This window comes from Carettochelys insculpta, chromosome 2, assembly GCF_033958435.1.
Source record: "Carettochelys insculpta isolate YL-2023 chromosome 2, ASM3395843v1, whole genome shotgun sequence".
NCBI lineage: Eukaryota > Metazoa > Chordata > Testudines > Carettochelyidae > Carettochelys > Carettochelys insculpta.
Window position 1 is genome coordinate 158,943,352 of NC_134138.1, and position 1,107,872 is coordinate 160,051,223.

Below are 1,107,872 nucleotides of genomic sequence, written 5' to 3' on the forward strand. Positions count from 1 at the left end.
CAGAGGCAACAGCTACTTCATGCATTGCAGGGACTGCCTTCCTTTGATGCTGCTCAGGAGCTCAGGCAGGACAAACAACATTCGCCTTCCCTCACCCACCTCCTTCAGTCCTATGTACTTCATTTGTCAGTTTTTATTGGAATTTTCTTTATGTCTCTGTACTTGCAGATGCCAGTCTGCACTGGAAATGAGATTGATCTGATGAAGTGGGTCTGTCCCACGAAAGTTCATCACTGAATAAACAATTTTGTTAGTCTTTAAAGTGCTACATTTATGCTGTTTTGTTTTGTTAGCATTCAGACTAACAGGGCTACCCCTCTGTTACTTGGCTTACCCTAGATTAACTTTCAAAGAAGAGAACACGGTGTATCTGTATCACCATCTTCCAACTCACATTGTATTAATGTACAGTAAACCATCGATTTTAATGGCCCTTGATTTGATGGTCTTCAGAAATATTGGATGCTGTCTGCCAGCTTCCCCATCCCCTGTAAATGCCAGGGACACACTGGAGCCAGCACCATCACCACTGGAAGAGCCACCACCGTGGCAGCTCAGGCTGCCAGGGCTGGAAGAAGGAAACAGTTTCTGTGGGAGTGCTCACCCTAGGCTGGGGATGAGCAGCTTGTGGCAGTTGAGGTTAGAGGTTCTGCTCTGTAAACAGTGCAAAGAGCTTACTGCCAAGCTCTCTCCCCGGAGCCTGCTGCATTCTTCCCGGATCTCAGACAGAGTACTCCCTAGTGTGCCTTGCAAGGTGCTTCCAGGCCTGCAGATCTGGATTTCACATACTTCCAGCATTAGTGGACACCCCTTCTCCCCTTTAGTCTGTTAAAGCGAGGGTTTACTGTACTATATCTACAATAACAAAACAAAAAGCAGTCAAGTAGCACTTTAAAGACTAGCAAAATAGTTTATTAGTTTACAATAACACATTCATACAACATGAGTTTTTAGATACTGATACAGATACACTCCCTCTCAGGTCTCACTTTTTTGAAAGTTCAACTATGGTAATCCTAGTTACACACACAGATCACATTTTCAGCCTGATTTACTTTGCAAAATATAGGAGCATATTGCCCCAGATCTGAGTGGCATTTTCTCGGGCCTTCTCCTCAAGGGTTCAATCTGAATTGCTTTGTTCTCACCAAATAAGCTTGCCAAATAAATTATTTTGTTAGTCTTTAAAGTGCTACTTGACTGCTTTTTTGTCCTCACTGTGTTTTTGTCTCCCACATTGTAGTTACCCTCAAATTACACCAGCCCAAACAAATATCACCTTTTTTAGCAGTAAGGAAAAGACCAAATAGCTAGATTCACCAAGGTGACCTAGGCATTGCAACATTGAGGCCTTGTCTCCACTTACCTGGAGATTGAAGCTGTGGAGATTGATATCCGAGGGGTGGAGGGTCGAGTTAGCAAGTCTAGCAAGAACCCACTAAATCAACCACTGATTGCATTTGCATTGACTCCATTAGTCCAGCCGCACAACAAGGGGAGTCCATGAGTGAATTTCTCCCATCAACTCTCACAGCGAGGACACCACTGAATATCTCCATCAGTGATTTAGATAATGGCATAGACAGTACAAAAGTCATCGAAGTGCTCTCCATTTTCATTCATGTTGCCTAGGCCTCTTTTTCCCATGGTCTGTTCTCTGCCTGTATGGATGTTTCCAATTTTCACACTGAAGTTGCCAATCAAAATCAAGATAACCTTCTTTGTTTTCTGTTCAAATGAAACCCACGAGGAAAACACAAAAGAGGAAGACCTCAGGCAACATGGACAAGGATCTACTGTGACTGAAGGACAATTGGGGTACTCCTGAAATCAGTGAGAAGTTTTTTCCCAAAGCAGAGTGAAGTGAAGGACACTTGTAGATGTGCTTCACCCAGAGTACCAGGGCTTTAGTATAGACAGAAAACTTACATAGTTTGCAATGATATCAAGCTGGGAGAGGTTGCAAGTCCTCTGAAGGATAGGATAATAATTCAAACCTATCTGGACAAACAGGATACAAGGTCTGAGGTAAATAGGATTGTGATGGACCTCCCCTTGCTTTATGCATTATGGAAAAGAGGTTATGAATACAAATATGCATAATTAAGAGATGCTTTAGACAAGATGTCACTGTAACCTATCATTTTCAATGTTATTTGCTGGGTCTGTAAATCCTACTTTTGTATATCTTTTTATTTGAAGTCATAAATATTGTTTACATATTTGTGTTCCAAATGTTTGTCTCTGTGAAGACCTGAACAGGAGGTGAAGGTACCCTATTGTGAGTATGGCTTGTGGGGGTATATAATTACTTAGCCAAGAAAGGGCCTTTAATAGGTGTCAATCCACATCCGAAGAACTTTGCTGTCCATGTTCAAACCAAAAAAAACATCCTGTAGCACCTTCGTCGTCATCATCATCATCAACCATGGGTTCAGCACTCTTTGGTATCTGATGCCTCTCTCACTATTTTCTTCCATCTTTCCCTATCCAATGCAGAGTGGCTTAGATTCTGTAGACTAGCTCCACACCAATCTACTATATCATCTTCCTATTCTCTGTGGGGTCTGCCTCTCCTATTCGAACCATCCATTTTGCCAAACACCAGGGTCTTGATTTTTTGTTTGTCATTCATTCTGCAAATATGCCCAAATAGCTGTAATTTCTGTTGTATAGCCTTCAGCAGGAGTATCGGAGGGGTAGCCGTGTTAGTCTGGATCTGTAACAGCAACGAAGGGTCCTGTGGCACCTTATAGACTAGCAGAAAAGTTTTGAGCATGAGCTTTCGTGAGCACAGACTCACTTCATCAGATTCTGGTCTTGGAAATCTGCAGGGCCAGGTATAAATAAGCCAGAGCAAGGGTGGGGATGACAAGGTTAGCTCAGTCAGCAAGGGTGAGGCTTACTACCAGCAGTTGATCTGGAGGTGTGAACACCAAGGGAGGGGAAGCTGCTTTTGTATTTAGCCAGTCATTCACAGTCTTTGTTTAAGCCTCAGCTGAGGGCGTCGAATTTGCAGATGAATCGTAGCTCAGAAATTTCTCTTTGGAGTCTGGTCCTGACATTTATTTGCTGTAGGATAGCTACTTTTAAGTCTGCTACTGTGTGGCCTGGGAGATTGAAGTGCTCTCCTACAGGTTTTTGTATATTGCCGTTTCTAATATCTGATTTGTGTGCGTTTATTCTTTTACGTAGAGACTGTCCAGTTTGTCCGATGTATATAGCAGAGGGGCATTGCTGGCACTTGGTGGCATAAATTATATTGGTAGAAGTGCAGCTGAATGAACCCACGATGGTGTGGCTGATCTGGTTAGGTCCTGCAATGGTGTTGCTGGTATAGATATGTGGGTAGAGCTGGCAAGAAGGTTTGTTGCATGGATGGGTCCCTGAGTTAGAGTGACTGTGGTGTGGTGTATAGTTGCTGGTTAGGATTTGCTTCAGGTTGTCTGTGGGCAAGGACTGGTCTGCCTCCCAAGGCCTGTGAAAGTGGGGGATCATTGTCCAGGATGGGTTGTAAATCCCTGATGATGCGCTGTAGAGGTTTTAGCTGAGGACTGTAGGTGATGGCTACTGGTGTTCTGTTGGTTTCTCTCTTGGGCTTGTCCTGTAGTAAGAGGCTTCGTGGCACACATCTGGCTCTGTTGATCTGTTTTTTCACTTCTGCAGGAGATTCTCTTTTGGCTGTATCTTCCTACGTAATTCCTCACTGGTGACCTTCGGCATCCATCCTATTCTCAGGATCTTTCTATGACAACTCCTCTCAAATGCCAATATTCTTCTCTTCGAATATTTTGTTATCATCCATGTTTCACATCTATACAACATACTGCTGAATACGCACATTTTCAAGATGATCAGCTGCTTTCCTAAGCTAACCACTTTGCTTTTTCAGATCTTATCCATCCCCTTTGAAGTAACTCTCACTTTCACTATTCTAGTTGCTATTTCTGTCTTACAATCTAGCCCATGTTATGTTGCTCCCCAACTATGTGAACTTCTCTATGTTCTCTAGTTCAATCCCATCTACACTGATCTTGCTTCCAATTTCCTTATCTCCAAATAAGACTGTTTTATCAATGTTCATAATCATTTTATACCGCTTCCCTTCCTCATTAAGCACCTACCTGCACCATTTTCACTAGCTTCTCCTCTTCCTCAGTGAAAACTATATCATCTGCAAACCTTAAGTTGTTAATTCTTTTCCCGTGCACAGATAGCCTTCCTACCTCTTCCTTCATCCTGGCCATCACTCTCTCTAGATACGTGATGGAGATATTCAGTGATATCAGACCTCCTTGTCTCTTACCTCTACTCATTCTAAACCAACTTCCCAATTCCCCACGTTCTCACCGCTGCCTTTCCATCATTGATATCCTTCAACAACCATATCGGGGTGCTATCCACCCCATATGACTCCAACACCACCCAAGTCACTTTCTGATCTATACTGTCAGATGCCTTGTGAATGTCGATGAACCAGATGTAGATGTTCTTGTTCTTTATTTGAGCTTTCTCTGCTATCAAGCTTAGTGCCAATATCTGCTGTATGGTTCTTTTACCTTTCCTGAACCCTGCTTGCTTGTCTGCTAGATGTTCTTCTATCTGTGATCTTAGTCTGTCCATCAGCATCAACACCTTGCCTACATGACTCATTGGGGCAATCGCTCTGTAGTTCTTGCACTTCAATGTACTTCCTTTCTTGTGTATTGTCACTAGCAAGTAACTTGTCCATTCCTTAGTAACAAAGAGGAAGCTGTGCTAGTCTATACACTATCAAAACAAAAAGCAGTCAAGTAGCACTTTAAGGACTAGCAAAATGGTTTATTAGGTGAGCTTTCGTGGGACAGACCCACTTCTTCAGACCATAGCCAGACCAGAACAGACTCAATATTTAAGGCACAGAGAACCAAAAACAGTAAGCAAGGAGGACAAATCAGAAAAAGATAATCAAGGTGAGCAAATCAGAGAGTGGAGGGGTGGGGTGGATAGTGGTATATTGTCTGCATACTTGGCTCAATCTAATTCTTGACCTTCCCCCCCACCCCTCCACTCTCTGATTTGCTCACCTTGATTATCTTTTTCTGATTTGTCCTCCTTGCTTACTGTTTTTGGTTCTCTGTGCCTTAAATATTGAGTCTGTTCTGGTCTGGCTATGGTCTGAAGAAGTGGGTCTGTCCCACGAAAGCTCACCTAATAAACCATTTTGCTAGTCCTTAAAGTGCTACTTGACTGCTTTTTGTCCATTCCTTAGGTGCCTTCCCTTCCTTCCATGCTATATTCCACAGTTGGTATATTTCCTGAATCATACTTTCTCTGCCGTATTTCATGATCTCTCCCGTGATCTTATCGTTGTCAGGGCTCTTGTTGTTCTTTAGTTGTTTCACTGCTCCTTCTACTTCTTCTTTCATAATTTTGGTCTTACTCTCAATGCTCAGTGGAGAACTCTCTTTCAGTTCTTTGATCAGTCTCTCTGAGACACTCAGGTCCAACTGTGCTTTGTACAAATCGGTGCAATATCTCATCCATCAGTGCACAATCTCCTTGTTGATGAGCATCTCTTCATTCTTATCTTTGATCACCATCTGCCTCAGCTGCCACCTCCTATTAATATTCCTAATCATCTCATACACATTCCTGGTCTTACATTTGTCGTAATACCTCTCTATATCTTCACACTGCTCCTCTAACCATTTTGTCTGATCCTGTCTGGCCGCTTTCCTTACCTCATTGCATTTCACTCTATATTGATGTTCTGCACTCTCGGAAACATCCCTTCTGATCCTCAATGCTCTCTTCTCTTGCACCAACTTCAGTGTCTCCTGCGTAACCCACTTCTTATTGATCTTCTCTTCTTCCAGAACAATCTGCTCAATTGCCTCTTCTACTGCCATGGCTATCTCTTTGACTCTCTTATCTAGGTCATTCTCTGTGCCCTCATTCCTAACCTTCATTCAAGTGCTGCTCTGCATGCATTCCCTATTTCTTCCTCATCTAGCCCTGCCATGTCTCTTCTTTTCTTACACTTTATCTTGGGTTTTATCTTGATGGTGGTGATCACTAGACTGTGGTCTGAGTCTATACACACTCCTTGGAAAGTCTGGCACTGGTGTACCGATGTTACCCATCTTCTTCTTATCAAAATCATATCTATCATGTTGTTGGACTTCCTGTCATTCCATCACCATGTTCACTTCCTACAGGCCTTTCGTGGAATCTTGTGTAGCAGATCACCATCTCATGCTCTGTAGCAAACTCTAGTAGTTTCTCACCTCGTTCGTTTCCTTCTCCCTATCCAAACCTCCCCATGACTCTCTCCCAACCTTCATTATCTGTTCCATCCTTCACATTCTAATCTCCTCCAATGATCAACACATTTCTCTTTGGTATCTCCTTCAGCATCTTTGTCAACTCTTTATAGAATAGCTCAATCTCTTCTTCCACAATGTTTGACATTGGTGCATACATCTGAATGACCGAGATGTTGAATGGTTTTGCTTCAAATCTCACTACCATCATTCCTTCACTCACCAGTTTGTATGCTAATAATGCTCCTCTAGCTCTTTTGCTAAGAAGGAATCCGAGTCCTGTCTCATGCTTCATTTCATTCCCTGACCAAATGACTTCGCAACCACACATCTCCCCTCGATGCTGTCCAACATATCTCCCCCAGTCCAAGTATATCACATCGGTATCTCTCCATCTCCTTCCGAAGCAACTCTAATTTTCCAGTCACCTACTCTGTTCAGATGTTCCATGTTCCAATTGATAACATGTTAGTTCTAATTTTCTTTTGGTAGCCAACTTATTGACCCAACAGCAAACAGGAGCAGCTAAGAGGGAGTTTGCCTGGGAAAGCATCCAAGAGGAGCTCAAGTGTGTGTGGCTTTTGGGGGGCTGCATTGTGAGTGGGTGGGTTGAGTATCTGCCTGTGTGTCTCAGAATTTGTTTTGCAAGCGGGGCAGTTTGAAAGCGTTTGGCAGTTTGATAAGTTCTTTCTTTCCTGTTTCAGGAAGAGCACTTGATAAGTTTGTGAAGTGTGACTTGGGAGTGCTTTGTTCCAGGTGGGCCTTCAGGGGCTGATTAGATTGGAGGCGAGGATTTGAGCCAGGCCTAGACAGCCCAGCAGCCTTATAAGAAGGCAGCCACAACAAACACTGTGAGCAAGGAACAGGAGCAGCTAACAGGGAGATCACCTGGGAATTCGGCTTGTGGGTGGGCCCCATACCAGTAATTCCTGTCTTATAGGTTTGTTTCTCTTGTGCCCTTCAAGGTACCTAAAAAGTTGGTGCAAGGAGGAGGGAGAAAATTGTTCTTAAGCTCTGATAGGACAAGAAGCAATGGGTTTAAATTGCACTGAGAGGTTTAGGTTGGCCACTAGGAAAAACTTCCCAGCTCACAGGGTGGTTAAACACTGGAATAAATTGCCTAGGAGGTTGTGGAATGTCCATTATTTAAGAGCAGGTTAGATAAAAACCTGTAATGGATGATCCAGGTAGTGTTTTGTTCTGCTATGAGTGCAGAAGGCTAGACTTGATGCCCTCTCGAGGTCCCTCTCAGTTATAGTATTCCATGATTCTACAGAGTCAGGGCTAGATTAATGCATAGGCAAACTAGGCACATGCCTAGGCCCCAGGCTGTGGGGTTTTGTCTTTTATTGATGCAGACTTGTATGCAAACTCAAGTAATGTAATTCACTTGAAAGAGCAGAATTGCAACTTTACAGTTGGGTCAGACTACTGCTCAAATTTGCTCTTGCTACCTCTCATTACAACTTAGGGAGAGTGGGACCAAATTTGAGTGGCATTGTGAGTGTAACCCCATAAACCAGGTTGCAACATCACTCAAAACTTGACCAGCCCGGCTGTCCTTCCATTATGATGGAGGAGCAGCCAGAGCAAATTTGAGCAGCACTTCAACCCCATGTGCCAGCTCCCGATGCCACTCACTCATGTCAGTGGAGTAAATTCTTTGGGTTCATAACAAATCTGCACTGGTGCATGAGTGGGCAATGATAGTTCTTATATATAGCTAAGATTCATTGCACCATTCACAACAGAGCTAAGGAGCAAGGAAGACTGGGTAAAGAATCCAGTTCCTTTTCCAATAGCAGTAAGTGAACCCAATACAACTACTGCCCAATTAAGTCTCGTTTTTGTCCGGTACAACTACCTCCACCCAGGACTCTTCCCTCCATCCTCACCCACAAACAGTAAGCTCCTCAACTCAGCTTCTTCAGTCCAGATATTCCAACCTGATCAATTTCATCCCAGTGCCACACCCCGAAAACCCTGCCTACTCACTAAATCCTTAATACAACCTCTTTACAAGTTCAGCCAGGTCTGTCTCAGCACAGTCACATACAGTCCCAGCAAACCAAGATACTTGTTTCTATTCATAGTGACAGTGAAGTGCCTTCAATGCTCAGATTGAGCATGACTTCTGAAGCAGCCCAGGATTTCACTGTCTGTCTCTGCAGTAACCAGGGGACTATCTCAGTCCCGCACACTTTGGATTTTGTTTTGGGGTTAGATTTGAAGGTGATAAAGTTGTAAATTAAACACTTGCAATGGCTTCATTTTTGCTTCTTTCTATTTAAGATAGAAGGTCACCTCTCTGACAGGCTCTAAATGCTATTTTTCTGGTTTCATTTCATAGGTCACATGGGATTTCAGATTAATTGTAACAAATTAAGTGAAAGACAAAATATCCATAAAAAAGGTCTCATACCTAAATTGGGCAATCTCTTTGTAAAGATTTTAATGTCTTTTGCTGTGTTTCTGCAGTAAACAGATGAAAAGGGCTGCAAAGATTTAGTTAATCAGGGCTATATGCCTCCATGAGAGGAAAGCAAATTCCCAAGGAGACAAATGCCAATCTTCTCTGCTTAAGTTATGGCCAATCTCTCTGGAGGTACTGGGAGAACCTTCTCTAGTAACTTGTTCTTTGGATGCACATCCATCCTGGCTGGCTCATGGGGAAGTGCTGAGCCCACTGTTAGTGGAGATGGTAAATGCCTCCTTCAGGAGAACAGATGGTTAGCATCTCTTAAAGAAGCATCTGCATGTCAGGCTCCAGAGATCTTTATCTGACACTGACATTCTAGCCAATTATCCCATCTTCCAATTTCATTATGATTATTGCAGATATTGTGGCAAGCATGCCAACTCTCACAACACCCTGTGAGAAACCTAGGCCATTGTAAAATATGGGAACTAACACAAGTGCAATGCACTCTGTGGGTTGCATTGGCAGCTGATCTATTTTTGACAATGGATGATGATCACGTGTCCATGCTGATATTAAATCTATGAATTGCCTATTGATTATGAGATGTTGACTCAACTGTGGAACTGATGGGTCCTAGAAGAGCTTCATTTCTTCCATGCAGAGCATTTTCAAAAAGCAGTAGCAAGAAATTGTTCCTGTTCTGTTAAGGGGGCTTGCTTGTAAAGTTACTTGTTTTGTCTTATTACCTCTCTTCATCCATGTTTATAAAAGGAGGCTCTTGGGAGGGTTAGTAAGACGATCTGGACTGCAGCATTCTCTCTAAATTGCTGATATACAATTTCATGTCACCATTTCATCAGAACCATCCAGTCAGTTTCCATCTGCACTACACACTATTGGCAGTAGCACATATTGTACATTTAGCTACACACTACAGTGAAAAGTACTTATATCTGGTGGAGGAACTCTGTCGTCCCATTCACAGTTGGACTGCATTTATATCTCTTGATCTAACAACCTGCTGGGCCCCTTTTCAGATCACCACCTCATGGCCAGGATAGCCTCTCTGACACCTGAGTGGCTGGGACTGGCCTACTGGCATTTCAATAACAGCCTGCTGGAGGATGTGAGCTTTGCAGAGTCCTTCCAGGTGTTCTGGCTGGCCTAGCAAAGACAAAACATTCCTGAGAGCTGAATGGATTCAGCTGAGACTATTTCCCAGAAAACTTTTCCAGCATATAGTTTTGTGAAATCATTTGAGCCTTATGTGGCCTGAAGAATACTATTATTGGGTACATGGTAGAGCTGTTCTATACCCACAAGTGTATTTACTTATATATGCACAATTTCACAGGTCCTCAACTTTTTTTTGCTGGGACTCCCTTTGAAAATATTTCAGGTTATGATGACCCCCCACCATGCCACCCTTACTTCTCATAGCTGCTGGAGACAGTGCTGATGTCACAGTGATGTGCCTGGCCACCTGTTGCTACTGGCCAGCCACTCTGCTTTGAAGTAGAGCAGACAGCAGTTTACCTAGATCTGAAGGCAGAGCTGCTGCCAGCAGCAGAATGGGTGGCATGGTGTAGTATTGCCACCCCTACTTCTGCAGTACTGCTGATCTCCATACTGCCTTCAGAGCTGGGCAGCCGACCAGCAGCTGCCATTCTCCCAGATGCCCTTCTGAGTTGGTGCCCTCAGATTGGAAAAAATTAGACCAGTTTCTCAATCTACTTTTTGGCATCTGTTACCCTTTCTTGCACTTCTTCATTGGTTCCATCATTTAACGTCTTATCCCATTCTTGGCTCACAGAATGTATTAAAGTGTTTGGGCTATTTGTCAGCGACTTGAACCCTATGAGATCTGAAATTGTCTAACTTTGAACTCAGAGTTGAAGTCCTGGACAAGTTTGTCAAATTGTTACTCTGAATTTAGTATGCAAGTCACCCATATCTCCCCGAAGGCTGTGTAAATCAAAGCTGCTTTTTCATTACAACAGGGCTTTGATGATCTCTTAACTGCTGTTACCCCAGACACTGTTTTCCAGTGAAACTGTGATTTTGTTATAATTTGTTTACTAATGTTTTGAAAGTAGGAAGGCTGTACCACCCCAGTCACACAAAATCTTAAAATACAAGAGGAAATTTGTGGGATTCTTTTCGCCCTTCATGCTGCCTACAACACTATAGAGCACTACAATGCTCACCTCAACACACCAGGAGGTTTTCACTTCTATCTCCAACGTATACCAATACAATATGTATGATAAGTTCATCAAACTTGCACTTGCAAAACCATTAAAATGATCTCACATTCTTTTATTAATCGTTATTAACAGATCAGCATATCTGACTGCTGCCCATTTCATGTGTTTGTAAAATTATTCTGTCTTAACACTGCCAAGGAAAATGCAGCTCTCTGCAAGCAGAAGAAGCAGAGGGGCAGGGAATCCAGAACTGGCATCTAGCTGCAAGGAGGGATCAAGAATAACCAGAAGTTCAGGTTGGTAAGGTGGGCTGGATAAAGTACAGTGCAGGAGTTGAAGTCAGGGGAACCTACAATTAGCTGCTGAGCTGGCTGCAAGTTCTCTCCTTCCCTTTATTTGGCAGTGAGATTCTGAGCCAGGCCTACAGATGCAAAAGAACCTACAAAGAAGGCCTACAGTCCAAAATAGCATTGCTGAATGGAAAATGTTATGTCAAATGTTGTTTTCACCTAACAGGCCAGTTTGTGTGCTTGGGGACAGCAGAGTGTTAACGCACTCTAGAGACACACTGGGAGCAACAGGGTGGTAGAGGGGAGAACTCCTGTGTATCCACTTCTATGCCATACTCTGCCTCACTTGGAATGATGGTGAGTGTTCTTTTTTATTCCCAGGGAGTCAGGGACAGCCAGTCCCCTTCTTCTAGTAAGGACAAGATAGGCCTCTCAGTGTTACTAGTCCCAGTAGTCAGGCTGAGAACTCTGCTGTGCTTCCCCCCCTCCGCCATCCCGTTGGAATCCTTCCTGCTCTCCACTCCAGGCCAGCAAGAGATTGGCAGCTCCATTCACCCACATCCCTCTCTACTTCACCCTACTTCTCTGATAAATGTGAGCATTTGAAGGGGTGGCCGGTGCAGGGTTTAGACAGGCCACTCTCCTGGCCACAAGAGCATGCATAGCCACACACTGAGTGCAAGGGGGCTCTGACTACAGGTATTATTAAGAGCTCTGCAGCTCTAACAAGGTTAGATGCTCCAGGGACTGAGCTCCTCCCTGCCTGACATTTACAAGCCCAGGAGACCTTCCCATCCAGGAGCAGGGATCCCTTTGTCACGGGGGAGGGCTGGCTCCTTCAGCCCGAGGTGTGAGACCAGGGCCAGGAGGACCTGGTTGGAGCAGCCAGTCCCTACCAGCTAAATCCAGCAGCAGCGCTCAACCCCAGCCTTTGCAAGAATTCAACACAAAGTCTGTGCCTAGGAACTACAGGTAGGCGGCGGCTGGGCTGAGGCTTCCCTAGGCTGCTCCGGCCGGCTCTGCCCCCCAGATCTTGCTGGCAGTGGGGCGGGGAGAAGGGAGGAGCCGCTGGCGGAGGATCCGGCCGGGTTTCCTGGAGGGGGAGCTTTGGCGCCCGCTCTCGGGGAGTTGTGTCGCTCCGGCAGCTGCAGGAAACTTTGCGAAGTTCCCGGCCCGCGGGCGGCAGCGCCCCCCGCGCGGTGATGGCGGGGCTGAGCGGCCGCGGCAAGTGGTGGGGCAGGCGGGGCCGGCTCCCTCGGGGAGGAGCGGCGCTGCTGGCCCTGGGGCTGCTGGGCTTCCTAGTGTGGCTGAGCGTCCCGCCAGAGAACGGCGCCGCGCGTCCCGCCCGCGGAGCCCCCCAGCCGCCGCTGCCCGCCGATCCCGAGCGCCTGCGGAGACCCGTGTACGAGAAGCCGCCGCTGGAGCCCGGGGCGCTGGGCGAGCTGGGCCGGGCGGTGCGGCTGGAGCTGAGCCCGGACGAGAAGAGCCGCCAGGAGGAGAGTATCCGGCAGCACCAGATCAACATCTACCTGAGCGACCGCATCTCCCTGCACCGCCGCCTGCCCGAGCGCTGGCACCCGCTGTGAGTACGGGCACCGCTCTGCGCCCTGCCCGGCCGGCCACCTCCTGCCCCGCCGCCCTCCCGGGGCGGATTCCTCTCCCCGGGGCGTGGTCCTGCCCTATCACGCAGGCTCCCGCCCCCTGTAGGCAGCCGGGCTCAAGCCCGGCCCGAGAGCCCTCTGCAGGGCGACTGAGCTCCGGGGCCTGCCAGAGATCTTGGCCCGGCACAGCGTTTAGTTACCGCTTTCGCCTGTTGGTGGGTTAAAAGGTGTGCGGCCAGTACATCAGTATTTCACACTTGTTTTTGCCTCTTGGTGCTGTGCATGGAACTAATCCTTAGATATTATTTTAGGCAGGAAGGCCTTGTACTAGGACATGGGTACTAGATGAGGGCAGTCTGGTCAGTAACCAGTCCCACACTGGTGACACACAGACTGTTTGTATTGTAAGCACTTTGGATATGATTTTTCAAAGTGTTTAACAATGAACGACCCACCCCCTTAAGCCCTAAGATGTTGGACATATTATTGTATTTTGCAGGCTTGTTTTAAAGACCTGGAAATAGCATATTGGCAGTGCGGCTGTCGAGGCAGATGAGGGTCAGTTTCCTTGGACTGCACCAGCAATGTAATATCCACCTTAATCAAATATTCATTAGTGGAGCCTATATGAGCAAATATTCCCAAGAACAAATATTCTCAAGTCTGAACCTATGTCCTGTCTATGTTATGTGCACCAAGTCCTTTGGTCATGTGCACCACAAGTAGAAACAAATGCTGCCAGTTGCAGGTGTTCTGCTAATCGTCAGAGTCACCCAGCAGATCATTTGACTCTCTTCTGGATGGCCACGCAAGTGCTCAGCTTACAGGGGATGCTGGTCCAATTGGTGCTGCTTAGTATTAGCTTCTATCCTGGGCGTGAGTTATGGCCCTTGTGTGCACATAAAAAAAAAATGCCCCAGTGCTGTCCCTCTTGTAGCTACTTTTGGGGTTAGCCTTACACAAAGGAAGACTTTAGCAGGTGTGTTGGTGATGGTGAAAGGAGAGTAAGGGGGAACAGAAAGGACCAGAGACTTTGGAAGCAAGTTTTTGTGATACAGTAATTAAAATTAAAACGTGTATTTTGGACAAGGGTGGTCTTTTGAAGAATTTATTTTAAAAACCTGTTTGTCTGAAGATTCAAATATTTAAGGCTAAAGCTGAATGCTCACGTGGTGCATCTAAATATCTATGCAAGGAGTTTTTAGAGCTATGGTTCCATAATCTTCACCAACAAACTAATGGAATATTTAAAGCAAATTGTAAGCTAAGGTCCTGTAGACATAGCAATGCACAATTGGTTTTCGTCAGTAAATTGAGGTTGACACATGCCCATTAAATGGTTTAATTGCTACTTAATGGCTTTGGAGAGGTTTAATGTTATGTCCAGAGGTCTGGCAAACTGGAAGGCTTTTCATTTTTAAGTTACCAGATCCACTTCAAAAGACGAGTCACCAGTCTGCAAGCTGCAACAGCCTGCTGTGGAAGCCTTCAAGAATGGTCAGAATAGGCATAGCAAGAGGGGACAGGCTGAGCATTTATACCGAGGAACGGTATTGCCACCCTTTGCCTCTTACAACTGCCGCCCGTGCTTGTCTTTTGTCTTCTCCCTGTATACTTTGAAGGAGAGAGCACTAAGCTAGACAGGATTCCAGCAGGGGGCAAGCAATACCCCATTACACACGATGTTGAGGTGTCCATTGTTCTCACTGTTATGAAGATGGAGGAAACTCACTTGTGTTTTGGCCTGAATGGCACATAGTTGGTTCGCAGTGTAATAAACTGAAAAGCCTAGACAGTGCCAATGTTAATATAGCTTCAGTCTAAGCAAAACCCTTAGCTTGGGCACTGACATGCAGGTTATGAGCTTAGATAAAACATCTTGCGCCAAGATATAGTGATATAGACACAGAAAAGTACTAGCATGAGTATGCATCCTTGTAGGAGGCCATTTTTCTGTCGGTGCCATTTGCTCTAGCATGAAGACACCAGTTATCCAAAAAAGATTGTATCAGTCGTATGAGTGATGATCTTTCATCATGTTGTATATTTTAGTGAGGAGCCTTTGGTGATGCATTGTTGCATGTTGCTGATATGTCAACAAAGCACGTTACCTCACCCTTTTCAAAGCCACCTTCAGTGTATTGAGAGGGACTCTGCATGACTTGCCTGGGTGGCATCCAGCTTACTGTGGGTGTAGGTGCTTTTCGGCATGTAGAGACTGCCAAGTTAAGATGAGATGTTCACACAGTTTATAAAGTGGCATAGTAATAACGTAGGCCTGAGGTTCTTCCGCTGCCTTACATCCTTCCTCAATAGTACAGAGCAGTAATATGACTCTTTACATGATATAAGGAACCAATTTCTTGTGTTATTTAAATGTCTTTATCAATCAGGAATAAGACTATGTTTTAGTCACAAGTATTTTAAGTAAGTCTTGGACAAGTCATGGGCAGTTTTCACAAATTCACAGCCCATAACCTATTCAGGACTTGTACTTTATAACCTTGACTAAATTTTGGTAGGTGGGGTGGCCTGGTGTGAGCTATGGGTGCTCTGGGGAGGGTGGCATGGGGCAAGTGGGTGCTTGGGATGGAGGGGGCAGTAGCCCAGTGGAGCCCCACATAAAGGAGGGTAGGGGTGGCATAGTGGATCAAACTATGCTGTACTCAATTTAATATCCTGTCTCTGACAGCATCGTATGCTACAGAGAAAAGGTGTTCAGAGATAGAAGGATGTTAGTGAAGTCCTTCAGGAATCTTGAGACTATGGAATAGGAGTATATACTAGCTCTCTGTATTAGGTTGTAATAAGGAAATGAAAGGTACCCAGATAGACAATAGAGACGGCCCTAATTTTTTCAAATGTAACAGTTTAAGATAGAGGAGACTGACACCTAATTACACAGTAGGCTTTTCTCCTGGCCCAAATTGAAAATCTCTTCCACTTTCAAGTGTAGAATTTCAGGGTTGAAGGTTTCCAATTTGGTAGCAGAATTGCTTGAACTTGAAAGAAACAGTTCAGGTCTATGAAAGTCAAATGCCTAAAATCTGTGCTTTCTGGATCCAGAGACTTTGGATTGAGATATCCTTCTGAAACTAGAGATCCATAGGCAGATAATATGGAGACTCCTAAGATATCTCTAGAATGTGGGTATCAATGCTGCTCTAGTCATGCTGGAGCAATGAAAGTGATGGGGGTTTTTTTCTGTCGCAATGAAATATTTTGAATTACTGTATCAGAGGGATGAGGGGAACCAGAGAAAAGATTTTTTCCTTACTCACCTGAGAATTTTAAGGGGGCCCTTCGCATTTTATCAGAGGCAAAGAGGTCTATGTTTGGAGCTGCCTGTCTCCTTGATGAGAGTTCACCAATGACAGCTTCAAGAAACATTCTTGGGTTGAGACAAGCTGCCTGCATGTTTCTCAGGTGCAGAGCCTCTGGGTACATGGTGAACCTCGTACCAGTTCCAAAGACGCACAGCTTTATTGCAAAATGGTCAACAATGAGGTCTGCTCTGATTGTTTAATTAGTTCATTGATGTTGTGGTGTCCTTCAGTGTCTGAACAACCTAGCCTGAAGAAATAGTTGAAATTACTTCATGGCCCAGTGAATGGCTCTAAGATCCTGAATATATGTATATATCTTCTTACCGTGGTCTTTTAGTTCTGTTTCCCATTCCAGATGGAAGAGTGAAAACCATGGCAAAGGAGATTAGTGGAGTGCAGTAAATACTTTTAAGCAAGCAGTCCCTAAATTTGCACTAACTGAGCTGTGCTAGGGTTTTTGTTGATTAAAGGGAAGAAAATCCAAACTGTGCACATAGTAGGGTATAATTCTTGGATGCTCAGAGTTGTACAGACCACATGTGTAATTGAGTATATGATGTTATGCATGTGACAGAAGTCCCATCAGTGTGAGAGAAAATTGCTAGTAGAAAGATTCTTCCTAACATTGAATCCAGAACAGGCCCTATGCAGCATATCCTTTTAACAGGGAAAAGGATGGATTTTCCCTACTTTAGTTGTAGACTAGAGTCTGAAACTCCATGTCTTTCTGTTAGTGCCTCCCTAGGTCTTCTGCACATGAGCCAATGGTCCAGGTAGGAGGTGGTAGCTGAGTCTTCTGATGTCTCAGCTGTACATCTGCAACAAACAGAACTCTCATTAAATGTAACAGGACATTTAGGCAGGCCAAAATAGCATTTAAAGAGTAAACAGCAAAAAATCTACAAAATCTAGCGGAAGTTTTTCTGAAGTATGTCGGAAGCAAGAAACCCACCAGACAATCAGTGGAGACACTGATTGATTGAGATGCTAAAGAAGCATTCAGGGAAAGGATGCTGTTGAAAAGAAGCTACATAAATTCTGTGCATTACTGTTCACTGCAGAGGAAGTGAGGGAGAATCCCACATTTGAACCATTCTTTTTAGGTAACAGATTTGAAGAACTGCCCCACAGTGGTGTTAGTAGAGGTGGTTTTGGAACAAATTAGTAAATTAAACAGTAATAAGTCATTAGGCTCAGTTGGTATTCATCCAAGAGTTCTGAAGGAACTCAAATATGAAATGCAGAACTACTATCTGTGGTGTATAGCTTCAGTACCTGATGACTGGATGATAGTTAATGTAACATCAATGTATTCTTAATGTTTCCATAGGTGATCCTGGCAATTACAGGCCAGTGAGCTTAAGTTTAGTACCAGACCTATTTGTTGAAAGTATAGTAAAGAACAGAATTATCAGACTCCTAAATGAACGCAGTATGTTGGGGAAGAGTCAACATTGTTCTAGTAAAGGGATAACATACTTCATTAATCTATTAAAATTCTTTTAGGGGCTCAGTGTGTACAAGAGTTACCCAATGGGTATATACTGTACTTGGTCTTTCAGAAAGGCTTTGAGAAGGTCCCTCACCAAAGACTGCTAAGCAAAATGAGCTGTCATGGGATATGAGGGAAAGTCCTCTCATGGGCTTGGTAGATGGTTAAAAGACAAGAAGCAAAGGGTCAGAATAAATTATTAGTTTTCACAGTGGAGGGCTACACAGTGGGGCCCCCCAGGAATCTGTACTGGGACCTATGCTGTTCAAAGTGTTCATAAAGGATCTCAGAAAAGGGTGAATAGTGAGGTGGCAAAGTTTGCAGATGATACATTATTCAAAATAGTTAAGTCCAATGTGGACTGCAAAGAATTAGAAATAGATCTCAGGAAATTTGGTAACTGGACATCAAAGTGGCAGATGAAATTCAGTGTTGATAAATGCAAAATAATGCACGTAGAAAAACATAATCCCAATTACAGGCACAAAATGACCAGGGCTATGGCTACACTAGAACACCCCTTTTGAAAGGGGGATGCTAATGAGACACTTCAGGATATGCTAATGAGGTGCTGTAATGAATATGTAGTGCCCAATTAGCATAATGGCAGCCGTGGCACTTCAGAAGTGCCACTTTTGATTGCGCACGGCTCATCTACATGGGGTCCTTTTCAAATGGACCCTGCACACTACAAAATCCCGTTATACCTATTTGAAAGGGGGGTGCTAGTGTAGATACAGCCCAGGTCTTAATTAGCTGTTAGTCCGAAAGAAAGAGATTATTGTAAGCCATCATGCCTATTTGTCTGAAAATATCTGCTGAATGTGTATCATCAATCAAAAATAAGATAACAGGATGTTAGAAAACAATTAGGCAAGGCATAGATAATAAGATAGACAATATTATAATGCCACTATATAAATCCATGGTTCACCCACACCTTGAACACTGCAACGGTTCTGTTTGCTCCCAAAAGATGTATTAGAACTGGAAAATTACAGATAAGGACAACACCACAATTGGAGGTATGTAACAGATTCCAGGTAAAGAGAGATTAAAGGGATTGGGACTTCAGCTTAGAAAAGAGACAGTTAAAAAGGGATAAGGTGGAGGTCTATAAAATTGGAATGGTGTGGAGGAAATGAATAAAGCAGCGTTATTTACCTCTTCACCCGACACAAGAACCAGGGATAACCCAATGAAAGGATTAGGCAGAAGGTTTAAAATAAACATGAGGAAGTACTTCTTCACTCAATGCATAGTCAAGCTCATTGCCAGATGTTATGAAGGCCAAAAGTATAGTTGGGTGCAGAAAAGAATTAGATAAGTTATTGGAGGATAGATCCATCGATAGCTAATGGAAGATGTGTCAAGAGATGCTCTGGGTGGCCCTAAGCCTCTGACCACCAAAAACCGGAATTAGATGGCCTGAGGCAGATTGCTGGATAATTGTGCTGTTCTTTTCATTTCTTCTGAAGCATCTGTAACCAGCAGTTGTTGGAAGGAAGGATATTCGGGCAGATGGACCATAGGTCTGAGCTGATATAGCCATTCTTAGCTTCTTAACTTGTTGTATCCCTTCAACACCCGAGACAGAATGACAAGGAGCACTCCACAGGGCTTGTCTACACTACCACCTTCCTTCGAAGGAAGGATGGCAATTTGGGTGTTGGGAGTTTACTAATGAAGTGCGGCCGTGCATAGGCAGCACTTCCGTAAGCAAATTCCGCCCCCGCGGCAACTCCGAAGTTTTAATCTTCCAAGTACCGGCACACATCTAGCCGCAGCTCATCCGCTGGTACTTCGAAGTCTGGGTGCACCACAGCCAGACACGTGCCAGTACTTGGAAGTTTAAAACTTCGGAGTTGCCGTGGGGGGGGGAGGGGGGTGCGGAATTTGCTTACGGAAGTGCTGCCTGCGCACGGCAGCACATCATTAGTAAACTCCCAACACCCTAATTACCATCCTTCCTTCAAAGGAAGGTGGTAGTGTAGACATAGCCAATGCTTCTTTCCCAGTCACAACCTCAGATATCTGTAATGTGTTTCTGCTGACTATGAGGAAGTAGACATCTTTGGGATTGGCAGTCATGAACCAATCTCTTTAAAACAGAGAAAGAATTATGAAGATTCCTATGGTCAGAAACCTGAACAAAAAAGCTATGGTGAGTCTAGGGCACCTTCTCAAAGCCATGTTAGGACCGTGTATAACAGGCCTTTGCCTGTATCACCTTCGTTTCTTGAGAAATCTGGCTCTTCTGAAGAAGGTCTCATTCCTCCTAAAGTATTGTCATGTGAGAAGGATCAGTGGTGGAGTGGGGGAAGGGAAAGTTGGTTTTACAGGAAGTGTGATGTTAAACTGCATGGTGTACGTACTGCAGAGGATAGCCAAAGCTCTGAACTAATTGTATGCCAAGTATCTAAAAATGGAGAGAATTTTTTAATGGGAGGAGTGCAAAAATACCAGAATATATGTCACATTCTGGGGGTGCAACTGAGACCAGTGAGGGATTCTGTCACCATGTGCCCTTGTGACGGTAGGTGTCTCAGATGCCTTGTTGCTGTGGCTTACACTACAGGATGCCAGCAGACAGATGTTCAAGTCATGCCCTACATGTTTTTGCACTGTACAGCCCTGGATCAACAAGTCTGACTCCAGCAGCATGCCGACAACACAGGAGCCCCACCCTGGCTTCCATCAGCCTTGGTTACTACTTCCAGGAGAGGGATTGCTTTTGTGATTACCAGTTCAATTTGCTCCCTTTGGGGCATCAGGGATTGGCCTCTGTCAGAAGACAGAATACTGGGGTAGATGGAATTTGGTCTGACCCACTATGGCCATTCTTGTGTTCAGGATGATCCTCTGCACACTACAAGAAAGGGTTGCAAACCAATAAAAACTCAAGCACGCTTTTAAAAGTCTATACCTTCATCTAACAGGATACTGTGCAGACTTTGTTGACAATGGTTTCTGTCTCCAGTTATTGTTCTTCCTGCCACAGAGGACTTTCCCTTGGTTAGGACGTTCTACAGGAATACAATATTCTGCCTTCCTTTGACTTAAATGAAAGATCTTTGTCTAAGGAGGTTTTTTACCTCAGTTCGCAGAGATTTCTATCTCTGTCCCTGAACTGGTTGAAGGAGCTGTCTTATTTCAGTTGGCAGGAGCTCTGACCCATTGGGTCTGTCTAGTGATGAATGCCAAAATGGCTTTCTGCCTCTGCTTGTTATATCTTAAAGTTCAATTACCTGGTTTCAAGAGGCAGGATGACATCATGTTGTTGTTTTCTTCCTGTGGTCTTTCCAGTTCCCTGTTGAATGAGAATGTAAATCTAGTGTTTTTGACCACACCTGGAATTGCCCATCCCAGCATGCAAAGTCGGCCCCAGCGGACTGGGCGAATGAGATCAACAGCAAAATCCAACGACCAGGAAGGCAGTTCTGCAACGCTCTGTGGAGAGTGAAGGGCATGTCAAGGCACCAAAGGTGGCATGGCCATCCACTGCAGCCTACGAAGTCCCAGCCATGACGATTTTTCATACCACTGGAACCAGGCTTCTGAGATCAAGAGAGTGGAACTGTTCCAGTGCAACGGCTTTTCCACTTTTAAACATTGTCCTGCACAGGTTCTTTGCATATTCTCATCACTTCTGTCTACCTCAGAGTCCTATGGCAATGGCGGAGGAGTGAAGCGACAGGTGGAGGTGACTATTGGGAGTCGTAGCTCCAAACCTGCACGTAGGCAGCCTGTGGACTTTGGTTGCTCAACTCTGACCCCGGGACGACAGAGTTCAGCAGCACCCCAGGCGACTGAGCAGGCCTTTATAGGACCAGCACTGCTCACTGTCAAAATGAGGGAGGGGACTAGAAAAGGTGTCCCAAAAATTGCTTGTCCAAACCAAAATGGCCAGCACACCGCAGCTGGCAGTTTTACCCTCATAGCGATTGAAAAACAGTGAAAAGGAAGATGATATTTGCAGCATGGAACATTTGCACCCTCTTGGACAGGGAGAACGCTATGAGGCCTGAGAGAAGAATGGCCCTCGTATCAAGAGAACTGGCATGCTATAACATTGACATAGCCACCCTGAGTGAGACCAGGCTGGCAGAGGAAGGATCAATCTGCGAACCAAAAGGAGGTTACACCTTCTTCTGGAAAGGCAGGCCAGAAAATAAAGACAGAATCCACGGAGTGGGACTTGCCATCAAAACATCACTTCTGCACCAGCTTCCTGACCTATCAACTTGCATCAGTGAGCCTCTGATCAAGTCCACTTGTCCCTCAATACCTCTCGCCATGTTACAGTCATCAGCGCTTACGCCACCACGCTGACTAGCAGCAACGAAGCAAAAGAAAGTTTCTATGAGGACCTTGACCATCTTCTGAAAGCAACTCCTCCCAGTGACAAGCTTCTCCTGTTGGGTGACTTCAGTGCCAGGGTCATCAAGGACTGTAAGACCTGGAAAGGGGAGCTGGGGCATCATGGTGTTGGTAACATGAATGCCAATGGCCACCTTCTGCTGAGCTTGTGTGCAGAAAACGACCTGATGGTTACCAACACTCTCTTCAGGCAGGCCGATGAATACAAGACCACATGGATGCACCCATGATCAAAACAGTGGCACCTGACTGACTATGTCATCAGTCGCAGGTGGGACATTTGAGATGTTAAGATCACGAGTGCCATCCAGGGAGCTGAGTGCTGGACCGGTCATAGACTCGTCAGATCAATCCTTATGCTGCACATCACACCACTGAACCGCAAGAAGCTCAAGGTTGTCAGACCCTCCTTCAACATCAGGAAGCTGCAACATACCGGTCATCGCAAGAAATTCGCAGCCTGCCTTGCCAAAGTGTTGATGTCCCATGGACCTCTGACTGGAGACCCAACACAGAAGTGGGACCTGTTCAAAACCCTGGTGATGGAGTCAGCCAAGTCAACACTAGCACTGAAAAAGAGAGTTCACCAAGACTGGTTTGATGAAAATGACGAGGCCATCATGAAGATCTTACAGGAAGAACAGAACACATTTCTGCTGTGGCAAAACAATCAGTCCTCAATCTCCAAATGTGATCATTTCAAACACCTTCAGAGCCAGACGCAAATGGCATGTCGTAAAATGCAAAATGAGTGGTGGGAGACTTAAGCTGATGATCTCCAATACTACGCTGACACCAAGAATTCCAAGATGTTCTTCAGTGCTATCAAAGCTATATATGGACCTTCAAAGCCAAGTACTACACCTGTCCTGTCTGCAGATGGCATGACCCTTCTGAGGGAGAAGAACAGCATCAACTATAGATGGAGAGAGCACTTCAGCAACCTTCTCAACAGATGCTCCATTGTTGACTATGTGGCCCTAGACCAGATCCCTCAGAAACCCACATAGACAGTCTTGACCTGACCCCGACAATGGATGAGGTCAAAAAGGCAATCAGCCAGACCAGCTCTGGCAAAGCCCCTGGGATGGACGGTATCCCTGCTGAAATTTTCAAAGCAGCAGGACCAGTGTCACTTGAAGCCTTTCACAACATCTTGATCAGCATCTGGGAAGAAGACGACACGCCCAAAGACTTTAGGGATGCCACAATCATCTCGCTCTTCAAGAACAAGGGCAACAAAGCTGACTGTGGAAATTACCAGGGCATCTCCTTTCTCTGTACTGCTGGGAAGATCTTGGCTCAAGTAATCCTCAACCATCTGATCACCAGCATCTCAGAGGAGAACCTATCAGAGGCACAGTGTGGTTTTCGTCCAGGCCGCAGCACCATTGACATGATCTTTACTGTTCATCAGGTCCAGGAAAAGTGCATAGAGTGGAACTTGGATCTGTACGCTGTCTTTATAGACCCGACCAAGGCATTTGACACCGTCAACAGAGAAGCCCTGTGGATTATCCTGTCAAAACTTGGCTGCCCGAGAAGATGCGTTAACCTGATACTCCTGTTCCATGATGACATGACTGGATTTGTTCTTTCAAATGGCAAGTAATCAGGATCAATTTGAGATATCCAAAGCTGTGAAGCAAGGGTGCGTGCTGGCCCCAGTGTTATTCAACCTCTTTTTTGTGTGTGTCCTCAACCACACAGTTAGGGACCTGGACCATGGAGTCCACATAAAATACAGACTTGATAAGTCACTTTTTGACCTTCATCGTCTGAATGGTAAAACCAAGACACTTGAGAGGCTCACCCTTGAAGCCCTTTTTGCTGACAACTGTGCACTTATGGCACACAAGGAATCTGATCTCCAGCTCACTGTAAACAAGTTTGCTGATGCCACTCGCCTCTTTGGTTCGACCATCAGCCTAGGAAAGACGGAGGTGCTGTTTCAGCCTGCTCCAGGATCTGCTGCTCTCCCCGCTTCAATCTTTATTGAAGGAACAGAGTAAGTACCTTGGCAGTGTGATAGCCAATGGTGGCTCCCTTGACAGAGAAATCAATGCCAGAATCTGCCCGGCCAGCCGAGCATTGGGATGTCTGAGAACATGAGTGTTGAATCCGTACGATATCCAACAGTCCACTAAACTGAAAGTGTACAAGGCTGTAGTCCTGACCAGTCTCCTGTATGGATGTGAAACCTGGACCTTGTACAGAAAACATAGAAAACTGCTGGAGCACTTCTTACACACGCAGCCTGAGGTCAATACGGCACATTCGATGGCAGGACAGAGTTACGAACCTGGAAATCCTGGACAGAGCAGGAACCATGAGCAACGAAGCCATGATTCTGAAAGCCCAGCTTCGCTGGACAGGGCACATCATACGAATGGAGGAGTCAAGAATCCCTAAGCAACTCTTCTACTGTGAATTCTGCCAGAGCAAAAGGAATCAAGGTGGGCCTCGCAAGAGGTATAAAGACTGTGTAAAGGCCATCATTGCTCATGCTGGCTTAAAACCAGATCAGCTAGAGCAGCACGCAAAAGACCGAACAGTCTGGCGTGCTCTCATACGACACGCATATGACAACTTTGAAGAGCAGCGACATGTACGCCTCATTGATGTTTGTGAGAGGCAGCAAGCAACAGCAGCAGCTGCACCAACAGAGCCAGGACAGTTCCCTTGCCCCCACTGTGAACGCCCATGCCCTTCAAAGCTTGCACTCCTCAGCCACCTGTGAGTCCACAACCGATGAGCCTGTGGAAGCTCAAGACATCATCGTCGGACACAATGGACTACCTACACTCAATTTCACTGAAGACAGGTAGAGAACTGTGATGTTCTCTTCTTTTTGGGAGAGACCTATCTCAACCTTTGTTTGATCACAAACTGAAAAGCACAATATTAATGAGTACCCATAATTCCTTATGTAGCTTTAATTCATACAATTCACAATTATATTAATTATCAGTTTTTTAGGATTTCGTAAAATATCTCACTCATAATACATACCGTACAATCAGCTGATTTAGTTGTTCATCACTTGAGGTTCCTATCACTTGTTTTTATAGCTCAGATAAAGTTTCTCTTCACAGCTTTAAAGTGGATAAAGTTTCTCTTTCCCATGTTGTATCCTTACCCACATGGTAGTTTGATATCGCATTAAATACATAAAAAGAGGGGCGGAGGGGTGAGTGTAATGTTAAGCAGTTTTTTTTAAATACACAAGTCAGGAAATGGAAAAGGTTGAGATAAGATTGTTAGCTTTAAATTAGGAAGTGCTACGCAGGTTAGACTTCGGGATGTAAAATCCTGCTTAATTAGTTACCAAGTTAAATGGCAAGTTTAACAGGTTAACCAATGAACTGGGAAGAGGTGGACTGGACTAGGCCCCCCAGCCACAGATGAGTGCAGCTCCAGCTAAGCTAAAGTGCCCCCCCACCTGGCTTTGTCCATGATGAGTGGGAGCAGGTCTAGCCCCTAGCAATTATCTGTAACTAGTAAGCCTCAAGATTCCCTACTTAGATGACATTGTCCCTTGTGATCCCTTCTAACCCTATGCTTTTGTATATGCAGGTGTTGTGAGGATCATGTGAGGAGGGTTAAATATTAGAAGCCACAAACAACAGCTTTTATACTTTTTTTATACTTTTCCATTCTAAAGGGCCAGGGAGCTCTTAAATTTGCAGTCTAGTCACCTGGTAGATTTGGAAGTCTCTTGAGGCTTTTTTGTAATAAATCACATGTGTGGATCCATAAGCCAAAACAGAATTCGATCTGTTTGACATGGGATTGTTGCCAGGCAGCGGCATGCTGTATTCTTCCCTCTATTTCCATAGTGTAAGTAAAAATACTGAAAAATATAATTTCTTTACCCAGTTTCCCTGATCTTACCCTCTGACTGCAATGCAGTAATAGCTATCTCATGAAACACATTGCATGATCTCTCACATTGTTCCTTTAAATCTTTGATAAGTTCCTGCTTTAAAAAAAAGTAAACACTATAGGAATTCTTCATCTGACACTCTTTTCTGAAAAGTTACAGGGGCATTTACTGCTTTTTACTAATTTGAATCCCCTTATTCACAGGTGCAAAGAAGAGAAATACAATTACCTTAACCTGCCAAAAACCTCAGTTGTAATAGCTTTTTATAATGAGGCTTGGTCAACACTTCTGAGAACGGTTCACAGTGTTCTTGAGACATCCCCAGATATTCTGCTGGAAGAAGTTATTCTTGTGGATGATTACAGTGACAAAGGTAGGTTTTTTATTGTATGAATAACTGTATACTTGTCAGACAGACAAGGTGGGTGAGCTGAAAGTCTGCAGGAGTAGAAAGTATACTGGTACAGTGACAGGTCACTAATGTTTTCTAATTGTCTTATCTAGCCATACCATAGCTTGAAGTCACTTTTGATTTGTCATGCTGGTGGAACTGTCAGATTCAGTGTCTTGTTTAGCAAGTTGAGAGGAGGAACGGTCTGATGGTTATAGTGCTCACTTGAGACTTCAGAGACCTAGACTCAATTCCCTGGTCTACTGCAGGCTATCTGTCTTGCCCTGGGCAATTTTAATCTGTCTAGGCCTCAGTTCCCCATTTATACCCTATCTCACAAAGGTGTTGTGAGGATCAGACATTGATGAGTGCGAGGCGCTCATCTGCTACTGTAGAGGGCAGCCATGGAAGATAGATAGCAGCTATAAAAATGTATTGGAAAAATATTAGGTGTAGTTTTGTCTAATACTCATAATCTAATATGATTATGATTCTATTTACAGAAATTGTTGTATCTGAGAAATGGCTTACTGGCCTGAGCTATCTTAATTGCTACTTATCTTTAAAAGCTTTCAGGATTTTGAGAGATACTGCTAATATATATATAATGCATGTTTACATTTTGTTCATTCTAAAATATCACTTTGAAGCTGTGTGGAAGAATTAGGTATAATTTTGATATCCATATGGAATAGTTCGTTAAAAGTAAGAGCTCTATTTGTAGACTACAAGGAAGATAGTGGATGGCAGTGTGCTGTTGTCCAAAGTTCACACGAATGGGAAAGTAGTAAAAATTCTGAAATAATTAATTACCAAGAGCATTCTGATAGTAATATAATTTGTTTGAAATTCTCACTTTTCCATTTTTTAAAACCTCTACTTGATTTTCCTGCACTGTCAATTGGTTTGGCCTATAGTGAAGGATTGTAAAACAGATGTAAAATGTTATACACAAATGAGTAATAAATTTAAGCCACTGGACCTTTCAGGTTGTGCAAAGTTCTACCTTTTTTAAGCCAAAACTTATTTCTGAATATTTTTTCTATTACACTAACTCATCTAGATTCAGAAGTGTTACTCAACAATTTTTTTTTAAATTGGAATTTACTTAATTAAAAAGGGTATCTATTACAGTCGGTTTATCTTAAGGCATATTTTAAAAATCTCCCTAACATCTGTATTTTGTGTTTCAACACATCCAATATAGTGAGCTATTGTCCACAACCTATATTAAACATATTAATACTTATTTTAATGTGTAATTAAAATATTATTGATATATTAAATGCCCACACTAATGCTACATAAATATTGGATAAAACAATTACTCTGTGTACTTCAGGGAGTGGTTCCCTGCCTCATGATCAGGCACTGCCCAGCTCCTAAGCATAAGTGCTGGAACGGGGGGTGCTGGGGACACTGCTGTACCCCTCTGGCTTTCCTTTTATATATAGTTTGGTTTCATGCCTCTGAGCACCTCCAATATAATAATTATTCCAGCACCCTTTGTCCTAATTGTTGAACTGGCTGTGGTGGTGGAGTCTCATGGAGTAGGGGAGTGTGCTCCATCGCAGGGATGCAGAGCCTGGGCAGCACTTCTCCTGAAATTGATCCTGCTAGCAGCCATGTTGCCAGGAAGCAAAAGTGAGAGCCAGCAGATGCTTTCCAAAAAAACGTGAAGTCCTGTGGCACCTTTTAGACAAACAGATATTTTGGAGCATAAGCTTTCATGGGCAAAGACCCACTTTGTCAGATGTAATGTAGTGGAGATTCCAGAGGCAGGTCTAATTATACAGGCTCATGAAAAGCAGGGAGTCCCAATCAGGAGGAAGACCAGCGCTGACAAGGTCAATTCAGTTGGGGTGTATGTGGCCCACTTCCAGCCGCTAATGTGGAGGTGTGCAGATTCTTTCCTGGACTTTTTCATGCCCTCTGCCAGCAGCTAGGGAAAGGGGGAGAGGAGAGGGAAGCTAACTGATCCAAATCTAAAGGAGCAGCAAAGAGTGGGACAGGCACACGGACAGGAACTGTGTGAGAGGGACAGGGGATGGCAACAGGGGCAGAGAGGGAAGAGATGGGGGCCAAGAGCTAGGGATTTAAAATTAGCCTAGTTCACTATTCACCACTATAAACCTAAATATGCCTTGTTTAGGAAAGCCTCCTAGCCACAGATAAATTTGTCTATTTTTTCAGCCTCTTTCTAAGCTTCCACCAAACATTTACTGATAGAAGACTGAGCACAGAAATGTTGTACTATTTATTGTTTATGTAATGTCATGACTTCTGGTATCATAGTTTTTAAAAAAAATGAAAAATGTATCTCCAAGTCCAGTCAATTCCAGATTGGATTTTCAGAAGCTGAACTCATGTAAGGGATTGCTGAGGGCATGGGGGGAATTATATTCTCCTCAGAGTGTTTTCCAGAATGCCTGTTCTGATTTTGTTTTTCATCTCTCTGAAAATCCCTGAAAGTCCGCTTTGAGCATGGATGGAGCAGTAGGGCACATAGGCATTTTAGCTAGTCAGGGACCTTGCCCACAAACATTGGAATAAAAGTGTAGTCACATTTTTACAGTTTCAGTTGATAATCCTACTTTTGCAGTGAATTACTGCTTTCAACTCCTACTCATTCCAAGTGAACATCAGGGAGGGAGCCTGGATATTTCCGCATTATTAGTCTGCTTGAAATACCCTTCAGCCTCTTGTTCAAGAACTCCCCGCACAAGCCCATGAACAACTGGAGATCTCCACTATATACAAATATTTAGTTCCAGTTCAAAGCCTGCTGTCAGAAGCAAATCACTTAAAGTGCTCAGAAGCATTCCCAGGCTAATTCTGAGAGTGTTTTGCACACTGAATTCTGGTGTGGCTACTTTGGTGTTATACACCTAACTCCTCTTGTACACTGAAAAAACAGCAGCTCCTGGGCACCATTAATTGACACCTCAATATTATAGTTATATAGCCATTTCCAACCCTCACCATTAGAGAGAGAAGATATTTTGGGGGCACATCTCCCCTTTTTTCTAAAATAATACCCCCCTTCTTCCCTCTCCAAATAAATATTTTCTCCTTGCTCATGTAATGCTTCTTAAAATGAATTTACATTGCCTCAGAATTTTCTCATCATAAACTTTTAGCTGAAAATAAGATGCACATTCTCTGGGCATATCTTTACACTGATGCCTGGAAGTCCCAAAAACTACTGGGACCCTGTCGTGGTAAGCATGATAAATACTCCAGAGAAAGAGGTAGCCGAGTTAGTCTGTATCCTCAAAAACAACAACCGGTGGCACCTTATAGACTAACAGATATTTTGGAGTATCTGACAAAGCAGGTCTTTGCCTGTGAAACCTTATGCTCCCAAATATCTGTTAGTCTGTAAGGTGCCACAGGACTTCTTGTTATTTGAACTCCATACAAAGGCATAGCCCTTGATCTGAAGAACTCAGTGTGGCCTGGAATAGATATGTTAGGTACCTTTTGTTAATAGTCACACTTCAGAGTAGAACTACACTTGAAAGAGTACAGTTTTTCAAAAAATGTCTTATACTAACTACCTGCATATACCCTTCAGCTGGAAACAAGTGGTCAGATTCTTGGTTTTGTACTCTTTGCACCATGGCAGCCTTGAAACTAGCATTTTAAAATCCTACATGCTTGTACCTGAGCCTTTTCTCAGATACGGCGAAATAATTGACTGGTGTAAAACTGATACAACCGCTTTAACACAACATGGAGCAATTTTAGATAATGTTTTAAATCATGTAGTGGTTTTATTTGTTGAAATGGTTTTAAAGCATGTTTTTACATCAAGTTGAAGCTTGTGAAACCAAAAACATTGAAAATTAAGTCCCTCACCATCCAAAACCTTGAATGGGTATGTAGTTTCTCATGTGGATATTCTCTCTTGATTTCAGTGGGACAGCTTGTCCTTAAGTTAAGCAAGTGCATAACATCAGGATCTAAATTTGTATTTGTAGTAAAAAAACAAAAACAACCACCTTTTCTATTCGTGGCATAAAATCTTTGTTGTTTCAAAACAAAATTGTTTCAGTGTTAATAAAGAAAAGCTGTGTAAGCTTTCGATACATGAACAAAGTTATTGTTCATTTTTTGTACACACAGGGCAAAATGTTCCAAACGTTCCACATGAAAGGAGGGATTTTCAAAAGCATCATTATGATTTAAGAGTATATGTCTTGTTAACTTCAGAGTGCCAGCACTAACGGAGAGCAACATGGACAATGCATTTCAGTTGTTTTACTTGTAGAAGTTCAATCTATTGGAAGGTGTTGGTTGCGATTGTAGCACAGGCTATTTGTTTATCAGTTTTGTACAGGCTCAGCCTCCGTGGTCTGGACTTCAGTTGTCCAGCAACACCTATAGTCCAATGTCCCAGTGGGTCGTCTTGGGCTGGAGCACTCTCTGGAGGAAAAAAAAAAAAAAAAGGGCAGCCAGGTCCTGTGGCACTCAAGCTCAGGGCAGGATATGGAGGAGCAGGGACAGGAGATGCTCAGGGGAGAGATAGGGTGGCTGTGGGGCTGGGTGCTGAGGGTTCAGCCCAGTAGCTGTGAGGCTCAGTGCATTGCCATGGGGCTCCACAGCCACTTTCCCTCTTCTACTGAAAGCCACCTTTCCCTCTGTCCCTGCTTGGTCAATGACAGCTCCTTTGTTGCCACCAGAGCAAAGCCCCTCAGCTGGCAGCAAGTGAGTGGCCAGCACTGACCTCCCCTGGTCCAGCAAATTGGATGGGAGCCAATCATGTCCTGAGACTGCCAGATAGGGGAAGTCCAATCTATATTTGAGTTTTTGGTGCTTTTACAGTAAGAATGTTATTGGGCCCATCACTTGTCTTCTATAGCACCAGTGATTGTTTTAAGTTTGAAATGTCTTAGTTTAAAAAAAAAATCAATGTAAAGTTTGAAATGCTACTAACCATTAGGAAACTAATTTAAAGAAACGAGTTAAAGCATCCACTTCAGCAATTAAAGGCTGTAAAAAAAAAAAGGGGGGGGGGAAGCAAAGAGGGATCAACATGTAAACAAAAAGTCTGTTTTTAAATTTTAAAAATCAATTTAAGTAAAATATATTTAAAAATAAAAATAATTATTTTTGTCCCTCTCCTCCCATCTGTTCCCGCCCCTCCCCACCAATTTTACACTTCCTTTTCCCTTGTCTTATCCAGATACAGGGAGCATGCCAGGGTTGGGAGAAGGACTACAGGCCAGATCATACGTTACTTTTATCTTTACCAGTGTATTACAACAGTGTGTTAAATACTGTTTTCATACCCTACTGTATACAGTAATTTTTACAGTAATCTGTTCAACTTCTTATACCAGAGCATTTAAAGAAACCCTTGGAAAACTATGTGTCCAGTTTGCGCAAGGTGCGTCTTGTTCGCGCAAATAAAAGAGAAGGACTGGTTCGAGCTCGTCTTCTTGGAGCTTCTCTGGCGAAAGGGGATGTTTTGACATTTCTTGATTGCCACTGTGAGTGTCATGAAGGGTGGCTTGAACCACTACTGGAAAGGTAAAGTTATACCAAGTGTTTATTTTTTATTATTATAACTTGAGGGAAAAGATCACCTTTAATTGTTTGCATTTGTAGAAATAGTGAAAATATTATCATTATCTATAGTTACAGTGTGATTTTCAAGACAATGCAAGCATTGTGATTTGAAGTACAACAGAATGGTGAATATTCAGGTAATTATTTAACAGCAAATTTTGTTTCTTTATTGAACAGGTTAATAATGTAGGGGAATTAGAAGTCTGAAGATCCAATTTCTGTCTTCCTAGAAACAAAAGGTTATCAGGAATAGGAGGCAATGTTTTATGTGTAACGCCCAAACTTTTCACCTAATTTGGTGGCTGTGATTGAAACTGGGTAATGTTTTTTGGCCAGAACTCTTTTTTCATATTCAATGAGAATTTGTGTTGATTTTCGCAAATTATTTCCATTGGGTGGGAGGAGGAGGAGAATAAATTCAGAAATGTCAAAATGGTGAGTTTCAACATTTCCACAGTGAACAGTTTCAGTCTTTCAGGCTACGTTCACAAGGGTACTTGAATTCATGAATCAGAGGTGCTGGCTATGGTATTGCTCCGTGCACACTATAGACCAGACAGATTGACCTCAAGTCTCTTCTCCAGAGCAGGGATTCAAATCTGGACTTTCCACATCCCATGTGAGTGTTCTAACCACTGAGCAATAAAATATAAGGAGGAGCACCACTGTGGCTTCTTCTTGGCCATTTTGTGAATGGGCACTGATGTGAATTTAGTCCTTTGCTGTTAATAGAAAAAGCTTCAAGTGCCCAAATTGAAATGATTTTTTTCAGTTGTTTGGAACTGCCCGTGAACCAAAACAAATCCATTATTTGCACTGTTCTCTTGGTGGCTACATGGTCAGATGGATAAGTGTCCCAGGAACAGTTTTAGAGAGATGTAGTTCAAGACAGAAGCTGTCTATCTCAGTGCAAGATACACATGCACAAGTTGGAAATTAGGGCAAAGAAGAACTTGGCGTCCTATTTTTCAAGCAATCTATCTTTTCCAATATGTATGTAGAGAACAGGGTTGGGCAAAAATTTTCACAGAGGAGCCGCTCCCTAAATTGCAGGCTGACTCTTGGCCCCTGGGAACGGGTGGGGCTGGGGGTACTACAGAGAGAGGCAAAAAGAATTAGTGTATGAAAGAGAGACACTTTCTGTGAGAGACAGACTGTAATACAGTTTGTCACATCTACACGGCAGCACACACTGTGCACAGATTGAGTATGTTTGACAGTCTCACAGTGTGCGTGCTGGCTACTGCTGGGTAAGTTTCTCAGAGAAGCCACCCTCTGCCTCTTTAAGGGAAATCTGTCCTGCTCTGGTGTCTCCCACTCCCCTGCTCTGCCTGGCTGACTCACCATCCAGGCTTCATACTGGAGCAGCTCTGCTGTGTGACACCCTCTCCTGATCTGCAGAAATGGTGTCCAGGGGCAGGGGAACACCCTGACTTCAACGCTATCCTCTCCCCGCCCCCTTCCCTCTGCACAGCTATCAGGAGAATCCTAGGAATAGCTCAGCTACAGATAGAGCAAGTAGGGGGCAGGGCAGCTGAACACCCCCTGCTGGCTGTAAATAGGCATATTCTGCTAATCAGCTGGGCAGGCTGAAGAGAAATGCTGGGATCCAGCTCCCAGGCATGATTTTGCCCACCTGTGCTATAAAATAACAAGGGCTGGGTGAGGCACTATGCAGAAAGTTCTGAAAGGGGAAGAATTAAGACACGGAGTACGCAGACTGTAATTTGAATCCTGCATATAATTTCTGATGTGTTGAGTTACAGTTGTCATTTAACACATGTACTACCCCGATCACAAAAAAGATGCAGAATACAAGTCTTCATTTAGCAGAACAAATTATGGCATTATATTAAACCCCTGCACATTACATTAAACTATTTGTAATGCTTTTGCAACTGCACACACATACTACATGTCTACTAAATACACTTGTATAGTTTTCCAAGTTTGAATGGAGCCATACATATTCCCATAGCAGAGTTTAGCTTCTCACAGGCTCTGTAAACAATGCCATACTTTTTTGCTTCTTTCAGCTGCTCAGCACCACATCCTGATCCGTTCCAATGCCAGAGCAACACTTGCAAATATTTACAATGCCAACAACAGACTTCATGATGAGTGTATTACAGATAGGGAGACTGTCCTCCATCCTGCCCAAAAGCACCAGCTCTTGCTGAGACTAAAGGACATGATTCAAACCCATTGAAAATCAGTGGAGACTCCCAGTGAGTATAGTGGACTTTGAAGAAATGGCCAAAAAGAACAACTTTACAAAAAAACATAAATGAGATTTCCAAAATTGTCTTGTCCTAAGGGGTGTGGAAGCATGCATCACAGTGGCATGCAGTGGAAATATATTACTAAATTCTTTACGCATGTATGACAGCTTCCCTCAAAGTAAATGGGTTTTTTTTTTTTAAATTGACCTGTTACAAACAATGTGTCTGGTTTGTTTTCCCCTAATTTTTGCCTATGGGACAAGACCATGTGTGGTAAATTCTGGACATATTAGATTAATTGTACCAGATTAAGTGGAAAACAGCAGGGAAAAGTGATTAAAAGAATCAGGATGTTAACATCAAGCAATTGAAGAAACAACCTTACATATGAAGAGGCGGTCTATAAGTAGTATAGGGAAGCCAGAAGATGGCAGTCTTAGGAAGGAGTTTGGATAAAAAGTCTTATTTTCTTTACTGAAAATTGTAGTGAATTGCTTTCCATACAACTGTATACAAGTCAGTCTTATCAAGTGATCTCAGAATCTGAATCCCTTTCATTGAGGAGGCAACGTAAATTAACTGTTTCTTGCTTGTGTAGTGAATATCCTTTTTGTAATCTAATCCAGTCTTCATTTGTGGAAAAAGTACACTTTTTGTGTTTGCTTACCTGCTTTCTTTTGTAATCACACCTGTGTGGCAATGACCATTTTATTTTAACATACAGCAAAAAGTTTCTCGGATTGGATGGAAAAAGTTGGTTTCTTTAAGTTGTGTGTGGATCCTACTGTAAGTGAACATGCACCTCATCATGCGCCTGAGAACAGACCTGTTTTGAATAGCTGTGTCCGTCAGGGTGGTACATGCCTCCTGTGCTTACTCCCATATGAGCACATAAAGGGCTGGGTGTCTTCATCCCTTTTTTTTGTTGTGCCTGCTAGTTCTTGTGCCTTCTGAAGTTTTTGTAGCCACTTCTGTTCGACTGTACTTGACCACCATGAACTGATGCAGTGCATCAGGACTGAAGTCTGTTATTCAGACACTGCCTCACAAACACACGCATCTTTGTATAGAATTCCTAATTGTGGCAGACTCCAAACCTGCAGGCTTCAAGCCTTGTGCATCTAGGGATGGATTAATCCCTCCAAAGGATGGGCACTGTTGCACATTCTGAGAAGATGTTTGGTATGGTTCTCTTCCTCTCCTGGAAAATATAAGTGGAGAAATGCAAGGTTTAATTGCCATCTAAAGGAACGGTCCACAAAGGTCTCCTCACACCCTCAGGAAAGGAGCTCTGTAGTACTACTTGTAGGTGAGCCAGCATCACGCTGAGCACACAGGGGATGCCCAAGACTAGCGTGGAGACAATGGTGCTGAGGAAAGATCCAGCAACAAGTTCATTGTGGGCCCTGTAGCAGGGGCCACTCCAAACATGGGGGCAGAAGCTCAAAATAAGAGTGCAGTGTCCTCCCATAAGGACAAACACTGCTAACTCTGCAGAGAGGAACCCATAAAGCCACGTGCGGTGTCCAGGCCTGAGATCTGCATGACGGCTAAGTGAAGCAACTCGCTTTTTTTGACACGGGAGCCAGGTTGGATGCCAAATTCAGGAGAGCACTGCTTCAGTTGATTGTAGACAGATGCATTTGAAACACTTCATTCCACTGTTAATGGAGAATACAGCTTGTCTGTCACCTACAGAGGGAATGTCCACTCTGACATCTATTCACAGAAGGTATGGGGCACTAGAGTAACTATATTTCTTGATGATGCTGTGCTGTGAGTGGGTCACACAGCACACCTGCCATCCCTGCTTTTAGGAATCTTTGGCAACATGAGCTTTGGATTGTGAGGGAATTGAGGGAGAGTTGCAACCATCCTTCCCTTTATTTATTCTGTCATATAGATAGGCCTTACCAATTTCACAGGCATGAAAACACATCATGGACCATGAAATAGACTCTTCATAGCTCTGCCTGGGCTGTGGCAGGACAGGATTTGTCCATCCCCTGCACAGCCATACTCTGAGTGGAGCTCAGGCCCACCTTCACCTCTGAGGACCTCCCACATCTGCAGGAAGCTCCCCATTTGCTGCCTTCAGAGTCCAGAGAGGGTGGCAATCCCACAACCCATCTATAGTAGTTTTGCTGCTGTCCCACCATCCCCTTTTGGGGTGGGACCCCTATAGTTCCAACACCTGGAAATTAGCAGCTTTCAAATCCTGTGGCCGTTGACTGTACTGGACTGTGATTTTGGTAGAGCCCTATGTGTAGAAGCACCAGGAGAGACAGAGCCCAAGTGCAGCCATGGGCAATGAGTGAAAAGTCTTGTCTTCTGTGCCCGAGGTACATATACACTTACAGTGGGATCTACACTAACAGTATCTGGAAAAACCACAACTACTACAAGTAACTGTTCCTTACTTGTATCTCAATATTTGTAAAAGGGGTGTAAAATGTTACTTTATATTAATAAGCACTTTCTTTAATTGTGCCATTTCTGGTTTCTGCTAACATCAATACAAATAATATATATATTTTTTCTTTTGTTTCTAAAATAATTTAGAATTGGGGAAGAGGAATCAGCAGTTGTGTGTCCTGTGATTGATGTGATTGACTGGAATACGTTTGAGTACTTGGGAAATGCTGGGGAGCCACAGATTGGAGGGTTCGACTGGAGATTAGTGTTCACTTGGCATGTTATCCCAGAGAGGGAGCAAAAACAAAGAAGGTCCAAAACTGATGTAATCAGGTGAATAAGTTATTTGCTGCATCTTCATTTTAAATGTCAAATTTTATACATGATTTTAATTTCAGCTGAAGATTAAAAAGTTGTATAATTGAGGACTTAGCTAGGTATTTTTTTTAATTTTGCTTTTTTCTGGTTTCTAAACTACCTCCAGGTCACCGTGCTTTTGGCAAACTTTTGCTTTTAAAAAAAGAAATCTGCGTGGCTTTTGCTTTGTAAATTGTCATGAGTGCAATTACTCATGAAGTCTTTCTTGCCATAGAAAAGAAGTTTACTTCTAAATCTAAAGGAATGAAAAAAAAAACACTTGAAAAAGATAAGGATAAAAGATTTGGAAAGACTAACAAGTGGTGATTTAAGCACGCAAATAAGAAACTTGGCAAACAAGCAAGAGGCAGTAATTAAATTGAATAATATGATTTGATAGTGCTGAAACAGATAACTTTATCTCATGTATTAGTGGCTTAGTTGTCCTATTAGGACAGCTGACAAAATCCATTCATCTAGAGTGAGTAGGAATTATTGTTAGGTGAGTGTCTTCAGTTTGTTCAAAATTGCAGCCTTCAATAATAACTTAAAAAATTAAAATCCCAAATATGAAAAGTGTAAACAACATAGTGATGTCTTTCTATGCTTTGAAGGGAACAACTCCAGAGAAGAGAGAGCAGGCAGGTGCATGATGCTCAGAGCACTGGTATATTATGGCTTGCCAGGTAGTCTGGGCCTCTGTGTTCATAGGTTTTATTTACATTTTTAAGCCTTGCCTATTAACAACAATGGGTTTAGTCAGAATAGGAATGACTCAGCATGAGTAAGGGTGGCAGAATCAGGACATATGGGCAAATGTGCATCATCTTTTCTTTGAGAGTCCTTATACCATCAAGTATTCTCATTTCAGTAAATGGACATACTCATGAAGATATGCATAAGGGTTGCAATAATGGGTCGTAAATGAGAAGCTAAAATGGAAGAATGCTGTCATTAGGAGAAGACAATGAAAGTGATGAGTAGTCATGCCTCTATATCCAAAATGTATCACAGGCAACAGAAAATATTAGATGAAGAGGTTTTCATGATCTATTAGGCAAAGCTGGGGAGTGTTAGCAGAAATAAATGATCCATTGTATGTGGTTAGTGTAGGCCTCCAGACATTAAGCTACTGGAGAATGCTTTTCTTGAGGAAGGCTACATTAGTTTGTATGAAAAAAGTAATTCTTCAAGATCAGGTTCTATCTACAGATATGAACCTAAACAATGAGGGTTCTCCCTTTATTCTCAAGCTAAACATGACCAGCTCTTCAGCTGATGTAAGCTGGAGTAGGTCCACTTACTTCAGTTAGCTAGTATCAGACGGGTAGCCGTATTAGTCCGTATCAGCAAAAGAAGGAGAAATCCTGTGGCACCTTATAGACTAACAGATTTATTGGAGCATAAGCTTTTGTGGGCAAAGACCCACTTTGTCAGATGCAACACTCGGGGCTTGTCTACACTAGCTCCCTACATTGATGGGAGCATGGTAAGTAGGGTGATGGGAGTTTATTAATGAAGTGTTGCGGTGCATATACAGCACTTCATTAAGCATATTCCCCCCGTGGCAACTTTGAAGTGTTAACCTTCGAAGTGCCGGCTCGCGTCTAGCCACGGCTCATCCACCAGTACTTCGAAGTGCCTGGGGTACTTTGAAGTCCCTGTACTCCTCAAAATTTTGCACCACACCACTTCATTAATAAACTCTCAACACCCTACCTACCATGCTCCCTTCAAAGTAGGGAGCTAGTGTAGACAAGCCCTCGGTTACCTACACTCTCTTGCACCAGATCTGGCCCATTAAATTATGTATGAAATTTTCAAATGATACTTTAAACAAACATCACACACACTAAGCCAAGCTTCAGTTTGAACTTGTGGTACATTTTGGGAAGAGATAGGATTTAGAATCATAGGATTGGAAGAGACCTCAGGAGGTCACTAAGTCCAAACCCCTGCTGCAAGCAGGACCAATTCCCAACTAAATCATCCCAGCCAGGGCTTTGTCAAACTGGGACTTGAAGATCTCTAGGGAAGGACATCCCACCACTGCCCTAGGTAACCCATTCCAGAGCTTCGCCATTCTCTTGGTGAAACAGATTTTCCTTATATCCAACCTTGACCACCTCCACTGCAACTTGAGACCATCACACAGTGTATTTGTATTAAATGTCTACAGCTCTCTGTGATTGTATAACATCCTGTGTATTGCTTGGTGACTGCTGCCCTCCACGTTGGAGCTGCTATAGCTCAGGAACGGATTATGTGCTACAGGAACAAGGCACCTCTTCAGTATTTGTAACCTCATCATTTAGTTAAGGGCTGCTGTCTTTACTTTCAACCCATCATCCAAATCCTGCATCAGATATAGAAATGATTCATTTCTTCCCAGCCTTTTTAGGGCTCTTCTAACCATAATTTCCAAGTGCCTACAACCATTAATGAATTTCTCTCCTCTGAGACGTAAGAGAGCATTATTTTTAAAGATGGGAAAACTCAGATAGTTGTGCAGTACTTCTCAACCTATTTTGGTTCACAACCCAAAATAATAGTTTAAACATATAACAAAAGAGCAGTCATGTAGCGCTTTTTTGTTTTGTGAAGATACAGACTAACATGGCTACCTCTCTGTGTTTAAACGTATGTATTCCACAGCTCACCGAGTCACAAGATCTTTTGGCCACAGAAGTTCATAGGATTATTTTTTTATCATGGTAAAAAAGAGGATAGTTTTGAGGTGCAGGGTAGGAAATGTTTGGAGTCATGGCACTGCTGCTAAGAGATAATACAGGACTCTGGGAATTACATATCTTGGATAAGGGTAGAGTTAGTGAATAGAGCAGTAGTGTTGGGTGGGGGAACTAGCTTCTGAATGTAGTGGGACAAGTTAGCTGCTGATGGAGCTTCTTCTTTCTTTTCTTTTCTGCCTCACCTTGGTCTTCCAGAATAGCATGCAGTTAGTGAGAGAGAAAATCCTGCTTCAGCGGTTTTCCTGTTAGGCTTCCATTTTGACCTCTTAAGGTGAGCTGATCACTAGGGATAAAACTTCATAGTTGTCTAGGTGTTGTAATCGCAACCTATTTAAATTCATGTGCAAAAAAGATATCTGTATTTGCCGCTTTAAACTGACCAGCTCTTCCCACAGCTGAAAATAATTCACAGACAAAGCCATATATATTCACTTTTGTGCAGATGGCATTGCCCCATTCGAAATGACAGACTTTGGCTTCTTTGGCAGACTTTTTGACTCAGAATCTGTCAAAATGGCTATTTATGTCAAGTTTTGTCCTCTCCAATTACATTACTTCGGCACTATGAACAAATTAAAAAAAAGAAAAAAAAGAAAAAACCCCATGGCTACGTCTACACGTGCAGCCAACATCGAAATAGCTTATTTCGATGTTGCGACATCGAAATAGTCTATTTCGATGAATAACGTCTACACGTCCTCCAGGGCCGGCAACATCGATGTTCAACTTCGACGTTGCTCAGCCCAACATCGAAATAGGCGCAGCAAGGGAACGTCTACACGTCAAAGTAGCACACATCGAAATAGGGATGCCAGGCACAGCTGCAGACAGGGTCACAGGGCGGACTCAACAGCCAGCCGCTCCCTTAAAGGGCCCCTCCCAGACACAGTTGCACTAAACAACACAAGATACACAGAGCTGACAACTGGTTGCAGACCCTGTGCCTGCAGCATAGATCCCCAGCTGCCGCAGAAGCAGCCAGAAGCCCTGGGCTAAGGGCTGCTGCCCACGGTGACCATAGAGCCCCGCAGGGGCTGGAGAGAGAGCATCTCTCAACCCCCCAGCTGATGGCCGCCATGGAGGACCCAGCAATTTCGACGTTGCGGGACGCGGATCGTCTACACGGTCCCTACTTCGACGTTCAACGTCGAAGTAGGGCGCTATTCCTATCTCCTCATGAGGTTAGCGACTTCGACGTCTCGCCGCCTAACGTCGAAGTTAACTTCGAAATAGCGTGCACGTGTAGACGCAGCTCATGAGTTGAGAGATCACCTCCAAAGAGAGTATCCCATTTTAAGGGCTTAATCCATTGACATCTGAGAGGTTTGTCATTGGCTTTGAGGGGGGGCAAAATTAAACCCCTGTTTTGTTGAGGGTGAGTAGAATAGCTTTTAATTCATTACAAAGCAACTGGGTACTGTGATGACACTAAAATATATCTTGGTTTATCTTAATGTTATGTTTACTTCCCCGGAATGTTGGGTTTTTTTATGTGCATTCTTAATGAATTTCAGGAACTCTTTTCCAATATGACTTTATTTTTAACAAATTAAGCTTAAATATTATATCACTTGGATGCTTATTTGATGTGTTGTGAATTGTTGTTTTGTAACTAGAGAACAGTTAAGAAAATAGTAGAGGTGTGTGTAGATTTCTCCCTCCTGCTCCTCCCCATCCAATCCAGAATTATTTTTCTTTTTCATAGGTCTCCAACCATGGCTGGTGGATTGTTTGCTGTCAGCAAAAAATATTTTGACTACCTTGGTTCTTATGACACAGGAATGGAAGTATGGGGAGGAGAAAATCTTGAATTCTCATTTAGGGTAAGTGATGCAAGCAGTAATTTTGTCTGAGGGTAAAAACTGGCTTTATCTTTCACTTGTTTCTTTATGTCTTCTGCACAGGGGGCTAGCTTTAACACAATGGCAGTGTTTGCACAGAGATTTCCAAGAGTTAGTTTGCGTCTTTCTTGTGCTCCTGAAATTATATTTACCCCTACAGTGGTCATTTTGGAAGCAAAATGTGCAGAAATGTGCTTTTATTCAGAATTTAGGTGTAGAATTTTGAGAAGCAAGATGATGACCCTGTTGGAAGTTTGCCTTTTCTTTACCGTGAAGTCAGAGAGGATGGGAGGAAAGAGAGACATTTATAGCTACGTTGACCAGTGTTCCCTCTCTTTTTTTCCAACCGTGGGAGGAATAAATTTTCTTATGTGCACCAAGGCTTCAAGGGATGTGCATCAACAGTAGGAACATATGCTGCCAGCTGTGGGCACTCTGCTAATGAGCTAGATGGAACTTGAATTTCTCCTGGGCAGTCACCCAAGCACTTAGCTTAAAGGGAACACTGCTGTTTATCCACACCTGGAACTTCTATAGTAGTTGGAGTGAGGAAACCAAAGAGAAGAGAGGTGCAGCAGCTACTGATGGAGCAGTGGTCAGACTGTTCCTGCAAGGCTTTCTCTGTTTTAATGTTAAGAATAGACTGGGGGCATCAACAGCAAACCCCTTTGTGAAGACAGTGAGGAGGAGTCATTTGTATCTCTCCACCCTAAGTAGTTGGGGCCACTACCAAGAGGGCTGGCTTAAAGAACTCCCTGAAGGGGATCAGTGTTAAGCTGTAGCCCAACTTAAGGTCACAGTATCAGCTTATGTGGGCTTCAGAACTGGGTATTTCAGATTTTATTGTTTTTACTCATCTCTAGAAAAGACTTTTGGCAAAATGGGTATCTTTGCGGTGTATCGCTCTTTCTGGTTGCACAACATGTCTCAGAACTGATTACTCGTAGGTTAATGTCTCCCACCCCTGGAATCTGGAAGTGGTCCATTATTGTTGCTGGAATCTTCAGGAGTCTGCTTCTGACAGAGAAACAACTTGGTGGTTCAGTTTCTCCTATTTTGGTTTAAAATCTGTATTTTTATTCATTTTTGTGCAATGGTGACTTAGTCTTCCTCTTCGTCTTCCTTCTCATCTGGTTTAGATTTCAAGCACATGGATGTGTCCCTGTAGTGCCCTCCTGCCAGACTCTTCGTCTCCATTCAGGCATGACTGAGCTAGCCTCCAAACACCTGGGTTATATGTAATGCGGGGCAGCACTTTCAGGTTCTATCCTACAGAGCATGAATTATGTCTTGCCTGTTCCCCAGGCAAAGTCTCAGAGACAACTGGGCATGTCAGATCCCTACCCTGCCCTGTGAAGCCACAAATGTGAATTTCAAGTATCGAAGCTTTGAGGAAGAGACCCTAAGGCCAAGGAGGAAGTTATCTGGCCATCTCACTGGGCAGGTCTCATAAAAGAACTGGGCTGGAGGTGGAGAAAACCCTGAAAGGATCCAGATACTGATGCGGTTGTCTGCCCCTTTGGGAAAGTAACAGGGTTATACCCAGCACCCCTTCCTCATGTTAATAACTGGGGGGAGTTTCATGATACTCTGGGTAAGTGCTGCAAACCTTGAAGACAAAACCACAGGTGTCCTTCACAAGGTTGTAATAAATAATATTAATGAACAAGTGGGGTGACAATTGGGCATTAACCCTTTCTTCTGTGCTTTCTCCCCTGAGGAACTGTTTGCTGGGTCTTTTCTCCTACACAGAGGCTGCCTCACAAGGCTCTGTACCATGATTACTGCCCCCTATCTCCTTAAAGCAGGTCAAAACACATGGAGAAGCCCCTCCCACCTGTGAATCCCTGCCTCAGGCTGCGGCCTTCTGGGATTTGTGCCTGCCTGGCTCTCAGCCTAAGGGCCCTCACTCTGCCAGAGACAGTGGCTACGAGTCAGGCAGCAGTAAAATGGTATTTGTGCCTTGTGATCATCAGCCAGCCCTTGCTCTGCCAAGGAAAGGGGTTTCCCTCTCTCCACACCTCTCCCCTCCAAGGATAGCTCTACATTCAGGCCTTAGGAGCAGCAGGCAGTCTGTGCCTGGGACTGAGGCATTTATGAATTATATGCCCTACAAAGCTACACTTCAGGGGATTCTAGAGAGGTAAGCAAGAATTCCCATTCTATGACCAGATGATTCTGACTGACTAAGGAAAGCCCTGAGCAGTACTAGGTGCTTCTGAAGCACCGCCTGGGCTTTGCTTCATCAGTAGCTGTTGCCTCTTTCTCTTCTCCCACCCTCTGTCTCACTCCAGCCACTAGAGACTTTCCAGGTATGGGTCTGTATAGTTATAAACTTGGGTGAGACACCAGCCACAGCCATGTCAAAGCAACCACAGCCCCATCTGTGTCAGGCAAGCTTGCCTGGAGCACTCCCCTCCACACCTGAGGGGCAGGACCCCTCCCCCAAACCTGATGGGACCCCAAACCCAGCTGTCCTCTGCCGGCCCACCAACAGTTAACCCGTTAAATGGTATAATTTTAATCATTTAATGGGTTATCTGTTTTAACTGGTATTTATATCCCTACATCCAAACCAAAGGATTTTCAAATATTTTGTAAGGAAAACCTACTGTGCAGCAAATAAGTGCCCATTAGCCTTGCTCGGATTGAGACATCTTGGCTTTTGTCTTGGGCAAACACTTGGTGTGATTTGTGACAAGCAATGGTTTTTATTTGGCAGTTGCAAGGAAGTCATGTTGTACCCACAAATAGCTGTTGTTCATCCTAAGTGAATATCTTGTGCAAACTTGCAGATGAGGAGGTATTGGGGGACAATCAGAAAAATTAGTAGCTGATCTTGCAGAGAGGCCTTAGTCCCCCTTGTCAAAGCCGGCATAGCAATCGTTAGCCACTAACACCAATGGTATTCAAGAAGGGGCTGTTATCCTTCCATAGAGAAAAATCCAGAGCAGAAGTTTCCAATGAAACAGAAAAACTGTCTCCCAAACCACCAAACTCCTCTTTATGGAAAGACAAAAAAAAAGCATTTGTGTATAAGAGCTCTCAGGTCTTGTACAAGGCTCTTCATTCCAATCTGTTTTCTGAATGTAGAGTCTCAAGTGGCTGTTAGTAGTTATAAAAAGGCACAGGTTGCATGTTACGCACCTGTATCCCAGCACAAACAACATGCCAATCACTGCTCTGTTCACAGAAACAGACCCATTCAGAAGCAAACAGCAGCTGGAAAGGATTCATAGCTACCAGTTCCTCAAAATCCAAAGGGGGTTTTGATCCCAATGCAGAGAATTGCACATCCAGAGGTAAAAACAAACATGGTTCAGTCTGTAGTTTACCACAATGATAAAGATTTGCAAAGCTTCAAAATTTCGTTGCATCATACATTTCCTGATGGAGTATAGGTAGCCAATTATTGCTAGTGGATAGAATTCCTAGTGCTGTGCATCAGCTTCTACTGCTGAGTGGAGTTCCCAAAATGCACGTGCAAAAATGATTTCTAAGTATGTAGAATCACGTACTCCATGCAACACGAAATTAGGTTTCACTCTCAGATCACAGCAAAATACCTCTTTGTAGAGAGGTAAGGTAAGTACATGTAACACACTCAAAGCCAGCCCAACTTTCACTCTAAACCAGTGATTCCCAACCTATGGGTTGGGAGTCAAACATGGGTCATGATTAGATCTGTTAAGAGTCACCAGCAACTCAGGGCTGTATGTGGCTCTTAAAGAAGCCATTTGCAGCTCCTTAGGGCTGCCACATCCAGCAGCTATCTCTATCAATAGAGAAGCAATTACACATTACTAGGACAGCTTCTCCATCTTTGACATTCACAGCCATCCCATGAAAGCCACTTAATAGACTCTTGCAGTAAGTATTTTTGCCCACCCTCTATAATTTTGTCCCCCCTTCAGTTCTATATAGTTAATTTGTCAGTTTTCATTTTTTGTTTGCATCTCCCCCAGCTCCTGAATGTGTCCCCCCCCCGTCCCGAGTGTGACCCCCCCCAGGCTCCCCAGCCTCTGAGTAGGACTCCCCTAGCCCTCAACCACCAGCCTGAGTGTGACCCAATGAGCCCCTGCGTGTGACTTCCTCCAGCCTGAGTCTGACTTCCACAGCCCTCCAAGTCCCTAAGTGTGACTCCCCTCCAGCCTCTGAGTGTGAGATTTAAGCTGGAGGAGCAGGGGGAGTGGTTTGGGAGTGAAGGTCCTTCCCCCACCACAACTCAGATCAACTATAATAATAAAATAATGGTAAACTATATAATAAACTTAGTGTTATTATTTTATTATTATTAATGTATTTTCCCTTTTTCTATGAAATAACTACTATGAATATAGAAACATGGGGAGGGCAATTTTATATTCTTGCCCCAGGGGCAAAATTAGCAAGTTATGACACTGCTTCCCCTCTCCCCTCCAGTCTTTGAATTGCCTTGTGTCACCAAGTCTTTCCTGAATTGTCAAAGTGGGTCCCCATCTGAAAAAGGTTGGGAACAGCTGCTCTAAAGCCTTACATACTCTCTATGGCAGCAAGCACATTTGGAAGACAGGTTTGCAAAGTCTCATGTGTCCTTTTAGTTCATTTCAACACAATAAAACATAGACATGGCCCTAATGGATCAGGTCTTATCTGTGACTGACTAGTAGCCACTGCATCAGTACAAGGTGCAAGAAACCATGTAGTGAGCAATCACAGTAGTTGCTGAGGCAGTTTCCTCCTGCTTCCTGGTTGTGATTGTCTCATGATTCAGGCATGAGCTTTGATATCCCTTCTGGAACAAGGAAGTTAACAAAGATCAAGGCTTTTCCATGCCAATGGAAATAATTCCTGGGTAAAGAAGAATCTGCTTTTTTTTTTTCCCCCAAGACAGTTTGGATAAAGGATACAGAAAAGAGGAACAGAGAGAGTTGTAGTCCTCCTCTCAGTCCTCCAGTGGCCCAGAAGGTATGTGGGATTTTCTGGAAAGTCAAAAACCCCACATTATACCTGCAGAAGACACCAGAGCAGTTGAAACAGATTCCTTCATTGTGGCTGCAAACAGCTTGAGCTAATAGCCTGGGAATCAAAAGAGAAGTGTAATTCAACATGGATCCTTCATTCTCTCTTGCAAATTCTGGAATACAGTTCCCAGGGAGGCTTTGGATTCCCCAATGTTGAAAGCTTTTATGAACAGGTTGGACAAACACCTGATGGGGATGGTCTAAGTTTACAGGGGGCTGGATTTAGAGATCTCTCGAGTTCGTTCCACTCATACATTTCTGTGATTCTGTGACTAACCTCTGATAGGATCATAGAACACTAGAACTGGAAGGGACCTTGATAGGTCATCGAGTCCAGTTCCCTGCTCTTATGGCAGGACCAGGTACCATCTAGACCATCCCTGATAGATGTCTGTTTAATCTGCTCTTAAATATCTCCACTGATGGAGATTTCCCAGCCTCCCTAGGCAATTTATTCCAGGGTTTAACTACCCTGATAGTTAGGAAGTTTTTCCTAATGCCCAGCCTAAATTTCCCTTGCTGCAGTTTAAGCTCATTGCTTTGTGTCCTATCCTCAGAGGCTAAGAATAACTACCCTCTGAAAACAGTGATCCAGATAGTTATGCATCCCACCTTATATTAGCCCCATCTAAGTTATATTTGCCCAGCTTACTGATACGAAGATCATGCAAGACTGTATTAAATGCCTTACTAAAGTCTAGGTCACAGGTCAGCATCCTGCAGCTCAGGAGGCTCATGTGGCTCTTTAAGGAGCCAGTTGCAGCTCTGAGAGCTGCCACCACTGACTCCTCTTGTGGCTCCAGAGGCTGCCACCGCTTAAACAGAAATCTAAATTCAGTTGCCTGCCATTGGGCCAGCTGAATTTAAGTTGTTTTTTTTTTTGCTTGAGTGGCAGCAAACAGAGCTGCTCAGCAGTAAGCTGGAGCAAGGAGCCCAGAAGAGAGAGCCTGCAGGGCAGAGAGCCACACCCCCTGGCTGGAAGTCTAAGCCAGCAGGAGAACTGGGGAGGAGGGTGACCAAGCCTGCCCCATCAGAGCTGCACAACTGTGCTGAGAAGAAGGAGGTGAAGGGGGAGGCAGCAGTGGCTGCTGCAGAACTGCACGTGCTGAGGCAAGTTAAGCCTGCAGGCGGGGCCGGGGGGGGGTGGGTCAGGCTCAGACAGGTTAAGCCTGGGATCGGGGGAGGGAGGTTGGGGCTGAGAGTAGTTAAGACTGGGGGTGGGGGGAGGTTGGGGCTTGGGGGGCGGTAAATCCTGGGCATGGGGGGGATAGGTGGCAGATTTGGGGGCTGAGGAGGGTAAAGCCTGGAGATGGGGTAAGGTAACTTTATACCTGGTACAAATAATTGTGTGTGCACTGTTCTTAAAATAGGACTGATAAAAAAACAAGGTTTGACATTGTTTATTAAGGACTATGTCATATTCACAGGCATTGTGACTCTTGAAGTATTTATTTTTTAATTGAATTAGAAAAAAATGGCTCTTCTTGCTATTTTGATTGCAGACCCCTGGTCTAGGTATTCCACATCCACTGCTTCTCCCTGGTCCACAGGGCTTGTTATCCTATCAAAGAAAGCTATCAGATTGTTCTTTACAAATCCAGGCTGGCTGTTACCTATCACCTTATTTTCTTCCAGATGTTTGCTGAATTCCTTAATTACTTGCTCTGTTATCTTTCCTGGCACAAAAATTAAACTACTGGTGTGTAATTCCCTAGATTGCTCTTATTCCCCTTTTTATAGATGGGCTTTATATTTGTCCTTTTCCAGTCTTCTGGAATCTCCCCAGACTTCCAGGACTTTTCAAAGATGACCACTAAAGGCTCAGAAACCTCCTCTGTCAGCTGCTTGAGTATTCTAGGATGCATTTCATCAGGCCCTGGTGGCTTGCAGACATCTAACTTTTCTGAGTAATTTTTAACTTTTTGTGTGTGTGTGTGTCTTTTTGTTTTAGTTTTATCTTCTAAACCTATCCCTTTCCCACTAGCATTCACTATGTTAGGCATTTCTTCATCAGATTTCTTGGTGAAGACTGAAACAAAGAAGTCATTAAGCAACTCTGCCATTTCCAAGTTTTTTGATATTGTTTCTCCTTCCTCACTGAGCAGTGGGCCTGCCCTATCCTTGGTCTTCCTCTTGCTTCTAATACATTTATAGAAAGTCTTCTTGTTATCCTTTATGTCTCTTAGGCTGTGTCTACACTAGCCAAAAACTTCGAAATGGCCATGCAAATGGCCATTTTGAAGTTTACTAATGAAGTGCTGAAATACATATTCAGTGCCTCATTAGCATGCAGGCGGCCGTGGCACTTCAAAATTGATGCTGCTCACCGCAGCTCTTTAAGGTATTTAAGGTATGCTCTGTAAGGAATTTGAAAACCACGACCATGTTTCCTCTAAGGCTATGTCTACACTAGCCAAAAACTTCGAAATGGCCATGCAAATGCCCATTTTGAAGTTTACTAATGAAGCGCTGAAATACATATTCAGCTCCTCATTAGCATGCGGGCGGCCGCGGTACTTCGAAATTGATGCGGCTCGCAGCCACGCGGCTCGTCCAGATGGGACTCCTTTTTGAAAGGACCCCGGCTACTTTGAAGTCCCCTTATTCCTATGAGCAGATGGGAATAAGGGGACTTCGAAGTAGGCAGGGTCCTTTCAAAAAGGAGCCCCGTTGGGATGAGCTGTGCGGCAGCGAGCCGCGTCAATTTCAAAGTGCCGCGGCCGCCCGCATGCTAATGAAGCTCTGAATATGTATTTCAGCACTTCATTAGTAAACTTCAAAATGGCCATTTCGAAGTTTGGGGCTAGTGTAGACACAGCCCTAGATAGATATAATTCTGGTATCCTAACAGAACTCAGCTAGGATATTTCACTCATTGATCTGGTCAAAAATGCATTTCTGGTGTGAGGGGAAAAGGAAAGAAAGCTCTTTGAGGGCAGCAACTGCTTCCGTCATTGTTCAACACCCACTGTAATGGAACCCTAACATCTCATAGCTCATTGTAATACAAATATTGCAAAAAATATGAAAGCTCTGGTGATCTCAGCGACACAAGTGTTTTTTCCAGGAAATTTGGTTTACTCCTTTGTCACAGAGGGGTGGCTGTGTTAGTCTGTAGCTTCACAAGAAACAAGCATTCCTGTAGTGCCTTAAAGACTTACAAATTTATTTTTTAGGTAATGCACTTTCATGGGTAAGACCTATGTCTTCAGGTTTTCAGAGTACCCACAGCTAGTTTTTTCCATTTCTACTCATGGTGCACATTACCTAATAAATAAATGTGTTAGTCTTTAAGGTCTACAGGAATACTTGTCCTGTAAACAGGCACTGAAGAAATGTGAGTACCAACTTTTATGGCATTTTGTAGCCAGGCACATCATATCTTTCATTTGAGTATCAGGGGCCAAGTTTAATCACAGTGACAAATTAGAAAAGCTTGTTCATGGCCTTACAAGTGCCCAGTGACTGAAAGGCAAGTTTTAGAATTTGTTCCCGTATCCCTACAAGAACCACACTGCCTTGAGGAAAAGTCTATTATTATAGCTCGAGAAACCTTTCTCTTCAAATAACTTCCTCTTTTTTGCAGTTCCCAGGAAATAGTTCTCCCATCACTGTGTTCTAAACCTAGAGAGTCATGTCATAAATGGCTTGGAGTTTTAAAGATATATTTCAAGCGTATGGACTACATATGCCAGTTGCATGCTGTTCACCTCATTGTATCCAAAATGCCAAGGCTGAGGGCCTCCAGGTTGCAGCAGGCAAGATGTAAAATGCTGCAGCAGTGGGCATGCTAGGCCCCTTGGAAACTATTCACAGCTGTCCCTCAAGGCTCTGAAGGAAAAGTGCAGAAGTTTCATCTGTAGAAAATTTTAAAATAAGTTTTCATTCCTCTGAAGGTGGGGAGGTTGGGCTGTTTCCCACATAATTCCTCAGTTTGTAATGGTCTTACTTTATTACCCTACTGTCACCACTGAACTCTGCTTATCCTTTCACTCTCTACATCTTGTATTTGCCAATTGCTACATCCTATGAATAATGAATGAAAGCAGAAGCTGTGCAGCAGAATGAGAATCTTCATACCTGATCATTTTATTTTATTTTTTTATTTTATTTTATTTGGGCACCTTCTTTCAGAATTCAGCTGAACCTGATAATCTAGTAAATGACCAAAATATAAATTGAAATTTCTCTCTACAGAGAGGCTTAGACATAGAAGCTGCATCTACACAGCCCCTCCCTTTCAGAAAGGGCATACAAATGCAACCAATTGGAAATGCAAATGAGGCATGGATTTAAATATCTCACACTTAGTTTGCATATTCCCACATGATCTGGCTTCTGCAAGAGCTGTTTCCAGAAGCTGAAGCAGCCATGTGGATGGGTTTCCTTCAAAAGGAACTCCCCCACCCTCTTTTGGAAGTACCCTTCTTCCTGAAAAAAAATAATAGCCCAGAAACTCATGGAATAATCCAGGTGCATCCTGTGTTTTCCTGCAAGGCAAAAGATAAGTAGTGTCTGTGAAGGAGGCTTGGACTCCTGCCCTGTGGGGACTGGCTGCTCTGTGTTCTAGTTCTGCTCACCTCAGAGTACAGCCCTGGACTGGACTTGCACCCTCCCTTTTAAGAATCTTCCACTCTCCAGGGGCAGTCGGCCTCTCAAATGCACAAGGTTGATGCTGATTGTGTTCAGAGGATGTCTTCAGCATCTTTCACCCCAGTCCCCCAGAGGCTGAATCTGCAGCAGCAGAATTTCCTGCAGGAGCTGAAGGAGCAGGAACAGAAGGCAGATCTCTCAGGGTGGGGCACAGGAGGCAGCAGGGAACAGAAGAAATACCCCACAGAGAAGTGGACCAGCAGCCTTTCATTTCTGGAACTCATGGCCCTGTAGAGGCAGAAGGAGCTGCAGCAGAGTTAGGTAAGATGTGGAGTAGGGCTGCAAGCTTGGACCCCCAGCTCCTACGCCCTCTTTTGTGATACTTCACATGGAGTTGGTGCCAGAGATCAGGGAGGCTGCTCAAGGTATTTTGGAAGGTCTAAACAGAATGAAGCAATTGTGATCTTGCTGTCTCTCTGGCTGCTCCTAGGTTTTCAGGTCTGAAAACTTTGAAATGAATCTTCCCATGGCTGCCCCCCAAGATCATCACAGGGACTAGTATTTTACATTGGATCAGCCCTCCCAGTTTCAGCAGGAGTCTCCCAGAAACAGGCGTGATCTCTTGAAGGCTACTGCAGCCTATCCGGGAGATTTTTAACTACTAAAAGTACAGCAGCACGGGAAGGGTAAGGCTCCCTGCAGCCCCTTGGGAGAGACAGAGGGTTTCCTTGTATGACCCTAACCCTAAGTGAAGTCTGTGCAGCTCCCATGGGCCAGGAGCAGGCAACTTAAGCCAATGGGGTACACAGAAGTGGTGCCTGAAGGGAGAGGTGTGCTGACCTCAGGGGCACTGGGGATGAGCTGGCTGCTTCTGGTGGCAGTGCGGAGCCTGCCTTAGTCCTGCAGCACCTCTGTCTAGGAGCCATCTGAGGTAAGTGCCACCCAGCTAGAGGCTGTACTCCTCACCCCCTGCTATACCCCCACTGCCAGCTCCGAGTCCCCTCCCAGAGACCGCACTTTCCATCCCCTCAAAGTCCCCTCAAAATCCTTGCCCCATCACTAACCCCACTCCCACAGCCTGCACCTCTGGCTGCGCCCCATCCTGCTGCAACCAAACTTCCTCCCTCCTCTCCTGCAAACTCCAACCCCCTCATCCGCAGCCCTGAGACTGCACCCCACCCCACACTGCAACCCTCTGCCCCAAAAGTGAAAGTGAGTAAGAGTGGAGAAGAGCAAGCCAAGAGGGTGAGGTAATGGATTAATCAGAGGCAGAGCCTCATGGAAAGGGGCAGAACAGGAGTGGGGCTTCAGGCCAGGCACAGGGCAGGGCACAGGGGTTTGGGTTTGTGTGATTGGACAGTTGACAGTCCTATCAGGAGATCAGTTTCCTTAAATAAAGCTTCTCCACTGAGTTGATCGACTGGTGAGCAGCAGAAAATTTTCTGCCCTTTGTACTTTGTATGTGAAAGTTACTTCTGGCAGGATGTGGAATCCTGAGCATTGCTACCTGTCTTGCTCATGGCAGAATGTTCTGGAGTGGAGGTTTTTCTGTTGGATACAAAAAAGAACTCAAAGAACAGAAAAGCTTTTCATCAAGTGATTCATCAGGAGGCTTTGACCCTCGTTTTCCATGTCCTTATGGGTCACCCAGTCAAGCCTTAGAGAAAATTCCTTTGATTTATTTCCTTTCAGAGGACTGTTCCTATTGCAGTACCTTCAGCCAAATGAACTTAATGCTCTTCATCTCTCCTCTCTCCCTTCAGCTAGTTTGGGAAAGATTTTTTCCATGTTCTCTAGAATTCCTTCCCATGGGGAATATTGAATTCCACCTGAACAAACCCACTGTTGTTCTCATCTCTGTCCAAACCGACTATACATCCCAGGTCAAGGAAATCTGCCTGTGCTGGATGTTAAGACTTGTAAAGTCTGTGACGGTCTGTCTCATGCTTTGATTTTTCTAAACTGAAGAAAGTATTTCTTTGGTTTTGAGAGCTGCATCCAGGACAAGGTTCCAGCTAAGGACAACATTGCTAGGGCAGGACTGAGTCTGTGTTCTGAGTGTAGAATCATGCTGGTAAGTCTTGTGCTAAGCTTGACAGATGCCATTTGAGAAATCTTTACTTCCTGGGCAGTGAGAACTGAGGCTTTATTTTCCAAGGTGTATAAGGCACATGACTCCTTTTAAATGTCATTTTTCAATGGGACCTCTCTGCTCTCTGGAAAACTCCTGTGGCTACATGTCCTGCTAGTGGCACTAAAAGATAATTTCATCTCCTGGTGCGTGTATTTTTTAGATCTGCTTTCTGACCCTTAATGCACTGTCATGAGGTGGGAGAAAAGAGAAAGGACAGGGTAAAATTACTTACAGGTAATTCTGCTTACCATAGTCTCATTTTGTCTTCTAAATTCCACTCTCCACCCTGCTGTGTAGTATGCCATTTTATGCTTTTTTTATTATTTATCTAGCATACTGTTTCTTCCACTGAAGGGAAGAGTCTGGCTGAGGCTTTTATTCTCGAGGGCAAGGGTTTGGAATGTGCTGCCTCTCTGCTTCCCAGTAGGTGGCATCATTACATTGCTTGTCCCTTAATCTGCTTACGAAAAATGGGACTAGAAATGATAGAAAAATCACTTTCTGGCTAAAGTGTTTGTTATCTCCCTCGTTGGCTACATTTGATGGTTTCCCAGACAATATGAAAATGAAGGAAACAAGATAAGTCTTTCTGTGGTCTTTTCAGTGGAAAAGTTCCTGTGCTTTCTAATTGAAACCATTGTACTAACCAGAACTAGAACAGACACATTTATAAACACACGCACACAAGTGCATACCATATAGTAGTGAAATTTTTGAGCTGAAACATTTTTTGGCAAAAAAAATCACATTTGTCAATACCAAAATATTTCTCAAATTCACGTCAGTTTCACAGAATTGTTCGTGTCAAAAGGAAATCATAAAAGTGGTGATGTGGGGGCGGGTACATTCTACCCTCAATATAATGTTGTGGTTCAGGTCAAATGAAGCATTTTGTTTAATCAAAATATGTCTTTTAAAAATGTTCAAAAATGCCTGCAAGTGGAAAAATCGAGATGCAGAGCTCTGCATTACGTGCACATCATGTATTACGTACTCTTCTGTTCCACTGGATGGATGTGATTTAGTGGGAAGGGAGAACTTTCTCATACTCCACCCATTAATACCACTTTTAGCATTGAGTAGCTCATTGAGTTTTTTATGTTGTTTAGTTGATTTTTACATCCTCATCATCAACATCAACAACCATGGGCTCAGCGCCCTTTGGTGTCTGATTCCTCTCTTCCATCTTTCCCTGCACAGTGCGGAGTAGCTTGGTTTTTGTAGACTAGCTCCACACCAATTTGTTACATCATCTATCCATTCTCTGTGGGGACTGTTTCTCCTATTCGAACCCTCCCTTACACCAAATAACACGGTCTTGATTTTTGTTCATCATTCATTCTGCAAATATTCCTGAACAGCTGTAACTTGCTTTGTATAACCTTCTGCAGGAGGTTCTCTTTTGGCTGTATTTTCTTACATAATTCCTCATTGGTGACCTTCTGCATCCATCCTATTCTCAGGATCTTTCTATGACAACACTTCTCGAATGCCAATATTCTTCTATTTGAATCTTTCGTTATCACCCATGTCTCTCATCCGTACAACATGCTGCTGAATGCACGTTTTCAAGATGATCAGCTTTGTTCCTAAGCTAACCGCTTTGCTTTTCCAGTTCTTATCCATTGCCTTCAAACTCACTCTTGCTTTCGCTATTCTCGTCGCTATTTCCTTCTTACAGTCTAGATCATACGTTATGTTGCTCCCCAGATATGCGAACTTCTCTACGTTCTCTAGTTCAATCCCATCTACACCGATCTCACTTCTTATTTCCTTATCTCCAAATTCCATTGTCTTAGTTTTATCAATGTTCATAATCAGTCCGTACTGCTTCCCTTCCTCATTTAGCATCTGCACCATTTTCGCTAGTTTCTCCTCATGTTCCTCAATGATAACTATATCATCCATGAACCTCAAGTTGTTAATTCTTTTCCCATGCACAGATATCCCCTCTACCTCTTCCTTAACCTTGTCCATTGCTCTCTCTAGATATGTGATGAAGATACTTGACGATATCAGATCTCCTTGTCTCATGCCTCTACTCATTCCAAACCAACTTCCCAACTCCCTGCACATTCTCACCACTGCCTCCGCATTGTCGTTGATATCCTTCTACAACCATATCATTCTGCTATCCACTCGGTATGACTCCAACACTGCCCAAGTCACTTTCTGATCTATACTGTCAAATGCCTTCTGAAAATCGATGAAGCAAGTGTAGATGTTCTTATTCTTTCATCGAGCTTTCTCCACTATCAATCTTTGTGCCAGTATCTACTGTATGGTACTTCTATCTTTCCTGAACCCTGCTTTCTCATCCACTAGATGTTTTTCTATCTGCAATCTTAGTCTCTTCGTCAGTATCATCATCAGCACCTTGCCTAGATGACTCATTAGGGCAATCGTTCTGTAGTTCTCGCACTCCAGTGTACTTCCTTTCTTGTGTATTGTCACTAGCATGTATCTTTTCCATTCCTTAGGTGCCTTCCCTTCCTTCCATGCTATATTCCGTAGTCATTTTATTTCCTGAATCATACTTTCTCCTCTGTATTTGATCATCTCTCCTGTGATCTTATCATTTCTAGGGTTCTTGTTCTATAGTCATTTCACTGCTTTTTCTACTCCCTCCTTTGAAATATTGGTCTTGCTCTCAATGCTCAGTGGAGATATCTCTTTCAGTTCTTCAGTCATTCTCTCTGAGACACTTGGGTCCAACTGTGCTTTGTACAGATCGGTGCAATGTCTCATGAGCAACTCTTCATTCTCATCTTTGATCACCATCTGCTTCGGCTGCCTCTTCCTATTAACATTCCTAATCATCTTATATACCTCCCTGGTCTTACACTCACCATAATACCTCTCTGTATCTTCACACTGCTCCTCTAACCATTTTGCTCATCCTTTCTGGCCGTTTTCCTTACCTCATTGCATTTCACCCTCTATTGATGTTCCGCCCTCTCAGAAACATTCCTTCTGATCTTCAATGCTCTCTTGTCTTGGACCAGTGTAATTCTCCTGCGTAATTCACTTCTTATTGATCTTCTCTTTTTCCAGAACGGTCTGCTTAATTGTCTCTTCTATCACCATGGCTATCTCTTTGACTCTCTTATCTAGGTCTTTCTCTGTGGCAGCATTCCTAATCTGCACTTTGAGCACTGCTCTGTATGCATCCCCAATTTCTTCCTCAGCTAGCTTCGCCACGTCTCTTCTCTTATCTTAAACTGGGTCTTACACTTTCTCTTGAGTTGTATTGTGATGTTTGTGGTCACTAGATCGTGGTCCAAGTCTATATCTGGTCCTTGGAAAGTTCGGCACTGCTGTGCTGATGTCATCCATCTTCTTCTTATCAAAATCATATATATCATGTTCTTGGACTTCCCATCATTTGGTTGCCATGTACACTTCCTACAATCCTTTTGCAGGAATCTCATGTTGCAGATCACCATCTCATGCTCCGTAGCAAATTCTTAATAGTTTCTCGCCTCATTCATTTATTTCTCCATATCCAAACCTCCCCATAACTGTCTCCCAACCTTCATTATCTGTTCCAACCTTAATGTTCTAATCTCTTCCAATGATCAACGCCTCTCTGTTTGGTATCTCCTCCACCTTCTTTGTCAAGACTTTTTATAAAATAGCTCAATCTCTTCCTCCGAAATGTTCGACATGGGTGCATACACCTGAATGACAAATATGTTGAATGGTTTTGCTTCGAATCTTGCTACCATCATTCTTGCACTCACCAGTTTGTATCCTAATAATGCTCCTCTAGCTCTTTTGGTAAGAAGGAATCTGACTCCTGCCTTGTGCTTTGTTTTCTTCCCTGACCAAATGACTTTGCAACTGCACATCTCTCCCAATGCTGTCCAATGCATCTCTGCCAGTCCAAGTATGCTGCATCAGTATCCCTTCGTCTCCTTCTGAAGGAGCTCTAACTTTCCAGTTGCCCACAGTATTCTGACATTCCATGTTCCAATTGATAACATGTGTTAGTTGTTTCCATGCCATTCCCAAGCCTGGATAAAAGAGGAGGGTCGATCAGATGAGTGACAATGCACGGAGTCTGAAACAATAATACATATGAAATCTGATGCCAGAACAACTAAATGATTTTTACAGCTATTCAATTTGTATCTCACTTGATATGGAGATCAAAATATATTTTCACTATTTAAAAAATAATAATCTGGCAATGTAATGCAAGTGAAATTTCTGTAGAATAGTAACAGATTTTGTATAATTATGCCTTAATGAAGAAAATAAAATTTAATGGTACTACTTTATAACTTTAGGGTTTCTTTTATGGCCATTTAAAATTACAGCTATAGACTGGATTTCTCTATTTTTAAGAGCTGTTCCTAAGGAATACTTCTTCCAGTAATTGTGTGGAGTAAAATTTCAAGCTTTTGGGAATTGTTTTGATCCAAGGGAATGAAACTTACTGAGCGTTCTACTCGCCTGTGTATTTTGGTTGGTTCAATAGTGTTTAGGGCTCCTTCCTTAAAAACATACAATATGCTATTTTACTGGTACACACTGATGTAGATAGTTGTAGAGCTGAGGCTTTAGAGGCCACTTTGCACAGTTAAACATGTATCTAACAGGTCCCCAATTACCTGTTAAAATGTTTGCTTAAAACACAAATGTTAGTAAATACTAAAGTACTGAAATAGTGGAACAAACATACAGAAAATTTTCAGATACTAATATAAATATATTTACTGACCAACAGACAAAAAGTCAAACAAATAATTTTGGACAGAGAGCACAGTAGATGCAGTAACTGCTTCTGGAAGGAGTCTGTGTGCCTGTAAAATATCCCCAACCCCTGCAGAATTTCTGTTTTCCCTGCAGAAAATGTCAAAGAAATGAGGGGAAGTCACATGAGGGCAGGGTTTGAACGTGGACATAGTTTTCTTGGAGGAAGGGGGGAATTGTCCCCCCAAACAGAGGTAAGACTTCCGGGGGGCAGGGGCAGATGATGTTACTTGCCACTACCCGTCCCCCACCCCCAGCACCCGTTTCTGCAAGCACAAAGCTGCCCAGCTGAAGGTTGCAGCTGAATATCACCTCCTGAATCCCACCATTTTTGCTGCCTTTCTGCACAGAATTCTGTCAGGGATAAGTAACATACAGAGAAAAATATTTTAAAACGTTTATTTCATGGGGGAGAAGATGAAACTTAAACAGTTAGACTGAAAGACCTTGGAGTGAAATTGGACAGTAAATTTGTGAAGAATTTTTATTGCAACAGCTTTGTCTGTCTGTAGAGTGATAAATGAAATAGCTATTTTCTGAATCTGGAATTATGGCTGATTCTTGGTACTCTCCAAATATTGTCTGCCATTTGTCTCTCCTTAATGAATGCAATATAATTTGGGTTTATATAAATGGAGACAATAATGTCCAGTTAATGGGCTAGTGTTTCGTCTAAAATATGTCATTATTCAGTAATACTATGGACCGGTGACTGCTGCATAAGGGAGGGTCTTTTCTAACTTTAGGAAAAACAACATATCAGAAAAAGAGCCCAAAACCAGAAAAAATAATTCAAAAATTGGGAATTTATTGTGAACGGGTCTTCTGTAGCCAGTAATATATCAGACAAAATAGTCAGAGAATAGACGAATACTTAAGACATTTGGTTACTATTTGTTCAGGAGAGAAAGTTGGGCCTAAAGGGGGAGTAAAGGGAATCAGTTGTCTCCAAGCCTGGTATTTCAAAGGAGCCCAGATCTCCAGCCACCTCTGCTGCTACTTTGAGAGCTTTGGGCCCTTTGCAGTGCCATGGCAGCACTAGTTCATCAGTCAGTGCAGCAGTGAGGAGGAGGCAGGGGGGGAACCCAGTGCTCACTGCCCTAGGCGCCACCCTTTCTGCCTTTGGCCCACTGTGGCTGTCATCCCTGCTGGAGAAAATATATTCGCTTGCAAAAGCAAACAAAGGAACAAACAAACCAAAGACACATACCTATCAAATATTTGTATATTAATTTTTGATAGATTTGTGCAATAAGACATTTCACCTGATTTGATAAAATCATCAGAAGCAACATGTTCTGGGTAGTATAAACAGACTCACTCTGGAGTATTGTTGTAACCCTTTGTGATGGAGAGATCTGGTTATTGTATTAGTGTAAAATATTTCTGTAATCAAAAGCTCAGAATGCTTGTCATTTTGTCTCTGCTATTTACATGAGGGTGATTTGTAAACCTGTTTAAACTTCCTAAATAATATTTAGTGCTTCTGGTAAGGTAGTTTGGAAGTCAGCTTGTAAGAGGAAGGTGGTTTTCCACACAAAATTCCCAGAGGATGTCCTAATATCTTTGCTAATCAGAAATCCAGTGAAAACGCCTCTGAATTCCTGACTCCATCGTTATCTTTCTGAGTCTCCCATTGATGTGCTCTGGCACCTTCTTTATCTATAAATGGAGAATCATATTTGCCTCCTTCTCAAGATTAGGATATTTACTGTTTATGAGGTGCTTAGAGATTTTGGAAAATGTGCTATAAATACAAAATATTGTAAAGTGTTGTTATTCTGCACATCCTATTGTTTAACTCAGTTCTAGATTGCTAATGTATAATGTAAATTCTTTGTTTAGATCTGGCAGTGTGGAGGAAGTCTTGAGATCCACCCCTGTTCTCATGTAGGTCACGTTTTCCCCAAACAAGCTCCCTACTCGCGAGCTAAGGCCTTGGCTAACAGTGTACGTGCTGCAGAAGTTTGGATGGATGAATACAAAGAGCTTTATTACCACCGAAATCCACATGCACATATGGTGAGTATCTGTTGTGCTTAAAACTGAACTTGCATTCCTTTTCACTTTGATGAGAAAAGTATTATGGTTTGGGTTTTTTTATTTTACTTTTAGTAGAAAAATTTAGGTGTCTTTCAAATTAGTGTCTTGCACTGCCACAAAATAAACGTTATCCACAGAGTTAATTTCTAATATCTTTTGGAAAAGGGGAGAAACACCAAAGGACTAGAAGAAAGCAATAATTGTGCCCGTATTTAAAAAGGATAAGCTGCATTACCCAGGTAACAACAACAACTTGGCACTGATGCATCTTGGAGTAATACAACAGCTGATACAGGGCTGTATTCCTGCTGGATAAAAATTTAATTAATGCTACTACAGTTTTCATGGATAATAGTATTATCTAACCAGCTTGGCAATGGTCTTCAACAAGATTACACTTCTGGTTGATAAAGGTAACTCTTCTATGCCATGCTGCTGTCAGCACATTGTTCCCAGGATATTTAGATAAGGTGACTGAGGTTCTATCCTATCGGACCATCTTCTGGTGGTGAGAGAAACAGGTTTTTGAGCTAACAGACCTGTCTCTCTCCAAAAGAAGCTGATCCAGTAAAAGATTTTTCTCACCCATCTTGTCTCTTTAAAAGTAACTGTTCACATCATAATTTTTTGTTAGTTTGGTTTAATTTCTGATTTTTAAAATATTAACAGGATACAAAAATAATGTGACACACATTAATTTGGCTGAAAATATCTTAAACAGTAATAGTTAATGAGGAATCATAAACACGAGAGAATGTCACTAAAAGAATCTTCCAGTGATTTTTTTTCCCCCCAAACTAATTATTTTTTAGGAATTATATAGAAGAAAGTATAAATCCTTAGCATTAAAAGTTAGCAGGTAACATAAAGATTGGAAGGAAGGTTAATAATGTGGACAGGTCATTGATATATAACAGGGGTCTGCAACCTGCAGCTCTGGAAGTACACGCGGCTCTTTAAGGACTTCTCTGTGGCTCCCAAAGCTATAACTGCAAAGTAAAAAAAAAACAAAAAACCTCCTGATCATTTTCAATAAATGGTGAACGTCTAACAGCCCAACAATGAACAACACATATCTAAATAACAAACACTATCTGATCTCAAAATGTTGGATAACTCCCCCTTTAATATGCACAGTGCATTGTGGGTTATGATACTGTATCTGTGTTTTGATCACGTTCCTAATAAAGTCTTAATTTTGAAAAGGAAAAGGAAGCTTGCAACATTCCTACTGTGAAGGACAACACACATTTCAAGCAGGAAAACTGAAATTAAATGTAAAGTAAAATTGGCATAATTAAAGTGGGTTTGGAAGTGAAAGTCAGGAAGACAGTGCTACAAATACACACCTGTAAAGTGTGAGGAAATAGAACATGTGAAAAGTTTGTGACTGTCCTGCAGTAAATATGTATCTCATCATAAATCATTGTGTGCACACTGTTCTTGAAATAAGGGTTACAAAAAGTGTGATTTGGCCTTACTTATGAAGGACCATCTCATATTCACATGCATTGTGGCTCTGGAGTTATTGAGTTTTTACCAAATTAGAAAAAAATGGCTCCTCTTGCTATTTTGGTTGCTGACCCCTTGTATATAATAATCTGATGACTTGATAGGCTGGGCACAGATAACCAATATGTATTTTGATCTAGACATCCTGGAAAGCACTGACTCTGAAGGATCATTGTAGTGAGCTTTTAAGTGATGCTGTGGCAAAAAGAATTACCATGGTTCTTCAATGGATAAATGAGAATGTAAAGTGAGAGTAGAGAGATTATATCACATCTACAAACAGCAGTCATAAGATAGTTGCTTGAATATTTTGTCCATTTCTGATGTCTGCACATGTTTTTAAAAAAGGTGATGAAAAATTGGAGAGGGATGAGAGAACTGATAAATTATTTGGGGCCTGGAAAGCATTTTTTACAATGAAAGATTAAAAAAGCTCATTTATTTTGCTTGTCAAAGAGAAAGTTCTGTTACCACTGTAAGTATCTACATAAACTGAAGATATCTAATATTGCAAACAAAGAGTGAAGGGGATTAATTTAGATGCCTTTCTAAACAAGATGCTTAGGTCAGCCACAAGTCTCTAGACAAGAGCATTTCAATGAAAATGGCTGTAAGATTTTTAATATGGGAAAACAACAATTTCCTCTTATCTCCTTATCACTTTTCGCTGAATTTTTCCCAAAATTTTCAACATAAAAAAGATACCTGCCATGGACAATTACAGCCTGGATGATTAACATTTGGCAAAGTTATAAATCATTAAAGCCAGGGTCTTATAATAGGGACTCCTTAACCATAGGGAGCAATGCCTTCAGTGGTTTATACTTCTGTGCTGCCCTTATGAGCATATTGATGACTAGTACCTCCAAACCTGAAGTCAGAGAGAGTCAAGAGAAACCCATTTATTCAGGGCACTTAATTTTGGATTAAGCCCCATTGAACTCACTGGCCTTTTTTTTTGAGAAAACATGTATTGAATGGGGTCCCTTGGGAAAGATGAGTTACGCTGAAGTAATATATATATCTTCAAAATATTCCATATTTTGGAAGATCCTGGCGATAGACCACAATGGTGGTGCCATGAGTCTATTTCCCATTTTATATATTTACTTAAGTCTTAGCTTTTCTGGTAACTTGATTTAAATCAATGATTTTTTTTGTGTGTGTGATTTAAATCAGTATATCCTGTGCTGCCTAAAATTATAATATTGAAAGTACGCTCTTGTAGCAGAGCTAGAACTAGAATCCAAATCTTCCATCTAAAGCCCTGTGCAGGACTATTTAAATCCTGCCTCTGTGCTGCTCCCACTTTTATGTCAGTGGGTGCTGCAGGATCTGCAGGACCCCATCCTGCTGTAGGGCTTTACCCTAGTCCAACCCAGGGCTCTACTTCCATCCGTATTGTAGGGTTGTGGTGGTTGTTTTTGTTTTTGTTTGTTTGTTTTTTTCAGTTGAGTTGCTGTAACTCAGTGTGTTTTGGCTGGGGATTTTGATCTTTGTTTTCCCAAACATTGTATCCACTGAATTGTTGTTCCTATGACAATGTGATGCAACACATACCTCCTGAGTCCTGATGCTGTGCTGGCCCTTGGTAGTTTGAAAGCCTCCCTACATTGCATGGCAATCTGAAGTGACAGATACAGAAGTATTCCCAGGGATCAAGGAAAGGAAAGGATGGAAAGGAAGTCTAGAAACTTACTGGTGTTTTAATGAAAAGATAAGAACGGGGCAGAGGAAAAGGAAGATGGCCATAACCTCTGGAAAACCTGGGGATTGAAATTGAAATCGTCGCCCTCTGGTTTAGAACCCTTGGGCTATGGAAGGAAGTGGATTTTGAAGATGGGTTTGAAGAAATAATGTAAGATCTGTTTGAGTTCTGTAGCAAGTCAGAAGTTTAAGTGGTAGCTTTCTTATCAAATTTAAGGTTCAATAACTAAACTTAGCTTCCTTTTATTGAATTAGTACTTAACAAGATATAATGTTTAAGGGCAATCTTACTGAGAATTTCCAAACTTTTTAGCACATTTAAGTTTAATGATGTCTTTAGAGAAGATTTTGCAAATGGATGGTGAGAATAATTTAGCACTCCTATCTTAAATTCATGCACTGTTGTTGAGACTTCCAAATATACAGTCAAAGAGCCATAACTGTGAATTTGCTACTATCGTCTCAATTTAAAGTGATTTTTTAAAAAATAATATCAATTTGCACTGTTTGAAAGAATTGTTGTTAAAATATTAGAATATTTAATAATAATTAAATCAAATCCAGGGCCCAGCAGTGGCAGTTTTTTCCCTTGGGAAACTACTTCAGGATCGGGTTACTAATAGTGTATCAGAGGGGTAGCCGTGTTAGTCTGGATCTGTAGCAGCACCGAAGGGTCCTGTGGTACCTTATAGACCAGCATCTGAAGAAGTGAGTTAACTCACGAAAGCTCATGCTCTAAACTTTTCTGTTAGTCTATAAGGTGCCACAGGACCTTTCGGTGCTGCTGATAGTGTATGTTGCTAATATAACAGAAAAAATACCCGTTCCTATTCTTTTATTTTTTTTTAATTGTAGGAGCCCTATGGAGATGTGACAGAAAGGAGACTGCTTCGAGAGAAGCTCAAATGTAAAGACTTCAAGTGGTTCTTGGAGAATATTTACCCTGAACTTCATGTACCTGAAGACAGACCTGGTTTCTTTGGAATGGTAAGCAACATGCTGTATTGATGTCCAGGAAGTGTCTTCCTAAGTAGTTGTCTCTTCCCCTTTGTTAATTAAACATGGAAGAGAAAGATGTACCTGATATGTTTATTCCAGAAAATGTTGATAAGGTAGAATTTAACTAGAATCTAGACCTTAAAATTTGGTAAGTACAAGAAATTTAATATGACGTAAAATAGCACGGTCAAGACCAAAAGCTGCCATAAATTGCAGTTCAAAATTAAGCCTTAAATGGTGGTAATGGGGTTAGTGAGTCTAGCTTTCAGAATTTTTTAAAACATTACAGATGAGGGGAAAAAAGCAGCTGCTGGGGTTTTAGGGTATGTTTCTGGTTTAAATTTGAAAACAAGAACAAAATGCTGTTAAATGTATAAAAACACTAAGATTAGACTAACAATCACTTTTAAACATATAAAAATACTAAAATTGGACTAATAGAAAATAAAACTATGCTTTTTCTTTTAATTTTTTTTTTTTTAGAATTTCATTTATATTTGCAGCACTACAAAACATGCACAGCAATCAGCTGAGCATGGCGGTGGTTATTAGTAATACAAATTTCAGCCTTACACCTTCTACCAATTGGCAGTTTTTAGTATAAAAAATGCTAATAGTTCAGTACACCCATAGCACCTTGGTTCTGAACTTCCCTCTAAAGGGCTCCAAAGCATACCATCACAACTGACAAATCTGACCTATTGAAGACCCCTGGGGGCCTTAGGGAGAATGCTCAGGCAGCTGTCCCCTCCCTGTTATGTCAAGCATGAGCAGCTCCAGTGATCTCAGCTCTGGTGCTCTGTCATGGGGAGCGGTGGGCAGTAGTCATCTTTCAGATATTCTAGTCCCAGACCTTTGGGGACTTTATGTGTCAAAAGTAACACTTGAAAGGTAATTGTTGACCAGTGCAGATCCCTGAGCGCAAGTGTCATGTGCTGTCTGACACACTCAGGATGCATTTACACTGCAAAAAACAACAACAATCCTGCAGGTGCAAGTCTTAGAACCCAAATCAACTGACTCAATCTATTAGCACTCATGCTGCAAGCTAAATAAAAAGTAGTGTAGACAATCCCACCCATCCCAAAAAAAGGGGTGGGTCATAGAGTCCAGGCTGCAACCCAAGCAGGAATGTCTGCAGTGTTATTCTGAGCCACTTTTACTTTCCTGTTTTTGGTTTTGGTGGTGAAAATGTGCTCTCACTTAATAGTTGGACAGCCACATTTGCACCATTTGCATCTTACAAAGAGATTTAAGCATTGTGCCCATCTTATTCTGAGAGGGCAAAGGTGTGGATGTTTGTAATAAAAGTAACAGCTGAAAGATAAGGCAGTTTACTTTTGGCCAAGCATGCATAAATAAATGATCCTAAATGTCACCTGGCCTTCTAAATCCAGCTGTGGTTACCCCAAGTTTATAATCTCAGACCCTTCCTAGTCAAGTTCTAACACTTATGGTTTTTGATCTCAGGGAACCAATATCACCTCAGTCTTGGCCAGACTGACCCTGCAAGCTTTAATCCTTGTCCCACTACTGCCAAGGGTTTGATTAGTCACCTAACTGCCTCTGCAGGTTTTTCTCAGTGGGGAAACAAAACTGTGTGTTTTCAGTATAGTGCAGACACAATAGCCCAAGCTTCCTCAGTCATTCCCTTAATAGACCTATTACATGTTGGATAAAAGAGGAGATGTCAACGCTTGATTATCCAGCATCCCTGGGGAACGTGGGTTACCCAGTAATCAAATTTTCTGGTTAATCAAGCAGCACCACTGGCACCGGTTGGGCTACCAGCCCTGCTGCCACTGGCCCTGTCATGGTAGCTGGCCCCACTGCCACCAGCAGGGCAGCCAGCCCTGGACAGGCATCCACTTAACAGAACTTCCCAGTTATCCGAGTGCTGGATAACATGCCTGTTACTGTAGTACCCCAGATGAAAGTAAACTTGCAGTTGCTCAGTAATTGTCCAATGCAGTCCTGTAGGACTTTTGAGCAAGGAAAGAATGCAGCCAAGCCAAAGCAACCTCATCCATTACAACCAGACTCAGGCAAAACTGTTGAGGAGTGTGCGTTTGAGTTTCAGAATTGGAAAAAAAATAGCTTTTCTAAGTAAAATGAGTACAGTTGATACCAAAATCTTTGAGACAGTAACTCTTAAAACCTGCATCTCCAGTCAAAACAGAACCTCTCTTTAAGAGTCCTTACTTCCTCTCTTTCTACTATGCTGTTTTATACCAAACTCCCATTAATTTAATGGCTGCAGGATCAAGACCATAGGCGGGTAATAAAAATGTTAAAGAATAAATAGACCAATATACAAAAATAATACATTCTTTAAATATTTAAGAATAATTAAATCTTGTTCTGGTAAATTAGAAATAATTGAAAGGATTAGTCAAAGGATACAGAGCTTGCAAAAAAACCAAAACATTTGTTTGCACTGGTCTCCATGACAGAAGATACACCATTCTGTCCAATTAACAGGTAAAGGTGAAACAAAATCAGAGAAAAAAGTGAAAGCAAAATCAAAATGGACAATTTGATGAAACATAGAAGGTTATACTCCAATTGCATTATATAAAATTCTGGTAGAATTAATATAGGAAGAAATTTGGATACTTACAAAAATGGTATTATTACAAAGTTACTGGAGCAAATGCTGTGTCTTGGGGTTCTTTTTAATGATCTCAGACATAATTTCTCAGTAATTGTATGTGATGGTAACTTTTCCTCAGCCCCCAATAAACTCAGCATGCAAGAAAAAAATTGCAAGTTACAAAAATGATGTATTGATGAAATCAATAATGATGTAAATCACTTTCTTATATGAGGTAAATGCTAGTGATCTTATAACCAAAGTTTTCTCAATTTACTGTCAAAACTGAGCTTACAAAGAAGGAAGTTCTCTACCAAATGTGTGTGCACACATAAAATAGAAGAGAGGAAAAGGAAATGGGGTGGGGGAAAGAAAAGGAGTATTCTTTTAATGAGAGATTGGTGGTAGTTCTTTTCAGTTTGAGGCCAAAGTCATGCTTCTTTCTGTAGTAAGCCTAGCTTCTGGTCCACCTGAGGTCAGATCAGAAAGATTGAAATGGAGGTGTGATGGGGTGCACCAAGCCCCGATGCCCCTGCAGGAGACCAGAGGCCTTGCCACACCCCATTCCAGCGAAAGGAGCAGAAGAGAGGTCTTCCCAGCAGGACAGAGTGGCTGTCTCTACAGCAACCAATCAGGACTCAGTAGGCCGATATAAAAGAAGCTGCTGGGATAGGGTCAGACAGTTCTTTAAAGGAGCTGGACCTAGGCAGGTCTATATACTGCCCTGGAAGACCAGCAGTACTACGGACAGCTCTAAGTGCAAGCTGAACTTATCCCTGGGCAAGACCCAGGCCCTGGCCACAATTGTGTAAGAACTAACAGCACTATGGGCAGGGCTAGTCAGATCCAATTCTCAGAACCCTGAAAACAGCGAGAAAAGATCTTATGGAACACCTTTTGCCACAGAGGGGCAATCACAAGCAGGTGGACCCCATTACAGGAGGCTACATCCTGTTAGTAGAGTAAGTTTCTTCCCCTCCATTCATCAATGACAGTAACTTGAATAAAAGACATCAGATGAGCAAGTAGAACCAAACCTGTGACTGGCTAGGGTCCCTGATTGAAAACCAAGATACCATTAGTCTTTTTATCTTGGAATGAATGGCAAATTAAAAAAAAGAGAAATCAAAGAATACCAAATAAAAGAAACCTGACAGAAATGAAGAAAAGCACTAGTTTGTCTTTTTCCAGGTTAATCTGGGTTTTATACTGTAATTCATGGAAAGTTTGTGGATAGAGTATGTAGCAGTTCTTCCAGAGTGTTCCAGTAGGGTATATCCTCTAGAGCAGAGCTTCTCAAGCTGAGGCTTGTGGACCACTGGGAGACCATAAAGGAACTCCAGGGGATTTGTGTGCCTCACTGATCAATTCCTCCCCCTTCCAGGGGTAAGGCAGGCTCCCTTCCTGTTCCACATATTTCCTGGAAGCAGCCACCAGGTCCCTGTGGCCCCTGAGCATAAGGGCAGCCTAGGAGGTTCCACATGCTGCCCCCACCCAAGTCTCCACTCCACCTCTCCCATTGGCTGGGAACTGCAAACAGTGAGAGCTGTGGAAGTGGCATGTGCAGGCCTGAGGGCAGTGTGAAGAGCTTTTCCTGACTGAACCTAGGAGTCTCAGAGACCTGGCAGCTGCTTTCAGGGAGTAGTAGGAAGCCCTACCAGGATTTTGCACCTCAATCCCCTGCTCCAGCCTAGAGTCCCCTGGCTCACACACACTCTCTCCAACATCCCAGTTTCCTGGCTCCTCATCTGGAGCCCCTGGCTGCATCCCAAAATCCTCATCCCTGGCCCCACCCCAAAGATGACACCAGCAACTGGGGCCCTCTCCCCCAACACTCCAACCCCCTGTCCCAGTCCAGAGTCCCCTTCTGCGCCCAAACTGCCTTGTGGATCCCACACCTCACAACTTCCTCTTGTTTGGGTGGGCCACCACCAAGGATGTTTCTGGAAAAAAGAGCCTCAGTGGCCAGGAATGTGGTAGCAGGAGGCCGGCAGCTGGGAACCCTGCTAGGGCTGGAATCAGAGCTGGTTGAGTGGTCAGGGTGCGATGGCAAAGGGGGGCTGGGATTGACCTCCCCTGGTCCAGTAAGCTGCCTTGTTCTAGACCAGTCAGTCTTAAACACTGCCCGTACATAACTCTCTCAACAAAAATGAATCTTCACAAGTTATAAACATTCTTACATGTTACCTTTTGTGGCTAAATATCCTGTAATATGTATTTAGTATAATTAGTTCCTCAGGCCAGAGGTGAGAGATGTTTGCAAAGAGGTCTCTGTCACATGTGTGCCTTCAGAAAATCCCTATTTCATAATGATTTGCAGAGCTTATGTTTGGCACTTAGTCCATACCTTTCGCCAGCATTACTCTTAATCTCATCTTGGGGTCTGATGTCCAGTTCAGTCCCAGTCATTCTTTAGGTAAGAGACCTGCTCTGTCCTACTTCCTTGGCGTTTAGCACCACTTTTCATTTTCCCAGATGCAGAGTTCTGTAGTGATAATATCCAAAGACAACAGAAAGATTAATCATCTATAAATGGAGCTCTTGAACAGGTTATTAATACAGATCGAGAGAAGAGACCCCATATACCCTCCCCAATTCTTTCATATCTGTTAGGCTTTGAGGAAGTGGAAGAACACACAGTTAGCTGATGATATTAAGAGGGGGATTGTCAAAAGCAGGCAGTGTTGGAAATCTAACTCTGCTCCAGGTGACGGTGAGCCAACGTTGTGCCCTATTTGAAAATTCCATCCTGTCTTCCTGTCAGACACAGTCCCTACAATTTCAAGATATTTTACAATTACAGTTTATTACCTGTCCCCAACTTCCAGAGAGAATGGTGGCTTACTGTGGTTATAAAATACTTAGCATGGAAAACAAAACTATATGTAGGTAAAGGAACTATTGGAAATCCTGTATGGATAGAATTATTGACAACTTTTATGAGGTGAACATAACACTTCTTAAGGAGAACAAATATTTTCTTGTTTTTATTTTCTTTAATGCAGCATTCTGCTAAAATATTAAGGTAAGTCAGACAGATTTAAAATTCCATACAAAATTTCTGGGTAAAACTCTTAGTTTAGCTCTTGCCTGATTTAGTCTTGTTTGATGTGTGTTGGAAAAAAATATTAAGAGAGATTACATGCATGAATGAATACTATTATGGCACCATTTTTGTCAGCACAAAGCAAACTGTCTTGTGTCAGTTAATAGGAGAAGACAGTGTTTTCACAAACTCTCTCATCTCTTCCAGACTTAGAACAAGAGACTGGTGAACTCAGGCAGAAGTGGTTACAAAGCCAGATTTTCAAACTTTTGGTTTTGTATCTGCAGTTCATGGATAGAAACTGCTTAGGTGCACCTTATATCACTGAGGTGGCTAGTACCTGGTTGTACCCATATATCAGGTTTTTAGATCTCAAAACAGCCTAATTTATGGCTGTATTAAAAATACCTGAGTTCACAAAAAAATAGATCCAGTTATAGTCAGGCTGAAATACCAGCCCTACATGTTAAAGGGCTAATTGCACAATAAAAGTATAGGTTGACCCTCTCTAACCTGGCACCCTCGGGACCTGACCAGTACTGAACGAGAGAATTTGCCATATCACAGGAGGTCAATATTATGAAGCAGCATTACCACAATATTCTACTGCATACTGGGCTCTCAGGAGACTTTTCGGAGTAAATTAAAGCTAAATAACAACACAGAACACTGAGAGTCATGGCTGGTGGCTGCAAATAAACTTTATGGGAGCATGGGAAACTTGGCCACATCCATGATAAGTGGATATCTGGCTAACTAAAATGATGCCAGAATACAGATATTGCTGGATGAGAAAGTGCTGAATTAAAGAGATTCAACCTATTTGTGTGCAGGGGATATAAAGATTAGATGACACAATGGTGGAGCACAAACACTATATAAAAAGTTGCTCTATGCTGAAATTTGAAGTAATTAGTCATCTTTAATGCAGTGGGATTTTTTTCTTCTGAGTGTGCGCTTTTAGAACCCTGTTTAATTTTTCCTCTCCTTTATGTCTACTTGGTTAATATTGTACAGCATACAAAGAAAAAGTTGTATGTGTGAGCAGTAATTTTCTTTGCAGTTTAATTGTATGCACGCAGATAAAAAACAATGTTGTCCCTAAAAGTCACTAACATTGTGGAATGCGCATGGCTGACTTAAATTGGGGCACAATCATAGTGACATTTAATGCAGTATAGACAGAAGGATGTTATGCTGGTCAGATGCTTGCGGAGCAATCTTGGTGACCTTTTTGCTTGGAGCAGTCAGTGTGGGAGTGACAGCTAGGGTGAATATTTGACTTAGTTGATCTTCCCATTGCAATAAATAGCCAGTGTGGCAATACAATAGATTTCTGAGCATATTGATGACTAGTACCTCCAAACCTGAAGTCAGAGAGAGTCAAGAGAAACCCATTTATTTAGGATATACTGATTTAAATCACACACACACAAAAAATCATTGATTTAAATCAAGTTACCAGAAAAGCTAAGACTTAAGTGCTTAGAGAGCACTTAATTTTGGATTAAGCCCCATTGAACTCACTGGCCTTTTTTTTTTGAGAAAACATGTATTGAATGGGGTCACTTGGGAAAGATGAGTTACGCTGAAGTAAAATGGGAAATAGACTCATGGCACCACCATTGTGGTCTATCGCCAGGATCTTCCAAAATATGGGGGGTGTATTATGTAATATAAAATAAGAAAATGACAGTGCAACTGGTATCTCTAGATTTCTCCCACTACAGCTTTCTGTATTGTACACTAGAGTGATCGATTCTAAACCTAGTTAAACAAGCCCTAAGAATTAGCTAAACTAATTTTTTTTTCTAGCAACATCCAACACAGCAGATAGCTTTGGAATTTACTTATCAGATCACACTTATACTAAAAGACAGAGAGAGTGTCCCAAAGAATGATGCACTGCAAAGTGAATTCTTGAAGTTTCTAACCAGTTGGTCCACTTAGCCAAAGCCACATAATTTTCTCCCAATAAGATGTTTTCCTTTGCACTCTTGCAGCTAGGCCTTGCATCATCTTCTTGCACTGCTTACACTTGACAAATTTTTCTTTTTGAGCCACATAACGAATTTGTTCAAAATATTCCCAGTGAGGGAATGTGCCCAGAATCTGTGACCATTTTTCTGTGACAAAAATGAGGGGGAATATAGCAAGCTGTGTGTGTGCTGAATAATGCCTTCCCATTCTAGTCTGCTGAGTAACAGAAATTGCAAGCCCAGTAGTTTCAGGAAGCAAGAGCTCGTAGTTAGGCTGGACAGACTAGAGCCATTAATTCATGTTTATGAGACTGTAAATATAGGTGTAGCATGTTGGTGATGAGACTTGTGACTTATTTTTAAATGAGAAATTTTTGTTTTTAAAAAAACATTGATTTTTATCCACCCTGATTTTAGTTGCACAAGAAAAATCATAATTTTATAATTAAGTGTAAGTGTAATGTGATATTCCTTTATATTAGTGGTGGGTGTAATAGTTGTTTCAAGCTTTGCTCAATTTTAGTTTTCTATTTTTGCATGTAGCCCTTTACTAGTGTTAAATTTAAAATGAAAATTTTTCTGGGTAAAACTATAATAATTTACAAAGAGGAAAGAATAATTTCTAATGCAGCTGCCTTCAAATCAAACCACTTTACAATAAAAAGGAAACTAGAGAGACTTTAGCCCTGGGAGTCACCACTAAACTGCAAGGTACAGACAGTTGCTCAGATAGAGACCTATCAGAATGCAAGTTGTTTAGTCACCATGTCGATTCATGGTGTTGATGCACTCAGCAGAATGGTGAGAAAAATCTGGAGAATGAGGAATATGAGGAAAGTTCTTGAATCTGAAAGTATTGCAGATACATAAAAGTGAAAGGAGGAGATTGGGTAATAAAAGCAGAGGACAAAAACAGTAAAGAAAAATATTTGTAGAATACCCTTTCGCTTGTTTTACCTTGATTTGTCCTAATTTCTTCATGTCTGTTTATTCACCTCAATGGAAACTGCATATATAATTATCACCTAGTTCTTGGGAAGAAACAAAATTACACCTTCACTAGTGATAGAGACACTAACCCTGCCTTTTTGTCCTTTTATATGTGAGATAGTAGGATTCAGGTAAAATAGGCTATTAGCTTTAATGGTTATTTACAAAACTTGTTTTGTTTTGAGTACATTAACATTTGTTTAAGTTGTTAATAAGAGACTATACCCTAGTTCATCTCATTTTCAGGTAACTTTTCTTTATCTTGGATATTTTTATTAATTGGAAATCCTTATTGATTTGCCTGTGGAATATTCTTAATTAAAAAAAACACAATGTAACTGTGCTGCACGTTGTCAATAGAAGTAAGAAAGGATGGGTTCAACTTGCTGACCTAGTTATCCTTTTAATATATATATAAAACATTTGGTTCAAGCCACCATTAAAATTGTATTCACATGCAGGTTTTAGGAGCTTAAATTCTAAACTGTAGTTGCCTCCACAGGTTTTTTCCTCCACTCTGAAAGCACCTGAGAGTCCTTTTGTTTTCAAAACTGTAATACATTTCTATTTAAAAAATAAAAAGTTAAATGAACAAAAATTATAAAAAAACAAACAAACAAAAAAAAACCTGTGGAAGTCTGGCAGACTTCCCAGACTCAGTAGTTAATTATTGTGAGGTTCTGGTTCAGCAAAGCCAGCTGCACAAGGACCACTCTGGTCCACTCTTACCAGGTTTAGTTTTACGAATTCACCTCTACCACATTTTATTGTTGCCAGTCCCTGATTTAGTGAAAGCAACTCTGTCTGGTTTAGAACTGAAAGTGAGAAGTCTATAACACAGTGTAGGGGTACAAAGTGACACAAATGTGTCTACTTCAGGCAGATGCTTTAATATGTTCTTTTGTCTCATTTAGCTGAAAAATAGAGGAATGGCAAATTACTGCTTTGATTACAACCCTCCCAATGAACATGAAGTAACAGGGCACAGAATCATATTGTATCCATGCCATGGCATGGGACAAAATCAGGTAAGATTTGTGCTTGACTTGACAAATGTTGTGATTAACTGTCTTAGGATGCGTCATCCAAAGTCAGAATGATCCACAATATTCCTGAGGGGTCATGTGGCCACTGCAGTGTGATCTTAGCCAGTGCCATTTCATTCCATGATGTTTGTTTTGCTTTCTTGTGTCCAACTGCAAACTGAAATCAGCTGTTTACAATTCTAAGTCACATTTGGAACATAACTAGGCCCTGTTGACCCATTGTAGTCTCCCCACATCTTTCGAGCACCTTGCACCTGTTAAAATATGTTCTCATCTGAATACTTGTCTGTCTTTTATTTATTTCATAGAGACGCACGCGCACACACTCAGAGTTGCAGATTCTCTTGGCATCTGTTCCACACATCAATGGCCTTCCTAGATAAAGATATTTCTTCTAAATTCACTTAGAAGCTGGTCCTTTCTCAGCTTTGGTTTTCGCTTTCTTGGTTTGAGGCCTGTTAGCCTCACGATATTTCTAATGGTTTGAAATACTAAGTACAAAATTTGCTTTAGTTCTGGGTATAGTTTTGGCATATCTACATATCGTCATGAAAGCGTAGCTTTCTGAAAGTGTTGCAGGGCTCCAGGACTTAAGATATTTCAGTAACCCGTCTTTTAATTCTGGGTTTTCATATAACTAATGAGGACTGATTGGTACCTCCACATGCCCACACTCCTAATGTACTGGTACATCACCCACTGTGGTATATTTTCTGGTTCCTTCTGGAACTGAGGAGGTTTGGCATGCCCATAATGGGAGGAGAGGTGATATGTCCACATGTGTGGCTGAGAGGCAGCAGAAGAGTGTACATGTATGGGGCAAGAGGGATTTGAAAGATGGGTGGGTGACTCGGTTTTGGGAGCTGAACAGGGATAAGATATTCAGAGAAGGACAAATGGTTTCATAGGAGCAACAGAGTTGAGGAGCGTCATACAGTTTACCAGTCACCATTTTAAACTTCTGGAAATGATCTGACTACGAAGAAAACTAAAATATAAATGGCTGTGAGCAAATCTATATTCAAGGGGAAATTTTCCATGGAGAATTAATTGTACCTTCTTTACTGGGAGCGGTGGGGGGGGGGGGGGGAATTCATCCCAAGCTTCCATTGAATTTAATTGAGAACAGAATTGTTCCTGCTATGATGCTATGATTCATCATGTGGCAGTAAGATATATTACTTCTAGTAGCATTATCAGTGTTAGACTACATGTACACTACAGCAATCTTTTGAAAGAAGTCCTTTCAAAAGAAGTTCGTTCAGAAGAGATCTTTTGAAAGAGTGCGTCCACACACAAAAAAGAGGATCAAAAGAGTGATCTGCTCTTTTGAAAGAGAGCATGCACACAGCCCCCACTCTTTTGAGAGAATGGGCCAGGGATTGAAAAATCAGGTGCCATGAGGACTGCTCTTTTGAAAAAAAGGGCCAGTGGAGCATCTACACACATTTTCTTTTGAAAGAAATGGGAATGGAAGAGCGCTTTCAAAAAAGTGCTGCATTCTTTTGATTTAATTTCAAAAGAACACTTTTTGTGTGTAGAGACTCCACTGGATTTCTAAAGAGCCCCTTCTTACTTGGTAGGGTAGATGTGGCCTTAGTGTTTAATAGTATTTGTTGTTTAGATTGCAACAGAGGCCAAAATGAGTACTTTCTAAATACGGGAAACAGCCCTGCCCTGAAGACAAAGACAGACAACGGGTGGGTATGTGGTCATAACGTCAAAAAGCCAATGGTTTTGGGTAAGGCTAGGCACATTTCAGATTTTGAGCACACTGTCATCTCTTTCCTTGTTCAACAATTCAGTCTTTCTGCCCCAACATCCTGTCTCAAATGAGTAGTTTGGTGAGATGATTAATGAAATAGATAAACAGATAATTTATTCAGCCACTTCCTTGTTAGGAAGAAGTGACTGCTTCCAAGGCTTGACATGAGAGCTAATCATGTCCATAGGAATGGTTGAATTCCAAAGGATATTCATTCCAATAATTTTATATTATGGGGGGTGCTGAATTCTTTTTTAGGATATTTTAGTATTCTAATGAAAGATTTTCAACAAAAATCATGTTAATTTCAGCTTTTTTCTAATAGAAAAAAATAGTACCATGGTAAAAGGGCAAAAACAATGAGACCTATTACTTTCATGTTTCTAAAAGGTTATTGTGACAAGATGACATTTTGCAATTATTCTTGTTCTTGATTAGAAATAAAAGAAAATTAATTCTATTGTGAAAGTATCACAATATGACGCCCCCACTGGCTCCCAGTCTTCCTATGCAGTCAACAGAAACAGGAAAGTGCACATCCCTGACAGATAGGCCACTCCCTGCCATATTTCAGCTCTCTGCTCCAAAACATGGGGGGCACTTAAAGAGGTCACCAGAATTTATCATCATTGTGTGTGGGTCTGGGATGCCCAAGTTCAAGTCCTTGCTCTCATGACTATTCAATTATTTACAAATATGGAATAATATCAACAGAGAAGCCTAGGAGACTTCTCTAGACTATCCCGTAGACCTGTAGCTAGGACACTCTTCTGCAATATGGGAGTTCCAAGTTCAGATCTCTTGCCCACAGCAGGCAGAGGGGAAAACTGAACCCAGATCTTCCACATCCCAGGTAATTACCATAAACACTGGGCTAAAAGGTGTAAGGAGGGTGACATCCATCTAAGTGAGGTATAGAAGGAAGATATTTGGACTCACTGGGGAAAGGTGTTGAGGCTAGTGTTGGCTATAATAGCTGGTCCATTATTGTCTCGAGTCGTAGGAGCCAACTCTTCTCGAATGCATATCTAAAAGTGTTCTGAACACCACCTCAGAAGTCTTGTCACAATGACACATTAGTGATCTTTGTTGATGCTTTCTTTCCAATCTTTGGGTTTTTGGCAAATTCCTTATCAAATGGCTTCTGTAAGACAGGTCATACCATACCAAGGGAGGAAAAGTAGCTGAGGGACCAGTTGACATGGCATAATCATCTGGGTGATACCAGAGCACATGCACATTGTGATTCCCTACTTTTCCTGCTCTCCTTCTGGAAAAATGACCATTTGCTTTCCAGGGGAGGGAAATGAGGGCAATGTGGTGTGGGAAGATGACATCACATACCCACAATCACTTCTGAGGAATTTTTTTCCCACACTGCACCAGCAAAAATACTCAGACTGCTGTAGGGCTGAGGGAACTGTGGGATAGGTTACCACAGTGCATTGCTTTAAGAGTTAATGTTTGGCAATTGAGCATGGCTGCAATAAGTCAAGTTTGTGGGGAGGCAAGGATACTCAAATTTGAATTTATAAAACCTAGTGTTACAAAATCAATTTTAACAAATTCGAATTTATCTCATAGTGTAGACATAGCCTAATTCTGGACACCAGATTTCAGGAAAATGTGGACTAATTGGAGTAAGCCTGGAGAAGAGCAACAAATTTTATTAAAGATCTAGAAAACAGGACATGAGGGAAGTGAAAAAATTAATTTGGTTAGTCGGGAGAAGAGAAGACTCAGGTTGTTACAAAGAGGAAGGAGAAAAATTGTTCTTTTTAACTTTTAAGGATAAGACTAGAGGTAAAGAGCTTAAATTGTACCAAGAGCAGCTTAGATTGGACATGAGAAAAAACTTCCTAAATGTCAGGGTAGTTAAGCACTGAAATAAATTGCCAAAGGAAGTTATGAAATCTCCATCATAGGAGATTTTTAAGAACAGGTTATACAAACGCCTGTGAGCAATTATTTAAATGGTGCTTGGTTCTGCCATGAGTGTAGGAGATGGGACTAGGAGAACTCTCAAGGTCTCTTTCAGGATTCTAGTATTCAGTGATTGTGGTTTCCTTTTGATGGAATAAAATTTCTAGGGGTCACAATGGGAGCTAAGATGACATTGTGGCCACTGCAGGGTGGTTCACAGAGCACTCATGACAGAGATGTTACCGTTTCTTTTCACAAATCACAATTTTTTTGTCAAAGGGAGATGTAAGGACTTCTGGTTTCGTGAGCAGGTCCCTGAGAAGGGCTGCTAGCTCAGGCTTTACCCTAGTCCCTGGTATCAGCTAACTCACGTAGAATGTGCCTGAAAAGGGAGCCCTGAGCAGCAGAATCTCCAGCTCCATACTGGCTATTCTATATAAGGATGCTATCGCCATACACAGAAAGAATGATAGGATTGGCCTTTCAACTTTCACAGGGCCTTGAGAATTGGCCTAATCTTCCTCCATCCTTCACACCATGAAATCCTGACACAGGGTATTTAATGAATTGGCACCAAATGATAGAGCAGCTGGATACCATATATGGCCTCTATGGTGTGAGCTCCCCAAAGTTCCACGTGCTGAGGGTGAGTAAACTATTGGCCCAGGAATCCAGCATCTCTCTGAAAGAGAGACAAGATGGGGAGCATCGCAGCTGGCCCAGTCTAGAAAGAACAAGAGCTAAAGATTTTGGGTTCTAACCTTCAAAGGTCATCATAGCCTTCACCAAAAGGAACCCAGCATCTTGGAAATTAACAGGATAAATCATGGCCTGGTTATCAATTCAAAAAGTCATCACTTTATTCCATTTGCTCCTCTCTCTCTTGTGAACAAAGTGTTTCCCAAATAAGAATGAATTCTAAAAAGGTAATATCTATAGTGAGTCCTTAACCTACCCCCTGCTCCATCCCTCTCTTGGCACATGAGGCACCAGAAAAATATACCTCATGATAGATGGTACAGTAAACAGTATTCATGTGGCCACTCCTTAGGCCTTATCCTCAAAAGAGAAATGGGCGAGGACTCATGATGTAGCTAGTACTCTGTTTATTTTCAGTCATGGCTCTTGGTAAAGGAAGCATAGCGATTTGAGTTATAGCTTCTATAACACGAATATCATCACAGTTTATCCAGTATCCATTTCACAGCCACTGATACAGAAGGATGGTCTTGTGGTCATACAGTGCATACACAATTTAATAGAAATGGGGACCCACCCTCCTACATGGAGCCCAGCTTCTTTCCCTAAAAGAAACCCAGGTCCCCTTTTATCTCTCAGATGCAACACCCTTTTTACTTTCCAGCAAGTTGGAGCAGTTTAAATCAAGAAGTAAAACATGATTTTAAATAATTTTTAATGTTTTTTAAATTAGTTGGAGGCTTTGAAGCCCTAATTTGAAAATGTGTGTTATGGCAACTGTAGATTAAAACTTCTATGCTTTTTAGTTTTTAAGCGCTTTGTAAAACTACCACAATTTAGGATATTTAACTGAAATTTACAAATCTGCAGTAGAGCAAAAATATATATACTTATTGAATTTAAGGATCTGGCCATGCTGACACTCAAACGTGTGTAGCTGCTCACATGAGCAACTCCATTGGGCACAAAGGGACTAGGCTTGTGCTGTAATGTTAAGCATCAGCATAAGTGTTTGTAGCATCAGAGGCTAAAATTGTATTTTTATTTAAATTTTAACGGGAATAATATCTGTCAAGTGAAAACAAAATTAATTCAATGGTAACAGTGAAAAACTATATCATTAACAAACATGTGCTGAACTTTTTTTTAACATGAGTTCAGTGTTAGAGTCCTAAGAGAGGAGTTTTCAAAAGCACCTACTGGACTTAGCTCAGAGGTTCCCAAACTTTTTATCCTTGTGACATCCCCTCAACAGGACTTACTCCAAAACTCCCATCTGTCCAAGGCAGAAATTGGCTCACAGAGGTGAGCAGATGGTAGCAGGACCTGGCTGACTCCAGCCCCAAATCTCTTCCCTCCCTCCTTGTCCAGAGGCTCTTGCTTCTGTGGATTCCAAAAGATTTAAAATACATGGGTCTCTAACGGGACATCTGTGGGGAGAGTGCACTGGGAACCCACAACACTCAAAGAGAGGAAGAGCAGCTCATTGCAGCTGGGGCACAGCTGAGCTGTGCTCCTGTCCCTCCCCAAGGACCAATGAGTACTTCCTTCATGCTCTCTCAGCTGCTGCCCGGGCCTGGACGTGCAATTGGCCATGGCCTGCATCCACATTGTGCCACCCTGGTAATTACATTTCAACATCTGGCGCAGGAGTGGAGGTGGGACGCGCACCAGAGACGTAGCATACATCTCACTGACCAAATCTCCTGATGGAGAAGTACATCATCCTCGTCAGTGTTCTTGACTTGTGGTTGTTCAGTGTATCAGAAGCTGGTGTTGGTTGCAAATGTAGCACTGTCTAGACGCTTATCAGTCGTGTGTCTGAGCTTCCGGTGTTCTAACAGTGAGGTGGTTAATGAGGCTCAGAACTTGCCTTTTCAACATTTGTGACCATTTTAAAGGTGACCCTTCTTAGCATTTCGAATTTTACATAGAATTTTTTTTCTACTATTAACATTATTGTGCTATTTTGAAGAAACATGTACAAAACAGTCACTTTAGCAATTTAAGACTATAAAACAGAGAGAAAACAAAGAACTAGCAACATATAAATAAAAACTCTAATTTGCATTTTAAAATAAATTTTTATCCATCCTGCTTTTCAGCAACACTGAGTTTCATACTAACAGCCATGCCCACTACAGTCTTTAATTTCTCACATGAGTTATAATTAATACAAGTATCCTCCTGAAAGGTGGACACTTGCCTTCTAGGTCCTACTCTGCTGGCTGGCCATTCAGAATGAATGGTCCCAGGACTCCCTCTATTTTTTTCCCCATCCATGGGTAGAATACATTGTGTTATATGCACCAAGGCATATGGGGGTGCGCACCATGCTGCCAGCTGGGGCTGCTCTGGTAATCAGCTGGGTGGCACCTGAATCTTTTCTTGGCAGCCACCCAAGCGCTTAGCTTACAGGGAATATACTGGATGGTCCTCTTCAGTAGCATCAATGATTGTCATAAGCCACAGTTAATCTTTCCCCAAGCTGAATATGGGCCATCCACTGCTTCCCTGTGGAAAGACTCATCACACTTCAGCTATGCAATTCCCTATGAGCCCTGAGAACCTCATAGATCTCCTGACATTTGATCTGGGGCACAGCCATTTCAAATTGTTTCTTAGGGACTGTGACCAGGTAGTCTTAGAACTCTATTGACCAGCTGAGACCTTGTCTTCATGTTCTGAAAGTTCCTTTTATCAACAGGTATTCCATAATCAACATGCTCTTGGAGCAGGTGCTCAAGATAGAGAATGTTAGCATACTTCCTGTATCAGGTCTTTGCCTTAATAGAAAATGTAGCTGATCTATAGTCAACCACAATAAACTTAATTCAGAGAGACCATCCCATACCATTGATATGTCAGCTCCCTCTAGAGTCTCTTGAGAGGACTGCTGATGTATATGGTTCAACAGGTTTAGATTTAGTCTCAGTGAACAACAAGCCAATACGCCAAGGGCTACCAACTTTGTTTATAACAGGGTTGTCCTAGCACTGCAAGTTTATAGGTTGACTCCAAAAGAGGGAAAGGGTAGAATCACTGAATTGTTCGTAGGACTCATAATTTCGTGCCTGGGTGTGTGGATGCAGTGGCAGTATGATAGCTCATACTGTCTACCGCCTGACTACTGCACTGAGGTTGCACATCAGGTTAGTAAAGGATTCATGTCCACAGACAGGTGTGCCAGAGAACCAGTTGCATTGGCATCCAGAAGCAGGGGGACGGGCAGTGTGAGAGAGAGGGAGAAAGGAGTGAGAAGCATTCCTGGGAAAAATAAACATAAACAATGAAATTACCTAAAACAGCTAAAGCTCTTGATGAAAAAATCTATGGCCAGTATGGTTAAAAAGGCAATAAGAAAGAATTATTGTAATAGATCGGGAACAAAGGAAATCCTAGCACAATGGTCTGGATCCTTTACTAGATGGGATGGTAAATTGTCAATTATAATGCTAAAACAGCCAATAAATATTTGTTTTGTATTTGAAAAGCAGCTGGATGGTGTATGCACATATTGTAGTGATAATGAAATGTTTTCTATCACAATAGTAAGTAGGAGGCTATGCAACAGCTGCTGCTAAAATGCGGGGGAAAAAACATACAAGACTGAATGACTTGTACCCAAGAGTTTTAAAAGAATTACTCCTGCGTGCTGCAAGCCACTGATGCCGATATTGTATGAATCTTGAAATTCTGGAAAAGTTCAAGAAGACCGCGGAAAAGTTAATGTTGTACCAATATTTAGAAAGGATAAATAGGTACTATAGTTAGTTTTCCTGACATCGATCTTAGGCAAAAACTAGGAGAGCCTAATATGGGATGCAGAGTATTAAAGGGTGGCAGCTTAATAGATGCCAATCACAATGTTTTTTATACAATATAATTCTTGTCAAATTAACTTGATATTTTTGATCCACTCACAAGTTGGGTTGACAAACCATAACTGAGTTCACATCTATTTAGACTTCTGTAAGACAGACTAGGATCACAGGATACAGATTTTAAAAAGTAGCACTGTACAAAATCAGTTTAGCATGAGTGAATTAAAACTGTTTAAAAAAATTGTAAATGGAGACTCACCACTCAGTTGAAAGTGTTCCTAATGGGGCACCACAGGGGCCTATTCTTAGGCAAATACCATTCTACATGTTTATCAATGATCAGGAATGAGCATGAAACCACTGCTGACAAAATTTGTAGATGACACAAATTGATGGAGTAGTAAATAATACGGACAGATCAGTTCTACAGAGTAAAGTGGATTGTTTGGAAAGCTGAGCACACTTAAATGGCTTGTCTTTAATATAGCTAAATACATGGTCATGCAGGCCTGGTCTACACTAGGGACCAAAGTCGATCCTAAATATGCAGTTCTAGCTATGCCATTAGCATAGCTAGAAGCAACGTATCAAGATCGACTTTGTACCCAGGGCTCTTCACATTTGCAGTGACATCCCTTACTCAATGCAGCAGTGTGGTGTACCAGGGTCAACAGCCGAGCCTAGAGAGATCAATTTTGCCACGTCTTCACTGACGCAGCAAAATTGAAGTCTGGCAGATCAATCACAGCCCACCGAACTTGCAGTAAGTGTAGTAATACCCACAGTCTGGGCTACTGTATTTTGGAAAGCTGTGACTCAAAGAGGTATTGATACCAACTGAATATGTGCTACTAGCTCAGTATGGTGGCTGAGAAAGCAAATGCTGTCCTTGAATGCCAAGTGAGGAATTACTGAGTGGAAAAATGGAATGCGAGTGATGTTATCCCTCTCTATCTAGTTCTTGTGTCAATGCTTAAAGTTGTTGAAAAATTGGAAGCAGCTCACAGAAGAGCTGCAACAATTATTCAGGGTTTGAACGACAGGCCTCACAATGACAAACTAAATGCTCGGTCCATTTCGTTTACCCAAATAAGTTAAGAGTTGACTCGAAGTCATGGTCTCCAAGTACCTTCAAGGCAAGTAGCAGGCACTGACCTAGCTGATGAAGATGTAACAGGACCTAGTGTCAGGAAACGGAATCTAGCTCTGCCAGCTCCAGCCCCTCTGGCATAGGGTACCTAAATGCTCAAGGGGGTGGGGTTTCTGCGTCTGTTTGATGGGGAAATTTCCTGTCACCAGCAAACACCTCCTCTGTGGGTTGACCTACTTTCCACCAGCGGTACTGGAGCTGGCAGAGCTCATCTGCCAGTTGGGTACACTCTTAGTTATGGGACAGGTCATGGCCTCCCTCTAAGATCTGAGTGCACAGTCTCTTTGGCATTAGCAGAGCTATGCTCCCCACCCTGTAAATGGGTGGAGTCTTCTGCCCTCTGAATCTAGAAGGGGAAGGGAAGACCATGATGAGGCCGCATATGCAAAGCTCTTAACCCAAGACAGGAAGCTGGAGTCTAGGGGCCAGGTGACAGAATGGATGATTTGGGGAGCAGAAGAAAATGGGGGCATGGAAAGGGGTCAGAGGCACATTAGAGGAAGTCAAAGATATATGAAGGCACAGATGGAAGGTTCGCAGAGGGTGCACCCTTCTACACAAGCTGCAGATCCAGCCTGTTCATCTGCGACTGTAACAATTCAGGGTCTCCTTCCCTTTGAGTGAATGGGAAATCAGACAGGACTTGCTCATAGACTAAGGGTTTTTCCACACAGATCCAAAGAATGTGCCTGCCAGAGGTGGATATATAACCGGTTGAGTGTGAAGTAGCGGGGGACCACATCCTAGAAAAAGCCTCCTTTCACTCCTTTGCTGTCATCACTCAGACTAAATTAACTCATGTACTTGCCTGGCCTGATCTCCTAACTTGGATAACCTTCTTTCTTCCCTACAATGGGCTGCCGGGAGCATCCAGAGCCGAGGGCTGTCATTAAACCTGTGCCTCAGCAAGAGTGAACTTTGCTTAAGATTAGAATGTCTGACAACACCTTTCCCCATACATCCGTCTTCCTCACCAGAAAAGTCCCCAAGGCTCTGGCAGTCTGAGCAGTCAGCCCCTGAACTCCTCAGAGATGTCTCTCTGCAATGCACTGCCTCTGATTCTCACCATTCATAGACGATAATAATTTCCTTGCTCTTATGAAGTCTTTTTATTACAGTTTACTGATTTAACTGGGATAAGCATACCCTTCCCTTCAAACACAGCACTGCATTGGTTTACAGTAAAAAAATTCAAAAAGTTTCTTAAGAAAAGTGGTACCAGGTAGAAGGAATAAATGATGAACTGGTTACAAACAAAAGTAAAAGTATACTTTTTAATGGCTAAGACTTAACTACACATGCTACAGTCTCTGTTCAAGGTAGTTTCCTCACCAGTCTTCTTTTCCCAGCAATAACTCACTGTTAGGCAGGATCCCCACAGATTCCAAGATGCTATTTTTCCTTGTCTCCTCAGGAGAAGGATAATCCAGAGTCTTTCTGTGTTGCCTGATATTTCAGATTCTGCTTTTGTTTACAGGATCAAATTTTCCACGGGATTTTTGTTTACAGGATTCAGTGTCCTGCATCTTCCGGGGGGCTACTCCACCTTGGGTTGTCTGGCGTGCATTCCATGTGATTCTTCCTGCTGCAATTTTACAATGTAAATGTTTTCTTCCTGCAATCCTGTGATACAAATGAATAGCCAATTGGATTCAACCACATCTCGTGTAAGGTGTTGGCCTCTTCCTGTTGTCTGGAGACAGCCTGTTTATCAACTCCCCTAGTCCCTGATATGCCTGGTTTCCTTTTTAGCTTTTAGTCACAGACTTTAAAGCATAATACCAGTGAATGTCTGTAATTACACACACTGTAATATAATATAATATTATATATTATTATATGTAATATAATAGCACTGCCACATACATTGGTCAGTGTCCAGATTCATGGAAACAAAACTTTTACCAGAATTTCTCCTGAACTCTAAGTAAACTGACAACTCTAAGTGAATCAATTAGCACATTAAGGCTGTGGCCACACTTGGCCAAAATTTCAAAATGGTCATACTAATGGCCAAATCAGAGAATACTAATGAGGTGCTGAAATGAATATTCAGCACCTCATTAGCATGCTGCCGGCCATGGCACTTCGAAAGTACTGCGTTTCGCTCACACACGGCTTGGCTACATGGGGGTTCTTTTCAAAAGGACTCCACAAACATCGAAATTCCCTTACTCCTATCCTACATTCATTTCAGCACCTCATTAGTATTCTCTGATTTGGCCATTAGGATAGCCATTTCGAAATTTTGGCCAGGTGTGGCCACATCCTGAGATGGATTTTTTTTTTTTTAACCTTTACTGTGATTCTTTTTCTGATCGGATCTTTTTTGTTTGCACACTGCACATATAAATCTATTGTCCTTTGTTTTCTCTTTGGGACTGGCAGTTTTTCGAATATACCTCCCATAATGAAATACGTTACAACACCCGGCAGCCTGAAGCCTGTGCAGCAGTTGATTCTGGCACTGAATATTTGACAATGTACTTGTGTCAGGACAATGCTCAGAATGTTCCAGAAAATCAGAAATTTGTTTTCAGAGAGGTAAGTCTGTCAGTTTTTTCACTTTATTGTTTCTGGTCATTGTGCAAGCTGCAGAAACCCAGTATTTGGATAGGGGTTAATAAATGGAGGGGTCTTAGATTTTGGTGAGGTATTCAGAGTCTTGAATTTGAATAGTAGCCTGTTTACCTGTAGAACAGTAGAGGTGACAGCAGCGTATGAGAATCCTCCTCCCTTTTCCTGTCTTGAAAGGCAAAAAGAGGAGAGGAAACACACAGGGGCTGACAACACCCTTTCTTAGGCCTCAACAACGAAAAGTATGTGGATACTGTTCACACTCTTTATACAAGGCAGGGACTGAGATCACTTGTGGGTTGCGTAGTACTGTCCTCATGGTCGTATTCCCATCTGTGTAGCCATGGGGTACTTGTCTCTTTGGCCACAGGGTCTTCTAGAAGCTAAAGACAAACTCTGTCTACCTGTCCTATGTATGGCTGCCTACTCCTTCCAGGATGTTAATATCTGCATGCAGGGTAGCCAAGACAGGTGACAAAACGTGTGGTGTGTCCCAAGGGAAGTAACAATATTACAGTTATTATTGTGGGAGGTTTTGGCCATGAAGCAGAAAAAAGCACAAGAGATGATAATGCTGCATCAGGTATATTTACTTCACAGTTTCAGGATTTCCTTCACAACTACCAGAGCTAAACATGACTGTATTTTTAAATGAAAGCTAAGATCTTGACACATCCATTAGGTTTCAGATATGTTAATTTAGTTACTAACAATTGGATTTAGATGGAAAACATTACAATGAATTGTCTTAACAATCCAAAATTATGCTGTCTTTTGCAAAAATAGCCTGCCTCTTATATGGTGCTAACATCTTCAAACAAGCCCATTTCCAAATATCAAAAATCCATAATTTTCTTGTTATATGAATACTAAACAGATGCGACTCAGAAAAAGAATTCTTAATGGGTCCATCTTTGACTGAAGAGTGATGGTATGGCTGAGGGAGGCAGGGTTAGTGGGAATACATGTGTGGGAAGGCTGGGAGAGGGAGACATGGGAAAACAGGCTGTGGAACTAATGCAGTCCCTCATTGCTGATGGTGCCTGATTGCAGGGTGTCACTGCACCTCTGGCACTCCTGTCTTGGTACCTCCAGCTGTATTATATTGGAAATGTGAGGCACCAGCACTGGGGGAATCTTTCAGGTGTTTGTCCCTCCTGACTCTCATTCATTTCCCCCTTTGCCCCAGTCTCTTTGCCCCTATTGCCACACACATACAGCAGACCTTCTACTCCCATTTGTGGTCTCCATGCCTTCCTTTAACCAGGTCCCTATCTCCTAACACCTTCACCCACCACAGCAATCTCTCTACCTCCACTGCCTGTAGCTGTCCCTGCCCTTCTGTGCACCCGCATCTTTCTGTGTCTCGAGGATTCCTTGCCAATTCCCATCTCCCTGCTGCCTCCACAAACCTTATGCTTCATTCATTCAAATCCCCAATCTCCAGTCCTGCTGCCATTGTCTCTGCCCTCCCTTGTCCAAAGTCCCTTTCCCCTTACGTTCAAACACATAGTCTCATCCCCCTATCTCTCCTATTACCCTCCCCTTGTCCATATGCACAGCTTCTCCTGCTGCCATATCTGCTTCATCCAACCTCTGTGTATCCCAAGGCTGTCCTGCAACCTTATGGTCCTTGTTGTCCCAGCAATCCTTTTATCCACCAATCTGTACCTCCTACATCCCACTTTCTGGGTACCATACCCGCTACAACAGCATCACACATACCCCATAGCTCACGATCCCTTGATATCCCCCATGTACAGTGCTCCATAACCTCCTTCTTCCCCAAAGCCATCCCCACCCTCCCCATACAGTCCCAGCTACCATTCCCAGCACATCACATCACATCAAAATATGCCTGTTCACCCTCAAGCTCTGGCAGTGTAATGTATATATATATTTCGAAAGGTATTGGCAGTCCATCAAAATAGTACCGTCACCCCACTTTTCACTTTCAGCCCAGAGAAGGGCACCTATTGAGATGCTGCTCTCTCCCCTGCCAGAGCATGTCCCTGCAGTGGGAAAAGGCTGCAGTAGCAGGGAGATATTATATTGTTAAAAATTGCAATGTATCTGGGAGAGGCACTGCTTGGGCTTGTGGACAGCTGTGTGGGGTACATACACACAGGGTTCAGGTGTGCATTTACTCACCTAATCAGTGCCTTACTGTCTTACAGTGCCTTACCCATGCTAGAGATGTGTATAGTATGTGTACTCTCTGTGCCTTCATAAGGAGTGTGCAGTGACATGTATTGAATGGATCCCAGACGCTTCAAAAAAACAGGATTTAAAAAAAAGCGTGATTTGAAATACTTCAACGTTCAAGGCAGTGAGGAGCAGCATTCATTTTTAAAACGAACGTATTGATTTTGAGCCACAAAAATCCTCTACTGTGGCTGTTGACTTGATCGTATCACCCGTTCATTGAATCCCTACACTAACCCCCTATTTTCTGTTGTATTAGCTTTAAGGTCCCACTCACCACTTTCAAGGCTTTCTATAAATCTGTCCCTCCCTATCTAACCTCCTTTGTTGAATTCAGATGGCCTTGTACCACAAACACTGATGATAGTACATCCGTACTGGGGATAGTCATTAAAAATATTATCCAGCAGAACAATGAAGTGTGACAGGACAGCAATGATGCTATAATTAAGGTTTAAAAGAGGGGCCTCTTTTGGTTGGGGGTCTGGAGTTAGCTGATGGCAAAATTGGTTTACATTGTTCTTTCCATTCTATCACGCAGTATGCATAAACCTTTTTCTACAGGTTAGGGGAGAAATTAGAACACTGCCATTTGTCAGATGCCCTCACATGATATTTTGAGCATCCAAAACTAGAACCACCAGTTGTCATTATGGAAAGTTCTTATACTCCTTTAGGGAAAAAGTAGGACAGAGGTAAAATTGGAGGATAGAATTGACATGAAACTCTAACATTGCACTGATCATGGCAGAGACTGATGACAGAGGTCATGGTCTGTCATTAAAAAAGCATTTAGGAAAAATGCATTTTGCCACATAGAAGCATAATTATGGGAACCCTTAATGATGTGAATCAGAGTTTGAAGAAGCATTCTGTAGAAAAATGAAAGGAACACAATGAAGAAGAGATAGGGCTGCAGTTGCTACAGGAGCGGAGTTAGGATTTTTTGTTGCATTTTTGTTTCTCATGTTATGTATTTTGCTGAAGAGGATCTATTTTATAAACTGCTGTAAAGTAGCTATATTGCTTTTTCTGCAGAACTTAAATGTTTTTTCCCTAGGTATTTATGTTCGTGATGTCGGGCGTCCATCATTAGAAACCTTAGCTATTGGACAATTTAGTGATCTTGTGTGTGGATAATCATCATATAAACACAAACAACACACTTTTTGACCTTGGCATCATGCTTCTTGGATTCAGTGTAATGCTCCCCTGAGGAGAAGTATAAGTTTAGATATAGATGTTTCCTGGTACAGTCATAAAATTTAATGAGTAACTATAATTCTAAGACGATGTTGTAAATAATAATTTTCCTCTATCTTTTGTAGGATGGTACTTTGTTCCATGTACAAACCCAGAAATGTCTACAAGCCGAATCTAACTCTTACAATGGCAATCCAGCACCATTATTGCGACCATGTAGCAATTCAGAATACCAAAAATGGTTCTTCAAAGAAAGAAGTTGATCCACATGTCATCAACTGTACAGCTGAATATGAAAATGTTAACTTTCTAGTTAGCAGCTAGGAAACCTCTCAAAAATGACATAGATGATCTATTTTTGTATGAAAAGAGTTGTAACTTGTTTACAAGTTGTAAACTTTGTTTTCTGGAACATTAAAAGGCTAAGTGTTGAACAGACGCTGTGACTATACTGTGCTGCAGAAATCTCTTCTTCCACTGTTCTCTTTATTTGGCAGCTATGTTTGTACCATGTCTTACGGTTTTTCATGTAACTATTTTTAACCTACTGTGTGCATGTAAGGAAGTGAAAGTAATTGCACTAATGCTATCTGCCAGTAACTTTAAAATGCTTATTTTTCTAAAATGTTCTAGAGTGGTGCCTTTTTAACAGATATTAGCTAAAGGTTCTTTTAAATTCCAAACACGTAAATTTAGGTCAGATTCTGCCCTGAGATGTGAAAGTGAAGCAGAATTTGCACAGAACGTGCACTGTGGAGTTTGCACATCAGCATCTCAAACCAGACCCTAATAATTTTGCAGAAATAACATTCCACATTGCACATATTTGACTGAATGGCATAACATTTTAAATGTTCGTGGTACTTGACAGATTCTAAATAAAGCTGTTTCAGGGTCTCTTTGGAGTAAAATTAATGATTATTTACTGACCTTTCATTAATCTAAGAAATAAAGCGCCGATATTAAAAATGACTTTGTGGGAAAAATTAAATTCATGTGGGGCCCCACCTTAGCAGTGTGTACTATGTAACTTTAAATGGAAGTTCAGCATGCACAAATTGTGCAAGAAAAGACTTACAGCTATAATTACTGACTTTGAAGCTTTAATTCAGTTTTAAGCAAATGAATGGATAAATAAAAACTGATGCCTTTCACTTTCATTGATACTATTAATACACTCCTTTTCTACACAAATGATTGAAACAAAAATTGTTTTATAATGAAGTTAAATGGTAAGTTTTGTAATTGTTGCTAATCTAAGCTTCTGTCTTCATGATTGTAACTGTTTTCTAGGAATTTCCATTGTGAATAACAACCTGATCAGTTCTTCATGTACATTCCTGCTGAAAGCCTACATATTCAATTAGCATCTATACAAGATGTCTGCTTAAAGTATAGGAATTGCCATACTAAATCAAACAAGTCATTTGTCTTTGACAGTGGTCAGCAACAGATGCTTCAGCCTATAAGACACATTTCTTCCTTATCTCTGTCAGGTTCACTTACGTGCTAAAGCATGAGTGTTTATATCTCTTCCAAAATATTTATTCTTTTACCCTTAATTTTGTAAATATAGATTTTTGTTGTTATCCATATAAACATTCATAGCTTTTCTGAATCCTGGTGAACTCATGTCATCTTTCCATACTTGTTTATGATTGTTGGGGACTCTGTGCCTTTAGGGGATTGTATTTAGATTCTGCCAAGATTGTTGCAAAACTAATGTTTTATAAGCAGCTTTACAGTAGTCTCTGTGGGTTTGGTTGATGAAACTGGTATTAGCTCTTATAAAATAATTTGTAATTAATAGCTTAGAAACCCTTTTTGTTTGGTCTATCTTTCTTGCGGTCTCAATACTTTTCTCTTGAAATGTCTCTGATCTTTGGCCCTGATCCTTCCAGCATTTAAGCACATAGGAAAAGACAACTGCTTTATTTTATACTCTTGTTAGTTCCTTTCTCTTATAACCTCTCAGCTTGCTCTCCCTGTTTGTATACAGATTGCACTAGTTTTACTCACCTTATGGATCCCAAATTAGATAAAGTATGTTACCCTACCACTAACCATTTACAGCTGTCTTCCTTACCCATTTACATTGCTATCAAATCTGGCCATTGATACCTAAAAATCTACAAAGAAATAGGGTAGTGGCTTCAGTCCAGTACATACAGCAAGGGAACAAATGAAAGAACTTTGTGTGTAAATGTGAATGAAGGAAGAGACAATAACAAACTTCGGGTAGTAGTATAATAGTTGTGAAGGGAGTAGATAGTAGCTCAAACTCACTAGCGCTTTTGTTCACTGGCTAGTAGTACCTGTGTACAGTTTCTTTAAAAAAGCTATTCTATTGGAGTTACAGATCAAAACCAGATGTTTGCATGGGAGAGGTTAAAATTAAAGCAAGATGATCGCATCACTTCTGTTTCCCCCAGTAATTTTAAAAATTCTATTATATCAATTGGTTAAAGAGTGATATATTAGTCAATACATGGGCAGATCTCCCATCGAAATCTGTGAGTTTTCATGGAGGCAGGACTTGAAGATTGCACTTGTGGTATGCAAATAAGATGAAGAAAAAACAGACTTTACAACAATTGTGTAGAGAGAAATCCTGCTGCCTAGTGTGAGCCATCTTTTAAGAAAAAGCTTTGTGGCTGAGGTGTACAGTAACATAAAATTGCATAAAGCTCCTGTTTTCTCACACAACAAATCCTCTGGCTTGAGGAAACGAGCAGGTATTTGTATACACACATTCACCACAGAAGTAGCTGTGGGATAAAAATGTGATGCACTCCAAGCACTTCACTTGGAAGTTGGGGCATTGTCACAGAACCACTTGGCTGTTTCTATAGTTATGGCACGCAGCCTGATCTCTAATAGAGATTTTAGCTAGTGCCCCTAGGGTGTTTGTGTGCCAGGCCCCCGTTGCTTCTCTTCTCCCTTTGTCACTCCAGTAGTCGAGCAATGCATCTGGCTATATAGGATTAGGGCACAGTCCAACATCTGCCTGGACAGAGCATGCCTTTAACCAAATTAAAAAAGATTCTCTTCCCTTTGAAAGCAATTGGCTGTGGTCACACTAGCAAGTGAGGTTGAAAGGGGTAATCCCGATCCATCACTTCAAAGTGAGTCGCTTCGAAATGAAGCGACTACGTACAAAACGTGGCTCATCGTTTTGATCTGCAACATCAAAGAGACTTCCCCCTGCCCCGTCATTTCAAAATGGAGCAGCTGAACAGCCCAGAGCCTCCTTCTGAAACAACGGGGCAGGAAATGGTGAGGGTGGGGTCAAATGCCCGATAATCCCTTCCTGGAGCACTGGCCAGCCACCCCCTTAATGGGCCCCTCCCAAACACCCCCCCCTCCCAACCCCGTACACATTCTGAGGACCCAGGCTGCTTGCAGCACATGACCTCCAGCCCAGCACCCCCAGAGCCTTGCTTAGCCCCAGCCCCACAGCCTGCCATGGACCCGCAGCACTTTACAGACAGGGATGTCCTGGACATCATTTCCAGCCTGATGGCCATCCTGGCAGCATGCCACTTCAGGGTTTGTGCTGCCAGCCACGTTCCTGCCCTCCTGCAGACTCTCCCCCCGGCCCACAGTGCATCAGGAGCACCCCCTTCCCCGTGCCCACCCTTGTCTCTGGCGGTACCCCACCTGAGAGGAATGGTGGGACAACGTCATCCTTGAGGAATGGGATTACAAGCAGTGGCTCCACAACTTCCGGAAGACCCGGGACACCTTCATGGAGCCGTGCCAGTGGCTGGCACCAGCACTTCACCACCAGGATACCTGCCTGTGGCCTGCACTCCCCCTGGAGAAAAGGATGGCCATCGCTGTGTGGAAGCTGGCCACCCCAGACAGCAACTTCTTGGTCAGCTACCAATTCGGGGTGGGGAAGGCCACCATTCGGGTTGTCCTTCATGAGGTAAGTCAGCTGAGGCCATGCACCCACAGCGGGGCCCAGGGCGGGTGTCTCGAGGAGGGGGCCTGGGAGGGGGTCCCAGGGTGGGTATCTTGAGGACGGGGTATAGCGGTCCCTAACTCCCGCCCTCGCCATCGCTGTCTCCATTGTCAGCTGGCGGCTCAGGGCCCAGGATTGGAGGTACAGTCAAGGGGTCCTGGGTGTGGCTCCTTGCCCTGCACCTCTGACCTCCAGCGTCCAGCGTCTCCTCCAGCGGGGCGGCCTCCCTGGGGCCAAGGCGCTGGTGGAGGTATTGAGGTAGGGGCAGGTTGCAGACGCTGCCCCCGATTGCCGGGCTGTGTCCCTCACCTTCACGTAGCCCTGTGCAGCCCTTTTACTTTTGACTGGACCTGGTCGGGGGTCTGGAGGGGGTGGCCCTTTGTGGCCAGGTTGTGAGTGAGGTGGGAGAAGGCGGCCACATTTTGCTTGCATCCCTCCATTTACAGCAGAATGTCCTCGTCCTCCTAGCCCCAGGGTGCCCCCTTTGGCAGCTGCCTGGGGTCCTGGGGGCCCTGCCGCCCAGAACCTTGGGATCCCTGGGTCTCACGGAGGTCATGGCTCCAGCTGGATCCCTTTCTGCTGTGCTGGGGAGTACTGGCGAGTGTGCAGCTGCAAGCACGTGCTCCAATGGCTGCCAGCACACTCTCAGCTTCCTGCGTGGGATGTCTGTATCCTTGGAGCCATAAGGCACCCGGAGCTGACTGCCATAGAGCTCTTGCTGCTGGCTGGGGTGTCTCCGTGCTCAGGGGAGGGGCCAGCTCTGGGAAGGACTTCTCATTTCAAAATGTCGGCTGGTGCAGCGACTACGCACATTCCATTTTGAAATCGATATCGAAACGAGGTGTTATTCCCAACTGTAGGGTGTGAGAAGACATTGTAACGGTCGCAAGTGCAGTCCGACCCCTCTGTGAATCCTCAGGAGAATCTAAACAGACCAGTCTGTGCAAGGTGAAAAGCTGCAAAATAACTGCCATGGGAACTACTGCAGAACAAGGCGCACTTGCCAAGACTTCAAGGCTACACTGGCAGTAGGCCACAAGAGATAGTGATAGGAATGCATAGGCAATTTTAGGCAATCTTATGTTAATGAGTTGAGCTTTATCAGCTAGTGTTAGGAGGCCTGTTACAGAGCCTCTCCCCGAGCGAAGCTCCGACGCATCAGGTTTTCCCCCGCTGGTGACTGTGGCGTCTCCGGGGCTCCCATCGCAGGTGTCACGCGCTTTCAATAAACCAAATATAGCACTCGCCTTCTGGGTGCAGCCTCGCTTCTGGGGAACCCGAGCCTGGTTGGCTACACCAACACACGAGTGGAATAACACTTTCAAAATGAACACCTTTTTACTTCAAAGTTGATTTTGAAACAAGCGATTTGTGTGTAGTCACCCTGCTGCTCGTTTGGAAATCACCCCTCATTTCGAGTTCACTTTCCAAATGACCTGCTAGTGTGGGCACAGCCATTATGTCTTACTGAGAGTCTGTTCTTCAGTTTCCAGAAGTGGGAGGGGTTGAGAATGCTTGGCTTCACCTCACTGGTGGAAAAGGAACTGATGTGTCCCAAGGAGGGTGGAGTTGAGTCCTACTGACAGTGCTAACACCAGCCATGAAGCAAAGTGGAACCTGTGGCTAGGTTGTGGCTGAAGGGGATCCACCCTGCATGTGCATTGGCTGTCACAGAAGGAACTAAGGTATGCCTACCGAAACCAGAGGTTATCTTGAAACAGAGAGTTCTGGATAGCTGGGTTGAGACCAAGTTTTGGTTTGCTGAAGCTTATTGCAACTTCATTGCTGTGCTTTGTAATATATAAATAAATACATATAATTGTTTAAATAGAAGCTCTCCGTGTATTGAAAAGAACACCACAGCCTGCATGTGTATTGTGGTGGGGCTGTTTAACGCTGTGCCCTTATCCTCTCACATATGGATGCATACTGAGGTCATGCCACAGATGACTCCAGCCACAGGGAACCTTCTTTCAGGGGGTGATTGTTAATCCTGAGACCTTTATGAGCCTGAATAAAATATTGCTTATTTGGCCTCAGTACTGTCCATTCCTGGCTTTAGTTCCAGTCATCCTGAATCTAGCTATGCCACACAAGCTGCTGATAACATGTGTGTCTGCCTGGCCTCCTCATCAGAGAGTCCTAGTACCCCTGGTGACTCATGTTTCCATGACAGGCTACTCACATAGTCAGAGTACAGTCTCTGAAGGACTATTCCTTCTAAACTCAGGTGAATACTTGGAAGGAGATTGCTGTCTCAGATCTGCCTGGCATGCTGGAGAACTTACAGGACAAGACCATGTCACAGTCAGAAGGTTAACCATTGAAGGGATTCCTTTAAATTCATAAAGGTGAAGGCAACCCCAGTACCTTCAATGAGGTGTCCTGTTTCTCTCCTGAGCAGGCAGTGATCTCTTTCCCTCCTTTGCCATAAAGGACTTAGAACTTGCAACTCTGAATATATTGATAAGATTATCCTGAAAGCAAACAGGGTGCAGGCAGTTCAAGAAGGGAAATTTGTGTTTTTCCTCTTCTGTTTCCCTTAAGAACACACAAAGCAAGCAGGATACTCTTTCCTGCTGTTTAATCTTTTTACATGAGGCAGTGACTGCACATGGCTCAGTGGAAGAATGAATGTACTCACAGGCCTATGTTAATCTGTAAAAAGTCTTAAGAAAAAGTGGATTGTAATTACCTCTACTGCGTCAACAGGACCATGATTACCACTACCCTAAAAGACATAGTGGATAACAAAATGAGAGCCTGTCTTTCAGGGATTATCATAACACAACCGGAGTGGCACTTTGGTCTGCTAGGTCTTCTGCTCCTGAAGTCTTGCTCTAGCCTCTACATGAGCAAGCATGCGCTAGAGTTGCACAGGCCAGACCAGGAAGAGAATTTCTAAAAGCTGAGCTATGCACACAGTTTTTCCTGATTTGCCTTACCACTGTTTCCTTTTGGGGCTCAACACATCCACAACAGAAGTCTGAATGATGCCTTAAACAGACGTAGCTAACCCTTAGTTAAGGCCTTACCTCACCAGACAGACCCTCAGTAAACTGAGCTACATATGTTTAATCCAGTGGCTCTCAAACTACAGGTCAGAACCCCAAAGTTGGTCATGACCCCATTTTAGCGGGATTGCCAGACCTGTAGACTTGCTTGGACCCAGGGCCAAAGCTATAGTTGGAGCCTGAGTCACTATGAAGCTTTCTTCCTGGCTCAATGATTCTTCCATTATTTAATCCAAAGTGCAAATCTGGTACATAGAATATGTTGGGAGTGGAGCACAAAACTACAGATTTTTTTCTTATTCTTTGGCACTCAAAGTTCAGCTTTCCACACAAAAATGCTGTTCTTCAGATATGCTTACAAAGAGTTGCCCTCTTTCAAAACGGCCACCATCTCACACTGTTGTCACCGCTACTTAGGTTTCAGGTTGCCTTAGCAAAGACAACTACCATCACAATTCCTCATCTCTCCTAGCATTCTCCTCTGACTGATGACAGCATAAGAGCCAGCAACTTTCCTAAAAGCTGCTGAGTTTCACTCACTTTGGGAGCTATATTTGCTAGGGACAACCTGTGATATCAACTCCATTGAGTACAATGGGAGGTAGCAGCCATTTTAAGACGACCCACTAAACTGAGGACACCTTTTGATCCCAAGACTGCAATAGGACTGGCTCTCACCCAAAGATCAAAGGAATTTACACAAACCTAGCCCCATCATGTGGAGGTTCTCTGTCTGCATTTTGCCTCCGGGACCCCATAACCCTAATGACTTAGGAAGCAGTGTTCCTTCAGCGTTACTTTTGATTTCATAGTTGCTCCAGAACTCTTAAAGGAGGGTTCCCAGGTGCAGGATGACTGCAGGAGAGTTAATGAAAAAATACATTACTGTTACATTAAGGTTGAAAAGTGAAGCCCAGAAATACGTCAATTAAAATTAAGGTTGCCATAGCATGTTAATATCATGATATTGCATGTGTGTATAGTCCATAAATTTGCACAGGTGAAGAACCAATAAAATCCTATAAAGTCCTATTTATTGGCAATGTTGACAAATTAATTTCAGTATGAAAATCTGAACTTTCCATCAGTATACTTTCAGTATGTCTCCAAGTTAACTTTGAGTAGCAATAGCGGGAATGTGGTCAGAATCCCCAGACCAACAATACTCAATTGTAACAAACTAGTGTCTACTAACTGATTGTCTTGAGAAGACTGATCTCATAAGTCATTACTAGTGGATATAATGTTTACAAACATGAGCTGCCCAAATGAGACTGTGCAAGATAGCAACATATTACCAACAAAATATTTCAGGACTGAGCCTAATGTGGAAAGTAAAACATAATCGGATGTGGAAAAGGAGAGACTGGTATTGCTATAATTATGGACAATAGATTAATTATTAGTACCTATTCAGACATATTTTAAATTATAATTTAGAAATATGTATGCTCAGAATGTTACTTTCAAATATTAATAATGTTAAAACTTGAAGATAGTTGGTTTTCAAGTATGTTTTCCCTTTATAGTTTTATCATCATCAACAACAACCATGGGCTCAGTGCCTGTTGGTGTCCAATGCCTCTCTGACTGTTTCCTTCCATCATTCCCTGTCCAGTGTGGAGTGGATTAGTTTCTGTAGACTAGCTCCACACCAGTCTACTATATCCTCCACCCATTCTCTGTGGGGTCTGCCTCTCCTATTCGAACTCTCCATTATGCCAGATAACCCTGTCTTGACTTTTCGTTTGTCATTCATTCTGCAAATATGCCCCTATAGCTGTAACTTGTGTTGTATAACCTTTTGCAGTAAGTTCTCTTTCAGGTGTATCTTCCTGTATGTCCTCTTTGGTGACCTTCTGCATACATCCTAGTCTCAGGATCTTTCTATAACAACTCCTTTTGAACGCCAATATCCTTGTCTTCGAATCTTTCATTGTCACCCAGGTCTCATATCCATACAGCTTGCTGCTGAACACACATTTTCAAGATGCTCAGCTTTATTATGGTTTTAAGATTCATCCAACCCTGAATTCAGTGAAAAAGACAGAACACTTTTCTAAGGTAGAAAAAAAATATTTCCTTCCACCTGCCTGAACTCAGAAATGGCAGAACAGATTTTCCTCATGTTTTCAGGGAAAAATCCCTTGGACTGAGACAAGGCATGAGAATTTTCAGCTCAAACAGTGTGTTTTGAAGAACACTTAGAACCCTGTGAAAACAGGTTTAGAATGGATAGCTCAGCCACTGCTTTAATTACAGCCTCTGTTCTCTTTATAAACATACTGAAGAAAACAGTCTCTTCAGTGGAGCTATATGCTTAACACACATGCAAGCCCCAGAAAACCCTGAATTTTTTTGTGGTTGCTTTAATATGTGCATAGAGAAATATACTTTCAAAGGACTTGTTCACTACAATCAGTGGTTTTTAACCTTTCATTTTTGGATTCCTAAGAAGTTTTGAATGAAGGTGCAGACGCTTTTGAATATCTTAAATAGAGTCAGTGGAGCCAACAGCCACGGTAAGCCTCAGGGCAAGGTGGGAGGGTGGCTCGGCTATATGCTCCCAGAAGGTGTGGAGCCAAGGACAGTTAACCCTTAGCGCTGCTCAGACTGTGGCACTGGGCCCCCAGCCCTCAGAGCCACGTGGAGCGGCAAAGCAGTGCAGCTGAGACATTTCAAAGTAGCAGTGGCAGCAGCTGGAGCTCCAGGCCCAGGAACAAGTGCCCCCTTTTCTCTCCCCTCACCCCTGTTGGCGGGCATGGAGAAGTTTGCTGACCCCAGGCTGAAAACCATTGTTCTGTGGTAACGACAACCTTTCACAGGCTCCTTAGCCATAACCTGTGGACCCTCAGAGGACTGCAAATCACAGGTTGAAAATTAACTGGCATAGATAATTAAAAGCTTCTAATGGAGGAGTGCCATTTAAAAGGAGACCAAAGACAATACCTATGCTTGCTACTACCACTTATGGCAATGAAGCCAGGGACTACCCAAATGCCAAGCAGGTGGGTTCCCTTTGTGGAGACTACTAATTAGAAACTATTTAAAATTAGGTCAGTGTTAGTTACTGAATACCAGGATATACCTATGGATCCCGAGTCTGCTATCCTACATTCTTGAATTCGTTGGCCAATTTCCATCTTTCTTTGTTCTCTCTCCTCTGTTTTCCCTAAACAGAAGCTAACCCGTGATAGAATTGTGGGCCTTGGATACCCGAGAGAAGGGACTGGTTAGACTCTGTACATTGAAAATGGGAAATAATTCCATCACTGAAAACAAAACATGAGAAGAGACTACAATCTCCATACAGGCACTCATGAGTGACCCTCCACGATGGAAGATTGTTGAAGTTGATATGAGAGCATGGAACTACCACAGGGCTTGTTGTACCCATACAGGTCAGCAAATGAATTGGAAGCAAAGTCTCCTATTTGATGTACTAACACAAAAACTGTGGAAACTGTGTTTTTATTATTGTTTTTCTATAAAATGCGTAAATATTTCTGAAGACGGGAATTTATGTTCATTTCCTAACAAAGACTGATGGAATTGTGTTCCTTTACATTGAGTATGTATTTATTAGTTTATTGTTTTGTCCAATCATGCTTAAAAACAAATGATGCTATTAACTTGGTAAAGCAAATGGAAGTATATGCCTTTTAATATTATTTTATTATATTTAGAGTCTCTAAAACTTTAAGTTGGAGGTTTTTGTCATTTCATGTGATTTATTTTGTTGTAATATGCAGTGCTTGGAAGGGTGTAAAGAAATAAAGTGGATAGTGTACAATTGTATGCGTACAATACTGATGGTACATACTGGCATGAATTACATGGCTTCAGTGACACTTCACAGATTATCATACACCTCAGAGATTTTGAAAGGGAACTGAAGGAGAAAAAAGGACAGGTCATTTTCTGAGAACCTTCATGTTTCATAAAGGAAGAGCAGACAGCAGTAGGCACTGGAGGTGAATCATTGGCTCAGTAAGTGGTCTAACGTAGGGCTATTTGGTTTTGCAGAATATTGGGCCATCTCCAATGGCATGCTCAGACATAACTCATGCTCATGGTATCATGAATATAATAAAGATGTCAAGGGAGTAAATTCTTTAACTGCCTGTATACCAGTCCCAGAAGATTAGGCAACAAATGAGAGAAACTGGAAATAATTTATGAGAAGTTATTTGGCAAAACTGTTATAACTGAAACCTGGTGGAAGGATTCACATGACTGGAATGTTAAAATCACTGGATAAACCCTCTTTATGAAGGAAACAGCAGGGGATGGGGGTGGTATTCTACATCAAAGATGCCATTGCCTATTTTAGACTTACTGGCAACTCAGAAGCATGGGATCAGCAGTGCTTATGAATCAATCAGCTAACTGATAAAGCATAAGAAGGGGTGCTGGTAGGGATCCATTGTAGACCACCAAATAAGACAATATATGGACCTATGCACCTCCTTAAGCATCCACTCATAACATGTAAAAAGAAGACCTATGTTATTTTGGGGAATTTCACTTTGGGGGATGTAATGCTGCAACTTTCATCCTGCCACTAGTAAAGTATTATTGCAGATGCAAGTAAAATAATAGATAATTTTCTAACATAAAATAACCTATTAATTCAATTTCAACTAAGGCTATATTGAATTTAATTTTTCATAGCTAAATATGAAGTGATCACTGAACTAGGAATTAGGTACCAGAGCATTTTCCCAAAGCTAAAACAATTATGATCCCAACTGACTGGGAGGAAAAACAAACAAAAATGTATCAGACTATTTTATCAGATGTCCAAAGACACAATTCTACACTCATAAAAGAAAGTTACTTTGGTTAAAAAAATATCCTGGTTAAGAAGAGAACTGAAATCAGCTATATAACAGACAACTGAACTCCTGCTTTCCACATGCCAGATGAGTGCCCTGACTACCAGGTAGGTCTTTCTCAGTCTCTCCTGTTGAAGTTGTTCCACTTTATGAAGCTGGCTAACTGCTCACTAGAGAAGGAATTGGACAATGGAATCCCCTGATCTAAGTAAATGTGCTTCTCACCAGGTTTTAGGTCCATTCTCACTGTGTGGCCCACTGATTATTTAGGACTATATGCTAAATGGAACAGCTCAGTAAGAGTCTGAAACCCACCAACTCTAGTATACCCAGAGATTATGGAATTTGTCTAGGAGGTGGGATACCTGGATTTAAATCCCCTGGATTCAAGTGGGAATATGAATCTGGTCTCCCACACCCCAGGTGAATGCTCTTGGTGCAAGGCTATTAGGTATAAGGGGGCAGCAGCATCTTCACTTCCTCTGCGTTATTGTAAGCCTATCCCAATATTTCCTCGCCCAAAACTGACCACAACAAACACAAATTCATGAAATGTTTTGGTTGACTCGAATCTGAATTTTTGATTGAAAAAAGTTTTGGCTGAAAATTTTCTCCCACCTGTAATTATGCACACTCATTACACAGACAGAACATTTTGATGGGTTCAGTCACAAAGATCCCCTTGAGACGGTCCCTTGATGTGCTCATCATACCATTGAGCCCAACTATCCGCCCTCAGCTACACCCCACTACCTCTGTCATTAGTCACCCCCAGCAAAGGCACGGAATTGGAGTCACGGTCGACAGGAGAGCACGACAGACACAGAACACAGTTCAGCTCTGGGAAGGCTCTGTCAAAAGAACTTGATGCGGCACTCAGGTGCACAGGCCCAATGAGACGAGAACATTGGATAAATCTGTCTTACTGTGCGTAAAAGCTTTTGTGCAGAGAAAGCTCCTAAATTATTTTTTCCGTTTGTCAATGGAGATATATGCAGCTGTTGTCTCCCCTAACCACGCAATGTTCCCTCTAACCTTTTCCATCCATGTGTGGAATAATTTTTATGTGCACTAAGATGTTTCTTAAACTGTTTGAGAGCACAGAACACCAAACAACAATATTTTTATGTGGAACACCTGTGAAAATTTTCTTCAAAAAATTGTTGTCACACCAAAAAAAAAAAGAAAGAAAAAAACCCCAGCATCTTATATAGAGAAAACAAAATGAAATGTTTAATCATTACTTAGGTATCATAGCAATGAAGAAGTAACATTGTATCTGATTTTAATAACAGAAAACACAGACCAGCTGTGTATTTTTCCAAATGCTCAAGGCATACCTGCGAGTTGGTCACAGAATACCAGTGTTTTGAAGAACACAGTTAAAGCAACACTTCTCTAAGAAACTTCTTACATGCAGTTTCTTACCCTAACAGTAGTTCTGATAATCTTTATCAGAAACTGGAAAGCCTCACAACTTGGGCTTGTTTTGTTCCCCTGTTCAGTCTTAGATGTTTCTAGTAGTCATCTGGATAGTAAGCAAGGAGCATCTCAATTGTTGGCAACTGCAGCCCTATATATAAATTTTACCCAAGTTGAGAATACTTGCATTTAGTTCCAACCCTTTCACATTCCTGTGGAAAAGCACTACCTTCAAAATGAGTTCTAACATCAGGTGACCTGGCCACATGTCTTGGCAGGCCCATCCATAGTACAGGCTCACAGGGAAAGCAAGACTGTTCACAGACCACTGGGGATGGTAGCGGGGTGCCCCTGGCTGCCAGTCCCAGAACTGAGTTGCTGTGGATAGTGGGAGGCCCCCACCCACCAGCCACAACATACAGCAGCTGTGGACAGACACACCACACCAGCAGCCCCAGCATGGAGCTGCCAGAGATGGTAGTCACCTATGTCTACTAGCCCCCGCACAGAGCTACCATGGCTGGGGGGAAAGGGGCCCCTCCTTGCTGTCCCTAGCAGGAAGCCACACAGGTAAGCCTTAGCTTCAAACCCTGCCCCCCTGAACACCTTCTTTCACCCCAAAGTCCTCACCTCTGGCTCCAAAGCCTATACCCCCCAGCCCACATCCTGTACCCCTCTTATACACCAACCCCCTGTTCAGAGCCTATTCCACCTCCTACACACCAACCCTCAGCCCTGAGCCCCTCCCCAAACCTGGAGCTCCCTCCTACACCCCAAGCGTTCCATCCAAAGCCCCATCCTAGAGCCTGCACCTCCACCCCATCCAGAGCCTTTGCACCCCAATCCCATGCTTCAGCCCTGAGCTCTTTCCTACACTCAGAACTCTCTGGCCCCACTTCTGCCACATAACCATCATATTAGTGCACATAACAAAATTTATCTGTTGTACATCACCTCTGTGTCACACTTAAGTTGCTAAAATGGCATAGGTGCCTAACTCCAGAGGACTGTTTGCAGCTGGGAAACCCACCCAGAGAGCGATGCCTCCCCCATATCCTGGATTTATTGCCTGGGTCAGCCAGATGGGCAGGTTTTGCAAACTTGCCTCTGGTGAATATCTCCCATTGGCTAATTTTAGGCACTGGTGAGACCATTACTGGAATACTGCATGTAGTTCTGGCTTCAACACTTCTAAAAGGATGTCGGCAAACAAGAAAGGCTTAACTCAGAGGCCCATTAAGTATCATCTGGATCAGCCATATCTGCATAATAGCATGTGAGGTCTTTACTGAGAGCCAGTAATCCACTGTTAAATAAACTGAAAATTATGTTCCCAAGGTCTTGCATTTGAGGCAGGTCAGCAGGAGGTATTGTACCTTGGAAACAGCCCTCTCAAGCGGAAAATGACAGCAGGTATCTCCCAGTCTGGTCATGTGTATAATGTATGCCTCATAAAGCATGCCTATTTACATACTGAGCCAGGTGTAAAAATCCAGAGATTGTGAAATCTGAAAGAGGAAATCTACAGAGGGGAACAAACAGCAGGAGGGTGTCCTCCATATGAAAAAAGAGAAAGATAGGTCTGGGGTATCACACCTCCCCCCAAATCTTTCCCTTTGGAGGCAAATTGACAGCATACTTGCCTCTGCAAGAGGGGTCATAGACAGCCTGACCATAAAGCACGATGAGGAGTTGGAGTGAACAAAACTCTAAGGCAAGGATGGGCAATGATATTTGATGCTGCGGTTTTTGTAAGTGCTCAAAGGCTGCACTTTTCTATGGGGAGAGTGTTGGGTCTGGGATGGAGGTTGGGTGCTGAAGGGAGCTTGGGGTAGGGAACGGGTGTGCAGGAGAGAGTGGAGGAGGGGATTGTGACCTGGCACAGATGATTAGGGCACAGGGTCTTGGAGGGGGTATGGGTGCAGGAGAGGATTCTGGCCTGAGGGAGGAGTGTAGGAGGTGGTGCTGGGCGTAGGGGGGGAATTGTAGTTCAGGAGAGGGTAAGGAGCCAGAGACAGGCTGCAGCTGGGAGGCACTTACCTAAGCAGCTCCTGACCAGCAGCACCCTCAGGCAGGCTTTTCCGCCTGCCAGCAGCCCCAGACTGACTGGCAGGTGTCTCCCTGTGCCATGGGGGCTGCTTCTGTCTCCAGTAAAATCTCTCAGCTCCTATTGGCTGGAACCCAGCCCCTGAGAGCTGAGAATTTTACTGCACTGCCCCACCCCCAGCAAAATCTATCAGTTCCTCTGGATTTTGCTCCCCTGCCCTTGCCCCACAGCACAGAAAACCACAGGGAGCAGCCAGCCACTTTGAGTGGTGCTGCTCCATGACACAGGGTGGGCTGCAGGCTGGATTAAAAGGCTTGGATCTAGCTTCCCCACCCCTGCTCTAAGGGATATGAGACTGTTTTATTAATTACATCCAGGCTCTGGAATACATGTTATAATCGTATTTTGTATCTAATCACTTGGGTTTCTTATTTGCTTCTTGCTACTTTGGATCTTTATGTTTTGTTAAATAAACTTTCATTTGATTTTACTATAAACAAGTCTAAGTGCTGTGAGTTAAGTGGAATAGTGATATGAGGTGAAATTGGTAAACCAAGCTATTTTGTTTCTTCGGCAGACAGGGCTGGTGAAAGACTGTTGCAGGCCCTTGGCAAGGTGGGTGAGCCAGCAGAAGGGGCTGAGCTGGGAGCCACTTGCTGTCACTTAGCCCACAGGGAAATGCTGTGGCTAATGGCTAAGAGAGCTAAGACCACCTGGACCATGCCACGCAGGGCTCTGGTGGTGCTCCAGCTGCTGTTACTGTGGCAGCAACAGTGGTGGCCCAGGCCTTCTATCCCTTTTAAATTGATGGGCCCTGGGGCAGCTATCCCATTTACACCATCTCCACCTGCGAGCAGCCCTGTTGGCAGCAGCAGAGTGGCCAATATTGAGATGTCCACAGGGCCAAGAGCAGGACTGAGGGAGGCCCTCAGAAGGGTTGAGGTTTGGAGTGCATTCTTGCTGACCTCTACAATGACAGCTGGGCCTGTTAGGCCTAGAGAGCAGTATTTGTATTCCCTGTGGCTGTTACAATTGGGAAACTCACCCACAGCAGGCACTGAAAAGGTGTCCTTGTGTTAAGGTGGGTAATAGCTAAGTACCTCACAAGCCAGGCTAGCAGGTACCCCTACACAGTGTCATAAGCGGGTTCAGAAAAGGCCCTCGAAATGATTAAAAGTTTGGAAAACCCACATTACAGTGACATTCTCAATAAGTTCTTTTGTCTATCAATCAGGTTACAAGGTACATAATGATTTTATCAGGTATCTGGATCAAGAAAGATTTCTGACAGCAAGAGTTCCTTAATTTAACAAAGGCATAACAGGACCCAACTTCTGGAAACTGAGCTACTCACATTCTAAATGAAAATAAGAGGCATATTTTTACCAGACTAATTAACCACTGGAAAAAGCTTTCCAAGAGATGGGGTGGATTCTCTGTTACTTGAAGTTTTCAAATTAAGATCAGAAATGGTATCTTTTGAAAAGATACACTGTTTCACCACCAGAAGTTTATGGACTTAATGCTGGAATTACTGGGCAAAATTTAATGGCCTGTGTTATACAGGAGGTCAGACTAGATGATCATAAAAGTCCCTTCTGGCTTTAAAATCATCACTCTATCAGTGCAATTTACTGGTATTCTAATTTATCACATTGAGAACATCAGCACATCTGATATAAGCAGGATTTATTTGACAGTAGTAACATTTTGTTTAAAAGAAAAAAAATTGTGGAAGCTTTAATGAGACCCCTGGTGATTTTAGAAAAAAAAGTAGTATTTGGAAAAAGGGAGGAGTCTGAAGCTTTTAATGGTGCTAAAACAGCAAAAACTGTGACCTACCCAGCTGCCTGGACTCTGGCTGTGTTTTGAGTTAAAGCCTCCTTCCTGAGGAGCTTTGCAGTATAAAGTTAGGGGTGGGACTACAGTGTCTCTCTGTTCCACAAGGGAAAATGGACAGGTGAGAGTGGTATGGGCTGATGTGTACAGGTGTGATCATGCTGTGCAGTGTACACGCATGTGGGAGCGATGTAGACGTGAGTGTGGGCAGGGATGTGAATGAATGCCGACAAAACATAGAGAGCCCCTGCTCTCTGAGGCACAACAAAACCAAATTCTATGGCAACAAGCTCGAATCTCCACAACGCCCAGTTTTGCTGCAAGGTTAATTTACTAGTGGCAGCCGCAAGCAGGGAGACCAGCTCGCTACAGGAAACGGGCAATGCCACAGCCTCTTGTCAAACGCCAACTTCTCCAGCAGCAGGAGACACGGGGCCCAGAGCACTGCGCGGGCGGTGTCTTTAAGCAGGGGGCCGCTGGGGTGTGTGTGGGCTGGGGGGAACTCGGCAAGGTGGCCTGCGCGGGGCTTGGGAGCGACTGTAGCGGGGGGCAACCCCGTCGTACAAGGGGGAGAGGGGCAGAGCAGCTCTCCCAGCTGGTGCCTTACAGCGTAGTACCACCGGGCGGGGGGGCAGAGAGCCGCGTTGCTCCCTCAGCAGACAACAGCCCGGCGCTGGCCTGAGCGGGCCGTGCGCGCCCCCCCCCCCCCCCCCCGCTCCTCACTCCGCAGTGGGCCCGCCCCCACCCGGCACCCCCGCGCGTGCAGCCGAGCCCCGGAGCGAGCTCGGATCGCGCCGAACGCGGCTGCCCGCAGGGCGCCCTCTCCCCCCGCCCCCTCCTCCTCCTCCTCCTCCCCCCCCCAGCGCGCGCCCGCCCGCCCCTTCCCTCTACCCCGCCCGCCCCGCGCCGCGCTAGGCTGGTGGAGGTGCCCGAGTCCGCGTCTCCCGACTCCGCCGCCGCTGCCGCCAGTGCGTGCGGCGGGAAGCAGCCCGGGGACCAGGCCCGCCTGGGCTTACGGGAGGGGCGCGGGGCCCTGCTGGCCTCGCCCGTCCGGGGAGAGCCGCGGGCGGGGGAGCGGCGCGGCGCGGCGCGGGCTGCAGGCTCCGGGAGAATGCGGCACTAGCAGCGTCCCTCCGCCGCCGCTGTAGGGGGCTCCTCGCCTCAGCCTCCAGCCCGCGATGGTGACTGCCGCCCCCCGCGCGCCGGAGCGGGGCTGCGCCGGCCGGCTACGGCGCTGAGCGCCCGGCGAGGTAGCCGCTCCCCTCCGGCCGCCGCGGGCCGGGGGGGGTCTCCCCGTCGTCGCCGGGAAGCGGCATGCGCCCGGCGTGAGGCAGCCCGCAGCATGCCGCCCTGCCCGAGGAGAGCCCGCGCGGCCGCCGCCGCCGCCGCCGGCCCGGCCCTGGTGCTGCTGCTGCTGCTGCTGCGCCTGGGCTGGGCGCGGGGCCACGCGCGGGGGGCGGCCGGGCTGCCCCCCAACGCCACCACGCCGATCTCCATCATGGGCCTGATGCCGCTCAGCCAGTCGGAGGAGGACCAGAAGAGCAAGATCGGCCGGGGCGTGCTGCCCGCCGTGCAGCTGGCCATGGACCAGATCCGCAACGAGTCGCTGCTCAACCCCTACTCGCTGGACCTCCGGCTCTACGACACCGAGGTAGGGAGCCCGCGGCTCCCCGCCGGCCCGGCCCGGCCCGGCCTGCGCGGGGGATGGGGAGGTTGCGGCTGGGAGACGCGGCAGGTGCCCCCCGCTGCCCTAGCCCAGCACACCGGCGTGCTGGTGTCCCACCCCCCGCCCTCTCCGCTCGGCCGGACCCGCGTCACCCTGCGGGGCGTCACGGGGGGCCGTCGCCGCCGCCAGCTGCTGAGCGCTGGCTGCAGCGGCCGGGCGGGCAGGGGGGATTGGGATCTCGGGGGCGGTGGAGCGCAGGGTGCTTGTGATCTCTGCGGGGGGCACGCAGGCACTGCGGGGGCGGGGATGCCAGGGTGCCCGAGCGCTTGGTTTTGCTCCCCCGCTTCCTGACGGGCTAAGGGGGCTGCGGGGGGGGGGGGGGGGCGGCTAATGCCGATCTCCAGGCTAAGAAATTCTCAGGCTGCCTTTGTGTGCCAGGGCCGGTTCCGTAGATTAAGCAACAGATGCAGGGCAGTGACCTTCCCCCCCGCGAGCTGGCACTGCGACCCGCATTTATGAAACGCAGCGGTTTGGTTTGCGCGGCAACGGAGGTAGCTGAGGCTCGGTGAGGAGGTGGGGGAAAAAAAAAAAGCACTCGTGGGTTTGGTCACATTTGAGCCGGAGCAGGGAAGGGAGGGAGCGGCGTCCTCCCAGGGGTGTGCTCGGAGGGTGAGTGCTAAGTGAAGATGCGAACCCGTCTCCTAGGTGTAGCAGATGTAGCGAGCTTACGCATTACCCTGTTTGATGTAGCGACCTACGTCTCCTTGTCCTCGCTACCCCATTTGTTAGAATGAAGCGGTTCTGTAGTCGTATCAGTCGCTGTGGTGCGCGGCGGGCGCGCACACACACACGCATAGAGAGGACACTTAAGGAATGCGGGCGAATTTCAGTGGTGCCAGCGTGCATGCCGTGTTGTGAAATCAGAGCCGCGGGTTTCCGCAAAGAGTTAAATTTGCAGTTTTCTCTGGGTGGTGTATGTGCCACACACACTTCCTGTAAAACCCTGTGTTGCAGAGCTGTTTCTTAGAGACTGGAGGAAACGATGTCAGGTGCCTTACGGAGTTTCTCCTTCTCTTTGATTGTATAGAGGGATGTAGGGGTTTGGAACAGTATTTTTGCAGAATTACACTCGATTTTGATCACAACTTTAATAAACGTGTGTCTGCAGCGAATAAATGCTGATTCAGTATTGAACGTTTCCTGAAGGTGGCAGTCATTTCTTGTGTAATACTAGTGTCTGATACCCTTTCCAAGACAAACCGGGTAAAGCAATTGACTGCTGAACATCTTCTCTGTCCTAATTTGTCTTTTTTTTCCTTAAAACAACAACCCCGTCTTCTCCCACTCTGTCCCCAGAATCTGATGGAAATAAACTGATATGATCAGGGAGAAGCTGCTTTCAGAGTAATTGTCTAACCCAGGAATTATTTTGGGAATCTCTTATTTTGTAGGGGCATTGTGTTTGGCATAGTAATTTTTCTGACCTCTTTAAGGGGAAATGCATATCACTGAAGATACAGATGCTAAGCGAACATTCTAAGGGAACATTTTGTGTGTTAATGCAAATGATATGTTGAAAGAAAATACAGACACGCTGAGCCTAAAATAGTCATTAGTTATCCTTAGAAAATTAATGCCAGTGAACTGTGAAATGATAATGAAAAGGCTTATGTTTTTTTTTGAATGACAGTACCTGATTGTATATAAGCACGATATGTGTCAGAAATACTCAGAAGTTTACTAATTTTTTCTTCTGTACATTATCCTGTTTAAACTGGTGACTCCTAAAGATGGGATTATTATTAAAAATTTGTAAAGCAAAGAAAATAGGCTAAGTTTGACAAGATTTGACATTTACATATTGGGATCCAATAATATTTACTAAGCTGCTATACTTTATATTTAAACTTCAAAATTTGTCTAGTATGTGTATGTTATTTATTAGAATAGAATTGGTTTTCTGCACTAGAAAACTAACAGTAAAAGTATTGTGAAAAAAAGTTCTGTTTCTCCCTGGCTTGAATAACAGCCTTGTTTTTTTTTTTAAACAAAACAAACAAAACAATCCTCTATGTTCACTATTTAGTGCTCCAGGGAAATTAAGAATCAGGGTCATGTGATAAACCTGCTATGTAGCTCTCAATTCCTGTTGATGGGTAATACGTATGACCCAGGGAAATACTGGATATCAGCTAGCCCTTGATGATCATAGGATGTTAAGGATCTTAATTTATCGGGTATTCATTTATAATCCTCTAATGAGTGTAGTGGAAAAAAGTGCAGATTTGATTTTGAGAATGGATATACTTGCTTTAATCAATACACTTTTCTTAGGTCCTTCAACAAGTAAAAATATAATGAGATTAACTGTAAAATTAATAGTGACATAAATTGGTATGTATATATCATGTGAATAGGTTAACATAATTTTATTTTATTAAAATAAATTCTTTCTCTGTGTTTAGAAAATGAATAATATATTTTGATCAATACTCTGTGCTTAATAGTACCAATTAAATAATTTATCTTGTATGAAAGGCACCTGAAAAAATAATTCTCTGTGTGTCTTCTATTAGTTACGTCAGTGCAGGCTTCTTGATACTACTGTATTCAGCTGGTGTCTCAATTCTAATGTGGACAAAATGTGAATGTTAGAATACATAAATTAAGAAGTCCTCTCTGTCCTAGGCCAACTGCTGAGGCTGACAAAAATGTGTGGTCTCTTGGTAAGGGCAGACGACCTACATTCTGTTCATGACATAATCACTGACCAGCGAGTGTGCATCTTTTTTTAGGACCTTACATATACAGAGTCATCATCATCTATTAAAGGATACACATGGAATATTGAATTCAGACTCAATAGCAAGTAAAAGAATCTGCTTGCTGAGTACATTGAGACATACTGTAAGTGCATTCATAATACTTAAGTCTATATATGGTAGTGCTGTGGAATCTTAAACTTTTCAGAGTCTCCCTTGAGAAGTTTTGAAGTGCACTTGTCTGCTATTATGCTAATGAGGTGCTGCATCGTCATGGCAGTGCCTTATTAACATATTCTGAAGTATCACATTACCATAGCCTCTCCAAAAGGAGGGTCTAGTATGGCCACAACCTGTCAGATTTATTGGAGCATAAGCTTTCATGAGCAAAGATCCACTTCGTCAGATGCATTTTAAAGCTCTAATGTGTTCAGGTAAATTTCTGGCAAGTTAAATGAACGGAAGGAAATGGTGAGAGAGGCATCAGACACCAACTAGTGCTGAGCCCATGGTTGTTGATGATGAAGTTAAATGAGTATTGCTAATTTAGTTTTTGTAATTTCTAGAATATGTAAGAGTGCAGTTACTGTAAACACCATGATTTATATTCAGGTCATTGCCACGCACTTTTCAATTAGTCTACAATTCAGCAAAAAGCAGCTGAATGAACATTTAACTTCATGCGTATGAGTAACCCACTCCTCTTAAAATAAGCACTTAAACACGTTCAAGTTAAGCACATGGTTAATTGCTTTGCTGAATTAAGGCACAAGCCAGATGGGGTTGTACTGTGTTTTCCCAGCAAAATGTGGTCAAGCAAACTTATGACAGTGCAAATGTTGTTTAAAAGGAAATCCTTCTCCAATCCACAGACACTACGCATGTATTGAACTTTATGCACATGAATACAACTACAATTGCTCTTATTGAGTAATAAGTACTAGTGTGTCAGTAGGATTGAAGATTAAGTCAGCAACCAAACTTCCATTGAGTTTCATTAGGCTTTGAATAAGACCATTTTTGCCGAAGCTAGATTTTACTATTTATGTTGTTTTACAAATCCAAAGTCCATTGACTATTTTGCTAGTCTTTAAAGTGCTACTTGACTGCTTTTTGTTTTGATAGTGTATAGACTAGCGCGGCTTCCTCTGTGTGACTTTAAGGTTGTGGACCTGGTTTTAAGAATTCAGGAAACTTGATATCTCTCAGTATTGGACCAATAACCAAGGTGTATTTCTTCTGTCTAGTCTATTTTATGAACAATTAAAAAGCTGGATAATTTCTGCAAATATCTTTGTTTTATTAAACTTTTGTCTGTTTGTTCAGTAAATTATTTCATTTTAAAAAGCCTGTCTGAGTCATAGGTTGGTTTTGGTAACTTTTCAATGGTCATCCCAAACAGAGTAATCCTTTTAACATCAAAAGAGAAGTCCTTATCCCATTCATGAGCATCAATGAAAAGGGGAAAGACAAAGAAAAAAAGAAAAAAGAAAGCAGTCAAATAGCACTTTAAAGACTAACAAAATTGTGATCTGTAGGATGCAAGGGAAAAGCCTAAGGACAAGAGAGGAGATGTGAGCTGAAGATGAAAGTGACAAGCATTTTTTCCTATATCCTCAGAGGCACTTGATATGAACATAGATTACTCTTGGAACTAAATATGGGGTGTTATTGGGTACACATCCCATCTACGAGAGCACACCCATTGTTCTGTAATCATTAAATAACAGTATATACTTTTTGATGTAGGCATTTACTACAGAGTGCTATAGTTACACGAGTTACAATGTGCATGAATGATTGTGCATTGCAGTGGTATCTTCACAATAACTAGAACACGTTTGTGGTGCTTAGCACAAATAATTAACATACTCTGATTTTGAAAAGTCTGTGGCCTCTTGGGCTGTCTTTCAATGTCACTCCAATAGAGATGTAATTCTAACTAGGCTTCTCCTAGCTACCACTACATCTGGGACGTTTCTCTCTTACCTTTCTCCCTCAGGATTTTCCAAACACAAGATTGCTGCTCTAATTTTCTGCTTGCTGTTTTACTGGTGTTCAAGTGAAGGAGAGGAAAGGAGAGAAATGATCAGCATTCCTTCCCAGATGTAGATCCTTGACTTGGAGAAAGTGCATCCCTAAGTTCCTCTGGCAACATTCCCACGTCTAGCATAACATTCGCTGGCAGATGCCTATTAGATTTCAGATGGGCCTCATGAGCTTTTGCAGAAGATTCTGCTCCAAACAGTAAATTGACTTATTTTGTAGTGTAAAGTTATTCCTTCTCATGGATACATCAGGAAGGAAGCTTGAAATAATGGCGAAAATGGGGAAAATGTGCTGTTTCTGGGCTTGAGATAAAGAAAAGCAGATTTCCTTAAAAATAAAAAGGCTGAGGTGGGATGAAATTCTGGAGATAACATAAGTATTGTTAAAATATTAGGTATAAAAAGGATGGGGGTTTGCAATGGAAATATTTTCTTAAACCTCCTCGGGCTTGTTTGCGTGTACAAGGTGCACTGATGAAGCTTATTTTGATTTAGCTGAATAGGCACAAGTAGCATCATATTTCAATACTTTGTAACCACACAGCAACACCAATGATTTAAGCATGATGGAAAGTGTGGGAATGCATTCCAGCATCACTTATGTTACTTCCAGGATCACTGCTTTGTGGGCAGCAGAGGTGGCATTCTCCAAAGGCACTAGGGCACCCTTTTGGGGGCTAGGGGAGCAGCTCTGTATGTCCTGGAAGGGACAGGGCTGAGAGTGGAAGGGGTAACGTCAAAGGCAGACAGCCCTCAGTGCTGCCCAGAGTGCAGTGTGCTTCCCTCCACAGCCCTTAGCACTGCCTGGCGCATGCAGCATGGAACTGTGTCCCAGTGCTCTGATGACAATTTAAAGGACCTGGAGCTCTGGTCACCAACACCGCTAGCAGCAATGGCAGCCAGAACCCCAGGCTCCTTTGAATCACTGGGTCCTAGGGCAGTCACCCCTATTTCCCCCCGCCCCATCGCAGACCAGATGGTAGGCTTTTTTTTGTGGCATGTCACTGAATTCCTATTTGCTTTTGAGGAGAATCTGAGGGCAGCCATCAAGCATCCATCGTTTATTGAAATTTAGTTGGTGCTCATGCAATTTCTCAACTGTAAAACTCCTTTTCAGTACTGTGGAGAGGCTGCCAGTACTGCTTCTGAGGTGCTGATTAGAGGAATCTGCAGATTGAGGGTGTTGCCAGAGGAGAACCCATCCTTTGATACCACTTGGCCATTCTTCTTGGATTTATTTTTTGGAGGAGCTGCACTCAACAGAGTGGCACATTTGGGGCCAGCCAACAAGCACTTCATGATGAGACTGTACCTTTGAGAACTAGAATGACCAGCAGTGGCTCCCGAACTTCAGGGTGTGGAAGACTGCATTCTGTGAGTTGTGTATCAAGCTTACCTTATTCCTGCAGTGCCAGAGTACCAGAATTAAATTTTTTTGAGTTTTTGGAGCTTACTGTTATATGCAATGCATACCTTTTGTGCACTAGTAATCCTACAAAACAGTAAAAGATTCTGAAAATCTAAGAAAACACATATGCCATCAGCCTGGGGATGGCAGAACACTAGATTAGCCTTTGCAGTGAGTTAGAGCAGCTACGGATTGCCCAGCTGCCTGTGTCCGAGAGAGGGGGGTTCTAGCAATCTGGAATGGCTGGAGTAGAACTTCAGTCATATTTCAGGGCTCCTTGCTGTTTCCTCTAGGTTGTCTGCAAAGAGGATATTACAGAGCCTCTTTCCCACCCAGAGATTCCCTCTGTGCACAGGGAATTTACAGCTGGATAAGATCTGCTAGGCTGGCAGCCCCTTTGCACCTTTGGAGCAATGCAGAAAGACCACAGTGGAATGAAGCATTGGGCCATGTGAGACACATGACACTCCACCTTCATGTGTGCTGTTAAGCAAGAATTCACAATCCCAAATCTGGAGTCAATAAGAAGTTTTTTGGGGAAGGTGAACATCTGTCATTCTGACTTTGAGAAATTAATTTTGGACTATTTTTAGGCTTTCAGGCTGTCTGACAGGTTTCATTAATAGCACTTGGTAAAGAAGTATCGTGTATTACCAAATGCTACAAATGAAATCTAACAAAAGTTGGGGGTGACGCACCCCACTCCCTCCCCAACCAAAGTTTAACATAAAGTTTATGATGTCAAGGCTAGATCAGAGGGCTTCCAAATTGTTGTTAGGGGACTCCTGGACACGGGAAGTCCCAGATTATAGTGTATTTTTTTAAAAAAGTTGAGCACAAAGGAGCTAAAATTTAGATTATTCTGCAAAGACCTTTTACCATTCTACCATTCTGATTTTTGAAACAGCTCTCCTGCACAAAACACAGCATAAATTGTACTCATAAATTCCTGCACCTAGCCCTGTATGAACTGCACCATATCTTTAAGACAGAGCTCCAGTCTTAATTTAAAGATTCCAAATTATGGAGAATTCACTGCACTTTGGTAAGGTTTACCAGTAATTAATTATCACCACTCTTACGGGGTTGTATCTTATGTTCATTTTGAACTTTTTGGCTTAAACTTAAAATGATTGGATCTTATAATGACTTTGTGGTAGATCTCCATTTTCCCATATTGAGATTGTAGTTATCCCATGTAACTGAGCCTTTGTGGGTAACAACCGAGAATACTAAATTCAGGACAAATTGCTGAAATATATGGCGGGTACACCTCAAAGCTAAAGGATATTCTCCCACGAGGTATACCAAACCATCAACAAAAGCAAACGGTTTCACCACAGTGGCTAAGAAGTCATAAAATCAGTTTCCTTAGGCATACCAGTCCTTGTATCACCACCAAAAAACATAGACTTAGGTATGAGAGGTTGTTTAAAATCAATTTCTTCAAGTAAAAGTTTCTTCTGAACCCAGAGGACCAGCCACACACACCCAGGTCAGTATATAATTCAGATCCTACCCAAATATTATGCTGTTGCCAGCCCTTAAAATCTACAAGATTATAGAAAGAGAGAGAAAAGTGAGAGAGTTAAAATTGGTTATCAAATACATACAATAATTGCAAAGTTCTTAGTTCAGGTTTGTAGCAGTGATGAAATAAGCTTCTGGCTTAAGTCAAGTCTTTGGTTGCTTACAAGTCGTTGGAAGATCCTCAATAACTTGGTTAAAATTCTCCTAACATTTTGTACCTCCCTGATCTGGCCATCCCTGGAACCTGACTGGTCCCAAGCTAGTGAATGTGCTGGATCTCAGGGGAGGTCAAGGCTTGCCCCTTTGCTGCTACTGGCTTAGGGCTTTGTGCCTGTGGCAACATAGGGGCCAACATTGACTGAGGATGGGAGGTGGAGAAGGGAGGGGAGACACTTGAGGGATGAGGAATGGTGGTTGTGGAGCCCTGCAACTGAGGGCCAGAAATGTAGTCTGGTAGCTGCAGTGCTCAATTGACTCTGACTGGGCTGTGCTCCTGGCCTCCAGCTGTGTGGCTCTGCAATCATCCTGCCTCTTCCTCCAAGCATCCCACCTCAGTTTTTGCACAGGCAGTTTAGGCCCTCTGCAGCTGCTGTAACTGAGCCCATCAGCTAGCAGCAGCAGAGGGTCTGGCATTGATCAAGTGGGAACTAAGAAGGAGGTGCTCAAGGGTAGAAGCAGGGTGGCTACAGAGCCTGGGGACCAGGAGTGCAGCCCTAAGGAAACGCACCAGCCTGGGAGTGCCTCACAGATGTCAGACCGTAGATGTTTCTGGACGTTGGAAGTCTGGAGTACAGAAGTCCAACCTGTATTAGTATAAGTCCATAATCCAGAGTTTGGAGCAGGAGAGGGGCAAGATGGAGCTGTTTTCAGCCCTTTTATAACTTCTGTCATGAGGAGGGAAATCCACTGTTCTTACTGTGGAAAATTACAGGTGAGAACATGGCATTTGAAATCACATGGCCAAGTCACAAGTCCATGCATCATTCTGCTTGCCAAAATACAGTCTATCATGTAAGTTTGACCTACATTCTTTGTTCTGAGATGAATGATCTTGCATTTGGTTGCATTAAAACATAGTTGATTGCCCTCAGTTGACAAGCAATCCATATCACCCTGTGTTAGTGACCTATCCATGTCTTTATTTACCACTTCACCAAACTTTCACTGATGATTTTATCAGCAACAATTTTGTATTTTTTCCTTGAAGATTATTGATAAAAATATTGAATAGTGTTGGGACAAAAACAAGGACTTCACTAGAAACACTCCCACTCACTGTAGAGTCACTATTAACATTGTCAATGTATCAATGTGCCATATTGATCTTGAACAGTGACAGCTTTTCCATCAGAATGCTGCATGCTATGAGAGAAAGTGTTTTACAAAAGTCTAAGTATATTACATCAGTGTAGTTAGCCAGACTTGTGATATCAGGTTCATTTAAAAAAAACATATTTTTCACAAAACTATGTAAATTGTTATTAATTAAGACTCATGTCAGTCTCCTGCATTTTTAACAGGTTGGCTGAAGCACCAACCACCATGAAGCTAATTCATCATTGCCCTGCAATATCTTTTTAGTATCATATCATTTCCCTCACAGAATAAGATCCTTCCAGTATCTTTAGCGAGGGAGTATTCATCTTGATCTTTTCTGTTTTCTCCCAAATCATTCCTTGTTATGCTGGTTACAAAGTGCAGATTTCAGTTTTCTGTCAGCTTCGCTGGTTTTCAAAATTTCTGCAAAGGAGTGCATACACAATAAGCCTCTTTGTAAACATGTTGCATCCTTCTCCCTGGAGGAACTATTGTGGAAGGCTCCTTTTGGGATGTTAATTAACTTCCTTTCCACTGTTTACTGTACCTGTGCCCTAGCAGATAATTTAGTGTTTGCCTAGTAAAGAGATACTCCATAGATATTTTTGCTTTACAATTTCCACTCCACGTAAAATCTTTAATTTTTGACAGATCAAAACTCAAGTTGCACAACATGGAAGTAAATGTGTTTATTTTTCAACCATTGTCAGTTTCAGGTACATTTACTCATGTACTTTCAATGTTACCAGTGGGAAATGTATTAAATATGCCCATATATAAAATTAATACTCTGCACTCCTGCAGGGCCTTTCATCATAGGATAATACAATGCTTTAGAAACATTAATGATTTCAGTGTCACAATCTCTGTATTACAGAAGGATTTACTGAGGCAGTGTGTCCAACTCTCTCTCTCTCTTTCCCCATCCAGACAATTTTAAATGCAAATCAGTTGCATTGTCCAGAGGAGGGAGAGAGAGAGGGCCTAGGCTGACCCAGAGGTGTTAAGTACTTACCCAAAAATCACACAGCAAGTCAATAGCACATGCATGGATAATATCCAAATTGCCTGACTCCCAGGCCTATGCTTTAACAACCAAGTGCATTCCTTCCCCACCATTTAGGTCAGTGGTGGGCAGTGAGTTTTGGTGGGGGGGGGACACTCCAACAGGTTGATAAATAGTCAGGGGGGACACTCTTCCATGATATTAATGGGGGAGGTGCAGGGTCTGGGATGGAGGTTGGGTGCAGAAGAGAGCTTGTGGTAGGGGACTGGGATGCAGAAGGTGTTGTGGAGTCTGAGAGGGAGTTTAAGTGAAGGGGAGGTTGTGACCTGGGGGAGGGACAGGGTTGGAGTGCCAAGTGCAGGTTCTGGTTGGGCGGTGGTCATCTCCTCCAGATAGCTCCCCTCCAACCTGTAACAAATACTCATTAGCAACCACACACACCACACCACAGAGACACTAACCCAGGAACCAATCTCTGCAACAAACTCTGTTGCCAACTCTGTCTACATAGCTCTACAAGTGACACCATCACAGGACCTAACCACACCAGCCACACCATCAGGGCTCATACACCTGCACATTTACTTAACATATGCCATTGTGTGCCAACAATGCCTCTCTGACATCTGTATTGGCCAAATCGTACAGTCTGTGTGCCAAAGGATAAATGGACAAATCAGACATCAAGAAAGGTTTTTGGAAAAAAAAAAAGAAACAAAAAACCCCAGTAAGGGAACACTTTAACCTCCCTGGAAACTTAGTAACAGATTTAAAAGTAGCTATCCTTCTACAAAATCTTCAAAACCAGACTACAAAGAGAAACAGCAGAGCTGCAGTTCATGTGCAAGTTTAACACGATCAAAGTAGGACTGAATAAGGGCTTGGACTGTTTATCTCATGACAAAGGCAACTTTCCCTTTCTTGGTAGTTGTACCTTCCTGTCAACTACTGGGAGCAAGCCACATCTGCCTTGACTGTATAGGTTTTGTTAACACTGGTCCTATGCTTGATAGGTAACTCCCTTCTTTTGGTATGCTAATATAGGGATATCTATATCCCTAACCTTGTGATTTTCCACTCCATACATCTGACAAAGTGGCTTTTACCAATGAAAGCTTATGCCCCAATAATGTTAGTCTTTAAGGTGGACTCCCTGTTGTTTTTGCAGATGCGGACTAACATGACTACCCCCAGAATACAGCAGAATGAACCAAAAGCTTCCTTGTGGACATTCTTATTCTGTTTTTTTCTGATTTAGTTTAATGTGCTTTGGAAATTTCTGAAAACATACCAAGAAAAGGCACGCTTATTCTGCAGTAAGAGTATCCTCACAGAGAATTATTCCAGAATGGCTGTTGCGCTGTGCACTGACATCCTGTTTTACTCCAGATTATCTTTCTTGTGTAGGCAAGACCTGAGGCCACTAAATAAATTGTCTGATTTTCAAAAGGCTAAGTAATATGCTGCTCCTCTCAACATCACTGGGAACTGAGGGGTAATTGACAAGTGGAAAAATCAGTAAATTTATTTAGGAGAAAGAAGTAAATATGAGCAGGAGACATAAACGTGCCACTTTTAATTAAGAACAGATGCACTCAGTTTCTTACCTTAAATGCTTAAATTTAATTTCTTAACTAAATCAGTATAATACATATTTAAAACAAAGAATTGCAAATAAGAAGTCATTTGAAACTGTTGTGTGCTATACTTTTGTCCCCAGCTACCAGATGCAGGTATTTTTATAGCTCAGGTATAGGGTAATTTCATAATTAACATACACTTTTTAGGCATAGAATCATTAGGCAATTATTTCCATAGGTTATGCTGATAGAAGTGACTTTTATGACTTTAGGAAAAATATTGTTTCGTAAGAGTCTAATGTCCCTAGAGCCTTATTACTATATATCAATCATAGACCACTGGTTGTTTGAAATCATGTTTTCTGAAGCTTTCAGGGCTGATCCTGCTCTGTTCCACTGATTTTAGCCTAGAGCAGGGGTGAGCAAAGTAAGGGGCAGGTGAAATTTTGTAAGGGGGGGTGCAGCGTGATTGGCTGCTGGGTCTCAGGCTCATCCATCTCATTAAAAACTTTGAACTATGTTACTGTTTTTATGTATATGTATTCACGTTTGTATACGTTCTACATACTTTGTTTTCTTATACATTTCGAAAGGTTTTTTTGTTTTTTTTTGTTTTTTTTTTAAGTATGAACATAACTGAAATTTCCACCAGTTTGGATTACATTAGACAGGTTGAGGGATGCTGCTAATTGCAGGGATGAAAAGTGGGGCCCAGTGTAAAAAGTTTGTTCACCCCGGATGGGAGACTGGCCAATTATTCATAGATTTTTAGACTCAGACGGGACATCAACTCTAACCTCCTGCATGCAAAAGATAAATGAAATAGATTGCATTTCCTTACTCTCTTGTTCTACGGCAGGTTTTCCAGATCTTGAATCATCCTTGTAGACCTTTTCAGAACCCTTTCCAATTTGTTCAACATCCTGTTCAAAGGGAGGATACCAGAACTGGACACACTGGCTACATCTACATGAGAGGCTTTTCCTGGCAAAACTAGGCTTTGGAAGGGAAAAACTCTGGAGCGTCTACACAGCAAATGCCTGTTGTCCACAAAATCTGGCACATCAGCTGGCAGCGTTGTGCCTCTCCCTGTTCAGGTATAACGCCTCTCTCAACAGTGTTCTGTAAATAAAATAGCTGTGTAGATGCTCCAGGGCCCTTCTGTTAACAGACAGGGCTTCCGGTTCACTGGAGAGCCCTGTTTGCACAGCTTCTGGTCAGCCATTCTGTTGAGAAAGGGCAGGGCAGTCTGGTCTGGCTGCTCTCTGTCAACAGAGTGGCTTGTTCTTTCGATCTGCTTTTATATGTAGATGCAATCTGTTGACAGAAGTTTTGCCAGGAAATCCCTTCCAATGGTCACTTCTGTCAACAGAGGCTTCCCATGTAGACGTAGCCAGTACTACTACTCTGTCAGTAGTGGTTTCACTGATTACGTTTATAATGGTTGCATCGCCTTTCTACTTCAGGCTTGTTGTTCAGCAGGGAGTAGAGGACAGTATACCCTTGCGCCACCTGTTAAGAGGCAACAGAAGCTTTGTGTGCAGCAAAAGCAGATTCTTCTGCTTTGTTTAAATGAAGTGTTATGGCCTACAAACAGGCACAACTGCCATGGGTAGTAGCGTGGCAAGAAAATCCTTAGAGGAGGTATTGCACCAGCTGTGAGCTGCTTCTCAGTGGAGCAGCTGTCTCCTGAAAAGCTAAGGCACACACAGAGCAGAACTGTGCAGTAGTGGCTTAATCTGGGTAGTAGCTCTATTCCTGGCATGGGAGGAAGATGTGCCTTCTTGTGGCAATCTGAGTTACTGTCAAATCATATTAGAGTCCTATCGATAAAAGAGAGTTTAAAAGGATCTGTGAATATGCTCTACACTGATTATCATTCACCCTGTGTTAAATTAGTTATTTTAATCAGAACAGAGTAATTAACTGATTTTTTTGGTTTAATGGCCAAACTGGAAAACATAAGTCATTTCCGGTCAACTCAAAAGAACAGTTTTTTTTTCCTGTAATATAAAAAAAAAGCCTTTTGAAAAAGGCATTTAATTTGCTCCAAAATGGAAAGTTCCATTTTTATTTTGGTTTTATTTAAACTTTTATGAGTATTTCTAAGTTTTTTGGAAGTGAAAAGTGCAAATGTTTCATTTAGAAAAAAAAATTGGAACATTTTGACTTGTGTGGATTTTTTCCCTATGTTTTCATTTGAAACTTTTTGCTGACTTTGACCCTAATTCCCAAATAGTTTGAATTAATTGAAAACAGCCATTTTTGGCAAATAGTTTATTTTCCAAAATATTTTGCTCTGCTTCAGTTATAATCTGCTTGGAAAAAGCATACAGTGCATCACTATGGGATAGGAACTTCACGAAGAATGTTAATGGACTGTCACCAAGAAGGGAGAAGCTATTGTGTGGGAAGTATGAAATGACACACAGCTACAATTTAAGTACTGTAGAACTCCAAGACACGTGCACTCAAGCTGTGCGTATCTTGGTTTAATGTGACTCTGGGTAGTGGGAAGCTGGTGGCTGGCTCTGGGCTGGCCAACGCACACGGGAGACAGGAAACTGACCAGCTCTGCTGTGCTGCTCAGTTTCCTGGCTCCCCAGTGTAATGTGAAGTTTGACTTATGTGGAGTTGCACAGGAATGGGCCTCCTTGTAAGTCAGGTGTCTACGGTCTATAGTAAAACTTTAACATGAGGTATTAACTTTTTAAGTGGATGTCTCTCAGAAATACAGATGAAGGGGCCCAGAACTCAATTTAAAATGCTATAAATACAAGACGTAAACGTATTTCTCTTTGCTTACGGAATGTAGTATACTACAACAAATAACCCAACAAACAACAAGCCAGCCTGTACAGAAGCTCTTCCTATAAGTGCTACATCCATCCCCTTTCTGAAAATGACTGTTCTGAGACTAAAGTAGGAGAGGAATACATGTATGTGTGTGTGCGTATTCACCTCAGCACTTCATTAGTAATCTCCCATCACCTTGATTAACGTGCCCCCTTCGAAGCTGGGGGCAAGTGTAGACAAGTTCATAGTGAATCATGTGGTGGATTAGGATTTGACATTTGCTCTGGACTATGGTGAAAATAACTTCAGTGAATGTGCAGCATAGCAAATTCAGTTGAAAAAATTCTTTTGAAAGATGTGACTAAGGTAAAATATATGCCTTTCAGGTGCTTTATCTATGATGAGCAAGTTGTATTACTCCCTGTGATCAAATCTGTGTTCAGCTACAATGTCAGCAGTTCCCAACCTTTTTGAAACAGGAACCTATTTTGACAGTTCGGGAAGACTTTGTGACCCAAGGTGATTTAAAATTGGGGAGTAGGTTCTCCCCTGGGAAGAACACCCCCCGCCCCGCAGTCCACCATCTTAAACCCCTCTCAGGTAGGGTTGGCAGATTTTTGGAAAACTGATGTGGGACAGGCAGCCCCAACTGCAGGTTCCGCAGCCAGGGCTGCCTGTCCTGCACAAGATTTCCAAAAACCTGGGCAGAGGGCAGGGACCCTGACAGTATCTTGCCTGGGGGCCAGCTGTGTCAGCCATGGGATCACTGGCTGGTGGGACAGGGGAAGCTCCTGCACCTTGAAGCTGGCTGTGGCTGGGAGCCCTGGCTGGCAGCGCCATCTGCAGGACCCTGGCTGGTGTGTGGGGAACCCCCCCCCAGTGGCTTGAAGCTGAGTGGGGCACAGAGGCCTGGATGGCACACCAGTCATGGGACCCCAGCTGGGTCTCAGCCCCTGCCAGCCTCCTGTCCTCAGGCTTAAACCTCAGCCTCCCAGCCCACCCCCCACCTTACGGGGGAGTTCCACGCTGCTCTGCTGACCCCCACTGCTCCTCGTTGGGCCAACCTCTTTCTCTAGCTGATTCCCCCTAATCCTCCTATGCCTTTCCCCCACCTGCCGCAGGGGAGTTCCCTGCCCTCCAGGTTTAAATGGGATTCAGTTTAATTGGTTTCAGGGTGGGATCCCTGCTGCTGTTAAACCAAGTAAACTGAGTTCCACTTCTGCATCGCAGGGCAGAGACTGGGAGCCAACAAGGAGTCAAGTGGTAGCTCAGAGCTTTAAATGACTCCGTAAGAGCCGCATGTGGCTGGAGGCACCCATCCGGCGATCCTCAGAAAATCTAATCATGACCCATAGGTTGGGAATCCCTGAGCTACATGGATGGCATGGATAGCTAGTTAATTCACCAAAGTGAAAAAGTTGTAGACATCTGTTTTGATACACAGATTACGGTATTAATTTTCACTGCAAAAATCTTTGTAGATCTGAAACAGGACAGTAAATTCTGGTTAGCTGGTGAACTAGTCTTGACAGGAACCACACTTTGTGGATGTTGATAACTGTGTCAAAATAAAACCTGTCAATTCTAGAAAAAGAAGGAAAAAAAGTGAAACTGTGACCAGAAAAGTGGCTAAGTGACTAGGATATCTCTGAACTGCCAGATTTGCATCCCATCCCGCCCCTTTATATTCAGTCACATGTGCTTACAGTAATGAAAAAAAATTCAGCTTTTTACTTCTGTAAGCAGCTGCAGAGATTAATCTGTTTATGATTAATGCACCATCAACAGACTGTTAAGAAAGACCCAATTGTAGAATATTTGTGGTGGTGATGAATGAGATGGAAAGAACATAGTTTGAAGGGCTTGGGAAGCATGATGATGGGGGCAAAGGGAAAGAAATACACCTCTGCCCTTTTTGGCAAAATGATCAAATGTGATGGAGAGTAATTGAGAGACAATAAATATTGGAATTCTAGAATTCCTTTTTTATAGGCCCTTATCAGAGCAAAACTTCTCTTTAAGGAAAAAGGGGCAAGTGGAGGTGACCTTCCAGATTTTTTATTGGGTTTCTTTCAAGTACAGTGCTAGTTGACAAAAGTCTTAATTACACTTGCTGAAACAGTTTTCAGAACCAGCACCCTCTGCTATAAACCACTTTTTGAAAAGATAATTTGTGTAGATATGTCTTTTAATGAAAATCAACAAAGGTTTGAGAAAAAACATTGTGATGGATCATGTTTGCTCTCCCAATTCAACAAAGCTATAGGTTATAACCCACAGGTACAATACAAGATTGCCATGGGCCAGTTTTAACATATTAAACAGGCATATCACCTTGCCACAAATTTCAAGTGTTCACATGATGAAATCAAAACAGCCCTAACTGATTGGAAGCAAGGTGCCTGCAAGTCATTGTATATTTTTTTTCTTAAGCAGAAGAAGGATATTAAAGAAAACAACTAAGAGCATGGACACAGACCTCCACGCAGCTTAAATTCCAATATCATCTTTCCTGTTTATCAGGATTCATACCATATCCTTGGGACAAGATTTTAGATACAGTCCTTAGCAAGGTGTAGTGCATGCAGTGCCCCAAATGAGAAGTATACCTGAAAGGCATTGTGAGTCAGTGTACATATTAGTCACAATTCTTCATCTGCATTCCCCTTACTTATGGGAGGTAGTAATTTTTACTACTGGCTTATAATGGTGGTAGAGTGCTACCTATTTCATAGCAATGCAGTTATCCTGATCAGCAATTGGCCTCTTTTACTCCAAAATACCTTTACTTAAGATCTGAGTAGCTTACATACAGATGTATTTGTGAGTCTGTGTTCTTACACATTCTTACTGCCTTACACAGAAACATAATATGAGTGGTGGTGTAGCTGTTGAAATGCTACTGGGGCAGTGCAGAAAAAGTTAGTTTTCTGAAGAATTTAGTACCAGTGAGCTGGTTCTTCTGAAATCAGGTCTGATGTGTTACATAAGGGTGAGGTGAAACCGGTGAATAATTTTGTCTCTTTCAGCCCTGAAAATTTTTCAGTTTTTCTTTATATTAATTATGGGTGTTCCTTAAGACTAATGCAAATACAAAAGTAAAATTATTTGGATATCTAAGATATCCAAAGAAGTCATCACAATTTAAAGGTGAATGCACTAGGAGAGATCATGAGACCATCTTTCCTTGTACACTAAAAATGCCCATTGACTTTAGGAGAAGTTTTGGGTGTGCTGGGAGAATAAAATCAGGCCCAAGATATTTAACTATGGCTGAATTATTTTATTCCTTTCTGGAAATAAAAAAAATATCAATTTGCACAACTGCACATTCTGTGGTTCATATAATGTAAATAAAAAATTGACAGCTGGATTATAGAAAGTAAATCAAACTGAAGCAATATTGTGTACTTGAGAGCATGAAAAGGCACTGAAGATAATATTTCAATGTATTAGAAGTTTGATCAATTAAGAGAATATCAGGTTTTAGAAAAATGACTATACTTGTTTTTTTCTAGATTTGTCAACTATGGATGATTATTTCAGCTGAAGAAATGTCTTCAATGACATATATAAAATTAGACTTGGCAGAACAATTTGCCTGGAGATTATTCTTGTGAAGTATTGATTCACAGCACTGCTGTGAGCAGGATTACTGTCCAAATTGGAAAAGCCAGCCTTGGAGAGCTCTTTATCCTTTAATAACAATTAGCTCCTTTCTCAGAGGGACATAACTGACCAAGGCAAAAGAAAGCTGCAAAATGTCTGGCAGAGAGAGAAGCTGAGGCCTGTTCTCCCTAGGGATGAATGCTCCAAGGGAAGACAGGAAGATAGAGAAAGAAACTGAGAAAGATGGTTTTCTGGAAATGGAGGAGAGAGATTCTGGTAATTTACATGCTGCTAATAATCAGATGTTCTGAGGAACGGGATCGTATTCATTTATCTATTCTTGGGCTTTTACCAGTCAGTTGCATGACAGGCCAGAAAAACCTAACGGCGGGTGTGTTACCTGCGATTCATTTAGCCTTGGAACATTTATACAGGCATTCATGGATTTTGAAGAACTATGAACTCCACGTAACATTAAAGGATACTGAGGTAAATGGATGTGGTAAATACTGACAGGGTTTTATGTTAAATAGTCTGTGATCACATAGTTTTAAGCTCTCCATTGCATTTTCAAATGCCCACATGTTGAGGATTTTTCTCTCCTAGCAAGGCAGCTTCAGTCCTTGATAAATGTGGTTGTTGTGTTTTGTTTTTCTTTTCTCCACTACCCTTTGGCTCTCTGCCTGAGCGTGGTCTGTTGGAGGGAGGCTTGAGGCATTATATTAGTGAGCTGGGGAAGTTGTATATCCAGCTCTGCACTCAGCATGCTGGGGGGCAACTTGGTAACATCACTTCTCCTACTCTGCATGGTACCTGGAGGTGTTCCCTCACCGTAGCAGTTCAGCCTTGCTGAGCAGTTCTTTCCCTCCAAACTATCTGTGTACTTCTGTGCTTTTTTTCCTGCATCCTCTGGAGTAAGCTCCACAGATCAGTTCCCTGTTGCCTGCAAGTTACCATGGGGAAAATCATTGTGAGAGAAGGAAGAAGAGGAAGATGAGCTGTGTGTGACAAGGGGAGGCAGTCAGGGCATCAGGCCTTGTTGGGTACGGGCTTGTTTGCTAAACCAAATGATGAAAAGTGAAGGGAAGTACCAGAGTTGGAGATTGAGAACTTAGGTACAGTATAAAGATATTTGAGGGGATATCTGTAATTGTGATGCTCCAAAACTTGATTGATCCAAATATTTGAATCACCTCTTCCAACATAAAATCAGTGCCTTAATTTTACTTTTGCCTACTAGGAGGGAATCTCTCCCCTCCCACCTTCATGACACTGCAAATGGAAGTTAAATATTGCATGCCGGTGAGAGGGAGAGCAGTTTTAGTTAAACTGAAGAAAGGTGTTCTCACAAGCAGTAGTTTGGTGGTTTAGGGTACTGGCCAGATTTAGATCTCTGAATTGCCTGATTCAGAGTAATATGGCATGGAAAACTCTGCCCCAAAAAAGAGAAACAGGAACTTGAAATTGAATCTCCCACACTAGTGCCCTAACCACATATATCCCCTTCTAGTTCCAATCTGAAAATGAACATTTTGGCAGATTTCCACTTTTGCAAAAAATTTTAAAAGGTTTTGATTTCATTCCAGCATAGAAGGAAACCAAATTTCTAATGTTGTTGCAAAACAGAATTGTCATCATCTGATCAGCCCTACCTGACTGTATGACCCATCTTTTGCCATACTGCAGAGTCATTTTGCATCATTCTGCCAACTGATTCTAGCTCTACAACTGGTGTTGCCAGCCACAGGTAGATACTTCAGCAGCAATAGAGATAGTGTAGACTTTCTTACACCCTCTTTTCTTTTCCTTGTTGCCTGCTGCAGGGTTGCCAATAGTCAGTAAATTTACAGACAGTCCGTAAAACATTAGCCAAAATTGGATGTGTCCATAAAGTGTGTAAAAAATTTAGGTGTCCGTAAATTTCATAAAAGTGCAATACAGTTTCAAGAAACAGCAATTATTCTATAGCAATTAAATTTCTTCTGTGGTGCTTCAGCCATTTTACTGTGGAGCAACGGAAATTGGACATTTTACTTGTTTATTTACTTGACGGTTGAGGTGACGTAACGTGAATCATGTGATCCACATGGTATCATCTACATTATTCCACAGAGTTAGCGTCAGCACATTGGCAACATGACTAACTAAATGAAAGTGAGTTAAATAGCATATTGTTCTTCTGATGTATGAATTACAAGGATTATTTTTCACTTTTGGCCATTTATGTTGTCTTCATATAGTATAAAAGTCATATCCATAAAAAAATTGTCTGCCTGTAAATTTTTTCCCATTTTGCCCGCAAATGAAATTTCTGTGGGTTGGCAATCCTGGCCTGCTGTCATTAAAGGGGGAGAAAGTAATAGGAAAAAAAGGAGGTTGACACAATTTCGGTATGAATTACTGATTCAGAGGTGCTGTTCTTCTTCTCCATTTGAGTAATTTTTCGGGTCCTCTGATTTATGCCAGTGTTCCAGCCAGAGGACTATCTACACACAGCCCAGGACTGTGGGAATGCAAAGGTCATGTGACTTGTGTTGCATGCTCCTGGGCTCTATCTGAGGATCTCGGTCTGTTTGTCAAGCTTGTATTCTATGTAAGGTTTACAACATTACATATAAATACAAAGATTTTTCATTAATCAGATGTTTGCCATCTGTCAACTTTTGTTTGTCCAAACAGATCAGCTTATATAGTGAAACTATTGCAGCAGAAAAAAATTTCTTCGTATCAGTCAAGCCAGAACCTAGCAGTGAAAGATGCTGAAAACTTTTGCAGTCAGTACTAAGACCATTATCCTGAAAATGACTACATGGGGGTGAATTGCTGTGTCTCTGTTGAACACCAGTTCAACAATGTAGAGCAGTGCAACAGTTTGCTATGATGCAATCATGTTCAAAATTGTGACATAACTGATTTAATATTTTCTTTTTTTATCAAACATAGGCTGAAAATGTAATAGAAACATGTTCAAGTACATTTTTACCCCACAGTGTATAGGGTGAATATCTGTTCCATTTTTACCAGGACAGTCCCTTATTTAAGCTGTCCCACAGGCGTCCTGACTTCTTTAAGAAAATGGGCAAATTGTCCCATATTTTGCGGGTCTCTTGTTCCCTGGCATCCAGTGTCTCTGGACAGCAGCCTCCACTGCAGGCAGCTGCCCAGTTCCTTGGTGCCCCATGCCTTGGAGTGGCAGCTCCTGCTGCAGGGGAGTTCCTCTATGGGGCAGCTGCCCCATTTTCTGGCACACCATGGCAGCAGCCCCCTCTGCCAGTGAGCTGCACCACAGGGTGGCTGCCTCACTCTCTGGCATCCTGTGCCTTTGGGAGGCAGCTTCTGCTATGGGAAAGCACCTCCATGGGACAGATACCCTGTTCCCCAGTGTGGCAGCTTCTGTTGCCAGGGATCCCTGCTGCAAGGTGGCTGTCACGTTCCCTGGCCCCCTCTGCACCTCTCCTCCGGGAGCTTGTGGAGACCCCATCCTCCACTCCCTCTCATCAAAGGCTGTGGAGCCCCCATCCTAAGTCCCTCACCAAGGGGCAGTAGCCTGCATCGCCAAGGAGCGCTGACATGGGGCTGCAGCCCCCCATCCTCAGAGGCTAGCATCCCATATTTGCCATAGGGCAATGTAGTGTTTATCTTCTGAGAATTAAAGAAATCAAATTAAAGAAATATTTGCCCAGCTGTGGCTACCCTGGCCCAGCCACTGGGGTGCTCAGGTCTCGCAACATTCGTGGTCTGGCAAGAGTCCCACATTTCAGAAGAACAGCCTGTGTTTTAAGCTGTTGTGTGAATTGAATGTGTGAATTCAGTGCTGATGAGAAGCATTGGCACAAGAGCCCTGGTATGTGAAGTCCTCTGTGCATTTATAGCAGTGAGGGAAACTTCCATTTACATTGCCTCAGCAGAGGGCTTCAGCTCTAATTTGGAGGGGAGGTGCTTCCTCTGAGAATAACAGGCACATGGTCATGGAAGTTCCAGGCCTCTTTCCTGAGTCTACCTAAATGTGGTCTTGAGTTTGCGATGTTGGAGCCAGAATGGAGACCCAACAATCACTTCTCATGTAGAGCAATCTTAATTCTCATTCCTTGTGTATGTTTGCATTATGTTAAGTGTCTAATTTCACAAATGCATACTATTTTTTTCTCACACAGATGGTCTAAAGGCTTTGAATTGGGTTACTTCATACTCACAACAGCAACCTATTTGAGTGGAACAGACAACTGGTAACAGAGGCTGCAGTTTTCTAGGTGAATTAATCTTCAGAGGGGGACATAAAACACAGTGGCTGTGTCTACACTAGCCCCCATCTTCGAAGGGGGCATGGTAATTAGCTTGAGTGGGGAATAGCAGTGAGGTGCGGTGATTTAATATGCAGCACCTCATTAGGCTGATTCTCACTGCGGCAACTTCAGAATTGCAAACTTCGAAGTGCTGGCATGCCATGTAGCTGCAGGCACGTCAAAGGACATGTGCAACTTTGAAGTGCCCCCAGCTTCACTGCATACTGGCGCTTCGATGCTGCTGTGGCGAGAATTAGCCTAACGAGATGCTGCATATTGACTGCAGCACCTTATTGCTGTTCCCTGCTACCATTACCCCTTCGAAGATGGGGGCTAGTGTAGACACAGCCAGCGAGTTACATAATTATTTTTGAGAACAACAGAAAGTCTTGTGGCACCTTGTAGACTAACAGATATTTTGGAGCATAAGCTTTCGTGGGCAAAGACCCCCTTCATCAGATGCATGAGTGTGGGGGTGGTTTCAGAGGGGTATTTAAAGAGTGGGGTCCCAGTAAGAGGGAGGGCCAGAGCTGACAAGGTCTGTTCAGCAAGGTGGAAATGGCCCAGTATCAACAGTACTTATCAAAAGAGGAAAAAACAAGTGAGATCAGACAGGGGATGTGAGCCTTTGTCAGAGTCTAATGGGGAGCTATTAGCACCCAAAGCAGAGAAACTGCTTTTGTAAACTGTGAGCCACTCCCAGTCTCTGTTTAATCCATGGTTAGTGGAGTCAACTTTGCAAATAAATTGCAGCTCAGAGATTTCTCTCTCCATTTGATTTTTAAAAGCTTTTGGTTTCAGAACTGTCACCCTTAAATCTGCCACTGAATGTCCAATCTCCATGGACGAAACAGACTCGGAGTGGCTCGAAGCTATAAACACGGCCACCTGTCTGATGATTATTTTTGACGCTGCAGTGGAATGTGAGGCATTAGGATTTCTAGTTTTTGCTCCTATCTCTGAGTTAAAGGCTAAAGCAGTGGTTATCTGCCTGATAGCTAGGCACATGGTTTTGGTACAGTCTGAGAGACAGTATGACTGAGTGAATGAGAACTGACTGTGTCATATTAGAGTCCTGGGCATTTTTCCCAGTTCTGCCTGGAGTGATCTTGTGCAACCTCTCAGTTACTCAGCTACCTGTCTCCTGGTCTGGAGATGTCACAAATTAGCAGTGTGAGTTCCACACAGCTATTCAGAGAACTCCTTAGAAGAGGTGAGACCACAACAACCCATTGTTTCCTGGTTCCCAGCCCAGCCCATCTTTCTCTAGACCAAAAGGTATTTTGGGGACAAACTGACTCTGTCTGGAGATTTTAACTGAGATGATGGCAGGTGTAATCAGACTGTCAAGTGTATGCGTATGTAAGCTTTCCTCTACATTAGTGGTGTTTGCAGGTTCTCCGACAAACCTTCTCCCAAGCCTTCAGAGTTTGGTGGTAGAGAGATTCTTACATGCCTGGTTCCAAATCACTATACATTTTCTTCTACTGGTGAATGGGGGACGATATTTTGGCTCCTCCAAGCTCCTATTGTGTTTTCATTCAGGCTTCCATGAAGTCTTGAGAGTTAAAATCTATTTTTCTCTGGACATAGTGAACTCATCACCTTACTTCTTGTGTTAAGTTTTGGTCAGGAGAGATGTTGCCCACAGTCATTTATGTGGTACAACATGGAGGGTGTTGTTGTTGGATAGTTTCTGTGCCATTCCAGTGTGCCACTGTTTGCTTTGATTGTGTAAAAGTGCTTGATGGTGTATGCATAGCACTCTGCTGGTGGCAAGTTGCTGCCCTAACACACAACCTTCTGTATGGGTGGAGCATGGCAGCATTCTTATCTCGATTCCCCTCCCCCACCACACTATGATTTGGCCTAATCCAGCTGTAGTAGTGTCTTGACCCTCCAACTAGATCACATTATAGAGTCCAGCCACTTCTGGGTCATGGAATCCTAGGGATTGAAGGGACTTCAGGAGGTCATCAAGTCCACAGAGTCCTTTATCAAAATCCCTCAGAACCACACAAACTTTCAGATAGGTTCAGTAGGTTTCTTTTTCCACACAGTTATGCCTCAAACTGCTGTAGTCTTCCCCCTGCCCCACTTCATCTCAGGCTCCTGTGTCACCCACAGCCTCACTGTCCAAGAACTGGCAGGCTCCTCCTTTTACGACAGCTTCAGGCAGGCAGCTTCTTGGGGCAACCATCACTCATCAGGCTTCCCACTCACCCTGGGAATAGCCTGCCCTGCACTTCTAACCCTTCTTTCAGGCTGCTTCCCAGGGACAAGATGTTCTTCTTTCTTCGTTCCCATTTGATTCTTCCTGTTTGACCTGCCTGGCCTCTCTACTCTCTCACTCCAGAGGGTGACTGCAAATTTTCTCCCAGCCTGTGTTCCTCTTCCACTCTGATTTTCCTCTGTGATCCTTGCAATGACACAGCTCCTTCTCTGGCTGGATTTGTATTCAGTTACGCCTGACCCAAAACACACCACAATCCCAGCCTTTAGACAAGGCGAGCAAGGCAGTGGCCCTGCACCTTCAGGTCTCCGTGCTCCAATTGCCAGTCCCCACTGTCAGCATGCTGCCTTGGGCCCCACAGACTCTTTGGCCAGACCTGAAACAACATGCAGCCAGGTAGCTCACCTTAAACCATTCATGGCTTGTATGGGATACACTGTTGATCATGCTGCCTGAGAAGCTAACCAGAATGCCTTGGTCTGGATTAGGTCTTCTTATAGATCTATTTTTAGTACAATCAATTTGCTTTCTAATAAAAGTGTGACACCAAGAATTTAAAGGAATTGTACCTGTATGTACCAGAGCCTGTTTAATATATGAGTTTGTAAGCATATACTTTTAAGAAGGCACAAGTAGTTACATAAATTGACAGTGATAAAATTATTTCCACAGTGAACGTTTACAAAGTCCTCTTCTTATCCTACCTCAATAGACGACTTTTCTGCTTGAGGCTTAAACTTCAGTAAACTGACCTGTAACATCAAGCTTGTTTGAATTATTTAACATTGGCTTCCTTTTCACTCGGGAGGGCGTATGCACAAGGACCTGCTTAAAAGCAACTTCAAAATATTAGATACATTGGTATTGATTTTTATCATGCAATTATTATTTGAGTGTCATTTAATAAATTAGAATATGTGAAGTTTTGGATTTGTTTATGTGCAATGTTTAGGATAGAATTTGCAGGTTCATTGGCATAAATAAAATTGCATTTGACTTCTTTTGAAACGTGTGTGAAACATTTTCTTTGCCCAGAAAAGCCACAGAAAACAAAAAAGTCTTGCCTGTGCTCCAAAACACATTAAGTGTATTTAGAAGTATTATTACCTTTTACTGTGGAAAAAAGCTTTGACAAGACCCTTTTGGGCACTTATGTGAATTAGTACCCTTTGAAAGTTACTGAAAGACCATGCATTTGGTAAGTCAGTTCACACCTTCCAGCAATTCAGAGGAGCAGAATATCCTACTTTACCTCTTAGAGGAACTGAATCATAATGCCAGACATTTATATTGTGAACCACAAAGTACTTGTCAAATGCTAATTTTAGCCTTCCCAAACATCCATATCACTGTCCCCATTATTTGAATTGTCTAACTGGAAATACCAAAGAAAAATGCTCTGTTCTTTAGCAAACATTACAGAAAACCTTTCTCTACTATGATTATTGGCAATTCTTCTTTTATGAATTATACATTTTAAAAAATGGGTAGATGGGGCCTGCCTAATTGCCTGCTAGTTAATGCTCTGTACAGCCACAAAAAGGCATCCTACTTCAGTTTTATTCCAGTATTTCATGCCTCAGTGCAGCCAAAGATGAGAGAGTTGTGGATGAACATAGGATATGTAACGGTTGCTCTGAGTGAAGAGTCATGTTAAGGGAGTCCTAGCTAATTTACTCAGAACAGAAAGATTTTATTACATTTCTGTCTTGTGGAGAAGAGAAAGATCTTTTCCTTCACTCACTGATAGGCTGCTGTTTTTTCATATACATCTCTGCTGTGTCTCCCTTTATTTCCTCATTTTAGACTCTACAGGCTTTTTTGGCATTTTGTACTCTTGTTGCATACTGAGCCAAGGTTCCCACTGAAGTGTCCACAAAGATATACCCAATGTCCTTTTCTTGAATTGGTTCCTCCTCCCTTAGTGTGATGTGTCCTTTGCAGTGTCAGTTCCCCTTCTTTAGCTCCAGATACCCACAGTGTCAAGTGTCACCAACATAGACCAGATAACTGGGTGAGGGCTGGTAGCAGCAGATATGTCAGTGCAGGAATTACCTCCAACTTTGGGCAAGGAATTCACAGGAGCAGCTCAGTGTTGGGGCAAAGCACTGGTGTTTGTTTCCATTGTTTCTCCAGCCAGTGAAAATGCTCTAGTTTGCCACACTGGGAATGGTGAACCACATAATATTAGGAGGGTGGAGAAGGCAGGACAGTGTTAATGCTTCGTTTCCCACATCCCACTTCTACAAATCTGAGCTGCTGCTGAGTACGTCCTCTCCACTGGCAGAGGGATCTGCTCACAGCAGCGCCCTGCAGGTGAGCTCCGTGAACGCTGCTGTGGAATGAGGACATATTCCTTTGCCCTTTTCTTCCACCACATGGAGATGTTTTCGTGGCAGGTCTTCTCGTGTTAGAATACCCACTAACCATGATCCCCCTCATCCACATTAGTAGTAGGATTCTTTGACAGTCTTGATGTGTGGGGTTGCATTGTGAAGGAAGATGGGGATGTTATGAGAACAGCACAGCAGATTGAGAGGGCACATGACATGAATGAGTGCAGGGAAGGGGTTAACCTCGTCTGATGTAACTTGAGTACAGGTGAGCCAGTGGGAGAGAAGCATCTTTGTTTAAACTGAGAACAATTGCTGCTTTTGGGGGCTTTTTTTCTGCAGAACAGCAGAGTAGTAGTCCGGGGGGGCGGAATATATCTCCCAGACAATTAAAATGAAAATCAGAAATATCCTGATTGTTGCAAAACCAGCCATCAAGGTGTAAGTAAAAGGGAAATGTATAGTTAGATGTGATCAGGTTATGGCTATTTTGAATTTGATTAGACTGACTTCTCTGTTTTTCTCTTTTGTGTTGTTTGACTTGAGATTTTTCCCCCTGTAACTTTTAAACTGAGTCCCAGGGAACATGTTTTTCTGCATGCAACCTATGATTTACTTTTCTCTTGTTTTGTGAATAAATCACTGTTTTTAAGCAATTGATCTGATACTATGTCATAAGAACGTGCTGGAGTTTTACCCACAGGGGGCATTCCCCAGTGTGCCTTCCTGGGTTAAAGGGGTCTCCAAGGACTGTGGTGGTAGCAGTGATACCCTCCAGGGTCCAGGAGATCTGTGACCCTGGGAAGTTTTAAAGTAAAGCCTGTGACCCTGGGAAGTTTTAAAGTAAAGCCTGTGTATTGGCAAGGTGCTTTAAAGATTTTGTGGGACCCCACATTCTGCACTCGGAGCCCTAGACTGGGGAAGGACCCCTGACAGCATGGAGTTGTGGAAACCCATGGGAGAGATGCAAAGGTGAAAATAAGCCAGGATGGTGTATTGGTAAGAAAGTGACTACTGGTACAGGTACATAGCTGGCATTAGGGACCATACTAGCAGGGCTGTTGACTGGGGGTTGGGGAGGGACAGCTGCTCCAGCGCATGGTTATCTAAAAGGTGCTGGAGCATAGCAGATCCTTTATATTGCCACTGGAGCTCTGGATGGTGTGGGCCAGGCAGTGCGGAAGGGCTGGTCAAGGGAGGCTGACCTCAGCCCCACCGCCTCTGTTGTAGGCTCTGTTCCCGCTGGGGCCCCGAGCCAGCTCCCACCCTTGCTCAGGGGTCTGGCGGCTTGTGTTTCTATTAAGATATTTAGGTTACTTTCATCCCTGCTGAAGTGGTGCTTTTTGGGGCATGGTGGTTATCTGTGGCTGTGGGAGCACAGGGAAATTTGGGATGTGTGTAAAGTGATGGAGGAGTAATGGGGACTGACCTGGGCATGGATCTCGGAGAGGGAATGTGTAGAGGAGAGGTTCTGTGCTCTAATGGACCACCTTTGCCTTGCTGGAGAAGAAGTCTGATTGGATGATTCACTAATGATCTGTGAGAGAAGAGCCACATTCTGAGCAATCACAGTTGAAATCAAAACAAAATGTTTCAATTTCGTCAATTTGAAAATTTAATTTTGGGGGAATTTTCTTTTGCAGAGAATTTCAAAATGTTGGAACAAAATTGAATGTCAGACTCTTGGAAATCCTCTATGAAATGGAATAGCCCTTTTCCACTCAGTAATACTTTCCTGTGGGATACTCCCCTTCAGATGCTTTTTGATAGCGGAAGCCTTATGAATCGCCTGCCCTATAATTCTAAAATGAAAATGTACGGTTGAAACAATCCAATTCTGGGAAAGATTATCTTCAGTTAATGCAACTGATAAGGTACAAAAACTTCATTGTCCTGTTTGAATGAATCCAAGCCTCTGGCTCTTACGCTTGGAGCAATTTACATTGTTGTGATTTGTCACTAGTGCAGAATTGTCAACTTCTAAAATAAATAGTATCCGTGATGTTTTCATTCTGCCATCACTCCAAGGTAGGTCTTGCGTTTTTCTTCAGCTTCCACTCTAAAGAAGTGATAGGAAACAATGCAGAACCTCGCTTTGCTCTACAGGGCAAGATGATTTTAGGTATTACAGCCTACAGCTGAAATGCATTGGCAAAACAATGGAGTCCTTGATACCTAATACAATTTATAGACAGGTTCTTTTGGGTAAACTAATTTTAAAATTCAGGTCTGTTGGTTTTGTGCAGGAGATCAAATAGCAAAGAAAAAAGACCAATGTGCCTGGAAAGTTCTTGTCCTTTTCAAAACCCTTATTTCTAGCTCATACTTATCCAGCCTCAGATCCTTTTTCTTTCCCAGCCCCCTTATTTTGATCCCCAGCAGCACCAGTTTTCATCCCACAGCCTGTGCAGGCTGTCTGCTTTTTTGAACTTGTTGAATTATATACCATGGATTATGTGGAATCCCAGATTGTGGGTCAGTGCATTATCTCATGCTGGCATGTGTGCTAGGGCTGCTTAGCTATTTTTTCAACAGCAGCCACCATCCAAGCTTCTGCAGTATATTAACATCACCTGCTTCAGGCTTGTCCTTGATTTGTACTTTTAAGACCAAGTCCGTATGTCTAGATGGGGCCAACGTGTGAACTTGGCTGACTACTTATAAGTACACTGTGTTACCAGTGTTTCAGATATGTCACTTCAGTTTTAGGGAGGTGCAGGTCATGGCTTCCTTGTTAAGGTTATATTGTGTTGTTCAGTACTATACTCCCTCTTAGTAAGTTTCTAGACTACTAGGTTTTGCCCAAAATTGAGTCATATTGTTCTTCTTAGACTATGGATATTTTCTATATATATTTTTTTACTTATTTTCTTACATAACATGTCTTAAATACACCTATTTGGAATTCAGTATGTGTGTTAGCTGGCTTGAATGGTTTTAATGGCTTGGATGATCCCAGTAAATAAAAATGGAGACAGTTCGGGTTTTGTATGATAACTAAAGCATATTAAATGCACTGTATGGACAGTTTTTCAAAACTTCACAAGATTCCATTTTTAAACCATTTGCATTATCTGTGATAACTATTTTCTTTGTTGACAGTGAATGCCAACAAGCAACGATCTTCACCTTCCCTTTTGGTAAAGAACAGGGACAAAAAGCACATCTGAGGCTGTGCCTGCCCAATTTTCAACTACTTCCAGATTCTCCAGAAGCCCTTGTTTGTTCATAGTCTCCGGCTTTGCTTTCCCCCTTCCCAATCTGTGGCTCTCATCCTGGCTTCAAGGCACAGAAGCCACTCCACAAGCAGATAAGTGCTCCTGCTGGCCCTGATCTTCTCCCAGCATGCTCTTTCTGTAGGCACTCTTATCATCAGGTTTATGCTGTTGTCTCCCAAATCTGCTTCTCTGCCAGGTGCCTATCTGCCTTCCTACAATCTAGAATCTCAGCTTGTCTTTCTGACAGCTCTTTGAGGATTTGTTGTTTTAACTCATTGTGACCAAAACTGAGTTCTTGATGTTCCTCCCCAAAAGCTCCTCTCTCCCGCCATTTCTTCATCAATATGGGCAACACCACCACCATCCCAGTTACTCAGTCCTTTTACCTGGATGTCACCTTTGCCAGGTGGCTGACAGACTTTGCCAGGCCCTAGGCAAGGAGGTCATAGAGGTCTGGCTTTCAGAGTGGGGGCGTGGGTGGAAGGGGTGGAGTGCGGGGGTGTGGCTAGGCTCCCTAAGCCATCCCTTCAGCACAGCCTGGCACTCCAGCAGCAATTTAAAGGCCTCCCCCATCCCCATCTGCATCAGTGGACCTTCGTCTTTGACATGGCTGTCTTAGGATATGTGTGTGTGCTTTTGGCTGGGGATGTGATTCCCAGTTCAGATATACCTGTGCTAATTCTCCTTGATCTTGGCTACCTCTATACTTGCCCCCTTCTTTGAAGGGGGGATGGTAGTGAGGGTGATGGGAGGTTACTAATGAAGTGCTGCGATGAATATGCAGCACTTCATTAGGGTAATTCTCCCCCACGGCAACTTCCAAGTGTAGGGAGTAAAGGCACTTTGAAGTGTCTGCGGCTACGTGGCATGCTGGCACTTTGAATTTGCCGTGGGGGAGAATTAGCCTCATGAAGTGCTGCATATGCATCACAGCAGTTCATTAGTAATCTCCCACCACCCTGATTACCATGCCCCCTTTGAAAAAGGGGGCAAGTGTAGATGTAGCCCTAAAGTGCTGAAGTAGAGTACCGGTGCCATGGCATGAGCAACAGGAGAGGGTACTTCTACTTAGTGCCACAGATGGGATTGTACTTGGGGCAGCTAGTCCCTCCTCCTGCTTGCACTCATGTGGCTGTGGTCTATTTTTACCATGTTAACTCAGTCAGAGTTACATCTCCTTGAGCTGGGGAGTACACATCCAGCTCAAAATGTAGATGTACCCTTACTGTACCCATGCTCTGGCCATTTGTAGATTTCAGTACTTTTCCCTTACACAAATGACTTCAAATTCCAGCCTCTCCCCTGGGCACTGGCAAAGTGCTTGTCCAAGCCTGACTACTGTAACCTCATCTTGTATGATCTTCAGTGTTGCAGTCTTGATCCTCACAAGTCTGTTCAAAATGTTGCTTCTAAAATAATGTTGGCTACTATTGTCTTTACATCAAAGCCTTTTATACCTTAGTCCCACCCTATCTGACCTTGTGACCCATGTGCCCCCCAACATCACTCTGCCAAGATTCACCACCTTTAATACCCACCAGTCAGCCTCTCCCTTAAACACCTTGATGTTTTCTTTACCTTTTTATAAATTGAAGATGCTCCCTGAGAAAATCCAAAGTCATTGCCTTATCCTCCTTCAAAAACATCCTTAAGATTCACCTCCGCAGTGAGTCTCACAAAACCCTGCCTGATAATCATGGCTAGACAGGTAACAAGCTGTTCCTCTTCTGTTTCTTTCCTTTTCCTGCTCCCATTTCTCCTTATCTCTAATCTCTTAATTAAAAAATATAATCCTGTAACAAGGCTTGGCTATTGTAATTTGCTGGGCCCCCATGCTTTACACTTCCTCTCTGCCTTAGGATGCAAGTCCCTTGCAGGCAGGGATTGTGTCTCTTCTGTGTCTTGACAGTGCCCAGCAAGTCCCTAGCAGGATACTATCAGAACATAAAACCCAGTGGTATAAATTTTATGATTCTCATAACTTTGTTGGTAAACACTTAAAGCTTAAGTGATCCTCCCAAACTATCAGGTTTGGTCTTGGCTAATATCCAGCATCCCCTGACATTTGGGAAAGTGGTATTTAGAAGTTATTCAGGAGAAAACTGGGATGTACAATATAAATCAAACCAAGGTGACAGGCCAAAGAAAGTACCAACCTGGCAAAAACGGTGCTCTGTGTTGGCAGATAACCTGCTATCTGAATATATGGGAGGGTCAAAATGAAATACTGTCGTCACTGAACCTGGGTGGCACACAGGCACTAGCAATTCAAGTCCTGATGTTGACAGCCTTCTGAGCATGTGTGCTATGCATGTTAGTTTTAAGAGCTGATATTTAGCAGTGTTCTGAAATTCACATGCATTTTCAATTTTTACTTAAAAATTATCAAAGAAATTACTATTTATTGTTCAGATGGGAGAAGAAAGACTCTACTAAGCAGCAGCTCTGTAGCAGGGATGCGATTTCAGATTCCAGGGGCTCCATAGGCACTTGGCAACTAGTTTTTTGGGAGATAATTTAGCAATTAGCCACCAGGAGCTCTGCATCTAATTCCAATATAAAGAATACACAAATTTTTAGATGTATTCTCTTCTCACAATAACGTGTTCTGAAATCTTGTGGCAAGTCACTTAAAGGACACTTAGTTTTAATATATATATTTATATATATATACTTCAGTTGTTACTAACTCTGCAGAGAGGGAGACAGAGAGAGAGAGACCCCAGAACTCCGGTATTCTGTGTCAACTCTGGTGCTGTTACTTATTGAAATGTCTTAAAATAAAGACTTTTGTTTCAACAAACTGAAACCAAATATTTCAATTTTGGGCATTAAATTATGTCAGTGAAACATTTTGACATTTCACCTATTGATACAAATTTCTATGATTTCTATTGATACAAATTATCTTGGAATTTCTATGAGGATATTGAAAAAAGATAGTTGGTCTAATTTTCATTTGCTCTGAAACCCTTTTACCAAGATCTGCCATGTAAAGGATCCTTAAAGCAGATGCAGATTATGTGTGGACATTGCCACAGCCAGGAAAGAGAACTTTAATGTAAATAAGAATGAAGCCCTTTGTGTTTTTACATGGCCAGTATTAAACTGAGTCTGTAGTAAAGGTTAAAGCAATTGATCCATGGACTGGAGGCAAGTTGACTGATGCTTTGTCTATACTACCCAACTTTTAGCCACACTGTCAGTACTTTGGGGACCAAATACTTCCACCACTGATGAGCAGGATTCACTGTTCATGGGAGAGTGCTCCTGACAATGAGCCAGTTACACTATCACTTGCCTCTGCAAAACTTTGTCTTTCAGGGGGAGGGTATTAAGCACCTATGAACAACAAGTTTTGTCATTCCACTGGCAGTGTATGGAAAGCCTGATAAGATATATACACATCACTTGCCCATTATTCTTAACTTTGGCATGACACCAGCAGCAGTGGAAACAGCGCTTTAGTACAGAAGAGCTTTCAAGATCATATAATCCCAAGCATTTATCACTGGGCACTCTGATTCATATGTTAAGAGGTTGACAGAGAGGAAGTGACTCTAAATTGCAGAAGTACTTTGTACATGGAGAGGCTACAAGGGGGAAACTGATGGAATGCTACTGAGCTTCCCTGTGTATCCTGTACATCCCGCAAACACAGTGGCTACTCTTGCAGGAACAGAAAAAACTAGAAGGGACAAAGAAGGAAACCTCTAAGCTAATATAACCTGACCTCCTGTATAACAGAGAGCTGTGAATTTAACCCAGTTATTTTTGCATCTTTTCCCTCAGTTTCTGGTCTAATCACAGTGTATCTTTCTAAAAGACATGCAATTTTTATTCAAAGAGTTGAAGTAATTGAGAATGTTCCTCTGACCTTAGTCATTGGAACAACTTTATAATTATCCTTACTGTTAAAAATGTGGATCCTATTTCCAATTGAAATTTTCTGACTTCATTTTCTAATCACTCCATCCTCTGTTTATGTTCTAGATTAAAGATCTGATATATTCTCTTCCTATAGCTAATTGTAGACCTGTGATCAAGTGACCACAGAACTTTCTCTTTGGTAAACTAAACTTTTGTCTCCTGCTCAAAGACGTGTTTTCTAGGACGCAAATAATTCTTATGGCTCTCTGAACACAGCACGGCAGTCAATGTTCCCGCTAATATTTTTCCCATCCATGTGCAGAATAAATTTTATTGTGTGCACTGAGGCATGTGTGAATGTGCACCACCAGCAGACTCACATGCTGCTTGCTGTGGGTGCCATGCCAAACAGCTGGGTGGCATTTGAATCTCTCCTGGACAGCTGCCCAAGCACACAGCTTACAGGGAACACTGCTGGCAGTATGGCACTACTTTATTTTTTCCCATTTAATCTTTGATGCACCTAGAAGCTCCAGCAGCATAGTTCTATAGCATACTTGGTCCTTGACATCTACCAATATTTTTAAGTCTGAAAAGCAATCCAGATAAAAATGTGACACAGGGAGGGAATTAATGTTAAATGGGAGAATGGAAGCCTGCCCTTAGAAATTTTTAGATATATCCATGAACTGGTAGTGCTCAGCATATATTTCTTCCACCTCATTTGAAAATTTCTGGGTGAATAGTGTGGACAGGACATATTTATATAGTTGTAAAAGGGTTAAGCTATTATAGTTTGTTTGACTATAATTGTAATGTCCAGCTCAGGATGAAAAATTGCAGTCCATCTCCTTGACAACAAAAAATTGTCACTAGTGTGTAGAAGATGGACTTGGACAGAAGTCTGCAATTAACATCTATGTTATGAAGATTCGGCAACAGTAAAGCTGCTATTTGATTCTGAAATTAAAAATATTACTGAAAATGTTTTAAATTGTTAGCTGAATATTGTATCATATTTTGTAAATGCACAATGATGGCACATCAACATTCTATTGCACTAATGCAGGTACAAAGGTGTATGTGGTCCTATACATGTTGAATACTGACAGAGAGCGAGCCGTGTTAGTCTGTATTCTATCAAAACAAAAAAAGAGTCATGTAGCACTTTAAAGACTAACAAAATAATTTATTAGGTGATGAGCTTTCGTGGGACAGACGCACTTCTTCAGACAGTAGCCGTATCAGAGAAGACTTTATATATAAAGCACAGAGGTCCAACATTTGTTATCAAGGTTGACAAATCAGAAAAATTGTCTGATTTGCCAACTTTGATAACAATTTTTCTGATTTGTAAACCTTCTAGCTTCTACCTATAGGGGGTCTGGAACTGGAACCCAAGGGAGAGGAAGGCTCTAGGTTCCTTTTGTGGTCCCCTGGAAAAGTACTTGAAGAAATATCTTGAAACGAGAAGGTGAAGCACTACTTATTTTGGAGCAGGGCCTTTAGAGAGGACATCCTGGGAGGAATCGCCCTGCACCAGGGTGGGAGAAGAGACCTGCAAAGTGCAGGAAGAGGTCAAGAGTCTGTGATAAAATGAATCTGAATAGGGGTGAAGAGTTTTAAGTTTGAGTTCAGTTATTTGAATGTTGTGCAGCCAGAGGGGTTAGTAGCAAACTTTGTCTTACTGGAGGGTTATCAGAAGAGCTGTGTCTACACGTAAGCGCCCTTTGAAAGGTTGAAAATTGTAGTTTGGCTTTCGAAAAAGCAGCCATTGAAAGAGAGCACCCCCCGCCATTTTTCAGATCGGTGTTCTGATCTGCTCTTTCTAAGTGCCGTCGAGGTCTTTCGAAAGAGAGCGTTCACATGGCTCCAAGCTCTGTTTCGAAAGAAGGGAAGCAGGAAACGCCGCGGTTGGGGTCCCATGGCTGACAAGCCCTTTTGGGGCTGCAGCCAGCTGCCTCCTTTAAAGGGCCCCTCCCTCCGCCCTCCCCTCCACACGAGTCGAGTGCTGCCCAGCCTGTCCCAGCCCCGACGCCTCTGGACCCACCCCAGAGGCACCGACTGGTGGGAGCGCTAGGGGAGTGGGGCAAGGAAAGGTGGCTGCGGAACTTCCGCATGTCGAGACAGACCTTCGACAAGATCTGCCACTGGCTCGCCCCTGCACTCTGGCACCACGACACCTGCATGCGGCCAGCCCTCACCCTGGAGAAATGGGTCATGATTGCCATCTGGAAGCTGGCCACTCCGGACTCCTGTCATTCTGTAGGACAGCGGTTCGGGGTGGGCAAGGCAATGTTGGGGCTGTACTTATGGAGGTAAGGTGGGGCCAGGTGGCCGGGGGGGCTGGGGCAAGGGAAACCCTCCACTGCAAGGGGCCGGATGGGGCAGAGGCTGGATGGGAGGGGGCGGGGCCTGCATGGGCCAGGGGCTGGACAGGAGAGGGGCAGAATGGGCCCGAGGTGGGGGGCAACGGCCACTACATCCACACTAGAGCATGTGTCCCCCTGCCCCCCCTGCAGGTTGTCAGGGCCATCAACGCAATGCTGCTCCATAGGCTCATCCGCCTGGGGGATGTGGACAACACTATCTCCGGCTTCCAGGACCTGAGCTTCCCAGACTGCTTCGGTGCTTTGGATGGCACGCACATCCCCAGCCATGCCCCGCCACACAGCGCCAGCCAGTACGTGAACAGGAAGGGCTACCATTCGGTGGTGCTGCAGACCCTGGTGGACGTGAGGGGCTGGTTCACTGACCTCTACGTGGGTCGGGCCGTCCGCACCCACGATGCCCGGGTCTTCTGGAACTCTGGCCTCTGCTGTCGCATGGGGGCCGGCACCTTGGTCCCCCAGAGGGAGATACCTGTGAGGGGAGGATGTCACCATGCCGCTCTGCATGGTGGCAGATGTGGCGTATCTCCTGCAGCCATGGCTCATGAGGTTCACTGACCTCTACGTGGGTTGGGCCGTCCGGGACCCCTCGACCCCACGCGGGAGTCTTTCAATGAGCGTCTCAACCACACCCGCAACGTGGTGGAGCGAGCCTTCGGGCATCTAAAGGGGTGGTGGAGGTGTCTTCTCACACGGCTGGAGGTTGGGGTCCCCAACGTGCCCCAGGTGGTGGGCACCTGTTGCATCCTCCACGACATTGTGGAGGGAAAGGGGGGCGCCTATGGCCCCGGGGAGGGGGCCCCTCTGGCTGGCACTGTCTATGAGCAGCCGGGCGCCGCCCGCATCCACTAGGCCCACCGGGACGCCCACCACATTCGAGAGGCCCTCAGGCAGGCCTTTGCCGATAGCCATCTCTGACCCACATGCACACCCACATCCCACGCACATCTGTCACCCCCCATTCCTGCCACCCCCACCAGCACCGCACCCGCACATTCACCAGCCACCGAGGAGCACAGCACGGAGTGGTGAATAATAAAGAAACGTTTATATAACTTGGGTGTTGGTAAATAATATGTACGGGGGAAACCTAACTTGGAGTGGGGAACTCAACTCGGAGGGGGGCAGGGGAAACCTAACTTGGGGTGGGGCGAGGTGCTCATTCTGGGGCAGGGGTGGTGGGCCGTGAACCCCATCAGCTCCTGGAGCCCCTGTCCCCCTGGGTGCGGGGTCCCCGGCTGGGGGGAGGAGGGTGCCGGTAGTGCCGGCAAATATTGCCAGTGGGTGGGCCTGGTGGGGGTGGAGGGAGCAGGCTCAGTGGGGGCGGAGGGGGCAGGGCCAGCAAGGGGAGACGCCGTGGGGGCCAGGAGGCGGGCCACAGTGGCCATGTGCTCCCACACAGCGTGGCCAATACCCTCAAGGGTGTCCAGCAGTCTATCCCAGGCCGCCCTCCACCACTCCATGTTGGCCTGGGCGAGCTGGAGGTGCTCCTCGGACACCTTGCTCTGGCGCTGTGTAGCTGGGTCTTCCTCAGCCCTCCGGGGGGCCCTCTGGCCACAGCCCCGAAAGCACCGCTTGGGGTGGAGTCTGTACACCTCCAATGGCTGTGGGCGGGCTCTCTGGGACAAGGGATGGCATGGGGCTTTCCTGGCCCACGGATGGTGCGGCTGTGTGGAGAGGAGGACAGCATGTCAGTAGTGTGCCCCGGACGGAGGAGACCCGGTTGTGGCCCACCTGCCTGAGCCCACCCCATGGGGCCCCCTGCCCCCCCCAAGAGACGCTGACCCCTCCAGGGAGCACTGACCGCCCCCCCCCCCGCCCCAGGACTGGGCCTCCCAGCCTGGGTGTGATTCCAGGGGTTTCTCCTGCAGGTGGCTGTTCCCGGCCTGTGGTGCGCGGGCCCCAGGCGCCATCTGGCACTGACCGGCCGCCACTCCTGTGCGGCTTACAGTGCTGTCCACTGGGGGTGGGTGCTGGGCATCACTGGTGTGGCACCGCAGGGTGCGGCCCCCCATGTGGGGGCTGGCCTGTGTGCGGCCCAGGACCACCAGTTCCGTGTGTGGGCACCTAGCCATTACATCGCCCCCTGCCCTGTGGAGTAGGTGTGCGCCCCTCCCTGGACATACCAGAGGGTCACTCGGCGGCGTCCGGAGATGTCTGGCCCTCAGTCGCCCGGCTGGAGGCACGGGAGGGGATCACTATGGTCAGCTCCCCCTCCTTGCTCGACCAGTCCGTGGTCCCCTCGCCCTCCTGGGTCCCCGATCTGGGCTGCTGCTGCTCCTCCTTCTGCTGCAGCTCCTCCCCGGAAGTGTCCAGGAAAGCCATGGGGGGTGAACTCTCCTGGGACCCCAGGGTGCTCCATAGCTCACTGTAGAAGGGGCATGTCGCTGGTCCTGCCCTGGAGCATCCGGCCTTGTCCCTGGCCTGGGCATATCCCTGGCCCAGCTCTTTTACTTTGGAGCGTGCCTGCTTCACGTTATGCTCCGGACGGCCCCTGGTGTGGAGGCTCATTGCCAGGGGGCTGAAGGCTGCGGCGTTGTGCCGCTTCACGCCCATGTGGCGCAGCACCTCCTCGTCCTGCCAGAGGCCGAGGAGGTCCCGCAGCTCCCGCTCCGTCCAGGAGGGAGCTCTTTTTTTTTTTCTTCCCCTAGGAGCTTGTGGGGGCTCAGAGGGGGGGCCGTGGGGCTCGTGGGGAGGGGCTGGCTACTTGCCATGTGGACGCTAGAGCATCAGGCTGGAGTGCGTGTGCAGGTTGCTCCTAGCACGCGCTCAGCTTTCTGCCATGGGTTTCCTGCATGCGTGCGGCTTTAAGGCAGCTGAACGCAGGGACCATAGAGTCCCACTGCTGCCGGCTGGAGCAGCCCCATGCTCCATCTGATCAGCACCATGGCGGACCTGTATTTCGAAAGAGCGGACTATGGAGCGTCTACACGTGTACTCTTTCAATTTATTATTTCGAAAGGGAGGGATCTTCCTGATACAGGATCAGGGTTCAGATTTTGAAGTCTGTGCCCCATCCTTTCGATTTTCTTTCGAAAGGCGGGGTTACACGTGTGGACTCTCCTCCCACTCTTTTGAAAAAGGGCCGTTTATTTTGAAGTTTTTTGAACGTGTAGACACAGCTAATGAGAAGAGGGCCAGAGCAGCTCTCTGTACGGTGTGTGAGATGAGAACCTGCTACGTCATGCCCAGCCATGAAGGGGAGTGCGAGCAGTGAATCCAGTCATTTACAGGCAAGTGGTTGAACTACACTACTTGCTCCTAACCACTGCTTTGTAGAGCCAGGTAGCAAGGGATCACAAGGCCAGAAGAGCAAGAAAGTTAGCTGGGCTGACTGAAGTGTTGGGAAGCTATTGTTCTGCAGCCCTTAAGATGAATAGCAATTTAATGGGCAGTTCAGTTTCTTTGCTTAAATTGTGTGTGTATGTATTACTCAAGATGGGTGGAATTGCAAGATTAGTCATTCTGTGTTAATGTAACTACTTTAAAAATCACATTTTTGAATTTTTGGCATAATGTTATACCCTGGTACAAAGCTGTAAATGAAGTTCAAACAGTGAACTCCCAGTTAATTATTGGCAATCCAAGCTCATAAATATGCAATGAGAGATTAATGTTCTGAAAACTATACAAATAGGAATTTTTCTGCTCTTGGGAAATTCTGACTTTGCACAGGTTTGTATTCACATCTGTTGTCATTTGCTTTTGTTTTATTTTGTAGCTTTTAAATAGTTGAGAACTAAACTACAATTATTCAGTTTTAATCATAATTGCAAGGGTAATACAAGTGCAACATTAGCTTTGTAATTTATAAAAGGAAATGCAATATTAAAGAGCTTCTGTCATCTTAGAAATCATATATTGTAAACAAGAATCTTTACCTAATAACCTTCTTACATTATAAAAATGGAAGACATTATATATCCTTTTAATTTAACACTTATTTGCTTGCTTTTTATGGATTTCTTTCAAGGGGGGCAATAAAAATCAAAGAATCAATTTAATTTTGTTAGGATAAACTTCATATTCAGATTCCTGGTACTGTGGACAAAGAATACTTATATATGGCTGTAGCTGAGACTTAAAAAAACAAAACAAACAAAAAACTTGGTTTCCTTTTTTGGATTTCAAGTATTCAAAATATTCTGCTTTAAGAACAGTGGTTTTAAATTTCAAAGAAAAGAATCTGCTAACATCTGACATTTTGTGAGGGTGACTGTTAATGTTACCTCGAAGGACATGCCTTGAGCAGTGGTCTCCAGCCTATTGAAGCACAAGATCACTTTTTTTAATTTAAGTGTATTCCTGATGCATCTCAAACCCAAATACCCTTACCCCCTCCTTCCCTGCCTCTTCTCTGAGGCCCTGCTCATTCCATTCCCTTTCACCAGACTGGGGCAGGGGTTTTGAGTACAGAGGGTGCTGACCCAGATCTTCGGTCAAGGGGCTCAGAGTGTGGGAGAGACGCTGGGCTGGGCTTAGGGCAGGAGGTTAGGGTGCAGGAGGGGAATTCAGGGCTGAGTCAGGGGTTCAGAATTTGGGCTCTGTCTGTGAACCACTTATTTCACATAGGTAGCAGACAGTCGTGCAGTGTGCCTAAGGCAAGTTCAGCCCTTTCCTAGGCCTGTTTCATTCCTGACATCAGCCAACATGTCCAGATCCTGGTGGGGAAGGTGGCTCTGCACGCTGCCCCCCATCTGCAGACACTACCCCCAAGCCTCCCAGTGGCTAGGTTCCCCATTCCTGGCCACTGGGAGCTGTGGAAGTGGTGCCTGCAGGCAAGGGGCAGCGTGTGGAGACTCCTTGCCTCGCCTCCTGCAGGGGCCGGCCAGCTGCTTCCGAAAGTGATACAGTGAGGAGTCAGCTGATGGACCGTTAGCAGCTGATCTGCCAATTTGAGCCTGATTCTGGGAGACTCTGACCAATGTTCTTCATATGGATAGAAAAAAAAAAACTTAAAATGAATGAATTCTGTTATTTGCACCAATATTGAGGCAATGTGCAGGCCACAGAATCACAGCATCACGTTTGCTTTTCTGGCAGCAGTGTCATACTGACTCATTCGCTTGTGATCCACTATGACCTCTAGATCCCTTTCTGCAGTACTCCTTCCTAGAGAGTCATTTCCCATTTTTTATGTCTAAAACTGATTGTCCTTCCTAAGTGGAGTATTTTGTATTTATCCTTATTGAACTTCCCCCTATTTGCCTCAGACCATTTCTCCTGTTTGCCCAGATAATTTTGAATTATAATTCTTTCCTCCAAAGCACTTGCAACACCTTCCCACTTTGTATCACCTACAAACTTCATAAGCATACTCTTTGGCATTATCTAAAATCATTGATATGCACCATCATTTGAAACGAAAAGCTCAGGTGTATATATATATTTTTAAAATGGCCAAACTCCAGGTTAGGCATTTTTTAACTCACTATTCAAAGAATTGAATTGAAGCATAAGAGAGAAATCAAAAATATGAAATGCACACATCTGTCAAAAACCGAAAATAACACACTTTAATAGAAACAAGAGCGTTGGGTGAGGGGGTAAGTGTGAAAAACAGAGTCTGGGTTAATGACAGAGGGGCAGAAACTCCCCAGGAGAGTGAAAAATTCGCATTGCCCTTTACAGTATGCTGAGCATGGTCAGACATAGGAGAGGTTGCCAGCAGGCTCCTCTTTCCCTCTGTTGCTGCCCCTCCCTCCCAGCAGTGGAGGGAGGGACAGCTGAAATGCTGGGACTTGATAGGCTCTTGGCCAAACCAGTTGGAATCACCTTCTCAGAGGCTCAAAGATGTACAAGCAGATCACCTGCTTGTGGGTGACCGCTGTTGTGGAGCATACTCTGTGGTAGAGCTTCCTTTTTAAGGAGCTGTTCAACTTCATCCAAGTAGTAGTTTATGTGCGACTCTTTCTTAGACTTCACCACCTTAAAGATAGCCGCTTAGAGGCTGTGTCTACACTACCACCTTCCTTCGAAGGAAGGATGGTGATTAGGGTATCGGGAGTTTACTAATAAAGTGCTGCCATGCATAGGCAGCACTTCATTAAGCAAATACCGCCCCCCCCAGCAACTTCGAAGTACTGTCATGCGTCTAGCTGCGGCTCACCTGCCAGTACTTCGAAGTCAAAATTTTGAGGAGTAAGGGGACTTCGAAGTTGCTCTGGCACTTTGAAGTACCAACAGGTGCGCCATGGCTGGACGCATGCTGGTATTTCGAAGTTGCTGCCGGGGGGGTGGGGAATTTGCTTAAAGAAGTGCTGCCTATGCACAGCAGCACTTCATTAGTAAACTCCTAACACCCTAATTGCCAAAGGAAGGTGGTAGTGTAGACAAGCCCAGAAAGATTAATTCTGTTTTATTCAGCCTTATTTGTAAGAAGGTTCAGAATACCTTCATTGAATTGCTGAAGTAGAAACAGTTGATATAATGCACATGGTAGAACAACTGATACCTCCTGCACCTGGTCTGGAAATCTTTCAATAGTTTTGGATTTACTATTCTTAAAAAGAACTCAAATGATGCATGATCTGTAGGCAATGAAAGAAGAGTCCACAAAGAAAATTATGCTGGATTGATAAAGTTCCTAAATGTTTCTAAAACCAGAAATGGAAGATAACAAGTCTTAATTAAAAATCTTAAGCAATGAACAATAATTTCAGTATATTATGTTGACAGGTCCACAGGAAAATGAAGTGGGGAAAGAGGAAAATAAATTCTCTTGTCCGCTCACTTTTGAAGACTGTCACTGAAAACTCATGCACAAAATAACTTTTCTTCTTCAAAACTAAAGAGGCTTTGACCTTGCATTTTTTAGGATACTGTATACAATAACCTCTTTCATGTCCAGCAGTCCCAGCACTGGGAGGTTGCCGAATATTCAAATATTCTGGATAAATGAGAGGTATACCTAGCAATGCATAACACTAAAGAAAAACAAGATTAGATATTAAGAAGCAAACAAAAATGTCTTCAGAGTACTCTATTTACTTATGACAGTAGTATTGTACAGTGTAAACTTATAATGTATTTCCTCTATTCATTTGTATTTGCTTTCACTATACTATACTTATGGAATACATTACTGAAGTCTACTTATGGTTAAAATGTCGTTTGAGAGTTCTGGTGATAGAATGCCGGGTAAGAAAGCGTTTGCAGTACTAGTTAAGTGAGATGTTGTCTCACTTCTTCTGAAGTGATTTAATAATGGGTCTCATGTAACCAATTATTTTACAAAGTGGTTCTCAATGACTGAGTTAAGAAAGAATAGTGTGGTAGACATGGATATTTAAAGTGGAGTGGCACCTTTTGACCTTACAGAATCAGGTACATATTCTGTGCTTAGCATAGTGAGTGAATTGTTAGAAGTTGTAGATGATGGTGAATATATTTTAGACTTTGGTATATATGCGGGAAGAGAAAACGGATGGGGGTTGTGTTAATCGCTGCTAAGGTGGAGGTGAAGCTGAAAGTATACGGCCTGGAACTGTACTCCCTAAGGTGTGAGGTCATCACACTATAACAAGATGAAGAGGGGTTGACCTGCTTCTATACAATAATTATTCCTCCTAAGATTTCGCACATCTCTGTAGGTAACTCTCTTCCTGCTGAATCTCTAATGATGTCCCAAGTATAACCTGGATATATTTATCAGTTGTAAACCTAGAAAATAGTTAGCTGGAACTGACAGAATGCTAAAAAGGATGTCCACCACAAGGACTGAGATGCTGGCAGCTGAGCACTCGTCCTTTGCCAACTGTTAAAGTTCAATCGATTGCCTGCATTTTGCAACATACACTAGTACAGAACTTTCTCTGGTATATTCTGGGTTGGTGGCAGTACAACATTATACTATGCTTCCCTCTGAGAATGTCTGTTGAGTGCTTACTACTCATCTTAGGAGGTAATAGCATAGAAACAACTTCAGTCGCCTTCACCAGCCTCTTAACATTTTCTTAAAATATTGTTGGGGCTGCTGTTTTCGGCATCACGTGTTTTTAGGCTGCTATTGATGTTTTTAATCTTCTGTACAGACTCTCAGTTCTATTTTTAACTCTGCCCACCAAATTAGAAACATTCTTAAATTCACGTTTAGATCCTTGCATTACAAATAGGCTGTCTTTCAAAGGTGCTGAGCATCTGCAACTCATTTCCTTCAATAGGAAGGCTCAGTACTTTTTTTTTTTTTAGAAAAAAGGAGAGAGAAAATAAAAAAGGATTAGGTACATAGAATTCTGTTCCATGTTTATCTTCAAGTAGCCCATATGGAGTATCTTTTACAACAGGGGAACAGGGTGGGCAATAAGAGGCCCAGGCGCTGGATGTGGTTTGCCACATGCTTCATTTAACTGCACATCCATTGGTCATTTATTGCCCAACCATTTTATTATATATATAATTGGGAGGTGTCTGGAAAGATCAAAATTATCTCATCCTACTATAATGTACTATGCTTACTCCGATTGGAGTGCCCAAGTATACAGCTCAGAGTCGATGGTTTTCATGGTGCTAAATGTATTCAAAGTGAGAATAAAAAAGTTGACTTGGTGACTAAAGGGCTTTTTACTTTGAGAAGAAAACATAGAAATGTTTCCACCTCTCAGCTTTATCACAGGATGAATTTAATATATTCGGTGTCTGTCTTAGAGTGCCAACTCCTGGCTGCTGGAGATTAAAATAAAAGGTGAGATTCTAATGTAAAGTTTCTATCCCTTGTAGTTGTAGAGAGGTTTGAAAACATGCAACTCAAAAGGTCTAACTAAAAGACAATTAGAAACCCTTTAGTGTATAGTTTTTGAGCCATTGTTACAATTTTGAAGAGGACTGGCTCATGATCTTCAGGATTCTATGGAACCAACAGTGGATGGATTTGAGAGCAGACAATGAGCATGAAGACTTTGAAAGAGTCACTGGAATTGAGGTTTCGGAGTGGTATGGAGAAGTCATGAAAGTATTTTTGTGCTATGTACAACTGCAATCAATGGACATAATGAGTTTTGCTAGGTATGTTCTTATTGCAGGTTGAACCTCTCTCGTCCAGTACCCTTGGGACCTGGTGGGTACTGGACAAGAGAATTTGTGGGCCTACAGGAGGTATTTCTAGCATATTACCAACACTTTCACTGCTTACTGGGCTCTTAGAAGACATTTGGGGTAAATTTCAGCTGAATAACAGCACAGAACACAAAGAACCAGGTCTGGTGCACGTAAACATACTTTATTGGACCATGGGAAAGTTGGCCATATCTATGATAAGTATTCATCTTGCTCACTAAAATCTTGCGGAATTATGGATGTTGCTGGATGAGAGAAAACATCGGAAAGAACACAAGGGTGACCACCAAAAACTTGTAACTTAAAATGGAGCATGGATATAAATGCTGTTCAGCACTTGGGCAGAAGTAGAGTCTACCATAGGTGTAGATAGTATGCTGGGCTAATACAAGCAAGAGAACTATAAACACAGTGAAAAGGTAGCATGTATTCATTGTATACATCAAGAATTGCTAGCAGACAAACAGCAATGACATGCAAATTACATAAAGGCAGACATGAGTGTGGTAATTGGTGTTACCTGCTCTGCTGTGATGCAAGCTGGCAAACAAACCTCCAGCATAAACAAAACAAGTCTCCTGAAACCATATGGTTTTGGCAGTAGGAAGCTGTTGTTTGACTTGGACACAAAATTCACACAGGCGTGATTCCTTTGCAAAAGTCGTACAGCTGACTGAAGAGTCATAGAGAGGCAGCTGTGTTAATCTGTATTTTCACAAAACAAAAAATCACTCATTATCACTTTAAAGACTGAAAAAATAATTTATTAGGTAGTGAGTAAGTAATGTCCTCCCTACCCTTTGTCTCTCCCAGCTGCTTTGTCAGTTTTCATTTCTTTTTTGTTGTTTTCTATCTGTTATATAGTGGTCATGCAAGTACATTTTCAGCTCCCTTTCCAGATCAGAAGAGGTGGGTCTCTGCCCGATGAAAGCTCATCACCTAATTATTTTGTTAGTCTTTAAAGTGCTATATCACTGCTTTTTTGTTATGTGACTGAAGAACTATCTTAGACCTTGAACCAAGGCTGCAACTGGGACTAATATGCAATGTTCTTATTACTGTAGGGAAGAATGGCCTCAAATACAGACTGAGCGAAAAGGACTGGTTGACCAGTAACACATAAAATAACCTTGAAAATAACACATTTATGCAGCTAGGAATATTTCTGAGGGACAAATTTCTGAAGTAACTTTATGATGTTACCTCAGTAGACTTTACAGAAAAAATAGATGATTTTTCTGACTGCTGTGGGAAGGGAGAGAGAAAAGTGAAGCTATGCACTTGTGTTCAGACCACAAATATGGAATGCTAGGAGAAAGTGACAGCCCTATTGCAACTTAACAGATGTGAAATCCTGGGGAAATGACAGATGACAGATCTTTTCCACCACTTTGGGTAAATCAGATGAGTTTTGACAAATACCCTTCACAGTTTTTCACGTCTTTCTGTGGGCAGTGTTGAAAATGCCTGCCTTTTTGGTGGGTTTTGAACTAGCCAATTCTGATCAGCATCTCTTGAGGGCGTCAGGTGCAATCCAACTGTAGAACAAGAACAGGCTTCTGTGGGCTCTGCACATTGCTAGGGGCGTTGACCTAAAATGGAAAGAAAAGCGCTACTTTGGGAAAGTCCCTCAAGAAATTAAGTGTGGCCAGATCTTGCAAACCTAAACTACCCTGTCCTCTGAACACCTTGGCCCAGGGGTTCTCGAACTTGATTGCACTGAGACCCACTTCTGACAACAAAAAAAAATTACTACGAGAACCCAGACAAAGGTCAGGGAGACAGAAGCCCGAGTCTACCTCAGGGGGCAGGGAGGGGAAGCCAAATCCTGAGCCCCATCACTGTCCCTGTTAGTGGGGTGTGGAGGGCAAAGCCCAAGGGCTTCAGCCCCAGGCAAACGACCTATAACCTGAGCCCCAGGCCCCAGCAAGTCTAAGCCAGCCTTGGTGATAATGATGCATGGTTTGAGACCCCTTGTGACCTAGCCAAAATAAGTAAGGAACTAATAGTTTTAGGAATAGTGACTTTCCTGGGAAAATTCAGGCTGTGTAATGCAATTGAAATAGAGAGGATGATGTACCCAGATGATAATATTTTCTTCCCTAGTGAAATTCAAACAAAAACATTTTGTCAAAACCAGTTAAAGCTGAAAGATGATAATGCAAAAACCCAAATCCCAGGAAATGCACTACAATGTGAATTTATGCTCCTGACTATATTCTCTTGTCACCCTCCTGCCCACAACCTTAGTCACTCACAGCACAGATATCTGGAGGTGACTAAATAAAGTGAAGTGACATCAAAGCAAGTTATCTTAAAGTTAGTAAAAATAGATTCCAAATTTTATCAGCTTTTAGATATTACATCTCAAGGGCCTTCTTGTCGCTGTTCTGAAGTTCTGAGCGCTTGAAACCACGTTACCTTTTAAGTAGTGTTAGCTAGAAATCGTTTGCTTGAAATCATACAGTGTCAGAAAAGTATGGAATTCAAAGGTGGCAAACTGGGCCACTGTCTGTCTTCTCTGGAATTCTAAATGAAGCAGCTTTTAAGTTTTGTCATGATCTGAGATCTAAGTGGATGTTCAGTAGGTTTTTTTGAAGTTTTCTGTTGGTGTTGCCTGCAGGATAGCAGAACAATAATGAGATTTTTCTGTTGAATGTACAGACCTCTGATAATTTCTTAGAATTTATTTTTCAAAAATAAGGGAGAACAGAAAAAACCCCACAAAGGGTGCATCTACACTTGCATTTCTCTTTCAAAAAAGCATGTAAATGAGGGAAATCGGAAATGCAAATGAGGTGCATATTTGCATATTTGGCACCTCATTTGCATATTTTATTTCAAAAGAGCTGCTTTCGAAAGAAGAAAACCAGTGTAAATGCTGCTCTTTCAAAAGTAAACCCCATCTTTGAAAGAATCCTTCTTCCCATTAAATAAAGGGAAGAAGGATTCTTTCGAAGATGGGGTTTACTTTTGAAAGAGCAGCGTCTGCACTGGTTTTCTTCTTTTGAAAGAAGCTCTTTTGAAATAAGAATATGCAAATGAGGCACCAAATATGCAAATATATATCCATTTGCATTTCTGATTTCCCTCATTTACATGCCTCTTTCAAAAGAGGGATGCAAACCTGGATGCACCCAAAGGGGGAGAGGATATGGGATGGACAGGGAAGAGGAGAAGAAAGCAATATTTGCTTCTGCCCAAGAGCAGTTATTCAGGTTTCAATCCCTTCTCATGCATTGATACTGTACTGTGAGGCAACTGATTGATTGTGGGAATAGTCAGCTAATGTGGATGAATAAAAGAAACAATGGGTCTCACTTGATATCAGATAATTAGTTTACAGTTTTAAGTGTAGAGGTAGCCTAACAGAACAAGCAGAATCAAAGCTAAAATGAGAGAAAATGTATACAAGTTTTATAGAAAATAAACAAATGCAAACTCAGGCTTTATACTAACATAGTGCAAGTTACCTATTGTTTCTGAATAGCTTCACAGCATACCCCCTAGCTAAAGGGGCACCACATTGTGGACCACTTTTTGCCTAGCTATTGTCCTTCAGTTTCTACCTTTCAGTTCCCTTCCATTTGAACGGAGGGTTTGCCCTCTCTATCACTGTAGATATTCCATATATTTTGCCATTAGCTCTAATGGCCCATCTTTGTCTTACTGACGTTGTGCAATGGATGAGTTGTTAGATGAGTCCAGTTTTGTTTATACAGCTGGCTTAGGAGGTGCTTCTCCCCATTTGTTTACTCACTGACCAGTGAGGTGGTGGAGCTGTAGCTTCTGAGCTCAGTTCTCTAAATACACTCGTAACCATAGCCTGTATATATGTATGTATCTCATGACTAAGTTTAGAATACGGTAAGCTTTCATAAGATTTTACTCAACATTTGTGCTACAAAAATCATTGATTCAGCTGCTGATTTTTGGGGTTCGTACTTCCTGTTGTGCCCTAGAGGTGTCTGGGCCCTGAGTCACAGGCACATAAAGTCCACAGGACAGTGGACTAGTGACACTGTGATGTAACTTTAGTTAGGGTTAGTGGGCAGGTGCTAGGTGGGACTGGCTGACTCTGAAGTAGACTCATAGGGTTAAAAGTATGGTGACCATATTTTCTGAAAGGTCAAACAGGACAGTCATGGAGCCAGTTCAAGCACACCCAGCCTCCCACCCATGCAGGGTTGAACTGAGATCCCCTTGCCCATCTCCCCCTACCCCATATGTGGGCTGCTGAAGCCCTCCCTGCGTCCTGCTCACACATGACCAGCCACCACATTGGTACCTGGCATCTATGAGGCTGGCTTGAGCCTCCCTGCAACCTCCCTCCCCAGTGGTTCTCCACCCCTCTGAGCGGGGCTAGTCCAGCCCCCCACCACCTCCACCCACCAGCACATGAGGCTAGTCTTCCAAGACCCACGCCTGTCCAGAATCCCCCTTCCCCTTCAAGGCCTCCCACTGCTCACCCACACACAGGGGTGCTCAAGGACCCCATATCTCCCCTGCATGTGGGGCAGGCCCTTCCAAGTTGCTCTCCTAAGCCTTCTCTGCAGGACAGAGCTGGCCTGGCCACCCTCTCCTTTCCCTGGACATAAACCTTCAGGCCCCAGTAGTGGTCCCAGCACACTTTTTTTGGCAAAAGTGCACATTTGTCCAGTTTGCTCTTGCCAAGAGATTGGTTTTGTCAGAAAAAGTCAGGACAGTTGGAACAGGGCCTAAAAAAGGGACAGACCCAGCCAAAGCCAGACATATGGTCACCCAAGTTAAAAGAGGCTGCAAAGGTCATCTAGGCTAACCTCCTGCCAAGAGTCAGGATTTCTGGGATCTAAACCATCCAAGACAGATGGCTATCCATCCCCCTTTTGAAAACCTCCAGTGAAGGATCTTCCAGAACCTCCCTGGGCAGTCTGTTCCATTGTCCCACTATTCTGGCATTTAGAAAATTTTCCTGAGATTTAATCTATCTCTGCAAAAACAACAAGAAATCCTGTGGCACCTTATAAACTAGCAGATTTTTTGGAGCATAAGCTTTTGTGGGCCAAGAACTGCTTTGTCAGATGCATCCAGAAGTGTGTCTTTGCCCACGAAAGCTTATGCTCCGATAAATATTCAAGTGTACAAGGTGCCACAGGACTTCTCGTTGTTTTTGTGGATACAGACTAACACGGCTACCTTTCTGAATCTAAATCTGATATCCTCTAGGTTGAACCCATTGCCTCTTGTCCTGCCCTCTATCACCCACCACTCACAGCTATCTCCTTTGAGTCAGGCAAGTGTGCAGTCCTTAAACCAGGGGTGGAGAACCTACAGCCAAAAGGCTGGAACCAGCCTCTTTCTTCCCTCGGTCTGGCCTACAAGTCTCCCTGCTTTGGTGCCCTCATCATGGCAGGAGCTACATCATGCTAAGGACAGCCTTCGTCATGCACTGTTAAGATTTTATGGCAGGATAATGTGTTAGTTATTTCTGTTAGAGCAACCTACACAGCTTTTCTGTTGGTGAAGATGCACTGCTTCTCCTGGAGAGGTGAGTTCTTGTCAGAGACTAGGAGAGCAGTGAGCACCCAAAAGACTGAGGGGAGGCACAGCCAGCAGCCAGTCTCCAGAAGCCAGGCACTCAAGCGAAAGTGCTGGGGACAGCAGCGCGTTGAGATGGCTCAGGGTAGAAGCATGTGTGGCAAAGGCAGTAGTACAGCAAGGCAGGTGGAGGCTGCACTGAGTGGTGAGGGAAGGGGCCCATAGGAATAAATGGGTCAGCAAGTGGGGGAGCAGCAGCATCCGCTTAAGAGGCTGAGGATTTTAGGATCCTCACCTGCACCCCAGTCTGGACGTGACTAGACAGAGCACTCTATATGTGGAGGGAGCACCACTCCCCTTCACTGGGCAGAGAGTGGAGATGGAGTTTCCTCTGCTGGCTGGGACCAGCTGGTAAGTGGTAGAATGGAAGCTTTTCCTGCTATATAGGCTGAAGGACCAGACTTTCTGGCATGTGTTGCAGTTCTGATTGTTTGCCTTTCCCGAGCTAACAGGAGAATGAGGATCAGGCAGAAGCAGCCATTTAGATAAGAGTTTTGCTGTAGACTAGAGTATTTTTTCCTGCAATCCCTAGGGTGGTCTGAAGGTGTATGGTTTATGGAGAAAATCCACAGAGAAATAGTTCTAGGAGTGGGTAGAGATGCATATGAAATGAGGGGATGTGGGATGCAGGGATGGGAGTACAGAACGAATGGTTGCGTGTGTATACAAATGGCTGGGCTGACTTAGTTGGGGTTGATCCTGCTTGAAGCAGGGGGCTGGACTAGATGACCTCGTGAGGTCCCTTTCAGCCCTATGATTCTATGAAAATGGAGTTTGTGTGTGTGTGTGTGTGTGCGCACGTGCGCAGAATGAATGAGTGAAAAGACTGGGAGAACAGTGAAAGCTGTTTGGATGAAGGAAAATTAAAAGATCGCTACTGAGCGCATTTCATAGGTGTAAGTGGAGCTAAGAAACTCCGTGCAACTGTTTGGAAATTCCTGCAGCTTTGTTTAGTTAGTTGTCATTGGAGAAGATTTTGGTGGGTCGACGTATGAAGTTGAAGACTGGTAGCCCAAAATTTGGGACGGACTGGTTCTGAAAAGGAGTGACCTTTCAGTGCACGACTACATAAAGAGGTGATTTATGAGACTATGAATAGGCTAACACTTTTTAGATTCACAAATAGCAGCAGTGCTTTTGTTTCTAGGAAGAAAAGGTGCCAGAACTCTTACCGCTACCACAGCCCCAAACTTCCACCAGGCTACAGACACAGAGACTACATCTACACTTGCTGGAGAAGATCGACCTCTCTGAGTCGATCTTCCGGGGTGCTATTTTGCACAGGTGTGAAACTGTGTGTTCCAGGGTCAGCATCGACTCCAGAACTCCTCCTGAGCCACATGCTAGTAAGGCAGGCTGACAGGAGGAACGCTTCTCTCAGTTTTCTGCTGTGAAGACAGACAGAAAGTCGACATCTGCAAAGTTGTTTTGTGGTATGCAATTGGCATACCAAAAATCATGTAGAAGCCCTCAAACTTCAAGGTAAGTCTAGGCGCAGCCAGAAAGAGAGAGTACATCCCAACCCAACACAACCACGCAGGCAAAACCTCAACTCACAAAATAACCATAATGGCTGACCCAAAACACACACACACACACTCCCAGTACACAAAATACCCACAAGCCTTACACAAAACGCACACTCCTGCAGCCTGATCGCACACAGCACAGCCCCAAATACACCCTGGAAAACAAACACACAAGCACCCGCTCATGCAAACAGCAGGGCACAAACCCACAGCCCCAGACTAGTGTCCCTGCCCCACACCTCCTGCAACACCATGCCAGGCCTCCGCTGCCTCCAGTCCTCTGGGGGCACCTGGACAGCAACTCCCCACAGCAGCTGGGTGTGCTGGAGAAGGGTGGCTGCCTGGCTGGGGACCTGCTTCAGGGAAGGGGGAGCCAGGCCTTGGGAGTGACAGCTGGAGGACAGGGGCACGAGGCCCGAGAGAGATGGGTGGGGCACTAGCATGGAGAAAGAGGGGTGGGGCAGGGTAGGCTGCGGGCATGAGGCAGAGGAGAAGCAGGTAAGACGGGCTGTGGGCACCAAATGGAGGGGCTGGGGCAGGGAAGCAGGTGGAGGGGTTGGGGGAAGGGCACAGGGTGGGCTGTGAACAGGGAGAACGAGGCGTAGGGCAGGCTGTGGGCAGGACACGGGGCAGTGGGGGACAGGGTGGGCTGTGAACAGGAGAACCAGGTGTTGGGCAACAGGCAGGGGGCAGTGTGGACTGTATGAACCAAACGGGGGGCAGGGAAGTGGGTGGAGGGGCTCGGTGTAGGGCACGGGGGGGACAGAGTGGGCTGTGACCAGGGAGAACCGGACATGGGCAGGGGGGCAGTTGGCAGCGGGCAGGCCGGGCTGTGGGCTGGGGGTTGGGAATGGGGCGAGGGGATCAGGGTGAGCTGTGGACAGGGAAAACCAGGTGTCTAGCACTAGGCAGGGGGCAGGGCTGGCCGTGGGCTGGGAGAACAGGGGAGAGGGCACTGGGCAGGAGGCTGGAGAGAGGCAGCACTGGGGCCAGGTCAGGAGCTATGGCTAGGGGCTGTGGGGGGCCTGAATGCTGCAGGGTGAGAAGGGGGCACAGCCAGCCTCCCCTCCCCCGACTAGGCACAGGTGCTCGCTAGGCACAGGGTGCGGACGGCAGTCCCCAGCCTTCCTGCCAGGCTGCTGCACTCTTCCTGCCGCCCCTGGGCGAGTTGCACCCCAGCTCCTGCTGCAGTCAGCAGCCCCTGGGGTGCCCCACACCTCTCACCTACCACTTTACCCCCTTCCCCGCTTCCCCCCTGCAGTCCCAGCCCATGGTCCCATCCCATGGCAGACTTAACCATCCCTCCTGCCTACCCCCCCGGCCTCAACCCACCACCAGGCTTTATCTCCCCTGCAACCTCAACCCCCTCCCACCCCCAGGCTTAACCCCCCTGCAGTCCCAAACTGCCCCCCACCTACCTCACACAGGAGCGGATGGTGGCTTCTCCACTGTCCCGCTCAGAGCCAGAGTGACCATGTGTGAGCCACCCAGAGCAGCTCCTGGCACGGTGCTCTGCGCCACCTAGGAAGAAAAGGGTGCTGGCACGCCGTTCTGTGGCATTCTGGTAGGAAAAAAAGGCCCTGGATAGCAGGAGAAGCAGAAGGATAATGTGGAGATGGTAAGTTAAGTTTGGCTTCTTGGCCCATGTAAGCAATTTACCTGTTGTCTTTTCTGTAACTTAATCTGAGCATGCCTTACCTAGCTCTGCTTTTATCAAGTGCAAGTCTAGCTGTGTTGACAACCACTAATGCCATACATGTAAATTTAATTCAGTCCTGTCTCTGATGGAGAAAAGTACACACGCATCCTTTCTGGGAGGGGTTTATGGGGAAACCATTCTGAAACCTCGATGCCCACTCTCATCTCAGTGTGAAGGGTGTGGAGAGGAGTGTCTGCTCCCAGAAAGCATTGCAGAATACCTTAATGCTTTGAAATGTAATGTGCATAGTTCTTAACTTGTGCTGTTTTATATTCCATATTATGCTGTTTGGATTGACAGGTTGGGAATAAGAAAATCGGTGCTTATTTCGGGCTGTAATAAAACCTTCCTGTTTGTTTTTAGGCAAGACATTTAAATTGTTTCCTCATCTGTAAAATTAAGGTAATAATGTGTAACTGCATCATAGGGGCAGGTTATATTAATAAATTGTCTGTAAATTATTTTCAGGTAGTTGAATGGAAAGCATCACAGACATGCACATAAAGAATTATTCCATTTTGCTGCACTTGTCAATGCTATCTTGCTCTTATACTCCACTGATTGATTTTGCTTTTAAAAAATAGCAGTGGTTGAGTTTTCCCTCTGAGAAGGATATGGCTATTCTATCAGACTAAAGACAGATTATTCTTGGAAGAAGGGCAACAGGCAGGGAAATGTAGCAATTGACAGAAATTAAACAATCTTGTTTAGCAGTGGTTTGAAACATGAGTGTACCTAAAGCATATGCAGTGGCTGGCCAGGTTGTAGGTAGTTGTAGCTCATATCTCCTTACAAAGTCAGTATTTGGAAGCGGAATGGTTTCTACCGTTCCACTATGACAGAGGATCAGCAATCTATACTGCCACATCACCCATATTGCATGTCCTTTGGCTCCCTTCCAAGTGTTCTGCTTCCTTAGCAGTGATGAAATGCTAGTTCTGAAGTTTGGTGGTAGATTTTCTTAATGAAACTGAGAAGTTATTGTATTCATTTCAGACATACTCTAATTCAACTCAATTGCAGTGTTATCTGGAAAGGCCTTGGATGGAAGAGGGGCACTTATAATGTCAGTAATGTAGAAGGGAGAGGGAGTTGTATCTGGGGGTTACTCTTCATGTCTGATGCCTCTGCTATATCTCCTCTTGACCTTGTACACTGATGCCTGGCCTTGTTGTATGATCTCATGTCAAGGTCTTGTGAGGAGTGGGTGGGTGGGATGTAATCTAGAAAGTAATGAGTAACATGAATATCTAGAGTGATTGACAGGCTATGTTGTTTTTCCTTGTTCTGGTGCACTGAGGAGTGAGTATCTGTTGTTGATATATGAAACAGGTTTAGTCAGATACATTTAATTCACATGAAATAAGACAAAAATGCTTATTGGAGCAATAAGGTACCTAGATCACAGAAATCAGATTTCACATAGCAAAATGTTTTGGCCCAGGGGGTTAAATGTTGAGCCAAGGAGTGTTATTTCAGACTGTGGGGAAGACACAGCCAACTGTGTCTAATGGTTATCTTAGGCTAGTAGTATGTCACTATATGTTGAAATCAGGAAACATGATATAGGAAATCTTTAGTGGGTGGGAGAGAGAGAGAATGTATTTAGGAGTACATCTCATCTCATTCTAGGGTTTCCATGGGACATTAAAGCACAAATTGTGAAGACTAATGATGCATATATATCACTCTATTACATCTTCTGGAGACATTGCATCGCCTGCAATTACATTGATTCATCCCAGTCCTGTTAATGGTTTAACCTATTTTTGATTATTATTGTACTGATACAAAGAATCCATAACTTCCTGTAGAACTATTCTATTGCTCATTTTTTGATGAAGTTCTGTGGGACATGGAGACGTACTGGTGTAAAACAGTGATTCCAGTTTTGTTTCCTGGGATGTCTGTAGATCTGATTCTGTAAGCATTTATTTGGTGGCTGATAAGACTAACTGCTTGGGTGGACCATTTCCTATTGACATTGCATAAAGATGCTCTTTCCCAGTCTTTGTCCTGACCAAGCCATATGTATACCTTCATAACTTTACTTTTGTCCCCTCGTATTTGCACATTTTAAAATGTAAGTTGAGTGTAAGTACCTTGTGTAACAGAGCTTTTTATAGCCAAATGTTCATTTTGTCCATATAGATTTACAATTCTGTCACTAGATAAATAGGTTCACTGTCACCTTATGAACAAAACTCTTTCTGTATCCCTTGCTCTGAAGTTCTTCCAGCTTTGTAGCTCTGTCATTCCAGAAGCTAATGCTGGTTTTGTGGAAGAATACAAGAATTATCTACAGGCAACAAAGGCAATATTCCACTGCTCCACATGAGCATGAAATAGTCCAAATCCTTCTCTCTCTCTTGTATGTGTCTCTACCCACCACACTGCATTCAGATAGGTCTAAAGGAGCATACTTGAACAATAATGTCTGAGTGGAAGGCACATTATATTGGAGAATGTATTGGCACGTGACAAATCCCGGTGGCTGAAGAGTCCTGTCCATCTCTAATTTTTGTGACACCAACTTCAACATTCTACCATCTACTGTCTGACTTCTGACCAGGTTGAATGCAGTTGAATCCCATGATTTGTAAGCAGAGACCACATACAGACATCAGGGGTTGTTTAAATCTACTGTTTTGAGAGTGCTGCTAACAAGAATGCCACGTTCCTTCATTTTGGTATGGGCAGATGAAGGAAGTAAGTTAGAGCTTGTCACTTACAGATTAGCAACCAGTGTTTCCAGTAATATGTTTGGAGTAGCCTACATCAAAGATTGTTTCAGCTGGAACATGTGGGTTCATGCAAACAGCTGAAAGATTTTCTGATATCACTGGTGTATTTTGGATGAGGGATGACAAATGTGGATAATTAAGAAGCAAGATGAAAGATGACAGTGTGAAAGAAAAGATGGCAAGAAGTTAGAAATGGAAGTTGATGTAAGATACAGCAGCTCTGTAACAAATGAGTGCAGAGACACAGATAGGTATAGAATCTAGAATGGCTGAAAGGATTCTTCTACTTCTCTATTTTTTTTTTACTTCCCTGAAATTTATTTTGTAAGTGTCTCTAAGATCCACTGTTAATATTTAAAAAATTCAATCTACAAACTCCACAAAAATCTTCTAATATGTTCTCTTCCCTGGGCTGGAGCGGGGTTCAAAGCAAGGGAATCAGTTTGTACAGGTCTAAGTATAGAAATTCTAATCTTCTCTGAGTGCTGAACTGCTTTGCTGTTTAGGCTCTCTCTATATGTCACGTACAAGAGCTTGGAAAAATGAGGATGAGTTGTGACAGAGGTAAGTGTGAGTGCATAGATCCACTCCATGTGAATTTGGGCTGCTGGGAGAACAGACTCTGCCAAATGGTGTTTGTTATTCAGTAGGAGAACCCTTGTGCAAATCCCAGATGCTGCACAGATCAGTTCTACAACCCTGTTCCATTTTGGTTGTGCTACCGCCCACCCTTACCCTCTTCTTTTCTTCCACATTCCTGTGCTATGATGGGTCTTATTAAAAACTCAGTGTTCACCACATCAGCTAACTGTAATATCCTCAAACAGTTTTGAAGAGATTCACATTTTGCTGCAGTTAAAGCAGCATACCAAAGATGTCTCCCAGACCCCAGTGAACTTTTGCTGACCATGTGTGGGATAGCGACTGTGACCGATAGTCCGAAAACCTATCCATAATTCATATTAAAAGTAACATTTCCTAGGCGATTGATAAGGTGACTGTCTAAGATTTTACAGCTAGAGTATTCTCAAATGTGGCAATAAGGTAAGGCAGTAAGCTTTTAGAAGACAATATTAGTCATTGTTAAAAGGATCTTTACTGGTTTATCTCCTATAGAAGTCTGGCATTTGGATTCCCTTTGTGTGAACAAGTAACAAGAAAACTAGTTTTCAAACCAGGAGTAGCAGATCTGGATTCAGGCCTGCTTTGTAGATAAAATCTCTAGGCATAGCAAAGGGTTCTGGTTTTCTGACTGCAAGCAAAGGTGACAGGTAGACTTCCCAGAATTGTTAAAACAGGGCAGGTAAAATATGGACCATGGACCACACTCGGCCTGCCTAATACTTAAATTTGGCTCACGATGATTCTCTGGGCTACCAGTGTGCCATGGTCCAACGGGACTCTCAGGCAAGCTCCCTGCCTGCTGCAGCCCCATATGCCACTGAAAGCGACCAACTGTGGGGCCATGTGGGTCTCTGTGCACCACTGGGGTAGGGGCTTTGTGTATTGTCCTCACCCCCAACAAAATCTCACAGCTCCTATTGGCCAGAAACCAGCCAATGGGAGCTGTGTGGGCTGTGTTTGCAATGCAGGCAGCATGCTGAGACCTCTTCCCCTCAAGGGGCATGTGGAGCACAGAGAAACACAAGGCCCCAACAGCCTTCCACTTTAAGCATTGTCCGGGGAGCCTGCCTGGGTGTCCTGGTGGACTGCTGACTGGGAGCCACCTAGGTTAAATACCTCCTCGTGCACCTGGCATCTCATCCTCTCCTGCACCTCAACTTCCCTCCCCAGGTCACAACCCAAGCTATTTGTATCCCACTCCTGCACCCTAGCCCCTAGTGACAGCTCCATTCTAGACCCTGCACCCCACCTTATGCCCTGCCCACAATCAGGTCAGAATCCTGTCCTGTACCCCATGCCCCTCCCAGATCCTGCACCTCTCTTGCAACCTAATGCCCTATGCTGAGTACCCTTCTGCACCCAATCTCCATTCCAGACCCCGCACCTCCTCCATTAATATCACAGAAGACTGCAGAAGTACCAAATTCTTGGAGTGGCTCCATGTTAAAAATTACTGCCCATCCCTGCTTAGTTACAGGTTATGCACTTCAGATATAATTATGTGCCCTTAAAAGGGGGAACAAGGACACTGGGGAAAAAGGCTCTACCAGTATGCAAAGCTATGAATATGCTTGCTTGAATTAACCCCAGTAAACATTGCATAGCCTTTGGACTTCTGCTCTCCTGCTTGCTGGCTGTGTGACAAGAGCCAAGAGAGAAGTGAAGGGAAAGCCCTTATCCTGGTGAATCACAACCTCGGTATGAGACAGCAATAGGAAGCTGCTGCAAGAATGTGAATGCAATTTTAGGTTGTATTAAAAGAAGCATAATATGCAAGTCACAGGAGGTGATAGGGCTGTTCAGTGGTAGTTAAGCCTAAGCTGGAGCACTGCATCCAGCTTTGGTCACCAGTGTATAGAAAGAATGTGGAGAAACTGGAAAGGATCCAGAAATGATTGATAAGATGATCAAAGGGGATGACATACAAGCCATGTGAGCAAAGGCTGAAGGAACTAGGTATGATTAGTGTGGAAAAAGGGATTCAGGGATGTCATTCTTCTCTTCTGAAGACTAAAGAAGTCCAGTTCACTCAGCCTGTCTTCATAAGTCATGTGTCCCAGCCCGCTAATCATTTTTGTTGCTCTTTGCTGGACTGTCTCTAGTTTGTCCACATCCTTTCTGTTATGTGGAGCCCTGTACTGAACACGATACTACCCATGTGGGCTCACCAGTGCTGAATAGAGGGGAAAATCAGTTCCTTAGATCTGCTGGCAGCGCTCCTACTAATACAACTAAATATGCCATTAGCCTTCTTGGCAACAAGGACACACACGATTGACTCTCTTATACAGTCTCTCCTCTGCAATAATCCCCAGGTCACTTTCTGCACAATCGCTGCTTGGGCAGTTAGTTCCCAGCCTGCAGCAGTGCATGAGATTCTTCCATCCTTAAAGGAAGGACTCTGCACTTGTCCTTGTTGAACCTCATCAGATTTCTTTTGGTCCAGGCCTCCAATTTGGCTTTGTCACTCTGGACCTTATCCCTACCCTCCAGCATATCTACCTTTCCCACTCACTTAGTGTCATCCACTTAGTGATGGGGTGTGATAGGCCCAGATGCCTCATGCTAGAGACATCAGGGTCTTGCACACCCATCCCAGAAAAGGAGCTAAGTCCTCGAAGCAGGCTAGAGAGACTGTACAAGAAGCAGCCTGCAACTGGACAGTAATAAACCACAGAAGAGGACCTAAACTCTGTAGTGACCTCACTAGGGCCAGAAGGACCCAGAAAGAGCAAAGCCATTGCCTCCAGGGAGTAAGCCTTGGGAACACAATGCCAGCTGCAGTATTAGGCTATTTAAAACTGGGCTGGAGAACTGTATATTTTTTGTTGGGGGTGGGGGAGCTACTGTCTTCCTTGACCTCTGGGGATGTGAGAGGGAGAGGTAGAGCCAAGGTGCAGCTGGAAGCAGGAGTAACACGGGAGACGTGAGGGTTGCACAGAGACCATGAGTGGAAAATACTTATAAGTACTCTTCAGCTCCATCTGAATGCTCTCTGAAGAAAGTTCGGTGTTGACACCTTCTTATTAAAAGCAGGGAAATACTCCCACAGACAACCTTGTTAACTTTGAGTTAAGGTTGCTTGGCTCCATGTCCCACAAACTGAAATACTGGAGATCTGCATTCTTATGCAACCTTGATCAACAGGTGCTAACTCCATGGGTGATCCCGGGCTAGAACTCCCATAGGAGAAAGAGTGGGTACTCAGCACCCATTGGCAGCCCTGTGGATAACTCCTCTCCCTACCACAGTGCTTCCTGTCTGCTGGCAGGCCCCACCAATCAACCCCTTCCCCTCTCTCCACTCCGCACCTTCTGCCTGCTGCTGAGAAGCTGTTGAGCGGCATGCAGGCGGAAGGGGGGTGCTGAGGGGGAGGAGCAAGAAGAGGCCTGGCGGGGACATAGCGGGTGTGTGAAGAGGTGCAGTGGGGAATTGGGGAAGGAACAGGGGCGGGGAGGAGCGACTGGGGTGGTGCAGAGGGCAGGCCTCCCCTGGGAACTCAGAAAGTCAGCATCTCTCCCTTGATCAGTAAGGATAGTGAACAACACAGAAATGCTGGTTACAGTCCAAGGGGGAATGGCTCTAGAGCTCATGATTTCCTGGGCTCCAATGCTAAAATCGTGTAGGCACTATTTCCCTTAAGAGTTAGCTACCCAAGTGCCAAAAGGTATTTTGGTGGGGGGCGGGGGAGGGGGAGAAGAGCAGAAGCAGCTACAGGAGGAGGAAGAGAAGGCACAGGAGGAAGAGTGTCTGTTCCCCATCAGTTAAGTTCTGCTCTGTGTGTGGAGTGATGAAGTGAGATGTGGGCGCAGTGCAATGCAGTGCTAATGGAAGAGTGCAGTGTTTTGGCAGCAAGCCCAAAACAAGCTTTGCTGTTTGAAATATAGATGGGAAGTGATAACATTTGGCAGTGCTTAACTTGGATGCATTTACGTGAGGTCAGCAAATGACCCAAGAACTAGCTCCTGGTCAGATTCTTAAGACCTGAAATAAATTATAGAGGCACTAAACTCTTCAGAAATAACGGTTTTATTTTTTTTAAACAATGGACAACGTAAGCACTTGCTGTGTTTATTAAGTTGCTTGCTTCTCCCCAAATAAATGGGTGCTGTTGTGAAACTGCTCAGCTTTGGGATGTTAGAGGTAGTCCCAGTGAGATGGGTTGCAGGTAAAGCAGTCTGAGGTGCATGATGAGTGCCATTTATGTACAAGTCAGAGCCAAGTGATATGTGAAATGCACTTTTGAATGCATTGTCTGTTTAACCACTACGATATAATAATATAATGAAGTATAACAACTTCCCTGGAGTTCTTCTCTCCTTTTGACACACATAGCTGGGGATGCTACATGAAGTCTTAGGTTCTGCCCTTGCAGGTTTGTTTTCAGTGTGGAGAATAAGGGACAAAAGTACAGATTGTACTAACTGACCAAAAGAGGAATTCCACCAGCAGGTAGCATTGGTAGGCTTTTGAGCCAAATTGTATGCCAGCGTAAATTCTTACTGCAGAGAACAAGACAGTTCTGCTACTTCAGTGGTGCCCAGCCTTGGGTCCTCAAAGAGCTTTAAGAAGAAAACGCGGGTTTAAGAACTGAAAAGCATTACCCATGCTGCATCATGTGGCTCTTTTATATTTACTGAAGTGTTCTGTTTTTATAGGGAAGGGACAGTGTGTATTGCCTTCCCAACTTTCTCTGCAATCCCAGAATCACCTGTGATGGGAGCCAGGATTGCTCTGAGTAGATATTGTTTCTTCCTTGCTACAGTTACTCTGTAGTATTCTACTTGCTGTGTGCTTCATCTCAATGATCAGAAGATCTACCTCCAAGTCTAAAAAATTCAGGGATACTTGGATCTGGCATATGTTTTGATCCATCTTTACTATGTCTTGCATTTTGCGTACTTAACAGTACTTTGAATCTTATACAGGTTCCATTTTTACAGTGGAAGTTAAAATAAGTTATTAGTTAGATCAAAGGTTTCACAAAGAGAGAATGGTTCTGGCAGACTGATGGTAAGATAATGAGACCCTGCTGATTCACTACATTGTATGCTTTATTCTCAAGGCTATAAATTATGCAACAACAAATAAAAATTACTGTACTGATTTTAAAAATGAGCAACTACTGAGCCACTGGTAAGAACTGCATAGTATGTTAATGGATTAATGCATAATTATGTGTTTGCGCAGTCTGTTAGAGTACATGTTCTCTTTTACTGACAAAATGGATGGCTTAAAATATTTAAGTTTTAAATGAGTTCTCCTTGGTGAAGAGAAATGTATATTGGCATTGACTTTTTGGATGATTAAGAGATTTTTTTTTCTATATAATTAAATTATAACCACTTAAAGTACCAGAAGAAAACTGATGCTCCAAAACACATTATGCTCCTCTTATTGAAAGAGTGGTGGTTCTTGGTAGGAATTTATACAATCTTTCAACAGGATTTGTTCATCATAATGCTTTTTTTCTCCTTGGAAACTTATTTAAGATACAGATTTCTTTTTTAAAAATTCCTATTAATTTAAGATTTTTTAAAAGTTCTCATATCAGCAGAATCCATCTTAATTCTTTTGTAATACAGCAGATTTTTTTTGCATTACTCTAATTTGTTGCAATTGTCTCTTTATTAAATGACAGACACACATTTTTCCTGTTCCTTCGGAATAATGCTGTGTATGTGCAAAGAGGAGATTAGGTGTTATGGCATACTGCTTTTCAAAGACTGGGCTAGAATAGATACAGAACTGCAGCAATTCTGATAAGCTTTTTATACAAACATTTAAAGCAGACTTTTCTGCCTGCTAGCTGCCTGATTGTATATTATCACATTATGAGATTTGTAACACAAACTAACTGCGCAACTCTTGGCATGATATTCTTACATTCTTCATTTATACTTCACAGAAGGAAGATTTGCATCATATATGTGTGCACATTGTTTGTGAATCTCAAACATTCTGCATGGCAATAGGATTGATAATAAATGTCACATTTGCTACTTATAGACCATGCAGAATAAATTCACTTCTTCAGATTAATGCGTAGGGAGTCAAACTTCTTTTTTTATTGGTCCAACTACTCTAAAAGCTGACTGGTCGCCTTATGATACAAATTAATTTTCAATGAAACCTATCATATCAGAGTTCTTTGGGCTATATTATGTATCTAAAACTTAAACAAAGGTTTATTTATAAGATCTGCTGAAGGTCACAGATTTAGTGCAAGAGTGACAATAATAGGAGCCTAAAATTAGGTTCTTAAATTCATATCCATTGACATCCCTGGCAACAGTTGTGTATTCAGCATTTCTGATTTATAATTTTACTTACTTTAAGAGTCTAATTTGAGGCTTTCATTTTCAAAAATCTTGGGTTAAGTTTCCATTATTTGTCTAAGTGTAACTGTGTGTAATCACTTTTATAAGAACCTCGTGAAAGGTAAGGCTTAGGGTGTTCCACTGAGTTTCCTTGGTGAGAAAGTCTGCTATCTAACTGCTGAAAAGAGAAGGCATTTTGGCTTCTACCTGGGTGCTCTCCCAATCCCCTGACTAAGGTCTCCTCTTTATGACCAGACTCACTAGAATTTGACTTATAAAATTTACAGCTTCATCCCCTTCTACTTGCTGGGAGAAAGAAGACTCTTTTCAGAGCTTCCCAGCTACTATAAGGCGTAAAGAAGAGGGGTATTCTCTACTCCCTCTTTCTCAGCCGTGTCTGTAGATACAGTGCCAACCTCTTCTGGTGCTCATGGCTTTCTTCAGCAGTAATAGCTCCATGTAACTTCCATGATCCTTAACAATTTCACTGGTGCCCATAGCAGCGCTACTCCACTCTACCATTTCCCCCAAGCCCCACTGCTGATCCACCCCTTCCTGCCCCATTCCACCCCCTTGCCTAGGAGATTACCCTGGTGTAGGGTTGCAGCAGAGGTCACCCTCCCACTTAACGTGGTTGTGGGAGCTTGAGCAATCCAGCAGCCTGCTCTGCTTTGTCCTGCTGCCTGCTTCCAGCCAGCTGCGCTGCATTTCCTCACAGCGGCAGGAAGTGGAGCTCCTAAACCTGGGGGGCCAGAGTGTTCTTCTTCCTGTTGCCATGATGAAGTACAGCACAGCAAATTGGGAGAGGCTGGTGGGGCAGAGTGGAGCAGGCTGACGGGTTGCTCCTGCCACTGCAGTGAGGGTGGGAGGGGAGCTGACTCTGACTGCCACCCCATGCCAGGTCACCCAAATAATCTCCCAGGTCCCATCTATAGGACATTTGATGTGGCCACCACAGGCCTCCCCCACAAAACACAGGGTTTGGAGTGGCTCCCCCAGGCTGTCCTATGGATGGGATGGCTCTGACCTGAATGCTCTTTTCTTGGTAAAACTGTGAAAAGTAGATACTCATAAGTCAGGTCTACCCTTACTGAGAGATCAGTGCTGTAGCAATCCATCTCCCAGGAGTCGATTCAGAAGGTGTAGTAAAGACCTGCTAAATCAACTGCTGATTACTCCCTTGTCAACTCTGGTACTCCACTGCAATGAGAAGCATAAAGGAAGTCAATGGGAGAAATTTTCCTGTTGACCTTCTGCAGTGTAGACCTCACAGCAACTTGACCTAAGGTACCTCGACTCCAACTCTGCTATACACAGCTCTAGTTGCATACCTTATGTCAACATTTCCCTGTAGTTTACACCTGCCCACATTAGCTGTGTCTACACGTGCACGCTACTTCGAAGTAGCGGCACCAACTTCGAAATAGCGCCCGTCGCGGCTACACGCGTCGGGCGCTATTTCGAAGTTAACTTCGACGTTAGGCGGTGAGACGTCGAAGTCGCTAACCTCATGAGGGGATCGGAATAGCGCCCTACTTCGACGTTCAACGTCGAAGTAGGGACCGTGTAGACGATCCGCGTCCCGCAACGTCGAAATTGCTGGGTCCTCCATGGCGGCCATCAGCTGGGGGGTTGAGAGATGCTCTCTCTCCAGCCCCTGCGGGGCTGTATGGTCACCGTGGGCAGCAGCCCTTAGCCCAGGGCTTCTGGCTGCTTCTGCGGCAGCTGGGGATCTATGCTGCAGGCACAGGGTCTGCAACCAGTTGTCAGCTCTGTGGATCTTGTGTTGTTTAGTGCAACTGTGTCTGGGAGGGGCCCTTTAAGGGAGCGGCTTGCTGTTGAGTCCGCCCTGTGACCCTGTCTGCAGCTGTGCCTGGCACCCTTATTTCGATGTGTGCTACTTTGGCGTGTAGACGTACCCTCGCAGCGCCTATTTCGATGTGGTGCCGCGCAACGTCGAAGTTGAACATCGACGTTGCCAGCCCTGGAGGACGTGTAGACGTTATTCATCGAAATAGCCTATTTCGATGTTGCTACATCGAAATAAGCTATTTCGATGTTGGCTTCACGTGTAGACATAGCCATGGTGTGTTTGCTCAACAGAGAGGACAACAGTGCCTTGGTTTCCATTCATTTTCAATTTGGAAAGTTTTCTTTGCAAACATGACTATTTGTAACTTGTTTTTAAAATGAAATCTTAAAATGTGCAAAAATTGGTAGCTTAGGCCACAACATGGAAAGCTTCTCATTCACTAGTAGTGAATTGATTTCCAAATTGATTTTTTTCTTTTACTTCTTTTAACTAGATTACTGTTTTCTTATCTCATCAGGGAAACTGATAACCTTCAGATAGTTGTAAATGAGATACAACTATAGCATAATATAAGATATTATTTGCGTTCGGTTAGACTTTCAAAATCAGAAGAATTATTTTAGCAAATAGGAATATGTTGTTATAACTGTTCTTTGTATCATACATCATAATAGACACAGAGAACTTGCAATATAAGAGTTCTTCAGATTACTGAAATTAGGTCACTTGATTTTGTTTTGTTTTCCTCAAATGAAAAAGCTCCAAAACTGAATTTTATTTCATTTTTTCTTATATCCTATATTCTGCAATATGAGATACGAGAGTTACAAGGTGTAGCATGTTCTGTTTTGTGTATGTCAGGCAAATAGAGGCAGTGAAAATCGTTTGTATTTGAGATGTATAGTGAAGGAGGTCAATATTAATGCAGAGCCCTACAGGCTGTTTGAAACTGGTAGGGGGGAAGGAAGGGCATGACTCATTTGGGAAAGCAAATGTGATCAGATAATTTAAGTCTCCTTGGCTATGTCTACACTAGCCCAAATCTTCAAAATGGCCATGCAAATGGCTGTTTCAAAGATTACTAATGAGGGGCTGAAATGCATATTCAGCGCCTCATTAGCAGGCTGCTGGCTGTGGCTCTTTGAACTTGCTGCTTTTTGCTGCCACGTGGTTCGTCCAGGTGGGGGGTCCTTTTTGAAAGGACCCCAGGAACTTCAAAATCCCCTGAAGTTGAAGTTGGCGGGGTCCTTTCAAAAGGGTACCCCATCTGGACAAGCCGTGAGGCAGTGAAAAGCGACAATTTCGAAGAGCCGTGGCTGGCGGCATGCTAATGAGGCGCTGAATGTACATTTCAGCCCCTCATTAGTAATCTCCGAAATGGCCATTTGCATGGTCATTTTGAAGATTTGGGCTAGTGTAGACATGGCCCTTTATTTCAACTGCTTTGTTACTCCAGTTTCATGTGGTTAGTAGACTTTTTGCTCCCCCAGGAGCCAAATGAGGGGGAGGTACCTGCTGAGGAGTGGGATAGAGATAGAGATGGGTAGTGCAGAGTCTGGGCAGGAGGTGGGGTGCAGAAATGGGCCAGGGGGTGTGAGGGGCCAGGACAGGGTAGGGCCTGTGTGTGTGGAGAGGAACCAAGGTAGGGGTTGGGGGGGTTTGGGCGGGAGGGATGGACATGGGATGTGGGGGAGTGGGTTTTGGAAATCAGTGGGGTGGGGGGATGCGTTATTGGCTGTATGCTCCCCACTGCTCCCCACCATCATTGGCAGCAATTCTGGCCAACAGGAGTAGCAAGGAAACCCTCCAGCAAGAGATTTCCTGCGCTGCTATTCTCCCAGCTGGGAGGGAGGAGGAAGGGCAGCACAGAGAGCCACTTCTTTTCCCTGTGAGCTGGATTTGGGGCTCCCCTGGCACAGCAGGCAGCTAGTGCTGGCGCTCCAACCCAGTGGTGGCAGATGTGGGGCTGGACCCCAAGTGCAGTCTCCTTGCTGCTGGGGCAAGGGAGCCCTGAGCCTGAGGTTTGCTGCAAAATGGTTGCTGACCGCTCAAGTTCCGCAGACTGCCCTCTGAGAACTGGTGCTATACCGCAAGCATTCACCTGAAAAGGTGCTCTTTGTCTTACACTGCGATTCTCTGGCTATGGCAGTTATCACTGGGAGGTATTGTTACACAGTCTGTGCTGTTTCTTGGCATGTGAAGTCTTAAATATTTAATCACTTCTAGTTGTACAATGTTCTGGGCTGAGGGAGTCCTTCAGGGGAGTTTTCTCTAGTCTGGGCTTTGGGTTTTTAAATCCCCATGTTTATCCCACTCTTCAGCAGGCCCCTCCCACACGCGGAATCCCTAATTTTTGGCTCTATCCCAGAACTGAGAGGCACCCAAAAATCTGCTGGGATCCCAGAAGAGCTAATCTAGCCTGTGGGAAGCCCATTCATTTGGTTCTTTAAATCGCTCCATTCATTTTTAAATCCATTTCACTAGTTTCTCCTCCACTGGGAAGCCATTGTGGGAGGACATTTGGTAGTGCCTTGCTAGGGGGCAAAGCTGCTCTTGAAAAAGGACACTGGTGTTTGAAGAAGGGCAAGACGAGTTTCACTTGCTCCAAAATTACTTTATCAAAAGGTTCAATTACATGAATATATTTCAGACTGTTAATTGAATTTGCTCCACTCTTCACTTGCTTTATTATTTATAGGATGAAAGAGCTGGAATACTATAGAGCATTATTTTCTAAGTCTATATTACAATTGTACAGCGGAGTAGTCTGGAAATCACCCAGTTATGTTGTGATCAATATTTCACAATTTAATAGTTACATTAAGTTTTGTATTACACAGGAGAATACGTTTTTCTTTGTCCTCCGAAGTGTTACTTGTGTTACAGGGTGATACATATTTTAGTAAAGCTTGTGCTGATTTTTTTTAATAAATATAGAATCAGATGGGTATTTAATTAAGAATGACAGTTTTTCACTCATTCAAAACTTTCAGAGCTATTGTATTGTCTGTCACTCATGAGATCTAGGAATTTAACTTTCACGGGGAAAAAATACTGCCTATCTTACTTGTGATTGTATGTCCATGTAGTGTGGGGTCTGCAGCTGCTGTATTTTAAAAACAAAGTGCTCACACTGCATAATGCAGAAGGGCTCATGGTCTGAGTGCGGTATTCTGGAGGCAAAGTAACAGGAGAATGTTAGTTTTACAATGTTAATTAGCATATTTTATAATCGGGTGCAGTGAAGAGGTTACTTTGGTGGGAGAAATCCTGTTTTCACTGAAGTAATTTCTCAGATTCAGAGATCTCTACCTCAAAATAGTCTGAAATTGTAAAAAGAGATTGCAAGGGACTGTTATGTCCAGTATGGCTCCAAACTTTCGATGCCTTCACAAGCAACACCACACAAATGAGAATGGTTCCGTTACAGATCCAGTATTGCTTTATCTGGCCATGGTTGTGACCTGGCCAGGACTGCAGGGTGCATCCATTCGACTTGGGCTGCTGAGGAACAGAAGCAACTTATTAGAGTTGTCAAGCTTTTTGATTGGCTCAGGATAGGCTTCATTGTAGCAGTTCTTATGCACCAAGTCATTCTTCTAACTCTGAAAAAGTCAGCACAGTCTAACTCCCTCAATGACTCTTTCCTACAGTATAGCTATTTCAAAATAGGCACTATTCCTCATGGAACTGGGTTTATCAATTTCAAAATAAGATGGACACTATTTTGAATTTATTTTGAAGTAGCGGTTGCATCGTGTAGATGCTAGGATAGTTACTTCAAATTAATGGCTGTTATTTTGAAATAACTTTGCTGTGTAGACCTACCCTAGGATGTGCTTTAACTTTAAGCATCTGGTTAGCCATGTTGAACTAAGGTCCTGATTGAGTCTTCAGAGGAACAATCCTGTTACTTAAAATTATAAATGTGCGTAAGTGCTTTCTGAATTAAGGCCAATGTGAGGAGCAGAACTGCCTCCATGACTGAACAGCTGCAGATTCAAACTGAAGATACAGCTTCAGGATCCTGTCTCACTCGCTGTGCTTAACGTTGGATGCTAATCCTAGCAGTTACATGTTGGTAAGTCTAATTTCATCATTAGGCAAACTGGCTGAAATCATAGTGAAGAACAGAATTATTCAGACACGTAGATGAGCACAATTTGTTGGGGATTCATCATCATGGAATATGTAAAGGGAAATGGTGCTTCAACAATCTAAAAAAAATTACACAGAAGGGCAACAACAATAATTAGGGGTATACATGTGGGACAGCTTCTGTGGTATAAGAGCAAATGAGAGTAAAACAACTGGAACATTCCTGCTTGGAAAAGAGACAACTAACAGAGGATATGTTACGGTAGGTCTACACAGGAAAGTTATTTCGAAATAACTAACCTAGCTTTTACAGAACACATCTGCAATTTTGAAATAATGGTTGCCTTGTTTTGAAATTGATAAACCTCATTCTACAAGGAATAGCATCTATTTCAAAATAGCTGATTAGAAATAGGAAATGGAGCCTATTTCGAAAGAAGGCATAGTGCATCCAATGGCTTTTTCAAAATAGGCTGTATATGTGTGTTGACCCTGTATTTCAAAGTAGCTAAGTGCTATTTCAAAATGCATTTTTATGTGTAGCAGCATTGTTTCAAAATAAACTATTTTGGACTAGCTCTTTTGAAATAAGCCTGCTGTGTAGCCATACCCTTAGCACAATCTTTTGCCAACAGTTCTGTCAGGAGAGACTCTTCTGACATTTGGTCCGTTCACACAGGGCCAAATGTCAGAAAACCTCCCTCTGTTGAGATGTCCCTTCTTTCTTGTGGAATGAGGCGTACAGGGTTGTCGACAGAACGCTCCCAACTGGCAGATCTCTTCCAAGAGATCTGCAGTCTGGACACATGCTTTGTTGACAGAAGTTTTGTTGAGAGAAGCCTGCAGTCTACACATAGCCTTAGGGAACTATGAAATCATGAATGATATGGAGAAAGTGAAAAAGAAAATGTGAAAACCTCATCACATAACACAAGAACCAGGGGTCATCTGATATTAATAGGCAGCAAATTTAAAATGAACAAAAAAATTTCTACACCTGATGCACAGTCAGCATTGGAACCTGTTCACAAGTGATGTAAAGGACAAAGCTATTAATCGGCTTAAAAAAGAATTGGATAAATTGATGGAGGGTAAGCCAATCAATGGCTGTTATCCAAGACTGTCACGAATGCTATTCTGTGCTCGTTGTGGCCCGAGCCTCTGATTGGTCCTCTGTCATCCACTTCCAGTTTCTGGCAATCACCTGTTTGCCTGGTCAGATGCATCTGGTATTGGCTGCCATTAGAAGATATGATACAGGGCTAGATAGATCCTTGGTCTGACCCAATATGGCTGGTCTTGTTTTCTTAAATGTTAGTAACATTATTTTTTAAAAAAAGTTTATACAACATGGAAGGAGAATTCCAGAGCTGACGGCTTGGACAAATATTGCAGGGTCCGCTCTAGAAGGAAAGGGCTGTAATCTTCTTAACAGACTCTGGGAGAAAAGATTTTGGCCGTTCCTGTCACTAGGAAATACAGGAGTAGTTGAGGCTAACCAGTTACCAAATTTCACCCAAAAGGAGATCCTCAGTGTGCCTCCACTCCTTTGTACAGAAGAACTTTTTTTTTTTAACCTACACTTCATCTGCATTACGCTTCCGTTCTCTAGCCCTTATGACAGCCCTGCACTGGGAGAGCTAAGAAATAGCACTGATGGGTTCAAAAGCAGATGCTAGGGGAGAATACTGAGTGGCATCCTTCCTGCTTCTGCAGCCCATATATTTCCTTATCTTTCTTCCACTAACCTGCCATACAAGTTTAATGAAAGGATACAAAATAGAGCTCCATGCTACCATGCAAAAAGAGTCTCTCCCTGGGGCTTATGGGCAATTGCTTAAAAATAATCTAAGTGGAATGGACATCACCAGTCTAGTGTGACCCTTTCCAACACAGTTGGGTTTCACATGCAAGTCAACAAAAGTTAATCAAAGGCTTCTGACCTGATCATAAGGCATCAGTGTAGATGCCAGCTCACCAGGAAGAAATCAATTAGATTAGAGCTTTCCCATACTAAACCATATCATCTGCTAAAATGAGATTAAAAGTTGGCAAGGAAATCAGACTTCACATGATAACCTATAAGGACTTCTTATGTATTAAAGAATAACAGATGAGAGAAAGCAGAATAGTCAGTCAGATGGTCAGCTTCAAGAGGCAAATTGCTACGTTGCCCTACTGTACAGAGAGTGTTAACAATTTCCATCAAATGGCCTTCTAGGTGTTTTCATCTGCTAGAAGGGGCAAGTAAACATACTGCATGTGATAGGCTATACATCCCACATCACTTTTCTATCTTGTCAAAGTCTTTTAGTAATGTTGATTGTGGATTCAAATAAACACAATGCATCTGTTGTCCATCCAGAGACCTGGTTGTGACCATTTTAACCATTTGGCTGATATTATCCTTTGTTAAAAGAATGGGTGAAAAGAAATGATATATTTGCCCTCCAAGCAACAAGAAATGTCTTGACCTCAAGCCGCACTACATTTTGCATAACTTCCTTTTTCAGTCTTTCAGTATTATAAGTACAAACTTGTTTTAAAAAATACAGATGACCCATTTTATCACATGAATGTGGAATAATATGGAGTTTAAAAGCAATTTCTTGCTTATGGAACAGTTCAGAGGGAAAGTTATGATCCAGTGTCCTTCAAGAACACTGTATGCAATATCACAAGGGTACGTGAGTTCTTTAGTTAAGTTTACCAATTTTCTATCTTCAAATGAATGACTGCTTAGATGTCCCAGCAAGTTATATTATAGGCTGTCGGAAGGGCCTTCACAAAAAGTCCTTTAACTTCTAGTATTGTTTTTGAAAAATAAGACAATGCTGCTTTTTTCATTGATGCCAAATATTATATATTAGGGTCCATTGTGGATTAATGTTTAGTGGCAAATATAGTGAAGTATGTTGAGGGCACATGCAGCGTGCGACATTGTTGGAGGATCTCGCTCTAGGAATTTATTCCATTGTGAATGCATCAAGCCCAAGTTCGAGTTCCTTCATTGTCTTCCACTCAGCTTCCAATACCAGTTTATGGCCTTGATCTTTTTTGCTAATCTAAACCAGCAGAGGATCAATCCTAAACTGCATGAAAGACTGCATGCCAAACTTAGGTACTGTACTCCTCTGTGCCAAAGCATGTCACTAAGCCTACGTCTCAGGGGAGATGGGCTCAAAGCATGCTTAGTTTAAAAATACATGGCAATATGGTAAAATTTCCAAGGAAATCTGACGAATCAGAGTTTGAATCTCTTTAGGAAATATTGCAAAACCCTCCTCTTTTATCAGCTTGTCCACCACATCATGAACGATATTCATGACACCTAATCTCCTCTGTTCATCTTTCTCCTTTAAAAACAGAGCACGCACAAACTAGAAACAAAAAGTTTTCTATATCCTGGGAGTGGAGAAGAATCCATGAAGCCCACCAGGGATCTTCCTGTTGCTAGTTTATTATACGTAAAAGGTGCTCAGGTAACCGTCATGTTGGATGGCAGTATAAAACCCTTACATAGATTGTAGAAGAAAAAACAAGGCAGATATCCAGGGGACAGTGCCAGAATGTTTAGTGCCATAGAAGAAATTATATAGCAAAAGCATGCAAATAGAAGCAGAATGACCATACAATATGCCAAGTGGGGATTGACAGCTCTGCAGATGAGTTTATCTTTATCACCACCCACTGGGTTAGGGCTATGAAAAGCAAAGGGAAAAAGTGATTTGCACAACTGAAACTTCAAGCATTACCAGGGTAACCATCTCAGACATTCAAATGTCAAATTAACAGTGGCTCTATCTGCAACATAATGAATTTAATTATTATTGCAAAATTGTACAGAATAAATCATACAAGATGTTGGAAAGCAACGTCAGGCTAAATTTCCACAATAGCTTATTAATGTAATCCCTGAGATACCACACATTAAAATGGTCATACATGAGCAAGTTCCACGAACGAGGTTTTGAAATAATTGAAATGGCACAAATGATTATGGTTTTAGCAGAAATGAGTTAAAAGTTGGATGAGGGCTGCAAGCTATTAGCAACATACTGATATATAAAACTATAAGCAGTTCCAGCAAACAAAAAGGAAAAGTGTTGGCTGCATACGGAGATGTTTATGGCATTCAGATGCTACAGTGCAGGGTGACCTCTTAAAATCAAAGATTAGCCAGAGAGCTTGAATGATTTCCTAGAGTTTCACTTAGAAATTAACCTGAAGGTGAAATCACTGCTACCGCTATCTCAGAAAGAAGCAATTTCTTTATAAAAGGAACTAAAAAAATAATTTTGCAAAGATGGAAGACTTAAAAGCAAATCACATGTTGAACAGACTGGATTGGTAATATGGTAATTACAATAAAAATTGGGCAAACATCTATCTAACTAGTTAGGCTTCTTGCTTCTGAATCAACAAGGAGTGCCACAGGAGTCCTTGTTGTTTTCATTACTGAATGAATCTCTCAAATGCTCCCATGATCCCTTATTAAAAACTGAAGAGCTGCTACTAAGAATCACAAAGGAAAATATCTTTTCAGTTTTAGATATCCCAAAGCACTAATGCTTATAGATAATTAATAATACAATATTAAAAAGGGAATAGTTTGTTCTTGACCTTCTGGACTCTTTTTTGACAGTAGTATGTATGTTGTCAAAGACATTGAGCATTTTACAGGTGCCAGAACAGTGTCAGTAACATCAACATTATATTCCAGCAAGATTTTGGAGGGCTGATGATTTCTTAGTGTTTGTAGAAGTACTTCACAGACAAATGGGGGGAAGGGGTATCCATTAAGGCTGAAAGTTTGTTAAATCCAGTGGCTCCTCCAGCCACTGCAGCCCCAGCCAGGCTCCAGGTGCTACAGCAGCTCCTCTAGGCCCCGCGGCTCCCACTCTGGCAGCTCTGGTGAGTCACTAACATTTATTTTGGTGGGGCGGGGCAGCCTGGTGGGCAGCGCCTGTTGTTTCCAAAGTTATTAAATTGGGGTCCATTAAATTGAGGATTTACTGTAGTGCAGTAAGACATCTTGGATGCTTTTTGACATCAGAGTTCTGAAACCTTGACAGTCTGAGAAAGTTTTGACATGTCCTGTTGGAAGAAGTTGAAAGATACACAGTGCTTTATAGGGATTGGTAATTTAGGTGCCCAAATTTCTGCCTCATCTCTCCCTAGCTAGGGAACATTTTAGGAGATTGGCCAGTATAGATGCTGAAAGATGCTGAGAGTTTTAACTTCATGATGCTTTCAAAACAGACCCAAAATGTTAGGCCAGAACTTGGCCTAACTTTGAAATGGACATGCTAATGGCCAAATCAAAGAATACTAATGAGGCACTGAACTGAATATTCAGCACCTCATTAACATTTGCATGCTGCTGGCTGCGGTGCTTCGAAAGCACCGCTTTCTAATGCATGTGGCTTGGTGTGGCTACATGGGGCCTTTTCGAAAGGATCCCACACATTTTGAAATCCCATTATTCCCCCCAGCTGAGAGAAATAAGGAGATTTCAAAATGTGTGGGGTCCTTTCAAAAAGGACCCCTGTGTAGCCGCGCCAAGCCACGTGTGTTCGAAAGAAGCGTGTTCGAAGTGCCACAGCTGGCAGCATGCAAATGCTAACGAGGTGTTGAATGTTCAATTAAGTGCCTCCTTAGTATTCTTCAATTTGGCAAGTAGCATGGCCATTTTGAAATTTTGGCCAAGTGTGGCCACAGCCTTAGTGAATAACCATCCACCTTTGAATCATGTTGTTTAGGAACTTATAGCTGTAGCCATTTAGGCTACATCTACACTAGATAGTTTGTCAACAAAACTCGTGGCACATCCACACTAAAAATGTGTTCTGTTGGAAGTAACTCAACAGAACACAAAAATTTTGTCAGCAGCCTTCGGCTTCTCCTCCATGAGGCAGAAGACTTTCTCAACAGAATCTGTTGACAAAAAAAGGTATCCAGACACTCTGAGGGACTCTCTGTTGACAGACAGGGCTTCTGGCTTACCGGGCAGCTCTGTCTGTCACGCTTCTGGTTGGCTGTTCTGTCGAGGGAGCGGCTGGGCACTCCGGCCGTGCTCTCATGACAGAGTGGATCACTTTTTCGGTCTGCTTTTGTGTATGGCTACAATCTGTTGACAGAAGTTTTGTTGGAAGTTATATTCCAACAATAACTTCTGTCAACAGCTCACTGTAGAGTAGACATAGCCTTTGTGTGATGCCAGTAAGTATAGATAGAAGCCAGGTGGGGGTATAAAATAGTCAGTAGTTTTTGGAATATATCTCAAGCAGAGTGAAGCTACGTTTACTAGAAGAAAGAATGCCTAGCATGTGCAATTTGACCAGTATTATACAGGATGTGATCATGTCAGTATGGATCATAAATTTTTGGAATCAATCTTCAAAACTTGTTCTTTATATTAGCCAGTACCAATGTATCTTCAAGAATAATGAAAATTCAAATTCAAATAAGCAGTATTGTACAATACCAAAAGAGCATTTGATGTTCATTTCAGACTTTTTTTTCCAAAGGAGGTGTCACAAAAACAGTGGCTATCAAGACCCTTGATCATAAAATCTTAGCATAAATCTAGAAAACAAGTTTAATCAGGAACTTGAACACATCAATGAATAAGATTTCTTTGTGTAATATGGAAACCATTTCTGCAGCTGTAAAAACATACTCAGAATAGTCACTGCACTTCAAGGAGCTAGAACAGTCTTTGGAAGGGAAGTGAGGCTGCTCAGTATCTGTAAATACTGGACATACTATGCAGAGAACTGATAATACAAAAGAGTGTTTTCTGGAAAGGCAGTAGAGCCATAAAACCTAAAGACACATGACTTCAAGTGCTAGCCCGCGTATGCTCTACATGGATTCTAAAGCATGTCATCACAAAACCCATGATACTGTCTAATGCAGCAGTTCCCAGCTGGAGATGCAGGGCTCCCTGAAGGGCTGTAAGCAGGTTTCAGGGGATCTGTGAGGTAGGGCCAGCAGTAGACTTCCTGGGATCCAGGACAGGAAGCCCCAAACTCCACAGCATGGGGCTGAAGCTCAGGGCCATGTTGCCTGGGGCAGAAGCTGAAGCCTGAGCAGTATAACTTCCTGGGGTCCCCTGTAGCATGGAGTTCCATACAGTTACCCTGCTTGGTACTCCTAAAGCCAATCCTGGCTTTTATATGCAGAAAACCAGTTATCGTGGCACAGATGGGCTGTGGAGTATTTGCAGCAGTTTGGGGATGGCCTCAAAAAGATAAAGGTTGAGAACCCTGCTCTGGTGGCCTAATCTTTAGCAGTCATTTCAAAACTTCAGACATCAGTGCAGTGAAATATTTGCCATAAACTTGTAGCAAATTAACAAAGGGAGTGACTCCTAATGCACAGAATACCCAATCAACAATGCAGCAAGCTAAGCATGGATGTCTGTACAATGGGAAATGAAGAATACCCTGTAATGATTCATTATTCAGAAATGTATCCCTAATGCACAACGCCAGAATCCTGTACTACTGAATGCTACAAATCTCAGTTTGATGCCACAGAGCTCAAGTCTGCTATTACACATAACGGACCTTGTTTCACCTGTCAGCGATATACATAGTTTACAGCACCTGCAGAATTTAAATATATCAAGTCCTCTCCACGTCATTTTAATGATGAAGCAGAAGTACCTGTCAAGATTGTCAATAAACATAAACAGGGACGTTCCAGAATAATGATGAGGCAAGAAAAGCATTACAAGATTGGACAAAAATACCCATAGTAAACAAGTCCACCACAGCTCATGTCATGTGGGTTTTTCTGCTTACAACAAATATATTTTTGAAGCCAGCATTAGCTGTAAAGGTGGCAGAACAAAGTAAGCAACAGCAGCAGCAAGTAAAATGCTATTATGATATAGATCAGTGGTTGCCAACCAGTATATTGGGATCTAACAGTAGATCTTGGAGCCTCTGGCGATTGACTTGTTTGGCCGGGAGGCTATCGAGTGCCGGCATTTCAGCTGTCCCTCCCCAACACAGTCATGCTGCTACTTCCCTCTGCTTTGCAGCTGGACCGTGCCAGCAGTTTCCTGCTTCCTGTGCAGGGTGAGGGAAGCAAAAGGAGAAGGATGCTGATGTCAGGGTGTCCCCTCTCCCCTCCGTACCCCATCTCCATGGAGAGGGAGAGACAACAGGGTTTGGAATGAAGGCAGCTTGTGGGCAACTGGTCCTACGTCTGACCATGCTCAGCATGCTTAAAGGGGCAATGTGAATCTTTGTCTGACATGAGGTCTGTGTCTGTCATTCACACAATCTCACCTCCTGACATTCTTGTGGTGTTGTCACTTCCCTCATTTCTATCAGTGTATTATTTTAGGTTTTTGACAGAAGTGTGCATTACATATTTTTGATTTCTGTCATGCTTAAATTCAGTTCTTTGAATAGGGAGTTCAAAAATGCCTAACCTGTCGTGGCTGGAGTAATTATCCCTGTGATAATTTTTTAAAAATATATGCCTAGGTTTATGGTTTCTACTGGTGGTGCAGATCTTCGCGTTGCCTTCATATTGGTACACATAAAATTAATTCCCTCTAACTTTTGTCCATTCACATATGGAACAATGACTGGAGTATCTTGGAATCTGGCTCAATCTTCTGGAGGCTTCTGCAGCCAAACTGGGAGATCAGTTGCTAACAGCACAGAATCGCAGCTATCTTTTCCCCCTGCGCTGCTCCTAGAAGTGGCTGGCATGTCCCTGTGGCCCCACGGGGGGGTGGCGGGGTGGCGGGGAAGGGATCTCCAGATGCTGTACTTGCCAGCAGGCACCACTCCTGCAGCTCCCATTGGCAAGGAATGGGAAACCATGGCCAAGCCCAATAGGGGATGGAGGAGTGATGCTTGCAGATGGGATGGGGAGCAGAATGTGGAGCCATCTGCCTTTGCCTGCCAAGAGCAGCTGCTGGACATGCTGGCTGCTTTCAGGAATGGTGCAGGCCTAGGGCACGGGTGAGCTTGCATTAGCCCCACTACACTACTGTCCAGGAGCTGCATGAGGTAAGCGGTGCACAGCTGGGCTCTGAATGCTGATCCCCTTTCCCAGCCTTGAACCCCCCTGCTTCACCCCAGTCTCCTGCTCCGTGCTCAGGCCGAAGCACCTCAGCCCCAGGCCACCCCCCACCTGCTTGCTCCAGCATGGTGAAAGTGAGGATGGGGGAAGGAGGAGAGATGGAGTGAGCTGGGGGGAGGTCTTTGGAGAAGAGGCAGGGAAGGAGCTGCGGAAAGGGTATTTGGGTTTGGGATACAGTAAAATCTGTTATCATCTGGCATTGGAATAACCAGAACATTGTGTTAGCTGGCATTCAGGGCTGGCTGGCAGGGGACTGGCTGCTGAGGGCCCAGCTTCCCAGGTTGGCCTAGTTGTGTGATTCCAGCTGCCACAGTGCCAGCTTCCCAGGCGGGGCTGGCTGCCCTGTGCAGGGCCAGCGTTAGACTTCCTGGCTGCAGCCAGAAGAACGGGGCTGGCTGCACTGCTGGGGCTGGTGGCAGAGGGGAAACCCCCCAGCCTCTGGGAGCAAGGTTGGCCTCCCCTCCCCCTGGCTGGGGTCAGCCAAGTTAGGTCAGCAACCCTGCTCAACTAACTGGAAGATATGAGTATCTGGCAACCCCTGTTCCCTAGTCAAGCTTCTGCTGTAGACCCTGGCATTCACTTAAATAGGTTGGAAACCACTCATAGAGATGCTAAAGAGTTTATAGAAGTTCAGGTAAGAGAATTAGTAAGAGTATAACCTGTATCTAATGACAGAGACTGGAGGCCAGGCAGTGGATTTTATGCAAAGAGTACCACAACTGTTTCCTACAAAGAAACTGCCTTAACTGATGATCCAAATATATCACAGTATGCAACTATAGACACAGAAGCTTCATGTGAAAGTGGTGATGACTGCAAAAGTATTCTCTGACAAGTGATCAAGATAAAGTAATAAATAGCAGAAAAGCTTCCAGCAAGGAAGTCTCTTTTTAATGCATGTAATCAGAAATATGAAACATATACAAAAGCCGCGTGAAGTGCAAAATTACCACAATTGCCTAGTAGTGTAGCATAAAATTTTATTTTAGTTATATCTAATTTAGGATAGTGTTACTTAGGACAATGCATAAAACACAGGAAGTTGCCAAGGAAGATTAACTATTGATGTTAGCCATAGGGTTGTAGAGTTTTTTTACAGTAATAATGTGTATGGGGGGAACACAAAGTGACTTTAAAATATAGCAAAAGGTTGGTATTTTTTCAAAACTTTTACTGTGTGAATGTATCTGGGAAGAACCACAGTTTAAAAATATAAATGTTTGACCCTTAGAAATTGTAACTGATATCTGCAACCTATACAGGGACTAAATGGGAAAAACCGTAAAGTTCTGGAGATGAATGAAAAGAGAGAGCTGGGTGAACAAGCCAAGAAGCAGAGGAATTGTACAGAAACATATCTGATATCAGAGTTTCAAGAATACAGAATTCAACCCTAGCATTACCTCGCTGGCATTGTTAAAAATACACAAAATTGGAGTTAGAATAAATTAAAGTTTTGTGTATTCATTCTGCTGCTGTATTCAGTCTAAATTTTAAGACATGTAATACAGTTATTTGCTGCACAAGTGTTTAAATTTGTAGTCATTATTATCTCATATTGATTATCCCTTAGCGCCCTCACAGCCTTAGAAATACTGATTTCAAAATAAAGAAATGTTTATCAAAAATACAATAGAAATACAACGTTTTGAAGATTCTTTGTGAGCAGAAACCTAGCATTGCATATGCTTTTTGCACTTGTGTTCAGACAAAAGCCACAAATAACACCCAAATGCAGTTGGCAAACAAAGTAGTTGTAGTGAGCTGCATTATGCTTCCCATTAAGGGCTTTGTAAGTGAATATTCTGCATTATGCCCCTGCCTGAAGCTTTGATTTTAAATATAGCATTCCATTGTTTGATAGAATCTTAAAATTGTATTGAAGTTGAAACGTCATTCTTCAATATTTGAGCCAAGCCCTGCTCACCTTACTGGTGGTAGCACTGCCTGTAGTTTTCCCTGTAGGAGACCCTGTTTTCTATTATAACTTTGCCAAACTTAAACTTTTCAAACTGAAATTTTCCATGCCGGGTGTCTGCCTCAAAATGACTTTTTTGTTTTTGTTTTATTTCAAAACAAAGCTAGGGAAAATACATTTTTTGGCTGTTGTTCATAATTTTGGCAGTCTTATTTTTGAAATTTACCAGAGGGGTGGTCTTTGTGTCAGGTGTGTTCCCTTTGCCAGCCATATGAAACTTCACCAAATTTGGCCAAGTTAGAAGCCTTTGAAAAAAATGTAATTCACACATGCTTAGTGGAAACTTTTTGGTTTGTAGCAGCTGAATTCCCTAAAGATTCTGCCCATACTGGGTGTGTTCCAACCTGGAGTCGATCCAGACTTTCCTGGCAATTTGTAGGTTTGGGGTGTGCTGGATGCAGTCATGTGAATTGACATGCACTGTCTCCTGTGTGCTCTCAGTGACCTCCCCTCTAAAGCCAAGACAAGTTGGAGGAGGAAGCCATCTGATTCAACTGCAGACAGGATAAGAACCAGACAGAGCTACACAGAATAATGAGATTGTGGCACAGAGCCAGGGATATGGGCTGTGTGGTAAACTGGACTGAGAGGCATTGGGCAATGGACTGGGAGCTAAGTAGGTAAGTGAGGATGGGCACTATTACGGACGGGGGTTGGACAAGGAGGCGGAGTGGAATTCAGAACTATCTGGACAAGGAGATTAGGATGGGGGAACCTGCGGGTAGGAGATTTAATCTGATGAGGGGAGAGGGAAAGACTTAGGACTCACTGGGAAAGAGACCGAGACAAGGAGCCGGGGAGGACACTAAACAAATGGCATATAATGAAATTGGAGAAGGAGCTTGGGAATGGAGTTTGGAACTGGGAGGCAGTGTGGCTGGGGAGCATGGGTTGGGTGGGGAGGGAGAAGGATTGGACAAGGGCCCAGGAGAGGGGTAACTGGGACTCTCAGGGACAAGAAACTAGCAAGTGAGGAAAGGGGAACTGGAAGTGGCTATGCAAGGACCTGGGGGTGGGGCGCCCTGATGCTGGCATGGGAATCCTAGGGGTGAGACTAGGATTTGTTGGAGATAAGGACAGGGATGAATAGTTTAAGGAGTGGAGAATGGCACTGTGTGGGAGATAACTATGGGACTGGGTCTACAAACCAGGGTGATGAAGAGAAAGGAAAGAAACAAATGGTCAGAGGGGGGTAAGGCTTTGAGAATTGTGCTAAAAGAATTTTTACCCACTAGAGCACACTCCTTGCCAGAGCCTGGAATGAAATCCAAGATTCCTTGGTGTTTCAACATTCCTCTGGTGTCACCAAATATCTGTGGTGCCTAATAACAAACTGTGTCTCAGCCCTGTCTGGTGCTGGTCTACATTGATGATGATAACCTTTCTCTAAGTTACTCCATTAGCTCAAGTAGGAGAAGGTTGTGTGGTAGATGTAAGGGTTCCACCTCTGTTGGTGACTCATGTTGATGCCAAGGGTTTTTGAAAACCTAGAAGAGTACACACAACAATCTGTTTAAAAGAATGTTATTAAGGTTCCAAAGAAAAGCACTCAAACCTTAGGAAATGTGCAATCTTAGTTCAGCCTTCTTTTATGTATGCGTTATAATATAGTCTTTAATTATATGCTTACACACTACTGGCCCTTCCACATTTTTCTTTCTTTGCATAATCACTTGTAAAACCTTCGTTAAATACAGTGGGCTCAGTTCTGGTCTCACTTATATCACTGAAATGTTGTTAGCTTTGAGGAAGTGGCTGTTATACCTTGATGTAAATTAATTCAAAGTCAGAATCCATGATTTGTTAACCCCAAGAAAGGTTAATAATTCCATTGCTTATAAATGTTTAGTTCTTGTTACATGGGTTTGGGTATGCACAGTCTCTCTCGGAATGATTGAAGTCAGTCATGCTCTGCCTGGTTCCTTTTTTGCAGAGCCATTTGCTGGATCAGGGCCTAAGAAACCAGCTTCAGGATTTGGCTATAATTTATAAATATGACCAGTTGTATTGTGGATGATTTATCAAAGGACCCCTCTTTTTCATCAAAACCGTATTAGTTAGATATGTCAAGGATTGGATACATATCTGAAAGAGTAAAGAGCTCTGCTGCGGCCGTTGAGGTAGGAAAGGAAGACAACTGCTGAGAATTTCTACTAAAACACTGGCGGGAGCTGGGTAATTGACAAGATTTTCTGTCACAGAAAATGATCTGGAAAGGAGAAGGGGTCTTTAAACTATACCTGACAGGTGACAAGTACAACAGTTATTTTCTGACTAGCAGACATATGTGATAGCAGTCCATTTATTTTTTGTTGTTGATTTGTGATTAGATGCTCCAAGGCAGTGTTGTTGTTATTGTTGTGTGAGCCTATGCACGTAACTCAAACACTTGTGTTGGTACCCAAACTTCAGACTCCACATTAGTTATTTTTACAGCCTTCCTGCTGCAATGACCATGTTATCCCACTGATTAGATGCACCGAATTTGTTCACTATTCAGTCAAATAATATTTGTTGTTCAGCCTATGCTGAATAAAAATAAGTTGATATTTCTGATACTGTAAGACAACAGGAAAGTGATATTTTAAAAATGAATAATGTTTATTGTTACTGATTCTTCACATACACTGTCTCATATATAGCAAAATTCTGCTCGTGTTCAATCTGGTGGACTACAGTAGAGTTCCATGGAGGTGGATCCATCAACATATTATGTGGTACGCAGGAGAAAATACAAAACGAGTGTTTGTGATAGATATGATGGATACAGACACATCTTCAGATTATTGCCTTTGTATTTGCTTTATAAATGTTCCCTGTATGCCTTTGAGCCAGGCATTGTATGTTGCTTTGTGTGGGAGGGTTACTGAGCTTTGTCCAGGAACTAAACCACTGAGGGGGAAGAAGGGGTAGTTGCTAAAGAACCTGGGATTGGTCAGCAATTCCAGAAAAGCATCACTCCATAAAATGGTTTGCATACACAGATTCAGGCAGTGTGCAACAAACCCTGGAGACTGACTGACTCTCTTTCTGTGTGGGTGCGTGTGTGTGAGAGAGAGAGAGATTGCTGTGTATAACACATCGTGGTCTCTGGTGAACCACTGCCCAGGCACTATACAGGATCTGAGCCAAGCTCAGACTCACTGAGACAATCACAGAGAGCTGCAAGCAGGCTTCAGCCTAAACCCATGGTCTGGACAGAGGAACAAGGGTTCTGGCCAGAGAGAGAGGAAGGGTAAAGGCCTCACACTGAAGCAGACACCCCTTGAGGAGACCACAGATATTGTTAGAAGAGCAGTTACTGTGAACACGTTGTTCATGCTTTGTGTACATGTGCATTTATAAGATTATCCATACCCACCATAGGCTCAGAGACAGGGGTTCTTCATTCACAGCTCAGTTAGCACACAGCTGTGGCCCAGTTTTGTGCTAAATGCTGCTTGGCTTAGCTGGCCCCAGGATCAGCCCCATGAGCTCCAGGGCCTAGGGCTGCTGCCCCAGCCCAGTAAACTGTGAGACGGCTGTGTGGCTGGGGTGGGGACCTGGAACTCCTCGCTGGCAATGCAGATTGTGAGGCCCAGGCCTGCTGCCCCTCCCCACAAACTCTGGGGCTGCCACCTGGCCCTGTACAGCTGCAGTCTTTGGAACAATGTGGGATCTGGGGCAGCCACATGATAGGGTCAGGGAGTCCAGGACTCCTGCTTGGCTCTGTGGAGAGTGTGTGTGTGGCGGAGGTGGGGGTGGGGGGTGTTCCAAGGCAGCTGCCTGGCCCCATAAGGTGCAGAATCTGTGGCAGCTGCATGGCAGGGGTGCAGTGATACAGTCCAGCCCATGGTTGGGATCCCCAGGGCAGCCACAGGGCAGGGGTCTAGGGCTGCCACCCAGACCCACAGCATGGGGTGCCTGTGCTGCCACTTGGATTCCATTAGCTCTGGGGCTGCTGCGTGACCTTGGGCAGTGTGGTTCCATGGCATCTGGGATTCAGGGGCTGCTGCCTGGCGCTACTGGGCTGGGGTCCAGAGCTGCTGTCCACCCCTTCGGGATGGGAAGTCTGGCTCTGCCAGTTGGCCCCACAAGTTCCAGGGTTGCCTTCCTCAGGCAAGCAATCTCCTTAAAAAGCTGAGGAAAGGGAAAAGATTTCATCTAGCACGGGGGGTGGAGGGTTAAAAATTCTGAACTGTAGCAGAGGACCCCAAATACGGGATGTCCTGCTAGCTCTATTACCTCTGCTTAACTGTGGCAGTAAGTCACTGGACTGCATGTTCAGCAAGGGCCAAGCCACCGAGAGCTTCATAAGTTAAAAGCGACTCAAAATCCTCTCAGTAGTTTATAGAAAACCACTCTAATCTCATATCACTTTTCACTGTGCTCCAAATATGCAACTCTACTTAGTACAGAATGCTGTGGCCTATTAGCTTCAGCTTCTAAAATGGTTTCAAGGTGTATTGCCATACAATGCATTGCAGCAATCTACTCCTGAGATGATAGGCACCAATACAAGGTCAGCATTGGAAGATTTCCACATTTGTTGCTTGATGCAGATGGAGTTTGGCAGGAAACAAGCATGGTTGGTTATGGCCATTGCCTAGCTATGAAGGATCAACATTAAAATCTAAGAGCGCCAGGCTTACATGCCTGTTTTACAAACTGTGCTCATGCTCCCTCAATTGGAGTGTGAGCATAAGTTCAGCCAGCTTTTCTGGCTACTTTCCCTGTCCATTGTTTTCTCCCTTCTCTGGATATAAATCATTGTCGGCTGGCTCAAATTCAAGCCAACTGAAATTAATGTAGACCCTCTTCTGTCTTGTCTTGGTCAAGTGCCATGGAAACATGTAGCTCAGCATTGTCCATGAAAGCTGCACGCAGGAAACTCTTTTCGGTGCTTAACAATAGCTGTATTGAACCTGCATGTTGGTGTGAGTCTCTTTATGGTGGGAGTCATTTGGATCTTTATGTAAGAATGATCGCTCCTTGCTTATTCTTAGGCAATGGAAACTTTTGTACCGTTACTGTGCCTTTAGTGTACTGTTTGCATAAATCTCCTGGCCCTCCCATCCTTTCTCTGTGACATTAGCAGAGCTGGTCAAGACTGTTTCAAGAAATTGTTGGGTTTGCTTGGGAATAAAAATCAATAAAATGTCAGAACCAAAACTATTTGCAAAATACAGGTTCAATGCACTTCCAGGTTCATCAAATGTCAAAAAAGTTTCAAAATTATTTTAAATGTCTAATTTTGACATTTTTCAAACAAAAAATTGTTTGCAAATTCAAAATGAATTTTCATTTTGAAATTTAACCTAAATTGATTTAAAAGTTTAAAAAAGGTTAAAGTGTAAATTAATCTATTCAAAATTATAAATATGGGACATTTTGATTGATCCTTAAAATAGGCTTTCAGTTTGAGAATTATTATTATTTTATTTTATTTTATTTTATTTAATATTTCAACTTTTACCCTGATTTGAGAGAAGTAAAAAATTTCAATCTCTGAGAAATATTCCCTGGATAAAAAAATAGTTTTGTGCCTGGCTCTAGATGTTAGATATTGTCTATACTCTGATTGGCAGTCTTATCTGGAGTTCAGTGAGTTCCTTAGTACCAGTGTCATAGTATTATTTGGCATGCTTGGTTCACTGTTTAATTTTTTCTGTCACTTTTTCTGTTGAGCTATGTTTTAAACATGCATTTGCTGTAGGATTTAGTCTATGTGAAGTATGACATGGCATTGCACAAAACTGTAAAGTGCGCCTTTTGTTGGTACGTTTCCCCAGTACTGGTCACTCAGGCTGTCTACAATGGCAACTGAGAAACAAAACTTTTGTTATTCAAAGGTTCCAGGCCCCTCCCACCCCTGAAAGACAAAAAAATTTCCACAGAGGGGGTCAGTGTAAACAGCATTTTGTTGGTAGGGCCTCTCTTGTCAATAATGCAAATGACGCTTTTTAGGTTTGGAAGTATTTTGTTAGCAAAAGTGCCAACAGTGGCTACACTGCCTGACTTTAACAACATGGCTGTCAACACTCCTGTGTTGCTAGAAGTTATGTAGTGTGGACAAAGCCTCAGTCACTGATCCCATAATGACTTTCTCGTAATTCCTTGACAGCTGCTTATGATTTAACATTAGATTCTGGGCAGAATGTAGTATATTCATGAAAGGTGGGCAAAATATTCAGCCAAAACTTTTCTTTGCTTGAAAAAGTACACATTTGGGTCAACCATATCATTACAGTTTTTGTTAAATTTACCAAATTGCTCAGATTTAAAAAACATATCCAAAAAGACAAAACATTTCATTTCGGCATTTTTGAAATGAAACATTTTGATTTTTTTCAATTCAAAACAACTTTTCAGTTCAGAATTTCCTTCACTTTTTTTCTTGAAATTCATTAGTGTAAAATACCTAAAAACCAAAACATTGTTTTGTTCAATGTGAAACAATTTTTTCAGGATTTTCTTTCAGGTAGAACTCAAAACAATTTTTTCCCAACTTTTGGGTTTGCTGAAAAAAAATTGATTTGGATCAACCCTTAAATAATTTTTAAATGTATTTTTCAGAATGGCAAGTGAACCAACCTCATACAGTTCTAATATTCACATTCTGCTGCAACTGGCCAGATTTCTGACAGGCTAGCTGAGGTCCATTATTGGTAATGACAGTGCCTGAACTTCCATTCTTGGGAAACTGAACTCTGTAGCTTTCAATGATATGCTGTTGATCTTGTTTCAATAAGCTCTCTTTTTTTGTAATTGAAATAGTGACAGTCCTAGACCAATATACTATATCTACACTCTAAATATTGCTGTATCAGAAGACTGATGTAGCACAGCTGTCTTCCAGTATTGTTAAAGGATGACACTCTTTTGTAATGTAGGTGAAACCATATCTGAATCCTCGATCTTTGCTGAACTGTAGCGGGCCCTTAGTGGGTGTGTGTGTGTCTTAGAAATTAAGAGGGAAAAGTGCAGCAGTGAGTCACCTGCTATATTTACTATTGTGTGAAAAAAGATGAGGAACAGACTGTTCAGTTCTTCATGGACACCCCTTTGAAATTGGATTGTGTCCTTCTAGACAGGAGTTAATTACTTCTGTCCATCTGGAAACCAAAATGTCTTAAGTATGTGACATTTGAAAATTTGTCAAGTATGTATTTACTTCAAGCCTTGGAACTTATTTTCGTGTGCTGAATCCAGAACTCATTACTGTCTAAATGGTTGGGAATTTTGTTTGGTTTCAAAGCTTGAAATAAAAGTGCTGTCTCAGTATGACCAAACAGCATCCCTGTGTTCAGACCCACATAATTCTAACAAGGCAAAAGTTGTTAGGTGTATCCCAAGGAAAGGAATGCTTGTTTGCCTCAGTTTATGTATGCCTAGTAAACAGGGTCCTTGAGAGAACAAGAGGCAGGGAAATGGCAAGCAACAAGGCAAAACTGCATTCTAGAACTCACAGGGGAGAATGAAAGCATGGCGACTCCTTCACTACCAGACACCATGTTGCCTTCTTTATTGTTTGAATAAACTTTAATGTGAGGAGTAATCTCAGAAGAATCCAATTCATAGGGTGATTGGACTATAAAAGTGAGGGGCAAAAATACCCTAAGGCTTCTCTCTGTGTATCACTTTCAGCTAAGAATACAAAGGAACCATGTCTTTTACTTTGGAGGAGGGTAAGAGAGTCTGGCCTATACATTTATTCATGCACTGTTGCTGGGGCGATGTTCAGATTTTATCTAGAACCAAGTCTGGCTTGTTAAATTTTAACTGTGAGAAAATATTTTATCTTTTCTTACTTTCTTTGTAAGCATTTCTCACTTTAATACCTGATACTTGTACTCATTTGTAAGCTATCCCTTTGTACAGTAAACTCTTTCATATCCGAGTGTGATTGGACTTTGCTGACAGGCTGCTGGGGTCAGACCTGGTAGGCCAAGGCTATTATAGCTGTACACAGACACTGAGGATATGACCTGCCATCTGGTAGGGTTTTTGTGAGTGTCCCAGATTGGAACCTACAACAGCAAAGTATTGTGTGGCATACAGAGTTACGGGGCAGGTGGTGACATAACCCCTCACTGTACTGCATTTCTTACCTGATTGTGACACTCAGTAAATCAATACTTTCATTAGGTCAGGCTAGCAATAAAAGCAGTGCACTAGAAAACTGTTTGTTAGCCTGTCTTTTAAATGGAAGTATCTTGTAGGCGTATCTTTATGCAGGTGGGAGGCATGTAATTCAAACTAGTATCAGGAGTTTTTCACATATTTGAATTAGGAAGGTCCAGAACTGAGATTCTCAGGCCATCAGGGTAATCCACTGGAGCACTGCGAGACATTTTGCTGACACTATCTATCCACAGGAATGTCAAATTGTGGCCACTGGGAGCTGTGGGGAGCCATGCCTGCGGTTGGTCAACATTAACAAATTGTATTGTGGTCCACCATGAGTTACCCTGATGGGCTGAGATCCAAAGGTTGCTAGCCCCTAGAAGATATAGTAGTTAGCTATTCACTTTCACTGAAAGACTTTAAACTCATTCAGCCACTTGTGTGAGCAAAGAAAGAAGGAAAACAAAATCAACAAAATCTGAAGATTTTTGTGTATGACTAATTTGATACATTGTGGGTGCGTCTACACTAGCCAGCTACTTCAAAGTAGCCGGCACAACGTCGAAATAGCACACGTTGCGTCTACACATGCCATGTGCTATTTCAGTGTTGAAATTGATGTTAGGCAGTGAGACGTCGAAATCGCTATTCCCATCCGAACATCCGGATGTTCAACATCGAAGTAGGACATGTGTAGACGATCCGTGTCCTGCCATCAGCTGAGGGGTTGAGAGACGCTCTGTCCAGCCCCAGCGGGGCTCTATGGTCACCGCGTGCAGCAGCCCTTAGCCCAGGGCTTCTGGCTGCTGCTGCTGCAGCTGGGGGTCCATGCTGCGTGCACAGGGTCTGCAACTGGTTGTCGGCTCTGTGGATCTTGTGCTGTGCAGGGCAAATGTGTCTGGAGGGGCCCTTTAAGGGAGCGGCTTGGGGCTTTGCTGGCCCCTTATTTCGATGGGGAGCACTTGTGTGTGTGGACACTCCACATTTCCTTCCGGGGCGGCTCCTTTTGATGTTCCCCATCACTACTTCGACATGGAACGTCGACAGCACCAGCCCTGGAGGACGTGTAGACAGTATGCGTCGAAGTAACTTATTTTGATGCCCTTACTTTGAAATAGGCTACTTCAACGTAGTTTGCCAGCGTAGACGTAGCCTGTGTGAGATTCTTCAGTTGTTTCCAGACAGCATGTGAAATTCCATAACATCCCAAATAAAATAATGAAAGCCATATGCAGACAGGAAATAATACACTATATTTTCAGTTGTCTCTGCTGGTCATAACAAATATCCTTCATGGAATACTCTTATATTAAAATGAGTGGCTGCTTTTCAAATCTCTCTCCTTTTGTGAACTGGGGAACAAGTACCACTCTTGCAACCAATAATATATGCAGAATCTTCCAAGGGCAGGGTGCATGAGCTCAAGGGAAGCTTCCAAACATGCTTGTTCCTTCTGAAATATTAATGATAGAGTGACCTGTGAGGCAGCTTTCGTCCTCATAGCTCTTTTCCATTTTATGTTACCAATTCTTATAATTGATTACAGGTGTTCTGGGGAAGTGGGGGCTTGTGCGTAGCTGTTGTGAGAGCATATTGAAGTACACTTTCTCCTTGCTTCTGGGGAATTCAGCAGTCCTGAGCCCCTTCCTTGTCCATTGCTCAATAGCCGAGGGAAAGGGAGTCTAGGGTTCCAAGAGTTCTCTCTGCCACAAGGAGTGTGTAGAGCTGCTCTGCCTGCTCCCAACACAAACACACCAGTTTTGCACACATTGCCTGTTCTTTGGCTCACCCTCTTTGGTACTGATTCATTGTAGGTGGCCTGAGACTAGGCCCACTGATGACAATTCTGGGGAAGGCATTATTCAGCATGCTCAGCTTGCTATATTCCCCCATACTTTTGCCACAGAAAAACTGCAATGGCTTCTGGGCATGAGAGTCCCTATCTGGGAATGGTTGGAAGAAATTCATTCCCTGGGTAAAAAGGGAAAATGTGTCAAGTGTAAGCAGTGCAAGAAGGTGATGCAGGGTTATTGGGAGAAAATTATGTGTGTATAGATGTGGCTATAGCTGAGTGGATCAAATGATTAGTCACTTGAATTCACTTTGCAATGCATCATTCTTCAAGACTTTCTCTGTACCTAAGAGTGATTTGACAAATAAATTCTCAAGCTGTTTGCTGTGTTGGATGTTGGTAGAAAAAAAAAGTTTAGCTTAGCTGATTCTTATGGCTTGTTTAATTAGTTAACTAGGCTTAGAATCTACCACTCTAGTGTACAATACCTAAAGCTGCAGTAGGAGAAATCTAGAGGTGTCAGCTGCACTGTCATTTTCTTATTTTATATTACATAATACATGCCCTTTATTTTGGAACATCATGGCTACAGAATATAATGGTGATGCTGTAAGTCTGTTCCCTAGTGTACTTCAGCATAAGTCAGCATAACTCAGCTTTTCAAGGGGAACTCCATTCAATACTTTTTTTCTCAAATACCAGAAGTGCCACTGAGTTCAGTTGGGTTTAGTCCAAAATTAAGTGCACGCTAAGCACAGCCAGTCTTAGCTTTTCTGATTACTTGATTTCAATTAATGCTTTTTGGTGATTTAAATCATGGCTGCAGTTCCCAGCCAATGGAATCTGAGGAGTTGGCACTCCACCCCAGGGGCTGTGGGGAAGAGCCAGCTGCTTCTTCTTCGAGTGTCCCCGTGGGTGCTCCACATTAGGTGTCGGGCTCGCCCGGCGCCGCAGATCGGATCTTCCAAGCAGTTTCTGCCGGACCGCGCATGCGCCGGTGCGCGCCGCTCCCCCGCGCGCTCCCGGCCATGTGCGCGATCCGGTCCCCGCCAGTTGCTCTTAACCGCCGTCGGCTGCAGACGGAATCCAACTAGGCTAAGGCCAAGTAGTGTATTCAACGACTTTATCTGTTTTTTCTTAAAGTTTTTTTCAGGCACTTAGGCTACTATAAGCTAGCCGGTTGTTATTTTGTAAAAAAAAAAAAAAAAACAACAACGAACAAGCTAGGAGAGGGACAGCTCAGCCAGTCCCAGTAACAAGCGCCGGAGGCCAGGAGCTAGGGCTATCAGCCCTCCTGCTAAGGCAGGCCATCGGACGGGGAAAACGGCACAAAGAAGGTGCTAAGTACCCACTTAAAAACTCAAAGACTCACCAACAATGTCCTCTTCAGGCTTTAAAAAAAAAAAAAAAAATGCTGCTTCTTGATAAGGCCCTCCAGCCAGAAGCGCCGGAGCGGCCACAGCAGGAGGGACCCTCCGGGGCCCTTAGAAGGAAAGCTGCCTCCCTCACTCCATCAGCGCAGAAACGGAGGAAAGTATCTCCAGCCCGATCCCTGCCGGCAGCAACAGCGAGCGGGACGGGAGGAGCAAGCAGCCCCCAGCCGCAGCAACAGCTGATCGGTGGCGGCACGGAGAGCCACGTGGAAACGGCTCAGCCTCCGATACTCAGCCATCCGCCCCGCACCGCAGGCAGGGCGGCAGCTAAGCAAACGCCGGTACCGGCGGCACCGCAGGCAGCGGCACCGACCCCCGGGGAACTGGCGGTGCAGAGTGCGCAGGCACGCAGCCTGCCGGCACCGGAGGACACCGCACATGCGGCATCGCCCTCGAGTGTGCCGAGCTCGGTGCGGACGGGGCCGGAATCCCCTGTATGCTCCCCAGCCCGATCCCTGCCGGCAGCAACAGCGAGCGGGACGGGAGGAGCAAGCAGCCCCCAGCCGCAGCAACAGCTGATCGGTGGCGGCACGGAGAGCCACGTGGAAGCGGCTCAGCCTCCGATAATCAGCCAGCCGCCCCGCACCGCAGGCAGGGCGGCGGCTAAACAAGCGCTGGTACCAGCGGCACCGCGGGCAGCGGCACTGACCCCCGGGGAACCGGCGGTGCAGAGCGCGCAGGCACGTAGCCTGCCGGCACTGGAGGACACCGCATGTGCGGCACCGCCCTTGAGCGTGCCGAGCTCGGTGCGGATGCCGGAATGCCCTGTATGCCCCCCAGCCCGATCCCTGCCGGCAGCAACAACGAGCGGGACGGGAGGAGCGAGCAGCCCCCAGCCGCAGCAACAGCTGATCGGCGGCGGCACGGAGAGCCACGTGCAAGCGGCTCACCCTTCGATAATCAGCCAGCCGCCCCGCACCGCAGGCAGGGCGGCGGCTAAACAAGCGCCGGTACCACCGACCCCCGGAAAACCGGCGGTGCAGAGCGCGCAGGCACGCAGCCTGCCGGCACCGAAGGACACCGCACGTGCGGCACCGACTTCGAGTGTGCCGAGCTCGGTGCGGACGGGGCCGGGATCCCCTGTATGTCAGGGGCGGAGTTACCTCCTCAAGGGAGGGGGAAGACTGCACACAAGAGGAGGCATTGCAGCCCCTCTCCGCACAGGGCTGTGTAGTTGCTTTCTCACAGCCCTCCGCTATGTTGCAGACTCCAACTAGAAGGCAGGGGTCCCCCCCCCCTTGGCCTACCCGGAGCCCCCTTCTCCATTTCTGCAACCAGCCTCACCCTGGCTGGGACCACCTCCACCCTTCCTGGGATTTGAACCGCTGGACTATTAGGCAAAGTCGCTCTCTCCGGGGTCTCGACGGTCTCCCTCCCCCAGACGCAAAGGGTATGCACCAAGGGAGTGGTCTAGGTCACCTTCCCAAGACCAGTGCTTATACTGCCGTGGTCGCCCCTACCACGCAGGGCATAGACACCATCGGCAATCTACTAGGGAAAGATCCCTATGAACGATCTCGTACCCCCGAGGGCAATTGCGACCGGGGACAGAGACTTAAGCATCTCAGGGGGGACTGGTTATGGAACCCCGAGATTTTTCCTCGCACACCTCTAGTGAGAGGGTGTACCATCATCAGCAGGAACCGGAAGTGTCCAGAGAGACGTACCCCAGCGGTTCCTCGCTTTCCTCCCCGAATGAGGCTACGGCCCCGGGGGGCGTCCATCCTCCGGACGATCTCAAACAGTTCCAAGAGCTGTTTTACGAGGGTGGCCTTCACGCAAGGCTTCCAGACAGCAAAGGTGCAAGAGCAACACCATAAGCTCCTCAAAAATCTGAGACCTCCGGCCTCCTCCAAAATAGCAATACCGCTGATGACGCAATCTTGGAGTCTGCCACTATGATATGGCAGACTCCTGCGACTATTCCGCCTGTCCACAAAAGAGCGAAAAAAAAAAAAAAAAATACTTCGTGCCCTCGAAGGGCATGGAGTTCCTGTTCAGCCACCCACAACCAAATTCTTTGGTGGTGGAGTCGTCGCAACGTGGGGGAATAAACAAACATGCCAAAAAGCTAGAGGTGTTGGGCAGAAAGGTCTACTCCTCCTCCACGCTGCTGTTGCCAATGGCAAATTACGCAGCGCATCTAGCGAACCATAATTTCGACAACCACATTAGGTTGACCTCCCTCATGGACTCGCTTCCAGAGGGCACGAAACCAGTGCTCAAGGCCATCATCCGACCATTTTATAACCAGTGGCAAAGGATCACCACAGACACATGGGTGCTGGAGATCATAGCCACGGGGTACACCATCCCCTCCCAGTTGCTCCCACCGCCATGACCTCCACCCGGGGCCCCACCTCCAGGAGACCTCCCATGTAGCGAGGCTCAAGCAGGAGGTAGACCATCTCATGCTCGTAGGGGCAGTGGAAAGAGTGCCGGAGCAACTGCAAGGGAGAGGGTTCTACTCGAGGTACTTCCTCACGGGGAGGTCCATCTTAGATTTTCGAGGCCTCACCGGTACCTGCGCAAGCAACGTTTTCGGATGATCACAAACGCCTCCATCCTTACGGCACTAGACGATGGAGATTGGTTCGCAGCCCTCGACTTACAAGGTCCTACCGTTTGGGCCCTCCTCAGCCCCCAGAGTCTTCACCAAGACCTTGGTAGTGGTGTCAGCCTACCTGCACAGACAGGGGGTATTTATATTCCAGTATCTGAATGACTGCCTACTCAAAGGGGCCTCAAAGGAGGAGGTACTACGCATAATATGTGTCACAGCAGGCACGTTCTCTTCGCTCGGCCTGCTTATCAATCTGACAAAATCAAAGACAGACCCCACACAGGACATAGAGTTCGTAGGGGCACGCATAAATTCTATTACAGCGAGGGCGTATCTACCAGAGACTCGCTTTCGGGCCATCGGCTCCCTCGCGCAAGGCTTCACCTTCAGCCCTATGGTGCCGGTTCTGACGTGCTTACAGCCGCTGGGCCACATGGCAGCAGCGACGTTTCGTAGAACAGAACGCCAGGTTACACATGCGCAGCATGCAGCATTGGCTGGCGAGCGTATACAAACCGGCAGCACACACTGTTCACAGGATGGCGTCGCCCACAACGGAGGTGCGCAAATCCCTGCAATGGTGGGTAAACCCCGAGAACCTGCTAACAAGGGTACCCTTCCACCAACCACACGTATTGGTTTTTCTTACTACAGATGCCCCCCTCATAGGGTGGGGAGCACACATGGGCGAAGAGGTGACGCAAGGGCTGTGGTCCTCTATGGAGCAGTCACTGCACACAAATATACTGGAGCTCAAAGCAGTGTTCAACGCCTGCAGACACTTTCGAGACCAACTGAAAGGCAAGGTAGTCGGGATCAGTACAGACGATACCTCCACCATGTTTTATATAAATCGGCAAGGAGGAGCTCGGTCCCGTGCCTTATGTGTAGAAGCAGTCCGGTTGTGGAACTGCTGCATCGCCAACAATGTAACCTTGAAAGCCTCGTACTTACCAGGCGCTCGCAATGTGAAGGCAGACCAGCTGAGCAGGCGTTTCGCACTCACGCACGAGTGGCAGATCCGTCCCGATCTGGTGCAACCGATTTTTCCACGCATGGGGTTTTTCCCCAGATAGACCCTGTTTGCTACTCAGCACAACAAGAAGTGCCCACGATTCTGCTCCAGGGCAGGACTGGGACGGGGGTCCCTGAGGGATGCCTTCGTGATCTCATGGAGGGGCCCCCTGCTTTACGCTTTCCCTCCCACAGTGCTCATCCACAAAGTGTTGCAGAAAGCCAGGAGGGAAGGAACCTGAATGATCCCGATAGTCCCAACGTGGGATCGACAGCAATGGTTCCCCCTATTCCTGCGCATGTCGGACCGGCCACCGATGTCCCCTCCGGTGGCGCGGGATCTGCTCACGCAAGCCCAGGGGTCCATAGTTCATCCGCACCCCCAAAGCCTGCGACTACAAACGTGGTTAATCCATGGCTCAGCTCCCTAGAGAGCACATGTACGGAGGAAGTGCAACAAGTCCTAGAAAGTAGCAGGAGGACTTCCACCAGGAAGACCTTCAAGCAGAAATGGACTCGCTTTACGGCATGGTGTTCTACCAAACAGCTAGCCCCCTTTCGGTGCCTATGGCTGTGATATTAGAGTATTTACTGGACCTCAAGAGAGGAGGACTCTCGCTATCCTCGTTTCAGGTCCACCTGGCCGCCATTTTGGTGTTCAGACACGAAGAGGAAGGGCACACGGTGTTCGCCCATCCCATGGTTACCAGGTTCTTCAAAGGGCTGGTAAGCCTATACCCCCCTCAGAAACCGCTTCCACCTCTTTGGAACTCGGACCTGGTGCTTAATGCGAAAAGGGGACCACCGTTTGAGCCTTTGGCCACGGTTTCCCTCCGCCTCCTTATGATGAAGACGACCTTTCTTCTCGCAATCACGTCAGCTCGCAGGGTGAGCGAGCTTGAGGCAGTTATGGCAACGCCGCCCTGCGCTGTTTTTCCAAGGAGGCGGTAACCATACGGCTGCATCCAGCCTTTGTTCCTAAAGTTTCTTTCTGAGTTTCATACTAACGAACCTATTGTTTACCCTTGTTTATCCAAAGCCTCATAACTCTAACAAAGAGGCGCGCCTACACCTCCTGGACGTGAGCAGGCGCTAGCTTTCTATATGGACAGGACCAAGTCCTTCCCTAGAACGGATAGGCTCCTAGTCTCTATCGCTCCCAAATCAAAAGGAGAATGTCTGTCTTCGCAGAGAATCTCTAAGCACATCGTATCTTGCATAAAAATGTGCTACAAACTCAAAAAGACTCCTTTACTGGCCACGCCCAGGGCTCATTCCACTAGGGCGGTGGCAGCATCAACAGCCTTTTTTCAAGGGCGTTGCGCTAAAAGACATTTGCAGAGTGGCGACCTGGTCATCCTGTGACACCTTCGCCAAACATTACGCCCTTCACAGGGTATTCCAAGAGGATACCCGTCTCTCGGCAGCGGTCCTCTCGGGGACAAGCTGCACATAATCCGATTACCCACCTCCTATCTTGGGTTACTGCTGGGTAGTCACCTAATGTGGAGCACCCACGGGGACACTCGAAGAAGAAAGAAAGGTTACTCACCGTAGTAACGGTGGTTCTTCGAGATGTGTCCCCGTGAGTGCTCCACTACCCGCCCATCCTCCCCGCTCCGGATATCTGTTTAGTGTTTTGCAGGAGCATCCGAGGCGGTTGGTCAAGGAACTGGCGGGGACCGGATCGCGCACATGGCCGGGAGCGCGCGGGGGAGCGGTGCGCACCGGCGCATGCGCGGTCCGGCAGAAACTGCTTGGAAGATCCGATCTGCGGCGCCGGGCGAGCCCGACACCTAATGTGGAGCACCCACGGGGACACATCTCGAAGAACCACTGTTACTACGGTGAGTAACCTTTCTTTTCCAGAGTGGCGTGGATGCAGGTGAGCACAAAGCCTACCTTAATCCTGCTGTGCGGCTGGAGTCCAAGCCGAGGGGCTCCGGGCCCTTGTACAGTTGAAACCTTTATTTTTCCCTCCCACTCTGTCTGTGGCCCTGCAAGACACAGTAGTCTAGGTTTGCGGATACAAAATGTATAGTCATTCACGTCTATCTGTGGTAAGTACAAAATACTTATAGCCTAATTTGCTAGCATTTTGCATGCACTTTGCGTAAGTGACTGTACAAGGTGCAAGAAAGTAATGAGTCAGGAGAATGTTGTGAGGTGCAAGTCTGTTAGGCCCAGAAATATATAGCATATATGGCATTTGCTTAATGAAAGATGCAATGTCACAGTAATTTCTTAGTGCTTCACTGGGCATGAGATCCCAGTGCCATATAATGCTAGCTATGTAATTTGCACCACAATAAATAATTGCGGCATTTACTGTTTGGACCAAAATATTCAAATACGGGTACCCCAAGTTAAGTACTTAAATATGACCTGATTTTAGGGCGCGCTCAAATTATGTTTTAAAGTTCCTTATTGGCCGTATGGTCTTTCCATTATTAGGAAATACTTTACCCCTGCTTTCATTTGGTTTTCAGACTTAATTGCTTGGGAGATCAGCACAGTTAGTTATGAAATGAGGTACAGGTCTGTTATAGTACATTAAACACCAGTTATGGAAAGCAGTGGTAGTTATATCCAAATACATTGTGCCCCTGGTGCTAGTCTCACAATATAGCCTACGTCAATTCTTGTAAAATGGCCCTCCTGTTCTCTCCTTTTATGGCTTAGCTGCGAATGACCTCTGTCCTTGTTGTCCTGCCATCCTCTGACTCAGTCATAGTTCCTCACCCCTTCCCTCTTGCTGTAGCCTTGCAGCCTTCTTGGTTAGATTCTTTGTGTAATTCCCTGCCTGTTCTGTCACACTCTCACTCTCCCAGCCTTCCCAAATGTAGTGACATCCCACATCCTGTTCTGTTACTCCTTAATCTAGATACTGATTGCCACCTCATAAAGAATAACTATTGGGTATGTGGCAAATCCACATAGTGGATTCATCTGCACCTGACTTTTATTTACATTCTCCGGGAGGTGAAGACTAAACTTGTTAGTAGAATTTTACAGTTTCAGAATGTAACTCTGTTGGTCAGGTTAATTTTATTCAATTATGAATATCTAGAGAGTATTTTTTTAAAAAACAAAACTGGTGTAACTGTGCTTCTTCATCAAAGCAAAGGTATACTGAGTAGCAGGAATATTTTGCACTGAAACCAATATATTGGATTGACTTGATGTGTTGAAATTCTCCTTCTTTAACTTGTAGTGCAAAAACGAAGTCACAGAACTTCAACATTTAACTCCAGCTATTCCAGTTGTCTTCTATTGCACATAGGGAGTTATAGATTTTATTACTTCTGTGAAAATGGACTTATTCTGAGTATTTCCTTGCTTACAATAGATCGCTCATACAGTACCTACTAACAGAATCCAGTACTTAATGTGCAGAGGGGAGTGTAACCAAACATACACTACTTGAGAAGGGTGACACAGTATTACCTAGCATACTGGACAATCCTGAGGCTAGACATGTTGGGCACAAGGAAGTATTTTCTGGTGTATTTCCAGTTCTGTCTCTGCAGTTTTGAAGGTAGAAATTAACCCATTGTGTTGATAGATTTGAGAAAGCCTGCTCAAACAGCTTAGGTTTTACAGCACAGATAAGGAGAACTGCTAGGGACCTCCATATACCCTTCTATCCTTTTTCTGTGTCAGTTCCTAGTCAGATAACGTACACAGGAAATCTGGGACGACTCATGTGAGTGGCTGTTCAATCTATGACTTTTAAGGCCGGAAGAAATCATAGGGATCAGCTATAATTTGACCTGTTACATGACACAAGCCATAGACTTTAATCCAGTAATTCTTTCATTAAACCAATACATTCTTGTTGAACTAGAGTACAGTATATCTCTTAGGCTACGTCTACACGTGCACGCTACTTCGAAATAGCTTATTTCGATGTTGCGACATCGAAATAGGCTATTTCGACGAATAACGTCTACACGTCCTCCAGGGCCGGCAACGTCGATGTTCAACTTCGACGTTGCGCAGCCCGACATCGAAATAGGCACAGCGAGGGAACGTCTACACGTCAAAGTACCACACATCGAAATAGGGATGCCAGGCACAGCTGCACACAGGGTCACAGGGCAGGCTAGCGCTTCCGGGGCAACAGCTAGCCGCTCCCTTAAAGGGCCCCTCCCACATACACTCAGCCTGCACAGCACGCGGTCTGACGAGCCAGATAGGCACACAGACCCCGAGCGCCGCAGTTATGGACCCCCAGCAGCAGCAGCAGCAGCAGCCGCAGCAGCAGCAGCTAGAGGTCCAGCCAGCCCTCCTGGCAGGAGCAGGGCTTGCCCTGGCTCTTGTCATGTTGGGGGCAGCTGAGCACCTTCCTGCCCCAGGGGAGGAGATGCCCCCGGGGCAGCAGGGCTTAGCCCCTACCCCTGCAGCACCCCGCTCCACCCCCCGCCTCACACGCCGGCGGCTGTGGAGCCACCCCACCAGCACCGACTGGTGGGAGCGCCTGGTGCTTGGGGAGTGGGACGACGAGCACTGGGTCCGCAACTTCAGGATGACCCGACAGACATTCCTGGAGCTGTGCCAGTGGCTCAGCCCCGCACTCAGGCACCGGGACACTGCCATGCGGCGTGCCCTCAGCGTGGAGAAACGGGTCGGCATCGCTGTCTGGAAGCTGGCCACTCCGGACAGCTACCGATCCGTGGGGCAGCAGTTTGGCGTCGGAAAGGCCACCGTCGGGGCTGTGTTCATGGAGGTAAGAGAACCCACAGGGGGAGGCCAGGGCAGAGCAGGGGGGCCAGGGCAGAGCAGGGGGGCCAGGGCAGAGCAGGGCAGGCCAGGGGGGCCAGGGCAGAGCAGGGGGGCCAGGGCAGGCCAGGGGGGCCAGGGCAGAGCAGGGCAGGCCAGGGGGGCCAGGGCAGGGCAGGGCAGAGCAGGGGGGCCAGGGCAGAGCAGGGCAGGCCAGGGGGGCCAGGGCAGGGCAGGGCAGAGCAGGGGGGCCAGGGCAGAGCAGGGGGGCCAGGGCAGAGCAGGGCAGAGCAGGGGGGCCAGGGCAGAGCAGGGCAGGCCAGGGCAGGGCAGGGCAGAGCAGGGGGGCCAGGGCAGAGCAGGGCAGAGCAGGGGGGCCAGGGCAGGGCAGGGCAGGCCAGGGGGGCCAGGGCAGGGCAGGGCAGAGCAGGGGGGCCAGGGCAGAGCAGGGCAGGCCAGGGGGGCCAGGGCAGGGCAGGGCAGAGCAGGGGGGCCAGGGCAGAGCAGGGCAGGCCAGGGGGGCCAGGGCAGAGCAGGGCAGAGCAGGGCAGAGCAGGGGGGCCAAGGCAGAGCAGGGGGGCCAGGGCAGAGCAGGGCAGGCCAGGGGGGCCAGGGCAGAGCAGGGCAGGCCAGGGGGGGCCAGGGGGGCCAGGGCAGGGCCATGCACACCCTGCTCACCCCTCATTGAGGCTGTCCCATGTGCTTTCCCTGCAGGTCGTGCGTGCCATCAACTCCATGCTCCTGCACAGACTCGTGAGGCTGGGGGACCCAGATGCCACCATTGCCGCCTTTGCCACCCTGGGCTTCCCCAACTGCTTCGGGGCTCTGGATGGGACCCACATCCCCATCCGCGCCCCGGACCACAGCGGAGGCCGATACGTGAACCGGAAGGGCTACCATTCAGTCGTCCTGCAGGCCTTGGTGGACAGCCGGGGACGGTTCCAGGACATTTACGTGGGCTGGCCTGGCAGCACCCACGACGCCCGGGTTTTCCGCAACTCGGGCCTGTGCCGCCGGCTGGAGGCGGGGACCTACATCCCCCAGCGGGAGATCCCTCTGGGGGACACCACCATGCCCTTCTGCATGATTGCGGATGCGGCCTACCCCCTCCGGCCGTGGCTTATGCGCCCCTACACGGGCCACCTCTCCGCCAGCCAGGAGCGCTTCAACGCGCGCCTGAACCGTGCGCGCCAGGTGGTGGAGCGCTCCTTCGGCCGCCTCAAGGGACGATGGAGATGTCTCCTCACCCGCCTGGATGCCAGCCCCAACAACATCCCCCAGATTGTGGGTGCCTGCTGTGCCCTGCACAACCTTGTTGAGAGCAAGGGGGAGACCTTCCTTCAGGGCTGGGCCGCCGAGGCCGGCAGGGCACACCTCCAGCCACCTGCTGCCCCCAGTCGGCAGGTGGACCCAGAGGGGACCCGGGTCCGGGAGGCCCTGCGGGCCCACTTCGACAACCAGGCCGCGGGGTGAACTCTGCCCAGCCCCCCGACTGCCCGCCCCTTCCTCCCCCACACTCCTGCCTCAACGCCCACACCACCATGGGGCACCCCACCGCCCCCCCCCCCTTGTCCAGGAGAAACGACAGATCGAACTTGTGGGTGAACGTAAATGTTTTCTTTGGCTGAACCTTTTTTTTTTTTGAAATAGAAAAATATACACATGTGAAAGGGAAAGCAAAAAGGAGGGACAAACATGTAACCAAAGCAAGATGGGCACAAATAAAACTATGTACAACAATAAACTCCAAGCAGGGTGCGCCATCCACAAAAGGAAACCAAAAAGCAGGGAGGAGAACGGGGAGAACTATTTACAGGGGGGACGGGGCAAGCAGGGGCAGCACCCACCCACCCAGTCCCCAAAGTCTGTCCATCGGGGGGGGGCCACGTCCCGGGCCCCTCACCCCCTACAGGCCCCCAGTGGGCGTTCCCGGCCGGGAGCTCCGGCGGGCCTGCAGTCTGGTCCGCGGCTGGGTGGGAGCGGGCTCCACCAGAAGATATCGGCGCCGGCGAGTCTCGGGTGGCTCCAGGGGTCCCTCGGCGCGGTGGCCCTCGCGGGGAGGCGGTGGGGCGACGGCGGACGGGCCGGCGGCGGCTGCAGCAGCTGGTGGTGGGGCTGCAGGAGCGGCCATGGCGGGCGGTGGCGCGGCTGGCGCGGCATGGGGGGCCAGGAAATCAACCAGGCGGTTGACAGTGTCCACCAGGGCCCCCCATGACTCGCGGCGCCAGGCCAGCACCTGCTCCTGCAGCCGGATGTAGTGCTGCGACACCTCCAGCTGCCGCTCCGACACCTCCAGCTGCCGGCGATGGATGGCCAGCAGCTGGGGGTCTGTGGCCACCGCCGGCAGTAGGCGCGGGGTCCGCCGTCTTGCCCTCCGCGGGGCCGGTGGTTCCTCGGCCGGGGGGCTTCCCTGGAGCGAGGGTCCCGGAGGACTCTCCGGGACGACCGACGCCTCGCCGGCGCTCTCTTCCGGTCCTTCGGATGGTGCCGGTGCAGGACACAGGAGAGGAGGGGGGAAAGAAGAATGGAGACAGGCGTTAGTGTCGTCCCCGAGCCGTGGCCTTTGTCCCCCCCGCCCTGTGCTGCAGGTTCCCCATCCCCGTCCCCGGGAGATGCTGCTGTGATGGATGGGGTTCAGGGGTCCCCCTGCCCTGCAGCCCGTCCCCTGGTGGGAGCGACTCTCACTTCAGCCCGCAGGGTCTGAGAGCAGGAGAGGTTTCTTAGGCCACAGCTGGCCAGTTTCTGGCAGGAGTGACAGCACCAGCTGTCGGAAGAGACAGTCCTTCCAACTCGTCGTGGGGAGAAGACCCCAAGGGGGGGCCCCTCTGCGATGCAGCTTTCCCCCTCCTCTGGCTGGCTGCCTACCAGCTCTTCCTTCCCCTAGCCTCTACCTGTGGCCCCCGCCCTCGCCCCCCAATTCCAAGCCAGCTCGGCTCCTCCCTCCTGTTTGTTCAGGGCAGAGGTGTCACCTGCCAGCTGTAGCGCCAGGATCCTCCTTTGGCCCTGGGAGCTCCTCGGCTCGGGTGGCTCATCTGTAGCCTGGGTCTCCCTTTGGCACTCCCCCCACTCCATCGCCTGCTGGTGCTGCGGGGTGTCCCACCCCCTCCGCCCGGGGGCCCCTCGAGGTTCCGCTCCCCCCTGGCCTGGGGATGGGGCAAGGCACTGTCATGCAGGGTGGCGGGGGGCAGGGGCTGCTGGCTGCAGTGCTGTGAGGGCCCTGTCCCTGGTGTCCTTGGGGCCATGGCCATGTGAGCGTGTGGGGGGCCCTGGACACATCTCTGTTCCCCCCGCCCCTCCAGCCCCGGGGTATCCACCAGAGAGGGGTACCTACCTGTGGGTCCGCTCCCATGGTCCGGAGATCCCCGGGGGTCGGAGGCCCTGCTGCTGCTCCGGGATGGCAGGAGGAGGATCTGCAGGCTGGAATCAGTGGAGGAGGAGCCCCCCTCCTCCTCCTCCTCCTCCTCCCCCTGCCGTGATGTCCCGGGGATGGCCTCCGGGGGGGACCCCCGGGGTGCGGGGCTTACCTCCGGGCTGGAGCCCGGCTGCAGGGCCTGCTGGGGCTCGTCAGCCGAAGTGTCAAGGGTGGCCAGAGGGGGGGAGGTGTGCCGGGAGCCCAGGATGTCCCTGAGCTCCCTGTAAAAGGGGCAAGTGACTGGGGCGGCCCCAGATCGGCTCCTTCACCTTGCTGCGGACATGGTCAGGAGTGCGGGCAGGGTGACCCCGGGCAGCCAGGCCGTCGGCCAGCCGAGCGAACGCATCCGCGTTCCGTCTCTTGCTCCCCACTACCTGGAGCACCTCCTCCTCGCTCCAGAGCCCCAGCAGGTCCCGCAGCTCGGCCTCCGTCCAGGAGGGGCCCCCGCTGCCGCTTCCCAGACTGCTTGGTCCTCTGGCTCTGCTGGCTGCCCTGGCTGCCCTTGGGGGGGGTCCCCTGGGGGCACTGGGGGGGCTGCTGGGCAGCCATGGCTGCTGCAGGGGCTGAGGGCTGGGCAGGCTCTGCACCGCGTGTGCAGACAGGAGCCTGCACGTTCCCTCAGCCTCCTGCAGTCAGGGCGGGGGAGGGGCCCTTTAAGGGGCCGCTCCACGCGGCCACCAGTGAGCTGCGGGGCTGGAGAGAGCGTCTCTCAACCCCCCAGCTGATGGGCGCCATGGAGGACCCGTCAATTTCGACGTTGCGGGACGCGGATCGTCTACACTGTCCCTACTTCGACGTTGAACGTCAAAGTAGGGCGCTATTCCCATCCGCTCATGGGGTTAGCGACTTCGACGTCTCGCCGCCTAACGTCGATTTCAACTTCGAAATAGCGCCCTACGCGTGTAGACGTGACGGGCGCTATTTCGAAGTTGGTGCCGCTACTTCGAAGTAGCGTGCACGTGTAGACGCAGCTTTAGAGTGATATCAAGTCTTGTCTGAGAGTCTTAGTACGGGAGAATTTATCACCTCCCTAATTAAACTAGTCCTGTGATCAGTTCCCTTCACAGGTGAAAAGGAAGAAGGTACCTTATTTCCAGTCTGACTTTGGCTTCGTCTACACTATAGCATTTTGTTGAGTTGTTTTGACTTTGTTTTGCGTGTGTCCACCTCTAAATTTGTCTCCCATTGGCATACTCCATTACATCAGCACAGTAATATGGCCTCTGCAAATGACAGAGCCCAAGTCAACCTACTTCTGTCAATGTAGTGCTAGTACAGATCCTGTTGCCTCTGTTAATCTGAACAGCTCTCCACCAGCTGTCACACAATGCCCCTGTCCCTGCAACAGTCACAAGTTTCAATTCCATTGACCAGGGGTTACAGATACTAGGAAGTTCCAGAGTGATTTTGTTTCAAAACTATCTATCTTTTCCTGATTACCGAAGTCCTGCATCTGTTTGGCCTCTGAGGGGAAGAGGCTGTGCAAACCCAGCTAAGGAGCAACCACAGGAATATAGATATATACATGCAGTTCAGAGGGGATGCTAAACCCAGGAGACAACAAGGGTGAGCAGCAATGCTGGGTGAAACCCTAGGAAATTTTGGAAGCGTACCAGAAGGTGATGGAGGACAAGAAATCTTGTTCTGCCCCATAGGTCTGCCACTTCTACAATGAACTGCATGATGTACATGGTGGGAAGTCTACCAGCGTGCCCTGCAGGTGACTGGATGTTTCATGAGATCCAGCTGCAAAAACCACCGCCCTGCACAACAGGAAGGCAGAGGATATGGGATATTACATCGAGGACACAAAGAGCAAGCCAGGAGCTCTTTAAACTGTGGTGGAATCAGCCAATCTCATCAGGTGAGCACAGGAGAGCCTAGTGATGCAGGAGAAGGGAGTTAAGGTAATTATTATTCCTGAAGTGTGTTCTTACCCTGTCTGATGCCTGAAACTTCCCTTTCTTCCCTTGCCCTCCTTCCCTAATTAAAAATGGCATCCCTCTCATCTGCCTTTCTACAGAAAAAAAGGAATCACCTTTGGATTCCTCACTTTACTTGTAGGACTACACTGAGCATAGAACATAAAATTAATGCTTTAGAATGCACATATAGTTTTTCAGTTGTCAACTACTGCATTAAGATATGATTTCAAACAGATTAATGTAGCAGCCTTAATTATGCAGTCCTCAACAGATCACTATAAAGAGCTAGCAGGGATATTGGATTCCTTTTTTGGCTCGTTGGGTGAGGTGGCAGGGCCATAATTCTGAGATAGGCACGTCTCTCTTATCCTCTTAAACAATCTTGGTGAAACTTTCATGCAGGTACTCTGTAATCCCCTCCGAAGCATAACACGTTGGGCTTGTTTTCTTCTCTGTGATAATAGGAGACATTTCCCCATGCTTCTGTGATGACTTCCCCTGGCACTATTGTAGTAAATAGGCCAGCAGCATATAAACCAGAGCAAATCTGGGACTCCAGTAGCAGCTGCATTTTCTGGGCCTTTGTTGCCCTCCTGAGTGAAATATCAGCCAAAATTATCACTGCCTGTGAAACTGTTTACACTATTCATTGAATTTTACCTATACTCATACTAAGGTTGTCTAGGATCTACTCACCCTATGGAACCATTCCGCACCCTGCTACTCAGCAACCAGTGCAGCTGTAACAAGCTGTTCCAAAACTACAATGATATTTTAAATGCTTTACTAAAGGTCTTTTATGGAATAATTGATGGATTTTGGAGAGTTATCTTTACCTTTCTGCTGTGAGGGTGAATTTAATAGTGTATCTGTCTGTTTTTAGCACCAGCCTTTTAAGGTGTCCCCTTTCACACTTGCTGAATGCCTGACATGAATCAGGTGAAATGAGAAGCAGACCAAGGAGGATATATATTCTGAGGTTGTGCAGTGCACTGCTGCTGACAGCAAACACAGCAATTGGAAGGGCCATGTGACTGAGAGCTCGGTAAAGAACCAGGAATGGAGAGAGTGGGTGCTGGAAGAAAGGCAAGGGGACTCAGAGGTGCAGTAGGAAGTGTCTGTTTGCACTGAGTTCACATAGTTGTGTGCTCACAAATCATGGCTTTGCTTGGGTAACAAGCACAGATGCAGCAGATCATTATGGAGCTAAATGCCCAAAGACTCCTAACAAAGCAGTCTTTCCAATCCACGTAAAATTTCTAAGTCTCTGATCTCTATACCCTCAGGATAGCAAGTATCATCATGGCATGAACCTTTCTCATGTCAGGCAGAATAAGGAGAGCTACATATACACGGCCCTGTTGTAACTACCTGAGCAGTCAGCAAACGCAGTGACTGTTTGTATTAACCATGAGTGAAACCTATGTATGTGTGTATATATTTACGTTTGTTTTACTTTTTTCTTTAAATATGGGTCACGCCTTGAGAGTGCTGCTAGCTTGTTTTTAAATAATTTTCAATTCACTTTTGCTGTACATTCAGTTACCCACAGTAAAACTTTAGTGTTTCAAAACTAGAGTATATTATAGACTAATTTGGAAAATAAAAAAAGGAAAGAAAAGAAAAAGACATGGCATGTATTAAACTATGTGCAACTCCAGTTAATAATCAGAGTCAGTACCCCACATACATTTAATGTAGAAATACATGAAATCACACAGGTGCAGAAAAGCATCACACAACATTACTACGTCTGTCTATTCAAATGATCTTTTAAGACTTTCCTCCACCTTATAGCCCTGTGGTTGTCTCTTCAAGTAGCCCTTTTGCTTAACTGCTCAAATTCAGCAGAAAAACTTGTGACACCGGACTCCGCCACACAGCTGGTAGCGTTTCCATCTTTGTTTCACAACTCTTAAGCAATACACAGAATGCTGCAATAACAATGGAAATATTTCCCTTGCCAAGAACCAATCTAGTCATTAAACATCATCATCAAGCTTTGACTCCACTAAATACTCGTTCAACAGTCATTTTGTAGCTTCTCAACCAGTAGCAGATACTTTCCTTACCTCTGTTGAGGTAGTGAGTGTGCAGTGTAATGAGTATGGGGAATGTGGGGTGGGCTGCGTCTTGCACAATCACTACTGTCATTTTAACATCACCAAAATGAATGCGCTGGTCAGGGAAAAAATTCTCTGCTTGCTGCTTTTGAAAGTCCTGTGTTCTTAAAGATGTGAACTTCATGCACTTTTCCTGACAAACACACTTTAATATAAGTGACACATTGCTTGTCCTCCACCTAGCACTTTTGCAACAATGGGAAAAATGCCCTTCTAGGTTTACGTACTCAGTGGCAAGATGGTGTGGTGCTGGAACTCCTCTGCAGTTTGGGAACCCCCTTGCTGTAAATCCAATTCGTATTAATGCACAGTGCCGAGTCGCATTCTTGTGCAGAAGACAATACCTAATTACTGTGTACACTTGGATGATGATAGCCTCTGCTATGGATTTTGTACCTCCCAATTGATTGCTGACTGACCAACAGCAATCCAATATTGTGAGCTTCCACAACATACTGTTCACTTTTCCACCATCAGGGCAGCCTGCCTTCTGGTGTCCCTGCGCTGGAAGATTGGGATGAGGTTGGCGTTCAGATCCAGGAACCTGACCTTTTTATTCAGAAGTTCACTGCATTATATCAGGATAACACCATTCAGTGCCTGTTTCTTGGGCTCAGAATGTTTGTCCGCCATGTGGAGTTGCTTTTGTGAAAGCCAGCAACAACTTGGTATTTTAATTTGGTGGGTTAATCATTTATCCATCATCCTCAGGCATCTTATCTTCATCACCGCAGCATCAGCTGTAGAAGTAGTCATTGGTTGGGCTCTGTGCCTGTCACTAAGTAGATGGCTCTGGGACCAGCTGATCCGATGGCCTCTGGGACAGCCACACCTGTCACTGCTGGAGTGGCCCTGGGAACAAGCACATCAGTTGCTGCTCTGGCAGGCCTTGGCAGTGGTCTCAGGGTAGACAGATCAGTCCTAGTCTACGTCCCCAGGTAATTCTTCAGATACCGGAGAATTGTGTGTCCTGTGTTAGCAATGAACATGAGAACTGCATTGAGCTCTACAGGCTCTATAATTCTGTCAGAGAAATGGCAGCGACAAAAAAGCTATATGAGAAATGGTGGGAATATTAAAAAATGGCATGAAAATTATGGGAAAAGAAAAGCATCGTGGTGGGAAACGGCATTGTGGGAACTTAACCTGTAGTTCTCATGAATGGGAAAATTGCTGGTATCCTGCAAAACACTTTGAGTATGTCCACAAGGCATTTTGTCACATGGTAGTACAGGTCCATGTGGGTTACCCATGATGCACTGCTTCTTCTGTTGATGCAACTGCTCATGGTGAGGACATGCCTCACCAGTGCATGCAGTCAGGTGTGCACATACTTAAATGTTTGTAAGCTGACAAAAGTTTACCAAATTTGCAGTGTAGACAGAGTATCTGTCTAGCTTCAAATTCCAGGTAGGAGCTCATTATTCATTTCGCTGGTAGATTAAAGAGTCCTGAATAATTGGTCATTTTCTGCTTTAAAACTTTGACCAAGCTATTTCTTTGCCTCTTGGATAAGTGAAATAGATGGAACTCCTTAATCACTCTGTGCAGATCCTCTGACGCTGGGATCCCTAAGGGCTGTAGAATAAAACATTTACGAACAAATTGTAAATTTAACACTGTGATTGGTAATTGGGAGTTGTTTAAGAAAACAATGTCCAAAATTACCACAATTAGACAATCACAAAGGAAAGCTTTATAAGTTAAAAAATTTGGTTAATAAGGAAAGTGAAAGTGCCAATTAAAATAATTATTTACATAAAGCAAATGAAAAAGGAGGAAGCTGAGAACAATGGCTATAAATTAGTAGTTATAAAAAAGAAACAATTGATTAGGGAAACTAGTGGATTTAAATGAAAAACTATGCTCACTGGGACCCCATTCTTTAAATACCCCTCTGAAACCACCCCCCTACTCGTGCATGTGATGAAGCGGGTTTTTGCCCACGAAAGCTTATGCTCCAAAATGTGTGTTAGTCTACAAGGTACCACAAGACTTCTTGTTGTTCTCGAAGCTACAGACTAACACATCTATCTCTCTGATACTTATGCTCACTGTGTTAAGGACAGTATGAAGGAATTTTACAAATATGGATCAGTAATAATAGAAATCCTAGCAGTGGTCTTAATGGCTACGTCTACACTAGCCAAAAACTTCAAAATTGCCATGCAAATGGCCATTTCGAAGTTCACTAATGAAATGCTGAAATACATATTCAGCGCCTCATTAGCATGTGGGTGGCCGCGGCACTTCGAAATTGACACGGCTCGCCCAGACGGGGCTCCTTTTCAAAAGGACCCCGGCTACTTCGAAGTCCTCTTATTCCTATGAGCAGATAGGAATAAGGGGACTTCGAAGTAGCCAGGGTCCTTTCGAAAAGGAGCCATGCGGCAGCGAGCTGCATCAATTTCAGAGTGCCCCGGCTGCCCGCATGCTAATGAGGCACTGAATATATATTTCAGCATTTCATTAGTAAACTTCAAAATGACCATTTGCATGGCAATTTTGAAGTTTTTGGCTAGTGTAGACATGGCCAATGTGTTTCTAAAATTGTCCATATAAAGTAGACTGGAGTGTTTGATGAACATTTGTGTTCTGTATTTGGAAAAAAGATGTATGACATTCCAAATCTATTACTTTTATATTTATCAATAACTAGAGGGCTTGTTAAATATGTATAAATCTGTAGGACTGCATAACTTGCTCTTAAGAGTTTTAAAACGATTGGCTAACCAGCCCTTAATTTCTGGATTAATTGCACCAATATTTTAAAATGGAAATTAGGATGACCCAGGTGACTTTAGGCCAGTCAGCTTCAAATTAATTCAAGACAAAATCTTGGAGAGCCTGACGAGGAGGCAATCAGTAAGAGTATTTAAGGACGGTAACAATGAATTCTAATCAACATCAGTTTTTGGAAAATAACTCTTCTGAAATTAGCCATCGTTTTGCAGGAGATTAAATGCTAGGCTGACAAGGCTATCTATGTTGGCAAATATATATTTAGACTTCTGTAAGGCATTTGAGAAGTTACTGCATGACACTGATTAAAAATATTGGGGCTAGAGTGACAGAAGGACAGAGATGCCTAACTGCTGCCTTAGACACCTCAGTCTCAGAATGAGGTCCCACTGGAATTAACAAAATCCACTTTAAGCTCCCCTGAACCCTGTTAAGGTGCCTAAACTCGTCCATTGCTTACATTTTTTGCACTAAATATTTTCTAAGTGCTTATGTTTCTGCCTCTAAACATGTGTACTGCAACCCCATCCCAAGCTTCCAGATGTTTGAGACCGTCATTCATGAACCAGAAGAAGATCAGTGTTTAGCTACCTAGTTCTCCTGCCAAACTGATGCACATGCTCAGAGTTTGCCTGCTGGATTGCATCATTATAGATGAGCTTATGTAAAATGTCTGGGGTTGGGGAAATATTCCCTCGTAATATTTTAGTCTAGTAGTTAGCGTACTCACCAGAAATGTGGCAGACTCCCAGTTCATCTCTGCCCTTTTCCTGAAAGGGAAAGGATTTGAATACAGTTTTGTCACCTTTCAGGTGAGTGACCTAGCTACTGGGCTGTTGGATATTTTAATGTGGACTTCGTTCAGTGTCTCCTTTTCCTGCTGTTCCACTGTGAGTAAATAATTAAAAAAAAATCATTGGAGCAGGAGAATTGGATCCTGGGTCTCCTATGTGACTGCTGTAATTTCCAGGTAATAGTCATTCTCATAAACTCTCTCTCTCTCTCTCTCTCTCTCTCTGGTCAATGATTCTTTCATTATTTATTTATAGTGGAACAGCTTCACCAGGAGAGACTGAAGGAGTGCTATTATGCTGAAGTATTAATAGAGCATCTCCAGAAGTAAGGAGAACACACTGGAAGATTGACACTTTATGAATGCACCAGGTAATAAGCCACAGACATAAAATATTGCACAGTGCTTCCCTGCAGCCAAAGACACATACAGGCACGCTTTGTAGGTTTTTGAATAATAACTGGAATATCCTGATCAAAGTTTAATGCCCCTAACCACAAAACATACTTCCCAGTCCACATCTTGCAGAATGAGAGCCAGTGAATAGTTACTAAAATGAACAAAAGTGAATTGGAGCATATATTGTTAAGTCAAGCCTACCTGTCTGAGAACTCACCAGCCACATTGCTTCCTCGTTCAAAGCAATAAACCTGTAGATAAGCAATTCGTAGTCTAGAAAAGCTGGGTTGAATGATCTACATCGGTGTAAAAGCTTGATCTGCTCTATAGCCATATATTTATAGTCCTGTGCTACTGTGTAGCACTATTACAGCAACTGCTCTAGAACCTCAATGCCTATGCTGGAATAGTGGCGTATCACATTTCCAGACATTAATGTGTACTCTGAGATATGGTGGCTGCTTAGAGTTACGTGGCTCTTGGAGTGTTAGCTTTTTAATATACAAACAAAATATTCTTGTATGAGGTGCCTGAACTTAGGAATCCCAGAAGCTTCTCACAGGGGGACTATTTAGCTGTTTAATGATGATAGGATTGTAGGAACACAGAGTTAGTAACTGTAAAATAAATTAATTCATTATGCCATGAAGCTTTTAAAATGGAATTTACTATTATTACTATTATTGTTGTTACTGATAGAAAAGGAGGTAGAACAGCCATTTGAGGGTCTCATAAACCCTTCTCAAGATCACTTCTTAACAAAAAAAATTAGGTGTGAGCCATTCCACATTAATTTAGATGTAAAGTAAGTGAGCTATGTTTAATATCAATATATCTGCTATTGGTAGATAGTCCTTTTGGAAAAAAATACATTCTTGCCATCATTTCTTAATTCCCGTTACAGCCATGAATGCTATTGTACCATAAATAGTCTTTCATGTCCTATTTGTTTCTTGTGTAACATTGTAACTGTGTAATATAGTGCCACTTAGCTATTGATGCCGGTCATCTGGAGATGCAGTGGGGAGGGGTTTTTTTGTTTGTTTTTTTTTGGTAGGGGAAAAACTAAAGCTTATATTGGGAGGGGAACGAACCAGAAGAAAGCTAAGGAGAGGACAAGGACAAAGACGACTGGTATAACAAAGTAGAAGAGCATGGGATTGCTGGGTTAAGTGGAGGGTTTAAAAGAGACCAAACTAGAAACCTTGGTGGTGGTGATTGGGGTTGGTGGCTGGTATGGGAGAAAGGACCAAGAGTGTGACATAGGGAGAGTCTTATTGGGACTTTCCAGATTTTCCTCACAAAAAGTCAACAAGACCCAGAGTAATGAGGGAGAGAAAGACACTAGAGGAGAGTTTGTAAAGGGAGCCAAAGCTAGCAAAATGGTAAAATAGATTATAGGCAGTGCTTTTTTTAATTAAGAAAAAAAAGAGGAGCCAGTACTCAACCAAATCCCCACTGTGCCAATCCTGTAGCATAAAAAAAGCACTGATCACTGATTACAGTTGAAGATTTGGATGGGGATTTCTGATGTAGTGCTGGTTAATTAGGAGGTGGTAGATTTACAGAAGAAAAGTCTGCTTGACTGCAGAATTTCCTTCAGAGATATTCAGAGGTGCAAGTGCAGGAGAGACGCATGTGAGTAGCAGGGATAATTCAAGACAAGATGCTGAATGGCAGAACCTTATGAAAGCAAAGAGGCAAAGGAGTAAATTCTGCATACTGAAGGGATTCATTGACTGTGTCACTGGATACTAATGAGCTAGGAAATAATAGAAAGAGAAAGAAGTAGGAGGAAAGGAGGGGTCACCTTTTAGCTCACCTTTATTAAAACAGAAGTTTGAGATTGAACAAGTGATCATTGTTGCAGCAGAAGTTGATGGTAAGACAAAGGCATGTTCATTACTGACCAACTTCACTGGTGCAGAGGTAAGGTTGATTAGCAGTGCTCCATGTTCTTCTATAATGCACAAGTCAGTAGCTGAAAATAAAAACCCTGCAAAGAGCAAGAAATATATTCGCCCTACACACAAAATATAAAAAATAAAACAAACCCCTTAATCAAGAAAAACAGTAAATTCAGAATCTGTCAGCGCTAACCATGCACAGTTAAGCAATCTTAACTTCACGTTTTAGAAGTTTCTGGGTTGTGAATATGAAGTCTTTGACAGAATGTCTTTGATCTAAATGAAAACACTTCAAATATCTGGTTGATTTAACCAGAATTTTTTTTTAGAAGATAACTGAAAAAAAATTCTGACAATGTCAAAATGTCCAATTTATATTTTTTAATTTAAATTTTTAGATTTTTTCAGTTTGAAATGTATTTGTTTTGATTATTTTAAAATTTTGTATTACAGTATAATACAAAAATAAAAAGTCAAACTTGAAATAAAATGATTTTGTCAAAATCAAAATTTTCAATCTACAACAAACAGAAAACACAGTCTGATGTGAAAAATTAAGACTGTTTTTCTGCAGATGGACTGAACTTTTTGTTTTACTCCTGACAGTTTTATCCTCAGCTATACCTGCTCTCCCTTTTGTGTGTGCATTTTTGAGTGCTCTATCTCCCATAATCCCCTGGACAAACCAACTCCAAATTTGTACAGTGTTCTTGATCCTGGACTTTTAGCTGATGTAAATTTTCAGGGAATTGTGAATTTTATTTTAAAGTGTTTTGAAAATTAAAAGTAGACCATTTTCTGGGGCATATTGCTGATCTGACTGTGCCTGAGTTGGAGAGCACTTTGACTGTTCTAATAATTTGTGTGAAGTTCATTTTGCTGGCACCAGCTGTAGTTTTGGGGTTTTAAAAGGACCTTGGTGAGGGAGCTGTAAAGATTTAATATCTGATACTCATTCAAATAATGTCCATTTTACACGCTGATTTGGGAATGCAGTTACAGGTTAGCTCATTTCGAACAAGGCTTGGAATAGCAATGGCTTCTTTCAAAGACAGCATGTGATTTTAATTTCTGTTTGAACCTGAAAGGAAAAATAATCTCTAATCCTCTTTCACTAGGTTTAGGATGCCTGTACATAAAATTCAGCATATGTTACAATGAATCTCCTCTTACCTTATGGAGTAAGGTGATTGCTCCACATCACAGCTGTTCAGCGTGCTAGCTTTGGCAAAAAATAAATTGTACCTATTTAGAAATAGTACATTTGCAAGTTCAGTGCCTGGTTCAAAGATATAATACTTAAGAGGAGATTAACCTTATTTTCTTCTGTTGGTGCACAATGCATTGTCTAATATTTCTCTAACCCCTTGCAAGCTTATGTAGAAATTCAAAATAACCAACAATGTTCTTATCAAAAATAGGGCCTTGAAGCCGTAAGGCCATCATTTTCATGGAAGACCACTAATTTTGAGGCTTTCAAAGGTTTGAACAACCAAAAGAACTCAGTTCCGACTTAGGCATTCAGATGTCAAAAGCAGATATTCAAATGTGGTTGACACCCCAGAGCCCCCAGGAAGAACAATGTTACTGATCGCTTTTGCAAAATCTGGCCTCTTCATTTAGGTGTCAAGATAGTCATCGAGCTCATCTTAGAATCTGTCCTAAGTGTCATCCAGGTTTGGCATCCACACACTCAAAAATTAGCAGGCTTTTTTGAGACTTATGGCTTTAATATTCTAAATGGAATGTGGTTGTTCAAAAATAACTGTAAATTTATTCCTTGTCTACATTTTTAATAGTAAAATATGAACGTAGATTAACAGAAATGAAACGGTGATTACTGTGGTGTATTTGTTGTTTGGCTAAGGTACATTCAATAAGAGGGGCATACATAAAATCAGATTTATTAGAGCATCAATTTTGTCTTTTATTTGGTACTTTAGCATTGTAAATATTGAAATAAATGATATTTCAATCTTCTCTCCTTCTTCACGCTTCCATTTCACTGTATCTCTGTATATCAGGGCTATGATATGAGAAGCTCTCCTAGTTTTGGCATGATATTTGAGCTTACCTCTCTCACTAACAGAAGTAGGTGCAATGAGATATATCACACACCTTTTCTCTTTGAAAGTAAGCTGTCATTTTAAAATGTTTGAGGAATAAGGGTTCTTCCAGAAGGGGGGTTTCCTTCCAAAGGAACCCCGTTACATGTCAGCTTTTGCTTCTGGAATAGGCTCTTCTGGAAGTGCGATCTTGTGGGAATATGCAAATGAGGCACCAGATAGTTAAACACCCTTTGCTCATTAGCATGCCCCTTCCAGCAGGGTGGTGGAGTGTAGATGCAGCCCTCTGAGTCTGCAGAGTTGATAGCATCAAAAATACCTGAGGTTTGAGTTCCAGTAGGACTTTGTGAAGTATATTACCTGTATAAGGGAGAAGATATAAAAGACTTTGTTCCTGGTATAACTGCATCAGGACTAAGGCTGCATCTACACATCAGGATAAATTAGAATTTAAGGCAGTTAGCTTGTTGTTATCAGGTGACTGTCTTCACTGTAAATACCATTAGCTTTATTTAGGGTGCACTACTCTCGAGATTACAAATCGCAGTTACCTGATGGGTACTGCATCAAGCTTGAGTTCAGAAGTTGGATTAAAGGCCAGTGTCTTAAAATTGAGTTTATTAGCCTTCAGAAGTGTCCCCTATCTCTCCCACAAAGCTGTGCATGCTGCACCTGGCTTCCAGCTCCCCGCTACTAGTGTGATCTGGGAAACTGACCAGGCTGCTGCCACGGCCGGGTGGCTCGAGCCGCGAGCAGGACCAGGCTCCTCCCAAAGGGGCCCAGATTCCTATGGGCAGGCACCCACCCCGCAGGCGTCCTTGGCCATCTGTGACCAGGTGCCCCCAGCCAGCGGGCTCCAGCAGTTCTTCCATGGGAGCCAGTGAGTGACAGGAGTTTGGGTTGTTTTGGAGAAGTTTTTTTTTTTTTTTGAGGGGGGCTTGTTTTTATTTTCAGGAGTTGTGTTTTGGGGGGAAGTTGGGGTGGGACTGGGTCTGGGGGAGCCTGCGGGGAGGGGGAGTAAACCCTCACATTTAACAGACTATGGGAAGAATGGACAGCCCTATCAGTCCATTCAATGGAGGGTTTACTGTGCTAGTGGGAGCCAGGAAATTGACCAGGGCTGCTGCACTGTCAGTTTCCTGGGTCCTCCGCCAAGCTGCCTGACCTGGGAAATTGACTGCGCTGCTGCACCTGGCTCCTGGCTCAGAATGCAGGGCTGAGGAAACTGTGGGATAGGTTCCCACAATGCACTGCTGCAACAGTCGATGTTGGGTGATTCAGTGTGGAAGCAATGTGTTGAATTTGTCGAGAGCCTGTGGGAAGTGAGGATGCTCAAAATTGAATTTGGAAAAAAGGCATTATAAAATTGATTTTAATAAATTCAAATTTATCTCGTAATGTAGATGTAGCCTAAGACTTTTGCGGCCATAGCTATGTTGGTAAGGGACAAACAAGAACCAGAAAACTTTTAAACTATCCTATAGTTTTAATTCATCAATTTATAAAAACATCAGATGCAATTAAATTCACAAGAACTATCTAGACTTCACTCCTAATGAGGCCTCCTTTATATTAATATTTATAGGGTGACCGTATGTCCCTGTCCCAAATACAGGACAGGGAGATATGGGGGCGAGGGGATGCCCGAACCCTCGGATGCCCCAGCCCCAGGGAAGCAGCAGCCATGGGTGTTCCCAGCTCCAGAGCCCTGGGAAAGCAGCAGCTGGGGGCGCTCCCTGCCTCCCAGCAGCTGGGGGCGCTCCCTCCCCCAGGAAAGCAGCAGCTGCGGGCGCTCTCAGCCCCAGAGCCTCAGGGAAGTGGCAGCCATGGGCACTCCCACGCCCACCCCCAGCCCCTGAGGGCCTAAGTACGGGACAATTCATCCCTTTTTAAAAATAAGTAGGGATGCCTTTTTGGCATCCCAAATACAGGACCGTCCTGCCCAATAGGGGACAAACGGTCACCCTAAATATTTAGGTGGAGAGACGCTATCAAACAAAAGAAATATTGTGGTTGGGGAAAATGGGAATCGTGTTTCTTGGGTGGGGGGTTGTTATTCAGAAAAGAGATATAATGATCCTTTTACCTTGGAGAAGAAAAGATATGGTTATCTTGGTAATGGCAGTAATAGCTGTATTCTCTGTATACTATGAGGTGGCCTAAAATATTGACAATTGTGAGGTAAAAATTATTCTGTTCTCTAAGGAAGCTGATAAGGTTTTAAAGGTGACTGCTGCAGATTACTCAGTCTATCTTAAGATCAACCAGAAGTCCACTATCACAGATTTTTTTCTGTCTCCTTATCTAAGCCCTGTTGTCTAGAACACATAAAAGTCTCCAGCAAAAATCAGGATCTTTTGTTCATGAAAAAATTGATAAGTGCAGTACTGTATCACACCACGTAGAGTAGCCTATCCAAGCTATGCTAATTTACGTGTTCACTGGACGACCAGAAAAATTGAATTTCATAATTTGATAATTTCTGTCACTTATGAAATAAGACAGGGGTGAGCAAAGTGGGGGGGCCAGCATGAAATTTTGTGGAGGGGCCACAGTCTAAGCAGCTGCTGGGTCTCAGGCTCACCCTTCTGATTAAAAATGTGAAAGTATGTTGCTGTTGTTATGTATGTGTCTTCACATTTGTATACCGACTAATGACGTTTTTACATTCTGCATACTTATTTTCTTACACGTGCCCAATGAGGGGTTTTTTTCATATGAAAATAACTGAAATTTCCATCAGTTTGGATTACATTTGACAGGTTGGGAAGCGGGTGGTGTGGGGGAGGCTGCTAATTGCAGGGACAAAAAGTGGGGCCTGATGTAAAAAGTTTGCTCACCTCTGCAATAAGATACTTGTGCAGGAACTGCCAAAATACTGCTGTAACCTCGCTGTCTCTTTCAATGCTTAACACACTCCTCTTCATCACATTGCAACCCACTTCTGACAACATAGTTACTATATGATCCCAAGATGGGAGCTGACACTAGCCCTGCCGCCTCAGTTAAGGGAAAAGGGGGCCACAGCCCAAGTCCTGCTGCTCTGGGTGGGGATGGAACTTGGGCTTCAGCTTCAGCCCAGTGTCTCAGCAAGTCTAATGCTGGCCCTGGTGACCCCATTAAAATGGGATCCAGACCCATAGTTTGCGAGCTGCTGACATAGAAAATACCCTGGAAGCCATCAACCAGAGCTGGTTCAGTCAGGAGACTCTTCAACAATCTAGGTTTTGAATTTGCCCCAGGAGAATAGGCGGTTTAACTAAAAGGCCAAGACACTGATTTATCACTTGGGCTGTGTCTACACTAGCTCCCAACATCGAAGGGAGCATGGTAAGTAGGGTGTTGGGAGATTGTTAATAAAGTGGTTATAATTCTCCCCCTCAGCAACTTCGAAGTGTTAAACTTTGAAGTGCCATCTTGTGTCTAGCCATGGCTAATCTGCGGGTACTTTGAAGTGCCCGGGCTACTTCAAAGTCCCTTTACTCCTCAAAATTAGCTTAATGAAGTGCTTAATTAACTTCATTATCTTGATGAAGTTGGGAGATAGTGTAGACACAGCCTTGATGTATTCTGTCATTGATCTCTTGTCTGTAAACAACCCACTCTGCCAACATTGACCGAGAAGGTCACAGGTGAGCTCCAGCAGATGAAACACAGAGAAGGTTAATAGCCAATAACATAAAAATGATCTGAATCATTCACCAACAAACACAAATTCTGACACGATGACACCAGCAGAGTAAAGAAGGCAAGCAGAGGTTTCTGTTCCTCAATGACTAGTGCAACACAGTTGAGGCCCTCAGATCTATTCAGTTGAGCAATTCAGATTACATAATCCAGACATTGGACCCAGGTACTGATAGCTATAGAGAGCTGGCATAATATTCTGCTAGTGAGATCAATTGGTTCTGAATGAAACAGACAGAAATTATATTCCTGACCTGATCATATTTCGCAACGACTTCGCACCTACTCCACATCTCAACCTGCCTCCACCATGTTTGTCAAAACTAAAAAATCACTGAAAAACATGAAGACCACCATCATGCACTTTGTGGCTAGTAAAAGCTAGTAAAGAGCATATATACCTACTGCTACTGGAAATTATCAGTGTCGTCTTTTGAGAAGTATCAAAAATTTAGTCTAGTCCTCAAGATGCTGTAATTTGACCAAGAAGACCTTTCAAATTACTGTTTCAGCTCCAAAGGTGGCACCTGATGGTTCCAATGCTTAGAGAATAGGGATGTCAAAAAAAAAAAAAAAGAATGTTGCCTGAAATTTTATCAAGTAGTATCAGCTTTGCAAGCTAATTAATTTTGCAGCCTATGTAGAAGTGACAAAACAAGCATCTAATAATTACTTTAAATATCTTGACTAATAAACTGCTAATGAAGGGACAGAAATTATCAAGTTCATTGCACTCCACTTTTCAGTTATTATCTCAGGGTTTAGGAAATCAACTGTGTCCATTTCACAAGTAGGCAAGCACAAACACTTCAATTGGTTATCACCTGTAGAAAGTCAGAGCACTGTTTTTTTCAGTTTCGTCTTTCTAAAAATGTTCGTTCTTCTTTTGAAGTTACGGGAATTGTTAGTTGACAATTTAAAGGCAGTCTGCAGTTTTGGAAACCACTTTTTGAAAACAGACAAAGCTAATCAAAATCAATATCTAATTTGTACAGAAATTCTTCTTGATATCAGCTTTGAACAATATCAGTTCTATCACCAACTGTTCACTTTGCATTCTGAAAACAGGAAATGTCTGACTGAAGTTTTCTTATTTTGTTGTGTCTAGATCTTCCAGTGATAACAAAAATGATATTTTCTTTTAGTTTTTCATCTCCTTATAAACCAGATCCATCTTCTACACCATCAGTTCTGAGCATTTTATGGACTTTGGATTTGTAGAATTCTTCAAATGATGGTAGTGTCAAAAATTAAACAGTAGAGTCTTTAAACAGAGAGAGGATCTGTCCTGGTCTATACCTCATTTTCCACTATTGCTCAGAATTATATTCCTCAGAGCTATATTATTGAAAATAATGAAGCATCTTCTTTCCCAATATCACTGTTGCCTTTACTTCACTGCTGGTTCAGGCATGGTGATGTGGGTGTGGCATATATCAGTTGAGATTTTGCAACAATCTCCAAGTCTTCAATTTGCAAAGATATGATTAAAGTATTAGATTTTTCAAGCGAAAGTCTTGTGAAGCTCAGAGAAAAATGCAATTCAATGAATGAATGAATGTAAAGAGGCTTCCAGCTGTAGCTCTCATTTCAGTACTAAGCCATGAATCTTGAGAAATATCATTAATAAACTCGACCATTTCTGATAGAATACTTCAGTGAGCTTGCAGCAATTCCTTCATAGCAAACAGTGAGTTTCTGAAAATCCTTTAACATGAAGCTTCCCATCTACTGTTTCCAGTGAAGCTTTATAAAGGACATAATGCATCCATTGTTCATCTGGTAAAGAACTGGTGAAAGTTTTGTTAAATGACAAACATGTTTCTTATGATGGTGTTAGCTTCACAAGCATATTATACTGGTTAAAACTCTCTAATCCAGAACTTTTTTTTTCTGGCAACATCCGCAATCCGCCATGATTTTAGTAAACTTGACAACCACTTATCATGGGTGTGGTCAAATTTCATGTGGTCCTATAAAGCTTGTTTCCAGCCACCAGTCCTGGTTCTCAGTGGTCTATGCCATTACTTATCAGTAATATACCTCTAAATGTCTTCTGAGAGCCCAGTAAGCAGTGGAAGTGTTGGTAAAGCTGCTAGACAGTATAGATCTCTTGTGGTTCAGCAAATTCTCTCATTCAGTACCACTCAGGTCATGAGAGTGCTGAATTAGACAGGTTCAACTTGTGCTGTGTTATTTTCTTGGAGGCCCAAGCATCTGAAATGTGGATTCTCCTGAAGCAGAATTGAGATCAGATGATCTTGCATTCCTTCATACTGTCTGCACATGTTGCATGCAAAACTGTATGATGGAAAAGCAGTTTTGTTTCATCCAGACATAAATACATTTCACCTGACAAGTTTCATACTTGTTTGTGTTTGCATCAACAATGGATGTACGGGGGTCCCTGTTATAAGTCCAGGTTATATTCCTAAATAATGCCTCTTATAGAAAAAAAGGCTTATAAAGGGGAATTTTTATCCATAAGGAATAATATAATTAGCTTGAGATATGTTTCCAGCGCATACAGTTCACACATATGTATATACATATAATGTACCTATAACCCATAAAAGACAAGTAGATATAGATAAGACAAGTATGTTGTTGTTCTTACCTTGTAAATATATTTGATAGGCTTGATGGTGGATGTAGGGATACTGAAACAGTACCACCTACTTGGTGAGAGTTAGGTGGAGGAGCAGGGAGATGGGACAGGGGAGTCATCCACCACCATCTCTTCATCGTCCAAGATGTCAATTTCTTCATCCTCCTTGACACCTAAAGACTGCAGCAACTGTTGATCTTGCTTCTTACGTGTCTTGAAGGCCTGAAGGTCCAGCTTCTTCTGTGACTAGTTCGAGGTTGTTTGCTTTCCTAAAGAAGACCCTAGTGCTCTCTGTTTGCCCCCTCAACTTTTTGCATCCAAAAACTCTCGATAGCATGACAATCTGTCATTTCGGTGATGGGCAACGTTGGAAGAGCGATCAGTCGGATGATCGCAAGCCTAGATTTTGTCCATGAATTCATCAGAAAGGTTAAAAATGTGGCAAAGAGACTTCACTGTAAGTTCTTTATCTTCCTTCTTTGTTGTTTCTTCATCTTCATCCTGGCTTTCCTCTTCAAATGCTTGCTTATTTAGCTCTTGCTACTCTTCCTTACTTAGAGGTTCTGAGTGAGAAACAAGCTATTAAAGCAATTCCTTTTTGTTGATGTTGTCAAACACCATTTTTGCTAGTGTCACCAACTCTTTTTGAACTGTGGTGTCATCAAAACCAGCAGAGTCATTCACTGCTTCATGATAGATATTTTCCACACACTGTTCATGCATCACACACTTATTTTATCCCATGCTGAGCCAATGTGCAACACTGCATCCATTATGTTAAAAGTTTTCTAAAATTCCTGCACAGTTTGTTTACCTTTGCTGTATGTATCCTTGATGAGTCTCCTGAATGTCCGACATAGATAATAGGCTTGGAAGTTGGTGGTCACACCTGGATCCATTGGTTGGATCAGCAACGTAGTGTGTGGTGGTAAAAACTCAACTTTAATGTTGGGGCATAATCTAAGTCATGTGCACCAGTATCGTCTATAAGAAGAAGAATTTTGAATGTTAGATTTTACTCTTTACGATATTTTTTTAGTTTCCAGAACAAAATAATTCACAAACCAGTCATGGGATATTTGCTTTGTTGTCCAAGCCTTTCTCTGAGACTTTCATACAATGGGGAGATGAGACTTCATGTAACTTTTCATGGCACAAAGGTTCTAGCTATGATAAATGAGCAGTGATTTAATTTCCTTGTCTTCTTTGGTGTTACCACTGAACAAGAGTGTCAGGTGGTCTTTTGAAGCCTGGCACACTTCTTTCTTTAACAGAAAGGTAGGTTCATTTCGGCATTTATTTCCAATAAAGTTTCGTCTTATCCACATTAAAGACTTGTCGTGGATCGTATCCTCCTTCCTGAATCATCTCTCTCAATTTTGCCTTGTATTCTTCGGCTCGCTCCGTGTTAGCACTTGCTGCTTCACCTTACACTGTAATGTTCTTGAACCCATAGCGAAACCGGAAACTGTGAAACCAGCCACAGCCAGCATTAAACGTTTCTTCTTTAGAAACACCTTCTATCTCCTACTTCTCTTTATCCTTCAGCAATTCGAATAACCTCACTGCCTTCTCCTGAGTGGCACTGAGACTTATCGGTGTATTTTGCTTTTGCAAGTCATCCAACCACCTAGCCAATGCTGTCTCCATCATTTCAATCACCTTGCTTCTTTACTGAACGATCTTTACAGAAGAATCCTGCACCATAAGCTTTGCCTTTTCAATTATATCATCAGCATTATTGGCAATAGTATGATCTATTGTCAGAGTTAGGCCAAGATGGCAAGCAATGTCATCAGCCTTTTCACCATTTCTGAAGCACTTTATCAGATCTGTTTTCACAGTGAGACTCACACTAACATGTTGCCTCTTGCAAATAGCACTTAACTTTGCACCAACACTTGATTTTGCAGTCAGGGTTAAAGGATTATATAAATATATTGAGATAAAGTATGTGCACTCAAAATGCTTTCACTTCAAAACTTACAGACAGTAAGGGGGATGACACAAAAGATTGTGGTCCCTTGAAAAACAACTTAAGTGCAGATCTGTGCTATGTATACTGAATTTAATTTCCTTAATTAATTGATGACTTGTATGTAAGATGACTCATAACGAGGCGACTTATAATGGGGACCCCCTGTAATTCTTTCTTTTTTTTTTTTTTTAGCAATACCTTCACAATTGTTGTATCTCACATCCTCATCCATAATCCTTTCTGTGTGGCTGACATTATGTGTTGTTTCCTCAAAGATGAATAGGATTTGTTCAAGTCTTCACAAATTGTGTTCTTTGCACCATCTGCAAGATCTTGATGAATTCATTTTGTGACTTCAATTCATGTATGCTTCTTAATGAATATGTCTTTGATAATTTTACTGCCATGTCCGAAAATCAAGATTGTACTTCGAGGTCAGTTTGGCTGTTTGATGAAAATTTGCTTCCATCTCGTCTTTGGAACCCCAACAAGCAAGCTATTGTTGAGTACCAGCACCTCTTTTTTAGGAAAAGAGCAGAATTTTTCTCAGAGTCAACTTCTGTTGATATCAAAAGTTTCATGTCTTGGGATTCAACAGCATCTTAACAGAAGCATCGACATTCACAAAGTTTAGCTAGTTTGTAAGCACTACCTTTTGTGATTTCACTATTAAAATGTTTTGCATAATACCCAAGATTGCCTTTTCCCTGGCTTTTCATCCCATCCCATGCTGTCGGTCCTATCACAGAAAGTATCAGTGGTGTTTTTTACCTATATGGCTTGACAGGAAACAATGAACACAAATCAAAATGAAACATCTTTCCCTAACTTGTACTTGACGTGGGTGTACTGCTCAAACCAGCTCTTCACATGCTTTCCAAACCTCTTTGAAATGCATGGTTCGGAGGGTAGTTTTGAAGTCAGGTCTAGCATGTCTCTAAGTTTAATAAGTATCTCTTCTGTTTCTCAGATAATCTGGGCTGCCAGCCAGGATTGTGTTCAGTTCTAAAATTTGTGAAGCAATCAAATAGAAATTTCATCAGTTAATGTAATTTATTATGTGAATTTTCCATGATATTAAGAAAAATAGATCCTTGGATACCAGACTCTTTGGAGATGCCCAATATTTTATAAGGTACAAATCTAGGATCTAAACTGTTTGCTTCCTTCACAGTAATGAAAGTGTGTTCAGAAGCTTTCAAGGTTAAGTTATTAGGTTCTCGTTTTTACAGACAGTAAGAATTTTGAATATTCATAATTTCATATTAGTAAAATGACTTTTTGGAAGGATGGACAAACCTACTAACCTACTTACACAAATGCTGCATGTACATCTATTCTAATATCTGTAGGAAATTCACAAGGAGTTGGTGTATCCACAGCTAAAATGGCCTCCATACGAAATTTGATGTGGACATGACTTTGCTGCTTTTCCTGTGTCCAAAAGCTTAACTTCTGACTTTACTCACTGGCTGCAGCTTCAGCTGTTGCAAGTGGATTGGTAAACTGGCGATTGGTCTTCAGAATCAGAAAATTCTGAGGTTCTTTAAGGTCAACATGGTGTTTCCTTTCAGGCTCATTAAAGATGTTTTTCTGAAAAGTATTCATTCACTTGGAATAATGCATGAGCACTTGGAACAGTGAATGACTGCAACTGGCTGTTCCCATGCCTGTTCCCTACAGCAGCCACAGCTCCTCTGCCTTTTTCTTCCCTCACAGGCGAAGTACAAGGAGCCTGGGAGCAGCAGTGCTGTCTCTTGGCTGGCAGCAGTAGCTGTCCAAACTCCTCTACTATTACCATTCTCTGTGGGTAGGAGAAAGAGACACACTAACTCAGCACTGCACTACTGCTGAGGTTGAATCAGCTCTACCAGCTGGGTGACAAAATTTTAATGATTGTGGCAGGTAGGTGGCTTTGTGCTTATCTTCTTCACCTGCTCATGTCCATCCAATTTCCTGCTCTCAAGCAAAATTGTCAAGGAAGGAAGTAGCCACAACCAAGTTCCAGCATGTGAACTTGCCTCAATATCAGGTTTCATGCCAGGAGACAGTGCAGAGGCAAACTCTGTTCCACTAACAGATCACCTCTCATGGCCTGGGTAATATCTCCATGTCCATACTATTGGGCTTTTATTACAGATTTCAATAGTGTAGACCACCAGATACTGCTAGCCAGCATTCCTTCTAGTTTTTTCCACCCCTGAACAGAATGACTTTTCCTATGTGCACCAACATGCACATCACCTTCATGTTGATCCACGTAACAAATTCATGTGGCAGAGGTGAATGTGATGCCCCGGTATACACCATCTGGTCAACTTTCTCCATTATGGGTGTTTCCAGATGACTAGTCAGGTTAGATCTGTTGCCTGTTGCTTCACCAGAAGAGCCAATGGAGATAATCTGTTCTACCTACCCAAATTTTTTTCAAGTTTTTAAAATAGTTTGAAGATTCTGTTAGTATTAAACTATTTCAGCTTTGTGCCTGTACCTCATGCTGGCAGAACATGCTGATTAGAATTCTAACTTTATGTCTATATAATTGGGCATAAGTCCTGGAATGGGTGCACGAAACCCAGTACCTTCTTTCAAAGGCCTGGCTGAGTAGGCTGACCAACGATCACGTGACTGCACTGAGCGTATGAAAGGGATCGTGCTCAGGACAGGAAGGAACTGTGTGTGTGTGTGTGTGTGGAGGGGGTGCGGGGGGAGGAGTTAGCTGTTAGCGCAGTCAGGTAGAAGGTTTGTTAGGAGATACCTGCAGGGAATGGGGATAAAAGCCTTAATGGAAAGCACCTTTAAGAAAGGGTGGGCAACGATTCCTGGGGTACTAGAAGGAGCTCCAAAGTATACAATGACTATCTTTCAATTGAGTTTTAGCTAAATAAAAGCCTTTAGAAATATAGAAATTCTGCTGTTGTGTGGAGCTTTATTCATTATACCCGCCCGAAGGGTATTCACAGCTAACTATCTGATATTATGGAGTTATTGAGTGTTAGAATTTTATTTGGATTAGTTTGAGCTAAACCATAGGGTCGCTGTCTTCTTTGGTATATCTTTATGCAATAAATAGAATGTCTTAGGGTCCATCAATTATTATAAATAAGGCTTATTTCATTGAAGCGTTGTCACAAATAGACATGTGAGTGAAATGTGATACTGATTCTATGACGTTTCAATGAAAAAGCCTTTTATTTCTCAACAGAGATTGACAAACCACACTGTGCAAGAGTTTGACTTTGCTCTAAGCCCTGCCACATGCACAGCCTCAATTTTTGTCTTCTTTAGATATAGAGGAGTAAGTAATGACCAACTAGCAAGGCCTTCTCAAAAGATTAATGAAAAAGGGAAATTGAATGCAATCCAATCCAATCCAATCCACAGATGAGTACAATCAGCTTCAGCACTAATTCTGCAAAGTGCTAAGTACCGGCTCTTGACTTCAGCACGTTGCCAGGCTGGGCCCCAATTTACTATTAAACTAACAATGTGACTTACAGCATTGAATGATCACAGGGTTAGATAATAAGTTGATATGGAATCGTTTTGATTTTAATATCAATGTTTATTGACCAGGGAGGTAAATGTTATTTCTTGTCAGTTGTTTTTGCTCTTTTCACACCATAATATGTAATACGAGGATCCACTTGGCCTTGGTGGAGTTGAAATAACTATATTTATTAAATATATAACATGCAAAACATAACTACATATGTACACTGTTGCTCTGGCAGGATACTAGGATGTGAGTCTTAAGTGGGATTTTGGCATTGTAATGCCTAGTGTTGCAATATCTGATGTTTCTGGGGCTCTGTTTCCTGTCACGTAACTTGCCAGCAGACCTGTCTGCAGGCCTAAAGCCTTGAAGAGCAGTCTGCCAGCCTCAGAGCAAGAGTGGGAACATCCAATCCTGGTGACAAAACCAAGTTTCCATCCCTGGGTTACAGCCTTGGACCCTGCAGACGTAAACATGAGATGGCCATATCCTCTCCTGCCATATAGTTTGATGTGGGAACTTGAGGAGAGACCAGTAACCGCAGCAACCTTGGCTTCAGCCCCATGAGAATGTTAAAAGTGGCATTGACCTGGTATGCGCACACCGAGTAAACAGCTAAGGGATAAAATCACCGTAAGGTTCTGCCCCTAGCTGAGTTTCTCCCAGGGACTCCCAGCCTCAGGAGCACCCTGAACCCTTTTGTCCCAGCTGGAGTAATATCTTCCGTGGGCTTGATGCAAGGCACTTTGGGACCGGAACGCCCTGCGGCCGAAAGGGACGTAAGCATTCCAAATCACTTCTTGTCCAGTCATATGCACCCTGTAGTGCTTTGTTTATCATGTGCGCCATGTGACTTAATTGCAGTAACGTGGAGTAGATAAGCTTAATAAAGTACTATTATCCCTAATTAGGTCTGTGTTGAAGCAAATCCCGTAAATCCTGTCTGGCCTTGGCCTTGTGAGTTGACACTGTCTTGTGGAACTTACAGCACTGAGTGGGGTGCTCAGCTTCCCCATACAAGACATGGGAAGAGTTGGGCACTGAAACAAGGGATTCACAAGAGACAGCATGCTGGGCAGGGAGCTTAGCAATGGGATATGTTGGGGAGATGGGCTGCCTAAGCCCTGCCTCTCAAGGGAAGAAGGGGCCTGACTCCAGGACAGAGGGAGGTGCTTCCCCCTTGGTGGCAGGCATCATAGAATGGGGGAGGCTGTGCCTCTCCAAACAGCCATGCCCACTTTCTCTTCCCAGATCCCCACCTGTGGTTCTTAGTGCTGTGCCCTGGCCTTGGCTGACTTGGGCAGGGCTAGCTGACCTGCCTCTTGCAGGGACATAAAGTGGCTGTCATTTGGGCTGCGCAGCCTGCCTGTGCCACCTGGCTGCCTGGCATGCCAGAGATGGGGGTGCTGCAGCCATGCTGCCTGGCTGAGCAGGGCATTGTGTCTGGGAGGTGCTGCAGATGTACAGCCTGGCTGCCTGGTGCTGGGGGTGGGCCCAGGATAGGGGTTCTCTATGCTACTCCTTGGTAGCGGGGAAAAGGGGAGGAGGATGGGTGAGACTTTGGATACAAGGGAAGGCTGGCTTCCCCAAAAGCTTAGGTCACCGGTTGCCCATGTACCTCCCTCCACTTATGATTCACAGCCATGAACCTTCTAGAGGAGTCGGTACTTAAACCACCTCAGCATGTTCTCTCAAAAAATCAAGGAGAAAATCTCATAATCTTTACCCCAGAAGTTAGAAGATTCACTCTAAGGGAGTGCCACCCTGCCAACTTGCTGAAGCTGGGAATTGTGTGTTGATGACTGTTCCAAAAAGCCGGCGCATCCAGTTTCACAGTGTCAGGTTAGGCAAATTTCTCTAAGTAGCAGATTTCTGCTTCAGTTCTAACCCACAAACTCAATCTAGAAGATTCCTTAGCATATCACCACCATCATCATGTTATCGTTACACCTCTGGCGCTTAGGGCAGAGAAGAAGCTCCTCCACTCCTGTCTGTTTCTGGCAAGTCTTTCAATGGTTCTTCAGCTGTGTCCCAGGTTTTTCAATTCAGCTTTCACTGCTCTTTGCCATGTTCATTTCGGGTGGCCTGATTTTTGATTGCTGTCAGCATTCCATCTTATTGTTACTTTGGTGATTGAATCAGTTTCCGTCTGACGCAGATGGCCAGTCCATCTCTAGCACCTCTTGACAATAGTGATGCTCATGTCTTTATGGCCACACTTCGTGAACAGATCTTGGTTTGAGATTGTTCTGGGCCAAAAGGTACAGATTATGTTTCTGAGGCAGGTTGTATGGAGTAATGTTGAGAGTATGCAGCTCATTACACAGTCCACACGTTATTTATATCATGGTCAGCAAAGCAGAGGCTCATCCACCAGTGTGGCACAAGTGGGGTAGGTAATCAGCCCTACCGCCATCTCACAGTTTGTAAAACAAAGCTTTCAGCTTGTTTGCAGGCTTCCCCCCAGCTCCTCTCCCCACTTCCACCCTAACCCCAGCCCTGACCCCGCTCCCTGTTTCCCCACCAGCCCTGGTCCCTCTCCCTGCCTCCACCTCCCGGCCCTGGCCCCTCTTTCCACCTCCAAATCCTCCAGCCTTTGCCCCCTCTCCCTCTCTGCAGATGCCCCCTAGCCTTGGGCCCTCTCCCAAGCCCTCCAACCCCCCCAGGAAGGCTGGGGTGGGCTGTGTGGCTCCCTGACTCCCTCAGCCCTGGGCCCTCTCCCTACCTCCACTCTTCCCTTCCCCCGCCTCTGCCTCCCCTCTGCCTTCACTTCTCCCTGCCCCTCTCCCTGCCTCTGCCACTCTTCCAGTCCTGGCTTCTCTCCGTGCCTCTACAACACTCCCTGTTTCTGCTTCCCCCCTCAGCCTTGGGTCCTCTGCCCACTGACACTCCTCCCTTCCCTGGATCCTCTCTCTGCTTCCTTGCAAAATTCCCTGGGACTCATCTGGGAGGAGCAGAGCTGGGAGCAGCTGCCACCACCAGGCCATGGCGGGGAGGGAAGATGCCTCTCAGAGACAGTTACAGAGACACTTCTGTCTTTTCAGTGACTGCAGTCTGTTAAATATAACCTGATACTCCTGAAATCAAGGTAGTGAAATCTCTGCGGAAAAACTTCATTCAGGAAAAGGAATAGGAATGCATGAAATTTTTTAAAATGTTAATATATGTAAATAAATATAACCTCACTGTCCATAACCTTTGCAATGTGTTTTTATATTCAGTTATCATCATACACAGTGTTCAGTGTTGAAAAAGGTGACAACACAGTGGTATCTGAGATACTATCATTTTTATGCTTTACTGAGAATGGCAAACAACTGCCCTATCTTTTGCAAATATTGACATTTCTATTAAAAACGTTGTACATTATGTACTAGCAGGTGTGCTGCATACATTTGCTAACATTTTACATGTACAGTGTAGTCAGCAATGTTTCCAAAAATGTGTGGGAGGATGCTCCATAGGTGACACCAAAAACTGGTCCAGAAGGGTGTAGGCAGTGTTGTCTGCTGCTGCTGCTGCTGCTGCTGCTGCTGCTGCTGCTGCTTCTTCAAAACAACTCCTCCTCTAGCTGTTTTTGAAGGTTTTCTCCAGAACAATTAGAACCTGAATATAACTAGTGTAAGCATGTCTGCCAGAGTTTGCTGGTAGCTTGAAACAATCGCTCGGAATTGTGAACAGCCCCATTATTTCTGTGGATGCTAATTCAGATGCCAATGATATTTTAATTATGAACCTTATTAACACACTCACTGCTCATCAAAACATGAGAAAGGATAAGAAAGTACTGCATAAATAAAATATAAACAAAAATAGCACTTAAAGAATTTTGGGTATTAAGAATTATTTAAATTAACATTTGTTTTAAAAATGCAATTTAATTTACAAGTTAACTTTGTCTCGTGTGGGTACCATACAGTATTCTTTTATCTCATGAAATACTGAACTAAGTGAATTTAGAATGAGTACATGATGGTGAGGCATAGGTTTAGGATTGCCAGATTATTCATATGGAGCAAAATAAGTGGGTTTTGAAGGGTGTCCCAAATAAACAGTACTGCAACTGCTTTGCCTATGCCAAACCATGGTATTTTCTTTTGAAACAATATTTTACAAAAAATATTTTTAATAATTGATCAGTCAGTCACAAAATTTTATCAGTGACTTGGAAGAAAACATGAAATCATCACTGGTAAAGCTTGCAGACAACAGATTGAGAGAGTAAGAAATGAAAAGTATTCCAGATAGGAAGGAAAAAAATAGTTGCATACGTTCAAAATGGGTAATGATTAGTTTGGAAAGAGTACTGCAGAAAGGAATATGGTGGTTATTGTAGATAATCTCAGTATGAGGTTGTATAGCCATTGGTGGGAGTCCATAAATGCACAGACATTTCAGATGAGAAACCGAGAATTATTTTACTAGGGCTGCATCTACACTAGCGAGTTCTTTTAAAAGATTTTTCGAAAGAAGGGAGCTCTTTTGAAAGATTCGGTGGAGCATCTAAACACAAAAAACATTCTTTCAAAAGTAAATCGAAAGAATGCGGTGCTGCTTTCAAAAGCAAGCTTTTCAGAAAGAGCTCCCCTTTTTGAAAGCTTCTTTTGAAAGAAAATGTGTGTAGACACTCCACAGGGCCCTTCTTTGAAAAGAGCAGTCCTCATAGAGCCTGATTTTTCAGTCCTTGGCTCATTCTTTCGTAAGAACAGTGGCTGTGCGGATGCTCTTTCAAAAGAGCAGGTCGCTCTTTTGATCTGCTTTTTTGTGTGTGAACGTTCTCCTTTGAAAAGTTCTTTCTGAAGAGGTCTACTGGAAGGGCTTCGTTTGAAAGATCTCTGTAGTGTAAACATAGTCTAGGGCTACGAAAGTTGAAGGGTACATATACTGTAGGGGCAAGAATTTCAACAGTGACAATGAATATAAGTCCAACAGTTACCAATTTAGTCCAATATGTGTGGGTTGCATGTTGCTCTGTATCCTTTAGTATAGGCTATTGCTGGTCTCCTGTCAGCAAAAGATGTGGCTCTACACAGTCCTGAGGCTGCTGGTTGCCTGGTCTTTCCCCCCTAGGCAGCTTCCAATCTGTTTGCTCTAGCCTGCTTCTTTTGTGCTCGTGCTCTCTTCCAGGCCTTCAAGCTTCTTTCCTTACTATATTATTACTTGGTATAGTGCTGAAGAGCTTATACACTATGTGGAAGAATACTGAATGGAGTAACAGAGTACCCTGTGCTCGTTAGATGCTCTCCTAGCAGCTTACTTGGAGTGTAGGGAGGGTATGCATTAATGTGCCAGCAGTTCTTTACAACATATAAAATAACTTTTCTTTAAATCATAATCTCACACTCCCCTGTGATTTAAAGCATCTTCTCCTATTTCTGAGAAGTTGCTATATTGTGAAGCTTGAATTTGTCAGTAGAGGTTGCACCTCTGAAATCCGATACTCTCTTGCCTGGCAACATCCATGGTCTGGCATGACCAGGAATGTTGCTAGATGACAGAGAGATAGCTGTGTTAGTCTATATTCTATCAAAATAAAAAGGCAGTCCAGAAGCACTTTAAATACTAACAAAATAGTTTATTAGGTGGTGAGCTTTCATGGGAATGGGTCTGTCCCACGTAAGCTCACCAACTAATAAATGCTGTTGTTATAAAATAAATTATTTTGCTACAGGACTGCCTTTTTTGTTGCTAGACAAGAGAGCAGTGGCTGCTACGGGAACCCCCACAGGGCTAGGAGCCAGAGCCCCTCACCCACTGGCCTGTGGCAGCACATGAAGGCTGGGTTGGAGACCCCAGTGGTCTCCAGTAGTACAGGGGTCAGCGGTGGGAGTCCTTGCTGCCCCGCAGCAGTACGGGGCCAAAGCTAGAGCCCTTGTCAGTCCTGCAGCAGCACACGGACAGAGCAGGAGCCCCTGGGGTTGCGCAGCAACGGGGGGCAGGGATTCAGGAGCTCCTGCCTGCCTGTGCTAACAGGGGCCTGGAGATTGCTGTGGGGCTGGGAGCTGGAGCCCCCTTCTGCTCTGTGGCAGCTAGGTGGACGTAGTCTTACTGGCGCCCCAGGGGAGTCCTGAACATGCCGGATAGAGGAGGTGCAACCTGTAGTTCAAGAGTGAATAGTGTCCTTGTTTACAGCTCACTTTTGGATGACTTCAGGGAGAAGTTCCACTTTCAGAGAGATTTTTCAAGGAATATCTGTATGAAGCTGATTAGGTGGCCAACCTGTGGCTCTCAAGCTGCATGTGGCTCTTTGAGCAATGAAATGTGGCTCCTGCTTAGAGCTGTGCCGGGAGTGCTTACCGCTACTCTGTGCACGTGCCCCCAGGCTTGGAGGGAGCAGTGCATGGCAGAAGTGGGAGTGGCTCTGGTGAGTCCCAGACACTGGGTTAGAGTAGGGTGGGGAAGGGGATGGGGGGGTGCCTGGCTCGAGGAGGGGGGGATTGGGTTAGAGCAAGGAGGCTAGGGGAAAGAGGGGGATTGGATTAGGGCACAGAGTCTGGGGGTGCCTGGCTCTGGAGGAGGCTAGGGCATTGAGCCACGTATTATATATTTATTTTTATATATCTGTCTGTATAGAGAGAAATATATAATACCTATCTCTCTACAGACAGATATGTAGATATCTATCCACAGTTATTTTGGCTCTTATTCTCTACTGAATGGCCACCCCTGGATTATAAATTTGGAATGTTAGAATAAGTGTTGTGGAGGTAGATTAGTGATAAGAGTACAGGAGATATGGCCAAAGGTGCATGTTAAATACAATTAATCCATCTCTCTAAATTAGCACATGCATATTATTACTGCCTACAAAGTGCTTATGCACCCTACATATATTTTAGGCAGCAAATTGCACAAAAGTTGAGTTGATTGAAAATACACCAGTAATTGCGGGCATAAAACAAAATAATGTTGGAATTATTAAAAAAAAATCTTGATCTAATTAAAATAATTTGACGTAGTAACATATCAACTACTTTCAAATACTTTTTTTTTTCCTATAAACTTACCTTATGTTGTGTTGATAGGATTCCAGTATCTCTGTCGTCAGTGACTCATTGAGAGTCATCTTCTGGCAGACCCCACAGAAAATCAGACCTGGGAAATGGTGATTTTTCCCTCCAGCTCCTAACACTACCCAATCTAAATAGTTTTCATGGTGATGGCAAAGAAGTGCCTCCTTTACTGTCAACATTTAAATGTCTATTGCAAAGCAAAGATCTGTTAATATTAAAAAAGCCAGAAATATTGTTTTAAATAGGTGTAATCTAAATATAGTCGTTATTACTTCTCTTCTTATAATGTGCATTTCCAATGAGTCTAACATTAGTAGCTAAGTGCTGTAAAAGACTAGTAATAATTCAAAACATGAGCTGTGCAACTAGGGCTGCCTGTCTGAATATTCTAACATGCTGTGTCTACTATGTGGATGCCAGCAGTTGCTTCATCCTACTCATTGATTTGATTGTTGTTTTTATGATTTTGTGGTCTACTGAATAACATTAAAGGTGATTATTTCCTTAAGGTCGGTCTTTATATTCATTGCAAATTTATATGACAAACAGTGATATTCTTGAGACTCTTGTTGCATATAGGACTATAAATTCCCTCTTTATGAAATACATTATTGTGTAAAAAAAAAAAGGCGGTCCTGTAGCACCTTAAAGACTTACAATTTTATTTATTGGGTAATGAGCTTTGGTGGATAAGACCTTCTTTGTCAGAAGGTTACCCATGAAAGCTTATTACCTAATAAATAAAATAGCTAGTTTTAAGGTGCTACAGGACAGCTTGGTTTTTGCTTTGTTTGTTTTGCACTGCTACAGATTAACACGGCTACTTTTCCAATACATTATTCTGTTCTTCTCCATAGGTTTTAGGGGGAAAATTTCATTTTGGTGCTTGCGGTTAATGCGAACCTAATTTAGACCTGGCATAATAAAGTGTTCTTGCCTGGGAAGATGTATCCTCTGACATCAGATCTCAGTTTGGTCCACTGTACTTATTCTGCAAAATATCTGAGGGAAAACATATACCCTTTAATTTCTTGTGCTGCAGTATATTGTCACCCCTTGGCGGTTAGTTCAGGATGAAACTTCAATTTCACTCCTCAGCCTGGGGAAACACAGGCAGATGAACATGTGAGAAAGCTTGAGATTGTTAGGGGCTGGGATGTAGATGGTGTGGCCTAGCAAACAAAGCAGGAATCAGGACTAATGGGCAGTGCAGGTGCCCAAGTTGTGGAATGAAGCCAAATCAGCATCAGAGCCAGGGGTTAAGTCAGAATCAGAAGGAGGAATTGAAGCTGAGAGTCAGATGCCAAATGCCAGATGCAAGGGTCAAGCCAGAGTCAGAGACCAGTGTTGGAGCCAGGACTGGTAATTGATGGTAGGAAGTTAGAAATAAGGGAGGGAGCTAAAGGAGAGGTAAGGATCAAGCACAGAGCCAGAGGACAGTGCAAAAGGGTGTTGCAGAAGCAAGGCAGGTATAGGAATGGGTTAGGAGCAGGAGGCAGGGACAGGCAGGGTCCAATGCAGCCGAAACAGGAAACCACCTTGCTGCTCAGACAAGATTCCTTGGCATCCTTTTTAATTTGCATTGTGTGGTTCAATCAGTTAGTGAAGCAGTTGATCCTACAGTCAAGATCCTCAAGGGGACCTTGACTGTCGCCAAAGTCCAATTAGATCCTCAGGCCACCAGGTTTCAGCAGATGCTAGGTGAAGGACTGGATGTAGCAGTTGTCTGGAGATTCAAAAGTCTGGATTCAGTAACATGGACACCACAGAACACAAGATTTTTAAACTCACAACCCAGAACTGTACTACAGGTTGAACCTCTGTAATCTAGGACTATCATCTGGCAAACTCTGTAATCTGGCATGATGTTAGTTAGCTGAAAGACCACTAGTGGGAAAGGGGTAGGGTTAGAAGCTGAAATAAAAAAAGGACAAGTTAAAAATCAGTTAGAAAAATTAGATGTCTGCAAGTCACCAGGGCCTGATGAAATGCATCCTAGAATACTCAAGGAGCTGGTAGAGGAGGTATCTGAGCCGTTATCTCTCATCTTTGGAAAATCATGGGAGACAGGAGAGATTCCAGAAGACTGGAAAAGGGCAGACAGAGTGCCCATCTATAAAAAGGGGAATAAGAATAACCCAGGAAACTTCAGGCCAGTCAGCTTAACTTCAGTGCCAGGAAAGATAATGGAGCAGATAATTAAAGAAATCATCTGCAAGCACTTGGAAGGTGGTAAATTGATAGGGAATAGCCAGCATGGATTTGTAAAGAACAAATCATGTCAAACTAATCTGATAGCTTTCTTTGATAGGATAACTAGCCTTGTGGATAGGCGAGAAGCAGTAGATGTGGTATACCTAGACTTTAGTAAAGCATTTGATGCGGTCTCGCATGATATTCTTATAAAAAAAACTTGGCAAATACAATTTAGATGAGGCTACTATAAGGTGGGTGCATAACTGTCTGGATAACCATACCCAGAGAGTAGCTCTTAATGGTTCTCAATCCTGCTGCAAAAGTATAACAAGTAGGGTTCTGCAGGGGTCTGTGTTAGGACTGATTCTGTTCAATATCTTCATCAGTGATTTAGATATTGGCATAGAAAGTATGCTTATTAAATTTGCAGATGATATCAAGCTGGGAGGGGTTGCAGCTGCTTTGGAGGATAGGGTCATAATTCAAAATGATCTGGATAAATTGGAGAAATAGTCTGAGGTAAACAGGATGAAGTTTAATAAGGACAAATGCAAAGTGCTCCACTTGGGAAGGAACAATCAGTTTCCCACATACAGAATGGGGAGAGGCTGTCTAGGAATGACTACAGCAGAAAGGGATGTAGGTGTTATAGTGGACCACAAGCTAAATATGAGTCAACAGTGCGATGCTGTTGCAAAAAAAGCAAACATAATTCTGGGATGCATTAACAGGTGTGTTGTGAACAAGACACAAGAAGTCATTCTTCTGCTCTACTCTGCACTGGTTAGGCCTCAGATAGAGTATTGTGTCCAGTTTTGGGCACCGCAGTTCAAGAAGGATGTGGAGAAATTAGAGAGGGTCCAGAAAAGAGCAACAAGAATGATTAAAGGTCTGGAGAATGTGACCTATGAAGAAAGGCTGAAAGAATTGGGCTTGTTTTGTGTGGAAAAGAGAAGATTGAGGGGCAACATGATAGCGGTTTTCAGGTATCTAAAAGGGTGTTATAAGGAGGAGGGAGAAAACTTGTTCTTTTTGGCCTCTGAGAATAGAACAAGAGGCAATGGACTTAAACTGCAGCAAGGGGGGTTTAGGTTGGACATTAGGAAAAAGTTCGTAACTGTCAGGGTGGTCAAACAGTGGAATAAATTGCCAAGGGAGGTTGTGGAATCTCCATCGCTGGAGATATTTAAGAACAGGTTAGACAGATGTCTATCGGGGATGGTTTAGACAGTAATTGGTCCTGCCATTGGGGCAGGGGGCTGGAGTCGATGGCCTCTCGAGGTCCCTTCCAGTCCTAGTATTCTATGATTCTATGATTATCATGGGTGTGGCCAAGTCTCTCATGGCCCCATAAAATTTGTTTATAGCCACCAGTCCTGGCTCTCAGTACTCTGTGCTGTTATTTAACTGCAATTTACCTCTAAAATGTCTTCTAGGATCCCGGTAAGCAGTGGAAGTGTTGGTAATGTGCCAGAAAATACAGTAAACCCTCTCATAGCCAACCTTCTATCATCCAGAGCTCTCAGATATTCTGCATTTTAACTATAAATAACATTTTAGTTAGGTTTTCCCTAAGTACAATATAGTGAAAGTAAATTCAAATAAATGCAGGAAATACAGAATATGCTTACAGTGTACAATGCTACTGTAGTTGGTAAATAAAGTACTCTGCATACATTTTGTTTGTTTTTATTATCAAATCTTGTTTTTCTTTAGTTTTATGCAATACCTGTCTATTATCCAGAATATTTGACTATCTGGCAACCTCTCAGTCTCAGGGTTATCAGATATAAAAGCTTTTACTGTATGTTTTGTCAGTAGGTAATACAGCTGTTTCTTAAATAGCCAACACCTGTTGTGAATCACAAAAATATCACTGTGTCCCTGGGTATGGAGAGAAATTTAGTATAGTGCCTACAAATAGCAATATTTTCTGTGCCTGGTGGATGAGACTTGAATCCACCTTATTAGAGACCCAGGGTGAGATTCTGGCCCTTGCTTTATCCTACTCTTTATGTTGCTCTAGTGGAGCTCATGCAGTGTAAAGGGAGCTGAGAGAACCCTGGGGAATTCCTGCTGTGTAGGAATTGTAAAACTGGTGAAAACAGCCCTAAACTGCTACATGCACAGCCAAACGGTGTGATACGGTGTGAAGTGGCTGGAGGGAGAATGTCCAGAGCAGTCCAAATGTGGGAAAACACAAAGATGTCTTAATACCATCTTTGTTCTCCTCCACAGACTGTTCTCTTTGTGCTGTAGCTCCTGAGACAAATAGCATAGAATATTGCACCTGGGTTCCGTTCCTAGTTCTGACAGAAGCAATTATGTGCATTCTCTTCATTATCCTGTATGTAAAACAGGGGAATGACACTTGTCTGCCTACTAAAATATCCCCATGAGGCATTGCTCCATAGTAAAGAATGTCAAGTGCACAGAATTGTTAATACCAGCCAGCGAGAGAACTGCAATAAGCAGCAGTGGTCTCTTTGGCTATGGTTATGGCAGCACGTGGAATACAGACACTGCATGCTGTCACAGTAGATACTCTCAGAGGTAAATAACGTCGTAAATGGTGAGGCACTGCTTAAGTGAGTAGAGTAAGGGCATGCCAGAACTTTAGAGCATATACCTTCCAGAGTTCTCCACATGATCAAGCAGTGCCTTCCCTCTTCTACATTATTGCAGTAGCGGTGCAGTGTCCTGGAGGTGACAGACTCAACTTTGAATCCCTCCTCTGTCTGGTGTGGTACAGGGATCTGAAACCAGGTCTCTGCAATGGGGCTTTTCGAAACTCTGCTGTTTGAAGAGGGTCTGCTTTATAATAAAATAATTAAGTAGTTATTTGGCCAAACAGAGCTATGAGAATGACTCTAACCCTTCATGGTGAAGACAGTCACATGGAAGGGACGAGACATTGGTTCAAATCCCTGTTCTGGTGATTATTTAATAATTTTGTAAAAATGGAGCAGCATCAGCAGCGGCATTTAAGAGAACCTCCTGCAGCCCATTGGTTGTGGATGCTCTTGGGAAGTGGAGGAGCCAAGTTCAAATCCCTGCTCCACTTTGAGCAGAAGAGGGATTTTAGTGTAGCTGTCCAAAATCCTGGTGACTTCTCTTACCAACTGGCTCTTGGATAAAAATGAGCAATGGTACTTAGGGCCTTGGTACCTGATTCACAACTGTATTCCACTGCACTGTGAGCCACCTACAAGTGAAGTGCTGCAATGTTATTTTAAGGCCTCTGTTTATTTAGCACCCCCTTTCCACAGGGCAGAGGTATGGCATAAAAATCATTTTGGCTGCAGTATGCCACTTGAGGATCCTTCTGTACTGAGTTCTTTATTTTGTGGCCGTTTCCACTGGCTTTCGGTCCGCTTTGCACTAGCAGAGAGGCACAAATAAGTCCTGCCACAGCCAAGGTCAGGGACACTGTGCTTAGTTCAGTGTCAAAATAAAAATAGGAAGGTATTCCACCCTCTTTTTTGTATCACGGGACGTGAATAAGACAAGGTTTTATTGGCATACAGTGATTGAGGTACCCTCTCTCTTGAAACTCAACTTGCATGGATAATTTATTAACTAGATCAATGCGTCTGCATTACATTCAGGAGAGTGTATCCATCCAATTGTCATGAGTACCTAGGGACTCACTGACTTTTTCTAATCCACTTCTGAAAAAGGGGATTGAACAGACAAATCAAAAGGATCTATTATGTGGCTAGCATATACCTTTTTATCTGCTTGTCCTGATTATTTAAGGAGCATATCAAAATGCAGATTTTTCCAGTGTACACGTACCTTAATTGTATTATACTGATTGCATGTAATTCAGACTCCAACAATTTGTTTAGAACGGTAGAGCTGAAAATGGCCATTTGTCAAGTACCCTAGATAATATGGCATCTAGTAACTAATATCTTCAATAAATAAATGTTGCTTGCATATTAGATTCACAAAGGAAAGGTGTTAAGGTTATTTTTTATTCATAGACACATAGAGCCTAAAAGTCTCCAATAACGTTGGGATCCTGTAGTGCTAGTAGTTGTGAATACACATTCTAAAAGATATTAGTGTCTCCTAAGGGCATATTCAGATATTCCATTAATCTTGCTCCTTATGCAATAATTTGATTGATTAGTTGTTCTGAGCATAATTTATGTCACACTTGGAGATTGTCTTTGAGTTAAAAAATCAACAACTTTGGTTCTAAGCAGCAAATACTATAAAAGAAGACTCCAGTAGCTATTTTACATTTAGGGTTGAGATCTGATATTTATCGTAGTGTTGACATACTACATAAAAGACAATAGTACTTCAAAAGAAAGAAAAAAACCCGAAGAGTTTGTGCTCTCAGTTTATGCCCACAGATAATTGCATGTACAAGTTTTCAGATGCGGTTGTTTACAGGCACGGATGAAAAAATGTAGATGTTTAATTAACTTATCATACATGAAAATTAACTTGCTTAGACACCTACGTGCCTTCATCTGTACCAACAAACAGTTGTGTCCTCATTTATTTGCAGACATAGCAATGAATGTGTGAGTTTTAAAGGAGTATTTTAAGTTGGAACCTCAAGTAATGTTATCCCAAGATTAGTGAAAATGTGAAGTGCAGCAAGACGAGTAACGGTAGATGAAGGTTTAATAATTGCCCTTCTTTCTGTCAATTCCGCTGTGTGACTCCTACTTTTTGAGATGCATAAGGGTCCTTTCCATGCCAGACAAAACACTGTCATTAAAAGCAAACTAGTCACAGTTATTAACTATGACCTTTTAATAAAAAAGGGGTCAGGGACCAATCACACAATAAACAATAAAGTTCCGTTACAATCTTTGTGGAGAGCTTTCAGCAGATTGTACTTCAAGAGTGGGTCGACCCTGAATGAGATCTATTCTCTAGGTATGGTAAAACCAAAGTATATTATTTGCAGACTCAAAACTGATACCATCAGTAGTATCAGAGGTAAGTAAAACAGTTTATAAATGGAGGAAGGAATTTCATTTAAGGGTAAGTGAATCCTGTTTGTTTTGTCTTGGACAACCTAGATAGATAGCCTGTAAATGGGAAAAGATGAGTGATCTCAGCTAAGTCCCATGAAATTGAAGAGACCTTAAATAAATTACATGAAAGAAGCTATGCAAGAAATTATGTTGATTCAAGCAATTTATGAATATTAAAGAATGTTAAACCCAAATACAATACCACTATTTCTTTTTGTTTAACTGGGTTAGTTGTTCCTTCTCTCTAGCAATGCAGTCTAAATAATCTTGTACTTGACAGGAGAAGTCAATACCTTAAATTACTAAGCATTTAAAAATCCCATTTAAATAATTAAGAAACAAAATTGAATCTAGTCCATTGGCAGTGCTTTTGCAAATTCCATCTCACCAGTGATGTAAGCTACATGATCATGGGGAACTTCACTTTTAGTGATGTATGCTGGAGATCTCATGCTGCCAGACCTAAAACATCCCTGGAATTTTGAAACATATAATCAATGTCAATTTTCTAACTCAAAAAACGTTACAGCCAAGTTGTAGGAATTTTGCCTTAGATAAAGAGGTACAGATCACAGAAAGAAAAGTAATAGCAGCTTATGTTCAAGTGATCATGATTCGATCACATTTTATAATGTGTAGGCAGCTTAAAGTCATTATATAATAACGCTGGAAACATTCACAAAGCTGGAAACACTTCTGAGCCAAATCATCTGGGAGAAAGAATATAATAAGAAAAATATAAGTGATAATTGGGAATAATTTGAATATACCTTACTAGAGGCCCCACAACTACAGTCTTATAACTGAAGAAAAGGCTATGCTGGTTAAAAAAGAATGACCTGGTATAGAGAGGTGAAGGCATCTGTAATAATAATAAAAAAAAATAAAAGAGTACAGTAAACCCTTTAGCTTTGTGCAGCCAAGCCCTGCCTGTCTTGGGTTAATGCCACTGCCGCCCCTCACAGGAGCGGGAAACCGCTTCTCTCAGGGGTGGTAGCCTCAAGTAAGGCTGCCATCCCTGACAGGAGCTGTTTCCTTCTACTATTAGGGGCGGCAGACATTACTGTCAACGGTGGGAGCCACATGTCAGGCTGCTGCCCTTGACAGGAGCAGTTTCCCAGTCCCCAGGGTGGCAGGGAGCTGGGAACCAGGCAGCAGCCTGGCTCTCGGCTCCCTTCCACTCGCAGAGCCAGGAAACTGAGCAGGGCAGGAGCCCTGGTTAGTTTCCTGGTTCCAAGGAGTGGAAGGGAGCCGGGAGCCAGGCTGCCTCTGGTTCCCAGTTCACCTCCACTAGCTGGAGCTGGGAAACTGATTAAGGCTGCTGCCCTGCTCAGTTTCCCCTCTCTGCAAGCAGGAATGAGCTGGGAGCCTGCCAGAAATGCAACCCCCATGTAACTCAAAGGTGTACTGTATAACAAATGGAAGAAAGGGGAATTTTATAGCAATGAGTATATGTAAATAAAAGTTTTGGAAATGTAGAAAATTAATAAAGGAGGTCAAGAGACACAAGGAGAAATCTATGGTTAGCAGAATTAAGGACAGGAAGGATTTAAAAAAATACATGGGGAAAAAAGAATCTTGACAACGATATTGATTCATTACTAGATGGAAATGGCAGAATTATCAATAACAATGCAGAAAATGTAGTCAATAACATTTATGTTCTGTATTTAGAGGAGAAAACAGATTATATGGGCTCATCATATAGTGATAACACTTCCATTCCTGTAGCATCTTTGGAGGATGTTAATTAGAAGCTTTTGAAGTTAGACTTCTTAAAATCAGCATTCCAGATAACTTGCATTGAAGAGCCTTAAAAGAGCTGTTTGATGAGCTTATTGTACCAAAAATGTGCAACAAGTTTTGAAGTATTGAGGAAGTTCCAGGAGACTGTCAGAAAGCTAATGTTGTGTCAATTTCCAAAAAAGGGTAAATGGGATGACCTGAGTAATTATAGACCTATCAGCCTGACATCAATTCCAGACAAGATAATGGAATGGCTAATACAGGACTAAAAGAATAAAGAACTAAATGAAGGAAATGTAATTAATGCAAATCTAAATGGATTTATGGAAAATAGCTCCTGTCAAACTATCTTAATATGTTTTTTTGGTTATAGGATAACAAGTTTGTTCAATAAAGGTGACAATGTTGATATAATGTACTCATACTTCTGTAACACATTTGACTTCATCTTGCACAACATTTTGATAAAAGTGAGCACATTAATGGAATTAAAAACTGGCTAAATGAGAGGCCTTACAATGTCACTGTAAATGGGTAATTATCATTGACCAGGCATATTTCCAGTGGGGTCCCGCAGTAATTGATTCTTGGCCCTAAGCTATTTAAAATTTTTGTCAGTAATGTGGAAGAAAATATAAAATAATCAGTACTTAAGTTTGCAGGTGATGCAAAAATTGGAGCAGTTGTAAATAATGAAGAGAACAGGTTGCAGATTCAAAGTGATATGGATCACTTGGTGAAGTGGGCACAATAAAACATGGCTAACCATAAATCTGTGCCTCTAGGAACAGAGAACATGGAGCATACTTTAAGGAAAGGGGTCTCTCTCTCTCTTGGGAAGCAGAGACTTTGGAAAAGATTTTGAGGTCAAGATGTATAATCAGCTGAACATAAGCTCGCAGTATGATACTGTGGCCAGAAGAGTGGAATGTGATCCTTGAATATATAAACATGGCAATCTCAAGTAGGATTAGAGAGGCTGTTTTATCTCTGTGTTTGGCCCTGGTGCAACCCCCTACTGGAGTGCTTTGCCCAATTCTGGTGTCCACAATTCACGGAGGATGTCGATTAAAGGGAGATGGTTCAGAAAAGAGTCAGTGATGAGAGGACTGGAAAACATTACTTATGGTGATAGATGTAATGACCTCAATCTATTTAATTTAACAAAGAGAAGGTTAAGGTGTGACTTGATTACAGTCTGTGAATACCTACGAGGGGAGTGAATACTTAATTGTGGACTCTTTGATCTGTCAGATAAAGATACAGTGAGGTTCAGTGGAGGGAAGATGAAGCTAGACAAATTCAGACTAAAAATAAAACATAAATTTGTAATAGTGATAGAAATTTCTCATGGGAATAATTTACCAAAGGATCATAAGGAATTCTCCATTACTGACCATTTTAAAATCAAGATTGAATATTGCCTGTGTTATACCAGAGGTCAGACTACATAATCATAATGCTCCCTTCTGGACATAATATCTGTGAACATTAGTGGGACGTGGTAGTGTCAAGCCTGCTGACAGAAATTCTTGGCTGCAGGGCAAAACAGCACACGGGTCCCCCATGAACACACAAGCCATGCCTGCGCAGATGTGGTCCTCCTGACAGCTGGGTACTGCTGGCTCTGGAAGTGAAATGGGTGTGGAAGGAGATGAGGGATACAGGCTCTGAGATGGAATTTGGGTAGGATTAAGGATGGGAATACAGGGTTTGGGTTTGGGTTTGGGTGTGGGAGGGAGTGAGAGGTGCAGGCCCTGGGAGGGAGTCTGGGCACAGGATGATGGCTCTGACCTGGGGCAAGGGGTTGTTGTGTGGGAGTGGTTGAGGGGGGCAACCTTTAACTTGGACGACTCCAGAAAGCGATTGGCATGTCCCTCTGGGAGCAGATCCAAGGAAGTAGGGGGAAGAGGGTCTCTGCATGCCCCAGGCCACAGGCACCACCCCTACAACTTCCACTGGCTACAGTTTCTGGCCAATGTAAGTTGCAGAGTTGGTGCTGAGGGTGGGGCAGTGTGTAGAGACCTGCCCTCTCCCATAGGGACATACAGAAAAACCCCAAGTTACGTGGGAGTTGCATTCCTTGCAAATCCCGTGTAACTCAAATTGTACGTAAATTGGGGAAGGGGGACCCCTCCCTCCTTCTCCAAGCCCCTGGGAGCCTGGTCGGTTTCCTGGCTCCCTGCTTGGGGACCTCAGAACAGGAGAGAGGGAAAAAGAGGGAAGTAGTGGGGGAAAGGGGAAAGTTGTGCCTCCCCCAGCTACCTGCTTCCTTCAGCTGGGGGAAGCAGGCGGGTGGAGCCCGGGATTTCGACATGATGAACGCATATGTCGAAATCGTGTAAAGTGGGGGTTTACTGTACTGATTGCCTCCTGGAGCAGTATAAAACAAGGGCAGGTCCCTTCGCCCTGCTGCACTGCAAGTGGTGGGTGGGGGTCCGCAGGTCTTTATATATTGTCCAGGTGTCTGGCCAGTTGTCCCCACCCTCTGTTGATGAGCCTGGGAGGTGCAGTCATATTGCAGGGTCAGTGATGGGTTATATGGTGCTGCTCAATTCTGTAATGCGTCTTCTTTCTTCTTTGCTGTGTGTTACAGCATCTGTTTGCTTCTAGGGGTGTTAGCTTGAACAGGGCAGCATGGGCATGGATTGTAATGAGTGTGTTGCCAATTCCTCTTTAGATTCAGAGAGACTGATTCCCTCTTGCTTCCCTAAACTCATGGAAGGAAGAAGGCATACCTCTCTTAGGGGTTTTCTAGATTCTGATATGAGCTACTGTCATTCTGTCATTGATTCAGATCTTTCAGGGTATTGTCTGGGTTTCATATTCATGAACTGAAGATGTTTTCTGCTAGTACAGAATGATGACGATCGTCTTTCTCCTTTCGGTGTAAATTTATAGAATTTCTCTGAAGTTAGAGTTATACTACTTGTACTCGGTCCACTTTCTGAGAGAGCGCTTTAATTCCACTAGAATTTAACAGGAATTCTATTTGGCACGAGTCCACATGCTCTTATTTGCTATATAAAAATCTTTCACCTCTCAAAATAGTCAGTTTAGAATTTCAGAACTATTTAAGCCTTTTAAACTTAAATAATCAAAGATGTTTTTCTCTTAACTCTCTTACTAATCTTTGAGAGGGGACTCTTTGCTTTGAGTTCCGTTAGGCATTTTCAGATAGCTAACTAATTTCTTCAGTTAATATTTTTATACTCAAAAACCTACTTACATTACTAACATTACAGTGTCCAATGATTCCATAGTGGTCTATAAAGCATTCACTGTTCACATACCAATATGCTTCAGGAAATTATTACATTAGATCTTTGCATTTAGATACAGAGTTAGATTTACAGAGGCTACGTCTACACCAGGCCCTTCTGAAAGGAAGGAGCATGGTAATGAGTGAGTTGGGCAGACGCTAATGAGGCGCTGCCAGGAATATGCAGCGCCTCATTAGCATAATGGCAGCTGTGCATGATTCGAAATTGCCGCTTTCAAATCGTGTGCCGCTCGTGTAGATGGGGATCTTTTGAAAGGAGCTCCTGACTTCAAAAGCACCTTCTTCCTAAAACCAAATAGGAAGAAGGGGCTTTTGAACTCCAGGGGTCCTTTCAAAAGGCCCCTGTCTGCATGGGCGGCACATCATTTGAAAGCGGCACTTTTGAATCGTACGCTACTGCCATTATGCTAATGACGAGCTGCACAGTTATGGCAGCGCCTCATTAACATCTGCCCAACTTGCTCATTACCATGCCCCTTCCGAAAGGAAGGGGCTAGTGTAGACATAGCCAGAGTGATTTAGGTGTCTGAAATTCCCATTGACTTTGGCTCTCTGTCTCTGACTAATGAGCTGAAGTAAGGCATATATTACTGCTCATGGTCCTTATCTATAAATTCTTTCCTGGAGTGAGGCATTTCAGCTAAGTCAATACTTTCTTGCCTGAACCAAGCACAGTCTAACAAGAAGACCCACTCCATTAGCTCATACATGTGTTTTGTAGAGGTAATCTTATCTGTATGCCTAGTGGGTATCTTGTATCACAGGGATGTCCCTTGCATACCTAACACGCTCTTGTTGGTTTGCCTCTTGATCAATTGACTTCTAGAATCACAATATGCTATTGCCAACTCTTTCTAATTTGCAGTTAAAATTTATATTCTATAGAAAGGAGAAATCACACTGACACTGACATATGCTTTTCAAAACCGTATCAGTGAAAATAGGCGTACAGTGTTAAGCAAACTAGGAGCTATAAAGCTGCCGTTCAGAGTCTGCATAAAAGCTCTTGGGATCACAAACAGTGTTATCTTTGACATGTTGCAAGCCTGTCGCATTGGTAGAAAACAGGGCTCTCTTAGGAATTTTCTTAGCTTGAACATTTCATATAATTAGATAAGTAACCAAAAATGTAAGTATTTGAGTTATCATACTCTCAAAACGTCATGTGCCTTGAAGTAATTCTGAGTATCTCTTAACAGTCAGTAAAGGTGGAGGCAAGTGTAGTACCCAGAGGCACTGAGACCTCATCTGGGGTGAGTGAAGTCTCTGTTCTACAGCCTTGGCTGAGACCCAGGTAGCCTTTAGCTCACATGGTAGAGTGCAGGACTTCAGACCCTATGCTTGGAGGTTCTATCCCTGGGGCCAGCAACCTGGGTCTGTCAGTGTTACACAAGTTTGTGACAACCTAATGTGAAAATGAGTTAGACTATTTTTATTAACATTTTTACATAGTGATGAGTTTTACCTCTGTGACAAGACTACTTCTGGGCTCACCGCAAACCACTGCTGTGTCCCCAGACAGGTGCAAAAAACAGCAAGGTGTGGGGAGGTGGCTGCATGCTCCTGGAAGGGGCAGGGCCTCAGACAGAAGGGGCCAGGCTGGGGACAGCCCACACTTAGCACCACCTGGAGTGTGCTGTGTGGTGCTCTGGTAGTAATTAAAAGGGCCGGCGGCTCTGGGTCCTGCCTCTGCTGCCACAATGTCAGCAGAGACTGGAGCTCTTTTGAATCACTGGGGTCTAAGGTAATACCCCATTCCCACCCCCCAGTTAGTGGGGCTTGTCAGTACAAGACAAGTCACTGTTAGCAAATCAAAACAGAAGTCCTGAATGAGGCACATTGTCCCCATAGGAAGAAGCTGGCAATTAGCAAGCTCCTCCTAGCCCCACCAGGCTTTCCTTATATGCTACATCTACACTACAGTGATCTGTCGATAGATGTTACTGTCAGAAGATATCTTCCGACAAAACTTCTGTCGACAGATTGCGTCCATGCACACAAGTGGATCACTCTGTCAATCTGGCCTGTCGACAGAGTGGCCAGAGTGCCTGGCCTCTTTCTTGACAAAATGGCCAACCGGAAGCACAGCAGACAGGGCTGCCCGGTGTCCCAGAGGCCCTGCCTGTTGACGGAGGGCCCCGTGGAGCATCCACACTGGTTTTCTGTTGACAGATTCTGTCAAGGAAGGTGTTCTGCCTCATGGGGGGATGACAGGATGCTGCCGACAAGTGCTGCATTTCTGTCGATTTACTGTCAGTAGAAGGGACTTATAATGTGGATGCTCCGTGAGTTTTGTTGACAAAACTCTGTAGTATAGATGTAGCCATAGAGTGAAGTTTAGAGGTGTGCTTAGTCTCCCAAATAACCACCTTAATTCCTCCCTCCAAGTGTGACATCCATTGGAGGGGCAGTGCAGTGGGGCTGATCAAGCTCGTAGCAGCTCATTAGTTTTTCCTGGCCAATGTGGGGTTTGTCTGCCCCATTCCAACCACCTACAGAGGTTAGATTTAAAACAATTAAAATCATGCCCATAACATCCAGATTTGTTTAAATCAGTTGTCATCAGTTCTGTTGCTTTTAAACAAACTCAGGGTACTAAACTTTCATAAACTGTACATGAAGTCTTAACTTTAATCACTGTGACAGGCCAGTCCATTAAAATCTAATGAACATGCTGCTTGGTACATAGTACTGAAGGTTGGGACGCATGTAAAGCATGCAAAAGAGTCGCAGATGGAAGCACTGGGATAGCGCCAGAGGAACAAAGAGAAGATTTGGATATTGTTACAAGTTTTATATTTGGTGGTAGCATGAACCCAGAAAGAGTCAAAAATATATCCAGCCTTCTTTAAAGGGTTACATTTTGAGGAGGAATTGAGCACTAACACTTTGATAGCTGACAGTTCATCATCATTTTCTATATTTTGGGGCATAATATAAATAAACAGAACTGTACAAATCAATATGGACTATATGGACTATTGACCATTAAACATTAAAAAGTAAAAACATACACAACCCTAAAACACCATGTTTAGAAGTAATTATCCTTTGAAGAAATTTATGTTGTACAACCTTCCTAGATTCTTCAGTTTTTTGTTATGACCTGCTTTCTTAAAGTTAAATTCATCTTTCAGTCCATTTACAGTGTGTTTTATTGATTTAAACACACTGGCTGCGTCTACACTCATGAAAAACTTCAAATTGGCCATGCTAATGGCCAAATCAAAGAATACTAATGAGGCGCTGAAATTAATATTCAGCATCTCCTTAGCATGCTGGTGGCCATGGCACTTCGAACGTCCTGCATTTCACTTGCCCATGGCTCATCTAAACAGGGGTCCTTTTCATCTGATAAGAATAAGGGGATTTCGATGTTTGCAGGGCTCTTTCAAAAAGGACCCCTATGTAGACGAGCCACAGGTGAGTGAAATGCAGCATTTTGGAAGTGCTGCAGCCAGTGGCATGCTAATGAGGTGCTGAATATTCATTTCAGCACCTCATTAGTATTCTTTGATTTGACCATTAGTATGGCCGTTACGAAGTTTTTCATAAGTGTAGACACAGCCACTATGTTAAGCAGTTTCAGTAAATACACACACGTAGTTAGAATAAAATGAATAAAACAGTTAATGGCTGTGGGCACATATTTCTAGTATCAGTTTCTGGCTAGGTTACAGTGTTTTGTTGCTGTACTTGTGTTTTAATTAGTCCTGGGCAATGCTCATATTTGGAGGTATAGGTGTTTGTGACAACTCATTTCTGATTCCTGTTGAAAAATGTTTTTTAAACTGAGTTTTGAAAGCAAAAAAGAGCACTTTTTTGGCAATATATCCCTTTTTTCAAATTCACATACTGATGTTTGGGCCGAAGCATAATAGAGCATCCAAGGCACATGTTCATGTCCTCTGAAGAACAGTGAGCTCCGTGTTCAGCAATTAATTAATACATACCTCTGCCTGTCTCTTTTTCTGTTCAAACAGCAGGCTTGACTCTCCTGACATGTAGTTAATTTGAATTTGTTCAAAATAGATATCAAGTACTATTTTATCAGAATACTCTACCACTCCTTCACACCAGTTTGAGCATTTTTACCCACTGTGTGTAAATGTCTACGTAAGTTCCAGGGCAGGAGAGTCAGGCCCCGTGCTTAATTTATCATGAAAAAGGAGTGGAGGTCAAGCAAATTTTTACTTTCATACCTGACACAACAAGCCCCAAGGTGCCAGAGCTATGAACTGCCAGCTCTAAAAGTGCCAGGGCTTAGCACCAGCAAGCCTTGGCTCAAATAAAGCTCTATTCAGGTCTGTTGAGTTTTGTATAATTCAGGCATTTATCAATCTATTCCACTTTCGGGTTGGCTAAGGCAACCTGGCTTACCTCCAAAGGGGCCAGACCAAAGGTGACTTGTTTGGAAGACCAAGTCACCAGGGGACCACCAGTGGACCTGGTTGGCAGGTTTATAGGCTGTAGAGTACACTCATTAATCTCTCTACGAGGTTTACATACCACTAGATGTGACAGAACACCATATGCAGGAGATATGTGGCTAACAAAGTCAAGTAAAACCATTCCTATCTACCTGTTGGCATGAGATGGTTAGTCACTTTGCCACATCTGGTAAATGACGATGACCTCCAAGTGCTGATCTCGTCTTATGGCCCCCTGGCATCCTATCTTCTGCCTCCCTTCATACTGAACTGTCCTTCCTGCTGTTCTATCCTTCAGTGCAGGAGAGAGAACAGCAAGTGATTGATTATCAAAGTTCATTGACAGTGAAAGGGCATGACAAAAAGAATGTAACATTGATTATGTGACTTTACTGGTGGAAGTGCAGTAGCACTTGGTCTCCCAATCTACTTAACTGCATAGCTTCAGCCTAAAAGCTTACCCTAACCCTGACTGACTCCCTGTTATAGATTTAAGGGAACAGTGCATGCCACCACAACTGGCTTTGAAGTAGAATCGTAGAGCGAAAAAATGTGCAGAAAAGGATGAGGGGAAGAGCGGTTGGGAGGTTGTCTGTAGGAGAGAACAGGCATGAGGATCCTCACTAACAGTCACAGTCTATACCCCGGGAACACCAGTCCTGGAACCTTTCCCTGCAACAAAGCCCGCTGCCAGCTTTGTCCACATATCTCCTCTGGAAATACCATTACTGGACCTAACCGGGTTACTCACAGAATCACGGGCACTTTCTCATGCTCCTCTACTAACATCATATATGCCATCATGTACCAACAATGCCCAGATGCTTTGTATATTGGACAGACTTCTAACTCCCTTAGACAAAGGGTCAATGGGCACAAAACAGACATGAAAACACTCCAGATCCACAAACCAGTTAGTCAACATTTTAATGGAATGGGGCATTCTGTCAACGACCTCAAGGTATGTGTGTTACTGAATAGAAATTATCGCTCCTTTGTAGAAAGGGAAGTGGACGAATTGACATTTATATTCAAATTCGGAACATTAACACATGGTTTAAATCGGGATGTGAACTTTCTGAGTCACTATAGGGGCTCGTCTGCATACTTGGCTTAATCTAATTCTTGACCTTCCCCCCCACCCCTCCACTCTCTGATTTGCTCATCTTGCTTATCTTTTTCGGATTTGTCCTCCTTGCTTACTGTTTTTGGTTCCCTGTGTCTTAAATATTGAGTCTGTTCTGGTCTGGCTATAGTCTGAAGAAGTGGGTCCGTCCCACAAAAGCTTACCTAATAAACTATTTTGCTAGTCTTTAAAGTGCTACTTGACTGCTTTTTGTTTTGATAGTGTATAGACTAGCACGGCTTCCTCTTTGTTACTATTCCACAGTTGTAGTTATTCATGAATTCTGATTTGCCAGTTTTTACATTTATCTTAATACAGTCCTTCCTTTTATTTACCGAACAGCTGTACTGAGCATATACTCAGGTGTCAGTCCATACATCAATTTTAAATGTATAAAAGGGAATAAGATTGAAATTGTCAATGGAATTCAGCCATGGCATTTTTCACCTGCCTCAATTATCTGTTCAATCCTACAAAGTAATCTGTGGAAGATATTATTTCTTTTATTAAAACTGAATGTGGAGAATATTAGTGAATCAGATACTATAGCTGTATAGCTTAAACGTGTAAAATATGCATTGTTCCAAAGCATCATTAAAGGCATGCATTTAACACACTATAGACAACCTTACTGAGTTTAGTGGCCCTCGGGTGTTGGTCACAGTGCTCAATAATGGATCACCATCCTATGCAGAGAGAAACAAACATTTCCTATTCCATAGCCTAATGAATATGAAAATATAATAAAAGCAAAAGAGTGATTATACTAAACCTGTTCCATAAAATAATTCATTCGGAGTTCAAAAATGAAGCAAGTGAAATGCTTTAAAATAATCCTTCATTAAAGAAAAATGACTGGATATACTGTTTTTGAAAATGTAATGATTAAAGTTTAAATGAATCACCTTTTATTTATGCAGTGTAGTTGCAGTTTGTCAATCTCACCAGCAGAAGTTGCTCCGTTAAAATGTTTCCTCAGCCACCTTGTCAGTTCCTATGTAGCAATCTCACTGTAGATGGAGGGAAACAGGAGGATATTAAATGAGCTAAAGTATGAAAACTTTTCAGCTGAATTTGGACTTTCTTTTTGTAGTTTTCTGGATAGTAATCTAAAATGGTATCAATATGAGAGAATGGAAAACAAAATCTATTTCATGTAGTCTGTCGGGATTCACATGCCACATGACCAGATCTGTTACGCTATGTTAGGATAGCAAAGGATGTGTTATTTGTGGAACTTGAATACAAATTATGAGAATGAAGAGCACAAAAAAATGTGAAAGCGTTAAGAGTCACAGACAAAATTGAAACTTGTGACTGAGCTGAAGCTGCCAAAATTATTTCCATTAGCACCTTCGTTTCTTCTTGAGTCATAATTTACCTAATACCTGTAAATCTACTAAATTCCATCGCATTCTCTGAGAATGAAAGAAGCAACAAACTAGCATCTAGTTTAGATCACATTTAAATAAAAAACAATCACAGCAGTAAAGTGTGGGGCAGAGACCTGTTCGATGCTGATTAAATGCCAAAACACAGTTGATATGCGGGAGGAATCACAAAAGCCGTTATTACTAATAAACAACATCACAGATATTATCATTAACTTATTGAACAATAAAGACAAAATCAGTGTTTTACTAGAAATAATTTTAACATTAAACCATATCCTATCAGAAATGCTATATAATTTTTTTAGCTCGGGTATGATGGTTAATATGTACCTTGTACTCAGCTGGACCCTGCAAGCTGTCAGGTTTGAAGGCAGGGGCCTTCTTTTGAGGGACATCCCGTTGAAGCAGGGAGCAAATGGAAATGATTCACAAGATCAGCTATGTAGGGAAAACAGGGCTTTAGTAAGACTTGGTCTGCAGTGAGATTTAAGGGAAGGGTTTTGCTTTCATTCCTTTTGGGGAGCATGTGAACCCTTTATGTGCTCAGCTTCCTAAGGACATGTGAAGCTGTCTACCTCAATCCTTTAAAAAGGATGGCATGTGCTGTATCTACACTGCAGTTAAAAATCAATGACTGTTCCATGCCAGCTGCTTCATGCTCACCGAGCTCATGCTATGGGGCTGTTTAATTGCACTATTGACCTTCAGGCTGTGGCTGGATCCTATAGATTCTGTGAGATGGGCAAGTCCCAGGATTTGAGCTGCTCACCCAAGCTGCAGGAGCCCAAATTGGCTGGTACAGGCCTGCAGGTGTCTAATCATAGTGTAGACATACCCCATGGATATTTACAGAAGCTGAGTGTGGCTGGTCAGTTACTTTCTTTGGCTAGGGCTGCCCGTACTTGATGTAACTTGAAACTTCCAGACAATAAACCATTCTGCTGAAGCCCAATTTTTTTTCTCTTTTAATCTTTGTAAATGGGGGTAGGGGGGCAACTTTTGCATTTAAAATCTTTGGGCTGTGATTAGCAAGCCAGTTTCAATTGGAAGAAATTCAGCCAATTCATTTTCAGTAACAGGGCTATTAAAAAAAAAAGAAATGATTTCTGTGTTTTTTTTAAATAGCTCTCGGCAGGGAGGACAGGGTTGGTTCTGAAATATTTTTCTCTCTCAATAATTCAACCTTGTCACATAAATAAATCTATTCTTTGTGAGGCCTAGAGAAAAGTCTAGCAACCTGGAAGAATTTGGAGGAAATATCAGGAAGTCATATTGTGCAGATGGCTAGGAACATTAAGCTGCAATTAGAACAGCTCCATAAATAGTTCTTTTAATGGAAAGCAATTTTTAGTTTAATTAGAAAGAAATCCTCTAATGTTATTACAGGGTGGCAGTGATCAGTCTGAGATGTGTAGTAAGGAAGAGGCTTTATCTAGAATGAAGAAAAAAGGAGCACCCATAAGCAGATGAAATGCGTAGTATGGAATTATTCAGGCTATGAGTAATGTTGGAATACCAAAACAATAAAACAAAAACAAAATGCCTCGTACAAGCAGGAATCAACAGAAGAAAGGAATTAGGTTGTACATGAAGCTAGCAGGGGAAGTAGGGGAGGAAGGGGAATAAAGATGACAAAATTAGTTTAAAGTGTTTTGTTATTTAATCAGAGAAGAGAGGTGAGAGGTGACTGAAACACTTTTCTATGCATAATATCCGAAATATTTGAACAGATGACAAAAAGTGTCCGAGTAGTGTGACCCCAGGCAGGAAGAGAGAATAGTGAGGTGTTTTTTTTTAAACCTAAAATCAAGAAGCAGAAGATAGAACAGACACTAATCTTACTGAGTTGAGAGCTCTGTCAGCCACATCTAGTTTTAAACATATAAATATTCCTTAACCAGAGAAAGAGGGTTTTTTGTGCTGCATGTGATTTCATTGTACAGGAGGGATTACTTAAAGAAATCAGTGTAACTCTGGAGTCATGTCTCCAAACAGCAAGGGCTGCTAACCTGTCCAGGAACAATATCAGTTGCAAGTTAGTTTTGAAAGGGAGTTTAGAAAGTGGGAATGTGAAGCAGATACACATAACAACCATTCTGTAGACTTTGGCCAATAAACACCCCCTGAATAAAAACACACAAACAAACAAAAGCCACCAATACCAACACAAACAAACAGACAGAAATTAAAAACCCTAAAGAGTACCAATAACAAGGGGAGGAGTTAATGAAGGGGATATTCTATATTCTAATAAAGAGACAAGGATAAAAGTTGATGAAGTATACATAGGAACTGAAGAGAAACATTCAAATAAATACAAGTCCCATTCAATTACATCACATGTAGGCAGACAATATAGACACATTTTATAAGGCTATGTATTCAAATGCAAGAAGCATAAATACAGGTTGAACCTCTGTAGTCCAGGACTTTCTGGTCTGGCAACATCTGTGTTCTGACGTTTTTGGGAACCCTTTTGGTGCTCTGGAGTTGAAGCATCATGGGCAAAAAACCGGTGCAGCAGGACCACAGATGTTGCTGGACTGGAGATGGTGGCTGGTAAAGGAGTCTTGAGACTGGTAACTGGCAGCTGAGAACAGAGCTGAGAAATCGGGGCCTGCGGCCCAGTGGTTGGAGCCTGACTGAGGGACAGTGGCTGGGAGCATAGCCCCAGGGATTGCAGCCAGGGCTGGAGTTTAGTGACCAAAGTGGGGGGCTGCAGCCTGGAGGCTTGGGCCAGGAGCAGAGTCCATCCGGCTGGAGAGGAGCCTGGCAGCTGGGAGCAGAAGTGCCAGCATTGACCTCCACGGTTCACCAATTTCCCAGGTTCATGGCCAGTCATGTCCCATGGGTGGTGGACTAGGGAAATCCAACCTGTGCTTGGAAGATCTTGTGTATCTGGTATTATAAGGCTATTGATATAATAGGAATCAGAGAGCCTTCATTGAACAATGATAATCACTGGGACGCAGTAGTACCGGAGTCCAAAATATGTAGGAATGACAGTTAGAATATAAAGGTGGGGAGAGGGCAGTCTATTTGAAGGAAAGCATGGGATCAAATAGACTAAAAATCTGAAGTGAATCAAACAGCACCACAGACTAGCTACAGATAGAAATTCCATGCTTGAATAGTAAGAGTATAGCAGTAGGAATATATTACTGACAATCTGACAAGGACAGTGATGATCATTATGAAGTGCTTGGGGAGATGAGCGAGTCCACAACAGATAAAAACAACAATAATAATGGGGGATTTTAGGCATTCCCATATTGACTAACAACCTGTCACCTCAGCACAGAATGCAGAGAGGGAATTTCTACATATCATTTATGAGTGCATCTTTGAGCTTCTATTCTTGGATCCGCATGAGGAATGGCAATTTGTGATTTACTTCTAAGTAGCACACAGGATCTGCTCCAAGGGATGAAAGTAGCTGAAATGCTTGGTAATAGCAACTAAAGTACTTAAATTGAACATCCTTATGTAAGAAGAAATACCAAAGAAACCCATCATGTTAACATTTACTCCAAAAAAAGGAACTACGCTAAAATGCAGATGCCCGTTAAATGGAAGTTTAAAGGAATAGTGACGAGTGAAATGCCTGCAAACTCCACGGAAACTTTTACAAAACACAGTAGAGGTTCAAATTATGTGTCCATTGGCAATGGGTTGGATTAAGCCCCGATGCCCTACAAGAGGCCAGGGGCCTTGCCACACCCAATCCCAGTGAGAGGAGCAGAGGAGAGGTCCTCCCAGCAGGATAGAGTGTCTCTGTGGCAGCCAATCAGGACCCAGCAGGCTGGTATAAAAGAAGCTGCTGGGTTAAGGCCTGGCAGTTCCTCAAAGGAACTCGGCTCAGACAAGTCTGTCTACTGACTGGGAGACCAGCAACCCTACGGACAGCTCTGAGTGCAAGCTGAACTGAGGCCCGCACAAGACCCAGGTCCTGTAGCTGCAGATTGACCACAATCCTAATATAAGAACTGACAGCACCCTGGACAGGGCTAGTCAGATCACACCCTTGAACCTTGAAGACAACCAAACAATACATTACATGGTACCATTAGCTGCAGAGGGGCACTCACAAGCCGGTGGACCCTGTTACACCATCCAAATTAAAAATCAAACCAAAACAGTAAGAGGACAGTAGTGCCACCATGTGAAAACAATAAAGTAAAAGCTATAGTTTGAGATAGAAAGGCATATTTAAAAAAAATGCAAGTAAAATTCTACTGAGGAAACTAGAAAGGAATATAAATTCTGGAAAGTTAAGTATACAAGTATAATTAAGCAGGCCAAAAAGGATTTTGGAGATGATATAAAATTATTTAAGATCTATCAATCTATGGCCCCCTTTCATCTCAAGCAACGGTGATTAGCAGCAGTGGTGAGGATCTATAGGCAGTGTTTGAGTCTTCAGCTTCTCTCATGGGTTATCCATCCAATAATGGATTTTCACGGTTGATTGCAGCAACCACGTCAGTTTATTTCCAAATTCTTGAGTCTGAGAGTTTTTCCTTCTAAGATGAAGTTCTTTTGCATGACTTGCATATATACTGTCAAAGGACGATGTGCTCTGTTGTAGCAATCGTCGCCAGGTATTTCGATTTGATGATGTAGATTCCCAGTGGTTTAGATCGATGTTGAATTTTTTCATGGCATTTTTGCATATATCCTTGAATCTTAGCTTTGGTCTTCCTCTTGTTCTTGCCCCACATGACAGTTCACTAAAGAGGATTTCTTTGGCAAGACATTTGCCACCCATTCTTCTCACCTGACTAAACCATCATAGTCTTTTGCTGTTGAGGATCACTATGAGGCTGTGTGCGCCAGATCTTGACAGGACATCTGCATTTGAAACTTTATCTTGCCAGCTGATATTCAGAATTCTGCTGAGGCAGCAAAAATTGAAGCTGTTCATTTTTTTTCTCCTGGTTTGAGTGGGTGGTCCATGTCTCAGATCCATATAGCAGGATACTCAATACACATGCCTGGTAGATTAAAATATTTGTTCTCACTGTCAGCTTAGGAATGTTTCATGCTCATTTCATAAGTCTGCCACAAATAGTAGCTGCCTTCCCAATTCTGATGTTTAGTTCTTTGTCCATAGATAGATTTGTGGTGACAGTTGATCCAAGGTAGCAGCATTGTTGAATCACAAATGACATTGGCTCACTGAGATATACCTTAAGTGAATACATCAGGTTTTTTTTTCACTCTTATGTCAAGGGACACCAACTTGCAGGCTTTGGACAGAGAATCTGTCAGTGACTGTAGTGTGTCTTCATTAAGAGTGTTGAGAGCTGCATCATCTATGAAAAGGAGTTCCCTAATGAGGACTTCCCTGATGAGGACCGTTCTTACCTTAGTTTTATCCTTTAGTCTTGCCAGGTTGTGGAGAGAACCATCTAATCTTGTGTGGAGAAATACATTGCTGCATGAGTTTTGAAATATGCAATTTAGTAGAACTGAGAAGAATATGCCAAAGAGGGTAGAGAAAAGAATACACCCTTGTTTGACTCCACTGTTCATCACAAACGGTTCTGATGTAGATCTGTCAAATTACACTGTTGCTTTCATGTTTTCATGAAAGTATGTTATGAGCTTGAGTAGGGTTGGTGGGCAGCCAATCTTGGTTAATACTCTGTAGTCTTGATCTACTGACTGTATCAAATGCCTTTAAGCCCATAAATGCTATGAATAATGGCTTTCCTTCTTCTCTGCATTTTTTCTGCAGTTGTTGAAGTGAGAAAATCATGTCCATTGTTGACCTGCCAGCCCTAAAGCCACACTGTGTTTGTGGTAGACATGATCTGCAAGTTTTTGCAGGCATTTGAGAATGACACGGGCAAATGCTTTTCCTGTGATTCTCAGTAAAGAGATGCCTCTCTAGTTGTTGGAGTTACCCGTGTTGCTTTTGTTTTTATAGAGAGTGATGATGTTTGCATCCTTCATGTCATGTGGGACATCTCCTGCTCTCCAACATTTTAGGAGTAAGTCGTGGAGGAAGGGGATGAGCACAGCCTTGTTTGTCTTTAGGAGTTCAGCTGGGATTCTGTCATTTCCTGGTGCTTTTTCATTGGAGAAAGCATCAGGACCTTGAGAAAGTTCCTCCTCTGTTGGCTCTGTATCTAGCTCAGACATTTTTGGAAGAATTGGGATGAGGTTGTTAAGTTTAAGTTGTATTGTTTGCTTGTAGGAATAAAGACTTGAGTAGTGTTCCACCCCTCTGGACAACTGCTGCTTTTTAACTGTGATCACCTGTCCATTTAAACACTTCAATGGGGCCACTTTGGTCTGAGTGCTTTCTTCAATCCATCAAATATGGTTTTTGGGTCACCCAAATCAGATGCCTTTTGAGTATTAGAACATAGATCAGCTAGAGTGTGTCATCCTTTTATGCATGCTGCATTGCCTGGGGTGGTATTTGAAGCAAGTGCATTGCCCAAGTGGCACGATTTCCTTCTCGGTTGTTCCAGTTGAATCCAAAGGAAAGACAGAAGTTAGTATGTTGGAACTGAGGTGACAGCAAGGAGATGCCAGAAAGCAGGTTGGATGAATCCTCCGTGCTAACCACCTTAACATCTCCACTCTGGATTTTCTATCTGGGTTTACTCCCTTAGGCTTTGGATCTCCCAAATCTACCCACAGTGCAGTGGGGAATTTTCTGACAGGTTGTCTTCCTGGGGTGACATAAGGAGTTATGCTCCCTTGGATGCCGGTAACCAAATCATGGTTCATATGCGATTTGGATTATCCAAAATAATCCAAGGACCCAAGTATCCCAGATCCTTATCTCATGCAGAATGAGGGAGCAGTAGCCTTATTTGATGGTGGTTTCCATTCGCCATGCCACAACATTGTCATCGGGCACCTGTGATTTTCAGTTGGGACATAGGATGCCAGCCAGTTCCCCATCACACCCTGATAATGTTGCTGCTGCTGGTTCATGGATGCATATTTGCACGAAGAAGTGCACTTATTTTGCAGCAAACCTTTCAGGAGAGGACCCCTCCTATCCACCACCTGGAGACATGCTGGGTAGCATGCAGCTCTGCTCCCCCATGTTTACCAGGGACCCCGTATTTAAGATGGTTAAGTCGAAAATAACAGAGATCTCATAAACCTGGATAACTAGGCAAGAAAATGGCAGATTAAATTAAATATTCCAAAAGTGACAGAAAAGAATTTGTTTTAAAACTTTTTTCCATTTGAATCATTAAAAGTGTTATTAACAGTGCAAAGTTATTTTATTCCATGTATGTATTTATTTTCTAAAATATATGGGAACTCATTTCCAGAAGTGCCATGCAACATCATTTCAGACTGGTTAGAAAGGGAGCTTTAGATGATCAGCACCTCTGAAATTCATCAGCGTGAAGTTTAACTCAATAATGTTCCATAAATTATTATTAGTTTTAAAAAGAGCATTTTAGATAGTTTAGAAACAGTAAAAATTGGGCCTATTGTTGCTTGTTACCTTCCCTTTGGCAGTAAGATTGTGGGGAGAATACTTGAACAATGCCTCTGATTTCCTTAACTCTTGTCGTACTGGATACAGACGTAATTTGGGCTTTGAAACCGTATTTGTTGTGTTCGCTGATATCAGGCAATCAGTGAAGATTATGTATTTGTGCTGGTATTCTTAGTTCGGTCTCCTGCCTTTGATCATGAGGTGGAGCTGACTTAGAAATCATATTCAGAAGTCCACCGCTCAGGGTGCTTTGCAAGTTTGGGCACTAATATATCAGACCTACTCTATTGAATGTCTGAATGTTTTGTCTGTTCAGTAGTTTGTGGCTATGTCAGTATTGTTATCTGTGATGGTCTCTATTGTCAGTGACTTCTAGTTAAGAAATAATTCTTTTTTTCCAGTGTGACAATGCAAAAGGACTTAAAGCCTTCTATGATGCAATAAAATACGGACCTAATCATCTGATGGTTTTTGGTGGAGTATGTGCAACGGTCACTTCTATCATTGCTGAATCCCTAAAAGGATGGAATTTGGTTCAGGTAAGTCATGATATATAATATATTTGACTGCTGACTCTCTTCATATTCTTTACTTTTTCTGGAAAAATAATAACCGTTAAAAGTGTTGAGACTGCTTTGCAAAATGTTAAATGTGAGTAACTATACAATAACTTTGAAGGAAAATGAATTATATAAAAAGGATAAATATTTCAAATACTCATTACTTATCACTTTCAGAGATTGGCATGTTAAGGCTTCAGAAATATATTAAAGCTATTCAGAACATTTGTGGTTAGAAAATAAAAAAGTTTGGTTTGCCTGGTTTGTCTTGGCAGATAGTTATTTAGAGTTTACGGGTTGTATGCGGATAGTTATTTAAAGTTTATGGGATGTATGAAATACAGGTTGAACCTCTTTAATCTGGTACCTTCAAAATCTGGCTGGTGCCAAACCAGAGAATTTTCCCAACCACAGGGGATCAATATTGTCTAGCAGCATTACCAACACTTCCACTGCTCGTTGAGCTCTTAGAAGACATTTAGGGGTAAATTAGAGCTAAATAATGGAACAGAACACTGAGAGCCAGGAGTCATGGCTGTAAGCAAACTTTAAGGGGCCACAGGAAACTTAGCTGCACCCATGATACATGGACATCTGGTGAACAAATCATGCCAGACTACAGATGTTACCAGACCAGAGAGTACCAGACTAGAGAGGTTCAACCTGTGTGGTATAGAGAGATCATTGATTTGTTAATCCAGTGCCTGAATCTAAAGCCCAATCAAGTGAATAGAAAGACTTCCTTTGACTTCAGTAGGCTTTGAATCAATGTATCCTGATGTCTATACTCAGGGTTGTTTTTGTGTTTTTTTTTTAAATCATTATTCAAGCAAATTTGCATTGGCTTCGGGAGAAATTGAAACAGATAATTATTTAGTAAAAACTAAATAAGAACTTCAGTATTTGGCCCATACATCACATCTATCCTCAGATGTTCCCTTCTCTTCATTCCTAATGTTCCCACTTTGTTGAGATTGTCTCCACTGAATAATATTAGAATTTAATACTGATCTTTAAAACAGTCATCCAGACAGGATCAGTAAAAGCAGGCCTTCTGCCTCAAAATCTCCATATTTACAGTGGGCAATACAAACTATTAAACCAACATGGGAATGGCATTCTGGATCCTCCCTAGCTATCGCTCAAACGTGAGCGAATTGGAACTTGATGTGGAAAGGCTTCTACACTCCACATACAGCACATATGAGGCAGGCTTTGGAGGCTAGCTAAGGGGTAACATTCATTTCATTTACTCAATGTGAGACAATACTATTAAGATGCAAGGGCAAGCTTTATACCAGCTAAATGCACAGAGCTCCGGTGGCCTCTGGTATCCTCTCTGTTCCTTCCCAATGATTCTTCAGCTTTGAAAGTTGTTATTTCACTTGAGTTGTCCTGCCAGTATTTGTCTAGAATTCTCTCAGTCCCCACAAGTCATTCGTTCTCTTTTTATATGTCACCTAAACACTTTCAGTTTCCTTGTGTTTTAAGAATGATTCTTTCCAAAGGACTTTCCAATTTTTTTTTTTTTTTTTTTTACGAAGGATGTTTCATAGAAGTAAAAGGAAAAAAAAAAGTATTGGTGTCAAGAGAAGGTTTTCTTTTTATTCCTGCACTGTCCCTTGGCTGGCAATGTTTTCTTCTAAGCTTTTGATGTGGGAAAGATCTCTTCCATCATGGTACAGCAGTAATGAATAGAACTTTAGGCATAGCTTGCAAAAAGTAATAATGTTGGCTAGATTTTATTGCCATACAGTACATATTACCTATGAATAAGTCTGGTGGGTGGTAAGCACAAATCCTTCTGTTCACAAGATTGCAGTTTATTTAACTATTATCCTTAATTTAAAATTTAACTTCATTAAGAGGAATGTCATGAGCAAGACATGAGAAGTAATTCTTTTGCAGTATACTGCACTGTTTAGGCCCCAACTGGAATAATGTGTACAGTTCTGGGCACCACATTTTAAGAAATATGGAGACATGCCAGAGAACAGCAACTAAAATGATTAAAAGTCAAGAAAATATGACCTATGACAGAAGATTAAACAAATCGGGTTTGTTTACTTTGGAAAAGAAAAGGCCGCGAGGGGACATGATAGTAGCTTTCAAGAACCTAAAAGGAGGTTACAAGGAGGAGGGATTAAAAATATTCTTCATAGCCTGTGAAAATAGAAAAGAAGCACTGGGCTTGAATGGCAGCGTGGAAGGTTTAGATTGGACATTAGGAAAAATTTCCTAAATCTCAGGGTGCTTAAGTACAGGAGTAAATTGCCCAGGGAGGTTGTAGAATCTCCATCATTGAAGATATTTAAGAACAGGTTAGATAAATATGTTACAGGGTTGATATAGATGATGCTCGCTACTGCTGTGCGGACAGGGAACTGGACTTGGTGACCTCTCAAGGCTCCTTCCAGTTCTAGTGTTCTATGAGTCAGTAGCAACATTATACAGAGCCAGGCAGATGAAGTAATAAATAAAACACAGCATCCTTCTCATCTAAAAACTTCTTTTTTTTTCAAAAATTTCCAAGTTTTGACCTAAAGGTGACAATTAACACTAACACAAAATCATGCAAAATAATGTAGATAAAGTAGTAGTTATAATTTAGATGAATAGGAATAAGAGGGAAAACAATTTCTCTAGATAAAACTATAACACTGCAAAGAAGAGAAACTAAGTTTGGCTCCGAAGCCTGTGTTACTTTATTCCTGTGTTGTCAAAGTCACACAGACAGTGTACTTTGAGCCCCAGTACATACTGATTTGATTTACACTGATCCTCTCTGGCTGATTGAAGTGATGGCTTTTCTACATAGAAGTGTTTCAGTGCAGAAGAAGGTGGAGTAGAGAAGAAGAAAATATCAGAAAGGCATAGTGGTTGTTTAAACGTTCTTCTGTTTGTTATCAAAGATAGGGGTATCGTTCCTGCTCATAGCTTGATATTTTCCACAAAACTTTTTAGACCAAGTGAAAAATACATGTGCCACTATATTCCCAAAGCTCTCTCTCTCCTCCAAACAACTCCCAAATAAGACACACTTATGCAATATAAAGGAATAAAATATTCACATGCTTTTTTCTTATTGGCTGAGTTGCAGCATTGGTAACTAAATATTTAAATAATGAACTTTAATTAAATGGATTACACACTCTGTTCTGTGAGTTATTATTCATTCTTTCCACATCCTGTCTTCTTCGCACCACACTTTCCTTAGTATTTTAGATCATATTTTTCATGCCATCTTGAAATTCATGTTGCATTTCTTCTCAAGGAGGCAGACCTCAGCAAAGTTAGGGAATCAATAGGCAAGATCCCTGGGAAAGCAAGACCAACGGGATAAACAGGGGAGTTGGCAGTTTTGCAAAAAGACATTAAAGGCACAACAACAAAATATCCCATTGCTCAGGGGAGATCAGAAGCATGGCAAGCGATCACTGTGTCTTAACTAGGAGATCTCGAAAAAGATATATTGGATTTGGGAAAGGTACTGAGAAGGACATCAGGTATTATTAGGAGTATTAAATAGATTCCATGTGAGGAGAGATTAAGCCTGAGACTTTTCAGTTGGGAAAAGAGATGATTGAGGGTAAATGATGGAGGCCTGTAAATTCATAAATGATGTAGAAAAATTGAATAAGGAAATGTTTTGCTCCTTCAAATAACACAAGAACTAGGAGTCACTCAGTGAAATTAATAGGCAGCAGATTTAAAACAAACAACAGAAAGTGTTTCTTCACTCAACCTGTGCGATTCTCTGCCAGACAATGTTGTGAAGGCCAAGACTATAACAGGGTTCATAAAAGAACTATGTAAGTTCATTGAGAGTAATTACTTCAATGACTATTAATCACAGTGCAAGCAGAGATTCAACATGATGTTCAGCATGGTCCTCACCTCTGTTTGCCATAAACAGCAAATAGATGACAGGACAAGTCACTCAATGACTGTGTATTGTGTTCATTTCCTCTGAAGCACCTGGTATTTACTACTGTCAGAAGATTGGATACTGGGCCAGATGGACCTTTGTTTTGACTCAGTGTGGCCATTTTCATGTTCTTTCATACAGTACAGATGTATCTGCCCCCTGCTGTAGCGCACTAGCTCCCACTCTCCCTAGAGCTGAGGTGGAATCCAGGAGTTCTGATAGGGTCTCTCTCCACAGAGTTAGAAACAAAGTAACGATATGTGTTACAATTTCAAACCTAACAGTGCCCCTTCAGTGCCTTGCCACAAATTGTTAAAACGTGTTATTAGAGCTGAGTGGGTCTCCTATTTGTCTTTCCTCTAGATAGGAATTAGATACAGGGCCCCTGTCAGCTAACTGCTAAATTATCTGCCAGAAAAGTAGAGTTTTCAAGTGCCTAAATAGACCAGGTAATCATGGTTAAAGTTGACCGCCCCACATCAAAATCTGAAATGTTGCCTCTGTTTGTGTGTGGGTTCAGATATTTCTAACTTGGGGAGTGCCTTTTCTTTCCACCATAGACTTTGCCAGTATGATTCATTTCTCAAAAACTTCAGGAAACACCTAGAAACTGACCATTTCACTCTGATTTTTAGCCCCAAATGTAGGACTTTGACATGCTAAATCTTCATAGTGCAAGCCACTGCAGACAATATATATTGATCTATGGGAAAGTTTGCCCACAAAATAGTAATTATTGACACTGAAAGTAATACTGAATTTACTCTTATGTTTGAATTCAGTTTTGCAAAGAATTCAGGTTTTTGGTCAAAATAAGTTTGTCAGAATAACTTTAGTTCAAAATGATTATTTTGCCAACTATTTTGTCAGTTTGTCAAACTAAAGAATTATATATGGTGCAGGCTATTTGGAAAAGTAGTTTTGGTTTCAGCTGCTTTGTACAACAAAGGCAACATAGAACAGCTGAAAACTTTCCCAGAGCAAACAGCTGAGGTTTCTCCTCTTCTAGGGCACTATGAAACTTGCTCCAACTGTGTAGGGGTGTGGGAGGAAGAGGAGTAGGTATGATGGAGAGTCAGAGTGCTCCATACTTTAGCCAAGTCTTTGAATGAACTAAACTATGTGAGAAATGTTTTGTTCCCCATGTCCCCAGCATTAGAAGGGCAAAAACATGATTTGTTTTCTTTCTGTTACTCCAACTTCTTGTTTCTTCCATGAACTCTATACAACATTTTCATGACAGCCACTCAATGATGAGTAGGACATCTTCATGTCACCCTCCTATTTGTAAGTCCATTGATGGCTAATCAGCCTGATTCTGGAGCTGCAGATCTTATCACAGAAGGTAAGGTATTGATAGTTGTTGGAGGGGCGCAGGGCAGTTTTTGATGCCCTTCTTTTCTGCCTCTCCTCATCTGTACCACACCATCATGGAATACCATTCTCTACCCTGGATTGTCTTGGGCAAGGTTCTCCCAAATGTCCCCATTGATGCTGCACTTTTTCCATGTGTGGCATCAGCATGTCCTTGTATTGCTTCTGTTAGCTCCCAACCCTCCTCTGTCCTTCCTCCAACTTGTAAAACAGAATCTGTTTTGGGAGGCTCTGTCAGACATCTGAACCATCTGACCAGTCCAATGAAGTTGTTGATGAATGATAATGGCTTCAATGCTGGTCATGTTTGACTCTTCCAGGATGATAGTGTTCATGTGCCTATCTTCCCAAGAGATATTTAGGATTCTTCTGAGGCACCATTGATGATATTGTTCAAGTGCCTTCAAGTGATACATGAATGTCTTCCAGGTTTCACATGCATACGGTAGCACTGGAACAACTACTGCATAGTATACAAGGAGCTTTGTCTTGGGATAGATGTCCAGGTTCTGGAAGACCCTTTGTCTCAGGTGGGCAAAAGCAGAGCTTGCACAGCTCAGACAGGGCTGGATTTCCTCATCAATGTCAGCTTCAGTGGGAAAGTGACTTCCAAAGTATGGGAAGTGCTCTACATTTTCCAGCAGTTGTCCATTGACTTCAATAGAAGGTACATGAGACTGTCCTATTGGTGAGGTTTGGTGGAGGATCTTGGTCTTTTTGATGTTCAGTGTGAGGCCAAAATTCTCATGTGGTTCAGTGAAGGCACTTAATATGGTTGCAGGAGAAAGAGCAGCAACCATGTCGTCATCTGTGTACTGGAGCCCCATGATTGAGGTTGTGGAGGGCTTGCTTTTAGCCTTCAGTCACCTGGGATTGAAAAGCTTTCCCATTCATTCTATGGACAATCTTCACTCCATCTGGAAGCTTGTCATAAATGAGGTGAATGGTCGTGGTGATGATGATGCGGAACAGTGATGGGGCACTGACAGAGCCTTGTTTGACTCCCATTTTGACCTCAAAGTGTTCACTTTGGGACCTGTTGTTGCTCAATACTGTGGCAATCATGTTAGCATGAAGCAGCCTCAAGGTACTAATGAATTTTTGGAGGCAGCTAATCTTGAGAGGATGATCCACAGGGTGCTATGGTTGACTGAGTCAAATGCTGTGGTCAGGTCATAGAAACTCATGTATAAGGATTGGTTGTGTTCACGGCATTTTTCTTGCAGTTGCTGGGCAGTAAAGATCATGTCTGCTGTTCCTCAGAATGGTTGGAAGTCACACGGGGATTTTGGGAGAATTTCTTCTGAGAGTGGCAGGAGTCAATTTGCAAGGATTTGAGCTAAGATTTTCCCTGCTGTTGCCAGGAGGAAGATGCCATGATAGTTTCCACAGTCTGACTTGTGTACTTTATTGAAGAGACTGGTGATCAGTATGTCTCTGAAATCTTATGGCATCTGCTCCCTATCCCAGATCTTGAGAATCAGGAGGCGGAGTTGTTTGTAGAACTCTGGCTCACCTTCTTTGAAGACTTTGGTGGGAATTCTGTATAGTCTGGTTGCCTTGTTGCACTTCATTGCTTTGATTGTAGGTTGCACCTCTCTCAGGGTAGGAAGTGTTGCAAGATTGTCCCTGAGCGATAGCTGAGGGATTTGCTCATGGGATTCTAGGTCCACAGTGAAGGGGCAGCTCAAGAGGTCATTATAATGTTCCCTCGAGTGAGAAGCAAAGGCTTTATTGTCTTTCAAGAGTTGGGTACCATCCTTTGATCTCAGGCGATTAATTCCATGGTTTCTTGGGTTATAAACAGCTTTGGTAGCATTGAAGAAACTTCTTGTACCGTTGATTTCTGTGAGATGCTGGAGCTCTTGCACCTTCTCAGTCCACCACTGGTTTTCTGGAGCCCTTGTTTTATGCTGGACTTCTGCCTTGGCATGCATTTCTCTCTTTGTTGTGCAATTTATGTCACTTTTCCAGGCCCTAAATGCTTTCCTTGTTGCCTCAATCAGGTGTTCAATTTCCACATCGTTCTCATCAAACCAGTCCTGATGCTTCCTGGACTGGTAGCCTATGGTTTCTCAACAAGCTCCAATGACATTTTTCAGTTGACATCAGTGTTCTTCCATATCTTCAGGATGTACTGTAAGCAGCTTCCTTTGGAGCACTATCTGAAAGTCACTTGTACTGATTCAAGCCTTGTACGTTGATCTTTCATCGGATATGTTTCCTCAGACTTTTCTGTTTGGTGACAATCCTAATTTTGCCATTGTGGATAAAATAAGGCAGTGATTAGTTTACCAGTCGTCAGCACTAGTCACTGCACATGTGAGAAGGACATCATGCTGATCCCGAGTATAGTCGATGACATAGTCTATGAGGTGCCAGTACTTTGACTGAGGATGTTCCCATGAGTTCTTCAATTTGTTTTTCTGGTGGAAGAGGGTGTTCATGATGATGAGCTCATGTTCTGCACATTTTATAAGGAGGAACACTACAGCACTCGATTGGAGTTGCTGTTGCCAGCTCCTTCTTTCCCAGTGTTAGTCTGCCAGAGGTCTGCTTCTCTTCCAACTCTGGCATTGAAATCAACCAAGAAAATAATGTTGTCTTCTTTGGGGATGTCTTTCAGGGTTATGTCCAACTGCACATAGAATTTCTTCACATCATCTTTGGCATCAACAGTTGGTGCATAAGCACTGATAACAATTGCTTGTTGGTTTTTGGCAAGCTTCAACCTGAGAGTCATGAAACACTCATTGATGGTGAGAGAGACTTCAGATAGGATCTTTCTCAGTTTGCTTTTGATGGCAAATCCTACTCTATGAATTCATTTTTCTTCCTTTGGGTTTCCTTTCTAGAAAAATGTGTACCCTCTGCCTTCTCTTAGCTGTCCTTCATCTGGTCTATGCATTTCTGCTGGGGCTGCTATATCAATGCCCATTGCAGCTCATGGGAGATAATTTCTGTGCCCCTTTTGGGTTGCTCGCTGTCCGGGTTGTCAATTACAGTCCAAATATTCCATGTTCCAAAGTTAACTGTTCGATTTTGAGCACATAGGTGTGAACCCTTTGGACATGGTTATCCAGTCAGGGGAGTTGAGATGGAATATGTTTAGTTCATCTTTTCTAGCCCCTGCCCCATGGGAGGTGCATAGAGTGGATCCTAAATAAGGCTGGTCACTCTGTTCTACCATCTCAGTCCTTGAAATGGAATGACTGATACATACATTCATGGAATATGTGCTGGTCCATGACAAAAGGCTTCCAGATTTCACAATCCTGCTCCCATCGCCATTCACCACTTGCCGTAGGGCTTAAGTTTAGGAGAGTAGTACACAGAAGAAGATGCCTGTGTGTGACTTTTTTTAGCATGGGGGCACTGTTGCATTACAGCCTCCACACAGGTCTTGACGTATAGAAGGCCCACATCCAATGACATGGGATGCACAACGACTGTGAGTGTCTGTCCTCTGCCGCCTTCTTCTGCTTTCACGGCCATTGTAGCATTACCCTTGCTATCCTCTGCCGGTTCTGCCATTGAGGACTTTTAAGATTGTTCTTTGTCTGGACTCTCCCCCTTGATGTTGCTACAGGTGACTCTGCTAGGAGTATATGAGACTCCTTATAGCATCGCTCTCTGGTTCATTGGAACACACAAGCCCACTCACCAGTTCAAATGTGACAATCCAGAGAGTAAGACAACATTATTTACTTTACATCATGAATAACTTGCAGTCATTGGAGTTACTTCCCTGTGAAGCCAATATAATTGACAGAAAAATCAAGCTTGGTACATCTAGGTATGGCATATGACCAGCTGATCATTACATGTGTAGTGAAATTTCTCTTCCTGAATATATTCCAGTTGTTCTAATTACAATATCATTATGTTGTCTGGAACTTGAAAAAGAGGAACTGTGTTTCTACTGTCAGTTGCACAGGTAACTACCATTAATATAGAGTAGCAGCTATCATAATCAGACTCTTAGACATGAAAAATTATTAATTGGATATCTACCCTTAAAATTCTTAAGTTTGGAGAGATGATCATACATGGTAAAATCCATAAATACAATACAGTAAAGTGAGGGACATTCGAAATAATAGTAAAATTAAGTTGTCAGGCTATGTTATGTAGCAAATAAAGGCATAACACAATCCAGTGGTTGGAAATTGAAGCTGAGAGTGAGAATAGTTAACTAATGGAACAATTTATTAAGGGTTGTAGTGAATTATCTTCCCCAATAATTTTTAACTCAAGACTGGATGTTTTTCCCAAAGCTCTGCTCTAAAAATTATTTTGGGAAAGTTCTACAATCTGTTTTATGGAGGCATTCACACTAGATGATGGTACTGGTCTTTTCTGGCCTATGCATCTATGAAAAAAGTTTATGGTCTTTTTTTCAACAATAAAAGCACAGAGCATGATTCACTGCTTCATGACTCATGGTTTACCCCAGTGTAAACTTACAAATATACAAGCATTAGTATCAGGGAGAATCAGGCCATTGTGTTTAAATTATCTAGAATAATAATTACAAATATACAAGCATTAATATCAGGGAGAATCAGACCATTGTGTTTAAATTATCTAGAATAATAATTATTCTAGGCCCACTGTTCTTAAATTAGCTGGAATAATGTTATCCCAAGACTCCAGGATGAGGTACAGTAGACATCCTGGCTAGAGCATGAAGTTAAATATTTAACTGAAGAGAGCCCTCCTTTCCTTCCATCTTCTTCTCATATGTTGAAAACTAGTTTAGTTTAACAAGGTGATCTGGCTTAATCTGTCTTCCTATCAGTTGAAGACTGGCTTTTATCAAATATCCATTTTATTTATCACCAGCATCTGATGAAGTGAGTCTGTGCTCACGAAAGCTCATGCCCAAAACTTTTCTGTTAGTCTATAAGGTGCCACAGGACCCTTCATTGCCGTTTTTATTTAAGTGTGGTTACCTATTCTGTTTCGTGTCAACCAACTTGTGTCTATCTTGTTGAAACAAACAATAAGCTAGCATCAGCAATACAACTTTTGTCTTTGATCTTATGACAGCAAGTCCAATTCATTATACGTGTCGTAAAGAGGCTTATTTCAATCACTTCTTAAATTGGGTCAAAACTATCAAACACTAATGCTAAAACTTTGATCTGCATAATCAAAAATAGAAAACATGCCCTATAGGATAATCCTTAATTAACTCTTTTGTCCACATATTCACTCCTTTCTATTGAATGTTTGATCAATATGTGGAGTTAATGGAAGAATGAGGTCCAGATACCAGAGAAATGATCTTCTGCAAATTAGAGGAATAAAAGAAAAAAAAAGCTTTAGTTCAGTTCAAAGGCTACTTATAAGCATATTACCAAATAAATCCTTTTGTTTCCATTCAGATCCTCCTAGAAGCTGAGAATGTAAGACAAACTTGGGGCTACTGGGTTATTTTTCACATTGCACAGTGGAGAAAATTAAATGTCAACATATTAATGGATCCAGTTTTTCATTTATCATAGTTCTGATTAAAACAGTAACATGTATGGGGCCAAAATAATTAACATGTTTTTCACTGGGTTAAGTGGACCCTGTCATGTGGCACACTTCTTCAGCTTGGCAAATGGGAAAGCATTAGTAGAATATCTTGGTACTTTTGTATTTTCTAAAAATACACAATATGAATATTTCCATAATGCCTAAAACAGTATCACCTTTCCATTTTTATATGGTCTTTGAACCTAATTTCAAAACTCAGTTAAAAATTCCAACACCTTAATATTTTACTTAAAATTTGTCTCAGTTTTTTTCCCCCAGTCAAGTCTCAGGGCTTTAGTTGCCTTTTGAGGGTGTTTCCCTTCAGCTCTGTTTTCTCCTTCAGAGGCATTTGCAGTGGCTGATGTCCCAGAGAGAGAGAGAGCAAGCGCACAAAGCCAAGAAATCCAAAGAGAAAGGCCTATGTCCCCTGCTCCATCTCCCTTGCTGAGCTTCACATTGGAGAGCTTGGCCGTCTCTGTGGGAAGAGTACAGTCCCATCCCTACGGTCTTGGCATGGTTGCATTCTGGCTGCTATTGTGGGCAGTAAGTGGACCCAGTTGTACTGTACTTAGACCATCTATGATCAACTCACTGTGTAATCTTTCTTTGGATAAGCTGAATAGATTAATTTTGATGAGGTGATGTCTTTTACTGGAACAGTTTCTGTTGGTGATGGAGACAAACTTCGTAGCTCTCCAGATCTCTTCTTGAAGTCTGGAAAAGGAAACAGAGTGTCTCAGTAAAATACTCAGAACTATGCACAGATACAAATTGATATCCATGGATTTACCTCCTGCTCTGTGCTGCTATTTGTCTTGTAACAGATATATTAATCCAGCCTGTACAAATCTGAACACCTATTATATTCAGCTTGATACATTACTTCCACAAATTCCAAACCTGCTTTCCCCACAATTTACAGAGAAAAGTCATTTAGAAAATAAGATATTATTACTATGGTGCTGAAATTTGTCTGAATTTAGTTTAGAAACCAAAATTAAGCACAAGCTTCTGTTTAGCTGAAGAGAAAGATGCTGGGAAGTTGTGTAAAGTCCCAGAGCTAAAGAAAAAAGGTTACTGTAATTGTCCTTGAACAGGAAGCTAAGACTCTGGAGAACAATTGACTGTCCTCTGTGCCCCTCCTGATGGGCATGCCTTACACCTTGGGAAACACTGCCCTACACAATATGGTGGAAGTAACCCCTGTGACAAACTGACAATATCTTGTAATAAGCTACGCAAACCTCACAGAAGTAACAGAGAGTAAGCCGTGCTAGTCTATACACTATCAAAACAAAAAACAGTCAAGTAACACTTTAAAGACTAGCAAAATAGTTTATTAGGTGAGCTTTCGTGGGACAGACCCACTTCTTCAGACCATAGCCAGACCAGAACTGTAATCGAGGCATAAGTTGATGGTGGGGTGTAGATTGTTAAAGTCTCTGTGGAATTCTTCTAGAGCCTCTGTACCATGGGTCCAAATCATAAAGATGTCATCAATGTATCTTAAGTAGAGGAGTGGTAATAGGGGACGAGAGCTGAGGAATTGTTGTTCCAGGTCAGCCATAAATGTATTAGCATATTCCACAGAGACTTTAACAATCTACACCCCACCATCAACTTATGCCTCGATTACAACATGCAAGAGATACATTTCCTGGACACTACAGGACTAATCAAGGATGGCCTGATCAGTACCACACTGTACGGAAAACCTACTGATCGCTATACTTATCTACACCCTTCTAGTTTCCATCCTGCACATGTGACTAGATCCATTGTTTACAGTCAAGCTCTTAGGTATAATCGCATTTGCTCTGATCCAGCTGACAGAGAACAAAAACTACAAGAACTTTACCAAATATTCATAAACCTGAATTACCCACCAGGAGAAGTAAAAAACAAATTGACAGGGCCAGACGCATACCCAGAAACCAGCTACTCCAAGATCAGCCCAAAAAAGCCAAGAACAGAACACCACTGGTCATCACTTACAGCCCCCAACTCAGACCACTGCAACAAATTATTAAAGACTTACAACCTATTCTTAATCAGGATGCTACACTGCAGAAGGCCCTGGGTGACATGCCTGTTCTCTCCTACAGACAACCTCCCAACCTCATGAGGATCCTTACTAACAGCCACAGTCTATACCCCAGGAACACCAGTCCTGGAACCCTTCCCTGCAACAAAGCCCGCTGCCAACTTTGTCCACATATCTTCTCTGGAAATACCATCACTGGACCAAACCAGGTTACTCACAGAATCACGGGCACTTTCTCATGCTCCTCTACTAACATCATATATGCTATCATGTGCCAACAATGCCCAGATGCTTTGTATATTGGACAGACTTCAAAATCTCTTAGACAAAGGGTCAATGGGCACAAAACAGACATGAAAACACTCCAGATCCACAAACCAGTTAGTCAACATTTTAATGGAATGGGGCATTCTGTCAACGACCTCAAGGTATGTGTGTTACTGAAAAGAAATTATCGCTCCTTTGTAGAAAGGGAAGTGGATGAATTGACATTTATATTCAAATTCGGAACATTAACACATGGTTTAAATCGGGATGTGAACTTTCTGAGTCACTATAGGGGCTCGTCTGCATACTTAACTCAACCTAATTCTTGATCTTCCCCCCCACCCCTCCACTCTCTGATTTGCTCATCTTGCTTATCTTTTTCGGATTTGTCCTCCTTGCTTACTGTTTTTGGTTCTCTGTGTCTTAAATATTGAGTCTGTTCTGGTCTGGCTATAGTCTGAAGAAGTGGGTCTGTCCCACGAAAGCTCACCTAATAAACTATTTTGCTAGTCTTTAAAGTGCTACTTGACTGCTTTTTGTTCTCACACAAGTAATATAACATGGATTTAATTACGTTCAACTATACTGATTTGGGCTTAATGTTTTAGGCATCTGTCGTATCACAGATGTGGATGGGGTAGAACACGAATTGAATACGTGTTGTTATGGCATTTTATATAATTTCTCTAGTAGCAGGGGATTCTGATGTAAATCCTCTGTAATCAGCCTTTGAAGCCACTCCTTGGAGAAACTCATGTATTATAGTTCAAAATGAATTATGCAGGGACCAACAAGGTATTTTAGATACATTACCTGCTTTTAGTTGCCTCAGGGTCTTCTTCCTGACCAATCAAACAGGTGGGATCTTAATCCATGGAGAGACAAATCCTTAGACAAAGGTCGAAAGGACTACTGAAACCACATAAGGCTTGTGCTGGATCTGATCTGAGGCTGGCATTGTCTCATAAACACAGAAGAGACCCCTTTGTGCGGTTCTGAAGGATTCACCTGCCAGAGATTATGGGTAGGTCTGCACAGCAGTTATTTTTAAATAAGCTGTTATTTTGAAATAATTATGCTAGTGTCTACATAACACAACTGCTATTTTGAAATACCAGTTCAATTGTTTTGAAATTGGTAAACCTCATTCTTTGAAGAATAGAACCTTTTTCAAAATAGGAGGAATAGAGCCTATTTCGAAATAAGCTATAGCATGTCCAGTGGCTCTATTTTGAAATAGGCTCTTATGTGTGTAGCAGCATTATTTCAAATTAAACTATTCTGGGCTATCACTTCCAGAATAGTTGACTTCAAAATAAAGCTGCTGTATAGACATACCCTATATTAGAGTTGTGTGATCTGAGGTGAGCTTATTTGCATGTGTATAGGTCCTTAATGTTTTCTGTGCACTGTGCTTGCCTTAAGAATAAAATAGCTGGCATAGAAAGATCTATGTATTGTCTATTACTGTGGGAAGTAATACCTGTTAATTGTCTTTGAAGAGAAAGCAATCAGGTTTGCTTGGGCATCTTGTCTATGCTAGGAATAACCCCAGGGAAGATGGTGCAGCCTGGACATGCACTGACCAGAAGGTACACTAGGGAGCTGGAAGCCTCTATGAGTGGGTGCCCTTGTTGGGCACTGGGGAAATACAGGTGCAGTTGTCCAGAGCTGTGACAGACCCTTGGTTCAAAACATCTCCACAGGTGTGGCTAATTACTTGGACTACATTTGAGATTGTGGGCTCATTAGGGTTATGATCACATTATTGTGGGACAAATATTGCCCTGGCTTAAACTCTGAATCATGCTGATTTCCATGAAGTTCTGAATCCTCTTCCTGCTGTAAAACATCACTTGGGGCACGCTGAAGTGTTCACCATCCCTGTCTGTCCTGGGATGCTCTTACTAAATCCTTTGCATTGTTAAATGCCATCTGTTTTCCCTCTGTTAGTGCTGTTTGGAATTATTTTGGGTGGCCCCTTTTTATATTTCTCCTGTTGCCCATGGCACATTTATGATGGAAGATGTTTTTGCTTCATTCTTAGCATATCTACCAGATATTTCCATCATCTTTTCTTGATAACTATGGTCATGAGGAGTTGTCAAATTCAGTGATGAATCTCAGTATTAATTACAAATTAATCCATTTAATGCCTAGCATTTTCCTGAGGCATTTTCTTTTGAAGGTTTTTAGGCATTTGTCTATCCACTTTTGGTGGATTCCCATAACATTTGAGTTGAAAATGTGTAATTTGATCTAAAATGTAGATAGGTTTTGATCACCAAATTTTATTTAAGATGGTAAATGTCAGTTTGTTACATACTTCCCTTCTGGATATCCCTGCGATTTGCATGTCACTGCCAGGGTAACGTGTATTGGCTCACCTTTTGTATTCCTTTACATGTTAATGTAATGCTTCTGTTGGTAGCTGCTGGGATTCTCGCTAGACTCTTTTTTTTTTTTTAATGATTAATTAACGTCATCTTTTTTGCCATGCTGGACAGTTGTTTGATCTCTGCTTACACATTGGTTGAGCTCTCACTTAGGACAACTATGGACTCAGCAAAAACTAGACAGTCAAGTGTATTGTGGCTAAGCTGCAACATCCCTGTGTTTTATCAGTCTACGCTTTTTCTTGTGAAGAAGTCAATGATAATGACAAAAAAGGAGAGACGAGCAAATGCACCTTGCCTTAAAACTTGGCTGATGTTAATTATTATTGTTGGCATGCCATAATGTATCAGGATGTTCCAGAGTGAATCACACTGAAGACTAACAAATACTGTAATTAAATTTGTGAAGTTTATGATTGCTCTTTGCTATTTAATGCTCTTCAGTGATTATTCTTAGGGTGAAAAATCTTGTTGACACATGATCTTCCAGGTTGAAATGCAGCTTGATCTTCCCTTATTCTTGGCCTTGTCTTCTTCCTTTATTTTGCATAAAATACTGTGGAAGACTTTGCCTACTACTAGAAGGAGTGTAATTTTGTCAATTATTACAGCTGCTTAGGTCACTATTTCCCAGATTTTAATTCAGTTATAGCTCCTTTTTTTTCTTGGTTTGCGGTGTCAAATGTTACAATATCTAATTTTGAAAAGTGGGAATCACTGTTTTAAATATATCATTTTGAGTTGACCAGATTGGGAAAAACATTCTAATTTTTCAGAAAGTGGAAAAGTGTGCAAAATTGCTTTGGGTTGAATGAAATGTTTATTTGACCAGGAATAAAATATTTTATTTCATTTTGGTTGGTTTAAAACCCTTTTAAAATATATTTAAAGTAGTTTTATAAAAAAATCTTGGGTTTTTTTTGGTCTCAACCAAAGCAATTCAGTAAATTCAAACACAGATTCACAAAATGGTTTTGGTTGACCCAAATCTTTATTTTTTTATCCCAGAAATGTTTAATCCAAAATAATTTGCTCAACCCTAATCATTTAATTTCTTCATAAAATATTTTTTTCTGGTTCTGTGTAGCAGTTCTTGGGAATCATCTGCCAATTGCCCTCTGTTCTTGTTTTGTAATTAAATACTTTCCATAACAGGCCATCTGGTTAGTGTGAACTTCCTAGTTAGGACCTTATTGAGATGAAAATTGTTTCACTATCATCTTTCAGCACATACTTCAACTTCTTCAGCAATCTGATTTATCCATGTTGTAGCCTCTGTTTACCAGAAGCTAAGAATGAGTGAGAAGGGATAGATCACTTCATCCGTTTCTGTTCATTCCCTCTGGGGCACCTGACATTGGCTGCTATTGGAAGACAGGATAACGGTGTGGATGGATCTCTGACGCATTGCTGACCGAGTATGGCCATTCGTATGCTCTTTGGCTCTATCTGTATGGGCAGCCTCTGTCGACAGAGTTACTCCGGCAAAACATCTGTTGACAGAGAGCGTATACATGGCACCCAGATCTGTTGACAGAGGGAGCCCCTTAATCCCAGAAGCGCGGCTCACATGGAGGGCAAGCTTTCCAGGACTGCCGGCATTCTGGCACTGGGGGGTCAGCTGTGTAGGCACACAGGGTGTCATCGTCTGGCCAGTGACATGTCCTCCGGACGTGGGCACACCCTGGTGGTGGTGGGCTTCCAGCCTTCAGGATTGCTGCTCGGGGTTCTGCCACATCTGCCTCCCACCCCCGGCGCTGCCTGGGTGCATTCCAGGGCTGGCATGGCCTTCAGATAGGGCAGCTGTGGGGAGAAATGGGATGACAATGAGTCCTTCTTGCAGCACAAACAGTGGGCCCCACCCCCTGCCACCCCAGGAGGATGCAGCCTGCACCGCTGTGCTGATGTATGGGGGCAGTGCTGGGGGCCCCATCCTTGCCCCCAAGGAGGTAATGCTGCTCCTTGTAATATGGGCAGGTGTCAGACCCTGCCCCCGACCACTGCCACACATCCCGGGCCCACATGTAGCCCTGGTGGAGCTCTTTCATCTTTGCCTACACCTGCTTGAAGTCACGGGCGGGGTTGCCGCGCTCCGCCAGGGCTTGAGCCATCCGTGCCTAGCCTGGGGCATTTTGGCACTTTGTGGTGCAGTCCAACACCACTTCCTCTTCGGCTCAGAGGGCCAGCAGGTCCTTAATTTCCAGGCTGGACCAGGATGGGGCCCGCCTCCTGCTGTCCCTTCAATTTGTAATCTTCTGCTATGAAAAGTGAAGGACACTGACACAGATTGGATCAGAGACACAGGTAGCCTGGCTGCAAAATTATAGAAACATGCTTTACATTCTTTGTGGAAATGAGACTGGGAATTAATTTACCAATGACAGCAACACCTTTACAGAGAAAGCTCTTCCACAAACTTGTGTTAAAAAGAAGACATTTTTGGCAAGTTCTCCATCAGCTTGTTAAGTATCCTGCTTTTTAATCATTAAAATTCAATAATGTTGGTGGTTCCCCGACTAATAGCGCTCATGGCAAAGGCACGTCCACACAGCCTCTTTACTGCTGGCACCCTCCTCTGTTGAGAGCGAGATCTCATGCAGCTATGCTAATGAGCCTCAGGAATATGCTAATTAGCAGCCATTTGCAATTGCGAGACTGCTCTTTAGCATGGAGCTGCTGGGAGAGCAGCTCTGTGTAGACCCAGCCACAGAGGACTTGTTCTGTTGACAGAACTGGCCCTGAGTGCCGACATGGCAGTTTTGCTGACAGAATAGTGTTGACACAGTTATTATGCCTGACTGGGGAGAGGCATAGTGCTGCCGGCTGAAGTGCTGGGTTTTGCCAACAAAATCTCGACAGAGCGCTTCAACCATGTAGACACACTGCATGTTTTGTTGACAAAAGGCTTTTGTCGGTGGTGGGTGGATCCTTATGTTTTTATTCATTTCCCTTCTGTGTTCTCATGACACTTTTTACTGGTTTATCTTTGTTTCATACTGATTTTTTGGTGTTTTTTTCTGGAGTGTAATTTTTTTTTGGCTTGTTTCCTTTCTTCAACACTGCTCCACTTACACAGACTTTAGATTTGCTTGTCAGAAAATCAACTACAATTATTATGGCACCTATGATACTGCCATGCAGAAAGGAGCATGTTTTGTCAGTACTGACTTCTTGTGGTGGATCTTAAGTTTTATTTTGCCTGAAATTTATTCTTCAGTTCTGTTTGATAGGCTGCTCCAAAATCTTGCTTATTAGCTTTTGTCATATGGTTGATGCTTTTTTTCCTTTGTATTTTACTTGGTCTTAGTCACACATATATTACGATCATGCATTTGTATTTACAATAATGTGAGACTGAGCTATGTGTCAAAGAGAGAGCATAAATCATGAGAATTTTCTTCCTAAAACTGAACATTGAACTGATAAATAGTGTTGAAAGACTGATATAATTTTATTTATTTTTAGAGAAGCACAAGAAATACTTACCCAATTACCCCAAAAATCCAAACCTGCTTCTGAGAGAGTGAAAGAGAGTGTATGTGTAAGAAGTCTTCCAAACGCACACTTTGCAGAGTGGAGTGGATTCAAAAATATCCGAGACATTGTACTTTGCAAACAAAACATGAAAATATCTTTGCTATGACCATTTAAGAATCAAGAGTGCATATGAAAGGCAGAGAGTGAGCCAGTCTTCAAAGTTCAAATAAAAATCCAGATACAGATTCTGACTCATACCTCATCTCTACCATTTAGATGCATTTTTCTGGTGTGAACAAATCTCTAGATACTCCATTGGTTCTGACAAGAGTTTATTTTTTAAACCAAAAAAAAGCATTGAGCAGTTTATTCCGCTATTGTAATAGTCTCTTCTTTTTTATTTAAACCACTAACCTGTAGATTTGTTCACATGTGCAGATTCAGATAAGATTATGATCTGAAGACCCTGAATTTTTTGAAAAAGGAGAATGACTGACCCAGTAATAGCAAAGGGAGAGTGTAAATGTCTGGCTATGACATCATTATTTTATATTAATTGTGTTAGACCAACGTGAAAGGTGGCAGATCAGATGGTAGTACTTGTTCCCCGAGTTCAAAACTTCTAAACCAATATGGTTGTTCAGTATGTAAATCTCATGTAATTGTAATATTATTTTATGATTTGTAGCAGCTATTCACTTAAATCAGAATTCTGGCTGTTATTTCTATACATGGTACAGCATAAAGCATTTGGTTCTGGTTGAAAACTTTTTTCTGCAGTTTATTGTCCTCCAGGTTTTTCCCTTTGCCTTAATTGCATTATTCTACTCTTTTTCTGCCATCAAGTAATATGTACCTACTTATTGATATTTTTCAATTTGTAATCTTCTGCTATGAAAAGTGAAGGACACTGACACAGATTGGATCAGAGACACAGGTAGCCTGGCTGCAAAATTATAGAAACATGTTTTACATTCTTTGAGGAAATGAGACTGGAAATTAATTTACCAATGACAGTAACACCTTTACAGAGAAAGCTCTTCTACAAACTTGTGTTAAAAAGAAGACATTTCTGGCAAGTTCTCCATCAGTTTGTTAAGTATCCTGCTTTCTAATCATTAAAATTCAATAATGTTGGTGGTTCCCTGGCTAATAGTGCTCAGTGACTTCATCATTCCTGTTGATGACAAATCCTTAAAGTTATCTGTGTTGCAAATCTCTTGGATTTGTCAAAAGCAACATAGTGTTGGCTTCTGCCATAGGAGCTCATATATAAGTGTGATATCTCCTGCCTTCATATTATTTGGGAGTGAGGGTAGGGGAAAAGAGAAAGAAAACTCCCTATATTTTTGGAGAAAATGCCATGAGGTGAAATCAGGGGACCATTAGTTCATCCAGTGACTGTAGTTAACATTTTTGTTGTCTTCACATGCTTTTTTATTAACCAAGATCTTTAACAGCTATTTTGGGGGAAGTAGCCATTATTTAATCCTTTTGCAGACAGAACAATTCAGAGCTTGCAGGTTACACCACGCAGAGCTCATAACAGAGCCCAACTCTTCTCTGCTGAGGCACAGTGCCTTTCAGAAGGAGCTTAAGAAATTTTGTGTAGCCCACAGTAATTTGTTGTGGCTCTGTCATGTTCTACTGGTGAGACGGGGTTTATGGATCTGCTGCTACCATGATAGTAGGCATCCTTCAGTCTGCATAGACTATGGATCGCGCCCTTTAAAGTTTCCATTGAGGACTTCATTTACAGCGTCTTGTGACTATAAAGACCCACACGAGAGTGACAGTCCTTGCTGCATCTCTTGCAGATGTAGTGGGTGTCTGGCAAGTCCTTATTGTGCTTTCTGTGCGCTCGCTTCTCCTCTGCTAGCTGTCTGATCTTCATCTCGCCCTTCTGAAGGCCCTTGTGTAACCCCTGCCTCCATCTGCTGCGGTCGTCTGCTAGTTGTTCCCAGTTGTCCAGCTCGATATCTACCTCTCTGAGGTCTCTCTTGCAGACATCTTTCTAACACAACTGGGGGTGTCCGGGAGGTTTTTTGCCAGAGGCTAGCTCACCATACAGGATGCCTTTTGGAATCCTTCCATCATTCATCCTGTGGACGTGGCCAAGCCAGCGGAGTCGACGCTGCCTGAGGAGGGTGTGCATGGTTGGGATTCCAGCTTGCTCGAGGACGGCGGTGTTGGTCACTCTGTCCTTCCATGATATTCCAAGGATGTGCCTGAGGCAATGCAAGTGGAAGACATTCAACCTCTTTTCCTGGCGGGCATACAGGGTCCAAGTCTCGCTGCCATAAAGGAGGGTGCTGAGGATGCAGGCTCTGTAGACTTGCATTTTGCTGTGAGTGTACAGCTTGTTGTTATTCCACACTCTCTTGCTGAGTCTGGACCGAGTTGTGGCCGCTTTTCTGATCCTCCTATTTAGCTCAGTGTCCAACGACAGGGTGTCAGTGAAGGTGGACCCGAGGTAAACAAACTTGTGGACGACCTCTAACGTATAGTTGTCAATGCTGATTGATGGGGATTCAGCAACATCCTGACCGAGTACGTTCGTCTTCTTTAGGCTGATGGTAAGCCCAAAGTCCTTGCACGCTTTGGAGAACCAATCCAGCAGTTTTTGAAGCTGGTCTTCTGTGTGAGACACTACAGCAGCATCGTCTGCGAACAGCATGTCTCTGATGAGGATTTCTCTCACCTTAGACTTAGCTTTCAGCCTTGCAAGTTTAAACAGTTTCCCATCAGATCTTGTGTGCAGCAAGATGCCCTCTGTTGAAGATCCAAAGGCATGCTTCAGGAGGTGTGCGAAGAAGATCCCAAACAATGTCGGAGCAAGCACACATCCTTGTTTGACGCCGCTCCTGATTCTGAAAGCATCTGATAATGCGCCGTCATATTGGATGGTTCCTCTCATGTTTTCGTGGAACGACTGGATCATCTTGAATAACCGTGGAGGACAGCCTATCTTGTGGAGCAGTTTGAACAGACCATCCCTGCTGACCAAGTCAAAAGCCTTGGTCAAGTCGATGAAGGCTATGTAGAGTGGCTTTCTCTGCTCCCTGCACTTCTGCAGCTGCCTTAGAGAGAAGACCATGTCAACGGTAGACCTCTCTGCGCGGAATCCGCACTGTGATTCGGGGTACACCCTCTCAGCAATCTTCTGGAGTCTGCCAAGGATGACGCGAGCGAACAGTTTACCAGTGACGCTTAGGAGGGAGATTCCACGGTAGTTGTTGCAGTCGCTTCTGTCTCCTTTGTTCTTATACAAGGTTACAATGTTAGCGTCACACATATCCTGTGGAACCTCACCCTCTTTCCAGCACAGGCACAGTAGCTCATGCAGGGGTTCCAGGAGTGTGTCCGCGGCACATTTGATTACCTCTGGTGGTATACCATCCTGACCAGGGGCCTTTCCAGCTGCAATGCTGTCGATGGCTGTCTTCAGTTCATCCACAGTCGGTTCTTGATCCAGTCCGTCCATTACTGGTAGGAGCTCGATGGCATCGAGGGCTGCGTCAACCACAACGTTCTCACGTGAGTACAGCTTGGAGTAGTGCTCAACCCAGCGCTCCATCTGTTTGGCTTTGTCAGCGATGACTTCACCAGATTTGGATTTCAGAGGTGCCATCTTTTTCTGGGTGGGTCCTTATGGCTTCCTCATACCCTCGTACATTCCTCTGAGATTACCAAAGTCGGCACAGGTCTGGATGCTGCTGCATAGCTGGAGCCAGTGGTTGTTGGCACAGCGCCTGGCTGTCTGCTGTACTGTTCTTCTGGCCTCTCTGGCTGTGTCTACACGTGCCCCAAACTTCGAAATGGCCATGCAAATGGCCATTTCGAAGTTTCTAATGAAGTGCTGAAATGCATATTCAGCGCTTCATTAGCATGTGGGCGGCAGCCGCGCTTCGAAATTGATGCGGATTGCCGCCACGCGGCTTGTCCAGACGGGGCTCCTTTTCGAAAGGACGCTGCCTACTTCGAAGTCCCCTTATTCCCATGAGCTCATGGGAATAAGGGGACTTCGAAGTAGGCAGCATCCTTTCGAAAAGGAGCCCCGTCTGGACGCGCCGTGCGGCGGCAAGGAGCGTCAATTTCGAAGCGCGGCTGCCGCCCGCATGCTAATGAAGCACTGAATATGCATTTCAGCGCTTCATTAGTAAACTTCGAAATGGCCATTTGCATGGCCATTTCGAAGTTTGGGGCACGTGTAGACACAGCCTCTAAGTGCTTGCTGGGTACTCTGGCTCGGTGAGCGTTTGTACTCCAGGAGTGCAGCGCGCTTCTTTTCAATGACTGGAATCATCTCATCAGAGTTAGCTTCGAACCAGTCGTTCGTGTTTCTAGCTCTTCTTCCAAACACCGACAAGGCCATGTTGTAAACTGTATCCCTCAGATGTTGCCATTTGGGTGTCACATCGACCCGCCCAGGGCCGCTGCATAGATTTTCCTGGAGGGTCTCTCTGAAGTTTTCATCTTTCTCCGAGTTTGCCGTCTTTCTGGCGTCAATGCGGGGCCTTCCAGCAGGTTTAGGGCGGTAAAGCTTCTTGGGTCTCAGCTTGAGCTTGGAGCAAACTAGTGAGTGATCTGTATCACAGTCAGCATTATGATAGCTGAGTGTCAGAAGGACGTTTTTGAGGTTATTACGCCTAGTGATGACCACATCTAGTTGATGCCAGTGCTTCGAGTGTGGACGTCTCCACGATGCTCTGTGCTGTGGCTTCGTTCGGAAGAATGTGTTTGTGATGCACAGATTGTGGTACGTGCACAGTTCAAGGAGACGCTGTCCATTGTCATTCATTTTTCCCACACCGAAGTGTCCTAAGCAGGAAGGCCATGAGGCCCAATCAGCTCCAACTCTTGCATTGAAGTCACCCAAGATGTACAGTTGTTCACGAGGAGGTATTTGCGCTCCAGCAGCACTAAGCATGTCGTAGAACTTGTCTTTCACTTCTGGTGTGGCGTACAGGGTTGGGGCATAAGCGCTGATCAGGTGGACAGGACTTGCTACCATGATAACAACAGAGTTATTTTACAGCATTATGCACTTACATCCAGAGATTCTTTGTTCAGTCACTCCAGATAATTCATCATCGTCATCGTCATCATCATCAACAAGTATGATTTCAACACCCGTTGGTGTCCGATGCCTCCCTCACTATTTCCTTCCATCTTTCCCTGTCCATTGCAGAGTGGCTTAGTTTCTGTAGACCAGCTTTGCATCAATATACTATATCATCACCCCATTCTCTGTGGGGTCTGCCTCTCCAATTCAGAATGTCCAGTATGCCAAATACCAGGGTGTTGACTTTTCACATAATTCCTGCAGAGATAATATTACATTTGGCTAATTTGTCTGTAATATCTAGCCAACACTCTGCTCTCTGGGCCAAGAATAGATATTAGGAACTCTAATATCCATCCTTACATGGCTTTCTCACAAACAGTTGTGTAATCTTCTAAGTAATGTATGTGATGTGGCTTCATCCGTGAGTTGTTCCACATAGAAGAGAACATGCTCTCCACTCCTCATCCTGCCCGCCAGCAAATACTCATATAGCTGAAGTAAGAGATCTCTACTATGACTTGAGATTGCAGGTTCCAATACTGCAGGTGAACTGTGGGGAAAATTAAATATATATAAAATTGAAGAAAGACCCTGCAGTAGTCGCTAGAGTTATCTTATTTGGCAACAATTATATTTAGAAATGAATTTGGATGTCGTCTTATATTGGCTTTATTGTTGCACTTCTAGAGTTTGTGTTTACAAAAGCCTTCCCTTTAAGAACTAGATGGGTTACTTTATTGTAGAATGTGTTTTACCTGAAAGCAGTGCATTTTAGTACTTGCCTACATAGTCACAGAATGGAGAAGCCTTAGAAAACTTCAAAATAATGTACAGAATGTAATTAATAAACTTAGCTCTTCAGAGCACAAGCCTCATTCTCATTTCACGCTTGCTGTCTGGTCACCCTGTATGTGCCAGGGGCTGGTTCCGTACTTGTTTCTACTGAGCTGTAAAGCCTTGAAGCCACAGACCACAAGTTAGTGCAATAGAGATTCCCATATAATGGATGTTCGGGTTGGAGTTAGGGATGACATGAGGTGTAATGGTTGGTACAGCAGTAGTGAATAGAACTTTAGGCATCGCTTGCAAAAAGGTAACAATGTTGGCTAGACTTTATTGCCACAGTGAACATATTATCTATGAATAAGTCTGCTGAGTGGTTAAGCACAAATCCTTCTGTTCACAAGGTTGCAATTTATTTAACTATTATCCTTAATGTAAAACTTAACTTCATTAAGAGGAGTGTTGTGAGCAAGACGTGAAGTAATTCTCCTGCTGTACTCTGCACTCTTTAGGCCTCAACTGGAGTACTGTGGTCAGTTCGGGCACTACATTTAGGAAAGACGTGGAGAAATTGGAGGGGTTCCAGAGAAGAGTAACTAACATGATTGAAGGTTTAGAAAGTATGACCTATGAGAGAAGATTAAAAGAACTGGGTTTGTTTAGTTTAAGACTGAGAGAGGACATGACAACTGCTTTGAATTACCTAAAAGGGTGTTAGAAGAAGGAGGGAAAAAATATTCTCCTTAGCTTCTGATGATAGGACAAGGAGCAGTTGGCTTAAATTAAAACATGGAAGATTTAGGTTGGACATTAGGAAAAACTTCCTAACTCTCAGGGTGGTTAAGTGCTGTGATAAATTGCACAGGGAGATTGTAGAATCTCCATAATTGATGCTTAAGAGAAGGTTAGACAAAGATCTGTCAGTGATGATCTAGATGGTGCTCAGTCCTGCTGTCTGTGCAGGCGGTTGGATTTCATGTCCTCTCAAGGTCCCTTCCAGGTCTAGTATTCTATGATTCTGTGGTTTTAGTTTGTTCCTCAAGTAGTCCCAAGTGCTTTGGATAGCGGTGATCAGACATCCCAATATGGTCAGGATTGTCCTAATATTAGGAACTTTGCTTTATAGAGACAACTATATCCCCTTCCTGAAAAAAGTGTCCCTCTTTTTCACACTTGCCGTCTGATCACCGTATATGTACCAGGGGTTGGCTCACTACAAACAATTTCAAGTGGTATTTTATTCTGAAGGGGAAAAATTGAAGAGAGAAAAAAAGACCAGCTGTGAAACTCTGCCCAAAACACTCTGATCCTATTTCAGTATTCCCAGTTTCAACCAATGCTTTTTTTTTTTGTGCCACTACATGGCAGTACTGAGTACTGGCACATTGGCAGCCCCAGCTGTGGGATTAGCTGGGAGGGTGGGGCCAGAGCTGGCTGAGTATTGGCTCCTCTTTTTTTTTTTCCCCTACAAAATACTGATTTCAAGCATTCAAAAATCATGATTCAGCTAACAAATATTGAGTAATCCTGTTTCATTTTTAATCATCTGATTTCTGTGCTTTTGGAAGGAGAAGTTGCCTGCCTAAACTGGTGTGTGCACACCTCAGAATCAAAGTTTGATCACAAATGCATGCATATGTGGGCCTCTGGTTCTGAGTAAAGGAGGATTCTAGTTACCCTCTCCGAAGTCTTGCCAATGGAGAGTTGCCATTATAACTTCTCTCTATCTGCTTCCAGTCTTGGAGAACTAATATCCATGTTCAGAATGTTTTCCCCTTTTGACTGTCTGTCCTCTCCACTCCCCCCAACCTCATCACTATGGTCAGAACCTCCTTTAATATTTTTTTAAGTGAGCAAACTAATTACAGTCTAGCATGCCCACCAAATAGCTGTTGATGTAGTCTTGTTTGTTGTTCTCTCTGGAAAAGCAGGAGCAGAGGCAGCAAGGATCAAGCAAATGTGATCTGTAACAGCTCTCCAGAATGATTCACTGTATTACCTGCTCTGTGCCATCTCCATTTACTGTCTGCAGCCCATAGCTTGCAAAGACTCTAGAAGCAGTAGGCTGCAGGAAGCGGGTGGAGACAGCAATTGCAAAGGGCAACCAAGGACAAAGGCACAGCTTCCTGCTCTGCCTGGAATGTGTCTTGGAAAGTTGTAATTGTAGATTAAGAGAAGAGCCCTTGGGCCTTCTCTTCCATTACCAAACAATCTCAACTCATACAGTTTTGCAGAAGAATGGAAGAGTTAAAATTTGTAGGGGAACAGCATGGAAAATTACCTGTTTTTATATCTGAAAGAATTTCCTAGCTAATAGGAAAAGTTAAATTTTTTAAATTGCAAAAAAACATAGAGAAGTTATTCATCTGGAAAGCACATTAAGTACAGTCCCACAGGTTATTCACAATTCATAGAGCAGTGGGTAAAATAATTGTAAGAGAATGAGACAAGCTAAGAGACTGTTTTTGCTTAGATCTTTTAATACACTTTGGCTGTGTCAGCACTACAAAATAACTTCAGAGTTGCTTATTTCGAAGTTATACATCGAAGTAGAGCATCTACACACAACATGCACCCTCCCTTACTTCGAAGTAGGCTTCCTCCTACTTCGAAGTTAAGCATCTACACACAATTAGCCCTTACTTTGAAGTAAGGGGCCAGGAAATGATGCAGGCATGGGATTGTATGGCTGACAAGCTGACCCCTTAAAGGGCCTCTCCCAGCACCCCCACCCTCTGCATGCTCAAGGCTGCCAGGCTGCGGACAGCAGCAGAGCACGTGCTGGGGAGAGCAGCCAAGCAACATGCCCGCTCCCACCCTCCCCAAGGACGAGGTCCTTACCACCCTAACTGGCCTGCTGGCCATGCTGGTTGCCCTTATCTTTCAGTGGTGCAGCTGGGTCGCCCACATGGACCGAAGCCTGCAGCTGTGTTTGAAAGTTGATGCTAGAAAAATTCAAATTGGAAACAATTTGGTATTTTAATATTTCCTATTTTAATAGCAAGTGTAATTAGAGATTGGAACAGGTTACTAAATTATATTGAAAACTGAAATATCACTGCCACTTAAATTTATTCTGAGACAATTTTTGAGATTTAGTCTATTTAACAGGTTTTCAGAACTTTCATATTACATACACCTGCCTGCGTACCCCCTACCCTTCCCATCACTGATACTTTGCGTGATTTTTTTTTAACGTGATGGGTCTTGAGCCATCTATCTGTATTTCACCGTTATGTACAGATAAAGTTACGCTACTAGGTGTACAACTGAAAAAAATCCAAATCCTGACTAAGTTCTGAACTGTGATTGGAGGTGAGGACTGTATATGTCAGAGTCTCTGTGTATCTATGTTCTTACCAGTACATCTTGAAGTAAATTAACTACAGTTTGAGCCTTTCTAATCTGGAACTCTCTGGTCTGGCAACATCCATGATGCGGAATGATTTTAGTTAGCCGGACGACCACTTATCGGGGTGAGCAAGTTTCCCATGGTCTCATAAAGTTTGTTTGCAACCACCAGTGCTGCTTTTTAGCTGTAATTTACCCCTAAATGGCAAATGGCCATTTCGAAGTTTAATAATGAAACGCTGAAATGCATATTCAGTGCTTCATTAGCATGCGGGTGGCCGTGGCACTTCGAAATTGATGCGCCTCGCCACCGCGCGCCTCGTCCCGACGGGGCTCCTTTTCAAAAGCACCCCGCTTACTTCGAAGTCCCCTTATTCCCATCAGCTCATGGGAATAAGGGGACTTCGAAGTAGGCGGGGTCCTTTCGAAAAGGAGCCCCGTCGGGACAAGCCACGCGGCGGCACAGCACATCAATTTTGAAGTGCCGCAGCCGCCCGCATGCTAATGAAGCGCTGAATATGCATTTCAGCGCTTCATTAGTAAACTTCGAAATGGCCATTTGCGTGGCCATTTCGAAGTTTGGGGCTAGTGTAGACGTAGCCAATGTCTTCTAAGAGCTCAGTAAGCAACCGAAGTGTTGTTAAAGTATTAGAAAATATTAACCTCCCCTGGTATGGCAAGTTCTTTTGTCTGGAACTAGTCAGGTCCCACGGGTGCTGGACTAGAGAGGTTCAACTTGTACAGTATTTTGTATAACAAAAATCTACAGAGTTTAAAGCTTTGTCCAAGGTGTCGACTACAAACATAAAGTAAACTAATTAATAAATAAATTCATTCAGTATTTTACAATTTTCCCTTACATCCCTAGAGATATCCCATGTCCTTCCAGAGGGATATAAACCTCGGTTTGGGAACCCCTGGCTAGTTCAACCACAAGTTATTGGGCTTGCTGCAGGAATTAGTGATGGATGTTCTTTGGGCTGCAGACGGACAGATGCACAGATAATAGAGTAGATGATTATAATGGTTTCTTCTGGCCTCCAGCTCTATGAATGCTTAGTCATATGTGTTTTAACAATTGTCTACTAGAGTGAATTCAGATGTAAATATGACACTTTGCCATAAAACAGGTTTTCTTCCTGCCACTGCAGTAACTCTTGCAGGGTGGGAGACTGCTGTATTGTTTGTGCTTTCATATGATGAAGGGTTTTTTGTTGATGTTAAATCCATATGATTAGCCACTGTACTTCTCTTACTCATGGCTATATTATTAACATGAAGAAGAAGAATATTAACCATCTAGGTCAGGTTGTCAAATTGCTTATAGTTGGTGATTTACACTAGTGAATTATTTGTTTTCCCAAGGCCGTTTCTACACATGCTAATATATGGCCCAAAATATGCTAATGAGGTGGGGATGCAAATTCCCCACGCCTCATTACCATAAGGTCACGTGATTTGGAGTCCAGAAGACATTCTTCTGGGTTCCAAAACAACATGTAGAAGCACGGCCCCCGGGGGTCTTCTGGAAGGAAGTCCTTCTTCCGAAGGCCCCTTCTTCCCGAATTTTCTTCCTGGAAGACCCCCCGGGGGCTGCACTTCTACATGTTGTTTTGAAGTCCAGAAGAACATCCATGTCTCATTAGCATATTTTGGGCCATTTATTAGCATGCCACTTACGGAGAAAGTGGCATGTGTAGAAATGGCCCAAGTGTTTCCTTTATGGCAATGTCCCATGTCAACTCTGTTTGGTACAGATGTGGTAGGTACTGTAGTATCACTATACAGGATGTTTTAAAAATACTGATTGGAAGGTCACAGAAGAACCTCATGTCTTTCATTAATGTCTGTTAACAAAAATAAAACTGAGTAAAAGGAGAAAAATGCAGTTTCCTAGGAAATGTACTAGCAAAAAGATTAAAAGTAAAATCCATGAAGATTCATTTTTAGTCTCTGCTCAGTGAGTTATTCTTGTAGACGTAAGTGCAAATAGATTCAACATTTTGGAATCTGACATTGGTTTACCACTTACTATATACATAATTAAGCTGTTTTGTTGTTCTTGATCATCATCTGCATCTTTGTAGCTGTACTAGCTGTAGGGAAGTACATTTAAACAAACCCAAATAAAGTTTATATCAGATTCAGTTATTGTTAATGTTTTTTCATGTCCTTTTATTTTGAATTAATTTTTAATTAAACGAAATCAGACTCAAGTGTCTTGCCAGTAGATACACATTATACTAAACTCTTCCATATCCAGCAGCCCTGGGACCGGCAGGTTGTTGGATATTCAAATATTCTGGAGAGTAGAGAGGTATACTTAGCAATGCATCACACTAAAGAAGAACAAGATTAACGTAAAAACAAAACTGTATGCAGATTACTTTATTTACCAGCTACAGTAGTATTGTACTCTGTAAACATATACTGTATTTGCTGTATTTATTCGTATTTACTTTCACTACACTGTGCTTATGGAGAATATAACTCATGTAACTAATTCACGTATGATTAAAATTGCATTATTTGAGAGTTCCACTCAATAGAATGCTGGATATGAAAGAGTTTACTGTATCTTCTTCTTTAAGCCCCCCAAACCTGAAACGTAAGTTTTGTTTTCCTATATCTAGCACTGTCGGTTTGCTGTCTTGTAGCATCAATTTCCCAGTGATCTCCATTATCTTTCTCAGTTGTTTTACCCTTCCTATTGAGATGTTCTGTGTAATTTTCTTTTTTTAGAGCAAAACAATATATATTTAAATGTGTATATTGCTTATTCGATATGTTGATTTTTAAAATGGGTCTGAAGAAATAAGATGTGTAACCAAAAAGGCATTTTGATGATTAGATAGAGTTATTTGAGTGGCAGTTTACTGTAAATTAATATTTTATCAAAGGACACACTAAAAAAAGTTTTTCAGAAAATTTCATATGAATCTGTAGGATATTTTAAAAACCTTTCATTGTTTCTTTAATGCAACAATAGAATGCCATTATAGCATCTCATGGATTATTAATCTCCTCTGCCTTTCTGGAGGTAGCGTATAGAGAAATAGCTCTGGGGTTCTTACTTATTAAACATCTTTCCCAGAGAATAACTTAAAAGATTTCCTGTTTGAAATACTTTTCATTTCTCCCCTTCAATATTGCCCCAAAATGGTCTTATTCAGCTTCCAAGGAGTTGAATGGAAAAATTCTCATTGACTGAGTAGGGTAGGACTGAACCCGAAATGTGTAAGAACCTATTTATGAGAAAATCCTAATCAGAAACAGGAAAGTATTTTTGGCAGTTTAAAGAATATAGGGTTTCCTTTACAGTGAATTCAGAAAAGCAAAATATTATTCTGGTGATCACCTTTTACTCCTTTTATTCATTTCAGAGCCTCATTAGTATTCTCTGATTTGGCCATTAGAATGGCCATTTTGAATTTTTTCGTAAGTGTAGATGTAGCCAAAGTGAGTTTGCCCATAAAGAAGGCTTGGATTTAAATTAATGAGCTCCTTTTAATAAAATTGTGCTACTATAAAACAAAATACAAAATGTGCTTTATTATCAAGGGGATGAAGTAATGCCAGTATTTAATTCTATTAGTTTTCTAAAAAAATTATATCAAACAAAGGTATACTGTGTTGCTAGAAAAACCTCTGTATTTTCTACTGAGAGGTTAACAAAATTAATGTTGAGATGTTTTTATTTCAAAATACCTTATTTCTAGAATCTATTTCATTCTTTCCCCGCCTTTGCTGACAAAAACCTAATTTACTCCTGAGTAATGCACATTTTACCATTTTGTCAAACAGGCTGTTCCTGATAGGGTATGCCCTATTCTTTGGACAGATTTGCTGTGAGTGCTCTTTGTTTTATATTTGAGATGTAAGATTTCCATTTCTTACGTAAAAGCTGATACCCCTCGGCTAGTCAACACTTTCTTATGTGCAGAATGAGGTTCTGCCTTTGCTGTCATTCATTCTGATAAGCTTCTAGACTTTCAAGTCAGGAATATTTTTAACTGAAACTCAGACAAGGAATATTCTATTTTTCCTCACTTCTTGTGAATATATGGCTAGCCTTTGCTGTCAAGAAAGCTTTTTAATTTTCATTACTAGATCATCTTTGTCACATTCCTGTTCTTATACTACGCCAATCACTCAGTGAGTGAGGATATAGGGATTTAAAACATGAAAACCCAATTCAAACGTCATAAAACATCATCATTCAAGAATGATTGCTGCTCAGTCATTTTGAAACAGATAGCTAACTGATTTATTACTTAGTTGTGTCCCTTTTTATTAGGCTCCCAGCAACAGTCTGTGGAATTACCGATTTATCGGGTTATGTTGTAACTTGTAAATTCATTTTTATATTAACAGCATACTTAGCATTATTTATTATTTATATTACCATAATAATTGGGGCCACATTGTGCTAGGCCAGGGGTCTGCACCCAAAATAGTGAGAAAAGGCATTTTTTCAAATTCAGTTACAAAATCAGTACTTCAAGAGCTGCAGTGCATGTGAATACAAGACAGTCCTTAATAGATAACTCCAACCCCTGTTTTAAGAACAGTGCGCACACAATAATTTGTAACAGTTAGAAACTGGAAGTTAAAATTTTACCCCTGGACTGGAGAGCAAATGAGGATAAGGAAAACACTGCACCTGGGGCTAGGCTCTTAAGCAGGAAGGAGCAATGTTCACATCAACCCTTCATGCCCCACCCCCATTCCCAGGCTGTACCCCTGATTGGCTTACAAACCCACCACCCATCTCCAGGCTTTACCTGCCTCAGCCCCCAAACCCGTCTACCCCATCCCCAAGTTTAACCCCTCTCAGCCCCAAACCCATGACTCCATCCTGGGCTTAACCTGCCTCAGTTAATGAGCTCCTCAATTTATGGTGCTACTGCTGCTCCTCCGTGGCTGCTGCCTCCCTGTCTCCTCCTCCTGTTCCTGTTTGTCACTGGCCCTGTGCGGCTGCAGCAGGGGTGGACTTGACTCCCCTTCCCCCTCAATTCTCCTGTGGGCTTAGGACTTCCCCCACCTGCAGTGCAGGCGGTTCCCTGCCCACTCTTTGCTGAAATAATGAAACTAAGTTTAATTTGTTTAACAGTCTGGTCCCTCCCAGCACGCTGCCGGCCATTAAACCAATTAAATTTAGTTCCATTATTTCAGCAGGGGCAGTGCCTGGAGCTGCAACTGGCTCCTTAAAGAGCCTTATGTAGCTTCGGAGCCTCAGGTTGCCAACCTCCTCTGTTAAGCCTTATACAAAGAAGAGAAAGGTACCCTGCGCTCCATGGAGTTATTTAAATCTAGGTACTGTTTTCATAATGTAAGTATTAACTGCAATTTTCTCATCTGTATTTCATGTCTTCTCATTGCATTCAGCAAGGTATCTGAAAAGTTAATCTTTATTTAGTTGCGTTTGGATAGGATTGTCAGTATTTGATTTTGATTGCTTAGGGTCCTCTGGAGAAGTCCTTCAGACAGGAAGATAAAGTCCTTTTTAAGGCCTTGAAGCAGCAAAATATCCCTAGCTTGTAAAAAATGCACCCAAATTCCACTGAAATTTAGACATGCACTTAAGGATGAAAGCAAGCATGATCTTAAGTGTTTTTTTTTTTTCCTGAACTGAAGCTCAGCTCAAACTGTACTTAACTATGTGCTTAAGTACACATTTAAATTATCCGCTAAATCTGAACCTACCATCAAACTCATCCTCTGGACAGTGCAAAATTCTAACTTTACTTATGGTCCATTGGTCAATATATAGATGTAGGATTATCTAATGCCCTCAGTTCACAGTGGATTTAATATCAAGGGAATAATACGGCCTGTATTTATCAGCAATACTTTCAGCTAACTTTTTTTTCAGTCTGTTTGGGCAGGTCTTCACTACAGATAACAATTGTATTCTGAACTTCACATTCGCTAGACAGGGTTAAAAGCTAAACTGCCATGTCTTCCTTGTTATTTTAACTCAGATTACTATATTGAGTTTATCCATAGGTTCTCCTATAGACTTTATTATGTATGGTTACATCAAGCACGACTGGTGTTTTACACTTCTGTTGTAAGAGATGCATCCCCTCTCCTGTAACTTTGATTACCATGAGACAGAGGATGTGGGGTAAATCCCCTGAAAAACATTCAGTTCAACATTGCATACTTCTGAGACCCTTTGTCTCCAAAAAAAAGCCAGCCTTAATTTGCCTGTGTTGTCACCACACCCTCCAGATCTTCTAGCAGACTGTTTTCTGTCTTGTAAAGAGCTTCTGAGTAGAGCAACACATCTGAAACTGCCCTTACTTTGCCATGCGAGAACAGAGTACCTGGAAAATTGGAATTATCAAAGGATTCCCCAAATCGAAGAGGAATGTCCAGATAATGGAGAGCTAGCACAGAGAGCACATCCATGGCATGCAAACAGAAAATGACCTTGGCCAAAGCACTGCTGTGCTCTGGTTACACCAGATTGTCAGAAAAACTCCTGTGTGGCAATCACAGCTGGGAATACAATATAGCTACCCTTGTGCTCTACTCCACAGTTCTGCCAGTCATAGAACCAGCACAATATAGAATCTGACCCCACCACCACAGCATCCCTCGCATGAGGTATAGCGTTGCAGGGGTTTTCATCTCCAGCTCGCACCCTTGTAGGCAACAGAAGCTAAAAGTAATGTCAAAACTCTCTCAACAATCCATCCCTTGCTCTGGGCTCCTTTAAATCTCCTTCGTCAGCATCTATGAAGTTTTCCCACCAGCTCCTCTGTTGATCTCTGGTTCCTTAAGATGAGCCTTCCTGATCTGTCTATTCTTGTGTGGGCAAAAGCCCCTTCACAAGGGTCCTCCGCTCCCTTTGATTCCTCCCACAGACTGAGCCCTTTCGAAAGCACTCTTTTTCCTATTTTTTTTTTTCAGGAAGAAGGGTGCTTTTGAAAAGAGGGTTTCCTTTCCTTCACAGCTGCTTTTGCTTCCAGAAATGGCTGTTCTGGGAGCCAGCTCATGCAGGAATATGCAAATGAGATGTGAGATAGTTAATTCTGCACCTCATTTGCATGCCCATTCCAAAAGGGAGGGGCCGTGTAGACGCAGTTAATAAGTTTACACACTCTTCAAGTCTTGCCAAAGAACAGTAAGAGCCATCACCCTAAAGTATATTGTGAAAGTTCAAAATTCTTCCCCAGCAGTGATCAACCTAATCATGGCTTAAAGATTCATGCCCCAGTTTTGGATTAACACCCAGAGGAACTCCCTGTAAGAGTCTTTCTGCATTAGAATCCAACCACCATATGTTGAAATTTTCACCGATTAAAAGGAAGTCATAGGTGAAATTGCAACATGCATTTTACACAATAAGAGCTTGTACAGAGAGGCACTAGCCTTATGTACGCAATGAAAGGTGGGTTTGGAGGCAATTAAAAGATTAGAAGCTGATAACATGACTACCGTAGTTTTAATGGAAAATCTAGCTTGGTCTAACTACCAACATTAGGAAGTAGTGACAAACAGACAAAAATTTAAAAATGATCTAGTGATGCTTAATATTTTTTCTTATTTCGACAGTATGACTGCTGAAATTAAAGTGATATTTAGGTCAGAACTGGAAAGGTGGCTGACGTGGCTACCAGAACGTTACCTAGATTATGTTCATTTTCTTCGCCTATTGAAGTTTGAAGATCCAGATTCATATGTTTTTGAAGAAGAGTGTCTCTGAATGGTGGAGGGTAGTTTAGTATGCCAGAATAGGGTCATAACAAATACATTTTATTTGCGAATTTTATTGAAGTTATATTACAGAAGTGCTGGTAACGAAGCTAACTTTTATTTTATGGTCCATGTTACATTATTTAAGTTAGGGTAACAAAGATCAATTCTGCTGACACAAAACAGGTCAGTATCCATACCCTCTAGTGTCTGTTACAGCTTCCCTTTAACTATTTTTGTTTTTAAATCAAATGAAAATAAGCTTCAGTATCAGCCCCAACTAACCACAGTCTAATCTGTTAATTAGTCTCTGAATCCAAATGGTCGTCTGATCACATGGCTGCTTCTTGTTAAGCTGCTGACGTGACTGTTCAACCTATACTACGTATTTATTGTTGGTGTGTGCATGAGATTTTATCCCCTCATTGAATTGGAGGGTATGTGTTACTCCTGTCAGCATAAGAATACTGTTGCAGCATTCTGGAAGTCCTCGAAACATACAGAGTCAATGTATGTGTTGCTTTTGTTTAGATGTCCCCTCTTTCTTCTGCAGAGCTGAACCTTATGGCTAGATATGACTTATTACATTAGTTCAGTGTGCTTCCTTGGCAGATTGCCAACCCTTTTGTTTGATATCTCTTCTTTCCCATTTGCAGTGGGGGGTTGTGGCCAAGGAGAGTGTCTGAGTACCGGTTGTCAGAGGCAATACCATACTATAACTCTGGTCAGGCATGGCACTCTCATTGTCCTGCCATTGTTGTAATATGTATCTAATGTCATGTAAGGAATCAAGAACTGTATGTGTAGGTTGGCAATGCATTCCTCAAATGCGGGGACCAGCAGTGCCTAAACCCAGCTTGAGCTAGACAAAGAATGTTGGTTTGCAGCCTCAATTGTGCCTCCAGTGTAACTGAAGCATGGTGCAACCTAAGCCAATGAAAAGCAAATTTACATGCAAGGTGAATAAAATGTTGGGCGAGCAAGTAGGGGAAGATGTTCACTTAATCTCCAAGGCAGTGACTGTTGTACCCTGAGGAAGCTTTCCTGCCTTTTGATGTTCAATGAATGGTGGGAGGATATGAGTAGAGACAAAAAAACATGCTATTAAAATATAACACCCTTTTGAGGGGCTATGGTAATGTGACACTTCTGAATATGATAATGAGGCACTGAATATACATGAATATGCATTGACTCATTAGCATAATGGTGACCGTGCGTGATTCAAAACTGCTGGTTTCTAAATGCATGCCACCCATGTAGCCAGGGGCCTTTCAAAATGACCTACCCCCCGATTTTGAAAGCCCCTTATTCCCAAAACCAGATGGGAAGAAGGGGTTTTCAAAATTAAGGGGCTGTTTTGAGAGGCCCCCGGCTACACAGGCGACATGCATTTTGAAACCAGCACTTTTGAAACGCGTGTGTGGCCACCATTATGCTAACGAGGTAATGCATATTCACGACAGGGCCTTATTAGCATATTCTGAAGTGCCCTTGTACCATCGTGTGGCCACAGCCTGTGTGTTGGAGTGTATTCCTGGTCATAAATTTGTTGAAATAGAAAATCATTACGCATCTGAAAGCATTAGTTAAAACTCTGCCTGGACTTCAGAAAACAGCATGAAATTGCAAAGCTACTCATTATATGTGACATACTGGCTCTGTAAAGAGGTTCTTGTAGTGGAAATATTTTCCAGGACACCTATCAATAGTGAAAGCAGCTTTATGAAGAGAAGTCTGAAGTAACTGTGACCCCAGATGACACAAAAGTTTGACTGTGAATCTTAATGTCTGTCCAACAGGAAAAAAAAATACAGATGTAGCCACAGTTTAGCAAAATATGTCATTGGCTAATTTTCTAGAAAAAAGTTGTGGTATTACGTTCTCTACTGATCTGAGAATATTTCAATACACATAAACCTGGGACAATTTATTTTAATTCCTAAAGGATTTTTTTGCCAGTCATCCCAGACCATTCTGTAGACTACGCAAGGAGTGTTCTTTGTAGATCACTAAACTGTGACAAACTAAGATTGACTGTGCTTACCTATGTTAACATATCCCTGAATCTCCATAAGCATCACTTAGCATTGGATGCTTTCCATTTGTACAATTGCCTCTAATCTTTTGGTGTCTGGTCAAAATTCCTTCTTGCTGGGGCAACATTCGGCATAATTTGCTAATGTCTTTAAATTCATTCTCATATGGAATTTCTTTCTGGAAGATTTTAAGTTCTTTGCTTTCATAAGTTGTGCAACACTATGGCTATGTTTACACTTGCTCCTTCTTCAAAGGGGGCATGATAAACAGGGTGATGGGATATTACTAATGAAGTGCTGTGATGCATATGCAGCACTTCATTAGGCAAATTCTCCCTCTGTGGCAACTTTGAAGTGTCAGAAGTTTGGGGAGTAAAGTAGTGCTGGCACTTTGAAGTTTGACACTTCAAAGTTGCCTTGCGGGGGGGGGGAGGGTTGCCTAATGAAGTGCTGTATATGCATCACATAACTTCATTAGTAATCTCCCATCATCCTGATTACTGTGCCCCCTTCTTTCAAGGGGGCAAGTGTAGATATAGCCTACATCATTACTGAGTGTATTTTGCTTATTTTAGCCTGACATCCTGTAAGGTTCTGAAAACTCTGTCCTTGATGTAGGAAATACATATGCATGTACAATTATTATTATTTACATTACAATGGCATCTAGAGATCTCACCGGAAATCAGTGCTCCTTTATGCTAGGCGCTGCACAAACACATTGTAAGAGACAGGCCCTGCCCTGAAGAAGTAATTAGAGGACTGTGATGAACTGTGCTCCAGGAGATCATCACCTAGGTTATGTCTAGACTTCAGACAGAAGTATTGTTGATAGAGCAACCATCCAGTCTGCAGATTTGTCAGAAGAGCTCTGATGGTTAGGAGCATTTTGTTGCACCTTGTTCCATAGGGAAGAAGGGATGTCTTGACAGTTGTTTGTTTTTTCAACATGTGGCCACTTATGGACAGGCCAAATTTCAGGAAAGCCTCTCCTGACAGAACTGTCGTCAAAAGGTATGCAAATACGTTGTGCCATTTGCACATCTTTTGCTGACAGTTCTTGGAAATCTAGACATAGCCCTAGGAGTCAGGGTTCAGCCCTTCAGCAGACACGGGAGTTCTGGTAGAGAAGTATAGGCCCCTACAAGATTCAGGCCCAGTGCTCTTTGAGGAATACCAAAGGATCTGACACATAGGAGCACCTCATTACACCCTCTGAGCCAATTCCTACCACCCCACTAGTGTCCTTAATTTGTAGTTGGTAACAAGACACTGTGAGGTGCTGTTTGGCACCTCTTCCAAGCCAGCCACGACATGGTGGCTCTCTCCTTCTAGGGGCAGAAGTGGCCCGCCTCTTTGTCTTGGCCCTCCAGTCCACTCTTTTCCAAGTCTCTCCCCTTTAGGTGTTGTCCGTAAGCAAAACCCCAGGAATCAACGCAAATGAATGGGGAAAATGCCTTCCTCTCAGGTTGTAACAGAAGTTGGTGCTCCTTTCCCTCAAGAAGGGACCTTCAGGTTGTTACTGAGTGAGAAATCCTGCCTTCCCTCAGCCTTTGCCTGGGAAGTGGGAAGCCCACAAGTGAGCTGTTATGCTCATTTTTAACTCCTTCTCCAGTGTGTGTGGTGGGATGAGGCTGGCAGAGCCTTTGGCAGCTCCTTAACCCCTTGCTGCCCTGTATATGAGATTTGTATACCTTATCACAAGGAGACAGACAAATGGAGAGTAATCAGCTTTGATAGTTTTATTGAAAATCATTTGTTACATGAAATAAGTTAGGGTTTGTATAGATCCAGTGACCAAACTGTTAATCCAGTTAATTGTTGTTTTTATGCACCATCTGGTGAAGTTCTGCTTGTTGCTTATTTCTCAGTACTAATGGGAATATGTGTTCCATGTATTTTCAGTGATATACTGGGATCTCTCTGACAAAATTATATAAATAATGCACCTCACCAAATTCTTTAATATATTTTGCAGCCTGCTTTATAGAAAATGATTGTTTAGTCATCTGCATTTAGAGATTTAGGTTCAACTCAAACAAATATGGGACTTCCTATCCTCCTGAGTCAAACTCTGAATGGTATCTATGCTTTTAAAGGCGGTCTAATTTAACTTTGCCACATGGGTTCATTTGTTCATTGAGCAGTCACTAATTGTTTTATATATTACCTCTCATTATATTGCACTAAGCTCCAGTAACAGATTTGAAACTACCTTTCTGTTCAGTTGTTTCCCATGTCAAGAGAATCTTGCTTTATGAAATTTAGGAAGGGTTCCAAAAAACCTCTTTGTCTACAATCAACACTGGAGCTTTACTTGCCAGTTGTATGGTCATTAATTTACTTTGCTTTTGCATTTCTTTACAATTTGTTCTTAGATACACTCAATTGCAAAAGGTTGCTTTTATTACACATATGACATTGCACAATTGAGCTGTGTCTATACTTGCGTTCCTCTTTTGAAATAGGCATGCAAATGAGGCACTGATTTACATATTTGTTGCATCATTTGCATATTCTCCTTTTGAAAGAAAAAAGGCAGTGCAGATGGGGTTCTTTTGAAAATAAACCCCATCTTCAAAAGAACCCTTCTTACTGAAACAAAATAGAAAGAAGGGTTCTTTTGAAGATGGCGTCTACTTTTGAAAGAGCCCTGTCTACACTGCTTTTTTCCTTTTAAAAGAAGAATATACAAATGAGACACCAGATATGTAAATCAATATCTCATTTGCATTTCAATTTCCTTCATTTGCATGCCTCTTTTGGAAGAGGAATGCAAGTGCAGACACAGCTTAGGTGCTTGATGCATCTGTATTTTATTTCAGGGTATGCACATTTATTACAATCAAACCTGAGTTCTGCCATTTGCTTTGCTTGCAGCCTGTCCTTATAACTTGGCATAAGGACTCAAAATGACTGGAAAAAATGGCATAATTATGTTCAGTTGGAATATGGAATTACATTATTGGTTCCAAAATTGGGCTAATTTCTCTGGAATTTCATTTCAAAGTTCCGAAGAATATCAAATTATCCCATTTGAAAAAAAAAGGGAACAAACTGTAATTTTTTGTTTTGTTTTATAATTGATTTAAATTTCACATTTCTATTTTGTGTCATATTATGTATTATTTATTATAATGCCAAATAAAGACAGAAGCAAAACATTTCAGTTCTGTCAAAGCAAGACATATCCAGCAACCCAACATATTTTTTAAAAGTCGTTATTTCTCTTTAAGGCTAATTTTGATTTTCTTTTCTTTCAGTTTTGGCTCTGACTTAGTTTGAAGACAGATTTTTAAATCTCAGAATTCTTTGTGAAATGAACTTTCCATCTCTGCATAACTCTTGTTTTCAGCTTCATGTCTGCTCCCACAGGAATCTAGGATTGGCAGTGCCTCTGGGCCTTGCACAGCAGTGTGTATTATTTCACTTTCTCCAGCGCCATTAGTTTACAGAGAAAAAAAATTGGAGCACTGTAGATACCTTCTTTTTTTCCTACCAGTTGCCTTCTAAATTGAGAGATTCAAGAGGCTTCATTTGCTGTATGTTTGTGGCTAATCAGAGTGTGACACACCAGAGTACTGGTAAAAACAAGATTTTATCTCTTGGTTCCTGTTTCATTTAGGTCAGGTTGACAAAGGGCAATACTGCCACTTGAGAGGCAATTAGTGACTGACTACTGACTATTATTACAAAAGTTAGCCTTTTTGAAAGATTGGGGTGTGATCCAGGAACGCAATGCCATTTGTCTTTCTAAAATGTAAAGTCTTAGAAAGCGTGTCAGGCAATTAGCATCCTCCATGAATGTCTCATTGACTCAGGGAAATTTAGAAATAGCAGCGGCCACACTGGGTTGGACGACTGGTTTCTTTGGAGTAGCAGATAGTGTTGTTTTGCACTTCTGCGGTTCACAGCTGGTACCTGCAAAAAGGCTAGTCAGAAAATTCACCAAAAATTTAATGTTCTCCAACATCTCTAAGAAGGCTTTCATTTAATCTGCTGTTTCTGGAAATTAATATTTGATAGCATCCCATGTGTTTCCCATAAGGCCATGTGGTTGCATAAGGATTGGTGATTAACTAGGACAGACATGTCAGGTCTCATTCATTGGGTGTGAGATTCATTCATTAGTATGCTATTTCACTTTCATACATTCCTAAGGTTACTTCACTCATTACGAGTAAATATATAAAGATTTTAAACACTTTTACGGAGGTACTATAAGAAACAAACACACATCAGGGGCAACAGGCATGGGACTTAGAGCTTGGTAAGTCTCTTTCCAAATTTGTGTAATGTGGTAACCATGGAAACTATGACCCTACATTCTATATACGTGCAGGAGAGAAGAGAGGAGGTTCTCGCTATGCAAGGGAGCTGGGGGGGGGCGGAATTCTGAGTTTGTGAATACTTGATGGTCAAAAAATATGAATTCATCCATAAATAAGTAGGACTTGATCAAAAGTTTGTGGGTTCCACAAAATACAATTCATATTCTCAGGGATCTTAATAAGCCATGCATGTTTTGTTCCAACCAACAAATAATCGTTTTTATTAAAATCCACTGGTTTGCACCCTGCATAGAATTCTCATGTGCCCTAAACTTTAGTATGAATTAGGACATCACATATTAAGCAGTGTATTTTTCAAATGTACATGGTGATTAGATTAAAAACTTGGACCAATGATGGACTAATGATGTTGCAGACTTGAGAGGCCATGCTGGGGGAACAATGCAGCATCCCTCAGAAGGATATAACAGGCTGTGTGCTTTTCTGAGTGCAAATGGAAAACTGTTTGAGTCAGAATGCATCAAAGTTTGCTTCTTTTCTTCCCGTATTCCTCCTGCCTCTGTTCTGTTGGCTATGATTGAATGCCAAGGTCTTGTCCCTACTATATACACTGAATTTCTTCTTGAAGTTTACATTTTAAAAGTAATTTCAAAACACCCAAGCAATAATTCAAAATAATTGTAATTGCTCCTGCTGTCTGATTATATGCTTTCACATGTAAAAACCCAAGACTAAAAGCCAACATTTTAAACTAGCTATCCTAAAGTGGATGTAAGTACATAGGTTTATGCAACCACATTTTCAAAATGTTGACCTAAATTCAGTCCTAAGATGTATGACATGCACAGATGTACTTCATGAAAATTTTATGCCCATTAACTTCATATGGTTTGCAACACAACAAAATACCAGCATTTCACATACAAACAGAAAACAAAGGGCATTTTCCATTGCCCAATATCTACTGTCTAATGAACAAAATGAGCTAGATGAGAAGTTGATTTAAAGTGTACAGCTTAGCTAAGAAAAATGTGTGACTTATCTAGTAAGTGGAAAAAACAAACTATAGTAATGTGTCCTCAATTTTATTTTTCTTTTTTTTAAATGAAATTAGTAGAAGTGTGAAAACTCAGTATTGAAAAACTGAAGAGCACGGTTCCCATAACCCTTCATACACTCCTGGGCCAAAATATGCTAATGCTAATAAATGGCTAATAAATATGCTAATAAATGGCCCAAAATATGCTAATGAGGCACGGGTCCAACTTCCCCACACCTCATTAGCATGAGGTCACGTGATTCGGAGTCTGGAAGACGTTCTTCTGGACTCCAAAACGCCATTTAGAAGCATGGCCCCCAGGGGGTCTTCCGGAAGGAAGTCATTCCTCTGGAAGCCCCTTCTTCCTGAAAATTTTTGGGAATAAGCGGCTTCCGGAAGAAGGACTGTCTTCCGGAAGAACCCCTGGGGGCTGCGCTTCTAAACAGCATTTTGGAGTCTGGAAGAATGCCTTCAGGACTCCAAATCACATGACCTTATACTAATGAGGTGTGGGGCATTTGCATCCGCGCCTCATTAACATATTTTGGCCATTTATTAGCATGTGTATAAACGGCCTTAGGTAAAATAGTCTCTTATTCTTTATTGGTGCTAATTTCTATTTGATATTCTTAACTTTCCTAATGTTAATTTTAGGCCACTTTTTGTACAAAAACGGGGGCATAGAAAAACTCATTTCTTTATTTTTTGCAGGTTCTTATGCATAGTTATCCTCTGATATTATTCTTATTTTTTTCAGTAAGTTGTACAATTGTAGTTTATTATAAACCATTTAAATTTTTTTTCAGATGTTCTCTAATTTCTCTCATATTTTTTTGCAGTACAGAAACCAGAATTTTGTAGTTCCTGCCAATAGGTCCATAAAATATTAATCCTTCTATAAAATTAGAGTGGAATAAAGAAAAGTTATTTGGAAAACAAAACAGAAATCAAAGAGTATACACTAGCAAAATAAAATAATTATTTCAGAAACCAGCCTATATAAAATTAAGATAGGTATGTATGATTTATACATTAATAAGAACTCATGATTTGCATCAACAAGAAGTCTAGCAGCTCACTGAAATCAAAAGCTCCATTTCTATTTTTATACACATTGAGTCACTAACAGAGTAAAGAGACTAAAACTAGTACATTGCCCATGAATGATTTAATAGGATGAGAAGATGCCTATTGCATCAGGCTTCCGCCATCAATATTTATACTCCGCTGCAAACAGATGTGACAGAGAGTTCCTCAAAAATGAACGATTAAAAACAGAACAGAGAAGTGACCATGCTGCCAACAGTTTGCAGACACTGTAGGAACTGAAGTCTACAGACACTGCAATGTACAGTATGATGAGGAACTATACATCTGTGGCATATTGTTTTTTCATTATAGCCACATCAACACAAGAAGCCTCTGTCAACAGAAGTGACTGTTGGAAGGGATTTCCCAGAAAAACTTCTGTCAACAGATTGCATCTACAGATAAAAGCAGATCGAAAGAGCAAATGTGCCCTGTCAACAGAGAGCAGCCAGGCTGTCCAGCTGCTCTCTCGACAGAATGGCTGACCAGAAGCTCTGCAAACAGGGCTGCCCAGTGAACTGGAAGCCCTGTCTGTCGACAAAAGGGCCCCAGAACATCTGCACGGCTGTTTTACAGATCACTGTTGAGAGAGATATTATACCTGAACAGGGAGAGGTATGATGCTGCCAGTGGATGTGCCGGGTTTAGTCGACAAACTGTCGTCAAAGCACAGTTGCTGTGTAGATGCTCTGCATTTTTTCCAGCAAAATCCCAGTTTTGCCAGGAAAAGCCGCTTGTGTAGATGTGGCCTATGTGTTGTAAACATAGGCCAGGCTAAGTTAATAAACTGGAGAAAACACAAAAGAATACCTGCAGTGAAAGGAAAAGTCAGAGACTGGGTAGGTGGATGTTCTAAATAACAAAACAACTCTTCCTCCCCAATCTCCATTAAATTAATTCCTTGAATAGTTAAAAATAAAAAAGCCAGACTGAAATATATCATTAAAAACAAATTGGAATAACATTTTTCTTTTCAAGAAACCCTTTACCTTACAGAAGAGAAGGGCTGGTGGAGAGGTCTGTTTCTTACATAAGCCAGATGGCTGTACCATAAAGAGTAGAGTTGTGTAACTGTTTTACGTTAAATTCTGTTTTGCTGAAGAAAACAGATTATTGTTGACCAAAACTTTTTTGTATTTGTGTTTTCATATTGTTTCAGCTAGGAAAAAATCTAAAAGTAAGAACCCTCAGAAATGTTTTGATTTTGTTTATTCTAACTGACTTTTTGTTTTGAAGTTTATTTTGCTTACTTTTTCAATAATTTAAAGTATAAAAAGGTCAAAAACTTTGTTATGAATGCTTTCTTTGATCTGATTTTTTGGGGATGTAGGGGATTGGCCAGGGAATCAACTATTCACATAATCCTAAATCAAGAATCCAACTCTGAGACTCCAGGACTGTGTCTACACTAGTATTCCTCTTTCGAAAGAGGCATGCAAATTATGCAAATTTAAAATACAAGTGAGGTGCAGATTTATATATCGGGTGCCTCGTTCGCATGTTCTTCTGTTGAAAGAAGAAGAGCCATGTAGATATGACTCTTTTGAAACTAAACCCTGTTTTCAAAAGAACCCTTATTCCTTAAAAAAAAAAAAAAAAAGGGTTCTTTCCAAGATGGTGTTTACTTTCGAAAGAGCCCCATCTACACGGCTTTTCTTCTTCCGAAAGAAGTTCTTTTGAAAGAAGAATAGGCAAATGAGGAAACAGATATTTAAATCTGCATTGCATTTGCAATTTTGATTTCCCTCATTTGTGTGCCTCTTTTGAAAGAGGAATGCAAGTATAGACACAGCCAGCTACACACAAGACTGCATTTTGAAGTAGCACCCAGCTATTTCGAAACAGCAAGTCTGGACACAAAGGCTGCATCTACACTACATTCCCCTTTTGGAGGAGGAATGCAAATGAGGGAGATCAAAAATGCAAATGAAGCACTGATTTGCAAATATCATGCTTCATTTGTATAATCTCATGTGATTGCATTTCCAGAAGAGGCTTTTCTGAAAACAAAAACAGCAGTGTATACAGGGTTCCTTCCGGGGGGCAGGGGGAAAAACTGTTTTCAAAAGAATCTTCCTTCAGATTTTGTTTCAGGAATATGGGTTCTTTTGAAAATGGGGTTTATTTTTGAAAGAGCTTTGTGTACACTGCTTTTTTTCTTTCAAAAGTATCTCTTTCGAAAAGATACTATGCAAATGAAGATGCTCACAAAGTTATTTTGAAATATCGGCTGTTATCTTGAAATAAATTTGCTGCGTAGATGTAGTCTTAGTGAGAAGTCTGTTATTTAGGCAATATTTGGTGATAAACAACATAAAACATGCTCTTCTTCCTCGAGTGTCCCTGTGGGTGCTCCACGATAGGTGTCGGGCTCGCCCCGGCGCCACAGGTCGGATCTTTCCAGCAGTTTCTGCCGGACCGCACATGCACCGGAGCGCGCCGCTCCCTTGCGCGCTCCCGGCCACGTGCGCAATCCGGTCCCCGCCAGTTCCTCTTTAACCTCCATCAGCTGCAGACGGAATCCGCTCAGGCTACGGCCAGAGTTAGCGTATTTAATGTTTTTAAAGTGTTAGAGTTTCTTTTCAGTCTTTTAGCTTAAGTTAGCTTGTTATTGTTTGCAAAAAAAAGAGAGTAAAAAGTAAAGTTTTACAGCCTTAGTAGCAAGCGGAGCAGCGGAGGCCCGGGGACATAAGGCCATTAGGCCTCCTGCCGCGGCAGGCTGAGTCCAAGAGGGGAACAGGCACAGAGAAGGTGCTAAGTACCCTATTAACAACTCAAAGACTCACCACAATGTCCTCTTCAGGATTCAAAAAGTGTGAGTCATGTCGCGAAGCGATGCCGGCCTCCGATGGGCACAGTCAGTGCATTAGGTGCCTCGGGGAATCTCATGTCACCCAGAAATGCTCCTTCTGCGCAAAGCTCACAGCCAGAGCAAGGAAGGACAGAGAGATGCGGCTGAAAATGCTGCTCTTTGACAAGGCCCTCCAGCCAGACGCGCCGGAGTGGCCTCAGCAGGAGGAACCCGCAGGGGCCCATAAAAGGAAAGCTGCTTCCCTAACCCCATCAGCACAAAAACGGAGGAAGCTTTCACCAACCCTATCCCTGCCGGCAGCCACAGCGAGCGGGACAGGTGGAGCGCATAGCCCCCAGCCACAGTCACAGCTGAGTGGCAGCGGTGCGGAGACGCACGTGGCAGAGGCTGAGCCTCCGGTAATCAAACAGCTGCCCCGCACTGCAGGCAGGGCGGCAGCCAGGCAAGCGCCGGAACCGGCGGCACCACAGCTAGTGGCACTGACCCCCGGGGAACCGGCGGTGCAGAGCTCGCAGGCATGCGGCCTGCAGGCACTGGGGGAGACCACCTGCGCGGCACCACAGCAGAGTGTGCCGAGCGCGGCGCAGACAGCGGGGCTGAGATCCCCAACGCGGAAAGGGGCGGAGTCAGCCCCACAGAGGAGGGGAAAGGCAGCACAGAAAACCCGGCACCGCAGCCCTTCTCCAGACAGGGCTGCAGGGCTACTCGCTCTAAGCCCTCCACTTATGCTGCGGACTCCAACGAGGCGGCAGGGGTCACCTCCAGTATACCCTGAGCCCCCATCCCCGTTCCTACAGCCAGCATCACCATGGCTCAGACCACCATCGCCCTTCCTGGGCTTTGAACCCCTGGAGTACTGTCACAAATCAGTCTCTCCATTATCTCAATCACCCAGACGATCTTGCTCCCCCAGACGCAGGGGGTATGCGCCTCCAGAGTGGTCCAGGTCTCCATCTCCGGAATAGTGCCCGTGTTGCCATGGTTGCCCCTATCACGCGGGGCATAGACACCATAGGCATACTCCCAGGGACAGATCCCCCCAGACGGTTCAATATCCCCGAGGGCAATCGCGGACGGGAACAGAAACGCAGATATCTCAGGGGGAGTTGATTCTGGAACCCCGAGATTTTCCCTGGCAAGTATCTAGTGAGAGGATGTATCACCGTCAACAGGACCCAGAGGGGTCCAGAGAGGTTTACCCTAGCGGTTCCTCGCTGTCTTCCCCTGACGAGGCCACGGCCCCCGGGGACGTCCATCCTCCGGACGATCTCAAGCAGTTCCAAGAGCTGTTTAAAAGGGTGGCCTTCACGCAAGGCATCCAAACAGCAGAGGTGCAGGAGAAACACCATAAGCTCCTTAAAAACCTGAGACCTCCGGCCTCTTCCAAAATAGCTATTCTGCTTGATGAAGCAATCATGGAGTCCGCCACCACAATATGGCAGACCCCTGCATCCACTCCGCCTATAAACAAGAGAGCGGATAAGAAGTACTTCGTCCCGGCGAAGGGCATGGAGTTCCTGTTCAGCAACCCACAACCAAATTCTCTGGTGATGGAATCGTCTCAACAGAGGTCGAAAACTTCTCAGTACAAGACAGGGGGAATGGACAAAGATGCCAAGAAACTAGAGTTGTTCGGCAGAAAGGTCTACTCCTCCTCTACCCTACTGTTGAGAATGGCGAATTACGCAGCGCATCTAGCGAACCATAATTTCGACAACTACTCCAGGCTGACTTCCCTCATGGACTCACTTCCAGAGGACAAGAAGCCGGTGCTCAAGGCCATCGTGCAGGAAGGCTACGCAGCCTCGAGGACAGGAGTTCAGATCGCCCTAGACGTAGTGGATACGGCAGCATGCTCAACAGCTACGGCAGTGGTCATGCACAGGGAGTCCTGGCTCCAGACATTGGGTATCCCGAGGGATCTGCAGGCGAAGATCGTCGATCTCCCCTTTGACACGCAGAAGCTGTTTGCTGAATCAACCGACTCGGTCCTTCATTCCAGTAAAGACTCAAGAGCTACTCTCAGGACCTTGGGGATTTACACCCCTCCATACAGAAAGAAAAAGTATTACCCCCAACAAAGACGATACCAGTATCAGCCACAGCATCCCCAGTACCACAGGGGCTACGAGCAAGGGCGACATCAACAGCACCAACAGTACAGAACTCCCAGGCGACATTCTCAACAGAGCCGTTCATCCACGGGGCAGGGCCAAAGGCCACAAGTTTGACACACAGATCAAGGGCTGCACTATCACTACCATCGCGCAATGTCATCCGAAGCTACTATTCCACCATCGCCTCCGACCATTCTACGACCAGTGGCAAAAGATCACCACAGATGAATGGGTACTGGAGATCATAGCCACGGGTTACGCGATTCTCTTCCAGTTGCTCCCACCGCCACAACCTCCACCCAGACCCCACCTAAAGGACGCCTCCTAGACTCAAGCAGGAGGTAGACCATCTCATGCTGATAGGGGCAGTGGAAAGAGTGCCAGAGCAACTCCGAGGGAAAGGGTTCTACTCAAGATACTTCCTCACAGAGAAAAAGACAGGAGGCTGGAGGCCCATCCTAGATCTTCGAGGCCTCAACCGGTACTTGCGCAAGCAATGCTTTCGGATGATCACAGTCGCCTCTATACTTACGGCACTAGACGATGGAGATTGGTTCGCAGCTCTTGACTTACAAGACGCATATTTCCACATAACTATTAACCCGGCTCACAGGCGTTTTCTCCGGTTTATGGTAGGCAAAGAACATTTTCAGTACAAGGTTCTGCCGTTTGGCCTCTCCTCGGCCCTCAGAGTCCTCACCAAGACCTTGGCAGTGGTGTCAGCCTACCTGCACAGACAGGGGGTGTTTATATTCCCATATCTGGATGACTGCTTACTGAAAGGGGCCTTGAAGGAGGAGGTACTTCGTATGATACGCGTCACAGCAGACACGTTCTCTTCTCTGGGCCTGGTCATCAATCTGGAAAAATCAAAGGTAGACCCCGCACAGGACATAGAGTTTATAGGGGCACATATAAATTCCATCACAGCAAGGGTTTATCTACCAGATGCCCGCTTTCGCGCCATTGGTTCCCTCGTGCAAGTCATCACCTTCAGCCCTATGGTGCCGGTTCTGATGTGCTTACAGCTGCTGGGCCACATGGCAGCAGCAACGTTTGTGATACAGAACGCCCGATTGCATATGCGCAGCACGCAGCACTGGCTGGCGAGCGTCTACAAACCGGCAGCACACACCGTCCACAGGGTGGTGTCGCCCACGACAGAGGTGCGCAGATCCCTGCAATGGTGGGTGAACCCCAAGAACATGCTAACAGGGGTGCCCTTTCACCAACCACAAATATCTGTTTTTCTCACTACCGACACCTCCCACATAGGGTGGGGAGCACACATGGGCGAAAAGGTGACGCAAAGACTGTGGTCCTCCACGGAACAGTCACTGCACATAAATATACTGGAGCTCAGAGCAGTGTTCAATGCCTGCAAACACTTTTGAGACCATATACAAGGCAAAGTAGTTGGGATCAGTACAGACAATACCTCCACCATGTTTTATATAAATCGGCAAGGAGGAGCTTGGTCCCATGCCTAATGTGCGGAAGCAGTCCGATTGTGGAACTGGTGCATCGCCAACAATATAACCTTGAAAGCCTCGTATTTACCAGGCGCTCACAATGTGAAGGCAGACCAGCTGAGCAGGCGCTTTGCACTCACACATGAGTGGCAGATCCGTTCCGATCTGCTACGACCGATTTTTCACGCATGGGGATTTCCCCAGATAGACCTGTTTGCCACTCAACACAACAAGAAGTGCCCACAATACTGCTCCAGGGCAGGACTGGGACGGGGGTCCCTGGGGGACGCATTCGCGATCTCGTGGAGGGGCCCCCTGCTCCACGCATTTCCTCCCACAGTGCTTATCCACAAAGGCTTGCAGAAAGCCAGGAGAGAGAGAGCCTGAATGATCCTACTAGTCCCAACATGGGATCGACAGCAATGGTTCCCCTTACTCCTGCGCATGTCGGACTGTCCACCGATGCCCCTCCCGGTGGCGCCAGATCTGCTCACGCAAGCCCAGGGGTCCATAGTGCATCCACACCCCCGAGGCCTGCAACTGCAAGCATGGGTAATCCATGGCTCAGCTCCCTAGAGAGCACGTGTACGGAGGGAGTGCAACAAGTCCTAGAAAGTAGCAGGAGGACTTCCACCAGGAAGACCTATAAGCAAAAATGGACTCGACTCACTGCATGGTGTTCTACCAAGCAATTAGCCCCCCTTGCTGCGCCTATACCTGTAATACTAGAGTATTTACTGGACCTCAAGAGAGGCGGACTCTCCCTATCCTCGTTGAAGGTCCACCTTGCCGCTATATCGGCTTTCAGACATGAAGAGGAAGGGCACACAGTGTTTGCCCATCCCATGGTTACCAGGTTCCTCAAAGGGCTGGTAAACCTATACATCCCTCGGAAACCGCTTCCACCTTTGTGGAGCTTGGACCTGGTGCTTAATGCGCTAACGGGACCACCGTTTGAACCCTTAGCCACGGTTTCCCTCTCTCTCCTTACGATAAAGACAACCTTCCTTCTTGCAATCACGTCAGCTCGCAGGGTGAGTGAGCTTGCGGCAGTTATGGCAACGCCACCCTGCACAGTATTTTCCAAGGAGGTGGTAACCTTATGACTGCATCCAGCCTTTGTTCCCAAAGTTTCTTCAGAGTTTCATATTAACGAACCTATAGTTTTACCCTCGTTTTATCCAAAGCCTCATAACTCCAACAAAGAGGCGCGCCTACACCTCCTGGACGTGAGGAGGGCGCTGGCTTTCTATATAGACAGGACTAAGTCCTTCCGGAAAACGGATAGACTCCTAGTCTCTCTCACTCCCAAATCAAAAGGAGAAGGTCTCTCTTCGCAGAGAATCTCGAAGCACATTGTATCCTGCATAAAAATGTGCTACGAACTTAGAAAGACTCCTTTATTGGCCCCGCCTAGGGCTCACTCCACTAGGGCGGTGGCGGCATCAACAGCCTTTTTCAAGGGCATTGCGCTAAAAGACATTTGCAGAGCGGCGACCTGGTCATCCTATGACACCTTCGCCAAGCATTATGCCCTTCACAGGGTATTCCAAGAGGATACCCATCTCTCGACAGCGGTCCTCTCGGGGACAAGCTGCACATAAACCGATTACCCACCTCCTATCTTGGGTTACTGCTGGGTAGTCACCTATCGTGGAGCACCCACGGAGACACTCGAGGAAGAAAGAGAAGTTACTCACCGTAGTAACGATGGTTCTTCGAGATGTGTCCCCGTGGGTGCTCCACCACCCGCCCATCCTCCCCGTTTCGGATCTCTGTTTAGTATTTTTCAGGAGCATCCAAGGTGGTTGGTCAAGGAACTGGCGGGGACCGGATTGCGCACGTGGCCGGGAGCGCGCAAGGGAGCGGCGCGCGCCGGCGCATGCGCGGTCCAGCAGAAACTGCTGGAAAGATCCGACCTGCAGCGCCGGGGCGAACCCAACACCTATCGTGGAGCACCCACGGGGACACATCTTGAAGAACCATCGTTACTACGGTGAGTAACTTCTCTTTCTTTAGTCAGGTATATGATTTAGTTTAAAATGTGAGCCAATAGAGTAAGTCAGCCTACCAAGACTATGAGTTAATCTTTGTTTCATTTTAACCGTTTAATAGTTTCATAGTAAATCCTTTCCAAGGGCTAGATTGTGCTGTTAAAGGCTGCCATGTTCAAAGGACAGCAAATAGTTACACCACTTCAGGAGCAGCATGGGGGGAAAATGTGACATCCAGTTCAGTACTTTCTTACCTTGGTCAAACCCTGAAGGAAATAGTGATTAGTTTTGCCATGTTCACTTGAGACAGAAGTATTTCTCTTCCATCACCTTGCATCCTAGGGTGCCTGGAGAGTTCACCAGTAAAACTAGGGACTAATTTTTCTGGGAAACACCTTTTCTTTAGAAAATGCTGATTTGGTGGAACTGAAACTCTTTGGCTGTGTCTACACTTGCCCCCTTCTTCGAAGTTGGCATGGTAATCAGGGTGATGGGAGATTCTTATCTTTGCACACTTTGTGGCAACTTCGATTGGGGGAGTAAAAGCACTTCGAAGTAGTGTGGGCATGCCAGCTCTTCGAAGTTTGACACTTTGAAGTTGTCATGTGAGAGAATTTGCCTAATGAAGTGCTGCATATGCATCACAGCACTTCATTAGTAATCTCCCATCACCCTGATTACCATGCCCCCTTTGAAGAAGGGGGCAAGTGTAGGCACAGCCAAAGTGTTTCAGTTCCATCAAATCAGCATTTGACAGAACTTTCATGGAGAAAGATTTCTCAGGGACAGAATGAAATTGTGAGGGGTAAGAGAAAGAGAGATCTCCCCTAGAACAGGTTGATTGTTAGGGCACTCTCCTGAACTACAGGAGAACTGGGCTCATGTACCTGCTTCAAATCAGGCAGAGAATTCGTGAGTACAAGAAATTTGGAAACATGAAGCAAGTGAAACCATAAAGACCCCCCAAAATCAAAAGATCAATAGAAAGAACTCTTTTAAAAATAGTGTCAGGATTTGTGACCGGTGATGTTTATTGAAGACTCAGAGGCTTTGTCTACATGAGTCCCCTCCTTTCGGAAGGGGCATGTTAATGAGGGAGTTTGCATATTCATAACATCACCTCATTAGCATCTTTCATTGCTTCATTAGCATAACGGTGGCCTTGGCAATTCAAAAGTGATGCTTTCTAATTGCGCACCGCCCATGTAGCCGGAGGCCTTTAGAAACAACCCCCCAGTCTTTGAAAACCCTTTCTTCCTATTTGTTTTGGGAAGAAGGGGCTTTCAAAGACTTGGGGCTTATTTCAGAAGGCCCCTGGCTACACGGGCGGCATGCGATTTGAAAGAGGCACTTTCAAATTTCTGTGGCTTCCATTATGCTAATGAGGCCATGCATATTCATGGGAGCAGCTCGCTAGCATCTTTCGAACTCCCTCATTACCATGTCACTTTTGAAAGGAGGGGGCTCATGTAGACACAGCAGAGTGATTTTGAACCTGACAGTACTGTGTTAGCAGTAAGTCAAGTGGCTGGCGGTTAAAGTTGTGGGAAAGATCTTGGTTAAGTATGTGGAGTGGTCAGTGCTGTATGCTGGTACCAGGCCTGCTGACAGCAATAGTGGACCCCCGGGCAGAACACTTACAGGGCAGGCCTTTGTGGACATGGTTCCCCCCAAGATTTGTGCAGTGCTACACCTGAGCTGGCCAGTGCCTAGCAAGCTGCTGGCTGCTCTGCTGCCCCCACTCTCCTGACACACCCAGAGCTTCCACTTGCCCACCTGTTTGGACTGCCAACTCTCTAATCACCCAAGCCAGAAGATCCTTTGCACCTCCCCATTTTGACTTTGTGCCTAATTGTGCCACTTCTCTGAAGCCCCCTTCCCTCATTCCACCCCCCCTCGCTCCATTGCTCGTTCTCCCCCAGCCTCACTCACTTTTACAAGGCTGGGGAAGGGTGTTGGGGTATGGGAGGTGTGTGGGGTGCAGGCGCGGGGAGGGCTGGGGCAAGGGGTTGGGGTGCAGGATGAGGTTGCTGAGGCAGCACTTACCATGGTTGGCTCCCAACAGTGACCAGCACATGCCTCTGGCTACAGCTCCTTGGGGGTGGGGTCCTCCATGTGCTGCTCTCTGCAAGCATCACCCCACAGATCCCATTGGCCACAGTTCCCAGCCAATGGGAGTTGCAGAGTTGGCACTTGGGGTGGGAGCAGGATGCAGAGCCAATCTCCGGGGGCCATAGGGACATGCCATGCTTTCATCAATTTCTGGGAGTGACATGCAGAAAGGACATGCAGGAAGCCTGCCTCATCCCTGCTGTGCTGCCACCGCTGGCAGCCAGGGTCCATAATGTTTTAAATTTGCCTGGGCCTCTGGACCATTCCTCACTTCCTTCCTGCCTGAGTTTGCAGGCCTGGCTGGTACACTGGGATATGGAGACGTAGCAATATGGATTTAGCTTGTATTCCTGCATTTTCTTTCTGTAGTTCCATCTACGATATTACACTCTGATAAGAAGCAATGAGTGCCAGTAGTCTCTTTAGTGTACTGGTCGTTGGAAAATGGCCTGTAGGAATTGATATTCCACTCTTGTGTTCCAGAAAATAGTCCCAAAATGTGTTCTTGTTTTCTAAAAAGAATTAAATGCAATAAAGCTGGCACTGAGGTATACACTGAGGTTTGCTTCATGTCAGTTCCTATTATAGTTGAGTTATGAGTAAGCAAAAGAATTAAGAATTTTCAGACCAAGCTTTCACTGGATTGTGAGGGGACTGTCGCTCCAGAACATTTGTTCCTCCCCTTCCACCATCTATTTGCTATTCATGAAGTTTGGGGGAAAAAAATGACCCCATTTCCAAGAGGTACCTTGCCAATATTCAGCTTGAGAGACCATTTTAGTGGGTTTTTTTTTTCAGTTGGAGGATATGAAATACAAGGTTTAAACTGGGAATTGGTTTGTATCCTGCCCTAATGAGGAGCTGCTTCATACTAATGATTTGTCTGCAGAGGTAAGCAAGAGAGATTTTGAAGCTAATAAACATTGACATTATAAAAACAAAATCAGAAAAAAATAGCTTGAATATTGAGTGTTGCGAGCAACATTGCCAGTAGTAATATTTAACTATTTGTAAGTGGCTTACTCTTTTTTGTCATTTGACAGTGACCTGTTTTCAATACTTCCTTCTTGTTTGAAATTCCATGAAGCATTAAGGGTGTAACTTAAATCTTCTAGAAAAGGCAGAGTGTAATACATTTGTCTGCTTATTGTCTATAGGCCTGATTCAAAGTCCATTTTAGTAAATGGAAAGACGCCATTTGACTTCAACTGGCTTTGGATCCAGATTATAAATGCAAAAGTACTTCCCTCTTACAAAGTGCTCTTCAAATTAAATTTGATAACCTTGTGGTTGTGTTGTGGTTGTAAACTAAGTGCATTTCTCGATTCTGGAAACTTTCTTCCTTCAAGTATTATTTGTCCTACATTAAGAGGTTGTATTTTAAATTTTTCTTACTATGTCAGGTATATTGATATCTATCTTGTATGACAAATTAGAGTACTCCTTTCATTTCATTCGGCCAGTAATGTTTGCTAAGTATATACAGAGGATGTTTGCTAATGAAGCCTGTAACTTAACATGTTTTTACTCCAAGGAAGTGACAGACATGAAGACTCCCACAAACAATGTAAAAATGTTTACATTTAATGAATTCTGCACATTTGAAATGATCATCTGATAAAATACACAGCAGATTTATTATTTTTTGTTTGCACATGTGCATTTAGGGAACATTGTCTTGTTTTTACTTTGAATTGATTGTTGAGCAAAAAAAATCAAATTTTTTTTATAAAGTTGTCCACATATTATGGTACAAAATGGACTTTCTTTAAATGGGGGGAAACAAGAGCTATTTATTTAGCCATCAGACTGTACAAAGCTGCTTTAGGATAGTCTGGGCCCTTTTGTGATGTTATACCCAGTTCCTCCATGGAACATAAGCATAACATTACTGCACCATTCACAAAATTGTCTAATGACATAATTCAAAAGCTGCATGACCAAGGGGCCACACCACACATAATATTTTATATGAATAGTTGTAAGTTCTTATGCTGATTATGCCATCAGAGGGGTGCAAGGAATGCTTCAGCACCCCTGGGCTCTGTCCAGGATCATAGCTGCCTGTCCTATGACAGGAGTCCTGGCTGCTCCCGGTCAGCCCTATGCCCAGGGCTCTGCTCCTGGCCCTGCACCTGGGGTCCACACTGCCAGCCTTCGCCCACAGGCTCCCTTTCTTGCATCACACCTGGAATCCTAGTTGTCGGCCCCACACCTGCTCCCAGTTGTGGCCCCAGCTTGCGTCTCTTTACCACATCTATTTCGTCTCCTCCTGGAGCCATTCTCGAGGGGAAGGGGGAGGGGAAGGGGCTGGAGAATGGTCAAGGCTAAGGGGAGGCACGAGGTAAACTGCTTTCTAATGTCTTAGCTGGTTTTCAGCACCCCAATTACAAAAGATGTTCCAGCACCGCTGTCTCCCATTGCCTCTCTGTCCGGCCTTTGGGCATGTCACTGAACCTCTCTGTCGCCGTTTCTGTAACAAGGGCTGGTAGTACCTATTTATACTTCACACCATTGTCAACAGCATTGTAAATGTTTAGTACTTTGAACAGTACAGTGATAGCTATAGATATAGATAGCTATACAGATGTATGTATTGTGGAAGGGCCAGAGCAGAGGGCCCCCTCAGAGGGAGCTCAAACAAGCAGAAGGGCCTGCGGAGCACCAGCAGGACAGTCACAGGCAGCTGGGTAGGAGATGGCTCAGCCTAACTGGGGGCAGCTGACTACATGACTGAGCTAATAAGAGGCCTTTAAAAGCCCTTGACAGTGGGAAGGGTGGGGAGAGAGTGTGAGAGGCGAGTGGAGAGACACAAGGAGAGCAGAGTAGTGGGAGAGAACAGGTTTGAGAGGAGCAGAAGAGAGGATCAGGAACACCAGAAGCCACAGAGGGGAGTGAGGAGCTTCAGCAGACCAAGTGGGGGGGAGAACTCATGACTGCTGCAGCCTGGAGAAGGTACTAGGGGGAATCATCAGGGGAAGTGGCCCAGGGAGAAGAGCTGCTGCACCAAGGGCTACGGGAGTCAGCTCCTCCCACTAGCAGCCGCATAGGGTCCCTGGGCCAGAACCCAGCACAAGTGGGCGGGGGCTGGGCTTCCCCCCAGACCACCCCGCACCCCAGCAAGGGCAACTGGGTCCTTAAATGGTACCAGTGGACTGAATAGTGGCCAGAGGCCCAGAAATAAGACCCAGTTTGTCACAATATATCTATATCGACATAGATATATTGGTGTAAAATAGGTACCCAGCCACTTATTGTTGAAGTAATAAAGGGAGGGAGAGTCTTAATTAGAGAGCTGCTCAGGTCAGAGCCAGAACTCAGCCCACTGGACCTGAAGCCAGAAGGACAGAGTTGCTGTTCCAATCCAACCCTGCCATGCCTGCACATAAGTCAGTGCCACCCTCTTCTGCCCACAGGTTTGGTATGGTGTTGGCTTTGTGCCCTAGACCTGCAATGTGCTTTCCCTCTGCTGTGGTGGGTTGTGAGTGATGTTGCAACTCCTTTGTACATTCATTCCACAACATGACTCCTGATTTGCCCACTAGGTGTGACTGCCCACGTCCTTATTGTGACAGGGTCCTTCAGGTGCAGGTTGGATTGCAGGGCCCGAGTCTTAATGATATTTGAAACTCATCACTGATGTCCAGAAGAAAACCACTCTGTACTGGAAACCCACTGACACTTACACTTTCCTACATGCCTCCAGCTTCTAACCAGCACACACCACGCGATCCATCATTTATAGTCAAGCCCTTTAGATACAATTGCATCTTCTCTGATCCTACTGAGAGAGACCAAAAATTTGTAAAACTTAATAACCCACCAGAAGTTAAAAAACAGATTGGCAGAGCCCAACTAATACCGAGAAACCAACTACTTCAAGATAGGCCCAAGAAGGCCAATAAGAGAACACCACTTGTTATTTCTTATAGTCCCCAGCTCAAACCCCTGCAGCACCTCATCAAAAACTACAGCCTATACTGTAACATGATGCTATATGCCAAGAGGCCCTACATGAGAGGCCTGTTATCTCCTATAGACAACCACCTAATCTCAGGAAATTCTCACTAGTAATCACAGGCCATACCATAGTAATACTAATCCTGAACTTTTCCTTGCAACAAACCCCAGTGCCAGGTTTGTCCACATGTGTATTCCGGAGATACCATCACTGGACCTAACCACGCTAATTACAAGATCGGGGCTCATTCTCCTGTACCTCAGCCAATGCTATCTATGCCGTCATGTGCCAGCAATGCCCCCTGCTGTGTATATAGGACAAACTGGAAAATCACATATACAAAGAATGAATGGGCGCAGTGCAGACATTAGGAATTTGAATACATATAAACTGGTCAGTGAACATTTCAAGGGAGTGGGCCAGACTGTTAAAGACCTGAGAATATGGATCCTACAACAAAGAGACTTTAACAGCAGATTACAAAGGAAGAAATGTGAACTGGAGTTCATGCTCAAATTTAATACATTGCATCTTGGTGTTAATAGAGACAGCAATTACCTCACACATTAAAAAGAGTTTTCCTACCTTTGATATTTATAATGGTCTCAGGCAAGATACTTAGCATTTTGCACCCTTCACCCACCTCTTCAGTGCTATGTCTGATTTGTCAGGTTTTTATATTGATCTCTGTATTTTAAAACTGTCAGTGCTGTACTGAAAAATGTTATATCTCTGCATCTGAAGAAGTGGGTCTGCCCCATGAAAGCTCATCGCCTAATAAATTATTTTGTTAGTCTTTGAAGTTCTACACGACTGAGGGTTTCTTTTGATATTTGAAAGGATGCTAAGAGACTGAACACTTAACGATTGTTCACTCCCCCACCGTTTCCCCATCCATTAGACTTTTCTCCCTTGCCACTTTTTTACTTAGCATTTGAATGAACATTTTTCGAGTCTTGCATTCATTTAAGACACTAAATCGGAAGTGTCTGTTTGTGATCCTTAACTGAAAGTAAAACAAAAACAGCCTAATCCGCTCTGAAGCAATATTGCCCACAGCAGCCAGCTTGAAGGGAAAATATGGTATTATTATGATTTTATGACATGGTTCATTGGTAGCTTAAACTTCAGGATAAAACAATACGTTCTGGCTATTGTGTCCAGCAACAGTTGTGAGGTGTCTGGACTGTTTTCAAGTGAAGATTGTATTTAGAATACAGAAGTGAGAGTTCTAGTCACCATTTGTAACACCTCTGAACCCCTGTGTCAGCAACCCCCAGAGATTTGTTTGTAATTTTCTACCTTGTATGAAGATCATGAACTGGGGCTCAAGTTCAAGTTGTCAATTAGGAATTGGGGAGGAGCATAGAGGGATTTCCCTTCTGATTTGACATTTGAATATTGTATGGCAGCAGGGCCAGGAAAGAGGAATCTGGAAAGACACCGTGTTTGACAGAGTAGCTTTGTGTTTGTGGTTTGAAATTACCAATGGGGATCCTAGGACTATAGCTGATAAACCAAATTTTCAGGAGTGGGTGAAGTTCCACAGCCTGCCATGTGCAGAAGGTCAAACTAAATGATCCTGATGGTCTCTTCTGATCTTCATGTCTATGTGTGAAGATCAAAATAAAGTTTAAGCACAACGGTTTGTCACTCCCCTCAACTCAGGTGCACAATCTGTAATTTAGTCTGAAAAAGTATTTGAGTACTATTGTCTCTTGTGAGCTTAGTTGCCACCCATGAGACAGTTACACAAGGAAACCTGACAACATACTTTATCATCTACCTCAGCAAGGACAATAGAAATCAACAATGATAATCTCCAAATCAGCATGGTCTACAAAAACTGTAAAGACAGATGTAGATTGTGAAGTTGCTAAATGAATATAAAACAATTTTATATGCAGCGCATACTGTGTTATATGAAATGTTAAGTTAAATCAACAAGAAGCTCACATTTATTTTCTGACGTTAATTTGTTAGTGAGGTAGGCAGCAAAACAATTAGAATTTTGCTAAAAGACAAACAAAAAACCACTAACACGGCAATCCATTTCTGAAGCATTGTAATGAAAAGACTGCTACTTTCACAGCTGTTGTCACATTTGCAGTCTCAACTCTGAAGACATCATTTGAAAGGCATGTGTAACATTAAATATGAATGTTAATAACTGAGAAAGTAAAAGGTGTTTCAGGCATAATTAGTGCATTTTCTTAACTAATCACTTGCACAGCTGTGAGATGTAGATTGAATATTTTCCCACATTTAATTATAAGAAGATATAAGTGACAAGGCAGGACTAAGCAATTAAAGGGAGAATTTAGATCAATATAATTGAAATAGCAATTGCAAAACCAGCCTGAATTAAAAATATCGGGGACAGATTTCTTAAGACCCTGCATAACAAAACTCAGCAGTCTGAGTGGCGCAAGTGGTGGATTTGGGTTATCTAGGCCTGTATAAGAAGATTTCTAGAAACAATGTATGTGGCTACAAAGAGCACGTGGGTAGATTCACAAAAATATTTAATCCTTGAAACACCTAACTCCCAGCTGCCCTGCTATTTGGTGGAACTCACAGCCCCAGGTTAGTTGTCCTGGCCTCCTGCGTGTTCTATGGGGAGATTTTAGGCACCTAAAAAAGGTCTCTGAGAAGCCAGCAAGCTGATAGGGAAAACATGCCGGAGTGTCAGAAGTTCAGAGGAAAGGGCCAGAGCTTAGGTCTTCAGTCTGAGCCTGAGGCATATATCTCTACCCATGGGAATTTCAGCCAGGAACCCTCTTGTAGTGTTGGATGACTATGCCTGTGCTACATAGACACAGACACCAACACCCTTCTCCCTGGAAAACACCTAGCTATTGCATTCACCAGGGACGTAGGGAGGTGCAGGTTCTGAACTCTGCCCAAAATCAGACAGAGTGCAGATTCAAACCTTGGTCTTCTGTAAACCCACAAAGTGGCCTCACTCAGAATATGCCTGTGGGCTCCAAGTTACTGTAATATGTTCAAAGGCCAACATGGATCTTAGTGGTGATCTTGTGTGACTTCCTGTATAACACAGGCCATAGAACTTCCCCAAAATAATTGGTTATCAACTAAAGAACATATTTAAAATTATATGTATCCCACCCTGATTTTAGGAGTCCCAGTGATGGTGAATGTGCCATGATTCTTGGTAAATTGTTCCAATTGTTAATTGCCTTCACTGTTAAAATTTTACACTTTATTTTCAGTCTGAGTTTGTTTAGCTTCAGTCTTTAGACTGTCTAGATTTCCAGTCTTTAGATCATGCCATAGATTTTACTGTTAGACTATAGAGCCCATTCTCTAACATTGGTTCCTCATGTAGATACTTACAGACTTTATTCAATTTACTCCTTTAATTTTGTCCCTAGCTAAATAGATGGGCTCAAGGAGCTCAATCACTGTGAGGCAAGTGTTCTAATCCTATAATCATCCTCATGTCTCCTCTCTGAACCCTCTCCAATTTTTCAACATCCATCTTGAATTGTGGGCACCAGAATTGGATGCAATATTTCAGCAGCAACTGCACCAGTGCCCAATACAGAAGTAAAGTCACCTCTGCTCCTGCTGAAGATTTCACTGTTTATGGCTGCGTCTACACGTGCCCCAAACTTCGAAATGGCCATGCAAATGACCATTTCGAAGTTTACTAATGAAGCGCTGAAATGCATATTCAGCGCTTCATCAGCATGCGGGCGGCAGCGGCGCTTCGAAATTGATGCGCCTTGCCGCCGCGCAGCGCGTCCAGACGGGGCTCCTTTTCGAAAGCACGCCACCTACTTCGAAGTCCCCTTATTCCCGTGAGCTCATGGGAATAAGGGGACTTCGAAGAAGGTGGCGTCCTTTCGAAAAGGAGCCCCGTCTGGACGCGCCGCGCGGCGCCAAGGCGCGTCAATTTCGAAGCGCTGCTGCCGCCCGCATGCTAATGAAGCGCTGAATATGCATTTCAGCGCTTCATTAGTAAACTTCGAAATGGCCATTTGCATGGCCATTTCGAAGTTTGGGGCACGTGTAGACGTAGCCTACGAGTCCAAGGAGCACATTGGCTGTTTTGGCCAGGGTGTTGCAGTGATAACTCATGTTCAGCTGATTGTCTGTTTCCCCATCTTTCCCACCAATATTTTTCACTTTTCTAAGGAAGATTCTCTCCTCCTGTGTGTATGACTGACATATTTTTGTTATTAGATACACACATTTACATTTAGCCAGCTTAAAATGCATATTGTTTGCTGGTGCTCAGCTGCCAAGGAGTATATATCACTCTGTATCGGTGACCGGTCTTCTTCACTAGTTATCGCTCCTCCCAACTTGTGTGTCATCTGTGGATTTTATGCATGATGATTTTTTTCTTCCGCATTATTGAAAAAAATGTTAAACAATGTAGGGCCAAGAGCCAAACATTACATCGCAAAGGCAATTTCGAAAAAGGGATTTAAAATTGCTGAGATGCCTCAAATTGTAGCTAAATATTTTACGAAAACCAGCTGGAAATTTTGAGTATATCAGCCATGTTTGAAACAAGACAAGACTGTTCAAAGGAGGGTTTAATTAGCTGAACTTTCAATTTATTATTGATAAAAATTCATAGATTTTTATGGCTAGAAGAGACAATTATAAGCCACTCTGCCTTTTTGTATAACACAAGCCATATAATTACATCCAATAATTTCAGCATTAAACCCATAAATTTTGGGATAGATATCCTGGTGTATATATTTTTGAGAAAGATATCAAATCTTGACTTGAAACTTCCAATGCAAGACAATCCAAAACATCCTGGCTGTGCTACACTGCATCCTGCTTTCAGAAGTGGAATGCAAATGAGCGAAATTGAAAATGCCAATGAAGTGTGGATTTACCTATCTTATGCCTCATTTGTGTATTCTCGCTCGATCGCACTTCCAAAAGAGGCTTTTATGGACGCAAAAATAGCCGTGTAGATGGGATTCCTTTGAAAACAAACCCCCTTTTTGAAAGAACTCTTCTTCCTATTTTGTTACATTAAAGCCTGTTCTGGAAGTGCGACCACGTGAGAACATTCAAATAAGGTGTGAGATACGTAAATCTACGCTTCATTTGCATTTTCAATCTCATTAATTTGCACTCCGCTTCCAAAAGCCAAATGCAGTGTAGCTGCAGCCCCTGTGTTAAATTGTTGCAATAACTAATTACCCTTATTGTTAAAATGTTATGCCTTTGTTTTTAATTTCAACTACTCTTATCTTTATGCTCCATCCACTGGATCTTATTTTGCTTTTGTCTGCAAGATTAATGAGCCATCTAGTGTAATAAACGGATCCTCATCTAGCTACTTATAAACCATGACTAAGTCACCTCTTATGCCATGTCTTTAAGCTTCTTAAGTCTCACTGTCAGACAAAGCTTCTAGACCTCAAAACATTCTTGTAGATGTTTTCTAAGCCTCATACAAATTTTCAACATCCTCTTTGTGCTTTGGATACTATATGCTATGACTTTTAATGCATAATGCTAACTAAACATTTGAGTTGGGTTGGTGTCACCATAACAGAGAATGATGCATGGACAAAATAGACTGGGTTCCCTTTTTTTTTGTTTTTGATAATATAGTATCAAAGGGATGTCCAATAAAAGTGAAAAGTTATAGATAGCTGATGAAAAGTGTTAATTTTCATGCACAATGTGTAATCAGCGTTTGGGATTTATTGGAACTCTGGGTGCAAATTCATTTTTCTCAGACTTCAACATAATGGAAATGGATAGATTTAGAATCACATTTAAAGTGAATATTATAATTATTAAGAAGTACTATTACAGAAGAATGAAGTGTTGGATAGTATTTGCTCAATTTACTAGTGAAATGTGAAACTAGTGCAACTTCTTGAACCAGCCCTCATAAGACCTGTAAATGAGCATCTATGTGAACCGTACTAAAATAAATTAAAAAATAAATTATGTAAGAGATGGATTTGAAATTCCTTATTTAATATATTTTACCTTTATTTATTGTAATTGTTGGTGGATTGAAACATTCTTCCACCTTGTGAACACGATGGGAATACCTATTAAAAAGTTAGCCTTTCAAAAAAGGAAATCTTGCTTTCTGATTGAACAATTATGCTGTCTAATCTAATTCAAGTTAAGCACTGATATTGCAAGATTTAATGCAGGGCGGCTTCTGAATATATGGTAATATTTAAAGTTTGAAACAAGTATGTCAGTTCATATTTGAACTCAGTGTCATAAAAGAAAAAACCTGTTAAACCAAATAGCTCTGCTAATCAGACAATATTGACGAGATTAGGCAATGCACTTATTCTAGAGAAAATGTTCACAATGCAATCTAGCAAACTTTATTTATTTTTTTGAGTATGTGATTGGTGTGTCTACCCAACATGACAAGGCGTGAAGGAGTTTAGATGGCTAGATGGGCGAGTTGGCATTCATGGCTGCACCTGGACAAGAGGCCAGGGAACAATGACTAATTAACAGGTTTACAACAAACAAAAGAAGCACACAGTCAGTCTTTGAAATGCTCTGTCAAATTATGTGGTGTATGTCAAGAATACAACAGAGTTGAAGAAAAAAAAAACAGTTAAACTCATGTAGGATAGGTCCATCAATGGCTATTAGCCAGGATGGTGGGGATGGTGTCTCTAGCTTTTGTTTGCCAAAAGTTGGGAATGAGTGACAGAGAATGGATTGCTTGATGATTACTGTTCTGGTCATTCCCTTTGAAGCACCTGGGATTGGCCACTTTTGTAAAACAGCATACCAGGCTAGACGGACCATTCCTATGTATTTATAGGGGTTAGGGAGATCAGTTTCCATCATTCTCACCAGCGGCTGCTGCTGCTTTCTGGTACACTGCTGCAAGATTCAGGTTCCATGGTCCACAGCTCCTCATAGAGTCTTTGGCCCTCTTTCGCAGATCTTGATGTGCAAGTCCAAGTTCAGTTGATCATCTGTAAAATTGTCCATTAGCAGTCTGTGCTGCAATACTTTGATGGTACATGGGTATTTAAGAATACAAGTCTTCAAATGTCCTCTGCCACTTTGCATGGGGTTTCTTTGTAGCTGTGTGCTGACCAGATCAGATTGAATGTTAGCTCCAAATCACATGTCAAAAGCTTGTATGAGGTCTAAGTATAACCCAGTCTCTGTTTTGAGGGGAGCCGGGAGAGGGGTTAGTAAATTTTACAGCAACATCAGAGCTGGTCTAACCAATTGGTCTGCTAGTAGCCCTTCTTTATGTTCCTCTTAATGGCCATTCATTTGAGCTGTAATGTTGAACTGATCTAAATAAACCTCCCAGGGAGTTTTTCCCACAGATGATGTTCTTTTGTATCATGTGAACTGAGACAATCCAACTGCTGTGCAGCGAGTCATAAATGTCCTCTCTCTCACTCAATTGCTCAAGCTGGCTCAATTCCCCTTTCATTTGGCTGCCTTATATTAATGATCTTTTATCTCCATAAGTGCTTACCACTCGTCTTCTCATTTGGCAAGTTCCAGGTTAACACATGAAGCACGCTTTAGCCATTGTGTGGGGAAACCTCTGATCTGTTGTAGTCAGATTGCTGGTCACCTCTTTAGTCCATTTAACGATTCCAGCCTGTGCACGCTGTATCTGAATTTTCTAGTTTGTGCAGGGACATTCTAGAGGGTATTCCAAGAGGTATATCGTTTCAGCCTGCAAGTCCTCTGAACCGGTTTGGGGAAATCTGCAGCTCTTGTTTTGGTTTAAACCCTTTGCAAAGTCTGTTTTATGTCTTATTTTAAATCCAATGGCCATTTTTTATTTGTGCAAGTATCTTCATTATTTGTTGCATCTTAGTTCAGCAGGAATATGCGTTCTTCTTCTTCTTCCTCTTCCTCCTCATATCCATTCCAATAGCTTCCAACAGGTGAGTGTGTGCGCTGTGTGCACGATAGTTAGAAAGTTTTTCCTGAAGCACACACGTCAGGTTGGCCATGAAGCCTCTTGGAGTGGTACCTGCATCATGCATTATACAGGGCTCTGCTGAGCCTCCACTCCTCTCAGTTCCTTCTTTCTGGGGGAGGGGAGGCAGATGGGATATGGAATGGGCATCTCACAGAACAACATCACAAAAGGTAAGTAACTGTTTTTCTTGCAATTTCTCTCTGTGGACACTTGATCCCACTCCTGACATCAGTCCTTGATCCAAGGTTTGGGAGCCTGTGGATGTTGCAGCTAGGAATAGAAATTGATTTCAGTCAGGTGTTTTCTTTGGTACAAATTTCTTTATTTACAAAGAAAGTACAAAGTCCTGCATGTAACTCCTTTCACTTGTAGCACCAGAGCATGCAAATCCACCAGCCCCTTCCCTCAAAAATCTTTCTCCAGGTTTCTTACAGGGCAACCACATATTGCTAAAAGCTACTCCTGCAGGCTCTCACTCTCATACCAAATGATCTCAGAAACTGAGGTCAGATGAAAAGTCTCTTCCACATACACAGACTCCTACTCAAAAATGTACTGGGTCAAAAACTCCTGGGTGGGTTATAGATGCCACAGGCAGGGCTAATGGTTACAGTATGTTAATTGAAGGGTAAATTAACACCTACCATTATCAGTGAGGTTTTAAATCAACCTACAATAAGGTTTCATGCAACTCATAGCAATGTTATATTAAGTGTTTGAAGATTTAAATGATAATGCACTTCAGTTTATTCTCCCACTTGATTATGGGTTAGTCTTCACCTTGTGCAGAAATCGTTGAGTAGAGAAGCTAATTCAGTAGAAATTATGCTTTTATAATAATACATTTTATTTGAACAAAGCCCCAGGTGTAGCCCATGGGATTTTAAATGTAATCCGTATTTAACTAGGCACTTACGCACATGGAGAAATTTACAAAAAAGTCTTTGTTTGGCACCAGTCTGGCTATTGTCACTTCCTGAATTTCTCAACCATTAGTTTGCACCTTATGTTTATTTGCATAAAGTGGTTCATGAATTAAGCCCTCCTTTCTCCTTATTGCTCATCTAGAATCATAGTATTCTGTCTAGAATGTTATACCAACAGCTGTAGAAATGATCACAAAACAATAATGTAAAGAGAAAAATAAACAGTCATAAACTGCTGTATAGTCTTATGGAACACAAAGTTCTGTAATATGAGTATAATTTTGTGGATTTTCATAGAATGGTCCACCTTTAAAGCTGGTATGGTAAGAAGTCCTTCCCTGATAAATGAATGAATGAATGCATTAAAAAAGTTATCCTGGAGTTGGTGAGGTCCAATTTGAGCATCTAGTTAAGTTACAAACCTAATCCTTATTAATTAGGAGATTGCAGCTATTTGTGTGTGTCAACTGATGCATTAATGTTGCAGGTCTCACTACTGTTAATGTCTGAGGGAGAAATAGGACTGGTCTTTTAAACAGTCAAGATTTTTTCTGGCTAGGTTCTCATTGAGGTGAAGGCTCTTCTTGCTGTAACATGCTCCTGGAAAGGACGGACTTAGGCTCCACAACACACTGCATCAGGCTACAGTCCAGGGCCCAATGGTGGGCAGCTACACAGCAGCCCCGTTGGACAACATCCCACCCCAGGGTCTTTTAGCTTCCCAAAGTAAATCAAGGAATCTTCAATCAAGTCTCTGACCAGCACGCTTGGTCACCTGCCTCTCTTTTGCAGGTTTGTGTGGGTCCGTGTTGTCAGGTCTCAGGCAATGGGATCCTGAGTAGCACTTCCCATTCAAAGCAGCTATGTGTTCCCTTCCACGCCCTTTCTACTTCCAAGCTGCACAGCTTCCTTTTTCAAGCCCTGCCTTCAAGTTGTGCAGTCTTCAGAGGTAGGGTTGGGTGTGATCCCCTGGGCCCAGAGCTGTTTGTTCCCTAACTCTTGCTCTCCAGTGTGGGGTCTGTACATCCCATCAGAGGACTTGCACATTTTTATTGAATGAGTCAGCATTTAGTTACTATTAAGGAAATCAAGTGCACTGAGTTCACAGTGTATTCACCTTGTAATACTTCATTAAATAAACAGAATATGGAAGCTGAGCACTAATGGAAAACATGTTAGATGACATTAATGGATAATATTTTAAAATGCTTACCCCTTTCCTCCAAAAAGGATAACTGGGGATAGCTTTATAATATGTGAGGTATGTGATGACTAATTCACATCAGCAGCATTAAAGTTTCGTTGAAGAGGTGTGGCTTTTTTTTAAGGGACATATATTTTGAGATAGGCATAACTGGTCAAATTCATTGGTGGTGTAAGTGCAGCTGCACCTTCTTACGTTAGTCGTAATATGACCCAAAATTTTCAAAGTACTTTGAGCACAAACAGTGATGGTAATTAAGTGCTAGATACCAGAAGTAGTACTATTATGTGCTCTTGAGCAATGTGCCCCAGCCAGAAGCTGGAACAAATATTTTTCCCGTACTCCTTAACAAATCACTACAAAAATGTGACGTGTACTGTTTAATTTTGGTGATCCCTCATGGAACCCGATCTCTATGTATATGAAGGAATATTTTTAGAAAATTAAATAGAGCATATAAGAGTCAGTTGCGGTTCACATTGTAATTGTTTTGTTGTATTACTCTGATGCCACTCAAGAACTTTGTAACATGACATATAACCATTCTTCACTTAGTCTGTGAGCTATTCCCTGGGTGGTCTAAAATGAATACTTTCTAGGTTTCTAGACCTATTAGAAGGAGTATTTTCTGATACGAACAGAAGTCTTTTATAAATATAACGAATTGTGTTTTTCCTATGGAGTCTTTATTGTCATTTTGGAGGTCTGTCAGACACTTATCTAATAATGTGAGTAGTAGTTATATTGGAGTAGCTCTTTAAGGAACGATCACACAAGTCCTCAGTCTCTGTTGCAAGGAGCTTACAATTTAAAAATACAAAACGTAGCCAATGGAGGAAACAGGTGGTCAGCGTGGAAGGTTTGTATGTGGATGTGGGGCAAAATGACAAATCTAATGCAACGTAGACAATATGGAGCTAGTCAATAGCAGAGATAATATCTGCTATTGAAAGAAGGCCAGGGTTGGAGCAATTTTAACTGGAGACAAGGAGAAAATCTATGCATGCGGGAGAGGGAAAGGGAATATAGGATAAAAGGAGGAAGCTGGATAATCTCCATGCAAAGTCAACAGAATCTGGGGTAGTAGAGAGTGTTGCAGCAGCCGTATCAAAGAAATATCCTTCACATAAATGGGAAGACAAAGCACAAGCAGCCTTATTACAGAATGGGTCAGATACATATACTGAAAGGTACAGACAAGGCAGCTCTCTGGTTGAACTCTCCCCAAATGCATAGATCCTGTGATGGCATTTTACCTGTGGCCTGGAAATCTTCATTTAGTCCCCAGTGTTTCCTTCAGCTAAACTTACCTACCCTTTTCTTCTTTATCCATTTCTGCTCAGGGAAGCTCAGGTCTGAACCTGACCTTGTCTTTTGAACATAATAACTACATCTACACTAGAGTTCGCTTTTGAAAGGGCACCTTTTGAAAGAGGGTGGTTAAAAGACACCTTTTCGAAGGGGAGCATTTAGACCTGGTCCGGGGCTGGTGCTGTCAACGAGCGCTTTCGAAAGGGCCACGCGCCACATTAAAGGGGTCATCCAGGACATCTGAAGACCAATTCCATACACACCTGTGCCCTCTTTTGAAAGAACAGGGCAGGAAATGCCGCAGACGGGGTGGCAGGGCGGCCAAGCCCTTCCGGGGCTGCAGCAAGCTGCTCCTTTAAAGGGTCCCTCCCCAACACCCTCAGCTTGCACAACACGAGGCCTATGGAGCTGCCACAAGCCCTGCAGAAACAGTGCCCGCAGGAAAGACCATAGACCACCGGCAGCTGGAAGCCCTGCTGACTGCCACCAGCAGAGTAGGTGCCCTGCTGGCTGCAACACTGGTGGCCACCCTGCAGCTCCTGGCAGGGCCCCCTCCCAGGGGCAGAAGGGGACACCCCAGACCATGGGGTCTTCTGGGCCTCCCCTCCTGGGTGCTCTGCCGGCTCTGGAGCTACCTCACCATCTCCAAGTGGTGGGAGCAACTGGTCATGGTGGAGTGGGACAACGACCGGTGGCTCTGCAATTTCTGGATGTGGCAGCCGACCTTCCTGGAGCTCTGCCAGTGGCTGTCCCCGGCCCTGAGACACCGGGACACCTGGGAGTGGTGCTCCCTTCCCGTGGAGAAGAGGGTCACAGTAGCTGTCTGGAAGCTGGCCACTCCAGACAGCTACCACACTGTGGGACACCAATTTGGTGGAGGCAAGGCCGCGCTTGGGGCTGTTGTGTTGGAGGTAGGGAGGCCTGAGACACACCCACCAGGGGGTGGGGGCCGGAGTGGGGCCCAGGTGGGGGGCTGGGCACACTCCGCAAACCCTCACGGGTGCCTGCGTCCGTGCCCCTGTAGGCGGGCTGCAGTCTAAATGCCATGCTCCTCCGTAGGACTGTCCACATCAGGGACCTGGACGCAGCCGTCATGGGCTTCGCCACACTGCGGTCCCCAAATTGCTTCGGAGCCCTAGACGGGATACACGTACCGATCTGCGCCTTGGAGCACAGCGGATGACAATTCATAAACAGGAAGGGCTACCATTCCCTGGTCCTGCAGCCCATGGTGGGCAGCCAGGGCCGGTTCCAGGACATATGTGTGGGTTGGCCTGGCTGCATCCATGAGGCATGGGAGTTCCAGAACGCAGGCCTGTGCCGCTGGCTGGAGGCAGAGACCTACATCCCCCAGATGGGGGGAGTAAGGAGGAGGCCTTTGTGCACAGGTGGGCAGTCAAGGCGGGAACAGGCTACCCCCAGCCAGCCACCTCCCCTAGCTGACAGGCCTACCAGGACAGGATCCGTGTCCAGGAGGCCCTCCCCTGGTACTTTGACCAAGATCCCCAGTGAGTGCTGCCCGGGCCACCCCCAGTGGGCCTCCCGCACACCGCCCTCCCACCTCCCACACACTGCCTGCCACCACCGAGCACACAGCACACAGGGGTTTTGGAAAAAGAAAGGGGTGTATTGTTAACTACAAAAACTGTGTGGTTAATATTGCTTGCTAAATGTAACAGAACAGCCAACTACTTACAGGAGTGGGGGGCTAACTATTTACAGAGGGAGGGAGACCTAGGTGGCTTGCATGATGGGCCATCACTCTGGGGCAGGATGGAGGAGCATGACCCATGCTGGCCCTGGGTCCCAGACCAAGCCCCCCCCAATCTGGGGTCCCCAGCAGGACTGGGAGAGGTGGGGAATAGGGGGAGGTAGGGCTGGAATCAGCCTCGAGCCAGCAGTCTGGGCCAGTGGGGTCCTCTCCTGGGGGGCAGGTGGGTGGGGCCACAGCGTGAGGTGTAGTGGGGGTGGGCGGTGGGAGAGGGCAGCTGGGCCAGGAGCTCCGGATAAGTGGCCATCACTTTCCTGAAGTTGGTCAGGAACTACCCCCAGGCTACCCAGCACCAGACAGCTTCCCCCTTCCTTAGAGTGGAGCTGGCTCTCGGCCTGCTCCACCTGGTTCCGGATGCACGCAGCAATGGGGAGGTCCTCCGCCAGCTGCTGCCTCTGTCGCATCTGTGACCGGGCCCGTCCTGGTGCTAGTGGTGGCTCCAGCTGGTCTCTGTCCCTCACCTCTGCGGGGCTGTCTGGGACCAGGGATGGGGCAAGGCTCTCCCGGCCCTCAGGTGGTTTGGCTGCAGAAACAGTGGGGAAGAGAGGAACATGCTGTGAGTACCAACCCCTGCCCTGTGGCCCATGCCCCCTTCCCCCCGTAGGCACTGGGTCCCCATCCTCTGTTCCCTGTCCGTGGGTGCGGTGGCCCTGTGGGCAGCCCCTTTGTGTGGTCCAGCCTGTCACCTCTCCCCCCTGCGGGCAGGGCATGGTACTGTGCATGGAAGCGGGTGCTGATGGGCACGGGCAGCCAAGCCGCCATCCCAGGGCCGTGGTCTGGTTGGGCCCGGGAGAGCTGGTGTCTCTCAGGGATGTGGGGGGCCCCTGGTCATGTATGGTGCCCCTGCCCCATGATTCAGGACATGTGCCCTGTTGGGTACGTACCTGAGGGTCCACCACTGAGGTCAGCGGATTCCTATCTGGCTGATGCCCAGCTGGAGGTGTGGGAGGGGAGGTCGATGACCAGGTCCCCCTCCTATATGGACCAGTCCCTGGCTGAGGCTGGCTCCGTCTCCAGCTCTGGTGGCACGGGGCTGGCTGACGGTCCCAGCTCCTGCTCCTCTCCCAGCTGGAGCTCCTCAGCCAAGGTGTCCAGGAGGACTGGGGAGGAAGAGGTGTCTTAGGGGCCCAGGGAGCTCAGGACTCTCCTGTAATAGGGGCATGAAGTGGGGGTGGCTCCCGACCAGCTGGCCAAGTCCTGAGCTTGGGTGTAACCCTGCCGCAACTCCTTAACCTTACTCCTAACTTGATAAGGAGTGTGGGCAGGTTGACCCGCGGTACTGAGGCACTCAGCCAGCCAGGTGAATGCATACACATTCCACCACTTGCTCCCCATCACCTGGAGCACCTCCTCCTACTGCCAGAGCCCCAGCAGGTCCTGGAGCTTGTGCTTGGTCCAGCAGGTGGCATGCTTCCCCCCTTCCCCCACAGCTGGACCCTTTAAAGCCCTGGGTGCACTTGGAGCGGGGACCTGGGGCTCCTGATCTACCCAGGTGCTTGCCATGGCCGTCTGGCAGCTGCTCACGGTAGCACTGAAGTATACAGGGGCAGCACGTGTGATGACTACTGCTGCTTGCACCCTCTCAGCTTCCTGCAATGGTGTTTCCTGATCCATGTGGCTTTAAGAGCCGCTGCACGCACAGAACATAGAGCCCTGCAGTAATAGCAGTCTCGAGACGTGAGAGCAGAGCCTGCTGTGCAACTGAGGGAGAGTGGACTGAGAAACTGATGCATCCTCTAAGTGAGCTTCACCTAAATTTAGAGGAAGTGTGAGAGGAGCACTGCTTTTCAAGTCATACTGAGCACCTCTGCCAGAACAGTCTAGCATGGCCTGAATACAAATGAGGCCCATTCAAAGCAGCTTTAATCCCATGAAATGGGGATGACTTTTCATATTCTCCTTCCAAAGTGGTCTATTTAGTGCTGTATCCTCAGTCACACCAGAGTCTAATGTGTCTTCCTTTATGACATCCCACTGCTTGGGGCCGTCTGTCTTTTCCTGTCATTCTTGATCATTTGTACTCTCTTTCCTGTATAACTGGACAGCATGTCTCCACCTAACAGCTGATTGCCACCAGGACAGACCCTGCTCTTTCAAAAAAGCGGGACACGGCGCATCTACACACATCCTTTTTTTTGAAAAAAGACATCGAAAGAGCGGCCTCTTCCTATTTGCTGTTTGGAAAAGCAGTTTCGATTCCTGTGGTGCCTAACGTCAATTTAATCTTCAAAAGAGCACGTGGCGTGCATCGACGTGCTGAGCGCTACTTCGAAGTGGGGCCTGCTCTTTTGGAAGAACTGGCTAGTGTAGATGCAGCTAATCATTGCTGCAGTTATCCACATCTGTCACCTCAAAATTTGCTTATTTCACTGAGAGTCACACCAATAACCCTGCAGATGACTTGGAAATTTAAGAAAAATGAGCATCTTCATTCTGCATCTAATTAGGAGGAGTGTTTCATGCAGAAAACACATTACCCCATTGTTATGAGAAGAACACAGGTTTTCATTTTGGTCTTTACACCCCTTAATGTTTTGGTTCTTGCCACCTGGAAAGCTCTTTCTGAGTGACATATTGATGGTTACAATCAGCATGGGTTCTGAATTAACACTAAAATTGGGTGGTACCCTAACTCAATTTCCCTTGGTTCCCAAAGTCCCGGTGAGGTATCTTTTTCTGCACACTGTAGATTCCACTCCCCTTCCAAAAGGGTTTCCTGGCAGAGCAGGGTTGAGACATTGAGGGTGGCTGGTTGGAGAGTATGTATTCTGGGGTTTTAATTGGTGACTATAGTAGCTTCCACCTTGTTACATAATTTGGAGTCTAAACTGAAAAGCAGCCTTGAGAATAATCACTGGTTGTTAAGGATGCTTATTTCTTAGGTTGCGTGAATATTTGCACAGGTGCATAGATCCTGGATAGCAACGAAGGGTCCTGTGGCACCTTACAGACTAACAGAAAAGTTTTGAGCATGGGCTTTCGTGAGCACAGACTCACTTCATCAGATGCTGTTACAGATCGAGACTAACACAGCTACCCCTCCGATCCTAGATAGTTGCTTTTAACAGATCTAAAAATATTTCTAAAACATTTTAATACATATCAGTTTAACATGCAGATGAAGCAAGCTACAGAGACGTTTGATCCATTTTTAAAAGAGCTGGTTAGAGCGGGTAAGTTAATCTATTCTTTTTAGTTTCAGGACTTTATTCTATATTATTTGCATAATCCAAGGTTCACATTGTATTCTCCTATTTCCTTTTGAAACAAAAGAATGCAAAGTCAGGCCTTTCCTTGGAATTTTATTTTCAACTTTACTCTGTTAAACCTGCTCCTTCCTGGCATAACCATACATTTTACATCATGAAGCTGAAGGCAGTGGTAAAGCAACTATTTTTTTCTTTAAGAAAAAGATGGGAGGGTGCAGCCTAATAGCAGTCTCATGAGACGTGAGAGCGGAGTCTGCTGTGCAACTGAGGGAGAGTGGACTGAGAAACTGATGTATCCTCTAAGTGAGCTTCACCTAAATTTAGAGGAAGTGTGAGAGGAGCACTGCTTTCAGGTCATACTGAGTACCTCTGCCAGAACAGTCTAGCATGGACTGAATACAAATGAGACCCATTCAAAGTAGCTTTAATCCCATGAAATGGGGATGACTTTTCATACTCTCTTTCCAAAGTGGTCTATTTAGCGCTGTATCCTCAGTCACACCAGTCTAATGTGTCTTCCTTTATGACATCCCACTGCTTGGGGCCGTCTGTCTTTTCCTGTCATTCTTGATCTTTTGTCCTCTCTTTCTCATATAACTGTTGGGGCTGTGGTTTACATAACCAAACCATCTGAGCCTCTTCCCCCCCCACACCAATTTAAGGTTATTTCTGAGAGACATGCTCAAACATACAGTAAGACATGCTCCAACATACAGTAAACCCTTGAAATGCGCAATTTTGAGTTGAGCTTAGCGTTAATAGCTGCGTCCACACGTGCACGCTACTTCGAAGTAGCGGCACCAACTTCGACGTTAGGCGGCGAGACGTCGAAGTCGCTAACCTCATGAGGAGATAGGAATAGCGCCCTACTTCGACGTTCAACGTCGAAGTAGGGACCGTGTAGACGATCCGCGTCCCGCAACGTCGAAATTGCTGGGTCCTCCATGGCAGCCATCAGCTGGGGGGTTGAGAGATGCTCTCTCTCCAGCCCCTGCGGGGCTCTATGGTCACCGTGGGCAGCAGCCCTTAGCCCAGGGCTTCTGGCTGCTTCTGCGGCAGCTGGGGATCTATGCTGCAGGCACAGGGTCTGCAACCAGTTGTCAGCTCTGTGTATCTTGTGTTGTTTAGTGCAACTGTGTCTGGGAGGGGCCCTTTAAGGGAGCGGCTTGCTGTTGAGTCCGCCCTGTGACCCTGTCTGCAGCTGTGCCTGGCATCCCTATTTCGATGTGTGCTACTTTGACGTGTAGACGTTCCCTCGCTGCGCCTATTTCGATGTTGGGCTGAGCAACGTCGAAGTTGAACATCGACGTTGCTGGCCCTGGAGGACGTGTAGACGTTATTCATCGAAATAGACTATTTCGATGTTGGCTGCACGTGTAGACGTAGCCAATGTGAGTTAAATGCAACTCAAAACCCCTCGACACGCGTGGCCCTGGTTCAGTACTCTCCGCCCCGATGCAACCCCCCGGCCACAGTTTAACCCCCTCCCCATAGCTCTGGTTCACCCCCACCCAATGTGGCTCCAGCTCACCATCCCCGCGCTTGGCTCCAGCTCATCCCCCCCATATGGCTCCAGCTGAACTTCACCCCCCTGCGCATGGCTCTGACCCACCCCCTCACACAGCTCTGGCTTGCCCCCCGCCACCCCCTGCAGCTGCTCTGGCTCACACCGTTCCCCCACAGGGCCACATGACCCCAGCTCATCTCTACATTCCTGCTCCCCCTGCACCTCAGGCTCAACCCCCCCGCCCCCATGGCCCCAATCCACCCCCAGGCTTAACCCTCCCCAGCTGCATCCTCAACCCCAGAACTCACCTTCCAAAAGGAGCTCCAGGTGCCCCTGCCACTCCCTGGACTGCAGAACATTCCTACCACCGGGGAAGAAAGCTCCCCCCCCAATTTACGTGTAATCTGAGTTACACAAGGGAGCATGGGAACGGAATCCTCGTGTAACTCAAGGGACCGTTGTGCACATTCTTCACCTGGTCTTCCTCACATCAGTCGTCCATCTCAGTGTTCAGAGATTCAGGAACTAGGAGCACTACTGGGGTGCTGTAGCAATCCCTGGGCTGAAGTCATTTCCGTCATAAGCAGGATTTACAGTTGGATTCAATGGCTCTCAGCCCCCACCCCCCAACTACACAAATTGCCCCAGCGCCCCATCAACATTTGCATTTCTGTGGGGCAGATCACTTGCTTTTGTTTTTTCTTTGTCGCCCAGTGCTCAGCGCCGTGCGCTAAAACTGGATGACCCATCGCTTTATAAACCTTGACTTTTGAAAGTTATTATCTTCCTGTCACATGTTGCCATGTAGATCATATGCTTGTGCCAGCTGCTACGTGCTTCCATCGTCATCAGCTGGCGTTCCACATCCTAGGCCACCATTTACTCCACTATATCCATGCCTGTTCTCTTACACCGTGCCCATTCAAGTTGATGCCACCATGGTATAATTTTATGGAAGTTGCTGAAGAGCAGTGACTTCCCAGAAACTTGCATTCTCATTTTCCCCAGGGTCACACTGGGGTGCATACGTGGAGATCATGGTTAGCAAGCAACATTCAAAAGTCAGCTTGACAGTCATCAACCTATTGTTCACCCTGTTTCCTCTCCCCACTCTCCTTTATTTTAGTACCAAGAGCTATGCTTAAATTATTTCATATCCTCTTTGTGTTTTGGCCCTCTCTCCTTTCCATTTTGTTCCCTAGATACATCCTATCTGTACCTTCCTCCTCAGCAGTGTCTCTGCCAGCTCTGTGCTGCAGCCAGCGAGGGTGACAACATGCCAGCTTGCCCATCTGAGCTTAGTTTTCTGGGCTGGCTTCTCTAACTACACGTTCAGAGCTGAGCTGTAGCCGCTGCCTGCTTCCCACGACACCTCGGTAGAGGCTCTCACTTACTTGATTACGTTTACCTCCGATTTAACAGACCCTGACATAACGGACTTCAGAAATAATAGATGCTGTCCGCCAGCCTCCCCCCCGCCCCCCAAATAAGTGCTGGCGACTCACTCGAGCTGCTGGAGTTGGAGCCGCTGGAGCTGGTGGGGCTGGAAGAGCCGCCTGAGTGGCTGGTGCTGCTGCAGCAGCCTAGCTCTCTTTCCTGAGCCTGCCGTGTGCCTCCCAGGTCTCGGACCGAGCACTCCCCAGTGTGCCTTGCAAGGTGCCTCCAGTCTTGCAGATTCAGATGTACTGGACTTTCAGATTTACAGGACAAACCTTCTCCCCATTAGCCCGTTAAATCAAGGGGTTACTGTACTGCGTTTTGTGATCTATTTGAGAATGTGTAGGGACCGCTTATGGCAGCTTTTTGTGGTTGGTTGCCCTTTTCCTTTTTTTCAACCAGCTTTGTCAGTCCCAAGTAGCAACAATCCTATTGGCTTGAATGTCTCACTTCATCGTGTGCCATCCGGTGTCTTATTCAGCTCAGACACGTATATTCCTGTGCTACAGTGCAAGGGAGTGATTTCCTCGTGTCACTTCTTAGCAAGTGTATGCAGTACAAGGGAGAATGGCCCTGAATATTTTAGTATAAATAGAACTGTTATACTGAAAGAAGGGAAAGGGCAACAGTTCTTAAAGACTGTGCAACTTTAAGGTTGAAGAGGCTTTATAATGCCTGAATCCAAGTGGGTGACTTAATATCTTTCGTTGGATGAACTTCTGTTGGTGAAAAGACAAGCTGTCAAGCTTACACACGGTCTTTCTGTGAGAGCTATCTAAGCTTTTAAGCTTATCAGTTTCACTAATTGTAATTGGCCCAATAAAAGAGTAACTCACTCACCTTGCCTCTAATATCCTCAGACTGATGTGGCTATGACTATGCTGCCTACTGCAACCCCAAGCACTTCTTTTTATTTATTCAGAGAACTTGAAATGTTTCTGTCTTGAGCTTTACTTTTTGGTCACATTCTGAAATGAATATTTTCTGTTTGGCAAGTTGCTAATCCATTTATTAACTGAGTGAACTGAAACTGTAAACTGGCCAATGGGAGCTAAGATGCTTTGCAAGGGGGTGGAGCAGCATGCAAAGGATCCCCCTCCCTCCCTTTGTCCAGAGCAGAGAGCTACATGCAGCTGGAAGCTGCTTAAAACAGCATCTGGCTGCTCTGTGCCTGAGGCTGTCCACAGGCCAGATCTGGTGGCTTGAAGGGCTGGATTCAGCTTGGAGGCCTTATCTTGCCCACCTCTGCCTTAACTGCCACTAAACATAGATTTTGTTTGGTGGTAATTTTAGTTTGAATGAATTTGTAAAAAAAAATTTGTAGAAAGGCAGCCCTGCTGCTGGCAGTTACAAAACTGAAACATAATGGCCAGCACTATACTAGCAAGTAACTTTGAAGTTAGTTTAGAAGTTCGGTGCTATTATGAAGCACAGTATGGAGCATCTACACCCATAATGAAGTATTTTGAAATTGGGATTGAAGTACGGGGGCCCAATTTTGAAGTTGTTATTCCATCCTCATCTTGGGAATAGAGTCCTATTTCGAAATGTAACTTTGAAATAAGACGTGTGTTGACGCTCCCCGGTCCGCTATTTCAAAATAGCAGGTCTGCCATGGTGGCAACCCACAGGAGCCCAGAGACACTCTGGCCATTCCACACAGGGCTCTATGGCCCCTGCCAGCCATGTGCCAGGAAGCAGCTATCAAGCAACCCCAGGCAGGAAGCTGAGAGCGTGCTGGAAGCAGTGAGGCCATGAGCTACTTGCAGCACACCCTCCCCCGACAACACCATGGTGAGAGCGAGCCTGAGCTGGCCACGTCAGGCAATGAGGAACCCAGTGCCTCCCAGGAGACCCCCAGTGAGTCCAGCCATGGACACCAGGACACCAGGGCTACGTCCACACGTGCACGCTACATCGAAGTAGCTAATTTCGAAGTAACGACATCGAAATAGGCTATTTCGATGAATAGCGTCTACACGTCCTCCAGGGCCGGCAACGTCGATGTTCAACTTCGACGTTGCGCAGCCCAACATCGAAATAGGTGCAGCGAGGGAACGTCTACACGCCAAAGTAGCACACATCGAAATAGGGATGCCAGGCACAGCTGCAGACAGGGTCACATGGCGGACTAGCGCTTCCGGAGCAACAGCTAGCCGCTCCCTTAAAGGGCCCCTCCCAGACACACTCAGCCTGCACAGCACGCGGTCTGAGGAGCCATAGGCACACAGACCCCGGGCGCCGCAGTCATGGACCCCCAGCAGCAGCAGCAGCAGCAGCAGCAGCAGCAGCAGCAGCCAGAGGCCCACCCAGCCCTCCCGGCAGGAGCAGGGCTTGCCCTGCTCCGTGCCATGCGGGAGGCAGCTGAGCACCTCCTTGGTACACCGGAGGAGGAGCTGCCCCCAGGGCAGCAGGGCTCAACCCCCAACCCTGCAGCACCCCGCCCCCGCCCCCGCCTCACACGCCGGCGGCTATGGAGCTACACCACCAGCACCGACTGGTGGGAGCGGCTGGTGCTTGGGGAGTGGGACGATGACCGCTGGCTCAGGAACTTCAGGATGAGCGGCAGACATTTCTGGAGCTGTGCCAGTGGCTCACCCCCGCACTCAGGCACCAGGACACCGCCATGCGGCGTGCCCTCACAGTGCAGAAACGGGTCGGCATCACTGTCTGGAAGCTGGCCACTCCCGACAGCTACCGATCCGTGGGGCAGCAGTTTGGTGTCGGCAAGGCCACCATCGGGGCTGTCCTCATGGAGGTAAGAGAACCCACGGGGGGAGGGCAGGGCAGGGGAGGGGGGCCCGGGCAGAGGAGGGCAGGGGAGGGGAGGGGAGGCCAGGGCAGGGGAGGGGGGCCCGGGCACAGGAGGGCAGGGCAGGGCAGGGCAGGGCAGGGCAGGGCCACGCACACCCTGCTCACCCATCATTGGTGCTGTCCCCTGTGCTTTCTCTGCAGGTTGTGCATGCCATCAACGCCATGCTCCTGCACAGGCTCATGAGGCTGGGGGACCCGGATGCCACCATCGCGGCCTTTGCCACCCTGGGCTTCCCCAACTGCTTCGGGGCTCTGGATGGGACTCACATCCCCATCTGCACCCTGCATCACAGTGGAGGACGATACCTGAATCGCAAGGGCTACCATTCTGTCATCCTCCAGGCCTTGGTGGACAGCCGGGGACGTTTCCAGGACATTTATGTGGGCTGGCCTGGCAGCACCCACGACGCCCGGGTTTTCCGGAACTCGGGCCTGTGCCGCCGGCTGGAGGCGGGGACCTCCATCCCCCAGCGGGAGATCCCTCTGGGGGACACCATCATGCCCTTCTGCGTCATCGCAGATGCGGCATACACCCTCTGGCCGTGGCTCATGCACCCCTACACGGGCCATCTCTCCGCTAGCCAGGAGCGCTTCAACGAGCGCCTGAACCGTGCGCGCCAGGTGGTGGAGCGCTCATTTGGCCGCCTCAAGGGACGCTGGAGATGTCTCCTGACCCGCCTGGATGCGGGCCCCAACAACATCCCCCAGATTGTGGGTGCCTGCTGCGCCCTGCACAATTTGGTAGAGAGCAAGGGGGACACCTTTTTCCAGGGCTGGGCTGCAGAGGCCGGCAGGGCAGACGTCCAGCCACCTGCTGCCCCCAGTCGGCAGGTGGACCCCGAAGGGACCCGGGTCCGGGAGGCCCTGCGGGCCCACTTCAATGATGAGGCTGCAGGGTGAACTCTGCCCAGGCCCCCCACTGCCCGCCCCTTCCTCCACCACACTCCTGCCCCGACGCCCACACCATGGAGCACCCCACCGCACCCCCCTCCCACTTTTCCTGGACAAATGACAGCACGCACTTGTGGCTGAACTTAAACTTCTTTTTGTTTCTGAACCTTTTTTTTTAACTGTAAATATAGGAACCAAGAACAAACTATGTACAAACGTGGGAAAAAATAATATGTACAGAAATAAAACAATACAAAGAAACAAGTGTCCTCAATAATAAAAAGAAAACCAGGGAGGATAAAGGGGAGAACTATTTACATGGGGGGGATGGGGCAAACGGGGGGCAACAAATAACAGGGTCCAACTATATACAAGGGGGGGGGCCACGTCCCGGGCCCCTCGCCCCTATAGCCCGGCACTGGGCGTGGGCGGCCGGGAGCCCCGCCGCGGCTGGGGGCAGGCCGGACCGGAAGGTAGGATGGCCGGCGAGTCTCAGTTGGCTCCAGGGGTCCCTCGGCGCTCCGGCCCTTGGCGGTGGGTGGCGGGGCGACGGCGGACGGGACGGCGACGGGCGGAGCAGCTGGTGGTGGGGCTGGTGGAGCAGGCAGGGCAGGCGATGCAGCGGCATGGGGCGCCAGGTAGTCCACCAAGTGGTTAAAAGTCTCCATGTAGGCCCCCCATGCCTCCTGGCGCCAGGCCAGCTCCCGCTCCTGCAGCTGCAGCTGCTGCTCCGCGACCTCCAGCTGCCGACGGTGGATGGCCAGCAGCTGGGGGTCCATCACTGTCGGCTGGTGGTGGTGCGGGGTCCGCCGTCTAGCCCGCCGTGGGGCCGGTCGGTCCTCGGCCGAGGGGCTGGCCTGGAGCGATGGTCCTGGAGGGCTCTCCGGGACGACTGAGGCCTCGCTGGCGCTCTCTTCCGGTCCTTCTGATGGTGCAGGTGCAGGACACAGGAGAGGAGGGGGGGAAGAAGAATGGAGACAGGCGTTAGTGTGGGCCCCGAGCCGTGGCCTTTGTCCCCCCAGCCCTGTGCTGCAGGTTCCCCATCCCCGTCCCCGGGAGATGCTGCTGTGATGGATGGGGTTCAGGGGTCCCCCTGCCCTGCACCCCGTCCCCTGGTGGGAGCGACTCTCACTTCACCCCGCAGGGTCTGACAGCAGGAGAGGTTTCTTAGGCCACAGATGCCCAGTTTCTGCCAGGAGTGACAGCACCAGCTGTCGGAAGAGACAGTCCTTCCAACCCGTCATGGGGAGAAGACCCGAAGGGGTGCTCCTCTGGGATGCAGCTTTCCCCCTCCTCAGGCTGGCTGCCTTCCAGCTCTCCCTTCCCCTAGCCTCTACCTGTGGCCCCCGCCCTACCCCCCCAATTCCAAGCCAGCTCGGCTCCTCCCTCCTCTTTGTTCAAGGCAGAGGTGTCACCTGCCAGCTGTAGCCCCAGGATCCTCCTTTGCCCCTGGGAGCTATTCGGCTCTTGTTGCTCATATGTACCTGTCGGTCCGCTCCCACGGTCCGGAGATCCCCGGGGGGCGGAGGCCCTGCTGCTGCTCCAGGATGGCAGGAGGAGGATCTGCAGCCCGGATTCTGCAGAGGAGGAGCCCCCCTCCTCCTCCTCCTCCTCCTCCTGCCGCGATGTCCCGGGGGTGGCCTCCGGGGGGGGCCTCCGGGGTGCGGGGCTTACCTCCGGGGCGGACTCCAGCTTCAGGGCCTGCTGGGGCTCGTCGGCTGAGGTGTCAAGGGTGGCTGGAGGGGAGGAGGTGTGCCGGGGGCCGAGGATGTCCCTGAGCTCCCTGTAAAAGGGGCAAGTGACGCGGGCGGCCCCAGATCAGCCGGCCGCATCCCGGGCCCGGGAGTAACCCTGCCGCAGCTCCTTCACCTTACTCCTGACGTGATCAGGAGTGCGGGCAGGGTGACCCCGGGCAGCCAGGCCGTCGGCCAGCCGAGCGAACGCATCCGCATTCTGCCTCTTGCTCCCCATTACCTGGAGCACCTCCTCCTCGCTCCAGAGCCCCAGCAGGTCCCGCAGCTCGGCCTCCGTCCAGGAGGGGCCCCGCTGCCCCTTGCCAGCCTGGCTGCCCTTCTGGCTGGGCTGTGAGCCCTGGCTCCCCTTGGGGGGGGTCTGCTGGGGGGGCTGCCAGGCAGCCATCGCAGCTGGGTGGGGGGCTGAGGGAGGTGCAGGCTGGCCGCGTGTGTAGGCTGCCGCCTGCACGATCCCTCAGCTTCCTGCACAGGAAGGGAGGGGGAGGGGACCTTTAAGGGGCCGCTCCATGCGGCCACCATGGAGCTGAGGGGCTGGAGAGAGCGTCTCTCAACCCCTCAGCTGATGGCCGCCATGGAGGACCCGGCAATTTCAACGTTGCGGGACGCGCAACGACTACATGGTCCCTACTTCGACGTTGAACGTTGAAGTAGGGCGCTATTCCTATCCCCTCATGGGGTTAGCGACTTCGACGTCTCGCCACCTAACGTCGAAGTTAACTTCGAAATAGCGCCCGACGCGTGTAGCTGCGACGGGTGCTATTTCGAAGTTAGTGCCGCTACTTTGAAGTAGCGTGCACATATAGACATGGCTCAGGTGGTGGAGGCGGAGGCAGGGCCCCTCCTGGATGGAGGATGAACTCCAGGGCCGCCTCTCCTTGTGGGGTGAAGAGGAGGTCCTCCTACAGAGTGGGCTGCCGTGATGGAATGCTGACACGTTTGAGCATCTGACCAGGGGCCTCACTGCCCGGGGGCACTCCAGAAGGAGCGGGGAGCATGTCTGTGCCAAAGTAAATGAGCTCCGCCAGGCCTACTGACGTGCATGGGATGCCAGCAGCCGATCCGGGCATGGCCCACATGATGCCCCCACTACAAGGAGCTCCACCACCTCCTGGGGCTGAAGGGCAGTGGCTACCCTCTTGTGCAGGGGCAGTGCGGACCGTATCCTGGGGTCCTGGTGCTGGTGGGCTGGGGCAAGGCAGTGGCAGAGCTCCTCAAAGGTCTGTTGGGTCTTTCTGAAGTTTTGCAGCCACCAGTTGTCATCCCAGTCCCCCAGCATGAGGCGGTCCCACCAGTCAGTGCTGGTAGGAAACCCCAGCATCACCTGATCACCAGCGTTGGGTGCAGCCACTGCCCCAGCAGAGGGCCCACAGGAGGGGACCTACGTGGCTGGCCCTGTGCTGCTGCTGGAGGACAACCGCCAGCAGGCTGGCCACAGCCTGGAGGAAATCTCCCCTGGGGAGCTGCTGAGGATCCATAAGGGTCTCTGCAGTGGCTCTGCTCTTTGCAAGGGCGTGCTGTGCTGTGTAGAGCCTGGCAGCCCTGAACATGTGCAGGGTGTGAGTGTTGGGGGGGTGGCTTGTGTGTGCCCAGTTATGTGAGGTGGTTTCTTCTGCAAATAAGCAGAAATTTCATTGTTTCAACAAAAGTCTGAAGAGACCTGTTGTGATGACAGAAAACCTTTTCTAAAGTATTGGTATGAATATCAATGCTAAAAATGGGAAGGCAAGCAAATGCATTGCTATAAAATTGCCATATTTTGGGGAGAAGTATAGTCATGATTGCTGACTGCTTAAAGTTAGCAATATTTTAAACAGTGGTGAGGGTTGTGTTTGTTGTTGATGTTTTGTTTTGTCAGTATCACCAGTAAAATCCTCTCACGGATAGAAAGCTAATCATGCTTACTTTAGGCAAGACTTCAAATGTTGCTTCCCTTGATAAATGTCCAGTATTTCTATACCAGTCAGTCTTCACCTTGGGTGTTTTGGCTCAAAGGCAGAATTTTGCTGAAGCCATACTGAGATTTTGATCTGCCTTTAAAACTTAGTTTCTTGACTGAGTGTCTTTCTGAGCTGCAGTGAGTGGCATTTCCTCAATCCCAGCATCACATGCCATCAATCCAATGAGAAGGAGTACATTTACATGACAGTTTCTTGTCACTTATGTCACCTTTGGGTTCAGGCTTCAGGAATACCCCACATCTAATCATTTTGCCAGATTCTGGTGTAGTTTAGCATAATCATCTTCTTAGGCTAATCTGTCTCTTCCACTACAGATAGCTTTTGTTCAGATCCCCAAGATAGCATCTAAAATAAGAATCTTCCTTTGTACCTTTGTTTAGAAGAGCCTTAACAGTAGGCTTGGTTATGTTTCCTTCAATGATAGGCTCCTCAGCAATTCACAAATAATTTTGATTTGGAGATGCTCAAACTTCTGTTGTAAAAGCTAATTGAAAATGTAGTTACAAGATTTCTATTGCTATCAAATATTGTGATAGTCACTAATTGCAAGATATTTCAGAGAACCTCAGAACAGTTTGTTAGTCTAACCTTATCCTTATATATGTATCAGGATGTAGATACTATTACCTTTAAATATAGCACCCACTCCCTTCTCTAGTTAGTATTATCGCCATTCCTATTTTGCATTGCCTTTGTGGTCCCCATCATTGTAATATCTAAGTACACCTCTTGTATTTAAAAATAGGATCATTAACCATCTTCCTTCTGCCTCAGGCTTTTATTTTACAACTACAGTAGCAGCTGGATTTGCTGTTATTAAGAAACTGATTGTGTCTTAGTTGCACTTAAAAGGCAATTAGAGGAACTTGGGTCATTTCTTGTCTTTCACTTCAGTGGGATGTGTATATGCAGAATCCTAACAGATTATAGCCTAATAGTCTCAGAGGGGGATTATAGCCATGTTAGTCTGGAGCGTCTCCAAAAAAACAAATAAACAAATTAAAAAAAACCCACCAAGCAGTGCTGTAGCACCTTTAAATAAAATTGTTAATCTTTAAGGTGCTACAGGACTGCTTGTTAGATTATATTCTAAGGCCTTGTGCTGTTTTTTTTCCCCTTTACTAGAGTAACTCTGTATTTTACACATGGACCATTTGCTTTGGTCCCATTAAAAATGTCAAATAACTGGGCCCTCTAATCAGGTACTGCAATGTATTAACATTGCATTTAGTCTCAGAATTAAACCTGAACATTTGCATGGCTGGGAAAAGTATAACCACTGTGGTGGTGGGGTTTGGTTTCTTGTTTTGCTTTGTCAGGCCTAATCGGAGTTGTTTTCTCAGCATAATTGTAAAGCAAAAGTAGGATATAATATTTACTATTTATTTAGACTTACACAAAAATAAGATTTTGGACACTTATTGATGGCCAGTGTCCCCTGTAAGATGAGCACTTGCATGGCCATCCAGGAGAAAGTCACATGCCACCCAGACGATTAGTAGAGCGCCCACATACAGAAGCATGTGTTTGTACTGGTGGTGCACATCCCCACATGCCTCGGCGGACAGAACAAAATTTATTCTGCACTTGGATGGAAAAAGTTAGAGGGAATGTTGTCAATGGCTCTAGGAGCCCCTGACATAGGTTTCAAAAACACCTCATAGACTGCAAACCCACCCTTCACCCAACAAATATGATTCCCTCCAAAAGACCCCCTGTGCAGCAACCTACAGAAATAGGTGTGTCTTATCTCCTGCCCTGAAGATCAATAGATTTGAGCTGCTTTGGACCTGGAGATGCGCTTGTTCTGAAGCTGAAGGCCTCTCACAACAAACACTAGTGGCAGCTCCCTCCTGTCTCACTTTTCAAATGAATGAGGATCCAGCAATCGGTTGTTGATCACAATATTGGCAGCATGACATCAGGGAGCAAGAGGTTTCTGTAGTGGGAAGGGCCCAGGCCACTGAGTGCTTAAAGGGCAAAACCCGCATCTTAGATTCAATATATAAACCCATAGGCAGCCAGTATGGATCATGGAGCATGGAACTCCAGCTTAAGTTTCTGGGCTGGTATCATGTGTGACCTCATGTAGAGTACATTGTCACCTTGTTAGATTGCTGCCAAGGCATGAATCATGGCAGGAAAATCTACCCCTGAAATGTTTTGATCTTGGCTAACGTGCTTTTCTGAGAGAAAACTGGACAGTTGTCGACCACCCATGGATAAGGCTCAGATTTTCACTTAAGGTAGTGATTCACTCTCTTTGTTATGTGATTTATTTTAAAAAATGTGTCCAACCCAATATTACAGTACTTTCTATTTGAGTACAAAGATAAGTTACAGATCCATGTTATGGGCTCCATCGTTCTGATCATTACTCTGTTTTCTTTAAAACATTTATTTTGAGCTTCACCACATACTATCTTCTTATTTTAAAAATAAATAGGTTTAAGACTTATTTCCCACAAGTAATCTCACTTTTTAATTTTAGAATTTAATTTAATTTTGAATTTAATTTTGTTTTTGGAAAGTTTGGAACAAATTTGACATTGTTTTATTAATGTTCAGTAATAGAAAATTAGCAGTGCTGTATTTTACTTTTGTACATACTTCAAAAAACTTGATCAAAAATAGTCTTCTTATTAGTACGCTCATAAGGAGAGCTTGTGGAAGGGAACAGTTTTATGTATTTGGGTTTACATTAAATGACTCAAAAGTCAATCAGTGGTCACCTTTTTAATATTCCCAAATGTCTCCAGATATTAGAAATGTCACGTATCAGACATTACAGACATAATTGATATAGGAAGTGTTTCTAAGCAGTGACTAATGTTTTAACAGCTGAAGGAATTTTCAGGAAATTGACTGTTAGTGGGAATCTTACCCGCATATCAGCAATGTTTGTAACACTGTTACCATAGTGTAAGGTACTCTCTGTTGTTAGGTGCCCTGATATCATCAGGTGTCATAATTCCCTTCTTGAGTCCCAGATGACTGTAAGCAACAGAACCTTTAGCAAAAAAATCGTAGGTAATTATAAGCAATGTATATATGCCACCATTTGTTTCCAAATGGAATAAATTGTTACTAGCTCCATCAATTTGCTATCACTGCTTTTTGCATCTGAGGATCCCGAAGTGTGTGATAAATGTGAGTTAGGAGCAGGCTATGCTGACAGAGCAGTAACATCCGTGAGCCCAGAATGTTAAGACTCATGAAGACTGCAAGCATTCATGGCTTTCTAGCAATGTATGTAACAGCTGTAAATCCTGAAATATGTGGTCCATGACATCTTCTCTTTTGTGCGAGGCTCTCTGTGCTTGGTTTTTGGACAAATACATCCTGAGATAAATACTGAACCTGAGGAATTTTTGGTTGCAACATAGCTAATATTTTCCATTCTACAATGGAAGGATTAGCACTGTTTTTATAGTTTACAATTTCTCCCATATTTTTAAGTAAATAAAGAAAGGTCTGGACTCACATTTGTATCTAGTTTCCACTTCATGCTTTGCAATACAAGCCTGTAAGGAAGTCACTTGAAATATTCTGTTCTGATTGACCTGCACTTCAGCATAGCTTATAGTAGCCTGAGGAGTATGATATGAACTGCCAAAAGCACAGCAGGTTCCAGCTACGGCCTTTTCCCACCTCTAGCATGTACCCTATTCTGGGAGCTTCAGGGTGGAATGGAAGAAATGGCTGTCAACATTGTATTCTCAGGGAGACAGCACAAGCCAGAGAATGTGACTCAAAATATTTCATATTAGGTGTTGTCATTATGAGTTAAGCTTGAAACCAGGCAAAAAATGCCAAATTGGTAAGCTCTAAAAGTGAGTCTAAACAATAACTGATTATTGCATAAAACATGACTGACCCCAGCCTCAAAACAATGCCCACCCTCCCACGTCTTCCTCCTCAGTAATAGTTGCAGAACTCATGCTAACAGCACTAAAGTAGTAAACACCGTCCTGAAAGGTGCTGAGGAACTATGTAAAAGAAACACTCAAACCTGCATCCATCCTCCTCCCTGTAAAAACCAAACACTACAATAAGAACACAGATTACCTAGATCACTCTCCTGTCTTCTCTCTAGGCCAGTGGTCCCCAGATTGTGGGGCACACAGCCCCAGAGGGCATGGAAGAATATTCAGGGGTTGAGCTGTAGGAGGGACACCACCCAGTTTTGATTCGCTCCCGGATCAGCTCCTTCTCCATTCCCAAATCTGCCCCCAGCTCCACCTTCAGCCCAAGCTCCTCTGCTGAGAAAACATTGGCTGTGCAGTAAAGGCAAGTGTACACAGGTGAATTCCATTCTTGGTAATGGAGGTGCAACAGGAAATGTTTGGGCTCCACTGGTCTAGGTGTTTATACCATACTAAGCATGAAGGCAGGCTAACTTTGTGTCCACAAATGACCATTTGCACATGCAAATTGCATGCGTAGATATAGCCAGTGGCAAGCACATTGATTGTGCACATTGTTTTAACTTTGTCTGCACTTGCAGAGCTTTTCATTGCCAGTTTTGTTAGTGATGAAAGAGAGCTAAAAAGTGCTGGTTTGTGTTCGTGTTGTTTTCCATAGGCATCCGAGCATGTATACACAGGGAAGACTTGCAATTCTAGTGCACTGTGGTAGCTATCTGACTATACTAGGGGACACAAAGCAAAATATTATTGTGGCAGGAGTGAGTATGCATGCCTGCCAGTTGCCAGAAATGACCGGGCTAGAGACAGAGAGGGAGACTTCAACCCAAAGCCCTGCCTTCCTCCCTGACTCTGCACTGCTCATGCTGCCTGCCTGCCTGCCTCTGTTCACATTGTTGCAGGCAGCAGGAGCATTCTTACAAGAGTGATTTGTGTCCCACAGCAGTGACAGCACTGGCTGTCAGAACAGAGCTGAAGGAGAGAGACATATCTGCAGGCAGAACTGCTGAGTTTCAAAGAACAACCACTCCCACTCTGCATTGTGGGACAGCTCCAGAGGGGATTTAGATGAGTAAAAGTAATCAAGAATATTCACTGGCACATCATGCAAAAGCATCAGCGCAACAAAGACTCTTCTTATGGTGGTTTTCTTTTTACACTGAAACTCAGCATAACTCAGTTTCAGCACAAATGTGGATTTCCAGTGAAGACATTGTATGATTTGCATGATTTTTATGCAAAAACCTGACTTTTTGTGCCAAAACGACAGTGTCAAGTGTAAACATAGTCTGACGTATCTAATATAGAACTTCATCTCCTGACTGTTATTCCTCATTTAAACAAGATACAAAACTTCACCCCTTGAGCAGCAAGGGATGAAGTCTATGGACAAGCTGAAAAAATACTTTTGAAAACAGTGTGAATTTCTCTCATTCATCTTGAGAGAGTATCAACCCTGAAATCTAACAAAGATAATTGAAATGACAACCAATTTCACCCTTAATCATTTCAGCTGAAATCTAAAGTTATTGTGTTTATCTGTTTGGATGTTAGTTCCTGATACATCTGGCTGTTCGTTTTCAAAAACAAAGGGGGAAATGAGATTGTATTTGTGTGGACATGTACTAAAAAGTGTGTGTAAATCAGTTTTTTTTCATTAATGACCCAAATGAATAGATGTATAAATAACACATTTACTTGGCTGTTCAAGCATACAAATACAAAACAGGAAATTTTGGAAAGTTAAAGTTGCCTACTCTCTTTGGAGATTTAACGAAGATACTCATCCATAACTTATCGTTATGGGGACAGGGTGTGATGTGATAATGCATTTCTCTGTGCTCTATTCATTCAAGAAGCAGAACAGGGTGAATTAAGAATGTATATTACTCTCCATTCTTAGGCTTATCCTGAATTTCCCTTATTTTAATATTTTTACAAGTGATTTTACTGTGGGTATTTTTTTACATTTAACTTTCTCTTAATCTTTTCTAGAAAATGGCAAACATATACTTTAAATGCATATTCAAGGTATAAAAAAGATAAGCAATTAATTGATAGACTGTTTCTTTGGAGTAGTCACAGCATATTGTGTAACTGTGTATCACTTAGCAACAGAGAGTACAATTTGATTGCGGATTTATCAAAGTAGCATCAGAAAAGATCTAGAGATAGCATATGATTTCCAGAAAATGTGACTTCAAAAATATGCACAACTCAAATGCTTGCCACAGGCTATATTTATGCATAAAAATTGCATGTGCACGTGGTTATTTATGGACACAATTTAGCTAAAAGTGTATGCAGAGATGGGATTTTGTTGGGGCATTAGATGCAAGACCGAAACATCGAAAATTTAGCCCATGTATATTTATGGCTTATATGTACTGAAATAGTAAACACAATGGCTGTGTCTACACTAGCCCCTTCCTTTCGGAAGGGGCATGACAATGAGCCACATCGGCAGATGCTCATGAGGCACTGCCATGAATATGCAGTGTCTCATTATCATAATGCTGGCCGCTCGCGGTTTGAAAGTGCCACTTTCGAATCGCGTGCCACCCGTGTAGACAGAAGCCTTTTGCAAGGATCCCCTGGACTTCAAAAGCCCCTACTTCTTATTTGGTTTTAGGGAGAAGGGGCTTTCGAAGTCCGGGGGGCTTTTTGAAAAGCCTCTGTCTACACGGGTGGCATGCAATTTGAAAGTGCCACTTTCAAACCACGCAGCTGGCATTATGCTAATGAGGCACTGGATATTCATGGCAGCACCTCATTATCATCTGCCAATGTGGCTAGTGTAGACGTAGCCAACACGTAATCAAAGAAATCTATCAATATTTAAATGACTGCATTTATTGATGGTGTTTTCAAGGTGACTTAGACTGAGTGGATAACTGATAGGTGACCAACATTCTCAGCTGGATTGAGTCCAGGCAAAGGAGGCTGTGAATAGGGCACATAATGTTTTGCCAGGGTAATCTTAGTTGAATTAGAGTCTTAATTAGCATGCAGTTACAGACCCTGTAGCTGACAAGAATTAACCAAGTAGTTTTTCCTGTTTCATGTTTTAAAAACAGCTATTAACAATACAATTTAGCTAAACCTTGATTAAGTGTGAGGCCTTTTAAAATTCTAAATTCTAGTCTTATATGTGTATATGGTACGTGGCACGGATTCATCATACTTTACCTATTGCTATATCTTTTACAAGATTTAGCCACTCTGGAGTTCTTGATCTGAAGATAAAACTTTTTCCAGGTTACTAAAGGTATCGGAGGTACATACACCAGCTTATAGTGCTGCAATTTTTCTTGGTATGCCCCTTTACAGTATGTCCCTTCCTGATACTTTTTTTTAACATTATAAATAAAATATATAGTCCTACAGATGTGGACACTCTTTAGTTACTTATTTGAAGATAAATACTTTTTCCAGGTTAAAAGTGACATTGTTTTGTTTTCTGATGCCTATCTCACTATTTCTTTCCATCTTTCTCTGTCTAGTGCAGAGCGGCTTAGTTTCTATAGACTAGCTCCGCACCAATCTACCATTTCATCTACCCAGTCTCCGTGGGGTCTGCCTCTCCTATGTGAACTGTCCATTATGCCGAATACCAGGGTCTTGGTATTTCGTTCATTGTTCATTCTGCAAATATAGTCGCATAGCTGTAACTTGCATCATATAACCTTCTGCAGTAGGTTCTCTTTCAGCTGTATCTTCCTATATAATTCCTCATTGGTGACCTTATACATCATCCCATTCTCAGGATCTTTCTATAACAACTTCTCTTGAATGCCAATATTCTTATCTTTAAATCTTTCATTATTGCCCAAGTTTCACATCCATACAACATGCTGCTGAATATACAAGTTTTCAAGATGGTCAGCTTTGTTCCTAAACAAATTGCTTTGCTTTTCCATATCTTATCCATCACTTTCAAACTTGCTCTTGCTTTTGCTATTCTAGTTGCTATTTCCTTCTTTCAGTCTAGACCATATGTTATGTTGCTCCCCAGATAGCGTGAACTTCTCTGTATTGCCTAGTTCAATCCGATTTATGCTGATCTTCCTTCCTATTTCCTTATCTCCAAATACCATTGTTTTTGCTTTATCAGTGTTCATAATCAGTCCATACCGCTTCCCTTCCTTGTTTAGCACCTGCACCGTTTTTGCTAGCTTCTCTTCATTTCCCTCAATGATAACTGTATCATCTGCAAACCTCAAATTGTTAATTCTTATCCCATGAACAGATATCCCTTCTGCCTCTTCCTTGATCTTGTTGATCGCTCTCTCTAGATGTGTGATGAAGATGCTCAGCAACATGGGATCTCCTAGTCTTGTAAATCTACTCATTCTAAATCAACTTCCCATCTTTTTGCACGTTCTCACTGCTGCCTCCACATTGTCATTGATATCCTTCAACAACCATATTGGTCTGCTATCCACTCCGTACAACTCCAACATTGCCCAAGTCACTTTCTGCTCTATACTTTTAAATGCCATCTGAAAATCGATAAAGCAAGTGTAGATGTTCTTGTCCCTTCATCGAGCTTTCTCCACTATCAGTCTTAGTGCCAATATCTGCTGTATGGTACTTCTGTCTTTCCTGAATCCTGCTTGCTCATCCGTTAGATGTTCTTCTTTCTACGATCTTAGTCTCTGTGTCAGTATCATCATTAGCACCTTGCCTAGAGAACTCATTAAGGCAATTGTTCTGTGGTTCTTGCACTCCAATGCATTTCCTTTCTTGTGTATTGTCACTAGCACAGATCTTGTCCATTCCTTAGGTGCCTTTCCTATAAAACATAATCAGTATGTTCCCTGAATCCTACTTTCTCCACCATATTTAACCATCTCTCCTGTGATCTTATCATTTCTAGGGCTCTTGTTGTTCTTTATTCATTGCACTGCTCTTTCTACTTCCTCCCTCAAAATATTGTTCTCGCTCTTGATGCTTGGTGGATATATCTCTTCCAGTTCTTTGATTAGTCTCTCTGAGACACTCGGGTCCAGCTGTGCTTGGTACAGGTAGGTGCTATATCTTGTCCATTGCTGCACAATCTTCTCCTTCTTCATGATCACCTCTTCGTTCTCATCTTTGATCACCATCTGCTTTGGCTGTCACTTCCTACTAATGTTTCTGATCATCTTATACCTTCATAGTACCTCTCTGTAGCTTCTTGCTGCTGCTCTAACCATTTAGCCTCATCCTTTCTGGCTGCTTTTCTTACCTCATTGCATTTCACCATATATTGCTGTTCCACCCTCTCAGAAACATCCCTTCTGATCTTCAGTGCTCTCTTCTCTTGGACCAATTGCAGTGTCTTCTGCATAATCCACTTGTTATTGATCTTCTCTTCTTCCAGAACAGTCTGTTCAATTGCCTCTTCTGTCACCATGGTTTTCCCTTTGACTCTCTTATCTAGGTCTTTCTCTGTTCTGCATTCCTAATCTTCTCTGTGATTGTTGTTCTGTATGCATTCCCTATTTCTTCCTTGCCTAGTCTTGCCATGTCTCTCCTTTTCTTGAACTGTGTCTTACACTTTCTTTTGAGTTTCATCTTGATATTTCCTATCACTAGACTGTGGTCTGAGTCTATATCTGCTCTTTGGAAAGTTCAGCACTGCTGTGCTGATGTTACACATCTTCTTCTTATCAAAATCATATCTATCATGTTCTTGGACTTCCCATCATTCAGTTGCCATGTCCACTTCCTGCAGTCCTTTTGTTGGAATCTTGTGTTGCAGCTCACCATCTCATGCTCCATAGCAAACTCTAGTAGTTTCTTGCCTCTTTCATTTCTTTCTCCATATCCAAACCTTCCCATGACTCTCTCCCAACCTTAGTTATCTGTTCTGACCTTCACATTTCAATCTCCTCTGATGATCAATACATCTCTCTTTGGTATCTCATCCAGTGTCTTTGTCGTGTCTTTATAGAATAGCTCAGTCTCTTCCTCCGTACTGTCCGGCATGGGTGCATACACCTGAGTGACCGAGATGTTGAATGATTTTACTTCAAATCTCGCTACTGTCATTCTTGTACTCACCAGTTTGTATCCTAGCAATGCTCCTCTAGCTCTTTTGCTAAGAAGTAATCTGACTCCTGCCTCATTCTTCGTTTCATTCCCTGACCAAATGACATTTTAACTGGTTATCTCTCCTGATGTCGTCCAACATATCTCTGACAGTGCAAATATATCACATGGGCATCTCTCCATCGCAGCTCTAATTTTCCAGTCACCCAGAGTGTTTATGCATTCCAATTAATAGTATATGTGTATATGTTAGTTGTAATTTTCTTTGGTAGCCAACTTATCGACCCAACCCCGATCACTCGATTAGTGTCGTGGACCTTGTTTATCTGGGTGACGTCCAAGCCGGCATCTTTTATCATTTGGTTTTGGGAAGAATGGGCTTTCAAAGTTCAGGGGTCTTTTTGAAAGGCCCCTGTCTACATGGGTGGTGTGCATTTCAAAAGCAGTGCTTTCAAAACACGTGAAGCTGCCATTATGCTAGTGAGGTGCTGCATATTCATGGAAACATCTCATTTGCATCTGCTGAAGTGGCTCATTACAGTGCCCCTTCCAAAAGGTGGGGGGTAATGGAGCCATGGCTGTGTAGTTGAGTGGTTAGCTGGATGATGACACTGCCCATCACAGTGAAAGGGTATGGGTAAGTGTAGTCAGTTATAGAGCCAGTCAAACCTGTCAATTTATGGTTTACCTCCTCTTGTCTCACCAAGTAGTCAGATAAGCCATTCTGTTTTCTCTTATAGTCAGACTGAATATTGTAATTTCGAAGGATCTCTTTGAATAAACTTCTGATTGTCAAAGAGAAAATGACTCGAGTTAATGATATTGTATTTGTCATATAGACCCATAATATATTGATTTAGGTTTTTAAGGCATCCCTTGATATGTATTCTTACTTGAGGAAGTGGATTGTATAAGATTAGTTCTTAAAAATTCCAGATCTTCAAAAAATTAGCTTTTCTTCTCGTTTTAAAATTTTCCATGTTGTGTTTGTGTCACTACATGATTGTTTCTTAACACATGCAAGCCTATTTCAAATTTCCCTTTTGATTGTAAACCTGATATTAAATATTCTGAAGTATCGCCACCATGTTTTTACTTTTGTTTTTGTTGTTCTGGCTTAACAAAGTTGGGGTGAGTAACTTGAAAGGAGCTATTGTAAAAGGCACTTTACCAAACAGAAATTCCTGGTATTTAGGGGTGGGGTAGGGATAGCTCAGTGTCTTGAGCATTGGCCTGCTAAACTCAGGATTGTTAGTTTAATCCTGGAGGGGGATTTTGGGGTAAATAGATATATTTAAAAATAAATCTGTGAGGGCAGGGGACTGGACCTGAGGACTTCTCGAGGTCCCTTCCAGTTCTGTGTGGTAGGTATATCCCCATGTTATTATAAAGCTCTATTAATCAGCACTTCTGGTATCTCTTAATACAGATCTTCAGTGGAGTAACTGGGACTAGTATACTGCCCAGAATGTTAAAGTAACTGCACTGTACTTCTATGCAAAAGAGGCAGATGACAAGTAAACAAGCTGGTATCAGAGATTTAAAAAAAAAACAAACAAAAAAACTAGTCTGTGTCATGGGGTCATTACAAATTCAGCCCAATCTCCAACACCTGCTACATCTACAGTGATAATTGATGGTAATGATGACCCTCAGGCACTGCAAGATGCTGAAATGCCTTCTGAATCATCACAGAAGGATTAACTTTTCAGTATAGTTTTAGTGTTGTGTATTTGTAGTGATCTGAGTGCTATTCACTTGCTGCCCATAGTGGTGTACTGTCACAAGAAGCTATTGCATAGAAAACTTTACCTATGTACACCTAACTGTTCCAAGAAACCAACTACTGTGCAGTGTAGTACTGCTAGTGGATTGTTGAGTGCCTGTATACTTCTTCATACTTTATTCTTTTTTTTTTATTTGTCAGGAAAGTTGATGGAGACTGGATGCCTAAGACAGTGAATGCTAGTGGAAATGGGGTAGATCAGGAAGTTAAAACAGGAAAAGAAAAAAATTAAAATTTACTTAGAAAAGTTATATGTCTTCAAGTCACCAGGACCTGATTAAGCGCAACCTAAAATACTCCAGGGGCTGATAGAGGAGGTATCCCAGCTATTAGCTATAATATTTGAAAAGTCATGAAAGTCAAGAGAGATTCCAGAAGACTAGAAGAGATGTTTTGGTGGAATCCTCAGATATGTCCACATTTATATTTTCTGCTACCTGGATTGTTAAGTGACTTTCCTCTGGCAATCATAGTTAGTTATCTCCATTTAGGTGTATCTCTTGTTCCTACTCCAATGAACATGACAACTAGGGGTTTCATCATAACTTGATGGTGACACCATTGCAATTATGCAGCCACCCACAACCATTTGAGGCCATATCCCTCCATTTGTGGGGTTTGTGTTGACAGAGATGGAAGCAAAATAGTAAAAATGTGTGCAGTCCTTGAGGCATAACAGACATGCCCACAGTTTATTCAAATTTCCACAGAATTGGGCTTAACTAACAATGTTTGGGCATCAAGAAAATGTTGACAGGCAGTTGGGACATTTGTGCCGGTCATGCCTCTGAACAGAGCGTAGAAGAACCAACTACTCTAAGGTGTAGAAACCAAGATAGTAGCTGAAGTATGTAAACAGTTAGTATGAAAGATGAAACAACACTGAAATGAACTCTCTGTGGCCAGTGCTCTAGGTTTGGAAGATGTAGCGTAACAGACTTGGAGAGAATATTTCGGGAAGAATAATGGGATAAAGTAAAGGACAGTTCATGAAAGCTTTTGGGTCAGACCAGGAGGAAGATGGAGAAAGGGCAAACTGCTTTTGAGAATTATACAGTAAACCGTCACTATAATGGACTAATGATGTTGGGGGAGGAAGGCTGGCCGTTATTCCTGAAAGGCCATTATACACAAGTTTTTACTGTCCACGCACCTCTGCCAGGCTCCCCCGGCCCCCAAAAAAAAACCTGGCCGCTCACCGGAGCTGCCACCAATGGAGCAGCTGCTGCACCCTGCCACATGGTTGGAGGCACCTGACCATGTGGCCGGAGCTGCCTCGCTGCATGTGGCTGGAAGCACCCTGCCGCATGGGTGGCAGCACCCTGCCATGTGGCTGGAGACACCTCACTACATGCAGCTGGAGGCATCCAGCTGCGCAGCCAGAGGCACTTAGCTGCACGGCCGGAGGCTCTACCACACAGTCTGGAGGAGACTCTGCCGTGAATATGTGGTGGCTCTGGCGGTGGAGATGGTGGCTCTTCCAGGCTGCACCACCAGTAAGTCTTTTAACTTTTTTTTTTTGTTTTTTCAGGGGGATGATTTTACGGAACCCGTCAGACTTTGGGAACAATGGGGGGTGGTGTCCATTGTTCCCGATGTCTACTAAGTTGGGGTCCATAAAATCAAGGGTTTACTGTGTGCCTGGGATTGAACTGGGAGATTATGTCTGAAAATAACTGTACGAAAGTAACTGGGAATACTAACCTCTTTTGCATGTGCTAAATTTTCAGCATGTGAGTAATTCCTTACAAATCAGTGCAGCTCTCTTGTTCTTAAAGTTAATCAGGTGCTGAAGCACTTTCTTTTTACCGGCAGCAAAAATGGGAGGACTAATACACACTGTGAAAACTACATTTTACATTCTTACACACTGTTCCAATTCAATGTTTAACCTCAATTCAGTTTCAGATTTTAGAAAATATAGTCCATACTCATTCACAACTATTGGACAGGTCAGCAGATGGACAGGAAATGTTAAAGGGGACAGTCAAAATCAGAGTGAGCAGCACTGTGAATTGAGTGACAAAATGGCAACAGAATCTAGAGACTGCATGTATTGTCCTGGGGGAACTAGGATGATGGCAACAACTGGAAGGAGTGGCTGAGAGATCTAACTGAAGTGTACATAATCTTAAATGGAACGGTATAGAGAAAGTCAGTGCAAGTTAATGCTTTCTACCCAGCACGCATTCAAAGACCAGGGGCAAATACTGCACTTAAAATTAAATACCAACATAAAGGAACTCTTATTCATTTAATAGCAACCCCCAAAATGACCTTCAAGGCATGTGTATTGAGAAAAACCTGCCAAGAGACACTCTGGCAACAATAGGCTCCTGTCCTGAGGGAAAATGGCACAGTGAGAAACTGCGTAAACTGTAGTCTGCCTTGTCAATCACATTAGAAAGTTTGTATTTTAAGGTTATTTCCCATTTTATAATTTGTTTTTCCAGGATGAGATTCTCTGTACAACTTCAAATCTGTGATTTATGAACCATACAGCAGGGGTCAGCAACCACTGGTACAGGTGCCAAGAGTGGTACGCAAGCTGATTTTCATCGGCCGTGTCTACACTAACCCCAGACTTTGAAATGGCCATGTAAATGGCCATTTCGAAGTTTACTAATGAAGCGCTGAAATGCATATTCAGTGCTTCATTAGCATGCGGGCGGCCGCAGCACTTCGAAATTGACGCGGCTCGTCCCGACGGGGCTCCTTTTTGAAAGGACCCTGCCTACTTCAAAGTGCCCTTATTCCCATGGGTAGGCGGGGTCCTTTCGAAAGTTTGGGGCTAGTGTAGACACGGCCAATGAAATCAGCTTGTGTACCACTCAATTTCGAAGCACCACGGCCACCCGCATGCTAATGAAGTGCTGAATATGCATTTCAGCGCTTCATTAGTAAACTTCGAAATGGCCATTTACATGGCCATTTCGAAGTTTGGGGCTAGTGTAGATGTAGCCATCAGCACATGAGGCAGGAGCTCAGCCTCGGCCCTCCTCCCCGCTGCTGTTGGGAGCTTACCCAAAGCCTGTGGATTAACAAAAGACTGGCTAATGTTACCAAGCACGACCTAGATGGTAAAGCTCTCTGCATCTTAATGTATTTATTAACAAGGCTGTTGTAAGTAGGACTTTTAGTGACTTTAAAAAGTATCACTGGCACTCGGACCATACCTGGAGATCAAAAGGTCAAATATGGGCACTCCACCTTGGAAAGGTTGCTGACCCCTGCCATATAACTTACTCACAGTATTTTAACACTTGATAAATAATTTTATTTTGGAATTTAGGAATCTACCTGCCTGATCCATAACTATTGTTAGTTCTTTTAACAGATGTATAAAATGTGTAGTTTCCTTGCTTCCCAGCACAGATGAAAGCACAGTCTAGTTGTACTAGCTTTGATTATTTCTTACTGCAGAAACTGCTGCATCATAATTTCATAGCAGAAATACTCGTAATGATTATAGTCACTGGCATATTTGCTGGAGGTTTTTAGTGGCAATTTAACCTATTCAGACCTTGCTTCTAGGCATTGGTACAATACTTCTCCTTAATACACTGGTTGTTTTGTTTAGCCACCTTGGTTGATGAAGAAAGGTTTATGAATTCTCACTATCTGAATTCATGTACCTTTATTTTATTAAAATCCTGAGAAGATGCTGAATTTAATTGCCCACAAGTAGCCTGTAACTTTATATCAGGCCAGGTCAGCACACACAAAATCACCTCTGTCCATGAATTCATAACAATCATTCAGAAAAGAATATTTTTTTCTTTGGATAGATGCATCCGTGTATTCCACTTAGGTATGCGAGCACCCATCACACTGGAGTCAGAGAATTTTGTCAAGCAGACGGGGGCGCCACTTATGCCTCTTGGCCATGCTCTATCCTGACTATATTAGGGAACTCGCATCTAAACCCCGCCCCTCCTCAGTTCTTTCTCGTTGCTCGTAACTGAAATTGGAGTTGTGCATAATCGTAACCTCAGTGCCTCTCACTATTTTGGTCTCTTTGTTCTAGCTGTATAGTTGTACTCTTTAGCGTTGGTTACATTAGTATTAGTTGCTGCTGGTTAAGTATTCCCATGTGATGCTCTCACTGGAGTTTAAATATCATCCATTGTGTCGGTGAGGCTATGCTTGGGTGAGGTATTCAATCTGTAGATCTTTCATGCACCAGACCCCACAAAGCCAGGTACCTTTGCCTAAAGCAGCATCAGATTGAACAGGCCACGAGACCTGTTTTGACACGAAGGCCCTCATTGCATCAGAGGTTGCCCTCAGGTTCCGAGAGTGTTGTCACTTCACGCACTGGAGTAGACACAACTCTAAAGAGATGGAGAAGCTGTAGCCTGCCGAGGGCACCAAGGAAAAGATCAGATGAGACTAACTGAAACCACTCTAGGCCTTGTGAGTACCAGTGCAGGAAGAATCTGGATTTGCATGGGGCTGGCACGTAGGATGGCGCAGGTGCCTCTAACTGCTTCCTGGTGCAGAATAGGGATGTTAGGGATGCTGTATAGTTGACTCTGATTGTGGCACTGGAGCATCCATTGAGTTTGGCGATGATGAGCAAAATGTTGACACCAAGTATTTCCATGTTGCAGTGCATCAGGAATCTACAGACAACCTTTCTTTCCATTCCCAGGGCTCCCTTCATCCAGGACATTGCCAGCTCTGTGTTTTTTATATTTCCATTGTCTGGATAGACAACTAAACTTTTGCGTCTATTGGCACAGCATTCCAGTGTTCCCCTTCCGTGGTTTGTGGATGCAGGGGCAGTATTGGGCTCAGTGCAAGGGACCTCTTTGTCACTCTTCCATTCAGCACCAAGATGTTATATGGTGGCTCTCATTGATCTTCCACTTCAGCTTAAGTATTGCCACTGATTTTGGGTTTTATACTGCTTCCAGAACCAGAGCAGCAATGCCACTTTCTTCATCTGTGATCATCCTGTGGGCCATGAGTCAGACCAGTTATTTGCTCCCTAGGACTGGCTCCACCCTTATCACCAGAAACCCAAGGCTCCTCAGTGTTGAGTCTGGGATTTTCCTCCTCCTGCTGTCTGTTGTCTGTTATCTGACCCACACTGAGGATTGTTAATGGAGCACTCTTGGCAACGCAAGTGATGTTCGTCACTCACAAGGACTCCAACACCAAGTGGCCACAGATATCCCAGCCCACACCCATTCCTCTCTCCCCCTGAGCCCGTCTCTGCTATTTTGCTCAGTTGAGGGCATGGAAGAACTGAGGGAGGACGCCGTGAGCGGCAGCACCAGTTGGCTCAGGCCAGCCCTGTGGTCCCATTTTCAGCTTAGGAAAGTAAGGTTACCCTAGTGCCTGGGCAGAGCAGGCATGGAATTGGCACTTGGCAAGCCTGTGGGTACAACTGGGGAGTTAGGAGAGGTTTGGTGGCAGTGTTCCCTGGAAGATGAGGGCTTGGGCAGCCACCTAGAAGAGGTTCATATGCTGACCAGCTGATTAGCAGAGTGCCCATAGCTGCTCACGGCTAGCAGCATGTGCTTCTATTGGTGGAGTACATCCGTACATGCCTTGGGGCACATAACAAAATTTATTCTTCCTGTGGATAGAAAAAAATGGGATCAAAGACTAATTGGAGATCTGGACCTTAATGATACCTTCACCAAGAAATTTAGAGCTTGAGAGAATATATTTGACTATTCCAGACCCAGAGGGTTCTGATGGTGCTTGCTGGTATTCAAGATGCCTTGGAGTATTTGCTGCATCTTCCATCCTAGGGCCTTAGACTGAACTCATTGAGGAGGGATCTAGCAGGGATTCCAGCTTTTCATCCATTCGTTCACAATGTCAGGGTGGTAAGATTCCTGAAAGAAGTCCTTTGCCTCCAGTGGTTTCGATGGTGGTGGAACTGGTTCCCTTGGGGAGCAAAAAATGGTCTCATGAGCTCACAAGACCTCCATTCAAACCTCTGGCATCCTGCACCTTAATAAACTGCATTCCTCATGTTGATAACGTCTGTGATGAGAATTTGTGAGTTCCAGGTATGAGGGCAGAGCTTCCTTAGGTGTAATACGTGCAATTGTGATACTTCCTGGGGTACTCAGGGTTGTCAGATACCTTTTTACCACCTGGCCTTTACATGAGGAAGCCTAGTCTGCGTCTGCTGTGGGTCAGTTTCCTACCTCAGTAGGCTGGTGGAGGTGAGAAACTGGCCCCAGCTTACCAATTCCATCTACAATCACCACTTTACTTGATACACACAACACTTACGTGTGTGTGCAGTGATATCAAATATAAGTTTATTTAACTAACCATAGAGATTCAAATAGTATCAAGCAGAAATACAGAAAGCCAGTGGTTACATATATAATAAAAATCAGAATACAGTAAACCCTCCATTTAACAGACTAGTAGGGCAAAAGGGGTGTCCGTTAATGACGAAAGTCCATTATATCCAAATGGTTTTACTGTATGATGATGCACTGACCTTCCTAGCTCATCACTCACTCCTGTCCTCTGTCCCCACTTCCCTTCCACCCTCCTGTCCCATTCTTCCCCTCATACCTACACCTCCCTCTCCCAATTAGCAGGAGAGAAGGTGAATGCCGGCCTGGCTTCTTCCACCTCCTGCAGCTCTCAACACTGTGCTTCCTCCAGCCCCTGCTCTGAGCCACCCATGTGAAGGTAGAGCGTGGTTGCCCCCCGCTTGCAAGTGGGCAGCAGCCTCCGACACCATGGCTGCCGCTCAGCGCCATTGCAGGCAGCAGTGGCTGGGCATTGACATGCTCCATGCACACGGGGCTGTGGGAGGAGAGCTCCTGCACCCTAACCCAGCCCCCTCCCACAGCACCTCTGATCCTGGTGACCACAGCTGCTTCATTGGCCCCTCCAGCACTGGCAGTCCCAGCCGCTCTGGCAGCTCCTTCAGCCCTCGCAGCAGCTCTGGTGAGTCTCTGGCATTTATTTATAAGCGGGGGTGGAGGGGCTGGCAGACAGTGTCGATTATTTCAGGAGTCTGTTATATCAAGGTCCATTAAATTGGGGGTTTACTGTATATGTTCTAACACCGGCCTTAATTAACATGATAGTCTTGTCCAGTTGCGTAATATTCATTGAATATTCTTGCAGCACTGCATAGCCATGGTAGCTGTGACCCTTCTTTCATGACATAAAGAGGGTGTTCAGTTGTTACTCCAAGATTTACCAGAAAAATCCTTTACATAAACATGACAACTTCTTGTTGCTTGCTCCTTCCTGAAGACTTTGTAATCTCTTGAGTGACAGCTGGGTTAATATGCAAATAGAAATACATTGTGGGGCGTGCAATACATAACACACGTGTCCAGACAGGGAGATGGGTTTCAGCTACCTCCTGACTGAAAGGAACATTTCTGAGGTACATCCTCTGTTATTAAACTGCCTTAATGCCAACACCTTAAGGACATAATTTTCCATATAGATACTGTGGCAGAACTCCTGTCATGTCCTCTGTGTCCCATGCTTCCTGGGCTTTTCTTGCATATCTCAGAGGCTCACAGTGACCCATCCCCACTGCCTCAGGTCTTTCCATAGGCAAGGGTCTCCATTTACCGAGACACTACCATCATAGGCAAGTCACTACTATGGGGCAAGAGCCCTCAGATGGTCCTGGCACCCCATCCTTTCCACTGGGGCAGCTCTCCAAGGGACGAGGGGGGCCTAGGGCCACCCACTAATCTAGACTCTATCCCAGGGACTTTAAATAGCAGCAGCTGATGGTTTTCTCTCTGTCCCGATCACAGTAGCCTTTCCCTGGGCCACTTCTCCCACTACTTCTCTCTAGCACCTCTTCCCTGGTACTTGGATGAGCTTCCCCTTTCCTCCAAACCTCAATTCTCCAGCATCACTTTCTGGTCTGTTCCTGTTCTCCTCCCTCCTCCTTTACGTGAGGGGACCATTTTAAAGGAGAGCATGTCAGCCTTTACAGACTGCAGGTGTCTAATTAGTCTGCTGCTGCAGGCCAACGCTTAATGAGACCCAAGTGCCTTTTTTATGTGGAGAGTAGAAACCCACTCACCCAGCTCCCAGAATATGTGCCCTCTATAAGGCTCCTACAGCCCACTGCTTCCAGTCTTCCACAGTATGTAATTCCTTAGTTATCATCCTTACAAACATTTCACAATGATTATAATAAGAGCACTCCATAGAGAAGTGACATACCATCATTTAGTGAACTCTTACCCATATTAAATTGTAGCAAGGAAGGTTGAGCTTGGACTTTAGGAACATTTCCTGTCAGGGTGGTTAATTATTGGAATAAATTGCCTAGGGTGGTTGTAGAATCTCCATCATTGGAGATATTTAAGAACAGCTTGGATAAATATCTAACAGGGATGATATAGATGGTGCTTGGTCCTGCTATAAGGGAAGGGAACTCAACTTGAGGTCCCTTCCAGTTCTAATGCTCTATGATTCTGTGATATAACAGACCCTGGAGATCCCTATAAAATCCTATGAGCCCCTCTGTTGATTGGCCCCAGTAGGTTTCTCAGTCTCATTTATCTATTCTAGCAGGATTTATCCCTGCTGATTGGCCCCAGTGGGTCCTTGAGTCACACTTATCTAGCCTACAGAATTTTGCACTTCTTTTTTTTAAGTGCAAGAAAGCCTGTAACACAATTATGAAAGAACTTGCCCATTGAATGAAATTTCTTTCTAGCCTTCCTCAGTCAGAAGGGGCTTGTCCACACTAGGAAAAATGCTGTATTTTCTTTCATTTTAAGTCTAATAGCTAACACCACAAGGCACAGCAAGCTGTCGTTTTCACATATGTTCGCAGGATGAACAGCATTGAATGAGCAGTGCTAATGGAATGGTGGCAGTCTTTGACAGTAAGCCAGGAACAATCTGTAGAGATTTGAGTTGGACAGAACATTTCTGTTGAAATTTCATTTCAGGGACATTATGGTGTTCATTGAAATTGAAACATTTTGCAAATATGTAGCTGTTTCCATGCAACTTTCATCAGGAAGGTTTTGGATCCATCCGTGAGACTGACTGGCTGTCTGGTATACCAGTCTGTGGGGGGGTGTTGGGGGGTGGGTGGAATTGGATCACAGAAATCCCCTTGGGATTATGTCCTGGTGTACTGACCAAGCTACCGATGCCAGTCTTCTTGCTCTCTGAGGCTCCCCCACCACCCTATCCTGCTGGTTCAAAACCTGTGATCTCCTCCAACCAAGGTACAGAATTGGGGTTACTGACCCCCCCTCCCACAGAGTAACACAGATTCTGAAGCTGTGGGAGGACTAGGCTATGTGGCCCATTGACAGCACCCAGTAAGCCAAACTCCCAAAAGAAACTGAAACCCCAAGTAAATCTATTTTACGCCATATAGAAGTTTTTCACAGAGGAAGTTCAAAAGGTCAGCCCTCCTTATCAGTGATGCACAGTTCTCCCTTTCCCTGTCCCCCCAATAACAATTATTTACCCTAGACAGGATAATAAACAATAGTAGTTTTATTAAGTAGGATTTTATTTAAAGGTAGGCTTTAACAGGTTGCAAGTGAAAAAAAAGAGATCTAAGTATGTTACTAAGTTAAAATAAACAAAAAGATGCCAGCTAATTCTAATATACAAATAAATTTAGTACATACAAAATCTTATCCCAAATGTTTGTTCTTATCTCAGGTGAAATGCATCGAGCCAGAGTTGATCTTTACTTTGGTCTGGGTTGACAGCTTTTTGAGAGTTCTTTAGAGTCCTTTGTTTTTAGAGTTCTTCATAGGGTGGGTGAGGCAGTTTCAAAGGCCAGCGAAGGCAGAGACCTAATTGCTTGCCATTCCTTAAACAGACTTCCCTCCAGAGTGGGAATCCTTTGTTTAGTCGCAGCATCCATATGGGAAAAATACAAGATGCAACGTGGATTCCGGTAGCAGGTGGCATGGCCACATCTTTCTAAGAGCAGCCACAGTTTGGGCTTACATGACAAGATCATTCACAGGTCATTTGTTTGAGTACTGAGCCATGGAGTTCCTAAAGTATCCAAAATGGCCTGCATTAGCACGTTCAGAATTAAAACCAGACTCACACTTCATATTTATTTGTAACTTCACAAAGAAAAATGATACACGCAGAAAAATAGGATATACAGATTTAGCAGATTGTAGCTTTAAAAATGATATATTACATGACCAGTTTTGCATAAAGCATATTTCATTAATGCATATTTATACTGATAAGCCAATTTTCATAAAACATGGGGAAGCCATGGCTATTCCCATTCAAGTCCTTACTGTGCCTGGCAAGGGATGAAAAACTGCTCCCACAGGGGTGGGAGGGGAAGCCCACATAAACACTGTTATTCTGCACAAAGACAGCCTTCTTGCAGTTGATATTAATTCTCACTTTAGCTTAATGCACTTTCAAAATGGAATAATTGTCACACTTTAAAGTCACACCTACATATTTCTCACAGAGTTCCCGAGGTTGACATGCTCCAGGTCTCCTATGTCTCAGCCTAACAACCTAACCATGAAACTATAGGATGTATCAGGCACAGACATACAAATCTTCTCTCGCCTGACACAATTCAGTTTTCAGAAAATATATATATCATTGCAATGTGGAACAACAGCAAATTTCGAAACTGTAAAAGTCTCTCCTCTTTTGCTTTCACAGTTTGATTGAATGACCATAATTGCATTTACTTTTTTCAGTATAACAAAAGCACTTACAGCTGGCAAAAGGAACAGTGGATTTATTAATCCTGGAAACACATTTATTGTATTTTCTGTATTTATTATGTCCTAAATTTTCACCTCCCACTGCTGTTAGTGAGTTGTTTGAACTAGTCAAAAATACAGTAGAGGGTGAAAACAGTTATTAGTGTAGGTCTTGTATCTAGTTGAAAAATATAGGCTATGTGTACACAACAACGTTATTCCTAAATAAGCTATTCCAGAATAAGTACACACAAAATGCATTTTGAAATAGCCCTCAGCCATTTCGAAACAGTGCCCAGACACGATAGAGCCTATTTCAAAACGGAGTCATTGGATGCACTGTGGCTTATTTCGAAATAGGCTCCATTCCCTTTTTACACAGCCCCTATTTCTCACTAGTCCTCCTACAGTGAAGTTTACCAAATTCAAAATAAGCATCTACTCTTTTGAAATTTTGTTTGCAAAGTTATTTCAAAATAGTGGCTGCTATTTTGAAATAATTTTGCCGTGTAAGCATGCCCATTCAAGCATAATCACACATGATGTTAATGGTAAAAAGGACAGTTTTAAAAGTGGATACAAGATTCAGAGTGGCAGACATTTTTACTATATTATGGCTCATCCCTATCCATGTGGATGATTTGTCAAGGAAAATTCTCCCCTCATCTGTTGATACTGTATTGCTTCCACCTATGTTGAAGATTTACATCCGGGGTGGCATTGATTTAGAGTGGGTGGAATTGCTGGGAGTGCCTAGCTGTGGAGGGGGTGGGGGGGCATTCATTTATACTGAGGGTGGGGGCTGGGTGTGCCTGGCTCTGAGGGAAGGGGAGAACATTCATTTAGAGCGGGAGGTTTGCGGGAGCCTGGTTCTGGGATTTCCTGGCTCTAGGGGAGGGGAAGGGCATTGAGCCATGTATTGTATATTTTTACAGATCTATATATGATTTATATTTATTTTATATAAATATCTGTATGTATATGTAGATATATAACATATAAATATAAATAAATATATAACGTGGCTCTTTCCACTGTAACCACTGCTATTTTGGCTTTTTGTTTCTAACTGGTTGGCCACTCCGAATCTACATAATGTCCTTGTCTGTGAAATTATTTTACTCAGCTTCTCAAACCTGGCATGTTTTCCAAATATATGCCAGGTGTCTTACAGTATCTTCCAGATGTAGTTTTCCATTCACTATCCAATAAGTCTTTGTCACAGTTGCACCAGGGGCATGCTGTGTATTTCTTTTTGAGCTTTTACGTGGAACCCTCTTTACTCTTTAATTTGCTTCTTCGGGTTCCCCTTTAATATTTTCCCAGGATAGAGGTTGCTGTTTTCTTGTATTTCATGCTGGCATGCGAGTGTAATAATTTTAACAAGGTCAGACGTTAAGATAGACATTTTCAGAAGTGATTGTCTTTCCCAATTCTGTCCCTTGCTCTTTCTTCTCAGCATGTCCTGCACGTACAAAGCCTTTCTAGTCAATGAACACCTGTTATGAAGCCTTCTGAAATTTCACCTACTTCTTGGAAGCATTTATTACATTTTGCATGCCCATAAAACACATTGTTTCCCAATGTACCTCAAGCCTTCTTTTATATCTATCTATATTCCCTTTTTTCTGGCCAGGAAATAGAAATGACTATGAGGTAATTTAGCTCATTAACAAGCACAGATATTGGAGGTAGAGCCCCAGGCTGAGGGGGAGGTACACAGGAGTTTAAAAAAACCTATCAACTTGGCAAGAGTTTCTTCAGAATAGGGCTTTCAAATGATCTGCAGGGAAAATTCCAGTCTATGGATCAGTCACATCTGACTGGATGAACCTGCCCATTCCCGTGCCTCCTGGAAAAATGTAGTCACTTGCTGAGGGACAGCTTGGTTCCCAAGTATGTGGACGCAGGCTCGCTGATGAGAGGGAAGGAGGGGTTGCCAAGTGGGTAATTGCCCTGGGGCCCAGCAATTTACAAGGGCCCAGGACTTTGAGTGCTGCTGCTGTAGCTCTGTGTAAAAGTGTCTCTTGATTCCAAGATGCTTTTGATATGCCCCATGCAGGTTTCAGGGGAGGGATATTTGGCCCTGGAACCTGCATGGGATATAGCAAAAGCTTCATTCAATCATGAGAGTCTTCAGCAGCTTTCCCCAGAGCAGGGGATGGGAAGGGAGGCACAACTGCCCTGGGGCTCATTCCAGCTGGTGGGGGATAGGGCTAAGACTCCTTTCCTGGAGGGTGCGCACTTGAGGCATCTCTGGGTGCGGGAAGCAAGCTCTCATCCCTGGCCAAGGAAGAGGGTTCAGAGAGCCCATCGATTTCTGCTCTGGGGCCCAGAATTGTAGGTGCAGACCAGGCATAATGTGGGAAGCTGCTCCACTGTTGAGGATGTAGAGGAATTTCATTTATTTTACCTGTCTGGACAGAATAGTTTTTTGAAATGCTCACACTATAAAGATGAGCACTGTAGAAAAGCAGTCTTGAACATGCCTTTGTTTTCTTCTCCTGCTAGAAGCAAGAACCATATGGTTGTGACACCATATTTTCTCAAGGAGAGGTAGGCTCAACTGCAAAACAGAGAAGTACTTTATTCTTGGTAACGTGGAGCTGAAGCAGGAAAGTGTGGGGACGGATTGTTGTATTCTGTGTCCTGACCATCCGATGTTGAAGCTCTATCTGAAGCAGGCCTCTATCAGACTTTCTTGGCTTGAGTGATTACTGAATACCTCAGAGAACAGTCAGAACTACAGGCAGATCTAGTGTGATCCACAATACTAGTTCTTAAGTGCCTTCCAGCATAACCATAACACTTTGTTTTTTTAAATAAAATGTTGATCCTGTTCATATGTTAAACAGACACATCAAAGGACCCAATATTTTTTCTAATTGCTCAATGAGGCTACGTCTACACGTGCACGCTACATCGAAATAGCTTATTTCGATGTAGCGACATCGAAATAGGCTATTTCGATGAATAGAGTTTACACGTCCTCCAGGGCTGGCAACGTCGATGTTCAACATCGACGTTGGGCAGCACCACATCGAAATAGGCGCTGCGAGGGAACGTCTACACACCAAAGTAGCACGCATCGAAATAAGGGTGCCAGGCACAGCTGCAGACAGGGTCACAGGGCGGACTCAACAGCAAGTCGCTCCCTTAAAGGGCCCCTTCCAGACACACTTGCACTAAACAGCACAAGATACACAGAGCCGACAACTAGTTGCAGACCCTGTGCATGCAGCATGGATCCCCAGCTGCAGCGGCAGCAGCCAGAAGCCCTGGGCTAAGGGCTGCTGCACACGGTGACCATAGAGCCCCGCGGGGGCTGGAGAGAGAGTGTCTCTCAACCCCCCAGCTGATGGCCGCCATGGAGGACCCTGCTATTTCGATGTTGCGGGACACGGATCCTCTACACGTTCCCTACTTTGACGTTGAACGTCGAAGTAGGGCGCTATTCCCATCCCCTCATGGGGTTAGCGACTTCAACATCTCGCCACCTAACATCGATTTCAACTTCGAAATAGCGCCCAACACGTGTAGACGTGACGGGCGCTATTTCGAAGTTGCCGCTGCTACTTCGAAATAGCGTGCACATGTAGACGCGGCTTATGTGTCCTAAGGCATTATCTCCCGCACACTATAAAAACCCTACTCTAAAGACAGAATTATTAATTTTCACACGGGCTTTTCATTAATGTTCATTACTATTGTTGCTCAGTTTTTCAGAAATTATTTTCTTAAAACCCTCAGGAGGTGAAGGGACGGTATTATATGCAGTTTGATGTTCATCTGTACTACGTAATCATAGGACTGAGATGCCAAATGAGACATTTAGGCATTTAAGTACCTTTATGAATCTACCTTATTGTGACTCCTTTGGCACTCAATCTATATTCCACTTACTTTTTCTTACTTTGAACAATATCTTCCTGGCTCGCTTTATACTCTGGTTTTTACACCCTGTTTGATATCTTCTGCTTGTCTCTCAATAGAGTTTGTTCAATCATATCTGTTATATCTGGCTTCTAATATCCACCCCTTTTATTACTAGCAATTGCTCAAACCTCCAGTTGCTCTCTCAAATCATATCTAGACTTTCCAAATAAAGCTTGTTAAAGATGACCCACAAAGGTTATTCATAGAATCATAGAATCCTAGGGCTGGAAGGGACCTCAGGATGTCATTTTAAGTACTCTATTTAGCATACATGTAAAACTGGACAGCTGCATCTACACTTGCATTCCTCTTTCAAAAGAGGAATGCAAATGAGGTAAATCAAAAATGCAGATGAGTCATCGATTTACATATTTCATGCTTCATTTGCATAATCTCGTCTCGGAAGAGATTCTTTCAAAAGAACAAAACCAGTGTAGATGGGCCTCTTTTGAAAATAAACCCTGTCTTCAAACGAACCCTTATTCCTAATTTATTTCAGTAATAAGGGTTATTTTGTACATGGGGTTTATCTTTAAAAGAGCCCTGTCTACACTGCTTTTTGAAACAAATAAAGCAGAAGTGGATCTTTGTACTAAAAGTCATAAAATAAACAAGCAAATAAACTTGGCCAGTCACATTTAAATGTAGATCTCCACTCTTATAAACATTAATGAATAGCTAGTGTCAGACACTGTGTGGTCAGTTTAGGAGGAATATGCAGTTATCTGTATTCAAACTTCATTCATTAACAACGTCATTAATAATGCTTAATAAATAATGCACCTCTTCAGTAGGGGTTCTAATTTAAAGACTTATCAAAGTGCAATGTTGTAAAAAGTCATGATCACTTTCTGTTCTTTTGTTTTACAGAAGGAAGATGTCCCTTCTTCCCAGTCTGATTTATAATTGATTTGTTCATTTTCCCTCACAGATATTTTCTAACTGTGAATCATAGAATCAGAGAGCACTAGGACTGGAAGGGACCTCGAGAGGCCATGGAGTCCAGCCCCCTGCCCCAATGGCAGGACCAAGTACTATCTAAACCATCCCTGATAGATGTCTATCTAACCTGTTCTTAAATATCTCCAGCGATGGAGATTCCACAACCTCCCTTGGCAATTTATTCCACTGTTTGACCGCCCTGACAGTTAGGAACTTTTTCTTAATGTCCAACCTAAACCTCCCTTGCTGCAGTTTAAGCCCGTTGCCACTTGTTCTGTCCTCAGAGGCCAAGAAGAACAAGTTTTCTCCTTCCTCCTTATGACTCCCTTTTAGATACCTGAAAACCGCTATCATGTGTCCCCTCAATCTTCTCTTTTCCAAACTAAACAAGCCCAGTTCTTTCAACCTTTTTTCATAGGTCACATTCTCTAGACCTTTAATCATTCTTGTCACTCTTTTCTGGACCCTCTCTAGTTTCTCCACATCTTTTTTGAACTGCGGTGCCCAGAACTGGACACAATATTCCAGCTGAGGCCTAACCAGTGCAGAGTAGAGCGGAAGAATGACTTCTCGTGTCTTGTTCATAACACACCTGTTAATGCACCCCAGAATCATGTTTGTGCATCACACTGTTGACTCATATTTAGCTTGTGATCCACTATAATCCCTAGATCCCTTTCTGCTGTAGTCATTCCTAGACAGTCTCTCCCCATTCTGTATGTGTGAAACTGATTGTTCCTTCCTAAGTGGAGCACTTTACATTTGTCCTTATTAAACTTCATCCTGTTTACCTCAGACCATTTCTCCAATTTATCCATATCATTTTGAATTATGACCCTATCCTCCAAAGCAGTTGCAACCCCTCCCAACTTGGTATCATCTGCAAACTTAGTAAGCGTACTTTCTATGCCAATATCTAAATCATTGATGAAGACATTGAACAGAACCGGTCCTAACACAGACCCCTACAGAACCCCACTTGTTATACTTTTCCAGCAGGATTGAGAACCATTAAGAACTACTCTCTGGGTACGGCTATCCAGCCAGTTATGCACCCACCTTATAGTAGCCTCATTTAAATTGTATTTGCCTAGTTTCTTGATAAGAATATCATGAGAGACTGTATCAAATGCTTTACTAAAGTCTAGGTATACCACATCTACCGCTTCTCCCCTATCCACAAGGCTCGTTATCCTATCAAAGAAAGCTATCAGATTAGTTTGACAAGATTTATTCTTTACAAACCCATGCTGGCTGTTTCCTATTACCTTACCACCTTCCAAGTGCTTGCAGATGATTTCTTTAATTACCTGCTCCATTATCTTTCCTGGCTCTGAAGTTAAGCTGACTGGCCTGCAGTTTTCTGGGTTGTTCTTATTTCCCTTTTTATAGATGGGCACTATATTTGCCCTTTTCCAGTCTTCTGGAATCTCTCGTGTGTCCCATGATTTTCCAAAGATGATAGCTAATGGCTCAGATACCTCCTCTATCAACTCCCTGAGTATTCTAGGATGCATTTCATCAGGCCCTGGTGACTTGCAGACATCTAATTTTCCTAAGTGATTTTTAACTTGTTCTTTTTTTATTTCAACTTCTAACCCTACCCCTTTCCCACTAGCATTCACTATGTTGGGCATTTTTTCATCAGACTTCTCAGTGGAGACCGAAACAAAGAAATCATTGAGCATCTCTGCCATTTCCAAGTTCCCTGTTACTGTTTCTCCCTCCTCACTGAGCAATGGCCCTACCCTGTCCCTGGTCTTCCTCTTGTTTCTAATATATTTATAAAAAGCCTTCTTGTTTTCCTTTATGCCTGTAGCTAGTTTGAGCTCATTTTGTGCCTTAGCCTTTCTAATCTTTCTCCTGCATTCTTGTGTTGTTTGCCTATATTCATCCTTTGTAATTTTTCCTTGTTTCCATTTTTTATACAATTCCTTTTTTATTTTGAGATTGTGCAAAATCTCCTGGTTAAGCCAAGGCAGTCTTTTTCCATATTTTCTATCTTTCCTACGCAGCGGGATAGCTTGCTTTTGGGCCTTTATAGTTCCCTTTCAATTTTTAGCAAATTTAGCAATTTTATTGTAAGTATTAGTGTTAACATAACTATTAAATAGTACACATAACTTGTTCAATAGCAAATTCTACAATCTACTAATCCATATGTTAATACTACTGCTTTCTTTACTAACCTCCAGTGTGGTTAGCTTGTCTTGTGAGATGTGAGTCATTAATGGTTATATGCCATTTTAACTGATATTTGGACTGTGATAGTAGTAAATAGGTTGTTCTTTCACATACATTAGCGAGTTTTATTTAAATGACATAAAGACGTAGGTTGACAAAACTGTGGATCACAAGTCCTGAAATAAAGGTCCCTAAACATCTGTCTTATGCTCCAAAATTCCTTTGAATTAGAAGTTGTCTTAGTTTATCATTATATCACTTGAATAAAATCCTGTCAGTCCTTTGAAAAGGAGGGTGAACGAAAATACCTTTCCAATTGAAATGCTTGTCTTATATTTTATATGTACACTACACATAGTGTGTGCATCTGTGCTTGGATGGATTATTGTATTCCTCTGTCTTCCCACCCACAGACCCACAATGAGTACTTACAACTGTAGTAGTAGCTCCTCATAGCTAGTTCTTTCCTTTGATCCAGCGTTAGTTTTTTAATCTTGAATTAATTCTCAAATGCAGGCTTTTCTAGTCACCGGGATCTGTACAGCATAGCAGTCAGCTGCCAAAAAATGCCTGCTTTTTCATGCTGGATTGCTTACTTGAAGAGCTTTTCTCTCTCAACTTGTTGTGGAGGTCTTCCTGACAGCTATAGCACTCTTGTGTATGGTATCTTACATAAAGTTCAGCTTTACTGGGCAAACTGGAGAAGACTGCTCTTAGTGCAAGTTTTCGTTCCTCCCCTCTCTGAGGATATAGCTCATTACCCATAAGATTGACCTGGTCAAGGTCAAGGTCAATCTTCCAGGGTTTGATTTCACGCACCTAGTGGGAACACATGAAATCAAACTATCAGGGTTCAACAGTTGAGCACTGCACTCCTCCCATCTTGTGAGGAATAAGAGAGGTCAGCAGGAGAGTTACTTCTGTCAACTTCCTTTGGTGAAGATGGCCAGGTAAGTCGACTATAGATAAGGTGATTCCAGCTACGCAGTTGCTGTAGCTGGAATTGCATATCTACAGTTGACTTTAAGGTCTAGTGTGGACTTAGCCTCAATTAGCTACTTGAAGACAGATGGCAGAATACTGAATTTAGTGAAGTAATGAGTACGTCAATAAATGCCACGAAAGACAACGAAGGCTACATGATCATACAATGTGCTTTGCCAATAAATTCTGGTTAGAGAAGCTTTGCTTTAATTATTTAGACTATTTCACAGTGCAGTGTTAAATGAACAGTAGTACTGTATGCTGCTTGAAAAATCCACCCAGCTTGTGGCCATTGAGCAGCAGGAAATTTTCCTTGATGACCTATGAAGGGCAAATTATCCATTTCTGCAAACATTAACCTTGTTATTCTTTTTAACTTTGTAGCTCTTCTGTTTATGAAAATAATCTCTCAAATACAAAACAAATTCAAACCAGTGCAGCATTATTTTCCCAAGTACAGGGTCAGGCTCCATCTCTTCCAGGCTACATCCAACCTTTATGAACGTGCAAGAATATCTAGATCGTACGTCTTGGTTTAGATCCATCTCTGTTTTGAATATCAATATAGTAGTATTCTCCAATAAATTTAAAGAATACATGGTTTAAAATATGCAAATATGCTTAGTAGTGTACTTGGATACATTTATGTACTGCACCTGCACTCTGTCACTCTTCTACTGAGTCTGAAAGATCAGTTTTATTATGATTTCGTTAGACAACGGCTGTTGCTTTTTTCAGCATCAACCAAAAATCCTTCTGGCATAAGAACAGTGCATTTTGTAGGGATTTTTCTGCAAATAAATCACTGTGAACCATATGTTCTCTTCTGTTATGCGATGTGGAGAGCACCAATTTTTATCAAATTGTTAAAATAAAGAAATCCAAAAGCCAGGCCTGGGCAACAGCAGCTTAAGAGGCATGTTCTTGGCAGATGATTTGGAATGCTAAACTTGCTGCAGAAAATACTAGCAAGTATCCTTGGGATGTCAGAAACAGGGTCTTTTCAGGAAGGGAGTGGGAAGGCCTGGGGCAGCACAGGTACCACTTATGCTACCCCTGAGCAGCTGCATATGGTTTGTCTGAAAGTCATTTGCAAAATGATGCTGCTTTCCAACAGCAGCAATTTTGCACATCAGACAATTCTGCTGCTGTAACAGGGCCAGTGTGCAGTAAGTACTGGGGAATGGGTTGAGGGTAGATAGAGATGTTAAGAGGAAGAAGAAAAAAAAAAACCTCCAAGTGAGGAAGGAAAAGAATAAAGAAGTTGGAATATTAGGTTGAAAGTTGAGCAGAAAGACTGGCAACTTGTGGGAGAGACAGAAAGGAAGAGAGGGACACGAAAGAGCCCCAGGGAAGAAAGAGAATACTTAGAATCCAGGGCAATAGTGACGCAGAAGGAGGGTTGGGGAGATGCGAGGAAAGATGGATGAGGTCAGAGAAAAATAAATACGGGCATCCTAATTATTGAGGCATAAGGTGCTCAATTATTACCCCAGAATGTGGACCTCAGGCAGACCAATAGTGGCTTGCCTGCAATTATGCAATTTGTTGTGTTCAAATGGGTAATAAGGTAGAGGCTCATCTAGAGGAATTCCCAGAGTGTTACCAGGTATCATGTCTCCGACCTACAGTCGACTCCCCAGAGGAGCCTAATCCTACTAAGCCTTGAAAAGACATGGGTAGAGTCTCCTTCTCAAGGTTGGACATACAAGCTGTAATTATTCCAAAATAATATTTATTTAAAATAAATAAGTATTTGTAATATATCCAATATATAAAACCTATTAAAACACAATAGAATTACATTTTAAAATCATATAATAAAGCAGTGCAACAGTATAATAGACACAGGATGCACAGACCACACAGCAGTTACAGTGTGAAAGGCATTTAAAGACCCTGCAAATACACAGGCCTTTGTTTTAAGGTTATAATCCAATACGATAATTTAATATAATATAGCATGCATGACCTTTACATGTGTGTACAAGGAACGATAACAGTGTTACTGATTTAACTAAATCATTAGCTTAACAAAAATCCTGTGAGTGGAGATCAGTCAGTCACAAGATAGGTGAGGTGGATCTTGCTCCAACACAGACATACAGTTGTATTAAGAGAAGCACTCAATTATTCCCTTTTACTAGCAACAAAATCACACTTGCTTCTACTTTTCTTAAAGTGTTCTGGGCCCATCTATAAAGGTCCTTTTGCTCTGTCACAAAAGGAAGGAGATGCTGTCAGGTTGCTGGCAGGGCAGAAGTGATGATTACAACTGTTGCTTTCTTCTTCAAACTCTCTTAGAAGTGCTGGCTGGTACAAAGTGATCTTTACAGGTCCCAAGTATTTGGAAGACCCTGTCTGAACTTGTCTTCGCTCACTCCTGACATGTTCACACTGGAATTTTTTTCATTTTAAATTTCCCACCATTTCTAACAGATATGTAACTGAACTGAGGGTACACTTCTGAAGTTTATGGATGATACCAAACTGGGAGGGGTTGCAAGTACTTTGGAGGATAGGATTAAAGTCCAAAAAGATCTGGAGAAAGTGGAGAAATGGTCTGAAGAAAAGAGGATGAAATTCCATAAGAACTCCACTTAGGAAGGAAGGCTATGTCTACACTAGCACTTGTCTTTCAAAAGGGGAATGCTGATGAGATACTTTGGGATATGCTAATAAGGCACTGCCATGAATATGCAGTGCCTCTAGCATAATGGCAGCCGCGGTGATTTGAAAGTGCCACTTTTGAATCGTGTGCTGCCTGTGTAGACAGGGACCTTTCGAAAGGACCCCCCCCAGTCTTCAAAAGCCCCTTATTCCTATTTGGTTTTAGGACTAAGGGGCTTTCAAAAACTGGGGGGGTCCTTTCAAAAGCCCCCCATCTACACAGGTGGCGCACAATTCCAAAGCAGCACTTTTGAATTGCCGCGGCCACTAGTATGCTAATGGAGCACTGCATATTCATGGCAGTGCCTCGTTAGCATATCCTGAAGTCTCTCATTAGCATCCCCCTTTCGAAAGGCAGGGGGTAGTGTAGACATAGCTGAACACTCAAATGCACACATACAAAGTGGAAAATGACTATTTAGGAAGAAATATTGCAGAAATAGATTTGTGGGGTGTAGGCTCTCACTGGCTAAATATTGGTCGACAGTGAAAATTGTTGCAAAAATGCAACATTATTCTGGGTTGCATTAGCAGAAGTGTAAGCAAGACACAAGCGGTAATTCTTCTCTAATCTATTCTGTTTAGTGTTCAACTGCAGTACTGTATTGTGTCCAGATCTGATTGCCTTAGTTCCTGAAACAGGAGGACAAATTGGAGAAAATAGAGAGAACAGCAGCCTAAGTGATTAAAGGTCTATGAAACGTGGCCTGTGAGGGGAGTTTGAAAAATGTGGGTTTGTTTAGTCTGGAGAACAGTGAGAGGGGACATATCAGTTTTCAAGTACATAAAAGGATGTTATAAGGAGGAGGAGAAAAGTTGTTCTCTTTAACCTCTGTGGTTAGGACAAGAAGAAGTGGTCTTAAATTACAGCCACTGCAGTTTTAGGTTGGATATTAAGGCTGTGTCTAGACTGCAGAGTTCTGTCAACAAAACTACTGTCGACAGAAGTTTTGTTGACAGAGAGCAGTGTGTCCAGACTGCAGATCTGCCAGTTGAGAGTGTTCTGTCAACATCCCTGTATATTTTGAGGAAGAAGGGATTTCTCAACAGAGGGTTTTTTTTCTGACATTTGGCCCTGTGTGTATGGACCAAATGTTGGAAAATCCTCTTCCAACAGAAGTGTCAGAAAAAGATATGCAAATTATGTATCTTTCGCTGACACTTCTTAGCAATCTAGACAGCCTACGAAACGCTTCCTGATGTGGTAGTTAAGCACTAGAATAAATGGCCTAGGAAGTTTGTGGGGTCTCCATCACTGGAGATTTTTAAGAGTGGGTTACAGATGGTCTAGATGATACTTAGTTTTGGCACAAATGATTGGACTAGATTAGGAAACTTAAGGTCCCTTTCAGGCCTACCATTCTGTGATTGGTATTGACAATGTTGGGAGCACAGAATCTAAATGTCACTTTCAGTGCCATGAGTTAGATTTGCTCTGAGCCAGTGTCTTAGTTTTCAAAGCACTTTAAAAAAACATTTACTCATTACTTTCAAAACCCGACAGAGAGGTGAGTCTGTATCAGCTTCCATTTACAGAGAAGAAACTTAGAGTGGTTTATCCAACGTTTCCAGGCCAATGTGCCTAGAATTAGTCATCTAACTCCACATTTAGACTCTCAAGTGGCCTAATTTTCAAAGTTGTGCAAAAGCCAGGGACAATCTGGCCTTGTCCTCATACAAAAATCCAGAGAGAGCCATTGTTTAACCCACGCAATTGGAGATTGGGAGCCTCTGACTTACGAGTTTTTATCTTGGCTGCCTGTTGATTTCCTCCAGGGCTTTAAACAGCTGACTCCATATGAAGGCAAGCAAATGGTTTTATTTTTAAATGTCCTGCACACACACAACTTGCACTATAGCAAAGAGTGGTGAATAGCATTGGCGGTGGGTTCAGCACTCTTTCTTGTGCTCTTTCTTGAACTTCTTGTTCAGGGAAGTTGGAGGGGACTCTTCAAAGATTTTCTCCCCAAAAGCATCTTGCCCTGGGTTTTTAATATGAGTGAGGATATTCCAACACAGGACATTTTTTAGTGAAACCTTCTCAAAACTTTAAAGAGTCCCGTAGTTAAATTTGTAGCCGATGTGCTATACTGTTGATATATTTTTGTTTTGTAAAGGTAGACAAGACTGAAAAAGTTTATTTCTGAAACGTAAAAGATTGCAGCAAAATTTAAAACAGGTCTCTTAAAGAAATAACATAAGACAGTCAAAAACTCTCCAAATGTCCATAATTCATCACCTCATGTACTTTGCCTTGCGTTAAGTAGGGTAAGCGTCTTAGGGGGTCAGCAGTTAGATTTCACTCATGGAGATTTCCATTTCTTTGTTTTTCAGCTTTCATTTGCAGCAACAACCCCAGAGTTAGCTGATAAGAAAAAATATCCTTATTTCTTCCGGACAGTGCCATCTGACAATGCAGTGAATCCAGCGATTTTGAAGTTACTCAAATATTATCAATGGAAGAGGGTGGGAACTCTAACCCAGGATGTACAAAGATTCTCTGAGGTAAGAGCTGCTTAAGTAACAGTATAAGAAGGTGGTTTCTAATATTTAATGCTTAGAAACTTACTTCCACCATTAACGGGGAAAAATACACCCATTATTTAAATGTCATTGGTTTTTATTTCCAGCTGTCATTTACTGTACTTAAAGCCTGCTTCTCTTAAGGACTTTGGTAATAGCTATGCTGATAGAGTGGAGATGTGTTGCATTGTTGTAAACTGAGGCACAGGCTGGTTCAATTCATTCTATTTTGCATAGGTGTGGCATATTTTTGCTGTGGGTTTGAACTCTGTTATAACAACACTCACTCAAAAAAAAAATCCTTTATGTAGGCAAGCCATCAGCGTTTGGAAACAACTAATATTTTCCATGTGCAGCCCTGAAGTGGGACTGCTGTCCCACAGTTCCTATGGGACCCACTACCATAACAGAGTGAGTGGGATAAAAGCAGGAGGGGTGAAACTTTTTCACATCAGGGCCATAGACGTAGATAACTAGGCCTACAGACAAATCAGGCAGAGCCCACACAAGTGAGAAACAAACACAAACCAAAACATTTCTTCGCTGATGTGGTCCGCAGCTGAAAAAAGGAGACAGTATCCTCACACACCCTGGCCTGTAGTGGGGCCAGGGATAGTATGTTTTGTGGGCCCTCTAGGTTCTGGGGTAGGGTCCAGTGCAGGAGTATGTGGCCAGGAAGTGGGCTTGGGGTGTGGGGCCTGGGTGGAAGGGTGGGTCCAGGGCCAAGCTGGGAATTGGGGGGTGTGGGTGGGAGTGGGATTCAGGAGTGGGCTGTGGGTGGGGGTCTGATCAGAAGGATGTTTCAGGACAGGGGTGGGTGTCTGGGTATTAGAAAGGGTGCAGGAGGATTTGGGATGCTGGGTCTGGAAGGGAGTGGTCAAGATGTGGGGGCGGGTCTGGGAGGAAGGGGGCAGGAGCAGGGTGTGGGTGGGAAGTCAGGGTGGGAGGGAGCATGCAGGAACAGAGTGGGAATGGGGATTTGGGTAGGTTTGGGAGTGCAGGAGTGGTTGAGGGGCATAGGGTCTGAGCAACAGGGTTCAGCTTACCTGGGCAGCAGTCCCGGACCACATGGCTCTGTCCCGTCTGCCCACCACTTCCAGGCACAGCATTCTGCTGCTCTGATTGGCCAAAATTCTGGTCAATCAAAGTCATGGAATGAAGCATCCAGCAAGTGCTACAGCTGCCACTCTACCCGCCTTCCCCCTGCAGAGCCCCGGGGATGGATCTGGCCCCAGCTTGCCTGATCTGTGATGAGATGCCTTCCCCTGTGCAACTAAAATCAGCTCTTCTTACTGCTGTTTGCATTTTGGCATGTCTCACGTGTTGTCAGCTATGACCTAGATCCTATTATGGTGTTTTTGCTATCACTGCTGCTGCTTTTCAAGTATGTCCCCTCTACTGAGTATTTGTGTTTGTCTAATTTATGTTTGTGCTCAGATTATATTTCCAGTAGTATTTCCTTTGTGTTATTTCTCTGCCCTTGCCTGGAGCTCTCAGCACTTTGCAGTTTAGTATCATCAATGTAGGTGGTATTTTGAAAAGAAGGGAGAAATGAAAAGTGCGTAATGAGCTAGTGAAATTAGCTAATGATGTGAAGAAAAAAAGATAGTTAAAGTTTTCCTTCTTATTACCTTAGTAGCCATATCCCCCTCACACTGGCCTTTTGGTTCCCACCATCTAAAACGATCTTGCTACCAAATAAATAACAAAAATACTTGCGGTTGGAGGAAATGATTTTTTACACATTTATTTATTAGATCAGGTTTATAAGTTCTTTGAGTACTGTTCTGCACTTCATACAGAGGTGTCTGCTTTAGAAATCACTGCACCACTGTCATCCATTGTACCTGCATCAAGCCAATTGAAAACCTTTAACTATGATTTCTCATCCCATTGAAAGGTAGAATCAGAGAATCATAGAATACTAGGATTGGAAGGGACTTCGAGAGGCCATTGACTCCAGCCCCCTGCCCTCATGGCAGGACCAAGTACTGTCTAAACCATCCCTGATAGACATTTATCTAACCTGTTCTTAAATATCTCCAGCAGTGGAGATTCTACAACCTCTCTTGGCAATTTATTCCACAGTTTGACCACCCTGACAGTACGGAACTTTTTCCTAATGTCCAGCCTAAACTTCCCTTGCTGCAGTTTAAGTCCATTGCCTCTTGTTCTATCCTGAGAGGCCAAAAAGAACAAGTTTTCTCCCTCCTCCTTATGCCACCCTTTTAGATACCTGAAAACCGCTATCATGTCCCCTCTCAATCTTCTCTTTTCCAAACTGAACAAGCGCAATTCTTTCAGCCTTTCTTCATAGGTCACATTCTCTAGACCTTTAATCATTCTTGTCAATCTTTACTTGACCCTCTCTAATTTCTCCACATCTTTCTTGAACTGCGGTGCCCAGAACTGGACACAGTTAGGTAATAGCTAAGCAGAGCAGATTCAGCTAGTGAGCAAGTCCTTCCAAATGGTGTCTTCCTATTCCTGGAGAGATAAGGTGGGTGAGGTAATAGCTATTGGATATTTATTTTACTCTCTAATACAGACGTGGCCAATCCACGGGTCTTGACCCACATGCGGCTCTTGGACCAATGAAATGTGGCTCCTGCTCAGAGCCGCATGCTGGGAGTGCTGTCCGCCACTCTGAGCGCATGCCCCAGCACCTGGAGGGAGACGTGCGTGGAGCAGCTCTGGTGAGTCACTGGAATTTGGTTAGAGCTAGGGAGGTGGGTTCCTGTGTAACCCACGCACCTATGTGTGGTTCAGTGTCCCATGTAGTGGCACCTAGACCACTTCACAGAGAAAGAGTGAGTGTCCTCTACAGTCTAAGCTGAGAGCCAGCTGGCCTTTAGCTCACATTGTAGAGGTGACTGCAGTAAGCTCAAGAGGTCCCAGGTTTGAGTCTGCCTGTGGGCAGTTACACCTAGCTCTGGGGGAGGGGAAAGGAGGGGTATTGGATTAGAGCAGGAGAGCTGGGAGTGCCTGGTTCTGCGGGAGGGGAGGAGAAGGATATTGGATTAGAGCAGGGAGGCTGTGGGTGCCTAGCTTTGGGGGAGAGGAGATGAGGGGTGTTGTGTTTGAGCAGGGAGGCTGGGGGTACCTGGCCCTTGAGAAGGGTGCTGGGGATGCCTGGCTTTGGGGGAGGAGGTGGGCATTGAGTCACGTACTGTATTTTTATTTCTCCTTCTCTCTCTCTCTCTCTCTCTCTCTCTCTCTCTGTATGTGTGTGTGTGTGTGTGTATATATATATATATATATAAATATATAATATGTGGCTCTTTGCACTGTATCCACAGCTATTTTGGTTCTTCATCTATAACTGGTTGGCCACCTCTGCTCTAATATCCTGGGGCTGACACAGCTACAACAACACTGCATGTTTCTGGAGAGAAAGTCTGGGTGGCAGCATCTCTTTCCAGCAAAAAATGAGCTGCTTTGGGTGTTTGGCCTGATCCCTCCTCGTAGTTAGAACACTGCTATAGAGTTTTGAAATTAAACCCTCAGACAAATGCAAGGGAAGTGCTGAAGTGTAGGCGGTTAGCATTAGAAGGCAAATTAGGGAGGGAAATATACAAATATACTTTCTAACTCTGGCCACAAATCAAGCTCCACCTGCTTCAGATGGCAAATGGATGCCACTCACTGTAAATTAAGATAAATAAATATTTAAATTTAAATTTACTTAAAAAATTGGAGATACACGTCTCCTAGAACTGGAAGGGACCTTGGCAGGTCATCTAGTCCAGTCCCCTACCCTCTTGGCAGGACCAAACACCATCCCTGACAAGTCTTCAGATTTCAAATTATGATTATAAACAGAGTTTGCTGGGCTTCTTAGATTCTGTTGCTGCAGCAGAAGGGAGAGTCAAAAGATTTGGGTTATCATCACAGTACATTGGGATATCTAAAGTTAAAAGTTTCTGTGTCCAGCTCACGATGCTGCAGTGTTCCCACTTCTGCATTTTAAGAGATAACAGATCAAAACTGTTTAAAAAAAACTCAGCAGTTGCCTGCTACCAACACATAAGCACACCCACGTGTGTGAGAGAGGGAGTTTGAGGCAGGTGAGAGGGAGGAGCTGTGCAATATTGTCTCACCTCTGTGCTCTGTCTCTCTGGATATGAGCAAGAGTTGGGAGGGCAGTTTGTGGAGTTGCCTTATGATTCGGGTGGGGTGGGAGTGGGCAACGTTCCCTCTAATTTTTCCAGCCATGTATGGAATAAATTTGTATGTGCCAAGGCATGTGCAAATGTGCACTACCAACAGCAACAGCTGGGTGGCATTTGAATTTCTCCCGAGTGCCTGCACAAGTACGCACCTTATAGTACACACACAGATGGCAGACTTGCCTGGGGTGGTGGGTGTGGGTTACTTTTGACATTTCCAAGGTGGTAGCCCTAGTGCCAGCAGATGCTTCCTCTAGGGCACTGCCAGCACAGCACTTGCGGCCTGGGTCCTGTGCCAGACTCGGTGTGAACTGATGCAGCAGTTGAGCTCCTGCTTGTTGTGGCTCAAGTGAACAGGATGATCCTGTGGTTCATCAGCAGGGAAGGGTGAGAAGCCAGAGGCTCCTGAGAGGAGAGTAGGGGGATTGCCTGGGCTTAGGTCTGTGGGTTGGGAGGTGTGTAGGGGAAGGTCTGGCTGGTGAAGGAGAAGATGCTTGAAAGGGAAAGAGGAAGGCCAAACTTGTGGCAGGGATGTGTGTGCGGATCAGCTGGAAGGCAAAGCGGAAACTCATGCTCATGGTGGCAAGAGGGTGCCTGCAAGGGGTAGATGAGGGTGAGGCTTGTGGCAGGGTAGGAAAGAGGGTCAAGCTGATGGGGGAGTGGACAGTGGACATTTTTTCCCACATCTCTGAGGTGACTGCGCTATTAAAACTCTTGTTTCCACCAGAAATCTTCTTCAGTCTTCAGTCTCCTTTCCCAAGAACCTCAGTGTTCTGCAGTTATTCCCCCTTCAGCCTCAGTCCTCCCACCAAATGGTCAATCCACACAGAACCTTCCTTTAATCCACAGTCACCTCTACAGACATCACCCAGATCGTGGTCCCTTTTCCTAACAATCATTCCAAGGCCCTGGCCCCCCTGTAGTCAAAGTTTCCATTATGAATTCCAGTCCCTGCATATACCATTTCTCAAGAGCCACATTTTTCCATACAGCCCCTACCAACTCTTGTTAGTCACCTTAATCCCTGTAGCAAAAGATAGGAATGGGGAAACCAGTCTGTTTCTCCTTCTCGCTCTCTCTGGCCAGCATCTTTACATTTCTCCTCAGTTTACCTGCAAAGATTACAGGGCACTTGTTTTATATGCTTGTGATGAGATACTCTTCTTAGCAAGTGAAACACATTCTCCCTTGGCTTCAGTTTCTAACTGGACTTGAGGTGTAGAGCACATCGCAGTAGTCTAGACATGAGGTGACCAAGATATTGATTACAATGAAAGTGTTCATACCTGAAGAAAGAAGGTTGTGATGAGATCATTCTAGTGGGTGACACAGAGGGTAAAATGTTCAAAATCACTTAAGTGCCAGAATTTTTAAAGGTATTTTGGCCCTTAAACATGCAGATTGGCACCATGGGCTAGATTCATAAAGACACTTAGGCATTGCATGTCTCGTGATCAGTGGAGCCAGAGTCAGAGAGCCTAAGATTTCTGGAGGGACTTTTATTCTGGCGACACCAATAGAATTAGGGAATGCTAGGGAGTTAGGCTAGAAGCAGGTCAGGCACATGGACAGGAGTCCATGGGATTTAATAACATTCTACTTAGTCAATTTAACCTGCGTTCAGCCTCACCCTGGGCTAATGGTGGCAGTGTTGAGGCTGTGCGTTCTCTGAAGTATAGCAGTTGGCAAGGTGACCCATGAAAATTAATCTGACTTCCCCTAAATCCTGGGTTTTGCATACATAAATCTAGCTGAGAGATGCAGTTTTGGGGATTTGACAGTCTCCCTAATTCAGGGCAGGCTAGTCTGGGGCACTTGGGATCACCAGCTACGGGAGTGACTGTTCTGGGTAGGGAATCGCTTGGTTTATGGATGCTAAGATGTGCAGAATGTGGCAAAAGATTCTAGAGAGAGGATGAAAGATCTCAGGGGCAGACCCCACCAGAAGTACATGTCGTGAAACAACAGTAGCGTAGAACAGGGTTCCATACTCAAAGTAAGATTCATTTCCCTGGCCCTGAGGACTTCATTTCCGCAGGACTGAGATTGCACTGGAGCACCAGGACTCTGAAGCAGGCATGGGCACTCCCAAGGTGCTTTGGAAGTAAGAGGCCCGTATTTTGGAGGGAACCGCTTATAGATTTATTTACTTCTGTTGTTGTTGTTGTTTAATCTTGTTTGCTGACTGCACTCTGTTTTGTGGTTTCACCTGAGACCCTGAGAGGAGACCAAGCTATTGAGAAGACTTGACAAAAGGGTTGAGAGCAAGCCCACTAGAACGACACACAGGAACACCTGCTATGTAGAGGAAATAATTGGACTCATCTGCAAATGTTTTTCCCATAGCTTACAGTGGGTGGTGTGAGAAGACAGATTTGTGACAACAGGTAATGGAGAAATACCCAGAACTAGGACAGCAATGCAAGAAACATGGCAAGTTGAACCATTTTAGTAGCACGTGTGAGGGCAGAAGGACATCTCAAAGATTTAGGGCAGAGTTGTATAAGAGGGTGTGGCACTTCAGACAGCAGCAATTATGATGCCAGGACTCTCTCGTCGAGTCTGGGAGTGTAGGTTCGGGCTGTCAGGAAAGCAACAAGGGACAATATCAACCTCTGGACCTGTCACAAGACCAGTAGGAAACACCCAGTAGGGTTTCAGCTGGATAGCGTGGCCGTGTGCAGGCAGATTTTTTTCAGTGTGCTCATTTCAAACACGCTCATTGCAAAGATCTGGCACACTCTATGTACTCTGAGACCATAATGCAGCCCATAGGAAAAGGAAATCTCATAGTAATTAACCTAAAAAGCAATAGATGGTACCAATTGGTATCTGTGATGGTGGAGAGTAAGGACTGTGGACCTTCCTTGGGGAACATACAAGCCATAGATTTGATCACGATGAAGCATCAAAATTTTGTAGCTGCAGTTTAAGAAGCAGAAGGGGACAATGGAGAAGATTTTAAAAGCATATGGGGATGTTTTCAAAGGCAGCGAGTGCCTCCAAGGAAATCGGCGACTGGCAGTACATCCCACAGTGGACCTGTGTGCTTATGTTGCAGGGAAATTCCAGTAGCACTATGTGTATCTGGTGTGCGAGGAGCTGGAACATCTGTAGAGCAGGAGCATCATGGCTCGGCTTGCATGTCAGGATTTGATTTTAATTCATGAAGGTTGAGAAAAGTTAATTTCACTGAACATTCTGAAATTGATTCCCTCCTCCATCCAGTTAACAATTGGTGTGAATACAGCCTTTTCCCTCCCACAACCTTCGCTTGCAAGGGTTGGATGTGACTGTGAGGGACCTATCTGTCACTCACCAGGAGTGCCAGGACATTGTGCTCTGCCCAGCCAGGACTTTCTCACTCATTTCTGTGACAGTGTTGCTGCTCAGGGCTGCCGGAGCAGCCTCAGGTCTGTTGACACCTAATCCCTACAGGTGCAAGGTGCAGGACGGAGGAATGCATTCTGTCTGGGGAGGAGACCCTCAAGCAGGACTGTAAGAAGGATACACTCCCTGATGGGAGACATTAAGCAGGAGGGTGGCCTCCACCAGTATTGGGAGCTCATTCAGGCTACTGACACTGCAGAATTTTAAATAAAAAGCTATAAAAATTGGAAAAAAATGCTTTTTTCCATTGACATATTTAGAAAAAAACCCCATAGATTCTGCCAAGTGTAACTGTAGGTAAGTGGCACGGTAGTCATAGAAAAGCCATCCAACAAGTTAGAAGACTGCATAGATCCAAAATCACTGATGTGCACTTCGTAAAGATGCCACTGTCTGCTGCCCACCATTGATAGCCTACTGCCAGAACTTTGCTCTAACGGGATGTGCTCACCGCTGTGGCACCTCCTGGCGGTTATTTTGGGACTGAACTTAGTCTTTCAGCAAAGTGTCTTCCTCCTGTGGTGTCTCACTCTCCAGCACTGCTTCTCCACCCTCTCTGCAGTCTGCGGTAACCTGTGTTATGGTATCTTCTTCCGGACACAGCCCCAACTCCGTTGCGTCCCCTCTTGCCTGGCCTCTTGCTACAGTGGTGAACTACAACCCTTTGTCCAGACCCTCAGCTGAGGGCAAACTGCAGTTCTCTGGCCGGCCTCTTTCAGCTGTCAGTGAGGCAAAGTGGTGTGGGGGGGCGGGGGGAGGGGTAGGGGTAGGGGAGGGGCAGACCCACCCTTTACTCTGTGCTCTGGGTAGGGGACTCTATAGATGGAAAGCCTCAGTGCTTCACTTTCCTTTCGGAGGCAACCAGCTTTCCCAGCCCCTTCCCTGTAGCTCCAACACCTGCTCAGTGTATCAAGGTCTCAGTCTGGGAGCCAGCCAGGCCAGCGCTCCACTTGCTCCCTTGACCTTGCCCAGCAGCGTTCCCGCTAATATTTTCCACACAGTGTTATATGTGCACATGTGCAGCACCATGAGAAATAAATGTTGTAGGCATTCTGTTAAGCAGCTCGGCGGCATCTGAATCTCTCCTGGGCATCTGCCCAAACACTCAGCTTAGAGGGAAAACTGCTGCCCAGCGCTGCTCTGTCCATGGTGTTTCCCTGGGTGGGCAGCCAGCCAGGTATTCTTCTTAAAGTTCTAGGGAGAGACTGACTTCCTCTCTCTCCTGCAGCCCTTCTTGTAGGGCCGAGTCTGGCTCGGATTTGATGTTTCTGAGCTTGCCTCTGATTGGTTGAGCAGAATCTAGCCAATCTAAGGGCTCCTACCCGTATGGGGAAGCTGCCCCACCATATTTCCAAAGCCAGAGTCTTTGTAGTCTAATGTGAGGTGTAAGTTTTGGTGCATAAACCTGGATTAAGAATCATCAGGCTGGCAATTTTCCAAAAACTATTTGGTCAGTATAGATGGCTGCACTTAATGGTGGGTGCAAACCAAGCTCCAGAATTGTTTGAGAGAAGCCTCACAAAATCAGTGGAAGGACTGCTGGGGAGTGAGGCAGGAAGTAATTACTGAGAGCATTCTCATTATAGGTGAAGGCAGCAAAGAGACAGAAGGCGAACGAGACCAGGACAAAAAATGGCAAGATTTTCTACAGCAATGTAGGGACAAGAACACACAACTCAATCCAAAAAGTGTGACTCAGACAGAATGAGATGACTAACATTGATCATCTGCTCACAGCAGAGAGACTGAAAGCAGATCCCACCAAGATCAAAACTGCCGGAGACATGCCAGATCCAGTGGATGTGGAAGGGGTGCATGCCTCATTGGAATGATCTGTATTAGGTCCAAGTTCTGTCTATAGTTGGCTGCCGTAGTAGAACCCATACATCATCTCACAAGACCAGATGTTGCGTGGTTCTGACAGGTCCCAAAGACGAAGCATTTGACACACTGAAATAAATCTGAACAGGGCCTCCATTATCAAGTGCTACCAGCCAGCTATAACACTGCATCACAGAAGGACTAGGCATAGCTCTTTTACATGAGCAGCTAATGATTTGTGTAAGCAGAGCCCTGGCAGAGACAGAACAGGGCTAAGCCCAAACAGAAAGACAGCTTCTGGCTGTGGTACAGATTGATTCCACCAGTACACCTGTGGCCACCCAGGATGACAGTGCAATCAGACAGGCATTGTAGACCCCTTTTAGTGCTCCAGAGAGATTGTCGTACACGCTGAGGTGCCTTTGGCACTACTAGGTAGAGATGAGATATTGTCTATGATGATTTTTGGTGTTAGCTGACACCCTGAACTGGGCATATGTATCCAGCATCAGCGAGATGAGGGAAGGGTATCAGGAGACTGAATCCCATTAGTATGCTGCACTGTCGTCCAATTTCATCAGCAAAGCTGATAGAAATCAGAGGCTACAGAAAAGGACAGTGAAGTACACACAGTCAAGAGAGCAATACTAGCAGGGTGGCCAGGAGACAAGAACCCAGTGCTGGTGACAGCAGAACTATATTTTCAAATGAAAGTCAAGCTAAGTCAGTAGGATGGAACTAACTTCCACTGATTTCAGCTACTACTAATTTCAGTGGGACTTAGGCATCTAACCCCTGTTTAGGCATGTTGAAAAAGGATTTCCCTGCATCTTTAGACACTTAAATGCTCTGAAAATCTGGCCCAGCATGATCAAAAAATGTCCGTCCATCCATCCATCCAAAAGCTAATACTGCTTTTTGAAATAAATAAGTTTTAAATACAAAGTATATTTTGATTTTGTTCTTGTATATCAAGCACATTTAAAACCATCTTTTTTATTTGTAATTAAATTACCGTTTCCATCAAAATGTAGCTCAGTCGTGGGCAAAACACTATCATCTGGTAAATGAGAAATTTGTTATTTCTAACAAAACAAATGTAAAAATTAAGAATCTTAATCCTTTTGATGAGCTATATAATTGCTTAATAAGTGGTGTATAGATACAATGCATCCTCCTGATTAGCAAAAAGTAGTACCAAATTTAGTATAAAGGCTATATTTAGTTGCAAATCAAGATGTTTTATCGGTTATATGAACCAAAGAGAACAAATCTCTCTGTAGGAAGATAACTTAAAATTATAATGCAAAGAGATTTAAATAAGTAATTTAAATCAAGGTTTCCTGCTCCCTGATTTAAATCACAACCAAAAGGTGTGATTTAAATCACTTGATTTAAATCAATCTATTATGTCTTTTATAGATAGATAGATAGCAGTTATTTTTACTGCTAGATAGGTAGATAGCAAGTTATTTTTACTGCTTCAAAGATGCAAAAGAAAAAGTACTCCTTGAGAATCTGGTGCTGTTTCTGTTCTAGGAATAAATGAAGTCTTTAATAAAAAATTTGGAACAAAAAGGTATGAAAAGCTGCAATGTAATAGGAAGTGTTAAGCACTTGTAATCGCAACAGAAACTTCATTTAACAAAGAGTGGCTGCAAACTACTTTCAGTTGAGTTGTGCATTTTAATACATATTTTGTGTCTTTCAGCCATTCTTTTTTCCAGTCATTTCCTTCACACTAGCTTTTTTACGGTTAATTTTAGTTTGTGTGATGCCCCGATGTACTATCAAATGAATGCTGATCTGCCTGCAGCTTAGCAATGTCTCATCTTTCTGCCTCTGTCAGGTCTAATGAGTTCAAAAAAAAGGGTTTGTTCTGGCACTGGTAGATCAGAAGAGTGTTTTATGTTATCCTTGTCACTTTTCCTTGGTCAGTCCTGAAGCTTCCCTCCAAACCAGTTTGGCTTTATTGTCCTGCTTAGTATAATGGAAAATAGAAGTATTTGTTAGTTAGTTTCCTGTGGCAAATTCCATAACCTTTTGTTTTTTGTTAGGTTTGGTTTTGTTTTCCCAGCACTTCAGAACAAATGCCAGTCACAAGGACACAAACCATGTAATCCAATCACCTCTAACCCAGTTAAATAATGAGGGGGCTAAGGTGCGATTGACTTTTTGAAAGGAGAAGGATCAGGATTTGAGAATGTTTGCCCTCTTACTTGGAAACTGTTCACTTCCGTCTCCCTGTTCTCTAATGTAGTAACCACTTTGGGGATTACCCCTTTTCACCACTATGCAACCAACCAACCAACCAAACACACACAGTACTGGTTATGGAGCTGAATCAAACACAGGAATATCTGTTTATACTCTTGTTTTGTTGGGTCTAAGAAACCCGTTCTTACCAACACTAAGGCTTGGTCTACACTTGGCAGGTAAGTCAGTTGCAGATATGTAATTCTAGGTATGGCAATAGTGTAACGAGAATCCACTTATCTGCAATCGACTTACCTGGCTGTCCTCTCTGAGGAAGGTCCCATCTCCCATTGAACTGATAGGTTGATTTCGCTTGTCTCTGCCAGGTCCTGACTGGGTCAATCTTTTGGGTAATGTAGACCTGGCCTAACTGACTCAACTATGAAGGCATCTGGTAATAACTAAAAAGTTGTGCAAACCTGTGCCTTAAATGAGGTGTAAATTCCTGAGTTTTTTTTCCTAAAAGTGGAAGGCCAACCAGCAAAGAACTTTACAGAGGATTCATTTGTATGCCTGTTGAGTTCTCTGATGCTTCTGTGTAGTTTCTCCACATAACACTTTGATGAGAAGTATTTAAAATTTAGCTCTGGCTGTGAAAGCTTTCATTTTCAGCCCAACTGCAGATGGGTGACCAACATCTCTTTCAAACAAAACAAATCAAACAACCAAACAAACTGACAGGATCTATTAGAGGCGGAGTGAGTGAGGTATTATCTTTTACTGAACCAACTTATGACATTGAGCTAATAAATAATTACTTCAGCAGCTTTCGCCCTAATAGTCTCAGACCAACCTGTCTACAGCAACATTGCAGACAGGTTTATTAGGTGAGCTTTCGTGGGACAGACCCACTTCTTCAGACCATAGCCAGACCAGAACAGACTCAATATTTAAGGCACAGAGAACCAAAAACAGTAAGCAAGGAGGACAAATCAGCCTTAAATATTGAGTCTGTTCTGGTCTGGCTATGGTCTGAAGAAGTGGGTCTGTCCCACGAAAGCTCACCTAATAAACCATTTTGCTAGTCTTTAAAGTGCCACTTGACTGCTTTTTGTTTTGATAGTGTATAGACTAGCACGGCTTCCTCTTTGTTACTATTGCAGACAGGGTGTATCAGGCATTTTCTGCCCCCTGCTGGAGGCAATGGCTTTTTAAAACAACTGCTTAAAATAAAAGCAGGAAGTCACTAATGAGCCATGATGCATCCTCACAGGTCATACAGTTCAGAGATTAACAGAAAGGATCAGTAAACCAACTTTGTTCATATGAAAACTGAAGCACACAGAGTTCAGGGAATCAGAATAAGGAAAGCTCAGCTGCAGCCTTAACTATGGAAAATGCACCATCATTGCATAGCCATAAAACAGGTCTGTTCTAAGCTACTTAATGGAAAAAATATAGGCGCAGGGGTGTAAATGTCATTGGATTTTTCCTTCATGTATATAGATTTAGGGCAATTATGATAATCTAGTCTGACCTCCTGAATAGCACGGGCCAGAGGCAAGAGATTTTCATCTTTAGTTCCTGCATCTAGACTAATAGCGTCTAGTTTAACTACACTGTGTTTAAAAAGGCATTTAATTTTGAGTTCTTGTCTTCAAGTGATGGGGACTGTACCATATCGCTTGGTTATTTGTTCTAATGGCTAACAACGTACACTTCAAAAAAATGCCTTATTTCCAGTTCACATTTTGGTTTCAACTTCCATTCACTGCATCAGGTTATGTTTCTCTGTTTAATTCAAGAGCCATGATCTATGAACTTGTCTCTCTGTGTAGGCATTTATAGACCGTGATTAAATCCCGCCCCCCATAACTCTTGTTGAAGATACTTTTGGATGTAAGGTGTATTTTTTCAGACTACAAAGCACTCCTATGACTTTTCTCTGTAGCCTCCAATTTTTCAGTAACCTTTTGAGTGTGGAAACCAGAATGGGATGCACTGGGCTTGATCCAAAGAGCTCTCCACTGAAATGCCTCCAGCTGCTTTAAGTTTATATGGAGAACCAGAAAATGCAGAATCAGTATTCAAACACTACGTATTTAGGTTATCTTTTTCTTACTCCTGCTTTATGTTCTCCTGTTAATAAACCAAAGAATTGCTAGCACTTTTTGCAACTTTTGCACTTGAATCCTTATGTTCAGTTGATTATTCACAATACTTCCAAACACCTTTTTGAGTCACTATTTTCCAGAATATAGTCCACTAGCCTGTCACTAAGGTTTACGTTCTTTTTATCCCTACATGACTGACTGCATATTTAGCTGTATTACAACTCAGTTTTTGTTTGTACCCAATTTACCAAGTGGTCCAGATTGCTCTTGTCTTCATTTATGCTGCGCCACCACCCTGTGTTTCATTTGCAAACTCTCAGAAATGCTTTTATATTTTCTTCCACATCATTCATTTAAAATCTCTGCAGGGCCCTGATTAGAAAAACTCATCCTAGTTGACAGTTGCCTGTTAACAATGTTTGAGATCTGTCCATTCATCGGATTTTAAGACACTTCATATTTCCTGGACAGATTTTGTACAGTGATTGATCAACCAAAAAACCCAAACCAAATACCTACCATGACCACTAGCACAACAATTTGGTATGTAGTCAAATGTCTTAAACATAAATCTAAGTATATTACATGAATACTTCACTTAACTTTGATCAACTAAACTTTTGATCAGCTAAATGAAGGACATTGTATTTCTGACAGTCATGATTTCATAGAACATGTCTTATTGCTACTAGATGTATTACATTCCTTTAGTTTTAACGATAAAGTCCTGTATCAGCAGTTCAGCTTTTTTGGCTGGGATCAGCGTCAGGCTATCTAGCTTACAGTTACCCAGGTCATTCAGTTTACACATCGTAAATTTTGGTAAGTAATTGGCTTTATAAAAAACAAACTTCCCCAGAGATTTTTCACGGATCTGTGGGTACAAAATCTTAAATACTTAAATTCAAGTAGATACAAAAGTCACATTAACAAATAATTATGTAGATTGCCAAATCAAGCTCTAGAAAACTAGGGTAGAGTTGGATTTGTGACTGGCCATGCACCCTTCATTCTGCCTTTGGATGTCCATTCTGTTGAATGAATGAGGCAAGAATTCTGTGAGGGATGAAGGGTAGAGGGGAAAAAGGAGGAAGTCTGTAATTGTAATTAAAGTCTACATTGTAAAGTATATGCACAAAGGGTCTGAATTAAGGCTGAACTGTAAATCCAAGATTTCCTACCTTTTGTCTACTTGACTTTAAAGCCCTAATGTTGGCTTTTAAATGTTTTCCAAGTGTGTATATTTTCAGAAAACAGTAAACATAAATTCTTACATCCAACTGCAACAACTCTCATCATGTGCTAACAGCAGTGTTTCAAGCCTGGTTCTGTAGTATAGTAATACAGACAGATACCCACTTGAATTACAGGACTGTATCAGCTGACAAGAGGGAAAGGCTTGTCTGGCATAAGAAGAAAGGACAGTGAGGGCTGGGAATTTGGGCAGAAGCAGTCCCCACTTGACTCACCCTGACTTTTTTAACCTCAGTTAGGTGAAGTGCCCCCAGAGCTCTGGCAGCTCCTAGTGGAGTGATTGCTGCTGTTTTGACATAACCTCAGAATATTTGTGTTTCAGTTATTTTTGTTTGCTGCCAAAATCATCTTGAGGAGTACAAGCAGAAGAAAGGAAATAGTAGTTTTTGAGTAGTTACAGCTCAGAAAAAGCTCAGCAGAATGTCATTTGGCAAAGTAATAATGCCTCTGTAGCCTGGGAGAATTCTCCACGCTGAATTTGAATGCTCTCCTGCAAACAATAGAGGTGTTAGATTTTCTTAAAGAAAAGGTTACTGTAGTGTCTTTGAGGGGTTCCTTGCTCTCATTTTCAGGAGAGGGTCACCTAACAACTGAGGGCCAATCAACGTGAGCTTAGCTCTGTAAGTCGGTAAAGAATCTACAGCCAGGCCCATGGCTGCAACAGGCATTAAATGTGACCAATGTCAGCCCATTGCGTGGGGCTGAGAAATATTGACCAGTCAGGCTCAAGCCCCCTGATTGTTGCAAGACAGAGGCAGTCTGGGCCCAGCTCTCTGGTTGGGACAGAGGGCAAACAAATGCAGGCTCTTTGGCCTAGAGTGGGTAGGCTGCCACCCCAGAGGAGGGGTTGGCCACAGGGAGAAGGGGGACTCAAGATCCAAGCTATTCTACCAAGTCCCAACCCAGGGCCCTAATGGTGGTGGAAGTCTCACCACTTGGCCAACAGAGATCCCGTTGAAACAGTTTGACTATGGCTTCTGCAATCGCAAGTGGACTCATGTTTGGTTTCCGTGGGCTATTTCCTACCGGTATCTCATTGTAGGGTTTTGTCACTCACAGGCCCTCATGCTCCTTGGGGCACATGGCAGTTGGCTGTTCCAACATCTTCTTGGGGTGTTCACCAGACAGCAGCTCCCCTGGATATTCACCAGGCAGCACTTCAAGGTTGATGAAGCTAAATCCCTGGGTTCAGTGCTCATCAGCAGCATCCAGCTTCTTCTCTGACTCTCCCTCAACTAAGCTGAGTGTCTGCCTCTTACACGTCTACCCCTCTGCTTGGCTCCACCCATTAGAGGGTGGAGACTGATTCCTACCAGTCTGTGCCAGAGGGAGGCCACTAACCCCTTTTTGTGATTTTGTTTTATTGGTGCGCGCGCGCGCACACACACACACAGACATGTGCACGCTTTAAAAGTGAGTCTGAGCCTGAGCTCTCTGTTCCACTTGCCTGTTCATAAAATTTCTCTCCATCATAGTTGCAGTTCTTTGAGCTGAGAGGCCCCTCATCTGCCTCAGAGCCAGAGTGGAATTAACACACTAAGTCAACAGAATTCTCTAAGGCTATGTTTACACAACAGCATTTTTCCTGAATGAACTGGTCTGGAATAGTTTATTCCAAAATAGCATAGGTACTCACAAAATGCATTTCAAAATAGCGCTCAGCTATTTCAAAATACAACATCTACACACAACAGAGCATATTTCAAAACAGAGCCATTGCATACACCATGGCTTATTTCAGAATAGGATCTATTCCCTGTCTACACCACCCCTAGTTTGAAACACCTATTTAAAACAGGCAGTATTCCTCAGAGAGCGAGGTTTACCAAATTCAAAATAAGGCATCCACTATTTTGAAATTATTTTGAAATAGCATTTGCATTGTGGAGGTGCTCACATAGTTATTGCAAAATAGCGGCTGTTATTTCAAAATAACTTGGCCGTGTAGGCCTACCCTTAGTGTCTCCCAGTAGGGAGTCTAATTATGCGGGTCGATGAAAGAATGGCCATCTTGTTTTATACCTCTTAGTAGCTGTCTCTTTACCAGCGTATTGGAAGAATGCTGAATAGGAGACTTGTCTGCACTGGGGTTGGAATCGGATCCGAACCTGTAAAACAAAAAGGAGTCCTACAGAAAATGGAAAATAATACAAGTATGTAGGGGCAAAATTAAAAAGGTAAAGGCACAAAATGAGCGCAAACTAGCTAGGGACGTAAAGGGTAACAGAAAAACATTCTACGTATGTATTAGAAGCAAAAGAACAGGGTAGGCCCCTTACTCAACGAAAACAGAAAATCAATTACAGAAAATGTGGAAATGGCAGAGGTGCTTAATGACTTCTTTGTTCCCGTTTTCAAGAAGTTTGGTGGTGATTGGATGCCTAGGATAGTGAATGCTGGAGAAAATGAGGTAGGTACAGAAGTTAAAATTGGAAAGGAAAACCTTAAAATTATTAAGAAAGGTTAGATGTCTTCAAGTCACTAGGGCCTGATTAAATGCATCCAGGGGCTGATTGAGGATGTATCTGAGCCATTACCTAACATCTTTGAAAGGTCATGGAACATGGAAGAGATTCTAGAAGGCTGGAAAAAGGCAAAGGCAAATAGAGTGCCCAAATAATTAAGGAATCCATCAGCAAACCTCTGGAAGATAATAAGGTGATAAGCAACAGTCAGCATAGATTTGTCAAGAACAAATCATGTGAAATCAACCTGACAGCTTTCTCTGGTAGGGTAACAGGCCTTGTGGTTAAGGGGGAAGCGAAAGATGTGGTATACCTAGACTTTAGTAAAGCATTGGATACAGTCTTACATGAGTTTCTTAAAAATAAACCAGGGAAGTAAAAACTATATGGGGTGACTATAAAGTTGATGCATAACTGAATGGATAGGCCTTCCCAGAGAGTAATTATCAATTGTCCACAATCTTGATGGAAGGATATAACCAGTGAGGTTCCACAGGGATCAGTTTCGGAGCTGCTTTTGTTCAATATCTTCATCAGCAATTTAGATAATTGCATAGAGAATATATTTATAAAGCTTGTGGATGAAACCAAGCTCGGAGGGTCTGCACCTGTTATAATTCAGGCAAATTTGGGTTGCTTTTCATGGGCGTAGCAGAGACACTTTTTCTATCACTGCATTTTATGGAATTTGTCTATTAATATTTAGAAGACTTTGTTCTTCAAGGCTGTATATTTGAAACAGCTTCAGAGTATTGCATTCATTTTACATTTCTGAATTATACAGTGAAGGCTTTTGTTCGTTGACATTACTTGGCCCTTACTAGGATAGGTGAACTTCAAAGGATTCAGAGATTGCTTAGTTTAAATAAGCATAGTGAATTTTGAATGTTTATCTAAAGTTTATCTGTAATCTCTTTCATCTGTAAATTGAGCTGGAAACATTAATAGAACAGATATTAACATGACATGTTTTAAAATGATCCAAAAGTGATAATGGGATCCTGAAGGTCAGGGTAAAAACCTTTAAGAAACAGCCTTTTTAAGAATCCTGTATTAGGGTCACGTGTGATTATTACACCTATGAGCAAAAAATGAGAAGGGGAAATAAACTTGAACTGGTTAAGTAGATAAGTATATAAATTCACAGGAACTGAGGTGTGACTTTTGTGAAGATGATAAATCTATTTAAAAAAGACACAAATAAAACTGAATGAAAAATATACTAAGGAGGCCGCAAATTAGTTCTTCAATGATAGACAGTGATTGACCTTTGAAATATGGCAGGGTGAAGTCACAACAGCAATGTTCTGGGGATCCCCAGGACATATATTCAAGAGGAAGGGCTGAGGATCTAGCAGAGCCATTTTACTCTTCCACTTCAGAGGCAGATGAAAGTTAGTAAAGAGTAATGGCTTAGGGCATGGGTCAGCAACTGTTCCAAGGCAAAATGCTGAAATTTGACCTGTTGACCTTGATGTGTGGTTCAAGTGCCAGTGATACTTTTTAGAGTCATTAATAATCCTACTTACAACAGCTTCATTAATAAGCAAATGAAGGTGCAGAACTTTACCATTTAGGTGGTGGTTGGTAGCATTACCTAGTCTTTTGTTAATCTATGGATGGCATGGCTTCGAGCAAGCTCGTGGCTGCAAGGGGCAGGAGGGGCAGAGCTGAGCTCTCCCCTTGTGTGACAGTGGAAATCTGGTCATGTGCCACTCTTGGCACCTGTGCCTAGGGGTTACTCATCCCTGAGATAGGGTGTCTTCAGTGTGCTGCTGTTATACAGCTCTGAGTTTGTTTTGTCTGACCTACTAAGTGCAATTCAGTGACTGTGTGGCTGACATTGGGGCCTTGGTGTGCATTAACTGACAGTGATGCAAGCCAGAAAAGGCTAAGCTAACAATACATAGTTTTGCAAAAGTAACTTGAAGCACAGTGCACCTCCAGGAGAGTTCAGGAAGGAAATGTGTGTGCATGAATCCTTCCTTAATCTCCCTGTCTGAATTAAACTAACAGGACATCACCAACCTAGATATCCTCACGAGTAACTATTTTCTTTGAGCATTTTCTGTCTCCATTCAGCCTCAAAGAGGTCTTCTTGTACATGCTGATCAGCCCCTCCTGTAGATTGTTCCTCACGTTCTCTTATGACTAGAAGAGCTATCATTACAAGGCCTTGTGGTCCTGGTTGCATCTCTCATGGAAAAAGGAATATGTACCTCTTCTTATCTGGGCAAAATTCTATTTTAGCTCCCTCAAGAATGAATGTCGAGCAAGACACTGGATTTACAGTTCAAATTCTTCAAGCCCATGGATTTCTAGAGAGCTTTCAAAAGAGCCAGTTTATTACATTTCAGTCAGTCTAATTCCTGGGTAGACACCAAACTGTATAGGACTTCTCTTAAGGGTCCATGGAATTGAATTAGACATATTTGTAGCCAATGCCTCGCATCAGTCAGTGTGATATTGAGTCTTCTTGAAATACTAGTATCCCCTCTGGACACTCTCTGTTGGCTTTGCAGGTCCTCACCAATATTTTATATTATACCCATCTTCAAACATGTCTCATGACATTGTACTAAAATAGTCCTTCCCCACAGGAAGTATTCTATAGTCTGGTGGACTAATTTCTTGCTTATCCTTTCCAATCTACCTAAACAGAGTAAGTCTGTTCAGATTCTCATCATCTCATACTTTTCTCTGACCTGCAGAAATGCAATGTTGCCCCACTCAGATGTGTTCAGAATGTGGCTGCAAAGATCCTTCTCACAACTTGCCACTTTGACCATATCATCCCTCTCTTTGAATCCCTGCACTAACATCATCTGCTTGTCTTCACTTCCAGTGCCTTTCCAGGCCCATTCCCAGTGCACCAGTCATTTCTCATTTTCTCCGGAGCTGTCCGTGCTCACCTCCAACTGATAGCTCACATCAGCCTCCATTGCCTGCTTGTTAAATTTTCAATCAGGCACCTTTATGCTGTCTCCCATGCTGCTCCTCTCTCTTGTAATTAGCCACCTGTAAACAGCTATAAAGCAACCTCGTGATTCTCCTTCAAATCCCTCCTTAAACTCTCCTTTTCTGAGTAATGTAGAGTTGGGGGGGACCTTCTTTCAGGTCCGGGCTACATAAAAATGAGAAGCAAAAAGAACTCTCACTGATATGGACCGTGACTGAGACCCTCACTCCCCTGCTATGGCCAGAGGAGATGAAGAAGGTGGGACTGAGGTTCAGGGCTTCCCCCAGGTCAGATTAACTCTTCTGGGGGGCCCAGGGTGGGACCAAAAATGGAGGGCTCAGTGTGCAGGTGGGGGGGGGGCTGGGGAGCCATTGTGCAATTTGAATGGGAGGAAGGCGGCAGGAGCAGGATGTGGATATGAGTGGGAGGCAGAGTGCAGGAGTGGGCTGGGGGGTGAGGGCCTGGGTGGGAGGGGATGCAGCAGCAGGGTGGGAGTGAGGGGCCTGGGAGGGAGAGGGTGCAGGAGCAGACGGGGTGGGGGTCTGGCCCTGAGGGGGATACAGGAGCAAGGTGAGCTGCGTGGGTGGTGGGGGACACTCACCTTGGTGCACCACCATCATCACTGCCCCACTGCCGGCTGGGGGATCTGCAGCATGGAGAAACACTCCCTGGAGGGGCTCTTTTCCCTGCCACTCCCAGGCACCACCCTCCCCACTTCTCTGATTGTCTTGAGTTTCAGCCAGGAAAATTGTATTGTATTCAGGATTTGGTTACATTTGACTTGGGTGCCAGTCTCAGGAAATCTTGCCCCCATGTGCCAAAATTTCAGGTTCTCATTTATTTAAAAATAAATTACCACTTTGGTAGGAAGCAAACGTTCTTTGCAAAGATGCTTTGGCAATTTCATGTATAAAAGAGGTGAACAAATCTCATTTGAGTAATTCCCAGGGTCAGCAATTAAAACTTAAAAAAAAAACAACCCTCACAAGACAGTGCTATGGAGGCTATCTGGAGGTTTTTAGCAAGCCATACTCTAAACCCCTGTGGCTTAGTTGGTAACACTGAGAGTGCTATCTTTGTTCTAACTAGATACAGCCACATTTAAGAGAAAACAAAATTGGTCCATACTGGAAGTCAACAAAGCAATCAATACAAAACCGTTCAGGAGAGTCACAGCCCCATTAGTCGTACTGTTTACTAGCAGCTGGGGATACATTTTTCAGAAGTGCCTAATTAACTTAGGCATCTTCGGTGCTTAAGAAGCAGATAGGTGGTAAATGCTTATGAGATATTGAAAGTCTCTATCTGCTTCTTCAGAGACCTCAATAGGTGCTTTGAAGATTCTGGGCTAAAAAATTCAAATTAGTAGTTGACTAAAATCTACTATATATTTTACAGAGTTTGTCTGTCTGTCCGTGTCTGTCCACGAGTCTCTTAGTTCAAGAACCCCACCACCACCAAATGATAAGAGCTAGGACCACCATATCTGGTATGCAGTATCCTCTTACCATAACTTAAAGCAAGGCCCAGGTTTGGTTGTGCCAGGGCAATGGGATGTCTCTGGAAAGTGACTGTTTTCCATCAGATGAAAAGGGATGGGTTTGATGAGAGAGACAGTTGTACTCATGGATGGCCACGGGGGCACCAGGCCAGACCAGGGGAGGTAAGGTTTCCTGGGGCGGGTGTGCCAGCCTGCTGGCCAGGCTCCCCTTCTGGCCACCACCAGCTCCCTGCCCCAAGGCAGCCTGGGGGACTCCCTGACCCAGCTGGACTCACTGGCCTGGCTCCCTGCTGCAGGGTCGTGGGGCTCCCCTGCCCCAGCTGGGCTCTCTACTGTACAAAATCTGTCCAGGGCTGCCAGTGTGCTCTGTGTGGGCTCCCCATCTGGCTCCCCACTGTGGGGATCCCCTGCCCCAGCCAGATTCCCCAATGCTGTGGGGCTGCCAAGGGGGTCCTTGTCCTAGCTGGTCTCCTGGCCAGCTCCCCACTATGGGGCTCCCCTGCGCCAGCAGGGTTGCCTGTGGCCATGGGGCTGTCAGCAGGCTCTCTGCCCCAGCTGGTCTCCCCAGCTGTGGGGATGCAGGCTTCCCCTGGCCTGGACTCCTTGCCTCATCTGGATTCCTTGACTGGCTCCCCACAGTGCAGCTCCCTGCGTGCAGGCTCCCAAAACCAGCTCCTTGCCTTGGGGCTGCCTCTGGGCTCCACAAAACAGGCTGTCAGTGGGGTTCCCTGCCAGTAGCAGAGCTCTGCTGCAGCCATGCAGCTGAATCCCCCTCTCCAGGTGTTGTCTGGTCCAGCAACATCTGCGGTCCTGCCACACAAGGGATTTTGCGGCACAAGAGCATGCTGGATGACAGCGTTTCAACCTGCACAAAAGAGTCCTGAAACTGCTTTGGTTTTCCCTTCCTTATCATAGAAATGTCTAGTCTAGTTTGCCCTGACTTAGCTAAGCTCATCTTGGAGGTCTCTCAAATTTTTCTTTGCGTCTTAACATTAATGGTAGGTGTGTGAGGGTATCGATTATTAACAAAGACTTCAGTGATCAAAAATGTTCGTCAAGCATTGGAGTTAGTCAAGCTTTTTAAAACTCTCTGACCCACATACATGAGCTCTTTAGCTGGTGTAAACTGTCATAGCATAGTTGGATTTCAGCTTTCAGAAGTCTGACTAAAAATCCATTACTCTCTAATTGTGAATTCTATTGACTTTTATGACATCCTCATTTTATAGGATCTCTGAATATCCAAGAACTTTCTAACCCAGACCAGATCTGAATTTCTGTTATCAAAACAAGCAGATCTCACTAGCCTAATTTTTAAGACATGTCTTTGTACTTTTTTGTTTTCTAAAAAGGGCTCCAAGTCCATTTCTTCCACTTTATGTGTCACCTTTAATAGCATTTAAGTTCTAGAAAGTATTTCAGTTGGTGGTTTTCTCAGAAATGGAAATGAAACTTCTTACAACTGACAGATCTTGCCCTCTTTTTGATATTGCACACTAGATGAGAATAGAATTATTTTTGTTAGAGAAGTGGCTACAGGCCCCAGATATGGTCTGGGTTAAAAAGTTCTTGTGCTCTATTGCGTTTGATTCTATGCAGGCATGTAGTGAGAGTCCCTGTACTGAAGAATATGCATTCTAGAGAAGAAAAAGCGTGGGCAGGAGAACAAAGAGAAAGATATCCTTTGCCAAGATTACACACTCATTGTCAGAATCAGGATGAGAAGAGAAGTCTCCTGCATTGTATTCCAGTACCATATTTACTAACAATCATGTCGTCATGGTGAGCCTAGATATTTGGAGAAGCAAAACCATCACAAAACAAATTTCTTCTCTGGAGGCACATAGTTGGTCATCTGCCTGATTATCAAACTCACTGAGAACAATTAATCTTGGTGAATTATGGCAGGGAGGCACCCTACACTCCAGAAGGGAACCTATGAAGCTGAGCGATAATGTGCCTCCCAGCATTGGTCCCTTCTCATCTTATTCCAGACTGTGAATTCCAGGAAAAACACAAATGTATTTGGCTTAGTGACCACTTAAGTTTGTTTCCAGGAGCAATCAGTACACCTATGCACTCTGATAATTATAATTTGTATTTGGGTAGCAGGTAGAGGTCTCAACTCTTTCTCACTCAGAATTCTCTCAGCAGCCTCGTCTTTTGAATAAATCTTAGCTGCAAATTAATTTTTAAACCAAAGATCTGTTATTATCATGACCTGAAGAACAGGGTTCATGTGTGGAGAAATATAATGGAACCAGAGCAAAAATGTAACATCTGAGTCTTTTTATTGTTTTGATGCACACAGCACAGAGATTGAATGACCTGTCATTGGACCTTAGCCTGGTTCAACCTCTCCTTGGCCGTGTCCACATCCGCTTATGTAACACATGCCACCCATGTAGATGGGGTCTTTCGAAAGGATCCCCAACTTCAAAAGCTCCTTCTTCCTATTAGGTTTTAGGAAGAAGGGGCTTATGAAGTCCGGGAGATCCTTTTGAAAAGCCCCCCGTCTACACGGGCAGTGTACGTTCTGAAAGTGACACTTTTGAATCATGTGCAGCTGCCATTATGCTAATGAGGCACTGCATATTCATGTCAGTGCCTCATTAGAATCTTTTGTAGTGCCTCATTAACATGCCCCTCTCAAAAGTGAGGCACCTGTGTAGACGCAGCCGTTCTGAGATGCCCAGTGGAGGGTCAAAAATAGGTACCAGAATTGGTACTTCCCAAGAAGGTTACGAATGCCAACTAAGACAATATTCTCACTTTCAACATAATCATTCTGCCATTTTTGAATTATATTCATCAATTTATGAAGAACTTGACACAAAGCATGGGGCATTATTGCAATTTAGAAAGAAAGGAAGGATGGTGAGAAGAACTGCTCTAGGATGCAGCACAAAAAATCAAATACATACAACTGAAGATGATTGTATGCCTCTCAACCGTTGGTGAGGAGAACTAGAATTAAGAAAAAGGTGGAAATACTGAAGACATTCAAGAAAATGTTTGCATCATTTTTACTGCAGAAGACCATTGGGGAATTCCTCTTCTAAAAGGCCTTTTTTTTTTTTTTCTACAGGAAATCAGAGTATAGCTTTGACAGAAATTGTAGTCTCCATGGAGGAAATTTATGAACTAAAATGAGAAACTCAACTGCAGTAGATTGTTAGCTCCATATGGTATTCATCAGAGTATTCTGAAGTAAATAAAGTGTGAAATAGGAGATATGCCACTGAGAAGTAGCCTTACAAACCTCTGTTTCTGAATATTGGAAAGTTGCTAATGCACTGCCAAGGTTTTTTAAGCCTAAGAATAGCTTGAGAAAAAATGGACTGATGTCTATGCATCTAATTTAGAATAGAACAATACAGCAATCGGTTAAGTGCTCTAATGGAACCTGTATTTTCCCATTCCGAATATACACATTTTATTGAAGAAAGCAGATAAGACTCTTTCTTTCCTGGGGGTTCTGTCCTTAATTAGTTAATACTAATCAACGTGCAGTGCTTCTTTCGTGCCAGTATTTGCCAGTACTGAGTACCAGCACCTAAGTGTTTAGGGACAGCTCCTGTCCTCCATTATCTTTAGTTGAGAGCAGCAGCAGCAACAGTGGTACCAAAAACCACCTTGCCAACACTGGTTTTGTCTGGTAACTCTTTTCACAAATGAGATGTCTACTTTCATGTTGAACTTCTTTCAGGGGCCTCCGCAGTACAAATCCATCTATTACAAATCATGCCGAAAGGGGCAATAGAATGTGGGTCCAACCCAGACCCCTGCTCCCCAGTTGTTGAGTGGTTCATTGGTCAGTCTTTTCCCATCACTAATTAGGAACACATGCCCCTGATTTTGGTCCAGAACAGAGCTTCAGAAAAATACAGTCAAGATGTGTCCTGTCACATTGGAGCAAAAGATTTGCTTAGGCCTTTCTATTAATTGTAGTAGTTGCTTGGTAATCAAAAATGTAGCACAGGACAGGACATGGGTCAAACAGATTGATTTGGCCAAGCAATCTGTAATAAATGCGCAGAGATGGCTATATTCTTCACTACTTTTGTTAGATGTCTTGATGGAACATGATCTCAGCCTATGCCCCAGCCCTGTGTCACTTTGCCTCATGGCTTGGGTTTCTGAACACTAATGGACGCTGTACTCGCTTAAGATGTTTAACAGAAATTCAAAAACTTTTTGTTATTGTACCAAAAACCAAATATATTAATTAGCTATTCTTAGATACGGTAAAGGCATAGACTGTTAGCAATGATTAACAGTTGGTCCTCCTGCTCTCCTACATCAAAAACAATTTTGGATTACCATACTCAAGCTCACCATACTACCCGCTAATTACCAATTTTACTTTATTAAGTCTTCAAACCCACTTCAGAGACTTTTGTTACTTATTCATAACCTTGTTGCAATGTAGGCTCTCATTCTGGTGTCAGTGGTTACCATGGTCTTTGACGACTTGCCTTTTGAGCACATAGAAGAATGCTCTCAATCTTCAGAGAATTCCAGAACTGGAGGGAGCCACAAGAGGTCATCAAGTCCAGTCCCCTGCATTCATGACAGAACCGAGCACCATCTAGACCATCCATGACAAATTTTTGTCTAACCTGCTCTTAAAAATCTCCAATGATGGAGATTCCATAGCCTCCTTAGGCAATATATTCCAGTTGGTAACCATCCTAACAGTTAGGAAGTTTTTGCTAATGTCCAACCTAATCCTCCCTTGCTGCAGTTTAAGCCCATTGCTTCTTGTCCCATGGTAAGAGGTTATGGCGAATAAGATTTTTCACTACTCCTTGGAACCCTTTAGGTACTTGAAAGTTATCATATCCCCTCTCAGTCTTCTCTTTCCAGACTAAGCACTCAACAGCCACTCTTTTTGGTCATAGATTTATCTGCAAAGAATGAGTGGGTTGCAGGGTTTAATGCCTGATTCATTTCACTATATTCTTTAAGGACAATCCTACATGCTGATCAGAAATTTATATCGAAACATGTTTGTGAGTTCTACCTGAATCTATCTCCTGGCATTCTTCTTGAGATCTCATTCTGTAAATATATGACTCTAAAACCTAGATGTGAAAAAGGGCACTGAGTTTATATTTGTATAGAATGAAATATTTAAGAAGTAACAGACTAACTGTAGCTTTGGAGATCAGTTTATGTTCTCTCATACAAGTCCGTCAAAGAGGAATAGGCTAAAGACTGAAACATGTTACACGATAGCCAGGGCAAAGGTACTTCATGGTCTAAGGATTACACCCACAAGGACAATGGCAACTTCAGTTCAATGGCTTCATAACGTCTCCAGTTTAGAGCTCTGTAAAACTGCTATCTGGAAATCTGTACATGAATTCATACAGAACTGCTCTCTCAACTTAACATCTAGATCTAAGAGCAGGTTGATGCTGTCTTGGAGTTTGTTCTAAGGTGCCGTGAGTAGCAATGTGCACCATAGAGCTGTACTGTAACTTTTCCATGTGGGCCCTGCAGCCACAAACTTGAACTGCCTGAGTTTGTGTAGCGCAAACTTGGGATCATTTAAGTTCGCACCCACAGTAATGTAAAAAGTTAACTGGTTAACTGGTAAGCATTAGACTTTCCGAAATCCGTATTCTTTAACTAATCAAGAACTTTCCCAAACTCTGGTGGCTGGCCAGCTGCACTGACCTGGAGCAGTCCCAGCTGCAGTGGACTGGCCAGACAGCAGGACCAGAGCTGCAGAATGCCTGGAGTGGTTCTGGAGCAGACCCAGGCCCGTCTGCAGTGGAGATGGCCAGTAGGACTGCAGTCCCAGAGGGAACGCAGCTGCCAGGGGGATTCCTGCCCTTGCTCTCCTGCGCAGGTCTGCTAAAGTAACCTTGGCTAGTGTTTAATAAGTTAAATGCAATTTTAACCCTTTAACCAGTTAACTGTTTTAATCAGTCTTTACATCCCTAACCTGCAGACTCCACACAAGGAAGTTACTTTGGTGTTCTCTCTTATTCACACCTGTCTAGTCCAAACCATGGGACAGCCTAGACATGCCCTAATGCTTGCTTTCAGAAAGCAATTTATAATCTACATTCAATGAGAACGCCTCAGCTCATTTATCTGTATGTTACTGCTTGATAATCTCCTGCAAGTGGTAATACAGTTGCTGATCATAAAAGTGTGGTAACATTTACAGATTAGGAACTATAGTTCTTAAGGTGTAGTGTCTCTCCTCTTTTTTGTTGGCTGCCACCTTCCCCTTGCCCTTGTATTATTTCTCTAAGGCTGCGTCTACATTACGAGATAAATTTGAATTTAAGGCAGTTAGCTCAATATTACCACACAACTGTCTTCACTATAAATACCATTAGCTCGATTTAGGGAGCTCTAATATCAGTATAATATCGACATCATAATATGGTCAGAACTGGGTTGTTGTAGTGTCAAGTTCAAATTTAAAATCTTGAATAAAGGTCAGTGTGGAAGCGCTATGTCTTTAAATCAAATTTATTAGCCTCCAGAAGTGTCCCGTATGTATCCCACAAAACTACACAGTTATCCACCAAGTATGGCCACTTCCTTCTCTGCTACTCTCCATCCAGGTGCACAGGAAGGTCACAGGAAGCCTGAATTTTTTTTTTTATTAAATGTGAATTTAAATTCATCAGCACCCGGGGTATAAATATAAATGGCTCCCACAATGAAAATATTTTTTTACCCATTGCCATCAAATTGGCAGCCATTGCACCGCATCGGTAGCAATTGCATTGGTAACCATCTCCTGCAATCATGAGCATTCAGGTTAGTGATCTGTCTAGTAGTTCTCAGGGTTATAAGAGAGCTCCAGCATGGATCCATCAGAAGATTCTGGATCTTCTTGCAGTTTGGAAAGACGAATTAGTGGCGAGGAAACTTCAAGAGAAATGCAGATCTCTATGAGTACATGCCACGCGAAATGACTGCTAGAAGTTACTCATGGGGACGCTACACAATCCCAGGTGAAGGTGAAAGAACACTGACAGGCCTATCACAAAGTCTGGGAAGCCAACCAGCAGTCAGGGTCATCTCCACAGACCTGCCACTATTATGAACCACTTCACATGCTTATTGGGACCAACCCCAACATGGATCCTGCTCTTAATTATGACACTTGTGGAGGCCCTGGTCAGGAGTGAGGGGTGACCCAAGAAGATCTGGGGGCCCAGGAGGAAGAGGCCAATGGAGAGGAGGAAAGGGGTAATGAGCAAGGGGCCAAAGAAGTTATTTCTGACAACCCAGAGCTCTTCACCCTAGATCTGGAGCTGGTCCCCAAGCCCCTGGCGCCTGCTGCGTATTTTTTTCTGAATTCTAGAAGCAGATTGTGGGTGGGTATAAGAATAGTTAAGGTTAGGATACAGGTTTTCTATAGAACTGTGCCCCTCAGAACAGCATGTTAATATTCTGGGGATGGAGCCTTTCTCCTTTTAGGAGAGATACTCGAAGGCCTCATCCAGGCACTCTTGTATTTTTGCACAATGTTTTTGGGCAGGCTTGACTGATTGTGGTTTCCACAGTAGCACACCTTGCCATGCCAGGCAACAAGATAGCGATCTGGTGTCATGGTGCTAAACAGCAAATTGACAAATTTTCCAGGCTTGTGGTCACACAGGACGAGCAGCACTTCTTTGTCAATATCTGTTAGTTTTAGAAGGGTGATGTCTTCTAGGGCAACCTAACGAAGCATGAGAATTTGGATCCGAATTTTTTTCCATGCTTCCTGCACTTTTGCATTTCTCTGGAGTGCACTGCCGCACTACGTGGCTGGCAGGCACTCCTCTGCCTCCCCAACCCCACGTGTGGGTTGCAGGTTCTCTGGGCATTCTTGCCTCACATGTCCCTTTCCCTCCAGCATTTCTTTTCACTTTACAGGAATCCATCCTCAACCAGCCATCCACACAGCTGGCATCAAACCTTTCCCCCTCATCACACAGCTGGTGGGCTCTACGGACCCTGCTACCTCAAACTGGCATGTGCAGAACAGGCAGGCTTGTCTTTCTTTAAATGGCCTTTCTTTCCTGATGAGGGCTGCTCCAGTGACCACCAAGAAACGTTTTTCCATGAGCTAGCAGACTGCCCAAAATCCCCGCTCCCCCTGGCATTTCTTTTTTACTTTACAGGGATCCCTCCCACCCAGCCATCCATGTGAATGGAATTGAGCCCTTCACCACCATCCTCTATTGCCATGCCGCTGCCAGGCTCTGTGGGCCTCTCTCATTGTAGAGGATTGCTCCAGGAATGGCTGAAAAAAGATTTTCCCCAGCCCCAGGACACCGGACAGCTCCCCCTGTTTTGCAGCCATCAGCTTACCATGTCCACAATAAAATGTTCTGGATAGATTAGGGTAAATGAAGGATTGTGCAATGCACGCTTCAAATCCCATCCTTCATAAGCCTTAAGTGGCCTTGCAAAAAGAAACTTTCCCTGATAAGAGAGACAGAGACCCATTTATTCCATGGTGAAGCAGTTTGTCTGAATTGTATCTTAATTTTGGTCTTCACTTACTTTACAGCTGCCATCCCCAGCATGGGAGGCAGGGCAAGAAAGCAAAAAAGGTGCAATCAGGGTCTGATCCTACAGCACATGGAGCTTTCTGAGTCAGAAACCAGTAAGATAACAAGGGACACAGCTCAGTGTTGGCAGAGTACAGCTCACTGGCTTCATACTACAGCTGAGTGGCAGCAGAAAATGCAAGAGCAATCAGCAAAGCTTGTAATGGCAGAGAGTAACCAAACCAGGGTCCTGCACTCCATGCTGCAACTGCTTAGGGACTTCCAATGCAGACTGTGGGCTCCACTGACTGCTGCCTGGAGTACCCTAAATACAGGTCCACCCCTCAGCGTCACAGTCCCCGAACACGGGAAGAGAGGGCAAGAACAGCCTGCTGCTCTAGCCCCCGGGGCTACTGCAAAAGGTTATTCCACCACCTTTGACAAGTCCTCTTTTTCTGCTGCTTCAACTCCTCCTCCCTGCAAAATAAACTTATTCTTTTGAGCTTGGTGTGATTTTTTTGGCATGCATGAGTGGTAAAGTGCACAATTCATTGCAGGGAACTTGGCAGGAGGTGTGTGTGCAGAGCTGAAAGCACAGGTCCCTGCTGCTAAGCCAAGGTCCACAGAGGACTGGTCACAGAGGGAACCAGCCGGGGAGGGGGGTAGACAGCTGAAAGCCCAGGCGCCATTTTCTAGGAAAATAACCCTCCCTTGACATCCATTCTACTTCCTGCAACTTAGCTCCTTACCACCAAATGAAAGCATTCTCTCAGTAAGACGCAGTCTGATTTTTTCGTTCACGTTAGGTAGGGAGCACAAATCAATTTGGGGAGTGGGGCTTGGTTGGGATTACAACACAGAAATACATCACTATCATATGTGTGACAGATCATTCATGAAGCTATATTTTGAAGTGTCCCTTATTGCTGCAGCCTGTGCATGGATAGTGGTGAATGGCCGGGTAGGCGGCTGTGAGTAAGACTTGCTCATGGCCTCAGCCTTGGTATTCCAGATGGATGAGAAATTTTCCCACCTGGATTCACAAATGTTATGCAAAATAACACATGGTGTAATCACAGTGTGGACATTAGTTTCAGAAAGGTCGAAATGGGTCAAGAGGCATCTGAACCTCTTGTTTAAACAGCCAAAGGTGCGTTCCACCACCATTCTGCACCTGCTGAGTCTCTGATAGAAGTTTTTCTTGCTGCAGTTCAGGACTCCTGTGTAGAACTGCATAAGGCAAGGGAGCAGAGGGTAAGCAGGGTTACCCAATATTACAATAGGCATCTCCATGTTGCCAATCTGGATTTTCCAGTCTGGGAAAATGTCCCATCCAGGAGCTTTCTGTACAGACCAGAATTTCAGAAGATGCGTGTGTCATGAACCCTCCCCAATCATCCCATGCTGATGTTGGTGAAATGACATTTGTGATCTACAAATGCCTGCAAAACCATGGAGAGGTATCCATTTCTGTTTATATACTCAGAGGCCAGGTGGTCCGGGGCCATGTGGGGATTTGCCTGCTATCTATTTCCCCACTGCATTTAGGAAACCCCATGGCAACAAATCCATCCACTATGGCCTCTACATCTCCCAGGGTCATGGTCTTCCTGAGGAGACACTGACAGATTGCACAAGCCACCTGCAACACCATGGACCCCATCGTAGATCTGCCCACCCCGAATTGATTTGCCACTGACTGATTGATATCAGGCATTGCAAACTTCCACAGAGCAATTGCCACTCTCTTCTGAACCATTAAAGCCAATTTGATTCTTGTGTTGTTGCGCCTCAGTGTGGGGGCCAGCACATCACAAAGTTCCATAAAAGTGGACTTGCACATGCGAAAGTTCTGCACCTACTGCTGGTCATCCCAGGACTCCAAAACAATGTAGTTCCACCAGTGTGTGCTGGTCTCAAAACTGCTACTCTACTATCAGCAATGCATGTGGGGCAACCAGCATTTGTGAGTTCTTGGACCACAGTTGAAAGATTTGCTCTTCAAAACCAGTATCGTTATCGTCATTGTCATACTGAACCATCACTCTGCTTTGTAATAGAAAGCAAAATTAAGCAACACTCCAGGAAGTTGCTGCAACAGTGTGTGCAATGACTTGAAACAATTGGGCATCCATGCTTGCAGTAGCGCTGTGCTGGAGAAAATGGCACACTCTCCCATTCATTTTCACACGATTACTGGATGCTCTGAATTCTGGGACAGTGCTTTGCATTCTGGGATTCTGACATGAAACACCCACAAGCAGCTGGGGCTAAGGCACTGTGAGGTAGGTGCCTGTGCACTGCTCATGCAGCAGACCTTGGATAAGGCAAATGGGGACACTGAAACTCAACACAGAGAAATGGTGGCTCGATTTTCCAGAAGGTTTGTAGACACTTAAATTCAAGTTCATAAGAATGAGGTTAAAAATTTGAATTTAGTGAATGTTGAATTTATCTCATAGTGTAGACGTAGCCTAAGACTGCAAAGTTTAAAGCAAGGTACTTACCTCCTGGTTGGTAAATTGTCAAGGTATCAAGGAAACTGTATAAGCAAACATAATTTCTTAACCTTCCATGGTTCTTGATATATTTCTATACTATTGAATGGATAGTCAGTTTTATTTCTTGCCATCATCCTTGAGGAAATGCTTTATACTGAAGTATGTTTCCCCTGAAATTCCAAAAAGCCAATGCATGTCCTCACATATGTCATGTAATCTGATGATCAAATTGGCATGGATTCTCTAGGGTTATATGGTCTTTATAACTCTGTTAGAATCCCTATTCTTAAATATTTTCATTGAAGAAATTATTTCTTAAAATTTAGAAGCAGACTCAGTCACATCAGGAAAAGTTTTTTAATGGTTCTTACTGATATCAGACCTTCAGAACAGGAACCTTTCAATAGGACCCAGAGAACGGGTTTTATCTGAATGCATATCACAGGAGGTTGTATGAATATTCATAAAGATTATATTCTGAAATAACTGTGTCATGGAGGTTATTACACTGAATAATATCCTGGCTAACCTGAGTGGCCTTTAGTACATTTTTACAACATCAGAGACAACAGGACTGAACTTCTGGAGTGGTCTTATCAGGATGCCTCAGAGCACAGTACCAGGTGACAGTATGGAATGTGAGTTATTAATAACAGCTAAATGCAGCAGCAAATTTTTTATCTCACTTTTCATTACTAATACCAGGTGGGAACATAGATAATATCAGAAAACATATTCTACAGATGAAGGTCATTTTAGATCCATAGCTGTGTTAGAAATGTTTTAGGGCTAAGATTCACAGTAGGAGGTGTGAACTGCTCCCCAGCCAGGCTGTTGGATTAAGACAAAGGAACAAATTCCCAGATGTCAGATAAACATCTCAGGAATTTGGGACTGTCACCTGGGATGCATCCAATGGCAGAGTGCTACAGCGGCCTACCTGAGTCAGGTGACCCTGACTCTCCAGTGCCTGGTGGGAAGAAGAAAGGACTTTTTCCCCCCACAAGAAAAACCTATAAAAGGGACCTAGCAGCATCCATTTTGGTTCCTGTCCCTGCTCCTGTTCCAAAGTTCCATGTTCCAGCATGCTGGCTTCAGCTTGCCAGATCTCTAGTTCTCCAGTAATTAAGACTATGTAACCCAGAATCAAACCCCCTATGGGGTATACTTTCAGAGACTTCCAAGAATCAGCATAGAACATCACTGACCTGCATCAATACCTGTAATTGATGTGTGTAAAGTATCATTTTGATGATTTTCTCTCTCATCTTGTTCTTTCTTTCTATATTAATAAACCTTTAGATTCTTAGATCTGAAGGATTAGCAGGTGTGTTGTTTTGGGTAAGATCCATGTATATATTGACCTGGGACTGTGGCCAGACCCTTTGGGGCCTGGAAGAATCGGTGTGGTGGTGGTAAAATATATTTTAAGAACCTCTCACCTGAGTATGGGGCTGTTGGTCTAGGCTGGTCTAGCAGCTGGGAAATCTGTGGGTTTGCTTGTGTGGCTTCTGGCTGGCCAGTGGGGCTGGCAGAGATACTTTTGTGGCTGTTTAGTGAGAAGGAAATCCCAGCCTGGGGCTGTAAGTGGCTCAGTTTTAAGCAAAGGTACCCTGGATTGCTTTCCTTAGCTGTGCCCAGAAACTCCATCAGATTATAACAAGCAATGCTTTTTATAAAGTGGATCACAACAAAACCTTTTGGAATAGCATATGTAGTCACACAGAAAGTAAATCAGTAACAGTTTCGGTTTGATTGAGCTGTCCTCAAAGTTTAAATGAAAAAGAGCAAGCAGTATACATAAATCAGGATATATTCTTACTGGGCAATATTACCAGATTTTTAAAGTTTAATAACAATAAACCAACTTCATTATGAAAATCTATGATGTTTGGACTGTGATATAAAATGTTGGCTGAGATATTAAGAATTTACATTACTTTTGAATACCCAGGTGTGTGTTCTGTAATCTGCCCCTTCATCAAATTACCATGCCATTTTCTATAAAATAAACACTCACTTTCTCTGATTTCCCACAGAGATTTGTATTCATAGTTTTCAGCTTGTAATCACTGTCTCCTGGATACACAGAGGTTTTCATAAATATTAGTGCAGTCCCCTGAGTCTGTTGCAATTAAACCATTAGACTTCTATCAAATGTATTAATAGCCAGTTTCACTCTCCTACATTACAGTACAGCTGCATGCCTTCAGAAACAGTCCAACAGGGTAAAACCAGATGGTAGGGGGGTAGAAAAAACCCAGTGTGTGAGAAGTGGGTTTGCTATATTTACCTTTAAGATTAATTTTAGTTTTCAGTCCTTAGGGCAGAATCCTGTGAAGTAATCCAGGCAGGTACTGGTTTTCTTCGCTCCCAGGAATGTTTCCGTTTAATTCAGGATCAGGCCCTTAAAGTTTAGACAGTTCAAATTTACTGGCTGAAGATTCTTGTGCTGACTTTTGCAGTGAGTTGAGCAGATCATTCCATTATAATTAACCTGTGTGTTTATTAAAGGTTTTCAAACTTAATATAAACTCTATTATTAGTAATACATAAAGTTACAAATATTGCATCATACAAAACAGAATAAGACAATACCTAACAGCTTGAAATACATGTTTCTCTCACTTCAATGAAGACTTGAATTACACACTTCTTTGATGTGTATTCTTTTGTAAATGTAGCAAAGTAACAAATGACAAAACCATGAATAATTTCTCAGCTGCTTTAATATTAATTCTTTGCACGAGGTGTTCTTAAAAATCAACTTGAACCATGTCTGTAAAATAATCTTACATTACCAGATAATAAATCTCTTTTTATATGCTGTCACAATTATTTAACAATAATGAATATGGGAAGAATGCTAATTCTAATTTCACATCTGAACATAATCCTGCTACTCCGGAAGTACGATGAATTGGTCCTTTATTTAATTACCTTTGGCCCCACTTTGTCACTTCTCCATCATGACAGGGGAAGGACAAGTCTAGGTTTGGTTTTTTTGGTTTCCAGTTTATTGTGTCTCAAAGATTAATCTTATTCAGGACCACCCTTTCTTTGTTAGAGATGATTCATAATATGTGAGTGGAGGTGTCTTCTGGCTTATATGGGGAGCCCTTGTCGACTAGGCTTTTGAGAATTAGGGGTTGCCACCTGTCTGTTTTTTTTAGCAGGGAAATCCATTTTTTTGGCTTCTACGTCTGGGTGCCATTTAGGGTTGCCACATACCTAGTTTTTGGGGATCTGGCAACTATAAATGGCACCTGAACCAAAAGTCCAGTTACAGGATGAGGCGCTCCGGTTATTAACCTGCATTATCCCCTGGTCAGGTGGGGTCACCCCGTTCCTAGCTCTATACTCTTTTGCTGGAGGGGTACAGACAGCCCAGTTCTCTTCAAAAATTTACTATTAGCCATGCACATAGGAGGAGCACTGAAGAGTTTTCAGGAAGAGACCTCTCAAATACAGAAATTCCCAGAGCTCATGGGGAAGTCATCCCCTTTCTCCCACGTCTATCTACCACTAGTTGAGTCACATGGAAGCTGCTCACTCACAAAAGTTTTGGGCATCCCATATGTAGGGTGATCATTGGTCCTGTTTTTACTGCAAAAGTCCCTTATTTAAGCTGTCTCACAGGCATCCCAACTTTTTTAAGACAATGGGCAAATTGTCCCATATTTTGCAGGGCTCCTGTTCCCTGGCATCCGGTGTCCTGAGGCAGCAGCTGTCCAATTCCATTGTGCCCCGTCTTGGGGCAGCAGCTCCTGCTGCAGGGGAGCTCCTCTGTGGAGCAGCTGCCCCATTCCCTGGCACCCCATGACAGCAGCCACCTTTGCCAGTGAGCTGTACCACAGGGTGGCTGCCTCATTCCTCAGCATGCTGTGCCTTGGGGAGGCAGCTTCTGCTGCAGGGAAGCTCCTCTGTGGGGTAGCTACCTTCTTCCCCAGCATGGCAGCCTCTGCTGCTAGGGATCCCTGCTGCAGAGCCCCTATTTTTGGCACCCCCACCCCACGCCAGGAGCTTGTGGAGTGGAGACCCCATCCTCCAGTGCCTCTCATTGGAAGGCTGCAGAGCCCCCCATCTTCCCTCACCAGGGAGCAGAAGCCCTCCATCGCCAAGGAGCCCGGACATGGGACAGCAGCCCTGCATCCCCAGAGGCTACTGTCCCATATTTGCCAGAGGTCAATGTGGTCATGCTGTCCATATGCACTGTAGATGAACTCATAAATGAATAGTTCAGCGATGTGTAATTTCCCACTGATATTTGTCATATTTTCTTTGTTCAGAACAAATACCTCAGAATACTGCAAAAGTCACCACCCTCTTTGCAGTTTGTTCCTTTGCATCTCCTGGATACGCTGTTTTTCGGGGTAACTGTCATTATGATTCCATTGTTGTTCATTGAGCAATATAGAATCCCTTCTCTGAATAATTTAAAACCTATAAATATCAAACCTTTAGCATAACTCTAACTTTAATAATGAAAGTAGATACCAGTTGAGACAATCCCGGAGCATGGCTCAGGTTTGCTGAAAGATTGGCCCAGTTTGAAAAAAAAAAATCTACGCTGCATTTTGCCACAACCTCCTTCATAGCCTGTAAGATGACACCTTTCCTTCAATGTTTGCATGTGTGAGATGGGGAAAGGTGGAGCAAATAGCCTACTTCTCTTTCTTCTAAGGAAAATCTTCCAGAGCCAGGAGGCCTGCACTGTTCAGAAGGCTTCAATGCGTGTTACTGCTGCTGCACCACCAGCATGTACTCCATTTTGAGATCTCACCCAGAATGCACCGGGGAATCACAATCTTCTGTTCTATCAAGTGCTTATATTCGAAGTACCCAGAAACCCTTCCTTATTTGTATCACTTAATTCACAAAGGTCGTGTCTACACTAGCCCAAAACTTTGAAATGGCCATGCAAATGGCTATTTCGAAGCTTACTAATGAAGCGCTGAAATACATATTCAATGCCTTATTAGAATGCCAGCAGTCACGGCACTTCGAAATTGACATGGTTCACCACCGCGCAGCTAGTCCAGACGGAGCTCCTTTTCGAAAGGACCCTGGCAACCTTGAAATCCCTTTATTCCTAACAGCAGATAGGAATAAGGGGATTTTGAGTTGCCAGGGTCCTTTTGAAAAGGAGCTCCGTCTGGACAAGCCACACGGCGGCGAGCCACGGCAATTTCAAAGTTCCGTGGCTCCCGGCATTCTAGTGAGGTGCTGAATATGTATTTCAGCACTTCATTAGTAAACTTCGAAATGACCATTTGCATGGCCATTTCGAAGTTTTGGGATAGTGTAGACATAGCCAAAATGGATAATAAGTGTACCTGGGGTAAAAGAACTTGACAAAGTGGAGATAATTGGTAGGATTTTCGAAAACACAAAATTGATTTAGGAACATGAGTCCCAATGACTTTCAGTGACTTTTGAACCCTTGTAGGGACTTGTAGAGCATGATCAAGTCAATTCTTATCCTTCTCTTGCATAAATTAAATGGAATGTTCTTCCACAGTATCTCTGTGTGAGACAGCTTTTCCAGACTTTTAATATTCTTGTAGCTTGTTTCTGAATCCTTCCAATTTGTCAGCTTCCTTTCTAAAGTATGGACATCAGGATCAAACAGAATACAGTAAGGTCTCAGAGTCCACGAATCCAGAGTAGGTGACCCCGCTTTTACATGGCTGACCCCTGATTCTTTCTTTATACAGGAAACCCTTGAGATACACTAAGGTGCGGGGTGGGGAGGAGATCCCTTTTCAAAGGGGAACAGAGCTGGCAGCAGCCAGCTTTTCCGTGAGTGCCGCCAGGGATGGGTGGGGGCCACCAGCCACTGCTGCACACCCCGGCTCTAGCCTCCATTGCAGCCCTGGCTCCAGCCTCTGCCATACACCCTGGCTTCAGCCTCCGCTGCAGCCCCTGGCTCCAGCCATCATCAAGTGCCCTGGCTCCAACCTCCACTGCAGCCCCTGGCTCCAACTACTGCCACATGCCCTGACTCCAGCTGACACTGCAGCCCCGGCTCCAGCCACCGCCATGCACCCTGGCCCCAACCCCCTTGGATCCAGCCCCAACCCCGGCAGGCCCACCTCCGAGCCCCATGGCCGTGGCCCCAAACCCCACAGACCTAGCTCCAACCCCTGTGAACCCAGCTCAGCTTAACCCCCCAATCCCCTCCTGCAGCCCTAACCCCACCCTAGGCTTAACCTCCCTTGTCCCCCTCCAACACCCGAACCCACTGCTCAAACCCCTGACTTACATGAATCTTGGGGGATTACTGTGTTCTGCTAATGGGCACAAAACAGATGCAGAAGAAATGCCCCTGTTATATGATTCCCATTTACAATCATTTTGAGCTGTTTGTTAGCAATTTTGTAAGTAGTATAAAATGTGCTTTATTGATTTTGTATAGTGACATTTTTAATCACGAAGTCATGTGGTATTAAGCCTTGCAGAAGTCTATTATGTCAACAAGTCAAACAAATTTATAGCCTCATCAAAAACTATGTCAAGTTTTTGGCTGGATCTATTTGTGTTAAAACCATGCTGATTGGCATTAATTATGCAACCATCTTTTAATATTTTACTGTTTGCATCCTACCAGCATTACCATGATTTTGGTCAGGATCAATGTGAAACAACTTACCTGCAAAACTATAGGTTATCTGTTTACCTGAGTCCTTTCTGGTCAATTGGAACATCCCAACTATTGCAAGATTTGTTAAATATCAACATCAGTGAGCCAGAGATCTCCTTGGTGAATTCTCAACTCCTGCTGAGTGCAAATTATCCAGTCCTGATGATTTAAAAATGTTTAACATTAGCAGTTACTGTTTATCATCATCCCTAGTTATTGTTGGAGTAGAAATTATCTCATTATGATGGCAATCTATGAATATATAAATATTATTGCTCCTTACACTTTTTCTTAATCAGGTTTCTTTTTTTTAACCAAATGAGCCCTCTTCCATGATTTAAGATTGTAGGTTTTTTGGCATCTTGTAAATTTTTTTTAACCAATTCCCATTGTCTTGTTTAAATTATCTTCCTCCCCCCCACCATATGTCTTGCTTAGAATTATTACTTTCTGTTTCAGTAATTTGGCCTTTTTGAGACAACACCCATATGCATTATTGATCATGACTACAGTTTGCATATAACAAATATAATTACGTAGTAATCACTCAAACGTAGGCAGCCACAAACGTTTATTTCACTGACTAATTAATCTGTCAGATTATGGAGTTATCTTGAAAAATGGGCAATACTACTGTTAGAAAATTGTCATCCATATTTTTTTAGAAATTCTAATGTTCTTAGTGATAGCTTCAGACCTCCAGCCCGTGTTCCTCAGCCTTAATTTTCCCACAATAACTCAGATTTGCTTTTGACATGCTATATAAGTAAGGTGGTGACATTCGCGACTTTAACATTCGTGAATTCAATTATTCGCAAGCAGGTGGATTGCCTGGCCCTGCCACGGCAACAGCGGCTGGAGCTGAGCTGCTCTTTCCTTCCCCCTTGTCAAGCAATCCCTTGTCAATGGGGAGGGAAGGAGAGGCTCAGCTCCAGCCATCACTGCCGTGGTGGGGTCAGGCGATTCCCCTGTGAAGGGGGAGGGAAGGATCGGCTCAGCGTTCACGATTCCTGTCTCCTTGATGGGATAAAATGCTATTAACGAAATTCAGCATTCAGAAGAGTTCTCAACGCTGAACCCTCATGAATGTTGAGACCCTACTGTATAGATGTTTAAAGAGCTGTTAATCACTTCTCTAGTCTGGCTTGGTGGTACATAACAATCCATCCCCTCCCTGCCCAGTTCTAATAACTTGTTGGCTAGAACATTGCTCCAGGAACATTCCTGCATTTCTGGCTTGTTAGTTATTCTGAAAAAAGTAACAGTATCTTTGCTGTATAGTGTCACACCACTTCCCTCCGTTTTAAGGTTTTCTTCCTGAATACGATACATCTATTGATTTTACCATTCTGATCCTGTGACTCTTCTTACACCATGTAAGTGTTGTGTCCCATTTCTTTCCATAAATGAGCATTTCTCATTCCTCTTGTTAATTACCCCAGTGTTCTACCACTGGAATACAAGCAGTTAAAGAATTGCTTCTCTCCTTAATATCTTGTTCCTTTAAATTTATGGTAAAATATCTGATATAATATCACATAAGCAATCTGAGTTATATGTCTGTTTGTTGTGATTATGTTTACACCCTTTCTCTTTTGTTGCCAGTTTAATGCTCTCCTGGTTACTCTAACTTGTCTATCATCCAGAATATTGGTTCCCCTTCTGATGAATTGGAGGTTATACTTACCTGGAAGGTCAACGGCTGCTCCACAATTTTTGGTACACCAATTGTGTACCAAAAATTGACTTTGCAGCCGTTGACTTCCGTGCCTGTCTTCACGGCAGAAGGTCGATGGGAGCACTCCTCCCATCAACCTTCCTTAATACCATGTTGCTCAAAAGAAGTTCCAGGGTTGATGTTGACCATGGAACGCACCTTTTCACACATGCATGGAACGCACCGTTTCACACATATGTGAAATAGCACCCTAGAAGATCAAACGTAAGCGTTCCATCTTCCATGGTGAGTGTAGACCAACCATAGTTTCCCCTCCCCTCCAAATGTGCCCAGTATTCCATGAAACTAAAACCCTCCACTCTTTACCACTTACGTAGCCAATAGTTCACCTGTAATATCATCTGTCTTCTGTTGCTCATGAGACAGGAATACTAGAGATCACTGCTTGTGCTCTCCTCCTTTACTGCTTTTCTTTAAAATTCTTGAATCTTCAGCGATCTGTGGGCTATCAGCTGAGGCACTATCATTCATGCTGATGTATATCACGCCTTGCCTGCTGTCTTCAGGAGCCCAGCAAATGCTGCAGTGACATATCTTTACCCTAAAAGGACAAGCACACCATCCAGCTGTCTTCTTGTCCCTTACAGAATAGTCTGTCAATTCTTGTGTCATGTGTACGAGTTAATCCAAACTCATCCAAACTGGTCCAAAAGGAGCCAGAAAACACCAGGGCTATTCACTCAGCTAGTACTTATTACAAGCCTTATAATCAATGCTCACAGTATGCCCAATGCATGCATACTATGCAGTTCACCTGTTACACAGACCTATAGTGCTGGCCAGGAGGTTGTGGCCTCTATTTTCCCCATGCACTGAGGTGCGCACAATGTATTTGCCGGTCTGAACAGTTAAGCTCCTTTGACTTGTTGCCCCAAGCAAGGTATATACGGGCACCTTGCTCGTTCTCTCCCAGTGATCACCTCATTTTGGCCTATTTATATGCTGAGCTCCAGTTAGTTGCTTATGACCTTGATTAACTGCACATTATATATTGCTACTCTAGTTTCTTGTTCCCTAAACTCAGGCCTGGTCTATACTATGGGATAAAATCAAATTTAATGGACTTAGGTCGATTATATAAAGTGTCAGTCTTCACCAGAGGGCTCATCAGGTTGATTTTAAGAGACTCTAATGTCACCTTTTCTAAACACGATTTCACCAGGAGTAATGCCAACATCGATTTTTCAGTGGTGATCTTATGCTAATGCAGATGAAAGTGTTATTAAAATCGATTTTTTTAGTCTCCAAAAGTATCTCACACTGCCCCCATTGTGTCCTTTCTGGTCATCACTTTACCTCTGCTGCTCCCCGGAGCTGCGTCTACACGTGCACGCTACTTCGAAGTAGCGGCAGTAACTTCGAAATAGCGCCCGTCACGTCTACACATGTTGGGTGCTATTTCGAAGTTGAAATCGACGTTAGGTGGCGAGACGTCGAAGTCGCTAACCCCATGAGGGGATGGGAATAGCGCCCTACTTCGACGTTCAACATCGAAGTAGGGACGTGTAGACGATCCGCGTCCCGCAACATCGAAATAGCGGGGTCCTCCATGTCGGCCATCAGCTGGGGGGTTGAGAGATACTCTCTCTCCAGCCCTTGCGGGGCTCTGTGGTCACCGTGGGCAGCAGCCCTTAGCCCAGGGCTTCTGGCTGCTGCTGCTGCAGCTGGGGGTCCGTGCTGCATATACAGGGTCTGCAACTAGTTGTTGGCTCTGTGTATCTTGCACTGTTTAATGAAAGTGTGTCTGGGAGGGGCCCTTTAAGGGAGCGACTTGCTGTTGAGTCCGCCCCGTGACCCTGTCTGCAGCTGTGCCTGGCTCCCTTATTTCGATGTGTGCTACTTTGGCGTGTAGACGTTCCCTCGCTGTGCTTATTTCGATGTTGGGCTGAGCAACGTCGAAGTTGAACATCGACGTTGCCAGCCCTGGAGGACGTGTAGACGTTATTCATCGAAATAGCCTATTTCGATGTCGCAACATCGAAATAAGCTATTTCGAAGTTGGGTGCACGTGTAGACGTAGCCCAGGTGTGCAGGAAGCAAGTAACAGGAAGCCCAGGGATTTGAATTCATTTTCTTTCTTCCCAGCATGGCTAGCAGACTTCAGGAGCACACCACAGGAGCGATTGCATCTAGCCATGAGTTCAGAGAGTTCTCAGGGTCACAAAAGAGTCCCAGCATGGAGCCATCAGGAGATCCAGGATCTCATTTCTGTGGTGGGGGGATGAATCTGTGCTGAGTAAACTGCTAATCACCAACAGAAATGCGGACATTTATGGGAAGATTTCCCAGGGCATGCTGGAGAAACGTTACACCAGGGATGTTCAGCAGTGCTGGGTGAAAATCAAGCCTCCCCCACACCCCCATGTGGATTGTGCCTTCCCCCCACCACCACCACATGGCTGCCAGGCTGTGCAGACCCTGCTTCCTGACACCGGCACGTCTTGTCCTGCATGGGGTTTCAGTGCTTTAGAAGACTTTCCCCCTGCTAATAATTTAGCAGGAGAGGCTGAGAAAGTTGTTTTCTACACTTTACGTGGCTCCCCCACCACCCCACCATGTGGCAGGTGGGCTCGTCCCCTCCCCACCACCACATGGCATTTACATTTTAAAGTGATCCTTGCTGGAACTGCAGATGGCCCCCTCCACAGCATGCACAATCAAATGGCCTCCTTACCTGTTCCCTGGTCTCCTCTCACTGGGGCCCCAGAGTGGGGGAGGGACAAGGTCACCCCCGTGCCCTATATAAGCAAAAATGATATGAAAAGCACAATGTCATTTATTGGTTAAAATGGGGGCAGGGGGCAGTTGGAGGTGCTTTCGTAAAGATAAGGTACACATCAGTGTGTGTGGAAGGGTGTCACAATAGTTAAATGCAACAGATTTGTGTGGCTGTCTGCTCATTCATAAAACTATTCTTTAAGGATCCCTGATTTGCATTGCATCTGTCTGTGCTTTGCTGATTACCCTTGTGCCCAGCTGTCCATAAACACCTCCCAGGACATCTGCCTCTGCCCTCTGCTCTCCACCCTCTTCTGCATTCACTGTTTTCTAAAAAAAAAAATTGTCTTCTGTCCTTTTTCATGGGTAAGAATCACTTTTTCAGAGTACCTAATAAGTAAAATTGTTAGTCTTTAGGGTGTGACATGAGTGCTTGGTGGTATTTTTTTTTATTCTGAAGCTACAGACTAACATAGCTACCTCTCTGCAACTATTTACCACACAGGGTTACACAAGTATAATCAAGGACAGAACCTGGCTCAGAACACGAAAAAACAGAACACGGGAATGTAGAGAGGCATGAAAACAACAAAGAGTGAAATTAAAAAAAGTTATCTGTAAGAAATTTAGACACTGGGAAAACATATTGATCAGAAAGATTAATGAGGAGAGATTTTTTTGTACGTAACCCCAACAGGTTAATTTTTTAAAGAAAGTTTCCTATGTTCTCCCCTCAGGTCCACCCTTCCTTCCCTAAGCGTGTGGAGCGGGGGACGATTTCTTATGAAGTAATGGAGCTTGTGGGTCTCTCTCTTTCTTCCCTCTTGCACGCATGCAATTGAGCTAGTACCTCTTTACCAGAAGAGTCAAGGGAATCTCTACTCTTCTCAGGCAAAATAATTTTTGAGTGGGGTGAACAGGTGCCAAATGACTGGAATGCTCCGTGATCTCACAAGTAGCTTCTGACAGGCTCCATGCCCCTGTTGGACATGTCCGCCAACGCAGATCATTTGCCCAGGCTGAGGCCCATGATCCCCTCATTGGAACCTTAAAAACGCAACATACACATAAACCTTGGGCTTTAATCTCTGACTTGAATCAAACAATTTATAAAATAATGATATTTACTGTTTCCCCCCTTTTTAATTTTTCCTCAACCCCACTCTCATGCAAAAAAACAAAAACAAAAACAAAAAACCCAAAACATACAAAAAAACCTCTCCTCATTAATCTTTCCCATCAGTATGTTTCCCCAGTGTCTATATTTCTTACAGATAACTTTTTTTAATGTCACTCTTTTTTGTCTTCATGCTTCTCTACATTCCCGTGTTCTGTTTTTTTGGTGTTCTGAGCCAGGTTCTGTCCTTCGTTATACTTGTATAACCCTGTGTAGTAAATAGTCTTGGAGAGGTAGCTGTGTTAGTCTGTAGCTTCAGAAGAAAAAAAATACTACCAAGCAGTCATGCAGCACCTTAAAGACTAACAATTTTACTTATTAGGCACTCTGAAAAAGTGGTTCTTAGCCACGAAAGCTCATTACCTAACGAACAAAACTGTTAATCTTTAAGGTGCTCCAGGACTACTGGGTTTTCTTTCTTTGCTTGTTTGTTTGTTTTGGTATAACCCTCTGTAATTTAGTGTATTTCCATAGGTACAACTGAACACTATTTGGGGGCTTACATGTGAAGAAAATGGCTAATACATGCAATACTAAACAGAACCTTTTTTCAATCATTTTTAAAAGTCAGTTTCATTTAATTCACTTGAGCCTATAAATATGGGTGAGTCATGTATCCAGTTTACTGGAATGGAAATCTGGATAATTGTGTTTGATTGCTACTGTTTTAGGTTTTAAGAAACCTGTGCGCTGAAATTCCTTTGTTTTTAATAATCCCAGAAGCTGTAATCCTTTCCTCACAATGCCTCCTGATGCTTATTTTCTCATGCTCAAAAGAAATTATTTTTACAGTTTATTTCTTTTAATTTAGGTTTGATAATTTTATATTTTTATTTCCCTGTCCTTATATTTACCCTGGAGATCTGTTAGAAAAACAGTTAAAAAATACAATCTAAATCTCTACAGCAGGAAATCTCAGTAAAATATCTGATTGTATAACCCATCTGCCCTGACCAGTTCTCATTCATTAGGAGTCTCTCATGATCAACATCTGGTGGGATTAGAATTTCCCCTCAACAACAAAGGCTTTATCCGCCGGTATTTATATAGAGCTTTAGCGCGCACATGCAACACTGGACTATTTTTGAAAGCTAAATGGTATTATTAATCTAGAAGTTGTGGGTTTAGTTTGTTGCAGGAAAATTTATGATTTGGTTTTGAGCAAACTACACCTATACTTGTTTCAGGAATGCTGAACTATTAGTCAAAAATAGAGTGGTAGATGAGTCCTGTATTATCCTCCTCAAATATTTTCCTACAAAGAGAACAGATATTCTTTCTCCTGAAGAAAAAGGGATCAAATCAGTCTGATAAAGGATCAATATCACTGAATTGTGTGTCAGATGATGACTGTCTTACTCACATCAGTGAGTGGCTACTCATATGAGTACATCAGTAGATTCTGCACCTCATAATCGCCGTGAATTTGTCATCACAATACCCATGTGGGGTAGGGAAATACGATATCCGAACTTTACAAATAAGGACTTTGAGTCTCAGAGATCAAATAGGAAGTATGTGGGAGGCCAACAACTGTGGCCCTAGTGTGCTATGTTTCTCTCCAGTACCTTAACCACAAGACCACCCTGCCAGCTAGTGATCACCAGACAAGAGAAGGGCAGAGTTAGCCTTGCTGCAGCTTGCTTTTTGTACAGCCCCTTGGTCATTCTAGCTGCTGTTTGCCCAACCCTACAGAGCAGAGGTGGAGCATGCCTGCATTTTTCCCTGGCCAAAGGCCCTATTCCTATTCTCCCATATTACCTGAATTCCTCACAACACTCCTCTAAGTCTCCCACACCTCTCCCATTGCTGAAGTCTTTGGGCCCCTCAAATATCTTCCTTCACAGCTGTAGGATTTTGTTTTGGTTTTTTGGGATGCCCAAGTATTACTGAATTTGCATTCACAACACATATGTGAAATGGGGGAACAGTATTATTCCCATTTTATAGAGAGGAAATTAAGGCACAGAGATTAAGGCCCACCTCCCCTAATTCTGCTTTAAATTACTTGTGAGAAAAACCAAAGGATGTCTATGGCAGAGCCAGGGGGAAAAATAAGGTCTTCTGGGTCCCTGTCTCATATCTTAACCAGAGGATCGTACTTTCCTTCTTTTACCTCCCTTGCTCATTCTTGTTTGGTAGGAGAGTTTCCTAAAAGACTTTCCAAAAGACTTGTTTACTCTACCAGGGCACTGCTACATCTAGATTTGCAAACCAGGCAGGTGTGATTTTAACGTGAGGGACTCTGTGCACAAATTTGAAGGATTGCTTCCACAGGAGGCCAGGGAAGAGTTCTTAGCATCTGTGTAGGTTCTTTTTATTGTTTCTGATATGTTTTCTCTGTAATGCTTTTACTTGATGAATAAAAATGTTTGCTCACTAAGGATGCGTCTACGCTTGGAACGAACTTCAAAGTTAACTTCGAAGTTAGGCACTACATCGTAGTAGCCGGCAGAGAGTCTACACACATTTTACCTTACTTCAAAGTTAACTTTGAAGTAGGGAGCCCAACTTTGAAGTCCTTACTCCATTCCTGGGAATCGAGTAGTGCCCTACTTCCAAGTTTAACTTTGAAGTAGGGTGTGTGTAGACACTCAATTTTGAAGTTATTTTGAAGTAAGTAACTTCAAAGTTATTTTTATAGTGTAGACACAGCCCAAGAGCTGTGTGGTATCTTAATTGCAGCAATGAGACAGCTTACACTCTTTACAGAGAAAGCAAGCAGTCCTGTTTAGAAAGTTTGTTTTGGTGGGGAGTTCACCCTTTGGCCCAGGAACTGCGGAGTATAGAATAGCCCCATTTACGAACAAAGGAGGCACAGGTTTCTTCCAATATAGGTGATGGCAGGGAAGATGGAGGCCTGAGAGTGGGTGTTCCTGCTAGACTAGGAGGAGGGAAGTACAAGTGCATTTGCACTGAACTGTGGCATTCCCATTTTAGAAGAAACAAATACAACTGGTACATATATCTTCTTTTATGTGTTTGAATCTTCTTGGAGTGATTTAAGAGAGCCCATCTGCACTCTTCTTTGTGGGTTTATTGATAAGTTTTACCTTTTTTCTCATTTTGTAACAGGTGAGGAACGATCTCACCGATGTTCTGTATGGCGAAGACATTGAAATTTCAGATACCGAGAGTTTCTCCAACGATCCCTGCACCAATGTCAAAAAGCTCAAGGTATGTGCCATTGCTGTAGTCTGAGTGAACAGGAATGAGTGTGAAGAAGTGTCAGTGATGCATCTATCATAGCATTTGCTTGTTTTATTTACATTTTTTTTCAAGAAAACTGATGAAGCAGGATTAATTTATAAGTTAATTTTGCCAAAAGACCTTGAAGTGCTAACAAGTGGAATTTTGAGGCCTAGTCATGTTCCCAGTCAGTCAATTACGTACATAACGTTCATGCTGTGCCTAATTTAAGCACAGAAATAAGTAAGTAAGCTTGTAGAAGGTGCTGTGTGTTAAACCATGCAAATAGGTATTTTAACATTAAATACTTAAACCAGGAACTTAAATCTAGATAGGTAGACACACCTGTAGGCAATAGTGGTTTATTTGAAAAGGACTCTAAGTCATGATTCAGTAATATAATTTAAATGTTTCTGATGGTTTCAGTTGATTTGGACTGACTTTTTGCTGGTAATTATCCATTCTGTTTCCTAGAAAGCAAATTATTCCAGGATAAGTTTGATATTAAAATTATTTATTCTTGCTTATTTTATTGCAATGCTTTCTTAGGCACGTGGTAACTGAGTGCCAATAAATAATTAAAAGGATGCAGAGTATTACCAGTAATGTGTCATAGAAGCTGTTTTACTTGTGTTCAGTTTACTTTTATATTTTGTTACAAAATTAAAAGACAGTCACCTAAACATGGAGCCAACAATGCCACCCTCATACAAAACATGAATAACCCAAAACAAGTACCACAAGGCACTCCCCTATGTGCTCTCACATGCATACCTATTGTTAAAGAGCAATGATTAAGTTTTTATTTCTGCCACATAACACTGAGCTCCAGCCCTAACCATAACATCTATGCTGCTATTTTTAGTGATGTAGCAGAAGCCCCAAGAACTTTTAGCCATCAGCCTGAGTAGTGAGACTTGCTGCTGTGGGCTGCCTCACCTTGTATAGAAATACCCTAAAAGATTGTTTACACTCCCACTGGACACCAGCAATTGGTCTCTACCAGTTCACTTCAGCTCCGGTCTGAGACCCAGCTCAAACCTGAACATCTAAACCACGGTTAACTGGTTCATTAGTCCAAGCCTAAGTCAGCTGATATGGTGTGAAGGAATGTGCCCTCACAGAGCTATGGAGAAGGCTAATGAGTTCTTTGGGGTCTGTTCCATGCTGACAAGATCCACATGAAGGCGTGTTCAGTCTGGAGAAGTAGGAGCTAAAAAGAAGACTCCTACTATAGTAAGTGTGTGTGGGAGGGTGACAACAAAAGGGAAATAGACTTTGTGAGAGTAAGCCCAAAGAACTGAATATCCAGTGGTTCTCTGAGAAACAGGCCCTCATTCCAGCCAGATTCTCCTCCCTTTCAAAAGGAAGGGAAGAGGAGGAGCCATCCGTGGGTGGTCACTTCAGAGAGCTCCACCAAGTGTTGCCAGCTGGGTAAATATAGGGAGGGTAAAAAGTCAGTCAGACCAGGGGGATCTAGGGACCCCTCAGACTTTCAGAATGGTGGTGAGTGCAGTCACATTCTGATACAGGGTTTAAAATAAAGGTGCAGGGGGAGCTGAGAGGTGATGGAGCTCAGCTGTTCCATGCAACATGGAATCAGAAAGGTGGTATTAGCAGCGATGTAGAAGCAGCCAGACTACCCAGAAACAGCAGTTCCAACAGCAGTTGCTGTGGCAGTTGACTGCCTAGCAGCAGATTCAGGCTAGTCACCAACAGCTACTGAGGGGACTGATGATCCAGCAGCAGAAGTTCCAAAGGGAAATGTTACAGCAGATCATAGTGGTCCTATGCCTGAAGGGTGGAACTGGGGTGGGGATGGTGGTGTCATGCTTCATTTGAGGGATGCCTCTACTTCTAACCGTGAGGTAGTGGATGATTTACTAGAATGGCTCTGATATCTTGGGAATTCATACTACACATAGATGCCTCAGATTTCAGTCTTGGCACTGTCCTCTCACAAAACTTCAGAGGAGAATAACATCAGGTCTTTACTGAAGTACAAAGGTATTTCCTATGGAAAACTCATACTCAGTTATTGAAAAGGGGATAATAGCTTCCAAACAGGGGACTGAGACCTTCAGGTATTACCTGTTATATAGTCACTTCTCTCTAATTACCAATCACGCAGCCCTACACTGGATCTAGAACATAAGGAATACAAACCCCGCATAAAATAGTACCTGGCATTGCAAGTAGTTACTAAGTACAATGTGGGGCAGGAAAGGGTCATGCTAATGCCAATTTCTTTTCACCTGAGATCGGGGATGGAGACAACCCATACCTGAATGGTATTCCTGTCTTAAAGGGTGGGACATGTGACTAGACATGCCCTCATATTGGTATGGAGGAGATTAATCAGTCTTCTGGGCCTGTTTCAAGGAAGAATGCTTGCAAGACTTGTTCGCCCTTGAGGAGCAGCAGCTTAAAAGAGGAAACTTACCACAGGAAGGGAGGTGAACAGAAAGCAGGCTGCTCTACTCAGAGACTGCTGGTAACAGAGGTGGACCAACCTGAGGAGACAGACAAAAGACATACCGCTCCCAAATCCACCCTGACTGATAGCAAAGCAAGACACCCCAGGAACTGGGTAGAAGGTAAACCCAATGAAAGGGCAATAGACTTTGAGACACTAAGCCCAAAGAGCTGAATATCAAGCGACTGAGCAAGAGGTCCTCATCCCAACTAGATTCTCCTCTCTTGCAAGCAGGGGAGCCAACATCCTTTGTGGGTCCCTGGGCAAGGTGTGTGTGTGAGGTGGCGGGGGGACTGCAGTCTCTCGGAATGATCAGGGCCTCGGAATGAAAGGGTGGGGCCTGGCAGCCAGCCCTCCGCACTACTGAATACAATGTGCCCCCCCTCCCCCAGTTCTCAGAGCCTCATGGAGCACACGGCATAGCACTCCAACAGCAATTCAAAAGGCCTGGGGGTCCAGCTACTGCAGCAGTAGCAGCAGTGGCTGGGAGACTTGGGCCCCTTTGAATCATTTAGTCCCAGGGAAGTTCCCCATTTGCCCCTCTGCCCTTGGCAGGTCTGCTTGCAAGGGAAAGGGAAGAGGAAGAGCTGACTCTGTCGGCGGGGGTGAGGCTTGCTTCAGTGTTGCCAACTGAGTAAAAAGAGGGGGCAAAGGATAATGGTATGGGGGGTGGTCCCTACCCTGTCACCCATGGGCAGTCTGTGATTTTATAACTGCAGCCTAGGTATACCCTTAGAGAATCAACAGAACTCTGCATCTATAGCATCCTTGCACCTAAGGCTTGATTTTCTCCAAATGATCAAATGAGTCCTTCATCACTTCATCAACCTCTGCTTTGTTTTACCCTCCTACTATCTGATCTACTGTTAGATTGGACACATATTCCAAGGAAGTGATTTCCATAGTAATTTCAACTATGAGACTGGTCCTCCATTAAATATGAGTTGTAACCTTGAGATGAGAGATCTATTAATCAGTGTGTTTGCTGTGGATACTGTAAGTATGTCATTTATTAATTGGCAGATCAAACAGTTCTTAATTCATGTTAACAGAATCTATGTCTGTCGGTATTTCACCTTCTGTCCTCCCTCCATGTATTTCTGCTTCTCTTGTTCACATTGTGAAAAGTGAAGAAAAAGTAAAATTTTCACACATCAGGGCCTCCAGTCCTGGCCCTTCAAAATTTCTCCTGTGTTAGAGCAGATATCCCGCCTTCAGTGATCAATCCCATTGAATAACATTGAGCTCCTCCTTTCTGTTAGACTGGAGGAATTGTAGGGGGCCAGGGTATATATGCAAATTACAGATATTCACCTGTTAAAACCATGTTCACATCTATTTGAGTTAACGGGTACTTGTCAAGGAAATCATGTTTTGTATGTGAGGAATATAAGGTTTCTGTGCACTTCTGGTGCATGCATATATTTTGTGAGCATTCACTTCTGAGAATAGAAATCTTTTCTTCAATGAGCTATAATTGTAGTATAGGTAAATTAGCACCTAGTTACTATCAAAATGTCTAACAGAGATCAAAATAGAAAGCAAAAAATCTCTCTCTCTATAATAGACACATTCAGGTATGTGCTGAAAGAGCATCATTTAAATTTACAATTATGGTTATGCAGAGGAAGATAAAATACTTATTAAGGTTTACAGAAGTACAATGTGATCTGTGGATACCTTGCAACACTGGCAAGTCTTGCTATGTTCTATGAATTGCCTGTGAGTTGGCATCTTAAAATAACTCATTTGTGAGCTGTAGTTTAGGACAGTGGTTATAAGTTAGGGGTCCAGGGACCTCTAGGGGGCTGTGAACAGGTTTCAGGGAGTCAGCCAATCAAGGCCAGTGTTAGACTTGGTGGGGCCTATGGCAGAAAGCCAAAGGCCTGTTGCATGGGCCTGAAGTCAAAGCCTGAGCAATGTAGTTTTGCAGGTATTCCTGTGACATGTGGCCATGGGCAAGTGTCCTGTTTGCTACTGCTTAATGCCAGCCCTGGCTTTTATATGTAGAAAACTCGTTATTGTAGCGCGGGTGGGCCACGCTGTCTTTAATAGCATGGGATGAAGAAGCTCATAAACAATTCAATTTGAGAGAGAGAAAAATGTGTGGGATTTTTAAAGTACTTTCTACAACCAAAACCTCAGGTTTCCTTTGCCTCCTTTCCAGGGTCTCTTACACAGCCATACCTGTTCTTCATAGAGCACTGATTCCCAAGACTGGAGTCTTTCTTTGTTCCAGTTTCCCCTAGAGTCCTCTTTTTAGGTCCCTGCAGGTCGCGCTTACCCCTCACCCCATTAGAGGTTGTTTAGGCACATGCTCCCTAGCACATAACTTCTCCCATTTCCTCCACCTATAGATATTGGCTAAATCTGGTACAGCTGCAGTTAAGTCCCAGATTTTTTTAAAGGAGCAGATCACTCTGTGCCATGGAAGTGGGTCCTTTTCTGTCAAATGCTCCTCTCAGAATACAATGTTCCACGACACAAATTACTTCTGGCATCTAGGCAAAGCTCAGTAGTATTATATTTACATTTTAATTTCAGTGTTTCAAGTTTTATGCTTTTTATATGTTAATGAATAGGGTGTATGAAGTGCTTGCTTACTAGCTCAGATATTGGATTTTTGATAGATCTTTTGTCTTAAATATTTGACTTTGGCTTTAGTTATTTTTGGCAAAGTGTCCAGAGGACTTTAACGAGGTTGTCAAATTAAAATGTATTTTTACTCATTATTTACCATTTGGACACTGGGACCCCAATCTTTCAAACACTTACACACGTTTAAATTTATACACAGGAATAATTCCACTGACCTCAACGAAGCATGTGCATAATTGTTTGCAGTACCAGGACCTAAAGGTCCTTTCAGCCCCATCATTCATTTGAGTGAATTCCTAGAGGTCTGAATTTTTAGGAACACTTTGGCCGTGTCTACATGAGACAAAAACTTCGAAATGGCCATGCAAATGGCCATTTCGAAGTTTACTAATGAAGCACTGAAATCCATATTCAGTGCCTCATTAGCATGCGGGCGGCCGCAGCACTTCAGAGTAGCCGGGGTTCTTTCGAAAAGGAGCCCCGTCTGGACAAGCTGCGTGGTGGTGAGCCACGTCAATTTCGAAGTCCCCTTATTCCTATGAGCAGATGGGAATAAGGGGACTTTGAAGTAGGCAGGGTCTTTTCAAAAAGGAGCCACGCGGCAGCGAGCCATATCAATTTCAAAGTGCCGTGGCTGCCCACATGCTAATGAGGCACTGAATATGCATTTCAGCACTTCATTAGTAAACTTCGAAATGGCCATTTGCTTGGCAATTTCGAAGTTTTTGGCTAGTGTAGACATAGCCTTTGTTGTTCATTTCAATAAATAGGACTTCACATAGTTGTGTATTATGTGTAACTAAGATACAGTATCCCAAATGGAGCAACTTGCAGGTTTTTGACTGTGAAGACTATATTTTTATGACATGTGCAGGCTGCCAAAGGGGGAATAATCTACTTTACTGCTGACATCTAGGCTAGTACTAGTGCATCTAATACATATCTGTCACTAAACAGCTCACTGGCTTTCATTTAGTTATGAATAAATTATGTCTTCTCCAAAGATTGCTGCAGCTGGCGACAGCAAAATTTCATTGCATTAAAAGAGAGTGAACATAGAACCAAAATGATTCTGGCCAAAATAAATGATATACCATAGAAGTGGATCTATGTCAAAAAGCTTGAAGATGGATTTTAAGCATGTTAAGCCTTTCACTACATGTGAAATAATGAATGGCTTATATTCCCAGTTGCTCCTAGTTTCCGTTGGATACAGCTGAAAGGGGGAGCAGCAAGAGATCTGTCTGTGGCTCCCCTAATTCTGGGGTAGTTCTATGGATCACCTGTTGTATCTTAGATGAGCCTGCAAGCACCTGTTACGTGTCCCAGTTTCCTAGGGGTTAGCCACAAGCCTATCAATAGTATGCAACAGTTCCTCAGCCATGCACCATCTTGCCCCTACCACATTCCCATTGCCAAATGGTGTTGGGGTGGAAGGCATAAGAACCAATTTGCGGGTCTCCCATACTGGAGGAATCCCTACTTGGAAAGGTCTGGCTGGTTTCTAAGTCCCTATGACCCAATCAACATCCTTGTAGAAAGGCATACAGATTTTAATCAGGAAACAGAGCAACTGAACTTCTGAAACACACTAAACAAAAATGCTCTGGCCACCTAAGATTATTCTAGATTAAAATTTTGTTGGTACTCTACTTTTTCCATGTTATGGAGTCTGGTTACCCCACTTAAGGAGAAGGAGGCACTGCTTGTCATGTAATCTGAGGCTGAAATCCTGTGATTGCTGGTACAGATGGAACAGAGACTAGCAGAAAGTCATGTGAATACCCTGAGGCAATTTGATCCCATTAGTAGAGAGCAACCGTACGCAACAGAGCTAGGAGCTTGTCTTTGCCAACTTGTATCAGCTTTCATTTTGTTAACTAATGGACAGCTTCCAGCAAATGGAAAAGAACCTAAAAGAAACATCATCTATTCCATAGTGTCTGAGGAAGACAAAAGATTTATCTTATCTGTCAAGATCAAGCCTACTTTTGCTTTAGTACTTTAAAAAGCCCATTAGAGCAATGTGGATGGTATTTTGCCTCTTTTTTCCTAGATCATGGCAGAAGTTTAGTGGACTTCACAAAGATCTGGAAATCAGGAGATCCTGAGTTATGACTCCAGTGATGCTGCTGATTTGCTGTGATCCCACAAGGCAGTGGTCATACTCAGTTCCTATTAAAAGTGCCCCTTCAAGGCTCTTGCTCTCTATTCACAATTGATTTCCTAACCTGGCAATCATAGGTGTAAATATCTTTATATAAGGCTTTAGAAAGACCATTACTTTAATGTTTTTAAAACCCAGTGCCTGATTTGGATCCACCATGTTGAGCAGGATGAAAAAAATAAATGTCTGGGATTAGATGAGCAAGCTGTTTTTTCAGGGTCTTCTACTTCAAGGCAAACTTCAGGGGCCAATCAAAGGGTTTACACATGAAATTGAAGGAGACTATGTCTATCAAGGCGACTCTGCAACAGTCCTGGAATGAACCAGTTACTCAATTGAACAGAGCAGCTTTCAGAAGCTGGAGCAAGAAAAATTCAGATTGTGTACTGGCAACGGGAGCTCTTTAAAGTGAGTCTAGGCATATTCCTCCTTCTGCAGGAGGTGGGTGGGATGTGCAGGGCTCAACTCAGAAAATTCAGTTTTTGATAAGTAGCATTTCTTCTTCTCTTTCTCCTCCTCCTCGCATATTCCCACCCATTTGAGTGAGTAGTGCAACCCATTAGTGCTGGAACTGGAGGTGCTGCCATTCTTAGTGACGTGAACTATTAATAACAAACCAAAACCAAACACGTGCTTTCCAGCACCAGCATCCCCCCTATAAAAATTGTTCCAGCTCCTCTGGTACAACCCCCGGGAAGCTGGGCTGAGGAGATCTAGGTGAATAAGGTCAGGAGACTGCTGAAGTGAGTGTTCATTCTGTATGCCATCTTGAGTGTATTAGAAATGACTGCAACTCCTGTGAATCCCTGAACAAAAGTGTTACTAGCATCTCATTAAATGGCACCAAATCAACGTTCTAAGGAGACGGCAGTAAGAAAGCTTGCCATGGAAACTACATCAGGCTTAACTGAGTGCACTTTGATACTTCCAGGTGGCTGAACACCTGCAAATTCATAACGAACCATGCAACAGTCTGATTCATTTTGACATCTGTACAGCTGTGAAGGACTGACTCCTGGTTTCAGCCTTATAGGCTTCAGAGGTCTAGAGAACTTGTGGATAGGGTTGTCGCATGTAGAGGTGTCATAGACAGGGCTGTCCCTACCAATGGTACAGCCCTACATGGCTGCATCGTGGTAGGGCTGCAGTGGGCAGAAGCTGTGGGGAGTAAGAAGTTGCCAACTCCCCTGGACCAGATGCCAATTGCTGCAATAGCATCTGGTCCAGGTGAGTTGGCAACCCTGGAGCAGGACAAGGAGGGAAGCTCACCTGCAGCCTCAGGGCAGCAGGAGTGTGGACGGCAAGCAATGAAAACCTGGGCTGGAGGAGCAGAGAGTGGCCACACCTCTAACCCGAGAGAAGCAGTGTCATAAAGGAGAAACTGCCACTTTGTTGCAGAGTCTTCCAGTCTGCATCCACACTGCTTGCCACTGCCTGGTGAATGGGGTGTGGGTGCAGCTCAGCGGTGGATGAGGGATAGGGCTGCCGCAGCTGTTTAACATCCCATCTTATGCATATGCAATATAGGCACCACTAAATGTGGCATTCCTGTATGGTGCCCCTGCTTTAGTGGTGCTGTGTGGAGCTGGGATGCTGTATGTGCCTAAGCACAGCCCTGGTTGTGGACATCTAAAAATATAGTGCCTGCTTCACTAGATGTGAATGAAGCTTTTGTAACTACTGACAAGCCAGTGCTCTGAAAGAGATGGGAAATGGACACCTCTTTAAATGGGGGTGTACAGTAGACCTCCAACTTACGCTGAGGTTGCATTCTTGCACAACCCCACGTAAGTCAAATTTCATGTTACTTAGGGAACCAAGAGACTGACTGGCATAGCAGTGCCGGTCAGTTTCTCCGCTCCTGTGAGCAATGGAGAGCTGGAGCTTGGCTCCAGACTGCCAACTGCTCACAGCAGACAGGAAACCGACCAGTGCTGCTACAATCGGTCAGTTTCCTGGCTGCCTAAGTAACATGAAATTTGACTTACCTGGGGTTGTGCAAGAACACAACCTCATCGTAAGTTGGAGGTCTACTGTACACCCCCATTTAAAGAGGTGTCCATTTCCCATCTCTTTCAGAGCACTGGCTTGTCAGTAGTTACAAAAGCCTCATTAACATCTAGTGACGCAGATACCATATTTTTGCAGTGCTGCTCAGTTTCCTCACTCCCCTGAGTGGCAAGCAGCTGGGAGCCTGTTAGTCGATGGCCGGGTAATGAGTGGTCTGTGTGCCTTATCACATCTGAGTCTTTAACTGCTAGGAGAGGCATTCCCTTCGCAGTGGGCAGCCAGCGTGTGGCTGACGGGTGCCCCAAATGTTGGTGCAGAGAGCTTATTTCACCCGAGTCTTTAACTGCTAGGACAGACTGTCCCTTCGCAGAGGGCAGCCAGGATGGCTGTTGGGTGCCCCAAGAGTCTGCCCCATGGAGGCGACGCGACTCTGCGCTCAGCTTTTACTGCACCCTACCACTGACCAGGCTGACACAGCCAAACGGCTAAGATTCTTTGTTTTGTGTTTGGCCGAGTTACAGTAACTGGAAGGAATCAGGCTGAAAGCTTAAATGGTTGCTATTTATTAAAGGCAGAAACAAGAATCTTAATGGTTACAAGGTTATTGCTCTATCATCTTAACTACTAGTGGGATGATACATATGACATGTCAATTAGATTACAAGGGAAAAGTTACCCATATGAGGACCAGACGCCTCAGCCTAAAGAGCTCTTTCTGTTAAATGTGCACAAAAGTACATTGCAGGTATAATTCTCACCCCCTGCGTCCTTCGACTCCTGGCGTAGCCAACGTCGTTCACTGTTCTTCCTGAGGGATTCAATGTGAGGAGGGCATCTCCTGGGACCTCGGGAGGCAAAGACCTTACCCAACTGGCAGGTGTAGGTAATTGAAGCTCAGTTAGAGTGGTCAGCTGGGCCCTGCTTTATACCCCTTGGGTCACGCACATTCTTCTTTATATAAAGGTACCAATTGTGCTGGTTCATCTTTGTGACGCCAGTTCTTACAAGGCAGTTGCAATTTAATTTACACTTGTAAGATAGAGATAACTAAATCATTAAAACAGGACATTCTTTTCGTATGAGCAGGAGGTTCCTCTTTTGGGATGAAGTGTGGGCATATCAGTTATCAGTACCAGCCAAGGGCAGTTTGAGGCCCTGTGGTCAACAGCGAGCCTGTTAGCCCCCTCGTCTGTATTCTTCAGTCCAGGGTTATGCTGAGACAGTACATCTGTGCTGTGAAGCATCAAAAGACTGGGCTTGAGATAAGTGCATCTGTGCTTTCAAACATTCTAAGACTGTGCTGTTTCTTTATGCTCAGAGGCACCTAAAAGGGGCAAGATGGAGTAGAGCAGGGGGATTCTGTCTGGCTACAGAGCCAGACGCCAGCTCCCCACCATGCTGAGTGATGTTAAACTGAGATACGCGCACTCAAGTTGTGCGTAGGTCGGCGTTCTACTGTAGGATGAAGATTCAGAGGGCAGGTCTTAGGTACTAGCTAAGAGACTAAAGTCCAGGACCTCCATCATAGCAGTCTCTTGAAATGCCTGCAGTTCCATATGTCAGGGCACATAGAGGTGGAGAAATGTAGAGTCTCAATGCATGGATGAGACCGTGGTATAGAGAGGAGGGTTTTAGATTTGTTAGGAACTAGGGAGCCCTTTGGGTGAGAACGAACCTATACAGGAGAAGGATGTGCTCCACCCACACCAAAAAGGATTGTTAGCATGTAATATTTAATAAGTCATAGAGGATTTTTAAATTAAGAGTTGGGGGAAGTCTACAGGTGCAGAGAAGCACATGGTTTGCACAGTGATATCCCATTGGGGAGGATCTATTACCAGGAATTCTCTGTATCCAAGCAAAGAGGAGAGGATACATACTCAGAGTACATGTAGGAGCTGAAGAGAGACAGTCAAATAAAAGAGTCCCATTCAATTATAGCATGGAAAGACAGACAATGAGAGGCTGACAGATTTTATAATTGTTTATGTACAAATGCAATAAGCCTAAATAATAAGATGGATGAGCATGAGTGCCAGGATTATCCTGGCTGACCACCTGACCAAGATGGTGATGGTTATTATGGGATGCTGAGGGAGTCTGCAGAGGCTATAAAAATAGAAAATTCAATAATAGTGGAAGATTTCAAGTATTCCCTTATTGACTGGCAACATGTCATCTCAGGATAGCATATAAAGACAACATTTATAGACATTATTCATGGCTCAGAGAAGCTAGTCCTGGAACCCGTAAGGGGAGAGCCAATCCTTGCTTTAGACCTAAATGGCACACAAGATCTGGTCCAAGATGTGGATATAGCTGAACTCCTCAGTAATAATGACCATAATGTAATTAAATTGAACTTTCTTGTGCAGGGGGGAATTCCAGAATAGTTTGTAACTTCAAAATGGGGAACTACACAAAAATAAGGAGGCTAATTGAACAGAAATTAAAAGAACCAGTCACTGGAGTGAAATGCTTGCGAGCTCCTTGAAAACATTTAAAAAACACTGTAATAGTGGCTCAGATTGAATGTATACCCCCAAATACAAAAAATAGTAAGGGGAACAAGACATTCCACAGCAGCTAACAGTCCCTTACGCCTTAAGCAGGAGTATTTTCCCCCACCCGCACCCATACACAACACATATTAATAATTGATAACCCTCTTGAGTTGGTCAAGGTTCTAAGCAATTACTTAGTCTGCCCATGACTAGCTCTGATGGCTAAACAAGTAGAAAGATGGTCAGAGGCAAAAACACATCCTTTTAAAACTGGAAGGCAAATCCTATGGAGGGAAAGATAAAGTAGAGTAAACTCTGGTAAGTCAATTGTAAAAGTATAATTAGAAAAGCTAAAAATGAGTTTGAAGAGCAACTAGGAAAAGAAACCACCATTAAAAAAAAAAATTGGAAGAAGGGGGCCTGCCAAACAATCAGTGGAGTCACTGGGTGGATCAAGGTGTTAAAGGAGAAGTGAAGGAGGACAAGGCCATTGCAAAGAAGCTGAATGAATTCTTTAGGTTGGTTTCCACATGAGGTGACATGAGGGAGATTCCATCACCTGAGTAATTCTTTTTAGGTGACAAATATGATGAACTGAGGTGGTGATAGAAGAAGTTTGGGAACAAATATATAAATTGCACAATAATAAGTCACCAGAAGCAGCAGTTATTCATCCAAGAGTTCTGCAGGAACTAAAATATGATATTGTAGAAGTACTAACTGTGGTATGTAACCTATCACTTAAATCAGATTCTACTATATGGTTAGACGATAGCTAAATTAACACCAATTTAAAAAAAACCAGAACAGGTAAACTTAATTGAATTATTGAATTTATTTATTTATTTAATTTCTCTTTAACATCTATTCGATATGCAGAGGCAGTCAAAAATCTAACAGAATATTAGGAAAGAGTTGGATAATAACACAGAAAATAACATAATACCACTGAATAAAGCCATGGTACACCCATACCTTGAATTCTGTGCGCAGTTCTAGCCGCCCAATCTCAAAAAATATGTATTAGAAATAGAAAATGGACAGAGAAAGGCAACAGAAAGGATAAGGATGATGGAAAAATTTCAATATGAGGAGAGATTAAGACCAGGGCTGTTCAGCTTAGAAAAGAGGTGATAAAATGGGGATATGTGAGAAATCTACGAATTTATGAATGATGTGGCACAAGTGAATAGGGCAGTGATATCTATCCCTTCATGCAACATAAGAACCAGAGGTCACCAAATGAAATGAGTAGGGGGCATGTTTGAAACAAACAAAACAAATTACCTTTTTTTATACAACACGATCACACTGTGGAACTCATTGCCAAGAGATGTTGTGAAGTTCAAAAGGTATAACTGGGTTCAGAAAAGAACTAGCTAACTTGAAGGAGGACAGGTTCATCTGTAGGGATTAGCCAGTATAAGTGATGCCACCCCGTGCTCAGGGTATCTCTAAGCTTCTGGCTGCCAGATGCTAACACTGTATGACAGGGACAGATCGCTCGATAATTGCCCTGTTCTTTTCATTGCTTTTGAAGTATCTGGCTCTGCCCCTGTTGGTAGACAATATACTGGGCTTGGTGGATCATTTGTCTAATTAAGTATGACCTTTCTTATGTTCTTATGAACATATTTTATTGTTTTTGATAGAGCGTAAAGGAGATTAATCGTAGGCCTGCATCCCACTTACTCTCTGGGCTGCAGTTCTCACCGTAAGGAATGTCATCTTCCCAGAGATATAGAGCAGAAAGCAATCTCATCAGTTTTGTCCAGAGTACAGTGAAGATGAGATTATAATCCCCTGGCAAAGGAGGTTTACTCACCAAAGGAAATGAACCTGCCTTGGTATAGTAACCATGCCACACCTTATCCATTGCAATGGAGAAGCTAGTATCTTTTTTTCCCCCTATGACTATCACAGCACAACTACTGAAGCAGCCATAGAGCAACCCTTTTAAAAACTCGGCAACTGCAGGGTAAGCAAAGAATGCCAGAATGAGCATCAGAGGATAAAAAGCTGCAGTGGCAACCAAATGCACCCTGACGGAACACTGACAGTTGTAGCGGTTCCAAGTATAATAAATAGTCCACGTTTAAAGCCAAGTCAGGCCCTCTCATTTACTCCTCTAAACCTACCAGTGGTGACACAAAAGAATGAGTGTCAACCTAACGGCAGACAGTTGAAAAACAAGGCACATATCGGTTGTGAGTTCTAGGCATAGATTTCGCCAACCAACTGTACCAAGTTGAAACTTCTTGGGCACTTTACACTCGTAACACAGAGTCACAGAAAGACTGTATGTACTCTGATTTGCATTGCTGCACAGCCAATTGTATCTTTGTGATGGACCACCACTTATACCAAGAATCCAGAATTACTACTAGTTCAGTTACATTTTGGTCTTCCAAAGACAACACATGTAGCCAATCCTATAGAAATTATATGATGACTTATTAAACAGGAAAAGGAAATTAGAGAGCTTTTTCCAACATTAAACAGGCAGGCAGACACACATAAATGAGTTACATTCTTAAGTTTCAACAGGTTATATAGGCTTCTAAAATCAACAACTGTATTTGTCTTTTAGGAATAACCCAGCTACACAGCGGGGAGTCTCTTGCTATGCCTGGAAATGCTTTGTCCCCCTCTCAACTCCAAGCAGCATAAATATCTTTGGTTCCTTTTCAATTACGATTTTAACCCCTCTCTCCTCCCCAACCGCAAATGAGGTCTTCCCAGTACACTGGACAATGGGAATAACAGTTTCCTATCTCTACTACAGGTTGAACCTCTCTAGTCTGGCACCCCCAGGACCTGACCAGTGATGAACATGAGAATTTGCCGAAACATGGGAGGTCAATATTGTCTAGCAGCATTACTAACACTTCCACAGCTTACTGGGCTCTTAGAAGATGTTTGGGGTAAATTTAGGGGTAAACAGAACACTGAGAGCCAGGACTGGTGTCTGTAAACAAACTTTATGGAACCACAGGAAACTTGGCCACACCCTTGAAAAGCGGTCATCCAACTAATTAAAATCTTTCTGGAGTACAGATGCTGCTGGATGAGAGAGTGCCAGATTAGAGAGGTAGAATACCTCAACCAGTAGAAATACCTCACATTCATGAATTCTAGGATTATATTAGCCATTTTCATGGCCCCATCACAGTGGTGGCTTTTTTCTCCCTGGTCTTCAAAAACAAAACAACAACAGCAATAACAAATTAATAATAAATACCTAACATAGATACCTAGCCCAAATGGTTAAAATCTGGCAGGTACAAGAAATAGAAGAGAGGGCTTAAAAATAGGAGGCAATCTCAATAAAAGGCATTACTACCAGCCCTGCCTAGAACAAAAATAAACCTACCTCTCCTACAGCACTTTTCATCCATACATCTCAAAATATTTGACAAGGAAGGTGAGTATTTTTCTGCCCATTTTTCAGACAGAGAATTTGAGACACAGAGAGGTGAAGTGGCTTGCCCAAGTACACCCCGCCAGCAGGCCACAATGAAGGAGTGGAAGAGAATTAAAGAGTAATGTGCATAGGGTACCTACTTATCCCATGTATGTAAGGAAGGGACAGAGAGGGAGAGAATGGCAGTGACTAAGGAACACGAAATTGATTGATTTGATTTTATTCTGACCAAGCATGTCTCTACTCTTCTTTTCACATCACTGTTGAATTTGGCCCTCTGTAACTATTGTGACATGGGGATTTCCCCCATCTCTTGATTTGACACTGCAACAAACTGCCTCAGTAAATGAAAAGGAGAATGATTTCCTTGACTTAATTTGAAAATGTGTTTCTGACAATGGTTAATAAATGATTCACAAGCTATGTTGCTGGGGTAACAGTAATATAAAGCAAGTTTGCAAAGCTGGGCAGCTGCCAGTTTACTCATGAAAGCAGCATTTTCTCTGGAGATTTATACATAATTAAGGTTGAAAGCATTATAAAATATAGGATTCTGGGTGAGCCTGGTTCCTGAATAATAGAGATATGCATTGTTCTGATTTGTAGGCCCAGTCACCCATTTCTTCAGCTGACAGGAATTGTGAGTACTGTTGAATTAGTATGTTATGTTCATTTTTTGCAGGGATCAAATGAGTTGTGTCATACACTGATGATTCTTCTGGTAGATTTAAAGCAGAATTTTCTGACTCTGACATTAGTTCAGTCTCAATTCTGAATCCAGAAGGTTGGGCTGCGAGAGTGGTTGTAAAGGGAAGATTAAGGAAGTTATATTTAAGGCAAGAACCCAAGGCAAATATATAGGATAGCTTTAATGAATAATCAGTCATATAAGCATTATAGGGGTACTATATTTGTATAGCAATAGTATTTTCATATGCAGTAATTGGCTTTGAGCACTGGGAATAATTAATCTTGCACCAGATCTTTGACTACCTCAAAACCGCAGAGTGCAAGGCAGGGATTTGCAACTCACATTTTTCACTTTGGCTGTGTCTACACTAGCCCAAAACTTGGAAATGGCCATGGCCATTTCGAAGTTTACTAATGAAGCACTGAAATACATATTCAGTGCCTCATTAGCATGCCGGCAGCCGCGGCACTTCAAAATTGACGTGGCTCGTCCAGACGGGTCTCCTTTTCGAAAGGACCCCGGCAACTTCGAAATCCCCTTATTCCTAACAGCAGATAGGAATAAGGGGATTTCGAAGTTGCCGGGGTCCTTTCGAAAAGGAGCCCCGTCTGTACGAGCCACGTCAATTTCGAAGTGCTGCGGCTGCCGGCATGCTAATAAGGTGCTGAATATGTATTTTAGCGCTTCATTAGTAAACTTCAAAATGGCCATTTGTATGGCCATTTTGAAGTTTTGGGCTTGTGTAGACATAGCTTTTGTGTTTCTGTTGCAGGCCTTAATGGCTGTAGGGGACCAAAAAAAGCTGCATCCCCTTTTATCCTTCCATTCATCCTTTTTCGTGCCACACCATCAACAGACAGAGTGTGTGACATACGAGCCCTGCAGTTTTTATATCCCTCAGGATAGTTATCCTTAAAATGTGGAGATCCTACTTCAGATTGTTATAGAACTATAAAAGCTAGATAAATTCATAGAGGTTAGGTCCATCATTGGCCATTAGCCAAAGTGGGCAGGGAGGGTGTCCCTAGCCTGTGTTTTCCAGAAGCTGAAAATGAGCAACAGAGAATGGATCACTTGATGATTTTCTGTTCTGTTCATTCCTTCTTGGGCACCTGGTGTTGGCCGCTGTTGTAAGCCAGGATACTGGACTAGGTGGACCTTTCATCTAATTCAGTGGGCTTGTCTACAGTAGCCCCCTTCTTTGAAGGGGGCATGGTAGTCAGCCCAAGGGGGAATAGCAACGAGGTGCTGCAATGTACATACAGCACCTCTTTAGGCTAATTCTTGCTGCGGGAACTTCGAAGTTAGCAACTTTGAAGCGCTGGCAAGCAGAGTAGCTACAGGCATGCTGAAGTATCTGCACAACTTCAAAGTGCCCTTACTCCCAAAGTGTTTTGGGAGCAAGGGCACTTTGAAGTTGAGTGGGTACTTTGAAATGCCCTTGGCTACACAGCTTGCCGCCACTTTGCTAACTTCAAAGTTCCCGCAGCGAGAATTAGCCTAATGAGGTGCTGCACATGCACTGCACCACCTCATTGCTATTCCACGTCGGGCTGACTACCATGCCCCTTTCAAAGAAGGGGGCTAGTGTAAACAAGCCCAATATGTTCTTTCTTATTCTCTTATTTTACAGCAAGATTACAAAGATGATCCAATCTGAATTAGCCTGCACAGCACCAAGAGATCAGGCTTGTCTCTGTCTCGCCACTTTTTTGTTCTACATCTAATACATCAAAATCCTATATTAAAATATTTAGCTTACGAAGTCTAGTACTGCAAAGATAGGAAATTCTAGAATTAAGGTTACCAATGCAACTTTAATTCAGTGTCCTTGTGACTATGCATTATGATACAGTTTTTAATGACATGATCATGTGCAATTTTCCACAACAGGATTCCTGACTCATTTATGGGCAGGCATTTATTCTGTTTCTTTTTTTTTTTTTTTTAATTTCTTCCTGCACACTTTTATGGTGTTATCATCATGGCATCTGAGTGCTTCCCATATACTCAGGGGAGAGGAGCATTAATGCGCCACACGCCTTGGAGAGCAGCTGGTGTTATTATCCTTCATTTACAACTGGGGAACTGAGGCACAGAGACATTAACACCACCATTGTCTACTAATGTTAGATGTCCATTTTGGCATGATTTTTCAGATATTTAGTATTTTCAAAGCACAGTCCTTATTGACTTGGCCTCTGTGAATGCTCAGAACATACATTAAATTCAAGCTTCTTGTCCTTTGACATCTTCAGTAGCCCTACCCCTCTCTATTTAGCTACTCTTTTGTGGTCAGTAGCTTCGCTTCCTGATTCTGGTTTGCCAATGGTCTATCTGTTTCTCCACTTCTGCAAGTCCTTTTGTGCCTTCTTCCTGTCTCTCTCTTATGAGAGCAACACTCCCACATGCTGATCCATAAAGCCTCTCCTACTTTACGCCCTTATGCAACTACATGGAGCCAGAGCTCCCACAACAGTTGTGCAGTGGAGGCAGAGGCGACTAGTGTGGGCATTCCAGGGGGACACACCAGCCACTTGCCCCTGCCCCTTCATGTTCCAGTCCTTTCCAACCATGACCCACTTTCTTCCCACCCATGCTCTGCCCGTGCCCCTCCCCGTTCCTCTCCCATCCGCCTCTTCCTGTGGAATGGCTGCACTGCTTCCAGTGAGTGCTGGACCATTTCTACACCCCCACTTTACCTCCCCCCTCCTGAGTGGCATGGCCCAACGGCTGTGCAAGCTAGGAAACACACTGATCTCAGACCACACCACTTCAGGGTAGAGGCAGGACCGACACCACCCTCACCAGAAGCAATGCAACACTGATGACCCCTGTGCAGCTCCATGCATTGCCTCTGAGTGGAGGGGCCAGAAGTGAGAGAACTAACCCCACAAGCACCCCAAGGAGGCAGCTTGTAGCCCCAGTAGCTGAGAACACCCCATGAAACTGGAGCTTACTTAACTCTGGAAGGAGGCAGGAGAAGAGAGAGCTGAGCTCATCTCTGGACACCACTCGGAATTCCTAAATGGGAGCTGTTCTCTTTTCAAAAAGCATGTTACTTTTTTAGGTGCCTAAATTGGAGCAGTTGGGCGCTGAGCTTCTTTGACAATGTAGCCTCTGTTTCATAAGCATTTAATGGAGGAGTTCCATGAAAGTTTGTCTCTTTGCTTGCAAAAACAGCAAACATAGAACACTTACTTGCATTCGAAGTAGAAGTATTCAGCCCATGTTTTTTGCCAAATCAATTACACAGTGATATCACTGTAATGAGAACACCTGTGGGCAATGAAGATATTAAAGAAGGACAAGGGTATTACTGAAGAAGACATAATAAGTTTAGCAATATGGATAGTATTTTTCAATAAAATAATTATAGAGTCACTATAGTAAAGAATGAGAGCCTCAAGCCTGTCATCTCAGTGACTACCAACTTAATCTTTTGGGCTGCAATTTCCTATTATGGAGCAAAGGTGATTTAAAAATAAAAAAGATAGGGACTCAAATATTTTCTGCTTTATGTAACAGAAAGAATACACATTTTGTTTTTTTAAAAAAATGTTCTTTGTGCGTTAGGAAGTATAATGTAATTATTCTATTTATAGGGTGAAATTTCAACAGGTTTTGTTTCATTTTTTGTTTTCAGCAAATTTTTATTGATTTTGTTTTCCTTCAGTTTAGTATTTTGATAACATAAAGTTGAGATAATGTGGGCACAGAAGTCTGATAATTCAGTTATGAGTCTCAATCAGGAAAGTTTTATAATATTTTTAAAACACAGAACTTGGGTGAGGTGTGTGTTTGTTTCATTGTTATCTTTCCCTTTAGCAAACATTTTTGGGCTCATATGAATGGAACTCCTTTTTAAAATTTTTATTTTTCAGGTTTCATGTGAGCTAACAGGGTTTAGATTTTAAAGGTGTTTGTTTCAGACTGAAGATTTTATTACTGTGTGACTCAGTAAATTAAATAAGCAAAATTAAGAATAAGCGAATCAAATATCTTTTTGATCTGTGCTGTTTCTGAGCATTATTGAATAGTAATATATAGCTGCACAAAGTAAATATTATTCTCTTCTCCATATTGCTATTTCTCAGTTACTAGTTTGAAATGAAGTTCTGCCACTTGTGGTAAAGCTAACCTTGTTTCTGGGCTCCTGGCCTCTGTTCAGTCCAGTGGCCCCACAGCAAGGACACCGTTACCCTTCTGGGGATGGAGTGGGGAGATAGTGGTCTGGAGGGAACCTGGGCCCCACCCACTCATTCTAGGTTCCAGCACAGGGACCCTGTGTGGTTGCTACTGGTGGGGAAGGTCTCCTCTAACCCTGGACACCACAGCTCTTCTCCCTAGACCAATTCCTCAGATGATTCCCCACCCTCCAGGTAGTGGCAGCAGCAGCACATTCTCCTTCCTGGATAATCTCACCCTGGGCGATTGCTTTTTTTCCGGCATCATGTCAAGTCTCACAGCCACCTGAACAGGGGCCCCCAGCCCCTCACTGCTGAAAACTCCTCCCCTCCTCTGCTATTCCTAGGAAAATTCCTCTTCTGTCTACTCACTCCTATGCTCTCCTCAATCACCCACATTAGGGGGGAAAAAAAGCAGGGGGGCAGTTTTAAAGGCAGTGTTAAGTGAGACCAGCTGGCCCCAATTGATTTAGGGGCACCTCCTCCTCAGCTGCTCCCACTCCATCTGTTTGCCTGTTCAACACAGCCCTGCTTTACTGCTTGTACTCACTCCCCTGGCCTCACCTTGTCACACACCTTTATTCATAATGAGCTGGATGCTCAGCTGGTGAAAATTGGCTTAGCTCCAAAATGGCTTATGCCAGCAGCTGAGGATCTTACCTGTTAAATTATGCCTTAGTCAGCAAATTGTCAGTGATTTCAGTGGGCCTATCTAAAAAGTACAATACACCTTGGTCTGGATAAGTGTGGCAAAACTGGACCCTTAGAAGAAGAAGTGTTTTAGTTTATGCCAGGTCTGTGACTGCATTAAACCCTATATCTGTTACTTTGTCCACAGAGTAATGATGTTCGGATAATCCTTGGCCAGTTTGATGAGCAAATGGCAGCAAAAGTGTTCTGTTGTGTAAGTAAAAATGTTTAACTGCATATTTTGGGAAAGAATGAATTTACATTTCAATAAATGTACATCTGAAAACTAGAATTGCTATCCTATGGGATTCTGTGCAGAACTGTAAGGGCTCAGTTCAAGAAGGTTTGTTAGCATGTGCTTAAATCCATCTCTGTTCAGGAAAACATGTAATTACTTGACTTCAATGGGACGCGAGTCTGAGAGTATAGCTGGGGCTCTACCAAGTTCATGGTGTATCTTGGTCAGTTTCACAGTCATAGGATTTTTAAAATTGTAAGTGTAATTCTTTTTTATATTGCTTTTTTTCTTTATGCTGCTTTTCCTGGTGTGGATTGCAAAGCAGCATGGAGAACAGGGAGGGCCAGTTGTCCTTGTTCTCTGCAGTAGGTTTCAGCTCCTACTGTCTGGCTGGGAGCCCAGCTCTGAAGATAGTTCTGCCACCAGTAGCAGGGCAGAAGTAAGGATGACCTGGTGTGGTGTTGCTATGCTTACTTTTTGCTATTGCTTTCAGTGTTGGGCTCTCAGCCAGAAGCTGCTGCTGTCTGGTCACACAGCACTTAAGTCAGTGCAGACATGAAGATGGCAATACTGTGATCTCTATAAAATAACCTTGTGATGTTCTCACAAACCCCCTTTTGGGTCAAGAGCCCCAGTGTAAGGAAGTGCTGGTCTCCCTGTGAAATCTGTACAGCATAGACCACAAAAGACCAGATTTCACAAGCGAGACCAGATTTCATTGTCTGTGATATGTTTTTCTTGGCCATAATTATTTTTAGGGCCATATTTATGGTTAAAGAACTGTGCATGTGTTTTCTTAAAGTGGGGACTAAGTGAGTAGCCCTAACTCATATGAACAGTACCATTGAAATCAGTATTTTTACTAAGTGATTAGTAATTAGCCAGTGTAAATGCTTGGTGTGTTTTGCCCTGACCTGGGAATTTTTCCATGGTGCCAGAGCATGCTACTTGTTGATTTTGTTTTTATTTCCAAAGAATAGGAAATCTATGGTCAAAAATCAAGAGAAATCCAGTAACGCTAAGTCCAGAGGATAGCCTCATTAAATTGAATTCTCAAAATGGTGCTAATTATATAACTAAATCTAAAGAGTCAAAACAACCTCCTCTTCTGACTATAGTAGTTGTAGGACACATTCATAACAAAGCCAAGTATTAATATGTAAAATCAAAGATTTCTGAAATTAAGAGAAATATAAATAAAAAACTGATCTAAAATCATCATGAAGTTAAATCATTTCCTTGCATATTTACACTTCATATCCATCTACAGAGCATACACACATGATCCTGTTGAATTTACAAGGAGCAGCATCTGGACCTTTACTGGTGACTCATCAAAAAGAATAAGCTAGTTTGAAGGGCCTATATTTTGTATTCATGTGGAATAATTCTAAAGGAATCTAAGTGAATCAAAAGCAGTCCTGTGTAAACTCGGCAAATAAAAGTGCAGGCAAAACAAAAATAGGAAAATCTGACTTTGAACTCATTTTGTAAAAAAACTGAAATTGCTTGGTGTTTGTTTTGTTTTTGTTTTGTTTTTTCTCTCAAGGCAGTCTTACAGGGTTTGCATAGAGAAACAGAAAAGTATGCATCACAGCAAAAGGAATAAAAAACCTAAAGTTCAAAATTAAATTGCTGTGTTACTTGGACATATTTTGACTCTTACTCAGCAGCTGTCACTGTTGCAATATCGATAAAACCGTGATGTGTCACGCTTCTTTCTAGGGAAGAAGACAAAAAGTCTGTTCCTTCCTAATGTCAATGGTAGAGGTTTCATCTTTCTCTCTTCTCATCTCTGATTATACAGATGGTAGCATTATCTCTGAGATGCTCCCTGCAGTGCTCTTTGTTGGCCACATTCCACATCAGAAAAAAAAATGTGTGCTTTTCTTAAATTAGAAATGAAAATATACAGCCAAAATACTATCCCTTTCTGTTCATTTGTGTATTATGAGGCTGTCCTCTGTGGGCTGTCTTACTCCTCCCTACGTGCACTTCAGCATCATCCACAGTCACTTTGTCTTTACATGCAACACACTTTGTTCTCGCATTTAAATCTCAGAGAGAAGTTTAGAAGCTCCACTGTATTTTGTGTTGGCTTGGCTCAGGGGAGTGGGGCATTTGGGAACTGATAACGGTTCTCTGACCTCAGCACTGACATAAGTTGGAGTAGCTTAGGGACTGCTCCAATTTATGTAACTGTCCTTAGGGTACCTAAGCTAATGGAGGATTGGTGGAGAGGAGCTCAGCCGTGTCCCCTGCCTGTATCACTCTACAGTGCCAGTTACTCCTAGCCCTCTAGGTAAGTTAAGGTGAGGGGCATCTGAGGCTGCAACAGAGAGCTTTGTGCCAGGAAAAAGAAAAAGCATAGCCACATTTAAAAAATTATGAGAGCTGTGGAAGGAATCCATATGCTGTCTCAGTGATCAGTGTGTTCTCAGAAAATTTGTGACCAATTATACTGATGATCTCGTCCCTTAAATCCCTGCTTCAGTTACTTCCTACAGATGATCTACTGTCTTCAGCTGGTTGATTCTTCCTCGAAGTTTCCTTCCTAAAGCCTTTGTCAGTGGGGAAAGGAAACTGGGTGCTTGTGTCCCCAAGGGTATGCTTGACAGCGGGAGTGGTGTTTGCCTCCACAGTCTGGTCTAGGGACAGGAGTGGCCCAGATGGACACCTTTTAACACTCCTTCACAGTGCACCAGTTTATGCTGGAACTGCTTTGAGCTGCTGGAGCGGCTCAAGGATTATAATGAGGTTTTATACCACTATGGAAATCATATGTAACTCAGATGTGGATGTGCTGGAGCAGGTTCAGCAGAGGGCAACAAAAATAATTAAGGGGCTGGCGTGCATGACCTATGAGGAAAGGCTGAGGGATCTGGTAGTGCAAAAGTGGGGGCCTGCAAAAACTTCAAAACTCCTTGCCTATACACAGGCTTTACTTTAAAACTTCCCAAGGTCACAGATCACCTGGACTCTGGATAGTATACTGCCACCACCCAAGTAAAACAAAAGCCCCTTAAACCAGGGAGACAGACCTGGGGATATCTTCTTGTGGGGCACCCCAGGCTCTTAACCTTCCCTTCAGAGAGAGCTTAGAACAAAGAACTGTAATTCAGTAGCTGGTCTTCTAACCTAAGGTCTACATGTCTACAGACCCCTTGTCAGGACACAGGTATCAGACCAATTGCTTATAAACAATAACTTACTCACAAAACAAAAGAAAATAAACCATGGGTTGCACACAGAGAAAAATATTTCCCTGGGATTCAGCTTAAATGTTATGGGGGCAAAATATCAAGTCAAGCAGCAACAAAAACCCCACAGAGCAACAAAACAAAACAGTGCAACTGCTTACCTGGGACCCATGACTCCCAGCCTCATACTTAGTCTCTCTACCTGAGTTCTGAGCAGTGCATTCCTAGAGAACCTGAATTGCTTGCCTGGGCCCGTTTAAGCCAGCAGCTGGACACGTGAGCTATCTGAATAAATGGGTTCCACTATCTTCTGAACTGTGAGCTTCCTGCTACTGCTCACCCAGCTTAATTTCCTAGCATCTGTTTCATGTTTCTGATCTTCAGTTTGTCTCCTGCCTCTGAATCTCATGGTGTTCTGACCCACCTGGCTCTGGACTCCTGGCTCATGACTACAGGCTCTGGCTCTGACTACTAGGTCTCATTGCCCATGAACTGGTTGTGACAGGTTTAGAGGTGGCCAGTTCTGAGTAGGTCATTTATAGATAAATGAGGGTCAGGTGGATTCATTATTAATTGTAAAATATATTATTGATTCCCTTACTCTAGTAGCTACGCTGAGGTGTTTTGACTAAGAATCCAACTATTTACTTAGCAAAATCAAGGTATGCTGCCAGAATTGTGATTTTCTAGCTGTAGCTTCAGATTGGTTTAATTTGTACAAGCATATGTTGCACTAGAGGGTAGGGACTGATCTCTTTCAGAGCTGTAATTTGGGATTATGAAAGTAAGATGCTTTTGTATTAGGACACATTTTCATACCAGAGGTTATAACATGAATGCTTGGTGAACAGGCCAGAAATATACCAAATGGCAATCACAGAAACTGCATAAATATCTGTATGTTCAGAAATGTTGTCATCTTCACTTGACCACACTCAACCCGACACCCAAACAAGCAAACAAAAGCTCTGTATACCTGAAGGAGAAAGGCCACAGGTACAAAGCACATTCAGCTTACTCTCCACCACTCCGCTGTTGGGACAGAAGTCACCTGAACATTTCTAAGCTTCCTGGTAAAAAATTAAACAAATTAAAGGGCTGATTCAAACCCCAGTGAAGCCAGGGGTGGTTTGCACAGTGACTTCACTGAGCTTTGAATCAGATCCTGTCTGCTGAGAACATAGGAAGGTATATACTGCATCAAATTCAGTTCACAGCCTTTAAGTGGCCTTTTATATAAACTTCTATTAAATAATCAGAGCAAGAGTTATGTAGCACTCCTGATACAAAGCCATTAATTCCCAGGAGCTCATTTGTTCCTTTCTAAGATCAATGTGAGTTTATACTGACTCCAGTGGCTGTAAATCCAGCTGCTGATATCCACCACTTTTATTTTCCCATTTTGTCTTTGACTTTTCCTTCTTGGGCCATACAAGAGCATTGACTTTTAACATAAAAGGTTTTTATTAGAGTAACATACATGCTAAGATGCAGTGTATGTAAAAAAAATTCATAACCTTCTTTTTAGTGCTGCAGTGTTGCTAATGCTGCAGAGTTATTACTGTTGCTGGTGCTGCTGTGTTTTGAGCTCTGTGTTGCACAAGCAAAGAGTGCAGTGTATTGAGTTAGTTAGTCATTCCAAAAGAATGACTGCAGTTTAGTGGCTGAGGTACTTGGTCACATTTGCTGTCATTAAAGCAAGGTGCTAGTGCTTCGTCCAACACGCCGCTGGGATGCTCTCCCTCGCATTCTTGTGACAATGTAGAGAATCAGCCAACATAACAAAATGATGTCCCCTAGGCCAGTGGCTCTGTCTTTCCAGACAACCGTAGCCCTTTCAAAAGCTTGATTTGCCATGTCCCCAAGTTTCACCTCACTTTAAAGCTATTTGTTTACTAAGCAAACATAAAATTGCAAGTTTATCACAATAGGCTATTACTGAAAAGTTGCCTAGTTTCTCAGTTTTACCATATAAGTTATAAAATCCATTGGAATACAAATGTTATATTCATATTTCAATGTCTAGAATGTAGAGCCTAATAAAAAATCATTGTGTGTGAAATTTTAGTTTGTACTGGTTTTGCTAGTGTTTTTAGGTTGTCTGTTGTAAAATTAGGCATATATCTACATGCCTGATGTTGACACCTACATTTTATGGGAAATCAATGGGACTTAAGCTCCTGAGTCACTTATTGATCCCTACATGTATGTTAATTACTTTTTGAGGTTGTTTTAGATTTGTTTACTGTGGATGACGTGAGTTCATTATTTCCTTTTACTTTCCCCAGTTTCCAAATTTGTCTCTTTCTGAAAGCAGCACACATTGGCTACATCTCCGCTACAGTTATCCTTCGAAAGAAGTTCTTCCAGAAGATATCTTCTGAAAAACTTCTTTTGAAAGAGCGCATCCACACACAAAAAAGGGGACCAAAAAGATGGATCTGCTCTTTCGATGGAGAGCATCCGCATAGCCCCTACTCTTTTGAAACAACAAGCTAAGGACTGAATGAATTCGGTGCAGTGGAGGACTTCTCTTTCAAAAAAAGGGCCCCTGGGGCACCTCCACACATTTTTCTTGTAAGAGTCTTTCACTCTTCCTCATCTGGGAGAAGAAGAAGGCTGCCGGAAAAACTGCTACCTTCTTCCGATTTAATATTGAAAGAATTCCTTTTGGTAGTGTCTACACTTGCATCCCTCTCTTGAAAGAGGCATGTGAATGAGGTGCAGATTTACATATCTGGCACTTCATTTGCATATTCTTCTCGAAAGAAGAAAAGCAGTGTATACACGGCTCTTTCGAAAGTAAACCCCATCTTCAAAAGAATCCTTCTTCCCATAAAAAAGAAGGGTTCTTTCGAAGTTGGGGTTTACTTTCAAAAGAGCTGTGTCTACACTGCTTTCTCCTTTTGAAAGAATATGCAAATGAGGTGCCAGATATGTAAATCTGCACCTTATTTGCATTTTCAATTTCTCTTATTTGCATGCCTCTTTTGAAAGAGGGGTGCAAATATAGACACAGCCTTTGTGTGTAGATGCTCCACTGAATTTTTTGAAAGAAACCCAGCTAGTGTAGATGTAGCCATAATTTGTTGTATGGATGTTGTAAAGGAGCCATTGTTGGTTGTTTGTGGACTGTGTAATGTAGTCTCATTCTGCCTTGGTTGAACCATCAAGAAGAATTGAAATAAAGCAGTATTCAAAATGAGGCTTTCAGACAAAGCCCTAATAGTGTTTGATATATTTGTCCCTTTCACTTGGTGTGATCTTCTGAGTAGTAGTAGTAGGCATCCTTCAGTCTGCATAGACTATGGATCGCGCCCTTTAAAGTTTCAATTGAGGACTTCATTTACAGCGTCTATTGTGACTATGAAGACCCACACGAGAGTGACAGTCCTTGCTGCATCGCTTGCAGATGTGGTTGGTGTCTGGCAAGTCCTTATTGTGCTTTCTGTGCACTCGCTTCTCCTCTGCTAGCTGTCTGATCTTCATCTCGCCCTTCTGAAGGCCCTTGTGTAACCCCTGCCTCCATGTGCTGCGGTCGTCTGCTAGTTCTTCCCAGTTGTCCAGCTCGATGTCTACCTCTCTGAGGTCTCTCTTGCAGACATCTTTGTAGCGCAGCTGGGGGCGTCCGGGAGGTCTTTTGCCAGAGGCTAGCTCACCATACAGGATGTCTTTTGGAATCCTTCCATCATTCATCCTGTGGACGTGGCCAAGCCAGCGGAGTTGACGCTGCCTGAGGAGAGTGTGCATGGTTGGGATTCCAGCTTGCTCGAGGACGGCGGTGTTGGTCACTCTGTCCTTCCATGATATTCAAAGGATGCGCCTGAGGCAGCGCAAGTGGAAGACGTTCAGCCTCTTTTCCTGGCGGGCATACAGGGTCCAAGTCTTGCTGCCATAGAGGAGGGTGCTGAAGATGCAGGTTCTGTAGACTTGCATTTTGGTGCGAGTGTACAGCTTGTTGTTATTCCACACTCTCTTGCTGAGTCTGGACAGAGTTGTGGCCGCTTTTCCGACCCTCCTATTTAGCTCAGTGTCCAACGACAGGGTGTCAGTGATGGTGGACCCGAGGTAAACGAACTCGTGGACGACCTCTAATGTATAGTTGTCAGTGCTGATGGATGGGGATTCAGCAACATCCTGACCGAGTACGTTTGTCTTCTTTAGGCTGATGGTAAGCCCAAAGTCCTTGCACGCTTTGGAGAACTGATCCAGTAGTTTTTGAAGCTGGTCTTCTGTGTGAGACACTACAGCAGCATCATCTGCGAACAGCATGTCTCTGATGAGGACTTCTCGCACCTTAGACTTAGCTTTCAGCCTTGCAAGGTTAAACAGTTTCCCATCAGATCTTGTGTGCATCAAGATGCCCTGTGTTGAAGATCCAAAGGCATGCTTCAGGAGGAGTGCGAAGAAGATCCCGAACAACGTCGGAGCAAGCACGCATCCTTGTTTGACGCCGCGCCTGATTCTGAAAGCATCCAATAATGCGCCGTCATATTGGATGGTTCCTCTCATGTCCTCGTGGAACGACTGGATCATCTTGAGTAACCGTGGAGGACAGCCTATCTTGTGGAGCAGTTTGAACAGACCATCCCTGCTGACCAAGTCAAAGGCCTTGGTCAGGTCGATGAAGGCTATGTAGAGTGGCTTTCTCTGCTCCCTGCACTTCTCCTGCAGCTGCCTTAGAGAGAAGACCATGTCAACGGTAGACATCTCTGCACGGAATCCGCATGGCAAACTCGGAGAGAGCTGAAAAGTTCAGAGAGACTCTCCAGGAAAATCTGCGCAGCGGCCCTGGGCGTGCCCATGCGACATCCAAATGGCAACATCTGAGGGATACAGTTTACAACACGGCCTTCTCGGTGTTTGGAAGAAGAGCTAGAAACACGAACGACTGGTTCGAAGCTAACTCTGATGAAATGATTCCAGTCATTGAAAAGAAGCGCGCTGCACTCCTGGAGTAAAAATGCTCACCGAGCCAGAGTACCCAGGAAGCACTTAGAGAGGCCAGAAGAACAGTACATCAGACAACCAGGCACTTTGCCAACAACCACTGGCTCCACCTATGCAGCAGCATCCAGACCTGTGCCGACTTTGGTAATCTCAGAGGAATGTACGAGGGTATGAGGAAGGCATTAGGACCCACCCAGAACAAGATGGCACCTCTGAAATCCAAATCTGGTGAAGTCACTGCTGACAAAGCCAAACAGATGGAGCTCTGGGTTGAGCACTACTCCGAGCTGTACTCACGCGAGAACGTTGTGGTTGATGCAGCCCTTGATGCCGTTGAGCTCCTACCAGTAATGGACGAACTGGATCAAGAACCAACTGTGGATGAACTGAAGAGAGCCATCGACAGCATTGCAGCAGGAAAGGCCCCTGGTCAGGATGGTATAGCACCAGAGGTAATCAAATGTGCCGCGGACACACTCCTGGAACCCCTACATGAGCTACTGTGCCTGTGCTGGAAAGAGGGTGAGGTTCCACAGGATATGCGTGATGCTAACATTGTAACGTTGTATAAGAACAAAGGAGACAGAAGCGACTGCAACAACTACCGTGAAATCTCCCTCCTAAACGTCACTGGTAAACTGTTCGCTCGCGTCATCCTTGGCAGACTCCAGAAGATTGTTGAGAGGGTGTACCCTGAATCGCAGTGCAGATTCTGAACTATCTGACAAGCCCTCCTTCACTGGCTTTCAGTCAGGGCAGTTCTTGGGCCTTCATCTTTTACTAAGTCTAGTACTCTGCTTCAGTATCTTGGCTGTATTCAGGGAGGCAGCCTGATCCAGGAGTATTGACTATCTGCTCTCCTAGGCCTTCGTGCCTCTAATCCCTCATCTGTACTCTCTTTATAGCATGCCTTGTTTCCTCTATTGGCTGCAGCTTTGAGTGCCTGTCTCCATGACAGGCAGCTCTGACCACTGGGGGTTGGGGGTGGCAGGCAGCGGTCTCAAGTTGCTAGCCTGTAAACAGGAGAGGATCTCCTTCCCTTTCCATCTGTGCTGTGAGGTTTGTAAATCCCACCACAGTCACACTACCTGAGGCAACAAACCCAAGAAAACGAAGGAAAATCAGATGACAGTTTTATTATGCAGCAACCAGTGGCATTGAAAGGAACAATTTGTTTAGTGGGGATATGGAGAGCTATTGAACAAAACTATGAAACCTGTACATTAGTGTTTCTTAAACTTTTTGACACCACAGAACACCAGGCAATAGTATTTTTTTTAATGTGGAGTACCTATGAAAATTTTCTTCAAAAATGTTGCCAGACCAATAAACGAATACAAACCAGCAACATACACAGCAAAAACAAAATGAAGTAATTTCAGCAGGTATCATACCAGCGAAGAAGTAACTTTGTATCTGGTTTTAATAACAGAATATAGACCGTCGGTGTATGATATCAAAAAAGTGCCAGATGCTTGAAGCATGCCAGCAAGTTGTTTGCGGAACTGTTCTGTGGAACATAGTTTAAGAAACTGCAGTAACCACTTCATGCCAGGGGGTGCTGCCGTATGCACCAGAATCCATAGGCCCAGCACTCTGGCAGCAATTTAACAGTGCTCCCTTCTGCACAAACCAACTTTCTTTTATATAGCCAGAACACACTTTCACTGGATAGCTGAAGATCAATACAGCATTATCAGTGCAAATCTGACCTTCATCTTACGGGTTTTATGGATTTATATTTTCACTGTTTTGACTAACTTATTGAACACTTTACACAGCGAGAGAAGACAAGGAAAACTTAAAATGTGCATTGTGGTTCCGTAGTTACGGTTGAGTTCCATTTCTTATGTAGAGCATGGATTCAAGCTCCTTGTAGGCAGCGTCTACACGAGCACAAATTTTCAAAGTGGACATTTCGAAGATTATTAATGAGGCTCTGGAATGCATATTCAGTGCTTCATTAGCATGCCGCCAGCCGCGGGACTTTGAAATTGCTGCATCTTGCTCCCGCACAGCTCATCCAGATGGGTTTTGAAAGGACCCCACCAACTTCAAAATCTGCTGATAGGAATAAGGGGATTTTGAAGTTCCTGCGGTACTTTCAAAAAGGACCCCCATCTGGACGATCTGCACAGGAGTGAAATGCGGCAATTTCAAGGTGCTGCCACTGGCAGCATGCTAATGAGATGCTGAATATGCATGTCAGCGCTTCATTAGTAGTCTTCGAAATGGCTATTTGCATGGCCATTTCAACGATTTGTGCTAGTGTACATGTAGCTGTAATGTAAGAAATCTATAACATATTCTCCCCAAATGTGCCGCGCTTGCTCTACTAGTAGTTAATATATTTCTGGTGTCTCTGGCTCCCAGCCAGTCGCCCAGGAGCCCACCAATTTCTCCATCAGGTGAGTAGCCCAGGAGCTGGCCAGAAGGGAATCTGGTCAGCCCAGAGAACTGGCAGATAGGAAGATGCAGGATTACACACTGGCTGCTTTGTATTGCTTAGCCTCTGATGATGCAAAGCAGCTGGAAACCTAGTTTATCTGGTCAGAGCATTCTGTTTAGTTTACCTTAGTACACTGATGGAAGAAAAGTCCTGAGTTCTTCCCTTCCCCAAACCTGGGAGGGATGGGGCTAAGGGCTTCTGGAGCAGCCTCTGTCACAGAGAAGGGAGAGGCCAGTGAACGTCCTCAGCGGTAGGAGGAGCGGAGGTGTGCAGTGGAGCAAGGTGCAGATGTGTGGTGGAGTAGCAGAATTTCTGTTGGATTGGGGGCACTTAATTGGGGGCTGAGGAGTCAGAGAATTAATGTGGGACTGTTGGGTGCATAATTTAATTTACTGTTGTGGGGCACAGGCAGATAATTAATTGGTATTTTGAGATCCCAGGAGACGCTGAAGCCTTCCACTTCATGGAGCAGATTATTGTGTACATAACTTCTGTAACTTGACTGGAGCCGAGTTCCAGCAGCTGAGGTGGACAAAATTGCCTTGCTCAATATAATCTTGTAGGAGGTAGCAGCACTATAGTAGTCCAGGCAGACATAAAAACCAACCCCAACATTCGTCCTGCATTGGGTCATTGTCCTGATTTAGGAGTTCTCCAGGTTTCTATCTCTTTCATTAACATTTCCATCTCATCTTCAAGTACCCCCAGGGCCTTCCTCAGATTTTTTCAGAGTATTTTTTCATAAGAATTGTATTCTGAGTAAACATTGTGCCTCATATCTATATTCTGGCTATTTCCCTCTTCTGGTCATAGTCTGTTCTCTATGAGGATGATATAAATGGGAGAAATAAGGATATTTGTAAGAATCTGTTTCCTTTTCAGGCTTTGTGAAAGTCTGTTACATTTAAGGGTATTAGTGTTTTATCATGTATTCTAAGGTTCGGGCATCTGGTTTAGCTACATTACGTGCCTCACATCTCTCATATTCCATATATTTATGAACCAGCAAAGAAACATGAAAATTACTCTTTGAAGAGGAAAACATCCAGCAGCAATAAAGAATGAGACTCGAGGAAACATTTACAGATTTTATGCTAATTAAAGGGAACTTTCCTTCACAATACAAAAGTTCAGGATTCCTGTATTCATCCATAATAAGTTATCTTCTGCATAAAGAACAAATTTTCACAAAAGCTGTCATACATGTCTTTAAAAAAAAAAGTATGGGAGATACCTTTTTTCTGTGTGTTTTGTCTAGTTAAGTTAAGATTGCCTGTCTTTGTAGGTTTAATGAGCTATGCTCAATGGTTTAAAAAGTAGAGTTCAGTAGTAATGAATTATTTTAAAAGAATCTCTGTGAAATTTGTTTGCCATGCCACAAAGTTTGCCACTGCATTATGGTTCTCAGTAGACAAGAGTATGGTTAAAGTTTCTGTTCTGCATTATCACAACATGAACATTTGCAACATTTGTGAATTTTCATCTTCTGTGTTACAGACTGATAGTTTTCGGCATGTTCACACACAGTTGTCTCTTTCCGCTCTTCTCAAATTGATGTTAAAAGCTACTTTAATACAGGATTTCTTATGGAATTGATCCACTTTTGTCAATGGTTTTTAAACCCCCTATTCCCCTTTTAGATACCGAGGGTTTTGTTTTGGTTTTTAATTTTTTTTTTGTTCTTCTACTTCTAATTAAATTGATTTTGAGCAGCTTTTGTCTTACTACTTTGTAAAATGTGTTCTTCATAGATTTGGAAACACAAAAGAAGTCTTCACTGTTACAAAATAACTTACTTAAAATATTTTCCATCTTTTAATTATGCAGCAAATTCATTATGTAGATATTTAAACAGGAGAATTTTTATTTCTGATGTTTGTACTAAGGGTTTTGATCAATCAACTGCTCAAAGCATGTTGACTTTTTTATTATCATTGTAGGCTTATCATGAGGAGATGTATGGCAGTAAATATCAATGGATCATTCCTGGGTGGTATGAAAGTTCGTGGTGGGAATCTTGGATTAATTCTTCACACTGTCTCAGCAAAAATCTTCTTACTGCTATGGAAGGTTACATTGGAGTGGATTTTGAACCTCTCAGTTCAAAAGTGATAAGGACGATATCAGGACGGGTTAGTATCTTCCTTTCAACTACTCTGTAACATTTAATTATCAATAAAGGTCAGTTACTTAAAATTTGATAACTACAGGAAGAGACATTGTGGAGTTGTTTTTTTTTTTTTTTTAATATTTTGTGTCCTTGGGTGAATTTAGTGATCATGAAAGAGAGGGACTAAAAACTGCCAGTAGAAATGGTCATTGTACAGCAAGCATTAAATAGTCCCTCATCTCTCACCCCAGATCTTCCACAACAGTCCTTTTCATCTGCTGATTTTTTTTTGTGTGTAACTCTTATTCTCTTTTCTTCTCCTGTCCTCATTTCATCTCCCTCTGTCTATAAGTGGACCTCAAACACACTCTCTTTTATCTCAAGCTCTAGCCCTTTCCTCATCATCTTGCAGCTCTTTCCTAGGGGCCTGCTGCTTCAATTCCCTTGGGAAAGACTCTCAACAGTGCTGGGAACTTTGAGCCACAGACCTTCCCCCCACCCCACCCCATGATGCTGGAGATGGTATGCACAGGGATTCTAAAGGGCTCCTAGTACTAGTCTCTGGTTGCTCTACTTTCTTCCCTAAGTTTCCCCTAACATTTCTAGTATGTCTTGCCACCAATTCATGCCTGTCTCTCTACCGTCCTCTTCCTATATTTAGGTTCCTCTGCCTGGTCCACTTCCTCCCTGCTTTGTCTTCACACTTTCCTATCTCCTTCCTAGGTCTCTCTGCCTCTGACATGACTCATTTCATTTCTGCCTTCCCCTCACTCCACCTTCTGGGGTGTGTCTGAAGAGTGTTCTTCTGGCCTCAGATTTTCTAGGGACCCAAATGAAGAGGAAATCACTGCTGCTGCTGACATAATTGAGAGGCAGGTAGCCTTCCACCAAAAGCAGGAGGAGCAGTCCTGCTGTTGACTAGCCTTCCTTAAAAGGCGATGCTGAGTTCAGAGCACATCAGTATGATTGCAGGTAACTCCAAGACGCAAAGAGCAACCAGATGCTATGTTTTTGATGCCTCTTATGCTGGGGTGTCCTAAGAAGCACCTGTGTTTGTCTGTATCCACAAAAACAACGAGGAGTCCTGTGGCACCTTATAAACTAAGGTTTTTTGGAGCATAAGCTTTTGTGGGCAAGACCCACTTTGTCAGCACCTGTTATTAGACCTAGAACTAAGGCTGCCACTGGTTAATGCCTGGCATTTCTAAACACTTGTTTAATCAGAGGTGCTGATGTTTTCCTTTTTTTTTATCTTTCCCCTGAGAGCCATGTTTTGACATCAGCGCTTACTGGAAAAATGTTAAGTACTTAGCATTCTGATTAAACAATGTAAGTTCACTTCTTTTTAATTTTCATCCTTATTATTTGCACTTGTATTGCAGTTGATATGATTATCCACCTCCTCCAATATGCTATTTTAAAACACTTACCAATATTGTTTCTTCTCTTCTGCGGGGTGATATACAGATTAAATCCCACTCTCTGTTGTCTTAGTTCTTGGATTTTCCCTACAGTCAGATATATGTACATATCCCTAAGGCAAGAAAGCACAAACCTGATACAAAATATGCAAATTACAATCAACAGTACTAGATACTATGTGGACAGAGAGATCACTAGAAAACTCTTTTTGCTATCTACTTCTTTAGCTCTGTATATTATTTATATTCAGTAATGTCCAATCCTATAAATTGTTAACCTCGCTAGCTCTCTGTGATTCACAGGATTGGATGAGCCCTAGATTTTAGATAGATGCATATACAATATGCCATCTTATTGTATAACCACAGGTATGAATTTGGAAGGATCTTTGTATTTTCAAATTGTGCTGTATAACACTTTTGAATGTGTTGTGTGTATTTGTTCCTATATAAAATAGAACGCATAAAGTCCTGGCCCATGAACAAATGGGCCTGATTCTCCAGTGCTTTGCTCTCATGTAGTCATTCACATGTATGCAGACTGAGTGCTGTACGGGGCTCATTGCAGCAAGCCATTTCTGAGGTCAAGAGCTTAGCAAGAGTCTAAAACAAAACAACAATCTAAACACTTCTGTGATTTAAAAAAATCACATTAGGAAAAAATATAAAACCCTTCACATTTTGCTTTGGGCATGACAGAGATCAGAAAGAATCTTGCCCTCTGGTAGTTCTGTGGCTCACTAGCCTGGAACCTTGGGTTCTGGGCAGGTTGGAATGGAAAACTGATGCATGACAATACAATTACTTTAAATGGTTGCTTCTTTCTTGCATAGTCTGTGCACTACATATTTATCTCTCTCTAGGCTCTTCCCCTTAGTTAATAGGAATTAACGATCTCATGGGATTTCAAGTCTTTCCTAGCCCTTGTTTCAAAAATCTTCTCTAAGTCAAAGGGAAACTTTCTAAGCAAAGATTCAGAACCCAAAATCTGTGAAATCCTGAACTATGTCATGAAGATTTATTTCCTTCTCCATAGACGCCACAGCAGTATGAAAAGGAGTATAATGACAAACGGGGAGATGGACAGTCCAGTAAATTTCACGGTTATGCCTACGATGGAATATGGGTGATTGCCAAAACACTGCAGCGGGCAATGAAATATCTCAACACTACAAACAAACACCAAAAGATTGAGGATTTTAACTACACAAACCACAAACTTGGCAAAATTTTTCTGGATGCTATGAATGAAACCAACTTCTTTGGTGTAACAGTAAGTCCTAATTTGCTCTTATTTGCTGTTATTTTTAAATCAGTATTTAAAAGATTTACATTACATTTTTAAATGATTTGAAAAATAAAGGCAGGTGTGTATGTGCAATTCCTGTGCTATCGAAGATTTCTGCATTCTCTGCTTACCAAACAGAAAGGAGAACCTGGGCTACATCCTCTCTGTACCAGTTCAGCAGAGCACTGAAGCATGTGCTCAGCTGAATGTGACTAATTTGCTTTTACGCTGCATTGCTGTTAGATGCAGGCTGTGGAGTGGGCACTCTGGCCCCAAGAGGACCACTCCAAAGAGATATGAATCTTCTGCCACTGAAAATCTGATCCATGATGTATAATCAATATTTGATATATCACTGTGCAAGCAGTCTTGTTCTGGTTTTGTGAGAATTTCTTCTTAGAAAAAGATGGTCTTGTGTCTTAGTGTGCTACCAAGTGTGATTCATATATGAGTGCTCTGGTTCTCGTCGTAGTAAAAGGTGAAATAGGTGTTGATAAAGAGTGATATGTCAATGTTTTGGAAAATTCAAACATACATACATCAGTATATTAGGGTATGCGTCATAAGATGTTAGTGGAAGTAGCAAATAACTTAGACCGAAGTCCTGCAAGCTGCTTCACTTGCCAGTTAGTGGTACCCAGTCACTGAGTAGTTTGTAGCTTAGGGCCTAAGTGAGCTATTGACTATGTTGGAAATCAAATGAAAAACCGGGAGCTTGTGAAAGATTGGGAAACGTACATGAAGTGTCAGTCTTGGTGGTGGAAATGTTAGCAGGAGTATTCAACATCAGCTTCCTCCATGTGCAGCGTTCCTACCAAAATCTAACTTTCATGTCCTGCCTTGTAAAATAATGAAACAATTATTAAGAGAAAGATTCCAAAGCTTCTAGAGGGCAGCAAAACCATTTGTCTTAAAATCAATACTGCACAAATTGTATATGTTTATTTTTGAAGTACAGAATTAAAGGGTATAATGGGCAAAATCCTCAATACCAGGCATTTGGTGTTAGATCATACTGTCTTATGGCTTCTTGGTCCTTGAGCAGCTGGACACCAGTATAGTCTTGAGGAACAACTCAGAGTGTACCCAAAGATGTGTACGTTTTTCTACCCACAACAGACTCTCGTAACTCAAGAGTGATGAAATGCAAGGGTAACAGAGAGGGAGCCGTGCTAGTCTATATACTATCAAAACAAAAAAGCAGTCAAGTAGCACTTTAAAGACTAACAAAATAATTTATTAGGTGAGCTTTCGTGGGAAAGACACACATCTTCAGACCATAGACATACCAGACCAGACTCGATATTTAAGGCATAGAGAACCAAAACCAGTAATCAAGGTTGACAAACCAGAAAAAAATTATCAAGGTGAGCAAATCAGAGAGCAGAGGGGTGGTGGGGGAAAGTCAAGAATTAGATTAAGTCAAGTATGCCAAAGAGCCCCTATAATGTCCCAGAAAATTTGCATCCTGGTTCAAACCACGTGTTAATGTGTCGAATTTGAATATGAAAGAGAGTTCAACAGCTTCTCTTTCTAAAGCAGACTGAAAATTCTTCTTCAGTAAGACTCAGACTCTTAAGTCATTAACAGAATGGCCCACTCCATTAAAATGTAGACTAACTGGTTTGTGGATTAGGAATGTTTTGATGTCTGTTTTGTGCCCATTAACTCTTTGTCTAAGAGAGTTTGAAGTCTGTCCAATATGCAAAGCATCTGGGCATTGTTGGTACATGATGGCATATATGATGTTAGTTGAGGAGCATGAGAATGTGCCTGTGATTCTGTGAATAACCTGGTTAGGTCCAGTGATGGTATTGCCAGAATAGATGTGTGGACAAAGCTGGCAGCGGGCTTTGTTGCAAGGAAAAGTCCCAGGACTGGTATTCCTGTGGTACAGACTGTGGCTATAGGTTAGAATCCTCATAAGGTTGGGAGGTTGTCTGTAGGAGAGAACAGGCATGTTACCTAAGGCCTTCTGGAGTGTGGCATCCTGATTAAGGATAGGTTGTAGGTCTTTAATAATTTGTTGCAGTGGTTTGAGTTGGGGGCTGTAGTGGCTCTTTTGGGCCTATCTTGGAGTAGCTGGTCTCTGGGTATTCGTCTAACCCTGTTGATTTGTTTTTTTGTTTCTCCTGGTGGGTAATTGAAGTTTATGAATATTTGGTAGAGATCTTGTAGTTTTCGGTCTCTGTCAGTTGGATCAAAGCAGATGGAATTGTACCTAAGGGCTTGACTGTAAACAATGGATCTAGTTATGTGTGCAGGATGGAAGCTAGAAGCGTGTAGGTAAGTATAGCAATCAGTGGGTTTCCGGTACAGTGTGGTACTGATCAGGCTATCCTTGATTTGTACTGTAGTGTCCAGGAAATGTGTCTTGCGTGGACTAATCGACGTATAAGTTGATGGTGGGGTGCAGATTGTTAAAGTCTCTATACCATGGGTCCAAATCATAAAGATGTCATCAATGCACCTTAAGTAGAGGAGAGGCAATAGGGGACGAGAGCTGAGGAATTGTTGTTCCAGGTCATCCATAAATATATTAGCATATTGTGGGGCCATGCGGGTGCCCATAGCAGTTCCACTAATCTGGAGGTATAAGTTGTCCCCAAAGTGGAAATAATTGTGGGTGAGAACAAAGTTGCAGAGGTCAGACACCAGACTGGCTGTGTTGACATCAGGGGTGGTATGCTGATTGCTTGTAATCTGTCTTTGTGTGGAATGTTAGTGTACAGAGCCTCTTCATCCATAGTGGCAATGATGGCATCAGGAACTTTTTTTTTTTCAAATGCAAGGGTGTTCATATAGCATTCTTTTTTCCCTGCTATGGCTATGTCTACACTAGAACCATCTGTCAACAGAAGTTACTGTCTACAGGGAAATCTCGACAGAACGTCTGTCAGCAGAATGCATCCACACACAACTTACTTTGTCAACAGAGACCTGCCAGACTGCATTGCTCTCTGGTGTTAGAAAGTGGAATGGCAGCTCTACAAAGAGGTAGAAGCAACTGGAAACCCTCTCTGTCGACAGAAGTGTTCACACTGTGCTTCTTTCGACGGTACTCTGCCGACAGAAAGTTATGCCTCACGTTTTTGAGGGATAATACTCTTGAGGCAAATGCAGAGTTCTGTCAAGAATCTGTTGACAGAAGGCTTTAAGTGTGTAGATGCTCCCTGAGTTATGTTGACAGAAGGCCCCTTCTGTCGACAAAACTCTCTCGTGTAGACCCAGTCTATAAGTTTTACATTGGATACATGGGGTGGGGTCTGGGGGTAGGGATGAGGGGCAGGAGATGGTGGGCTAGTGTTAATTACCCCAATCTTCATCACCCAGAAATTTCTGCAGCTGGTCATTTCAGCCATCTTTAAGGCTGCTTTACATTACTGGAGAAGCACAAAGCATCTATGGTGGGACCAAAGGTCCAGCCCAGCAAAGCTACAGCCAACCTCTGCTCTCAGTTATACCTCTTTAAATCTCTAGTAACTCTTTTGATTTCAGTGAAGCAGCTTCAGGCTTACAGCCGTGTAAATCAGATCAGAATATGGACCCTAAGTTTTCAGCAGTCATTTGACAGCACGACTTTCAAACTGTCAGATGTACAGCTCCATTTATAGTTCCTATAGTTCCCTCTTCCTCTGGGAGACACTCTGCCTCTGATGAATGAATGCCTTCTGACCTGCCGAACACGCATGGGGAGAGAGACTGGCACTACACTCATCTGGGAAAGCAGCATGCTTGCTGAGAAGCACCTCGTGTGCTAAGTGGGTAGATAAGGATTTAGGACGACATGGGTTATTGATGCTGCAAGAAGGTAGCAGTCCCTGCATTTATGGACTTCAAGTTTCATATAGTTTTGAGTAGATTACAGAGAAGTTAGAGAGGCTTCTTGGCTGGTCCATGCAGCTGTACAATTCTGGAGCAACCTGTTACTGTTTGGGAACAAGTTAGTTCTGATCACCTTAGCTATGAATCCATCACTTGAATTCAAAACAAGATGAGGTAACCTAACATAAGCAAAGGGTATTTTAATCTATGAGAACATCATAGCAGCCTAGACAAGAAATCACAAGGGCCCAGGTGGGAATTTTAGTTGCTAGAGAAGGGTGGTTCTCAGGCTTGGTACCGTGGAAGAAGCAGCAAAAAGTAGTCATGGCTTGAGATAAGAACATAAGAACATAAGAATGGCCATACTGGGTCAGACCAAAGGTCCATCAAGCCCAGCATCCCATCTGCCGACGGTGGCCAATGCCAGGTGCCCCAGAGAAGGAGAACAGAAGACAATGATCAAGTGATTTATCTCCTGCCATCCATCTCCTGCCCTTGTTGTGAAGGCTAGGGCACCATACTTTATCCCTGGCTAATAGCCATTTATGGACCTAACCTGCAAAAATTTATCAAGCTCTTTTTTAAACCCTAATAGAGTCCTGGCCTTCACAGCCTCCTCGGGCAAGGAGTTCCACAGGTTGACTGTGCGCTGTGTGAAGAAAAATTTCCTTTTATTAGTTTTGAACCTACTACCCATCAATTTCATTTAGTGTCCCCTAGTTCTTGTATTATGGGAAAAGGTAAATAATTTTTCTATATTCACTTTCTCCACACCATTCATGATTTTATATACCTCTATCATATTGCCCCTCAATCGCCTCTTTTCCAAACTGAAAAGTCCCAGTCTCTCTAGCCTCTCCCCATATGGGACCCTTTCCAAGCGCCTAATCATCTTAGTCGCCCTTTTCTGAACCTTTTCTAATGCCAATATATCTTTTTTGAGGTGAGGAGACCACATTTGCACGCAGTACTCGAGATGTGGGCGTACCATAGTTTTATATAGGGGAAGTATGATATCTTTTGTCTTATTATCGATCCCTTTTTTAATAATTCCTAACATCCTATTTGCCTTACTAACTGCCGCTGCACACTGCGTGGATGTCTTCAGAGAACTATCCACTATAACTCCAAGATCCCTTTCCTGATCTGTCGTAGCTAAATTTGACCCCATCATGTAGTACGTGTAATTTGGGTTATTTTTTCCAACATGCATTACCTTACACTTACCCACATTAAATTTCATTTGCCATTTTGCTGCCCAATCCCTCAGTTTGCTGAGATCTTTTTGTAGTTCTTCACAATCCCTTTTGCTTTTGACTGTCCTGAACAACTTGGTGTCATCTGCAAACTTTGCCACCTCACTGCTTACCTCATTTTCTAGATCATTGATGAACAAGTTGAACAGGATCGGTCCCAGGACTGACCCCTGGGGAACACCACTAGTTACCCTCCTCCATTGTGAAAATTTACCATTTATTCCCACCCTTTGTTTTCTGTCTTTTAACCAATTCCCGATCCATGAAAGGACCTTTCCTCCTATCCCATGACCACCTAATTTACATAAAAGCCTTTGGTGTGGGACCGTGTCAAAGGCTTTCTGGAAATCTAGGTATATTATGTCCACTGGGTGCCCCTTGTCCGCATGTTTATTGTCCGCATGTTTATTAAGATGTGCAGTACACGTTGTTATTGAGTCTTGTGATTTTTAATCCTAACTCTCTCAATATTTTGTGTTTCACTTAAAGCTTTTTTAGGCAGGTGATTATATGAGATCACATAAAAATGGCCCCATTGGTCTATCTAGGCCAGTGTCCTGTCTTTTGTCAGTGGCCAGCTCCAGAATCTTCACTAGGAATGATCAGAACAGAACAATAATCTAGTGATCCATTCAATGTAATCCAGTCCCAGTATCAGGCAGTCAGAGACTAGAGACACTCAGGGAATGTTTCATCATCAATCATGCTGAGCACTGCTGTTATTTTTATATTAATTTTGTCTTATCCCCGTGACAGCATTTACCAAAGTGTTGTCTGTGGCCTGGTACTGCTCCTTGGGGGAAGAAAAAATACCAGTCCTTAGAAAATATTCAAATTATCGTGCAAGATCCTATTAATTTAGTACATTTCCTATTTTCACACGTGATGTGTGCACACTTTTGTGTGGCCGAGCCTGTCAGCGGTTCTTGTGTCGCATGACACAGCAGTCTCTGTTTCTGCATGGTGCAACAAAGTGTATGTCTTTTTAGGTTAACTGTAGAAGTTTTGTTTTCATATTCAATATGGATCAATGGCTGAAGAATGGCTGATACTTGCCTGAAGACTGTGACTGGAAATACAACTAACAAGCATTTGAATGATGTGCAGCCTAATACAAGTGAGAATAGGAAGATTAAAAACTTCTTGGAACTACAAGTATTTGAAATTTGGTTTTACAAGTGTTGGTAGTGGTAATCACTTGCCATTATGTGTAATCTGTCACTCAGAACTATTCATAAAGTGCTTGAGTGCATGAAACCATCAAAACTGAAACACCATTTGGAATGCAAACATCCAGAATATGCAAGTAAACCCATAGATATTTTCATAAATAAGACAAATGAATTATTTTCTACTAAAAAAGCACGAAAAGTTAACTTTCTGCGTGCTCTTCAAATGAAAACTTTGTATTGGCTTCATATGAAATTTCAAAACTAATAGCCGAGACAGGTTATCCACATACTGTTGGTGAAAAGTTAATACTTTCTGCATTGCATATTATTACATCCTGTATTTATGGACAAAAAAAAAAAGAAATCAGTTGGGTTTGCTGTCTTTATTCAACAATACAGTGAAATGTAGAATTGAAGATATGGTGAAAAATGTTGAGGAAACTCTCGTACGTCGAATACAGAATAATCAGGCTTTTTGCATTACAAGTGGATGAAAGCACTGATATGGCAGATGCTACCAATTTGATGTGTTTTGTTAGATGTGATTATAAAAGCTCCATTCAAGAAGTTCTCTTATTTTGTAAACCACTTCCAACAAGAACAACATCTGATGAAATTTTTAACCTAATCGATTAGTCAAAGCAATACTTCTTGGAAAAAATGTGTTCGACTGAGCAACGATGCGGCTTGAGCAATGGCAGGGTCTCACAGTGGGCTTGTCCTGTGGATTCGAGCTGTAGTGCTGGACTGTGCATGGGTTCATTGTAGTATTTGCAGACAGGCACTAGCTGTGAAACCTATGCCATCACTTTGAGTTCCACTCTTCAAGAATGTGTGAAGTTTATAAATTATATAAAATCTCGTCCTTTGAATTCCAGAATCTTTACTGCTTTGTGCAAAGAATTAGGAAGTGAAAATGACCTTCGCTTATTACACTGTAAGTTTCTATGGCTATCGAAAGGAAACATTTTGAAATGACTTTTTGAAATGAAGGATGAAGTTTTATTGTTGTTGGAATGACACCCTCCATCAACAAAAGATGTTATATTTAAATTTAAAGACTGGTTTCATGAGTTTGATTGGATAACAATGGTGGTTTACTTATGTGACATATTTTGTCTTTTTAAATTAGTTAAGTCTGAATTTACAAGACACTAAAAATTTTCAAAGTTCATGAAAATGTTGAAGCAACGATTAAAAAACTTTGTTTATGGGCACAACGAGTTAACAAGAGAAAGTTTAAATTTTTTTATACTTCAACTGAATTACAAGAAAAATATGTTGAAACTAATATCTCAGATGCGATTTCTGCAGCAAAGAACATGTTTTGGGGCTAACATCAGGCTTTAACTAATATTTTCCTCCAACTGATGCCAGTAAAATGTGGATTAAGAACCCATTTACTGCTGACACCGAAAATGAAGAAATAGTACAACGGAATGCATCAAAAGTGAATTCGTTAACTGAACTTTCTTGTGACTCTCCCTTAAAAGAGAACTTTGATAAACTCTCCTTGATTGATTTTTGGTTGACTTGTAGAAATGAATATTCACATTTATCTGAGAAAGCAGTCAAATTCTTAATGCCTTTTGTCATGACAGACAAGTGTGAAACTAGTTTCTCATCTTTGGTTTTTTTTCAACAATAAATATAGGAATAGATTGAATGTTGAACCAGATTGGAGGATAAAATTTTCTTCTTTTGCTCCAGACATAGTTGCTATGGGATGCAAAATAACATTACCTGTCCCCCTAGTTCTCTTTTTAGTTATTTAAAAGCTATTAAGTGCACACATAATAAATGTCTCAAATTCATCTCATAAATTGTAAATAAACAAACTGTACAAATGTTAAAATTCTACTGGTTAACTTGTAATTAAGGTAATAACAATAAGTTAGGCATTTATTTTATATCAAGATTATTGTTATTATTATTTATTATTATTGTGAATAAATAATAAACAGTGAACATTTATTCATTTTTCATTCATTTTTATATGCATATATATTTTTGGGCTGCAAAAAAGAGTACCGAAAAAAAACCAGGTCCCAACTATATAAAGTTTGGGAAACCCTGCCCTATGATATTATTGTTTTATAATGTTTTGTAGGATGTTATATTATTGTTGAATGTGGTGTGTGCCTTGGTTGGGGCAATTTGTAGAGTATAATCAAATCATTATTATTAATAATAAAATAAACCTGGATGGGAGACCGGGAGCCTGGCCACCCCATATAATATGGCACACGACTCCTCCTCGGTGAAGCAGTATGGGCAGAGCTGCAAGCGTTCTGTATGGGGTGGCCACACTCATTTTACTATTAATATTAATGAATTAATTATACTTCACAAATTAAAATAGCACCTATCCCCATAAAGCAATGTCAACTAAAATTATCAGCTTTAGATCCAGGTACTTTTTAGGCTGATATTTTATCAACAACCTTAATGTTTTATTTTGTTACAAATGAAATGTACCTTATTGCTTAGTTCAGTTTTTATCAGTAGTACATGGAACTCCTGTAGCAAAGGATTCCAGTACAGCAACAATCATGGGCTTCTAGATCTTGAAAAGGAAGGAGATAACTTGATCTATGTATTAAATTGAGAGCTAATGATATCCCATTTTACTAACTGAACAAAGTTAGGCTTTGTCTACGTGAGCACTTGTTCTGCAAAACTTTTGATGGTCAGGGAAGAAGTGCCTGACTGACATAAGTTTCACCCACTCAAGCACAGGTGTGGATAGTGCTGCTATGTCAGTGGAAGATGCTTTCCCACTGACATCAATACTGCCACTTGTTAGGGGTGGTTTAATGCTGGGAGGAGAGCTCTCTCTAGCCTGCATATAGCAGCTACACAGGGGACCGTAGAGCAGCACAGCTGCAGCAGTACTGCTGTGCTGATAAAAGGGCCATAACTTTATCTCATGAGTAGAAAGGGTCTTGCTAAAAGATCAAAACCATGAGCTATGGTTCTTGTTTCCTCTCTGCAACAAAACCTCCGAGTATAAAATGTCCTTCCCACAGGTGATCTAGTTCTCAATGGACTGGAAAAAGAATGCCTTGATAGCAGTTTGTGGATCTTTAGGGGCAGAGTCTCTGCTTTGTTGAGTTTATACATGATACAAAGCCTGAGACCATGAGAGAAACAGTTTCAGCTCTCTGCATCTTTGCCTGGGTCAAGCCAGGCACAGATTAGAATATGCTTGGAGGCTTCTTTAAGATGAACCAGCGGGTACTGGCCCTCAAGGCACCATTTTAAAGCTGGTCGAAACTTTCTTGCCAATTTCCCTCCTCCCTCCAGGAGAAATTGCTCTTTCATCAAGGAGGTTTTGTATGTGTGTGTGTCTGCATGTATGAGGGGAGAGAGGGAGACAGATCCCCACTGACCTCAGAATATACAGTGCTCTGTAGTTAAGGCCCGCAAGTGGTATAGCTGTTTTGTGAGACAGAGAGTTATTGACTCTTAACTTGGTGGTGAGAAGCCTAATTTCACCTTTGAGGTGGGGCCTGCAGGTTCAGGTTCCTGCTCTTTGTGATATAAAGTATGGATGTGAATATGGGTTTTCCATTTCCCTAGTCAGTGGCCTATTCTCCTGTTGCTGGTTTTCATAAATGTTTTTGAAAGGCCTCAGTTTCATTCCAGTGCAGAATTAAAACAAATTTTGAAATTGCAGTCCTTTTCACTAAACAGAATTGTTGTTTTCCAGCCAGCTGTATTTATGGATTGGCCGTTGGAGGAGTCTGGCAGGGGGTAGAGACCTAACCAGGGCAGTTTTGTGCCTGCTGAAGACTTTCTACTGTTGTCTTTTGTTCTTTACAAAAAATCATAATATGAAAGAACCACATGGCATAGTAGAGGCCAAAAAGCTGTGTTTTCTACCCAATACACAGGTTTCTGGTAATTTTTGAAACACGGCACAGAGAGTGCTACTCAGTTCACATTCTCTCCAGCTTTGCCACGAGGAAAGGCAGCAAAGTGAGGCAGAGAGTCTAACTTTTCATTTTTGACTAACTTTCTATTATTGAAGTTAAAGTTGATCTTATGAAACATCAGATATGATCAGAATGCCATACTGCATGGAACAAAGGATTGCATTTGATATTTGAACAGCCTATGTTCCAGCTGCAAATGTAAATGCAATGTAGTAATACATGCGGGAGGAGTATGAATGTCTTGTAGTAAACGTTGTAATTATAAACCTATGCATGTTTATCTTGCACTGGGACTGGTGAAAGTGGAGTAGGGGATCTGTTCTATTCATGCTTGTAATATAGCCTTGTTCTCTGTGGTATCTGCATTACTTTCAGTAGTGCGCTAAGCAACTCTGCTAACATCTGCCCTTCCTTTCTTCCTCTTCCCCAGGGGAAAACTATGTAGAGAATTATTTTTATATAATATTTGACGACTGATGTGTGTTTATACAGCAAAAAAAACCATAAAAATGATTGACAAAGTCCATATTACACTTTGAACAGGAGATGGTGGGATCTGTTGTGGTTTGTCATTTCCATGATGATTCATTCCAAAATCTTGTCCTGGCCCCTGCAAAAAGTATGTCATCTGCTCAGACAAGCCTTACCCTGTCAGTTGACAATTCCATTTTGCCAGAAGAGCAAAGCTGTCAAATGCAGTCCTAATATTTGACCTTCAGGTGTCGTGGAGCAAGCTCATTGAGCGTCATCTAGATAAAGACCAAGATCTTGAATCTGATGCATTGTTCAGTAGGGAGCCCTCATGTCTGTATGTAGATTAGAGTTGTGCTTTATCCTCTTGAAAATGTTTTAGCATTCTTTTCCTGTATTTCCCAAATAGATATTTCTCTTCCAATTTCATTGATATTGTAACTGCCAGATTGTCACAGACAGCTGGCTCCTGTAAATGAAGCCAGTCTAGGTCCCTTGTGCCACAACAGGTAGTCCAGTATGACCAATTAAGAAGGTAGGTAGCACCAAGGAGATATAAAGGACCAGAGAGAATCTACAGGAAGTCTCAGTGGGAGAGAGAAAAACTGACCCAGTTATTGGGAACAATAAAGGACTGGGTGGATCTCTAGGGAGACATTGAGCTAAAGATAGAGCCACTCAGTAGATCAGGGGAGACCGGAGTGACAGAGTCTGAGGCTACGTCTACACTAGAGAGTTTTGTTGACAAAACCCATGCACCGTCTACACACAAAACATGTTTTGTCAACAGTCTGTCGACAAAATTCGGCACTTCTGTGGACAGCATTCTGCCTCTGCAATGAGGCATAACACCTTTTGTTGACAGCTTCTTTCTTCCAAAAAGACATGTAGATGCTCTGGGGGCCCGCTGTCACCAGACAGGGCTTCTGGTTCACTGGATGGCCCTGTTTCCTGAGCTTCCAGGTGGCCCTTCTATTGAGATAATGGCTAGGCAGTCTAGCTACTCTCTGTCGACAGAGCAGGTTGCTCTTTTGATGCACTTTTGTGTGTGGATGTGTTCTGTCAACAGAAGTTTTGCCGGAAGATCTGTTCTGATAGTAACTTCTGTGGACAGATTGCTGTAGCGTAGATGTAGCCTGAATGAGACAGAGCAGACTGGTTCAGTCAGCAAGGAAGACAATGTGAGAGGTGATAAGGACCAGGGGACTGGAGTCCCACAAAGAAACAGAACAAAGTCGTCCTGAGAGAAGGCTGAAGGCAGGAGAGCAGCAAGGGAGGTTTCCTGGCTAGTTTAAACAGGACAGGGAGACAGAGAGCTCTAGGCAGGAGCAACAGCCAAGAAGTTGTTCATTGGATCAGTGAACTGGAGAGGGCTGAAGGCAGGGGAGCAGTGGTGGAGTTTACAAGCTGACATCTTGAGGGCCAGAGATCTGTTTCGAGAGAAACCATGAGTGGACCAAGGAAGTGAGGGATGCTTCTGTGGCAGGTATGCTCCCAGCAGGAAGGCTAGGATGAGTGGCATTATGCTTCAGGTGGAAGTGCTTCGGTAGTCATCCTGGTGCAAGGAGAGTAGAGGACTGGCAGGGCCATTGAAAGCACCAGAATGTGATATATGGGGCAAGTTGTGTTGGGTTTTAAAGACTGGGGTAAGCAATGGCCTGCATGGCACTTTTATTATGGACTATTTTGAACTATGTTCTGGTGATACAGGCTGTTGATGGACTAGGGGATAAGCTTGACTGTAGTTATGGGATTCTAGTAGGGGAAACTGAGGCAGGAGTGTTTGTTATGCTTGAGGCCTGACAGCTGAGGATACCAGGTGGGTTTGCTCTGTGACATTTGGATTAATAGATTGCTAGGTTCTAATACCATAAGGGGTAATTATGACCTCCCGTACAACTTTGACCATAGAACGTCTCAAAATAATTCCTTGAATTCCTCTCGAGAAAAAAGTGGCAGTGATGGAGAAACCACTCCAACCTTTAGCAAATTATCCAATGTAACTTACTCTCTATTTTAAAAATGTTTATTTCCATCTGGAGTTTATCTAGTTTATACTTCTAGCCTCTGGCTTGGGGTGGACCAAAAAGCCCATCGTTAAATATTTATTCCCCGTGTAGGTGCTCGTAGACTGTAAAATTAAGTGACCACTTAACCTGCTCTTTGTCAAGCTAAATACATTGAGCTTCTTGAGTCAATTGCTATAAGGCAAGTTTTCTTACCTTTTAATCATTATCCTAGCTCCTTTGTGAGTCCTCCCCAATGTATCAACATCCTAAGTTAATTGTGGTCTCTGGAACTGAACAGAGTATTTAGCAGCAGTCACACCATTGCTAAATAGTGGTAAGATAACCTCTCCCTCCTCAGCAAAATCCCCCTGTTTATGCATCCTAGGAATATATTAGCTCTTTGTCACAGTATCATTCTGGGAGTTCACGTTCAACTGATTATCCACCCTGACAACCAAATCTTCTTTGGAGTTACTGCTTCTCAGGATAGAGTGCCCCTTCCCACTCAATAGAGCTTATATTCTTTCTTCCTAGATGTATACATATACATTTAGCCTTATTAAAACTGTGTTGCTTGGTCCCAGTTTACTAAGCAGCCACACTCTCTAAATTCATGTCCTGTCCTCTTCATTATTTACACATCCCCCAATTCTTGTGTCTTCTGCAAATTTTGTAAGTGATGATTTTGTTTTCTTCTAGGTCATTAATAAAAAATGTAAAATAACATAGAGCCAAGAAACTATCTGTGCAAGGCCCCACTGGCAATAGACCTGGTCTGTGATCATTACTTGTTTACAGTTACATTTTAGGACCTATCAGTTAACCACGTGACCAGTTTTTAATCTGCTTAACATGTGCCATGTTAATTTAATATCATCTGAGTATGCCTCTGTTCCCGGTTCTTGAGTTCACCTAGCAAGGGAGCTCTTTCTCCAAGGCAAAGTGCCTTCTCGTCTGTAGGGGAGAATGTGGTGAGATGGGTGATAGAGAGTCAAGGGACAGTCTTGAAACTCACATTTTAAAAAGTAGTTAAGCACTGTGTTTAATGCCATAATGCATTATTGATATAGGAGCCCAGATCTCATTTTCAAAAGAGATTTAGGCACTCATTGGGGTAAATGGGATTTTGGCTCCTAAATGCCTATTCTCCCTTGAAAATGATTTAGGTTGCTAAATCAGTTAAGCATTGGGATGCTTAGAGAGACTGTGCCTAACAACTTTAACAATGTGGGCATAAATCTCTACAGCCTAATCCTGTGCTGAGATATGCTAGTGTGAACCTCATTAACAGCACTCCATAGCTTCATAAGGGCCACCTGAATCATCTGCATGGAACATCTTTCAGGGCTGAGGCCTTAAATGTTATGGTGATCTGTATATTTCTGGGTTTTTGTTGTTCTTTGGGAAGCATTACATAACCAAGAATGCAAGGGGTTATTTGATTTTCTCAAGAAAAAAAATTATTCAGTCGTGCAAGATCAGTTATAACAAAATGAAAATAACATATATACAGTCTAGAACTGGCTATTGTGCTCCTGAATGCACCCTTTTACCTCTTCTCAATGAATAAAAATTTCTCCCAAGAGAGGTCCATATGAACCAGAAATTGAAAGACAAAAAGACTCAATAGCAGTGACGGCGGTGTTTCCCAATAGCAGTAACAGTGCTACCAGAAACACCACCTTAAAATAATCTAAGTGTTAGGTAATCATAGTATCTGAAACAGTGGCTGCATCTACGCTAGCAAGTTCTTTTGAAAGATTTTTTGAAAGACGCGGGCTCTTTCGAAAGATCCAGTGCAGTGTCTACACACAAAAAGCATTCTTCAAAAGAAAATTTAAAGAATGCAGCACGCCTTTCGAAATTTTTATTCCTTCTGGCTGTAGCCACACTTGGCCAAAACTTTGAAATAGTCATTTGCATGGCCACTTTGAAGATTACTAATGAGATGCTGAATTGAATATTTAGTGTCTCGTTAGCATTAGGACACTTCCAGCCGCTTTTGAATGCTTGTGGCTCAGTGCGGCTACACGGGGTTCCTTTACGAAAGGACCCCACACCTTTCGAAATCCCCTTATTCGTCTCAGCTGAGGGGAATAAGGGGATTTTGAAAGGTGCAGGGTCCTTTCGAAAAGAACCCCTAATTAGCTGCGCCGAGCCGCAAGCATTGGAAAGTGGTGCTTTCAAAGCGCCATGGCTGGAAGTGTCCTAATGCTGATAAGGCACTGAATATTCAATTCAGCGCCTCATTAGTAATCTTCAAAATGGCCATTTTGAAGTTTTGGCCAAGTGTGGCCACAGCCTCTCTGTTTCAGTAAGACCGCCCCCTTTCGAAAGCTTCTTCCAAAAGAAAACATGTAGACACTCTGCAGGTCCTTTTTTTTTTTTTTTTTTTTTGAAAGAGCAGGCCTCATGTGACCTGATTTTTCTATCCCTGGCCCATTCTTTCGAAAGTGCAGGGGCTGTGTGGACACTCTCTTTTAAAAGAGCAAATCACTATTTTGATCCGCTTTTTTGTGTGCGAATGCACTCTTTTGAAAAAAGTTCTTTCAGAAGAGATCTTCTGGAACTGCTTCTTTCAAAAGATCTCTGTAGTGTAGACTAGCCTATGTGATAATTATGGCAGATGAAGTGTATAAGCAGAAGATTTAGAATGCCAATAGCACAAAAAATGTGAAACTGTTTGCCAAAAACACAAACAATTCAACACTTACTTACATACCACTGCAATAACTGACATAATAAGAGCCTTCTAAATCTTTTCTGTCAAGACAGCAAAATCGTTCATGGCCTGCAGAACCATTCTGCTTAGTGAACTGGTATATGAAGTGAGCCTGTATAGCTTAGACAACAGACCCAGCTGAGCAGAGCTGTCAGTGTTCTTTCCTGATAAGTTTAGCCAAATACTTACAGAACTACAAAAAGAAAGCACTTCATTCCTGACCAGACCATATAATCCTCTCTATCATCCCTGAGTTAATTTGTCTGATTGCAGTTACCATAGTTCAAGAAAACCACAACAGTATTGATATTACGACCTGTGAAACAGATGTCCTGATAGGTAAACACAAAAGAGGAACATGTATTTCCCCTGCTAAATGAAACTGGCAATGTCTTTTTTGGAGACTAAATGCCTAAATCGTTGAAAAATGCAATAGTTTATCCTAAACATCTGTCACTTGATCCTGAAGACCTAGTCAAAAAGAGACCCCCATTGATGACTTTTCGGTTGCAATTTTTCCATGTGTTTTTTACACGATCCAAAATTTAACTTTCTTATTCAGTCATAAGGCCCTGATGGCACTTCTTGGCCAAAGTCGGGCACATCCACACGGCATTGTTCTCTTGGCAGCTCCATGCTAATTGCAGTTGCAAATGGCTGATTAGCACAGCAGTGCAAGATCTTGCTGCTGACAGAGGCTGCTGCCGGCAGCAGCAAAAAGGCCGTGTGGATGTGCCTCTGCCAGCAAAAACCTCCTCTGTCACTAACTCCTTATGCCTGAAAAAATATTTACTGCTGGCAGCAGCCTCCATGGCCAGTGAGATCTCACATGGCTATGCTAATTAGTGGCATGAGTGTGCTAATGAGAAGCCATTTGCAATTGTGAGACTGCTCATTAGCATGGAGCTGTGCCCCTACAGATAAGGTGTATGTTTGGGCATTGATCATAGTGTTTTAGCGTGACATTCTGTGGTTATTGTTACTTAATCTGTTATACTGTAATATGAAACACTAGGAATCAATAGACCTTGCTATGTGCAGATCAGGACAGTTTTCCCCCCAGCACATTAGTCTTCTAAAGATATTGCTAAGAGAATTTAAGATTTTTTTGTCCTCACCAGTGTGGCCGTAGATATGCAATAAATAGGTGAACACATTTTGTTTTAAGGTAGCCTTTCAAGCCTTTACAGGGAAAAAAAGACCAATTACCAGCTGAACAAGGTGTTCTTCTGTAGGGAGTACAGGAAATAGAATCATGCTATTGAGTCAATAACAGTTAGGGGATTTCTATAGAGATGTATGTAATGATCCTTATTATTAGGAACTATTTTTGGGGCCCTAATGAAAACACAATTCAGAGCAAAATACAAGGCTAAGAAAACTGAATAAAAATATTCTAAGAACATGCCATCAATAACATTTCTTGTGCATATGCATGGAAATTGCACTGTTCTCCCAGATCAAGATAAATTTTACTGGAGCAAGATAATTTCTTTCCAAAGGGATTACAATAAAATTACTAACTGTACTCTTGCACATGCTGAAAATAGCATATAATTGTTCTAAAATATAACACTAGAAACCTAATAATCAAGAAAGAATTACAGCTGCTTTATAGAAAGCTTTCTGAATGGGTTTAGTCATATTTTGTGTTCATTAAATGAACAGCCTTCTTCCAGTGAATGAGAGGTTACATAATTTTTTTTTTAATTACACGTATGCCCTGAGAAGACTACAAGGTTACGTTTCAGCCTAAGCAATACAGAAGTGTCTGCACATGGTAGCACATGAATATCTGTTTTACTGAAAAGGATAGCCAATCTTGGTAATGGTCATTACTTTTTTAATGGAATATTATTCCACCCAAAAATGCAGTTTAGTCAAAATTAAAAAGTTGCATGGGAGCATACTGATAATGACAAAAAAATTTGAGGGAAAAACTTGCATGTGAATTCGTTTCAGTTTGTATAACAAATTAAATATTATAGATAATGCAATTTATATTAATATATGTTATATTTAATGTTTTGCTATGTATTTGTAAAGGAAACATTTTGACACTGTTGGAACAAAATGTTGTAATGGTCCTGAATTGAAATTTTTCTGCATTTTCCTTTTGCAGGAAATTTATTTGTTTTAATTGTCATCATTTCCATGGAACAAAAATTCCAGTTCCTCTCAGTTTGACACAGTGTTCAATAGTAATGCCAAGTGATGTATGTATGTAGCTACGCTCAATGCTACCAACGTTGCAGCCTAGGGGTGCTGTTGATAAATGAAGGAGCAGTGTTGGACTAGGACCCTACTTCAGGGCCAGAGCAGAGTTTGGGGGGCTCTATCGTCTTTGCCAATAAACTTATATGTATTTGAGGATGTAGAGGCAGAAGTGTGATCTTTCTTGCTTTCCTGCAATTCCAGATGCGATTTCTGTTCCTTCATGAATTGCTGGTGAGCAGGAAATACGACAATTTCTTCTGCTCCCCTCTAGCTTTTCTATTACAGGTAAATGTATTTGATATATTCTCTAGATGCCGCTGAAACTGTACACTAGCATTCTTCTTTTGAAAGAGGCATGCAAAGGGAAATCAAAAATGCAAATGAGGTGCAGCTTTGCATATCTGGTACCTCATTTGCATATTCTTCTTTCAAAAGAAGAAAAGCCGTGTAGACATAGCTCTTTCAAAAATAAATCCCATTTTTGAAGGAACCCTTCTTCCTATTTTTTTTTTTTTTAGGAAGAAGTGTTCTTTCAAAGTTGGGGTTTACTTTTGAAAAAGATTTGTCTAGGCTGCTTTTCTTCTTTCGAAAGAAGAATGTGCAAATGAGGTGCCAAATACGTAAATCTGCATGTCACTGCAATTTCGATTTCCCTCATTTGCACGCCTCTTTTGAAAGGGGAATGCTCGTGTAGACAGAGGCCTTGTGGTGTAGATTATAGCCAGAGGGTAGGGTCACTGCCTCTCTAATTTCTGGTAACTGGACCCCTGCGCCTACCCCATGGCCCAGACCCTGTCTCTCACTTCTGTCTCTCCCATCTCCTGTCACTTGCTGGACTGTCTCAAAATGAGCCTGCCTGCAGGTAGGAGGCGGCCCCAGCTGAGTGGGGCCTGGTGCAGATTAATGACCCCTTGCCACCTACTTCCCTAGTATTTGGACTTTTGGTTCACATGCCACTCTGTACGTCTAAATATCACCCAGACACGGAAGCCAAAAAACAATCTTTTTCGGTAAAATCTTTATGGGTGTCAACCCTACTAGAGAATCATCTAGCTTTGACAAACTGGTAACAAAGTCCTGCCCTAAGATCAATGATCTGCCAATGGCAATTCTGAAGGTGTAATATTTATACAAATTGTGTTGGTGATATACAATACCCAGCTGTAGAGGACTTCATCTCGTGCTTGTGCAGTTTGAAATCGCTTTCTCTTGGTTATATTGTTAGACTGAGCTTCTGAATGAAGTAGCTATCATTCTTATTTGCCTCTCGAGGCCATGAATGCAATTCTATTCTGAAAATGACTGTACAGCTGTCATGATCCGGGCTCAATGTTTGTGGCTCAGTGCTTTCCATAATAAGTATGTTAAATATGCAAGTAAGAAGATGCTTTTTTCTAATTGACATCTCTTCAAACTCCCTTCTTTCAGCTGTGTCAGTCTTCAGTGATGATTTAAGTGCATAATTTGAACGCATGGTGATTTCATAGGTAGCAATAGATGCTTAATATGGCACTTTCAGAAATCAGGCTGAGTTTGCAAAGATTGAAGTTTTGAGAAGAATTTGTAAATTAAGCAAATCTAATCTGAAGTCACTAATATGCAAACATACAATGTCACAATGTAAATTTTACACATTCAGTGTAAAATTTTAAGTGTAAGACAACTCAGGACATTTGACAGTTCCATGCACTTGCAGACCATATCATCATCATCATCATCATCAACAACCATGGGCTCAGTGCCCGTTGGTGTCCAATGCCTCCCCCACTATTTGCTTCAGTCAGACTGTGGGCATGTGCAGTATTGATACAATTCTTTTTGCTCAGCATGGACTGAGAAGTCTTTGCATCAGCAGTGTCTGCTTGCTATTCCCTTTGGCATTTTATTTGTGTAATTCTTCCTCGGTGGTGAAGTTAGCTGAATCTGTAGATGATTAGAAAACCCGTATTTGAAAAAATAGAGGCTGAATTCCATGTACTTTTTCTGTATGGGCACCCATCCCCAGCTGTTTGATAATGTGAGCCTAGCTTATGACACTATTGGTTCAGAGAACATTTTTGATGCAAAGACAAATGATCTCTAAGGAGACTTTCCTTTGGAAAACGAGGCACTTGAATTTTAGTCTTCTGCTTTCTTGCTGCAGAGGCTCACTACTGATAAATATGATGAATTCTATAAAGGAATCTGTATAATTTCACAATTATTTGAGAGACTTATAAAATATTTATTTATAAACCAGCTTCTGTGGAAAAACTGAAATGTCATATGTACATGAAAAGACACTAGATTTATTAATACAACCAAATAATGGTTTTCCTTTGTGAAAAGATGGATGCTGAGCATGCACACAATGGAACACTGGTGATAGAAAATGAAACTGAGCAAATTAGGCTGACAATCCAATTTACACTTCATAAAAGAATAGAAGGGGGAACTTCGTGGGTACAAGAATATTCAGAAGAACTCCACAAACTGAAATGCCTAGTGCACTGTTCCTATGGCCATGAAACCCCCCTGAAAATGTAGAAATGTTTATGTGAAGCAAAATATAGCAGAAGCATAAAGAGAGATTGGCATCCAGCCAATCAGCTAATAAAACCTGCCCTTTTCACTCCCAAAACAGGTGGTATTAACAGTTTCAGCACCAAGTAGAAGGAAGGAAGACGGCAGAGTCATGTGTTTAAAATACACTAGATTGTTCTCACTTAATTTGTAAAGATTAAAGGCTGAAGTTATATTGCTACCACTCCCTGGGTAAAATAATCCATGACTGAATGATGATATTTTTCCTAAGGCTATGTCTACACTATGAGGTAAATTCACATCTAAGGCAATTATTACTGCATGACCGTCTTCATTCTAAATACCATTAGCTTAATTTAGCAGGCACTAATATTGATATCACAATATTCCTGGAAGCTGCTGTGTGTAGTGTCAAGCTTGAATTCAAAAGTTCGATTAAAGGCCAGTGTGGAGGTGTCACGTCTTAAAATTGAGTTTATTAGCCTCCACGGGTGTACCGTGTGTAATTCATAGTGCCTCACATTTCTCTGGCCAGTTGAGAAGAGTGGGTGGATGGCCAGTTGAGAATATAGTTTGTGCACACAAGCTGTATAATGGACTGGGAAGCCATTCCGGGTGCGCCGGAATTAAGTAACAGAAAGACCATGAATTTCAAATCAGGACCAGGAAGCCTGTGGCTGTGGGCTCATGTTTGTATGAGAGCCTGAAGAAATGTCTTTCTTTTTTTGCTGTTAGAGCTCTGAGCGCGTCTGCCCATTACAAATAGCCCCAGCACAGAGTTCATGGTTCTGTCTCTACATTTCGTATCTTTTTCTGCTCTGCCTGGCACCAGCTGCTCCCCTGCTGCACCACGTGGCAGCAAGGCTGTTGTGAGGGTGGTGCTTGCATAAAAGGCTGAGAAACGTCTTCTGACTGGTTTACATTTGTATGCATATTTCCTCCCACAGGCACCACCCAGTCCGCGTATTTCCCGCACTCATCCACATCATGTGGCTAGCTTCCAGACCAATAGAAGGATATTCCTTCCATTTGGTGCATACCATGCGTTCAGGCAGCACCATATCCTGGCTTGCATGTGGTTAGGGCTTGGAGGGCTGGAAAGATTTTTGAGGGGCTTTCAGCCATCCTAGGAGAAGTCTCTCCCTGGCAGCTAACATTATCGGGGGCTTGCAGCCATCTGGGGGGACTGCTCAAACCGGCCCCCCACCAAAAATATTTTCAGGGTCTTTCTGCCGCCAGAGGTAAGTCTCCCCCAACAGGTAAGATTTTTGGTGCCTTTCTGCCACCAAGGGAAAGTCTCCCCCGGTAGCTACTAATTGTGGGGGCTTGCAGCTGCTGGGGGAGTGCTACTTCAACTTGCCCCCTACTGAACCCCCCCACACTCACCACACCAACACGGACCTGAGGGGCTAGCTACCACCAGGAGGGAAGTCTCCCCAGCTGCCTGAGATTTTTAGGGCCTTTCTACTGCCAAGGGGAATGGTTCGAGTGGCCTTGGAGTCATGTACCCTGCACCTAACAGCCAAAAATGATTTTTCAGGGACCATGTCAACTGGCCATTCAACCTCCCAAATACCAAACCACCCCACAAGTGCAATGAAATTTGAAGAACACTTCCCCCATCCCCTGTGTTGGAAATGCCTATGTAGTGAAGAGAGAAGACAAAAATCTTGTTTCCTAGCCTTTTCTATCCTCTTTCTTCTATGTTTGGGCCCCTTCATCTAGGGAAGAGTGGGTGGAGGGCCAGTTGAGAATATAGTTTGTGCACAGAAGCTGTATAATGGACTGGGAAGCCAAAAACCCTCCCCTCAGCAACTCTCTTTTTTCCAAATCTTTACTATTTACCCTTTCTTCATGCTTCTTGTAGTCCCTGTATTATTTTTCAGGGAACAGATGCAATCAAGGGAGTGGGAACAGTCAGTGGAGGGCCAGTTGAGAAGACACACACCTGATGATTTTTATAAAATCTTTCATAATCCAGTTACAGTTTTAAAAAACAATTCACTTATAGGAGAAAGTTTTCTGTGCATTGGGCGATCTTTGTTGATGCACTAGTTTTCCTTCCTTCTACCTGGAAAAATAGATGTTTGCTTACCATGGTAGGGGAATGAAGGCAATGCAATGTGGGAAGATGAAAATATCCAGAATGCTATGGAGATGAGGGAGCTGTGGGGTAGGTTCCCACAATGCACTGCTGCAACAGTCAGTGTTTGCCGATTGAGTGTGACAGCAGTAAGTTGACTTTGTGAGGAGCATGTGGGGAGGTGAGGATAGTCAAATACAAATTTATAAAATCCAGCATTACAAAATCAATATTAATAATTTTGAATTTATCTCGTAGTGTAGACATAGCTGAAAAAAGACAGGGTTGGTGAGATAATATGTTTGAATGGTCTAGCTTCTGTTGGTGAGAGAGACAAACTTTCTCCTTACACAGAGCTCTTCTCTAGATCCACAGAGACCTAGTGGCATGTGTCCTATCATTGGTGAGCTTGTAATCCACTCACTGGATATATTCTGTGTGTGTGCACTGCCTTGTGGGTTATCCTGGGAAGGAGAAAGGCTAAGGGAGTAAACCCTGACAGAAAATCTGGAGTGGAGTCCGAAGGTGGTTCGGTGTCAACTTCTGGCACTGTCCCGGCAACTCCTGCAGCTGAGCTGGTACCAGACGTGGAGGTTATCCTCTCCTTTGGACTATATCAGTAAAGCCGAGAGGGGACACTGGTGTCTGGGCAGCCCAGAGTCTCCATAATAAGTGCCCAGGCTCACGCCCGGAGAGGTACTCCGGCATCGCTGAACAGCGTTGCATCAACATGGGAGGCAACAGATATCGGTTATAAGCTCTTGCTCGACTGGCGTAGAGAACGAGCGCCAGGGGTTGCCTTCGACGGTGGGAGAGATCCTCGCATCTCACTGGACAGTCACCGCCCGCCTCAAGCTGGGCAACCCCCAGCCAATAGGGTACTGTCCCACCACAGTTCACCTGCCTCGCTGGGTGTGTGAGGCTTAAGGTTCCTGAACCTGACAAGTGACTGAAATTTGGGCACCAGGCAAACCAATAAGAAAATCAACGAGAAAGGAGAAACATCAACAATTTAAGCTTGCTTGCTGGAATGTGCGGACCATGCTGACCGGCTTGACTGAAGATCTTCAGGCCATCAGTGACACCCGCAAGACCGCTGTCAAAAACGAGGAACTGAAAAGGCTCAGAGTTGATATCGCTGCACTGCAAGAGACGCGACTCACAGATTCGGGATCTCTAAAGGAAAAGGACTACACCTTTTTCTGGCAGGATAAAGCCCAAGAAGAACCCAGAGAGCATGGTGTTGGCTTTGCTGTCAGAAACACCCTTCTACAAATGGTGGAATTAGTCATGGGCGGATCAGGAAGACTTCTTCAGATCACGCTTCAAACTTGCGCCGGTCCTGTCCACCTGATCAGCACTTATGCTCCAACTCTGTACGCCACACCAGAACTAAAAGGCAAGTTCTATGACATGCTTAGTGCTGCTGTAGTGCAAATACCTGCTCGTGAACAGCTGTACATCTTGGGTGACTTCAGTGCAAGAGTTGGAGCTGATTGGGCCTCATGGCCTCCCTGCTTAGGACACTTCGGTGTGGGAAAAATGAATGACAATGGACAGCATCTCCTTGAACTGTGCACGTACCACAATCTGTGCATCACAAGCACATTCTTCCGAACGAAGCCACAGCACAGAGTGTCGTGGAGACACCCACGCTCGAAGCACTGGCATCAACTAGATGTGGTCATCACTAGGCATAATAACCTCAAAAACGTCCTTCTGACACGCAGCTATCATAGTGCTCAGCGTGATACAGATCACTCGCTAGTTTGCTCCAAGCTCAAGCTGAGACCCAAGAAGCTGTACCGCTGTAAACCTGCTGGAAGGCCCCGCATTGACGCCAGAAAGACGGCAAACTTGGAGAAAGCTGAAAAGTTCAGAGAGAACCTCAGGGAAAATCTGCACAGCAGCCCTGGGGGCGCCAATCCGACATCCAAATGGCAACATCTGAGGGATACAGTTTACAACACGGCCTTGTCGGTGTTTGGAAGAAGAGCTAGAAACACGAATGACTGGTTCGAAGCTAACTCCGATGAGATGATTCCAGTCATTGAAAAGGAAGCGCGCTGCACTCCTGGAGTACAAACACTCACCGAGCCAGAGTACCCAGGAAGCTCTTAGAGAGGCCAGAAGAACAGTACAGCAGACAACCAGGCACTGTGCCAACAACCACTGGCTCCACCTATGCAGCAGCATCCAGTCCTGTGCCGACCTTGGTAATCTCAGAGGAATGTACGAGGGTATGAAGAAGGCATTAGGACCCACCCAGAACAAGATGGCACCTCTGAAATCCAAATCTGGTGAAGTCATTGCTGACAAAGCCAAACAGATGGAGCGCTGGGTTGAGCACTACTCTGAGCTGTACTCACGTGAGAACGTTGTGGTTGACGCAGCCCTCGATGCCGTCGAGCTCCTACCAGTAATGGACGACCTGGATCAAGAACTGACTGTGGATGAACTGAAGAGAGCCATCAACAGCATTGCAGCAGGAAAGGCCCCTGGTCAGGATGGTATACCACCAGAGGTAATCAAATGTGCCGCGGACACACTCCTGGAACCCCTACATGAGCTACTGTGCCTGTGCTGGAAAGAGGGTGAGGTTCCACAGGATATGTGCGATGCTAACATTGTAACATTGTATAAGAACAAAGGAGACAGAAGCGACTGCAACAACTACCATGGAATCTCCCTCCTAAGAGTCACTGGTAAACTGTTGGCTCGCGTCATCCTTGGCAGACTCCAGAAGATTGCTGAGAGGGTGTACCCCGAATCGCAGTGCAGATTCCGCGAAGAGAAGTCTACCGTTGACATGGTCTTCTCTCTAAGGCAGCTGCAGGAGAAGTGCATGGAGCAGAGAAAGCCACTCTACATAGCCTTCATCGACCTGACCAAGGCCTTTGACTTGGTCAGCAGGGATGGTCTGTTCAAACTGCTCCACAAGATAGGCTGTCCTCCACGGTTACTCAAGATGATCCAGTCGTTCCACGAGGACATGAGAGGAACCATCCAATATGATGGTGCAGTATCGGATGCTTTCAGAATCAGGAGCGGCGTCAAACAAGGATGCGTGCTTGTTCCGACATTGTTCGGGATCTTCTTCTCACTCCTCCTGAAGCATGCCTTTGGATCTTCAACACAGGGCATCTTGATGCACACAAGATCTGATGGGAAACTGTTTAACCTTGCAAGGCTGAAAACTAAGTCTAAGGTGCGAAAAGTCCTCATCAGAGACATGCTGTTCGCAGACGATGCTGCTGTAGTGTCTCACACAGAAGACCAGCTTCAAAAACTGCTGGATCAGTTCTCCAAAGCATGCAAGGACTTTGGGCTTACCATCAGCCTAAAGAAGACAAACGTACTCGGTCAGGATGTTGCTGAATCCCCATCAATCAGCATTGACAACTATACGTTAGAGGTCATCCACGAGTTCGTTTTCCTCGGGTCCACCATCACTGACACCCTGTCGTTGGACACTGAGCTAAATAGGAGGATCGGAAAAGCAGCCACAACTCTGTCCAGACTCAGCAAGAGAGTATGGAAGAACAACAAGCTGTACACTCACACCAAAATGCAAGTCTGCAGAGCCTGCATCCTCAGCACCCTCCTTTATGGCAGCGAGACTTGGACCCTGTATGCCCACCAGGAAAAGAGGCTGAACGTCTTCCACTTGCGCTGCCTCAGGCGCATCCTTGGAATATCATGGAAGGACAGAGTGACCAACACCGCTGTCCTCGAGCAAGCTGGAATCCCAGCCATGCACACCCTCCTCAGGCAGCATTGGCTCCGCTGGCTTGGCCACGTACACAGGATGAATGATGGAAGGATTCCAAAAGACATCCTGTATGGTAAGCTAGCCTCTGGCAAAAGACCTCCCGGACGCCCCCAGTTGCGCTACAAAGATGTCTGCAAGAGAGACCTCAGAGAGGTAGACATCGAGCTGGACAACTGGGAAGAACTAGCAGATGACCGCAGCAGATGGAGGCAGAGGTTACACAAGGGCCTTCAGAAGGGCGAGATGAAGATCAGACAGCTAGCAGAGGAGAAGCGAGCGCACAGAAAGCACAATAAGGACTTGCCAGACACCAACCACATCTGCAAGAGATGCAGCAAGGACTGTCACTCTCGTGTGGGTCTTCATAGTCACAATAGACGCTCTAAATGAAGTCCTCAATTGAAACTTTAAAGGACGCGATCCATAGTCTATGCAGACTGAAGGATGCCTACTACTATGTGCATGTAGCCGTACCTGTATTTGAAGTTAGAAACAAGTAGTATAAACCTCTTTATTAGTCTAGGGCCGTGTCTACAGTAGCCCCAAACTTTGAAATGGCCACACAAGTGGCCATTTTGAAGTTTACTAAGGAAGCACTGAAATGCATATTCAGCGCTTCATTAGCATGCGGGCGGCCGCGGCACTTCGAAATTGGCGCGCCTCGCTTCCGTGCGGCTCGCCCCGACGGGATTCCTTTTCTAAAGGACCCCGCCTACTTCGAAGTCTCCTTATTCCCATGAGCTGATGGGAATAAGGGGACTTCGAAGTAGGCGGGGTCCTTTCGAAAAGGATCCCCGTCGGGGTGAGCTGCGCGGCGGCGAGGCGCCTCAATTTCCAAGTACCACGGCCGCCCGCATGCTAATGAAGCGCTGAATATGCATTTCAGCGCTTCATTAGTAAACTTCGAAATGGCCATTTGCGTGGCCATTTCGAAGTTTGGGGCTAGTGTAAACGTAGCCCAGGTGTGCTAGGAACAGCTAATAGTAATAGTTAAGAAACTTACTGGTATTAAATGTCTTAGATTTTGTTAGCATATTTTGTTTTGTTTTACTTAGTAACTTATTTTGGTTTGTCTGTTATCACTTGCAATCACTAAAATGCTATTATTTATACTTAAGAACATCACTTTTATTTATTATTCATCGTGATGTAAATAATTATTAACTGGACGGGGATGGGAGAGTAACAGTTGTGCATGTCTCTGCCATTGATAAAGGAGGCAAACCTCATGAGCTTGCTCTGTATAAAACTTTTATACAGCGTAAGATGGATTTAGCCGTGGTTTTGATCCCAACAGGGCTGTGCACCAGGATGCTGCGTTAAGTCCCTGTGACTGAGCCTTCCCAGAGCTGAGCTGTTTTCACTGTGTGTATTTGCTGTGGGGTATTATTTCACCTCTGCGCCTGCTGGGACTAGAATTTCTGGCTCAGCAGGACAGAGCGGTGGGACACTCCACCAGGCAGGTAGGCGAGGTCAGTGTTCTGATTGGCCCATCAGGTCGAAGTCTCAATGGGATCTCTGTGACCCAACCCATCACTAAATATCCAGTATCACTAAAGATATTCAGCTATGGAGTATAATGACAGTGAAATGAATGCAGCATAAAAAAATGAAAAAACCCTACAACTGTCTATGAAGTTGTAGAATTTCTTCTGTTATTGTTTTATTTGTAGCATGATGTGTAGAAATTGAATCAAACAGTTTGTCACAGAGCAAAAACACCAGAGTTCAGGGTAGTGATTTTTATTTTTAAAATTTCTGAGTGCCTCCTGCTGCGGCCTTCGTGTTCTCAGAGCGTATTTTGTATGGAAATTCATAAAAAGATAGAAGATGGTAACTTTCATATAATCACGTTGCCAGAACAATTCCCTTAAAGAAATGTCAGTATATGTCCTCGAAGAGAGTCTCCTTTCAGAAAGCTGCAGTTCTTCTGTTCATAGTGTGGCCCAACAACACAAGCAACTTCCTTTGTTTGAGAAGACAATTTTCCTGGAGGCAAATATCACTCGTGTGTGATATCATCATTCTGTTCTTTAGAGCTTCTTATCATCGTCTCTGAAAGCTTTTTCTTCGTATATTCAGTGACATGACTAACATCTGCCAAATGTGATCTTTGTCTCTCTCCCCACTCTGCCCCCCCCCAGGGGAAGAATTGTGCGTGTACAAGAGTGTTTTGGTTTGACAGGGGTTGGTTGGTTGGTTGGTTGGTTTGTTTGTTTGTTTGTTTTTTAAATGTACATGGTGCGAGGTATTTATTTGAGCTGTGGTGTCCAATATGGTTACTACTCATCACATGTGGCGAACAGGACACTACAGTGTGGTGATTCTGGAGCTGCAAGCTTTAAATTCGGTTCCTCCCAGAGCTTCACGTGAGTGCAGTCTGCCTGTGCACGGGCTCCGTCTCTGGTGGGGGAAGCACCATAGCAGCTCTGGCCCCAGCCCTTCCCCAGTGGCTCTGGCCCCAGCGGTGGCCACAGTCGTTCCTCCAGCCTCTGCCACAGCAGCCCCAGCCACTCCAGTGGCCCTGGCTTCTCGGGGCCTGGCTGCTGCTCTGGCCCCAGTGTCTCCAGCAGTGGTGGCGGGTTCAGCTTGGGGGGCTCTGCTGATTTACCAGTACTGATTGAGAAGAGGGGGTCAGAGGGGGAGGGCATTTATTTAGAGGGGGGCTGGGGAAGCCTGGCTCAGAAGGTGGTGGAGGGGTGGCGGTTTGTGGCAAATATAGAAAGACAATAACCACCAGTGTTGCAATCTTTCAAATCCCATCTGGACACCACTGCATTAGAGAACACCAGTTAAAGCGGTGCTGCTTGAACTGGAAGTAGAAGGTGGTTAGGTTTCGGATGATCTGCGTAACTGTGTGAGTTTGTTTCACAGTCTCAGATCAGCTCCTGAGAAAGCTCTGTCTCTGCACAGACAAGTTTGATCCATGTGGCAGAAAGTTCCTTGTGGGTGCAAAGCAGAGCTGTCAACCACTGTCTTCATCTTGGAGCTTTAGGCAATCATCGAGAGATGCTGGGTCCAGGGCACTGAATGACAAGTGAAGGACAGAGAATTTGACTCAATCTCACTAACTGTTTTACCCCTACCAACCCTAGATAGGCCCTGTCCTCCAGTAAAATGTTGGTTAATCTGGATTGTTTAAATTAATGTTCCTATAATGCTAGTGCCCAATAATTGGTGATGTTTACTTTCTTTACCAATTTGTAGCATTATGTATTCATTCAGTATCTTCCTTAAGCACAATATGACTTCTGTTAGCTTTGTTTTTGTTTTGCTTTGGTTTGGTTTTTTTCATTTTGTTTTGTTTGTTTTTTTAACTGATTTTTACTATTTCTCCTGGGACCACTCCCACACACACACGTGCTTGTGAAAATTGGCATATGAATATGGATAACTCAAAGATGCTTTATGCTGAATGGGTCATGTAACATATCAATTTTAAGTTACAGTCTGCTGACTCTGTATATCTTATTTTTGTGCATGTATCACTCTTGTATGTGAAGTTAGAAACATGAAGTTTGAATCTGGTTTTAATTCTAAATGTGCGAATGAGCACCATTAGTGATTCAATACTTAAACCAATGACCTGTAAATGGTTGTGTTTATCCTATAAGCGCAAACGTAGATTGGTTCTAGAAAAATATGACCATGCCCCTGGTACTGCAATTCATCTTTTACCTAAAAACAACACCTTGAAATCAGACAAATTTTTAGGGCATAAAGCTTCTTGAGGTACAACTCGTCCTCAGGTCCTTGAAGCAAAAGCATCTGAAGAAGTGAGTTGCATCTCATGAAAGAATCGTAGAATGCTAGGACTGGAAGGGAGCTTGAGATGTCATCAAGTCCAGCCCCCTGCCTTCATGGCAGGACCAAGTACTGTCTAGACCATCCCTGATAGAAATTTATCTAACCTGTTCTTAAATATCTCCAGAGGTGGAGTTCCCACAACCTCTCTAGGCAATTTATTCCAGTGTTTGACCACCCTGACAGTTAGGAACTTTTTCCTAGTGTCCAACCTAAACCTCCCTTGCTACAGTTTAAGCCCACTGTTTCTTGCTCTATCCTGAGAGGCCAAGAAGAACAAGTTTTCTCCGTCCTCCTTATGACACTCTTTTAGATACCTGAAAACTGCTATCATGTCCCCCCTCAGTCTTCCTTTTTTGCAAACTGAACAAGCCCAGTTCTTTCAGCCTTTCTTCACAGGTCATGTTCTCTAGTCCCTTGATCATTCTTGTTGCTCTTTTGTGGACCCTTTTCAATTTCTCTACATCGTTCTTGAAGAGGAGTGCCCGGAACTGGGCACAATACTCCAACTGAGGCCTAACCAGCGCAGAGTAGAGCAGAAGAATGACTTCTCGTGTCTTGCTCACAACACACCTGTTAATGCATCCCAGAATCATGTTTGCTTTTTTTTTCGCAACAGCATCACACTGTTGACTCATATTTAGCTTGTGGTCCACTATAACCTCTAGATTCCTTTCTGCCATACTTCTTCCTAGACAGTCACTTCCTATTTTGTATGTGTGAAACTGATTGTTCCTTCCTAAGTGGAGCACTTTGCATTTGTCTTTATTACACTTCATCCTGTTTTATTTCAGACCGTTTCTCCAATTTGTCCAGATCATTTTGACCCTATCTTTCAAAGCAGTTGCAACCCCTTCTAGCTTGGTATCATCTGCAAACTTAATAAGCATACTTTCTATGCCAATAACTAAATCGTTGATGAAGATATTGAACAGAACCAGTCCCAGAACAGACCCCTGTGGAACCCCACTTGTTATACTTTTCCAGCAGGATTTAGAATCATTAATAACTCCTCTCTGCATATGGTTATACAGACAGTTTTGCACCCACCTTATATTAGTCCCAGTTAAGTTGTATTTGCCTAGTTTATTGATAAGAATATCATGTGAAACCATATCAAATGCCTTACTAAAATCTAGGCAAACCACATCCACCACTTCTCCCTTATACACAAGCCTCATTATCCTATCAAAGAAAGCTGTCAGATTGATTTGACATGATTTGTTCTTTACAAACCCACGCTGGCTCTTCCCTATCACCTTACCACCTTCCAAGTGTTTGCAGATGATTTCTTTAATTACTTGTTCCATTATCTTTCCTGGAACAGAAGTTAACTTGACCAGTCTATAGTTTCCTGCATTGTTTTTATTCCCCTTTTTATAGATGGGCACTATATTTGCCTTTTTGCAGTCTTCTGGAATCTCTCCTGTCTCCCATGATTTTCCAAAGATGATAGCTAAAGGCTCAGATACCTCCTCCATCAGCTCCTTGAGTATTCTAGGATGCATTTCATCAGGCCTTGGTGACTTGCAGACATCTAACTTTTCTAAGTGATTTTAACTTGTTCTTGTTTTATTTTATCTTCTAAACCTACCCCTTTTCCACTAGCATTCACTGGCTGTGTCTACACGTGCCCCAAACTTCAAAATGGCCATGCAAATGGCCATTTTGAAGTTTACTAATGAAGCGCTGAAATGCATATTCAGCGCTTCATTAGCATGCGGGCGGCAGCGGCGCTTCGAAATTGACGAGCCTTGCCACCGCGCGGCGCGTCCAGACGGGGCTCCTTTTCGAAAGGACGCCACCTTCTTCGAAGTCCCCTTATTCCCATGAGCTCATGGGAATAAGGGGACTTCGAAGTAGGCGGGGCCCTTTCGAAAAGGAGCCCCGTCTGGACGCGCCGCACGGCGGCAAGGCTCGTCAATTTCGAAGCGCCGCTGCCGCCCGCATGCTAATGAAGCGCTGAATATGCATTTCAGCGCTTCATTAGTAAACTTCAAAATGGCCATTTGCATGGCCATTTCGAAGTTTGGGGCACGTGTAGACACAGCCACTATGTTAAGCACTCCTTCAGGCTTCTCAGTGAAGACCAAAACAAAGGAGTCATTAAGCATCTCTGCCATTTCCAAGTTTCCCATTACTATTTCTCCCTTCTTACTGAGCAATGGACCTACCCTGTCCTTGGTCTTCCTCTTGCTTCTAATGTATTTATAAAAAGTCTTCTTGTTTCCCTTTATGCCCATAGCTAGTTTGAACTCATTTTGTGCCTTTGCCTTTCCAATCTTACCCCTGCACTCCTATATTTATCTGTTGTAATTTGTCCTAGTTTACATTTTTTTGTATGATACCTTTTTTATTTTGAGATCATGCAGGATCTCCTGATTAAGCGTTTGCCCTAATCAATGTGCTAGTCTTTAAGGTGCCACCAGACTCCTGGTTGGTTTTGGTGAAACAGATTTAACATGGCTACCTCTCTGATACCTATCATCTTCAACTTGTTATTTGCAGTTGGTTTGTGCAGGGTGTTGAACAAAGGGTTCCCACCAGTGGGAAAAGTCTGCTTAAGCAATGGGAAGCAAGCAGTCTTTTTGTCTTCAGCTGCCCTTTGAAACTGCCTGTCCCACATCAAGATGATACAAAGAACTCTTAAGAAGCTATAGATCCAGGACAGAATAAAGATCAACTCTGAGGCCTGGTCTACACTCGGCATCAAAGTTGATTCCAGATACACAATTCTAGCTATGCCATTTGCACAGCTAGAGGCTATGTATCAGGACTGACTTTCTTCTCTGGTCTTGAGCCAGCCTCTTCAGGGGTAGATCTGGGCTCCCTCTCCCCCCACCAAGGCTGACAGCCCTGGCTCTGGCAGGGTAAGGAAAGAGATAGACAACCAGCCCAAACTGCAGAGGTGAGTGCAGGCTAAGTGCTCCAACTGGAGGCACAGGTGTGGGTACTGTGTGGACAAGGAGGTACCTTGCCACAGTTGCTACAGCCGTATAATCACAATATACATTGGGCCCTGCTAGTAGCCAACAAATAGGTTATTTTTGTGTGTGCACGTCAGCAGGGCCAGCTCCTCTTGTGTCCACACACCAATTGCACTTCCTTCCTTCGTAGAAACCAATCAGATTCAACTTGCTTTTCTGAAGTATATTTTCTTTGTTGATCGATGTCTAGTTTCTGACTCTTTCCCCACTCCATTTTTTGTGTTTTATTATTTTTTTCCTCCCTGGGCTATTTTCCACTGAAGCTTCATTCTGAGGGACTAAACGAGAAAGTTAGTTCTATGAAGAAGCTCTTTCTATGCATTTAACTCAGTAGTTAAGAAATTAAAGGAGGCTCTATTTCTCTCAACTGAATCTACAGTATAGGAGCACATTTTAAAAGAGGAACTGGACGAGAATGAGGCCTCTCAGGTACAACCCCATATTGTACTTATTTGTGTCAGAAGCTGTAATAGTGCTTAATTGGGTCCCCTGGCTTTTTTGTGACTTTCTGTAATTCAAAAGAATTTAGGTGGAGTTTTCAATTTTTGGAGGTTGTTGCATCAATAGCAGAGTATTTTTCTTAATTTTTCTTCTTAATAATTAAATGGCCTTTTATATTGCCATTAGTCAGAGGCGCTCACTAAATGATAAACTACCAACACTTACTTGGCCTCATTTATAGCTGTTTGTGGGAAATAGTGAGAAACTGAATATTCAGACTTGCCTCCTGAGACAGGGCCCATGGTCTCATCCCTCTAGGTCATTTAAGGTGGCTGACATTCGTCAAATGTCACCTTTGCATTAAAAAAACTCACATTTTGGATTCCTCTCATGGGTTCAGGGAAGGATATGTCTTTTATTGGTCTTAGCCTCCAGTAAGATTTTTTTTCTTTTTATTCATATTTTTTGATAAACCAAAATAAGAAAACACTTACACAATGTTCTGTATGCATTTGACTATCTTTGCAATATATTAAATAAACGGACCAAGATATTATTCCTGGGTAAATCAAATAACCCCAAAACAATCTGACAAAGGAATCATGTTCTTCATGCAGTCCTCCTCAGAGTCCCACATCACCAGCTCCTGGCCCTAATTACAACACAGGCAAGAAGAGTGTTTGGCAGTGTACCCTGGAGGCTAACTCAGGCTGTTAAGGACCTGGCTGAAGATCCCAGGTCCCAGTGGCACCCCCAGCAGCCCTTCTCTCTCTCCTGTATCAATGCCTATAAACTTAGGAGCCTCAGCTAATAGTGACTGGGTCAGTATGTCATGGGAGTGAGATGGATGCTAAGCCTTTTAGTGTATGTCTACACTGCAGTAAAACACCTACATCTGGCCTGTATCACCTGATTGAGGCTATTAAATTGCAAGGTAGACATTTGGAGCTGGGCTGGACTTTTGGCTCCCTCCCCACCCCCAAAGGGCTTTATATGTCAAAATGAGTATCTTAAAATCAGTCCAGCTGCCAGGAGGTAACCAGTGTGGTTTGTAGAACATAGGTTTGATTATGTGCACAAAAAGAAACAGGCCGCAGAATTCTGGACTTAAGATCTCGCCCCGTAGACTGTATTGCAGTTGTTAAATGCAGGGTGACAGACGCACAGATGGCAGTTGCAAGGTCCACATCTGAAAGAAACAGATCCACCCCTTAGTCAGCAGTAGGTGGAACAAGCAGATTTGTCTGTGGCTGGTACGTGATCTTCTAGGAGCACCTGGGAACCCAAGTGCATCCTTAGGTTGCAAATGAAGTCAAAAGAAGATGGATGTGCACACACCTAGACAAAAGGAGTAGAAATTACCTATTGCTCTTTTTTTCCTTCCAGCCCAACATAGAGTTTTCGGGACTTGTCTGAACTGAGTCTTAGGATGTGTCTACACATCAGCCTTATTTCGAAATAAGCTATTCAAGAAGAACTATGCCAGAATACCTTATTTCAAAATATTGCTGTTACGCAGAAAAATGCATTTCAGAATAGCACTTAGCTATTTTGAAATACAGCGCCTACACACTGAGCCTATTTCAAAACAGAGCCATTGGATGGACAGTGGCTTATTTTGAAATAGGCTCTATTTCTGGTCTAAATAGCCACTATTTCAACATAGCTATTTCAAAATATGCGCTATTTCTCATGCAGTGAGATTTGCCAGTTTTGAAATAAGCCAACTGCTATTTCGAAATTATTTCAAAATAGCGTTTGTGCCGTGTAGTTGCTAGGATAGTTATTTTGAAATAATGGCTGTTATTTCAAAATAATTTTGTTGCGTGGACCTTTCCTTAGTCAATTAGCCATTATCCATGCCACAATCCTCCCTACAGGATGAGTAATATAATTGTCAGCTCCTGCTGGCTCAGTTGAGGAGATGTTTGATGTTTGTGATGAAATCCCAATCTTTGGTAAATTGCCTGAAATCTGCACAGGAAAAGTGGAGCTCATTATCACGATTTGACCTTCATCTGAAGTTCCATGTTTGGAAGATTTTCTTTCTGCTTTCTATCACTGACTTACTATTAGTACTGTGCAGTACACAGACTTCTAGAAAAAGAGAAAAATATTCTGACTATTGAATTATCCTTTGATTCCCAGGTAAATAAGTAAGTGCCAACTTCCTTTGTGGAACTGGGTGAAGTCTCAGAAGATCTGCCTGTTGGCAAGGCTTGTATTTCGAGCATGAAAAGCAGTTTCCCACTATTTTAGTTATGTCATGATTAATCTGTGGCTGATACATCACCTCTTGAGCTTGTTTTTTTGCTCTTCTCAATTCCTAAATGACCCTCATGGATCTCCTCTAGCGTGTCTTTTCAGAGGCTCATTAGTATTGCAACCTGGCTGCCCTTGAAAATCACCCCATCTATCACAGTAAGTTCAAGTTTGCAGTTGCCATATTCTCTTACTCTTGGACAGTAACTGCTTATTTCTTCAGGCCACCCTTAATTACCACTTTTTAAAGAATTTCCAATTATTCATTTTTCTTTGTTTCCCCTCTTACTTGTTACAGAATCTTGCTAGCTCCGGGAACTGACTTTCCAATCACATCTACAAAGTCTTGCATCTTTAGCCCTAAAGTGTTTTCTGGTTTCATAGTGGGAGACACCATTCTGGAAAGTGAATCTGCAGTAAACATGAATTTATCGGGCAAGTAGGTCACAACCAAATCATACTTTTGAAGCTTTATTGTCATTCTTAAAATCTTGAAGGTACAGTCTCTTAACACCTAGCCTACTAGTATTATTAGACTTGTGGTCCATTTCAATGTCAGGCCATAATTATATAGATCAGGTCCCTCATAGTCAACTAATATTCCTCTTAGAGCTTTCTCAATCTGTTTATCTGGTTTCTGCGTCAGTCATGGAATTTGATGTGTGTGGGCCTGGTTATCAACGGTACTCGTGTTTCTGTGAAATCATTTCTCCTAACCCAGTGCTATTTGCTGAAATTTAAATGGGCCCACCTGATCATGGAACTTCAGCACTAGCTGTTCTATCACTTACTGTTGCAAACCTTTCTGTGGCTCCTTCTGTTCTCTCTCCTGCACCCCACATACCATTCATTTTTATTCTCAACAACTTTCCTGTAAGCCGCTACTTTTGTAGGTAGATCAGATATGTATTTTCCAACATAACTGAACCGTCTCAGGAGCTATTGGATATCTTTCTTTGACTAGCATCATTTCAGTGACAGAAACCTTCCTCTTATTTTCCTCTTACAGCTTTGTTGGAAATGATATATCTCCAACAAAAATCAGTTCTGTAACCCCTAAAACACATTTCTCTGCTGTGATCCATACTATACAATTAGGTCAACATAAAGGCAGCTTATGCTGCCCTAACTATGACAATGTATGTACTACAACCTTGCTTCCACTGAAGTAAGTGGCCCACTACACCAACATAATATGTCCATCTACACAAGGTGCCAGTATAGTTAGGGCAGGGTGGTGTCCATCTAAATATTATGTTACCTAATTGGCTGTTGGCTGTCATTTTTGTCAGTTTCACAGCATTGGCTCATCCTGCTCTGAGCCATGCTGCTCATGGCTCCCAGTTCCCTACTCCTGTCCAGGCTGATGCCCCCGATTCCCACTCCTAGCCAAGCTGTAGCCTCCTGCTGGGCTCCTGGCTCTGAACTGTGTGTAATAGGACAGGGCTTCTAGGCACAGCTATAGAATTCAATCCAGGTAACTTTGCTTAAAATTCAGGCTACTTACAGCCCCAGGCTGGGATTTCCTTCTCACTAGGGTAAATCCAACCAGCCACAACAGCACTTCTGCCAGCCCCTTGACCAGCCAGAAGCCACAGAAGCACACCCACAGACTTCCCAGCTGCTATACCCGCCCAGACCAACAACAGCCCCCAAATTCTGGTGAGGGCTCTTAAACCCGTTTTTCCCAACACCACACAGACTCATCCAGACCCAAAGGGTCCAGGCCAGTTACTGCTCAATATTTACCTGGATCTTACCCAAATCAGCGTGCTCAGCAATCCTTCAGATCTAAATATCTAAAGATTTTTTAATAAAAAAGAAAGAACAGAGTTAGAGAGAGAAATCGTTAAAGCAACACTCCACATGCATCAGTCATAACTACTGATGCAGGCCAGTGGTGTTATTTTCTGATTCTTGAAAATCTCTGAAAGTTCATTTCAGGTTACATAGATTTAGTTCATCTTGAGTAACCGTGGAGGACAGCCTATCTTGTGGAGCAGTTTGAACAGACCATCCCTGCTGACCAAGTCAAAGGCCTTGGTCAAGTTGATGAAGGCTATGTAGAGTGGCTTCCTCTGCTCCCTGCACTTCTCCTGCAGCTGCCTTGACACTGAGCTAAACAGGAGGATCGGAAAAGCGGCCACAACTCTGTCCAAACTCAGCAAGAGAGCGTGGAATAACAACAAGCTGTACACTCACACCAAAATGCAAGTCTACAGAGCCTGCATCCTCAGCACCCTCCTTTATGGCAGCGAGACTTGGACCCTGTATGCCCGCCAGGAAAAGAGGTTGAACGTCTTCTACTTGTGCTGCCTCAGGCGCATCCTTGGAATATCATGGAAGGACAGAATGACCAACACTGCCGTCCTTGAGAAAGCTGGAATCCCAACCATGCAGACCCTCCTCAGGCAGCGTCGGCTCCGCTGGCTTGGCCACGTCTACAGAATGAATGATGGAAAGATTCCAAAAGACATCCTGTATGGTGAGCTAGCCTCTGGCAAAAGACCTCCCGGACGCCCCCAGTTGCGCTACAAAGATGTCTGCAAGAGAGACCTCAGAGAGGTAGACATCGAGCTGGACAACTGGGAAGAACTAGCAGACGACCGCAGCAGATGGAGGCAGGGGTTACACAAGGGCCTTCAGAAGGGCGAGATGAAGATCAGACAGCTAGCAGAGGAGAAGCGAGCGCACAGAAAGCACAATAAGGACTTGCCAGACACCAACCACATCTGCAAGAGATGCAGCAAGGACTGTCACTCTCGTGTGGGTCTTCATAGTCACAGTAGACGCTGTAAATGAAGTCCTCAATTGAAACTATAAAGGGCGCGATCCATAGTCTATGCAGACTGAAGGATGCCTACCTAGATTTAGTTATTGGATCATTGTAGGTCCAGCCCGCTGGGGTCCACATGATTGGACATGGACCCTTGGAGACCAAAAGATCCAAGATAGACCCTGCTAAGTCCACTCCATTGTTCTCTCTCTGTTCAGGAACAAAGCCTTTTTTAGTTCCTATACTCCCAAGAGGATCTGCCCCCACCTGACTCAGGTGGGTTGTTGTAGCAAACTGCCACTGGATGAATCCCAGGAGACAGGCTCAGATTTCTGAGAAGGGCCTGTTCCTTGGTTTCAGTTCAGGTCACTTGACCAGTGGGCTGCATTCCATTGACAAGTCCCAAGCCTCTGGGATGTGGATTTGACTGTCTGAGCCTTTGTTCTTAGTCCATTCATCCTGACTGGGGTTGAGTTCACGCCTTCTATTGTGAAGCTTAGCACTCAAACATTTTCTAACACAGCTACATAGCTAAAATCTGTACCTTCACCTACATACATGACACAGACATATAAGTAGCATGCCTAGATTCAGGGCATCATTACCTTTCATTAGACACGTCACACAGCCCCTGTAGCACAATATTTGGGGCCAATTGCCACACTGGGCATTAAAATGGCTTCCAGACCCAATAGGAAAATCTAATCATGTGACACTGGGCAGAACCCACCTGGCTCCCCATTCCTCGCTGGGAACCTGGGCATTAGCTCCACTTCCAGCAGGGAATGGGGAGCTGATCTTCCTATCAGAGACGTGGGCATTCAGAGCCTGGGTGGCTGCTGTGCTCCCAGCAGGGAGCCAATCTCCTGATGGAGACCACAGACCCAGAACCCTTGGAGCAGGTGGGTTTATGTCTGGGGTCTGCAAGGAGCTGAGACCCCATGCTCTCAGCCTCCAGCATTGCCTGTCTTAAGTCAGTGGAAGCATTTTTGATCAGGATGCACACCACTGACAGAAGAAGTGCAATGTGGCCATGAATTGCTGCAGTAATTACTGTGGCAATTGTAAGTTGACCTAACATAAGTTGATTTAAGATTGTTCTGTAAACATGCCTTCCCAACATAGTTTCAAGTTTGCAGCACTAGTCACATCCAGGTCTTCCTGAAGTCTCCCAGCATGCTACTTTTTAGCTGAGTTTAGTTCCGATGTCATCCATTGAGATGTCAACACCATTAATACGTTGATAGTTTCTGCTAACTTCTGGTGCTGGAGCTATGCCAAAGTGTAAGAATCGGTATCTTCTAAACGGGAGTATTAAATCAGCATACTTCTGAGCTTTCTTCAGATAATTTTAGCTGCCAAAATTCTGAAGATGTCATGTTCTGAAATACTGAGCTTTGCAAATTGAGCCATAATCTTTTCCCTGGTTGGTAGTTTGAAATGTTCTCTGTCAGTAGTCTTGTTGAGGTTTCTTTGACCTAAGCCTATTTGTGACTTACTTGATTTAAACCCTTGTATTCTGAGTGGAGAAATGGTCATCTACAAGTTTCTTCCACTTCATTCTGTCTCAAGCCAGAACTTCTAGCTGACTCTAGGAGTACTCTAGTATTTGTTTTTCAGTCTCAGTAGATCTTCTCCACATTGTCCGAGATCTTCCTCTTTTTCGTTTTTCTTGCACGTTCCATTTGAGAGCTTGACAAACTATGCTGGATGATGGTTTTCTGAGAGTGTGGCCCAGCCCTCCCCACTTTCTTCTTTTGATCTGGACCTCAAGTGCTTCTTGTCCTGCTCTGTTCCAAAGCTCCTCATTTGTGACAAAGTCTTGCTATTTGGTGTGAAGAATGTATCTCAAGAATCTGTTTATAAATATCTGTATCTTGTGATTTGAAGACATTTTAGTACACCAATTTTCACATCCATACAAGAGCACACTCTTTAACATTTGTTTTGAAGATCTGCAGTTTCGTCTTTGCAGATATTATTTGTGATCTCCATATGGGATGAAGAGTCTTGAATGCAGCTGTTGCTTCCCCTATCGTGGCATTGATATCCTCCTCTGTTCCTCCATCTCTGCCCATAATACTCCCCAAGCAGGTGAAGAGCTCTACATCTTCCAGGTCATCTCCTCCTAGTGTGATGGTGGTGTCATTGGACTAGTTCATCCTCATTGGCTTTGCCTTTCCCTTATTAATGTTCAGTCCAGTCACTGAGAGCAGTTTTGTCTAGTGTTTTGAGCTTTTCTTCCCTGCTTTCATGTCGGTGTGAAAGGAGAGTGACATTGTCAGCAAAATCAATGTCCTCTAGCTGCTTGAAAATTGTCCACTGAATGCCCCATTGACGGCCATCTGTTGTCTTGCTCATAACACAGTCCAGTGTGATTAAGAACAGGAATGGTGATGATAGGCACCTTGTCACACTCCTGAGAGTATGCTGAAGGATTCTGTCAAGACATCATTGTGAACAACTTGCCATATTGAGAGTTCATACATTGAATTGATCAGGCTAATAATTTGGGATGGGATGCCACAATGTTGCAGGAGTTTACATAAAGTGTCTCTGTCAATGCTGTTGAAGGCCTTTTCAAAGTCTATGAAGGTTACATACAGGGGGAGTTCCACTCAAAGCATATTTTAGAAGTCTTATTTTTCCCCACAACTACAAAGCCCAGCTAGTCCATTGGTTCCACAATTTTTTGTATTAGTTATATAGCTTCCATCCTTCTGAGCTCAGTCTTGAGTTTATCCCGGAGTGCAAATGGCATTGGCAGACAACAGATGACGTTTGTTTATCTAGATATTACTCTCATTCTGCAAGCATCACAACCATTGAAACAGATCATGATATTCCCAAATGAGTGCCTCCATAGTGTGATTCAGTACAATCTTGTATTGAAAACACCTGTTTTACCAAATGGAGTTTTTCTCACAGGTGGCCAGGCCTAATATTTGTGTCACCTTTGGCAATACGACAAACAGGAGTCTGTCCAGGTGTTCTTATAGCTGATGCTATTTATATTTGTTTCAGAATAACCAGATAATTTTACTTTTGTTGGTCCTAGTTTTGGTCTTATTTTCAATCTGTCATAATCTCATCTAGACAAAAATATAAACCTAATCTCCCATGACCCATTTGAGTGGATTAATTATTTCATTCACTTTCTCAGGTATTATCCAGTCCCTCTCATCAAGTTTCCTTGATCCCAGCAAATATACATAAAATTCTTCAACTAGGTTGTCTTCAGCTAAATGCACTTGACATTGCATTTGGGATCTGCACCATTTTGCAAACTGATTATTCCTCCACATTTATGACAGAATTTCCCAAAGACAAAACTTTGGCACCATTCTTCTGCTTAACCCCTTCTGGTGAATTCAGCTGTGTGACTTGTGTTTTCACAGTTTCCGCTGCCCTGCATATCTGGAGAGCTATTTCTAAAGTTAAATCTCTTTCACAGAGCAGTCTCTAGTTTAATACATTGTCCTTAATGCCACCAATTATTCTGTCTCGGAGCAGAGCCTCTTTAAATTCACCAAGTTCACAGTATATATTGAATTTCCTTAATTCTGTGACATATTGCTTTCTGGTATCATCAGTTTTTTTTGAATGCATGTAAAATTTGTCTCTTTCAAAGGTCTGATTCTTTTTTGGTATACAGTGTTCCTCAAATTTAGTCATATTTTAACTTTCTGCTTTCATTTCCTTCATATTTATTTTTATAGCTATCAAATGCTTCCTCCCCAACAACATGCAAAAAGATTGGCAATCTCACTTTATAATTTTTCTTCTCTGCCCATATGGCCACTAAATACAATTCAAGTCTCTGTCAGAATTGTTTCCAGTTCTCTGCAACATTGCCTGACAATTGCCAACTGGGTGGAGGTTGTAACAGATCCATTTTTGCCTCTCTTTCCTCCTTAAGCTAGTCAAGCTACTATTGTACTCATTAAATACACACAAAACCCTTTGTTCTCCTCTGTTTGCTGCGCCACATGCTCCCTTTTCCTCTGCCTTCAGTTTCAAACACAGGAGTTAACCTCACAATGACTGCAGTCTCATTCTCATTCCGAATTCTCACACCACATCATAATCTTGTGGTATATTAAACAACAAACTAGAGAACGAGAAGAGAATAAATCTTTCTGCGGTGAACTGCTGTATAGCTGAAAAGCTGAAGAAGTGGGTCTTACCCACAAAAGCTCATTACCTCGTAAATGAATGTGTTAGTCTTCAGTGCTACAGGACTGCTTGTTTTTTGTGAAGCTAAAGACTAACGCAGCTACCCCTCTGAGGCTGCTGTACATAGTTACTGTGTTCTGCACTCACACTTCCTGGGCATGTCTCAAAATTTGTATATACATAATACTGTACTTTATAAGGGAGCCTCTCTAAATTATGAGCTGGCACAGATCTATCTCTGCAATACCTAAGTTACATCTGAGAGAACTTGATATCAGGAGACTTGTCTCGCTGCAGACTTTTCTGTACTTGTACACCAAAACAGAAGGTTTTGATGCAGGATGATAGTTGGCAAAGATTGTCAGCCTGAAATAATTTATCAGGTGTAGGACATACATGTTTTAAATGAAGGCGTCAGCCTCTTTTTCTTCAAGGAGGCCTTGACACTGACTGACCAGGTCATGTTAGAGTGTATTCAGGTCAATTCAATTGTATCTTAGTCAAAGACGCTGAAATGTGTAACTGCTTTGAGTGTTTAAGCTTCATACAATGAATGGAAAGTTACTTGTTTTGTTTTGTTTATGGAAACATTAATATGGTATATGCCCTTGCAATTAAATTACCCATCAAAGAAATTTTGTGAAATGCTAATGAAGGGCTTTAACAAAAAAATGCCATTTTCAATGCAAATGACGATTATGTATATTGTAGAAGGTCAAAAGTCTAAGTGCATTCCTAACTCTCCTTATCAAAAGAAGAGCCCATGTAATTAGAGAGATTGCTAGCTTGTCTTCAGTGAGAAGAAGATAGAAATATGGATTCAGAGAGATCCTGAGTCTCTGGGCTGTTTGGACTCTACAAGGTAGAATAACTAAACAAGAAAACAGAAATCTTCAGAATTATGCATATCCCTCAGTTGGAAAATTGTCAGATTGTTACATCACTTGTTACATTACTTTGATTTATCTGTTATTATATTTCTCTTGCTTTAACCTCTCAATAACTTTCATTCTTTGTTCTTTGCTAGTAAAGCTTTAGTTAGTTTGGTATAGTTTGCCAACATTGTCTTTAGTGTAAGATCTAGAGTACCAACAGATTTTGTGTAAGAGACTGGTCTCCTGGGATTGGTATGAACTGGATGTGCTGTGATTTTAGATTTTAGTAACCTTTTATTACAAAGCTCAGTTTATCTAAGTGACAAGATACACTAGGAAAGCTAAGGGGACTATCTGTAACTCCTTGGTAAGACTAGTACAATGATCCAGGAGTTTACATTTATTGTTGGCTTGGTGAAAGCTAGGTATGGAACATACTAACAGTTTGTGGTGTCTTACCATTGTTGTCTGGCAGTCTGCTCTGAGGTACGTACTCACTGTTCTGTGTCACTGCAGAAAGCATGACAATTTGCATAGTCTGTAGGATTCACACGCCACCGATCAGCTGGGTTTGAAGATCAGGCAAATCATATCCCAACACTATGAAAAGTTTATATTTCATACTGAGAGTTTAACAAATTAAAGATTAATCACAGTGGGTGAGGGTCTTGACTCAAATGACCTTGAGTATTTAAGCTTGGGAGAGAGGGAAGGGTTAGCCTTTAAGAAAAAAATCCCAAATCAAGAACTGAGAGCTTTGTGCATAAGCCTTGACCAGGCATCCAAAGGCAACACATCTAAAAGCAGAGGAAAGAGAACGCCAGAAACCAGGTGGTAGTTGGCACGCTGCAGCTCCACATCCTGGAATGGCAAAAAAATCAGCTGCAGCCTGTTAACATATTCTCTCTCCACAACCAAGAGAAGGAGACAGCCTGTCCACTTGATCACAAAATTGATTTCAACAAGAGAGTATGGGATCCATAATATTCCATAGAATAAATGGATGGTCTTAGCTAGATTGACTGGGAAAGCCAGGAAAGTTTTTAATGATATGGTTGTGGGTGATACTGTGATATATAAAAACTATTAGAAAAGGTATTGAAGAGGTTTAATATTACCCCAGCGACCCATTGATAGAAGTTGAAGCAATCTTAACATATTTGACAATGTCACTCATGTGGGATATGTGTGTAATAGGTAAAATTATGTGGAAAAAATTGATAGTAAGGGCAGAGGTGGAAGATAGCTGCAACAAGGTGTTTGATTTGGTAGCAGAAGAGCAGTGGGCAGGCATTGATGAGGTAAAAATAGCTACCCGTGACAAAAAAACTTTCCACAGTTTTGAAAGCTGCAGAAGTTGCTGATGAATACATTGGCTACGTCTACACTAGCATTCCTCTGTCGAAAGAGTCACACAAATGAAGGAAATCAAAAATGCAAACAAGGCACAGATTTGCATATCTGGCACCTCATTTGCATATTCTTCTTTCTAAGGAAGAAGAGCAGTGTAGACACAGCTCTTTTGAAAGTAATCCCCATCTTCGAAAGAACCGTTCTTCCTAAAAGAAATTATGAGTCTGTGCCAGGATCATTGCTATTTTCACCCACTGTTGCACCATTTTCCTTTCTAATTTCAATGAAGACATTTTTCCAGGGATGTCTAGTAGGTAAGGGAGTGACCCAAAGAACAGGGAAGACAACCCCAGCCTGTCTTATATTTTCCAAAGAAGTTCCAGAGGTGGTTGCAGGATAATTATTGGCTGACTTGATCCCACTCATGTCCTGTCCTCTTCTCCTACAGAGGCCAAATTCTGATCTGGACCCCACACCCTGCAGAAAAAGGGGTTATAGAAGACAGTACTGTAAAAGCACATTAGCTCCCATCCATGTGATTGGTTTCCAATCTGCATGTTTCCTTTAGGCACCAATCCAGGGGATATGAACTGGTCCATGCAGCCTCTTAGACCTGCCAGACGTAGAAGAGGTGTAAAACTGGGAAGCTGAGTGCTTGAGGCTATTACGATTCTGTTTCTCTTTCACTAGAATAGATGTTAGCCCTGGTGCCTCAGGTATATTCCTGCTCTGGTAATTAGATTCTGCCTGCCTAAAATTCTCTTTGTGATTTCAGTTGGATAAGATAGTTAATAATTTGCTTTTCATTAAGAATCTTGTGGGATGAAAAGTGCTATGTTGATGTAAAATAGTTCATTGTTATTGTGATTAAAATGTCTGTTATTAGGTATTATGTTATCACTTTTTGGCCCTACAGTTCATATAAAATAGTAAGATATTACAAATTTTATCCTGCCACCATTATGTTTAAAGGCAAATCTCCAATGACTTCACTTCTTCAAATGACTACTTCTGGGAATAGAAGTAGAACCTATGCTACTCAAATGCTTTAATAAATATGTTGTGAATATAAGCTAAAATACTACTCCTAAAATCCTCAATTTGTGAAATGATTTTTAGAACATCAGTAAGAGTGCTTATCAGATCTAGTGCTGTAGTTAGTGATGAATGATTACACACACACAAAAGCGTGATCAAGCACGGTTGGAGAATGCCTGTAGATATTCTACTGTACTGTACAGAACTAAATGCCTCAGATGTCAAATAAATTTTGCAGTGTGGTGGAGTTAAAGTGGTTAAGGTAAGATCTAATCATGCCTATTGAAGGCTGCAAGTTCCACTGTAGATTTTGTAAATCACAAAAAAAAAAAAAAGAAAAAGGCAATCTGTTCTTGAAATTTTACAAATTCTATTGAAGAAACACAGTCATGGGCTTCTTAACTGGGCCCCTCAATATTCTGAAATACAGTACATGAAACTTGTATTCAAAAGAATAACAGAAAAGAAAAATACAGAAGGTTTACAGGGGACACAAGATAGTCCTGTAAATTGTGAAAAGGGTAAACGGACTGTTCATAAATCATTTGTAGGTACCTGTTATTGTAAATCCTTAAAGAATAGCTCCCTATTTTTAATATGAAGGGCTTCTATTATTCTTCTCTTAATAGTAACAGAGAGAAAGCTGTGCTAGTCTATACACTATCAAAATAAAAAGCAGTCGAGTAGCACTTTAAAGACTAGTCTTTAAAGTGCTACTCGACTGCTTTTTATTTTCTTAATAGCTGTTCGACTTATATTTAGTTTTATAGGGAGTAGTACACAGAGTTTAGAGAACAGTCAGTGCAAATAACTGACTTGAATATGTTCAAATCATAACTTTGAGAAATCAGTTTTCAATTCTAATAAATTTATTGGAATGACAAGGGTTATAAGGAGATCTAACCTATTTTACTGAGTTATGGTTGGTTGGTTGGTTGGTTGGTTTTTTTTTTTACGTCACCAACAACATTGAATTGGGTGTTCTATAAATACAGATTAGTGGAATAAAATCAGTTATAAATATGTATTTGGTATCATGTACACAAAACATCTATCACTTTACAGCAATTGTATTCATAAGGCCAATCCTTTCCAGGGTTGCATGGGTAAATGACAATCTGATGTGGCCACTCTGTTCTCAGTTACACTAGCACCTCTATACAACAGTGACAACTGTTTTGAAAATGCGTCCTAGATAAGTGGAAATGACCCATTTGGATATCAGTGTAACTAGAAGCAGAATGTGGCCCAACTGGGATTTTCACATGTGTCTGAGGGCAAAATTGATCCCATGGAAAATATGGGAAAGTGCCACTGTCACTTTCGTGTCCCCTTTTCTGAGGAAGGGAGTAAGAGTGGTGTCTAACCAAACCTCCTTTAATTGTGTACTTTCATTTTCTGCTTATGCAGCAAATCTTCAGCTATTTTGGTTTAATTTATTAATGTACTCTCCTCTCCACTATTGTTTATCTTTGAGAGAGTTCTTGGCTACAATCTTCTCTAAATTTACAGTTAAGATTTTACTGAGTGTAAATCTACCTGTGATATTAAAAATGCTGCTGATAGCTGGCTTAGCCTGGAGATGTTCTGTGACTGTCAAATCTGATGTTCAGTGGATTATATTTTCATACATCACTGCTCCTCTTTTTTGGCAGACATTTTTGTGATGAACTAGTTTTCTTCCTCAGAGTGGTCCTCTAGTTGCAAATAGGGATCTGGAAGCATTTCAGTGAAATGCAAGAAAAAGAAAGTGCCATAATATCACATATTATATAATATTTGTTCTAGATTTTACAAAATATATTTTGAAATAACTTTCTAAAGCATTTGCATTTATTTAAATTATGTCAATTGTTTATTTCTCTGGTTTCTGTTCTTTATCCCACTTAATATTGTTGCCTGTAGTCTCACCTATATTACATGGTAGTAAAGATGGTTAAAGCATACAGGATACCTGCTGGGGTTAGAGTTGAGCAAGTAGTTGATTTGTTGATTAGCTGTCAGTTCACCCCTCTCCCCATGTAAGAAGAAATGGTTTCAGAACTACTCAAATTTAAAGTCTCTGATTTCCCAACCAATTAAAAAGTCATAATTTTGTTTTGGGGGTGCAGCCCAAAACCGAAAGCTCTATTCCAACTACCTCCATCATTCTAGTAGTCCTTTGTCTTTTTACTTTATGAATCTTGCTGTGTCGTGTTGCAATCAGTTTTTGCTTGATGAGTGTTTAACTTAAGGCTGCTTCCGTCATTATTCTTTTGGTTTTGGTGGGGTTTGTTTTGAACTCAGGAGGTGCCTGCTTGTACCTGCCATTGAATGAAGGATCATCAGTCTACCCATCATTCAGCATCAGGTATAAGAGGCACATTTAATCTCGCGGCATCTCCAAATCTCTCACTGCTCCCATGACCAGCTAGACTAAGTTATGGCCTTCACCCTTCCTTCTTATCATGCATTCATTCTTCACTTACACAGATAAAAATTACACAATTTCTTCATAACACCAGAAGGACAGCACATTGTCATTACCCAAAATGAAACAAAACATTAACCTAGAAACTCAAGGATGACCATAATAAATCACAAGAATTATTCTGGCCTTATTCTGCTTCAGCAATAAGGAGTGCACCAGCAGTTACCCAATGTGCATCTATCAATGGCTCTAGACTGTTCCTTTCTGTTAATCAGAAAGGCCATGTCTACACTAGCAAGGTCTTTCAGAAAATCAGGCCCTTTTTTGAAAGAACATGCAGAGCATCCACACGCAAAATGCGCTCTTTCAATCCGAAATCGAAAGAATGCAGTTCTTCTTCTGGAAGCCCTCTTTGGCTCCTGGATCAGGAAGAACCTTCCTTTTGAAAGCTTCTTTTTTTTTTAAAAAAAAAAAAGTGTGTGTACACAGTCTGTAGGCCCTTTTTTTGAAAGAGCTGTCCTCACGGTGCTGGACTTTTTGATCCAGCAGGGGCTGTGTGGACACTCCTTATCAAAAGAGTGGATTGATCTTTCAATCTCTTTTTTTTCTGTGTGGACATGGTCTTTTGAAAGAAGATCTTCCGGAAGATTATCTTTCGAAAGATTGCTATAGTGTAGACACAGCCAAAGAGTGGCTGTCAGGGTGCAATAAGGCACTTTATATAGGACTTATCACCTTCATTATGCTTATTACATTCTTATACAAACACTAAAGTACTACATTTTGGCTACAAGGTAGCGGAAGTCTAACCAGCCATCTTTCTCCTCCTATCTGCCACTGATACCATTCCTTCAGTACCTTCCAGGTGTTCCCAAAGCAATGTGTGGGACTTCTGTTTTGACAGGGTGGGCTCTTCCTTAGAATGTTCATGCCCAGTTATTTTTGAATACCAGTAAAATGTTCCCGGGGAAGTCAAGCTTGAGAAAGGAAATGGTCATGTACCGAAGTATGTAACTTAGCAAAACATGCATGGAATTTTATGGGTCAAAGAAAAGACATTTCTGTAGTGGAAAATCACCATCCTGCTGTGGATTTCAAATGCTTGCTGCAAACTAAAGTTTGTTAAAACAACTTGTAAGAATCTTTTATAATGGACTGTGTCTGGCAAACTGGAAGTACAAGTAATTTGTACTTGTCAATTGAAAGGACATCAGTTAATAAAAATCACTTCCACCTGGAAGAATTTACTTCCTGTACTTTTGTTAAGAGTAACTCTCAAGTTTACTGTAAACAAAAAATCAGAAACAAGATGTTCCTTCATTTTGATGTGGATCTTTCACATAGCCACCAGAGAGAAAATGATTCCTAAAATATGGTTTTAAAGCCACAAAACTGAAAGGTGATTGGAAGAATGTAGTGTTAGAAATCACTTTAGATAGTTTAAGGACAAAAAATATATATTTTAAGTTGATGATATCCACTTAAAATTTTTCCACATACCAGCAAATATTTAGCAAGGAATACTCTTCTACTGTTTCCCAAGGGATGAATTAAATGACCTCACATAGCAGTAAGTACTGAGGTGTCCTTAATAGATTAGTCATGCAGGACTTAGTGGTAGGCATTGACTGTTTGAGAAGTTCATTTCTTTTTTGAATAAACGTCTCTTTAATGCACACCACGACCTGGTTTATGGTTGTTAGTTTGATTCCTAAATTGTATATGTCATTTTATAAATTAGATCAAATTGGTGAGATTTTGGAAAAACATCCAGTCTTATTTTCTTTGTATTTACTATAGAAATTTGTTTGAGTGCTAAGGATTAGGGTGGAATTTAGATTTGGCTTCCACAGATTCTAGAGCAATGGTTTTCAGACCGTGAACTACGTACGTTATTTTATAAAGGACAAAGGCCCACAATCCAAACTCAGGGGCAGATGCTTTGGATCATTCCACTCCCTTTGCTCCATTCATGCAGCACAAAGGGAGAGGAAATCAGCTGTAGTTTTCTGACTGGACAATCGAGTACTGCACATCTCTATCTTCCGGCTCTCAGTGTCTGTAAGAGATGGCTAGCGACTAGCTTCACGGTTGAGCAGCCCCCAGGTCAGCGTTATGGAGCTGAGACACCGTTGTTGTTTCTCAGCTTTTCCTCATTTTCCTCTCTCCTGGGCTGCCTGGGGAAAGACCCTCGTAACTGTGTGTGGTCAGGAGAGGCAGCCATCACTAGACACTCCTTTTGGCTCAGGCAATCAGTCAGGTGCTGTCCTGCCCTCCCTCTGGTTCCCAGAGGTGAGCAAGGAAGAGAAGTGGTGCTATTTCACCTCTTATCCCCTGCAAAGCGACCTCTGGCCAGTGAATGAAGCACAGCGTCAGCTGCTCAGAGCACTTCAAATTGATGCCAGAGCTGCTCTGGCAGCTGCCAGCAAAGTTATGGGAGGCAGTTGCAGTGGGCTGGTATACTCCACTTTAAGAGATGCAGGGTGCAGCTTGTTATATATTCACATTCATAATTAAATACACTTTTTTCAACTTAAGTACAAATTCCCGAGGGTTAGAAATTTATGACACTGAGGGCCACCAGGCACAAGTTGGGGAACCCTCATCTAGAAAACATTTGAAAGGATCACTCCTACAGCCATTACTGTATAATAAGAACTACAAAAAGGAAGCAAGGAGAAAAGATTATAAACACTGTCATTCCCTACTCCATTCCTTTTTTGAATCCACATTCTGTAACATGTGCATGGATTTCTCTGTTTTAGTGAGGCACAAGGATGGGTAAGCGCCAGAGCTTTGAGAATAGTTAGAGACCTAACACTGAAGATTAGGTGCCTTTGAAAATGCGAATAGGTATCTGTTGATCCTTAAATATCTTTAAAAATCTGGCTTCAGGTGCTTTGCTATTACCTTACTAAACAGTCAATCTAACCATCGCCTCAGACAACAGATGATTTCAGTTAGCTGGATGACCACTTATCATAGGTGTGGCCAAGTTTCTGATGGTTTGTTTCCAGCCCACAGTCCTGACAGTCGGTGTTCTGTGCTGTTATTTAGCTCTAATTTACACCTAAATGTCTTCTAAGAACTCTGTGAGCAGTGGAAGTGTTGGTAATATTGCTAGACAGCATTAACCCCCTGTGCACCATCAAATTCTCTTGTCTGGCACCCAGCAGGTCCCAAGGGTGCCCGATTAGAGACATTCAGCCTGTACGTATATCATCAGAATATTTTCATCTGTAATTTCTGGGAGGTAACTGTGAATTCTGTAGGTATAATATATGAATGTTCATGAATCTTTATTTTTTTCTGGAAATTTATATTATGTAACATTACAATATATTTAACTCTTGTATCTCTGACTGCAGTACTTACGGAAAATGAGAATGTGCTGTACTGGACTAGGATACATGTAATCAAGACAACTGTTTCCTTTATTAAGGGCCTTTGAGCTAGCCAGTTTGGTCCAGTGGCAATGACTACTACTAAATCTGGATAATGGTAGCAAAAATACCATTTATAAATGAAAATAAAATTAAAGTCTCCACTGATTATCTACTTGCAAAAGTTAAAGCATACACTGTGTATGACATGTCAATTGTATGCCTGAGTTTGAAAAAAATAAAAAAGTGGAAATGTGTGTTTCTATACAGTCCAATGTTATTTCTTTCCCCCACACCCTCCCCAACTTTTCAGGCTGTGTATAGTCATTTCTTCTCTTACATGTTATGCTGTAACAGCACCTAAGAACAGGCTTAAGATTAATAAAACAAGTGGTCCAACTCAAGTTAATAGACGAGAAAAGTGCATTGCTTTATCAAAGTCTTGTCAGGAAGGCTGCTTACTGGCAAGGTACACCAGCCAGTACGGTATCCCAATTAAGAAAATTCCTCTGGATGTACAGATAAACTTTCAGAACAGTCTCCTTCTATAGAACTGTTTCACAATGTCATGTATGGTATGAGAGAAGAGAGGAAAAAACTGTTTATATTAAATGAAAGAGGGTCATAACATTATTAATAAGCATCTCAGTGAAATGAAGGGCATGTCACACTTTTTCAAATGAAGTATGCCACAGCCTAGGGGGCTTGTCACAGCTGAAAATCCAGCTTGTGATATGCCTTTCACTTCACTGAGAAACATGCAATTAAATGATGCAATCTTAACTGTATTGTACAGATTGTGTGTTATACTTTTGTGGGCTATATTTTAACAGTCACAAATAAAATTGTCAAATGGGGCACAGATTATAATAACTTTAGGTTTATGCTTTCTCCTGGTGGGTCCATAATGTTTGAAACTACATGAACCATAAGCTGGGATAACAAGAGAGTTTTCCCTTTTGGAAGTGTAACAGTCCCCATACAATTGCAATATACTTTAGTTAGCATCTTTCAAATAAACTGCATCACACACTTTTACATAGGGTTAAATGTCAATTACAAATTTAAAATACAGGTTGAATCTCTCTCCATCAGGGCCTGACTGGTGCCAAATGAGAGAATTTGCCAGACCATGGGAGGTCAATATTTTTTAGCAGCATTACCAACACTTCCACTGCTTACTGGGCTCCCATTTTAAAATATAATAACTGAGAGTGAAAAATCTATGTCATATCCATGCAAACAAAAGGGGGAAATGTCATAATAAACTATGGAAATTGACTATACAAAAAGTATTGTCATATTCACAACATATTTTCTTCATTATAGTGGCTTTGGATGTTACTTATAACAATAATAGGTGTAACATTTTCAGCAGAATTAAGACTTAAATTGATGTCCCACTAATTCTTGTTAATTGACAGCCTGGAGAAGGCACATGGTATGTTCAATGAATCGTATTAGATTAGTCTAATGATTTAAAATGGATTATAGTTCAATTTCAAGTTTATCTTCTGTATGGGGATGACTTAAATACCATATATTCCATCTAGACTGCTCTTTTTATGGGCTGCCTTCTGCATTTGAATTCACATTCCTTTTCAGTCTATTCTGTTTTCAGAATCCTGCCATTCTTCATTTTCCAAGCACTCTTAACTTATACGTACAAACATTTTTATGACTCATTTCTTTCTTTTAGTCTTTTTTATTGTGGATTGTTATGAATCTGTCCTCTTCCTCCTTCATACTTCTTCCTTAATAATTTGTGTGGAACCCATCCAGATTAGGTTGTCTTTCTTAAGTGTTTGCACCCTTCCGATATTTGTAGACATTATATCTGACCAACCCGCCTCCTTCATCCAGGCTTGGGACTGGCAAGGAGCTAATAGAGGCTTCATGGCAGAGTTTATTTTATATATCTATATCTATATCTATATATATCTATATATGGTCTTATTTATTACAAATTACATTTGTAAAGTATATAATATATAAGCCCCTAATAAATTAGACCTTAACAGACTCATAATTAATTTGAGGTAAATTCTGCCACCATTTAGTACCTTAGCAGTTAGTGACTTAAGTAGAGCTATTGAAGAAATAAAGTTAGTACATGAGTGAGGGTGGCAGAATCTGTCAATTTTGTTGCTGATTTCTGAATTGCCTTTTGTTTATGTCTTTCTGAAATTATGATGCCCAGAAGTGATCTGTTATAGTTCCAAAAGTTTGTAGCCAAGCCTAATCTTCCTCTTTTCTTCAATACTTCTTGAGTATGCTCTAGCTTTTTTGGCCCATATTATTTTATTCTAAACACCTGTATTGTTTGCTATTTACAGTTGCCCTTCTTTGACCATTACTGTTTTGCTAGTACCATCCTCCCATGTCATAGATGAAGCTAGGATGTTCTTTAGGGCTAAGCACCTGTGCAAGGAGAGTGAAGGGGTGAGGCTTCCAACCACATATCCATACTCCCTAGTGGTGTCTTTTAGGTCTTATGGAAGTTTGCAGTCTGGTTGAGGGATCATCCAAGTATGATCTGCATGTCTATCTCCTTTTATGAGCAGATAGGCACAGAAAGGAGAGGAGGCATAAACAGCTGGCAGACCCATGGCTATCTGCTGCTGTGCGTCCACAGTGAGAAGTGGCTGAGCTGGGGGAAGGGAATATCCTATGTCTAGAAATTGGCATGATGCAGTGTACTCGCAACCTCCACACACACCCCTTATGCAGTACAGCAGTTTGGGGGAGTTGTGACTCACAGGCATGATTCTGAATCACATTTTGTTTTTGGATCTCATCCTAGCATGGTGTAGTTATACACTCCTATGCTCAGGGCTGCAACAAAAATCTTGAAATAGCCCCTGGAAGATAGCTGAAAGACACATAAGAAAATGCACTGTAATACAGGTTGAACCTCTCTAATCCAGTACCATTGGGACCTGCCTAGTGCCTAACCAGGGAATTTGCCAAACTGTGGGAGGTCAATGTTGCCTAGCAGCATTACCAACACTTCCATGGCTTACTTGGCCCTTAGAAGATATTTAGGAGGAGACTACAGCTAAATAACAGCACAGAATACTGAGAGCCAGGGTTGATGGCTTTAAACAAACTTCAGGGGACCACAGGAAACTTGACCACAGCCATGACAAGTGGTCATGCAGCCAACTAAAATCATTTTGGATTACGGATGTTGCCAGACCAGAGAGTACCAGACTAGAGAGGTTCAACCTGTATATAAATTGTGTACCTACTTTGTTAGGGAGTTCTGCATAGTTAATCTGGCTAACCTAATAGAGGCGGTACAAACTTTAGACCAGTCCACCCCATGATGTCTATACTGAAGGACAGTATTTTTTTTCATTCAGTGGCTATATCGACAAAAAAAAATATGTTGACAAAAAAAATTGATCTGTTACTATAGGCAGTGTAAGCCCAGTGAGTAATCTGAATTTTGACCTTCAATATATTATGTTTTATACTGGATGTTATAAATGTGCAGTAAATATTGCATGTTAGTGCTCCTTGATTGAAAAGTTACAGTATGCAATCATTTAAAAATACTGTTGGTTTTTGTTTTTTTTTTTACATTTAGAAAGGTTGGACACTGACATTTTTAAGAAGCTTAACACTCTTTTACCATGTAAAAATATGCAGTATTGACTGCTAAAAAGTCAACATTGCCAAGATTTACTGTAAAGTAATATATATGAAATATGGTAGATATTTCTTTGAGAGGTACTAGGGGAAACTGATATATCAGATACCAGTTAGAATTGTAAAATCAGCTGGTGATAGCTATAGACAAACTTGTTTTTTAAGAAAACAAATTCTTATCTAAGAAAACTTGAACAGATTCCACCTTCCCTTCCCTTCCCATCTCCCGTTTGTTATGTTAAATCAAGCACAGTAATTTTCAATATAAAATATTCTTTCACAATCCATCATAGCCATCATTCCACAGCAGAAAGTCTTTGTGGCAGTTATACATGTACTAAACTGCCACTGTTATTTGATAGCTCATCAACACAAGAAAACTTATGATACTGAGAAGAGTAAAATAGGTAGACATATTTAAGAGACTGTCAGTAATACTGATATTGTTGAACGGCCACACAATTCTCACTGATTTAATGGTGCTGGACCATGCCCTAAATGGTAGACTGCTTCTTATGTTTCATTTTAGAGAAGAAAGTGTCCATGCTTTATTTATTTAGTCCAGCACCTCCCTCCTTTGCTTTTCTCCCAATTTCCCTCCTCCTTTTGTGATACCAGTAATCACCTTGTACAGCTGGAAAATAGCCTGGACTTTGTACCAAACTATAAATAGAGAATCTGGATATAACGGTAGTCTTGCCCTTTTAAAGAGGTTCTCACAGCATGAATTCAATAAGACAGTTTGGGGAAAAAAAGGAGAAGCAAATGCTGTCACATCCATTCAAGAAGTACTGCTACAAGGGTCATTAAAAGAGTTTGAGACCTAGACTTTGAAACCATCAGCTACAGTTCTACTGCAGGAACTTAACTATTTTTGAAACTCTATGTCGTAGGTTTCCAAACTGGGGGGGGTGCATGAAGAAATTCCAGGAGGGGGGTGCAAAGCAAACCAGCCTCCCCATCAACACCCGCTCCCCCCCCCAGAAAAAAGAGTTCGCTCTGGCATTATCTCCTGCAAAAATGGCTTCCCGCAGCAAGGTGGGGAAGTTCTGCAGCTGCACACTAGAGCCACTGTCTCAAGAAACATGTGCACTGCTCCGCTCCCTAAACAGCTGGCGTGTTTCCTGAAAAGCTGTGTCTGTTGCCTGCCAGCGCCTGTCTGCCACCTGCTGCCTTCCTGCGTGGAGGGAGGGAGAGGAAGTTGGAGCCCCAGCTGTGCACCAGCTCCAACTGGTCAGGCAGCTTGAATTCTACTCCTCTCTCCCTAAGGCAGCCACTCACTGCCTGAGCAGTTAGAGCTGGCTTGGACCCAGGACTCCCATTCCCCTTCTGCCCCTCATGCAGGAAGGCAGCAGGCAGAAGGTGGTGACCAGCAGGCCATAGACTGCAAAGTCTATACACTGCAAATCTGTGTCCTGAGCCCATCATACTTCCAACTGCCCTGCCTTGAGCCCCTCACACACCCCAGCCTGAACTCCTGCACTCTTGCACCCACAAGCCTGTGGTTTGCCCAGCACCTGCTCCCACTCCACCTGAACCCAACACTCGCCAGCCTGGAGCCACTTCCCTGAGCCAGCAGCCCCTTCTCCAGCTCTTTCTGCACCCAAATTCCCTCCCAGAGCTTGCACCTTTCACCCCTTCCCACACCCAGATCCTTCATTCCTACCCCAGAGCCTGTACTTCCTGTCTCAACCCAATGAGAGTGAGTAAGGGCTGAGGACAGCAAATGATGGAGAGGAGGGGAATGGAGATAGCAGGGCCTCGAGAAAGGGGTGAGGTCTTTGGGCTTGCCCTGACATTGAAAAAATGATCTTGGGTATAAAAAGATTGGAGACCATTACCACAAAAAAATAACAATTTTCAAATTTTATACCAGAGAATGTGAAAAAATATATGTTTTTGCCTTTCAATGTATAGGAATACCGGTTTGGTCAGTGGGGAGGGGGAAGAATGATGCAGAAGGAATGGAACTTTTTTGAACTTTCTTGCATGCTCGTGGGAGTATTTGGGACTGTTCTGTCATGGGACTAGGTAGCCAGTCATGCATGGTTACTGGTGGTGGAGTATATATAAGGCAGTACACTACCATATGAAGTAGTGGTCGTAGTAGTAAATAAAATTTTGTGATAACTTATCAAAGTAACTTGCATCCATTAAATTTACAAATTTAATCAGGAAAATATTTTATAGTTTTTAATTAGTATATTATGGCCACAATTAAGAAAAGGAAGTACAATAAGGACTATATTAAGTATGCTTTCACTGTCACGGAAAAAAATGGGATCGATCATCCTCAGTGCGTAGCATGCCACACAGTTTTGAGCAATGATGCCTTGAGACTTAGTCATCCTGAGTAACATTTGACAGAGAATTACAGCTCTTTGACAGACAAACCAAAGTAGTATTTTGCTGCTAAACTTCAAAATTTGAAACTCCTGAAGCTGGACACTACTGGAGTTTCTCATCAAGCATCAGCCAAAGCGGTAGAAGCATCTTATGAACTGTCATTGCTCATTGCTAAAGTCAAGTGAACTTTAGCAGAGAATCAGAGAAACTCTTGTGACACCTTGCTTGTTAAAAGCAGCTGATATTGGCTTGCTGTTGAAAGCAAGAAAAAACTATAAGAAATTTCATTTTCCTACAATTCTGTGAAATGTTGCATCGATGACCTGGTGAAAGATCTTAAACTTCAAGTTGTGGAGGAAGTTTTGGCTTCTACTTTTTTCGCAATTCAGTGTGATGATACTACTGATGTAGCACAATGCCGTCAGTTGTTTGTCTACGTTTGATTAATTAACAATGGAACTGTGAAAGAAGAACTGCTTTTTTTGCAGGAATTGATGACCACACCAAAGGCTTGTGCTGTTATGAAAAAAATTTTCAACATTTATGAAGAAAATAGACTTTCATGGGGAAAACTGGTTGGGGTATACACAGACGGTGCTCCAGCAATGCTTGGGTCTCGCTCTGGATTTGTGACATTGGTGAAAGAAAAAAATCCACCCGTAACCACAACTCAGTGCATCATACACAGGCAAGCATTGGCTACTAAAACTCTTCCAGATGACCTACGTGACTCGTTGAATGTGGGCCATCAAAGTTGTCAATTTTGTGAAGAAAAGCTCTTTAAATACAAGATTTTTTTGCAGCTCTTTGCATGGATTTGATAGAGTCATAAAACTCTTTTGTTTCACCCGGAGGTACAATGACTTTCCAAAGTGGACATGCTTTCAAGATTATTCAAACTGAAAGACAAAGTGGAAATTTTCCTCAAGCAACAGAAAAAAGAAGAGTTATATTGTGCATTTACGGACCAATCATTTAAACTTTCCAGCTTTAGAAACATCCAAACACAAGCTCAGATGCCTAATTTTTGTCTCTTCTGACATTTTCATCCCTCTCTAAAAATGAAGGTTTCCAAGAACATTGTAAAGAGAATGTGAAGAGCAAAATTGTATTTCGTTTGGAGTGCATGGCTGATGAATCTGCTATTTTCCAAACAACTTTTCAGGCAACCCCATTCATAAATTAATATGCAGCCCATTCAGTGTTGATGTCAATTCTTTCCTAGAAGTATTGCAAGAATAAGCGCTTGAAATAAAATATGATTCAAGGGAGAAAGATAATTACAAAAAATCAATCTTGGGGGAATTTTAGGTAAAGTATTTCCCAATATACTCGGAAGTTGGAGAAGCACTACTTATTCTTCTTCCATTTTTGTCAATATATCTCTGTAAAAATGCTTTTGAAGTTTAGTCACAATAAAAATGAAACAAAAATCGAGTGGATATTGAAAACAATTTACATTGTGCACTACCATCTTTCAAACCTAGGATCTCCCAACTTCTGAAGAAAATGCAGCAGCATCCTTCACATTAAATTTGTTTTTGTTTCTGCTATTTCTGCTATTAAATTACATTTTTATTAAAATTTTGGGCCAAGAAAAATTATTTGTGCTTGTTTTCATTTTTTAGTAAAATTAATATACCAAGTTTTTGTGTTTTGTGTTTATTTTAAATTTTAAATTGCAAAATGAATTTTTTGGTATAGGTGTGTAAAGAAGTGGTGGGTGTTGTGAAGGTTTCTCAAAAATCAAAAAAGGGAGCATGATGCCGAAAAGTTTGGGATCCACTGCTCTATGTGGTCCAGCTGTTAGTGGGGGAACTTAGTACATGTGGTGCAGGAAGATAACATTACTGGATGCTAGACAACTGCAGAATGTTCAGTATAAGGAGTTATAGGTTCTTGTCCTTGTGTCTGGGCAAGGAATGAGATATAGTAGTTAGAAATAGGATAACCAAAGCCAATGTATTTGGGACACTTTTTCTACAAGGCAATAATGCTGAATGGACAATTGAACCCATTCTTATTAGCGATCTGATCAGCTGATAGGAATAAGGGGATTTTATGTTTGTAGGGTCCTTTCGAAAAGGACCCCTCTGTAGATGAGCCGCATGTGAGCGAAACATGGCACTTTTGAAGTGCTGCGGCTGGCAGCATGCTAATGAGGTGCTGAATATTCATTTCAACACCTCATTAGTCTTCTTCAATTTAGCCATTAGCATGGCCATTTTGAAATTTTGGCCAAGTGTGGCCACAGCCTTAATATATTAAGAAAATAACACAATGTTATTAATTTATTGGCTTTTGAGGTCAGGTATGAGGCCCTAGTCAATAATAAGGGCACAAAGCACATGAAAACCTGATCAGCAGTCAGAAGAGGTGAGATTTGACTATATGGTGTCCAAGCCCAATGTACTTCCTCTAGAATACCAGCTGGTTGTTAATGGAGTGTCTCTGTGCACGGAACATCGCACCTCTGCAGTAGAATGGAATGCACAGCCTACTTTGATAAAATGTAAAATATTTTGCAAAATTCCATAGCCTTCAATATACAATTAAAATGAGCATCTTGAAAGGGAAAATCAGGCCCAAAGCTTTAGCATTACGTTCAAGGTAATCCTACAATATTCTTTACAGGAGCTTTTACATTTTGCAAAATAATTCATGCTTTTCCATTTTTATTATGTAGGATTTTGTACATCATATGAATGAAGCACTATGAAGAGACAATACACTAAGGATTCATAAAAGCCTTATGGAAATTTACAATACTGTTACAAAATGACTTAACGGTGTTTAAAAATGGTGTGTTTCCCTCATCACCTGCAGTTCAAGAAACCTCACATTTTGATTATAAATCGCTGGATCTCAGTTTTTCCTAAAACAGAGATATACTGTGTAATGTGCATAAAGTAGTATATACAGGCTTGGCAAAAGAATTTTTCTAGGATTTTGTATTAGAATTTTCAGAAATTACTTTCATAAAAGTAATTTGAAATTGGCTGTTGCATTTACTATCATGACTTATTTTAACAACTCAAGAGCTAAAGGCTCAACATGTTATGTACTGAATGTTGCTGAACAATTGTCCTTGATGACGAGAAGATTTTTATAAACACAGTATAAATAGTCCTAAAGGAGTGGTTGGATAATGGATTGTGCAAGAGAAAGTCATGGAACTGATTTAATACAATCACTGAAATTGGACATGGAAAATATCTCCAATGTCATCTTCCTTGCCCTGTGCCAGAGAAATATTCCATCCCTACGCCCTTTGCCCACACTCACACCCCTTGCCTCTTGTCCTGAGGTGTGGTGTTATTTTAAGACACTGTTTATACCGCTTCTCAAGGGACACTGCCAGGCTAACAGACTGTTCGTCTCAACCTTTCCAGACTACTGTACCCTTTCAGGCTTTTGATTTGTCTTCTGTACCCCAAGATTCACCTCACTTGAAAACCACTTGCTTACAAAATCAGACATGAAAATACAGTAGTGTCACAGCACATTAATAAAAGATTCCTCAGATTCTCATTTTTACTATAGGACAATAAAATAGATTGGGATATAAATATTGTACAAGTTGAACCTCTCTAGCTGGCACCCTTGGGACCTGACAGGTGCTGAATGAGGTAATTTGCTGCACCACAGTAGCTCAGTATTATTGTGAAGCATTCCTAACATTTCCACTGCTTACTGGGCTCTTAGAAGGTATTTAAGAGTAAATTAGAACTAAATAACAGCACAGAACGCTGAGAGCCAGGACTTGGACCACAGGAAACTTGGCCATACACATGATAAGTGGTTGTAGTGGAGTAGAATACAATTTAATAGAATCTACACACTAGGTAAAAAAAAAACATGAAATTACCAAATCACCCTCTAAGCTAATAGTATACAGATTTTCAAAAAATGATTTGAAAACAACAAGAAGTCCTGTGGCACATTATAGACCAACAGATAATTTGGAGCATAAGCTTTCATGGGCAAAGACCTGCTTTGTCAGATGCATGAGTGGGGGTGTTTCAGAGGAGGGTGTAAAGAGGGAGTCTCGGTCAAGGGGAGGGCCAGAGTTTACAAGTTCTGTTTAGTCAGGGAGGATGTGGCCCATTATCAGTAGTTAATGTGGAGGTGTGAACATCAAGAGCGGAGAAATAGCACCTCCTTTGTCAGCCTCTTGGACAATGTCAGAGTTACAAGTATCAGAGAGGCAGCCCTGTTAGTCTGTATCTTTGACAACAGCGAGAAGTCATACATATGACGAAGCGGGTCTTTGCCCATGAAAGCTTATGCTCCAAAATATCTGTTAGTGTATAAGGTTCCACAGGACTTCTTGTTACTGTCAGAGTTGTTTCTGAGGCTGTTGATGGCATTATGTTCTGCAGGGCTGAGGTTATGTGGTAAGTGATTTAAAAGTAGCCGTCCTACAACAAAACAACTTAAAAAAAAACCCTACAAAGAGAGACTTCAGAATTGCAATTAATTTGCAAATTTGACTCCATCAACCAAGGTTTGAACAGAGACTGGGAGTGGTTGGCCCGTTACAAAAGCAGTTTCTCCACTCTTGAGGTTCACATCTCCGCATTAACTACTGATAATGGGCCACATCCCCCCTGACTGAACTGACTTGATTTCTCCTCTCTTGATGTTTGCAACTCCACATGAACTGCTGATAATGGGCCACATCCTCCATGAATGAACAGATCTTGTAAACTCTGACCCTCCCCTTGACAGAGACTACCTCTTTAAACCCTCCTCTGACCCCCCTCCCCGGCTCATGCATCTGATGAAGTGGGTCTTCGCCCATGAAAATGTACGCTCCAAATTATCTGTTAGTCTATAATGTGCCACAGGACTCAGCTACCTCACTGATAAAAAGTGATTTAGGATTTCTTTCAAAGGAACGCACAAGAAATTTAAGCTGACTGAACTGAAGGTGTGAATTTAAAGTTGATTAGTTAAAATGCTTTAAATCCCGGCATGCATGTTCTTCCTAAGAAAATTAAGGTCACTTTCATTCTGAGTAAGAGTGTTCACGCAGGTTTAATAATGTTTAACAAATCTACTTTAAAAATTCTTTTTGAGTAACATTCCTGAATGTCCCATTGCACATGTTCTTATTTCTGACCAACCGTGGGCAGAAGGCCTAAGTAAACAAAATAAAAGTAACAAATGCAGTTTTGTCCAAGCCCTAATAGTCATTGTACATAGGCTGTGTTAGATTGTAAGGAGGAACATAGTCCAGATGTGACTGCGGTCAACCTCAGTTTCTATCAAGCTGCAGGAGTGTGATACATTGAGAAAAAGAGTCTTGTCTTTTAGATAACCATAATCCAAGCTACATATAAACTTTAGCAGATTAAAACCAATATTATTGACTGCACCCGAAAACAAACAAGAAGCTATTACAATATATAAATCACAGATATAAGTCATATTCAATGCCTTAATTATCAAATGAACATTGAGCAGCAATTGTGAATTCCAAATATTTGATTTGATATTTGATTTATTTATTAAATATTTATTTGATATTATTTTAAACTTTTCTAGATACTCCTGAAACTATTTGTTCCAAAGCATGGATAAAATTCAAACAAAATGGGAATTTGTTCAACAATCCAACGTTTAAATGTATAAATCACCCTGTGATGGCCCCACTATGCTTTATGAAAATTGGCTTATGAGTACACAGCTTAAAGATACTTTATGCAAAACAGGTTATGCAATTTAATTTTAAACGTTGTAATCCACTGAATCTGTATATCCTATTTGTGTGTATGTATCTTTCTTATGTGTGAAGTTAGAAATATTAAGAGGGAACCTATTTTGTTAGTCCAGGCATTCTGGCAAAAGCCGTTAGTGATACTTTTGGAACTTGATGGCTTGGTGAACAGGTCAACAATCTATAAGCAGTTTTGTTTTTCCTGTAAGCCCAAATGGTGGTTGGTCCTGCAAAACATGTGACCAGGCTTCCTGATGCTGCAACCCATTTTGGATCTGGTGTTTTTCCACTCACATTGAGAAAACTTTGAACTGAACACAAACAATTCTCACCTGGGACAAAAGGGATGTAAAGGGAGAAAAACAATCAATAGAGGCACTCATTACATGTCAGGAAACCACTTACAACCTAAGATGTCTACTGACAACAGCCAAGACTGAATGTGGAGAGGATCAGGTCCAAGCCTAGTAGGCTGCTTAGCTTGTGAAAGAGGTGATTGGAACAACTATTTATGGTAAGAATTTGCATGTAGTAAAGTTCTTAGTGTATTAGGATTATCTCGCATGTTTGTTTATTTTGGCATAGTAACTTACGTTGATCTTTCCGTTTTCACTTGCAATCACTTAAATCCTACTTTTTATGCTTAATGAAAACACTTTTATTTATTATCAAGTCCAGTATAAATATTGTCACTTGGGGGAAGCAACCATTGTGCATATCTCTCACTAATAAAGAAGGCTGACCTTATGAGATTTCTCTGTGTAAAACTTTCATACAGAGGAAGACAGATTTATTTGCAGTTTTGATTCCCTTTAGGGGTTGAGTTCTTGGATTTTGTCAATGGTCTTATAGCTGAGCCCTACCAGAGCTGAGCTGGTACAGTGTCTGTGTTGCTCAGCTGAGGTGGGGCAGTGACCCCAAGCCTGTGCCTTGGTTGGAAGAGACCAAAACTTCTGGCCCAGCAGGATAGGGTGGTGAGGAGCCTCCGAGGGCTGGAAGGCAGGCCTCACTGGCTTGATCAACACCCTGGGTGACAACCCCAAGGGGACTGCTGTAATCCAACCCATCACACACCCAACCACTGAAAACCTTCGATCATCGTGGCAACTCAACCTCACAGGGTTAAGCTGAGGGTTAAGCAAGAAAAAAGATGAGCCTATTTTTGCACAGAAGTTCAACAGATCTGGATTCTAATGGACCAAACTTAGGAATAGGGATCAGGAGTTGAACTTGCCTTATACACCATGGCTTGACACCTATTCCTTTCCATTTAAACTTGATCTTAGGTTCCGCCAAAGTGGAAAGACAACAAGGATAGAATCAATTTCTCATGCCCTGATGTAGACAGTCTCTGTACTTACGTTACAGGAGTGAAACATTTTATAATAAGTTGGTAGCTGGAATCTGCCCTAAATTAAGTTAATAAATAATCTTGAAGTGTAGTCTTCTGTAGCCTTCCTTAAGTGTTTATCATCTTCCAGTTAAAAGTAGTGAGCTCTTCATCCAAATCCAAGGTCTCCTTCATCTCACTAAGTGCAAATAAAAAATATTATTAGTCCCAGCAACTCCCTCAATCCAAGGTTATTTAGCCTATTCTCTTGGCTGGGATTGCTCACGTGAATCAGAGTTCCTTCAGATGAGCAAGGGCACCACAAACTGGCTTTTAGAATTCAAGAATTCTAAGATTCAAATATGATCTCCAAATCGTCACTCCAAGTAACAAGTGAAAGGTGTACTCTGTGCCATATATACCATTTGAAATGATTTTCTTGGGTGATATTTCAAGAATGCTGCAACAGAAGGGAAACTTGTCTTGTTTGGCCTCAGCAAAGGTATTCAGATATTCACTTTACTGCAGCTGATCAAATGCTGACCACGTTCACGCCACTGTCTTCCCCCCGATCATTTCCTCTATCAGAGTACCATGATGATCTGTGGGAATGGTACATAGAGAAGGTTACACCCAGGAACAATTTCATCACTTTCTTCATGGACAAAATGTAACTGTGGTGTTTTGTAAGTCTATCATTTTACCTGGAGAGTTCTGGAGCTTTCTTGGGCCCATCAGTCTCTATGCACAAGCCAGTAAATTGCAACAAGAATAATCCTTGAGTTCAACTTGAAGGAGAGCACGATCTGACCCTGGCAAGAGTTTGTGTACCACTCCTCATCTTCAGTTCAGAGTATGTCCACCCTCAATTATGAGCCAAAAACTCTTGAGATAATTTCAGTTCTCAGGTCAACACTCAGGAGTTACTGTAAGTGCCTAGAGCATGTACTTGTCTTGCCACAACTACTTGTGGTGTCCACATTTAGCCGCTACCTGCAACTGATGCCAGGTTGGTGACCTACATGGCATGGAAAGGAAGCTCAATGAGGAAGGCCCTTTCCTACCTGCATAAAAGTACACAGCAACACAAGGTTAAAAATGGAAATTAAAACAGTACTACCTAAGTTCCTACTTATAATATCACTAGCCATACCCAGAACTTAACTGAAATATCTCCCACAAACTTTTCAATCATTTCCCAAGATCTCCCATCCTGGAAAGTTTGTAAAAGTAGTGCTGCAGTCCACAGGGTAAGGGCCTGTTCCTACAGCTCACCAGATACTTGTTTCTGTTGCTAGGATCTCGAGTAGTGGGGCTCCCAGACTAATTCACTTAGGCTATGTCTACACAGCAACCCTATTTCAAAATAATTATGCTACACACAGAAATGTATTTTGAAATAGTGCTTAGCTATTTCAAAATATATTGTCTGAACACCTAGCACTTAGGTCAAAATAGCACCTACGTCTACACTGCCTCTCCCTTTTGGAAGGGGCATGTAAATGCAGCAAATCGAAAATGCTAATGAGGTGCTGATACGAATATTCAGTGACTTGTTTACATAATGGCAGCCACTTACCACCTCAAAAGTGCTGCTTTTGAAATGCAAAACATCCAGATAGACTGGGTTCCTTCTAAAGGAAGCCCCAGCTTTAAAAGCACTCTTTTTCCCAGTTTTTTCAGGAAGAAGGGTACTTTTGAAAGTGGGGCTTCCTTTCGAAGAAGCCCCATCTACACAGCTATTTTACATTTCAAAAGCAGCACTTCCAATGCAACAAGTGGCCATCATTATGCAAATGAAATGATGAATGTCATATTCATATCATTAGCATTTTTGATCCACTACATTTACATGCCCCTTCTGAAAGGAGGGGCAGTGTAGACACAGTTAAAGGAAATAAAATAGCTATTTTGAAATAAGCGCTATCCTGCTTACTAACATCACGTATTCTGAAATAACTATTTTGAAATAGGCACTATTCCTCCCACAATGAGTTTTACAGATTTTGACATAACACACCAGATTTTCTGAATGCATTTCAAAGTAGCGTGTGCATAGTGTAGATGACAGTGAAGATATTTAGAAATACCTGCTGTTATTTCAGAATAACTTTGCCGTGTAGCTGTAGCTTTTAGTATATTGGCTTCATAAGAACCATCTCTCATCTAAAGATATCTTCCCTAGGGCTATGGATACACCATTGTTGCTATTTCAGGATACAAATATATCCCAAAATAGCAACTCTGCAGACAAACACTGCACTTTGGAATAGCAGTACAATTTCAAGCATGGTATTCCAGTTCTGGTACCCCTAGTCATACGGGGGGTAGAAGAAACTTCAAAATATCTGCTTATTTTGAACTTCAGTGCCACATGGACAGCACCCATTTCAAAAGAAGTTAACTCAAAATAAATTACACATTTTGAATTGCATGAATTGTGTAAGTATCACAGAGGTAGCCATGTTAGTCTGTATCTTCAAGAACATCAAGGAGTCCTGTGGCACCTTATAGACTAATAGATATTTTGGAGCATAAGCTTTCGTGGGCAAAGACCCACTTCGTCAAATCTGATGAAGTGGGTCTTTGCCCACGAAAACTTATGCTCCAAAATATCTATTCGTCTATAAGGTGCTACAGGACTTCTTGATGTTCACAAATTGCATAAGGTATTTCAAGTTCCATGATTATTTTCAACTTATGACAATAGTAACAGAGAGAAAGCCATGCCAGTCTATATACTATCAAAACAAAAAAGCAGTCAAGTAGCACTTTAAAGGCTAACAAAATAATTTATTAGGTGAGCTTTCGTGGGACAGACCCACTTCTTCAGACCATAGCCATACCAGAACAGACTCAATATTTAAGGCACAGAGAACCAAAAATAGTAAGCAAGGTTGACAAAGCAGAAAAAAATTATCAAGGTGAGCAAATCAGAGAGTGGTGGGGCATCAAGAATTAGATTAAGTCGAGTATCCAAAAGAGCTCCTATAATGACCCAGAAAATTCCCAAGCTGGTTCAAACCACATGTTAATGTGTTGAATTTGAATGTAAAAGGCTGTGTATACACTAGCCCCAAACTTCTAAATGGCCACGCAAATGGCCATTTTGAAGTTTACTAATGAAGCGCTGAAATGCATATTCAGCGCTTCATTAGCATGCGGGCGACTGCGGCACTTCAAAATTGATGCGACTCGCAGCCATGCGGCTCGTCCCGACAGGGTTCCTTTTCGAAAGAGCCCCGCCTACTTTGAAATCCCCTTATTCCCATCTGCTCATGGGAATATGGGGACTTCGAAGTAGGCGGTGTCCTTTCGAAAAGGAGCCCTGTTGGGGTGAGCCGCATCAATTTTGAAGCACTGCGGCCGCCCGCATGCTAATGAAGCGCTGAATATGCATTTCAGCGCTTCATTAGTAGACTTCGAAATGGCCATTTGCGTGGCCATTTCGAAGTTTGGGGCTAGTGTAGACATAGCCAAAGAGAGTTCAGCAGCCTCTCTTTCCAGACTGTTGTGGAAACTCCTCTTCAATAAGACGCAGACTTTTAAGTCATTAACAGAATGGCCCACTCCATTAAAGTTCTGGCTGCCCAGTTTGTGGATCAGGAGTGTTTTTATGTCTGTTTTGTGCCCATTAACTCTTTGTCCAAGAGAGTTTAAACTCTGTCCAATATACAAAGCATCCGGGCATTGTTGGCACATGATGGCATACATGATGTTAGTTGAGGAACATGAGAATGTGCCCGTAATTCTATGAATAACCTGGTTAGGTCCAGTGATGGTATCACCAGAATAGATGTGTGGATAAAGCTAGCAGCGGGCTTTGTTGCAAGGAGAAGTTCCAGGACTGGTGTTCCTGCGGTATAGACTGTGGTCATGGGTGAGAATCCTTATAAGGTTGGGAGGTTGTCTGTGGGAGAGAAGAAGCCTGTCATCTAGGGCCTTCTGGAGTGTGGCATACTGATTAAGGATAGGTTGTAGGTCTTTAAAAATGTGTTGCAGTGGTTTGAGTTGGGGGCTGTAGGTGATGTTCTGTTCTTGGCTTTTTTGGGCCTATCTTGGAGTAGCTGGTCTCTGGGTATTTGTCTGGGCATGTTGATTTGTTTTTTATTTCTCCAGTTTATGAATACTTGGTAAAGAACTTGTAGTTTTCGGTCTCTGTCAGTAGGATGAGAGCAAATGCGATTGTACCTAAGGGCTTGACTGTAAACAATGGACCTAGTTATGTGTGCAGGATGGAAGCTAGAAGAGTGTGGGTAAATATAGCGATCAGTGGGTTTCTGGTACAGTGTGGTACCGATCAGGCCATCCTTGATTTGTACAGTAGTGTCCAGGAAATGTATCTCTCGCGTGGAGTAATTGAGGCATAAGCTGATGGTGGGATGCAAATTGTTAAAGTCTCTGTGGAATTCTTCTAGAGTCTCTATACCATGGGTCCAAATCATAAAGATGTCATCAATGTATCTTAAGTAGAGGAGGGGTAATAGGGGATGAGAGCTGAGGAATCATTCCAGGTCAGCCATAAATATATTAGCATATTGTGGGGCCATGCGGGTGCCCATAGCAGTTTCACTAATCTGGAGGTATAAATTGTCCCCAGATTGGAAACAATTGTGGGTGAGAGCAAAGTCACAGAGGTCAGACACCAGATTGGCTGTGGTGACATCAGGGATGGTATTCCTGATCACTTGTAATCCATCTTTGTGTGGAATATTAGTGTACAGAGCCTCTACATCCATGGTGGCAAGGATGGTATTAGGAAGTTTTCTGATGTTTTGTAATTTCCTCATGAAGTCAGTGGTATCTTGGAGATAGCTGGGAGTGTTAATGGCATAGGGTTTGAGAAGGGAGTCCACGTAACTGAATAGTCAGGTAGTAAGGGTGCCAATACCCAAAATGATAGGGCGTCCGGCGTTCCCAGGTTTGTGGATTTTGGGAAGTAAATAGAATAATCCAGGATGGGGCTCAGATGGTGTGTCTGAGTGAATGAAGTCCTGAGCAGCATCAGGGAGCTCCTTAAATTTGTAATTTCTTTTGGAATTCCAAAGTGGGATCAGAGGAGAGAGGTCTGTAAAATGTGGTGTTGTAGAGTTGTCTGGGTGCCTCCTGTTCATAGTCTGACTTATTCATGATGACAATTGCATCCCCTTTGTCAGATGGTTTGATTACAATGTCTGGGTTATTTTTGAGACTCTGGACAACATAGGATTCAGCATAGTTGAGATTGTGTCTCATATGGCATTGTTTGCCTATAACATCAGTCTGAGCACGGTTGCAGAAGCATTGTACGTAGAAATCCAGACTTTCACTACGACTGTTGGGGGAGTGTGCACAGAGTTCTTATTCTTTTGGTGTTTTGCGGGGTGGGGAGGGTCAAGAGAGTCATATTGTTGTTCATAGGTGTGTTGGAAGAATTCCTTTAGACAGAGGTGGCGAAAAAAGGCTTCAGGGTCACCACAGAGTTGTATTAAGTTCATGGTGGAAGTAGGGCAGAAGGAAGGACCCTGGGATAAGAGAGACTCTTCTGCTGGGCTGAGTTGGTAGCTGGAAAGGTTAACAGTATTGTTAGCTGAGCTGTCGTTATTACAGTTGTAGTATTCTGAGGTATGAAGTAATTTAGAAAATTTATTCTCTTTTCTTTATTGTAGGAAGTGGAAGTGTGTTTTATAAGTTTCTTGTCTAGTACAAGTAAAGCCTTGTTCTGTGGGGTCTTGAGTGGAGGCCTGACTGTTGATGGGAATTTCAAGTTCAGAGAGTTCATTTTTAATCATCTGTTGTTTATTGTAAAAGATTTTGATCAAGTGGTTCCTCAGTTTCTTAGACAGCGTGTTGCATAGATGCTCGCTGTAGTCGGTGTAATACGTTGATTGTAATGGGTTTTTCACTGTCAGTCCCTTGGGTACAATGTCCTTTTTCTTGCATTTGGAGTGAAAGATGATGTCTGTCTGGATCTGGGTGAATTTTTTCATGAAGCTGATGGATCTCCATTCCAAATGGCTAAATGTAGTGCCTTGCATGTTGAATAGTAACAGAGAGAAAGCCATGCTAGTCTATATACTATCAAAACAAAAAAGCAGTCAAGTAGATTGGGTGTAGTGACATCAGGGATGGTATTGCTGATCGCTTGTACTCCATCTTCATGTGGAATATTAGTGTAGGAATTTTCACAACAGTCTGGAAAGAGAGGCTGCTGAACTCTCTTTTATATTCAAATTTGACACATTAACACGTGGTTTGAACTGGGATGGGAATTTTCTGGGTCATTATAGGGGCTCTTTTGCATACTTGGCTTAATCTAATTCTTGACTCTGCCCTGCCTCTTCTGCCCCTCTACTCTCTAATTTGCTCACCTTGATAATTTTTTTCTGCTTTGTCAACCTTGATTACTATTTTTGGTTCTCTGTGCCTTAAATATTGAGTCTGTTCTCGTATGGCTATGGTCTGAAGAAGTGGGTCTGTCCCACAAAAGCTCACCTAATAAATTATTTTTTTAGTCTTTAAAGTGCTACTTGACTGTTTGTTTTGTGAAAATAAGGTTCCGTACAAGCTACTAAGGTTTTTATTATTGCGTTATTTGTTTTTTTGTTCGCTTAATTAAATATATTTGGATTAGCTGACTTAAATATTGCATATAAAATTACTTTTCAAAAATTTAAGCTAATTAATATTAGTGTGTTTGAAGACATTATTTAATGAGGAACAAGTGATTTCTTTAGTCAGTTTAGAAACTGGAGATATAATGTGAATTAATTTGAGATGCAATTAGTTGTTTTGGATGTTTGGCAATTATGCATTCCTTTTGTGAGTGGCTGAAGGAAAGAAAAGAATCCCTTTGAAAGTCTGGTATCCTCATTCTGTCTGGATTGAACATTGTCAGATCACTACTGCATAATGAAGATCTTCATAAATATGCATGGAATATTGCTAACAGAAGAAAATAAGTTCTTTTCCAACACCACTTTCATTTGAGACACAGAAAGCAAATAAAGGGTACCTCATTAGTTATATTAAAATCCAATTCACTATAGTAGAGCTATATAGCAAGCCAGTTAGCATAGCTTATTGGCTTTGAGGACTGCGATAAAAATAAAAGCAATTTATTGAAGGGTATTAGGAAGTAAAGTGATTGTTGTCGTACAGAATACTACAGTTTGTCAAATTATTTACAAATTTCTTCACAAACTGAGTTCCATTTTATTGATTGTGAATGTGTTGATTAAGATAAGGAAAGGGTATGACATCAAAGATACCCCAAGGAAAATAATGGAATCTGTTACTTGCCTTTCTGCAAAGTGTTCCCTTATTATTGCTGTCATACTCTCTGTGGTCTTCCTGTAAGACCCAAAGAATCTGATACATGAATGCTATAATTAGAACAGTGCAAGCTTGATCCAGTCCACATGAAGTTAAACTCAAGGGCTACGTTTACACTTAGGAAAAACTTGCAGATGGCCATGCTACTGCCCAAATTGAAGAATACTAATGAGGCACTGAAATGAATATTCAGCATCTCATTAGCATGCCACCGGCCGCAGTACTTCACAAGTGCCATCTTTTGCTCACATGTAGCTCACCTACATGGGGGGCCTTTTCAAAAGGACCCTGTAAACATCAAAATCCCCTTATTCCTATTAGCTGGTATAACGATTAAGAAAAAGAAAGAGATATCATGATTGTACAACTCGAAACTACTCTAATATTTTGAATTCCAGCCAATATTCAACAGTAGAAGTTATTGTAGCTGCCTGACACCATTATAAATGTGAACCATGGCAAACAAAACAGCTGTGGTTTATTTAATAACACAGATATTTGTGGTGGTATAATAGACATACCTGTTCATGAACTGGATCCTACAATCATTACTCATGCAAGTCCTCCCACTGAAATCAATGGGACTACTTTCCTGAGAACTGTTTGAAGGATTATACATTGTGGATGTCACACAGCACACATTTATTTTGCTTTGCAAGACAATCTACACAGAATTCAGGAAATAAAGATGATATTTTTAGCTACAGTGTTTTTTTTTTGTTAGTAAACACCCAAACACTACTGGGTCTATAAAAACACCCTCGTCGTGTCTATACTTAGGAAAAACTTTGAAATGGCCATGTTAATGGCCAAATTGAAGAATACTAATGAGGCATAGAAATGAATATTCGGCACCTCATTGGCATGTCACCAGCTGCGGCACTTCGAAAGTGCCGTGTTTCGCTCGCGTGTGGCTCGTCTACACGGGTCCTTTTTGAAAGGCCCCTGCAAACATTGAAATCCCCTTATTCCTATCAGCTGACTTATGCACAACTTGCACAAGTTATGCACAACTTGAAGCTGCATATTTTGAGGGTTTGTTGTAAATACTTTTGACAATTTGTAACCCAAATTATAAATCTTAGCTCAGTGATGAAGCTGGTCAAGGAGTGAGGTTTGAAAATTAATAACACCAGTACTGAAATTTGAAGGGAAGCTTCCTGAACAGATTTATATAATACCTGAAAAATAAAACCTAAGGAGCCATAGAAATATAGATAAATGTTTCCTAGGGATTACACTTTTCAGTTTGAAATTTTGTAGGAAGAGAATCATGAATTTCTCTTATTTAACATTTGCAACAGTCAATCTTGATTCCTTTATTCCAAAAGCAAGAGGCGCACGCACGCGCATGTATGTGTGTGTTAGGGTGACCGTCCATCCTGTATGGGGCTAGATAGTCCTGTATTTGGGACGCCAAAAAGGTAAAAAGTGTAAAAGTGGAATTAATGCAAATAGCCTACGTTGGTACTCTTTCTGCTGATATTGATTCGGTGTAAGTAAAACAAGTCTGAAATAACGTCCAATCTTAATTTTTAACATGTCCTTAAATGTAACACCTCACCAGGCACAAAGCTGCATAGGTTGCTCTCTCCTGGTCCCTTAACAAACATGTACATAGGAAAAGGGGAGAGTGATAATGTGAGGAAGTGCTGCATGCTGAGCCAAAGTAGCTGAACTCTTTACACAAGCACAGGGAGATCAAAACGAAAAAAAGTAGAGAACTGATCCTCAGTGGGTCAATTCTGAACACCACCTCAGCAGAGTAGATTTACTCTGGCATCTGTTAAAATGTCTTCGAGAGCAACAAGAACTCCTGTGGTGCTTTATAGACTAACATATATTATATAAATGGTATTAATATAATATTTATTATATATAGTATAATAATTTTATTTAAATATCTGTTAGTCTATGAGGTGCCACAGGACTTCTTGTTGTTCTCGAAGATACAGATTAACACGGCTACCTCTCTGATACTGTTAAAAATGTCTTGAGTCTCTATCAAGCAATGCTGCTATGAAGGAACAGAAAGAATTCAGCTTCAGCAGTGTGAGGCAGGATTCCTCTACGAGCCACTCCAAAAGGACATCTTATCAGGCTGGTTATATCAATATTTGTGTGTTTGTCTAGGAGAGATGGAGCTGAGATTAACAGATGAATTAGTAAGGATTTGAACTCTACAAGTGATCCACAAGCCATCCGAGGGGGAGTGTGACTGTGCTTTTCCTCAGTGGCAGTGGCCACTCAGCAATAGCACCACATTTTAGGGTTGATTATTACTCGGGTGATCATATTTCTCTATCTTGAATGCAGGATACCTGGTAAAATTATTCTTATTCAAGCAAGTTCAACAGCAATAAATCATGCATATATTCAAAGTAACATCGACTGAGCTACTGTTAAAAAGAAACACCGTGTAATTGGATTTTTTTGAACTTCTTATTTTTAAGGCCTTAGGGTTCAAACAAGGGGGGGTGACATACACACACATTTCCGTACACCTTTCTCACATGTGGGGGGCGGGGGTAACAGACTGACCTGACCCTTGCTGCCTAGCACTCTCCACCCTCCATGCCTGGATGGGCCCCCGGGATGGAACCACTTCTCCTGTTACCTGGTAGAGCATCTTGCTAGGGCAACACATTCCTTGGGAGCAGGACTCGGGAGGGACTATGGCTGGGTGAGGAGGCTGCTAAGCCTCTGCCCAAGGGACTGTTGTGGAACCTACAGGTGTTGGGTGTGAATGGGCTAAAATGTGCTCCATTCACCTGCCACTCCAGAGCTTGGGGAAGGGAAGGAGCCTGCCAGCCAGGCTTTTGAGAGCTCAGTGTTCTGGTCGGCTCTGACCTGCTCTCCATACATCACTGGGAGCAGAAAGTGCCCCGCTGTGGTGGCTATGGAGGAGCAGTAGGGCTTGGTGCTGCGGGGAGGGACTTGAAGGGACAAAGCAGGGCGAGGACAGTGAGAGGGAAGCGCATAAAAGGCTGATGGGTGGGCAGCAGATGTGACATGTAACCGGCCACTGCCTGGCAAATGCCCACACTCACCAACCATTGCAGCCAGTGCCAGCTAGAAATCGGACAGGGTCCAGCAGCCTTACTGGCTAAGAGCAGGGGGAACAGCTGGCCCCACACACTGCATCTTTGTTCTACCACCAGCCTTGCACTTCCATCCCATCATCAGCCACTTCCCCGCCCCCCATGCGCTATTCGTCATGGGTTGGCAGACAGCAGGAGAGCAGGGATCCAGCCAGCCAACAGCAGAACCTGCCGGTACTGTGTACTTTTAAAATGTAACGGTCTAGTTAATGGTTAATCTTTTTATTTATTTGCTCATAGTACTAGTACAGATATCAGTGACCATCCCTAATAGGGGAAAGCCGGCTAACAAGGTGTCCTGAATTTTTCATAAAATAAGGGAAAGAAAGGTACTGAGGGGCTCAGATATTCACATAAGCACCAGATGAGATGGCTCACGCAGCAGTAAGATTCTTTTACTGGAGGAATCTCTGGAACGAAAAGGAGGACTCTCCAGTAACTCTGTTTGTTTCTTGTAGTAAGATCAGCTGAATGCATACAGATATGCACAAGAATCGCATTATAGTAAGAAGTGACCAGGGGCATCAGTGTTAGGTTTCCTTCCGTTTCTCACTATTAATGACTGACAAAGATAATACTATTCGTGGCTTCTTATTTACCTTCCTCCCTCTTTCCCTACTTTCACCAGCTGAGACTCTCAGCTCTTTGCTCACGTTTGCAATAATTATCTCGTCAGAGTAATTCATTCTCAGACTTGCTACTTTGTGTAATACAAAGTGCTCAGGTGTTTGCTAATAGTATTTTTGCTTACTGTGCTCTAGAATAAAATGATAGCACAGCCTCATTGCTGCAGAACTTTATAGAAGTGTATGTAGATCATTGAAATTGTTATCCCAGCAGTTCAAGAGTGGCTCAGTATGGGTTCATATAGCGCTGGCAGTCCTGGCAACACTTTTATGCAAGGGCAAATTAATGATAAAGGGCAGAGCTGGGACAAAGGGAAAAGAACTCCTTTGGCCCCATCCCTCAACCCAAAAAAAAGGAGGAGGGGGATGGCAGTGTAATTTCACAGGTAGGTAAATTTATACTAGGGTACAATATTCCTGTGGGGAAAGACCTTATGAACAATATAGTAGAGTATAAGCCTCCCCCCGCCAAAATTGCAAAATATTAGCACCAACGTGGAATGTGATGCAGACTATATTGCCGATGTTATAGTGTCATTATATAAATTAAAGCAACACACTCACAAGGACTACCATGTTTATTTATGGCTATTATAGCTGAAAAAAATCAGGAGAATTATAGGGGATTCAGAGATGAGTGACCAGAATGATTGGAGATGATTGTCTAGAAAAGACTCTCCTATGAAGAGACTAGAAAGATGGTGTATTGCTACAGTAACAGTGAAAGGCACTGGCAGAGGGAAGCTCCTGGCACCTTTCTCTACCGCCTCCCCTCTGCCAGAGCCTTTCCCATGACTGGAGTCTTTCCCTGCAATGGGGAAAGGCTCTGGGGTACTCTGTTGCTAAAAATAGAAGACAAAATGGAAGACAGTGTGAGTGCATAGAAAGCCATGTAGTATATATACAGTACCCTCTGATTCAAAGATGTAGAGCGCTCGGCCCACCTAAGCTGACACTACACGGCTGTTCCTGCCCAGGCTAGCTGGGTATGCAATGTCTGTGCTGTGCATGCTGCCATAAGAATAGGCATACATTCATGCTGCAGCAAAGGAAAACCAGATTGGTTATAAGCAAGGAATTTCTAAAAATGGTTAGTTAAGCACTGTAACAGGTTCCTTGTGGAGGCTGTGGAATCCCCACGAGGGTAAATGATGAGGCAGAGACTTATGTAGAGGAGTTTACAGAGTCAGAGGAAAAGAGAAGGCAGTGTAACTTGGGTTTAAGAACACCAAGGAAGTCAACCAGAAAGATTTTGCCGAGTGATTTCATGAATATGTTGAAAGTACTAAGACTGAGACATCTGTATTGCTCAATTGTGCAGCCATTTGATAGATTACTCCTGAATTTTTAAAGTGTCCAAGACCAAATAACCAAGCTCATTCAATTCACTGTCTAAAGACAGATGGAGAACAGCACAGAAAAGAGTCAAGACATTGCCAGTCCTTTTGGGAAGCAGGTCTTACAATGGGTTCACTATACTATGTACAGAAGGTGTGCTCTCTCCCCTCCCCATCCATCACCCTTCAAAAATCCCCCACATTACTTCTATTCATAATGGATTTTTAACAAGTCAAATCCTCTGTACATCATTTAACTTTTGATCCACCAGTTTCAACTTGTTTTCCTGGCACCATGTTATCTGTTGTTTTTTGCGAGATACTTAACGTGGAAGAAGAAAAGTAAGCATAATACATTTTAGCATAATTACCCAACTTTGGTCAATATACCAATTATAACCATGAGTATAATGCGTGTTATTATGGTGAATACTACACCTCACGTAAGTACTGGCTAACAACAGGATATGTCACAACACAATAGAGGCCAAACTAAAAGGAACAGGTTGCAAAAGCTGGCATTGAGACAGGGATTATCCTTCAGGGAAATGACAGAAGGTTACATCTGACTGTACAGCAATTTTGGTAACTACAGCTACCCCCCAACGATAACACCACCCCCACTTCTCAGACACATGGCAACTCCACACCAGGGCAGAGCCCCCTGACATTTCTTTAGGCCCCACTTTCCCATGGGCAGCATCATAAATTGCCATGCAAGTGACAGGACTGGAATTTTCCTGCTCTGAATATATGCAAGATTCAATGACATTAACCCAGTATCTGAGCAAAATTTAGTATGTCCTTCTGCTAGCAGTTTGGAGAATTTCAACATTTATTTTTATCTCATATTGAAACAAGAAGATGAAATTCTGATTTACTCTGATGTGCAAATTGAGAGGAAATTAATTTGAAAATGTTGAAAGCTTTTGTTTTGACAAAAGCTGGATATTGAAAAACTCCACAGTTACAGAAAATTTACATCCAGATCATTAATCAAGACACTGCGGTGTATCAGACCAAGATCAGATCCTAATGAGGCCCCACTAGGACTAACTCTAACTGGAGGATGATTCCCCATTTACAATTACCTTGTTCCCATCAGTCAATCCAATTTTTAAAACATTTATTATGTGGTGCATTGATTTTGTACGTAGTGCTAAATAATTTTGTCAGAGTATTGTCACACAATCCATGTGGTATCGAATCTAAAGCCTTGTCTACATGAGGAAATAGCCTGGAATGGTGTGCTCGTGGGAGCACAGTGGGAGCCACAGCGGTGGCTCTGGCAGGGAGTTCGGGTGCTGGATGCAGGAGGGGGTGAGAAGTGTAGGTTCTGGAAAGGAGTGGGTGTGTGGTGCTTACCTCAGGCACCCCTGTCTGGCAGCAGCTCCTAGGCTGGGGAAGGATGAGGGGGCAGGTCTCCACATGCTGCTGCCCTCAAGCACTGCTCTGCCACAATGACATTCATGGCAGGGGCAGCATGTCGAGGCACCTCTCACTCCCAACAATAGGGCTGCAGGGATGTGCAGGCAGCCACATGGGGCAAGCAAGCAGGGAGCCACTCTAGCCCCACTACAATGCTAGTGCTTGCAGTGGGGGGTCCAGGGCCATTTTAAATTACCCCAGAGCAGCAGATGGGCCAGGGAGCACAGTCTGGCGTGGGGAACATGAGGGGGCAGCAGGCAGGGCCTGGGAAGAGACCTGTGCCTGAATTTTGCTTGTGTAGGGACCCAAACTAAGAATACTCCTGGAGCCCAGGCACCAGGCACCCATATAACTCACTGCCCCTGTCAGCCAGACACCTGGGAAATAATTCTCTGTAGTTACTGAGAGTGCTCCCCAATGACAATTGGCAGTTGTGGAGAACTTGCTGCTAGCAGACACCAATGGACTACATGCCACTGTAAGTTAACAATAGGTGTTTTACTTCTTTTATTTATATAAGCAAAACAAACAAAAAAATCTCCCAGAGGAACCAGAAAGAATGTGGTTGGTATGAGTACCCTGAACTCTTATTGTTGTTGTTATTTTTATTTATTTATTTATTATATTTAAATTGTGAGAAATAGTATAGGGTTAAAGAAAAGGGAGATGGTAAAATTGTCGATAGTAATTCACGCAAAGGAGGAGCATTCAGTAAATATTTCAGTTCTGTATTTGAAAATAAGCTGGATGGTATATTTGTAGTAATGTGATGGTAAACATTTTTTATTCTAGTAGTAATTAAGGAACATGTAAAATGCATTTGCAAAAGTTAAATATTTTTACTTTAGCAGGTTGGGGTAATTTACACCAGAAAGTTGACTGATGAATAATTGATCTTAATTTTTTAAAAATTTTTGAAATATCGCATAAGTCCCAGAGGACTGAAGGAAGATAAAGGCATGCCAATATTTAAAAACTATAAGTGGAATGATTAGCAGGAACTAGTTAGTCAGTCAATGACTGTGGAAGAAAAAATCTGGAATAGCTGATACAAGTCTTAATAAATAATTGGATGGAAACATAAAATGATTGGCAATATAATCTGCAGACACAAAGACGGGTGGAATAGTGAGTAATTATAAGAGTGATCTGGAGTGCATACTAAGAAGACCTAGTCAAATAGAGTGAATTTTGTTATGAGCTGGTCATACAACTCGGAACAAAGAATAGAAGTCACAGGCTATGTCTACACTACCAGATAAATTCTCATTTGTTAAAACCGATTTTACAATGCCAGTCTTTTTAAATTTGATTTTGAGTATCCTCACTTCCCACAGGCTCTCAACAAATTCAACATATTGCTTCCACACTGAAATCACCAAACATCGTCTGGTGCAGCAGTGCATTGTAGAAACCTATCACACAGTTCCCTCAGCCCCTCATTTTGAGCCAGGAACCAGGTTCAGCAGGGCTTTCAGTTTGCCGATCCCACAGCTTGGGGGACCCGGGAAACTGACAGTGCAGCAGCCCTGGTCAATTTCCTGGCTCCCACTAATACAATAAACCCTCCATTTCATGGCTTAATGAGGGGAAGGACTGTCCATTCTTCCAGTCTGTTAAATGTGAGGGTTTACTCCCCCTCCCAGCAGGCTCCCCCAGTTCGAGTCCCACCCCAACTTCCTTCTCCAAAAACACCTCCCCAAAAAGCTCCCCTCCCCCCAAAAAAACCACCCTCTCCAAAAAAAAAAAAAAACCAACCCCTGCCACTCACCGGCTTTAGTGGAAGAACCGCTGGCGCCTGCTGGCTGGGGCCGCCTGCTCACAGGTGCTTAAGGGGACCTGCAGGGTGAGCGCCTGCCCATGGGAATCTGGTCCCATGTGGCTGGAGCCACCTGGCCGCAGTGCACCTGGCCACACAGCAGGAGCCGCCTGCACCTCCCTCTGCAGGAGCTGCCTGGCAGCAGGAGCTACCTGACAGTGGAGTGCCTGGCCCTGTGTGGCCAGGGTGCCTGCACATCCCATGGCAGGAACTGCCTGGCTGCGGGGGACCTGGCCCCATGCACCTGAAACTGCCTTGCCACATGGTGCCTGGCCCTGCACAGCTGGAGCTGCCTTGACCTGGGTGGCTTCAGGGTCCACCACACATGTGGTGGCTCTGGCAAAGGAGGTGGCTGCAGCAGACACTCTTTGGGTTGTGGCAAGTAAGTGCCTTAATTTTTGGGTGAGAGCGGGGCGGGAGGGACTTTTAAGATTTTACTGATCCCTATTTAGCAGACTTCAGGAACAATGGAGGACATCCATTTTTTCTGAAGTCCCCTAAATCAGGGTCCATAAAATAAAGGTTTTACTGTAGCAGGGAGCTGAGAGCCAGGTGCAGCAGCGCTGTCAGTTTCCTGGGTCCCTGCATCTTGGGGGACCTAGGAAGCTGACAGCGCAGCAGCCCAGATCAATTTCTTGGCTCCCACTAGTAGCGAGGAGATGGGGAACCAGGAGCAGCAGCCCTGTCAGTTTTCTGGGTCCCCACAGCTTGGAGGACCCAGGAAAGTGACCACGCAGCAGCCCTGGTCTATTTCCTGGCTCCCACTAGTAGCAGGAAACTGGGAGCCAGTTTCAGTGAATAGCTTTGTGAGATACATAAGGGACACTTGTGGATGCTAATAAATATGATTTTAAGATGGCACTACCACCCTGGCCTTTAATCAAACTTCTGAATTCGAGCTTCATGCTATACCCGTCAGGTAACTGCCATATTGTAGTCTCAAGATCAGTGCATCCAAAATCGAGCTAATGATATTTACAGTGAGGACAGTAATGTGGTAATATCAAGTTAACTGTCTTAAATCTGAATTTCTTGTAGTCTCGTGTATCTGATGAAGTGGGTCTTTGCCCACAAAAGCTTATGCTCCAAAATAGTCTAATAAGGTGCCACAAGACTTCTGGTTATTTATCGTGTAGTGTAGATGCAGCCACAGTTACAGATTGAGAAGCTGGAACCAGTAACTGAATTTAATATTTGGGTCATAGCTGGCCCAGGGCATCTGACTTGGGCTTGTGGAGATAAAAATTGCAGTGTAGATGTTTGGGCTACAGCCCAGATCCTACCAGTTGCACCAACCTGTGGTCTGCAGACTATGACTGTGATTTCCGAAGGGGTTCCCAGAGCCATTGAAAGTTTGTAGGGGTTCACAAATGAAAAAAGGTGGAAAATCACTGACCTGCTACTGCAGGCTGACCCCTGTAAACCTCAGCCGGTTGACCTGGGTTCTGAAATTCACTTCTGTAAGTTGTGTATTCCTATGTAAACATATCCTCTTGTGATCATAGCAGCCCTCCCCCCACCTAGGAGCCACTTCCAGAGGGGGTTGCCCCAGTTAACGCCACACCCCTACCCCTTCTCAGAGCCTGTGCCTCTCACCCCCTCCTGCAGCCATGTACCATCCCAAATTCCAGTGTAATGCTATGGCCAGATGGGCTTACGTGATTGTAAGACCTAAAGAAAAGGGAGTTCCAGCCAGGAGCAGGAGGGAGATGGTATTTGATTTAATGGCAATAGTGAGAGCACTACTGGAGTACCATGTTCAGTTCTGAGTTTGGTTCATATTTCAGAAAAAATATTGAAGAGTTAGAGAGGGCTCAGAAAAGAGCCACAAAAATAATTTGGGGACTGGAAAACCTGCCTTAAAGCAAGCTCTAGTCCAGGGGTGAGCAAACTTTCTTCCTTGTGCCCCCACTTTTCAGCCCTGCAATTAGCCGCCATGGCCCGCAACCTGTGGGAGGACCATAGGAAGGGATGTTGGGGGGATACTCAGGAAGGGGTTGCCGCCACATGAGCAACCCACCAATTCTGCATGTGCTCAGTCGTCACTCCTGCCACAGCCTCCACCACCTCCCTGGCCATGCTGACGCTGTGAGGCCCCACCACTTGACTCAGGGCCACTGAATATTCTGATTGGCCCAGCAGCAGGGGGCATTCCCTTGATGAGGGTAGCGGTGGAGGCTGTGGGGGAGGAAGCAGAGGGCTGGAGAGGCAATGGAAGCCACGTCAGGGGAGGGGGAGTCAATTACATTGCATCCCCCCTACAAAATGTCACGTCCCCCACTATGTGCACCCCTTGCCTAGTCTATATACAAAATATTTGTGCTACTTGAACTATACTAGAATAGTAATAGAGACTTAGCCGGGTTAGTCTGTACTGCCATTGTTTTGTTATACTAGAATAATTGGAACAGTACTTGAAATAGTCCCTTAGTGTGAGCAGAGTTATGTTAATATAAAAATTGCCTGCCTTATACCGGCATAGCTCTCCCTGTAGGGAAGGAGGATGTCTATATAATGAAGTGTAGCTGCTACAACATAAGTGGACAGTTACTCAGATATGTACCTAACATCCCAGGCAGGATTGTACTCAGGTCAATTAGGAGCTTGCACTGCTGTAGCTACTCTATTTTTGGGTCAGTCAGAGCTAGCACAGTATTGCTCCTTTAGCTGGAAAGCACACCTTTCAATAAAGGCAGGCTTTAAGTGTCCTGATGGCTTTAAATAAAGATTGAATGTCATTCTGGAAGATATGCTTTTGTCAAACAAGTTACTGAACTCAGAACATGGTTAATCACGTGAGGGTTGGCTCTGAGCATGGCAATGCTTTATTTAAATATCTGTCCGTACAACTAGTGACATATCAAACCACAAAGGACTGCTACTGACGTATCTAAATAATATGTTTCTTTTGTTATATGTTTTGTGATTCTACAGGCTACCATTTGTTGATATAACTTATCATAGGTGGTACATGTATCCAACAAAATCTTGATCTTGTGATGGGGTCTTAAACCCAAGCAGTGCCCTGTTAACGTTTATGAGTCTCTCTGCCTTTGTATGGGTATGCAGTGGCATATGCTATCGCAAGCACAGTCTAGTCCATGTGTTAGGCATATCCATTTTTCAAACATTCCATTCATTTAGACACAGAAAAATAGTTATTAATTTATGAGGCTGAAATATATGGAAGATCTTGATAAATCTTGGGATTTACCACCTTGATCTCAAAAGAATAATGAGTTGATTGGGGCCAAAGAACATATATATTAAATCATTATTAGTAATCTGTCACACAAAAATGTCATCTCTTTTGCAAAAAAAAGTAAAAATAAAAAAATCAATACTTACATGATTCATAGGCATGAAACATTGGTAATCTTGTTTATGAGTTTCAACTCTCAGTTTACAAAATAAGGGTACTAATAAATTCTCAAGATTTATTATTACTTTTCTGTTAAACCAAGAAGATGAATTATGTCTCATGTTCAGATGAAATAAGGGCCAGAGTTTGAGTGAGATATTTTCTCCACAAGCTCCCTTACTATATTTTCCTGTTACTGCTTCAATTTACCATACAGTAAAATTACACAGTAATGGCTCAGTATACATGATCGTATGTATAATCTCCCCTTAAAGAATAAAATATGATACACTTATATGAGACCAGGGTAGTCAGCATTTAATCCGGAGCCATAACAGTATTTCTGTTGTTAGTGATAGCATTTCCAATGTTGATTTTCTTGCTTCTCAGCATTTGTGTGGATAGGGTTACTTATAAGGCAGGTAACAAGGTTTCATTTCTTTCATGGACTTTTTTCGGTTTATGTAGCTGTATACGATAAGTTTCTAGAACTAAAAATCATGAGTTTTGAACAATAATTCCATCAAATATTAGATCTGATAAAATATTCAGCAAAAGTGTTTCATTTAATAGTGTTTGATTTCATTATTACCACAGGGCTATGCCCCTGCTCACTATGCTCACCAACCCCATCCCCTCTCTTCGCAGGAGGTAGGATACTGCATGGCCAGCTGTGGCCTTCCCAGAGGGTCAGGAAGCCATGCAGTCAGCTGCATCCTTCCTGGGAGCTGGGGAAGCTGTGAGGCCACTCCCAGCCTTCCCAGGGGGCCAGGGAGGTGTGTGTCAGCTGGAACTCAACCCTGCTGTCTCCTCTGCTGCGGAGACAAGGCGCTGCTCAGAGCCAAGCTCTGGCTGCCACTGTTGACAGGGGAGCCAGTTCCCGCTGCTTGACCCAAGGGACATGGGGGGAAGGGGACACTCAATAGCTGCAGTTGGAGCTTGGCTCTGAGTGGCACCTTTTCTCCCCGCCATTGCCTAGCAGTGGTGGCTGCTCCCAGCTCCTCCCCTCACTCCCGGCCAGATGCGGCCCAGCTCTGCCCCTTCTGCATTACTGCCCCCCTGGAGCTGTCCGCAGCAACCTCCCCCAAGGCTTTCAGAGCAGGAGATGGATGCATTTGCATAATGATATCATTCTGTCCCCTGCGAGGAAAATTTTTATATATTTAGAGAGATTATTATTGCATTATCCAGCATTTCTTATTGCAGGTAAAATACTGTATTTTGAATAGGCATGTGATAAAAATCATGCTGCATTGATAAAATACTGGAGAAAACATACAATGAATAAATTTGGCAATTTCATTGTGTTTATTGCTTAAATTATAAAAATTCAGCAATTCTTAAGAATGGAGAATTGAAAGGTTTTATTTTGACAAACATACAGCTGCTTTTCCTAATACATAATTTATCTGCAAGTTCATGTATATTTAGATGAATCAGAGCTGATCCCTACCAGTGGATCATTTCACAGCCTGTCAGTGAGAATGGCTTTTCCCTTAATCAGCAGATGAGTAGTGTAAGCGCTTCCATCTCATGGATTTGTCAAAATATTGCTGATATTGAAAGGAACAGTAGGGACACAGTGTGACTTCTGTATTTGGAAGTCAGCTCTGGTCAAGCTAGCAGGGTTGGTATTCCCGAAGCTTGCAGTATGGGGCGGTGGGGGGACAGCAGCCTTCCTATTCCTCCCAAATAAGCTGACGAGTAAAGATATGCCATTTATTTTGTAGAATTTGGAAAACTGCATTAAATGTTGTCATAAGCTCTGAATTAAAGACAAACTTCCACAAGAAATCACTCTTATCTGAGAATAGGTAGAATAGTTAGCATTGTGAGATCACTAGATCTCAAAACATTTTATTAAAAATGTCAGTATCATTTATTCCGATTTTACAGATGGGGAAATGGATTTACAGAGACTTGTCAAAGTGTATACAGAAGGGCAGTGCCAGAAAGAAGCAGCCTCCAGAATATTGGACTAATGCTCTATCCACTAGGCCATGTTACCTCCCTAAATATCCTGAATTGTTATTATTAACACTAACAGAAATGTTGAAAGTCATATTAAACCTCATCCTTCAGGATTTCAGCCCATCTCTGACTTGTGGAGACCGTACTGGGGCCGAATGCATGGGGACAAGTTATCCCACACTGCTTACCAGGGGGCCCTCCTGTGAAACGTGCTACTGGCCACTGACAGAATCCACAGATGTTAAAAGAACAGATCAGCCTTGGGTCTAATACAATATGGCAATTCCTATCACCCTGTGGTTTTTTAGAATTTTCATTAACATTGCACCAGAAGAATAACATCATCTGTCGACATCAGCTTTAAACACAATTTACAAGCCATAAAAGGGGACACTTATTTCTGCTTTCTTCTGTGAATAGAACAGGGATTTGTGTCAGCTCCAGCTATGTTTCCACAGCCATATTTTCAAGAAGAGGTCATTGAAAAGGGAATGGGTTGCCCAGAAAACAGTATTTATGCTTAAATAACCAATGTTCGGGTGGTCTTACCCAAATACTTACTGAAGCAAAGCCTAAATCAGACAGATTCAGGAAGATTACCTGATGCTCAGCAGCCGCCTCAGAAGTGCACTCTCCAGGAAGATTTTGGATAAGCACATCTGTTAGGTGTCATGCCCCCCACCCCTCCACTCCATATGAACATTAGAATTTAAGGAGTAATGTGGATTTGGATTAATTGGCAGAAGACGTTAGTTGTATTGAAAACAGCTGAGACTTGTATGACAATGTTCCTATGTATCATGCCAGACAAAGGGAAATTTCATCCATGCTGCTGGTGTCACATGCTGAATTTTCTAAAGATTAAAAATTCCAGTTAGTGTAAGCTCTGAACAGGATTCTGAGGTGATTTTTATTAGTACAGACGTTTTTTCCTACTGTTGCAATAACAACATACATTATTTAAGAAAGATATTTGAAGGGGTTTCTGCAATTTGTGACAAATGTGTCACTAAAGAGAAAGCTATGTCAGAAGCAAATGGTAGGAGCCAGCCTGTTGGAGGCACCAGGACCCACGGGAGGAACTGACGGATGTTTACTTGACAGTCTTGGAACTAATAAAACAAGGTGGGTAAAGTAATAACCTTTTATTGGACCAACTTCTAGTGGTGTGTGTGTGTGAGAGAGAAGCTTTCAGCTCACACCTGAAGAAGAGCTCTGTGTGAGAAACCTACTCAAAGTGTCACAGCTAAATGTAAAGTGGAAAAAAGTATTTAATATAAGTAGTTAACACACATTTCAAGGAACCCCTCAAGCTGAAGTGACTCATTAGCACTGCCCTGAAACCCTCGTGGCATCAGTGCCTCCCCATCCTTGCCCAGCAGCCATCAGAGGCAAGCTCCCCACAGAAAAGGATGCAAAGTGTCACCAGACCCTGCTGGAGCAATAGATGGAAAACTGGCAGACCTAGCTCCATGGCGACAATGATCTGTCCCCACAACACACAACACTTTTCAGGATCCACAGGTCCTATACACGCCTGTCACAATGTGTGGTGTGCCTCATCTCATGCACTTAAATACCCCAGACAGCAACTATGTAGATGAAACTAGACAATCACCATGCTCTCAAATGCATGCAGAAAAATGATAAAAGATGGAAACACCATATCAGAAAGTGATCACTGTATACCTGACCTACTGGTACACATCCTCAAAGGAAACCTGTGCAATGCTTTCAAAAGATGAGCCTGGGAGCTTTAATTTGTAACTTTGGTAGACATGGACTGGATAGAGACACTGAATTTCTGGCTTATTACAACAATCTTTACCCCACGAACAATGCTCCCCTCCAGCTTTCTTTTCTTACCCTCACTTCCTTTTCCTCCTATGACTGGAGGAGTTTCAAAGACCACTTCCCTTTGAATGCTAGTAATACAATGTATGCCATCATGTGCCAGCAGTGCCCCACTACAATTTACATTGGCCAAACTGGGCAGTCTCTATGTAAAAGAGTAAATGGACATAAATCAGACATCAGGAACAGTAATGTACAGAAACCTGTGGGGGAACACTTCAGTCTCCCTGGACACTCAGTAATAGATAACAATAACATTAACAGTAGCAGTCCTAAAACAAAGAAATTTCAAAAATCAAATGGAGAGAGAAATCTCTGAGCTACAATTTATTTGACTCCATCAACCAAGGATTAAAGAGAGACTGGAAGTCGCTGGCCCCTTACAAAAGCAGCTTCTCTGCCCTGGGTGTTAATATCTCCCCATTAGACTCTTGATGTTCACACCTCCACATTACAATCTGACACATTACAATCTGACATCCCCCGGTCTGATCTGACCTGTTTTTTCCTCTTTTGATCCATACTACTGATAATGGGCCATTTCCACCTTGCTGAATAGACCTGATCAGCTCTGGCCCTCCCTTTTACTGGGACCCCACTCTTTAAATAACCTTCTGGAACCCCCCCCACTCATGCATCTTATGAAGCGGGTCTTTGCCCATGAAAGCTTATACTCCAAAATATCTGTTGGTCTATAAGGTGCCACGGGACTTCTTGTTGTTCCCTTTGAATGGTCCCTTGAAATATGTGTTAATTACTTTTGCTAAACAACCTGTTCCACCATGTATTTGATTGTGACACTGAGTAGGTGATTGTCTAGTTCCACATAGTTTCCCAAACATGAAGCAGAGCTTGGTGTAAGTTCAGGAGCTTCTCTCTCACCAATAGAAGATGGTCAATCAAAAGATATGACCTCACCCACCTTGTGTCTCTCATATCCCTGGCTACAACAGCACTGCGTACACTGGAACTAGCAGGACGTACCCCTAACATAACCTCGAACACCTTGGGCTTCATTGTGCCTTGGAAGCACAGCAGAGCATTGAAGGCAATACAAAAGCTACAGTATTCCCACAAGAAGGCTGAATAATCTGCGGTGAGACTGTTGGAGCCTATGTGCCCCTACAGTCTTTGAAGTGGTGTAGTAGAGTCATCCCAAACCCACCTCCGGGGCCAAACCCAGGTGCTTGACTATTTTGGTGACCGTAGACACAATATTTTTGATGTCCACCATGTGCCCCTGAGGCAGCCAAGCAAAAACCAGAAAGAGCCTCCAAGCCCGTAGCAGAGGGTATGTGTACTCTACACAGCTTTTAGAGACACAGCCTCATTGCTAAAAGTCAGCTTGTACGAACACGCTGTTTTTCAGCCCTTTTGCAGACAAAATGCTTCCACCTCCTATGAAGGGATTTCACTTTGTCAGCAGGAGAGCACTCCTGCCAGCAAAGCAGTGCTCATGCTTTCACTTGCCACCGCTAAACTTTATTGTTCATGGGGGGAGGGGAAGCACCCCTGAACAACAAAAGTCTTGTCCATCACGTACAAATGCGGACATATCGAGGTGCTTCCCCCTCCCAGGGCAACTGCCCTGCCCATCCACCGCTAAGGGTGATCCTGCTCTTCTCCCTAGTCCTTTTAGAGCCTATTTCATGCCTGGAAGAGTAGTTTGGAAGCAGTCACTGTGTTTCCTTTCCACGCAGGCAGGATCCACAGTTCTGTCTAATCCTTACAGAGGGAAGTAAGCATCATAGCTCCTGGTGCCTTTGTGGGTATTGCTGTGCCCGTCCCACATCCTTCAGCTGGCTTGGCTATTCAGGGCCCAATTTTACCACCCTTACTCAAGTTAACTGGCTTACAAATAGACTATTGAGATCAATTGGACTATTCACACACTAGGGCATTTCCTGATTTGAGTAAGGATACTTCTGATTTTAAGAAACACCGGAAAGTCCTGTGGCACCTGACAAAGCGGGTCTGTGGCCGCGGAAGCTTATGCTCCAAAAAAATCTGTTGGTCTGTAAGGTGCCACAGGACTCCTTGTTGTTTTTGTGGATACAGACTAACATGGCTACCCCTCTGGTATTTGATTTTAAGCTTTTTCCAGGCCACAGTCATGTCTCCTCTGTGGTTTGAGACATCTGGCATTCTTCTGGGTGCAGGATTAATAAGTAACAACAACTCTAGGTCTTGAACTGTCAAACTCATTCTGTTTGTGACTTAAGTCACGATTTGCACCTAGATGTATGGTGGTGTAAGGCAAATGATTTAACCTATGCACCTCCTGACCCTATGGCATATGTTAATTCTTAACTTCATTCTGCATCCCCATCACAAATATCAAAACAAAAAGCAGCCAAGTAGCACTTTAAAGACTAGCAAAATGGTTTATTAGGTGAGCTTTCGTGGGACAGACCCACTTCTTCAGACCATAGCCAGACCAGAACAGACTCAATATTTAAGACACAGAGAACCAAATATTGAGTCTGTTCTGGTCTGGCTATGGTCTGAAGAAGTGGGTCTGTCCCATGAAAGCTCACCCAATAAACCATTTTGCTAGTCTTTAAAGTGTTACTTGACTGCTTTTTGTTTTGATAGTGTATAGACTAGCACAGCTCCCTCTCTGTTACCATCACAAATATGTTTAAGAACCACATTTGTGTGAAATCTAGTAACTATGGTGACTGAATTTCATACTCATAGGAACTATATCTGGTATGTCTGAAAAACTCTTTGGAAATTATAGTCAAGGGCTATGTCTACACTCTGAGGACCTTTTGTCAACAGACAGGGTTTCCGGTTCACTGGGCAGCCCTGTTTGCAGAGCTTCCAGTCAACTGAGGGCCGAGCAGCCTGACTGCTGTCTGTCGACAGAGCAGATTGCTCTTTTGATCTGCTTTTATGTGTAGATGCAATCTGCCAGCAGAAGTTTTTCCAGGAAATCCCTTCAGACAGTGACTTCTGTCAACAGAGGCTTCTCATGTAACTATAGCCCAGGTCTATAGGACAGCATGGTGACACCTGGATACATAACAGATCTTAAATGAGAATCTGCCTAGTCCCTGGAGAGAAGAAAAAACAATGCAGTTGTTGCAGAGTCTCCTTCCGGATCACATGCTGGAATGGTGGCCAGTTAAGGAGATTAGCTGTACCTGAGTGTGAAAATAGCTGTTATGAAACATGGCAGGACTTAGAAGTGTTAGGAAGCTCTGAGGACTGGAATAGTTGAACATCGACAGAAGAGACAGGAGGGTCTTCATTTATAAACTTTAATTAGTGAAGGTCATAAGCACTCTATTCAGATGTTCCTCCTTGCTCTATTCTATGAAATAAGAGCAAAGGAATGCAGAACTGAAAGGTATTAAATTTAAAACTGAGAGAAGGTAATACTTGTTTATGAAGCATGTAGTCATCTTGTGACATCCATTGCTTGAAAAGTTCATGATATAAATTATTTAATAGAATATTTAAAATAGAGACACTTTTTATCAGATTTGATAACACTTACTGTAATCCTAGATAAAAACAGTAATACAGTGGCTATGAAACCTCGATGTTCCATGTGTCTTCTTAGGACAAAATCAACTTCAGGATGTTGGGAATGAATTCCTGATAGAGTTACACAAATATGCTAGTGAACTATGGGGATAGTCATTTCTCTTTGAAGCATCTGGCATAGGCCACGGCAAGCATCACATTGCTGGATTTGATGGACAAACAGTTTATGAACAGGTCTCTTACATTCAAAGGCACACAGATGGAGTCTCTTCTCTTTTACACTGGTTTTACATTGGTAGGAGTTTCCAGACTTCAGAGGAATAAGTCCTGATTTGCCCTGGCATGAGAAGATAATTAAGCTCCCATAGTGTTTAATGGCAATCACAAGAGCTAGATTATATCTCTGTACCTGTTGTGCAAGGCAAGCTAGGCAAAGCTTTGCCAGATGAGCTTATCCTACTTGTGCCTCGGTTTTCCAATCAGTGAAATGGGGTAGCTTTACTACACTCCTTTGTAAAGCACTTTGAAATCTATGGATGGAAAGTTCTATGTAAGGTCTGGTTATTATTGATTTATTTGAATACCAGCTGCGTTTGACCATTGAGTACTAAAATGCTATATTAGGTGTTTTAACTGTGAACTAGAAATGAATTGTAGTTTGAATTAAAATCAGCTATAAAGTATTTATACAACTTAAACATTTCTTTACTTTATTTAGGGTCAAGTTGTGTTCAGAAATGGAGAGAGAATGGGAACCATCAAATTTACACAGTTTCAAGGTAGGCTGTGGATGTTTATTATCTTTAATTTATACTATGATCATGTGTGGTACTGCACACTTATGTGACTCAGAGTTGTATTTGCCTCAGGGTAGCCTGACTACATGCAGCCATTTGAAAATAAAGAAAAATAAATAACTGTAAAGAGTATGAAGTAACAAGGTGCCCAGAAATAACAGACCTTTTTCTCTCTCTCTCTGATCTAAATTGTATTGTGTTATACTCTGCTTGCAGTAAGCATCAGTAAGCATCTCATATCCATCATCAGAAATCTAAAACAAGCCGAGAGCTATGGAAAAGCTAGGCTAAAGAGCAGAACCGTTGAGTGCTAAACACTGCACTTTCTGAAAAATCAGACTGGTTTAGAACTTAGAAAGGCAGAACAGGGGGTTCTCACCTTTTTTTTTTTTTTTAAATGCGGTGGTGTTGTAACTGTACTGGTTCCAGGTTCTTTGAGAGACACGGTGGATGAGGTAATATTTTTATTGGACCAACTACTGCCCCTTTGTCTCTGTTATGAACAGAAGATGGTCACATGAAAGATATTATCTCTCCCACTTTGTAGCTCAGCTTTTTAAACTCAGTTCTGGCATTCGCTCCAGGCTGACCAGTGAGATTTAGCTACAGCCCTGCACTTGGAGGCCACACTAGAAAATAATCTCTCACCAGGAGGCTGAACACGTGTTGTGGATTCCCACGGACAGAGTCACATAAGGACTTGGACACCTATACACCATTTTAGGAAGCCTAAATCTTACAACCAGACCCAACTAGGCTTCAAAATTGTCCTTCAAAAATTGTCCCCAAGTCCTGTAGGCGGCTGAAATTGTTCAGCTCCTGAGTTTTTCAGTTAAAGCTTTTTGTCATAGATTCCAAGGTCAGAAGGGGAGAATTGCCGTGATCTGCTCTGATGTACTATATAACACAGGCCACTCAGTGTCCCCAGAACAATTCCTGAAGCGTGTCTTTAAAAAAAATCCAAATCTGATTTAAAAATTCTCAGTGATGGAAACTCCAGCACAACACTAGATAAATTGTTTCCCAGGTTCCAAAGGTTCCCTAGACACCCACACTCTTGCCTCTCAGCATGCAAACTGCAGCCCTGTGCCAGGGCTCTGGACATCAAAGCCCTGGAACAATGTATGAACCTGGGGAATACAGGCATTGGTCTTCCCAGAACCATCCTATCCATAGGACAGTTTGAGGTGGCCACCCCAGACCCCGCACTTTAGGGTGACCTGTGGCAGCTCCCCCAACAATCCTATGAATGGAACTGTCCCCCACATTGAAGATAGCCCATGGGAGGGAGTACATGGGCCCCCCCATACTCATTGTGATGGAGTAGACTGATACAACTATTGGAGATGGGTGGCAGGGTGGAGCTGGCTGCTGGGTTGCTCCACTTCCCACAGCTCCTGCCACTGTGGTGAGTGTCGGGGTGCCTAACTTCTGCTTCAGCCACGCCCCCATTACATCACTCAGGGAAGAGGCTTGAGGGAATGAGTGCAATATAGGGAAGAAGGCAGATCATGGGCAGGATGGGGTGGAGCATGGGCGGGGCTTGGAGGGAAGGGCAGTATACAAAGTATGTTCTGTTCCCAAATTCTTCATAGACAGTCAGCACCCCGAAGTCAAAGGTGCCTATTTTACAATTCTTTGTGAGCATGGGATTTCTGTCACAGAGATCATTCAAAACTACATGTCTAGATGGTTATTAGCCAGTTTTTTCTAGCACACCTCTATAAAAGCAACCAAGTTTGTTTCAGGCTGATTTAGATTTGATTTTAACAAATAGGGAGGAACTGGTTGAGAATTTGAAAATGAAGGCAGCTTGGGTAAAAGTGATCATGAAATGATAGAGTTCATTATTCTAAGGAATGGCAGAAAGGAGAACAGCAAAATAAAGACATTTAAATTCAGTTCTGAACTGCTTTTATCCCTTCCTTTTTAACTTTATAAATGGTATACAGGTGGCAGTGTACAGAATGTGTATAAAATTTAAATGAGGGGAAAATATGGTATTTTAACTGAGAAGAGGATGGCTGGCTTGCTGTAAATTATCCCCACGCTCGTCAGCAAACAGATTAGTGTTTTTTATAATGCACAAAAATTACAGTATAACATTAATAGAATCTGTGTGATTGGATATCTTCTACCAAAGATGCTACAAAGTTGGCCAAGAAGTTCTCTGAAACATTGATACTAATTTCTAAACAGGTTTTGGAAAACTAGCTCCTGAGATCTGAAAGTAGGTTAATTTTAGTGCCAGTGTTTAAAAAAAAAATAGATAAAGGGGTTATCCTGTGAAATTATAATACCTGTGAACTTGACAGAGATCCTGTGCAAAATAAAATTGATCCACTGAGACTCAATCATTAAAGAATTAAATTTTGTGAATATGATTAATGTCAATCACAATGACTGTGTTGAAAATGTATGTAACTACATCTTTTAAGTGGGATTACAAGTTTGATTGATAAATTAACTTTTGATGTTACGTACTTGGACTTCTGTAGGGCATTGGACACAGGACCACAGAATATTCCTACTGGAAATTAGCACCATACAAAATCAAAATAGCATATATTAATGGATTAATAGCAAGCTAACAAGAGAGTTGTTAAAATGGAACCATCAATTAATTGGTACACTTCTTGTGAGATCCCACAGGAATTGTTTCTTGGTCTCTGTTTTTTTTATTAGCGACCTGGAACAAAACACACAGTGTTCACGAGTGAAGTTTGTAGAAGACACAGAAACTTGTGGGATGGAAAGGGCAAGTCATATATACTCAGCGATCTAGGTCTGTTAATAAATGAGACTCTTGGGAACACACTTACTGTTAAATCACCCTTTTGCAACAGTCTATGGTATTGCCATTATCCCATGCTTGTTGTGGGCAACCTACCGAGTCAGATACATACTTAAACCCATTCACGGGTATCCAGACGGTCCAACTGAAAATTCACAAAACATCCCAACCCAAGAGAGTCTTCAGTCGCCACTCTTGGGCTGTCCATCAGCCCAGCCTTTGGGATCTGTCTTCAGCCCCACATTACTCTCAATAGTTATTATGCTGGGTTTACAGTCCCCTTCCTTAGGAACTAGTACGGGATCCCAAACTCCTGTATTAAGCAGCTAGATGTGCAGAGATGCTGTTATTTTCTCTGGCTGTTTCTTACTGCCATGCCCCCTTATGTTGCCTTTCCAAAGCTTAGTACAGGCTCCATTTGGTTCTCAGGCCTGTGGCTTCTCCTCTCTAGTGCACAATTCACTTCCATCTCATTTGGTCTCCAGTGAAGTGTTTTTAGTAACCTTGTTACTTTCCACAACACCCTTTCCCCTCTGAGTACCAGGTAATGGATTTCTGCATGTGGTGCAAGTACAGCCCATGTGAGTAGGAGACCAGGTGCAGGCAGTGTATACTGACAATGAAATCAGATGATGTAGCGTCACTGGTTTGACCCTTTTTGTGGGGTATGTGATTATTCCCAAAAGGAGGTGGCTGCCTTTTCTCTCCACCCATCCCAACTGCCGGTGTCTGCAGGGATATGAGAGTTAGAGATTTCTTTCCAGATCCTATCACTCCTGGGTCTGGATTTGGGGTGATTTATCCTATCCTCTGCCGTGGCAGAATTGCTAAAAGAAGTTCTGGTCCTTCTCCTCTGACTTTCTGATGGAGTACATAGCCTGGCTGATTCCTGCTCCATGTCCCCTATTCTTTTCATGAGGGAGGTCTGGGCAGTTCTCTGAAGTCACCAGGAGATGAGAGCGCTTAGAAGAGCTGTTCAAGGACCATAAACAAAACCATTTTAAAAAGGGCTTTATTTTCTATTAGCCCCATATTGTTTTCTAACTATGCCTGACTTCAATATGTGTAAAAGATTCACAAAACAATAATGACACCAGCTAACTTGCAATAAATGAGAATTTTTTCAAGATATTCAGCATATTTCTCCATATAATTATTTTTCCTTCTCATGAACAACATAGAGATTTTATATCAAATGCAGGGTGTCTCTCTTTACAGTCCTCTTACTGTGCAGTTTTTCAATAGACCTCATCTATCCTGAGGAAAGAAGGTGTGTTTAGGAAATGACCTATGTAACTTTGTTCTCACCCACAGTTATGTCCAATTTGGGGACAACTTATACCTCCAGATCAGTGGCATTGCTCTGGGTACCCTCACGGCCCCACAGTATGCTAACATTTTTATGGCAGACTTGGAACAATATTTCCTTAGCTTCCATTTTCTATTACCTCTCCTTTACTTATGCTATATTGATGACATCTTTATCATTTGGGCCCATTGTGAAGAGACCTTGGAAGAATTCCATAGAGATTTTAACAACTGGAACCCTACGATCATTCTCAGCCTTGACCATTCCACACAACAGATCCTTTTCCTGGACACCACAGTATAAATCATTGATGGCCAAATCAATACCACTCTTTACTGGAAACCCACTGACGGATACACTTACCTACATACCTCCAGCTTCCATCCAGCACCCACCACACAATTCATGGTTTATAGTCAAGCCCTTAGGTACAATCACATCTGCTCCGAGATCTCTATCAGGCATTCATAAAACTTAATTACCCACTGGGAGAACTGAAGAAACAGATTGACAGGGCCAGAGGCATACTTAGAAACCAACTACTTCAAGATACGTCCAAGATGGTCAATAAGAGAACACCACTTGTCATTACTTGTAGCCCCTAGCTCAAACCCCTGCAGCACGTCATCAACAACCTACAACCTTTACTGGAACATGATGCTACACTCCAAAAGGCTCTGGGTGAAAGGTCTGCTCTCTGCTACAGACAGCCACCTAACCTCAGGAAAATTCTCGCGAGCAACCTCAGGCCATACCCCAGTAATTCTAATCCTGGAACTTTTCCTTGTGACAAACCCCATTGCCAACTTTGTCCACATATTTATTCTGGAGGCGCCATCACTGGACCTAACCACATCACTTACAGGATCAGGGGCTCATACTCCTGCACCTCAACCAATGTTATATGTACCAGCAATGCCTCTCTGCTATGTATATTGGACAAACAGGACAATCACTTTGCCAAAGAACGAATAGACACAAAGGAGACATTAGGAATCTGTATAACACATAAACCTGTCAGTGAGCATTTCAGTGAGTTAAAGACTTGAGAATATGCGTCTTAAAACAAAGAGACTTCAACACATATTACAAAGGGAAACGTGAACTAGAATTTATGCTCAAATTTGATACTTTGCGCCTTGGCCTCAATAGAGATAGCAATTACCTTACGCATTACAAAGATAGCTTCCCCATCTTTGATATTTGTTGTGATCTTAGGCAAGTCACTCAACTTAATTGACCCTTGCCATTAGTAATTTTCTCTCCCCACTCCTCCCCACCCTTCACTCCCCCTTCTGTCTTATGTATCTGATTTGTCAGTTTTCATTTCAGTTTTTTTTGTTTATAACTCTCTGTTATAAAACTCGCATGCCATTTCACTTTCAGCACCATTTCCAGTACTTCGCTATCTCCAGATCTGAAGAAGTGGATCTGCCCCATGAAAGCTCATCACTGAATAAATTATTTTGTTAGTCTTTAAAGTGATACATGCCTGCTTTTTTTTAGGATACAGACTAGCATGGCTATCTTTCTGTTACTATTTAGGAAATCTGTTAACCAACACACAGTCATTAATATGTTTTTAACAAGCACAAGCTCCTGCAGTTAACAAAGCCAAGGATGTTCAAAATATGTTCAGTCTTCATAGTCTATATCTACCGTAGGAGGTAAGTTGTATTTAGAACCATGTTAATTAACATTTGTTTAGCTAACACATTTCCTACATTTCCTAAGTACACCTAATTTTCTCAGGGCAGGCACGTTCCTATTGTGTTGTTGCTTGCCCTTAGGCTCCTCTTTAATTAGTGACTGGCATAGCTACCACAGTCACTAAGCTGTTAGCACATCCAAAGTAAGGAATGTAAAATATTTTTGATCCGCTAATCTGCCACTTAGCCAAGTCAATCTCCCCTGCAACTTTACCAGAAGAGTTGAGTCTATGTGTGCCTGCTGTTTTCATTCAGCAATTCTATTTCAGACTCAGAATCATATGAGACAGGGTCTAAGGTTACTAAGAACAGGTCTGTGGCCATTTGAATACAGTGAAACTTGTAAGACATCACTCTTAAATTAAAGGGCATATTCTGGCCTTAAAATAACATCCTGCCTAGACAGATATTTGTAGCAGCAGTGAGAAGATTAATTAATATTTGTGAAGCACTCAGATACCATAGTGATGAACAACATACAAAAGCCTATGAGGACATTTAAAATTGTCTTTGGAATACAGTTTGAATAGAGTCTGATAAATAAGGTATTTAACAATGAGAAGAAAATAAAATATTGAATAGGACTGCATCTACACTACAGTCCCCTTTCAGAAGGGGAATGCAAAGGAGTATGATTGAAAGTACAAATGAAGTGCTGATTTACAAATCTCGTGCTTCATTTGCATAATCTCATGTGACAGCATTTCTGTGAGTAATTTTTTTCTGGAAAAAAAACAGTCTTTTAGACCCAGAGAAGTGGATGGGCTTGAGTCCCCTGGCCAACCCTTCATTAGCCAATGGGAAAAGTGGTATGGACTTTGAGGTACCACAAAGGGGGAACTGAAGCATAGAAGTCTGGCTTCAGTGCTGTTGCAAGGAAGCCACAATAATGCAAGGATATTGTTTCCAGGAGGGAAGCCCTGAGACAATGCTGTATCCTGGAGCTTGAAGAAATTGCAAGACAGAGTGAGAGACAGAAAGTACAGACACATGCACAGACACAGACACTGACACTCAGGTCAATGGGACACTACTGGAGGAGTGCGCTCCCCTGTTACAAATGCCTTTCACTTTTTACTCAATTTCTTTGATTTGTGTTTAAAAGATTCTTTAATAAAATGCATAGTTTTAGTACAAAGAAGGTGAAGCTGGTTTCTAAGAAACGTAGCACCTCTCTGTCATGGGCTATGAGTACGCTACAGAGCTCTTTTGAAAGAAGCCCTTCTGGAAGATCTCTTCCAAAAGAACTTCTCTCAAAAGATCATGTCCACACACACAAAAAAGCTGATTGAAAGAGGGATCTGCTTTTTCAAAACAGAGTGTCCACGCAGCCTGTGTCTTTGGAAAGAATGGGACAGGGACTGAAAAATCAGGTGCCATGAGGACTTCTCTTTTGAATAAAAGGGCCCACGGAGCATCTACACACGTTTTCTTTCAAAAGAAGGCGCTCTTCCTGAACCAGGAGTGGAGGAGCACTTTTGATAGGAGTGCAACGTTCTCTCAATTTACTTTCGAAAGAATACTTTTTGTGTATAGATGCTTGGAGGGATCTTTCAAAAGAGCCCCTTTCAAGAACTTGCTAGTGTAGAAGCAGCCAGACAATCATTCTGAAGACCTAACTGAGTGGAGTCACACGAGGAGCTTATTTGTTAACATTTGTCTCCCTTATCAGCTTATTCAGTTGTGGGATAATTGCAAGCGTAAAGGAACACACACAAAGAGGGTGGTGTTTCAGTACTTCTGTTGTAAGAGAGAGGTCTATTACAGGCACAAGGACTGGTGGAAAAACTGAAGAGAAATGCAGTATAAATGTATTATTCACTGCTCAAGGAATCTAAGACCATTCACTAAAATGTGGCTTTATACTGTAAGGATCCATGCATAGAGTAATGTTGGAATTCTGGAAACACTTTTCATTTAGAGATTTCCAGCTTTAACTGTAGCAGCAGAGATACTATTACTGTAGGGGTGGATTACTTATAAAGTGCGTGAGCAGACTCAATTGCTCTCAATTTACCACTCCTTTGTCACCACTGTCACAGTTTGCATTTCTCCTGTCATTCTAAAATGTAAATCTCACTTTAAACCATAGCTAACCACACAGTCATTGCATTGGCAACTTATTCACTAAGGCGACATTTTAGTTCCCTTGAAAACAGTCTGCTTGAATAAATTATCACTGAATTCTTGTACTGAAGTTACAGAAGACTGATTCTGTAAACATGTTTAGTGGAAAATCAGCATATGTAATAACTAACCATGTTAGAGACAAGAAAAAGGTGTTTTGCTTCTCAAATTAAGTTGATGATTTTTTTACATAGTTCTAAGCACAACCTCAAAAACGTCCTTCTGACATGCAGCTATCATAGTGCTGACTGCGATACAGATCACTTGCTAGTTTGCTCCAAGCTCAAGCTGAGACCCAAGAAGCTGTACCACTGTAAACCTGCTGGAAGGCCCCGCATTGACGCCAGAAAGATGGCAAACTTGGAGAAAGCTGAAAAGTTCAGAGAGACCCTCCAGGAAAATCTGCGCAGCGGCCATGGGGGTGTCGATGCGACATCCAAATGGCAACATCTGAGGGATACAGTTTACAACACGGCCTTGTCGGTGTTTGGAAGAAGAGCTAGAAACACGAACGACTGGTTCGAAACTAACTCTGATGAGATGATTCCAGTCATTGAAAAGAAGCGCGCTGCACTCCTGGAGTACAAACGCTCACCGAGCCAGAGTACCCAGCAAGCGCTTAGAGAGGCCAGAAGAACAGTACAGCAGACAGCCAGGCGCTGTGCCAACAACCACTGGCTCCAGTTATGCAGCAGCATCCAGACCTGTGCCGACTTTGGTAATCTCAGAGGAATGTATGAGGGTATGAAGAAGGCATTAGGACCCACCCAGAACAAGATGGCACCTCTGAAATCCAAATCTGGTGAAGTCATCGCTGACAAAGCCAAACAGATGGAGCGCTGGGTCGAGCACTACTCCGAGCTGTACTCACGCGAGAATGTTGTGGTTGACATAGCCCTCGATGCCGTTGAGCTCCTACCAGTAATGGACGAACTGGATCAAGAACCGACTGTGGATGAACTGAAGGCAGCCATCAACAGCATTGCAGCAGGAAAGACCCCTGGTCAGGATGGTATACCACCAGAGGTAATCAAATGTGCCGCGGACGCACTCCTGGAACCCCTGCATGACCTGCTGTGCCTGTGCTGGAAAGAGGGTGAGGTTCCACAGGATATGCGTGACGCTAACATTGTAACGTTGTATAAGAACAAAGAAGACAGAAGCGACTGCAACAACTACTGTGGAATCTCCCTCCTAAGCGTCACTGGTAAACTGTTCGCTTGCGTCATCCTTGGCAGACTCCAGAAGATTGCTGAGAGGGTGTACCCTGAATCGCAGTGCGGATTCCGTGCAGAGAGGTCTACCGTTGACATGGTCTTCTCTCTAAGGCAGCTGCAGGAGAAGTGCAGGGAGCAGAGAAAGCCACTCTACATAGCCTTCATCGACTTGACCAAGGCTTTTGACTTGGTCAGCAGGGATGGTCTGTTCTAACTGCTCCACAAGATAGGCTGTCCTCCACGGTTACTCAAGATGATCCAGTCGTTCCACGAAAACATGAGAGGAACCATCCAATATGACGGCGCATTATCGGATGCTTTCAGAATCAGGAGCGGCGTCAAACAAGGATGCGTGCTTGCTCCGACATTGTTCGGGATCTTCTTCGCACTCCTCCTGAAGCATGCCTTTGGATCTTCAACAGAGGGCATCTTGTTGCACACAAGATCTGATGGGAAACTGTTTAACCTTGCAAGGCTGAGAGCTAAGACTAAGGTGCGAGAAGTCCTCATCAGAGACATGCTGTTTGCAGACAATGCTGCTGTAGTGTCTCACACAGAAGACCAGCTTCAAAAACTGCTGGATCGGTTCTCCAAAGCGTGCAAGGACTTTGGGCTTACCATCAGCCTAAAGAAGACGAATGTACTTGGTCAAGATGTTGCTGAATCCCCATCAATCAGCATTGACAACTATACGTTAGAGGTTGTCCACGAGTACGTTTACCTCGGGTCCACCATCACTGACACCCTGTCATTGGACACTGAGCTAAATAGGGGGATCGGAAAAGCGGCCACAACTCTGTCCAGACTCAGCAAGAGAGTGTGGAATAACAACAAGCTGTACACTCACACCAAAATGCAAGTCTACAGAGCCTGCATCCTCAGCACCCTCCTTTATGGCAGCGAGACTTGGACCCTGTATGCCCACCAGGAAAAGAGGCTGAACGTCTTCTACTTGCGCTGCCTCAGGCGCATCCTTGGAATATCATGGAAGGACAGAGTTACCAACACCGCCGTCCTCGAGCAAGCTGGAATCCCAACCATGCACACCCTCCTCAGGCAGCGTCGACTCCGCTGGCTTGGCCATGTCCCCAGGATGAACGATGGAAGGATTCCAAAAGACATCCTGTATGGTGAGCTAGCCTCTGGCAAAAGACCCCCCGGACGCCCCCAGTTGCGTTACAAAGATGTCTGCAAGAGAGACCTCAGAGAGGTAGACATCGAGCTGGACAACTGGGAAGAACTAGCAGATGACCGCGGCAGATGGAGGCAGGGGTTACACAAGGGCCTTCAGAAGGGCGAGTTGAAGATCAGACAGCTAGCAGAGGAGAAGCGAGCGCACAGAAAGCACAATAAGGACTTGCCAGACACCCACTACATCTGCAAGAGATGCAGCAAGGACTGTCACTCTCGTGTGGGTCTTTATAGTCACAATAGACGCTGTAAATGAAGTCTTAAATTGAAACTTTAAAGGGCGCGATCCATAGTCTGTGCAGACTGAAGGATGCCTACTACTACTAGATGTCAATGTATGACTTACATCACGCTGCTTAAGATAATTGCAACAGGCTGCAAATGTTACCTGAAACATCCCGACCCTGGAAACAAGTGTTAACTTTAAAGATGAAATATGTATGTGGTTTTGCTGACTCACTAACATAGGGGACTTATTACCTCACTTGGACTGGGGTAAAATGAGATTGTCTTTCTAAGGAAATTTGAGGAGAATACTTGAGCTTTACTTTGTTTCCTAATTTGTTGAATATTGGCGAATAAAGCCAAACTGCAGGAAGGAGAAGAGTTTGGACTTCATGTAGTGCATGGACTGTGCTTTTAGAGCTGGATAGCAAAAGCTGTTAGCTAACATTTGTCAGTCTTAATTCAAGGGAATTTCTCAAGAGATACAAGTTAGTACCATTACCTCCAGAGAACAGATTTGACAAAAGACTTAATAGCACATCCACTGCTAAAATTTATTTCCAAAATGAAGAATGCATCAAATAAATATTGCATTTGTATACTGTATTACAGCTGTAAGGGATAGGATCAGACATAGTACTAACAGGTAGCAGGAGATACACAAAGAATCCATTTTTATGAGCCCTTTCTCCTGATACAAAGATTTGTTTGTTCTTAGGTTTAAATTTTTGAGGATGGAAAAGCTGTTACCTGTCTGAGCAGAGAGCTAGCCTTCTCCTGGATAGGTGAACTCTCTACACATCCAGGACACATGGGTCCTCCAGGTCTTAGCTGACTTAACAGGAGATGGTATTTAGGAGCATATTAGATTTATAATATTAATTTCTTTATGGTGGGCGAATTTGGGGCTGTATAGGTACAACTATGCCAGGTCATTAATTCTTCTTACATCTCCAGTAAAGGTAGCAGGACTGGGTGGAGCCTTACTTGCTCACCATGTACGCCAGCTAGCATGGAACGTGAAGGTAGAAATCTGCTACGGATATGTACCAGAAGCTGATTCCCACCTCCCACCCCACCCAACCTCCCAGAATCACAAAAGGGAATTGTACCCTTCCCTAGGGTGCTCTTGGAACAGCATGGTCACACACCATCTCAGACATTGGAAAAAATGGGTAATCTGGGTGTTTTGCATCAATAAGCAATGATAAATCAGATTATAGCAGCTCCCTATTTATTAACAAAAGTCCCCATTCCCTTCTGTTTAAAAACCTCAATAATAAGCCTGGTGAAACAAACAATTGTGTAGTCTGCCATGAAGCTTGTTAAAGTGATAAACAGACTGCCGACTGGGAGAAATTAGAGAGCACATATAATCCGAGATACCTTATTGGTATATTTTAAAAAGAACTAGATGTGTTATCCACATGAAAGACCAAAAATCCAGGTGAGTAACTCCATTAGCCTTAGGGGCGGCTTATACAAGCAAAGGTCGTGGGATCAGGCTCTAAGTAAACTGGATGTGTTGTGACAGTGTCTCATATTCACAAACACTGATCATTCTAATAGACACCTGAAAATGAGGCATGTGCTTCTTTTCTTCATAAAAATAAACAAACAAGAGGCTCCCTGCCCAGAGCACTAGAAACGAAACCTTTCCTGTCATTCTGGCCCTGGGAAAGGTCAATGCAAAAAATGTTATAATACAAAGTGATTTTAACCTGACTTTGCTAATGTGACATTTGGAGCATGGTTGTAACAGTGTGATGTGACAGCAGGCTAACCTGTGAATTATTGGCAAATGGCATGGGGTCTGGCAGTACGGAGGAAGTTGTTCACTGATTTATCATTTTTTTGCTTTCCCATCCAAATGTCAAAGGAAATAAAAAACCCACAGATTATGAATTACAAACTGCTGTAAGTGTATCAAAATGCATTAACCACACATAATTTTTCTGAGGTTCTAGGAGGGATCAAGATTTGAAATTACAGGGACACCCACATAAAAAAATGATGAGGTCAGTTATGGTTGTAGATACAGTACCAAATCCCCGATGACCTAACTGTGGATTAGCACAAACTGTTGAACCACTGTTGGTTCATTACGCAGGTTGGAGTGGTGCTGGAGCAATGTTTAGGGTGGAGGTGCTGAGCTGCACTGTCCCTTACTCCTGTTCCTGCCTCTTGCTCCTCTCCAGGCTGGGGCCACATCTGGGGGTGGCTGTGGAGCCACGAGGGGTGGAATTTGCCTTTGGGACTAGTGTCTGGGATCCCAGGCCCTGCAGTGGAGCTCACAGGTCCATCATCCAGGACTCCAGGTGGCAGCAGAGCCAGTGGCAAGAACCCTGGATACAGGGTCATGGCCTTACCTTGATGTGGGGTCAGCAGTGGACACCAGGTATGAAAACCTGGGGATGCTGCAACAGCTCCTGCACCCTTTCTTCGTACTGCTGCGGCAGGTTCAATGAATGCAGCTGATTGCTATATGAGGCTTTTGGAAATCGTTAAATTAATGTTAGCTCATGATGCATTTGAGTGCTGAGAAAGATGGGACTGGCCCATAGTTGTAATGGACCTGTGGTGCTGCAAAATAAGCACATTAAACTCTCAAGAAGCCTAGCGAGGCTCAAGTAGCTAAGGCCTATTAGGAGGGTTTTGTGGTGACAAAGACTGGCATGTGTCATCAAACTATGGGCCTGATCCAAAGTCCATTGAAGTCTTTGGAATGATGCCCATTGAATTTAGTGGGCTTTGGATTAGACCTAATTTGCAAGGTTCTGAGCCCAAGTACATATGGTGCTCTAATAGTAGCCCACAAAATTCAGTGTTAGCGCAGAACATCCAGTGTCTGTGATTACATCTATACTAGAGAGTTTTGTAGACCAAACTGTGGACAAAAAGCCGTGTAGATGCTCTGAGGGGCCCTTTTGTCAACAGAGCAGATCAAAAGATTAATCCACTTTTATGTGTACATGTGATCTGTTGACAGAAGTTTTATTGAAACATCTCTTCCGACTTCTACAGACAGATGTTTCTAGTGTAGACATAGCTATTCTGTTTTTCTACTGCCTTGCTATAAAGTAGAAAACCAAATAGAAGACCTTAGGAAATGTTATACACCTCTGTCTTTAGAGTGTCATAATTGTGGGGAACACTATCCAGTGCACTTCCAGTTTCGTAGACACATTTTACCTAGTCCTCAGAAATAATCTGGCAATTCTGAGGTCAAGATGATATTTCTGTAGATTATAACAGAAGGCTAAAATTAGATGCTAACACAAATTCATTTGCAGCCTTAATTATGGAGAGACTGTTTCACTCCACCCTACAGTTTGTTAATTATAGATATTACTTGCTTGAGTGTTATCACAGTAACCACTGCTAGAGTTATTGTTAAAGATGTATAATTGTACAATGTGTAATGTCTAGTTCCACAAGAAAAAAATACTCTACAACTACTGAAATTCATGCACATTGAAATATAGCATATAAGGCTTTGGCCCTTGCTCTTCTTTTGCATGTGACATACACATTGCCCCCTCTCCTAGCTTTCTTGGACAGCAACAGAGGGAATAGGCTCTGTTCCCACAGCTGGGACTGCCAGCAGGGCAAAACACCCTAGCCAGCATCCAGCTGGGAGGCTGATTGGATCCCCCCACCCCCTGCCTTAAAACTGTGGGGCCAGTAATTTTTTTTCCAGGGCTGTCAATTAACAATTAACACCTGCGATTAATGCATGTTAATTTTCTTTACAAATTTAAATCTGTCCTGCATGAATCGCAGATGTTTAGATGTGTTGATTGACAACCCTTGTAGCAGTCTCAGAGTCACTTTTGTTAACATGGAGGCAAACGTCAAAGGAGTATGAGCCATTAAGGCGTTTATAGAAACAATTTTATAGGGTGATTTTTGAAAGTATCTAATTTGGAGATACAAAGTTTTGTGTTGATGCCCTATGTCATCATAGCTGCGTCTACACGTGCCAGCTACTTCGAAGTAGCCACGCCAACTTCGAAATAGCGCGCGCCACGTCTACACGTGGAGAGCGCTATTTCGAAGTTGAAATCGACGTAAGGCGGCGAGACATCGAAGTCGCTATCCCCATCAGGAGATGGGAATAGTGCCCTACTTCGACGTTGAACATTGAAGTAGGGCACGTGTAGCCGATCTGTGTCCCGCAACATCGAAAGAGCGGGGTCCGCCATGGCGGCCATCAGCTGAGGGGTTGAGAGACGCTCTCTCCAGCCCCTGAGCTCTATGGTCGCCGCATGCAGCGGCCCCTTAAAGCTCCCCGCCCCCTGCGTTCCTGTGCAGGAAGCTGAGAGCACGTGCAGGCGGCAGCACTGACATGTGGCCTGCCTGCACGCCTCCCTGCAGCCCCAAGCCACCACCCCCGCTGCAATGGCCACCCGCCAGCCCCCCAAGCGCCCCCAGGGCACCCCCCCCAAGGGGAGCCAGGGCTCTCAGCCTGGCAGCCAGCCTGGCAAAAGGCAGCGGGGCCCCTCCTGGATGGAGGCCGAGATCTGGGACCTGCTGGGGCTCTGGAGCGAGGAGGAGGTGCTCCAGGTAATGGGGAGCAAGAGGCGGAACAAGGATGCATTCGCTTGGCTGGCCAAGGGCCTGGCTGCCTGGGGTCACCCTGCCCACACTCCTGACCACATCAGGAGTAAGGTGAAGGAGCTGCGGCAGGGTTACTCCCGGGCCCGGGATGCGGCCAGCCAATCTGGGGCCGCCCCTGCCACTTGCCCCTTTTACAGGGAGCTCAGGTCAATCCTGGGCCCCCGGTACACCTCCTCCCCGCTGGCCACTCTTGACACCTTGGCCGACGAGCCCCAGCAGGCCCTGGAGGTGGAGTCCGCCCCGGAGGCAAGCCCTGCACCCCAGGGGCCCCCCAGGAGCCCACCCCCGGGATGCTGGAGGAGGAGGAGGGGGAATCCTCCTCCAGTGACGGGGCTTCACATCGTCCTGCCATCCCGGAGCTCCAGCAGGGCATCCTCCCAGAGGGTGTCCTCCGACCGTGGGAGCGGACTGTCAGGTATGTACCCCTCCCGGTGCACACCCCCGGGGTTAAGGGGCGGGGACAAGAGACATGACCAGGGCCCTCCATATGCCCAGATGACCATGGCCCCAAGGACAGCAGTGGCATGTCCCTCAGAAGAATGCATCAGCCCCTGCCCCCCCAGCAGTACAGTGCCATGCCCCATCCCTGGGGATGGGGGGAGTGGAACCTAGGGTCCCCTGGGGGGAAGGGGGTGGGACACCTATCAGCAGCAGCAGCAGCAGCATCTCCCGGGGACGGGGATGGGGAACCAGCAGCAGAGGGGTGGGGGAACAAGGGCCACGGCTCGGGGGCCACACTAACGGCTGTCTCCACTCTTCTTCCCTCCCTGTGTTCCGCAGCTGCACCATCGGAGGGCCCGGAGAGCGCCGGCGAGGTGTCAGTGGTCCCGGACAGCCCACCGGGGCCATCGCTGCAGCCAACCCCTCGGCGGAGCACCAATTAGCCGACAGCGGAACCACCACCACCCGAGGACGGCCACGGACCCCCAGCTGCTCGCGACCCTCCAGCATCAGCTGGAGGTGTCGGAGCGGCGCCTGCGGGTGGACGAGCGGCAGCTGGAGCTCCAGGAGCGAGCACTGGCCTGGCGCCAGGAGGCATGGGGGGCCTTTATGCGCGCGTTCGAGTGCATAGCAGAATACCTGGCCCCCCATGCCACGCCGCCTGCCGCTCTGCCCACCCTGCCCGCCACTCCACCCGCTGCTCCAACTGCTGTCCCACCGCCGTCCGCCACCCTGGGGCCTTCCGCCGAGGGGGACCTGGGGCTTGCTGACACCCGCCGGCCATACCTGCCAGTTCACTCAGTCCCCAGCCAGCCTCAGCCAGGGCTCAGGCCGAGGCGAGGGTCGCGCCCGCCAACCCTGGGAGCCGGACAGTAGAGGGGTGCGGGGCCCAGGACGTGTCCCCCCACCCCTTTGTACATATCCCCACATGTATATTTGTACATAGTTTGTGTTACACACCTGTTCTGTTATATCGTACCTGCCTCCCCATATAAATAGTCCCCCGCTTTTGTTCTGCTCTTTCTCTCTCTATATATTTTTTGTTGTATGAATAATAAGAGAAATCACCGGTTTTTGGTTTCAAAAACAACAGCTCCATTTTTATTTGCAAGAAAAGGCGGGGGTTGTGTGCTCTTGGGTGCTCTGTGGTGTGGGCATGGGGGCAGGGAGTGTTGTGGAGTAATGGGGGGTGCAGTGGGGGGCCTGTCAGTGTTCACCCTGCGGCCTGGTCGAAATGGGCCTTCAGGGCCTCCCGGACCCGGATCCCCTCGGGGTCCGCCTGGCGACTGGGGGCAGCGGGTGGCTGCACGTCAGCCCTGCCAGCCTCCACAGCCCAGCCCTGGAAGAATGCCTCCTCCTTACTCTTGACCAGGTTGTGGAGTGCACTGCACGCACCCACAACCTGGGGGATGTTGGTGGGGCCTGCATCAAGGCGGGTGAGAAGATACCTCCAGCGCCCTTTGAGGCAGCCAAAAGTATGCTCAACCACCTGGCACGCATGGTTCAAGCGCGTGTTGAAGCGCTCCTGGCTGGCTGAGAGATGGCCCGTGTAAGGGTGCATGAGCCAGGGCCGAAGGGGGTATGCCGCGTCTGCGATGACGCAGAGGGGCATGGTGGTGTCCCCCACAGGGATCTCCTGTTGGGGGATGTAGGTCCCCGCCTCCAGCTGGCAGTACAGGCCCGAATTCCTGAACACCCGGCCGTCGTGGGTGCTGCCAGGCCATGCAATATAAATGTCCAGAAGTGGCCCCGGCTATCCACCAAGGCCTGGAGGACCACAGAATGGTAGCCCTTCCTGTTCAGGAAGCGCCCTCCGCTGTGCTCCAGGGCACGGATGGGGATATGGGTCCCATCCAGAGCCCCAAAGCAATTTGGGAAGCCCATGGTGGCAAACCCCGCGATGGCGGCATCTGGGTCCAAGCTGCATGAGCCTGTGGAGGAGTAGGGCATTGATGGCGCGGACGACCTGCAGGGGAAGGACATGGGAGAGCAGCAGTGAGGGGTGTGCAGGGTATGTCTGGCCCTCCCCCCAGGGCTGCCCTCCCCCGGGTCCTCTTACCTCCATGAGGACAGCCCCGACGGTGGCCTTGCCCATGCCAAACTGCTGCCCCACAGATCGGTAGCTGTCTGGAGTGGCCAGCTTCCAGACAGTGATGCCGACCCGTTTCTCGACCGTGAGGGCACGCCGCACGGCATTGTCGTGGTGCCTCAGTGCGGGGGTGAGCCACTGGCAGAGCTCCAGGAATGTCTGCCGGCTCATGCGAAAGTTCTGTAGCCAACGCTCGTTATCCCACTCGCCGAGCACCAGCCACTCTCACCAGTCGGTGCTCGTGGGGTAGCTCCACAGCCGGCGGCGTGTGCGGTGGGAGGCGGGGGTCGGAGGGCGGCAAGGTCTGGGGTTGCTTCCTCCTCCCCTGGGGGCAGCTCCTCTTCCGTGAATAAAAGGTGGTCAGCTGCCTCTTGCATAGCATTGAGCAGGGCAAGCACTGCTCCTGCAGGGGCAGCTGTGTGGACCTCTGGCTGCTGCTGCCGGGGGTCCATACTGCTTCGACGGGTGTGCTTGCATGTGGCTCTGTAGACCGCGTGCTGTGCAGGCTGCGTGTGTCTGGGAGGGGCCCTTTAAGGGAGCAGCTAGCTGTTGCCCCGGAAGTGCTAGTCCGCCCTGTGACCCTGTCTGCAGCTGTTCCTGGCACCCTTATTTCGATGTGTGCCGCTTTGGCGTGTAGACACTCCCCTACAGTGCCTACTTTGATGTGGTGCTACCCAATTCGACAGCACCAACCCTGGAGGACGTGTAGAAGCTATTCATCGAAATAGCTTATTTCAATGTCGCTACATCGAAATAAGTTATTTTGATGTAGCATACACGTGTAGACATAGCTCATGTGATCTTACCATGGTCTTTTTCCTTCCCCTGGCTCCTTGCCCTCCTGCTGTGGTTCCATTCACTTATTACCAGCTCTTGAGGGCTTAAGCATGACTACATGTGTATGTACACCACCCTCCAAAATAGGACCACAGGGCACTACTATTGCATTAAAAATAATTCCTCAAATACCATCTGATTTTTTTCTAATTAATCCATTGTCTTGAATAGATCTACTCCACCTGCCTGTTATGTTATTTGCATGTTTCTTCTTTGAATTACATGACCTCTGTATAACAACATATATGAAAAAATCCTGTAGAAAACAAAAGGTAAAAAGTGGAGAATTGGTGAAAGACCAACGTGTGTCCATGAGACTTCTTTCCTTAAGTCAGTTAAACATTTTTGAAAATCCTACCCAAAAATCACTTGGCTCTGAATGAAGCAAACCCAGACTCCTGACTCTGGTGTGGAGCTGAACGAGAATTAGCCAGAGCTGGGCAACAGCCTGGGCCTTGTAGCTGCACAGTGTGCAAATACATTTCTGTAAGCATTATTGACTTCCAGCTGCTCCTTCCCTGGACACCTATGATGACCCACCAAGGGATCTCATTGCCAGGATTCTGGTGTGATTTTTCAGGTTGCATGTTTACTTACGAGAAGGAACACGTACGAACACGTGTTGCTGGCTGTGGGTGCTGTGGGCACTCTGCTAATCAGCTGGTCTTTCCTGGTTAGCCACCCAAACACTCAGCTTTGCAGGAGACACTGGTGGTGGATCTCGGAGATGAAAGGTTCCCAAACTCTACCTCACAGCATTCTGTCCTGGAGTGCAAGTACCCAGCTGGAGTAAACATAGATCTGCAATGTTCTGTAAGATTGAGTTTATCCATGTGAACTGGCCTGGGGCCCGTACAGCAAAATGTTGCTGTTTCTGATAGATGTAAGAAGAGGGGCGAGAAAACTCCTTCCTGCCACCCACAATGCACCCATCCAGCTCGGTTCAGCTAGTATTCCTGGCTGCACTTCACCAGTCACTGTCAGTATACAGGAAAAATAGGTTGGGTCCCCACTCTCCACATGTGCTCTTGCTGGTGTCTGTCAACAGGTACTGGCAGAAGCACATGCTGCTCCTTTCAGAGTTGACGTGGGTGCTCTTAGCATAACATTTTCCTCATCCAACACTCTGAGAGGCAGACAGCCTGCATCTGCACCTCTGCTTGCTTTCAGAGAATCTCAGCCCCATTTAGACACAGGAAGAGCAGACCGTGTTTCCAGCATACTGGAAAAAGACAGGCTACTCTTTTGCTTATTATATTTTAATTTTTTTTGCCTGTATTACCTTGAGCTTACCTACATTGACTCTCCTGGACATTTCAGCGCTAGCCATGGAGTCAGCTAACACAATGAAGGCATCTCTTCCATCTTAATGTCTTGTGTAAAGTGTGCACCCATGATGGGCACAGAGTGACACCTGGAAAAATTGTGCCTGTCTGAATCAGTCTCTCAGTGCTTCTCCTGAGGAGGAGCAGAGCTACAACACACATTACAAAGTTCTGTAGCACAAAAATCACAGTCTAGCCCTTAGTAGCATCTATTCTTTTATCCCCTCTACCATGATCACAAAGTTTATTAAAGGAACAGACTTAAAACTGATTCTTTGTGACACCCTACAATCTGATACAGTTCATTTCACCATTACCTGTGACTTAGTTATTCAGACAGCCTTCATTCCATATGGCATTGTTTATAGCCAAGCCAATTTGAAAGAATTTGCAGATTAAGATATAGCGAGACACTGGCTGGATCTACACTTGTGCCCAGCTTCAAAGGAGGCATGTTAATTAGGGCGATGGGAGATTATTAATGAAGTTCTGCGGTGCATATGCAGCATTTCATTAGGTTAATTCTCCCAGCAGCAACTTTAAAGTGTCAAAACTTGAAGTGCTGGCATGTGTGTAGCCACGGGCACTTGGAAGTACCTGTGCTACTTTGAAGTGTGTCTACTCCTCAGAATTTGGGTTCTAGGAACAAAGGGATTTTGAAATGTGTGGGGTCCTTTTGAAAAGGACCCCATATAGATGAGCTGCACGCGATTGAAAGCGGCATTTTTGAAGTGCCACAGCTGCCATTATGCCATGATATGCCTCATTAGCATATCCCAAAGTGTCTCATTAGCATCCGCCTTTCGAAAGGGGGGTGCAAGTGTAGACATAGCCACAGTGACATTTGTCAGCAGCTTCTTCTGCTGATAAAACCTGGAGGGTAAAATCTTGACCCCCATTTTACCACCGTGTCCAGTGGGGCCAGGATTTTACCCTGAGTCTGTGCGGTAACGGAGATGGAAACAAAATTTGCGATGTTTCATAACTGAATTAGCATTACCCTTCTTCAGTCAAGTCATTTACCGCCTACCGTTTACAATTATTTGGGGGATTAATATAGAAACAGACAGACTAATGTGGAGAAAGGAGAGGGTTGAAGGAGGTGGAAGTGAGCAGAAATTTAGGACTAGATGTGCTTTATCTCTGTCATTCCAATTCCTTCTCCCACCATCTTTTGGGTGCACGTCTAAGGAGTAGCTTTCATAGTAGTGTACAGAAATAGAGAATTCATTATGGATTAACTCTTCAGGTCCATTAATGTTATTGCTGAATAAAGTCAATGCCCACTGCCATTAATTTTTTCTGTCGCTGATGTGAGATGCTTTGAAAATGTCAGTATAGTTCTTTAGTTAATATTTATTGAACATTTATTCTTAGTAAATCCACCCTTCAGTGTAAATCAAACATGTACACACACAGTCTGGCACTAAATTATCCTAATGCTGGACAGGGGAAGGCACAAGGAGACTTTCTCCTTCCCCCCAGCAGCTGCCCCTTGTGGGGTGGGGGAGAGCTCAGTGAGTAGAATGTTGTCTTTCTAAACCCAGGGTTGTGAGCCCAATTCTTGAGGGGGCCTTTCAAGGGGCTGGGGCAGGTTAGATTTAAAAAAATCTGTCAGGCCTGGTGATAGGTCTTGTTGTGAGTGCAGGGGACTGCTCTCAGTGACCTCTTCCAGCTCTATGAGAGGTATATATCTTTATACCCATAAAGGGGCCTGAAACAATCAGTCACCACAAAACTGGCAAGTACACAGGTGCTTTGGTCAAAGCCTTTCTCTAGGGCTGTGTCTACTCTAGAAGCATCTGTCGAAGGAAGTATCAGAGAGGTAGCCGTGCTAGTCTGTGTCTTCGAGAACAACAAGAAGTCCTATGGCACCTTATAGACTAACAGATATTTTGGAGCATAAGCTTTTGTGGGCCAGGACCCGCTTCCTCATATGCCTGAGTGGAGGGGGACCCCACTCTTCAAATACTCCTCTGAAACGCCCCCCACTCATGCATCCGATGAAGCAGGTCTTTGCCCATGAAAGCTTATGCTCCAATGAATAAGTCAGACTAGCCGTGTCTACACGTGCACGCTACTTCGAAGTAGCGGCACTAACTTCGAAATAGCGCCCATCACGGCTACACGCGTCGGGCGCTATTTCGAAGTTAACTTCGACGTTAGGCGGCGAGACGTCGAAGTCGCTATCCTCATCAGGAGATGGGGATAGTGCCCTACTTCGACGTTCAATGTCGAAGTAGGGACCGTGTAGTCATTGCGCGTCCCGCAACTTCGAAATAGCGGGGTCCGCCATGGCGGCCATCAGCTGAGGGGTTGAGAGACGCTCTCTCTCCAGCCCCTGCGGGGCTCTGTGGTCACCGTGGGCAGCAGCCCTTAGCCCAGGGCTTCTGGCTGCTGCTGCTGCAGCTGGGGATCCATGCTGCATGCACAGGGTCTGCAACCAGTTGTCGGCTCTGTGGATCTTGTGTTGTTTAGTGCAACTGTGTCTGGGAGGGGCCCTTTAAGGGAGCGGCTTGCTGTTGAGTCCGCCCTGTGACCCTGTCTGCAGCTGTGCCTGGCACCCTTATTTCGATGTGTGCTACTTTGGCGTGTAGACGTTCCCTCGCAGAGCCTATTTCGATGTGGTGCTGCACAACGTTGAAGTTGAACATCGATGTTGCCAGCCCTGGAGGACGTGTAGACGTTATTCATCGAAATAGCCTATTTCGATGTTGCTACATCGAAATAAGCTACTTCGATGTAGGCTTCACGTGTAGACGTAGCCACTATGAACAGGAGGCAGCCAGACAACTCCACAACACCACATTTTACAGACCACTCTCCTCTGATCCCACTTTGGAATTCCAAAAGAAATTATGACAACTACTTAAGGAACTCCCTGCTGCTACTCGGGACCTTATTCACTCAGACCCACCATCTGAGCCCCATCCTGGATTATTCTATTTACTTCCCAAAATCCACAAACATGGGAACCCCGGATGACCTATGATTTTGGGTATTGGCACTCTTACCACCGGACTATCCAGTTACGTGGACTCCCTCCTCACACCCTAAGCCACCAACACTCCCAGCTATCTCCGAGATACCACTGACTTCCTGAGGAAATTATAAAACATCAGAAAAGTCCCTGACAACACCATCCTTGCCACCATGGATGTAGGGCTCTGTACACTAATATTCCACACAAAGACGGATTACAGGCGATCAGGAATACCATCCCTGATGTCACCACAACCAATCTGGTGTCTGACCTCTGTAACTTTCTTCTCACCCACAATTATTTCCGATTTGGGGACAATTTATACCTCCAGATTAGTGGAACTGCTATGTGCACCCACATGGCTCCACAATATGCTAATATATTTATGGCCGACCTGGAACAATGATTCCTCAGCTGTCGTCCCCTATTACCCCTCCTCTACTTAAGATATATATTGATGCCATCTTTATGATTTGGACCCACGGTATAGAGACTCTAGAAGAATTCCACAGAGACTTTAACAATCTGCACCCCACCATCAACTTATGCCTCAATTACTCCACGCGAGAGGTACATTTCTTGGACACTACCGTACAAATCAAGGATGGCCTGATCGGTACCACACTGTACCAGAAACCCACTGATCGCTCCACTTACCTACACACTTCTAGCTTCCATCCTGCACACACAACTAGATCCATTGTTTACAGTCAAGCCCTTAGGATCGCATTTGCCCTGATCCAACTGACAGAGACCGAAAACTACAAGATCTTTACCAAATATTCATAAACTTGAATTACCCGCCAGGAGAAATAAAAAAACAAATCAAATAAAAAAACGAATACCCAGAGACCAGCTACTCCAAGATACGCCCAAAAAAGCCAAGAACAGAACACCACTGGTCATCACCTACAGCCCCCAACTCAAACTACTGCAACAGATTATTGAAGACCTACAACCTAACCTTAATCAGGATGCCACACTCCAGAAGGCCCTGGGTGACAGGACTGTTCTCTCACACAGACAACCTCCCAGCCTTGTGAGGATTCTCACCAACAGCCACAGTCTATACCGCAGAAACACCAGTCCTGAAACTTCTCCTTACCACAAAGCCCGCTGCCAGCTTTGTCCACATATCTATTCTGGAGATACCATCACTGGACCTAACCAGGTTATTCACAGAATCATGGGCACATTCTCATGTTCCTCAACTAACATCATATATGCCATCATGTGCAAACAATGTCCAGATGCTGTGTATACTGGACAGACTTCAAACTCTCTTAGACAAAGAGTTAATGGGCACAAAAGAGACATAAATGCACTTCTGATCCACAAACTGGTCAGCCAACATTTTAATGGAGTGGGCCATTCTGTTAATGACTTAAAAGTCCGCATTCTAATGAAGACGAATTTTCACGACACTCTGGAAGGAGAGGCTGCTGAACTCTCTTTTTTTTCAAATTCGACACATTAACACGTGGTTTTAACCGGGATGCGAATTTTCTGGGTCATTATAGGGGCTCGTGTGCATACTTGGCTTAATCTAATTCGTGACTCTCCCCGCCCCTCTACTCTCTGATTTGCTCACCTTGATCAATTTTTTTCTGATTTGTCAACCCTGATTACTATTTTTGGTTCTCTGTGCCTTAAATATTGAGTCTGTTCTGGCTATGGTCTGAAGAAGTGGGTCTGTCCCACGAAAGCTCACCTAATAAATTATTTGGTTAGTCTTTAAAATGCTACTTTGCTGCTTTTTTTGTTTTCCAAAACATCTGTTTGTCTATGAGGTGCCACAGGACTTCTGTTTGTTGAAGGAAGTTACTGTCGACAGAGAAATTTTGGTGGAACCTTTGACGACAGATTGCTGCTATACACAACTTGCTCTGTCGACAGAGAACTGCCAGACTGCACTGCACTCTGGTGACAGGAAGCGGGATGGCAGGTCTGCAAACAGGGCTACCCAGTAACCAGAAGCCCCCTCTGTCAACAGAAGTGTCTATACTGCACTTGTGTCAGTTTTACTCTGTGGACAGAACGCTCAGGTGTACACACACACAGCCTAGGTCAGGTAAGCTCTTTGGTTTAGCTGGTATGAGAGAGAGTGGGTGGGTCAGTGGCGGGGGGATGGTTTCTCATCTGTGAGATTTCTGAACTACTCTTATTGGAGATGGATTGGGAAGCACAGAGAGTGCAAAATGAGAAGAGTGTCCCACACAGTTCTGGAATTGAGGGGGGGTGGCTCTCGCACACTGATTGTGGTAGGTTTCTATTCCTGTCCCACAGCTTAACTCCCACTCTCAAGGATGGGACATTTGCCTCAGTCTACTCTTATATAAGGATAGAGCAAGAAGTCAAAGGAGTATTTAGGCTAAACATCAGCATAATTATTATGTAACTATACAGTATAGTCAGGAATTAGAACAAGCTGCCAAAGAAGGTTGTACAGCCCCAGTCACTGGAGATAGTGAACAGCTGGCTAGCTAGCTACCCACTATCAAAGCCTATTTGTTGTTTTGAATCCTCAGGCACCACAGAAGGATTGGTTGGTTTTCTAAGTAGAAGATTTCTCTCTTCCACCTCAAATGATTGTTAAAAAGTACTGTTCCAGTGAAAATCAATACCTGATCTGTTAGGTGAATAAAATCCAATCAGCAGATAAACTAAAAATGGTACTAAAAAATATCACAGGAAATTGGGTCAAATTGAATCACAAGTGAGAAAAACCTATGAGAATGTAGCCTTGGCATTCATTTTAATAAGTGTGCTAGGTTTTAAAACCAACTTACTGGTTTTAATCAGTGACAGCTTGTTATACGATGAACTATGGAATAGTACATAAACGTCATCATGAGGCTATTTGTTAGCAAGTTTTGCCATTTTATGCTATGTGCCTAATCCTGAGAAGTGCTGAGCACATCCTGAAAGGCTGATATGAGTGGGAGTCGGAGACATTAGGACTAGCAGGATCGAGCCTATAACTTGACTTGTGAAGGATATGCTTGTGCAGGTTTAAAAATTTGTCTGTCTCCTTTATTTTTAAGTATCAGATGACTGAGCTTTCTAGGATTTTAGGTACTAAATTCAAATAAAAAATCCTATTCACTCTAATTTTTGCAATATGCATCTTAGGAAATATATTTCAATTGTTTTACCTCCTTCACTAGGATCTTGTGAAAATTAGATATATGCTTTGAGATCCTCAAATGTAGAAATGCAAATAATTAATTGTAAAACACTGGAACACGGGGGAAATGAACAGTGCTGTACAAGTGTTTAACAGTAAGTTTCAGTAATAATGACATTTGTGCTTTGTGATTTTTTGTCACTGTTCTTAAAACCTCCACATTCCATGACAGCATAATCTGTCGTGTCAGAGTGCCAATAAAACTCCTCACTTCAAACAAAAGATTAATATGGGCTGATGCAGGAATTACTGAGTGAAATTCTGTGGCTTGTTTTATGCCAGGGTCAGACTTGAAAATCACAGTTGTCCCTTCTGGTTTATGAATCTTTGAAATCACTGGCCTATGAAACTATGTACCTCTGTAAAATAGATATTTCACAGGCTTTTCAAAACCTGCACTTTTCAGTTTTGTCTTGATAATTATGATTATTACTGTGAACCATAACATATTGGTGTGATTTGCTCATTAGAGATCATTGATATATAAGCATAGTCTGATGCTCCTCTAAGAACAGGTAGGAACCTCTGTGGTAACTACACCTAGAACATAGTGAAGGGTGTGATTCAGGTTAAACCATTCTCCTGTGCCCAGTAGTTGAAGCTTCTGAGTTTCCTTTGTATTGCAGAGCAGCTGCACGAAAAGAGGGCAGGTGCACAGATTCCCCAGATCAGCCTGTGAGGCATTGGTGAGCAGCTTTGGCTAGGTGTTTCCCTGGTGTAATACCAAGGGACTCGGGGAGAAAGACAAGATTATGTTAAATAGTGAGATTTGTGAGAGCCCCTGAATAGAGATAGAGGCAAGATAGCTGTTTCTGGGACCAGATGTGTTTTCATGAGGGACTTGCCCGAGTGGCATTTGTTACCGCCTTTGACTAGAGGTACAGGACTTCGTTCCATTTAGTAAATAAAGAATTTATACTGACAAAATACCTGACTCTGTATCACCAATTTCAGCTCCACATGGGAAAGTGCCCTAAAAAGATGTTGAGTTCTGCTACAAGTGGGTACAGATACAGTAGAAGAACAAAAGAATATTTTATGTATGTTATGGAGGCATGACAGAAATTCTACAGTTATGTTTGTGATGAGATTTACATATATGGCAGACTCAGCCTTACAAAACAATAAGACTCTATCCTCCCCAAATTTGCAGCCCATAATCTGAGGAAAGCAAGTATTTTATGAAGATTTACAGTTAATTTATTTGAGTTAAAATTCATTAAATAATTAGTTCTTGAAGAATTTTTTGTAAAGATTATAACATTCCTGGAGGTTCTCTAGCTAAAGAATCACAGGCCCTAGAGAAGCAAAATTTCACAAAAATCTACATCAACACAATTGCTGATGAATATTTTTTGTAAATAGTTTTAACTTAACGCAGCTAATTGCTCTTGTTGTAGCTAATTGGTATGATTGTACTCAGGGCCAGATCAGTATGTGAGGTCATTCTTAAACAGTGCCTTTGGATATCAGATGTAATTCAACCAATAATCAGTATTCTTTAACTAATTTGCATGTTACAGTTCTGTAGATTGCTGCGCTCCACAGGGACATGGAGGAGTGGGGTGGAGGGAGAGTTGAAGCAATATGTATTTACACCCACTGAAGTCTGGGGCTAAAATGTAACAGGAAAATGGAAATGTTTTATTCCAAGCAAGTAGGATGAGGATATTTTGACACTGTCAGAACCTTGCTACACTTCTTTTCTCTGAAATGCAATTTAGGTGAGATGAAACATTTGCTTAATGATAACAAACTTTGAGTGAACTGCATTCAGTGGTGGAAAACTATTTTCCCCATGTTTTTCCAGACAGTTGTGTTCATCAGCTACAACAGAGGATCAGAACCCTATAATATTGATATAGCATTACAAATGTCTGTGGCATTACTACTTATAAAGCTAACAAGCCTTCCTAGAACTCAGATAGCAGTGTACTCTTTATTCTTTCCCTTTTATTTTACAAATTAAAGCCTGGCTTGAAACCTGCCTTCCATTTTGCATCCATAGATCAATTTTCCAGTCAAGAGTTAAACATAAAGAAGACTCCACTGAAGCAAGCTTAATTTAAATCAGGAGTATTTGACAGAAAGGCAATGGAGACCATTTGATTGATAACTGTGAAAGGGGAGAGTAGGCCCCATGGCCCCTGCTGGTGGCCTTTGTGGTTCTGCCACACCCTGCCCCAGAAAAAAAGACAATAAAGAGGTCCCCCAAGTAAGTTAAAGTAGTTGCAGGGGAAGCAGCCAGTCAGGAGCCTGGAAGGCCACATAAAAGGAGATGCAGAAAAAAAGCAGCTGTTAGGTGCCATGTAGGCTACGTCTACACGTGCACACTACATCGAAATAGCTTATTTCGATGTAGCGACATCGAAATAGTCTATTTCGATGAATAACGTCTATATGTCCTCCAGGGCTGGCAACGTCGACGTTCAACGTCAACATTGGGCAGCACCACATCGAAATAGGCGCTGCGAGGCAACGTCTACACACCAAAGTAGCACACATCGAAATAAGGGTGCCAGGAACAGCTGCAGACAGGGTCACAGGGTGGACTCAACAGCAAGCTGCTCCCTTAAAGGGCCCCTCCCAGACACAGTTGCACTAAACAACACAAGATCCACAGAGCCGCCAACTGGTTGCAGACCCTGTGCATGCAGCATGGATCCCCAGCTGCCGCAGCAGCAGCCAGAAGCCCTGGGCTAAGGGCTGCTGCACACGGTGACCATAGAGCCCCGCAGGGGCTGGAGAGAGAGCGTCTCTCAACCCCTCAGCTGATGGCTGCCATGGTGGACCCCGCTATTTCGATGTTGCGGGACGCGGATCGTCTACACGTGCCCTACTTCGACATTCAACTTCAAAGTAGGGCGCTACTCCTATCCTCTCATGGGGTTAGCGACTTCGATGTCTAGCCGCCTAACGTCGATTTCAACTTCGAAATAGTGCCCAACATGTGTAGCCGTGACGGGCGCTATTTCGAAGTTGGCGCCGCTACTTCGAAGTAGCATGCACGTGTAGACGCGGCCGTAGAGTCCAAGAAGTAAAGACTGGTTGGCTGTTTGAAAAGGTAGCACAACTGCAGACCGCTCAGTGTGGAGAGCTCAGGGCAAACAGGATGGAGCCCTGAGGTAAGGGAAAAGGTGGCACAGGGCTGTGGAGAACTGGGCTAGGGGATTAGAGCAACAGTGGAATGGACATAGCTGCTATTACAGAGCGTCTGGAGTAGAGGGTGAGACCAGGTCTCTCTTAGCCCCTGTCAGCCGCTGGGGGAAGTGAGCTGGATCTTGAAGCATCCCTGTGTGGTGGTGGGGTGGGAGAACTGGACTATAGTGGCTCCGTCAAAGAGCTGAAACCAAAGGGCTCTGAAGGGGCAAAGATGTTGTCTCAAGGAAGGAAGCTGTGGGGGCACTGCTCTATTTCAGAGTGGGAATGAACTGTGAGACATTAAGGAGGACATCAGGAGAACCCTGCTGGACTTGTACCCTCGAAGGGGTTTGTTTTATTTTGCACACAGACTGTGTGTGGCTTGGCCAGAAGGCTGAGTCACTGAAGAGCCCCCATACATGAAAAGAGTGCAGGCACATGCATGTGGGTGAGAGGGGAATGCAATCTGGGCTCAATTCTGCTCAGCATTTTACTCATATACTCAGCTGGAGGTGTCCAAGTGTAACTGATAGCAGCAGCTGGCCTGTTGTTCTGAGAACATGTGCAGGTGATAATGCAGTTGTTGGTTTTCTCATTAATTCCTCATTCTGTTCAAAGCTACTTTAGCAGAAATACTAAATTTGTAACGAAAGGGGACTAATTTATCATACCTGTGTTTCTTCCCCTGCATCCTTATCTCAGAAAACAAATTACACCCACTTCAGGAGATAAAACCTATCACATCACTGAAATCCAGCAGAATGTATTACAGCTCACATAAAAAAAATGGTACATTTTTGGAAGGAAAGCAGACGACAGTGAGAAGCAAAACTGAAAGGTCCTCAGTATTTCCAAGTCCTCTGAGGCGAATGTCTGCACCATTTCGATACAGGCAATGTTCTGCCCAAGATATGCCACAGAATCTGTGAAGGATGTTGGATCAAATACTGTCCTAATTTACAAATCATGGGGCATCACTGCAGTTAGTGAAATTGCACAGCATATCAGTGAAACAATTTGGCCTCTTATACTGTACACTTAAGCCGCCTGAGAAGTCATTGTAATCAGGTTTAAGCCACTCAGAACGCATACCCCTATTTTACATGATTACATTAGCAATCACAAATACATTCTATAGCTGAAAGAGAGAGAGATGTAATCCAGAATAAATAGGGTTCTGGAATTCTCCAAAATAAACATACTGGCTACGTCTACACTTAGAGAAAACTTACATGGCCATTTCAGAGAATACTAATGAGGCACTGAAATGCATATTCAGCGCCTCATTAGCATGCTGCTAGCCACGGCACTTTGAAATTACAGCTTTTTGCTCTCACGTGGCTCGTCCAGACGGGTCCTTTCTGAAAGGATCCCGCCATCTTGGATATCCCCTTATTCCTATCAGCAGATAGGAAGCTCTTTCAAAAGAAAAAATATGCAAATGCAGTGCCAGAAATGTAAATATGTACCTCATTTGCATTTTCAGTTTCCCTCATTTGCATGCCTCTTTCAAAAGAGGAACGCAAGAGTAGATGCAGCCTAAGTGTAGACAAGGCCACTAACTGAGAATCACAGAAAGGAAAATGGGAAAGTTGTTAGTGGGGGGGGAGGTTAGGGATGCAGATTCCATTCAAAATGATCCTCAGTTTAGGAAGGATCTTATTCCTTAATGTGGAATACAAACATTTAAAACTTTTGTACTCTCCCATGTGTTTTGTTTGACAGTTGGATAAAGTTTCAAGATGGTTTTAATAAGCAGAAAACTGTGTATGTCTTTCATGATTTCTTAGCTCAGAAATGGCTTATCTGGTGTCACTTAAGCTTTGACTGACATGGAAAGTTTGAAGGTTCAGTCCAAACATAAACATTATGAGAATGTGATTATTAAATGGGCTTAAAATGATATGGTTTTGTTTACTTTAAATATATTTTTATCAGTAAATGTTATACAGGTTCAGCCTCTCTTGTCTGGCACCCTTGGGACCTGATCAGAGCTGGACAAGAGAATAGCCAACCCATGGGAGGTGCATATTGTCTACCAACATTACCAATGCTTCCACTGCCTACTGGACTCTTAGACAACATTTAGGGGCAAATTATAGCTAAATAGCAGCACAGCGTTCTGAGAGCCAGGTCTGGTTGTGGTAAACAAAGTTTATGGGACCATGGGAAACTTGGCCATATCCATGATAAATGGTCATTTGGCTAACTAAAATCATGCCATATTATCAATGTTGGCAGAGGAAAAATTACAGGTGAGAGAGGTTCAAACTGTAAATTGTTTAATAATATAATCTAAGTTTGCTCACCCTTGATCTCAGCACCGAAGAGTTGTAGTAGTGCTACGTAACATGATCAAGGGTATCTTTGCACTTTCTTCTGCAGAACTAAATTAATCAAACATGGATCCCTCTAAGAAAACATTTCTTACAAGAAGCATAGAAATTCAAGATTCTTCAAATGGAATTTTCACTAAATTACTTGCATAATGCTCTCTGGTTTATGAAATTACATTTGCGCGTGGTCAAGAAATAGAGTAAATTATTAACCTTTGTTTGCAATAAGTGAGATCTAGAGTATTAAGAAGCATGTTATTGGGTTTCAGAAAAAATTTGACAGACTAGCTTTTATGGATCAGCTAACGGTCATGTGACTGGCTATATTCCACTAATACAACATATCCACTTACTCAAAGCTCCTGCTAATTTAGCTGAACATTTGCCATTCACAAGGCTTTTCCATCCTACTGAGAGGTGGGGTATGAGGCATGACCATGGCATTGGGAAAGGGGGACAGCCTAGGGTGTGCATGTCAGGATATGCCTGGGACCTTGAATTGCCTTAATCCAGCTCAGTTTCTCATTAAATTTATTCTTAAATAATCCTCTCATTCCTTGGTGTATACACCCTTCAGTTACATATTAACTCTTTTGTTGCTCATTGCAAGGTCATGATATACACATTATTCTTTTAGAATCAAATCTTCAGCCAGTGAGGAGTGCTAGGGAGAATTAAATCCTTTCTGTGACTGGTGGTGGCTTCCTGATTAAGGAAGCTGGGGAAGAAGCAACTGGGGAGAAGTCTGGCTGAACGTTATCAGCTCAGAACCAGAGCTGACTGTGGAGATCGCTTTAGCCCTGGCCGTACTGCCAGCCATGGCCCAGGCCCCACAGGTGCATGGCCCCCAAGGCTGGCACCTGGCTTTGGGACAGGCTGGGTGGCCAGTGTAGTCCCAGCCCCACGAAGACTGGCAATGGTGTGGGCTGGGCTGCCGCCTCTGGCCCTGGCTCTGTGGAGACTGGCTGTCGCCCAGGCTGGGCTGCTGTCTCTGGCCCCAGCCCCACAGAGACTGGCAGAGACTCATGCACGCCGGGTGCAGCCCCAGCCAGGTTGTCAGTGCAGCCCCAGCTCCACAGGCAACGGGTGCAGCCCTGGCCCTGCGGAGGCTGGCTCCGGCTGGCTGTGCCTCTGACCAGGGACACAAAACCTTCTGGGCTTCCCAGCCCAAGGCAGCCAGGCTTTCCATACTAAATTCCCACCCCAGTATCTCTGGTCCAATAACATCATTTTTCCTGCCTGATGATGGATATTGCCTGATAAGAGAATGCCGGTTTTGGGCGTTTCAACCTGTAGCTTACGTTCTGTCAGTAATGTAATCTAAGAGTTACGGAAATGAATTTAGTATAAAATAACCACAGAGGCTCTTTTTGTTTTGTTTTGCGATCTAGCACAAGCTTGTAGCATGTCAACATAATCCTCATTTATAGTGCATTAGTGTTCTGCCTGACAGGGAAGCTTTTCAGTTATCATCAGCACAAATCAACTATTAAGTCCATGTCCTGCATTTCTAGCTCTTAAATCACAACTGTGAGTTTATAAATAAAGAGTGAGCCTGTATGCTTCTCTATTCACTTTTAAACACATTCTTTGTTTAAAGACAATAGTTCTGAGATTAAGAATTGCAGTTCAAATGAGGAGTAAAATGTCAGGTTGGGTAAACAATTATTCTTCGTAATAGCTGACAGAAAGGAAAAGAAGACAAGGAGACAGGAGGAGAAAAAGGAGAGGGAGAAAAATACATGTATTAGAGAGAGCAAAGAGCAAAGGAAGGATTTCAATTACTGTAGTGTTCTGAATTCATTATAATTAGAGGTGACAAACTAGTTTTGCTAGAATAAAGCAGTCCTGACCCCTCACCCACAAGTTAAAGTGAACATTTTTTGACATTGGAGAGAGATTGGACACATTTTTGCCCCCCATAATTTTTTATTTCCATACATCTCTGCAATTCTTGATTCTTGCTCAGACAAAATGCAGAAGGCTCATAACAATAGAACTTAGCACTTTACCTTATCAAAACACTGTATAAAGATTTACTGATAATTATTCTTCATAGTGCATCCCCTAAGCATTATTATTCCATTTTAAATAGGAGGGAAAAGAGATAGAAAGGTTAAGTGCTGAAGGCCAAAGAATGTGCATTAATAGCAGAGCCAGGATGAGAATTCAGAAGTCCTTGACTTCCAACCCTATACTTATTCCACTAGACTACTAATGGCATTTAGGCTGACAGGAAGTAGTAAGGAAGCATGTGACATGTCACAAGAAACGCTAGTCTAATGACATTGCCAATTCAGTTATATAAATCCAAACAATTCACATAATACAGTAAATGTGTTCCTTTCTAGATGCTCATCGGAATTAAAATTACTAGCCTCTGCCTGTTTCCCATTTTAGCCTTTTACAGCACTTCCTCTGAGTGCATGCAGAAATCTGTTTCAGAAATGTATAAAGCACTACTGCCTTGCAACCGAGCCAGAACCCAATGACATCTGACTACACCTACTGAGTTCTGGTTAGGTTTAACAACCAGCTTTCTTAGGCTCACGTTGTGTTGAGTAGTGTCTGATCACTTCCTCCCTGTACGCTAGGTACAGTACGGGCTCTGTGCCCCATTCTTGCCAACCACTTCCATGTGACTGTTCTGTGAAGTGAGTGTGCTGTGTTGCAGCATCTATCCGTTTTCTGTGCACACGGTGCAGCTGATAGGAACAGGGTACACATCCACTGCCATGCTGACTCTGTCTGCAGGAGTCAGCCAGAGATTGATTGTGCTCATGAAGTATAGGGACCGGGGCTGAGCCTCAAGGGCAAGGTATCGTTGCCGTGGCACAAGTCTGGAGAAATATTATCCTCTATAAGAATTAAAGCACTTAATCCTGAGTACCCCGAGTAGTACTAATACGATCATTTTACATGCATATAATGTTTTTCATTCTGAAGGACAGAGTTTAGAATCGGGCATTAAACTGATACATAAATCATACACAAATATAATTTCATCCAGCACTTGAAAGTAGCCATCTTTTGGATGCTTTATTTAATGACAGATGGAGGATTTGCCATGAATACTCCTAAATCTTATTCCTAATTTTCTCACTCATTTAATCAAGTGTACCTTAAACTAAAGTTTCAAATGAGATTATACATTTGCTTCTTGATTTTATGATGAACAGTAATATATCACAGAATGTTAATTGATAATCACAATTAAAAGGTGTAGCCACTAAAAGCTCAGCTGTTTATTTGAGCTTCATTTAACTCAATTAAATTAGTAAGGGGATTAGAAATTATTTTGAAGGTTTGGTCAGGGTATAATTATAGTATAAAATACATGTTTGTGTAATATGTGGCATTATGCTGCAATTTCAGTTTGATTAAGGCATTTCCATTCTGTTGTATTCTGTCACATATAATTTGGTAAATCTTTAATGAAAAGCTTTGCTTGTTTGATTTACTCTGAAAGCTTGAAATAATTCAAAAATCAGGTTATTTCTAATATGTACTTTTTGTGAGTTTATATGTTGTGAATGTATTATTTTAATGTCAATACAGATAAAGAGATACCATAAAAATCTTTTACTTCTAACTATCAAAATAATTTTCTTCATTTACTGTATTGAATCAAAATCCTCCTGGTAAAGTCCTAAATCAATACGTTGTTTCTCAGTTGTAAAATGTACATTGGAATCTATACGCTATGCAAATATTAAGCACTGTGTGTAAAGCAATAGGAATCCAGTCAGTTTGCCAGCCACAGCTCATGAGAATATGCAATGTTACTCAACTACAGTACATGAGATCCCCTTCTTGCAAATTTTTGCTGTATGTGCTTAAATACCTTCATTTGTGTTTGTAATTGCATTATCTGCAATGGAACTTTTTCAGATGGTAAATTTACTCCCAGATACACGTTTGGACTGAGCTCCAGGGAAGTATCCCAGGGAGCCCTAGTGTCTGGCGATTTGAAAAGCCAGTGCAGGCAGTGTCAGGTTTGAACACAGATGCCCTTGCTCTGAGGCTATGAGTGCTCATTGGCAGAGAGCCTAGGGCTCAATGGCTTAGATCAACAGAACCATCTGTTGGAATCCCTTGGCTACTGATAAATGAAGCCAGGGTACCCAGGAGGTGGGGATGCTGGTGGCAGAGGGGCAGCTCCTGAATGCCTTCTGTTGCCTCTTGAGTTGGATTTCAGTTTACTGTGGTAACATACACTGATGCATGATCTAAGACATGCCGTAATACTGTACTGATTCAAACACAAGAAGCAATAAATAACTAGGACAGCCTGTGCATCATGTCTACCAGTCCTGGTCCTGCAGAGAGTCTTAACAAGAAACAATAGCAGTGGTGTTTGTGGTGTTTCCAACCTTCTTATCTGAAGGAATAAAATTCCATCACCATCTCCCAGTGCCCTGTGGCAGAAATAGTGAGAATTCATAGCGTGAATTACCACCGCCTTAGAGCCTTCTTGGAAACTGATTCTCCCACCTCCATGAAGCCCACTTCTTTCTTGGTATAGCAGTACACATACAGAACTGTTTGCAGAATCTGACATCTACTTTGTACAACAGCTTTCTTAAAAACTGTGTCCCTAAACACTCTACAGAGTGAAGAGGGCATTGATTAGTGTTTAGAGTAGAGCATGCCTGACTACGGAGGGAAATTAAAAATCTGAGATTTTTCATCTTGGCTCTTTCCCATATGACAGAGAAAGAGTGCATGAGTCAGAGACAGAAAAAGTAAACATTTTTAAGTAAGGAAAAATATATATTTCCTGACCTTTGGTGAGTCTGGACAACAAATGGGTCTGAAGAAAGTAAGAATTAGGAGCCCAAGGAAACGGAACACATCTCCCTGTTGTTCCTGTATGCCTTTCAACATCACTTCGGTTCGGTGCTAGGAAGGATGATGGAGCAAATATATAAGGAATCTGCCTGAAGATGGGTGGAAGATAATAAGGTGATAGGAAACAGTCAGCCAACCTGATATCTTACTTTGGTAGGATAACAGGCTTTGTGCATAAAGAGAAGGTGGCAGACATGGTATACCTAGACTACAACCTGGATGGGGCTACTATTAGGTGGGTACATAAATGATTGGATAACTGTTCACAGAGACTAATTATTGCTAGTACACATATATGCTGGAAAGGAATAACAAGTAGGAATCCAGAGGGGTCAGTTTTGGGGCTTGTTCCGTTCAATATCTTCATCTGTAATTTAGATAGCTGCATAGAGAGTGTGCTTATCAAGTATGCATATGATACCAATTTGGGGTGGAAGGGTCGCAAGTGCATAGGAGGATAGGGTCAGAATTCAAAATGACAAACTGGAAAAATGGTCTAAGGAAAATAGGATGAAGTTCAATAAAGACAAATGCAAAGCACTCCGCTTAGGGAGCAACAATCAGTTTTACACATACAAAATGGGAAGTGACTCCCTAGTATAGAGTATTGCAGTAAGGGATATAGGGGTCATAGTGGATGACAGGTTGAGTATGAGTCAACTCTTGAGTATGAGACACTGTTGTAAAAAAAGCAAACATGATTCTGGGATGCATTAACGGAAATGTTGTGAGCAAGACACAAGAAGTCATTCTTCCACTCTACTCTGCACTGAGTAGGCCTCATTTGCAGTACTGTGTTAAGTTCTGGGTACCACATTTTAGGAAAGATGTGGAGAAATTGGAGAGGGTCCAGAGAAGAGCAACTAAAATGATTAAAAACAAGAAGTCCTCTGGCACCTTGTACACTAAGAGATATTTGCCGGGCACTAAAATACAACCGTATTTGCTCCGACCTGTCAGACAGAGACAAACATCTACAAGACCTTTACCAAGCTTTCCTGAAACTACAATACCCACCTAAGGAAGTGAAGAAACAGACTGACAGAGCCAGGCATGTACCCAGAAGCCACCTGCTACAGGACAGGTTTCACAAGGAAAACAAGAGAACACCACTGGCCATAACATACAGCCCCCAGCTAAAGCCTTTCCAGCACATCATCAGTGATCTGCAACCCATCCTGGACAATGATCCTTCACTGTCACAGACCTTGGGAGGCAGCCTTTTCTTCGCCTACAGACAGCCTGCCAACCTTAAACAAATTCTCACCAGCAACTATAGACCACAACACAGTAATTCTAAACCTGGAACCACTCCCTACAACAAACCTTGCTGCCAACTCCGCTCACATATCTATACCAGCGATATCATTGCAAGATCTAACATCAACCACACAATTAGGGGCTCTTTCATCTGTACATCTACTAATATAATATGTGTCATCATGTGCCAGCAATGCCCCACTGCAATTTACATTGGCCAAACTGGACAGTCTCCACGTGAAAGAATAAAAAAATGGACAGAAATCAGACATCAGGACTGGTAACATGCAAAAACCTTTAGGAGAACATTTCAATCTCCCTGGACACTCAGTAACAGATTTAAAAGTAGCAGTCCTACAACAAAAAAATTTCAAAAATAAATGGAGAGAGAAATCTCTGAGCTGCAATTCATTTGCAAATTTGACTCCATCAACCAAGGATTAAACAGAGATTGGAAGTGGTTGGCCTCTTACAAAAGCAGTTTCTCCACTCTTGATGCTCATGCCTCCACATTACAATCTGACAATGGGCCACATCTCCATGACTGATCCGACTTGTTTTCTCCTCTCTTGGTGTATACTACCAATAATGGGCCATTTCCACCCTGACTGTATAGACCTTATCAGTTCTGGTCCTCCCCTTTACTGAGACCCCCCTTTTTAAATCCTTCTCTGAACCCTGCCCCTCCCCACTCATCTGATGAAGTGGGTCTTTGCCCACAAAAGTTTATGCTCCAAAATATCTGTTAGTCTGTAAGGTGCCACAGGACTTCTTGTTGTTTTTGAAGACTAACACAGCTACCTCTCTGATAAAATGGTTAAAGGGCTAGAGAATATGACCTATGAGGGAAAATTAAAAGAATTCATTTTGTTTAGCTTGGAAAAGAGAAGGCTGTGAGGGGACATAGAATCATAGAATCGTAGAACACTAGGACTTGAAGGGACCTCAAGAGGCCATCGAGTCCAGCCCCAGAGCAAGGCTGGGGATAACGAGGTTCGCTCAGTCAGGAAGGCTGAGTTGTATTGTCATCAGTAGATCTGGAGGTGTGAACTCCAAGAGAGGGGAAGCTGCTTTTGTATTTAGCCAGCCATTCACAGTCTTTGTTTAATCCGGAGCTGAGGGTATTGAATTTGCAATACCTAAAACAAATCCTAACAAGCAACTATACACCGCACCACAGTCACTCTATCTCAGGGACCCATCCATGCAACAAACCTCGTTGCCAGCTCTGCCCACATATACACACCAGCAACATCATTACAGGACCTAACCGGTTCAGCCACACCATCGTGGGTTCATTCAGCTGCACATCTACCAATGTAATTTATGCCATCATGTGCCGGCAATGCCCCTCTGCCATATACATTGGACAAACTGGACAGTCTCTACGTAAAAAAATAAATGCACACAAATCAGACATCAGAAATGGCAATATACAAAAACCCATAGGAGAGCACTTCAATCTCCCAGGACACACAGTAGCAGATTTAAAAGTAGCTATCCTGCAGCAAAGAAATTTCAAGACCAGACTCCAAAGAGAAATTGCTGAGCTACAATTCATCTGCAAATTCAATACCCTCAGCTCCGGATTAAACAAAGACTGTGAATGGCTGGCTAAATACAAAAGCAGCTTCCCCCCTCTTGGAGTTCACACCTCCAGATCTACTGATGACAATACAACTCAGCCTTCCTGACTGAGCGAACCTCGTTATCCCCAGCCTTGCTCTGGCCTATTTATACCTGGCCTTGCAGATTTCCAGGACCAGCATCTGAAGAAGTGAGTTAACTCATGAAAGCTCATGCTCTAAACTTTTCTGTTAGTCTATAAGGTGCCACAGGACCCTTCGTTGCTGCTACAGATCCAGACTAACACGGCTACCCCTCTGATCTCTGAGTACAGTTATCCAGCCAGTTATGCACCCACCTTATAGTAGCCTCATCTAAATTGTATTTGCCTAGTTTTTTTATAAGAATATCATGCGAGACCGTATCAAATGCTTTACTAAAGTCTAGGTATATACACATGATAGCAGCTTTCAAATCCCTAAAATGGTGTTACAAGGAGGAGGAAGAAAAATTATTCTCCTTAACCTCTGATGATAGGACGGGAATCAATGAGTTAAATTGCAGCAAGAGATGTGTAGGTTGGACATTAGGAAACATTTCCTAACTGTCATGGTGGTTAAATACTGGAATAAATTGCCTGGGGTGGTAGAATCTCCATTTTTGGAGATATTTAAGAACAAGTTGGATAAATATCTAACAGGCATGATATAGATGGTACTTAAACCTGCCATGAGGGCAGGGAACTGGGCTTGATGACCTCTTGAAGTCCCTTCCAGTTCTAGTATTCTGTGATTCCATGATCACGTCCATTGGTGCAGCACTGACAGTCAGAATCCCAGGCCAAAAGTTGTGGTTAACTCTGCTAGTGACATGTTTTTGTTTTGTTTTGTTTAGTTTTTTTTACCATCAGTGAGTCATTTTAAGTCAAAAATCTCAAATATAGGCAAAAGTTATGTTACTTAAAGCACATTTAGGTGCTTAAACAAAGTGCTTTTCAAAGCTGCTGTGTGTCAAGGATTTTCCTCTGTAAAACTGCAATCATACACTTACCTGCTGTTACGATACTTAATTAATATTCACAAAGTACTTTGTTTGTGCTATGGAACTCCAATCCAAAATTATACTGTTATTACTAGTCCTAGTCATTGTCAATAAATGGTGTAGGAATGGGGAGAAAAAAGAAAGAAACATTTTCAGGTAACATTTAAGAAGATGACATTTTTGAAGAGGGAAAGGCAGTGGATCTAAGGAAGTAAGCAAACAAGACTTGCATGAAAGGGGCTTTCTGTGTATGAAACTCTGAGGGAGCCAGGGGGAAGACCAAAGAAGAGCCCACTCACCCAGGGCACCTACATGGCTGGCTTATGTCCAGCTGTTGCTAGATATGTAAGGAAATAGCAAATCCATTCCCTTGCTTTCTTCCTATACATGTTTTGACCCCTGTGTATGGAACTACCATCTAGGCCATGTCCCTGCATACACCCACTTTTATACCTGTGTGCCCTTGTGAAGGCTCACCAATCTCCAGCATGCATGGGGCTGTGGAGTCTCTCTGGGTATTGTCTTGGCTTTTCAGGTGAAACCTAAAGGTAGAATTTCAACTAAGTATGGCCCTAAAACACCAAAAAAAGATACACAAAGCTCTGATGATGAGGTGAGTATTCCAGAAGAATTTTCAGACTAATCTGAGAAGAGGGTTAACAAGTAGATTAACAAGCAGACAATAGAGTGGAGGGGGACACAAATGCAGTAATAAAATACGTGGCTACTTAGGTCACCTTATACAGGTTGAACTTCTCTAATCTGGAACTATCTTGTCTGGCAACATCCGTAATCTGGCTTGATTTTAATTAGCCAGACAACCACTTATCAGGGTGTGGCCAAGTTTCCTGTGGTCCCATAAAGTTTGTTTACAGTCACCAGTCCTGGTTCTCAGTGTTCTGTGCTGGTATTTAGCTGTAATGTACCACTAAATGTCTTCTAAGAGCGCAGTAAGCAGTCAAAGTGCTGGTAATGTGCTAGACAATATTGACCTCCCATGGTCCAGCAAATTCTTTTGTCCAGCACTAGTCAGTTCACAAGGGTGCTGAACTAGAGTGGTTCAACCTGTATCTATGACATTTCAACTGTCTCTGAACTACTGGCAGATCCAGAAAAGCACGGAACTCTCAACACAGTAACTTGGCTGCAGTAGGGGAATTGAGTTCTTCACCCTGGACACATAGCCAAAGTGATTGGAGACTATATTTATGGGGGAATGCTCCCTGGAAAGAGAGTTCAGACCATTTCAACATACAAGAAAAGGGGTAAGGAAAAGAAGGCAGGAAGAGTCACCCAGCCTGAGTATGCTAACCAAGACCAGGACTGAGGGAAAGATCAAGACAGACTAAGGAAGCTGTTGGTTATCTTACAAAGATCTAGAACTCTCTCATGCTTTCAAGAAGTAAAAGTGACTGTGATTCAGAAATGTTTTTTTTTTGGTTAATCTTGTGCCCTTTGCATCGCTGCCTCTTTGTCCTTCAAGGGGTTAACCAAGATTAGAGTACACCTTGCCAGGTGGAACTCTGAACAATCATGTACAAGAAACTAGTGTGTCAAGAGGGTGAAGACATTGATCTCAGGGCATAGGGCTACATGAGGTCTGCCACTGGGAATGTGCCTTAGAAATCCAGAGCTAGGGCTAGTAATCCAACTCTACTCTCCTTAGAAGCAGGTGGGATCCCTCACTTAGGTTACTCACAACACACTGGTGTTCAATCAGAGAGGACTGAGTAAGTGGTGACAGTAAGCATTTGGATTTTTTGGAGTATAACCCAGTCCCGGGTATAATGTTGCACACCGCAATGATTCCTACTTAAGATGCTTTCTGGAGGTAAGCATGTGAAAAGCACTGTTAGAATGGGTCCAACCATTTTCGTCACTGTTGAAAGTAAAGTCATTAGAATCAAAATTTAGCATATAATGACTTCAGATTTTCCTGTTGTGACAGCTGTTTGCTTTCCTACGTTCAATATGACTTTTAAAGGAAAGCTTTATATTTACCAGGTGGCAGCTTTATTTGTTCCACAGTATTTCTCACAACTAAATAAAATAAATGCATTCTAATGGTGCTAGAGCTACTATAAGGAACTAGGAGCATGTTTTCAAAGGCAATTTCAATCAGGAAACCCTCTGCTTATAAAAGAAAGATCTAAGCTGATTTTGTATTTGTTAGGAATGAGAGCCATGCCAGTTAGAACCTGCTGAAAGGCAAGGTCATCATGAAAACAACTCCATTTTCCATCTATTCCAGTGAATCTCCTCTTGCGTTAACTCCTGCTTCTGGTGGTGTTTTTTAGTGAATTATTAATTTAAACATAACTGCAGGGAGAAAAAAGAGAAAGCGGTAGTCTCCCGTATTAATTAGGAACAAAATAAGATGTTCTGTGGTGCAGGAGAATGTTGTTGTTTATGTTATAAATAGTTGTGTTTGGAGATGACACCATCCTTTATTTCCAAAAGCTTTCCCAACGTTTTTGTGGGACAATATAAGCTATATACTTTTTAATTTTGAGTAGTTTATAGTTTGTATTTTCTTCTCATGAAACAGAACTATTACAGCTAAAACTATAAATTATAATTGCTCTAAATAATAAAGAATATCAATGAGCATAAATCAATTGCAAAGTGTAAACATCTAACTCAGGGGTGGGCAATAATTTTTGGTGGGGGGCAACTCCATGAATTTAGTAAGTAGTCAAGGGCCGCACTCTTCTGTGATCTTAGTGGAGGAGGTTCAGGGTCTGTAGTGGAGGTTGGGTGCAGAAAGGAGTCATAAACCGGCCAGTTGGAGCTGATATATTTTACAAGGGGACGGGAGCAGCACATGAAGCCTCCCACTCTGTCCTGGTGTCCAGAGCAGAGACCTGCAGGAAGCAGGAAGCCACTTAAAGCAGAATCTGGCTGCTCTGTGCCTGAGGTGGTCCATGGGCTGGATCTAGCCCGCAAGCTGTATTTTGCCCAGCCTTGGTCTAGCTCGTGTGCATGAAGTTAAGCAAGCATGCAAGAGTCTGAAGCATCGAAGTCCATATTTTAGCTCTGAAAGAAAATAGTGTCAAGGTTCAAAATAGTACTTGCAGTTTGCAAGATTCTACACTCCCCAGAAAATTAATAATCTGAGGCAATGAAGTTTTACATTTCAGCGTAATTATTGCAAGTGACAAGATTTGTGTTTGCAAAAATGATATATAATGTTGGGCAGACAATGCTATTTTGTTTTTTTTACACACATACACACACACACACACATATAAGAATAAATACAGTAGAATCTCAGATTTATAAACATCTTGGGAATGGAGGTTCTTTAACTGTGAAGTGTTCGTAACTCTGGAGAAAAAGCTACGGTTGTTCTTTCAAAAGTTCACAACTGAACATTGACATAATGTGTCTTTGAACCTTTTCCAGGCCGAAGACAGCTACTGCTTTCCTTTGCTTTTTAATAATTTGTTTAACACACTCCTGTACTGCATTTGTGCCCCGACCCCTCTGCCCAGCCTGGATTCCCCTACCACCCCCAAAACTCCCTCCCAGAGATGGACCACACACCCTCCATACCTCAACCCCTGCCCTGAGTCCCCTCCCACACTCAAACTCCTCATCCGCAGCCCCACTGCAGGGTTCACAGCCCCCACTGGAGCCTGTGCCCCCCTTTACCTCAAATCCCTCATTTCCAAACCCACCCCAGAGCCTACAGCCACTTCCCCACAACCTACCCCCACGCCCAAGCCCAGAACCCTCTCCCACACCCTGAACCCCTCATTTCTGGTCCGACTCTCATCCATAATCCTAACTCCCTCCCATACCTCAACCCCCTGCCCAAGACCAGAGCTCTCCCCTGCACCCCAAATACCTCTTCCCTAGCCCCACCCCAGAATCTGCGCCCCCTTCCACTCCTCAACCCCATGCACCAGCCCAGTGCAAATGAGTGAGGGTAGGGGAGAGCCAGTGATACAGGGATTGGGGAATGGAGTGAGCAGTCTGGATCCTTGGAGAAGGGGCAGAGCCTGGGGGAGGAGGAAGGGTGGGGATGTTTGGTGATGTGCGACTGACACAGTGTGGTGACGGCATCAAAGGGGACAGCATAGCCGCGTCTACATGTGCTGGCTACTTCGAAGTAGCCACGCCAACTTCGAAATAACGCCTGCCACATCTACACGTGGCGAGCGCTATTTCGAAGTTGACATCGACGTAAGGCTGCGAGACATCGAAGTCACTATCCCCATCAGGGGATGGGAATAGCGCCCTACTTCGACGTTGAACATCGAAGTAGGGCACGTGTAGCCGATCCGCGTCCCGCAACATCGAAAGAGCGGGGTCCGCCATGGCGGCCATCAGCTGAGGGGTTGAGAGACGCTCTCTCCAGCCCCTGAGCTCTATGGTCGCTGCGTGCAGCAGCCCCTTAAAGCTCCCCGCCCCCTGCGTTTCTGTGCAGGAAGCTGAGAGAGCGTGCAGGCGGCAGCAGTAACACGCGGCCTACCTGCATGCCTCCCTGCAACCCCAAGACACCCCCTAGCTGCGATGGCCGCCCACCAGCCCCCCCAAGCACCCCCAGGGCACCCCCCACAAGGGGAGCCAGGGCTCCCAGCCTGGCAGCCAGCCCTGGAAGAGGCAGCGGGGCCCCTCCTGGATGGAGGCCGAGATCCGGGACCTGCTGGGGCTCTGGAGCGAGGAGGAGGTGCTCCAGGTAATGGGGAGCAAGAGGCGGAACGCGGATGCGTTTGCTTGGCTGGCCAAGGGCCTGGCCACCCGGGGTCACCCTGCCCGTACTCCTGACCACGTCAGGAGTAAGGTTAAGGAGCTGCGGCAGGGTTACACCCGGGCCCGGGATGCGGCCAGCCGATCTGGGGCCGCCCCCGCCACTTACCCCTTTTACAGGGAGCTCAGCTCCATCCTGGGCCCCCGGCACACCACCTCCCCGCCGGCCACTCTTGACACCTCGGCCGACGAGCCCCAGCAGGCCCCGGAGAGGAGTCCGCCCTGGAGGCAAGTCCCGCACCCCAGGGGCCCCCCCAGGAGCCCACCCCTGGGACGCCGGAGGAGGAGGAGGGGGAATCCTCCTCCAGCGACGGGGGGCTGCGGATCATCCTGGCTTCCCGGAGCTGCAGCAGGGGATCCGCCCAGAGGGTGTCCCTCAACCGTGGGAGCGGACTTTCAGGTATGTACCCCCCCCCGGCGCACACTCCCAGGGTTGGGGGGCGGGGACAAGAGACATGACCAGGGCCCTCCACATGCCCAGATGACCGTGGCCCCAAGGACAGCAGTGGCATGTCCCTCAGAAGAGTGCATCAGCCCCTGCCCCCCCAGCAGTACAGTGCCATGCCCCATCCCTGGGGATGGGGGGAGCGGAACCTAGGGTCCCCCGGGGGGGAGGGTGTGGGACACCCATCAGCAGCAGCAAGAGCATCTCCCAGGGATGGGGATGGGGAACGAGAAGCAGAGGTGTGGGGGGACAAGGGCCACAGCTCGGGGGCCACACTGACAGCTGTCTCCACTCTTCTTTCCCCGCCCCGTGTTCCGCAGCTGCACCATCGGGGAGCCCGGAGAGCGCTGGCGAGGTGTCAGTGGTCCCGGACAGCCCACCGGGGCCATCGCTGCAGGCCAGCCCCTTGGTGGAGCACCAACCAGCCCCAGGACGGGGCCAACGGCAGACCCAGCACCACCAGAGGACGGCAACGGACCCCCAGCTGCTCGCGATCCTCCGGCGGCAGCTGGAGGTTTCGGAGCGGCGGCTGCGGGCGGACGAGCGGCACCTGCAATTGCAGGAGTGGGCGCTGGCCTGGCGCCAGGAGGCATGGGCGGCCTTTATGCTCACTTTTGAGTGCATAGCGGACTGCCTGGCCCCCCATGCCGCGCTGGCTGCCACCCTGCCCGCTCCACCCGCTGCTCCACCTGCTGTCCCACCGCCGTCCACCACCGCGGGGCCTTCCACCGAGGGGGACCTGGGGCCTGCTGACACCCGCCGGCCATATCTGCCGGTTCGCCCAGACCCCCAGCCAGCTTCGGCCAGGGCTGAGGCCAAGGCGAGGGTTGTGCCCACCAACCCCAGGCACTGGACAGTAGGGGGTGCGGGGCCCAGGACGTGGCCCCCCCTCCCCCTTTGTACATATCCCCATTATTTTGTATATAGTTTGTGTTAGACCCCTGTTCTTTTATGATACCTGCCCCCCCATGTAAATAGTTCCCCCCTTCCTTGTGTTTCACTATTTATCATATAATATATATATATATTTGTAGTAATAATAAGAGAATTCACCACCGTTTTGTGGTTTCAAAAACAACAGGTCTATTTTTATTTGCAAGAAAAGTGGCGGGGGTGTGCTCTTGGGTGCTCTGTGGTGTGGGCGTGGGGGCAGGGAGTGTTGTGGAGGATGCGGGGGTGCAGTGGGGCAGCCTGGTCAAAATGGACCCGCAGGGCCTCCCGGACCCAGGTCCCCTCGGGGTCCACCTGGCGACTGGGGCAGCGGGTGGCTGCACGTTGGCCCTGCCGGCCTCCACAGCCCAGCCCTGAAAGACTGCCTCCCCCTTGCTCTCCACCAGGTTGTGGAGTGCGCTGCACACGCCCACAATTTGGGGGATGTTGGTGGGGCCCGCATCAAGGCGGGTGAGGAGACACCTCCAGTGCCCTTTGAGGCTGCCAAAAGTGCGCTCAACCACCTGGTGTGCATGGTTCAAGCGCATGTTGAAGTGCTCCTGGCTGGCTGTGAGATGGCCCATGTAAGGGTGCATGAGCCAGGGCTGGAGGGGCTTCGCCGCATCTGCAACGATACAGAGGGGCATGGTGGTATCCCCCAGAGGGATCTCCCGCTGGGGGATGTAGGTCCCCGCCTCCAGCCGGCGGCACAGGCCCGAATTCCTGAATACCCGGGCTTCGTGGGTGCTGCCAGGCCAGCCAACATAAATGTCCAGGAAGCGGCCCCGGCTGTCCACCAAGGCCTGGAGGACCACCGAATGGTAGCCCTTCCTGTTCAGGAAGTGTCCTCTGCTGTGCTCCATAGCTCGGATGGGGATATAGGTCCCATCCAGAGCCCCGAAGCAATTTGGGAAGCCCAGGGTGGCAAACCCCATGATGGCAGCATCCGGGTCCCCAAGCTGCATGAGCATGTGAAAGAGCAGGGCATTGATGGCGTGGACGACCTGCAGGGGAAGGACATGGGAGAGCAGCAGTGAGGGGTGTGCAGGGTGTGTCTGGCCCTCTCCCCCCAGGGCTCCCTCCACCCCAGGGCTCCTACCCCCCCAGGGCTGCCTCCCCTTCCCCGTGGGTCCTCTTACTTCCATGAGGACAGCCCCGATGGTGGCCTTGCCAACGCCAAACTGCTGCCCCACGGATCGGTAGCTGTCTGGAGTGGCCAGCTCCCAGACAGCGATGCCAACCCATTTCTCCACACTGAGGGCACGCCGCATGGTGATGTCCTGGTGCCTCAGTGCGGGGGTGAGCCACTGGCAGAGCTCCAGGAATGTCTGCCGGCTCATGCGAAAGTTCTCGGGCCAGCTGTCATCGTCCCACTCGCCGAGCACCAGCCGCTCCCACCAGTCAGTGCTCGTGGGGTAGCTCCACAGCCGGCGGCGTGTGCGGCGGGGGAGGGGGCGGAGGACAGCAGGGTCTGGGGTTGCTTCCTCCTCCCCTGGGGGCAGCTCCTCTTCCACGAATAAAAGGTGATCAGCTGCCTCCTGCATGGCATTGAGCACGGCGAGCACTGCTCCTGCAGGGGCGGCTGGGTGGACCTCTGGCTGCTGCTGCTGCTGCTGCTGGGGGTCCATAACTGCTTCGCCGAGGTGTGCGTGCCTATGGCTCTGCAGACCGCTTGCTGTGCAGGCTGTGTGTGTCTGGGAGGAGCCCTTTAAGGGAGGGGCTAGCTGTTGCCCCGGAAGTGCTAGTCCGCCCTGTGACCCTGTCTGCAGCTGTTCCTGGCACCCTTATTTCGATGTGTGCTGCTTTGTCATGTAGACACTCCCCTGCAGCGCCTCCTTCGATGTGGTGCTGCCCAACATTGACGTTGATCGTCGACGGCACCAGCCCTGGAGGACGTGTAGACGCTATTCATCGAAATAGCTTATTTCGATGTCGCTACATAGAAATAAGCTATTTTGATGTAGCATACACGTGTAGACGTAGCTCATGAGAGCAGGGTCTGAGGGCAGCATACACATACAGTGGAACTTCTTGCTGCTCCTAAGATCCCCAGTTTCCTTCTTCCCTGGGAAATCTCTGTCTTAATCCACTTGTTCTCCTCTCTCCACTAAGTTATGGGCTCTGTGTACATCACACAGGGGCCCTATGGGAGGTCAGGTGTTGATAGGAACACAAGGATGCCTGTGAGAACATTCCTCACTCACTCTCTCCCTGTTTAGCCCACACATATATCCCCAACTCTATTACCTGTCCCCTTTACGTGGCCTGTCCGGCTGACCCTTGTCTTTCCATAGCACTGGCGCTTTGTGCAGCAGATCACTGAAGCAGCAGAGCTGAACACTGGCACTTCCAAATTTCCCCATGGCACTGTTACCTTAAATTCTGTCATAGACATGTAGAGACTTCATTATGCTCCCATACCCCTGGTTATCCTGGCACACCAATTAAAGGCACTGAGTCAGAGGTGCATAGAAAGGCCTAGATTGGGCAGTTCTTGTAGTTACACTCCTCTAAGTGCTCACTAGTTGTTTCACCTAGGTCAGACAGTGTTCCCCACCACACCGACACACCACACACTAGCATCTTTTCCACTCACTCCAACTCCCATTTACCTCCATTATTCAACTACTGTTCTCTCTCAGCCATGCTCTGCCAGAGCCTTCCCATACCCATTGCTGACAAGCATTGCCCCACAGGGGACTGTGTGCTGAACAGAGGAGGTAGCGGAGCATAAACTGATGTCAGGATTCGAGAGTTACTCCAGCTAAACTTGGTCAAACTCAGTTAAGTTATTCTGAATCAGGGGAATAACTTTGTGTTTAATTTAGATGCTCAGAAGTTTCATTTTGTTCAAGATATTGTCTTAGTATATGTTTGAGGTAGACGGAAGTCTGGAATTTGTGAGGACTGAGAGCTAAAGGAACGAATAGAGGAGAAAACAGGATTTTTCTTAAAAGGGAGCTTTGTTAAATGTTTCTGCTGCAAAAGTTTTTTCTTTCTTTTTTTTCTATAAAGCTACATGTAAAATTCAATTGTTCTATTAAGAAATGTGTCAAATCTGGAAAATAAATGTAGCCATTAAGCTATGAAACAAGGATATTGGTGTCCCTTTATGTGCAAATCTCAATGCATCTTCATCTATGCAGTTGGCACTGTCACCCCTCTAAGTAAAATATTCAATAGAAAGTTAAATTAAGGAAGACTGATGGGAAAAGGTTGAACTGATAAAAATCAAATGCTATGCTACTTATTTTATTAACTTGTCTCTGCTGTCATTACTTAGAAAAATTATTATGACAGATATTTGGACATATAATCTTCAAGACCAAATGCCAAAGAAAATTCTGATACAAGTTTGGTCATAAATAAAGGAGCATCAGATAAGAACAGCCATAACGGTTTAGACCAATGACCCAGGTAGCTCAGTACCCTGCCCTCCAACAGCGGTTAGTGCTATATGCTTCCTAGGGAAGAAATACTGTATATACCATACAAGAGGGTTAATCCATCTCCTGTCATCCTATCCAGCCTTCTGGCAGCTGGAGATTTAAGGACACCTGAAGTGTGGGATTGTATCCTGTGCCATCTTGTCTTAAAGCCATTGATGGGTCTATACTCTGTGAACTTAATCTAATTCTTTTTTTTTTGAACCCTCATATCTTTGGCCTTTGAATTCAACAGGTTGATTACATGTTACATGAGGGAATACTTCATCCGCTTTAAACCTGTTTGTTACCTACAATTCCATGAGGTGACCGCTAGTTTTTGAGTTATGTGGAACGGTAAATAACATTTCTCTGTTCAGTTTCTCCTTTCCATTCATGATTCTGTATCATTTTATCATATCCCCCTTATTAATCTCTTTTGTAGGATGAACAGTCCCAAGCTTTTTTAATCTTTCCTCCTATGGACCAATGACCCATATCATACCCATAAGTATTCTGGGTTTCCTTTTCTTTATCTTTTTCTATTCTAATATATGTCTTTTGAGATAGGGTGACCTGAACTACAAATGTTGTTCAAGCTCTGGGCATACCCAGCATTTATACAGTGGCATTGTGATGTTTTCTGTCTTGTTATCTGTACCTTTTGCTAATGGTCCCTAGCGTTCCGTTAGCTTTTCTGACTGCAACTGAACACTGAGCAGATGTTTTCAGAGAACTATTCACAGTGACTCCAAGATATCTTTCTTGAGTGGTAATAGGTAATTCAGAGGCCATCATTTTGTATGTATAGTTGGAATTATGCCTTTCAATGCACATTATTTTGCACTTATTACAAATTTCATGTGTCGTTTTGTTTCCCAGTCACCTAGTTTTGTGAGGTTCACTTGGAACTCTTTGCAGTCTGCTTTGGATTTAACTTTTTTATTAATTTTAGATCATCTGCACATTTTACCACATCCCTGTTCACCCCCTTTTCCAGATCATTCGTGAATATCTTGCATAGCACTTGTCTCAGTGCAGATCCATGGGGAGCCCTGCTGTTTAGCTCTCATCATTGTGAAAAGAGACCATTTATTTCTACCCTTTCTTTCTTGTCTTTTAACTAGTTACTGATTCCTGAGAAGATTTTTTTTTATCCCATGACAGCTTGCTTTGCTTAAGAATCTTTGGTGAGTGCCTTGTCAAAGGCTTTCTGAAAGTCCAAGTATGCTGTATTGATTAGCTCTCCCTTGTCCATGTGCTTGTTGGCCCCCATGAAGTCTAATAGATTGGTTAGGCATACATGTTTCTTCCCCAACAAATTATGTACACCTATGATAAATCATGATGTTCATCATCTGATAATTCTGTTCTTTACTGTAATTTCAGACACTTTCCCTCATGCTGAAGTTAGCTTACTATCCTGTAATTGTTGGGATTGCCCCTGGAGCCTTTAAAAATAACAACAACAAAATTTTGACATTAGCTATCTTCTAGTCATCTGGTACTTAAGCCAGTCCAAGAAATAGATTACATAGCACAGCTAGTAGTTCTGCAATTTCACATCTAAATTACTTCAGAAGACTTGGGAGAATACTAGCTGGTCCTGATGATTTATTACTATTTAATTTATCAATTTGTTCTAAGTCCATCTCTATTGATACCTCAGTATGAGAGAGTTCCTCAGATTTGTCACCTAAAAAGGATGGAGATCTCCCTCACAGCCTGTACAGTGAAGACCAACACACAGAATTAATGTATCTGAATAATCCAGTGCTCTCACTGCCTGTTTGGCAGTTTTCTTGCTTCTGATGTATTTTACAGTTTTTGTGCTAGTTTTTGTATTGTTAGTGAATTGTGCTTCGAATTCTTTTCTGTTTTCCTCACTAGGATTCGACTTCTAATTTTTAATGGGTGCTTCCTTTTTTTTTTTTTTAAACTTTTAGCTGTTTAGTCTTGATGTCATTTTTTGGTCTTCTTACAGTTTATTTTAAATTTTGGTATATACATTTATCTTGAGCCTCTATTATGGTATTTGAAAAATAATCTCTGGCATTTAACACTTTTGGCCATTCTTTTTAATTTCCATTTAACTAGCTGCCACATTTTTGTTCAGTTCCCATTTTTGAAGTTAAATGCTATTCTTGTGAGATTCTTTGGCATTTTTCTCCCTAGATGTGTGTGAAATGTGATATTATGACCAACATTATAAAGAAATTCAGCTATATTCTTCTCCTGGCCCAGATCTTGAGCCACTTAGGACTAAATCAGGAATTGCCTCTCCTTGTGGATACCAGGACAGGCTGCTTCAAAAAGCAGTTATACATGATATCCAGAAATGTTATCTATGCGGCCCCTGAGGTGACAAATACCCAATCAATGGGAGGCTAGTTGAAACTCTCCATTGTTATTCTGTTTTCTGCTTATATAACTCTCTAGTCTTACTAAGCTTTTCATAGTCATTGTCACCATGCCAGAAGTACATTTCTAATGCTATACTCTTATTGTTGAAGCATGGAATTTCTATCAAGAAAAATTCCATGGTATAGTTTGAGTCATTTAAGGTATTTACTTTATTTGGTTCTGTGCTTTCACATTTATTGCAAATTCTCCACCAAGGCAACCTACTCTGACATTGCTATACAGCTAGTATCCTGGTATTCCTGTTATCTGCATTCCATCAAGTTTCTGTGAAGTCTGTTATGTAAATATCTTCATTTAACATTAGACACTCTAATTCACCTATTTTAGTGTTTAGACTTCCTGCATTTATATATAAACATATATATTTTATCAATATTCAGTTACTTGCCTTCATTCATTATATTTACATCTGACTACTTGTACTTGAGCAACTGTACTTTACCAACTTATTTTCTATCCATTTTATTAAGATATAGAGTTTCTCCCTTTAATAAACTCATCACTGTGGGATGTCCCCACCACAACCATGTGTTCCTTCATGCCTGGTGGCTCTCATTCAGCCCTTAGTTTTAAAGAAAAACCCTTCGCAACCTTTTTAATTTTACAAGCCAGCGGTCTGGTTCCATTTTGGCTTAAGTGGTAACTAACAATGAAATCTGATAGCCATTGAGTCTGAGCTGTACAATACTTGGGACTTCAGCAAGTAAAGCTTCTCCTTAGCATAGGCACTAATTGCTTTACAACAATTTGGAGATGAAGCATGCTGCCTTCCCGGGCTGTCCTTAAGATTTTTGGTGCCTCGCGCAACCGACTACCTGCACCCTCCAGCCCCTGTGACGGAAAGTCACTTCAAGGTGCTCTGGGCTGTGAGGGCAGAAGCTGTGTGGGGAGTGGGAAGGAGCAGAGCAGGGATGCTGTTGGGGGAGCAGGCAGACTGAGAGGCACCAGCCAGCTGGAGCTGCGGGCTAGCAGGTGGAGGGGAGGGTGGAAGACTGAGACCAGGGCCTGGGGGATTAGGGCTGACAGGGCTGGGAGGCAGAGCAGGAGTCTGGGGCATTCAGGCCAGTGGAGCTGGGAGAGGGAGCAGGAGGTGGGGAGGGCTAAGGGATTAAGCCTGATGGGCTGGGACATGAAGCAGGGATCAGGGCACTAGGAGATTGCATCCAACGGGGCTGGGAGGCAGAGCAGGCATGAGGACTGGAGGACTCAGGCTGCCAGAGCCAGTGCTGCCCATGGCTGATGGTGGCCCCAGGCATACACAGCACAGGTCACTACTAAATATGAAGCGCCACTCGTGCTCCAAATTAAGTGGTGCCCTGTGCAGCTGTGTACGCTGCATATGCCGAAGGATTGTCCTTCTGCCTTCTGAAACCATTCTGTGCAGCATGCTTTGGCTGCAAACAAACTATTTTCTGGGAGTCGTGTATTCTGGGGAACAGCTTGCTTCAGGCTTTGCAGCGTACAGCAATCAAAAAGCTTTTCAAACCCAAGGTTTGGGTTTTTTGTTTTGGTTTTTTTTAAGACGACAAATCTGAGGAATGTCCCAGACTGACATATCATTAGAGGAGGTTTTGGAAAAATCAATAAATGAAACAGTAATAAGTCACCAGGACTAGATGGTCTTTAAACAAGAGTTCTGAAGTAACTCGGATGTGAAATTGCAGCCCTGCTCATGGTCGTATGTAACTTATTTAAATTGGCTTCTGTACTAGATGATTGGAAGAGAGTCAATGTGATGCCAGCGTTTACAAAGAGCTCCAGAATTGATCCCGTCAATTACAGGCCTGTAAACCTAACTAGAGCACCAGGCAGAATGGTTGAAAGAATAGTAAAAGAAAGAAATAATACAGAATTAAAACGCATAAATGAACAAGTTTGTTGGGGCATATTCAGCATGACTTTTGTAAAGGGAAATTGTGGCTCACTAGAAATCCTTGAGGGGGTAAACAAGCATGTGAGTAACAGTGATCCAGAGGGCATAATATAGTAGGCCTTTCAAAAATCCTTTGATAAGTTCCCTCACCAAAGACTCTTAAGAAAAGTAAGCTGTTATGGAATAAGAGAAAAGGTCCTCCCATGGATCAGTAACTGATTAAAAGATAGGAAACAAAGGGTATGACAAAATGGTCAATTTTCAGAATAGAGAGAAGTAATTAGTGTTGTTCACCAGTTGTCTGTACTGGGACCAGTATTGTTCAACATATTCATAAATGATCTGAGGAAAGGGGCAAAAGTGACATGGCAGAATTTGTAGGTGATATAAAATTACTCAAGATAATTAAGTACTATGCAGACTGAGAAGAGTTACAAAGATATCTGTGGTGAGGTGGACTAAGCCCCAATGCCCCCTACAAGAGACCAGAAGCCTTGCCACACTACCTCCCAGCAAGAGGAGCAGAAAAGAGGATAGAGCAGCTGTCTTTGCAGCAGCCAATCAGGACCCAGCAGGGTCAGTATAAAAGAAGCTACTAGGCTAAGGCCTGAGAGTTCCTCTCAGGCGCTCTACCCAGGCAAACCTCTGTACTGTCTGGGAGACCAACAGGACTTTGGACAGCTCCAAGTGTGAGCTGAACTTAGATCTGGGCAAGGCCCAGGCCCAGTGGCCAAAAGACTGGCCACAAGACTAATCCAAAGAACTGACAGCACCGTGGTCACCAGTTGCCACTGAGGGGTGCTCACATGCAGGTGTCTCCCTTATAACGTCTCACAAAACTGGGTGACGGGGCAACAAAATGGCATATGAAATTCAGTGTTGATAAATGCAAAGTAATGCACATTGGAAAACATAAATCCCAACTATACATATAAAATGATGAAGTATAAATTACCTGTTACTGTTTAAGAACGAGGTCTTGGTGTCATTGTAAATAGTTCTTTGAAAATATCCACTCAGTGTGCAGTGTGAGTCAAAAAAGCTAACAGTGTTGGGAATCATTATGAAAGGTATAGATAGTAAGACAAAAATATCATATTGCCATTATATAAAGCCAAGATACACCCACATCTTAAGTAATGCAGGCAGATGTAGTAGCCCCATCTCCAAAAAAAGATATACTGCAGTTGGAAAAGGTACAGAAGAGAGCAACAAAAATGACTAGGGGTATGTAACAGCTTCCATGTGAGGAGAGATTCATAAGAATGGGACTTTACAGCTTGGAAAAGAGACAACTAAATGGAGATATGATAAAAGTGCTTAAAATCATAACTGGGTGTGGAGAAAGCAAATAAGGAAGTGTCATTTGTTTGTTCTCATGCCACAAGAACTAGGATCACCAAATTGAAACTAATGGGCGGCTGGTTTAAAACAAACAAAAGGAAGTATTTCTTCACATGACATACAGTCAACTTGGAGAACTCTTTACTAGAGGATGTGAAGAAGACCAAGACTAGATAAGTTCATGGAGTATAGCACCATCAAAGGCTATGAGACAAGCTGGCCTGGGAGATAGAAACAGGATCTGAAGCGTCCCTAGTCTCAGTTTTCCAGAAGCTGGGAATGGATGACACAGGATGGGTCACTTGATGATTCCCTGTTCTGCTTCTTTCCTCTGGAGCAACTGGCATAGTCCACTGTTGGAAGACAGGATACTGGGCTTGATGGACCATTGGCTTGACCCAGTTTGGCCATTTTTATGTTCTCGTGTAGATGCAAAATATGTCAAATGGCTTCTCAACTCTGTGTATGTGCAAATAAATGATTTTCTTGAAATCTCCCTCTTTTTCAAAGAATTGCCTCACCACCAGCACAGAGCTGGGCAAAGTACAGTATAAGCAATGGCAGTGTCAAGCTGATGGTAACACACCTGGGGCTGGATTTGCAAAGGAACTTAGGCAACACAATTCTCAGTGTTATAACTGTCAGCTCACAAGGCTGAGGCTGGACCGGATTTATGGGATTCACTTCAACACAGAGCCAATTCAGGATAATAGTTCTTTATTAAGCTTATCTACCCCAAGTTTCTGCAATTAATTCACACAGTACATGATAAACAAAGCACTACAGGTGCATATGACTGGACAAGAAGCGATTTGGAATGCTTACATCCCTTTCAGCCATGGGGAGTTCTGGTTCCGAAGTGCCTCACATCAGGGCCATGGAGGACATTGCTCCAGCCGGGGGAAAGAGGTCCAAGGTGCTCCTGAGGCTGGGAGTCCCCAGCCAAAACTCAGCTAGGGGCAGCACCTTACAGTGATTTTATCCCTTAGCTGTTTACTGGGTGTGCACATACCAGGTCAATGCCACTTTTAACATTCTCATGGGGCTGAAGCCAATGTTGCTGTGGTTCCTGATCTTTCTTGGGTTCCCATGCCTAAATGCAGGTGTCAGGAGATGATGGCTACGTCTACACGTGAAGCCTACATCGAAGTAGCTTATTTCGATGTAGCAACATCGAAATAGGCTATTTCGGTGAATAACGTCTACACGTCCTCCAGGGCTGGCGACATCGATGTTCAACTTCGACGTTGCGCAGCACCACATCGAAATAGGCTCTGCGAGGGAACGTCTACACGCCAAAGTAGCACACATCGAAATAAGGGTGCCAGGCACAGCTGCAGACAGGGTCACAGGGCGGACTCAACAGCAAGCCGCTCCCTTAAAGGGCCCCTCCCAGACACAGTTGCACTAAACAACACAAGATCCACAGAGCCGACAACTGGTTGCAGACCCTGTGCCTGCAGCATGGATCCCCAGCTGCAGCAGCAGCAGCCAGAAGCCCTGGGCTAAGGGCTTCTGCCCACGGTGACCATAGAGCCCCGCAGGGGCTGGAGAGAGAGCGTCTCTCAACCCTTCAGCTGATGGCCGCCATGGTGGACCCCGATATTGCGAAGTTGCGGGACGCGCAATGACTACACGGTCCCTACTTCGACGTTGAATGTCGAAGTAGGGCGCTATCCCCATCTCCTGATGAGGATAGCGACTTCGACGTCTCGCCGCCTAACGTCGAAGTTAACTTCGAAGTAGCGCCCGACGCGTGTAGCCGTGACGGGCGCTATTTCGAAGTTAGTGCCGCTACTTCGAAGTAGTGTGCACATGTAGACACGGCTGATATGGCTATGTCATTTTTATGTTTGCAGGGTTCAAGGCTGTAACAGGCTGTGACACTGAGATGGGAACTTGATTGTGCAACTAGGAATGGAAGTTCCCACTCTTGCTGTCTGAGGCCTGCACACAGATCTCTTGGTGTTACAGTTAGCCACTCAGTGAAATTGACAGCTGGGAGTTAAGAGACTTGGCTCCCTACAAAATGCACAGGGCAGGGTAGATGGTCCTTGCCTTGGCGAACTTAAAAAATCTAAATGGACAAGTCAGAAGGGTAGGAGAAGAGGCCAAACAAGAAGTGTGAGCAGTGTGATGGCAGGAAGTGACATGTTCATTCTACTTTGGGGTGGGGAAGTTTACTTGGTAGGGAATTAACTACATGATAAATGGAAAGGAAAGGGAAGGAGGGGCAAAGGGAAAAGGGTATCAGAGAACAGGCTGAGAAGCATACAGCCAAATCAGCACAGGGCAGAGAATGTCAGAGAACTAATTATGCCAGTTTGGATTGTCTTTCTCTAAGGTCCAGAATTACCTTATTTCAGTGCAGCTGGTTTGAGATGTGTGAGGATGTGACCATACAATTCCTAGTTTATGGCTGCCCCTGCTGTTTAGCCAAAGACCTTAGCTTAGGAAAAAGGCCTCAGACTGTCACAATGAGAGGAGACACATACACAGGCAGACTGTGATTTTGATTCTTTGGCCATTTGTAAACAGGCCACTTCCTTTGGACATGGCGTGCAAATACATGGAGCAAAAGATGCTAATGAGGCGCAGATGCAAATTCCCCATGCCTCATTAGCATAACATCACGTGATTTGAAGTCCAGAAGACCGTTCTTCTGGACTCCAAAACACCGTGTACAAGCGCGGCCCCCAGGGGCTTCCAGAAGAAAGTCCTTCTTCTGGAGGCCCCTTCTTCCCAAAAGTTTTTGTGAAGAAGGGGCCTCTGGAAGCAGGACTTCCTCCTGGAAGTCCCCCCGGAGGCCGCGCTTGTACATGGCGTTTTGGAGTCCAGAAGAACAGTCTTCCGGACTCCAAATCACTTGACGTTATGCTAATGGGGCACAGGGAATTTGCATCTGCGCCTCATTAGCATCTTTCCCTCCATGTATTAGCATACCACTTCCAAAGGAAGAGGCCTGTGAAGAAACAGCCTTTGTTTTTATACCTCTTAACTAGCTGAGTGATAAAAAATACCTAATTTTTTAAGATATTGGCCTTTACAACAGACCTGAATACCTATACCATGATAAGAGGGTGCACAACTGTTTGAAAGCTTGTATTCAAAGATTGGTTATCAAGGATTTGCTTTCACGCTGTAGGTAGGTGGACTTGTTAACAGTCTTCAGATAGTAACAGAGTTAGTTACTGCCCTGTTAGTTAGTTAGGCCCTATTAGTCTTCAAGTAAGTTAAGGTTTGCTCTGAAACTGGGAGGATGTAGCCAGTGTTGTTCAAAAAGGTTATGTCCTTGGTCCAATACTATTCAATATCTTCATTAATGTCTTGGATAATGGAGTGTAGCATTTACTTATAAAATTTGCAGATGACAACAAGCTGGGAAAGGTTCCAAGCACTTGTAAGGACAGGATTATATTTCAAAATGTCCTTGACAATTTGCAGAAAGGGTCTGAAATCAGTAAAATGAAATTCATTGAAGAGGAGCATAAAATATTTCAGCTGGGAAGGAAAATGCACCACTAGAGAATGGGAAATAACTGGTGAGGTGTGGAACTGCTGAAGAGAACCTGGGAATCATAGTGAATGATACAATGAATATGAGTTAACATGGTAATGCAGTCACAGAAAAGGTAAATACTCTGGGTGTGTCAACAGGTGGCATTGTATGTGAGACACAGGAGGTAATTGTCCTTTTCTGCTCAGCACAGGTGAGGCCTCAGCTGAAATACTGTGTCCAATTCTGGGTGTCACAACTTGGGAAAAATATGGCCTATTTGGAGGAAGGCGTGCAATAGAAGTGATAAAAGATGTAGAAAACCTCCTCTATGGGGAAAGTTGAACATGTTTAGTCTTGAAAGACAAAACTGAGATGGGTGGACCTGTTAACAGTCTTCAGATAGATTAAGGACTGTTACAAAGGAGAGGGTGATCAGTCCTCCATGTGCACTGAAAGTAGGATGAGAAGCAACTGTCTCAATCTGCAGCCTGGCAGATTTGGGTTAGATATAAGGAAAATATTTCTGTCTTTGAGGGTAGTCAACATCAGGAATAGGCTTCTAAGGGAGTTCCCATCACTGAAGGTTAAAAACGGGGGTGAATATCTGTGAGGGAGGGGCTGGGTTTACTTAGACCTGCCTTAGTACATAAGCCTGGACTTGACGATCTCTTGACATCCCTTTTAGCTCTACATTTCTGTGATGCCATTAATTCAGTAGCAATTCAGTCCAGCACAGGAGTCATGGACAAGATGGTGTTAATCTCAGCACCCTGTATCAAATTTTAAAAACACATACTCATTGTGGACCTGTGGCAGAATAACTTGAACTCAACACATTGTACTGTGTAACTAGCTGTGGGAGGGACAGAGAGGAGACGGGAAATGCAGGGCCCCGGTAATACATTGTGCGAGAGTTGTAAGCAAGCGACGGGCCACAGAGCTGCAGGTGGAACCTGCTGCAGCCTACTGAGGTGAAGGAGGGCCACTCACGTGGTCCATTTGTGGTTTCCCATCATTGGACTGAGGCAAAAATTATGCCCAAATATGCATTTCAGTGTGTTAGTGTTTTGTCTCTTTTCTGAGCTGTATGTTGTACCTCCTGTGATTCATATCTATAAATAGATATGAATCACATCTATAAAATGGTCAGCTGGTCATGTTTCAGCATTCAGTACAGTTTAGGTACTGACCAAGAAGTTTTCTTCTGATCTACTTTTCACTTGTCTTCCCCAAATTGAGCAGAGAGGTAAACACATAACTGCTATGCACAATTCTGTGTCATAAGAAAGGTTCAGTCTGTGACAGGAAGACAAGAGATTCGACTTAACACTGCAGTCTAACTGTGCTCTTATAGCTGAGAAAAAAAAGCCAGTGTGGATTAACCCAGGAGAAGGCAGAATTTGTGAACTATAGAGAAATCTTTCCAGAGCTTGGGCGACATAAATTGGAATTTTTATGTGGCTAAATGTAATGTTAGATGAATCCTCGTGATTTTAGAACGTGATTACCAAATCTGAGTTTTAGTTTTCAAAAGTGCAAACACTGGCTTTCATGGTTTTGTCACTCAGAGGCACGCATTTTTGCTAGATTTGCCACACAGGGCATAACTCTTTAAACAATTATAATAATATTATACAAGAATACAGTACATCAGATTGGTAGCCCAGTTATGCTAGCTGGTAAATGAGCACTCCTTAAAAATTATTTGAAATTATGGCAGTTTCTGTGCGTGGAAAGGGACTTAGCTGTCATAATGTTTAAGCTGGTTTTGCAGTAATTCCACTAAAAAGCTTTCTGTGTACTCATCTAAAACTCATACTCAGGAATGGATTCCTGGTAAAGAAAAAGCATAGAGTTTAATGCACTGAAATTGGGGATGATAGGATAATTTCCATCTCAAAATACCGACAGAGCTGGCACATCAGACTGCTAGTCCAGTAGCAAGCGTTTGTAATAAATCTGTTTGTGGGTAATACCTTATGAGTGAAGAATAACTGATATCATACGTGTATTTAAGAGGGGAAAAAAGTGATCTGGGCAATTACAGGCCTGTTAGTCTGATCTCAGTAGTATGCACGTCAAAATTATTCATGTTCAACCAAGTTCAACAGCAATCACTTTTACAAATGATCTAATTAACATTAAGTTGACTGAGGCACTCTTAAAAAGAAATGCTGTGTGGTTGGATTCTTTTTATTTGCTTTCTGATCTTTAAGTCTTTAGTGTTCATATGGGGAAGGGTGACACATACACACTCTTGTACACCTCTCTCACTGTGTGTGTGTGTGTGAGAGAGAGAGAGAGAGAGAAGGGTATGAAGACCCTGCCTGGGGCACCACAGTGGAGTTTGCAGGCTCTGGGCAGGAACAGGCTGGAAATTACCCTCCCCGCCCCCCCATGCACACACCTCTCCAGGGCTTAGCTGAGGGTTAGAGAGGCTTCCCCATGCCAGTGACAGGGGGCTTTGGTACAAGTGGGGTTAGGCTCTTCCTGGCCAGTGCCCTGGGATGAAGGGTCTTGGGCTTTGCTAGGGTGATGGCCAAGCCAGAGGTAGGAGGGGAAGGATGGAGCTTGCCGTCCAGGCTGCTGAAGTGCTCCATGCACCAACAAGGGGCTGGTTCTCTGCACAACAGTGGAAGCAGGATGCACCCTGTCGCGGGGTTGGAGGACCAGAGAGGGGTTAGGGGAAAGAGCAAAGCCGAGAGAAGAAAATGAGAGAGGGAGCATGTGAGGGGCTAGTGAGTGGGCAGCAGAAGTGATGTGTACGTCACTGCATCTGGCTGCTACCCGCACTCACCAACCTCAGCAGCTTGCAGCCAGTGATAGCTGGAAGCCGGACAGGGAGGCAAAGCCCAGGTGGCCAAGAGCTAAATTGTAGTGGGACCTGCACTGAAGAACCAGCATGGGGAGTGGTTGGCCCCACATACTGCATCTTCACCCCACCGCCACCAGCCATGCACACCCATGCTCATTGTTGGCCACTGGACCCCACTTGCGGGTAGGCAGCTGGTGAGCGGGGATCTGGCCAGCAGTAGGACCCACCCATACTGATTGGGGGGAGAGAAAATACAGGACAATTTGTCCATTTTAAAGAGAAAATCAGGACACCTTCAGGAGGGTTTAAATAAGGGACTGTCTTCTTAAAAACAGGAGTCTGGTCCCCTGAAGTTTGGAGTAATAAAAGTTGTTCCTTTCAAAGTAAAATTGTTTGCTTCATATGCAAGTTAATATTGAGTGACACCTTAACAGACACACATTGTCAAACATACCTTTGTGTTTCTCTAAAAGTTATATATATATATATATGTATACACACGCACGCACTAATAACCATCCAGTGTGGCACTTGGCTTTAATGATTCATATTCCTTAGGTATATTTCTTTTTATGAGCGGCCTTTTTTTGTGCTGTCTTGAATATAAATGTAGCAGCAACAAGAAAGGGAAACAGTGACATTATTGAGAAGATGTGAACTGACATAAACAATCCTACTTGTTTGTTTCTTTGCAGATAGAAAGGAAGTGAAGGTGGGAGAGTATAATGCTGTAGCTGATACACTGGAAATAATCAACAACACCATCAGGTTCCAAGGTAGGAGAGGAAATGGAAGAGATCCACAGCAGTTATATGGATTGCAATGTAGTTCAAAGTTCATGCTTTATACGAACACATTTTATTAGCCTGGTACTGAAAAAAAAATATTATAAAATCATAGGCTGAAGGGAGTAGGACCAGTATCACATGCTTGATGTTTCGTTGTGTTATGCAGGCTCTTAAAAGCTACAAAAGGAGAGATCTAAAAGAATGTAGCAACATTTTGAATTGAATTATATTGTTAGTTTTTCTCATTACATCTTGTGCCAATTGTAAGTGATTTGTCAAAATGGATATTCTTCACTGGGTAAGATCAGTGAGTTTCAGAATATGTTTTTTCTTTCATGTTTGCACTTCCAAAATGCTTTAATTTCATTCCTATGTCACCTCCACCAAGCAGTCTCACTAGCATGGTGTGTGTGTAAATAATATGGAAGTTACATTTCTTTTAGGTTTTGTATGTATATGGCTGGGTCTACATTTGCCCCCAACTTCGAACAGGGCATGTTGATCAGGGTGATGGGAGATTACTAATGAAGTGCTGTGGTGAATATGCAGCACTTTATTCGGTTAATCCTTCCCCGAGGCAACTTCAAAGTGTCAAACTTAGAAGTGCCAGGATGCAATTTTGGGTAGTAAAGGCACTTTGACACTTCAGAGTTGCTGTGGGGGAGAATTAGCCTAATGAAGTGCTGCATATTCACCATAGCACTTCATTAGTAATCTCCCGTAGCCCTGATTACCATGCCCAGTTCGAAGTTGGGGGTGAGTGTAGACATAACCTGTGCCTTTGAAATGTGCCTGTCATTTTGAAATATTTCAGCATCCTTGTACTGGTTACAGGAGGAGTAAGGGATGCTTCAAAAGAGCGCATTGTTTTGACATTTGGCTGTTTAGACAGCACCAAATGCCGAAAGTGCATGTTTTGAATAAACTCAAAATATGATACACAATTTGCATAGCGCAAATAGCGTGTCTTATTTTGAGTTTAGGGTGCCCTGTAGGCATAGCCATCTTGAGCTCTGCAAAGATTTATTAATGCTGGACTGACATCACAAAGTAGCATTAACCTTGTTTTCATAGGCCCTTTAAGAATCTCCCCAGCATAAGGGATTGCTTGGGTGATACAGAACTGGCACATTCTTCTTCTCCCTATGCCACAGCAGAAGCTGTGTGGCCAAGACACCCACTTAATCTCTGACTGGTGGAATGGCCATTCTTTATGGGTCTGGGGAAGCTGATGCTACTTCCTAGCTCAGAAAATCAGGAGCACAGGATCTGGCCCATCACATGATCAGAAGACCAGCCAGATGTTTCTTTAAAAGCCCTCATGTAACATTACACCACTTGATCAGCCAAATACTGAGGTCCCATTGGGAAATGTATGCAAGCCACATTCAGGGAGACAAAACATCCAGAATATTTTGAAGTATTTTTCCAAGTTAATTTTCCTACAAAATCATAGAATTATATCCATAAGTTTTGTGCTTGTTTTTGAATGGCCTTAGAATGGTGGTTTGGGGATTTATCCTGTAAGACATGATAGATATGCAGCTTTGTCTTTTTACTTTTTTTCCCAAATCCTATCCCTTTTGATGCTCATCTTATTTCAGTCAGCAATTAGAGAGGTAGAATAGCGTGTTAATCCGTCCCCAGTTGCATCTGTTAAATGAAAACAACCATGTTTCTCAAAAATTGGAAAATGCAGTTGTGGCTAAATAGGAGAAAGAATTTGCTGCACTCTGTGTGGTCAGGTTTCAATCACTGAAACAGCTTTAAAGGAGAAAGGCGTACGGCAGGAAGGGTGGTCTTGTCACTGGGATTCAAAAAACATGGTTCATTTCTTGATTGTACTTTGGACTTGTGGTGTGACTTCTGTCATGACTACTTAGATTGTAATTATGTAAGGCAGGGATTGCCCCTAACATTGTGTTTATATGCAGCAGGCTTTTATCATATGTTCTCTTTTTTTCCAAATACAATGCATGTAACAAAATATGAGAATCTTCATACTATACAAAATAAGTCAGAGGCGGTGATGGTAAAGGAAGGAAGGGAAAGCAATATATCAAAGTTTACTAATGAAGCACTGAAATACATATTCAGAGCCTCATTAGCATGCAGGCGGCCACGGCACTTCAAAATTGGCACGGCTCGTCCAGACGGGGCTCCTTTTCGAAAGGACCCGGCAACTTCGAAGTCCCCTTATTCCTATGAACAGATGTGAATAAGGGGATTTCAGAGTTGCCGGGGTCCTTTCGAAAAGGATCCCCGTCTGGACGAGCCGTGTCAATTTCGAAGTGCTGTGGCCGCCCGCATGCTAATGAGGTGCTGAATATGTATTTCAGCACTTCATTAGTAAGCTTTGAAATGGCCATTTGCATGGCCATTTCAAAGTTTTTGGCTAGTGTAAACGTAGCCTAGGGGTTGCAGATCACTGACTTAAAAACTCAGCCCAAATTGTTTTGAACTTCTCGGCATTCTCCTTCCGTGGAATGCCAGTCATCCATTAGCTGAAAGGTCAGCTCCATCACTGAGAAGGAGGTTTTTTAGTTGCTAAAACTGTATGCTGGGACCATGCCATCTTGTGAATGGTTAACACCTAGGTAACAGGAACATGCCCAAGAATGAAACTTACTTTCAGGTTACTAACAAGGGCATTCAGGATCAGAACAGGGGCAAACATGAGGCGAGAGGTAGCTGAGGAATGCACAGTCATGTCCAGGCCAGGGTTAATACAAAGGGTGAGAGTCCAAATCAGGTTTCAGGGGCTGAGGCAGTAAGCAAAGTCAAGCCAGAAATTTAAGAGCAAGCAGTTCAAGACTGGTCCTGGCAGCTACAGAGGTGCCACATTGTTTTCCAAATACTTCCTGGAGTGCCCCTTGGACTTACATAGACAGAGAGCCAATCAGGAGCTATTAGGTTGCATCTGTCACATCTTAGAGATGGAACTTCCCAAGGGCTATATCCATAACAGGTCAACAGAAGTGGAGCACAAACTAAATACAGGTGCTGCTGGGTGGCAGCCTGGAGAGGTCAGTTGCCTGGTAAGATAGTAGACCTGGGTCATGCAGCCAGGGCCCTTTAAACTCATTGAGAAGGGCTCCAACTTTGTATCCTCTGTAAAATGTATGTGTTGACACACCTCATTCCAGAAATCCCTGATATAGGGGCTCTCCTGAAACACACAAGCTAACATAGCATACAGGGAAATATGTTTCCAACAGTAGTCAGCATTTGTTGGCCCCATTACATTTACCTATGTGTGGCCAGCAGATTCAAAAAAGTGTCTTTTGGTGAATAAGCTGTAGTCTCAAGTCCATAGTTGCTTTTAACATTAGATTCAAGTGGTATTCCATTGGTTTGATGAAAGGTATGTAACCCAATCTCTAACTATGCAGTGGTGTTGTGGCCAAGCCCCAGAATATGAGGGAGATGAGAAGGGTAAGGTTATGTCTTTCACTGGACCAACTCCTGTTGGTGAGAGAGACAAGATTTGAAGCTCCTCAGAGCTCTTATTAAGGTCAAAGTGTCACGGCTAAATACAAGGAGGTTGTACAGCACCTGATGTCGTGGGGACATGAGTATCAGTAGAGGCCTTGAACATGAGTGTAGTATTGTAACAATAGAGAGAGAAAAAACAAGTTTTGCTCCATGTCTTTCACATCCTCGAGAGCCCAGACAGACAATATTGCATAACACAGTTTGGCCAATATTGACTTTATCCACCATGCAGTTTAAACAACCACAAATATTTTTTTTTGATAAATAGAAATGGCTCTGATTCTAAATTGTGGTCCAGTTGCTTCTACAAGAGTGGCAAAGATTCAGAACCAGATTCTCATTCTTGATCCAGACCTTTTGTGTACAAAGAGGCACAGAGGCAGGAAAGCTTGATTTCATTGGCCAATTGGATATTCCTCATGTATAGGTGTCCCTGGGTAGTAAAGGGCTGACTGCTAGGTTACTCTTTTCTCTGCCCCCATCATAGGGGTATTTTAGGCTATCATGACATGACCATATTGGCACTGGCCTCCATTAATCATTGGCTCACATGCTTTTGGGGTCATCGCCACCTGTCCTCAACATTACTGGGAAGGTTCTGCTGTAAAACTGGCCCTACTACAGGAACTTTAAATGGGTCGATGGCAACTCCCTCCACAATTGATAACTGATGTTATGAATTCACTTATTTTACTATTATTAATATCCCATGTGAGGCTTTCTGGGAAGGGTTAAACGTAAGAGCCATGGTAGGAGAACCTCACAATGTCTGAATGAGTTAAACTTAACTGCGTGGAACGAAAGCCAAAGTGTTCAAGTTCGATGCAGAAAAGTGCTGAGCAGCTCCAGGCAGGAGTTTAACTGAGGAAGTGCAAACCCTACATCTCCTTTTCCAGCCACTCTCATGGGATTCTGTGGCTTCTGGGTTCATGTACATGTGAACATGCTCCTCCTTTTTGGGTCCAGCCAAGCCTGCCTCCAGTGTGGCTTTTTGCACTGCCGTATATGGAATTGTCTTGGAAATCTTTTCCACCATGAAGAGATAGAACGGAACCCCTTCTGTGTGGCTGAAGTAATATGAAGAGGACCTTTCACCACCCCTCTGCACCCAGATGAATGGCAGCTGATATGGAAATAGAGAGAGCTGTTATTCTCCATCTCAAAATTACTCTTTGTGTGAAGCCAGGTTACAGCTAGTTACCATGGGAGATGGCAGGAGTGGGGTGTAATGACTTTGACTGACAACTCAAGCATACGTTCTGAAAAATGGATTTTAATGTGTTTGCAGAAGACTTATCACACTCAAGGCCATATTCTTCCCCATACGTATGGCAGCACAAAGGAACTGCAAGTTGCTTTTCTTTTGGGTCAGTCCTTACTCAGTGACAAAATATTGGGCCAATTTTTAAGTATTCACTCAGTATGTGGGCGAATTGCTAGTGATTTCAGTTGTATAAGGATTTACAGGACCCCAGTAAGGTTTTCAGGATTTGACTAGCTGTAAATAAAGGCAGACTAGGGAAGAATAGTCTTAGTCTGTGACTACTTGGGTCATCTCCAATTCAGAAAAACATGTAAGCATGTGTGTAGCAGTGTGTATTTGCTTTCCTGGGTAAGGATGGCAGTAACCATAAGCTTTAACACTTTGTTGAACTGGAGCTTTCTCGTTCCAACAGGGTAGTACATCATTTCGGAAGTTTTGGCCATCTAGTATGTCTCCTTTGGAGTAAACAGCTTTACCTCATGAATGAATATGGCCCATTGTCTTTTTACATCTTCTGTGGCTAATTGTAGTCATGTGAAAAAATATGTCCCTTCAGTCTTCATGTGGGCTTTAGACAATTTTTCTTGAAATTTTAGGGTTGGAGCCTCCAAAGGACAAAACTATCATACAGGAACAGCTGCGCAAGATCTCCTTGCCTCTCTACAGTATTCTTTCAGCCCTCACTATCCTAGGAATGATCATGGCCAGTGCTTTTTTGTTCTTTAACATCAAAAACAGAAATCAGAAGTAAGTAATGTACATTATCTTTTCATTTTTCCCTTTTTTCTTTTAATATATTTAAGTACCTCGTTTGTGGACACTAAAATGAGGGAAAGAGAAAATGTTGTTTGCTTTAGTTGAAGTTACTGTATAACAACTTTGTGCTGAAAGATGTCAACTAGCCATTAGATCAAATCCTTTTATTCTGTTTGAAAAATTAATCTTTTCCACTGTGTGTTATTAGCATAAATCCTAGCTAATTAACCAATGTGTAAAGTATGGAGTAGCTTTAGCAGAGATCAAAAACCCGTAACAATTAATATGCTTATCCAAACTTCTTTGGAAAGCAACAAATTAATTTTCATATTTCTAGATTTCCAGTAGAATTCCACAAGTAGGGTTGGCCATCTGTTTAATTAATTTTATAGGAAACTGTTTATTATAATTTGAGTCATCTAACTGTTGTCTTTTTCTATTTAATGCACCATCTGCATCTTTCTGTAGGCTAATAAAGATGTCCAGTCCCTACATGAACAACCTTATTATCCTGGGGGGGATGCTTTCCTATGCATCTATTTTTCTTTTTGGCCTTGATGGATCCTTTGTCTCAGAAAAGACGTTTGAGACACTATGCACCGTAAGTAATTTCAGTTTCTCTAACTTGAGAAGTTCTTGGAAAAAGCTTTACATTGATGCTTTTACTTCTCTTACCAGGATTTTCACAAATCTAGGCCCGAATTCTGAGTTGTCCAGAGGGTTGAGGGTGCTCAGAAATTCTCAGATTTGATCTATGGCTCTAGTCTTAAATGAAACTGAACTTCTAAATTTTGAAATTATATATTTGTTAGTTGTTGAAAGCTGTCTATGTAGAAGGGCGCCTAGTCAGAAGTGTGGTCTGTTCCGATTTTCTGAGCATACGTGTTTTCTTTGTCAATTAAACACTACTGTGTGTTTCATGATTGTAGATTACTACAAAACTTTTTACCAGTCCTCTCTGAACCCAAAAGAAGTCCATTTGACTCAAGTATTTTGGAACTGTTTTCAACCAACTATCACTGACTCCCATCCTGCAAATACTGTCACGCATGCTTAACTTTACACAAGTGATAGTCCATTGATCTTAGTGAAAAGAAGTTTTCTAAGATATCTAGGCTACGGTAGGGTAGGACTGGGATTGTAAATTTAGGACTTGTCTTTATGCAGAATTTCACAAGTTAAGGTACAATTTTAAAAATCAATCAAGTTGAACCCGTGCAAAAGGCTTCTTGGATACTCGGATGCTAGGAACAAATTTTAGTTAAGCCAAAGTTAGCCACCCTAAAACCAAAATAAAATCATTTACACATGCATTTGTACCCAATTAACTAATCCAATTACATAAACTGATGCACATTCATGTATAGACAAGACTTGATACCACAGTTAAACACGGAACAAAATGGAGGTTATTGGTCACTATTGCCAAGAAGGAGTTTCCAAGTTTGTTACTTTGTGAGCCGCCCCCCCCCCCCCCGAATAAAACACGTTTCATAAGACAAGTATCTTATGGCGACTACAATTACAGTGCGACATTTTGAGTATTACTTGTCATAACATATACGGTAGAAATATTACTTTACCAAATGACTATAAACCTTTATTTAAAATTTAAAGACACAAAACTGAGGTTCTTTCTTCTGCAGCTGCAATGCTGCTGTGATGGTATTTTATATTGGTCAGATATCTTTATGACACTCAATATGGGTCTTCTTTAGAACATGGCAGGACAGATGTTCTTTCCAGTTTTCCTAAGCAAAATTCAGAAAATGTCCTTTCTTCAGGAATAAGATGTACTTTTCAAATAAGAAAGGACAGAAGAGAAATATACTTACAAGAAAGGATAAAGAAAATTCTTTCCAAAAATAACACATGATGATTAAATTACACAAAATCATTGCCACTGAACAAAACCATCAGATTGTACTCAGGCCAGTGCCAGAGAATATTACACCTAATATTTGAATTAAAATGCTTCCAGATGAATCTGTGGAAGAAATTAAAGATGATTTGGTTTATTTGGTTAGGGAGCATTTGCAGAGTATTGTGGAGATGTTTCATTTATGTAATATTCACACAGGGGTTTATGAGCCATCAGAATTTCCTGAGTAACAGAGCCCTTTCCTAAACTTCATTGATTTCTGTTCAGTTTGTTCTGATGATATAAGGCTGGCAACTTACTATCCTGGGAAGGGGCAGGTGAAGGCAAACTGGAGAAAACCAAAAGGAGCAGATTATCCTCCTGTAGGAGGCCCCAAGACCCACCCACCTCATAAGATTTCAGATGCTGAGCAGGAATATCTACATGGCTATTTTTTACAGCCTGACAATTTCAAATACACAGACCCAGACTCTTCCTATCCACATGGCTGCTTTGGCTTCCAGCAGTGGCTCTTCTGGAAGCCAGATTAAGCGGAAATATGCAAATGAGTCACAAGATATTTAAATATGTGCCTCATGTGCATTTCCAATTGGTTGCATTTGCATGCCCCTTCCAAAAGGGAGGGGCTGTATAGACGCAGCTTCATAGATTAGTGAAACATGATTTCCTTTTACAGAAGCCGTGTTGACTTTTGTCCAACAATTTATGTTCTTCTGTGTGTCTGATAATTTGATTCTTTACTATCGTTTCAACTTATTTGCCTGGTACAGACATAAGACTTACTGGTCCATAATTGCCAGGATTGCTTCTAGAGCCTTTTTTAATATTGATGTTACATTAACTGTCTTCCAGTCATTGGGTATAGAAGCTGATTTAAAAGAGAAGTTGCAAACCACAGTTAATAGTTCCGCAATTTCATATTTGAGTTATTTCAGAACTCTTGGGTGAATGCTATCTGGTCCACTGTTAAGTGTATCAATTAATTCCAAAACTTCCTCTACTGATACTTCAATCGGGGACAATTCCTCAGATTTGTTACCTACAAAGGACAGCTCAGGTTTGGGAATCTCCCTAACATCCTCAGCCATGAAGAGTGAAACAAAGAATTCATTCAGTTACCCCATAATTACTTTATTTTCTTTGAGTGCTCCTTTTGTATCTTGGTCGTTCAAGGTTGTTTAGTAGGCTTCCTGCTTCTGATATACTTAAACATTTTAATTTTTTTGCTAGCTGTTCTTCAAACTCCTTTTTCGCTTTTCTTATTACATTTTTACACTTAATTTAGTAGTGTTAATACTCCTTTCTATTTTTCTCACTAGTATTTGACTTCCACTTTTTAAAAGATGCCTTTTTATCTCTGACTGCTTCTTTTGCGTGGCTGTTATGCCACAGTGGCTCCTTTTTGGGTGTGTTACTGGCTACATCCACACTTTTGAAAGAGGAATGCAAATGAGAGAAATCAAAAATGCAAATGAGATGATGATTTACATAGCTCATGCTTCATTTGCATAATCTCTTTTTGAAAGAAAAAAAGCAGTGTAGATGTGGCTGTTTTGAAAATAAATCCCATTTTTGAAATAATCCTAATTCCTAATTTTTCTAAGAATAAGGGGTTTTTTTGAAAACAGGGTTTATTTTCAAAAGAGACACGTCTACACTGCTTTTTTCTTTAGAAGGAATCTTTCAAAAAGGTTATGCAAATGAAGCATGAAATATATAAACCGATGCCTTATTTATATTTTCACTTTCCCTTATTTGCATTCCTCTTTTAAAAGAGGAATGCAAGTGTAGACATAGTCACTGTGTTTTTTAATTTGGGGTATACATGTAAACTGGGCCTCTGTTATGCTGTCTTTGAAAAGTTTCCATGCAGCTTGTAGGGATTTTACTTTTGTCACTGTTCCTTTTAATTTCTGTTAAACTAACCTCCTCATTTTTGCATAGTTCCCCTTTCTGAAATGAAATGCCACAGCATTGGGCTGCTGAGATGTTCTACCCACCACAGGAATGTTAAATGTTGTTATATTATGGTCACTATTTCCAAGCAGTCATGTTACAGTTACCCCTTGGACCAGATCCTGCACTCCACTCAGGACTAAATCAAGACTTACCTCTCCCCTTGTGGGTTCCTGTATGAGCTTCTCCAAGGAGCGGTCTTTTAAAGCATTGAGAAATTTTATGTCTGCATCTCGTCCTGAGGTGACATGTACCCAGTCAACAGTGGGATAATTGAAGTCCCTTACTATTATTGAGTTTTTTATTTTATTTTATTAGTTCCTCTCTAATCTCCCTTAGCATTTCCTAGTCACTATCGCTGTCCTGGTCAGGTGGTCAATAATCTTTCCCTACTTGCTATATTCTTAATAGAGCATGGAATTACTAGCCACAGAGATTCTGTGGAACGTTATGATTCATTTAAAATTTTTACTTCATTTGATATTTACATTTTCTTTCACATATAGTGCCACTCCCCCACTGGTGTTTGTTTGGGGTTTTTTTGGGGGGGAGGTTGCCTTTTTTTTCAGATCATCATCATTTTTGATGATGATGATCTGAAATATAGCAAAACAGTACTTTGATTAAATGTGCAGAGTAGTAAATGGTAAATAGTAAATAGTTGAATAGCAAAACAGTACTTTGGTTAAATGTGCAGAATAATCAGCAAGTGTTCCTGAGAAATACTGAATAATGAGAAATACTGCAAAGAGGCAAGATTTTTATTTTCAATCTTATAGTCACCATGGTATCTGAGCACAAGATAAGTTGGAAATATGAATTGAAATGAAATGTGGTGCAAAATGGGAAAATGCGAGTCCATGGAAAAAGTAATTGAGATAACAGCTATGTAATGGTTGAGAAAGTTTTGGAAAGCAGAAATATCACGAAGATGTGTGTCTCCTAAATACTGAATTGATGTGCACACTGGAAATAATTAAGATAGAATAAAGTACTACATTTAACAATATATGGACTTCTATAACACTTTCCATTAGAGGATGTTTCAAAGTACTTTATAAACAATTAAATTAAACTTAGTAATGCCCCTTTGAGCTAGCTGCTGGGGTCATGGTGGGTTGAGAAGTGTAATGTGTCTCTAAAGGTAGATTTTGATCCCTGATTCCCTCAAAATGGGCTTGTCTACACTACCACCTTCCTTCGAAGGAAGGATGGTAATTAAGGTGTTGGGAGTTTACTAATGAAGTGCTGCCGTGCATAGGCAGCACTTCATTAAGCAAATTCCCCCCCGTGGCAACTTTGAAGTTTTAAACTTCGAAGTACCAGCACGCGTCTAGTTGCGACTCACCCGCCAGTACTTCAAAGTTCCGGGGCAACTTCAAAGTCCCTTACTCCTCAAAATTTTGGAGTTTAAAACTTCAAAGTTGCCACGGGGGGTTGGGGGGTGGAATTTGCTTAATGGAGTGCTGCCTGTGCATGGCAGCACTTCATTAGTAAACTCTGAACACCCTAATTACCTTCCTTCCTTCGAAGGAAAGTGGTAGTGTAGACAAGCCCAATGAGCAGCTAACTGCCCCTCAACCTGTGTGGTAGATGTATAATTGCCATTACTCTCATCCCGGAAGATGTGAATTGGGGGTTGGGAGACCATCGGTCCTATTGGGCGGGATGGTCCTGTATTTGGGATGCCAAAAAGGTGTCCTGACTTTTTTTTTAAAAAGGGACTTATTGTCCCATTCCTGACCCCCCCTCACCCACCCACCCATCCTCGGGGAACCAGGGGGAGCGTGGGCAGCTGCTGCTTCCCCAGGACTCCCAGGGATCACTGGCAGCTGCTGCTTTCCCAGGGATCCTGGGGAGTGTTGGCAGGTGCCACCTCCTTCCTGTCTCGCTGGGGCTTGAAGGAGCTACCCCTTCTCTCCCCCTTTCTCATATTTGGGACAGGGAGATATGGTTGCCCAAATCGGGAGGAGGGTGTAAAGGAGCAAGTTGTAACTCTCTGACCCAGCGCTTCTATACCAACCCACAAATAGTTTGCATCAGCTTTGGGGATGCTGTGAAGTAGTCTGAAGAAGTGGGTCTGTTCCACAAAAGCTCATCGCCAACTAAATCATTTTGTTAATCTTTAAAGTGCTATATTTCTGCTGCTTTGTTTTGTCAGACTGATGGAATGAGACTTACTGCACATATTGGCTACATCTACACTAGCCAAAAACTTCGAAATGGCCATGCAAATGGCCATTTCAAAGTTTACTAATGAAGCAGTGAAATACATATTCAGCACCTCATCAGAATGTGGGCGGCTGCCGCGCGGCTTGTCCAGATGGGGCTCGCTTTCGAAAGGACCCTGGCTACTTCGAAGTCCCCTTATTCCGATTAGCAGATGGGAATAAGGGGACTTCGAAGTAGCTGGGGTCCTTTCGAAAAGTAGCCCCTTCTGGATGAGCCGCATCAATTTCGAAGTGCCGTGGCCGCCTGCATCCTAATGAGGTGCTGAATATGTATTTCAGCTCTTCATTAGTAATCTTCGAAATGGCCAGTTGCATGGCCATTTCGAAGTTTTTGGCTAGTGTAGACCCAGCCATCCCGTGTAGGAGCAATTAGCAAACAGTTTATCATGATGCTTAGCAATGACACACTTAATCTTGATTGTCCTACTTGATAGGCAAGGAGAATCACTCCTCCTGACCAAGCTCAAAGCAGCCAACTCCCCCACCCCCTGTTATAAAGCAAAATTTGCCTATTACCTTTGTGGCATGGGATACAGACATTAGCAATAGGATTAATGCACTGGGCAATTTAGAAACCTACAGTCTTGACAAGAACTGGTGCCAGGTCTGCCTGTGACACAGTGAAAACTTCTGAAAATCAGGTCCTATATTACCTGGCTTCAGCTCAGTTGTTACAGGGGACAATAAAGGTCAACTAGCCTCCATATGAGCAAGGTTTTCATGAATGAAATACAATATCACCATCAGAGAGAAACTAATGTGCTCTACAGGATAGCTGTTTCTAAAATATAATTTAAATTTTTCTTTACAAAATCTAATATGTCATCTTGTGCTCTGGCTCAAAGAAACCTAGCTATACTATTAAAGTTTGGGAAAAGTGCCTGGCAAAAATAAAACATAAGTACTGTGACATCTGAACCAATTATATATTGTTTTGGCTGTTGTCATTACCAGCTGAAAATCTGTCTCACATTCAAAACTATGAGGACATAAGAGCAGGCATATCTCTGTCTTGTATTTGATGTCTCACCCCCCACCCCCTGCCCTGCCCTGCCCTGCCCTGCCCTTTGTTCTCTCCTCTTACGCTTGGCAGATATTTCTTTATTCTTTCCAGGTTTTTATAGGTGCTTCATTTTCTTTCCCTCACGTTTAGTTATTGTGATGGGGATTTTCGGTAGCACCAAAGATTGTACTGTATGTTGCAGAGCGACTGGCCCCTGGGAGTGAAGTAGGTCAGTACCACCTGTTGCAGGAGGGTGTGCACATTTAGCCAATTAAGCGATTGGGCTGCAGCTGGGTGCAATAGGGAGCCAAAAGAGATGTGGTGAGTTGCAAGAGGCTGTAAGCAGAGTTGCATGAGTAGGTGAGAGCTTCTACAGACTGTGCTTGGGACTTGGGAGAAAGCTGAAGGCTGGAGAGAACTTAGCAGGGTTTTCTGGAAGATGTTCTCAGGCCAAAGATCCTGGGTGGAAGGCAGGAAGAACAGTAAAGGGGGGTTGCTTTCTAGCTGTATGTTATAGAACTGAGGGCTGGGGAGTAGCAGCAGAACTTACCTGATGATCTCTTCAGGCCTGAAGAACTTCTCATAGAAGAGCTATTGGGGTTGGGAGTCAGACATGTTTCTTTGGCTAAAGAGGAACAGAGAAAGTCTGGTGGGATTCTTGCTGGCCAGATTAGGATTATGCTTTGGTAGGAAGAGCTGTGTTGGTTGTACTAGAACAAGAAGGGATTGCTAGAGACTTTGGGTGTGGTCAAAGGTGCTAGTGTGTGATCTTAATGGCTGTTTCTAGTGAGATGACCAACTATATGTGCTTGTAACTTAGTTGTGGACTACTTGTGCAGTGTTTCATGAGGAGGGTAGTACTGCATCAAGAGGGTTTGCATACAATTACAGGGGCACTGTGAAAAGGGAGACTGAGGAAGGTTTGCCTGTCATGCTGTGGGAGGTCGCACCAGATGTGGTGGCCCTATAACAAATACTAAATTCCCACTGAATTTCAGTGACACTTGAGAATCAAATTATGTTAGGCTCCTTTTTAAAAATAAAATCATGATTTCTGTTTTCTTTCAGCCAGCCTTCTTATATCTTTCTTGCTGTCCTGTTTTTCTTTTCTACATTTTTAATTCAATCTATATGTTTGTATCACTAGTTCCACTACTTAACCCTCTGTGGAGCTCACTTAAGGCTTCATCTCTCCATTATTTAAGTTAGAGAGAGTTCTCCAATTGACTGGAATGAGAAAATTCAGCTTTTATCTTGATAGGTCAAATTACCCCCAAACAAATTATAGGGATTTTAAAATTACAGCATTTTAAAGCTAAATGGATGCTCCATATGCTGAAGGAAGTACATGCTGGGCTCACCAGAGACCATAGAGTGGTAGTTTGTTATTCACATTTATTTATGAAATAGTTGTTTTACTCTGTGCTTTATGACTGATAGAAAAATGCAACTTTTTCTTTTACATTAAAACCTGTTTTCATTTTAAAAATTATCCTCATGTCCTTGGCTGCAGAGATCTCATTTTGAACAAATTATTTTAATTCATAGGGTTTCTACTATATTAGTAGGCTATGCTATAATCCAAATCATAACCTTTTTGAACTGAGCATAGTAAAAGTAACACTTTCTGAAATGTGACCATAATTGAGTGTATTAGTATCCCCAAAGACAATTGGTCTTTCAGTAAAGACAAAAAAGAACTTTATTAGTGGTATTAAAATATCATGATCTGCCAAAAATCAGTTTTGTACACAAAAGGATTGAATATTAATAACACATTTGGAAATTACATTATCACATGTTAATAAAACATGGCTTTAAATATTGGGTGCCAAATAAAAAAGAAATCACAAAGCAGTAGCCTGAAAATTGTGGTCTGAGGTAGCTTTTTTCAGAACCATTTAGAGTGGTTTTAACTTGGCTGTACTGAAGTTAATGGCAAAACCACAATCTATAGATACATCTCTGCATATTTTGTACATTTTGATATCTTTCTGTTTTGAATACTGTTCTCCAAAAACTCTTACCCACAACATCCTATTCACCTTACATATTTTGGTCTCTGCCTGGTCATGTGTACAGCAGGTCTTTCTGCATGGAAATCTGTTGGTAGCCATTATGATAGCAGTTTTCAAGTAATTACAATAATGTTACAAGGAGGAGGGAGGAAAAAATGTTCTCCTTGGCTTCTGAGCATAAGACAAGAAGCAGTGGGCTTAAACTGAAACAAAGGAGGTTTAGGTTGGACATTAGGAAAAAATTCCTGTCAGGGTGGTTAAATGCTGTAATAAGTTGCCTAAAATGGGTATCCAAAGAGTGGACATAGCATACAGATGGCTTTTTAGCTGTTTTTGTTATTTTGTATCCTTAAGAATTAACATTAAAATAGAAGCAAACATGGAGGAAGAAGGCTTTTCTATCTTTGGTTTTAGAGATGTGTTCTCATTTTCTGAGTTGACAAGATTACATTTAGATGGCAAGCATTTATATGTAATTGAAAGGGAAGTGGCACTAGATTGAAGGCATGTGCCTCCTTTCCTCCCTCATTATTCTTTGCTTTGGTCTCCTTCCCCTGATGACACAGGTATGTTCCCTTTTCACCTGTCATCAGACAAACCACCCTTGATGTCACCTGCCTTACAAGCTGCCATCCCATATCTGTTCTACCCTATTTCTCTGAGCTTATTGAATGTGCTGCATGCAGCTACTACCTTTTGAGTTCCTCTCCTCCAGTTCCATTCCTGACATCCTCCAGTCTGGTATCCATCCTGTCCACTCCAATAAAATTATTTGCATTTTAAGTCTCAAAGAACTTCTTCTTTTCCATATCTCCTCCTTAATGGCTGCGTGGTCTTCGCTATTCCTAATGACTTCCTACTTAAAACCATACCCATCGTTGATTGTGAGGCATTTTCTCACATGGGGTGTGTCTACACTTGCATTCCTCTTTTGAAAGAGGTATGTAAATAAGGTAAGTAAAAATGCAAGTGAGGCATGGAATTGCATATTTTGTGCCTCTTTTGCATATTCTAGTTTCAAAAGAGCATCTTTTGAAAGAAGATAGAGCAGTGTCTACACTGGCTTTCTTTCAAAAGCTCTTCACAGTAGAATTTGCAAATGAGGTGCTGAGTATGCAAATTTATGCCTATTTGCATACCTGTTTCGAAAGAGGAATGCAAGCATAGACGCACCCATGGTTCTTGTCACTTTCCTCCTACCTCTATTTTTTCCATTAGGGTGTGTCTACAGGGACACAAATCTTCAAAATAGCCATGCTAATGGCCATTTTGAAGATTACTAATGAGGCGCTGCACTGAATATTCAGCACCTCATTAGCATTAGGACGCTTCCGGCCGTGGCACTTCAAAAGCACCGTTTTTGAAAGCGCACGGCTTTGCGCAGCTACAAGGGGGTACTTTTTGAAAGGATCTGCACCTTTCGAAATTCCCTTATCCCGCTCACTGATTTGGAAAAAGGGATTTTTGAAAGGTGTGGGTCCTTTTGAAAAGGACCCCTGTGTAGCCACACTGAGCCGTGCGCTTTCAAAAGCGGCACTTTTGAAGCGCTGTGGCCGGAAGCATCCTAATGCTAATGAGGCTCTGAATATTCAGTTAAGCTCTTCATTAGTAATCTTTGAAATATGGCTATTTTGAAGATCTCTGCCCGTGTAGACACAGCCTTATTGTTTGTAAGACCACCATCTTCTCAATTACTAAATACCACAAAAGGAGGTGTTACATCTTAGAGAGAGGACCAAGTTAGTATCTTCCAACTTCTATCTGTATGGAACTTTTTTAAGATATGATCTTTTTTTTTTCCCTGGACTACCAGTCTCTTGTTCAGGCACTCATGTCTTGCCTACTCTAATCTCCTCTTATCTAGCTTTGATGCTATCCACATTATCCTAATAGTAACATTTTGAATGTACTTAAAGGACCAGTCTTTCTCATCCTCCACCTCCTGTTCTGTGTCCATCTTTCTCTGCATCAAACACCCCTTCCTTGCCATTAAGGCCATTCACCATTTAGTTCCATGCAATCAAATTCACTAACTAGTTGAGCAATTGACTGCTACAGCTCCACCAAAGATGCAGGCCTTGAGAGCCCTCGTTTGTTAGAGTAGAATAGGGAAGAGGGAGAGTCTTCAAAGGGAAAAGTGGAGGGATCGAATTCAGCTCTGTGTGTGTGTGTGTGTGTGTGTGTGTGTGTGTAAAAAGAAAAATGGAGAGAGGGGATTTATTGATTTGAAGTTAATATTTCTAAAGTATACAATAAAAATTGAGAACTTGTTCTATTACTTTAGGAAACAAAAATTAATTTAACAAGCAATTTCCAAACTTTCTTTCTCTAGACACAACAGGGTTTTTAGGGTTCTCAGGTTTTAATTTGAGAAGTTTCAAACATTAAAACTACATGTAGAAAAACTAAAAGACTCTCCCTTTGATTATATCTTAGGTCCGGACCTGGATTCTTACAGTGGGCTACACAACTGCATTTGGAGCAATGTTTGCAAAAACCTGGAGAGTTCATGCAATTTTCAAAAATGTAAAAATGAAGAAAAAGGTGAGGAAACGACAGTTCCTATCACAGATTTGATGATGCTGTCATATGCACTATTGTTATATCCCTGGAAACCCATAATTCCACTGATGCTGTGGAACACTGCCCTGCCTTTCACAAAAATATGTTGAAATACACTGAATAAGTCAACAGGGGGGTAATTTTTAGTTTATTTGTAACTCATTTGTAGCCTCTACATCAGAGGTTCTCAGTAATCTGAGCCCTCTGTGGTGTTTCATGGAAAGAGCTATTTGGACAATCAAGCTGTGGATTTTGGGAGGGTCGGTGGGTTCAAGGGAGTGACATGTTTACAGAGTAGTTCACAAACTGTAGAAACCTTCCTGGTTTATACCCTGTAAAGTTCCTTTAGGATCCATAAATTTCTAGGGAGCAGATCCTCAACTTGTGTGAAATGTCTTGGCTCCATTGATTCCAATGTTGTGGGTGTCTGCAAATCTCCGACTGCCAGATATTGGGACTGGATGATGAGATGGATTGTTTGATTACCTGTTCTGTTCATTGAACACTGTCGGAAGACAGGATACTGGGCTAGATGGAATTTGTCCATCTTTATGGTATTAAGTTAGATTGCACCACCTGGAATATAAGTATTGCAAAAAACAAAGTGGTGTTGGTGTGGTAGGTTTTTTTTTCTTTCTCTGAGTTTGCCAGGGAGGGACAAGTTACAGTCCTTGTAGGATTTTGTTCTACTTTTGATTGCACAGGCACTTGCCACGATCATTCAGAATTGAGTCAGAGACAGATTAGGAAAAGCAGTACCATAAACATATTTTTGATCCAAAATATTTTGCAGACTTAGAAAAGTCAGGTTAGAAATATGCTAGATCAAGGTATGAACTAGTATGTGATATCTTATGTTTGGAGTCCCATCTTGTGTTTCCAATATGGTTTCTTTATCCATATGAAATATTAGATGTTTTTCTTTAAAAACAGGAGACTTGGGACACTAGCTAGGAAGGGGTCTGACATTCTACACATAATTCTTTTCCCTTTGTCTGGCTGGTGGATGTTGCCAACATCTGAACAATTATTCTGTCCGCTTGATGTCAATAGAATTGCTTGAGGTTCTGCTGCTATACCTGAAAAGCGTATTCAGCTTATCTTTATTTCTAGTATTGTATTTATATCATGGATCTAATCCTTTTCACTAAATTGTCTTTTCAGATAGTCTCGAACAAGAATCAATAATTCAATCCACAGAGCTTTCAAGAAAAACTCACTTTGCACTGTGACAATCCATTTGCCTTTTAGACAGTCAAATGGCCCCTCAACTCTGACATTCAGTGACTCTCCTCTGTTAATTATTAAATGCTGCCCTTATGCACTGACTATGTTATTCTTCAGCTAGTCATTCCCATCGGCTTGAGTAGAAATATTTACACAGCAAGGAACAACTCGAGAGAATAAGGGGTGGCAGAAACTGACCTGTAGTGAATAACTTGGTTAACCCAACCATTTATTAACAATTGTGCATTAAACACTAAAGGCTTTTTCCCCCCCAATAAAAGTGCAGTGGGAGGTTGGGATAATGTCTTCATTGCCTAAATGCTGGCCAATAAAGTGACTTATCTTGAGAGAGGCTGAAAAGATTAAGGGCATCTCAGTCAAAACTCTGGATTGCCACATAATACACCTGCCCTGTGAATTGAAATGATGTCTGTTTCAGAGTATTAATCACTTCAATTCCCTTTTCTTGTCCTTTCTTATTCTGATTTCAGAGTTTGAGAAGTACAGTCCATAAAGTGAAGACTATTTACTGACAAGCAAATGCAAATTACCTAATTAGTTCTGCACACAAAATGTTTAATTGTACTGTATTTTCCATCTTTAGTATGCCAAGATAGATAAGCTCTGTTTAAGAAGGGAGAGATGACTCAGAAACATTAAGTTCTTTTCTTGTACCATATGTTTTCCAGCATGGACAGTACAATGATATGCACTCTAATTCTACTTCAGATTTGAGAGTGGGAGTTTATTGTTGTCCCTGAAATAGAGTAACAGTAGCAGTAACCACTGAGCCAACAGCAAATACATTTGTCGTTTTCGGTCAGAGTTTAGCTAACTATAGCAGATTTTAAAAGAAAAAGAAAAGCAAAGCCTGGGTCATACACATTATAGAAAACCAAACCCATTGAAACACTAATATTTTCAACTTGACAAATAATGGATGTGCTCATACAGTGATTTAACTTTTTTATTTGCTATGTCAGAACAGATCAATCAAGCGGTACAAAATTTTTAATAATTTAAATACCCTATTGTTTAATTCTTTATGGATAGTTCTGGGTTCATCTATTCATATATGTCCAGTTTCAATAAAATGTTGCTTTTAGGTACATTACCTTGTCAGTCAGCCTGGCTAATTTAGGCTGAATATCAGGACAATATTCTCAGCAGTGAAATCTATTAACGTGTAAAATAGGCTCACCATCATTCTAGAAGCCATCACTTGATTCAGCTATAGGCAGGCTGAATAAAGCAGGGAAGAGAAGATAATGTAAGGGAACTGTTCTGTATTAGGAAGGAAGACAAACAGACTAAACCATAAAGATTAGGTAAACTTGCATATCAGTAGACTTTTCTCTATCTAGAATATGAATTTATATTCAAATATGCTTGTTACTGTAATGGCATTTTGTCCTGCCACCTGGAAAGTTATATGGGTTACCGTCGTCATGTACTGAGACCAGGACTGCCTATGGGAGTGGAAGGATAACAAAAGTGCCAGTTATCCCAGGACCAACAATTTAAAAGGGCCTGAGTCTGTCCTCTGCAGATACTAACTCAGCAGTAGCAGCCAGAGTCCTGGTCCCTTTAAATCATGACCAGACCTCTGTGTGGCAGATGCCCACTGGCTTCAGGGAGACGAGTCTAGAGCCTTGACCCTACTCCCAGGCCCAGCACAGTCTGTTCTCAGCCCTGGGTGTGTTACAAGTAGCTTGTGCTCAGTGGTCCATTCTAGCCATTGACTATAACACCCAATAACTAGACCATAAGGGCAGCATTCAGCAGCAGAACATATTTAACTAGAATTTTTAAGTTTCTTCCTTTCTCATGAAATTTTAAGATCTTTTCTGCTAAATTCCATTGACCTAAGAAACAGACGGGAACCGATTGTTCCCTATTTCCAAAGTGCTGAGCTCCAGCCTGCTTTCTGACACATCCTGCCTTTCCTCTGGCCAGGGAAGGGTAAAAATGGTTATATATTTTAGTTTTTGTTAAGACAAGTATTTGCAGGGGTCAGGGAATACTTAGTTTTGGAATGTGGATGGAGGAGCTTAAAACACTGAGAGAAAATTCTATTCAAACAGAAATTGTTCACTGAAAACTGAAATTTGCAACTCAAGGTTAGCCCAGAGGCGATCGAGAAGTATTTCAAGAGACTGTAAACTTTGCTGAGCAAAGGATTTGCAGAGGGATAGCTCACTAGTTTGAGCATTGGCCTTATAAACTCAGGGTTGTGAGTTCAGTCCTTGAGGAGGCTATTTAGGGATTGGGGCAAATAGATGTCAGGGATGGTGCTTAGTCCTGCCAAGAGGGCACTGGAGTAGATGACCTCGCAAGGTCTCTTCCAGTTCTAGCAAATGTGTGTTAAATTTTTTAAATAGTTTTAAACAATACTCCACATTCATTTTTGCTTTTAGTTTAAGTGCACTATTTTGCTGCTGCAATTGATTTTCATTTTTAAAATAGCCAACGGAAGCCACATAAGCTTTAACTGTCAAATGATATGGTATTCCCAGAGCACTGCTGATATCTTTGATGATTCCTGCACTAAAAAGAAGTAATTTAAAAGAATCATATTAATTTCAGGTACATTGAAAACCTAGGCGTGCCGGGGATTCCATTTTTGTCAAATGGAAAGGGACAGAGTCAGTAGGGAAAAGTTTTATAGAACTCATTAGCGATAATGGAGGAAAGTAGATTAGAATTAATATTTACTTAAAAAAATGCACTTTTAACTGGGGCTCAATCCTTCTTTTGCAAAACTCTTCTATGCTGCTCCTGGCAGTTGAGGTTTCTGCACAGTGGAAGGCGGGATGGGGGAGTTGCCCACGTCCAGCACTGACACAAGTTGTGCTGGCAGAGGAGAAAAGGAGGAGGAATGCCAATAACAGGAAGTAATTGTGTGTTCTGGAATAGCCTAAGCAGGCAGAACTGCTAAAAGAAGCTAGACCTGCTACCATAAACTAGGACATTTGAGGCTGCTCTGTTATACACTGTGTCTGGAACATCACCTCTGTTTCCTCCCCCCTCTATGCATTAAGCACAGCCAAGGCACTCTGAGGATTGCAGTCAGAAGCTTAATAATGTTAAGAGAACAAACCGGCAGACATGTAGCACTTCAAAGACTAACAAAATGATTTTTAGGTGATGAGCTTTAGTGGGATAGACCCACTTCTTCAGATCTATAGCCTTTCCAGTCCAGACTCATATGTATAGCACAGAAGCCCAAAAATAATGCAATAAACACTGACAAATCAAACACATAGAACTGAAGAAGGTGGGTGGTAGATAATTTTGAACAACAAAGGAGGGGAAGCAGTTAGTGTGGCCAGCGGTGATTTGTGACACCTCGACACAGATTGACAGGGCCAGATGAATACTCTGAAACCAGCTATTTCAAGATAGGCCCAAGAAGGTCAATAACAGAACACCACTTGTCATTGCCTGTAGCCCCATTTCAGCCCCCTGCAATGCATTGTTAAAAATCTACAACCTATTCTAGATCATGGTGCTACACTCTGGAAGGCCCTATGTGACAGGCCTGTTCTCTCCTATAAACAACCTCCTAATATAAGGAAGACTCTCACTAGCAATCACAGGCTACATCCCAGTAATGCTAATCCTGGAACTTTTCCTTGCAACAAACCCCATTGCCAAATTTATCCACAGATTTATTCTGGGGATACCATCAGTGGACCTAACTATGTTAATTAGAAGATCAGAGGCCCATTCTTCTCTAGCTTGACCAATATTATATATGCCATCATGTGCCAGCAATGTCCCTCTAGAATGTACATTGGACAAACCAGGCAAACACTTCACCAAAGAATGAATTGGCGCAGAGCAGACATTGGGAGTCTCAATACAGACAAGCCTGTCAGTGAGCATTCAGTGGAGTGGGCCATTCTGTAAAATACCTGAGAATATGCGCCCTACAACAAAGAGACTTTAAAAGTAGTTTACATTGAGTGATTTGTGAACTGGGGTTCATACTCAAATTTGACACATTAATGCTGTCTATGAACAAAGACAGCAATTATCTCAAGCGTTACAAGGACTGCTTCACTTCCTTTGATGTTAATAATTTATCTTAGGCCAGATACAACATCACTCACCCTCCTCCTTCATTCTATGTATTTGATTTGTCAGTCTTCATTGCAATTTTTTGAACCTCTGTGCTATGTAACTGTCTGGACTGGAGATGCTATACATCGGAGAATGTGGGTCTGTCTCATGAAAGCTCATCACCAAATAAATCATTTTGTTAGTCTTTAAAGTGCTACATGATTGCTGTTTTCTTTTGTTAGAATACATTCTAACAGGGTTACCTTTCTTACTATTCAACAATTTGAAGAATTTCCAGAACCGGTATTTGCTCTGTTCCACCAAGTAAAATTTTATCCATTGGCAGACAAGTCAAATGAAGCTTGACAGTCACGAGCTCTGTATCAGAATGCATTATTGTGGTCCACACTGGAAGCACAATGTGGCTAGTACTGTAATAGCCTTGACTCAACTTCCAAGCTTTGTCCATTTGTATCTGTACTTACATATGATATTAAGGTGGGGACACTCTGTGTGGGTATGTTTGTGTTGATATTGTTGAGTATTTAGTAGTTTACCCCCCACCATCTTAAACTTCTGTTGGCCTAGTTTTATCTTGATGTCAATATGGTTTTACAAGGTGAAGGTAACATGAATGAAGGCAGTGAAAAAGAAAAGTATTATTCTCAAATAATGGCATTTATGTTTTTTGCATCTTCATCCCATTTTGTAATGCCACTAGTTGGGAGTATCTGGATATTTGTAATCATACTTCCAACCTAAAGCCCTCACACATGTCTGGGAAAAGAGGAAAAGAACTAAATCTGTATTGTTTGACCCAGTGATGACTAGAGAATGGATATAAAAATCATCTTTAAGTAGATGGAGGCTGTAAACATCAAGGAGAGAGAAGAACGATTTACAGAGATCCAAGCTGGTATAGCTATGTATGATACTATGAACTACAACAAAGTAGTATTTATGTTTGAATGAAGTGTCATATTACATTTAAAAAGATGTAAAATTAATCAGTGCTAGCATCAAGTTTGTCTTAATTTTGGCTAACATCCTGTAGACAATCTGTGGCAGAGCCAAGGACAGAAGCCAGCTCTGCTGAGACTCCGTCCAGTGCTTTAATCACCTGAGACTGTCCTTTTATCTCTTAGAACTCTTTGCTTCATTCATTCTCCATTCTGTGAACTGAATGAGGCGGGGATCCTTTGGAACAAATAGCTAGTAATCAGAGCAGGTAGGGCAGGCAGCACCACTGATTATTCCCAACACTTTCCAAAGTGTCACCCAACCCTTTTCATTATAAGGTCTGTTTTCAGTTGATTATAACTTTTGCCAAAATTAAACAACTCAGGCTGAACATTTGCAGGCCAGGTGACTGACCTCAGACTGAACGTATCAGGAAATTTCAGCCAAACAAGTTCAGCTCTTGGTAATAATAAAAGTACATTGTTTTGCCCATGTTAAAATAGTCTGGTGACCTTTTCTCAGAACAACTTTGAACATTGGCTGCCTTAAACAAAGGACTCCTTGTTTTATTTTCACCTTGGTTGAGACAAATTCTTTTTTTCCTGATTGCAGCTATGCTTACGGGTCCTCACTGAAATCCTCTTGGGCTTTTGCCTGACTTTTGATAGCTAGCACCATTTTGATATCTCATTGCTGGATGCTAATCATGGTTGTGTGGGAACTGCCTTATCCAAGTAGCTAGCTCTATAAGCAATGCAAGACTTCTCTTCGCTCCCCGAGAGCAAAGTCTGATTTTGCTGATGCTATGGCTTTCAGAGCTATCCCTGTGGCTAGACTACTCTGTCACCTTTCAGTTTCCTACAACAAAACCCAGAGACAGTAGAATTCTTCAGCTGACTGGCTGGGGTGAAAAAAGATCTAAAAATCACTGTTCTTCCTTGACCTCGTTCTCAGTAATGGATGGGCCGTGTTTCCTTATCCTGCACCACATTTGGAAGAGCAGGGTTGGATGGTGCAGTTTTCTCTCAAAGAACCAAAGTGGTGTGAGGGCAAATTGAAAAAAAAAAAAACTGTTCCACCTTCCATGGAGCAGGAAGTCCCCTCCTCCCTCTCCCCTCAGGAAAAGTATGGACCCTTTCTCCTTCTGGAGAGTCCAGGTGAGAGCACTGGTGCTTACAGTACTTACCCCATCAGGATATGCAAAAGTGTGTTAGGTCTACTGCATTAATTTCTTACCATACACCATAAAAGAGGACTATGTGATGTTGGTGGGTGGCTCAGCATAATGGGTCTGGGAATCAACACTATTCAAGGCTATTGTTGCAGAGTATATGCAGGCATGTGCTGTTCTGGGTACTCTCTGGTCACATTTTCAAACTTCTTTTCACAGATACAAGAGCCAAAAATTTACTATTTTGTTCAAAGCTCAGTGCTTGACTTGACTCCAGTAGGCAGAATCCTAACTACAAACCTATCACAGTCCTCCTTAATTTGACTCTGGAACCCTCACAACGGTTACCAGCTCGGGACATATTAGGATAGAGCAAGGGAGGGAAGAGGCATGGGTAGAACACACAGCATTCAAGCAATCTCTCTGATGACAAATCGTCCTTTGGGACCATTGTCACCTGGTACATGGTTAAAGCAGTCTAGAAATGCTCTGATCTGCCCTTCTGACTAGGCAAAGAACCAAGAAGCCGTAACTGGATCATTGATGAGCCAGCCTGTGCTGTGCCAGCACAGAGTGTGACCCTTAACAGTATTTTTTAAAAAATGTCTCTACAATTGTAGATTTTACTTTAAAATGTCCTTTATCAATTTTTGCATCATTCAAAAGTTTATAGAGGAGATACAATTTCTATTAAATACTGTAATCAGTTTAAGAACAAAACATAATCTTTTTATGATCCATGCGTCCTTCTCACACAAGTCGTAAAAGAATGCAATGGCTGTCTCATTATTTCAGTTACGTAAAAGTACTGCATAATGCACTAGATAACGTATTAACAGACGGTTCACTAAATTTGACTAAAGATCTATCTAAAGTGTCTAAATACCTTTGTAAAACTGGTCCTTTCTGCATTAGCATACCATTAGACTAGAAAATTTAATTAGTTCTCTCCATCTGTAACTTTTCTGAAGATAATTGTTCATCAGGTAACTTTAAAATAGTTACACATTTTCAAAACATATTTGCAATACACGTTTAGCTAGAGCTTTTTGTAGTTATAGCAAAAAACTCTAATGGATTTCCCCAGGGATGTCTCTGTGTTTGACTAAGTGAATCTGAAAGTTCCTAAATTGAGGGAGGGAAGGGGAGAGAGGCATAAGACCCAAATTATTATTTTAGGTAATCAGATTAGCACCAACAAAATGCAGTATTAGAGACCATCTGTTCTAAAAGAACCAGCATATGGAGCCTTAAAATTTTAAATTTTTCAGCCGTATTATTACTTGTTAAAGAACTAAGAAAACCTTTTGTTTTGTCACAGTGAATGCTTAGCATCTTGATCAATTGGCCCATAGATTAACCAACTCACAGTGAATTTTTCAAGTATGGTTTCAAGGCATGTTTTCATAGGCAATGGTTATTCAAATGTGAATAGAGTGCATTTCAACAAGTCTGAGCAGAGACAGAGCTACTTAATTGCATTTTTCCATGATACTACATGAATATTCAGTCCAAAGCCTACAACATTAGTAGACAAAAGTGAGGCTTTTAAATCCATATTTAATCCATTAAGGCCATGTCTACACTTAGAGAAATCTTTGAAATAGCCATGGTAATAGCAATGGCAATAGCCATGGTAATCTAACAGCAAATTTCAAAGTTGGTGAGATCCTTTCAAAATGGACCCCTGTCTGGCCGAGGAAAGTAGGAAGGGACTCACTCCATTGATTTTGTTGGATAGGGTGAAACAAAACTTCACTTAGGGTACCTGTATATTTAGGGCTGATTATAGAAATAAGGGGATTTTAAAGTTGGTGGGGTTCTTCTGAAAAGGACCCCCATTTAGATGAGCCGCATGGGAGCGAAAAGCGGCAATTTTGAAGTGCGATGGCCGGCAGCATGCTAGTGAGGTGCTGACTATGCATTTCAGCACCTCAGTAGTATTCTTCGAAATGGCCATTAGCATGGCTATTTCAAAGATTTCTGTAAGTGTAAACATAGCCTGAGTGGCATGATTTTACAAAGTGCTGAGCTCTCAAAAGCTGAAACTATACTCACAGGGAATTGCTGGAGACTCAGCACTTCTGATAAAACCAGACCGGTTATTTAATTGCCTAAATTTGGATCTAGGAGCCAAACTTTAGACTTCCATTTTTCAAAAAATACTGACACAAAAGTTAGAAATATCAATAAGTGAAATCCTTACCATCTCTGTGGTGACTCTTGGAATTTAGTAAGGAATACCCTAGTTAGACTCTTGTATTTCAGACTTGGTCATACCAAACTTGGAAAGGTCTCTTTTTTTTCCAAAGTTAATAACAATCCACATTGTGTTTTGAGCAAAAAAATCCCAGATATGGCATTTTTCCAAACATTTTCATTTACAGGAGAATCTCACTCCCCAAGGTTACTTATTTTTAGGAGAAAATATCCATTTTATTTTAAACTGAAACTTGTAAAAAGCAAGTTTGTCTGATGTGATTTGATAAGACTATACCCCTATAACTATGTAAAACAATGAAGACTTGAAGAGAAATGGAACTGCTTACAAATGGTGCCACAACTGTAATCTCTATGCATTCTGTGAATAATGGGTGACAGAACAAAGAACATGTTGCTATACAGAACAAGACAATTCATTCCTGAATAGCTTGGAACAGGATCATAAATGTAATCAAGTGCATTGATGTCCCCAGCTATTTAGTAATGATGCATCATATTTTGCTACAGAATTGTTCGTTAAAGAAAATATAGACTAGATATTTGAATGTTGTCACAAACAAAATCAGAACAGTTCTTCCAACCCATTCAAGTCATTTGTACTGTTCTTTCCAAAGACTGGGATCCCTTTTAGCAGAGGCAATGACAATTAAACATTTCTTTTAGAAAATCCTCCACTCATAGGACCCAGTTCAGCCCTAGGCTAAGCAGGTGCACTAATCGGAAGGATGAATTTGGCCTATATTGTTGGTGAGAAGGTGAGCTTTCCAAAGAAGGAGCTGTGTGCATATCGTGTTATAGACACTGTACTGTGTGGCGCATGGCATGCGGAAGGGTTGGTTTGTTATAGTCTCCTTGGAAACGTTCCTAACTTACAACAGTCTGGCTAGGCTCATTGATCAATCAATTTGCGGATTATTCAATGATGTAACTCTAATATACATGCAACAGAGTTTTGTGAGAGTATTTATATTATGGCTGAGCTAGCCGCTTCTCCACATTTCATAGTCACAGTTAATAACTGCTAGTACTGCAGTCATCTTCCTAGTTTTCATCTGAACTTTTAACTATTATTGAAGTCCAGCCCTAGATATACAGGTAACCTAAGTGAAGTTTTATTTCACCCTATCCAACAAAATCAATGGAGTGAGTCCCTTCCTATTTTCCTTTTCCCAGCTGCCACCAACTTTCTTTTCCTCTCCAGCATCCCTGAGCAGCTCCATTGAGAGCAACCTACATTAATGGCTGAATGTAGTCAGCAGCTGATTCTTAAAATTAGTGTTAACTTGCTAGATGTGAGGTCATTGGTGACCTGGGTTCTCTGACTACAGATCCGCTACTGGTGGGGCCCCTGCGATGGACCATAACTTTCCAAGCTCTAAGCATTGCTCCTCATCTGAACCAATTGGGCCTCTCAAGAAGACACGCACAAGCCACTGCTTCTGTCTCAGTAAGGGGTGTGTTCACAACTGGTGTAGGAGCTGCTGGTCAATCTCTAAGTAGCTGAGCAGCTCTGTTGAGAGCCACCCATTTGTCCAGGCTCAGATCCATGATTCCAGACTTCCAGATCTTCCAGGGAACAAATTATTACAGTCCATGCTGGTGGGATTTTCAAACCCTTCTGAGATACATGGAAGCTGCAGGATTAGTTGGAGAGTGAGTGAAAGTCCTTGTGACAAGAGAGGCTTAGAACACCACCCACAGCTGCCTAAGACGAAAAGGCTCTCTGACATCAAGGTTGCATCAAGCCCTAGAACGTGTTCCCTGAGCAGCACAGATGGCAGTTGCTAAGAGGAGCTGGATGTGCCACAGGTTTTGAGACTTCTGTGGTGCTCACTCAGCCATCCTGACTTTGTCAGTACTGAGAGTGACCAAACACCGTCTGTCACCAGCCCCAGTAGCGGTTCCTTATGGGGCACCAGTATCAACAGCAACACGGGCAGCTTTAATGGCTCAGCCAATCCCATACCACAGCTGTCTTGGGATCAATATCTCCACTCACCAGGAACTCAAATCTAGAATTGCTTGACCAAAGACTTGCCTGAAAGTCTTATGCTGGTGGGCTGCTCTCCAGGTTCCTGGGCCTGATCCTGCCTGCAGGGCTGTCATGGTACCCCTGAGGGCCAATGACATCCATCCTACTGATAGCAGAGAGGACAGCCCTGCCCCTGGGCGAGACTTGGAGTGGAGCTTATGCCTATCCCCAGTCAGATCCCATGATTTGGTAATCTTGTCTTCCCTTATATGGGGAAGAGAAACCTGGTCTCAGCTGAGGCACAAGCTTGGTCTCAATTCTTAGCAGGACTGCTGGTACCAATGCTGACGTCATGGGATTTAACATATGGCACATATGGGCCCTGTGGACACTGCAGACCATCATGGTTCTGACCTCCCCCCATGCACTCCAACATAGTTTGGCTTCTCTGTGCCTGAAAGGGGACACCTAACCTCAGGATAATAAGCTGCAGCAGCAGCCTCAAAAGTGGACCATCCATTGCCGATATTGGAAAACACCTCCTCATCAGTGGACAAGGCTTTAGCACTGGATCACACAACAGCCACTCCATATGATTCTAAAATATTCCAGGGAAATATGAAATGGGTAGCAGCCAGCCTGGGCTATGTCTAGATTGGAGTGGTCTATCAACAGAACTTCCAACACAACTTCCATTGACAGATCGCAGCCAAACTGCCAAGCAGATCACAAGAGCAATCCACTCTGTTGACAGAAAGCCACTGGACTACCCAGCCACTCTATGAGCAAAACACCAACTGAAAGCATAGGAGACAGGGCTGCCCAGTGTCCCAGAAGCCCTGTCTGTCCACAGAGGTCCCCCTGGAATGTCCAGACAGGCTTTCTATTGACAATCTCTGACAAAAGACGCATTATTCCTTGTAGGAAGCAGGATGAGGATGTTGACAAAAGTGCTGAGTTCTGTTAGTTTACTGTCACCAGAACATCTTGGGAATCTGGACCCTCCCCAGGTTTTGTCAACATACCCTCTAGTGTAGGCATAGCCCTTTAGACGCTGACTAGAGAGAGAGAATATGCTGCAGAAGGCACACAGTCTATTACTCATATTGGTTCTAGGCTGCGTAGTCATTCTGATGAATGCGGGGCTGCTGGTGCCAGTGAAGGTCACGTTACAGAAGCTTGCTTCCATAGCACTGACTGCAGGGTGGGTTGATTTGTGCGCAGCCTGTGTTAATGTACTGACAGTTCTCCTCACATGGGAGCGGGGGAGCTGGAGTCACAGACGGTGGTGCAGATAAATGAAAGAATGTACCAGGGCCATCAGAAATTGAACCAAAAAGATATGGAGTGGGAGAGCACAGATGTGTGTTGGAGGAAGTCGTAGTCCACCTCACACCTCCAGATGGGGCTATCAAGCTCAATATGAAGTACAACCTCTCAAGTGGTCAGTCGTGCTGTGCTTCAGTGCCAAGTTCCCACTGGAGCTCAGGAGTGAATTCCAGACTCTGGTGTGAGAAGAACAGCTGTTTGCTAAGCAATACTGCTAGGAGCATTCAACACTGTGGCCCCACCCTCCAGAGCAATGGCAACAGTGGCGACAATACACTGCTCTGTGTGGTTGTACTTGTCAGGAATTCTTAAGGAGCTGCAAATTGCAATTGAAAGTCCTTCTTTTAAAGGATGCTCCTTGTTCGAGAACAAGACCTAAACATCCATGAGGTCCTGTTAGGGCCATGCTTAGGTCCTTGATGGTCTTATGCCAGCCCTCAAGTGGTAGCACATCAGGCCCCAGCCAAATCACAGGTAGCTCCCTTAACATCAATACAAAGCACCTGTTTCTTCCAAGAATAGGCAGAAGATTTCAATGAGGTAGCCCTCAGCCAGGCTCACAACTTCATTACACAACCCTTCCTCCTCTGTGACAGGTAGCAGCTTTAATTCTGTGCCCAAGAACACCATCTCTCTCATTCTTGAGCCCTAGATATCTCCCCACTTTTGGCAGCCATCTGTCTTGTTTGCACCAAGTCTGGCCCAAAGATCACTTTGGGCCCATTGGGTGTCTGATGTAGTGGAGATGGGGTATGCAACTACTCTCCTGCTCCCTTCCCATCCATCTTCCCCATGCCTGGTCAGGGGCCCCTCTTAAGAGAATGCATTGGATCAAGGTGCAGTTCCTCCCAGCTTACAGTGCCATAGAAAGTCCCCCACAGCAGAAGGAGGGAGAAAAGGGTCCTACTTGAGAGAGTTTTTTTTTTCATCCCCAAGAGGGGAGCAGCTTCAGGAGATACTTGATCTATGAGATTTAAACGTGTACATCCTGAAACTCTTCATTGATTGGCTAGTCTGAGGCCACTTGGAGACTCAAGTACAGGCCAGCGGCAAGACAGTTGAGGGGCTGTGTTTGTGTTTCAGCCTGCTCAAATAAGTCAACCCCTGTGCCTGCACAATAATTTCCTCCCAGAGTCCATACTGGATACCACCGCAGCCATAGCCGGCTTTTCACTTCACAGTTTCCAGACTCTGCGTTACCTGTACTTCTACCTTCAGGCTCAGAGAGTGCACCTAAGTCATTGTCACAGGCTGCCAGTGGCTTGTATGTTTGTTATGCCTCACGTGAGCTCTTTTATACATGCCAGCATGTGTATTGTTGGCCTGCCTCCTGAGCAGGCCAAACTTGGACTTACCCATGTGCCTCCCATTGTTGGTTTCTCCAGTGCCTGGGATCATGGAAGGATCTCCACATCTCCTGAAGGAGAGTCCATTCAGTATGAACCCCTCCCTTTAGGACAATACTGAAAAGATGTCTCCATGGGAGATAGGAGAGTGTACACAGTGGGCAACATGGGCTTGAACTTGTGGTCAATAGTGGAAAGGGGTGTGCCCAAAGATTTGCTGGATCTGAGAACCATGGACGATGCTTGTTTGGCATTCATGGCAAATATCCAGAGCAATCCATCCCAGATGTTAGACAATGTGACTGCCTGTCTTTTGGCTCAGGGTGAGCAAACTTTTCAGGTTGGGCCCCACTTTTCATCCCTTCAATTAGCAGGATCCCCCCCATCCCCTCCAACATATCTAATGTAATCCAAACCTATGGAAATTTTCATTATATTCATATGGAGGACAAAAAAAAACTTTTGGCACGTGCAAAATGTAAACTATAACAATAGTAAAATATTTCAACATTTTTACTGAGATGGACAAGACTGAGACCAGCAGCTGATCATGCTGCGCCCCCACTTACAAAATTTCACGCCCCACATAAGGGCATGTGCCTCCTACTTTACGTGCCTCTGTTCTCGTTAAACAAGCAAGAATTGTGGCAAGACTGTGCAGCTATGTGAGAAGCAGTGCACCTGTGGCATTTGGCCATCCAGCACCATCAGTCCACCTGTCAGAAGCAGGAAATATATGGCAGACAGCTTAAGCAGACGCACAAGAGAATCACAAGTGGTCAGTGCACTGGTGGTATTGTAGAACTCTTTACAAAATGTTGGGCCACATACATAAATTGTTTGCTATGGCAGAGAGCAGGAATAGTCACCCGTACTGCTGAAGGATAAACTGAAGTCGAAGGTCTCAGATACGCTAATCTTATCCTGAATGCGTGGGCACTTCAACATGCTTCTTCCCCTCCCTCCCACCCTGCCTATTCCTCATGAAGGTGCTGCAGTACCATACTATAATCCTCGTTGATGTAAACTCCTCATGTCTGCTTCCAGTGATGATTTCTGCAAAGGAGGTTCACAGTCATAGATTTTAAAGCCAGAAAGGACCTTCACGGTAATTTAATCTCATTTTTTTTTTAATTTTTTCCCTCCACATCACGGGCCACAGAACCTCACCTCCCCACTTCTGTAGCTGGTTCATAAAGTCTGGTTGAATTAAAGTCCTCACACCTTGATTTAAAGAATCCAAATTATAGAGAATTCACTATTGATGCTTGTTCAAACCAGCAAGTGACCTGTTATGCATGCTGCAGAGGAAGAGAGAGAGAGAGAGAGAGACACACACACAGCTCTCAGCCTGTCTGACTGGGGAGGGAGGAGGAGAATTCCATCCCAGCCTCTGTTATGGCAATCGGTTATCTAGAGCTCACCAGTCTCACTCCCAGGAAGCACTGTTCTGTGCTAGCACAGAACCTGCCTCAGCCAGCATACCATCTCTTACCATTGAAAGCATTTGCTGTTGGCAGATGTGGATGGGCCACATGCTATTGTTGGTAATCTTATTGTACCATCCGCTCCCTATATTTATCAAGCACCCTCCTGAAAGAAATTTAGGATTATTTTGCCCCCATGACACTTCTTGGAAGGCTGTTCCAAAGCCTCCTGTTTTATGGTATGAAACCTTTGTCTAATTTTGAGCTTTGACTAGTTTATATTCTTTTGTACTTGTGCCAGCCTTGGTACTTAAATAATTCCTCTCGCTCCCTGGTGTTTCTCCCTCTGCTGTATTTATAGAGAGCAATCAGATTTCCTCACAGCCTTCACTTTGTTAGGCTAAACAAATATAATCTCCTTAAGCCTCCTCTCATATGGTGGCTATCTGTTCCTCCGGGTATCCTTGTTGCTCTTCTCCAGTTTGAATTTCTTGCTTATATGTGGGAGATCAGACTTGCACATGGTATTCCAGATGAGCTCTCAAGTGTCTTGTGTAATGGTACTAAAACTTCCCTGTCTCTACCAGAAATCCTGGGATTGCATTAGCCTTTTTCATCGCCACCTTACACTGGTAGTTCAGTCATCCTGTGACTGACTAATACAATCATATGTTTCTCCTCTTCAGTCACCTTAAAGTGGTTCATCCCCCCAGCTTGTAGCAGAAATTCTTGTTGTAGTTCCGTCAGTGTCTGCCTTTTTTATCCCATTTTTATTTCTCCTGTTTTGATGCTCATCCAGGTCTTGTGTGATGTTCCTGTCCACAAATGCTGCAGACTCTTCAAAGTGTTTTTCTCTTCACACTATGGTGATCTCCATTTTGCTCAGGTTCTTCACCTATGAGCTGATATTGCCCAAGTACTAGGCCACATTGGGGTTGAAGAACTGATAGCCTTGCGTGCCATCTGCATGTTTCTGACACTTGAGTCCATCTCCTATTAACCTATTGGCTAATATGGCTGCTGGACAATGCCAGAGAGAGAAGTGAAGTGATCTTTGTTGTCCATTGGCTGGCTTTTCTATGTATTCTCAAAAAGTAGTGAAAGCTTAATTCTGGACAAGAGTTCACTAAAACCTACATATCCCAGGTGTTTTGCTTCAATGTTAGTCAGAATATAGCATGCTGGAGGGGGAGGATGAATGATGCAGTGATATTATGATCATGAATGGCATCAGTTGCCAGGACACTCTCAACAGCCAGGAGCAGCATGGGTCAAGTTCCCAGCTCTTCAGTCAAGTCTTTTTCAGAATATCCAGTCCATCTTGAAGAGTGAATGTACTAACATCTGAAAGTGCAGGTGGGTTGTGCTGTCTGCCAGAGTAGGGGGAGAAGAGACCTCAGCAAGGCTATAACAAGCTATGTTGATTATGTTCAAATGTCATTTTTAAAGGCTTATAATTCAGCCAAATTTGAGTGGATTTTCATGAGGATGTAAAAAGGCAAATTGCTGACCAAGCATTATCTTCCTGCCAAATTTTAAGTTCCTGCTCTGAATTGTAGCAATGCTGTCTCTGCACAAAAGGGGAAAATATTAACATGACTAAACTGAAGGCGCTTTCCCCAACTTTGCTCTGTGACACAGCTGACCCATTTAAAAAAATAAACTTGTAAAACAATTCAACCTGAGGCAGAGAACAAGGATGAAAAATCTCAACCTCAACAGATGAAGTGGATTAAAACTGTTAACCATAGTCATTGCTACCAAATCCATCCGTAATAAGGCATATAAAATGTTGGTATGAACCACATGATTAAGTCATATGCAAGGGATGTAGATATTAATATGGGCACAGAGTCACCTAGCTCATACGTGTCTTAACTAAATTAATTTTTCCCTTGGAGTAGTTTGGCCCATATTGCAAATTTGAGAGAGAAACCAGCTCCATATACTTCGATTTGTTTTATGTTTGGCTGCTCTTTCTTTTACTAAAATATGTTGCTGATCAGCTTGTTATAACTTCCATAAAATAATAAAACAAAACACTACAGTGATGAAATCAAAATTGTAAATGAAAGAAATTCAAAGGAGCAATGGTTCAGTTTATCAAATTAACAAACGGACGGTTAAATCTAATTCTGAGGCTGACATAAAGAAAAGTTACTCTGTTAACCCTACATGGAATAGTCAAGAAGGAGCCATTTTGCCTTTGATCTAAGACCAAGTGAGACTGCCAAAATCAGGAAATAATCCTATGCTTAATTTTAACAAAGTAAAGCTATTAGAATTATTTCTCTGTAATTGCCCTTTTAACTCTTCTTCTGTAAGGCTCACTAAGGTTACGGGCTTTTGTTTCTCAGCTCTATTCCCTCCCTCTTCAGACAATACTGCATGATCTTTCCACAGGATTTAACACAGAGGTGATTACTAAATCGTACATTCTAGCAGCTTCTAGAATGAACATCCCTTTCTAACCTAAAAGCATCTATGACTAGATAACAGATCAGGCACTGAATATTTATATCTGGGAAAGTATAGTGTATGTGCTGTCTTTCTCCTTCTCTCTTCCCCTCCACCCCCATTGTCCTGGTAGAGAATTGCATCAACCCTCATGCCTAACAAAAATAAAAACAAGGGTGCATTCTTTCTTCTTCCCTTTTTCTTTTTAGGGGGGAGGGGATCTTAGGTTCACATGCCTACTGTTAAGTAGAACCAGTGATGGAACAGGTGGCCAGAATAGCCTAATGTAATGCATTCAGGATTTCTCAGTTTGATTGACCGGGCTTTCATTGCTATTGATTTGAATCTTCTGCCTCTTCTCCAGCTGGTTGACAAATGCAGGGAGGAAAGTGGTGCCAAGCTGGAGGTATTGGGTGACGCCAAAAGAAAACAGTTCTCATCAGCCTGGTCTTAACATTTATGCAAGTAATTTTCCCCATTAGTCCCCTTTACGTTGGTTTTTTTTCCAAAGGCCAGTTGGATGGTCCATGCTTGCCTGATAAAGTATGGCCCACTCCTTTAGCCTTAGGCAGTTTTAGGTCTTTGGTCACTGTGGTAAATCACAATAAGAAATTACTGTTATCTGGCAGATTTGCTGTGGTAACTAGACAAATGCTTAACCATTCAAAAGCAGGACTGTTAGGTGGTTTCCCTCTAGGCTAGTGGATATGAAACTTACACTTCGCTTCATTAAAAATAATCACTGACTTGCATCGCAGTTCAAACTCATCACACCTGTATTTACCTCTCAGGCTTTTACCCCTCCCCCCCGCCTACCATCACCTCTCTTGGGTGGAGTCCCCCATCTCTCTTCCTTCTGACAAGGATCTGTCCCAGCTGAATGGTTACCTGCCTCCTATGTGTTATTTCCAGCAAAAGGCAGAGTGCCTAAGCAGACAGGCTTGCTGCCTCTTGAGACGAATAGCAGTGTAATGGCCTACGGCTGAGCTAATACACAGCTTTACTAAGTGAGCAAGTTTTTTTCTTAAGGTAAAAGCACTATAGCGAAAATATATTAAAATAGTAAGAGAACTTATACACTTTCTAATAAGCTTAAACAGGAGTGGGCGGTACTGTGATTCAAAACTGACAGAACAGTTCACTCCTTTGGTTAACTTTACTTCAGTTCAAGCCATGGACATTGTACTAACACCATTCTCGGCACTACAAAAATTCCATTTTCCCTGAATTGCTGTATCGTGTCAGACTCCTCAACTGCTATTACTTTTCTCCAATCTTGATCCTGAAAATACCCAGATTTCTGGGGATCCAGTACCCATGGTGGTACTTTGCACTTTGTTGTACTGAGAGCCTCCAGTACCAGTGTGATGGTACCTTCAAGTTCTTTCCACTGCCCCACCATTACTAAGTGACGTGAAGGGGAGAATTCTAATGAAGACTTAGCCTCACCATCCGCTTCGTTTCTCCTCCACCCTTCATCTCCCTTGCCGGTTTCTTTCCATTGTCGTCTTCTGTAACACGTGAGCCTGTTACAGCTGGAAATCATCTTTTACAGCTGGGTACTATCAGATCAGTTTGCACAGAGAGAACGGATTTTATTCCAGGTATTTCCTGGTCCCCAGACAATGAAAGTTTGGGGAGCCATCCTAGTTTTAAGACTACTGAATACTTCTGTGAAAGCACAGAAATTCAGAATAACTCTTGTATCTATAATCTCATCACTGGATCATGGGAACTGGTTCTCAGCCCTGGACCTGGGGGGCTAGATGTTTGATAGGCACCTGGATACACAGGTTCACTGGCAAACTTTGGTGCCTAGAGAACTTTTAAGAGTAGTGCCTACAAAATTAGGTGGCTCCAGACTCAATCATCTGGGTTAACCCCACAGTGAGCTGCCAGTGATTTATTTACTTGCTGGTCCACAGGTATGGCTGTTTGCAGTTCCTGTTGGCCACGAACAGGATTCTGCAGCCAGCAAGTGAACTGGCAAGTAAATAAAGTGCCGGCAGCCTGCCAAGAACCACGTACATCTTCTTACTCACCCCTGATCCAAGCCCTGCTTTCAGGGATTAAGTTGGACTTAAATGATGCATAGAGTTTGGGCAGTTCCTATACACAAGATACATTTCTCCTTTGCACAACATTCCTTAGGGATGGAGTGTAATCTTACAGCTGATCAACTGTAAAGGGCAGGCTCTGAACCAAGAGCAGAGCAAGAAACAAATTGGGACACAGAGTCAAAGTTCAGTGCTTGTTTCCTCTGTAGTCTGGGAACTAAGTGGTGCTAGCTGTTTTGCTGAGGCAACCTTCCATCCCCTCCACACTTTGCCCAGTTGTGCTGAACAGGGAGTAGCAACATGATTGCAGCATGGGTGTGGCCAAGTTTCCCGTGGTCCCATAAAGTTTGTTTACAGCCACCAGTCCTGGCTCTCAGTATTCTGCGCTGTTATTTAGCTGTAATTTACACCTAAATGTCTTCTAAGAATAAGAAGTGGAAGTGTTGGTAATGCGGGTAGACTTCATTGACCTCTCGTATTCTGGCAAATTCTCTTGTTTGGCACTTAGTCAGGTCCCAAGGGTGCCAGACTAGAGAGGCTCGACCTGTAGTATCTTGAGGAATAACTGTTTTAGAGAGAATTTTAGTCCTGATGTTTCAGTGGAAAGAGATTAAGAACATATGTGAAAGTTTACATAGTACAGATAAAATTAAAAATATATGCTACAAGGATAAGAAGGGGAGAGCTTTTAATTTCCAAATGTAGGACTGACGTACAATTGAGCACTAATTATGTGAAATAATATGCACCCCTTCCTGTAATTTTATAGACCTTCCATATTAAATACAATTCATTATAGATACCACTGGTAGGTTGCCTAACTCTTCCCATTGTAAAAGCCTGATTTCAATTCCTTATAACTTTTTTCCGAGCTTCACGCATTTGGACTGAATGATTTCATGCCAGATGCCCCCCTCTGAGTAATTTATTCTAAAAATACAATTCACTAAAACACTTCTCTGATTTGCATGAATGAGATTAGGGGAAACTGCTTTGTTTTGCCCCTGGTAAAATATTCTGGTGGCCTTTTTACTGAACATTGAAACAAAGCAGTGTAGAAAAATAACTCTGGTCGTGTAATTAAAGATTATATCACAATGCACGTGCCCAAGGGGGTTGAATTTAAAATTGCACAATCAAACTTGAATTGGACATTTCCGAACACTGAAGTGTTTGACTTTACATTAAAGATTATTTGTGTGTGTGTGTGCACGTGCTAGAAATGTGCTAGAAATGATACGTAGATGCAGCCTTACCCTTGTAAGGTTAAATGTAGGTATTTATTTATTTATGTGTTTTAACTGGCAAAGCCACTCGTCCCTGTTGAAGTCGGGCATATACAAAATTTCCAGTATTAAGGTTAACTATTGTGAGTTAAGTGTGGAAAAAGCTCTTCATTTGGTACCAAAGAAATGTATATTCTCCTTCCTGGAAAACGGGATTTTAAACTGGAACTTGAATTGCAAATTTAACTATAGCTTTTGCTGTGGTAAGAGCTAAAATAATTAATAGACTTCTATATGCTCATTCACACACATGTTGATCTATGAGAGAAAATCTTCCAGATTTTCCAGAATTCTGAATCTATGTAGCAGTCCTCACTACCTCCTTTTGAATGTGTATATGATAGTTACACTGACATTAGTTTTGTCTTCTGTTTTAGTGTCTTTCCTTTACCTGCTGTTTCTGAAATAATGCTATGTACATTATTTAAAAGACTATTTAGCAGCAGTGCATGTTTATTCACTGTATGGGATGAAGGCTCCACAGGAATCTCAGACACATGGGAATTCCCTCCTTTGTTCTGTTTGTCCTTCCAGATCATTAAGGACCAGAAGCTGCTGGTGATAGTTGGAGGGATGCTGCTGATTGATCTTTGCATCTTGATTTGCTGGCAGGTTGTGGACCCTTTGAGAAGGACTGTGGAAAAATACAACATGGAGGTACGTCACCAAGACTAAGTATCAATAGCTACAGTTCCATATAGGCTTCTGTAGCTTTCATCAGGGATTAGGTAAGAATGCTTGATAATATGCTGAAAGAGGCCAAGTAGAGGGCTTCTTGCTTTGTTTTCAATAAAATGAAACTACAGAAGGAAACCCTACCTGCATTCAAAAGAAGGTGCTACATCTCTGTTGCTTTTAGAGATTTTTAGATGCTGTAAACACAAGAGAATTCTTTAATAAGAATCTATATAATAGATGCTCTTGAGATAAATAATAGATTATGGAATCCATTAGGCAATTTTTAGTAAGAACTCATTCAAGATAGCTGCAGAGAGGTCATTGCTTACACTGCATTATTGTTGCAGATGTTCAGGCATTATATTACCTATTTCTGTATTTTTCTCACTTGTAAGATCACCCTCCCCCTTTTCCTTACATGTGCACACGCTAATTGCTCTTATTTTAATGTCATTCCTGGAAAGGTCACAGTGAGGATAGTGGTGCTATCCCCAGTTGATTACAATGTGATATTCCTACAATTATAACATTTTGAAAGTAAAAGGAATGACCACAGGAAATCACATAAAATTAATTAAATGCCCTCCCTATATGCACATCAGCGCTGTACCTGCAAATGGCACACTAGGTATTTCCAACATGGGGACTGAAGATGTATCCATTTATCCAGAACTGATTTTTATGATTATCAATGAGAAAAAACAATTTTACCACTATTCCTGCTCGATAGCTGCAAAAATAGGTCTGTCATTCTGTTCTCTACTCTAACGTTTTTCTTCCATTTTGTTCTGTATTGCACCAGCATTTGTTTGGAAAAGGGGTTTGGGTTTATTTTGTGGGTGGCTTATTTAAAGTGTTTTTAGGCAGATATAATTCCAAAATATTTGTCATAGCAGTATCCGCTAAAAAGTGAGATGGGCTGTCTAGGAGATTCTCGGGGGAGTGCAAAAATGTTTACTAGTGTTTGAATGAGATTTTTAAGTAGTCACTAGCTCTTATGGTTGTGGGGAAGAACTTGAAAGTGTGATTGAAATTAACTGAGGTGGAAATATCTGTTTGAATTCACAGAGAGCCTGAAACCATAGGTCTGTGTCACTATTGACTCATACTATTGTAAACTAGAAAGGTAATGTTTAGGTCAGTTTTAAATAATGGTATTTAAGCATTACTTAACATCCAGGTGTGTGTGTACTTGTGTAATATCAGTTCATAAACTATAATTTAAGGAATTTAAACCATTTCATTAAAATGCTAGTGTGAGTGGGCCATTAACAGTACAAGGTGGAACTGAAATGGGTTATAACTAGTTTAATATTTTCTAAAGGAGATCTCATTTTTCAAATGTTTGGGAAATGTTATGCTATTTATTGTCTTCTCCAATGGACACTCCTTGGATTGTGATCTCTGTGAAGCCAGGGAATCAGCTTTCTTAAGTATTTGAAAAGTGCCAGATGTGTAGTGGGTATACTTGTGCAAATGACCTGTTGCTGCATGGAAATATGCCTCCTTGTGGTACAGCATAAATTTACTGAAAAGTGGTCACAAACTATTAACATGTTCTCTCAAGCTTTTCACTGTGTTGCTTGTTTCACACAATACAGTTTTGAGAAGGATTTTCTCCCCCCCAGAAAATAGGGTCAAAAATTAAGAATGTTTTTGCCCACGTAAAGATGTGGATATAATCAAATGGTTGCTTTCACCATTGTCAGCCAGTTCCCTCCCCTTTACCCTTCATCCTCTCATAAGTTCTGATATATCTACCAGGGTTTCATGAATTGTTCAGGTCCAGGGGTACAAAGGCTTTGTAGCTCATAAATACACACACAACTTTATTAAGAAATGAGAATTGTAACTGCCATTCATTTCAGTGGATATTTGTGTCTTTGATCCTTTTGACGTCTGTCCTGAGTTCATGTCCTAGCACAGCAGGCAGTAACAGAGTTTAGGTTTACAGACTAATAGCTCACAGACATTTGTGATGTTAGAGAAAGGGTTTTCCTCCCTCTAGGGAAAAGATTAGTATATCCTCTACAACCCAGTCTGTGCAATTCAGGCCAATTTAAGATAAGCAGGTGGTGACTGTTGGGCACCAACAGCTGTGTTCTCTCTCATATTATTTCTCCTGCATTAAAGAAGCAGCATACAGGGAAAGATCAGGAAAACAACTTTGAAAAGATTAATTATGGGTCAAGTACTAAGCTTTGATAAGTATAAGCTAGAAGCTGGGAACGTATGAAAGGAGAGGGATTACTTCTATTCATTTCCTCTGGGTGCCTGATTTTGGCCACTCTTGGAATACAGGCTACTGAATTAGGTGGATCTTTGGTCTGACGCAGCATGACCGTTCTTATGTTGCATCACCTTCAGTCAAACTCGCTGCTCATTTACTAAACAAAAAAAAAAACAGTCATGTAGCACCTTAAAGACTAACAGTATTATTTACTAGGTGATGAACTTTTGTGGGACAGACCCTCTTCTTCAGATTTGGAGAAACTGCTCATTTATTGTTTCCATGATTTGTCCATACTGCATAAAAAATTCATGGGCCACCATTTTGGAAAATGCATATAAAAATACTGAGAAGTGTGTGTGTGTGTGTGTGTGCGCGCGCACATACGGGTGCGTTAAGGTCATAGTTGTGCACTTACACACAGATGCCTATCCCGTATTGTTTACAGACAGATGCTGAAGTTGATGAACTGTTGTGACATTTAATTGTTGCTCTGTAGTGCATTCTCTCCATGTTGTTTGCTAGTTTAATGTTTAAGGTACTAAAATGTAATGAATTATTCAAGTGGATTACACTGAAAATAGTTCATGAAAGCCTGACTTTTGGTCAGGCATACAGAACTTCATTTTTTCAGTGCATCTGTTACCGATGGTTCTCTTCAGTATTTTAGTGGAACTTTAATATTAAATAGCGAGAGCTGGAGTTAGTGTAATTTTAAGACTATGAAATCAGTCACATAGAGGTCAGGAAGTACAAACATGGTACACGCTCCCATAGGCAATGGAGGCTCTAACAAAACCAAAAAAAGAAAATCCAACCTCCTTACCTTTTTAGAGGCAAAACTAGCAAACCCACTTCCAAGTGACCACGTATCGTATAGCTCAAATGAAGCCTCTCAGGGTGTCAGCACACAGTCATCCAATAAACTTGTAAGATGTAGACTGGAATTTTTCCAATAACAGTCCCATTTCAACACACTTCAGAGAACCTTTCTTCATTTCTCTGGGAAAAACGTTAACTTATTTTCAGGAATCCCTTGGATAGCCATGGCATATCCAGAGCAGCGTAGAGTACTAAGATCTCCGTTGTGCATATAATCTGTCTTGGAATCATCAGAACAGCCATATGAATAGCCTCCTATGCAGCATGCCCTTCCAAGGCAGTGCTACTGAAAGAACCAAATATGAGTAGTTGGAAATGGCCCATATGTGACTTTGCTTAGGTTAGAGTACTGTCTTTCATGGCTAATTATGTGTGTGGTATTGGGACCTCGGTTCAGATGATGGTTCAATTAACTACAACTAAAAGATTGCCGTGGCTTAAATAATGTTGAGCTGACCAAATGCCCAGGGGAAGCCTCTTGACTTTTTTCCAATGAATGAGATTTTCTTCTTCAGCTGATAACCATAGGAGAGCTAGCTATCTTTAATGAAAAAGGAACTCTGGCCTGAAAAGCTCTGGTTTCTATAGAATAGGATGATGACACAAAAATTAGGTGACTTCTGGACTGTGACTTCTCTCCGAATCTGAGACATGTGGGTTGCATCTCTTATACAAATGCCAGGCAGAGCTTGTTCTTGTCCATGTGACTCTCTGGCCTGAACAAATGCATTCTGCCTTTATTGCAGAGCCTTGGGGTGGGCAAACAGAATAAGAATAATTTGGGCTTTCTTGAGAATGTTTCCCTGCCTTTGCCCTCCACTTACATAGACTGGGTCTACACTGCACAGTTTTGTTGACAAAAGTGGCCTTCTGTCAGTTAAAACCAGGGCGTGTGCCCTCTACAAATGCATTCTGTTGACAGAATGCAGCGCTCCCCAGCAGATTTCCATCATGCCCGTTCATGGCATAGTGCCTATATTGACAGATTCTGTCGACAAAAAAATAGTGTAGGCCATCCTGGGGGCCCTTTGTCTACACGTGCACACTACATCGAAATAGCTTATTTCGTTGTAGCGACATCAAAATAAGCTATTTCGATGAATAACGTCTACACGTCCTCCAGGGCTGGCAACGTCGACGTTCAACTTCGACGTTGGGCAGCACCACATCAAAATAGGCACTGCGAGGGAACGTCTACACACCAAAGTAGCACACATCGAAATAAGGGTGCCAGGAACAGCTGCAGACAGGGTCACAGGGCGGACTCAACAGCAAGCCACTCCCTTAAAGGGCCCCTCCCAGACACAGTTGCACTAAACAACACAAGATGCACAGAGCCGACAACTGGTTGCAGACCCTGTGCATTCAGCATGGATTCCCAGCTGCCGCAGCAGCAGCCAGAAGCCCTGGGCTAAGGGCTGCTGCACACGGTGACCATAGAGCCCCGCAAGGGCTGGAGAGAGAGCATCTCGCAACCCCTCAGCTGATGGCCGCCATGGCGGACCCAGCTATTTCGATGTTGCAGGACGCGGATTGTCTACACGTGCCCTACTTCGACGTTCAACTTCGAAGTAGGGCGCTATTCCCATCCCCTCATGGGGTTAGCGACTTCGATGTCTCGCCACCTAACATCGATTTCAACTTCAAAATAGCGCCCGACGCGTGTAGCCGTGACGGGCGCTATTTCGAAGTTGGCGCCGCTACTTCGAAGTAGCATGCACGTGTAGACACGGCCAGAGAGAGCTTCCGGTTCACCAGGTAGCCCTGTTTGCAGAGCTTCCAGTTGGCTGTTCTGCCGGCAGAGGGCTGGGAAGTCTGGCTGTTCTCTTTCGACAGTGGGTGTCGACGGGGGAGCCTCTATTAGGTGTGGACGTGTTCTGTTGACAGAAGATCTCTTGGGAAATATATCCCTAGAGTAACTTCTGTCAACAAAACTCTGTAGTACAGACACAGCCATAGAGCTGACAATGAGCAGTCAAGGGGTCAAACCTCCATTTGTGAGCCATTCAAAAAGAGAGACCACTTTCCAGATCAAAACAAAAATGCTCCATCCAACAGGGGAAAAAAAAGAGAACCAAAAAAATCCATGAAATGCCAACAATATGAGAAAAATGACAGGAAACTCTCCAGAGGCTTTTCTTCTTCCCTTATCTCTAGCTCCTCCTGTGAAGTAGGGGTACTCTTATGTTTGAACTACAGTAATCTCAAGTCAAAGAAGCAGAAGAAGTGCTTTCCGTCAGAGAGAGATGACACCATTAGGAGAAAGGTGTTGGTCACCTCCTGAGATCTTGCAGAAAAGAGAGGGTGAGTGAGTGAATTCCAAGGACATGTCTCGTTTCCAAGCCTGTGAGATTTCTATTTCTATTACAAATAGAGCAAAAGATACAGGTCTCAGAACCCAGAACTGCTGTCTCTTTATTCCCCAGATGTAGACATGGCCGAATGACGTGGTATAATCCTTGCAGAAAGTGACTTCTTACCAGAGACTCCTTGGAGAAAGTAGGAGTTTAAAGTTTATCAACAGGCTCACAGCTTTAATGGCAGTAACAATTTTCACCAGGGATGCAATATCCAGATACAATGATTCAGCCTTGATCCTCTGAATCATATATTTACATTGGTGCTAAAGAAAATATTTGTGTACTGCGTAAATAATAGGGAGATATGTAGATTTAATGAGACTGGTCAAGAGGTTTATGACCGCACACTGTACTGATAAAACTCTGGGCTGTGGATAGTTAGTCCAGATAAATTCTCTTGCCTCAAAATTCTCACATGAAAGCCTGTTCAGAAAGAAGCTTGATAGTGGCAGCTGTCAATTCAGATTACTCTTTGCTGTCAAGGCAGTAGCCTGAGCTGGAATCACATCTGACACCACCCACAAATGTGCCTAGGAGCAGAATATCTAAGCAGTAGTCTGACAATGTTAGTTAATATTACTATCTTTTGTCTTACTTATTACTCCATCCTTACTAACTGTCTTTATGTCTTGAAAGTCTTGGACTGTTGGAGAGGTCATGAACCAGAATGAAAAACTTGATTATATCTTCTCTCAGGCTGACTTCTTCCTCTGTGCACTTTGTAGAAATTCTGACATGTTAATTTTCCATCAGCATTTGCCATTTGTCAAAACCAAAATGTTCCATGGGGATAATTTCATTTTGACAAAGTTCCTCTGAAAACCAGACAAGGTTTCCTGCCATATTGCCCTTCATGCTCCTGAGCAACCTAGTTCTGGGCTACAGGAGAGCCCTGGTTCCCAAGCTCTCCAGGTGGACTGCCTCAAAATCAGGGGTACCAGGGCTTCCAGAGATGTGGTCCTGGAGCACCCTATTGGACAGAGTGCCATGAAGTTGGGGCTCTAGCCACTCTCACACAATTTCTGGGTTTTGTTTTTTCATTACAAATCAGAATAAAATTGGTTTTAAAATAAATCTTCTGCAAAACCTTTATCCACCTAACTGTAGTCCATATACAACAGCTGTTTCAGCATTCAAATATACAGTTAATCGTGTTCAGTAAGCTGTTACATACATATATATTGCACCTGTGACTGTGTATATATTTAAATGAATTTTGGATTTCAAAACTGCTTTAGAACACCAATTTGGGGGAAGAGGTCCAACATGTAGTCTGTGCCTACACTTGGCCAAAATTTCGAGAGGGCCATGCTAATGGCCAAATCAGAGAATACTAAAGAGATGCTGAAATGAATAGTCAGTGCCTCATTAGCATGCTGCTGGCTGCAGCACTTTGAAAGTGCCACATTTCAATCACATGTGGCTCATCTACATAGGGCCCTTTTTGAAAGGACCCCGCAAACTTGACGATAGGAATAAGAAGCTTTTGATGTTTGTGGGGTCCTTTCGAAAAGGGCCCCATGTAGATGAGCCGTGCATGATCAAAACGCAGCACTTTCAAAATGCTGAGGCTGGCAGCATGCTAATGAGGCGCTGAATATTCATTTTAGTGCCTCATTAGTATTTGCTGATTTGGCCATTAGCATGCCCTTTAGAAATTTTGGCCAAGTGTAGACACGGCCATAGAGTCTTATACTTGAGCAGACTTCAGAATTCACAGGGTTCGAAAGGCAGTCTAAATAGTTCTGATTAGAACTAAGATCTTTCTGGGAGGAAAACAGAGCACCTATTCTTTTGCCCTCAGATGTATTTTTCTTCTCATTTTCAAAGCATCATTACAGACGGACGGGGAATTGGAGCGTGGCCATTCGTTCCTGTCCATGGTTTGTTCCTCTGTTAATCCCAGACTAGTTCTGTCCTTGCATATAATGTTTTGTCATCTGGCTGGTGGTTTGTCTTTTAGTTCTGACCTGCCTTGGGTGCCCTTGACAACATATCAAAAATAATGCATCTGTATGTTTGCTATAATGTGCCCATTATCGTGGAGGAGGTTGTAGCCAATCCCCTACCCTGATTTCTGATCTTGTGCTCCTATCTTCTTCTTTTCTCCTGAAAGAAAAGGTACTTTATACTTACCATCTTCTGAAGACCTCGAGGCATCAGATGTTTCATGTAATGCAACTTTTCTCCAGACCAGAGTAAAACCATTAGCACACGCGTTTGATGCATTTTCACTTTGTTACCAAATGAAACGTTTTTATCAGTCCATAACTCTATCAATTTCTGTGCAGCATTTTTAGCTAAGACATGTTTCTTTTAACCTCATCCTTGATGTAACCATTGGAACAAATCAAGTTTCCTAGCTTCGTGTCAGATGTTACTTGTTCTGGGACATCTCTGCTGCTATATTCAACAGTTTTGTTGTCCCTTTCCCAAGATGCAACTCTGCTGTCTTCAGGACATTTGCTGTAATCCATGACAACTACACCAATGTCTCAGGGTAGCAGGGAGTGTCATTAATTTAAATGTCTGCCAGTTGTACTATGTGATCTGCATAAGCTAAAGAGCTTAACTCTAAATCATCCAATGTCAAGTCCTCCAATTCATCTACCATTCCTAATGTCCAAGTTAAAATCCTGATGAAAGGCAGTGATGATTCCATGCCATCTTATCTGACACCAAACTGACCTGAATCAGTTGCTTAATTTTACACCAGTTATCATGACACTCTAGTGGCTGGGTAAGTGACGGAGTGCAGGATTTGGCTTGGTGGGGCACTTTTCCATCTTTTATGGGGTTATAAGGCTGTATAATTTGAATGGCTTTCACCTTAGGGGAAAATGAAGTAGTTTCCTCAGGGATAGACTGGCTAGAGTAGTCAGGTGTTAAACTACTCACAAAAGGGGAGGGTAAAACAAGGGAAGATATGACCACAAAGGATAAAAATGAGTCATTGAGAACAAGATTAATCAAGGAGCCAAAGGACACAGAGGAAATTGTTCAGTTCCATACACATCAGTGTTAAGGGTATGAGTAACAAAGATGATATACTGGAATGTTTGATTCAATTAGCATTATTGAGACCCGCTGGAATGCTAAAATCAATGGTTATAACTGATTTAGGAAGATAAAGAGGACAAAAAGGGCAATCTTTGTATCACAGGGCCAGGGAAAAACAGCAGAAGCTCCAGTAGCAGAGAGAAACTCCATCAATTCCCTTCTACCTCCTTTCTGCCAGAGCTTTTCACAGGCATATACAGCTACATGACACAGCATGGATGCAGCCTGCTGTGTTTTGTGTTTTTCTGCTGCACGTTAACTGTGTACCCTACACACTGCTGCAAGAGGTGTGCAGTGTATCCATAGCCTTGTTTTGGTTCGACAGCGACTAATTTCATTTTAGTTTAAACCTTCTTCTAATAGATTTACACTAGCCCAAAATAAGCCTGGTTTAAACTAAAAGTATCTCAGGTTTTACACCTGACTAACTCAGCTGAAAATAACACCCTTGGTAAAGCAGGGCAAGTCTGTGCATAGAAAAACCCTTTCAGTATTCCCTTAATAGATTTCAGTTGCAGTGAGACCTTTGCATGTGACTCACTTCCACCAGAATATAAAACCTCATGTTCAGGATTTAAACCCAATATCTAATTGTTAGAGATGATGTTTTCAGAGTGGGAAGACTATCTCCTAGCTATGCATGGCAGGGTAACTTGCAACTTCCTCTGAAGACATCTGGTGCTGGTCACAATTGGAGACTATGGGTCAGATCCAGTACGGTAGTTCCAGCGGAGGCCAAACTGAAAGAGGAATGCAATTAGCACTAAGAAAAGCCCCTCCTTTTAACTGAGTAGCTTAGAAAGGAACTGTTCGTCCTGCCATCTTGGAAAGGACCCTGCCCTGTTTTTGTCAATTTCATATCTGTTTCCTTGGAAACAGAACTAGCCACCAGCTGAGTCAATTTCAGATGTTGGCTTCCAGTTCTCATGTTTTCTGTTTCCCTGGAAACTGATGTCAAATCAGCAAAATTAAGGTTAAGATTATTTTTTAAATATATTCCGTTCATTCATATTTACTTTTACTTTAGGCCTGATCCAGCTCCCAGTGCAGCCAATGAGAGGTTTACAACTGACTTTAATGGAAGAAGGTTTGAGACCTATATTTTCACCCTCATTGGAAGGGCTGCCAGTAGCCAGCAGGCAGGAGCAGCTGAGAGCGAGAGTTCTCAATTTCACCTGCTGGCTGGCTGCCTGCCTGCTGAGATCTACTGTGGTGGGTTTGCAAGCAAGCTACAGATTTCAGGCAACATTTGGCTTCCGCAGTCTGTAATATTTTAAATTGGAAGGAAAGAAATTAAATTTATTTAAAAAATAGTAGGGGAAACAGATGGGTGTAATGATATTTAGAGAACAAATTGACTAACAAGCCCTGACCCGTGTTAGGTTGAACACCCCCAGAATCTGCTTCAGCCAATTACATGCTTCATTTCATAATGTACATTTGAAATAGTTCTCTTTAATCCAGCTGTTAGCTGATTGAAGAGACCAACATGCAAAATTTAAATAACAAATATTACATATATATATATAGAGAGAGAGAGAGAGAAATGAATGTGATCTGATTTTTTTGAAGGTTTTGGGTTTGCATAATCATTTCCACCTGAACACACACATCAAAATTATAAAACTGTTTCACTGCTTATTACCCTCTGCTACTCCCATATTCTTCAGTTTACATCTTCTTTTGTGTGAATTTTTGTCCAGTTATTTGCTATTTCTTCTGCTGGTGGTGAAGCTGAAGTAGAAGGAAGGTTTTTAAAGAATTCTCCAGAGATTTGAAACACAAGTAGCTCTCCACACATCATCTTACTTTTAATGAGGTCAGACTAGATTATTGTTTCCCAAACTGTGTTCGGTAGTACACTGGTGTTCCATGCAATGAGAATAGGACTTGTGTGAAAACATTTTGATGCTAGTGATATTTTTCCTTACAAAATATCAAATATGAAATTGTGTGTATCAAAACACTAAGGTATTTGAATAGCATTTAGATTATAGTTATATTAATATTTTAATGCATCCATAATAATGTAGTTGTTATGCAACTTGTGCTGAAAGAATGAGTCGATTTGGATTGTTTCAGCATAAGTTGTGTTCAGAGAAATCACGTGATGCTCCACCTGATATGAGGATCCAACTTTCCAGCACTGCTGTTAATATTAAGTGGATTTGTGATCAAAAGATGTGAAACCACTCTTCCCCTTTAAAAACTGTCAAATGGTACTTATTTTATATTCCATTAGTTTTCTGTAAAAATAACATTTATAAACCACAACATTTAAAAATATTTTCTATACCTAATTTGTTTTTCATTTCTTTTTCAGAAAAATGTTTTTAAGCTTTAAGGAAGGACAGTCCTTCTTTGTACAATATTGTCCTTTCTATTTTTGTACAAAAGAACAATGCCAATCATCCTTCTTTTGCCTGTTTTTATTAATGTTTTGTTTTGGGTTTGTACTTAATTTTTAATTGCTATACTTAGGTATAGGATTGCTAACATCCTTCAATCAGGAGGACATTAGTTGTTAATTCAGATGATTTTCTCTTGTGGTTTTGTTCTTTTGTAAAATAACACATTTAAACTGTTATGTGTGGCAATTTTTTCAGTATGAAACCCTCCATCCCTCAAACCCTTCAGACCAGTATGTATGTATTTCAAGCCATGGCCAAATTAGTTTGGGAAACACTGTACTAGTTGATCATATAGGTCCACTTCTACCTTTCTATTGCTGCCACCCAGAGCTTTCAGGACTCTCCAGTACTTGACCCAACTAATACTGCTTCCATCATGACAATGGAAATGAACTTCCAGACACCAGAAATAGTCACTGAAGTACAAATCCTAATTTTCTGCTGAAATATATGTCCATATACAAGCCATCAGCAAAACTACAGGTAAATTCCAGGTGGAATTTGATCCAAGATTTGACTCAACAAATCTTGTTTTTTTGATGAGCGTGGGTTGCTCGTTGCTTACACTTAAGGGCAGTTTCTGACCTCATACTGATAACTATGCTTTCAGTGGTAAATCAGTGCAAAATTTGGCTCAGAGATTGCACAGATGTAACTAAAAGCTAATTCTAAGACTACAGCAATTACTATTAAAAAGTCTATTTATTTATATATCCGTACATGCACACGGACACGCACACGCTCGCGCATACACACACACACAATATAATAGTTCCTGACATGCACGTTATTTATTTCAAGCAGAGAGAAGCATCTGTTGTATTTTAGCTACCACTGTACGCTAATACCAGTTAATAATACCTGGCAGTAAATGTTTAATATTTAATGGCAATTGCCCTATATTTAGCCGAGGAGACAAGTAGGGTGAGGTGGAAGTGAGCTGGAAGAGAGGTGTGTTTTGTTGCAGTGAATGCTTGGGGGAAAAAAGATTAATCATAAAAGCTACATCTACAGTACAGTGATCTGTCAACAGAAGTTACAGGTGGAAGATACCTTCTGACAAAACTTCTGTTTTGTCAAAAAAATCCTTCTAGTGTAGATGTAGTCAAATAGTTTTATATCTGTTCAAAACTCTTCTTAACATGTTAACTCTTATAACTGAATATTCTAATGATCTTTGTACCTATCCAATGCATCTTTGAATCTCGCTTTCTGCCTGGATTCCATGATAGCCTGTGGCAATGAATTCTATGAGTTAAATAAGGCATTTTGTGAAAAAATGTTTCTTTTTATCACCTTTGAATTTATGCTTTTAAGTTGATTGACTGTCCCTTTTAATTGTCGTGTTATTTAGCATACTTTAGCCGTGACTCTCACTGTTTGTTCGTGGTTTTTGAGGTAAACAATACCAATCTTTTTAAATATCTCTTCACATGAGATTTTTTCCCCATTCTTTTAATCATTCTTATTGCCTTTTCCTGAACCTTCTCAAATTTTGCCGCTTCTTTCTTGAGATGTTGTGAAACAGTATCCTAGGTTTTTGCAAGCAAACCATTGATCTGTGAAATGGCATTCAGTGTCCTCATCTACCCTATGCCTGTCATTATGCTTTTACTTTTAATAAAATACCTGCACACTGAGCTGTGGGTTGTTATTGAACTGTCCACAGTTTTGCCCAGGTCCTTTCCCTGAGTTTATGCTGCTAATTAGGAGCCTTTAAAAATATGGAAAATTCAGAGTTTTGTTTTTTCTTAAGTGTAATTTCTTCTGAATTTCATCTGCCAACACATTGTCCATTTGCCTACCTTGGTTAGGCCCTTACAGTCAAATTCAGAGAACACTAATCTAAATATTTTCCATCACATGTGTATTTTAACACCACAGTGTCCATGCCCTTTTCAGGATATATAATAAACCTGTTAAGCAACAGTGGCCCTATTATGGGATCTTTAGGAATTCCTACTTTTGCCATGGTAAAATTTGACCATTTTTTCCTGTTTTCTTTTGTGTCTAATTTTTCATCCATGATCATTTAACTTATTCCATTTTTATTTAGCTTCCTCAGTAGGCTCTGGGAAGGGTCTTTTTTGAGAGGGCACAAAATATTAGTTGAAAAAGGCAGAATGCAGTATAATGAATTTCTCCAAGGCTATGCCACAACTATATTGCAGGTTAAGTGAATCTTCCTGTCAACCTCTACTCAAGCTGTCTAATTCTGCCCCAAGAAGCTATCCTTTGTGGTTAAGTAGTTTATCAGCATCTTGTATCAGAAATGAACATATAAGCAATGTAAAAAACCTCCTCCTACTTCCCCATCAGGATCTTGCATATTCAGGAAGGCTCCGAACAGCTTGGATCGACTGTATCTGTACCCACCTACCAATTGCTCACCTGAATTCCTGAAATTTGGTATGTTCACTTAAGAATTTCTGAACAACACAAGGGTTGTGAATCCTTCCTGGAGGGTAAAGGAAAGTCATGAGCAACTGGTGCTACTGCTGACCACAGTAGTCAATTTCTCACTCTGGGAAAGAATCGTCCCTTCCCCCATCCAACACAAAATATTTTAACCAACACTGAATAAACCCACTCTGGGGTTTTAGCCAACAACTGCCTAGCATCAAACTTTAAAGCACAAGACAGCTGAGGTAATATCTTTTATTAGACTAACTTCTGCTCATAAAAGAGAGAAGCTTTTGAGATCCACAGTATCATTCTTCATGGCTGGGAAACTTTCCATTCCTCTGTAAGCTCACAGAGAAGCTAACCAATGGCTAATATCAAGCTTACCTAATTGAAGCTAACGTCCTAGGCCCAGCACACTCTGGTTTCAGAGCATGACCTGGAACGAAACTACTTTTGCAGCCCTGGCATATCCTCTCCTGCTGTTGATGGGTACAGCACAGACATCTGGTGTCATCTTTTCTAACCTTTCTGCAGCATTCAATACGCTGACTTTAACATACTGTTCTCTCACTGGAAAGAGATAGTGTAGGTCCAGAGTAATGTCCATGGTTTGTACTTCCTGGAAGGACATATCTGAGATATAGTGTTGAGGAAGCTGCACGTCTCCTACCAGGTGTCTCGTTTGTGGAGTCCCACAATACACTGTCTGGTTCTAGTCAAAATAGACATGCAGCCATTAGGTGAAAGATCAGATTACGTGAATTCAGAAACAAGCAGTATACAGATAATACACAACTCTACCTAATCTTCAGCCCATATAACCACAACTTTACCCTCAAGGGAGCATGTGTTTTTGTTAAATCAGCTTATTGTAGCAGCTGGTTGAAGCTGAATCCAGGCAAGACAGATTTTGCTGATGGTCAGAGGAAACCATTTGGAAGAATTCGCAGCTATGGTGCCATTTCTTTGGTTGAAAGTGCACATCCACATTCTGTCAGTTCCAGAGGCAGTGTTTGGGGGCTGTCATTCAAGGTCAAGCTACCCACCTCGAATTTCTGCCATGGCTTATATGCCTAGCAATGAACCCTGTTACATACCACCAGAAACTTTAAATTGTACCTCCCCATATACACCACACAGACATTAACAACAGTTACACGTTTTTTCTGTGCTCAAGGCAGTCCTCAGTGTAGAAGTGCTCTGATTCGTCACTGGTGCTGAGCTCTCACATAGCAGCATCTGCAAGTGAAACTTTTGAACAACTCTGGTTGGCTAGGAGAGTCAGTCCCTTGCTGGCATCAGTAACCTTTCAGATGAGCTACAGTAATGCAATATATCTGGGCATAAAGACTTCGACACTTAGAAAACTCATGCAGAATATTGCATCTCCTTAGGAATGTATACTTGTCCTCCATTTGCTGATTTTTTTTCCATAGACTACTGAACCCCATGTTCCATTTCAGTCCTCCTCTGTGAGGTCCTCAATGGCGTAGGTCCATGGTCTCTGAGAGATCACCTAATGCTCTCAACCCCGGCTGACAGCTTTAATCTTCTGTCATGGCAGAACTTTCTACAAGGCTTATTTATTTGACCTAACCTTCTCTTACATAAATATAGCTGTGTGTGTGTGTGTATTTATTACAAAAAGCTTCAGAAAAAACTGCTCCATTGCACACACATCCTACCCTTGAAAGAGGATGAAAGAATAAATACATTGCAGATGTTAGTCACGCTCCTGAATGTACTACTTCAAGGTGCTCTAATGCTGTGGTGATGGATGCAGCATAAGAATCTGTGTAGGACAGAAATCCAAAATAGAAGTGAGCTCCTGGTGTTCACCATTATAGCTTTTTTAAAATATAACACAATATTTCCAGCCTTCAATTCTCTTAGTAGCTGTTTTCCTTGAAGGTGTACATATTTGTAAACAGCTCAGCCACTTCTTTCTTAAGCTTCTTCGGAACTCCTGGATAATCTGTCTGGCCCTGGTGATCTATTGCCTTTTAATTTGGCAGTTTATTCTAGGACTATTGGTTCATGTTACTGTCTGTATATTACCTCATATTTGGTACCAGAAAAGAATAGATCTAAGCTAGGTATCTCCCCAGTATCCTCTGTAGTTAAGATTTCAAAGTGATCATTTGATTTCTCAGTAATGTGTCCTTTTAACCTAGGTGATTTACTTGATCCACCGATTCTTTTGCCAACTTCCTGGTTCTGATGTACTTAAAGAATTTCTTGGATCATATCCTCCACTATTTGCTCTTTTATTCCTCCTAATATCCCTCTTACCCATTGTTTGCTGTAATTTTAATAACCTTTTTATTAGTTTTGCTGTAATTATAGGATCTCAATTTGGCTCAAATAACTGGTTGAACAGTGTCATTTAGCCTTGTGAGGTTACTTCTCTTTGTTTGCTAGAGCTATTGCATTGCTTCTCCAAACTTTCAGTACTTCTTTACGCTTTTGACCAGTTTATATACATAGATTAGATAGCTGAAAACCCCCATTATTATCATTCTATAGACTCCTCTGTTTCTTTGGTGTCTGACACCTTGAATTCTGATTCTTTGCTGGTCAGATTAGTTACTATAAGTACAATGAAAAGAATCTGGTGGGCTTTTTCCTCTTTCGACTTTTGCTGAATTTTATGTACACTTGCCCAGGAGGAAATAGAGAAAATGCACTACAAGTTATTCTCCAATTTTCTGACTGGCTACGCTATAGTTTAGAGCAGAGGGAGTCTACAAGATAAATATAACTGATGAATTCAAGGGGATGTGAGATAGATGGCCTCGGTCAAGGGTCTGCAACCAAAATAGCAAGAAAAGCCATATTTTTCAAATTCAGTTTCAAAATCAATACTTCAAAGCTTCAGTGCATGTGAATGAGACAATAAATAACATCAAACAGTACTTTTTTATCACCCCTATTTTAAGAACAGCTACACCATTGATTTGAACCAGTTAGGAAGTTGTTACCGCCATCCCCAAGATTTACCCCCATCCTGCAAACCTGCTCTGCATCCCCAGGATTTACTTGCCTCAGCGCACAGCTCCTCCTTGGCTGCTGTGCCCCACTGCCACGCATCCCCTCCCCTATGCTGCTCCCCAACACCTCCTCGTTGTCCTTGGTGGAGCTGAGTGGCTCCAGAAGGGGCAGGTTCAGCCGCCCCTCCACCTAGCTGTCCTGCAGGCCTAGTGCTTCCCCCCAATGTGCAGTGCAGATGGCTCCCTACTCTACCAGCTTTCTCTTCCAAGACTCCCTGCCCTGCCACAGCATTCCTCTCCAGCGCTCCCTGCTGCAGCTGACTGCTCAGCGGCACCAGAGGCTGCCACTGTTTAAACAAAAAAAAAAAAAACCTCTAAATTTGGTTGGTCTAATGGTGGGCAGCTGAATTTAGTTGTTTTTGTTTAAGCAGCGGCAGCCACTGGCGTTGCAAGAGCTGCATGTGATCCTGGAGCCACAGGTTGCGGACCCCTGGCCTAGGAGCTGTCCACCTGCTGGACTCTCGGCCATGACAGAAGAACCTTGATCTAAGGGGGTGTGTCCTTTGTCCTTTGTGCCACCTGACTGATGGAAGTAAAAGAGCAAAGATCCTGTCCCATAGAGGGAATTTTCTATCCTCATCAGACCAGCAAATTTGCACTTAACATCATGAGGTACATGGAAGAGAGAAAAGAATTTCTGGCTACCAGTGCCCTCTACTACTTGCCAGAACTCAACCCCAGCACCCCTGGACTTGGCAATTCATAGCTCTGCACCTCTGGGTTTCCCACACCTGTTATGAAAGTTAAAAAAAAAAAGAATTGAGACCCAGCACCTAATTGCTTGAGTCCTGATACCCTGATACCTTTCTAATCACAAATTAAGCACTGGTGATCTCACATGTTTAGCCTACTTTTGAGGTGCTGTTTCTTCAGATCTTGCTCTGTTAGCTTTAGGTATACCTCTTCGTTGCCTTCAGTGCAATTTTTCTCTCTCAAGCGTGGCAAGAAACTCAATTTCATTAAAATTTGTGAAATCCTTTAGGAGTGCAAAGTACCCTCCTTATTCCTGTCATGTGTACTAGTCACAGAAAAACAGAGAGCCTATTAAGAGCCGTGCAGATACACTGTTAGGATGAGTTCAAAGGACAGTGGAAGGAGAACAAACCCCCAGGAAGAACACTGTCCTTGCAGGAGGAACAGCCTTACAACAGGATTGGCAGGGAGTGAGGTGGAAAAGAGCGAACACAGGGAGAGGGAAAGAGTGATCATTTTGATCTTTCTGTTTTGCTAAATTTTATTTCAGTTAAGTTTTTTAATTAATTCTAAATATCAAGTATTATAAAAAATGAACACAATAATTATCCAAAACTATTCAAGTGATCATTATCACTCTGACAAGTCTTTTCTGCCAGCACCAGCATGGTGAGAATTGTTCAATATACATAATTACCCAAGCAGTGCTTCATTACAGCAGAAAACTCACCATACAGATTTCCCAGGGAATGCTTAGGTGTTACCAGGAGGGTGCTATAGAAACCCCTAAGATGTATGGCTGCTGTAGACATGAGTTTAACATAGTAAAATATCAAATGAGCTGCGCAATCCAATGTCCCAATACAGAATGCACTCAGAGAAACAGGTCTTACGATCCCTCACAGACCTATGAGTCCATGCTACATAGGGGTCCTCTAGCACAGGGATGAGCAAATTTTTTACATCAAGCTCCACTTTTTGTCTTTGCAATTAGCAGGGACCTCCCTACCTATCTAACGTAATCCAAACTGATGGAAATTTTGGTTATGTTGCTATGGAGCAAAATACATTTTGGCATGTGTAAGAAAAACATGTAGAATGTAAAAACTTTATTAATTGGTATTGACGTACAAATACGCAGACACAAAAACAGTAACATTTCAACATTTTTAATGAGATGGATGAGCTTGACACCCATCAGTCAACCCTGCTGTACCTCCCTCTTAGGAAATCTTATGCCCCCCACTTTGCTCACTCCTGCTCTAGCAGAAGGGTCAGAAAACCCTGGCACAGGTTCCAAGAATGGCATACGAGCCAATTTTCATCTGCACATGAGGCGGAAGCTCAGCTCATCCCCTCCTTTCCCATGCAGGTGAGATCTTGCTCAAAGCCATGCTGCCCGTAGATTAACAAAAGACCAGCTAATGCTACCACCCCCCCACCTAAATGGTAAAGCTTTATTTTTTTTAATTAATAAAGCTGGTGTACAGTTGTTGACTTTAAAAAGTATCACTGGCATTCAGACTGTACGTAGAGGTCAAAAGGTCAAATTTCAGCACTCTGGCTCAGAAAGGTTGCTGATCCCTGCTCTAGCAGCTTCTGGTCCGATAGCTGAACTGAGAGTGATGCAGAGCTCTGTTCTCTCAGAAGGATCATCCAGGGTCAGCAGAAATGTGCATCCCCAGCAGCTAGAGACCATGGCTCTACAGAGTGGTTCTTTTCAACCTGTGATGAACCCCTGACAAGTTCTGCTGTTTGTTAGGACTTGAATGCCCATGCAATGCTAGCAGAGTTTGTCCATTCGGATTTGCTGAGAGAAAGGGGGTTGAGTCCTTATGCCACTGGGCTGGCTGATTCTTTCTGAGTAAGGGAGCTGCGTATTTAAAAAATATAAGTAAGTTTTCATTGTAAAGCTGTCTCCTCACCCTCTGAATGGATCAGATCGTAAGAGTATGTAGTTGTGATAAGATGAAGATGCTCAGCTCCTAGTCCATAGGACATGCAGTTTGAACTCAGTGGATTCCCCTCTTCACAATACATTTTGCACTTTTTCCCCCTGCATTGGGGCTGACCCTTGAGCCATGCTACCTATCTTTGGCTTCACTGCCACAACTTCAGCTAATAACCCTTTTCTACAAAAGTTGGTACTGCAGCAGCGCAGTGAAGTTGCAGCTGCATGTGTTGGCATCATGTGTAGTGCTGTTAGCCAGAGTTTTACTCCTAATGTATGAGAAACATGCCACCTATGCTAGTGAAAATCTTGTTCCTCCTACCTGCCAGCCTGCCTAACCACAGTCTCCTCCATATGGCCTTATAGAGACCATGCTGCAAATCCACTGCTCTCTCCATTTCCTGCCTTGCTGCATCTGTTCTGCCTACTTTTGTTCTTCTGTATCTACTTAGGTGGGAGAGGTCTGGAGAGACTTTGTGTTTGAACAGTTGTATTATGTGCTAGTGCTGGGAATAGTCCAATGTCATTGTTAGACTGACTGTGTATTTATGATTTTCATAGGATGGAGGGTGTGCTTTTTCATACTATGATGGCAGGTCTAAATTCTGCAAAGCAAGTAAGTGAGGCATTTTTCAGTAGGCACTATTGGCACCCCTTGGCCTGTGATTTCCCCCAATATACCCCACAATACCTTCTGTTACTTGATTTTCCGTAAGTATCATCAAACCTGTTCCAGGGTGGTGGTGGGTGGTGGTGGTGGTGGTGGCAGGTTCATTTACGTTGCCTTAGAACTGGGTGGATGGGTCCAGTGTTAGCTCTGTTTATTTAGCACTACATTGACTTTTGAGGAAAGAGAGCTCACCAAAGAATAGATTTGAAATACATCTCTTTCAAAGGTAAAATATATCTATTTAAAAATAAATAAAAAAACAAGCAGTCCTATGGCACCTGAGAGACTAATACATTTATTAGGTAATGAGCTTGCTTGGGTAAGACACACTTCGTCAAATCCATCTGATTAAGTGAGTCTTACCCAAGCAAGCTCATTACCTAATAAAATTGCTAGCCTCTAAGGTGCTACAAGATTGCTTTTTTTGTGAAGCTACAGACTAACATGGCTATCCCTCTGAGACTAAAAATAAGTGAGCAAAAGCCTATGCTCCTGATTCCTATAGATACTTGAAATGCCAATGCCAGAAGTCAAAAATATTCAGTGTCTGCAGGGGGCATGTTTATACAACAGGGAGCTGACCCACTCACTGTATGTTGTCAGAAGTGTTTTAAGGAGGAGCAGAGAAATATTTATAATTTTAAAAATCTAGATTAATTAAAAATGAAAAGGACTTTTTGTTGGATATATATATAGTGCTTCATGAGCACTTCCCTAACTTGTTTTCAGCAATCCATACAAAAAGAGAGACTGCCTGTCATTTCCCACTTAAAAGACCTGGCTAGAAGTGTCTGGATAGTGGCATTTTCCAGACAGAAATGGCTAACACAGAAAAGAGAGTGCCACAGCTAACACTGCTTCTTTTTTAAAATGGTTCATTTGCCCGAAGCTTTAGGATTTAGTAATAATGAAGATGAAAGATTGATGACTGACTGCTGACCTACTTTGAAGAAATGGAAGAGCAGGTGGCTTGGTGCTGACTATTCAAGGACTGTACTAAATACAGGGAAATTAAAAGCATGGTTAAATAAAGCTTCTCGTAGATAACGGCCAGTTTTCAATATATCAGCACAGACTAATTCACATGTGAGAACCTCAACACATCTTACCTTTTTAGTCTAGTTGAAATGACTAGTCTTATTTAATGTAAGAAGTTCATGTTTTTGTCGAGGTTTTCACCCTATTAATATGTCAACCCATTAGTCCTTATTGTAGGAGAAACCAGAAATTAGGAATTGCTGAAGAAGATTGTTTAAATAATGGAAATGTTTTGTAAATTATTTGAAAAATACATTTGGCTAAGCTGTATTTTAGGTTTCAGTTGAGGAGGTCTGTGTTCATCCAGTTAGCTATTAAAGCCATTCTACCTCCTCCTTTTCTCTGAGGGAATCAAAATATTCTGAATTTTGTCAAGTAACGGATTTATTTTTACATTTCAGTTATGAAGTAAGCGAGATGCAGTTAGAAAATGTTAGCTTCCTGGATGGTTTACATGGATTTCATACAGACACGGAGTAGAGAAAATTAAAGACATGGGGATTTCTTATTGAGGATTTTTGTAATTTCATATAGTTTTAATTGAAGAACATCAGAACTTACGTGCTAGACTAGACCAGCATATCTACTATAGTACGCTATCTCTGACACTGGCCATTGCTGGCTACTTCACAAAATACATACATCATCTTAAATGACAGTGCTTAGTTGCTAGTGACAAATGATGGTTCCTCAAGGTTTTTTGCTTCTTAAGTTTAATTATACCCTCCAGAATCTGTGGAAACTAACCCCAGCCATTTACCAAGGATAGTGTCACTGAGATAGATCATATGATGGAATCTAGGAAATAATTTCCAGCTTGTTGCTAGCACTCTAGTGTCTGAGACTCTGCTTGTACATAATAATTATTCATAAATTTTACAGGATTTCATAGGTTGTATTGCTGCAGATTCCTACAGGCAGCAGTTCCAACTCTTTCAATGTATAGCAAGCAAAATTATCTTGAACCTGTTTTAGGAGTTCTAATTAAAAGTGTTTTCTCAAACTGAGTCCAGGAGGGAACTCCTGTGGTCCATGCGTCCTACGGATCAATTCCTTCCTTTCCTTCCCAGGTAGGTTCCCTACCTGACCTGGTTCTGCATGGCTCCCACAATCAGCCATAAGGTCCATTCTGCCATTTGGCAAAGGGGTGGCCAGGAGGCTCCACGTTACCCCTGCCTGAGTGCTGACTTTGTGGCACTCAGGCCACAGGCTACCACTGGCTACCACTGGCCAGGAACCATAACCAATGGGAGCTGTGAGAGCAGTGCTGTGGGGCGGGGGCTTATGTGGGCAAGAGGTCAGCACATACAGCCTCGCTGGCCGCATCTACACCTAGGGGCTGCAGAGACCCAGCAGCCACTTCATGGGAGCCACAGGACATGCTGCCAGGGCCCTGTGCCAAACTCCCTCTCACCCCAATCCCTTGCCCCAGCCCAGAGTTCTTTCCCACACCCAAACTCTCTCCTGGATACACACGCGCCACACATCCCAATCTCCTACACCAGTCCTGAGCCCCCTCATCCCTGGCACCACCCCAGAGCCCACACCCCCAGCTGGAGCCGTCAGTTACCAACCCCCAATCTCAGCCCCGATACTCCTCATAGAGACCAAACCCTTCATCCCCATCCCCACCCCAAGGCCCATACTCCCAGACAGATCCTTCACCCCAACCTCTTGCCCCAGCCTGGTGAAAGTAAGTGAGTTTGCAGGACAGCAAGAGAAAGGGGAAGGAAAGATGAAGCAAGTGGTGGTGGGGCCTCAGGGAAGGGATGTGGCAGGGACTGGGCTTTGATGAGGGGCTAGAGAAGGAAGTCGCTGGAATTTTAAGTCAAAATGGGGTCCTTGGGTTGCTAAAGCTTGAGATGCACTGATTTTAAAACACAATTAGCTCCTGCTTTCGTGACATTTTAGAAGTAATTGCAGTGGGGAAGGGAGTCTCCTACATTCATTGTCCTGCAATTTAAAGGAAAATTACAAGACAGGAGACTGAGCTCTAATCTAAGAGCCATCCACCTATTTCTGATCTTTTCACAACTCTAATTATGATGAACCAAATCTTCATGCCTCTGCCTTAGGAGAAGTACTGGTCATTCATCCATTTGACCAATAAAATACCTGAGAAATTGCCGAAAGGTAGTTTCAAGCCGAGCTGGAACAGAACTCTGATAACTTACAATAGTTCCAATTTGCATGCAGTTTGCTATATTGCTTTTTGGAAATAAAAAAAGAGGCAAACGTTGCCTGTGTATTCCATATTAACACAGTATGCGCTGTATCACTCCATAATGGCTACACCGCATATATGGATTTGTGCATCTGTTACTGGCTAGCTGTTTTAGCAGTAGTGGTAGTGACTCATGCTTTTACATCTAGAGCTTCTATGTTCTGCTGATGATTAAACAGGTGATATTGTGTTTAGCTGTACTGTCGGTAGCCACTAGACCCACACTCTGTTTCCTGGCCCAGTTATGGAATCCAGTAATCTACAGCATTCCAGAAGTTCTCATTTCTGTAACTCTGTCTCCCTTAGCTCCTCCAGTTCAGCCACAATGGCCTTCATAGCCCCCAGTCTCTGAGGACCATGAGCTCCTTGTACTGTGCCATCTGCAAATGAGATAGATAATCATTCATGCTACATTAAGTGATACAAACTGGGTAGCCCCCACTCATTCTGGATTTTTGCATGAATTGGATTTATACTCCTGATGCATGTTCCTTTTTTGTTGTTTGTTTTATTTATATTGGGGGTTCTTTGCCTTTAAGTATATCTAGCCCCTCCATACGCACACAACCTCTGAACTCCCTCACAAAATTCCCTTGTTAACTACTTTTGTTTGCTGACCAATTTCTCACCAATATTTTGAAACAGATTTACTTAAACCTTTGTGGTTTGGGTGTGATGGCATTTTTATATTAGTTGTATTTATTGTCTTATAGCAATTTAGCTCGCCTGGGTAATCTTACAGGCAAAAACTAAACTGATACCACTAGTTTTAAGTTTATATAGGAGTATATACACAGCATCATACCCATTCAGCTGAACAGTTTTTTAAATCTATTTTAAATTAAACCAATAGTGGTTTTTCTAGACAAGCGTAGAAACACCAACCCTGCAAGTTGTTTGTCACCAGTGGGTCACCAGTTCTGTGTGGAGTAATTTGCAGGATTGAGGCCTAGTATTGTAAGTATTACCCAGCCCTGAGTCTGGAGAGACTGGGTGTTTGAAGAGTTGTATTATGTGCTAGTGCTGGGAAAGAGGGTCAGGGGATTGGCGAGCAAAGAGGAGTTTGGGGAAATAATTTTATTTTACTAGAGTTTCATTTCCTCTATGTATGCACGACTGAATTATACCCATTAGACAATCTGGTGGATTTATGAGGGAGAGTCCATAATAGATATACTAGAGCTGTAAAATTCTGTTTATACCAGCAATACCCTATGTGGTGCCTGTTTGACTCTCTTTCAGTGATCAGAAACTGTAGCTTCATTCTTTGATATGAATCCCTTTGTGATTAGGATGTCATCAATTACTTAGATTGCTCCAAACCCTCACAACCCCGTACTTTGAGCACATCAGCATAAATAAAGCAGTGTGATGATCTCCATTTAAAATAGTTCATGGTTTTCAAAAAGTCCATGTTGTCAAATGGTTGAAATCTGGAAAATTCTCAAAAATTAGTTACTAGCATTTAACATAAACAACGCAACTTGTTTGATAATAGTAGCCATATTTTTCTTTATTTTATAAAAGGTACCTTTCCTGTACTTTTGTGATTCTGCTGAATTAACAGCAGTATCTGCTATAACCCACAAATAATGATTGTTAGATGATTTTACCTATGAAAAGACAGCATTTGCCTACTGTCTCTTTTGCCAACTTCTTCTTGCATAAATTCTGGAAATCTTACTACATGATCATTTTACAAACGGCTGAAGGGACTTCAGAACATGGTAGGCGCTTTCATATCCTTTTTACTAGAGATCTTACAGGAAGGAAAACTGAGACAGAAGTTAAATGACATGCTCAGGGTCCCATTTAGTCAGGTTCAGAGCTTCTCATATCACCCAAGAGTCATTAGACCCACTTGCTTAAAGCAAGTGATGTTGCTTTATAGATACAGGGAAATTTCAGCAGCCAAGATCCTAACCACAAATTCCAGCTGACTCCTGTTCCCATATAACACTTCTGCTGAGTCACTTGACTTCATTGTTCTTTTGTCAAACTGACTACTGTGCTTGTACTGAATTTTACTGAATAACATGGCAACTATAGTGAAACCAGTTCTAAGTAATTACTCAATGTTTAACAGAGTTAGTTTTCTAATAAGGCAAAATTGTACTCTGTGCAACTGAGTTACATCTGGGCTATCTCTTTAGACAGGTTCCTAATAAAATGGTCTTTTATGCAGGTTTCACTTTACTTCATTATTGTACCCTCAGCTAGTTTTTTCCATTCATATTAGATTTTTTGATCTGACTCAAAATATTATACTTCACTTTTTCCCCAGAACATCCAATAAAATGACTCAGCAATAGAAATCCTACGATATTATGGAATTGACTCTCAGTACTGTACAAAAGGAAATGATAATTCATTCTATGTATATGAGTGATACTTTTAACCTGACAGTCCATTTGGTAATAGCATACTACCTTTGGGTTCGTATATAAAAAGGCTGAATATCAGACTCTCTTTGGATTATCCACATGTGTATTTTCATTATTACAATTTATTTTGCATCAACCATGCATCACCAAGCTCCATTGTTCATCAATAAGATTTGGGATTACTGGTGACAGCTTTGTTTCTGAAAATTGGATTACTACAGTTTGTTTATTTTTTCATTAAGCTCCTGTTCATATCAAATACAACATGCAACCCACTCAAAATTCAGCAGTGAGCACACATGATGTCATGAGAACACCCTTGTTTTAAAATATTTGTACTGGCTTCCTGTAAAGTTTCACTCAAATTTCAAAATTTCGATGTCAGTGTAGTTTTTCACTATAAGGCAAAAAATAGGTTTGGTCCATCATTTCTCTCCCCTCTTTCTCTGCTTATTATGATTGGTATATTTTACAGCTCAATTAATTCATCAACTTTGGAGTTCCTTGTATTTGCTTTAATTGCACCATATACGTGCTGAGATATTTTTGGGGAGGATGGTGTGTGCAACAATTTATGACAATGATTGAAGGGTGTCAGAAATGTCCTTGTGGATCAGCACTGGAAGACGTATGATTGCACACATGCACAGAACTAACTCAAGATGCTCTGCCCCACTTAACTCTTGTCCAAGTGTTGGGCACTTGTGCATGTCATGGGCTCTGGAAACGGTCTCTATGCTCTTTATGCTGGGCTGATGTGAAAGGTCTTTTCGGGGGTAGGAAGGGGATGATCCAGTGATGGATGCATAAGCATCTAGTGCCCTGTATGACTGACAGAGAGAGACAGCAGCTGTGATTCCTGACTACGGAAAGCCACTGGGTGGTTTTGCAGCTGCACAATGCCCTGGCCCTGGAGCTGGGGAGTGTATTTCACCTTCCTGCATTCCACCTGTATAGACCTCAAATACTGGTAATCTGTGTGGGTGGACTGAACTTCATCTGAAATGATCGGGCATGTGTTCAATAGATGACACAACTAGAAGAGCTATGATACAGCTGTACATGTGCAGGAATATTCCTTTTTCCACTAGTAATGTTAGGTCTGACACCTTAGGGCAGATTTGTTTTAATGATTCATAAGGAAAATCTATACTGAAAGGTAGAGTCCAAATTATTCCTCTGTGCTGAATTAGTTTTAACCTCACAGGAAAAGATCTGGGCATATTGTGCAGTGGAGATTAAAAAAGTGACTGATTAAATATATGTGAGTTGCATTTAGTAAAAGTTGTATTAATAAAGTAAAGATAGTTGACATGATAGAAATTAATGGTACATCCTTACCTTAAATATAGTGGTATTCGTCATCTCAGTTGAGTAAAGAAAAAGAGAAATAGGTAAACTCCAGAGAAGAGCAAGAAGCAATATTTTAGGCATTGTGTGTGGGAAGAGAGAGGGAATTTTATAAGAGCAGAAATAAAGGACTTTCTCATGTGAGCGTCTCAAGGAACTTCAAAGAAATCAATTGCACCACACATTGTTTAACTCAGGTGTAAAAATGGAGAATCTGGCCCGTTGATTTCAGCTACACCAGTGTAAATGCTGAACAACTCAATTGACTTCAAAGAGACTTCTGATTTAAAACCATTATGACTGAAATCAAAATCTAGCCTTGGGATTAAAATATGTTTTTTTAAGGAGAGAATGTAGTATTCAAAATTTTCAAATGCTCCACACACACAGGTTGAGCTGTATTTTCAACAGGGATCAGTACCCAGTAGTTCCCATTGCAACAATTATGGCCAGATGTTTAAAAGTGAACTGTATATAATTCTACTATGCAATTCACTGCCATCCGATATTGAGACAGCTCAGATTAAAAAGTTTATAATTGTGTACATTGTTACAGGAAAAACAAACTCTTCATTCACCTGGCCATAACTAATAAGATGGTGTAAGGAAATAAATTTCCCCTAGGGCATAATAATACACAATGACCATGTGCTTCTTGTGGGTTTTTACTCAAACTTCAGAGCAGTGTTTCTTAAACTATGTCCCACGAACCACTGGTGTTCCATGAACAATTTGCAGGTGTGCTGTGAGCGTTTGGAAAAATACACTGATGGTACATATTTTCTGTTATTAAAACCAGATACTATGATACTTGGTTAAAGAACTTCATTCTGGTTTTGCTGTATGTGTTGTGGGTGGGCGGGGGAGGTTGGCTTTTTATTGCTCTGACAACCATTTTTTCGAAGAAAAATTTCATAGGTTTTATATTATTGGTTGGTGTTCTGCAGTCTCAAAGTTTAACAAAACACTGCTTTAGAGCATTTAGGACTGTCCACCGAGAGGTGCAGTGTACTGAACTAGGCAGCCTGTTTGTCTGTTTTGTTCTTATAAATCGTAAATTATCAACAAAATATGCAAACAGGAAACATAGTGTCCCAAAACACTGTATAGTATTCAGTTTCATAAATGAGTATTTGCTTTGTAACAAGTAGTTCATTACTAGAAACAATGTTTTGATTTATTTGTATTTAAAGGAATTAAATAATGATAAAGCAGGGGTGGAGTCCTACTGTTGCTAGCCTCCTGCCCAATTTACTCTGAGGGCACATCTACATTTATGGGAAGATCAACTCACTGGCAGTTGATCTGCCCGGGTTTGATATGGTGGACCTAGTGGATCTGCGCTAAATTGAATTGCCATGGTGCCTATGATGACCCTGGTGCTCCTGGCAGTCATGAGGAGTGAGGGAAGCCAATGGGAGAGTTTTTCCTATCCACTTCCTTCTGGAGGATGGCAGCGGGGGAAAAAAAACCCATAATTTTAGCTCATTTGGCTCCAGCTATGCAATGCTTGTAGCTGGATTTGTGTATCTAAATTTGATTTTTATCCCCTAGTGTAGCCCTGGCTTGAGGGTTTGGAGATAGGGGTTTAAATAATATTATTTCTTTGTGGGGAGAGGGGAGAGAGCCTGTTTTGTGGGTTTTTTTCCTTTTACCTTTTTCTTAAACTTTTCTCTCTATTTAAATGTTTCTGGTTTTGTCTCATAATCTTTCTTGCTATAATATTATACCTGATGGTCATTAGAATCTTTCTAGTTAAGGTATACTTTCCACAATCATATTTTTTGGTAGTGAAATCAGCCTTTGAATATGCTGGTCTCTTAAATAATTAAATTACTTTTCCAATATAGTAAGGTCCCTGATGATATCAAAATGCTTTCAGCAATTATTAGCCGAAAGCTGTTGCTTCTGATACTGTGAGAGCTTTGGTTGCTGTCCAAGCACTGTAGAGTTGGAAAATAATTGGACTGTTACTAACAAGTGCATCAGAAGGTTTTTTTTTCCTCCAAATAACAAATCATAATGTGTATGTGGTTATTTAATCAAACCACATGTTCAGTTGAACAGCCTCTCCTGAAAATAAAAAGGTGAATTTTCCAAGATTCTAGCTCTGTGCAGCTCAGAATTTCCTCTCTGAGGCTAATTTTACTTTGGTTGCTATGGCACAGTTGGCAGAGAAGCAAGAAAAAAATAAAGTAATGAATCCTACAAGTAGTTCCTTGAGGGACTGATGAGCTGAATAAGGTAAATGGATAATAAATCAAGCATGGAGTTTTGCTGACTTCATTGGGGGGAGAAAAAAACAACAGGCGTGGAATAGAGAGAATACCTGGGTTGATATTTCATAGCATTGTCTTTTTAATATTTTGAAATCTTTCCTTTATATAACATCACACCTAATACCTTCAAAATGAAATTCACAGCTACACACAAAGTCAATGCAAGGCCTATTCGTCACCTTAATACTGTTTTTGAGGGCTTAAATGGCAGCCTCGTGGTGGCCCTCTGCACAAAGGTTAATTTCACTCTCAATTTTTGTGTACGTTTTTAAAGCAAAATATCTAATGTTTGCAAGCAATTTTACTGGCGATCAGGAAGAAAAATAATATTAAAACTAAATGCATTTTCAGCAAGTCCAGCAAGTGCTTATGAAGTTTACTGCATAGATTGTTTTGTGTTCGGGAGCAAGTGGGAAGGAATCAGTACTAGCCAGACTTCTTTGGCATGCACAGGTCCTAAAGCATTCTGTAGCTGCCATTTAAAAAACAGAAAAACAAAAATCCAAGTATTCCTATAGCACACTTCATATGTTTTATTTTAAACTGCTAGTTTAGCCCTTGATCTGGCAAGCCATTCTGCACAAGCACAAGGGTCTGCTCACGTAGAGGAACTTTCAGAACTGGCTTTAATAATATGTTCCCAATGGCTGATTTTCTTCTTTCCTGAATATCATTTCTTGCAATAACCTCTTTGGCAATAGGCTATGGTTTTATAAAAAAAAAAAAAAAAGGGGGTGTATGGGGGACCCAAAAGATCATTCCTGTGATTTGTATCATTTTTGATGACCCTTGTCCAACAAAAGGAATAGGTATTTGCACAGTGGATTCATTTGCTTATGAAAGAGTGGGGCACTAAGGATGCAGAGATACTCCCACCAGATAAACACTCTAACAGGATAAGTTGCAAGTCAGCAACTATTGGGAAAACCTTTAATGAGATGTTGTTTATTAGGAACACTAACATTTGTGAAGAGTAATACTAGGAAATGGTCAGAGTCTCTGAAATCTTTTTAGTTTGGCATTCCTTTTCCCTTAAACACACTTCTGTTGATCAGAGGTCAATCCTGAGCACAAAACCTCAAACACACTTTAACTACATCTACACTGGAGAGTTTTGTTGACAAAATTTGCGGAGCATCCACAGTAAAAATGTGTTCTGTCGACATACTGTCAACAGAACTCGATGCTTTTGTGGACAGCCTTCTGTCTCTCCCCCATAAGGCAGAAAGGTTTTTCGTTGACAAAAAAGCTACGTGGACACTTTGGGTGGCGGGGGGGCCCTCTGTCAACAGACAGGGTTTTTGGGTCACTGTGCAGCTCTATCTGCTGTGCTTCCAGTTAGCCATGCTGTTGAGAGAGCTGCCAGGCAGCCTGTCTGCCCTTTGTTGACAGAGCGATCCGCTTTCTTGCGTGGCTGCAATCTGTTGACGGAAGTTTTGTCGGAAGATACGTTCTGTTGACAAATCACTGTAGTGCAGACATAGCCTAAATGTTCTTTTATCTGAATGGTGGAAATACAAATTATAGACACTCACGTGAGCCTTACCCTGGAGTGATATGAAAGACCCAAGAGAACAAAATTAGTGCATGGGACATCTTAGGGCTGCAGTACAGGTGTTTCCTACTACCTGACTACTTCATGTATTTTGGCCAAAGGAACTGAATAACTACAGAGCCATTTACTGTTCTCCTTCCTCACGGGTACTGCAGCGTACATATCCAGACCATGGGAGGGGGGGTCTTTGTTTCTAGGCAGCTATAGTCCAAAGGAGCTTGGCTAAATAAAGACCACAGGAATAGGCCCAATAATTTGCTTTAAGAGCAAGCTGCAAATAACCAAAGTAGGAGGAAACAAGCTGTGTTTAGACAGTCTGCAAACCCATCTCTTGTTCTTCTTGCTTGTCACTGTAATGTAACAAATGATTGTTATCAGGACTTGCTCCCCACATCTGACCCAGGAAAACAATCAAAACCATTTAAAATAATTAAGACGTAATAGTAAAAATATGTATTGTATCTATCTTTTTGACTGTAAATGTGTGTGATTTTTGCTTTTCTTCTATGGTTGAAATAAGTCATGTCTCGGCCACTTAATTTTCAGATTCCCTCCTCACTTCACTAAGGAAAGTATCTTCCTGCCACATATTTTTATGGGATTTATTTAATGCATATATGTCTTTTGTGTACTGTGTTTAGGGGCCTTATGTGTATGTGTATTGCAAATCTGGGGATTGTAGTTAATAGCAAGCAGGCCAAGTCAGGAAGCCTCATTGTATGGGCTAGGATGCTATGTTGAGGGTGAGAATTAATGGGGAGAAGTAGCTAGAGTCCATTAGCCTCCCAGCAAATCATTCTGGAGCATACAGAAGGAGGAAGATACTAGTTTCTTGGAATGCCAGATGACAGTTTCAAAGAATCAGAAAATGTATCTGTGCTGACATGAAAATTTCCTGAAAATTTCAAATAGAGTCCACAAGTCCATTACAATGAGTATGTCCTCCTGTTTTGCAGGTTAGGGCACACCAGACCATTCAGTCACTGCCAGTAGGAGGATGCCCCTTCCCTTGAAATTCCCTCAAGTTGAGTCAACTTCTACAACTAGGATAATTCTATTTTCCTGAATATGCTGCTGCAGTGCCTGGAAAATTGTCTCTAAAGAAACAAACCCAACTCTCTCAATGTTACTTTCCATCTATTCTGCATGATCCATTTATACCCAGGATGCACTGGATCTGTGGAGCTTATTGCACAAATTGAGTAAATTTTCAGGTAGGTATAGGTACATTTTCCTAATCCTCAGTATGCTAAGGTCCACAGATCCTCTGCAAAAGGATTTTTGTAACACTGTGCCTTGAGGGTAGGAAGCAGAATTATCCTTTGTGTTTGGACATTGAAATGAGGTATTTTAAATATTCTCCAGCTTCCCCTGGACTGGGAGGCCTGGAGAAGACATCTGCCAGGAGATGGCATTTGCTGAACTGTGAATGGCCAATATGTAGAATCAAAACAAAAAAGCCGTCAAGTAGCACTTTAAAGACTAACAAAATAATTTATTAGGTGAGCTTTTGTGGGATATACCCACTTCTTCAGACCATAGCCACACCAGAACAAACTTAATATTTAAGGCACAGAAAACCAAAAACAGTAATCAAGGTGGACAAATCAGAAAAAAAATTAAGGTGAGCAAATCAGAGAGTAGAGGGGCAGAAAGGCGGGGGGGAGTCAAGAATTAGATTAAGCCAAGTATGCAAACGAGCCCCTATAGTGACCCAGAAATTTCCTATCCTGGTTCAAACCACATGTTAATGTGTCGAATTTGAATATAAAAGAAAATTCATCAGCCTCTCTTTCAAGAGTGTTGTGAAAATTCCTCTTCAGTAACACACAAACCCTTAAGTCATTAACACAACGGCCAACTCCATTAAAACGTGGGCTAATGGGTTTGTGGATCAGGAATGTTTTTATGTCTGTTTTGTGCCCATTAACTCTTTGTCTAAGAGAGTTTGAAATCTGTCCAGTATACAAAGCATGTGGGCATTGTTGGCACATGATGGCATATATGATGTTAGTTGAGGAACATGAGAATGTGCCCGTGATTCTGTGAATAGCCTGGTTAGGTCCAGTGATGGTATCTCCAGAAAAGAGATGTGGACAATGTAGAATGTTGATGAATGTGTGCATCAGTGGTCATGTAGCTGTCTAGCAGATCTTAACATAAAGGAAATGAGTTGTCTCCCATAAGTGATCCCTCCAAAGTACAGGACTTTGATGCATAAAAGAAGAATATTTCTTCAATTTATGTTAGGACAGAATGCTATGACAACTGGCCTGGGAAAATCATTTTTTATTGAACAAACTTCTATTGGTGAGAGACGTGCTGCACAGAGCTGTTCATGTCTGGGACAAGTACTCAGGGGGTCACAGCTAAATACAAGCTTGAACAGAACTAAAAAAACAGTCCTGTAGCACCTTAAAGACTAACCTAAGTTATCAGTTATTCTTCAGATCTGAAGAAGTGGGTTCTCCCACGAAAGCTCTTCTCCTAATAAGTAATATTGTTTATCCTTAAGGTGCGACAGGACTGCTGCTTTTTTTTGTGAAAATATAGACTAACAGGGCTACCTCTCTGAAGCTAGAACAGGTAATTTAGCACAAGTAATTAGCACATTCAACAAGATCATTCAAGATGAAGTGGCCCATTATCACCCCAGTAGTCAGAGGATAAAAAGGGGGGTTAGTGGGTTGTGCGTTGTTGTAATTAGCTGTGAATGCAATGTTTTTGTTAAGATTATGATTTTTCAGTGTTTGGCGGTGTTATGAATTTAAGCTCCAGGCTCTGCTTTTGAAGCTATTGTGCAGGTTTCCTCTGAGGACAAGGACTAAGAGGTCAGATATGGAGTGGTTGTTTTGTCAAAAGTGTTAGCCCGTGAGTGATAGAGTGTTTTCACCTTTTATCACTATTCTGTGTGAGTTCATTCAAGACAATAATGATGGTCCAGTTTGACCCGCATAGTTGTAGTTGGTACACTTGATGCACTGGATGAGGTGTGCATGTCGTGATAGGCATGTGTAGGACCATTAGATCTTGAAAGGTTGTAAGAGGTATTGATCATCACAGCAGTAGTGAGATGGCTACATGTTTTTCATCTGCTGTTGTGGGAGGGTCTGGTACTGCTTTTGATGTGTTCTGATCTGCGAGGTGCTTGTTTCTGATACCTGTTAGGGGGACTAAACTTATTGGTTGGGGGGCTGAACTTAGAGAAGTCGAGGGTGATAGGGCTGGTGGTGTGGGGGGCTACATTAAGGAAGCTGAATGACATATTTCTGCAGGTGAAATCCATGTTCATGTCCTCTTGGATGGCATTCCTGTTGTTCTCCCATCTGTAGAAGTTGGAGGGGAAGTAAAAACCCTACTGAACAGGGGCTTCCAGAAGAGAAACCTGTGTTTGGCCCATTAGGATTCTCTCGGTCGTGCCCACGCTCAGGACGCTGGCAGGGCAGGAAGCACCGTACGCCACACCTTGTAGAAAGGGTATATGTGCGGGGACGTGCCTTGCTGAACTGGCAGCATCAGTGAAGTGCTGCTCTCCCCATTAGAAACATTTGTGCCACTGCTGTGGTCAGCTCTGTGTGAGCACTCATCCTTGCTGCTGCTCACTGATTGTAGCTGCTCTGCACCCTGCCAAACTGCAGCAGCATATATGTGTGTGTGTGTGTGTGTATATATAAAATATAAAAAATATACATATATATGTATATTTTTATATGAAAGTGGGCCCTCCTGAACTCTGCAGATTTAATTTTTACCTCACTGTAGATCCTCTCCTAGTCCAAATCTGTATTTTTCCAGGATCTGCCTTTTATCCATCTTTCTCTTGATATGATTCATATTCATCATTAGTAGAATTCTATTATATATGCACATACTTAGACATCCCAGAATATATAAATGTTTCTGAGAATTGAATCATAACACACCAATGTCATAAATGTTTAAATAAATTAAATAAATAAATAAATAAATAAGCCGGGAGCTGGCTGGGGCACGGTGCCTTGTTAGCAGCCCCAGCTGGAGGATCTCTGGGCAGGGAGAAAGTTGATTTATTTTAGCAGAGGTGCAAGTATTCCATACTGGCACATACCGTCACTAAAAAAGCCCTGCATATTACAGTGCAGCAAACAACTTGCTTGTTTTCTCAAACACATGAACTCATGGTATTAGCACATTCAAACTTGTGTATTAGCATTGGTGTCCTTAAAGCATTTTGCGTAAAGCCTGCTGATGACATTCAGTGTCATCTGACTCCATCTGTGTATATTTACGTTTCCACAGACACTTAATCCCTTTCCTGTATATTTATTCATACAGGAGCCCTCAAAAATGACTCCTTCCCGTGAAGAAATATACGACCGACTGTATTTTCAAATGAGAACCCCCCAAATAAGTGAATAAAAAGAATAAACAGCAGAAATAAATCCTTTAGATGACAGCCTGTTTCCCATAGAAAACAGCCACCAAGTACACAAACAGATGGCTTCTGCAGGCGGACCCTACTCCCAATATGCTGTAAATCCAGATTTTCACAGATATCAATTTTTTCCAAAATTACTGTTTGAAAGATGGTTGTTAATACTGAGCAATGGGCGAGCAATTTCACCCTCATTACGGACATGGAGGGCATCTTAATTCACTTGAGGGTCTGCTTCTCATTAGAGCCCTTCCCTCAGCAGGGAGGATAAGACAGGTTCTCCTCTGTTGAACAGAATGGCACATTTCTGATGGTGATATCCATATGAATAACTACAGATTAACCAACTTTTTACCATCCACCTGCATTCTGCCCATTAATCTATTCTACCTATCATACTTAGAACAGTCCAACCCCTCTGAGCGTGATCATCTAAAATGTGCTGTCCCACAGATATGGAATTCCCACCCCCACAGTCATATTCTTGTATTCTTTATCATTCCTTTCACATTCTAATTAGAACCTTATGCATAAATATTTTTGAATGTGATACCAATACTGAAAATTTGAAACCCATTCTTTTAAAGAATTCTAAATATTTGGGTTTAGGTCTGTGCCAAAGTTGAGATGTGAACTTTTTCCTAATGTCCAACCTAAACTTCCCTTGCTGCAGTTTAAGCCTGTTGCCTCTTGTTCTATCCTCAGAGGCCAAGGAGAACAAGTTTTCTCCCTCCTCCTTACGACACCCTTTTTAGATACCTGAAAACCACTATCCCCATCCCCAGTCTTCTCTTTTCCAAACCAAACAAGCCCAATTATTTCAGCCTTCCTTATTAGGACATGTTCTCTAGACCTTTGATCATTCTTGATGCTCTTTTTTGGACCCTCTCCAATTTCTCCACATCTTTCTTGAATTGCAGTGCTCAGAACTGGACACAATACTCCAACTGAGGCCTAACCAGCGCAGAGTAGAGCGGAAGAATGACTCCTTGTGTCTTGTTCACAACACACCGGTTAATGCATCCCAGAATCATGTTTGCTTTTTTTGCAACAGCATCACACTGTTGACTCATATTTAGCTTGTGGTCCACTATAACCCCTACATCTCTTTCTGCTGTAGTCATTCCTAGACAGTCTCTCCCCATTCTGTATGTGTGAAACTGATTTGTTCCTTCCTAAGTGGAGCACTTTGCATTTGTCTTTATTAAACTTCATCCTGTTTACCTCAGACCATTTCTCCAATTTGTCCAGATCATTTTGAATTATGACCCTATCCTTATGATTTCTTTTTGTTGAATAATCTATTTGTCTGAAAAATTTCACCTACTTCTTCTAATTGTATTTGGCCCCAAAAGAGAGAGAAGTTTCAATCCAGCTGACATTCAGTTGCTACAGCTCTGTGGATTTGTCAGAGACTGATGTTTTGATAGACAGTTAAGTCCCTTCCCTTCAGCCAGTCAGGCCCCATCCGTGGCAGAAATGGAAACAGGAACTATCTTTGGAGATGTGAAACTGAGAGCATCTTTCTTAAAGGCAATTCTCCCAGCTTGGGATTTCTTTGCAAGCTATCTCCTGCAAGGTCAGTTGTGAGGAAGAAGCCCTTTGAGATGCTAATTATCTTGTGGCTTGATTAGGTAGGGAGAGCAAGGGGAAAGGCACATAGAGACAGCTATGCACCACCTTGGTGGAGGAATCCTTAGCTGCTGCTTTAGTGCAGTTGCCCAGTCCTTTACAAGGTGCTGAGGGCTCTGGCTCTGACACAGCAATGTAAATAAGTGTGCAAGTGTCTGTTTTCAACAAGGCTATTCAAGTACTTAACACTAAGCATGTAGGTGTATGCAGGATCAGGGCCCTAGTCAGTCAGTTTCCCCTATTAGTTTAAATCTTTCAGAACAAGAAAAATATTTTTCTAAAATCAGAGTATTGTAGACTTCAGCATAAATTATTCTTTTTTGTCACTTGTAACAAAAACTGTAAATAGCTTTACTGTTAAACATCCTCTATGGCAAATGCCAAATTACCTACTTCTTAAGTATTCTTATCTCTATATCACAAAGTATCTCCTATGCAATCTCTGTATAATTCAAATAGTGGAACCAATTCTATGTTCTCTTCTGGTCCATTTACACTGGCTCAAATGTGGAAGTGTAAAGATGACTGAACTGGTCATTGGGAAATACCCAGGTGACCCAGAACCGACAGAATGGCTTTATGCTATCTCATTACCTGGCTGTCAGTGCTGGGTGCTTGCTTCTCAGTGAAATGACCCAGAGTGTCATTGTGCACTGACTGTTCTCAGCTGATGCAATGGCTCCTTGGCTCGATCTCTGCTCTGGATTAAAGTGTACCCTTAATTATTTTGTGGCTGTCCTTAAAATCTCAAAGGCTGTCTTAATTTTTATTAAAGAAAAAGCTAAAACCTGTGCAAAAGGAATGATGCTCTGTTCAGAACTGAAAACATGAGAGAATGCATGACTGATCAATCAAAGAACCCAGAATTCTTTCACTGGCAAATGTGCTTGCACAGGGAGAAGAAACTATTTGTTGTTACTTCAGGAGTGCTCCACCAGCCTCAAAGCTCCCTCTCAGGACCTATATCTGCCCCTTTCCAACATCTTCACTCTCTCCTGTGCCTGGAGCAGAGCTTGACAAAAAATACCCTAATGCTTTTACAAAGATAGTCTCTGCTGTGAGGGGAAAACTGCTCTCTGGAGCCTGCCACACACAGGGAGGGTCATAAATCCTCCCCCCAACCCACACAGGGTGAGATTCAACCAGGAGCAGGCTTTAGACACTTTGGTTTTATTTTCATCCTCCTAGACTGAGGATGAGGGAATACATTCGGGGAGGAGACTTTGGGTTAATAATACGAATGCAGATTGACAAGTGGAGGGATGGGGGATTGTAACTGGCAAGTTGTGATACTCTGGGTTTGGGGATTATTTCTTTTAATCTCTTTGCAAAGCAAGATTGTCCCTTAGAATTTAAAGAAAAAATTGTATGTCCAATCTCATTTAAAATGCCCCTTGAAATCAGTTCTCTGATCAGATCGTTCCAGAGATGACCAGTCCTCCATTCTCCAGGAACTTTGTGTTTTTTGCCTAAATTGTTCTTCACTTACCTTCATTCATTAACTGTTTTGGTTACACTGCTTATCTTCCTCTAAGCAACTCGTTTCCTTTCTTGGGTTTTATTCCTTCCCAGCATAAGTAGTTGGTTATCATAGCCACACTTTGCAACCTGTGGTAATGGTAATAATAGTTCCTTCTAATTTAAACTTAGGCCATTTCAACCTCTTGGTCACTGTTCTTGCTGTTATCAGAATTCCTCCTGATTTGTTTCAATATTCTTCTGGTTAACAAAGTGCAAGAATTACATAGTCTTTGTGTGAGCCTCATGAGGAGCATGTTGAGATACTATGTTATGTCTCTGGGCTGTGAAGGTATGTCTCTAAATAAGCAGCCTTACATTGCAGAAAGGTGGATGCTATGCCACATTTTGCTGTAGAGGTTTACGTCATTTGTCCATTTTTCCTACGTGTTCTTTTTCAGCATTAAGGGTTTCCTGCCTGTCTCCTTCCTAATGATTTCCATATTTTATATGTTCTTATTGTCATGCTGACTGGAGCAGCTCACGACTGAATGCCTTCTTCAAGGCATACTGTTAAAAGCAGGGCAGGTACGGCAAACTGAAGCTGTGTTATATAGTTGGATTTCACCAATCCCATACCAAATGTAGATACCCACCGTACTGCAGTAGTCTTATAATGGAGTCGAAGTAGACATGCTGGACTATGTGATATATGGTCACTTACACTGTATATCACAAATATTGCAGGTTATTCCCAGTCCTAGAAAACCAGTCACTTACTCACATCAATTTGCATCCTAGATCTCACACCAAAGACAGCGCTGTTAGCCAATTCTATAATAACCTAACGAAAGGTTTATTAGCTAAGATAAAGAAATGAGAAATAAGTGAATCACAGCTCATAATTCAAAATGGTAACAGGTATGCATTAATTTGCCAGTTTCCCAAAAGTCTCTCCGAGCAACAGAAAGTAAATCTGGAAATCTGAATCTGTCTTTTCATTCAGTTGCTTTGCCCTGATAGAACCCCAATGGTCCAGAATGCAGGCTCTTTACATGAACACATACTTGAAGCTTCTGCTTATAGAAAACAAGCTCACAGGGTCAATACACATGTGGGCTCTTTCTCTGAAGACTACATTTAAATTAGGGCTCTTCTAGCAAATCACTGCACTTGCATTATGCAAAGCTGCTTTCTCTTTTGTTGGGTTATTTAGTTACAGGGATCTATACAGAGTAAAAGTTTGCCATTACTTTACAAGTGAAAGCCAAGCATGTAACATCCAGTTAGTTTTCAATGATGTTTAAACATTCTCAGACATTTAACAATCATTTTCATCTATACTAATACACAAGTGAATTAGTGTGGGGCTTTGGCACCAGGTGGCATCTGATCTCCTGGTATCACACACGGTAGCTCACATTTCCTGCTCATACTTCTATCCTAAGTTTCTTTGTATTAGTTCTCTGTCTTCTTTGAGATTAGAAACATCTTACAATGTGTCATCTGCATATTTAATTAAGGTATGGCTTAATTCTTCCAGATAAATAATAAAGATATTGGGAACATAGGAGTAGTTCATCCATTCTGATTTCCTGTCACAGACAGTACCAGATGGTTCAGAGGAAGGTGTAAAACCCCAATAAAATTAGGCAGTAACAGACTTAAGGAAAGTTTCTTCCTAACACACAGCAGTTTATGGTTGACTCATGTCCTTATAAGGGTTGCCAACCCTCTTGGTTTTGCTTGGAGTCTCCCTAAATTAAGTCCTATCTCCCAGGGGTATCGGAACCAAGCCAGGAGATTTTGGGTGCTAATAATCCAACAGCACAGCAGAGCTAAGGAAGGCTTTCTGCCTGCCCTCACTCTGCACTGCGCCTGGAAGTGACCAGCATTGTCCCTGCAGCCCCGGGAGTATTTGTGTGCTGCCCTCCTGATTCTGCAGCCCCCATTGGCTAGGAATCATGGCCAATGGAGGAGACAGAGGTGGTGCCTGCAGGCAGGGGCAGTGTGTGGGGCTCAAAAACAGCCCCCCTCCCCCCGCCTAGGATCTGCTCCCAGAGGGGTGTGCCAGTTGTTTTGGGTAGTCGCCTGAGGTAAACACCACTCCTCTCACTCCCTCCTGTACCCCTGCCCCACTCCATAGCCCGCGCCCTGTACCCCTCCCTGAACTCAAACTTCCTGCCCCAGCTCACTGAAAGTGAGGGAGGGTAGAGGGAGAGTGAGCCATTGGGAGAGGGGAGCTGAAGTGAGAATTGGATGGGACCTTAGAAAAGGGACAGGGCAGGACCTTGGGGTAGGGGCAGGGGTCAGGGCAAGGGTGTTTGGGTTTGTGTTATTAGGCAGTTGGCAACCCAAGGCCTGAAATTTAGCATATTCCTTATGGTTGGTATTTGAAAAAGTTCCTAATTACTCACATCCCATTGAATGTCAATGGCAGTTAGATGCCGAAGTTCCTTAGGCAATTTGAAGATCCTAGTCTACAAGTGTTTGTCATGGAACTGATATTCATCGTGTTTATAAAGCATGAAACTCATCCTTTATGAACAGGGCCAGCCCAAGGCCTGTGCATCACATACAGCCCATTTAAGCACTGTTTTGAGGATTGAAATGGAATTTGTCGTACAGAAGCCTTGGGCCGGCCCTGTGCAAAAGGATGAATTTCACCCTTAATCCTCTTAAATAAAACTGATTTTGATATTGATCCCTTCTGCATCCGACTAGATACCTCTCCCTAATTTGATATACCACACTTTGCAATCATCATTTTCCTATTGTCATTTGGTTAGTTTTTAGTCCATGAACATAGCCTATCTGAATATTTTATAAGGTGCAATCCTTAATTCACCCAAATCTCTTTGACATAAGAACATAAGAACATAAGAACATAAGAATGGCCATACTGGGTCAGACCAAAGGTCCATCAAGCCCAGCATCCCATCTGCCGACGGTGGCCAATGCCAGGCGCCCCAGAGAAGGAGAACAGAAGACAAGTGATTTATCTCCTGCCATCCATCTCCTGCCCTTGTTATGAAGGCTAGGGCACCATACTTTATCCCTGGCTAATAGCCATTTATGGACCTGACCTGCAAAAATTTATCAAGCTCTTTTTTAAACCCTAATAGAGTCCTGGCCTTCACAGCCGCCTCGGGCAAGGAGTTCCACAGGTTGACTGTGCGCTGTGTGAAGAAAAATTTCCTTTTATTAGTTTTGAACCCACTACCCATCAATTTCATTTGGTGCCCCCTAGTTCTTGTATTATGGGAAAAGGTAAATAATTTTTCTATATTCACTTTCTCCACACCATTCATGATTTTATATACCTCTATCATATCGCCCCTCAATCGCCTCTTTTCCAAACTGAAAAGTCCCAGTCTCTCTAGCCTCTCCCCATATGGGACCCTTTCCAAGCCCCTAATCATCTTAGTCGCCCTTTTCTGAACCTTTTCTAATGCCAATATATCTTTTTTGAGGTGAGGAGACCACATCTGCACGCAGTACTCGAGATGTGGGCGTACCATAGTTTTATATAGGGGAAGTATGATATCTTTTGTCTTATTATCGATCCCTTTTTTAATAATTCCTAACATCCTATTTGCCTTACTAACTGCCGCTGCACACTGCGTGGATGTCTTCAGAGAACTATCCACTATAACTCCAAGATCCCTTTCCTGATCTGTCGTAGCTAAATTTGACCCCATCATGTAGTACGTGTAATTTGGGTTATTTTTTCCAACATGCATTACCTTACACTTACCCACATTAAATTTCATTTGCCATTTTGCTGCCCAATCACTCAGTTTGCTGAGATCTTTTTGTAGTTCTTCACAATCCCTTTTGGTTTTGACTGTCCTGAACAACTTGGTGTCATCTGCAAACTTTGCCACCTCACTGCTTACCTCATTTTCCAGATCATTGATGAACAAGTTGAACAGGATCGGTCCCAGGACTGAGCCCTGGGGAACACCACTAGTTACCCCCCTCCATTGTGAAAATTTACCATTTATTCCCACCCTTTGTTTTCTGTCTTTTAACCAATTCCCGATCCATGAAAGGACCTTTCCTCCTATCCCATGACCACCTAATTTACATAAAAGCCTTTGGTGTGGGACCGTGTCAAAGGCTTTCTGGAAATCTAGGTATATTATGTCCACTGGGTGCCCCTTGTCCGCATGTTTATTAACCCCTTCAAAGAATTCTAATAGATTAGACAGACACGACTTCCCTCTGCAGAAACCATGCTGACTTTTGCCCAACAATTCGTGCTCTTCTATGTGCCTTGCAATTTTACTCTTTACTAGTGTTTCTACTAATTTGCCTGGTACTGATGTTAAACTTATCGGTCTATAATTGCCAGGATCTCCTCTAGAGCCTTTTTTAAATATTGGTGTTATATTGGCCGTCTTCCAGTCATTTGGTACCAAAGTGGATTTAAAGGATAGGTTACAAACCACTGTTAATAACTCCGCAATTTCACATTTGAGTTCTTTCAGAACCCTTGGGTGAATGCCATCTGGTCCTGGGGACTTGTTACTATTCAGCTTATCAATTAATTCCAAAACCTCCTCTAATGTCACTTCAATCTGAGTGAGTTCCTCAGATTTGTCGCCTAAAAAGGCTGGCTCAGATTTAGGAACCTCTGTAACATCTTCAGCCGTGAAGACTGAAGCAAAGAAATCATTTAATCGCTCCGCAATGGCACTGTCTTCCTTGATCGCTCCTTTTATATCTTTATCATCCAAGGGCCCCACTGCTTTTTTAGCAGGCTTCCTGCTTCTAATGTATTTAAAAAACATTTTACTATTGTTTTTTGAATTTTTGGCTAGCTGTTCCTCAAACTCTTTTTTGGCTTTTCTTACTACATTATGACAGTTAATTTGGGAGTGTTTATGTTCCTTTCTATTTTCCTCACTAGGATTTGACTTCCACTTTTTAAAAGCTGCCCTTTTCTCTCTCACTGCCTTTTTAACATGGCTGTTTAGCCATGGTGGTTCTTTGTTAGGTCTCTTACTGTGTTTTTTTATTTGGGGTATACATTTAAGTTGGGCCTCTAGTATGGTGTCTTTAAACAGTTTCCATGCAGCTTCCAGGGATTTTAGTTTAATTACTCTACCTTTTAGTTTCTGTTTAACTAGCTTCCTCATTTTAGTGTAATTCCCCTTTTTGAAATTAAATGCCAGAGTGTTTGACCGCTGCGGTGTTCTTCCCAACACAGGAATATTAAAAGTTATTATATTGTGGTCACTATTTCCAAGCGGTCCAGTAACAGTCACCTCTTGGACCAGATCCTGCGTTCCAGTCAAGACTAGATCGAGAATCGACTCTCCCCTTGTGGGTTCCTGTACTAGCTGCTCCAAGAAGCAGTCATTTAAGGCATCAAGAAATTTAATCTCTGAATCCCGTCCTGAGGTGACATGCACCCAATCAATATGGGGATAATTGAAATCTCCTATTATTACTGTGTTTTTTATTTTGATAGCCTCTCTAATCTCCCTCATCATTTCAGCATCACTATCACTGTCCTGGTTAGGTGGTCGGTAATATATTCCTAATGCCATATTCATATTAGAGGAATGAATTGTTATCCATAATGATTCTATGGAACATTTTGATTCCTTTAGGATTTTTACTTCATTTGATTCTATATTATCCTTCACATATAGTACCACTCCGCCACCCGCACGACCTGTTCTGTCTTTCCGATATAATTTATATCCCGGTATGATAGTGTCCCACTGATTGTCCTCATTCCACCATGTTTCTGAGATGCCTATTATGTCAACTTCCTCCTTTGATATGAGGTACTCCAGTTCACCCATCTTATTAGACAGACTCCTAGCATTAGTGTAAAAGCATGTTAGAAAACTACCACTATTTATATGTCCGCCTTTCACAGACGTGGTGGATTTTTTTATGCACGATTGTTTCACATCTGATCTTGCCCATATATTATTTCCCACGTTCCCTATCTGACTAACTTCTAGGGAATCCCTGTCTATGGAGCCTCGTGTAAGAGAAGTCTCCGTCCGATCCAGGTGCTCCCCCGCACCAATCGGCTTTCCCCCACCTCTTAGTTTAAAAACTGCTCTATGTCCTTTTTAATGTTTAATGCCAGCAGTCTGGATCCACCTTGATTTAGGTGGAGCCCATCCTTCCTGTATAGGCTCCCCCTACCCCAAAAGTGTCCCCAGTTCCTAATAAATCTAAACCCCTCTTCCCTACACCATCGTCTCATCCACGCATTGAGACTCTGAAGTTCTGCCTGTCTATCTGGCCCTGCGCGTGGAACTGGAAGCATTTCAGAGAATGCCACCAAAGATGTTCTGGATTTCAGTCTCCTTCCTAGTAACCTAAATTTGGCCTCCAGAACATCTCTTCTACCCTTCCCTATGTCATTGGTACCAACATGTACCACGACGACCGGCTCCTCCCCAGCACTGCCCATAAGTCTGTCTAGATGCCTCGAGAGATCCGCAACCTTCGCACCAGGCAGGCAAGTCACCATACGGTTCTCCCGGTCATCACAAACCCAACTATCTATATTTCTAATGATGGAATCCCCCACTACTAAAACCTGCTTCTTCCTAACAGCTGGCGCTCCCTGCCCCGGAGAAGTATCCTCGGCACGAGAGGATACAACATCACCCTCTGGAAGGAGGGTCCCAACTACGGGATGGTTTCCCTCTGCTCCCCTTGACTGCTCTCCTTCCCTGAGCCTTTCATCCTCCGTAACAGCCTCAGGACTGTCAGATTGGAGGTGGGACAGCCCTACTATGTCCCGGAAAGTCTCATCCACAAACACCTCTGCCTTCCTTAGCTCCTCCAGTTCAGCCACCCTGGCCTCCAAAGCACGCACTCGGTCTCTGAGGGCCAGGAGCTCCTTGCATCGAGCGCACACATACGCCACCCGCCCACAGGGTAGGTAGTCATACATACTGCACTCGACACAATAAACAGGATAGCCCCCACTCTGCTGCTGGGCTTCTGCCTCCATTTCCTACTCTAGTTATATACGAGGGTTAATTAAATGTTTCAGATAGAGGTTGTTATAAAGGATTTAGTTTAAGGGCAACAGAAGTAAGTCACTGGCTCCCTCCAAGCTCCCCCTCTCAACTCCCCTCTCCAAACTCCCTCCTGTTAGCACGCACCCTGTTTGCCAGCACCCGGTCGCAAAGCTCCCTGGTCGCTTACTAGCAGGGTTTAAGTGCTCAGCCTCCCTGATAGCTCCTCCCTCTGCCTACAGCTCAGCCAATCAGCACACGGTGTTTCAATTCAAACCTAATCAGCTTCCAACTGCCTGCCTGCCTGCCTGCCTGAGCACACGGCCTTTCAAACAAACAAACAAACAAACACACACTCAGCTCAGCACTCCAAACAAACAAACTCCAAACTCCAAACAAACACACAAGCCCAAAACCTCCAAATATAAGCAGCCACTTACCCCAAGGTGCTTTAGTTTGCTCCTTCCTTCCTTCTCCTCCTCCAGGAGAGCCTCTCCAAACTCCCTCCTGTTAGCACGCACCCTGTTTGCCAGCACCCGGTCGCAAAGCTCCCTGGTCGCTTACTAGCAGGGTTTAAGTGCTCAGCCTCCCTGATAGCTCCTCCCTCTGCCTACAGCTCAGCCAATCAGCACACGGTGTTTCAATTCAAACCTAATCAGCTTCCAACTGCCTGCCTGCCTGCCTGCCTGAGCACACGGCCTTTCAAACAAACAAACAAACACACACTCAGCTCAGCACTCCAAACAAACAAACTCCAAACTCCAAACAAACACACAAGCCCAAAACCTCCAAATATAAGCAGCCACTTACCCCAAGGTGCTTTAGTTTGCTCCTTCCTTCCTTCTCCTCCTCCAGGAGAGCCTCTCCAAACTCCCTCCTGTTAGCACGCACCCTGTTTGCCAGCACCCGGTCGCAAAGCATTTAAGCATGGAAATTAATTTAAATACATGGCCATGGCTTTGGACTGCCCAGTTATCTGTGTCTTCTCATTTACATATGCAGTACATTTTTCCATGTTAGTATCATTTTTTCAAACTGTGTATAATGACCCCTTTTGCGTATGCACATTCATGGATAGGTTTCAACAATATTTTGAAAATGTTTAGTTTTTCAACCAAGGTATGAGCATGTTTTTTTCAAAACTTTGGGTTTTTTTTTTTTTACTATGCTGGGGGGAAAAATGCTAAGGACGTATTCACTATTATTAAACATAACTCTTACAAAGGCAGAAATACCAACTAATGGATAGTTTAATTCAGAAATGACTAGCCAAAAAGCTCATGTTTTTGACCTAAAGCAGAATTACTTGATGGAAGAATTAGTTTAATCATTACCCTGATTTGCACAAACAACTTGAAGGTGCCCTTAAGGGACAGTTTTCCACATATGAGCTGCAAATCCCAAGAAGGCAATTATAAAAGATGTTATTCTCCTCTGACTTGCTATTATATGTTTTACTGGGAATGAAATAGACTGTTTCAGTATAAAGAACATAAACTTGGGTTATTTTTAATATTAAATCCTTCTCATCAAGAAGAGAAATAATCATACTAATCAGTTTGGAAATGGCTTCAGGTGTCAGGCACTGTATAATTGTCCGAAGAATATTCATCCTATCTTTAATTTTCATAGATGAAAATTTAATATTCTCATGAACAATATGGAATAGCCATTGATTTTTAAAAGCTGATGCCATTTCTAAAAATTCCATCCACATATATATACTTCACCTTGTGATTGTGTTGGTTAGTTAAATTAAAATTTTTAGAACTGTAATGAAAAAAGCCAAATATTCTGCCGCTGAAAAGCTACTTCTAACTTTATCCTTCTGAGAAAAGCCTACAAAATAGAATTTCAAATTAATTTGATTGTGGAAATGTGTTTTACTATCAAGATGTTATCCGGGTTAACAGATAAAGAAGTTTCTTTACAAGAAAGAGATCTAATCGGACTTTAAAGGACATGAAACTAATTTGTATAATGTTTATATACTGAAGGTAAAATGTCTTTGGGAGAAACAACACATAACTATTTATATGGATTAAGAATGTCAGGATGGTGGGGTCCAACTGGCATAACAGAGGGAAACGACATGATGTTTCAATGCTGGGTTCATTTAATGTCTGACTAATATGTTGTTTTCTATATGGATCAGATCACTTGCTGTCTACAACTACTGTAGTAGCTGCTAGCTGTAGGCAACTTTAACTGGAAGTATGCACTTAACAGCCAATAGTGGCTATTCTAACAAGTGAGCTTGAGCTCTGGGTTCAGATTTTCATAAAGAAAAATACAGTAATTACACAGGCAGGAGGAAATTATTTTAGAATTAATTACCCATTAGTTTAACTGAAGTATATAACCTTTGTTTGGACAGTTGAAGGTAATACCTATCAGCACTTCACACAAGTTGGTAATAATTCCCCAACTTTTCAGAGCCCCTAGTAAATGAACCAGAAACTAGCCTTACCATACTCGCTAGCAGATTGTATTGTCCACTGTCCTTGTTTGCTTACTAATAGAAAACTATTTGGGGGTGGGGGGGCGGGAAACAGCAGAAATGTAGCGCTTTAAAGACTAAAGATATATTCAGTGATGAGCTTTCGTGGGACAGACCTCCTTCGTCAGATCGAAAGCTCATCGTTTTGTTAGTCTTTAAAGTGCTACGTTTCTGCTGTTTTATTTTGTTGGAGTACAGACTAACATGGCTACTTCTCTGTTACTATTTTGTGAAGACATTGAAGAAACTTCCTCTGTAAATGAGAAAATATTAGTTAACACTTAATTATGTTCACTGAAGTCCTTTACAAATATCTGATACATCTTCACAGAGCCCTTGGTGGTAGGTAAAAGCCATCATTTTACATATGCAGAAATACAGGCAGAGATATTAAGTCCTATGCCAAAAGGTTAATATGAGAGCCAAAAGTGGAAATTAAGAGATCCTAGCACTCTATCATTAGATTGTATCTCCTTCCCCCAACCTAGTAACCTGACCCGTACCTCTGCTTCTATTGAGACTGGCTGGTGTTAGCATGGTAGTCACAGTGGCCTGCCTAGTTATACAGAAGCTGCACCTTCCAGTTATTCTATTTTTTCCAGTGCAGAATGATAGTGGAGCACTCTCTTGTGTTGCTCACTTGCATTTAAGCTCAAGTCCAACCCACTTCCTTCTGAACTAAGCTTCAGGGGTTTGTGATCTGTTTCCATAATAAGTCATCTGTAGAGTCCTGCATATCCACAGGTATCCGCAGGTAATGGAGTGGATACCCATGCAAAAATACTCCAGCTCACCCTCCACCTGGCTGCCAGGCAGAATGAGGAGGGAGCCAGAGCAGGCCCCTGCATGGCCAGCTGGGAAAGAACCCAAGAAGATACATCCTAGATCTGCCTGCAAAAGGGCACTTAGAGCCAGCCCTGCCCATCTCCTCTCTCCCCATATCCTGAAGAGCACTGAGCTGCAGAGGCACTGCCCCAGGTCCCTGCTGCACCTAACCCCCAGTCCCTGCTTTCATGCTGCCTGCCTCTTCCCCACACAGTCCAGCTCCCTCCTTACTCATCTGCACTCCCTCTCCCCACCCCTCCAGATGTTTTGTTTTGCGAATGAAAGTAAAATCCAGATTGCAGATTGGAAGAGGAGCTGTGGATTGGAGGCAGGTCCACATCTTTGTTTCCATGCTTGGCTCTCATTATCTGGGTACAGGTAATTGCTAATCCCTAATAAATATAACAACAATATTCCCAGAATAGTATTTTTCTCATTGTGGATCAGGACCCGAAACTGGGTGTCACATGACTGGATTTTTATATTTGATATGGAGGCCTTTTTATGTCTCCCGTGTATCTGTTGGCCCTAAACAGTGTGCCAAGGGGGCCACATGAGGTATTTAATGAAAGCTTCTGATGGCCAGAATGTGTGTATGATACTTATATGTCTGTATCATGTATGTAGGTGGAGATACAGATTTTAGCTATGTAGCTGTGTTAGAAAATGTTTGAGTGCTAAGCTTCACAATAGGTGGTGTGAACTTGGCCCCAGCCAGGATGAATGGACTATGAACAAAAGCTCAGACAGTCGAATCCGCATCCCAGAGGCTTGGGACTTGTCAATGGAATGCAGCCCACGAGTCAGGTAACCTGGCCTGAGCAAAGAAATTGAAATGAGATGTCCAGGCATCCATCCCACCTGCCATGTAAATGACTGGAGTGTGCTAGCAAAACCAGCAACCAATGGCATTTTGCCAGAGTGGCTCACCTGGGTCAGGTGACTTCTGACCCTCAAGGTCCTGATGGGAAGAAGAAAGGGCATGATCCCGGAACACAAAAGAGGGAACCATGATGTGGGCCTAGCAGCATCCATCTTGGACTGGATCTTAGGCTTCTTTGTTCTGGGGCCTGTCTCCCAGGGTCCATGTCCCAGCACGTGGACCCCAGCAGGCCAGTAACTGAAACTAGGTAACCTGAGATGAACTTTCAGAGACTTTCAAGAATCAGCAAATAACACCGCTGGCCTTCATCAGTAGCTGAAATTGATGTACATAAAGTATCTCTATAACAATTCTTCTCTCTAACCCTGTTCTTTCTTTTTATTAAATCTTTAGATATTTAGATCTAAAGGATTGGTGAGCATGGTGATTTTGGGTAAGATCCAGGTACATATCAACCAGGAGCTGTGGCTGGACCCCTTAGGGCCTGGAAAAATCTGTGTGAAGTTGGTGAAACAGGTTTAAAACCGTCTCACCTGAACTTGGACCTTGTTGGTCTGGGCTGGTATAGCAGCTGGGAAGTCTGTGGGTTTGCTTCTGTGGCTTCTGGCTGACCAGGGGATTGGTAGAAGTGCTGTTGTGGCTGATTGGGTTTGCCTTAGTGAGAAGTAAATCCCAGCCTGAGTCTGTAAGGAGCCTAGATTTTAAGCAAAGGTAACCTGGATTGAGTTGTCTAGCTGTGCCCAGAAACTATGTGCCCAGAAACTGTGCCCAGAAACTATGTGACACTGGGTCACAATTCTGTCTTAATGAGTGTTCTCAGTGCTAGTGTTATGCTTGCTGGGACCCAGGAGAAAAGCCTGAGCCTCACTCTCCAGGGCCAAAGTCTTTAATCCTGGGTGGTGGAACTCAGGCTTCAGGGTCAGCCTTGGACCGTGGGGCTCAGGCTACAGGCCTCCAACTGGGGACTGAAGTCCTTGGGCCTTCATCTTTGCCCCCCGCCCACACCGGGGATGCAGGGTTTGGGAGGACTCAGACTTCACTCTACCCTGCTGGGTATGCATAATAATTTTTGTTTTCAATGGGCTGTCTCAGCACAATGTTGTTTGAGAACTGCTGTCCTAGAAAAATAATTTTGTTATAAAAGAGTTAAAACTCAAAATGCTTATTTGTAGCTTAAGGGTAAAAATCTAGTAGGGAAAAAAACCCCACACACCTCTGAAAATTAAAAAATGCAAAGTGAAAAGGATACCATGAACTGAAAGTTTAGTAACTTGGTTTTTAAGTAGTATCAGGGTGGTGGTGCCAATTTTTGTAGTTTTACAGTCACACTACCTTTTTTTGGTCATTTTCCCGTTTGTGCATGAAAAACTTGTAAGCAAGGGAGCAAATGAGTTTTATACAGAGGAAGTGGCAAAAATGACTGTATACCGTTCTCAAATGCATAAAGTAAAGTAAATTTTTCTCTCCAACCTCTTTTGTTTGTACCAATTTTAGGTATTGCATTTTAATTCTATTTATCTTTGTGGTTTGGCCCAATATGGTGATAGTGGGAAACCTCTTAAATACTGTAATTTCAGCTGAAACTGGAGACCACTCATACCATATTTGTTGTGCTCTACCTATTAGAGAATATTCAGTTTAATCACAAGTGTGTGTGAGATTTTAGGCTGCAGCTACAGTATGAGATAAAATCGATTTTGTCAGTTAGCCTGATTTTTCCCAGTGCCTGTCCTCATTGTAAATTCCATTAGCTCAACTTATGGACCACTAAAATTGACATGATATTGAAATCCTAAAATCATAGTAACTTGATGGGTGTAGTGTTCAGTTCGAATTTAAAAATCCGAATGAAGGGTAGTGAGGATGCACCAGGTCTTTAAATTGAATTCATTAGCTTCCACAGATGTCCTGTATGTGCCCCTCAAGACACCCCACTTCTCCACTCTGGCCTCTTACATCTCCACTGTTCTCAACTGCATAGGAATTAGGCAATGGGATTGTAACAATTCGACACCTGCAAGCCTGTGGCTGTAGGGTCATGAGAGGCTGAAAAATAGTCTTTCTTTGCTAGGAGCGCAGCTGTGGAATCCATGCTTCTGTGTATAGCTCTGCAAGCTGCCTTTCTCTCTGAGCTGCCTGGCACCAGCCACCGGCGCACCCCCCCCCTTTCCCCGTACCATGGTCAGCTAGGCTGTGGGTGGGTCGTGCTTGTCTGGTAGCACAAGAAACTTCTTTGCAGCCATTTACATGTTGTCCTGACCCCCACATCCCCTCCCTTCCCCACCCCCTGGAAGCACTACACAGTCTGGCACATTCCCACACCCAGACGCATCACATGTCTTGACCCCGAACCAGTAAAAGGACGTGCTGTGCAAGGTGCCAGACAGATTGCACGCGGTGAGGGTCATGATTTTCTGGGCTGGCTGTGGCTGGGGGTCTTGTAGCTGCCTGGAGGGCATCTCCCTTGACAGTCACAATTTTTGGAGGCTGTCTATGGCCGTGGGTCTTTTAGCCACCCCGGGCCATACATGTCTCAATGAAGACAACATATTAGCTATACAATTACCACAATTGTGAAAGTAAGACTTGCAGCAGGGAATATTCTTGTCCTTGTGCAAACCTGGCTGCATTCTGGGTTTTTTGCTTGATGAATCATTCAAGTTTCAGTGTAGCAACAACATCTACTTAGACATGAGGGGCTTCCTTCCCAGGTGGCCTAAATCCAGATTCAGTATCCTGAAAGGGCCTCTCTGGGCAGTCACGATTTTCATGGCTGTCAAAAGTGTACTGTCTGTTAGCTGCCCTGGGCCATTACTGATGATTCATTTGAGTTTCAGTGTAATAACCATGCGTACTTAAGCACAAGGCTCCTCTTTCACACGTGGCCTAAATCCAGATTCATGTCCTGAAAGGGCCTTCATGGGCAGTCAGTCATGCATAAGGGTCTGGTGACAGAGGGGCTTTTTGCTGGCAGGGGCACGTCCACACGGCCTCTTTACTGCCAGCACCCCCCTCTGCCTAGAGTGAGCTCTCATGAGGCTATGCTAATGAGCCTCAGGACCATGCTAATGAGAAGCCATTTGCAATTTCGAGGATGCTCATTAGCATGGATCTTCTGGAAAAGCCATGCCATTTAGACCCAGCCTCAGTGTCCTAGTGCACTTTAATCTACTCTTGTTTCAAAGTGGAATATGTGAAAGCTCAATGGGAAATTTTAACACACAGTAACAGAATCCACATTGTCCATAGGTATTCAGCATAATAATTTGAAGTAGCATCACATTCCAGTTTTCTGTGCATTGTGTTCAACTAAACAAACCAAAGGTGGTGCAGCAATTATTCCTCCTTTCCCTTCTTTATTTTTTTCCTTCCACCTCTCAACCTTGACAAAATCCAAATGTACCACACCAACTGTGATGAAGATCTATGAGGAAGGAAAACATACTGTTCATGGTGGAAACCTAAAACTTAGCAAGTGATTTACCCAAAAGCCTAAGTCCATGTTTTGTTACCTCAGTTTCCCAGTTTCTGATGGATGTATTTTTAATACTAGTAATGAAGGGAGACAAGTTTCCATGAGATGTACGTAATTAGTAACAGAGAGAAAGCCATGCTAGTCTATATTCTATCAAAACAAAAAAGCAGTGAAGTAGCACTTTAAAGACTAACAAAATAATTTATTAGGTGACCTTTTGTGGGACAGACACACTTCTTCAGACCATAGCCATACCAGAACAGACTCAATATTTAAGGCACAGAGAACCAAAAATAGTAATCAAGGTTGACAAAGCAGAAAAAAAAATGATCAAGGTGAGCAAATCAGAGAGTAGAGGGATGGGGGGTAGAGGGTGAGATTGAGAATTAGATTAAGCCAAGTATGCAAAAGAGCCCAGAAAATTCCCATCCAAGTTCAAGCCACGTGTGAATGTGTTGAATTTGAATATAAAAGAGAGTTCAGCAGCCTCTCTTTCCAAAGTAGTGTGAAAATTCCTCTTCAGTAAGACGCAAACTCTTAAGTCATTAACAGAATGGTCTACTCCATTAAAATGTCAGCTGACCAGTTTGTGGATCAGAAGTGTTTTTATGTCCATTCTGTGCCCATTAACTCTTTGTCTAAGAGAGTTTGAAGTCTGTCCAATATACAAAGCATCTGTAAGTAATTGTGGGACTAAAATGAGATGAATGGTGACAGCTGAAATGAAGGATGGTTATCATGATTCTGATACGGCCTTCATTCCTGTGGTGTCTGTTAGTCATTGATGGATTTGTTATGTCTGAACCAGAGAGAAGTGCCCCCAAGCTTTTCATCTTCCTTTTCGTATATTATGTTGAAACAAAACAAAAAAGAATCAGTCTGATATTGAGAGCCATTTTTGTTTCACTTAATTCTGAAATTTCCTTTCAAAAATGCAAAAAAGTATAACCAAAGATGACACTTGCCAACAAATATATATATATATATGTATATTACTTTCTGTGAAAGGCCGTTGCTGTTGGGAAATTTTGTCTGTAGAAAAATTCCTACTAGCTTTTACGATAAGGAACAGCAGTAAACAGAAGAGGAGGCCCTGGCAGCTACGAAAAGACTTCTCACTTCAGAAGTAGCAGTTTCCAAAGCTCTGTCTGGTACTGCTGGGAGTGGCTGTCCATTAAAAGCTCCTGTCAGATTTATGGGTGTGGATGCAAAAGTGCCTGCCTGCAATCTAAAGGAGCAGAGCAGTGTGTGCTGGAGCCGCCTATATAGTGAGTTAGGCTCTGGGAGCAATGTTTTACACCAAAATATAAACCTCTGAAAGCAAGGCTTTAAAATAAAATTGATAATAGGACCTTAACCATAGTAGAATTCAAAAACATTTCTATAATACTGCCAAGCAGGGACACATTTTTTTTCCTTTGCAATATAGTGGAATGCTTGCAGTGAGTCATTTCTTTGAAGTGTAAATGCACTTTAAGAGGGATGTTAAATATTTGAAGTAATTGGTATGAACATAAAATCTCTCATTAGTGTCTGCTAGCCGGCTGCAAAATGCAGATAAGAAAGTGCATGTGCTGGTACAAGAAAATATTCAAAAATTCTTGAGGGAATATATTCCTGCCTAGAATTGCCCCTCTTTTTCTGGCCACCACTCTCCATGTAGCTTGTCTATACTGTAAGAACACTAGTTAAGTGGAAAATTAAAGCACTGTGTGCATGTTAATCTTCCTGCCATAAGGCTTTTCCTTATACTGACATAGCATAAAGGATCCGAGCTGCAGACCAAAGTTATTTTCCACCTTCTTCAAATTCAGACTTTTAATGCTGAATTATTTTAAAACGATTGTTTATTTCATCTGTTTGATTTTGAAATGCATTTTAAGCGGCATTTAGTTGTGTTCATTTTGAAATTGATTTGACTGTCTGCAATGAAAAGACAGCAGTAATTAACATTCCATTTTATGGTTAATTTAAATAATTCACATATGAAAAATACCAACATTAGGTCATACAACTAATTATTTAGGCCAAGGTTGTGTCATTTGGTCAATGCACATAATAAGGAGCAGTGTGGAGCTGTATTGCATCCCAGAGCCCCCAGGAATCTGAAATCTTCATGCCCATTGCTACCACCACACTTTTGGTTTAAAACCTGGGACTAGGAAGAAGTTCAGTGCACTGTTCATACCCAGATATTTGCTATTTATACCTAAGATCCCATCCAGCGCATCATTGACAACCTCTACCCTATCCTGGAGAACAATCCAGCCCTTACCTACAAACAGGCCCCCCGCAACCTTAACCAGCTAATCACCTCCATCCACACAGCCCAGAACAGGAGCAGGAGCCCAGGAACCTATCCCTGCAACAAATCCCACTGTCAATTCTGTTTACATAGCTATACAAGGGACACCATCACAGGACCTAACCACATAAGCCAAACCATCAAGGGCCCATACACCTGCACATCCACTAACATATTTGCCATCAAGTGCCGCCAGTGCCCTTTTGTATATATATTGGACCAACCAGATAAAAATGGACACAAATCAGACATCAAGAAAGGGAACTTATCTAAACCTGTAGGGGACATTCAGTAAAGGATTTAAAAGTAGCCATTCTTCTTTTAAAAAAACTTGATTACAAAGGGAAAGACATGAATTGGAGCTCATTTGCAAATTCAACCCTATACAATTAGGCTTTAATAAGGATCTTAATTGATTAACACTCAATGAAGACAGCTCGCCCTCTAGGAACAGTTGCATCTCCCCATCAGCTACGTTGAATACCACAATCATCCTGAGTGATCGCCCTAATTTACAAAGGATAATAATACTTACAGATATACCTGCTTTTACATTTCCATTCGATGAAGTGGGTGTTACCTTAATATATGTGTTATTCTCTACTACTTTATTGATGTTGGAGTAGGGAGAACATGAGGCTGGTTCTGTAGCCCAGTGGTTAGGGCACTCACTCAGGAGACCCAGGTTAAAGTCATTGCAAAAAGGACCATTTAAGTATGTTATATAATGTAGAATAGCTTCATCAGGAGAAATTGGAGAGAGCTGCCCTGGAATACGTGATAGCACAGTGGTTAGGGTACTTAACTGCAAAGTTGGAAACCTGTGGTGCAGTCCCTGCTCTAAATCAGGCACGAAAGGGATTCTGAACCTGTATCTCCTACATGACTGGGCTATAGTGTGAAAGTGCCTATACAACCACATCATCATTATCTTACATGAACCCAGTCCAACACCTACCAGGTTAGGATCCACAGAACAGAGAGGCAGGTGGACACCTAACTTGAGGATCCCAGTATAATCTAAGCGCTGGGCATCAGGACTAGGACAGTTTTTTGTGCAGATCCACCAGTGGAAACGTAGGTTGTGTCTACATGGCAAAAACAGCCTGCAACAGAGAGTCTCAGAGCCTGGGCCAATGGAGTCAGCTATCTTTAGCACTGCAGCACAAACCTGTGTGACATTCAGGCTTCATCTGGAGCTCAGGCTCTGAAACCTACCCTTTATCCAAGTCCCTCCCACTCCTTCCTTTTCTCTCCGCATTGCTCACTTTCCCTCACCCTCTCTCACTCTCTCGTTTTCACCAGGTTGGTGAGAGCTGAGCAGGGCCCATTTCTGACCTGGCGCCCACACTCACCCCTTCCAGTGTGCAAGCAGGAATATCTCTATGGCTCTTTCTAGGGTCATAGAATGAGCATTGAGAGTCCAAGTCTATAAACTCAGGGTATTGAGATTTATGGGTTTTGTTGTTTTGTTTTTGCACTATCTAAACATACCCTTAGGTGCATAGGTAATCTTGACACTTCCAGGCAGCAGTTGAGCAGGGATTCTGATCATCTGAATTTTGGTTTTAGGTGAGTAAAGTAGCAGTTAAATGTCTAAATACCTTTATGTTTATACTCTAAGGGTCTAATTTAAATAAAGTGAATCCAGAACTTAGGACAGCAGCTGGTTTTTAGTTAAGGTTCTCATATAACATAATAATGAACACAGTAAAAAAAACTAGCCAGAATTCAAGTTACCTGTTAGGAGGTATTACAGTATACATGAGACCTATTTCTCATTTCACGTTAATTTTAAGTATTGTAGTAATGTAATGCAGTTGATTTTTCTGAAAGTACCCCTCCCTGAGACTTGTGTGGAAAAGTGTCAGGCCCATTGACTTCATGGAGTTGCATGGATGTATCTGAACCCAGAAAGGTGGCCAGACAATATAAAATTATGTATTTGTTATGATACTCTTAAAATAACTGAGTGTACCAGACTAGACTCAGAACTAAGTCAAATAATAGTGCTGAAACATATACAGTAGTCTCTTTGGTTTCAATGAAGTTGAGGTTGCAACTGCTGAGTTTGGTTGCCTATGTGACGTCCTATGTCTGTGGGTGTAAGAACCTTTGCCAAATCCAAGCACCTTCATGTTTTAACTGTTGTGTGATCATTTAATTCACGAAATTCTGAGGTGTCTACTCATTTGATTTCAATAGGAGTTTGCCTGTCTCTCTGAAAAATGAGTAAGAAATCCAGAATTCAGCCCACATGGGCTACATCTACACATGAAGCCTACATCGAAATAGCTTATTTCGATGTAGCGACATCGAAATAGGCTATTTTGATGAATAACGTCTACCCGTCCTCCAGGGCTGGCAACGTCGATGTTCAACTTCGACGTTGCTCAGCCCAACATCGAAATAGGCGCAGCGAGGGAACGTCTACACGCCAAAGTAGCACACATCGAAATAGGGATGCCAGGCACAGCTGCAGACAGGGTCACAGGGCGGACTAGCGCTTCCGGGGCAACAGCTAGCCGCTCCCTTAAAGGGCCCCTCCCAGACACACTCAGCCTGCACAGCACGCAGTCTGAGGAGCCAAAGGCACACAGACCCCGGGTGCCGCAGTCATGGACCCCCAGCAGCAGCAGCAGCAGCAGCCAGAAGTCCACCCAGCCCTCCCGGCAGGAGCAGGGCTTGCCCTGCTCCATGCCATGAGGGAGGCAGCTGAGCACCTCCTTGCTACACCAGAGGAGGAGCTGCCCCCAGGGCAGCAGGGCTCAACCTCCAACCCTGCAGCACCCCGCCCCCCCACCCCCTCCTCACACGCCAGCGGCTGTGGAGCTACCCCACCAGTACCGACTGGTGGGAGCAGCTGGTGCTTGGGGAGTGGGACGACGACCGCTGGCTCAGGAACTTCAGAATGAGCCGGCAGACATTTATGGAGCTGTGCCAGTGGCTCACCCCCGCACTCAGGCACCAGGACACCACCATGCGGCGTGCCCTCACAGTGGAGAAACGGGTCGGCATCGCTGTCTGGAAGCTGGCCACTCCCAACAGCTACCAATCCGTGGGACAGCAGTTTGGTGTCGGCAAGGCCACCGTCGGGGCTGTCCTCATGGAGGTAAGAGAACCCACAGGGGGAGGGCAGGGCAGGGGAGGGGGGCCCGGGCAGAGGAGGGGAGGGCGGGGGAGGCCAGGGCCACGCACACCCTGCTCACCCCTCATTGGTGCTGTCCCATGTGCTTTCTCTGCAGGTTGTGCGTGCCATCAACGCCATGCTCCTGCACAGGCTCGTGAGGCTGGGGGACCCAGAAGCCACCATCGCGGCCTTTGCCACCCTGGGCTTCCCCAACTGCTTCGGGGCTCTGGATGGGACTCGCATCCCCATCCGCGCCCCGCATCACAGTGGAGGACGATACCTGAATCGCAAGGGCTACCATTCTGTTGTCCTCCAGGCCTTGGTGGACAGCCGGGGACGTTTCCAGGACATTTATGTGGGCTGGCCTGGCAGCATCCACGACGCCCGGGTTTTCCGGAACTCGGGCCTGTGCCGCCGGCTGGAGGCGGGGACCTACATTCCCCAGTGGGAGATCCCTCTGGGGGACACCACCATGCCCTTCTGCGTCATCGCAGATGCGGCATACCCCTTCCGGCCCTGGCTCATGCACCCGTACACGGGCCATCTCTCCGCTAGCCAGGAGCGCTTCAACAAGCGCCTGAACCACGCGCGCCAGGTGGTGGAGCGCTCATTTGGCCACCTGAAAGGACACTGGAGATGTCTCCTGACCCACCTGGATGCGGGCCCCAACAACATCCCCCTGATTGTGAGTGCCTGCTGCGCCCTGCACAATTTGGTGGAGAGCAAGGGGGAGGCCTTTTTCCAGGGCTGGGCTGTGGAGGCCGGCAGGGCTGACGTGCAGCCACCCGCTGCCCCCAGTCGGCAGGTGGACCCCGAAGGGACCCAGGTCCGGGAGGCCCTGCGGGCCCACTTCGATGATGAGGCCGCAGGGTGAACTCTGCCAGGCCCCCCACTGCCCGCCCCTTCCTCCACCACACTCCTGCCCCAACGCCCACACCATGGAGCACCCAACCGCACCCCCCTCCCACTTTTCCTGGATAAATGACAGCACGCACTTGTGGCTGAACTTAAACTTCTTTTTCTTTGAGAACTTTTTTTTTTAACTATAAATATATAAAACAAGAACAAACTATATACAACATGTGGAACCAAAGTAATATGTACAAATAAAACAATAGTAAGAAAAAAGTGTCCTCATTAATAAAAAGAAAACCAGGGAGGATAAAGGGGAGAACTATTTACATGGGGGGGACGGGGCAAACGGGGGGCACAAAATAATAACTTCAAACTATATACAAGGTGGGGGGTCCACGTCCTGGGCCCCTCGCCCCTACAGTCCGGCACTGGGCGTGGGCGGCCGGGAGCCCCGCCGCGGCCGCAGCCCTGTTCGGGGCTGGCTGGGGGTGGGCCGGACCGGAAGATATGCACGGCGAGTCTCAGCTGGCTCCAGGGGTCCCTCGGTGCTCCGGCCCTCGGCGGTGGGTGGCAGGGCGACGGCGGATGGGACGGCGACGGGCGGAGCAGCAGGTGGTGCGGCTGGTGGAGCAGGCACGGCGGGCGCTGCGGCGGCCGGCGCGGCATGGAGGGCCAGGTAGTCCACCAGGCAGTTGAACGTCTCCATGTAGGCCCCCCATGCCTCTTGGCGCCAGGCCAGCGCCCGCTCCTGCAGCTGCAGGTGCTGCTCCGCGACCTCCAGCTGCCGACGGTGGATGGCCAGCAGCTGGGGGTCCGTCGCTGTCGGCTGTTGGTGGCGCGGGGTCCGCCGTCTAGCCTGCCGTGGGGCTGGTTGGTCCTCAGCTGAGGGGCTGGCCTGGAGCGATGGTCCCGGAGGGCTCTCCGGGACCACTGATGTCTCGCCGGCGCTCTCTTCCGGTCCTTCTTATGGTGCAGGTGCGGGACACAGGAGAGGAGGGGGGGGAAGAAGAATGGAGACAGGCGTTAGTGTGGGCCCCGAGCCGTGGCCTTTGTCCCCCCAGCCCTGTGCTGCAGGTTCCCCATCCCCGTCCCCGGGAGATGCTGCTGTGATGGATGGGGTTCAGGGGTCCCCCTGCCCTGCACCCCGTCCCCTGGTGGGAGCGACTCTCACTTCACTCCGCAGGGTCTGACAGCAGGAGAGGTTTCTTAGGCCACAGATGCCCAGTTTCTCCCAGGAGTGACAGCACCAGCTGTCGGAAGAGACAGTCCTTCCAACCAGTCGTGGGTAGAAGACCCCAAGGGGTGCCCCTCTGGGATGCAGCTTTCCCCCTCCTCAGGCTGGCTGCCTTCCAGCTCTCCCTTCCCCTAGCCTCTACCTGTGGCCCCCGCCCTGCCCCCCCACAATTCCAAGCCAGCTCGGCTCCTCCCTCCTGTTTGTTCAGGGCAGAGGTGTCACCTGCCAGCTGTAGCCCCAGGATCATCCTTTGCCCCTGGGAGCTATTCGGCTCTTGTTGCTCATATCTAGCCTGAGTCTCCCTTTTGCACTCCCCCCACTCCATCACATGCTGCTGCTGCTGCGGTTGCTGCTGCTGCTGCTGCGGGGTGCCCCACCCCCTCCTCCCGGGGGCCCCTCGAGGTTCCGCTCCCCCCTGCCCCGGGGATGGGGCATGGCACTGTCATGCGGGGTCGGGGGGGCAGGGGCTGATGCACTGCTGTGAGGGCCATGGCCCTGCTGTCCTTGGGGCCATGGCCATGTGAGCACGTGGGGGGCCCTGGACACATATCTATTACCCCCCGCCCCTCAAGCCCAGGGGTGTACACCAGAGGGGGGTACATACCTGTCGGTCCACTCCCACGGTCTGGAGATCCCCGGGGGGCGGAGGCCCTGCTGCTGCTCCAGGATGGCAGGAGGAGGAGCTGCAGCCAGGATTCTGCGGAGGAGGAGCCCCCCTCCTCCTCCTCCTCCTCCTCCTGCTGCAATGTCCCGGGGGTGGGCTCCGGGGGGGGCCCCCGGGGTGCGGGGCTTACCTCCAGGGCGGACTCCGGCTGCAGGGCCTGCTGGGGCTCATCGGCCGAAGTATCAAGGGTGGCCGGAGGGGAGGAGGTGTGCCGGGGGCCCAGGATGTCCCTGAGCTCCCTGTAAAAGGGGCAAGTGACGGGGGCGGCCCCAGATCGGCTGGCTGCATCCCGGGCCCGGGAGTAACCCTGCCGCAGCTCCTTCACCTTATTCCTGACGTGATCAGGAGTGCGGGCAGGGTGACCCCGGGCAGCCAGGCCGTCGGCCAGCTGAGCGAACGCATCCGCGTTCCGCCTCTTGCTCCCCGTTACCTGGAGCACCTCCTTCTCGCTCCAGAGCCCCAGCAGGTCCCACAGCTCGGCGTCCGTCCAGGAGGGGCCCTGCTGCCGCTTGCCAGCCTGGCTGCCCGCCTGGCTGGGCTGGCTGCCCTGGCTCCGCTTGGGGGGGGGTCCCCTGGGGGGGCTGCCGGGCAGCCATCGCAGCTGGGTGGGTGGCTGTGCTGGCTGAGGGACATGCAGGCTGGCCGCGTGTCTGGGCTGCCGCCTGCACGTTCCCTCAGCTTTCTGCACAGGAAGGGAGGGGGAGGGGACCTTTAAGGGGCCGCTCCATGCGGTCACCATCAAGCTGAGGGGCTGCAGAGAGCGTCTCTCAACCCCTCAGCTGATGGCCGCCATGGAGGACCCCGCAATTTCGACGTTGCGGGACGCGCAACGACTACACGGTCCCTACTTCGACGTTGAATGTCGAAGTAGGGCGCTATTCCTATCCCCTCATGGGGTTAGCGACTTCGACGACTCGCCGCCTAACGTCGAAGTTAACTTCGAAATAGCGCCCGATGCGTGTAGCCATGACGGGCGCTATTTCGAAGTTAGTGCCGCTACTTCGAAGTAGCGTGCACGTGTAGACACGGCTATGGTGTAAGTCATGGCCACACCACAGCTGCTCATATTAAAAGGACTGTTAGTCAATGTGATGCCCATGTTATTGGAGATGGACTTCTAATCCAGAGAAGTGTAAAGTGGTGTCTTATGAGGATGTGTGTGCAAGTAGAATATGTACTGAACATACTGCAAGTTAATAATTTTATAACTTATTTATATATACAGTGAATGGAGAAATCACGGAAATATGCTGATTTAAATCCTTTGAATGTGAAATTTAAAAATGATGCTCTGCTTCATTATCAGTAGCAGAGCAGAGTGATATCAGCTAGCCTTAGAGCACGTTTAGACTGATCTATTCTAATCAGAGAGGATGAGAGAAAGAGAGAGGAGCCATGTGAGGCTATTTTTCTCACCAGAAGATTTATTCTCATCCTCTGTCTGAAATTGGGTATTGGCCACTATGACAACTATTCCTAATGATGCAACTGGTATAGATCTAGTTATATGCCACTTTTTTTTCCTGACCTTTTTGTCTATTTATGTCTATCAAAAAAACTAGGATTTATTTTTGCCAGCCTTTTTTCTGTCTCATTTCACTGCATATGTTCTGCAAACCAGCTTTTTCAACAAACTGACTACATCCATCCCTTTCACCGCCCTACCATCTGTGAACTAATTAACTCTTTTAACTTATGGGGGGGAAAATCAGGAATAATTATAAATGCTGTATTTGTTTTCCACTGCCCCTAAATGGTAAACAGTTAAATATTGTTACTCTTCAAGCCAGAGGCATCTAAGAACAATCAAAATTGGGGAGAAACATATTTCCAGCTTATTTTACAGCAGCCATTTTGATGCTATCAGTAGCTCAAATTCTACTCTCATTTGTGCTAATGCAGCCCGGTCAGGCACAATGTTTCTGCCCCTGAGTAAATGAGCACAGGATGTGTCCTAGTATTTAGCAAGTGTTTGTAGATCTTATAGCTTATGGCAGGGCTGAGATGATTTGGGAAAAAGTAACCTCCTCCTCTGCCAAATCTACACACTTCTATAACCAAAGGGAATGTAAGTTGCCAAGTATTTACTTTAACTTCAATAGTTTTAAAGACATTTTGAGGGATGTTAGTACTTCTTAGCTGTAATATATATGTTGGAAGATTTGAATTTGTGTCATTATGTATTGTAAAATAAAACATTACTGACCAGCTCTCTGAGGCACTCTGCCTTTCATGTGCTTAGTGTCCACTAGGTAAGATTCCAAGCCATGTTAATTGTAAATTATGCCCAAGAAAAGCCTGTGAGACCTTTCCTTCTTTTTGTTCATGTTAGAAAGCAGGGGGTTGAGATGTGTAACCTGAAGGGTTCTTTGAATGCTTGTACATAAGAGGAGTTCTTGCTCCAGTCACAACACTGCTCCTCTTCCTCCCGCTCCTTGGGTGTATCCTTATGCTGTGGCCTTAGACATTTAACTTAAACTACAAAGCTGTGGGTCAGGACTGTACAGTTCCTACAAAGAAAGGCAGCCATGTTAGTCTGTATCTTCACAGAACAAAAAAAGCAGTCCTGAAGCGCTTTAAAGACTAACAAAATAATTTATTCGGTGATTAGCTTTTGTGGGACAGACCACAGATCTGAAGAAGTGGGTCTATCCCCACCCCTACCTCCCAGCCAATATCATGGCTGGAGCTGCCAAGGTGCCAGTATTCAGAACCAGCTAGTACTGGCACAAAAAGAAAGCTCTGCTCATCACCTAACAATTATAGATTTTAGTGTTCAAAATGCTGCAGAACTACTGCTTTGTTTTGTGAAGATGCAGACTACCACAGCTACCTTTCTTTGTAGGAATTGTGTGGTTCTGACCCAGAGTTCTTTTTGTTTAAGGTGCGACAGGACTGCTTTTTCGTTTTCCTACAATATTGACCCGTTGCTGAAGATCTCTTCCAGGCCAGTGGTTCCTAGGGTTTCTCCCTGCGTGGTTTCTTGATCTTCCTTCTGCCCTTGTCTTGCCTTAGAAGCAGCATTTTTATATGCTGAAATGGAGCTGTTGAAACTCACCTGATCTAGCTGCTAGAGTGATTCTGCATCTTGGAGAGAGGCCCAGATTAGATCAGAAGTGATAGTGGTGGAAGCAGGATTCCTCACTAATGATGGCAAAAAGCCGATTAGAATCAGAGGCTCCATATAACAAACTGCCCACAATTCTGATCCACCAAGCAGCTTGGGAGCTAGCTTGGGCAAACCAAAATGTTGATAGGGCCAAATCAGGCCAGGAGGGGGCAAGGCCAGGCCACTAAAGAGATGTGCAAATTCAGAAGCCTGGAGAGAGGGAAGCGGCAGTACCATTGCCTGCTTGCTTTTAGGATTCACCTCCTCTATTCTGTAATATAACTGCCCTACTGACACAAAGGTGTGCACACTGCACCTTGTTACCAGATTTGCCCACTACCCTGGGATATACTCAGTGATTTGGGGTTGCGGGGGAGCAAGGGTGAATAAGTCTGTCACTGGGCTTCTTGTGAGACTAGAGTTCCAAAGGAGCTTTACTTCTCCCTTTCACTAATTCCCTCCCAATGGAGCTATTCTGCCCAACCCAGGGTCCACAGGATTAAGTTCTTCCCACCCTCGTGTACACACACGCGCGCACACACGCAGAGCTAGAGCTCATCTGAGAGGACCGCTGACACCTTTATATGTCCCTGCGCTCAGTGGGTGGGGTTGCACAGCAGTGGCAAGCTGTGGCCCTATGTGCCCTTGGACTCAATGGCTGGGTTTAACAGCACTCTCGGCTGCCACCCCAGTTCAGCACCTGCTCCTCAATCCTCACTTTCACAGCATAATCATGCTGCTAGTAACCCACTCAATGGGCAAACCCCATGGGAGCTCTGGGCACCAAAGGGATCTTTTAGCTTAGGTACAAGAAGCGTTGTTGCAGAGTGAATGGGGAAGCCAAAACAACACCCCTGAAAAAGAGTGAGCCAGAGAGAAAGAAAAAGACAGAAGCAACTGGTTGAACAGTGAAAGTTCTTTATTTCTGGGCACTGAATATATATTTAACAGTTACAATAGTAAATAAACTAATTACAATTGTTAGGGCTAGCAAACCATATAACAAATTACATGAGGCAAGGTTAAGAGGCTGTGCCTAGAGAGAGAGAGAGAGAAAGAGAGATTTCACCATTCTGTGGAGCTTGCGCTCATTGGGGGGTTCCAAATGATGATGGTGGCAGCAGGGTCCAGAGAACAGGAGACAAGCAGAGCCCCCAGCACAATCAGGCAGGAGATAATGAGTTCTCAGTGGAACCGATGTAGAGTTTGCATCCAGGCATCAGAACAGTTTCTTGAGCAAGGGCAGGAGTTTTTCTAGAGACAGTTCAATGGTTCACAAAGAACACTGGGATTGATTATGGGTAATCAGTGGTGGGACAATAAAGACTGATCATGCCTAGCTATGGGTGATGTTCCTTGAACAAGCTCACAGTGAAGCGAGGCAGTTTCAGTATTTTGGGTATCAATAGGATCCATTACTAGAATTAGTCTGATAATGACTAATTTGGGTGTGAGCAGGCCTGCGTTCATTAGCATCTGGAGCAGAGATTTACCATCAGGCGGTGCTTCTCTGCTTTCACTATCCCCATAGTTCAGTGTGGTTCCTGCTGCTCAAGATAGTAATAAAAAAAAACTGCTCAGGGTAGTTAATACCAAAGCAGGCTGTCAAGAACTTCAGACAGATGTCACAAAACCAAGTGATTGGGCAATAAAATGGCAGATGAAATTTTACATGAATAAATGTAAAGTAATGCACATTGGATAAAATAACCCCAACTATACAGATACGATGATGGAGGCTAATTTAGCTACAATTAATCAGGAAAGAGATCTTGAGTCATCATGGATAGTTCTCTGAAAACATCCACTCAGGGTAGTCAAAAAAGCAAAACAATGTTGGGAATCATTTTAAAAAAAAATGAGATAGAGAATAAGACGGAGTATCTTATTGCCCTTATTTAAAACCATGGTGCGCCCACCTCTTGAATACCGCGTACAGATGTGGTCTCATCTCAAAAAAGATATATTGGCATTAGAAAAGGTTTCAGAAAAGGGCAACTAAAATGATTAGGGGTTTGGAACAGGTCCCATGCGAAGAGAGATTAAAGAGAATAGGACTCTTCAGCACAGAAAAGAGAAGACTAAGTGGGGATATGATAGAGGTGTGTAAAATTGAGTGACGTGGAGAACGTGAGCAAGGAAAATTTTATTTGTTCCCATAATATAAGAACTGGAGGACACCAAATGAAATTAATGGGCAGCAGGTTTAAAACAAATAAAAGGAAATTCTTCACACAGCGCACAGTCAACCTGTGGAACTCCTTGCCAGAGGAGGCTGTGAAGACTAGGACTATAACAGGGTTTTAAAAAGAACTAAATAAATCCATGGAGGTTAGGTCCATTAATGGCTATTAGGCAGGATGGGTAAGGAATGGAGTCCCTAGCCTCTTTTGGTCAGAAGCCAGAGATGAATGGCAGGAGAGAGACTGTTACCTGTTTAGTTCACTCCCTCTGGGGCACCTGGCATTGGTCTCTGTCGTCAGACAGGATACAGGGCGAGAGGGACCTTTGGTCTCACCCAGTATGGCCTTGCTTATGTTCTCCTTTACCTTAAGTATGTAGAACTTCTTCCAATGTTTTCACCATCCAAATACTAAATATTAATACTGCTGTTTAAATATGCAACCTTCATATTCAGGATGTTTTAGCCTTGAGCCAGAGCTGCTGTTTCTCCAGTTAGGGCTCTGATCTTTCAGTCCTCAAATGCACTGGTACACTTTGAACATCTCTTTTTTTCATGGATCCAGGTCCAAAAAAATCAGGTTATACTCAGTTTGCTACTATTCCTATTTTGTTATTTGTAGCACAGATGTTCTAATTCAGGAAAAGGTATCTAGAGATACATGTTTTCATAGACTTAAGTGTAGGGTTGACTTGACTGCCATGATGAAATTCACCACCGACATAAGCAGGTGCAACTCCCTGATTCCTCTGGCCAAATCTCAACACTCACTGTGGTTCCTGGCGTGTAGCCCTAGGCAAACCACATCAGTTGTCTGTCTGTTTTTCCAGCTATATGTTGGGTATAATTATTTATATGCCTCCTTCCGTACCCCAAGGTGGTCTGCGGTTTCAGTTAATGTTACTACAGTGCTTTTAAAATGTGAGAATGTATCATCTGTAGCATCTGGTGTCATAGGTGCCCAATACCCAATGTGTATAAATCCATCTGCAGTTTGGTTCCTCTGTTCTTTTTAGTAACTGAAACCGTTTAGCATGCTCAGAAAACTTGGCCAACTCACTTTCCATCTCTTCCTCTAAATAATTCATATATAAAACAACAGCTAATACTAACACATGGGGCACTCCACCGTTTCATCTCTCTCGCATTCTGAGGAACAGAAACAAGGGAGCAAAGTTCTTTTCCTGACCAAACCTGCGATCAGGAGTTAGAACATTGCATGAATCTAAACTCCGTGTGTCAGCTGTGGCTTATTAACTCCACTGTAAATATACAGGAGACGTGACTGGCAGTTTATGAGGAAAAGCCATAGGAATAACTGAGAAGAAAGCTTAGGCTGAGGTTTGTGTTTTTGCTGACATTGTTTAACAGATCCAATTCGCGTTGTTGTTGCCCTGTCCAGTTATATTTGTCAGTCTTTAGTAGCCTACCCTTCACTAGAATCTCAGTGAGCTTTCCAGGCTCTAAAATGAGGCGCTCTCATCTACAGTTCCCAATATCTCCTTAAATAGGCCCTACTTAGGCAGCTTTACTATATTTAGGAACAGTTGCTGTTTTTTACAGACATCTTGCATGAACAGTATGCTAAATATATATTGTATTAGATTAGGCAAAGTGGTTTCTGGTGCTTCTGTAGAGCTAACTGAATAGTTGGGCAGGGGAAGGAAATCGAGTATTTTCTAAACACTAGGCCTTGGGTTTGACTTAAGCATCAGTATTTATGAATTCATGAAGCTTCAACACTCAGAGCACATTCTGGTTGAAAACACAGTAAAAATTCTATTAATTCTACCTACACGAATAGTTGGGTGGCCAGTTTGGAAGCCTGAATACTAACATGAGTATGTCACAAAATTTGTACGCTATCATTTTTAGCCAGTGGTATTCTTTGAATATTTTCCTATCAAAAGACACTGAATTTTGTATTCAGCAAATACTAAATTCAGTCCTGTACTGGGAGGGGAGATACATTAGATGTTCTAAAATGTGATTTCTGTATTGGACTGTGAAGATCACACTTCTTTAAGTCAAACCATTATTTTCTCCAAGGTTCTGTAATGGAGTGTAAATATGGGGTTGCCTACCTTTACCATCCACCACAGAGGTTAATGAACTGTCAGTGTTGCAGATTGTCATAAGAGATAATTCTGTGCCACCAGTGGCCCACTCCATTACTGGTCCAGTAGTACATTGTTTCTTTTGACCTCAACAATCACTTGAATGACTCCTAACATGTGAAGTTTGTATGCAATTTATGGGAAGATGCTTGGAGGGGGATAGCAGGCATTTCTCTAATAGTGCCATAGGGCTGGGTTTTCAGAAAACATTAGCATTTGTGCTGGCAGCCACAGTTTTCTCCACCATAGCATTCATGAAGTCCCAACCAGTATGTGTACACAAGGTACTGGACAGCCGTGTAAACCTGTTTCGTGTTTTCTTGGAAAATGAATATATTTCTTCCTATGAGGAGTTCCTCGTACAAATGCAATATTTATTTCATTTAATTTCATATCATTCTGGTTTCTGGCAGTATGGTGGGGCTGGAGACGTTCTGCTAACAATCAGCACTCTTGATCTCCTGGGCACAGCGTTTTCAGTCTCCACCTGTGCCTCTGATGCTCACCTGACCTGTCACAGCCCAAGTTTGACTTTCCAGATGTCCCTTTTTCTCAGGCTTTTGTTTGAAGAAGGTGATTTTTGAGGAATAGATTGAGCTGTAGTTTGAGTCAAGGGTCACTGAGTAGACAGCTCTCAGGGAATAGTGTTGTACTATATATTTTACTGAAGAAATGTTTGGGGAGCCTATTTTTATGATTTTCAAAATAAATAAAATGCCCTCATCAGTTTCTGCACTCTAACAGTTTATTCCTTTTGAATCCTTGAATGAAGTACCATCTGGTTCTGATCACTTACTGTGATTGAGTTTCTAATTACTCCACAACTTCCTCCTTAGACTTCAATTTCTGTGAAAGCCACACTCTGATTTATCGTTAACAGTGCCTTAGGCATAGCAATTCAGTTGTCACATACAGGACTCACCCCCTTCTCAGTATCATGCCGGGAGCATGTGGCAGTATGGTTACTGCAATAAAGTAGTGATTTTCAGGTCTGTCAAAAGTTCTTCTGTGGGTAAGTAGAGCTTTCCTTTTCAAATTCTTAAATGAAACAATGGATAAAGAATAGACAACTTGATTCCAAATCCGCAGTACAAGGTTGGGGTCATCTCCATGTCTGCAGGACCAAGCACTGTGGCTACAATTAAGCATTGCTTCCCCTTCTGGCATCTCTTCAGTGCCCATCATGCTGGAAGGAGCACAGCTCCTTGTTGCTTCTGGGATCAGATCTCCTACCTCCAAGCCAGGGAGGAAGATAAAAAAGAAAATGAGTCAGATCCTGTGCCTCCTCTCAGCACCAAAACGCTGGAACCAGAATGCCTTACTGAGACTCCAGCAACCTCTGGATCTATACCAGCTGCCTTGATGCCAGTGTTGTCAGCACTGGTTCCACTAGTAGTATTATCCCTATCCCTGAAGTACTGGTCAGGGTTCTGTGCTGTATGTTTCCTGGGTGCTGGACAATATTTTTACCTATTTTGGACTCTCTCAAATCATTTCTCTCTCCATTCTTCTGTGCTTTTGGAAGCAGAAGAACTGCCCCAAGCCCCTTCCTATTTATATTCCTTTCAGAGTCTCAGGACACATTACTAGAATTCCCGTCAGGTCCTTTGTATGGTGTGGAAACCAGAGACCAACCCAGTGCACTCAATCCCCAACCTGCCCCCTCAGGCATGCCTGTGGCCCCTGATTTTTTTTTCCCAGTTTTTTTCCTCCTCACCCATATCTGTACCGGATGGCCACACTGACCCTACTGGGAAATATTTACTGTTCTTGACCGAGGAAGATCAAGTAACTGATTCCTGGAAGAGAGAAACTAGATCTTCATTTCCTCTGCATGCTCCTCTGAGACAAAAAGACATAACCAGACAGCTCGGGTTGATGAAACTGTGATGATTCTCCCCACCAGAAAGCTTCTTCTACCCTTCACCATTTGTTCTGTTCATCAACTAATGAGACTGTTATTCCTATGGCAGTGTCTGCAGTAGGGCCTGCTGGGGGGATGGGGAGGGCCAGAACCTATTCCTCTACAACTTCACAGATGAGTCTTGCTAACTGTCAGGCCCTACACCCCTTGTTCTCACCATTTTGCAACTGCTATTCCCTCTTCTCTCGGGCGTAGACTGGAATCTCGTTTGACTGGTGGATCATAGGGGTTGTTCTAACCAAATTCAGGTCCCAAGGAGAGCAAATATTTTTGTTCTATCTGGGGTCTATAGAAATCAAACCTCAACAGTTGCAAAGTCATGAGGCACTTTTCCCCCCATTTCTTCCTCAAGAGAAAAAAAGGTTATGTGACCAGTCTTGGATTTGAGATGCCTGGATTTGTTAGAGGTCTCAAATTCAGAATGTTAATACTAGCCTCCTTCAACCCCTATCTAGATTCTCAAGATTGGTTCTGAGCTCTTTTTTTTGCAGACTTTCACATAGAAAAATCTAGCCCCCAAGTATCTCCAACTGGCATTAGGAAACACATCTATACACACTATATGGTAACTTTCAAAATCTCCATGGGCATAAGAATCTTTACCTAGCGTCACCATCCATCCTGTTTTGGGTGGGACAGCCATGTATTACGGGTGCCAGGAAGGCGTCCCAGTTTATTTTCCCAAAGGGGCTAATTGCCCTGTATTCCATGTTTTCCACAGTGCAGGTGGTTGCCACCCGGTTCTGGCTCCTCACAGCTGGGGGAGCCAGGAGACCAGTGTAGTGGTGCAGCTGCTGCCTAGCTTCCCACAGCAGGAGGAGTCAGACTGGCAAGGCTGCCACAACTGCCACTCGTTCTTGGCTCCCTGTGGCTGGGGAAGGCTGGGAGCTTTTTCAGCGGGGCGGCAACCCTGTTCTGGGCTATCCAAGTCATGGGGCAGCCATGAGCCCATGTTTCCCCCTGCAGCCAGGGAGCATCTTCCTGACCCCTCCCACAGCAGGGTGGCGGACCCCAGAGGGCAGCCACTGCCTAACTCCGACATAGGGTGGCCATCTGTCCCATTTTAACTGGGATGGCATCATTCTCCTGTGTCCCAGGTTTGTCCGGAGAAGATACGGTGACCTTATCTTTACTCAAATTTTGGCTGGAGTGGCAGCCCATCTAAGAGATCTGTGTCTGCCTGTATTTGAGCAACTCATTCCTCAGATTGTCATTAATGCACTCAGTACAGTATCCAGCCTTTTCCGTGCTGGGTGGTTGAAAGTAAATTATGTAAAGTTAACTATGACTCCAAGCTGGTTCTAAGAATTCACAGAAATAGTCCAGGACTTGACTCTGGCAAAGACCGTCCTTCAACAAGAACAGTACCAAGTACTCCTGATTCTTAAATATCAGAATTACCCTTTGTATTACAGCAAGAATTTGCCCAACATTGCTTGCCCCACATGTTGTCTTCCACTTCCATGTCTTCATCTCTACCCACTTCAGAACTGGCTGATATACCAACCCAAAACACCATATGCATCTTCATCAAAATGTCACTCCTCCTCAATCATCAGTTGAAAGGTGAGCAAACCCAAAGACAATGTGCCAAGGAGTGTCACACTTCTCATCCCTTACTTGATGTTTCCACACTGAAGGGGTTGGGGCTGGGGATCTGCCTCTACACCCTGAATACAGAAGGCATATGGAACCTGAGGTCTACTCTCCAGGTGCATAAATGGAAGCTCAGGATAAGTTGTCTTGCTTGTTATACCTTTCTTCCTATGAAAGGTGGTTACCCTCCAGATCCTGACAGATGATATCATTGACTTATATCAACAAATAGGGATGAAATTTGGCCATCACTACTCTGTCAGGATTTTTATCTGGTATATTCAGTATGAAATAACACCCAGAGCACTGCGCTCTCCAGATATGAATAACACCTAATCGATTACCTCACCACACAATGCTCACCACAATGCATGGGCTCTAAATGACTGTCTTCAGATGGAACATCCCGAAAAATACACTTATTTGCCCAGTTTTGTTGCAGAGGTGGGTAGCACTCGAGTGTGTCTCCCAGATCTCTGTTCCAATATGCAGCTGCACTCAAAAGCAGTTACAATGTTAGGATGTATGAAATGTGAGATGGAATTTATAATGCAAATATAAGTACCAGTGATGTGACTTCATCTACAATACTGTGTACAGGACCGGTCATTGCATCTCAAAAAGTATATTGCAGAGTTAGAGGAATTTCAGAGACAGACAATGAGGATGATCATGGATCTAGGAAATCTCTCCCATGAAGAGAGAGAGAAAAGAGTGGCATTTTTTTAGCTTTAAAATTTAAAGAGAGGACATAAGGATATAAAATAACAAGTGATAAAGAGAAGGTAAATCTGAGATTTATGTTCTCTCTGTCTTATAACACAAGGACATGGGGAGATTTAATAACATTAAAAGGTGGCAAACTGACAACGGGGAAAAATACATTTTCACACAATGTATAATTAGAGTGGAACTTGATGCTACAGGAAGCCATTAAGGCAAAGAAAAGCTTGAAAAGGGAATAGGATATTTATATGGGTAACAAGAATATCCTGAGTTATCCCTTTCAGTATTATTTGGTAAATTGAAATACATGGTTCACGATTGAAGCATTGAGCTATTAGAAATTGGACAAGACTTAAGGTGAATGCAGATAGTCCCACACCTTCCGGCTGCCTCTAGAGAATCTCATATTGGCCTGTCAGAAACAGGACTAGATAACTCTTGAGTCTAACGGAGTATGGCAGCTCCTGTGTTCCTGTTCCTAAAATGATATACTGTAGTCTAACAAAGAGAGCTCTGTCAGTACATAAAAAGTCCACTTGGCTGCTGCTTTTGCCTGTCATCATCTCCATTCAGAACTCCATGGTATTCTCTCTTTCAGCAATTACCAAAGTCCTCCAGGCCCTAGCCTGTTGTGACTAAATCAGGCCATAGGGTGGCAAGAAGGTTGTGGAAGGCTGATATGTTAGCCTAAGAAATCTAAAGGCCCGTTTTCTACAAGCTGAGAAGGGAGTACCTCATGTCAGTTAGGATTACCTGAATCCAATTGAGGGCTACCTGAGGCCTTTCAAATACCCTTGTGTGGGGAGAGCCAATGGTGAGAGAGAAACAAGCTTCTTCCAGGATAGTGGCAGTAGGGAAATTAGCTTCTTTCTGATGAAGCGGGTCTTTGCCCATGAAAGCTTATGCTCCAAAATATCTGTTAGTTTATAAGGTGCCACAAGACTACTTGTTTTTGAAGATACAGACTGACACGGCTCCCTCTCTGATACTTCTTTAGGGTTCAAGTATCAGAGAGGTAGCCATGTTCGTCTGTATCTTCGAGAACAGCAAGAAGTCCTGTGGCACCTTATAGGCTAACAGATATTTTCTATGAGGTGCCACAGGACTCTTTAGGGTGAGAGTCTATGCCTGTTCCCACAGGGAAGACGGTTAGCTTGGGAGTGCCTGCTAGAACAACTGACGCTCCGTGGCAAACAGGGCAGCACCCTCCTCCAGAGAGGAGTCAGTGAAAAGTACCCCTGGGTTTTTCTTTGTTTATGAGGCTGTTTCCATTTTGTTTGGTGAAGCTAAAGATCACCCCTTAGACCTTCACCGGGGTATGCCCAAAAACACATCCAAAGGAACACAGGAGAGTGGAAAGGCAAACAGTGCCCAGAGTAGGGCTGCTTTATCCCAGGCTCAGATTTCCCTCTAATTTTTCTCATCCACAGACAGATTAAATTGTGCTACGTGTACCAGGGCATGCGTGGGTGAGCAACACCAGCGCAACACATGCTGCCCATGGGGGGTGCTCAGCTAATCAGCTGGGTTGAATCTCTCCTGGGCAGCCACTCAAGTGCTCAACTTACTGGGAACGCTGCCTAGGCCTGCCCTTGCTGAAGGGGGAAGCGCTATGTCTGGCAAGACAAGGGAGGTGATTTCCCACATTGCGTATACACCTACTAGTCTACCAAACCTGTTTATGCATAAATGTAATTTTAAATAATCCAGTGTGACATCCCTTCAAGCCTATATGAGTAAACTCTTTACTCTTCTCCATTTCATTGAGGACAACTGTTTTCATAGTCCTCACCTCAGCTAGGAGAACAGGGAAAATTCAACATCTGATGGCATACTCATTCCACATAGTGCTTCACAAGAGTAAAGTACAGTTTGAATCTCTCTAGTCCAGCACCCTCTGGGATTTGACCAGTGTTGGATGAGAGAATTTGACAGACCACAGAAGGTCAATATGTTCTGGCATGTTACCAACACTTGCACTACTTACGGGGCTCTTAGAGGACATTTAAGCTGCGTCTACACGTGCACGCTACTTCGAAGTAGCGGCACCAACTTCGAAATAGCGCCCGTCGCGTCTACACGCGTCGGGCGCTATTTTGAAGTTAACTTCGACGTTAGGCGGCGAGACGTCGAAGTCGCTAACCTCATGAGGAGATAGGAATAGCGCCCTACTTCGACGTTCAACGTCGAAGTAGGGACCGTGTAGACAATCCGCGTCCCGCAACGTTGAAATTGCTGGGTCCTCCATGGCGGCCATCAGCTGGGGGGTTGAGAGATGCTCTCTCTCCAGCCCCTGAGGGGCTCTATGGTCACCGTGTGCAGCAGCCCTTTGCCCAGGGCTTCTGGCTGCTTCTGCGGCAGCTGGGGATCTATGCTGCAGGCACAGGGTCTGCAACCAGTTGTCAGCTCTGTGTATCTTGTGTTGTTTAGTGCAACTGTGTCTGGGAGGGGCCCTTTAAGGGAGCGGCTGGCTGTTGATTCCGCCCGTTGACCCTGTCTGCAGCTGTGCCTGGCATCCCTATTTCGATGTGTGCTACTTTGACGTGTAGACGTTCCCTCGCTGCGCCTATTTCGATGTTGGGCTGAGCAACGTCGAAGTTGAACATCGACGTTGCCGGCCCTGGAGGACGTGTAGACGTTATTCATCGAAATAGACTATTTCGATGTTGGCTGCACGTGTAGACGTAGCCTTAGAGTTAAATTTCAGCTAAATAACAGCTCAGAACACTGAGAGCCAGGTCTGGTGGCTGTAAAGAAACTTTATGGGGCCATAGGGAAACTTGACCACCCAGTGGTCATCTAGCTAACTAAAATCATGCTGGATTACGGGTGTTGCTGGACGAGAGAGTTCCAGATTAGAGAGGTTCAAACGGTAGTACTTATCCCAAATACCTTTATCAAATGGCTTTTCACTTTTGTTTAAACTTGTCTATTAACCTCATGTTCTCCCTCTGCCCGCACTGCATTGTAAATCAGTGGCAGTGAGGCTACACGTTTTGTAGGTAATGAGAGATGTTTCTAACTATTTATAAAGAAAAATTAGTTCTGATTGTTACCCCATCTCTTTGTAGAACATTTAGACAATTATTCATTGGATCTGGCATTTAAAACAGGTTCCAAATTTGGCACAGAAATTCTGCAATTTCTATTTCTATAGGACTCCTCAAAGCCACCACAATCTGACTGGTCACTGCTTGTTACCCACTATTAGTGGAATCTACATGGACAACACTCAAAAAAAGCAGATTATTTATAGTAACTGTTTCTTCAAACTACTTTTGTCTGTGTGGACCCTATGACCCAGTGGCCTTCCTCTCTAATTCAGAGTTCCCCTATGCTCTGAGGATTCAGGATTGTGAAAAAACTAATTAGCAGTTGTGATTAAATGGCCTTAGATGCCCTTGGGTTCGAGTGCTCAGACAGTCAGGGAGCACATGAAGCCCCAGACACAGCCAGAAAGTTCTGAACCTGTGCACAAGAGGCATCCATGCAAGTGTTTTGAAGAACCAGTTCTTGTAACACAAGTAACCTGTTATCAGGTCAAACCCCATTTGCCAGTCTAACCATTTGAACTCTTCCATTTTGGGATTTTAAGCAGAAAGAAAATAAAACTACTGCCACAGCACCAAATTCCTCTGCCCCCGGCAAACTCTGGGAGAGTGCAGATTTGTATCTCACCCTTATAATTTAGGGTCCATTTCCATTTCTAAACGTTTATCATTGCTCATTTATCATGAAGAGTCTAATGTGGGGTTGAGAGTCCTAAATGGGTTATGACAGCTTTAATGGAGTCGCCAGAGCTGGCATTGGACTTGCTGATGCTTGGAGCAAAAGGGCTCAGGCTTTGGCTTCAGCCCTGCATGGCAGTGCTCAGTTTACAGGCCCCCATGCCCATAGATGTTGAGCCCCCTTCTGGGATCAGGTAGTAATTTTTGTTATCAGAAGGGGGTCAGAGTGCAGTGGTGTTCCAGGACCTCTGCTCTAAGATAGTTATGCTCTTAGCAGGGTTGTCATTACTGGCAGAATTGATTCCCTATTAAACTGCTTGACATGTTTACTCGAATGAAAGCATAGTTTCGTTTTTCTTAGATTTGTGGCATTCGATTCATTAGTATTTGGCCTTTATAAACACCCAGAAAAAACATTCACAGATCTAAAAGCCTTGTGAATGTGTGTACAAGTTATTTGTCTGCAAATTAGTTTGGAGCTGTTATTTGTTGTTCACAAATCGTCTCCTGTTGGAAATGTTTTAGCCATCCAATTAGAGGGCACGAACAGTATCATATAGCAAATGACAAACCACGCAACATTTAATGGGATTTCTGGATGAAAGGGTTGCTATTCATTTGTTTTCCATTTTTAGTAGTGTGAATGAATGGTATTAGCATTTAGCTGGATTTGTTCAGCAAGCATTAGGGGGGAATATTTTACATTAAAGTGGTGGGCAATGTGACAGGTTAAAACCTATAAAATCAATAAATAATTCATATTTAATAGAGAACAGAATTAGTGTAACAATAGATCTAAGAATTATGAGCCCCTTCTCTGAAGGCACAGAGGCAAGGCAGAAAATGATCTGTCTTCAGCGGGGGATAACTGAGATGTCATCCAGAATCCATGCACCGTGACCTCTTCATGCAAAGATGTAGGCAGGACAAAAGTTGCATTTGAAATACTACATGTTGAGAAAATTAGCAAATACTTCCAGAGCTAGATAACAGCATTAACAGAAATGAAAGATAACAGCTACTGAATAAAACACAAAGGCTGTGGTTACACTAGTGAGTCTCACCAGGAAAACTGGTGGAACGTCCACACACGAAATGTATTTCGTTGACAATTTGTCGACAAAATTCAGCACTTTTGCCATCTGTGTTCTGCCTCTCAGCCATGAGGCATAACGCTGCTGTCGACAGATTCTATCAACAAAAAAGCTGCGTGGGTGCTCTGGAGGGGCCTTCTCTCCACAGACAGGGCATCCACAACAATAGACAGCCTCGTCTGCTGTGCTTCCAGGTCCCTGTTTTGTCAAGAGAGTGGCCAAGCAGTCCGTCCGCTCTGTCAACAGAGCAGAGCACACTCCCGATTGGCTTTTGTGTGTGGCTGCACTCTGCTGACAGAAGCTTTCTTGGGAAATCTCTTCCAACAGTGACTTCTGTGGACAGATCACTGTAGTGTAACCATAGCCAAAGACTATTCTACTGTTGTAAAAAGCTACAACTCTACCTTTACGGTTGTCCGTGAAATATAACATGGTCTAAATTATGTAATGTTGTGTAAAATATTTAAATCAGCCTTATTTAGAAGCTCTTTTGAAATTTCAGGAGTTGACCTGAGAGGAGGAAAAGGAAAACTGACTCTAGACAGTGAGACCTGATCTGTACCAGCCATCAGCTGGGTCTACTTTATCCTCTGTCGTTTAGCCCACTTCGGGGCTCCCTGTGGACATGGGAGCTCCAGGGGCTAGTATTCAATCAAGACCCCTTGCTATGGCCATGCAACAAGAATGCATACTGCTGCCTGCAGTCCACCCTGTGCTATCTTCTTCCAGCTCCAACTTTCTCTTTCCAGTGGTATCAGGCTAGCTAACTGGTTACAGGTTACCTACCAGTTACCTTTCCCCACTTGGGCGGGGCAGAGCTCTTCCTTTGCAGTGGCAGTTCCTTCCGCCCAGGAAGTAGAAGTTGAACTGATAAGGGAGTGTCCTGGTCAGATTTACCTGCACTCTGTCCCCTTAAGGTTGTGCCCTGTTTTTTTAAGAATTCGGAGCTCTGCTGGAGAAGTCAGAGAGAACACAGTGAGGAAGTGTGAAGTGGTCCCAGGAGGGTGGTAGCTGCAGTGAGACTGAGTAGGTGGCTTGTGCAAGCTGCTTGTGTTTTTGTTTCTCTTAGATACTAACTTTAATAAAACACCAGAGTTAAAACCATGGAGGAGTGTAATGCAGGCTGGCAGGCAGGCATGGGCAGTCAATATAATAGGTTAGGGGAGGCTAAGACTCTAACCCCCCTCCCCCCTACACACACCATGCCAGGGCGCTGCACATGCACTGCCCCAAAACCGCGCCCTTGCTCAGCCTCTCTCCTGAAGCCAACAGGAGCTCAGTTCTGGCAAGTCGCATGGGGCTTTGACAAGCCAGCCAGCAGCCAGGGTGGCTTAGGTCAGCCAGAAGCTCAAGGCCCTTTAGAGGTCCTGGGCTACTGTGGATCCAGCAGATATCAGGGACCCAGCAGGGTGGATGCAGGGCTGGAGGTGGGATGGGAGCGCAGCCTGGGGTGGGCATGAGGCAGGGGGCTCACCCGCTGTGCATGCTTGCATTTCCTCTGACCTCCATAGTGAGTCTGAGCTGCTAAGGCTCTGAAAGGCCAGTCCCTTCCTTCCAACCACCTGCTTATCACCCTTCACAGCACTGCAGCTAACATTTAGATTAGGGACTCTAGACTCATACTCATAGGTGGTGACATAAATGAAGAGTCTAGGCTGGCATTGGTCTCGCTATGTTTGTAGCATGTGTAAGTTTTAATTTGAGTCTCTGTCTCTCTAATAAATCTCATTTTCATTAAGACAACTGACAGTGGTGACTGTTAGTGGATGCTCTATGCTGGATTCTCCAAAGATAAAAGAAGCTGATTTGTGCCCTCAGGGGCGGCAGATTCAGCACAAGGCACTGAGAATTGACAGGTGCTAGGACTGCAGAGTTCATCCTCCAAGGGTACTGCAAGGGAGCTGGCATTAAACAGTATAGATGGGTGGAAAAGCGAAGAGAACTGTTGCTGCTGCACACAGTTATATTGTCAGTCAATTTAGTATTTTCTAGAGTGCCTGTAGTATGTACTCTCTTCTGAGGCTCTTTGGATATGGGTGGAATGAAGTGTACTAATTTTCATGGAGCTACAGTGCAGATTTGACAGTATTTCCTCCCCACCCTGGCAATGCCTTTCAGTATTTACTTCCAACTGTCCGACTACTCGTCATATACCTTTGCTCTCCTGAGCAGAAGACTGCTAGTGCCACCAAACTGCATAACCCAGCACTCAGTTCTGCTTTCAGGTTTGCGTTGGCTTGAACGAGCATTGTACAGATATACAGAACTGAGCCTATGAAGACTGTATCTCTGCAAAGTGTCCTATCCCCATGAATAATTTCTCCCACACTAATTCTCATTGACAGATTAACTGCATGACCAGCTGTAACCTTGTGCAGGATGATAACGTGTGATAGAACAGAAGCCATTTCACTATAAATAATACATCCTTTCACACACTAGCTGGAGTGACTACCTAGTGCTCTCCTACAGTCTCCAAAGTTCAGAAGAAAATGATCTGTTTAATGCGGAGGTCGGCAACCTGCAGCTCCAGAGCTTTTAAGGAGTCACTTGCAGTTCTGAGTGTCCTCTGGCAGCTCCCTGTCCCACCACTGCTGAAATAGTGGAACTAAATTTAATTGGTTCAGCAGCTGGCCCGGTGGCGGAAGGGATCCAGCCATTAAACCAATTAAATTTAGTTCCATAATGTCCGTGTGGCAGAGGAGGGAGCTGCCCACACTGCAGGTGGGAGAAGTGAGCAGGAGAGCTGGCAGGAGGGGCGGCCGAGTCGGCCCCTGCTGGAGCCGTGCAGCCACACTGAGGAGCAGGCAGTGGGGGCGGGGATCAGAGCTCATCAGCTGAGGCAGGTTAATCCTGGGGATGGGGCAGCGTGTTTAAGGCTGAGAGGGGTTAACACTGGGGATGGGGGGTGTGGGGAGTTGATGCAAACATTGCCCATTCCTGCTTAAGAGCCTATCCCCAGGTGCAGCATTTTCCTTGTTCTCATTTACTCTCTAATCCAGAGGTGAAAGTAATTTAAACTTTCTAACTGGCACAAATCATTGTGTGTGCACTGTTCTTAAAAGAGGGGGTTACAAAAATACAGTCTGATGTTATTTATTCAGCACTGTCTCGTATTCACATGTATTGTGGCTCTTGATGTATTGATTTTGTAACTGAATTTGAAAAGATGGCTACTCTTGCTATTTTGATTGCAGACCCTTGGGATAGTGCAAACTTAAAGATGGGTTACTGCATTTTAAGTTAGATATGCCAACAGGTATTCCTAGACATAAAATGACACATCTCTTTTAAAAGAAATGCATACTTTGACCACTGAAACACACATCCTTTTATATAAAAAGCCATTGAACAAATTAGACTGTTCAGCAATTGCAGAATGTACTGAATCTTATAAATTGTATGTAGCAGGGATAAAGCCTTCCAATTGTGTTGCTAGCGTCCCTATGGAGTTTAATTGGGGCAACATACCAAAAATCTTGTAATCTGCATAAAATTTTTTCAAATAATAGCATTGACTGTAGGATTTTAAAACAGTAAAAGCAGCAGCAGCTGGTTACATTATAGGGGGATGCCATCCAGTGGTTCTATAGAGCGTTGTAAAGCAAGTATTTTATGCAGTTTGGAATTCTCGTTTACAGGGTCAGGTTAGGGTATATAGCTGCTATCGTTTGAGATTAACTTCTCTATTTATTTGTATGAATCCAGATGGTGATTAGTTTAGTCATGTTCTGGCCTATCACATTCTAATTTGGTAGCGGTTAAGTCTGCATATGCAGGTACGTGTTGGAGTACTATTCTATTAAAGTAGGGTCCCAGGTTTCATTATGTGAAATCAGGCTGAAAGAGTGCATTCTTTCAGGGAGAGACTCGTTCTGTATTTAGGAACTTTACGAAAACAACAACTTTGGTTTCTCATCAGATGACGTGGAAGAGAATGAAATAAAAGAGGATGCTCCAAACTAGATGCGTGCAGTTCTAAATTACCCATCTACTGCATAATTCTGGATCTGAGGTCTTTCTTTTGCTGACATTGTGCTAAACACCAATGAACTATTTTGACTGATTGCATACAAGCAGATTTTTCTGGCGGTCAGAGATACAAAGCCACAATTAAATGTTTTACAAGTATATAAGTTCATTGCGAAGTACAGTAGGGTCTCAACATTCGCAGGGGTTCCATGTTGGGCCCTGTGTGGGGCCCCAGGGGAAGCGGCGGCTGCCGACACTCCCTGCCCAGGGCCCCGGTTTGCTATAGGAATAAGGGGATTTCGAAGTGTGGGGGTCCTTTAGGTGCATGTGACCAAAAGCAGCACATTTAAAGTGCCGTGGCTGCCATTATGCTAATGAGGCACTGCATATTTATTGCAGTGCCTCACTAGCGTATCCCAAAGTGTCTCATTAGCATCCCCCTTTTGAAAGAGGGAGCGCTAGTGTAGACAACGCTGGCTTCTACGTTACATTTCAGGCTAACAGCCAACACTAGTTTTTTATATTAATGTTCTGGGTCTCACCTGGCTTAAGCACCACCAAAGAAAGGTGCTTGTCACTCCGGGGCACTATAGCTAGAGGTGAAAATGAGGAAAATACTCCTTTTCCCTTTGGCATGTTGTCCTATTTTGTGAGGGCATAGCAGGGGAAAGAAGAGCCAAGGTCCTTTGTGGTTTAGATACAATTATGCATTCAAGAGTAAGCCATTCCTGGCAGATGGTGGGAGAAACCGAAATCAGAAATATATGTACTATATATACCCTTGGTGATATGCAGCTAGGGCAGGGCAGTGGTGGGAAGGGATGCTAAGCCATCAACAGAGTCTCTGCATCCAAGACTGGGATGCTAGACGTGTAGCAATAGAGGTGGTGATATAATGTGGAAGGAGGAGTGCAGGAGGTTACACCTCAGCCAGGGTCAGTGCTATTCAGGAGCAAATCCAATGGCTGAGCATGTGCTGATTCAAATTGCCATTGGGTATGCATCACAAAAGAGACCCTTTATTCTTAATACTCTCCAGATGCCTGACACGATTCTCCCACATCCTGGCTCAGATCGCAATGCTGGAGCATGATATTTGTATGTGAGCATCAGTAACTGCTGTTCTTCTCCATACGTACTGTGTCCATGCTGGCATTAATGAAGCCACCTCCATGCTTCCCTTCTTGGGGTTCTTAGCCTGAGTCTTATCCCCAGAACAAGCCTTATAGCAAAGGCTCTCCAATGTCTAATGAGTCAGCCGAACCACAGTTAGCTTTTAGATCGGAGTGCTGAAATTTGACTTTTTGACCTCAGTGTATGGTCGGCATGCCAGTGATCCTTTCAGAAGTCACTAATAGTCCAACTTACAACAGCTTAATTAATAAATAGATGCTGCAGAGCTTTACTGTTTAGGTGGCAGTTGGTAGCATTAGCTGGTCTTTTGTTAATCCACAGGCGGCATGGCTTTGAGCCAGCTCCTGGGTGCATGGGGGAGGAGGTGGGAGCTGAGCTCCCGCTTCATATGCCAATGAAAATCTGCTCAATGTACTGCTCTTGGCACCCATGGCAGGGGTTGCTGACCCCTGCTTTAGATGCATGCTTTTCATGTGTCCAAAAGAGTCAGTTTTTCCAAATCTGCCTTAAGTATGCAGCCCTCATTAGCATCTGTTTCTGTGTAGAAAATGGGTGGCATCTGATTTTGGTTTGTCATCACAATTGTATGTTCCCTTCCCAGCAAGTGATTTTTTTTTTAAACCGGCCACTAAAATCGATCTGGGTCACTTGTGTAACTTTTTTTTTTTTCTTTTTCAAATTTTCCCCTCTCCGGCATAATCCCATCATAGGAGTTGTTGCTTCAAAGAGACTTCAGCCTCCCCATTCCAGCAGCTTCCTTCCTTGCTCTTGGCTTACATGTTCCTGTACATTGTGTCCCTAGTTACCTGGTGTGTAAAATGAAGTTAATAAAGCTGACTTGCCTCTTTTAAATTGTCTTGAGACCTCTAGTATTTTTAATCTACCAGAATGTTGCCCAGCTTTACAACAGTAACCTTAAACATAGTGACTCAAATGATCCTGGTATTTTTTCCTTATGCTAACAATGAACATGATATCTAAATTTAAAAACAAAACAAAATAAAACAAAAACTTCTTTAGGAAAGCTGAGAACAATTGAGATTGTGGGTGGGTTGGGAAGGGAACATATTATAGTGATGACAAACCAGAATCAGAAGCTACCCCTTTTCTACACACAGAAACAACTTCACCGATGCTGTATATTACAAAGTCTACTGCTCCCTTTGGAATAACAAGTTGTGCATCTGTTCAGTGATATCATTCGCACATGGTAAACACGTTTCCAAATGCATTTGAGGCATTACTAGACTATATTGTCCTCCATGGAAATAGCATATTTTTCATAACCACACTGATTGGGCTGTCTGCGAAAAATGATGAGCCGTAACATATGATCACCATAGTCCTTTTTCTGCTTCTGTACATCATAGCCATAGAAGCAGGGGAGGGAAGCGTCTGACTGGAGAAGTCAAATCAGAAGACTGACCAAGAGAATTAGCCCACTTCTATCGTAATAGGAATGCAAAGAATATTGGCTATGAGCCACTTGCATGACAGTCTGCTCTGTGGGATTCCCATCTACTAACAATGATTACAACAGCAATTGAATCATTACTCTCCCGTTACAAAAAGCCTTTTGAATGCTTAATTGTGGTAGCTCCTGGCATTTCTGTCCCCCTGAGAGTGGAGCAATGAACAATGAATTTAATGTGAGCTTTCTCCAAACTTGCCAGGTCTATAGGGTTTCAATTACAGACAACTATGCGTACTAAGAGGGCCGTCTATCATTTTGTCATTACTTTTGCTTCTAGTCTCAGCCACTGAGACTCAAAATGAACTGACTTCAACCATCTTATGACAGCTAATCTGTTTGCTATCACTCGTCTGTGATCTGAAGCAACCAAAATAAGTCGGGGGAAATGTTACTGCTATTGAGTTTATTACAGCAGTCTAAATGTGCCATGACCTGCACTGGAGAAAAAGCATCAGTCTTCTCCCTGAGCTCAGATGCAAAAATGCTCTTGGTACAATAGAGCGCTGAAGTAACCCAAGTAGTCAAAAGTAGCCCAGGATCTAATAACACTTGCGGGTTATGCACATGTATTACAGAAGGCAGTTCATGCTCCTTCAGTCATGTGCTGATATAAATTCCACCAACACTTTTCTCTGCCTTAGCCAGCCACCTTGTCATCCAAGCACCAAGCTCATCTAAACACTGAATATTTATTCCATTTTTCCACTCAGTCAGTTGTTTATGAATTTATAGAGGTGGCTATCATCAGTAAACTGACAGTGGCACAGCCTGTATTTCCTCTTTCATTTCTCCTTGGCCCTCAAGTAGATATAGAAACAGAAGAAATGATGTAGCCCCCCCTGTGCTGTCTCAGAGGAGAGAGAAGAAATTGACCTAGGGCAGAAGACCAGTTGCCATTTGAGTTATAAGGAAGTAAGATAAAAATCAAGCCAGTTGAGAATAGGTCAGTTCACTCCACATCCATCTTTAAATGAGTCAACAACCTTATAATTGACGGTATCAAATTCTGCTGAAATATACCTTTTTCCTATTATGAACATCTGAAAACATGATTTTCTAAGAAGTCATGAGGTAACATTTAATTACATGATATACCTGGCACAGTCAGTACTTGTCCCAAAAGCTTTGTCTGGACGATGGGAGAATTTTAGTAAGGATCTTACATTTTATTTTTCTGTCACTGCCTTTTCTTTCTTTTTAATTATTTGTTTAAAATGAATGCAAAATAAGCTGGATGGTTGAAAATAGCTCTGAGGTATTAAGTGACTACAGGCAGTTTAGTTGAGAGTCCTTTTGGAAGTAAACTTTCTGCATTTATCAGAATAGTTTTGTTGATCATCCAACTGAGTCAGTGTTCATTTATGCTTGACCTATGCCAGGTACATAAAATACCACCTGCCCTGATTCTGATTTGCTTGAAGGAAATCAAGAGGAAGGACTGCTGTCATGGTGCTCCAGATTTGTCCCTTTCCAGCTGCATTCAAATGGAGTCAGGCAGGCTGACCCCCTCCCTGGAAACCACTGTCTCCTACTCTCCCTCCCCCCACCGCCCCCCATCATGCTCCTTGTTCTGCTGTCACCACTGCAATTTGTCATCATGGACCATGCACCTGTTCTGTGCCTCAAATGTTGGAGGGATGGAAAATAGTACTGAAAGTATTATTTTAATTGCTTCATTATAAATCAAGTACACCCTCGCCTGCCATACTGTATTCAGCTCTGGTCACTCCATCTCAAAATATCTTCTAGAAAGAGGGCACTTTTACATGGGCAACTGAAATATTTAGAAGAATTCTGTATGAAAGCAGCTGGCAAAGATTAGGACTGTTTTCTTTAGAAAGGAGTTGGATAAGGGGATATGATATAGCCATAGATGAGTACACAGACGAGTATGAGCAAGGTTCAACAGGAACTACTATCTCTCTTATAAGATGAGAACCAAATGGTATCCAGTAAAATGCAGCAAATTTCAAAATTACAAGAAATAATTTTCATGCAAGGCACAATCAGCCTGTGGACTATACTCTTAAGATCAAGACTTTAGTGGGAGTAAAAAAAGGAGTAGATGTAAAAAAAGGATTAGATGTTTATATGAATAATGTAAACATTTAGGCCGTTTCTACACAGGCCACTTTCTTCGAAAGAGGCATAGTAATACATGGCCCGGAATATGCTAATGAAGTGCAGATGCAGATTCCCTGCACCTCATTAGCATACAGTCATGTGATTTGGAGTCCGGAAGACCATTCTTCCGGACTCCAAAACACCGTTTAGAAGCGTGGCCCATGGGGGCTCTTCCGGAAGGAAGTCCTTCTTCTGGAGGCCCCTTCTTCCCAGCAGGGGGCTTGCGGACTTGTTCAGAAGGGGATTCAGTCTGCAATTTTACATTGTTCTGTGGTGTTTCTTACGCATAGCAGAAACAGGCTGACGTGTTTGGAGCTCAGATAGTTGTCATAGAAGGAGGAATGTGGGTATGTGCACTGGAATTAGGAATGCTGGAGGTACTGGTGCATCCCCTGGCTTGAAAGAGTTTCTATCACACCAGGGTTTGCAATTTGGTTCAGCACACACACCACACACACTAGACACATTGTTGCAGTCCCACTGCATGTGGAGAGGGTGATGTGAGAAAGCAAGGGCAGAAACACAGAAGTGCTTGAGTGTGAGCACAAGACTTGTAATCTAGTTTGTTCTTAAAAACCTTATTACGTCATAAATTGCGATTGGGACTTTTTGCACACAGAAAAATCTCATTGATTCCCTTGCAAATCTTCTGGGTTATTTTTTAAAATATTAAAAAAATCACAAAACACAAATATATACTTGAAATTTATGGTTATGTGCATTTAATTGCTTCAAACCAAAACCAGATCTTAATGCAGCTGTTATTTACCCAGTTTTGCTTTCCTTCAATTCAGAATATTTTCTTCTACTATTTCTGCATGCAAAGACCAATTCCTCTATTTGAACTATATTTTAAACAGCATACTATAGGCTTACCTGTCAGTTAGCCTGTAGATTTTCCCCACCCCTTAGATTTTTCTCCCATCCCTTTTATTGCTTCCAAGTGGTTTCCCTCACTGCCAAACACCTTTAATTTCCCAATTCAACACTTTATGATAATTATTTGGAAGCAAAAGGGGCCTGGAGGCTGGCAGTAGGCAGCAGTTTTGCTTTTGAAATCGATTCCTGGCTGCCAGGGTCTAGCCATGCTCCTCTGCTAGCTGGAACAGGCTACTTTTCATTTGCGGTTTAATATCTGAATCAAGAATGTAGCCTGCTTTCTGCATAAATCAAGTTTAAAATATCCCAGCTTAATGTGCTACTTGAGGCAGTCAGAGGGACAAAGCTTTTGTCGTTCACAGGTGCTTAACCACCCCCTAAACACACACACAAAGGAGCTTTGCTGCTGCAAGTGCTAGGGTAAAAGCACTTTGCCCACAGGAGGGCTTTCCTGCCAGCAGTGCAAATGCATCTCCCTAGATGGTGGAATATTTTTGTCATCAGAGGAGCCAACAAACAGGGTTTATGTTGTCCAACTTTTAGCGGCACAGCCATGTCGACGTAGCCATCTTACTAAAAAGCTGTGTAGTGTAGATATAGCCTAAGAAAGTTGGGCCTGGTTAGTACTTGTCTACAAGCTCTCGAGGGAAAATCCAAGTCCTGTCGGGTAAGGTGCTGATAGTTTTGTAAAAGGTGCTCTCTTTAAAGAGTGCTAGTGCTTTAGCAAATTGCTAAAAGAACTGTTACTGGAGGTGCCAACTTTCAGAAGAAATGTAAAATTGAGGTCCTATTCCCATGAAGCAGATGCCACTGCAATAGAATGAAAGTTAATGTTAAAGTCCTGGTTAATACCCAGATGGGGGAATTGCATTTTATTTACAGGAATCTCCATTGTGTGAGTGAGTTATTCTGTTTGTGGGTTTTTTGTTTTCTGCACTGCACTATGATCATTTAGTAACAGAGAGATAACCATGTTAGTCTGTATTCTAACAAAATGAAACAAAACAGCAGTCGTGTAGCACTTTAAAGACTAAGAAAATGATTTGTTAGGTGATGAGCTTTCATGGGACAGACCCACTTCTTCAGATCTGTAGATTCTATAAATTTTATAGATCTGAAGAAGTGGGTTTGTCCCACAAAAGCTCATCACCTCATGATCTTTTAGATCAGTGTTTCCCTATGACTGGTTTGTGGATTAGATGCTGACAGTTCAGGAAGGTAGCAACCTCATGCTTATATCAGAAAGGTTAACAAACAAAGGTTTAAAGCTGTATTTTTTAAAAAAAAATTCAATTTTCTCCTATAAGATTCTAAAACAAGTCAGATAGAACAGGACTTAATTGTGTTCCCTCTTTCATTCAATATACCTGTTTGGGTGATAGATCCTCCGCTTAACTCATCAGTAGTACCAGGGTGATAAAAAGGGATGTTCACCTTCTCAACTTGATTATTAGAATACCTTGATTAAGGCAGGAGGAATAATGACATTTACACCCTGGCACAGTCCGCAGCGTCGTCGTCATGCAAAATATAGCTGTTTTGGCTGATATTTTAACATAATGTTGGACTAGAGCCACTTTGCATGTATATATCAGAATACTAGCAGCTGCTGTTCTGCTCAATGCTTAGAAGTATTTGGCTCTTGATTAAAAAGGTATTTGGCTCAGAATGGAATCCTGAAGCAGAAGTAGAATTTGGAATTTCTTGAAGGAGATTTGCCCTTTGAATATATTGTGTTCAAGGCACTTCCTGTGAATTAGCCAGCCACCTAAATACAGATACTAACAGTTGTGTTACTTGCAATTTGGCACTGTGCACATTGAAGGGAATTCTATTTCCTATGAAGCTTGAAGGCTCACTGAGTTTAGTGACCTTCATGGTTGTGCAAGTCACTTAAGTTTGCTGTAGCCCAGTAACCTGACTATAAAACTTATCTCTCAAGGACATGGTGAGGTTTACCATAATTAATCATTGTCATTAGTACAGTGTATTAAATCCTCAGATTAAAGCACTATGGCTCAAGATTTCAAAAGCAGACATTTATTTTAAGCACCTCCATTTTTCATTGCACATTTAAAGACCTATGTTACTTTAGTTGGGCATATGAGACCTCCAGAAGTAGTTGATAGTTTTTGAAAATGTGTGTCTATATTTGTGCAAATTTAATAGAATCCCACAACTTCATTTAAAAGAATATACTACAACACCCCGCCCTGAATATAAACCCTAAAAAGAAAGAAAAATCCCAATTTATGCCAGTTTCTCTTAACTGTAGCCTTATGCTCTCATAGCACAGTATTCACAGATAATCTCATCAACATTAACAGATATGCAGGGTAGATGTTTGTATGTAAGTTTAGCATGTGATGCCTGATATTAGATTACTTGAAATTTCCATTTACCAGCTTTAGGGTTGACAGGTCTTTTCTCCCAGGATCAGGTCCAATATTTAAATTATTCTATAGAGGGGAACCCTGATTTGCAAAGTGCAACTCTCACAGTATAGGAACTCTTGTATTTACAAATCTGGTTTCAGAACAGGCCAAAAGCACCAACTTCACAAGACGGATAGATAATGTACAGCCATTATTTTCATATACTCACGCCATTCCTTCTAGAACAACCTGAAGTGTTAGCCATTGTCATCAGTCACCATCATTCTGACTCCTTCCAAGGACTACATCACCTTTTCTTACTGCCCGTAGGCTAGGGAGCCATTGTTATAAATTTCATGTTAATATTATGTTTGATATATATTCAGTAGTAGATGTTTCCCTTTCTCCTTCTTTATATTTCTTCACCTTACTAATGGTGAAGTGTCTTCTTTCCCATACATCTGTATATCATTGATCTTAACTTATTATCATAGATGCTAATTTGTTACCATGGTCTTTGGTGGTTATGTATCTCATTAGTTACTTCTGTCCTACTTGGCTATTCAGTCTAGCTTTAACTGGCTATTTCAGGTTTTTCCAGGTAATTATATAACTACTAAGTTTTAGGGTATTCTTGGAAGCCCCTATGCCACTGAAGGTTGCTCTGTCTAGGAGAATGTTCCCAAATATATGCACACTGACTTTGCTGTCTGGGTGAAAGGCGCAGGCATGTGCATGCTGACTTTGCCTTAGCTCAACAAACAGAATGTGGCTTGTCAATCCCCTGCATTAAAACCAAGGTAACGTAATATAATAAATCTATAAGGCTACACACACATATGGGCAAGCAAGCTGGCTAACCTAACCTATAGGCTGCATGTGTGACATACTGTGTGTGTGTGTTGGGGAAGCAAAGGGTCACAGTTCAGGTATTGTGTTTATTCTATGAGGAAGATTAATGTTTTGTGTGAATGTTTAGTGTGTTTCTTTATCATTGAGAGGCAAAAGAGAGTTCCTTGAAACGGTGTGGTGTATGTCGGTTGAAAATTGTGGTAGGGAGTGGTTAATGGGTGGCCTGTATCTTGGTATTTACCTGCTTTTTAGGGTTAACATTGTGGATGAGATGTCACTCACCCAAACTTAGTCACTTTCAGTTATGTTTTTGCTTATGGAGCTTCTAGAGCTTTCAATAGATAATATGTAGAAGGGTTTTGTAGGCCATGAAAAGTAGGCCAGTGATACCCACTCAACTTCTCTTGCCGGAATATATGTGGGGATATAAAAAGCATGGACATATTTGAAGTTTGGGGAAGGCAGATGGTGGGATGGAAGCAACACAAGGGGATAACTTGTGTCTTGGGGGAATGCCAAGTTGTTCTGTCTGTACCCTCCCTACCTCCAGCACACTGGTGCCTGTCAGTCTACATTTGCACATGAGCAGCAAAACTCTTGTGCTTCTTGGATGCTTAAACTCCTCCCCTCTCCCCTCCAGTGGAAGTATTTTGCAGGCAAAAGTACCAATTGTGTTCACACAAACTGACTTTTGGTGACAAGGCTGTGTCAGCACAAAGTTGGGAGGCGTCACTAGTACAAAGGAGGACTAGAATATAATACAAGAAGGTCTGGATGACCTTGAAATAATAAAAATTGGATGGAATTTAATAGTGCAAAGTCATGAACTTGGGAGCTAACAACAAGAATATTTGCCATAAGCTGGGGATGTATCAGTTGGAAACAACTGAGGAGCAGAAAGATCTGGCTGTAGTGGCTGATTGCAGGATGACCAAGGCACCAATACGGAGCACCTGTGAGAGAGGTTAATGTGATTCCAGGAAGCAGGCTGAGAGATATTTCCAGTATAGATAAGGAACTGTTAGTACCACTATACAAGGCATTGTGGAGACCTCATCTGGAATCCTCTGGGCAGTTCTGATCAACCATGTTTAAGAAAGATGGATTGGAATTGCAAAGATGCAAAGAAGGCCTGCTTGGATAATCCAATGAATGGGAAACCTGCTTTCTGAAAGGAGACTCAATGAGCATGGCTGTTTAACATAACCAAACAAAGGCTGAAGGGGTGATCGTTGGTCTCTTTGAAAATGTCAGAGGGGTAAGTATGACTGAGGAAGAGGAGTTATGTATGCTAAGTGCCAGGGTTTGGCTTGAAATTAGATGAAGGTTTCTAACCCTCAGAGAAGTTCTGCAACAGTTTTCCAAGGGGAGGAGTGCTGGCAAAAAACCAGGACTGGCTTCAAGACTGAACTTGATAAGTAAATTGAAAGGACAATATGATGAGACTGCCTACAATGACGTATAACCAGTCTTCACCTGCTAGTAGCAAACATCCTCAATACCTGCATAGGACACTATATGGAGAAGGCTCTGAATTACTGCAGAGACTTGTTTCCTGGTGTCTGGTTGTGGGGCAAGGCCAGAATGCTCAGGGTCCAACTGACCACCATATTAGGGGTCAGGAAGGAATTTTCTTCCGGTCAGATTAGCAGAGGCACTGCAGGGGTTTTGCCTTCTATGCAACATAGGGTACAGGTCACTTGCTGGTGGAAATGGTGGATTCTCTGTAACTTGCAGTCTTTAAACTATTATTTAAGTCTTTAAATCATGATTTGAATACTTCAGTAACTCAGCCAGATCAAGGATCAAGTAAGCGGGTGGAGTTCTGTGGCTTGCAACATGCAAGCCATAATAGATGTTCAAGAAGGTCCTTTCTGCCCTGAAAATTTATGTCTATGCGTACAAAAGAGAGAAGATGTGAGATAATATCTTTTATTGAACTAATTCCTGTAGGTGAAAGACACCAGCTTTTGATCTCCACAAATCTCTTCCTCAGAAAGACCAAAAGTTTGTTCTTTCTGCCATCAGATGTTGGTCCAATTAAAAAAATATTACCCTTGCGTACCTTGTATCTCTCCACAGTGGATTGATTTAAATCAGTATGATTTAAATCAGCTTTCTACATTATTATTTAAATTACCAAGAGAAAAGCATTGATTTAAATATTGATTTTAATCCACTTTTTCATTTGTACTTCAGTTTTTTGTAAGGAGAGGCTCAGTCTTATTGGCTGATCTAATCATCAAAGCGTGTTGATTTACAACTAAACAGAGCCTTTACATTTTATTTGGTACACCTTTTTGCTGCCTGGGAGGATATACTATAACTATATACATCTATTTAAGAAATTATAAGGCTGAATATTTTCAGTCTTATTAACTGTGTAGTTTTAGTAAGTTAGAAAATGTGGAATGATAAATTGCTTATTTACTAGATAATTAGGTTTTTGCTTCTGATTTGTGTCAAGCTCCATTAGGATGGTAACTGGAATTTAATTAAACATACAACAGCATATAAAATTATTTTTATCAAATGAAACATCCTTACATGTTTTGAATACATAAACTTCTCTTACCAAAACACATTTCATATTTAAAGCTTTGATTTAGTAAAGGAACAGAGGGATCAACTACAGTCAAGTGATTATTTTGCATCAGCCTTGGAATATTTTCAAGTATTCCTAAATGAAAGTGATCAGAGCCTCTCCTACTCACCTAAGTCACTTGAAAATGAGACAACAGTCTGCTAAGTCACTAGGGCTGGTGTTCAGACTTTTAAAATTAGTAGAACTCATACCTGCTCTCCTCATTTTTATTCGAAGACTCGAAGAGAAAAACAAGGTGTCTTGCTGTATCAGTTCCAAATCATTTTCTCAATTTTGAATGAATGATTGCAAATGCAGACAATATTCTGTCTATGGCTGCAACAGAGCTGATTGCTGTCCCAAGCTGGTTCAGCAAATCAGCAGACTTTGGTTCCAGGCACTTAACTAATGATTTTCACCAGTTCAGTGGTGTGACTTGAAACATCATCAGCAAACCTGCACTTCATGAATGGGCACTTCTAGCCCTGAATTGTATTGTGGTTGGTATGATTGATGAGTGACTATTAGAGGCCTACACCATCGTAGCAACATCTTCAACAGTTAGGCATCTATCCTCAGATTTTGAGTTGAGAATATTTAGCAAGAAAATGAGTTGGAGTATGTGCTTATTCCATCCACTTCTTTACTGCCTGCAATTTGACTTTATTGCTGAGAATTACTTCCTTCAGTATCTCTTGAGTTCTTTGCAGATTTTGGCACCATCAATGATACAGCAGCAAACTTTCTGCAATTTGTGCAGTGCTATGGAAATGGATTTCAATATGTTAAGATCTTCCACATCTCTTTCGTCGGAAAGTTAACTATTATGGTTATCATAGGTTCCATCTATTTTGTCCTAATTTTCTTCACAAATTCTCATCAGCATCAGCCATTTCTTAATAAATAGTTAAAAACAGCAACAGTTGCACATCTTGGGGGAGCATTAGTTTGGATAGGCCCACTCTCATCAGTGAAGCCGAAGCACAATGGTTATGACAGTATTTTGCAATTTCAACATCATTTTCCTTTATTCTGGGAGTTGTATTTAAGTTTTTGACTGAAAGATACATCTAATAAGTACTGTGCTCATAAGCTTTATAAGTTTCAGGTTCCTTTTATTATCTTGTAGAATTTTTTTTCCTCATTTTTGCTACATTTTCAGCCTTGTTTGCAGCAAGGCTACTTAACACTTGAATTCATGTTCACAGTTTGGAAGTACTCTGTTGCATAAGCACTTCCTGGGTGTAACAATTCTATCTGTAAAACAAACAACCCATCTTCTTTTGCCATACAAACATACCTTATTGGACCATTGCATGCATTGCTTCAGCCATTAAGACTTGTTTTTGCACACTGTTCAATTTCACTTTCCAACAACATCCCAGCATTATCTGCTTTGTTGGGTGGAGAGCCGACTGGTCCTAAGGATTGAACCATGTCAAAGAAATGTTTGTTCTGAGCAAGATAAAAGGGAGGCATGGTATGATACAAAAGTTAAGTTTACTAACCTGTTGCTTCTGCATGTTCAATCACGTCCACATCACCTTCAAAGTCACTGCCTTTTGAGCAGTGTTTTTTGAAATGCTGTTTCATTCTGATAAATATGCCTTTCATCTTTTTATTGCACAGATTAGATTTGACGTGTGTGAAAAAGGGGGAACACAGGTATAGGAATTTCTTGAAAATATTGCCTGAAGTCGTGGCAATTTTTTCAGCAGTTCCCACTTGTTGAAATCAACACTGCAAACTGTATTCTGAGAAATATTCCCTTTGCCACAGTATCCTGCTTAATACCAGTGTTGCTGCTTTCTTGTTGCACTCTCTCCGCCTCTTACCCTCTGCATCCATCTGCGGAAAAAACAAGACTGCCAATAACAATCCAAGACTGCTACTCCTGTAACTGCCCCCTCCCCCTTGCCTTTTGCACTGCAAGATTTGTTTAGAGATAAAGGAAGGCTGCTGAGCAATTAATGAATTTTTTGTTGGTATCTCTGTATACATACGCAAGGAGGCAGAGCCCTCTACTGGAAGTGCCCATAATGACCCTGAAGCAAGGACCAGTACTTACTTGACAGGTCAGGGTTTGCAGAGCTTCTGGTCAACTGTTCTGTCAAGGGAGCCCCTGGCAATCTGGCTGCTCTCTGTCGACAGAGGGGCTTGCTCTCTCAATCTGCTTTTATGTGTAGACGCAGTCGGTCGACAGATGTTTTTGCAGGGAAATCCCTTCCGACAATCACTTCTGTCAACAGAGGCTTCTTGTGTAGATGTAGCCATACTGTATTTGCTTTATTCATTTGTATATCACCATACTGTACTTATGGAAAACAGCTAAAATAGACTTATGGTTAAAATGCCACTTATTTGAGAGTTCTGGATGATAGAATGCTGTCTATGACAGAGTTTACTGTATAGCAAAGCAGCCAGTAATAGTGTTTTTTTGATGAAGGCTCATGGATTCAGCATATTTACTTTTATTTACATTTTTTAAAATATTATAATTTTAGGGCTTAACATTTTGTATTCAATTCAGAGTTTATTTTATTTTAAAAGGAAAACTTATTGTAATTAAAATAAAATAAAATAACATCTAATTTAAATGTTTAAAAATTCAAGTTTTTATTTTTATTTACCCTGTCTCCCGCTAATTCTGGGACCAATAGGGCTACAACACTACCAAAAACAATACGACTCTTCATAGTAGATGTCATTCTCTTCCCAGAGCTGGTGATAGAATCCAGGCATTCTGATTCCCAGTATTTTGCTGTTGTTCACAAAATTGTTGTATAAGTTTTTGGGCATGTGTCTGCTTTGTTTCCTGCTCTAATAGCTCTTCCAGAGAGACCTTTTTTGAACTAGAAAAATAGGTGGTGTATTTGTGAACATATCTTAACTTTTTTTAATGCTGTTAAGCACCATTTCAAGTGACAGTGTGTTAAATTGTCATGATCAATCCCCTCAAGTCCAGAGTTCAAATCCTGGTAACATCCATGAATTAGTAAGAGAGAGAAAGCCGTGCTAGTCTATATACTATCAAAACACAAAAGCAGTCAAGTAGGACTTTAAAGACTAACAAAATAATTTATTAGGTGAGCTTTTGTGGGACAGACCCACTTCTTCAGACCATAGCCACACCAGAATAGACATTAACATTAACATTCTGTTAATGACTTAAAAGTTTGCATTTTACTGAAGAGGAATTTTCACAACAGTCTTGAAAGAGAGGTTGCTGAACTCTCTTTTATATTCAAATTCAACTCATTAACACGTGGTTTGAACTGGGATGTGAATTTTCTGGGTGATTATAGGGCCTCTTTTGCATACTTGGCTTAATCTAATTCTGGATTCCTCCCCCCCGTCCCTCTACTCTCTGATTTGCTCACCTTGATCATTTTAATTTTTTTCCAATTTGTCAACCTTGATTACTCTTTTTGGTTCTCTGTGCCTTAAATATTGAGTCTGTTCTGGTGTGGCTGTGGTCTGAAGAAGAGGGTCTGTCCCACGAAAGCTCATCACCTTAATACATTATTTTGTTAGTCTTTGAAGTGCTACGTGACTGCATTTTTGTTTTTATCCGTGAATTAATTTTTTTCAGTGGTTTGAACTGAATAAAAATGTTTATTTTTGAGTCAGTTTGATATTAAACTGTCCTCCCCCTCAGGGAACATGCTGATTGACCCCATTTTCCCCTGTCCATCAGGTTCCCTGGCCACACTGCATCTCCCACAGTGTGTGCATATTCAGGTGACTACCTGTTCAGTACTGTGGTAATTGATGTTGTGGTGGGGAGATTATGGAAGATATAGTCTGGTCAAGGAGCCTGACTTATAAGAGAGAATGGGGCTTAAGACGACTGACCTGCAACTTCCATGAGGTATGACAGCACTCTGGATTTGATATTGAACTGTCCTGAAAATCATTTTGTGGTTCAGTTTCACAAACCAAAATGTTTCTGTTAGGGTTGAATACATATGAAAAAAAATATTTAATTTCAGTTTTCCCCAGCAAATGCAAGTATCTATGGAAAATTTTCCCATGGGACATATTATTTTGCAGACACTGTTTTCCTGCTGAAAAATCAGTGAGATGGAAAATTCCCAACCAGGTGTATTCATAAAATTGAAATTGTACAGTATTTATAGTTTAATTGTGCAGTATTTTGGTTATACATAAAATTAAACACATTTCCATTATAAGATGTCATGGGATAAGAGGGGAGGTCCTCTCATGGATTGGTAACTGGTTAAAAGACAGGAAACAAAGACTAGGAAGGATAGGTCACTTTTCAGAATGGGGAGAGGTAAATAGTGGTGTTCCCCAGGGATCTGTACTGTGATCAATCCTATTTAACGTATTCATAAATGATCTGGGGAAAGGGGTTATCAGAGATATGGCAAAGTTTGTAGATTATGCAAAATTACTCAGATAATTAAGTTCCAAGAAGACTGTGAAGAACTTCAGAATGATCTCAGAAAACAGAGTTTGGAACAATGAATCTGCCAGCAAATGAGTGTGCCGTGAAGACAGCCTCGGATACCCTTTTCTGTGGCTAGGGGGTGCCATTTTCTTTCTAGCTGCAGGGGACTCCCGTGAGCCCAAGAAATCCACAGATGGTGAGATGTGTCACTTTCCACTCCTTTTCTACTGCCTGAGCAACCCAATGAGTAGAGCAGGCCAGATACTCCGGCCTGTCTGCCTCTTTTAGAAAATAAATGCTCCAGGTAAATATTTGCATTCCCACATCTTGAAAAAGATTGTTTCATGATGGGAAAGTAATGTTAAATAGCTTCCTTTCAAATGTTTGACTTCCTGGCTCAGCTCATCTACCGGTAGAACTCATTGTGCATATCTTTGGGATTTACAAAATACTTCATACACATCCATAACTTCCTCCTTCCTATCATTTTGCTTCGTGGGTATTTGGTAAGAATTTAGCCACATCATGAAGCCCTGACTGTTAGCTGACATCGTTAGGCTGCTGCTGGCAAAATTTTTGTTAGGGTCTCTCTGATCTTTCCTCTGCGCATTTTTCTGCAAGCTCAGAAATCTGGCCTTTTGTGTTGGAAAGCGTTGGCTCTCAAAGTATGAACCTGTGTACTGCTGCCCTGTTCACCTTTCCCTAATGAAAACTGTCTCCTTGCTAATTAATTAATTAAAAAGCCGCAACAGAGGTCTGAATTTGATCCTCATCTAAAGTTCTGTATGAAATTCAAACTTCTCTGCCTTTGTGAGCTGTTTAATTCCCACAGAAAATGGGATCATATGGAACCACAAGATAAACGTGAGTCAATAGCGTAATGCTGTTGCAAAAAAGTCAGACGTAATTCTTGGGTGTATTAACAGGAATGTTGTAAATAAGAAACAAGTAGTAAGTCTTCTGCTCTACTCTGCACTGATCAGGCTTCAAATGAAATACTGTGTCCAGTTCCAGGTACAACATTTCAGGAAAGGTGGAAAATTGGAGAAGAGCAACAAACATGATTAGAGGTTTAAAAAACATGATTTATGAGGGAAGATTGAAAAGTTTGGGTTTGTTTAATCTGGAGAAAAGACTGAGAAGGGACATAAGTTTTCAAGTGCCTCAAATGTTGTTATAAGGAGAGAGAATTGTTTTCCTTTACCTCTGAGGAGAAGACAAGAAGCAATGGGCTTAAATAACAGCATGGGCAGTTTAGGCTGGATGCTGGGGGGTGGGACTTCCTGTCAGCAATGGAATAAGTTGTTCACGAGATTGTAAAATCTCCATCGTTGGATGTTTTTAAGAACAGGTTGGCTGTATGCCTGATCTAGATAATACTTGCCTTGTGTGCAGGGGACTGGACTGGAAGAACTCTCAAGGTCTCTTCTAGTCCTGCAATTTTATGATTCTGTGAAAACGTGTCTTCCAGAATAGTGTCTAATCACGATCCAAAAAGTTCAAGAAATGGAGAAGCCATCATTTCCCTTGGTAGTTTTTTGCAACGGGCAATTATTCTCACTGTCAAAAAGGTATGCCTTATTTCCCATACGAATTCCAGTATGATTTTTTCTGGCTTCAGGTTCCAGCCATTGATTCTTGTTATGCCTTTTACCACTAGATTAAAGAGCCCCTTAATATCGAGTAATGCTTCACTGTGAAGGTACTTATACCCTAGCAAAATATTTGCATGTGTCTTCTAGGTAGCAGGCCACACATAAGAACATAAGAATGGCCATACTGGGTCAGACCAAAAGTCCATTCAGCCCAGTAGGCTGCCTGCTGACAGTGGCCAGTGTCAGGTGCCCCAGAGGGGGTGGACTGAAGACAATGGTCAAGCAGTTTGTCTGCTGCCATCCATCTCCAGCCTCTGACAATCAGAGGCCAGGGACACCATTCCTACCCTTGGCCAATAGCCTTTTATGGACCTAACCTCCATGAATTTATCTGGCTCTTTCTTAAATTCTGTTATAGTCCTAGCCTTCACAGTCTCCTCTGGCAAGGAGTTCCAAAGGTTAACTGTGCGCTGAGTGAAGAAGAACTTTCTTTTATTAGTTTTATCCTGCTACCCATTAATTTCATTTGGTGTCCTTTAGTTCTTGTATTATGGGCACAAATAAATAACTTCTCTTTATTCACCCTCTCCACACCTGTCATAATTTTATATACCTCTATCGTGTCCCCCTCTCAGCCTCCTCTTTTCTAAACTGAAAAGTCCCTGTCTTTTTAGCCTCTCCTCATACAGGACCTGTTCCAAGCCCCTAATCATTCTAGTTGCCCTTTTCTGAATCTTTTCCGGTGCGAGGATATCTTTTTTTTTTTTTTTTTTTTTTTTTAAGGTGAGGAGACCACATCTGTACACGGCATTCAAGACGTGGGAGTACCATAGATTTATATAGGGGCAGTAAGATACTACTTGTCTTATTCTCTATCCGTTTTTTAATAATACCTAACATCCTATTTGCCTTTTTGACTGCCTCTGCACACTGTGTGGATGTTTTCAAGGAACTATACACGATAACTCCAAGATCTCTTTCCTGATTAGTTACAGCTAAATTAGCCCCCATCATATTCTAAGTATAGTTGGGGTTATTTTTTCCAATGTGCATTACCTTACACTTCTCCACATTAAATTTCATTTGCCATTTTGTTGCCCAGTCACTCAGTTTGATGAGATCTTTTTGAAGTTCTTCACAGTCTGCCTTTGTCTTGACTATCTTGAACAGTTTAGTGTCATCTCCAAACTTTGCCACTTCACTGCTCACCCCCTTCTCCAGGTCATTTATGAATAAATTGAACAGGATTGGTCCTAGGACTGACCCTTGGCGGACACCATTAGTTACCCCTCTCCGTTCGGAAAATTTACCATTTATGCCTACCCTCTGTTTCCTGTCTTTTAACCCGTTCTCAATCCATGAAAGGACCTTCCCTCTTATCCCAGGACAACTTAATTTACATAAGAGCCTTTGACGAGGTACCTTGTCAAAGGCTTTCTGGAAATCTAAGTGTACTGTATCCACTGGATCTCCCCTGTCTGCATGGTTGTTAACCCCTTCAAATAACTCTTAACAGATTAGTAAGACATTATTTCCCTCTGCAGAAACTATGTTGACTTTTGCCCATCAAATTATGTTGTTCTACATGCCTGACAATTTTATTCTTTACTATTGTTTCAACTAGTTTGCCCGGAACTGACGTTAAACTTACCAGTCTATAATTGCCAGGGTCACTTCTAGAGCCCTTTTTAAATACTGGTGTCACATTAGCGATCTTCCAGTCATTAGGTACGGAAGCTGATCCAAAGAACAGGTTACAAACTTGTGTTAATAGCTCTGCAATTTCCCATTTGAGTTTTTTCAGAACCCTTGGATGAATGCCATCCGGTCCCAGTGATTTGTTAACATTAAGTTTATCTATTTGTTCCAAAACCTCCTCTAATAACACTTCAGTCTGGGACAGTTCCTCTGTTTCATTTCCCACAAAAAACGATGCAGGTTTTGGGAATCTCACCAACATACTCAGCCGTGAAGACTGAAGCAAAGAAATCATTTAGTCTTTCCTCAATGGCTTTATCGTCCTTGATTGTTCCTTTTGTATTTGTGTCATCTAGGGGACCCACTGGTTTTTTAGCAGGCTTCCTGCTTCTAATGTATTTAAAAAACATTTTGTTACTACTATTTGAGTTTTTGGCTAGCTGTTCCTCAATCTTTTTTGGCTTTCCTTATTACAGTTTTATACTTAATTTGGTATGCTTTTATGCTTTTATATTTACCTCACTAGGATTTGCCTTCCACCTTTTGAAAGATGCCTTTTCCTCCCTCACTGCTTGTTTTCCACACCTTTGTGGTTGCCATAACAAGTTCTCCCTTTTAACTTCCTTGATCAGTAAAGAAAAATTCTATCATGTTGCTATGTCGGAGGCTGTGTCTTTTTTCTAGTCATTATATTAATAAAAGTATAATACCATTTTGCACTTGAACAACAGTTTATGTCTTAGTCGAGGTGGTCTCCAGCTAAAAAGTTTGAGTTGAAAATGAGAGAAGGTGGCTGTGCCTGGGGACTTGGTGAAGGGAACCATCTTTTCATTGAAGGGCTCTCAAGCACTTCAGTGTATTTTACAGGGATCCTGTGATATGAATAAATATCCCTTCTTCCATAAAAATTTTAGTTTCTCAGTAAATTAAACCTCTTCTTCATTCTCCTTGCTGATAACATTTCATGCTGCAAGCAGCTGTTCTGAAAAGATGGATATAAGAAAAGAAATTGATAACCTTAAAAAAAGAAGCTATACCACACTGTGAAGTGCTCGTTCATTGTCAGAGTTGCCAGTATTATGAAGAGTCAATACAAAGGACAAAATAAGATTAAGATGAAAACAAGCAAAAATGTGTTTCTGTTGCTTTTGCTCTCATACTAGCTTCAAACCCCGTTAGTCACCAACTCTTCAAGGGAGTCCTTGGTGAAACATATGAGCACAGCAACACATAAAGCAAAACAACTTGTACTCGTAGCTGAAGCCACACAAATCATTCCCCTCAAAGGCAAGCTCACCTTCCTCTAGGTCAGGAGCACAATAATTAAAGCCAGTGCTCATTACTTTCCAACACAACATTTGTGGCATTTTGACTTCCCCAGGAGAAAAGAAGAAAGAGGGATGGATTCAGAGTGTGTTAATAAACTCTTCAATCAAACTAAAACAGAAATGTCTAGTTAATTGTGAAATAGGTGGAAGAAACAAAAATTAAGTCGTGTTTGGAAGTGCACAAAATGAAGTCATGAGGATTTAAGGAAGAATTTGTTTTCCACTGAGCACGAAGGAAGGAGAAGATCAGGGTAATTCAAAGTTGCTGAAACCTGAGCATTTGTCATTTTCGTTAAGTCAGCAGACATCCATGCTTCTAAAGGCTTAGCTCAGCTGATGTAAATTGACTTAGGTCTGCCGAAATCAATGGAGCTATGCCAATGTGGGCTTCATTTAGTTGAGAATCTGGCTTTTCATTTGGAGGCGGTGCAAATGAGGACAGATCCTATTTCAGTACGATATCCTATGTGTAGTCTAAAAAGTCTCTGTGCCTTACTTTCCAAAACATCATGCTCCAAATGTTCGTATATAGCAAAAGGGGATATTTCCAGGGAAAAGTAATCTGAACCTGAATTCATAGCTATAGGACTTGCATTCTGAAATTAGATGGGCAATTGCTCCTATTGCCTAAATCATCAAAACACTTTCTCCAATTGTCAGAACAGAGAGCTTCAGATTTTGTGTCTATTATGATTTTTCCCCCCAAAAATCCTACTCTTTGTCAGTAAGCTTTGCATTTGTGCTAGTGCCGTTGGATGAACCCGCACCTTAAACATTTTGTTATATAGTTCTGAGCTGTTAGATGACACCATGCTGAAAACACTAAGGATCTGCCCAGAGCGCACGCTACGTGTGTTTCCCCTGCATTTCCCACCGGTGGAGGCGACTCCAGAAGCAGAATTTTAGAGACAAAGGGCTAGCACAAACACAAAGCTTACTGACTAAGAGGTCTCTACAGCCTTCTGCACAGGTTTTAAGGAATGTGGTACAGCTTTAATAGACATCCGTAATGAGTACGTGTTGGGAAAAAATGCAGCTGGGTGAAGCAATTAGAAAAAGGCCAAACTAATCAGAAACCAGGAATCCTTCCAAACAGCGGCATGGGAATTTGTTTTACAGTAGGGGAGCTGAAAGCCATTGAAGAAAATTGTAAACCCTGTGTAGAATGGAACCCACTTCAAGCCAAGAGGTGATGCCACATAACCCAGCTTCTCAAAACCCAGCACCTCTGCATTCCAACAATCCAAAATGAATAATTAAACTGTAGAAAAATCTCTGCCATCATAGAACGCTTTGACTGCCGCTGCTCCTACAGCCTGGAGCTTCTACCTGCAGGTGTCTTTTTTCCTGATTCCACATGGCTGGGACGGAAAAGATGATGTCTCATGGGTCCTACTGCCACAATAATGTGTCTTCTCTGCATGGTTTTAGGTCTGGACTGTTTTGCAAAGGAAGTGAGGATCTCGCTGGGCCCTCCATGCCAAAAAATCTTTTGCCAAGAAAGCTTGGCCTTTCACATCAGTCAGTGGGAGTTTTGCTATTGACTTGAATAAGAACTGGATCAGCTGCAAGGCTGGAGAAATTTCTTCCCCTGAGTCCTCCTCAAGATTCTTATCCAGTACAGAGAGGTTATTTCAGAAAGATAACTTTATCTTCTGATGTTATCCAGGTATAAAGAGAAAAAGAGAGAATCCAGAAAGTGTAATATCTTGGAGGTGCTTCTTATGGTCCATACCAAAGGAATAGGGTCATTGCTGCAAGTCAATGAAGGGAAGAAAGAAGGCAACCCTGGGGAAAGACTGAAAGACTATTGAGGGAAATGTAACTGTTTCAACCACCAAAGACACAGCTAAAAGATTTGCTACCACTTTCATCTCTTTGCAATACTACATGTGCACAGGCACATCATTTTACTAGAGAACAGTCCATGTTTCCATAGGCAGATGGGTGGACCCCCCCTCCCCACCCGATCCCCACTATGGGGAGGCAAGTCATGGAACACTGTCCTTTGGTCAGAGCCCTGACTCTGTCTGGGGACAGGATTACAACAGCCCCATGCCAGCATCCCACAGCAGCAGCTGCTGCAGCCAGGAAAGACGGAGACAGAACCTTCCCTAGCCTATCATACCACACACGTTTTATTTTCGGTGAGGAACAGAGAGCTAAACATCAGGGTGCTCCCCTTCAGGATGGGAAGCAGTCAGAAAGCTGTTCGTAAAGAGCAACCTCAAACTGAACAGAAAAACAATATAAGAATGAGGCAGTTTCCGAGGATGTGTGGCTGCTCAGGAGCTGTGGGTATATGTTTTGATCCAGGGAAAATCCGAATAGCTATGGTCATGCCTTATCCATTTGTTCTTATGCAAAGGGATTTTTACAGGTTTACAACGTTCGAGTGTAGGAAGCCATCTGGTGGCTATTATGGGCAATGGCTGATTGTTACCACATAAGGTTCAAAAGGCCGCTCTTGCAAGTTTATTCTACTACGTATTTTTCTCAAGATTTCTGTGTGCAAATCTTCATTATTTTCAAATTTCTCATACTTTTTATTATTTTGGGAGTGTTGAGAGATTTTTTTTCAAAGCACATGGTTTTATTTATTTTTGCCCACACAATAACAGAAATAAGAGAAGTCTGTCATCACAATAATTGATATTATGCCAAGTATAAGTAATCCCTCTGACATAAAGCAAGGGAGTTAATCAGTTGCTCTAATGACATTGTAAATGCACGTTCAAAGAATAGGCCCTGCATATCTGTCTTGCAGACAAACTCGGGCTTCTCTCACAGGCTAGGTCTAAACTAGAGTTCTGCCAACAAACCTGTGGAACATCCACATTACCAAGGTGTCTGTCAACAGTAATTTGAAAGAAAGCAGCATTTCTGTCAACAGCATTATGCCATTGCCCCATGCGGCAGAACGTCTCTGTTGATAGAAAGCCAGTCTGGACATTCCAGGGGGGCCATTTGCCCTGGGGGACGCATTGTCCCCAGCAAGCAGAGCTCTGTGGTCGCTGCCTCTAGCCTTTCTTCAAGCCGCAAGGAGCCCTGGAAATGCAATGGGAAGAAGCTGCACATTGGAGCAGCCATATGCCACTTGGCTCCCTGCAATGTGCTCACAGCCACACCACCAGCAGCGTGGCAGAGGCACAGGTGCCACGAGACCCTCCTGGGCCTCAGCGGAACAGCCAGAGGGGTACCAGGAGCCACCCCAGTACACCAAGTGGCAGGCCCCCTCCTGGTCCGGGCCCGAGGTCCAGAACTTGCTGGACATGAGGGCTGGGGAAGAGACCCTCCTCGACCCATCAACAAAGTGGAAGAATGAGCGCATGTATGCCTGGTTGGCCACCACCCTGGTGGCGTGGGGTCACCCTGCCCACACCATGGAGCAGGTGCAGGCAAAAGTTAGAGAACTCCCCCAGGGCTACACCCCGGCCTGAGATGCCTGGTGGGTCCTGTCCCGACCTCCATGACCTGTCCCTACTATTGGGAACTGCACCATCTCCTGGGGGTGGATGACATTTCTCCTCCACCTGCCCCAGATGACACAGGAGAGAAGTCCCCTCCCCTCCTGCAGCTGGAGCCCGAGGAGGAGGAGCACTTCAGTGCCCAACTCTCCTGGAGGCAGACACGGTCCCAGGCCATTGGCAGCACCCTCATCATTCCCCTGAACTGGGGCCCCTCCAGCCAGGCCACCTTCAGGGTGTCCCCAGAGCTGTTTGAGGGTCCCTCTAGTAAGTACCCCATGCATCACACAGCCCAGGTCATGGGAGGCGGGTGCAGACATGTGCTGCAAGCATCACCAGGTCTGCTTGGGCAGGACCTCATGCTGCAGTCCCAGCATGTGGAACAACTTGCAAGGTATCGTGTCCCACCCAGACCCAGCAGGCAGCCCCGGGACACAGATGCCAGCATGCTGCCAGTTGCATGGGAGACCAGACAATCCCCAGGCCTGAGGGGAGTTGGGAGGTTGCCAGCCACTGCTATGGATGGAAGCAGCTAGCCACGCGGGTGCCAACCTGACCCTAGGCACACCAAGGAGTGCGGCTCCTGGTACGCGGGCATGCCCGCAGGTGGGAGTCAGCACCCACTCCCATGGACAGCTCTGTGAGCTGCATGAGTATGTGGGGAGACCCTGAGGGGGGCCAGGCTGCACCTGGCTCACCCGCCACCCATGCAGGAACCCATCTGTAGCTGGACACACCCCCTTGGCTGGTAGCCTGCTGAGCACAGGGGTGGAGCATTGTTCACCCCAGTCCCAGAGGCTCCATGGAGTCACCATGTGTCAGGCCCCACTGTACAGGCTACATATGCCTTTGTTCCCAGGACATTCCTGTCCCATGGCCTGGGGGGGTGGGTCGGTGCTCATGATGGGGGCAGGGCCCTAGGGACTGCATTGCATGCATGACTTTCCATCTCCCCATCTCCTCTTCCTTATGGCTAGACCCGCACCAAGTGAAGGCTGAGCCAGTCCCACTTCCCAGCCAGTGCCTGCTGGCATCCTTGCCACTGAGCAGTCAGGCCCGGGGCCAGAGGGGTCCTTGCTGGGCCAACAATAACCTGCTAAGGGTCCACGTTACCGCCCTCTGAAGACTGACCAGTCTCCTCAAGTAGCAGCTGTGGGACGACTGGCAGTGGCAGATGCAGGTCTGGCACCAACTTAAGTCCTGCTTTGACACCACCACCAGTGTCTGGCAGGACCAGTTGACCCTGCCACCTGCAGCTGCTGCTCCTGCCAGCCAACCCCGCAAGGCTTCCTCAATTTTTGGCAATGGAAGAGGCCATTCCCGCCCCCCTGTTCCCCAGGCCTCCCCTGCCGACTCAGACCCCACTACAGCCCCACTGCCTCCTTACTTCCCATGCTCCAGGCTCCAACTCAGCCCCAATGGGGACTCTGAAACCATGGCAAGAGGGGATCCTGAGGCCGATGCTGCTCAGCATCATGCTCCCCCGTGGGTTCACAGCCCTCCAATCCCTCCATGGATTGATGCCCCCATGCCCATCCCGAGACTTCCCCCACCCCCACTGTACGTAGTTCAATGAGTTAGCAATCATAAATAGTTTTTTATTACAAGGATTATTTCCCACAAGTTATCTTTGTATAAGTAAAGAAGTTGTTTGTTCACCACCTCCATGTCCCTCTTTACTGGGGAGGGATCAGGGAACAGTGAGGAGGCAGAGGGAGGGGTCTTGGTGGGAACGGAATAGGGCTGTGGGCCCAAAGCCCCTGCTGGCAGTGCCCTGGAAAGGGTCTCTGGGGGTCACAGGAGAAGCTCTCCCTTAGGGCCTCAAGGATCTGCAGCCCATTCCTATGGGCTAGGTGGATCAGAGCTGCTCCTGGCTGCTGGTAGCCATGGCCAGCATCTGTCCTTGCCCTGGGAGGAAGGCCACCCCCTTCCTCTTCACAGTGTTGTGCAGAGCACAACACACTGCCACAGCTTGGGGGACATTTTGCTACCCCATGTGCAGACTGTTGAGGAGGCACCTAAAGCATGCCTTCAGGTGTCCAAATGAGCACTCAGCCTGCATCCATACTTGGCTGAATCAGGATTAAAGAGTTCCTGGCTAGGATCCAGCTGCCTGGTGTAGGGCTTCAAAAGCTAGGGCACGAGGGGGTAGGAGTTGTACCCCACAATGCACAGTGGCATGTGCATGTCCTCAACTGCCAGGTCCCAGCGGGGGATGAAGGTGCCCCACCTCCATCCTCTGGCACAGGCTGGAGTTGCAGAACACCTGCCAGTCGTGTACCCAGCCTGAGCATATGACATAAATGACTATAAGGTGTCCACCATGGTCAACCAGGGCCTGTAGTATAATGGAAAAATATCCCTTTTGGTTGATGAACTTGGCTGCTCCGTGGTCTGGAGCACAGATGGGGACGTGGGTTCCATCAATAGCCCCAAAGCACTTGGGGACCCCCAAGGTGGTAAATCTGACCACAGCTGCATCCAGATCTACCAGATGGATGACCCTCCACAGCGGGAGCTTGTTGATGGCCATCACAACCTGCAAGGAGATGGGACCAAATATATGTCAGGGACTGGTGGAGGGAGCCCCTGGACCCTGGGGGACTACCCGTCCTCCTCCCATCCCTTCCCACCAAGCTGTTCAGTAGCCCTTGTTGTGAGGCCGCACCCTCCATCCCCAGCAGTAAAGCTGTGTGAGGGTGGGATGGCATGGCTCCCCGGGGATGGGGCCTCTTCCTCCCCTCACACCTCCAGCTCTGCTTCCTGAGGGGCCTCCTTGGGCAAGGCACCCCGCCCTCCCTCTGTGCAGTGCCTGTAGTCCGAGAGTGCCTTACCTCCATGAGGACGGCCCTGACAGTGGACTTCTGCATGCCACACTGGTTTCCTAGAGAGCAGTAGCTTGTTGTGGGTGGTGAGCTTTTGCAGGGCTACGGCAACCCACTTCTCCACAGGCGTGGTGAGCTGCAGCTGGGTATCCTGTCTCCAGAGGGCAGGGGCGAACCAGGCACAGAGGTCAAGGAAGGAGTCCTTCTGCATATGAAAGTTCTGGAGCCACTGCAGGTCATCCCACTGCCCCATGACAAGCCGGTCCCTCCTGTCAGAACTGGTGCTGTGCCTCCAGATCCGTCTAGTCATGGGATGGAAGGGAGAAGCACAGGCGGGCCCATGCTACTGCAATGGCATGCTCCTCAAAGGTGGTGTCGGGCTCACCCTCCCTGAGGAAGAGGTGCTGTGACAAGGTGCAGCAGATGCTGAAGCACCTCTGGGTGGGGCCAGTGACAGTCCAGGGGCTGTTCTGGCACCATGGCTATCCAGAAAGTGCTGTGTCCCTTTCAGTGAGTGTCAAAGCCTTGCTGTAGCAGCTGTACTGTCCCTGGTGGAGGTAGGCAAGCCTCAGCATGGGCAGGGAGTGAGCATCGGAGCCGGGGTAGTCCTTTAAGAGCATGCCTCAAACTCCAGAAGGGATTGCCGGCCGTGTAACCCTGTCTGACGGAATTCTAGGGGCCACTATGTCAAGCGAGCGGCTGGACAGTTTGGATGCTCTCTGTCAACCAAGTAGGTTGCCTTTTCAATCCACTTTAGTGTCTGGCCGCACTCTCTAAACAGAACAACTTCTGTTGACAGGTTGCTCAAGTGTAGACATGTCCACAGTTTCTGCTTTCCTCCAATGTGGAAACCTTCTCACTTTCCAGGAAGCAACAGACAGTTTATGCTCATTATTCTCAGTGTTTTTTAGAATCTTGTGAAACTTTCCAACCCATTCACTAACGAATTGTATAAAATGGTGGACGTACTTTTTATTTTTATAAAAACAGGGACAAAGCTCAGCCATTTAGCATGATGATAATTCCACAGATTAATCTCCACCCCCACCCCAGACTGTGTTCTAATGCCAATTACTTTTCTCTCACACACACACACAGACACACACACACCCCTCTGAAAAGGACACTTAATGAGCATCTGGTCTGATCTCCTGCATAACACAAGGCCACTTTGCAATTCCTGAACCAAGCCAAATAAGCATTTGTTAGGCTATAACATATCTTTTTAGAAAGACATCCAATCTTGATTTTAAAAGTTCAAGTGATACAACATCTCTTGGTCACTTTCCCCAGTAATTGATTTACTCTTACTGTTAAAAACTTGCAATTTATATCCAATCTAACTTCTCCTAGTTGCATTAGTGTTGGATCTCATTGTCTTTGTTTTGTAGAGTGAAGAGACCTTAGTTATGCAAAATGTTATCACAGCATGGTATTTAAAAATCCATGGTCTAGTAACTGCTTAACTTTCTCTTTGATAATCTCAATAAACCTGAAATCATTCATATGGCACCTTTCTGAATCATTTTGAAATTTTCAACACAGAAACATTGTGAGTTAAACTGATGAAACTCACAGTTGCTAGGTTAAAGTAACTTAGTCTGCATGTGAGACACACACATTTTATTTCAATCCCGTCCTTAAAGAAAGTGGGGATTGCAGAAAAGTTCCATTTTCCTTCAACAGGAATGCAAACATGGTGCTAATTTATTGGAAATAAACCTTCATTGCAATTTGTTGTCTTCTGCAGTGGTGCATTGTACTTTTCAGCTGACAGTTGTACACGGCAGGACTACATTGTGTATTTTGTAAAACCAGCTACTGGCCGTGAATGTGCACATATATTAGCTGATTTTACAAGCTATGCTGCAACACAGATCCATCTGTCAAAAGCAGGATTCACACTAAGCTGAGATGATAAATTAATATTCATGTGCAGTCTAGGCCAGATTTGATGCTAAGTTTCTGGAAAGGAAAAAACTAGGGAAGAGCCCACTTTTAATATAGCCCTAAAATTTCTTCTGTTAAGCTAAATGTTCTGCTGGTCTGTGACTCCCATTTCAATTGACCTATTATCATTCAATACACAGGATTCATACAGGATTTAACAAAGGACAGTTTTGTCTGGAGTAATGTTCCATTGTTTTGTAATGAGATATCTGGGTGCATCTACACTACAAGATAATTCAAATTTAATTAAATTAGCTTGATTTTACCACGACTGTCTTCACTTGTAAATACCATTAGCTCGATTTAGGGTGCTCTAGTCTTGAGATTACAAAATCACAGATACCTGACAGGTACAGCGTCAAGCTCAAATTCAGAAGTTCGATTAAAGGCAAGTGTGGAAGCACCATGTCCTAAAATCAAATTTATTAGTCTCCAGAGGTGTCCCGTATGTAACCCATATGCCCTTCTCAATGCTCCACTCTGGTCACTGCTCTCCAGTAACAGGAAGACCATGAATTTACAAGCAGGAGCATCGAGCCTTTAGCTGTGGGCTCATGTTTGTATGAGAGCCTGAGAAAAGTCTGTCTTTACTATTAGCGCTGTGAGTGCATCTGCCCATTCAGATAGCCCTTGCAGGGAGTTCGCAGCTCTGTCTGTACACTTGCTATTGTTTTCTGTGCTGCCTGGCGCCAGCTCCTGCCCCACTGTACCACATGTCAACAAGGCTGTGCTGGGAGTTTTGCTTCCATAACATGCCGAGAAACTTCTTTTCAGTGGTTTACATTTCTGTGCGAACCCCCTTGCCTCCCCACAGGCACCACACAGAGTGGGTTTTTCCCGCCTCAGCCACATCACATGGGTAGCCCCTACCCCAACCCAATAAAAGAATGTGCCTGCTGTTCAGTGCTGACAAGGCTGCCAGTTGCATGTTTAGGGCTCCAAGGACGGGAAAGGTATTCTGGGGCTTTGCTGCTGCTGTGGGGAAGTCTCCCCCGGCACCTAAGATACTGGAAGCTTTGCTGCCTCTGTGGGGAAGTCTCCCCTGGCAATCAAGATATTGATGGCTTTGCTACCACCGTGGGGCAGGACCACTTCAACGGGTCCCCCCACCCACTGCACACACCCCATTCGCCCATACCAGGGCTTGCTGCCGCCAGGGGAAAAAGCTTCCACCAGCGGCTAAGAAATTTGGGGTTTTACTGGTGTCATGGGGACGGACCACCTCAACTTCCCCCCGACCCCTTCCCTTTCACCTATACTGGACCTTGCTGCCACAGGGGGAAAGTCTCTCCTAGTGGCTAAGAAATTTGGAGACCTTTGCTGACACCAAGGAAAAATCCATAATGGGGCTCGCTGTTGCTGGGGGGAAGTCTCCTGAGCTGGGGGGTGGGGCGCGGGCTGATTCTCCAAGAAGGGACCATGTCGACTGGGCCCTTAGTGCTTGCTTCTTTTTTCATATGCTTTTCTATCCTCTTCCTTCTCACTTTAAAAAACAGTCCATGTCCCTGCATTATTTTCAGGGATCACTCGCATGCACTGATGGGAGCTGGGATACTCAGTGGGTGGCCCATTGAGAACACAGTCGTTGAACGGAGTCCTTACAATGCGCTGGGAAGCCAAAGACCCCTTCCAATACCAACATAATGAATGGGGAAACCAAACACTCTTTTTTTTCCTTCACTTTCCTATCCTCTGTCTTTTCACTTTAAAAAACAGTCTGGGCCACTGCATTATTTTCAGGGATCACGCGCATGCAATGATGGGAAGTGGGGCAAGTGGATGGCCAGTTGAGAATACAGTCGCTGCACCCGTGTTGGCAATGTAATGGGGGAGGAAACCAAAAATTCTTTTTTCCTAGACTTTTCTATCCTCTTTCGTCTAACTTTGAGGGTCCCTGCGTTATTTCCAGGGATTGGCATATTTTCAGGGATTGGGAGGGGAATGGGGAAAATGCAATGGGGGAAGATGAGGTCAAAGACTAGTGAGCATACCCAGAATGCTACAGGGATGATGGAACAGTGGGATGGCTTCCCAGTCCACGACTGGAACTGCTGATGTTTGCCAATTTGTGTGTGGCAGCAATGACTTGACTTTATGGGGAATACATGAGAAGGCAGGTTGGTCAGGTTTGAACTTATAAATTCCAGAATTAGAAAATCAATATAAATAAGTTCAGATTCATCTCATAGTGTAGACACAGCCTCTGTGTACTCAGACCTTGCAGTACTGAATACTGGCACCACAGCAGCCCCAGTCATGGCTGGCAGAGGAGGTAGGGGCTGTGTCTACACGTGCCCCAAACTTCGAAATGGCCATGCAAATGGCCATTTCGAAGTTTACTAATGAAGCGCTGAAATGCATATTCAGCGCTTCATCAGCATGCGGGCGGCAGCGGCGCTTCGAAATTGACGAGCCTTGCCGCCGCGCGGCGCATCCAGACGGGGCTCCTTTTCGAAAGCACACCACCTACTTCGAAGTCCCCTTATTCCCGTGAGCTCATGGGAATAAGGGGACTTCGAAGAAGGTGGCATCCTTTTGAAAAGGAGCCCCGTCTGGACGCGCCGCGCGGCGGCAAGGCTCGTCAATTTCGAAGCGCCGCTGCCGCCCGCATGCTGATGAAGCGCTGAATATGCATTTCAGCGCTTCATTAGTAAACTTCGAAATGGCCATGCAAATGGCCATTTCGAAGTTTGGGGCACGTGTAGACGTAGCCAGGGAGAACCAGCACCTCTTTCTTGTTTTTAAACAAAAAAGGCATTGTGTGTACTGGAGACCTATAAAACAATATTGCAGTCCAGTCCGATATGTACTGAACATGTTGTCAAAGAAAAATGTTCTGACAATTAGAATTTTACAATGAAACATTCAGCATTGGTATGAGGAGACCTAGTGATTAGGAATTATATTGGAACAGTAAGGACTGGGTTTTGTACTCTAAAACAAGAATTCTTCCCTCAGAGGGGTTTGCTATACAACAAGCCCTTGATTTATGCAGAGGTTGTGTCCTGGGCAACCTCCGCATAAATCAAACTTTGCATAAATTGGGGGAGGGAGTGGGCAACTGAGAGAAGTGGGGAGGGCAGCCACGCATCCCCCAGCTTCTCCCAGGTGAAGGGCACACAGCTGCTTGCACCGTGGTTCCTGAGAAACTGTGCCACAAGCAGCTGTGTCCCCACTGGGCTCCCCAGCTGGGAGAACCCACGCTGCAAGCAGCTGTCTGTCAGGAACAGTAGCCTGACTCATGGCTGCCACCCCTGAAAGGAAACCGGTCCTGTCGGGGCAGCAGCCATGACTTAGGCTACAGTCCCTGAACAGGAGAGGTTTTTCCCTGCTCCTGTCAGGGACAGTAGCCTGACTCGTGGCTGCTGCCCGTGACGGGGTGGCAATCACGTTAATGCAAGACACGCACAACTTGATTGCCCACATCTCGAGGGTTTACTATATTTGAGAAGTTAGGCAATCAGTCTCAGTTATACAAGCTAGCATCTAAGGTAGACAGATGCTTCCTTTCTATCAGGTGCACATGAGAGGGAGTATACAAATGACTCATTGGCTTTTGCTCTGGGAAGCACTGAAAGCCAGCCCTGGAAACTTCTGAGTATTAGCAGGGAAGTTCTTGGCTGACAAAGTATGCGGGCTCTCAACATTAGATCACGTATATATTGGAATACATTAACTCTGCTTGTGGAATTTTTTTAAAAAATTCATTACTTGTGCTAAGCCTATTTAAGGTTCCTATCATATTTCTGGAAGATTTTCTTATTCCTTGTTTGGATATTAAAATTGTATTCATATTTTAAGCTGCAAGTTGACCAAAAGTAAGAGGATCTCAGCATGAAAATCCCAGTCTGATTATTCCTGAGCTCCCACAGAAGCACAGGGTGTGAAGCCTAAAAAGGTGAAATCCACCCACCCATGAATGCTATGAATCCTACGAAAGACCAGCAGGCTGGAGGGAAGGGCAGAGGGGGCAGTTTCCCTTGGGCCCAGCATTTCAAATGGCTAAGAGCTCCAGTCACCACTGCTGCTACCTTGCAAGCTCTGGGCCCCTTTTAATCTGCCATGGCAGCACTGCTCTGGCTGCATGCAGCTGTGTAGAAGGAAGGGAGGGGGCTGGACACCATGGTCTATATGGCACTTAGGGCCAAATGCCCGAGGCCCCGCCCATTCCATGGCGTGGACCTGGGCCCATCTTGCCCAAGGTCCTGCAGCGGCTGTTGGTGCCTCTGGGTCAAGGCAAGCAAGTCAGTTGCCTTGGGGCCTGCACCTTCAAGGCCCTGCATGCCAATTGATTTCAGCATCTACCATCCACTGGCCAGCGCCACCCCCACCCCCCCAATGTTGTCATGTCGCTTTGGGCCCCACCAACCAGCCAAGCTCCACTAGACCAGATCTGATGATGTAAACATGACCTGCTGTGGGCAGAAATTCTATGCCCTAACCACTGAACAAAATAATACAAGGGACACCCTCTTTCCTTTCTGAAGCACCTTTTTCTGATTTTGCTAACGAATTCCAAGCATTTTTGAATATAAACCAAATATTTTCCCTGATTTGTTTGTTTGCTGGCTGACCCAAAAAGTTATTCCTGCAGTTCATCATTATATTTACAGTACGGTATATTTAAAGTACAGCTTATCTGCAAAGTACCTCCACATAAGGACAAAATCTCAATGTATACTTCTAATGTATATTTAGTTTTTTTCATATCTCAGTGTGATGGTTGCACCAATTTTAACAGGCTCCATGCTGAAGGTATTTTATTATTGGTAAATTCCATGCTGCTGCAAATGAGTCCAATCTCTGCTTTTACCAGGGTTGAATTTGGTCTTTTGTTTCCTATTTCATTAATTTAACAGCTACAGTCCAACCAATGATTAAAATGAAATTAAAATAGAGCATTGGTTGTAGACTGTTCTTGCCAAGATTTATATCCTGTTCGGGCATCTTTTTGCTAAGAATGGTCTAAAAATATATGAGCCTTTTATATATGAGGGACAATCACAAAAATGTGAGTCAAGACATGTAGTGGTCAAAAAAAAAAAAGAGTAAAAATCTCTTGGATATTGTAAGTGCCCAGTTTCTTCTAGGCATCTTAAGGAAGAGGGAAAATAAATTGTGCCAGATAAATACAAAAATAACAGCATGAACCAATCAAATGTGTCACACAAACTTCTTTCCTTTCAGGGTATCCCAGAAGCATGACAAAAATATTCCCATACTTCACCTTTTCATGGTGGGTGGGTGTGTGTGTGAGAGAGAAAATATTTCTTTCCCACGAAGGAGAAAAAACACATAGAAGCAAGGTATGAACTTATACCCATTCTGAATAATTTATTATGTGGATGAAGTTTAAAACATGAATATGGATCACATAGCTCTCTGAGATGCTATTTTTTTCTGACAGCATCACACAAAACACATCACAATAAATTGCAGAGATATAGGAATCCTGTTCAAATGATCTTGGGAAGTTTTATGCTTCTGTTTTGTCAGCATGATTTAACGGTAGCTTGCAGATCAGAAAATAACTTCATACTGCTGTGAATTAGAAATAAATTGTAAATTTTCAGCATTGAATCAGTGGCACTGGAACAACTTGTATCGTGGGACAGCTGAAAGCTGCTCCACAAAACTATAAACCCTGTATATGATGGAAACTGCTTGAAGCCAGGGGTGCTACCGCATTCCCGCAACGTTAATTCCACACCCCTGCATGGAGTGAGTATGTCAGTGTAGTGCCCCAGTGATCTGTATGAAAACTGATGTTTAATATATTTATTAATTGTTTTGTCCCTCATTTCTGAAAAGTAGGTAGCAAAATTTTCAACTGACAAAGTCTTATTTAGGTTAGTTAAACATAAAGGCTATGTCTACACTAGAGATCTTTCAAAAGAGAGCATCCACGCAGCCCCTGCTCTTTCAAAGAAACAGTCCAGGGATCAAAAAATCAGGCCCCATGAGGACTGCTCTTCCAAAAAAAAAATGGCCTGTGGAGCATCTATATACATTTTCTTTCTAAACAAGCTTTCGAAAGGGGGTGCTTTTCCTGAAACAGGAAAGGAAGAGTGATTTCGAAAGGAGCACAACATTCTTCTGATTTACTTTCAAAAGAACACTTTTTGAGTGTAGATGCTCCATGAGCTCTTTCGAAAGAGCCCCCTTCTTTCAAAAATTCTTTCAGAAGAACTTGCTGGTGTAGACAGAGCCAAAGGGTTTGTGAGGAATGTCGAAAGGACCTAACAAAGATGAGCATTGAAAAACACAGTGCTGACGTTTGATTTGAAAGAGTAGTTTTAGATCATCGTATAGTAATTGCTTCTGAATTTACAGTAACCACTCAGGAAAAAGACCTTGGTGTTTTGTTGGACAGATCAGTCAAAATATCTGACCAGTTTGCATCAACTGTGAAAAAATGTGTTAGATGCTTTTGAGAAAGGAAAAGAAACTAATACTGGGATTTTTATAATGATGTGATAAAACTGATGTTTCTGAACACCATGCACAATTTTAGAAACCTGTTTCAGAAGGCATAGGCAAGAAATCAAAAAGATCCCAAGGAGGACAACAGAAATTGTTAGAGACAGTCCAAATCTTCAATTTAGTTTAGAGACGAGGCAAGAGTAGATATCGACGAGTTAATTGAAACGATGGCACAGTAAGAGTGAGTGAGGTGTGTATTTACCCTTTTTCATACAAGCCATGGTAAAAATTGGAGAGATTAAATATGCATACAAGTAATAGGAATTAATCATCATGGTTAAGGGAATAAACCAAGCTCTAACTGTTGGGGCTAGGAAGAATTGTTGTAATCCATTAGAGGGATTTTATCCATTCCTGTGAGCGTGGAACATCTTAGATTAGTCACTTTTGCAAACAGGATACTGGATGAGGTGCACTGCTGGGCTGATCCAGGATGACAGTACATCAGTTGCTATGATGCTATGCAGGTACGCCAGATAACACAAAACAAAGAAGTGACTTTTTCACACATTTTTCCTCTTTCCACTGCTGCAAGCGGAGCAATATTTCAAAACTGCAGCAGCATTCAAAAAGGCTAAATTATTTCTGCAATATCCTATATAGCGTCCACTTAAATCAAAGGAGATTCATTTCACTGGTTGTCATACAAATGGTTCTTCATGTAAATGAGGAACTGCTGCTTCCAAAGCAGAAGTCAAGGCTACTTGCATATTGTTGCTGCACTTCTAACATGCAATTCTAGCTCTTTCTTTTAAGAGACATTTTAGAAATTAAGTGCCAAGTTCAATTCTCACTGCTCTAGTCTCAAGATATCAGGTGAATAGTTGCCAGTTGTGGTGTGAATAAGAGGTTTGTGTTGCCAGTATGGATGCTCAAGGTAAATATGGAACCTTGTGATCATTATTAAGAGTGTCACAAGGAGGCTGGAGGAAAATTGTTTTCCTTGGCCTCTGAGGATAGGACAGGAAACTATGGGTTTAAAAGACAGCAAAGGAGGTTTCAGTTGAACATTAGGAAAAACTTCATCCATGTCGAGCGATTAAACACTGGAATAAATTGCCTAGGGATGTTCTGGAATCTCCATCTCTGGAGATGTTTGAGTAGGTTAGACAAAGACCTATCAGGGGTGGTCTAGATTCTAGACCAGGGGTCTGCAACCGAAATAGTGAGAAGAGCCTTTTTTTTTTTCAATTCAGTTACAAAATCAATACTTCAAGAGCCTCAATGCATGTAAATACGAGACAGTCCTTAATAGAACAACATCAAACTGGAATTTTTGTCACCCCTATTTTAAAAATAGCACGTGCACAATTACTTGTACCAGTTAGAAAGTTGTTACCCCCATCTCCAGGCTTACCCACCTCAGCCCCCAAATCTGCCCCCTGTCCCCAAGCTTTACCCCACATCCCAAGGCTTAACCCCTCTCAGCCCCAAACCTACCCCCCATCTCCAGGCTTAACTCCCCTCGGCCCCAAACCTGCCCTGCAATCCCCGGAATTAATTTGCCTGCCAATGAGCTCTGTGTGAGGCCGCTGATCCTCCGCAGCTGTCCCGCCCACTTCTCCCCCTGCCGCCTCTTCAACATGGTCGCGCAGCTCCAGCGGGGGCAGGCTCAGCTGCCCTTCCCCACAGCTCCTCTGCATACTTAAACTTCCCTCACATGCAGCGGGGGTGGCTCCTTCCCTGCCCTGCTATGGCTTTCTTCTCCAGGGCTCCCTGCTGTAGCCGACTGTTCAGCAGCTCTGAAAGCTGCGGCCACGTAAACGAAAAAAAAAAAAACTAAGTTCAGTTGGTTTAATGGTGGGCAACTGAATTCAGTTTTTTGGTTTTTTTTGTGTAAGTGGCAGCAGTCTCCAGAGCCGCAAAAGGGGTCGGCAGTGGCAGCGCTCGGCGCCACAAGCAGCCCTGGAGCTGCAGGTTGCCGACCCCTGCTCTAGACGGCGCTCTGTCCTGCTGTGAAGGTGTGAAGGCAGGGGACTGGACTTGATGACCTTTCAAGGTCACTTCCAGTTCTAGCGTTCTATGATTCTATCATTATAAAACACAATCGTAAGTATTGTTCACTGGGGTGGTAAAGAGAAAAGACGGTTTTGTAGCTAACGCCCTGGAAATATGAATTCAGTTCCATACTCTGCCACAGACTTCCTGTGTGACCTTGGACAATTACTCAATCTCTCTGTTTCTCAGTTCCCTATTGTAAAGTTTGATAACTACCTACATCAAATGTGTCTTTACATGTGATCCATATCTAACTGGGCAGAGAGGATATTTCAGTAACGAAGCAAGGTACTCATTTTTATAAAGTAATTTTTAAAATGCCTTTACTTTACTTTCCAAGAGAGTCAACAAAGAAATAAAAGCATTTCCCTTATATTGTACTAGGGAAGATGAACAATATGTCTTCATCTTCATTTTTGGCATCCTTATAAAATTCTGATTTAAAAAAAACACTTAGCACAGGCCTTTCCTTCCTTCCTCTTCCACAGATTGGGAACAAAGTGATGGCACAGATAATTAAGTAGTTTCATACTCCTGCCATATGTAGCCTGCTTCTATCAACTGTTGCCCCTGTATGAGGCAGATTAGAATATTAAGGATTTAAAGTCAAAATTAGTTATACAGTAAACTCTTTCATACCCAGCAGCCTTGGGACTGGGAAGTTGCTGGATATTGAAATATTCTGGATAATAGGTATACCTAGCAATGCATAACATTAAAGAAAAACAAGATTAGACATTAAGAAACAAACAAATGTATGAAGATAGTTATTTAAGAAAATCAATAGTATTCTACACTGTAAACTTGTACTGTATTTGCTGCGTTTATTTCTATTTACTTTCACTGTACTGTGCTTATGGAAAACCTACCTAAAATTTACTTATGGTTAAAATGCCGGTTATTTGAGAATTCCAGATAATAGAATACTGGGTATGAAAGAGTTTACTGTAGAAGCCAGAAGCTGACACTAGCATTTTTGGGTAGTCCAGCAAACACTTCCCTCCCTCCCATCCCCCAAAAATGTGCACCATTGTACTGGATAAGTCTTAGGGTTTTGTAGATCGTCAATGAAATAGTCATTAGAGGCAATCCCAAGTTGATTATTTTAAAATAAAAATGGTGTTGAGGATTCAGAGGAGTCATTCCAACTTCCCACTGATTTTACAGTTCATTAAGCTAGTTTACATCAATGTAGTGTAAACCTGGAGTAATACAGTGAGCGAGCTAGAGCCTTAGTATATCTGTAATGCCTTTATCAATCTTAATGGTTGTTGTTGTTTATTATTTGTGGAGCTGTAGCCCCTAGAGAAGTCCCAGTTGTGGACCAGGACCCCATTATGCTTGGCTCAGTCCAAACACAGAACGAAAAAGGTGTTCCTTGCCTAATGAGTACACGATGCAATTGTTTTCTTTACTCTTTTGTGTCCTGGTAACACATTATTTCTCTCAGAAGTTGCCTATATCTGATATCTTTAAATAAGTGTTGCTATTTTTAGGTATATAACTAGTCATTCGACACCTGTCTAATATTTTGTATTGTACCAGGCACACTTTGTACTCTTTCTCTTGTCTTTACTTGGGGTGGGCTGCTATTTTTCAGACTGCTTTCTGATGGGTTGCGTAACCCCTTAAGTCTTGACTTCCAGCCATACTTTGTTCTTTCTTGTCTCCTGCATAGTTTAAGGATGAGCATGCCATCTTCGACCCTGTGAATCAGTTTGAATAGTGCCAGTGACATGGTTAAAGATTTTAATTTCTTCCTGTTTGATTTTGGTCATTTTGGCTACGTCTACACGTGCAGCCAACATCGAAATAGTCTATTTCGATGAATAACGTCTACACGTCCTCCAGGGCCGGCAACGTCGATGTTCAACTTCGACGTTGCTCAGCCCAACATCGAAATAGGCGCAGCGAGGGAACGTCTACACGTCAAAGTAGCACACATCGAAATAGGGATGCCAGGCACAGCTGCAGACAGGGTCACAGGGCGGACTCAACAGCAAGCCGCTCCCTTAAAGGGCCCCTCCCAGACACAGTTGCACTAAACAACACAAGATCCACAGAGCTGACAACTGGTTGCAGACCCTGTGCCTGCAGCATAGATCCCCAGCTGCCGCAGAAGCAGCCAGAAGCCCTGGGCTAAGGGCTGCTGCCCACGGTGACCATAGAGACCCGCAGGGGCTGGAGAGAGAGCATCTCTCAACCCCCCAGCTGATGGCCGCCATGGAGGACCCAGCAATTTCGACGTTGCGGGACGCGGATCATCTACACGGTCCCTACTTCGACGTTGAACGTCGAAGTAGGGCGCTATTCCTATCTCCTCATGAGGTTAGCGACTTCGACGTCTCGCCGCCTAAGGTCGAAGTTAACTTCGAAATAGCGCCCGACGCGTGTAGACGCGACGGGCGCTATTTCGAAGTTGGTGCCGCTACTTCGAAGTAGCATGCACGTGTAGACGCAGCTTTTGACAAGCTTTCTCAATTACTGCATTGTTAGTCATTAATGTTTTGTATCCCATATCTTGGTTCTGTCACAGTTCCTCTTCCCTTGATACTATTCTTTATTTTTCAATCTCTCTTGCTTTATGGATCAACTATAGTTACCTCTCAAACCAACTCCTGTGTGTAACTGTAGGGCTAAGTACTGCTGTACATGCTTGTCTGCATCTACGTTTTGATTTTCAACTTTTCATGCTTCAAAACTAGTGATTTAACTAGTGCCACATAGTATTGACATGTTACCATGTCTACAGCAATCTCAACATTTTCAGCTTCTCAGCACATCCCATTCTTGTTTTATGTGTTCTGAGCACCCCGGCAACTCTTATCTCAGTGCTGATGTAGGACTGGGATGGTCAGCACTATGGTTGAGATCCACTAAAGAGCTTAAGTAACTAACTCAAGATTTAAATCCCAGTTTTACACCTAGTCTGTGCTACCACAAGCTTATGATCTGTGTTACACAACTTCAGCTACGTGAATAATGTAGCTGAGGTTGAAGCACGTAGATCTACTTGCCATGGTAAGTCCACAGCAGTAAGTCAACAGCTGACACTCTCGTATCTCTCCTGTTGTTCGTATTCTGGTGGAGTACCAGATACAATGGGAGGGCATTAGCTGGCTGATTTATTGGGTCTTTACTAGATGCGATAAATCGCAACCACTGGATTGATTGTTGCCTGTCAGCCTGGCCTGTGACTGATTTTTTTTTTCCTTTCATGGGTCAATGGCCCCAATAGAAGAAAAAGTTCCTTGCCCTTGAACTAATTCTATAAATGCCTAAATTCACTCAGCTCCTACATTTGTGCAGTGAAAGTTACATAAGAGCATACAAATGAATGGCCATGCTGGGTTACTCCAAAGGTCCATCTAGCCCAGTGTTCTGTCTTCTAACAGCAGCCAATGCCAAGTGCCCCAGAGAGCATGAACAGAACAGGGACTCATCAAGTGACCCACCCCCCGTTGCCCGTTCCCAATGTCTGACAAAAGTTCTAATGCCTGAAGTTCTGCCTCTGGGCATGCCAGTTCCGGCCTCACACTAGGCACCTGCGCATCTAACCCCTAAGTGACTCACAAATGAGGAAAGAGAGGCCTCCCTTTGCCTATCTCACCTGCAGTGCCCAGTCTAGTACATGAGCTCAAAGGCTGGGCTGCATACTGGATGAGGCCCTGTTCAAAATCTGGCCACAGCAGGAGTGATAGTGGTGCTGCAGCCCATTTTATAGCTTTTAGCCCAGTGAAGAGAGCACTCACCTGCCATAGGATAGATCTCAGTTCAGTTCCTCCAGAAGCCACCAGAGGGGCAACATATTTGAGGCGGGATCTTCCGCTTCTCAGGACGTTGTTCTAACCACTGGGCTGGGAATATTGTGCTATGGGCTTCCCGCTATCTCTTTTGTTGAAGCTGTTTCACTTTGATTATTTAATCCAAAAAGTCACTGAGACAAAGGGAGATTCTGTAGCCTGCTGGCAAGAGCATCAGCCTCAGAGAGGGTGAGCCAGCGTCCGATCTTCTGTTCCTGTCATGATTTTATTATTAATCCACAGTGGAACAAATTTTACAGGGGAACTGAAGAAGCCCTGCATCAGACTGCCCCATAGAAACAATAGATCTCTTTTTACTAGACATTGAATGGTAGCCTCAGCAACGTGCCTTTATATCTGTAAATGAAGTGAGTGCACAGTTGGCTGCTGTCTTATCAGGCCAAATCTTATTGTCAGTCATGGCTGTGTAAAAATATACAGGTTGGACCTCACTGATCCGGCACCCTCAGGACCTGAGTCATCCCAAAGCAGGGATTTTGTCAGGCCACGTGAGGCCAATGCTCCCCTGCTGGACATTGGCCCTGTTTCCAGGTTCTCATCTGGATCATTGACCCACTCCTGGCCACCGGCCCCAGACACTGGCTACAAACTTGGCCCCCTCCCACAACTTCCTGTCCCCAGCTGCAGCTCCTGCTCCCCAGCTCCCACTGGCTTCCAGCCTCGGCCCCGTCCTCAGCTCCCACTCCCTGTCACCACCAGCCTCTTGGCTCAGCCACAGCTTTCCAACTGCCACTGGCTTCCCAGCCCCAGCCAGCCAGCCTCGGGTGCAGCTGTCCAGCCCTGGCTGGTGCTCTCAGCTGCTGAACTCCCACCTGGCCCTTACTCCTGGCTGCTGGGGCTCTCTGGTCCAGAAACATCCTCCATAGAGTCCCAGATTTCAGAGGTTCAACCAGTAGTAACTACTGAGGTCACTGGAGTTAGATCAGTGAAAATGAGGGTGACCAAGAACAGAACCTGGCCTGTCTTCTTTAGATCAGTGTGAACATATTAGGAGAACTGGTTGATTTCATAATTTAATTCAGCAAGTTAACATCCCTCTTCATTTAAAGAAGATTGTATTAGAGGTAAATAAACTGATTTATTGGATGATTACAATGGTGCCTGTTAGGATCATGACAGCACCTCTGATGCTGCTGTCCGTAATGCTTCCCAGAGTGAAATTGATGTGACTGAAAGGGATGTACAAGTAGCAGAGGAGCCAGCTGTTGTTTGTTGTTGTTATTTATAGACCACCATTAAGTTTCTGTGGTACATCAGACAGGTAAGAAGACAGATTGCTGCCTAACAAAATCATGTTCAGCCTGATTGTCTAGTAGCTTACACCTGTGCAAAATAAGGGGAGATTGGGTGTAAAAATGCCATCAAACCTGAATTTTCCATCCTTCACTCTCCACCGCTGGCAATTGCAATGGAAGGTGCGAGGGAGTGGAGCCCATGCAGTCTAAGGATTGGATCCCATAAAAGGATTAGCAGTAATGGGGCCTAAATGAACAACAGGCAGATGAGAGGAGGAGAGAAGTGCAACAGAAAGCTCTTTCTTTCATAGCCCTTTCCTATTTCCCTTTTTGTCTGTGTGTTTTTTTCACTCTTACCTTCCGTTTTTAACCCTGCTTAGTTTTCTTTCTTTGTGTATGTAGAGAGCAGAACACTGCCAATGCCTCTAGAGTAACAGGTATTTTTTAGAGAAGGTGTCCAGTACTGGGCACCGCAGTTCAGGAAGGATGTGGAGAAATTGGAGAGGGTCCAGAGGAGAGCAACGAGAATGATCAAAGGTCTAGAGAACATGACCTATGAAGGAAGGCTGAGAGAATTGAGCTTGTTTAGTTTGGAAAAGAGAAGGTTGAGGGGGGACATGATAGCAGTTTTCAGGTATCTAAAAGGGTGGCATAAGGCAGAGCGAGGGAACTTGTTCTATCCTCAGAGGCAAGGAAGAACAAGAGGCAATGGACTTAAATTGCAGCAGGGGAGGTTCAGGTTGGACATTAGGAAAAAGTTCCTAACTGTCAGGGTGATCAGACACTGGAACGAATTGCCAAGGGAGGTGGTAGAAGCTCCATCACTGGAGATATTTAAGAAGAGGTTAGATAGATGGCTTTCAGGGATGGTCTAGAAAGTGCTTGGTCCTGCCGTGGGGGCAGGGAACTGGACTCGATGGCCTCTCAAGGTCCCTTCCAGTCCTACTATTCTATGATTCTAAGGATATTGACTTGCATCTGCTTGGTGCCCTGTATCCTCATGTTCAGACTCTGAAGCCCCTTCTGAAAGGGATTTAAAAGACTTGATCATGTAGTCTATCTCCGTCTCTGTTTTGTCCAGCTTGATGGTATTATTGAAGACTGGTGTATATAGGCAGGCCTGCTAATGGGAGGGAGGCAAGGTGGGTGGGGGGAAAAAGGAGGCAGTTGCCCAGGATTCCACAGTACCGAGCCCCTTTGAACCACCACTGCAGCCCTGCTCCATGCAGCTATGAGTAGAAGGGGGGCCCATTGCCACCATACAAGCAGCATTAGGGAGGCATTGCTCTAAGCTCCACCCCTTCTGTCCTTGGCCCCGCCTCTTCTGGGACACAGAGCCAGGTTTCCCTCCTACCTTGCCCTGGGGCCCACAGTGGGCTTCTCAGAATGTGGTGTTTCTGCTTTCATGCACATTTCCTTTCTAGGAGATCGTTCCTGACATACATGATAAATTCATCTCAGTCAGTCCCCTGCACAGTCTGTAGTTCTATTGCTGCAGATAGCAAATTAATTTTGCAAATAAAGAACCAACTAATGTTAAATAAAACAGCAATGATTTGATGGAGGGGAAGGAATGTTTACTTGGTCCCTATAGAGAACCCTTCTCTTCTGCAGTGATCAAAGGCTAGACCACACACATTTACAGGTAACAGTGATCCCAAATATTATCACCAACAGCTGCCATAAATGTTACCTGATTTCACTAATTCCACAGCTGTCTCTCGACACTGCATTTTATTTCTGTCCTCAAATTTCCCCTCTTCCCCTTGTCATCCTTATAAAAACATTTTGGTTTTGCACACTTGAGGATGGAAGAAGAAGTTAATAGGGAAAAGGGTTTCAATGGACTCAGTCAGTTTGTTAAAATCATCCTTTGGAGGAAATGTATTAATTTTCATGGAAAACGCTGAATTGTAGAAAGTTGGATGAATGTGGCTAAACACAGTCTGGTATATTGCTTTGAGAATGTGTTTGGTCTCCTGGAGACAGTGTTAGGCATCATGAGCTCTAGCAGTTGCTATGGCAACATCTCTGTTGAATGGCAAATTATGTAGCCAAGTAAAGCATTGCATAAATTTTCAGCATAACCACTAATACCTGCACCTAGGGACATATCATGAGTGAAAAGCTGTGAAATATACCTGAGGAATAAACAGACAATACTGTAAAAGATATTTAAAAGTTTTTCTTTTTCCACCTTTAACAAGCAGTCAAAACTATAATTCTAAATACTCTTATTCAGTGCTTTTTTTTCTGGGGGAAAAAAAAAAGGAGCCAGTATTCAGCCGGCTTCCCACCCCACCTCACAGGCAATCCTGTGGCTGGGGCTGCCAAGGTGCCAGTACACAGTACCGGCAAGTACTGGCACAAAAAAATAAGCACTGCTCTTATTAAGTTTCCATTTTGTCTATATAAATTATACAGCATTCTTTACGAAAGCAGACAGTAATCATTGTATGCCATTAAAACTCCAGTCATTCAGTCAGGCTTGGCATTGCATGTAATTAATATAATGGAATTTTTTTTCCAGCATTTGACTTTCCCAGACCTGAAATAAAATAAAAGTGTAAATAAATAAAGCTCTGCGGAGTTCCATGACTTGTCGCTTTCACTAAGACACATTGTCTAATAAAAGATATAATCTCATCCACCTCTAGTTAAGGATTGGTATTTTGTTTACAAATCCATTTACAGGGAATTCTTGCCATTCAGGATGGTAACAGAGAGTAAGCCGTGCTAGTCTATACACTATCAAAACAAAAAGCAGTCAAGTAGCACTTTAAAGTGCTACTTGACTGCTTTTTGCTTTGCCATTCAGGGTTTGTTATATATGTGCATTGCACAGGTGTTACTCTAAAAGGGATGACAGTCATGTGAGCGAAGATACAAAATGGTAATGTTTCTATAGGACAGAGGAGCCTAGGAACAATAAAAAGTGATACATTGTTGCCTCTGATACTCTAGTCTGTAATGCTATTATGATTATTTATGAACTAGCTGTGTTGTGGTAGTATGTGGAGCCCCTGCTCATGAAACCAGGGTTCCATTTTACTAGGTACAATGCAGGCATACCAAAGATGGTCCCTGACCACAGGGTATGTAATTAGCAATCCAAGGTATGGGACAACAGCCAAATACATCACCAATGGGGCAAACACAAGAAAACAATGAGACAATATTGGTCGCTGTGATAAGCAGCAGACACAGCCCACCAGCTGCCAAAGCAGTGATAATTTATAGGCATCATGGCAGGGAGAGTTTTAAGGTAGCCTTTGAAGGAGGACAATAAAGTGCTTTTACAGGTGTTTACAGGGAGCTTTTCTCACATGTAAAGGAGAGTACAAGGGTGCTCAGTTGAAAATACAGGTTTAGTCACCCTGATCTTCCATCCTTGGAGCTGATCGGTGCTGAACTACTGGAGGTCAATATTTTTTGGCAGCATCACCAATACTACCACTGCTTACTGGGCACTTAAAAGACATGTAGGGGTAAATTACAGCTAAATAACAACACAGAGCACTGAGAGCCAGGACTGATGGCTGTAAACAAACTTTATGGGACCACAGGAAACTTGGCCACACCTATGATGTGTTGTCATCCGGCTAACTAATAACATGCCGGATTACGGATGTTGCCGGACAAGAGAGTTCTGGGTCAGAGAGATTCAACTTGTATTACAAATGCATTGAGAGAGTTTTGCAGAGTGGATGCTGGATTTGATCTCTCTCTAGCGTATCAGAGTTAAATAATGTGGGAATAAACTGTGAAGGGCCTTAAAAGCAAAAAACATGTTGTTTGTGTTTGCTGCAGTGAAAAGGTGGTCAGTGGATAGATGCAAACAGAGGGAGAGCAAGGGCTAAGTCAAAGAATGCACACCCATTGCTGGCCTGAGTGACAGAGAGATGCTGCCCACTGTGACCCTTTGAAGTAGTCTGAAGACCAAATTGTACAGCAGCACCATGAATGTTTATAAAGGGCAGCTGTAGGACGCTGCTGAGACTAGGGTTCACTCTACACTTAAGTCAGGTCACGCTAGCCACATCAGTCATGGGTGTGGAACAAACATACCCTGACTGAAGTGAATATGTCAGCCTAAACCTCCCCCCAGACCCCCATGTAAATGCACCTCAGAACGCTTCCATCAACACAGCTAACTTCATTCAGAAAGAATGGCATCCTTACGGTGAAGGAAAAAGCCTCTCTGCAGTGCAGATACAGCCTTACTCTTCTGATCTGGAATTGTGTTGTTACAGTTCAGTGTTTTCTAGACTTAAATAGAAAGGGGACACTTTGTGATTCTTCTGTACAGTTTGTAGAGTTTAAATTGTCTCTTTAAAAGAAAATCCCTAAAAAAAGAAATGCCAGCTCAAAAATTACTTACTGAACTTAGGTTTTGATTGACTGCATGAATCAGTTCAATCCTGACTTAACTTCCACCCATTTCAGTCCCAAGGAGAACAAATGCAGTTTTAAGCTGTCCATCCAGGTGAAACCTGTAGGGCAGAGGGGGAGGTAATGTAAAAACTGGAGAGCAAGTTTCATTTCTTTGCACCATCAGGGAGGAAGAGTGAACACTTTAAAAATCAGAGACGTGTACAAGAATAATCACTGTAGCTTTAAATATCATGGACAGGCCTTCTACCAGGCTGGGGGGTTGTCAGCGGATGTGGCAGCTGCCCCAGGGCCCAGCATTTCAAAGGGGCCCAGAACTGCAGCTACTGCTACTGCCACTTCTGAAGTAGCAGTGGCCAGAGCTATGGGCCCCTCTGAACTGCTGCAGCAGTGCTGTGCCACCACTTTGCTTGCAGCTCTGAGGGAGCATGGGGAGGGCCAGGGCTGACTGCCCTAAGCTCCACCCCCGCAGCCCCTGGCCCTGCCGCAAGCTGGGCCCCCCTCCACCTTGCCCCTGGTGGCTCAAGGCCCCACTGATCATGAATCCTTCTCTGTGTGACATTTCCCACATACTCCTGGTTCTAGGGTACCACTAGGTAGAACACGCTGACTTAGGTTCATAAAACAGGCTTAAGTGCCACCACTACACCTGTGTATGTCTACTCTTTTCTGTGGTAGATGCTAGAAAAACAGTTGGATTTAAGGGTAGCTGTGTACCACAGGTGTGTCTATGTCAGTTATTCAACATAGATAGAGATGTGCTTGTGCTGCTAAGGATGTGAACTTGCATATGCAGTAGGGGTGCAGCTACACAACATTCCCCTTTCAGAAGTGGAATGCAAATGAGAGAGAGAGAAAATGCAAATGATGCACTAATTTACAAATCTCATGCGTCATTTGCATAACCTCACACAATCACATTCCGGAAGAGACTTTTCTGAAAGCAAAAACAGCCATGTAGACAGCGTTCGTTCAGGGGAAAAACACCCCTTTTTGAAACAAACCCTTCTTCCTGAAACAAAATAGGAAGAAGAGTTATTTTAAAAATGGGTTTTTTTCCGGAGGGAACCCTATCTACACAGTTGTTTTTGCTTTTCAGAAAGTCTCTTCTGAAAACACGATTGCCTGAGATTATACAAATGAGGCATGAGATTTGTAAATCAGCGCTTGATTTGTATTTTCAATCTCCCTCATTTGCATTTCTCCTCTGAAAGGGGAATGTGGTGTAGATGTAGCCTATGGTTGAAATCTTGGCTCCACTGAAGTAAATGGTAAAATTACCATTCACAGCTGTGGGGCCAGGGTTTCACTTAGCACGCAGGCACTTTTGTTATCAGGGTTAGATGACACAAGGAACAACTGTTCTGAAAAATGGGCAGTGCTTTTCCTACTATGGACAAGACTTCTGTGGTCAGATTGGGTTGTGCTATGAATTATTCTTGCCTATACATGCAGAAAAGAAAAAATCTTGTTTACAGCCATGTTAGAAAAGCCTAATTAACACAAAATGAGACCTATATTCCAACACTTTTACCATAGTTATAATGTGCTTTTGTCTACATTGGCACGAGTAATTCATAAAACAACATGGTTCGGCCACAGTTATGTTTTATAGTCATATTTAAATGTGTTGCGCTTTTACAATAGAGTGGACCTCGTCAGCTGACAGGTGGTTTGTTGGTGACGTAGCATCATTCGTGAACCTAGCCAAGATATTTATCATTGCTAACTTTTCTTATTTTTAGTTTAAATTATACCACAATAGTGCATCAAAATGACTATAGAAACATGCAGCTGCTCAGGTACAATGGCAAAAACTTCAATAAAGATAAAACAATGTCCATAAATGAGAGTGCAAGTCTCATGATCAAAGTACTGACATCCATGTCCATTTTACTCCTCCACTGAATAAGGTGCACAGTAAGCAAGCCAGAAGCAGCATCTGGGGGATCTGATTTCAGCCTGTAATGTTTAAGCCTCTTTGTTGTATCTCTAGCTAGTGGAATGATGAAATGCATCTAGCAGGAAAGTTGAAATATGACTGGATCTTGTTGAGACTAATTTGATAAACAGGAAGTGCACAGAGCTTGACACACAGGCTGTGTCTACACTCACCCCCTTCTTCGGAGGGGGCGTGGTGATCAGCCTGAGCGGTGAATACCAATGAAGTGCTGCGATGAAAATGCAGTACCTCATTAGGCTAATTCTCCCCATGGCAACTTCAAAGTTGCAAACTTTGAAGCTCCGGCATGCCTTGTCACCACGGGCACTTTGAAGTACCTGCGCAACTTCGAAGTGCCCTTACTCCCACACAGACATAGAGAAGCAGAAAACAATGTGTGGTTCATGAGAATGTATTGTGGATAGGAATTAAGCTATGTCATATGTGTTAGGCGAATCAAATGTGCAATTTGAAAAAAAGCTGCATTTTGTATATTCAGTGAGAACATGATCCAGTTGGAGAAATCTACGCTTATTGGTGATGAGATACTGATTCCCAAATTTAATTTGTATGCGAATCCGTTCATAAGAAAGCATTTAGCATCACTGATGTGATTCAATCAAAATTGTGAATAATGAACACTGTGCTTGGTATAGTTGTTAAAAGCAGTCTACGTACATCCCTTTAATTAAGTATAATTAAGGCAAACCCTAATTAAGGCACAAAAGACTATAATTCTTCTGAAAACAAAGAATCTAAAGAACCAAAAGAAGCCAAAATGGTGTCACAGGCTGTGGTTAAAACACTGCAGAGGTTTATTGCCAAAAGTTATCATTTTAATTAAATCACTGTTGCATGTCCACACTATACTACTTTTGTCAATGGAGTGCCATCCACATTAGCAGCACTCGCATTGAAGCAGAGAGCAGTGCATGGTGGGTAGCTATCCCACTGTGCAGCTGGCCACAAGGTGGAACAGATACAGTATCACATGATGCATGTTTCTCAATCCCATCTGCACATGGGCATTTTACTATTTTGTCAGCCACTGTTCATCTAAGCGTGCGGGGAGGAAGGTGGGAGAGAGCATGAGAAGCAGTGGCAATGAGCATTTCTGTTTTAGTAAGTTCAGACAGCCACCCAAAGCAACCAGGCCTGAGTCAGGGGAGGAGAAAACCCCCAACATCAGCCCCAGCTCTCCTGGTTCTGCATTGTACAGCAGTGTATATGTGTTTCTCTCACTCGCTCTCTCACGGACACATCCACCCCTGCCTGCTGCCTCTGTGTTCATAGCTTTGAAAGAGGAGAGGTGGGTACATGCTTTCAGGGCTGCTGAGTTCAAAACAATCAGCAGAATGGTCATGACAGGCATTGTGGGATACCGGGGGAGGCCAATTCAGGCATTATAATGAACGACAATGTCTAGACTGACACTTTTTCACTTTAACTTTGCTGTAGAAAGCTCTGTGCCTCTCCTCACAGTAGTTGTATTTTGGCCCTGAAACTGGTGAGTCTTGTTGCCAAAAGTGGCGTTGTGATGTGTACATCAGACCCCTACTTTTTTATTACTAAAAGAGGCCTTTTGGTAACAAAACGCTGTAGTGTCAATAAAGCCTATGTATATATTACAGCTTACATCAGCATAACTTATAGAATCATAGGCTTGGAAAGGATTTTGAGATCATCTAGTCCAGTCTCCTGCACACACGGCAAGACTAATTATGACCTAGATAGGTGTTTGTCTAATGCCTTCTTAAAAATCTCCAGCATTGGGGATTCCACAACCTCCTTGGCAACTTATTCCATTGGTTAGTCACCCTGACAGGAAGCTTTTGCTAATGTGCAGCCTGCTAAAATTTAAGTCCATTATTACTTGTCCTACCTTCAGAGGTTAAGAACGACCATTTTTCTCACTTTTCTTAGTAGCAACCTTTCACGTATGTGAAAGCTGTTATCATGGCCCCTTTCAGTCTTCTCTTTTCCAGACTAAACAAACCCAATTCTTTCAAGCTTCCATCATAGATTGTTTTCTAGACCTTTAATCATTTTTGCTGCTCTTCTCTGGACATTCTCCAATTTGTCCACATATTTCCTGAAATGTTGTGACCAGAATTGGACACAATAATCCAATTCCAATTAAGCAGAATAGAGTGGAAGAACTACTTCCTGGCTAGGGTTAGGAATCCCCTTCCCACTGTACTCCTTCCTAGGCAGTCATTTCCTATTTTGTATGTAGGAAACTGGTTGTTCCTGCCTAAGTGGAGTGTTTTGCATCTGTCCTTAATTTCATTCTATTTATCTTAGCCTGTTTCTCAAATTTATCCAGATCATTTTGAATTTTAATCCTATCCCCCCCCACCAAAGCACTTGCAACCCCTCCCAGCTTGGAACTGACCACAAAGTCTTCTCTCTCTGCCCTTACATCACACAAGGGTGTGAATAAACCTCTTTCCTCCAAGGGATTCCCATCACCGTGACGTTCGCACCAATGTGGACAACTCTATATGCGTGGGATAGTGTCTCTTGCATGAGGCTTGGTTATGCTGACAGGAAGGCTGTCTCTTGGTGGCAGAGAGCATCTTCACCAGACACGGGGCAGTGGCTCAGCTGCACCACTGCAGTGCTGTATGTGTAGACAAGCACACAATGCCAGAGTGTGATTGATAGCTTTACTCATGTGGCAGGGGTTAAAGGTAAGGTACTATGAAATATGAATAAGGGACCAAATAAATTGGCTGGTGTGAAGTATATGCTTCCTAAAAGCCAGATTTAATACCTTTTGTTTATGCCAGGTAACCTCTTATTCCACAGATAGCTCGACTGATTTCAGTGGGACTGAGTAACATGCTACGCAGCATGTGTGAGGGCATCATAGTTGGCGCTAAGGGATGAGCAATAGCACTATGAACATGCTTTACCACTGTCAATCATTTGAACAATGTTTGAAAACTACAGAAAAACAAATCCCTTACTTAGTAATAGTGATTTTAACCTTCTCTTTACAAATTGTGCATAAACATGCACTGATTCGTGTGTGTGTGTGTGTCTGTGTGCACGCAGATGTTCAGATTTGTTAGAAGAACGTTGGATTCTAACAAATTCTAGTCTCTGGATTATAGGCAAACTAATTGCTGGAGGTATTGACTCTTTGTACTATGGGGTGTAATAGGTTATCTAATTCACGGTCTATTCAAGTTCTTCCATCTTCTCTTCACTGTGGAATCTGACCACTGTTAACATTAACTGAGCATTAACATGGCATTTGAACCGGGATGGCCATTACCTGGCCCATTATAAGGACTCTTTTACATACTTTGTTTTATCTGACTCTTGACTTCCCCCCTCCTGCCGCCCCTCTTCTCTTCTGATTTGCCCACCTTGATCACAATTTTTCTGATCTGTCAACCTTGATAACTGTTTTTGGTTCTCTGTGCCTTAAATATTGAGTCTGTTCTGGTCTGGCTATGGTCTGAAGAAGTGGGTCTGTCCCATGAAAGCTCACCACCTAATCAATTATTTTGTTATTCTTTAAAGTGCTACTGTACTGCTTTTTTTGATAGAATATAGGTTAACATGGCTATTTCTCTATTAGTATTGAGCACTGCTCAGTAAGAAAAAATAAGGCTGCGTCTACACTATGAGATAAAATCGATTTTATTAAAATCAGTTTCTTAACGCTGGGTATTATCCATTTGATTTTGAGCATCTTCACCTTCCCACATGCTCCCCACAAAATCAACTTACTGCTGCCACACATAAGTAGCTTAAGTTGAGCTTAAATCAAGTGCTGCTGCAGTGTATTGTGGGAACCTATCCCACAGTTCCCTGAGCCCCATTGCATTCTGTGGGTATATGATGCCACCTTCCCACATTTAATTCCCCTCTTTCCCCTGCCATGTTAAGGATGTTTAAGTGGACACGGGTGCTACACTGAAACTCAAATGAATAATCAGTAATGGCCCAGGGCGGCTAAAAGATTGTATACAGTTGACAGCCACGAAAATTGTGACTGCCCACGGAGGCCCTTTTCAGGACATGAATCTAGATTTAAGCCACCTGCAAAAGAAGACCCTTATGTTCAAGTAGACACGGTTGTTACACTGAAACTTGAATGAATCATCAGTAATGGGCCAGGGTGGCTAAAGGACAGTACCCAGCTGACAGCCACAAAAAGTGTGACTGCCCACGGAGGCCCTTTCAAGACATGAGTCTGCATTTAGGCCACCTGGGAAAGAAGCCCTTTGGCTAAGTAGACACGGTTGTTACACTGAAACTCAATTGAATCATTAGTAATGGGCCAGGGTAGCTAAAAGAGAGTACACTGGCAACAGCCACAAAAATTGTGACAGCCTATGGAGGCCCTTTCAGGACATGAATCTGCATTTAGACCACCTACCATAAAAGACCCTTATTTCCAAGTAGACACAGTTGTTACACTGAAACCTGATGACTCATCAGGCTAAAAGACTCCAGGCTACAGCCAGGTTTGCACATGGAAAAGAAGACCCTTAGGACACGAATTTTCTCCACATCAAGCCATACTTCAACAACTGGGGTAATCGTATAACTAATAAATTGCCTTCATTGAGATATGTATGGCTTGGGGCAGCTACAAGACCCCCCAGCTACAGCCAGCCCCCAAAAATCATGATTGCCGAGGGAGATGCCCCCTGGGCGGCTAAAAAAGCCCTGGCTACAGCCAGCTCCTGAAAATCATGACCCTTACTGCATGCAGTCTGCCTGGCACCTTGCGCAGCACGTCCTTTTATTGGTTCGGGGTTAAGCCATGTGATACAGCTGGGCTCGGGAATGTGCCAGACTGTGTGGTGCCTCCAGGGGGATGGAAGGGAGGGGATGTGGGGGTCAGGACAACATATAAATGGCTGCAAAGAAGTTTCTCATACTACCAGAGAAGCATGAAGCCCACTCACAGCCTAGCTGACACATGATACCGGGGGGGGGGGGGGGGGGCCAGTGGCTGGCACCAGGCAGCTCAGAGAAAAAGGCAGCTAGCAGGGGTACACACAGAAGCATGGGCCCACCAGCTGCGCTCCTAGCAAAGAAAATGAAAGAAGATTTTTCAGCCTCTCATGACCCTACAGCCACAGGTTTGCAGGTGCCGAATTGTCACAGTCCTGTTGCCCAATTCCTACACGCTTGAGAGCAGTGGAGATGTAAGAGGCCAGAGCAGAGAACTGTGGTGCACTGTGGGGCACATACAGGACATCTGTGGAGGCTAATTTGATTTAAAGACATGCTGCATCCTCACTACCCTTCATTTGGATTTTTAAATTTGAATTGAACGTGACACCCATCGGGTTACTATGATTTTAGGATTTCAATATCATGTCGATTTTAGTGGTCCATAAATCGAGCTAATGGAATTTACAGTGAGGATGGGCACTGGGAAAAATTGGGCTAACTGACTTTAAATCGATTTTATCTCATAGTGTAGACGCAGATTAAGTGAGTTGTTGTCACAGAGGTTTCCCTCTTCACTCTTCTCCCTGGGTGGAACACTGTGTGGGATTTATCATTTTAACAAGGCAGAAAAGCTGATGTGCTATTGTTTGTGAAGACAAGGTCAAAGGAAGTGCACCTGGACTTTGGACCATATGGATGTGGTGTTCGAAGCTGTTCTTAGTTCCTGCAGGAGCGTATTCCATTGTCTTGGACGGTGCTCAAGAAACGGTATTCTCAGTGCAAATACTCTTCCTGCCTAGATAAATGAAACATTATAAATCAGAGAAAGGAAAACAAAGAAATCTTGAAGTACCTTTGAGAAATTTATGGCACAAACCATCATGCAAAACATTCACAGGGCTTTTGCTTTCGGAAAACATTCCTCAGACAGAAATCACTTGTATGAATGTTCCTGGAAATCTAATATAAAGATGGGTCAATCAAACAAAAATTATGGTTCCTCTGTTGGAAAGGAATACAGTGGAGTTGCCCACCAGCTGTGTTATGTCTATTATTCCTAAATATCTTTATTAAAAAGCTAGAAGAGAAACTAAATGGCAACTTAATAAAAAATTAGCAATGGTACTAAATTGAAAGCTCCTGTGAATGCAAATGAAGATGGAGAAGCAGTAAAAGTTACCCAGAAAGATGAGACATAAGCAGAAAAAAAAGAATAAGATTGAATGTGGAAAAATCCAAATAATCTGAGGATCTGAGCATCTTTTTTTGTTGTTATAACCTCACATTCAAGCATTTTCCAAATCTTTCCATCTTTTCACATCTTGAAGACTTCGTTGTTTCTCTCCTCTTGATTTGGTGACTGCAGTCTTGCCCCCCTCAACTTCATTCACTACTCTCGGCTGAAACCATCTTTCCAGCTTGTTACCTCAGCTCTCCTTGCTTTTCTAAGGCTAGGTCTACGCTGCTGCAAAAGATCAACCCGCTCAGGGTCAAAGTCAACCCCAGAACTCCTCATGAGCAGTGAGGAGTAAGGAAGGTTGACAGAAGAAACGCTCCCATTGAGCTTCTTCCGCATCGACAGCCATTGAAGTCAACTGCTGATAAGTCACTTAGCTATGCAATTGGTGTAGCTAAAATTGAGTATCAGCAGTTGACTTCTATGTCTAATATAGACATAGCCTAAGTCCTGCAGAGGAATCCTTTACATCACACAGGCACAGCTAGACTCATCCCTGCCTTATCTATTAACTTATTGCACCAATGACACCCATTTTTACTCAGCCCACATGCCCATCTTATGTTCCTTGTTAATCCCCGTTCTCCCTCAAGTCTTAATTGCTGTTTTCTGTCATCTTTCATGCCCGCATAAATGGCTGAAATACACCATTAATCCACTGTCTTATCCTTTTTCAAGACCCTCCTTAAGACTTACTTCTGCCATGACACCTAAAGCACACAGCCAGTTGTTAACCTCCAGAATGTAGGTGAGCTCCACTGTACACACAGCCCTTGCTCTCGCCTACGTCTACCCATTTGGATGTTACTTAAGCATGTCATAACAGAGTCAGCGAAAGCAGGCCTATCCCCTGCAAAAGAAAAGAAATGGGGAAACTGAGCAGAGGGGAATTGTTTGATTATATGGAACAGCTCATAAAGTTTTAGAAAATATATCTATTTCACTACAGGTTCAGCCTCCCTGGTCCAGAACCCTCGGGACCTGAGCAGTCCCGGCTCAGGGATTTTGCCAGACCAGAGGAGGTCAGTTCAGCCTCCTCCTCTCCCTGCTGTCACCTGCAGTTTCCTGCCTCCCTTGTCCTCCTGCAGGCTCCCCAGCCATCCTCCATCTTCCACCTAGCCACAGCTTCGCACACGCCCCCGTCTGTGGCTTCCCACACAGCCCTGGGGATGAGCCGGGCTCCCTGGCTGATGCTGGCCCCATCTTTGCTGCCAGACCAACTGTGGCTGCCCTGCCTTGGGCTCCTGCTGCTGGTCTGGCTGGTGCCTCCTCCTCTCAGCCCCGGGACACTCTGGTGCTGCAAGATCAGTAGGTCCCGCTGGACTATGTATGTTGCCATCTCAGAGAGGCCAGTTTGGGGAGTTTCAACCTGTATTTTATATAATATGACATGTATAAATAACTATCCTTCAGAAAAGCTCCCCATGGAAATGCGCCCTTCAAGTTGACATTGTCCCTTAAAAAGGCAGTGCATATAATTTAAAAATTTGTCCTTTAGAAGCATCTTGTTCCATGACCTTTCTTATCTGACTGATATGTATAGTAAAAATCAGTGTTTCTTTCCTGGGCAGTGCTGCAGCAAAGCGAGGGCAGGCTCCTTGCCTGTCCTGGCCCCATGTCACTCAGAAATGACCAGCATGTCCCTGCAGCAGAGCTAGGGCAGGAGAGTCCATAACTGGCCCTGCCCACAGGCGCCACCACTGCAGCTCCCATTGGCTGCAATTCCTACCAAATTGGAGCCATGAAATCAACACTCTGAGTGGGGGCCATGTGCGGAGCTTCCCTGCTCCCAGCTCCAACTGCAGTGACATGGTAGTCACTTGGAGGAGCTATGCAGGGCCAGAAAGGCAGGGAGCCTGCCTTAGCCCCATTGCACTGCTGGATTTTTAGCAGCTGAACTCTCCTGGATAGGCTTTCATAGCCTCTGGGTGATTAAGCCCCACAGTGTGAAACATCCATTGAATCTGCAAGACTCCCAGTGAAATCAAGAGGTTGGAACCCTAGATCTGGGGCTCAAGCTTTGGGTTTGTGGCACAGCATGTGTGGGCTCAGGCTACAGTCCCCCTGGGGCTGTGCAGTAATTTTTATTGTCAGTCAGGGGTTGCGATGCAATGAAGTTTGAGAACTACTGCTCTAGAAGTCAGATATTAGTCTCTGCTGCTGCTGGGGCTTGCTACTGCTGCAGCTTTATAAATAAACTAACAGAGGTTTCATGGGTCACCTCATGCAGAGTTGGGAATGCAGTTCCGTTCGCTAGTATGTAGAACCATCAAAAACAATAGAAAGAACAAGCAGGACAGAAGATCGTGGTGCCACGCATCAGACACACAGCTTCTGAAAGTATGCAAGATCAATCAAGGTTAAATGATAGCAGTGCCAGAGCTGGACCTGGGGAGACGGCAGTCCTAGCATACCTACAACACACAGGTTTTTTTGTGGGCCAGAAATGCTTAAGGCCAGGGCTTTTTTTGTGCCCATACAGAATTCTGGCACCTCGGCAGCCCCGGTGGTGGGATCCCGGGCAGGGGTCCCCAGCAGTCCCATGTCAGGGAGCTGGATGAATAGTTCCTCTTCCCCCGCCCCCCCCCACCCCCCAAAATCAGGGATTTAAAAAAAAAAACCACTGCCTAAACCTATTCTTTTTATTGTTCTATTGTTTCCAATGTCTAAATAGTTGAACGTCCAGAGGGGCCTAAAATGCATAGGAAAAGCATACATGTATATATACAGACCTGCACATAATCACCAAATAAAATATAGAAAAATATGATGGAAAATGGCATATGGATTGCCCCGTGTATGATATGTCAATTTCCAAAATGAATTCTTACTTGAAAATGAGCCATTAGCTGTGCCCAGTTCAATCACTATTGTGAGTCACAGAGATGGGATTGTAGAAATAAACAGATTTGAACAGGGATCTGTTTTTGCTCAGAATATATAAGAACTGTGTTACATAATACAACCCAGGCAAGGTAACAGAAGGTTCAGAATTGCCCATTTGTAACATATTTGCTTTAAATGCATACCGTTGCATCGGCAAATGTGGATTTCAGTCATATGGAGCATGGTAACATAACAAAGAACAGTTCCAAGGAATATATATAAAAGAGCCCAATGATTATTGTTTTGAACTGTTACCAAATTAGCAATCTATTGTAGGAGCAACATGAAAAAGTAATTAGGAGAATTGTGTTAAATGGGATCTGGTTTGACTGCTGCTGAAAGAAGATAAATTATTTAAGGAAAACGTTGCAGAAAAATTTCACTGCATTCAGATAAGAACACTTTCTCATGGCTACCTGGTTTGTTCTAAATAACGTCATGAAAGAGGCATCTTTGAAGTGTCGATTTATTGAAGAAATAATTTCCCTGGGCAGTGATGCATCTGAGTCCCTCCTATAACAGTCTAGTCTCCCATGGTCTGTAAAAAATTGGTCTGATTTCAGTTGGGTTTTACAGCATGAGTACTGGATATTGTGGAGGTGTGTGGTATACAGGAGTCAGGTTAGATGTTCTGCTGGTCTCTTCTGTTCTTGGTGTCTGTAATTCTAAAATCCCCATAACTTTAATGCTTTTGTCTCCTGGGGAGGCATATAATTTATTGTATATACATAAAAATCATCAGTCCTTACTCATGTCAACAATCCCCATGAAATCACTGTGACTAGTGTGTAAGTACTGAATCATTTTTCTATTGGTTTCTACATTAATGGAAACTTCCCTTTTTCTTTCAGTAACTTTCTGTTGTGTAAAATCTAAAGTGACTTTGATATCTGGGTATACGTACAAACATAAAATGTCCCCATATATTTTATTTTTGCGATTATGGCCCTGGTTATGTGTTCCCAGCATAATGAGAAGTGAACTGAAATAAGCTACAAAAACATTCTCCAGCTATTTCATAACACTGCATCTCCCAACTAAGGTAGCAAACAAACAAAAACAAACCGGCCCTTGGCCTAGATTGACCCAAAATCTTCCCAGGCTTGTTCTAGGCTCTGTTAAGATAATCTCAAGCTTCCAAAACTGATGCAAGTGTCTGCCTAACATAAAATGCCAAGTTAGACTGACTCTTGCCAGCCTGGAGCTGGCTTCACAGAACCTAGTACACGCCAGCCACTAGCCCTCTCTGTTTGACTCTGAATGGCGTCTTCCAGCTAGCAGCAATTCTGAGCCTCCCTCAGTGCTAGGAGAATTTTACCACCGTTTTTTTAAACCAGGATACATAAGGTTCAGAAACTTCAAGCCACATGCCTTGGCTTGAAGTGGTTTCCCTGATAAACAGGCCTTACAGTTTGGTTTGATGGCTTTCGGCACTCCCACTGTACAAACTGTTCCAGAACCCTGGTTAAGCCTTAAAGAGAAAATCCTAATCCTTGCACGTAGCTTGGTAACTCTGCTGGGATCTAGACAGGTTCACAGGAAGAGAGGAAGAATCTCTACCCCAGACTACAGAAGGTCTGTGGAGAACAACACAACATCTGCTGAAGCCAAATGAGTAGCTCTTGGAACTCTAGAGGAGCTGCATAGTCACAGTCCCATTTGGCTCCATCCTCTCCTGAGAGTGCTGTGTCTCACCCATTCCTGTCCTCTTGCCTCCAGTCGCAGAATAATTACACCTGTGCTGAGGACGCTCTACTAAACCTTGTAATATTTACCCACATGGCTCCAAGCATGTATTTAGGAAGTTTCAGTCATATAAGAGGACAGGACTAGAATTCAAAATGATCTGGAGAACTGGTCAGAAATTCACAAGATGAAATTCCATAAAGACAAACGCAAAGTACTACACTTAGGAAGGACCAGATCAAATGCATAAATACAAAATGGGGAAAAACTGGCTAGGTAGCAACACTGCTCAAATAGATCTGGAGGTTATAATGGATCCCAGATTGACTATGAAGCAACAATATGATAAAGCTGTGAAAAAAGGCTCATCATTCTGACAGGTATTAACTGGAGTGTTATCAAATATAAGACACGAGAGGTAAGCATCCCACTCCCTTTGGCATCGGTGACTGATCAGCTGGAATACCGTATCTGGGTTTAAGTGCCACATTTTAAGAAAGGTGTGCACAAACTGGAGAAAGTCCTGAGGAGAACAACAAAAGTGTTTAAAAGATGAATCACACCTGATCTATGAAAAAAGGTTAAAAAAATGGGCATGTTTAATCTAGAGAACAGACGACTCAGATAACCAAACAACAGTCTCCAATATATGAAGGGCTCTAATCAAAGGACAGTGATCTGTTGTTCTCCATGTCCATGGAAGGTAGGACAAGAAATAATGGGCTTAATCTGCATCATTAAAGTTAGATATTTGGAAAACCTTTCTAACTATAAGAGTATTTGAGCTCTTGAGTAGGTTTCCAAGAGAGGTTTTAAAATCTCCATCACTGGAAGGTTTTAGGAACAGGTTAGACAAACACCTGTCAGGAGTGGCCTAGGAATATTTGGTCCTGCCACAGTGCAGGGGCTGGATTTGATGATCTCTCAAGGCGCCTTTCAGCCCTACGTTTTTATGATTCTGTAATCAAAGGTTAAGACAAGAACAGGGAAGTCTTAGACAATAGACCTGGGACAACATCTGGGTTGGATTTCTCTAAGGAAATAATATAATGCAAAACTCCCACTGACTGCATTGGGATCAAGATTGGACCCTTAAGTGCATTTGTATGTTAAGGAAACAAATAGTTTTTCAGAGAATCTTGACATTAATATGTCAGAATATTTGTTTTTCTCATTGCCAGATGTGGTTGCATGTTTTAGTTAGTGTCGCATATATAAATAATATGAGAATTTATTTAAAAAGAAATTTAGATCAATAAATTAAAATTTAAAATTATGCTATTTGGATTAGGCTGTGGAATTAACAATCTATTTGTGGCTCTCAAAAATCAGTTTAGCACACACACAAAAATCTACCCCCATGGGATAAAATAAATTATGAATTCATGCTATTTGCAAGTAAAAATGTGAGACCATTCACAGTAGACAAGCCTATGAATAGTTCTAATACTATTTTGTCCTTTCTAAGTCCCAGTAAACTACAGCATGTATGATTACTATTTTATGGAATTATTTGTGTAGAGACAGATGGAGAGCAAGAAAGTAGATTGAAGATAATTTCAAAGATGATAACGTGTGAACATTGCAGAGGCTGAATTGCCCGTGTTCTTTTTATTGTGGTGAAGAAATTTCAGCGGTTATTCATGATGTGGCATTTTTTCCTTTCATTTTTTCCCCTTTAGCCATAACCCCTGTTTGTTTTATCCCATCTGTCTTTGTAGCAAGTATTAAATATGGTATTAAATATCTACATTAGACTACCTAAAACCCATGAACCCTTCTTACTTTGGCAATGTTGTGATGAGACAGTTCATTTTTCTACATCTTACAAGAACTCACATAAATTAAATTACATAGTTATAATATACAAAATGTGGCATTAATATCAGTATAGCTCTGTATACTAGCTTCTGTCAGACATCACGGTGACCTCAGCCAGCTGAGCATTACAGCATTACTGTCACATATATATGCCAGGGTCTAAAAATATTCCTAGCAATCAAGATTTGGAAATTGCAAAATGAATAGAATTTCCATTGAATTGTCAGTTTCCCAAAAGAGTTTAATTTTTCTAAGGCTCCGGTGAAGCAAGATAACTTAGTTCCCGTCTTAGCAAGCTGTATTTCAGTATGAGAGAGAGAATAAAATAAAGTCATTCTGAAAATTTAACTGTGGCTCAGCCAGTGCAGCCCTTCAGCCCACTGGATAAGGTGGTGAATCAAAGGTCAAATCAAGTATGAGGCATGAATGTTGGCTCTCTGGCATTCTGCAGCAGGCATATCTGAACAGGCTTCATTGACTGGAAGGAGTTAAGTCTGGGTGAGGAGTACTACCCCTCCTTAGTTTTATGAAGAGATTGTCGCATATGATGATACTGACTCTGCAGGCACTATGTGATGCTGCTTCATGGACTCAGTAATCTCAAGGCTAGAAGAAAATATCACGATCACCTAGTTATTCTAGTATGACCTCCTGCAAATTGCAGAGCCAGAAACTTACCCATCCCTAACCACTGGCTGAGTTAATGAAGTCCTCAAACCATGATTTAAAGATTTCTACTTACTGGACAATCCACCATTAACACATAATTCAGAACTGCAGGTGACCCCCTACTCCATGCTGCAGAAGAAGGTGAAAACCCTTAGAGTCCCTCTGGCATAGGGAAGATTCCTTCCTAAGCCCAAATATGGTGAAGAATTAGATTCCCTCCCCATCTGGTGTCCCAGCTCCAGCCAGTGGGGATATATGCCACTGGCAGTGGCAGATGGGCCATTGTGCCTCAGTTTCTCCACCTGTCAAATTGAGATAAATGCTTCTCTGTCAAAGTGCTGCTATTGAGCCTACATGGCTCAGTGTTTGTAATGTACTTAGACATTACAGTGATCTGAACGATAGACAGGCCCATAAAGTCTAAAGTGAATGAATTCTCAGGTTTGAAGACCTACGGCATTTTAGGAGGGACAAACTTTGTACTCAGCACTTCACCTGTGGAATCTGAGGACATGACTGTTGGACAGTTCTCATGTTAATTATGTCATCAGCTCCTGCAGGATAAATGCAGAGCCCTGAATTTTGGTCCTGGCAGTTTAAAACCCTGTTTACTTGTACTTTCAGGCTCCCTCTCCTATTCTTGCTGCTGCCTAGGGACCAAACCCTGCACTGAGATAAGATATGTCACAGTGCAACTCAGCCCCCAGGCTGTGTGTCATTGAAATCAGTAGGAATCCTCCAAAGGGGGACAGAAGTTAATTCTAAATAACCACTTGTATGGTATTCAGATGATAAGCTATTTGAAATATAGGTATTACATAAGAACATTAGACTGGTTATACTCGATAATATCGATGGTCCATCTAGCCCAATATTTTGTCTTAGGTTATGTCTCCACTAGGAAAGTAAGTGGATTGCAGACATGCAATTCTAGCTATGGCAATTGCGTAGCTAGAATTGACATATCTGCAATTGACTTAACTGGCAGTCCTCACTAAAGAAATTTGACAAGAGAGTTTCTCTGAGCAGGTCTATCTTTGGGGTAATGTAGACATGGCTTCAGACAGTGGCCTATACCAGAGTACAGTACAAAGCAGTTTAGAATGATTTACCCACTCTTCCCTCTTGACTTCTGTCAGTCAGATGTTGGGGTTGCATCCCTGACCATACTGCCTAGCAGACATTGCTGGACTTATCCTCCACCCTGAGCGCAGAAGGCTACACAGCACTGAAATAGCCCTGCAGCTTAAGCCCCAAGAGCCCAAGTCTGCTTGCACTGGGCCAGCTGTGGGTTTGTCTTTGCAGGGTAGAAATACTCACAAAGCTCTTTTTTGGTCATGGAAAAAGTACGCCGAGCCGTGAAATTATGGTGACATTGGCTTCAACATGGTCATCCACAGAACCCTGGCAACTAGGCCACACCAGGTTCACCACTATTTTTAGTAGTGCTAGCTAGAGTAAAGATAGTGCAGATATGCCTGTCCCCGCTGAAGTCACCCCTCCAGTTGCAGTGTAAACATAGTTCTGTTGCTGAGAGGGGGATGGTTTTGAAGCTCAGCAGCTGTAACAAATGGAGAATAATAGATTAAAAGAAGGAGAGGTAACAAAAAGAGGTAAATTATAGGAGGAAAGAAACACAAACTTTAAGGGAGCTGGAAGGGCATTTGTTAATTGAATTGCTGTTATAATACCCAATCCACCTCTCTGTAATCTAAGGGCATGCCTATACTTCTGGGAAGATCGATCTTGTCTGGGTCAATCTTCCAGAGTTTGATTTTGTACATCTGGTAAAGATACTTGAAATCCATCTGTCTGGGGTCGGCAGTCAACCCCTGTACGCCTCACTCTTGCAAGGAGTAAGGGAAATTAATGGGAGAAATACTCCCATCAACCTTCCTTAGTGAAGACAGTCAGGTAAATCGATTTCTGATAGATCGTTTCTAGCTACGCAATTGTTGTAGCTAGAATTGTGTATCTGAAGTTGACTTTCAGGTCTCGTGTAGACCTGGCCATAGAAGATTAGGACTGGAAAAGACCTCAGGAGGTCATCAAGTCCAACCCCTTGCCAAAAGCAGGACCAACCCCATCTAAATCATCCCATCCAGGACTTTGTCAAGATGATACTTAACCTCTAAGGATGGAGATTACAACACCTGCCTGGGTAACCCACTCCAGTGTGTCACCACCCTTCTAGTGAAATAGTTTTTTTTCCTAATATCCAACCTAGGCCTTCCCCACTGCAACTTGAGACAATTGCTCCTCATTCTGCCATTTGTCACTACAGAGAACAGCTTCTCTCCATCCTCTTTGGAAGCTCACTTAAGATAGTTAAAGGCTGCTATCAAGTCCCCACTTACTCTTCTCCAGACTAAATAAGACCAAGTTCCTCAGCCTCTCCGTATAGGTCACGTGCTTCATTGCCTTCTGTTGGACCCTCTCCAGTGCATTCACATCCTTTCTGTAATGGGGCACTCAAAACTGGACAAAATACTCCAGATGAGGCCTCACCGGTGCCAAATAAAGGGGAATAATCACTTCTCTAGATCTGCTGGAAATGCTCCTCCAAGTGCACCCCTAATTTGCTATTAGCCTTCTGACCTACAAGGGCACACTGTTGACTCATATCCAGCTTTTCATACACTGTAATCCCCAGGTCCTTTTCTACTGAGTTGCTGTTTAGCCATTCAGCCCCCAACCTGTAACAGTGCTTGGGATTCATCCACCCCAAGTGCAGGACTCTGCACTTGTCCTTGTTGAACCTTATCAGATTTCTTTCGGCCCAATCCTCCATTTTGTCTAGGTCACTCTGGACTCTGTCCTCCAATGTCTACCTCTCCTTCTAACTTAGTGTCATCTGCAAACTTGTCCAGGGTGTAAGCCATTCCCTCATCCAAGTGCTGAACAAAACTGGCCCTAGAGCCAATCCTCGGGGCACTCCACTTGAAACCGACTGCCCACCAGACGTTGAGCCGTTGATCACTGCCATTGAGCCCAACCATCTAGACAGCTTTCTATCCACCTTGCAGTCCATTTATTCAATACATACTTCCTTGCTGGCAAGAATTACATGGTAGACTGTAATAAAAGCTTTGCTAAAGTCAAAGTATATCACATGACTGCCTTCTCCATGTCCACAGAGCCAGTTACCTCATCATAGCGGGCAATCAGGTTGGTCAAGCATGACTTACCCATGGTGAATCCACCTTGACTATTCCTGAGCACTTTTTTCTCTTCCAAGTGTTTCAAAATGGATTTGTTGAGGATCCCCTCCATGATTTTTCCAGGGACTGAGGTGAGGCTGACTGGTCTGTAGATCCTTGGCTTGTCCCTCTTCCCTTTTTTAAAGAAGGACACTACATTTTTCCAATCATCTGAGACATGTTTTCAAAGGTAATGGCCAAAGGCTCTGCAATGACATCTGCCATACATGATTGCTTCCTAGCATATATTTTGTAGTATGTAATCCAATTCAGTTTTAAAACACCAATGGCTGGAGCTTCCAGCACTTTCATTGGGACACTGTGTTGAAGTCTCATGCATTTCACTGTTTAACTATTGACATCAAGAGGACGTGTCATGGTCCTCTCACAGTTCAGGGCAACTTCACCCATATTTCCTTTAGTGCTCCAGTAAGGTGTCCAGTTTCTCAGTTTCTCACACCTCCCTCTCTTCTGAGCAGAGTATTTCTTGGCTACACAATTTCCTAACTTCCTATACGCCTGCTTGCTTCCTCTTCAGAACTGATAACAGAGTGATTGGCAACAGCTTTAACTCACCACATTGTTCTTCCTATGCACACCTATTTTATCCTTGAGGTAAAAGCACAACAGAGAAACTATTAAGAACAACAGAAGAACCTGCACACACACTAGCGATCATTCCCAACCATAACATGAATTCCCACCCTTTCTCCATCCCTGGGGATTCCTTGTAATTACAAGTTCATCACAGCTTCAGCTCAAAACATGAATCCAGGCCTATGGGATCTTGGTAGGCCCAGTCCTTCCAGCACTTCCCTAAGGATTGGCACCCTCTGTGGACTAGGGTCCTGTCCATTTGCTGCATCAGGATGAAGTACATAAGACAGTTTAAAACCAGGTTACTTTTCCAAACCCTTTTTCTTTTGGCCCCTGTAGAATCCACTTTGAACTAGTATATGCAAATCTCCCCAGGGGGACGAGCTGGGAGGGAATTAAAAGGGCATAAAGGAAGTAGTATATTAGCATCCCCTTCCCTACCAAGTAGGTATATACAAGGCCACAATAACACATACCTGACTGCAATTTTAATTCAACAATCCCCAAAGGCAAGAACTCTACTTCAGTAAAGTTTATTGTCATGTCTTAGGGTTCATCGAGTACTTCAGAATATTGTCAATCTGTCACACATGTTAAAGCACAATAATTCTTTTATACCCAGTTGAGCTTCTGTAGATCACAGATGTCTTATTATATTTTTGACGACAGATTCCAAACTTAAACAAAGATCACCATTCTTTTTTCTACAGTACTTCCCATAAACATCAAAAGTTGAAAAATATTCTTGATTCGTCACCTGAGTTTAGTAATCTGTCCATTATTTTGCATTAATAAACACAATGACTTTACAGTACCTTGGTAAAGAGAGAAGACCAATTTCACAGCAAATCAGGCTCTTTTCATAACAGAGATGTTTAAACTAAAAATGTCCTTAAGTTTTCTGCTAATTGAAAAGTGCACAGCATTTGTTATTTCTAATCCCATCTTCTTTGTATAATCAAGAACATGGCCACAATACTTTGCATATTAAAAGCATTTCTGTTTTTATGTAGAAAACATTCTTGCTTTCATAAAATGCAGAGTGAAATACTGACTCTAATTAGTCTTGCAAAAGACTGGGATTCAGAAAGAACTAAAGGAGGTCTGATTTAGTAAAATGTTGATTTTTCTAATTAAAAAAAACTCCACATGTGGGTTCCCTATGACTCCTAAACATGCCAACTTTTAAATGTCCACGCTGGATCGTTCATGCCACAGCAGCACTGACTGTGCTGCTTTACAGCTGTAATAGAGCTATATACACCTAGGGAGAAGAGAAATAAAATACATGGTGGAATGAGATTGTGAAGACCAATTAACAGTCTAAGCCTGGATGTTTTCCCAGGGTGTTATTTTGTAAAATGACTAGAATTGGACAAGGTGGGTGATGTCACAATTTTATTGGACAAACTTTTGTTGGTGAGACATGTGTTTGAGCTTACCCAGCACTCGTCTTATGTTTACTTATAGACATCAATAAGCCATACATCAGGAAGACTTACTAGAGAAGGAGCTGCTTCAAGCTGCAGAGGAGGAGGAGGAATGGCATGACGTGTCTTTGCAGACCTCTTCTCTTCCCCCTTTCCATCTCTCAATTCCAAGTGGCTGAAAGCAGCTTGGCCCTTCCTGCCTGCATAGGGTTGAAAGGGCGCTAACACCTCCAGACTGCTGCTGGCTACTAACATAATCCAGATACCTCCTGTCTACTGGCTACAGCATGGGCAGGGCCCAGGGAGCCTAATTGCAGGGGCTTCGGTGAACACAGCCAGAGAGGTGGCTCAGCCAAGGAGGGTACCCAGGCAATGGAGAAGCCCTGTGCACCTTGGGGGCAGGACCCAGTGCTGGTGAGAATCATGAGTGAAGAGGGTGATAAGCCCCTTCCTTGGGGCTGCTGGGGGCCCTACAGGTTCAAAGCATGAACAGGCTGTAAATTGCTTTCCCCGCATCTCCACTACTCCAGAGTTTAGCTGAGGGACGGAGGGGCTTCCCCATGCCCACCATGTGCACATGCAGGCCTTGGCTCCTTCTGACCAGCTTCCCTGGCTGGAAAGTCTAGGGCTTTCCTGGGGTGCTGGCCCAGCCAGAGGCAGCTGGGGGAGGAAGGAGTCTGATCACCATGCTTGCTGGCAAACTGAGTGCTCCGACCAGAGTCTGGTTCTCCATGCAGCACTGGAACAAAGCTGGGAGAGGACAGCAAGAGGAGAAGCCTGTAAAGGGACAATGGTGGGCAGCAGAGAGGACACATAGTGGGCTGCCACCAAGCACCCACCCATGCTTGCCAGCCACTGCAGCTCCCAGCCAGTGCCAGCCACAAACAGGACAGGATGGGGCCCTGCTGGCCCAGAGCCAGCACATAGCAGGGACTGCACCGACAGACTGGCAGGGGGAGCAGCCAGCCCACCATACACTGCCTCTTGCCTCACCACCAGGTTTGCATGTCCTCCCCCATCATCGGCCCCTGGACTCCTCCAGTTACCACTGCTGGGCAGATGGCTGGCGAGCAGAGATCCAACCGGCAGCAGAGCCCACCCGTACTGCGGGGGGGGGGGGGGGCGGACAGAAAATAGGGGACAATTTGAGCTTTTATACAAAGAAATTGGAGGGCTTAAATACAGGATTGTCTCTTTAAAAACAGAACAGCCGGTCACCCTGTCTCTGAGCAGGTCTTGTCTAGTGTGACAGGTGTAAGGATGCTGAGGGAAGGCCAGCGAAACCAAAGGAATCACTCACTCCGTAGACTCTTCACGGAATCACTTGGTGTGGACCCAGTGACCTGACTGCTTAGTGTAAATGGCTCAAAACACTCGGTGTTGGCTGCATTACCTCGCCTCAGCCTTCCCAGCCTCCCACCCCACAGGTCACTCAAGGAAGCAGATCAGCATAGAAAATGTATAGAGAATTGTTGGGTTAAATTTGTGGTCATCTTCACTTACTGCCTGCCTGAGGCACTAGTGGGTGAACACTGACCTTTCTGGAAAACACTGACAATTGGGCCTGTATTCTTATACTCCCCAACCCAGGGATACATAGAGAATACAGCCAGTTTCTTCTGGCTACTGTAGGCATTGACCAGCTATTAAGCAGCGTCCAACATGTTTTCTGTCAGTCCCTTTTTGGGAAATATTCATACGTTTCCATATGGAGTTGCTAGTGCTGTCGTTTGAGGTACCAGAGTTACTGTCACACCCCTTGGCCAAGTTTTTACCCATTGGTCATCTTGGATTTTCCTTGGCTCTGGGTCTTTGCAATGTTCTGAGCCTTTCTAGCAATGGCTAAGCCAAATCCGCAAGGTTTATATTCAGCCTCTCCTGGATTGGAACTGTGTCCATGACAGACTCTCATATTTGGTGCCTGTTCTGCCTCAGGTAGGGGCCCTGCCAAATGTCAAAAATCTGCTGCAAACACTCCAGGCACTAGAAGTCTAAAACAGTCTGGAGGACGTTTGTAAGGGGGAGTGTTGGGCAACTGAAAAACAGCAGTGGCGGCAGCTCCCCTATTAATAGTAACACGTGCATCCAAGAGGGCTCTGATAATTTCACAGATAAATGGTTTATTGGTGTTGGAAAGCCTTTCTCTGGACTCAGCAGGTTCGGCACAGGGTAGAGTAAGCATTTGATTGGGGATGATGTGCGAGTCAAATGTGAAGTTAACAGAATAATCTGTTTTTGTTGAGCTGCTGAATGCGCTGCAAAAACTGATACCAGCATCAGAAACCTTATTAGGTTTCAAAGGAAGTAGGAAAGCTTCAGCCTAATCACAGACTGGAGGTCTTCAGGCTTTTGCTGATGACATATGAAGGCCATTTCAATTGCTTTCTATAAAAGGAAAGGGCAGAATTCCAGTACATACGCAATCCTTGGTAGATTTTAAGCTGTCATCTTCTCTACAGCCAACCTGTCCAGCAATAGCAAAGTGCACAAATGGCGATTCGTTAGTGAGGTCAGTGAAGTGCTGTGTTCAGTTGCAATTATGGATTTTTAAAAAATTGTTTGGATGTCAGAAAAGAGCATATTCTATTTGTGTGTGTCTAGCTTTTAACCAGGATTGGTAAATTCATGCAAAAAATCAGTATGTCAGCCAAAAGGCAATGGAAACAGTGAAGCAGGAGTAGCATTCCATAGCATTGAAAAATTAAACATCAAAATCCAGACACAGCAAAGTACTTGCAACCTGGTTAGGACCACAGACAACTCGTACACACCTGCATCTGACGAAGTGGGTCTTTGCCCACGAAAGCTTATGCTCACACATTTCTGTTAGTCTATAAGGTGCCACAGGACCCCTCATTCCTTTCTCAAAGATAGAAACTTTCCTAACTTTGATATTGCTCTTGGGCCTGATCATGCAAGGTACTGAGTATCCTTAGTTCCCACTGAAGCACCTCCCAAGATTGGGCTGCCTTTTCAGGGAGAGCTTTGCCTGTTCGTGTAGGATCAAGCTCAGAATTGCAGAAAAGCCACATTTACTTCTGAACCAATAAAGTCCATTACAGACCCATTTTAGTGTAATGTTGGCACTGTTTCCATTAAGGAAATGATTTATTCTACTCTGGTAGAATTTTAAAATATTTTAGCACTTGATATAATTTTTGGTGGCTTTTTTTTTTTTGAGTAAAGAACCCATGCATTCTCTCCAGCACTAATAACAGACCAGAACTTGCATTTGAAATACATTTGAATGTAGCCACATCCTCTAAGAGGAATAACTTAGTACCCAGAGCTGCATTTCAATGATCCTTTGGATACATCCTCAAACAATATATTTTAGGCATATGCATTTGTTTCTGTCCATCCATGAGTCTGTTTATTCAAGAACTTCCCCCTTCATGGTAAGAGCTAGGTACCACAAAATTTGGTATGCATCTTCCTCTTATCATCACTAAAAGCAAGGCCAGAGTTTGATCATGCCGTGTTAATGGGATGTGCCTGGAATGTGATTGTTCTTCTTCGAGTGTCCCCGTGGGTGCTCCACAATAGGTGTCGGGCTTGCCCGGCGCCGCAGATCGGATCTTCCAAGCAGTTTCTGCCGGACCGCGCATGCGCCGGCGCGCACCGCTCCCTTGCGCACTCCTGGCCATGTGCGCGATCCGGTCCCCACCAGTTCCTCTTCACCGCCGTCAGCTGCAGACGGAATCCGAACTAGGCTAAGGCCAAGGAGCGTATTCAATTACTTTAACTGTTTTTCTTTAAAGATTTTCAAGTACTTAGGCTACTGCAAGTTAGCCAGTTGTTATTTTTCAAAAAAAAAAAAAACAAACAAAAAAAACAACAAACAAACTACAAGCGGGACAGCTTCAATCCAGTCCCAGTAACAAGCGCCGGAGGCCAGGAGCATCGGGCCATCAGCCCTCCTGCTGAGGCAGGCCATCGGACGGGGAAAACAGCACAGGGAAGGTGCTAAGTACCCGCTTAACAACTGAAAGACTCACCAACAATGTCCTCTTCAGGATTTAAAAAATGTGAGTCCTGCCGAGAGGCGATTAAGGAGAGACAGGGAGATGCGGCTTAAAATGCTGCTTTTTGATAAGGCCCTCCAGCCAGACGTGCTGGAGCGGCCGCAGCAGGAGGGACCCTCCGGGGCCCATAAAAGGAAAGCTGCCTCCCTCACTCCATCAGCGCAAAAACGGAGGAAAGTCTCCCCAACCCGATCCCTGCCGGCAGCAACAGCGAGCGGGACGGGAGGAGCGCGCAGCCCCCAGCCGCAGCAACAGCTGATCGGCGGCGGCACGGAGAGCCACGTGGAAGCGGCTCAGCCTCCGATAATCAGCCAGCCGCCCCGCACCGCAGGCAGGGCGGCGGCTAAACAAGCGCCGGTACCAGCGGCACCGCAGGCAGCGGCACCAACCCCCGGGGAACCGGCGGTGCAGAGCGCGCAGGCACGTAGCCTGCAGGCACCGAAGGACACCGCACGTGCGGCACCGCCTTCAAGTGTGCCGAGCACGGTGCGGACGGGGCCGGGATCCCCTGTGCGTCAGGGGGCGGAGTTACCTCCTCAAGGGAGGGGGAAGGCTGCACACAAGAGGAGGCATTGCAGCCCCTCTCCGCACAGGGCTGTGGAGTTGCTTTCTCACAGCCCTCCGCTTATGTTGCAGACTCCAACCAGAAGGCAGGGGTCCCCCCTAGCCTACCCGGAGCCCCCTTCTCCATTTTTGCAACCAGCCTCACCCTGGCTGGGACCACCTTCACCCTTCCTGGGGCTTGAACCGCTGGACTATTATGCAAAATCGCTCTCTCCAGTGTCTCGACGATCTCCCTCCCCCAGACGCAGAGGGTATGCACCAAGGGAGTGGTCTAGGTCACCTTCCCAAGAACAGTGCCTATACTGCCATGGTCGCCCCTACCACGCGGGGCATAGACACCATCGGCAATCTACTAGGGGAAGATCCCCACAGACGATCTCGTACCCCCGAGGGCAATTGCGACCGGGGACAGAGACTCAAGCATCTCAGGGGGGACTGGTTATGGAACCCCGAGATGTTCCCTCGCAAACCTCTAGCGAGAGGGTGTACCATCGCCACCAGGAACTGGAAGGGTCCAGAGAGACGTACCCCAGCGGTTCCTCGCTCTCCTCCCCGGACGAGGCTACGGCCCCGGGGGACGTCCATCCTCCGGACGATCTCAAACAGTTTCAAGAGCTGTTTAAGAGGGTGGCCTTCACGCAAGGCATCCAGACAGCAGAGGTGCAAGAGAAACACCATAAGCTCCTCAAAAATTTGAGACCTCCGGCCTCCTCCAGAGTAGCAATACCGCTTAATGAAGCGATCTTAGAGTCCGCCACTACAATATGGCAGACCCCTGTGACTATTCCGCCTGTCCAAAAGAGAGCGGATAAGAAATACTTCGTGCCGGTGAAGGGCATGGAGTTCCTGTTCAGCCACCCACAGCCAAATTCCTTGGTGGTGGAGTCGTCGCAATAAAGACCAAAGACATCTCAATTCAGGACAGGGGGAACGGACAAAGATGCCAAGAAGCTAGAGCTGTTCGACAGAAAGGTCTACTCCTCCTCCACTTTAACGTTGCGAATGGCAAATTACGCAGCGCACTTAGCGAACCATAATTTCGACAACTATTCCAGGTTAACCTCCCTCATGGACTCGCTTCCAGGGGACAAAAAGCCGGTGCTCAAGGCCATAGTGCAAGAAGGCTACGCGGCCTCGAGGACGGGAGTTCAGATCGCCCTGGACGTTGCGGACACAGCAGTACGTTCCACAGCAACGGCAGTGGTGATGCGAAGGGAGTCCTGGCTCCAGACTTCGGGTATACCGAGGGATCTGCAGGCGAAGATAGTTGACCTTCCCTTCGACTCGCAGAAGCTGTTTGCTGAATCAACTAATTCGGTCCTTCATTCCAGTAAAAATTCAAGAGCCACACTCAGGACCCTGGGGATTTACACCCCTCCATACACAAAGAAAAGGTACTACCCTCAACAAAGACGGTACCAGTACCAGCAACAGCGCCCCCAGTACCACAGGGGTTACAAGCAAGGGCGACATCAACAGCACCAGCAGTACAGAACTCCCAGGCGACGTTCACAACAGAGCCGTGCGTCCTCGGGGCGGGGCCAAAGGCCACAAGTTTGACCACAATCGCCTCCATCCTTACAGCACTGGACGATGGAGACTGGTTCACAGCCCTCGATTTACAAGACGCGTACTTCCACATAACTATCCATCCGGCTCACCGGCGATTCCTCCGGTTCATGGTAGGCAACTAACACTTCCAATACAAGGTCCTACCGTTTGGCCTCTCCTCGGCCCCCAGAGTCTTCACCAAGACCTTGGCAGTGGTGTCAGCCTACCTGCACAGACAGGGGGTATTTATTTTCCTGTATCTGGACGACTGCCTGCTCAAAGGGGCCTCGAAGGGGGAGGTTCTGCGCATGATACGCCTCACAGCAAACACGTTCTCTTCGCTCGGCGTGGTTATCAATCTGGCAAAATCAAAAATAGACCCCACACAGGACATAGAGTTCATAGGGGCGCGCATAAACTCGGTTACAGCGAGAGTGTATCTACCAGAGGCTCGCTTTCGGGCCATCGGTTCCCTCGTGCAGGTCATCACCTTCAGCCCTACGGTGCCGGTCTTGACGTGCTTGCAGCTGCTGGGCCACATGGCAGCGGCGACGTTCGTAGTACAGAATGCCAGGTTACAGGGCAGGACTGGGATGGGGGTCTCTGGGGGACGCGTTCGCGATCCCGTGGAGGAGCCCCCTGCTTTATGCGTTTCCTCCCACAGTGCTGATCCACAAAGTCTTGCAGAAAGCCAGGAGGGAACGGGCCCGGATGATCCTGATAGTCCCAACGTGGGATCGACAACACTGGTTCCCCCTACTCCTGCGCATGTTGGACCGTCCACCGATGCCTCTTCCGGTGGTGCCGGATCTGCTCACGCTAGCCCAGGGGTCCGTAGTGCACCCACACCCCCAAGGCCTGCAACTGCAAGCGTGGTTAATCCATGGCTCAGCTCCCTAGAGAGCACATGCACAGTGGAAGTACAGCAAGTCCTAGAAAGTAGCAGGAGGACTTCCACCAGGAAGACCTACAAGCAAAAATGGACTCGCTTCACGGCTTGGTGTTCTACCAAACAGCTGGCCCCCCTTTCGGTGCCTATACCTACAATACTAGAGTATTTACTGGACCTCAAGAGAGGAGGACTCTCGCTATCCTCGTTGAAGGTCCACCTTGCCGCCATCTAGGCGTTCAGACATGAGGAGGAAGGGCACACGGTGTTCGCCCACCCTATGGTTACCAGGTTCCTCAAAGGGTTGGTAAACCTATACCCCCCTCGGAAACCGATTCCACCTTCGTGGAACTTGGACCTGGTGCTTACCACGCTAATGGGACCACCGTTCGAGCCCTTGGCCACGGTTCCCTCCGCCTCCTTACAGTACAGACAACCTTTCTTCTTGCAATTACGTCAGCTCGTAGGGTGAGCGAGCTCGCGGCAGTCATGGCAACGCCACCCTGCACTGTTTTTTCCAAGGAGGTGGTAACCATACGGCTGCATCCAGCCTTTGTTCCCAAAGTTTCTTCCGAGTTTCACATTAACTAACCTATTGTTCTACCCTCGTTTTATCCAAAGCCTCATAACTCCAACGAAGAGGCGCGCCTACACCTCCTGGACGTGAGGAGGGCGCTAGCCTTCTACATAGACAGGACCAAGTCCTTCCGGAAAACGGATAGACTCCTAGTCTCCCTCGCTCCCAAATCGAAAGGAGAAGGTCTCTCCTCGCAGAGCATCTCACAGCACGTTGTATCCTGCATAAAATATGTGCTACGAGATCAAAAAGGCTCCTTTATCGGCCACTCCCAGGGCTCATTCCACTAGGGCGGTGGCGGCATCAACAACCTTTTTCAAGGGCGTTGCGTTAAAAGACATTTGCAGAGCGGCGACCTGGTCATCCTACGACACCTTCGCCAAACATTACGCCCTTCACAGGGTATTCCAAGAGGATACCCGTCTCTCTGCAGCGGTCCTCTCGGGGACAAGCTGCACATAATCCGATTACCCACCTCCTATCTTGGGTTACTGCTGGGTAGTCACCTATTGTGGAGCACCCACGGGGACACTCGAAGAAGAAAGAAAAGTTACTCACCGTAGTAACGGTGGTTCTTCGAGATGTGTCCCCGTGGGTGCTCCACTACCCGCCCATCCTCCCCGCTTCGGATCTCTGTTAGTGTTTTGCAGGGGCACCCGAGGCGGTTGGTCGAGGAACTGGCGGGGACTGGATCGCGCACATGGCCAGGAGCGCGCAAGGGAGCGGCGCGCACCGGCGCATGCGCGGTCCGGCAGAAACTGCTTGGAAGATCCGATCTGCAGCGCCGGGCAAGCCCGACACCTATTGTGGAGCACCCACGGGGACACATCTCGAAGAACCACCGTTACTACGGTGAGTAACTTTTCTTTTCTCACAAAAATGGAAAGGCAGGAGTCTGGTAAGAGAGAGTTATACTGCAGGATGACCTCAGGGGTAGCAACAGTCCAGAGATGGGAACTGGGACAGCTATAACCTCATTGGGCCTGCAGTGGGCAGACGTGAGGGAAGGGACGTCTATCTACTATATATTTCAGAGAGTGAGTTTGTGTCTCTCCTTCTCTTCTGGCTGTGCCTGCTGCAGCTGCAGCCGCCATGGACGGGCACTTCTCACCTGGCTGCTAGCTGCCGTGGTAAGAAGGGGCTGAGATTGTCTTTGCTTTCGAGGGCAGCTCACATACTGAACCCTTCAACCCCAGCCCCACCACAGACCCATGATTTAAATGAAGAAAAACAAAACGTATTTGAGTTAAGCATCCAAGCAACACTGGGTAAATCTTCCAGTGTTAAAGGAAGTCAATATTGTCTAGCAGCATTGCCAAAATTTCCACTGCTTACTGCACTCTTAGAAGACATTTAGCGGTTAAATTAGAGCTTAATACCAGCACAGAACACTGAGAGCCAGATCTGGTGGCTGCAAACAAACTTTATGGGACCGTGGGAAATTTGGCCACACCCACAATCAGCGGACACTAAGCTAACTAAGATCATGCTGAACCACAGATGTTGCTGGATTAGAGAGGTTCAACGTATAGTCTAATTTGCAAAACAGCGCCTATAATGTCCACGTACAAAGGGCACCATTAACAAACAGTCATTTCCCATGAGATGCTATGCTATGCATTCTTGTGATAGGCAGTTCTGTAGATTTGCTTTGTAATTGTCTGTTGCACTTGCGTGGGCAGTGGGTGAACTGTTGGCTTGGGGAGGCTAGCCCCCAGGCCCTGTCTCTTCCACCCGAGGCCCCACCCTTGCTGTGCCTGCCAGAGCTCAGCCCCTCTGTAGCTGCTGGCCTCTGCCCCACACCCCCAGCCCCCTTTCCCACTGGGGCCCATGGCTCCTCCCCCAGGCTAGTGCCCCCAGCACAGCCCTTCCCCCCAGAGTTCCAGGTGGCCAGACAGCACCAGGTGGTCCCAGTCTTACACAGCACGGCCACAGCCCTGGAGCACCAAAACCCTAGGAGGCTAAGTTCCACCCTCCTTAGCCTCAGATTGGCTGGGGCGGTGGGGGAAGGGCAGTGCAGCACCATCACCAGCTGGGGCCAGGATGGCACAGAGGAGTAGGAAGCAGGAGAGGGACTGAGGGAGGTGTGTAGGCAGGGCCACCTGTGGCTGTTTGGGGAGGCTCATCTTCCCCCAGCCAGTGATCCCCACCACCCACATGTAGTTGCAATACAAAAATTCTTGTGATTTGTATGAGTATCTGTTACAATTTCTCCCCACCCCCAAGGAAGCAAGGCTGCCTTAAACCATTGCCTGTTCCCTCTGCGCTATCCTCTTCTCTGAGAGAGAATGGAAGCCATGAGGGTTTCTAGCAGCAATTATTTGTACAGAGCTTTTCACTTGGTCTCAAGGGGAGCTTGCTGCAGAAATTTTAGAATGAGCTATATTCTACACTGGGTTTTTGCTGCAGTTTCCATAGTGCAATGGCAATTGAATAACCCAAACACTTGGTTTGTCTCAGGGCAAGAAAACAAAACAAACAATAGCTTGGAACATACCACAGTCAATGCTTCTGTTGTTTTTTTACATCCATGTGTGGAATGAATGTTATGTGCATTAATGTGGTGGTAATACGTGGTGAGGATTGGGCTGAGGGATTCGGAGTCTGGCAGGGAACTCAGAAGTTGGGCAGACAGTGGGAGTGGAGGATGAGGGCTCCAGCTGGGGGTGAGGACTCTGCCGGTGGGCTGGGGATGAAGGCTTTGAGGTACAGGCTGCTCTGTGGCCACAGTGGGAGAGAAGGCTCTCCCCAGCTCACTCACTTGCCCTCTGCAGCAGAACCTGGGCTTGAGGAGGATGTCTCTCCCCTGGCTGCCGCCCTCCCACCCCAAGCTGGCTGTCTGCCTCCTATTCCCCACCTCACCCCACCTCTCTCCTTTCCAGATCCCTGTAGCTGCCTGCTTGCACAACTCTCCTCATCAGGTTTGTGGCCCTTTGTGGGCTGGATGGTCCGGCAGGTACACCCCTTGGAGGGAACACACCACGAAGTGTCTCATGACATACTCGCCCACTGATCTGTGCCACAAACGTAGGGTGAAATGAAAAGTGGTTTTAAGCATATTTATTTTTATGTCTGTGTGTTTGAGCTATAGCCATTAGGAGGCTTTGTTTTTACTGTATTTGCCAAATTAGCTGTGCAGATCAAAAAGATACAAGTTGTTTAATTTCCCCTTAGTTACACAGACTGCCTGAGATATTTTTCTCCTAGTTACATTAATGAGACAAACCGCAGTCCTGTAGCACTTTAAAGACTAACAGAATAATTTAAGAGGTGAGGAGCTTACATGGGGCAGACCCACTTCTTCAGATCTGGAGACAATGCTGTACTATATACTGTGGGTCTGCCCCACAAAGGCTCATCAGCTCGTAAATTATCTTGTTAGTCTTTAAAGTGCGACATGACTGCTGGTTTGTTTTGTTAGGATACAGACTAACATGGCTACCTCACTGTTACTATTCATAGTTGTGCATTTGTGTAAACTATAATAGATTAATGTGCCTGACAGTGTTAAACAGACAGAGTCACTGGGCACATGACTAACATTCCTGCTGCTTTCCATTTTGCTGTCACAGTGTAAGCATGAATCCACCTATCACTTTCCCCTCGCTAATCACTCTTCTTTACTAAACTCCTTTGCAGCCTTATGGAACCACCCCATCAAAACTCTCACCAAGGTGGCCTTTCTGCACAGATGGCATGTGTTCCCAAACTACTGGAACAGACAGAAATGGCTTCTGAGGTACATGAACATGTCAAATATTAATTCAAATATTTTATTCTTTACTTTCTCTTCTCTTTGTAGCCGGACCCTGCAGGCAGAGATATTTCCATTCGTCCAATTTTAGAGCACTGTGAAAACACTCACATGACCATTTGGCTTGGCATTGTCTATGCCTACAAAGGGCTTCTCATGGTAAGTATTACTTGGTGTACTTAACAGTGCTGTCTACTTGCTACTCCTTGGTAGAAAACAAACAAACAAAAAAAAAACTACTTTTCTGATGGATAGACATAAGATAAAATATCCTGGAATAAATTGTTTTTAGAATAGTTGTGGTAGTAAGTTAATTAACAAGAACATTATTAAACACAGTAATGAAGCTTGGCCTAATAGATACAATGCAAACTAAGGAATTTGCAATCAAAGCATGGGAGTATGAGTGAGAAAATCTCGATTGTCTTTAAATCTCTGAAATTATTGGATTGGGTCCAGTGTTTTATGTGCTAGTTTTACATATTTGCTATTGTAGCATGAGATTATTTTTGAGATTTTACTTAGAACTACTTACAACATTTGAGGTAAATTTTTAAATGGGTCTAAGTGATTTAAGGAATGTCTTAACTGCACTTAAATGCTATCTATCCCTGTGCCAGCTGACTCAAGCTGGTGGAACTCTGGCTGAGGGTCTATTTAATTGCAGTGAAGTAATTTAGGGACAGAGCAAAGCTGAGGCTCTTGTACTCTTTCAGGTGAGAGGGTCCCACGTGCAACCAAAGCCAGAACCTCTACATCCCAATTATACAGTCCCACAGCCTGAGTCCTGTGAGCTAAGTCAGCTGGCAGGGGACAGATAGTGTCTAATTGTGCTGTATATGTAACTTTAAAGGGCCTCAGGCCAACTGAAAGTCACTTAGGCATTTCCTAAAATCTCTGCCAATACTGTTTTGGTTCTTTCTGAATTTCAGACTGTTATTGACTAATGCTGTGTGAATAATAAACCTGTTAAGCCAAACCTGCCTAAGATCCAGCTCATTTGAAAACAGATTACTTCTGAAATTTAGGATTTTAGGGGAGACACACGGTATTTTTTCAGTCAATAAACATAGGACACATTCTGCCCTCTCATACTTGCAGACAGTTCCCATTTAAAATCAGTGCATACTGGTAACTAAAGAGAGCACTGAGTTCATGTCCTTAGGGTCCAATTGTAGACAAGCCATTAGCTTTGTAATAATTCATATGTTCTACGCAATACCAAGAGTGCATGATGGGTGATGTGTACAGTGTTGTTGTAGCTCAGGATATCTGAGAGCGTAGCATTTATGATAACATGAAAGCATTTATTTTTGTGCTCTAGATTCTGAGAGTATCTTTCTAAGAGAGGTTCTGTCCTACATACACAGTAAACTCTCAAAATGAACGATTTTGAGTTGCGCTTAACTGGCATTAACACGAGTCAAGTGCAACTCAAAATACTGCTCCTCCCAGCCCTGGCTCAACACCCCCTCCCCCAACCCCACTCACCTCCCACCCCCACACCCAGCTCTGGGTCTGCCTCACCATCTCTCATGTGTGGCTCCGGCTCAATCCCCACTTCCTGGTTCCACCCCCCCACACACCCCCCGACTCACTGCCTGAGCATGGCTCCAGATCACCACCCCCGCATACAGCTCCTGCTCAGCCCCCCCCCCACTGTTCAAACCCCCCACAAGCAGCTCCAGCTCACCCCCCCGCCCCAATTCAAACCCCCCCCGTGCTCAGCTCTGGTTCAACCCCCCCCCCCCCCACAGGTCTGACTCAAACCCCCTGTGCGTGGACCCAGTTCAACCCCCACGGTGGCCTGACTCACCACCGCTGCACATGGCTCTAGCTCAAACCCTGCCCCCCGGCATGGCCCTACCTCAGCTCCACCACATGCTTAACCCCACGGCCCCAGCCCACCACCAGGCTTAACCCACCCCCAGCCCCAGGACTTACCTTTCAAAAGGAGCTCCAGGTGCTCCTGCTGCTTCCCCAGCTGCAGAAAATACATTCCAACAGGGAAAAAAGCCATACACACCCCCTGACTTAGGCAAAATTCGGTTTCCGTGAGGGTGCATGGGAACACAACCCTCGCGTAACTCAAGGCATTACTGTGTGAGTTCAGCAAAATGGACCATGTTGCTCTGATGATCATTGCTCCTTTGTCAGAAAATAGTGTTTTGTATGGCCAGATGAGAATTTCATTACTATTTAAATAAAAAAGAATGTAAGTGTCAACTAAAAATTACAGATTACTGTGAATTTGGCTATTGAGAATGTTGCTGAATCTTTTCTTGCCTATCACAACTACTGCTTGGAATGCTGAGCAAAATTCCATACATATTACATGTGGATGACTGAACACCACTAATACATTCATCTACAAATAACTTGTGGGACAGAGACAATTCAAACAGTTAACACTAAATTGCAAACCTGCTTTTGTATCTAATTACAAATACATACAACTCCAACTGTAGTGTATGGTTTAAACATACGGTCTGGGTTGTTGCGGATACTGTAAGTAGTCCGTCGTGTCCAATGATGACATCTCGAGCTTGCACAGGTTCATCAGTTGTGGACTCACCTGTGGCTGAGGAGTCCAAGCTTTGCACAGCGTGGGCGTTCACAGTGGAGGCAAGGGAATTGTCCTGGCTCTGTTGGTGAGGCTGCTGCTGTGGCTTTCTTCCTCTAAATTGTTATGAAAATGCCATTTCCATCTCCATAAATTTAGGCCCCAATCCAGGAAAGATTTATATAAATGGCCAGCTTTATACAATGTGAATAGTCCCATGTATTTCAAAGGGCCTATTCACCATCTGTAAAGAGAAGTGTGTGTGTTAAGTGGTCTAGGAGCAAGGCCTAATGGTAGGTATATGCTGCAGTTGGATGTGCAATTTAAATCTGCCTTGAAGCCTCTGGGCATTCCAAGTCAGTCCCAAGCCTGGATAAAGGAAGAGGGTTGGTCAAATGAGTGACGACGTGCTGACTGTGAAACAACAATACGAATGAAATCTGATGCCAGTACGACTAAATGATAAAAGACACTGGCTCAGACATCGCCTGAATAAACAAGGTCTGCAACACCAATCAAGCGATCAGGCTTTGGTCAATAAGTTGGCTAACACATATACTGTCAGTTGGAATGTGGAACATCCAAACACTGTGGGCAACTGGAAAATTAGAGCTACTTTGGAAGAAGATGGAGGGATACCGATGCGATATACTTGGACTGGCAGAGATACATTGGATCACGTTGGGGGAGATGTGCAGTTACGGAGTCATTTGGTGAGGGAACGAAATGAAGCATGAGGCAGGAGTCAGATTCTTTCTTAGCAAAAGAGCTAGAGGAACATTGTTAGGATACAAACTGATGAGTGCAAGAATGGTGGTAGCAAGATTCGAAGCAAAACTGTTCAACATCTCAGTCATTCAGATGTATGCACCCACATCAGACAGTATGGAGGATGAGATTGAGCTATTCTGTAATGACTTGACAAAGACAATGGTGGGGAGATACCAAAGAGAGATGTGTTTATCATCAGAGCAGATTGGAACGTGAAGGTTGGAACAGATAACAAAGTTCAGGAGAGAGTCATGGGAAGGTTTGGATATGGAGAAAGAAACAAATGAGACAAGAAACTAGTAGAGTTTGCCACTGAGCACACGAGATTCCAACAAAAGGACTGTAGGAAATGGACATTGCGATCGAATTTTGGGAAATTCAGGAACATGATAGATATGATTTTGATAAGAAGATGGGTAACATCAGTACAGTAGTGCCAAACTTTCCAAGGAGTAGATATAGACTAGGACCACAGTCTAGTAATCACAAACATCGATGAAACTCAAGTGAAAGTTTAAGACACAGATTAAGAAAAGAAGAGACATGGCAAAGCGAGGTCAGGAGGAAATAGGGGATGCATACAGAACAGCGCTCGAAGAGAAGATTAGGAATGCGGCCACAGAGAAAGACCTAGATAAGAGAGTCGAAGGGATAGCCATGGCGATAGAAGAAGCAATCAAACAGACTGTTCCGGAAGAATAGAAGATCAGTAAGAAGTGGATTACATAGGAGACACTGAAGTCGGTCCAAGAGAAGAGAACGTTGAAGATCAGAAGGTATGTTTCCGAGCGGGTGGAACAGCAATATAGGGTGAAATGCAACAAGGTAAGGAAAGTGGCCAGAAGGGATAAGATGAAATGGTTAGAGGAGCAGTGTGACCATATACAGAGGTATTACAGCGAATGTAAAACCAGGAAGGTGTATATGATGATTAGGAATATTAATAGGAAGTGGCAGCCGAAGCAGCTGGTGATCAGACAAGAATGAAGAGGTTCTCATGAACAAGGAGAAGATTGTGTAGCAATGGACAAGACATTGCATGGATCTGTACAAAGCACAGTTGGACCTGAGTCTCTCAGAGAGACTGATCGAAGAACTGCAAGAGATATATGTGCTGAGCATTGAGAGCAAGACTGAAATGTTGAAGGAGAAAGTAGAAAGAACAGTGAAATGACTAATTGAGAGGTTGATCAGAGGCTGCGGTGGCCTGGTTGTGGTTGTCATGACTGCCTTTCCTCAAGGTGACTAGTTTTTGGAATTCTGTACTGTTATTCTTCCCTAAGTTGGCCTGTTGACTCAAAAGGTGAGGCTTCTTGGCCTTGATTTTTATGACTTGCAAACTTTGCTTACACTGCCTTGCAGAACCTTTTGCCAGGGTCTTTACACAAATCAAGTGCAAGGCCTACTGTGGATCCATGCAACGTGATCCACTCATGCTTAGATTAGGTCACAATTATTTAGGTGTGAAAGCGTGCCATTTAATCAGTAAACTTAAAAATATTCAGATTTTAGCAGAGATCTTTGACTCACAAAGTATTAAAAATCCAAAGCTTGATACCACTTTGGAACAAATTGCCATGAATTTCCCTGCATGAAAAGGTCTTGAGAGGACATTATGTCACAAAGTTTGACAAAAATATCCTAAAAATAGCTGATTGTAAAAATGCTAGCAACAAAACCAGTCACTCAATATTCATTCATCAACAATATTAACGATAAATATATCCCCTCTGCTGCTTATTCTTGGAGATTACAGTAACCTGTCTCTTTTGGAATTAGGCTATAAATCAAACCATTTGTCTTTCAGAATCTATACTGTAATAGAAGAAAAGTTGCTTTAAAACCTATCGAAACAAAGCCCATTTGAGAAACAAAGGCTACGTATCAGCTCATGGGAATAAGGGGACTTCGAAGTAGGCGGGGTCCTTTCGAAAAGGAGCCCCATCGGGACGAGCCGTGCGGTGGTGAAGCACGTCAATTTCAAAGTGCCGTGGTCACCCGCATGCTAATGAAGCGCTGAATATGCATTTCAGCGCTTCATTAGTAAACTTCGAAATGGCCATTTGCGTGGCCATTTCAAAGTTTGGGGCTAGTGTAGACACAGCCAGAATGTCCAAAGTTTATGTAAGATCTGTATCCCCAAACACACTATTTGCCTCACAGGCAACAGGCCTCCCTGACATAGCCATGTAAGTATTTCTCTGAGTACTGCACTGGCTGAGAATTTGTCTGGTGTACGTGCCTGCTCCTCTGTAACCTTGGCAGACTGCTTGCCTCAGAGGCTCACCACAGCCCTCTCTCCAGTCAGTTTCTCTACAGTGCCAGCTTGCTGATTGTTGAGTTACTCACATCATTGTCCAGCATGGGGAAAAGAGAGGAACCAAATACCACAGTCTCTGTGGCTCCTCCAAGTCAAGTTTTAAAGGGCAGGACAAACACCTTTACCAAAACCAGTCCTTTTCCTTTGTTTAAATGGGGAGAGGGTGTTGGATGGAACCCAAGCCTGCCCCCTTCTTCAGCTTCCAGTCTGGCGACCCTATGAAAACAGGTGCCTACAGATATCTCCAATAATAGCTATGTGACAGCTATGATTCCCTGGGCCACTTCCCTGTGGCCCTCCCTAGCACTTTTCTTACCCGCAGGGTGGTCTTACTGAGACGTGCTTGTGCTTGCTTCTCCCAGATCCTCCACAACAACTTCTGTCCTCAGCTCCTTGCATGCACTGAGCTAATAGAAGAGGAGCCCTTTTTTAACCAGATTGGCCCCAGATGTTCTGATTAGTCTGACTCGCTTAGCTCTGGAAATCCCTTAGTTGGCTCCAGGTGCTTTAAATGGATTGATTGCCCTGATTAATCCTGACAAATTCCTGCTAACTCTAGATTAGTCTCTTGTCGCTTACCCTGGAACCAGGGACCTTAAATTTAATGGGGGCTAATATATTTCCCTTCTACTATTCTCCTATAGCCTTTTGGCCTAACTGTGTCACACAATCCAACCTTTGGAAAACATCATAGAAACACTGTGAAATTTTAGTAGGTGGCTGTTTTCTAAAGCATGTTTGCTTATCGCAGGTTCAGTTCAGTTCAGTTGTTACAGAGCTGTTAGGGAAGAGCATTAAGATCTAGGGAACAAAGAGTCTGCACAGGAAAAAAGAAAGGAAAAGCTGTTATAATCCATGTGGCCTGGAAGTCTAGGATATGAAGTGGAAATTTTATTTGAATAACTTTGAATGTTAATGTAGCCTCCTGTCCACAGGCCTATTCAGCTGCTTGACCAGCACCCCCTCTTCAGGACATTAAGGCCGTGTCTACACTGGCACAAAACTTTGAAATGGCCATGCAAATGGCTATTTCGAAGATCACTAATGAGGTGCTGAAATGCATATTCAGTGCCTCATTAGCATGCCACCGGCTGCGGTTCTTCAAAATTGCTGCATTTTGCTCTCCTGCGGCTCATCCAAATGGGGGTCCTTTTCAAAAGGACCCTGCCCACTTCAAAATCCCCTTATTCCTTTCGAAGTTGCAGGGTCCTTTTGGAAAGGACCCCCGTCTGTATGAGCCGCACGGGAGCGAAACACAGCAATTCACAGAACCGCAGCCAGCGGCATGCTAATGAGGCGCTGAATATGCATTTCGGCGCCTCATTAGTGATCTTTGAAATAGCCATTTGCATGGCCATTTCAAAGATTTCTCTCTGTGTAGATGTAGCCTAAGGGAGTTTGAGTCTTTTTTGGTCTCCAACAAGGGGTGAATTTCACCACCATTGTGTATTCTAAGTCATTTTTGGCTACATTACTGCAAAAACAAAGCACTTACAAAACTTTTGTTTGGCTATGTACTTGGGCACAGATCTGGGAGAGTAAGCTGAACTCATTTCTGGCTCATACGTCAGCAAGAGAGGAGTTAACAAAGTTCTTACTGTGGAATCTATTATTGATGGTGATATCAACACAGAACACAGCTTGTCTTTCAATTTCGTGATTGAGATGCTGATGTGTAGAAAAACTATTGTTTCATAGATCTGGTTGAAAACTGCCAAATGTTTTTGACAGGAAATGTTTTATTTTTTCCTAATTCTTCTGGGGAAAGGGTTTTGTTTTTCAGTGAAAAACTGAAAACAAACACTTCTGATTTTAAAAAAAATTGTTTCACGTAATGAAAAGTTTAAAAAAAATCAGTTTTTATTTTGCTTAAAACAGCATTTTGTTGGGAAAAACTCAGCCAATTCTTTGGTATTTCTTGCAAAGTAAACACATTTAATTTTGAGTCACTGAGAGACAATAAATATGGAAAACAAAAGTTCCATTTGTACAATGACTTAAGACTGTGAAATGTCTGCAGGTCAAAAAGTACCAGTGTCTTGATTTTAGGAAATAAAAAAAACTAACCAAGCATCACAGCCAAAGGAAACGAGCCAGAGGGCCTTTGAGGTAGAGACCAGCTTTTTGCTATGTGTCTCTAGATAGCACATTAGGGCCCTGATCCATGGCAGCAGCCCCAAGAAGCTATTACAATACAAATTATACACAACCAGTGAAATGTGCAAAACTATAGCCTGGTCTAATAGTCAGGGTTTCCAAAGCGGTAGCAAAATAGAATTCCAGTTATTGACTGGCCTGACCTTTGGCAGGATAATAGCCAGCTTTTCTGTTATTTTTCTCTGTTTCTGTCTTATGTCCATAGTGATCCTCCTTCGTTATATTTCTTCCTTATTCCTACTCATATCTCATGGGCAAAGGATAAGCAGACATGCCTCTCAAAGGCAACAATCAAACTGGTATATAAGCAAAGAATTGTTCAGATCATACTCAGGTATCCAGGCAGGACAAAAAACCAATCTCATGTGCACACAGCACCTGTGCTCACTAGAAGTGTTATTACATTATGTTTTAAAGGCTATGGAAGAATTCTTGCTGCCTGAAGTTGGTCCGTAGGCCCCATAGTCCAGGGTTCACCGAGATTAACAGTTCCAGCTGTTTCCACCAACAAATCAATGAGAGAGGAACCATGATCTGTGTAACAGATCTGCATGGATTTCATAGGGACACTGATTTTTATGGCACAGTGGAATTAGTAACACTTCTGCCTGCCAATCTTTAGTTGCTCACTTCAGTTTAAGGGGTCTTCTGCATGGATGTATGAACCCTTTATACTTAATAATCTGCCCTTCCCCATATTTAGCTTAGACACTCTTGTTTCCTTCTCCAGACCTGAAGAATAGTTCTGCAAAGTTCAAAAACTTCTCCCTCTCACCAACAGAAGTTGGTACAATAAAAGGAATTATCTCACCCACCTTGTATCTCTTATATCTGGGCACCACGTGGCTATACTAACACACTGAAAACATAGTAAGTCTACAGACATTCCCTTCTTCAGGAAAAGAAACTGACAGATAAGACAGACGTTTTCTACATCCTCACCAAGGTCATTGACGTTAAACAAGATATTAAAAATAATGAGATGTTAAATAAGTTGGTACCTAACACTAGTTCTTGCAGTACCCCAGCAGATTTCCTTTTCAACTCAGTACATTGACATTTATCACAACATACTGTGGACTGTGTGTGACAGCACTCATCACGTGGTAATTGGAAATGATTTTGCAAGTGCAGCTTTGAAAGGCAGCATTAAATGCTTTGCTACACTCAAGCTACAGTACCTCTACTGCAGTCCTGTCATCCACTCATTTTGTAATTCTATTAAAAACAATATTGTTAGTTAAACCTTATTAAACCCACAGTACCATTTTTCCTTCATTGGTTTACAATGAATATATTAATAGCCCAAATTCTCCTCACAGGTACAGTGCTGTAAACCCCATTAACTACAGAAGAGATTATTTAAATGTTGTTTTCCAATCTGTACAGTCACAGTCTCTCTCTAAGTGCACTGATACTATGAATTAAAAACATAGATAAAGATAATAGGCCAAGTAAATATGTCAAAATAGGGGCTACAGAACTTCTCAAACCACAAACCAAGAAGATGAAAACAGCCTTTCACACCCACACCCACATTGTCAGAGTAGGTCCAAAACAGGCCTTGCAACATGCTCTGAAGATCAAGAAGCTCTGAAGGTATTGAACCAGAGGCAGCAAAGGGCTCAGTTTTAAGAGATTTAGGTGTCTGTCTATACAGATAAGCAGTTAGGGGGATTTTCAGGAGGCACGTAAGGCTAGGCACCCAATTTCCATGGGAATTTTTAGTGCATTGCAGACTTCAGAATCTTTCACTAACAACTCATGCTCCCAATCTTAATTCCAAAGATGGAATTGTAGAATGAGCAGGCTTCCTGCAATATTAACTGTTCTTCTCCAATTTAACTCAACCTTCACTTTGGAAGGAAGAAAGCAGTATGGTGAGGGCAAATTGGGAGAGGGAAGAGCAAGGTCGTCTCACCATATCACCAGGTTAGTACCATGGGCATAGAACCCCTTGGATTCTTTGCTGGACTGAATATAGTCACTCTACTTGTCAAACAAGAAACATTACAGCAGGGGTCAGCAACTTAGCTGAGGTAGAGTGCCAAAATTTGACCTGTTGACCTCTGTGTACAGTCCGAGTGCTGGTCATACTTTTTACAGTCTTTAATAATCCTACTTACAACAGCTTCATTAATAAATGGTAAAGCTCTGCATCTTAATTTATTTAGGTAGCGCTTGGTAGCTGGTCTTTTGTTGATCCACAGGTGCCATGGCTTTGAGTAGGCTCCTGGCTGCATAGGGGAGGAGAGGTAGGGATGAGCTCCTGCCTCACATGCTGATGAAAATCAGCTCGCATGCCACGCTTGGCATTCATGCCAGGGGTTACTGACCCCTGCATTACAACAATCATGACCATCCTGTCCTGTCCTGTCCTGTCCTGTCAGCAGGACAGTGGCAGTTCTTTTGCTTCTGTTTCTGTACTGCCCTAACCATAACTGGTTGTGCTTCTAAACACAGACAAGTTTTCTCTTCAAAGGAAGTATTTTGTCATAAATGCCAGTGGGAAGTAGGAATAAACTCCCCAAATTATAACATACAGTTATGAAGGAAACATATTTGCACTCAAATCTTTTCCTTTCCTTCAGTTATCATAGAATGAAGTATTTTCCTATTGAGCTAGGGAATATTTAACATGCTGTTCTCAGTTTTAGCCGAGGATGGGTCAAACCACACCTCCCACAGGCCTATTCAAGTAAGTTTTCCAGTTATAATTGATGGTTTTTTTTAATCTCTTTATAACTGCCTTAGCTATAAACTCATGCCCATTATTGTATTGTAGTAATTGCTGGCATCATTTTTGTTTGTTGGCTGTATTCCCAGACTAAGGATTTTTGGACAGGGTTATTTTCATATTGCAATTAAAATGCTAAATATCTAACAAGCAGTCCTGCAGCACCTTAAAGACTAACAAGCTCCTCTGATATTAAATATCTAATTAGTAATGGTTGTGGTGGGAGATGATAGAAATCCTGAAAAGTCAGAAGATGCAAAGCATGTACTGTCCACTAACTGTGTTCATGAAAGTTACAGGATTCTGGTTTGAAATTACCTAGTACGGTAAGCCAGTATTGTAATTTTATTATTGTAATAACAGGAATAGTGGTATTGAGCACTGTAGTCATGGCAATACCAACTGTCTGATCATGAACAGCAGGTGTTTAATATTCTATTTTTAACTATACACAAAAATGTTAAATGGACATCATTAGGGATGCAGAGTAAACCACTCAAAAGCTAGGAAATGCCAGGTGGTTTGTTGAGTTTTTGTCTGCATAGTCCCATTTTTGGATATGCACCAACCAGTGCCATTGAATAGTTCAGCTTTCTATGAGCAGTGCTTAGTCAATTGCTTGCACATCCTTCTTTTCCCTCACCTTCAGCCTCTGAGCACATTCTGAGAGCATGGCTATCAAAGAGTGTACAGCACTGGTGCCATCTTAGTTCCTTCCACCTGTTGACACAGACTTGAGTCTTCTACAAATCAAGATTCTTTAGACAATTAGTTACAGTCCCTTGGTGATGGTTTTATAGATAACATATATTGTTCCGGGTTTAAGAGATGTGTGTCATGTCTGTCAGGATTTGGCCTCCCATGCTTGCTCCCTGTAGCGCTTAGCTGAAGGCCGTTCTCCATTCTGTAGTTCAGTCTGCAGGACTTTCACACTGTGAGCTGGAAAGGGGAGGCAGAACATACTCCAAGCCTTCCTTCTGTAAGAAGATTTTTGAACATAAGTCATCTGCCTCAGTACCAAGCTCCGATTCTAAATAAACTGAGCACTTGGTAACCATGTTGCCTGACCCCATACCAAAGGAAGTACCAGTATCAAGGTAATCAGACATGGAAGGCAAATGATCATTGCCTAGAACTTCCATGAAACCATGGCACTCACTTCCAAGGAAGAAAAATGAAAAGACTCAACACCTGTCTGGGACTCATCAGATCCAATACAGCAGACATACAAGCATCTGCAGAACTCAGCTGTCTCAACGAGGATGTTTCCCAGCACCACCACCATCCAAGACAACTTAGGACTCTCCTGAAACAATAATTTCTCCTAGTTGTTGGTAAGAATAATGACCTTTGTAAAATCCCCAGTCATTTTGTTGTCAGATTCAGGCTCAGATCATATTCAAATGAGCAGTGGCACCGACACCTGCCACAGGCGTCAGGACAAGGTGACAGGAAGCCCAGCTCTGTGCATTGGAAGGGGCAAAGCCAAGGGCAGGTAGCTCTTAGCTCTGCATGGACTGTGACGCTGGACCCCACTGCCCCCTCACACTCCCTCACAGCCACTCATAGTTGGAGCAGCACTGCCACAGCATTTCAGGGGGCTCAGAACTCCAGTTGCCACCGCAGCCAAAGTAGCAGCAGTGGTGGCCTGAGCTCTGGGCCCAGGGGAAACTGCCCCTTTTGCCCTTCCCTGTCAGTGGGCCAGCAAATGAACAACTGTATCCGATGAATACTCTGGGACCACAATCTCAGAGACTTCCATTGGACACAGACTACAAGGAATGCAGCCATACCCTTGATTCTACCCTGATATCGGACTTGTCAAACTGGCAGGACTGGGATGTGCCACCGTGGATTCCTTGACCTTATTGGTCAGCTCCAGACCTTCCATCTCAACTTCCATCCAGGGCCAGGCCTTCTGTTCACCATCTATCTGGTGAGGTCTTTCAGTATCTGGGACACCGAGATCCAAGTTTTACAGATTGGACACACCCTCTTTCAGGAGCACATTTAGATCCAGGACATTTAATCCTACATTAATGGATCCAGGAATGGGATACAAGTTCCCTACTATAATTAATGATTAATTATATGATGATGAAGAAGATGGAGGTTTCTGTTTGGACATATATTTCCCATGATCAGGAAGTTACAGATGAACCTTCTCTAGATTAAAATAAAGGAGTAGCCTCATCTCTTTCTCCTTCAGAGAATGCCATTCATTCCCAAGAATTAACAAGCAAAATCATTTATACATTGAAATAATCTTCAATTTCACTAAAAGAAACTGTGTGCCTTATTTTTGGTGTAGTGGGAAACCCTTCTACAAATTTTCTGTGACTTTTGGAGAAATTATAGCAACCAGCAAAATTAATATGGAATACCCAATTATCTTGACAGCCAATTGCAAAAAAAGACAGATATTTATCAGATTCCATATGAAGTATTTTATTTTATTTAATTTTTTTGCATGTACGTCCACCACATTTTCTACTAGTGGCAGCAACGATGAGATGATCAAAATCAGGAGAGATGTTCTACTCCCAGCAAGAGTAGGGAAAAGACTAGATTACCTAGAAAGAAAGCTAATATTCCTTTCTAAACATGTGACTAACCTTTTTCTTATGCCAGCAAAGGTCGACATCAATACCAATAGCAATAACAATTTTCTGTTTTTCAGTCATATAAGAGATGCCCATTTAAAGCCAGAATGAAGCAGAAGAATTTGTCGGTCTTTATTTCTTTGCCTGTCGTAAGATGCAGGTTTGGAACAATACTCAGGGCACCAAATGAGGCTTCTATTTCCTTAACCATTGGAGATCATTTAAGTCCATGTTAGAGCAACTGGCTAAAGATCATCACAAAGAGATGGTTTTTGAACATTGTAAAGAACGGTTTCTCCATCCAGCTCAAGATTCTCATGCCAAACCAGCTTCCCCATTTTTAGGGCCCCTTCTCATGTCTCAGTGATAAGAAATCTTTCTCTGTAAACAAAGGGGGCAATTGAGAAAGTTTCAGTAAATCTCTTCCAGCCATTTCCTGATTTCAAACAAAACATGAAGGACTTTATCCCCTCTTGGATCTAAAAAAACTAAACAAGTACATCTGCTGGATGCTTTTCAGAATATTGGCTATAGTTTCCATTATTCCTTCTGGCCTCCAAGGGTCAGCTGGAAAGAATCAGAAAATTTGCATGCTCTGTGTTTCAAAGGTTGGGTTTCTTAATAAACTATAATAAATCCATACTGACTTCATCAGAGCAAATCCAGTTCAGAGGCATCACTCCTTTTGATTCTGAGAGAACAAAAGATTTTATTCTAGAGAAAAAGCACCTGAAGTTGAAACGCATCATTCAATCTCTACTGCAGAATCCATATCAGAAAGTAAAGTCTTTCTATTGCTAATATGTCTTCTAGTGTCAACCACATGTCACGCCTCATGCAAAACTAAGTATGATACCACTGCAACGTTGGTTGTCAAAAACCTCCAGATCCATAGTACACAGTTTGGATGTGATACTTACCATCCTAACAGAAATCCAAAGATCATATGAAGAGTTGGCATTTATATCCTTTCTTTCCCAGATACAAGTGTCAGTGGTTCAACTGGCCACAGACAAATATGACAGCAATGTACTATGTAAATGTAACAAACAGGAAGGAGCATGATCATCTCAGTTTTTCAAGGAGGCAATAACTTTACGACTGGTCTGTACTCAATGAGGTGTATCCAGGAGCTTTGTATATTGCAGGATCCCTTAACCCGTTAGCACACCACCTATTTAATCCTGGGAAGGCCATCATCCTAGTAGGCCCCTTCCACAGCCTAAGGATTTAGTTGAGTTCAGGGGCCAACAAATGAATAAATAGGCAGGTATATGGCTCACAGTAAGGGATCCACCAACTGAGTACAGAATTGATGCAGAAGCATAAATGTTCCTTGAAAAGCTTGGTGATCTGAGACATCTTTGCTCATTGGGGTACTCCGAAGATAGATTTATGCGCTACGAAGTTCACAATGACAGGCCAATACTTTTGTTAGAGGACAGAAGTAGATAGTGTATATCAGATGTGTTCCCCCTAAGCTGGGAGACAGAGCTAGTGTATGCTTTCTTGCCTTTTTCTCTAACGATCATAGTGACAAAATCAAATAGGATTCATCCCACTTGACCCCAATCACCCTAGCAAGCCCAAGACAACTGTTGCACACATACTTCTTCTTTCCAAGGGAATCTAGAGGCTTACTAGCATTGACAGACCCTCTGACACAACAGCAAGGAAAAGTGTGTCATCCAGACCTGTCATCACTGCACATGTAAGCATGGACAATAGGATTCTAATAGCATTGGACTGAAATCTTTGTCTACAAATATTCTACATGTTCTACTTAATGCTAGAAGGAAATCTCCTAGAAAATGTTATATGTTAAAATGGAAAAAATGTGCCATAGCTATCTCATAGGGATAGAAATCCTGAGTCAGTCTCTATTTAATCTATATTAGAGTACTTGTAATATTTAAACCATAAAAACATTTATCTGTTGCATCACTAAACATATAGGCTGTGTCTACACATGCCCCAAACTTCGAAATGGCCATGCAAATGGCCATTTCGAAGTTTACTAATGAAGCGCTGAAATGCATATTCAGCGCTTCATTAGCATGCGGGCGGCAGCCGCACTTCGAAATTGATGAGCCTTGCCGCCGTGCGGCGCGTCCAGATGGGGCTCCTTTTCGAAAGGACGCCACCTTCTTCGAAGTCCCCTTATTCCCATGAGCTCATGGGAATAAGGGGACTTCGAAGTAGGCGGGGCCCTTTCGAAAAGGAGCCCCATCTGGACGCGACGCGCAGCGGCAAGGCTCGTCAATTTCGAAGCGCGGCTGCCGCCCGCATGCTAATGAAGCGCTGAATATGCATTTCAGCGCTTCATTAGTAAACTTCGAAATGGCCATTTGCATGGCCATTTCGAAGTTTGGGGCACGTGTAGACACAGCCGTATTGAGCTGCAACAGCAGCTTATCAGACTCAAAACAGTATTTTTACGTGATGTTAAAAGAGTTCTAAAGGATTACTAAAGTTGTACCCGGGTAAGAGATTCTATAGCACCATTGGACTGAATGCACTCACAACTTGTCTCCACCCTTCAAGACCTTATCTTCATATTCCTTATTTCCTCTATCATTTAGGGCCTGCTTTTATTATGGAAATATTATCACCTGGTAAGATTAGTAAATTTTATGCCTTAATGGCTGATATTAGGATAATATGGTGACACATACATATATTATAGAGCTGGAAGGGACCTTGAGAGGTCCTAAAATCCAGTTCCCTGCACTCACAACCACACCTATCACCATCCCTGACAGATTTTTTAATGTAACCTGTGCCAGACCCTTGAAAGGCCCCCTCAAGGGCTGAGCTCACAACCCTGGGTTTACAAGGCCAATGCTCTAACCACTGAGCTCTCCTGCCTGTATTTATGACTTTTTATAAAGACAAAGTATTTCTTCGTCCACATCCTAGACTCATACCAAAAATCATGTCAAAGTTCCATATCAGTCAGTCCATTATTCCACCTTTGGTTTTTCCTAGACCTCATTTGAGTAAGGGCAACTAAAAGCTAGCCACTCCGCTCTAGACAGGGAAAGAGGGAAGGAAATAGAGAGGCATCAGACGCCAACGTGTGCTGAGCCCACAGTTATTGATGATGACGATGAAATAAAAGCTGCACTGCTTGAACGCCAAAGGAGTTTTATCATTCTGTTTTGATAAGACTAAGCACTTTAGATTTTTGTATAAATCACTTGTTTCATAACTGTAAATGAAGTCTTGTGTCAGCACAGACATTATCAAAATGGGTCAGACAGTGTATAATAGAAAGTGATAAAGTGAATCACAATTTCCCACTCTTCAGCTGTGAGCGCACTGCACTATGGTGATTGCAGCCTTGGAGGCAAGATTGAGACATGTTCCAGTACTGCAACCCCATGGAGTCAAAACACATATTTGTTAAACATTGTCTGTTGTATATTGCAGCCCTGTCAGCGACAGAGTTGTTAGATCTGTGCTTCAGTCCTTTGTTTAGTTAGAAATCCATATCCACCAATCCTATTTAAAATGCTTGCTATGGACTAAACTATACTGGGAGTGGGACTGTTCAGAGGTCAAAGAAATAATTAGTATTAGTACTGAATTACTGTAACCAAGAGTCTTTAAGGTGGATGCTGGAGTCACATACTCTACTTTCCTTCCCTGCTTTTGTGGGGTCCTTTTTCTACTGACTCAGCAGTAGTAGTGGAAGGAACTGAGGCACTGACTTCCTCCCTTGTGTGGCCTTGCACTCAGAACATGCTCAGAGACTGAGGGTAGGGAGGGAAAGGGCCATGCGAATGTTTGACTAGGCGCTACTAGTGGAGGATTGAGCCATTCACTGACAACAGTCAGCATATGTTCAAGAGTGTGACTATGCAGAGTCCATTTTGAAGGGCTGGGTATAGGTAAGCAATCTTCATATTAAAGTTGTCTCTGCAACTTTAACTCAGCACTGCTCCCCGGCCATGTATACACATTGTGATACAAAGAACAAAACAAAACAAAAAAGAGCAGTCCTGTAGCACCTTAAAGATTACCAATATTATTTATTAGCTGATGAGCTTCGTGGAACAGACCCACTTCTTCACATCTGGAGAATCCTGATAACTGAGGAGAGAATTTAAAGAAAAGGATAGAAAAAAAAAAGAAAGAAAAAAAATGGATGAATCAGCTAGATGGGGCAGAAGGAAGGGGTGGAGGGAAGGGGAGGAGAAGAAAATCCTCTGCAAGTGTCTATTAAGTTAAGTGGGATGGCTGTAGTCATTGCGAATATCAAAGGTGGGGAAGTTGTCCTTGTAATGCACGAGAATATTGATATCTTTGTTCAGTCCGAGGTGAGAGGTATCAAACTTGAAAATAAATTCCAATTCAGATGTCTTCCTTTATAATCTGGTGTTAAAATCGCTTTGTTTTAAAATGCACACCATTAAGTATTCAATAGTGTGTCCTACCAAATTGAAATGCTCACTTACCGGTTTATGTGCATTTAGATTCCTAATGTCTGATTTGTCTCCATTCATGCTTTGGTCACCTGATTGTCCAGTTTGTCCAATATACAAAGCAGGGGGCACTGCTCACACATTAGTGGAAGTGCAGGAATATGAGCCCCTGACCATGTAACTGATGTGGATAGGTCCAATGATGGTGTCTCCAGTGTAAATATGTGGACAGAGTTGGCAGTGGATCTGGAGTGTTTTGATGTCTGTTTTGTGCCCATTGACCCTTTGTCTAAGGGAGTTAGAAGTCTGTCCAATATACAAAGCATCTGGGCATTGTTGGCACATGATGGCATATATGATGTTAGTAGAGGAGCATGAGAAAGTGCCCGTGATTCTGTGAGTAACCTGGTTAGGTCCAGTGATGGTATTGCCGGAGAAGATATGTGGACAAAGCTGGCAGCGGGCTTTGCTGCAGGGAAAGGTTCCAGGACTGCTATTCCTGGGGTATAGACTGTGGCTGTTGGTGAGGATCCTCATAAGGTTGGGAGGTTGTCTGTAGGAGAGAACAGGCATGTCACCCAGGGCCTTCTGGAGTGTAGCATCCTGATTAAGGATAGGTTGTAGGTCTTCAGTAATTCATTGCAGTGGTCTGAATTGGGGGCTGTAGGTGATGACCAGTGGTGTTCTGTTCTTGGCTTTTTTTGGGCCGATCTTGGAGTAGCTGGTCTCTGTGTACGCGTCTGGCTCTGTCGATTTGTTTTTTTACTTCTCCTGGTGGGTAATTCAGGTTTATGAATATTTGGTAAAGTTCTTGTAGTTTTCGGTCTCTGTCAGTTGGATCAGGGCAAATGCGATTGTATGTAAGACCTTGACTGTAAACAATGGATCTAGTCATGTGTGCAGGATGCAAGCTAGAAGGGTGTAGGTAAGTATAGCGATCAGTAGGTTTCCGGTACAGTGTGGTACTGATCAGGCCATCCTTAATTAGTACTGTAGTGTCCAGGAAATGTATGTCTTGCATGTTGTAATCGAGGCATAAGTTGATGGTGGGGTGTAGATTGTTAAAGTCTCTGTGGAATTCTTCTAGAGTCTCTGTACCATGGGTCCAAATCATAAAGATGTCATCAATGTATCTTAAGTAGAGGAGGGGTAATAGGGGACGCGAGCTGAGGAATTTTGGTTCTCTGTGTCTTAAATATTGAGTCTGTTCTGGTCTAGATATGGTCTGAAGAAGTGGGTCTGTCCCACGAAAGCTCACCTAATAAACTATTTTGCTAGTCTTTAAAGTGCTACTTGACTGCTTTTTGTTTTGATAGTTTTTAAGTGAGGTGACACAGGACCAATCAGTCTCCTGAAAGGAGTACAACTAGTCTGGAAAAGTTGAGAACCACTGCTCTAGTCTAAAGGCTTTCCCTCTATTGAATTTCAAAGGCCTGCTGAAAACAAGGGACGTGCTAGAGTGTCTCTAAAAAGGCCCTCAGAATCTTTTTTTTTTAAAGGTGTTAGTCTACATAAAGCTTCTCTTCCAATAAAATAAATCACATTTGTTGTCCTAGCAGCAGGTGTTCTTTTTTCTGTGAGTGTTTCTAATTGGACAGGTCTGTGTTATGTCACAGGTTGTTTCTTAGCAGTGCTATTTACTAATGGAAGTTAGAATCAGTGAATGATTGACTGGGATGTATTGTGAGTCATTGCTGGAAAAAAGCCTAAAAGAATCCTGCATCCCATATTTGGGTATTAATGAAATCCCTGAATGAAAGCAGTAATAATATTCCTTTGCTGATGGCTAAAGAGGGCCCTAGATTCAAACAACCCTGAACTTTGGGGAAGTTTGGTCCCAGTTCTACTGATGGCTAATACAGTTTTCATATTTATCTCTTGAGAAAAAGATCAGTGGTATAAATCTAATTTTTGTTGTTACTGATGGAAGTTAGTGTGTTTTGAATGAGCTATTGTGTTCTTTGAACAATCATAGCTCTGACTCTTGATGCTGTACTGATTGTGAACAATCCATAACTTGCTTATCGAGAAACACCATGCCAAATATATAACAGCTTATAATAAAAAAATTACTCTTTTGATTCATGTAAACAAGTGGTATTGTATTTGAATGGTAACCTTTGTTTGTTTTTTTACCATTTCAGTTATTTGGTTGTTTCTTAGCATGGGAGACTCGAAATGTCAGCATTCCTGCTTTGAATGACAGCAAATACATTGGGATGAGCGTGTACAATGTGGGGATCATGTGTATTATTGGAGCTGCAGTTTCGTTCCTCACTCGGGACCAGCCCAATGTTCAGTTCTGCATTGTTGCTTTAGTCATTATATTCTGCAGTACCATTACACTCTGCCTTGTTTTTGTACCTAAGGTAGGTGAATTCATGTTTGCTAGTACTTACATTGTTACTTGACTTTTGTATGATAATTCTGTATTAATTTCATTTTTCCTATGAACAAGGGAAATATATGAGATTTCTAAATTAAGCCAATGTCTTACACATTAAATTATCTCTGAGCGCTAGTGGGAAATGGGGTGAACTTCCATGAGATTACAGAGTAAGCTGAACACTTAAAGCAACATGTACAAGAACTTGAATACATACAGTTGTAGTGCATACCCTCTCACTAGCTTGTTAAATCTGTGGGAAACAATGATTTGCATTTGTAATTTGAATAAGTCCCTAGTTCTTTCTTTCAGGGAGTGTAAAAGCAGAGGGATGCTATTGAGAGGCTTAGCAAACCCCAGTTCAGTTGTCTACTCTGCCACAGATGTCCTGTGTGACCTTAGGCAAGTTACTCAAGCTCTTTGTTTATGTCTACACAGCCCACAGCAGCTCAGGTCGATGGGCTCAGCCTCTCAGGGTTTGTGCTGCCATGCTAAGAATAGATGTGTCAGCAGTGGTTTGGTGTTTTGGCTCAGGCTTGGAGCTTAGGCTGTGGAGTCATGTGCTTGCCTTACGCTTGCAGAACCTGAGCCCCAGTGCCTATACAGCTACTCTTAGGCTGCTTCTACACATGCCACTTCTTTCGGAAGCGACATGGTAAGGAGCAGCCTGGAAGATGCTAATGAGGCACAGGTGTAAATTTCCCACTCCTCATTAGCATATGGACATATGATTCGGAGTCTGGAAGAAGCCCCAAAAGGCCTACAAGGTTTTGCTATCTTGTTTCCTTTCCCTCCATCCCAGCCCACTAGTTCATCTCAGCCCCAAACCCCTAAGCTCTCTAGATGCAGGGACTATTGTTTAGTGTTTGCATTATGCCTAGCAAAATGGAGTCTGGCCTGGTTGTGGCCTTTTGATGTGCCCCTGAACATAAATATTAAATAGTAATAATAAATAATGAATAGTAATCTGAAGTAGAGTGTAATTACAGAATAGTTACTTGTATGGCGAGAGAGGCCGTACCGATACTGCCTGCTGCATTGGCAAGTTGTAGCAGCTGTAGATTGGGTACCATCACTTTTCTTTTTTGAGCGTTAATCTGAGGGACAGTGACCGCTTGCCTTGTTTTACAAATGTCTTTTAAAAAAGCTATCTTCATGGCAAACTGAGCAAAGAAGCTCCCTCTGCAAGTGGCTTTTTAATTTATTTTTGACAAATTCTTCTTTTAAAACACTGTTATGTTGATATCAGTAAGCATTTTCCAGGAAGGAGAAAGTGAGTGCCCAGGACAAAGTGCCTTTACAGAAAGGACTGTCAAATATACAGAGTAAACAACTGAACAAAGAGAAGAAAATGTTTCTCTTTATTTTCTTTCAGTTCAACCATCATAGCGTGGGCTATAGGCCATAGCAATTGCCATATGAACTCAGCCCAGTCGCCTATCTAGTTGAATAACCTGTTGCCTGCATTAGATGCTTCAGAGGAGAGTGTAAGAATGCTCACAATGGAATAAATAAATCAGAGGGAAATTTATTCCTTAACTTTTCTTCACATATAGGTTACCTCATACCCCAAAGTATGCAGATTTGTGAGCAATATATTGTTGCCTTCCTGATTTGGCAGATTTTATTGTTTGTATAGAAGTGCAGTCATTTTTAATACTATCATATTGCTGGCCCATTAATATCTTGTTGAAATGAGCTCCATAGGTTAAATATGCATTGTATTACAAAATAGTTCCTATTAGACGTTTTAAATCTGCTGCCTGGGCAGTCCCTTTTTTCTTATGTTACGTATACCCTTATGTGTCCCCACTTATTCATCTCCTTTCTAAAGTAAACAGTCCTAATAGTTTGTCTTCCTTCATAGAGAAATCTTCCCATGCCTGTTCATTTATCACCCACTTCTGAACCCCTCTTCTTCTGATAGATCCTTTCTGCGATAGGATGATCAGAAATGAGCATAGCATTATCTATGGCTATGTCGACACTACGAGATAAATCTGAATTTATTAATATCAATTTTGTAATTCTGCAATTTATTAGTTCCAATTTGACCATCCTCACCTCCCACACGCTCCTCACAAAGTCGACTCATTGCTGCCACACTCAAATTGGCAAACATTGACTGTTACAGCAGTGCACTGTGGGAACCTATCCCACAGTTCCCTCATCCCTGTAGCATTCTGGGTATGCTCGCTGGTCTTTGACATCATCTTCCTACATTGCATTTTCTTCATTCCCCTCCCTTGCTAAGCAAACGTCCATTTTTCCCCATTGAAAGGAAGGAAAAGTAGGACATCCACACGGACGGCAAAAAAGTTTACAGAACTGTCTTTCTTCTGCAGCTGAATTCTTAACTGGCCATTCACCGCGTGTCCCCACTCCCATAATTGCATCCAATCCCTGAAAATAATACAGGGACACTGGCTGTATTCTCAAAGTTAGAAGAAAAAGGATAGAAAAGTCTAGGAAAAAAGATTTTTGACTTCACTGAAAATAATACAGGGACCTCAAAAAAGCATGAAGACAGAGAAGATAAGAAAGTTTTTCAGAAAAGAGAGTTGCTGATGGGAGAATCTTTGGCTTTCCAATGCACTATAAGGCTTCTGTGCAACGACTGTCTTCCCAACTGACCATCCACTGAGTGTCCCATCTCCCATCATTGCATGTGATCCCTGAAAATAATACAGGGGCTCGGACTGTATTCTAATGTTAGAAGGAAGAGTTTAGAAAAGTCTAGGGAAAAAGAATTTTTGACTTCCCCTTCACTACACAGACATTGCCAACATGGGTGATGGCAGTGAAATATCATACACTGAACTTATAACGCAAACAGGAATCTCAACTAGACACCCCACCCCTGTGTTTCTGGAGTAGTCAAAGCATGAAGACCGAAGATATTAGCAAAAAAGATGTTATAATCAAAATACTAAACCAGAAGGTGTCTGCAATGGACAGCAAGCTCCCGGGGTGTGTGGGGGTGCTGTGGTGTGCAGCTGCTGAAGTATTCTCCCCCCAACTATCTTCGCCACCAGTGGCAGCAAGCCCCAGTGGTCCCATGCTATGGGTGTGGGGGTGTTTAGTGGGGGGCCACATGCAAGCTCGGAGCCGCCCAGCCAGCAACCCTTACCAAATCTAATCACGACCCATGTTTGAGTCATGACCCACAGGCTGGGAATCCCTGCTCTATCAGCATTACCAACACTTCCACTGCTTACTGGGATCCTAGAAGATATCTGGGGCAAATTTAGAGCTAAATAACAGCACAGAACACTGAGAGCCAGGACTGGTGCTGCTAGCAAACTTTATGGGCCCATGGAAAACTTGACCACATCCATGATAAGTGGTTATCCGTTTAACCAATACTATGCGGGAAGGCGGATGTTGCCAGACGAGAGACTGCTGAACTAGAGAGGTTTAACCTGTATTTTTTTGAATGGTTAGTTTTTATTTTAGTCTACTAATGGCTAATTAAGCTGCTTCCTCCTCTTTCCCCCCTATTGTGAACTCACACTCAGTCTAAATTCCTTCATGCTCACTCTGTAAATACTCTTCGATCTCATTCACCTGGGGCTTTGTTCAGCTCAGCATATGCCTTTTAACCATAGATTGTAAGAAAGTTTCAGACAGAAGTATGGGGTTTTTTTTTAAGTTGAATGTTTCTCTTTGAAGGAGAAGGGAAATAACTAACAAGGGATGATGCAGTAAAGTTTTAAAATAATTTAAATGGAACTTTAAGAAACATGTCCCAATCATTTGAAAAAAGGGTATATCCACAAATAGTCTGCATGGTCACAGAAAAATTATACTCCACATCAAAATTTAAAACAAAAAGCAGTCAAGTAGCACTTTAAAGACTAGCAAAATAGTTCATTAGGTGAGCTTTTGTGGGACAGACCCACTTCTTCAGACCATAGCCAGACCAGAACAGACTCAATATTTAAGACACAGAGAACCAAAAACAGTAAGCAAGGAGGACAAATCAGGAAAAGATAATCAAGGTGAGCAAATCAGAGAGTGGAGGGGTGGGGGGGAAGGTCAAGAATTAGATTGAGCCAAGAATGCAGACGAGCCCCTATAGTGACTCAGAAAGTTCCCATCACGATTTAAACCATGTGTTAATGTGCCGAATTTGAATATAAAAGCCAGTTTGGCTGCTTCTCTTTCCAGAATGGTGTGATAATTCTTCTTCAGTAACACACATACCTTTAGGTTATTTAGGTCATATTCAAATTCGGCACATTAACACATGGTTTAAATCGTGATGGGAACTTTCTGAGTCACTATAGGGGCTCGTCTGCATACTTGGCTCAATCTAATTCTTGACCTTCCCCCCCACCCCTCCACTCTCTGATTTGCTCACCTTGATTATCTTTTCCTGATTTGTCCTCCTTGCTTACTGTTTTTGGTTCTCTGTGTCTTAAATATTGAGTCTGTTCTGGTCTGGCTATGGTCTGAAGAAGTGGGTCTGTCCCACAAAAGCTCACCTAATAAACTATTTTGCTAGTCTTTAAAGTGCTACTTGACTGCTTTTTGTTTTGATGGTGTATAGACTAGCACAGCTTACTCTCTGTTACTAATCAAAATTTAAATGTAGTGTCCACTTAGATGGGGACTGTACTTCAGAATGCAACAGTTCATTTCTAAAGGGGATCTCCTTTTATTTTTGTTTGGAGGCACAGAAGAAACTGATCCAAAAATAAAATCCCCTGCCAAATTTCTCATGCTTTTAAATCTTTCAGTTAATCACACTGAGGACAAACCCTGATGCAGCCACTCAGAACAGACGATTCCAATTCACTCAGAATCAAAAGAAAGAAGACTCAAAAACATCAACATCAGTCACCAGTGTCAATCAAGCCAGTACATCACGGCTAGAGGGACTGCAGTCAGAAAACCACCGTCTGAGAATGAAAATCACAGAGGTATTATTTCTTGTGTACACTAAACCAGATAATTCTGTCTTGGGGATGGAAGTACTTTATTTGCATAGGCATAAAGCCATACAAAGCTTAAGCTTATTTTGTTTTGTTCAACTAAAAACCTCATAATGTTAGCCTCTGTTTTAGAGACAGAAAGTTTGTTAACAAGTGAGAAAAATATAATTAGCATTGTCATACTTATGAACTGGATGACTCAGCAGATGGGACTTCATCTCATTAATGATCTTGTTGTATAGATGTCATTGTAAAAGCACAAAACTTATAGTATGACCATTGTGGGACTCAGAGTAGATGTGATATATATGATACAGGGTGTGATATATGGGTTTTTTGTATTGTATCTTGCAGCTTGCAAATAATAGTTTCTCTTTTATTGCGTTGCTCCAGTACACCACTTTTGAGGTAGCAGAGGCAGCATGGTCTAGAGGATAGGGTACTATGCTGTGCACCAGGTGATCTGGATTCCATCCCAGTTGCTGCTGCTTCACTGCTGTGTGTGATCTTGGACACGTCACTTCACCTCTCTATGCCTCTGCTTTGCCTTTTCAGACTAAGGCAGTGGGGCACACAGAACTGAGCCTTTGAATCGCCAGGCCCCAGGGCAGTTGCCTCTTGTGCCCCTTCCCCCGCATTGGCAGGCCTACTGTAAGCTTTTTGGAGTACAGACTGTCTGTGACTATATGTCTGTACAGTGCCTAGCACGATGGGGCCCTTGTCTTGATCTTGGTTGGCACTTCAGGGCACTATCATAGTACAACTTTCCTGTTAGCATAGCCCAACATTTGTGTGGCGTTCTGGTCTCCGAATACAAATATCAAAATCCACCAGATGTGGGTCTCTCTTCTGCCTTAGAGACATGCTAAGGGAAACACCGCAGCTTTGGCTTTCGAGAACCGTCCCCTAAGGTAAGGTTTTAGGGCAGTGGTTTGCCTGCCCCACCTCCCCATTCAGCAAGAGGAGATAAAAGTTCTTGTTCCCGCTGTTACCATTCTGCAGCGGAGCCTGGAGCCTGATTGAGCCCACAGGGCACAGTGTGGACTTGCCAGGAAAAGCCATGGTTCTGCTGCACCTGGTTGCCTTTGCAAAACCACATTGCTGGAATTATCCACTGAGCCTCCTGAGTGCTTGACCCACTTTAAAGCAATTAGTCAGTGCGTCCGTTCCTGGCATTCTGCTCCCTGTTATAAATGGTGTGCAGTCCCAAGTGGCCTCACGTAGTCTCTTCCCACAGGACCACATTCCCCACCGCATCCGAACACTGTGTCAGTGTGTATTTAGAAGAATAAACATTAAACGGCTTTTACATTTCTTAGTTAAGCTAATTCCACAGCTCGTGCTACGAACTAATCACAGATTTTTAAGGCCGGAATCGGGGTCAGATGAATGAATTTTGGGACTCTGTGCGCTCTGGTAATTGGAGCCCTGCACACGGACACCAGAACGCCCCTCAACCCTCCTGTGCCCTGCCAATCCGCCACACATCCTCGCTTGTTTTGCCAGGCTCTCAGAGCTCAGCTGCAGGAGGCGGGATGGTGCACTTCCAGCTGGGCTCCTAGGGGTCTTCTGCAGGCTGCCATGCTAAGCAGCAGGCAGGGAAAAGGGGCTGGCCAAGGGGTGTGCCCCATGCTGGTCTGGGACTGCCCCAGCCCTGAGCCCCCACAAGACACCCTTTAAGGAGCAGGAGGGGTAGAAGCTCTCCCACATTCCTACTCATGCTGCTCGTTGCTTGCTCTTCCTGTTCCATCATTGCCAGAGAGTGAAAGTGTTCAGCTCACAGGCCGTCCTCTTCCTCCAGGCTGCTGAGCCAGGGGTAGCAGAGTGAGTAACCCACATTGTGAGCTTTCCTCTGGCTCCCTGACAGTGACGGAAAGGGGTGAGCAAGCAACAAGAAGCATTGGTAGGAATCAGGGGGCTTCAGCCTCTCCTGCCCTCCCTAACGTGTACCTATGACAGCCCCTGCCCTGAGCCCTTCCTATGCCACCAGCTCTGATTCTTGCATCCTTCTGCATACCAACCCTCTTCTCTGAGCCTCCTCACACTCCCAACCCTGATTCCTGCACGCTCCCAGCCTCCTGCCCAGACCGCTGCAGCCCCCACATCCCCACCTCCTGTCAATGGGCCCCCCACGTCCCAAAACACCCCAGCCCCCTGCACTCCACCACACACTTAAATTTCTTAAAGGTACTTTCATAATGCACCCCCACCCCCCCGAAACAGGGTTATAGAATAGTACCTGTAAGAAACTTAAGTTACTTTCACCCCTGCAATCTCGGTATATAGCTCAGCAGCCATGATATTCACCCAACTCACTGCAGCCCCCAGCACCTCAGCCTTGTACTGGCAATTTGGGTTATGAAGGATCTAAAAAAATTAGAAAAATAATTATCAAATCACAGAAAGCGTAGAACTTTCTCAACTCTGTCATTCAGAAATGATGGGCTCGATTTTCTTCAAACTTCCTAAAACATCACTGAAGTAAATTACAGGGCAACGTCCTTACAAAAGGAGTTTCTCTGAGATGGCTAAAAGGAAGTGAAAACTCCAAGAATGTTGTTTGTCACAGAATATTAGGGACGCCAGGGCAGTGAAGTAATAGCTTTTATTGGACAAGCTTCTCTTGGTGGAAGAGAGAAGCTTTTGAGCAAACACAGAACCTCTTCTTCAGACCCTGTGTAAGCGTGAAAACGTGTCTCTTTAACCAACTGAAGTTGGTCTGGTAAGAGATATTATCTCACCCATCTTGTCTGTCTTGAAAGAATGAAATGCTTCCTGCAGTCTTGACTATATTGTCACATCCATGATGCCACAGTTGGGGTAAGTTCCCCCTTTTCACTGCCAAAACTAAACAAATGAGTTACTTAGGTCAGTGCTATTTTGTTATTGTTATAAGGAACTGTTTTTCACAGGCTGAGTTCACGTGCTATGATTCCAGGGCGTTCGGGGCCCACAACAGCAGCGCAGGGAGAAAGGGGTCACATTGCACCTTCAGGATCCTAAGACTGTTTTGGGCAAGTCAATTTATAATAGGCCAGTCTTTACCTAAGCTCTGGCAGCCTTGCATGAGCTGTCTGATCAGCTGTGCAATCTGTAGTGTTCATCATTCGTGCAGCAATATACATTGGAGATCACTCAGCTTCTTCTAACATGCCCCATGCAACCTCTAGCACACATCTTATGCAAAGGTCCTACCCTGGAGCATAATCCTTGAGCTTCTTGTGGTGTCTTTAGAATGCTATATACTGTCCCACTGGCATACAGGGTCAGGAGCTGCACACAGAATGCCTACCACAAATACGAGAGCCAGAGGCACCATTGTGATCATCTAGTCTTAACTCCTGCATAACATACACTTCATTGTATCGATCTCTTGTTTAAACACTTTCTTTTTGCATCATGTTATCAACTGTATTGACATATTATTTGATTACTGAATCTACTAAATTATTCAGTATTTCTGTGCATTGCTGTTGCACTGATTCAGACAAGGCCAAAAGTAAAAATAATGGAGAATTCCTACGAACAGCTGGCTGGTTTGCTGTGGAAATGAATGTAGTTGCCTGCATTATTACATTTGTAAAGCATATGCAGTGAATGAAATTAAGAGGTTTCCATGTACGTATCCAAGGACTCTCTCCTCTATTAAGCTTCAGTTAGATGACAGTGTCACGTTAAGTAAAAATTGCTTAGCTAAAATCATAGACTCATACAATCCTAGGGCTGGAAGAGTCCAGCCCCCTGCCCAAAGCAGGATCAACCCTAACTAAATCAACCCAGCCAGGGCTTTGTCAAGCCAGGACTTAAAAACTTCTAGGGAGGGAGATTCAACCACTTCTCTTGGTAATGCACTCCAGTGCTTCACCACTTTCCTGGTGATATGTGTACATTATCTCAAGCAAACAACAGGTTTTTGTTAGCTATTTAGGGACTTATGTGAACAGCTGTCCACTTTAACTCTTTGTGGTTCCTTTAGCATGGCTTTCGGAGGTAGTATGGGGTGCTATTAAAACTTAGTATTTGTCACACTGCAGTAATTACAAAGCCAAATTGTTCTAATTATAGAAAGTTAAGCGTTTACTGAAGACAATGAAAGCGGAGACTTGTGTTTTTCAGGGTTCCCTCTCACTAGGTTTTTTTTTACACTGGGTTTTTGTTCTACAGCTGGACAAAGATTTAGAAGAAGTTACTATGCAGCTCCAGGACACACCTGAGAAGACAACATACATTAAACAGAACCACTATCAGGATCTTAATGACATCCTCAGTATACGGAACTTTACAGACAGCAAAGGTAAGAATCAGTGGGGCATGCTAAGGGCTTGGTCCTGCATGTGCTAATCAGACATGCCCCAATGGGTTGGCTCCAGAAGGCTCAGCATTTTACAGGACTGCATGTTAAATTATGAGGTTTAATTTTGCAAATGTGCAGAATCAAATATTAAGCTATAATCTGCTCACTGCTTACTTGTCTCACTCTATAAAATGGCCTTATCGGACTGTGTGCTCTCAGAGCTTATCACATGTAGTAAAATATCATAAAGGACTTTTTCAAAGAGATTCAGAATCAAGGATTTTTCAGAGCTGCAAGCAGGCATATAATCACAAAGGGATAATTAAAAAGACCCGTTTTATTTTGGATGTCATGACAGTTAACCGCGTCTCTATTAGACCTGACCCGACCTGACCTGAAGAAAAGTTCCATGTAAGTTCAAAAGTTTTGTTTCTCTCACTAACAGAAGCTGGTCCAATAAAAGATATGACCTCACCCATGTTGTCAATATCAAATGTGGGCACCCCCACCCCCATTTTCAAACATGATCATTTTATTAGGGAGTCCAGATTTTGCTTGTGGCAAAAAGGCACAAAAGTAAGTATTTTCATGCTTATATAGTAAGTGCTGGTGTGAGCTGGTGTTTAAATAAGAGTTACCTAGAAATAGGTTGTGCTAAAGAGGAATTTTCTTTACTATAAGAGCTACCACACAGCTGCTTCCACTATGTGTTCTGCAGAACTCCCCAAAGACATACAGGCAAAATCATTACCTCCATTAAATACGTTCCACTCTTGGGAAGTGGCACGATCCACTTATGTCACAGTCAGGACACCTTGCTTCTATTTCTGGCTCTGACATTGATCTGTTTTCTGACTAAAATGGGGATAACGATGTGACAAATCAGGAAAATGGCTTTTTATTCTTATTAATCTTATGTATGACCCTGTCTCCCTGTTTGATTGGGTATTGTCACCTGCCTGAATGCCTAATCAGATCAAAGGGAGGCTGCTGAGAAACCAAGAAAGGGTAAACAATGACACACATTAATGAGACAGCCTCTAAAGGACCCAGTTCAAAGAAGAACAAGGGCAGAACGCAGAAGTGAGTAGTAGACCTGTCAACAGCAATTCTGGGGCCTAAGAGAGGAAAATCTCTCCCCTGCTCTGCCTCAGCTGGTGCCACAAGCCCCATCCCCCAAGAAAACCCCCAAGCACAGCCTCCCCGCCCCGTTGACCAGAGGATGCTCTGGTGGGCACAGCCCTGTCCCCCACCTGGCCAGAGGAGTCTCTCCCCCCTCCAACTGGAGGACCCCAGGACTGCACACAGCCCCACCCCCTACATTTCCAGAGGAGCCCCAGCCCACCTGCAGCCACACCTCCCCTCCTTTCCCCAAGTCCAGCTCAGTGGTATTTGCTCCTCCACTGCCCTGGAACCTGCATAGGGTATCTCTGAAGTGTCTTTGAAGTGAAGCTCTTCTTCAGAGCAGGCTGGGTCTGGAGAAGAGGGGGAGGCACTGCTGTGGCTGGCCCAGGACTCCTCTGGCTGGGAGGAGGAGGCAAGATGCTAGGGGCTATTCTGGGCAAGGAGCTTGCAACTAGTGCAGGCCTTTTCTGGGGTGGGGGGTTGGAGGTTCTCTCGGTGAGGGGTCTGCAGCCAGCCCTGGACTTCTCTGGCAGGGGGCAGGGAGGCTTGTGGCTGTGGCCAAGGGATGAGGGGGAGCGTGGGGTGGAAGCAGTGGAGCTGAGGGCTAGCTTCCCCCAAGAGGAGCCCCAACCACCGCCTACTCACCTGGGCCTGTGGCCCACCTGAGCGATTTAAAAAGGCCCACTGGATTCATGACAGCTGCTACTATGGCACAGGCTGCGACACCTGGGCCCGACCTACAGACTGCCTTGAGAGTTACTCTGCAGCAAACTAGCTGTAATTTGGTTCCCAGAGAGGAGAGGGACACCAAGTCAAGTCCATGTAGGGAGGTGAGGAGAAGGTGAGGCATAGATGATAACATACATATAGAGCTCTCCATATACTTATGTACTGATTGTGCGAAATAAATCATACTTTGTCATGGAGAATCTGCTTCGATATCATTGAATGTTATCACTAATCACAGGAGAAGGATTCTGGTAGGGTCCACACTCAGTTTGATTGGTAGGCAACACTGGTGTTCAGGGACATTTAACCTGGGAACCCAGTCAGCGTGGTGCTGGGGTACAGGATTGCCTCCCAACAACAAGTAGATAGACAGCTCTCCCCGTCGAGAGAGGTGCATGCTGGGTCCCAGAAGGGGCAGCCTGACTAATGATGGGGACAACAAAGTGACAACCTTTTCTACAAATCAAAATCACTGTATGAGAGTTAAGTGTTATAAGTCTAGTTGTCCTGCAGTGGCTCCAGTGCTTGAGTACCAAGTTCAGGGCAGGCGGTTAAGATCTAAGACACAAATCTGAAATTGAGTGAGAGTTCTATGCTTAGATTTCACTAACCAAGTATCAAGTGTACACTCCCAAGGCTCAAAACAGGAGTCACAAATAGAGCCTTTGGGCTCTGTGATCCATCCTGCCACCTAGACAAACTTACCTGTGTGATAGTTGGTGTCTTATACCAAAACTCACAATGACATCCCAAGGGATACAAAATCCCAGGTAAATTGGTCTCTCATTATTTATACCAAAGTCAACCCTTGTAGCCAATCCTATCACAGACAATCTAAAGACATAAGTCAGGAAAAGAAAGAAGAGAATTACTTATAAAGTTAAGGCAGACAAATATGCACACTCAAATGTGTTACAGTCTTAGAATCCAAAGGTGATAGAAGCTGCCGTAACATTCCCTGTGAAGGGAATTCCAGTATTCTCTTGGTGTAAAAGTGTACTCCAAGATGGAGATTGTCACATGAGTAAATCACCTGTCCCTGATCTTTTTAGGCAATCAGCTATTGCCTGCTCACTGGTCTGAAAGTAGACAGAAAAGTTCTTATACAGCATATATAGCTGATGGACTCATGCAATCATTGGGCCAAGATCAGCAACACGAACTAACCCCATGGAGTGAAATTAAGCACTTTTATAATGTGTTTAAAAGAAACGTGGAATGTTTCACAAGTGACGGACACTCCTGAAAACATAACAAAATACAAGTAATAGTTCATGCAAAAAAAAAAAAGCCATTAAATATGCCAAATGAGCCCTTAAATGTCATTAAATGATGCCAAATGGTTTGAATAGAAACAATTCCCTCAGTAAAGGGTATTTTAACTTTGACCTAGCTCTTATTCCTAATAATTTATTAAAATAATTTTCTATGCATCTCATATTCTCTTTGTGCTCAGTTAACTTTTCCACAGAACACTAAAACTACTCAAATTTTAAACATCTGCAGCCCAGACTTTTCACCATTGTGCACTACATGAGTGCCAAGGATATGTTCCATTTTCACGTCTTTGTCCCTCAGCTAAAACATTCTACCTTTTTCTGCATTGAAGTGCAGATTTCAAAGCTATTCTACTTAATCAGGATCATACTGTCCCCGAGCATATATTATTATTAATGATTTTTTCACATTATTTCTTCCAGCTCACTGGTATATAAAATACACAAAAGCTCTCTGAGACTAGACTTTATTTAATAAGATTTATTACTTTTTTTTTCTATGAAACTGCTTCGACTCAAAAATCTTCTTGTAGCCAAGATAGTTTTTCGTTGTGAACTAATTAAGAGATTTAGCCAGAATAAAAATCCCAGATAAACAGAACCCTGTTGTCTGCTCTAGCTAAACCAAAAGCTTTAAGAAGTTTAAATAATGAAGAATGCTCAGAATCCCTTTATTGTTACAGTTGTTGGGCCCAGTAGCTATACCTTTCTACGTAGCTTTTTGCAACATTACTGTGTCGCTAAAAGTTGGGCAGTGTACCTGCTATTTGTCTACACTTTTGCAATAAAATATTTCTAGACTACCCCCCACCCCTCCCCCCCACACACACATGTTGACATTCACTTTTGTCAGCAGGAGAGGAATCCTGCAGACAAAGCACTATTTATATTAGCATTTTCCTCAGAGAAATCTTTTGTCATTCAGGGGAGGGAGTATTAGCACCTTTGAACGACAAACTGAGCTGAGGGGACTAAGGGGATTTCGAAATGTGCGGGGTCCTTTCGAAAAGGACCCCCATGCGGCCGTGCCGACCTGCAAGGGTTCAAAAGTGGCGCTTTCGAAGCACTGCAGCTGGAAGCGTCCTAATGCTAATGAGGCACTGAATATTCAGTTCAGTGCCTCATTAGTAATCTTCGAAATGGCCAAGTGTGGCCACAGCCTATGAGCTAACTGAAGAAGAATTTAACCAAAATACATATAGTGGCGTACAGGAATATGAAGATGTTAGCAGCACTCATTTGGGATGATCTGCAAGACCTACCTCACCATGGGCGAAATGAAACCATTCCGAATTTGCAGAATTAAAATCGCTATATCACACAATGACATATATTCTGTCTCTCTAGCACAGTGACAATAGGGTCAGATCCCAAGAGGTGCTGAGCACCTAAAACTCCCAGATTAGCTCTTTATACAGGAGTGCAGTGCTATATTTGAGAATAGACCAGTACCCTAGTTACAAATAGAGGTTGTCCTAGACACGTGCCTCCCATCCATAATCCCATGACACTTCTGTGGCATCTACAGCAATTGCATACTTGGAAAAATAATACTACGAAAGCATATAATGAATTTTGGGAGTCAGTTTTGGAACCTCTGTGATACAGAATTAAATGGTTTCCCAAACCAAATGTGAATATATTCACCTGTAAAATCCCATCAATTCTACTTATCTTCTTCAGATGAACACTTCAATCTCCCTGGACACTCAAAAACAGATTTAAAAGTAGCAGTCCTAAAACAAAACCATTTCAAAAATAAAATGCAGAGAGAAATTTCTGAGCTGCAATTCACTTCCAAATTTGACTCCATCAACCAAGGCTTGAACAGAGACTGGGAGTGGTTGGCCTGTTACAAAAGTTCTGCTCTTGATGTTCACACCTCCACATTAGCATCGGACAACGGGCCACATTCCCCGATGAACTGACTTGTTTTCTCCTCTCTTGATGTTCACAACTCCACATTAACTGCCGATAATGGGCCATTTCCACCCTGACTGAATAAACCTTGTCAGCTCTGGCCTTCCCCTTTACTGAAACCCCCTCTTTAAATCTTCCTCTGAGACACCCCCCACCCCCACTCATGCATCTGACGAAGCGGGTCTTTGCCCATGAAAGCTTATGCTCCAAAATATCTGTTAGTCTATAAGGTGCCACAGGGCTTCTTGTTGTTTTTGAAGATACAGAGTAACACGGCTACTTCTCTGATACTCCTTCAGATGGTTTATTTTCCTTCAGCACTTTGCTTCTGCTGGCATTAGAGTTATCGGTGACAGAGAGAGAGTCTGTTCTGGCTTGTCTGTGAAGAGAACAGTTGTAGCACTACCTTGTTCCCTCAGTTATGTTATATAAACACCCTTTAAAGCAGAAGTTTGCCTGCAGAATATTTGCTACTAGTGATGATGTACAAGCAAGAAGACTCCAGATTGGCATTGAGGAAAAAAAGGACAGATTTTTATACTCCATTTTACTCAGTTGGACAGTATATTAGAGCCAGAACTGTGCTCAAAGGTCCACAGGAGCAGTACCCTGGCATTTACACAGTGCAGGACTTCTGTAAGTGTTCCCATACTCTCCCCATGTAGAGGATATACCAGCAATTGGATAGGTCCTGTCAGAGAAGGAAGAAGCATCTCTATAATGCACTATCAAATGCTTCCTCTCTATAATGCAGACTGCTATAGAGATTTTGGGTTGCTCCAGACTTGAAGTAGCCCTCGGGTTGCTGTCATAAATCAGAGCAATCCTGAGGCTACTTTGGTATATGCCAGGAACCATGCAGTTCTCTGGAGCAGGCCTAATTCCTCTCCCCAGGCTTGTCTCAATTATATATATTTTTAAAACCTCCTTTTTTCTAAACCCTCCCTGCAAAGTGTTCACACAGCCAAGCAGGGTAATTAGAGTAAGAGAGCTTTTCCCTCAAAATAATTACTCCAGCTCTGTGAATGACTTTTGTGGACACACCCCCTTTTCAAGATGGAAAAGGAATGTGTGTGTGAACAAAGCACAGCTATTATTGTCTCATGCAAAGGCTCCTTTTGCAGTGCTGTAGCTGTGAACTGTGGTTGTCCAGGAGAATACTCAGTTTTGCAATGCTGTGACCATGTGAATTCGATTTTTCCAACATTACTTATTTAGACATAAGAATGTCAGAATGAGTAATGCCGAAAAAACCTGCAGTGCAGACATAGCCCCCTTCAGCTGTGCCTTCTGTCCCATGCCTCTGGGAAACACAGCACGCGTGTGACACAGGATCTCAACCTATTCTTCCTTGCAAATGAGTAAATAGACTGAACTAATAGATGACTCCTCTGCCATACCATTTTAACAGGTGCTTTTCAGAGTAGAGCAGCACTTACTGCTGCTTCTAGTTTGCATCTTTCATTAACTCACTAGTAACTGGTTGTCTTCTAAAGAGCTATCAATGATATCTGCTAAAGGAACGTTCCCCTTGATCTTTTGTTAATCGTTTTCACTGTTGGAGGTCTGCTGGCTCCTGAGTTTTAGTTCAATTCTTCTGTTTAAGGGCAAATAGTATCCTCAAATACCTGTGCATAAAACCCATAGAAATCAGTGAGAATTGAATACATGTACATGAAGGTTGAATATCGCCCTACAGGTTCCACCTCCCTTATGCAGCACCCTCAGTACCTGACTGGTCCCAGGTGAGGGAATTTGCCAGATGAAGGGAAGTCATCTATTGTGGCCACCCAGTCTGCTGCCAGCTTCTATTTTGCACCCAAGTCCAGTCCCAGCACCCACTTACGTCCTTCTGGGCTGACATTGACCTGGCCACCTCGGGTTGCTGGTCACAGAGATCACTCTAGCCATGGTCAGCCTGCCAGACGTGGCCCAGGCCCCACAGGCACCAACTCTAGACACAACCATGGCCAAGGCCGCATGATGCCGGCTCAACCCTGACTGGGCTGCTGGCTTGGCCCCTGCTGGCTCTGGCCTCAGTCACATGGAGACCAGCTCTGGCCCTGGCCAGACTCATGGCTCAGGCCCCAGCACCCTGAAGAGTGGCTCTGTCTCCATCTGGGCGACCAGCACAGCACTGGCCCTATGGGCGCCAGGTGTAGCCCAGCCAGGTTGTCAGCACAACCCCAGATCCACAGGCAGTGGCAAGGGACATCAGCCCCTCTGGGCTCCCCTGCCCAATGTAGCCAGGCTCTCCCTACTAACTTCCCACCCTAGCATCTCTGGTCCAGTAACATCTGTTGTCCTGACAGACAATGGATGTTGCCAGACAAGAAAATGTCGGTTTTGGGAGGTTCAATCTGTACAAGAAAAACAGATGAAAATATATATTTGTAATGTGGCTAATTTTATGTTGAGGTAGGAGTTTTAAATCTTTCATTTACTGACATTTTAGCACTTAAAATATGCAGTCTTAATGATGCATTAACATTGTGTTTGGCATTTCATTAGACCAGGAAATAATAAATGATTCATGGATGACAGGCAGTTCGATATAAAACCAAAATCTATATTCTTCAGTAGAATCTCTTGATTTATTTCTACATCTAAGTTTTAGAGCAGTTCGTGTGGAGAGACAGTTTATGACATCTGCACTATGGGAATTATACTAAGAAGTTAAAGGCAATGATATACAATTCTTCTACTCACACACTTAAAAGAACTCTGATTTTTTTTTCTCGTCACATTAGCAAATGATCTCTTTTTAGCAGTATAGTTTAATAAAGAAAGATATTGCCTATCAAGTTTTGAGTCAGAAGCAGTATAATATTGACTTGCTGCTGTAAACTGGTAGGTCAGGTTTGCCTATCTACTGTTAGTTTTCACCAGCCTCCAATGTGTTTTAGAGTTGCAATTTTTCCTCTTGTAGAAATAGTTCAAAGAAAAACAAACTTCAAAGGCGGGGTGCTAGTAACTTCAGGGGAAAAGAAAAGTTCATCTGTGACAGAAGAAAGAAATGATACCTCAGTGAAGTTGCTTTGATGAAGACACTAGACTGAATCACGAAGAGATTCAAAGGCTTTCAAAAATGAGATGTATATTACTTTAAAGGGGCACTCCATCAAAAGAGAGACTTCTTTCATTATGTGCTTGAATAGCACTGAGCAAGTGGAGTCCAATCCTGATGGGGGCTTTTGGGTGAAATCCTAATACTGTGACCCCAGTACCACAACAGTAATAACAATAACGGTGAGGTCAATTAGGGACAAAATGTAAGTGGTTCGATTTCTGCTTTCATTTACTCTGATATAAATCTGAACTAAATGGAGTTTTTCACAAATACAATGGAATGGGAGTGGAATTTTGCTCAGGTTTTGTTTAATAAATTTTTTTAACCTCACTGGAAGGGTTGGGTCAAACTGTCATCTCCAGGGGAGTGACTTCAGTGGGCCTACATGACTTATACCAACAGAGAATGAAGTAATTTTGTCTTAATCTGTTCAAAAGAGATGATTTATTTTAATAGGCATAATATTTCCAATATGAACACTGTCATCTCTGATTTATGATCCTAGAACATGAAACACAGTAGCTATCGCTAACAAAACCAGAAATTGATTGGTCTACTTTCGCTGTCCAACAGCATAAATGGGAAAAATTCATTTTTTAAATCAGCTTCAAAAATGTAAGATCTCTTTAAATAATACAGCTAAGTTATCTGGATTTAAAATTGTATGAATTTTAACCTGCCAGTTTTCCTCAAGTCAATATTAGACTTGTAGTAATTAATGAGTGGAGTATAAAATATGTTTTCCACTAGAATTGAAAGTAATGATCAAACAGAGAAACAAGATAATCAGAAGTGCTTTCATTAAGTAGTAAACCATTAGGGGGCTGTTGCTACTTAAGCATAGTAACAAAGGATCTTAATAAAACTATAACAGTACCAGTGACAATAAGTTTACAGAAACTTACATGTGACTCTCAAAAACAGTTCCTGTTTCCTTAAGAAACTATAATAAGTGAGAGAGTCTGTAGCTATGGGCAGTGAGTGAACTACTAGATTAGGGAGGCTAGCCCCATTCCCTCCCCCAGCCTCACCACTTTGCACCCGCTAGAGCCCAGCACTTTCACCAGTATGACAGTTGGGCCCTGCCCCATGCTAGTGCCGGGAAGCTGAGCAGTGCAACCCCAGGCCTGAAGTGCACCGTTGTCAGGTAGTGTAGCCTAAGCTCCCTGCCCTGGCCTCAGAGCATGGAGCTGCTGGACAGTGCTACCGTGCCTTCCCAGCCCCAGAGTGGAGGGAGGCCAAGCAGCCAGCCATGGGAGAACCAAAAGCAAGAGAAGCGCTGGGGGTAGATTGTGGGTAGTGATACATGGCTGTTTAGGGAGTCTGAGCTTCTCCATGCTTCTGCTACCCAACACCCATATTCATGCCCTTGTGCATTTTATAACTGGAATTCAGTTCTCTACCATAGATGAATAAAAGTCCTTTGCTAAGGCTTTCTGGCAGCAGTGACAATTGGGCACTGGATTTTGTATTTCCAATCAGTTCTGTTTAAAGTACTTGATACATGCCTTGCTCCCTTGCCAAGGCATTATTTTATTCAGGCTTCTAAGTACCTGCATGAGGTCTGAGGATGTGAAGTGCTTCAGATAATGGAAATCCAGTTTTAAAGTGAGTTTAAACATTCCAGCTCAACCCATTCAGTTTGAAGTTTCACATCCTGCAGTAACAGAGCCTTGAAGAGGTGAGAACGTAATTTTAAGCAGTGTACTTAAAAAACAAAGGAAGAGAAGACAACAAGAATGAATGTTGCAGTCAATATTAACTGCAGAAGTAATTGGAAGATTGAAAGTTTAACAACACAATTACTTTTATTTCCTTTTCACCTATTTCTACACATATTTTGTTTGTGATGTAAACTGTAGGAGGAAAGTATGTGTTGTGTGTGTAAAAAAACCCGATTGACTGACACTGGCAATATTTTTATTTGTACCATGTCTATGTGCAGCAAGAAATTTAAATTGTGACCTCATTATCTCAATCTAGTCTGTTCTCTTTACTCTCAGAATGTTGCCCATTTTAAGATTTTACCATTGCTTTATAGACCCTATAGACTAACAGATATTTTGGAGCACAAGCTTTCATGCACAAAGACCTGCTTCATCAGATTCACAAGTCCCACTGGTTTTCACAAGTCCCGTTACTTAGCCAAGCCCCTCTCTTAAGGAATGTAAATTTTACATTTAAGATGTAAAATGTAATTTACATTTAAGATGTAATCTTAAACTGTTTAAAACCAAATCCTTGAATTTAACAGTTTAAAGCATCATTAATAGCTGATGTGAACACTTGTTGTCCGCCCCCCACACCCTAACCATTATTTACAGAGTTTGATAATAAATACAAGTGAATTATTATAAGTGGTTGCAAGTGATGACAGACAGATCACAGTAAGCTACTAAGATGAAATAAACAAAACATGCCCGCTAAGCCTAATAGACTAAGATAAATTGTTTCAAATCATAATTTATCATCCCAGTTCTTATTTAAAGTAATGTTCTTCAGGCCAGAGCTTTTTTTTTTAAACTTGGGTCTGTCAGCTCATCTCTACTTCTGTCATTAGAATTCTTTTTGATTTCAGGTGTTTCCATGTATCTTCCATGGGTGGATAGAAGTCTGTAGAAAATTGTTGTTTGCTATGCCTCCCTTAAATAGAATTTTACGAGGCTTTTGTCTCATACCCCCTCACCCTGGTGGAAAAATACCAAATTCAAGATGGATTCCAGCACCATTTGGCATGGTCACAGCTCTTCGTAGGAGCGACCACAGTTTAGGTTTACAAGAAAAACAAGAGTATTCACAGATTCTTGTTTTGAGTATTGGGCTACAGCTGGCTTTCACTAGAAGACTTGGATTAATGAATATGTTTGCACTCTGTATTTCTAACCATATATGCAAATAGAATACACATTCAGGGTGTTACAAGCTTTTGAATGACAGATTACTTACCCTGTTTTGCCTAAAGCATATTTAAGTTTTGCATATTTGTATTCAAAAACACACTTCCATAAAAAAAATATGGGGATGCAGTGTCACAAGGCAGTCCAAGGAGGAAGGGGCTGGTGGATCTCCAACTCCTAAGTTTCATTCTCCCACCATTGAAGGTATAGAGCAGAGCTTAGAGCTGGTTTTTGAGGCAGTATCAAGGTAGTCCCAGAGTTTGGCCGTGTCTACACTACCAAGTTCTTTCAGGAAAAGGGGAAAAAAAAGTTATTTTGTGTGGAGTGTCCAGAGACAAAATGCGTAGGGTCAGATACTGCCTAAGGTTGCCTTAATCCAGCCTTGGAAATACTGCCTATTTATTTCCTTTGGGAATTAACATGGATATTCTTTACAGAATATTTTAGGGAAAGATTTAAGTGAGGGGAAGTCATAGAAGTCCACTCCAGAACCAGTAAAAGCATGTGGCCTGGCACCTGAGGGCATGACCTCTCCTGGTTCAATTCCCTCATCAATTCTCCTGAAATATCCCTTCCCAAGAGGGAATAGTCAGAAAGGCTTTGAAGCGCATTAGTAATGCAGAAGCTCTGTAAATGTGGAAAGAACAGATACATTGGGCCATATTCTGCTCTGTTACACCAATATAATCTCAACAGGATCTTCATTGACTCTGGTCTTATACTGGATTTACACTGGTTTAAGCACAATTTGATGCACTTGACTATCTAGCCACATAGGTCTTTCTTCATAAGTATGCCTATTAGTTAAAATGCAAGAGTGGGCATTGTCTGTTAAGAAACAGACTGACATTCTGTCATGTACATTTTAAAACATCACACTGTACATGAGTCTGATCCAGCCTCCCCCCATTTCTCAGGAACTGATATATTTTTAGACTCATTTTCAGAGACCATCACATGTCATTATAATCTGTCTGTGTGACTCTAGAATTCAGCATAAAGCCATTTTGCCTTAACTAGCATTGCTGCAAAGCACACAGCTATTCTGAGCTTCTCATGTATTAGAAACAAATAGCTTCCGTGGATCTACACATAGTCTATTACATCTTTCATTCCCAGTTTTTGCGTCTGATCATGTCTCAGTTTCTTCACAAGTAGGACAATCACTGGTCTTGAAGTTATCTTGAGACTAAGATTCAGAAAGCACAGACACAATCTCCTTTCCACTTACACTGCCCAATTGTAGGTATTTTAAGGACTCTGCCTGCAAGTTGTATTTCCAGTGCCTGCTAGTGTGGCTGAAGGAAAATCATGTTATTAATGTTTGTATCTGATAATTTCTGTGAATTTTATAATTAGCCAATTTAAAGTTCACTACTCTGGATTTTTTAAATATCCCTTTGCAGATTTTGTTCCAGTCTACACATTCCTACTTCCAGTGAATATGAGATTTAGGAGTAAAATAGTCTTTTGTATGTATTACAATGATCTGTCCCTTATTTCTAGCTGTCCAAGGAATTCTGTCACCATGTTAGAAAATTAGATTTGAAGCTGCAAGCCATGTGAAGCTGCAACCCACAGCACAAATCTGTTTTATTTAGGCTAATCTTCAGCCTAACTGAAACAAAAGTCCTGGGGCCAGATCCTCAGCTGGTATAAACAAAATAGGTTTACTTAAATCAGTGGAGCTAGGCCATTTGCAACTAAGCATCTGGCCTCCTCTGTCTTAAAGGTCACCCACCGTGGGGATGCTTCTGTCCCTTCAGGAAGTTCTTCCACAGCAAGCACACTTCTGTAAGAATGAGATTAGAGTATGGGCCACTTACATAAACTAATTCCGTTATAAAAATGCACAATAAGGGGACTCTAATAACCTTACTTCTGCTCTGTAAGTGACACCATGTAATAATCACACAATTATATATAGATATATCAGTGCTTGCATTCACAAAGTTGATTACACTGGTTTTAAAGGCAAATTAGAATTTGTCACATTTTTTCCTTATGACTCCACTACAGTTATAGTTATTAGCACGTCTTGCCTGTTAAGATTTTGGGATTCTTTCAGATTTGTTCTTGACTTAACTTCTTGGGTCTATAATTCTCAGTTCAGAGAGAAAAACAGCTTCCCCAAAATGTTTTAGGCTAAGTTACTGATCTGTACTCTCCGACTTAGCTCTGTTTTAGAGTACTGTAGGTTTTGGTTTTTTTTTCCAATCTGGGGCTTTCCTTTTCCAATTATTAAATTTCTCATATATGACCTGTAAACAAGGAGCTAGAAGATCAAGCAGTGATGTGTAGCACCCTTAAATCCTACTTCAAATATTTGGGTCAGATTCACTGGCATGCTACACTGGAGCACACGTTTGAGCTCCTCTGCATTGCCAGAACAGCACCAACTAGCTAGATTGACACCCGGGCTACCTCAACCTACCTGTCCTGCACATTCTTCTGTCCACACACACACACCCAAGTTCCGGACCTCTGCATTCTCATGTACAGACACCAAATTTCCTTCCTTCCACAGTCCCCTGCACACACACGTACATACACATTCCAGTTTCTGCTTTCTCCCTCTTTGTTGAGTAAATCTGGCACAACAAGTTGCTTTCTAAAGACAGATATTTAGGATTAAAGGGTATGTTTGTGTCACTGTTCTTCACCACTGCAAATTTCAGCTTCAACAGGGGCTGACTGGCACATAAAATCTTCTTTAGAGAAACTGATTAAGAACTGTCCTCTTTCAAAATGGCATTGTTCTCAGTGGGACTGAAGTCATAAGCAACCCACAGTTAAGACAGTTGTCTCAAAATGACAGTTATCTCCCCTTATTTGCTGTGGGACTTAGTTGCCATCTTTATCAAGGGCAATTTATGGACTGGATTCTAAAGGGAGTGAAGCTGCGTTGCCCTCAGAGAAGATGTCTCTCTGCTATGCTAACATGAGAGGCAAACAGGCACACAGCAATGAAGCAAGTGAACGGAGTCACTGACCGTTTTTTGGTGAGGGCTTCCTGTGGCCTCAGTCCCACTGAGAATGGCTACATATTAAAGGCCTCTTAATTCCATATTATATGAAGCCCATAAAGCTCCTACATATTTTTAAAAGAAATCATATGTGAGTGACCTCAGAGTGAATAAAACTATTGGAATGCTACTGATTAGGGTCAGATACTGCCTAAGGCTGCCTTAATACAGCCATGGAAATACTGCATATTTATTTCCTTTGGGAATTAACATTGATAGGCTTTACAGAATATTTTAGGGAAAGATTTAAGTGAGGGGCAGGGCAGCTTTTTGCATGTAAAGATAAGGAGTGCTTGGTGTAGGACAATAGAGTGGCGAAACCACATGGAAAGAAATCAAGTATCAGAGGGTTAAGTCTGCATCTTCAAAAACAAGAAGTCCTGTGGCACCTTGTAGACTAACAGATATTTTGGAGCATAAGCTTTTGTGGGCAAAGACCACAACAAAACATATGAAGCACGTCTTTGCCTACAAAAGCTTATGCTTCAAAATATTTGTTAGTCTATAAGGTGCCACAGGACTTCTTGTTGTTATGGAAATTGAAAAACAGAAGCGAGAATACAGCCTACAACTGGATGTAGATTGACAGTGAGACAGTAAACAAAATGGAGGGGAATCCTCTCACTGTTCCCTCACAGTTTCTTCCCCATGTCATTTATCAAGAGCTACCTGAAAAGATGTACAAAAACAAGAGAAGAAAAAGAAATTTAAAAAAAAATTAATTAATCGGGTGGCTTGCCAAAAGCATAGAAAGGAGGGAAAAGTCTGAGGGAATGAAAGATACTGCCAGATTGTGTCAATCTCTTCTTTGCAGAGATTGGCAAGCGTTGAAGGAGGGGTATTAAAGAGAGGGTTGGAAGATGGAGTTGGAGTTTTTATGGATTATTTGCACATTAATAAGTAAGAGAAGAGAAACAATGGTATTTGTTGGACTATGGAATGGAATACGGCAGATCTACCTGAAAGATAAGAGAATGAGGTTACAGTGAGAGAAGTCCATATAGACCTTCATTTTCTCCAGTGGTGCCATTGAGAGCAGGGAATGAAGGAGAAAGATCTGAGGACTTAACCAGCACTGGAATTGGTGAGCTAGACAGAACACAGGGAGAGGACTACAGGAAGGGAGGCAAAAGTAGAAGTGGGCACTAACAGAGATGAGAGAAAGAAGAAAAAACTCTGAATAACAATGAAATTCGAGATGATATTGGACCGGAGAGCATGGAAAGTCTGACTTCATGCCACGGAGAACATGTTGAAAGGAAACCCATTAAAAATACATTTTCATTTCATCTTAGTAAACACAGTTTAAACATTTTCCTCCCCATCCAGATGGTGAGAAAGCTATTTTGAAAAATCACCTTGAACAAAATCCACAAGCACAGTGGAGCACAACAGAGTCCTCCAGAACAAGCAAAGACCCTATAGAAGACATCAACTCTCCAGAACAGTAAGTAGCATACTGCTGAAAACAGTTTAGTGGTAAATGCAAAGAGGAGCTAAGAACATTTTTAACTGGAGAGTTAAAGTTCAGCTGTTTTACCAGGTTGATCACCTTACAAATACACAAAAAGTGATAAACATTATTTAGAGAATGCAAAAGTAAGAAATGACAGTTTTTTGTATGCAACCTTAATTTAGGCCAATTGTAGATGGGATTTGATATTCTTTAATTACTTATTTACTTACACATTTAATGTAAGTGTTTGCAGAACAATCCACTAACTTGCAGTGCCTCATTGATTGCACTCAGCTTGGGACAGCTACGCCCTGACTTGGCAGAGCACTCCATCTGTTCAAAGCACTATATAGTGTATAGTCACTAAGTAACACTCACAATTCCTACCCTGCTGCTGAAGTTTTGTCAAATGCTCCGTTTCCATTAAACACTTCAGTTCTGAGAAAATGGCATTTTTCAGTGGGGAAAAAAAAATCTGTGGAAAATAGTTAACCAGCTTTATCATCAAGTATGAAGATAGCTGAGCTAATAGTTATACAAGATGTGTGTGTTCATCCCAAACTGATGCTAACATTGAAGCCTAAAGATGACTGCTAAAGATTCAATATTGGTCGCTATTTCACTGCTGATCACTTAAGCAGAAATATTCACCTCATGTGGCTCTCCTACATTCCTCAGTCATTTTAGTCTCTGGAATTTGGGATCTATAATTTTATTTACTGGTTAAGAAGAGACCATTTCTTACCTAACCTTTGAGCTCTCCAAAAATAATACTGCATTTCTAATATGTCCATGTTCATTTTTCAAGCTTGAGTTTTGGAGTGTGTCTCTTTAAATTGGCGAAAGGGTAACTGAAGATTGAAATAGATAGGGCTGCTCTGAATCACCAGTTTAACAACTCACAGCCAGGGGAGACAACAAATATACAGGGCCCCATGCTCCCATAAGGGGCGGAGTCTCAGGGGGAAGGGTCGGGGCTGTGGGCCAGCCTCCCTCAGCAGCATTGGTTTAAATTACTTTCTTTACTTATTAGTGTACAACACTTAAAGCTCTTCAATTCCTAAAGTTTTGCAGTGCAGAAAAGAGGAGTTTTAGTTTAAATTCCCTTTCAGAATACCAATATATTTGAATAATTTAAAAATCTGGCCCTTCATCATAAAGCAACATACTAAGAAATTAACTGAATACTAGTTGTAGGCGCATATGAAAGGGATCACAGCAGAAAGTTCTTCCACTTAACACTCAAGTGCTGTGTAGATTAGGTCATTTTCAATGAGGATATTAAAACTATTTTTCTTGAATTTCAAGGAATTAAGCCCATGTTTCTAGAGGAAAGCTGATCTCTGTGGACACTGCTTTAGATCATTTATCTATGAAGTCATTCATTTACGTAGGGGTGGAATTCAGGGTACATCTACACTTACCAGAAGATTAACTCACATGCGGTCAATCTTCCAGGGTTCAATTTCACGTACCTAATGAGGCCACGCTAAATCAAACCATTTGTCAATCCTGGTACTTCTCACTGTCACGACAAGTGAGAGAAGTCAATAGGAGAGTTTCTTCTGTTGATCTCCCAATGTTGGTACAACAGGGCAAATCACAATGCAATTCACACAGCTGGAGTTGTGTATCTTAAATTGATTTTTCTTCATTGTGTAGACTTGGCCTCAGACTCCAGTCCCCTGCAATCACAGACAAGCACGTAATAAATGTATCAAGTTCCATCTTAAAGCTACACATAGTGTTTGTCCCCGCAAGTCCTACTGAAGGTGATATCAGGCTAACCAGGCGATAGTTACCTGGGTCCATCCCATTTTAATTTCCTTTTTAAATATTGGCACAACATTTGCTGCTTTTCCTAGTGCTCTGAACTTTTCCCATGTCCCAGATTTCGTAAAAATCAACAGTAATTGTTCAGAGAGCACCTCAGCCAATTCTTTCATCATCTTGGATGCAAATTAAGCATTATAAAATCTGCTGGACTAGATAACAGTTGCTGGGTAACACCAGACTTCCCTCTCATTTTTTCCATCTACGGCAAAATATTTTTTGCTAGGTACACCGAGGCATGTCCACCACCATAGAAACACATGCTGCAGGCTGGGGGCACTCTGGTAACCAGCTGGGCAGCACCTGAATCATTTCCTAGGCGGCCAGCCAACTTACAGGGACAACTGATTAACACTGACTCACCCTTGTTACTGATGAGAAAGTATTTCACTGTCACTGAAAGGTGTGAATACCTCATCCTTTCAAACACAGAACAGAAACAGTTACTGAAGTAGTAGCTGAAAGCAGTGCTGTCACACCAGTTTAATTCATGAAGTCAAGGGGGATGAGGGAAGCCTCAAATGATCAACATTTAATAATTGGTTGCCAGCAGACCATGAAGTTGAATGATATTTGAACCCGGTGATAGTCTGAACTAAAAGAACTCCAAACTGTGCTTGCATCTATCTCCAGCAGTTCATGCTGACTTCGGTATTCTAGTTTTCAGAGGGATACTTGATGTTGTTAGTGCGTGTGCGTGGGCTGGTTCAGGTTGTGTTGATCTGTGCTGGGCTGAGGGCAGGGTGTGTGTTGATTTTTGCAGTTGCTGATGAGGGATGTGTGATGCTGTGTGTATTTGAGGTTATTGTGTGGGGGGTGGTGTGGCAGATGGCAAATGAGGGATGTGCTGACCTAAGGGGTTGTGGGGATATCACAGAGGGAGGGGGTTGTGTTGTGTGCGTGGTTTTGAAGATCTGTGGCAACTGGTACACAGGTAGGGGCAGATGGACCAAATAATCCCCCTATCTGTGCTCACAGGGGGCGAGTTGTATGGGCGCATAGTGTGCAGGCTCCACCAGTGTCAGGGCTGGGTCTCTCCCCTGCATGCTCCCCCATGCACCATCCCCACGTGTCCCTGCCAGCTGCCTGATGTGAAGGACCTGACCTGCCACAAGTAGCTCTGCTGTGAGGCCAGGTCTACACTAGGCCAAAAAGCTGATTTAAGATATGCAGATCCAGATACAACTACTGTGTAGCTGGACTCAACTTATCCTACATTAATTGATTTTTCTGGCCATCCCCACAGCGGATGGTCAATGGGAGAGACTCTCCTGTTGACCTCCCTTCCCCCTTGTGACAGCGAGGAGTACCAGGACCGACTGTAGAGCCCTGATGGTTCCGTTTAGCGTGTCCCCACTAGGCACGCTAAATTGAACCCCAGGTGATCGAGCCTGAATGGGTCGATCTTGCAGTAAATAAAGACATACCCTTAGTGCTCTCCCGTGCTGGCTGCTGTGCCCATGGTATGCTGAGTGCTGTGTCTGCAGAGGGAGGAGAGGAAGCACATGGCATTTCCCCACCCCAAATCCAGGCAACTGCCAAAGAGTCCTTCCAGCCTGGGGCTTGGGTGGATGTTTGTGGTGCTGGGAGTACGGGGCAAGGAGGAGGAGAGGAGATAGGAGAAAGGGGACAGTGTTCCCTGTGAGCTGTGTGCTTGTGCAGCTCCTCAGGAGAGATTCAAATGCTGCCTAGCGGACTAGCAGAGTGCCCACAGCTCGGTTTGTGTTTCTATTGGTGCTGCACATTCACACATGCCTCATTGCACATAAAACACCATATTCTGCACAGGTGTGGAAAAAAATCCACACTTGGATGGAAAAGATTATGGGGAAAATTGGAATGGGAGCCCTAGCCCCATTCTGTCCCACCCGTCAAAGCACTCAGCTGCATTCTAGAGCCTGCACCCCAACCCTCTGTCCCAGCCCAGAGTCCCTCCCACATCCCAAACCCTTCATCCCCAGCCCAGAGCCAGAGGCCTCCTACCCCTCCCAACTTTGCAAGGCAGGTGTGTGGAGGGGCAGAACTTGGACCCATCCTAGATGCCACCAAAAATTACACAAACAGCAGGATGGTCTGTGCAGTCATTTTCATACAAGCCGTGAGAGAGTTGCAGCAAATTAATTGTCTAGTAAGGCAGCTGACTGGTTGAGTTAACCCCGATGGCGCAATGCTTTGCGTGAAACCTTGGCATGTCACAGCTGCACAACTCACTGCAGCTGAACTCTACTCTGTGCCATAATTCCTAAGCTCAACATAGCTGAGAACTGAAAAATTGGAGGGCAACAGACTGTGAAACCCAGCGATGATTCAACCTGGTGATAGTATGAACACAACCATGCTTGTACCTGTTTCCATGGCTTCACACTGACTCAGCTGTTCTAGGCTTCAACATGACACAAAGAATGATAATCCTAAAATACTTTTATACAGCTGTTTCTTCCTTTCCCACATCATCAACAGTTTTACTATCCTTATTCAGTGTTGGGCCTGCACTATTGCTAGTATTTCACTTGCTCTGGATAAACTTAAAGAATATATTCTCATACGAAACTGGCTGTTGTATTCTGGTCCCCATACCCAGATGCCAGAACAGAGAGGTAATAGCATGGGCAGAGCTAAGTACTCCTGTTTTTACTCACCATAAGGGCAGGCCACAGCAGGATCGGGCAGATGGGGCAAGGTCTTGGGGGGAAGAGCTGGTGTGGGAGCAGGGTCCCAGGGGAAAGGGAGAGTGTAGTGGCATAGCACAGGTGGCCGGACCAACATTCAGGCACCTATGCCCCCCCCCCCCCGCCACACACACACTTGTAGGGCATTTTCAGAGCTCCTGCCCCACACAGTGCCCTGACCCAAGGCTGCTCTGTATGCCAAACTACAACAAACTTCAGTTTGAATTTCCATCCATATGGCTAGCTTTAGCAATGACAGGGCAGGGTTTGCAATATAATCTGTAGATACCAAAATACTGTAGCTCCTACACCAACACCTGGTTAGCCCTACATTTTCAGAATGCCCTCTAGTTTTGGAATCGCAATTTTTATGTGGCCATCATGAGACATCTCTGGAGTAGTCATCAATAGAGGCCATGGCCAAAAGGTCTGCTGATGGAATACAATTCCATAGAGAGTAGCTAACTGTAGAAGTTTAACTTTCACCTTCTCTTTAGGCATTTTACTCTCCAGATTATGAGCTTGATATTTTTAAGACAGATTTTTTTGGCATATACTGTTCAATTTATTCCAATCCTCTTACTAGTTAAAGTAAATGTTAAGAACAGCTAAAGCAGAATTGCCACCCACTGCATCCAGCATTGATGTAGTCAATTAAATACACTTTGTCTCTGGTATGGCTGACATTTAAATGGGTGAAAAAATCCCATTCACTCTATTATTCAACTGGATTCCCTTGGAATGGCTTCAAATAGCTCTTTAATGAAAAGTTTGCTATAATCAAAGTAAGCATTTTCACTGGTGGGAAAATAAGCTTTGGCAATTCTCTCCTTGACCCTGGCACCTTAAACACAATTAAAAAGTGCAACACCAAACTAATAAGGATTCAGCGCATGGAAGCAGCAAGCACGCCAGTCCTTGGGAACGGGCATGATTCAATTGATAACACCAAAAGAGCAGGCCAGAGTAGCATAGTAACCATCAGAAGATGTAATCTAATCCACTAGATGTAATGCCGCTCGTAGCCTGATGAACAGTACATATTTCTATTTCACGAAACGTTTAAAACATGTTGGAGAGAACCTGCAGAGCCCTGAAATGTAAAGGAGAGGCTCTGACCATGGTGTCGCATCCCCTATGTTTGTCTGATGTATTACAGCACAGTAATGCAGAATCTAAATAAAGCCAACAATTCTATTTGCATGTAAGTTCTCCACAGTACGTAATTCTTGGTTCATGAGCAAAGGGTGACCAGTTCTCTCTCCACTTGACAGTATAATATTCAAACAGCAAATGCAACTCTATTTGAATAAAAACAGTCATGAACAAGCAAGCAAGCAGGCATACTTCTGTAATGGTCACAGAGAGGTAGTCACGTTAGCCCGTATCTTCACAAACCAAAAAAAAGGATTCAAGTAGCACTTCAAAGTCTAACAAAATAATTAAATTAGGCGACAAACTTTTGTGAGACAGACCTACGTCTTCAGATCTGGAAATTCTGATGAAAGTGAAATGGGTCTGTCCCACGAAAGCTCATCACCTAATTTAATTATTTTGTTAGACTTCAAAGTGCTACTTGACGGCCTTTTTTTTGTTTTCTTCTGTAATGGTTTGCCTGGGCCACGCATTTTCCCCTCTCCTTCTCCCCCGTCGGGTGTGAATGAGAAGTCCTATAGTATAGGCTATGTTGCTTTGGAATCGGTGTCAGCCGGGGTTGGCAACCTTCAGCACAGTGCCCATTAAGGTAATCCACATGGGGACTCATACCAATATAGCAGTTTAACAATACCAAAATAATTATACCATCTCCCGTGCAGACAAGGTGTAAGTAAATTCTGATTTTTGTGAAAGGTGCTAGATTGACAGTCCTGAAAACTGAAGACCTCAGTTTATTCACACAGGGAGAGAGAATACAATTGTCCACTACATAGGCTGCTAGTGTGCCTGGAACTCTATTCTGGAAACACCTCTTCCTGTGGGGAGGAGAAATTAGTTCAGACTCCCTGTCCTCACTCTTCAGCATCTCTCTTCAGACTGCCATTTACAATGGTGGGATTTTGTGATATAAAAACCAGTCCATAAGGAAACCTGAGTGCCTAAAGCTAAGCTCCAAATAAAGATTTAAGCATATATGGCTTGATATTTTTTTCCGCAAAGGCTGAACTGACAGTTCCCGTTGACCTCACTGGGCTTTGAGGGATGCTCAGGGTCTCACTGGATTAGGCCCAAAGTGTAAAGGCAGACAAACTCTACAGACAGGTGCAACGTGACCTCTGGGTCCCATGCCTTTGTACACATTTATTTGCCTTACCTGGATTTGCCAAACTGACTTCTTTAATTCTAATGTTTTTGAGCTAAAAATACACATAGATTGGAACTCATTCAGTCAGTGTTTCATTATCCAGCATTCAGAATGGTGGTAACTCAGCCTGTGAGTGGGCTTTGTTAGCTAATTAGACCTCATTGCAAGCAAAAGGCTTTTTCCAAACATCAGCAGTCTACCATTTATTCTCAAAATAGTGGGGAAATTTAGATGGCTGTGGGATACTTGGACCAAGCCATTAGATTTTATTGTCCTGTCTAATTTGCCAAGGGAAAAAAACAAAAAACAAAAAAAACCCTTCCCAAGAGTGTGTTTGGTAACAGCAGTGGTAGATCTCAACAGCAGCATTCACCCTCTAAATCATTCTCACACAAACTTGCAACGACCTCAAGCATTCAAGTTTCCTCTTCTGATAACACATCTTTTTTCCCCTCTCTCTACAGTATACAACGCCGATTGTCTTTACAACTACCCATTCTTCACCATGCCTATTTGCCATCCATAGGAGGAGTTGATGCTAGCTGTGCCAGTCCGTGCGTAAGCCCCAGTGCCAGTCCTCGGCACAGACATGTGCCCGCCTCTTTTCGAGTGATGGTTTCTGGCCTGTAGAAATGGGAGATCAGAGCTTCCTGAACTGCTTTTAAGTACTCATTGACTGGACAGAACATCAGATGTAGAACTTCGCCATAAACATACTATTTGCTCTTACCACACAGAGGAACTTGTGCTAGGGCCTTCATCATGGGAGTGCCACTGTAACTCATGTGGAAAGGTGAGAGCGTGGCAAGGCGAGAGCAAGAGATGCCTGGAGTTTGATCTGTAGCCTTATTCATGGAGTTTTTATTTCTTCACAAAGAATTCATTGAAAATATTTCTTCCCAAATTTCTACTAGCAACAAGGAGGCTGGGGAATACGAATCTTGCAAAAAATGAGACAATTAACAAAACAAAACAAAAAAAAAAAAACCACTCAATTGTCACTGTTACATGGCTGCTGAAAACATGGAACTATATGCTGTCCGTGTCAGAAAAATAAAACGGTAGAGCTATAACATTTATTGAAATAGATACACTTCATTTTACAAAGTTGTGTTAAATTGTTGGAAGCATTCTGCACTGGTTAGTCTTGCTTGTTTTCATTTCAGTGGAAAAGGAGGATTTTGAGAAATGATTCCTCCCCTCAAGTGCAATTGAGACGCCGTGCTGCTAATAGCAGGGTCCCCCTGTGACTAAAAAATACACATAGGGCAGGAGCAGAGGCTGTAGCAACAGCTCTGAGGCGTCACCAGCTACGGAGCTGCTCTTCTGAGTCAGAGCTCTTTACGGTTCTCCAGAGCTTAGATGTGGTGATTGCCGGGTTCCCACACTGCCCATAAGGGATTTCATTATGACAAATTTTCTGCATCTCTTTCAAAATAAACACAACCAACCGTAATATACAAAGTGTCAGAAAAAGTCCTAGGGCTGCTAATTCAAGAAGCTGAGGATGGATGGGTAGTAAAGTCTTCATGTCACAGAATGCGTTGAGTTTGTTCGAATTATGCCACATGTGATTACAATCATATCAATTTAGTAGACAGGGGAGTGGGTGGGAGGGAACAGGGCACAGCACCTTGCGGCTGCAGACAAATTCTGCAGCATGCATAGACAATAATATACACTACCTTTGCTCGGTACCTGCGTGTGTGACAGTTGTAACTGGTAATAGGTGGTATAACTCAAGTTTGTTCTTAGAATATTTTGGTGAATATAAAAAATAAAGGTATGGAAAAAGAATGAATTTTAATCTATTGATAGGTTCCAATAGTTTTTCATATCTGAGTTTATATCTTAGCTCCACTCCCAGAAGCAAAGTTACTTCAAGACATTATAGCTGTAAGATGCTCTAGTGTAGAGACAGGCTCGTGGACTGTAAGTGAGGTCTGATCCCAGCCTGTACTCTAGTACATTGGCAAATGTGACGTATCACTACCTTGGTCAGTTGTTAAGATCAGTGGTTTTCTGGGACTAGATAAAAATATTGTGTATCTAAATATAGCCGTGGTGCCTCAGGCTGCACTTGGTTGTCTTTAGCCAATGCCTCACACACTCCAAAGTGAATAGTCCACAAACATTCCCAGATTAGAGATGATTATAAAAAGAAGCTTTCAGCAGCTGCACAGTGGAGGAGGCTCATTAACTGAGCAGAGGTTGTAGCAACTTAGCAGTTTTGACAAGCTGGCAAAAAAGCTTCGGCACACAGCCAAAAATAACCACAAATATAAATCTTCCAATGGGAGCATCACAAAATATTTCACTTGGCACATACAGTAAGAGAGATTATGGAGGTACCTATAGCTTTTAGAACAAAAACATGTAACTATAACACAGGTAAACTAGAATTCATTACTCTGTTTAAGCATTGATGTTGTCACTCAATGTGTGTTGACAGTATTCTCTTGCTTTATTTAAATTAATCAGGGCCGGTTTTATTTTAAATGGAATCTGTTAATTTGTGAAAGAGAAGGACAATATTGTATATAATGTAAACACAAACATCACTGTAGAAATATTAATCCAATATAGCAGGAAAAACTCAAAAGTATTGGCCTGATGGAGGTGAGTGTGTGTGTGTCTGTAACTTTGTGAATACTGACTGTGTGCCGTTTATTAGGTTTAAACCATGCAGTACATTCTTTGTCTCAAAGATACCGTAGTTTCTCCCATGACTTCTTTTTTATTTTCCTGCAGATAACACGCCCACCAAGTGAATACAGCTATTTAATGTTTCTGTTCTTTTTATACTGCAGCAAAACGGTACTGTAAATTCATGAAGACGCTGTGCCCCAATGGCATTTTCCAATGATGTTAGTGCACAAATGCTTTGAACTAGACTGGAACTGCCAGAAGAAAATGTAAATGAAGAATTTCTTGTATACCCTTATACTGCATGAGATCAATTTTTAAAAAATTGTTGCAAATCTGTTTTTATGAATAAAATATAGAAAATCTAGCATGGTGAGTCCATCTCCTGCCTAAAGGAACAGCACAAGGAACTCTGGAGAAGGATGGATAGAACACGTCTTTGTAATAATAATAATACTACAGAAAAGGTAAAAAATTTAGACTCTTAGTATGCAGAGCGCCATGTACCAAAACACAAAAAGACCTGCTTGCTTCAGCCCTGGTTGTGGTTAATGGGGCATTTATGCATGGACTTTAGAACCTAGTCTATATCCCTTTCACAGGTCGGTCTTTGGAATATCCACCAAAAAGACTAGAAACTATGATGGACCAATTTAGATCAGTCGTGGCACTGTGAGTACACTATAGATGTGCACTGGTTGTGTGAACCAGGGCATATGTATTTGAGGATTTTGTTATTTGCCTATTAAATGTGTGGAGAGTCTTACCGTCAGCGTGTGCGGTGTTCAGGCTGTGCCTAACTTAGTCACACAAGTTGCTAACTGCTGTGTAGAGGACGGCATGGTCAGAAGCCCTCAAGGGCCCTTCCGAAGTGCACATACCCATGTTTTATGTTTGCTGTAGCAAGGTACAGGCCTGGCAGAACTGAGGCTATCTAATGCTGCCTTCTTGCCACCAGGTGTCAGAGTACTGGACCTCCTCAAGAGCACACTAGACAACTTTTTTTTTTTTTTTTTTTTGGCAATTAACACCTTCTCTGGGTCTAAACAGGCCCTCATGAGTTACTCCGATATATGTAGCTTGAAACAAGCATCCCTGGGTTTATATCTGGGGAAAGTCACAGTTATTACCAGAATGGGCACCAATGGCCCTGAGGGTTGCATTTCATCCTGTTGTATTTCTTTTCTGTTTAATATAAGTACTGTTTGTTATTTCTTGGGCAGTTCCAACTATTGTGCAAGTAAATAGGGGGATTCTTATGCTTAAAATTTGCCTTCTGTGCTGGCCTGCCAAAAAGGTGGACAGCAAGTGGAGGCTCTGCCACCACATAATTCATCTTAGATGACAACAAGGAAGATGTTACATGCTGCTGTGATGGAGGTGGGATCCAGAAGCATGCAGGCCTGGCGAGCAAAACCCATAAGGAGGCTTGGCACTAAAGGCAGTGGTGGAGGAATGACAGGGAAGACACTACACATTTAAGTGATGAGCACTGTTCTCTCCTACACAATCATGCATGAGACGAGGAGAAATAGCTCTTACAATTAGATTTATTCAGAATAGACGATAAGCAAACCTCCTACCTGTGTAATAAAATTGTGGTAATTTCTGCTATCTTGAACAAGATTTTTTAACCAGCACCTACAGTGGTTTTATGTGCTTTCATGGGAGCATGTTAAGCTAAGGCCTTGAAAAGAAAAGAGCCTATTTATATGGAAATAGGAAGAATATGCAAGCCAGTGTCCTGAGTGACTTGCAAACCAAGATAAGTGACACTTCAGTTACAAGTTTCCTGGCAAATAGTAATCTGTCTGAACTTCAAACAGCACAAATAATTAAAAAAGAACAAGTACTGAAAGAAGTAAAGCCAATGCCTTTTTCGTAAAAAAGGTGCAGGGACCCAGCCAACCCCCAATTCTGTGGCTGGGGCTGCTGATACTCAGTACCGGCACAAAGAAAGCACTGGGTAAAGCAGTCTGGCTGCATGGGCACTTACTGCAGACTACAAGCACACTACAGCAGTCTGACCAAATCTCAGTCCAAAACTTCTATGAGCAATCCAGATTTAATTAGGAAGCCCACTGTGGGAAACCTCTCCCTTAGAGTTACCATACATCAGTCTACCCAAAAAAAAAAGCTGGCATGTGGCTGCTGCACCCTAGGGGCCTCTTGGCAAATTACGTTTTCAAACTGGGAAACCAGGCCAGGTGCCACTTGGTGGCACTGTATTGATAGGCAAGTTGATGAGGAAGCAGAAAGCCAAGAGTGGCCTTTGCCCACGCTACCCCTTGATGATGAAAAGCCAGGAACATTATATAGCTAAGGCAGAAGCAAACTGATTTGGCTGGTCATTTTCCTTGCTCATGCATGCACGCACACGCGCGCGCTCTCTCTCTCGCCAAGGCCTAACCACCCAACCCGCCAACACATACCACCCGTCAGGCCCACCTGCTGAGAAGCCAGTCCTACATACACACAAAAGCCAGCACCCCTGCTTCAGACCCCTGCCCCTTCCTACGTAACCTGGGCACCCAGCGCAGAACCCTCCTCTCTCACACAAAGCCAATATTAGCCACCCCCCACCAAGCAAACATGCATGAGTGCTCAAAACAAAAACAAAAAAAAAAAATCCAACCTCCTTCCTCACCCAGCTCCACACCCTCCGGCCAGGCAGCCCTACTAATTGCTGCTGGCACTAGAGACATGGGTAAGACTGCAGCTGCACACAGCAGGAAATGTGCATGTATGGTGGGTCAGTGGCTGACCTGAACTAGCCCTGTGGCAGCAAGTCTTATGCAGCACAGCGCCTGCTCCCTCAGATGTGCCACAGGCTAAGTGCTGACGGATGAGGAGTGCCCCAGTGACAGCTGTTGGCATGGTACCCTGAAGCATATCAAGTGCCACGCCATAGTATTTACAGTGGACATGGGCCCACTGACATTAGTGATGGATGCTAGACTGGTGAGGCCCTAATAAGAGCTGGCTTCCAGCATAACATTTTATTTGAACATCACTCACTTAAAAGGAAACCATGGCATCACGCCACACACAGAAGACAAGAGCTATATGCTTATGACAAGGCAGCTCTTCTCCTTGCCAGGTAAATTAGCTGCCATACTACTTAGGCCATGGCCACACTAGCATGTATGTCACTCAGAGAAGGGTGTGAAAAACAAACCAGTGCCCTATAAGCTTTGCCAGCATAAGTGGGAGCTGTGCCCAGTGTTACAGGCAGGGGTCTGCAACCTGCAGCTCTGTTTACACATGCAGCTCTTTAAAGGCATCTTTGTTGCTCCCACTAATATACTAGTAAAGGGGTGTGCGTGCGTGCCGGGGGGGGGGGAACTTTCCTGATTATTTTCAGTAAACAGCAACTGTCTAAAAGCCCAACAATGAGCCCAGCTCCTATCTAAATAGCACATGATGCGTGGTCTCAAAACCTTGGCTAACTTGCCCTGTTAATATGTGCAGTGCATTGTGGGATATGATAATGTATGTATTTTGATTGTGTTACTAATACAGTCTTGGTTTTGAAAAGCTAAAGGAAGCTTGCAGCATTCCTGCTGCGAAGGGCAATACCCATTTTAAGAAAGAAAGAAAGAGAACTGAAATAAACGAAGTAAAACTGACAATGAAAGTGGGTTGGAGAGTGAAAGTCAGAAGACAATAGTACAAACACACATGTAAAGTGTGAGGAAAGAATACATAAAACCTTTGTGAACGTCTGTCAGTAAACATGAATCACATTAGCAACCGTGTCCTGCTGTTCTTAAAATAGGGATTACAAAATATATGGTTTGATGCTATTTATTAAGACCCATCTCGTATTCACATGCATGGCACCTCTTGAGCCATTTTTTCCGAATCCAGTAAAAACACTCTTTTTGCTATAATGGTTGCTGACTGCTGGTTAGGGTGGTGTAAAGGGTTTCTTGCACCATTTATTGCCACTCATTCAGGTGATTTTTACTATATGGCTGGCAGAGGGCTCTCTTGTCAGCACAGAGCAACTACGGCTACGTCTACACATGAGTGCTACATCGAAATAGCTTATTTCGATGTAGCGACATCGAAATACTCTATTTCGATGAATAACGTCTACACGTCCTCCAGGGCTGGCAACGTCGACGTTCAACTTCGACGTTGGGCAGCACCACATCGAAATAGGCGCTGCAAGGGAACATCTACACACCAAAGTAGCACACATCGAAATAAGGGTGCCAGGAACAGCTGCAGACAGGGTCACAGGGCAGACTCAACAGCAAGCCGCTCCCTTAAAGGGCCCCTCCCAGACACAGTTGCACTAAACAACACAAGATCCACAGAGCCGACAATTGGTTGCAGACCCTGTGCATTCAGCATGGATGCCCAGCTGCAGCAGCAGCAGCCAGAAGCCCTGGGCTAAGGGCTGCTGCACACGGTGACCATAGAGCCCCGCACGGGCTGGAGAGAGAGTGTCTCTCAACTCCTCAGCTGATGGCCGCCATGGCAGACCCCACTATTTTGATGTTGCGGGACGCGGATCATCTACACGTGCCCTACTTCGACATTCAACTTCGAAGTAGGGCTCTATTCCCATCCCCTCATGGGGTTAGCGACTTCGACGTCTCGCCGCCTAACATTGATTTCAACTTCGAAATAGCGCCCAACACGTGTAGCCGTGACGGGCGCTATTTCGAAGTTGGCGCCGCTACTTCGAAGTAGCGTGCACATGTAGACGCGGCCTACATGAGCTAGGTTATAACTATGCCACTGTCAGAACATGAGCACACACATAGCATTAGTTTAAGACAAATGTACACAACTTCTATAAAAGGGAAGTGGGCCTCATCAGTCTATTACCTGTCTTGCAAGGTCTAACGTTCAGCCTGAGAAAGCCTTTTGTTTGCCCCCAAAACAGATTATGTAACTCATCAAATGATGTGTTATCCAGCAGGTGCCGCAGCCAGGCAGAGCTGACAGCACTCTTTCGTGCAATTCTGAAAATGGATGAAAGCGAGGAACATCAAGAACAACCTGGCAACTGCCCCTTCACTTTGGAAAAGTGCACGTAGTGTGTCTGGCTGGGCAAGGCACACTGCTTCAAATGAAAAAGTTTGCTGCTCTTTAAGTAGAAAACAGCAAGAGAGCTGAAAGTGATCAGAACAAGCATTTCATCTTAAAGACACAGTCACCTAAAAACATCCCCTTGTCTTAGCTTTCAGTCATAGCTTTTAAATCCTGAATAAGCGAGGTAGACTAATATGACGACAAGGGTACAGTTCAGGTCAAAGGCATTACATTCCTAATCTGTAAAGAAAAAGAGCAATGAAAAAAGCTCGACAATCCATAAAAACAGAATTTATGGCATCTGTGAAGAAGAGCAAAATCTCAGGCTAGGTTTTCTAACCACTATGCTTAAAAATAAACATACCAACTGTGCTTAGACAGCTCTACACCTAGAAAGCATTCACAAGCACGTACCCAGAAACTTGATAATAGCCCCCCTATCCAGCAATCCACTGTATCAAAAATTGTTCGACTTCAGAGGAAAAGAAAAGAAACCCTCCAGATAGCATGGAGAAATGACCAGATATTTCAGTATAGTCAGAGAATTTCTATGGCTCATGATTAAAACTCTCAAGGTCACAAGCTCTCAAAAGACACTTAGGCCAAATATGGGCACAGAAAAGAGTAGATTAAAAAGGATCAAATTAACTATCTCCTGTCCTCCTGGCTAGAGATATGACAGTCTGAACTTATGGTTGGTTATGCACCTACTGAGAAGGCTGGGAAAGAGACTGATGAAACATGCACTATATTGCCATGGCTGGCTGGAGACCCAACGCAAATGAAATCAGGCAGCATTCTTTTCAGTGAAACACATATTCCATTATCAGCAACATGTGGAAGTGCAACCAACAGAGCATTCACTAAAATCCAAGCACTTGGGAGACCCCATTGGCCAATTTTGCCGTGTTAAAATTTGAATGTGACCATTTTATTAAAAGCCACTGCATCCCTATGTCAAACATTGTCCCTGTAGTCCAACATGTTCAGAGTCTGATGTTTAGTCTGGTTAGTCCGTTTCACCCTTCAAGACTCCAAAGCCATTCATGAGGCTTCTTTTAGGATTGGGTGAGCCCGCATGCAGTAAGACTATAAGCTACAAAGCCTTTGGAAAAAGTTTGTTGAAACAGTTTCTGCACAAGCACAGAAATATACATATATTTTTAACTGAAGTATCCTGGGAGGCTTGCTTTGTTTTTCTAAGAGAGCAAATAACACAGCAGACCATTTCCTGCTCATCAGACACTTTTTACACTCAATTTTAGTTTAGAGGAATTTTGCAGTTGAGCTACAAACCCTGATAAGTTGTGGCTGATAATGGAAAGGCTGACACTTTAATCTAGATGTGCAGAATATTTTTATAACAAACAATGCCCTAGAGCGTTAGCTTTAAGAATAATTTTTGGAAGCTGGTGTTCTGATATTTTTTCCCTGTTTGGGTGTAAAATCCAACAAGCTAAGAAGATAAAAATCTTTTTATCTAAGACTCAAAACATACAACCGAACTAAAGAGCCAGGCACTTTTCTATCACACTGAAATGACTTGTGCTTTGTGCCGCGAGCCTATGCCTGTCAGTGACTGGCATTCTATATATCTTAACTGCCTGGGGGAAATTCAGGTGCTGGAGCACAGCAAGATCTGCAAGGGCTTCAGGCCCCCTATCAAAAAAGAAAAACACCAGGCTTAAGTTTCTGCTCATGGAGACAGCACTTCAACCTACCTCACAGCCAAGTCAGTCTGGCTAAGCAGCCAGTACGCCAGTCCCAGAAAGAAGTACCTGCGCTTATTTTAGGTTCACTCACCTCTAATCCACATTTCAAGAACTCAAAAAGGATGTGCCTTCTGCTTCTCGGGACTCTCAGCACTGTCCGTCATTCCTGGTGCTGAAAAAGACGTCAAATAAGATGGAGAACTCACACCTCTCGAGAGCGGCAGGACAAAGAGCTATGCAAGCAGTATGAGCAACACCGGACCACTCGGACTTCTGCAGTGCCGCCAAGTTTTGTTGACTGGCTCCCGAATGAGCACTGTTGAGTTTGGCACTGACATACTCTCCACCACAAGAGAGCAATTGGAGCACCACTACCTGGGAGAAACCATTTATGGCAGAAACACTGGAAGCTGAGTGACATTTACTCTTTCTTCTGTTACCACTGTCCCCTGCCATATAGGAGATGTCAGCAGTGGTCCTGCCATCAAGTGTTCCCACAACAAGACGACCTCTAGTGCTGTCAAAATGGAGAACAGCCATGACGGCATAGCCCTGTCCCCTTCCTTTTGGTGCTGTTCCCTGACACCACTCCCTCATGTTGACATGGAAGGGAATTCCCAGAAACAGACTCATAGGCAGAAGCCTACATGTCCCTCAGGAGCTGACGCTGACAATCCAACTGATATTAGCTGACAGCAGACGCATGCCAGGTCACCCCATGACAAGGGCCATTTCAGAACTTCTGGGGTTTTCCTCCAGTCCAGGGATAGTGCTGCAGATAGTTTTACTCTGTTGCATGGTACTCTAGAGCACGTCCACCACTCCTCTCAAAGTAAAAACCAAGCTCCAGTGCCAAGCTTGGTACTGAATACCAAGACCCAACATCACAAGACCTATCTGGTGCCGAGGGCAAGGAACAGTGCCTTCTGCCAATGCAGGCATTGTCTTCCTCCTCTCCAGAAGATGCTGTAGCAGAAGACACCCTCGCAGAATGATTACAGGACACATCAGGAGCTCCTCAAAAGAAGAGCCAAAATCCTGGGAATTCAGGTAGAGGAGATAAGGGACTGCCCCTGAGCCCTGATGGACATTTTAGCTGCATCAGGCCCCTCAGGAGTGATTTTGCCCTTAAATGAAGCTGTTATGCACCTTAATAAGGTCTTATGGCAGATTCCAGCATCCATTCAGTCAACAGCAAAAAACAAAACACAGAAACAGTTTCCTTAACTTGCCCAATCTTTTTAAGCTTTTGCTGTATTTTTAGTTGTTTATGCTTAACACAGTGTTATACCGTATTTGCTTATACCATATTATACCATATTTCCTTCTCCCACTGTCTGCTGCTGTCTGATTGTATGCTTCCAGTTCCAAATCAAGTGTGTGGCTGACTTGTCAGTTTACAGCTATGGTGTTCATAACTCTGAGGCACAATGCTTATATTAAACAAACCTTGCCCTTGCAAGGAGAAGTGGTGAGATTTGCGGTGATCCTTATTTCCCGACAGAGTTCATTCCATAGTCATGGACTGAGCCTCAAAAAAAAAAAAAATCGGTCTTCTGCCTAGACTAGTTTCACACTTACTATAGAGCATATCTCATCTTGCAACTTAACACTATTTTTTCTATATGCTAGGCCTAGGCCATTGAGCACTTCAAAGAGGAAAAGCAAAACCTTAATATTAGTTCAGTTTCTTGGGTTCTAAATGCAAGCACCATGTTCCCAGTTACTCTGCCATGATCACCAAGGACTGCATCCTGTTTGTAGGTTTGCCCACTTTTCCTGCCCATTCATTAAGATGAGATATTGACGTTCTCAGGGTTATAGAACCATTCAGAGATGTATTTCAGGCTATTAATCGTCTTCTATGGTGATTGTTTTGCATTACTAGTAACTTTTCTAGTCCTTTGAACACATCTTCATCTATCCCCACTAATGGGTATCAAGCCTATTTTTATGGTAAACAACTTGTCAGTCCCAAATGTTAGCTTGATTCTAAGTCTACGTCTCCTGTAATTATGAAAAAAATGTATTTGGCTCTCTGTTTTTAATACATCAAAGTACAGCATCCTCCTCCCACCACTAAAATTAGCAGGTTGTGTCACAACCAGGCAAGTAACACATTGGGAAATAGACAGGAATACTGAAACCAATGTGTCACTGGTATTAAATATGGAAACTTATAGCCTTGCAAATCCATGAGATTTCCAGAATCACTGACCCTATTTCTCCCTTCCTGTTTACAACTAGTAAGGCAGTGCAGAATATGTTTTCCTGATTCTACAATTATTAGTGGAATCATCATCCTAAACATAGGCATCCTGTGAAAAATAATGACAATAATATGAGACAGAAATGAATATAGTAGAAGCCGCTGATCTTCAAAAACAATAGTTCTCATAAATATTGATGTCTTTTAGCGCAAAGGTATCTCCAACTTCAAGTAACTGACAACATTAAGAAAATGTGAGAAATACTAAATGGTGAATGAACAAGCAGTCACATAGCACCTTAAAGGCTAACAAAATAATTTATTAGGTGACAAGCTTTCATGGGGCAGACCCACTTCTTCAGATCTGGAGATATGCCATTTCCAGTACAGCACTGATGGTTTTGTAACACAGAGATCCAAAAAAATTGAAATAAAAACTGACAAATCAGATACATAGGCCCGAAAGGAGAGGGGGAACAAAGGGTGGAGAGAGGGGAGCAAAATACTAAGTGTCCTGCTTGAGATCATTACGAATATAAAAGAGAAGAAAGCCATCTTTGTAATGCATGAAGTAACTGCTATCTCTGTTAAAACCAAGCCTCTATGTATTGACTGTGAGCATAAATTGCAGTTCACACATTTCCCTTTGTAATCTGCTGTTAAAGTAACTTTGTTGTAAGACGCAAATTCTCAGGTCTTTCACAGTATGGCCCCTCCATTGAAATGCTCGCTGACAGGTTTATGCTGTAGCCGGTTTGGGCTCCCGGAAGGGTTCCTCCCCTTCCAGGTCAGTGGGCAGCCACTCTGCCCCACTGCCACAGGCACCGCAATAACCCACATGTCACTAGTTCTTAGCCCACCTTGCCTCAGGTGTACGAGGGGACAACATCTCAGGGGCACAGTCATACTTCGGGTGGGCCCTGGGGAAATTAACTCAAGGCAGGGCCTAGCTCACGGTCAGGGCAGTACCCATGTGCTCTCAATGTGCCCAGGGCCTAGCTCAGGGCAGGGCAACATAACACTTAGTCTCGGGAGGGACCCAAGCCCTGGTTCAGGGCGGGGCAGCACACAGATAGTCTCAATCTGGGGAAATTAACTCAAGTCTCGAACAGCCCAGGCCTCAGCTCAGAGCAAGCCAACAACAGTCCCACAAGAGCCCAAGCCCGGGTTCAGGGTGGGGAAACAGACACAGTTCACAGCAGACCCAGGCCATAGCTCAGGGCAGGACAGCAGAACAATCAAGAGATCCCAAGCCCTGGTTCAAGGCGGAGCAGGCGTAGGCCCTGGTGCAGGGGTAGAGGCAGCAACACAGACAATTCACAGAAGGCCCAGGCCCTGGTGCAGGGCTGGGCAATCAACCAAGTTCACAGTGCACATCGTGCCTACAGGGCACAGACACTTCGCCTGTGCTGGCCAGAGAGGGGGAAGGTTGCCACCCAGCAGGTGGGTGACGTGGGTGGGGGGGAGGGGAACGCAGGCCCACCCGCTCCACCGTGTCCTGGCCCAGGGGCCTGCAGCAGTGCAGTCTGCTGCGTGGGTCAGACCTCAACACACCGACCTCAGGCCATTTAATGGTCCTCTTACCCAGGGGCCACTCTCACACCCCCGCCCCCCCCGGCCACCATATACCCAGTGTTTGGTCAACTTCTTGGGGCTCACAGGGTTCCAGGTCTCGCTGGCCCGACCAAGGCCTGTGCAGCCTACGGGTTCCGCTGCCTCAGGGTGCAGGCTGAGACTGGTGCTCAGGTCAGTCCTCAGGGTCAAGTCGGTCTTCCGCGGCGGGCAGGTTCCTGTGGGATCTACAGGGTGTCAGGACCAGCGGGGGCCCAGGCAGCCCAATCCAGGCCTTGTCCTCGGCTGGTCATCAGCCTCCCACAGCCAGAGAGCACAGAGCCGTCCTCTGGAGGCTCAGCCCAGACCGAGTCCTCAGGCTGGGCTTTTAGAGTCCTGGCCCCGCTTCCTGTCAGGTCCTGTCAGGTGACTGGGAGGGACCATTTCACTACAAAATGTCTCCAGGAAGGGTTCCTCCCCCTTCTGAGTAGTGGGGTGAATGCATATTCAGATTCCTAACGTCTGCTTTGCGTCCATTCATTCTTCAGTGAAGTGATTTTCCAGTTTGTCCGATATACATAGGAGAGCGGCATTGCTGGCACATGGTGGCATAGATAACATTGGTTCAGGCATTGGAGAATGAGCCCCTCATCCTGTAATTAACATGGTTAGGTCCAGTGATGGTGTCTCCAGAACAAATACGTGGACATAGTTGACAACAGGGTTTGTCGCAAGGAAAAGTTTCAGGATTAGTATCGCTGTGGTGTGGCCTGTGGTTGCTAGTGAGAATTTTCCTGAGGTTAGGTGGTTGTCCGTAGGAGAGAACAGGCCTCTCACCTAAGGTCTCTCGGAGTGCAGCATCATGTTCCAGTATAGATTCTAGGTTGTTGATGATGCGCTGCAGGGCTTGAGCTGGGGGCTATAAGTAATGACAAGTGGTGTTTTGTTATTGACCTTCTTGGGCCTGTCTTGAAGTAGTTGGTTTCTGGGTGTGCCTCTGGCCCTGTCGATCTGGGTTTGTTTTTTTTTTTCCTTCACTTCTCCTGGCTGGGAATTAAGTTTTAAGAATACTTGGGAGAGATTGTGAAGTGTTTGGTCTCTGTCAGTAGGATCAGAGCAGATGCGATTGTATGTAAGGGCTTGACTGTAAGCAATAGATCATGTGGAGTTTGCTAGATGGAAGCTGGAGGCATGTGGGAAAGTGTAGCAAACAGTAGGTGTCCAGTAAAGACTGGTATTCATTTGGCCATCAGTGATTTGTACTGTGGTGTCCAGGCTGAGAGTGATGGTGGGGTGCAGGTTATTAAAATCTCTGTGGAGTTCTTCCAGAGTCTCTTTACCATGTGTCCAAATGATAAAGATATCATCAATGTAGCATACATAAAGGAGAGGTAATAGGGGGACGAGAGCTGAGGAAACATTGTTCTAAGTCAGCCATAAAAATGTTAGCATACTGTGGGGCCACGCGGGTGCCCACAGCAGTGCTGCTGATCTGTAGGTATAAATTGTCCCCAGAATGGCAATAATTGTGGGTGAGAACAAAGTTACATAGGTCAGACACCAGATTTGCCATGGTAACATCAGGGATGGTATTCCCGATTGCTTGTAGTCCATCTTCATGTGGAATATTGGTGTAGAGGGCCTATACGTTAATGGTGGCAAGGATGGTGTTGTCAAGAAGGTTTCTGATGTTTGCAGTTTCCTCAGGAAGTTCTTGGAGATAGCTAGGAGTGCTGGTGGTGTACGGTTTGAGGAGGGCAACCAGCATAGCAGAAACTTTGGAGTAGATAAGCTTAATGAAGAACTATTATCCTTAATCGGCTCTGTGTTGAAGTGAATCCCATAAATCCTGTCCGGCCTCAGCCTTGTGATCTGACAATTATAACACTGAGAATTGTGTTGCCTAAGTTCCTTTGTGAATTCAGCCCCAGGTGTTACCATCAGCTTGACACTGCCATTGCTTATACTGTACTTTGCCCAGCCCTGTGCTGGTGGTGAGGCAATTCTTTGAAAAAGAGGGAGATTTCAAGAAAATCATTTATTTGCACATACACAGAGTTGAGAAGCCATTTGACATGTCTTACATCGACACGAGAACATAAAAATGGCCAAGTTGGGTCAAGCCAATGGTCCATCGAGCCCCGTATCCTGCCTTCCAACAGTGGACTATGCCAGTTGCTCCAGAAGAAAGAAGCAGAACAGGGAATCATCAAGTGACCCATCCTCTGTCATCCATTCCCAGCTGTTGCATAGCTAGATAGTCTGACACTAAGGGTGCCAATACCCAAAATTATAGGACATCTGGGGTTTCCAGGTTTATGGATTTTTGGAAGCAAATAAAATAATCCAAGTCAGGGCTTAGGTGTGGGTGGGTGAATTTGGTTCTGAGTAGAGGCAAGGAGTTCCTTAAGAAGATAGTGTAGTTTCTTCTGGAATTCTAAAGTGGGATCGGAGGAAAGAGGTCTGTAAAATGTGGTGTTGGAGATTTGTCCAGCTGGCTCCTGTTCGTCGTCCAACTTATTCATGATGACTACAGCACCCCTGTTGTCATCCATCTTGATTATAATGTCAGAGCTATTTTTGAGACTCTGGACAGCATAGCGTTCAGCACAGCTGTGATCGTGTGTCACTCGGTGGTGTTTGCGCACGACAGACTGTGCATGGCTGCAGAAGCACTGAATATAGAAATCCAGACTGTCACTACAACCATCGGGGGAATCCACATAGAATTCTTTTTCTTTTAGTGTTGCTAGGGGGGATCTAGTGAGTCAAACTGATGATCATTGGTGTGTTGGAAGTATTCGCTTAGATGGAGATGGCAAAAGAAGGCTTCAAGGTCACCAAAAAATTGTATTAAGTTCATGGAGGAGGTGGGGCAGAAAGAAAGTCCCAGGGATGAGAGAAAAAGACTTCTGCCAGGCTGTGTCTGTAGGTTGAAAGGTTAACAATATTATCCAGTGAGCTGAGGTTGTCACAGTTGTGCCCTGAGGTATGAAATAAATTACATAGTTTATTGTCCTCTCTTTTTTTGTACTTTCACTCTGAAAATACCATGATATTTTGACTGTTTCCCAAAATTTGCCATATGGCAAATATCAGCAACTGTGGAAGAAGGGGAAAGCCCATATCCTCACATTTGTTACCATTTAACAACAGGAGAACAACAAGAAATTCTGGGAAAGGGGAGCTTAAGAAAATGTGGGAGTGTGGGATTTTCCCTGTTTTCATACTATGAGGGAACAAAATGTAAATCTGGGAAAGCAAAAGAAAAAGGAGATTACTTTCTGCAGCTAACAGGGTCTTCAATATATTTGGTCTTTATTTGGACTCCAGATATATGTGCACATGTGTATCACATGCCAGTGCCAGAACAGTTCGTAGTAGTGTCCATTGACCCACAGGTGTCAGGTGTCAGACGTGGTACACTGGAGGCTTTAAGAGGTGTGCATTAACGTCTCTCCAGGTCCCTCTTACCATCAAGCAAAGGAGCCCACAGCTGAGGTAGGTAGTTACAATCCAAATATGGACTGCACATCTCTACAGCCCTCCAGTTACAGTTAGTAATCTCCTTTCTTTCTTTGAGTGACACCCTCCATGTAGATTCCAGACACGGCTGGTATAGCAAGCAGTATTCAGCATTATGGAAAGCTTGCTGGAAGCTACAATCTGTAGAACAGTGTGGCCCACTGCTATATCCACCACTGCTTCCGGAGAAATGTCAACTGTAAAGGTAAGATGGAGGGTCCTACCATGGTATATCTGCGAGGGAGGCAGATGTAGTGGCATATGCCTCTGTAGGATGGACCATAAGTCCAGGGGAACCAAGAAATGTGAGAAACAGCATAGCATTCTGCAAAGCAATAGCCATTTAGCGAGCACCTGTGAGGAGAAGGCAGCACCCCAGAAGAGCTCTGCAATGGTGAAGATGAATCTGGGGGAGATCTAGAAAGTGTGGGTACATTGGAGATAGAACACCAGTGCAGGGATGACATGAAGGCGAAGTAATATGTGTACCCTGGGAGAAGTGTGCAGTCTGAGGAAGAAAATTAGAAGGTGGAGGGATTGGTTGAGGTGAAACAGTGACAGCCGCCTTGGGGAGAAATTTAAGGTGGAGTCACAGGTAGGCTTTTTCATTAAGGAAAACAGTGCAGGATGGGTCAGCTATCATAGCGGCCACTTTGGTAACCCACCTCACAGAAATGATGGCCACCAAGAAGATAATCTTTATAAAGACATGGGCAAGAGAAAAGGTCACAAGGGGTTCAAAAGGCAGTCTAGACAGAGATGAGGACAGAGATGATGGTTTTCAGGTGCTGAGATGGTGTAGGCTTCAGTACTGATGGAAGGGCACAGGAGAGGTTACAGAGGAAGCAGATGGTCCGATGACTAAATGTGAAGAGACTGTTTGCAGGAGAGACAAAGAAGCTGAGCACCACCAGATGGACTCGGGTGGAAGAATGGGCAAGTCCGGAGAACCCAACGTGGAGAAAGCATCCGAGGAGGGCAGAAAGGGAGAAAGACAGCAGCGAGGGTACTGTGCTCAAGTGTGGAAGCACTGTCCTTCTGCCAGCCATCTGGCCCTGACAGATGGTTGCCCACTGCAGAAGTCATGCACTAGCATGGAGTGTGCCCTGTCTATGCAGGAGGCCCATGCAAAGACCAGACCCTGAAGTGAAACAGGCTGGCCATGGATGGCCATGCACTTGTGTGAGGAGATCCAGGAGTGGAGAGGGGAAGCAAACTGGGGGCAGGCAGAGAAGCGAAGGAAGTCAGTGAACAAGCACTGGCAAGGCCAAGGGTGCTATGAGTGTAATAGTTGCTCAATCTCTCTGCACCTGGTGGATGACTTGTAGCAGCATTCAGAGGTCCAGGCAAGTGCAGTGTGTCACCCTGAGCCTGTCCCCAAAGGCTCCTCTAGAGAAAAAGAGGGGGAGTTTGTGGCATTTGTCAGAAGGTGCCAACGTGGTATGCCCCATCGGTGAAAAATCTAGCCAAGAATGGAGCTGTGCAACTGCCATTTGGGGTTAGCTAGAAGGCGTGGCTAAGCATGTACATTAGGATGATGCTGGTGCCCAGGAGGTGCATAGCATGGACCATGAGACTACGCCTGAGATGCTAGTTCCAGAGTTGGATGGTCTCCTTGTAGAAGGAGGGAGACCTGAACCTGCCTTGCTTGTTTATATATAAAAAGGTGCCATAATATTGTCAGAGCAGCTGACTGTATCAGTATCTGATAAAGGCAGAAATACCTGGCAAGTAAGGTGGGCATCCAGCAGTTCCAGGATGTTGATGCAGCTGTGCCTTCCTTGTCCAATCACAGGGCCTGATCTGTTTGGCCCTCCCCACGAGTGAGATGTTTGTGAGGAGAGGGCAGTGGAAGCGGGACATGATCAAGGTAGCAGCCAGAACCTTAGCTGTGATGTACGACCATGTGAAGGAAGTCAAAATGGAGGTGGGAAGCAGAACTGGATTGCCCATGTGGTCTAACCACAGGTTGGATAGTTACTGGAACCACAACTGGAGCCAGTGCATATGCAGTCAGGCATTCTATGTCACCAAGATGCAGGCTACCATGTGGCCATGGAGGGAGAGGCACTGCCAAATGTGAGTACACAGATGGTGATGTGGTTGCACAATGAGGAAGGTGAGGGCGGTGAATCGCTAAGTGCTTGGGTTGTGAGAGAGTTCAGGCAGGCCTCTGTGAAAGTGAGTATACAGTTAGGGATCAGAACCAACTTGTCCTTGTTGATTCAAATCCCCAGGCTGGCAAGAAGGTTACGGAGGATCTGGATATTAGTGAGGAGATGGTCATAACATGGTGCACCAAGGACCCAGTTGTCCAAGTAGGTGCCTAAAGTGTGGCTTAGACAGTGCTTGTAGGCTGCAACAACCAATCAGGACAGGAGGCCTTGAGGTGCTGACATCTGTTGTGCTTGGTTGCTGCATTAACCACAAACAAGTTGGGGTGCAGATGGGTAAACAGAACGTCTGTATCCTTAGGTGGCCTGAATTATGAGTGTTCCACTGGCTTCAGTGTGGAGGCACAGGACAGGGTTATAAGATGACTTCATGGATAGGGAGAACAGTGTGAGAAGGCCAAGGAGGTTGCAAAATGTCCAGATATAGATTCCGTGGCTGCTGAACATCTTCCACTGGAATGAAGAGAGCTGCAGCCACGCACCACAGCAGGTCCTAGTACTTAGTAGTTCGATGGGGGCGAGGAAGGAAAGTGGGATGATTGTGACGTCTGAGAACAAGGTGGCTCCAGAAAGGACCAGTGCTGCTGGTGGAGCAGGGATGTCCTGGAATTCATCGTAGATGGTAGGAAGGGCAGTGCAGGCAGGAGATGGCTGGTGATGGGGTGGTAGCAGGATCCTGCAATATTGGTAATGATCCCAAGTGGGCCAGTAAGACCATGCATATGGGTCACTGGATATCAGCAGCCCCTAGCACTAAAAAAATGCCTTGGCAGAAGGTCCATAGCATGAGTGGGTAGGACTGGTATCAAGGATCTGGGCTGTAGGAGCATGCAGGGGATAATGTGGGGTCAGTTCAGAGGATCACTCAGAATCTGAGGCTGGGTTCAGCAGAGGTAGGGCTGTCAGCGCTGCCAACATGAGACGGGGCAGAACAGGCTGCTCCTGCAGCAGGAGAGGTTCAGACACTGGTGGGATCGGCAGTATGCAGAGCAATGGAGTGACGTCCTGCCAGAGGAGGAGAGGTTCGCTCACTGGAAATGGAAGGCTCAAGGTGGCTCGAGACCTGAAGCGCTGTGGGGAGCCATCGTATGCCAGCATGAGCTTGGACCTAGCTATCAGCGGGAACAAACATCCCTGCATGTGGAGAATTGGCATGAAAGTCAGCATGGCTCCAACAGCTTTGAAGGTGCCAAAGATGAAGGCACCAGTCTGGTCAATGTGGCTAGTGCTATATGGGAAGGGTCCTGGGAAGCATTCACCATCAGTGATGGGCATGGCTCAGGCAGAGCCGTCAGTGCCAAATCTGAATGTGTGCATGTGTCCATAGCCTCATTTCTCAGGTGTTCACAGAGATGAGAGCTTCCTGAGTTTGAGGCAGGAGCAAGTGGCAGATGAAGCAGTGGGAGACAACATGAGCACTAAGCACAGCTTCTAAAGCTGGCTTGCCAGGGCACAGTACCCAGGATGTGGGAGTGCCTCGCCAGGGGAATAAAGGACACGGGGGAGACCTAAGTAAGTAAAAATTGGTAGACAACAATACACACCTAGAAAACTATTTACAGAGATTTGGAAGGAACAGACAAGAATCTCTTAGTAGGCTAAGAGCACAGAGGAAGTGGGATTCTGACACTGGCCATGCAGTAACAAGAGGGAACTGGAGTGGCATCAACCTACACAGCCTCTTAAAACCTTGGATGAACCACAAAGCCGACATACCACGCATGTATATGGACATTACTACAAACAGTTCCAGCTCCGATGCATGACACACGTGCACCTACCTCCAGACCCCATACAGAGACCATCATTCAAAGAAACCACCTCCTTTTGCCCACTTCTTTTCTGAGCTTCTGCTGGCTGGAAAACAGCTGAAGTGTTGAAAGAGCTACTCTGTCTCTCTAACTATAACACTTAGCAGGGTGTCTCATCACATACTTCCCTATTCTTTCCCAACACCAGTTAGGAAAAACAGAGTTTTGGGGAAAACTCAATTTCAAAATGAAAAATATCTTAAAGACATTTTTTTAAACTTTAGTTCTTTTCACAGTTTCTTTTTTAAAAAAAAAAAAATCAGAAAATGGTATTTTATATGCAAATACTTTCAATCAAATCCTGCTTTACAATAAAAGCGTTTTGCCAGACAATTGTCAACCAGCTCTACTGACACTATGTTAAATTAATTCTAGTCCATAAGTTGTTTTTCACACTGTAGGAAAAAAAAGCCATCCCTTCCAAAAGGAGCAATGCAGTATTAGAGACTGTAAAATAGGAAAATCTATATCTGCAGTTAAATAAAACCCATATTCATGGGCCAACATAAGAGACGTTACATAAAGATTATGCTGACTGATCATGTAAGGAATTTTTGACAGGCTGTTCTGGGGCTCATACATTTTTTATAAACTCTTGCTATTTTAGTAAAGCATAGAAGTAGGGTGATTAACGTCAGTATTTATTCACTCCTGTGTTGTTGCAGTGCAGCCTGTTGAAAACTGTGATTAACGTCATCAAGAGTTTTCATTGTCCTGTCTCTGTACCTTACTCTACGTAGTCGTCTTCTTCTGTTTTGAATTATTTTATGTGGTTAAATTCCATTTGATGTTTCTGGGCCAGAGTCTCCTCTGACTTTAAACTATACACACTAGAAATGGCTCCAGGAAAGTCAATAGGATTACACCAGTTTAAAATCATGGTGGAGGAGAATTAGGTCATTTGTTAATCTTTTCCCTGTCCATTATGAATATTAGCATGGTAATGGGGTAATACAATGTACAGTGCATAGATTCCTGAGACTGATAAATATGACATTGCAATGTAACTTTACGGGCTATGGTCCTGAGAAATTTTGATTAGCCCCAACTCATAACTCATGTTAATGTCAGTAGGACTTGTAGGTGTGCAGCCATTCTAAGGAACAGGCCCTTTGACCATTGTTTTACAAGTGTCAATCTTTACTATTAAAGGCAAGTGTAGTTTTGTTATTGACTTGTTAACAACAAGATGGAGGCCTAAGCACTCCCTGCCCCCAACCCTCCTGCCCCCCTCAAAAAAACACACAACTTAAGAGTCCTAAGGATGTGACTACTCAGCCCCAGGCAATTTCCTGAGGGATGGGGCCCAAATAATCTCAGTTCCTTCCTCTTTTTCTTTCACAACAACATGATCCCAGCAGCCCTAATAGTCCTGTTCGCTCACTCACCTCAACCAAATGAAACCCCCTTCCAATTGCACTGCCCTCCTCTAGCCTCCTGCCTCCCCACTCCCCGGACTCTAGGTCATACCCTATCATATGAATGCAAAAAGCATCACATGGTCTGCACCCATCTATTCCCTGCTGCCATCCCTATTTGTGTTCTTCCTTCCCATCTTGTGCACGTACACAGAGGTTTCCAGGCTCAGGAAGGGTCTAGGAAATGCAGCAAGTAGGGTGCTGCACGTCAGGAGCACAGGCCAAAGGAGGGGAGCTCCTAAAAGGAGGAAATGATATAGGTATGTTGAGTGCTTTCAAAGAACTCTGACTTGTCCTGCATGAAGCACCAGAAAACCCTTCCTCCATCAGGGTACCAGATGCCCCTCCAATGAACACCAAGATCTCTGCAACCTGACAAATCCCCAGAGCATCAAATACCTATGGACACACTCACTTCCAAACACCGCAATGACTACCAATTGGTTTTAAAAGAAGGAAGACTTGTGAACTTTTTAATCTCACTTCCTGCCTTTGTTCTCACTAGAGACACATTAAAAAACAATTTATTATGGAATAAAAACCCAGCTGGTTCCTGTAGTTGTCACTAACTTCATTGTTCACAGTGGTAAATCTTTTGAGTCCAGCAAATAAAGGGTGATATTATAACATGTCTTCATAATGGCTCCTTGTATAACAGGGCTGTTGCTGAGACAGATGAAACTATTTGTTTCAGCGCAGTTTCTGCATATACTTGGAGGTGACAAAAAGAGCCATTGCACAAGAGGTCAACATTCTGGGCTGAATGCCAGATTGCATTAGATGTGATGGGCTCCATGCTGTTCTGGATTTGGGCAAAACAGGCTGACTAGGTAATGGAAGATGAATAGACTATAAAAATAGATCTTCCTGAACTTTCAATCTTGTTAATTGAGAAATAAAGTCCAGATGCTTTCCTCAACATATTCCAAGGCCTTGGTCTCACTTCATAATGACTTGTATGAAATCTAGACTGAAATTTAAATATTCTGAAGCCAATTGGTCACTGACGAACACAAAATGAATTAGCTAGTTTGCCAGTGATGAGACACTGATAAAATTAATGAGAAAGAGACAAAAATGAAAGACGGAACCAAGTACTGATGATACCTCGCTTTGTAAAGAATTTTTTCATTTTCAAAGCATTTCCCAGTAATGTGGTTCTCATTCAATAGAACACTTTTCCAAGTGGAAGAGTGATACTCACCAAGCTAATATAAGAGGGGGTGAGGGTATTAAGTTAGCTAGAAATAGTGATCTTAGTGCAAGACAAAACTACTCCCTACTCGTAGGGAGTAGTTTTACAAAGGGACTAGTGCAGGGATGTCCAACCATTTTTCGTTGGGGCCACACAGCAATTTTCTACATGTTCCAGAGGGCCGAACACAAAATAGCTTCAAACCACTACCACTCCCAGGCTTAAACCTCTTGCAGCTCCAAACCAACCACCACTGACCCCAGGCTTAATCTCCCCCACCCTCCCAGCCCCAAACCGCCCCTCCAAACCCAGGATTAATTTACTCAGGAGTGTCTCATGCTGCCACCCTCCTGCTGCTCCTTCACTGGGCCACCATCTCTTCACTGCAGCTGTGTGACTCCCCCCAGCCCTCTTACTCCCCCCACAAATATTGCAGCAGAGGCAGCTCCCAGCATCCTGGTGTGCTGAAAGAAGAGGACTCCATTTAATTGGTTTAATGGCCAGATCCCTATTGCTGTCCATCAAACCAATTAAACTGTGTTCTACTCCAGTGTTTCCCAGCCTTTTTTTTTTTTTTAACTATAAAGAGCGCTTTTAAAAAAAAATTTAAAGTACCCCTAATACCCACAATTTTCAGACATGCAAAATCCCCTCCCCTCCTCCAGAGCCAGGTAGCCCCGCCCTCTGCTTTACCCCAATCCCTACCTCCTTTCCTCCAGGGCCAAGCACCCCAGCTCTGAACTTTAACCCAATCCTCCCTTCCCCAGAGCCAGGCTTTACCCCAATCCCTGCTTCCCTCCCCCAGATCCAAGCATCCCCAGGTCCACCCCCCGACCCCGTCCACTTTAACCCAATCTACCCTCCTCCAGAGCCAAGCACTCCCAGTCCCCCTGCTGTAACCCAATCCTCATTTCCCGTCCTCCACAGCCCACCCCCGCCATATAACCCAATGCCAGCGACTCACCAGAGCTGCCGCTGCTGACATTACCACACGCTTCTCTATCCAAGCAGTGGGGAGGTATGCATGTGCCGAGTGATGCACAGCGCTCCCGTGGAGCTGAGCGTTTTATTGCTCAAAGAGCCACAGGCAGCTCCAGTGTGCATACCCCCTGCCATGCTGCACGTGAGTCGGAGGAGGTGTCAGGCAGCAGAGACAGGAACCGCAAATAGCTTCTTAAAAAGCCACATGCAGCTTGGAGCCACTCAGCCACTTTTAAAGATGGCACTGCTGTCGGATCCATGGGCCAGATAAAAAGGCTCCAGGGGCCACGTGTTGGACACCCTTGGACGAATGGTTCTGCGTGCCTAATATAAAAGCACCTTAATGGAATTTAATTTTCAAGAAGCGCTGAGCACCCAGTCCGTGAAAATCCAGGCCCAAAAGGCGTTGCTAGCGATGGTCTTTGCCAAAACCACTTGCACTTTCACATAAACAGGACAGACAAAAGATAATATGGTTCACTCCTATCCAGATGAAAGAACCTGCAACTCTCACCCCTGCCTTGAACACATAATGACTATAAGCAACATGATTTTTATGACACAGTAGGGGCATCAGGCAGGATACCAGAGGCTCAAGTGGAGGGCCTCTTAGATCTATCAAAACCATACTATGTCTCACAAGGGTTCAGGTCATCAGACCAGAGACCATTTCAAAAATCTCATCAAATTCACCTGGGCAAAACTGATTCTTCCTGGTGGCCAGATGGATTCTTAGTGAACTGAACACAGGTATGCATTTCTAAATGCATGCAACTGCACCACAATGTCTGAACAAAAGTTTGCATCAGTTAGATTCTGCAGGCCAAGGACCACACTCAAATCCTGCTAGACTTTAAGATCAGAATGGATCATTGTAATCATCTAGTCTTACTTTCAGCACGTTGCAGGTTTTAGAACCTCACCCAGCTCACTTAATCGGCTATCCTGGTAGAAGACTTCCTCCTGTTGAATAGGACTCGTTGGACAGGCACGAAACACTGCTCTTCTTCCTCATTCAACCATGCAGCAGCTAAGTTGTGAGGTACAGGAAGCTGAGCATGGGATTCTGAGCACAGCCATGGTTCTGAGTGAGGAGATAAGAATGGGAAGGAAGCTGTCTGGAGGCTGAGTAGATAGTCTGAGAAGTCAGAAAAGCAGAACTGTCTCAGCCACACCCAGGTTACGAGAATAAGTTTGGCCCAGTCTCCCTGGAGCTTGAGGATGTGACCAGTAAGCACACTTTTGATCACATGCAAACAAACAGGGCCCCAGTGAGCTTGATTTTTTGAGTGTGAGCCAAGGTTGACTTTCCAGTGCATAGAATGAGGCCCAGATGCTCAAGCAAGTGCAATGTGGTACTGATGTAAGAGAGAACTGCCTCTCTGGATTTGCCCATCAGTAACCAGTCATCAAGGTAAAGGATGATGTGCCCTCCCTGTCATCTGATATATGCAGTAACCAGTGTCATGCCCTTGGTGAAGACTCAGAGAAAGGAAGAGAGGCTGAACAGCAGGACCATGTACAGAAGATGGGGTTCCCTTACAATTAAGCCAAGGAACTTTCTGGGGCTCAGCAGAATTCCACATTGAGGCACACATCCAGACCAGTGCACCCAGCCTTCTTAGACTCTGCTGGGAGGACAGTCCAACAGACCCTTGCATTTCTGATATGTTTTTGAAGCCAGGAAGGTTGAGGATGTGTCGCATCCCTCCCTTTGATTTGGGTAATAGGAAATGCCTGGTGTAGAATCGCAACCCTGGTATTCCAGTGAAACTTCCTTTGTTCCTTCCAGGGCCATCAAAAAGCAAACCTGCTGAATGAGAAGTTGCTCATACAAGGGGTCCCTGAAAAGGGGTCGGGGACCAGGGTGCGGAGGAGGTGTAGAAAGGAACTGGGTGGCATATCCCAAACTAACAGTGTTTTAAGACCCGACCACTGCACAGGTGGGCCAGTTTGGCTCCAAAGAATCAGGGGGAGGAGGAAAGAGTAGCAACACCTGAAACAGTGCTCTGGGGCAGGGAGTCAAAATGGGCACTTGCAAAATGTTGGGGGAGGGCACGTAGGCTAACTAAACCCTCACCGCTCTATCTCATGGAGCATATCCCTTTTCCTAGGGTACCCATGTTGCTTCAGGGAAAAGAGCTGTTGCAGGTAGTTCTACTGCTTGGCACCTCTGCCAGCAGGGCATACACCCCAAATGACCTCAGAGTAGCCCGGGAGTCATTGAAGTAGTGAAGCATGTCATTGGTCTTGACCAAGAACAAGGTTCAGCTATCAACAGACAAGTCCTCCAAAGGCCTATTGCACATCAGGCACAAGGCCAGAGTTTAGCAGCCAGGAAACCCTCCACATGGCGATCGTGGAGATATCACGCTAACCAACATGTCTGCAACGTCAAGGGCAGAGAGTAGGGACTTCTTGGCCACCAAGTAGTCTTCCTTGACAAATGTATTCCCATGAGGCCTTGGACACCTGGTCCATGAATCTGGACATAAATGTCCAATTGAGGAAGGCAGATTTGGATAGCAAGGTAGGTTGATTAGTGATTTGCATCAGCAGAGGAAAGGATTTGTAGCTTTTCCAGATCATAAGTTACAACTGCTTAGGGCAGGGGTGTCCGACCTTTTTTTCCATGGCGCGGGGGGGAATGGTAATTTTTTACATGTTCCATGGGGCCAACTACAAAAAAAGCCCCAAACCACCCACCCACTTAAACCACTTGCAGCCCCAAACTGCCCTCCAGTCCCCAGCCCTGGTTTAACCACCACCCCTGCTCCCAGCCTTAATCCCTCCGCAACCCCAAACCACTCTGCTGTCAGCCCCATGCCCCAGCCGGGGCTCTGCCCCCCAGGGCCAGCAGCAGCTTGGTGCCCTGGCTGCCAGAGCTCTGCCATTGGCCCCGCATCCCAGCTGGTGGTCTGGCCCCCCAGGGCCAGCAGCTTCTCGGCACTCTTGGGACTCTGGTGTCAAGGATGGAGCGAGACCAGAGGGAGTAAACATGCCATCTGATTCATCCAGTACCCAGAACCGTGGAGAAAGCAGTGCCTCAGATGGAGACAGTATCACTGGTACCAAACATATCAGTGCAAAGGCAGCGTGAGTACTGATGTGAATAGTGGCACTGGGATCCTTAATTGTACTGGGTTGTGGGGTTCTGAGAGCTGCCAAGGAAGCATATGTACTGATTCCGACACCAGCCCCGCACCACCTTCTGGAAGGGGAGCACTGGGGTGTCGTGCAGAGAGACACGTGGGCTCAGCATTTCACTCCTTTACAGGGGCCTGAGAAAGTCATGAACAGGTGGATGACCTAACTCTGAAAACTAACTACACACAGTAAAAACACAGACTGATAGTGAGTGTGTGAGGTTACAACCACACAGAACTCCAACTCCAGCAAGACAAACTGGTGGGGGAAGGGCAGCAGCATCACCGTGTATAGCCCGGAGACATGAGGCTGACACCACAAGGTAAAAATCTGTAGCGCTGGCATGCCGAATGGGAGCAGACCTAAGTGGAATGTGTGCCTACTACTACCTGAAGTAGCAGCAAATTTTCTCTCAGCCAAACTAGGTGCGAAAATGAAATCCACAAAAACACAAAATTTAACCATTCTCCTTCTTCTTCTTCCCTCCCTGTTAAATAACACCTGCCAGCAGCCTTTGACTTCAGTGGGCTAGCTGACTGGAGCTCTTCAGCTATTTTTGTGAACAGCAGCCAAAGCATGTATGGTGTACGGTGGCTTAGCTACTTGTGTGACCTTGTCTAGTAGCAAATACATTTTGGAAATCATTTAGGACATAAAAAGCTATGCTTTGTCCTCGGTGTCTGTAACTGGGTAGATAAAAACTTCATGCCGTTTTACATTCCTTATGTAGCCCTCTAGTGAAGGATGGCCATGGGCAGTCAGAGCTGATCATCCAGTGTTCTAGAATGATGAGCTGCACAACGGGAGTTACCTCCTTTTCCTCTTTTAATGTTACTTTAGTTATGAGGAGAAAAGGACAGCAGGAAGATTTTTAAAATGCTCAATAGCATCGAATAAATAAAACGCAGTTCAGAAGAATCCAAGAGAAAAGAACCACTGTCATGCGTAATGGCACAAGTAATTTTATTCTCTGAAAAAGCATAGTGATCAAGTCATTCAGCCTCTAGAAGTCAAGCAAATAGATGCAAAGTGAATGTTTGTGATTGATCACTTACTGCTGAATATTATAAGTACAAATGTTGCCCAAGGTTTATTTATGGTTAAGCTTAGAATTGAAATCAATCCGTCATCCAACAATCAGCACCCATAGCATGAGGACATAATTTAAATCCACACAGAGCAAAACTGTATTCAGTAACACTTTTAAGAAACAACATAAGCTACAATTACCATACAATTACCACGTAAGCTTGTCATGGTGTACTCCACACCACTGAGGCAGAGACTATAAGCGAGATGCTTTGTTTAGAAATTAAGTGGTGCTATAGGCTACATGTTGATAGCTCTTATTGCCACTCTTTTAGACTTCTGCCAAGAACCGATTTATATCTAATGCACTACCGCACATAATGTCTGACAAAAGCTATTGGATCAGCACCTGCCAACAGCATTGTCCAGATGAAAAGTTTCTATGTTTACTTTTAAGAATGTCACTTGTTTCATGTTTTCAGTATTTAGATTTGATCAGCTAGTGACAACATTTCCAGCCGCTTTTAAATGCCTGCTGAATAAGCATTGGAAGGAGAACAACTTAAACACTTGACAACCATTATAATCAAGCCACACCATAATTTTAATTGAAAAATCAGTATGAAAGTGAATCCTTCCATGATGCTAAACTTCTCTTGTTATACCAGCAAGACACGTCCGTATGAAACCTAAAAGTACCAAGGGAAAGGTAGCTGGGTTCCATCAAAGTGAAGAAAAGAAAGAAAAGTTACTCACCGTAGTAACGGTGGTTCTTCGAGATGTGTCCCCGTGGGTGCTCCACAATAGGTGTCAGGCTTGCCCGGCGCCGCAGATCGGATCTTCCAAGCAGTTTCTGCCAGACCGCGCATGCGCCGGCGCGCGCCGCTCCCTTGCGCGCTCCTGGCTATGTGCGCGATCCGGTCCCCGCCAGTTCCTCGACCAACCGCCTCAGGTGCCCCTGCAAAACACTAACAGAGATCCGAAGCGGGGAGGATGGGCGGGTAGTGGAGCACCCACGGGGACACATCTCGAAGAACCACCGTTACTACGGTGAGTAACTTTTCTTTCTTCTTCGAGTGTCCCCGTGGGTGCTCCACAATAGGTGACTACCCAGCAGTAACCCAAGATAGGAGGTGGGTAATCGGATTATGTGCAGCTTGTCCCCGAGAGGACCGCTGCAGAGAGACGGGTATCCTCTTGGAATACCCTGTGAAGGGCGTAATGTTTGGCGAAGGTGTCGTAGGATGACCAGGTCGCCGCTCTGCAAATGTCTTAACGCAACGCCCTTGAAAAAGGCTGTTGATGCCGCCACCGCCCTGGTGGAATGAGCCCTGGGAGTGGCCGATAAAGGAGTCTTTTTGAGCTCGTAGCGCATTTTTATGCAGGATACGACGTGCTTTGAGATTCTCTGCGAGGAGAGACCTTCTCCTTTCGATTTGGGAGCGAGGGAGACTAGGAGTCTATCCGTTTTCCGGAAGGACTTGGTCCTGTCTACGTGGAAGGCTAGCGCCCTCCTCACGTCCAGGAGGTGTAGGCGCGCCTCTTCGTTGGAGTTATGAGGCTTTGGATAAAACGAGGGTAGAACAATAGGTTCGTTAATGTGAAACTCGGAAGAAACTTTGGGAACAAAGGCTGGATGCAGCCGTATGGTTACCGCCTCCTTGGAAAAAACAGTGCAGGGTGGCGTTGCCATGACTGCCGCGAGCTCGCTCACCCTACGAGCTGACGTAATTGGAAGAAGAAAGGTCGTCTTTATTGTAAGGAGGCGGAGGGGAACCGTGGCCAAGGGCTCGAACGGTGGTCCCATTAGCGTGGTAAGCACCAGGTCCAAGTTCCACGAAGGTGGAATCGGTTTCCGAGGAGGGTATAGGTTTACCAACCCTTTGAGGAACCTGGTAACCATAGGGTGGGCGAACACCGTGTGCCCTTCCTCCTCATGTCTGAACGCCGAGATGGCGGCAAGGTGGACCTTCAACGAGGATAGCGAGAGTTCTCCTCTCTTGAGGTCCAGTAAATACTCTAGTATTGTAGGTATAGGCACCAAAAGGGGGGCCAGCTGTTTGGTAGAACACCAAGCCGTGAAGCGAGTCCATTTTTGCTTGTAGGTCTTCCTGGTGGAAGTCCTCCTGCTACTTTCTAGGACTTGCTGTACTTCCACTGTGCATGTGCTCTCTAGGGAGCTGAGCCATGGATTAACCACGCTTGCAGTCACAGGCTTTGGGGGTGCGGGTGCACTATGGACCCCTTGGCTTGCGTGAGCAGATCCGGCGCCACCGGAAGAGGCATCGGTGGACGGTCCGACATGCGCAGGAGTAGGGGGAACCATTGTTGGCGATCCCACGTTGGGACTATCAGGATCATCCGGGCCTTTTCCCTCCTGGCTTTCTGCAAGACTTTGTGGATCAGCACTGTGGGAGGAAACGCATAAAGCAGGGGGCCCCTCCACGGGATCGCGAACGCGTCCCCCAGGGACCCCCATCCCAGTCCTGCCCTGGAGCAGAATCGTGGGCACTTCTTGTTGTGCTGAGTGGCAAACAGGTCTATTTGGGGAAAACCCCATGCGTGGAAAATTGGCCGTAGCAGATCGGGACGGATCTGCCACTCGTGCGTTACTGCGAAACGCCTGCTCAGCTGGTCTGCCTTCACATTGTGTGCAGCCGGCAAGTATGAGGCTTTCAAAATTATATTGTTGGCGATGCACCAGTTCCATAAGCGGATTGCTTCCGCGCATAAGGCACAGGATCGAGCTCCTCCTTGCCTGTTTATATAAAACATGGTGGAGGTATTGTCCGTACTGATCCCAACGACTTTGCCTTGTATGTGGTCTCGAAAGTGTCTGCAGGCGTTGAACACTGCTCTGAGCTCCAGTATATTTATGTGTAGTGACTGTTCCGTGGGTGACCACAGTCCTTGAGTCACCTCTTCGCCCATGTGCGCTCCCCACCCTATGAGGGAGGCATCTGTAGTGAGAAAAACCGATATTTGCAGCTGGTGGAAGGGTACCCCTGTTAGCAGGTTCCTGGGGTTTACCCACCATTGTAGGGATTTGCGCACCCCGGCTGTGGGCAACACCACCCTGTGAACGGTGTGTACTGCCGGTTTGTATACACTCGCCAGCCAGTGCTGCATGCTGCGCATGTGTAACCTGGCATTCTGTACTACGAACGTCGCCGCTGCCATGTGGCCCAGCAGCTGCAAGCATGTCAAGACCGGCACCGTAGGGCTGAAGGTGATGACCTGCACGAGGGAACCGATGGCCCGAAAGCGAGCCTCTGGTAGATAAACTCTCGCTGTAACCGAGTTTATGCGAGCCCCTATGAACTCTATGTCCTGTGTGGGGTCTATTTTTGATTTTGCCAGATTGATAACCAGGCCGAGTGAAGAGAACGTGTTTGCTATGACGCGTATCATGCGCAGAACCTCCCCCTTCGAGGCCCCTTTGAGCAGGCAGTCATCCAGATACGGGAAAATAAATACCCCCTGTCTGTGCAGGTAGGCTGACACCACTGCCAAGGTCTTGGTGAAGACTCTGGGGGCCGAGGAGAGGCCAAATGGTAGGACCTTGTATTGGAAGTGTTCGTTGCCTACCATGAACTGGAGGAATCGCCGGGGAGCGGGATGGATAGTTATGTGGAAGTACGCGTCTTGTAAATCGAGGGCTGCGAACCAATCTCCATCGTCCAGTGCTGTAAGGATGGAGGCGATTGCGGTCATCCGAAAACATTGCTTGCGCAGGTACCTGTTGAGGCTGCGAAGGTCTAAGATGGGCCTCCAGCCTCCTGTCTTTTTCTCCGTGAGGAAGTACCTGGAGTAGAACCCTTTCCCTTGCAGTTGCTCCGGCACTCTTTCCACTGTCCCTATGAGCATGAGATGGTCCACCTCCTGCCTGAGCCTCGCTACATGGGAGGCCTCCTGGAGGTGGGGCTTGGGTGGAGGTCGAGACGGTGGGAGCGACTGGAAGGGGATGGCGTACCCCGTGGCTATGATCTCCAGCACCCATTTGTCTGTGGTGATCCTTTGCCACTGGTCGTAGAATGGTCGGAGGCAATGGTGGAATAGTCGCTTCGGATGACCTTGTGCGATGGTAGTGATGGCGCAGCCCTGGATCTGTATAGAGAAGTTACTCACCGTAGTAACGGTGGTTCTTCGAGATGTGTCCCCGTGGGTGCTCCACCATAGGTGACGGCTTGGCCGGCGCCGCAGATCGGATCTTCCAAGCAGTTTCTGCCGGACCGCGCATGCGCCGGTACGCGCCGCTCCCTGGCGCGCTCCTGGCCATGTGCGCGATCCGGTCCCCGCCAGTTCCTCGACCAACCGCCTCGGTTGCCCCTGCAAAACACTAACAGAGATCCGAAGCGGGGAGGATGGGCGGGAAGTGGAGCACCCACGGGGACACATCTCGAAGAACCACCGTTACTACGGTGAGTAACTTCTCTTTCTTCTTCGAGTGTCCCCGTGGGTGCTCCACCATAGGTGACTACCCAGCAGTAACCCAGATAGGTGGTGGGTAATCGGATTATGTGCAGCTGGTCCCCGAGAGGACCGCTGCAGAGAGACGGGTATCCTCTTGGAATACCCTGTGAAGGGCGTAATGTTTGGCGAACGTGTCGTAGGATGACCAGGTCGCCGCTCTGCAAATGTCTTTCAATGCAACGCCCTTGAAAAAGGCTGTTGATGCTGCCACCGCCCTGGTGGAATGAGCCCTGGGAGTGGCCGACAAAGGAGTCTTTCTGAGCTCGTAGCACATTTTTATGCAGGATACAATGTGCTTTGAGATTCTCTGCGATGAGAGACCTTCTCCTTTAGATTTGGGAGCGAGGGAGACCAGGAGTCTATCCGATTTTCGGAAGGACTTGGTCCTGTCTACGTAGAAGGCTAGCGCCCTCCTCACATCCAGGAGGTGTAGGCGCGCCTCTTCGCTGGAGTTATGAGGCTTTGGATAGAACGAGGGTAGAACAATAGGTTCATTGATGTGAAACTCGGAAGAAACTTTGGGAACAAAGGCTGGATGCAGCCGTATGGTTACCGCCTCCTTGGAAAAGACAGTGCAGGGTGGCGTTGCCATGACTGCCGCAAGCTCGCTCACCCGACGGGCTGACGTAATTGCAAGAAGAAAGGTCGTCTTTACTGTAAGGAGGCGAAGGGGAACCGTGGCCAAGGGCTCGAACGGTGGTCCCATGAGTGTGGTAAGCACCAGGTCCAAGCTCCACGAAGGTGGAATCGGTTTCCGAGGGGGGTATAGGTTTACCAACCCTTTGAGGAACCTGGTAACCATAGGGTGGGCGAACACCGTGTGCCCTCCCTCCTCATGTCTGAACGCCGAGATGGCGGCCAGGTGGACCTTTAACGAGGATAGCGAGAGTCCTGCTCTCTTGAGGTCCAGTAAATACTCTAGAATTGTAGGTATAGGCACCGAAAGGGGGGCCAGCTGCTTGGTAGAACACCAAGCCATGAAGCGAGTCCATTTTTGTTTGTAGGTTTTCCTAGTGGAAGTCCTCCTGCTACTTTCTAGGACTTGCTGTACTTCCACTGTGCATGTGCTCTCTAGGGAGCTGAGCCATGGATTAGCCACGCTTGCAGTCGCAGGCTTTGGGGGTGCGGATGCACTATGGACCCCTGGGCTTGCGTGAGCAGGTCCGGCGCCACCGGAAGAGGCATCGGTGGGCGGTCCGACAGGCGCAGGAGTAGGGGGAACCATGGTTGGCGATCCCATGTTGGGACTATCAGGATCATCCGAGCCTTGTCTCTCCTGGCTTTTTGCAGAACCTTGTGGATCAGCACTGCGGGGGGAAACGCGTAAAGCAGGGGGCCTCCCCACGGGATCGCGAACGCGTCCCCCAGGGACCCCCGGCCCAGCCCTGCTCTGGAGGAGAATCGTGGGCACTGTTTGTTGTGCTGAGTGGCAAACAGATCTATTTGGGGAAACCCCCATGCGTGGAAAATAGGCCGTAGTAGATCGGGACGGATCTGCCACTCGTGGGTGAGCGCAAAACGTCTGCTCAACTGGTCTGCCTTCACGTTGTGCGTGCCCGGCAAGTAGGAGGCTCTCAGGATTATATCGTGGGCGATGCACCAGTTCCATAGGCGGATTGCTTCCGCGCATAAGGTACGGGATCGAGCTCCTCCTTGCCTGTTTATGTAAAACATGGTGGAGGTATTGTCTGTACTGATCCCGACGACTTTGCCTTGTATACGGTCTCGAAAGTGTTTGCAGGCGTTGAACACTGCTCTGAGCTCTAAAACATTGATATGCAGGGACTGTTCCGTGGGTGACCACAGTCCTTGAGCCACCTCTTCGCCCATGTGCGCTCCCCACCCTATGAGGGAGGCATCCGTAGTGAGGAAAACCGATATTTGCGGCTGATGGAAGGGTACCCCTGTTAGCAAGTTCCCGGGGTTTACCCACCATTGCAGGGATTCGCGCACCCCAGGTGGGGGCGACACCACCCTGTGAACGGTGTGTACTGCCGGCTTGTATACACTTGCCAGCCAATGTTGCATGCCGCGCATGTGCAACCTGGCGTTCTGTACCACAAACGTAGCCGCTGCCATGTGGCCCAGCAGCTGCAAGCACGTCAAGACCGGCACCGTAGGGCTGAAGGTGATGACCTGCACGAGGGAACCGATGGCTCGAAAGCGAGCCTCTGGAAGGTATACTCTCGCCGAGACTGAGTTTATGCGAGCCCCTATGAACTCTATGTCCTGTGAGGGGTCTATCTTTGATTTTGCCATATTGATAACCAGGCCAAGTGCGGAGAACGTGTTTGCTGTGACGCGTATCATGCGGAGAACCTCCCTTTTCGAGGTCCCTTTGAGCAGGCAGTCGTCCAGATACGGGAAAATAAACACCCCCTGTCTGTGCAGGTAGGCTGACACCACTGCCAAGGTCTTGGTGAAGACTCTGGGGGCCGAGGAAAGGCCAAACGGCAGGACCTTGTATTGGAAGTGTTCGTTGCCCACCATGAACCGGAGAAAACGTCGGTGAGCCGGATGAATGGTTATGTGGAAGTACGCGTCTTGTAGATCGAGGGCTGCGAACCAGTCTCCATCGTCCAGTGCTGTAAGGATGGAGGCAATAGTGATCATCCGAAAACGTTGCTTGCGCAGATACCTGTTGAGGCCACGAAGGTCTAAGATGGGCCTCCAGCCTCCTGTTTTTTTCTCCGTCAGGAAATACCGAGAGTAGAACCCTTTCCCTTGCAGTTGCTCCGGCACCTTTTCCACCGCCCCTATGAACTCTAGGTGGGCCACCTCCTGCCTGAGCCTGGCTACATGGGAGGCCTCCTGGGGGTGGGGCTTGGGCGGGGGTCGCGGCGGCGGGAGCGACTGGAAGGGGATGGCGTACCCCGTGGCTATGATCTCCAGCACCCATTTGTCTGTGGTGATCCTTTGCCACTGGTCGTAGAATGGTCGGAGGCGATGGTGAAAAAGTCGTTTCGGATGATCTTGTGCAATGGTGGTGATGGCGCAGCCCTGGATTTGTATGTCAAACTTGTGGCCTTTGGCCCCGCCCCGAGGACGTACGGCCCTGTTGTGAGCGTCGCCTGGGGGTTCTGTACTGCTGGTGCTGCTGATGCCGCCCTTGCTCGTAACCCCTGTGATACTGGGGGCGCTGTTGCTGGTATTGGTACCGCCTTTGCTGTGGGTAGTACCTTTTCTTTGAGTATGGAGGGGTGTAAATCCCCAGGGTCCTGAGTGTGGCTCTTGAGTCTTTACTGGAATGAAGGACCGAGTCAGTTGATTCAGCAAACAGCTTCTGCAAGTCGAAGGGAAGGTCGATTATCTTCGCCTGCAGATCTCTCGGTATGCCCGAGGTCTGGAGCCAGGACTCCCGTCGCATCACCACTGCAGTTGCTGTGGAACGTGCTGCCGTGTCCGCAACGTCCAAAGCAATCTGAACTTCCATCCTCGCAGCCGCGTAGCCCTCTTGCACTATGGCCTTGAGGACCGGCTTTTTGTCCTCTGGAAGCGAGTCCATGAGGGAAGTTAATCTGGCATAGTTGTCGAAATTATGGTTCGCCAAGTGCGCTGCATAATTTGCCATTCGCAAGGTTAAAGTGGAGGAGGAGTAGACCTTTCTGCCGAACAGCTCTAGCTTCTTGGCATCTCTGTCCATTCCCCCTGTTTTAAATTGAGATGTTTTTAATCTTTGCTGCGAGGACTCCACCACCAAGGAGTTTGGCTGGGGGTGGCTAAACAAGAACTCCATGCCCTTCGCCGGCACGAAGTATTTCTTATCCGCTCTCTTTTGGACAGGCGGAATAGTTGCCGGGGTCTGCCATATGGTAGTGGCGGACTCCAAGATCGCTTCATCAAGCGGGATTGCTACTCTAGAGGAGGCCGGGGAGCTCAAATTTTTAAGGAGCTTATGATGTTTCTCTTGCACTTGTGCTGTCTGGATGCCTTGCGTGAAAGCTACCCTCTTAAACAGCTCCTGAAACTGTTTGAGATCGTCCTTGGGATGGACGTCCCCTAAAGCCGTGGCCTCATCCGGGGAGGAAAACGAGGAACCGCTGGGGTACATTTCTTTGGACCCTTCCGGTTCTTGATGGTGATGGTGCGCCCTCTCGCTGGAGGTTTGCGAGGGAAAATCTCGTGGGTCCACGGCCAGCCCCCCCTGGGATGCTTGAGTCTCCGTCCCCGACCGCGATTGCCCTCGGGGGTACGAGGTAATATGTGGGGATCTCCCCCTGGTAGATTGCCGATGGTGTCCATGCCCCGCGTGGAAGGGACGACCATGGTAGTATAGGCACTGTTCCTGGGAAGGTGACCTTGACCATTCCCTTTGCACGTACCCTGTGTGTCTGGGAGAGGGGGATTGTGGAGACACTGGAGAGAGCGATTTTGCATAATAGTCCAGCGATTCAAATCCCAGGAAGGGCGAGGGGGGTGCCAGCCATGGGGAGGCTGATTGCAGGAAAGGAGAAGGGGGCTCCGGGTAGGCTAGGGGGGGCCCCTGCCTTCTGGTTGGAGTCTGCAACATGAGCGGAGGGCTGTGAGAGAAGAGCTCCACAGCCCTGTCTGGAGAGGGGCTGCAATGCCTCCTCTTGTGTGCAGCCTTCCCCCTCCCTTGAGGAGGTAACTCCGCCCCCTGATGGGCGGGGGATCCCGGCCCCGTCGGCACCGTGCTAGGCACGCTCGAGGGCGGTGCCACACGTGCGGAGTCCTTGTGCGCCTGCAGGCTACGTGCCTGCGCGCCCTGCACCGCCGGTTCCCCGGGGATCGGTGCCGCTGTCTGCGGTGCCGCTGGTACCGGCGCTTGCTTAGCCGCCGCCCTGCCTGCGGTGCGGGGCGGCTGGCTGATGATCGGAGGCTGAGCCGCTTCCACGTGGCTCTCCGTGCCGCCGCCGATCAGCTGTTGCTGCGGCTGGGGGCTGCTCGCTCCTCCCGTCCCGCTCACTGTTACTGCCGGCAGGGATCGGGTTGGAGAAACTTTCCTCCGTTTTTGCGCAGATGGAGTGAGGGAGGCAGCTTTCCTTCTAAGGGCCCCGGAGGGTCCCTCCTGCTGCGGCCGCTCCGGCACGTCTGGCTGGAGGGCCTTGTCAAGAAGCAGCAGTTTAATTCTCATCTCCCTGTCTCTCCGTGCTCTGGTCGTTAACTTTGCACAGAAGGCGCATTTTTGTGCCACATGGGACTCCCCCAGGCACCTTATGCATAGACTGTGCCCATCGGACACTGGCATCGCCTCTCGGCAGGACTCACATTTTTTAAAGCCTGAGGCGGACATTGTTGGTGAGTCTTTGAGTTTGCTTGTGGGTACTTAGCACTTCTTTGTGCTGTTTCCCCGTCCGATGGCCTGCCTCCGCAGGAGGGCTGATGGCCCTAGCTCCCGGCCTCCGGCGCTGGTTACTGGGACTGGCTTGAGCTGTCCCTCCGTAGCTTGTTTGTTGTTTGTTTTTTTTTTGTTTTTTTTTTTTTTTTTTTGCAAAATAACAACCGGTTACTTATGGTATCCTAAGAACTGAAAAACTTTAAAGAGAAAAACAAATAAAGTCGTTGAATACGCTATGTGGCTTTAGCCTAGTCGGATTCCGTCTGCAGCCGACGGCGGTTGAGAGGAACTGGCGGGGACCGGATCGCGCACATGGCCAGGAGCGCGCCAGGGAGCGGCGCGTACCGGCGCATGCGCGGTCCGGCAGAAACTGCTTGGAAGATCCGATCTGCGGCGCCGGCCAAGCCGTCACCTATGGTGGAGCACCCACGGGGACACTCGAAGAAGAAGTCAAAATTGTGGCCTTTGGCCCCGCCCCGAGGACGCACGGCTCTGTTGTGAACGTCGCCTGGGAGTTCTGTACTGCTGGTGCTGTTGATGTCGCCCTTGCTCGTAACCCCTGTGGTACTGGGGGCGCTGTTGCTGGTACTGGTACCGTCTTTGTTGAGGGTAGTACCTTTTCTTTGTGTATGGAGGGGTGTAAATCCCCAGGGTCCTGAGTGTGGCTCTTGAATCTTTACTGGAATGAAGGACCGAGTCAGTTGATTCAGCAAACAGCTTCTGCGAGTCGAAGGGAAGGTCAACTATCTTCGCCTGCAGATCCCTCGGTATACCCGAAGTCTGGAGCCAGGACTCCCTTCGCATCACCACTGCCGTTGCTGTGGAACGTGCTGCTGTGTCCGCAACGTCCGGGGCGATCTGAACTCCCGTCCTCGAGGCCGTGTAGCCTTCTTGCACTATGGCCTTGAGCACCGGCTTTTTGTCCTCTGGAAGCGAGTCCATGAGGGAGGTTAACCTGGAATAGTTGTCGAAATTATGGTTCGCTAAGTGCGCTGCGTAATTTGCCATTCGCAACGTTAAAGTGGAGGAGGAGTAGACCTTTCTGCCGAACAGCTCTAGCTTCTTGGCATCTTTGTCTGTTCCCCCTGTCCTGAATTGAGATGTCTTTGATCTTTGTTGCGAGGACTCCACCACCAAGGAATTTGGTTGTGGGTGGCTGAACAGGAACTCCATGCCCTTCGCCGGCACGAAGTATTTCTTATCCGCTCTCTTTTGGACAGGCAGAATAGTCGCAGGGGTCTGCCATATCGTAGTGGTGGACTCTAAGATCGCTTCATCAAGCGGTATTGCTACTCTGGAGGAGGCCGGAGGTCTCAAATTTTTGAGGAGCTTATGGTGTTTCTCTTGCACCTCTGCTGTCTGGATGCCTTGCGTGAAGGCCACCCTCTTAAACAGCTCTTGAAACTGTTTGAGATCGTCCGGAGGATGGATGTCCCCCGGGGCCGTAGCCTCGTCCAGGGAGGAGAGCGAGGAACCGCTGGGGTACGTCTCTCTGGACCCTTCCGGTTCCTGCTGGTGATGGTACACCCTCTCGCTAGAGGTTTGCGAGGGAAAATCTCGGGGTTCCATAACCAGTCCCCCCTGAGATGCTTGAGTCTCTGTCCCCGGTCGCAATTGCCCTCGGGGGTACGAGATCGTCTGTGGGGATCTTTCCCTAGTAGATTGCCGATGGTGTCTATGCCCCGCGTGGTAGGGGCGACCATGGCAGTATAGGCACTGTTCTTGGGAAGGTGACCTAGACCACTCCCTTGGTGCATACCCTCTGCGTCTGGGGGAGGGAGATCGTCGAGACACTGGAGAGAGCGATTTTGCATAATAGTCCAGCGGTTCAAACCCCAGGAAGGGTGAAGGTGGTCCCAGCCAGGGTGAGGCTGGTTGCAAAAATGGAGAAGGGGGCTCCAGGTAGGCTAGGGGGGACCCCTGCCTTCTGGTTGGAGTCTGCAACATAAGCGGAGGGCTGTGAGAAAGCAACTCCACAGCCCTGTCTGGAGAGGGGCTGCAATGCCTCCTCGTGTGCAGCCTTCCCCCTCCCTGGAGGAGGTAACTCCGCCCCCTGACGCACAGGGGATCCCGGCCCCGTCCGCACCGTGCTAGGCACACTCGAAGGCGGTGCCGCACGTGCGGTGTCCTTCGGTGCCTGCAGGCTGCGTGCCTGCGTGCTCTGCACCGCCGGTTCCCTGGGGGTCGGTGCCTCTGCCTGCGGTGCCGGCGGTACCGGCGCTTGTTTAGCCGCCGCCCTGCCTGCGGTGCGGGGCGGCTGGCTGATTATCGGAGGCTGAGCCGCTTCCACGTGGCTCTCCGTGCCGCCGCCGATCAGCTGTTGCTACGGCTGGGGGCTGCTCGCTCCTCCCGTCCCGCTCGCTGTTGCTGCCGGCAGGGATCGGGCTGGGGAGGCTTTCCTCCATTTTTGCGCTGATGGGGTGAGGGAGGCGGCTTTCCTTTTATGGGCCCCGGAGGGTCCCTCCTGCTGCGGCCGCTCCGACACGTCTGGCTGGAGGGCCTTATCAAAAAGCAGCATTTTAAGCCGCATCTCCCTGTCTCTCCTTGCTCTGGCTGTTAATTTAGCACAGAAGGAGCATTTCTGTGCAACATGGGACTCCCCAAGGCACCTTATGCATAGACTGTGCCCATCGGACGCTGGCATCGCCTCTCGGCAGGACTCACATTTTTTAAATCCCGAAGAGGACATTGTTGGTGAGTCTTTCAGTTGTTAAACGGGTACTTAGCACCTTCTCTGTGCTGTTTTCCCCTTCCGATGGCCTGCCGCAGCAGGAGGGCTGATGGCCCTATGCTCCTGGCCTCCGGCGCTTGTTACTGGGACTGGATTGAAGCTGTCCCGCTTGTAGTTTGTGTGTTTCTTTTTTGTTTTTTTTTGCAAAAATAACAACCGGCTAACTTGCAGTAGCCTAAGTACTTGAAAAACTTTAAAGAAAAACAGTTAAAGTCACTGAATACGCTACTTGGCCTTAGCCTAGTTTGGATTCCGTCTGCAGCTGACGGCGGTTAAGAGGAACTGGCGGGGACCGGATCGTGCACATAGCCAGGAGCGCGCAAGGGAGCGGCGCGCGCTGGCGCATGCGCGGTCCGGCAGAAACTGCTTGGAAGATCCGATCTGCGGCACCGGGCAAGCCCGACACCTATTGTGGAGCACCCACGGGGACACTCGAAGAAGAATGCCCTGTACCCTTGGACTCTCAAATACAATTGTTTAAAGAGCTGATAAGAGCAAACTGGCCATAGGTTCTGGTTGCTTTCTTTCACTTACTGACACAGATGACAACTCTGTGGATACTCTGGGGCTGGAGCACATGGGGAAAAAATTAGTAGGTTCAGCGTTCCCACCAGCAATAAGCACCCCTCAGATTCCCACCCTCCCCCCATGCCTCTAACATGCCTGTGGCGTCCACTGACCAACTCCTCCTCCCGCTCCTGTCTAACGCTTCCAGGGTAGGTCTGCACAGCAAAGTTATTTTGAAAAGCTATCCTAGCAGCTACATGACGCAACCACTATGTCAAAAAAATTTTGAACTAGTGGTTGGCTTATTTTGAAACTGGTAAATCTCCTTCTACAAGGAATAGAGCCTATGTCAAAACAGGCGCTGTTCAGACAAGGAATAGAGCCGATTTTGAAATAAGCCACAGTCATCCAATGGCGCTATTTCGAAATAGGCTCTGTGCGTGTAGATGCTGTATTCTGAAATAGCAGAGTGCTATTTCCAAATGCATTCTTCTGTGTAGCAGCATTATTGTGAAATAAGCTACTTAGGAATAGTTCTTCCGGGCCAGCTTATTTCAAAGTAAGGCTGCTGTGTAGACATACTCCAGAGTGCCGCAAACCATTGCTTTATTGCGAGCACCACCCTCACAAGATGAGAAGCTGGTGCCTATGTTTGCTGGTATTAGTCTTTCCCAGTATCTGGCCCCTTTCGGCCTTCGCACTTCCAGTTCCTACCATCTATAGTAGCCTCCCTTTTTATTTCATGACTCCCTCTCATTTCAGATCTGTTCTGAAATCCCATTTCCCTGCCTCACCAATACTTCATATTTCCACTCAACCCTATTTCTTATTTAACTTTAGAGTTGTATTATTTAATTGTCAGACATTTAAATGGTTAAATGATATGCCTAACATCAGAGAGAAGCAATGGCACAGGTAGGGCTGAAACTAGGGGTAAGGGGGCAGAGACAGACTAGACCTAGAGGCAGGGTGGGGCTGGGTATTGCTCCCCCCCTGCACTTGTGAGGAGCTGGCCCAGGCCTACCACATCTCCCTGAATGTTCCTCTGAGGCAGGGCACACCCCACCCTTTGGGGACCTCTGCTATACAGTCTTACAGCCATGCATGTTATTGACTAGCCTCCTATTATACACATTTCACACTGGGTTTCCAAACTCAACATCCCCAATCACATCACAACTTGCTTGCCACCTACACAAAGCTCAGAAATGCCAACTCTCATAAAGCTCTCATTTTAAATTCCATTCCACGCTAATTGATAGTGAAAAGTGCTTATCAACTGAACTTTCTGACCGCGGAGCAAAACCGAACAAATATTCTTTAATGACATGAAATGTAGCAGGCCACAGCCTGTAGGCTGTGAGGACTTGCTAGAAGGCAGATATTCTGGATGGTGGGCTAATGCTTTCCTGTTCCCTGAGTAAGCTCAGTTAGGGCAGGCAGCTGGGGCCTCGTTAGGAGTCAGCAACAGCTGAGGCTAATCAGCCGTCATGGCCAGCTGAGGCCTCTCTACTCACAATAAAAAGCCTCCTCCCAAGTAGCAGGGAAGGAGGAGTTGAAAGGTGCACAGTGGAGCAGAGCAGTTCAGTACTGTACCGTACTGTAGCCTGGTGAAGTGGTGGGCGAAGCAGCCCAGGGTGAGGTTGCTACGTTGGGGCAGGAGCAAGAGCCCCGCTAGCTGCCTCTTGTCCCTTTAGGGACCCTGGGCCGGAGCCCCGAGTAGTGGGTGAGTCTGGACTCTCCCCACCCTACCCCAGAGGGCTACCTGGCTGAAGCCGGCAAAAGCCTGCAAGGGGGCCTGTTTTAGCCCCGCTCAGGACTTGCCCGAGATGAGAATGGCTCGCTAAGTGGACGCCCCTGCAAAGACCTGGGAAGTTAAGGGGTCACTGTGAGTCTCTGAGCCACAACAAGAAACCCCCAGGAAGTGCAGGGACCCCCTTGAGATGGGAGGGTTGATGGGATTTTGTCACAGAAAGTATTAAAATACCTGACAGTAAAAGTGCAACTCCAACTGCGATGCTCAATCACAACAGGTCACTCTATATTGCGGGTACAGCTGAGAGCAAAGATGAGTAGTAGCTATTTCATCACACATATTTCCACAGCCACGCATGCGTTCCCCTCAGCCCTTTGTGTCTCACATCATAACCCTTTCAGATTTCTCTGGCAGATGCATCTGAAAAATGTGTTGGATAAAGATCAAAGAGTCATGCCGATTAGAACGGGATGACAGGGACTCTGTAATGAAGGAGTAGTTTAGGAATAGAAAAGCATAGGCTGGTCATTTTATCAGCCTGGAATGCGCTTCTGATGTGGGGGCTTCATGTGACCCAGACTAGAGGGGTCTTTGCAAAAGACCTAACCTGCATGAAGCGCATGAGACAAACGCTCCAAACTTGAGCTGATACAGCTAAATCACCAACTCAGAGTGCCTGAAGCACAGAGGAGGACATACTGGGCCCTGTCACTCACTTTGCCCTTTCCAGTCCTACACTCCCTCACCCGTGCCCCAATCCGTGGACACGCTAAGGGCTGCGTTACTGCCACCAGTTGGTTCCCCCACTGGGCTGGCTAGCACAGCTGACTCCTTATCACCTGGCTTGCCCACAACCTTAGCTGCAGGGAGCACAGCACAGAGCCTATGAAGGGAAGGGAAGTAGTGCTAAACTGGCAGCACAGCACAGGAGGCAGAGCTGACGGTGATGTAACGTCACTTGCCTTTCTCCCACAGGCTGCCTGCTGCTGCCACCGTCAAGGCTCAGGCCCCTGAAGCAAAGGTCATAGAGGTGGGCGGAGGACAGCAAGAAGGGCAGTAAAAGGAGGAGAATTTCTACTGGCTGGCCTCCACAATACCCCTAAGTTTCTACTGAAATATACAGGGAAAGAAAAAGGCATGCTTCCGCATCACTGCTTTTCTCCAAACCCAGTCTTCATGTTTCCCATTGCTGTGTACCACTGTCTACACAACAATGCAGCTAAGCAATTTAGGTCACATCCTTACAAAACAAACATGGGAAGGCGCTCGATAGATTTGAGGTAATAAATATCACAAGATACTGGGTTTTCTGTATCAGAATTGTAGCAGCCCAAATTAGGAGGTGAAAGACGGACGAGAAAGCACGGGCTATGTCTTTCTTTAGAATAATTTTATATCCCAGAACATCTATAATACACAGCCCCGTAGAGGGGTTAAGAATGGTTTTAAAACAAACTTATCCAACTGTTTAAATCAGTGGTATCGAACAGAAATTAAAGGATCTCCACAGCTCCTCCTCCCCAACTCGAAATAAATGCCCCCTCCCCCAAACTGCTGGCAGCTGACCAGAGCCACTGTCACTACTGCTGGAGCTGTGCCGGGCCCCAGTGCTGGATCCACGCTGGGGTTGCAAGAGCCCTGCAGCTCTGGGCCAGGGCTGAAGGAGCTGTCACTGCTACTGCCACACGCTTGACCCACCGACTAGCTGGGCGTGTGCACAGAGCAGGCAGAGGGCGCTCCATGTGCATGGCTCTAAGGAGCTGCATTTCGCCACACCACGGGGCCCGGTTCACCACATGTGGCGAACGACAAGCGTATTGGACGCTGTGGGTTTACATCTGGAAGTTAGACTGAAAGACTCTTCTAAACTTGACCACTGAGTCTAAAGACCAAATGAGCATTTAAACTGCTCTGAGATCAAAGTTGATTAATATTTTACTTTTCCTAACATGATGTGGAGTGCAAGACAAGTATGAGCCTTGAAGGATCTTGGTTAATTTATACACTTGAGTCACTGCCTTGAAGAAAACCTGCATTTCTAATGGTAGACTGACTGCTCAGTATTCCGGATGGTACAGCTGCTGCTTGCTACTTTATTTTTTAATAAGAAATGTTTTGGATCAGATTTATTTTATAACAGCCACAGAAAGGTGTCAGGCCTAAGCCTGTCATTAGTTAAACCCACTCAGCCCCAGGGAAGCACTGAGGGTCAGGCAAGTGTAAATGAAGGCGAACTCGGGCATTCTATCTATGAAAACAGTAGTGCTGGTGTTGGAATAGTGGGACACGTTGTAAGAAACTGCATTAAGTGCACATCTGATTTATGTGCTTTAAAGTTAATTCTTCCTCACGTAAAATTAATAGCTTTGAAATAAATCAGTCAGGCAAATGTTTTGCTGTGGAAAGCAGCACTAAAAGTCGTGCGGGTATAAAATGAGCCACAAAAAGGAGAGCGTTAGTAAGATATTTGCAAAGACCATCCGTCTCAGGAAAGGCTGGGGTGTGGAGGGGAACTGATACGGCTGGAGTGAGAAGACCACTTGAAAACCCTTCTCTGTTTGTTGCGTACACACGCACATATGTCAATTCTCCCAGTACTTCAAGAGCAAAGCTTTCAGGGCAAGAGAGTGGCACGTCTACGCAGGTCACAGCTGGTAGGGGCTTGACTATGGAAGCTTTTCTCTCATCTCACTGCACCAATTGTTGAAGTTTGGCAGGAAGTGGTGAGCACCTGGCACCTCTTTCAAAAAAAAAAAAAAGCTGCTTTAAATACATGCCCAACCCTCCCCAGCACCTACACCCCGCCCTACACCTTCAGCTCCACAGGCAGAATGTCTCCATCACAACCTGCAAGGGCTTTTCCAGCCAAGGCAACAAATAGAATACAGGGCCTTGTTCTGCCCAGAAGCACATCATGAGCCCCTTTATTGGTGGAGCGTGACACTCCAATAGTTGACATGTCAGGGGTTTGGGAAACTGGCCCCGATTCACACACTGAGTTTTGCTTTGAGTTTCAAATGAAATGGCAAACCATAAAGTGACACTCATTCGGAGGCACTGTGGTTCTGCCCGGTATGGGTGGAAATCACAGAGATCTGCCAAGCTTGGACTGAATACCTACCTAAAAATATGCTCTAAATGGGTGTTTTTTCAAACTTTTTGTACTGGTGACTCCTGTCACACGGCAGGCGCCTGAATGGTACTACATTTACAATGGCGCCACTGGTGCCTGGCACAAGGCCTGCACTCAGAAGGGACACTGACCTGGCCTACTCACTTGTTCTGCACCTGGTTCCCCTCCACTATGCTCCTCTCCACCACCATTCGTGCTCCCCTCCCAGCCAGCCAGGCCTTCTCTCCACTCTTCCCCACCCCTGCCCATCTGCTCCTCCCCATCCTGGCCTCTCCCCCACCCCCTGCTTGCTCCTCTCCCCTGGCTGATGCCTCCGGCCCGCCCCGCTACACCAGCCAGCAGTTGGGAGAAGACAGGAGCCCTCAGCTGCAGCCACTCTGGGCCCTTGACCATCTGGCACTGGGCTCCCAAGGGACAGGGCCTGCCTCTTCCTTCTGCTCTGTTCAAGCAGTTCACTGAGGAAGGAGATCCCCCCGACCCACGGGCCCCCCCCCCCAGAAAAGTCTCCTCTACTGTGAGCACCACTGCCAAGCAAATAGGGCTTGATGGGGCTACTCTCTGCACCTGAGCTTCTGCTTTACCTGTTGGGGGCGGGGGGCATAGATATTGTGCACTGGCTCAGCAGAGTCTGGGGGCACATTACAGGGGAGTAGGTCTGTGCTGCGGTGCTAGGACGTGGGGGCTTGAGCAGAGAGGATGGTTCGTGTATTTTGGGGTGCAAAGCAGTGGGGAGGTCTGTGTGCAGTGCTGTGGGGAAGGCTTCAGGGCAGTGGGGGTGGGGCAGATCTGTGTGTTGGGTGCTGGGCAGTGGAAGGGTCTGTGTGGGGTCCTGAGGGGGGGCATTGGGTGGGGGTGGGGGTGTTCACAACACTATTTGAGAGAGGGGTCTGGGAACAGCAAGTCTAGAAGGTGCTGGGTGGGGAGGCTGTGTGACACAGGGAAAGGGTACACGGGCAGCACAGGGCAGAGCAGGCCAGTGTGCACCTGGTGACTGCAGGTTTGTATACGGTGCCCTCACAGTTGGTGAAGCGGGGTTGCCCCTGCCATGCCATGTCCCATTTCCCTGGGACTGCACCTCACGCCGAGGACCAACCTCGCTGTGCCATATTCCATGGCCCCACAGGGGGACACAAATGTGTGTAGAGCCAGGCTGACAAAAAGTTAACCTGGCCCTACAGCTGAGCATGACTTCCCTTATTAGTTAAAAATATGGGGGGGGGGATTAATTTCAGTTAAAAAGGGCCCAAGGAGGCCAACACCATGAAACAGAGTTCATGACCCTCTTGTAACCACTCTGCAGCAACACTCTACCAAACTCATGGCTGTGAAAAACACATCATAGACTATGAAACCTGCTTACTGTAGGTGAGGCACAGGGCTGCAGGCACACCAGCCAGGGACTCCCACCATGGTCCAGAATCCAGCTGCAAAGTCCCACCCAGGCTGGGGAGGAAGTGAACTTCCTTTTCCCCTAAAGGGTCTGCTCTTGCAGCATGGGGAGGCTGCAGACCAAACTGTCAGCTTCTGAACAGCCCAAACTGTCAGTCCCCTGCACATAGAAGCTGCAACTCCAGACCTGTGTAGGTGGCTGTTAGGAAAACCCCGATGTATGCTAAACCTCCCCTACCCTGCAATCCTTACTTCTGTGCTGCTGCTGGAAGGGACACTGGCTTTGGAGAGAGGCACCTGGCCAGCTGCTGCTGCTGGCTGGCTGCTTAGCTCTGAAGGCAGCTGCCCTGCCAGCATCAACACAGACATGGGATGGCAATCCCACAATGCCCCTGGAATACCTTTGAGACCCCACCCCCTGCAAGAAAGAATAATATTATAGCTTGACTCCTACATAGTTTCCCTGACAAAGGAAGACCCAGGCTTCAGTCCCCCTCCTCCCATCACACTTCCATAATGAAAAAGCTTCTACAGGAGAGACTGAAGGCACCCCCTCAGACTGTCCCATAGCTCAGCAGTTACAGCACTCTTGGGGAAAGTAAGATTTGAATCAAGTACCAAAGGGGAAGCCATGATACTCTATATCTGCAAAAACAAGAAGTCCTGTGGCACCTGATAGACTAACAGATATTGGAGCACAAGCTTTCATGGGCAAAGACCTGACAAAGTGGGTCTTTGCCCACGAAAGCTCACGCTCCAATATGTTAGTCTATAAGGTACCACAGAAACTCTCATCATATTTGAAGGAAAGGGAGAAGGGATTTGAACACGGGTCTCCCAACTCCCAAGAGATTACTCTACCCTCCAAGCTAGAAGTTACATGCTTGGGGGACATATTCATCCACCTCTACCCCTTTTGCGTTGAGTGAAGCAAGCACCTCCCTCATTGCTGCAGGAAAGGGCTTAGGCACCTAAGCCACCTGACTCCAGGTGGTGGGCTCCCATCTGTAGACTGTGAGCAGACAGAGGCTTCTCTCTACGGCCTGGAGGCAGGTGCCTATCTTTGGGAGAGGTAAAGGGTACAACCCCCACCCCCACTTGTGGGCACCCCCCATTGGATAGCTTACACAGCTCCCCACTTAGCAGACTGGCTTTTGTGGATCACATTCAAGGCATCGCTCTCCTTCCGCAGCATTCATTACGTACAGAGCCTAGAGGCCTAACTTGGCTTTGTGGGTCAGAGGAATTGTGTGTGTTTCTAGCACTACAATGCTGCATCATGCAATGCTCTTTGTGCATCCAGACCTCTCTGGCCTCCCTTTTCTCCACTAGGTCAAAAAAGGTACATTTTACTACTGTTCTTTGATGGATCACTGAATTTGCAAGGAAATGTCGCCACAGGCTAGAATAAGAATAATGTTATCAGGTGCTAAGCAGACACACTGCCATCATCTCAAGCCTTAGCCTACCATTAAATTATTAACCTTCTCACTAGCACAAAATGCTTATCGTCTCAAACTGAGTGGTGATTTTGAGATACTTACAAGTATCCATTACAGATTAGACTAATGTCAGTAAAATCATTTTAGTTTTGTCTTTAATTTCTGTATATTACAGGGATCCAAAGGCAATAGGAAACATTTATTTCATTGCATATAGTCCAAGGGGGTTATTTTAAATGAAGTTCAGGTGGTTTAGCTACTTCAAAAAAGGAAGTGTCATTTGTAAATATCTTAAATAAGCAGTTCTATTTATTATGCAATTCAAATCCAAACACGGGTAAGTGAAAAGAATCACCTTTTTATAGGCATGCTGTCGTGCTGAGCAACCACGAACCTCTCAGGTTTCCAGAGAGCATACAGTACTTCACAGTTGTAAATTTGTCTGACCGCACTGGTGCAGTTATACAGTGCTCCACAAGATAACACACAAAAGGTAACAAGATTCATAGAATCCAGAAAATTCACACTCTTGAGAAGCTTTGGTAAAAGCTTGGATTTTATGCTTAAATTTTCTTGCTTTAGATTAAATTTAAAAATTATATTGTGATCTACAACTTGTAGTTTTGGGGTGAGGCCTGTGGAACTAACTCACAAGGTAATGCTGTCTGATTTGAAGATTGTTCTCCATTTTCCAAGGTCAGATTGAACCCACTGCAACAAACAGACCGAATATTTTATTTCTGAAAGGTGCTTATCAGAAGTATTTATTTAAACAACCTCTGACTAGAAGAAATATTTTCGTTGAATGACAGTTATTTTTTTCCCATTTATATATCACAGAGTCTGTGGTATTTACTTATCCTTTTCTTATACTGACATCTGGTGGTCCTTAGCTCAGAGAAAAACAAAATGAGCAGTTTTTTCAGTTCAATGGGGGAATGTCTACATGAGCTGAAGTACAGCTTGGCTACTCTTGGTACATTGAAATTGCCAGTCTTCCTTTTGAAACATGCTCACTTCCCATCTGCCCAACTCAATCATTTAACTGCAACACATCCCTTTTATCTTACGCCTTTTCATGCTTCCCCTCAGAATCACCTCATCCGCCAGGTGACAAGCCTCTTACACATTCTTCTCCTTTAAACATTGCTCTTGCTAAGCCTGTCTCTAAACCACCCAAATGGTTCTATGGCTACAAACACATTTTAGTTGAAAACCACAGTTGTACTTATTCTAAAATAGATAATGCATTAAATTTCTAGAAAGTGGATTTAGGCCTGGTGTTTTTTTTTTGGTTTTTTTTTTTAAAACATTCAAGTTCCTTGCATCTACCTGTGTAAAGTGCAGAAATCACCAAGGTTCAGTAAGTAAAGCAAAAATGCAAGCTCTCATTCCTCCCTTTTTCATTTAGCTTAGGGATATGCAACTAAAATAACGAGAAAGGCCATTTTTTTCAAATTCAGTTACAAAATCAATACTTCAAAAGCCACAATGCATGTGAATGAGACAGCCCTACCACCACCAGACCATACTTTTTGTAAACCCTATTTCAAGAACAGTGCATACACAATGATTTATACCAGTTAGAAAGTTTAAGTTAATTTCACCCCTGGATTAGAGCAAACAACGATAAGGGAGACGCTGCACCTGGGGACAGGCTCTTAAGCAGGAAGGAGTAATGTTCTCATTAATTCTACACGCGCACACGCACACCCCCACCCGCCCCCCAGTCTCTATCCCCCTCTTGGCCCAAGCCCCCCCATCTCCAGGCTCTACCCACCTCAGCCCACAAATCCACCTCCCATCCCCAAGTTTTACCCTCCATTCCACCCCCCCCATCCCCAGTCTTAGCCCCCTCAGCCCCAAACCCGCCCCACCATCCTCAGAATTAACTTGTCTCAGTTGACGAGCTCTTCCAGCTCTGTGTGCTGCCGCCGCTCCTCCACAGTCACTGCCTCTGCCTTGCTGCTCCCACCCCCGCTGCCTCCTCCTCTTCTTCCTCAGTGGGGCTCAGCCACCGCTCCCCCTCCGTTCTCCTGCAGGCTTAGCACTTCCCCCACCTGCAGCGCAGTGGGCTCCCAGCTCAGCCACCACTGACATAACGGAAATAAATTTAATTGGTTTAACAGTCAGATCCCTGCCAGCTCCCTGCTGGCCATTAAACCAATTAAATTTAGTTCCATTGTTTCAGCAGGGGCAGGATGGGGAGCTACAAGAGGAGTCAGCAGCGGCAGTGCCTGGAGCTGCAACTGACTCTTTAAAGAGCTGTAGGTTCCCAACCCCTGATCTAGCTTATAGTCTGTCCTCCAAGCCCTTCCAGTTTTGAATTCAGAAGGCTGTACCCTTTTGGCTGAAGAGGAGTCTGAAGCAAGGAGTCCCTCTGCCATAGTGGAATGCATGCCAATGCTCTAAGCCAAAGCTAGGGACAGAGTTTCGCTGCAGCAGCAGGCTCATGGCTGGGACAGGGCCGTGGGTGCGGGTGCAAGTTCTAGGAGGCAATTCAGCTGTAGGAAGGGGGCTCCAACTTTGAGCAGGCAATCTGGGGTGGAGGTGCAAACTGGTAGGAAGTTGGGGTACAGAAAGGGGTTCAGTAGTGGGGCTGGGGTGCAGGGGCTGCGCACTGCTTACCTCAGGTGACTTCCTCTTGGCAGCACAGCGGGACTAAAGCAGGCTTCCCCCATGCACCTGCTTCACACTGCTCCCAGAAGCTGCCATGATGGGGCCAAGCAGTTCTCTAACACTGCCCATGCTTGCAGGCACCACCTCCACAGCTCCTATTGGCCACTGTTCCTGGCCAATGGGAGTAGCATAGACAGGCGCACACATACTCAAGGCTTCCCCCAGTATTCATCCCTGCAGTTAGGGCTCCAGGAGTGTGCAGAGACTCGAGGCTTCCTGCCTGCAGCACGCAGACTTGCCAGGGGCCACATGAAATTAAGCAGGGGGCCAAAAGGTTTCCCTGCCCTGCTCTAAATCCACAACACTGGAGTTTTTACTTATTTCATTTCCATTAGTACTCCTCTCTTCTGTTTGTTGCTGAAATGTCTAAGATGCTCTCCCGTGCTGTTCTGTTCACATACTGGTGCTGTTTGCACTCTGGCTCTGTTTGTGCTGAAAGTCTCAGCACTTTCAGAGAATAGTCAGTTGCATCACATGCTCTCTCCCTCACTTACCAGAAGTTCAGTTCCTCCAAATTAGTCTGACAGCAAAGAGTGACACATCTGCAACAAACGATGTAGCAGAGCTCCCTTTAGTTTGCTGCATGTATGTCTCTAGGAGCTGGGCTTAACTGAGATCCTGCCTACTTTGCACAGACATAGAAAAATCCTAAGGAACACTTATTAATGTATGAATTTACCACAGTCTGCTCAGTTAAACTTCCTTTCCACCTACCTCCCTGAACTTCACAGCTTGCCGTTATTTCAGGAACAATTGTACTTTGCTGAGCTGATTGCCATCAGTTTGAATGAAAGCTGTTGTAAAAAAGCGTAGGGTGTGAACTGTGCATGTTGCAGCTTTGCAAGGAGTCTGCTGGCTCAAAATGACAAATGAAACAATAGCATAAAGCTAATGAAAAAGATAGAGCAAAGTGCTACTTTCTCATTGGTTTATATGCTGCCACACAACAAACATTTGAACATTTAGCCTTTCAACATATGGAAAAGGAAATATAACTTATGTTTACACTATATTAAAATATTTTCATCACTTTAAAACAATAGTTATACCAGGAATTTCAACTCCTCTGCCCATTCAATAACTGCTAAGAAATAAACCTCTGGTCACTACTGCTGAAGTGTGTTATACAACACATAACATTTCGTATTTCAATTAAGTGAAGTAAGTACAGGTAACATCTAGTGAACTCTGTTCAAGACATCACCCGTATTACGTAATTTCCTGCAAGACCACACCTAATCCAAATCTATAACTTAGCCTTATACTAAACAAGCAGCAATCACAGTTAATCATTTTTGTCAACTCCTTGTGTAGCTGTGTTCAAATAGCTGAGTGTTTAACCAGTAGAGTAAAGCTGAGTGCAGATAGTGAAATTATATAGCAGTTTATAGAAAAAAGACAAGAACTGCAAAAATGAAGAATGGGTTTTCTGACTCAGTTACAAGAAAAGTAAAAATTAAATGGAAAAGGAAGGAGGTGTATTAGTAAAAAGGAGGTAAATTAAATTAAATTAAGGGGCTTTGCAAAAGAATTACTGAAATCAATCTGTAGAGCTTAGCTGCTCAGTGACTACAGTGGAAACTGAATTGTCTACATGTACTTTTAAGGGCAATAAAGGGAGTTTCTGTCTTATTCTAGAAATTGGAGGCACATACCAGTTTTTGACTAAGTCAGAAAATGGAGCTGCTTTGAAAAAAGATGACTAAGAAAAGTATAACTGGACTAGCAGGTCCAAAAATAAACTGGTGCAGTGTTGTAAATAGTCAGAAACTGACGCTAAATATAGCGGGCATAACAATAGCATTGTGGGCAAGTGGCTGACATAAAATGTGATGGAGATTTCAAACAGTTGAACGTGATTCTGCAGCACTTGCAAAAGCAAAATTTGTATTCAAGCCTAATAACAGTTCTTGCTTGCAATCAGAATACCATTTGAATTAGGGAATTGTAAAACTATATCAAGTGTTTTTTTATCAGATTCAAGACAGGGGAAATCAAGACTGTATAATTCTTCCAAAACTGGTACTCTACCACCTTTTGTCTTCTCCAGTATACTTGGCTCAAAATTATGATAGAGCCTGGATCAGGGAAGAGAGAACTGGTCTAGGAATCACACCCATCAGACCTTGCTACCCAGTCATATGGTGCCTAGAGAAGTGTTAGATATGGTACTGCATATATCAGAATCTTATTAGAACTCAGGTAGTTAAACCTGACTTAGTAAAAACTAGGAATGAGGTCAACAGCAATTAAGTAATAGTTGGTGGTTTGAGTGCTACTGATGCATTTACAGTACAGAATAAAAAAATGTATATGCTCTCTGAACACTCACAAGACCACCTTTCTAACCTTAGTGTCATGGAGCACTGCCCTCCAGTACAGCCCTTCACGGCCCTGCAGATTCATTACACTTAGTACTCATGAAGTTCCGCCAATCAATTACTCGGACTTGGGGTACATGTTTTGAACCAACCCCTTCATGGGGGTCTGAGGTATTAAACCTTTGCAGAAAGATTAACTCATTCTGTTAGTTGCTCCAGGTTACCACACTCTGGGCCCATATAGTAGTACTGACTAAGGTCACATCTCAGTTCAGAAAATCCTCTAACCTCATTTCTGGAGCCAGGGTAGTGCTTCAAATGGTCACTAACGAAATCTGAGTCCTTCTCAATCATCTGTAGAGCTACACTGTGAGTTAATCAGTCCCCCTCTGGCTCACCTTAAACAGGAGTCCCCTGCTCTTCTTTTTGGGGCTGGACTGCTAGTTCACCACAGAACCTTAGCAAGCTTCTTCTCAGCTGGCCCCTTTTCCACAATTAGTTTTCAGGCTCAGAGGTCCAGCAGGCTGCTTTCCCTGGCTCATGTCTTCCCTGCAATGAGGTGGGAGGTAGCATTTATGCAAGTCCTCTCTTTACATTCCTCGTCAGTAGGGTGAGAGGGGAGCTCTATCCCTCCACTTTGTAAGGCTCTGGGATTCAGACCCTTAAAACTACAGTGATAGGATTCCCTTCCACACACCCCTTGTTCCTGAAATCATTCCCATTCTTGCAATACCTCTACATTCTTGTATATACATCAGACCTTTCAAAAACTTAAAAGGCCACATCATGGCACGGAATGACCATTAAGTTTCATTTCTCTTAAAGATGAGGAAGGCCATTCTGTCAATTTTTCCACTTGCAGTACAGCCATCTAACTAACAGGAAAGAGGAGTTGAAATTAAGACAGAAGAAAAGACATTTGTCAGAACAGGAATCTTCCACTGGCCTCAGTATCTGAGACAGCAACTGAGCCAACAGAGGAGAACCACCCTGTAATTAATTAAGCATTCCTTTTTCTGAAAGGGCTGCTGCATGTTTCGACATTCCTGAGAATTCTGACAATCAAGAGAACAAGGGCATGACACTGCACAAGAAAGGAAGAACTGCAGGTGGAGGAAGTTTCTTAGGCCTAGTCTACACTTAAAGCTTAGGTTAACCTATCTACATTATTCAGGGGCGTGAAACATTTCACATCCTGTGCAACATAGATCAACCTACCCACTGCAGAAACAGGGAGGTTTATGGAAGATTTCTTCCATCACTGTAGTAAGTACTGCTTTATCAAGGTGTAACTGCAGCACTTGTGTCATAATCATATCTATCCTGCCATTACAAATGGAGCACAATCAGACAGGTCCTCAGCTCATGTAAATTAGTTCACTTACACCAGCTGAGAATCTCATTCAGTGCTGTAGTACACATGCACAAAGTTAAGGTAATGTATTTAACCTTGAGCTGTTTTTCTTTTTAGTGGGAGTGCTTAACTAGGCAACCTGGATGTTGATAGCACATGGATATTTATGCAGTTAATAGAGGCAATGAGATTGAAATGTTCTGATACTTCATTTGAAGCCCAAACACAAATACTGTCTTCCCACTCAACTGGAGGACAGAAGTATCAATTTCTCCACTTATCCTTCTCCATTCAGAGTGGAGAAACACTGCCTCATTGTCACCGTCCCTACACAAAGTAGAAACCCCATCTATTTCACCCTCTCTCCAAAATATTTACTAACTCGAACACTCAATGTATTTGAAAATTCCTAATACTGTCGGATAACTAATATTTAACATTTCAAGACAATACAAGGTGCTATTATTCAAGATACTTTAATAATTTAGATCAATAAACTTGTCAGACATGCTGGTTTTTACAATAGAAAATGGAGTTTAAAAAAATCAAATACTTAAACTGAAATACAGATTCATTTGGCTCTGCTGCCTTAGCTAAAGAGCACACCTGTTAACATTTAGTATCTTTACACAGTGATCAGCTCCACAAGTTGCAAGTTGCAACCATCCACTGTTGTCCTGGTCATCATGTCCAGCTCTGCCCACATGATTTCTCCAGCATAGTCTTTTGACAGCAAGAGTGTGACTTATGCTGCAATGAAGACAGAAGACATTGTAAAAAAGAATGCATGCACCAACTTCAAATGCCACAGTCAGCTAGACTTCTTTTAAACATCATCATTTATCGACTTAGTGCATTCCTTTTCAGTGCTACCAGCTGAAAAAAATTGATTGTCACAACCTGCAGCTAGTAAACACCCCAGAATTTCTAGGGTTATTAACACTAATGATATTTTATCCTCTCACGTGTCAATTTAAACTGCTAACTATCAATTTCAAATTTTCACATTAGTTTTAGGTCAAGTATCTAACTTGCTCAGAAATTACACTACTGACTAAATGGTAGAAATCTTGTTTGATGAGCCTTTCAAACTGAGTAAGTCTTTATTAGCCAAAGTCACAATGTTCAGCTACAGATTGAAATATGAATTTCAATTTCCTCAATATATGGAAATGGGTGGTATAGGATTATTTTTGTGCACTGCTCTGATTTAAGCTCATGTATAATGTCTAGTCACAAAATCAGAAAAACACTGTAGCATCCTTCACTGTGTACTCTACAACATTGCTGTTATTTACAGAAGATCTTGGTCTATGGTTTCTGACTGATGATCGTGTCTAGGCCTCCAAGACAAAGAGTAGGATATAACTGAATAATTTTCAGCTTCCCTCTTAAAACAAGATGCTGTGCATATCATAGAATCATAGAATACTAGGACTGGAAGGGATCTCAGGACGTCATCTACTCCAGCCCCCTGACTAAAGCAGGTTCGACCCCAACTAAATCATCCTAGCCATGACTATGTCAAGCCGGCACTTAAAAACCTTTAGGGATGGAGATTCCACCACCTCTCTCTGTAGCACATTCCAGTGCTTCACCGCTCTCCTGGTGAAATAGTTTTTCCTAATGTCCAACCAACACCTCTCCCTCTGTAACTTCAGACCATTGTTCTTTGTTCTGCTGTCACTCAACCACTGAGAACAGTTTCTCTCCATCCTCTTTAGAGCTCCCTTTCAAGAAGTTGAAGGCTGCTATCAAATCACCCCTCAATCTCTCCTCACAGGTAAAGAGCTCCAGCCCCTTAATCATTTTCGTTGCCCTCCACTGAATCCTCTCCAATGCGTCCACATCCTTTCTATATTGGGGGGGGGCACAAATGGACACAATACTCCAGAAGTGGCCCCACCAGAGTCGAGTAGAAGGAAATAATCACTTCTTTAGAGCTGCTAGAAGTGCTTCTCCTCATGTACCCCAATATGCCATTAGCCTTCTTGGCTACAATGGCACACTATTGACTCATATCCAGTCTCATTCACCGTAATCACCAGGTCCTTCTCTACTGCACTGCATCTTCACCAGTCAATCCCCAGCCTGTAGCAATGCTTGGGATTCTTCCATCCCAACTGCAGGACTTTTCACTCCTTGTTGAACCTCGTCAGATTTCTTTTGTCCCAATACTCTGAACTCTATTCCCTACCCTCCAACGAATGTACCTTACCCCCCTAGCTCAGTGTCATCTCCAAATTTGCAGAGGGTGCAATCCCTTCCCTCTTCCAGGTCATTAATAAAGATGATGAACAGTACTGGCCCTAGAACCGATCCTTGGGGCACTCCACTTGAAACCGACCACCAACCAGACCTCGAGCCATTGGCCACTACCCGTTCGGCCCATCCATCAAGCCAGCTTTCTATCCATCTTACAGTCCATGTATCCAATCCATACTACTTTAACTTGTGGGCAAGACTATTGTGGGAGACTGTATCAAAAGCTTTAATGGAGTCAAGGTATATCACATCCATTGACTTCCCTACATCCACGGAGCCAGTTACCTCATCATGGAAGCTGATCAGATTGGTCAGGCACGACTTGCCCTTGGTGAATCCACGTTGACTACTCTTGATCACTTTCCCCTCTTCCAAGTGCTCCAAAAGGGATTCCTTGAGGATCCCCTACATGATTTTTCTGGTGACTGAGGTAAGGCTGACCAGTCAATAGTTCCCTAGATTGTCCCTTTCTTTTTTGAACATGGGCACTACATTTGCCTTTTTCCATTTGTCCGGGACCTCTCCCAATCTTCATGAGTTTTCAAAGATAATAGCCAAAGGCTCTGCAATGGCCTCTGCCAATTCCCTCAGTACCCTTCAGTGCATTAAATCCAGACCCATGGATCTGTGTGTCTAGCTTTTCTAAATAGCTTTTAACTTGTTCTTTCTCCAACGAGGGCTGCCCACCTCCATCCCATACTGTGTTGCCTAGTCCATGAAGGCTGAGGCAAAAAAGCATCGAGTACTTCAGCCTTTCCCACATCATCTGTCACCAGGTTACCCCACACCCTCTCTGAGCACCCTCTTATTGTTAACATGCCTGTAGAAACCCTTCTTATCGCCCTTCACTTTCCTTGCTAGCTGTGATTGCAATTGTGCTTTTGCTTTCCTGATTACTCCCTGGCATTCTCCAGCCATATATTTATACTCCTCAATCATCTGTCCAAGTTTCCACTTCTCATATGCATCCTTGTTGAGTTTAAGCTCACCAAGGATTTCTCTCGTAAGCCAAGCTAGCTGCCTAACATATTTGCTTTTCTTACTGTGCATCGGAATGGTTTGTTCCTGTGCCTTCAGTAAGACTTCTTTAAAATACTGGTAGGTCTCCTGAACTCCTTTACCCTTCATATTAGCTTTCCAGTGGATCCTGCCCATCAGTGCTCTCAGGAAATCAATATGCTTTTCTGAAACCAAAAGTCTGTATTTTACTGCGCACCTTTCTTCCTACTGTCAGAATCCTGACATTTACCATCTCATGATCACTGCAGCCCAGGTTGCCACCCACTTCTATTCCTCCTACTAGTTCCTCTCTGTCTGTGATCAGCATATCAAGCTGCACACGCCCCGGGCAGTTCCTTCAGCACTTGTACCAGGAAGTTATCCCCAACATTCTCCAAAAACTTTCTGGATTGTCTGTGTGCTGCTGTATTGGTCTCCCAACAGATGTCTGGCTGGCTAAAGTCTCCCATGAGTACCAGGGTCTGATTTGTAAGCTTCCCTTACTTATGTTACTGCTTGGGAGAACAGCACCTTAGAGCTGACTGGAGAATGTTTTCACTGCCACTTTTGAAGTTGCAATATTTTCCATTCTACACTCTAATGAAAACCAAACATTTTGAAATATTTTCACAGAAATTGATGTGTCTGTGAATGTCTCTCTTCCTCCAGCCAGGCAATCAAGAGATCAGTCCTAGGATGTGGAAGATCTAAGTCCGCGGTGTCCCATATGCTTTCCGTTCACCACATGGTGAGCTGGACACCGCGGTGTCACAAAATGCAGCTCATTAGAGTCGTACACGTGGAGCACCCTCTGCCCACTCCATGCACGTGTCCCACTACCTAGTAGGACAAGCGCATGGTGGCAGCCCCTCCTGCGGCTCCAGTGAGTCACCAGCAGTTTATGTGCGGGGTAGGAGGCTGTGCCTGAGTCTGGTGGGGGGGCGCTGCTTGGTTCAGAGGGATGGTTTTGGCAACTGCTGAATTTGTACTGGGCACCACTGATCCAGGTTTTGGTTCTTGCTCTGCCAGATTCACCGCAGTTTTTCATCCTAAATCACTCCAAAGCATGCCGAGCAGTGTACTTTAGCCTGGATGTCCAACATCCCTGGTCAAACCCTTAACCACCCTATCACAGAACCTCTCTGAACAAAAGTTTTGTAGATACAGATGTCTCTGAAGCCTTTTGATTCAATTAAATGTTCCTGACCGGCTTTATCATGACTGCAGTATGTGGCCACCACCCAGTCACTACAGTACCAATATGTACACCTTAATGTTCCAATACCTTTGGGTTTGTCTTCTACATGGAAAGTACCATATAGAAGTATTTTTCTACCTACAATACTTACTGAGCAACAGTGATTGTTAGGATTTTGAACAAACACTAAAGTTATCTGAGCCAAAATTAAATGAATTGAAGAATTGTGTTAAATAATGACTCTACCTTGGGAACAACTATTAGAAAGTTACATCCTGACTCAGGCCTTTCTGCTCCAGCGATAGCCCTGTACCAACTCTGAATGACTGCGGAGCTGGGATAGATGGCATCGATTAGAAGAATAACTGGGCCTTCTCTCACTTCCTACTGTTGCCACATTTTGGCAGTGATTTTTTTTTTTTTAAAACCTTTTTAAAAGCTTCAATCCAATCCCAAGGGTGACAAAGGATTTTTAAAAAATGGGTTTATGCCCTTTTTGGCTTTCTATGATATCTACTGACAGCCTGAAATACAGTAAACCCTCCATTTAACAGACTATGGGGCGAGGAGTGTCCATTTTCCCTGGAAGTCCATTAAATGAAAGGGTTTACTGCCCCACCCAAGCTCTCCCAGCCCCAGTCTCTCCCTCTCCCCACAGAAAAAAGCCACCCTCCCACTCCCCACTGGAGGAGCACCCAGACCCCGCCCTGGCTCAGATCCCACCACGTTTTGAGGAGCCCACCGCATGCCACTGGAGGGGCCACCTCATGGCGGGCAGGAGCCACTGCCACCGCACACCCCTCCTACCAGGGTGGGGCGCATATGGAGTGCAGTCTGAGGCAGTGGTAACTCTCTGCCCCACTTCTTGTGGGGGGAGATGATTTAGGATTTTATGGACCCCAGCAGACTTTGGGAACAAGAGGGTGGATGTCCACTGTTCCTGAGCTCCGCTAAATCAGGGTCCATCCAATTGAGGGTTTACTGTACTATGTTTAATCATCTTCTCTCTCCCTGGAAGTAGTCGAATGTGTGTGTGTGTGGGTTTTTTTTTTCTCTCTCTTCTTTGGGCAGGGAGGAGGCTGCTTTTGTAATGTATACAATGGGATTTAATATTAACACTATCTAGATCTCCAGGGCAAGCTCTTTGCATGCAAAGGACTTGTAAGATAGGATAAGTCTGGAAAACTACCCATGAGCCCCTTCACCCAAAAGAGATACCTGTTGTCAGTCTCAAAACATTTGATCCAATCAGTCAATGCTGGTCTCTGCTCACTCTGCTTCCAGGTATACAAGTTAATCTTCCCACATTCTAATCCTACTGCAATGATGTAGCTGTTGAGAAGAATCATTATGTTATTTCTAAAAAGGGTGAATTCACCAGGTTTCAAAAAGAGGAGGACCACTGCACAAATCACAAATTATTAGCTGACGTCTGTTCTTCTAATCAGCATTTTATCATCATCAAAATAACATATGTGGAAGTATAACATTGTATAAGTATAACGTTGTATAAGGGGACATGCTGGATACATTGTATATGAGAGGACATGCCAGAACATGTTACAAAGTATCTGAGGGAGCACACGTAGGGACAGTTAGCTTTCGAATGGAGAAGCAATTAAGATGGAGCCAGGGCATCTAAGAAGCAGGCATCAGAATGGAAGGTGTGAAGGGCAATTAGTTAAGTTAACTGGAAGCTGTTAAAGGAGATTGTTAAGGGTGGCAGGTAATTGAAGATACGTGACTGGTCTCAGGGATCTCGAAGGGTGGTGACTAAACTCTTTTTCTTCTTTTGTCTGTAACTTCTCTGTAACTTGTTCTCCAAAAAACTGTATAAATTAAGAGACACAAGCCCCACTCGGGGGGCTCACTTCTAAATGTATTAGCAGAGCGGCTCTGCTAATAAAACAGAGTGGTCTGATAAATTGTGAGTCTGAGTCAAACTTTGACACATATAAATGAAGACAAACATATGTTAAAAGAGCAAACAACAGACCTAGAAAAGGCTTGCTCTGACTGAAGTGGAAAACAAATATCAGTTTCACGTTTAAAAAAAAAGTAATCTAGAATGTGGAAGTAACAATACCTTCCATCAGGAGCGAGCACATGGCTGATGCTGACTGCAGTGACAGAATCCCCAACATCCAATACTGAAGAACAAGGCTCAATTGCACCTAGTCCAGTTTCAGTAGCTCCAGCTGAGTCACATTCACCCCAGATAATAACCTATTAGAAATAGGAGAATCAATGGTTTCCTTTTATCTTTTAGGTACTGTGCTTAGGAACTAAGAACACATCAGGGATAAAATTTGGTGTGGTGGTACTTTAAAGCATAAATTCCTTTTTCCCCCTGAAATAATTGATAGCTTCTATATATAGGAACTCATATCTTTCTTAAAAACAGAGTTTAGAGTCATATTATTAAAGATATTGGCAATAATATTTGGGAAATATACATCTATTTGTAATGGATGAGTAAACCAAGTTTCAAAACCCCTGCTTGAAAACACACACAAAATGACAAAAAAAGAAGCAAATCTTGTATTAACAGTCATCAGCCATAATGCGGCACATGATTCGATATGTGCTTTACTTTACGTGCCCAACTAGCCTCCATGACTTCCATATTACTATTCATATGTGTGATACAGCTGCTCAACCTGAATACACTTATTTCAAATCAGTGCTTACTTTATGCTGTTTTTTAACCCAGTTCCTTTTGTATTAATTACCTTTTTGTCTCGACTTCCAGTTATGAAATATTTGTTGTCTGGGGTCCAATCACAAGACCAAATGATGCGGGTATGCACAGCTGTGTTTTTGTCTGTGTATGCAAAGAGGCTGAAAACTGGTTCTGGAATTAAAAAAAACAAACAGAAGAAAAATCCTTGTAATTATTTTTTGTAAAACATACCTGCTCTTGTTTTGCATTGAAAGCAATAGAGGGTGAGAGTCATGACTACAGAAATAATCAGATGGTGGCATTGTGCCCAACTGAAAGAATTTACAGGGAACTAGGGGTATTGAGCACTTTGTAGGAAGGAGCAAACCATATATGACAAATATTTATTACACGTTTACAGTGACCAGTTACAATAATACTGTTAGCTGTAACACCTATAGCTAGTGAAAACAACTTTACCTTCTGTGTGCATTTCTCTCCCTCTCTGAAATTCCATCCATATCTATGAGAATACTGTTTCGTATTTTATTTGGCCTTAATTCTATGACAGTGTTTATTTTTGATAGTATCTTAATAAATACATTTTAGTGACTTTGACAAGTATTACCAATGTAAATTTCATTTTATTGTTAGGTGAGCAAGTCACTGGTCCAGTAACAGTTCTTCACTCTTTATGACAACAAACTGTAGCAATATTTCTAACTTTCAGAATCATCCAGCCTTGAATAACAATTTTTTGTTTCAAGTATAACTTAACAGAAAACCATTCTCATTCACTGCAATGGAAAAAGAAGCGGTATTAAAATTTTAATAAACCTTTAAATATCTTGGGATGGCACTACATGTAGTTTTACTTTAAACTGACTTGGTGATGTATACTTTATAGACAGATGGGTTCTGGATTTGTACATGAAAAGAGAATTTCTTCCATCCACCTCCCCCAGAGTACTCATGCTCCTTAACTTGGAACAGTGTGTGCTATTTAGAGTTTCAAATTAATGTGCCAATCTTATTTCTACTGCTTCATTAAAAATAACAGAAGGAGTTTCTCCACAGAGTTCTGTAAACAAGCTAGCTAGAATAGTGCCAGATTAGAATGGCATACTTAAAACATCAGTAACACAATCCTTTCAGAATCTCATGAACAAAAATCTTGGTAAAGTGGAAAAAAAATAGCAAATTTTCTTCTCATTCATATCTTAGACCAAAACATTGTTCCTTTCTTTCACAAACAACTGTAAAATAGATGCTGAAACGTAACATGTTCAAAGTTGATTGAGTCTTTTCCACTGATTGCAGTCAGAAAAACCACTCTTTTTAATAGCGTTTCCTGCCTGATTCACAGGAAAATGGAAATCTCTGTGGAATAAGCTCAGAGCCTTCCGCAGTCACAAAATGTTTGAAATTTGTACTTTAATTTGCAATATGCATTTATATTTTCACACTTGCCCAAAAACTCTGCAATGTTTAAAAGAACATAAACAGCCCCCAACAAAACAAAGGAATAAAAAATGACCAGTCATCCAAGCAGTGGAGTTTCCTTTTATAGTGGGAGATTACATCCGACATCAAAATCTGGGGTATTTAACTTATTTAGCAGAACTAACTCAGATAAATTTCATATCTCACAAAACAATTTAACATCAAAAATTTAAGTTTTAATAATTTAATGTACTATTAGCTAAGAAAGCTTGGTTTTAAACATGATTTTTAACCTAATAATGTTGCTTTAGGCCTTGTCTACTCTACACTGCAAGTAAGCTTTTGTTGACAAAACAGTAGATGCACATTGAAATCCTCCTTCTGCTGATGTAACTCCTTTATTATGCTAACGTAACACAAGGACGTCAAGCAACCACCAGAGCTTTTTGCAACAGTCATAGTGACAGAGTCAGCATACACAATGTGCATGATTATGCTGTCCTTTCTGGCCTTGAGAAGGTGCCTGAATGTCCATCATGACCACTCTAGTCTCAGGAATTTGAACTCCCCTGGCCAGACAGTACCGAGGTATAAACTCTTCCCCCACATTTAAGGCCCGGGAATTTCACCTCCTCCACCAAGAGCCCCAGTGACAATTCAGAGAAACTGGAATTAGCAGCCAGCAGACTTAACCCCTATGACAAAATGGTAGATGAGGAAGCAGAGCTGGAGGACGCGGAGCGAGTGCATGAGCAGGATGTATCCCGTGGTGCGGAGGGCCTCTTTCACTCTGGAAGGATCTAGCCAGTCCCAATACTCTAGCTCTGGCATATAAGGTGCAGGAAAGGGGAGCCAGATAAGAGGTCATTTTGCTTCAGTACTGCACAGTGATAGGAGAATGAGCTGTCAGGTAGTTTGTTATATAGTAGAGGAGAAATAAGGCCATAAATTAACAGAACCTGTCCATACATGCAGTGGGGCCACAGCAGAAAGCTTTGTTAAGGTACGTGGGGATGTTCTGAGAATCCTCCGCAGAGAGCTCAAGGAAGCTTTCCTGCAGGTATTCTGCAATTCTCTTCTGAACATTCTTTTGCGGAGTTGCCTTGTTCCTCCCCTCACTGTAGGAAATTTTGCTGTGCCATCTGGCAGTGATTTCTGCAATGACCAGAGCAGCATGGCATACACACTGTCAGAAACTGTATGAGTATAGGATACACAAGTGAAATACCAGGTTTAACTACCCCTGCCTATGGAAATAAAAAAGGAACCAGTATTCAGAATTGTCTCCCTAGCTGCTTGCAGTGACCCTTTCCCCTTTGTAAAAAACCTGTGACACTGCACCCCATACTCTACACGGGGATATTATTTAATATGATTACAGCATAATTATGATATACTTTGTACAAGATAGGCTATGTGAGGCACCACTGGAAAAGTTAGTGATTTTCTGAATATGATCATCCTGTTTGTATACCTGTACCACTTTTGATCTAAATTTAGGAACATTGACTAAGGATCTGTATTTTAAATTTGCTTACTATGGGTAAAACCACAACTAGCCTGTTCTGATTCAACTGTGAAGAAGCCAAACAGTGCTGATGGCCCATCAGAAAAGAGAATGGAACCTGGAAGAACTTCACAAGATGGTTAACGTTGCAAAAAAACTGCAAATAATGACTGCTATGACTCAGTAAGGTAAACAAAGGCATGTGACCAGACCACATGACTCTGAACTCCCTCTTCAGATATAAGCATTTTTACAGAGTGTGGGACAAAGGATTCCCACCATATGCTAAAGGGATATAAGGCACAGAGTGACATCATCTATTATTTGTCACTCCCCCACCCAACAGGGCTCCTGGAAACACCTGAAGAACAAAGACTGACCTGGACCCAGATTAATGGGATTTCTAGCCTGTGTATGAAAAACCTGGGGATTCCAAGCTGTAAAGTTAATGTGTTTGTACCTTAAGAATCTGCCAGCCTGCTATACCATCAGTCAGGCAAAAGACTGGGAATTCAAATCTTATCTTTCTAGAATGTTACACTTAGTTTTCATTTTTATTTTCTAGCTAATCTGCTTTGATCAGCTATCACTTGTCTTGTATAGTTTATAAATTTGATTTTGCTTTATTGAAATCAGTGAGTTTGAAAGAAATGTTTTGAAATTTTGTCTCAAAATTGAGTCCTATTGAGGGGGGAGGCGAACTTTAAAAAAAAATATTATAACGGTCAGGTTTTTAACCAGGGCAGAACAGTACAGCTCTGGTATCCTAGACTGGGAAGCCAGTCATTATTTTGGCTGTAGCCTCTCTGTCGTAGGTTCATGCAGTGAGGCCAAGAGCATGCACGTAACTGTAGTTGGGTGTGTCCCTGCCTGTGTGAATGCTAGTGAACATGTAGAACTGGGAGAGATGTTAGAAGGAGCTCATGTTGGGGGCTCAGAGGTGTCAGTGGTAACCCAGTAGTAGGTAATTTCCTGGAGGGAGCCCTACACACCACCTTATCTCTTCTTGACCACTCCCCTCTGCCTTCCCCTGCAAACTCACCGTATTTGGGACTTGCACCAAATTGTGCACTGGCCAGGGACAGTGAGACAGACGGATGTGTAACTTTCATGTAAGCACACACTTCTTTGGCTTCTGCACATGTATCAGATAAGGTGGCAAACCAGAAGGAGTAAGGAGGCAATGTTTTGTCAAATGATGCAGTCAATAGATACAGTACATGGTGAAACAAAACCAAGGAGGGAGACAATTAATGAAACATGGAGGTTCAATAGTTTGAAAAGACACAATGGAAGCAGCTGATGACAGAGCCCCAGAAAGCCATACAGAGATGAAAAAGTCCATCATTACCCTGCACTTTGAGCAGATCTGTGCACACCTTCACCTATAACCATTACAGTTCAGTCCCTGCCCTCCCTAAATGCCACCACTGCATTTCCTTCCACCTTTCCAAACCTTCAATACCCCATGCACTCCATTCCTAGTGAGTGGTTTCAAAGCTAGAGTTGCTTTGAACTGCAAGAGCTGTTAGAGCTGCAAGAGCCCTTACCACAGAACTGTTCCTCAATGTCCTGTCCTATGTTTAACCAAAAAGTTGTGTTTCACGCTGCTATTAGATGATTTTCTTTAATAAAATGGGTCTTTCCTTGTGGACATACATTGATCAGTGTCAATATTGAAACAGTGCCTATACATGGGTTCTGGCCCAGTGACCCTGCGCAGCTGCTAGTGGAAGGAACTGACTCCCTTAGCCCTTGGTGCAGCAGCCTTCCTCCCTGGGCCAGTTCCCCAAACTATTCTCCCTGGTACCTTCTCCAGGGTGTAGCAGTTGCAGGTTCCCCCACTCTTGAACTGCTGAGGTTCCCACTCGCCCTCTGTGGTCTCTGGTGTTCCTGCTGCTCTCTTCTGCTCCTCTCAAACCTCGTCTCTCCCACTACTCCAGGCTCCTTGTGTCCCTCTGCTCACCTCTCACACTCTCTCCCAGCCCTTCTCACTGTGAAGGGTTTTTTCGGACGCTTATTAGCCCACTCATTGGGGATAGCTGTCCCCCAATTAGGTTGAGCCATCTCCCACCCAGCTGCCTGTGACTGTCCTGCAGGCCCTTCTGTTTGTTTGGGCTCCCTCTGAGAGGCCCTCCACCCTGGCCCTGCCACAGGTCCCAGTGTAAAGCTTCAAGTCATAGGTACAAATGGTAGGCGGGGTTTCCAAGGATCACTATGGACATTTTCACATTCCTTACTGGAATCTTCTGGTCTCGAAAGAAAGCTTCCCCACTTCCTGACCACCCTGCGCCTATGTCATCAGTCTAATAGTCTCCCCTAGCCTGTACAGACACACAAATAAATAAGTTAATGGACTACAGTTTTATGATTCAGAACACGCGTCACAAGTTTCTGGTAATTAGTATTTTTATAGCTTTAATTTTCTGAAACCCAAACAAATTACTTAACTCCTACCCCACCAAGAAATAGAACACCCTGCATACATATATTTTTATTTCAAAACATTCATTTTATTGATATGTTTATGCCTGGTTTCTTACATTTTAACCTACATTACCATCATATGAAGCAGTCACAAATGTACAGTATTTAGAAAGAACAAGAACAATTCTCTTATTTCCTAAAGCACAAGGAGAAAAAAGTATAACATGATATAACGATCTTCATTTATTTTTAATATTGTTATAAAAGTTAAACTTCTTTAACACTTTAAACATCACTTTTTTGAAGGACACACCAAACTCATGTAGCTTACCTGACTGTAATGGTTTCTCATCTTGACTTTTCCACAGTGACCAGTTCCTATCTCTGGAAACTGCTAATAAGAATTTATCATCAGGAGAAAACTCCATCTGAGTAACAGTCAGATTGTGAAAAGACAAGCTTTGCAGCTGCTTCCAAGTAGAGGTGCTCCACAAAATAATTGCTGCATGTTCTTTTTTGGAAGCCTATAAAGATAGGGACAAAGCTATTGAAAATGAAAAGGAAACGGAAACGGAAAACAAAATCATAATACTCTACCATGATTTTTAAATGCTGGCAACTGATATAGATTGAGTTTTCTACTATGAAGCTCCATTTTCATTCACAGGTTACTATGATAGTCAGGATGTTTCCCACTTAAACTTTTTACAAAACTCCACAAGAAAAATTGACAGTGTATGTATTAATTATGACAATTCACTCTCTTTTTGACTTGCTCAACACCAAAAACACCACAAATAATTTATTATTAATTTTGTATATTCATTTGCACATCCCTCAAGCCAAATATACCTGCGTTATAGATGGGCTAACTGTGGCACAGAGAACTTAAGTGGCTCGCCTCAAGTCTTAGGAAATTAAGTAGAAGACGACAGACTAACTTAGAATCTTGTCTCTCAAACCCATGTTCTAATGTCAAGACCACAATCCCTGTCCATCTGATAGCACGTTACACCATTCAAAATGTGGAGTTACAATCTCTTTCTTTACCTTACATGCTGAGGCAACAATAGTTTTTGACTTGTTGCAAGCAACACAAAATATTTCATAGCCGTGTCCATATCTGAAATGAAACAAAATAAAATCCGTTATACAGATTACACGATCTTGGTGATATGTTTCAAAAGATTTCAGCAGTTTTTAAATACTCCACAGCAGTTTAAATTATGAGGTGATTTCAAGAACTGCAATATGAGTACGTAACATCCAGCATTTTCCCCTCACACTCCTACATGAAATTAATAAAGGAAGCAGTATTTAAAGGAAATTCAAACCGCTCACAAACAGAATAAAAATGAGTTTGCCATTTACTTGACTGACGTTAACTATCTATTTTATGATATTGGCTGGCGGGCCCAACCAGAATCGTGGTCCCATTGCGTGAGGTGCTATATAAATACGTAAAGATAAAGTTCCTTTTTCAAAGAGTTCAGAATCTAAAAATGATACACTAGTTTTGTTTGTTTTCCAGTGGCGGAGGAGGTACACAATCACAGATCAATACATGAACTCCTCCAACACAGTACTTGCCCACCACCATGAATCACCCAGTCTTTTCACATCCACTCACATCAGAGAAACAGGGTGTTTGAAAGTTAGCATGCGCTTCAAGGTGTATCACTGCAGTGCTGGTCAGCAAAGTGTGAGTGAGATTCTAGACTCTAGTAGAGGCTATACACTACTGCATGCCCTAACATGGTCTGTGCTAGATATATTATGCACAAACTAACCTGAAGTGACACACAACATAGTGGTGTTATGTACCAATTTCCTAGATGAGAGGGGCAAGGGGTGGGTTTTTAAGATTTTGGAAGGCAGCTGCATTAAGTAAAACAGGATCTTTGTTAAGTCATCCAATGGCCTTGGGACTTCTTTCACGAATAAAAAAAATACTGAATACGGAAACAACTATTCTTGGGGGCATTCTGAGTCACTGAACATGTGCTGAATTCACGGATACTACGTATTTCTTTTGTTCCCCACAGAAAAAAGCCTTCTGATGGGAAAGTAAAGGGAAGCCAGAAGAGTGGTCAAAAATCCTTGCCAAGCAATGCAGGCAAGTCAGTCTGGCAGCCCAGAGTTTTGGCAGCCCAGTAGAAACGTAAAATCACTGCTGGGACTGGCATGCTGGACAGTTACGCATGTCAGAGAGAGACAGACAGACGTATATTCTGTAGAGGGGCAGGATTTTGGAGTGTTTCTAAAGAGACAGGCGTGAGCAGGCTGTGTCCCCTCAAAGCAGAATGTAGCTCCCTGCCTGCTAAATGAATTGTTCTCACTGTTTTTGGTGACCAGGCCAGCCAGCCAGGTGCTGCTATGGACCCTGAAGCTAGCCCCCCAAGTCCCCCATCCCAGAACATCTCCCAAACTTCTCCACCCCAAGGACCCAGGGAGAGCACCTCAAGTGAGTTCTATAACCTTCCCCAACCACAAATGGGGGCAGGCAATAGGCTATGAGAGGCTGTGTGTTCCCCTCTCAGTCTGGGTGTCGTGTAACAGCTTGTCCACCCGTCCACAGATGCAGCACTCAGCTCCTGAAGCTCTCACACAGGGACCCCTCATTCCCCTCTGCTGTTCCTGGAGGGGCCCACCCCCTTCTAGCTTCTCTGATAGGACACCATCTCACAACAAGTCACCACGGAGCAGTCTGGGGTCATGCAACCACACAGTAGTGCCACTCATGGTATGGGGTCACGCCTGCACTCTAGCAGCATTCACTCCCAATCAGGCGCAGAGATGTGGATGCCAATGATCTCATGCACGAGAACCTGCTGGGGGAGGACGAGGAGGCAAATCCTTTAGCCCCCTCTCTAGCAAGCAGCATCTGCCACTCACACAGAGAGATTCCAGACCCTTATGAGTGAGAAAATGCTTTGCAGCAGCTCTGGCTCCACGTCGTGCATGCTGTGGCATCCGCAAGGGCAACCAGAGCACAGGGAAGCCCATACCCACTGCATCCCTTTAATGTCCCACAGGGGCAGACAGTGGCAGAGTGGCTTGTGAGACACAGCCGTGGATCAGAGCTCACTGAAACAAGCATTGCAGCTTGACTGACCCAGCAGCCAAGGGGAATTATCTTTCAGGCTGGTGCCCTCCCTGGAGTGCTTCTGGAGGCTCTAAATCAGAGGCAGGCTCCATTCTGTATCAATGCACTATTTCAAAATAGTTCTGCCTTATTTCAATGCATCTCTGTCGTGTGGACAAGCTATTTTAATTTAGTTATTTCAGGTGATAACTCAAGTTGAGTTATGTCAAAATAATGTAGGCATATTCTTACATTGCACCAGAGTGGTGTAAAGGACTGAAAGGCCTCAGTGCTTATAGTACTTGAGTGATCAGAACTGGTCTAATTTTCGGACTGAAAAAATTTCCCATAAAAATGCGGTCTATGAACTCTTTGTTATTTACCTTTCTGGAGATAGTCAGTAGACAATATAAATTGTCAGTTTGGGTCCCCAGCCCTCATTTGCTCTTCAGTTGCCTATAAATGTAACACTGAGCATATGGCTGCACATTTTTGTTGACCAACCACCAGAAGTAAAGGGTCAATACTAGCTACATATTAGACAGAAGGGGTTGGGGTATTTCTGCCAATGCTTTCCAACCCCACTCTCCCTACAATGTACTACAATCAAAATAAATCACCAAAATAATAGAAACCACCAAGATTACAGGGTGTTATTTTACAAAATCTGCAGAATTTTAAAATATATGCATAATTTTTGGCACAGAATTTCCCCAGTAGTAGACCACGTATTGCATGAAGTGATCTGAATAGTCACAGGAAGTTATGGGAAATGGGACAACTGATAATAATGGCACATGCCTAAAAAGACTGACAAAAAATCCGCAGGTTTTCAATGATGGCACCCCAGCTAGATTTAATGTACCAGATGGTAGGTTTTCTTGCTTAGACCTGAGAATTATAACAGCAGTTAGTGCAAGCAAAAGCAACTGAGACATGCATATGGAAGGAGGCAGGGAACGTGATCGTTTCCCCTTACTTTTGAAAAGCAAAGAAAGATTAAAGGTAATGGAAAATTATACACCTAGAATTTTAACAAAGTTACATGAGTGCTCTTCGTAAGTAAAATGTATTGAATTTGTGAATCACCACTGAGAGACTGCTGACACAGAACTCTAACAACATAATAAAGAAGATAACAACAGCAGTTACTGTGGACATACAAGCTTTTAAAACATAGCAAAACTAAAAATTCACTTGCATGGTGGAATGAGGAGTACAAAATGTCAGTTAAAAATAAAGCTTATAAGAAAGCACAAGTTTACAATGAATAGCAAAGATCTAATGAAGTATAAAAAAAGACAAATTCCACAAAGCATTGTAACAAAATCAGAAAAACTTGGACAAAATATGGTGAGAGATACCAAAGCATCAGCAATAAACTGAAAATCAGAAGGAATAAATGGAATTCACAATAAAAGAAGTTACAACCCAAGTCTTATTGACACTGACAAAATAGTTAGACATTCTGATTATGAGAAAGCAGAGGTTCTAGAAGAAACATTGACGGTTAAATGAGGATGAAAACCAAAATGCAGTTTGCCACCAGATTAGAAAATTCACTGAAGACCTATAATGTAGCTGGGAAAAAACAAAACTACTATGCTGAATGACAGCTTTTATAACATGCAGCAGCTATACGAACCTATTGATAGAAGCAAAACTATATATCCAGGTAAAGATCAAATATGCCATATAGCAAGTACAGGGAGAGGAAGTATACAGGTCAATCTTGCATTAAGTAACGAAAATATCGTGAAAGCCCAGGAGTGGAGCAAGCACCTATGGCTGATGCCACACAAGGTCTAGAAATTATTTGTTGGACTTCTGGTTGTTAAACTTTTAATCCCCAAAGGGATGGGGGCTAAATGGTGACCAATCTAAAGGGCCAAGTTACCAGGAGAGACTGTCCTTGAGCAAGCAACAAGTGGGCATCCAATTCAGTGAGAGTTATAGTCTCCAAACTAGGGGGAAAAAAAAAGAAACTAGTCATGAGTGGGCAACCTCTTACAGTTGGATTTGTTTGTGGAAGGAACTGGGAAGCATAAAGATTATGCAGGCCTTATTTTTCCACAATTTAATCCCAACTTGAGGTAAACAAAAAAAAAAACCTCCCCAAACCTCAATAGGAAGGGAAAAAATGGTGGACTGCACTCTCAGCTCCCTGAATTTAAGGAAGAAAGAAAGGTTACTCACCGTAGTAACGGTGGTTCTTCGAGATGTGTCCCCGTGGGTGCTCCACATTAGGTGTCGGGCTCGCCCGGCGCCGCAGATCGGATCTTCCAAGCAGTTTCTGCCGGACCGCGCATGCGCCGGTGCGCGCCACTCCCCCGCGTGCTCCCGGCCACGTGCGCGATCCGGTCCCCGCCAGTTCCTTGACCAACCGCCTTGGATGCTCCTGCAAAACACTAAACAGAGATCCGAAGCGGGGAGGATGGGCGGGTAGTGGAGCACCCACGGGGACACATCTCGAAGAACCACCGTTACTACGGTGAGTAACCTTTCTTTCTTCTTCGAGTGTCCCCGGGGGTGCTCCACATTAGGTGACTACCCAGCAGTAACCCAAGATAGGAGGTGGGTAATCGGAGTATGTGCAGCTTGTCCCCGAGAGGACCGCTGTCGACAGACGGGTATCCTCTTGGAATACCCTGTGAAGGGCGTAATGATTGGCGAAGGTGTCACAGGATGACCAGGTCGCCACTCTGCAAATGTCTTTTAGCGCAACGCCCTTGAAAAAGGGCTGTTGATGCTGCCACCGCCCTAGTGGAATGAGCCCTGGGCATGGCCAGGAAAGGAGTCTTTTTGAGTTTGTAGCACTTTTTAATGCAAGATACGATGTGCTTCGAGATTCTCTGCGAAGAGAGACATTCTCCTTTTGATTTGGGAGCGATAGAGACTAGGAGTCTATCCATTCTCTGGAAGAACTTGGTCCTGTCTATATAGAAAGCTAGCGCCTCCTCACGTCCAGGAGGTGTAGGCGCGCCTCTTTGTCGGAGTTATGAGGCTTTGGATAAAACGAGGGTAAACAATAGGTTCGTTAGTATGAACTCAGAAGAAACTTTAGGAACAAAGGCTGGATGCAGCCGTATGGTTACCGCCTCCGTGGAAAAAACAGCACAGGGTGGCGTTGCCATAACTGCCGCAAGCTCGCTCACCCTGCGAGCTGACGTGATTGCGAGAAGAGAGGTCGTCTTTATCATAAGGAGGCAGAGGGAAACCGTGGCCAAAGGCTCGAACGGTGGTCCCCTTTTCGCATTAAGCACCAGGTCCAAGTTCCACGAAGGTGGAAGCGGTTTCCGAGGGGGGGTATAGGTTTACCAGCCCTTTAAGGAACCTGGTAACCTAGGGATGGGCGAACACCGTGTGCCCTGTCTCTCCGTGTCTGAATGCCAAAAAGGCGGCAAGGTGGACCTTAAACGAGGATAGCGAGAGTCCTCCTCTCTTGAGGTCCAGTAAATACTCTAATATCACAGCCATAGGCACCGAAAGGGGGGCTAGCTGTTTGGTAGAACACCATGCCGTAAAGCGAGTCCATTTCTGCTTGTAGGTCTTCCTGGTGGAAGTCCTCCTGCTACTTTCTAGGACTTGCTGCACTTCCTCCGTACATGTGCTCTCTAGGGAGCTGAGCCATGGATTAACCACGTTTGTAGTCGCAGGTCTTGGGGGTGCGGATGCACTATGGACCCCTGGGCTTGTGTGAGCAGATCTGGCGCCACCGGAAGGGGCATCGGTGGCCGGTCCGACATGCGCAGGAGTAGGGGGAACCATTGCTGTCGATCCCACGTTGGGACTATCGGGATCATTCAGGCTCCTTCCCTCCTGGCTTTCTGCAACACCTTGTGGATGAGCACTGTGGGAGGGAAAGCGTAAAGCAGGGGGCCCCTCCATGAGATCGCGAAGGCATCCCTCAGGGACCCCCGTCCCAGTCCTGCCCTGGAGCAGAATCGTGGGCACTTCTTGTTGTGCTGAGTAGCAAACAGGTCTATCTGGGGAAAAACCCCATGCATGAAAAATCGGTTGCAGCAGATGGGGACGGATCTGCCACTCGTGCGTGAGTGCGAAACGCCTGCTCAGCTGGTCTGCCTTCACATTGTGAGCGCCTGGGAAGTACGAGGCTTTCAGGGTTATATTGTTGGCGATGCAGCAGTTTCACGACCGGACTGCTTCTGCACATAAGGCACGGGACCGAGCTCCTCCTTGCCGATTTATATAAAACATGGTGGAGGTATTGTCTATACTGATCCCGACTACTTTGCCTTTTATATGGTCTCGAAAGTGTCTGCAGGCGTCGAACACTGCTCTGAGCTCCAGTATATTTGTGTGCAGTGACTGCTCCGTGGAGGACCACAGCCCTTGCGTCACCTCTTCACCCATGTGAGCACCCCACCCTATGAGGGAGGCATCTGTAGTAAGAAAAACCAATATGTGTGGTTGGTGGAAGGGTACCCCTGTTAGCAGGTTCTCGGGGTTTACCCACCATTGCAGGGATTTGCACACCTCTGTTGTGGGCGACGCCACCCTGTGAACAGTGTGTGCTGCCGGGTTGTATACACTTGCCAGCCAGTGCTGCATGCTGTGCATGTGTAACCTGGCGTTCTGTTCTACGAACGCCGCTGCTGCCATGTGGCCCAGCAGCTGTAAGCACGTCAGAACCAGCACCGTAGGGCTGAAGGTGAAGACTTGCACGAGGGAGCCGACGGCCCGAAAGTGAGTCTCTGGTAGATACGCCCTCGCTGTAATAGAATTTATGCGTGCCCCTACGAACTCTATGTCCTGCGTGGGGTCTATCTTTGATTTTGTCAGATTGATAACCAGGCCGAGCGAAGAGAACGTGCCTGCTGTGACGCATATTATGCGTAGTACCTCCTCCTTCGAGGCCCCTTTGAGTAGGCAGTCATCCGGATACTGGAATATAAATACCCCGTCTGTGCAGGTAGGCTGACACCACTGCCAAGGGCTCGGTGAAGACTCTGGGGGCCGAGGAAAGGCCAAACGGTAGGACCTTGCATTGAAAATGTTCTTTGCCTACCATGAAAAACCAGAGGAATCGTAGGTGAGCCGGATGAATAGCTATGTGAAAATACGCGTCTTATAAGTCGAGGGCTGCGAACCATCTCCATCGTCTAGTGCCGTAAGGATAGAGGCGATTGTGATCATCCGAAAGCGTTGCTTGCGCAAGTACCGGTTGAGGCCTCGAAAATCTAAGATGGACCTCCCGCCTCCTGTCTTTTTCCCCGTGAGGAAGTACCTGGAGTAGAACCCTCTCCCTTGCAGTTGCTCCGGCACTCTTTCCACTGCCCCTGTGAGCATGAGATGGTCTTCCTCCTTCTTAAGCCTCGCCACGTGGGAGGCCTCCTGGAGGTGGGGCCTGGGTGGAGGTCATGGCGGTGGGAGCGACTGGAAGGGGATGGCATACCCCGTGGCTATGATCTCCAGCAGCCATTTGTCTGTGGTGATCCTTCGCCACTGGTTATAGAATGGTCGGAGGCGATGGTGGAATAACCGCTTCGGATGACCTTGCGACGGTAGTGATGGCGCAGCCCTGGATCTGTGTGTCAAACTTGTGGCCTTTGGCCCTGCCCCGAGGACGCACGGCTGTGTAGGGAACGACGCCTGGGAGTTCTGTACTGCTGGTGCTGTTGATGTCGCCCTTGCTCGTAACCCCTGTGGTACTGGGGACGCTGTTGCTGAGTCCGCAACATCCAGGGCGATCTGAACTCCCGTCCTCGAGGCCGCGTAGCCTTCTTGCATGATGGCCTTGAGCACTGGTTTCTTGCCCTCTGGAAGCGAGTCCATGAGGGAGGTTAACCTAATGTGGTTATCGAAATTATGGTTCGCTAGATGCGCTGCGTAATTTGCCATTCGCAACAGTAGAGTGGAGGAGGAGTAGACCTTTCTGCCCAACAGCTCTAGCTTTTTGGCATGTTTGTCTGTTCCCCCACATTGCGACGACTCCACCACCAAGGAATTTGGTTGTGGGTGGCTGAACAGGAACTCCGTGCCCTTTGTCGGCACGAAGTTTTTTTTTTTGTTTTTGTTTTTTTTTTTTTCTCTCTTGTGGACAGGCGGAATAGTCGCAGGAGTCTGCCATATCATAGTGGCAGACTCCAAGATTGCGTCATCAAGCGGTATTGCTATTTTGGAGAAGGCCGGAGGTCTCAGATTTTTGAGGAGCTTATGGTGTTTCTCTTGCACCTTAGCTGTCTGGATGCCTTGCGTGAAGGCCACCCTCGTAAAACAGCTCTTGGAACTGTTTGAGATCGTCCGGAGGATGGACGTCCCCCGGGGCCGTAGCCTCATCCGGGGAGGAGAGCGAGGAACCACTGGGATACGTCTCTGTGGAACCTTCCGGTTCCTGCTGGTGATGGTACACCCTCTCACTAGAGGTTTGCGAGGGAAAATCTCGGGGTTCCATAACCAGTCCCCCCTGAGATGCTTGAGTCTCTGTCCCCGGTCGCAATTGCCCTCGGGGGTATGAGATCGTTTGTGGGGATCTTTCCCTGGTAGATAGCCGATGGTGTCTATGCCCCACGTGGTAGGGGCGACCATGGCAGTATAGGCACTGTTCTTGGGAAGGTGACCTAGACCACTCCCTTGGTGCATACCCTCTGCGTCTGGGGGAGGGCTGGAGAGAGCAATTTTGCATAATAGTCCAGCGGTTCAAACCCCAGGAAGGGTGAAGGTGGTCCCAGCCAGGGTGAGGCTGGTTGCAATAAATGGAGAAGGGGGCTCCGGGTAGGCTAGGGGGGACCCCTGCCTTCTGGTTGGAGTCTGCAACATAAGCGGAGGGCTGTGAGAAAGCAACTCCACAGCCCTGTGCGGAGAGGGGCTGCAATGCCTCCTCTTGTGTGCAGCCTTCCCCCTCCCTTGAGGGGGTAACTCCGCCCCCTGACGTACAGGGGATCCCGGCCCCGTCCGCACCGAGCTCGGCACGCTCGAGGGCGGTGCTGCAGGTGCGGTGTCCTCCGGTGCCTGGAGGCTGCGTGCCTGCGCGCTCTGCACCGCCGGTTCCCCGGGGGTCGGTGCCGCTGCCTGCGGTGCCGCCGGTACCGGCGCTTGTTTAGCCGCCGCCCTGCCTGCAGTGCAGGGCGGCTGGCTGATTATCGGAGGCTGAGCCGCTTCCACGTGGCTCTCCGTGCCGCCGCCGATCAGCTGTTGCTGCGGCTGGGGGCTGCTCGCTCCTCCCGTCCCGCTCGCTATTGTTGCCGGCAGGGATCGGGCTGGGGAGGCTTTCCTCCGTTTTTGCGCTGATGGAGTGAGGGAGGCAGCTTTCCTTTTATGGGCCCCGGAGGGTCCCTCCTGCTGCGGCCGCTCCGGCACGTCTGGCTGGAGGGCCTTATGAAAAGCAGTTTTAAGCCGCCGCCCTGCCTGCGGTGCGGGGCGGCTGGCTGATCATCGGAGGCTGAGCCGCTTCCACGTGGCTCTCCGTGCCGCCGCCGATCAGCTGTTGCTGCGGCTGGGGGCTGTGCGCCCCTCCCGTCCCGCTCGCTGTTGCTGCCAGCAGGGATCGGGTTGGGGAGACGTTCCTCCGTTTTTGCGCTGATGGAGTGAGGGAGGCAGCTTTCCTTTTATGGGCCCCGGAGGGTCCCTCCTGCTGCGGCCGCTCCGGCACGTCTGGCTGGAGGGCCTTATCAAAAGCAGCATTTTAAGCCGCATCTCCCTGTCTCTCCTTAATCGCCTCTCGGCAGGACTCACATTTTTTAAAGCCTGAAGAGGACATTGTTGGTGAGTCTTTCAGTTGTTAAGCGGGTACTTAGCACCTTCCCTGTGCTGTTTTCTCCGTCCGATGGCCTGCCTCAGCAGGAGGGCTGATGGCCCAATGCTCCTGGCCTCCGGCGCTTGTTACTGGGACTGGATTGAAGCTGTCCCGCTTGTAGTTTGTTTGTTGCTTTTGTTTTTTTTGTTTTTTTTTTTTGCAAAAATAACAACCGGCTAACTTGCAGTAGCCTAAGTACTTGAAAAACTTTAAAGAAAAAACAGTTAAGTCATTGAATACGCTACTTGGCCTTAGCCTAGTTCGGATTCCGTCTGCAGCCGACGGCGGTTAAGAGGAACTGGCGGGGACCGGATCGCGCACGTGGCCGGGAGCGCGCGGGGGAGTGGCGCGCGCCGGCGCATGCACGGTCCGGCAGAAACTGCTTGGAAGATCTGATCTGCGGCGCCGGGCGAGCCCGACACCTAATGTGGAGCACCCACGGGGACACTCGAAGAAGAATAAGGAGTGACATTTTCAACACAGTATGAAGAGAACTCATTTTGCCCTGGCATTGGCAATGAATAAAACTTTTCCACACAAGTAAACTTTTGTGACTTTCAAAGTCTGCAGTAAATCACTCTGATGAAATTAGTTCATGTGCTGACAAAGAGAGCAATCAAACTCTTAAACATATGATACGGAATATATCTATACACATTTCTAAAAGTTTTTTTTTTGTGTGAATCACAGAAGTGCTCCAAGGCTGCATCGCCACCACAGCAATCCTTTGAAAGAAGTTCTTCTGGAAGAGATCTTTTGAAAAAACTTCTTTCAAAAGATTGCGTCCACACACAAAGAAATAGACCAAAAGATCAATTCACTCTTTCAATAGACAGCGTCCACACAACCCCTGGTCTTACAAAAGAATGAGCCAGGGACCAAAAAGTCCAATGCCATGAGGACTACTCTTACCAAAAAAAGGACCACCCGTGGCATCTACATGTTTTTTTCATGAAAAAAATCCTTCAGAAAAAAGGCACTTTGTCATGCAGGAGAGCAAGAGGGCTGCTGGAGAAAGTGTTGCATTCTTCCAATTTAATATCAAAAGAACACATTATGCATGTAGACACTGCAGGAATTTTCGAAAGAGCTCTAGCTTTTCCATAAGTAAATAAATAAATAAATAAATAATCGCTAGTGTAGACGTTGCCTAGAGTCCAATGGTTCAGCACACAGTACTTACACAAAACTGTTGCATACTAATTTAACAGACATTTTCCAAAAGGATTAGTGTAAATTTTAAATTGCATGATCTCAGAAACTTAATGTTCTTTATACGCCAGATAGTTATTCAAACACTTCAGTTGTTTTTTATACTAATTCTCCAGTCAAATATTTATCAAAAATAAACTTTTAAAAAAAATGGAGATGGTGTTAAAACTTGAACATTAGGCACAGATATCCAGGTGCCAAGCAAGCTGTTTTAGCAAACCAGTTCCTAACACTAGTTTCCAGGTGCTATAGCCACATGCCATCTACATTATATGATTTCATGTTGCTTCTGTTAAGATTAATGCTGTGCAATAACACTGAAAGCCAAGAATATTTTACATCTACTGCCTATATTTCAAAAAATAGTCTTATAAAAATATTCAGTATCTCTAAAAATATAGATAAATCAATTAGATTAAATAAGCCACCCACAACCATCCTCACCCATGATTTTAAACAACATGGATCGATGTGAATTATGGGTCATTCATGGGATGGGCAGCTTGCACTATAATAGGCTTTAACAGAAAGGGGAATCCCATTAATCACCTTGAAAGACAATCTTGAATGAGTCTGTCCTATGCTAAATTAGTCACTAGAGCTTGAAGCATACTCTATGAGTTCTAGTCACTACCGCCAGGAAAAATGACCATCCTTTTATCAGTTTGTGACCCTCAAAGTCTTCCAGTAGCAGAAGACAAGTGAGTTTCAGCTGACCTGATGAGCTCAGTACACCCCAACTCATTGTCATAATACATAACTATAAGGTGTAATGTAAAGTACAACATACAAACTTGTAAACACAATGTTCACAAACTGTGTTCAGCTAGCAACGAGTAAGCTGATTTTGCCCTAGACAACGGCATGTGGCTCAGTCTGGCTCTCAAGCAAAAGACAAGGCAGGCACATTTGCACACAAGGTAAACACAACTATCAAGCTAACAAGGGGGGAAGAAGCCAGCATGGTGTCCATACCCTAGCTTGACAGACAGACTTTGAGCATTCTTTTCAAGGAATACATGTCAAAAGTTTACTGTACTATGAAAAGGAGAGAGAAAAAAATGGTTACCTCTCACAACTGTTGTTCTTCTAGATGTGTTGTTCATGCCCATTCCATATTAGGTGCATGTGCGGGTGCACAGTAGCTAGAAGATTTTTTTCCCCTTGAAGGCAGCCATCAGATCAGTGCAGCACCTTCTGCAGTGGCACCTGCCTGACGCTCAATACAGACAAGGCCACCCTGCCCACCTTTTTTGTAGGCTACTCCGACAAAGAAAGGAGTGGGGGCATTTGAATGGGCATGAACTACACATCCTGAAGAACGACCATTACAAGAGGTAACAATTTTTTCTTCTTCAAATGACTGCTCATGTGCATTCCACGTTAGACAACACTAGGAGGTGGGGTCAGAGTTCTGGACTGAGGTATTGCTCTACCAACAGCCCATCAACACTCAGATGCTTAGCGACTGCACAGTAGACTGCAACAGTATGAATGGAAGAGGATGTTGCTGCCCTACAAATATCTTATATGGGAACTTGAACCAAGAAGGTTAACAAGAAAGCTTGGGCCCTTGCAGCATGAGCCCTATTAGGTGAGTGGGGGACATCTGTTAGATTACAACATTCCTTAAGACATGAGACATCCCCAAAGAGCTTCTGAGAGGAGAGAGTTTGTCCCTTCATCCTGTCAGCAATGGCCACAAACAGTCACTGAGATTTCCTGAAGGGCTATCTACGTAAAACACTATAGCACTGCACACATACAAGGCATGCAAACTCTCTTCCCTAGAATTAGATTGTTGTTTAGAGCAGAGGTGAGCAAACATTTTACATCAGGCCCCACTTCTCATCCTACAATTAGCAGGGGCCCCCACCCTGTCTAATGAAATCCAAACCAATAGAAATTTCGGTTATGTTCAGACTGAATAAACCTTTCTGCATGTTTAAGAAAACAAGTCTGAAGAATGTACAAACTTTATTAACAGCTATATAAATGTAACTACACATACATAAAAATAGCATTTCAACTTTTTTAATGAGATGGATGGATGAACCTGACACAGCAGCAGCCGATTGTGCTGTGCCCCCCTTATGAAATTTCACAAACACCCCTGAGGGGGCCCACCCCCTACGTTGCACACCCTTGCTTTAGAGTAAAAGATTGATAGAAATATCTCCTGGTTGACATGGAAAGAAGAGACCACCTTTGGCAAAAATAAAGGGTGGCATCTCAGTCAAACCTTGTCCTTATGGAAAAACTGTATAGGGTGGATCCACCATGCGTGCCCTAAGCTCAAACAAACACTCTCCTGGCAGAATTGATCACCAGTAAGAATACCACAATGTATGAAAGACAGAGAAGGGAACAGGTGGCTAAAGGCTCAAAAAGGTGGACCCATAAGCTTGGATATTACTAAATTAAGGTTTCACACAGGAGCAGTTCTCCGATCTGAGGAAGTAATCTTTCTAAGCCCTTGAGAAATCTGCAGATCACAGTATTAGTGAACACTGTGCAGCCCATCACTCCTAGGTGAAAAGCACAGAGAGCTGCTAAACGTACCCTAACGGATGAAACCAACAAGCCATGTTGGCTGACGTACCACAGATAGTCAAACTGCAGCCAATGTGGCCTTTGCAGGAAATATAACTCTGATTTGCCTGCACTGTGAACCGTTTCTATTTGGCCATGTTAAGTCACCCTTGTGGAAGGTTTCCTAACACAGTAAACTCTCCAGATACGTTCATTTGACATGTGTGTATCTCACATTAGCGCAATTGGAGGGGGACCCCAGAAGCTCCAGCCTGAGGCAGCCACCACCCAACCCCAACCCCCCTCAACCTCCTTCCGGCAACAGCACTGAGGGAAAGTGCTGGCTATGCCAGCTCTGCTCCCCTTTGACAGGCTGATCTCCTCCGCCTCAAGTGTGCGGTGACAGCCTTTTAACAGTACCTGCTGCATAAGAAGATGCTCTTAAAAAGGGTCCCTGAAAGTGGGGGTGGGGAGGAGGTAGGGTGCAAGCTGAACTGGACAGCTTATCCCTTTTCTACTCTGTGCAGGATCCAATGATCAGATGTTATTCATGACCAGGCATGTTAGAAAGGAAACAGCTGACACGAGAACATGGGATGGGAAGGATCCAGCTGTGCGACCAGTATGTCGTCCTCTACCACACCTTCAAAACGCCTGTTTCGGGCATGAAGAAGGCTTCTGCTGGCCAGAGCCTTGACCAGATTTTTGAGAGCACTTAAGATCATTCCTACTCCTACATCTTTGGGGGTCCCTAGGCTGCTAGTAATATGGACAAGCCGGGGGATGGGAGGGAAAGAGTGCATGAAGTGCCTGCGCTGGATGTCCAGTGTGTGTATACCCAAGGACCCCAATGTTTCCCTTGATTCCTTGAGGCTGTGAAGTCCTCTGTCTGTCTCCACCACAGAGGAGGTGCTCAGTGCTGGGTCTGACCAGACCTTTTCAGGCTGAACTGCTGCCTCCATAAAGATGACTTTCAGCCGCTGAGACTTATCTTTCAAAAGTCCTGGGTTTGAAAGTTTTGCAGATAGCGCAGCGATCTCTCTGATTAGACTCTCCCAAACACTTAATGCCAGGGCTGTCAATTAACATGCACTGACACCTCCAGTGAGTGTAGGGCAGAATTAACACATTTAAAAAACAAACAAACAAACAAAACATTAATCGCAGGCCTTAGCGTACACTGACAGCTTGAACTGCCACCGGGGCTCCATGCCCCTGGTCAGCTCCCAGCCACTGCGGGGCTTCCCCTGGCCATGGTCCCAGAGCTGCCCGCCAGCCACAGAGCTGTCAGGAGTCTCCCACCCAGTGTCCCAGGGCTGCCAGAGGTGCTCCGCATCCCAAGCAGCTCCCAGCAGCAAGGATACAGGGGTTCTCTGAAGCAGGGCTCCCCCAGCCCAGTGATTAAAAAAATTAGTCTCTTGACAGCGCTACTTCAAACATGAAGGCTGGGAATCACTTTTGGGCATATGTTTGCCACACTCAGCACAGCCTTCAAAGCCTGGCCACCTAAGCATGCCCCAGTGCCAGGGACTCAAAGGAGGGGAAGCAACCCATCAAAAAGCTACAGTAATTTACACTGAACAAGCCACTAACTACAGCTAAGCATCACTGGCAGCAAGAAGGAACTGAGGGAGGCAGGGCAGAGCATGGTGCATTTATTGAGTGCCATGAAGATGCCACTCCAGGGGGCACCACAATGATCCAAAGGCTACTGGCTAGGGGAAAAAATCTTCTGGCTACTATGCATGCATGCACGCACCTAACACAGAATGCATGCACCTAACATGGAATGTGCATGAACAATCACTCAAAGAAGCCCTGTTTTATCCTTCACCTGAGTAGATGAAAAACAACAAGCAATTGGTGCTCCGTAAAAGGTCCTATTTAAAAAACTGGTCAGCCAGGCTGGAAAAAAGACTGGAGAGAAAAGTCTTGGAACAAAACCCTAGTTTGTTGAATACGAGATGTGAATTTTTATTTTTGTTTCTTTGTAACGATTTCTACCCTTATTTCTTATGCTTGGTTTCACTTAAACCTACGTCCTCTGTTGATAAACTTGTTCAACTTTTAACAAAAATTTGCTTACTACTTGACTGGAGTGGAGGATTTGTGTCTTTAAAAAAGGAGCAAGCTTGTTAAATTTTGAGGATGCTACAGTAAGACTAGCTGAGCACTGAAAACAAAGAGGCCTCTGGAGATCTCTGGAATTGGGGTTCAGTGATCATTACCTGCTAGGCACTATTTGAACTGGCGGAGCATCTTGAAGAGTTTGCTGATAAGGCAAACATGCTATTGCGTCAGCAATTAAGTGCTTTGCTGTTAAGGGATCAGCTCCCTGAGGCTCAGAGAGATAAAGCGATTCATAGTTCTGGGAATGCCAGCTGACTGCCACACAGATGTATACAGATCTATGCAGCAAGGGTATTTATCTGAAACAATATCTAGATTCCAGTTTCCTTACAAACCGGACTGAATTTGGTTATGTTCTTTTTAAGACGTTCTATTATAAGGTTTACTTTGATTAGAATGAAGCCCCAGAAAATGCAGCGGTCCCACTCAATTCACCTATCCCCCTAAGTTTTCAGCATTTTATTAAATTTCAAAACACATTTTAGGAGCAATGAATTCTTAACCTATGATTTATTTATTTTTACTTATGACATGTATTACTTTTGCCCAAATGGTATTAGTTCACATGACTATATTATGTGAGAAAACACTTAGGATTTACATTTATTGTAAATGCTGTGCTCTTGATTGCCATGTAATCCTGAAGAATTAAAACGTCAATGGATCAAAAAGATCTCTATTTGTATAAATGCATTTATGGCTGGAAATATGGTAAGGGTTTTTATAGCTTTAGGACACTGTTTTTGACTATAATTAGTGTTTTATGGACTACGAATATAAATCCTTGAGTCTTAATCTACACTAGCTCCCAACTTCGAAGGGAACATGGTAACTAAGGTGTCAGGAGATTACTAATGAAGTGCTGTGGTGCATATGCAGCACTTCATTAAGCTAATTCTCCCCCACTGCAACTTCAAAGCGCCAGCTTGTCTGTAGCCGCGGCTACATCTTCATCATCTGGACCCATGGGAAGGAGACGCTGGAGGAATTCCACTGGGACTTCAACAACTTTCACCCCAACATCAACCTCAGCCTGGAACAGTCCACACAGGAGATCCACTTCCTGGACACCACGGTGCTAATACATGATGGCCACATCAATACCACCCTGTACCGTAAACCCACTGACCGCTACGCCTACCTTCATGCCTCCAGCTTCCATCCCAGACACACCACATGATCCCTTGTCTACAGCCAAGCACTAAGATATAACCGCATTTGCTCCAACCACTCCGACAGAGACAAACACCTACAGGATCTCTACCAAGCATTCTTGAAACTGCAATACCCACCTGAGGAAGTGAAAAAACAGATCAACAGAGCCAGATGTGTGCCACGAAGCCTCTTACTACAGGACAAGCCCAAGAAAGAAACCAACAGAACACCATTAGCGATCACCTACAGTCCTCAGCTAAAACCTCTACAGTGCATCATCAGGGATTTACAGCTCATCCTGGACAATGATCCCCCACTTTCACAGGCCTTGGGAGGCAGACCAGTCCTTGCCCACAGACAACCTGCCAACCTGAAGCAAATCCTAACCAGCAACTATACACCATACCACAGTCACTCTAATTCAGGGACCCAGCTCTGCCCACATATCTACACCAGCAACACCATTACAGGACCTAACCAGATCAGCCACACCATCGTGGGTTCATTCAGCTGCACATCTACCAATATAATTTATGCCATCATGTGCCAGCAATGCCCCTCTGCTATATACATCCGACAAACTGGACAGTCTCTACGGAAAAGAATAAACGCACACAAATCAGACATCAGAAATGGCAATATACAAAAACCCGTAGGAGAGCACTTCAGTCTCCCAGGCCACACAGTAGCAGACTTAAAAGTAGCTATCCTACAGCAAAGAAATTTCAGGACCAGACTCCAAAGAGAAATTTCTGAGCTACAATTCATCTGCAAATTCGAAGCCCTCAGCTCAGGATTAAACAAAGACTGCAAATGGCTGGCTAAATACAAAAGCAGCTTCCCCTCCCTTGGTGTTCACACGTCCAGATCAACTGCTGGTAGTAAGCCTCACCCTTGCTGACTGAGCTAACCTTGTTATCCCCACCCTTGCTCTGGCTTATTTATACCTGGCCCTGCAGATTTCCAAGACCAGCAGCTGATTAAGTGAGTCTATGCTCATGAAAGCTCATGCTCAAAACTTTTCTGTTAGTCTGTAAGGTGCCACAGGACCCTTCACTGCTGTTACAGATCCAGACTAACATGGCTACCCCTCCGATACTTGAATCTGTACAGTAGACCCCTGACTTACGCAGGGGTTGAGTTCCTGCGCAACCCCACTTAAGTCAAATTTCGCGTTAATCAGGGGAGCCAGGAAACTCCTTGCTCCTATGAGCAATCAGGAGCTGGAGCCTGGCTCCTAGCTCCCCGCCACTCACATGTGACAGGAAACAGAGACCACCTCCTTCATCCCCAAAGCTGCAGCACTGGTCAGCTTCCCTGCTCTCCTCAGTGGCAGGCAGCCCAGAATCAGGTGCCAGCTCCCCACCACCCTGAGTTGTGTTAAACCAAGACACATGTAACCTGAGTGCGTGAATCTCAGGGTTCTACTGTATATCCTCTTTTTGTATGTGTATCATTCTTGTGTGTGACATTAGAAATGTGAATCTGTTTTTTATTCTAAATGTGCTAATGAGGAACTTTAGTGATACTTTAGGAACTTTAGAGCTCAATACACAAACCAACAACGTGTGAATAGTTTTGTGTGTCCTGTAAGCCCAAATTGTGGTTGGTCCTATGAAGACACGTTGCCATGCCACCTGCTACTAGAATCATCTTGTGTTTTTCCATAGGGCTTGGGGGAAATGAACAAAAGGATTCTCACCCTGGGGGAAGGTTTATTTAAGGAATGGAAAGCAATCAGGTCTCTCTCTTCAGCTGGCCTTTGAACCTGCCTCATCCACCCTAAGAAGACACACATGAAGAAACCTGAAAACAAAGGACTCTAAAGATCTCTGGAAAAAAAAGCTACTGACCCAGTCCACAGTAAATATCAACTTTGACTTAAAGCATTTTACTGGAGATAAGAACAACTGTTTAGGGTAAGAATTTACATGTAATAAGTTTCTTAGTACACTAGAATTAGCTGGCATCTTCTGTTTATTTTAACTTGGTAACTTACTTTGATCTGTTTTCCATCGCAAACACTTAAATCCTACTTGTTATACTTAATAAAAACACTTTATTCCCAAGCCCAGTGTAAACAACTATTAAGTGGGGGGAGCAACCACTCTGTTTATTTGGGATTTTGGTCCTCTTTGAGGGCTGTGTTGCTGGGTGCTGAGCCCTCCCAGAGTTGAGCTTATTCAGCATTCGTGTTGCTCTGCAGAGGAATGGTAACACCAACTCTCTGCCTCAGCTGGAGGAGACCAGCAGTTCCAGCCCAGCAAGATAGGGAAGTGGGCATCAGTGGCTTGATCAGCACACCACGGGACAACACAAAAGGGGCTTTCTGAGATCCAACCCCTCACACAAACGACATTGAACACGCACAACGTAGAAACAACTAGCAAATGAATGAATAAGAACACTGGATCTTAACATAAGAACAAAACATATTACTGTAATGGACGCCTTAACACGGGTAATGTGTACAAGATTACACAAACAAGTTACAAGAACTTTTAAGACATTTTGCAACATATCTGTACAGAACAAAATAACTTACAGCTTTTGAATTTCAGGCCACAACGTATTCTGCAGCAAATGATCTTCTGTAGGTGGTTCTATAAATAAAATGTATACATATATTTTGAATTTAAGTGTGTTCTCCTTTACAAATTAATGTCTCTCTCCCAAAGAGTAACGCACAGCAAATCTCATTCTAGGAATGAAAGCAACTACTAATTCATATAGAACACCCTTTTTATGTTGCGTACCTGTGAGGATAAGGGGTTGAAAGTAAATCTGATGATACTGATTGGAAATGCTATTAAACTTTCCTTCCTCATCAGCTAGTTCAGCTGCCATGTCTCCTGTTCAAAATAAATATTTGATCAGCCACAAAACGTTTGATATGAAAATCTGGTTTCATGTAAGCAAAGAGGTCTTATTAGTTTTAGGACACATTACCTAGATGAAATTGTAGTTACTTCCAGTAATATTCTAAAATACAAATCAGAGACTAGTTATTTAATACAAGTTCAAGTATCTAATGTGCATTTAGGGAAATGAGAAGTGGGGGGCTTTGTCAGACAAATATATAGTATAAAATGGAAAACCTGTTACTTGATTATCTTCTTTCTGGAATTGACCTCTCCCTGGATTAAAGGCATTTGGTCTGTAATTCTGAGGCAGTTCAGACTCATCCACAAGCCTCCAGGACCTGGCCATGTGCATCCCCGCATGAACAAGAAGAGTGTTTTCAAAGATGTGTGGTAACACTAATGCCAAGATTTTAAAAACAGGTGCCAAAGGCAAGCCTACATATCTATATTTAGGCACCTAGATAAGGGGTTAACTTTCAAAGGCACCAAACCCTGCAATTCCCATTAACTTAAATGTGAGCTGCAGGGTGCTCAGCACTTAAATGTAGTCAGTGCCTAGAGTAAAAGAAAATTCAACTGTTATTCTGACCCTAAAGAGGACACGGAAAAGATACCAAAAGACTAAATTTTGCATTGAAATCCTTAGAATACTTTTGTCTGAACTTCTGTATAGGCTCAGAAGTTAGAAGGCAAGTGTGAGGTAAAGATTTCTACTGTAAAGTAGCACCCTATCTGATTTAATATGTGCAGCTCAATAGCCAAGCTGTCAAATTCATTTAACTGAGTGATTGGGCAGCAAAATGGCAAATGAAATTTAATGTGGGTAAGTGTAAGGTAATGCATGTTGGAAAAAATAACCCAAATTACATGTACTACATGATGGGGTCAAATTTAGCTACGACAGATCAGGAAAGGGATCTTGGAGTTATAGTGGATAGTTCTCTGAAGACATCCACGCAGTGTGCAGCGGCAGTTAGTAAGGCAAATAGGATGTTAGGAATTATTAAAAAAGGGATCGATAATAAGACAAAAGATATCATACTTCCCCTATATAAAACTATGGTATGCCCACATCTCGAGTACTGCGTGCAGATGTGGTCTCCTCACCTCAAAAAAGATATATTGGCATTAGAAAAGGTTCAGAAAAGGGCGACTAAGATGATTAGGGGCTTGGAACAGGTCCCATATGGGGAGAGGCTAGAGAGACTGGGACTTTTCAGTTTGGAAAAGAGGCAATTGAGGGGCGATATGATAGAGGTATATAAAATCATGAATGGTGTGGAGAAAGTAAATATAGAAAAATTATTTACCTTTTCTCATAATACAAGAACTAGGGGACACCAAATGAAATTGATGGGTAGTAGGTTCAAAACTAATAAAAGGAAATTTTTCTTCACACAGCGCACAGTCAACCTGTGGAACTCCTTGCCCGAGGAGGCTGTGAAGGCCAGGACTCTATTAGGGTTTAAAAAAGAGCTTGATAAATTTTTGCAGGTTAGGTCCATAAATGGCTATTAGCCAGGGATAAAGTATGGTGCCCTAGCCTTCAGAACAAGGGCAGGAGATGGATGGCAGGAGATAAATCACTTGATCATTGTCTTCTGTTCTCCTTCTCTGGGGCACCTGGCATTGGCCACCGTCGGCAGATGGGATGCTGGGCTGGATGGACCTTTGGTCTGACCCAGTGTGGCCATTCTTATGTTCTTATGATCTTAACTTGGATTGGTATGTAGGAGCGCCTGTTGTGGTAGAGAACAAAAGCTTCCAATAGCTCAACTAGGTTGAGGTATCTTAAGTCTTGACCAGCTTGGAGAAAAAAAAATGACCACTTCCTTCCTAAACCTTTTAACCCCACTTCCAAGGGGTAGCGCCTAGATCCTTTGTGAGCTAGGGAATGCTTCCCTACACATTGATGTGCTTCCCTGACAGAGGGCTTCACCTTATTGAGTGAATGGAAATGGACACACTTAGATATCTGACAGAAAATTTCTTAGTTCAGGAATCATTCTGCATTTTATATGCTGTTGGCTTCAACACAAAAAAGCTAAGTGCCACCTTTAGCTACATCACCCTTAAGGAGATGAAGTGAGCCTCTTTCTCTGAGAGGTCCTGGTGGCAATGCCCTGATGACTGTCATCCAGGAACCTCTTCAGACTCCTCAGCCAAACTACTATCAAGTAGTTTAATGAACATCTCAAGTGCAGACAGCTAACCAAATTGTGGTGTTTTGCATCATCAATAGTTCCCATAAGTGAAATAGACAATTGTCAATAGCTAGGAGTGATTGGAAAATACAAGTTTCTGATAGCTCCAACAACATTAATAAGTCTTTTAGAGAAACTATGGTGATAGCAGAAACTAAAATGTCTGTCCTGCATCTCTTGTTTTACAACTTGGAAATTTTGTGGCTAACTACCAACACTGGCTTAAGGTTTAGACAGTGAAAAATAAGTGGAATCAAATCCAGTGCATTTCAAATTTCTTTGGTGGAAGGTTTTCTGGGGAGAAACTTGATTAAGATAGCAGATAAGCAAAACAGGCAAGCTAAAGTGGTCCTGTTATGATTTTGCTTGATTGAGGAGGGAATGCAAATGCTTTAGTGAGGACAGACAGGAGCTCCTGTTGTTCCTAACCACAAAAAAAAAAAATGCCACTAAAGGGGTGACTCTTATTCTGGGGATAAAACCCAAACCAGATCATCAGTAAGAAACAGAACAACAGAACCTGTCTCTGAAGACTTGATTATAGCTCTATTCCATATTTTCCATAGGGTTAGCGAACATAGCCAAACCAAACTCTTTTAAGCCAAGTATTGATGTAAATTAACGCTGAAGTGGCTTTACCATTCCACAGCAGTCTTACCTTGAAAGACAGCTTTATTGGACAAACCCAAAGCAGGCACAGTCGCACCTTCTGGTAGTTCAATAGCTTCCTGGTTAAAAAAGTAAACATATTATGCACACATTTTCATGCAGAAATTAGTATACCTCATGGGTACTTTAAAATAGAGGACCAGATTTCACTAGAGATAAGTAAAGATTAACCACATTGTAGAAAAAAGCCTCTGAATTATCCAGAATTGCTCAGGGAAGTGTATGCTTGAGCAACTGTTCTTCCAGACTTTAAAAACCTTGCCACACATCTGCCCCTCCTCTCAAAACATAAATGTTGAACTATGCTCCATTCTCCTGGTTTGATGAGAAGCATACATTTTTCATCACTTTAGTACAGGTATTCTGGGGTAACTTTAAGTGTGACTATAAAACTGGGATTTTCAAAAAAAAACCTTCTAGTGCCTAAGGAATGGCCTTGCTTTGGGTACATGGTAGGATAGGCAGAGAGAAGATCCTGCTAGCTTACTGACAGTCTGCATCAGCTATATGTCAAGTGAAAAAGTCCTGGGAGAAAGACTAAGATAGAAGCAGGAAGTCAGGGGGCTGCATACCAAAGTGCCCAAGCGAGGGAAAGGGAGGTTATTCTGATAAAACTATATTACAGAGAGATTACAACTATGTACAATACAACTGGTGGAGCTTTCCTGTGCAAGCAAGGCCTATGAAGTGTTCTGGAATACTGCGGTGCACAGTGTATACAGAGATTTGTGGAGAAAATATCATGCAACGCATATGTCTACCTCATACAGTAAAAGGTTATTTTGTATAGTGCCATTAACACACGATCACAGAATGTTTTACGGAATTAAAGACTAAATGAAAAGTTATATAGAATAGCCACGAGATTTTTTTTTCAGCTGATATTTAACAAGTGGCACACTAAAGTGTTCTGACTCAAGAAGATTGTTCCAGCTGGTAGCAGGTGCATCAGAGAGAGCTTATGAGTCTGCAATGCAGACAATAGGTTATAGACTGGAGAGGCAGCCAGTGCTAAATGGGCAGACCGAGTAGGCAGGAATGAACCTGAAAGACAAAGTGGTGCGTGTGTGTATTTTGTTTTTGTTTTGTTTTTTTTTAAAAGACTAAATAAGTTGTAAGAGAAGACAATGGATTTGACTCGGTCTTAAAATGTACAGGGAAGCTAGACAAGCTGTTTTAGGATGGAGTTGCCGTGGTCACGTGTCTTTCGGCAGAAAAGAAAGCAAAGCTGGGACATAAAGACCTCATGAGATGGTTTGAAGACAAGGCCAGGAAAGAAACCTTGATGAGTATGTATACAACATTTATGAATACTACCTAAATACAACATCTTCTGGGAGCCTTAGATTGCTTCAAAACATACCATTACAAAACCAACAGCACACAACAGTAATTACTTTTAGATAAGGCTATTATGCCCACACACTCTTGAAAACAAGATTTGTTTTGAATTGTTTTATTAAGAGCAGCTTTCATGTGCTGACCTTTACTATACAGCTGCACACTTTGGACCCCTCAGCAACCTTCTATCTATGCTGCCAATTTGATAAAACAATGGAGAAAGTAAAGTACACACACACAAACCTCCCTCCCCCCCCCCCACACCCACACACCTGACTGAACAGTATTGAAAGAAAAACACACACACACACACACACACACACACAGAAAGGCTATGGTTTCAGGATTGTTTAAAATCATTGATATTTTATCACTCTCTCTCTTCCCCACAAAATCCACTTTATCGAGGCTCATTTGTTTAAATACTTACACTGGAACACAGTTTCCACAGTGAAATACCGCTGATGTTACTGAAGTTTTCCACGAAATTCTTAGGGGCAGTAAAGACTCGAAGCACCTTTTCATCAGCTCCAGAAACAAACTGAAATCGGCCAGTCATTGCCAGACAATGTATGTCATATCCATGTACTTGAGGCCTTGCAATTTCATGCCAAGTTACCTCAGTTAAAAAAGAAACCATAGTTGTCAAATAATCAGTGTCTGAATTCAACAGGACTTAAATTATCCATCTTCAAATTAAGCTTTAAGATTAAATTAATCAACTGATAGTCTTTTTAAAAAAAAACACCTATCAACTCACCATGCCACAGCTAAAACACTTAAGATTACCATTCTTCAGCAGAACAACTCTTCCAAAACTAACCCAGACCATTAAGTCCCCGATTGTGCAAAAGTGTGCATAACAGGCATAACCTAGCTACTCTGAGTAGAGCTATTCACAGTAGTAAAGTTGCACACGTGCATTTGCAGGATCAAACCTAGGTTAGTTAACTCAGGTGAGAGGAGAGTGAGAGATGAAGAGGCCTGCAGAGAGGACAGCATTACTGGTGTTTACCTCTGAGAGTACTAACGAGTGAGCTGTCAGGAGTATGATAGTATTGACTCATACTGCCAACAATACTGGCACTGCCAGGGTCAAGGAGACATCTGGCAGCCACAAATGCCTCCAGCACACTTAGTACCAAGAAACTATCAACTTTTGTTAGCCAATGGCCGGGGGGTGAGGTACCACGTGTGCCCTTATTTCATCTGAGTCTTTAACTGCTAGGACGGAAAGTCCCTTCGCAGCGGGCAGCCAGGGAGACTGACAGGTGCCCCAAGAGTCTGCCCCGTGGAGGTGGCACGACAGCGCTCAGCTCTCAGTATGCCTCACCAGTGGCCATGCTCACACAGCTGAAAACTGGCTGGGTACTTTTATTTGCGTTCGGTTTGCACGTAACAGGAAAAGTCAGGTTAAAACTTAAACAGTTACTATTTAATTGATAAGGAAAAGTTTAATTCTTATGGTTACAAGGTTTATAGTTTCACTTCTTTAGTTACAAGCAGCTAACATACAACAAAAGTACTTTAATTCATAGAGCTATTATTAAATGAGCACAAAAGCAAAACACATAGCACGTCTTATTCTCACCCCTGCATTACCCGGCTTGGCATGGCCAGCGTCTGTCACTCAATCCCTCAGGAAGAAGAGTATGAGGAGGGTGTCCCCTGGGACCTCGAGAGGCAAAGACCTTTCTGACCGGCAGGTATACGTAATTGGAGCTCAATTAGAGAGGGCTGCCGGACTCTTCTTTATACCCCCCCTTGGGTCACACACACTCTTCCTTATCTTTAAAGATGCCAATTGTGTTAGATTGTCTCATGACACTAGTTCTCGCAGGGAGTTTTAAGGGCTTAATTCACCCCTGCAAGGTGGAGATAATCTAGACAGTCTTTTCTTATGGGCAGGAGATTCCTCTCCTGGGACGATGTGTAGGCATATCAATCACTGGTACTAGCCAAAGACAGCCTGAGGCCCTGGTCGTCTGCTAGCCCATTTGTCTTTTGTTCTCTGGTTTCAGTCCATTCAGGGTCATGATGGGGCAGTACATCTGTGCTCTGAGGCATCAAAGACTGTGCTTGAGATTGGAATGCCTGAGAGCACAGACACGCTAAGACTGGGCTGTGTCCTTTTGCTCCTTTGTGCTCTGAAGCACCTAAGAGGGGCAAGATGGAGTAGAGCTGTGGGGGAGGAATTCTGTCTGGCTACAACTGTGCTGCTGTAGAAATGGAAGGAACACCTTCTGCCTCCATACTCCATGGCACTGAGTCAGGTGTCAGGGTCAACCATGCAGTTTTCTACGAAGGAGTGCTTACACTTGGACCACACTCTACTCATGACCAGATGCCTAGCCAACTTGTGTGCCTGCAATCTCACGCTTTTCGCTGTCTGCTGTTTATATCTCTCTTAGACATGGAGACTGGTGAATAGTGCTGAGACTCCGGCATGGTGCAAACTGCAATCCTTATCGATGCCAAATGCACTGAATGTCAAGTCCACCAACCAGATTTGGCTTGCGGTCTCAAAGCAGCCTCCATGGAGTAAAAGCTTTAGCCTGGCTTCACAAGCTCTCTTTTTGTGATGAAGTAATTTCCCCCATAGGTATTCTCACCTTTGTATCAACAGCTACAAGTGTGTCACATCCACCCTGATTGAACTAGCCTCATCGGCACTGATATTCCTCATAGCAATTTAACACTCCCATCTTTGTAAGTATGTATAAATCCCTGCCATACTAAAGCTTCCATTTCATGTATCTGGCAAAGTGAGCTGCAGCCCAAAAAAGCTTGCGCTCTAATAAATTTGTTAGCCTTTAAGGTGCCAAAAGACTCCTCATTGTTTTTGCTTAAGTAGACTAAACACAGCTACCTGATCTGAAGAAGTGGGTCTGTCCCACAAAAGCTCATCACCTAATAAATTATTTTGTTAGTCTTTAAAGTACTACTTGACTGGTTTTTGTACAGCTATCCTCTAAAACTTATAAAAAGAAGTTAAGTTATATTTAAGATCTTCCCCATTCTTTACTAAATTATCTGTTCATTGTTTTCCTCTACATTATTCTGTACTAATTTTGCAATGGTTTCTTCAATAATTTCTTTAAAGGAGTGCAGGTTTGGATGACAAATTACAACATGACTGTGAAATGTAACCACAAATTGGAAATTTTTTTAAAAAATAATTACTGAAAAGATGACCAAGAATTTTACTGAAACGGAGGATTAAAGAGTTAATACATAGGTTGATAGTAAAAGTAACTAAACAGCTATGATTAAAAGACAGGTGATTTACAATTTCATCTGTGGACATCGGAACAATACCAGTTTTATTTGTTATTTTGCTCAGCTGTTATTTCCCCAACAGATGTCACTGTCTTCAACAGTAACATTACATATCCTAAACATTTCTAAATTATGTATGGTAAACTGAAAACTACTAGGAGGCTTGAGATAGTCTATACTGAAAATACAGTGAATGTACCTGTGGCTTTAAATTATTCAAGTTTCATTTATTAACTGCATAAAGCACAAAAAAGTACTATACTGTAGTTTGTATAGTAAAAAAAAATTCTCAACAAGTTAAAGCCACAAGTACCCTTAATATAATACTGACAGACTGACAACATCCCAAAACCTAAGTACTCAGTTCAAAGCTGAAGCTCCCTCAGCAACATTAACTCAGCCTCATGCCATGTATTTAGTACTATGCATTGCTTTTTATTTATACACTACAATATTGTCAGCAAAGCTGTATCACAGGTGCAAAAAACCACACATTCTTTAATCAATGTAGCAATGTCAGCAACTCCTCCTCCCCAGAATCCCCCCCACACATCAACACAGCACACTTGTGCCTAATAACTCCTGAATAACTTTATATGTAGACAACTCCTAACTGCATCAACACTAAGGACGACACCAATATAGCTATTGCAGTAAAATAATCATATACACCAACAAAATAGTAACAAAGAGGGAGCCGTGCTAGTCTATACACTATCAAAACAAAAAGCAGTCAAGTAGCACTTTAAAGACTAGCAAAATGGTTTATTAAGTAAGCTTTCGTAGGAGAGACCAAGTGGGTCTGTCCCACGAAAGCTCACCTAATAAACCATTTTGCTGGTCTTTAAAGTGCTACTTGACTGCTTTTTGTTTTGATGCCAACAAAATAGTGAGAGAGAGGTAGTCGTGTTAGCCTGTATATTCACTAAAGAAAAAAGCAGTACTGTAGTACTTTAAAGACTAACAATTTATTAGGTGATGAGCTTTTGTGGGACACACCCACTTCTTCGAATCTGGAAAATTCTGATAAATGAAAACCAAGACGAAGATAGAAAAGATAGGAAAAAAAATTAAATAAAAACTCATGAATCAGCTACTTAGGACATGGCGGGGGTTGGGGGAGGGAAATTACTGCAATTGTCTATTAAGTTTAGTGAGCTGCCTAAGATCACTACCAATATCAAAGATGAGGAAACTGTCCTTGTAATGCGTAAGGTAATTGCTATTTTTGTTGAGACTGAGGTATAAAGTATTGATCTTGAGAATGAACTCAATTAAGATGCCTCCCTTTGGAATCTGGTGTTAAAGTCTCTTTGTTTTAGAATTAAGGCTTTCAAGTCTTGAAAGCTATGGCCTGCTCAACTGAAATGCTCACTGACAGGTTTAGGTGTGTTCAGATTCCTAATGTCTGATTTGTGTCCATTCATTCTTTGGCGAGGTGAAAGAACATGAAATTGGAAGAATCACTTTCCCAAAGACGACACACTCAGAAAAGCCAAGACTATCAGATTGTTCGTGCAGCAGTACGACCCCCTTTGTTCTACCCAACCCCCAAAAAAAAACCCAAAGAAAAGGGATTACACTTGAGTGTTGGTATGGCTTGAAAAGGAAAGAGATGCTTAATTAGACATGACACTATCTCCACTACATCTTTAAAAAACGGTTAGGGACCTTGTTATCTGGATGTTTTTCTTCAGCGTGCATATGCCTATTCCATTATATCAGAGGCAAAAATTCTACAAAACAACTGCTAGGTCTAGTGCACTAGCAGCAATTTAAAGAACACAATGAGTAAGACAAGGACCTTGCAAGCAAGCTGAAGTGATTTCTTTGTATCACTCTTCAGAGTGTATTTGGGAGATACCTCACCACAATCTCCCACCCTCATATACTTAAGCATCCATCTCAGAAACTGAAGAGTTAGCCAAAAAAAAAAAAAAGTGCTGGAACCAAACAAACAAGACAGACACCAAACTCAAGAATTCTGATGTAATTTACAAGTGATGATACTACACAAACAGCAAAATAAATAAAAAATCTGGATAGAAATCCAGTGAGAAGATTAGTTTTTAGTTTTCAAATACCTCTATTTCTGAAGTTCGAAATGTTACCATTCATAATTGGTATGACAATAGTACTTAGAAACCCTTCTCCCAGCAAATCAGGGCACCATAAAAGCCTGAAGAAAACATCGCCAGAACTCCTTTCCCTTAGAAGTATTTTAGCATTTCAGTTTCTTGTCCTTACGAAGGCTGAAAACAGGAAGTGTTGAAGGGCAAAATTGAAAATGTAAACAGAAAACCTTCAATACGTCCCAGTTTAGTGTAGCTTAAGTGTCTCTTATTTTGCACCAAACTGCTTTATCCATTCTGAGTTTTAACCACCTTTTGCAAAAACTTCCAAAGATATACCTCTCTCTGGTGCCTTCTTTTCCATGGAGCAAAAAGTCTAGTAGTTTGATCAGAACCAACGGTGAGGATAAATTCTCCTTCTGGATCCCATTTTATATCTTGTACACTGTTAAAATGTCCTGAAATTACAACTTCTGGAGTCCATTCTTTCTATTAAAAACAAAGCCAATGTATTATACATATGCATGAGAATGCACGCATAAACATGAGCAACTGATATATTTTTATATGCAAGATATGCAGAACTAAAGACAGAAGTCCTCTATCAGACCTGACTAACAAAGACACTAACAAGCAGGACATCTGAAACAGCAAAAAGTTAAATCAGGATGATGTGTTAGAGCACCAGCTGAAGAGGTTCACATCCAGCAGTGAGCTACTCAATGATTGTTCACTATCAGTTGATGTAAATGTTCGGAGGATGCAGCTGGACTAGAGACCAGACTCAAACAGTACATTTATCCTGGTTTTTCTACTTAACAGTAAAAGCACTAAAAAAGGTTTTACCTTGTTAGCTGGAATCTGTCTCCAAAGATGCAGTGCTCCATGGAAAGCATGAGCAAGAATCATTGAACCATCCGGGCTAAACTGGCAGTCAAAAAATCCAAGCGTGTTACCACCCACTTCTCCTACACGGACCTAAATGAACAATCGAAAGTGAAATATTTATTGCTCAGTAAGTCTTTCATCAGCCGTAATCCTACTCCAAGGCTGGCCACATAGCACAATCTATATTTTACATACAAAAAAAAAAGGGGGGGCGGCAAAAGAGCATGAATTACTTCTGAGAGAATTCTGCACCACTACATGCACAAAATTCAGACTTATTTACTTCCCCACAGAAAAGACTGACAAAGCAAAGGGAGGCCACAAGAGTGTCCACATAACCTTCCCCAGCAGCGTGGGTTTGCACCCAGAGCAGTCAATGGAGGTAAATCACTGCAGGGACAAGAGGGGTCTCGGAACACTTCAACTAGTGCCTCATGAGGTCCACCCCCCAGCTGCCCAACCCTCATGTATCTGGAGGCCCTGCCCCTTATACTCAGACTGCTCCCTATAGAGCCTCAATTCCCACCACACCCACCCTGAATGCTTCCACCAAGCCCCCTGTTCCCAGCCTCAACTGTTAGGCCCAGATCACTTTTATCCTACATGGAACAGCTGTGTCCAGGTCAGTGCACCCCCCTTCTGTGCCCCCACTGTTCTTCACCAGCGGGAGGGATCACCATATGGGGAGCTGCTCCCATATGCCAAACTCCTATGCACCTTGATACCCCAATATCCAAACCCCCTTCACCAAGCCCCACCTCTCACTGAACCCTCCATTCCTCAATGCACCAGGATGAAACGCACTCCCACGCCACTGAACCTCAAGTCTGTGGAAGCACCAGCTGCTCCCAGACCCACACTCCATGCAGCCCTGTTCCCCCAGCATCTGGACCCCTACACTCAGCCCCCAACCCCAGATCCCCTCTGCTGGTGCCCACAGAATCAAGAATGCAACTAGCAATGTGTAATGAACCACGAAGGGTAAATATTATCTACTAGGTAAAGTGAGTGCCAAGTCTGTGGAACTCCATTGAAATTAGTCTCAGAGGAGTAGCCGTGTTAATCTGTAACTTCGAAAACAATTTGAAAAAAACTTTGAAAACAATTCAAAATACCTGACCTAGCTTACAGGTTTCAATTCCACCATTAGCTCTGCGTGTGCGTATGCATGTCTGTGTCACGAGAAAACAGAATCTAAGCTATAGTTTAAGAGATGAAGGTTCTCCCTTGCCTGAACGGAGATGCAAGAACAGGGAATCTGTAATTTTAGCTGCAGTCTTGTATTAATACCACTGATACTCACTGAACTGCATTTCAGACCAAGTCCTACTACTTTAAAGCTGTGTCTACACTCGCTCCCTACTTCGAAGACATGATACGTGTAAAAATTTTAAGGAGAAAGCGACTTCAGAGTTGCCCAGGCACTTCGAAGTACTGGCTGATTAGCTGCAGCTACACGGAAACCAGCACTTCGAAGTTGCTGCAGGGGAGAATTAGCTTAATGAAGTGCTGCATATGCACCGTAGCACTTCATTAATAATCTTCCGCCACCCTACTTACCATCCTCCCTTAGAAATAGGGACCTGGTGTAAACAGAGCCTTACTGGGATATCATTCAAGTATGATGGAAGCCAGGGTACTCTGGATTGTATTTGGGTGGTTGAAATGCTAAACACAGTACAAACTACACAAACTTCTTTAATTGTTCTTTTATATACAGAGATGATGATGTAAAATAATCAACATTAGCTAAGCAGTAATGCTCAAGAGGTGAGCACTGAGAGGAGAGGAGGGGCTCAAAGTCATATCTTACACCCCCAAGGCTGAATGGCTAGTTGTGCTCCACTGGTACATACTAATGATAAAGAAACGTTCTGTGTTTTGCAATGCATTGCAGATGAGGAAATACAAAAGCAAAATTAAAGTGACTGCATTATAAAGTATACTTTGCTCCTTTTTGATTAACTTAATTTCATGTCATAAAGTATATATCAGTTTAGTGACCAAAGAGTATGTTTAACAGTTTTTGTAGTTAAGGCTAGTTCTTGCAAATTTCATCCCCAAAAGTAGAAAGTTTAGAGAGTGCTACTCGCAACCAAGTAACTGGGTTTAAAATGACAAACTCAACCAATATACGAGCATTTTGACTATCATTCAGATTTGTCAGTTACTACTACTTTTATTCAGCTGTTGTCCTGTTTTATGTTTTTCATACAATTCTTATCCACTTAACATACATGCAACTTAACATCTTTAAAGCAAAATATTCCATTTAAACTTTTCCACAACTTTCACACACACACACAAAAATATCACAGTGGAACTTAAGGCAAACCCAATGTAGTTTCGGTTACACAGGTATGCTGAGAAAAAAAATGAGTTACCTCTTCTAGCCACACCCCAGATTCTTCATCTGGAGCCCACAGAATCATAGTTTTGTCCATTGATGCAGACAGTAGTCTCATTGATTGTTGTATTATGCCATCTACAGTACAAAAAAGAAATTATCTTGCTGCTACAAATCAGAATTCTCTTTAACGGAATACGACAATATTAAAATTTAAGTATGCTGAAAATTCAACTAGTGGATTGCAACACTTCTGCACAAACAATGAACAAACACCAGCCTTAATAAGAGCAAGTCCAAGGATCTGATATGGGTATGTTTAAGTACTGTTTCAAATATTTGTTTGCACGAGGGCTATGCCAAAGGAAAGCACAAGAATAAGCACAATTTGATATTGTTTCTTTGATATTAGGGTTTGCAAAGCTTTGATAAGAGGAAACAAAAGCTGTCACACATTGGTAACATTTGATATCCCAAAAGGTATGAATCACAATTCCAAACTCTTTATTTGTAAAGGTACTCTATTCTATTGTTTGTATATCAGTAGATTATTACTGCACAAAAGCAGGAAAAAATTGTGATTCTATTCGTTGTTCTACAAAGTAAAGCAGTAACTCTTCATTCATGTATTTGGAAGAAATAGCTCTTCTTTTATTTAAGTTTGTGTTGAACAAACCAAAGTGAAATAGTGCTAGCTGTATAAATCACAACTCAAAACAAAATTATTAAACAATTAAAACATTTATATACAGTATTAATATTGCCTTTTATCAAACCGGTTCATATAAAAGACAAAGTACATGCACACACACACAGAGCGGACCATACCAAATAAAATGGGAACAACATATAGCAGGTCCTCATCATACACGCAAAAATGTTGTAATTGTAAAATTACAGAAGATATTTCAATACCATCTCTGTGGAAACTCCAGCTTACAAAGGAAGTATATAATGCATAATTGTACTAGGTAAAGTACAAGCTTGGTAAGCTACATATGTGCACTTTCTTCCTACCTTTCAAAATTGCAGGCTGCCAGTGAATTGCACAGACCCAGTTTTCATGGCCAGCTAACACAGACTCCAGAATAACTGCATAAATTGTCTCGGTACCTACCACAGAAGAGAGGAAATGAGACTGATCATTCTTCAATAGCATTTCGACATGAACAAAGATTTTCCACATTTTCAATAATACACAGACAGATGTTATAGTGAAAAAATTCAATGAGAAACCTTAAAAACAAGCAAAGCCACATTCATTGCTTGTCATACTTCCACTTTAAGACAAAGCCATCAGCATAGCAAAAGCACAGACAGGCATGTAAACCATCTTCAAAGGGTACATGCTCCCCTCTGCTAGACGGTGCTGAGGGTAGTCTAAGTGAGTTATCTGGGCCTCATGCTAGAGCCATTTCTCAAATGTCCGAGAGTTGAGTCCCACTACTGGAGGCAAAGCCAAATAACTCCTGTCCTATACTTAGACACGTTGGGAGTGCAAAGACCTACATGCTTTAATTTGTACATCTGGTGTGCACCCCCTCTCTCTATGAGCAGATCATTCATAACTTCTCAATGTGCATGTGCATCATCAGTGGGGCTGACAAACTCGCTGGACACCTGAAAAAGGCAAGGGAAGGAAAGCCCAGCTGCGCACCCCCAAAAGGGATGGGATCATGGACAGAAGCGGTAGAGCAGGCCTGCAGCACCATCAGGGTCTCCGGCAGCAATTTAAAAGGCCCAAGGATCCAACTGTCACAGTAGCAGAAACCAGGACCTCTTAGCCCTTTTCAATTGCCAGGTCCTGGAGCAGTTGTCCCCTTTGTCAGTGGGCCTGTTCATAATAAATTACTACTTCTTTAAGTGATGCTTCGCTGAGCAATAAGACAGTAACACTGAATTTGAGGAATCACTTGGATATGAACTAGCACCCACTGAAGTTAACAGGGCTACATCCTCACCAGAATTCTGTTTTGGATCTTTGCACACTCAAAAGGAGACCACTACAGTGGTTTCCTTCATGTTATGCTTGGGAGATAATATTTATACTCAAAAATAAGCTTGGAAGAATATTTTTTTAAACTCAGTAAATGTTGGTTTCACCATACACAAAAGGATAAAAATATTGTTATCAATAACTCAAATGTAAAGATAGCAAAGAAACATGAGCTTCAGAACTTAAAAATATTCCATTGTCCAATTTTAATGGATATAACACTCTAAGATTTTGAATTCTGATGTCTACTGTTAGATGACTATTGTCTGACCCCATGCCCAACGTCACATCAAAATTTAAAACAATAAAAATTAAAAATGCTTAAAATAATTGATATTATCTGTTTAAATACTAATAAAAAAGACCAGATTTGCTAAGTCTACGTAACAGCTAGTTAGTTTTCTTTTTTTTTTTTTTTTTTTTAAAAATAAAAGCAAAAGATTTTGCAGAACAGTTAAAGGTTCTGTCCACATCCCCTTCACTAGTTTGGTGATAAGACAATTCAGACTTTTGGAAACAATGCACTAGGAAAAGCATGCTACTTCATAATTTCCTCTCCATCAGGTAAGCCTTCTTTAACCTCTCTGTAAGAGCTGAGTTCAACACACATCAGCTACACATACAGACTGTGTCTACACTAGCTAGTTCTTTCAAAAGATTTTTCAAAAGAAGGGGGCTCTTTTGAAAGATCCTGTGGAGCATCTACACGCAAAAAGCGTTCTTTCGAAAGTAAGCTGAAAGAATGTGGCACTCCTTTCAAAAGCGCTCTTCCACTCCTGTTCCAGGAGAAGCACCCCCTTTCAAAAGCTTCTTTCAAAAGAAAATGTGTTTAGACACTCCACAGGACCCTTCTTTTGAAACAGCAGTCCTCATGGCACCTGATTTTTCAATCCCTGGCTCGTTCTTTTGAAAGAGCCGGGGTTGTGTGGACGCTCTCTTTCAAAAGAGAAGATCACTCTTTTGATCCGCTTTTTTGCTTGTGGACACTCTTTTGAAAGACGTTCTTTCGGAAGAGATCCTCCGGAAGGGCTTCTTTCGAAAGACCTCTGTAATGTAGACACAGCCACAGCTGCATGAAGAGTCTGAGGAATAACTTCAGTGCAATATGGGAGGGAAAACAGCAATGCTGCCATTGATGTGGGACACCATATGGATCACAAGCCAGCCAAAACCTGTGCAGGGATGTCTCCATTTTTCCTGTCAATCTCAACCGTAAGTATAAATGGAACCATATCCCAGCAATTTTCTCTGGAAGAGGGAATTAGAAACTAAGCAGGATTAGAGAGCTGAACGGGATCCATAGAAAGCCACACATATTTAGAAGCTGTGCCTCTTCTCCATGAGAAGGTAAGCATGAAGAAGAGCTTCTGGTCTCATATGATTAAGATGAAGATTTTGTCAGGTTATTTTTGATACATGCAGGTCACAGGAAATAAACAAAAACGTATCGAAGTCCATGACCCATCTCTGTAGTAATTGTGTCTATTTGATGTGGTGCTGAGTTTAACCAAAGAAATAAGCAGGAAGAATCTCTTTGTGAGCCAAAACACAATATTAACACAGTATGATTTTTTCAAACGCCACCTTGTGCGTGTTCCATGTTTACATGTGCAAATGCTTCTATAAATGAAAATAAGGACCCCAAAAATACTGAGTGGATTATTAAATTGCTGTGAATCTGTAAAAAATGAACTCATTTAATAAAAAACTTGTTAATTTAATCTGTGAAAGAAAACTGATAAAAACTGAAAATGTATAACACTAATTGTCTGTGACACTTTCAAAAAAAATAATGAATGGGGGGATGAAAGCCCAAGACCTGCTACGGGAAAGGAGGAGCTCTGAACTGTGGAGGTGGACTTTTCATCATAAGCGGCACCTGGTAGTTGCATGGCCAACAGCTGGGAGCTACATCTGAGAGATGATCACCATTACATATGTGACGATTCATCTTTACATATGATTACATAGCCTGTTGAATTAGCTGAAAAACACTTAAGTAATAAATACATATAATTCTTTTTTACTTTTAAAGTCTTATATATATATATATATATATTAAATCATATTATATTAATCTTATTAATTTTTAAAAAACCTACGATGCATAAGTGTCTGATAAGTGGAGAAAAATGTGTAACAGCTTACTGTATTTAAGACAAATAGATGCCTTGAAACTACAGGCTACACTTAGAATAGTTATAGTTTAATAGAAGACTTCTATTAAGATTTTTTTTACCAATATACTGTTTCTGCAATAAACCAGACACACTATGCAATAAATGCTTCTGAAACACACGTACTTGTTGCTTTTTTTTTTTCCCCGTTATTGAGCAGCAAGTGTTATTAACCTAACTGATTGTCTTAAATTCTTCTAGCATACGAATGAAACAATACACTTTCAGTGCAATACACTGAAAGCAACAATCCATACACTGGATGGAAGAACAAATAGTTACAAAGGGAGCATTTCAGTTATTACCCACTTCTATTTTTCATGGTAAAAGTATTCTCCTTCAGCCTTATACAGTCATCAACTTTGATTTCTGCAGACGGTGTTGATTTTGCCTGCACCTTCCAGATCCTTATCAGACAATCTTGGGCACAGCTTGCTAAGAAGAGATCCTTGCCTGCAAAAAAAAAAAAAAAAAAAGACAGCAACAACATTGAATCACTTCTCTCCATTACCCTCTTTCATTCATATCATCCTTCACCACTCCGTAACACATCTGCTTTTCCTCTCTAAACAGTATTATGAACACTGCTGTTCCTTTGATTACAATGTCAACTCATTTTAACACAACAAAGCAAATTAGAACACACTGATTCATGGGCCCTGCCTCACTTACATGATAACAGCCATATCCTGGCATGCACAATATTAAATCTTTAGCCTCAGATGGTCACCAACTCAGGCAGGAATTCCATGAGTTAGTGTTCATGGGATGTGCTTCTCCCTCCTGCACCCTTGGCCTTCTTCACCTTCATGGTGCTTAGGAAGTATGAGGCCCCAGCCTTGAGTATCTTTTTAAATTAACATATTTTAAGAGCTCCCTTCCTTCTGTTGCCTCTCCCCTACATGTTCTTCAAAGTAAGTAATGTTTGTAGTCAGTTATTAAAAGGCTTAGTAGCACAGTCTCCCACCAAAATCCATTATTCTTACAAGGAGAGAAAGAGGAGGCAGAAAGTTGCTGAAATTAATTTAATTTTTAGAAATAAACTGTGGGTGACACCATTCTCAGGAACAAAGATCACAAGATTAACAAGGGTCAAGCAGTTAAGACAAGCGCATTTGTTTGAGTTCAAATACGACAAAGATGGATGCATTGAAAAGCAGGAGGGGAAAAACCAGGTAGTGGATGCAGAGAAAATAACGGTTAGAAAAATTTGTACACTGGGTGGTTGAGAATATACAAATTCAAATAAATCAATCCCACTGCAATTAGAGTGCAAGAAAGCACCACATTGCCATGGTATTTGTATAAAGACCCGCAAGGCATCTCTGTATTCTGAAAAGAAAATTCCATGTTACTTTACTTTATACAGGTTGAACCTCGCTAGTCTGGCACTCTCGTATCCAGCAAAATCCATGGTCCAGCATAATTTTAGGTAGGTGGATGTCCACTTTTCATGAATATGGCCAAGTTTCTTACGGTCCCATAAAGTTTGTTTACAGTCACCAGTCATGGTTCTCAGTGTTCTGTGCTGTTATTTAGCTCTAAACAGACCCCCTAAATGTCTTCTCCTGAGCCCAGTAAGCAGAGAAGTGTTGGTAATGCTGCTAGATAATATTGTCTCCCATGGTTCAGCAAATTCTCCCCTTCAGCAACGGTCCCAAGGGTGCCAGACCAGAGAAGGTTCAACCTGTACTTTGTTTACTCTGTAGGAATGTTGCTCTGTATGACGACTCAGGTATTTTATCATCAGAAGTGCCCTCTGAAAAAGATCTACTACAAATGTCACAAAAGCTGCTGTATATCAAAGAATATCGAATACTAGAATGAAATGGAAGTGCTATGCTAAAATATTCCTACACGTAACACCTAATTCATGCAGTGACATATGCCTTCCATTGGACTAGGAACTGTGACCTAATGCAATACTGGGATTAAAAATGGAGATCAGATGGGGTTTTTTCTTCTAATCTTCAGATCACTGCCTCATTAAATGTTTTATTAGACTTCTATACTGACCACAAACTGCCCATTCAATGCCTCTTATCCAATCTTCATGGCCATAGAGTGTTAGTGTTTCCTGAAACTAAAAAGAAATAATCATTTCACCACAAAAATAAACAATTTCTATGTCCAATAATCTTATGTGCCATGCATATGCCTTTGGACAATAACTCCTGCTCTTCAGATGTGCTGACCACCTGACAGCTCCTATTAACTGGAATTGTGGATTACTTATCTGAAGGAGGATTTGTTGTCCAATATCATGTTCTCTTATGGACCCTGAGATGAGCCTAGAGCTAAGGAGTAACTTCAGCAGAGCACATAAATCATCATCCCACTACCTAAACAAGAAAGGTGGCGGGGGCGGGAGAATTTGGTATTTTTCTCCCTATAAATTTTCTTTTTTAAATCTCTCATAAAATTTGCAAATACTCTTATTCTACACTTGACATCAACAAGAACTGAGAGTAAAACAGCAACAGAATCTTGAACCATAATTGCATATTTTTATGTTGGTATGTGCACATACCCAATAAAAAGGAATGCCTACCTACACAGTCTGACATTCCTTTAATTATCTTCACCCACGAAAGAAAGGTTACTCACCGTAGTAACGGTGGTTCTTCGAGATGTGTCCCCGTGGGTGCTCCACATTAGGTGTCGGGCTCGCCTGGCGCCGCAGATCAGATCTTCCAAGCAGTTTCTGCCGCGCCGCGCATGCGCCGGTGCGCACCGCTCCCTTGCGCGCTCCTGGCCACGTGCGCAATCCGGTCCCCGCCAGTTCCTTGACCAACCGCCTCAGATGCTCCTGCAAAAACACTAAACAGAGATCCGAAGCGGGGAGGATGGGCGGGTAGTGAAGCACCCACGGGGACACATCTCGAAGAACCAACGTTACTACGGTGAGTAAACTTTCTTTCTTCTTCGAGTGTCCCCGTGGGTGCTCCACATTCGGTGACTACCCAGCAGTAATCCAAGATAGGAGATGGGTAATCGGATTATGTGCAGCTGGTCCCCGAGAGGACCGCTGTCGACAGACGGGTATCCTCTTGGAATACCCTGTGAAGGGCGTAATGTTTGGCAAACGTGTCATAGGACGACCAGGTCGCCGCTCTGCAAATCTCTTTTAGCGCAACGCCCTTGAAAAAGGCTGTTGATGCCGCCACCGCCCTAGTGGAATGAGCCCTGGGCGTGGCCAGTAAAGGAGTCTTTTTGAGTTCATAGCACATTTTTATGCAGGATACGATGTGCTTCAAGATTCTCTGCGAAGAGAGACCTTCTCCTTTTGATTTGGGAGCGAGAGAGACTAGGAGTCTATCCGTTTTCCGGAAGGACTTGGTCCTGTCTATATAGAAGGCTAGCACCCTCCTCACGTCCAAGAGGTGTAGGCGCGCCTCTTTGTTAGAGTTATGAGGATTTGGATAAAACGAGGGTAAAACAATAGGCTCGTTAATGTGAAACTCAGAAGAAACTTTAGGAACAAAGGCTGGATGCAGCCGTATGGTTACCGCCTCCTTGGAAAAAAGAGTGCAGGGTGGCGTTGCCATAACTGCCGCAAGCTCGCTCACCCTGCGAGCTGACGTGATTGCGAGAAGAAAGGTCGTCTTTATTGTAAGGAGGCGGAGGGAAACCGTGGCCAAAGGCTCGAACGGTGGTCCCGTTAGCACATTAAGCACCAGGTCCAAGTTCCACGAAGGTAGAAGTGGTTTCCGAGGGGGGTATAGGTTTACCAACCCTTTGAGGAACGTGGTAACCATGGGATGGGCAAACACCGTGCGCCCTTCCTCTTCGTGTCTGAACGCCGAAATGGCGGCAAGGTGGACCTTTAACGAGGATAGTGAGAGTCCTCCTCTCTTGAGGTCCAGTAAATACTCTAATATTACAGGTATAGGCACCAAAAGGGGGGCCAGCTGTTTGGTAGAACACCATGCCATGAAGCGAGTCCATTTCTGCTTGTAGGTCTTCCTGGTGGAAGTCCTCCTGCTACTTTCTAGGACTTGTTGCACTTCCTCCGTACATGTGCTCTCTAGGGAGCTGAGCCATGGATTAACCACGCTTGTAGTCGCAGGCCTTGGGGGTGCGGATGCACTATGGACCCCTGCGCTTGTGTGAGCAGATCCAGCGCCACCGGAAGGGGCATCGGTGGACGGTCCGACATGTGCAGGAGTAGGGGGAACTATTGCTGTCGATCCCACGTTGGGAATATCAGGATAATTCGGGCTCCTTCCCTCCTGGCTTTCTGCAAGACTGTGTGGATGAGCACTGTGGGACGAAAAGCGTAAAGCAGGGGGCCCCTCTGGGAGATCGCGAATGCTTCCCCCAGGGACCCCCGTCCCAGTCCCGCCCTGGAGCAGAATCGTGGCAAACAGGTCTATCTGGGGAAAACCCCATGCATGAAAAATCGGTCGTAGCAGATCGGGACGGATCTGCCACTCGTGCGTGAGTGTGAAACGCCTGCTCAGCTGGTCTGCCTACACATTGTGAGCGCCTGGTAAGTACGAGGCTTTCAAGATTACATTGTTGGCAATGCACCAGTTCCATAACCGGACCGCTTCTGCAAATAAGGCACAGGACCGAGCTCCTCCTTGTCGATTTATATAAAACATGGTGGAGGTATTGTCTGTACTGATCCCGACTACTTTGCCTTGTATACAGTCTCGAAAGTGTCTGCAGGCGTTGAACACTGCTCTGAGCTCCAGTATATTTGTGTGCAGTGACTGCTCCGTGGAGGACCACAGCCCTTGAGTCACCTCTTCGCCCATGTGTGCTCCCCACCCTATGAGGGAGGCATCTGTAGTAAGAAAAACCAATATGTGTGGTTGGTGGAAGGATACCCCTGTTAGCAAGTTCTGGGGGTTTACCCACCATTGCAGGGATTTGCGCACCTCTGCTGTGGGCAACACCACCCTGTGAACGGTGTGTGCTGCCGGTCTGTATACGCTCGCCAGCCAGTGCTGCATGCTGCGCATGTGTAACCTGGCGTTCTGTTCTACGAACGTCGCTGCTGCCATGTGGCCCAGCAGCTGTAAGCACGTCAGGACCAGCACCGTAGGGCTGAAGGTGATGACTTGCACGAGGGAGCCGATGGCCCGAAAACGTGTCTCTGGTAGATACGCTCTCGCTGTAATAGAATTTATGCATGCCCCTATGAACTCTATGTCCTGTGTGGGGTCTATCTTTGATTTTGCCAGATTGATAACCAGGCCGAGCGAAGACAACGTGCCTGCTGCGACGCGTATCATGCGTAGTACCTCCTCCTTCGAGGCCCCTTTCAGTAGGCAGTTGTCCAGATATGGGAATATAAATACCCCGTCTGTGCAGGTAGGCTGACACCACTGCCAAGGTCTTGGTGAAGACCGTGGGGGCCGAGGAGAGGCCAAACGGTAGGACCTTGTATTGAAAATGTTCTTTGCCTACCATGAACTGGAGGAATCGTCGGTGAGCCGGATGGATAGTTATGTGAAAATACGTGTCTTGTAAGTCGAGGGCTGCGAACCAGTCTCCATCGTCTAGTACCGTAAGGATGGAGGTGATTGTGATCATCCGAAAGCGTTGCTTGCGCAGGTACCGGTTGAGGCCTCGAAGATCTAAGATGGGCCTCCAGCCTCCTGTCTTCTTCTCCGTGAGGAAGTACCTCGAGTAGAACCCTTTCCCTTGCAGTTGCTCCGGCACTCTTTCCACTGCCCCTGTGAGCATGAGATGGTCTTCCTCCTGCTTGAGTCTCGCTATGTGGGAGGCCTCCTGGAGGTGGGGCCTGGGTGGAGGTCGTGGCGGTGGGAGCGACTGGAAGGGAATGGCGTACCCCGTGGCTATGATCTCCAGCACCCATTTGTCTGTGGTGATCCTTTGCCACTGGTCGTAGAATGGTCGGAGGCGATGGTGGAATAACCGCTTCGGATGACCTTGTGCGATGGTAGTGATGGCGCAGCCCTGGATCTGTGTGTCAAACTTGTGGCCTTTGGCCCTGCCCCGAGGACGCACGGCTCTGTTGGGAACGTCGCCTGGGAGTTCTGTACTGCTGGTGCTGTTCATGTCGCCCTTGCTCGTAACCCCGTGGTACTGGTACCGTCTTTGTTGAGGGTAGTACTTTTTCTTTCTGTATGGAGGGGTGTAAATCCCCAGGGTCCTAAGTGTGGCTCTCGAATCTTTACTGGAATGAAGAACTGAGTCAGTTGATTCAGCAAACAGCTTCTGCGAGTCAAAGGGAAGATTGACTATCTTTGCCTGCAGATCCCTCGGTATACCCGAAGTCTGGAGCCAGGACTCCCTTCTCATCACCACTGCCGTAGCTGTGGAGCGTGCTGCTGTGTCCGCAACATCCAGGGCGATCTGAACTCCCGTCCTCGAGGCCGCGTAGCCTTCTTGCATGATGGCCTTGAGCACCGGTTTCTTGTCCTCTGGAAGCGAGTCCATGAGGGAGGTTAACCTAGTGTAGTTGTCGAAATTATGGTTCGCTAGACGCGCTGCGTAATTTGCCATTCGCAACAGTAGAGTGGAGGAGGAGTAGACCTTTCTGCCGAACAGCTCTAGCTTCTTGGCATCTTTGTCTGTTCCCCCTGTCTTGAATTGAGATGTCTTTGATCTTTGTTGCGACGACTCCACCACCAAGGAATTTGGCTGTGGGTGGCTGAACAGGAACTCCATGCCCTTCGCCGGCACGAAGTATTTCTTATCTGCTCTCTTGTGGACAGGCGGAATAGTCGCGGGGGTCTGCCATATCATAGTGGCGGACTCCAAGATTGCTTCATCAAGCGGTATTGCTATTTTGGAGGAGGCCGGAGGTCTCAGATTTTTGAGGAGCTTATGGTGTTTCTCTTGCACCTCTGCTGTCTGGATGCCTTGCGTGAAGGCCACCCTCTTAAACAGCTCTTGAAACTGTTTGAGATCGTCCGGAGGATGGACGTCCCCCGGGGCTGTAGCCTCATCCGGGGAGGAGAGCGAGGAACCACTAGGGTACGCCTCTCTGGACCCTTCCGGTTCCTGTTGGCGATGGTACATCCGCTCGCTGGAAGCTTGCAAGGGAAAATCTCGGGGTTCCATAACCAGTACCCCCTGAGATACTTGAGTCTCTGTCGCCGTTCGCGATTGCCCTCGGGGATACGGGACCGTCTGTGGGGATCTTTCCCTGGTAGATTGCCAGTGGTGTCTATGCCCCACGTGATAGGGGCGACCATGGCAGCATGGGCACTGTTCTTGGGAAGGTGACCTAGACCACTCCCTTGGTGCATACCCTCTGCGTCTGGGGGAGCGAGATCATCGAGAGACCTGGGACACTGGAGAGAGCGATTTGTGATAGTACTCCAGCGGCTCAAACCCCAGGAAGGGTGAAGGTGGTCCCAGCCAGGGCGAGGGTCGTTGTAAAAATGGAGACGGGGGCTCCAGGTAGGCTAGGTGGGATCCCTGCCTTCTAGTTGGAGTCTGCAGCATGAGCGGAGGGCTGAGAGAAAGCAACTCTGCGGCCCTGTCTGGAGAGGGGCTGCGGTGCCTTGTTTTGTGTGCAGCCTTCCCCCTCCCTTGAGGGGGTAGCTCCGCCTCCTGACGTGTAGGGGATCTCGGCCCCGTCCGCGCTGTGCTCGGCACGTTTATGGGTGGTGCCGCACGGGCGGTGTCCTCCGGTGCCTGCAGGCTGCGTGCCTGCGCGCTCTGTACCGCCAGTTCCCCGGGGGTCGGTGCCGCTGCTTGCGGTTCCGCCGGTACCGGCGCTTGTTTAGCCGCCACCCTGCCTGCGGTGCGGGGCAGCTGTTTGATTATCGGAGGCTGAGCCGCCTCCACGTGGCTCTCCGTGCCGCCGCCGATCAGCTGTTGCTGCAGCTGGGGGCTGTGTGCTCCTCCCATCCCGCTCACTGTTGCTGCCGGCAGGGATCGGGCTGGGGAGACTTTCCTCCGTTTTTGCGCTGATGGGGTGAGGGAGGCGGCTTTCCTTTTATGGGCCCCGGAGGGTCCCTCCTGCTGCGGCCGCTCCGGCACGTCTGGCTGGAGGGCCTTGTCGAAGAGCAGCATTTTAAGCCGCATCTCCCTGCCCTTCCTTGCTCTGGCTGTTAATTTTGCACAGAAGGAGCATTTCTGCGTGACATGGGACTCCCCCAGGCACCTTATGCAGTGACTGTGCCCATCAGACGCTGGCATTGCCTCTCGGCAAGACTCACATTTCTTGAATCCTGAAGAGGACATTGTTGGTGAGTCTTTCAGTTGTTAATGGGGTACTTAGCACCTTCTCTGTGCTGTTTTCCCCCTCTCCGATAGCCTGCCGAGGCAGGAGGGCTAATGGCCATAGGCTCCTGGCCTCCGGTGCTCCGCTTGTTACTAGGACTGGACTGAATGCCATCCCGCTTGTTGTTTCTTTTTTTTTTGAAAATAACAACTGGCTAACTTAACAGTAGCCTAAGAACTCGAAAACTTTAAAGAAAAACAGTTAAAACCATTGAATACGATAACTTGGCCGTAGCCTAGTCGGATTCCATCTGCAGCCGACAGCGGTTAAGAGGAACTGGCGGGGACCGGATCGCGCACGTAGCCAGGAGCGCACAAGGGAGCGGCGTGCACCAGCACATGCGCGGTCCGGCAGAAACTGCTTGGAAGATCCGATCTGCGGCACCGGGCGAGCCCGACACCTAATGTGGAGCACCCACGGGGACACTCGAAGAAGAATCAACATTTCTTTGTCAGTTTTTGCAATTCATACATACATACATACATGCCTCTGTCTAATATGTAAAATTCATTAAAAAGGCTTTTAAAAACCACTCCAAATTGGAAACTATTCTTCAATGTAAATTTCTGTACTTATAACAAGTAATCCAACAGTTTGACTACTCAATTTTGGAACATTTAGGTCCACTAGCAATCTCAGAGGCAGCTTATTGATTAGATTTTTTTTGAACACCTAAATAATTACTCTAAAACAGGGCAGGAATGATGTAACATGTGCAGGGGGTAACTTCCAATATGGAAGAGAATCTGTGAAACACCTATTAATGTTACAGAACAGATTGGATCTCTGTCCCCCTTTCTTCACCCCACATAAGGTCTCAGGCCTCATAGCACTCTCTCTTCTGGGGTGGAATTCTGCAATTCTCCCATTCCTACTTAGCCCATGCAGCTGAACTCCACTATCCAGCAGATCTACTGAATTTTTCAGCAGGTTCAGCTGGGTTCACCACCTGTATTTCTGAATTAAGAGAAAAGAAGGTGCTAGAGCCATGAGAAAGTAACCCAGAGAAACAGAACAGTATTGACACTGGGTCCAGAGGTGTAACATGTGGCTGCTATTTACAGGGTGCCTGGCTGGGGGTCTCAAGTAATGAGGGGGCCCTGGACAGCTAGAAAATTGTTATAACCGAAGTGTTATCCTCAGATGAATCCCCTAACAGTCTACTTTTGCCACAGCAGCACAAATGTTGCTCTGAACTTGGAGGAAGTAGCAAGAGGCCACAGACTATTAGAAACACAGGCTTTTCCAGGGGGCAACCCCACAGCTGGTAGCTGGCTGGGGAATAGAGCCCCACTGGCAGTCCTGCAGGCACATGACTCAGCCGGGACTGGGGGAAACCTGGCAGCCCCACAAGAGATCACCATTTTTAATTGTTTGACAGCAGTAAAAATATTGTCTAGCATCAGACCTAAGACAGACAGTTCTTCAGGCCCCCACTTTCCCAGAGAATTATTAAAAAAGGTTGAGCATGGTTTTCTAATTAGTAGCGCCCCCACCACTTTGCAGTAAGTTCCCATTGACTACATTTTCCCAGTTTGCTTATGAGAATTCCAAATGAGACTGTCAAAAGCTTTACTAAAAATCAAGATACCATATCTACCACTTCCCTCCTATCCACTAGAACAGTAGCCTGTCAAAGAAGGAAATTAGGTTGGTCTGGCGCAATTTGTTCCTAACAAATCCACTTTGTCTAGTTCTTATCACTCTACTACACTCTAGGTGCTTACAAACTGTTTAATAATTTGTCACTTTATCTGTCCAGATACCTAAGTTAGGATCACCTGTCTATGCAGTCCAAGATTATCTCGGTTCTAGTTTTTAAAGACAGATGCTATGCTTATCCTTCTCCAGTCCTCCAGGACCTCACCTGTCCTCCATGCATTACTAAAGATAACGATTAACAGTTCTGAGGATTCTTTCAACTAATTCTTTAAGTACCCTACGGTGAATTTCATCTGCCCTAAGAGCTTTTCCTGATCTATTCTTCACTGTGTTATAGGTTGAACCTCTCTACTGTGGCACTCTCTCATCCAGCAACATCCGTAATCTGGCATGATTTTAGTTCGCCAGATGACCACTTACTATGGGCCTGGCCAAGTTGCCTGTGGTCCCATAAAGTTTGTTTACAGACGCCATTCCTGGCTCTCAGTCTTCTGTGTTGCTATTTAGCTATAATTTACCCCTAAATGTCTTCCAAGAGCCCTGTGCAGTGGAAGTGTTAGTAATGTTGATAGACCAGGGAGCAGCAGGAGCCAGCAGTGGCAGGGCATAGAACTTGTGTGAGGTAGATGGGGGGGAGGTTGAGAGAGGTTTAAGCCTGGGGGAGGTGGCACTGAGAGTCAGCAGGGTTCCACGTGCCAGCTGTCTCTCAGCTGTGGTGCTGCAGGGTACCCCACCCCCACCCAGTGCTCTTTCACTGCCTCCACACCCCAGGGCTGCTAGGGCGCCCACCCCCGTCCCAGTTTTTGGAAATCTTATGTGGGACAGGCAGCCCTGGCTAGGGATCCCGCAGGTGGAGCTGACTGTCCCACATAGGTTTTCCAAAAATCGGACAACCCTAGCTGAGAGAGATTTAAGCTGGGGGGGTGGGGGGGGGGAGAGAGAGAGAGAGCGCGAGCATGTTTCCCAGGGAGAACCTCCTCCCACCCCCACCCATTTTTGAATTACCTTGGGTCACAAAGTCTTCCTCAATTGGGTCCCTGCCTCAAAAAGGTTGAAAACCACTGTGCTAGACACTACTGACCTCCTGTGGTCTGGCAAATACTCTGTTCGGCACCAATCACATCCCAAGGGTGCTGGACTAGAGAAGTTCAACCTGTACTCGCCTCTTAATTAATATTAAGCATGCTAAGCTAGGGTTACCATATCTGAACTTTTAAAAAACAAGAACCCCCTGAGAGAGAAATTGTTTCAGTGCCCTCCAAACATGGTAACCCTACGTAAGCATCTGCTCACAGCCAACTGTTTTAATGGAACTAAAATAGAAATTATACGTCTTAGCTTCTTGGTGTCATCCATTATTAGCTGTTCAGGGAAATTAAACACTGGAAACAGCATTTAAATAAAGCTGTTACATGAGGCTATCTAGGCAGAGACAGCAGTTACAGCAAAGACAAGAAAAACAGCAACACATATCAAAACATATAGACCAGAAAAGAATGAGTATTTTACTTCAACACAGGAAATAAAGCAATAATTACCTGCCCATTCTGTTCAATATACAAATTAATTTTGCAGTCATCACCACCACAAGCTAATATTGGTACTGCAAAAAAGAAAACAAAAATTGCTAAAGTTACACTAGTTGATATTCTGCAATGTTCAGTAACAGAAAAAATGGGCACAAGATAAAACCATAAATATTACTGAATATATAATGAATGTCACAATTATAAAAAATGTATACTAGTTTTAGCCATGTTTTGCTCTTTATGCAGATAAATAAGTACTCCAAAAGAAGTAAAATACTTATTTAAAAGCCTTTAAAATCCAAGTTCTTATTGTAAGTATATAGCATTTGCTACAAATAATGAGAGGCTAAAGGGCAAGTACCTCTAATTTGAGTCTTGAGTTACCTCTATTAAATCTAGTTGTGATAGATACAGTAACTTCCTGCAATAGCTTTGGCAGATCCTTACATAATAAAAATGGTCAGACCAGATCAGACCAATGGTCCATCTAATCCAATATCCTATCTTCTTACAGTGTCCAGCATCAGATACTTCAGAAGGAGTGAACAGGGCACTTTATCAAGAGATTCATACATCACACAGTCCCAGCTTCTTACAATCAGATATTTACCAACACCTCTTGTGTGATGTTGCATCCCTGACAGTTTTGGCTAATTCCTATTGATGGACCTTTCCTCCAAGAACTTATCTGATTATTTTTTTAACCTGATCATACTGAATGTCTTAAATTAATACATCATTATAGACTAGGGATTGTATATAATTCCATAATGGAGGGAACTAGAGTCAAAGACTAAAAGCAGCGAGGAGTGGATTTGCCAAAGCACTCATGTTTTAACACCTCTGGATAGGTACTATCCCCTGAAAAGTGGCATGGTGATTCAATCAGGATTCTCCAGAGAATGAGAGACAAGCAAAGAAATCACATGATCTGAGTCATGAATTTCTTTCTGATCCAGCAAACAGACAAGCCCTTCTGTCAAAAGTGAGCCATGGATCCTTAAAGAGCTAGAAGAACTGACACCAGCACAAACCCCCCAAGGTTTGAGGCGGGATGACCGATTAGTCATTTCAGTGCATTCTTCTTGTTTTTAAATACACCTTCTCTGGAATGCTTTCAACAAAAATGCCTACTTAGAAAGAGCTGTGTGCTAATTTGTAACTGTGCGTATTATGCAGTTTACAGCTTCTGATAAGAAAACAAAAGCACAGAGACCTGTCTAAGCAGTCTCGCATGCAAGGAATAACACAGTATAGGTAAGGAATAGCACTGCCTGGAATACCCTGGTCATGACCAAGAGAGACATGCATTTGTATCCCAGAGAAATGACAAAAGAGAGCCAGAAGTCTGAAACCTGATGCCCCTGTTGGACCACAGAGATGGAATACATATGCAGTAGCCCTGAACTGCAAAACCAGACATTAGGCTTCTATAAAATTCACAGGCTTTTACTGCTCATTTCTCTCCTCAATTTCTGGCTTGACCCCTTATATTTAAAGGAAGAAAAAAGAACCAGGTTGACAAGTAGAAAATCAATATGACTAAGCAGCATATTGTAGACCTTATCGAGGCTTTCAGAAAAGGGAAGGCCAATCCAAGTACAGCTAATAAAAGGAAGCACAAGCTACAGCAGGTGATATTGAAGGCGAGTGGCAGAGTGAAGATAGATATGAAGCACAAGCAGCTGAAGATATAAAAATAAATAAAATGCTTGTTGAAACCATCATAAGCAGGACAAATACAAAAGAATCCATAAATTTGATGCAATAGGGAGTAATGACTTGAGAACAACATTTCAGAGAAACCAAATGATTTCTTTGCATCAGACTTCACTCCAAATTACTATAAGGACACAGAAACCACAGCCTTACTCTAAAATTTTGGCAAGATGCAGATATCAGCACAACTGTTAGTGTCACAGATTTATCAAAAACATTTTCTCCTCTAGCTTTTAAATTCTTGGTCACCTCAGTTTGTCACATTAGCTGATTATTTCTGGCAAAAAGATCAGTAGTAAGACTTAATGATGACATTTAAGTTACCTTTAGGTTTCAGAGTTAACCTTCAGTTAAAAAAGAGCAATCTAAACCTCTGGGGTATTGTTTCAGCTTCAGGCAGACAACACTATAATACCAGTTTACACTCTACTTGAGTTTTCAAGCTTTCTTCAACCATCAGCCTAATGAGAAGTTGTTTTGTTTTGTTTTTAAACAAGACTTTGGATCATAAATAATAGATACTGAAACTTAATCACTGAAGCATAAACCAAACCACTCATACCTAGTACTCAAAAAAATTAACTAATAATGTTTCATTATCATATGCCTGAGTTTCATAGTCTAGAAGAAAGTCAGTTTTTAAATCTCCATACCCACCAAACACAAAAATTCAAGCATTTATTTAGCAATGGATTTTTAAAAAGTTAGGCTTGCCTTTTTTTAGCATTTTTAGGATATTTTAAATAGGGATGTATCATTTAACCAATCAAAGGGAGGGCAGCTGGGGAGGCTTCTCCACAAACACACCACACACCCCTTGTCCACAGCACACCTGGGACCAGGGCTGCTCCAGCCAGATTGGAGCAACCCTACCCACGATGCTCTGGGGACCAGGACTGCTCCAACCCTTCCTGGATAACCATTAACATAGCTAATCTTGAAGTGCTTATATCTTAATTAACCGATTTATCTGAAAGTTCATTCAACTTTTAAGTAAGCACTTTGAGTGGTGGACAATATGCTAGACCATTTCCACCTAACAGTGATGTGTTCCTTCTTTAAATACAAACTCAGCCTTAATTATGGAAACAAAATGGTACCTTTATAATAAAGCAAAAGGTTGAATATCCAGTTATTTACAGTTCAGGTGTGACATAGTGAAGCCAAATGGCTACAGGTGGGTTGTCAAAAACAGGTATATTAGCCTCATAACAAGTCCCTTTTCCCTGGATAAGCTAAAAGGAGCTACTCTAGAGCAATCAAACCACTTGGGGTCAATCAGGAACTTCCTATAGGTTGCACCTCTCAAAACCGGAATTCTCTCATCTGACATCATCATCATCCGGCAGGACCACGGATATTAATGGATCAGAGAGCTGCTACAAGAAGGTCAGTGAGGAGCCCACTGACAAAGGAGCTGGCAGCCCTGTGCAGGGGAAGCCAATGGCTTGTGTTCCTGTGCCAGCTCCTGGCAGGGGCATCTGCCAGCTCCCTGCGCCGGTCCCCTGCCTGGGGCTACAGCTGGCTGCACAGCTCCCTTTGCGGGCTTTCCGGCCAGGGTCGGGGCTGGAAATAGCTCCCAGGCCAGTGCTTCTGCCAGGTGTCTGGCTGGGGCTGGATCTGCAGCCATGCAGAGTGGCATCACCCCAGCAGGGGCCAGAGGCCAGCTACAGGTAAGGGGCTGCTAGGGCTTGCAGGAGTGGGGAGAGGGGGGTAAGGCAGGGGTCCTCCCCTTCTCCGGCAAATTCCCTTGTTCAGAACAGCTCAGATCCCAAGCATGCCAGATGTGGGAGATGCAACCCATAGAACCAATTAAGACAGGTTAATCAGGACACCTGGAGCCAATTAAGGACCAGTTAATACCGGTTAAAAAGACTTCCCCTCAGTTAGTTCAGAGCACACAAAATCTGGGGATGAGGTGCACTGCGGGAGGACTAGGAAGTACAAATGTTATCAGCCCTGGGAATCGTAGCTGTCATGCAGTTAGTTCAGGAGATGTTGCAGTCAGTTGCCTTCCACAGGGTCCCTAAGCTGAAAAACAGAGTAGAGGGCAGGCCCTTCCCCCACACCCTCCGACTTCCTACTTGCCACAGGAGAGTTGACCTGGACAGTGAAACACACCAGAGAGGAAGTACTACTTTGGAAAAGGGTCTAACCTATCCCTGACACACAAGGAGGGAGAGCAGAAAGTATGGAAATTTTTCTCCTCTCTCTCCCCCATGCTGTCCGATATTAAAAGATGCCTAAGTAAAACTTCAAGTCTGTGCCTGTAGGTAAAGCATCTAACTGTGGGTCACCATGAGCCTTTGAAGTGAGCAGTCCACCCAAAAGCACAGGACCCACCAAGGGAAAGAAGCTTTGTCACTCAAGATTAATCCTTATATGCAGTATCTCCTTTAGAAACAGCTGTTTATAACTGTGAGCACAATAAATTGTTTCATTTTTAAATTATTAAAGGTTTGCAAGTTTTATTTAAATCTTTAAGTGAATGAATCATTACTTCTCATTTATATACGAGTGCTATACTGATATATTCATGTAGGGCACTAAAAGACCACCACCAGAGTAAACAAAGTAGTAGCCTATTGCTTCACAGTATGAATTTTAAGATAAGGATAACACTATTAATATGCACCACAAACCCTTTATTATTTCTGACAGTAATGCAGACTACAGGTCAGAAGAATTTATTGTAATTTTACAGTCTTGCAAACTTCACATCAACTGCCACCTACACATTTCGAAGGAAAAAACATCTATTGAGTTAAAATTATTCAGACTGCAAATGGAAATATTGCTTTTGATATTGCACTGCCTTCAGGGTATGACAGCATTTTCTAACTGCACAATGTGTTTTTATATGTTGTTGTTAAAGATTTGAAAGCTTCATAAACCAAACAAATTGACTCGTCTGCTCCAAAGGCGTAACAGTAGGAAAAACTGTCACTTAAGGAGCATGTAACTAGACAGCTATGAATATTCCTATATTTGTCTCATTAAATGATTTGTACACATACTGTGCTATACTGTTGGACTGATCTCTTAATGCAAGAGTTACACAGCATATGCCCAAGCATGCCCTGCTGCAGTTCCTTACATGCTTGGACAGCAAGTAGTTTCTGTCTTAATCAGCTGAGGAACTAAGCTCTGTTGGCAGCTTCTTCCCAGCATACAAAACACATCACTTTAAATATCTGATTGAAGAGATATCTTCCCCACAGAATATCCAGGGCAACCTTGGAAGAGCATCTCTCTCTGGTTTATTTTCTTGGTATTTCAGAAAAAACACCCACATTCATATTAATACACTCACTATTTATATCAGATACTAGAACATGTTCAGATATTTTATATGATCTCCATTACTATAAAACGGTCATTTACCTTCTTCAGTAACTAGCGCTCTTCAAGATGCATAATTCCTATGAGTATTCCATTCAAGGTGCACATGCACTTCTTGAAACTTAGACAGGAAGACTTCTGCTACCAGTGTCTGTTGAACAATTCTTATGACCTTCTCCCACTCATGCTCTCAGATGAGGGCATACGCATTGCTGCAGACCAACCACCTGTTCTGTTCCTGCTCTAGCACAACCTTTGGAAAGATCTGCAACAGAAGGGAAGCAAGGTAGGTAGCGCAACACACATAGGAACCACACATCTCAAAGAATTCCAGTCACTCTACAAGGCAAATAACCGTATTTCACACTCCATGTGCATTCTACTCAAGGTGACTTGGAAGCAATATTCCTTGAGAAGGAGGAGGGTACAAGGAATTGTTCTGAGCCACAGATTGGAGTACTACTCCACTGAAGGAGGTATCTGTTGCAGAAACTTGTACCACAGCACACTGCCTAGTAAAGGTATACACAGAGCCCCATATTGCTGCTTTACAGACATCTAGGAGCGGGATATCGCAAAGCAAAGTTACCAATGTAGCCTGGATTCTGGTCAAATGAGCCCCCAAACATTGCAAGAGAGGGGTTACTTACTACCAAAGCAGGATGCAGCACAAAATTCATTAGCAAAGCTTCTGCCAGGATATTAACGAATGTATGAGAAGGGAATCAAAGCAAACAAGCAGCTTAAGGGACTTCCAGAAGGATTTTGTCCTCAGCAGTTAAGTGCCAAGGTTTGATGGACGTCCAAGGAGAATGTGTAGCTTCCCATCCTCTATGGTAGCACAGCACTTCAAATTTAAAAAAAAAAAAAAAAAAGACAGAATAGGTCAATAGATGACCTGCTTCAGATGGAATTCTGAGATTATTCTAGAGATCAATTTAAGAAATAACCTCAAGCAAACCTTGCTTTAAAGACCTTTTAGTGACAAGTGTGCCATGGAAGCCTCCACAGCTCAGATGCTATTCTGGCTTAAGTTCTTGCATCTAGAAAGGCAACCGTCCTAGATAGATGAATGAATGAATGAACGAACATGGGGTAAAGGTTCAAATTGAGCTTTCATGAACGTTGACTGGACAAAACCGAGATTCCCTATCAAGGTAGGTTTCAATAACAAAAACGGGTTCTGACAAGTGCTTTGAAAAACTAAACCATAATAGTACAGGCAAAGAGCAAATGGGCTGTCCACTGGAGGGTGGAAGGCATTTATAGTCCCCACATGCACTTGCAAAGAGCAGACAGGCAATCCTGACCTCTTTAGAGCACAGGCAGTCCAGAAGTGTGGGGATCTGGAAAATGCTGACAAACCAGAACGGCTTCAGCTACTAAGGAGCAAACAGGATTACCAACCTTGTCTTGTTTCCCTCAAGACTGAGATAAAAGAGGGATGGTGTAGGAAGGTGCACATGAACTGCTTCAACCCGTGTACAAGAAGCGTATCCCAGAGACGCACTGAAGCAGAAAAGTGAGCAATTACTGGAATTTTTTTTTTTTAAATACAGAGATTTCACCACTGGAATCCTGCTGTTTAAATATGGTCTGTGCCACTGAGTTATGTAAATCTCACTCATTGTGTCTAGAGAAAGGTCTGTTGAGGATGTCAGCCACCCTTGGAAGAAGAGCTACCAAGATGGCTACTTGATGGTAGATACACCATTTCTAGATGCCATCAGCTTCTGTGCAAAGGGTGCACCATGCTCCGCCCAGTTTACTGATGCAGTAAAGTGCTGTCATGTTATCCAATATGACTTGCACATACAGGGTCTGCATAAACAGTAGGAATCGTTTGCAGACTTTCTGCACTGTTCACTACTCCAGGGTGTGCAACTGGGATTCTTGTTTGGTCCAACTACTATGTGTTACAAGTTTGTCTACCCACGTAAGGCATGGTTGACCAATTTTTTGTTGATGGGCAAGGAACAAATATAATCCTGTACACAGTTATCCCATTTTCCCCCCCTGAATTAAGCAAAATGTGAACTCTGTGGAGGAGCACTAACAACATGGAAAAGTTCAACAAATGTTTTTTAAATAGGGAGAAAAAACAGTATAGTCTTCTCATTTGGTAATCACACGCTTTTCATTCCACAGGTAAGGAGGGTGCTAAACGGAAGCTACCAAAGTCAGACATTTTAAAGTTGGCAGGTCCACAGAAATGGCTGTGGAGCTGGCTGGACCATTAACACTGATTTTCAGCAAGCCATGGAGCACTGGGGAAGTTCCAGAAGACTGGATAAAGCTCCATGTATTGCCAGTTTTGGAAAGGGGCAAGATCATGAAGCAGCTAACACCGGACTCTATTAAATGAAGAATTAAAGGAGGGTAATTAGTGCAAATAAACATAGGTTTATGGGAAACAGAGCCAATCAAAGTAACTTAATTTGAGAATACAAGTTTGATCATTCAAGGTAATAGAGTTGAAGTAAGACGTGAAGAAAGAATATCTGACTTGGTACCCATTGACTAAGCTAGAATATAACATTAACTTTGTACCACATACATAGTTATGGATTAAAAACTGGCTAATCTAAAAATGAATCTGTTAATGGAGAATAGTCACTGAATGAATGCTTCTCCAGCAGGAATCAGTTCTTGGCCTTGAACCAATTAACACCTTTACCAATGACCCAGACAAAAATGACATATGGTCACTGATAAAGTTTGCAGATGAGATGACAGATTGGTGGAGAGGTCAATGATGAGAAGGACAGGTCTTCTGGATCATTTGGCAAACTAAATACAAGCAAATAATGTTCAGAGAAGAACCATAAAAATGATCAAAGGATGACAAAACACGACTTAATCTAGCCCAAATAGCTCAATCTATTCATTTTAGCAAAGAGAAGGTTAAGGAATGGCTTGATTATAGTATGCAAGTACCTAAATGAGAACAAATATTAAACAAGCTCTTCAATCTAGCCACCTTAACCCAAGAAGTCTCCAAGAACGTAATCTCTCCCAAGAGCTAAAGACATGGGACATGACACATTGAGTGGGATAGTGTGTGTAACTGGACACACATCTCTTCAGAACTTCACCAACAGAGATGATGGATTTAGGACACAGCATTCCCCTAGCTGAATATTGTGGTCAATTCATGGCTTACCACCTAAACTCCTGTTTCTTCTGGTTATGCCTTACACAAGCTGTGCTACAGACTTAAATCAACTCCTGTCACTTGTGATCATGGCACAACCTCTTGAGCAATCTCTTGCCCAGGCCTTTGTAGCCCTTACCCTGGATTTCATTGTCCAGCTCCCCGAGTCCAGTGGCCCCCATGATAATCATGACTTTTGTGAACCAGTTTACCAAGACGGCACACTTCACTTGCTGCATTCACCTATCTTCCTCCAGAGAAACAGCTGAGCTTCTAGTGAAATGTGTCATCCAAATTAATGAGTTCCCAGACCAGGTTACCTCAGATCAAGTTCTACAGTTCATAGTGCACTCACAGCACAAAACCTTCCAGCTACTTGAAGCCAACACTTACATCTCTTCAGTATACTATCCACAAATAGATGGCATTTTGTCAACAAAACCTGTGGAGGATCTACATTCCCAAGGGATTCTGTCGACAGTAAACAAAGAGAAAACAGCACTCCTGTCAACAGCATTCTGCCGCTCCTCCATGAGGCAGAACACCTCTGTCAACAGAAAACCAATATGGATGTTCCAGGGGGCCCTCTGTTGACAGACAGGGCTTCCAAGACACCAGGCAGCCCTGTCTGCTATGCTTCTGGTTGGCCATTCTCTTGAGAGAGCAGGAGGGCAGTCCAGCTACTCTGTCAACAGCGCAGAACGTTCTTTCGATCTGCTTGGCAGCTTGGCCGTAATTCATCAACAGAAGTTTTGTCAGAAGATATCTTCTGACAAACTTCTGTCAACAGATTGCTCTAGTGTAGACACAGCCTGTCTCTGCTAAACATTCTTTTTCTGTCTTGTCTACTTAGACTGTAATCTTTGTGGCCAAGACTGTCTCAGATTCCATATAAGGAAACTCTTGTTTAACTGCTATTTGATTAACTGGCACCCCTGACAGCTGGGCAGACCAGGTCAGTGGACACCAGGCAGGAGTGCGGAGAAGCAGTGTCAGGGCTGGGTTTTATCCACAGAGAGGGAGAGCAATGCATCACCCCATGAGAGGAGGGAGCCAGCCCTCTCAGTGCTGCCCTACATCCCTCCATGCTGCATCTGAGTGCAGCCATCAGGATCCTCTGCTCTCACACCCAGTTTAAGTATTCTCAGTTATCCAAAATATTTGATTATCCAGCAACCTCCCAGTTCCATGGATGCTAGATATCAAAGAGTTTACTGTACCAGGCCTGATATAATGGGACTTCTAGAAGCTACTCTAATACAAGTATCAGAGAATAGCAATAATAATAGGACTTGACACATGAAGTATGGAATGAAATTTGACGGCCTGCATCTTTCAAGGTGTTAAATAACTAAAATGGTCCTTCTGGTCTTTTTTATTTAATCAAAAAAACTATGAAATAATCTATGAAATTTATACAATTGCTTCAGGAATTGCTCTTCCCTCCCAAAAGAGCTTACCTCCTTCCTACCTTTGCTGGCAGTTTGTTTGCTTATATCTTGCTCTCGCTCTTTTCTATCTATAATTGGCTTCCGCTTCACAATGCAACTTAAAAATTCACTGATAAACAGTACATGTCGTACACCAAAACTGTTTTGGAAGTACAAAAACTAAGTAACATCGTTCTAACTACTAACCTCCAAATTTAATCTATTCAGATGCGAAGTCCAGGGTGGTTTCTTATTAATTAAGGTATGAGCATTCAAGTACTAGGTGTATCCAAACTTAGCTAAACAAAAACACACTTTTTCAAGGCACATCAGCCACTCTTTTAAAAAAGTGTGCCTTTTCTCCTGGGTTAAGCACTCAGGACGCTTAGCTGTACATACCATCACTGCCAGGCAAGAAGGATAAGCAGACGTCCATAACAAATCCATTTCCAAATTCCAGGATCTGAAGGCATTTAGCTGAAAAACAAGAGTAAAGAATGCTGGACTCACTATCAAATCAACATCTGTAAGGGGAGAGGGCAGCACACTGCTTAACACATTTCATTACAAAAAAAAAATTCTATCTACTGATAAGTTATTAACTCCATTGGCTGTAGGAGACATAGGGCACCTGTTATGGGTTCAAGGAGGCGGCTTTTTCTGATCCTAGGAAAATCCATTTAGATCTGGGTTAAAAGCTATCAAAAGTTACTTCTCACAGCATTTTGCAGTTGACAGTTTAATTCTGGCAGCATGGTAATAGCAATGCATGATCTAAATCACATTGGGGAGGGCCCTATCACTGCAGTTGTAGCATTCACTGCACTAGGGACAGAAAAAGCCTGTCTCCTACCAGAGCACCTGTAGCAGCAGGAAGTGGGCGGGAGAGAGAGATGGGCCACACTTTCCCTGCAACTACGCAACAAATCCAGCACTGGCCCTACTGGCTCATTGCCCTGAATCTAAGGCAACAGTTAAGGGAAGAGATTCCCCATATCTCAGGGGCAGAATTAGGAACAGATGTTCAGCCCTATTGCTAGAGAGTGGTAATGACAGAAAAGTGACATGTAGATTATTTATAATGTTTGAGCAGGATGATGGGGGATTTGCTCTCTTGGCATGGAGTGTTCTATTTTGGAAGCTCCCTGCTAATTCAGTCTAGAAAGAAAGCTATTTCCCTAATATGGTTACCTTAAAGGGAGGTCTCTTGGGTTCAGCAACAGTGGTTAAGTTTGCATGGGGTAGGTGTACCCAAGATATGGAGAAAGTGACAAGTCAGAGAGAACTAGACACAACTACAAAATAACCATCAAGTTTTGCACCTCAACATTTTGCTACTGTATCATCTATCACTAATTTATTAGCGTGGCAATTAAGACTGAGATCTTGAGCAGAGACTTTTTGTTGGGTACATGCACAGTGTGCATCATAATGGGGCCATGATTGCTAATTAGGACTTCTAAGGCCCATATAAGGAAACAAAACCCTGCAACTGGAAACCAGAAAATTACAAGTTTTAGACTCAAACGTCTACTGATTAATGCTAACAATTCTGTAGCCTTCACAATCGTCATTATTAAGCAAGGTGTCACTGAAAGGTTATATAAGCTGGGAATAGAATTTAGCTCTCTAATACAGAAAACCAACATCTCTCACAATTTATCTATGCTGATCTGCAATGCTTTTTGCAAAATGGGACTATTCACCCTAAGTTAAGCAACCCATCATTCCCAATGCAGAAGAGGCGACAATTCAACAGGGAATCGAGTCACTCAATACAGACTTTGTCCTTGAGCTGGGCTAGAATGCTACCTTCCTCCTCCTGAAGGACATGGAGGACAGAACAAATCTCTAGCTCTCCCTGTGCCTCTGGCTCATTCTCTGCTGTCCAATGAGATCCTGAATCTGAGATCTTCTGGTCTGTGGCCATCACTGCAGTATGCTGGAGTAGAAAAGTGCTTCTTGATCCCCTCAGACATTGCTAAGTGCAGGGTGAGCTCTGCTCCAGCAATAGCCTCCATGGGTAGAAGCAGTTGATGAAGAGATGGCTCCAAGAAACCCTAGTTAAAAGGAGCTCAGTAAACTCCACCAGGGGCAGGGGGGGAGTGGGAGAAATTTGCTTCTTTTGTTTCATTTCAAGTCAGTGAAATGGACTTCACCTCATTTTCCTTCTCAGGTTTAAAAAAACCCTAAAGCCGTGCAAAAAGGAAGAGCCTAAGTATGCCCCCCTGCATGGACTCAAAGGCAAAGAACACTGCAAAATAACAAAAAAGTTGTAATCCTAACCCCTACATTCTCCCAAATGTAGTAATGCTCCAAGGAAAAAAGGATGCCGAACAGCTCACACTACCGGACAAAGCAGGAATGTGAGAAAGGTGTTTTTCTAACTGCCATCCTTGCAAATTAATCTTAACCTATTTTACATCAATGGCAATGGTCCTGCAAGGGATACATCACCTTGCCTTATACCAGTGCAATCACTGCGTTTTCAATTAATTTATAGAGGTCTAACTGTTCTCAAGAAACAGAATCCATCTTACACTTTGTCTTTAGCAAAGATTCTTCAGAGACTTCAGGATAACAGAGGTAATTTATTCATATAATTTGGAGTTCACCTTTAAGGCATCACATCGCAAGAAAATTTACCTTCGGAAGCTTGTTTGGACCAGATTCTGACAGTAGAATCAGAAGCAGCAGAAGCTATTAGTAGCTTTAATTCCGTCTTTGACTCATCTATCTGGTAAACCGCATCCACAGCACAAACAGCTTCTGTATGGCCTTCGAGATAAATGCACTTCACAAGCTAAACATGACAAAAAGTTACATTACATTATACAAAATACAAAGAAAAAAATTAACAGAAAACATGATACTTTCTGGGATGTCGACATTTAAATTTTTGGACTCTTTAGAAGAGGGGTCTTAAGATTAAGTACTAAAACCTAACAACTTATGAGGGATTGCATGCAGAGTTACATACGCTCAGCAGGAGGGTGGGGGACTAACTTGTTTACACAGTGTATGGTCATGAGTTCCTTAGGAGGAAATCTCCGACAGATTACAGACCTAATAAAATCATTAGAAAAAGCTAGTGAATGGTAAGTGCAAAACTTATCAGAGAAGTTCCTTTTCCTAAAGGTTCAGAAAAATGTGGAGTACGTTACTGAAGAAGACTTTAAATAATGAGTATAGTTCAGGGTAGGTCTACAATGCCACTTAAATCAATCTAATTTATGTCACTCAAGATCCATGTTTTCATATTGTGCACACCAGTGCTACGTCAACAGGAGATACTACCACCAACGTAGCTTCTGCTTCTCGCTGAAGTGGAGTAAATATGATGACTGATACACACTCTCCCATAAGCACAGTGCAATTGTACCAGATGCACAGAGGTAGCACTGCAGCGTACACTTGCACTGAATGTATATTTAAAGTCCAACAACTTCTCAATATAGGCTTGCTACAATTTTCTCCAACTCCCAAAAATATTAATTTTACACATTCTTTAAGGCTTTTTAAATGCCAACATATTGTAATTGATACATTTCACACTCACATCTCTAACTAGCTAGGCCTAGTAACAGAGAGGGAGCCGTGATAGTCTATATACTATCAAAACAAAAAAGCAGTTAAGTAGCACTTTAAAGACTAACAAAATAATTTATTAGGTGAGCAAATCAGAGAGCAGAGGGACAGGTGGGGGGAAGTTAAGAATTAGATTCAGCCACATATGCCAAAGAGCCCCTATAATGTCCCAGAAAATTTGCATACTGGTTCAAACCACGTGTTAATGGCATATATGATGTTAGTACAACCTATCTACAACTTATCCTTACTCAGGATGCCACACTCCAGAACGCCCTAGGCGACAGGCCTGTTCTCTCCTACAGACAGCCTCCCAACCTTATGAAGATTCTAACCAATAGCCACAGTCTATACCACAGGAATACCAGTCATGGGATTCTTCCTTGCAACAAAGCCTGCTGCCAGCTTTGTCCACATACCTATTCTGGCGATACCATCGTTGGACCTAACCAGGTTATTCACAGAATCATGGGCACATTCTCATGCTCAACTAACATCATATATGCCATCATGTGCCAACAATGCCCAGATGCTTTGCACATTGCACAGACTTCAAACTCTCTTAGACAAAGAGTTAATGGGCACAAAACAGACATCAAAACATTCCTGATCCACAAACCAGTTAGTCTACATTTTAATGGAGGGGCCATTCTGTTAATGACTTAAGCGTCTGCATCTTATTGAAGAATTTTCAGTCTGCTTTAGAAAGAGAAGCTGCTGAACTCTTTTTCATATTCAAATTTAACACATTAACACGTGGTTTCAACCAGGATGCACATTTTCTGGGACATTATAGGTGCTCTTTGGCATACGTGGCTCAATCTAATTCCACACACACACACACACTCTCCCCCTCCCCCTCTCTCTCTCTCATTTGCTCCCCTTGATAATGTTTTTCTGCTTTGTCCTCCTTGCTTACTGTTTTTGGTTCTCTGTGACTTAAACATTGAGTCTGTTCTGGTATGGCTACGGTCTGAAGAAGTCGGTCTGTCCCACAAAAGCTCACCTAATAAATTATTTTGTTAGTCTTTAAAGTGCTACTTGACTGCTTTTCTGTTTTGATAGTTAGGCTTAGCATTTGTTATTCATCCACAGAAGCACCTGGTAACTTACCTTAATATAATGTATTACGGAGTTTCATGAAAAGCAATTCAAATATACTAGAAATGCTTGCTTGACGCTGATCTGGCTAAACACAATGCAGATTTTTCAAAAACTGATGAAGGTCTGAATCCAATTACAAAACCTTCAGTGACTTAATCCCACTGTTCTCCACCCCAGTGCTTCAAACTACTGCAAAAACCACCTTGACACGTGTGTTTGGGATGAAATCTCTAACAGCTAGAGAATCTGGAACACAGCCTGGCTTAGGATCCATCATCTACATTTTAACCTCTTCTCCACTCAGCTCAACCATTGTATTTGTTATCAATCATGCTAGCTAAGTAAGAGAAAGGCTTTTTAGCATGTGAGTCTTAATTATTTCTCTCAGTGACTCCAGTTTCAGTTTTTGGTTAGCTAAACTGAGACTTCAATCTGTCAAACTCCTTCAAAATCTTCCTTCCATTGCTCTTCTAAAACATGCCATATTTTAATTATAGCCCTCCCTTGTGCCCAGTGCAAATATCAGCAAAAGCAAATAGACAGAAGCAATGTTCCTGACAGTTACTCAGAGTGTTATTGGGAAGGAAGGACATCCATTCTCCCTTTTTTTAAAACTAAATGGGAGACCAAGAGTGACTGAAACAGAATTTTTGACCTTGTATAGTGCACTTCAAGACTATGATAGGTATAACTTTTTATTGAAAAAGGTTTAAATCCTTACAGTCTCCAAACCACCTCTTTCACTCTCCTCCCAATTTCTCTATTCCTCTGGTAAATGCCATGTTCCAGTTGTGGATTCACCAGATCCATCTAAAGAACGGTGAAGAGAGATACAAGAATGACGTTCCAGACAAATGGAACTATAGAAAAATGGGTCTTGCACCAAGGGTGATGAGATTATGGGAAAGATGTGCACTACATGATGTTAGAGAGTGAAGTTTGATACAAACATTCAGAACGGCCATACGGGTCGGATCAAAAGTCCATCGAGCCCAGTTTCCTGTCTTCTGACAGTGACAGGTGCCCAAGAGGAAATGAACAGAACAGGATCAGTAAGTGATCCACCCACTGCCCATTCCCAGCTTCTGACAAACAATGGCTAGGGATACCATTCATGCTCATCATAGTTAATAGCCATTGATGGGCCTATCCTCAATGTATTTAGCTGGTTCTTTTTTGAATCTTGTTAAAATCCTGGTCTTTACAACATTCTCTGGCAGCAAGTTCCACATGTAGACTATGCATTGTGTGGAGAAATACTTCTTTTTGTTGGTAAGTAACAGAGAGAAAGCCATGCTAGTCTATATCCTATCAAAACAAAAAAGCAGTCCAGTAGCACTTTAAAGACTAACAAAATAATTTATTAGGTGATGAGCTTTCATGGGACAGACCCACTTCTTCAGACCATAGCCATACAAGAACAGACTCAATATTTAAGGCACAGAGAACCAAAAATAGCAACCAAGGTTGACAAATCAGAAAATTATCATCAAGGTGAGCAACTCAGAGAGTAGATGGGCAGAAGGGGAATGGGGTGACAATAATTAGATAAAGCCAAGTATGCATAAGCACCCCTATAATGACCTAGAAAATTCCCATCCAGTTTCAAACCACATTTTGTGTTCTATTTACTTCCCAAATCCACAAACTGGAAACTCCGGACGCCCTATCATTTAGGGTACTGGCACCCTTACCACTGGACTATCCAGTTATGTGGACTCCCTCCTCAAACCCCACACCACCAACACTCCCAGCTATCTCCAAGATACCACTGACTTCCTGAGGAAATTACAAAACATCGGAAAAGTTCCTGACAACACCATCCTTGCCACCATGAATGTAAAGGCTCTGTACACTAATATTCCACAGAAAGACAGATTACAAGCGATCAGGAATACCATCCCTGATGCCACCACAGCCAATCTGGTGTCTGACCTCTGTAACTTCCTCCTCACCCACAATTATTTCCGATTTGGGGACAATTTATACTGCCAGATTAGTGGAACTGCTATGGGCACCCACATGGCTCCACAATATGCTAATATATTTATGGCTGGCCTGGAACAACGATTTCTCAGCTCTCGTCCCGTATTACACCTCCTCTACTTATGATACATTGATGGCATCTTTATGATTTTGACCCACGGTATAGAGACTCTAGAAGAATTCCACAGAGACTTGAACAATCTGTACCCCAACATCAACTTACGCCTCGACTACTCCACGCGAGATTCACATTTCCTGGACACTACCGTACAAATCAAGGATGGCCTGATTGGTACCACACTCTACCGGAAACCCACTGATCACTATGCTTACCTACGCGCTTCTAGCTTCCATTCTGCAGACACAACTAGATCCACTGTTTACAGTCAAGCCCTTAGGTACAATTGCACTTGCTCTGATCCTACTGACAGAGACCAAAAACTACAAGATCTTTACCAAATATTCATAAACCTGAATTAACCACCAGAAGAAATAAAAAAAACAAATCAACAGGGCCAGACGAATACCCAGAGACCAGCTACTCCAAGACAGGCACAAAAAAGCCAAGAACAGAACACCACTGGTCATTACCTACAGCCCCCAACTCAAACCACTGCAATGTATTATGAAAGACCTACAACCTATCCTTACTCAGGATGCCACACTCCAGAACGCCCTAGGCGACAGGCCTGTTCTCTCCTACAGACAGCCTCCCAACCTTATGAAGATTCTAACCAATAGCCACAGTCTATACCACAGGAATACCAGTCATGGGATTCTTCCTTGCAACAAAGCCTGCTGCCAGCTTTGTCCACATACCTATTCTGGCGATACCATCGTTGGACCTAACCAGGTTATTCACAGAATCATGGGCACATTCTCATGCTCCTCAACTCACATCATACATGCCATCATGTGCCAACAATGCCCAGATGCTTTGCACATTACACAGACTTCAAACTCTCTTAGACAAAGAGTTAATGGGCACATAGACATAAAAATACTCTTGATTCACAAACCTGTCAGCAAGCACTTTAATGGAGTGGGCCATTCTGTTAATGACTTGAAAGTTTGCATCTTGCTGAAGAGGAATTTTCACAACAGTTTGGAAAAAGAGGCTGCTGAGCTCTTTTATATTCAAATTCAACACATAGCACGTGGTTTGAACTGGGATGGGAATTTTCTAGGTCATTACAGGGTCTCTTATACATTTGTGGCTTTACCTAATTCTTCTCTCTCTCTCTCTCTCTCTCTCACACACACACCCTCCCCCCGCAGCTTTCTGCCCCTCTACTCTCTGATTTGCTCACCTCGATAATATTTGTCCACCTTGATTACTACTTTTGGTTCTCTGTGCCTTTAATATTGAGTCTGTTCTGGCATGGCTATGCTCTGAAGAAGTGGATCTGTCCCACGAAAGCTCATCACCTAATAAACTATTTTGTTAGTCTTTAAGTGCTACTGGACTGCTTTTTTCTTCTTTTTGTTGCTTTTAAAATCTGCTACCTATAAAACAAACTAGATAAGTATACGAATTTCTTTTAAATGAAGGCCGTTTATAAATGAAGACTGTTTTCAAATGACTCACTAAGAACTGCAGCAGAGCTATCTAGAACAGGATTAAATATAATCATGTGACAAAAGATAGCAACTTTCTGCTAATGCAGAAGTTATAAAGGAGATTTGGAGGTGGCACATAAGAGCTACAATACTCTAGGTGAGATAAAAAACCATGAATAAAAAGAGTTCAGCAGTGCAGACAGAAGCAATGTATTTTACTAAATATTTCAGGGATACTATGCTTAAAAAAATGATAAAGTGATTTCTGCTTACCTGATTATTCTGTATTTCCCATACAATAAGCTGTTTATCAGATCCCCCAGAAATTAATTCCGTCTCAGCAGCTAAAAAATATTTTTAAATTAGTATTGTGAACATATCCTACTTTTATTGCTACCATAAACTAACAGCTATTTTAATCGGTGAACAAAGCTACTTGATGCGTATTATAGCAACAACTTCCCTAAAAACATGAGAGCTGCGATAGCTAAGAATGCCAAGTGCCATTCAAGGTTAGGCAGCTGATTCAACATATTTGTAAAAATCCCCTCAGACTAAGTTTTATATGAATGTGGTCGAAGGTATGCCTCTTAAAATGCACCAAAAAATAAACTTCTGTAACTTAATTTAGTTTTGTTTTTTGGTTTGGAGATTTTTTTTTAAAGACACTGATTTACAGAATCATAGAAATATAGGACTGGAAGCAACCTCAAGAATTCATCTAGTCCAGCCACATGTGCCGTAGCAGGACAAAGTAAACATTGGTCACCTCTGACGGGTATTTGTCCAACTTGTTCCAGCGATATAGACCCCATGGTTCAGATGTTGGGTCTCCCTCATATCCTCTACAGTGAAAACTGATGCAAATAATTAATTTAGTTTCTCCATAGTGGCTTTATCTTTCTTGAGTGCTCCTTTAGCACCTAAGTCACCCAGTAGGCTCAATGATTTTGTAGGTTTTCTGCTTCTACTGTACTTGAAATTTTGGTAATCATCTGAGCCTCTGGCTAGCTGCTTTTTTTCAGCCTGTCAATTTTACTTTTACAGTTGACTTTCCAGAATTTATGCTCATTTCTATTTTCCTCACTAAGATTTACCTTCCAATTTTTAAAGGATGCTCTTTTGCCTCTAACCATTTCTTTTTACATGGTTGTTTAGTCATGATGGCACTTCTTGGTCCTCTTACTATGGGTTTCATCACGCGCTGCTGACTTGAGTACTTTTAAGATTCAAATATTTTAACCTGTTTTTTCACCATTTTGGCTTGTGTTCTTCCTGCAACACATTTGGCATAATGTAACATTCCTATTTCTTCATACTGTAATTTAGTTACCAAATTCTGAGGAAATATTTCCTAATCTATTTTAACCATGAAAATTCTGGAAAAAAAAAATCAGTCTCCAATCAACAGCTTGGCAGGAAAGAATAGTAAATTGGGCTCATAATGGAAATCCAGATGCAATTTTAATTAAATGACCATACTCCCGCCACATGCTACACACACCCACTTGCTTAATACTGAAGGCAGAAATATATATATATTCTGCAAAGATTAAGCTACAGCAGGGGGAGAAAGCAGCCCAAAAAGAGGGAGAGAAGAGCTAACCCCCTTCTTAATGAGAGGTGAATTGCTGCAGGACAATCAGGAGAAGCTGGCAGGGAACTAGGAACCAGCAGTCCATACGAGTCACACTTAAGGGTTCAGATCACCACCCTGAGACCTGGGTGTAGAGGATCCTCCATGCTGAGAGAGATCTGTGTATGAAGTGGAGCTCATCTGCCTCACTGACATCACATGCACATACCCCCAGACTCTTCAGAGGGCACTCTGGCTAGTCCACTGGCTGTACAAAAAAACTGAGGGTCAGAGCTGGGGGGCAGAGTGGACCAGCAAGGGTTGGCTGGTGTAAGATACCCTGTTCCCCATTAGCCCTGTACAAGATACACAAGGGTTACTGATAGCTCTTGTGGTTTTAATTTTGAATAAATATATGCATCAGGGCTAGCCTACACTATGAACTTATATTGACACAGCCATGTGAAAAGCATACATCCCTGAAGGCCAGTGTTCCCTACAAGCTGAGTGCTTGGACAGCTGCCCAGAAGAGATTCAAGTGATACCCAGATGATTAGCAGAGCATCCACAGCAAGCAGAATGCTTCTATTGATGGAGCACATCTGCACAAGCTTGGGTTCACATTAAATTTATTCCACCCATAGATGAAAAATTAGAGGGAACTCTGCTGAGGGCATGTTTCACTATGGATCAATGATCAATCACGAGGGGGTCAGGACGTGATCAACTTCGCATTGCTGTCCTGTCGACTCTGGTACTCTACTAGAATGAGAAGAGTAAGGGGAGTTGACAGGAGAGTTTTTCCCCTGTTGACACAGTGGTAAGTGAATCTAAGCTACATCAACTTAAGTTAATGTACTAACGTAATTTAAATTGCATAGCTTACATCAACCTTTCCCTTTAGTGCAGATCTGCCCTAAGAGATGCAGCTATGGTGATGTAACTCTCAGTACAAACAGTATGAACTAGTGCCTCTTGGGAAGGTAGATGACTTATGCTGAAAGGCAGCAATACCCACCGCTATAAACAAATTTAGAGTGAGTACCATAACAATGCACAGTAGCCATTCAAACCCAAACTAGGCTAACTCAGGTGTCAGTAACTCAATCTAAGTTTGAAATTAAGCCATACGTCAGCATTTTCAGATTTAGGACCCTACTCTGTTTCTAAGGGTTAGTCTACACTATGAGCTTAGGTTGGCTGTATTCAACATTGGGCGAAGTGAGGGGCAAGAGTCTGTACAGGCTGGGCTCTGAACCAACAAAATAAATGCTGACATCTATGCCAAAAAAATCACATAAGGCATGGTGGATAAGAGCTACACCAGCGACACACAAAAGCTCTACATGAAAATAAAGGAGCTTAAACAAGCATACTTTAGAACAAGGCTAGTAAACAGGTCTTCTGGTTCCCATCCACAGATATGAGCGGGTGACAAGATGAACTCAAACCACCCACAGTAATGTTTTCATCCCATGAAGCTTGGGACCCTAGCCCAGAGTTTCAATCTGCTCCAGGGACTAGTGTGGAATAGCCACTCACAGTGCATCCATCAGTGAGTCACTACCCACCCTAGTAGTGAGGATGTGCTCATTGACTACAGCCACCTAGGGGGGACATGCAAAAAATCACATTTGTTAACTCATGTTCAAACTCAAGTTAAATTCTAAGTCTGTAGCTTAGACATACCCTCAATTTGCATGAGTCTTTTGCCAACCAACAAGAGAGAGCAACATGTGTGTAAACAGCAAAGTATAATTACAAAAACAAACAAGAAGATTCAGAGACAAATACACAAAAAATTACTTAAATCAATTTCCAACACGGACAACATTGCGAGCTGACAGTATTCAGGATTAAACAGTTCTCAGACGAGAACATGAGAAATAAGAAGCCTGTTCTAACAGAGAACAAAACTGGTATTTGTGAACACAGATTGTTTAGTACTTACAGCCATCTAAGTTGTGAATCCAGTGCACACAATTAACTCTCCCAGTGTGACCATTCAGTGTAGCAACTACTCTTCTTTGCTGAGAAAAGAAAAGGAAAAAAAACAAACATTTAACTGCCCTTGCTGAGAGAATTTGTTTTATAAACTTGACAGCAGGTCAGGCACGCTACCAAATGTTTAAGATGATGTGTTTAGCTAACACTTTCTAATGTGCTGGAGACCTTGCACAAGGAGGAACAAATTACAGAAAAGCAGATCACAAACTCTTCTTGAATTTTCTGTTTTAACAGCAAGAGGTTCTTCCTGCCCCATGGAAACAACAAACGGCTGACAGCCGGTGCACCAGAAGTAAAGCAAAGAACAGGGAGCCACAAGTAGATGCCCAGACAGAGGGGGCTGAGCAAAGCTAGCTGCTGTCATAGGGGCAGGGTGAGGGCAACATAGGGTCAACCTCACCCTTGGGAGTCAGTCCACATAAACATACACAGTCACAGATAGCTGGCATGACTAAAATATGGGTTTCCACCACAGGTGCTGAAACTAGGGGTGTCGACTAAAGTGATTTTCATTGTATACGAAATTTACCACAAAAGCAAAAGTAAGCCAGCATGGCCTGGTGTGGTATACCAGCAAGAGATGGGCTGGCTGGTGGTACAGTTGTGGATGTTGCCAGAAACAGGTAAGGCTCCCGCGCCAGAGCTGGGTGTTCTCCTTTCTGCCCCGTCTCCCTTACAAGAACCTAAGCCGCCACCTTACCCATAACCCTCAGCCCTAGTGCCAGATAGCCCGGAACAGACCCCCAACCACTGTTACTAGACAGCTCAGCGACAGGACCCCTAAACTCCAAAACCAATAATCAGGCAGGTGGATAGCTTGGTCATGCCCCTCCCGTTAGCCCCAAATATCCAGCATCCAAACAAAAAGGCGACCATTCTCCCAGCCCTATGTTCCACCTACCCTCTGCCCTGAGCCTCTCAACACTCCATCCCACACTTACTGGTACAGTAAGCTGTTGAGTTGCACGGTGTTTGTGTTTTTGCAATCCCCTGCATAACTCAAATTTCTGTGGAAGTCAAAGGGGAAATGAGGAGCAGCCCTAGTTAGTTTTCTGGATCTAAGGAGTGGAAAGAAACCCAGAACCAGGCTGTCCCTGGTTTCCCTCCAGTGGCTAGAACCAGGAAACTGACCAAGGTTGCTATCCTGGTTAGTTTCTTGGGATCTGCAAGCTGTGTGGCTATGGGAAGCAGGCTGACCCTTAGTTCCCAGCTCCCTGTTGCTTAGGGAACTTGGGAAACTTATCAGTCATGAGTTGATCAGTTTCCTAGGTCCTGCAACTAGGGGGAGAGCTAGGAATCAGGCATCAGCCCAGCTCCCAGCTTCTCTCCCCTACAGAGCCAGGAAACTGACCAGGACAGCAGCCTTGTTGAGCTTCCTGGTTCCAGCCAGTGGAGGTGAGCCAGAAGCAGGGGCAGCCTGGCTCCTGGCTCCTCTCCACCACTTGGACCCTGAAAACTAACCGGGAACCAGGCTGCTGCTTGATTCGCAGCTCCCCACCGCTGGGGATGGAACACTGCTCATGTCACGGTCCACAATCACGTTAACCCGAGACACGTGCGGTGTCGGGAGGATTTACTGTAGTCTCACATGGCAACGCCCTGCTCCGGGCCCAGCCCAAGGGGACGGGAGGAGTTGCCATAGGCTAGTACCTGTAAGAAATGTAAATGACTTCCACCCCCACTTTACTGCGCGGTGCAATGGCTCTCAGCGCCCCACCGCGCCCCTTGATTCGGCCCCGCCGCTCTCCGCGCTGGCGAGTGCTGCCCGGCCGCACCAGGGCTCCCGAGCTCGGGACCCCGCGCGGGCGGCCGCGCACGCAGCTGAGGCGGCTCCGGGCCTGGCAAGTCGCTGCGGGGGCGAGGAAGGGGGACGGGTTGCGTTGAACGCGACGCAGAGAGGTCCCGCGCACGGCCCGGAGCGGTCGAGCCCCCAGGGCAGCACGAGGCCGACGTCCCATCGCGCGCCCCCCTCACCTGAGGCTCGTAGAGCGCCACGGAGCGGCAGGTGCCGAAGGCCAGGAGCCCGCCCCGCCCCCACGACACGACCCCACCGCCAGCCCGGTTGGCGCAACAGGCAACGTGACAAACGCTCAGCGGCGCCGCCATGGCTGCGGCCTTTGACCTCACGCAGCTTTCCGCGCCCGGCGCGTACGGCAGCCGCGAGGCACCGCAGCAGGCAGGTGGGCGGGGCTCCCGGGGCGGGGCGGCGGGGGAGGGCTGTCACGTGTGGGGAGAAGGGTCGCTCAATCCGACACACAGGTGGCTTGCCCGGCGCACAGCGCCCCCTGCAGGTGTGGCGGCCCTGCGGCACAGACAGCCGCCTGGCCTAGCTGGCCCCAGAGCTCCTCCAATCAAGCCTGGGCTCCAGCTACCTCTTGGCTGAGATTTTAGCCGCTGGGCTAATGAGGGTCAGGGTGTGCACCGCGTGTCCTCCTCCCAGATTCAGTGCTGAGACTTGGAGGAAACAGCTGTCTCCCACTACTTCCTGCTCGGACCAGGGGAGGATGTCACCTTGGTGGAAGTCACCAGAGGACAGGCAGCCACCCTAGGGGTGCTCGTTATCTGACTGGGAAAGAGTTTGCCCAAGCTGCCCTCCAAAAAGTTGTCTGTTAGAATCTCTATACGTACACGACCTCACTTGGTCGGCCTGGCTACCTCTACCCTTAGGAAGAACTTTGAAATGGCCATGCTAATGAGGCACTGAAATGAATATTCAGTGCCTCATTAGCATGTTGCTGGACGCGGATAGGAATAAGGGAATTTCAAAAAGGAACCCCGTGTAGTTAGCAAAACATGGTATCGTGCGAAAAAGACACTGCTAGAGAGAGTGCGTGCGATGGGAAACTGAGGCACGACGTGCAAAAAGCAAATATTCTAAATCTCTCACTGGAAAGTCCTTCTGATTTTTACCCCGCAACCCAGGCCGGTGTACACGGTGGCCAATCTCAATGGGGTTGTACAGGGTTGTGACGTGGATCTGTGCAATAGGTGTCTTACCCTGAAGAAAGGACCAAGGCTTTTTAAGGGTGAAAACAAAGACAGTTTATTAAGGGTAACACAAGACAAACAAAGAACAAACAACTGAGTAACCTAAACTAACAAACTAAATATTTCCCCCACACAACTAGTCTTAGCACAAGGTTTAATTAATTTAAAATTAGAGCCTTTTGAACTTGTAATACTGCAACAAGCAGCAACCTTAGTTAAACCCTTTACTTACTGCACGTCCCAGGGACCTCGTGCTGTTTTCGATGGGTGCTGCAAAGGGAACACTATTAACACACACAGCTTTATAATCCCCTATTCTACAGGTTCTTCAACAAGATAATTGAAAGCCCGCTGCAGGGTGTTATTCCCTCACAACAGGTTGGGGAGAACTTCTAGGCTCTCAAACCTTTTTCCAGAGTTACCTCCTACAATGACTCTGGTCACTCAACCTCCCTCTCGAACAAGGGGGGAGCAGATCTTATGGGGCCACCTCTTACAACAGCTCCCGATTTGTTTAGGGCTGCCTCTTACGACAGCTCCTATTTGGGGTTGCCTCTTATGACAACTCCTGAGATATAGTGGAGAGCACACCTCCTACGATGGATCCAGCTATATCTCAATCGCCAGTCAACCGACTATTTCAAATTAGGGAACACCTCTCACGGTAGCTCCCAATATAAATCTCCCTTAAAGGATCAATTCTTTCTGTCTTACAATATAAGCTCTGTTTGCTTTCTAATATAGGCTCCGTCCCCTTTTAGGGGTTAACACAATACAATTTCCTATTCTCTTATGTGGCATGTATAAGCTCTTTCGGCTGGTTTTAAATACCGCCCCTGTGCTTTACATTTAAACTAGTGTGCTAAGGGTCACAAAATCTAAGCCGCATCAAGGATCTGGGACAGTCCCAGTCCACTACTTCTAATATGCTACTGTCACTTTAAATCCCAATAGTTATATATATATATATTATGTACTAGCACATCCAACAACAGGCAAATATACAACAGCAAACATAAAATAGACACATGAAACCACTCATTACAAATAAACTTTAGTTTACCTCTGTCCTCGATCTGTCTCCAGGTGCTGGGCCTGCAATCACTTCGTAAGGATGCTGCGAAGTGATAGCCAGCACAGGCGCATTTTTACAGTGCTGCACAATGCCTGACAGGAAAGAGGAGAAAAAAACAAAACAGAGAACAGGAGGAAAAAGCACCAACATGGTTAACAAAAAACCTCCTATAGAAGACGGCCTTTAATTCCCATCACCGGCCACAGGCAATGGTCGGTGAGGGGAAGGACAGGGCCGCTGCTGTGGTTTGCCCACTTCTTGGGGCATGTGCTCGTGAGGCGGCGTCACCCGGTTTGGGCCAAACCCTCCGGAAAAACCCAGAGCCTTCAGAAATGTTGGTAAACAGGAGCTCTTCTGCATCCCTCGATGACTATAGTAGCACAGTTCGAGTTCCTGTAGTCAGTCCTCTTCTTCTCTTTGACGTCCCACGACGGCTGGGGTATGATGATTGACACGACGCTCGTTGTCTTCTTTCTTCCTTCTTCTAGTGACTTCAGTCCGGCTCTTTTTGTGATCCGCTCGGGTCCGCTGCTCTGACGCAACTGACTGAGCCTGGGCTCTGCTCCCAAATTTATAGAGCTGCTACAGACCTGGTTGAAAACCTCTGCCTGTCAGGTCTGCATCCTGTAACATTCCCTATTACATATTAATAAGGCATCCTAAATACACCAATCGGCTATCAGAATTTTGAACTCTTGCTCATGAATATTAATGGCCTTCATAAATATTCATACTAACTGACCTCTTCAACGGTCACCCTTATATACTTTGTATTGCCTAATATTATACAATGTTTTAAAAGAGATTTTTGAAGTAAATTTTTTATGAATGAAATATAATTTTTATGGGGTTTGATAGGGAATAAATTCACCACTTTCAATAGTGTAGATTTTCCTTTTAAATGCTCAGCTCCTAAGGCTATTTGGTTAAGATGCGGGGAGAGCCACACAGACACCACAGCCCATGGCCAGGGACATATTAATCACCTCAGAATGAGGATTTTTCAACACATGGCACTTTTGAATATTCATTTCAGCACCTCATTAGCATTCTTCAATTTGGCCATTAGAATGGCCATTTTGAAGTTTTTCGTAAGTGTAGACACGGGCCCTGTTTTGTTGTGGGTACAAAGCACTGCATGTACACCGTTAATTTTATTAAATATGCATTAAGATTTCAGCAGTAATAAAGTTTCAGGAACATTAAGTCAGTGGCAGGGATTTTCCCAAGCCCCTCTCAGGAGGACGTACCTTCCAGCTCCCCCAAAAACACTCCCCTGACACTCTCTCAGTTGTGGACTACTTAACACTGCTGTGTTTCGCAAGTGATCAGTTTTGACTGGTGTTGGGTTACAAACCACTTCAATGCTGGAATACTTAAATGCTACTCTCCTTACCATATGAGTCAAGTGCAGCAGAACTGTACCTTAGTTGATCCTAATTGAGGACGCCTTCTTCAATTCAAATGCACAGGCTAAGCAGTGGGATGTGAGGACAGATCCCAGTGGAGAGTGAGGGTGGAGGTGTTTTGCTTGATGGTCTGCATAAGTTATGGTGCACACTAAGGGGACAATGTCAAACTAAGGTATACAACTTCAGCAACATCAATAGCTTAGCTAGAATCAACATACTTTAGTCTGAGTGACTGCAGTCTCCCATCAACCCAACCCCCTTAGACTTCTCACTCTGGTGGAGTACTGATGTCGATGGGAGCACAATCAGCAATTAACCCACCAAATAGAACCCCCATTTCAACAGAATGGGATGAGCTGGTGTCATGGAATGTCACGGATGATTCCCCACTTTCACATTTCAAGTGATGGCAATGGGGTCAGCTAACCAAATAAAACACTACTAGACCCTGTCTCAGCAGTTCCCAGAGCTATAAAAGTTTTCCCAGTTTCAGTTTTGTCTGAAATCAGACAGTAGGTGCCAACACCAAGTGTACAAAATCCCCTTTCCAGGAAAGAAATCACTTGTAATCTCTTCCCTGAGAGCAAAACCCCCAGCCTCCTTTTCCCAAGGAGTTGGAAAGAAATAATAAAAGCATCCCACCAAATAACCATGCAGGGAACTGTGAGTTCTCTGGTAACGTGTCTGCAGCCAGGCATGTAGTTTTAAACCTCTGTAGGACACAAAGAATCAACCAGCACTCTTATTATTAAAACAAGAAAAAACACTTTCATGATTAAAACAAGACTACTATTGCAAACATTGTAAATGGCATGATGGTAAAAAACATGAATTGAAGCAAAACACAGGGATTCTTGGTTACAGAAGGGAACAAAAGGAACAAACAACCAGCTCAGACATAATTTCCAAACCCACAAATAATGAAAACAAAAAAGCTTACATGACTATCTAAATTTTCCCCTACTCATACATTCTAAAGGTCCCAGGGGATCTGCAGCGTAGACCAGGTGTTAGTCTTTAAGGTAGCACAGCACTTCTCGCTGTTTTTAAGTATCACAAGAGCTAGTTGACCTCCCCTCACCACTGTTTAAAGACCAAGCTGATTAGGCTAAATACAGAGTCTTTTTTTCCTTTTTCTTTTGCGGGGAAGCGGGTTTGGGGATTTTTTGTTGTTGTTTTTGTTTGTTTGTTTGTTTTTGTTTTTTTTTAAGTGAACATAAATCACTGATAATCAAGCCTAAGTCCTTAGACCTGGTGGGGATCAGTGTTCTGTGGAAGGGACAGCCTAACCTGCTTAACAATGAGGTTACCTCACTGGGAGCTCTAACCTCGAAAGGAGTTAGAATAGCAGATGGCAGCAGAACGTAATAGCAGAGGGCCATTGGAAGCAAACAGTGGGACAAGGAACACTAGTGGCTAGAGGAAGTAATGAGCCCTTAGAGCAGGGCCAGGCAAAATATGGCCCATGGATGCAGTGGCAGCCTCAGGCAGGCCCCGTCTGTCCCGCAGCGGCTTCCCCCCACCCTTGCACACCCCTCAGAAAAGCGGCTGTGGGGCCCTGTTTCTTTCAATAGCTGTGAGCCCTGGGGCAGGAGGAGAGGTGCCTCAAGCACTGCTCTCACCTCCAGAACAATCCCATTGGCTGGTTTCTGGCCAATGGGAGCTTCTCACATGAAGCACCCTTTCCCCTCCCCTCAGGCTCACAGATGCACATGTCCCTGCAAGCAGAGAGCCTGCCTGTGAAATCAGCAGGGCTCCTGACCACAGTCTGCCTCTGGCACCCCAGCCGCTTTCTCCCTCCCCACCGCACTCCACATAACCCAAACCCTTTGCCCTTCCTCCTGCACCCATACCTCCTCCCAAAGGCTGCACCCCAACCCCCTGCCCCAGGTCACAACCACCTCCTTCAGCCAAACTCCCTCCCGGACCCCATGCCTCCTCCTGCACCCCAATCCCTTACTCCAGTCTGGCCCTGCTGTAAGGGCTCGCTACCTGTTCTGGCCCCTGTGGTTCACTGTGCCACTCTTCACTTGCACCCCACCTCCATTAATATCATGGAATAGCGCAGACCTCGACCACTTCCCAAATTCTTGGAGTGGCTCCACATCTAAAATTACTGCCCACCCCTGCCTTAGAGAAGCAAGGTGATGTCTCCCCTCCCTCCCTCTGGCAGGGGAATTCAAGGAAAAGCACTGGCAAAGCATTTCACAGGTTGACTGCAGGTTATGTGAAGAAATACTTCCTTTCAATTTTTTTAAACCTGTGTAAGCAGTTCCCCCTGATGGCAGGGTACCTAGTGGCTAGGCCCCTTGCACAGCCTAGAGGCCCAGGGTGTAGGTCTGCAGCCCACCCCTAAGGGCTGTGGTCTCAGTTTGTGGTGTGGCCCTGAGAGTCTAGCTTCCCCTCTGCAGGTGTTGGTTCTCCAGGGTTCCTCCCACTCTCTGCTGGGGGAAGGGTTCAGAGGCTCCTTCCTCCAACAGCTGCCCTGGTGACAGCTCTGACTCCAGCCCTGCACGCACCAGAGTCAGTTCCTACCTCTTGGCTGGTCAGCCCTGAACTGGGCTGGCTTCTCTTTTATACTCCCTCCAAGTATGGCACCAGCTGCAGGTGAACCAGGGTGAGGCTAATTGGGCAAATGGGCTCTGTTTAACCCCTGCCTTACCCAGCCATCCTTCTACTCCCTTACACCGTGGCTTATCAATTTCAGTGGATGACCCTCATTCCTTGGTTATGTGAAGGATTAAATATCATTTCTTTATTCACTTTCTTAAAAACATTCAAGGAGTGTGTCTACACTTGCATTCCTCTTTTGAAAGAGGTATGCAAGTGAGGTAAGACAAAAATGCAAATGAGATATAATTTTGCATATTCAGCACCTCATCTGCATATCCTAATTTCAAAAGAGCTTCTTTCAAAAGAAGAAAGAAAGAAGAAAGCCAATGTAGACACTGCTCTTTTGAAAGTAAACCCATCCTCGAAAGAATCCTTCTTCCCTTTCAAAATTGGAATATGCAAATGAGGTGCCGAATATGCAAATTTATGCATCATTTGTATTTTCGATTTACCTCATTTGCATGCCTCTTTCGAAAGAGAAATGCAAGTGTAGACACACCCAAGGGCTATGTCTACACTAGCCCCAAACTTCAAAGTGGCCATGTAAATGGCCATTTCGAAGTTTACTAATGAAGCGCTGAAATACATATTCAGCACCTCATTAGCATGCGGGCGGCCGCAGCACTTCGAAATTGATGCGGCTCACCACTGTGCGGCTCGTCCAGACGGGGCTCCTTTTCGAAAGGACCCCCCTACTTCGAAGTCCCCTTATTCCTATGAGCAGATGGGAATAAGGGAACTTCGAAGTAGGTGGGGTCCTTTTGAAAAGGAGCCCTGTCTGGATGAGCCGCGCGACGGCAAGGTGTGTCAATTTTGAAGTGCCGCGGCCGCCCGCATACTAATGAGGCGTTGAATATGTATTTCAGTGCTTCATTAGTAAACTTCGAAATGGCCATTTGCATGGCCATTTTGAAGTTTTTGGCTAGTGTAGACATAGCTAGTCTGTACTGGAAATGCGATTGATCTGATGAAGTAGGTCTCTCCCATGAAACCTCATCACTGAATCAATCCTTTTGTTAGTCTTTGAAGTGCTACATTTCTGCTGTTTTGTTTTGTTAGAATACAGACTAACATGGCTACCACTCTGTTACATATCCTTACTGGCTACGTCTACATTAGCACACAACGTGGAAGTAGCCTATTTCGAAGTAAGAACATGGAAATAGGCTACTTCGACACATATCGTCTACACGTCCTCCGGGGCTGGTGCTGTTGACATTCAACATTGAAGTAGCGACAGGGAACGTCGAAAGGAGCCACCCTAGAAGGAAATGCGGAGCGTCCACACACGCAAGCACTCCCCATCAAAATAAGGGGCCAGCAAAGCCTGAGGATGGGGTTACAGGCTGGATGAGCCCCTTCTGGGGTAAGAGCAAGCCATTCCCTTAGAGGCCCCCTCCCAGGCACACTCGGCCTGCACAGCATAAGGTCCAGAGAGCCGACAACCGGTTGCAGACCCCGTGCACACAGCATGTACCCCCACCTGCACCAGCAGCAGCCAGAAGCCCTGGGCTAAGGGCTGCTGCACACGGCGACCATAGAGCCCTGCAGGGTCTGGACAGAGCATCTCTCCACCCCTCAGCTGATGGCCCCCATGGAGGACCCGTTATTTCGATGTAGCAGGACGTGGATCGTCTACACACAATCTACTTCGACGTTGGACGTTGACGTAGGGCGCTATTCCCATCTTCGGATAGGAATAGCGATTTCGACGTCTTGCCGCTTCACGTAGATTTCAATGTTGAAATAGTGCATGGTGCATGTAGACGCGACGTGTGCTTTTTCGACGTTGTGCCAACTTCTTCAAAGTTGCTGAATAGTGTAGACTCACCCACTTAGTCTCAGAGGGGTAGCTGTGTTAGTCTGTATCTTCACAAAACAAAGCAAGCAGTCCTGTATGTAATGAGCTTTTGTGGGAAATACCCACTTCTTCAGATTCTGGAGCAGAACTGAGAAATCAGCAAAATATAAAAATTAAGGAGGGGGGAGAAGAATAAATAAAGCTGTTAGTCTTTAAAGTGCTTCAGGACTGCTTGCTTTATACCCCTGCTTAGTTGTCCCTAATTTTCTGTATGCCACCCAAACCCAGCCCAGAATCATTCACTTATATTTCTAGGGCACCCATTGCAGTAGCTTGCTTCCCTTGTTTAAATGGAAGTAAACCCACTTAGGCCGTGTCTACACCAGCCAAAAACTTCGAAATAGCCATGCCTTCAAAATGGCCCTTTATTTAATGGAAAGAAGGATCTTTCGAAGATGGGGTTTACTTTCAAAAGAACAGTGTCTACACTGGGGCTGGGTCTACACATGACCCTTCCTTTTGAAAGGGTCATGTTAATGAGCAGGTTAGAAATACGCTAATGAGGCGCTGCAATGAATATGCAGCACCTCATTTGCATAATGGCGGCCGCGGAGATTCGAAAGTGCGGCTTTTCGAATCGTGTGCCGCCCGTGGAGACGGGACCTTCCAGAAGGACACCCCCCCCAGTTTTTGAAAGCCCTTCTTCCGATCACAGATAGGAAGAAGGGCTTTCGAAAACTGGGTGGGTCCTTACAGAAGGTCCCGTCTCCACGGGTGGCGCGTGATTCGAAAAGCTGCACTTTCAAATCGCTGCAGCTGCCGTTATGCTAATGAGGTGCTGCGTATTCATTGCAGCACCTCATTAACATATTTCGAACCTGCTCATTAACATGCCCCTTTTGAAAGGAAGGGTCACGTGTAGACCCAGCCTGGCTTTCTTCTTTCAAAAGATGCTCTTTTGAAATCAGACTATGCAACTGAGGTGCTGAATATGCAAATGTATACCTCATTTGCATTTTTGATTTGCCTCATTTGCATGCCTCTTTCAAAAGAGGAATTCAAGTGTAGAGACACCCAAAGAATGGGAAAGAGAAGGCGGGAGTTGCTGGGAGATACGAATCCATATAAGGGGAGCATTGCTCTCACTCACGGGCTCTCCAGATTGCATCTCAGAAGAAGTGGGCTCATGGTAGCCATCTCACTGAGGCAAGCTATCTTTCTCTCCCTCTGTGAAAGGCCGTGTCTACACTAGCCAAAAACTTCGAAATGGCCATGCAAATGGCCATTTCAACGTTTACTAATGAAGTGCTGAAATACATATTCAGCACCTCATTAGCATGTGGGCGGCTGTGGCGCTTCGAAACTGATGCGGCTCGCCGCTGCGCGGCTCATCCAGATGGGGCTCCTTTTTGAAAGGACCCCACCTACTTCGAAGTCCTCTTATTCCCATCTGCTCATAGGAATAAGGGGACTTCGAAGCAGCTGGGGTCCTTTTGAAAAGGAGCCCCGTCTGGGCTAGCCGCGTCAATTTTGAAGTGCCGCGGCCACCCGCATGCTAATGACGTGCTGGATATGTATTTCAGCGCTTCATTAGTAAACTTCAAAATGGCCATTTGCATGGCCATTTCGAAGTTTTTGGCTAGTATAGACATGGCCAAAGGGTGCAGCAGCTGTCTGCCTGAAGTAGCCGCTTAGTAGTTAAAGCAGAACACCTGGGCATTTGCTGTTTTACTGGAGAAGCACACATGCATTTGTGGATTTATTCTGTGTAGGTGGGATTAACCCACACGCAAAATGGCACAAAGGGGGATAGGGTGGGATTTAATTAGGAATCCTGATATGCTGCTGTTCCAGTAAACATCCAGTATTATCATCTCAAAGGAGATGCCGCTTGTCAGCCATCCAAAACACTGAGGTCCCCGTGGCAAGGGAGAAACTTTCCACCCTTTCTCTGTTTTCCATACCTATGTGTTTGATGCGTGATAGCTTTAACTCTCCATTTTCTTCATCCCTTTCCTTCCCTTACTACCTTGTTTCCTTGTGTTTGTCTATTCCCCTTCACCCTAATAAATAAAGGGATTTTGGTTCACCATCTGGTGTGGCATATTTTTACTTGGTCAACTCTTAGTGATGGGCTTAAAGAGGGAACCTTCAAAGGTGGCCTGTAAAACTCCTTGTTCATCTTCTGGCCTCATTCTTTATACCATCACCATAGTACTTGGGTACTTTACAAAACTAAATGAATGTCTTCACAGTGCTTAGGTGAAAGGTGGGTGGTATTACTATGCCCATTTTATACATAGGTGAATTTTAGCCTGGATTGCTCTATTCCTCAGTTCCCTCTGTCCATTAATTTTGAATGCTTCACTAACTAGGTACCCAAATTTAGAAAACTTGGATGCTGTTTTTCACAGTTGCTGAGCACCCACAACTCTTGCTGACACTGAGTACATTTGTAAGTGCTCGATGCTTCTTAAAATTAGATTCTCGGGGCAGGAAAACTGGTGGTTTCATTAGGATCTTCAATATGAGAGAAAAAACTCCTCTTGATTTTAGTGGCATCACAATTTCGCTCTAGGAGTCTCAAGTGTAGCACTCAAAATAAGGAAAATAGATATGAACATTTTGCTCTGAGTGTCTTACAGACTCCTTATTTAAAACTGGGTAATATAGCCAAGAACAGAACTCAGTTCTCTTGGGTCATAATCAAGTGAACCACAAGATCCGCTTTTCCCTTTGTTCTAGATTTGGGATATGGCCTAGTAGTCATTTCCATGGCTAAGGGAACTCCACATTTCTAGCACAATATGAAGGGCAGAATCTCTTTTTTGCAGAAATTTTCACCTTCACCCCACTCCTGTAGGGTTTTCTACAAGAGGGGATGATTCAAGGTGAGGTGTTATTCCCTGTGAGCATGATAATACAGTATACTGCATTGACATGAGCTTTCATGGCAAAATACTGTTTTACTGCCAGAATTACTTTTCTTACATTTTTAAAAAATTGAACTTGACATAATAATATGACTTTAAATGTGCATATATTGCACAAACACAATGAAATCATTTTGTTAGAAAAAAATTAGCGGACGAACTCAGAGGATATTATACTAAATCAAAAAAGTCAGATAAATTGATTCCAAAATACTTAAATTAAACATTTTAACTTGAAAGTTGACTAATGTATATGAAAGGTGAATTTAGTAAACATTAATTGCATCTCTGTTCAATATTTATTGAAGGAACTATATTTTAAATATTTTAAAAACAGCTTTCACTTCCAAATACATAGAATGTGCCTCACATTTTTCTGAAGAAAATAAAATAGTAACATTATTCAGAAATACAAACAGAACTTGCTGTTTCAAAATGAAGTGTCCAAACAATGAATGTAATTTGCATGCAGAAAGACACACTAAAAAATCTCCTTGAATCCTTTTATTACATAGGGAAGTCTCATGCAATCATGACCTAGAAAATTGCTTGAAAGAGTAGAAGGGGATGAAACTGCTTGTCATGTAGTCAAACTGATTAGAGATTCTGGTTCAAAAACATAATGCAGAAACAGAGACATGGTAACAGGCGTGCATTCCAGAGTACATAAAAATGTGGAAAGACATTTTCCATTGCAAAAAGGCAAGACTTAGTAGTGCAATCTCAAATAGTTAACATGATGTTCTATTTTCAAACACCATATTAGCAGAGGTTATTATGTGGAAAATATTGCAGTACAATATTGTCTTGTTAATAAAAAAAGGAAATATGTATTCTTTGGCTGACATTTACACGCATCTGCGGTTATTTTTAAATACTATTGCTTTGTATGAAGAGCAGTAGCAGAGCCTTTATGCATATACACCATATTTGAATAATATACAAAGTTACCAAGAAAGATTGCATGAATTATAAAGTGAAATGTAAAATCTACCAATGAACATGACACAGTATGAATCTCTCTCAAGGGATAGGGCTCATACAGGGCCAGATCCAAAACTCATAAAAGTCCGCAAACTAACTGTGTTTACTGACATTAGATCTCTGCTGGCAGCATTCTTTTCTGCATCATAATTTTGCTATCGCTATCTTCTGCCACTTTTATGCTTACAGCAATTCAGTAAATAAGATATTCAAAAGTAGCAAACCTGCAGCCATCCGATTTGGAGCTTTCTCAGTTACAAGCAGACACAAAATGCATTATTGTGGAAAATCCCAGTTCCTTATGCCAGGGGCACAAACAGCTTAGGTGTCTGGGATTTATAGTGCAAACACATATGCAGCAGTGTACTGTATCCACTCTCATAAACTATATTTTTTATTACAGATAACCTTATTTCCTCAAAAATATTGTTAAAAATCTGTCAACTAGAATGCACCCTTCAGTGTTTTTTATTTGAATTATAAAAATTGTTTCTGGTCTGAAAATTGGGAATATTTATATGCGTGATCTCAGTACAGGGGTCCCCTTTATACATCATGGTTAGGAACTGTGAAGTTGTGATCTAAAGCGAAACGACATATAAAGGGGGATTTTCCCCCTTAAGAATACATGTAAATAGAGGGGGATAGGGACCTCATGTACAGTAATGACGCCCAGACAACTTACAAGAGGGAATTTTCTACAATAAGGATACATGTAAATACCTTGGGATAGAGACCGAGTCCTTTAAGTTGTTTTCTTGGTTTAATGTCTGTTAGAAGTGGCCCACATACGGTATGCATTAAAACATTCGCCTGTTAAAAGCCATAAGTTCAAGCATACATTTTAAAGGATTTTAACCTTAGAACACAGAGGATCCTGCCTCAAGTTCACCAGTGAGTGGTTGCAACGGACCACATACAGTAGTGTGCATTAAAACATTTTTATTGTAAAAAATCATAAAATCAAACATTCACTTTAAAAAATTTTGATCTTAATACCTTAATACATGCAAATATGTGCAAAGAACAGCAGCACAGAATGCGTGGTGAACAGCTAGTCGCAATGTGAGAACACTGGGCGGAAGAAGGCGTGGAGGGATGCTGGTACATTATGTAATAAAATCAAATTTATCTGCTCGCGTAGACGTAGCCGCTGAAAGCAATAGACTGCAAATACATCTTTAGCGCATGGTTCAAAAATATTTTAAAATAGATGGGTATGTTGCAACATATCCACACCCTCTCCCAAGAGGGGAAGGGCACAGGGGTACGTTGAAAATGTTTGCACTTATTGCCATTCTGCAGGTGTCTTGAATCAATCTCACTTAGTGACAGGGTGTGACTTAACAGCCTGAGTCAATAACACAGCCCTAGGGATCAGGGTAGCAAGGACTAATGGCCAGCATCAAGGGGTTAAGAGTTGAGGGCTGCAGCCCCAGTAGGAGGGCCCAGGCCTGCCCTACTCCACTGGACCCTGAACCAAGGCCCTGGAAGCGAGGAAATGCTCTGCCACTCACTCCACAGGAAATCCTATTGCAATACACTGAGTTGCCACTTGCACAGTGGGGAATCCCACCACAACACACTGAGCTTACACAGGTGTGAGAAATTAGTCATAGAATCACAGAATCCTAGGTCTGGAAGGGACCTCAGGAGGTCATCGAATCCAGCCCCCCGCCTACAGCAGATTCAACCCCAACAAAATCATTCCAACCATGACTATGTCAAGCCAGGACTTAAAAACCTCTAGGGATGGAGATTCCACCACCTCTCTCAGTAACGCATTCCAGTGCTTCACCGCTCTCCTGGTGAAATGGTTTTTCCTAATATTCAACCTACATCACTCCCTCTTTAACTTCATACCATTGCTCCTTGTTCTGCCATCTGTCACTATTGAGAACAGTCTCTCTCCATCCTCCTTAGAGCCCCCTTTCAGGAAGTTGAAGGCTGCTACAAATCTCCCTTCACTCTTATTTTCTGCAAACTAAATAAGCCCAAATCTCTCAGCCTCTCCTCATAGGTCATGTGCTCCAGCCCCTTAATCATTTTTGTTGCCCTCTGTTGAACGCTCTCCAATGCATCCACATCCTTTCTATACTGGGGCGGGTGGAGTTGAGGAGGAGGCAAAACTGGATGCAATACTCCAGATGTAGCCTCACCAGTGCTGATTAGAGGGTAATAATAACTTCTCTAGATCTGCTGGAAATGCTTCTCCTAATGCACCCCAATAAGCCATTAGCCTTTTTGGCTACAATGGCACACAGTAGATTTCTATCCAGCCTCTCATCCACTGTAATCCCCAAGTCCTTTTCTGCTGCACTGCTACTTAGCCAGTCGATCCCCAGCCTGCAGCAATGCTTGGGATTCTTCCATCGCAACTGCAGGACTTTGCACTTCTCCTTGTTGAACCTCATCAGATTTCTTTTGGCCTAATCCTCCAATTTATCTAGGTAACTCTGGACTCTATTCCTACCCTCCAATGTATCTACCTGACCCCCTAGCTTACTGTCATCTGCAAATTTGCTCAGAATGCAATCTCTTCCCTCATTCAGGTCATTAATAAAGATGTTGAACAGTACTGGCCCTAGAACCGATCCTTGGGGCATTCCACTTGAAACCAACCAGACACTGAGCCATTGATCACTACCCGTTGGGCCCACCCATCAAGACAGTTTTCTATCCTTCTTACAGTCCATGTATCCAATCCATACTTCCTTAAATTATGGGCAATAATGTTGTGGGAGACTGTATCAAAAGCTTCACTGGAGTCAAGGTATATCACATCCACTGACTTCCTTATGTCCACAGAGCCAGTTACCTCATCATGGAAGCTAATCATATTGGTCAGGCAAGGCTTGCCCTTGGTGAATCCATGCTGACTACTCTTGATCACTTTCTCCTTTTCCAAGTGCTCCAAAATGGATTCCTTGAGGATCCCCTACATGATTTTTCCGGGGACTGAGGTGAGACTGGCCAGTCTATAGTTCCCTGGATTGTCCTTCTTTCCTTTTTTAAAGATGGGCACTACATTTGCCTTTTTCCAGTCATCCAGGACCTTTCCTGATCTCCACGAGTTTTCAAAGATAATGGCTAAAGGCTCTGCAATGACCTCTGCCAATTCCCTCAGTACCCTTGGATGCATTAAATCCAGACCCATGGACTTGTGTACCATTAGCTTTTCTAAGTAGCTCTTAACCTGTTTTTTCTCCACCGAAGGCTATGCACCTCCTTCCCACACTGCATTACCTAGTTCTGTAGGTTGGGAACTGATCTTGTCCGTAAAGACTGAGGCAATAAAAGCATTGAGTACTTCAGCTTTTCCTGCATCATCTGTTGCTAGGTTACCTCCCTGATCTAGTAATGGCCCCACATCCCCTCTGATCACCTATTATAGTTAACATGCTGTAGAAACCCTTCTTGTTACCCTTCACGTTCCTTGCTAGCTGCAGTTCCACTTTTGCGTTTGCTTTCCTGATTACTCCACGGCATTCTCCAGCCATATATTTATACTCCTCCTAAGTCATCTGTCCAAGTTTCCACTTCTTATATGCGTCCCTTTTGAGTTTCAGCTCACCAAGGATTTCCCTGTTAAGCCAAGCTAGTTGCCTATCTTGTTTGCTTTTTTTGCTGCACATCGGGATGGTTTGTTCCTGTGCTTTCAATAAGATTTCCTTAAAATACTGCCGGTTCTCCTGAACTCCTTTCCCCTTCATATCTATTTCCCAAGGGATCCTGCCCATCATTTCTCTCAGAGAGTCGAAGTCTGCTCTTCTGAAATCAACCGTCTGTATTTCACTGCTCACCGGTCTTCCTTTTGTCAGGATCCTGAAATCTACCATCTCATGGCTGCTGCAGCCCAAGTTGTGACCCATTTATATTTCTCCTAACTCTTCCCAGTTCGTGAGCAGCAGGTCAAGCTGCACACGGCCCCTGGTCGATTCCTTCAGCACTTGTACCAGGAAGTTATCCCCAACATTCTCCAAAAACTGACTGGATTGTGTGTGCTGCTGTGTTGGTCTCCCAGTAAATGTCTGGGTGACTAAAATCTCCCATGAGAACCAGGGGCTGTGATCTGGAGGCTTTTCTTAGTTGTCTGAAGAAATCCTCATCTATCTCATCTCCCTGATCTGGCGGTCTATAGCAGACACCAGCTACAACATCACCTCTGCTGCTGCTGCCTCTAAAGCTACGTCTACACGTGAACGCTACATCGAAGTAGCTTATTTCGATGAATAACGTCTACACGTCCTCCAGGGCTGGCAACGTCGATGTTCAACGTCGACATTGCGCAGCACCACATTGAAATAGGCGCTGCGAGGGAACGTCTACACGCCAAAGTAGCACACATCGAAATAAGGGTGCCAGGAACAGCTGCAGACAGGGTCACAGGGTGGACTAGCGCTTCCGGGGCAACAGCTAGCCGCTCCCTTAAAGGTCCCCTCCCAGACACACACAGCCTGAACAGCACGCGGTCTGCAGAGCCATAGGCACACACACCTCGAGCGACGCAGTCATGGACCCCCAGCAGCAGCAGCAGCAGCCAGAGGTCCACACAGCCGCCCCTGCAGGAGCAGTGCTCGCCCTGCTCGATGCCATGCAGGAAGCAGCTGAGCACCTCCTTGCCACAGAGGAGGAGCTGCCCGCAGGGGAGGAGGACGCAACCCCCAATCCTGCAGCACCCCGCCACCCCCCCCGCCGCACACACCGCCGGCTGTGGAGCTACCCCACCAGCACCGACTGGTGGGAGTGGCTGGTGCTTGGAGAGTGGGACGACGACCGCTGGCTCCAGAACTTTCAGATGAGCCGGCAGACATTTCTGGAGCTATGCCAGTGTCTCACCCCTGCACTGAGGCACCAGGACCCCTCCATGCGGCGTGCCCTCAGCGTCGAGAAACAGGTCAGCGTTGCTGTCTGGAAGCTGGCCACTCCAGACAGCTACCAATCCGTGGGCCAGCAGTTTGGCATTGGCAAGGCCACCGTCGGGGCTGTCCTCATGGAGGTAAGAGGACCCACAGGGGAAAGGGGAGGCAGCCCTGGCAGGGGAGGGGAGGGGAGGGGAGGGGTGGGGGGCCCTGGCGGGGGGGGAGCCCTGGCAGGGGAGGGCCACACACACCCTGCACACCCCTCATTGGTGCTCTCCCATGTGCTTCCCCTGCAGGTCGTCCGCGCCATCAACACCCTGCTCCTCCACAGGCTCGTGAGGCTTGGGGACCCAGATGCCGCCATCGTGGACTTTGCCACCCTGGGCTTCCCCAATTGCTTCGGGGCTCTGGATGGGACTCACATCCCCATCCGTGCCCCGGAACACAGTGGAGGATGCTACATAAACCGGAAGGGCTACCACTCAGTGGTCCTCCAGGCCTTGGTGGACAGCCGGGGCCGTTTCCTGGACATTTATGTGGGCTGGCCTGGCAGCACCCACGACGCCCGGGTATTCCAGAACTCAGGCCTGTGCTGCCGGCTGGAGGCGGGGACCTACATTCCCCAGCGGGAGATCCCTGTGCGGGACACCACCATGCCCCTCTGTGTCATCACGGATGCGGCATACCCCCTCCGGCCCTGGCTCATGCACCCATACATGGGCCATCTGTCTGCCAGCCAGGAGCGCTTCAACCAGCGCCTGAACCACAAGTGCCAGGTGGTGGAGCGCACATTTGGCCGCCTCAAAGGGCGCTGGAGGTGTCTCCTCACCTGCCTTGATGCGGGCCCCACCAACATCCCCCAGATTGTGGGTGTGTGTAGCGCCCTACACAATCTGATGGAGAGCAAGGGGGAGGCCTTCTTTCAGGGCTGGGCTGTGGAGGCCGGCAGGGCCGATGTGCAGCCACCCGCTGCCCCCAGTCACCAGGTGGACCCCGATGGGACCCGGGTCCGGGAGGCCCTGCGGGCCCATTTCGATGAAGCCGCGGGGGGAACGCTGGCAGGCCCCCCACTGCACCCCCCCCGCATCCTCCACAACACTCCCTGCCCCTACGCCCACACCACAGAGCACCCAAGAGCACCCCCCCACTTTTCTTGTAAAAATAAAAGCAGACAGTTGTTTGTCAACTCAAACATCTTTACTGGAATGCTTATTATTATTATTATTATTATTATTATTATTATTATTATTATTATTATGAACAAGACAAACTATGTACAGGGGAAATCTAACTGATAAATATATATACATTATAAAAACTGGGATAACATGAAAGGGGAAGACAAGGAAGGGGAGAACTATTTACATGGGGGGGTAAGGATCAGCATAGTAATGGGTCACAAATACAAACTATTTACAACAAAATAACAATAAACTGGGGGGAATGTATACAAAGGGAGGGGTGGGCCACGTCCTGGGCCCCACGCCCCTACAGTCCAGCGCTGGGGGTGGGCGGCTGGGATCCTCGCCTCAGCCGCAGCCCTGGCTGGGGCTGGCTGGGGGCCGGGCGGACCGGGAGGTACGGCCGGCGAGTGTCAGCTGGCCCTAGGTCCCCCTCGGCGGAATGGCCCTCGGTGGCGGGTGGCGGTGCGACGGCGGACGGCACAGCGGCTGGAGCAGCGGGTGGAGCAGCAGGTGGAGCAGGCAGGGCGGGTGCTGTGGTGGCCGGCGCGGCCTGGGGGGCCAGGGAGTCCGCGATGCGGTTGAGGGTCCGCATGTAGGCCCCCCATGCCTCCTGGCGCCAGGCCAGCGCCCACTCCTGCAGGTGGAGGCGGCGTTCCTCCACCCGCAGCCGCTGCTTGGCGACCTCCAGCTGCCGATGGTGGAGGGCCAGCAGCTGGGGGTCCGTCACCATCGGCTGGTGGTGCTGGGTCCGCCATCTTCCCAGCCGTGGGGCCGGTCGGTCCTCCGCCGATGGGCTGGCCTGGAGTGATGGCCCTGGAGGGCTTTCCGGGACCACTGACGCCTCGCTGGTGCTTTCCAGTCCTTCCGATGGTGCAGCTGCGGAACTCAGGAGCGGGGGGAAGAAGAGTGGAGACAGCCATTAGTGTGGGCCGCAAGCCGTGGCCCTTGTCCCCCCACCCCTCTGCTGCAGGTTCCCCATCCCCGTCCCTAGGAGATGCTGCTGTGATGGTGTTCTGGGGTCCCCCTGCACTGCACCCTGTCCGCTGGCAGGAGTGACTCTCACTCAGCAGGTACAACAGGAGGTTTATTAGGCAACAGATGCCCAGTTTCTCCCAGAAGCGACAGTACAGCAGTCAGAGACGGTCCTTCCAACCCGTCCTGGGGAGAAAGCCCCGAGGGGTGCCCCTCTGGGGTGTAGCTTTCCCCCTCCTCAGTCTGGCTGCCTTCTAGCTCTCCCTTCCCCTAGCCTCTAACTGCCGCCCCCCATTCAAACCCAGCTCGGCTCCTGCCTCCTCTTTGTTCAGGGCAGAGGTGTAACCTGCCAGTTGTAGCCCCAGGATCATCCCTAGCCACTGGGAGCTATTCAGCTTGTTTCTCATATCTAGCCTGAGTCTCGCATTTGCACTCCCCCCACTCCATCACATGCTGCTGCTGCTGCTGCTGGGTGTCCCACCCCCTCCCACCGGGGGACCCTAGAGGTTCCACTCCCCGCAGCCCCGGGGATGGGGCATGGCACTGTCGTGCTGGCGGGGGCAGGGGCTGATGCACTCTTCTGAGGGACATGTCACTGCTGTCCTTGGGGCCATGGTCATCTGGGCATGTGGAGGGCCCTGGCCATATCTATTACCCCCGCCCCACAACCCCGGGGGTGTGCACCAGGGGGGGTACATACCTGACGGTCCACTCCCACGGTCAGGGGACACCCGGGGGGCGGACCCGGATGGAGCTCCTGGATGGGAGGATGATGTGGAGGCTGGCATCACTGGAGGAGGCGTCTCTCTCCTCCTCCTCCTCCTCCAGTGCCCCGGGGGTGGGCTCCTGGGGGGGCCCCCGGGGTGCGGGGCTTGCCTCCGGGGCAGACTCCGCCTCCAGGGCCTGCTGGGGCTCCTCGGCCGAGGTATCAAGAGTGGCCGGAGGGGAGGAGGTGTGCCGGGGGCCCAGGATGGCCCTGAGCTCCCTGTAAAAGGGGCAAGTGACGGGGGTGGCCCCAGATCAGCTGGCCGCATCCCGGGCCCGGGCGTAACCCTGTCGCAGCTCCTTCACTTTACTCCGGACATGATCCGGTATGCGGGCAGGGTGACCCCGGGTGGCCAGGCCCTTGGCCAGCCGAGCGAACGCATCCATGTTCCGCCTCTTGCTCAAATTACCTGGAGCACCTCCTCCTCACTCCAGAGCCCCAGCAGGTCCCGAAGCTCGGCCTCCGTCCAGGAGGGGCCCTGCTGCCGCTTCCCTGCCTGGCTGCTGGGCTGTGAGCCCTGGCTCCCCTTGGGGGGGGGTCCCCTGGGGGCGCTGGGGGGGGCTGGTGGGTGGCCATCACGGTGGGTGGGGGTGTGTGTGGCTGCGGAGGAGCGTGCAGGCTAGCCGAGTGTTACTGCTGCTGCCTGCACGCTCTCTCAGCTTCCTGCACAGGAAGGCAGGGGGCGGGGAGCTTTAAGGGGCCACTCCACGCGGCCACCATTGAGCTCAGGGGCTGGAGACAGCGTCTCTCAACCCCTCAGCTGATGGCCGCCATGGAGGACCCCGCAATTTCGATGTTGTGGGACGCGCAACGACTACACATTCCCTACTTCGACGTTGAACGTCGAAGTAGGGCGCTATTCCCATCCCCTCATGGCGTTAGCGACTTCGACGTCTCGCCGCCTCACGTCGATGTTAACTTAGAAATAGCGCCCGACATGTGTAGCTGTGATGGGCTCTATTTCGAAGTTGGTGCCGCTAATTCAAAGTAGCGTGCACGTGTAGACACGGCTTAAGCTTATTACAAAAACTCTCAGCTGACTTTTTGACCTCCATATACAGGAGCTCTGAGCAATCATACTGCTCTCTCACATACAATGCAACTCCTTCTCCTTTTTCCCCTGCCAGTCCTTCCTGAACAGCTTATAACCATAACCGTACTTCAGGTATGCAAGTCATCCCACTAAGTCACTGTTGTTCCAATCAGCTCATAATCCTGTGACTGTGCCAAGGCCTCTAATTCTTCCTGTTTGTTTCCCAGGCTTCTTACACTTGTGTACAAATACCTTAGATAGTTAGCTGATTGGTCTACATTCTCCATTCGAATCAGGGGTGCTCCTTTGATGTTCCTCCCTCCTTCCCCACTTACCTCAGGGCTTGTGTCACCGTCCCCTGACGAACCTAGTTTAAAGCCCTCCTCACTAGGTTTGCAAGCCTCCCTGCAAAGATGCTCTTTCCTCTCTTTGTTAGGTGAATCCCATCTCTTCCTAGCAATCCTTGTTCCCAAAACAAGAGTCCCATGGTCGAAAAAAGCAAAGCCCTCTCTCCGATACCACCTGCGCAACCACGCATTGACCTCCATGATTCAACAGTCTCTACCTGCTCCCACGCACACCCACCACCACCGCCACCTCCATGTCCCTTCCAATCAGCTCAGGGGTTTCTGTGATGCATGTAGATGCAGGATCCTCTGAGACCCTAGGCTCCGCCACACCAGTCTCCCCTGCAGCTCCACCACTTCTGAAGGCTCACTGCAGTCTCCTGGGTCTCTGGGTTCTGCAGTCTGGGTTCCTGGCTGGATTACCTCTGGAGCTCTAGGAACAGAACCTTCCTCTCCAGAGTCCAGCGCAGACTCAGATGAACTGCTCCCTCTTATACTGCCCCAGCATTTGGAGTACGCACAGTCTGACTGACGGGGTGGGGCTTCCTCTGCCTACAGGGTTTTACCCCTTCTGACCCAGCGCAGGGTACGTACAACACATCACAGAGCACATGCTCACTAAAACAAATACATGAACAAACCTTAGTGATCTAGGACCACCGACCAGAAGATTTAAGTGTCCTCTGCCTAGTGAGATGGGTGAGGAGGCAGAAGATGGTGACTGCAGCCAAATTGTTTGATCTGGGTTGCATGTTCTTGCACTCTACTTTCAATAGTTACATTTGTGTCATTTTCAGCCTTCAAATTTATTCTAATTTTATCCCGGTATTTGTCTCTACAAGTGCAGTAGGGCACCCCTTCCTGGTGCCCCAGGGTGGGTCCTGAGATCCCTCTCCTGCATCCTGGGAGGGGCCAGGAGGGTCTTGGGACATCTGCGCCATGTTTTGAACTTGGTGGGGGGTGGTTGCCGGGGCTACACAAGACACTTTTACTGGCAAAGTTGGGCCTTTGTTGGACCATCTACAGGCAAAACGCGGTCAGTCAGCAGTTTGTCAACAAAACCCAGCTCATCTGCCAGCAGCGTTGTACCTCTCCCCATTGAGGTATGCCGCCTCTCTCAACTCCACTCTGTTGCGAGAAGAGCCGTCTAGATGCTTCAGGGCCCCTTTTGTCAACAGAGGGGTCCTTCATGGCACTGACCATCTGGAGCCAGGAGGCGCCCTCCCCACCACAGGCACGGCTCTGACATGTTTAAAGGCACAGGGAGCCCCAGAAGCCCAGTGCAGGAAGCTGGAGGCATGGCTGCAGGCTGGCATCATGCGCCCCAGCAGCCACTCCCCGAAAGTTAAAAACATGGCACAGATGTCCCAAGACACCCCAGCCACTACCAGGATGCAGAAGAGGGGTTTCAGGACTCTCCCTGGGATACCAGGAAGCAGGCCCCTTCTTGGTCCCATCCTGACCTCACGGACCTGCTGGCCCTTTGGGCCAATAAGCCAGTCCTCCTGGACCTGAGCACAAAGCACCACAACGCCCCGGGCTACATCTGCATCACTGGAGCCCTGGCAGACTGTGGCCACCCTGCCCTCATCCTTAAGCAGGTGTGGGTGAAGATGAAAGAGCTCTGCCAGGGCTACCTGCGTGCCCAGGACACACGGCGGAGATTGGGGGCAGGCTTGGCCACCTGTCCTACTTCAATGAGCTCGACATCCTTGGGGACGACAACGGCACACGCAGCCAGGATACAGTGGACACCTCGTAGGAGGCCCCCTGACGGAGATGGTGCTCCAGGAGCCAGGAACTCTGCTGGAGCCAACCCTGGACCTGCCCTCCAGCCCCAAGTCCAGCCAGGGACTCTCATCACAGCGCTGGACTCAGGCCCTTCCAGTGCCACAACACCAGCCTGGGGGTCTCTGGACCTCTATGTGAGGCTGTTTGGAGAGTCTTCCAAGGGTTGCATGCCCCCGGGCTGGGGGGGTGGGGTTTGGCAGGGTCTATCACATGGCTCGCCTGGAGGGCTCGGGAGGGAAACTGCACCATGGGGCCAGCACATGTGCCCATGTACATGGCAGTGCATCCCATCTGGACCCATGAGGCAGCCCCCAGGCACAGCTGGCAACCTACTGCAAGCCCTATGAGGGGCCACACCAGCTCCAGGGCCCCAGAGGAGCCGGGGCACACACCGGGGAGTGCAGCTCTTGGCTTGCAGGCATGGCCACAGGCAACAGGCAGCACCCACCCATGTGGACAGCACTGTGAGCCTCACGCATGTGGGGGGGCCCCAGGGAAGGCCTGGCTGTGTCTGGCTCACCCACCACCCATGCAAGGACCCCGCCATGGCTGCCTCCCCTGGACTGCTAGTCCGTTGGCCCGAGGAGGGCTGCGCCGCAGTCAGGCTGGTGCCTGTGACACCACAGAATCCCTGCACAGCAGGGCCCCACCATGCAAGGGGCACAGTCACATGCTGTCGCAGGTGGCCAAACTCTGCAAAGCAATGGCAATCCACTACTTGAGGGAGAAGGCAGGCCATATTGGTGTCCTGTTATTGGAGGGCAGGAGAGATCCAGGTGTGCAGTTCAAGGAAGGTCTCCTTGTGCATCCTGAAGTTCTCCGTCCATTGCTGGTTGCCCCATTGCCCCATCAGCAGCCAGTCCCACCAACTGGAGCTTGTGGGATACTGCCAGACCTGCCCAAGCACCCAAGGAGGCACGGACAGGCGTGTCACTGTGGGCGTGCTCCGTGGGCTGTCTGTCAAGGTCGTCCCCCCAAATGCGGTGGAACACATCAGCTGGGGGAGAGGCTGGCCTACCAGCAGCTGGTCCTGGGCAAGCCCAAGGGCTGCTCTGCTGCGGTAGCAGTCTGGTAAGAACTGCTTCTCAAACAAATGGCTAGGGAGTTCTGCACTAGCTTTGCTTTTCCTGAACGAGGTATGCAAATCTCAACATAGTCAGGGATTGTGGGCATGGGTTTACAGGCACCCGGGACCAGTGGTCCCAGATGGTCTTGTCCTCCATATGAACCTGTCTTCCCAGGTTTTGGGGCCACTTCTGTCTAAAGAGCAGCCGGAATGCGCGACTGCTTTCTGTCAACAGAGCAGATCAAAATATTGATCTGCTTTTATGTGTAGGTACAACCTGTAGAGAGTGTCGGAGGGGTAGCCATGTTAGTCTGGATCTGTAACAGCAAGGAAGGGTCCTGTGGCACCTTATAGACTAACAGAAAAGTTTTGAGTATGAGCTTTCATGAGCACAGAGCATCTGATGAAGTGAGTCTGTGCTCACGAAAGCTCATGCTCAAAACTTTTCTGTTAACCTGTAGAGAGAGGTTTTGCTGGGGAATCTCTTCTGACAGTGCCTTCTCTCGACAGAGGCATCTCGTGTAGATGTAACCTAAAAGTGTTACAGGCACACCAGTTAGAGACTTAATATTGCAAATTCTGAGAATTTAAAAAATCACAAGTCAGCTCCCCAAAATAGTGAAATTTGTTTAAAAATCATAATTTTTCAAAAATAATTATTTCGGTTGTTTACCTTCTGCTTTCTAATCCCTGAGGGTGCACATATTTCTCATTTTCAAGTTTTTCCTTTTACAGCCAGGAGTGCTAGAAACTGACATATTTTAAAATGAAATCCGGGATGTTAATTCATTCTCTTGCAATGAGCTCTCTGAAATGACAGACTTGCAATAAAATCATGAGATTTGGCAAAAATCTTTGGCTGGTCTTTATTTCCTCACCCTCATCATATGCCATGGATATAAGTTATAGACTCCAGTAAAACAACTGCGGACTAATGGCTGGTGATAGCCATCCACAGCCTGGATGTTGGCTGCTGCAGTTACAGACATAGCTTGCATGCAGTCAAGTGATCAGAACCAAATGGATATGAGCCTATATTATAACCTGGTGACATAAAAATGCAAACACAACTCAGCTGCATGGAACAAATTCACATTGCTGAACAGTTATGGGATTACTTTTGTTTATGTCGATATGTTTAACCTCACACAGAGCATTATGCTGAGCTCTGGGCATCTCAATACCAGCATGATATTGAGAAACTGGATAATTCAAAAGAAAGCAATAAACAGGAGATGGATTTGGGATAGAAAGATTAAGTTCACGTTTCTATTTAATATGGCTTGAGTTTAAAGAAGCCTCAGCTCTCCACTCACAGTACAGTCTGGTCCATACAAACCCAGAGTTCACAGGTACATCAGCCTGGAGACTCTTGCTGCACTGGGCCAAGATCACCTGCCGGCTGCTTGCTGCTCCTGCTGCCCACTTGCCGCTGCATTCAGATGGCCACCCTGCTGACCGCTTGTTTGCTGTGCTCAACCAGCTGCCCTGCCCGCTGCTTGTCTGCTGTACTCCACCGGCCACCCCTTGCTGGCTGCTTGCCTGCTGCACTCTGCCGGCTGCCCCTTCTTGGTCGCATTGTGGGTTTGGCACTATGTAAAATGCTGTGATTTCAATTCTTCTTGGCTTCAGCTGCCAGTGACTTCAACTCTGAGCCTAGCTACAAGAATCTCCATATCCATCATGATGGAGTCACAAAATAACCACAGACCCCAGCATTAGTCTATCCTTTAGCTCTGTCTTTGAACAGTGAGCTGGGGTGGGGACGGGACTAGTGAAACCAGACTTATGGCTTCAGGACCCAACAGCTCCCATCTGCCTCAACCAGTACCTCTCCCCCTTTTTCTTCTCAGTACTCTGCTGAGGGGAGCTCTGTGTCATCCACATCTTACACAGTGATGATGACCAACCTGTAGCACCGAAATAATTTCCAGCATTGGTGATACTCCACAATTGTTACACTGGGTGATAACTTAATTTGTGACTTTACAATAACAATTTATTTACAATAGACAAAACACTGCTGCTTCCTTTGCTACTCAGCAGCTCTTGCAAAACAATTTATTCGCATATACACACCCTACAACTCTTCACATTTCCATGTTGAGTGGACTCTAAAGAACACATTCCTCGAATTCTTTCAGCAGGATTGAGTTCCTATTGCCACATTCCTTACAGTTGAGATTCTTTGGATGAGTCATTCATGGATTAATATACTATTTACTTCCAAACCTAGTCTCCATTTTGCTTTTCTGTGATTCATACACAGTTTTTGATATCATTGACCATAACATTCTTGTTAATTGATTGACTTTTGCAGGCCTTACATTGTTGTGTTTTGTGTCCTACTACATGTTTATAACCATGAATTTCTGATTATTTTGGAGGTACTGGAGAGGACTGTCATTAAGGCTGACTTTTCTTTTGCACTTAACACAGGGATTTAATCTCTTTGTTTATATAGGAAAAATAAGGCATATCCTCTCCAATTTTACAGCAGTTACTTTTTGGGCCCAGAAGAACTACTCTGAGAATTTACAAATAAATCCATTACTTAATTTGAGTGAGAATTAATAAAAAATGCATCCTTTAATAAATTTCACGTGTGTTAATTTTGGACAAAGGAAAGTAGGTAGTCCGTTGTGTCCGACGATGACGTCTTGAGCTTGCACAGGCTCATCGATTGTGGACTCGCACGTGGCTGAGGAGTCCAAGATTTGAACGGCATGAGTGTTCACAGTGGGGGCAAGGGAAATGTCCTGGTTCTGTTGGTGTGGCAGCTGCTGTTGCTTTTTTCTCTCACAAGCATCAATGAGGTGTACACCTTGCTGCTCTTCACAGTTGTCATATGCGCGTCATACGAGAGCACGCCAGCCTGTTCAGTCTTTTGCATGCTGCTCTAGCTGATCTGGTTTTAAACCAGCATGAGCAATGATGGCCTTTACACAGTCTTTATACCTCTTGCGAGGCCCACCTTGATTCCTTTTGCCCTGGGAGAGTTCACCATAGAGGAGTTGCTTAGGGATTCTCAACTCCTCCATTCATATGACGTGCCCTGTCCAGCGAAGCTGGGCTTTCAGAATCATGGCTTCGATGCTCGTGGTTCCTGCTCTGTCCAGGACTTCCAGGTTCATAACTCTGTCCTGCCATTGAATGTGCAGTATTGACCTCAGGCTGCGTGCGTGGAAGCGCTCCAGCAGTTTCATATGTTTTCTATACAAGGTCCAGGTTTCACAGCCGTACGGGAGACTGGTCAGGACTACAGCCTTGTACAGTTTCAGTTTAGTGGACTGTTGGATATTGTGCTGATTCAACACTCATGCTCTCAGATGTCCTAGTGCCCGGCTGGCCTGGCAGATCCTGGCATTGATTTCTTTGCCAGGGGAGCCATCATTGGCTATCACGCTGCCAAGGTACTTGAACTCCCCTACTGTTTTTAACTCTGTTCCTTCAATAGAGATTGAAGCGGGGAGAGCAGCAGATCCTGGAGCAGGCTGAGACAGCACCTCCGTCTTTCCTAGGCTGATGGTCAAACCAAAGAGGCGAGTGGCTTCAGCAAACTTGTTGACGATGAGCTGGAGATCCGATTCCTTTTGTGCCATAAGTGCACAGTCATCAGCAAAAAGGGCTTCAAGGATGAGCCTCTCAAGCGTCTTGGTTTTAGCATTCAGATGATGAAGGTCTAAAAGTGACCCATCAAGTCTGTATTTTATGTAGACTCCATGGTCTAGGTCCCTAACTGCGTGGCTGAGGACACACATGTAAAAGAGGTTGAATAACACTGGGGCCAGCATGCACAAAGGAAAGGCTATCTCAGTAATGGAATAATGCAGATACATTCAGATTTAACATGTTCACAACATGTTTGTGATAATGATTAATCTAACCTCAAACCTTAGGGCTTCAGTTTGTGCATCACGTTTAAAATCTGAAGGCATTTGAGTCAGATGCAGGGGTTGCCTTTTCTGAAGCATCAGAGATCAGCTACAGCTAGAGATGGACACCAGATGGGATAAACCAGTACTCTAAAGATAGTAGAGAGAATCTTCTTTCTAGGGTCTGTCTGGTGTGATTTGCTCTCGTGCTCAGGTCTAACAGATCAGCTGATATGGGGTTGGGATGGAATTTTCCCCCAGGTCTGATTGCCAGAGACCGTACATTTTTTTTGTTTGATTTTTGTCTGCCTCTGTAACCTGAAGTGTAAATTGCCTGCTGGGGTCCTTTTGCCTTCTCTCACCTAATCAGTTCCCAGGCTTGGCAGGGACTTCGAGCACTGGTGGTGCATTGGTTTCTGCTCTCTGCAACTGTTTAGCCTCCAGAAGAATACAGTGTTTTAGTTTTACTCAGGAGATCAGATTATTTAATTTAATGGTCCCTTTTCAGGCTTTAAAAATCTACGAGGATTAAGGAAATGAAGTTAAGGCACCAATCTTAACTCATTCATATAGTGACTAGTCCTATAGTATCCCATAAAAAAGACACATAACAGGAAAACAAACAAAAGTAACCCAACTGCTAGCCTTTTGTGCACCAGCTTCTTAAGCTACATGATCGGGGTACCATATTTGTCATCTTGTTTTATTGGAGTGTTTTGTATCCCTTGAGGTTTGAGCTCATTTTGCTTTTGTTAAAACAAAAACAAGAGCAAAACATTAATTCAACAAATGTGAGTTTTCAAAATTTCCCTGTGAATTTTTTGAAGTGAAATGTCATTTTCAAAACTTTGTTCTACCATAAACTTCAAATTTTGCCTTTTTGGATTGTTTGATGCAGAGAGAGGAAGGTGATAGAGGGATAGAGTCATTTCTGTAATATTAGGGCAGCACTAGTCACAGTTCTATAATAAAGACTGCATTCTAAAACATGCTTAAAATTAACACACTTTCATTAACATGGAGTTAAGGTTGCAAGCATTCACTAGTGCCCTGTGCCTTTCCAGAAAGTGAGAGTTTAATTCTCAGCAACAACAGAAAAACCAGGAAATGCACTGTTCCCATGAAACAGAGCTATACAATCTTAACTTTGGAAACATCACAGTAACTGACCCTCTCTCATGCCCACCATTGGGGATTGATCACTTCCACCACCGCAGACCAACTGCTACTGCCACCTTTTCAGACCCTGCAAAGCACATGGCAGACACACGGACCTGGAAAGCATAGTTCTGCAACAGCAACGAAGGGTCCTGTGGCACCTTATAGACTAACAGAAAAGTTTTGAGCATGAGCTTTCATGAGCACAGACTCACTTCTTCAGATGCTTCTTCAGTTCTGCAAGTTCTTCATGTCCCTTGTTGACAACACTCTATCCTTCACTAGCAAAAACAAATTAGCAATTCCCTCTGGAGCGTTTTCTAGCTCTGTCTGACTGATTTGCTTGCCATTTATCTGGCTGCTTAGATCTACTTAATACTTTATTACCCCTTTGAGCGATTCAGTCACTGTATATAGATTTGTCAGCTGATCACTTACATTTTCTGCATAATGTATTATTTCCAGCCCCATTTGTTTTCTGCTTAATTAAATGTCTTGCCTCTGAATAGATTTAATGATTTGTTCTTTGCTCAATTGATTTTCTGTGTATTCAGTTAATTCATAGCTTTAATTTTTCTCCTTCATTAATTGTTTCCCTGTTCCTGTGATTTATCCTTTCTCCAAATACAGAATTTTTGTGGATTTTTTTTTACTCTTATCGTGACTATTTGAACTAATCTTCTGTTAGCTGCCTCATCCCTATCCAACTCCTCCTGTGTTCTCCATCCCTTTTTCCTCCATTCTTCCATCTTCCCCTTGTACCAGCTCTTACTTCTCTCTACTTGCCAACTTTAATACCCATTATGTATTGCCTTCACTTCCTCCTTGCATCAAATGGCATTTCCGCTAACCCTGGCCATCTCCTCTCTTCTCAGTCTGCCACTGCTATCCTGGATGGCTCCAGTTTCCATATCTGTGCTGCATTTGAGTTAATTGCCACTTATATCTTGGATGAACTCCTCTGCTCATCAATAAAGCCATTCAGTTAACCTTTATATTCACAAACACTCTGCCCTTTACTTCCTCTCTCTGATTTATCTGGCTCTGGTCATCAGCTAATTTCATACAATATTCTGTATGGTTCCCCTGCCCTTCCACCTGGCCTTTCCCACCTCCTGTCTTCTGAAGCCTGTTCCCTCCCTGCTGTCTCATTCTTCACTTCAGTAGATTCAGATGTTCACTCTTAGGGTAGGTCTTCACTATGCAGAAGTTTGACTGAATCAGGGTCATCTTCCAGGGTTCCATTTTGTGCACTTAATAGGGATGCAAGAAATAGAACTATCAGGAGTCGACAGTCGACCCCTGTGCTTCTCAATATCAGGAAATGTAAGGAAGGTTGATGGGAGAGTTTCTCCTGTGGGCCTCCCTTTCTGAGGACGGCCAGGTAAGTCGATTGTGGATGAGTCGATTCTAGCTACACAATTGCAATAGCTAGAACTGCATATCTATGATCGACTTTAAGGTCTCGTGTAGACTTGGCCTCCGTGTGCTCTCTTCCCCACCGTTGACTCCCATCCTCCTTCTCCCTTCACCTGACTCCCCTCCCCCTCTGGGCTAGAACACAAGCATTCAATTACCTAGGATAATACGTATCTGGTAAGCATGTTCCTCACTCTGGTATTTGAGTGCAGAAGATGAGGTTCCACAAGAGACTTTAAAATACACTGCCACTAAAGACCTGTGCTAAAAGTTCCCCAAGATCACAGATTCCCTGGCTTTGGATTGATGTCACTCCCACCACCCAAAAACCCCTTTGTGAACCCAGAAAGACACATGTGGTAATTCCTTCCTGTGAGGTACCCTCAACCTCTTCCCACTGGAGAGAGCTTGAAAACTGTAATATCGCTTGGTAGTTCGGCTTTGCCGTCTGCGGCACTTGCACACAGAGCCTCCCATCTTCTGTGACACAGAAATCAGATCCTGGTCTTAAAAGGATGATTTTTATTAAGTACAAAAAAAAAAAAACAACAACAAAAAAACACCATTACTTGGCTACTAGATGTTACTGACCAAGTGAAAAAAAGAATTAAAAAAGACCGAACTGCTTCCCAGGGATTCAGATTGGAAGTCACAGTGTAAGGGGACAGTATATGTGCTCAGCACAGAGCAGTCCAACAAATCCAAAAATAAAGAAAATAATCTGATTGCATCTGACTAATCATTTCCTGTTCTACTCATATATCTGTAATTTCAAGATTTAGTCCTTTCCTAGCAGGGTAGAGAGACCATATCTCCCTGTCCCAAATGTGGAACAGGGAGATAAGTGGGGAGGGAAGACTCCTCCTGGCTCCTCCAAGCCCCAGGGAGCTGGGAAGGAGGTGCAGCCACCCTGCCTCCCTGAATCCCGGGCCACAGCAGCTCCCAGCACTTGCAGGAACCCCAAGGAAGCTGCAGGGATGGGGCAGCCACAGCTGCCAGCTGAAAATATGGGGCAGTTAGTCCCTTTTCTAAAATAAGTAGGGACGCCTTTTTGGCATCCCAGATATGGGACCGTCCCACCAAAAACGGGATGGTTACCCTATAATAGGGTGACCACATTGCCCTGTGGCAAATATGGGACACTGGCCTCCAGGGATGGGGGATGCTGTCCCATGCCCCATGGTGAGGCACCAGGAATAGTGGTTCCACAGACTCCTGATAAAGGGGAGTGGAGGATGGGGGCTCCTTAACCTCCTGGTGGGCAGGGAATGCAGCAGCTGCCTGGCAGCAGGGCTGTGCTGTGCTGGGAAATGGGGCAGCCACCCCATGGTGGAGCACACTAGTAGGGGGGGAGGCTGTGATGGGGTGCCAGGGAATACAGCAGCCACTCAGAGGAGGAGCTCCCTGGCAGCAGGGGCTGCTGCCCTGAGACCCAGGAGCAGGAGCCACACAAAACACAGGACAGGATTTTCTTTTAAAAAGTCAGAACGCCTGTGCAAGAGCTTAAACAAGGGACTGTCCTGTCACTGGATTCTCCATGCCTGGCTGAATTCATGTCTGACCAGGCTCTGCTCTGGTTACCCAACAACAGGCAGGTCACTGCTCTCAGTTCAGAAGCCCACACTATTTCTATTGGCTCTCCTGGCCTCCTGTCAACTCATTTCCTGCATACCTAGCATTCCTGGGGACTCTCTAGGACCTCCTGCTATGGTTTGAACACTTACAGGCAAGACAGTTAGGATTTGGTCTCCTACTGTAAAAAAGCTTCAGTTAACTGAATGGCTGGACTGTCCAAAAAAAGGACATTCCCACCCTTCACCCTCACCCCCATCCCACACAAATTCATCACAGCAGCTAACCAAGGTATGAAAGGGAGAGGTCAGGTGTAAGAGAGAAAAGGAAAAGTATGACTATCAGGAAACATTTCCAAATTGTAAATTCTATTAGTCTGAAGAATACTCTGCCAAGAGAAATTAAAGTAACGTTCAGATACTGAGTCACTTAGGCTATAGAAATCACGCCGTATATATTGTAGGTGAAAAATCTTGTAGGGGAACAAATAATGAACAAGATGTACAGATAGGCCTTTTCTACCTCTAGTATCTATGCAAGGGTAAGTAGATATGTGCAAAAGTACAAACAGTACAAATTTCCAATGGTGTGCCCCTGCTCCCGGCCAAATCTAGTTTTCTATTTTTTCTAGCTTGGTTGGAATCAGTAACATACTCATTTATAGCTTTCAGGATGTTGTTTCTGAATAGAACAGTGGGTCTGTAATGGATAAAGGAACTGCTGAAATTTCTAATCACACTTTTGGTTCAAGTATATAATTTGCATGAATGTCAGGGTGAAATATGATCTCTCAGCTCTGGTGAAGTTAAGTGTATAGATGAAGCAAATAGTATTTAACAGTGATTGCTCAGTAAGCATTGTTTCACTGCTTGTATCAAATACACAAATTTGAATTAGCCACTGATACCACTACTCTAGTATCAGGAATAATGTTTTTTGAAAAAATTAAATGCTAATCTTCCTTCCCAGAACTCCTATCTGGAAGCTTTGAAGTCTATGGAATTCAGAATCAGAAGCAACATGCTAATTAGAATGATGATTAGGATTTTGTTTTACATGAAACTGTTTAATTTGAAAGTGATTAATTATATCAAGTGTTTGACATGAAAGTAAATTTACAGCAAATCTGATCTTCTGCTATAGTAAGACATCTGCTGTAATGAACTCCTGGAATAAACTCCAGTTAGATATATTCATTTCTGCTAATACTAATGTCCAAAGCTGGTTCCTAAGATATTCCTTATTTGATTTCTCTGGCATTTGTTATCTCCTTAGTGTGAAATAGTGTTGTGCGCCTGCCACACAAACCCTCCGAACTGGGGGAACCAAAAGGGTTTCTTGGAGAAGCCATTCCCATTCTGTTACTACTGCCTGTTATTTCCTTTTAACGGGGAACCAGCAAAGGGAATAAAAAAAAAAAAAGCAAGCTGGTAAGCAAGCACTGCAATGGCCCTCGCAGCTTGAAAGAAGAACAGTTGCTTCAGAGCTCTTCAGATTTTCCAGAACATTTCGTTTCTGAGCTGAGTCAGGTTAGATACATGAGCAAGAGTGCTACTTTCTACCCAAATACTCTAACCCAGGGGAAAGGATCCTGAGCTACCAGTTAAGAACATATAAGTTTGGGTTTTACATCTATTCCTTATTAGTGACAAACTTTCCTTATTAGGGCAAAAGTGGTCCTGCTTAGAGCAGCAGGTTGGACTAGATGATCTCCTGAGGTCTCTTCGAACCCTAATCTCCTCTGATTCTATACGTCTATGAAGGCCTGACACCTTCCCTCCCGCCCCAATGAGAAGACTAAAAAGTATTAATATCTCCTCTTTCGCTAATAAGTTAATGGAGAGGGTGTATAAAGTCCCTTGAGGCAGATTTAGGAACAGAATCTAGGTCTGTAAAATGTTAGGCCCAGGCTGTAGCTAGTCTCAGAGCAGTAGCTGTGTTAGCCTGTATCTTCACCAAACAAGAAGAACCACGCTGTAGCTTCTTGAAGACTAACAATATTCTGCATTAGGTGATGAGCTTTCGTGGGACAGACCCAATTCTCCAGTACTAGTGCTGGGTGCTGTGGGCGGGTGCTTCCAAGCTGGTGGCAGTGGCGGCAGCAGGGGAGAGAGAAGCAAACAGCTGGCAAAAGGGTGGCCACCTCTCTTCCCCCTTTGGCTGCAGCTCCCCAGTACAGCTGGAGTGGAAACGCCTGCTCTCCCCACAGCTGCCACCACTAAGCGCAGTGTCCGAAGCAGGCTGCAGCAGCCAGGCAGTGCCATCTGGGTGGGCAGGAGCAGGGTGGCAGCTGGAGGAGGATGCGGCCCCCCTCCCCAAGCTGGGAGGAAAAGAATTGGTGCTGGCCATGAGGGTGAGCCCGCTGCTTTCTTCTCCCATCTCCCTAGCATGGCTGGGGAGCGCCTGCCTGGAGCTCCTGGTGGTGGCTGGAGGACAGTGCACTGCTGGGAAGGGGAGCGATGTGGATTCCGGCCCTGCTCCTCCATGGCTGCCGCCTCCCTCCCACTGCCCCCCGCCTACTCCTTTTTAGCAGGGCTCTGATTTTCCCCCATGTGGAGCATGCAGGCAGCTCCCTGCACTGTTGACTGACTTCTCCATGGTTCCCACCCACAGCTGACTACTCAGCGGCTCTGGAGGCTGCCATCGCCTAAACAAAAGACAATCTAAATTTTGTTTCAACATCAGGCATTGTTTAAGTGGCAGCAGCACCTGGAGCCACATGTGGCTCTGGAGAGGCAAGTTGCTGATGGCTGACTGCACAGCTCGGAGCTTTGAAAAGTGTGCCAGAAAGCTGTTCTGGTGTGTTCTGACAGAAACAGAAAAAAAGTGATGGCCATAGGTGATTTTCGAAAGTGGTGTTCTGTGATTAACTTTCTTGGGCCTATCTAGAAGTAGCTGGTTTCTGGGTATTTGTCTGGGAAGTCAGATTGACAGAAGAATTTTTCGTGGATGTCTGCAGTAGGGGGCCTTGGGCAGTTTGTGAACCCTTGGCTTGGGGAGGCTAGCCTCCAGCCCTGCCCCTTCCACCTGCACTCTGTCCTTCCTGCTCAAGGCCCCATCAGAACCCAGTCCCCCTACGCACATTGTCCATAGGCCCCCTGCTAGCCCCAGTCCCAAGCCCAGACTCCCCTTGCTTTGTGCACACTGCTGTCCTCTATTCCTGGCTCTGAAGCCCAGGGTTGCAGGCAGCATGTAGCCCCCATTCTCTGGCCCCAGAGCACAGGGTGGTCAGTCAGCACAGGTGCAGCCTTCCCATCCCCAGAGCACAGGAAGCCAGGCAGTGTGCCACTTTCTCCACCCCGACCCCATGGCCAGAGAGAGCAGTCCCAGGTCCTCCTCCCCAACCCTGGAGTGCATGGAGGGGGAGCAGCACAATCCCAGGGAAAAAGAAAAACTGATAATTCAAGTGGTAGGTTGCAATTTTAATACAGTTGTCAACATACTACATGCAGCCCCTTCTCTTATTCACCACACACTCTCCAGCTTCTACAAAAAATGAGGCCAGGCCTTATGGACTGGCTCCATTCACTAGTGGTATTCTCCTAAGCTATGTCCATTCAAGAAATCGAAATGAGATGTTCCTCTCAGTAGACTGTAAAGTATTCAAAATATGATCCTAAGTGCTCTCTGGGCAACTTAAGCTCGATTCCCCTTTCATGAGGTATGAATACACCCATGAGCTCCACTGAGGCCTTCTCCACACTTACCAAATTGTGTAGCTGAGGTCAGCATGCTTACCACAGTGCCTTCCCCAGGACTTTTTTTCTGCTGGAACACCACGGAACAGCATTTCGGCACTGTTTATCCTGTTTCAATTTTTTACAGCTTAGGAAAATCTGAACAGAGTGGCCGGAGGTCCAAAAAAGGCATCTCACTATCTGCCACATTTCAAAGTCTGCAGCAAATCCTGGTGTTAGAGCTCTTTAAAATATCACCAAAAGTTTTTTTTTTATTAACAATGCAAAGTGCTAACCTATTTAAAGAAAGGGATCATAGCCAATTCCCTTCCAGTACCTACATTTGTCCTGAGAAGTGTGTAATGTATTTTCTCTCATGAGAACAGCAAAGCTTTCTTGTGATATATATATAATTAATTTTGAACAAGACAGAAGAGAGAACTCAGTCAGTATATATGTTATTGTACTGGATCAGTGAAGATCATTAAAACTGTTCCATAATCTAATCATTTTTCCATGTCACCTATAATGTTATCTTTTAGCTGGTCAGGTGACACTCAGTTTAGAAACAGAAAAAGTTTGGAGAATTTCACGGGAAAATATTTCTGTCACTGTCATGAGGGGCATTAAACCATGGCATATTTAATTTCAAAATGTATGCGTATGTTACAGACAATAAGCACATCTTGCATTGTATCTCTAATCTGATTCCTATGAATAGGCTGAGGGATGTTAATCTTAAATATTCAAGGTGTTCTAGCAATAAAAGGCTGTGTCTACACTACATGATGAAGTCGATTTCAAGGCAGTTAGCTCAATTTTACAATGTCACCGTCTTCACTGCAAATACCATTAGATCGATTTTATGGCGCACCAAGGTGAATATTATTACTCCCACAAAGCGAGTCGATGTAGCCTCAAGTTTGAATTTAAAAGATCGAATTAAGGCTAGCGTGGAAATGCCATGTCTTTAAATTGACTTTATTAGCCTCCACAACGTCTGCTCTGGCCACTTCCATCTCCGCTGCTCTCCAGGTGCACAGAACTTAGGTAACAGGAAGCCCGCGAATTTGAATTCAGCACTAGGAAGCCCGTGGCAGCTAGGTTGTGGAAGTCATATTTGTATGAGAGGCCAAGAAACTTCTTTATTACCACTGCAGCGTTCGCATCTACCCATGAAAAAATAACCCAAGCACGAAGTGGTGACTTCTTCCCTGCAAAGTATATAGCAGGAGAAGCCATCAGGGTTTTTTCAGTGCTGGCACAAACCCCTGCCCCACCACATGACACAGCAGCAAGGCTGTGGGGGCCATGCTTGTATGAGAGACTGAGAAAGTTGTTTTCTACAGTCCACATTTCTACAGGGGCAGCCCCTGCCCCTCCAGGCACCATGCAGTTGGGGTCTAACCTGCAACCAACCACATCACATGGCTAGCCCCCCACCCAATAAAAGCATGGGCCTGTGGCTCTGTGCAGACCATGCTGCCAGACAGCACCATCTTCTAGCTTGCACGCAGTGAGGGCTCCAAAGGTGACAAAGATTTTCGGGGGCTGGCTGTCACCCAGGGAAGTCTCTCCCCACAGCAAAGATTTTCAGGGTCTGGCTATCACTGGGAGGGAAGTCTCCTCCTGCAGCAAAGATTTTGGGGGGCTTGCTGTCATCGGGGGGAAGTCTCCCCCCATGGCAAATATTTTCAGGGACTTGCTGGTGCCAGGGGGGAAGTTTTCTCCTGAGCCAAAGATATTTGGGGTTTGGGTATTGATGGGTAATTTTGTGATACATTTTGTGATATCTGGCACCCCCACAACACCCATTACAGAATGGGGGAGGCAGCCCCCACAGTCACAGGCATTCAGCGCTGCCCCCGCCCACCAGAGCAACACTCTGAAGGGACCATTTCAACTGGCCCTTCAACAAATTTATCCTCCCCAATGCCAAAGAGCACCCCATACAGAATGGGTGGAGGCCAGCTATCACAAGATGTGGTCTGTTCCTGTAATATTTTCAGGAGCAGGGGTGCTTTCAAGAGGGCGAAAAGTGTCTGGAGGGCCAGTTGAGATGACAGTCACCTGGGTGATCCCCCAGGCTGGTATGGCAATCCCATGCCTGGAGCATTAGTTGTCTTATCAGGTAGAAGCCATACCATTCTGCCCAGGCAGGGCTGCTTTCAAGCAGGGAAGTAGGTGGAGGGCCTGTTGAGATGACACAGACACCTGGGTGATTCCAGGGTACAGAGTCATTCTCGCATGTGGAAATTTGGTGAGCTCCATGCTCCATGCTGGACACATCTGGATAGTGAAATGGGAAGACAAAAATCCTGCACCACAAATTGTCTTCTTTCCTCTGCCTGGGGGAGTTGGCTTTAGTTGTTATGGTTTGCACTTTCCTCAACTTTACTGTCCTACTCTTTCCTCAAGCAGTAGTCTGTTCTTGTATATTTCCAGAGAGGATGTTTCTGATTTCAGGGGCTGGCGGGGAAGTGGCTGGAGGGCCAGTTGAGATGGCACAGTCAAAGGCAGTATGACAGTCCCCTGCCTGGTGCATTACTTGGCTGATAACATAAAAGCCATCTGGTGTTCTTTCTACAGGGAAAAAGCAGCTGAGCAACCAGTTCATGTGGTTTAGTCACCTTCTGAAGCCAGACGATTTGGTTTTCCTTTGCCTGGGATTCCCTACTTCTCTTTCTTTCATTCTGAAAAAATGACCATTTGCTTTCCATGGGAAGGAAATGAGGGCAATGCAATTTGGGAAGATGACATCACATACCCACAAATACTTGTGCAACTTTTTTTCCCATATTGCACCAGTGAAAAAAACCCAGAATGCCATGGGGCTGAGGGAACTGGGGGATAGGTTCCTACAATGCACTGCTGCAAGAGTTGATGTTTGGCAGTATGAGCTGTGTCTACACGTGCATGCTACTTCGAAGTAGCGGCACTAACTTCGAAATAGCGCCCGTCGTGGCTACACGCGTCAGGCGCTATTTCGAAGTTAACTTCGACGTTAGGCGGCGAGACGTCGAAGTCGCTAACCTCATGAGGGGATCGGAATAGCGCCCTACTTCGACGTTGAACGTCGAAGTAGGGACCGTGTAGACGATCCGCGTCCCGCAACGTCGAAATTGTGGGGTCCTCCATGGCAGCCATCAGCTGGGGGGTTGAGAGACGCTGTCTCTCCAGCCCGTGCGGGGCTCTATGGTCACCATGTGCAGCAGCCCTTAGTCCAGGGCTTCTGGCTGCTGCTGCTGCAGCAGGGGATTCATGCTGCATGCACAGGGTCTGCAACTCGTTGTCGGCTCTGTGGATCTTGTGGTGTTTAGTGCAACTGTGTCTGGGAGGGGCCCTTTAAGGGAGCAGCTGGCTGTTGAGTCCGCCGTGTGACCCTGTCTGCAGCTGTGCCTGGCACCCTTATTTCGATTTGTGCTACTGTGGCGTGTAGACGTTCCCTCGCTGTGCCTATTTCGATGTGGTGCTGCGCAACGTCGATGTTGAACATCGACGTTGCCAGCCCTGGAGGACGTGTAGACGTTATTCATCGAAATAGCCTATTTCGATGTCGCCACATCGAAATAGGCTACTTCGATGTAGGCTTCACGCGTAGACGTAGCCTTAGTGTAGTAGCAATAAGTCACCTTTGTGGGGACTTTGTGGAGAGGTGAGGATAGTCAAATTCGAATTTATGAAACCCAGCATTATAAAATCAATTTTAATTTAATAATAAAATCAAATGTACATCAGAGTGCAGACGTAGACGCTGACAAAACCTGATTACAAAAAGATGTTCCATGCTTTTGTTTTGTAAAATTATTAGCGGAAATTTTGTAATATTTCTATGGTGGTTCCAGTAAAAATCTCAGACCATTTCATGATTGCTACTTGTGGATTACCACTGAGATCAGTAAGAATTTCCAGCCAGCAGTTAAATTCTGAAGGGCATGGGAGGCTTAGAGTCACCCAGTCAGCAGAAAGGGCGGAAGCATGCCACCAGACGTGGGACGCCAGGACCTACTTATAGGTAGATCTTGTTTTCTAGGTTTCTTCACAGGTTGGATCACAGTGCATTCTCTCTGCACCGTTCCTCTGCTGCCCACTCACTGCCTCAGGGGAGTTCCAGCTGCTGCCCGCACTACTGCCAGCTGCCTGCATGGAGGGCTGCATAGGGCACAAGAACGGCTAGGGACAGCCCTGTCAATAAAATGCAGCCTTACATTCAAAGCCAAGTAACAGTGAAAACTGACAGGGTAAGAGCAGAGATTGCTGATGAAATTCTGCTACAATTATATTTTAGGCTCCCCTTTCTCCCCTTCTCCCGCCCACTAAGTGATACATGTTATATATCAAGAAAAACAGGTCACAATCTACATCCCTGTAAAAACAGATGGGTCTAGGCATGGGGGGTCGACAGCTTCCACAAGCAAGATGGCGGGAGGGCTGGCTGCACACCCCTGGAAGGGGCAAGGCCTCAATTGGAAGGCACCAAGCCAGGGGTCAGCCAGCACTCGGTGCTTCCCAGACTGTGGCACTGGGGCCCTGCAGCCCTCAGAGTCATGCAGAGGAGAGTTCTGAATGCAATTTAAAGGGCCTGGGGCTCCAGCTGCCACTGCTGTTGCAGTAGTGCTGGCAGCAGCTGGGACTCCCCTGACACTTTGAATTGCTGGGCCATTGGGCAATTGCCCCCTATGCTCTCCCCACATGCGTCAGCAGGCCTGGGTCTAAGCCATAAAGTACTGCTTATGATCTGCTCTGAAATGTCCCCATTCTTAAGGGTTTCATATCCTTTCTGGGGTCAAACAAGCCTTAGATTAAAAATCCTCCGTGCCTAAAGGTAATATACGTGTTTGTACTGCTACTAATGTTAATTGTCATAGTGTCATTTGTTATTTATATTATCCAAGCATCTAGGAGTCTGAGTCACAGGCCAGGACCCAAAAGAGCTTACAAACTAACACCGATACACGTTAACAGATGGATACAAACAGACCGATGGGGAAAGCATAAGGAAACAATGAGACAATACCATCTAAATAGATATGACAGGCATATGGTAGGGGAAGGTTTATACCCTGCAAGCAGAGTAGTGGTAATCTGAATTAAATCAGTGGAACACCTGAGCATGGATGTTGTTATGCTGGTACAGGTGTGTTTATCTGGGTATAGCTTAGTCCTAAAGTTGGGATTTAGGGAAATGTTGAAGTTTCTAAATCAATATAATGATAGTAGTATAAAATCCAAGTGCAGACCGGTTTTCAGTTGAGCTCATCCATATCACTTCACCTATTGCAGCTCACTTTAAAGCCTGCTCCAGCTCAGTTGATTCCCGTAGCCTTTGTCAGCAAGAGTCATTCATAGATGCTGGAACTATGGATACGGGGAATGCTCCTGCACCCCTGATGTGAAGTTGGTTTCCGTCCTACACAGAGGTTACAGTTTGGTCTGATGGCACTCAGCTCTCAAATTGTTCCAGTGCCTCTGCTGTCATTCAGGAACTCAAGTGAACAGAGCAACCTCTTAAAAGTCTTTGTGTAAAAAGATGTCTGTCATGATTTGTCAGTGACTAAAACTGGACCACCCATGATAAAAGTTTACAACGAATTAAAAACATTTTAAACCAGTTAAGACCTGTTACATTGTGACAAAGAAAAGTGTTTTGTCATCATTCATAAATATACATGTGTCCACATAAAGAATCATGCAAATGTTCACTGTGAATTGAAAGGAAAGTAACTCTTAGTGGCCTTATTTTAGTGTCATGTGGAATGATGGCAGAAAACGGATGTAATGGAGTAGCAAAATAGGCACTGAAATCATAGCCAGAGCCCCAGGGTGCCTAGCGCCAACATTCCAAAACCTGCTCCTACGTTCCAAAGCAGCAACCATTACATTCTGAGGCTGGCAACATGTATTCCATTTCTATTTACATCAAATAATCTTTATTTCTATCCCCATCCTCCCTTTTCAGCTGTGATTCTTTTCAATCATAGATTTTTTTCCGCTGTGCTTTCTAAACAGACCAGTTTTACTCCCAGCCCTCAAGCCCCATGATGCACAGAACTTCCTTCCTTCTTACGTGTGCCAGGGAAGCAGCAAGCTCCAGCAGCTCTCATATTCTGTCCCTGTAGCTCAGCTACTGTGTTTTTATCCAGTCTTCCCAGCTCACTAGCCTGTGCTGCTGCCAGGCTCCATGCAACAGTGCAGAGAGACTGCACTGTAATCCAACTAACTTTCCCTTGTGAAGAAACCTAGAAAACAAGATCCACCTATATGTAGGCCCTGGGAGATCAGGAAGATGGAAACGAAAAATGTTGGCTGCCCGGTGCAGTAAAATCGTAAATTCTATGTCACAAATATTGAATTTTCTGGCACCTCGAAAAAATGCCAAACTCCTCGACCACAGACAAGCGCTGACAGACATAAACAGAGCAAAATCACCTTTACAGCTGTAGTTTCAGGCTGTCCACAGACTCAGGCAGATGACATCGCTTACACTACAACATTTTTCCCTCTAGCCGCTTTCAGGATATGTCTACACAAAAGGAAACTGATTTCACACTTCTGGTAAAGACACATGAAATCGATTCCTCTGGGGTCTGCAGTCAACCCCCTGTACTCCTACTCTTTCGAGAAGTAAGGCAGGCCAACATGAGAAATGCTCCTGTCAGCCTCCCTCAGTAAGGACAGGCCTTACAGTCAACTGTAGATATGTCGATTCTAGCTACGTAATTGCCATAGCTAGAACTGTATATGTGCAGTCAACTGTAAGGTCTAACGTAGACCAAGCCTCAGTGGTTCTGATTGCCCTCATTTATCCTGGTACAACTCTGCTGACTATTAATGGTATTGCAGTGGGCTAACAGATGGCTAAGTTTGGCCCAGCATTTATGCTAGTTAAAAATCTTTCCCTGTGCTAATGTAGGTGGCATCTGAAACTACTAAAAAGTAGTGTGTATACACTGTAGTTTCAGATGTTTCCTGAATTTTACAATGCATTGTAAGACAATTAAATCTTGTGTTTAAAGTTGGGGGCTAGCTAGCCTACTTTAACTACTAACAACAATGTAAACCTGTCCCAGAGCATGTCTACTGCCAGGCCACTAAGGGCATGTCAACACTGCCATTTAAAAGGTGCTGCTGTTCCGTGCAGGCTGGTCCAGGCTGATGTGATTGGGCTCAGGGGCTGTTTAACTGCAGTGTGAAAATTCCAGCCTGATCTCTGGGCCTCTTTCTGCTTGCCATGTCATAGAAGCTAGGCTCCAGCTCAGACCTAAACACCTAGGGTGCATCTACACTTGCATTCCTCTTTCAAAAGAGGCATGCAAATGAGCTAAATTAAAAATGCAAATGAGATATAAATTTGCATGTTCAGCACCTCATTTGCATAGTCTAATTTCCAAAAGAGCTTCTTTCGAATGAAGAAAGCCAGTGTAGACACTGCTCTTTTGAAAGTAAACCCCATCTTTGAAAGATTCCTTCTTCCCTTTATTTAATGGGAAGAAAGATTCTTTCAAAGATAGGGTTTACTTTCAAAAAAGCAGCACCTACACTGGCGTTCTTCTTTCAAAAGAAGCTCTTTTGGAAATTAGAATATGCAAATGATGTGGCTAATATGCAAATTTATACATCATTTGCATTTTTGATTTACCTCATTTGCATGCCTCTTTCGAAAGAGGAATGCAAGTGTAGACGCACCCCTACAGTGCAGTTAAACAGTTCCTAAGTCCAAATACCCTGAGGCCAAGTGAATGGGCCAGTTGCAGGTGTCTGACTGCAATGTCTGCCATAACCCATGCTACGCTCCGTTTTGGTGCTAACGCACTAGATCTTAAAAAAAGATGAAGCCTACAGTTCATAAATCTTGGACCCAATTTGTCCCTGCAGAAACTTTTCAGTTCAGTAGTTACCCTAAGAATGAATTTGGGTCTTTGTTCAGCGTGATTGGTAAAATGTCTGAAAATCCAGCTATGCATTGTGGAGTTTCAAGATGTAATTAAAAACAAAACGGCTATGTCTACACTAGCACATTACGTCGAAGTAGCCTATTTCCACATAAGACCATTGAAATAGGCTACTTCGACATGTATCATCTACACATCCTCTAGGGCTGGTGCCATCAATGTTCAATGTAGAAGTAGCGACGTAGAACGTCGAAAGGAGCTGCCCCAGAAGGGAATGCAGAGCGTCCACACACACAAGTGCTCCCTGTTGAAATAAGGGGCCAGAAAAGCCCCAAGCCGCTCCCTTAAAGGGCCCCTCCCAGACACACTCGGCCTGCACAGCACGAGATACACAGAGCCGACAACCGGTTGCAGACCCCATGCACGCAGCATGGACCCCCAGCTGGAGCAGTCTCAGCAGCAGCAGCAGCCAGCAGCCCTGGGCTAAAGGCTGCTGCGCACGGCTACCATAGAGCCCTGCAGGGGCTGGACAGAGCATCTCTCAATCCCTCAGCTGATGGCTGCCACGGAGGACCCCACTATTTTGACGTAGTGGGACGCGGATCATCTACACACGTCCTACTTCGACGTTGAACGTCAAAGTAGGGCGCTATTCCCATCTTCGGATAGGAATAGCAATTTCAATGTCTCACCACCTAACTTCTATTTCAACATCGAAATAGCGCACGATGCATGTAGATGTGACACGTACCATTTCGACATTGTGCCAGCTACTTCTAAGTAGGCAGCTTGTGTAGACACACCCAATAAGCAAGAAGTTGCATTCAGGAGCAGACAAACACTGAAGGGGACAAGTAGAGTTGTACTTGCCATTGGGCCTAAGAAAGAGCTGTTTGCTCATTTTACTTCATGCCGCTTCTTGGCGGGATAGAGTTGTTATTGGAGTGACTTCTTCATTTAAATAAAGAGTGACTAAAAAGGAGTGATTTATTCACATTAACAGAAAGTCATTACTAATGACTCATTAGCATGTGATCAGAGAGAGGGTTTGTAGCCCCAGGGGCCTGTGGAAAGGGCTGAATGGATTAATAGAAGTAGACAGACAAAGTTGAATTTGCCTAGGAAAATCAGTTTGCAGGTAATTAAGCCAAATGAGAAGGTTTAATAAATAGTTATTAGGAACCTAGGATTACTACTGGGTATTCCTATTCAAGTAATGACCATATTAAGAACGCTTTCATTATTGTATCTTTGAGGTCTTATTCAATCTGAAATTGTATTGCAAATTATGGAATAAGTACCTTTCACATGGCATGTGGCACAGCCTTCAGCTTTTAATAGCCAAGAGGCTTCAGACTAGTCCTTCTCATTAAAAATACACAAATCACAAGTGTTTGCTGACTTCCACCTCGCCTTGCACAGTGTTTCTCATTTCATTTCTGCCACCAACCTCACCCCCTAGTGTGAGACTGACAGCAATAGAATGGACAACTCTAGAGTGAACTTTATGGAAGTGATGGAGGGTGTCCATCTGGGTGCTGGGAGATTCTACATATCCAGCTCTCAGTAGCCGCTTCGGTTCGTGGTCAATGGCAGCAGCAAGGAGCTCCACTTAATTCAGATTTTCATAGCACCTGACTTAAATGGTCTGAATCTCCATTCTAGTTGAGCAATAAAGAGCCCAGAAGATGGGCTTGCCCTCAAACATGGCTGAGATGGCTTTTGGACACCTTTTATGCTTACTGTATTCAGGCACTGACCTGACGTTAGTTCATTCTCCACTGGAACTTGAGGCAGATGAAGGCTTTCCTAACTTGCATTTGGCTGCCTACAGCCTCAAGGGGCTGTTCCAGAAACCAAGAAAAGCTAATTCATAGGGGCAAACCACCATACCCTCTTATTTGCCTGGAATGACTCCTACACAAGGGAACACAGAAATGCTATCCTCGCCACATGTGGCTTTTCTCCTATACAGGAAAAAAGTTCCCTTTGGGACCGTTCTTTTGGTTTTATGGCCCCTTTGTAGCAGAGGAGTAGCGCAAAGGAGCCATAGTAGAATGGACAATTGGACCTTAAACGCCTAAAAAAACTAAAACTATTTCCATACCACATTTAATACCAGTTACATACTTGAAACTTGCTACACAAGTCTTGCTATTAACAACACCACCACCACTTCAAAGGCAGGCTTTGTAACAGACCTAGAGAATTATACCTGAATTTAGATGGCCAAGAAGGGAAACAGTTCCATAGCTGAGGTTCCTGAGACTGTCTCCATGACAGCCTAAACTCGAAATAGGCTATTTCAGCTGTTTAAATGGCGCCACATGACGAAATAAAGCACTATTTCGAGGCATCTCCATAATCCCTCTGCTATTAGGTGTACAAGGAAGCTGGAATAGTGCGCCCCTTATCTTGAAAACTGTTTCAAGATAATGGGCACATTTCTTAGAAGCAGGCAGCTATTTCAAAACACGGCCGTGTCCCAAGACAGTGCTTGCCATGCAGACATAGCCTGATTGACAATGCTCTGCCAGCAGCTCCCTCTTCAATCAATGGCTCAAACCCCTCTACTGTCTTCTAATAGTGTCATTACACACATTTAAAAAAAAACACAACATCCATTTCACTGACCTATCCAAACATTCTATGTGCACACAGCATTTGCTCTTTGGGCAGCACACACCATGCAAGCTGCTTGGCTGGCTGGACCTCAGGTGGGTATTGCAGGGTCATCTAAAGTCAGAGAGGTGATAAAGACTCCACAAATATGTGGCAGGAAGAAAAACCCCTTTTGCCTGTTCTTGAGAAATCTAAATTTCTCATAATTCTGTGGCCCACACACTTTGCCTGTGTACTCTAGGTATGTGTCCAAGAACTTGTTTGATGATCTACTAGGATGGATTGCATCTCTACAAAGCAATATTCCTTTTCCATAACTATGCTTCTGGGTTTGTTGGGTTAGAAGGGAACAGAGAATGGACAAATGGGTTCCATCAATACCTCCCGCATAGATCAGAAATCCCAGTTGTTTGACTCCTTCAATCACTGACACACTGACTATCGTGGTTGCACACCATTGTGATACATTGTGTTTTCAAAGCAAACTTCCAACACAACAGCATTTACCAGGTGCTTTTCGATCCCAGACTGATGCCCATATGACCCCTAAGAATCTAGTGTGCCTAGTTTCCACAAGAAAAATCATCACTCTTTTCTAAAGTATCAGCACTGTCATCCTGGTGGACATACTGTCAGGACCAGCTCACCATGGAGGGACAGAAGTGTCTTCCTCATTCTGAAATTATGAAGGTGCAGCTACTCATCCCAATTCTCAAGCAAGTCATTCCACCAGTTCATTGGTAGAATTCTGCTCAGTGAACACTGCTCAGCTACCACAGATATCAAGCTACTCCAAGGACAGAATGCAGGATTGGTGCAGCAAATACTCCTTCAGCTGCTGGTCACACTTTCTAACTCTCCACAGATACGGTTGGAGCACCCATCACCACCTCTCAACAGCTGCTTCGTGAGCTTTGTGACAGCTTTCCAAAATCTACAGCAGAGAAGTTTGCAGAGCAGGAAGGAAGTGAACAATGAAATTTCATCCTGACCCTCATTTTCAAATGACAAAAATTATGCCATTCTCCCACAATTCCTTTAGTCTCTAAGAAGCCATTTTGAAATATCCCAGAATGCATTGTTTCATGAAACTCTTCCAGGAACTGAGAGATAAGTGCCTAAAGGGCAGCACAATTACAAGGTGAAGTACAGCACAAATGTGGACACCCAACAAAACTACAGCTGAAACTGCCTGGTTAGTGCACTGCACCTTTGCTACTTAAATTGGTGGTACCCCTTCCAGAAGCTCTCATTTATGCCACAGACTAGGCTGGTCCCAGGCCCTATATGACACAAAGGTGGCAAAAAAACCATCTTTACCCTATTCCTCATCTTGCACTGAGTCAGTGTGAGTCCACCCAGAGAATATGAGACATAAATTCTTTCCTAAAAATGTCACTTTTTCATATAAGCAATTGTTATAATTCCAGCATTGCAAACAGGAAGGAACATGATCCTCAAGGCACCCAAAACATGATATAGTCTGAAAAAAGTTGACAGCCTCAAAAGTTAAGAACTGTTCACAATATCCTTTTACAACAGTTTCACATTATCCTTTTAAAATAGTTTCTTAAAGCGTCTTGCTTTATAGACTTCATTTGTACCAGCATGGAGGAGAGCCAGAAGCTGTTTGCCTCACTCCTGATTAGTGGTTTTACACTTATTATCCTAATATTTCGAGCAGTCATGCCGTTCACTTAGTCAATCAACAGAATCAATAAACCGAGACTAGGATGGAGCGATGAATAATTTAAAACAATGTTCTTACCTGGAGATCCATACATGTAACCATGCTCTCTAGGAAGCCAATTAGAGATAAGAATGACAATAAGAAGTCATTAGGAATGTTAGCGGAAGGGAAATGAGTCTCCCCGCTTCCAGGAAAAAGAAATCTAAAACTGAAATATGGAGTATAGCACTAAAGAGGGTTTTATTTTATGGGGACACTCTTTAATCGTCCCACTTCTTCAGGTCCCTAACCCGTTGGAAAGAAATTGACTGTTCAAGATTGATGACCTATTAAGGACACTTGACTCTAACAATAGGCCACAGTAAGCCTTCCTGTGGATGCTTCTGCCAGAATATGCAGTGCACTGTGCCTCCTCCTCTGCCAGAATGGCTGCCTGTGAGAGTCAAGGAATATAAGCACATGTGAAATACTCATGTATAGGGCTATCCTGCATACACAGCATTCGCAGCTGCAAAAGGCACTACTAAATTTGGGGCACCAGATGCTCAAATTTAGTGGTGCCCTAGACAGCTTCATGCTGCGTATGTGGGATCCCAGGCCCGGGCTGCAGCTGGGACCCCAGGAGCGGCGCTGGAGGCAGCTGGGAATCCATGTAATATGTGGGGGTGCTGCAGCGCCCTCCGATCTCATGCGGGAGCTTCTGCCCCTGCTCCTGTCCCTCTTCGGCCCCGAGCACACACCCCCATGGAGCCCACTCCTCTGTTTCCTCTCGTCCATGCCCCCTGCCCAGCCTCTGCATAGAGCACCATGAAGCATAAGGACAGCCCTGGTCAGGTGACCCTGGACTCCATCTTGGGGCAGTAATTTTCCACAAACAGAGGATGTGAGCTGTGTTTGAGCCAGTAGATTTCCAGGCACATGGCAACGGGTGTAAAAGACCCCTGAGATGTCTCCATTTTGCTTTCTTCATACCCTAATTCTGTGAACCATGGTGAAACTAAGGGCATGTCTACACTTCCAGTAAGATCAATCTGGTCAGGGTCGATCTCCTGGAGTTTGATTTCACTCGTCTGGTAGAGACGTGCAAAATCAATCTGCCTGGGGTTGGCAGTTGTCCCCTGTACTCGAGTTAGGGAGTTTGATGGGAGAAATGCTCCCGTTGACCTCCCTCAGTGAAGACAGTCAAGTAGGTTGATTTCCGATACATGGTTTGTAGCTACACAATTACTGCAGCTAGAATTGCATATCTGAAATTGACTTTGAGGTCTAGGGTAGATCTGCCCTAACTTAACTTTCTTACCGGTACTGTCACATCTCTTATCACAAGCCCGCCTTGGGAGAGGTCGGGGCACGGGACTGGTGGTTGTAATATGACAGTACTGGTAAGAACTTTGGGTGTGGGAAGTAGTGTGGGGACCTCAGAGCTGGGGAGGAAGCTGGGAGTTGGGGGGGACTCAGGGCAAGGGGGTGGTGTGTGGGGGTGTGTGGGTGTTGGCAGGGAGTGTGGGGTGGGGATTTCAGGGCTGGCCTGAGATAATGCTTACCATGGCTGAGTTACCTGGCTGTGGACAGGTCCCTGCCTTGCACTGCTCTTGTTCCTGTGCTGTTCAGTGTCCAGCCAGCACAGCAAGGGCTGGACAGCACAGGCTGGGCAGTGGACACCCCATTAGGAGAGTGGCTGAGAGAACTCACACTTCCCATAGATCAGCCCTTGCTGGCCTCTTTAACGAGCTTGGTTGCCTGCTGTTCAGCACAGCGCTGCTGCCAGCACTGGGGGCCATGGCTCTCTGTGGAGCCCTTGGAGTCAGCAGCAGCCTGGCTGGGAGCGTGCAGTACACTATGCCTCCTCCACATGCAATGGAGTCTCCCAGTGCCAGCCAGCTCCTACCTGGAGCAGCACGCTCGGTCCCGCCGGCTTACTGTCGCCTCAACTCTGGACTGTAGATCATCTACAGCTAAAGGAAACATATGGAACTGAGGCCCTTGGAAGTTACTTAGAGGGATTTTACAAGCTTGAAGTACATTCCATCGCTGTTACAAAGCTGATATAAGCACTTTGCTACTCTTCGTGCTCTTGGAGGTACATGATCTATTAACCACTATTAAGTCCCTGATTGTTTCTTTTATCACTCAACCATTTGACTTTAGTTACAAAAGGATTGGAACCAGTGTAATTATTGGGTAAGATATGAGTAATATCCCAGACACTGGGAATGAGTGACAGGAAAGAGATCACATGGTCGACCCATTTTGTCCATTCCTTCTGGGTCATTGTCCACTGTCAGAAGACAAGATACTGGGCTAGATGGACCTTTGGTCTGCCCCAGCGTGACTGTTGTTCAGTTCTTATGTATAGACATGGCTAAGTGTCTGAACTCTTGGGATTAGAAGGACCCTATGTGTTTTTCAGCAGGCAATCATCATAAAGTCTAGTTAAGGCCTGTGAGATGAGGCTGGGATGCCTAAAGACTAATGTATTTTTTATTTCTTGGTAGTCAAGGTAGTGAGACAGAAGTTTATTTTTGTTACAAGCTGGGTATAAGCTAATGATTGAAAAACCACCAGTTAAGGGCGAGTCTTCCCCATTTCTCAGCTGTTTGTCCTGAATTTGGCATCCTCAGCTGTGGCCGTCTGAGGCACCCCCTCCATAAACTTATTAACCCCACTTTTGAAGCCAGTTCCACATCTCCCACCCTACTGCTCTCCATGGAAGTCAGTTCCAGGATATCACTCCCCTGATGGTTAGAAATATTCATCTAATGTCAAGCCTAAACTTGTTGAAGGCCAGTTTATATCCGTATTTTCTTGTGTCAGCATTGGTACCTCACTTAAATAACTTCTCTCCCTCCTTGGTATTCATCCTTCATGTGTATTTATAGAGAGCAATCATATCGCCACTCAGCTTTCTTATGGCTAAGATAAACAAGCCAAGCATTTGAGCTGGGCTAGGGCTGGAAGTTGAGAGGGTGTGGTGTGCTGCCAGCCCAGCCAGACCCGCTCCCAGGCAGTTGCTGTGCTGCACAGAACAGTGACCCAAAACAGCTGGGATGAACAGCAGCTGGTCCCACTCCTCCTGCTCCCTGTCTGGGTCCAGCTATCAGGAAAGGGGGGTCAAGTGTGCTAGGGGTCAGGTGCAGTGGGAGAAGAGAGCCCCATTCTTCCTCGGCCAGGAGGCAAAGCAGAAACTGGGCAAGGGGGCAATTGACATTTGACTCTATACTCCCTCCATGCATCTCCTATGTCTTAACCACTGGACTATCTTCCACCTTTACTCTGTTTAGAGTCTTGTACTTCTCCCATTTCCATGGTCCCTGCAAATCTGACAAAATGTCAAGGTGGGAGCCAAATGTTTCTGGATATTATTCTGAGTTCTTCATACCCCTGACCCAGCACTAATAATAAGGTCATTTGGGAAACTTTTATTTCAGTAACACTTGCCTTCAGAATGCTCCATCATCCTCTATGAGCTGGACTTTTTGATCAGTGGTTCTCAACCAGGAGTACACGTACCCCTGGGGGTACTCAGAGCTCTTCCAGAAGGTACATTAACTCAGTGTTTCTCAACCTTTTTTATTGACAAAAATTGGTTTTCTTTTATGTTCATCTCTTGTTTAATTCTTTTTGCACAATCATAAGTATGATGTCAAGTTTATTGCCTATAGGCAATTTCTTCCAACCAACCAGTTACAATTAAGTTGGTTAAACAAATTTGTTGCAATGGTAGGAAAAAAATGTGTGTCTGAAAATTGTAGGCATAGGGCATACTTTAATTTTTTTTAGAAAAGGGGTACTTTATCAAAAAGGTTGAGGATCTGTTTTAGATGGACTACAATTCCTATGATTCTCATGATGTACCAGTCACACAGCTTGCAGGGTTCACCATGTTGATACCTCCCAAAAGGACACTGTTCAATTCAGTTCAACAAATTAAAACATTTCAATTCAGGCTGACCTGACCCAAAACACCTGCCCCACAGAAAACTGAAATATTTCTGCATACCAATTTTTAATAAAAATAAAATGTTGATGGAAAATCTCTGACCAGTTCTAGTCTTCAGTCCCCTTCCTGAACTGGCAAAGTGACTCACAACGATCACCAGCTCTAATGTATATTATCATAGTAACAGTAGTGATCTGCATTGTATTTCTGTTAAATTTCCTTTGCTTTAGTAATGCCTTTACCAAAAGCTACATAATGACATGATAATTTTATGCTGTAATACGGGAAATCCAACTACTTAAAATTCTTCTTTATCAGAAGAATTCATTTTTAAATTTGGCTGATTTTGTACAAGTACAGTGTTAGTTTATACTTGCACACACTGCATATTAATTTTTTGTTTTCATTATTCTTTCATAAATTTTATACAATGCAGCAGCCAGCAATGCCTTCAATGTTGCACTTAGCTTTCATCAAGAGTTTTTCTTTTTTTATGCTGAAATGAAATTCTGAAGCATTTTACATCAACAATTTACAATGAGAGAAAAATGTGCAAGGCGTTTTTATGGCTTTGTCCAAAACTTCCTAAAATTGCAGTCTTGGATGCGTATAATGTAAAATTGTTTGCTTGGTATATTTTAGTGATCAATCAGCATATAATAAGTGATGGCGTCAATAGGATAAAATATAGCCCATGATTAAAAGGACAAGCTTCAATGCTGACAAGAGGTTCTTTCCCCTTCCCAGAGAAGTGACAGAAATAGAGTTCTGAGGTTTAAAATCACTGTAAGGCCAAGAGCAGCAAAATATTACTCAAGGAATCGATAGTTTTGTTTTTTCTCACATCTATAAGAATACACAAAAAAGGTACCTTTCCAAAGATCTAGGTGCCCCTAACATAATTCTGGACCAGCTTCAGTTTCTGAGTAGATTAGAAAAGTACCCCAAGTGCAGCATTGCAGTAATATAATTTTGATGTTCATAGATTTATAAGACCAGAGAGGACCACTATGATAATTTGCTCTGATTCCCAGTTAAGTACCACTCATAGAATTTACACCCATTAATTCCTGCAGTGGAAGGAATTATTCTTCCTATTGTGTAAGGCTATGTTTACACTCTATCCTTACCTCAAAATAAGATACACAATTTGTGCTATACAAATTGGTTGTCATATTTCGAGTTTATTGCAAAATAGGCTATTTTGGGCTTTTGTGCTGTCTACACCGTGCAAAATGTCATAATACTGGGCTATTTCGAGGCATCCCTTACTCCTGCAATGAGGTGCACAGGGATGCCAAAAGAGCATGTTCATTATTTTGAAAACTATTTTGAAGTAATGGGCATGTTTCATAGACACGGAATCGCTATTCCGGCCACGCCAAGGTACATAGCTCCTCAGCGTGAACGTCGCCTGAGTGGGCACTGTGAAGTCCAATAACTTCTAGCTGAAGTAAAGCATATCTTGTAGCTATCCCATCTCTATCTGAAGACTCTGAGTGAGGATGAATCTACCACTACCTTTGAGAATTTGTTCTTATGGTTAATTATCCTGACTCAAAAGTTTGCATTTGGTTACAATCTGAATTCATCTAACTTCAGGTTTCAGCCACTGCATTTTGGTTTTCTTGTCTGCTAAACTAAAGGGGCTCAGACCCTAGGGAAAAGCCTGCAGCAATTATGCTAGGTACCAATAGTGGGTGAGAGGTGCAAGGGAAGAACTTCCTGGCTACTGCTGAATCTTGATTACTGATAATAGAACGAGACTTTCAAGTGCCTGACCTAAATCCTGTGCCGAGAAGCCCAAATTGTTGGGGGCTCACTATTGACATGTGTTGGTGAAATGAGAAAAGAGCAGCCCAGAGGTGCTTGGGAACTTCTGTGGGTGAAGATGGAGGAATGGTTCGGTGGGCCAAGTTATATTTGCATTTTAGTTTTATGGCATTTTGGAGAATGTGGTTAAAGTGTAGTTAAGTTCTGAGGGCAATAAAAAGCTACTGACCCTACTGAGAAATTGAGACAACAGACAAACACCAAATGTGCCAGAGGTCATCCTGACTCCTAATTTAGTCATGCACAGTTGAGTAAATGAGTCTGGTCAGGTCAAAAAAGAGAGGCTCATATTCTGCATGGAGAGTTGTTTTCTGGAAGGATTCTAAATATCCTTGATCTACCTTTGAGGACCTGAGCTAAGTTAGCTACAAAAAGCGGATGGCACAGAGCCAAGATGATGCTGATGCAAATGAGAGCCATGAGGTAACTTGGGCTGAAGCTGTAGGGAACAGATTACCTGAGGGAGGTTTCCCTACTCAACCATCAGAATGGGCATCTGGTCAGGTGAGGGAGTTCTAGAATTGCCTAGACAGCACTGACCAGTCAAAACATTGTGTCGCTGCCAGTCCAGGAGAACAGACTGAGACCTGGGGAGGACAGAAGTGGCTTACATGCATTTAGACACTCACAATGGGGAAAGGAGGGCTGAGACTGGGAGTACTGTTAAGTCACCCTGTGGGAAGAGAGTCCTAACGAAGAGATATTTATTTATTGCTGACTCTCCCAAGTTACTGAAGTGGTTGTTTCCCTCCACCTGCCCCTCAGTGACCATAGTTCCCTTTGCTGAATACAGGACACGTGGTAAAATTGCATTTGAGCAAGTTCAGCAGCAATCAATCAGAACTCTGTGGTACAAACGTTCAAATCAATCTCAAATTGACCAAGCCTCTGTTTAAAAGAAATACTCCCTAGCTAGAGTCTTTTTATGTCCCTTCTTATCGTTAAGGTTTGCATGGGGAGAAGTGACACTCACGTACACTCCCATGCACCTCTCTCACACAAGAATGGCGTTGGCTGACCAACCTAACCCAGCTCTCCCTGCTCAGTGCTCTCAACTCTCTGGTCTCGGCTGGGTCCCCGGCATGGGTCTGCCTCTCCTGGTATCTGGCATTGTGTTGTCTTGAGGCCACATGTGGAAAGCATGCAGGGTCACAGACGTCCTTCCCCGGACTTCTGGGAGGGTTTGCACCAGACCATGGCCAGCAGCAGTCTTTCAGCCCTGTGCAGGACGGAAGGGACTGGATGTCCTTCCAGCCACAGGGGGTAAAGATGGAGGTATGGATGATTTGGTCCATATCTTTCCAGAGCTTATCTCTTCCCTCCTCCTCCTCCCACTGCTCCTGCTTTCCTGTGGCTGGAAGCAGCTTGTCCTTTCATGCCCCTAGAAAGGCAGCTCGCACCTTCAAGCTTCTGCTAGCCACTAACATAACCCACCTGTCTCATGGCAACAGTGAGAATGAAGAGATTAATCCTCGAGACCTCCTGGGGCACCAGGGCCCTGGTAAATCTGGCTGCAGTGGCTTCAGCCAGCCTCGTGTCTCAGCAGCAGAGGGTGCCTAGAGGACAGAGCAGCCACCCCACTCCCAAATCCCTTACACTGCCCCCCAATCTTCTGGGGATCGATTTTGCCAGGTGTGTGAAGAAGCAGCAAAATCAATCTCTCTGGGCTCAGCTGCCGACCTTGGCACTCCAGGCTGATGCGCGGAGTAAGGGATGTTGGTGAGTGCCTGAAGATCCCTGATCTACACCAGGGAACCAAGTGGATCCTGATATGTTGATTCTAGCTACGCTAATAGCGTGGCTAGAATTGCATATCTGGGATGAACTTGGAGCCCTAGTATAGACCAGGCCACTGTTATGAATCACAGCTGAGCTAAAGATTCTTTACTTCACATTTAATATTAATTAAGAAACATTAAAGAGAAATGCCTGTGCCCTTTGACTTCACTTTCCTCAAGGATTTGTTAACAATCTAGAAGCAGACATCTGAAAAGAGTAATAAACTGAGGGATGAACTACCTGAGCCTTGAGGGGGAGGAGGGGATGAGATTGTTAAAAGCTGAAATTTAACTGTGGTCTTTTGTTTTTCTGCTTGTGAATGGCTCTGTATCATCCTAAATGGCCTGTTAATAAAAGACATAATACAAACTGAAATTTCCTGTGCAATATAAAGTTATAGTATAGTAAATACAAGATTCTTTTTGGCATGGCTTTCAAGGCCCCAGTACTTCGAAGAGCTCAGTGTGAGCTCAGGGGTTTGCCTGTGTGGAACTCGTTGTACGATCGGGGAGCCCAAATTTGAAGACATGCAGTGCAAGCCAGTTGTGAAGAAAATCAGTTCAGCAGTTTTAAAGTCATGAATATTTCAAGAGAAGCTTTTTCATAGATTTGTTTGGATGAGCTGAACTCTAGAGTAGTTTAAAATATCACCCTGCTTTGAATTGGACACTTGGGTTAGACTGTAGGGGTGTGGTGGGAAGGAGGGGGAGGAGCTTGGTACCTACACATCTGACTTAACCATAGGCTGCGTCTACACTACAAATTTACTTCGAAGTTAACTTCGAAGTAAAGGGCTACTTTGAAGTAGCCTGCAAAGCAACTACACACACTTTTCCTTACTTCAAAGTTAACTTCTAAGTAAGGGAGGCTAACTTCAAAGTCACTATTCCATTCCCGGGAATGGAGTAGTGCCTTACTTTGAAGTTTAACTTGGAAGTAGGGTGTGTGTAGACTTTCTGTACTCATTACTTTGAAGTAAGGGGTCCGCCAAGGAGGCAGCCCTCCCAAGAGGACGGAGACAGTCTGGCCAGCCCAGGCAGGGGTCTGTGGTCCCTGCTGGCTGCCTTAAAGGAAGCAGCTCCCTGGCAACCCCAAGGAGGAAGCTGACACTGTGCCACAAGCAGGGGCAGCATGAGTTCTCCTTTGGACTTCCCCTGCTCAAACCACCAGCCAGCCTCTGCACCTCTAACCACTGGGGGCCCTGGATGAGGAGCCCGAAGGCTCAAGGTGCCCGGGCAAGGGCTGTGCCAGGAGGGGATTCACCTGGTCTGAGGCAGAGCTAAAGGACCTCCTGGCCCTGTGGGGGGAGCAGGAGGTCCTTCAGCAAACTGGCGCCTGGCAGTGCAATGCCGAGGCCTTCGACTGGCTGGCCAGTGGGCTCACCGCCCCAGGCCACCCTGACCACACTGGCAGCAGTGTGTGGACGAAGGTCAGGGAACTCAGGCAGGTGTATGTCAAGGTGTATGCGTATAGAAAAATTATTTACCTTTTCCCATAATACAAGAACTAGGGGACACCAAATGAAATTGATGGGTAGTAGGTTCAAAACTAATAAAAGGAAATTTTTCTTCACACAGCGCACAGTCAACCTGTGGAACTCCTTGCCCGAGGAGGCTGTGAAGGCCAGGACTCTATTAGGGTTTAAAAAAGAGCTCGATAAATTTTTGCAGGTTAGGTCCATAAATGGCTATTAGCCAGGGGTAAAGTATGGTGCCCTAGCCTTCAGAACAAGGGCAGGAGCTGGACGGCAGGAGATAAATCACTTGATCATTGTCTTCTGTTCTCCTTCTCTGGGGCACCTGGCATTGGCCACTGTCGGCAGACGGGATACTGGGCTGGATGTACCTTTGGTCTGACCCAGTATGGCCATTCTTATGTTCTTATGTTCTTAAAGCCCATGTTGCTGCCAGCTGGTTGGGGGCATAGCCCGTGCACTGCCCCCACTATAGAGAGCTGCGCAGGTTCCTGGGGCCGAGGGAGGTGGCCACCCCAGAGCATGTTGTCGATACCACCAGTCCCCCCGCCCCCCCCGTGGACAGTGGTGAGGAGGCGGGCCTCTCTGGCACCACCAGCCCCCAGTGCGGGGACCGTCCCACTGAGACTGAAGGCAATGACAAGGGCTCCAGAAATGGGACCGTCATCATCACCCTCCCCTTCAGGACACCCAGTGGAACATCGTCAAGCTGAGCCTCACCTGACTTGTTGGAGGTCACAGCCGGTACATGTGGGGAAGGCAGAATGCCACAAGAGCTGGGGACGGGCCGCCCCCGGAACAGCCCCACAGCCCACATGTCTGGGGACAGAGGAGGGGGAGGGAACATGGACTGACCCCCATCAAGAGGGAACCTCTTGGCATCCAGGACCCCACAAGGCTCATGGGCCTTTGGGCAGCATGGGAGTGAGGCAGGGGGCAATGGAGCGGGGGCCCTGGCCCCCTGGGATTGGGAGCCAGCACTTATGGGCTGTCACCCATTCCCCGTCCCCTTCTGTCTCCACAGGGACATTGCTGGGCAGCCACCGCAGCTCATCAGAGTGGGCCGCAGCCACAGGGGGCTGGGAGGCCGCCCCATCACCCCAGCCTGCATCCCCCAATGGCAGTGGCTGGGCCTCCCAGAGACAACACTGGAAGGACAAGGAGGCAGCCGCCAACCAGGCAGTTGTGCAGGAGATGACCGGGGTGCCCCGGGACTGGCTGGTAATGGAGTGGGATGTGTGGGTGCGGCTGGCTGGCAGCATGAACACCATGGGCCAGGCCTTGGCCGACCACCTCACTCAACGTCCCGCCTCCTTACCAGCCCGGCCCATGGCCACTCTCCCCATAGTCACCCACCACGTGGCAGACCTGGCACCAGCTGCCCCCCTCGAGCTGGCTTGGTGGCTGCTGGACGAGGCAGGGGGCACCTGGCCCCGCTCCAGTGCCCCCCCTGCACACCCTGCGGAGGCTGAGCCCATGGCACCCCTACTCCAGTCTATCTCCCCATGGTCCCTGCCCTGTTGCAGTCCCACAGGGGTCCCCAGACCCAGGGCAGTAGGGGCAGCTGTGGCCAACATGGCTCCTGGCACCCCACACCTCTGGGCAACTGACTCTTCTCGCATCCCAGCCCCTCTCCCAGTTCAGTCCCTGCAGCTAGGCCCCTGCCTCTCCACTGTTCCCCCTGTGCACTGTAAATAGGTTGACAAGTTCCACTGTGTTTTTTCAAATACTTTATTTCCCACAGTAAAGTTCATTGTTCCCACCCTAACCCTGTATCCTGGGTGCTTGGTGGGAGCAATGTAAGGGGTTTGGAAGTGGGGCGTCATGTGGTGCGAGTATGGCTGGAAAGGTCAGGTCTGGCCCTGGTCAAAAGCCCGGCACAAGTCCTCCTGAACCTGACCCCATCCCTCTGGACCTTGCAGCACAGGACAGAGGCGGTTGTTTGCAGCCGGAGCCCGGGTCCGCATCCCAGCCTGGATAAAGGGTTCCCAGTGGCCCTCCACAAGGTTGTGGAGGACACAGCAGGCAGCAATCACCAAGGGGACATTTAAGAGGCTGATATCCAGCCTGGTGAGGAGGCTGCGAAATCTCCCATTCAGCTTGCCAAACACCTCCTCTACTGTGCCTCTGGTGTGGTTGAGGCAACTGTTAAAGGTGTCCTGGGCCGGCGTGGTGCGTCCGATATAGGACCGCATGAGCTATGGGTGCAGTGGGTACATGATGTTGGCCACGATACAGAAGGCATCGTGATGTCCCTGAGCGAGAGCTCCTACAGGGCGATATACTTGCCCTCCTGCATCCAGTGTCCCAGCCATGAATTCCGGAACACCCAGGCTTCATGGGCCCTGCCTGGCCACCCCACATACACGTTCAGGAAACTGCCCCTTGCACCCACCAGGGCCTGGAGTACCACCAGATGGTACCCCTTCATCTTAATGTAGATGCCCCCACTGTGGTCTGGAGCCCAGATTGCAACATGCATCCCGTCCAGGACTCTGAAACAATTGGAGCAGCCCAGGTCTGCAAACCTTGCAAGGGCAGCATCCAGGTCCCCCAGGGTCACAATGCGTTGCAGGAGCTCAGTGTTGATGGCTCAGATGGCTTGTGGGGGGGAGGGGGGAAGAGACATCCATGAATGCCTGACTGGGAGGCCCCCCTGCCCCACCACCAGGAGCCTCCTTCCCTCTGCTCCTTCCCTGCCAGGGGCCCCCTTCCCCTTTCCCAGTCACCCCCTCCCCAGGGTGGGTCCATGGTTGGGGCTGGACGTAACTCGATCAGCACTGCTCCGACAGTGGCCTTACTGACCCAAATTGGTGGCCAGCTTCCCATAGTGTGATGGCCACCCTCTTCCACACCGGGAGCGCTGTCCCGGTGCTGGAGGACTGGGGCAAGCCAGTGGAAGAGGTCCTCACATGTCTGGGGGGTCATGTGGAAGTTCCTCAGCCACTGCTCATCATCCCAATCCTCCAGCACCAGCCAGTCCCACCACTCAGTGCTGGTGGCAAAGGCCCACTGGTGCCAGCTTGGAGGGGGTCCGGGAGAGGGGCAGCAGTGCCATGGCCAGGGCCTCGAGGCTGGGCCCCATACAGGTGACCTGGCTGCCCTGATGGTGTAGCAGGGCGACAGTACGGCTAGCAGGCTGGCCAGGGTGGAGGGGACATTGTCCTTGGGCAAGGTGTGAGCAAGCATGATCTCTGGCTGCTCTCCCCATCACATGCTCTGCAGCCTGGCAGGCTTGAGCACGTGCAGGGTGGGGGTGTTGGGAGGAGCCCTTTAAGAGGTCATCTGGCTATGAGCTCAGAAGGGCTTGTCAGTCATGTGACCTCCTACCTGCATAATTTCCTGGCCCCTTACTTTGAAGTAGGGGCTAATTGTGCGTAGACACTTAACTTCAAAGTAGGGGGAAGCCTACTTTGAGGTAAGGGAGGGTGCATTTTTATGTGCAGATGCTCTACTTCAAAGTTGCTTACTTTGAAGTATAACTTCGAAATAAGCAACTTCAAAGTTATTTTTGTGATGTAGACACAACCCTACTGTTTATCTAACCATTTCTAAAATTTCATGCAGTGATACTAGCTTGTGGATTTCTAGATGGCATGGAGCCAGGGGGATGTTTTCGCAGGACGTAGGGTAATTTTATTGGAAAAGACACAGCTACTTTTTTCAAAATATTTTGACTGTAGGTGTTTCACGGGTTTTCTTTACATTTGTTTTGCAGAATTGATATAATAGATGCCATAGAGAGACGTGATGGGAGATGGATCTTAGCTTAGTGTCGTAGTTCTCTCTTCTCCTTGGCTGCATCTGCATCAAGAAATAAATTTGAATTTATTAAATCAATTTTATAATGCTGGGTTTTATAAATTTAAATTTGAGTCTTCTCACCTTCCTACAGGCTCCCCATGAATTGGACTTATTGCTGCCAAGCTCAATCACCAAACATCAACTGCTGCAGCAGTGCATTGTGGGAACCCATCCCACGGGTCTCTCAGACCCATGGCATTCTGGGTATTTTTGCTGGTGCAGCCTGCGAAAAAAATGCCCCAGAAGTGGTTGTGGGTATGTGATATCATCTTCAAACATCGCATTGCCCTCATTCCCCTCCCCAGCCATTTTTCCCGGAGGAAGGCAGGAAATGTAGGGTATGATATCAGCAAAGATTGCCAAATTAACTGAAATGTCTTGTTTCTATAACTGAATTGCTTTTTATAGCTTGGGTGAGAGATAGCTCAGTGGTTTGACCATTGGCCTGCTAAACCCTGAGTTTAATCCTTCAGGGAGGCCACATGTGGATCGGGGAAAATAGATTTAAAAAATATCTGTCAGCAAAGGTGATAGGTCCTACTGTGATTGCAGGGGACTGGACTCGATGACCTCTCAAGGTCCCTTCCAGTTCTATGACATAGGTGTAGAGAGAAGGATGCTGGGGAGTTGATTCTCCCTTGCCTGAGTGGGGGAGGGAGTAGAAAGCACCTTGGCTCCCCCAACTAACAAAGTGACCTACATCACAGCGATGATATAAAGAGGGAAATAAGCTGTGCCAGCTAAAGGGTGGTATGGTTTACTTCCTCCCTGGAGAAAAGGAAACATGAGATTGTAACTCAGATTTCCCAGGGCGGTGCAGCTACATATTACCCCTTTATTCAGATTGAACCATAAGGTGAAATGCCAGTACTTTGTTTGTCTGAGACAAAGCTCCATGCTAACTTGTTTAATTTATCTGATCTCGGTTTTATTTGATTCCATGTGGCAAAGTTGCTGAGTTTTTTTAGGCAAGAATCTCTCCCTGGAGGGGTTCATCCAAACTCGTGTTTGGATGGGTAGTTTTCCATTTGGCCCTCAAAGCATTGCACTAGAAACAAGATAAATGTTTATAGCTGTCAAAGCAATTTTAAAGACCACTAATGAAAATACTTGCCATTCTACTCTGCCTCTATGCTCTTTTATCCCCTTTATCCTTATCTATTGCTATTGTGCTCTTCATATTCTGTATTTATGAATCCTTATTAAATCTCTAGACACTGATACCTTTTTATGTTATACTCACAAAAAGTATAGCTTCTCACTTCAATAATTGCAATAACAGTCATTTAAAATATGTACCCAGCCAATGCTGGAGGCTCTTTGATCCTTACATATATTTATATTACACTAATATCAACGCATAATAGGTAACTCCACAGACACACTATCCTCACTGCCCTTTTACCTTGCTATTATTCAGCAGCAAATTTTTGTAGGGAGCACAGTATAAGAATACTATAAGGAGGGATTTGAATGAGAAGAGGGTGGTGGGGATCAGCTCAAAAAGGGCTTTTCCCACACAGGATGAAATGGAAGAAAGAATATAGTCTGCATGAGAAATAGACAAATGGACACTCAGGCTGGCTTTCTTTGCACAGTGGTGGTGGAAGTAACAAGATGCACTAAAAAGATAACCAAAAAAACCTGCCTGAATGGAAACTATGCATTACAAATCTCCATATTCCCCCTTTCAGTATACGAAGCACATGAGCTGTTACACACACATGAGCCATGGGGAGGCAGTAAGACTAGTTGTTAGACCAGGGGTACTGTGAATGAAAAGACTTGGGCTCTGTTACCAACTCAGCTCCTGACACACTCAGTCTGTGTCTACACTACAGCATTCTGTCGACAGAAGTTACTGTTGACAGATATATCCCGACAGTCAAATCCTAGTGAGGAAAATAGAAAGGAACACAAACACTCCCAAATTAAGTGTCATAATGTAGTAAGAAAAGCCAAAAAAGATTTTGAGGAACAGCTAGCCAAAAATTCAAAAAATGATAGTAAAATGTTTTTTTAATACATTAGAAGCAGGAAGCCCGCTAAAAAAGCAGTGGGGCCCTTGGACGATAAAGATATAAAAGGAGCGATCAAGGAAGACAGTGCCATTGCGGAGCAATTAAATGATTTCTTTGCTTCAGTCTTCACGGCTGAGGATGTTACAGAGGTTCCTAAATCTGAGCCAGCCTTTTTAGGTGACAAATCTGAGGAACTCTCCCAGATTGAAGTGACATTAGAGGAGGTTTTGGAGTTAATTGATAAGTGAATAGTAACAAGTCTCCAGGACCAGACGATATTCACCCAAGGGTTCTGAAAGAACTCAAATGTGAAATTGCAGAGTTATTAACAGTGGTTTGTAACCTATCCTTTAAATCCGCTTCGGTACCCAATGACTGGAAGACAGCCAATATAACGCCAATATTTAAAAAAGGCTCCAGGGGAGACCCTGGCAATTATAGACCGATAAGTCTAACATCAGTACCAGGCAAATTAGTAGAAACAATAGTAAAGAATAAAATTGCAAGGCACATAGAAGAGCATGAATTGTTGGGCAAGAGTCAGCATGGTTTCTGCAGAGGGAAGTCGTGTCTAACTAATCTATTAGAATTCTTTGAAGGGGTTAATAAACATGCGGACAAGGGGCACCCAGTGGACATAATATACCTAGATTTCCAGAAAGCCTTTGACACGGTCCCACACCAAAGGCTTTTATGTAAATTAGGCAGTCATGGGATAGGAGGAAAGATCCTTTCATGGATCAGGAATTGGTTAAAAGACAGAAAACAAAGGGTTGGAATAAATGGTAAATTTTCACAATGGAGGGGGGTAACTAGTGGTGTTCCCCAGGGGTCAGTCCTGGGACCGATCCTGTTCAACTTGTTCATCAATGATCTAGAAAATGAGGTAAGCAGTGAAGTGGCAAAGTTTGCAGATGACACCAAGTTGTTCAGGACAGTCAAAACCAAAAGGGATTGTGAAGAACTACAAAAAGATCTCAGCAAACTGAGTGATTGGGCAGCAAAATGGCAAATGAAATTTAATGTGGGTAAGTGTAAGGTAATGCACATTGGAAAAAATAACCCAAATTACACATACAACATGAGGGGGTCAAATTTAGCTACGACAGATCAGGAAAGGGATCTTGGAGTTATAGTGGATAGTTCTCTGAAGACATCCACGCAGTGTGCAGCGGCAGTTAGTAAAGCAAATAGGATGTTAGAAATTATTAAAAAAGGGATCGATAATAAGACAAAAGATATCATACTTCCCCTATATAAAACTATGGTATGCCCACATCTTGAGTACTGCGTGCAGATGTGGTCTCCTCACCTCAAAAAAGATATATTGGCATTAGAAAAGGTTCAGAAAAGGGCGACTAAGATGATCAGGGGTTTGGAACGGGTCCCATATGGGGAGAGGCTAGAGAGACTGGGACTTTTCAGTCTGGAAAAGAGGTGATTGAGGGGTGATACGATAGAGGTATATAAAATCATGAATGGTGTGGAGAAAGTGAATATAGAAAAATTATTTACCTTTTCCCATAATACAAGAATTGGGGGACACCAAATTAAACTGATGGGTAGTAGGTTCAAAACTAATAAAAGGAAATTTTTCTTCACACAGCGCACAGTCAACCTGTGGAACTCCTTGCCGGAGGAGGCTGTGAAGGCCAGGACTTTATTAGGGTTTAAAAAAGAGCTCGATAAATTTTTGCAGGTTAGGTCCATAAACGGCTATTAGCCAGGGGTAAAGTATGGTGCCCTAGCCTTCAGTACAAGGTCAGGAGATGGATGGCAGGAGATAAATCACTTGATTATTGTCTTCTGTTCTCCTTCTCTGGGGCACCTGGCATTGGCCACTGTCGGCAGACGGGATACTGGGCTGGATGGACCTTTGGTCTGACCCAGTATGGCCATTCTTACGTTCTTATGATCTGTGTCTGCCTTGAAAACACAACTATGAAGCAAATTCATGCCTAGTTAACTCAACTGATTACACTGAGTTCAGATTTATTTCTGATGAATTACTAGATGCTCTAAATATCCAATATCTTTGTTTTGATTTTGTTGTGTCAAACCACACGCAATTTATTCAAAGATTTACTTTAATACTTGCAAAATAGTGTGAAACAGTAAATTCTAGCTCAGAAAATTATGGACGATTGCTATCTCTCTTATTATGCTGTTGTGGCACCAAGCACTGATTCTAGTATGCAAAATTGGCTATAGAAATCACTCTAAATCGGAAGCCTTTTTCTAACAAGAACTACTTATCATGCCTATCTTGTGTGTTGTAATCACTGCAGCAGTTGCTGCTTAGAAGAACTGCGCAACTATTTTTATTTGCCTCTGGAGTCATAGTTAAATGTGCCAGCAAGTACATTGCAGATTTCCATGAAATAAAAGAAAACAACAGAAAAATGCCTCCTCAAATTGTACAACATAGATGAATTAGTATTTAACAGCTGTGTGGGTTGGAAAAGCATGAAAAGTTTTAATGTCTTTGTGGGATCATCTAGATTTCTTGGATGCTAAAGCAGAGAATCTAAAATGCATGATTGCAGCTCAGAAATGGAGGTAGCTATTAACAGTAAAGGTTACAGTCCTAGACAAAATTTTGAAGGTGGTAGGCAAAATTCATCCCTGCTATAAGTGGAGGCAGCTCTCTAAAGCTGTGTCTACACGTGCACGCTACTTCGAAGTAGCGGCACTAACTTCGAAATAGCGCCCGTCGCGGCTACACGCGTCGGGTGCTATTTCGAAGTTAACTTCGACGTTAGGCGGCGAGACGTCGAAGTCGCTAACCCCATGAGGAGATAGGAATAGCGCCCTACTTCGACGTTCAACGTCGAAGTAGGGACAGTGTAGACGATCAGCGTCCCGCAACGTCGAAATTGCCGGGTCCTCCATGGCGGCCATCAGCTGGGGGGTTGAGACACGCTCTCTCCAGCCTCTCAGCTCACTGGTGGCCGCGTGGAGCGGCCCCTTAAAGGTCCCCTCCCCCGCCCTGACTCTGCAGGAAGCTGAGGCAACGTGCAGGCTGCAGCCTGCACACGCGGGCAGCCTGCAGAGCCATCAGCCCACCACAGAGCGGCAATGGCGAGCCAGGAGCCCCCCCAGCGCCCCCAGGGGACCCCCCCCAAGGGGAGCCAGGGCAGCCAGCCCAGCCAGAGGGCCACCCAGTCTGGGAAGCGGCAGCGGGGCCCCTCTTGGACGGAGGCCGAGTTGCGGGACCTGCTGGGGCTCTGGAGCGAGGAGGAGGTGCTCCAGGTAATGGGGAGCAAGAGGCGGAACGCGGATGCGTTCGCTCGGCTGGCCGACAGCCTGGCTGCCCGGGGTCACCCTGCCCGCACTCCGGACCATGTCCGGAGTAAGGTGAAGGAGCTGTGGCAGGGTTATGCCCGGGCCCGGGATGCGGCCAGCCGATCTGGGGCCGCCCCCGTCACTTGCCCCTTTTACAGGGAGCTCAGGGACATCCTGGGCTCCCGGCACACCTCCTCCCCTCCGGCCACCCTTGACACCTCGGCTGATGAGCCCCAGCAGGCCCTGCAGCCGGAGTCTGACCCGGAGGCAAGCCCTGCACCCCGGGGGCCCACCCCGGAGGCCATCCCCGGGACATCGCGGCAGGAGGAGGAGGAGGAGGAGGAGGGGGGCTCCTCCTCCGCAGAATCCAGCCTGCAGATCCTCCTCCTGCCATCCCGGAGCAGCAGCAGGGCCTCCGACCCCCGGGGATCTCCGGACCGTGGGAGCGGACCCACAGGTAGGTACCCCTCTCTGGTGGACACCCCGGGGCTTGAGGGGCGGGGGTAACAGAGATGTGTCCAGGGCCCCCCACACGCTCACATGGCCATGGCCCCAAGGACACCAGGGCCATGGCCCTCACAGCACTGCAGCCATCAGCCCATGCCCCCCCCCACCCTGCATGACAGTGCCATGCCCCATCCCCAGGCCAGGGGGGAGCGGAACCTCGAGGGGCCCCCGGGCAGAGGGGGTGGGACACTCCGCAGCAGCAGCATGTGATGGAGTGGGGGGAGTGCCAAAGGAAGACTCAGGCTACATATGAGCCACAAGAGCCGAGGAGCTCCCAGGGCCAAAGGAGGATCCTGGCGCTACAGCTGGCAGGTGACACCTCTGCCCCGAGCAAACAGGAGGGAGGAGCCGAGCTGGCTTGGAATTGGGGGGCGAGGGCGGGGGCCACAGGTAGAGGCTAGGGGAAGGGAGAGCTGGTAGGCAGCCAGCCTGAGGAGGGGGAAAGCTGCATCCCAGAGGGGCCCCCCTTGGGGTCTTCTCCCCACAATGGGTTGGAAGGACTGTCTCTTCCAACAGCTGGTGCTGTCACTCCTGCCAGAAACTGGCCATCTGTGGCCTAAGAAAGCTCTCCTGCTCTCAGACCCTGCGGGGTGAAGTGAGAGTCGCTCCCACCAGGGGACGGGGTGCAGGGCAGGGGGACCCCTGAACCCCATCCATCACAGCAGCATCTCCCGGGGACGGGGATGGGGAACCTGCAGCACAGGGCGGGGGGGACAAAGGCCACGGCTCGGGGCCCACACTAACGCCTGTCTCCATTCTTCTTTCCCCCCTCCTCTCCTGTGTCCTGCACCTGCACCTGCACCATCTGAAGGACCGGAAGAGAGCGCCGGCGAGGCCTCGGTTGTCCCAGAGAGCCCTCCGGGACCCTCGCTCCAGGGCAGCCCCTCGGCCGAGGACCAACCGGCCCCGCGGAGGGCAAGACGGCGGACCCCGCGCCTACTACCGGCGGCAGCAACGGACCCCCAGCTGCTGGCCATCCTCTGCCGGCAGCTGGAGGTGTCGGAGCAGCACCTCCAGCTGCAGGAGCGGGCACTGGCCTGGCGCCAGGAGGCATGTGGGGCCTATATGCAGACATTCAACCGGCTGGTTGATTACCTGGCCCCCCATGCTGCGCCGGCCGAGCCATCGCCCGCCCTGCCCGCTCCTGCAGCCCCACCACCAGCTGCTCCAGCCGTCGCCGGGCCGTCCGCCGTCGCCCCACCACCCACCTGCGAGGGCCACAGCGCCGAGGGACCCCTGGAGCCACCCGAGACTCGCCGGCGCCGATACCTTCCGGTGCAGCCCGCTCCCACCCAGTCGCGGACCAGACTGCAGGCACGGCGGGGCTCCCGGCCGGGCACGCCCAGTGCTGGGCTCTAGGGGCGAGGGGCCCAGGACGTGGCCCCCCCCCCTTGTTGTACATAGTTGGACTGTTTGTTTTTGGTGCCCCCGTTTGCCCCATCCCCCCCATGTAAATAGTTCTCCCCGTTCTCCTCCCTGCTTTTCTTTTTTGTTGATGGCGCACACTTCTTTGCTTTGTGGTTGTATTGTTTTATTTGTGCCCATCTTGCTTTGGTTGAACGTTTGTCCCTCCTTTTTGGTTTGTGTTTCACATATTTATTTATTTACATACAAAAAAAAAAGTTTCGTTAAGACCAAAAAAACGTTTACGTTCACCCACAAGTTCGTGCTGTCATTTCTCCAGGACAAGTGGGGGGGGGCGGTGGGGTGCTCCATGGTGTGGGCGTTGGGGCAGGAGTGTGGGGGAGGAAGGGGCGGGCAGTAGGGGGCCTGGGCAGAGTTCACCCCGCGGCCTGTTGGTCGAAGTGGGCCCGCAGGGCCTCCCGGACCCAGGTCCCCTCTGGGTCCACCTGCCGACTGGGGGCAGCAGGTGGCTGCACGTGTGCCCTGCCGGCCTCCGCGGCCCAGCCCTGCAGACAGGTCTCCCCCTTGCTCTCCACGAGGTTGTGCAGGGCGCAGCAGGCACCCACAATCTGGGGGATGTTGTTGGGGCCGGCATCCAGGCGGGTCAGGAGACATCGCCAGCGTCCCTTGAGGCCGCCAAATGAGCGCTCCACCACCTGGCGCGCACGGTTCAGGCGCTCGTTGAAGCGCTCCTGGCTAGCAGAGAGATGGCCCGTGTAGGGGTGCATGAGCCACGGCCGGAGGGGGTATGCCGCATCTGCGATGACGCAGAAGGGCATGGTGGTGTCCCCCAGAGGGATCTCCCGCTGGGGGATGTAGGTCCCCGCCTCCAGCCGGCGGCACAGGCCCAAGTTCTGAAAAACCCGGGCGTCGTGGGTGCTGCCAGGCCAGCCCACGTAAATGTCCTGGAAACGTCCCCGGCTGTCCACCAAGGCCTGCAGGACGACTGAATGGTAGCCCTTCCGATTGAGGTATCATCCTCCACTGTGGTGCGAGGCGCGGATGGGGATGTGAGTCCCATCCAGAGCCCCGAAGCAGTTGGGGAAGCCCAGGGTGGCAAAGGCGGCGACAGTGGCATGTGGGTCCCCCAGCCTCACGAGCCTGTGCAGGAGCATGGCATTGATGGCACGCACAACCTGCAGAGAAAGCACAGGGGACAGCCCCAATGAGGGGTGAGCAGGGTGTGCGTGGCCCTGCCCTGCCCTGGCCCCCCTGCCCTGCCCTGCCCTGGCTCCCCTGCCCTGCCCTGCCCTGCCCTGCCCTGGCCCCCCTGCTCTGGCCTGGCCCCCCTGCCCTGCTCTGGCCCCCCTGCTCTGCCCTGGCCCCCCTGCCCTGCCCTGGCCTCCCCCTGTGGGTTCTCTTACCTCCATGAAGACAGCCCCGACGGTGGCCTTTCCGACACCAAACTGCTGGCCCACGGATCGGTAGCTGTCCAGAGTGGCCAGCTTCCAGACAGCAATGCCGACCCATTTCTCCACAGGGAGGGCACGCCGCATGGCAGTGTCCCGGTGCCTGAGTGCGGGGGTGAGCCACTGGCACAGCTCCAGGAATGTCTGCCGGCTCATCCTGAAGTTCCTGAGCCAGTGGTCGTCGTCCCACTCCCCAAGCACCAGCCGCTCCCACCAGTCGGTGTTGGTGGGGTAGCTCCACAGCCGCCGGCGTGTGAGGCGGGGGGTGGAGCAGGGTGCTGCAGGGGTAGGGGTTGAGCCCTGCTGCCCTGGGGGCATCTCCTCCCCTGGGGCAAGAAGGTAGTCAGCTGCCTCCCACCTGGCATGGGCCAGGGCAAGCCCTGCTCCTGCCGGGAGGGCTGGGTGGACCTCTAGCTGCTGCTGCTGCTGCTGCTGGGGGTCCATGACTGCGGCGCCCGGGGTCTGTGTGCCTATGGCTCCTCAGACCGCGTGCTGTGCAGGCTGAGTGTATGTGGGAGGGGCCCTTTAAGGGAGTGGCTAGCTGTTGCCCCGGAAGCGCTAGTCCGCCCGTTGACCCTGTCTGCAGCTGTACCTGGCATCCCTATTTCGATGTGTGCTACTTTGACGTGTAGACGTTCCCTCGCTGCGCCTATTTCGATGTTGGGCTGAGCAACGTCGAAGTTGAACATCGACGTTGCCGGCCCTGGAGGACGTGTAGATGTTATTCATCGAAATAGCCTATTTCGATGTCGCAACATCGAAATAAGCTACTTCGATGTAGGCTTCACGTGTAGACGTAGCCTAAGTCTCCCCGCAGCAGGGCTGTATTTTGCTTATTGTCCTGTAGTTTGCAAGAAGAGGGACATCTTGCTTTCCAGTAAGTAGTTCTCAGCAATACAGATCTGTTCAGGCAAGGTCAATTAATGCTTCTGCCAATGTGCAACTGAAAAATGGACAATCTCCATTTCCTGCCAGTCCCAAGCATCTGGTCCCTCCTATCTGCCAAATCCTCCTTCCATCCTGCCTACCAATTGACAAGAGTTAAATCATCCTTTCAGCTGTCAAATGCTGGTTGCTTTCTCCTCTCAAGTGGTTAGCAAGCTACTCTCAGTTTCAAAACCCCTACTGACCTGACCACCTAGTGACAAAATGCAAAAGCTTTCTCAACCCCCATGCTCAGCTGGACAGGACAGCATTAAAACACCCAACCAGATATAAATGCATGTGGATCCTCTCTCTCCTTCATGGGAAGTTGTCACAGGGCATAGCTTCCCTCCTGCCTTCTTCCCATCAGAAACTTCATGGATTCAAGTGGCTGTATCTTCACCACAAGCTTTTATTTTAAGTTTCTTCTACTGTTTCCATAATAGCCTATTTACAGCACCACTCTACTTTTAGGCCTCTCCCTCGGACTTGAGGGTGGGGGGAATCAGCAACCCCCCCTCTCTTGAAGTTACCACATAACTGCACTCCCATAAACCTAGTTCCCTCTCTCTGTCTCCCTTAAGGCTTTCTTCCTCCTTCTTTATCAGCCTTGGTCTGATGGTCTAATTGTCTTCTTATCCCATCCCATCAGCCAGCTTGACTAATTATCCCCATCAGCTTTCCTAATAGGAACTAATTATCATCAGAGTGATCAGAATGCAGACTACCTGTACCTATCGGGTTGCAGCAAGAGGGAGACACTAGTGCATGTTCACCTACAGTCATCGGGGCAGATATACATCTACCTCTTGTGTACTGTAGTTTCTTCAGAACCTTTTCCTGAGGTTCTGACTGCACTTTTCCTCTCACCTCCTGATTTACATACACTCCATGCCTGGCCCCACAAATTCACAAGCCCTCCTCATCACCCTCCTACTGGCACTGGCCAAGGTGGCCATTTATTCCATCAGGAGGAGGATCCTGGACTGAGTGGTGTTCTGAAACAGTGGGGCCTAGTGCTGCCTTTTCCTTGCCTTGGTTCACTTATCTGTCTAGAGTTCGTCTGGGCCACATCTACTTGGTCCCTAGCAGCTTTTGACAAGCAGTTGGTACTATCCAAAGTTCTTCGCTCAGCGTCCCCTGCCAGATCCCTGATTTTGAACCTGTGAGCCTCACTCCTATAATTATTTGAGCCTTGGGGTCAATCACTTTTCCCCTTAGGCTGGGAGAGAGGCCTTCAGCTTCAATGGAATTCAATAGGTGTTCACGCCCTGCAATCTGTCACAGAAGCAGTGATGAAAACTCTCAGAGTGGTGGCATCTCCCCACTTCTTCTAATACTCAGAATGATTTCTGTGGGGTTAAGAACCAGGCAGAGAAAATGGATAAGAATTTAGCAGCCTGAGGCCACATCATTCCCCCATCACCCTGGGGAGAATATCTGAAAAAGAAAATTCTACCTATGTCTGCACTGAGTTTCTAAGCCTCCCTCCGAGCAGGGAAACCCCTTTGCAAAGGCTTCCCCAGACAACTACACTGTTGCCACAGCACTGCCAGAACACCCAGGCATGCACAGGATTCCTAAAACTTTCAAAAGGAAGGGTTGCAACTGTACCTCTTTCTGTGGGGAGCAGAAGTGAATGCTGTTCATCTTCTAGGAACAATCCCTTGTCTCCTTCATGCTGGAGATTAGAGTTGGGCTATGGGTGCACAGCAGTTGTCATTAGCAGTGTTTCTTTAGCTGCAAGAAGAGGCAGAAATGGCACAAGTTTCTGCAGCTACTAGATTATCAGGCATTTGTCACTGCTTGGAGTGAGCCATGTAACTACACATGAGCACTGGATTTGGCAAGAGGCAGGGGATTATTCTTTTTTCAAATCATGGCCAGGTCAATGAAAAACAATGGGAAATGTGCAAATAGCTAAGAGATAACGGAACGAGCAGGAGCTAAATGTTCTTAGTATTAGCCTTCTCAATACATGATAAAAGTAGTCACAATGAATACTGCAACTGCCTTAAGAAGGAAGGAGTGAGAGGCATGGAAAGAAGCACAGGGAGGCTTTTTTGGATGACTTTTCCCTGGCAGCCTCCACACACTCTGTCAAAAACTAAGAGGATCAAAGACTGTCATGGATGAATGCCCATGAAGGGTTAAACACAGAGAGAGTGGGTTCTCTGTTGGCAAGCAGTGGGGTGAGCCAATGGGAAGAGAGAAAAGGATTTTTTGAATTGAAACAGTTACCTGCTGACAGAGTCTTTCTTTTGTGTGGCCAGAGGAGAGAAACACAGAAATGGTTTAAGTCTGAATCAAGCTTGTCAGATTTAAGTAAATATCCAGGCCTCAAGGAAATCTGGGAATACAGATATGTAAGCAGAAAGGAAATGTTTAGTCTGACATGATCAGGTTATTTTTTATTTTGGGTTTGGTGCGGGACTTCTTAGGCTGGCTGATTTACCCCCTGCCATACATACACACACCATATGCTGTAACTTTTAAACTGAATCCCAGGGAAGTAATTCTCTGTGCTTTAATCTACCCTTTTGTAAGTTGTTCTGTAACACCTAGCAACCAGCTATGCTTTATCACATATATAGTTTTCTCCTATGAGAAGGTTAAGAGCTTGGGGTTACCCCACAGGGAGACATCCCAAGTGTGTCTTCTTAGGTTCTAAAGAGGGATTTTCACAGGAGAGTGGTGGCATCTACCTCCCAATGTCAGGGAATGTGTCCTTGTGACCCTTTGAAGCAGAAGCCTCTTGAGGCAGTATATTTTTAAGATTGCTTGCAGACCCCCACATTCTGCACTCAGAATGTCACCCAGGGATGGGGTACAGCCTTGACGATGACTCTGAGGATATGGAATACTTTTGATGAACCTGGGAAGTTACTGGTCTCTGCAGATTAATAAGAGACCAGATTCCAGGGACCAAAGTCTGTTCAGTTTCCCCAGGATAAGTCTCAAGTAACCACAGCCTGAGGGAGCAGAATTTGACCACAGACCTGCAATAGAAATATGAGTATTGTACGTTAAATATGAAAATTCTACAGCTGAACTTTTTTATGGACAACCTGATTCTGAAACCTTCACTGTTATAAGCAGAATCAATGAAGTCAGGGAATAGTCATCCAAGCATGGGTTGCAGAACTGGATCCAGAAAATGAGGTTTTTAAAAGTGTTCACTGTTGGAATATGTCTGTTCCAACAAAAGTCAGCATTAAAATTCTCTAACTTCAGCGAGAGTTTTTGAAAATCCCACTGGTAGTGATCTTCTCCTGCAGAACACTTAATCATCAGCAGCAGTTCCCTATACATGGAATTCTAATTGGACAAGTGCAGGTCATTGAAGCAGTTTGTGGTTTTCATTTTACTTGGCTAGAAACAGTTTCAATCAAGTAGAACAAAGTATAACTGAATTAACTGTAAGAGTGTTCCACTGCATTAAAAATGAGGGGCATGGAGAATTAAGGACTCTAATCATATTAAAATCAAAGAAGACTGCGTGTAAAAATTACAAGATAAAAGCCACAGGGAAAATAATTCAATATAAATATAAATTATGACAATATTATCTAAAAAGCAGTCAGGATGAAAGATTTGAGGATACTAGTTTATTACGAACTGAATGTGAATTCATTCTTTGATGTCATTGCAAAGGTCAGTTCTGTCCTCCAATGTAGATGTATACAGAGGTCTCTAACAAAAGAGAGGGCTTTCGTGCCATTTCAAAAATGTTCCTTGAATGTGAAGCATAATTCTGTTTTTCATATTTCAGAAATGAAACTTAACATTAAAAAGTTCCAAGAGGTGCAACCAAAATGATACAGGTCTTAATAAAGGCCAAATGAATTTACTTCATATATCATATTGAAAGGATTTTTAAGGGGAATCATGTCCTCTCTGTATAATGGAAAGATAATTAAAATAAGAGAGTGGAAAGAATGACTTACACCGAGACCCTAATTCCCCAGCAGAAATTGTTGCAGGTGACTCACAAAGCCAACATGAAAACAATGGCAGATATATTTTGAATATCTCCATTCAAAACAGAGTAGGGGATCAGGGACATACAGGAGAGAAATATGTTTAACTTATTTTTTCCCACTGTGAATTTAAAAAATAATCTAATATTTTCTGGTTGCTATAAGTATCACACAGTGTATGGTGTTATTATGTGACATGAATGATACCATTAATCCATGGATTCTGAAATGTCTTTTACAAACCAGAAGGTACCAGAAGATTATATCAAGATGACAAAAAATATTGAAAGGTAAATATCTCCACATATCTGCTTTGGTAAAGTGGATGATCAAATTAACTCTCATAAAGTCTTCCATTGCAGACTTGCACTTAAGCCTTCATTTCAGATTAATTCCCATAATTCTAATATCTTCCTTAAAAGGAGCTTCCATGACACATGAATAGAATAATAATCACCTACAACCACCTCAATCTTTCAATCCTTTGTCATTGAAATCAATGGTAAACCTGACCTTGGGCTTCAGTGGGGCAGGATCAGGTGCTCATTTCTCTTGTCCATCCATAATCCCACCTCTTTATCGTTATTCTTTCTTCTATGTCTAATTTAGAATATATTTCCTTCACACAGGGACTTGTAATTTTAAAGGCCCATGATACTAAAGTCTGAGCATAAATTTTTCCAACACTTCATGTTCAAAGGCCATTCTCACCCCCTGCAGGCATAAAGAATCCAACCACTTACTGGGCTTTTGCAAAAGTCCTTGGAAAATGGACTTGGGAAGCCCTAGACCTCACCATCTTGTTTTCAATTGCCCATTCTTCTCTCTCATTCTCTTTACTTAAAAGCAAAAAAAAAATTGATTAGTGCAATGTAACTCCTCAGTTAGGGAGCCATTTTGTGAGGCGGGTGATCTGTTCAGCTTTCTCGGGACACAAAGAAGGCATTGCCTTGGCTGGTGTATTTGTAACTACCCTCAGGCAGGCTCAAACGTGGGACCTCTGCAGGTACTTCAACAGCTTCAGCTAAAGGCCAGCTGCCTTTCAGTGTAGGCTGTAGAGGACATGTTCTTTCTCTGTGAAATGGCCGAGGTGCCACTCCATAGGACAGTTAAAACCACACATAGATGTGTGGGTTACATATTCCTTCAACCCCTGACTGTTATATTTGTGAAAGACAGAAGGTTAGATGCGAAAGTAGCATAGGGAGTCCACTGAGGAGCAAAAGCATAGTTAGTTCTGTCAGGAGGTAAACATAACTTTTGGTGGACACCAATATATGTTCCACAAGGATTCCTTTCTGATATGAGTGATAAAATATTTTCAGTATTGTGCAATTTTAAAATGAGCAACAAGGTTTTTTTTTATTATTATGTTGCAATATGATGGGCTGGACATGTCATTCAACAGAGATATATATGTTGTACATAAACTTTTTATTTACTTTACAAATTAATGATTCCCCTCTTCAGGTCAAACTTGCCTGTGTACCAATCAAGTTCATGAATTATTCAAATTAATTCTGGGGATAAACAAAAGCTAACTAGATCCACTACACTAAGGTAGACAGGTAAAACAGGAAAGTATAAAGGCATGTTTTAGAGATTAATAATGTATCAAAGTTGGGTAGGCTAAATTGAATCTGGTTTGCTTCTAATAAAGCTGGATAAGCAATTCAGGAAACAAACCTCAGTTTTATCTGGTCAAAGTAGTCACTGGTGTGCCACCATTGACTTTAATGAAATTATACCAGGAAAAAAATGCACAATATGCCTAAGACAGTAAGTACTGGGAACTAACTGGGTATCAAGGTAAAAAGTCCTCAGCACTGTGGGTTTCTTCATTATGAAGAGGCTACACATTTATGGGGCCCTGGCCTCTTTTACATTGCCAAGCCCCAGGGCAACTGCCCCCTGTGCTGTCCTGTTGCTGCCCCACTGCACCCCTGTGACTTTTCCTGTTTCCCTCTGATTAGGGAGCAAAGGCAATGTGCATCCCCTTCTGCATTCCTCTGCCCCTCCCCTGGGCAGCCTGGAGTAAGATGGGAATGCAACTGGCAGTGCCCATTCCCTTTGCTTCCTCCAAGTTAGAGGAAGCAGGAAGAAGAAAAGCAACAGGTGGCTGGTGTGTGTGGCTGCAATCCCTCACCCCCTGAAATGTCTCCCTTCCCCCACCGCCGTAAACAGTCAATCCCATGCCATGAATCCTCTGTCACCTACATTCCCCTGCTCTGAGCCCCTCTTCAAACCCCCTGTCCTGAGCCCTTCAAACACCCAGTCCTGTGACTCCTGCATCCCCGTACACAGACCCCGGCTCTTACTCTGCACTCCCCCACACACAAACCCCCTGCTCTGACACCCCTGCACTCCATCCCACACTTACATTTCTTACAGGTACTGTTGTATCACCCACCTCCTGCAAGATCCCCCCGGGGGCAGGGGACAGGTTGTGATAGGACAGTACCTGTAAAAATTTTAAGTTACTTTCACTCTTGAATATTGTGTATGAAGTAGTATCTGTTGGTGAAAAAGACAAGACTCGGAGCTATAGGGCTCTGTGTAGCTCAAAAGCTTTTCTCTCTCACCAACTGAAGTTAGTCCAATAAAAGATATTAACTCACCCACCTTGCTGCTCATAGACTATAAGGCCAAAGGGATCATCATGATTATTCAGTCTGATTTCCTCCATATTGCAGGTTTTAGAACCTCACCCTTATGCTCCTGAAACATACCCAAAGCCTCTGTCTGAATTACTGAAATCTTCAAAACTTAATTTAAAGATTTCAAGTTACACAGAATCCCATCATTTACTCTAGGTCAAACCCACAAGTCATCCCAGCACACCACAGAGGAAGGTGAATCCCCTCCTCCCTAGACTCTCTGCTAATCTGACCTGGGGGAAAATGTCTTCCCTTTCCCAAACACTGCAAGCCTATAAATCCTGAGCATGTGGGTGGGACCCCATTGCCATATGAAAAAGCTGACATTCCCTTTATTATAGAGGCTTTTGCTATAATAGTAACTTCATTGTTTCCCTTTCTGCTGTTTTCACACATTCTTTTCTGTCTTGAATGTTTACCAGTATGTTAAAGATTTCTAAGACTAATAAAATCCTTTTTGTTAGCAGTGTAACCTGAGACTGTTGCTGCATTTGTCTACCCACATAAATGACTATGGCAGTTATACACATTGTTGTAGGAGGTTTCCTCTGAATCACACAGTTATGGATTGTTCTAAAGAGACGCAAATGTTCCTAGCTGTTGCTAGGTGGCAAATGCTCTTGAAGATTTTGCAGGCTACAGATTTCTGTAAAACTTTAATCCTTTGTTATATATATTTTTAGCTCATTGGGACTGGATGTTTATATGGATCAAAAGAATATCCAGAACTACAGTAATTAATGCTAAAATAAAAGGAATTTTTGAAGGGATATAAAGCCTCATGCTTCAAGGCAATCTCAAAGTAGAGGTTAGCATGAGACCTTCATGAGCAAAGATTGTCCCACAGCTGCCAACTATGGTTTTTTTTGTTTGTTTGGGGTTTTTTTTGTATTTTTCTCTGAGGAATTCAGTGCTGGACACTGTCTGGACCAGAATCTAACCTAAACAGGTGCAACTCACATGCCCAAAAGCTAAGAAATGCAACTTAAAGGAAATGTAAAAATGTTTAAGTTAAACTTACAGATGGCCTGCTTGAACTTACACCATCAGTTTCTCTGGCATACTAACATCAGTTGAGAGTCCTGTATAATCAATAGTGGGGGTATGCATAAGCCTAAAAGAGTCTAATCTGTACAATACAATTTAGATATACCAGACAAAGTCAGCATCTTCATACAGACTTGTAGAGCACCTCATGAAATGGGGATCCAGTCCTATCTGTGTACTCCGGATCCCATGGTCAGTCCAATATAATAAAAACCACTACCTTAAATGAGTGTTGTTAGAGTTGCAAAGTCAAACACTTGAAAGTTAGGAAATTCTATTATTAAAGTTGTCATGACAGTTTTAATTTTGCTTTTTCATGCGTATGTATTATGATGCAGTTTTTATTTATGTGATCACATATTTTTCCACAGGAATCTGCCTTATTCAAAGCTAGGCTCAGCGCTTCGGTTTGCTTGATGTTTGCTTTTCTCTGAATTAATCCCAAATACTCCATTTCTTATCAGGAAATGTGCGGTAGATCACGGAAGTGAAACCCACATCTTCCCTGAGACTCTAAAAACACGAAGTGTTCAGTATACTTAGACATGCTTTTTCATGGCTCTGAAATACTATATTGTTTACTATAGTACAAACACTCCTTCCCAGAAAGCAGAAGTCGTAGAATGGTCTGTTAAAGCCCATATACCATTATTGTTGGAACAATCTCATACCCAAAATAGAAAGTATACCCGTCAGAGGGGTCTCTGTGTGTCGAATAGGACTGTCCCAACTGGCCCAGTGTGGGTCGCACACCCTGTCACACAATTGGCAGGACTGTCAGTTGGATTAAGCAATTGCGATTAAGAAGACTCTGGGTTCCTGGTGGGGCCCATTATTCACCCCGTCCGTGCCTCCTTGCCAGGGAAAGCAATTGTGCCTGGGCTTTGACTCTCTGAGCGGAGTAAAGCCAATAAACAGTCACCAGCCATTGGGCAGGTGAGAGCCAATGTTCAGTCTCATCTCCTAAGCCTCCTGGCTGGGATGGACAATAGGAGTTAAGGGCTCTGAGCAAGACAAACAGGGCAGGACAAAGCAAAACAAGTAGTTTGTGCTTCCTGAGCCTCCTGGCTGGAGCAGGCAATAGTAGTTAGGGGGGTTTGACTCATTAGGCAGGGCAGAACAGTCAGTTTATGGCTGTACCCCTCAACAGCCACACCTAGTGAAAACGGTGGGAGGTGGGAACAGGTAGGGGAACTGGGGTCCACCCACAAAATCACAGAATCACAGGGCTGGAAGGGACCTCAGGAGATCATTTAGTCCAGTCCCCTGCTTCCAGCAGGATCAACCCCCACTAAGTCATCCCAGCCAGGACCTTGTCAAGCCAGGACTTAAAAACCTCAAGGGATGGAGAATCCATCCCCCTACTTCATCAAGTTCTAACTCTGAACCCTAGGAAGCTGGGAAATTCCTAGTTAAGGGTGCATGTATCAGCATCAGTTACATTCCTTGGATAACTTCCTACCAACAGTCTCATCTCAGGTGTCTCCTTAGCTGGCAGTGATTATGCATCCCAGTCAGTCTCTGTGAGTGGCTGGTAGTCCACAGCATAGTCCAGGTCTGCAGTTCCCACCACTTGGAGAGTCACAGGCTCCTCTACAGGAGTCTACAGCACACATCCTTCCCTCTTCTCATCCTGCCCAGACTGAGGGTTGGTCTACACTATGGGATGCTGTCAAACAGCTTCACCTATGCTATTTGCACAATTGAAGTCAACATACTTACCACCACGCCTTGTGTGCAGTAAAGCCGGTGAGGGCCGCTCTTCTGTCAATACCAGCTGAGAGGAGTGAGCTCAAAGATCTATTTATTGTGTCTACATCAGACATGATGAATCAACGACTGGTGGATTGATCGTGACAGCATCAATTCTTGGCTTAGTGTAGACATACCCTGAGCTGGGTTGCATGAGCAGCACAGGTTAGGACCCATGATCTCCTGGGCCTACAGTGATTAGTATGTGGTGTGGTATTGGTATGTCCTCGCACAACCTGCCTGTCAGGTGAGGACTAGATGGCAGTCCTTCCTCATCGCTCTTGCTTTTGACCTGGGAAAAGAAGTCAGCATTCGCCTGGGGTCCTGCTGGGTCGTGAGGTTCCTCAAACTTGCAGGGCTGGAAGGAGAGGTATCATTTCATGCTGGGATTAGTGTCTTTCATGGAGTGGATCCACTGAAGGGGCTCATAGTCTGTCATAAGTGGGGGTGACTGGTGAGGAAGAACATGAGGGAGGGGCACCATCCATGTGACTGCCCCCCATGTAACTCCTCCCCAGGCCATCCCTAACCCCCCTCCACCCCAGGTCCTGCCTCTCCCCACCCCCTGCTCCACCCCTGCCCTGCATCTCCCCACCCTGCTCACCCTCTCCCAACTTCTGCTCCACCTCCACCATGCCTCTTCCCACAAGCCTCCTTCCCCAAGTGATGTGCCCAGGAGGGTACTGGGTCAGATGTCTGGTGCTGGCAGCAGCAGTTGAGTCCTGTCCCGCCCCCCGCTGCACTCACCAGAAGCAACAGGAGGGAGGGGAGTAATGTGGCCCTAACTTACTCTGCTCTCCTGGCCATGTCTTTCCTCTTCCCACTGGTGAGTGCAGGCATGATCCCGCCCTCTCCCAAGTGACACAGGGCCATGTCATTCTGCTCCACTGATGCTGACAAGTGGGACGGGGGCCAGTCCCTGCTGCTGGTACCAGGCCCTACTAGTCCCCCAGGCTACCTGGATGCTTTGGCTCCACCCACCCATGGCATTTGGGGGCGTCACACGTACCCTCATGCCTCTCGTCACCCCCGGTGATAAGTTAGAATGAATTCCCCAGTAGATAATAATGTACTGCCGGTGCCTCTTTTGCTATTGTTGAAAATACCGTATCTCATTTCATGAGGACACTATTTTTTGCTCAGCTAGAATACCAGGTGTTCTTCTATATTGTGATCCTGGGATAGCACCACTGCAAGGCCCACCTCTGTGGCATCAGTCTGGAGCATGAAACGCTTTGAAAAGTCCAGGTGAAATAGGACTGGTTCCCAATATTAGTATAGAAAATTTTAAAAAGAGAAAATGTATGAACATTAATGAAGTGTATGGGTGAGAGGTGTCTAACTGATTTTCCTCTGCTGAGGATTACATCCTCGTTTCTGTGATCCAGGATCAGTCACCTGTGATTTACCCCTGTGTTTTATAACTCTGTTCCCTTCTCTAAATAAAGAGACTGTGTATAAAGTAAACCAAGATCAAGTGTATTAGGGAACTATACGAAATAGGGAATCTGGGGTAGAGAGGTAACATACAAACAAGTAAAATAATAAAGGAAATAGTTATACAGTGACTTTTCAGTGGTCTTGAAGTCCAGACCCAGCTTGGTAAACCCTGACCATGTTGGGTAAGTCAAGGTAAGGAGACCCTTATACAAAGACCTGATCTGGTAATCAGTGGTGGCCGCTGCTTGAAAAGTGCTCAGGACCTTCAACCTGAGAGAAAGAAGAGAGCTGCAGATGATCCAGGGATGCAGGTGAGTAGGTAGTGTTTGGTGATGGCTAATGGACAGGACATCTCTTCATTTTTCTCCTCGATGAGCTGGAAGGAAGACCTGTGCTCTTTCTGCCTCAAGGGTGGACAGCAGTAACCGGTGTCATTCACAGTCTTATATATGCTTCTTGGCAGGAAACCGGAGGTGAGTGGAACTCTCTCACTAAAGCAGGAAGATTTGGTTAGAACCACTTCCCCCAATAGCCTCTGAATGCTCTAGAGATAAAGGGCAAAGCCCAAGATGAAGCCAAGCGGTTGCAGGTGACTGACTCCATTTCTGTTTTACATAAAATCACTGGTTTAACATTAAAATTATTAGCATATCATCATAAACATGCAGCACAATTATATATTCCAAATTAACCACTCAGCTGCTCTTTCAGGATCTGGAAAGCATGTTCACAGTCCGTAGACCACTGTACCCTCCTAGGCTGAGGGCTTTTGTCAAGTCCATAAGGGATGCTGCTACGGTGACAAACTCCAGCACAAAGCAGCTACATTAGCTGACCAGTATGAGAGTGACATCATCACAAGGCCTCACTCCTCCCCACCATCTAAATATCCAGAAGCACATCTGGAAGACAAAGACTTTGAGCCGGGAAAATTTGGTAGCAGGCTGGAAGATAGTCCCAACCCGTGTGAACTATGACCTGCTTGTATCATTTGTCAGGGTCAGAGCCTCATCACCATCAACAACCATGGGCTGAGCGCCGCTTGGGGTACAATGCATGCCTCAATATTTCCTTCCATCTTTCCCTATCCAGTGCGGGGTGGCTTAGTTTCTGTAGACTAGCTCTGCACCAATCTACTATATCATCTACCCTTTCTCCATGGGATCTGCCTCTCCTCTTTGAACCGTCCATTGTGCCAAACACCAGGGTCTCGATTTTTTTATTTTTCATTCATTCGGCAAATATGCCCGAATAGCTGTAACTTCCATTGTATAACCTTCTGCAGTAAGTTCTCTTTTGGCTGTATCTTCCTATATAATTCCTCGTTGATGATCTTGTGCATCCATCGTATTCTTGAAATCTTTCTATAACAACTCCTCTTGAATGCCAATATTCTTCTCTTCGAATCTTTCATTATCACCCATGTCTCACATCTGTACAACTTGCTGCTGAATATGCACATTTTCAAGATGCTCAGCTTTGTTCCTAAGCTAATCACTTTGCTTTTCCAGATCTTATCCATTGCCTTCGAACTCACTCTTGCTTTCACTATTCTGGTTGCTATTTCCTTCTTACAGTCTAGGCGAGAGTCTGCTTGATTCAAATCCTGCTTGTTTGTAAAATTGAGACTGTGAATTTATTTTATTTCTGAAGTAGCCAATTTTGATCTGTGTGGCTGCTACTTATAATCCCTTAAAATCTTTCTGTAATAAAGTTATTTTTATATTTCACCTAAACAGTGAGGGTTTTTTGGTTGAAGTGTTGAGAATCTCATCTCATGTTAAAGGCTGGTGCATGCCCACTTTCCCATGAAGAAGTCGCGAACTAGGTAATGAGCTTACACTGGCTAGGCATCTGACTAGGGCAAGGCAGTACAGTTGTGGGGTGCAACACTGGAGAGCTGAGGGGAATTGACTGGAGCCTCCCTACTGGTAATTCATAAGTGGCTAATAGGGATGTAAAATCCATTTAATAAATTGGGTGATTAAACATTAAGTTTAACTGGTTAACCAATTAGATGGGCAGCCAGAAGGGCTGCTTCAACGCGGCTGGGCTATCGCCGCCCCCACTCCTGGAATGACCAGCGGCTACTCTGACTGGGCTGGAGCACCCTTGCCCATGGCACACCCCAGGTTGTTGCAGACCAGCACTGCTCCTGCTGGGCTGGAGTGCCCCTGCCTGCAGAACTCCCAGGCCAGGCCTGCTACAGACAAATGCCCTCTGTCCATATTGGGCCCCACAGAGCTGGAGCTGGAGCAGCCCCCTGGCCACCACGAGTAGTAGGCTGCTCCAGTCTTCACTGGTTAACTGTAGCTGGTAAGCCTCATCTGTTCAGAAAGAGGCTCTCCAGTTAACTGGTTAACCCTTAACCTCCTGAGTAGCTAGGAAATTATTCATGTAACTCACTTGGGTGTGTGTCTGCCTTTGGATGGCTATACATGTGGTGGAGGCTTGTAGTTTGACACCAGTATTGCAGTGTTAGAAGCAGCCCAAGTTGGGAGATATGGAAAGCTCAGTGGCCCCTTATTCTGAGTTGCACTTCCAAGACCTCATCACCTTGGCTGGATCTACAAGTGCCCCTTCCTTTCAAAAGGGGAATGTTAATGAGCGGGTTTGAAAGATGAGCGGGTTTGAAAGATTAGCATGATGGCGGCCGCGGCAATTCAAAAGTGCAGCTTTTCGAATCGCGCGCCACCTGTGGAGACGGGACCTTCCGAAAGGACCCCCCCAGTTTTCGAAAGCCCCTTCTTCCAATCACAGATAGGAAGAAGGGGCTTTCGAAAACTGGGGGGGTCCTTTCGGAAGGTCCCGTCTCCACAGGCGGCGCATGATTTGAAAAGTCACACTGTTGAATCGCTGCGGCCACCATTATGCTAATGAAGTGCTGGATATTCATTGAAGCACCTCATTAACATCTTTTGAACCCACTCATTAACATGCCCCTTTTGAAAGGGAGGGGCACATGTAGACCCAGCCAATGAGTAAGGATCAAATACCCTGTAACCAGCAAGACCAACCCTTAGTATCAAAAGCCAAAATCCATCACATCTGATTAATGGAAAAATTACTTGTCTATTTCCTTTTGTTTCTGTGCCTTTGTTCTTTCCCTGTGCAACACTGGATGGGTGTTTGTGGCAAGGAAGTGGCAGCAACATATTTTACAACTTTAGTGAACCCAATGGAAACCCAAAGCTGACCTAACAGATCTCAGGAAAGCCCCATAAAGAGGTTGAAATCTCTTCCAGGTCTGTGGTGGTGATCCTAGTCTAGCATAGCTGACATTGTGCTTTCTTCGGAGAGGGTGGAAGAGGTAAATCAGAACCTAATGTTGTAATGAGCATCATTAACTCTTAACAATTGTGCTGTGTAAGTTATGAGCAAGTACAGGAGGAAGATGTCATCTAAAGCTGCTTCTCCCTACCACATCTTCCTTTCTGACCATCTGTTTCTTCCCTTTCATGCATGTTTTAACACCCATTGTTTCCACAGAGATGTGGGTGGTGTCTTCATAGCTGTGAGGCATAGCACGCTGTGTGTGTTCTAGTATTTATATATTTCCAGCCTGAAGTATAGTAATTTTTGCTTCCTGAAAATCTGTGAGGAGAATTCTGCCAGTATCTCCTGAGGCAGAGATTTCAAAATGTTTATATGTTTGGGGATAAAAGCGCTCACATATATCTAATTTATACTTTAGGGGATTTAATCTTCAGTAGGGATGCATACTTTTTATTACTTCAAACACATCCATCTCTAATTCTTTGGGAACCTTCTTACCGTAATATATTTGAACATCCTCCAAGGAGCCTTCCCCCAAGATTCTGCCTTTTCTGCAGACTGATTAGATTTAAACTTTGTTGCTTCAGTGTAATGTCTCTGTCTAGCATATATAATTTGTTGATCAGGGGAAGCTACTTAAAGTGTATGTGAAATAGTAATTGTCAATATGTATTTAATTACTTGTGTAGAATGTATCTAAAATGACTCTCAAAAAGAATTTTTCAGGAGATTATTTAAAATCGACTCCCTACACTCTGCTGTTTCTCTGCTCTCATCTGGGAGCTCAACATTTTACTTAGCCTGTTTGATCTGGAAGCTACATCTGATTTAGAAAAGGCTGAACCTTGGTCTTTTTCAACACTGAAGAAACGGTGCAGCAGCATTGAAACACACAGCTTGGTACAGCCAGATGAGTCTAAATTGGGGGAGGGTGCACTGTGCCATGTTAGATGTAAGCGTAGATTTTATGTGGTTTATATTATGGTAGTGCCTAGGAAACTTATTCAGGCACCAGGACTTCATTGCTCCAGGATCTGCACAGAGGAGCAAAAAAGAAGATTGCCATTGCCCCCAAAAGCTGACAGTCTAGAAACTGCATAGGACATGAAGGGAAAAAGCCAAACAGGGTGAAAGACGATTGAGTCTGTGTTAACAGAAAAATAAAAGTTCAACTGTATTTAGAACCAGCTGCATAAAACATGATTGACTTTTAATTTAAGGAGGTACACCTCATTTAAATTTGCACTATGGGATACTTCTGTCTTCTGGACAAGCAAATATCTTCCTTGTAATACTTGATGTTGTGTAAAAGATGTCACTCTGCAAGATACAATATTGGATGGGTATGGAATCCAATTTCCTGAGTTAATAAGACTAGAGTCATGCCTTTATCTAGGGTTACACCTGCAGCTCTAGCAATCTTCTCTTTTTTTTATTAAATCTGAGTAGGCCAACTAAATCTTGACTCCCTTTATTTTAGGAGTAAAACAACTTTCAGTATTGTGTAAATGACGCTGAAATCAAACAACTTACAAATGTTTTTAAAGGCCAGTAACAGTGCAAAATCCTTACATATCAGAGAGTATAGATTCGAACATTAAGAAATGCTGGAAAACAAACAGCCACATTGGGCATGCAAGGAGAGGTTTGTTTGTTTGTTTGTTTGTTTTCAAATATTGTTTTTAGAATAGTGTCACTCTCCCTCTGCCACCAAAATGGTGCATGAACAGGACATTTCCTCAAATCAACTACATATGTTCTAGATGGAGGAACGAATCCTGGGAATAGCAAGTGAGGGGCTTATTACTTTTGGGCTTCATCTACACTAGCAAGTTCTTTGTAAAGATTTTTCAAAAGAAAGGCTCTTTTGAAAGATCCTATAAAGCATCTACGCACAAAAAGTGTTCTTTCAAAAGTAAATCGAAGAATGCAGCGCACCTTTTGAAATCACTCTTACTTTCCTGTTTCAGAAAGAGTGCTCCCTTTTGAGAGAGAGAAGAGGCATGTAGACACTCCAAGGCCCCTTTTATTCTATTTTTTTTCAAAACAGCAGTCCTCATGGGGACTGATTTTTCAATCCCTGGCCCGTTCTCTCAAAAGATCCGGGGGCCGTGTGGACACTCTCCTTCAAAAGAGCAAACCACTCCTTTGATCCACTGTTTTGTGCATGGAAAGAAGTTCTTTGAGAAGAGATCTTCCAGAGGGCTTCTTTCGAAAGATCTCTAGTGTAGACGTAGCCCTGCTGTAAGGACAGAAC

The 1,107,872-nt window shown here is 43.9% G+C and overlaps 3 protein-coding genes across 5 annotated transcripts; 2 read left to right on the forward strand and 1 right to left on the reverse strand.

The window, feature by feature from the left end:
* The first annotated feature begins 12,092 nt into the window (after positions 1-12,092).
* Positions 12,093-91,122, forward strand: GALNT12 (polypeptide N-acetylgalactosaminyltransferase 12). The gene is made up of 10 exons (XM_074985984.1): positions 12,093-12,806; positions 26,113-26,282; positions 31,646-31,835; positions 36,659-36,844; positions 41,324-41,441; positions 59,793-59,969; positions 64,065-64,196; positions 73,731-73,844; positions 85,612-85,767; positions 89,334-91,122. The coding sequence occupies exons 1-10, from the start codon at positions 12,427-12,429 to the stop codon at positions 89,469-89,471; spliced, it is 1,761 nt and encodes a 586-aa protein (XP_074842085.1). The 5' UTR covers positions 12,093-12,426; the 3' UTR covers positions 89,472-91,122.
* A 16,184-nt stretch (positions 91,123-107,306) lies between these two features.
* Positions 107,307-883,919, forward strand: GABBR2 (gamma-aminobutyric acid type B receptor subunit 2). Of its 2 annotated transcripts, XR_012644212.1 has the most exons (20): positions 107,307-107,986; positions 269,767-269,904; positions 390,993-391,163; positions 439,419-439,520; positions 460,428-460,493; positions 473,057-473,248; positions 475,684-475,920; positions 567,505-567,565; positions 630,038-630,118; positions 635,486-635,636; positions 636,114-636,246; positions 647,172-647,279; positions 669,352-669,474; positions 829,293-829,403; positions 848,967-849,191; positions 853,951-854,133; positions 858,310-858,439; positions 873,813-873,930; positions 881,208-881,536; positions 883,554-883,919. XR_012644212.1 is itself a non-coding variant. In XM_074985985.1 (19 exons), the coding sequence occupies exons 1-19, from the start codon at positions 107,678-107,680 to the stop codon at positions 881,371-881,373; spliced, it is 2,805 nt and encodes a 934-aa protein (XP_074842086.1). In that variant the 5' UTR covers positions 107,307-107,677; the 3' UTR covers positions 881,374-881,733. The 2 variants fall into 2 exon arrangements, 1 of the variants encoding a protein (XP_074842086.1); XM_074985985.1 differs by lacking the exon at positions 883,554-883,919 and having other exon boundaries at positions 881,208-881,733.
* A 52,804-nt stretch (positions 883,920-936,723) lies between these two features.
* Positions 936,724-1,021,458, reverse strand: ELP2 (elongator acetyltransferase complex subunit 2). 2 transcript variants are annotated; one of them, XM_074987905.1, is made up of 22 exons: positions 1,021,326-1,021,458; positions 1,019,296-1,019,374; positions 1,016,042-1,016,112; positions 1,010,177-1,010,333; positions 1,007,930-1,008,007; positions 997,895-997,959; positions 988,499-988,565; positions 986,792-986,935; positions 983,327-983,422; positions 982,347-982,447; positions 979,921-980,052; positions 979,414-979,563; positions 974,154-974,342; positions 972,372-972,441; positions 969,402-969,497; positions 969,191-969,248; positions 949,826-949,898; positions 949,107-949,299; positions 943,469-943,590; positions 942,823-942,962; positions 941,955-942,068; positions 936,724-937,024 (listed from the first exon to the last, which is right to left on the reverse strand). In XM_074987905.1, exons 1-22 carry the CDS (start codon positions 1,021,455-1,021,457, stop codon positions 936,868-936,870), a joined length of 2,484 nt encoding a protein of 827 aa, XP_074844006.1. In that variant the 5' UTR covers position 1,021,458; the 3' UTR covers positions 936,724-936,867. The 2 variants fall into 2 exon arrangements, with proteins under 2 accessions (XP_074844006.1, XP_074844007.1); XM_074987906.1 differs by lacking the exons at positions 988,499-988,565; positions 997,895-997,959.
* Positions 1,021,459-1,107,872: the final 86,414 nt, after the last annotated feature.

Coding starts and splice junctions, on each gene's coding strand:
- GALNT12 (XM_074985984.1), top strand. CDS start 12,427: ATGGCGGGGCTGAGCGGCCGCGGCAAGTGGTGGGGCAGGCGGGGCCGG. Junction 31,836..36,658: donor CTTGAACCACTACTGGAAAG/GTAAAGTTATAC, acceptor AAAATAATTTAG/AATTGGGGAAGAGGAATCAG. Junction 36,845..41,323: donor TCCAAAACTGATGTAATCAG/GTGAATAAGTTA, acceptor TCTTTTTCATAG/GTCTCCAACCATGGCTGGTG.
- GABBR2 (XM_074985985.1), top strand. CDS start 107,678: ATGCCGCCCTGCCCGAGGAGAGCCCGCGCGGCCGCCGCCGCCGCCGCC. Junction 475,921..567,504: donor CCAACTTCTTTGGTGTAACA/GTAAGTCCTAAT, acceptor TACTTTATTTAG/GGTCAAGTTGTGTTCAGAAA. Junction 849,192..853,950: donor GCCTTGTTTTTGTACCTAAG/GTAGGTGAATTC, acceptor TAAATCTTTCAG/TTAATCACACTGAGGACAAA.
- ELP2 (XM_074987905.1), bottom strand. CDS start 1,021,457: ATGGCGGCGCCGCTGAGCGTTTGTCACGTTGCCTGTTGCGCCAACCGG. Junction 982,448..983,326: donor GCAGCCTGCAATTTTGAAAG/GTAGGAAGAAAG, acceptor TTTGTACTGTAG/ATGGCATAATACAACAATCA. Junction 979,564..979,920: donor GACAGATTCCAGCTAACAAG/GTAAAACCTTTT, acceptor TGTTTTTAATAG/AAAGAATGGACTCCAGAAGT.